Below are 1,153,433 nucleotides of genomic sequence, written 5' to 3'. Positions count from 1 at the left end.
TTTTTAACGCCGTCATCACTCAAGGGGTGGTTTCCCCGTCCATGGCGGAGGCGGTTATCACGGTCCTCCCAAAACCGGGGAAACGCAAGGATCAGTGTTCCTCTTATCGCCCAATCGCGTTGTTGAACCTGGACGCTAAATTGTACTCCTCTATCCTGGCCGCTAGGCTTAATCCTCTTATGGCAGCGCTGTTACATCCCGACCAATCGGGTTTTATTCCAGGGAGGCAAACGCATGACAACATGCGACGTATTGTACATCTCATAGAAAAAGCCTCTAGAAGACGTTTGCCGGCCCTCCTGGTTGGTCTTGATGCCGAAAAGGCGTTCGACCGGGTGGACTGGGGTTTCCTCTTCTCCACAATGCGACGGATGGGCTTTGCGGATGCCTTTATCGCAATGATTCAGGCCAACTATCGGATTCCCACGTCGCGTGTTCAAGTCAATGGGACCTGTTCGGCTCCGTTTACCCTTTCTAGGGGCACGAGACAGGGTTGCCCTTTATCCCCCCTATTATTTGCCCTGAGCATTGAGCCCCTGGCGATGGCCATTCGGCACAACCCACAGATAACGGGTATTCCATTTGCGGGAGAGGACCACAAGATCTTCCTGTTCGCTGATGACGTTCTCCTCTCCCTCACACACCCTTCCACGTCGCTCCCGACTCTCCATGCAGAGTTACGGCGCTTTGAACAGGTGGCGGGGTTCAAGATTAACCTGGACAAGTCGTACATCCTCAATCTTACGATACCGGGGGAGGAGCTCTCGTGCCTCCAACAGAGCACGACTTTCCGATGGGCGACCACATCGCTCCAATATCTGGGAGTTCAGCTTACTCCGTCCGTGGAAGATCTGTATAAGGCTAACTTTCCCCCCCCCCTTCTCGCGCAAATTAAGGCGGACTTAGCGCGCTGGAAGCCGTTGTTCATCTCCTGGCTGGGGCGTATTCATTCGCTTAAAATGACAATATTGCCGAAACTGCTCCACTTGTTTCAAGCCCTTCCCATTGACGTCCCCCTCTCCTTTTTCTCGACTATGCGCTCCCTCTGCTCCCGTTATATCTGGCAGGGGGGAAGAGCCCGCCTGTCGTATTCCATGTTGCGGAGGCCTCGCTCTGCGGGCGGGGCGGGCCTCCCCGACTTCCACCTCTACTATAAGGCGGCGCAACTGCGCGTGTTGATAGAATGGTCGAAAAGAGAGTCGGAAACAGATCGGTGGCAGGACGGACTATTTGGGATTTAGCGTGGCGCCCGAAACGAGATAGGCTGGATAACGCGTACATTAGCACGCCCACCAGAACAACGCTACGGGTCTGGGACTCCCTGTCTCCGGACGACCGGTGGACCACTTTCCCTTCCCCTCACACCCCCATTCATGGACAGGCGGTCTTTCCGCCAGCGTTCAATAGAGGGCCATTCGCAGCTTGGGAGGAGAGGAGCTGTTTAATGATTGGACATCTACTTAGAGGGTCTAGGTTGATGACTTTCTCCGAATGTAGGAATGACTTTAGCCTCCCGCAAACTGAACACTATAGATTTCTCCAGCTCCGGCACTGGCTTCAATCGCCGGAGATTCAGGCAGCGATCCACAGGCCCAGACCCCGTTTGAAAAATTCATTCGCACTACCACCACCATGAAGGGGGCAATTTCCTTTCTTTATGGCCACCTTCTGGCCACTGTGGTATCACCGTCCCCGCGATTTAAGGCTAAATGGGAAGAGGTGGTGCTTAGACCGATTGAGGAGCGGGAGTGGGAGGCCCTGTGGTCAGACATCTCCAAGCACAACCACTCGATAGAATTGCGAGAAGCTCACATGAAAGTAATGGTGGATTGGTACCTATACCCAGCTAAACTGCGGCGTATTTTCCCAGGCACCTCTGACCGCTGCTGGAGGGGCTGTGGGATGCTGGGGGACTTTCAGCACATCTGGTGAACTTGTCCTACGATCCGCCCCTTCTGGGAAGAGATCTTGGCGCAAATTAAATCTATGCTGGGCTATCCGATCCCTACCTCCATGGAAACAGCGCTGTTGGGCCTTCGAGATCCCTCCCTACGCTACCAAACCAGAGCGGACAAGGCCATAATGTGGCTGTGCTTGGGGGCGGCGAAGGTAGCTATCGCCGCTAATTGGAAGAAGCAGGCGGCACCTACGGCCTCGATGTGGCATGCCCGCCTTTGGAGACTCCTCAGTTTAGAAAGAATGGCGGACATCTTCAGGGAGGACTATGCCGCATTTGAGCTCAAGTGGGGTCCACTGGTGACTTTCCTCTCTAGAGGCTTGCCGGCGGCCGTTTGTCCGCCCCAGGTCAGGGGATTACGGCTGTTTCAACTGTAGTCGGCCGAGGCGGCTACAGGTGGCATCTCCTGATCATATATTTCGCAGTTGCAGGGTCACCTGGGTGAGACTCTGTCCTGTCTCCGCTTTGGATGGGCCTCTCTCTGGCCACGGGCCTCTGGGCTCCCTCCCTGAGTCCCTCCTCTGTCTCTCTCTCTCTTGCTTTTCCTTCTCTCTCCTTTTTCTCTTTTTCTCTCTTATGATTTATGGGGTGGGTGGGGTGGGGTGGGAGGGATTATGGGGAGTTGGGGGTGTTTATAAAACTGATTTGCAGTTTCATGGCACAGTGTCACCAGGATGTTTGGACTTCACCTTTTGAGTACCCGACCGGCACCGGACTGTTAGAGCCCGGTTGAAGCCCACTGGAGTTCTCCAGTGCGTAGTTTCGGGGCTTGCTTCCCCTCCCTTTTTCAGCTCTACTGTACCCCTCCATTAGCGTATGTTACTATTGGGGACGTTTGCCTCTTGTGTGTATTGTCTAGGGTCGGTACTCTCTTCTTTTCTACATCCTCGCTTGCTGGTCTACTCAGTTATAATCAAATGTCATGATATGTTCTGTTTGTCATTCTCTTTGATGCTAATAAAAAACAATTTTGACAAAAAAAAAGGGGAGCCTACACTGGCCTGGTGGAAGTTCATCCGTGGAGCAGACGTGTTGTCACGGAAAAGTGGTGTCACCTCTGAGCTTTCGCCCGGTTCAAGCAATGGGCTCCCCTTGAGCAAAGTGGGGTGAAATGATGGAGCATTAGGTGAGGTGTCTCTGCTACTAACTGTCTCTTGATTCTTTTCTGAATTCTTTCCTTTCCTTCTTATTTTCTGATTCTTATATCCATACATATATATATTTCTACATATATATTTCCCTTGATTGTATTTCAATCATACTATTGATATGTTAGAGTCTGCTATGATTGGTGCATTTGGCTTACTGTGTGGTGCTGTTTACTAATAAATACATCCCAGATATACCAATTCGTCTTTTCCTTGTAGCAGGAGGTGTGGACTCTTCTTGGCCAAGTATTCTGTTGTAGAAGGATGGGTGAATTCCCTTCTAGCAGGTAATTGTGTTATAGGAAGTTGTTCTATTCCTGGCAAGTGATGTACAAAGTAAATCTCGCTCTAGAGAAGTGTTGTGTGTGTTACCTTGGTCTAGAGGAGACTCATATGTTATATTGTTTTCTTGCCTTGCCTTTGGGGGAGTGTTGAAAGTTTGCCCACCTTAGGAAGTGCTGTGTATATGTTATATTCCATAAATTTGGAACTGATATTCTCTCCCTGGGAAAGTGACGGTACATTCCTTGGTCCAGGGGAGATCTAAAGTTTGTCATTACAGAACAGGTAAATAAACTCACTCTACAATTCAAAGGAAAATGTATACCCTGGTTCCTGAAATCTGGAAGTGTAGACAGCGCATTTGTTGTTTTTACTAGTGGCAAAAATTCCAGGGTTCGGGAAACCCAATGGTTGAATAGGTCACCGCTGCTTTATCCCATTCCCACACGTGACACAGTTCTGTACCAGCTGAAGTAGCAGCCTTTATTCACCCATGTTGTGTGTTAGGAACATGAGCAGTTTGGCAGTCTACATCCTAATTTCCTACGCTTCCCAGTTTTGGTTCAGTGATTGAATACAACCTTTCTTCATGATGTAGGACAATGGTTTGGTCATTCTCAGCACTGTTGTTTCTTCAAATGGATCCCTCTCATGGCATTAAATGATCACCTGCTGGTTCAGAACATTGATACCTAGAATATTTTCTGACTCGGCCCACAGTTCCAGGTCTGTGAGACCAGGTGGGGTTCCCACCATCCATGCATACATTTGTAATCACTGTGACTTTTGGTGTAGGAGAATGGAAAGGCATATGTGCCGTAAGATGCAAATGACAAATCCACATCCTGTAACTGCTTTCATTACTTGTTAACCTCATCCAGAGAATTCCCATCCAACTGTCTCCTTTGCCAATGAAGCACTTCCTACAGGGCTTGCATCTGAGCCTGCACAGTATTATCATGATGATGCAGGGCCAAGAATTGTCTGTCCTTCCAATAGGGCAACTTCTGCATTGCACCAAACTTTTCCAGCAAGGCCTCCAACATGTTCCTCGGTAGTATACTGCAGAACTGAACTCCAACCATGCACTAAGAAAAACAATGTTCGAAGCATGTGAGCTGTAGTTCACATGCTTTGCATACTCCTGCCATCTAGTGTTGGGCCCGAATGTTTGCAAGTTGTTTTTCTTCAATGAAGCCTTTCCAGTCACGACGTAAGGTGACTCCTCCTTTCGGTGATAGTGCGTATGGGCATCAACTCCATTGTTAGATTGTTTTTTTCCGCCATAGGGTACGGAAGTGTATTGCTGCGCTCCATTTCTGAATCGGTCCTCGGCTTCCCCTCGGTGCGCAATGCACTTTACCCTTGAGAGTATTGTTTCCGAACGCGTTCCCTTTTCTCCGTGGTTCGACTCAACATCAAGAGATCTCCAATTTCGATTCCAGTTTTCGCGGGCAGCCTTCCAGCCTAGCCGCGTCGGTCCAGCACCTGGTCGATGGAACGGACTCCATTCAAATCCTGCCCCCTGTGTCACGCGAAGTATCCGCGTACGGACCTACATCAGGTGTGTAACTTGTGCTTGTCCCTCGAGCACAAAGAACAAAACTACGACGCATGTCGATCCTTCAGAACGAAGAAAACTCTCCGTGATCGTCAGGCTCGATGTCGAGAGATGCAGCAGCAGCAGTTGGACGACACACTGGATTTCTTCGGCGAAGACTCCGAACAAGAGGAAGTCTCAGCGGCTGAAGAAGAACACACTTCAGCAGCATCAGACTCCAGGGCAGTGTTGCAGATTGTCCTCGAAGACGATGATGTGCCACAGGAACAAGGGGATGTGAGTACGGAAGATCCTTTCCCCCACCCTTCCACTGTCCCTAGAAAATCTAAAGCATCGGCACCACCTTTGCCTTCGGGCCAAGGTCGGCACCGACAAGAGGTTTCTAACGCTCCTCCTTCCGACTCGGCACCGAAATACTTTGACAAGCCTTCCGGCTTGTGACCGAGTCAGCCAAAACCCACTATCGAACCGAAACCTTCGGGCTCTAAACATAAAATGGGCACGGAGCCGAAACATACGACACCAAAAACAAGGAAGCAGTCTTTGTTATCGACAGGACATTCCAGCTCGAAAATTACACAGCTGCCAGTACCGCAATCGGATCCAAGCATGGACATTGTACCACCAAAATCGGATCCGAAACAGAAAAAACTCTATATTAATCCGGATACTGGACATAGTCAGGCTAAATCGCCATCCAAACACAAGCTTCCGGATGACGACAACTCTAAAATTCCATTGAAGAAGAAACATGTTGACACTAGCCTTTTCCACACACTACCATCTCCTCCATCCTCTCCGTCACAATTTGATCCCTTACACATTACACCTAGGCAGTCTCCTCTACTTCACCCTGATGTAGATGACACTGATTATGATGCCAGACACTCACCAATAGATCCTTGCACAGATTATACCGTTGATCCTCCACAGGATACAGACCCAGATCTTTACCCTGCCAGACTATCTCCACCGGATGACAATCTATCATATAAGGAGCTCATTGCTAGAGCTGCACACTACCATGGGGTAGAGCACCATAGAGAGTCCTCATAGGAGGATTTCCTCTTTGAAACTCTAGCAATACATAAATCCAGCCAGGCACTGCCTATGCCTGAAGGTATGTTGAGGCACACAGACAACATCTTTAAAGACCCTGTACGTGCTAGGATCCTTACTCCTAGAGTGGATAAAAAATACAAACCCTCCCCAACAGACCCTATTTTTATTGATGGGCAGTTGCCACTGGACTCTGTGGCAGTGGTGGCTCGCAGAGGGAGTGCTTCAGGGCGGTGGGGTGGGGCGGGGCAGGGGAGGGGCAGGGTGGGGGGGTAATGAACTCCGACATACGGCAGAACAGAGTAAACTAAATAAATAAATAAAACTATTTACCTTGCGTGTGCTGCAACGCAAGGTAAATTATTTAATTTATTTATTTACTTAGTTTACTCCGTTCCGCCATATGTCGGAGTTCACTACCCCCCCCCCCCACCCTGCCCATCCCCTCTCCCGCGCTGCCCACCACCCTGCTAAACTCCCTCTGCGAGCTGCCACTGCTCTGTGGTGGTATCCAATGCTCGAGAGCGAGCTAATTCTCAAGCATCTGGGGATGCTCCACCCCCAGATAAGGAGTTGAAACAAAATTGTTTGCTTCTGGCAAATGTGTTGCTGGGCACGCAGCTAATCATTGGCAAATTGCTAACACCCAAGGTCTCCTTGCAAGATATGATAGATCACACTGGGACGAAATTCTACAGTTTCTCCTAGATGAGCATAAGGCCAAAGCACAAGACTTACTTCAGGAAGGTAAACTTATTTCCAACACCTCCATTAGATGCACTCTAGATGCGGCCGATACTGCTGCTAGAGGGATAAATACCAGCATTGTACTCCGGAGACATGCCTGACTACATGTCTCAGGGTTTAAACCTTAAGTACAGCAATCTATTCTAAACATACCCTTCGACAAAAAACATATTTTTGGCCCCGAAGTTGATCAAGCGCTCAAATACATTAAAAAAAGATACAGATGTAGCAAAATCCATGGCAGCGCTTCATCCCCCTCTAACAGGGGTTCCTTTTGGCGCTCTTTTAACAGGGGAGGGTCCAAATCCACAGGGACAGACAAAACACTTCTTAATCATCCTTTACAAAAGGTTTTTTTCAGAGGAGGCTACAGGGGAATCAGTCCAAGGGGCAGTGGTAGAAACACCACACCACGCAATTCCCCTTCCCCAAATAAACAGTGACTTCCCCTCACTTCCCTCCGACTATTCCACACCTGTCCGAGGAAGACTTCAACACTTTCTCCCCATTTGGGAATCAATAACAACCGACAAATGGGGGATTGGAATTATCCAACATGGTTATTGCCTGGAGCTTACCAAGAACCCTCCAAACATTCCACCTCGATATCACAAATTGTCAGCAGACCACCATCACTTGCTTCAACAAGAAGTGCAATCTCTATTACTCAAAGGGGCTATAGAACCAGTGCCACTTCAGTATCAAGGGTCAGGGGTTTATTCCCTTTACTTTCTAATTCCCCAAAAGGACGGCTCATTAAGACCTATTCTAGATCTCAGAGAGTTAAACAAATACATACTGTCAGAGCACTTCCGCAGGGTGACTCTGAAACAGGTACTTCCTCTTTTACAGCAGGTGACTTTATGTCTACTTTGGATCTAAAAGACGCCTACTTTCACATTCCGATTCATCCAGCTCATCGTAAATTCCTTAGATTTGTGATAGCAGGCAAACATTACCAGTTCAAGGTACTTCCGTTTAGCGTCACCACAGCCCCCAGAGTGTTCACCAAATGTCTTGCAGTAGTAGCTTCTCATCTTAGAAGACAGTGTATCCATGTCTTTCCTTACCTAGATGACTGGCTTATCAAAGCGGGCACTTACCAGTACTGTATACTACAAACTCAGGCAACAGTACACCTACTTCATCAGTTAGGTTTCACAATCAATGCACAAACATCTCATCTGTGCCCTGTGCAACTGCAATCTTATCTAGGAGCTTCCCTCAACACTCTAAAAGCTCTAGCCTCTCCCAATTTAGCCAGTATTCACATTATTCAGGGCACAATACTACAATTTCAACCCAATCAAACATTACCAGCCAGAGTTTTTATGCAGCTGCTGGGAATTCAGCATTGCAATCGTACCTCACGCAAGGTCTTCATATGCGTCCTCTGCAGGAATGTCTAGCGCATCAGTAGAATTAGTCACAGGGTCAATTAACCAATCTAGTGTTGGTAGATGGCCGCACCCATCACTCTCTGCAGTGGTAGAACCCTCAAAACGTATCAAAAGGGTGGCCCTTCATAGACCTGATTCCACAGACTGTACTGACAGCAGACGTATTTTTTAACCAGTTGGGGTGCTCACCTCCAACATCACACAGTACAAGGGCTGTGGTCAGACAATCACAAACGTCTCCACATCAATTACCTGGAACTTCTAGCGGTCCACACTCACCTTCTACGAAAGACTGTCTTAGTTCGCTAAGACAACATGACAGCGATGTATTATCTGCAGAAACAGGGCGGGACACACTCTCTCCAGCTGTCCCGCTTGGCACAAAGCATTTGGAATTGGGTAACTCATCACAGAATTTATCTCCTAGCAGAACACCTTTCAGGGCTAGACAATCAAATTGCCGACCTGCTCAGCAGACACAGGCAGCAAGTTCACAAGTGGGAACTTCATCCCCAAGTTCTTCTTCCCTACTTTCAACAATGGGGATTTCCACAGATAGATCTGTTTGCCACAGCACACAACGCAAAATGCCCAAACTTCGCATCCAGATTCCCACATCATCTAACCAAAGGCATTGCCCTATGGATGAATAGGCCAGAGATATTTGCCTACGTTTTTCCGCCTCTTCTACTAATTCCATTACTGGTTCGAAAGCTCAGACAAACATCACTCACATTGATCTTAGTAGCCCCCACGTGGGCTCGTCAACCTTGGTACACCACCTCGTTACAACTGCCAGTGGTGCCACATCGAAAGCTACATGTCACACCCAGTCTCCTCACTCGGAGCCATGGAGAAATCAGACATCCAAATCCCAAAGAACTCAACCTAGTGATTTGGCTCCTGAAGTCATAGTTTGGTTATCTACAACTACCACCAGACAGTAAGAATATTCTCAAAGAGGCTAGAAAGCCTACATTTAGAGCATGTTATGCGCAAAATGGAAACGCTTTGTTATCTATTGTAACAACAACATCAATCCACTTGATGCTTCTGTACAAAACATAATTTGTTATCTGTTCCATTTACTGCAATCTGAATTAGCTTACACATCCATTCATTTACACCTAGCAGCAGTAGCCGCATACTTGCAAAATAGACAACACTTATCTCTATTCAGAGTACTAGTGATCAAAGCCTTCATGGAAGGATTAAAAAGGGTGATACCGGGGGCGTGGCTAAGAAGACGGCCGAGTGAGACGTGTTTCTCCGTCTCTTCGGCGCCGCCACCCATCGCCTTGCATATCTTGTCCCCTGATGCCCATCTGCTCCTGTTCTGTCGCCCGCAAGAGTGGCCCACTTACCTGCTGTTAGAGGTAGAGGTTCTTGCGTGGTTCTTTATTGGGGATCGACTGGCAAGTAAAGAATCGGTTGCTGGCCTTTTGCTGATACATAATTTTATGACGGTCCCTTGAGGAGGTGGAGTCTCGTTAGTTGCCTCCATATAAACCCGGATGTAACTCGAAGCCGGTGCTTGGCTTTCGGAGTTCCGACCCTAGTCCACGCCCCCTTTGATTCCTGAGAAGTTGTTGTTCCTGTTGGTTATAGTGCTGCCTTCGCCCTCGTTTGGTCCCGTGTATGATTGGGTGAGGCTTTCCCCTTCAGTGAGAATTTACGGCGGTGACTTTACGAACCGGGTTGCTTTGGAGATCCGCGTTTGTCTGCCGCCCCGCCTTCCTGGTGAGCCTTTGATCTCTCCCTCTGCCGTGCTTCGGCGTCTTCTCCCCGTTCTCTGTACAGACATAGGAGAGCGCAGTTTTGGCGTTCACTGTTCCTAAAATTGGCCTAAAATTAGCCGACTGTAATCTTACCCAGATTGTGGTCGCGTTTCTTTTGACCCTTGCCACTGAAATAGTACAGCGAGTGTTGTGCTTTCCAGATTTGCAGGAGTTTCCTGTGTATTTATGTTTCCCTCTTGTGTGTGAAATCAGCAGGGTCTATTTTCCCTTAGCCCTACTTGGATTCTATTGTTGTTAAACACTGTTGTGGCGCAGTACCCTCAGAGGCATCCAGTTATATTTTTAGTGGGGCAGTGTTGCCTTTTTTGTTTAAGCCCACGCTGGTTGTTCCTTGTGCACTCTGTTAGAGGCTTACCTTTTGATGCCTGTTTCAAGTCCACGCTGGTGGTTCCTTTGTGCACGCTGTTAGAAGTCTTACCTGCGGATGCCTGCTGTGTCCTCCAGATCACCCTATGCCTAAAGGAGATGTCAGTTGGTAAGGGACATTGTTTTTGTGTATCAGACATAACGCCAGCATTAAGTAATTAACCGAGGTGGGTGGGTCTCTAACGTAGGGAGGGACTGATATCTTTAACGTCTCTTCATTCTTTCCTCTGTAGGTTGTGCCATCCTGTTCCTTCAGACTACAACCAACTCGGGGTTCGGAAGTGTAGCTGCCTTCACATTTCCGCCCCACATCTCCGAGGGTTCTCCTGTGGGTGTGTTTTCTTTTGCCTAGGGCTCACCCAGGGAAGGGCTTTGGGAGTGTGGGGCATTCTCGTCGCTCCTGTGGATTGAGCGCAGTGGCCTTACAAGTGGTAACGGCAACACCTGCTGATCCCAGAGACCCCCATTTCGGAGAACGACGGCACTTCAAGGTGCAGCGCGGGCCTGCCCGGCCCCGGCCTCGCTGCGGCCCGGCGGCCCTCTGTGGCAGTGCGGTGACCAGGACGACTTGAATGGGGGATCGGATCCTCCGGGCCGCCTAGCGCTGTCTGGAAATTAGTGCCAGCACGCGTGTGACTCGTCTCTGGTGGAGACAGGTGTGCTGGTGAAGACCTGAGGAGCGTGGAGTCTGGGCTGCGTCGGCCGCCATCTGAGGCCTGGATGTGCTGATGCGGCGGATGCCGCTCTCGTGGGCCTGTGGCGGGCGGTGACATGGCTGGCGGACCCTGATGCCTTGAGGCCCTCCTTCTGAATTGGGACGTTGCTTGGTAGCTCCGGCAGGGCCTTCCGGTCCCGGCATAGCTGCGACCCGGCGGCCCAGCGGACACCAGCACTGGACCTGGGGACGCCGGCGGTGAGAGCTGGTGCAGGCCACCCCCCCGCGATGGCTGGAAGTGATGAGGGACACGGGCGGGCCTGCTGCCGAGTTGTGCGCGTCTCTACTGGAGGGCCCTCCTGCTGTTGGTTCTGGCTGAATTCTGCCTGGCGGGGCTTCGCGCCCTTTGTGAACATCGCTTCTCTTCGCCCCGGTGAGTGCTGGCTACTAGGGGGCGCTGGTCGGTCCGCATCTCGGCGGACGGTGGCCCAGGTGCTGCTGGGGTGCACGGGGGTCTGGCTGGGGCCCTGTGGCCAGCCCTTGGCAGCGGCGCTCCACATGGCCTGTGTGCGAAACAAAGTTGGCTGACGGAGTGAGGGAGCTGCTTGTGTGTTGCCTGCCCTACCTTGGAGACCTGTGACGTTGGCCAGGGACCTGAATTTCGGCCCGTGGTCTGGCGGGCGGTGCTCTTGGTCCAGTGTGCTTCAGTGAGGGGCCGGTGGTGTGGCCTGCTCGGTCTGCATTTTGGCGGACGGTGGGAGCGGAGGGACCGGGGCGTGCCGGGGTCCTGGCTGAGGCCCCTATGGTCAGCTGCTGAGGTCGTGCTCCATGTGGCCTCGGGGTTAGCGACGTCCTTGTGTGGTGGAGCACAGGGATCGCTTAAGGGTTCACGGGCCTCGTCTGAGTGTTGGAGGGACTGGCTGGGGGTTCGAGGGGCCAGTGACTCTGGCTCCTGTGCCCGCTTCTCGGCCCGCAGGTCGGCGGGCTGCGCTCAGTGGCCGGTACTCCTCAGTGGCAGCCGGTGGGAAGCCTGCTGGGCCCGGAGGGTGGAAGCTTACTGCTGCAGTTGCTGGTGTGCTGCGTGCTGCCCCACGATTTGGGGGCCTTAGCTGCTTGAGCAGGGTGGTACTCGGGCCGCGCGTCGGCGGAGGGGCTGTTGACCCGTCGGCGTTTTGAAGCCGGGCCAGGGTGGTGTTGGTGTGTGGCCTGCTCCTTCGATTCCGGGGGCTGGACTGCCTGCATTGGTTGGTGGAGAACCCGGGTAGCTGCCATGTCTTCCACTAAAGCTCGGCGAGATAAGACCCTGAAGGATGCTCTGCAGCGGTCCGGGGGGCAGACCTCCTCCCAGCTGGCTCCCCCTTCGCAAACATCTGAGGTCAACGACCAGCCAGCTACTAAGGCATTTATGCTCGACCTCTTTTCTGCCATCAAGGAGGACATCCTGGAGCTCCGCTCCCAGCTATCATCTGACCTTCGCGAGGTGCGGCGCGACGTGGATGCTCTCGGGGACCGCGTCACCACTGTGGAACAGCATGACCTAGGGCATGAGGACGATATGCCCCAGCTTCAGCAGGATGTCCTTCGTCTCAGGGAGCAAAAACTTGACTTGCAGGCCCACGTCGAGGACCTTGAAAACCGGTCCCGACGGAATAACATTAGAATCCGTGCAGTGCTGTGGAAGGGCGAGGGGGATGATCTCCAAGAATATGTGCTTCAGCTTTTCCATCAGATTCTCGGGGAGGAGACGGAGCGGACCATTCAGATGGATCGTGTGCACCGCGTTGGCTTGCCGAGGGGTCCGAGGGCCCCCCTCCGGACATCTTGGTGTGCGTGCACGGTTTTCAGCTTAAGGAGCAGATTCTACGCAAGGCCCGTGAGCATAACCCGATCCAATTCCGTGGTCACCAGCCAACACTCTTCCAGGACTTAGCTGCCTCCACCCTGGTGAAGCGTAGGGAGTTCAGGCCCATCACTACTCACCTGTGCGAGAATAACATTCCTTACTCGTGGGGCCATCCTTTCCGTCTTATTTTTAAACACCAAGGCAAACTCCATCAGCTATGCTCGTCGACTGCAGCTTATGAGGCCCTGGGGCTGGAGCGGCCCTCCTCACCGACTGGGGTAGCTGATGCACCTGACGGCGGTGTAGGCGCTCGGATGGCTGGCAGCGGGTGGGCCGCTCCCCACGACCCTCGGGGCCTGATGTGTCCACTAGTCTTCTGGAGCGGGAAGCGGTGGTCACTTCGGTGGCGCAAGTGACGGACAGCAACGGTGCTCCATGAACCTTCTAGAGCTAGCATCAGGTGTTTTTTCTCTTGCGCCGCCGGAGGGGGGAGGTCCTTGGCGGGGGGTGCTGGCCGTCAACTGCCCTGTGGGGTTGGATGGCTGGTGCCCTTTGTGCCGAGGTGTCGTCCCCCTAGATTCCACGTTCCCCACATTGTTTGTTCTATATGTCAGACTGTCGTCCCCTTTCGGGGCCTTTGGGATCTGTGTTTTGCAGTGACTTTTCTATGTTTGCTGTGTTTTTTGCTTTTGGGGTTGGGGTTGGGGGCGGGGGAGGGGGTGGGGGGTAAGGGGTGTTTTTGGGAATGTGTTGGGGCTCCACATCAGTCCTCTTAAGGGTGGGGGTTTGTTTGTCCCCGAATCCTTGTCGGTGAGTCTTCCTCCGGGCTCTGCGTTCTTGCGCTTGATCATTGGCTATCTCTCCCTTGTCTTCCATGAGTAGGGGTCTTAAAGTGGTGAGCTTGAATGTTCGGGGCTTAAATAACCCAGTTAAGCGCTCAGCTATTCTGTCCCTCCTGGAGGGTGCGGAGGGTGATGTGTGTTTGTTACGGAAGACTCATCTCTCTAAGGACGTTAAGCGGATGAGAGATCGGCGTTTTCCCCTGCAGGTGTGGTCTTCTGGGGGGCTAAGAAGCATGGGGTGGCAATTCTTTTTAGTGCGCGTGCTCATTGTAAGGTTCTCGCCCAGGTTGCTGACTTGAAGGGGAGGCTTTTGGCACTTCGTGTGCAGTGGGGGGAAATGTGCTTCACTGTAGGGTCCATCTACGCCCCGAATGAGCATCAAGAGTCTTTCCTAAAGAGGGCTTTTTCTGAGGTACTGGCCTCGCCTGATTCCCTGATACTGAGGGGGGGGGGGGGGCCTGAATGTGGTGATGAATGCGGGTCTCAACAGGTCAGGGCAGCGATCGCACAAGGCGGGCGCTCTCTCGCCGGGGGGCAGACAATGGTTGAGTGATGGCGGTCTGCATGACGTCTGGCACATACAGCACCCTACTGAGCGCGATTATACCTTCTACTCGGCAGCGCACAAAACTTATGCTCGCCTTGATAATTTCTTTGTCTCCACCTCCCTTTTGCCATCCCTCTCGCATTCGACCATCACTCCCCGCTCCCTGTCCGACCATGCCCTCATCTCTGTGCAGCTTAGTTCTCCGGTGACCCGTCCCTCTCCGTCTGGCTGGCGCCTGCGTGATTCTTTGCTCAGTTCCGACTCCACGGTTGCTCGGATTCGCGATGCGATCATTGCTTATTTGGCGGTTAACGATCAGGGCACTACGTTGGTGGCGGCGGTTTGGGAGGCCCTCAAGCTGGTGGTGCGCGGGGAGTTCATTGCGCTGGTGGCTACATGTGCGCGTCTTCATAGGGATAAGCGCGCGGAGTTGGAGCGTGAGGTGGGGGCCCTAGAGTCCATCCATAAGCGCACCGGAGCGCCTCGGGTGTGGAGAGAACTCGAAACGAAGCGGCGTATGCTGAAGCATCTGGATCTTGACAGGGCCCAATATGCGCTGTTGCGTCTGCGGCATACATTTTACCTTAGCGGGGATAAAGGAGGGCGATTATTGGCCCATAGGCTCCGAGCAAGCATGCAGCGCGCGGCGGTCCAGTCCATTCGGGACGCTCGGGCGGTGGAGCAGACTACTGACGCCCTTATTGTGGAGTTTTTCTGGCAGTTTTATCAGCGCTTGTACTCCAGGGAGGTGACCGATCCGGCGGGCCGAGAGGCCTACCTTGCCTCCTGCCGAGTCACGCCGCTGTCTGCGACCTCTGCTGATGCGTTGGAGTCTGCCATCCGTAGTGAGGAAGTCATATTGGCGATTGCTCGCCTTAAGGTCGCCAAATCGCCTGGCCCTGACGGTTTGTCCGCCCTGTTTTTTAAGACCTTTTGTGCTGAGCTGGCTCCACTTTTAACGCGTCTTTTTAATTCTTTTCTGGAGACGGGGGAGGTGACCCCCACTATGTCGGAAGCTGCGATTACGGTTATCCTTAAACCTGGGAAGGACGCGCGGGAATGCGGCTCGTATAGGCCAATCTCCCTCTTAAATATTGATGCCAAATTGTTCGCGGGCATCCTAGCGGCGTGTATCAGTCCACTGATGGATGGCGTTATAGACCCGGATCAGTCAGGGTTCATTCCTACGCGTCAGGGAGGGGACAACCCCAAGCGTCTTCTCCATCTTATTGACTTGGTCCACTGGTCTCGGACCCCGACTTGTCTCCTTTCTATTGACGCCGAGTAGGCCTTTGACCGGGTGGACTGGGACTACATGTTCACGGTCCTGCGTACTTTTGGCTTCAAGTAACATTTCCTTCGCTGGGTGCACTGTCTCTATGTCGCCCCTAGGGCGTCCGTGAGGGTGAATGGGTGTCGGTCTTCACCCTTTCCCATCACTAGAGGGATGAGGCAGGGGTGCCCCCTGTCTCCACTGTTATTCGCGCTCTATTTGGAGCCCTTTGCCCAGCACAAATACGGTCGAATCCGGATGTCGAGGGCCTTAAATTCGGCGCTGACATTCACAAAATCAGTCTTTACGCGGACGATGTTATTCTCTCTCTTACCCACCCACGCACCTCTTTGCGGTGCTTGATGCGAGAACTCCGCGACTTTGGATCGGTTGCAGGATTCAAAGTTAATTTTTCAAAGTCGATGGTGCTTAACCTTTCTATCCCTGAAGAGGAAGTCGATGATCTGCGGAGAGACTTTGCCTTCCAGTGGGTGCACTCTGATATCTCCTACCTGGGGATTCGCTTGGCCTCGTCAGTTGTCAAAAACGCTTACCTTAATTATAGATTATTGGTGGAACACACCACTAAAGCGCTCACTGACTGGTCTCGCCTTGGTCTGGCCTGGTATGGGCGACTCGCGGCGGTCAAGATGACGGTGTTGACAAGGGTCCTTTACTTGTTTCAGATACTTCCTGCACAGCCGCCTCCGGGTACCATCCACAAGCTGCAAGATCTGCTTAATAAGTTTTTGTGGCACAATAAGAGGCCAAGGTTCGCCTTATCGATCGCTACTGCGCCGAAGGCTGCCAGTGGGTTGGGTTTTCCGCTGTTGCGGGCGTATTACCAGGCCTCTTGCCTCCGATATATCACGGAGTGGAATCGGCCTTCATCTAGCAAGCATTGACTTTTTATGGATCAGACGGTTGCGGGCTGTAATATCTGGCGCAAGCTCTGGCTTCCGCGGAAGCACAGGGCCTGGGGTCTTTACTCCTCCCCGGTGACTTCTCCGACTCTTAAGGCGTGGGATCAACTATGACGCCTATTGTGGACAACCCCGATTTCCCGCCGGGTTGCGCGTCACCTGTTTTCCAGCGTTGGCGCGAGGAAGGCTGTAAGAGAGTGGGTTCCCTAGTGGAGCCAGATGGCGTGATCCCTTTCGCCCAATTGCGCGAAGACAATTTTGACCTACCGCCCACCGACGCCTATCACCACGCACAGCTTGCACATTGGGTGTCCCTTCCTCACAACTTCGCCTTGATGTCCCGTCCCTTGCCCGCTTTTGAGCGCTGGTTGATTTACAAGAAAGATGATCGGAAGCTCATCTCGGAACTCTATACCCTAATAATGGCTCGTCCTACGCAGCAGAGGTCGAAGGCGCAGGTTCGCTGGGAGACTGAGCTGGGGCGCTCCTTGACGAGCAAGGAGTGGGAGCAAGTTTTCTATCGTGTCCACCATACGGCGTCTGACACGGCGGGGGCTGAATCTGCTTATAAAGTGGCGTCATACTGGTACTATACTCCGGCGCGCATTCACTCTTGGGACCCTACTCAATCCGGTCTTTGCTGGCGGGGGTGTGGGCAATCTGGTACTCTGGTGCACTTGCTGTGGCGCTGCCCGAAATTGGTGCGGTACTGGGCGGCAATCTTGGATGACCTTGATGAGGCGTTTCAAATTAAACTGCTGCGGGAACCTGTGCACACGTTATTAGGTCTCCCGCATCCCAAGTGCTTCCCCCTGCGCTCGTTGCGGGGCAGACAGCTGGACCTGGCGCTGCTGGAGGCGCGGCACGTTCTGTTGGCGCAATGGGGCTCTCCGGCTGCGCCGGATCAGTGGGACTGGATTCGGAGGCTCTGGCATCTGCTGGCGATGGAGTGCCTATCGCTCAGAGTCGATGGGAAGGGATCGGATTATGTGAAGCTTTGGGCCCCCTTTAGGCGGCTTCTATCCAAGGAGGTGTGGGAAGTTACGTGCCCTAAATATTTGCAAATTCTTCAGCTTATCCCGCTAGAACCAGCAAGGGGCGCTGGGGAGGGTTAATTCCCCGTTGATTGAGACCGTCGGCTCGTTGGGTTTCGGGGTGGTGGGTAGAGGCTGATGCGGAGAGGGAGGGGAGGGAGAGGGAGGGGAGGGAGGTGGGGGTTTGTCTGTTTTGTTTTGTGTTGGACTCTTTCTTTAAAATATGTGATCTCCGAGTGCATGCCTGACAGACCTGTCCTGTGTTTCATCCCTGTTTGCGGGGTCGCCCTCTGGGCTGTAGACCTGGGTGCTGTGTATGGCATATATTGTGTCGCTCTGCCGGCCCACGGATGTAGGCAGTCGAGCTGTGTATTTGGCAGGTGTATCACTTAATAAAAAAGATTGATTCTAAAAAGGGTGATACCACCAAGAGTTCCCCCTGCACCAGAGTGGAATTTAAACATGGTCCTTATAAGGCTAATGGGTCCACCTTCTGAACCAATGTACAAATGTCCATTACAATTCCTCTCATGGAAGGTTGCTTTCCTCGTAGCAATAACCTCACAAAGGAGAGTTGGTGAACTTCCGACATTAACTATACAAGAGCCTTTCTTTCAACTTCACAAAGATAGGGTGGTTCTTCGAACCAATCCTAAATTTCTCCCTAAAGTAGTTTCAGCCTTTCATATACGTCAATCAGTTGAGTACCCTGTGTTCTTTCCTCAACCTGATTCTGTAGCAGAGCGAGCTCTACACACACTTTTTTCCCCCCGAGGTATCTCACCTCGTCGCCCACCCATCGCATCCCCACTGGTGGTAGCTCCTGCTCCCCTCTGCCAGAAAGAGCTCCCATTGGGAAGAGTTTAGATTTCCCTGGGTTGAGTCGCAGTCCCGATATCTCCCCAAACCTTGTAAACTCCCCAGTAAGCATCGGTACAGATTCTTCCGTACATAGACACCACATGGTTGGTGACACCCAGCTGAACACCCTACTGCCCCATTCGCAGCCTGAGAGCAATCGCTAAGGGCTCCATTGCAATAGCGAATAATAACGGAGACAAGGGGCACCCCTGCCGTGTACCTCTCTGCAGTGGCGGTTTCTGTACACGGGCGTCGGGACTCCGCCCCCCTTACATTCACAGAAAAATGAAGAAATCATAGAAATGGTTAAAATCAGCATTTTTTAATTAAAAACATAATTTTCCATGTAAGTTTGAGTTTCTAAAAAGAGGGCACTGTCTGCCCTACTCACGGACATCAGCGTTGTTGCTGTGCTCCACATCAATGCGGACACGTGACAGCGCTTTAACTACTTGCTTCCCTGGCCCTGGGCAGGCAGGTATTTGCCGGGCTGACAATCTCTCAGCCATGAGGCCTGTGAGGTCATCAGCTTGGTAAAGACCTAGCATTAAGGCCCAGTCTCCACCCCCTGATGATGTGGAGGTAAAGTTGGCCCCGGGCGGTTTAAAAACACGCCAGGTTTTGCCACGTTTCCGTGTCAATCAGGGAGTGGAGAGCATTGTCACCCCTCCCTCCCCTAACTCGTTACAGGGTGTGGGTGGGGCCACACCCTGTGACGGGTTGAAAAAGGTATGGCAGACAGGAAGACTAGAAATCGAGTCTGCACAGACACGACTGGTTGTGTGTCTGAGACTGCTCCCTGCACGAGAGTATTCATTTTGGAGTTGGATGCCATTGGAGGAGAATACAAGAGTGGGAATGCGCGGCAATTTACTAGTAGCTAGTCGCTTCTAATTATATTAGTCACTTTGCTCAAGACTGTGGGCCTTATCACTCACAAGTGCCCATTGCTCGTGCGTTCGCATAGACACAGCCCTCCCCCCCTTCCTGCCTATCACTTGCTCGCTCTAGCACTTTCATTTTAATGCGGCTGCCTCCTGTCTAAGATGGCGCCCCAGGACTGAGGTCACAGCAGCTACCATATGCTCTCCTTTCAGGGAGGGCTGCATTAAAACACCTCACCTCAGCATGAGTCATTAGTGCCCCCCTAGGAATTGCCTAAATGGGGCCTGGCATGTTTGATTAGGCAGAGGCGTGCAGCCCGTTCAAGGCTGCACAGAAGGACATAAGATGTATTCTTGCGTGCGCACATGGGCAGCCCAGTTCAGACCTGGCAGGGAAGCACCTGTGGGCCAAGGACAAGATGTCTCAGTAAAAATACAGTTATTATTTTCATAACACGCGGCACAAAACACCAGAGCAAAATGCGGGAGTCCAATCAGCGCTACAGTGCCACCCCGCTCCCGCCTCCCAGCTGCTCCGCCCTCCCACAACCCCTCATATGGAGGCCGCGCGGTGGTAGAGGGAGCGACCCTTGACCCTGTAACCAGGTAGGTCACGCCCCCAGCCGCCAGACGGTCCTCCTTGTGTCGCTACCCCCGCTCTTGCTGCCGCCTGCTCTGCCGCTGTCAGGTTGTGCTACCGCCTATTGCCTGCTTTTGTTGCCGTATTGTTTCTTTTGCACCCTTGTGAATACTTTCCATCCGCTTGTGGCCTGCATTTTGTCACTGTATTTATCTTTTCTTTTGTACCCGTGACTACTTTTGTACCCTTCTGTGCCTCTTTTTCCCCCGTATTACCATTGTGTCCTTTTTTCCCGCTCCCCTCTCTTCCCTTCTGTATCCCCTTGCGCCGCTGTGTCCCTGTGGCCCCGCCCCCCGCTGTTCCTATTCGCCACCCCGCTCCCGCCTCCCAGCTGCTCCGCCCTCCCACAACCCCTCATATGGAGGCCGCGCAGCGGGCGTGCCAAAGGCAAGCCCGTCTGCGCCCGTCCGCACCTGGACCGCGCCCGGCGCCAGAACCCCTGGCCCCCGCCGTAGCCAGGCCACCCGTCTGAAGTACGACTCCGCCGCCCTCAACGCACTCAACACCGGACGACCGCCCGCCTGCTACCGAGCCACCCCGAAGCGCAGCCACGGACCCTTCACCTGTCAAGCCTGCAAATTCACCTGCCTCCGAACCTGCCCCTCGCACGCCAAACCGAGCAACAACAACCACCTCAAGTGCATCCTCCTTAACACACGCTCCATCCACAAGCACGCCATCGAACTCTGGGACCTCCTCGACACAACAGCACCAGACGTCGCCTTCCTCACGGAAACCTGGATGAACGCTTCCTCGGCCCCCGACATCGCCATAGCCATCCCGGACGGCTACAAAATCACCCGGAAAGACCGCATCAACCAAACGGGAGGAGGAATCGCCATCATCTACAGGAACACCATCAACGTCACAACCAACACCGAAGACACACTCTCCGCTGCAGAACACCTACACTTCCAGATTCACACCGACCCCAAAACCACCCTTAGAGGAACACTCATCTACAGACCTCCGGGCCCGCGCACACAATTCAGCGAAACCATCGCCGACTTCATCAGCACGCACGCCCTAGCCTCACCAGAATACATCCTCCTGGGGGACCTGAACTTCCACCTGGAGAAAAACAACGACAACAACACCACCACCCTGCTCGACAACCTGGCCAACCTCGGACTCAAACAACTGGTGAACACCCCCACTCACCTCGCTGGACACACGCTCGACCCCATCTTCTCTGCCAGCAACCACGTCTCCTTCAGCCACTCCACCGAACTACACTGGACCGACCACAGATGCATCCACTTCACCTTCAAAAAAACTACTTCCCACCACCGAACGCAACAAATCCCCCGAAGATGCTGGAGCAAAATCGCCACAGACCAACTACTCTCATCCCTAAGCCAGTACCCGCCAACCGACACCGCTGACACCAACGACGCAGCCCACAACCTAGCACAGTGGATTACCACCTGCGCCGACGACCTCGCTCCACTGAAGAACCACCCAGGCAAGACCAGCAACCGGAAAACCCCGTGGTTCACAGACGCCCTCAAAAACTCAAAGAAAACCTGCCGAACACTCGAAAAAACCTGGCACCACGATCGAACTACAGAAAACATGACAGCCCTCAAGAACGCCACCCGCGAACACCACCAGCTGATCCGCACCACCAAAAGGACATCATTCAAAGAGCGACTAGACAACAACAGCAAGGAACTCTTCACCATCGTCAAAGAGCTCTCCAACCCCAGCACCAGCAACAACGACATCACACCATCACAAGAACTCTGCAACTCCCTCGCCACATTCTTCCACCTAAAGATCGCAGATATACACGACAGCTTCGGACCCCAGACTCCGCCTCCAGTCACCGAACCAGCGACCCCCACCACCACCCTCAGCGCCTGGACCCCCATCAGCACTGAAGACACCACCAACGTCATGAACTCCATCCACTCCGGCTCCCACATCATATCTTCAACAAAGCCGACACCATCATCGCACCCATCTCCGGAAAGTCATAAACATCTCGTTCGTGTCAGCCGCCTTCCCCGAGAGCTGGAAGCACGCAGAAATCAACGCCCTCCTGAAGAAACCCACAGCGGACCCCAAAGACATCAAGAACTTCCGCCCCATCTCTCTTCTTCCCTTCCCGGCCAAAGTCATAAAAAAAAACGTCAATAAACAGCTTACTGCTTTCCTCGAGGCAAACAACTCGCTTGGCCCATCCCAGTCCGGATTTCGAGCCAACCACAGCACCGAGACTGCCCTCATCACAGCCACCGACAACATCAGGACCCTGATGGACAACGGAGAAACAACCGCCCTCATCCTCCTGGACCTCTCAGCAGCCTTCGATACCGTATGCCATCGCACCCTAATAACCCGCCTCTTCAACACTGCGATCCAAGGAAAGGCCCTGGACTGAATCACCTCATTCCTCTCCGACAGAACCCAGAGAGTCCGCCTCCCTCCCTTTCGCTCAGAAGCCACTGAGATCATCTGCGACGTACCCCAAGGCTCCTTGCTCAGCCCAACCCTCTTCAATATCTACATGAGCCCCCTCGGCGCCATCGCACGCAAACACAACATCAACATCATCTCCTACGCCGACGACACCCAGCTGATACTCTCCCTCACCAAAGACCCAGCCACCGCCAAAACCAACCCAAAGGAAGGAATGAAAGACGTCGCAGAATGGATGAAGCTCAGCTGCCTGAAGCTGAACTCAGGCAAGACGGAGGTCCTCCACCCCCGACTATCCCCATCCGCCTGGGACGACTCCTGGTGGCCCTCAGCACTGGGCTCCGCACCAACACCCTCGGACCACGCATGCAACCTGGTATTCATCCTGAACTCCTCCCTCACGATGACCAAGCAAGTCAACGTCGTCTCGTCATCATGCTTCAACACCCTGCGCATGCTCCGAAAGATCTTCAGATAGATCCCCACCGAAACCAGAAAGACGGTCACCCAGGCCCTCGTCACCAGCCGACTGGACTACGGAAACGCCCTATACGCAGGAACCATCACCAAACTTCAGAAACGACTACAAGGCATACAGAACGCCTCCGAACGACTCATCCTCGACATACCTCGCCACAGCCACATACCTGCCCATCTGAGAAACCTGCACTGGCTCCCCGTCAACCAGAGGATCACATTCAGGCTCCTCACGCACGCACACAAAGCGCTCCACGACATGGGCCCCGAATACCTCAACAACCGCCTCTCGTTCTACACTCCCACCCGCCAGCTCCGCTCCGCCAGCCTCGCCCTCGCCACCGTCCCACGGATTCGCAGAACCACCGCCGAGGGAAGATCGTTCTCCTACCTGGCAGCCAAAACTTGGAACTCCCTCCCCGCACACTTACGAATGACCCAGGACCATCTCATTTTCAGGAAACACCTCAAGGCCTGGCTTTTCGAGCAGCAGCAGCAACCTCCCCCCCCCCCCCCCTTTCAGCGCCTTGAGACCCTCACGGGTGAGCAGCGCGCTCTATAAATGTTCTGATTGATTGATTGATTGAGTGCCAAGGAGAAAGCGAGCCATTCCTCTCTCCGGCCAGCATTTCAGACAGAAAACAACTGCTCTGTGCGTTTTGTTTGATTTGGCTTAGATTAGAATTCAGTCTGCATCTCATCAAGTCACTGCGCCTCGTACAGCTCTGCATCAGCCAGGCCTAGGAGGTCTTGGAGGACAGCAGAAAGAGATGACTTGTGTTTTTTTGTATATTTCGCTAGTGTTCACACAGTCGGACACACAAATGATTTACTGCATCGCAGGCATCTTGTGAGCAAGACCCCGTATGCGAAGGAGTCAGAAGGCAGTTTACAAGGTAAGGAACTGCATTTATGCAAGGGGGCAGAGTGGATGCTAAGGGGCAGATTTATATCGGACTTGCGCCACTTTTACGCCGCCGTTGCGTCACTTATGTGACGCAGCGGCGGCGTAAACCCTGCGCCATGTTGCGCCCCATTTACAACGTGACGCATCTAGGGAGATACGTTGTAAAGCTTGCGCCACATGCAGGGCTGTACTGCCTACCGGGCGTTTAGAATTCCGCCGAGCAGGGGGATGATTTCACTGCGGTGGGGGCTGATTTCGTTCATGGAGACCTGCGTGTACTTCGAAATAATTAAAGCAAAACGAATTTCGTTCAGTACACGCAAGTCCCCATCAACGAAATCAGCCCCCAGCTCAGCAGCATTCCAAAACGCCCGGTAGCCAGTCCGGCCCTGGCCACATGTGGGCGTACCTGCACAGGGGGGGGCGTTCCGGCACAGGAACGCCTCCGAAAAGTGGCTGAGTGAAATCTACAAGATTTCTCTCAGTCACTTTTCCGGCCATGCTGCGTCAAAACCCTGCGCCTGCTTGAAGCAGGCGTAAGGATTGACGCAGCATTGTAACAATAGGGCACCCCCGAGCCTTGCTGGAGCTGCGTCGCGCTTGCGACGCAACTCCAGCAATGCGCCAACCTTCCGCCATCAGATGCGTCACGCATCTATTTATCCTTGCGCCACGATGCGCTGCATTGTAAATGCGGCGCATCTATTGTGGCGCAAGGGTAAACTTTCGTGACGCATCTTTCCTGGCGTATCCCTGCTGATTTGCAGGGATGTGCCAGGAAACATAAATCTGCCCCTAAGTGCTTTGTGGAGCGCATGTGCGTCCAAGCTGCACGGGCTGATGGATTTGCTATGGACCCCGTCCTGTACCGCCGAACTCCAGGCTATCAATTACAGGCTCCGAGGCCCCGAATGCACTTTCTTGTAGTTTTGGGACCGGGCTCATCTCAAGCACCCTTCACCTCAGCAGGCACCGACACAGGTCCTGAACCGTTCTTGGCCTCCCCTTTGGGCCTAGGAGTCCGGTAGGCAGCAATCCTCAGCAGGCCGGACCATTTGCACCAGGGCCGACTGCCCTCCGTGTCCACTACTACAATGGATTCATTGGAGACAAGTACTCCCGTTATGAGTAACTTGGTAACTCCAACTCAGTTTCTGTTGGAGGTTTGGCTCCAAAGATAAATATTCTGTAGACTCATAGGAGTTTTGATTCATCAAACAAAGCTACCTTTATCTATTTTTATTAACCATTGCAGGACCTTACGACCTTCATTCAACCAGAGGCCATGTGTTTTATGTCTTTAAACTTTGTATACCTGTGTGCAACGGAGCCATGACCTTAGAGTCTCCATGTGTTCTGTCACACTGAGTAGAGGTGTTTGTATATTTTATTGCCTTTAGATTAGAATCATTATAGATTCTCTGGTCCAGAGCCCAAGATGACAGTATTATGTGGCTCTTCGTTCGCTTGGGGTTCCTCTTTAGTGCGTGTCAGTAAGCACTGAATGCATGCGATTCTTTGTGGCCCACATTTTATGTGAATTTAGTTCTATGAGTTCTCGATTACAGGGCCTTCACTGCGCCATAGGTGAGTGGTGTGATTTTGCATGTCATGCTTGTTCCCACCCTGCCATTTATGTAAACCATTACTGTGTGAGTTTGTATGATTTCCTTATGAAGAACATTGTTGTCATTTATGCTCTCACTCTCTCTCTTAGTTAAATATGCTGTATGTATAGAACTATTGCCATGGTCATTTACAAACAGTGCTGTAAGTGAAGCACAATTGCTTTGCATTTTCAGAGTGCCCCAAATGTAAAATACATAGTCTGGTCAATTACCTTATTTCCCTGTATGACTTGTGAACCAGGCATTATCATGGCTATTTCCAAATGTAATTGCTTGGTATGTAAGAGATTATTGCAGTGTTATATTGCTCCTCATCCAGGGTGCAGTACCCAATCACTCATGCGTGGCAGGAAAGGTTGACAATCTGATTTAGGACTCAAAGGGGTCACAGTGACTTGGCCACCTGGTTTAGGTGCGCAGATAAGAGAGCGAACAGGTGGACAGTGGCAGATTATGGCGACTAGCCTCCCGAAAAAAATGACGTAACACCCCTCCCTCCGCCCAGTCCCAGCCCTACCACTCACAGACATCACCAGCCGCCACTGCCTCTCTGTAGCCTGAAGCTATCTGATACCTGACCACGGAGGCATATCCTAGCGGTGGGTCCAGTGCACAGGAGTTTAACCCACGCAATGTAAGGATTGCCTAGTCCCATTCGTTGAAGCACCTCCCACATATAGCGCCACTCCATGGAATCGAATGCCTGCTGAATGTCCAGCAGGCACAATGCCCAGGATTCTACTTCCAGGTGTGGCGCATGCCAGCTATGTGTGAGCCGGCACAAGTTATGAGTGGTGTTCCGCCCTGGGATGAACCCGGCCTGGTCCGGGTGGATCAAACGTGACATATATGGTAGGAGACGAGCTGCCAGTATACCGCTTAAGATTTTTTCTTCAATATTCAAGAGAGAGATGGGCCTATACGTCCCCAGGGAGAGTGGGTCCCTATCCGGCTTGGGAACCATAGACACCGTTGCCTCCAACATAGTCTTGGGGAGCTCCGCGTGAACTAGGGCTTCATTATATACCTCAAAGAGGTGTGTAACCAGCTAAGGGGCAAATCGTTTATAAAACTTCGCCGGCAGGCCGTCACTCCCAGGGCATTTCTCAGACCTTAGCTTATTAATGGATATGAGCACCTCCTCCCTCAAGATCGGTGCTCCCAATGCCTCCGCATACTCATCCCCCAGAATGGGGAGCATCAAGCCCCCAAGTAACTCCCACAAAGAGCGCTCACTGACCTGGGAGTCGACAGCACACGTCCCAATTCCTTAAGTATGCACAATTTGCGACACGCATGGCTAACGGAGGGCCTGACTGGTGATGGTACACGAATGGAAGAGAGGAAGGAATGCGTTACTTACCTGTAACTGCGGTTATCCAGTATTGGTATCTTTCATAGATTCACATGCCTGAATCATTCCCCGTCGTCGGGATGGGAGTTCCCGGTACATAAATAAAGTAATGTCTCACTAGACATATAGAGTAATAGGCCAAGGGCCTCACCTTAGTAACATATCCACGTCCATTTGTAAAAAAGGACCAAACTTTGGAGAGGAGCCAATCAGCTATCACCAACCTCTAGAACCTTCCTGGAAGGAGCTCTAGTCCCTCAGATTTTTGTAAGCACAGTGCTAAGTAGTTGGATCACTGAGAGACCCAAGAGAGTCCTTCCAGGGGAGGTGGGTGGGTTGCATGTGAATCTATGAAAGATACCAATACTGGATAACCGCAGTTACAGGTAAGTAACACATTCCTTATCCAGAATTAGGGTATCTTTCATAGATTCACATTCCTGAATCAGAGTAGTAAGCAATGATAAGCACATTTCGAAAGGTACAGTATACATGAATTCACCAGATAACAACATATAAACGTGAAAATAGAAAGTACCAAAAAGCAATGAAATAGCATAGGAATAAAACACAATAGAGAAATGTGCGTATAGAAGAAAGGATGGTGGAATCAAAGGAAGGGCTCACCTCTAGTGAAATAGATGACGGAGTACCGCTTGACCCACTGCAGCGTCTTTCATGAGTTCCGTATCCAGGCAGTAATGCTTGGTAAATGTATGCGGCGTCTTCCATGTCGCCGTTTTGCAAATGTCCGCAATGGGCACACCTGCAAAAAGTGCCACTGAAGTAGAGTTTGCCCTTGTGGAATGGGCTAGAACTGTGAAGAGCAGGAGCTGCCCCGCTTGCTGGTGACAAAAAGTAATAGCTGCGGAGATCCAGCGAGAGATACTTTTTTAGTGTGTGGGAGACCTTTCCTAGGTTGACTGTAAGCCACAAAGAGTTGGTTGGATTTGCGGAATGTCTTTGTCTTGTCAATGTAGAATTTCAGGCAGCGTTTAAGATCCAAAGAATGCAGAGTCTTTTCTGCCACTGTTTGAGGATTTGGAAAGAAGGATCGCAACACAATAGGCTCATTGAGATGGAAGTTTGACGGAACCTTAGAGATAAACTTCAGATTTGTGTGTAGTATAACCCTATCGTGTTTGAATTGAAGGAAAGGCTCTTGAATTGAGAAAGCATGAAGTTCACTTACTCGCCTTGCCGAGGTAAGGGCTAAAAGAAGCGCTGTTTTCCAGGAGAGATACTTTAGATCAGCTCTGTGTATTGGCTCAAAAGGGTGTTTCATAAGCTGAGCCAGAACCGTGTTGAGTTGCCATGAAGGAGGTAAAGTCTTTACCGGAGGGAATGTTCTAAACAGGCCTTTAAGGAATTGTTTAATTAACCGATGAGACCACAGAGAAGGGCCTGCAAAGGATCTCCTGAAACGGGATATTGCTGCCAGATGGACTTTAATGGAGGCATAAGCGAGACCAGATTTCACCAGATGAAGAAGGTAAGGCAGTATTTGCTCTGGAGAGGATGAAAGAGGGTGTATTTTGTTTGACTTGCACCAGATACAGAACCTCTTCCATTTTAAGGTATATGTTTTGTTAGTACTATCTGCTCGAGCCCGAGCCAGAACTGCTCTACAGTCCGGAGGTATGTCTAGACCCTGGAACTCTCTGAACTCAGGAGCTAAGTTGATAATCTGAGAGATGCTGGATCCGGATGCTGGACTTGTTGGCTGTTCATAGTGAGAAGAGAGGGAAACTGTTTCAACCGGATCGGCGGTTCCCGGGAGAGAAGGTGAAGCTCCGTGAACCAGTGTTGGGGTGGCCAAGCTGGAGCTATCGGGATGAGCGTGCATGGTTCCGCTTTCAATTTCCTGAGAACCCTGGGAATCAGGGGAATTGGTGGGAAAGCGTATGCAAAGACGTTGCACCATGCGATCGAAAACACATTCCCTAGAGATCCCTTCTTGGGATGCCAGCTTGCAAAGTTTTGGCATTTGGCGTTCTGCTTGGTAGCGAAGAGGTCCAGAAGAGGGGTGCCCCATTGAGAAAATATGCGGTTGAGAGTCCGCTGATTCAACTCCCATTCTTGACATGCTGTCTGTTTTCTGCTCAAAGAGTCGGCCAGAACATTGTGTGTTCCTGGAACATACTCTGCTCGAAGAGAAATATTGTGAAGGAGCAACCAGTTCCAGATTTTTTGCGACTCGTGAGAGAGTGTTAGAGAACGAGTCCCTCCCTGCTTGTTTAAATAGTGCATTGTCGTGGTATTGTTGGTCTGTACAAGCACTAGAGAATTCCTGATTCGTGGTAGGAATGCCAGAAGAGCAAGATAAACCACTCGTAGCTCCAGGAGATTTATGTGGAGTTTCCTTTCGGAAAGGGACCATTTCCCGCTGATCTGGAGTTCTTGGAGGAAAGCTCCCTAACCTTCCAGGGACGCATCCGTTGTGATGGTATGTGGAGAAGCAGGAAGCAAGAAAGGCAAGCCTTGAGAAAGGTTCTGAGGGCAAATCCACCACCGTAGAGCCTTTATCATCTGAGGGGTCACCTGGATGACATTGTCGAATGACCCCGTACATTGGACCCATTGAGCTGAAAGCGCTTCTTGAAGAGGGTGCATGTGAAGGTGATAATGTGGAACTAGTAGAATGCAGGAAAACATCTTCCTGAGCAGGGATTTGAAAGGGCGCACAGTAAGAGACTTTTTGGATCGTATGCGAAGCGCCAAGGTAAGAAGCTTTTTCTTTTTGCTCTTGTGAGGGAAACGCTTTCTTCTGGAGCGTGTCGAGAGTAGCACCCAGGAAAGTTATACGCAGGGAAGGCTGAAGGACGGACTTGTCCTGATTGAGAGTAAGCCCCAAACAATCGAAAAGCCTTAGACAGGCGTCGGAAGACCTGGACGCACCTTCTAGAGAGGGTGCTTTGACGAGCCAGTCGTCCAGATATGGAAAGACCTGATGGTGTTGTTGTCAGAGATATGCGGCCACCGGAGAAAGGCATTTTGTAAAAATGTGTGGCGCCGATTTGAGTTCGAACGGCAGGACACGGAATTGGTGATGCCTGCTCGCTACTGCGAATCTCAGAAATTTTGGGTGGTTGCGGTGGATCGGGATGTGAAAATAGGCATCCTGAAGGTCTAAAGACACCATGTAGTCGTCCGCATTGAGGAGCTGTAGTACTTCCTGGATGGTAACCATACGAAACGACTGCTTTTTCAGGAATTTGTTGAGATTTCTCAAGTCTAATATCGGTCTCCATTTCTTCTCCTTTTTGCGTATTAGGAAAAAACGGGAGTAAAATCCCTTCCCCCTTTGACGTAGAGGAACTCTTTCTATAGCTCCCTTCTGGAGCATAAGTGAAAGTTCCAGGAGCAGAGCACATACATTTTTGTGAAGCATAGGTCGGGGAGGGGTTTGGGGAGGAATTTGAATGAATTCTAGTGAATGTCTGAATTGAACTAGTTGTGGTCCGTTGTTATTTGCTTCCAATTTTTTAGAAAGTGGGAAATTCTTCCTCCAACCGTGGAGGGCAGAGAGGAGTTGGAGACCGGCGGTAGTGGGAAGTCATTGCCACCGAGCAGCGTCTTTCTGTCAACCTCCTTTGCCACAAAAGGAAGACTTAGTGGAGGTGGATTGCTGTTGACGTTGCTGGTATTGTGGCCGATATTGCTGAGTGAAAGAAAAGGAAGATCGGTGTTGGTAATCACCTCTGGCAGATGTTTGACCTCTTCCCCTTGAGCCCCGAAAAGATGGGTTCTTGAATTGGAGGGTACCCAAAGCCCTAGCCGTGTCGGTATCCTTTTTTATACCCTGTAGAGCTTCATCGATGTGTGTGCCAAAAAGAAGCTGACCATCGTAGGGCATGCCCAAAACTTTTGTTTGTACCTCCGGTCGGAACGAAGTCGCCTTTAACCAACCCTGGCGCTGTAGTACAGCTGCGCCAGCCAGTTGGCGAAATCCAGTAGAGGCGATATCCATTGCACAGTCTATGATCCCTGATGCAGACCGTTCGCCCTCCAGCAAGATCTTTTTTGCTTCTTCCTTTGAGTCATCTGGCAAGGCCGCCAGATATGGAGCAATATCTGCCCACATCTGCCTGTTATAGCATCCTAACAGTGCCAAGGAATTGGATACACGCACTGTTAATGCAGACATGGACGAGAAACGCTTGCTGATATTATCAAGCTGTCTACCCTCTTTGTCCTGAGGAGCGATCAGCAGAGCGGAAGGATTTTTTGATTTCCGCTGAGCAGCTTGCGTGATTACTGAGTCTGGTTTAGGATGGCTGGATAGGCAAGCTGGAGCAGTATCTGCAGCCCTGTATTTTTTATCCAGACGAGGTAATACTGGAGGCACCGAGGAAGGGTTCTGCATTATCTTAACACCCTGATCCCATATCTAATCTATAATAGGGATAGATCTGACGGATTTTTTTAAAAGGCTCTTTAAAATCATAGAGGAAGCAATCCTGCTGGTGTGAAGGCATAGGTATTTGAAAACGCTGTGCTGCTCTTTCCACTATGTTGTGAAATCCCCCAATGTCCTCAGGAGGTGAGTCAGCTGGAGCGGGCACGGGGGAAGCTGGACAGGGGAGTACATAATCCTCCCACTCATCACAAGTAGATTGGGAATCTTGGAGTTCCCCTTCTTCATGTTGATCCTCCTCCTCATCGTCAGTAGAAAGCGGAGGTGGTGATGTGACAGACTCAGACTGCAAACTTAACGATGGAGGCCGCGGTCTTGGTGGTGGAGACACAACTGGATGCGGAGACGTTGCAGAAGTGGGAAATCTCTGCTTATAGTCCGAGATGTGGAATTGCAGATCAGAAACTAGAGAGGCAGGTAAACAAACCAAGGGAGGTGGAGGCGGATGGTATTCTTCAGGAGAAACTGCCTGATCTTCCTGCACTTGATCCTCATAGTCTGAACTGTCCTGGTACTTAACGTTAAGTTGAGATGGGCTTGTCGCCGTTCGAAACATGCTGCCATCATCAGAATCTTCTTCCTCCAACAGATGTGCAAGAGGCAAGAGCTGGACCCTACTAGGGGAAGTCAGGGCTGGCGTCAACGTACGTTTTGTGATTTTTAGATTACGTATGTACTTTTTATGTTGGAATCCGCTGTCGTCGACGGTCCCGTCAACGGTATAGCGGGCACCATGGTAGATTGAGGTCCCGTCGTCAGAGCCGTCGTCGACGGTGTCGTCGTCGTCGATGGAGTTTTCGTCGATGGAGTCTTCGTTGACGATGAAGTGAATGTCGACGGGACAGTCTTCGTTGACGGTGCCGTCATCGACACAGTCGTCGTCGATCGCAACGTCGACGGCAATTTGGACGTTGACGATGTCTTCTTTATCTTTAGCGTTGACGAGACAGACCTACCGGCTGTCGACGATCGAGTCGTCGTCGTCGACGTGGATAATGAATGAGACGCGTCAGAAGTTGAAACTGTCGTCGGCGACGAGGTCACACAATGCCGTAGATGGAGATTTCCTCGTCGTCGAAGCCACCGTCGACGAGACCGCCGTCGACAGGGTGGAAGAAGGCTTTTTGAAGGCGTGAATAACTTCCTGAGGAGAAACCTTCGCTGAAATGGCCTTAGGGGGGACCTCGGAAGACTTTTTATGCGCCTTATTTTGAGGTGGCTGCGACAAAGGGCCTGGAGAAGCCACGCTTGGTCTTTTCTGAGAGGACTGCGAAGATATTGAAGAGCCCTCACTTTCCTCAGAAGACAGTATTGGTTCTTTGTCTTTAAGCCTCTGCAGCCAAATTAAGAGGCGTCCCACACGTTCTTTGAGGGTCTTGGAGGAAAATGTACGACATACCTTACAGTCCTTTGAGGAGTGATTCGGATAAAGGCAGTAGAGACAGTCCTTGTGTTGATCGTCCACATGAAGTCTCTTTTTTCCACAGGAAGCACAAGACCTAAAAAGGCCTTTCTTTGGAGTATCTGCCATGAAGAACTGGAGAACTTCACCCCGAAGTTGGAATTTTGAAGTAAGAAGCACTGGAAATCCCAAAACAAGGAATGCTGAGCAGAGCTCAGAGGAGACTCCCTTAGCACAACGTGCGGTAGAAAATCTGAGGGACTAGAGCTCCTTCCAGGAAGGTTCTAGAGGGTGGTGATAGCTGATTGGCTCCTCTCCAAAGTTTGGTCCTTTTTTACAAAAGGATGTGGATATGTTACTAAGGTGAGGCCCTTGGCCTGTTACTCTATATGTCTAGTGAGACATTACTTTATTTATGTACCGGGGACTCCCATCCCGACGACGGGGAATGATTCAGGCATGTGAATCTATGAAAGATACCCTAATACTGGATAATGGATCAATATATGGCAGCAGAACAGGTCACTTATAAGAGTAGAGAGCGCCCCATAAGTTTTGCAGGGTGTGGGGCAGCTGGATGCGATACTATGGGTTGGATTCACTAGACTCGTACACACAGGTCAAAAATGGAGAAGAATAGCGAGATCTTTCCCTCCAATAGGGGTAGCAGATGTACTTTATGAATGAGAAGGGAATGGGGTTAATCAAAATCGGTGGTAGAAATGTAGGGATGTGCTCTAATGTGATAATTAAGATGCAAATGTGTACAACAATTGGACCAAGATATCTGTAATGTGACTGACTATCACAAGTGCGATGTTGGGTTTCAATGAAACCAAAAACAATAAAAATATTTTATATTAAAAAAAAAAAACAGTGACACCGAGACACTTGGAAAAAGAGGGAAATACATGATCCTGGCAGAGAGAAAGTATGCTGAGGGTGGAACTGGATGGATGTCGGATTGAACAACATACCCTTAAACTGTTGACCTGGAACGTCAACGGCCTAGGGAATAAAATCAAAAGAGGTCTGGTAGCCAAAGCCTTAACTAGATACATTGCAGACATTGTCTTCTTGCAAGCAACGCCTATGAAAGGAACCAATGGTGATGTTATGGGCAGGGCGGAAATATGCTGTGATAAGCCTTGTCAGTTACTCCTCAAGCTCCAGGGGAATAGCAACATTAATAGGAAAAAATGCTAGCTTTTCGCCTGAGTAGAATATGGGCAGACAAATTGAAGAGATGCACAGCAGTACTGGGAGATTAGGAAGTGGAGCCAATGGCCCTCTGTAATGCTTATATCCCATTGCTGCTTCAAACAGGTATGATACAATACCTGGGCCAAATACTTACTGATCTACCAAAGCCTACCACCACACTGGTGGATGATTTCAATATGGTACTGGATAAGTACTTGGACAGGGCCCAAGCCAGACAGGCGCACCACACCAGAGTGGAAAAACTAGATAAGTTCATTCAAGCCGTGGGTGTGGGAAGTATCTGGAGTACACTCTATGATACATGCAGAAGTTACTCCTGCTACTCAAGGGCATATGACACACATTCCCACATAGATCACTTCTTCACCCTGACCTCAACCCTTCATGGATTCCCGGAGGCAGACAATAAGACAAGAGGGATCTCTGTCCACCCACCACTCTGCATCACACTAGACTCACCAAACATCTGGGGAAGGACTGAGTGGAGAATGGTGGCATTGCGGCTAACAAAAAAGAAAGAGGTGGAATGCCTGCAAAAAGCCACAGAGCACTACTTCAAAGAAAACATAGATACCGTGAGGGAAGCGTCAACTTTATGGGAGGCGTATAAAGCCAGGATACTCGGGGGGATCATACCATGAGAAGTGGGAGATAAATGAGAGAGTGCGACAATGCGAAGACGCTGAAAGGGAACTGCTGAGCCTAGAAGAGGAATACTGTCAACAGCCTCTGGAGGCCATGAGGACACACATCTTACTTAAACGGAAGCATACTGTTCACTATGTTCACTAGTGTCAGATGCTGTCAAAATGGAATACATTGCAAAACAAAAGCGAAAATATGAAGTAGATGATAAGGAGGGATATTAGCTTGGCTCAGTAGCAGAGAGAAAAGCAGACAACACAATTGCCATCAGGGAAGACACCAGGATAGCTCTTTAAGCAGATGACGTCCTTCTCTACCTAGCAGAACCTGCATGCTCCCTGACACGAGTGGGCGAAATCTTTGCAATCTTTGGACGATACTCAGGAGTGGGTATCAATTTGGAGAAATCCCTCATATTTCCACTGGGGGTCTGGGAAATACATGGAACCTTCCCCATGCCACTGAAGGTAGTGACTCACCATTTCAAGGACCTAGGACTCTGGATATCGACAAATGAGCGAACGTAGTATGCAAAAAATCTAGTCCCACTCATTTTTTCTTTCTTTATTTGCATTTTTTGTTTAAACGTTACAGTTTTCACATGATATATAGTACAATATATATGATGGGATCCATCAGATGGAGTTGGCATATACATAGGTTGGTATCAAAACGTGACAGCTTGGGCACATTTGACTGGGTTGGGGAAGAGCCTCAATTCGCAATTAATGTACAATGGTTAAAGTATAATTTGTGTGTCCAACAGGAGTAAGTACAGATGTCTCCTGTGTCTGAACCTAGCACCACTCATACATAGATTAGAGGTGGATGTAAAACACTAATTGTCACTAATGCGTAGAGCAGCGCTCTTCAAAATGATCACACTTCCTAAACTCATATATATATTTCAGAATAGCCTTCATGCTATACCGGAAACATTCTTCTTCAAAATAAATAAGCTCATAAGATCCCTGATCTGGCTGAACGGTCCACCGTGCATAGCACTCCACACCCTCCAAAGACCCACATACAAAGGAGGAATAACACTACCGAATATTCACAAATACTATCAATGAATGAATTAATAACTTTATTGCGAGATTTCTCAAAATCATTACAATCTTCAAATCAATGAAATTATGATATAGCTTTTCACAAAGCAGCATACAACCATAGATCAGGGGGTTCCATACTTCATAAAACAAATGCAACTTATACAACAGGTGAAGTGCCGTGCTTACATTCAATTTGTTCATTAAAAATGTGCAAGTAAAAAAAAAAAATCTTTCATTTGGATTCAAATTACAACATGTTCTCCAATTTTAATTAAAAAACAAAGAGGATCGGCCAGCCCTTCTCACCATGCACAAGTATGAGGGACAAAGTGCACAATCTCCCAAAGAGCATAATAAGGACTCTCATGACAAATTCATGTATTAAGAGTGTGCAAGCAATAAAACAGTAGTAACCAGCTTGAAAATGAGCAAATGTGCAGAACAAAGCGCAAAGTCTGCCAGAATAAAGTGCAAAATCTGCCCCGTGTGCCAGAGCAAAGTGGGAGTTCATTGCCTTTTTTAGAATATTGCTGCGTGGCTTCTTTCAGACAAGATTTTACTGGTAGCATATATTTGCTGGATTTAGACAGGTCCGATGGGAGGTGCTAGGAAAGAGGGCTGCAACTACTTCTACACATGTCCGTGCCCCCTTAGACAGGAAAATTAGTTTTAGTAATTTCTGTCGTGGCTGTAGCAAGGTAGGACAACAGCATATGAGATGCAGCAAGGACTCTTTTCTATATTTGCAGAGCCTGCATCCTATGACGTGTGGTGGTGATTGCCAATTCAAAATTAGTTATTAGCACCAGCTCAGCCCACTGGATCTCTTCCAAGCATTTCTCTCCCAAGGCTTGGCTCGGATATAGCTGTATTTTGTGGGCCTCGTAAGATGCAATAAGGGCTATGTGCCATTGTTTTTCCTGGTGTCTGGTAATATCAGCTCCCTGTGACAATCTGCACTTTTTATGGCCGTGTGTAACTTATTCCTTCTGTTGTCCGGTTCTCAATGGCCATGTTTAAGGTCTCCACTCCTTTATTTAAGTAACTGCTCCAGGTATTATTCTTTGCTGCAAACATTGGCTTCAGCACCTCCTTCATGGAACCTGCTGAAGCGTTCAGGGCCCAGTAGTATACTACACATGTGTGCCCAAACACTCATATTTTTGCTGTGTGAGGGTAATTTTCAGTCATATCAGACTGTTATGTGTGTATCAGGGTATTTGGAAGATGTGCTTGCAGCTCTGACACTAGGTTTTCTCTAATAAAGACTCACAATGCCCTGGAAATGCTTGTTGCGCGTAGCCTACTGTGGACAATAGTTTTGCTTTGATGACCCTCCAACTGTTGTAGGACTATATAGCTTTCTATTGAGTTTACACACAGCATATTTGGTTGCCTGGGCTTTTGATTTCATCTTGCTCTGAAGGAGTAGCCCACTATCTTCCCTGCTATTTGGTCGCCACTCCCACCACCACTGCTGCAGCATAGATGACCCGCTCCCGGTCCTCCAGCTGCACAGCACGTGTGTTCGAGCCTTCTGGCTGGCCCTGCTGCCTGGATCGTGCTGACTTGGGAGATCTCTCTTGTGTTAGTTTCATATTAAGTTATTGTTTTTTTTGCTCTGGTAAATTATTTTTTTTCAGGTACAGTGGTTATTAGGTTTTGTTCGTCCTTCGTTTTCTTCCTGCTGCTGCTGGGCCGTCTGCCCTATTGTTCTTCCACCGCCCTCCTTCCTTGTCCAACCGGCCTTTTCCGGTTCCATGCTTCCCGCCCTACCCTCCCCCTGCCCGGACTAACCCACCCACCTACTAGGGCTTCCTCTCCCATGAGCACTGAATTTGCTCACCCACGGACTCTGGCTCCGGCCAAATCCACGAGTCTTCACCACTCTGCACCCAGTGCCCATGGCCCGAGTTCGAGTGGCCCAACACCTGACCTGCCTTGAATCTCCAATCGACGCCTGCAGCCTCTTTCTGGAGGATCCCCCCGACCGTGACCTGAGCTGGTAAGTAAAACCCGACGAAGGCCGGCTCTATCTTCAGAAGTACAGTTCTTCCATGGGGAGCGATTTTGCTCCCAACGTGGCCGGCCTTTATGTATACGACTTCGAGACCAAACACCTACTTGACAACAACCAGCCACGTTTTCCCCAAATCAGATTTTATAAGCGCTACATTGACGACATCTTACTGATTTGGGAAGGAACCAGCGAATCCCTTGTAGCATTCTGTGAATGGCTTAACTCGTGTGACCCAAATCTCTGCTTCACACACAGTTTCCACAGACACAAAACTAAATTTCTTGACCTGGACATTGAAGCCAAAACTCGTTTCAAACCCACCGCTCGGAATTCCCTACTCCATTTCACGAGCTTCCATCCAAGATCACTTCGGGAAAACCTCCCCTACGGCCAATATCTCCGGCTCCGCAGAAACTGCAGTGAAATAAGAGACTACAAATCTCAGGCTACAGATCTGAGTAACAAACTACATCAATGGGGCTACCCCAAGTGGATCACAAATAAAGCCAACAAGAGGGCCAGGAATCAGAACCGTGATGGACTAATTGAGACACAGGCGCGGGAACCAACCCCGCCGCCACTCACATGCGTGACCACATACAATGCCGTCTCTCACAAAGTCTCACAAATTATTCGGAAAAACTGGAAAATATTGAAGACAGGCAATCTCGGTTGAAAACTCCTCTCCTCTCCAACAAGAGAGCCAGATCCATAAAGGACATCAGAGTGTCCACATGACCCACACCACCACAGAGAGCAGTCAACACTGTCCTTAATGCCTGGGGGCTCCCAGGTGTAGTAGGCCACTTCCCCTGCGGCAATTGCAGTGTATGCCACATCACCGAGACCACTAAAAGCCTCAGTCTCGAACCAGGAAAGACTTGGGAATTGAGATAACATATGAACTGCAATACTGAACACGTCATCTACCGCATCATTTGCCCCTGCAACCTAACATATATTGGCATGACGAATCGCAAGATCAAAACAGGAACACCACAGTACAATACGGTGCAAGAAAAACACTACCCACATGACAAACCACTTCCTTGAGACAGTGCACACGACCAATGACATGCGAGGGGTCATCATAGAGGCATTAGACCCCAACTTACCAAACATTCAGAGCCGCCTCCTTGAGAAGGAGCAAAGATGGATATATCGCTTGTCCAGTCACAAAAAGCCTCAACGATAATATCCCTTGGAACAGCCTGTTGATCTTCTGCGCCCTTTCAAGTACACACCTCTACCTAACCTGTAGTTTCAGCGCACAACTCTACCTTATTTGAGTCCCAGCAGACATTATACTGCAGTCTGTACACCACCTTTGAGTCTCCTCCAACACACTCTCTGGCCACATGTGCCAATGGGCACAATCCACACACTTCTGTCTCAAGCCAGGCACCCCAACACCTATTTGGGGCCCTGGGCATAATACATACCCCCTGCCCCCAAGAAGCACCACAAAGCTAGCAAGCATGTTAGCAGAGACTATTTCACACTATGAAGTTAATATCAGAGGTCACTCGTGAGGCCTCCTAGGCAGGGATTGACACTGACATGGCTATGCCCCTGCTACCTTGCACTTATCTTAGTGCTTACTCCTTTTAGCGCTAGTGGCACATTCTAATATGGCCGATTAATTTCCACACTCTAGCCATAGCACTTTTGCACATTCGCACACACGTTCCACCCGGTCCTGTGCTCTGAGCTCAGACTCGACCACAAGCCTGCGTAGGCGAGCACAGCCCGCCCCGCCTCACCACAAGCATACTGACACGTATCCAGGCAGCCTCACCGGTACAAATACAATGTCTTCACCGCGCTCATTACCAGCCGGGATGACGGGAGACCACAATAGGTTTGCAGACAGGTTCCACTACGAGACCAAGTAAGGTTGCGCTGCTAATACCGATAACAGGAGCCCTCGAGCACACACAACCTCCGTGCTCACTATACCTTTAACTCCACTTTTCTCCAGATTCTGACATCGGAGTGAACCCCTCCCGAGCCCCGGTCAGCTGTCAAATTACAACCATAGTGTAATTATACTTTTCCACAACAGCGTTGCCAGTGGATTTCCATTCCACTTTTTAAAAATGTTTTTAATGTGCTTGCCTTGATATATCTTGCGCGCGCCACATAATCACTTGTGCCTATTGTCACATGTGCGCTCACTTTCTAATCGCCCACGCATGGCACAACTACCGCTGTGGATACTTTCCACAGAAGCGCGCCTCAGGACTACCGACCGCGGTGGTTACAGCTGGCTCATTATAGCTGACAGTGTGATGACCCCGCGACAAACCATGTTTGCTCATCACCTAGAGCCACCGATTCACTAGAATCTCACTAGAAGCTCCGCAGCTTCATAGCATCGATAAGACTGGGGCCATCAGCACAGGCTGCTAGACACTTTCGCATGCAGCATGCCCCACGTAGCCAAGGTATAGCGTACAATCACAAGGTTGGTCAACCTGTTTGACTATAGCACTTAAGATTGCATTTTTATGTTGCTTAACAGTAAGATGTATATATATGTTCTGTGTTGTTGTCTTTTCTTCTCCCACAGGTATTTTTGAAGTGTCCGTAAGTACGGAGACACTCAGTCCACACACCTTAGCGCGTGTGTAGGTACTCTTTCTTTTTTCACGAGGCACTTCAAGCTTTGCCACTCACCTTTCTCGCTACTCAGTCCTTAAGAAAGCCCCCTTTAACTACCCTCATGGGCTGAAACATGTAGACCATTCACATAGCCAACTAAGGATAATAACTCTCCATTTTAGTTGCACTACATCTTTTTTTAACCATATCCCGAGCCGCCACTAATAAAGTCTTCAGGCAAGGATTCTCAGAGGTATTTTTAACTTTAATCACGTCACATCACACGCTCGCACTACACCAGCTCCGCTGTAATCAGGTGTCGTAGCACAACCGGTGGGCATTCGGCCACCGGTTGGGACCCCAATGATGAAGCATGACACCAACTGGGTTGGTGTATGAGGGGTCTTTTAAACAAACCCAGCGGGTCCAAGTACTACCCAACTAGTGATTGTACCATATACACATAGTGGGTTCGTCCATCATTGTTCAGCTAAGTAAAAGCCGACACCTAAAGACACCCCTTCACCTGACGTCCCACGGGCTTGGGTGGCCCAACCGCTGGTGTCCCAGCATCCTCAGGCATCCCAACTTACCTCTCCAACCAGTGGTCGCCTCCAGAAGATCTTCGTCCCGAGCCTGAAGTTTGTTGCAACTGGAGAATCCCCATTGAAAACAACAGGGCACCCAGCGCTAAACCAGTACTCTGCACACGGCCGCCCCTGTGGGTGCACCTTGTGTGCTTAATCGGATCCCCTTTTGCCCTGAGTCTAACACCAGTTTTGCATGAGCAGCCACCAACCGGAAGCCCCCTATCCTCATTGGATAACATTGGGCCTCAGCACTTAGCATCGGGCCGCCCTAGTGCTGCGGAGGGTGCTTTGAGAGTGCATCCTTGACCCTGGGAGAACCCTGGTGCTAATCCCAGAATACCAACTCCCACAACAAAGTACTTATCTGTAAACCGCTAACTTCATTTCCTCCCAAAGGATTGAATTGACTGCCTTTCTTTGAAAAATCTTCTAAGTGTGGATTTGGTTTGTATGAAAACTTGAAAAACTGCAAATATACAAAAACTGAATTATTTACCGTTTGTATAGGAAATGTCCCAGTGTGATATTTAGGCATATCACACTGGTTAGCAAAGTAACTTAAAAAGTAATCCAAGAAGTAGTGTATCCAGTAATCTGTACAGTAACTGAAAAAGAAATTTCAAACTGTTGACTTACCTGTAAAACAACCAACTGCATTCAAACCTGCATTCAACTGTAATTCACTGCATAAAAACTTGCAAAGTTTTATTTCACTTACCTGCACCAGGCTTGGTTTGGTTCTAGAAATAAAATACCTAAATAAATGTTTTGACACAAACAAATTAGTCTGAGTTCAGTCTTTGAGTGTGTGACATCATTTCTTGCCTGTGTGTACAACAAATGCTCAACACTACCCTCTGATAAAGCCTTACTGCTCACCCACATTACCACAAATAGAGAGTAAGGGGATTTCTACCTTTACCTTTAGTATAGTATATACAGAGCTAGCTTCCTACAACCACACCCATCATGGAACACGTCAACTTCCAGATCAAACCTGACGCTAACACCACCATCAAAAGGACCCTCACTTACAGATCTCCTGGCTACCGCCCTAGCTTCTGCAGGTACACAAAAAGATAATCACAGTGGAAACATTTTTAAAGGGATAAGAAGCACACATATATTAGTGATTCGTACAAATTTTAGACAACACCTATTATATGCATGTATGACATTAATTTAATCAATTATGCAAAAATTCAGTCGAAGGGAAGATCAGTAATTCAAATAGGGCCAAATACATCACAATGTCAACATATTTAAATACATATCGGTGTAAGAAACGTGATAATTGCAAGATACTTGGGGTAAGTGCAGGACGTTGTGAGGGGGGAAGGTTGTGTAAAATAGAAACATCCACAGTTTGTTAACCCCTTGCATGCCCGCCCCTTTCCCCGCCCTGTGCCGCGCTTTGCATTAGTGGGTGGGGTTCATGACGAGCTGGACTCGTCATGGGCACAGCGCCATCGCAGCCCATGACGAGTCCAGCTCGTCATGGGCACTGAAGGGGTTAAAGAGCCTAACCTGCCACTTGAGTGGCAACAAACCATAAATATAACAACACAAAAATTAGAAAGCAGTTATACAATCACTGACAATCTCCTGTGTTGATCGAATACAGAAATAAGTCGACGTTTCGACCCCTATTAGAAACAGCAAATTAGTTCGCTTGAAGTCGGGGTCTTCATCAGGACCAAGGGAAAGGGCTTACACCTAAGGACGAGGATCAAAAATTATGGTATAGTAAGGTGTGTCTGAAATACACTCTCATTATGGAAACTACAATACTAAAATTACCAGCATCAGCAGGACAAATCAGGCTGGAAACTTAGAGGGAGGGCCAAGGAGTGCTCCTGGAGAAAAGAGAAGGGGAGACGAGGAGTACTACGGAAGTCGGAATTAAAAACACAGTGCGTAACCATGGAACCGAAGTGAAAAAATACTCACCAAAGGGTGTAGTATTCCGACACTCGGTAAGTGAATCTGAGGACAGCTGAATAAAACAGCATGAACAAAGGTCCATTAATGACCACCGCTGTAAAAGAAAGAACTTCGATCAGAATCTAAAACATGTCCAAAGGCGGCGCATGTTTACCTAAATAAGATTACGTTAATATGCGGGAAAGCAGGCAAATCTAATTGGAGATAATATTAAACAGTTAAAATCAAAAGGGGGAATACGAGCGAAACCCCGGGAGAACGATCTCCAAAGAGGGGGTTTCAAACAGCTGTAATGCTGTGACGGGAGAGAAGAAAAACGCTGACGGGAGAGAAGAAAAACGCTCACAGGCAACATGGTGTGACATACCTCGAGGGCCGCGTCGAACAATCTGACAGCTAACCCTGGGCTACGTCACATGACCACTTAAATACCAAACAGACGCGCGCATAACCGAAAGGATTGCGCCCTGATTGGTGGAGGCTCAGGGGTGTGTGTGGCCAAGGGCTCGAAGGGATTACTCCCTGATTGGTGGAAACTAGGGGGTGTGTGTGGCAAAGGCTCGAATTGAATGGAAGAAAATCCGAAGGAGGAACATTTTGCTGGTTCTAGGTACATAAACTCATTACAAGCGGTCATGTTTACACAGCATTGAATGATTCTACGACGGGAATACATGATGCAGATGAATAAGGGTGAAAATACCCGTAATTAATTTAGATGGTTACGGTCCGATGACGACCTCACTAATGAAACAAACATCCAATCGAGCATTATTTGGACAGCATACATAGATGTTGAGAAATGTATACTGTCGGTCAATCACCATACGGAGTATTACATGTAACAACGCTTAACATGACATCGATTGCAGTGTTCATTACAGTAAGTTCATAGTAGCCAATAGGGTTTAGCACAGGTACTTGTGATGAGAAAAAGACCGTGTGAGATGCACCATGGTACTTAGGTATTATTTAGTAAAGATAATTGGGTGTAGGTTGCATCAAGTTCATTAAGGCCACTTTGGACGGAGTCAAAACGATCCATCCACTTACATTCCCTAATGTTAAGGATTGAACCAAGGTCACCACCCCTAACGCCCAGTGTGATGGCTTCAATTACCAGCCATTTTATCGATTCAGGGGGATGGTTGAATGTTTTGAAGTGATCGACCATGGGTGCTCCAGAGGTGGTACATCTTATTCTGCTGCAGTGTTGGAGTATACGGCATTTCACTTTCTGAGTAGTCTGGCCTATATAGATCTTATTGCAGGGGCAGACTACTGCATAAATGACGTTCTTTGTGTTACAATTGGAGAGCGTTTTTAAATCCACCGTACAGTTGTTATGCTGGAACGTCTTTGTTTCAATTGTCAGATTGCAGGCTTTGCACTGTCCACATTTGACATGGCCCACAGGAGCGGGAAGGTGCCACAGCGAATCAATGGTCGGTCTAGTCGGTGTTTCCAAGAGGGACTTGACCACATGGTCACGTACATTTTTGCCCTTCTTGAAGGAATGCATTGGGGGTTCAGGAAGCTGTAATTCTGCTGACACCAAATGCCAATGTTTATTCACAATCTGCCGGATATCATTGCTCCTTGTGTTAAACGTAGTGACACATATCAGTCTCTTAGGGTCATCAGCCCGGACTTTAGGAGTAAGGAGAACGTCTCTGTGGTTGTACCAGGCTCTTTTACGGGCCCTCTTAACAAGCCTCCGAGGGTAGCCGCGTTCGATCAATCTACAGATGAGGTCATCTGATTCCGTGAAAAAATCCTCTTTCCGTGTACAGTTCCTCCTGATCCTGAGGAACTGGCCGAACGGGAGGTTATCGCGTAGTCCTCTAGGATGGTGACTTCCATATCTCAATAAGGTATTTCTCTCCGTAGTTTTACGGAACAGGGTTGTGTAAAGACACTCATCCATGGCCTTGATGGTAATATCAAGAAAGTCAATACTGGACTTATCCTTCGGCCAGTTCCTCAGGATCAGGAGGAACTGTACACGGAAAGAGGATTTTTTCACGGAATCAGATGACCTCATCTGTAGATTGATCGAACGCGGCTACCCTCGGAGGCTTGTTAAGAGGGCCCGTAAAAGAGCCTGGTACAACCACAGAGACGTTCTCCTTACTCCTAAAGTCCGGGCTGATGACCCTAAGAGACTGATATGTGTCACTACGTTTAACACAAGGAGCAATGATATCCGGCAGATTGTGAATAAACATTGGCATTTGGTGTCAGCAGAATTACAGCTTCCTGAACCCCCAATGCATTCCTTCAAGAAGGGCAAAAATGTACGTGACCATGTGGTCAAGTCCCTCTTGGAAACACCGACTAGACCGACCATTGATTCGCTGTGGCACCTTCCCGCTCCTGTGGGCCATGTCAAATGTGGACAGTGCAATGCCTGCAATCTGACAATTGAAACAAAGACGTTCCAGCATAACAACTGTACGGTGGATTTAAAAACGCTCTCCAATTGTAACACAAAGAACGTCATTTATGCAGTAGTCTGCCCCTGCAATAAGATCTATATAGGCCAGACTACTCAGAAAGTGAAATGCCGTATACTCCAACACTGCAGCAGAATAAGATGTACCACCTCTGGAGCACCCATGGTCGATCACTTCAAAACATTCAACCATCCCCCTGAATCGATAAAATGGCTGGTAATTGAAGCCATCACACTGGGCGTTAGGGGTGGTGACCTTGGTTCAATCCTTAACATTAGGGAATGTAAGTGGATGGATCGTTTTGACTCCGTCCAAAGTGGCCTTAATGAACTTGATGCAACCTACACCCAATTATCTTTACTAAATAATACCTAAGTACCATGGTGCATCTCACACGGTCTTTTTCTCATCACAAGTACATGTGCTAAACCCTATTGGCTACTATGAACTTACTGTAATGAACACTGCAATCGATGTCATGTTAAGCGTTGTTACATGTAATACTCCGTATGGTGATTGACCGACAGTATACATTTCTCAACATCTATGTATGCTGTCCAAATAATGCTCGATTGGATGTTTGTTACATTAGTGAGGTCGTCATCGGACCGTAACCATCTAAATTAATTACGGGTATTTTCACCCTTATTCATCGGCATCATGTATTCCCGTCGTAGAATCATTCAATGCTGTGTAAACATGACCGCTTGTAATGAGTTTATGTACCTAGAACCAGCAAAATGTTCCTCCTTCGGATTTTCTTCCATTCAATTCGAGCCTTTGCCACACACACCCCCTAGTTTCCACCAATCAGGGAGTAATCCCTTCGAGCCCTTGGCCACACACACCCCTGAGCCTCCACCAATCAGGGCGCAATCCTTTCGGTTATGCGCGCGTCTGTTTGGTATTTAAGTGGTCATGTGACGTAGCCCAGGGTTAGCTGTCAGATTGTTCGACGCGGCCCTCGAGGTATGTCACACCATGTTGCCTGTGAGCGTTTTTCTTCTCTCCCGTCAGCGTTTTTCTTCTCTCCCGTCACAGCATTACAGCTGTTTGAAACCCCCTCTTTGGAGATCGTTCTCCCGGGGTTTCGCTCGTATTCCCCCTTTTGATTTTAACTGTTTAATATTATCTCCAATTAGATTTGCCTGCTTTCCCGCATATTAACGTAATCTTATTTAGGTAAACATGCGCCGCCTTTGGACATGTTTTAGATTCTGATCGAAGTTCTTTCTTTTACAGCGGTGGTCATTAATGGACCTTTGTTCATGCTGTTTCATTCAGCTGTCCTCAGATTCACTTACCGAGTGTCGGAATACCACACCCTTTGGTGAGTATTTTTTCACTTCGGTTCCATGGTTACGCACTGTGTTTTTAATTCCGACTTCCGTAGTACTCCTCGTCTCCCCTTCTCTTTTCTCCAGGAGCACTCCTTGGCCCTCCCTCTAAGTTTCCAGCCTGATTTGTCCTGCTGATGCTGGTAATTTTAGTATTGTAGTTTCCATAATGAGAGTGTATTTCAGACACACCTTACTATACCATAATTTTTGATCCTCGTCCTTAGGTGTAAGCCCTTTCCCTTGGTCCTGATGAAGACCCCGACTTCAAGCGAACTAATTTGCTGGTTCTAATAGGGGTCGAAACGTCGACTTATTTCTGTATTCGATCAACACAGGAGATTGTCAGTGATTGTATAACTGCTTTCTAATTTTTGTGTTGTTATATTTATGGTTTGTTGCCACTCAAGTGGCAGGTTAGGCTCTTTAACAAACTGTGGATGTTTCTATTTTACACAACCTTCCCCCCTCACAACGTCCTGCACTTACCCCAAGTATCTTGCACTTATCACGTTTCTTACACCGATATGTATTTAAATATGTTGACATTGTGATGTATTTGGCCCTATTTGAATTACTGATCTTCCCTTCGACTGAATTTTTGCATAATTGATTAAATTAATGTCATACATGCATATAATAGGTGTTGTCTAAAATTTGTACGAATCACTAATATATGTGTGCTTCTTATCCCTTTAAAAATGTTTCTACTGTGATTATCTTTTTGTGTACCTACTTATACCCGAGTCCAGTGGCTTACCGGGTTACCCCATTAATACATAACGCCCTAGCTTCTGCAGCTCCGTCCCAGACTTCATAGCCCCTCTGACTATCATCTCTAACCACTGCATCATCCTGAGTGACGTGAATTTCCACCTAGAAGACCCCAATGACACCAACTCATCCACGCTTCTCGATAACATGAGCATCATTGGCCTCTCCCAATTGGTCACCACCCCAAGCACCGAGCTGGACACATCTTGGACCCTATCTTCTCCACCTCCGACAGAGCCAAAGTTTCCCACACCACCGAACTAACCTCAACAGGCCACAGCATGGTCCACTTCACCATCGAGGCCCGCGACGTGGCCCAACGAGATTCCCGAGCCTCCCTCACTGCAATTGGAGCAAGGCTACTGAGCCCTTCTGGACATCCACCCTAAAAGAAGTACAACACGCCCCCTCGAACTCCCTCGAACTCAATGTCCAGAATTTCTCCAAATGGATCCCCTCAGCAGCCGACACCATCGCCCCCCTGAAGGACTCCACCAACAGACCCGCCAAACAAGCCAGCTTGTTCACCCCTGAACTACGGACCCTCAATCCACACTGCATGAAACTAGAGAGACACTGACGATACAACAAGAGCCCCACCCACCTCGACGCATACAGATCGGCCCTCTAAAGCTACTACCAGTGTATAAGAGAAACCAAGAAAAAAGCCCTCAATACCCGCATAGAAGCAAGCGCCAACCGCACCAAAGAACTATTCAGCATTGTCAGAGAATTCTCCTGCCCCTTCGCCACTGAAAACCCGCCCGCCCCTCCCAAGCCCTCTGCGACAACCTAGCAAACTAGCCAGCATCTTCAGCAATTTTGACCTCCAACCCATCGACCTCAACCATCTCAACACCCCAGCCAGCACCCACCACCACCCTTGGACCTGCGTCTGAAAGCAGATCTCCACTGAAGACACCATCACTATCATGAACTCCATACACTCTAGATCCCACTCGGGCCCCAGGGCCTGCCTGCCCTCTTACTGAACTCCTCAAGACTTGCATCACAACAGCCACCGTAGCGACTCCTGGAAGCATGCTACGGTAAAACCCATCCTGAAAAAACCCTCAGCAAACCCCAACCCCAACGAACTCAAAAACTATCGCCCAATATCACTTCACCCCATCCCTGCTAAAGTCTTGGAGGAAGCCATCAACCCTCAGCTCACTGAATACCTTGAAATCAACATCCTACTTGACCCCTCCCAATCCGACTTCTGACCCAACCACAGCACAGAGACCACCTTGATTGCAGCAATTGATGACATCAGATGCCTCCTCAACCTAGGTGGAACAGCAGCCCTCATCCTCTATGACCTATCAGCAGCCTTTAATATCGTCTCCCACCACAGCCTGATTTCCAGACTACTCCACATCGGTATCCAAGGCAATGCGCTCAACTGCATCTCCTCCTGCCTCTCCGTCCGAACCCAGAGGATCCACCTATTACCCTTCTGCCCTACACCCAAAGACATCCTATGCGGCCTTCCCCAGGGACCTTCGCTCAGCCCCACTCTCTTCAACACCTACATGACAACTCTGGCAGACATCGTATGCACCCACGGACTCAACATCGTATTCTGCCCCAACGTCACCCAGCTCATCCTATCCCTCACCGAAGATAATGACATCACAAAAGCCAACTTCCAACACACCATGACTGACATTGCCACCTGGCTGAAGCCCAACTACCTCAAGCTCAACTTGGATAAGACTGAGGTCATCATCTACAGAATCAAACCCTCCCAGTGGGATGACACCTGGTGCCCCACTGCACTTGGCCCCTCACGCACCCCCTCCGGCCGCTCACGCAACCTCGGAATCGTCCTGGACACCCACCTGACCAAGAAACAACAGATCAATGCCGTCTCCTCTGCCTGCTTCCTCACCCTTCGCCGTCCCTGCAAGATCTTCCAATGGATCCCAATCTCATCCAGAAGACAGTCACCCAGACCCTGATCGCCAGCCGACTCGACTACGGCAACGCACTCTACGCCAGAACCACCAAACAACTCCTGGGCCGCCTCCAGACCATCCAGAACTCGGTGGCAAGACTCATCCTCGACCTCCCCAGAAGAACCAGCATCACCCTGCACCTCAGAGCTTTCCACTGGCTGCCTATTCAGGAAAGATGTCTCTTACAGCTCCTCACGCACACCCACAAAACCCTCCACAAGTCAGGACCCTCCTACCTCAACAACCACCTTACATTCCACCGACAGACTAGAAAACTCCGATCTTCCACCCTTGCCTTGGCCAACATCCGCCGCAGCTTCTGTGGAGGCCGCTCCTTCTCGTACCTTGCTGCCAGGTCTTGGAATGACCTATCCCTTCACCTGTGCACCTCACCATCTCTGAAGGACTTCAGAAGGCAGCTCAAGGCCTGGCTTTTCGACTGAGGCTTACACTGCCCACCAGTGCCTGGAGACCCCCTGTGGCGACAAGCCGCCCTCTACAAGACTCCTGAGTGATTGATGTGCAGTTACTTTCCCAGCACAAGGTAATTGTAGCTCCTTGCAGATGCTATGGTCTGGGCACCCAGTCTCCATCTGTGCGATGTCTTTTTAGCATATTTACCAAATATCACCACCTTGGTCTTACTTGGGTTATCAACCAGGTTGTTGCATTCATTGTAGGAGTGGAATACGTCTAGCCCTTCTGGAGATTTATTTTTGTGTGGTCAAACAGTAGCAAGTTGTCCGCATTCTGCATTAAATGCACCTTCTTCCAGCCATTCTTCAGGTTAGCTAGGTTGGGAGTTTGTAGCGCCTTACCCTGATCTGCTGTAGGAGAGTGGCATCGACTGCATAGTTGCCCCCAACTTTTTGCTGATGTTTTGACTGTTTTTTTACTCTAGCCAGGCTGTGTCCCTGCTATCCAGGACCCCAGCCTATCAGCTTCCTCTCTAAACTGATGTGAGTACTATAGGTACATACCAATTGGATACTGAGGACACCCTGTGAGCCCCTTGTAGATGGTACCCTAGGTACCCAGGGCATGGGTCCGTCAGAGGCCTACCAGGGGCTGCTGCACTTATTGTGCCACCCCTGGGACAGCCATACAAACTGACACCACCAGACCCCTACTGTAGTCTGGGTGAGGTGGTGCTTGCACCCCTTACAGGGATATAGGTATCCTGTATCCCACTTACATACAACACATATATTCTCGTAGGTCCCCCCTAAGGCAGGCCTTGCTAATCCTACAAGGCAGGGTGCTGAGATATGTGTGAGGGGGAACCCCTACCTGAGTAGGGCCCCTCTGCAACCTTCGTTAAAACTACTGCGAGGTTGTTTGTAGTGCAGCCATACCATATACTCTTAACCGCATTATAAGTAATCGCGATAGCGTGATGACTTGAGAGTGGCTGCACAGAACCATGTCATGTTTGGTGTCAAACATCGTGGAATCATACCCCCAATCCAGCCATGGGAGTGAGGGCATGATTCCCCCCTGCTAGAGGGGTGATATGGTAAAAGCAGCAGATTTTAGACACCAATTTAAAAGAGCACCAGTAGTACAAAATGGATGCTACCCGCCACCCACACGATTCTGGCTGCCTGTTGCTGGGCAGAACTCCAGCCACGGCAGCTGAACAATAGGGATCTTGTTGCAGAGAGGTGTCCCCACCTCCCCAGACAGACTATGTGGATTGGAACTGGGTGGGTGCACCTTAGGATGTCTTTCAAACTTGCAAGTAGGCTTCTCCAGTGCCTACTTCTGCATACACCGGCTCAGACCGGTTCAGGGGCATCCTGTCCCCTGCCCCGGCGGGAAACATACAAAGGGGAGAGGGTGTAGCCACCATTTCCCGCCTGAACTCCCATTGGTGGGCTCTGATTCAGACACTCCCCTAATCCCTGGATAAACGTGGGTGCAGGGTCCCCAGAGCCTCAGATTAATCTTGGACGAGAACTTTGCTTCATAGACTTGAAATTTCGACGAGCTGCCGCTCAGCTGAATGAAGAAATCTCCCTTGGGGTAAAGGAGTTACCCCCCTGCTTGGCAGGCACCTGAAACACTGCAAGTGACTCGGTTGGAACTCCGCTGCTCCTACGGACAACAAAGACTTCTGCCTACCTTGAGGTGGGTTCCCGAGCATCCCAGAGGCCAGTGAGTGTGCACAGCAAATCTGAGCACCGTGGACCCCGTGGGTGTCGAGATACCCAATACCCCAGGACACCGGCCACCTCTTGCACAGCACACGAGCCCAACAAGTGGGGAAGTTGTGCTTTGGCCCATCATTGAGCCAACCTTTCAGCATCACCTGTGCCAAAGGACGATGCTCCAGCCCGCTCCGGCGACCCGTGGGCACATCTTTACGCACTCCAAATTGCTGCCTCCCGCAGTTCCTTGTCTCTCGACTGGTGGGCCCTAGTGGAGGTCAATATTCACTTCCAAGAGCTCCCCTTGTTGCTCCAGGCCTTCTCTACAGTCTCCTCACTGGAGACCTCGCTCAGACCTCGTGGGTCTGCACCGTAGCTGTTTCTTGATCTTTGCGTGGGTTGTGGTTGCCAAGGTTTAGTGGATCCAATCCGGACACTAACACCGCAGCGGCCCTCATCCTTCGTTGGACAGTCGCCCTTCAGCAGTTGGCCTTCCTTGAAGCCTCCTGGACTCCGTGGCTGCTGATCCAAGCTACCCGTCTTCAACCTGAAAACACCCGACATTGAAGGGCTCTTTCTCCTAAGGCCCCTGGTCACTGGCTAGTGACCAAGACTCTGTCCCCTCTGCTTTCAGGTCCTTTCCTTCAAGACTTACATCTTCAATCTGCACGACATCGACGACGCCTCACGCCAGCAGCAGTTCTTCACGTTTTTCCATTGAAAACGAGACATCGACCCGACACCGAAAACGACCTATGCACCCGGCTTCCCTGGGGCAGGTAACAGTGGTACCTCGTTACTGTCGTGGGTGTGGGCCCTCCAAGAGCTTAACTCTAAACTCCTGAACTTGAACTCCTGCTAGAAGTGTCCAGATTCTTGCAATTTCCAACCGCGAAATTTCCCATAGGGTTTAATAGGGATCCCGACTGTAGTTTAAACACTGCACACGCTTCCCGTGGGTCCCCTTTCTCACTAGCTTGGGTGGTTTCGTAAGGGGCCAGCGATCCTAAATGCCCTAGGCACTGTCTTCAGAACTGTCGTGGTTCTTATACCACTTTTTTAATATATGGTTTGGTCCCCCCCTGGGTCCCTGTGATTCCAGTGCTATTTATTGTTGTTATAAATGCTTTATTGAATTGTATCTTTACCTCCAGCCTCACAAGAGACTAGTGGGATTTGTTCTCAGAATAAATACATACATTTTGAATATATACCTGTGTTAACTACTCTTTCATTTGGTCATTCAAGAGGTTATCCATGGTAAAACAATAAGCTTAACACTCCTTCACGACTTAGCCTGAAGGCTGCTCTCCACAGCTACCACTAGGATAGCTTTCTTTAAAGGTTGTCTTTTAACCTATCACCTTAAGAGTCGAATTGGACTGGTGCAAGGAGTCCCCTATAACTAGTGGACAGCATATGCCAGGCCAACTTCTCACATCCGCTATATATAAATTAAAGAGTGTTGGGGAGAGGACACTTCCTTGTTTTAATCCCAGATCTGTATAGAGTTTTGAAGAAACCAGGTCACCTGCAAGCTTTACCTGCACCCAGGTCCCACTGTAGAGGCTGTCTGGAATTTTCCAATGTTAAGCTTCTTCCTTAATAGATTGTTACACAATACCCCGTCAAATGTGGCAGAGTAGTCTATAAAGCAGGTGAACACCAGCATGCTGTTTTTAACGTTGGCTTGCTGTACAATGTAAGATAGAGAAACAACGTTGACAATGGTTGAGTCACCCTTACAAAAACCTGTTTGCTAGAAGGGGAGTATCTCTTCTTCTTCAATCCATCTCATTAGTTCAGTTAGTAGCGTGTTCAAGTATGTTTTCCCTTGATGTCTAGGAAGGCGATTAATCTATAATTCTTTGGATCAGCCTTATTGCATTCTTAAATATTGGATGGAGCAGCGACCCTCGCAATGATTCTGGATCATCTGCATGCAGGCTGCATGCTGTGAACAAAGGAAAGAGGACCCCAGAGCAGCACTCCGGATCCTCCATGAACATTCCTGCTGGAATCCATTGGAGCCCCTTCTTTTTCTATCTTTTTTAATACTGACTGCTTGTCCAGTAATGTGGTAGCCTTGTCTGTAGGTTGTGTACCATCATCACTGGCCCGTGCCAGGGTGGAACAGGCCTTGTTCCAGCTAGTAGCTGTCCTGATTTCTCAGTATATACCTGCTATACATGGGTTAGCCATGCTTCAGCTGCCACAGAATTACGTCTATCAGTTTTTTTCATTTTCCAGCTTGACCATTAAAGTCCCAGAATAGCTGCTGTTTGTTATTTTTTGTAAGCTTATACATTTTAATCCATTCTGTTTTATTGTGCTTCTGTTTTAGGTGCCAGATGAGGGTTTTGTGTTCATGATTTATCTCTTCAATGTCTCCTTGAGGCTGTGGTTCCTAATCTCTGATGGTCTTTTGTGGCCTGCCTTAACTTGCTGGTGCTGTGCCTTAATTTACCACTGTAACCCAACCTGTACTCTGTTTGACATGGTCTGTGTATTTTGTTCCTGTTGCCTTCCCTCAAAAGAGTGGATCGTAAGTTGATGATCCAGACCGCGCAGTTGTTGATAATGACTTTTGGGTTCATATCTGCCAATCTGCCTTCCCATCCGTTCTTCCAAATCCCTAATATGGCTGCATTGCAAGTGTTCCATTTAATCCTTCTCACCAATGTGTGATTTCCTACTCCTTTTGTGTGAGGATGGTCACTGTATGTTCTTGAGAACTTCCATGAAGGTTAAGGTCGACTCTGAGCATTGCGTGACCACTTACTTCATTCCGGAGCATCTTGAAACCAGACGGGACTGTTTTTAGGTTTTGGCTTAGGAAGATATAGTCTATGTTGTGCTGTTGTTAAAGGAGTGAATGCAAGGTGCGTTGTGCTGAACATTTTTTGCTACTGTCTCTACGGAGGCTAGGGTGTAAGTTTGTAGGAAGTTGTTAAACCTCCTTTTTGCTGGGGTAATCCTCCCTTTCTTTAAAATATCAACACCAAGATTATGTAAATTGAAGTCACCTGTTATTATGTCTAGAGTTGAAAAGTTGCACAGTAAATCTCCAGGAGGGTTATCACATTTCTTGTTGTTTACAGATTCTTCTGGACATGCACATTTATTAGCAAAAGTGCCACATTGCCTCCATCGCCTGAGTAGCCTGCAATGTGTCGGAGTCCACCTTGTTTTCTTTGATGGTTGGTTTTGTTAAGTAATTTATGTAAACTGATATTCCACCCGATGATCTTCCAAAAAAGTGTAGTTCATTGGCTGGTTTCCTTTATGCAATTCTAAAAATCCCTCCAGGTGAGTTGGAGTTACCGCCTGTTTCTTGGAGGCATACTATATCCGCTTCTTGCAGTTTTTTTTATTATTGCTTCACTATTGAAGATCCCTGCTAAACCAGCAAAGTTTCAGAATATAACTTTTATTGCAGTGTTTTTAGATGTTATGACTCTATTTTTAGAAGTTCAATGAGCGCAGTGGGGGGGGGGGGGATGTTAGAGAGGCCTGATGTGTGGCCCTTGATGGGTGGCTTTTCTGCTGGATATACCTGTTGGACTTGCCACCCAGATTGAACACTAGCCAGCCTCCCTCATGATCTTTAACCCTATCCACCAGTCAGACTATCCTTCTTCGAGATGGTCCCTTGTTCAGTCTATCGAAAAAGACTCTGAGGGCAGTGGTGGAGAAGAGGAGGTGGAAGCGGATAAACCACACCCTCGAGGAGCTGCAGGCCCTGCTGCTGGAGAACACTCATAACAACGTGAGGGAAGAGGCCCTTCTTTATCTCAGTCATAAGGTGGGGACTAAGGGACTCGAGGGGACGCGGGCCCTGCTACTAGAGAGGCCACAAAATGACGTGAGCTGAGGGCAGTCACCGCCAGCATGACTCGTGGGTGGGGGGAGGTGTTCGCGTGAGAGATGGGGGGTTTAATTACAAAACAAATGAAAACTTACCTTTGCCTACCCGGTCCGGAGTCGCGTCTCCTTCTCTCTCTGCTCCGAGTACCAGGAAGCAGGCAGCCTCCCTCCCCTCCCCTAAGCCAGTCACAACGCTGCAATGGCAACGCTGTGATTGGCTGTGACGCCGACCGCATAGGGGTCTATGGGGTGGCCATTTTCTCTATGTAGGTCATGCTGAGGGCTATGGTATGTATGGTGTCGATTTGAATCTCTAGTTTATGCAACTGCCATGTGTGTGTGTTTATCTCGGCCATCAGGGAGGAGTTTATGGATGTAGTTTGTCATTATTGGTTGTATAGTCTCAATTTAATCTGATAGTGCAGTCGTATGTGTTTTCTGTCCTCAGTAACTGTGGGATTCCCGGGGATCCTTCTTGCACACAGGCTTGCATAACTGCAGGTTCATTCTTTGTGGCTGTTTCTTCCATATGCTCTTTATGAACTTGCAACATTGTCATTCCTTCCTTGGTACGGGGGCCGGTTCTATATATGGGTACGACTGTGTCAGATCTTTCTTGGAGTTGTTTCTGGTGGTTTGTGCTGCCAGAGCAATCCAGAGAGGTGGAGGACAGCTCGATGATTGTGGATACTTCCACTAGTTTTGGACCCTTCAGGGGGCTGGCTCGGCAGTTGAAAGTATTGCAGGGATCAAATCCTACCACTAGCGGGTAAATGGGTGAACTCAGTGCATAATCTGTGCTGACCATGGAAAGGTTTCCCCTAGGTATTCTGGGGAAGTACTTTGTCATAATTTTACATTCTTATTTGTCCCCTTGCTTGTCCCGTTTTTAAGCTGCTGGCCATTGTTGCTTTCATTGGTCTTCTGTCTCCAGGAGTAAAGACAGCGCTCCTGGACTTTCATTGCCCCTGTCTGAGTGTCCATCTGGGCCCCACACTTGTGGGAACTGCAAGAGCTGGCTGCAGGAGGGCCGTTGCAGCTCCTGGGGCTGAAGGTCCCAAGATCAGGAGGGTGCTGTGGGGGCAGACAAAAGCATGAGACGGGATAGGCTTAGCAGGGCCAGGGAGAATGCCGTGGGGCCCCTAACAAGCCAACAAGCGGCAACTGCCAGTTCTCAGCCCTGCCTCCCCGCATCACCAGTCTGCCTAACTTGGCGGACTGGTCATTCCGTGGTACGTTGCCGACTGCTTAAACAGGGAAACTAACTCACAAACATTCGCAAATACTATAAAGCTGCCCAAGTCAGTATAGTAAATTAATGGGCTTAGGTACCAGTAGAGGACCCAGCATATTGACATGGCCGCGAAGCACTGAGTGATAAACGATATAGTCATGTACTATATGGTGGGAGGATGAGCCATGGTGCTCCTGCAGTGACACAACTGATGCTTTAAGCTTGGCAAAGACCTCAGAGGAAAATGGGGTGGGAAAAACGACTGACACCAAAACCCTCCCTATGACTGGGTATGAAACTGGGCACTGTGACAACCCTACAGGGTTTAGACAGTGGAACATTATTGGCTTCTCCACCCCGGAGGACGTATGGGATGCCAGTGGCATAGTCCTGTTTGAATACCTAAAGGATGAATATAAAATGGCACCCACACACATATTCAAATACCTAAAGTTATGCCATACACTGCAGACGAGGATCACTCCAGAGGAGGAAATCAAAGAAGACTCCCCCTAGCGAGATGGCTACTAGATGGCCATATGACAGCCAAGGCAATTTCCCTCACATACAGATCACTCATGAATAACACATGAGGAGAATTAACTTAATAAAATGGCAAGCTGATATAGGGGAACTAGATGACGACAACTGGCGGAAGGCACTGCAATTACCCAGGGAAGTAGCTATAAAGGCATGTTTTAGTCTGATCCAGCTTAAAGTATTACACAGAGCACACTACATCAGGGTACTTTTAAATAAAAAAGGCAAAACCGCAGACGATACCTGCCTGCGAGCTTGCGGACAGTAGGGCTCCTTCTTCCACACACTGTGGGATTGCCCCAAAGTACAACTATTCTGAATGAAGGTGAAAACCAGACTTGAAGGAGCTATAGGGTCACACAATCAAAGTCAAGCCCCGCTGATGCTATTGGGGATATGAGGGAACTCAGATATTACATCCTACAAGATAACCTTAGGTAACCTTGGACTCCTACTGGTGAAACGGGAAATTGCACAGAAATGGAGAAGAGCTATAGGCCCATGTGGTCACGTGGCAGGCCAACACACTTTCAATGTCCAGACTTAAGTGGGATTTACATATGTGGTTTATTTCACAAATTGTTATTCTGGGGGTTTTATCACAGTTCAGTCCAAAAGAAAAGTACAGGGTTTTCTTCCTCTTGTCACTCTGGGGCACGTTTCCATCTCCTTGGGTAAGTTATGGATGTCCTCCCTGTGGACTTTTCCCTCGGGTCCCGTGACAAGGAACAGGATAGCCCTCTCGGAAACAAACGATAGATGGGTTAGTACGATGGTCAAAACTATGGCTAATATACCAGATCACTGTGCTGTCACCACACCAGTGACTTTGTGCTCTGGTCAGTGTTCCCCTTTGCTTAAGTAAACAGGAGGGATTTATTTCCTCTCCTCGCACCACACCCCTTAGTGAGAAATGGTGAAACACGGGCACTTGCCTGAGGCCACAGCCCTCCTGGGTCATGGCAGGGGGTGTCACAGCTTCCTCTTCCTTGCTGGGACCGCTGGACCTGGGTGTTAATACTCGTGGGCTGGTCACTGGCAGGCTCCGAACTCCGAACTCCCTTGCTCTCGTTCTTTGCTTCATTGGGCTGTCCAGCAGGGTCCACTTCCACCTTCGCATTCTCTTCTGGAAAATTTCTCACCATTTTGGGGTCAGGCACTTCCACATCCTTGCCGCTCTCCTTGCTGTGGATGTCTCCGACGAACACAATACGAGCGTTGGGTCTTTTCAAAGGCCCGTTGGTCAATGTTGTCGTGATGTTTCCCTGAAACACTGGTGCATCGCTGTCCTCATTCTTAGGGCAAGTGGTGGCGGCCATCTTGGAAATCACGTTGACTAACAGTGCTGGATCACACGGCCTTTCCTCCAAGTATGGACGTTTGGGCCATACAGAAACTGGACAACGAGATAGGAAATCGACATTCCCCTGTAGTTTCCCCGGGACATGGAACACCTGAAAATAGAAAGGCTGCAAAGCTAAGAACCAGCGAACAATTTTGGGATTGGGGTCTTTGTGTGTAGCTAACCAGGTAAGAGGGGCATGGTCCGTCAGGAGAATAAAAGTGTGGCCTAACGTTACTAATATAATTTAATACTTGATAGCGAAACACTCTTTCACCTTCGTAGCATAATGTACTTCACATGGAAACAGTTTCCAAAAGAGAAATAAGATAGACCGTAAGTCACCTCGCTGGTCAGGCTGGGATAGAACAGCGCTCAGACCCTGGCCTGAAGCATCTGTATGCAGAAAGAATGGCTTTTTGAAGTCAGGGCACATGAGTACGGGCGTGTGGAACAGTAGGTGCTTTAACTGTTGAAAGTTGTTTCCTTGAGTCGAAGTCCATTTTATCTGGTTGCCTGAGGGTTTCTGAGTAAGTAGATCATTGAGAGGACTGGCAATCTCTGAGAATTGGCGAATGATGCTTCAATAGAGAATCCAAGAAATGTCCCAGAAATGATCGAATATCTTTTTGTTGTTGTGGGTTGTGGAATCCTTTGTATAGCTTATAGCTTATTGAGTTGGGTTGTATTACACCTGCATCTATGGTGTATCTCATATAATCTATATGGCCGGTGGCAAAAGTAGATTTTTTAGGGTTCAAAGTGAGGCCTGCTTGTTTCAAGGTACTGAGAACCTGCTCCAAGATTCATAAATGGGTCTTCTAATCAGGACTGTATACAGCAATGTCATCCAAATAAGCTACAGAATATTGATGATGTGCCCGTAACAGTATGTCCATGAACCTTTGAAAAGTGGCCGGAGCACCTTGAAAGCCAAAGGGCATGACTTTGAAATTATATAAGCCTGATGGAGTAGAAAAGGTGGTCTTCCCTCAGACAGCTTGGGTGAGGGGTATTTGCCAGTATCCTTTTGTTAGGTCTGTTGTTGACATGACTTTTGCTCCTCCCAATCAGCTTGTCTACGCATGGGATGGTGGAAATCGATGCAAAAACAAAGACTTCTATCCGGTTTTGGCACCAGCAATACAAGCGAGCACCAGGCACTCTGAGAAGGTTTGATTATTTCTGCCTTTAACAATCTCTCAATTTCCTGTTCTACGGCTTGGTGTCTGGCTGCCGGGATGCAATAAGGTTTTTAACTTGAAGAACTTTCCCCCTTCTGTGACAATATAATGGGTAACCAAAGATACAACAGTGGAGGGTTTCGTTAGGTTCGAGGAAGAATGGCGCTCAAGCGTGTGCGACGTGGGTCTCACTAACATTGAATAAGTACGGTGCTGACAGGTCAGGGGAAACAAACCCAAAGAACCCCTGCAACTGAATGGGTCAAGACCCACCCAAAATGACAGTATAGGAAGTCCTGTGCACACGTGTAGGATAATGCTCTTGGTGTGCCCGGTGAAGATAAACAGAAGTTAAATATTGCAAGTCTTTGAAATCATGAGGGTCGACATCAGTTGTATCATAAGTAAAATTTCTTTATGTATATAAATTCCGACCAATACAAAATGTAAACAAATCAGCCGACACGTGTTTCGTCACACCGTGTTAAGTTATGACTCTTCAGGGCTGGGAAGGACACAAAAACAAAGAAAATAAGTCAAATAAAAAGGTCCAAAAGTCCCAATCACGGGCTGAAATGGGCCACTATAAAACAGTAATATTGATAAGTAAGGAAAAGGAAAAAGCAGAAGAAACCTTTGGAAACCACTATGATACGAACAATAGAAGTGATTGGTGATTTGAAAGCAGAGACCCAAGGAGTGTTGAAGTCACTGTGAGGGAAGGGAAAATGCGAGCAAAACAAGCGAGCGTTTAAAAAGTAAAAGGAACAAAAACAGATATAAGAAAAAAACACATTAAACGACATTAACGGGGTCATCACAAGCATAGCGAAAAACAGTCACAATTCGCGGTAACAATCGAGAATGCAATAATGGTACGTAGTGCACATCCGATTGATTGAGAAATAATAGAAAATGGGAAACATCAAATTTATGGCGTAATCGTTGCAAAATATTAATGATGAGGAAAGTGTACAAAGAGAACAAGAATCAGGCATACTATAACCACAGTACACGATCTCAAAGTGCTTTAGTGTGTAGATAAACGTGTTTAGTCACATGCCAGCACGTCGGATAACACATGCATGGCAACAGAATGAGTAATGCAAGTCTAGATTCTAGTAACAGGGTCTCGAGAAACAGGCAGAACAGATAAGCAACCAATAATGGTGGGAGAGAACAAAACGAAAAGCAACGAAATTTGCACATTTAATCTGGAGTCAGGTCGGTGAACAAGGTGCTGATTATTATAACAAAGTCATGGTATAATTCCATATGCACAAAGAATCCACCTGTTAGCCGTATACAGAACCAAAATTGTGACAGCAGAGAAAACAAAAGTGAGGAGAAAGAGAAGAAAATTAGGTAAGGCACAATTATCTGGTTGTGACTGAATGCAAGAGAAACGGAGCCGGGTCGTGGCCCGAAGAGGCCAAAAACAAAGGCGGGAGGGAGGTGGGACCTCCCAGCATGGAGTGAAAGGGCGGTGAGCCCGAGCCAAAACGGGTATGTATGGCTTCAAAAAGGTCTGGAGGGGGAGAAAAAAGGGAAAAATGAAAGGCAATGGGGCTGGGTAAGGGATTGGCAAGGGTAAAAGCCGCCGGTCCAGTGGCGTGACTGCTTACCGGTTAAGGTAGGATCTCGGGTGCGGGATCAGCGTATTCTCCAGAGTAAGGGGAACGGCCTCTAATGAAAACCGGAAGTTAAATAAAGCAAGCGTGTGATTCGTGCAGACGACGAGCGAGTGGCGGTCGTTCAGTGCGGGAAACCGGAAGTGAGGATAAAACGTTCACATGGTATTGAAGTGAGCTGTGCTAAGGCATAGAAAGGAAAGAAACGTGAGTGATAAGAGAAAAATATATAAATATGAGAGAAAAATTATAAAATAAAAGTAGGAATGAGAATGGGTACGTGCGGAAGAATCCTGAATAGGGGCTGGATAAAACGGGTGTATAGAGAAAATGGTATAGAAATAGGAGTGAATAATGACAAAGTGAAACACAATGCAATGGTATGGTCCTGTATATCCAAAACAAAAGTTTAAAATTGACAGTTTTTATGATGAAACTTAGTACTGTATGAGAAAGAACATCGGCAAACACAAAACAAAGTCAGCATCTGGATGTAATCATGGGAACAGAAGTAGGACACAGAAATCAAAGCGATGAAATGTCTAAGGGGAACACAGCTAGGTTCCCAGAAAGTACTGTAGTTCATGGTCGATGTTAAGACCGTGTTTGACCGACTGTAGACGCATGATCCATGACACCTCTTGTCTTCTCAGTTTCAATTTGCGGTTACGGCCTCTGACATTACTTCTGGTGATGTCTATTCCAAAAAAAGAGAGGCTTTTGCGTGGTCCTTGTGTCTCGCATGTTGCTATGTGTGAGGCCATGGGATATTTTGCATCTTCATTATGCATGGCCCTGACGTGCTCACTGATGCGTTCTTTCAGAGATCTGATCGTGCTGCCCACGTATTGTTGTTTGCAAGTACATTGAAGGATGTATACAACGAAAGTGGAATTGCAGTTGATGTTGTAGGTGATATCATATTTTTTGCCATTCCAGCTACTGAATTCTTTAATGCCATTCATGGCCCATTTGCAGATTCCGCAGCATCCACATTTAAAAAAACCAACAGTGTGGGGCGTTAACCACGTCGAGGAGACCGATAAGGAGCGTGGTACTGTCGGACAGAGACTATTTCTTAGCGTTCTACCTTTCTTGAAGGTAATTTGAGGTTGAGCAGTTATGTTGTCTTTTAATGATTGGACAGCTAATAAAGTTCCCCAATGTTTGTTGAAACTCTTTTGCATGGTGGCACTGATGGCATTGTACTCCGTGATGAGTCTTACAGTTTGTTTGTCTGTTACTTTGTGGGTTTTGGGTTGCAGGGTCGTCTCTCTTTTGATACTGTTTATCCTGTTGGTAGCTTTCTTGATGATCTGTGGTTTATACCCATGTTGGACAAGTCTGTGTTTCATGTCATTCAAGCAGCTTTCATATTCCGTGTCCTCACTGCAGTTCCTCCTGGCCCTGGTAAATTCTCCAAAGGGAATAGTTTGTATTTGGTGCAGCGGATGTGCGCTGTCGGCGTGGAGAATCGCATTGCATGAGGTCTCCTTGCGGTATAATTTGCTGTGTAAGGAGTCGTCTTTGACATATAGTTCAATGTCAAGGAAGGAGACACAGGTCGTGCTGGATTCACATGTGAATTTCATATCCATATCGTTGGAGTTTAAGTATTCGCAGAAGGTGTCCAGATTTTCTTGCGAGCCTGACCAAAAAAGCAAACAGTCATCAATGTACCGTCCCCAGTAGACAATATGATCTGTCCATTGAGCTGCTTTCTTGCCCCATAGCCATTCTGTTTCCAGAGCACCCATGTACAGATTAGCAAAGGACGGTGAGAACTTTGAACCCATGGCCACTCCCTTAGTCTGTCTGTACCATTGGTGGTCATACAATAAATAGTTATTATTAAGTATGATCTCCATCATGCTGGTCACCATGTTGGTGTGTTCCCATAGTGTTGCTGATCTGTGATGAAGAGACTTAGATACAACTTCTAGTCCTAGGTCAGGTTTAATGGACGTGTAGAGAGAGACCACATCAAGGGTGGCCATGATCATGTTGGGCTGCCACTGTATGTCTGTGAGGATGCCCAGTATGTGTTTGGTGTCCTGTATGTAGGAAGGCAGATTCTTAACCATAGGGTTAAGGAATAGGTCAACATACTGAGCTAGTCTTTCGGTGGGCCCCCCTATACCCGAGATTATCGGGCGTCCAGGGGGGAAAGGGTGCTTGTTTGTGAACTTTGGGTAGAGTATACAAACAGGGATAGGTGGGTTTGGCTACTTTCATGTAACTGGCCTCATCTTCATCAATGAGACCTATAGACTGCCAGATCTGGAGTTTCTTGTTGATGAGACTCGTCAGGGAACCAATGGGGTTGTAACTGAGATGTTCATAGCAGGTCTTGTCTTGTAGTTAAATCATTATTTCGTTGTGGTAGTCCACACGGTTCATGACAATCACATTCCCACCTTTGTCAGCTTCTCTTATGATGATGTTTTGTTCGGCACTGAGCGTTTTGAGAGCCATTCTTTCACCTCTGGTTAGGTTATCCTTAGATCTGCGGGTTTTGGTCATGAACCTCCTTTCGTATTTGTCCAGATCTTACAGTACTAGGTTGTGAAACACATCAATGGCATTTCCACCAGGGAGGGTTGGTGTCCATTTGGATTTGTTCTTTAGGCCACTCGGGATGGTTCCATAGGGATCAATGTCTAAGTCTTGTAGCAGCAATTCTAGACTGTGAGGTGGATCATCAGTCTCGGTGATGGACAAAAGTAAGTGTGTGTCACTCACATCTTTGATGGTTTGGGTGTCCATACGGCTGGTATTGTAAGTTGGCCTGGCTCTGTTCAAGGGCGGAGGCATGATTTCAAAATATTTCTTAAGTTTCAAACCTCTGATGAATTTGAAGAGATCTATTTTAGATCTGCATAGGTCACCTGCTTCATGAGGATTGAAGCTTAGGCCTTTGTTGAGAAGAGAGATCATGTGGTCGTTGAGTGGCAGGGAGGAGAGATTGACTACTTGTATGTCTGTGTTGTTTATTGTTGTTTCTTTCCGTCCCCAGATCTCAGTTTCTTTTTGTACTGTTCGTTTTCCAGATCTTTTCCCTCTACGGGTTTTTTGTCTCCTGTGCCCTGTCTTTGCTGTGTTCTGGTCTCGCGTCGGATGGCCTGTACCTCGCGTAAAAAACTGGATGTTGTTGCTTTCGGATTGGACTCTCCCGGATTCTCTGATTCACTGTCACTTATGAGTTCTGTGTTGAGAGATGAGGTGCTTGAAGAGACAGGGGATCTAGAAATGTTGTCAGTTTTGGGGGAGTTGTGAACTAATCGGTCATATTTACGCGCAAAGGTGAACACTCGGCCCTCTTTATAATCCGCTTCGTCTCTTTTAAGCTGTCTGGTTTTTCTTTCTTTTATTTCATTCTGGTGTTTCGTCAAAATCTCGTTGAGGATTGCGTAATTTTTTTCGGTTGCGTCTTTCAGATTAAGCTCTTCTATCTCTTTTACTAAGTTGGTAATTTCTAGTTGTAATTTAGTTACTTTCCGTTCTGCATTTTCTATTAAGATGTGAATAAGTGTTTTTGAGTAATTGGTTAAGGTTTCTTCCCATTTGCCCAATAGATCGTCATCAAGGTCATCGAAGGTTGGGAATATCTGTGGTCGTAGTCCCCTGGGGACTCTATTAAGCCTTAAGTATTGCTTCAGAGTGGCGCTGTCCCACCACCTGGAGTTTTCTGTCTTTTTTAGTCTTTCCAATTTAATGAACTTTTCTTTGAGTCCTTCCTTGCGTTGAGTATTGCCGTTGGTGGTTGTACTGGTCAGTGGGATGCCTTTGGCTGAATTTTCGAAAAGATCTGATGCAACCTTGTCCCTATCCATACCAATGGGAGAGAACTAAGATTTTGGAAGTGAAAAGGTATAGTTACTGTGCAGTGCGGCTGCCCTTCCTACAGTATACAGAAGATACAACAGTGGAGGGTTTCATTAGGTTCGAGGAAGAATGGCGCTCAAGCGTGTGCGACGTGGGTCTCACTAACATAGAATAAGTACGGTGCTGACACGTCAGGGGAAACAAACCCAAAGAACCCCTGCAACTGAATGGGTCAAGATCCACCCAAAATGACAGTATAAGAAGTCCTGTGCACACGTGTAGGATAATGCTCTTGGTGTGCCCGGTGAAGATAAACAGAAGTTAAATATTGCAAGTCTTTGAAATCATGAGGGTCGACATCAGTTGTATCATAAGCAAAATTTCTTTATGTATATAAATTCCGACCAATACAAAATGTAAACAAATCAGCCGACACGTGTTTCGTCACACCGTGTTAAGTTATGACTCTTCAGGGCTGGGAAGGACACAAAAACAAAGAAAATAAGTCAAATAAAAAGGTCCGAAAGTCCCAATCACAGGCTGAAATAGGCCACTATAAAACAGTAATATTGATAAGTAAGGAAAAGTAAAAAGCAGGAGAAACCTTTAGAAACCACTAGGATACGAACAATAGAAGTGATTGGTGATTTGAAAGCAGAGACCCAAGGAGTGTTGAAGTCACTGCAAGGGAAGGGAAAATGCGAGCAAAACAAGCGAGCGTTTAAAAAGTAAAAGGAACAAAAACAGATGTAAGATGAAGGAAGAAAAAAACACATTAAACGACATTAACGGGGTCATCACAAGCAAAATGATTGTAGAAAGTACCATTATTGCATTCTCGATTGTTACCGCGAATTGTGACTGTTTTTCGCCATGTTTTTACTTGACTTCTACACCAATGCATGACGTAATCACTCGGTTGTTTTACTAGCACCTGAGTTTTTCACTTTATTCTTGACTGTTCTCATGTGATATACTGACCGTACCGTCGTTTTCTTGCAACGATTCTATCTCTGTGTATACTTTCTTCAATCATTTTGCTTGTGATGACCCCGTTAATGTCGTTTAATGTGTTTTTTTCTTCCTTCATCTTATATCTGTTTTTGTTCCTTTTACTTTTTAAACGCTCGCTTGTTTTGCTCGCATTTTCCCTTCCCTCACAGTGACTTCAACACTCCTTGGGTCTCTGCTTTCAAATCACCAATCACTTCTATTGTTCGTATCATAGTGGTTTGCAAAGGTTTCTTCTGCTTTTTCCTTTACCTTACTTATCAATATTACTGTTTTATAGTGGCCCATTTCAGCCCGTGATTGGGACTTTCGGACCTTTTTATTTGACTTATTTTCTTTGTTTTTGTGTCCTTCCCAGCCCTGAAGAGTCATAACTTAACACGGTGTGACGAAACACGTGTCGGCTGATTTGTTTACATTTTGTATTGGTCGGAATTTATATACATAAAGAAATTTTGCTTATGATACAACTGATGTCGACCCTCCTGATTTCAAAGACTTGCAATATTTAACTTCTGTTTATCTTCACCGGGCACACCAGGGTAACCAAAGATGTTCGCCCAGGGGTACTGGAGGCTAGTCCAGGGTACTGGTCTACTAGTGTGATTAGTTGTTGTTATTGGTCTTGAGCTTGTTTCCCAATTTCGGCATTTCTACAAATGTAAAAGAAAAAGGCTGTAGAGGGACTTCTAGAGGCTTTGTAAGGTTGAGCTGTCCTACTGAAACTATTGGGTCTCTGGACTGCTTAGGGGGCACCACCCATTTTTGTAACAGATTTATGTGTTAATTTGTCCAGTGTGCCCTGTTTGTGGGGCAGCTACCCTGTAAGTTACAGGTGTCACTTTTTCTGTGACTAGGTAAAGCACTTGTCACTTCGCAGGAACTTCCTCCCACAAAGTGCTCAGTGTTTATTTTAAGAAGGGCCTATACCCTAACAGAGGTATCCCCTCATCCTTTTCCTTGGTCTACCGTTCGGATGACATATCTAGCAGGGTGCAGGGTTTCCTCCCGAACAGTATGGGCTGAAGCCAGTAGACTCTGTTCATGGGATCAGATGGCGAACAGAGCAAGAGGTAATTTACAGTACCAATCCCTTGCTGTGTCATTATTAAGTTTCTGTAACATAGTTTTACTAGTCTTGTTATATCTCTCCACCAGTTTGTTGGTTTGAGGGTGATATAGCCATACGGATTTGGTGAACTCTAAGGAGTTTGCAAACTTCTTTCATTAAGCGGGACATAAAGGGGATTCTCTGGTCTGTTAGAATTTCATGGGGAAATCCTACCCGTGAAAAAAAGGAGATCATAGCTTGGGCAACTGAGAGTGTGGTCATACTCGTCAGGGGGGTGGCCCCTGGGTAATGTGTGGCATAGTCCACGAGTACTAGTATATATTGGTGTCCTTGGGCAGACAGTGTTAAAGGTCCCACTAAATCCATCCCCACCTATTGAAAGGGCACATCTATAAAGAGGAGTGGGTGTAGGGGGCCTTTCTTTAATCCTGGAGGACTTATCAGGTGACACCCAGGACAAGCCACGCAAAAATGAGCAACCTCTCTATAGATACCTGGTCAGTAAAATTGTTTCAATAAATACTTAAGGATGTGCTCCTGCCTGAAATGTCCACCCCCAGCTTGACTATGGGCAAGATGTAGGGCCTGCTCTCGGAAGGCTAGGGGTACTAGCAGTTGTTCTGTATAACGGGTTGGACCTCCATTGATTCTATTCAATAAATCATGCTTAAAACAAAAATAATGGCCTACCTTGTCCGGGTGTTCTTCCTGTACTTGCTCCCAGGCATGCATCAGGGTGTTGTCTTCTTTCTGAGCCGTCCGAAAACTCAGTGGAGTATGGACATCCTCTGGAGATGAAAGAAGACAAGTAGCAGACGATTGAGACAACTACCAATATCTCTCATGTTCACGTCTTTTCTCTGTATTTGTTTTCATTTCCCTCCCCCTGGGGCCCTTTATTTCCATTGTACAAAAGGGGGGCCTAGCTTAACCACCCAGTGACATTATTTTGGGTTCCTATCTCTACTAAGTAATCATCAAAATGAGATAGGTCCGCTCCTAAAATAACTTTTTCAGTCAGGTATGGTACGACACCCACCTTGTGCACCTGGGGATATCCATCAATCTCAATTAATACCTCTGCTAGAGGATATGGGCGTACATCCCCATTGTAGGAGGCTGGCTCTGTGTATACTATTCCAAAGTAAGGTATAATGTGCACAGAATCCAGTGGATCCCTAGAGTTATAGCAGAGGCTAAAGCAGATCCTACCTTCCTTTCTTTTGTGGTAGTGTGGTTGAGCAGTCAGGCTTGTCAGGAGGGCAGTGTTAAGCATTTGTTGTACACAATCAAGCAAGAAATGATGTCACACAGACGTATCAGTTTGTCCAATGCTTGCTATTTCCTTGTAACTTGCAGAGCCTGGCTCTATCTGCCATGTTCTTGTTTTAACCAATTGTTATTTTATTTGTGCCCTGGAGTGCTTTCCTTTATTCTTTTGTTTTAGCTTTTCCAGTACCCAAACTTAGTCTCAGAAGCTGAGCAGTAGAAGAGCTGTTAGTCTTTGTTGATCTACACCCTGGTCTGTTTTCAGGTCCAAGCCTGCTCTGTCTGGTTGAAAAGACAAATTGGGGACATGCTGAAAGATTCCCTTGGAATGCATTCCACCCATTGCTTACCAATGGCTTAGTGTTTTGTAACTTACATTTGCTTGATTTCTATGTGCTGGCTTTATTTGGTTTAAGCTATCTAGCATGTCTTTGTCCCTACTGTGGAGCATAGCCTGTTTACCACCTCTCTGACTGGCTCCTTGTATTCTTCCACAAGTGCTTGCAGTCTGGGGACTTTTTTTTTTATCATGCTGCAATCTAGGAGTAGATGTGTTTTTAGTTGTCACCTGTATGCTATCTAATAGCAGTAAATGTTCTGTATTTCTTTGAAAAGTTCTCCTATCTTTCAACTTTATTGATTCCACATATCAATGCCACTACTAATTCATCAAACTCGTATGCCTGTGAGGAACAATGTTCAGTCTAGGAGTTTGTTTATTTTGATCAGCGCTGTTTACTAATTGCATAACTTAAACAGTTATCGTCCTCAATTTCACGTGCATGCCATAGGGGCTGAGGTAGGGGAATGGGGGAGGGGGATGCTAAAGCACCACCTAAATAACCATGCTTGAGGTCAAAAGTGAATGAGCAATAAACAGACCTCTAAATTTTATTTTTATCTTGTCTCATTTGCTGTGCATTCAAAGACAGGGGTCAGATGTTAGGCTCTTTCTTATGAGGGAGCCTAGTGTTTACTTTTCTTTTCTTGAGTGCAAAGCAAGAGGATTTGACAATCATGTTGGGTATTGGGGGTGAAAGGAAAGGCTTTACTATGTTATTTTTTTATAGCACAAAATGTAAATGCCAGTAAATAAACGGTACAAATATTTCAGAATATATCCGAATAAGGGAAGCGTAAACAAAGCACAGTTCTGTAATTCTGAAATACGGTGGCAATAAATATTTTAATATGATTAAAGCATATCAATACAGTAGGCGATGTCGATTTTCACACAATATGGTTTGTGTGATGCACAGTTGTATCAGAGAAACAGTATGTCTGTGCAAATGTAATGGTCATTTAATTGACATGTTGCCTGTAAGGGCATTGCGCTACCACACCATGCATATTCCACTCTACACCACTCTACTCTACAACACTGTACTCCACTTTACAACACTCTACTCCACTCAATGCCACTCCACTTCCCTCCACTCTAAGTCACTCTACTCTATGACACTCTACGCAACTCCACTGTACTCCATTCTACACTACTCCACTCTAAGCCTCTCCACTCTACAACACTGCATTCTATCCTATTCCACTTTACTTCATTATACACCACTCCAATCTATGATACTCCACTCTATGACATCCTGTGCCACTTCACTCTACAACACTCTACTCCATTTCACTCTATGCCACTCCTCTCTATGCTATTCCACTCTATGCCACTCCACTCAACTTCACTCTACACCACTCCGCTCTAAGCCACTTCATGCCAATTCATAACACTCTACTCCATTCTACTCCACGCCAATCTATGACACTATAGGCCACTGTAGGCCACTCCGCTCACCTCTACAACATTCCCCTCAACTGCACTCTACGTCACTTCATTTTATGACACTCTACTCCACTCCACTTTATGCCATTCCACTCTAGATACTCTAAGTCACTCCACACTACTCCACTCTATGCCAATCTATGCCGCTCTTCTCTATGACATTACTCCAATGTACACCACTTCACTCTACACCACTCTACTCCAGTCTACACCACTCCACTCTATGACAGTCTACTCCACTCCAACCTACAACACTCTACTACACTCTATTTCACTCTACTTCACTCCATTTTATTCTACTCCACTCTAAATGTGCAGCTCTCGCAAATCTCATTATTCAACACCCAGTCCATAAGAATAGCAATTAGGGACATTTGGCCACAATAATTACTATTCCGTGAGAGGTATGTACAGGTGGCCATCCCAATTTCCTAACACATGATGCCCATGGCAAAGAGATTCAGTAGCCGGGAATTGCGTAGCTGCTCGTCTCTACAGGGTAGACAAAGACCGCTGCGGAAGGTCGTTGTCAGGTCTTATGACTTTGCCCAGGGATGGGGTTTATACCAGAGAACAGGAAGCAGCACTGATTAGTGGCAGCCCACCCCATTTCCCTGCAAGGCCTTTTCTTGCAGCAGGAAGAGGTTCCTAGTGCAGTAAAAGGTTGAAAAGCTGGCTCCTAGTTAAAAAAAAGCTTTGCACCTCAGAAGGCTTGCAAAGTTTTTAAATGCAAGCTTGTGAGTTCCCAGACCAATTTTAATACCTAGTTTTTAACTATGTAACTACGATCATTCCCAATATCACCTAGGCACTTTGTCAGAGGGTCAAATCAGAAAGATGGGCACAATGTCAGGGTTATTAGAGGGATGTGGTAATAAGCGGAGGGCTATATGTAACCAGTGCGCACATGATGGCCAATATTCCTAATGTTACTAACTACCAGTAGGATGTGAAAAGGGCGAGGGGACTTGTCTGTGTTTGAAACAAATAAAAACAAGATGGAAATAAACCATTTCCAGCCTAATTCAAAAAAGTTTAATTTGCACATCAGTAGTTCACAGTGCAACTTTATCCCTCTTTATTGACATACATGGAGCATGTACTTTAGATCATTGTATTTGCAACACGTCTGGATTGAAATTATTTTGCGCCTCAACTGGGGTCAAAGAAACTCCTAATAAATTAAGTTACACAATATAATGAAAGGCGATACATCCCCACCAGCCCTGGCACTAAAGACGCAGTATTTTAAATGAGGATATGTACCTGTGCAATAGCAACATACTGTCACTCAGGGTACGAGGAGCTAATGGCTGAACTAGGCTGATCCATTGCTCCATGCTGTATGCTGTGGGCGGAACCAAATTGGGAATGACAGTTAACAGACCAATCTACGGAGACAGCAGACCAAAGGCCCCTATATGTATGTATATCATATATATTTACATTTTAAAAACATTAGTCTGGCGAGACAGCTAAATCTGTCTCAAAGGCAAGAAATAAAAAGGTTCGACCACATATCCCCCAATTCTGAGAGGTTTCCTCTCAAAGCATGGATCTAATTCAAAATTGCATGTATCACCACCAAAGCCTTACACTACAGCAGTCCCTCTTATCTATCGCTGGAGGCGTAAGATTCTCAAGAAGCAAGGCCGCCTTGACATTAGAAACACCTAAATTCAAGTCCTCCTTGGCTCTGAAGCAATCCTCTGGACAGCACCCAGCCTCTGGAACTCCGTACCACTTGACCTAATACATAGCCATAACCTCCTGTCTTTCAGGAAAGGCCTAAAAACTTACCTCTTCAAATCTTACCTCTTTGGAGGGCAACAGCGATCTTCTGAGGCCCACACAGAACTGCTAACTTGAATGTCAGTACTGCATACATATTCAACCAAACTCATTGCATTCTCCTGTATTTATCGGCCTATTATTGTTGATGCTCCCCTGCCGCTGCACCTGCCCCCACCTTCTCCCCTTCCGTCTTGGTCTTCCCATTTCCTAGGTAAACAGTTTGGCATTCTGCAAAGCGGTTTAATACCTGGTACGAAGACAAGGTGCTATATATAAACTTCAAATAGATAAAAAGGGATCCTGCTTTGATACTGTAGGCTGTATTGGGGAAAGTGGAGGGTCTATGGTCATATGTTAATTCAAGGTCAAGGTGTTGCTACAAATAATAAAAAAACATTTTATTTGCAATAAGGAAACCTCCTTGCCCTCTGTATAGTGGGCCCGATATATTCTGGGGCAAATTATGTTTTTCTTTCACTCCTCTCCAAGCAGCCTCTTGCTGTTACGTTGGTCGAAGTCGCCCATATCTCTGTACCATAGCAAAGAACGCCTCACATTTATTTGTATCACTCTTATGAGGTTTCTTGGATCTGCATTGCTGTGCCATTTCTAATACTGTACGATCCACTTTGTGACACCCTGGTTATGTTGTCTTCGAGGTGATTGCTCAAGAACAAAGGAGTCAATGTTACGCCAAGACATTTGAAAGTGCTTGTTTTTATTATATCTTTTTACTCGTGTCAACAGGCTATGTAATGCCTTGTTTGTTCTGGGACCCCAGCTCATGACTTCTTATGTCACTAGATTGATCACAGTAAGTGGTTTTTAGCACAAGAGTCTTTGATTGCTTAAACAGTTATCGTCCTCAATTTCACGTGCATGCCATAGGGGCTGAGGTAGGGGAATGGGGGAGGGGGATGCTAAAGCACCACCTAAATAACCATGCTTGAGGTCAAAAGTGAATGAGCAATAAACAGACCTCTAAATTTTATTTTTATCTTGTCTCATTTGCTGTGCATTCAAAGACAGGGGTCAGATGTTAGGCTCTTTCTTATGAGGGAGCCTAGTGTTTACTTTTCTTTTCTTGAGTGCAAAGCAAGAGGATTTGACAATCATGTTGGGTATTGGGGGTGAAAGGAAAGGCTTTACTATGTTATGTTTTTATAGCACAAAATTTAAATGCCAGTAAATAAACGGTACAAATATTTCAGAATATATCCGAATAAGGGAAGCATAAACAAAGCACATTTCTGTAATTCTGAAATACGGTGGAAATAAATATTTTAATATGATTAAAGCATATCAATACAGTAGGTGATGTCGATTTTCACACAATATGGTTTGTGTGATGCACAGTTGTATCAGAGAAACAGTGCCCATACAGCACCGTCTTTTAACTCAACAACCCGGTCCTGAAGATGATCCTGAATCAGAGGATCGAAACGCCGGCGACCGTTCAGCGCAAATAATAGCGCATTTTCTCTTTTGTGGTTCTTCCTAAATGATTGTCTTTATTGTAAATACTTAATTCATACATAACTTGAACCACAATATACTCACTGTATATATTCTGTCACTAATGTCTTGTTGCGCCGTTTTCCGCTGATTCCACATTGTCACTTGCGTCGCCACTTTGTGTGTCACTTACACATTCAGCACCAAGTCCAATTCGGGTTGTGTTCACTTGCAATTGTTGCCTACAGTGCTGTTACAACTGCATTTTGTCTTAATTTATCCTTATGATTATAAACATTTGATACCTAGTGCATTTCTCAAAAAGATTTTTTTGCCTGAGTCTCCCTTTCTCCTCCCTGCTAATGTCATGTACATGCATTTATAATTGCCCTGTATAATCATACCAGTTGAGAACTGTTGTCCTTTATCTCTCATACCTACCCACATCTCAACGTGGTTTATCGCTTATACTCCTGTTGATATATATAAGATTGTGACAACCATAAGAAAGAAGCGGATGTAAACGATTGTAAAGACCAATAGAGTAGATAGATGGTAGAATTCTACCCTAGTGCTAAAATGATGGATATATACGAGTGTATAGATACATGACAATAGCAATGCGTACTCCTAATACGCTAACCCTATCTAGATGTACCTAAATGTACCTCGTATGTATGTAGATGCATAGCCAAGAATCCCCCTAGGATAAAGCCAACCCCATTACCTGGTGTGAGAGAATGAAGGACCCGTCTTGGTCTCAAGATGGACCACTGCGTGCTGGAGTGTCTGCATGCAGGAACCTCAGCGTCTCGGAACCAAGACTCGCTTAGCTCCCAAAGTCGAGGTGTGCCCAGATGGTGTACCATGTGGTCATGGATACTTCGCTCCAAGAGCGTTTTTTCCATCTCTTTGGTTATTGGGACGTCCATTGCATAGCAGAAAAATGTAAATCGGAATACCCAGTACCAGTAGCAGGATTAGCGGAAGCCCTCCAAAAACGCTTCCCACTATGGAGTGTATAAAGGCGGGAATTACTAAGAAGACTCTCTGAAAGGTGCTTAACAGTCCAGAAACTATGGTCTTAAATAGGTGTACTATACCCTTCATATCAGACATGTTAAAGATATGCTATACCATTTCTCCGAAATGGAAAGCGCGATTTATTCGCATTAGTGCCTGTATCTCAGCCGAGGACCTTGCAACCTGAAGAACAAAAGTTTCTCAGGCTGAGGTTAAGGCCACATCCTTCTGTTAGAGCATGACTTTCAGTCGGCTCAGAGAATCAAACTGTATGAAGGAAACCTTCAACAAAGACCATAACAGTGTCTCCCTGACAGTGTGGGTTGGTGGAAACAATACTTGCACACAAGTAACCCTGAAACTCACTGTGACTAGATTGCGATGATCTTGATCATTCAGCATTACGTAACTCCCATTCGAGAGCAGCCCAAATACTGGTTTAATCACAGCAACTGTGGACCTCTTTAAATGACAGGACAAGTTTGCAACTGACCCATTACAGGTCCCGTGAAGCATAACAGCCTGGCAAATTAGAGACCCACTTAATGAAGTCTCTCAGTCTATACCGCTGAGAAACACTTCAGTGTCCCCATTCCTGCATCTAAAGCTATACGGTAATTCCCAAGATTCATGGATAAAGTCCTTCCCCATTGCTTTATACCTGCCTACCTGGTGGTGTTCTAGGCCATTCTGAAATTGAAATGTTGTACTGGTAATGTTAAATGGCCGTGAATTAACCATTCTGTAGACGGTGACTCAGCCACTGTGAAAGGTAACTGGTCTAATTTTTCAATGTGCAGCATTGTATATTTTGCATCTCATTGTGCAATTTTCATCTGCCTTTCTGATAGATCATATGCAGAGAATAGAGATGTGCTGTTAATATATCGCCTGGGCACATAACCAGAGCGCAGTGATTGTAGCGTCCAGCTTAATAATAAAATGGATCGCAACTGTGATTGCCCATGTTGTAGGATGGACAGATCCTGTTCCATTATCTCTATAGCGTAAGACACAATGTTGCCCAGTGAATAAATCCTGGATGTTAGTGTGTTCATGCCATTGTCAACCACAGCCAAAGTCTTTTCTAACGTAACTCTCTCAATTTCATGCAATCTCTATTTCACGTAATCTGTCTGCAGCTTCCTGTTGACAGATTTTCCAAATTTCATTATAGATAGCATATAAGAAGCGTTTACAATGTGGTTTCCGGGGACCAAGCACAAAATCTCTTAAATCCATGTCATCTGAGAGTAAGAACAAGTGGTGTTTCACCTGGAACAGTGTTGAGGTTCTTAGCCAATCTAGGCATAACTTCCCAACACTGTAGGTTGTCACCACCCCCATATGTTTTCATTGTACATAGCGTTGGTCAAGCCTATGGATACTAAACCCTTCGGTGGTACCCTTAAATCCTGACTGACCCCTATTTGTGTCAATAGGCCAAACTAACCATTCCTTCCAATTGGGGTCTGGGGAATTGTATGAAGCGTCATGCTTGATGTCATCTAGCGTACCCTCACTGTGTTCTGTATAATTTTGCCATCCCTCAAAGTATGAAAGCTTGGGAATACGAGGTGTGTTCAAGTCCTTGAACTGGGCTAACCCAAGACAGGAAGTCTGTTGCACAGTGTCGTTCAGGAAAATAATGTGCTGTGATATGGGACATGCTCTAAATAACACCTCAGTTCCCTGAACCTGCCATTCCTTAGGCTCCCAGACTGATTTTAAATCTATAGTGTCTTTCCATAAGTCGAAACCCTGTTCAGACAGTTGGGAAATAAAGGAAGCAGAGTATATCTGTTTCGTGTTGGTGAGCATGTTTTTCTTTGCAGATGTTGGTGCGAGCATATAATAATATGAGTGTGGATCTGATGTATTAAACCCAGAAAAATAGGCAAACTTTTGTGCAAATGTTTGTGAACTACCTTTCGGTGGTGATGCCCGTACAGAACAGTGAGGAGATCTCCGTGATCTGCGCCCGCTCCGACCTGCGGATAGAAGGGCCCGTGCCTGGATGGAGCTCCCCCTCCCTTAATGATTGTGGGCCCGCGGCTCTGCCCGCCTGTGAAATGTCGCTGAAACTGGACTACGTCCTGCGAGTACTGGCTTAAGGCACGCCTGGCGGTCGGCTGGCGGTGGCGAGCAGGCGAAGGAGGCCTAGTGCTTGCTAGCTCAACCACTTCTGCATTGGGCCTCTAAAGCGGTGAAGCTGCGCCCTTTTCCCCCACGGGTGGGGCAATATCCACACTGTAGAACCTGCAACCAACCCTTTACCTTGAGGCTGCCAGCGCTGCTGGGACATCTATTAGATCTGCTTGCGTGTTACTGAGGGACGCTGCTGGAGGACCTGGGCCGGCGTTGCTTTCCTCTAGGGTGTGTGTGCCATTGCAGGGCGCAAAGCGGCTGTGGGCGATGCAGTAAGTTCGGGGTGTCTGCATCGAAGGATCCGTGGTGCATCGGGGTCTCTCCTTGCCAGACTCAGTGGAACTGATTTCCTTGTGGCCTGGGGCCCACTCCCAATCTTCACATATGACCGTTGTGAATGCCTATATGCTGTGTGGGGTGAGATCCCCTGCGGGCTGCTGACCGTCCCATGGCCCTTTACCTGCTTTCCCCCCTGAGCACCAATTGTGCACTGGCACTGCATTACTCGGCGTACCACGTACTGGAGTGAAGAGGCGATATTACATGAAACCCAATGCTACTGGAGCAGAAGGTTGCTTGAGTATCCATAGGGGTGTACCACGTGAGTAGGTCTGTGCTCTCTCTGTCAGGGGGTCCCTGTACTGTATTTTTGTCTTACCAGAGGCATGTATTACAGTAGTGCCTTGAGACTCTCCCATGGGCCTCTGATCCAGGTGGACGGATTCACTTCTCTTTATGATAAATAATCCCACACAGGCACAACGTACGCTCCAGTGCTAATAAACAAAATGGGAAGCCCCGCTCGGACAAGTCACAGTCCCAGCTGACGGATACAATAACTTCTGCTACCAGGGAAGCGATGCCCCACAACAGGTTGCCTCAAATATGAACGTCCCGGCAGACCACTCACATCGGTTTGAGGAACAGATGGCAGCAATACTGGGCATTTAAACTACTCTGGGCCCCAAAATTGACACATTATGTGCAGAAATGGGATTCTTAAGGGAGGATCATAAAAAACTTAAACCCAGTGTGGAGGAGTCAGAATCTGCATTAGCATTCTTACGATCTGTGTCCACGGCTACGGACCAGTTCAAATCTTTGCAGCAAGAGGTGGAATGCTTGACGAGCCGGGTGGAGGACCAGGAAGGTCGCTCCCACAGAAACAATATTCGTATTGTGGGATTGCCAGAATGGGTGTAGGGTCCCGGAATGGACTTGTACCTAGAATCCTGGATTTCCAAAGATATCCTACAGGGCAATGTCTCAAACTTTTTTAGATAGAAAGGGCACATAGGGTACTGCATATCCATCATAAAGATAGCAATATATACTGTTCTACCCCAGAAGAGGCCTGGTCATGGATCGATCAAAATGGATTTGCACATCCCTGCCTACTGCCTTGGCGGACTCACGTGCGACCTGGAGACTCGTGGGCACACGTAAGGGGCGCGGAAGAAACAGACTACAATGGCCTACCAAGAAGCAAGTGGCAGCGGAACGTGCACAGGAAATAGAGACGGCGGAACATCTACAACGCCCACCAAAACTGACTCAGACGCAGGGCAAGACCGATTTGTTATCCTAAACAGACTCACAACATGCTGAGTTGCGGGGAGGAAAGCCCAGAGATCACTTCGCAGACGGCAAATGAACTTGGGTGAGGACCCGGTTATATCCTTTTTTGTGTATTTGAAGACTGAGCATGGATAATCTATCTCTAATGAGGGGGTCGACTTAGTTACCTTTATCTCTACTTGTCTGAAAGCAGGGGGCTGTATTACAGGATATCCCAATGTTTCACACAGGGCAGCCAATTTTAGTTAGAACAGACTACAGTTACGCCCCCTAACAACGTTAAGTGGCTGTTATAGCATTCAAGTCAAAATAAGTTTGATAGCATTTCAGTGCGGATGGCCATTGCCCGTTGGCAAGCTGGCCTTGGGTGAGGAGTTGTGGGAATGTTTTTATTTTTATTGTTTAATGCGATCTCTAGTTCTTGTCGCTATATGTATGTAATACAGTACGAATGTTGTCATGTCCAACACAGTGATCATGGGGGGGAGCATTAGGGTGGACCTGGATATTGGGGCAGGGGAGCTGCGCACAGCAGGGTTCCTCTTCTCTCATTGGTGATTGAATGGCAAACAGTGATTATACTTTATTAACCTGGAATGTGCGGGGGCTGGCAGGGTGTGTTAAATGACATAAAGTCTATCAATACCTGCGCAGTCACAAGATTTCAATCGCATTAATACTGGAGAAGCATCTCACCACACAAACACTTGACTCGCTTCGCAAGTGGTGGAGGGGCACAGTTATAGGCACCACATATTCTGGGTATGCTAAAGGTACCCTTTTTTGGGTTGCAGTAGGCACACCTTTAAAAGTGTTACACACTCGGATCAATCCTCAAGGCCGATACATAGTGTTAGAGGGTCTCCTAGATGGTTCCCCATTAACGTTAATCTCCTTGTGCGCCCTGAACAAAGGGCAAGCTCAGTTTCTACAGACACTTACCCCGTCCCTGCTCTCTGACCGCACAGCACCAGAATTAAGGGGAGGGGATTACAACTGCACATATGATCTAGATCGGGATCGCATGCGTCCCCCGCTCTTGGGGGCACAATCCATTCAGCTATCACGACACATGAAAGACTGGTCAGACCATATGCAACTGCGTGACGCATGGCATAGTCAACACCTTGAAATGCACACATTTTCACATTACTCCACGCTACATGATCTCCACACGAGGATCGATGCACGTGCACTTTCTGATCATAACCCACTACAGTTGCACCTCTTGTGGGGCACACACAGGGCTAGAATTCCGAACTGGCGTCTCCGTCACAGCGCTCAGGGACTCAACATTTCACTCCTCTCTCTCACAATCGATCACTACATATTTCCAGAACAATGCAGGCACTGCCTCCGACAGAGTGGGATGCATTCAAGTCTGTCACTCGTGGACATGCCATCAAGACAATGTACGGTTCCCGCATGACACTTATGTCAGAACTAAATCATGAGTCGGAAATCCAAAGGTGTGAACGCTTGGCACCCACAGATCCCCAGATGGCTCCTCTGCTAGCCGAGGCGCGGCTGGCATACAAGGAGACCTTAGATAGTCTTTGTGCGCTGGACTACAAACAATATCAAGCTCACCAACACACAGAGGGAGACAAAGCAGGTAAAATGTTAGCCTAACTCTTGAAAACTTACGTTTTACAACCTCCCATTACGGCGTTATATGATAATGAGGGTGTGCTGGTGAATACACAAGTGGCAATTAATGACTCCTTTCATAAATATTATACTTCTTTGTACAGGGCGCCTATTAATGATAATCTCCCCCAGATTCAACGATTTTTGTTACAAATACAACTTCTGCAGGTCACACAATCTCAACATGACTTGCTTGAGGAACCCATAACAGCGGATGAAGTAGGCGACGCCATTAAGCAGCTAGCGGAGGGTAAGACTTTGGAAACTGATGGCTGGCCCTCAGAGTTTAACTCTACTTACTCAGAACAACTTATACCCCAGCTGGCCATTGTATACAAGGACGCATTTGAGAGGGGTGAGCTTCCATCAGCCTTGCGTGAAGCACTATTAGTGGTGCTACCTACACCGGGAAGGGATCTGCTGCAGATGACATCATATCAGCCTTTGTTTTTGTTTTTGTTTCTGCTTATAAAATGTTGGGGAAAATACTGGCCAACAGACTAATAGAAACGGCATCCCTTTTGATACATGAAGACCAGAATGGCTTCATTCCGGGGCGGAGTACTGGTTTGAATTTGCACCGGCTGTTTAAGCCACTGGACTGGGCCCGTTCGGAAGCTGACACCACCTGGTTAGCAGCCTTGATATCGAAAAGTCGTTTGGCACTTTGGGCTGCCAGTATTTGCTGGGTAAATTGGGCATTGGACGTAAAAACTTACGGTGAGTGCGCATATTATATACAAATCCGCAAGCAAGAGTAAAGACAGGCCGCGTCATCTCTCGACAGTTTGTAATAGAACCGGGTACCAGACAGGGTTGCCCCTATCACCCATCGTGTTTGCATCTGCTATGGAACCTTTGGCATGCAAACTACGTCAAGGGGTGTTGGACTAGAGTATTCACGCAGACAGGCAATGGCATATAATCTCGTTGTATGCAAATGATGTGCTAATCTACCTCCAGGGTGAAAGCACTGTACTGCAAGAATTGATGGAACTCTTAGATACCCATGCTTAGGCCTCGGGTCTTCGGGTTAACTGGTCTAAGTCGGTAGTGTTCTCCCTGAGAGCGCTTACACCAGATCACAGATGGGCTATACCTTGAACCCCATTGGAATGGGCATGTGACACTTTTAAGTATTTGGGCGTACAAATGTATCACTCCTGTTCAGATATTATAGATGGGAACCTGGGCAAGGCAGTGTCTAGAGCTTGTGCAGCCCTACAGTTTTTGGCTTTTTCTTTACCACCCTCCCTCCTAAGTTACCGCAGAATATCTTTAAAGACCTGGAATCATTACTTGTTGCACTGATATGGGGAGGCTCAAGATCCAGGGTGGCACTTCGTAAACTGTACCTACCGCTTACAGACGGAGGTTTGGGGGGGGCACCAAATTACGAATATTACTATGCTGGAGCAGAGCTCCAGTGGCCAATGAGATGGCTAGTGAGTGCCCATGTTGCCAAGATGTCTTGCTGGGCAATGTCATTAGGACGTCCGGCCATAATGGAATGGCTATCGGGCTTCACAGCTCTGCTTCAGAGGAAACAGGGTAACTTCCTAATGATGGCAGCTAGGCACAGCTGGTTTAGATATGTGATGCCTAATGGCCAACCTGCACCATACGCTCCCATGCTACCACTGGAGATTCTCCCGGGCTCATTCGCTTGCCACGGCCGTCCGGAGCTAGAGTCTTGTGCTGCGGTGGGATTGGATACCTGGGGCGACCTTTTCATATATTCACATTTGCAGAACCTTGAGGGTGTAACGGAAGAGTTTGGGATACCACAGGGAACTTTAATGCTTTATGCGTTACTAGCGCGGCAATTCCTCCAAACATGGGGCAATGTCGACACAGAACCTGTCACATCACATAAACTGCAAACTTTACTTACGCATGGAAAAGGCAGACATTCGGTGACAGCGATTTATAGTTCCCTTAGACCTGATTCTATTTCCTTACTAGCATCCCTCTGTGTGTATTGGGACTCCGAGTTGTCAATTACCATAAGTGATAAGCAATGGGCACAATGTATAGGGTATCCTAAAATTATATCAATGAACACTAGGTTGAAGTATACACAATTCAATTACTTACACCACACATATTTAACGCCACACAGACTAGCCCGTATGTACTCCACCTCCGTTGATGTCTGCCCTCGCTGCTCAGCAACAGACGCATATGGTCTGTACATGCCCTCGCCTTAGTATTTATTGGAATTAAATAGCCGCAACACTATCGGGAGCAACTGACACGACATTACCTGCTCAAGACCCTTTTTTTTTTAACTTGGTATTACGAAACGCACTACCACACGTAAAAATCTTAATACATTTCTGGACCTAGCCTTGGGATTAGCAAAGCGTAGAATAGCTATGTCATGGGAGTCGAGTACCGCTCCCAGCATACCCACTTGGCTCTTGAATCTCTGCAAGGCATTAATGGCGGTACATACAGCGCAAGCACTTAAGGCTACCCATGTCCTCCCACAGACTGATCCCATGCAATGGCAAGAGCACCTGTCGTTCATAGAAGACAGATTGAGTGCATCCAGCTCAACCCAGGTGTGAGACGGTTCCACGCTCTTTATACTTGATATAGCACGAGGCCGTATGAGTGCAAGCATGTTAGGCCCCTTCACAGGTATAGCTCAATTGGACATGAACTCAGGCTACCATGTGTTTTCGGTTGAGCCGCACATGCGGCAATGCCCCCTCCTCTCCTCGACGACATGAAACAATAACACACAGTCTTCCCTGCTCATATGAGGACTGTGTTGCAATGTACATGTAGGTTTGATGAGATCGTATCGTTCTATATAATTAGCAGCTTGATTGTTGGATAAAATACAGAGACAAGGAAATTCTATTGTTCTATTTGTTGGTTACAATGTTAACGCATAATGACATATACAAAATGTTGTTTGTGTTTCCTGACACCAGCATCCACTGCTGACTGGTACCCCACCTAGAGTCGAGTTAGCAGATGTCACTGTGATGTTTTGTATGATAAAGTTGGCAAAGTTTGTACTATGCATAACTTGTTGAAAACCAATAAAGATGATTTAAAAACACCAAAAACTACCTTTCGGTGGTGTAGGGCAATGTTCCCACTGGTGGTATCTAAAAACATTACGTGCAGCACTTGCTTTATGCAAAAAATGATGACCATAATGTTAGTAACAATATATGGTGTCAAAAATCAGACGTATCATCATACATTTCACTTGTCGAGAATGCAGCAGATTGTTCTAAATCAGACAGCATACTATTTACAGCTTCAAAATCCCAACCGTCAGAGAATGTACTGGAGACGATGATTTCATTCAAAGAAATTTTAAATACACGCGGTATTTCTAAGAGTTCAGTGGGACCAAATACATCATATGAAACCCTATCCCAAACTATTCCGTCAGGAACCGGAACTGCTGTAATGTTCACAAAGAACAGATCTCTCTGTTCACGTTGAGATGACGTATGTGGCTTTAGGAAACAAGTTCACATGTGATACTGCAGAGTGTTCTGGAAGATAATGTCCATTCACGAGCAAAAAAAAGACAGTTACTAAACCTATCCAGAGGACTAGGAACGGTAGACCAATTGATATCCAAAGCTGTAGCCAGTGTGAACCAAGGTAATTTTTTTTAGCCAAAGGTAGAAATCCAGAAGTTGTTTTTTTCTGGGAGACTGGTGCTGGCGGTGACTCAGGTTCACTTGGATCCAGAGAGAAGGTATCAAAATCGATGCAATAGCCAGATGCAGTTCGATCTAACTTTGGTAGCTCAGAAAGTTTTGTGAAACTGGCTGATGACTCGTTTGAGGCATATTCACATAGATGTCGGTATTAGGCCGAATTTAGATCTGTGTTTCAGTTCTGCTTTGTAGCTGTTCAAATTCAACAGGTACGAGTTCCATTTCATTGTTTGCAACTCCTTCACTTCTTGTAGTCGAATCTTCAAACGTTATTAGTCTTTCTGTCTGCACCTTCTGTGTGGTAGCGAGAGGAGATTGGTGGCTACCCAGGGGCCCACACAGCCTGCTATTCCGTATCGGCCACATAGTGTGGTTTGATCAGATCAATGGAGACAAACCTCTTTTTTTTTTTTACTGGCAAGAGGCGGAAGAAGTACTGTTCTTGTCCTTCAACAGCCAGGACCGGTACAAGTGTTCTGTAAGATGGCCCAACTCTTTCTTGTCCACAATCTTTTCTCTGACCAGATCCCCGACTTTTGGGACCCAGGCAGGTCTTGCCATTACTGATTTTACTTCCCCAGTGGTGGTGCATTTTACTTAGACATTACTTTGTAGTGCCCGGAATTCATTGAGTTTTTCATCTGCCACTGTGCTGCCACAATCGAGGTTGGGTACCCACATTCTTATCCCATCTAGGACCTCATATGGAGTACGGCCTCCTAGAGAGCTTCTTGGCATGTTATTAAGTGCCCTCTGGACTCCATATAGGTGATTGACCCAACTACCACCCAAGCCTAATACCCTTGCTGTTAAGGGTTGCTTTAAGTCCTGGTTTTTCCTCTCCACTATCACATTTCCCTCAGGATCATACGGAGATGAGTACCGCAATGCAACACCCAAACTTCCCATGTCTTCATTGTAAGCCCGAGAGCTAAATGCAGGGCTATGGTCAGAATGTAATGTGCCAACTGCGCATGTCCCTAGCAAATCCTTTATAACAGTTTGGTCGTCAGCCAAGCGCTGAGGCCAAACCCACAGGAATCTAGAGCATAAATCCACTGCCACCAAGATGTACTTGTAAGCCCCATCAGATTGTAACAGGCCGCAGTGGTCCATATAGACACAAGCGAGAGGTCTGTCTGATATCATTAGTGGTGTTTGTGGAGAAGTGTGGATCAATGGTTAGAGTGGCAGACCCTGATGCAGAGTTCTGGCCCGGGACCAGTGTTCAATCCCCCGCCTCGGCGGGTCTTGGATTCAATTTCCACGGACCTGATAATTCTCGCCTCGGTGCCTATTCTAATCATGGGTCCCACACTGCAACTCTGGGCAATAGCTTGCTTAATCTCCACAACGGCCCCAGCAGCGCTGGGATGCCTGGCTTCACCATGGGGGTGCCCAGGAGTAGACATTTCACAGGGAAAGGCCAGGAAGGGTTCCACAGCGGTATGAGTAAAAAGCGCCAGGATACCCCTGTTTGGGGTGGCAGTGCGCTATACAAGTACATACACATTTACGGTGGACGTGGAACCCCTCATCTGCTGACAGATGTCGCACTTAAGGTCAAATGCTTTTGTCAAACCTGGCCACCAATAGCGGTTTCAATAGTGAAACTGTCGCAGTAATCCCTGCGTGTGATGAACCCAGACCCTCGTTTTCAGCTAGAATTAAACCTAATCTGCAATCCATGTTTGGTATTACTATATCCCCCACTCCTGGAATTTGAGCATACGGAATATTTTGCGCATCTAACTTGTAGGAGTACTTGAGTGGAAAATCTTTTGGCAACGCTATGCTGTTTTTGCGCGAAGCGATAACAGCTACTATTATCTGTCAGTCTACTCTCGCGCGAGAACGAGTGATTGCAGCTACGACAGTATTTCGCACTGTAACCTTGGCTGCTTCATCAGCCAATGAATTCCCTTCAATGTGCACGCCAACCAGTTGATGACTCAGTGTACGGATCACGTGAGCCCGCGGCAAGCCTTTTTTCAGCAATGCCGCTTGTTCCTAAAGCAACTTGTGCTTTATTATACAACTTTCTGAACCTTTAAAACCATTTTTACCCCAGTAGTGAAGATATTAATTGTCTGACAAGACACAATAAAACAAATCGCACTCAGTAAGTGTGGGGAATTCTCAATCCGTATTTTTTAGTGCCAGTACTAGGGCTTTTAATTCTGCCAGCTGAGCTGTGCAATCTTCTAGACACTGCGTCTGCGTATTGCTAGGACGAGACTTGCCGTTCCGCATACAACCTTTTACAATCGCACATGCTGTGCTGTATTGCTGGTTAATACCTACGGCAGACTGAGCAGATCCATCAGTGTAAATAACGTATTCATAATGATCTGGAGGCATTATTTAATTCGGGACAGGATATTCTTGATTGTACTGCAGAAATTATTGTGTTTTTAATGTAGAATCAAATTTGTAGTCTATACATCTGTTTCAGTGAGAGAATTAGCCCATTGTATCCATCGTGGATGTAGTGCTTTTGCATTTGGAACACTAGCTTTTGTAACAGCCTCTAAGGCTGATACTGGAGTCGTGACAATTATTTGTTTCCCCTATGCCAGTGCTCTTTCTCCTACTACAGCAGTCTGCACTGCTGTTAGAATCTTTTCAGTGGATGCAAAGCGCATCTCAGCATTTGTGTACAGATGAGATTTGTATGCTATCGGTACAGTTTCGCCTTCATTGAAGGTAGGTAAGTGTACCCAGATTGACCTGCGACTACACGGATCACCAAATTTGTAGAATTTCTGTTTGTTCCTGTGTCCAATGGTAAACTGAGAAATCAGGTCTAATTAAGTCGTAGAATAGTTTTACCTTTTCTGCGTAATCTAAAATGTATGTTCTGCCAAAATTTAGGAATCCTAAAATGGATTGTAAGTTTTTCAGAGTCTTCGGAGGTTGGAGTAGTGCACACTTTTCTAAAAAGTTAGCTGCCAGACTTTTCCCTGCACTCAAGAGCTCAAACCCCCAAAATAGGACATTGAGGTGGGCAATTGCAGATTTTTTAAAGTTAAATTTGAAGCCCTCAGAGGCGAACCCCAAAATTATGTTGCTCACCCTGGTCAAGTGATCCAATAATTCATTATCCATCAGATAAATATCATCTACATAGGACAATGCATCTTCATCAAAAGTTTGAAGCAACTCTGTTACTCTTGCTGAGAACAACCCGGGGATAGTCTTAAACCCTTGGGGCAGTCTACAAATTTGACGTTGAGAGCCTAGGGCTGAGAATGATGTCAAATATCTGCTCTCAGGTGCTATATTTTGGCATAAGAATCTATTTGAGATATCTAGTGTTTTATATTTTTTCTGCACGGTTACTCATCAATGCAGCACTGTCTGCATTCTGTACGGCAAATATCTTTGTGCGTGTGTTCAAATGCCTGTAGTCTAAAATTAGCCAAAATTAATTATCGGGTTTCATTACGAGAAACAAAGGATTATTCATGGAAGAGGTGCAGTTCTCCATTACACCTTGGTATTCAAGTTGATCTAAGTTCTCCCTGACTTGTTTTTTTGCGTCCTGTATTATTGAGTACTGTTTCTGTGGAGTATTTTTTACTGGGATTTCATGGTGAGGTCACTCAGCATCCCACCTTACATGATTGTTGTATAATGCAGGAGCAAATGCTATCACCCACTCCTGCATGTATGAGTGTTTTAGTCATTTTGGAGCGAGGTCAGAGAAAACTGGTAAAATTACTGTTTCTCCTTTGGGCAATCCATAACGAACTCAAGTGGCCATTCTTTTTCAGCCAAAAGGATGTCATAACTAAAACTTAGATTCTCCCAGAAGAGACCTTCAACTCTCCTGGGTTTGTCCCCCTCCATTTGGAGTGTTATTGTGTATAACAGGTGTAGGAAACTTACCCTAGTATCAGGTGTCTCCACCATGATATGTTCATTCAACGTCGCTCCATCAGGTTCTGGCAAGCTATTGGCACTTACCCTAGTATGAGGTGTCTCCACCATGATATGTTCATTCAACGTCGCTCCATCAGGTTCTGGCAAGCTATTGGTAATTCTTCTGCGCTGTCTAGCATCGTCAGAGCCCATTCCCTGTTCAGTAGTTTGAGTCCTCAGTAGCCTGGGCATTTCTTACTTTAAGGCCAGCTACTTTCTTCTTTTTAAATTGAGGTTTAGATTTTGGTTTATCTTTTTTTTTTATATTATAGTCTGAAGTACGATGTGCATCTCTAGACTTTGTTTGTTCTTCTGATCTGTGTTCTGACCGTCCTTCCCTTTTGGAGTTTTTTGATGAACCCTGAAAGGAACAAGAGGAACGTGTATCAGTATACTGATACCTGTCAGATTTTAAATATTATCATGATTTCTAAGGTTGTATCTCTTTTTGGAGGGCTCCTGTTGAGGAGACCCACCCCTAGATTGTGATCTATTCTTTCTATTTTTCTTTTGTGCATTATCCCATTTCATTTTAGAAGAATCAGGTGCTTGCTTGGAGATGTCCCTTTCAGGACTACCCATAACTTGCGGTTTTGTAGCTTTAGCTTCCAAATTATATCTACCTAATTTGGAGTATGTATCTTCTATAATTTTAGGTAATTCTTGCTCCTGTTGTGAAGGAGCGCATTCCCTCAGGCGTTGGTGTATAGCCACCGCTGCCGCCTCCCCCTCGCTAACATAATTGTAGATACCTGGGAAAAATTGCTTAATAATTTCATTCCCAAGTTCAGAGAAGGTTCGGTTGCAGGGATTCTGCTCATGCACAGAACTATGCGCAGGAAACCAGGACCTCAGTGAATTGTGGTGTACCAAAAACTCACCTCAGAACCCAGAACACCTATCCGACCAGCATCAGTGTCCCATTTGTTATCCGTATTTATCTCGGAGGTCCCAATGTATAGATAACCCAGAACAAGCGACTTAGTGTATTCTCAGGAATGGTGGGAATTAGAAATACCTATTCATTATTATTCTCATATCAGTCCACAACAAGAGTAAACAGTGAAACGGTAAAGTTTAAAGAGTTTATTTTATAAACCTCGTGTCCTAAGATGCAGTACTTTGGCTAACATAAGCAGACAAATGATTCAAATCAAAACCATCAGCATTGTTACAATACCATAAAAAATTAAGAGATAATATTACAAATGACAGTGGAATACAGCCACCTTCCTTTCGCTAGTAAACTAGTATTATTATATTAATAAAAGGTCTCTAGGCTTGAATGGGGAACCCCATACCGTAAAGATCAGCTTAGTTGAATCACATCACAGGATCAGGTGTGTTCTGCTCCTGGGAAAGCTCTTCTTCAGAATGTGTGTGTTACGCATGGAGCCTGCAATACTAAAAGCGCTCGACTCTCAGGTATTTGCAGCTGTGTGCGTGTTATGGCTAAATAGTGGTACGATCAACCTGAACTCAAAAACATGCATTGTCTAGCGACCCAGACTGTTTCTTTACACAATGTTCAGACCAAGGTCGCAGCTCACGGCTAGGGATGTGAACAACAAACAGTTCTCATGTGAAGAAAAGGCGAAGCAAGCATTTTTCAAATAATAACATGTAACTGTAGTGTCGTGTGCAAAAGCAGCAAAAGTGGCAAGATGGCTTTCTAACATCTAACGCGGTTATGCTAACTTAGCAATGTATGTATATAAATTGCAGCCCTCACTACACCCCCCCTTGATCGGACCACTAACTAATAGGGGTACAATTAAGGAACGCAGAGTTGAAGTTCGATAGAACGGAACTAAGTGCACAAATTGGAAATCCATATAAAGGCAGTGAAGGTTCGAAGAGAAAGAAAACCATAAAAAGGGGAAAACAAATTTGGATGGAAAAATTAACGGCAATGCTCAGAGCGCAAATGTCGAATAAAAAATCAAAAAGTTTGCGCCACGGAATTTTGGACAGTGAGTAGCAACAGCTTCCAAGAGGAAATCATTGGAACGTCCTGCAAAATTGTCTGCCATCCAGTACTGTAAGGGGAATGAACACACATGTTCCTCGACAACTGGAGCCTCTAGTACCATCAGAGGACAACTGGCGTGTTCTTCAAGATAACTTCTTGCCAGGAAGTCATCTGCAGCCTTACCGATGTCCCAATTCCCTAGGACTCCATGTGCCTCTCCACAGGCCATAATCCAGACACCAGAACAGTCCAACTCATGAGCCACTAAGGGACTCATTAGTCGATCATAATCCGGGGCGGGAGACACCGAGTTTGACAAGCACAAATCCAGAGCCCATTGGAACGGACAGTCTAGGCAATGAAAGACAGGTTGTACGTATGTAAAGTAGGAAAACCGGAAGGACAATCCATAGGCTAAGCTTAAGGTTGCCAGTGGTAGTGTTCCATAGTATTCAAGCATCCGGTTACGAAGATGGACCAGCCGGGGCAGGCTCTCGTGTGACACAAACTGTGTAGCCATTGCGTAGTAAGCAGACCAACAACAGCACCCCAGCCAAGAGGGCGAGAATCAACGGGAGACCGCCGAAGACGCTGGAAAAAATAGAATGAAAAAATGCCGGTATCACACCAAAAATAGTTTGGAAAGAGGTCACGAGGCCGGAGCCCACAATTTTGAAAAAATGTGCCAGGCCACTTGTTGACGAGGCATTAAAGATAGTCTGAATCAGGGCACCAAAATGTAAATGTAAATGTGTGTGTAAATGTGTTTGTACTTGTATAGCGCACTGCCACCCCCAACGGGGGTATCCTGGCGCTTTTTTACTCATACCGCTGTGGAACCCTTCCTGGCTTTCCATGTGAGGTGTCCACTCCTGGGCACCCCCATGGTGAGGCCAGGCATCCCAGCGCTGTTGGGGCCGTTGTGGGGATTAAGCAAGCTATTGCCCAGAGTTGCAGCGTGGGACCCATGATTAGAATAGGCACTGAAGCGAGAATATCCGGTCCGCGGAATTTATAGCCCGAGACCCTGCCATGACGGGAATCGAACCCTGGTCCCGGACCAGTGCTCTGCATCGAGGTCTGCCACTCTAACCATTGAGCCACACTTCTCCACAAGTGAAGTGGGAGATCAGTATTCAAAAGCGCTTGCACCTCGGTGCGCGTATTTGCTACATGAAGGACAAATTTTTCCCGGGAAGAAGTCAGCGCGACTTCTTTTTGAGACGAAAGAGCGCTTATTCTGCTCATCTTGTTGAACTCTGCTTTCAAGGTTGGAATGGAAGGCCAGATGGATACATCCAGCCGCCCATGCGGGGGTGGGAAAATGACGTTGTTACAGCAGACTACCCTCTGTGATACAGTCACTATGTAGGGAATTCCCACTAACATCCCACAGCAAGCTTCATTATTTAAGAGCAAATAACTACCGTTAGCCAGAAGCGTGAATGATGGTGTAATAGCTGGCACTGGAATCCCCTTCAGGACGCAAGCTAAAGGAGCGTGCACATTGCAAGCGCCATGCAACAGAATGTGCCTACATACTACAGAGTGATCAGGAGTGGAAGTGCACTCTTCACCTTTTAAGTAGACCTCTTTACCGTCTCTCACGCACCAGTATGTAAAGGGGAGTGACCACACTTCATGCAGGAAGGCAGTACCTAGTTGTTCATATCTGCCTAGCGCATAATGTTTCATGCAAGAAATGAACTTAAACTGGGGAAACGGTAATATAATTAACCGGTGGATAAGCCACACAGCTGAGTTCAATTCGGCGACAGAGAAAGGCAAAGGTTCTAACTTTTCAATGTGCAGCAATGAGTATGTTGCATCTTTCATGGACATGAACTGTTGTTTTGCAGTTAAATTAAAAGGAAGGAACAAAGATGAAGTATTCATGTAGTCCCAAGGGACTTTCCCAGCCTTTAACGTTTGCAATGTCCATGCAAATTGCATTATAGAACGCAATTGATTTTGAGCATGATACAAAACAGACATATCATCCTGCACAATGTCAACAACAGATGAAACAATATTATCTAACGTGTAAATTCTGGAAGAAAGAGTGTTAATGTGATTATCTATAACAGCCAATACTTTTTCCATATTGGCTTGATCAATAGCCCGTAATCTGGAAGCAGCTTCAATTTGTGATAACTTCCAAACTTCGTTATAAACAGCATATATCCATCTTTTGGACCTGCCACCTGCAGGTCCCTTAACAAAATCATTCAAATCTATTTTGTCATGTAATTTGGATAAATGAAGTTTAACAGATGCCAAGGTGGAATGTTGCAGCCAAGATTGGCATAACTTCCCTACAGAGTAGGTAGTTACAGTATGAGATGATTCAAAACGGGGGTCCACACGAACCTGCGTATACCCCGGTTTTAAATCCAGAAAACGATGTTGACAGGCATCTGAGCTCGTTTGCCATATTAACCATCCTTCCGGATTTAATTTGGAAATATTGAAGGATGTGTTAGAAATGTACGACTGCAACGCATCAAGGGACAGATCTGTATGATTATCCCAATTAGGATAAGCACCCAGACCCGGAGCAGAGGGAGAATTAAATTTTTTAGAAGTAGCCAATCCAAAGCAGGTGGTCTGAAAAATTGTTGAATTCAAAAACAACATGTGGTTCGGGATGAGGCAGGCACGATGCAAAGCTTCTGTTTCTTTTACCTGCCACGGTTTAGAACCCCAAACCGATTTAAGATCAATAAAAGCTTTCCACAGATTATAACCTCTGATTGCCAAATCATCCATAAAGGATTTGGAATATAACAATTTCGTGTGTGTCAGCCTAACTTTCGAGGCGGACTCAGCTGCCACTTTAAAATAAAAGGAGGCAGGATTTGAAACACTGAAATCAGAAAAATATGTGAATTCGTTCACTAATGTGGTGGAGCTGCCTAGCATTGGCGCTGGACAATGTTCCCATTGTGTGTAATTTACAAAATTTCTAAACGTATTGGCTTTATGAAGGAAATGATTGCCATAATGTTGATAGCAAAACTGCTCATCATAATTAGCAGTATCTAAATATAAATCCTCAGCATCAAACGCAGCATAATATTTCAAATCAGAAAACAGTGCTTCTATGGCTTGAACATCCCAATCATCTGAGCGGATGCTTTGCCTAACTACATCACCCATAGAAACACGAAATACACTTGGTAAATTGATAACCTCAGTGGGACCATGAATTTGAAATTTAACAGCATCCCACGCAATCCCATCTAACACAGGCCAGGCAGTAATATTCACAAAAATCTGGTCCCTTTTCATGATGTGTGATGAGGAGTGGGGGGCCAAAGTTCCATCAATTAGTCTAATTGTAGATCTTTCTTTTAAGTAGTGTCCATTTACAAGACGAAAAAACACCACCACAAATCCAATGGACATGAACAAAAAAATACATACGAGCACCAGCCAAATGTAAGTCCAAGGGGGAATTAAAAAATGTCTTTTAAACCAGACAGCAAAATTAGAAACTTTTGATGGGGCATTGGAAGTCATTGAGTTAGTGTCAAAGGAGAAGCGTGACTGGTTAACTGCGGTGGATTGTAAAACAGGCAATGGTACATCTGCAGGATAAGCATACTCAGTATCTTCAGGTAGACCGCCAGACGGTGGTAGCAACAAAGGACCAGTAACTGTATGCATCTCAATGACAACATCAGACAAGGTGGTAGAAGCTGGAGCCAAAACAGAGTTTCTCAGCATCGCAGGGCAAGAAACCGCTGGAGTCATACTAAGAAGAATCGGCCACTCGCTGTAGCTTGACATTGTCAATAGAGATGTACCTGTTATCCTTGCGACCAGGAAGTGGAGGTAAAATTACTGTTCAGGTACCCTGCACGCCAAGCAATGGAACCGGTGCACGATAAGAGGGGCCGAACTCCTTCTTGTTCTCCACCTTCTCACGGACCAGATCACCAACTCGAGGTAGCCAGCCGACTACCGGAATCTGAAGTGCAGCATCGGATGTGGAGGGCAAGTGTTCCTTCGCGAGACTGTCTCTGGCTTCTTGTAGAGTCTGCAATACAGCACAGTGATCATCTACGTCAAAGGGTGCGGCTGACGCCGCCATGTCTAGACCATCAAGGTCCGGGACAAACATTTGTATGCCAAAGAGCATCATGTATGGGGTCCGCCCACCCAGAGCCCTTTTAGGGAGATTATTAAGTGCACGTTGGACGTTATACAGATGGGTTAGCCAGTTCCGGCCAGTGCCTAAAACCCTAGCTGTCAAAGATTGCTTTAAGTCACAGTTCATTCGCTCCACCACACTATTACCCTCAGGTCGGTAGGGAGACGAAAATTTTACTTGGACTCCTAAATTTCTCATGGCTTCTTTGTACGCCTTAGAGGCGAACACAGGGCCCTGATCAGAATGAAAGGTACCACACGCAAAACTTCCCACAAAGACACGCAAATCCCTGATGACAGTACGGGCATCATTACTCTTTTGTGGCCATACCCACAGAAAACGTGTGCACTAATCCACTGCAACCAAGATGTACTTGTACGCAGTATCAGAGGAGAAAGGACCGCAGTGATCTAGATAAACACACCCTAGTGGTTTATTAGATATGTACAACTGAGTTTGTGGTGGGCGCGCAGCAGTTGAAGGTTTAATCTGCTGGCAAATGTCACAATCAAGAACATAAGCGCGTGCTTGTTTATATAAACTGCACCACCAGTAACGTTGTTGTAACAGAGAAACAGTAGCTGCAACGCCGGCGTGGGCAGAGGCCAGACCCTCGTGAGCTGCTGTTATCAACGATGGTCTGCAGTCCCCGTTGGGAATCAATCTATCTCCAACGTTGTTAATTCTCACTAATGGGACGTTATCAGGACTTAAGTGATAATGGTAACGAGAAAGGAAACCTCTCGGGTAATTACTTCCCTTTTCTGTAGCAGCAATAGCCGCCAAGATGTCATCATCAATCTTACTTTTGGATCTTGTAACTGCTGCTACTAGATATGTTGCCACTGCTGTTTTTGCTGCCTCGTCAGCTAAGCCGTTGCCGACAGCGTGGACACCAACTCGTTGGTGACCGAGAGTGTGAATAACATTCACGAGAGGCAGATGTTCTTTAAGTTCTGCCACTCGAACCCAAAGCATTTTATGCTTAATTGTGCTACCTTTGGAATCACGATATTCATTTTGAGACCAAAAATGTAGATTGTCGTTGTAAGATTGAACACAATAAAACGAGTCACTTACTATAAGAGTAGTGACCCGAGGATCAGCAAACTCCAGTGCAAGCACCAGAGCACGAAGCTCCGCCAGTTGTGCGGTACAACCACCCAATGACTGCATATGCACGACATCAGATTGGAATTCACCATTTACGAAAGTACCCACCACAATTGCGCTGGCCGCTGAATAAGCATGCTTCGATCCAATCACCGGTTGCGCAGAACCGTCAGTGTAAATGACACAATGGTAATCTTCGAGCGGGCGTAAAGACAGAGGAGCAGGATGAACGAATTCATACTGTAAGTACTCCTGAGTCTGTAATGAGGAATCAAAGATATATGTTACATCGGGCGATGTCAAAGAAGTGGCCCATTGTATCCACCAGGATGCAAAGCTTTAGAATTTGGTACACTCGCTTTGGTCACTGCCTCAAGGGCAGGATATGGTGTGACAACCAACATGCGTTTTCCTTGCGACAGCGCTCGTTCTTTGAGATTCGCCATCTACACTGCCGTAAGAACTTTCTCGTCAGAGGAAAAGCGCAGTTCAGCCGAAGTGTACAGGTGTGATTTGTAGGCAATGGGGACGGTGTCGCCCTCATTGAACGTTAAGTATGTGAACCCCACTGCACCTGGTACAATTCTTATTACCAGGTTAGTGCGGTTATCACGTGTCAGTAAATATTTTGAAGCAAGAAGATCAGCTTGCAGTAATTGCAAAATAGCTGAATGCTCCGGCAGCCAGCTCGATTTGGAAAAAGTAGGTTGTACCAAGGCATAAAGCGGCTTGATACGCTGGGCATAATCAGGAATGTACGTACGACCGAAATTCAGAAAGCCCAGCAAAGACTGTAATTTCTTCAGTGTTGTAGGAGCACGCAGGCATGCGCACTTCTCCAGAAAGTGCGGAGCTAATCCTCGACCTTCATTGTTGAGCTCGTAGCCCAAGAACAACACTGTATACTCTGCAATGTGAGACTTCGCAAAATTGAATTTGTAACCGAAGTCTGCGAACATAACAATAATGCGATCAACGCGACACAGATGCGGCCACAACTCGTCGTCTGTGAGATAGATATCATCGACATACGAGTACGCATCTGGATCTATGCTCTCTAAAAGAGAGACTACACGTGCGGCAAAGACGCCAGGGCTGTTTTTATAGCCCATGGCTAGTCTTTTAAACTGTTTTTGTTTGCCGCCTGAAGTAAACGCTGTCCACTGACTGCTAATAGAGGACAGGTTATGGCTGTAAAAGCCATTGGAAATGTCATGTGTGGTTTTAAACCTTTTTAGCACGAGACTATCGACGAGAGCCGAACTGTGAGTATTTTGTACCGCGCATGTCCGGCAATGAGAGTTTAGATGCCGGTAATCCAAAACTAGGCGGTACGACACATCAGGCTTCGTCACAGTGAATAAAGGATTATTCATTGGTGACACGCATGTATCAATAACACCTTGATATTCCAATTGTTCAAGGATTGCCGCGACGTGCGGTCTGGCTTCGCGAATCATGGGATATTGGGGTTGTGGCTGTGGCATAGACCGCAATGGAATCTCATGGCTGGGGGACAATTTATCCCAGCCCACCTGAGTACGATACAAAGCTGGTGCTAGCTCCAGAGCCCACTCCTCAGCAAACCTTTTAGCGTGGTCCTTTGGCACTGTGTGGGCAAAGGACGGGAGGATTACCTCCTCCCCTCTAGGAGCATCTAAAATGAAAGCCGGGGGCCAGTCAGCCTCCGCTAGGAGAATGTCATAAGAAGAGGTCAGATTATCCCCAAAAATCCCTTGAATTGTACGTTGTATGTCACCTTCAATTAGGAGGACTATGTTATATAGTCTGTCAGGGGGAGCCTCTCTAGTGTCAGCAGTTTCTACAATAATGAACGTGTCAGTTGCTGTCGCCTATAGATATGGACGCAGTGCTTGCCGCACTACTGTAACCTCCGCTGCGCTGTCGAGCAGCGTTAGGGCCCATGTCAGGTTCCGAAGCTGCGTTCTCACTATCTGTGGCATACCTCGCTGTTAGTGCAGCAACTTTCTTCTTTTGAAACGGGGGACGTTGACGTGCAAACTCGTCTTGCTTGCCTTTACCGTCAGCCTGACGGGGTTGCTCACGACCTTGTTGTGCACCCCGACCTTTGCCACGGTCTCCGCCACCGGACTGTGAGGACGATGTTTCCTGTGAAGAACAAGGAGAGCGTTGTTCAGTAACCTGAAATCTATCAGGCGACTTAATTCTAGTACGATCACGCAGATCATAAGTGCGTTCGCTAGTCTGCTGTATGGGAGACGCAGGACGAGACCCCTGTTTCTGTTGCTGCTTTCACTGTTTCTTTGCTCTCCAATTCTGCTTTGGAAAAGCTGGACGATCGTCTTTACCAGACGAACTCACCTTAGTTTGTTGTATCAATTCAGGAATGAGCCATTTGCCACTTGGAACTGTACCGCATCTCCCTTGAGATTACCAAGGACGAGGGGGGTAACAACGTCGAATACTCCGACAAGCCTCATTCACAACTCTACAGCCGCCTCCGGTCCGTGCTGATCTTGAACACGTTTAATGACAGAGGGCAGCACGGCCATAGACGGAGTGCCGAAGCACTTCGAGTAGACTGTGGCAAAGATCTTTCCCCAGTTGTCACAATTGGACACATCAGGGATGATGTCTTTCGGCAAACTAATGGTGAGTATTCTGTGTTTCTCCACCTCTGTAGAGTGTGGAAACACTGCTTCCAGCTGGTCAAATTTCTCGGCAAGCTAATAAGGAAAATCATCCTTATTTTGGGGGCGCTTGCCCATTACCGAATTAACTATGACGGGGCTAATAACAACCGCTGGGTGACCAGCTGGTAGTCCCGCAACAGCAGAACCTACCTGCAGGTTGCGTGAAACATATTGCACCAAAGCCCTATAGACTGAAATAAGGATCGTATGGAGCGTACGCAGCTCATCCACCGCAATAGTCAAATAGCGGGGGTGAGGCGTAAATCCGGCTAGCACCGGCCATGTGGCCCCTGGAATTGACAAAGGGCCCAGTCTAGCCGGTGCAACCGCATGGGGAAGGGCGCCATTAAACCAAATGCTATGCTGCCAGGCTGAAAGGGGGATCTCTAGCGTCCGATATGGCGTATAATTGGCTGGGACCCGCGTGTGAGTATACGAGTGAAACGTTTTATCATACGCATTCACTGCTAGCAGTGTCACCCAAGAGTAGAACAACTCATAAGGATGGGTTCCATTTGCACTCACCACAAAAATAACGGCCATCCCATCATCCGGCACCCCATACATCGTCAAATGACGTCGCAGAGGGGTTCGGCTATGTGCAGCAATTTCGACCGCCATAAGGACACACAGAAGATCAACAACGAGTTTAATCAGTAGCACAAGGGTTCAGAAATTGATGAAACTTTTTTAATGATCAAGCTTGAAAGAACCTATCAGGTGAGTAATAGGTAGGTTAAAATCCGTCACTCCCGTTATCCGGAAACAAGAGTGAGGGAGTCGTGGACTAATATAAGCACTACTAAGGCGTTTCAAATCAATAGACCAAACGTTGGGCGCCATGTTGCTGGGATTCTGCTCATGCACAGAACTATGCGCAGGAAACCAGGACCTCAGTGAATTGTGGTGTACCAAAAACTCACCTCAGAACCCAGAACACCTATCCGACCAGCATCAGTGTCCCATTTGTTATCCGTATTTATCTCGGAGGTCCCAATGTATAGACAACCCAGAACAAACGACTTAGTGTATTCTCAGGAATGGTGGGAATTAGAAATCCATGTTCGTTATTATTCTCATATCAGTCCACAACAAGAGTAAACAGTGACACGTTAAAGTTTAAAGAGTTTATTTCATAAACCTCGTGTCCTAAGACGCAGTACTTTGGCTAACATAAGCAGACAAATGATTAAAATCAAAACCATCAGCATTGTTACAATACCATAAAAAATGATAGGAGAGATCATATTACAAATGACAGTGGAATACAGCCACCTTCCTTTCGCTAGTAAACTAATATTATTATATTAATAAAAGGTCTCTAGGCTTGAATGGGGAACCCCATACCGTAAAGATCAGCTTAGTTGAATCACATCATAGGATCAGGTGCGTTCTGCTCCTGGGAAAGCTCTTCTTCAGAATGTGTGTTACGCATGCAGCCTGCAATATTAAAAGCGCTCGACTCTCATGTATTTGCAGCTGTGTGCGTGTTATGGCTAAATAGTGGTACGATCAACCTGAACTCAAAAACATGCATTGTCTAGCGACCCAGACTGTTTCTTTACACAATGTTCAGACCAAGGTCGCAGCTCACGGCTAGTGATGTGAACAACAGACAGTTCTTATGTGAAGAAAAGGCGAGCAAGCATTTTTCAAATAATAACATGTAACTGTAGTGTCGTGTGCAAAAGCAGCAAAAGTGGCAAGATGGCTTTCTAACATCTAACGCGGTTATGCTAACTGAGCAATGTATGTATATAAATTGCAGCCCTCACTACAGTTCTGCTTCATACTCATTCTGTATTTGTCTTAATACTTCTGGAATCACAGCTATTGAGGGGATACCATGAGTTCTGGTGTAGATGGCAGCAAAAACTGTACCCCAAGAGGTACAATCCTCTTACGGAGGAGCTATCCCCATTGGCAAGCATATTGTCAGTATTCTATGTTTTTCTTGTAGGCCTGTGTGTGGAAACATTGCCTCGAACTGTGTAATTTTCTGTGCTATCCAGAATGGCATTTGCTCACGTTTAGTGGGCATTCTTCCCAGAGCATGACTTGGGACTGCAGGCATTCAGAAGTATACTTAACTCCTGCCCGGCTAGTCTCTGGGAACATACTGGCATGCTTCTGGGAATGACTAGACTGATTCTGGAAAATAATGTTTTCCTTTTTAAGAATGTATGGTACAGTCAAACCCGTGAAGCAGCCATGGGTTCTAAATTTTCCCCATTGTATGCTAATTTATTCATGGGATGGGCTGAGGAGGACTAGATGGGGGCACAAAAGGCAGTGAATGGAATGACTCTATCCTTTGCTGGGGCAGGTATATTGACGACTGCTCATGATCTGGACTGGTAGTACTGGTAGTACTGAAAAACTATCTGATTTTCTTACTCACCTGAACAGTAATGATGCCAATATTAGGTTCACTTGTCACCACATCAAACAGTCTGTAACCTTTCTAGACGTGGACCTTTTTGTCTCTGACAACAGAATTGAGAGCAGATTATCCAAGAAATCAATGGCCTGCAATAGTGTAATACATGCGGGAAGCACGCACCCAAGGCACCAGATCAATGCCATCCCCAACGGGGGATTTATACGCTGCAGGCGTAATTGTAGCCTAGACCATGGTTTTAATCTATGCCTAAGAGGCCTGGGAGACAGATTTAGATGCAGGGGCTACAGCCAGAGGACAGTACATAATGCCCTAAATCGGGTCTCCGAGGTTATCAGGCAACACACTCTGCAAGATAAGACTAAGAAAGAGGATCTAGGTACCATCCGGCTTGTGACAGATTACAGCACACTGAACATGACACTCACACTATGAGTATGAGAAGGCAGTGGCACTTACTTTGTGCTGACAAAACACTAGAACCCTTTATTTCCTCCAGACCGGAGGTGACATATTGAAAGGGAAAAAGCTTCAGGAACATGTTGAGTCCCAGCTACCCTAGGGCAGGCATATACGGGCATTGGCTTACGTCTCTTAGTCTGGGCTTCTTCAAATGTGGACAGTGTACCGCGTGCAGATGGGCCGCGGACAAGAAGAAGAGTTTTACTGGCCCTAATAGGCATGTATACTAAGATCGATATTAACATCAACTGTCATACCAAGTACGTGGTATATGCGATCGAATGTAAATGTCAATGCCAATACATTGGCAGTACCATTAGAGCCCTGAAGGATCACATAGAACACATGAGGGCAGTTGAGCTAGCTGATACCAGATATCCAATAGCCGTGCACATAGCAAAGTGTCCATCGCAAGACAGTGACAGAGCCTTCTCCTTTTACGGTTTTGACATTATACCCAGGGATGCGAGGGGTGGTAACAGGGAATTGACACTAAGAAAAAGGGAAGCAACCTGGATCATGCGGCTTAGGAGTGTGGAACTGGGTCTTAACACTGACCATGAGTTGCAGTATTTCCTTGGGGACTTACACTTTGCTCCCAGCTTGTGTCCGAGTGCCAACTGTTAACATACCTGACTCACCGTATATCTGTCTGTCTGAGTGCTCAACTGTAAATAAACCTGAATTTCAACTCATCAGGGTACCGACACTACAGATTATGCGCATATGCAGTCAATGTTCCGGTGCTTATAATCTTTTATTTTGTTATCATGTGGTATTTTACACTGAGGTGTTTACACTAGTCTGCTATGCTATGATGTGATACTACAAATTACTGCACATCTCTTTGCAAAATTTAGTTAGAACCGGACACCCGCACACAGGCGAAGGGATACACTCATTCCCAAATCACAACAACCTAATGACGGGACACATGATGCCTTGTTGACGCTATCTGTTCGTATGGGTACCACATTGACATCAGATACGCCACATGTGCTTTGCTGATTAAAACAATTTATTTAACTGTCTACACAATAAACAACAACAATTAAAGGAACCTATTTGAACCCTGAAGAAGTCCCAAGAAAGGGATGAAACGCGTTGGCGAGCAATTTTGTTGTGTCTGCTAAGAATAAAAAAAAATTGGAATAAAAGGACCGTGTTTTCTACAATCAAAATACCATCGTTTGCCCTTTTATTGGGAAGCTATCTGTTTTTATCCTGCTTTGTCTTTTGAAATATGATGCTACATTGTCGTTACATAATATATTATTTGTGTTTCTCGGGTGCTGGGTCAATTTTGTACATCTCTGAGACAGGACTGTGGTTTTTGATCCTTTTTTACACATTAGGACTAAGTATTAAGTATAACCACTTTACTCTTATGCTTCATGTGCATCTAGCTATCAAGTTGTTTTATTACTCTCTCTCATGCAATTTGCAATAACAGGAATGTGTCTGTAGGTCCTGTTTTGTTCTACAGGCCTGAACATAAGTGCACTATACTGTTCAGTAATATGCTTTTACCAGTTATAGATTTTCCGTATTCTTTCTCACACTTCCTGATATCTGTATTCTCTCCCACATTACCTGACTCTCCTTTAATGTTGCCGCAACCTATAAAATTGGGTCAGTACTTCATAAAGTCTAAGGGCATGTGACTGAAATTCCCAACACAAGCACTTTTTCAGTACTCAATGGATCCAAGCGGTATTGAACCTTTAGTTATTTAGACCATACTGCTACACCTGAATACACTCCAAGATGGCGGCCATCCGCTTTACTCTGAGATTCAAACAGCTCCGGCCACATAATGACGGTTGATGTCTCTCGTTTATTTTCACAATATACCTATGTTGCCTAAATTTGTCAAATTAATTTAGCACTTCACATAAATTCAGGGCTGGTGATCGGAATTTCCAACACAAGCCCCTTCACACTGACTCCTGCTTACTGGCTACAAGCGGAATTGAACTTATAGTTATTTAGACCACACTGATACGCTTGGACTACACTCCAAGATGGTGGCCATCCGTCTAACTCAGACAACTAGGTGGCTCAGGCTATGTAATGACGGACATTGTCCCTCGTTTGTTTTCACACTATACCTATTTAAATGAGGGATTCCCAGCGGGAGAGTGACTCCGTCCAGTGCATATAGTGCGATAGCAGAGTGGTTGCCGGTAAGCCCCTCTCCAGGAACCGATGTACCTATAGCTTCACTTTTAGACGTTCCTGCAGAGTAAGCTTGCCCTTTCGGGTGCGTCGCTGTAATACACACATTATATTAGATGTCTCCTCACGTATTCCTTTTCCCATTTCTTTTGGCCCTGACTTTGTTTAGGATCGGGCAACTGGCCGCAACAATTCAGTTGCTGATTTCTGGAGTTGTACGCAAAACAAGAAAGGAAATGTTTGATAAACGGGCTACTATAACTGTAACTTTTGATCACACCAGATGCCTATAATGAGGTCAGTGGGCTCATCAGTCCCCTACAAAAATGTAGGTTGAAATGTGTCTTTTGTGAAACATTTATAGGAAGGTGACGAGTAAATCTGTATACTACCTTTCTCTTACTTCCAGAACTATTACATGGCAGTGACTTAGGATTATTTCACACCTGGACAGGGACTACTGCTTACAAGGCGGTACAAACGATTAACTGACCTCTGTACTTAGAGACAGTAGTACTTTGATATTCTTCACGACGGAACTACAACCGAAGCAGAGGTTGGTTTTGTCAAATACATATTTTTGCACTCACTGAACTCCCCGCTGGACTACTATTCAGAGTAATAAAACCTCTGTTTCCTCTTGATTTTATTCTTTTTTTAGGACTCGATATACAGGAATTTAGGTACCCCCCTTTTTACGTCTCGCTAGAGCCAGCGCATGCGCTGATCTGGCGAGACATTTAGTAGCTGGCTTTTTGAAGTGCTACCAAAAGGCTTTCTCCGGCCACCAGCGAGCAGTTACGCGCGCTTACGAGCACAGGCGCCCACCCTTACAGCCGCGAATACTTTCACTTTCGCGGCGCCGCCATCTGCCTTTCCTCGCTCCGCTTCTCCCAGTTACTTTTATGGCCTCGCGGCCAATGCTTTGTGGAGAGCTTCCGGTTAAACAAACAGTGCTGCTTGGAGCAATTCCAAAGCATCGGATTCATCTGCCACACACAGCTGTTTGTTTTCCGTCTCCTCTCTCCCTTTTCCTGGCCCGTCCCCGTGTAGTATGTTCTTGTTGTTCTTCTTATTACTCCTGTCCCTTTAAATACATGCATTCCTCCTAAAGAATCTCCATTGCATTCCATACTCCTATGTGTTCTGTTCCCCCCACGACAGTTGCTGTTGGTGTCTCTCTCTGCTAGCACCACTGCCGTGGGCTCCCTTGCTTTGTGACTTGGGAATAAATCCTCTGCTGGAATATATCTACGAAGACTACAGTGTTTTCCTTCGTCACCCCACACTACAATTTGGTACCAGGAGTGGGGTATGCTTCTTCTACAATTATTTTTTAATTTTGTGGTTTTGCCCAAGACAAGGATTACTTTACTGTAGCCCACCGGCTGACGAATTTTCTTCAAAGGATTCTACAATTCATTCAGAAGGTGCACTTTAAAATTCTTCAATTATAAAGAATTAATTTCATCTTGCTTGGACTCACCGTTATCTGCTTCACGCGACCTCTTCAAACGTAAACATTCGTTTTGCTGTCATCGCACCATCTTGAGCTGCGAACACTCGTTCCAGTTTCCCTCTGTTCCATTTCAGAAGGAATAGACGAAGTCTGGCAGAGTACGTCGACGTCACGCACGCACGCACAGCGCAAAGTATTGTGGGAGCGCGCTGACGTCATACGTACAGCGGCCATTTTGGGTAAGTCGCGAAGGCATTTACTGAAAATCCGACTTTACCCCAACGTTCGCTCGTCATTTTAACACTTCTCCTCAACAGTTCTTTAGCTGTGCGACGCATCGGTGATTGGCACATCAACAGCAAACGGTTACTCGCACTTCAACAGCGCTCTGACCTTCATGTTCATGTGGCCACTTTCAGCTAAATCTGTGCTGTTTAAACGCTGCATTCCTTCTGCATCTTCCTCATTTGAAAACGAGTGAGTGACTTTATATTGCTTCAATACTAGTGACTCAACAACAACCCATGCGTATCTTGCTAAAACTGATCTTATCACTGTTAGAAGGTGGTTCTGACACTATGGGCCACCCGGATTTTTCGCTTTTTGAGCACCTAATTGTTGAGCTTTTACTGTGGGGGAGCCTCATAAGTTGGGACTCACCCACAGTGAACTCAGGATGTAAGAGACTGCATGGGTATTTTACTGGTGTTCCCATGGCCTGACCAGGCCACTGCGCAGCAGCTGGAGTAAGGGACACCGGGCTGGTTACATGCAGACACATGTGTACACGCGTGTGCACACGTGTACGGGCTGCGCAGGGGAGATTTCTAGCGTGCGCAGTCCAGGAGCAGCTACAAAGTGAATGGTGTGGCAGGACTTATGCAGTATTGGGTGGTGACATGGAATAGGCTGTATACACTGAAAAGAAACATGCCAGGGAAAGTCAGTGGGTTTTACTGTGTTTTCACTTCATTATTCCCCTATGGGGATGTGGGGCCCATGGCTAGATTAACTTCCGTTAGGCCTACAGATTCCAGACACGCACTTAAGTCCAATGTAGCGAATGTGAAATAAGTATTCTGCAGAGTCCAAAGTCATATTTGTGCTGCTTTTGGGTCATCCAGAACTGTCATATTTCTCTGAGCCAGCCATGACCAGACCCAGGCTGAGGGCTGACCTCAGCTGGATGGATTGATAACCTTTCTTCCACAAGCGAGGGCCTCCTCTCCACGAAGAGAAGATGGGTGGGGCTAGAGGCCAATCCATCAACCGCTGTCGCTGGGTGCCAGGCACCAGGCTGCACGAAGGAGGGATGGCAGCTTGGGGGGAAGGTGCTTCCGAGACATGTGGCAGAAACCCTGGACTACGCTATTTTGAACAAGCTCAGAGGCTGGACAAGAAGGAGGGAGCAGGGGCAGGGACGTGATGTGTCGCTGTTTGATAGGACTAACAGAGACTTCCTGCCAGCCCCCTACTCAACTTTTAAAAAGTGCTTGCACAGGAAGAGAAGGTCTCTCTGGGTTGTGGTCGGCTGAGGCTGAAGGTGCTGGAGCCTGGCGCAATGGGCAGTTGGAAGGAGAGACCCCCTGACTGCCCCCAGGACCCTATCAGCACCAAAAGAAGAGCCCAGGACTGGTGCACAGAAGCAGGGGCTTCTGCGCAGGGAGAAGAGAGACCCAGAAGGAGAGCCTGGCGAAAGGCTGGCGCAGGGAGCCAGTAAAGACAGCACCTTGCTGAATCAGACATCCTGAGGGCGGAGGAGAGTGTTCCCAGTGGCTGGGGCTGGTAAAGAGGAGCATGAAGCGCCTCATAATGCCTCGCCAGGCATTTGGAAATCTGCCGTTTTGGTGCTTTGTGGCCCCCAGAGGAGGGGGGTCACCCTCACTTGTGAAAAGGTGCTGGGGGAGCTGCTGGAGGAGCGCAGTCTTTCCCCCCCCCCCCCCACCCACCCCCAGCACGAAGAAATCTGTCATTTTGGTGCCTGGTGGCCCCCAGAGGAGAGGGTCACCCTCATGTGTGAAAAGGGGTGCAGGGGGGCTGCAGGAGCACCGCAGTCTCCCCCAACATAAAGAACAACAGTCCACCCCTAAGTTTCACGGGGCATCTGAAAGAATAACCCCTCAAGGGCTCAGCCAGCCTTTAACACCTTCTAGGCTGGAACTTATGTTCTACAGCTGAGGGTGTACTATGAAGTGCATCATGGAGTGAAGGGCTGAGTTGGGGATGTCTGGAGAAGGGCATCCCCTGGAGGTGAAGTGGTGTAATTGCACCGAAATGCATTTACTATTGGTTATTTCTTTTTAGATGGACTGAAAGTCACATGTGTAAAGTGAAGTACCTGTGTAAGGTGATGTTAAGCTAAATGGAGTTATGTTGCTGGACCTTCCTGCTAGGGGGTCTGGCTGTATTTACGTAATCCCATGCTTTCACCTGTGATTCCTTTTAAAGTGAAGAGGCGCACTGCAGGAGAAGTGTAGTTGCCAGGAGTACTTCTTTTGAAGGGACTGTAAGTCACATGTGTAAGGTGATGTTAAGCTAAATGGAGTTATGTTGCTGGACCTTCCTGCTAGGGGGTCTGGCTGTATTTACGTAATCCCATGCTTTTACCTGTGATTCCTTTTAAAGTGAAGAGGCGCACTGCAGGAGAAGTGAAGTTGCCAGGAGTACTTCTTGTAAAGGGACTGTAAGTCACATGTGTAAGGAGAGGTCATAAGCCAAGTGGGGCTATGTTGCCAGACAGTCCTGCTAGGGTGTCTGGCTGTATATGCGCAATCCTGTGATTTCATCTGTGATGCCCTTAGGGGCTGTAATTGCAATGCATTCAAATGATCAACCAAGGTGATGGGTACTGTCCTTCTAAAGTGTGCGTAAACATGGATTCTTGTTGCTGCGCTTAGGTGAAGACCCCAGACTGCTAGCCCTTAAGATATAGAGGTGCATACTTTATGGTCCGTAGTAGATGCTCAGCCAGGGTCATGTGTCACCAAGTGTAGGAGAGTAGGGTCTGCTTTCTATGTTCACCCCCACTTTTTGCTTTTGCTTTACTGGTTTTCGACTTAGATGTGGCTGTGGGCCTGCTAATCAGACCCACAGCCCTGCTGTTCTCTCTCTAAATTAATACTATGTACTTTAGGTGCATAACCCATTTGGATAGGATCACCTTATTGGCCCCTGTACAGTGTACCCTAGGTACCCAGGGCATAGGTGTACCCTAGGCCTACCAGGGGCTGCAGCATGTATTATGCCACCCCTGGCCTGGCCTTCCATTTTGACACAACTGGCTGATCACTCAGCTGGGGCAAGGTCGTGTAATCACCCCTTGCTTAGGTGTAGTATTCCTATACCTAACTTACATATAGACACATGTGTACCTATCAGTCACTCCTATGGCAGGCCTTGACAATCCTGGAGGCAGAGTGCTTGGTAACATGTGAGATGGTGCTCTAGCATGAGCTGAGCCTGTCTGCAGCTTTCGGAACCTTGTCCTTATAGCTGTTCTATGATATAGCCTACCATATACTCTTAAAGTGCCTTATAATCTTAGACGGTTATGGTAACTATGGTTTGGCTTTATCAAAACATGTCGTGTAAGGTGTCTAACACTAGGGAATAATACCCCCATGCCATTTCTGGACAGGAGAATATTATTCCCCCCTTCTGGAGGGAAAGACCTGTTAAAATCATACTTCAACTGTTAGCCTCTGACCAAAGCCTCAGCATCACAAAATGGATGCTGCTGCCACGACACAAGTCTGACCTCCTGCAGCTGGGAGTGATCTCAGCCAGGGAGGCCTGGACAATAGGTTTCCTGCTTGGGGAGGTGCTAGCACCTCCCCAGACAGCCTTTAGTGTATTGGGGCAGGGTGGGCTGAAAGGAATGAGACATGCCTGGGGCACACAAGGTGTTCCTTGCATAGTCCAGTTCAAACCGGCGCTGGGGCACTCCAGCCCCAGCTCTGGCGCGAAACTGGACAAAGGGAAGTGGGTGTAACCACCCCCTCCCAGGTCCCACCCATAAGGCGTGACCTAGCAGGTATCCCAGCCCCCCAGATTAGTATAAGAGTGGGAGTTGGGCCTCAAGACTTTAGATTATCCTGAACCTGCAAAACTGAACAGAAACTCTGGACCTTCGACATTCGACGAAAGAAGAAGACTGAAGAATCTCCCTTGTAGCCAAGGAGTGGCTACCCTGTGCAAACAGGCACCATCAAGAGACTACCCTTTGCTTTGCGACCGTTCTACGAGGAACCGACTGCAGAGCCCGACCAGAGCCTTGACTTCCAGACTTCTCCGACCCTCATCCACATCTGCAGCAGAGCTGAGATCCGTGGAGGCGACGAGCGACGTGGGACCGGCTACCTGGGAAAAGTGGCTAGTAACTTACAGCGCAGCTTCTGAGGTACCCTCGAAGTTGTGCACCGGGGATTGAGAAGCCCCAACCCCAAGCACCATCTGCACCGAAGACCAGCCCCCCACACTCCACGAGTCCTGCGTGGGGCCCTTCAGCATTTTCCTGCTTGCCGCGTCTGTCCGGTTGCTTGCCCGCTGGCTAGTGGCCTTTGTGACGACGCACCCTGAAATCTTCTGCGCTGGTTTGGCTCCTCCAGACTGGCTCCCGCTTCTCCGCAAAAAAGAAGCACCCCAGACCTTCCTGGTCTGCACCAGAAGCAAGTCCTTCGTTCTTCGTGGGTTCCGCTTGCCAAGGCTTGGTGAGTCCTAGTCCAACTTCGACGCCGCCGACAGCAAGAGCCTTCGTGGGACAGCTCGCCTCCTGGTCCTGGTCGTCCTCGACGCTTCCTGGTCCTCCTGGCTGCAGCGACAAGCTTCACCTTCACCTGCAAATCTTCACGACATCGCCTGGTTCCTTCCTGGTTCCACGTGGTCACTGGCTAGTGACCTTGACTCTGTCCCTTCTGCTTGCAGGTTTCCTTTCTTCTTGATCCCAGCCTTGGGATCCACCGGACACTCTTCACTGACTGCCTGTCAGCATCTTTCTTCAGGCATCCATAGGAGTCGACGACGAAAACGACGCATCTTCACCCCTATGCACCCGCAGCCTGTGGGCTAGGTAACTTGGGTACTCCGGTGCTCATCAGGATAGTGACTATCCTAGTGTCTAGTTTTCAAGTCTCAACTTCCTAGCTACTCCGGAAGTGTCCTAAATCTACCGTTTTCTAAACTGTACTATTGCTATTGACTTTTACGCATTACGCGTGAGTGTTTCCACTCTGCACACGAATCCCGTGGGCCTCCCACTTCCTAACTAACGCTAGTGTAGTGTAGCCCCAGCGATTCCCTAGGCCTAGGCCTATTCTATTTCCGTGACAGTGGTTCTTATATCACTTACTTAGTATATGGTTTGCGTGGCCCCTAGGGCCTAACTGTATTACTTACCTGTGTGACTTAATGTATACATAAATAAGACTGTGTTGTACTTACCTCTAATCTCATAAAGAGTGCTGAGGGTTTGCTTAGAATAAATACACTTTATTTTATATATATATCTGTTGTGGTGTCCTTTCATTTGGTATTCAAGGGATTATATATGGTATCACAGCTGGCTTCACATGCCATTCAGAGTTTAGCCTAAGACTGCTCTTGTCCATGCTACCACTAGGATAGCTGGTCTATAAGGTTGACTTTACAACCAATCACCATAAGGGTATTTGGACTGATATAAGGTGTACACTAGAACTAGTGACATCATACATCAGGCCAACTTCTCACATTGGTGAGCAGCGGTTGGGATCTGAGCTTGCTGTTGTAATACCATTGTAATCTTGAGATACTGAATTGAAAGATCACACAGATATTGTCTATGTACATATAACATAGATTATTATACTTAAGTCCTACTGGACTTTGTAGTTGTAGGTTGAAGGGAGTAACACACCCTGACTACAACTACTAGAGAGGTTTAGTAGATACAACTAGTGTAGGTAGGTGCACACACCACACCCTCACTAGATCATGTCTCTGAGAGGAGATCAAGTAGATGCTCTCTCAGGAGGATCAGGTCTGCAAAATATCCCCTCTAGATATGATACCTTAACATTCCAGGAGATGAGACACTTGTGTACCTCCAGAGGAATAAAACAGGGTGCAAACCCTACCCTCCTTCAGTTAAGACAACTCCTAGAGGAGTATGATGCTCATAGGGCATCTCAGGCAGGTGCCCTAGGCACAGAGGAGGGCCTACCCACCACAGAGGAGTCAGATGGGGCTTCAGATGGAGAGGTAGACAGCCAGGGCCAAGTAGGAAGACTTAGCCAGGCTAACCTAAGTTTACATGGGAGTTTGCATGGGGTCCCCCCATACAGACCCACAAGTAGGCTTACAGAGAGAAACAGGAGGGACAGATCCCCTTCAAGGGAATCCATCCACTCCCATGTCTCTAGCATCTCTAATGCTTCCTCTCACAGGGGAATGACTTCACCTGAGAGAAAGGAGCATGCAGCCAGAATGAGGGAGGCTAATCTGAGGATTCAGAGGGAAGAACTTGCCCTTGCCAAAGAGAAGCTTGCTCTGGCTAGAGAACAAAAGTTAAGTGGGTTAGAACCCACTGGTGGCAGCAACATTCCTAGAGATAGAGACAGGCACTATGACAATAGAAACCTGAGCAAGATTGTCCCTCCCTACAAGTGTGGGGATGACATCCACAAATGGAAAACTGCTTTGGAGAGAGCTTGCAAAGTACAGCAGGTACCCCAAAGTCGGTGGGCAGCTATCTTGTGGCTCTCCTTCTCTGAGAAAGGAAGAGACAAGCTCCTCACAGTTAGTGATGAGGATGCAGATAATTACACTGTCCTGAAGAGTGCTCTGATTGATGGGTTTGGCCTAACCACTGAACAATACAGGTTGTTGTTCAGGGATACCCAGAAGACACAGACTCAGGACTGGACTGACTTTGTAGATTGTGCCACTAAGGCTCTGGAAGGCTGGCTAATGGGAAGTAAGGTTAAGGACTATACAGGATTGTATAATTTGATCATGAGAGAGCAAATACTTAACAACTGTCAAAACCAGCTATTGCATCAACACCTGATTGATTCTGATCTGACTTCTCCCCAAGAATTGGGAAAGAAGGCAGATAGATGGGTCAGGACTAGAGTTAAGCAGAAAAACCAGAACCAGGGCGGTGATCAGAAAAAGGAAGACCAGAAGGGTAATGAGCAGAAACAAAAAGACCAGAAGTCTTCACCAGGCCCCCAAAAGGCTCAGGGGGAGGGTGGTTCCAAAAAGGATAAAAAGAAAGATGGCCAAAAGAAACCATGGTGCAACTATTGTAAGTCCAACTCACATTGGTTTAGTGAGTGCACCAAAAAGGATAAGCCCCCAGCCACCATTGCCCCTAAGGCAACTGTACCCCCTAGTTCAGCTGTAAGTGGTGGTTCCCAGCAAAAGGGTGTAATAGGGTTAACCCTGGGAACTGAGGAGGATTCTGGCCTAGTCAGAGTACCTACTCAGGCTGTTCTGATCTGTGATGGGGACTTAGCTTTGTCCTCTACTGTAGGCCCCAGTAACCTGGGCAAGTACAGACAGACACCTTTTATCAACCAAAGAATGGCTCAGGCCTACAGGGACACTGGAGCTAGTGTCACAATGGTGACACCTGCTTTTGTGGACCCTGGACAGATCATACTAGGTGAGAATTACCTAGTGACCAACGCTAGCAATGCCACTACCTCCCATAGTGTGGCTATTGTTAACTTCTCCTGGGGAGGGGTAACTGGCCTCAAGAAAGTTGTTGTTAGTTCAGACCTTCCTGTAGAGTGTTTACTGGGCAATGATCTTGAAACTTCAGTTTGGTCTGAAGTGGAGTATAGGACCCATGCAGAAATGCTGGGGATAGATGCACATGTCCTTGCTGTGACCAGGTCACAGGCCAAAAAGTGCAACACTGAACAAGTGCTGGATCCTGAAACTATGGACCAGTCACAACCCACGAGAAAGAGCAGTAGGGTTAAGGCTGTGCCTTCCCCCCTGCCTCAGGTGGTGGATCAGCCCTCACAGGAGGATGATTCTGAGAGCCCTGAAGGAACTGTCCTAGAAGAACTTGAACCTGATCAGGTTGAGTTTCTTGGGACAGGGGGACCTTCAAGGGCAGATCTGAGGCAGGCTCAATTAGACTGCCCCTCTCTTGAACCCCTCAGACAGCTGGCTGCTGCTGAGGCTGCAGGGAATGCTCGAGGTACCCATAGAGTGTATTGGGATGAAGGGCTACTGTATTCAGAGGCTAGAGACCCCAAGCCTGGTGCATCCAGGAGGTTGGTCATACCACTGAAGTTCAGAGGCTTCCTTCTAACCTTGGCCCATGATATTCCCCTTGCAGGACATTTAGGCCAGAACAAGACTTGGGACAGGCTTGTCCCTCACTTTCACTGGCCCCATATGTCAGAAGATACTAAGGAGTTTTGTCGCTCCTGTGTCACCTGCCAAGCCAGTGGCAAATCAGGTGGCACCACAAAGGCCCCCCTCATACCACTACCTGTGGTGGGGGTCCCCTTTGAAAGAGTGGGCATAGATATTGTAGGACCAATGGACCCACAAACAGCATCTGGGCACAGATTCATACTGGTGATAGTGGACCATGCCACCAGGTACCCAGAAGCAATTCCCCTGAGGACCACAACAGCTCCTGTTGTGGCAAGGGCCCTGCTTGGAGTATTCTCCAGAGTGGGCTTTCCAAAGGAGGTCATTTCTGACAGAGGTACCAACTTTATGTCAGGATACTTGACTGCAATGTGGAAGGAGTGTGGTGTTAACTATAAGTTCACCACACCCTATCACCCACAGTGCAATGGGCTTGTTGAGAGATTCAACAAGACCCTAAAGGGAATGATAAAAGGATTACCAGACAAGCTTAGGCGAAGATGGGACATCCTTTTACCCTGCCTTCTGTTTGCTTACAGAGAGGTCCCACAAAAGGGGGTTGGCTACAGCCCTTTTGAGCTTTTGTTTGGGCATCCTGTAAGAGGACCCCTGTGTTTGGTGAAGGAAGGATGGGAGAGACCTCTCAGACAACCCAAACTAGACATAGGGGATTATGTACTTGGTCTCCGCTCCAGGATGGCAGAGTATATGAAGAAGGCTTCTAAAAACCTTGAGGCAAGCCAAGAACTCCAAAAAGCTTGGCATGACCAAAAGGCTGTACTGACTGTTTACCAGCCAGGACAGAAAGTGTGGGTGTTGGAGCCAGTGGCCCCAGCAGCACTCCAAGACAAATGGTCTGGACCCCACACTATTGTTGAGAAAAAGGGAGAAGTCACCTACTTGGTGGACCTTGGGACTCCCAGAAGCCCCCACAGGGTGCTTCATGTCAACAGATTGAAGGCATATGTTGACAGGGCAGACATGGGGCTACTCATGGCTACAGATGAGGGGCAGGAGGAAGAGAGTGACCCTCTCCCAGACCTGTTGACTCAGAACCCTGATGATGGCTCAGTTGATGGTGTGGTCTTTTCTGACAGCCTCACTGTCCATCAGCAACAGGACTGCAGACAGGTTCTGCAATCCTACAGACAAATGTTCTCTCTGACCCCAAGTCAGACAAACTGGTGCACCCATGAGGTGGACACTGGTGACAGTCTGCCTGTGAAGAGTAAAATCTACAGGCAACCTGACCATGTCAGGGACTGCATAAAAGTTGAGGTACAAAAGATGTTGGAGCTGGGAGTCATTGAACCTTCAGAGAGCCCTTGGGCTAGTCCTGTAGTCCTTGTGCCAAAACCTCACACCCAAGATGGTAAGAGAGAGATGAGGTTTTGCGTGGATTACAGAGGTCTCAATGCTGTCACTAGGACAGATGCCCACCCAATACCTAGGGCAGATGAGCTCATTGACAGACTGGTAGCTGCTAAGTTTTTGAGCACATTTGACCTAACAGCAGGCTACTGGCAAATCAGACTAGCTGAGAGTGCAAAGGCCAAAACTGCTTTCTCGACCCCAGGAGGACATTATCAATTTGTGGTAATGCCCTTTGGTTTGAAGAATGCACCTGCCACTTTCCAAAGGCTGGTGAATCAAGTCCTTACTGGGTTGGATGATTATTGTGCAGCTTATCTTGATGATATTGCTGTCTTTAGCTCCACCTGGGAGGATCACCTGGTCCACCTGAGGAATGTTTTAGAGGCCCTGCAAAAGGCAGGCCTCACTATCAAGGCCACTAAGTGCCAGATAGGGCAGAGCAAGGTTGTATACCTGGGCCACCTAGTTGGTGGGGGTCAGGTTCAACCACTGGAGAGCAAGATCCAGACCATAAAGGACTGGGCTCCTCCAACTACCCAGACACAGGTCAGAGCTTTCTTGGGCCTGACTGGGTACTACAGAAAGTTTGTTAAGAACTATGGGTCCATAGTGACACCACTTAATGACTTGACCTCCAAGAAGATGCCAAAGAAAGTTCAGTGGACAGTAAGCTGTCAAAAAGCATTTGATGACCTGAAGCAGGCCATGTGCAGTGCACCTATTCTGAAAAGTCCAGACTACTCCAAAGAGTTCATTGTCCAGACAGATGCTTCTGAGTTAGGTGTGGGAGCTGTTCTTTCACAACTGAATGTAGATGGTCAAGACCAGCCCATTGCTTTTCTAAGTAGAAGGCTGACCCCTAGAGAGAAACGTTGGTCAGCTATTGAGAGGGAGGCCTTTGCTGTGGTTTGGGCCCTGAAGAAGCTGAGGCCATACTTGTTTGGCACTCACTTCAAGATTCAGACAGACCATAAGCCCCTCTTGTGGCTAAATCAGATGAAGGGTGAAAATCCCAAACTTCTTAGGTGGTCCATTTCCCTACAGGGGATGGACTTCACAGTGGAACATAGACCTGGGACTGACCATGCCAATGCAGATGGACTCTCCAGATATTTCCACTTAGAACATGAAGACTCAACTGGTCAAGGTTAGTTTAATGTCCCTAAGTTTGGGGGGGGTTGTGTAGGAGAGTAGGGTCTGCTTTCTATGTTCACCCCCACTTTTTGCTTTTGCTTTACTGGTTTTCGACTTAGATGTGGCTGTGGGCCTGCTAATCAGACCCACAGCCCTGCTGTTCTCTCTCTAAATTAATACTATGTACTTTAGGTGCATAACCCATTTGGATAGGATCACCTTATTGGCCCCTGTACAGTGTACCCAAGGTACCCAGGGCATAGGTGTACCCTAGGCCTACCAGGGGCTGCAGCATGTATTATGCCACCCCTGGCCTGGCCTTCCATTTTGACACAACTGGCTGATCACTCAGCTGGGGCAAGGTCGTGTAATCACCCCTTGCTTAGGTGTAGTATTCCTATACCTAACTTACATATAGACACATGTGTACCTATCAGTCACTCCTATGGCAGGCCTTGACAATCCTGGAGGCAGAGTGCTTGGTAACATGTGAGATGGTGCTCTAGCATGAGCTGAGCCTGTCTGCAGCTTTCGGAACCTTGTCCTTATAGCTGTTCTATGATATAGCCTACCATATACTCTTAAAGTGCCTTATAATCTTAGACGGTTATGGTAACTATGGTTTGGCTTTATCAAAACATGTCGTGTAAGGTGTCTAACACTAGGGAATAATACCCCCATGCCATTTCTGGACAGGAGAATATTATTCCCCCCTTCTGGAGGGAAAGACCTGTTAAAATCATACTTCAACTGTTAGCCTCTGACCAAAGCCTCAGCATCACAAAATGGATGCTGCTGCCACGACACAAGTCTGACCTCCTGCAGCTGGGAGTGATCCCAGCCAGGGAGGCCTGGACAATAGGTTTCCTGCTTGGGGAGGTGCTAGCACCTCCCCAGACAGCCTTTAGTGTATTGGGGCAGGGTGGGCTGAAAGGAATGAGACATGCCTGGGGCACACAAGGTGTTCCTTGCATAGTCCAGTTCAAACCGGCGCTGGGGCACTCCAGCCCCAGCTCTGGCGCGAAACTGGACAAAGGGAAGTGGGTGTAACCACCCCCTCCCAGGTCCCACCCATAAGGCGTGACCTAGCAGGTATCCCAGCCCCCCAGATTAGTATAAGAGTGGGAGTTGGGCCTCAAGACTTTAGATTATCCTGAACCTGCAAAACTGAACAGAAACTCTGGACCTTCGACATTCGACGAAAGAAGAAGACTGAAGAATCTCCCTTGTAGCCAAGGAGTGGCTACCCTGTGCAAACAGGCACCATCAAGAGACTACCCTTTGCTTTGCGACCGTTCTACGAGGAACCGACTGCAGAGCCCAACCAGAGCCTTGACTTCCAGACTTCTCCGACCCTCATCCACATCTGCAGCAGAGCTGAGATCCGTGGAGGCGACGAGCGACGTGGGACCGGCTACCTGGGAAAAGTGGCTAGTAACTTACAGCGCAGCTTCTGAGGTACCCTCGAAGTTGTGCACCGGGGATTGAGAAGCCCCAACCCCAACCACAACTGGCTGATCACTCAGCTGGGGCAAGGTCGTGTAATCACCCCTTGCTTAGGTGTAGTATTCCTATACCTAACTTACATATAGACACATGTGTACCTATCAGTCACTCCTATGGCAGGCCTTGACAATCCTGGAGGCAGAGTGCTTGGTAACATGTGAGATGGTGCTCTAGCATGAGCTGAGCCTGTCTGCAGCTTTCGGAACCTTGTCCTTATAGCTGTTCTATGATATAGCCTACCATATACTCTTAAAGTGCCTTATAATCTTAGACGGTTATGGTAACTATGGTTTGGCTTTATCAAAACATGTCGTGTAAGGTGTCTTAACACTAGGGAATAATACCCCCATGCCATTTCTGGACAGGAGAATATTATTCCCCCCTTCTGGAGGGAAAGACCTGTTAAAATCATACTTCAACTGTTAGCCTCTGACCAAAGCCTCAGCATCACAAAATGGATGCTGCTGCCACGACACAAGTCTGACCTCCTGCAGCTGGGAGTGATCTCAGCCAGGGAGGCCTGGACAATAGGTTTCCTGCTTGGGGAGGTGCTAGCACCTCCCCAGACAGCCTTTAGTGTATTGGGGCAGGGTGGGCTGAAAGGAATGAGACATGCCTGGGGCACACAAGGTGTTCCTTGCATAGTCCAGTTCAAACTGGCGCTGGGGCACTCCAGCCCCAGCTCTGGCGCGAAACTGGACAAAGGGAAGTGGGTGTAACCACCCCCTCCCAGGTCCCACCCATAAGGCGTGACCTAGCAGGTATCCCAGCCCCCCAGATTAGTATAAGAGTGGGAGTTGGGCCTCAAGACTTTAGATTATCCTGAACCTGCAAAACTGAACAGAAACTCTGGACCTTCGACATTCGACGAAAGAAGAAGACTGAAGAATCTCCCTTGTAGCCAAGGAGTGGCTACCCTGTGCAAACAGGCACCATCAAGAGACTACCCTTTGCTTTGCGACCGTTCTACGAGGAACCGACTGCAGAGCCCGACCAGAGCCTTGACTTCCAGACTTCTCCGACCCTCATCCACATCTGCAGCAGAGCTGAGATCCGTGGAGGCGACGAGCGACGTGGGACCGGCTACCTGGGAAAAGTGGCTAGTAACTTACAGCGCAGCTTCTGAGGTACCCTCGAAGTTGTGCACCGGGGATTGAGAAGCCCCAACCCCAAGCACCATCTGCACCGAAGACCAGCCCCCCACACTCCACGAGTCCTGCGTGGGGCCCTTCAGCATTTTCCTGCTTGCCGCGTCTGTCCGGTTGCTTGCCCGCTGGCTAGTGGCCTTTGTGACGACGCACCCTGAAATCTTCTGCGCTGGTTTGGCTCCTCCAGACTGGCTCCCGCTTCTCTGCAAAGAAGAAGCACCCCAGACCTTCCTGGTCTGCACCAGAAGCAAGTCCTTCGTTCTTCGTGGGTTCCGCTTGCCAAGGCTTGGTGAGTCCTAGTCCAACTTCGACGCCGCCGACAGCAAGAGCCTTCGTGGGACAGCTCGCCTCCTGGTCCTGGTCGTCCTCGACGCTTCCTGGTCCTCCTGGCTGCAGCGACAAGCTTCACCTTCACCTGCAAATCTTCACGACATCGCCTGGTTCCTTCCTGGTTCCACGTGGTCACTGGCTAGTGACCTTGACTCTGTCCCTTCTGCTTGCAGGTTTCCTTTCTTCTTGATCCCAGCCTTGGGATCCACCGGACACTCTTCACTGACTGCCTGTCAGCATCTTTCTTCAGGCATCCATAGGAGTCGACGACGAAAACGACGCATCTTCACCCCTATGCACCCTCAGCCTGTGGGCTAGGTAACTTGGGTACTCCGGTGCTCATCAGGATAGTGACTATCCTAGTGTCTAGTTTTCAAGTCTCAACTTCCTAGCTACTCCGGAAGTGTCCTAAATCTACCGTTTTCTAAACTGTACTATTGCTATTGACTTTTACGCATTACGCGTGAGTGTTTCCACTCTGCACACGAATCCCGTGGGCCTCCCACTTCCTAACTAACGCTAGTGTAGTGTAGCCCCAGCGATTCCCTAGGCCTAGGCCTATTCTATTTCCGTGACAGTGGTTCTTATACCACTTACTTAGTATATGGTTTGCGTGGCCCCTAGGGCCTAACTGTATTACTTACCTGTGTGACTTAATGTATACATAAATAAGACTGTGTTGTACTTACCTCTAATCTCATAAAGAGTGCTGAGGGTTTGCTTAGAATAAATACACTTTATTTTATATATATATCTGTTGTGGTGTCCTTTCATTTGGTATTCAAGGGATTATATATGGTATCACAGCTGGCTTCACATGCCATTCAGAGTTTAGCCTAAGACTGCTCTTGTCCATGCTACCACTAGGATAGCTGGTCTATAAGGTTGACTTTACAACCAATCACCATAAGGGTATTTGGACTGATATAAGGTGTACACTAGAACTAGTGACATCATACATCAGGCCAACTTCTCACACCAAGGCAGGTTTACCCCTTTTTAATCCTTGTTGAGGTAATGGGGTGGGTCGCCACTGGGATAGTGCCAGTGCGCAGGGCCCTCACTCCAGGTTATGTTCAACTAACTGCATTGGGGGCAAGTTGATGTGCATACATGGGAGTGGTGGTACTAGACGCCACCCCCCCCCCCCCCCCCCCCTGCGGGAGGGGTGGAGATGTTATGCAATGTTACAAAGTAATTCCAACAGCTTATGTATATTTGTAAATTGGTGTATAGTATTGAGTGGTGTGTGTGTTTAATAAATGTACTCTTACTTTTATAAAGCAAAGTACAGACCGGACAATCAATTATTGAGTGTTATTTTTGTGCACCTGCAAATGGCGATTACTAGCCCACACCACCTCCCTTGAGTAAGCCTCAGACTGCTCTGCAACGCTACCCTCAGAGTCAGGCGCTACAATTGGGTGTTTGGTTCCCAGTGAAGGACAAATGTAGTCATGTTATTTGTGCAGGCCTCACAGATGCTGCCTCGTTTTCCAACAATCACCTTTCATTTAATCCTCATTACTTGTTTTGATCATTACTATGGCTTCTGCCCAAGGTGTAATCCAGCCTGCCCCTTATCTACAAAAACCAGGTAAACCAGAACTAAAGTGGGCAGAATGGCTGAAAGACTTTGAGAATTACTTAACTGCCATTGATGCAGACGGCTATTCACCTACAAGGAAATTAGCCCTATTAATTAATCATTTAGGAGCTGCTGGTCGGAGGGTTTTTGACAATCTTCCGCACTTTCCTACACCAGTGTCCGAAGATGCTACATGGAACATTTTCACTGAAGCAAAGTTACGCATGAGGAAACGATACTCTGACTCAAGAAGTGTTGTCTTAGAGAGATTTAATTTTGCAATGTGCAAACAATCATCAGAGGAATCCGTAGAGGATTATATAGCAAGCTTAAGAGTTTTAGCAGAAAAATGTGATTTTGGTTCTAATGTTGACACTTATATAAGGGATGATATATAAAGTGGACAACCCAATGTACCCTTGAGGGCTTGGGCAAATAGTGTGAACTGGTAAAGTGTGCCTTCAAGGGATTTTTTTGAAACACTACGTTATATCATTTGACTATAGGATAAAAATATACCTATAGGTGAGGTTAATCTCAAAGTGCATATATCTTAAAGTTGTATTCTTTACATTGATCATATATATATACAAATCATTTCAACCAAATTAAAACAATTGAGTAATCAAAAAGGACAAAAGGTGTGTGAAAAAAGTTAATTTATATCAATAAATGGTAGTCAGGGTACTTAAAATTCAGACAATTATACAAAATTTGGAAGGAAATAATATATTCAATGATTCCTCCACTTAACAATAAATCAAACACTTTTTCTTAATGATGCTTAGAAGTTATATAGAAAACAGTGTGATAGTCGACGTTTCGGTCTTTACATCTCAGTTCTTAAGACCATCCTCAGGACTGATAATTTAAAAGTTGACCCCTGGAAGTTTAGTGGTTATCCAAGTTTTTCAAAATTTCTAATCTCCACGTTCAAAGACCAGTGCAGAATTGGCAGTCTTGATGCAGTAAATCTCGTTTTAATGGGTGAAAGAGACCCGTGTCATTTAGTTCGACTTCAACGAATCCTTTGTGATCCAATTCAACAAAGCAGCATATTAGCTCTTTCAAACTTCTTTAGAAAGAACATGTAACAAATGAATTGATGTCGTGACTCAAGTGCTCAAACGCGAACAAACCGGGGGGTAACCTCAAGGCGTGTGCGTATTCCCACAGAAAATTCTGGCAATAATTCGGCGGTCTCGTCTGCTGAGTGAAGTCGAAGAGCACTTCACTCAGCAGACGAGACCGCCGTCCTTTTTGATTACTCAATTGTTTTAATTTGGTTGAAATGATTTGTATATATATATGATCAATGTAAAGAATACAACTTTAAGATATATGCACTTTGAGATTAACCTCACCTATAGGTATATTTTTATCCTATAGTCAAATGATATAACGTAGTGTTTCAAAAAAATCCCTTGAAGGCACACTTTACCAGTTCACACTTATATAAGGGATCAGTTTGTGTTCTATTGTCACTCTAAAAAAATACAAGAACGTCTCCTTACCTCCTGCAACCCAACTTTGGCTGAAACAATCGATATCGCTAAAAGTATAGAGAGGTCGATTGTCACTTCCAAAGTCTTATCCAGTAATCAACCTCTTACTTTTTCCACTCAAAACAACACACCGACTGTTACCCCTGACATTCCTCAGACTATGAATTTTGTTTCTGAAGGAAATACTGTTTGCACTATTAATCCGAAACAAAATCCAGAGAGGAAATTCAACCCACAAGGACTCAATTAATTTGCTTCCGATGTGGTTCAAGAAACCATATAGGAAACAATCCTGCTTGTCCTGCATTAGGGAAAAAATGTTTTAGGTGTCAGAAATGTGGACATTTTCAAAGTGTATGCAACAAAAGAATGAACACTATGCCTATGCCCAACAGCAACTCTAGCAGAGTCAGAATTGCAAATATTTCTGTAGAGACACCTGAAGTTCAAGAGTGCGCTTCCCAATTTACTAACATTGTTGTTGCGATTGATGTCCCTGAGTGTTCTGACAAGCCTATCAAAGGGCCATTCATTAATATATCTATTGATAACAAGGTTATTCCTGCCATGGCAGATTCAGGTGCCCCAGTCACCATCCTGGCTGATACTACATTTTATGAGCTATGGCCCAACAGTGCACCATTAATTGCTCCCGACATTAATCCAAAAGCTTTTGGTGAGCAAGATATTGATTTGGTAGGATATTTTTGTGACATTCTTACATGCCTGGGCAGATCAAACAAAACAAAAATATATGTTGCAGTCAATGGAAGGAACATCGTAGGATGGAAGGATCTTGCCCTTTTAGGCATCATTTTGCGCCCTGGACAAGATCCTCCTATTATACTGGGTGAATTACCCTCCAGTATATTCGCTATTAGTAATCAAGATTCTGTTGTGGATAAATTTGCACTATCTTTTCCAGATGTGTTTAGAAATTCAGTTGGCACAGTCAAAGGTTTTGAACATACAATTATATTAAAGAAAAATGCTATTACCATAGTGCATAAAGTTAGGCCCATTCCCCTCAGTGTCAGAGATGATTTAAAAACTCTTTTAACCAACCTGCAATCTGAAGGTATCATTGCCCCTGTGGATGCCTCTGAATGGATTTCTCCGGTAGTTTTGCGGAAAAAAAAGACCGGCGATCTCAGGCTATGTGTTGATCTAAGATCCCTTAATCAAAACATCCTGGTTGATTGTCACCCCTTGCCTCATATACATGAAATGTTAGCCAATATTGGTAAATCAAAAATTTTCTCCACCATTGATTTACATTCAGCCTATCACCAGATCCAACTCTCACATAAATCACAACTTCTCACTGCTTTTGTGACGCCCTTTGGTGCCTTTAAATACTTGAGACTACCTTTTGGACTTGCATCAGCTGCGAGCGTTTTCCAAAAGCTCATGGACAATCTCTTCGGTGATTTGACTCAAGTACAGGCATTCCAAGATGACATTCTAATCCGAACAGAAACCGAAGAGGAGCACTTACTTATCCTCAACAAAGTATTCTCTACTTTAGAAAATAAGGGCATGACCATAAAAGCTAACAAATGCAAAATTACTTGTTCGTGAAGTTGAATATCTTGGACACCTAATATCCAGTGAAGGCATCAAACCCAAATTTTGCAACACCGAAGCTATACGCGATGCTCCCCCTCCGAATGACAAAGACGCTTTGCGTTCTTTTCTTGGCCTTTGTGAATACTACGCCAGGTTTGTTCCCGGATATGCCCAGTTAATACAACCATTAAGATGTCTACTTCAGAAAGGTTGCAAATTTGTTTGGTCTGACACACTTCAAGAGATTTTCGAGAAAGTGAAACTTCTAGTCATAAATGTGCCAGCATTACACCCTTTCGTTCCAAAAGCCAGTCCTTTCATGTCAGTGGATGCTAGCCAAAAAGGTCTGGGTGCAGTATTTGGTCAGTGGGTGGATGGCAAAGAAAGTACCATTGCCTTTGCTTCCCGTGCCTTAAAACCTACCAAATGCAATTATAGTACTATTGAACGTGAGGCTCTTGCCATTGTTTGGGCTGCTCAGAAGTTCAAAACTTATATTTGGGGAGTCCCCTGTGAAATTTTCACTGACCACAAACCACTAGTGTCTCTACTTTCAGGTAACGGGTTAGGCAAATCGTCTGCTAGACTAGTAAGATTACTCTCGAAACTACAAGAGTACAATCTTATGATTAAATACATTCAAGGAGGAAAAAACGTACGTGCAGACTGTCTTTCTCGCATTTCACTTCCGGATTGTAGTGAAGGCGAAGACAGTTTTCACAAGGACTGTGTTGTTGGTTTAATTGATGCTGTAGCTATGTGCTCTAACAACATCACTCAAGATGAATGGGCATCGGCTATGGCACTAGATGACACTCTTAAAAATGTAGAAATATACATCAAAACTAAATGGCCCAATACCAAAAGCCTTAGTAGTGAGTTAAAATCTTTTGCACAAATCAGCGAGGAACTGTCATTTGAAAATGGGGTTTGTGTTCCTCCAACTACGTTAAGAAATAAAATCATTTACATTGCTCACGAGGGCCACTTAGGAATTTCTGCAACTTGTAAGAAAATTAAAAGCATTTATTGGTGGCCAAGTTTAGACAAACAAGTTAGTCTTTTTATAGAGAATTGTCCCACCTGTGTTGTTTCTGATAAAACAAACAAAATACCCTTATTTCCTGTGCCATTTCCTGATCTCCCTTTGGATAAAATCGCTTTGGACTTTTCAGGTCCATTTATTTTACTACCAGCAGACAAAAGATATTGTATTGTTGCCATTGACTACCATTCTAAATGGATTTACTATTCCTTTGTACAAGCAGCAATTCTGCTACAGTCATATCTTTTCTACAAAATATTTTCAGAATTGAAGGTGCTCCAAATTGTGTTGTCACTGACAATGGCCAACCTTTTCTATCTAGTCAAGTTACAAATTTCTTACAAAGTTATGAAGTACAACACTACCAAGTTGCTTTGTACAGCCCTTCTTCAAATGGACTGGTTGAAAGAGCAAACCGGTTCATAAAAGAAGGTGTTCAAACTGCTCTCACATCTAATGTTGATGTAGCTGGGTTCTTACAAAGTAAAATTTGGGCATATCTCAATACACCCCATTCTATCACTAATGTTACACCGTTTAAGACCCTCAGAGGCAGAGTAGCTAAGTCTAAGCTCATGCCTAAATGGTTCAGCAATTTAGCTGCAGGGTCTGATTTGGAAAAGAAAAGAAATATGATAACAGACTTTCAAACCACCAAACATACTGTTAATAATAAACAGTTACTACAAAAGAAATTTTATGATGGGGGATCTAAATGTCACCATATTGATCTTAAAGTCAATGATTGGGTTCTCATCAAGAAACCTTATAAAGTGTGTAAAGGTCAATCAAGGTTTACGTTGCCTGTTCGTGTTATTAAAGTCACCAAACCATCTGTTCTTTTAGAAAACAGAGGGTGGTGGAGTAAGAATAATGTGGTCAAAGTTACCAAATCTCAAGTTCAAATTTTTAACAGACTATATGCCAACAGAGAAGATGGTAATGATTCTGATTTCACGTTTGGTCCTGGTTTTGATTTTGCAAATTTTGAATCTAACAATTTTGACACACCCATTCCTATTTCACCTCCATGTTCCCCAAGAGATGTTTTGCCTTCTCAGATTTCTTCTAATGAAGGAATTGCACGAACTCAACGTAATTGCAAATTACCTGTCAAATTTCAAGATTATGTGCTTTATTAAATTTGTATTGATGGGGGGGGGGGGGTATGTAGTATGTTCTTATTGTTGTTCTTCTTATTACTCCTGTCCCTTTAAATACATGCATTCCTCCTAAAGAATCTCCATTGCATTCCATACTCCTATGTGTTCTGTTCCCCCCACGACAGTTGCTGTTGGTGTCTCTCTCTGCTAGCACCTCTGCCGTGGGCTCCCTTGCTTTGTGATTTGGGAATAAATCCTCTACTGGAATATATCTACGAAGACTACAGTGTTTTCCTTCGTCACCCCACACTACACCCCAGGCGCGCAACACCCATTGGACTCACAGGGCTTCAGCCCCCCCCCCTTGTGTGTGGCAGCCCGGGATGAGACACCTTCCCGGGCAAAAAAGCAGCCGCGCCCGAGCACTTCACAGGTCTTTAAAAGACCATTTGCACGTTAATGAGGCCTCGCTGTTGTTTCACCCCTTCTAAGAGCCACTGCAGCTCCACTCTGCCTATTGCTTAAAGTTCAGCCCCCCCCCCCCGAAATTTTGGCTCAGCCCCCCCCCCCCCCCCCCCCCCCCGAAATTTGGCTCTAGTTGCGCCTCTGCTACACCCTGTTTGTGTTTTTTAAGCGGACCGCGGCACCGTGTGGAAGTCAGGCATATTTGAATGGATGGACGAAGGAGCACTGAAAACAATTTAGAGGAAGAAAAGTATATTTTAAAAGCATCAGCACTCAGAGGTCCAGCCCTTTGCTTTTAAAAAACAGAAGCAGAACCTGACGTTTTAGCCATGCTTCTCTCGCGAAATATGTGAAAGAAAATATTTTTAGGACGTCAGTGGGAGGTTTGTGGTATTTAATTCACAGCGCTTCATGTTGGCTTCCAAGCTCTCGACGGTGTTCAGATATCGTGAGTTTGGGAACAGCCTTCATTCCGATCGGACTACATCAACTTTATAACTCGACCATGACCTTCGACTTGTTTATCATCGGGCTATGTGCTCAGAAGTGGCAGATAACATAGTGCGCGCTCTACAAAGCACCCATAGTAAAGAGACATCAATATAAACTTGCCATTGGTTTATTACACCTCTTGCAGTTTTATCATGCTGATAGACGCTGGGAGCAAAACAGTTTTTAGTTTGATTGGATTGAAGCAGAGGAGAATGTGCTGCACACGTTGCGTCGTATCGACACCCACATCAATATTTGAATCAGCAGCTAGTCCTGAGAAGAATACGCAAGCACTCTTTTCTCGCATCCTACCGCAGTAATATTAATATATATCTTTGTAGGGACTGCCAGTTCTGGAGATTTTTTCCCACGTGAGAAGCAAGTTTCCTCATAGTCTCGTGCTGTTGCCGTTTTCCGCTACTCATCAGACGACTCGCAACGATCTACGTTTATTTTCTCCGGAAAGGTGCAGTCTCACGGTCACCAGAAGATGTCGCTGTGGTCACTGGCACGAAGGAGACGAGTGCAGGGAAATGAAACCCGCAAGATGTAAACCACCAGAGACCCTGTTGTTTGGGATGGTCACGAGCTGTGGTTGGAAATGAACATGCCGCAAGCAAGAGTATGTTAGAGAAGAGAACATACTGTTTATAATGCAAATACCGCTTTTAATAATGCAAACCGTTACTCGGTGAACCTCATGTAGGATTTCCTCCTTAGTACAAAATGTGTTTACCTTTTGATGTTAGGTAACACATAATAAGAACTGTTATGTGAAAAAAAATCGTGTAAAATTTTCAGAATTTTTATTCCTTAGTAATTAACCCTCTGTTTACCACTACAATCGTTCTGAAAAGATTTAGACAGCTCTCAAATACTTTTTTTACTGATTTTTCTGTATGTGTTTTCGGTTTCGTGTTATGTTTCAGAAGGGAAAACGCCGCATTTTTTCACTTGTTTCTCCCAACATTTTTACTGGAATAAAGGAAACAGGACAGGCCAGTACAAAGCAGGCTAGTAGGGAACACTGGACACAGGGCTTTAAGTGGGCCGGGTCTGTCCGGGTCTGAGCACCGGCAGTTTTTTTTTGGGGCCCTCGAAACGGGTCTCTATCGGGCTCTATTTTCGTGGCTACTAAAGGTAGTCCGTCCTTTTTTTTTTTTTTCGGACCCGTTTTGAGGGCCCAAAAAAAAACTGCCGGTGCTCAGACTCTGCCCACTGTTGCTGCACTCATGGGCGTAGGAAGTGTGGGGGACGCGGGGGATATATCCCCCCAGATTTTGGAGTGGGGGGGACACGGGGGACAAGGGTGGGGGGGACGAGGGGACAAAGGAATTTCCCCTCTCCCTTCTGTTATCGCAGGGCCATTAGCACGCGAAAGCGCTACCTAATGGCCCTGCACTTGACCTGCCTGGAGTCAGAGGCCACCCGCCCTCTGCCTTTTGTTCTGCTGCAGGAAGGCTCAGCCGTTCTGGGAAGGGCAGAGAACGGAGAAAAAATAAACGCTGTCTCTTTTCCTTCATGGCAAGGACCGTGTCCACTACTCCTGACCTGCCTCTTGCGGCTGCCCTCCTCTCTTTATTCCTCCATCTCTTTCTGTCTCTGTCTCGCTCCTGCTTACGTGCTGATTTCAAGAGGCAGCTCTTAAGGTACTCTCTCTTGCCTCTCCTTTTCTTTATTTGTTCCCCTGTGAAATTGATCCAAAAAAGGCTGAACACTTTGGCTGTAAATGTCCTCATTTTCTGACCGTTTTCGATTGAAAAAAAAAACCTCGGAATGGAGAGAAAAAATAGTTAAATACCTAAATAAAGCAATACAGAGTGGACAGCAGACAGGCCAGACTGTTATTTACACCCACACACATTAGCGCCACTTTACAGAGTTTGCCAGTTCTTTCTTTGAACAACATTGTTTTCCCAGGGTGGGTAAGTGCGCCATTCCTAAAGGGACTGCAATACCTGGTTGATGGGTAGAGTGGAAACGTTTAATATGATCGTTTCCAACTTTTTAATTATTTTAGCTTATAAAATGCGGTTCTGTGTTTGGAGATGTGGTCTTTTTTAAACCAAACTGCATACATTTTGAAAGGATATAAGCAATGGACATTGAAAGGGGTCCCTTCCTGGTCCAGTAGCCATGTCTTGAACTTTTCAGGCAAAATCACTTACTGATTTCTGAATAATGAGTTTAAAACCGAGTAAACCGGTCAAAGCTATGGGATCTGCTTCTTAAGTGTGGCATTGATGAAAACATTGTATTTTTCCTGGCTGATTTACATAGGGATCTCACCGCCACCGTTAGATATGACCGCCTGGGCAACTGTACTAGTAGGATTGGAATTTCGAATGGTGTTAGACAGGGCTGTATTTTAGCCCCCCTGCTTTTTACTTTATATATCAATGATCTAGGTGCTGTTTTGACCAAATCGTGCAAGGACATTCCTAGAGCTGGCAAATTTTCCATTCCGGCATTATTATATGCCGATGATGCCGCCTTGCTAGCACGTACTCCTGTGGGTCTGCAACGTTTGCTGGACTCATTTGCAAATTTTATGAAAGCACTTAATCTCAGCGTGAATTTTTCCAAATCTCATGTTATGATTATGAGGTGTAAAGTAAAAAAAGCTAAGAGCTTGTATTGCGAAGGGCATGTTTTATCCCGCGTTAGCAGATTTCCCTATTTGGGGGTTATCTTTGATGATAGTCTTAACTGGTCTCCGCAATTGGCGGCTAAGCGTAATATTTTTGTTAGGTCCACCTTAGCTGTATTGGACTTTGCCCGCAAATTGGGGGTGAAGCCCATGCAGGCCATTTTGAACATTTATGTTGCTAAATGTCTTTCTATAGCAACGTATGGGGCTGATCTATGGGGAATTAAAGATGTAAAAATTCTTCAAATAGTTGAGGACAAATTTTTAAAATCTATTTTATCTCTACCTCAGTCAACCCCTGCCTTTATTGTTCATCAGGAATGCGGGTTAGACCACCTCGTGGACCGTATTGCTCTAGCTCCCATGTTAAAATGGATTACAACCTGGCTAAACCCTGATTTGGAATTAAACCACGCGATTTTAAAGGATTGTTTATCTCTTGAGTATGGCACCTCCATCCCCTGGATAAACTATGTCAAGAATTTATCCAGAGAACTAGGTCGTCCAGATCTATTTGATGCACCTGGCAGTCTAACTAAGGGGGATTTAAAATGGGTGAAAGCTGAACATAAAAAACGGATAACTTTAGAAAGAGAAGATAAGGAGCTACTTAAACCTTCAGTCAGGGCTCATCAGTTATTAATCACCTCAAACAGTATTGAACCCTACCTGGTCATTGTTAACAACATGAATCATCGTTTTTTACTTACCAGGTTCAGACTGAACAAATTTCATCTTTTGCTCACCGATTCCCCAGGGTGGTCAAGGGAGAAGGACTTGGGAATCTGTTCTTGTGACGGTTTTTCCCTTAAAGATACAGTGCACTTTATCTTCTTTTGTAAACACTTGTCTCCCATTCGTAAAAAACATATTATCCCCCTTATTAAGGAGAAAGGTTTTAGGCAAGTTAAACCTGCCCTTTTATATTTACAATTGCTGGGATCAACGTGGGAGATCTTTAATATTGCCAAATTTTTAGCAATCTCAATGAGATTAAGGAAGAAAATTTCTTGGACATAATCATTATTTGGGTAATTCATGAATTGTAACCACTACCTTGTATGCCTTTTTAATTCATTTGTAGTGTTTAATGCTAAATGTTATTTATATTGTATATATTTATATGCTTTTATGGTTTTTGTTATGAAACCGAATAAAGTAATTTTGACTGACTGACTGAGTTTAAAACCGTTAATGTAACCATGTTTTTTTCTGATTACAGTTCGCATGCTTTGCTTATTCATGCATTCCCTATGAGTGTTTGCTTTTTCCAGGGTGTTATTCCTTTTTTTTCAGGCAGCATTTTACTGTTGCTTAGTGCATAATTTGAATTTAGTCGCAGCACAATTGAGTTGTGCTGAAGGCAGTGCGAGTTTCTCTCAGTGGGGCAGTATGGTGTTCAGTGTGGGAGAGAATGTGGCACTCTGGCCAGAGCTGCTGAATTTGGAACTGGAGAACCATGTTCAGACCTTCATGACCAGTTCACCATACCACACTCCTGACAGAGCTTATTCTGATGCTACACTTTAGAAGGCCCGATAGACCTTAGAAGCCCAGGTGTCTTAGCACCCGCAGGTGGACCTGTCCACCACAATCCATACTGCAGTTCAATTCCAGTCTTACGGGCAGGCATATGAAGAAGCACATCCTAGATCGACAGTGAATCTGTCACTGAGGTCACAAGACCCTTGAGGCCAGTCCACCTCACCCATTGGTACCTCCATTGGCCTTTTTCCAGCACTAGCAGTGCAACTTGCCAGGGGTTGGCAATGTAGGATTTGCATGCACACCAAACTTAGGGGGTGATTATAATGGCTGTGGGACCACCACGTCACCCCGTCGGTGGCGGTCCCACCGCCATTGGTGACTGCGTCACAGCCCGCCATATTACAATGGCGGGTGGTTACCTGGCGGTCGGACAGACCAACCACCACGCACCCGACGGGCTTCTTGAGCCCGCCGGTGTGGTGGAGGGGCTCGTGGTTCCTACAATGCTGGTGGTGCCTACCATGCACTGCAGCAGGGATTACGATGTCCCTTAGCCGCCAGCTTATCAATGGCGGTTCACCTGCCATGGAAATGCTGGCGAAAGGGACATTGGGGGCCCGTAGCAGGCCCCTTTACCCCTGGCCCTCAGACATGGGTCCTGGGGGGCATCTATGATGCCCCATAACATATCACTGAACCATGTGGCAGGCACCGATATATTTAACATGTTCCTTTTTTTTTTACTTTGCGGCGGATGATGCAGCCAGCAGCACCTGCTGCAATGTAAAAGATACTAAGCAATAACAATGTCCACAAGGAACTTATTTGAAACAGCGTATTTGCAATGAGGAGTACAAATTTTGTATACTCGTAACGAATTAATCAGAAAAAAGCACCATGATTTAACTCGAAATAGTAACCTGGACAGTAATTTACTTCAGCCGAAGTAAAATAAATTTATTTTACAATTCACAATTTATTTATAGAAAACAATTAAGGTCACAGATTTTTTCAAATACTAACAGCACATTTATAGAAGTGAAAGAGTGAACCCAGTGCAGTGAATATAGCCTTCAAAGTGAAAATTAAGTGAAAAGGAATTCAAGGAAGGTCTTAAAAACACTGAGAGGCATTCAACAATAGCATGAGTCTATCTTGCTCTCTCTTAGTTTGTGTCGACGGCGTTTCGACCCGCAATGTATAAGGGGTCTCTTCAGGACAGTATCTGGGGACTAGTGATAGTTTTCGATTTGTATGGTGTACCACTGGTTGAGGCAGGGTAGGAGGGGACTTGTATCAATTCAGTCCTGTATGTATAGGTATGCAGGTAATCTTCACTCGTCCTGAAATGTTGGCAGCAAGGGGAGTAGGTTAATATCCGATCCGTTACCGCGACGATTTAAGCGTCTCAATCCATCAGGGAGCTCCCTGATGGATTGAGACGCTTAAATCGTCGCGGTCGCGGTAACGGATCGGATATTAACCTTGCGGGTCGAAACGCCGTCGACACAAACTAAGAGAGAGCAAGATAGACTCATGCTATTGTTGAATGCCTCTCAGTGTTTTTAAGACCTTCCTTGAATTCCTTTTCACTTAATTTTCACTTTGAAGGCTATATTCACTGCACTGGGTTCACTCTTTCACTTCTATAAATGTGCTGTTAGTATTTGAAAAAATCTGTGACCTTAATTGTTTTCTATAAATAAATTGTGAATTGTAAAATAAATTTATTTTACTTCGGCTGAAGTAAATTACTGTCCAGGTTACTATTTCGAGTTAAATCATGGTGCTTTTTTCTGATTAATTCGTTACGAGTATACAAAATTTGTACTCCTCATTGCAAATACGCTGTTTCAAATAAGTTCCTTGTGGACATTGTTATTGCTTAGTGCAAAATACCCAGTTCACAGGGACATATGGGTTGCTCTTGTTTTTGGTCCTATTGCAATGTAAAAGATAGGCACTGCGAACACCGTAGTGGCAGTCGCATTGTAATGCCTATCGTGGGGCCTCCACCTTGAAGGCCAGCGGTCCCATTCCCCGATTCGATGGCGGTGGTACTGAAGTCCATTTGGACTGAGCTGAAAAAGGATAAGATTCATAAACTGTAATTTTACAAAAATTAATGTCACATCTAGCATGAATTGAATTTAACAAAAGAAAATTGTGTGTGTCCTCCTACTAAAATATTGACAGGAGTTAAAGTATATAATTATGGACTACAGCCATGTGACAGATAAAGGTCACAGTTAAGAAATCCTCAATTTATGTCATCTGGCCGTGTGTGAAAGAAAATGGAAAAATCTTCATGCCTATGGATAAAACTCAATGGTCCTCCATTTGAAACATTTGACCCAAAGCTGTATGTAAAGAGTTGGCTTGCAAAAGGTAGAAGGTCTGCTGAAGAAAATTGTTGTGAGAAATCCCAGCAAAACAAACACACTGAATATCTTCGAGGGTTTTGGGGAATCCTGCAATAGATTTCTAAGTAATATAAATATTCTTTACATGTTTTTTAAAGTGTTTGGTATTTTTATGGGTTATACTTAATAAATATACCTTTTTGCCTATTTTATTATCCTTTGCTGGATGCGACTTCATGATTTTCTTAAGCACACAGTGCTAGTTATTTTGATTTAGACCACGCCCCTACTCGGACAGGCCACGCCCCTTCAATACATTAACCACGCCCCTTTTAGAGCACCCCCAGTTTTTTTTCCCCACTTAAAGCACTGACTGGACACCTGCTCAAGCGGAGCAGTGTAAATCGTTCTCTGGCAATGTCAATAGAGACTTGTCCAGAAAATGAAACACTTAATAGAAAACGGACTGACTGGTGAAAATCAACCAATAGCAATTGCAGGGACAGATAGATGCAGTGCGCATGGATGCAGATTCACCAAGAACTGAAATGTTGCCGACAGTCATCACACACTCAGTGATCAACCAGTGACATCATATGGTTAACCCTTGACCCAGTCTTACCCTCACATCATCCATTTAGTTGCAGCATGCTGGAAGCTTAAGCTCCAGAACTTAAAAAAAACAGATAGCAAAATCAGCGTTGAGGTGTCATCTTGGAATCAACTGCGATCTTAATTCAATATTTTTTTTAATTGGCAATGGCCTCAATGGTCTAACAGCCCCCAGTGCTCCGGACCCTGAAGTAGCTCTCTCCCAGGCAGGCTTATGAGAATAAGTGTGAACAGTCTTTCCCATCAATTCAAATAAAACAAGCATTGGCATAGCCAATAGGTCTCGCTTTTGGGACCTTATAAGTATTTAGTTATGCAGCACAATATCCTAGGTGCAACAACATGGACTGTTGCATGGCTAAACACTTATAAGGTCCCAAAGGCAAAACCTATTGGCTATGTCAATGCTTGTTCTTAACTACTCACTAAATATGAGGCAACATTAAGGGGAGATCTTTTACCTGCTCCGGCTATAGTACTGTCATTGTTTAAAACCGAGGAAAGTCACTTAATTGGTTGCAGCACTGTTGTTTTTACCTTAAAGAAGTCATGCAATTGGCTCACTGCACAATCACCAATGTGTTTATCTATAGAATGACTCCAAGTATAAAATAAGATCACTATCCGGTCACCAAACCATGGACCTCCAAGCATGGGTTTCCACTGTTTCAACTAGGAAACATAAAGCGAGTTCTTTTTGATACCATGTCACAGTGGGAATTTGCAAATGACTGTACTTGCCTTACACCCAATGCAATCTAAGTGCATACTTGTATGTTACTTAGCCATGAAGAAGTCGCGGTTTACTGCAATGAGACACGACAAAACACGTGTTGGCTAAGGCTATGAAAAACCGTATACAAGAAGAAAATAAAACTGAAACATAAAACCAAGCAGTGGATTGTTGTCATCACTATACTGTCATCAATTTGTCTTTAAACTGCAGACGTGTGCAGGGGATTGTTGTGTTCTCTAACAAACAGCTGTGGGATAAAACCGAATTATCCCCTTTGAATGAAAAGAGGACCTTCATGCCGTTAACTCAGGAACTATACTAAGTTAGGCACATTAAAAACCTGACTTGGGGGCAGGAATGCAAAGCCCACGTTACATAGCTTCCCATATAACCAGTTCACCTACATCAATAGACAGCATTGTGCCCTAACAGGGAAAACAACTGCTTGCAAACAAGCCACATGTCAGAAACAATATAGCAGCAGAGAAAAAAATGCAGACTATCCAACATCCCTCCCATCACCTCCTACTCATTTCCTTCAACCTTACTTCTGTGCATCCTGTCACTATAACGGGAGACAGCCATGTCGAGCTCTACAGTGGAGTTTCAGGTGAACACCAGCCAGCTGCATGCAGACATAACTTGACATCTTGAACCCATCAAATTAGAAAGGGTTGTAAATGTGACTGGTAACATGATTCACAGCGATGCTTTGCTGCTTCTCAGTCGTCCTCCTAATAAGGCAGCAATAGTGAAGCTCGCTTTTTCTCCAGGACACCCAGGGAGCAGCACAAAGAGTATGGTCTGCAGAAGGGAGCTATAGATGAGACTTGAAAAGGAAAACTGGACTAGTTTACAAGTCCTACGCAGCTCAAGCAGGTTGCAATTGCAGATGTGTGTCTCAGTGTGTTGTGTAAGAGGTGGTCCCATGACAGTTGAAAGGTCACCTGAACATGTGCTGCTGCACCGCTGGCAGAGGCAGCATTCAAGAGAGTTACATTTTCCCAGAGACAGAGTACAGCACAGCAGAAACCCACCAATTTGGACACAAACTCCCATCTGCCTATCTACAACTGCACTCAGCACGTTGATGTTCTGAGAAGGGTTGCTGTCTAGTAAAGCTTCCTAAAAAAGCAACTTCTCTTCAGTTTCATCCATCCAGCCAGTCGATTCTCAAGTTAGCATAGATTGTCCGTGAGCTGCAGGTACACCAGTGAGATCAGGTCCATACACAATACCCCTAACTCCCCTATGGTCTGTCGAGTGAACCTACGCTCCAGTTCTTTTGAAGCGACATGAGCAGAATTGGCTTCATAAAAGCAAATCTGTGGCTGCAACGCACTAATTGCGAGGGTCCACTCCCAGAGGGCCATTGTAAAGGCAGCAGCAATCTTTGAGTGGATGGATGCTCGAAAGGCAAACATCAGAAATTGAGATGGAGTTAAAGAAAAAACTGTACGAAAAGCTCATAGTAAGCTCATCTTCCCAACATAACTATATTAGTTTGGCAAGATGAGGAGACAGTTTACTAAAGTGCAAAATCACCTTAGGGACTATTGGATAAACTAACGAAAAGCTCACATTTCACAGTAGTGAAAGTCCAAACCATTTCCCAGAAAATATTAAATGTAAAACAGGATTGTGCGAAAATACTCCTCATTTAATGTTAATCCTGAATTGTTTTAAACATTTTAAATAATGTATGTAACAAACTATTGTATTCAAGGTTTAAATTATAACATATGTAAAAAATAATGGTTACCCGGTAGATCGAGGGCATGCACTATGTGAATTGATTTGACTATTTCTTGTACGAGACGTGTATGTATTAAAAGAAAGGAAAACACTTACACGATATTCAAATAAGTTTGCCACGCATAAAAGGTGGATGCGAAGGATAAGAACCTTCAGCATGATGATCTAAAACGCAGAATAAATTGAAAGAAATTAATTGGCAAGCACACAGAGTTAAATCCTTTGTGGTTGGTTCCTAAAACAGTAGAAACAATGTATAGCTATTAAAGGGGGATTATTTCTATATTCATCATATAAACATCATAGAGTGACTGGTATCTATTGTCATGAGCACGCCATAAGGCCAGGTTTCTCGCCCCTATTTTTAATATGCAATTTTCCCCTTTATGTAGCAACGTGATTCTCACAGTAAAGTCTAATTTCTTTTCTTTTACAGCTCAACAATCCACTGTACAAAAGTGCCACCACCACAGTTGTGAACCCCAAATTTAGCATGGACTAAAGTCGCTGGACATAAAGCAAGACCAGGTTCTGAATTACTTGGTTAGGGCAAAGATCCGCAAGCCAAGAGATCCATTGATCAACTTTCAACATATACCAGTCGACGAGGACCTCCGAATTCATGCAGCTGTACTTATAGATTTCACACCAACGTAGAGCTTGGGTTTGAGGAAGAAAATCAAATCCCAACTTTTAATATCTATTTGGCCATCTAAGAACCTAGAGAAACGACATGTAAACGGATTCAATGTTGTCCAGGGGTCACACTAGCCAAGTAAATCAATCACTGGTGCAAGTTTACACATTTCAGGGAAAGGTTAATCACTCAAGCAACTACTGCATAATTTTTTAGAAATGGACTTTGAATTTTACAATAAACTTGAATATAACAACCTTTACATGCTCATCCTCAAAGTATGACATCAAACTTAAATTTTATTTAGCCCAATGCATGTTCTTCATTTAAAAGACGAGGTTAACTCGAAAACATACCTCTGATGATGAACACAAACTGATAATATATAGGGAGATTCTGCTTCTGATACTAAGGTGGCTTTAATGGTTTGGTAGTTTCCTGCTGAGGGGCGCTCTCCAACTCTAATACAGTTATATATTTTCTTGGTGAGTTGACGAAAACATGAGTCAGCATGTTCTTAAAGCATTATAGTACAACAGTCACCTCTGATTACATCTCCAGCTTCACTATTGCATTCAGCAACTGGATTCAGATACCTCAACTCAAGCTCACACAGTCAGGGCTCCCGACTTTCTTCATATACTGCACCCCTTAGAGGGATCCCAGGATGCTAAGGGGCAGATTTACAACAAAGTGACGCATCTGTAGAGATGCGTTACTTTCCCTGCGCCAACATGCCAAATCCTTGCGTCACCATGGATGCGCCGTATTTACAATACGGCGCACCATGGCGCAAGGATTGACAGATGCGTCAGAAATTCTGACGCATCTTTTGATGGAAAAGTCACGCATTGCTGGAGTCGTGTCGCAAGCACAACGCAACTCCAGCAATGCTCAGGGCCGCCCTATGCCTAACATGCTGCGTCAATTCTTACGCCTGCTTCAAGCAGGCACAGTGTTTTGACGCAGCATGGACGTAAAAGTGACTCCGTGAAATCTTGTAGATTTCACTGCGTCACTTTTACGGGGCTTCCTGCGACAGAACGCCCACCCTGCATACATTAAACCTGACGCAGGTTTAATGTGGCGCAGGGCTTCACAACGTGACGCATCTCCCTAGATGTGTCACGTTGTAAATGGGCCGCAACATTTACGCTGCCGCTGCGTCACAAAAGTGACGCAACGACGGTGCAAAAGTGACGCAAGGGGCTTGTAAATCTGCCCCTAAGTACTTTGGTCACTGCAACACCTCCACATTCACCATAGCAGTATGGTTCCTCATTAGGAAGGATTGACAGACGTTGTGTAACCACTAAATTCTCGCTTGTATTTGACAAAACTAATTCTTGATCGCATTCAAGAGTACATAGGCAAACGTTTTAATGTTCATCAATATTTTCAAGTGCAGCAGCAGTAGTTTGCTGATTAAGTAATGCTAGTACTTTCAGTGTTTGTGAAGGGAAGGATGTGCTTGAAGACATGACCAAAGCATTCATGGTTAAGGACTTTGAATCTACTGAAACAATAAGATTGTCAAGCGAGTTCTTTGTCACCTTGTCATCCACAATTACTGAAAATACTTTTTCCTGGGATTTAGGACTCAGGTTTAATATTAAGTTAGACAGTTCCTTGCATAACAATTAGTTTTTCGAAAGATAAAGATTTTGCTGTGAAGAAAAAAAAGAGTCATATCGTATTCAGTGAATAGCAACTTTTGTTCTTACAGCATCCCAATTGTTGATCCATTGTGAATCCTTCAGCATTTCCACAACCTCACCAGCTCTTTTCCAACCTACCTTCGAAGTGGTGATTTGCTCTCCTTTGGATTTTGTAATAGATTAATGAAGTAGACTGACCAGATTGTGAGGCCAAGCAAAGTGGTGCCAGCAGAGAATGCTTAACCTCAACATGACGATCATGACATTAGACCGCCAATGCTAGTTGTAGGCATTGTATGAACTGCAGCTGAGACAGAAAGAAGCACTCTTAAATGTCAGCAATAATATCTTGTCACATTCCCTAATCTAAGACAGTGACTAAGACATCTGAGGCAGGCACTATGTGTCTCCTGTTTATGAATATGGCTCTCTCCCAATGTTGGGTAAAAATGGGCTCATCCTCCATTCAACCTTGGGGGTTCTAGTCTCTCTCCAGAACAGGTTCTCCATCTGCTTACTGGGCTGGACTGCAAAAGGTTGTTACAGAATTAATGCTTTTCCCCAGAGGAGTCACAGTTGCAGCAGGGACATAGCTTTGGATGGTTGGGGTGGGACAACACACAATTATTTGGTAGCTGGGTCTGGGGCCCCGGAGTTGGGTCTGCTATGTCTGTGTCAGATTTTCTGCTATTAATAAAACACATTACAGTTATCGTTGAAGTTAAAAGGAGAGAGACACAGCTATACATTTGGTGGGTAAATTTCAAAATGTGAAACTGGATAACCTGGAATTAATACTCGCCTCCTTGCTTGTTCAAATAGTATGAACCTAGGCAAACATTTTATTTCACTGTCTTCTTTTTCTATATCATCACATATGATAACCCTTTTAAATACTTGAGATCATAATGTGTGATGTACAAGCAACCCTTATGTTTAAATTGATGGACTGTAATATTGCTTTAACTATAATAAGCATCTAGACCATGTTTAGGGCCTACATGATTACTGACTTACTTGACTGTTCACTAATGGTATTGTTTAGGGGGAGGGGTTTGAGCCGTTTATGCTTTTTAAGTTCATGTGTAAAACTATTACTATTAATCAACGTCTGCCTATGTAGTGATATAAACCACTGTACTTAAGTAAAACGCTTCAGCTTGTTAAAGAAATAAACTCTTTAAATTTTAAAGAGACTGATGGGTATTTTTTACACTATGTTTGTTGTACGATGGACAAGCCAAATGTTATTATTGCTTGTGTGGTGCATGGACTCTTATAGCCCAGCCAGACCACTGGTTCGGCTCTGGCTCGGCTCACCCAAATCAATTTGCAACTCAGGCTTACTACATGGGGTCGTCATTCACTTGATAAAATGACTTGTAAAAGGCGAGGATGACAACATTGACGCCTGCCTACATGCACCAATATGACATCCATCAAGGCTTCTCGTAGCAGAGATAAAGAAGAGTGTGTGCAATAAAAATACTGTTGAAAATGAGTGGTCCCAGGGCAGGGACTCCAGGCTGTTGTGTCGTACCGGTGGAACTACAGGCTTAGGTGGGGCAGTTAGGGGCAGAGCTTCAGGGGGCAGTGGTGTAACGAAAGCTGAGGGGCCCCCCCTGCACGGTTCACGGAGGGGCCCCCACTCTGTAATTATTCCGGAGTTTTAAGGCCTGAGTACTGGGCTGAGGGGGCCCCCCTGCATCTCGGGGGACCCCGGCATCGTGGGGGATGCAGGGGCCTGTGTTACGCCCCTGTCAGGGTGGTGTTTGGGGGCATTCTTGGCTTGGTAGTTGGGTCTGAAGGCCCTGATTTGGGTCTGCTATGTATCAGTCCATTTGTTTTTTGTCGTTCTCATTTCACTAAGAGCTTTTAAGTTGTATATGTTTTAGTAAATCTGCACCCACAGAAGTACTCCTTGAATGGGTGCAAATCTACTACTTTTTGAAAGTCCCAAACATTGGAAAGCTGCACCAGTCCCAGGTTTCTTGACATACTTCTGTCAATCAAACACCCAAAGGTGATTGGATGAATGCTTGTAAATAGCCTAACCAATGGCAATCGCTCGGGGTAGCATTCCAACCCATTGTTTTTCATCCAATGTGCCACTCTAGACAGAGGTCCACTTAATGCAATTCAGTACTGACCATGTTCCTCATGGACACAGCCCATCTTGAACCTTGGTCATCTCACCACTCCACCTACCAGTCCACAGTTTTTTTAGTTCATAAATTTTAAGTTCACACCCCTGAATCTCACTGACTAAGCTACGCTTCTGAGACGCAAGACCTCTGTTGGTGCTTAAGAGGGCATGAACTGGACTTCCTAAGTTTAGCCTGCTTCTCAACATATTAGCAGGTTTGATGTAGAGAAGGCATTATTAATCACTCAGTGGTTGCAGCTTGTTTTTGTACACAGTGTAATGAATGCTATTGGCTACAACAGGGAATGCACGCGCCCCTTTATGATCACTAGGTCGAGGCAGCCCTCAGGGGGTCAACACCGAACATCCCCGTTTTTGATAGCCGTAACATACCAATACTGGTATATGCGGATGATGCAGTTCTAATTGCCAGAACAGGGCTTCCATATCAGTATAAGGAAACTGGAGGTGATAGAATCTTTTCCGTATCTTGGGGCCATGTTTGACAAAATACAGTCATGTTCAAGCGTGATTGAAAACAGGGCCCTAGTGATGGAGAGGAGCCTGGGTGCAATCTTGGGCTTCGCTAGGAAGTTGGTATTAAAACCTCTCGAAACAATTAAAACTGTCTACCAAGCGAAGACAGTATCCACTGTCTCCTATGGGGCAGGTGTGTGGGGTATGGCGCCTGTAGATCAACTTCAGAAATTGGAAGACAGATTCTTTAAGGGAATAGTTTTGCTCCCCAGATCTTCCCCCAAATTGTACTTGTCACTTAGAGCTGGGTTTGCCCTATGTGACTGATTGTATTAAGCTAGCGCCCATCATGCTATGGCACTGTATATGGCGCAGGGACACGGTCAGCTTAACACAACCTATTATAAAAAAAATGTCTAAAGCTAGATAATTCTCATAAAATTGTCTGGCTTCAGTATGTAAAGACAATTTTGGCTGAAATTGGGCATAGGGAACTGTTTGATGACCCCAGTGCATGTCGGAAGATCTCAAAGCGTGAAATCAAGTTCTCCTATCTAAATAAGGCCTCCTTTGATCGACAGGAAGCAAACTGAACACAGAAACTAGTTATTCTGTATCAACAAACACCTCCAATCCCAGCAGGAGAGCACTCTTATTTAGGAATCACCAATATACTTCAGCACAGATATATCCTAATGAGATTCCGAATGAACTTAATCCCTCTGATGTTGGGTTTTCCCGCAAACAAGTATAACCACTCTGACTTCTCACCCTGCCCGTGTTATAGGTATCAAAGCAGTCTGTTCCCCACATAGTTTTATTTTGAGGTTTTTTATAAAGAAGAACTTGTAAGATTCATTTATTTTTCACTTTTTAAGAAGTTGTAATTTTAAGCAATGTCATGTAGTACTTTATTTTTTAAAGAGACTCCCTGATCCTTTTATAAGCTGTTCAATAGCTTCTTTTTTATGGGCCTGCATTAGAAGTAGGAAAACCTTGCATTTTAGCACTTTATAAAAAGGTATGATTAACACTAAGTAGAGTAATTCAATGACATGTAAATCGTGAACCCTATGGCTCGTATTATGTACAGAAGATTCTCTCCTTTTGCATTTTAGAACTCTGTATATATGCTTGACTGGATTTTCTATGAAATGAACACATTTTTAATAGGAGTAGATCCACAAAACTGAAACATAAGGAAATTGTGATTTCATTGTAGAGTGAATACTGTTGTCCTACTTCCTCCCTCACCTTCCGCTCCCCTAAACCGAAGCGTGAGCAGAAGCAGTTCCAGAAAGAGCACTGACACAGAAGCTGCTTTCTGAAGGAGATTAAGTGCGACTTTGAGATCACTAAAACAACATATAGTGGCACTAGAACATAGAAGGATGCTAAAAGTTCGGCCACCGATGAAGCCTAGCTTCCACTAGACACCGAAAATCAAGGACGAACACCGACTAGATGGAGAAAAGGGTGGAGATGGATTTGTAAATGGTCCCATGCTGGTTTTGACTTTGCCTTGCTCACAAACACCTACTCAGCATACATTGCCCATTCCATCATCAAGGACTATGAGGGCGTTCTAGAAGCCTGAAGGGCTCAGACTATTTAGTGTTCATCAACATAACGGAGAAATAGGTACACTTTGTGTAAGATAAGACATCTGATGCATTAAAGATGACGCTCATCGCTCTTGTGCCTGCCATGTCTGCTAGGATGTGGCACAAGAAAAGAAGGGGTAATGTTTAAAAATATCCATGCTCTGAATTTTTTGTTTTTGTGGCAGAAGTTGTTTGACGCTCTCATCAAGAAATCAGTTGAGGATGCCAAACTCATGTTGTATTTCTTCCCTAGTTCTCTTTTAAATAAGTGGTTATGGTATGCCGCTGGGTGTGTCCTCTCTGTTTCTATTCCTACAGGCCTCAGTCATAGGTCAGGTCGATTATACTGGACATAATAACACTGGGTAATCCAAAAGTTGTAGAGACCACTACCAGCCAACAAATGCTCATAAGTATTCTTTGCACACTCTCTATCATCGGTGGTGGGCTGTTGCTTAGTTGCAGCTCTTACAGCCTGGTAAAAAGAGTACGAGAATTTAGAATGTCCTTGACAAGAAAGTGGTTGCCTCGTCTCTATTGGGTCGTTGGGGGTCATGGGGACTGAAATCCACTCCAGGGTCAAGAAACCTACCGGAGATTTTACAACTAATAGACATCTCAGAAGGGTGGACTGGAATGTGAAATCCATCCCATTCCAGAGGGATACCATGCAACCCATGGTCTTAACAAATTTACTTTCAAGCATCAATTCATGGGATGTTTATTTCAAAGTGTTTGTTACACCTGCACATGATTTGCTTTCCCATTAGGCCATTTTCAATTCAGGGTCCTGCCCTTTTGATTAAAGTTGGCCTAAAGGTTTTTTTCCAAATCCCTAGCTCCACACTTGAGTACACTCCAATACAACAGCATCAAGATGCATCCCACACATCAACAACTGACTGGGACATGCCAGTTCCTTTGAGCAGGTCGAGGAAAAAATGAATGAAGGATATCATGTAAGAGATGCACCCTGCCCCGGAAGAGGTCTCTTGAGGGAGAGAGAGGGAGGCACCTTTATTGTCTGTAGGACACTTCAGCTCAGCACGTGGTTTCTTAACCTTCAGAAATCCTATTTTGCACTGAGTCCGTTGAGGGAGTCTGCAGGACCAAAGTTCAACAGAGTGTGTGGCATGCCAATACCTATTCTCCAGAGAGGAAATAAAGAGCCCTTCTGCCAAAGAATATAGCTCATGGCACAAAAGGATAAGTTACTTACCTGTAATCCTAGTTCTCTTCCAGGGGTATCCTCATCAAAGTCATAAGCACTGAATATTCCCGCCCATGTGCGGGGACCCCAGAAATAAAAATTATATATGAAAAACATATATATATATATACAGCTCTATATATATAAAAACATATATTATTTTTTCTCATATTCATGCAGCTTTCATATAGGAGGCTAAAACAATGCAATAAAAACACACATAAACTGCTTTTGCAAGTATACATAATATATGTATAAAAAACATATGAGGGCAAGATGCACTTGAACTCTGTTTTTAATGAGTAAAAACTCATGAGTAAACTGCAAAAGAAAAGCAGGCATTGTTAGCCTACAGGCTGCATTGTAAAACAACATAGAAAATTAAAGCAATCTTTCATAAAAACTGACACCGTGCCTTTAAGGCAGACATGACCCCTAGCTTCCCATCATGCCCCAGGGGTGACAGTTAAGTCAGTTGTTCTTTGCGCAACCCTAAAGATCAGGGCACCAATATAATATTTAACAGTCACATAATCTCATTTGCCTGGGGAGGCGGGTGGGTTGTTTATGACTTTGATGAGAATACCCCTGGAAGAGAACTAGGATTACAGGTAAGTAACTTATCCTTCTCTTCCACAGGATCCTCATCAATAGTCATAAGCACTGAATAGAATAGCAAGCCCCACAACCACCTGCAGGCAAATGAGAAAACAAAGTGATGCACTTAACAACAACCGGAAAAAAAATCAGCTGTTGAACAGCTTGGCCTACTTGAGTGTCTGCTCTAGTATCCGAGTCAAGACAGTAATGTCTTGTAAATGTATGCACTGATCTCCAAGTGGCTTCTTTGCAGATCTCAGATAGCGGAACATTATTGAGAAAAGCAGTCGTAGCCACTTTCCCTCTCGTGGAATGCGCTTTTGGAGCAGACAAAAGAGGCTTCTGTGCCAAGTGGTAAGCCAATTTTATGCATGAGACTATCCATCTGGCGATGGACCGTTTTGATGCTGGGAAACCTGTTCTGTCTGCACCATAATTAACAAATAGTCGATCAGACTTTCTCAATGGCTTCGACCTGTCAAGATAAAACTTCAACACCCTTTTAAGGTCTAACGAATGTGGAGCCCTCTCAGCTGGAGTGGAGGGATTGGGAAAAAAGGTCGGAAGAGAAATGGTCTGATTTATATGAAAATCGGACACCACCATCGGAAGAAAAGAAGAATGTGTTCTGAGGACTACCCTATTGAGATGGAAGACCAAATAGGGCTCTTTTGAACAGAGAGCCTGAATCTCGCTCACCCTACGAGCTGAGGTGATGGCTACCAGGAAAGCCACCTTCCACGTAAGGTGTTGTAAGGTTGCTTTGTGGATAGGCTCAAAGGGTGGACCAATCAATTTTGAGAGTACCAAATTCAGCTCCCAAGGAGGTGAAGGAGGCCGGACCGGAGGGTAGACCTTCTTAAGACCCTGCAGGAAATCCTTCACCACCTGTAGCTGAAAAAACAAGGGTTGAGAAGGAGAACGCCTGTACGCTGTAATGGCCGCCAGGTGTACCTTGATGGATGAAAATTTCAAACCTGCTCGGGCCAGGTGAAGCAAGTAGGGCAAAACTACCTCTTCCTGACCCTTGGTGGGACTACAATTATTTTGCACACACCAGATGTAAAACGCTTCCATTTGCAAGCATAAGAGTCTCTTGTAGATGGTCTCCTTGCCTCATTTAATATGAACATGCAGTCCTGTGGAAGGCCTAAATGCCCATACTGGAGGACCTCAGGAGCCATGCCACCAAGTTCAATGAGGGAAGGTTGAGGTGATGAATCCTCCCGTTCATCTTGGACAGCAGGTCCGGTCTACATGGCAGTCTCTTGTGTGGGCAGATTGACAGATGCAGAAGGTCCAGGTACCACCACTGCCTCGGCCTGTCTGGAGCAATCAGAATCATTGTGGTGTCCGAGTGTGATAGCTTGGTCACCACCTTCGGGATGGGAGGCAGGGGTGGAAAGGCGTACACAAATGCCCCTGACCAGTCGATCAAAAGGGCATTCCCCTTCTACCCTGGTCGGTAGTACCTTGAGGCAATTTGTGTTTTCGTCGTCTGCAAACAGATCTATGCTTGGACGGCACCAAGCCTGGAAGATACCTTCGACCACCTCGTTGTTGAGGACCCAGTCCTGCTGTTCCTCGAAATGGCAGCTGAGGGCATCCGCTTGATCATTCTGCTCTCCCGGCAGATGAACTGCTGTGATGGATAGATTCCTCGCCAGAAGCCAGTGTCAGAGGGTCTGCACCTCCAGAGACAGAGTCCTCAAGCGAGTTCCTCACTGCTTGTTCAGGTAGTACATGGTGGTGGTATTGTCTGTCTGTACTAGGATGGAACTCGTCTGAATCGAAGGGAGGAAAGCCTTGAGAGCCAGATGAACCGCTCTCAGCTCCAGCATGTTTATGTGGTACAACTGCTCTTTTGAGGACCATGAGCCTTGCGCCTGGAGAGACCCCATGTGAGCTCCCCATCCTCGCAGGGATGCATCTGTGATCAGAGTCTGAGAAGGAGGAGATTGATGAAACGGTATTCCTAATTTCAGGTTGCCCATTTTCATCCACCACGGAATAGAAGCTCTGGCTGCATGAGATAGACAGATCTTGTCTTCCCAGCGAGAAGACCGCTGATCCCATTTGTCTTCCAGATCCGCATTTTCAATTTGGCATTGGGCACCAGAAAAATGCAGGATGTCATCGACCCCAGCAGAGAGGCGATCTGACGCACCGACGACAGTTTGCTGCTGAAAATCTGTCTGCCTTTGTGAATGATGGACAATTGTCTCTCCTCCGAAGGAAACACTTTTCCTCTTTAGGAGTCTATCAGTGCCCCCAGGTAGTGGATCGTTTGAGTGGGCTGCTGCGTCGACTTCTCGAAGTTCACGTGAAGGCCCAGTTTCTGACAAAGAATTAAGCACTGCTAGAAATGGCTCATTACACTTTGGGGAGAAGGGCCTTTCAGCAACCAATCGTCCAGGTAGGGGTAGACGAAGATGCCTCTGCGTCACAGAGCAGCTGCCACTACTGCCATGCACTTTGTGAACACCCGAGGAGCCGACTTCAGCCCGAAGGGCAGAACTTTGAATTGATAACGGGACATTCCGACTATGAAGCGTAGGTATTCCCGGTGATGCTGGTTTATGGGCACATGAAAATAGGCATCTTGCAGATCCAGCGAACACATCCAATCCCCTTTGCGGAGGTGAGGATATATTTGGTGGAGAGCCAGCATGCGAAATGTTCTCGTTTGATGGACTTATTGAGTGCTCGCAGATCCAGAATGTGTCTGTATTCTGACTTTTGCCCTTTGTTCTTTACCAGGAAGTATCTGAAATAAACTCCTCGACCTCTTTGATATCGTGGGACCTTCTCTATGGCTGATTTTTGGAGAGGGATGCCCAATTCCCTCTGCAGCATGTTGATCTGGTAGCATGATGACGTCACCGGAGGGATCGAGGGAGGACGACGTCGGAAACGTAGAGAGTACCCATTCTGCAGCGTAGCCAACACCCATTGGCCTTTTGTGATGGCTCGCCACTCGCAGATGATTTTGAACACTTCCTCCTACTGGAGTGGTGAACGGTAAAGGAGGAAGCGGGCACTCATTGCTTGGCTGGAGCTTTTGTTGAGGTAGAGGACTGACGGTTCCCTCCTCTTCTCCTGTTGGATTGTCGGTTTTGATATTGCGATTTCTGCTGACCCTGTTGGTTTTGGTTCTCTTGCCAATGAGGGGTTTGAACCCTCTGTTGGAAGGAACGACAATCCGTATTGCGGTAACTGCGACAAAACTCTTTTTCTTTTCTAGCCACACTGTGTAGGAGAGTAGGGTCTGCTTTCTATGTTCACCCCAACTTTTTGCTTTTTCTCCACTGGTTTTCGACTTAGATGTGGCTGTGGGCCTGCTAATCAGACCCACAGCCCAGCTGTTCTCTCTCTAAACTAATGCTATGTACTTTAGGTGCATAACCCAATTGGATAGGATCACCTTATTGGCCCCTGTACAGTGTACCTTAGGTACCCAGGGCATAGGTGTACCCTAGGCCTACCAAGGGCTGCAGCATGTATTATGCCACCCCTGGCCTGGCCTTCCATTATGACACAACTGGCTGATCACTCAGCTGGGGCAAGGTCGTGTAATCACCCCTTGCTTAGGTGTAGTATTCCTATACCTACCTTATATATAGACACGTGTACCTATCAGCCACTCCTATGGCAGGCCTTAACAATCCTGGAGGCAGAGTGCTTGGTAACATGTGAGATGGTGCTCTAGCATGAGCTGAGCCTGTCTGCAGCTTTCGGAACCATGTCCTTATAGCTGTTCTATGATATAGCCTTCCATATACTCTTAAAGTGCCTTATAATCTTAAACGGTTATGGTAACTATGGTTTGGCTTTATCGAAACATGTCGTGTAAGGTGTCTAACACTTTGGAATAATACCCCCATACCATTTCTGGCAATGAGGATATTATTCCCCCCTTCTAGAGGGAGAATACATGTTGAAACCTACTTACCCGGTTAAAGTTAACCAGAGCCCCAGCATCACAAAATGGATGCTGCTGCCACAGACAAAAGTCTGACCTCCTGCTGCTGGGAGTCCTTCCAGCGAGAGAGGCTTGGACAATAGGTTTCCTGCCTCGGGAGGTGCGAGCACCACCCTAGACAGGATTTAGTGTATTGGGGCAGGGAGGGTTGAATGAAACGAGACACTGCCTGGGGCACACAAGGTGGCCCAGGGTTAGTCCAGTTCAAACCGGTGCTGGGGCACTCCAGCCCCAGCTCTGGCGCGAAACTGGACAAAGGAAAGGGGGGATAGCCACTCCCCTTCCTGGTCCCACCCATAGGAGGGACCTTGCAGGTAGCCCAGCCCACTAGCCCAGTATATTAGTAGCTAGTTGGGCCCTGCTAAATTAGATTAACCTGAATCTGCAACTTGAACAGAAACTCTGGACCTTCAACATTCGACCTCAGGAAGAAGACTGAAGAAATCTCCCTTGTGGCCAAGGAGTGACCACCCTGGGCAACCAGGCACCATCTAGCGACCGCTGCTTGATTTGCGACTGAATCCTACGAGGGACGACTGGAGAGACTGACCAGCGCCGAGACTTCCAGACACCTCTGAACCAGATCCACATCTCCTGCAAAGCTGAGACCCGTGGAGGCGACGAGGGACGTGGGACCGGCGACTTGGGAAAAGTGGCTAGTAACTGACTAGCGCGACTTCCGAGGCTCCCTTGAGGCTGTGCTTGGGGAATTGAGAAGCCCCACTCCCGAGCACCATCTGCAAAGAAGACCAGCTCCCCACACTTCACGTGTTCTGCGTGGGGCCCTTCTGCACCTGTGTTGCTCGACGTGTTGTCCGGTTGCTGGCCCGTTGGCTAGTAGCCTCTACGACGACGAACCTTTTGTTTCATCTTGCTGGTCCGGCTCCTCCAGACTGGCACCCACTCCTCTGTAAAAGAGAAGCACCCCAGACCTTCCTGGTCTGCACCAGAAGCAAGTCCTCCATCCTGCGTGGGTTCCGCTTGCCAAGGCTTGTTGGGTCCTGACTCGACATCGACGCCGCCGACAGCAAGAGCCTTCGTGGGACAGCTCACCTCCTGGTCCTGGTCGGCCTCGACGTCTCCTGGTACCCGTGGCTGCTGCGACAAGCTTCATCTCTTCACCTGCATCTTCACGACATCGCCTGGTTCCTTCCTGGTTCCTTCCCGGCTCCTGGCTGGTGACCTAGACTCTGTCCCTTCTGCTTGCAGGTTCCTTCCTTCTTGATCCCCACCTTGGGATCCACCGGACACTCTTTACTGACTGCCTGTCAGCAACTTTCCTTCAGGCATCCATAGAAGTCCACGACGAAACCAGATGCAAGTTCACACCTATGCACCCGCAGCCCGTGGGCTAGGTAACTTGAGTACTTTGGTGCTCACAAGGGTATTGACTATCCTAGGGTCTAGTTTCCGAGTCTCCACTTTCTAGCTATACCAGAAGTGTCCTAAAACTGTTAATTTCTAACTGCTAGTAATTCTATCGACTTTTACGCATTACGCGTGAGTGTTTCTACTCTGCACCTGAATCCCGTGGGCCTCCCACTTCCTAACTGTTGGTAGTATAGTGTAGCCCCAGCGATTCCCTAGGCCTAGGCCTGTCCTGTGTTCGTGACAGTGGTCCTTATACCATTTACTTAGTATATGGTTTGCGTGGCCCCTAGGGCCTAACTGTATTACTTACCTGTGTGACTAAATGTATGCTTAAATAAGACTGTGTTGTACTTACCTCGAATCTCATAAAGAGTGCTGAGGGTTTGCCTAGAATAAATACATTCTATTTTTATATATATCTGTTGTGGTGTCCTTTCATTTGGTATTCAAAGGATTACATATGGTATAACAGCTGGCTTCACATGCCATTCAGAGTTTAGCCTAAGACTGCTCTTGTCCATGCTACCACTAGGATAGCTGGTCTATAAGGTTGACTTTAGAACCAATCACCATAGGGTTGTTTGGACTGATACAAGGTGTACACTAGAATTAGTGACATCATATATCAGGCCAACTTCTCACACACTGCCTTGAGGGTATCTAGCTCAGTCTTCATCCATGCCATTTCTTCATCTCTGTGTGTGCCGAACAACGATGAACCGGAAAATGGCAGGTTGAAAATCCGGGACTGCGCCTCTGGCTTCAGCGCTGTAAGGCAAAGCCATGAAGATCTTCTGGCACATATTCCTTGTGCGTTGGAGTGTGCTGAAAGAGTAGCTCCGTCCGCCGCAGCACTAATTACTTGGTTCGCCACCAAGTTGCCCTCCTGTAAAACTTCCTCGAAGTCCTTACGGTCTTCCTTGGGCAGTTTCTCCGTAAACCTCCGCATAGAATCCTATAAAGCTCTATCGTATCGTCCCAAGAGAGCTGAAGCACTGGAGACTTTAATCATGGAAGCCGAAGTGCCTCATACTTTTCTCCCCCATGAGTCTTGTGTCTTGCTCTCCTGTCTGGTGATACTGTAGACGAGGAGGCTACTGAATGGGTTTTTCTGCCAGCAGCCACAATCACCGAGTCCGGTGGTGGGTCTGACTTTAAGAAAGAGGGATCCCCCTCTGGTGGAATATACTTTTTTAGAATTCTTGCCGGGGCAGTCTTGAGAGTGGCCAGCGTGAGGAAAATGTTCATAATAGGTTTAAGAAGACCCGGTACTAATGGAAGTAACGGGTGAGAAGATGTTCTCTGGTTCAAAGTCTCGAAAATAACTGAAGACGTACTCTGCTGAACCGCATATGAATGTTCAGTTTGGCCGTCCCTCTAGAAAGCACGTCCTCGAATGTGCTTACATCGTCCACAGGAGAGCTCCTCGATGGTGGACTGTCAGTAAGGGTGGGCGAGTAGTCTCTTTTATGAAGAATATGTAGAAGAGGAGGAAGGCGTTGGAGACCTGCGTCTTCTCCTACTGGTGCGTGATCTCGATCTCCTCCTGGAGGGTGGAGCAGGAGAGCGTGTACGAGCTCTTCCTCTTTGTGGAGAAAGATCTGCATCCTGAACTAGGCGAGCTAGAGGAGACTTGAGATCCGGACTCGGAGCTCGTCGAACACCAATCGCCTGTGTCTTGTCAGCCCAGACGTGTAATGGTTGCACCCATCTGGGAGAGAGATGAATGGAAGGAGACCTCTCCTCCCTAACCGGAGAACGACATGGGGATTTCCATCCTTCCCGATGAGTTTTTTCTACAGAATGTTGATGTCCAGAGGGAGAGTCCTGGTCACTTGCGGATGAGATAACCACCTCTGGAGAACCGGACCTGGCAATGGAACGGTGGGAGCCTGCTCTCGACGTCCATGAAGGAGATGGAGAGAGACTTACAGGGACTGACACGGACGGAGACCTCTGACTCGACGTGGTCCTTGACGGAGATCTTTGTCTCAACGTCGATCTTCTTGATCTCGGCGAAGGCATGCGCCTCGATGCCGACTGCCTCGATGGAGACCAACGTCTCGACGTCGACCTTCTTTTCTTTGACGGAGGACTCTGCCTCGACATCGACCTTCTTTTCGACGACGGAGACTTCTGCCTCGACGTCGACCTTCTTCACCTCAACGGAGACCTCTGCCTCAACATCGAATGCTTTCCCTGCGATGGAGGATCTTGTCTGGACGTCGGTTGTGACAACGACGGAGACGGCGGTCTCGACGTCGAGTGCCTGGTTGACGTCGATGGAAGCTTCTGCCTCGACGCCAACAAATGGATGTCCGTTGACGCTGATCTCTGCTGAGTCATCGACGGGGACTTCGGTCTCGACGTTGAAGATGTAGATTTACGTCTTGGCGTTGATGATCTGTGTCTTGACGTCGATCGTCGTCGAAGAGTCGACGGCGGAGGATCTTGTCTCGACGCCAGACGCATCTCTAATGCCGAAGGAGACTTGTCATTTGAAGGTGACGAACGGCGCTCCTGCGCCAAGGTCCTCAACGACGGCTCTGTCGCCGTAACCTTCGACGTCGAGCTCGACGACGAAGGGGAACGTATCAGGACCTTGCTCAACGTTGAACGCGTCCTCTTCTTAATTTTAACAGGAGACCTACCTCTTTCTGAGAGGCCACAGACAGACGTATTCTATCCCTTTCTTTTAAGGTTCTCTTGGATAACTTCCTGCAGTGTTGACATGAGGCAGGAGAGTGAGACTCAGGGAGGCAGAGAATGCACACCTCATGAGTGTCTGACTTGGCCTTCTTTTAGCCACAGGAAGGGCAAGGATCAAACAAAGAAGGCATATTTGACAGAAAAAAGTCCTTTCTGCCACAAAAAAATGGTTTAAACCTCACTCTAATAACAAAAGACGTCAAGTGAAGCCAAGAAAAACAACAGAAAAATAAGGTATTTTTGACAGAAAAGCCAAAAAAGTAGAGAGCAGTGAATCCAGGGTCCTGACAGAAGGACCTAACTGTCACCCCTGGGGCATGATGGGAAGCTAGGGGTCATGGCTGCCTTAAAGGCACGGTGTCAGTTTTTATGAAAGATTGCTTTCATTTTCTATGTTGTTTTACAATGCAGCCTGTAGGCTAACAATGCCTGCTTTTCTTTTGCAGTTTACTCATGAGTTTTTACTCATTAAAAACAGAGTTCAAGTACATCTTGCCCTCATGTGCTTTTTATACCTATATTATGTATACTTGCAAAAGCAGTTTATGTGTGTTTTTATTGCATTGTTATAGCTTCCTATATGAAAGCTGCATTGATATGAGAAAAATAATATATGTTTTTATATAGTGGGTCACCACCTCCTTCACGGAGTCGGTAAAATATGAATATTTTGCGACTGCATTCCGGTCGCAAAACATCCATACATGCCCCTGTGACTCGCTAATAGGAAGGAACGCCCTTGAAACGCCCATTCCTAGTACATGTTAAAAGGCTATTTAGCGGTCACAAACGGCCTGAATTTTCCTTTGCAACCGCTAAAAGCCATCGCACATCTGGCCCATGGATATGAAGGGTCATAAACAACCCTCATGCTTTTAATCTTGCTAAAGGGAGACACCAATAAAGAGAGAACTAGTCTACTTACAGCAGCTTTAACTTAGCAAAACAACTTTTCCTGTCTAAGGTACCTCTGAGACATCATGCTAAGAATCCTCGAAAAAAGGGAGTCCACCTTAGACACCATTCAGGTTTGGGTAAGAAGCGGCAAATAGATTTTGAAGCATGCCACAATAGTGTGTGAGGGGTTTGCATGCTTTTAGTAGAAATTTCAGAGCCAGTCAACCAAGCCACACGAGCCCTGGAACCTCTTCACACACTCACTAGATTCTGTCTCATAGGTTTGTTCAGCAACATATCCCTGGAACTCTTGGGTCTTATTGACCTGATATGGGAAGAGGGAAGGGGCTGGGGAGAGGTCAATTGTTACCCTCCCATGTCCTCAAAATGGAAGGCAGTATCAAGGCACGGAGGTAGCAAACTGGACTCCCTCTCAGTGAGTGTGAGTATGAGAGTCTACCACATCCTCCAAATGGAAGGAACTGGCTGCAGACCACCCGAGGGACCAAGCTGTTTCTTGCAAGAACTAACAACCATATAATCTCTTCCTGAGGTTTGTAATTTATCCCAGTTGGGCGCTTTCCTGACCAATCTTAATGTTTCCACTTGCCATATCACTCGATTTGTACAGGTCGGAGATTTCACTATCCACTTATGCGGGGATCCAAGAATGCGGGGTACAGGGGGCTTATCCTGTCCCCATTTCACAGGGATGCACCTAGCGCACAGTGGCCAGGCTCATAACCTAAATGCCATAATGAGCAAATTCGATCTTTTATGAGCAATGGGCAAATAGGATCCAGCCCAAACTGACATTACCCCCACCTTCAAAGGGAATGGGAGCAATACCTTTATTGATTTCATCTTTGTTTCCACCCCCCTCTTCTACCTAATATTGGATTTTTCTATCAAAGTGAGCATCCTTGGCGATCATGACTCCCTGTGTCTTAAAGCCAGCTGGCCCTTACTGTGTCTGAACAAGGGGTAAGTAAGGGGTGTTTATTGAAGTTACAGATGGGGGCAGAAGACTTAAATGGGCTCAGATTATTCCTGATTCTTTCCATGAGACCATTTCAGACAAATGTCAAAATAAGAGACAGATATGTTTCACCGCACAGTCAGAGCCAGACGAGATCACGGTCAATGCATTTGTAGGCATTCCTGCTCTATAGTTGACCTACTGAAGGCATCCGCCCAAAAAGGCATCTAGACAGGGCCCCAAGATGGTTTGATTCCATCTGTTCGCACGCAGCTAGGAAGCTCAAGGAAGCATTACGCACCACTCCAAGAGATAGCTTCCTAGTAAGAACCTGTAGAAAACAGTATAAAGATGCCCTTGTCAGGCATAAGGAGGCATTGAAGGAGGCGGCCTGGAGTAAGCTTATGGAAGCCAATACAAGCAAGAGTAGCACCATCTTTTGGAGCATGTTCAACAGTCTTTTCCTAGCAGTGGGTACAGCAAATACCCCTGACGTCCACATTACAGAGAATGAATGGGTTAGCTACTTTGAGGATATATTTCGGGGCCCTTTGGCTCAGAATTTTCCCTGTGGAGAGGGAACGGATAAAGCAGCCCTGACAGTCTCCGAGGGAGAAGTTAGGTTGGGTATAGTGGGGTTGACCTGTAACAATGCTCCAGGACCAGATGGAATCCCACCCGACCTTTACATCTCCAACCTGGAGTTTTGGGCCCAAGTTCTCCCTTTAGGTATCAATGTGGCCATTAGATCTGGTACCCCGGCCTCATGGGCCATTTCCATCATTGTCCCAGTTTTTAAAAAAGGGAACAGATAGCACGCATTGCTACAGGCCCATCTCCATGCTGGACTCTGTGGTGAAAGTCGTTGGACGCATTTTATTGGGCAGGCTATCTAATTGAGCCCATGAGAATAACATTATCTCAGAAGTCCAATATGGCTTCCGCCCCGGTCGTTCAACAGTAGATCAATGTCTGAATCTATTTATGATTCTGAACAAGTACACAGTTGCCCATCCCGGTACCATCTATCTGGCCTTTATAGACCTGTCCTCTGCGTTTGATCGTGTGAACAGATGCAAGCTGTGGCAGACCTTTCTATCTCTAGGGGTGAACAGGGACATACAGGCACATGCATCAAGCAAAATACCGGTCGCAAACGGGCAGATTCTCAGAAGCTTAGGGCATTGTCTTAATTGCTATGGTTTACTGAGGAATGTTTTATTTATGCTCAATGTATGCTTTTATAGTTTTATCATATGAAACCGAATAAAGAATATTTGATTGATTGATTGAACAACCATGTGGTTTGCGCCTATGACAATCTATGGAGGGGCCTTGTTATGGGGTATTGGATAGCAATGCATGTAAATTATGTTGGTGAGCGGAACTCTGTCGAGGATGACCACTAGGTTAATTCAATCTGATGGTGCTGAATACCACAGCAGACAAATTGATCAGTTTCCACCCTCAACTGGCTACATGTTTCTACTCAGCTACAGAATCTCAGGCTGCTGGGACTGGGGAACAGTTCTGTTGCCCAAAGCTTTGTTTTCCCTTCAGTGTAATTCTGGGGGTTTTAAACAAGATCAGGAGAGGTAGGTGGCAAGAATAATCCTGGCAGTCCCCTGAAGGCCAAATAGACTGTGCTTATCCCCTTATGAAGGTTGGCAACAGCTCAGGGATGTCTCTTTTACATTTGCCAATCCCCTCTTCCCAGGCTGGTTCTAGCCCTTCAGGAGCTACAGTGCTTTGGAATAAAGGACTAGTCATGGAGTTTATGTCAAATTTAAGTGTAGCTTGTGCGATACTGCAGTATGAATTAATGCAATTTTGTAGAACACGATGGTTACCCTAAAGGGTTTCCTGTTGCTGAGGACCAGACCAGCACTAATTAGTTGTGTTTTCAATGAGGATGCAAATATTAAGTTTTTCACATCTTGCAAAAGACCAGATGGTTTTCTTGAAAGAGAGAGTTTGCCAGCATTTTTAGCTTCACCTAGAAGGCTAGCAGATGAAATTAGAAGGGGAAACAGGAGTAGAAGCATGAAAATATTTTGTATAAAAGTGGCCCTCTTAATAGCAGGAAAGACAACACATAAAAAGTATTGGCAAAAACAATAGGTCCCGCCAATGGGAGAACTACTGGCTTTGTAAATTTCTTTAGCCATATTGGACAGCACCATAGCTGCTGAGCAGCCTGCCTGAAAGTTAGAAAAGGAAAAGCTCAAGGACGAGGCTAGTGCTACCCACGAGGGGTAGTGATCCTTTTTCTTTGAATGGGATTATTCTCTGCAGTCACAAAAAAAGTTTAACTATCTTACATCTAAGCTGAAGTTCACTGTGTTGGCCACGTATGAATGCGGCACCAAAAAGGCCATGCATAACAGAGATCACATCACAGTCTGCTTTTATTTTTGGCAAATGGGAAGGAACAAGTAAAAGAGGGAGGGGGTGGGAGGTGGGCAGGGCAAGAAACAATGGGGCGTAGGCGGGGGTGAGCCAGACAAGCAACAATGTGAGAGAGGGGAAGAAGGAAGGGAGTGCAAGTAAAAGAAAAAAGTACCCTTGAGAGTAGCAAGTAGTGGAAGAACATTGAGCAAAGGAAGCAGTACATGGGCCATGCTCCAGGTTATGGACAAACACACAAAAAGGAAGTGAAGCTGGCACTCGCTGACCAAAGAGAAGCAAGAAAATGAGTGTGACGATGTAGCCAACCAATGGAAAGTAATGGGTGGGCTCTAGGTCCCCTGTAGTAAACAAACATACAGAAGGGTATAAAACAAACGACAGTGGCCCAAAACATTTAGGGACACTAAGGTGAAGGCATGAGAGTGTTTAAGAAAGGGGCGGGATGTGTTCTGCCTAAGTGTTTGTTCCTTTACCACGCAATACTTTACCATGCAGATAAGTATGTTTTGTAAATAACATACTTTTATGTTATTCAAAAAACTGATTTGATAGTTTAGAGGCAAAGGGAGGGGAGGGTGACTTGAGGGTTTGGAAGTAGGTGGAAGAAAAAGAGAGGTGAGGGTGAATTGAGGGTTCAGGGGTGGGTATAAGTAAGGGGAGGTGAGGGTGACTTGAAGGCTCAGTGGTGGGTAGAGGTAAAGAAAGGGGAGGGTGATTTGAGGATTCAGGGGTGGGTAGAGGTAAAGGGAGGTGAGGGTGACTTGAGGGTTCAGGAGTGGGTAGAGGTAAAGGGAGGTGAGGGTGACTTGAGGGTTCAGGAGTGGGTATTGGTAAAGGGATGTGATTGTGAGTTGAGTCTTCATGGTCGGGTATAGGTAAAGGGAGTTGAGGGCGACTTGAGGGTTCAGGAGTGGGTAGAGGTAAAGGGATATGAGTGTGACTTGAGTGTTTAGGGGTGGGTAGAGTTAAAGGGAGGTGAGTGTGACTTGGGGGTTCAGCACTGGGTAGAGGTAAACGGAGGTGAGGGTGACTTGAGGCTTTGGGATGGGTAGAATTATAGGGAAGTTAGGGTGACATGACAGCTCAAAGGTGAGTAGAGGTAAAGGGAGCTGAAGGTGACTTGAGGGTTCGGGTTGGGCAGAAGTATATGGAGATAAGGGTGATTTTCAGGTTTGGTGGGTACAAGTAAAGGGAGGTAAGGGTGATTTTCAGATTAGGGGGTGGGTAGAGATAAAGGTAGGTAAGGTTGAATTTAGGGTTCGGGAATGGGTGGAGGTAAAGGAAGGTAAGGGTGATTTTAGGATTCATGGGTGGGTAGGGTCGAACACAGATGGCGGAGCTAGAGAGTGGTGGAAGAGGGACACTTTATTCAGCAGCTCAGGGGTGATTCTAGCAGATTTTACAGTAGCAATGACCAGACTTTGTGCATGAAGTTCTTTGGATTATTTCTACAGGATTCTGGAGCATCGTTTTTGGAAAGCTGTCTTTTGGTAGGGAGCAGCTCAAGCACTCCATTCGGCATCTGTTGATAAGACGCAGATCAGTACTGCATATGTCTGAAGAGCAACGAGAACTAATATTTTTTTCAAAGATAACATTTCCTACATCTAATACAGTGACAAAGATGCACTACTTAAATGAGTCTGCCAGATCTGCTATAGATTGAATTTCTCACAAAACTGAAACTTTAACCACACCCAACATGGCAGACCCCCTATCTCCCACCACAAGTCTGATATGCAAACCAGGGATGAGTAAATGAGTTACTTCCACACCACTGTCACATATGTGAGTATGTTCCAAGCCGTAACTGCTTAGAAAATTCTTTCACCTACCTCCTCTCCCTGCTGTTCTTCTTTGACATTGGCTGCATTTAGGAACTATGGCCCACATGCATCAAGTTAATTTGCGACCGGAAGATCTGCCAATCGGTAAAAAATGCTGTTTCCGATTGCAGAATAGCTAGTTCCGATGCATTTAAGCAAAATCGCACAAAATAGTACTTTTCGGAATGTTTGCGCTTCATAAAATACAGAATCGGTAATACCGATTCTGTATTTTAGGAAGCGCAATTAAGAAATCGCAAAATGGGATGTATCAAGTTCTCGCAAATACAGAACTAGCCAAAAATCGCTATTTGCATTCCTTAAACTAGAAGAAATCAAATCAGGTGGTAAAAATTACACATAAGCAAAAACAGGTGGAAATCATCAGTAAACAACTTAAACTGTCCCAGAATGTATCATAATGACCCACCATGGCAGCGCTCTACATCGTGGCGAGGAGGATGAGGCTGAGAGCAGCAGCACAGAGGAGAAGGAGGATCCAGGAGAGAATCTTTTGAGTGCGCATCACATTGCTAGGGCAGACGGAAGAGGAGATCTATGATAAATATAGGCTGAATGCTGCAGCTATCTTAGATCTAATTGCTGAGTTGGAACCTATACTGCAGCGGCAGACCCGCAGGACACATGCCATACCCACCCATGTGCAGGTCCTGTGTTCCCTGCATCTCCTAGCTTCAGGGACCTTCCAGGGAATAATTGCAGCAGCTGGAGGGGTCTCCCAAAGTCCCATTTCGCGCTTTTTTAACAGTTTCCTAAATGCCATGTTGCAGAGGATACACCACCACTAAAGGTTCCCCACGACACCACAGGATTTGATGCAAACAAAATTAGATTTTTATCAGGTCGCACAGTTCCCACATGTGATTGGTTGTATCGATGGGATGCATGTACCCATATGTCCCCCTGCAGTGAATGAGTATATCTACTGCAACCGGAAATCTTACCAGTCACTCAACATACAGGTAACATGCAACTCTAAAACACTAATCACTGACATAGTGGCAAGCTACCCTGGCAGTGCACATGATGCCTACATCTTCCGGCACAGTGGAATACACAGACGTCTAATTCCGGGGGATTTTGGAGAAGGATATCTTCTGGGTAAATCTATGTAATACTGTTTTTCAGAACTGTTCACCATGGTGACACATAGCAGTGACTAATGTATGTTGATCTCTCACATCCTGTAGGTGATAGGGCATACCCTGTAAGGTCTTACATACTCACCCCATACCTGAATCCTGCCACACAAAGGGAGTGACGTTACAATTGTGCGCACATTGCGACGTGCAATGTGATAGAAAGTTCATTTAGGGTACTAAAATCACGATTCCCCATCCTACACAAGATCGGTGGGGCATTACAGTATAGTCCTGAGAAATGCTGTAAGATTGTGGCAACGTGTGCTATGTTGCACAACATAGCCACTAATAGAGGCATACCCTTGGTGGACTCTGACAGCGAGCCGGAACAGGACATACAGCCGACACAACCACCCCATGCAGCAGGTGGACCAAATGCAGCAGAGGGCAGACAAAGATGAGCAGAAATCACGCAACATTACTTCTAAGGTGAGTAAGCACATGACAACACAGTAATTGCTTTAAAGGTTTAATGTGACAGTTGTGTGGTTGTGTTAATGCACACATACCATGTACAGACAATTACTTTCCATTGCCTTGGGACTGCAACTACAGTGTGAATAAGTAACGCATATCTGGTTACCTCACCAGATTGTTTGAATGTCCAAATGTCTAACACTTCCTGTGACACCCTCCTGTGGCCCTTGAAGTAGGCCCAGCTGCATCTGACATGGTGCCTTCTGTGCCTGCCTGACTCCTGCTACTGCGCCTCCTGCTATGTGCCACAGGCTCCAGTAGGCTGCTAAGGCTGGAGGCCTCCTCACTGTCCCCCCCTCCATGCATGAGGTTCCCACTGGCTGCTGCTGTCTGTAGCCCTTCCACAGAAGTGGTGACCTGGATTAGACCCCTGGCCACATCCCCACAGCAGTGGGTCATCTCAACCTGCATGGCCACTGCACGCCTGTATAGCTCAGCCTGTTGATGGCCCTGGCGTATCCCCGCATGAGCCCCATGGAATGTTGTTGCCTCCTGGCATTAGAGACATGCTCAGCCTGGATGACCCTACACATCTGTTCAATGGCTGTTGCTACACGGTCCAGTTTATCACCGTGTGCCCTGAGCCCCTCAACGACTGCAGTTGTCTGCTCCTTCATGCAGGCACGTATCCCACCCATGTGTGTGACCATTGTTCCCAGTTGCTCCTGAATTATACGCATGTTTTTTTGTTGCAGGCGCTGGACCCTCAGCATCTTGGATTCCAGCACACTGCAGTCAGCTTCACCATCGTCCCCAGCAGACCTCAGAAATGCACTTGGCCTTCGCCTGCGGAACGGACTGTGACGTTGCGGGATTGTTTCCTCTGGTGGTAGGGGTGGTGGTGTATGAGCAGTGCCCTGTGGGTTCGCTCCTGTTTGGGTGTCCTCCTCACTATCCAAATTGGGCAGTGGTAGGACTCTTCTTCTGCGATGAGTGGGAACAGGTAGGGGTGAGGATGCCAGCATCTCTTGTTCCTCATCTGGTTGTTCTGTATGTCCCTCAGGATTGTGGAAGTCTGCCACGTCACACTCCTGTGATGCATCTGTGCGGGAAACAGTGCAAGATCATTCTGTTAGTAAAATTAAATGTTTCTTTATTTGCACGTTTGTGACATTGCGCTTACAGAGGTATAAAAAATTGACTTCTGTGATGAAGGAAGTCTACTGTTGTTACGGCCTTGCTGTACTCTGATGCATTTGAGTTGTGCTACTCCCTCCATGCTTTGCCATTACATTTGTATGCATACAACTCCCACAATGCATTAGGGGGTTGCAAGTAAGAGGTGGACTGGACTCATGTCTGCTACACTACGCAGGCTATGCATTTGTGGCAGTTTGGGTTACAATTATATTGCAATATGTTTGGTTGTGCTCTTACCTTGGGAGGTCCCCGCATGTCCTGAGGTGTCAATCTGCGTGACCCCGACAACTGCCTCTGGCTGCAGAGTGGATTCCACCAAGTCGTCCAGTGGGGTGTTTGCAGGCTGAGTGGATGTTCCCCCTTCTGTTTTTCTTACAGAGGCCAGCCTTTGAGCCATTCTCTTTTGCCCAGCTGCGAAGGTCATACCATCTCTTCTGTAGATTGTTGATGTCACAGTGTGTGACCCCCAAAGAATTGACCCTGGCTTGTATCCCAAGCCAGATCTTCCTCTTCACTGACTCTGCAACACGCAGGGATTGTTTGCCAAACAGCTGGTCATGTTTTTGAACAACTTCCTCAATGAGTATTTGCAGTTCCCTCTCACTGAATTTCATCTTCCTCTTCCTGCCTTCTCCATTTTGCTGTTCTTTTCCTGTGTCCATGGTGTTTGTTTGTCTCAACTTCTGCAGGAAAAAGTGTTTCCCAGGCTGTGCACCAACTGTCTTCCTCATCCTAAGTCTCTCTCTCTGCACAGGTGTGTGGAATCTGAGAATCACTTCCTGCTGTGATGTCATCTCCATGAGACGATTGACGCTTTCGCAATTACCGAATTGGTAATTGCGAATTCGCAAATACAGATTCGGTAAATAAGTAATCGGTAAATGTTTTTGCGATTTTTAAGGAATCGCAAATATTTACCGATTTGTTTGGTGCATTCGGTTTAACCAATCTGTAATAGCGATTCCTTATTTCTTGCTATTTTAGAATCGCTAATTTTTTCATTGATGCATGTGGGCCTATACCCATTATTAACTGTGGTGCACATGCTCTCTAACACTTACCAGCAAATAATTTTGGAGCGCCTTCTCTATACCAATAAAGAAGAATTGAGGAGACAGTGGTCTACCTATCTGTTACCTCTTTGCTTACATTAGTTGGAATCAGTGAGCCCAATGCCTCCTTCATGACAGTCTTGTGACCTCCATTATAACTTCACTGTGACTCCTGTGAGGCATTACAACACTTCTTTTGTGTGTTAGGTGGCTAAGCTTGTTTCCAGTCCAAAGATCTGAACGATTCTCTAAATCGCCATTATTGCCAGTTCAACTTTACACAAAATAGGCGAAGAAAGAGCAAAAGTCAGTTCTTAAGCATACCAAGGCTGTACCACCCATTCCAGAATCACCCATTAAAAATAAAAACAGCACTATGATGGAAACGATCCTTAAGGGACTTGAAAATCAATTATATGAATATCAATACATATTATTCATGAATATCATTCATTTGTGACATTGAAACCCCTTGCACTGAACCTGCGGATATCTATAGCTGAAATCTGACAGAGCATCCAAACATTACTGGCAATGGGGTCACAGGGCTCAACATTATGAAGAGGAACACAAGTCTCATTTTAGGAAGCTGTTGACACTTCATCCCAGACCTAACAGCTTGCTATCCAATTACTGCCAAGGCAGAGAACAGAACTCAGAGTGCCTGCGAACACCAAACAAACTCAACAGCCTTAACTAATTCTGTTATTTTGAGCCAGCCTCTCTCCACTGTGCGCCCCCTCCCCCCACAGGTTATGCAGCAGCTATGTGAAAATAGACCCGGATGCTGGAACACGGTTCCTATTTAAACACAAGCTTTAAATAATGCAAAAAGAAAGGAGGTAATTTCAGACAAAAAATATTACTGTAATTATGATAATTACTCTGGCCATAATAACTTCTTGGTTTGCCCCACTATTTACTTACACAGAAGGTCGGGCCGGTGTGGAGATGTATTTGGAAGATCGTATAACAGATTCCATCTTTGACGTGCTTCTAAAGCTCTTGGCTTCTACCAACACCTAATTGAGAAATCCCTTGCAAGTTTTCACAATTTCTCAACCAGAACACCGACTAGCAAAATAAACACTGGAATTAATTCCAAGGCAGAAAGTGTACAATAAGTGTGGACCCTTTGTCACCATTCACATAGAAGCACAATCCTTAATGTCTGGAAAGTATTGCATCTCAGTGAAAAGTTTGAAGAAAACAAGCTGGAGCCTGGTGAGTGATTGCAAGGGAGGGGAAGGAGAACAGAAGCTGGGAAAAGACAATGAAAGCAAAACCAGCGTGGCGCTCGTGAAACAGGCGCCGCGCTCATAATGTATGTGCATAATTATTAAACAACCAGGGTGAGGGCGTGAGGGAAGTGCAAGGCGGTACTAAGGAGAGATTAACAAGCCTATTAACGAATTAGAAGACAGCATTTACGAAGGACAATGACACAAGCCAATAACAAATATGGGCGGAGAGTGGGCGTGGCTTCAAGTACATACTCCAATACAACATGGCTCACAGAGCAACGCATGCGCTGCCCAGGCTTGACCTAAAAAGTACCACAAACTGAGAAGAAGCAGCACAGAAGAACCCTAGTCAAGAAATCTATCAGTAACTGGGCCAAGCGCCAGGGGAAAAAACAAACACATGGAGACAAAGTGAAGCAGACAGTTGCTAAACAAGCTCTAACCAATGAAAAGGAGGGAAATAAGATTGACAATGAAGCCAACCACCGGTAGGTAAAAGGTTGGCTAAATCCCCTTTTCAGAGGTTTTATTTTTCTTTTAGAAAAAATAGATCGGTGCAAGACCTAAAAATTGTTGTACTGCCACAGTGTATATAATTACTTATTAATATTCCTATACCTCTCACAGAGTATCTTTTTGCTTCTCTCAGATCAAAGGAGATTCGGCTGGTATGGGATGTGAAAACAGCTGAGAACACAATGGTACATACTTACATTACCCTATCATAAGGGAGCATCTGCTGTGTTGAACTGAAAATGATATTTTTATGCAGTGCAAACCCACTTTATGGTCTTATGGCTATGCTCTAGCCCTAGTATACCACATGTGATGGCAGAACGGGATACCACAGATTGCGCAATACTACAGACAGCATTAGCAATCAAGACGCCTTTGAGGAGTGGATGTATAGACTCACTGGGAACCACTCACTGGGTGTGATATTAACTGATGCATCCCGAAGGTAAGAGTAGGCTCAACTCCTGCCACTCAATCTCCAGGCAAGAAGGCGCAGTGTTGACAGGTTCGGGTGGAGGTCCCTCCCCTGATGTTGCGACAGAAGATCCTCCCGAAGGGGCAGCCTGATCGGAGGATCGATGCTCAGTTGGAGAAGCTCGGGATAATAGACTCTCCATGCCCAGTCTGCAGCCAAAAGAATGTATTGGGATCAGTCACTCCTGATCTTCTTGAGCACTCTGGTCAGGAGTGGTATTGGCGGAAAGGGGTACAAGAAGCCTGAGCTCCACTTGAAACGAAAAGCGCTGCCAAGCGAGTTACGCCTTGGAAACTCCAGATCGCAAAACTGCTGACATTACACGTTCTCAGAGGAGGTGAGCAGATCTTACCAAGGCTCTTCCCACTGCTGAAAGAGACATTGCGCCACCTCCGGATGAAGATACCATTTGTGATCCGCTGGGCATCGAGGGCTGAGTTCGTCCACCCTGGCGTTCAGAGAACCTACCAGGTGTTGAACCACCAGGAAAAGGCAGTGCTGTTCCAACCACATCTAGAGACGCAGGGCCTCTTGACAAAGGGTCCATGACTCCACCCTGCTCCGTTAGTAGCAGTACCGCATGGCAGTGGTGTTGTCCGTGAACACTTGAACCAGCTTTCCCTTGAATGAGGGAAGAAAGGCTTTCAATGCCAAGCGAATAGCTCGGAGCTCCAGCAAGTTGATGTGGAGTCCGGATTCCGCCGGAGGCCAGAGTCCTTTGATCTCCACCTCTACCAGATGGCCGCCCAATCCCAGGAGTGACGCATCTGTCACTACTGTGTGGTCTGGTTGGGGAAGGGATAGGGGTGCCTTTGACCCAATCACGATCTGTTAGCCACCACTGCAGGTCCTGTGCAGTTCTCTACAAGATCTGACCCATGTCAAAAAGATTTCCCTGATGCTGAGCCCACTGGAACTGCAGTCCCACTGTTGAGCCCACATATGCCATCGGGAAGGTGTCACTAGCAGGGTGCAGGAGACCATGAGGCCCAGCAGCCTCAGAACCATTCTTACTGAAATCCAGGATAGAGGCTGAAACATCTGTATCATAGCCTGAATATCCTGGACTTGTCATTCAGGAGGATAGGCCCGAAACTGGACTGTGTCCAGAACAGCTCCGATAAAAAGGAGCATCTGCGAGGGAGTAAGGTGTGACTTTGGCTTGTTGATAGAGACCCCCAATGAATGCAGAAGGTTTGCCATAGTCTGGAGATGTGGCCAGACAGCCTACGGCGAACTCACCTTCAACAGCCAGTTGTCGAGCTAGGGAAAGACTGGCACCCCTTATCTACGCAGATGAGCTGTGACCACCACCATCCCCTTGGTGAACACTCGAGGAGCGCTGTTGAGGCCAAAGGGGAGCAAGGTGAACTGAAAGTGCTTGTGGCCTACTGTAAACTGCAGGTGAATGTGAAAATAGACATCCTGCAAATCCAGCACTACCATCAAGTCTCCCGGGTCTAGGGCAGATACGACTTGAGCTAGAGTGAGCATCTTAACCTTTTTCTTTTTGTGGAAGTAGTTGAGCGCATATCTAGAATAGAGTGCAGGTCCTTTTCTTTTTTAAGCACCAGAAAGTAGCTGTAATAGCAACTGCAGCCTACTTCTACCGCTGGAACCCTGTTTATGGCTCCCTTGGCTAAGAGAGTCATGACTTCCTTGAGAAGCAAAGTCAGGTGATCATTCATCAGCCAGTCATAATTTCGAGGCATGGAGCGAAGGGTAGTCTTGAAGGGAAGGGAGTAACCCCTTTGGACTATCTGAAGAACACACCTGTCTGAGGTGATGATGTGCCAATGGTGGAGGTGATGACTGATCCTGCCACCAACTGGCTGCCCATGATCTTGACGGGCCGGACTAGGAAGGTTTGGATGCTAAGGGTGCAGGGGGATGGTGAACTGACCCGACCTATGTCTGCCCGACCCAAGGGCCGGAACGAGCCGCGCCCACGGCTGTGCAGAGGTTGTTGGACTTGTGCGGTCTTGTTGCTGGGATATGGCTGACACGGCTAAAAGCCCCTTCCATGGCCACGATAGGCCCAAGGACTTGGCCGTAGCCCGGGCGTCCTTAAAGCACTCCAGCACCATGTCTGTCTTGTCTCCGAAGAGACAGGTGCCATCAACGAGCATGTCCATGAAAGAGGCCTGGACATCCACCAAAAAGCCAAAAGTGCTCAACCAGGCATGGTGTCTCACAGCCACTGTTGTTGAAATTGCTCTGTCCAGTGAGTTGGTCGTGTCGAGCCCACAACAGATGATGACGAACTTTGCTGCATCTCTACCATCTGACACTGCTTGGAAGAGGAGGGCTGGGCCTCCTCCAGAACCTGAGGCAGCACTAGTGCAACTGTTTCCCACATAGCGTAGGTCAAATGGCCCAATAGGCATGCAGTGCAAATGCTGGAGAAAGAAAACATTTTCTTACCCCAACTATCCAGCCTCTTGGATTCCCTATCTGGGGGAGCAGGATGGAACACCTCTGGGAGGGAGAGGCTTGGACCACCAATCTCTTGGGGGGAGGGTGGTTTGTGAGGAAAGATGGGTGACCCAGTGCAGGGCGATGGTGGTGGGCAATTGTTCTATTCACAGGAGCACCTGTGCTGGGTTTGGACCAGGTGCCCAGTAGGACATCAGTTAAGGCCTTGTTGAAAGGCAGAAAGGGTTCCAATGAAGAGACACCAGGCTGCAGGACCTCCATCAAGATGTTTGTCTTGACTGCCACAAAAGGGAGCTCAAGTCCCAGGACCTAAGCTCCCATTCGCATCACCATAGAGTAGGATGCTCCCTCTTCCGTAGCCATGGTAGGGGGAGAAAGCAGGCCAAAATCTGGAGATATCCAGCCTGCTGGTCTCACCCAGTTCCTCACACCAGTCCATGTCATGGTAAGGCTGATCACGTAAAGGGTCCAGCGACCCCTTCCAATCTTCCTCCATTCCTAGCCCTTCAGAAAAATGCTGGGGAAACAATCTAGAACCCAAGAGTTCTATCAGTGCCGGCAGTCACAGATCCAGCTCCACACTGTTGGGGATAGAATAGGAGCTTGTGCAGTGCTGGAAGTTTCGGTGTCAGGGCTGGCACCAGGGAAGGTCGCAAGGGTACGACTGACTTCAGTCCGGATCCATGAGAGGGCATCGGCACCAGAGCCGCCAGCGCAGAAACAGGTGGAGGCCCCTCTGAGCCCATGGGGCCTTGAAGGTGCGCCGGTAGGGTTAGGTCACCCAAATATGAGGCACCTGGAGTCATAAAACTCCTTGATCTAGGCGGGGGTCGCTCCGGCTCCCGGAAAAGCTGCGAAGCGTGGAGCCGACCCAGGCGCAGGTTCCGAGGAACGAGGCCTAGAACGCCAAGGCTCCTCTGTCGCGTCAACTTTTTTTAATGCTTTTTACCTGACCAACTTGAAGACTTCGAGTAGGAGGACAAAGACTTGGGGCTCCCAGAGCGGTGCCCAGACCTTCCTCTCAACTGGGACCTTGAACGAAACCTCCGGGGTAAACAATGCGGTGCTGAGAGCCGGGCCACAAGCAGCTTTATGGACTGGTTCCTCAAAGCTTTCAGAACCATGTCTCGGCAGTAGGAGCACGATTTTGAGTCGTGGTCGCGCTCCAGGCACCTAAGACACACCAAGTGTGTATCCGTCACTGACATGGCACGGTGGCAAGTGCCGCACAGCTTGAATCCAGAAGTCTTCTTGGTCTTGGTGAAAGAACCTACACATCATAAAACGTTCGACAAAATGTTGAAAAAACCCTGCCAAAAGTGACAGAGGGTAGCTCTCTTCACGGATCTCCGCTGGCTGGCGCAGAAAAAAAAATTGACATCAGCGCGCCAGGGTGGCACCTATGTAGGTGGTGTGGATGTCACAAGGGCAGAGACAACGCTGACGACGTCACACGGAGCCGACCAATGCCACCCAATGATATGCAAGGGTACTTAACGAAGAAAAATCTTCTCCTTCCATACTGACACCTGCAAAATTCAAAGGTAAGGAAACTGTGGCTAGATGTTATATCTAACTGAATATGCTTCACCTGTAGAACCAGACTAGAGTGAAGATTTTTAAATAAATGCTCCTGCGTGCTGTCAGGTGGCACCACATGACGCAATGGGGACCTTGCACCACCACTTCAGTAATGTAGTGGAGCAGCATGTAGGGGCCACCCTTCGTGCAGATGTTAGTTTATGCATTGCGCTTTTTCTGTGCCCTCAGACACGAATCAGCTTAGACAAACTGCAGGTGACTTTGCAAAATTTTAACTTTGGGCCTTTTTAAAATGTTCAGGTATCCACAGCAAGGTCAGAGAGTGCATGTTTTGCGTTAAAAAAAAGTATACACCAAGGAAAGTTTTACCAAAGGTAATTAACTTGTTCTTCTGATGGATACTTCCAACTGCAGATTTCTCTAGGATATATACCCAAGCAGTACCTCTCAAAAGTTGGCAGGTCTGAGGAGTGGATTACAACCAAAAAGTCCTACAAGACTGAGTGGGCAAAATGGCACTCTTGGCAGACCTGGCTGTCAATATGTTAGTGCCTGGTGAATGATTGCCCGGAAGCCCATTTTGCAGCCTGGCAGATGTTTAACACAGAACCACCCTCCATAATGCCTTTGGGTTGGCCTTTGTTCTGGTGGAGTAAGTCAGCTGGCCTTCAAGGGGTTCCTTCTTGGTCAGAGCATAACACATTTTTATACCCTGGCCAATCCATCTTGACAAACTCTTCTTCTGTAGTGCTTTTCCCTTTTTAGCACCAGCAAACTCCACAAAGAATTGATCATGCACACAATGCTCCCACTTACATTCAACATAAAAGCTTAAGGCTCTCTCTGGGTCAAGCCAATTAAGTATCTGTTCCTTTTTTCGAGGGATGAAATGGAGAGAAAAAACTGAGAGAAAAAGAGTGATTGATTATCCTTTGTAAAAGGGCAATACCACTTTAGATAAAAAGGTGTCCTAGGTCCTCTGCACAAATTTGTCTGGAAAGAATGTGGCGTAAGAAGGCTGAACTGACAGAGGCTGCAGCTCACTAATGTAACTCATAGAGATGACCATAATGAGGATCACCATCTTAACAGTGAAAAGCTGTAAGGAACAATTGTGCATAGGCTCAAATAGGGTGCAGGTGAGCAACATCTCAGCTAGCGCCAAGATGCTCCTTGGAGTGAACGTCGTGCTTTATAAATAAACTCATTCATTCATTCAACGTCAGAACTGAATTAAGGTCCCATTGGGGCATTATGAAAAGTGTCAGGATAAACGTGTTAAGCCACTACTTCCCAAACATTTTAGAACCACAACTCAATTTTTAGAAGAACACACTTTTGCGACTCACCTGGATTTAATGGATAAGAGGAGCGAGATTGTTTTAAAGTAACTAAAGAATTGTGTGGTAACACATTGCTATTCAAATACATCCACCCCTCCTTCACTAGTTTCTTGAGTCCTGATGAAGACCCCCCAATAAGGATGAAGCTACCTTTATGAATATAGGGGTCGAAACATTGACATATTGTAATTTATATCGAACATAGGTGACAGAGACTTGTTTATCTGTGCCTACAATGTTATGATTTTGTTCATATTCATTTGCCAAGTAAAAGGCTGGATTGGTTCTATAATGCTTGGATGTATTTGAACAACATTACCTTTCCGTTCCATTACACCATCACGCAACCTTCCCTGAGCACTCACCCCTTCCCTCTTTTCTGAGCACCAAAGTGTACCATTGTTGATTTATCTCATGTCCTTTTGTTTTGATGAATTCAACTCTCTGTGATGCAAATTAAATCACAAGAAATCATCCATTTTTTGCAGTGACGTTTGAATTATTTCATGTATTTGAATTTGGTTCCACATATGTGTTTTAGAAATCAACTTGCCACTGTGACCTTTCATATCGTACCATTGTTTACCCGGGTCCAGTGGTCTTACAGGTTACCCCATTTATAAAACTCTAAGGCTCATACGTAAGCCTTAGCAAGACACTGCAATGGGAACGCCACTGCAAGTTCCTGCAGGGCATGGACTGTTAAGTCCATGCCCTGCAGGAACTGTGGGTGCTTGCAGACAGGGGGGCACACCATGTGCCCCCCTGGATGCATCCTCTGGCACAGAGTCTCTAGCGGGTGATTTGTTTCCTCACCACCATGAAAACTGTGGTGGTGAGGAAACTCCTAATATGCTTGGCGGTGCCGCAGTGGCACCGCCAGCATATATGGGGCCTCAGATCACTGGAAGACTGCCAAGGATTGCAGATCCCTAGTGCCAGCAGCGGTCCCATGGCTGTCTGACCGCCAAACTTGTTATAGGGCGTTGGACTACCGGTGCAGCGGTAGCCGCACCATCACCATGGGTTTGGCGGCCCAGTGGACCGCCAAACTCAAAATTAGGCCCTTAATCTACTTATGCATAAGAACACAATTTTGACCTTTTGTAACCAGCGCTCATGTATAGCGCTCCAATACTAGTTTAGTTCACTCTACATAAAATTGCACCCCTCCCCCCAAAAAAAGAGCCAAGAGGTATGAGGGCAGAAAGAGAGTGCCATGAAACAAATGGTGAGACTGGTAGATAAGCAGAGAGTAGGAGAGGGCCCTATGCATTTTCAAGGGACTAGCAGGCAGGCGACAGAGAAAATTAACACCTCTGCCAGCAGGTAGCCTCTTGTTCATCTTCCTTTTATTGTGCAGCACTGAGCCAATAAAAGGAGGACCAACATACATTTTTTGAAATGGTAATTTTTGTGGGCAGTTTTGTAAAAATCGCGTCATTTTTACAAATGTGCATATTTTGCAATTTGTTTGCTAATCGCAAAAACCGTGATATCCCCGGGAGTCTGCTTAAAGCACTTTGGGAAAAGTTCAGTGTTCACTAGTCTTGGCACTGCATGTACTCAGTGGTGGCGAAAAATCCAGCCCCGGGAACATCACACTGGTTAAAGATGTTCTGAGCCACCTAGGGATGGAGGCAACATTCGAGGTCCACAAGCGGACATCTGCTCAAATGGCCTGCTCTGGCATTTAGAGACCCTGCCAGGTGATAGATCATTAGGAAGATTCCCTGCTGACTTAGCCACCTCCAAAGGCACAGAGCCTCTTGGGCAAGAAACCAAAACTCTGCCCTGCTTGTTGCAGTACCATATGGCGAGTGTGTTGTCTGTGAGAACCTGTACAGCTTCCCTTTGCTGGTTGGTAGAAATGCCTTTAAAGCGAGTGGGATGGCCCAAAGCTCCTACGGGTTGATGTAACGTTGGTGCTCAGCTGGAGATCACAGAACTCTGAATTTTACCTATCCCAGATGGCCTGATGATGAAAGCTCGTAATCATTTTTTAAATTTTTATCTGTTTATTGAGTTTCAACATATATAACACATAATACATCTGTATGGGAAATTTGCAATACCAATAAACATTTACAGAGATCATAATGTTTCAAGCAGTGTACCAAAATGCAAACAGTTGATGGCTGTTCTGTGTATATTCATGTAACATGGTGGCTTATGTCCAATACAGCAAAAATACATCACATCAAACAAGATATGCTGCCATTTCCATAAAGGGTCAAATTACCGGTGCCTTTGTCGCATACAAATTTGTTCCACATGCATCTTGCCCAATACCTCCTGTCAGCCCTGCCGTAACGTCAGGGTTGATGATCAAACTGCTTTAGATAGAACCATAGAACTTTTGTCAACAAATCAGAAGGAAAAGGATGGGAGATCAGGGGGCCCAAGATAAGGGGAGGCACGCCATGCCTGCCATAATAATGCCAGTTTGACAGTTAGTTATGTCCGTGTAAGTATCACACTGCTGCAGATAAAAGCTCATAATCATAACATGAATGTCCAAGACTAGATACAATGGTGGGAAGGACTTGAGAACCAGTGTTTCCAAGATGGTGGTACAAAGAGAACCCTATATGTGGGCATAAGGTGGGATTTCGGCTTGGAGATGGGAAAATGCAGAGATGTCAAGAAAGCAACCTTCAATCTGAGTCATCCTTGAATGAATGCAGCAAGAGACCATTTTTGGAACACCAGGGGAGTTGAGGTGAGGCTAAAAGGTAGAACAGTAAACTGAAGAGCTATGATCCCCTGTGAACTGTAGTTAGCATTTGTGGGATTTTAGGACAGTTATATTAAAATGCGTGTCCTGCAAGTCTAAGGGCACCATCTAACCTCCTGGGTCCATAGCTGAAAGACCTGAACCAGAGTGAGCATCTTGAATTTGTACTTTTGCAAGAAAGCTTATAGTGGTTGACATCTATAATTGGTGTGAGACCATAATTTTCCTTTGGTAACAGGAAGTAGTGAGAATGCCACCCCTCGCTTCCCTTTGCTTCTGACGACCTCCCAGTGGCACTCTTGGCCAAAAGACTGACCACCTGTATCAAAATTGTGGTATTGTATGATCAGACTTGATCTAGTGTATGGAGAATACGAGGGGGGATGAGAAGAACAACAGGGCGCTACCGCTCTAAATAATTTGCAACACGCACTGAGCCAATGTGACAGACTCCCGGCTGGGCAGGAACAATTGGATGATTCCTCCAACCAGCTGACTGTGGCTTTGGAAGGGCAAATCCGAACAGTTTGGCAGCTAGTAGGGAGGAGAAGAGAAAAGACTGCTGCTTCTGCCGATATGATCTGTTTTATCTGCAACCGCCTCCTATGGGCAAGAAGTCTAGGTGAGTTGCTGTAGTGGCTAGGAAGGTTGTTACTGCCTGTATGTCAGACCTCATGAGTAGCTCTACATTTTCTATACTGTTGGTGAAATTAATAGGCTGTCAAATCAACTGTGGGGAATGGACCATGTCATGGCTCTCCTTCAATCTCAGAGGCAGCATTCTTCCCAAAAAGTCTAGGCCCATCAAAGGGCATGCCCATCAAAGACACTGGATATGAGACCTGACCACTACACTGTTGTCCATGGGATGACCCACAGTCAGTGGTATAAACAAAAGCAAGCACCACATCTTTCTTCAGGTTCTGTCCATCTTGAATGTGTGGGCAAAGTTCACCTTGAGGTCCTCTGGGACGGCCATCAAGATTTTGCTTAGTATATCTCACAAAGCATAGGTGTTCCTGCACAGAAAGAAAACAAGTTACTTACCTGTAACTTTGGTTCTCCAGTATTGGACACTTTCATAGATTCCCATGCTTGTAACATTCCCCGTCGTCGGAATGGGAGTCCCCGGTATACATAAAATAGCAATAGAAACCATTACCAAAACAGAAACTAGGCCTAGGCCCATTCTAGTTTTGTAACATATCCACCTCTTTTTGTAAAAGAGACCAAATAAAGTAAACAACCAATCAGATCAGCCTCACCCCTTAGAACCCTCCTGAGAGAAGCTCAGAGCCTCAGAGTTTCGTAGCCGTTGTGTAACCATACTACTGAAGGTGCTAGAGGCTGAGCTTTCCCAGGGGAGGAGGGTGGGTCGCATGGGAATCTATGAAAGTTTCCAATACTGGAGAAGAACAAGTTACTTACCTTCGGTAACGATGTATCTGTAAGAAACATTAGTTAGTTAGATTCCTCACCTTAGAATATCCCCAGGCGTCAGACTGGATCCGGAAGATTTTTCGTCAGCAATACCCCTTGCGCGTCGCTAGGCGTCGTCTGCGGCTCCGCGTCCGTCGTCGGCGTCGTGCGCCGGGATGACGTCGTCGGAGTACTTAGACGCCGCCCTCGCGCGCTGACGTCAGTTCTTGTACATAGCCTTCCGCGCCAGGAACGCAGAGCCATGCAAAGACCGACACTGGTGCCAAAAATAAAATCTAGGGGCCTGAAAAGGATAACCTTAACCCTAGATGTCAGTTCGCAGAACGGGGAGGATGGGAGGGTCGGTGAGGAATCTAACTAACTAATGTTTCTTACAGATACATCGTTACCGAAGGTAAGTAACTTGTTCATCTGAAAGAAACACGTTAGTTAGATTCCTCACCTTAGAATAGATACCCAAGCAATACCATCCCCGGTGGTGGGTCTGCGAACCAAGATCACACCAGAAAGTCCTGGAGGACAGAACGGCCAAAGAAGCCATCCCTCCGGACTTGGCTGTCAAGGCAATAATGCCTGGCAAACGTGTGTAGCGAAGCCCACGTCGCCGCCTGACAGATGTCCTGCAAAGGGACTCCCCGTCCCAAGGCAGTAGTAGCCGCCGTGGCCCGAGTAGAATGGGCGCGCAGCCCAACAGGAGGGTCCTTTTTAGCCAAGGAATAGCAGATTTTGATACACAAAACGACCCACCGAGAGATGGTTCGTTTGTACACAGCTTTCCCCTTCTTAGCGCCCACGTACCCAACAAAAAGCTGGTCGTCCACCCGGAACTGTTTTGTGCGGTCCAGATAAAAGGAGAGCGCACGTTTTGGGTCCAGACGGTGGAGCCTCTCTTCCTCTTTAGAAGGATGCGGAGGCGGAAAGAAGGTGGGCAAGGTGACAGACTGCCCAAGGTGAAATGGAGTCACCACTTTAGGAAGAAAGGAGGGACGAGGCCGAAGGACAACCTTGTCCGGATGAACAGACAGAAAAGGAGGCTTTGAAGATAAAGCCTGGAGCTCACTCACCCGTCTAGCCGAGGTGATGGCCACCAGAAAAGCAGTCTTTAGAGTTAGAAGACGAAGAGGGCAATTGTGAAGAGGCTCGAAGGGAGCGCACATCAGGAATGTCAAAACCAGATTCAAGTCCCACTGAGGCATCACAAAAGGGACAGGAGGGAACGTGTGTGTAATGCCTTTGAGAAAGCGCGTAACCACAGGGGACTTGAAAAGAGAAGGCTGATCAGGAAGCCGCAAGAAGGCGGAGATGGCAGCAAGATAACCTTTCAGGGTGCCCAGGGCAGAGCCCTGCCGGGCCAGAGAAAGAAGGAAGAGGAGAACCTCAGAAAGAGGGGCGGAAAGGGGATCCACAGCCTTTGCTGTGCACCATGCCACAAATTTGTTCCACCGGCAGGCGTATACCGACTTTGTGGAGGGACGCCTGGCTGCCAGAATGATATCACAGACTTCAGGAGGCAAGTCAAATGGCATCAACTGCCGCCGCTCAATCTCCACGCATGGAGGTGGAGGCTGGACAGGTTCGGGTGGAGGACCGTCCCCTGCTGCTGCGACAGAAGATCCTCCCGAAGGGGCAGACGTATCGGGGGATCGGTCAACAGACTGAGTAGCTCGGGATACCAGTACCTTCGTGCCCAATCCGGAGCCACCAAGATGACTTGGTCCCGGTCGTGCCTGATCTTCTTCAGCACTCTGGGCAGAAGTGGTATAGGCGGAAAGGCGTACAACAGACCGCAACTCCACTCGTGACGAAAAGCGTCGCCGAGCGAGTGCCGCCTTGGAAATTCCAACGCGCAGAACTGCTGACATTGCGCGTTCTCTTCGGTGGCGAATAGATCTAACCAAGGCTCTCCCCACTGCTGAAAGAGGCCTTGCGCCACTTCGGAGTTCAGACGCCATTCGTGATCCATCATGCACCGGCGGCTGAGTTCGTCTGCTCTGGCGTTCAGAGAGCCCGCCAGATGTTGAACCACCAGGGTGACGCCCTGGTGTTCCAGCCATGTCCAGAGGCGCAGAGCCTCCTGACAAAGGGTCCACGACCCCACCCCGCCCTGTTTGTTGCAATACCACATGGCGGTGGTGTTGTCCGTGAACACCTGCACGACACTTCCCCTGACAGAGGGAAGGAAGGCTTTCAGTGCAAGCCGGATCGCTCTCAACTCCAACAGGTTGATGTGGAGACGAGACTCCGCCGGAGACCAGAGGCCTCTGATCTCCGCCTCTCCCATATGGCCACCCCATCCCAGGAGGGACGCATCCGTCACTACGACCATGCTCTGGTTGGGGAAGGGAGAGGCTCTTGCCCATGACCCACTCGCGGTCCGTGAGCCACCACTGCAACTGTTGTGCAGTGCCCTCCGAGATCAAGACATGGTCGGACAGGTTGCCGTGATGCTGGGCCCACTGAAACTTCAGGTCCCACTGCAGAGCCCGCATGCGCCGCCTGGCGTGATGCACTAGTAGGATGCAGGAAGTCATCAGCCCCAGAAGCCGCAACACTAGCCTGACCGAAACCCGGGATAGAGGCCGAAAGATGGGAATCAGGGCCCGTATATCCCGGACCCGCTGTTCCGGTGGATGGACCCGGAACCGCGCCGAATCGAGAACCGCTCCGATGAAGAGGAGCTTCTGAGAGGGACTCAGGTGTGACTTCGGCACGTTGATGGAAAACCCCAGCAAATGCAGGAGATCCGCCGTAGTCTGGAGGTGGGAGACGACTGCCTGGGGCGAGCCCGCCTTCAACAACCAGTCGTCGAGATAGGGGAAGACTGGAACCCCTGATCTGCGCAGATGAGCTGCGACCACCGCCATCACTTTCGTGAACACCCGAGGGGCACTGGTGAGGCCGAAGGGGAGCACGGTAAACTGAAAGTGCTCTTGGCCCACCGTGAACCGCAGGTAACGCCGGTGGGCCGGCAGGACGGGGATGTGGAAATAAGCGTCCTGCAAGTCCTACGCTACCATCCAGTCTCCAGGGTCTAGGGCAGCTAAAACCTGAGCCAACGTTAGCATCTTGAACCTTTCCTTGCGGAGGAAGGCATTGACGTTCCGGAGGTCCAAGATAGGGCGGAGGCCCCCCTTGCCTTTCTTGGGAACCAGAAAGTAGTGGGAATAACAACCACGACCTACTTCTGGACTCGGAACGCGCTCGACGGCCCCCTTGGCCAAGAGAGCCGAAACTTCCTCGCGGAGAAGATCCAAATGATCCCCCGAGATACGGTGGTGCTGCGGTGGCATGGCTGGAGGGGTCGTCTCGAAGGGGAGGGAGTAGCCCCTTCGGACGATTTGCAGCACCCACCTGTCCGATGTTATGGACCGCCAGTGGAGCAGGTGATGGCGAACTCTGCCGCCCACTGGCGTGGAATGGGCCTGAAAGCTCGGACTAGGAAGGCTTTGAGGCGGATGCTGCCGGGGTGGATGTGGGCTGACCACGTCGGCCTCCATTTCCGCCACGGCGGAAGCCACGTCCGCGACCGCGCGCAGGTTGGTTCTGCGGCTGGTGGCTTTGCGGACGTGAGGAGGCGCCCCTTCCTTGGCCACGAAAGGGGCGAAAAGCGGAGGTGTGCGCCCGCGGAGCCGCGAGGCCCAAGGACTTGGCCGTAGCCCGGGAGTCCTTAAAGCGGTTCAGCGCACTGTCCGCCTTCTCACCAAACAGGCGAGTGCCATCAAAGGGCATGTCCATGAGGGTTGTCTGGACATCCCCGGAAAATGACGTGGACCGCATCCAGGCGTGGCGGCGGAGCGCCACCGTGGTGGAAATCGCCCGACCCAGCGAGTCCGTGGTGTCAAGCCCACATCGTATGGCGTGCCGTGCTGCATCCCTCCCATCGGCCAAAGCCTGGGTAAGACGCGTCCGGACCTCCTCCGGACACAGGGGCAGCACGTCCTCCACCGTATCCCTCAGGGAATGGGAATAACGGTCCAAGAGACAGGCGGTATTTAAGGACCGCAGGCCCAAACTAAGGGACGAAAACAGTTTCTTGCCGAACTGCTCGAGTCTCTTGGAATCCCGATCCGGCGGAGCGGTCGGGAAGGAGGATTGGGAAGTAGAGGCCTGGATAACCAGACTCTCGGGGGTGGGATGTTGGGACAGGAAACTGGGGTCGCCCGGAGCAGGGCGGTGGCGCCTGGCAACGTTCCTATCCACAGGAGGAACTGTGGAGGGCTTGGACCAGGTGCCCTGCAGAACGTCAGTGAGGGCCTCGTTGAACGGCAGCAGAGGCTCAGTGGAGCTTGCTGAGGTTTGAAGCACCTCAGTGAGGATGTTAGTCCTCACAGCCACGGCAGGCAACTCGAGCCCAAGGGCCTCGGCCGCCTTGCGCAGCACCACAGAAAATGCTGCACCCTCCTCCGAAGCCACGGTCGGAGGAGAAGTGAATCCAGTGTCTGGCGAGGTGTCCAGCCCACTGGCCTCCCCCAGTTCATCTGCCCAGTCCTGAGAAAGCTGTGACTGAACAGCCAGAGGGTCCTCGAACCCCTCCCAGTCGCCCCCTTCTTCCGATTCCTGATAAACAGGAGGAATGATCGGAACCGGACTGTAGAGATGGTAGGACTCAAGCGGCGCCGGATGCGGCGTCGGCGGACGCCGTGCCGGCGTCGGGTCCGGATGAGGGCTAAACCGGGGTGTCGGCGTCACAGGCGTCGGCGGCGCCGGTGACGGCGTCGGTGGTTCAGGCGTCGGCGCCGGTGGAGGAGTGACTAGGTCAACCGGCGTCGACTGGGGCCCAGGCAAGGGCCCCGCGGGGACCTGCGGCGTCGAGACCGGAGTCGTCGACGGCGCCGGGGCCGGAGCCGCCGGCACGCGAGGTCGCCCAGTCGAGTCCGCGGGGCCCGAAGGCGCGCCAGCGGGCGTCGACGGCGGGGCCAGGCTCCTCATGGCCGAGAGGAAGGCACTGATCTCCGCCGGCGCCGCGTCAGCCCCAGGGACCGGAAGGTATGGGGGCGGACGCGGCACCTGCGGCTCCGCCGGAGCCGCGGGGGTGGAACCACCCTGACCCTCGGCCGAGTCGCGCGACCGGCGAGGGGAGTCCGAAGAGCGATGTCGCCTCTTGGACTTCTTTGAGCGTTTGGACTTACCCGACGACTTGGAGCCGGACGAGCGATGGCGTCGGCTAGGGCTCCGCGAGCGATCCTTGGACCTCCTCCTGGACCGGGATCGCGCACGACGCGGAGCCGAGTGGCGAAGCTCGAGAAGCTTGCGGGACCGCTCCCGCCTAGCCTTCGAAGTCAGGGCCTGACAGTCATTGCACGACTCCGCGTCGTGGTCGGGGCCTAAGCAGTAGAGGCACCGGCGGTGGTGATCGGTCACCGACATCAGACGATGACAATCCTCACAAGCCTTGAACCCAGGCATCCTACCGGCACCAGATGTCGACAGACAAGGATCAAAAATGATCAAAAAAGATTTAGTCAAAAAAGACTAAAAGGGGTAGCTCTCCCGGATCTGCGCTTACTGGCGCGGAAAAAAGAAGAACTGACGTCAGCGCGCGAGGGCGGCGTCTAAGTACTCCGACGACGTCATCCCGGCGCACGACGCCGACGACGGACGCGGAGCCGCAGACGACGCCTAGCGACGCGCAAGGGGTATTGCTGACGAAAAATCTTCCGGATCCAGTCTGACGCCTGGGGATATTCTAAGGTGAGGAATCTAACTAACGTGTTTCTTTCAGATCCAAAGTTACAGGTAAGTAACTTGTTTTCTTACTCCAGGATTGGAACTTTCATAGATTCCCATGCTTGTATCAGAGTAGCTAGCAGTTATAAGCATATTTTTAGAACCATGATAATTATAAAACCAAGAACAAAGCAATAGCCCATTCACCATAATGACAACTTCAATGGTCAATAAACATTCTTAGAAACATTAGAAATTATAAACACATGAGGTTCAAAAATGTGCAAGAGCTGAAAAACAGTAAATTGGAAGGAGGGATGAAAGGGAAAGCTCACCACTACTGAAAGAGGTTCCTAAGGACTGCCTGTCCCACTGCTGTGTCTGCGTTGAAGAATCCAGGCAGTAATGTCTTGTAAATGTATGAGTTCTGCTCCAGGTTGCTGCTCTGCAGATCTCCCGGATAGGAACTCCAACAAAGAGGGTTGTCGAAGAAGAAACTGCCCTCGTGGAGTGAGCACGGACCCGACCTTCCAGGGGCTTACCTGCTGCTCTGTGATAATACTGGATAGCGCTGGTAATTCAATAAGCAATCCCGTGCTTGGAAACTGTTTACGAGGGGTGCTAAACGATACCAACAGTTGAGGAGACTTCCTGAAATCTTTAGTACGTTGAAGATAGAATTTTAAGCACCTCTGAATGTCCAGTGAGTGGAGTGCCTTTTCTGACGGAGTAGTAGGTTGAGGGAAAAAAGGTTTTAAGTATGACCGGCTCATTCAAATGAAAGTCTTTAGGCACTTTTGGTATGAACTTTGGGTTAGTACGGAGTATCACTGTACCCTTTTTAAACTGGAGAAAAGGTTCCTGAATGGTGAGAGCCTGCAATTCACCCACTCTTCTAGCCGAAGTCAAGGCTAGCAGAAGAGCAGGAGAGGAATTTCAAATCCGCCCGGTGAATAGGTTTGAAGGGATGCTTCATGAGCTGGGTGAGAACCAAGTTAAGGTGCCAAAGAGGAGGTGGAGGCTTGACTGGAGGAAAGACTCTGAAAAGGCCCTTGAGAAACTGTTTAATTATCCTTGCCGACCACAGGGAAGGACCAGAAGACGTGCGTCTGAAGCGAGAGATGGCGGCAAGGGGAAACATCCTTTACCACGCAACCATTACAACGCGGTATGGTTACATCGTGGTTTTTACAACGAAAGTCGTTACACCGACTTGCACTGGAGGGCGCTCTAGACTAAGGAATAGTGTGAATTACTATTCCAACACCTTCCCTACTGTACGTAGACTGGAGTTGGAATAGTAATTCACACTATTCCTAAATCCAGCGCCCTCCAACGCAAGTCGATGTAACGACTTGCGTTGTCAAAACCGCGATGTAACATACCGCGTTGTGATGGTACGCGTTGTACCATCATACATCCGGCGGCAAGATGAACTTTGATGGATGAGTGAGCCAGCCCCGATTTTGCTAATGAAAGAATGTAAGGAAGAACTTCATGTGGTTCGGAAGAAAGAGGATGGATGCCCTCTCATTGGCACCAAATTCAGAAACGCTTCAACTTCAACTTGTATGTCTTGTTGGTACTTGGGGCACGTGCCTGAGAAAGTATATCTCTACATTCTGTTGACAGGGTCAAACCAAGAAATTCTCGGTGCTCAGGAGCCATGCCGACAAATGCAGGGATTGAGGATCCGGGTGCCAGACTTGGCCCTGGGACATCGTCAGCAGCGAAGAAATCGGCTGCAATGGAAGCGGAAGGTCCAGGGAGAGGAGATGCAGCTCTGTGAACCAAAACTGTCGGGACCACGCAGGAGCTATCAAAATCATCTTGCAAGTTTCTGCTTTGAGCTTCCTGAGAAGCCTGGGGATCAGAGGAATGGGGGGAAAAGCATAAACAAATGCGCCTGACCAGGCTATCGAAAGCACATTCCCCAATGATCCCGGATGGTGAAGCCTGCTTGCGTAAAATCAGCATTTCTTCTTCTCCGGTGTGGCAAAGAGGTCTATAGAAGGCCTGCCCCATAGGCGAAAAACCTTTTCCAGAGTGGACTGGTCAAGTTCCCATTCGTGGCTGACCAATTTCAGTCTGCTCAGGGTGTCCGCTGTCTTGTTGAGAACGCCTGGAAGGTGCTCCGTTTTCAGCGATATCCCCTGATGGATCGCCCATTCTGAAATTGTCTGGGCTTCTTGTGACAAAAGACGAGATCTGGTGCCGCCTCCCTTGTTTATATAATGCATGTCCATCGTATTGTCTGTACGTCAGTCAAATTCACTTTATTCGGTTAGTTAAAACCATAAAAGCATACTATAAATATACAATAAAATATCCAAGAAATATCATAAAATACAATCCAATTCATCAATATACACGTTAAAAGAAATCTCATCAAGTAACTATCAGTGTACACAAATTATGATCATACCCTACTTTCTTTATTCTGACTGCAGCAATTAAAAAGCTAGCAATACTAAAAATTTCCCACGCATTATTTAACATTTGGAGATAAATGAGGGCCGGTCTTGCCTGGATAAAACGCTTTACCTTTCAAAATCGGAATTATAAATCGTTTCCGAATATGTAAAAAGTGCTCACAAAATAGAACAAAGTGCATGGAGTCCTGAGTGGAAAAGTTGTCGCAAGTGCATACATTTAAATCCTCCAACTTTTTCCATCCCTTGGGTTCAGCAAAAAGCAGGTGCAATTGATTCAATCTGAATCGAATCAGGAGAAAACGATGCTGCTGATTTGACACTATAGTCAAATACGGCTCAATCGTTAATGTCGTGCATATCAACTGGTGTGCTCTCACAAGAGGCTTATTTAGTTCTTTTCGCTCTCGATCAGATTGGGATATTTGGGCATACATATTTTTAGCCCACAATATGTCTGCCTTAACCGTTTTTTCCGGAGAGCTAAATAATTCAGGTCTCCCTAAATATGTAGTAACACTTTTTACATAATTTAAGCATGTAATACGACCAACCAAATCGAGAGATAAACAATCACGAATAATATCACGATTCATCACGAGCTCAGGGTTAGTCCAAATACTGATCCATTTCAGCAGGGGAGCCACTTCTATAATATCTGAAATGAAACCAATGCCCAGCTCTTGATGAATGATATAAGTTGCAGTCGAGGATGGAACAGACAGCAAATTTCGTAAAAATTTGTATTCCACGATTTGGATAGCCTTGGTACTCCTATAACCCCAAAGGTCAGATCCATAACTCGCAATAGCAAGACATTTGGCCTTATAAATGCTTAACATAGCTTGGATGGGTCTAGAGCCCAATCTACGTCAAAATCTAAAACAGCAATAGATGATCTAGCCATAATGTTTCTTTTGGCCTGCATTTGTGGGATCCAAGACCCCCTTTTGTCAAATAGGACACCAAGATATGGGAATGACGTTACGCGAGTAAGTTCATTCCCCTCACAATAGTGAGTCTTATATTTCTTAGGCTTGGGTCCCATAATCATGATGTGGGATTTAAAAAAAATTACATTCAAATCCAGGGACTTCATGAAGGTAGCAAAAGTGGTCAAGAGATGCTGTAAACCATTTGCAGTTCTAGCTAAAAGGGCAGCATCATCTGCATGTAGGAGGGCTGGAATTAATTTCTGTCCTATACGAGGAATATCCATGCTAGCACCAGCTAAAATTCCATCAAGATTATTAATGTACAAGGTAAATAAAAGTGGAGGTAAAATGCAGCCCTGTCTCACACCTTTAATTATACGGATGTTGCGTGTTAAATCACCTTTTTGATTGAATCTTACTGTAGCTTCAAGATCTTGATGAAGATCCACTAAAAAATTTACAATGTTCTCATCTACTCCAAGCTTCAACAGTAAGTGCCATAGCTTAAATCTATTTACTCGGTCGAAGGCCGAGGAGAGGTCCATAAATGCTAGATGTAAAGTGCCCTTCTTTGCGAGGGTATATTTCGCAATCAACAGAAGCAAATTTAGCCATTGATCAGTGGTACCTCTCCCCTTCCTAAAACCATACTGCAGGTTGGAGAGAATATTAGCGTGATCCAGCCACTCCGTAAGCTTTGCCAGTACTGCTCTGCCTAAGACCTTTACAGCTGAATCAATCAAAGAAATAGACCGGTAACAGCGCGGATTGCTTCTTAGTCCCTTTTTAAAAACTGGTACTATTACTGATAACGACCAGGACTGTGGCAAACCCACTTTACAGGCACTGTTAAAAACATTAGCCAACAATTTAGACCATAGATATATTTGTTTTAAAAAGGTCAACTGGAACCCCATCTGGCCCCGGGGCTTTATTGTTAGACATTTGGTCTATGGCATTTGCTATTTCACTGTCTGTGAAAATAAGAGAATATTTTTTGCCCACATATATAGGATCCTTGGATTCAGTTTCTTCCTGGTACCCATATATAAATTTAAAATGGCTAACCCAATGCTTTTCACTTATATTACATTCCAATGTAGTTCCTTTATCCTCTGAGAAAAAAGGTCTGTTAACAGATGATTTCCCATGCTGGATCGCCCATTCCCAAATTGTCTGGGCTTCTTGTAACAAAAGACGAGATCTGGTGCCGCCTCCCTTGTTTATATAATGCATGGCCATCGTATTGTCTGTACGTATTAGAACTGCAGACTGCTGTATTGGTGGAAGAAAACCCTGCAATGCCAGGCGAAGTGCTCTGAGCTCCAGCAGATTGATAAGTAGAAGACGATGTTGGGGCAGCCAACGGCTGCTTACATGAAGGTCTTGCAAGACTGCTCCCCAGCCCTCCAGCGAGGCGTCTGTAGTTATTATCTGAGGAACAGGGGTGATCCAGAAGGCGAGACCTTGAGAAATGTTTTCCTCGTTCGTCCACCATGATGCGCCGTCCCTCATGGACACAGTAACGAAGATCTTGTCTTCGAAGGATCCGTCGACTTGGCACCACTGCAAGTCCAACTCCTCCTGGAGAGGACGCATCCGCAACCTGCAGTGAGGAATTAGAGGCATTCAGGAGGAAATTAACCCTAGGAGGGACTTGTAGAGGCGAACTGAAAGTGACTGTCTTTTTAACAGCAGACAGGCCATGGCCATCAGCTTTTCTTGCCTCTCCCAGGTGGGAAAAGCTTTGTTGATGGACGTGTCCAGAATGGCTCCCAGAAATCTGGCTGTTCTGGATGGACAGAGAGTCGACTTTTCTGTGTTGAGAGTCAGACTGAGATTGTAGAAAAGGCCTGTGTTGAGAGTCAGACTGAGATTGTAGAAAAGGCCTGTGTACGCTACAACTGATTCTTCTGCTGCATGCTTAGTAGAAGCCTTCAGCAACCAGTCGTCCAGGTAAGGGAAGACCTGATGCTGTTGTTTTCGTAGAAAAGCTGCCACCGGAGCTAATACCTTTGTAAAGATCCGCGAAGCAGATCGGAGTCCAAAAGGTAGGACCTTGAACTGAAAGTGGCTCTTGGCTACTGTGAAACGAAGGAACCTCCTGTGGGCTGGATGGATGGGTACGTGAAAGTAAGCGTCCTCTAGATCCAATGTGGCCATGTAGTCCCCTAAGTTGAGAAGACGAAGGTTGTCCTGCAGAGAAACCATTAGAAATGATTGTTTGATGAGATAGGTGTTGAGCTCCCTCAATCTAGAATAGGGCGCCACTTTTCTAAAGTCTTTCGGACCAGGAAGAACCGGAAGTAGAAACTCTCTCCCCGCTGAGAGAGAGGGACCTGTTCTATTGCTCTATTGAGGAACATTTGATGGACTTCCAACCGTAGAAGACGGAGATATTTTGACGCAGTGGCGCGAAGGGGCTTGGAAGGTGGTGCCTGGACAAATTCCAGAGTATGGCCACATTGAATGATCTTCAGCACCCAACGGTCCGATGTTATTTGCTGCCAGTCGGGAGGTAATTTGAAATTCTGCCTCCCACTGATGTTACAGGAGGAGAAGGGACAGTAGTAAGAGCCAGCAAGCCGCTATTGATGCTTAGAGGAGTCGCTCCCCTGGCGTCCTTGTCTTTCTCTGTTGTTCGATCCAGAGAAAGAGGAGGATTGATTTTGCCGCTGGTTATAATTCGGCCGGTAAGATTGCGAGTTTGATTCATATGACGAATACTGTTGTTGATGGTATCCTCCTCTGTACATGGCATTAACTCTACCTCTGGCTCCACAGAAGGGGACCTTGCAGTACTGCAGAGTCCCTAAGGATTTTGCGGTTTCCGTGTCTTTCTTAATGTCCTGGCGCGCATCATCAATATGTTTCCCAAAGAGCGCCTCTCCATCAAAGGGAAGATCCAAGATCTTGTTTTGGACCTCAGGACGAAACCATGTAGCCCGCAGCCAGCCTTGACGAGGAAGGACAGCAGCGCCTGCAGGGGAGTGGAACGCAGTTGTTGCAATGTCCATTGCACAGTCAATGACTTCAGCAGATGTTACCTCTCCCTGATGAAGAATCTTCTTCGCTTCTTTTTTGGCATCTTCCGGCAATTGGTCCAGACAGGGGGAAAGGTCGCACCACATCTGGCGATCGTAGCGACCAAGTATCGCTGGACATGGAGGAAAACCTCTTGCCCGCTTATTGAGGTGTCTGCCCTCTTTATCTGGAGGTGTTGTGAGGGGAGCAGAAGGATTCCTAGACTTTCTTTGGGCAGCCTGAGAGATGTCAGAGTCTGGTTTAGGCTGGCTGACCAAGCAGGCCGAGCTATCGTCCGGAGCCTTATATTTTTTCTCAAGGCGAGGCAGTACCAGAATTACCGTGGCTGGACTCCGCATCACTTTCAACCCCTCATCCCAGACGTGACCAACAATAGGAATGGACCAAACGGATTTCTTGTAAGGCTCCTTGAAGTCATAAAGGAAGCATTCAGTCTGCACCGTGGGCATGGGCAGTTCAAATCTCTTAGCAGCCCTTTCCATCAAATTATGGAAACCCCCTATGTTTGCAGGGGGGGAATCAACAGGTGCTGGTGAAGGAGAAGCTGGATCAGGAATGACATAGTCATCCCACTCTGTGATCTGGTATTGTGACGTTGCCCTGGTCCTCATCAGAGGTGTCATCCTGAACGAGAGGCACGATACGTGGTGCATCCTGGGCCACAGGTATTGGCTTAGGTGGTGGCAATTGAGGGGTAGCAGGCCGAGCAGGCGGAACAGCAGTAACTGGCACCACAACTGGAGCTGGAGGTTGTGTTGCGATTCTCCTCCTATAGTCCAAAAGAATATACTGTAAGTCCGCTAGTAGGGAGGAAGGCATAGAGACCATCTCCTGTTGGTAGTCGTCCTGATAATATGAGAAAGGATCATATTGCTGTTCCTCTACGTATTCCCCATCAGTCTGTATCCTGACACTTGATGTGTAATTGAGAAGGACTATCCGCATAGCCAAACGGTCCATCATCCTCTTCAGATCCCTCTTCTTCGAGGAGGAGTGCAGGAGGTAGAGGAGTCACCCTCCTGGGGGAAATCATCTCAGGTGTAATCTGGTGCTTTCTGACAGAAATAGTAATTTTTTACATCATCGACGAGGTCGTCGAAGGGACAGTCGATGACGAAGAGAGTCGTCGACGAAGAAATGAACGTCGTCGAATCAGCCGTCGTTGAGACCGTCGTCGTCATAGACGTAGTAGCCGTCGTCACCATCGTCGTCGACATCCTCGTCAACGTCAACGCCATCGACGACTACACAGCCACCACCGGCGCGGAACCCTGAAGCGTCAGCACCAGAGACGAGGAAATCACAGTCAACGAGCCCATCGACGGAGCCAGAGTTGAAGGAGAAGACTTAGACTGTACCTTTGATGATTTCGTCGACGGAGTCGTTGACAACGTCATTGACGAGTGAACTTTCTTCACAGATTTTACCTCAGAAGAGAGTGAGGAGGGCTTTTCGAAAGTCTTCCCTCTCCTTTACACCTCGGTGAGGAGATTCGCCAGGACTACGCCCTTCAGACCTATGAGAGGTCTTTTTTAAGGCCTTACCAGGACGTTCTTCAGAAGGCGAAGGAGAAGCTCTACCCCTTTTTACAGAACTTCTGGAAGATGTAGCAGAGGATGCCTCATCACTGTCACTAGAGACTGGTTGCTTCCTTGACTTGAGCTTCTGGAGCCAGGTCAAAAGACGACTCTCACGGTCTCGCAGAGTCTTCGTTGAAAAAGTGTGGCATATTTTACAGTCTGCTGCCTTATGGTCTGGGTACAGACAGTAAATGCAGTCCTTGTGCTTGTCCTCCACATATAACCTCTTTTTAGCACAAGTTGCACATGCTTTTAAGAGGGCTTTCTTCTCCTTAACAGACATCTTGACACGAAGTCCAAGCAGGCTTTGAAGAAAAAACAGGTGAAAAACTGTAGAAGTAAGATTAACAGGAAAAAACTGAGCAGAGCTTAGTAGAGACTCCCTTGCACAACATGCGGTAGAAAATCTGAGGCTCTGAGCTTCTCTCAGGAGGGTTCTAAGGGGTGAGGCTGATCTGATTGGTTGTTCACTTTATTTGGTCTCTTTTACAAAAAGAAGTGGATATGTTGCAAAACTAGAATTGGCCTAGGCCTAGTTTCTATTTTGTTAATGGTTTTTATTGCTATTTTATGTATACCGGGGACTCCCATTCCGACGACGGGGAATGATACAAGCATGGGAATCTATGAAAGTTTCCAATACTGGAGAACCAAAGTTACAGGTAAGTAACCTTTTTTCTTTCTGTGCAGGAACACCTATGCTTTGTGAGATATACTAAGCAAAATCTTGCTGGCCGTCCCAGAGGACCTCAAGGTGAACTTTGCCCACACATTCAAGATGGACAGAACCTGAAGAAAGATGTGGTGCTTGCTTTTGTTTATACCGCTGACTGTGGGTCATCCCATGGACAACAGCTTAGTGGTCAGGTCTCATATCCAGTGTCTTTGATGGGCATGCCCTTTGATGGGCCTAGACTTTTTGGGAAGAATGCTGCCTCTGAGATTGAAGGAGAGCCATGACATGGCCCATTCCCCACAGTTGATATGACAGCCTATCAATTTCACCAACAGTATAGAAAATGTAGAGCTACTCATGAGGTCTGACATACAGGCAGTAACAACCTTCCTAGCCACTACTGCAACTAACCAAGACTTCCTGCCCATAGGAGGCGGTTGCAGATAAAACAGATCATATCGGCAGAAGCAGCAGTCTTTTATCTTCTCCTCCCTACTAGCTGCAAAACTGTTCGGATTTGCCCTTCCAAAGCCACAGTCAGCTGGTTGGAGGAATCATCCAATTGTTCCTGCCCAGCCGGGAGTCTGTCACATTGGCTCAGTGCGTTTTGCAAATTATTTAGAGAGGTAGCGCCCTGTTGTTCTTCTCATCCCCCCTCGTATTCTCCATACACTAGATCAAGTCTGATCATACGATACCACAATTTTGATACAGGTGGTCAGTCTTTTGGCCAAGAGTGCCACTGGGAGGTCGTCAGAAGCAAAGGGAAGCGAGGGGTGGCATTCTCACTACTTCCTGTTACCAAAGAAAAATGATGGTCTCACACCAATTATAGATGTCAACCACTATAAGCTTTCTTGCAAAAGTACAAATTCAAGATGGGGGGCGTGGCCAGGCGCCGTGTGAAATGGCCGCCTGATCCCGGAGCTCCGCCGGGGCCGTTGGTGTCCCCTGTAAATCCGCCACATATCCGCGCTGGGAGATCGCCTGTGAGGTCCCCCCCAGCTCCCCCTGGCCCAGTGCCAAACTGGTGGCTCAGCTGACTCCTGCGGACGCCGCACGGCTCTGGGAAACGGCCGCGACGGGCGGCGGCAACCCGGCGCTTCTCCTCTGGAGCTCCGTTGACACTCCTGGCACCACCCGAGGCCCCGGCTTGGGCCTAGACAGCGACGCGCTCGGAGGGGCGCTGGCGAGGGGGGGAGTGGCGGACCGCTGCTGGACCCTGGCGCCCGTCTGCACTGGTGGCATGATTCCGACGCCCTGAGGGCGGGTGCGCTCTCGCAGCGGGGGCCGCAGCTGAAAAGGACGTCCATGGTCGGGAGAGAGGCGGCCGCATCGTGCCTGACCGCCGGCGGAACGAAGTGAGGGCCCCGGCTGGGGCCGCTGCTGTGAGGTGCCCTGCGCAGCTCGCCAGGTGAGGGCCCGCAATTGTGGCTGGGGACTAACTGGCCATTCGGTGTGTGACGGCGCGACTCGCGCCCGGCGACTGGGCTGCTCGGTTGCGGCGAGGGCCTCCTTCCCCGTGCTGGTCCCTGGAGGGGGCCTGGAAGCCACGGACACGCCGCACGAGCCGGGTTGGAGCTGGCGCGAACCAGACGGCGTTCAGGGGCTGCGGCAGGCGGGGGCACAGTCGGCCCACGAGATACCCGATACGCCATGCGGCCTAAAGGCGGCACCACGACCCAGACCAACAAGCTGGACCAGTACACCGTAGCCAAGGCGCCGCCGCAGCTGGAAGGGGCCGCAAAGGAGGCCGCAGGACCGGCAGAACCCTCCTTGACGTCCATTATTGCCGCAATCCAATCCCTGGGGACAAACTTGGAGACCAAAATGGACAAAATCACGATAGAGGTAAACCTGCTCCGAGCCGACCTGGGGAAAACCGCGGACCGGTCCAAGGCAAACGAGGTGGACATAAAGGCCCTGCAGGATTCGGAAAAGCGGCTCGAGGGCAGGGTGAATGACCTTGTGCATCAACACCGGCTGATGGCCCAGCGGCTCGACGACCAGGAAGGTAGGGCCCGGAGAAGCAACATCCGCGTCGTAGGTGTGGCGGAAGGCCTTGAAGGGGACTGCATGGAGCTCTTTCTAGAGGAACTGATCCTCGGGCACCTGAAACCCAAGCGCCTCTCGAAGCTCTTCACAATCGAGCGGGCGCACAGGGCCCCGATCCCGCGGCCCAGACCTGGGGCCCCAACACGGACGATTATAGCCAAAATACTGAATTACCGAGACCGGGATGCAATCCTCCAGGCGGCGAGACAGCACGGTGATCTACAGTATGAGGGTGCCACGGTCCGCTTCTTTCCTGATTTCACGCTACAGGTCCAGCGGGAAAGGCGTTCCTTTCAGGGGGTCAAGGCGGCGTTACGAGATCGTGGGATCCGGTACATGATGTTCTTTCCCGCCAAAGATTATGCCTGGTGGCAGATCCCTCTTCTTCACCTCGCCGGCTGCGGTGCAGGAGTGGCTGGATGCGGACGCGACGGCAGAGGCTTCCCGGCGGGACGACGATCGACGGCGGAGCACCGGGCACCCCTCCCCGGGGTCAGCTGCAGAACGTACGGAGGGTGGTGAGCTGAGTCAGCGGTCCTTGCGTTCCAGGTCGAACAGTCCCCGTTGGGACTCACCCAGGGACGGTGCAGGGAGATGAGACCACGAGAGCTGAGAGAAGACGCCGGACTGTAAAGTATACCATGGGGTTCCTTTGAAGGTGGTAGTTGCTGGGCCACGAGACATTATGCCTGCCTGCCCACTTTTCGGGGCTGGCTCCAGTTTAGGAGGGGCGCTGTGGCCTGAGGGGCGGCACAAACTGGGACACCACGGACAGGCGGCTAGGAGGGGGCTGGCCCACGAACTTCCCTAGTCGAGTTCCCCGGTGGTCCACCGGGGCAGGGTTGGGCGACAGGCGCTCTGCTAATTGGGGTGGTGGGTAGTTCAAAGCCCACGGAGCAGGGGGCAGGGAGGAGGGGTTTGTTTATGCAAGGGGGGGTAGGGATGTTGGGGTTGGATTCGAAGGGGAGGGAGTGGATTGCACTGTTCGCCAGGGCTGTTCTATTTGATATTCTGTGCAATTGTGGGGTGGGAACCAGGGAGGGGTGGGAGTTGGGGATCCTCTACGGTCACACAAACTATGTCAGCAAGTACGCAGCCGGGGTGGTGGGACGGAGCACCCTGATAAGGCACGGCTATGGCTAGGAGATGGGAAAAAAGTTTGAAGGTCCTTAGTTGGAACGTTAATGGTTTGGGGGACAGACTCAAACGCACTATAGTCCTGCAATTTCTCAAACGGCACCAACCGGATGTGGTGTTCATGCAAGAAACTCACTTGATGGGGAACGTCTGTCATGCCCTGAATAGATGTGGTTATATTCTAGCAGCACACTCAGGTTTCACCTCCGGATCGCGGGGGGTGGGGATACTACTGCGTCGCTCGTTGCCCCTCCACATAGATCTCACCAAGACTGACCCGCAGGGCCGCTTCACGGCTATATCTGGGCGGTGGGAAGGCCGTACGCTTAACCTACTCTCAGTATATGTCCAGCCAGGCCTCCAGGCCCGGGCCTTCGCAGTCCTGAGCACACTTCTCCTTTCACTTCCAGAGGGTCAGCTAGTACTGGGAGGGGACTTCAATGCAGTGGCATCAGGATCCCGAGATAGGCAGCCCCCCAGAGACCTGCCCCAGGGGCAAGGGTGGCTGGCGGACTTTCTTGAGGCCTTCGGGCTCACGGATGTCTGGCGCCTGCTCCATCCCACCGACAGCCAATTTACGTTTTTCTCAGGGGCGCATCACTCGTTCTCACGACTGGACTACATCCTCACCCTGCTGCAACAGGATATGGTGGTGCTGGAGGCAGAGCTCCTCCCAAGAGGCATTTCTGATCACTCACCGGTCCGTACACATATCACATTTGGGAGCGGTCGGGAGGGCTGCATAGCCCCAATAAACGCCTGGCATCTGAAACATGAGGTCACCAGGAAGCACATCTCCACCTCCATCTCACGCTACTTCGAGGAAAACGCTGGGTCGGTCGACTCCCCGGTCACCCTTTGGGAGGCATTTAAACCTGTGGTGAGGGGTGAGGCGCTCTAGGCCATAGCGGCCAGACGGCGGGAGCGGTGCCAGCAGGTCACGACACTGGAGGCAGATTTGGAGGTCCTGGAGAGGGAGGCGCCGGCAAGCGGCGACCGGGAGGTCAGACACACAATGCAATTAAAGGCGGCTGAATACAAAGCATTAGTGACCCAAGAAGCTCAGACTGTGACTAGGCACCGGCTGGGTAGAATATACGACCAGGGCGACAAAGCCGGGAAACTTATTGCCTGGCTCGAAAGGAAACAACGGGCCGGCAGGGTGGTGCCTGAGCTATGCACCGAGTCCGGGAGAGCGATTACAGAGCCCCGGGAAATAGTCAAACAGTTTGCCACTCATTACCAGCGGGTCTACCAGCGTGAGTCGGATCGGCCGGAGGAGGACTCCGTGGACCTCCTTACCGACATACTCATGCCCACCCTATCGGATGCAGACCGTGAGGCCCTGGATGGCCCGATCACCGAGACCGAGCTGCAGCGAGCGATAGGGGACCTCCGCCCGGGTAAGGCGCTCGGCCCCAATGGCATCCCAATAGAGATTTACAAGCTCCAGCCGGACGTCACTAGTAAGCACTTGAAACTCATGTTCGATCACAGCAGGGCAGTGGGAAAGCTGCCCCGGGATCAGCGTATAGCAACTATAGTGGCAATACCGAAAGAAGGTAAACCCAGAGACTCCTGTGCGTCCTACAGGCCGATTTCGCTTCTCAACGCGGAGCCCAAGATACTGGCGAAGACGCTGGCCAATAGGCTTAAGTCGGTGCTCCCTTCACTGGTCCATCCCGACCAATCGGGGTTCATGCCCCACCGCAACACGGCCCTCAATATCAGGCGACTGAATGGGGTATTGGGGCAGCGCCACAGACTGCAGGAGGACGCGGTGGTGGTCTCTTTGGACGCCACCATGGCATTCGACACCCTGGAGTGGCCGTATATGTTCGCAGTCCTGCGCAAACTAGGCTTTGGGCCTCAATTCATAGCGTGGGTGCGGCTACTATACACTGAACCCCTGGCGCAGGTGCTGGTGAACAACAAGCTGTCCGAAGTTTTCACGCTGGAACGGGGGACACGGCAGGGCTGTCCCCTCTCTCCTCTTCTTTTCGCCCTCTCCCTGGAACCACTCGCGGCCTGGATCAGGCAGGATGCCGCATTAAAGGGCATAGCATGGGCGGAGGGGTGGGAGGATAGAATATCCCTATACACTGATGACATACTCCTTTATCTCTCCAGGCTGCGAGGGTCGATAATAGTGGCACTTGACATACTGGCTAGTTTCGGTCGCAATTCTGGATTCCGGGTCAATTGGGCCAAATCACATCTATACGTCCTTCGTGGGAACCCTCCGAGGCTCCCGGACACTTGTCCTATTACGGTGGCAGAGGACGGGTTTAAGTACCTGGGTGTCTACATCACCGCTGATAAGGCCCAGCTATACGAGCACAATCTCAAGCCGCCACTGCAGCGGCTCCAAAGAGAGGCTAAATCCTTGCAGCACCTGCCACTGTCCTTGCTGGGCCGGGCAGCCCTGTTTAAGATGCTAGCGCTTCCTCGGTTCCTCTATGCGCTGCAAAACTACCCGGACCTGGTCCCGAACAGCTACTTCGCGGCCATCGAGGCCGCTCTCCGCGACCTCCTCTGGGCCGGGGCGCCCCGAATCTCGCTGGCTAAGCTCACCCTGGGGTGGTACGATGGCGGTATAGCCCTTCCCGACATCCGTAAATATTATTGGGCGGCCCATTTATCCGCAATAAACCAAGGGACGTATGGGGACGGGAACGATCTAGCCTACGGCATGGATAGATGGCTGCTTCCCGGGGGGAACTACGAAATAGCACTTTACTCGAGACGAGGTCTACGTAGACTCACCGGACCCACGCTCCATTCGGTACAGATTTGGCGCACCGCGCAGATGAAGCTCGGCTGGTCGGGAATCCTCACGATGGCCACACCACTTTGGGCCTCCAAAATATTGGGCAATCTGGGACGCACCAAGGGGTTCCGAAACTGGGACCTAATTGGCATCTCTCAAATTAAGGACATCTGGGGCCCTACAGGGATCCGCACGTTTGCGCAAATGCGAGAAACATATGAACTGGCGCAAACCGAATACTTTAGGTATTTGCAGGTGCGTCACTCCCTACAGTCGAACATCCCCCCTGAGACCAAACTGCCGCCAGCTTCCCCGCTTGAGGACAGGCTGCTAGACGGACACCTACCGGAACACGCCATATCCCTCACCTACAAAAAACTTATTAATAATCCCCCCGATATGCTTATCCCCCTCAGAGACAAATGGGTGGCCGAAGGACTAGAGATAGATGATGAGGAGTGGCTTTATGCCTTGGCCTCCCCGCGTGAGGTCGCGATATCATCCCGACTGCGGCTTATCCAATTGAAGATTTTACATAGAGTATACATCTCCTGCACGAGACTTCACGCGATGGGGAGGGCAGACACAGCGCTCTGTAGGAGGGGATGTGGTGGCACAGGTACCTTCTTTCATTTGTTGTGGGGCTGCCCGAAGGTTCAGAGGTACTGGCGAAGGGTGGTGCGGTGTATGGAGGAGGTGTGGGAGGTGGAAATTCACCTGGAGGCTAAGAGGTGCCTCCTCAATATATGGGAGCCAACGGACCTGCCACCAAAGGGGAGGCTCTGGGTGACGCTCGGGCAAATGGTGGCGAAGAGGAACATAGCTAGACTCTGGGGAAGTTCTATTCCGCCCAAATTGTCAGACTGGAACAGAGATATGGACTGGTGCATGCTGCAGGAAAAGACCGTCTATGTGGCGAGAGGGTGCCCCCGTAAGTGGGTCGAGGTGTGGTCCAAGTGGAATAATTTCAGGGGGGGCATTTGTGTGCCTCCATCAGTCGAGCAGGCAAACCCCGGGGATGTGTAATATACCACTGCTCTTGACGCTCCGAGGGCTAAGATAGTGATGCGTAGGTCGCACCACCGGGAAGTGAAAGGTATACGGTGCGTACAGTGTGGACCGTTAGTTAAAAGGGTGGGGGGGAGTTTTGACTGTTAGGTACATTTACGCCTGTTGGGGCACCTGCTTGTGTTGAAAAGTGGTTCTAAGAGAAACTAAGACCTATGTCCTTCTTCCCTACAATTTGATACACTTGTTTATTAACGCCACAGGGCTGTGTTATTTGGTTACACATACAAGATTACTTCCGCTGCCGGCCCATTGGGGTTGTAGGCTGTCAGCTGTGTACTGTGTATCTCTCAATAAAGGTCTTTATCAAAAAAAAAAAAGGTACAAATTCAAGATGCTCACTCTGGTTCAGGTCTTTCAGCTATGGACCCAGGAGGTTAGCGGGTGCCCTTAGACTTGCAGGACACGTATTTTAATTTAACTGTCCTAAAATCCCACAAATGCTAACTACAGTTCACAGGGGATCATAGCTCTTCAGTTTACTGTTCTACCTTTTAGCCTCACCTCAACTCCCCTGGTGTTCACAAATGGTCTCTTGCTGCATTCATTCAAGGATGACTCAGATTGAAGGTTGCTTTCTTGACATCTCTGCATTTTCCCATCTCCGAGCCGAAAACCCACCTTATGCCCACATATAGGGTTCTCTTTTTACCACCATCTTGGAAACACTGGTTCTCAAGTCCTTTCCACCATTGTATCTAGTCTTGGACATTCATGTTATGATTATGAGCTTTCATCTGCAGCAGTGTGATACTTACACGGACATAACTAACTGTCAAACTGGCATTATTATGGCAGGCACGGCTTGCCTCCCCTTATCTTGGGCCCCCTGATCTCCCATCCCATCCCAAAGTTCCAATACTGGAGTAAGCAGAGTTAATTTAGTGAGCATAAGGCTAAACTTGCTGAAGACATCTTTTTCTCGAAGGTGCTCAATGTCCTTAGATTCTCTGACACGAGGGTTGATAGGAAAGGCACTGGGGTTCATTTTTCTGGTCGATGCATATACCACTAGACATTTCAGCGTCGGGTGTTGCTTGAGGAATTTAGAGTCACTACCTGCCAGTCTGTGTCGTCTGGCGACAGGCCAACTGACTGGTGAGGCCAAGCATGGTTTTGTCTAAGTGGCCATAAGAATGTCTGTGAAAACCTAATTAAAGGACAATAGGGGATTTCCATCAGTAAGTTCAATTTAGTTTCAAGAGTAGGCAGCTCTAGGTTGAGGACTTCCACTGCTCTACGCACCACAACCAGGTGGTGAGACAAGCTTATAGTTCAACCCACTTCCATTCTGCAGGTCCAAATAAAGCTCATCAGTGTAGTGAAGGAGAGCGGTGTGTCCACCTCCTCATCATTGTCATCATTGTGAGTAAGACTTGGACTGCATCCGAATCAGAGACAATCAGGGCTTCCTGCTTCTGGTAATATTGGCGGCGTGTAAGAGGCTAGGAGTCATATTCAATCATGGTTGGCTGTGCCTTAGTGATTTTTAGAGCCACATAGGTTTGGCACAGGCCAATGTTGTTTTAAGGTCAGAGACTGGCACCATATCCAATATAGAAGGAATTGACCTGTACTCTGGGGGCAGCGTGGACACCAGAGTTTGTGGCAAGATTGGACCAGTGACGTGTTCCATAAGGATAGCAGCTGCCAGAGAAGGGCCCCCAGCAGAGGGGAAACTTGTGGCCCCTGCGGACCAACGAACTCCAAAGGGAACCAGAACCATCTTAAAAATCTGCAGCACAGCCCCCATGAAGGCTTCTATCTGCAGGGTTAATGACGGCCCAGTAAATTTGAGGCATGCCAGGACCAACGGCGGAACGGGCTCAGAGTTCGTAGACGCAGGAGATGAAAGGCCGTGTAGTGCTGGCTGCACGACCTCTTACCTGAATTTGAGTTGTGCGAAGGGGTTGAATCCTGTTTGGCCTTTTTGCGCTTCTAAGGTGCTTTGGATTTTGACTTACCTGAGGACATCAAGTGGGAAGGGCACAAAAAGGAAATTACATCAGCATGCAGAAGGTGGCACCTAGATGAGGCTCAACTGCGATGCTTCTAGGGTAGTATGAGGTAATCGCAGAGTTATATGGAATCCCTAGGCTGCGCATGGAAAATTTCCAAAGCCAATTTGGCGATTGGGAATATTTTAACGGTGAGGAATATACTTAAAAGTATCCATCTGAATATGTATTTTAGCTCTGGTGTATGATGCAAACAAGTAGATCTTATTACCCTGCAGAACCTCTTAAATGTGTACCCCCTCACCTAGATGATGAAGACCTTAATAAAGGTCACTAAGCGGACAAACTATAATAGGACATATAGCAATATGAGAGTAGATGAGGAATTGCATGCCAGAAGACAGTGGGAAAGGGAGAAGGGTGATTTCTGACTCATTCTAAGCTTTTGTTTGCTTTTCGCTGACAAAGCAGCTATCCCTTAACTACAAATTGGTAATCTTTAAGTTTCTTCATCGCATGTATCATATTCCGTTGTCCCTACAGCGCTTGAACCTCACACGATCCCCTGAATGACTTAGTGCAGGCCAATGTTTGCTGAAAATATCCACTTGGTATTAAACCACCGATACAGGTGAACTGGTAGGAGACACTAGCTGTAATTTCGAGAGATGAACCGAGTAAAAGATTCCAACATCACAGTTAACAGCATTGCTATATTATGTTAGTGACATTCAGGTAGTTATTAGATGGTGTGTTGCAATGATGCTGTTGCTGGAAAAATGCAGAGTAGTAGGGAAGAGTTTAGACTGAGTTATTAGCAACATCATAGTAGTACAACGAGGTTTGGATAAGTAAGATTAAAGGTAGAGGATATAATGCAAGAAGTATCTGATAAGAGAGTAGTGAATTGGAGAGGGTTGAAGGGTTTATTTTATTTATTTCATCGCTTTTCAGTTATTTATTTATTTTTAAAGCAGGAGTAGAGTAACAAATATATAGATCTGTAACTACATAGGAAGGTATACATGTATATAGAAAATAATAGAGATATATGAGATATAAAGTTGTATTATATAAAGTCCTATATGTACATACATGTATGGATAAATAGTCTGAAACTCCAACTTTCAAGTGTTGCTGCACATGAAGCTAATTTCTTATATATAACTGTTTTTGGGGGATTCTTTTTTTCTCAATTTTTTCATTTGTTTATGAATTTATATTTATGTATTTATTTTAATTTTATATTTTCTCAAAAATTCAATAGTGAAGCACTTACAAATGGTATGATCATATTTACACACCGTGATAGATAAAATAAAAGAGATCCATACCCATATAACCAAGTAACTTATATGTAAACTATGCAGTGACCTATATACATGTTAAGCATAAATAAACCATAAGTAGTATATATATATATTGTATACCATTATATATATATATATATATATATATATATATATATATATATATATATATATATATATATATATATATATATATATATATATATATATATATATATATATATATATATATATATATATATATATTATCTACTGGCGGTCGCCAGTAGATAGTTATAGTTAGGACCGTCTTTCCATAGGAAATCTGAAAATTCTATTTTGAATAACTTTGGCGCCGGTTGACGAATCCTCGCGAATTTGTCAAAATAGGTGGGGCGCTCCGCTCCGCTCCTACCCTGAAAGTCTCAGGGTGATTAGTCAAGCGGGGGCCGAGAAAAAAGGGGGTCCCAAAACGCGTTTTCCCCATGCATTTTTCCATATGGACCTTTAGTCCAAGGTACAGCCCGAACGGCTGAACAGAATTACTTGAAATTTGGCAGAGAGGTAGTCCTCAGGTCAGGGATGTGCCTTTTGAATATCTGGAGTCAATCTGTTCAGTAGTTCCTGAGAAAATTTCAGTTAAAAGTACATATATATCTATAAGCGCGCACCGTGCGCGCACGGTGACGTGCGCGAGCGCAATTCTGATTGGTTGTTAGATGTCAGTAAACATTCGAATCGGTCGAAATCAGGAAGTGTCGTCCGCCATTTTGTCTTTCGCAGTCTGAGGCTGTGAAAAACAAAGGGGGAGAACGTGAAAAGGGGGCAGGGTGGACAGTTCCTGACCCCCTAGCCTTTGTCAGGGGGTCATTGAAGGACCCCCAAGGGTGAAAAAAACATTTATTTTTTTTACGAAAAAGTGTGGGGTGCGATGCGCACCGAGTGCCCACAGCGCGCGCACGGTGCGCGCACGGTGCGCGCACGGTGAAACACCTGGAAAAAAAAAATATTAATAAATACATAACTTAGCATTTAAAAAACCGTACAAATTCACTTAAAAAACCATATGTTTCACACACGTTATAGTTAGGAATTAGCATTTAAAAAACGTTGCAAATTCACTTAAAAAACCATAGGTTTCACACATGTTATAGTTAGCTGGACATTTCCCTCGTAAAAAACCAATGAAATTCCCCCGTTATAGTTAGTGCAGGCAACTATAACTCACGCGACCGCAATCCTCTGCTGATGACGTCAGATATTACATCACTGTATTTAGACACGTATTTACCCATGTCTTCTTCCATTAATCTTTAGCTATACATATATTACAAATATTTATTTTTCAGAAAGACACATATGTAATCAGTGATGTAATATCTGACGTCATCAGCAGAGGATTGCGGTCGCGTGAGTTATAGTTGCCTGCACTAACTATAACGGGGGAATTTCATTGGTTTTTTACGAGGGAAATGTCCAGCTAACTATAACATGTGTGAAACCTATGGTTTTTAAAGTGAATATATATATATATAGATATGGATATAGATATATATATATATATATATATACATATATATATATATCAGGTCCAATGCTCTCTCCCAAATTGGAAGAAAGCGCGACACAGCTCTGGGGATAAAAATGGCTTTATTGCTCTCAATACGCAAGGAAAATGAAGTGTATGAAACGCTTAAGCAGATGGGTTTCAGCCTTCTAATTGGCTTCATCAGTGCCGGTTCCATGGGCTTCTAGTTCTTCCAGGGGGTTGAGCGGTGTAATGCTGGTAACGAGACCACTCCCAGTCAGGTGGTCTCTCGCTCCTCCTCCACTTAACGATGTGCAAATTGCCTTGCGCTCTCCCATCTGGCAGGTGCATGCTGGTATTGGAAGTCCGTTAAGCAGGCCTATTCAGTGATAGGCATTCCTGACACCATGTGATGCCCCAATATACATTGGCTACGGGTCCAAAAACAGCCACAGTTGCCTGGAAATATTCGGCCATTTCTTATATCCTCTTATCAGGCAATCAGTATTGCCTCCTCTCTCCCCATCAATCCGTAGTACATCAGAACGATGGGGGGCGACGCGTTAGCAGTTTCATGCACAGACTAAGTTTTTGCAGGTAAAACGCGTTGCTCCAGATCGAGAGGGCGCGTCGCTTGCCACGCCTGCTTGCTGGCTGCACATCAGGTCCAATGCTCTCTCCCAAATTGGAAGAAAGCGCGACACAGCTCCGGGGATACAAATGGCTTTATTGCTCTCAATGCGCAAGAAAAATGAAGTCTATGTAACGCTTGGGCAGACGCGTTTCAGCCTTCCAATTGGCTTAATCAGTGCCGGTTCCATGGGCTTCTAGTTCTTCCAGGGGGTCGAGCGGTGTAATGCTGGTAACGAGACCACTCCCAGTCAGGTGGTCTCTCGCTCCTCCTCCACTTAACAATGTGCAAATTGCCCTTGCGCTCTCACATCTGGCACGTGCATGCTGGTATTGGAAGTCCGTTAAGGAGGCATATTCAGTGATAGGCATTCCTGACACCATGTGATTCCCCAATATACATTGACTACAGGTCCCAAAACAGCCACAGTTGCCTGGAAATATGCGGCCATTTCTTATATCCCCTTATCAGGCAATCAGTATTGCCTCCTCTCTCCCTATCAATCCGTAGTACATCAGAACCGATGGGGGGGGGCAACGCGTTTGCAGTTTCATTCACAGACCAAGTTTTTGCAGGTAAAACGCGTTCTCCAGATCGAGAGGGCGCGTCGCTTGCCAGCGCCTGCTTGCAGGCTACACATCAGGTCCAATGCTCTCTCCCAAATTGGAAAAAAGCGCAACACAGCTCCGGGGATAAAAATGGCTTTATTGCTCTCAATGTGCAAGGAAAATGAAGTCTATATAACGCTTGGATTGACGCGTTTCAGCCTTCCAGTTGGCTTCATCAGTGCCGGTTCCATGGGCTTCTAGTTCTTCCAGGGGGTCGTACGGTGTAATGCTGGTGACGAGACCACTCCCAGTCACGTGGTCTCTCGCTCCTCCTCCACTTAACGATGTGCAAATTGCCTTGCGCTCTCCCATCTGGCAGGTGCATGCTGGTATTGGAAGTCCGTTAAGGAGGCCTATTCAGTGATAGGCATTCCTGACACCATGTGATGCCCCAATATACATTGGCTACAGGTCCCAAAACAGCCACAGTTGGCTGGAAATATTCGGCCATTTCTTATATCCCCTTATCAGGCAATCAGTATTGCCTCCTCTCTCCCCATCAATCCGTAGTACATCAGAACGATGGGGGGCGACGCGTCTGCAGTTTCATGCACAGACCAAGTTTTTGCAGGTAAAACGCGTTGCTCCAGATCGAGAGGGCGAGGGCGCGTCGCTTGCCAGCGCCTGCTTGCTGGCTACACATCAGGTCCAATGCTCTCTCCCAAATTGGAAAAAAGCGCGACACAGCTCCGGGGATAAAATATATCCAGCACACGCCAGCAAATTGGCTGCTTGCCGTCTTGCGATGTGGGTGCCAACGACGGCTTGCTGTCTACCTTAATATTCCATTCACCTTTACACCCACATAAAGAGAACTGCGTCACACAGTAGTCTTGATGTTCGGATTTTATTGTCAAGAACAATGCGTTGCAGCTAACTCTGAAAAAGGCTATTGAGGTAGCTGAAACGCATCGTTCTTGACAGGTGAACGGAATATATATATATATATTTGTACAAAGAAATGCACATATCAAAATACATACATATAATCAAATTATACATGTTTTCATACACAGGCATATGCTGTACATTTGTGTTTAGAGTATCATGATCGTATTGGGAAGTGCCAACTCTTGAGTAGTCTTTTGAAGATAAGATAGCTATCTGTGGATCTTATGTTTGAGGGTAGTGAATTCCATAGTTTGGCTGCTTGAACAGACAAAGATGTACCACCCATGTTTTATTTCTTCTATGCTAGGGTTTTGAGGCAAGGGGCTAATCTGGAGCAGAGGTGTCTTTGTTATATGTATTTGATGATAATTTTATTCCTGATGAAAAGTGGGCCTGTTCCATATTGTGCTTTGATAGTGATACAAAGCAGCTTGAAGGCGAACTTATAACAACTGGTAACCATTGTAGGCCCCTCAAGGCAGGGTAGATGTAGGTTTGCGGCTTTACACGTAAGAGTTGTGTGGGACCAAGCTCTGAGTCATTTATAGTCTTTTCATAGTTGATAAGGATGATCCTTGGTAGAAGCCATTGGTATAATCAAGTTTAGCCAGTAAAAGAGAGATAGTAGCTTGGACCTTGTGAGGCAATCCCATGCGTTTTTTTACTTCCTTGTATACTTTAGGAGGTGGTGCCAGTCGTAAGGCCAGGTGTCGAGTGGGCCATAATTTTTTCAATCATCACACGTGAGTATTTGACAGACCTATCTATCTTAACATTCTAAATTAGAATAAAAAGTTGAAAACACATGGAGACCTTACAGTTACCCTGTCATTCAGTGCTATTGCAATATATAGACGACCTATTGGCGGAGTTTATAATGAAAGAGAGTTGCAAACTAGACACAGTTGCCGGTTAAATCACCTAGCACAAAATGGGCACAAGGCATCTCCAAGTAAACTCCAGTACTGTCAGAAGAAGTCATATAGTCAGGACACCACATTGAAAAGGGAGTGACAAAGGTGTTGAAAGCATGCATCTTGGCGGTTCTGAGAATGGACCAACCCACTAAACAAACAAAAGTCAGAATGTTCTTGGGAACAGTTGGCTACTGTTGTCAATGGATTCCAAATTTTCCCTAGTGGCAAAGCCTCTACAGAGGCTTACTCACAATGATGTGAGTGATGTGGTACCCAGGAAAGAAGAATGTATGAGCGCTTTCCTAAAGCTCAGAAAATCTGCAACACACCAGCCCTAGGAATTCCTGACGATAACAAGGACTTCTTCCTCTTCTGTCACGAACGTGACGGGTGCACACTGTCTTTGTTGGCACAGAAAATGTAAAAGCTGAGATTTCTCTTGGAAAGTAACTCACAACAGTTCACACGTCTCTCCATTCAATCGTGTAGGGAAACATTCAAATATACTTAAACAATTATTAATTCGGAACCCATAAATCAATTATAAATTCAACAGAAAACTAAAGTAGATCTCATAAGCGTTCATTTATTAAAAACACCATTAAAATCAATAAAAAGAATTCAAGAAAATGTATATATGTGTATCAACAAATTCATACATATGATAAAAAAGAGAACATTCTTTCCATGTGTATGAGAGACAACAACAATTGAAAAAATAAAAATCATCATAGCTATGTTAATTCGATTGAATCAATTTTATGAGAGTCTATCCATCCTTGTATGATTAGGCTCGAATGTTCCTCGAATTTAACCGTGCAAAAAGTAGCGTTGATGCGTTTCGGTGGGCTAAAATAATATAAACCACCTTCTTCAGGACTTTTATTTCTAATGTCTCTCTTAAGGTAGGCACAATATCATAAATGCCTTTTGGTGCTACCTACCCTTTCATCAAGGTCGATACATTTTCTATATTTTTCCGTTATAAAAATGTATCTTCTATATTTTTCGAGATAGCGATTTCTCAAGCTTTGATGATTGGTATGTGGTCAATGACAGAAGTTCTAGACGATAACAGATTGTTTTCCATGGGCCATAACCACATGGGACATGGCAATCCTCCAAAAGTGGTAAACTTCACACAAGAGTTTAATCGATCCTCTGTTTTATTAAAATAGGACGATAGCTTCCTTAAAATGTAGATCGCAGACTTCCTCAGGTGTCAGGGTTATGTCCCACTGATGTTACACGTTTCTCTCAAAATTGAGTTTCTCCACGTAATCAGCCCTTCGGTTCCGCTCCGCAATAGGACAGACCCATGGAGAAGTGAAACTTTAATTTTCGACCACATTTGATCCTGTGGCCATAGCACTTTCCGGGTGTTAAAAATCTGTTGCTGCTGTTAAAGTGGAGTGAGGGGATTATAATGGGTTATACGCTTTTTATGCTGGTCCCTCACTCTGTTGAAATTTTGCTGACTCATATTCAGTACTTGACAAACAGCAAACTAACCGGATATGAGCAAATAATCCTAGTGGATGATAATATTAACATCCACAGGTGCAAAAGCCTGAAGCCTGTAATACTCAAGTGAATTTTGGATTTAGATTATGAGGATGCTTATTTAAATCATTACTTTGTAGACATCACAGAATTGTGTACCAAGACAAGACAAGCCATACTGGATGTGCCATTTGAGACAACTGAAAAGACTGTGTGTGGCTGGCTCTTGTCTGAGAGACCCTTATTGAACTTTGCGAGCATCCCATGCAACTGCACCATGTTTGGTATTGTGGAAGCATCCTATTTGAGCAAAGTAACCTTAGCACTAGTAGCTAAATTAATTGCGCTAACAAGAGCATGTGCTGTGGTCGATAAACTGAGTTTTAGCATTCACACTGGCAGCAAGTATGTGTTTGAAGTGATTTTGGACAGTTGTGGTCACAAAGTGGTTTTATAACATCCAATGGTTCTCCTGTGAAAAATGAAATTCACATTTTTAATCTCCATGAAGCACTGCAGTTACTTAAAGAAGTTGTTGTTATGAAATGTGCATTAATTACACAAAAATGGGGTGACCCTGTATCCCTCAGAACCTGGGCATAACGTAATATTCAAAAGTGGTTCTGTCGGGTTTCAAAATATTTCAAGTTGCGCATTAACATGTCACAAAAGTATCTCAGAATGCCTAGATAAAGATAATAACTTTTCAAACAATAAGGCACCAAACTCAAATTGCTGTATGATGTGTACGTTTATCCAAATATTAGCATTCACATTCTTTACACATACATTGAAGGCTGTCAATAAAATAAACAATTAAGAAATAGGTGGTAGTAGCATTAGTGCTCAGTGTACAGTGATGTGCAATATATACAGGGTGGTGAAAGTTTTTACATGTGGGTAATGGGCCGGATAATACAAGGGAAAAACATAAGGACTGTCGGATGATGATTCTTTCCTTGGACAGCGCCTTTGGATGATCCGGGACTAGTGTGCTTGTTGACGTTTCGACCCTGTTAAGCTCCCTTAGGTAGTCAAGAGCGGGTCTTCATCAGGACTGGAATGGGCGGGGGGGATTGAAGGACAGCCTAAAGTTAAGGAGGAGTTGGATATCATTTATCAGGCAGAGATACGAATGAGTCGCGACAATCGACTGATAACTGGCGGTAAAAACTCCCCGCAAAAGGACCAGGGTGAATCCTGGAGCGACAACTGGTGGCACGATAAGTGGAACCCCAGGTGGTGGTGATCTACAAAGTAGAAGATGTACCTGTCAATTTAAGTATAACATCTAAGTGAGCCCCCCTTAGACCGGGAGCACTGCGCTGCCTTGATTTGCATGCGAATAAAATAGGCTAAGATGCCTATGAGTAGCTGAGAGCTGCAGCTACAGGTCTAATTCGGGAAGAGTCCACTAAGGATAGGCGCAAGATGGGGGGTAGGGAAAAGGGGGGAGGGGGGAAAGGGGGGGTGTTTGGGGGTTGGAAAGGTGGCGCGCTTAATGCATGAATGCTCGTATGTGGGAGCGCACAGCTCAGGACAGTTGAGGTCTGGGCGTCCGTTCTGGGAAACTGGTAAACAGTATTAACACGGCTGCTTAACCAGAGAACCTCCAGTTGCTATGGAAATGTGACTCTTCAGGGGACTTCCGTAACGCATGAGGGGCCCGCCTGGAACGAGGTTAACACTCGCCACGGTGCTGTGTAGTTGGTGCTGCGTTAGTATAACAGCCGCGCATTAAGCACTTAGAAAACAAGAGGTCAGCTTGATGCGAGGATAAAAAACGCGCTAAGGAGCTGCGTTCAGGGATATGATACAATCACGTAACTACCGCTGACGGATTAAAAGAACTGCGGAAGTAACAGTGCGCCGCATTTCTTACCTTGAGAAGCGGCTTTTAGTTCTTAGGAAGCTCGACGGGTGAGTATAGGCATTAGTCCTCTCTCATCGCTGCGAAGTCAGGGAGTGACATCGCTCGCGGATCGTGTATATATGAGCTAAGCGGACGTCACAAGCATGCACCAATGCTCGCCTACGTGGTAGCAGTCTGCCTAATCAGTCTGCCTAATCGATAATACTAAGATGCATCGGAGATTCTGGAGTCATAGTGTTTGGTCTGGGTAGTAACATGTGTAGTGGTATGTCAACATATGAAAAACAATTGCTCGTGTCATATAATATACCTGATGCTACGAATTATTCAGTGTGATACATACATTTAACATAAATACATTCAAAAGGGCATGCTCGTGTATGAACAGTTAAGATAACATGTATGAGATTAAAGTGTAGATAACCTTTGAACACATTTCGATGACGCTTCAAGCACATATATTTACACACAGTATGGTTGGCCTGCTTGTGTATATTTGGTGAAATAAAATACAATAGAGCAAATTCACTACGTTGCAAACTCATGCGGGTCAGAGTTTTACAAAGAACACCGTCTCGCAGGTGCCAGCCTTTAAGTCAATAATGCAGTAATTAGCATATTGGGACACATAAAGTGTCAACTCCAAGTAAAGCATAGCATGCAGTGCATGGATTGTGAGGTGTCAGCTCTACGCAAAGCATAGCATGTAGTATATTGATTGTGAGGTGGCTATGTCAGAGGCACCTAACATAGGACATGCGGTATTTATAACAACGTCTGGGGATGTCAGAGTTGGCCCATCTGCTTTGCTGTCTCCTCATGTTCATTGAGGCCATTGGCTACTGAGTTGAGAGAATTAATCGACCTGCATTCCTTATAGTTCAGGGATTTGGTGACGGAACCACCCCTTGGGTGGGGGAAAACTTTTTCAACTACTCTCCATCTGATGCTTTCTGGGGAATGATTGTGGGTGGTGAAGTGTTCCACTAGCGGCGCTCCCTGAGTCTTACATCTAACTCTGCTCATATGTTAAAGGATCCTGACCTTCACCTTCTGTGTGGCCTGCCCTATATAAACAGAGTTACATGGGCAACAGATGATGTAGACCACATTCATACTATTGCAGTTGGAGAATGATTTGAGTTTGTGCGTCTGATTTCTGTGTGTGAAGCTAGCCCCTTCCATGGTCAGAGGGCACGCTTTGCACTGCCCACACTTGTAATGCCCAATTATGGGAGGGAGACCCAGTTGGCTTCTAAGATCCTGTTGTCTCGGTGGTTCCAGGTATGCTTTAACCACATTGTCCTTGATATTCCTTCCTCTCTTGAAGGCAAATAACGGACTTTCAGTGCTGTTTAGTTCGCTGGACACCAGTATCCAATACTTCTTGATGATTTTCTTTATACCATTGCTTTTTGAGTTGAATGTGGTTAGACACACAATATTCTCACTCTGGGTCTTATTTTCTTTGGTTTGTAGTAATAGATCCCGTGGACAATACCAAGCCCGCTTCCTGGCCCGTTTCTATAGTCCAATCGGATAGCCTCGTTCTCTTAAGCGTTTGGTTAAGATGTCACTTTCCTTGAAGAAATCCACTCTCCGTGTACAATTCCTTCTCAACCTGAGGTATTGTCCATATGGTAGGTTGTCCCTCAGGTTGCGCGGATGGTGTGAATCGTATTACAGAAGTGTGTTCCTTTCTGTTGGTTTTTGGTAAAGGTCGCAGTAAATAAGACCCTCATCAACTCTGAATGTGAGATCTAAGATGTCGATGGCTTCGTTGCTGTAGGACATCGTAAATTGGATGTCTTCCGATCTGTTATTGATCCAAGCTGCAAACTGGTTGAGTTCGTCTTCAGTGCCTGACCAAATCATGATGACATCGTCAATGTATCTTTTCCAAGCAGTAATGGACTCCATAAATGGATTGTCTATGCTGTACAGATGTTCCTCCTCATAGTTGTCCATGAAGATGTTCGCCAGGCTTGGAGCATAAGTAGCTCCCATCGTAGGTATCCAATGAGGTCTTGAGCATTTTTTAAGAGTACTTCTGACCACCTCCAAAGCCTTGGTCTGCGGTATTGATGTATAAAGGGACGAGACGTCAAGGGTCACAAGGAATTGTGACTGAGTGTTGAATGCCTGGCCCTCAAGAAGCTGGATGGCATGCATGGTGTCTCTCATGTATGACTTAGTCTCAAGTACCCAGGGTTGCAGAAAATGATCAATGAATTGGTTCAGAGGTTCAAGAATAGACCCACATCCCGAAACTATGGGTCTCCCTGGTGGCTTCTCCATGCGTTTGTGTACTTTAGGGAGGGTGTATGTAATTGGGATTTTATTCAGGAACTCCATCTCCAGTTGGCTTAGAAAGCCTTTCCTCAAGCCTTCCTCAGTGAGTTCTCTAATCAGGGACCTGATCTCTGCGGTGGGATCTTTGGGTGTAGGAAGATAGCTGTCTAATGCTCCCAGTTGATGTTCAATCTCTTCTATGTAGTCCGTGGTGTTTTGCACGACCACTGCTCCACCTTTGTCCGCCGCCTTGATAATGATAGTATCCTTTCCGCGTAGAGTAGTCAGTGCCAATTTTTCTTCTTTGCTGATGTTGTGGCTTATGTACTGTCTTCCTTCTAGGAGTTCCATAGTTTCCTGTAAGACGACCTGTTCAAAGGCCAATATTCTCTGGCTCAACATATACGCCCCAGGTGTGAAGGTTGACGGTGGTCTGAATGGGGTAGCAGCGGCTAATGGATTGTACACATTTCTGTTGAAGTAATATTTTAGTCTTATTTTTCTGAATAATTTTTGCATCTTGAGTTTGATGGTGAAGGCATCAGGCACAGTCGTCGGTACGAAGGACAGCCCTTTGCACAATACCCTCTTTTCAGCAGGTGACATGTTGTAGTTTGAGAGATTAATTATCGGGTCCATGTGTACAGTGGTATTAGCCACCGTGCGTGTCTCGCATTCAGTATTCACTACTGTTAGCTGCTCACATTCAGTATTCACCACTGTGAGCTCCTCAATTCTCTGGGCATTGTTGTTCATGGTTGTATTTTGGGCATTCGGGGGGCCCCCCCAATTGCTTGTATGTCGACAAGGTCACTTACGCCTGACTGGCTTATGTGACTCAAGCTAGTATCTGGGTCAAGTGTATGCACCGCAAGGGATGTCAAAGAGGGAAACCCCATTGGAACATCTATGTACAAGGGGTCAATTGAGGGGGGATTACATGGCACTACCATCTGTAAGTTTGCCTGCGTGTGGAGATCTCCCCATGGGTTTCTGAAGGAAAGAATCTCACCCTTGGATTGCCCCGCTGTGGGTTCCTGCCCTTGTTCCATTCCGTTGGGTTAGCCCCAGTTTTGTTCTGTCCCACCGCCCCCGTTGGACTGGTGGTAGCCTTCTCCTAAAAAATGCAGGCCCTGGTTTCCCTGACGGCTTGTGGATGGTCTATCTGTGTCTGAGTCAGAACCACTGCCGACGGAGGAGTCAGAGAAGGCATTGTGAGATACTCTTGTGACATGTTAATGCGCAACTTGTTATGAAATGTGCAGCACACAAGAGGAGTGATGATGGACAAGTTACCTTCGGTAATGGTCTTTCTGGTAGAGACTTTCAGACTGGATCGGAAAACATTTGACCTGTACCTCTGAACACCCGTTGTTGGCATTGCTATAGAAATGGCGTGCAAGACCTATTTAGAAACCACTCCCATGCACCAATGTCAGCTGCTTTTGAGGCTGTCCATGCCCCCAGATGCAGAGTCCCAGTAGCAAATTGGCTTTGACCAGTGTGTAGATCACTAGACTTGGGTTCTTAATAATTGATAGAGCCCAATTCACGGAACGGGGAATATGGAAGGTCGGTGAGGAATCTGCGGTTGGAGGCTCTATTAGAATGAGCATTACCAAAGGTAAATAGCTTGTTCTTCTGATAGAGATTTCTAACCGCAGATTCCTCACCTTTTGAATGGATACCAGAGGAGTACCTATAAGGAGGTGGATCTGTGAACTAGCCCTGTAGGGCCAAGCAGGCAAAATACCCTTCTAGGCAAACCTTGCTGACCAGCTAGTAGTGCAACACCCACATAGCAGCCTGGCAGATGTCCAAGACAGGGGCTCCACAAGCCAATGCTGTGGTAGCTGCTTAGGCCCCAGTAGAATGGGCTTGCTGACCTTCTGGAGACTGCTTTTTGACCAATGCATAGTAGATATTGATGCACAGTACGATCTAACAGGAGTTGGTCCTCCTCTGCATGTCCATGTTATTTTTCTCCTCAATGAACCCTACAAAGAGCTGATCGTCCAGCCGGTGTTCTTTGTTACAACCGATGTAAAAGCTCTGCACTCATTTGGGGTCCAAGCAATCTCCTTGAGTGCCGTGAGGCAGAGAATACAACATTGGCAGGGTGATGGTTGGACCGACGTGAAACAGCATCACAACGTTCAGTAAGAAAAAAACTGTTTTTCCGGGAAGGTGGTGTACGGCAGAGTAACACATAGGGCCTTGAGCTCGATCACTCACTGGGTTGAGGTGATGATGAGGAACATAGTTTTGAGAGTGAGGAGTCACAAGGACAGCTGTGTATCGGTTCAAAGGGAGTGTACATCAAATATTTGAGGAGTAAGTTGAGTGTGACGAAAAGAAAGGGAGGTAACCCCTTCGCTGCTAGGCCTTTTCCCCCCTGTGCTAAGCCTTTTTTTGGCTATTTGGGGTAGTTCGCGCTTATGCCCCTGTAACTTTCTGACCACATAAGGTATCCACACCAAATTTGCATCCTTTTTTTCCTAACATCATGGGGATTCTTAAGGTACCTAGGGTTTGTGGATTCCCCTGGAGGGGACCCAGAAATTAGCCAAAATACAGCTAAATTTTGTATTTTTTTTAAAAAATGGGAAAAAGGGCTTTAGATGAAAGCGTCTGTTTTTTCCCCTGCAAATGGTATCAAAAAAGGGGTTGTGGTGCTGAAATCACCATCTTCCCAGCTTTCAGGGACAAGCAGACTTTTGTCAGAAAACCAAGGGGCATATTATCAAGAAACGGCGTTAAAATTATCGCCGCTTTAGCAGCAGAAAACTGCCGATAAAGCGGCGATAATGGGCTTGATAATATGCCCTTGACAATTCCTATAGAAGACCATGTTCTGGTGTCAACATGGGCTTCTATTGGAATTCTCTGTGGCATATTATCAAGCCCATTATCGCCGCTTTAGCAGCAGTTGTCTGCCGCTAAAGCAGCGATAATTTAAACACCGTGCTTGATAATATGCCCCCAAATTTTTTACACAGTTTTTGCATTTTTCTGGGACATAGCTTATTTTTGCTATTTTTTGTGCTTTCAACCTCCTTCCAGTTAATGGTAGAAATGGGTATAAAAGCAATAATGTGTCCTGGAAAGCTATACATTTTAGAAAAGTAGACAAAATTCTAAATTCAGCAAGGGTCATAGGAAAAATTGAACATTAGTTGGAAAAAACTGCCATTTGTGCCAACGTTTTCACCTGTAACTTCTTCTAATTGTGACAGTCGTTTGAAAGCAATATACCGTTACATCCACTAGACCTTTCTGGTTGTGGGGATATATAGGACTTGTAGGTTCACCAAGAACCCGACGAACACAGAGCCAATAACTGAGCAGCGTCTTGCAATGTTTTTTCATTATGTTCCGGGTATTTAGCAATTAATTTGGGAAAATATATACATGGAAAAATCGGTATGAAAGACACCTATGTATTTCTGAAATTGGAACAAAATATAGAGTTTAGAAACAGTAGATATTTGCACATTTCCGAAATTACCCATACTAGCATGAGACTTATAGGGCTTTTTTCAAAATGACTTCTTTTTTATACATTGTCTTTCATTTGGAAGGCAGAAATGCATCGAAAGTCCATAGGTAATAACAGTTGCTCTACAATTCTTTGTTACCCTAAGTCTCCCGATAAAAATGGTACCTCACTTGTGTGGGTAGGCCTAGTGCCTGTGACAGGTAACGGTCCAAAACGAAACGTGGACACACTTTATTTTCACAGTGAAACCTGACCCTTTTTTTGCAACGTGCCTAGCTGTAGATTTTTAACCCTAGCTCTGCCGGCACCTAAGGAAACCTAGCAAACCTATACATTTTTTAAAACTAGACACCCAGGGGAATCCAGGATGGGGGGACTTGTGTGGCTCTCACCAGGTTCTGTTACCCAGAATCCCTGGCACACCTCAAAATTTGTAAAAAAAAAACACACTTTCCTCACATTTCTGTGGTGGAAAGTTCTGGAATCTGCACGGATCCACAAAATTCCACCCACCCCGCTTTCCCCAAAGTCTTCCAAGAAAAACTGTACCTCACTTGTGTGGGTATGCCTAGTGCCCGCGACAGGAAACGGCCCAAAACGCAACGTGGACACACCACATTTTCACAGTGAAAACTGACCCTTTTTTTGCTAAGTGCCTTGCTGTAGATTTTTAACCCTAGGTCTGCTGGCACCTAGGGAAACCTAGCAAACCTATACATTTTTGAAAATTAGACACCCAGGGAAATCCAGGATGAGGTGACTTACTGACTCTCCCCAGGTTCTGTTAACCAGAATCCCTTGCAAACCTCAAAATTTGTTAAAAAACAACCACATTTCTGTTGAGGAAAGTTCTGGAATCTGCGTGGATCCACAAAATTTCACTCACCCCGCATTCCCCAAAGTCTTCAGAGAAAAATGGTACCTCACTTGTGTGGGTAGGCCTAGTGCCCGCGAAGAGAAACGGCCCAAAACGCAACGTGGACACACCACATTTTCACAGTGAAAACTGACCCTTTTTTTGCAAAGTGCCTAGCTGTAGATTTTGAACCCTAGTTCTGTCGGCACCTAGGGAAACCTAGCAAACCTATACATTTTTTAAAGCTAGACACCTGGGGAATTCCAGGGAGGTATGGCTTGCATGGATCCCCCAACGTTTTCTTACCCAAAATCCCCTGCAAACCTCAAATGTAGCTGAAAAAAATCACTTTTCCCACACATTTTTGTTTGGAAAAGTTGTGGCATCACCGAGCTCACACAAATTTCCTACCACCTGGCATTCCCCCAGGTCTCCCGATAAAAATGGTTCCCTCACTCGTGTGGGAGGCCCAAGTACCCGCGACAGTCAAGGGCCCAAAACGTATTGAGGCGACATCAAAATTGCCTATCACAAAACGTCCTAGTTTTGCAAGGGGGGTTCACCTGGGTTTTTGGCCCCGTGCTCGGCAGCCAGCTAGGGAAACCTACCAAACCCACACATTTCTGAAAACTAGACACCCGGGGGATTATAGGGCGGTATGGCTTACGTGGATCCCCCAACTTTTTCTTACCCAGAATCCTCTGCAAACCTCAAATTTAGCTGAAAAAATCACTTTTTCCACACATTTTTGTGTGGGCAAGTTGTGGAAACACTTAGGTTGACACAAATGTCCTACCACACAGCGTTCCCCCAGGTCTCCCGATAAAAATGGTGCCTCACTCGTGTGGGAGGCCCAAGTACCCACGACAGGCAAGGGCCCAAAACATATTGAGGCAACATCAAAATTGCCTATCACAAAACGACCTGGTTTTGCAAGGGGGGTCACATGGGTTTTTGGCCCCGTGCTCGGCGGCCAGCTAGGGAAACCTACCAAAGCCACACATTTCTGAAAACTAGGCATCCTGGGGATTATAGGGAGGTATGGCTTGCGTGGAACCCCCAACTTTTACTTACCCAGAATCCCCTGCAAACCTCAAATTTAGCTGAAAAAAATCACTTTTTCCACACATTTTTGTGTGGGAAAGTTGTGGCATCACCGGGTTACACAAATTTCCTACCACCCAGCGTTTCCCCAGGTCTCCCAATAAAAATGGTGCCTCACTTGTGTGGGAGGCCCAAGTATCCATGACAGGCAAGGGCCCAAAACGTAATGAGGGGGGCAGAAAGGCTGTAATTGTGGCAGGGGGTGGGAGCATTGGCGTGCCCGTTTTGGGCAGCCCCCACCCTAATTACACATGCCAATAAAAAAAATCCTGGCGTCAAGTGGGCTTTCTGCCCCCACGGGGGCAGATTGGGGGCTACTGCCCCCATCTGCCCCCCAGGGCTGTAATGGGGGCTGGGGGGTGGGGGAATTGGCGTGCCCGTTTCGGGCAGCCTCCACCCTAAATACAAACGCACACAAAAAATCCCTGGCGTCAAGTGGGCTTTCTGCCCCCCGGGGGGGCAGATTGGGGGCTACTGCCACCATCTGCCCCCCAGGGGGGGCAGAAGGGCTGTAATGGTGGCGGGGGTGGGGGCATTGGCATGCCCATTTCAGGCAGCCTCCCCAACCGAGAAGGGATGTATCTGTCACTACTGACAACTCTGGATGGGATAGGGTTCTAGCACTGACCCAATAACTTCCAGTAATTACCACTGCAGATTTTTGGAGATCTGGGTGGGGAGAGGTTCCCTTGATGTTAGGCCCACTGAGACTTCAGATCTCACAACAGACCTTGCATATGCCACCTGGCATACTTGACCAGCAGGATGCAGCAGGCCATCAGTCCCACTAGCCTCAGAGTCCACCTCTTTGAAATCCAGGACAGAGGCTGAGAGATCGGGATCATAGCCTGGATGTCCTGGGCTCTCCTTTCCAGGGGATAGGCACAAAAATGTAGCTGAAGAATGTTTCCAATGAAGGGAGTGGAGTGTTCTGAAGTTGGTATTGTTAGATACCACTTTTATGCCTGGCATGATATTTTGGATGGGAATGATACCTGGGGCACCTAACTAATGGGGTAAAGGTTCCTGAGGCTAATTCTATCAATTTTCGGATTTTTAAGACTATGTTTAGTGAGCTGAAGACTTCTTCAGCTACACTAAACGTTGGCTCTGACGTCTGGTGTTTGTGTGCGTGTGGGGAGAGTAATATGGTAATTCTAAAGTCCACCCGCATCTAACACTGAATTCCATTTTTAGGCAGTCCCTGTATCTTAAAAAAAAAACCTCAGAGACAGAAGTCTGGAAAAACAAAGCTGAGCAATCAGCAACCCGTGAGTACGCACAAAAGGTTTTAGCATTCTGTTTCCTTCCTCTGAAGTACATCCCAAATGCTATATGTAAAGCCAGTAGACCTGTCAAAAGGGCTTTGACACTGTAATGTCAAAAGGGCTTTGACACTGTAATGTCAAACAGGCCCGCTTTGATTGGGCCTGTCTGACTGAGGGGACAAAAGAGGGGCCCTGCCCAAGTGTCAGCTAATATTTGCCTGTGACAGGGGAGGCCTCTTTGAAATGACCCCAAGTGTCATATGAAAAACCCCAGCAGACTTGTCACGCATGTCTTTACACTCCAGCAAGAGCTAACACTATGACAGGAACAAGAGGCCCACAGTGATGGAGGGCTGTCTAGCTGCATGGACAAAAGAAGGGTGCATGCCTGGAAGTTAGCTTTATCTACTTGTGACAGGTTGGGCCTCTGAAGTTAATAAAATCCTTGGGCACAGTGCACAGGCCATTCAGTCAAGTGCATAACAACACCTCCCCACACCCAAAGCCTTTTGTCCCTGTTTTCAGAACATGTTTACACCTCATGCATACCAACTAAAATTCTATGTCAGGACAGGAAGGGAGGATTATGCTGAACGCTCTTTGCTTTATTAATAAAGCAGCCTTTTTAAGACATCAGCTCTAAACCTTCTTTAGAAACGAAAGCCAAGAAACCTTTCTTTTTGAAAGAAGTACACACAAACGTAAAGTCCCAAGAGTCTCTGGGCATACACTACCACAATAACCAATCAGGATACAATGGAAGTCCACAGTGGTGGCCAATGCAGTTGCTCCATTGTCAGTAATAGTCCTTCCTCTCCTATGCTCCTCCATCTTATTTCACCGCTAGCAGCCTACAGTTAAGTAGCTTTTTTTCCTTGTGCCACTAATGTGAGGTTTACAGTTTGTATTGTTAGTGTTGATCGGGGCCACGGGAGAGCTCCCGCTCCATTGCGGCAGTCATTAAAGGTGCTATGCCGCTGTGCAGTCCTCCGGCGGCTGCCTCAGACGTGCAATTCCTGACAGTTACGACTCTGACAGGATCGTAGTCTCTTCGGGTACCCAGCCTGCCGGAGCCTTTGCCTTGAGAGAGACGCCCTACGTGTGGGGTCTGTATTGAATAAATTTGTGCTCTCGTTTAGAAGAGCTGACGCCCTGTATCCAAACAATACTAACAGGGTCGGCATCTTCACTTTGTGATGCCTGCTGGGGTTTGTCCTACGTAGGTGACCCCAGGTCAGTGTCAGGGAACACACTCCCAGGGCTTGGAACCACTATATGTAGATTTACTGGTACCAGGGAGATCCTAGCACCCGACGCCTTTGCGTCCTCTGCCATGTCCAGTTTTTAAACTTTAGATTTTCTGTGATTTTCAATAGTTTTAAAAAAAAATATTTCACTTAAAATTAAGGATTAACATGTGACAGGTTAGGCCTTTGAAGTTAATCAAATTCTTGGGCACAGCCCACAGGCCATTCAGTCAAGGGCACAACACCTGCCGAGACTCAAGTCCTTTTGTACCAGTCGCGGAGCAAGTTCTCACCTTATTCATGCCCATGGAGACCGAAATTGTAGAGGCATTGATATATAAACAGGCATTCAAGTATAAGTGAAGTATGGTGTGTGTGTGAGAGCAGGACAGTTTTTGCTATTTATTGTAATTGCACCTCAATGTGAGCTCTACTTTATATAAGCATTCCAAGTAGCCCAGAGTGGGGCTGACATGCGCATTATTGTTTACTTCATTTATATTTTATAGGCCGACTGGGGCAATAGCAGCAATTTGTGACATCTCTCACAGCATGTGCCATCAACACCTTTGTGTCTGCTTTGGAAGACTTTTCTCGCAGCTTGAACGTGTGTTAACTACACGCACCTTGTATTTGAGTATTTTTCAAATGTGCTGCCAATCATTGATTTGTTAGGAATTCATTAACATTCATGCGCTTAAAACACATTGTGATTTATGAAAGGACTAAAGGGTGTCCCAGTTTTTGAATTTCTTTTAATGCACTAACTCCAGAAGATGTCTGTCTTCTATGTTCATTATGGTGTCAATCACATGTGATTACTTAAAGTCTGCGCAAAATGGCGCTGAGTATGACCTCCCATATAACACCACTCATGACATGTTCAATGTCATCGTTTGATATCACAGATGGCATCTGAAATGACATCATTGATTCAAGTCTTTCTTTTACTACTTCAGGCCACATAATGCACTCATGATCAACCACTAGATTTCTCTGCACTTCTCAGCTTAACAGCACTAAGCCCCAACTCTGGGAATACTTAAAATAGGTTGAAAAGTCTTCCCAGTTCATGCATCCTAAGACCTGGGAGACACACAGTTAATAGTGTTTAAATGATCCTTGAAGGGGTTGCTTCACCTCCTGCAGCCCTCACAATACCTTGTAGAGATGTAGATGGTGCCCATGCCCCTCTTTGGGGCCCTCACAATGACAGAAACCTCTGAAAATAAGCCCTTGCAGGGCATTATTGGGTGCTCCCTTGACCAGGAGCAGTGAATATCTAAGCAGCGGACCTCTTGCTCCTTTGTTTTTTGTTGCGCAGCCTAGCACCACATGCTGTTCTACTTTTATATAAATAATGTTACTTACACTGTAGGCATCTGTTTGTCATGTGTAGTGCTGTAGATTCATATGCATAGGGTACTTCTGTAATCTAGTATTGGGCTCTGAAGTTTAAAAGTTGTTTTTCATCTAAGAAAGGTTTCGAGTCACAAAATGCAGTCTCAATGTACAATGCACATGAGCACCAACTCCATGTTAGATTGTTTTCTGCACAAGGGAAAAAGGCAATATGGTGTGTGAACTAAATATGGTACATTATTGCACTGTATAGTGTAAGAAATTGAATTTTAGAGTTCTGAATCATTGTACACATATTCAGGAGGAGGGAGGGTGCATGCGAATCTACGGTAGTCCAAGCTACGAACAAATGCCTACAGGGTAAGTAGCATTTTCTATCTATGTGGATCGACCACCACTGCGATTATTTCGCCTATATCACCCCCACCGTAACTGTAACAAGGCCACTGAAGAACATTTCACCGCCTCTCTCAGAACAACCACATCGGCGACATCCACAAATGCCAATACCTCTGCACGCAACCTTCACCGAGGGATCTCCAACTGTTCCGACACTCTGGCGTCCCTCAAAAAAGTAGCTGGCAAGCAACACTTCAAGAAAGCCAGTTGGTTCACTCCTGCCCTCCATGAGTCCAGACACACCTGTAGACGGCTCAAGAAGAAATGGAGGAACTACAAAACCCCAGAAGCCCACGCAGCCTTCAAAGCCGCCATCACCGCACACCACCTCCTCCTCAAAACTACAAAGAAAATGGCCCTCAAAGATAGAATCAATGCCAAGGCACACAAGAACTTTTTGCCATTGCCAAGGAATTCATTAAACCCAACAGCAAGTCCACAGAAGCCCCACCCTTCCAAGACCTCTGCAACAAACTCGGCACCTACTTCCACCACAAGATCAATCAGATCTGTGACAGCTTCGACACCCAAGACCCGCCTATCACTCCCCCACTATCACACGTGACAAACCCACGGAGATTGGCTGTGGAGTCACCCAGGGCACTTCCCTGAACCCCACCCTCTTCAAAGTCTACATGGCCCGCTCGCAAAGACAGGAACCATGGACTCATCGTCGTCTCCTAAGCCAAAGACCCCCAACTGATCCTCTCCCTCACCAACGAGCACACAATCGCCAGAAACAACTTCCACAACAGGATGAAGGCCATCACCACCAGGTTGAGAGACAGCTGCCTCAAGCTCAACCTTGCCAAGACCGAAGTCCTCATCCTGGGGTCCAACACCTCCGCTTGGGAAGACTCCTGGTCGACTGCCGTGCTAGGATCCCCCCCCACATCAAGGGACCATGCATGACTCCTCAGCATCATACTGGACTCCTTGCTCACTATGAACTGCCAGATCAACACAGTTTCCTCATCATGCTTCCACACTTCGCCTGCTTCGAAAGACCTTCAGATGGATCCCCACAAATGCCAGAAATAAGGTCGCCCATGCACTCACCAGCAGCAGACTCGACTACAGCAACACACTCTACGCAGGCATCACCCAGAAACCCCTCAGGAAACTACAGAACGTTCAACACGCTGCTGCCAGACTGGTCTTCAATCATTCCCCGCCGCTGCCACATCTTCGAACACTTGCGAGAACTCCAATGGCTCCCAGTCAACAAGAATCAACTTCAAGCTCCTCACACATATCTACAAAGCCTTCCACAATGCCGTACCAGCATAGCTGAACCACAACCTCTCATTCCAAGTACCCATCAGACACCTCGGCTCTGCCCAACAGGCCCTTGCCACCGTCCCTCGGATTCGCAAGACCAGGACCGGAGGAAGATCCTTTTCCTACCTTGCCACCAAAACCTGGACACAAACCAGGAAGGATCTAAAATACCTGGCTCTTCAACTGAACCTCAGCGCACAGCTGGATCTGTATCCCCCCCCACCCCCACCCCCCAGTTTTAAACCCTTACGGGTGAGTAGTAGCGTTTAACAAACACTGATTGATTGATGTGTGGCTGCAGACCCTTATGCTTAGCATAGACTTAATAGCAGTATTATCCCAGTTGTAGTGGCTATTGGGTAGATGATGAAGATGTATGAAATAATGTTCTTAAAAAAAGCAGAGTGTGCTCTAGGAGGAGCATGGAGTACTCGTTCAGTCTTTAGATAAATAGCCTATATACATTTGACAATCCATCTGCCAATTTCAGCTTTTGAGATGGCTTACCCTTTGTGAGGTTTAGTAAATTAAATGACTAGTTGGTCGGATCTGTAGAACGGTTTGGTCCTATCTATGTAATACATCAAGTACCTTTTCTAAAAGCATACAATACCTTTCAGCCACAGAGTCTGGCTATGGGAAAAAACTGGAGGCTTAATTGTTTGATTGTGATGGAAGGGTGAAACTACTTTAGACAGAAACCTAAGATTAGTATTGAAGACTACTCTATTTTTGTGGACCGTTATAAAGGGCTCTTGTACGGTAAAGACTTGCAGCTCACGAAGGCGCCTAAGGGAGGGAACGGTGTCCAAGAGTATGGAGATTCAAATGGTGGTCTTATAAGTCTAGTACATAATATATTGAGGCTACAGACTGTGGCTAGAGGGGCACATGGAGTATTACTCTTTTTAGTCTCTTCATGTATGCCTTAATGACTGGAATACTGAAGAGAGCCATAAGTAGCCTGTTCTGCATAAGCTGCGACTGTGGTGAAGGCGAATGGATATGTAAGCCAATCCTGCTTTCTGTAGACGGAGAAGGTAAGTTACACTCTGGCCGGGGAACATTCCGTATGATGTTTGTGAGCTACGATACTCACAGCACTGATGGTATCTCGATAAAGAATAGCAAGGATATGGGAATCACCAAATTTAATGGAACTCTTCCTGAGATTAATGATAAGAAAACTGATTTTGAGATTACCTTAAAAAACCAACGTGTTTCTGAAGAGACAGTCACAATAGAGGTTTGAAAGTGACCTCCAGTGTTCGAATAAAACCTAACAAACTAAAACATCAAATTAAACTTTTGGGATCAAAAGCACTTGTGTGTAAAGCTCTGAAGAAGTCTTTGTGATGAAACGCGTTGGCTACATTTACATTAAAGAAAAATCCTTTTTAAAGAAGATAGAAACAGATAAATAAAGAATGTTTTACGTAACCGACCCATGGAGTCTGCATTGTGTCTACTAATGAATTGAATTGTTTTGAACTGCCGAGTTTGTATTTTGAAATGTTGTGCAGGACCATAGTAAATGTATAATTTACCATTTCTTGTACCATAGGCTTTATGGAATCAGTTTTGTTAGCAATACAGTAGCATACAAACCTCTTCCATATTGCTGCATAGCAAGCTCTAGTGGTTAGGAGCCTAACTTGTTTCAGGATGAAGATGCATTCTTTTGGTAGGGTTAGGTACCCCAAATTTAGGGTCTGAGGTGCTAGATCGCAAAGTTGAGCTGTGCTAAGACAGCATACCTGATCTGTCTAAGTCTGTGTGAGCAGATCTGGTTTGAAAGGAAGCCTCTTGTGAGGGCTGATATAGAGTTCCAGCAGGTTGAGAACAGGGCTGCCTGGCCCATGTGGGAGCCAACAGAAAAAGAGTGAGAGATGTTTGTCTAACCTTCCTGGTGACAAACAGAAGCAGCAGAAGAGGTGAAAAAGCATAAGCAAATATCCCCAACCAGTTCATTCACTGTGCATTCCCCATGGACTATGGGTATGTGGTGGCAAAGTTTGGGTATTTTGAGTTTTGGGCTGTTGCAAATAGGCCAATTTGCGGAGTGCCCCTTCTTTGGAAGTATGTGTGAAGGACTTGGGGGTCGAGTTCCCACTTGTGGACATATTGGTGTGTCCTGCTGAGTAGGTCTTCAAAGTTGTTGACTACTCCAAGGAGATGTTCTACCTATGGGTGAACTTGGTGCAAAATGGCCCTGTGCCAACTGGTTAGTGCTAGGTGGAAGAGTTGTTAGGAATGGATGCCCCCTGTTTTGGTATGTAATACATGGCCGTCATGTTGTCTGTTTTGATCAGTACTGCTTTTGTCCCAAATAATTTAGAAAAGAGATTTGAGAGCAAGATGTATAGCCAGAAATTCTAGAAAATTGATGTGGCAACCCTGATATTGAGAGGAACACTTCCCCTGTATTGCATGGCGATCTAATGAGAAACCCACCCTACGAGTGAGGCATCTATGGCAAAGGTCAAATGTGGAACTAGGTCTACAAATGGCCTGCCTTTCACTACGCTGGTGGGTGTCCACCATTGCAGAGAGTGGTGGTGCGTTTTGTCTCCTGTATCAACACTAGATCTTCCCACTGACCCTGAGCTGGTGACCACTGAACTACCACGCTCTAGCAAAGGCCTATGTGCAACCTTGCACAAGTGACTATTGCTAAGCAGGATGCAACCATCCCTAGATGGCGCATAATCGTGCAGACTGGGATGTCACAGTTTGGTTGAAAAAAAGGCAGAATATGTTGTAGGTTTGCAATCCTTTGCTGTTTTGGGTATGCTTTGTGGTGAGGCTCTAGGAGTCTAGAGTATGGAACTTGGAAAAGACTGCAATTACAAAGGAAGGAGAAGGGACTTTATGATATCTATGGTAAGCCCCTGCTGGCACAGCAGAGACTTGCCTTGGTATGTGTGAGGCACAGAATTTTGCTGGTACTCTAGATTAACCAACTATCATGGCGTAGATGGTCTGGGACTACTGAAAGACATTTTGTAAGCACCCTTGGAGCGGCGGTGACCCCATCAGGAAATACTTTGAATTGGTAATAATGACTAGTTACCACAAAGCATGGGAACTTTCTGTGTGCAGGGTGGATTGAAATGTGGAAATAGAAGTGTTTGATATAGAGCACCGCCATGAAGTCGCCTTACTGGAGAAGAGGGATAACCTTTTGTAGTGTGGTCATTTTGAAATTTTCCGATATGATGCTTTGGTGAGGGGCCTACATTGAGATAGACCTGAGAGACCCGTTCACCTTGGGTATGAGGAAACAGAGTGAGTATAGCTCTGTACCTTTGTGGGTTGGGTGTAGGAACACTTTGGCCCCCTTTTGTAGAAGTACATTCTCCTCTTCTTGGAGTAGGTGTAGATGCAAAGGACAGAGTTTGTGAGTGCCGGGAAAGTTGGGAGGGGTGGCAAGCAATTCGAAGCAGCAGCTGTGACTCATAATTCGTAACACACATTTGTCTGATGTGATCCTTTGGCAATGATGGAAGCAATGGCTTTGTTTCCCCCAACAGGCGACGTGTAATGGGGGGATTTGTGAGCCGTCACTGCTTGGCAGGTGTAGGCCTAATGTCAGCAGCTCCACAAAACCTGCCTCTGTTGTTCCCTCTTGTAGTATTTGGGCTCTTGGTGAAGCAGTAATTACATGAGAGGGCTGTTCTTGTGGTTGATTGTTGGTTACTTAATTTAAATCGTTATTAACACAAACGTTTGCACAGTTCTGTTTTGTTTCTTCTATGTTGGTATACTCAAACCCAAATGTCTTAACTCGTGTCTTTTTTATTTCTTGCCAGGGCAAGATTTTTCCCACTGGAGGCAACCGGAAAAGAGAAGGGGTCAAAAGGTAAATATTGGTTTTGTCACCCTGTCGCAACTCTTCCTGTCTCCAACTATTCTCTTCCTTTATGTTTATTTGTTGTCTTTTCCCTCTAATCTTTGAAGTTACAGAAATGTCACACACAAAAATAGTCAAAATCAGCCTGTCTTCTTTTTTTCCTAGACTATTAGTCAATATTCCAAAACTAGAGTGCATGTTTGTTTCATTTAGTCTGGTTTTAATGAAACTGCTTTCCACTATCTAAACAGTATTGTTTACAACTTTTCAGCTATTGGTTGGGCCGCACGGCCACTCATGTATTCGATGATCCATTTGCATGATCCACGCCCCTTCTGGAGAGTGGCAGGAGAAGGGTGCCTCTCCAATCCTGTGTTGCTGGGAGGCGCTGTGGCTGTCGGCATAGCCTCCAGCTTGTCCCAGTCTCCTGGAGTTCAAGCTGCCTTGCTCTATTCATGTATCTGCTTTAGCATTGCTAGTGTTGCTCTCCCGTGTGCAGCTTGCATGGCATCCTCTCTGTCTACAAGGACCTCCTCTTCTGCCTTTTCTTTTTCCGGGGTCCAATCCTGGCGAAGAATAAAAATCTATTTTTTTTCCCTCTCTCTTTCTCTCTCACTTGTCCTTTGCTTTAAGCCTTTCCTTTTCTCTTTCAAGTCACATACAGAAGGACGTGGGAGACGGACTCAAGGGAGTAGCAGGTAAGTCTTCAGAGGAGTACTCTGTTTCCTCACACCCCTGTAACCCATCTGATGTAACCTCTACATTATTGATACGGGTGTTGTTGCATTTGGTAGGAGTGGCCTTGGTCTGAGGACATAGTGTCTCAACCAAAAAGTCATCCTCCTCTTGGACCACCTGCATGTCTACTTTATGTAAGTGGGTGCACACTGGATGACCTTGTGGAGGTGTCACCTGGAGTAGAGAGCCAGTCAGAGTACTGCACTAGATCAGTATCCCTTTCTGCATTGATATGATAGTCATCCCATCGGTCATCTGTTGATTGTTTATCTATGAGTTGACCGTACGGGTCAAAAGGCCTGTAGTGACCACTTTGGGGAGGTGTGGTTTGGTGACCCTGGGAGAGAATTTGACAAGGACACTGGTGTAAGGTAGATGGCAGGAGAGGTGTGAGGGGTGGTGGTGGTAGACTGTGTGTGGGAGAAGAATATGGCTAGTTGCACTGTCCCTATACTTTTTAGGTGGTGGCTCATGGGTAGAGGGCTTAGAAACTTTTTCTTCTTGGATGACAAGCTTAGTTTAACGGGTCTAGCGGTGGAGGGATCCTTGTAGTGGTTTTCCCCTTGAGCGGGTCAATAAACATGCACTATTGCAAGTCTCGAGTTCTTATTGATGCAGTTGATAGACTGCACCATTGGCTTCTTCTTCTGAGGGAGTCACTAGAGGTTTCTGTGTCTCAGTGTCCTTTTCCTCGTACCCTCAATGTGGTTAAGGTATCTCAGCTGAAACTAGCCTGGGTATAGACTGTGGTTCCGATGTTGAGGGAAGCTTAGGAGTCAACTGCTGTTTCGGGGCCTATGTGGCTTTCACAGCCTATGTGGCTGTTCATGAAGTCTTTGGAGCCGATGTGGCTTTCAATGACAAATGGGCAACTGGAACCCCGGATGATTTAGGTGCTGATGAAGGCATTGGTGTCGAAGCCTACGGCTGAGTGTGGCCAGCCTTAATGGGCGGATTGGCAACATCTGTTTGATTTGCTCAGTGCCCACCGGACCATCAGAGGCCCATGTCTAGCTTTGTCCTTGCCAATATGCTTAAGAGTAGAGGCCCTACTCCGAGAGTGATCCTCTCTCATCAAGGGAAGTGGGCTTATGCTTATCATAAGCTGTACTCACGGTTCTTGAAGTAGTCCTCATCCAGATCTTCTTTGGATCAAGTGGGTGGCAAAGTGGCTAGTCTCTGTCTAAAGTGGCACCCTGCTGGTCCAGACTCTACCTCTTCATGGGCACCAAAGGTAATGTCTTCCTCACCCCTGAAGATGTTCTTGACTGCATACCGCTGTTCCCTTCGGCATCAAAGAATTTTCTTCGACCTGTATGCTTGGCATCCTGGGCAGCTTGTGCTGTCACGGTTGGTCGACGGGCAGAGGTTGCAGACTTGGTGGTGATCAGTCCCACAGGTACTTAGCGTAGCACTAGGAGCAGTATTCAAACAGTGACCGTTTCATCACTCATGCTCAATGTTGGATGAGAAGCGACACAGAGAAATCCTTTAGGCCTCCAAAGGGGCTATGACTCAAACCCACCGAAGAGCGATTGTGAGTGAGTCACTGTAGACAAAGATGTAGAGCTGAAATAAAGACAAATGGACACCGAAGGATCCGACAAAACCGTGCGTACTAAACCGAAACTCAGAGACTACTCTGCACGCCTGAACCAGATGGTGGAAAAAACTATGAGTGAGTCAGAGCCCATGCATGATGTATGTTGACAAGAGGAGTCACAACGCATCTTGTGGTTCGAGAACTGTTTTTGAAAAAAAATCTTGTAAAAATCAAGCCGAACACTAGATGGCAGAAGAGAGTGACAGAGTGTGCGTGTACACACACACACACATTTATATATCTTCAATAAAAAAAACCTTAAGGTTAGTGATAAGTTATAGTTAGGAAACCTTTATTTATACTTTCTATACAAACCCAACTTAAACTAGACAAAAATTAGGCATTCTAAAGCTATAGTTATAACTCAAATATATAATTTACGCACTGCCTTTGAAATTACTATAGTTCACGCATCTCTGTATCTAGTGTTGTCACCTCACTACATTAACTATAAATCGGACCCTCTCCATGAGCTTCTTAAGGCCCCAGGGACCGCATCCCCCAGGACAGGCTAACAGACTGTGTTCCAGGCAGCTCACCCCGTGGACACATTAGTTTCCCTGCCCACATCAGCGCAGGCAGGTACACAGTTTTGCTTCAACCTGTTTGGAGCATTTTTAAATCTCCTGACGGGTGCAGGAGCGCAGGCAGGGAATGCATGTCTGCTCTCACTCAGCGAGAGATTTAAAAATGCTGCCGCCAGGTGGGAGCAGACTATTGTTTCCCTGCCCATGCTCTTGTGGGCATGGAAAGGCATATTGCTCCCGCAGTATGCGGGGACCATTGGGTTCCTCCCACAGCCCCAACCTTGCTGCTTGATAGATGCCCTGGTTGGGCGCTCACCTACAAATAAGTGTGGTCCCGGGGGATGGGGACTCCGAAAGCACAATATGCTTGGGGGTCCACCTTACCATTTATAATGGCAATCTTCCCTGGGGAATTGGGTACCAGGGGTCTGCAAGGTGTATTAAGGCTTTGAAGGAGGGGGGATATTGTGCACCTCCTCCCCTAAATCAAAGTAATGGCTCTGGGGATGGAGCACTATTGGCTTGGGGAGGGGACCTACCCCCCCTTTTTAAAGGCTCCAGTGGTTGGGGTTCCTGGGACCCCTTGCGATTTGGGAAGGGGAGTCATAAAATATATTTCAGTCCAGGAGGTGGGGACACTGGGGCCCGAAGCGGCTTCGTGCACACTCCCTTTAAAAAAAAAAAAAAAAAGGCCGTGTTGATGGGGTTCCCGGGGCCCGAAGTGGCTGTGCTAATGGGTTGGATGCAGGTCTGACCAAAGGCCAGGCCTTGCGGCCAACACTACGCTGCATGGGGTTGGCTGCCTGTGGGGTGTTGGTTACAGGGCTTGGCCACAGGCCAGGTCTTGCAGCCAACCCCCGCTGCACACAGCCAAAGCCGTGCGTGGTGGAGAATTGGCTTTACTTTTTGCAACAAAAAGTGACTTTACGTAAAAAATAAAAACTAGAAATTCACTGAAAAAAACAAAAGTTCAAGTAACGTTATAGTTAGGTGTGAATTTCAGTCACAGCGTTAACGTTTTAAATGGACAACACCACTGAAATTCACCATTTATTGCTATCTTAAGTAACTATAACTCGTGCTTCGCCCTGCACTGCTAATTACTCCACAAACTACATCACTCATGACATCTTCTATGACATCATTGATAACATCACTTCAACATTTGCAATGAAATTATTGATGAGAGAACTGCATGACGGGGGCGTGAGTTATAGTTAACGGAGTTCACAAGTTATAGCAGCTTGAGATAACTATAACTGGTGACTTTCAGTGATTTTGTAGTTTTGAAATGTTACGCTGCCACTGAAATTCTCACCTAAATGTAACATTTGTTTTTAAGTGATATACAGCACTTAAACCACAGTTAGGGGCTCATTACTATGGCGGAAAAATAGCCACCGTGAGCCGGCGTTGGCGATTGTTCCGCCATCATCATGAGATTTACCCCCGCCACATTATGATGGCAGTGGGTACCGCGGCGGAGGGAAAGTCCGGCCGCCGATAGCAATCGTCACAATTGCCGGGCAGAGCGGTCAGCATGCTCACAATGGCAGTGGAGCCTAGCAGGCTCTGCCGGCACAATTATGATGCCGGGAGAAGCCAGCCTTTCCATGGTGGTTGAACCGCCATTGAAAGGCTTTCGGAGAATGTCTACAGGGGCCCGTTGCGGGCCCCCCTTGTATTGGGGGGAGGTGTGGTTGCACTGGGCCCATACATTTCACTGCACAAAGTGGCAGATACAGTGTAGAGCCTCCCACGTAGTGCGGTGAAATGCACAACATGCTCCTTTCAGCATCGCGGCGGTGCTACTGTCAGCAGTCACCGCCGCAATGTTAAAGGTGTGAAATCCGCCAGCAGCGGTCCCATCATAATTGAATAGGTGGGACCGCCACACGCATGGCGGTCGGACCCAATCACCGCTACAGTGGCGGGCGGACCATATGCGCCCGCCACCGTAATTAGCCCCTTAATGTTAAGATCATAACTTAAACTGAAAAACAGCGGACATTTGTACTTCTGTTAAGTTTCGCATTTTGTTATTCACAAACACCCATGCAAACTGTAACTCACACACTAAATGCAATGCAAATGAGTTCACCCTTGTTGTGACAGGTGTAATTACAAACAATATAAACAATGTTACAGGAAATGTTACTTATCAAATTAGCATTGACTCTATCTCAGGGACAACAATGAATAACCTGTCAGCATGTGTTCATAGAGTGCAGTGCTAAAGATTCACATACTCTGAATTTTCCTGCCATCCAGTGTTGGGCTCCAACATTTCCAAGTTGTTTTTCTTCAAAGAACCGCTCGAGTCACAAGATCTGCTGTGACTCCTCCCTTGGTCCACAATGGGCAAGAGCATCGACTTCATGTTTGACTGTTTTTCGCACAGCAGGCTAGGGAGTGTATAAGGAGGGTCATGGTGTAACATGCGTATTGTGCAGTGTCTACAGAGTAATAAGAGGAGAGATCTGCAATCATCACAAGTTTCTGGACAGGACAGTGGGCACATGCCACTCTACAGAACTACACACTATGAACCGATGTCTACAGGGCAAGTAACATTTCACATTAGTAGCATGTGTGGCTGTAAAGCAATCCCCTACCTAAGCAGTGGCTAGTGAGTTTATGATGCAGATACCAAGATTCAAGTGCTTAACACTGTCTGGCCAACCATAGTGTGCAGGCAGACTAAAATGTCTACACCTTAAGGCTGGTCAAAGTGTGCGGTGGCGACTAGGTGGCCGTCTCCCTAAGAAAGCCATGTTTGGCCTTCTTATCTGGGTGGTGTGTGCCCTGGGGGGTACAGGTAAGATTCCCTTAGCTTAGTAGTAGCAATTTTGGGTGCACTCAACTATCCAGCTTGCTGCACCTGCCTTAGAATGGGAGGCTCTTTGTAGAGGTTAGTAAAGGCAACAAAAAACTGGTAATAGAGACAGAATATCGACGTCGAAATATCAAATTGCATGAAAATCGAGTCAAGAATATTGATGGGGAAAAATATTGAGGTAAGTTTTTTCGTTGTTTAAAATATCGATTTTTGTGTAATGTAGAAATAGCGAATTTGTAAATATCGATTGCAAATATATTGTTGTAAATAATATTGACTGTATTTTTTTGTTCAATGTTTGTTTTTTCAATAATTTGGTAGCAGTTATTTTATGTTTTTTAATTCTTTTTTGTGTGAAAAATGTTTGTTTCTTATTGTATTTTAATTTAGTTTTAGGAGTGGGATGTTGGGTTTATAAGGGATAATGGTGGGGAGTAATTTAAGAATGTTTGTTAAAAATAAATTTTAATAAAAAATTATTTAAATATATAAACAATGTAAGAAATATACATTTAATGTAAAATATTTTAAAATGTAGAATTTTTGGGAGGGATAAGATTTTGTTGTAAATTGTGTAAAATACTTTATAAATATTTTTTAAATAAAAAAAATTATTGTTTATTATTTTTATATTCTTTACATATTATTTTATTGTTTTTTAGTTTTAATACAATTTGTATTATTGTAAAATTTGAATTGCGATTTATAATTTAATATTTAATTTTGTGAGAAGGGGTGTTTCTATTTTTTATGATATTATATTCAATAACTGTATTGTTTATTAATTTTTAAAATACGTTACAAAAATTTAAACAAATGTAAGAAAAATGTGTTACATTTATATTAAAAAATATTTTTTTATAGTTTTCGAATATTTTATATTTTTACATAGTTGTCATTTTTACAATATGTAGTATTTTCTTTTACTTTTTTTGTTTTGGAGTTAGGAATAGTAATTTCTTTTGGTTTATTATCAAGCATTTTGTTTTTAGTTTAGTTTGTTTTGGAGTGGGAATAGTAATTTATTATGGTTTATTATCCAGCACTTTCTTTGAGTATAGTTTGTTTTGGATTTGGAATAGTAATTTATTATGTTTTATCATCCAGCACTTTCCCTGAGTTTAGTTAGTTTTGGAGTTGGAATAGTAATTTATTATGCCTTATTATTCAGCACTTTTCCTGAGTTTATTTTGTTTTGGAGTTGGATATAGTAATTTATTATGGTTTATTATCCAGCACTTTCCCTAAGTTTATTTTGTTTTGGAGTTGGTAATTTATTATGGTTTAGTGTTCAGCACGTTCCCTGAGTTTAGTTGGTTTGGGATTTGGAATAGTAAATTATTATGGTTTATTATCCAGCACTTTCCCCGAGTTTAGTTGGTTTTGGAGTTGGAATAGTAATTTATTATGGTTTATTAACCAGCACTTTCCCTGAGTTTATTTCGTTTTAGAGTTGAACTAGTAATTTATTATGGTTTATTATCCAGCACTTTCTTTGAGTTTAGTTTGTTTTGGAGTTGGAAAGGTAATTTATTATGATTTATTATCCAGCACTTTCCCTGAGTTTAGTTAGTTTTGGAGTTGGAATAGTAATTTATTATGGTTTATTATCCAGCACTTTCTTTGAGTTTAGTTTGTTTTAGAGTTCGAATAGTAATGTATTATGGTTTATTATCCAATACTTTTCCTGAGTTTAGTTGGTTTTGTAGTTGGAATAGTAATTTATATTCCAGCACTCTACCCAAGTTTATTTTGCTTTGCAGTTGGAATTGTTATTTATTACTGTTTATTATCCAGCGCTTTCCCTGAGTTTGGTTGGTTTTGGGGTTGGAATGGTAATTTATTATGGTTTATTATCCAGCATTTTCCTTGAGTTTAGTTGGTTTTGGAGTTGGAATAGTATTTTTTGGGGTTTAATATCCAGCACTTTCCCTGAGATTAGTTGGTTTTGGAGTTGGAATAGTACTTTTTTATGGATTATTATCCAGCTCTTTCCCCTAGTTTAGTTGGCTTTGAGGTTGGATTAGTAATTTATTATGTTTTATTATCCAGCATTTTCTCTGAGTTTAGTTGGTTTTGGAGTTAGGAATATTACTTTTGTTATTGTTTATTATGTAGTTTTTTTTAGAGAGTTTATATGTACATTCAAATAAAAAAGGAGATGCATGTTAGTTTTTATTTGCAAACGCACATGTTACTTACCTTCAGTAACGATATATCTGTAAAAAACATTAGTAGTGATAGATTCCTTACCTTAGAATTACCCCCAGGTGTCAGACTGGATCCGGAAAGTTTTCGTCAGAAGTAACCCTGCGCATTGGTAGGCGTCGTCGTGCAGCTCCGCGTGCGTCGTTGGCGCCGCAATGACGTCGCTGGAGCTACTTAGACGCGCCCACGCGTGCTGACCTCAGTTCTGTACACGACTTTCCGTGCCAGGAACGCAAAGCCATGCAAGAAACTGACCACTAATGCCATGAAACTAGGGCCCTGAAAGGGATGACCTTAACCCTAGAAATCAGTTCGCAGAACGGGGAGGATGGGTGGGGCGGTAAGGAATCTATCACTACTAATGTTTCTTACAGATATATCGTTACCGAAGGTAAGTAACTTGTGCATCTGAAAACACATAGTGATAGATTCCTTACCTTAGATGAGATACCCCATCAATACCAACCCCGGTGGTGTGTCTGCGAACCAAGATCACACCAGAAAGTCCTGGAGAACAGAACGGCCAAAGAAGCTGTCTCTCCGGACTTGGCCGTCCAGGCAGTAGTGCTTGGTAAACGTGTGCAGCGAGGCCCATGTAGCTGCCTGACAGATGTAATGCAAGGGAACTCCCCGTCCCAAAGCAGTAGTGGCTGCCGTCGCTCTGGTAGAATGGGCACGCAGCCCCACCGGAGGCTCTTTTTTAGCCAAAGAATAACAAGCCTTTATGCACAGAATGACCCACCGAGAGATGGTCCGCTTGTGCACGGCTCGACCGTTCTTGGGGCCCACGTAGCCAAAAAAAGAGCTGGTCATCCACTCGGAACTGTTTTGTGCGGGTTAGGTAGAATGAGAGCGCACGTTTTGGGTCCAGACGGTGGAGCCTCTCTTCCTCTTTCGAGGGATGTGGAGGCGGAAAGAAGGTGGGCAAAGTGATGGTCTGCCCGATGTGAAAGGCAGTGACAACCTTCGGCAGAAACGATGGATGAGTCCTTAGAACCACTTTGTCCGGATGGACAGAGAGAAAAGGATGTGTAAAACAAAGAGCCTGGAGCTCACTCACTCTTCTGGCAGAGGTGATGGCCACCAGCAAAGCTGTCTTTTAAGTGAGAAGACAAAGAGGACAGTTGTGAAGTGGCTCAAAGGGAGCACACATCAGATATGTCAGAACCGGGTTCAAGTCCCACTGAGGCATTATAAAAGGAACAGGAGGGAAAAGATGAGTAATTTCTTTTAAGAATCTATTTACAACAGGGGACTTGAAAAGGGAAGGCTTATCTGGAAGCCGTAAAAAGGCTGAAATGGCCGAGAGATAGCCCTTGATAGTGCCCAGAGCAGAGCCCTGCTGGGCCAAAGAAAGAAGGAATAGAAGGACCTCTGAAAGAGGGGCAGAAAGGGGATCCACAGCCTTTGCTGTGCACCATGCCACAAACTTATTTCACCTACAGGCGTATACCGTCTTAGTGGAGGGACGCCTGGCTGCCAAGATTACATCACAAACTTCGGGAGACAGGTCAAAAGAGGTCAACTGCCACCGCTCAATCTCCACGCAAGGAGGTGGAGGCTGGACAGGTTCGGGTGGAAGACCGTCCCCTGTTGCTGCGACAGAAGATCCTCCCAAAGAGGCAGTCGGATCGGGGGATTGATAGCCATGCTGAGTAGCTCAGGATACCATACTCTTCGAGCCCAGTCTGGAGCCACAAGAATGACTTGGGCTCGGTCGCGCTTGATCTTCTTCAGCACTCTGGGTAGAAGTGGTATAGGCGGAAAGGCGTATAGTAGACAGCAACTCCACTCGCGACGAAAAGCGTTGCCTAGCGAGTGCCGCCTTGGAAATTCCAACGCGCAGAACTGATGCGCGTTCTCTTCGGTGGCGAATAGATCTAACCAAGGCTCTCCCCACTGCTGGAAGAGACCTTGCGCCTCATCTGAGTGCAGACGCCATTCGTGATCCATCATGCACCGGCGGATGAGTTTGTCCGCCCTGGCGGTCAGAGAACCTGCCAGGTGTTGTACCACCAGGAAAATGCCCCGATGTTCCAGCCATGTCCAGAGACGCCTGACATAGGGTCCACGACCCCAACCCGCCCTGTTTGTCGCAGTACCACATGGCGGTGGTGTTGTCCATGAACACCTGCACTGCTCTCCCCTTGACAGAAGGAAGGAATGCTTTCAGTGCAAGTCGGATCAACCGAAGCTCCAGAAGGTTGATATGGAGCCGGGACTCTGCCGGAGACCAGAGTCCTCTGATCTCCGCCTCTCCCATGTGGCCGCCCCATCCCAGAAGGGACGCGTCCGTCACCACTGTGTGTTCCGGTTGGGGAAGGGAGAGGGAACTGCCATTGACCCAATCGCGATTTGTGAGCCACCACTGCACTTGTTGTGCAGTGCCCTCCGAGATCTGGACATGATCGGACAGGTTGCCCTGATGCTGTGCCCACTGGAACTTCAGGTCCCACTGCAGAGCCCGCATATGCCATCTGGCATGATCAACCAACAGGATGCAGGAGGCCATCAGGCCCAGTAGCCGAAGGGTCATCTTGAACGAAACCCGGGATAAAGGCTGAAAGATCGGAATCATAGCCTAAATATCCCGGACTCACCGCTCGGGAGGATAAACCCAAAACTGCACCGAATCCAGAACCGCTCCGATGAAGAGGAGCTTTTGAGAGGGAATCAGGTGTGACTTTGGCACGTTGATGGAGAACCCCAGCAAATGCAGGAGGTCGGCCATAGTCTGGAAGTGGGAGACGACTGCCTGGGGCGAGCCCGCCTTCAACAACCAGTCATCGAGATAGGGGAAGACTGGGACCCCTGATCTGCGCAGATGAGCTGCGATCACCGCCATCACTTTCATGAACACCCGAGGGGTGCTGGTAAGGCCAAAAGGGAGCACGGTGAACTGAAAGTGCTCGTGGCCTACCGTGAACCGCAGGTAACGCCGGTGGGCTGGCAGGATGGGAATATGAAAGTAAGCGTCCTGCAAGTCCAACGCTACCATCCATTGTTGCGGGTCTAGGGCAGACAAGACCTGAGCAAGTGTGAGTATCTTGAACTTCTACTTCCGGAGGAAGCGATTGACGTTCCGAAGGTCCAAGATAGGACGCAGACCCTTGTCCTTCTTGGGGACCCAAAAGTAGTGGGAATAACAACCACGACCTACTTCTGGTCCAGGAAGGCGCTCGATGGCCCGCTTGGTCCAGAGGGCCCTGTCTTCCTGCTGAAGAAGCGCAAGATGGTCCCCCGGCATGGGGTGGTATTGCGATGGCATGACTGGAGGGGAAGTCTCGAAGGGGAGGGAGTAGCCCCTTCTGACAATTTGCAGCACCCACTTGTCCGAAGTGATGTTGCGCCAGTGGGGGTGATGATGGCGAATTCTGCCGCCCACTGGCGTATGATGGGCCTGAAAGGTCGGACTAGGAAGGCTTCGCAGTGGATGTTGTGGGGGTGGAGGTGGACTGACCCGCCTCGACGGTTCCCACGTCTGCGCTGAGAATGTTACTGAGCAGGCCTGTGGCTCTGGAATGAACGTGTTGGGGCACCCCTTACGTGGCCACGAAAGGAGCGAAAACCGGAGGAGGGCGAGTGGCAGGGACTTGGCCGTAGCCCGTGAGTTCTTAAACCGCTCCAACGCACTATCCGCCTTATTGCCAAAAAGGTGAATGCCATCAAAGGGCATGTCCATCAAGGTGTTCTGGACATCCCCTGAGAAGCCAGCTGTTCTCAGCCAGGTGTGGCGCCGAAGCGCCACCGTCGTGGAACTCGCCCTGCCCAGCGAGTCGGCGGTATCATGCCCACAATGAATGGTGAACTTTGCTGCGTCTCTGCCAGCTGCTGAGAGAGTACTGTCCGTGCCTCCTCCGGACAGTTGGGCAGCACCTGCGCAACCGTATCCCACAGAGAGTGGGAATAACGGCCCAAGAGGCATGCGGTGTTCACCGACCGCAGCCCTAAGCTGGCAGATGAAAACAGCTTCTTGCCAAGCTGTTCCAGCTTCTTGGATTCCCTATCCGGAGGTGCGGACGGGAACCCACTCTAGGAAGCAGAGGCTTGGACAACCAAGCTCTCGGGAGTGGGGTGTTGGGAGAGAAAGAGGGGTCGCCCGGAGCCGGGCGATGGCTGCAGGCCACGTTCCTGTCCACAGGAGCCCCTGTATTGGGCCTGGACCAAGTGCCCAAAAGTGCATCATTAAAAGGCAGCAAGGGCTCCGAAGAGGTTGCCGCCGGCTGAAGCACTTATGTCAGGAGGCTAGTCCTGATGGCCACCTTAGGGAGTTCGAGGTGGAGGGCCTCGGCTGCCCTATGTACTACCACTGTGTAACTGGCTCCCTCCTCCGTAGCCACGGTAGGAGACAGCATGCCAAGGTCAGGTGAGGTGTCAAGACCACTGGACTCCCCCAAATCCTCTGCCCAGTCCGGATCATAATCACACATCCTCAGACCCCTCCCAGTCCTCCCCTTTCTCCGAAGTCTGTGAAACAGGCTGAAAATAAGGAGAACGGAAATAGGGGGAAAATGGCCCCATCGGTGTTGGAATCAGCGCCGCACGGCATAGATCGGCACCGTGTCCAGGTCAAGGCTGAAACTGGGGACGACTTTGTCCCGAGGAGCGGGTGACGTCGGAGGTGGTGCCAGTGGGGTCGACGGCGGTGGAGGTGTTACCAGGTCAACCGGCGTCGACCGGGGTCCGATCCCGGGAGGTCCTGCAGCAGCGGGGCCGGAGCCGCCAGCGAGGACAGGACCTCCAGTCAGGCCCGCGGGGCCTGTAGGCGCACCGGCGGGGCCAGATGGCCCAAAGAGTCGGGCCATGGCAGCAAGAAACTTTTGCACCTGAGCAGGAGTCGCTGACAGACCCGGAAAGGGTGGGTAGGCCGGCGTCGTCGTTGCAGGCTCTGCCGGAGCCGCAGGAGTGGCACCACCCGCACCCTCAGCCGCGTCGTGTGACGGGCGAGGGGAAGTCGAGGAGCGACGACGCTTCTTCGACTTCTTTTTGGAAAGCTTCGACTTACCTGACCCTGAGTGCAAAGACCTAGATCCAGAATAACGATGGCGACGGCTCCGTGACTGGTCCATCGACATCCCACGGGACTGGGACCTTGAGCGGCGCGGAGCCGACTGCTGGACTTCCAGCAGCTTTTGCGACCGCTCCCGCAAAGTTTTCAGCGCCAAGGCCCGGCAGTCGGGGCACGACTTGGAGTCGTGGTCGCGCCCCAGGAAGTAGAGACACACGCGGTGTGGATCCGTCACCGACATCATGTGGTGACAGTCCCCACAGTTCTTGAAGCCGGGCATCCCTACGACACCAGGAGTCGATCGACTCAAAGAAATTGAGACAAAAGGCCTCGAAAAAACTCAGTCAAAAAATTACTGGGGGTACTTGCTGTTCCCGGAGCTGCACTTGCTGGCGCAGAAAAAGAAAGAACTGACGTCAGCGCGCGTGGGCATGTCTAAGTAGCTCCAGCGACGTCATCCCAATACAATTTTTTTAACAAATGTATTTTTGTTTAAATCTCTTTTATTAAGTTTGTAGACAAAGAGAAAATATTAACAAACACCAGGCAATAGACAAAAGTGGTCAGGCAAGAATGCAGTGTATACATCGTACGTCCACTTCATTGGAGGTATAAAAGATACAGCACACCACTTAGCAATCAAATACGGAAACAACAGGAGAACTCGACATGGCTAAATAGATAGGAGAAGCCCCCTCCCGATTCAGAAATGCCAATACTAACCAAGCATAAGGGAGTCCCTCAATTGGTCGAGTCTAGTATACCTGAGAGATTGCAATCATGTCTGCTATAAACCCGTAGAGAGCGTGGTGCACTGATAGCGAAATCTGAAGAGACAGTAGTGTATCACCAAGCAATAAGTACAGCAAAGGGATAAGAACAGGGATAGCAATACCAATTATAACAAAAAAGGGTTAACCTGACTATGGATTACCACTGCAAGCCATAATGGTGGATAACATGTCATCAAAATCATCAGAGGCTTGACGTGTTCTGGTAGTAACCAGTTTACCAGGGACCAACAGCCGCTAGAGGCACAAAATGTGGCCTGCAACAAGGTATCGGAGGGAACCCCCATGTCTACTAGCCTGTGAAGAAAGAAAGGAACAAAAAAGGACCAAAGCAAGAAGCTAAAGAAGGAAAGAGAAGAGAAAAGAAGAAAGCAGAAGGGAGGACAGGGCGCAGCGTTCCAATGGCGAGGACGAGCTATAGTGGAGGAGGAGTAAGTCCCCAGATCAGAGCATCGAATCTAACCACCCCCTGGGAGGGTTGTCTAGCCCCACCCCACCCCGCCTACCCCAGCTCCTCTTCATAGCGTTCTCCCCTAGGGAACAAAGGGTTATCGAACAGTTGGAGGGCCCGTAAGCGGGGAGGGACATCAGGAGCATGTTCCAGTTTGGAGAGATGGGAAACTAGGGGTTGCAAAGTGCGCTTGAATTTAGCGTCAGTGTGGGCTAGACTATGGGAGAGGAGCTCCATCGCCATTACCTGCCATAGATGGGTGAGCCACGCCTAGGGGGAGGCCAAGGCCTTTTTCCAATAGAGCTCTATAACCTGCTTCGCCGCATTAAGCATGTGGAAAATCAAGCGCCATTTCGAGTGAGTCATTGGTTTAAGAGACCTCGGCCGGAGTCCTAGAACCACTACCCCTGGGGCACTCGGAATGGGAAAACCCACCACCTCCCTGATGTGGCTCAAGACCTCTTTCCAAAAAATCGTTATAAGCGGGCAAGACCACCATATGTGCATGAATGAACCCGGGGCGGTCAGGCAACGCCAGCAGGTAGGCGTGGAATTGGGGAACATCTTTTGTAATCTGAGGGGGTGTAATACCAACGGGTCATGATTTTCTAATCTGTTTCCTGTTGTGCAATGCTTTTAAAAGTGCCAGGAATGTCCCTCCACAATTGTTCCAAGCAGTCAGGGGGAATGTCTTCCTCAAGGTCCGTGTGCCAGCATTGTTGATAGGTATGAGATGGTAGTGCATGCAAGTGTTGAAGGACCTTGTAAGTCCTAGAGATCAGACCTCGGGAGCCATCAAAAGAGCGGATTAAGGATTCAAAGGGGATAAACTGGCGCGTGGTGCCCTCTGTGTATGAAGGAGTATATAGCCAATGGCGAATTTAAAGGTATTCCAAATGCGCTTTGTAGGGGAGGTGAAATTTCTGCCTGCATTGCTCAAAAGATTTTAAAATCCCCCCTTCGAATAGATGTGCGATTGTACGATATTCTCCAGATGCCCATGCAGGAAAGGAAGTGGGCTGGAGGGCTGGTGGAAACTTCGGGTAGCGCGCCAAGGGTGTGTGAGGTGAGGGAAAGGAGGTAAGTCCTCGGGCCACTACAATTCTGCCCCATATCTCCAAAATCGTTCGCATTGGGGTAGCAATATAGGCACTACGATGGCAAGCACTCCTTGGCAACCAAGCTAGAGCCCATAGCGGGCGGCAGGCCACACCTCTGTCCATGTGGAAACAATGTTTCTCGCTTTTGCAAGCCACCCACTCTGAGACATAGCGCAGATGCGACGCCCAATAATAAACAAGAAAATCTGGGCATGCCAGCCCTCCCCGGTCCCGCGGCAACGTTAATACTTGGGTAGAGAATCGTGGCCTCCCCTGCCCCAAATAAATGCATTAACCTCCCGTTGAAGGCTCAGAATGTCACTCTGGGGGATAGGGGTTGGAATTTCATGAGAAGATCCGGGCTGCAAGGTAGCTTCAGTTGTGGACCAGTCGATCCCAGTGGAAGTACCTTGAGGCGAATCCCGGGTATTTTTTTGTTTTCTGGGGTGGCAAATAAATTGATGTGCAGAGCGCACCACATTCTGAAAATGTTTTGCATGTCATCTGTGTGAAAGACCCATTCGTGGTTTTCCTAAAGGAATCTGCGTAAGGTGTCTGCATAAGCATTTTTAACACCTGGGAGATGAGTTTCAGTGATCCGCAGCTCTCTGGCTATCAGCAAATTTCAAATTGTCTGGGTTTGGTGAGACAAAGGCCTGGACCTCGATCCCCCCTGCTTGTTGAGGTAGTACATGGTTGTCATGTTGTCTAGATTGCGTCTTGAAGGACGGGAGAAAAACCTTCAATGCTAGTTGAACTGCTCGTAGTTCGAGTAGATTGATGTGATAAGTCATCTCTCTAGGAGACCATGTTCCCTAGATTTGAAGATGTCCATATGCGCTCCCCATCCTGACAGCGAGGCATCTTTCACTATTGTATGAGAAAGGACACTATGATTAAATGGCATTGCTCGGAGCAGATTTGTCAGAGAGCACCACCATCTCGAAGACTGCTTTGCACTGGGAGAGAGTGTAAACTTGTCATCCCAATTACCAGAAAATTGCTCCCATTTATTTTCGAGACATTCCTGTAGAGGTCGTTAGATTTGGGGGTCTCTAGTTGGCACCAGTATGCACTTGTGACAAATAGGGACCCTCGCCTCTAGTCAGGGTAAAGGGGTACACTCCCAAAAACAACCCCTGCTCATCCCCTTGGTAGCTTGGCACGAGCAGGCAGTGTGTAAAGCATTTGTGAACACATACAGTCATCAAGTGACAACACTACAGATGGACACCACACAAGTTTTATATAAAAAATAAGTATTCTTTATATACATTTACCACAAGACCATAAACGACAAAAATCCACAATACTGTTACTTTAAAATGGTAGAATTTAGCTTAGTTCTCTTTAGTTCTTAAAAGCGACACTTTTAGTGCAATGTACCTTTAGATGCGACATGCAGGGCAAAGGATGTGTTGCAACGATGGTGATGCGATGAATGTTTGGTGCAAAGAGATGAAAACGTGAAGATCTTCCTGATGCGGCACGCTTCTCCGATGTTGCGCGAGATCTCGGCTCGATGCGTCAGCTGCAGCGGCGACACCCTTGTCCAGTGATGCGACGACAGCGACTTTGGCGACGACACTTCTCCAGCGATGCAAGACGCTTCCGCTCGATGCGCTAACTGCAGCAGTTCCGACGGCGCCATGCTTCTCCATGGATGCCAGGTGCTTTTCTTGATGCGGTGCAATGCGACAGCTACAGAAGCGTCATTCAAGATGCGACGGCAGCGGCTGCGACACGCTTCTTCCTCAAGGCGAGAATCTTCTCTTGATGCGGTGCAATGCGTCAGCTACGAGGGTTGCAACGGCGACACCCTTCTACGGTGCTGCGGGGCGCTTCTCGTGATGCGGTGCAATGCGACAGCTACAGCGGCGACACCCTTGTTCAGTGATGCAACGGCAGCGGCTGTGACGGCGACACGCTTCTCCGTGAGTCGTGCTTCAAGCTCCTTGCGACACGCAGTCCCTCAGAAGGCCCAAAAGCCCTTGGAGATCCTTCATAAGTTGAGCAAAAGTACACACAAAGTTCCTTTCTCCTCTCTTTGGAAGTAGGCAACCCCTGCAGGCCAATCCCCCAGTTTCAGGGATAGTCCCTCCTCAGTTTCTTCTTGGTTCCTCTCCTCAGTAAAGGTTTCTTCTTGTTTCCCAAAGTGATCTAAAGTTCTGGGGTTGGGGTCCCAATATTTATACTAAGTTTTCCTTTGTTCTCTGAAGGCAGAGAGTCATTTGCCTAGTCCAAACCAGTTCTGGTCAGCCCTGGAGCACTTTGTTTACCTGACTCCTTCTTTCCTTTCAGAGTGCAAGGCAGAGATATCAGACGCAACACAGGAGGTGGAGCCAGCATTGTGGAGAGAAGGCACAGCCCTATTCAGGTCCCAGGTGCAACTCCTCCCTCCCTCCCATCTAGATGCAGATCTCTATATTCACCACTGGGCTGCCTCACCCTGTCTCCTGGAATTCCCCAGCCCTGTCACTCAAACTCCAGACAAGGAATACACAGCTTAGCAGAGGCAGGTTTGAATGGTTAGACAAGAAAATACCTACTTTCTAAAAGTGGTATTTTTAAACACAGAATGTTAAAACCAACTTCACTAGAAGAGGCATTTTATCATTCTGAGTTCAGGCATACTAAATACGAATTTCTACCATGTTCACTGAGTCAGTTAGGATTATAAGATGTAATAATCAAACTGCCCATTCTGGACTATGGAGATCAGGTAGCCTTGCAATAATGAAAAACGAAAATGGCTGTAATTCACTATTAGAACATGCCACACACACCAGGGCATGTTCTACCTTGTACTTACAATGCACCCAGCCCTTGGGCCTCCCATACGGGTGTCTGATATGAAGAAAAGGGAAGGTTTAGGGACTGGCAAGTGGGTGCACTAGCCCAGTCAGCATGGCAGTACCAGACTGCACACAGGCTCTGCAATGGCAGGCCTTAGACACATTTTTATAGGCTGCTTCTGGGGGTGGCACAACCAGTGCTGCAAGCCCACCATCAGCACTTGGATTTACAAGCCCTGGGCACTCCTGGTGCACTGTACTAGGGTCTGACAGGTAAATCAAACCAACCAATAATGGAATCACAAATTCATACATCAATTTACAATAGGGAGCACTTGCACTGTGGCACTGGACAGCAATGGCACAGTGCCCTGAGCATCTAACACCAGCAAAAAATACATGAGGCAACAGCAAAAAGTGGAAGGGTGACCCACGCCAAGGTGCCAGGTCTAACAGGTCCCATTTGGAGACGGGAGTTTGGAGACAGAAAAATAGACGAAGCCATTGAGCTGAGACGAGATTACACTGTTCTCACTGCGGGATGAAAGACTTTCAACAGAGACTGACACTTTAGATGGATTGATAACAGTGTCTCGGCCAAAGGATACACTCTTGTTTGGATGGTGTCGATGGTGGTCTCCAAGTAATGTATTGTTCATGACTGGGTAGAGGTTGAATTGCTGTGATAGATATGCAGCCCTAATCGGTGGAGAAGACTGCTTGTCAACTGGTAATGCAGTTGGGTGTCTAGATACGAGAAGACGAACATTCAGAGAATTCTGAGGCGTGCAGCTACTAGGCCTGGGCGGTAAATTCCGTTCCGCTCGTGGAATTTGAGTAATTTTCGTTCCGGGGAGAACGCGGAATTGCCCAAAATTCTGCGTTCCGTGGCTTCGTGGAATTTTTTGCTTGTTCGCGTTCTCAAAATGCGTGTTCGCAAGATATTCCCCCCAAGCACGCAAATAGCATTTGCGAACAGGAAAAAAGCATCGCGAATAAGCAATTCCGCGTGTTCGTGGAATTTCTGCGTGCTCGCGGAGATTTTTTACCATTTTGCGGAGCTTTGCATAGCGCGATTACGCAAATTCCGACCAACCCTAGCAGCTACCATTGCCATAGACTTTGAGCAAGTTCTGGGGGCTCGTTTGAGGCCAAACGAAAGCACTCTAAACTGGTAATGACTGTGCCCTATGACAAACCTCCAGAATTAGCAGTGTTTGTTGGCTATTAGTAAATAAAAGTAGGCATCTTGAGGGCCTAGCTAACAGAACCAGTCTCCCTGGTCTATCTGGGAATAGATCTGCTATATGTAAGCATTCAAAACATTTCTCTTCAAATCCATTTGTTGGCTAGTTTCAGATCCAGAATGGGTCTGAATTTGTTTCTGGGACCTTCCTTTTTACCAGAAAATAACGGGAATAAATCCCCTTGCCTCGTTGTTTGGGAGAAACGGTCTCCGCGACATGCTTCTGCAGAAAAATGTTTACTTCCGAGCGCATCAGCTGCAGATGTTGACTGGATGGTTTTAGTGGGACTTTTGGCAGAGAACTGGTAAACATGAGACAATATCCATTCTGTAGAATATTTAAAACTCAGGCGTCTTTTGTGATGTAGAGCCACTCTATCAGGAAATGAGAGAGAATTCCCCCCACCGGAGTGGGTAACAGAGGAAGGGGAAGCAGAGATTCATTGTTTAGAGCCTGCTGTAGGTCCCCCCCCTGCCAGAAGAGTTGGTTGGTTTTGTTGGTGACCTTGGTACCATTAAGGCGTTTGAACCCTCTGTGGGTAAAAACATAATTGGTAAGGCTTGTAGGTGTGTGTTCGCTGGTCTTTTTGCTTTTCCAGACCTACTGCCTTGGTCAGTTCGTCATCTGTATGGCTGCTAAATAAGGTGGATCCAGAGAATGGAAGATTAAGAGGTTGTTGTTGAGATTCTTGTTTATGGGCTGTAAGGTGAAGCTAAGAGTGCCTTCTCAAGGCCACGCCATGACAGTATTCGTGGGCTACTAATAAAGACGAATCAGCAGCAGCACTAATTATTTGGTTGGAGACCATCATGCCCTTGTTGAACACTTCGAGGAAGGTCCTCTTATTTATCTCTAGGGAGGTCTTGTGCAAATGTATGTAAAGACACCCACAAGGCTCTGTCATAATTGCCCAGGAGAGCCGATGATCTTGCAGCCTTCATGGTGTTGGCACATGTACCACAAACGTGTGCCCCACTTAGTCTAACTTTTTACTCTCCTTGTCTGGTGGTACTGTAGATAAAGGAGTGGTGGAATGTTGTTTCCTTGCTGCAACGATGACCACAAAATCAGGGGGAGGGTTTGAGCGGTGAAACAGTGGATCCTGTTCTGGAGGTCTATACTCCTTTTGTAGCCTTGAAGGAGCAGATATAGCTGAGGTTGGTGTGAGCAACAGTTTCATGGCTGGTTCTAATAGGCCAGGAACCAATGGCAGGAGAGGTCTGAACGCTGATTGGTGGTGAAGCGTCTCGAAAATTACAGATGTACATGGCGTGTAGGTTGGCATTTGGGATGTTCAATTTTGCTGAGCCTCTCACCAGGACCTCCTGAAAGGTGTTTATGAGTTCCACTGGAGAGACCCTTGGTTGGGGAGAATCAGACAGTGTTGGCGTATATTTGCCTGCGCTGGGAGAAGAAGTTGAAGAATAATAGGCCGAACAATGTCTTAACCATGTTCTTGACCTAGACCTGGACTCATGCCGGTGATGTGTGCGTCTGGAGGATGGTTGTGATTAAAATTGCTGAGGTCTGTGCCGAAGACTATAATGGTGCGAACGATAGTGAGATCTGGAACAAGATCTTCACAGAGAAGGTAGAGGCCTCGGTGGAGGGGTTTTGACAGCTTCTGGAAAAGGTGCTGGATTTGTAAGAGGCGGCGGAGACCGAGGAGAGTCTGGCAGCAATATAAAAGCCAAAGGAGAATATACTCTGGAGTGCTCAGAGTCCGGATATGATGGTAGATGTCTTGGCCTTGATTTTTTCACGTTTTACGCATGTCTGGATGGTTGGCACATCACCAGACTCCTCAACGTCTACTTTCTTCTATGTCTAGGTGGAAGAGACTTGTTAGAGGACTGACCCTCTCCTTGCTCTCTGGATGTCCCACCTTCTCATGGAGACCATCGACCCAGCCTGCTGCCTGCGTCGCTCCTCAATACCATGGAAGCGAATCTTCTCCGTTTCCCTCAGTGTGCGCCTAGAAAATTGTGGGATCCTGGTTGTCATAGCAATGTCTAGCTTATGTCATCTGGATTCTCTAGCTTGTCGTTATGATGTAGGGATGCTCAGACTGTTACCTTGGTTTTAGAATGTGTTGATTTAAAGGTGGGTTCTGGGACCAGGGACGGTTGGGAGAAAGCAACTGAATTGCTGTTGAGTTGGATGTGAGATTGGATGGGTCCTCTTACTTGGATTAAACCTGCAATTGTTTCATGGAACTTCTGTGTCTAAGCATCTTATTACGTCTAAGGGAGGTTCCTACATTGGCGTAGTCGGCAGCAGTACCAAGAAAGGACCCAACATCTGCAACGCTCTGCTTGTAATTTAAGTAAGGTCCTCTGTTCATTAATCATTGGGCTGGGAGCTGTCGCCGTGAAGGACTTACTTGTAGCTAATTAATCGTCACGGGCTCGCCCTTTGTTTTGCAAAATTCTGTTCATATGCTGTTTTTAAAAGGGTCCTCTGTTCATATATTGAGGGGCTGGGAGCTCTCGCCGTGAAGGTTTAATTTGGTGCCAATTACTCGTCACGGGCTCGCCCTTTTGATTTAAATTCCTTTGGTGTTTTGCTGACAAAGGAAGAGAAATAACAGGAAAAAAAGGTGTTGCGAGAGCCCTTACACTGTATTTCGCTGCGTGGCTTACCTCGTGTTTGCTGCGGTGCTTCGTGGTGTTTTGGGGGAGTTTTTGTCTTCTACTAGTCTCTGCGAGTGGAGTTGCGATCTAACGGCTTTTTCAGTATCTGCCTCCGGAGAAGCTCTTCACTCGGTGGCTGTCTCTTGCTTATGGTGACGTAATGGAATCCTGCAAGGGGATTCGGTGATTCATCAACGTCATCATTAGCTTCTCCTTCAGAACCTTCGCAACGGAATCTCAAGAAGTATCTGTGAGTTGCTAGAAGCAGTTTCGTCGCGCGTGTGAGCAAGCGAAGGCATGGACACGTTATCGACCCGGGGAAACATGGAAAGTAAGTGACTGGTGGTGATCGATTCAAGCAGCAAGTTTGTCACAGGAGCTCTGATTTAATTTTCCTTTACTGACGTGATGACTTTATGAGCTGAACATCGCTCCATTGTTTTTTATCGTTTGGGTCGGGGACCTTGGCACTGTCTGTCTACAGCAACGGAGAACAAAGCTTCTGTTTGGGAAAGCACAGAGGGTGGTTTTACTCTGTTCTTAATTTATTTCCATCGTTTTGAAGGACATTTCGAAATGCTTTTAGTTAGGCCTTGTTCATGAACAGTTTAGTATTTCTTTAGGTAATACTGCCATCTACTGTCCTTTTGCTGTATTGTTTTTTTCATATATTTTACACCTGATTATTGGCTTTGGATAGAAAAGAGTAATTTTTTTCAATAGAGTGGGTAGTACTGTTATTTAAGTGATTGGTGTTAAGTTTTGCTTGTGCTGTTTTTCTTTAGCAAGCTGAAAACATGCAGAATGTTACTGCTCCTCCCTTCTTTTTATCAGATCCTGGTGAACCTATGATCAGGTGGAAGAAGTGGAAGAAGGTATTCGAACGGTATGCCAAAGTCTGTGGTAATAACCTTGGTGCGGAGAGAAAAACTGCTCTTCTCTTACATTGTCTGGGTTCGGAGGGGCAAGATGTTTTTGATCATCTAGCCGAACTCTCGGCAGCTGAAAGCAGGGGGTTAAATGAATTTGAAGTATGTATTAAAAAATTAGATAATCATTACCTCCCTAAAGTCAGTACAATTTTAGAGCGTTTTCAGTTTACCAAGAGACTGCAAAATGAAGGGGAGTCTGTAGAGGTATATGTAACTCAATTAAGGAAGCTTGCTTCTTCCTGTAGGTTTGAACAGCTCTTGGAGGAAAGAATAAGGGATCAGTTTATGCTAGGGTGCAACCTAGAGAAGGTTCGTGACGAGCTATGGTTAAGAGATGAACCCTCTTTAGATGAGGTATTACAGGTTGCGAAAAGAATCGAACATTCTTTAAAGTGTGTAGACACCTTGAAGAATGATATGAAAGTCTCTGTTCAGGTTGTAAAAGAAGGCAATGGTACTAAGGACATTTCTAAAGATGCAGAAGCTGTTAAGAGTAAAACAAAACCTTTTGTCCCTAGATGTTTTAGATGTGATAAACTTGGTCATTTTGCAAATGATAAAAAATGTCCGGCATTGAAGGCAACTTGTTCGAAATGCAAGCGCAAGGGTCATCTTGCTGTTGTTTGCAAAACAAAGAGTCCTTCTAACAGTGTCAGAACTGTTGAGTCTGGATTACAGGAGGAAGACTTTGTGTGTGGTCAAATTGTAGTACAAGTTCAAGCTGATGTACAAGAAAATAACTCTGGAGCATGTAAATCTTCTCCTTTGGATATCATTCAGGTTGAGGGGGAGAAGACAAAAGTGTTGTTTGATTCTGGGGCGAAAATTACTATTGTCTCAAAAACATTTTATCAGGAGAAACTTGCTGGGAAGGTAAAGTTACTTAAACCAGATATACGTCCGTTAGCTTATGGAGGTGAACCAATACCACTTTGTGGGTATTTTGTTGGTTTGATTGAGTATGGTGGTAGATATCTGTCTGGGAAGGTGTATGTCTCCAAGAAGGGCGATAGCATTATCAGCTGGTTTCATCAGGCTGAATTAGGGGTTATGTTGGATCCAGGGAGCACGAATCCTATCATTCTTAAAAAGAACATCCAAAATGTTCATGTTGTTTCTGAAGGTGGTGTTCTCTGTGCCATTAAAAATAAATTTCCCAAGGTGTTTAGGGAAGAGTTGGGTTGTCTAAAAGACTTTAAATTGAATATACCTTTACGTCCTAACTCTCAACCTTCTACGTGTAAAGTTAGGAGTGTCCCTTTAGCGGTGAGAGATGAGATGAAGAAGGAGTTGGAAAAACTTAAAATTGGGGGTATAATTGAAGAAGTCTCTAGCACAGAGTGGCTTGCTCCGGTTGTCGCTGCTCGCAAGGCCAATGGGTCTCTTCGTTTATGTGTGGACTTGAGACAACTAAACAAATGTGTGGTTGTTGATAAATATCCACTACCTAATATCTCTGAGTTACTCATGTTGTTAGGGGGTGCTAAAGTTTTTAGCACCATTGACTTGGCATCGGCATATCATCAGATTGAGTTAGACAGGCCTTCCAGGGATCTGACTTCATTTGTCACACCTTTTGGCACGTTCAGATTTGTTAGGATGCCTTTTGGCTTAATATCGGCGGCATCTGTCTTTCAGCGCGCAATGGAAAAAGTACTTGAAGGTTGTGATGGTGTGTGTGTTTATCAGGATGACATTCTGGTGTTTGCGAAGGATCATAAGGAGCATAGGAAGGTGCTTTTTGATGTTTTGAGTAGACTGGAGGATGCAAATTTAACTATAAAGCTTGAGAAATGTCATTTTGAGACCTCATCCATTCATTATTTGGGGCACACGATTTCTGGTGCGGGTATCTCTCCGAAGCCTGATTTAGTTGATACGATTTCACGCATGCCGCCTCCCGCTTCAAGAGAAGAATTGTTGAAGTTTTTTGGGATGGCAGAGTACTATAACAAGTTTGTAGAGGGGTTTGCTGAACATTGCTCAAACATGAGAGCACTGTTGAAGAGAGGTGTAGAATTCAATTGGTCTCGGGAGTGTGATGAGGAATTTCTTGGGATAAAGGAAAAACTGAATAATGCGCCTAATCTTAAAGGGTTTTGTTCATCCAGAGCATCTGTGGTAACTACTGATGCTAGTGTAAAAGGGTTGGGTGCGGTGTTGCAGCAGGAGGGTGAGAATGGTTTGGAAACAGTGACTTTTATTTCGAGAGGCCTTAAGGATGCGGAATCACGTTATTCTGTTATTGAGCGTGAAGCGCTTGCGGTTTTTTTGGGCTATCAGGAAATTGAAGAAGTTTTTATGGGGAACCAAATTTATTGTTAAATCGGATCATAAGCCACTGTGTGAGATTTTTGATAAGAAGGGTATTGACCAAGTTTCTGGGAGAATCAGTAAGTGGGTCATAGCTCTTCAGGAGTATGACTTTCAGATTAGATACATTCCTGGTGTTGATAACACAGTGGCAGATGCTCTTTCTAGGCTGGTTGGTGGTTGTAGTGATGAGGAAGAAACTGATGATTGGGCTGAGGGAGATTCACATGTCTGTCTGGTCAATGATGGTATTATAGATGAAGCTCAATGGCGGGAGAGTTTAACTCGGGATCCTGTTCTAGCTGAAGTGATGGATTTGATTCAGAGAGGGTGGTGTAAAAAAAAAACTGGGTCAGTTGAAGCTTTGAAGTTTTGGGGTGTGAAGGATGAATTGAGTGTGACTAATGGTATTTTGCTACGTGGCACACGGTTAGTACCTCCTTTGGAATTAAGGAAAATGTTGGTTGATATGGCACATGAGTTGCATTCAGGCATGTCTAGGATCAAGGAGCGTCTTCGCTCTTCTTATTGGTGGCCCGGTATGGATTTGCTCATTGAGAGAGTTGTTAGAGATTGTTCGGTGTGTGCTGCGGGTGGAAAGTCAAAAGTTGTTAGAGTTCAGCCCATGGTTATAAGGGAGCTACCTAGTGGTCCGTGGAAGGAGGTGGCTCTGGATATTGTGGGTCCCATTCATTACAATGGTCAACAGAATTATATTTTTGTGTTATTGGACTTATTTTCAAGGTGGCCTGAAATACAGTTCACGTCAGGAATAGAGACTGTCCATGTGATTCGGTTTCTTGAAAATCTCATGGGTAGAGAGGGATTCCCTGAGTCAATTCTAACTGATAATGGGGTTCAACTGGTTTCTAGAGAAATGGAGAAGTTTCTTAAGGAAAGAGGCATTGCACACAAGAAATGTTCATTGTATCACCCGGAAACCAATGGGATGGTTGAGAGGTTTAATAGGGTGATTAAGGAGACGATCTCTTTAGCTAAAAGCTCTGGGAAAAACTGGAAGGAACAGGTTTTAAAGAAGATTGAGGAGTATAGAATGACCCCACACAGTTCAACGGGTCAGTCTCCTTTTGTTCTTTTTAAGGGAAGGGATCCTTGCACCCAGGTTGAACCTTCTTGGGTTCGACGGTTGGGAGTTTCGGGGTGTGGTTCTTCTGTTGTAAAGAACAAGGAAGAGTGGAGAGTAAGAGAGGAGAACAAGTGTCGTTACAGGAAGGAAAACTTTGATTTGAGAAAATCCACCAAGCATACGAAGGTTAAGGTTGGGGATGTTGTTGTTGTTAGGCTTCCAGGTTCTAAAGTAAGTTTCTCCAAACCTTTGCATGTTGTTAAGGTTTTCAATAATGCTGTTCGAACTAATGACCATAGGATTTGGAACTTGGGTAGAGTTTGTGTGTGCTCTGATTTGTATGTGAATTCAGAGAAAACTTTAAGAAAGGACATTGATTTCTCTGAGTCCTCACGCAGATCTTCTAGGGTTCTAAAAAAACCTGATTACTTAAAAGACTACGTTTCCTAAGGTGTTGGGTTTCTTGTTGGGAAATGTTTTGAAGCTCTTGTAAATTTATGTTTTCTTTTGTTTTTTTTTGTTTTGTTTTATCGGAGGGAGGTGTGTGGGATCCTGGTTGTCATAGCAATGTCTAGCTTATGTCATCTGGATTCTCTAGCTTGTCGTTATGATGTAGGGATGCTCAGACTGTTACCTTGGTTTTAGAATGTGTTGATTTAAAGGTGGGTTCTGGGACCAGGGACGGTTGGGAGAAAGCAACTGAATTGCTGTTGAGTTGGATGTGAGATTGGATGGGTCCTCTTACTTGGATTAAACCTGCAATTGTTTCATGGAACTTCTGTGTCTAAGCATCTTATTACGTCTAAGGGAGGTTCCTACAAAAATATCCTGCAGTGTGGACATATGTCAGGAACATGGCTCTCAGAAAGGAAGATGAAGCAGAGATCATGAGGGTCTGACTTGGCCTTCATTCTTCCACAGGCAGGACACTTGTCAAATAAAGATGGCACAATGGAAAAAAAATTACTGCCATAAAGACAGGAAAACACTGGGACAGATGTAATCTGTTGAGTGAAACAGTTGCAAAAAAAAAAAAAAAGAACGAGCTCTGCTCCAAGATCCTGTCAGCAGGAGACAGAAAGAAAGAACTGCAGCAACTGCCACCTGCTGGGCATGATGGGACACTGGTGGTCTCTGGGCCCTTAAAGGCACAGACTCCGTTTTCACATTTACATAATGGCAGCCTATAGGGCTACACTGATCTCTTTTCCTTCATGCTTCTCCTTTGTAAAAGGCTTTGTGAAAAAACTTAAGTAATCAAATACCTTTCTACCAATTATTTGGCATTACATTTATATATACCTATATATTCATTAACCTTTTTTAAATGCAACCTGAAGAAATTGGCCATTATAGCCTTTCCTAAAGGCGGCACAATATTGATGTATTAAGTGTTTCTAAAGGCCTTCCTGGAGAAAGTGGAACATCTACACTTAAGAAGAAATATTATGAACAGTGCTCTGGGATACCCGCAAATGGACAAGACTATTCAGTGCTCATGACCATCAATGGAAATCCACTGAGAGGGAACGTATATACACTTACCTTGAAAATAAAGTGGTAGTCGATATCCTATACTCTATGTTGCTACAGGTTAATATTTATAGTAGAAAATCCTCCAGTACAAAAAACCTTTTCCACCTCACTGTCTAGAGTGTAGGCCACACGAAAAGGTAGATGTTAGAAGTTGTGTTACTGGTTGACTGGGGTATTAGCCCTGGTCAAGCAACAACCACAATCCTAGTCAGGGTAAGGCACAAGCTAACCCCGAATTCACCTGTGCTCAACCACCTGGTAGCTTGGCACAGAGCAGTCAGGCTTAACTTACTGGCAATTTGTCAAGTATTTGTGCACCGACACCACACAAAAAGGATTCAACACCAGGTAAGAAAAACTGAACTTAATTTAAAAAACAAAAAACAAGCAAAAAAATGACAAAAATCTTATAAGTAGAACCATAGATATTGAATTTTAAAGTTTTTAGAGTAAATAGTGGCAAAAAGCGTACAGCGCCAACTATGGATATCTGGTTGTGCCAGACAGGGACTAAGTCACAAGTTTAGGCCGACCACAATGGCACGCTTGCCGGCTACATGGACCCAGTTAGGCCCGCTGAAAAGAGTATGTTAAATACTGGTTTGTGGACCGATGTGTAGATCCGCATCGAAGTTGTGTTGCGCAGACAAAGCAATGCGTTGGTTCCAAGATGTGGCAAGGCTGTGGTGCGAGGTCATGCGTCAGCGTTGAGGATCCCGTTGACGAGGACTTGCATTACGAAGTCTGGAGTCGTGGCAAAGTCTGGCATCGCGCTGCCGGGGTGATGCACTGGTTCTGAGGAGCTGCGAGGCTGTGCTGTGGAGTTTGGCGTCATTGTCGAGGCTACCTTTGGCAAGGTAGCGTTGCGCAGTCAGAGCGAGGCAGCGGTTCCAGAGGGCTGCGATGCGGGTCTTTGCTACAATCCATGCAGTAGCAGAGATGCGTCGGTTCTGCTCAGGGTTGTGCTGCGCAGCAGAAGGCATGTGTCAATCCGCTGGATTCACAGAGACTGGCAAAGCCCTTAGGCCCACTTCCAAGGGTCCAGGACTGGAGTGGCACCACTTGGCAGAGATGACTCACAGTTGGGCTGCTCAGGTGCAGATGCAAGTTGCTTGGATGCCCGTTATGTCCCTGAGGCATCAGATCAGGATGTCAGCCAACTAGCCCTTGCAGTCACTCTGGATTCAAGAAATGAAGATCCAGTCCTTTTTACCCAGGTAAGAGGGCAGCATGCAGCAGGTCAGCACAGCAGAGCAGCAGTTCCTTCAGAGCAGCAGGTTAGCAGAGTGGCAGTCGTTGTAGTAGAACAGCAGTCGTCCTCCATAGCTTCAGAAGTGTAATGAAGTGGTCTTGTCTGAGGTCCTTCTTTTATACACAGTTCTAGAGGCATGCCTCTGAAGTGCAAAGATTCCATGCCTTCCCTGCCCTGGCTTCAGACTAACTACAGGGGTTTTACAGTCCTTTGTATGGAGACAGGACACAGCCTATTCAGGTGTAAGTGAGGCTGGGCCCATCTCCTCCCCATATCCTGTCAGTGATGGTCCATCCAGTCACACCTAAGCTCCCATTGTGTATGGCTGTCTAGGAGGAATACACAAAGACATTCAGCCAACTACAACCAGTCATGTGACCAGAGACAGGCTGCAGGCTCAAATGGCTAAGGCAAGAAAATGCCAACTTACTAAAAGGAGCATTTTCAAAATTGCAATTTAAAATCGGACTTCACCGTAAGTTAGGATTTTAAATTAGGATTTCAGAGACACCAAACATAAACCAATTATCCCTTCCCATTTGGAAATTACACTTATAAAAATGTATAAGACAACTCTAATGTTATCTTTAATGAGAGATATAGATCTTGCAGGAGTGAAAAACTAATTTAAGAATTTCTCACTACCAGGACATGTAAAACCTAAAAGTGCATGTCCAACTTTTTAAATGCACTGCAGCCTGCCCATAGTGCTGTCTAGGGCCTACCTTAGGGCGACTTATATGTATTAAAAAGGAAGGTTTTGGCTTGCTTTATTTTGCCAGGTCTACATGGCAGGTTAGAACTGCACGCACAGGCTCTGCAATGGAAGGCCTGAGACATGTTTAAAGGGCTACATAAGTGGGTGGCACTATCAGTGCTGTAGGCTCACTATTAGCATTTAATTTACAGGTCCTGGGCACATGTACTGCACTTTACAAGGGACCTTTAAGTAACTTAAATATTGCAATTGGGTTTAGCCAGTATTACCATGTTTTAGGGAAGGAGCACAAGCACTGGCTAGCAGTGGTAAAGTGCTCACAGTCCTAAGACCAGCTAAAAAGAAGTCAGGAAAAACAAGAGGTCTGAATGCAAAAAGTTAGGGAGAAACCCCACCAAGGATGCCATGTCTAACAATAAATAAGCTGCACATAGCTGAATGTTAAATGAGTGGTTGTTTACAAGGTAGGTTTAATATTTATTACAGACGTTTGCTGCCTGACAACAGGAAATATTTTAAGAACATGAATATATGTCAGCCTTTTCACTCCCCCAATATGTTGAGCAATCATGACCTACGCAGATATAACTCTCACTATCCCAACAAAGTACGGACAATCAGCGAAAGCAGGTCAAGTCACTTTTCCAGTCTTTTGGAGTAGAAGTGGAATGGACTTAAAAGTATAGAGAAAGCCAGGAAGCAGAGTCAGAGTCTCTGACAAGCCTGGATATAGCACTTTACCAGAAACCACATTTCAGTGACTTCCGCAATGAGTTTATACATGAGAAAAAGTGAAACATTGGCGTAGACAAGCGAAGATGAAACAGACTGTGGAACAAAACTAAACAAATGAGCATACTCATTTATTGTTATGAATGAAACTAATCAACAGCTTTCAATTTTGCACAAAGTTCTCCATACTAGTTGGAAACTGGAAGTTCTGCGGAGAAAGGAGAACAGTTTTTCTCAGAGATAATTAATAACTTAGTGAGCTGCAAGCATAACAAATAAAATGTTAAACAGCAGTTTAGGAAAAGACAAGTTTATTTAAATATTCCAAATATTTCAGAAAAGAAAGCACACTTGCTACTGAAATGGTCAGTACAAAACATGTTTACAGGATCTTAAACATAAACAACTACGGTGATAGGGCTCAATGAGACTTACCCTAAACTACCTACTCCTACCAAAATAAGGACAAATGAGAAGCTATTAAAAAAAGAATTAATGAAAAAGTTACAATGTCACTATAATTCCATTAAAACACATTCCCAAGGGCTTTCTTAAGTAGGTGTGACTCAGGAGAGTGAATAAGGAACTGACCCTGGCCTGCTCCCTACCTTGGAGGTATGGGATAACTCCATGGCCTAATTTAGCAACAGACGTGTTGCAATAGTATGAACGGAGGACCACAGATTCAATATTCTCCACCAGTCAGGAAATGTAGCAGAATACTTTAGAAGATACTTTAGACAATGTGATTGTTACAAATATAATCCTGCAAAGAATTTGAAAGTTCATGATTTAACACATTTAAACAAGAGTTGAATTTCAAATTTAAAAGGATTAACCAGAAAACCTGCTTTGTCTACAAAAAATATATATATATTGTAACAATGTGATAGACTTCCAGGTACATGTCACTTGGAAAATATTCAAATCAAAAATAAACAACTGGCTTCAAGAAGGGAATTGTTTGAACCTTGAGAGCATGATAAGAACAAATTAGAATTTGAATGAATTGCTAAAAGGATAGGTTTTACTTTTTCATGTCAAATGTTTGAATAATACATCCATTATGACGCCATGAGAGGGCTGACTAAGGTCAAGTCCCTTTGTGTAACAGAAAGTTCAGACACTGTCCTAGAATGGTCTTCTTTCCATCGTCACTCGCTTGTCTTCCATGAGACTCCAAGGACATCAGTCACTTTTTGGGACTACTTTTCCTTATAATGTGATATGATTTTAATTTTAAATGTACACAGGTTGACTGCACATTTTATGTTGCTTTTTGTTAAAGGGCTTAGATATCACTACTGCAGTTTTTTTGTGTTCCAGGTACTGTAAGCATCTTTTTGCTGTGGTGTTACAAGAAGCTATTCTCCCCAGAGAGTGGTGGTTGAGCTGCCAGGTTCAGGGCTGCCTTGCATTCTCGGCAGTCCCTAATAGTGGGCCATACTATGACCCCTACTCTTGGAAAATTGGCATAACTGGCATGTTCAGCAACAATATTGTTAACTACACTCCGATTAAACATAATTTTTTCAGACTAAATCGATGAACTGGACCCTGGAACTAGGATATAAAGTCGAAACATTGCAAACACTATAGCAAACAGACTAGGACTTCTTTCATTTACTGAGAGACTAAGACACCTAAATCACAATTGTATACCCACCTGTTTACCTTGCCAAGTCGTACTCTTGTTTTCACCAGTCAGTGTTGTTTCTCATTGTGTGATCACTAAGGACACTGAACACTTGAGTACACTTGAGTACCCTTATTTGTCTTGTCGCTTATGTAATTTGTAAGTTAATTGCTGTTTGTAGGAAAGTCTTTAATCTCTATTATTGACAGTGAATGTATCCAACAACTGAATTCCTAAGTGATAAAATGAGTCCTCAAAAACCCCAGTTCTTTATAAATGTGCATACCCGAGTTCCTACTGGGCATACTGGGTCCTCTTTGTTCTCATTACTTATATTTAAAATACACCAGCAGGCAGGATTGTTCTTCTGTGTTCAGAGCTCCCTAATTTGAATTGATCTTTAGATTTGTTATTTAACCATTTCTCTATCCATCTTCAATACATATAGAGGGTCATTTATTCTAATTATTTATAGGGAGTTAAATGCCACTTCTGTTACTGTGCTATCTGTAAATCACGATTCCTCCCAATCACATGACTCACTACATTTCTTGAACGCCAGTACATGGCTATGTCATGACAAAGTAACCTTGGCTCTTCAACAAATCTGTCCTTTGTAAGATTTTAACTAGCCAATGGGGTGTTGTTCCTCCTTCCTCACTAAAAATAAATTGAGATCTCACGTCCTAACAGACATTATTCAATGGCAGTTCAAACTCCCCTTTAGTTCCTCTAATTCCTAGCAGCACAGAAAAGTACAGACATCTTCTAGTGCTTGTGTTTGTAAAGACACAATGTGTATAAAGAAACTCAACATGCCCAACAGCATCTCCTTTAAAACTACAAATAGAAAGTTGTAACCCTTGCCACATTGAATTTAATCAATCATTTGTTCTAGTTGTCATGATTGGTTGAAGATGTTTTCAGGCAAAGGCTTAGAAGGGAGATTGTCTCTAAACACAGGTTACAGGGGCGTGGCCAAGATGGCGGGGTAAATGGACGTGCGGCCTTGAAGCTCCCGCCGGCGGCCGTTTGAAGCACCGGCCCCCGGGCCGTATATGCGATAGCTGAGCTCGGCCGGGGAGCCACAGAGAGTCGGACGCGAGCAGGAGGCCGGCCAGATTGGCGGTGGGGGCCGGGTGGCCTCGCCGCCCGAGCTTTGCTGCGGAGCGGCGCTGACGTGCGGTGCCGGAGTGGAGGCCCGGCGAGGCCTCCTCCACCGGGGCCTAGAGTGATGGTGGCAGCTCCGCCTGCGGAGCAGTGACGGCGGCCGCGGATGGAGGTAGCGCTTCCCTAGCGCCCTGAGGCGATCATGACGATCCGGGGATCTGGAGCGGAGCCACCGAGCTGCCGTAAGCAGGAAGTGGCGGCAGCGAGCAGCGGACAGACGCCGCGCGGGCCTCGTGGCAGTCAGGGCGAGGCCTGCGGAGAGGTGGATGTCCCACGGCTGAGGGACACGGCGTCGTGGCGTGCCTGAGGGGGCCCAGCGGTGGAGACCGGTGGGACAGAGAGCCGAGTGGTGGCACGTTGTGGGACGACGTTGGAGCCCTGCGGGCGGAGATCGCGCCCCACGGCCGACGGGAAGGAGGCCGGGCGACACCAGTGGTGCTGGACAGACCGAGTGTGGCTGATGGCAGCAGACCCTAGAGTCCCTGCCCATTGCTGGTGAGAGCGGCACTGCCGGTGGGCCTGGAGGCCGGTTCAGCGCTGTTTCCAAGTGAGGAACGGAGCCAAAGAGAAAGGGGGGCCGCTGGGCACCCAAACTGGCGGTGATTGACCGGTGCTGGGCCGGAGGAGACCAGTGGATGCGGCCGACAGGTTAGTGGGGGCACCACTTGAGACTCCCTAGACGGCTGGGCTGACATCTGGGCCCCGGCAGAGAGGGGCGACAGCGGAGGCGGCTGGTCCTCAAACCTGCAGCGAAGAAGGTCGCTCGTTCAGAAGCTGGCAGGAACGTTGCTGCTTGCCGGAGACTGGGCCTCACCGACTACTGGATGGGCTGGGAGGCCAACGGGGGATCGGAGGAAGGCTGCTTGGCCTTGCCAGGTGGGGCTACCTGAGGAGCCTAGGGGCCTCGGGACTGTTTCTGAGCCCGGATCCTCGCACGCAGGGAGCGCCGCCAATCGGGCCATCGGGTTGGCTGGCGCGGGATGAGGCTGGACGACGTTCTGGAGTGACCTTGTTGCGAAACGCTCACACCACCCCGGAGGACGGTGGCCCGGCGGGGCTTTGGATTTGGGTGGCCAGGGCACTGAGGGGTGGCCGAAGCTTGGAGCAGAGCCGACGAGGAGAACGGAGGTGCGGGGGCCGCACCAGGGCCGCACTCCAGAGGTAGCCGTGACACCGGTTGCAGAGGAGGACGGCGAGCTGAGGGCCCAGGGGGCAAGCACACAGCCGGACATCGAGGCCCTGCCCAGGGGACCACCAAGCCTCACGGGGTAGAGGCGGAAGGCGCGCGGCGGCGCGGAGGGGAGCCCCCCCTACTTTGGACCCTGGTGACATTTGAGCTAATAACGAGTTAGGGATTCTGAGGAGCCGGGGCCCAGGGATGGTGGAGCTGGCAGTGATCGGTGGGACGTCGGAGCTGGACAGCGGCACGGGTGGAGTGCTGTTCCTCGTCTGTGGCGCCAGCAGCGCAGGGAGGAGCAGAGATCCAGAAGACGGCATTTGCTGGGGTTCATGTTAGCCTGGCCAGAGGCAAGTTATGGTTCCCCCTAAGGGTCGTAAAAACAAGACCTTGAAGGATTTGTTCGCAAAAGTACAGGTCAGCTCCCCGCCTGACGACATGGCGACAAGTGCGACCCGTCCTCTGCCCGCGCAGGCAGAGGGAGCTGAGCAAATCACAATGTCCTTCCTGGAATCCATGTTCGCGGCCCTGAGAGCGGACATTCAAAACCTACAGAAGGAGTTCACGACGGAGCTTAAAGAAGTTTGCAAAGATGTGGACAGTATCGGGGAGAGGGTTGCTGAGTTAGAAGGCAAAAGCGATGGGCGCGACATGGAACTGGCGGCGCTGCAACAGGAGATTATCCGGATCCATGATCAACAGGTCGACCTCCAGACCCATTTGGAAGACCTGGAAAATCGGTCCCGGTGCCACAACATACGAATAACGGGAGGGAAGATGACTGATGATTCGAAAGATCTGTTCAACTTTACGAAGGAACTCTTTAATCACATATTAGATAGACCACCGGGGACGGAACTACGTATCGATCGGGCGCATAGTGGGACCTCCGAGACCCCCGTCTGCCTCCCCGTCTGACATTTTGGTGTGCACCAAGGAGGACATATTGTGCAGGGCCCGTCAAAAACATCCAGTGGTGTTCCGCCACCATGCGCCAGTCCTTTATCAGGACCTCTCTGCACTCACGCTCCATAAACGTAGACTCTTCAAGCCTATCACGGCGCATCTTCAGCAGCGCAACATTTCGTACAGCTGGGGCCACCCCTTCCGCCTGGTGTTCCGCATCGATAGCACGCTATACCAGTTACGCTCTTTGTCAGAGGTGGCTCAATTGTTAGGGGTGGAGCTACCGACGGAGGGCACTGGACCTCTCCGCGGCATTCGACACTGTCTGCCACCACACCCTAGTGCAGCCCCTCAGCAACGTCGGAATCCAAGAGAAGGCACTAGAATGGATCATCTCCTTCCTCGCCGGAAGGACACAGAGAGTCCGCCTCCCCCCGTTCAGATCAGAAGCCACCGAAGTCATCTGCGTCGTTCCTCAAGGCTCCTCACTCAGCCCCACCCTCTTCAACGTCTACATGAGCCCCCTCGCGGCCATCGCACGCCAACACAACCTCAACATCATCTCCTACGCCGACGACACCCAGCTGATCTTCTCCCTCACCAACGACCCCGCCACCGCCAGAGCCAACCTACACGAAGGGATGACAGACGTAGCCGAGTGGATGATGAACAGCCGCCTGAAACTGAACTCAGACAAGATGGAAGTCCTCATCCTGGGCTCTTCACCCTCCGCCTGGGACGACTCCTGGTGGCCCACCGCCTTGGGCAGCGCACCCAAACCCACAGACCACGCACGCAACCTGGGCTTCATCCTGGACTCTTCCCTCTCCATGACCAGACAAGTCAACGCCGTCTCCTCGTCGTGCTTCAACATCCTGCGCATGCTACGTAAGATCTTCCGGTGGATCCCCACCGAGACCAGGAAGACGGTCACCCAGGCCCTCGTCACCAGCCGACTGGACTACGGCAACTCCCTCTACGCCGGAACCACCGCCAAACTCCAGAGGAGACTCCAGCGGATCCAGAACGCCTCAGCAAGACTCATCCTCGATATCACCCGACAGAGCCACATCTCCGGTCACCTGAGGGACCTGCACTGGCTCCCGGTCAACAAAAGAATCACCTTCCGTCTGCTCACCCACGCACACAAAGCTCTCCACAACCAAGGCCCAAGATACATCAACAGCCGCCTCAACTTCTACACTCCGACATGCCAGCTCCGATCGACCAACCACGCCCTCGCCGCCGTCCCCCGCATCCGAAGAGCCACTACAGGAGGAAGGTCCTTCTCCTACCTGCCGCCAAGACCTGGAACTCCCTCCCAACCCACCTCCGTCTGACCCAAGACCACCTCGCCTCCAGGAAGCAGCTCAAGACCTGGCTGTTCGAGCAGTAGTGGACCCCCCCTCCCCAAGAGCCTTGAGACCCTCCGGGTGAGTAGTGCGCTATACAAAATGCTTGATTGATTGATTGATTGAGATGATGGCTCCCTGGGGAGGCAAAGGACAATAGGCCCGGGTGGCGCCAGCAGGGACGTCGGCGACGCGCCAAGAAACCACCGGCGGCGGAGATTCTCAGGGACCAACAAGCAGCTCTGGAGACTGTCTCCGTGGGTTTGAACAAATCCCCATCCGGCTGATCTTGGCTGAGCTTCCAGACTGTTCGGTTCTCTGGTCCTGATGCCGGCTGTCGGTCGGGAGGGTGGCCTTCTTATTGTGGTACTCGACCTCACGTCACTGACTCACCATTCACCGGAAGGTGAAGGACACTTGTTTCTGATTTTTCTTGCTCAGATGTTGGGGTTGTTGGGTAGGGTGGGGGGGATTTGGTTGGGGGGGGGTATAGGGTTCCACGTCCATCGTCGTAAGGAGTTGACGCGGCCTCATTAGCGCTGGGAACTCACACCGTTCGCTCGGGGTTCGTTGCCCCCTCCAGTGATGGGTTGCCTGACTAGCAATCCCTGGGTTTTCTGGATAACGTGAATGCCGCCGCATACGCTTAAAGTACTAACTCTCAATGTTCGGGGTCTCAATAACCCAGTAAAACGCAGAGCTGTACTGTCGTGCTTAGAGAACTCGCAGGCTGACATCTGTCTCCTCCAGGAGACTCATCTCTTGGCTCAAGATTGTCACCGGCTCCGTTCTCGAAAGTTCCCGACACAGCTCTTCTCCTCTGGCCCCTCTAAGTCTGCGGGGGTGGCAATCCTAGTGGCACAGCGGTTCAGGGGGAAGTTCTGCAGAAGGAGGCGGAAATCAGAGGTCGGTTATTAGCCTATAGATTTGCGCTCGGTGCCTTGACCTTCACCATTGGCTCTATTTATGCCACTAACGAAGGTCAGGAGCGATTTTTGCAGTCTGCTCTCACGGAGGTTACAGCCACAAGGGATCGCAATATTCTCCTGGGTGGGGATCTGAATCTTGTGTTTGATAACGTACACAACAGATCTTGCCAACGCACAAACCAGACTGGCGTGCTTTCGGCGGCGGGACTTGCTCGTCTTCACGATTTGGGATTGTGTGATTTGTGGCGCAGCTTCCATCCGCATAGCCAGGAATTTTCTTATTATTCTCATGCGTACAAGACATATGCTCGGCTGGACTACCTCCTGGCCCTCCTCTTCGGTCAGGGCGATGGCCGCAGGGACTGAGATTGGGGTGGCTTCCCTGTCCGACCATGCGCCGGTGCTTACCACGTTGACCCTACCCCCAGTAGTGCGGCCTGACACGGTGTGGCGCCTCCGGGATGCTCTGCACCACCGGGACAATGTTGTAGCGCAGATACGACGGTCCATCATTGATTTTCTCTCACACAATGCCGCAGATACGACGGTCCATCATTGATTTTCTCTCACACAATGCCAACACTGACACAACATTAGCGACGCAATGGGCGGCGCTGAAGGCAGTCCTAAGGGGAGAGTTTATTGCTATCTCGGCTGCTGAAAACTTAGAACGTAAAAAGTAAGCGGGATGAACTCACCCAAAAAACTAGGGAACTAGAGCACATCCATCAGAGGACGGGAGCCGCCAGAGTGTGGCGCCAGCTCCGAGCAGTGCGGCAGCAACTAGCGGCTCTCGATCAAGACCGGTCGGAGTTTGCGGCCCTGCGATTGAGACATGCCTACTATACCGGGGGGGACAGGTGCGGGCGCCTTCTCGCTCATAAGTTGCGGGAGGCCCAAAAACGTCAGGGGATACGTGAGATTTGTAAAGAGGATGGCGAGCGGGTCACGGAGGACAGGGATATAGCTGAGGCATTCCGAGACTTTTATGCCAACCTGTACGCTGGCTCCCGGTTAACACCTGATAATGGAACCGCTTTTCTTGATTCGGCAATGCTCTCAACCTTGCCCAAGTCCAAGGCAGACCAGCTGGACCGCGTTATTCACCCGGAGGAGGTAGTTGCGGCCATCTCCCGGTTGAAACTGATGAAAGCCCCGGGGCCGGATGGTTTCACTGCTATTTTTTATAAGACGTTCTGCGGTTTGCTAGCACCCGTCCTCACCCAGCTCTTCAATTCCTTCTCGGCCGCGGGGGCGATTCCTTCGGACCTTTTGGGGGCTTTTGTAGCAGTTATCCCCAAGTCGGGGAAAGACCAGACCCGTTGTGGGGAGTACCGTCCCATCTCGCTGGTAAACATCGATCTTAAGCTGTATACGGGAATTCTGGCCAGTCGACTAGCACCCTGTATGCCTGGTCTTATTGAGCCGGACCAGGCGGGGTTTATCCCAGGGCGTCAAGCACCTGACAACACGAAACGAGTTCTACACCTGGCGGAAAAGGCATCACGCACGACGGGAGAATACTTGCTGCTCACGATCGACGCTGAAAAGGCGTTTGATCGCGTTCATTGGCCCTATCTGGAGCAGGTGTTGATACGGTTGGGATTGGGAGAGAAATTTCGCACTCATATCTTTAATTACTACAGGCTCCCGTCGGCTGCGGTTCGGGTGAACGGCCAACCGTCCTTCAGCTTTCCTATAGAGCGAGGCACGAGGCAGGGGTGTCCGCTATCGCCACTGCTTTTTGCCGCTTACATGGAACCCCTCGCCCAGAGGATCAGGCAAAATCCAGCGGTTTCTGGGATTAAGTTTGGGGGGTATGTGCACACCATCAGCCTATACGCGGATGATGTGTTGCTGTCCCTATCTAACCCGCGTGAGGCACTGCCGGCCTGCTTGGCGGACTTGGACACCTTCGCACAGGTCGCTGGGTTCAAGGTGAACGCGGAAAAGTCGTTAGCCCTTGATCTCTCCCTGTCATCACCCACTCGGGAGTACTTGCGGAGCTCGCTCCCCATTCAGTGGGCAGAGGAATCGGTTCCATACTTGGGGATTCAGTTGGCCTCTACGCTTCCAAGGGTGGTGGCTTTCAACTATGCGGCCTTGCGCCAGAAGAATCGTCGGGAACGTGGGCAGTGGAAGTATTACCCTCTCTCTTGGCTGGGCAAAATTACGGCGGTCAAGATGACCATACTGCCGCAGATCCTGTACCTCTTCCGCACCATTCCTCTGTACCCACCTACCGGATGGATACAGCAGACACAATCAGAGCTGGCCCAGTTTATTTGGAATGGGCGTAAGCCGCGCATGAAGCGGTTGTTGTCCTCTCTCCCACCTGACAGTGGCGGCCTCTGGATTCCTGACCTCCAGCTCTATTTCCGGGCCACCCAGTTACGTCACCTGGTGGAATGGAGCCGCTGGGAGTCAGAAAAGCACTGGCTGTTTCAGGACCAGGCGGTAGCAGCACGACCCCTGCAGGAAATTCCCTTTCTCCGCAAACAGCATAGACCTCCTAACCTCTACGCTTCCTACATCACCCGTGTAACTCTGGAGATATGGGACCGGGCTAACACACTCCACGAGCTCACTACCTTCCCTTCCCCGCTTACTCCCCTGTTCGATAATCCGGAGTTTGCCCCGGGGATGGATTCTGTAGCCTTCGGCAGATGGAAACCGGCCGGATGCCGTTTTCTATACCACATGTACGACGCAGACGGTGTACGCCCGTTTCAGCAATTTAAGCAGGAATATGGGCTACCTGAAGCGGAAGGGCTTCGCTACCTACAGGTCCGACACTGGGCGCTCGCCGAGCAGGTTCGCCCATCTGCAGACCGAAGGCTTTCCCGGTAAGAACGATGGCTTGTAAAGCGCACATCGGACAAACAGGGGCCATCTGAGACAAGGCGGCACTGGGACAGCTTCATACATAGTACATAAATATCACTCAAGGGCTGAGAAACTGACCTGCCTTGTTGCGACGAGGTGTGATATGCCTTGTAAGTTTGGGAAAGGGACATAAACATTTACTTTTTCTGAAACCCCGATCTAATCCTTCCCCGGCCTGGAAATGGATGTAAAGATACTCCAGTCAAGAGCTTCCCAGGATGGGAAGAGGAAAGGATCAAAGGGGCTCTAGTCTGCCCATGCATAATTGTACACTGTGTAGGATTCCGCACAGGTGGAAAAGGGTTTGCCAGTGAGATGTGGAGTGTAGTAGCAGAAGAAAGTTGTCTTTTTATTTATATTTAGTCACCAATTAGAAATATGCTGCAGGCAAGCTTATGTCACTTCAGCATGATGACATGATGGTAATACTGCTTCCTGTGAGCTACTAATGCAGCAGTTATATTTTAAAGGAATACCATCTCAAGAGGTTGTGTTAGCCTTCACCATGTTTTGCTAGTAGTGCCAGTAGCTGATGAAAGAATACCACTGTTGTGAAGGACGTTGGATTATAGCTTTAAACCTAACGCCTATTATCAACCCTGCTGACTTGGATAATCCAGAGGTCAATTTGCCTTTACGGTACCAAAAACAACAGCCGAACCTTAGTTCGAACTTGTGCAATGTTAAGAAAATAGCCAAGTATTTTCAAGGCAGGTAAAATTGCTGAAAAGCCAATATCTCCAAGTATAATGTTCCAGCATAGATTTTGGAATCCATTTGCCACTGCAAAAAGAAAACAACTGTTCCGATGAAAGACCACTTTTAAAGGTATGAACTTTGCATTCTGCCAAACTCCTCCATGTCTACATTATTGTACTAAACATCCCTCAATTCTCCCTGTGCATGAGAACTGTGTACACATCCACTGATTGCTATATCTAACCTTCGGAATACAAGTGTCGCTCCAAACTCAGTTCTTGGTTCAGGTCTAGTTTGAAAAGTATATGTGAGTAGTAGCACCATTTCTAGCAAGCAAATGACACACTCCATCTCCATACCTTTTCAATATTCCTATATCACTCTTTATCAGCCTAAAACTGGTTCTTTACCAGCAACAAGTGCCTGACCGCATTTCTTTTTATGCATTTTCTAAATACTTGAAGTGCAGCCTTAAGACATTTTGTTCACAGACAGTTGGGGTTTTAACACCAAACTATACTGTAAACAAAATGATGAAAAGCATTAAACCTTCAGACACTTCTCAGCCTAGATAGGCCCGTGTAAGACCGACCTTAGTCATTAAGCACCATTATATTTGAAGTACCTGACAGTAATATCCATTTTGCCTAAATATTACTTTCAATTAAATACAACCCACAGACAAAGTAAACCCAACAGACTCGGGTCATGTAATTCCAAACAGTGACCTGAAAGTTTTTGCATGAACATTTATGAAGCACCATTTTCTGGGGGGGATAGAAGCATGATGAAGACTTTTGCCATGCCACGTTATGTCAACACAACCAAGAATGTCAATAACGGGACAGGCTTCAGCACAAATCAGCAATAGGTCCAAGGCTGCATTAGGAGTAAAGCAGGGAACAGCCCTAACTACAATTGAGCATCAGGTACTGTGAGTGGTAATATGTACAGCACCCTCAGCAAAGCTAACCAAAGCACTGCTAGATGATAGCAATAAATCAGGTCAGCCAAACATCCACTATATTAGTCTGCAGTCAGGCATGGCTTCCACCACTGCCCCATCTAGCCTTGCTTTCACTCTGGAACACCCAATATTTTGACACACACTATGAAAATGTCAAGAACATTGATATGCAAAAGAAGTCTGCACTTGCTTATCTTCATTCTCAATTTAGAACAGTAATTGTCCATAGACTTACAAGAAACAAAAACGTTTCTGTAGCTTTGTTTTGTGGGTTTAAACAACTTTTAGAGTCAATATTTTGGAATGGGCTGGTTTTCAAGGCAACACTTTATGTAGGTGTATACAATAAAAGCCCCGGGTGGAGAGTGGAAAAATAATGAACAGGGTAAGTAACAATCTTTGCCTCTTGGATGCAGACAATATGTGAACAGTAAAAAAAGTTACATAAAAATATTACATTCAAGCAAAAGTAGGCCATGTTGAAGTTACTGAAAACTATAGCTCTGCATACTCCCTGAAATGTAATGAAAACAGGACATCAAAGAACTTAAGAAAAAAAGACTGCAATTTCATTGACTTAAAATGTCTTCAAAAACACCTTCCTTTGGCGAAAACTGCCCCAGTGTGTGCCTTCATGCATAGGTTTCAGTGGAATTATTACCAAGGTTAACTGAATGTTTACATGTTCCTGAATTTACCCAATTCACTTGCTACAATACATTAGTCTCCCTGGCTTTGCAGAAATACGTTGGAATGGAAAAATACTGTAGAATTATGCATTTACTATCCTGAAATTCTGTTTCCCTAGCAGTCGAGTACCCTAAAGAACTACAGCAAGAGCAGTTAGTGAGGTCAGAGTTCAGTCGATTAATCATTCGCAGCAAGTCTCTTGTGCCGGTGAAATCGATTTCATATCACCTTTCTCCACCGAATATCAAGGATATTTATTTGATCTTCTTGTTGCATGGAAATTCTTGTAGCCTTGTTCAACAAGGCTGTCTTTGAAAAACCTCAGGTTTCCCCAGCACACCAGAGGGGTTAGTAAGGAAGCAAGGGCGGACCTAGAGTTTTGGCCTAATATACCTGGTGCAGCTCCATCATAACAAAATGTTACTTGTTAACTGGTAAGTCCGCCTGCACCTTTGTTAGGCCAAAGGGCTGGCCCAACTGTCAGGGAAAAAAAGTCAATCTTGGAGTCGGTACCTCCCACAGGATGATTAGCACAAACTGATTGGGCACTGGGGAAGAGGTCCATTCCCTCAAATTCCAAGTCACAGTAAGTCCACAATGAAACCTAATATTGAAGGGAACAAAAGCGGACTGTCCTCTTGAACAGCTTTCAACGCCATGCCGTGCATCCAGGTCCAGAGTGTATTGAAGTGGGTGACGATACCCATTCCTTGGCAGCGTCTGCACGTTAAACCCCACTTATCTCTCTCCATCATATAATTTCACGAGAGGACATAAACGTAAACAAGAGAGTGAACAGGGTCCCCTGCAGCTCACTGCGTCATCAATGCCCATCTCTACAGCAGGAAAGGCCCGTCTGGGACCTTTGCTTGGCATCCTTGGCACATTCTTTTGTGTCTCAGCAACCTGTCCGTCCTGGAGAAAGACTGGAGATGCATGGAGAGAAAACAGAGAGTTGGGATGGACCATCAACAGAAAACAAAGGAAGAAAAAGAGACATAAAACAGAGCAAACCAAGAGGAAGACGGATGGGAAAACAAAAAGGGAAGAAAATAGAAGTGTAGTGTAGAGCAGGACAGAAACATTGAAATGAAGAAAGAATGTTTGATTGTAGACAAATGGGGACAGAAAACGAGCAGAAATATTTTTTTTTAAAAGAGGAATCGGTAAGATGAGGACAATAAATACAAGTGTAGGCAAGAAAACAACATGACGTGATGTGAGGTCAAAAAAAGCAAGAGGTGGTCAAGGGACAAAAAACAGGAATGGTTAATCAGTGATGGGAAAACAATGGTTGTTACAATTTAAAAGTTGGGGCAGAAATCAGGTTGATAAAGGGAAGGGAAACACAAGGGGGAAGGAAAACAGAAGTTAGAATGAATGAAAAACAGGACGGTTTGGTTGTACACGTGTGCAAAAAATTGATAAGAAGGGACAAGAAAATAAAGATGGGCAAGAAATCGAATAACAAAGATGTGAACGGTCAGGAATGTGAGATAAATCAAGGTAATATAGGAATTATTACAAATGGGGTGAGGAAAATAAGTCGGTGGGGTAGAGGAAAAGGAATAGAGAAGAAAAAATAAAAATAATTAATGAGAGTACAATAAATTGAAGGGAGACAAAGCATACTTTCCCATTAGCTCACACGGTGAAGAAATGATAATGAATATGCTACTTACCAGTATGCATCTGTTCTTGGCATGTAGGGCTGCTGACATTCATATCTGTGCATAGATCGCCGCCTAGTGTTGGGTCCGGATGTTTGCACGTTGTTGTCCTGGAAGAGTCTTCGAAGTATCCTTGGATAGGTGACTCCTCCCATGGACTACAGTGCGCATGGGCATCCTCTCCATCCTCAGATTGTTTTTCGCCATTGTGGCAGTGATGGAGTAGATACAGAAAGTGATGACCATGCTTGCAATAATTCTGAGAGCTGCAGCTGCGACAGGCGCCGGGGAGGAGGGAGGGCGATATGAATGTCAGCAGCCCTACATGCCAAGAACAGATGCATACTGGTAAGTAGCATATTCAGTTCGAGGCATGTGGGCTGCTGAATTCATATCTGTGCATAGAATACATAGCAGTGCCCTCTATTGGCGGCGGCTACCCGTGCCAGCTGCAGCGGTCTGAAAAAGTGTTTTGAGAACAGCCTGTCCTACAGCTGCCTGCTGTTTTGACTGCACATCTACGCAATAGTGTTTTGTAAATGTGTGTGTAGTGGACCATGTGGCTGCTCTGCATATATCATGCAGGGGAATATTTCCTAGGAAGGCCATGGAAGCCCCCAACTTGCGTGTTGAGTGGGCTCGTGGTGGAATAGTTAATGTGCGTTTTGCCTTTTGATAACAGATTTGAATACACTTAACTATCCATCTGGCTATCCCTGCTTTGGAGATGGCGTTACCTTTGTGGTGTGGGGCAAAGGCAACGAATAGTTGTTTTGTCTTCCTGAAGGGTTTAGTCCTGTCGATGTAGTACATGAGGGCCCTCCGTACATCTAGTGTATGTAATGCCCGCTCTGCAACAGTTTGTGGGTTTTGGAAGAAAACGGGCAGTTCAATAGTCTGGTTCATGTGGAACTGCGATATTACTTTGGGCATGAATTTGGGGTTGGTACGTAGTACGACCCTGTTGGCGTGAACCTGAATAAATGGCTCTTGAACGGTTAGTGCCTGGAGTTCACTAACTCTTCTTAGGGAAGTGATCGCTACCAGGAAGGCTACTTTCCAGGTAAGGAATTGAATCTCGCATGAGTGTAGAGGTTCAAAGGGTGGACCCATCAGGCGTGTGAGGACCAAGTTGAGGTTCCACATTGGAGCCGGTGGGTGACTAGGTGGAATGACTCGTTTGAGTCCTTCCAAGAATGCTTTGATGGCAGGCACTCTGAATAGAGAGAGGTGCTGCCTGGTTTGCAGATAGGCTGATATTGCGGTCAAATGGACACGTATAGAGGTGTACGCCAGATTGCATCGGTATAGGTGTAAGAGGTAACATATGATGTCGTGGATGGATGCGTCCAGCGGGTTAATGTCATTATTACCGCAATAAATGACGAACCTTTTCCATTTGGCTGCATAGCAAGCTCTTGTAGTGGGTCTCCTGGCCTCCTTGATGATGTCCATGCAGTCAGGTGGCAGATTGAGATAGCCAAACTCTAGGACTTCAGGAGCCAGATCGCCAGGTTCAGCTGTTGCGGATCTGGGTGCTGAACCTCTCCATGGTTCTGCGTCAAATGCGCGGGTTTGATCCGCAGCCTTTGATGCGGTACCACGGAAAGTTCGAGGAAGGTGGTGTACCACGGCTGGCGTGCCCACGTGGGAGCAACTAGGACGAGTGTCAGGGAGTGTTGTCGGAGTTTGCGAGCCACCAGCGGTATCAACGGTGCTGGGGGAAAAGCGTACGCAAATCTGCCGGACCAGTTCATCCATATCGCATTGCCCTGCGACTGCGGATGTGGGAATCTGGCGGCGAAGCTTTGGCATTTTGCGTTTTCGCTTGTCGCGAATAGGTCTATCTCTGGGTGACCCCACTGCTGGAAGTACGGTTGGAGTACTGATGGGTGTAACTCCCACTCGTGCATCTGGTGGCTGTGTCTGCTGAGCAGATCCGCCATCTGGTTGTCCTTGCCGGGGAGGTGTTCTGCCATGAGGAACATGTTCCTCTGAATGGCCCACTTCCACATGCTCTGAGCCAGATGAGACAACTGTGGAGAGTGTGTCCCTCCCTGTTTCTGTATGTAGTACATTGCGGTCATGTTGTCCGTCCGGATCAACACGACCTTGTTGCACAGATGTACTTTGAAAGCCTTCATGGCCAGGAAGATTGCCATCAGTTCCAGAAGGTTGATGTGCATCTTCTTCTGTTGTGTCGTCCATAGTCCCTGCACTGTGTAGTGTAGTACATGAGCTCCCCATCCCTGGAGAGACGCGTCCGCTGTCAGTACTATTTGTGGAACAGGCTCTTGGAACGGTCGCCCCTTGCAAAGGTTTTGTGGATTCCACCAATGCAGAGAGTTGTATGCCCGACCGCTCACCAACACTAGGTCTTTCAACTGTCCTTGAGCCTGATTCCACTGACGTGCTAGGCACTCCTGAAGTGGGCGCATATGTAATCTCGCGTGCGGGACTATGAAGATGCAGGAGGCCATCATGCCTATCAACTGCATAAACACTCGCGCTGGAAGCGAGTGATTGTGTTTGAACTTGGAGATCAGCAGTTGTATGCTGTTGATCCTCACTAAACTTGGCTGAGCTGAGGCCGCCAGAGTGTCTATAGTCGCGCCCAGGTACTGTTGTACGTGTGCGGGCTGGAGATGGGACTTTGGGTAATTTAGTGAGAATCCCAGACTGTGAAGAAGGTGAATGGTGCGGGACATATGGCTTGCACATTGCTGGGCCGACTTCGCTTGAACGAGCCAGTCGTCTAGGTAGGGGTAGACGTGTATATGCTGCCTCCGTAAGTGTGCTGCCACCGTAGCTAGGCACTTCGTGAAAACCCTGGGCGCTGTTGTCACGCCGAAGGGAAGGACTTTGAACTGATAGTGCTGCCCCTGAACAGTAAACCTGAGGTATTTTTTGTGTGAGGGGTGGATGGGTATGTGGAAGTACGCATCCTTGAGGTCCAGTGATGCTAGGAAGTCTCCCTGCTTGAGAAGCGGAAGGACTTGCTGTAGAGTGAGCATGTGAAAGTGCTCTGAAAGAATGTACTGGTTCAGGGGTCTCAGGTCTAATATAGGCCTGAGCGACCCGTCCTTTTTTGGAATTAAGAAGTAGAGGGAGTAAACCCCCGTGCCCTGCTCGTGGATGGGTACGAGCTCGATAGCGCCTTTTAGAAGCATACTTTCTACCTCTTGCTGTAAGAGCGTTAAGTGCTCTGAGGACATAGGACGGTTTCTTGGTGGTATTGTGAGTGGAGTGGAAGTTAACTCCAGACAGTAACCGTGTTTTATAATATCTTTGACCCACCTGTCCGTGGTGATGGAGTTCCACGTGGACAGGAACCGTTGTAGCCTTCCCCCGACAGGTGTTATGTGGTCGGGAGGAAGGGAGAGGGCGTCACTGCTTGTTCTTGGGGGAGGACCTGGTGTTGCCGTAGCCACGTCCTCTGCCCTTGGTACTGGAGCCACGATAGCCACCTCGGGTGTTCTTATCGTAGGTGGTCTGCGTATTACCCTTGTTATATGTTTGTTGTGACCCCTGTCCTCTACCTGCCCCCTTGTTTCCGGGGCGACGAAAGGAGCCGCTCCGAAAGGACTGAGTTTGTAGGGCGCCCATGGACTTTAGTGTCCGTGTCCTTTTTTATCTTCTCGAGGGTGGTGTCAACCTCAGGTCCGAACAAAAAGTCGGGGTTGACGGGCTGATTAAGTATATTGTTTTGTACCTCAGGCTTGAATCCTGAGATACGTAGCCAGGCGTGACGTCGTAGGATGACGCTAGTGTTGATGGCCCTGGCAGCCGTGTCTGCAGCGTCTAGTGCACATTTAATGGCAGCATTTGTGAGTAGCTGTCCCTCTCTGATAAGGATTTCTGCACCTTCTTTGTAGGGGTCAGGGAGGTGCTGAAGAAGTTGCTCCAGTGTGTCATAGTGCGCTCTATCGTAGCGAGCGAGGAGCGCTTGAGTGTTAGCTATGCGCCATATGTTTGCAGCTTGTGCGGCAACTCGCTTGCCGGAGGTCTCTAGCACCTTGGACTCTTTGTCCGGGGGAGGAGCGTCACCCGTTGTCTGCGAGTGTGCCCTCTTGCGGGCATTCGCCACAACGATGGAGTCGAGTGGTAATTGGCCTCTGATGTAAGTAGGATCCCCAGGTGCTGATCTGTATTTTTTATCGATCCTGGGGTTTATCACTCGTGCCCTGGTGGGTTCCTTGAAAATGTCAGTGGCTGGCTTGAGGACCCCCTTCAACATTGGCAGAGTCTTTACATGTCTTTCTGAGGATGCAAAGGTGTCCATTAGAAAGTCATCTTCGATGATATCAGAGTGAAGCTGTACATCATGGTTGTTTGCCGCACGTTCAATCAGAGCGTTGAACGCCGCAGTATCCTCTGTGGGTGATGTTTTTGGCCCATATAGTTGTGTGTCCTGTGCATCAAGAGGTGCACTGGGGTCTGCAGGGTCGCCCCAAGTTTGGTCAGGGTCCTGCTGGTCATCAGGGTCCGTGTCCACATGGTAGGGGACTTGTTCATCCAAGTAGTCCCCCAATGCATCCGTGTCGGAGCGTGTGGGGGAGGCCCGGTGTGGATCCTGGTAGGGTGAATAGAAGGGTTCATACAGGAGAGGTTCTGAGTCCACAGGCAGCTTCCTCTTTAGCGGGATCCTGAAAGGCTCCAATGGCGGTTCCGAAGTTATCCTTCGGCCGTGGAGAATCATCCTGCCAGTGTCGGCGTCGATGACGTGTGACGGAGACGGCTCGACAGGTGTAACCGCAGTTTTGGTGACCTGTGTCCTGAGTTGAAACGCCTTCGGGATTGTGGGTGGAGGCAAGCCGAAGGTAATGCTGGTCGGCACCGACGAAACCGCCGGAGCCGAACCGGAACCCGACGGGTCCTGGAGGGCGTCCTTGGATCTGCAGCCTGGCATCGCGCCAGGCCGTACTCGGGGCGCCTTAGAGGTCGTGGCCCCCGCCAGGGTCGTCGAGGCGGCTGCAGATATCTTCTGCGCCCGTGGCGCATCGAGTCGAGGTGCGGAGATCACCGTCGACGTCTTCGACACGTGAGGTTTTGGTGTCGTCGAGGGAGTGCTGCGAGGCGTAGCAGGCGGGACGGCCCTCGGTGTCGGTGGCGTCGACGCCGGTAACCGGGCAGGTTTGTCGGCGCCGATGACCTTCTTCCGTTTGTCGACTCCCATGTCGCCCGTCTCGAGTTCGGCACCGAAGTCTCTCTTGGTGCGGTCGGTGCCGACCCGGTGCGCTGGCGTCGAAGGTGTTGAAGGCCTCGATCCGACTAGCGCCACTTTCAGTTTCGGTTTCGTAGGAACCTGAGCAGCTTTCGGTTTCGGTTTCGTGGAAGGGAAACCAGCTGGCTTAAGCGGTAATGGCTGCCGCTGAACGTCCGAGGCCGGGCCCGAGGGCGGGGCCGAAGGACTGCGTGATAGGTCTCGGGTAAGGCCCGAAGGCGATCCCTCGACCGGAGCCATAGTCTGTGGCGCTGGTGAAATTTCGGTCTGAACAGGTAGGCCTTGTTCATCATCGGAGCTACTCTCTTCGGCTCCTAAGGCCTCCTCGTCGTCTCCTACCTCGGTGTCGTCTTCACCTCTGTGGAAGAGTGACTCGTCGGCCTCGTCCGATCCGGGTTCGTGTTCGTGTTCGGAAACGGGACTGGAGGGTAAGACTTCTACTTCTTCGACGTCGTCAGCCTCGTCGAAGATGTCAGCTGGGGCCGGTGCCGCGTGCTGCGCTTCGAGCCTCGCCGCTCGACGATTCCGCAGAGTCTTCTTTGAACGGAACCGGGCACAGGCCATACATGTCGATTCGTCGTGGTCCGGCGAAAGGCATTTGTTGCACACCGGATGGACGTCGATGTGTGGGTACTTCGCATTGCATACCGGACACCTTTTGAATGGCGTCCTGGATTCCATCGTCGAAGTAGAGTCGATGGACAGGCAAATGCGAACAAAGTCGGTGCTGAAAGTTAGTAAACTAACAAAAAGTATCGAAACCCGATCGATAAACAGTACCGACGCGAACTAAAGGCCTTGTGGCCTCGACAAAAGTTTTTCCTAACTTGAGCTAAGATAGCACATCCGAACCCAATGGCGGAAAAAAACAATCTGAGGATGGAGAGGATGCCCATGCGCACTGTAGTCCATGGGAGGAGTCACCTATCCAAGGATACTTCGAAGACTCTTCCAGGACAACAACGTGCAAACATCCGGACCCAACACTAGGCGGCGATCTATGCACAGATATGAATTCAGCAGCCCACATGCCTCGAACTTTCAGGATCAGCTTATACCATGGGCCATATTATGCCAGCGATTTGATTGTAGCAAAAGTCCAATTATGCCACCTTTCTGATTATACCAGACTGACTATGAACAGAATCTAGACAGGTCTTTTCTTTTGTTTGTGCTCTGTCTAGGCTACTACTTTGATGGTGGCTGTTGTCCAAAAATGCTAGCAATTTCATTAAACCAGCGTTCTACTTAAAGCAATTCTGAACATGCGAGGATACCAATTATCCCACAGATTTTATTCTTATCAATGTTTCAGAGATACAATCTTGTGAATTGCTCTGTCCAGGAGGGACCGATAATCAGCTGGTTTTTCATAATGTTTTAGTAAATTGTTCATATGTATCCTTCAGATTAAGGAGATTGATCACAGCCTCACATTTTCCATTACAACACACTGTGCAGTCTTGAGCAGACTCCTCTGGGTCCGTGACTCAGTTCCCTCGTTGCCAGAATTTTAAGTTTCAAACCGGAGCCACATTTGTAACCAACCATTTACATTTTACCTGTAAATGAACTCAGCAAGGTCTTCACTATATCATTTTTACAAGTAACCCATGATTTAAAGCTGAATCCCCAGTATGACAGCAAATACTGTCTTGCATCACATATATCTTGTTGATTGGTGCAACTTCAAATGCACAATGTGTTGGTAAAAAATGCCTGAAACTATGGACATTTTTTCAAGTTGCCAATATTTTTGGGATGCATTTCATTTTAAAGCAATCAGTGTTGATTTCCTTTGAGATACTCAAATGTGTAATCTCTATAAACTGACAGCAATACAAGCTTACTTTTACTGCATTCTTCGTCTGTAAAACAAAAACCTCTTATTATATAAAGCACTACTTGAAAGTACATGTATGAAAGCTACCTTAACTAAAAAGGTTCTTAAATGCTGTTTGGTCTACCACATTGCCAGCTATTGCATCGTCATCTAAGCAAAAGTGTGTATACACAATTTTCTGCATAAGGAACATTCCTTACCCGGGCTGCAGTAGGAATCTTGCTTCGTGTAGACTGAGCCCTAGGCTTACCAGGAAAGGGTTTGTTAGTTTAGCTACCTGATGACAACATGTAATGCATGTCATTATCCATTTAGCAATATACTGCTTGGATGAAGCCATCCTATTGCTCAGAGGGCGATAATTGACAAACAGCTGGTTTGTTTTGATAAATAAAATGTAAGGCTTTTTTTATGCCTAAGAATGAAGTGACATGTCAGCTGCGAAGAGGAATAACTGCAAAATACTGGAAATTATACTGTTTGGTTTACATGACAGTCTGGTACACTTTAGGTACAAAAGAGGGATGTATCCTCAAGGCTACCCTATTCTGGTGAAACACTATGTATGGTTCTACTGAAGATAGCGCCTGAAGTTCACTAGTAAGTAATCGCTACTTTAAATAAAAAGCTACCTTGAACGAAAGGTGCTGCTATGAGGCACCAATAATTTGGATAGAACCAAATTCAGCGTCCATGGAGGAGGTGGATGTCTAACCAGAAGTGTCTTTTAATTCTTCTAGAAAGTCTTAGCATAGGAACTATAATTTTTTTTTTTAAAGATCACTGGAATGCTCCTTTCCTGTACGGTGTAATGGCAGCAAGATGGGCTTTATTGGAAAACTATTGAAGTCTTGATTGAGTCAGGTAAATCATATAAGGAACAATTACATTTTCCTGATAGGAAACCAGATCATGGTGGTTATTTACTCACTGTAGTACTAGTCTCTTCCTTTGAGTGAATAATAACTGTCCTAGTAGAACGATGCTTACCCTCAGTAGGAAAGTAGCCCTTTTTGACATGGTCACCCCCACTTTTTGCCTGGTATTCAATATGATTTTGATTGGAAGTGCACAGGGTTCCTGCTAACCAGGTCCCCAGTGTTGGATCTCTTTCCCAAAACTGTGCAATTGTACCCCAATTGGCAATATCTTTAGCACTCTCTGTAAGTCCCTAGTAAATGGTACGCCTGGTACCTAGGGCAAGGAGGCCAGAGAGGCTCCTTAAGGCCTGCAGCACGAATTGTGCCACCCTAAATACCCCTCATCCAACACATACGGACGCACTGCAGGCTGCGTGTCTTGATGTAGACCAAAGTGAAAACACAACATGGCACACCTGTGTGCCATGCCCACAGACACTGCAGGGAGAGTAGGTAAGTCACCCCTACAGCAGGCCAAACAGCCTTAAGGTAGGGTTCACTATACTACCTGTGAGGGCAGATATGCCCCTGTGCTGGTCTGTCCCATTGCTGCCAGTACACGTGAACAGGGAAGCATTTTGAGTACATGTGCTGGACACTGGTGGAACGAGTTCCCCAGCTACATGATGGCTTCACTGAAAGTAGGGATGTTTGGTATCAAACATCTCATATTAATGAGCCAACAATGATGCAAGTGTCGGCTTTAATAATACAGGACACAAAGGGCGCCTTAGAGGTGACCCCTGAAAACCTTCCAGCCCCTGGTATGCTAACTGACTGGTTCATGCCAGCCTTCCAGACACGTTTCTGACTACAAGGGAGAGGGCCTCTGCTCACAGGAGGTCAGAAACAAAGCCTGCTCGGGTGGAGGGTGTTCACACCCTTTCTCACAGCATGACCTGCTGATTAGCACTCCAAAGCTGGAGAACTTCAAAGAAGCCACCACCCTTAATATGCGAGTCCAGCTTCCCTCACGGGAGAGGAAGCCAGCCCCCTTTGTCCAGAGTCCTTTGACACCTGGACAGGTGGATAAATTAGCTAGGCAGGGAGGCGTGCCCACCCCCAGGCTGGTCCCACCCCTAAGATCGGCTACCTGAACAGGACAGAGTTGGACATCTTGAAGATGGCAAACTTAGGAATTCTGGGACAGGGTTATGTCCACTTCTCCTAACACTTGTTTTTCCTCCCATAAGTTAACATTGCTGCTTCTTGAAAATACACTAAGTGTCGACTTTTTAAATGCAAAAGTATTTCTATTGAAAAACATACTTACCTGATTGTATTGATTCTGGTGCCTACACACACACACACACCCACACACACATATATATATATATATATATATATACATATACATATATATATATATTATCTACTGGCGGTCGCCAGTAGATAGTTATAGTTACAACCTAGTTTCCATAGGAAATCTCAAAATTCTATTTTGAATAACTTTGGTGCCGGTTAACGAATCCTCGCGATATTTTCAAAACTAATGGGGCGCTCCGCTCAGCTCCTACCCTGAAAGTCTCGGGGTGATTCGTCAAGCGAGGGCCGAGAAAAAGGGGGGGTCCCAAAACGCGTTTTCCCCATGCATTTTTCCATAGGACCTTTAGTCGCAGCTACAGCCCGAACGGCTGAACAGAATTACGTGAAATTTGGCAGGGAGGTAGCCATAAGGTCAAGGAAGTGCCTTTTGCAGGTCTGGTGTAAATCTGTTCAGTATTTCCTGAGAAAATAGCATTTAAAAGCATATCAATATCTATACGCGCGCACTGTGCGCGCACCCTGCCGTGCGCAAGCGCAATTCTGATTGGTTGTTAGATGTCGGTAAACATTCAAATCGGTCGAAACCAGGAAGTGTCGGCCGCCATTTTGTCTCTCGCAGTCTGAGGGGGTGAACAAAAAAGGTGGAGAACGTGAAAAGGGGGCAGAGTGGACAGTTCCTGACCCCCTAGCCTTGGTCAGGGGGTCACAGAAGGACCCCCAAGGGGGAAAAAACTATTTTTTTCTTTAAAAATCGCGAGGTGCGCGCACGGCACGCACTGCGAACCGTGGGTGCTGCACCGAGCGCGCGCGCGGTGCGCGCACCTCGCGATTTAGAAAAAATAATAATAATTCACGGTGCGCGCACGGTAAAAAACCTGAAAAAAAAACATTTATAAATACATAACTTAGTATTTAAAAAACCTTACAAATTCACTGAAAAAACCATAGGTTTCACACATGTTATAGTTAGCTGGACATTTCACTCGTAAAAAACCAATGAAATTCCCCCGTTATAGTTAGTGCAGGCAACTATAACTCATGCGACCGCAATCCTCTGCTGATGACGTTAGATATTACATCACTGATGACATATGTGTCTTTATAAAAAATAAATATTTGTAATATATGTATAGCTAAAGATTAATGGAATAAGACATGGGTAAATAAGTGTCTAAATACAGTGATGTAATATCTGACGTCATCAGCAGAGGATTGCGGTCGCGTGAGTTATAGTTGCCTGCACTAACTATAACGGGGGAATTTCATTGGTTTTTTACGAGTGAAATGTCCAGCTAACTATAACATGTGTGAAACCTATGGTTTTTGAAGTGAATATATATATATATAAAGAAACAGTTTATTTCTATAAATTGGTGTGGATCTCCTTATTGATATGTGTGCATCATTTACTGACTATTATGTGTATTTGCAGATGTCCAACACTACTCTCTGATAAGTACAAGGCTGCTCGACCACACTACGCCCTAGAAGAGCACCTTGGTATTGCTAGAACAAGCCCCTGTCCACTCATAAGGGAACCCCTGGAATTTTTACACGATGTATCTTATTTTGATAAAGCAAATAAGGAGCCAACTTTCTACAATAGTGTTAAGCATTTATTGCACACACACACAGTCAGTGAGACACACACTCAATAAAGAAATATGACACCAATTTTAAAAAATGCCATATTTTTTTATGAATTTGAACACCAAGATCATCATAATCAAGTAAGTAATTTTCGAGATAGTGTTTTTTCAAGAATTAGAAAATGCACTGTATTTGTAACTTTAAAGCAGTACTGTTATCCTATAGAGAAAAACAGAAACTGCATATGGTTATGTTATGTTAATAAATTTATTAGGCGCACAAATACCCAGAGGTGTCTTGGCGCTGGTGGTCTGGAGTAGGCAATCTCATGTAAGGCAAGGGTCTCTATCTGTTAAACAGCCAAGTTTTCAGGGCCTTCCTGAAAACAGACAAGGTCGGAAGTGTCCTAATGGAAAAGGGAAGATTATTCCAGAGTTTAGTCTCTGCCACCCTAAAGCTCCTGCCACCCCAGCTGGCTTTAACAAATCTTAGGGTTTCTATCAATTTAGCTCCATCTGAGCGAAGATGCCTTTTAGGGGCATACCAGTGTAGCAGGCATCTCAGGAATTGAGGGCCAATATCATGAGGTGCCCTATAGGTAATGCAAAGGACCTTAACCCCTTCGGTGCTCATGACGGAACGGTTCCGTCATGAGCCACGGTTGAGCTGTGCTCATGACGGAACCGTTCCGTCATGACCACGCCCGCGCAAGAAACCGTCAGCACAGCGGCGGAATTCGCGCAGCATGGAAGGGGTTAAAGATGATATAGCTCTTAACTGGGAGCCAATGCAGCTTTTGCAGGTGTTTTTTTCCGACTGAGTGAAACTAGGGGATTCCTAACAAGAGCCTAGAGGCCACATTCTGGTTCATTTGCTACTTATTAAGTTGCTTCTCAGGCATACCAAGATACAACCCATTGCAGTAGTCTAGTTTGGCAATAATCAGTGAAGAAATCACAATTTTCTTGCTGTCCGCAGGGATAAAAGGTAGTATTTTTTTTGATTACCTTGAGAAGAAAAAAGCTAGATGAGGAGATGGCGTTAACCTGTGCCTCAAAGTTCAATTTATTATCAATAATCACATCAAGGTTCTTTGCTTTGGCGACTGGAATGGGTGCTGTCCCTAGTTCATCTGGCCACCAACTCTGTGACCAGCCTAGCGAAAATCTGCCAAAAATGACTATTTCAGTTTTATCTGAATTCAATCTGAGACAATGAGAGCTCCTCCAGGAGCTAGCTGCCAGCATACAGTCCTTAAATGTTTGCATCGGTGGCAGAGTATTTTTAAAAACAGACAAAACAATTTGTGTATCGTCTACATATGATGTCAATGCCAATCCCAAAGATCTAATCAGTGTCACTAGTTCAGATACATAAATATTAAAAAGAGTGGATCTCAAGGACGAGCCCTGTGGGACCCCACAAGGAAGGACAAAGTAAGGAGAATCGTAGCTGCCCAAGGCTACTGATTGTATTCTTCTGGACAGAAACGAGGAAACCAGTGTGAGAGCTTTGTGGGAGATACCAATTCAGTCGCTTAAGCAGCAAATTGTGATTGACCGTGTCAAAGGTCACCGACAGGTTGAGCAAAATCAGAGCAGCAGCGCCAATTGCATCCAGAACTGCTCTGATTTTGTCTGTGGCTTTAATTAGGGCCGAATTCAGTAGTGTGTTTTGCCCTAAAACCAAACTGGGTTTCATCTAAACAGTTGTTGTTATGCAGATATTGAGTTAGCTGTTCATTCATACCTTTTTCCACCAGTTTGGTAAGAAGGGGAAGGCATGAGATAGGTCTGTAATTATTCGGTTCAGTGGGCTCGAGGTTAGATTTTTTCAGTAGTGGTAAAATAGATGCCCTTTTCCAAATTGAGGGAAACATACCCTGAACTAACATGGAATTAAAGATGGTGGTAAGACTGGGAGCCTAAGTCTCAGAGGCTTGTTGAACAAATTGGGGTGAAGGGGGTCGTGTGGAGAACCTGATTTGGCCTGCTGAATAAGAGTGGTAATCTTATTAGTAATTGGTTTACATTTAGAAAAAGTTGAAGTATTAGCAGAGCCAACATTGGCTAGGATGCATCCATCTAAGCGTGTCTTAGTGTCAAAAATAACATTTATTTGCTCCACTTTCTTCAAAAAGTATTGTGCTAAGGAGTTGCAAAAAATCTTGTGAATGCTCAGTTGTGTTTTTTTCTGGAGGTACAGACAGTTTGGAGACTACTTGAAAGAGTTCCCTGGTGGAGTTCTTTGCTTCCCCATTTGTTTAGCGAAATAAAAGCGCTTCAATGTCAATATCAGGTTTTTATATTCAGTAAGTAGGGATTTGTAGTTGGAGAGTTCGCTGGCATTATAGTTGCTTCCCCAGCGTCTCTCCTGTCGTCTACACTCTTGTTTCTTAGCTCCATGGGTTTCCGAAAACCATGGAGCAGTAGGTGATTTTCTCTTGTTTGAGCTTTTTTAGGTCTCGCGCCTACCGTTGCAGTGCGAGACATTTAGTAGGTGAAAAACAGGGTTTTGAAAGCTGACCACACACTCGTGCGTGTGATTTTGCTCTCGCTGGCTGCCATTGGGTTTCGCGTGTTGGGCAAAGGCGGGCGCATGTTCCGCCTTTGCTCCGCCCATTCCGACCGGTGTTTAGGACGCGCAGCAGCGCGCGTTCGCCTCGCTGCCGTGCTCCCTTGCCCCCACTCCTCTGTGGTGCGCGCGCGCACCACTGATTAGCCATGCAGCCGGCTTCTAAGAGTCCGTGCTGAAGAATGAATGCGCGCTGGTGATTTATGCTGGCGGTATGCAGTAGTGTCTGCACGCATTAGACAAGCATGACCCCTCGCGCTGAAAGGACGGTGCAGCTCGAGCTCCGGCCCGCCTCCCCACCACGCGCCCCTGCGTGCCTCCCCCCCTACATTCCCATCCAGCGAGTCCTCGGCAAACGTCAACTCTGACAGCATAGAGGACTGCCTGGCTACTCACTGACAGGAATGTCCCAATCCCCTATTACTTATCGGGCCGTCAAACGCAATGTCAGAATGCACGGCTTTCAGTCTCCCATAAATCGAGCGCCGGGCTGCGGTCTCCGATCCTCAGGTTTCCGGGCACAAGCAGCCTCGCAGCAAACACGATTTCCCATCAAGTCTCGCGAATGTAGGGCCGCGGCTATTTAACGCATCAACATTCATGAGTTGTGGTTTTAAGGAGCAGCGAATCCACTGTTTTTTTCCCTAAATTAAAAGGCATCACCCGCTGTTAGACTTCTTCAAACGTGCCCGTTTAGTAAATAATAATACACAGCAGAGCCGTGTGCCACGTTTTACAACAGCAGTAATGAAATTGTTGTCCTGAGCACAAAGATGAACTGTTATTGTGACAGTTATCATGCACTGTGAGCTAGTGTGCCAGTAATCGTGCCCCATCAGTTATTGTGCATGCCATCAGCTGCTTCAGAAAGTGTCTGTGGAGGAAATAATGCCCCATCATATGTTAACATGTCTGTAAACATGACACACCAATTATTGTGACAGTAATCCTACCCCATTAGTAATTTTACGTGAAACAATGTCACAACAGTAACAGTGCATGTTAAATAGTTACTTCTGATTCGTTAACAGGCTTGTTAGTCCCTCCTTAGCAACACTTTGTCTGCATTTGTAAGCTCCCATGTGATTCTTTCCGGGTTGATGTCGGCGAGTCACGAGTGCTCGTGATAGAGGCCTGTGTTACCGTGAAGAGTGTGTTTGTGTGGCTGGGCTTCAAGCAGGTGTGTGCCTTCTGTTCTGTGATAAATGAGAGGCGGGGCTTGAGGCACCAGGTGTCGTTTATCAACGTGACCTCTGTGAAGGTTGTTATGTTGACCCGTCTGTGCATTTCTTGGACATTGTGCGCCGGGCGAGGTGGTGTGAATGGAAGAAACACGTTGTTTGTGGAACAAAACTGTAAAATGAAGTTACTGTAATTGGAGTTCTTTACATAGTCCTAGAATTACGAACATTAGCCTGGGTTACGAACTCTTCCTCCACAAAATAGGCAATAATAAAAAACGCGTTCATAAAGTTACTCTGGCTTATTTCATTGGTCACAGACCAGATACATTTTGAGCTAGCCTAGAGGGATAAGACACCTGCCGCAGAGATCTATATGTTCACGCACTTATCACGGTATAATAACACCCGTAAATTAACACTTGTAGTAGAGTGATCTATGTGCATTCTCGGGTTCGAATCATCCTAGAATAGCTCAGAGGGTTAATTTACCTGCTGATTGTAGCATGTATGTGCAGGTCTGGACCTTATGTAGTATATCTCACTGGGTTAATACTTTTTTCAGAGCTTCATGTGCTGCTTGCAGATGGCAGGTTAAGATCCTGGTAAAAGCGCTCAGTTTGATATATGGCCACTTCAAAGAGCTCACAGTATCTATCGTTCAAGGCATAAGTGTCAATCCTTGCAGGGTTTAATCTGTCATTATTCTAAGGATGACATAATGGAGTTTGTTTGGTAGCAATGAACTCATAGTGCTATTAATTGTTTACAAATACGTTTACACAATGAACAAGCATTTGCTATGCAATAGGTCTCGCATTTGTAAAAGTTTGAGCTATTAGCGTTGCTGATAATGCAATGCCAATAACTGAAACATTTAGTAATGCAAGACCTATTGCATTGCAAATGCTTGTTTTAATGAGGAGCTACCTTGTCGGCAACGGATAAGGGCCAGTTATTGAATTGGAGTGAGGCTAATTGCACATCTTCTGGGAGTTTATTTTGGGTATTAGACAGTTGAGGACTCAAGCACATTGCCATCAACCTGGTTCCAATAACGATAGGTCCTAGTGAGTTGCTTTAGATTATTAACTTTGTCCATGGAAGGGTTGTTCAGCTCAAAGATGATTGCTGAGTGATCCGTCCAAGTTAGAGGTAAAATCTCATTGATCACAGTATGGTCGCTATTAGTGTGGGGCCTGTAACAATTTGATGTAGACCAGCCATAGTCATAAGATCGATTAGGGAAACAGTGTTTGAATCTGAACTGTCTTCGAGATGAAAATTAAAATCCCCCAAAAAATGGATTGAATTCTCAGTAGCACAGGTTTCAAGCAGCGTTTTAATGGAGTTAAGGAATCCAGTTTTCACCACTGGCGGGCGGTAGAGTAAGACCCCTTTAAATGCAAGATAGCACGGTCACTTGTCAACCCCTTATAGGACTGTTCTTCTAAACTTAAGGTAAGTATGGGGCAAGGTTCCAGGCAGCACCAACCGGTCACCTCGGTCTGCTTTGGGGCGTCTGGGTGCAGAGGTGTTTTTCAGCATCGGTTCCCCCGTTCAAGTCAATGGCAAACGGTCCTATTTAAAAGAAACTGCAAGCAGGGACTGGGGGGCAGTCCAGTTGAACCAACAGGGGGGCTCAGGTCTTGGGCCCAGAGGGACACAGTCGGTCCACTCGAACTCGAGCTGGAGGCGCTTGTGTGCGGTGGTGCTTTGTACGGCGGGGGTCACGCTGCTCGAGACTCATGCGGTTCTCGGTTCCTGCAAAAAGAGGCTGCAGGCGGCGATTCGGTGACCAGACTGGCCAATCCCATGGGCGGGTACAGCTCTTGAGGGTCTCAGGACCACTTTAGCACCGTCACTTGCCTCGTACTCGGGCTGTGGAGTGCTGGAGCAGGGGTGCTTTGAGGAGTTGAATCGCGGTTGGTCAGGGGCTCATTCTGTGTCTTGGTGACCTGGTGAAGAGGGGAAATAGGACAGCAGGGCCACATTTGCAGCTGGCCTGACGTCCCTCGACGGTAGGTCATGCGTTGTGCTGTTGGAGTCCAGACTGGACCATCAACAAGCCTTGGTTGCTGCAACTGCACCGGTACCCAGGTTATTGTTGCTGGGTGGTTCCTGGGGGTTCTGGCATCACCTCACTTGGCAAGGAGACAGATCTGACCTCCAGGAGCATGAAGACCTTTCTCCTGTCACACAGCTCCTGAGGCAGCTTTCTTTGTCCCACAGCAGGGGCATTTTACAGAAAGAGAGGGGGGGTTCAGAAACTCCTCTGTGGTCGCAGGCTGGTCAGGACCAGTCAGCCAGCACACCGCAGTAGTAGAGTTCAGGGGGTACCTCTAAGGTACCCTCTGGGTGCATGTATTAATAACTCCATCACTGGAATCAGTGTGGGTTTATTAATACGAGGTGTTTGATACCAAACACTATGTGTTTCAGTGAAGCCTTTATGTAGCAGGGGAACTCGCTTTGACCAGTGCCCAGTACATACCTTAAGATGGCCTCCCTGTTCACTTGTAATATCTAGTAATAGAATTAGACATCACAGGGGCATATCTGCTCGTGCAGATATGTCCTGACATAAAATATAATGCATCTTGCCTTAGGGCTCAAAGGCCTGCTGTAGGGGTGACTTATTTATATTAAATGCTGTGACTTTGGCAGGGCGCACAGGAGTCTGCCATGTCATGTTTTTACTCGTGGTTTGCACCATGTCACACAGTCTGGTCTGGAAGTCTGGGTGGAATTTGTGTGTGGGCTCCTTAAGGTGGTATAAGATATGAGGCAGCCCTTAGGGACCCTCTTTATTACCCATGCCCTGGTTACCAGGGGTACCATTTACTAGGGTCTTACAGGGGCGCTAAAGTCCTAGTCTAATTGCAAAAAATCAGATATACCTTGTTTTAAGGGAGGAGCACTGGCATTGAAGTCTGGTTAACAGGCCTCAGTGCACTGTCAGCATCTAGTAGCTAAAAGGGGGAGGGGCACAACTGCAACAAAACCTAGTTTACTACACAAGGTATAAGAATGTGAGGAGTGGTGTCTTGACGAAGTTGGTAAGAGTTTCCATCTTTTGCCCCACTGTGGAGTAACTTCTGCAGACTCCCCATCGGGAACTGGTGAACAAGGCTGTGGTGGTATTACTCTTCTGGGAGACACTGAATAGCTTGTTGGCACCATCAATGGACCTTATGGAAAACTGAACAAAGTGGAGCAGCTGGTCTTGATGATATGATTGGCCACGGTGGGAAGGCCAATGGTACAGAAAGTTGTTGAAGAGGGTGTTCTAGTGGTACTGGAAGAGGCAATATCATCAGCATTGAAGTTGATCTCGATGGTGGCGAATGGTGTCTTCTAAGTGTCGACAATTCTGCCACTGAGAGTCACAACGGAAAAGGTCAAGACATCAGTAAAGGCTTCTCTGTTGCAGGAGTTGACGTCCGTTGGTGTAGTGGGAAAGGTAAAGTGTTCGGTACCTATGGTCAGGTTGGTTCAGATCCCCATCTTGAATTGAACTGGTGCTCATGGGGGTAGCAGGAGTGCTTGGAATAATGCGGATGGTGTCTTCTGCGTTTTCTGTATCTAAATATTCATTGTTGGGGTCTTTTTCATGAAAGTGCACAGACTCAGTAAAGGGAGATCCCTTTCTGAAATGCTTTCCTCTGCTTTTTTCTTTCCCAATGGCCCAGACGGTCCTCTCGCTTCCCTTTGAGGCAAATACCCTTGCAGTCCTTCTGAACGGTCTTCATACTTTTTGACTGAATTTTCACGGTTTGGCAGTATGAATGAGAGGTAGACAGACCACGGATACTGAGTGAGGTCTGAGGCAGCTTTTTTCGTGACACAGGAGGGGCATTTTACAAAAAGAGAGGGCATTATGTGAGATGCACTTATTTCACAGATGAAAAAATGAGGAAGTGTTCCAAACGTTTAAAACATTTTTGAAACCCAAAGAGAAAGCTCCAGAAATAAATGGGTGAATAACTGTAGTAGGTGTTCTGAGATCCTCTTAGCAAGAACCAGAAAAAAGAAAGGCTGTGAGACAAACTACCAGAACAGTGCATGCTAGGAGATGGTAACTGATGACTTAATAAAGAACAGTGTTTGCTATTTGCAGCTTATGTACTTTTGACCTGACAGGCACCTTTTCCTTCATTTTTCTCTTTCACTGAATGAAGGTTAGAAGATATTTTGTATAATGTAGCACATTTCTTTCAGTAGGTGCTGCAATGTGTTTTTTTACTATTATAAAAGAGGAAGTTTCTTTACATATGAAAAATGCAGTAAAAGCTAGACTGTCTAATTATTCACTGAGGTATCACCACACTGTGGAGCATGAAGATGGCTATCTCCAACTACAGATTGACTGTTATATTCAGAAAAAAGTCCTGAGGTCCTTGCATGCAGTCAGGAATATTTTATGTTTAGGACTGTCGATGAGGATCCTACATTGCAGAACATGACCTCCTCTTGGCAACATCAAAACTATACATTTTTCACTAGACATTTATTTTTCTTTAACAGCAACAAGATAGTTCTGTAACATCTCGCTAATTTAACATGCAGTAAAAAGAAGGCCTCTGTTGTTATCTCTACCAAAGATGATACAAACAGCTCTGGAAGGCATGTTTTAATGTATTGACTGCCCTCATTTTCGGTTAGACAATGGACGACACAACTGGATTTTAAATCTGTGATTTGCGAGGCAGGAGCTCCTTGAAAGCCCTGCATGTATCTGAATATAATACTGGACCGATCTGGAAGCATTAGCAGTAGATTCAAATTGCTACATGTTGCAAACAGGTTTCACATTTTCACTTTGAATCACAGTTGAGATGGGGCTCCCTTTACTCTCCTACAACACTTGCCCCAATGTGGACATGTTTCCATTAATGAACCATTCATTATGTTTTGAGCAACTTGTAAAGTTGAATACTACTCCCTTACAATTCTTGCCGCAATGTGGATACTTTTCCATTAATGAACCATACATTAGGTTTTGAACAACTTGCAAAGTTGGATACTACGTGTCTTGCCTGTGTATCACAGGACTCCTCTTTGACTTCTCCACACAACTATATATACAGGGAATAAAACCGCCAAGGGGATTTGTCCTTTATCACAATGTATCTATAGAGCCGGGTGATAGAATTACCACTTCCAGGGTTGTTATCATACCTGATGGCAGCGCTCACACTCGTAGGGCTTCTCACCGCTGTGCACCCGCTTGTGCCTATCCAGGTGATACTTCTGAATAAAGCGCATGTTGCACACATCACACTCAAAAGGCTTTTCTCCTGTTGAGGTGCAGAAAAGCAAGTTTAGAGACTAAGCCTTAAACTCTTTTATACCCAGAAAACTAGTGTAACTGTTAAAGACAACCCCTATCAAAGCTGATGAGTCCTCTCATTTTAATTTCACAGACTAATACCAATATGCTGGAATACAATGATTTCACCATTTCAATCACTTAGTCATTCATACAACGACCAATAAGATGACCCAGACTAGATTACTTTATTACTTTCTTTGCCTTCAAGAACATATATCCTGTTTATATCACACTCTATTCATTCAAATGTTATACTCCATTTCATCCCAGAAATTAAAAATTATTTCATTAATTTCAGTTTCTCCGAGAGGACGCCTTGTACTACAGGTTTCTCTGAATTTACCAAAAAACATTCCAATTTAACTGTACCATGTCCACCTATCTCCATTTTTTATAATTCAGATCACTGTAAACATGAGCATTTAACTGTCATTTATACTTAGTTCTCCATATTAAAGATAATTTGGAGGTTTCACTTCAGAAACCATTACATTGTATTTACAGCACATCAGCAAAATGAATATGGCAAAAAAGGGTAGTTAGACCTTATACAGCTTGTAACGCCCCCCCACTCATTATGCCAGCTCAAATACAGACAGACAATTTTGGGGGGGAGGGGGAGGGGTGCGCGGAGGGGTGTTTGCTTTTTTAATTACTCCTATTAGAAGGTCACTCAATATACTCATAACACCTTTTTGCACTCAGGAACCTTCGGTCAGTCTTCGCCAACTAAAAAACCTATCCCCGTGACAGTTCTCATGATCCCTCATCATAGAACAAAACTAACATCCTGTCACCTGTATGCTTATTTATTTTTCACATTGCATAAAAATCCTTCGGCAGAACACTATATAATCAAATATATACATTTCAGCAAAACAGACATGAAATAATTTAATAAAACATCAAATAAAAAGTATAAAATAACCATTATTTTATCAATATTTACACATAAACTTTTCACTGCCAAAATTGTGGGGAGGGTTATTTTGGGGAAATTTGAGGAATAGGCTGGACATATGTCCTTTTTCACACCATTCCAATGCGGCTTAAGACCTAGTCTAGGAAAGATAGAACAGGCTTTTAATTTCCATCTTATCGGGGGCAGATATGTCAAGGCCAGGAGAGGTGCCTTTCATATGGCATTTATGGACCTCTCCTGTGCCTTTGACTTTGTTGACAGGAAGAAACTATGGGTTCTAATGCTTCAGGCAGGAGCTGAGCCAAGTTTGCTGGATTACATTGGGAAACAGCCCTTAAAGTGCATTATTCATACTCCGAGGATTGCACAAAACCTATTAAGGTGACCACAGGAGTGAGACAAGGCTGGATTTTGGCTCCATTTTTATTCTAATTTTACATTAATTCTTTCGCTAGATCTCTGGGGGCATGTACTAAAGATATTCCGCGAATCAGTTCTCGTGTAGTTCCGATTCTGTTATACACTGATGATGCTGTTCATCTAGGCTTAAAATCTAATGCCTCCCAAGTCTTTTAGACGTTTTAAATAATTTTATGAGTAGTCTTAGCCTTAAAGTAATTAATCAAAAATCATATAATATGACCTGCGGTCCTAAAAAAAAAAAAAATCTATTGATGGGATACCGTTTGCGAAGGTATCCTCCTTTAAGTATTTGGGCCTCTTAATCAGTGTGAATGGGTCGTGGGAGCGTTTAATCAACCAGAGAATACAAAAGATGGGGCTGAGGGGGAAATGATATTTCGATTTTCAAAGAAATTGGGCATAAACCATTTAAGGAAATGCTCCAGCTATATAAAAGTAAATGTTTATCCATGGGTGTTTATGGAGCAGTAGTATGGGGTTACATAACTTCTGGGAAATTGCAGACGATGGAAAACATGTTTTTAGCTAGACTTCTAGCTATACCAAAATCAACTTCAACTTTCATTACACATGCAGAGGGGGTGAGGGGGGTTGGTTTTGTGGTGGACTCAATCAATTTAGCTCCGCTGCTATTCTGGTTAAAACTCTGGAGTACCCCTAGGGCTGTTCTAGCAAGGGATGTTCTGATTGATTGCTTAAATCTCGATAATGTGAATGCTATCCCATGGCTGGCTTATGTAAAAAAAACTAAATAACTCTACACCTTGGGTCTGACTGATCGTTTTTATCTCCCTGAAAAAATAGCCCTGAAAAAAGGGAGTCCCTTACCCTAGAAATCAGTTCTCAGTACAGGGAGGATGGGTGGGGTGGTGAGGAATCCATAACTAACCTATGTCTCTTAAAGATATATCGTTACCGAAGGTAAGTAACTTGTTCATCTGAAAGAAACAGTTAGTTATGGATTCCTCACCTTGGAATAGATACACCAGCAATACCATACCAACCCAGTAGTGGGTCTGCGAACCAAGTTCCCACCAGAAAGTCCTGGAGAACTGAACAGCCCAAAAAGCCGCCCCTCCAGACTTGGCTGTCCTGGCAATAGTGTTGGGTAAACGTGAGCAGTGAAGCCTGGCAGATGTCAAGAAGGGGGACTCCACGTCCCAAAGCAGTAGTGGCTGCCATCGCCCTGGTGGAATGGGCACGCAACCCAACGGGAGTTTCTTTTTTCACTAAGGAATAGCAGATCTTGATGCAAAGAACGACCCATCGGGAGATTGTTCGTTTTTGCACAGCCCGACCTTTCTTGACACCCACATAACCAACAAAGAGTTGGTCATCCACCCGGAATTGTTATGTGCAATCCAGATATTACGAAAGCGCACGTTTTGGATCCAGGCGGTGGAGCCTCTCTTCCTCTTTAGAAGGATGCGGAAAGAAGGTGGGAAAAGTGATTGTCTGTCCTATATGGAAAGAGGTAACCACTTTGGGAAGGAAAGAAGGCCTAGTGAGGAGGACAACTTTGTCTGGATGAACAGCCAGGAAAGGAGGCTTAGAAGAAAGGGCTTGTAGCTCACTCACCCTTCGAGCAGAGGTGATGGCAACCAGAAAGGCAGTTTTAAGGGTGAAGACTCTGAGAGGACAGTTATGTAGCAGCTCGAAAGGAGCGCACATAAGGTAGGTCTGAACCAGGTTCAAGTCCCACTGGGGCATTACGAAAGGAATGGGAGGAAACAAGTCAGTAATACCCTTAAGGAAGCGATTTACAATAGGGGACTTGAAAAGAGAAGGCTGGTCAGGAAGCCGAAGAAAGGCCGAGATGGCCAAAAGATAGCCTATGAGAGTGCCCAGAGCAGAGCACTGCTGGGCCAAAGAAAGAATGAAGAAGAGAACCTCTGAAAGGGGTGCAGAAAGGGGATCCACAGCCTTTGCTGTGCACAATGCCACAAATTTGTTCCATCTACAGGCGTATACCGTTTTAGTGGAGGGACGTAGGGCTGCCAAGATAACATCACAGACTTCGGGAGGAAGGTCGAAATCTGTCAACTGTCGCTGCTCAATAGCCACGCAAGGAGGTGGAGGCTGGACAGGTTCGGGTGGGGGTCCATCCCCTGCTGCTGTAACAGAAGATTCTCCCGAAGAGGCAGTCTGATTGGAGGATCGATGGCCATGTGTAAAAGCTCGGGATAACAGACTCTTCTCGCCTAATCCGGGGCCACAAGAATGACTTGGGCCCAGTCGCGCTTGATCGTCTGCAGCACTGTGGGCAGAAGTGGTATAGGCGGAAAGGCGTATAGAAGACCGCAACTCCACTCGCGACAAAAAGCGTTGCCTGGCAAGTGCCGCCTTGGAAATTCAAACGCGCAGAGCTGCTGACATTGCACTTTCTCTTCGGTGGCGAATAGATCTAACCAAGGCCCTCCTCACTGCTGAAAGAGACCTTGCACCACCTCCGAGTGAAGACGTCATTCGTGAACCATCAAGCACCTGCAGCTGAGTTTGTCCGTCCTGGTGTTAAGAGAACCTACCAGGTGTTGAACCACCAGAGATATGCACTGATGTTCCAGCCATGTCAAAAGGCGGACAGCCTCTTGACATAGGGTCCACAACCCCACCCCACCCTGTTTGTTGCAGTACCACATGGCGGTGGTGTTGTCTGTGAACACCTGCACCACACTTCCCCGGAAAGAGGGAAGGAATGCTTTTAGTGCAAGAAGAATTGCCCGAAGCTCCAAAAGGTTGATATGGAGCACTGACTCCGCCGGAGACCAGAGGCCTCTGATCTCCGCCTCTCCCATGTGGCCGCCCCACCCCAGCAGTGATACATCTGTCACCACTGTGAACTCTGGTTGGGTAAAGGAGAGGGATCTGCCGTTGACCCAATCCTAGTTCGTTAGCCACCACTGCAACTGGTGTGCAGTGCCCTCCGAGATCTGGACGCAATCGGAAAGATTCCCCTGATGCTATGCCCACTGGAACTTCAGGTCCCACTGCAGAGCCCGCATATGCCAACTGGCATAGTCCACCAGCAGGATGCAGGAGGCCATGAGGCCCAGTTGCCTCAGGGTCATTCTGACCGAAACCCAGGATAGAGGTGGAAAGATCGGAATCATAGCCCGAATATCCCAGATTCGCTGCTCGGGAGGATAAGCCTGAAACTACGCTGTGTCCAGAGCCACTCCGTAGAAAAGGAGCTACTGAGAGGGGATCAGGTGTGACTTCCGCACATTGATGGTGAACCCAAGCGAATGCAGGTCGGCCATAGTCTGGAGGTGGGAGACGACAGTCTGGGGCAAACCCGCCTTCAACAGCCAGTCGTCGAGATAGGGGAAGACTGGAACCCATGATCTGCACAGATGAGCTGCGACCACCGCCATCACTTTCGTGAACACCCAAGGGGCGCTGTTAAGGCCAAAGGGGAGCATGGTAAACTGAAAGTGCTCGTGTCCTACCGTAAACCACAGGTAACGCCGACGGGCCAGCAGGACGGGGATGTGAAAATAAGCGTCCTGCAAGTCCAACGCTACCATCAAATCTCCAGGGTCGAGAGCAGACACGACCTGAGCCAGTGTCAACATCTTGAACTTCTCCTTCCAGAGGAAGCGGTTGAGGTTACCGAGATCCAAGATAGGACGCAGCCCCTTGTCCTTCTAGGGCACCAGAAAGTAGTGGGAATAATAACCACGAAAGACTTCCGGAGAAAGAACGCGCTTGATGGCTCCCTTGGCCAAGAGAGATGTAACTTCCTGTTGGAGAAGGGCCAGGTGATCCTCTGACATGAGATGGAATTGAGGTGGCATGGCTCTGGGCGGAATGTAGCGGGGCACCCCTTCCGTAGCCACCAAAGGGGCAAGAAGCAGACTGCGCTGGGCGGGAGGCCCAAGGATCTAGCCGTAGCCCTAGAGTCCTTAAAGCGCTTGAGCGCGTTGTCTGCCTTGTCGCCAAACAGGTGACGGCCATCAAAGGGCATGTTCAAAAGTGTTGCTTGGAAATCCCCCGAAAAGCCAGTGGACCTCAACCAGGCATAGCGTCGCAATGCTAATGACGTGGAAATCGTCCTGCCCAGTGAGTCGGCGGTGTCCGGCCCACACCGGATGGTGAACTTCACTGCGTCTCTCCCTTCGGGAACAGCACAGAAGAGCATGGCTCAGGCCTTCTCCGGGCACTGTGGCAGCACCTGCGCAACCGTGTCACACACCAAGTGGGAGTAACGGCACAATAGACATGCGGTGTTCACAGACTGCAGTCCCAAGCTGGAGGAAGAAAACATCTTCTTCCCAAGGTGGTCCAGCCTCTTGGCTTCCCTATCAGGTGGTGCGTTAGAGAATGCGCCCTTGGACGTTGAGGCTTGGACTACCAAGCTCTCAGGGGTAGGATGGGAAGAGGGTAAAAGGGGGTCGCCCGGGGCCAGGCAGTGGCGTCGGGCAATCATCCTGTCCACAGGAGCCGCTGTGTTGGGCTTGGATCAGGTGCCCGAAAGGATGTCTGTTAGGGCTTCATTGAACGGCAGCAAGGGCCCTGAGCAGGCTGCTGCCGGTTGAAGCACCTCTGTCAGGAGGTTATTCCTGACCACTACCGTAGGAAGCTCGAGGTTTAGGGCCTCGGCTGCCCTACGCAACATCACTGCGTAAGGTGCACCCTCCTCCGTAGCCATGGTAAGGGGCGATAGCATGCCAAGGTCTGGGGAGGTATCCAGACCACTGGACTCACCCAACTCCTCTCTCCAGTCCAGTTCCTCCAACTGGTCTGCAAGAGGATCCATAGACCCCTCCCAGTCCTCCTCACCCTCTCCTGTGAGCCGCTCAGGGTGGTAGGAAACATCAAGGGAGAACAGGGGTACAAAAGTACCGGTCGGCGCTGGTCCCGACATCGGACAAAGTCGGTCTGGCTCCGTGTCCTCATCGAGGGGGAGGCCGGGGTCGACGCTGGCTGGGGACACAACCGGCATTGGAGGCGGCGGGGGTGTCGTCACTGGATTCGGCGCCGGAGGTGTCACGAGGTCAACCAGCGCCGATCCGGATCCAGGCCTGGATCCTTGGGTGTCCTGCGGTGCCAGAGCCGAAGCTGCTGAAATCGAAGGCCTAGAGCCCCCAACCGAGTCCGTGGGGCCCGAGGGCGCTGCCCAAAGATGGAATGCAAGGCTTCATAAAAGCTTCGAAGCTGGGGAGGGGTCGCTCCAGCTACCGGAAAGGGAGGGTGGGCCGGAGTCGACCCAACAGTCGCATCGGCCAACAGACGGGGAGAACGCAAAGAGCGACAATGCTTCTTCGCCTTCTTCTTGTGCTTCAACTTACCCGAAGACGAAGACTTAGATGACGAGTGGTGGTGGTGGTGGCACCTCAACCGGTCCCGTGACCTCCCTCTAGACCCGGGCCTCAAACGGAGCGAAGCGGACTGCCAGGCCTTGAGAAGCTTTCGGGACCGCTCCCGCAAAGACTTCGGTTTCATGGCCCAGCACTCGGAGCACGACTTCGGGTCGTAGTCGCGCTCCAGGCACCAAAGGCACACGAGGTGCGGGTCCGTGACCAACATCAATTTGCGAAAGGGGTCGCAAACCTTGAAGCCAGTCCGACGTGACATCTCTCCATGCACTAGGAGTCGATCGACTCAAAAAAGTTGTCGCCAAAAGTCGGAAAAATGGGAGTTAAAAAGTGACTTGAGATACCGCTCTCTCCGGATGTACGCTGGCCGGCGCAGAAAAAGAAAGAAGTGACGTTAGCGCGTGATTTTCCGGATCCAGTCTGACGCCTGGAGGTATTTCTAAAGTGAGGAATCCATAACTAACTGTCTCTTTCAGATATGTACGTTATAATATGATTATGGTTTTTAATGTATGTGCTTTTATGACAATATTTGGACTTTTGATTGATTGATTGCAGGTGGTCCATCCTAAGAGCCTTGGCATGCCAAGCTGATTCTAAACATTTTGAAATAGTAAAACACAAATGTGGTCTGGTATCAAAGTTACAGATTTTCGGTGCTTCTGAAACACAACAGAATGGTGATACCCACCAAGCTCTGTGCCTTAAATAAGCTGGGTAGAAAAACATTAAGTGATCATCCCTTTCCTCAGTTAGTGGACATAGATGACACCACTCACTATCATGAGCTTGGGCCGACCATCTGCTAGTAAAAAAAGGCAACGGAACAGTTCTCCATTCCAGTTTTATATACAAATACCTCCTTGGTGGGAGGACTGATGTAATTTAGGAACTCTTCAAATCCAAGTTCACCTTTCAGTGCCAAAATGTGCTGGACCAACTATGCAAGGCTGGGGATGATTACAGATTCTCTCAATCATGCTATCAGAATCTTTCTTTCCCAATATTTTGGGTAATCTGGGAAACAGAACATGTGTTATACCATTGCTCATTCAAACCAAGAACCATCAAGGATGCCTTAATGTACCTCAGCCAAGGTTTTTTAAAGTACTTGTGGACCTTTAATTATATCAGCTAAGCCCATTCTATAAGGCTCCAGCTCATCAGCGGACCATATGCAAAACCAGAAAAGAATGGGCCATAATTTGACGTACCCAATAATCAATTTCAAAGATAGATCCAGTCTAAGTGGGAGTAACAGAGTGCTCATTGGGAGCATCAACAAAGATCTGTCCCAAGAGAATCTTTGTTAAAAATGTCTCCAAAGTTCTGAACAATACAAATCAGTGCTCAAAGCTTGCGATCTATAGATTTCATGGGCGGGGAAGACTGGATAGACTATTGTACACCTGGCAAACCTAAACACTGAATACGCCCTATGGTTCAGCAGAATAACGGTCTTCAAGATTTGCGGGGAGCATGAGAGTGAGTCCAATAACCCCTCTCTCAAAGACACGGCATTCTAACGATAATTTGCCCCTGAATTTCTTGTGAAGATTAATCGCCACAAATGTATTTTTAAAGTACTGATCTCTAGACCATGGGTGCTACAAAATAAGGAACATTTCTCTCCAAGAATATAAAGCCCTCTTTATGTTTTAGAAAAAAGTAGGGTATCATCCAGAAAAAGTAAAGCCGGTGTTGTCTAGCCAGACAAAATGGACAGTCATTGTCACAGTTAAGTAAGTAATAAACACATCCGTTTATAAAAAGGAGAAAGACAGCGAGCGCTAGTATGTAACCCTGGCACGCTCGTTTGCGAACTACAACTTTCTCACTAGATTCAGATTTCAGATCTAATAGTAAGGTGCATAGTTCAAATTAATCAACATAAACTTTATTCTGTTTTTGAGGTAAAAACCATAAACGCATAGCGAGCCGTAGCATTACACAGGGGCTAAAAACCATCCTCAAGATATACAGGTTAAAAATATAAAAAAAACTTACAATGTACAAAATACATTAAAAAGACCACAAATCATAAATAAATACACAATTAAAACATCCTATAAGAAAGGTGTCTTAAACAGGTAACAACCGTCCTCAAATAACAAAGGATTTTAATCACAACTTTTTCTCAACCTTACGGTGACTTTTAAGAAGCTCAGGACACTGAGAATGATGTCTCCTAAAAGCATCTGCAAATAAATAAGGGCAGTCGGACCTGGGTAAAGTTGGCTCTTTTCAATATAGGGATGATATATAGCTTCGTGTGCATGGTGTAAAAGCTGCAAAACATGGTAAAATGCAGCGTGTCCGTAGGATAACAAAAAAGGCAGTAGGTCCAACCGAAATCTAGTTAATAACAAACGGTCATACCTACTTTTGACACTCAGAAGGCTGGGCTCGTGGAAGGCACAGTTTTCAACATGACATAGCGACGAACGCTGGGTTTCAATAAGGCACCCTCTTCCCTGACCATCATCCTCTGTCTTAATAAAATAGTCTTTTAATCATTTGTAATCCTTCTTACAAACCCCATCTGGGTTGCTTACTAGGTCTCCTTTCCTAATCTCTAAAGTGAATCCCAGATGTATTTAAAACAAGGAATGTGATGGAAATAATCAAGAGATAAACAATCCTTTCTAATGTCCTTACTCAGTTGGATCCTAGGCCTAGACCAAATGTACACCCAGAGGGCGAGGGGGCGAAAGGCTGTGATGTTGGTTAAATAAGCCACCCAGGCCAGATGATTTGCCATCAGACAAATCTGATGGTCCTGAGCCCAGGACCAGAGACGCAGAGCCTCTCTGCAGAGGCAACGCGACCCCACTCCTCCCTGCTTGTTGACATACCACATCGCGGTAGTGTTGTCCGTCAGGACTTGAACCGACTGACCGCGAAGGGAAGGGAGGAAGGCCTTGAGCGCCAAACGAATCGCCCGCAATTCCAGAAGGTTGATGTGAAGCAACCTCTCCTCTGGAGACCAAAGACCCTTGATCTCCAGATCCCCCAGATGAGCACCCCACCCTAGGGTGGATGCATCCGTTATCACTGTGGCCACCGATGGAGGAAGATGGAAGGGCTTTCCTTGGGACAGATTGCCCTCCACGCTCCACCAAGATAGATCCGCTGCAGCTTTTCCGGAGATCCTGATCGACTCCCTGAGATCTCCATTGTGCTGATACCACTGCCTGCGGAGGCACCACTGGAGCGCCCTCATGTGCCAGCGTGCATGGTTGACCAACAGAATGCAGGAGGCGAACAGACCGAGCAGGCGAAGGACCTTCAGGACTGGAACAACCGCTCCATTGTGGAATAAAGGGACCATTTTCTGAATGTCGAGAATCCTTTGAGGAGGAGGGAATGCTCGACACACAGTAGTATCCAGTACCGCCCCTATGAACAGGCTGCGTTGAGAGGGCACCAGGTGAGATTTGGGCACATTGATTGAAAAACCCAAGTCGAATAACAGCCGAGATGTTACCTGCAGATGATGCTGCACCATCTCTGGGGACTCTGCCTTCAGAAGCCAGTCGTCCAGGTAAGGGAATACCGGAATCCCCGACCTCCTGAGATGAGCAGCCACCACTGCCATCACCTTTGTGAAGACTCGAGGTGCGGTAGTAAGACCAAACGGAAGGACCGCAAACTGGTAGTGTTGCGACCCAACCGTAATCCGGAGATACTTCCTGTGTGATTTCAGGATTGGGACATGAAAATATGCATCCTGTAAGTCGATCGACACCATCCAGTCTCCTTGCTGCAACGCCTGAAGAACCTGCGCAAGGGTCAGCATCTTGAATTTCTCCTGTCTCAGGTAGAAGTTCAAGACTCTGAGGTCCAGAATCGGACGCAATCTGCCATCCTTTTTCGGGATCAGAAAATACCGGGAGTAGCATCCCTGACCCCTTTCCTGCTCCGGAACCACCTCTATTGCACCCTTCTGAAGCAAGGCTAGAACCTCTTTCTGCAGGAGAAGCAGATGGTCTTCCGAGCAATAACCTTGGCAAGGAGGGTAAGGGGGAGGAAACTTCCGAAAGGGAAGGGCATACCCAGTCTCTATGAGGTTCAAAACCCAAAGGTCTGTTGTAACAGATTTCCAACCCCGTAGAAAGTAGGACACCCGACCCCCCACAGGACTTACATGATCCGGGATGGGGGATCTAGGGCTGCTTCCCTGAAGCCTCATTGGGAGCAGAGGAGGAGGACGAAGAAGAGGGGTTGCGTCCAGAACCTCTTCGATCCCTTTGCCTCCCTCTATAGGACCTATAGAGGGGATTCTGTTGTTGTTGCTGCTGCTGCTGCTGCTGCTGAGGCTCTCGGAAGGAGCGAAAGGATGATCTTCCGAAACCCCTAAACTTTCTAAAAGCTGAACCCCTAGTAGGTGCCTGCAGACCCAAGGACTTTGCCGTCAATCTGCTGTCCTTAAATCGTTGTAGGGCAGAGTCTGCCTTCTCCCCAAACAGTTTCTGTCCATCGAATGGCAGATCCACCAATGTGGCCTGAACATCCGCAGAGAATCCAGAGGAACGGAGCCACGCCTGTCTTCTCGCAGCTATAGATGAACCCATAATGTTTGCCACCGAATCCGCCTTATCCAGCCCTGACTGGATCACCTGTCTGGCAGCCGCCTGAGTGTCCGCAACCACCTCCAAGAAGGACGCCTTATCACCCTCAGGCAATTTAGGGGCCAAAGTCTTCATTGAGTCCATCAATGCATGAACATAACGTCCCAGCAGGCACGTGGCATTAGATGACTTCAGTGCCATACTTCCTGAAGAGAAAGACTTTTTAGCTGCCTGGTCGACTTTCTTGGACTCCCTATCTGCTGGAGACTGAGGGAAAGCACCCAAAGAATGTTTCGAACAAGAAGCCTGCACAACTAGGCTCTCCGGAGATGGATGCGTTGACAAAAAAATCAGGATCCCCAGGTGCCACCCTGTACCTTCTTGCCACCTGTCTGGAAACCGCCGGAGAAGAAAGAGGTTTCCTCCACACCTCCAAAACCGGCTCCAAGAAGGCCTCATTGAAAGGCAACAAAGGCTCCGAAGTTGATGTCGGAGAGTGCAACACCTCCGTAAGCAAGTTAGACTTGTACTCCACAGAGGGCAGCTGCAAATCTAACAGATCTGCGGCCTTCTTAATTACCACATGGTAGGGTGCCAATTCCTGTGGTGGAGAAGATCTTGCAGAAGTATGTTCCCACTCTGGGGTCGTATCCAAACCACTTGCTTCTTCTATTCCCTCAAATTCATCAGAAGAAGTGTCCACTTCACCTTACTCCACCTCTGCTCTATACCTTCCTTTTTCCAATACCCTTTGGGCCTCCCTTCTTGATCGAATCCGGGGAGCCGACGTCGTTCGCGGCGTCGGTGGAGCCAGAGGTACCGGAGTCGGCAGAGCCACAGAAGGAGTCAGCGGCGCCGGACGCGGCGCCGACGGCGTTGGCAACGGCGTCGAGGAAGGCTCCCAAACAGGATGATCCATCCGAAGCCTTGACGGATCCCCAGTCGGCGCCGGAAACTGCCACGAAGGCGCCATTGGCATAAAGGGCAGAAAGGGGGCCTGAGCATAATGCTGCTGCACCCCTAGCGTATACGCCATAGGACCCACGGGACCATATGGTGCTCCGGATGGGAAGGCCGCCCTATTAAATATACCATACATGGCATTTAGAAATTGCGTCGAATCGGTACCTGGAGCCGGGAATTGTGGATAAGGAACAGAACCTGTATCCCTTTGTGGAGTATCCGGCGTCGGCTCCGCAGTGTCTTCTACTGGAGCCGCAGATTCATCAGGCACCGGAGTAGGCTCTTCTTGTTCCTGCTCATCAATAGAAACCTCCGACTCCACTCGAACCGGAGACGATGCCTTTGACGGAGCCGGTGACTGCGCCGATGAACGCCCTGGAGCCCGCTTTGGTGAAGGAGATCCTCTCGGAGACTTCGAAGGAGAAGGAGAAGGTGACAAGTCCTTGCTTCGACGCCGACGGTGCGAAGTCGACCTCGATTTCCTGTTCTTCGAGGATCGACGTCGAGAAGAATGCTTTCTTTTTTTATGATGCTTCTTCGACTTCGACGACCTCGAAGTCGACGACTCCCGCCTCGACTTCTCCTTCTTCCTCCCTCTCTTCTCCTCACCGAGTTTAGTCTTCCTCTCCTTCAGTGCTTTAGGATTCATCCTCCTACAGCACGCACAATCTTCCACATCGTGGTCCGAAGAAAGGCACCACAAGCAGTCTTCATGTGGATCAGTCATGGACATTAGACCTCCACATTCCCTACAGGGCTTAAAGCCAGACTTCCTCGTCGAAGACATACCAGATTTTCAACAGTAACACAGCAACACTACAAAGTAGCTAGAGAGCACTGGAAAAAACCGTTGCGCGTCGACGGCACGGAAAAAAGGGAACTGACGTCATCACGCCGACGTGGGCTTCTTATGGCTCCGGTGACGTCGTACAGAGTCGCGAGCGGAGCCGATGCATTATGACGTCGCCCACTTCGACGTGGAGTGCTGGGAAAGAAAAGTTCAGTGGAATGCTGGCGCAGGGGATATTCACAAGGTGAGGAATCCACTGGCAGATGTATCCATCAGAATATATAAATTAAAATGAAAAGGGGCCAGGGATAGAGCCCTGCTGTACCTCTCTTTGAATTTGGAAGTTGCATGTAACCTTTAGGTCTTTAGAATACAGTACCTCAGCCATGGTGTCCTGAAGATCCCTCAGGAATAGGACGAAGTACCGGTCCACCCTCATGGGCAACATGATCTGTCAAAGTTTGGATCTGTTAACGAGGTCTAACGCAGAAGAGAAGTCCATAAATGTCATTGGATGGAACCAGGGTGTGCAACGTTGTATTTGCTAAGGACCAGATACAGATTCAGACACTGATTCACAGTTGACCTCCCAGGACGAAATTCGTATTGGACTTCGAATAAAACGTTGTTGAAATCAGCCCACTTAGAGACAGTCCTACTACCTTGACCACGGAGTTGAGCAATGAGAGATGGGCCTATTGCAATGGGTACTATCCCTATCTCCCTTCTTAAAAACAAGTACAATGATAGATGTTGCCCATGACAAGTGGGGGGAGGCCATCGCTGCTGCATTATAAAGGGTGGTCAGGACAGGTACTCAAACCTCCTCCCAAACCTCCTCATCTTGTACGTAGAAGTCAGGTGGTATCCCATTGGGGCCAGGGGCCTTGTTCTTAGATAGCCCCATGATACCTTTCTTGACCTCCTCGGTGGAAAATATTAAAACAGCCTTCCCTTCTACCACGCCCTTTCCCTCACAAGGTGAGGATGATGGGAAATTGCAATTTCCTCAAAATGGGTCACCCAACTATCATCAGGGATGTGAGCCGCCAAGGGAGCAGTTGTAGCAGCTGTATCTGCAGCAAAAAAAGGGCTGTTTATGATGCTCCAAAATTTAGAACTACACTTCAAAGGTGCTAGCCTCAATCAAATCTGACCAGGGTTTTTTCTTTAAGCTGTTGTTACATCTAATCAATGCTTGTTTGTACAAGCTACGGCTCTTCTTAACTAAGTAGGTATCCCTGGGTTTAGCACCCAATACTCTCATAAGATTTCTCAGTGCCAGGGAGCAGCCAGAATCAAACCCCCTCGGCAACGTACCATGTTGGCACTATACTTGTGCATATAATAGGGCTGCATTGGGGTTCAAAATCTCAGAAAAAGCCTCCAAGATGCTGGATGGGATGCTGAGTTGGGATGTACAAATTTCAAACTCCTTTTTAAGCATGGAGTTAAGAGAGTTATAAAAGAGGTCTGGAATTATCTGGGACCACTTAAGCCTCCTACCCCCGTCAGTGGCCTTAAAGGCCCCTCTTGCATCCGACCTAGGGTTTTGGGCCAACAAAGACCAACAACTTGCATTGTATTGTATTGTAATTGTATTAATATAGCGCATACTACCGCTGACGAGGTGTCAAAATGCTTTTTCGGCGAGTAGCACGTTACTCTGGAACCAATAAAGGATAAGTGGTGAATTAGTATAGTGAAAATATGAAAGCAATTTGAGTGGTGGATGTTAATCAGTTATTTGGATTGAGCAGGATAGTGGAGGGATAGAAGTGGGAAAAAGGTTTACATTTATATAGCGCTTGCTACCCTTGATAGGGTGTTGAAGCGCTTTTTCAGCGAGTAGCATGCTACATCGGAACCCAGAAAGGATTAGTGTTGAATTAGTATCGTGAAAGTATGAAAGTAATTTGAGTGGTGGGTAGGTTAGTCAGTTATTTGGATTGAGAAGGATAGTGGAGGAATAGAGAAGGGAAAAAGGTTTGCATTTATATAACGCTTGCTACCCTAGATGGGATGTTGTAGTGCTTTTTCGGTGTATAGAAAGCTAATTCAGAACCCATAAAGGATTAGTGGTGAATTAGTATAGTGTAATACAAAAGTATTTTGAGTGGTGGATATGTTAGTCAGTTATTTGGATTGAGAAGGATAGCAAAGGGGTAGAAGAGGTAAAAAGGTTTGCATTTAAAAGTGCTTTTTCAGCGAGTAGCACGCTACTCCAGAACCCATAAAGGATTAGTGGTGAATTAGTATAGTGAAATATGAAATTCATTTGAGTGGTGGACATGTTAACTGGTGTTTGGATTGAAAAGGATAGTGGAGGGATAGAAGGGAAGGATTTTGAATTTTGGTTGTTTAATTGTTTTGGAGCGGGATGAGTAAAAGGGAGGTGGAAGGGGAGGAGTCAGATCAAGGATTAAGAAAGGCTTGTTTTGGAGGATCGGAATAGTAAAAAGAGGTATGAGATGATGCATCGAGGGAATGAGTAGGGAAGAGTCTTGAAAGGATTATTTTGGGGATCATAGTAGTGCTATGGGGTTTGGGATCAATGAGAGAGTGGAGGTAGATGATATATTGATAGAGGTATAGGGTGAGAAATAGGTTAGTGCATTGGAAAGAGTAGTAGAAAGAGGTTTGAGATGAGTCAGAGAGTTGAGCTAGAGGATATATTGAGAGCGGTATAGGGTGAAAAAATAGGGTAGTGCATTGGATATGACCTTTGCTGTGATTAGTTGAACTTTGTTTTTGTAGTCCTTTCCCTGTGTTTGATGGGAAAGATAATTTGAAGTTGAGCACTGCTGGAATGAATAAAGGAAGAAAGTTGAGCATAATCCTTGCCTCTGTGTCCTTAATAGAACTTAAACTTTACGTACGATTGCTAGGAAATTATTCATTATCCCGACTTCAAGACCTACACCAATATCTATTTCTTCCAATAGACATGACACCCCCCATCAAACTGTCTTTGTTTATTTGTTGCCGTTTGTGTTTGTTGTCCCTAACCATTCAGAACACAGGAGGAAGTGCTCTTTTGTCACATGGAATGTGTTTGGCCTGCAAAGCAAGTTAAACTCCCCAGATTGGTGTATCCTTATTTCAGACTCCAACCTAATATGTATTCAGGAGATCTGGTGCCTATTTTTATTGAGGGGGTTACATTGTTCTTTTTGGATGCCACTCCATCTTCAGCGGGCGGGCCAAAGGGGGTTTACAGATGTTGGTATCCAATTTGTTATCTGCTACCACTAAAAGGATAATAATTGTTTCCACCCATGCCCAACTACTTTAGTTATCCCTGGGGGCGCTAGGTGGCGCACAGCGGAATGGCTGCCTGTGGGTGAAGCTCCCGCAGCCCAGCGACATAATCCTCCATTAATCCTTCCTGAGCGTCGCGATTTAGTGCAACAACGGATCCTGGTGATTCCCGTACACCGCTGCTGCTGCCCAGGCTCTGCATTGCCCAGGGGGACTCGGCGGGGCCGGACCGAGAGGCTGCTGCTGACCGCGCCGGCTGGCGTGAGAACTCGTCTGGAGCCGTGACCGGGGTGCTACCGCTACGCGAGAGTGGCGCTGCACACGTGGACGGAGGGCCTCGCCTCCGGCGCCGGAGCTGTGGGCGGCTGCCCTGCATTACAGCCGCAGTGGGCCTCGTGTGCCCCGACTGGTGCCCTCGCCCTGTGCTGACCATACTGCTACGGCGGCGGCTGCATCGAGAGCTTGCTGGGGGCACGCATATTGACGAGGTGAGCTGCCGGCGGCTGTGGCGACCGCGGCTGTCACCTCCCCGTCCTTCTCCCGGACACTACGGCGGCGCGACGCTGCCTCACCTGCCTCGCGCTGTGGGGACCCATCCACCCCCGCTGTGGCCTGTTTCCTTACCCGCTGAGTGTGGTGCGACGATCGGCGGATTCAGCAGGCTTCTGAGATCCGGGGGACTTGCTTGCTGGAGGCGGAGACCTATGGCCTGTCCTGCCTCGCTTTCTGCTTTGAGAGGCCTGCGCCTGGGATCGCGCTGAGACTGCGGCGGCGCTGCGGAGGTCGCTGTGGGCCTGGAGGCCGGGGCCTGCCTCTTTCCTCAGACTGTATCCTTGCTGGAAGGCTACAGCTGCTGTGAGTACTTGGGGGTCCCAGTTTTGGGCCCCTCTGCCCCCCCCCCCCCCCTGGCTGGTTCGTAGCGATTGGTGGCCCGGAGAGAGGGCGCTCCTGCTGCCCGGGTAGTGAGCGGCCTGTTGTGGAGGAGTGTGGCGGCCCCGGGTGATCGTGAGCGGCTCCTGGCGCTGGGACTTGTCCCTGGCGTGCTTATCCGCCGCTGGTGGAGGGGACTGACTGGCGCTCTCGTAGGGGTTGAGGTGTGCCTGCGCCCAGGTTGGTAGATCGCCTCTGCCCCTGCGGGGCTACGTTCCCCCTTGGTCCCTCTTACACCTCGTGGCCTACCTTACGATCCGGTCTTTCCGGCCATATCTTTGCTCATGCTGTGGTCTGCCTGACGGGGTCGTCATGGGGAAGCCGGACAGCCGTCAGCCTCGCCTCACCTTCGAGACGAAAAAGACCACCAGGTCCCAGCCGGAGGACGGTGCGGGGGGACCGGCACCGGTGGAGGCGGGCGATGACGTCAAATCCATACTGCTGGATATGCGGCAAAGTCTGGCGACCATAGTGGATAAAATGGACTCCATGCAGTCACGTATGGACTCGATTGTGCACAAGGTGGACAGTCATGGAGAACGCATCTCAGAGGCGGAGCGGCGTATCTCTGATTCCGAGGATCGCACATCACAATTGTCAGACACTGTGGCGCGCATGGACAAAGTCCTTCACGTGATAGCGGCCAAGAATGAGGAATTGGAGGCGCGTAGTAGGAGGAATAATGTTCGCCTACTTGGCATACCGGAGTCGACCCACGTAGGCAAGATGGAGGACTATGTAGAGGGCCTACTGCGCACAGTGGTGGGGGCTGACTCCCTCTCCCCGCAGTTCATCGTTGAGAGGGCACACAGATCACTGGCTCCGAGGCCGCCGCCGGGGGCCCCCCCCGCCCTATCATCGCCCTTTTGCTGAACTTCCGGGACCGGGATGCGGCACTTCGAGTGGCGAGGGAGAAGAAGACCCTCTCATACGACGGCATTGCATTTACCATATTTCCTGACTTCACTCCAGTGGTCCAGGAGGAGCGGAAGAAATTCGTACAGGTCAAACAAAAGTTGCGGGCTGCTCAAATTGACTATGCGCTACTCTACCCAGCTCGCTTACGCATCACACACCAGGGGAAACAAATCTTCTGCACTAAACCCCAACAAGCAGAGGAATTTCTGAATCGGGTCAAGAGGCGCGAACTGGACAACCCATCCTCGCCGGCCTCGGTATGACGGCGCTGGGTCGTAGACCTGGCGCTTCCAGGGCAGATGTTCGACAGTTGGTAGGCGGATGCAGATGTATACTGCCACGGACCATGTTATGGAGACTTGAAGGCCTGGCTGCACTGTGGGTGGGGGGATGTAACCGGAGTCCTACCTCCATTTAACGCGCACCTGACTCTCAGGACATCTCACTTCGCTGGGCGCTCTTTGTCCCTGGAAGGGGCTCGGTCCACGGCCGGGCGCACTCCCATGGGTCGAGGGGACACGGTGTCTCCACCTAGACTGACCTCCAAAGGGTATAACCCCATTGTCTTTCAGTTTAAATGTTAATCCCTTGTGGCGTTGGCTATAGAAGGGTTTGGTTCTGGGGTGGGGAGGAAGGGGACTATCCAGATGGCATGATTGGGATGCTGCTGTGGGTGGGGGGTCGGGGGGGGAGTGGGGAATTTTCTTTTTTGTCTGTTAGTGTTGATTGGTATGTTGTGGTGATTGCATCGTCTGTTTCGCATCATTTTAGTGGTGGCGGTGGCATTGCGTTGCTATATCTGAGAATTGTTGATCCCCATGGGTGATCCGCGGGCAAGCAGGGACTTTACTGGGCAGCTTAATTTCCTGACCTGGAATGTGAGGGGTTTGGGGGACCCTAGAAAGCGTAGACAGATCCTGGCGTATCTGGATAGACATCACATCAGCGTGGCTTTCCTTCAGGAGACGCACCTGGACCCGTCCAGGCCATCGCTGTTTGCATCCAGGTGGGCCATGCACCGTTCCTTTTTCCTCCTACTCCACTTACTCACGAGGAGTTGCAATCCTCATTAAGAAACACACCCCCTTTGTGCGCCTGGGTGAACGGACAGACAGGGAGGGCAGGTATTGTATTGTCTGGGGACGCATAGGTGCGGACACGCTCACTCTAGCGTGTTACTATGGCCCTAACTCTGATGATCCGAAATGCCTTCAGGCGCTCTGGGGGGAGATTTTGAACATAGGCTCCACTTACTTAGTGTGGGGAGGTGATTTAAATGTAGCTATTGATCCCACGAAAGATAGGGCAAATCCCGGCCCTCAACACTACTCTCGCTCGCAGGCATATGTTCGCGACCTTCTTACTGAGCGTCATCTGCTAGACGCATGGCGCTCTAGGCACCCGGCGACCTTGGAGGGCACACATTGGTCGGCTGCACACGCCACATGGGCCAGATTGGACTATTTCTTGGTCTCCCCGGGACTTGCTCCCACGATATGCTGGGTACAACACCTTGCGCGCACGTACTCCGATCATGCCCCGGTCCTGATGGGTGTGGAACTGGTTGACCTTGCTGGCTCTCCGATGTCCTGGAGATTGCAGCCTTCTGCCCTGTTGGATGAGGTCTTTCGGTCAGAAATTGCACAGGAGACCGAGGGCTTCTTTCAGCGGAACGGTGGAACGGTGGACAGTGTGGCTGTAGTCTGGGAGGCCTTTAAGGCTACCATCAGGGGGCTGTGCATTTCGAAAGGGGTGGGAGTCCTCCGGGACCTACGTAACAGCCTTAGTAAACTGGAGGCCGACCTTAAGGCCCTGGAGACCGCCCCCACGTTTTCCACGGATGCAGAGGCACAGGCCAGGTTCCGAGACCTATTGTCTGACTATAAAGCCACCGCGGATAGAGAGGTTCGGTTTAGGGGGAAACACTTCCAAGCTCGCAGGTACGGGGAGGGAGAACGGCCGGGTAAATTCCTGGCATGGGCAATACGTCCGCTCCGTTTCAGCAACCATGTCCTTGAGATCCAAGGATCTTCGGGGACACTCCACAGGGATACCCAGTCTATTATGCACACGTTTGTTGCCCACTACACTGAACTGTACTCCTCTACTCATGCACATGCGCCGGAACTGGACCGTTATTTGGGGGAAATTACATTGGGATGGCTTTCTGACAGACAGCGCCGGTTCTTAATGGCTCCTCTGGGGATTGATGAAATTCGGGAGGCCATAATGCAGATGGCCTCGGGGAAGGCCCCGGGCCTTGATGGTCTCCCGATAGAATTCTATAAATCCTACATAGATATCCTTGCCCCGATTTTAAAAGAGGTATTCGACGAGGCCCACACGCTGGGGAAGCTTCCCCCTTCCATGAGAGAGGCACTGATTACCTCCCTCTTGAAGCCAGGTAAACCGGCGACTTCCCCGGACTCATATCGGCCCTTGTCCCTCCTTAATTGTGATGCAAAGATCCTTGCTAAAACTCTGGCTAATCGTTTGACGCTCCTCATGGAGGGACTGGTACTCACGGATCAATCGGGTTTTATATCCGGAAGGGCGACGTCGCACAACTTGCGCACGCTATTTGCAATCTTGCAGAATGTGGATCCCAGCCTACAGATGGTGGCGGTTTTTTTGGATGCTACGAAAGCGTTCGACTCCTTGGAGTGGGATTATCTGGTGGCTGTGCTGACTCACATGGGTTTTCCTCTGGTGTTCCTGGGATGGATAGCTATTCTTTATTACAGCCCGTGTGCCAGGGTCTTAATCAATGGCAGGACGTCCGAACCCTTCGGAATTGCCCGAGGGACCAGGCAGGGGTGCCCACTTTCCCCACTCTTATTCGCACTGGCGCTTGAGCCTCTCGCCTCGCGGCTCCGACAACGCCACCAAAACCGAGCGCTGTTCTGTGAGCAGCGACAGATATTGCTGTCGCTGTATGCAGATGACATTACTCTGTATGTGCGGGACCCTCAAAATAACTTAAACCCACTCCTCCGGGAATTCTTGACATATGGGGAGATGTCGGGCGTACGAATCAACTGGTCAAAGTCCCAGATCTTCCATCTAACTGATGGCTCACAGACCTTTTCGCTCGACTATCCCATAGAATGGAGTGAGTCCGAAGTCAAGTACCTAGGCATTAAGATCTCTCGAGATAGGGAGGAGCTCATGCGGTTAAACTATGGCACGACGTTGCTGCACATCTCCTCTTGTGTCGACCGCTGGGTTGCGCTCCCTCTGTCGATGGCTGGCGCGCAGCCCTGATTAAGATGGTGGTGCTTCCCCGGCTTCTATACTTGTTTATGAACATTCCCTTCCCCCCGAGCAGGCACTTCTTCACTCGTTTGCGATCCGAATTGATACGGTTGGTGTGGGGGGGAAAGAGGCCTAGATTGAAGTGGGCTACGATGACCTCTCCATATTCGCGCGGAGGCTTCGATATACCGGATCTGGAACTGTACTATCATTGCGCCCAAGCGCACTATGCGTACTACTGGTTCCACCTGATCGCTTTTATGCCCCAGCTCGCTGCGGAGGGCTGGCTGGCGGCGCCCCTGCCCCTGCCTGGCCTACTGCATAGTGTGCTCCCATCTACCACTACCAGCTATAACGCTTTGCAGGGCACGGTGAGGGCCTGGCTGGAGCTGTCGAGGCGAGTGGGAAGTCCGTTCCTGTACTCCCCTCTTCTCCCAATTGTTTATCATCCGCAGCTTCCTCTTCTCCAAGAGAGACTGTTCCAAGATTTGATTCGCAAGCTGGGACTCCATAGATGGGGAGATCTGTTCTCCGGCGGGACCTTTCGCGACCGGGAACGCTTCTTTGAAGGGTACACGCCTACCCCCCTGGAGCTCTTTACTTACTTTAGACTGAGGCATGGCATGAAGGCCATATTGCCGACTTTCCCGACTGAGCCGGACACCATGGCTCCATTACATAGGATCCTCCAGGCCACCTCACCCTCACATTTGGTCTCGATACTGTATCATGCAGTCCGCTCTGCCGCTACACTCGACATTTCCCGAGCACGTGGGGAGTGGGAGCGGGAGTTGGGGCTGGAGCTAGGTGATGACAGGTGGACATACTGCTGTTTGCAGACGGAACAAATCTCAGCAAGTAGTAGACACCGTATCATACATTTTAAATTCTTGAACCGTCTCTACTGCACTCCGGTCACCAAGTACAGATTTCAGCTGCAGGACTCGGATAATTGCGAAAGATGCCATGCCCCCCAGGCGGACTTCTTGCATCTGTCCTGGACATGCCCCACTATCCAGAGCTATTGGACACATGTGTGTTCTGCCATTTCGCAAATGATAGAGCGGCCCTTCGCACCTGATCCCATACAGGCGTTACTGGGCTACACTAAACCTATTCCGCGTGCGAGTCGCAAATTTGTTACGACGGCGCTCCTATTGGCGAAACGGCGCATAGCTTGCCGGTGGGGACGGGGACGGGCTCCGAAATTTAAGGAGTGGCTCAAGGACCTGGTCTACTGCCAGGAGCAGGTACTGACATATTCCGAATTGCTCCCTGCCCAGTCCCGCCCTGCCCATATCTGGAGACCATTACAAAGTTACTTACTGCAGTATCCGGAGGCTCTGACAGCAGACGCCCCTCCCCTGACCGTTGCCGATCCAGATCCCGCCGTCCACGACGCACACCCTGCATAGGGGGGACGGTGAGCTGCTATGGATGTATGGGGGTGGATGCGGTGTTTTCTTTTCTTCTTCCTCCACCTTCCTTTCCGGGCAGCCCCTTAGGGTCTCTCCTCTACGATATTCCAGGGCGTGAGGATTGTTTGTATGTACTCGTTGTACGAGATTTTTGGGCTGAGACTGCGCTATGGGTGATGTGAAGTGCGTGGGTGAACTTTGTCTGAGGGGCCCCCACGCCTCTACCAGGTGATTATAATGTGTCTTGACCTTTTGCCCGATGTCCCTACACTGTATACAAGCGATCAACACTCATATTCTACTGTACGTGACTGTTTACTTGGCCCCTGCGATCGCACTGGATCGGATGCTAATGCGACTTGATTTCTGCACTGCCACTTGCCTCTGTTTATGGTTTTCTTTTTGCTTTTGTATGTATGTAATGACATGACGTAAAATTTCAATAAACAAAGTTTAAAAAAAAAAAAAAAAAAAAACTACTTTAGTTATCCCTGATAGATGGACCTGATTTAGTTGTGATCAATTTTTACTATAATGTTTTTGGTTCATCCCACAGTTCAGTAGTGCATGCACTAGATACGGGGTTGGAAAAGTTTCTATGGCCCATTCGCTCTACATTTATTACTCTCTGGTTAGGTGACGTTAATATTCGGAAATGTTCCCTCTCGGCGAAATGGGTCTGTGGGGTGACCAACGCTGTGGGGAACTGCATACTGCATTTTCACCATAGTGACTATGGTATAGCCTTGAATTCCCTTATTTTTAAGTATGATCTTTCACTTTTAGGATACTGCTGTGAGGATCATGATCATTTGATCCCATCTTTTATTGGCAGAGATGCCCATACATCTATCGACCATGTCCAGCTCACTGTTTCTGCAAGTAATCTGGTCTGTACTTTTAATGGTACGGTTAGTGACCACAACCTCATAGCTTTAATCTTAGCAAATTATGGCCCATAGCACCGAAAGTTGTGCTTCTGTTTCCAATATTACCCCTGTAAGGCCAAATGGTGTTAGAGTCAAATGGACGGGTGTGGATCCCAGTAGGGTATTGCGGGAGTTTTTCATTATGACTAAGGCTCACGGTTTTATGGAAATTATTTTTTTACATTTCCGTCTCTATTTATCCATATTTATTTTTGGGCCATTTTATCTGTATTTATCCATATTTATTTTGTGTTTTGCCTATAAAAGAAGTTGTCCAACTGTACATTTCCATATATATTTAACTGATAGACACACACATACTTTACTATCTGTCGTGTTTTAGCTATTTAAGCTGCCAAATATTACATAAGAATACATTCACTGGTAAATGCTAGTATTATACCACAAATGTATATTGACACATGCCGTTATTTAAAGAAATTTCATCCTGTTTTTTAATTTTCCATGCTGTCAATCTGCTCAGCTGTAGGGCTATAATTCATGAAAGACATATTGTTTTCTGTCCGTAAAAACTGAAAACAGGGAGCCTTAATTATGACCCCCGACAAATTTGGCTACTTTCCAAACAATAATGTAAATCATTAGGAGATCCTAGTTGACTATGAGAAAATTACTAGGCCTCTTAACTCACAATTATTAGGACCTAGAACTGGTAATACAGGAAAACGAGGATGATTTGACCACTATGGCACCCAAGCTTCTAAACTACTAAGGAGGCCCTTCACAAACGTCCCACGGACTGTGCAAATAATTTAAGAAATCCTGTAAGAACTAGGCGCGGGCACTTGGAGCTAGGAGAAAGGCATTACAAGAAGCAGCATACGCTAATTTAGCCAAGGCATCCCAGATTAAGGACTTTGTTCTCTTCTGGCATATTGTGAATCCCCCTATCTTAAAGGATGATGTTATGCCTGAACTTAATTATCTAGTTTCTTGTGAAGCATAGGTCACCCATTTTAGAGGCATTTTTAATTTGTCTATGGTTGCTATCCCATTAGATAGCAGCATGGGAGATATTAAACCTCAGCTCCCACTGTCTATCACATTGGAGGAGGTTCTCCTTGCTATTGATGAAAGTGTAAGTGGAAAAGCACTGGGCCCGTATGGAGTGCCAGTAGATGCATTCAAAGCCTTGAGGGAGTTATGGGGCCCCATGTTATTCAGGGTAAGAAACAATGTACTTACCTGTAACTATAGTTCTCCAGTATTGGAAGCTTTCATAGATTCACATGCTTGAATCATTCCCCGTCATCACGATGGGAGTCCCCGGTATTTAAAAATAGTAGTAATAGACTTAGTAGAAGCAATAGTACACTGATAGGTATAGACTAGAAAGGACTAGGCCTCTCAGTTTATTAACCTATCATGGTCTTTATTAAAAAAGAACCAAAGTTCTGCCTCAACCAATCAGCATCATGTCACCCTCTAGAACCCTCCAGAGAAAAGGTCAGCACGCCTCAGATTTTCGAGCACAAGTGCTAACCCAATTATGCCCACAAAACAAGGTATGACTCCCCTGGGGTGGAGGGTGGGCCGCATGTGAATCTATGAAAGCTTTCAATACCAGAGAACTATAGTTACAGGTAAGCAACTTGTTTCTTACCCCAGTATTGGAACTTTCTATAGATTCACATGCTTGAATCAGAATAGCAAGCAGTTGGTATCACATTTACCACAGACTATAGAGCATATCGAAACATATATATTAGTAAGACTTTTAAGCATTCATCAAGTAATATAAAAGATGATAATAATAGACATATTTATACAAAACTGCTGTAAACTGCAGCATGGTAAACAGTTAAACATGTGGAAATGTGATACAGAAGAAGAGGTAGGAGGGTAGACAGGGGTGGCTCACCTTAGTGGAACATATAACAAAGTCCTGCTTGACCCACTGCTGTGTCATTTAGTTTTGCTGAGTCCAGGCAGTAGTGTCACGTGAATATGTGTCTATTCTTCCACGCTGCAGCCCTGCAAATGTCTGGAAGCAATGCGCCAGCAAATAAAGCTGCAGACATCGATACCGCCCTCGTGGAATGAGCTTGCACTCTTGCGGATAGAGGTCTTCCTGCTTTGTGATAACAACATTTTATTCCACTTGCAATCCATCTAGATATACTCTGTTGGGAGAGCGGAAAACCATTCCTTGGAGCACTGCATGCAACAAACATTTGAGATGTCTTGCGGAAAGGTTGCGTGTTATGTAAATAAAATTTAAAGCAACGCCTGACATCCAGTGAATGCAAAGCCCTCTCTGCCGATGTTGGATTTGGGAAGAAAGATTTAAGTACCATCGGTTCGTTCAGGTGGAATTCAGTGGGGACCTTAGGAATGAACTTCGGATTTGTGCGTAGCAATACTCCATCTGTTTTAAATTGCAAAAAGGGTTCCTCTATTACAAAGGCCTGAATCTCACTGACCCTTCTAGCAGATGTTAAGGCAAGAAGCAGAGCCAATTTCCAAGACAGGAACTTTATATCTGCTGTGTGAATTGGTTTGAACAGGGGTTTCATTAACTGCGAGAGGACAGTGTTCAATTGCCATGTTGGAGGTGGAGGTCTTACCGGAGGAAACATTCGAAACAGTCCTTTGAGAAATTTTCTTCGACCTTTAGAGGACCACAGAGGTGGAGAAGAAGGTGATCTTCTATATCGGGAAATAGCCGCTAAAGGAACCTTTATCGAACTATGAGCCAAGCCCGATCTTGCTAGTTATAAGAGGTAAGGTAAGACTTGTTCCAGAGAAGAAGACAGTGGGTGTATGTTCTCTTGATGACACCAGATGCGGAAACGCTTCCATTTGAGGCAGTAAGTCTTGTTGGTACTTTCAGCCCACGCCCTGGCTAGTACATCTCTGCACTCACTAGAAATGTTCAGGTGTTGGAATTCATTGTATTCAGGAGCCATGCCGACAAATGCAAGCTCTTGAGATCCGGGTGAAGAATCTGGCCCTGGTTCATGGTCAAAAGATTAGGAAATACTGGTAGTCGACGGTGTGGGACCTGCGATAGAAGAAGCAGTTCTGTATACCAGTGCAGGTGCGGCAACGCCGGAGCGATGAGTATCAACTTGCATGGTTCGGTTCTTATTTTCCTCAGAACTCTTGGGAGAAGAGGAATGGGAGAAAAGGCAATGGCAAAGACGCCGGACCATGCAATTGAAAAGGCATTCCCCCATGACCCCTGTTGGGGATGCAAACTTGCATAGTACCAGCATTTCCGGTTCTGGTGAGTTGCAAACAGGTCCAATTTCGGCTTGCCCCAGATGCGAAATATGTCCTGTAGCATTTGGTAGTGAATCTCCCATTCGTGACACGATGTTGTCAACCTGCTTAGAGTGTCCGCATTGTGTTCTGACGTCCCGGAACAATCTCTGCCTGTAACCAGATTCCTTGAGCTATGGCCCATTCCCACAAGACCTGAGCCTCTCTGGAGAGACGGCGAGACTTCTTGCCGCCTTCCTTGTTGATGTAGTGCATTGTAGTGGTATTGTCCGTCCGGACTAACACAGATAAGTTGCAAATTCTGGGAAGAAATGCCTGTAAAGCTAGATGAACCGCTTTCAGTTCTAGCACGTTTATGTGGGATTGAGTGGGAGTTCGATTCCACTTGCTACTTACTTGGAGTTCCTGGAGGTAAGCTCCCAATCCCTCTAAGCACGCATCCATCGAAACCACTAGTGGAGCAGCTACTTGTTGCAAGAGAAACCCCACTGACAGATGGCTCTTGTCTATCCACACCCTAGGGCTTTCAGCAGGCGTGGAGTTACGCGGACGATGTCGTCTAAGGATCCTCTTGATTGGACCCACTGCTTGTCCAGCTCTTCTTGAATTGGGCGCATCTTGAGGTGGCAGAAAGGAACTGGTGGTATGCAAGACGACATCGTTCCCAGAAGGGATTCGTCTATTGGCTAGCCCCAGCAGTGGAAAGCGTTGCCTAGAATGTTGTAGCATGAACTGTAAATCAGATAACAATGCAGAGGGCATCGTAACCATTTCTTCATGAGACTGCTGGTGTCCTTGTGCAGGCTGTATAAAATAAGCTTGATCATAGTATTGTTGATCATCCTCCTCATCATCATATGGCTGACACTTAACATGTAACTCCGATTAACTATAAGTGTCCCCAAATAGACCACTATCTTGTTCGGCATCTTCATCATCCCCTTCCAGTAGATGAGTTAGTAATAAAGGCATAATTCTACTGGGCGAAGTGTGCTCTGGTGTAATTTCCACTTCCTGTGTCTTTTCCGGCAATTTTGTTTCTTCATAGACATAATTATCGTCCACGATCTTCAGTTCCAAAGATTTAGCCGCAGTTGTTGACGGTCGAGACTTCGACGACAGTTGCGGTTTCGTCGACGGTAGAAATCTCGTAGACGCCGGTGACTGTCCCTCCGTCGACGCTTTCTTCGACAATATTGTCGACGGTGGCATACTCAACGTCGATGGCTGCCTCGTCGACTGCTGTAGTTTCGTTGACATCTCCGTCGACAAGGACTACTTCGTCGGCGGTACTTTACTCGACGATGACGGTCCTAACATCGGTTTCGACGACGACGACAAATGCTTCGTAGACGATGCTTTATCCTTAGGTATCAGAGGAATGGTCGAAGAAATTAAACCCTGGGTCGACTATGGTAAGGATGTCGTCAACAATGAGAGATCCACAGAACAAATTGTTGACGTGCCTGTAGAGCAGCCTCTCGTCGACGAAATGGTTGAAACACCCTCCTTCACAAGAGAACTGACTAATGGCTTGTCAGAAGAGGGTTTTTTGAATGTCAATTTTAGTTGAGCTGGAGGTGTATCTGGCTCAGAAACAGTCTTAGGCAGTTGCTCTTTTTGTGAGAGCCCTTACTGCGCTCAGAGGAAGATTTGTGAGAGGACTTCTTGGCGCACTTTTTGACAGGTTCCTTATCTGACTGTGAAGAATCCCTGGCTCTCATTGAAGAGATTTTTGAAGTTTTAGAAGAGGTTGACTGCTCACTTTCTGAGTCTGATACAGGATCAGACTTAGTTTTAAATTTTTGAAGCCAAATTAAAAGACGTCCTTCTCGATCCCTCAGGGTTTTATTTGAGAATGTACGACAAATGTTGCAGTCTGTAGCCTTATGAGACGGATATAAACAATAAATGCAGTCTTTATGAGGTTCCTCTACATAAAGCCTCTTCTTCAAACAAGTGGCACATTTTCTAAAGAGAGCTTTCTTAGTCTTATCAGCCATAGTTCAGTCCCAACAAATAAGTAAATCCACTCTATTGATGTCAATATAATGAGGTTAAAGTACTTCCCTGACAGGAAATCCTGAAAATGTCCTTTAGAGGAGAAAACTGAGCAGCGCTCAGAGGAGACTCCCTTAGCACAACGTGCGGTAGAAAATCTGAGGTGCTGACCTTCTCTTTAGAGGGCGACTGGATGCTGATTGGTTGAGGCAGAACTTTGGTTCTTTTTTTGATAATGACCATGATAGGTTAATAAACTGAGAGGCCTAGGCCTTTCTAGTCTATACCTATCAGTGTACTATTACTTCTACTAAGTCTATTGCTACTATTTTTAAATACCAGGGACTCCCATCATGACGACGGGGAATGATTCAAGCATGTGAATGAATCTATGAAAGTTCCAATACTGGAGTAATGAATGCATTAGCGGACAGTACTCCCCCGTCTTAGGCGGTATCGATCATAGTCCCTATTTTTAAAAAGTTAAACAAATCTGACCCGAAGTGTTATCGTCCAATTTCCCATCTCGTTTCGTCAGCTAAATTGATGGGAAAGGTTCCTATGGAGAGATTAGAAGACTGGGCAGGGTAATTCACTTATTTCTGATGTGCAATTTGGGTTTAGGAGAGGCCGGGGGACAGTGGAACAATGTAAGAACCTAGAATGACTTATTGGGAAATATACCAAAGTTAAGTCAGGTTCCCTTTTTCTTTGTTTCGCTGATCTCTGTAATGCCTTTGATTTGATTGACCATACTCCACTCTGGACCACATTGATTGCCCAGGGTGCCCCTAGCAACATAATTAGCTTCTTAGCACATCTTTATGGAAATGCCTCTGGCACAGTGAGGAACGGCCTTAATGGGGAATGATTCCCCTGATACATCTAGGAATAACTCCTTACTATCAAGGACACCCATCGGCTTACATAAAATGGATGGAGACCTTTGGGCACTTCATGGATTCTAGGAAGGTGAAAAACAATAGGGCAAAGACCTTTACGATGATATGTGGGAAAGTGCAGAAACGTAAGACATTTTATATTGAGGGAGTCCCTACTGGTAATGTCAATTCCTTCTCCTAACTAGGGATTCCATTCGTGAGTAGTGGATACTGGGTTCAGCAAGTTTTAAGCATACAGATAAAATTGAGTAGAGTTTGTGAGGGAGTGCTCACATTTTCTTACAAGATTGGCAGTCACCCAATTAAGGCAATTATTGAAATCTAAAAGGTGAGCGGCATTTCAACCGCTAGCTATGGGGAGGCTTGTTGGGCTATGCTCCCAGTCAACTACTACAGGTGGAAGAGTCCTGTTTTCTTAAATATCTGCTGTGTGCACCCGATCTGTATCATCTTTTATAATACATAAAGAGGTTGGCATACACTTTTTAGAGGATACCCTAGCTCTAAAAATCCTTTTACTTTGGCACTCTATATGGTTGAAAACAGAAACAAATTTTACAAAGTCAATTATAACTGACTGTTTAGCCCACGGCCATGCGTTGTAAATATCCTGGTTGTCCTATATAAAAGGTTTTTATAAAATGTTGTTTGACCTATCTATTGTGACCAACCCTGCTAGTTGTTCCTCACTGGAAAAAGGCGTTATTAAGAGCACCTTTCTGAATTACAGAAAGGAGCACAGAATGCTTGAAGAATATAAGAAACATACAGTAGTCCTATATGTATCAAATAATTTATTGGAGGGATGGCAGCATTATTTGACCTCGGTGACTAACACCCAACATCGTTTCGTGTTAACCAGACTACGACTGGGTATTGTCCACCATTTGGCCGCCTTACCTCTAATGAAATAGCATTCATCAGCCGCTATACCCTGACCTTGCGATGGTGTCTCAGCACACAGCACTTTATGTAATTTTGTGGTTTTTACAAAGGGTTTAAGAAAATACTACTTAAAACCACTTTCTTTTTTTAGAATAACATTAGGGACTACAGAGTGGTTTTGAAATTTATATTTGCACTAATGAACCCTTTGGTCTGTCTTAGAATTGCGCTTTACATTTAGGCTACTATACATTACAGGAAAAGCATAGTCCTGTAATAAATTTTATGTGGATTTCAAGTTGCTTTTATACATTTATATATTTTAATAGTGTGGTGCACCTATATAATTTAATATTGTGGTGTATCTATGAATTATTATTTTTTAAAGCATTGTTTATTAGCATTTTGTATTAAACAGTATCACAAACAAAATTTTGACTCTGTTTCAATTACAGTTTATCATTTTACTGGGTTACGACAAATTATACTTCTTAGGGTTTCCAGGGTGTGTGTCTAACTCTTTGTTTATACATTCGTTTACACCATAGTGCTTCTTGGCCATATATCATGATCACAGGTAAATCATTATCTATTAGGCTATGTAATTCACCTTCTATTCAGCCACTGTTGGGTGAGCAACGGCCATCCCCTCTATGTCTGACATTATTTTTCATGCTTGCAAAAGAAAGAAACAAAAACTTCAATCTCTATCTAAAACTTGTGCAGAAGGGTGGAACGTGCATGTAAGTGCATGTGTCTTACTTGGGGTAATCAAATTGCAGTGCCTCAACGTGGCCATCTGAGTGGGTTGGGAAGGCTACTCGAGTTGTCCTAATGTCCTTCACAATTCGGCCTTCCTCTAATTAATTGAGAGTAGTCCTATAGTTCAATATCATATTCTAACCTACTATCTCATTCTTGGGACGTGAGTACTGTAACGCCATGCGTCCTATTATTCTTACTCACTTCCACTCCCCTCCCCCCCCCCCCACTTGTTTGTGCTGGTGTCTCCCACATCGCCAATGCTTCCTTCCATAGTTCTGCTATGCGGCGTTGCCGCACTCCCCTAGATTTGTCCCATTGTAGTGCTCTCCCTTCGGCTCCAGCCCAGCTAATCACGTCTTGGAGAGGCCGGGGGACAGTGGAACAATGTAAGAACCTAGAATGACTTGTTGGGAAATATACCAAAGTTAAGTCAGGTTCCCTTTTTCTTTGTTTCGCTGATCTCAGTAATGCCTTTGATTTGATTGACCATACTCCACTCTGGACCACATTGATTGCCCAGGTTGCCCCTAGCAACATAATTAGCTTCTTAGCACATCTTTATGGAAATGCCTCTGGCACAGTGAGGAACGGCCTTAATGGGGAATGATTCCCCTGATACATCTAGGAATAACTCCTTACTATCAAGGACACCCATCGGCTTACATAAAATGGATGGAGACCTTTGGGCACTTCATGGATTCTAGGAAGGTGAAAAACAATAGGGCAAAGACCTTTATGATGATATGAGGGAAAGTGCAGAAACGTAAGACATTTTATATTGAGGGAGTCCCTACTGGTAATGTCAATTCCTTCTCCTAACTAGGGATTCCATTCGTGAGTAGTGGATACTGGGTTCAGCAAGTTTTAAGCATACAGATAAAATTGAGTAGAGTTTGTGAGGGAGTGCTCACATTTTCTTACAAGATTGGCAGTCACCCAATTAAGGCAATTATTGAAATCTAAAAGGTGAGGGGCATTTCAACCGCTAGCTATGGGGGAGGCTTGTTGGGCTATGCTCCCAGTCAACTACTACAGGTGGAAGAGTCCCGTTTTCTTAAATATCTGCTGTGTGCACCCGATCTGTATCATCTTTTATAATACATAAAGAGGTTGGCATACACTTTTTAGAGGATACCCTAGCTCTAAAAATCCTTTTACTTTGGCACTCTATATGGTTGAAAACAGAAACAAATTTTACAAAGTCAATTATAACTGACTGTTTAGCCCATGGCCATGCGTTGTAAATATCCTGGTTGTCCTATATAAAAGGTTTTTATAAAATGTTGTTTGACCTATCTATTGTGACCAACCCTGCTAGTTGTTCCTCACTGGAAAAAGGCGTTATTAAGAGCACCTTTCTGAATTACAGAAAGGAGCACAGAATGCTTGAAGAATATAAGAAACATACAGTAGTCCTATATGTATCAAATAATTTGTTGGAGGGATGGCAGCATTATTTGACCTCGGTGACTAACACCCAACATCGTTTCGTGTTAACCAGACTACGACTGGGTATTGTCCACCATTTGGCCGCCTTACCTCTAATGAAATAGCATTCATCAGACGCTATACCCTGACCTTGCGATGGTGTCTCAGCACACAGCACTTTATGTAATTTTGTGGTTTTTACAAAGGGTTTAAGAAAATACTACTTAAAACCACTTTCTTTTTTTAGAATAACATTAGGGACTACAGAGTGGTTTTGAAATGTATATTTGCACTAATGAACCCTTTGGTCTGTCTTAGAATTGCGCTTTAAATTTAGGCTACTATACATTACAGGAAAAGCATAGTCCTGTAATAAATTTTATGTGGATTTCAAGTTGCTTTTATACATTTATATATTTTAATAGTGTGGTGCACCTATATAATTTAATATTGTGGTGTATCTATGAATTATTATTTTTTAAAGCATTGTTTATTAGCATTTTGTATTAAACAGTATCACAAACAAAATTTTGACTCTGTTTCAATTACAGTTTATCATTTTACTGGGTTACGACAAATTATACTTCTTAGGGTTTCCAGGGTGTGTGTCTAACTCTTTGTTTATACATTCGTTTACACCATAGTGCTTCTTGGCCATATATCATGATCACAGGTAAATCATTATCTATTAGGCTATGTAATTCACCTTCTATTCAGCCACTGTTGGGTGAGCAACGGCCATCCCCTCTATGTCTGACATTATTTTTCATGCTTGCAAAAGAAAGAAACAAAAACTTCAATCTCTATCTAAAACTTGTGCAGAAGGGTGGAACGTGCATGTAAGTGCATGTGTCTTACTTGGGGTAATCAAATTGCAGTGCCTCAACGTGGCCATCTGAGTGGGTTGGGAAGGCTACTCGAGTTGTCCTAATGTCCTTCACAATTCGGCCTTCCTCTAATTAATTGAGAGTAGTCCTATAGTTCAATATCATATTCTAACCTACTATCTCATTCTTGGGACGTGAGTACTGTAACGCCATGCGTCCTATTATTCTTACTCACTTCCACTCCCCTCCCCCCCCCCCCACTTGTTTGTGCTGGTGTCTCCCACATCGCCAATGCTTCCTTCCATAGTTCTGCTATGCGGCGTTGCCGCACTCCCCTAGATTTGTCCCATTGTAGTGCTCTCCCTTCGGCTCCAGCCCAGCTAATCACGTCTTGGTTCCAACTTGCTACCTGGGGTCCCATTGCAGACTTCCATTCTAGTGCAATTTCAATCCCATTGCCAAATCTATCAGTCTATTCCCGACCTTGCGCTTATGCAGTTGGGGGAAAAGTCCCAACAATACTCTTAGTCGTGTTCCTGCTTTTTCTTACTTGGGTGCTTATCTGATTCTTCTTTTTCTTGGTTTACTTTGATCTCTGCTAGAGGGCACGTGTTTACTAGAAGCATTGTTTCCATGTCCAACTTTGCCTCTACATTGGGCCGCAAGCATGTCAAATCCTTGTTTGACATTTATAAAGCAAAGTTTTTCCATAGCTGCTTATGATAGTGAGCTTTGGGGGTATACCAATGTGTCTTTCTTGCAAGTTCGTCAAAACAAGTTCTTAAGGAAGCTCCTCTCCCACAGAGTGCATCCTCTATTATTATTCATGAGGAATTGGGGATTGACTTTTAAGAAGACATGTTGATGTTGCAGACCTTACTCTTATGAGTCTTGGTGTGGGTTCGTCAAGCCAACTGCTAAATCGATCGTTGTTAAAAGACTGCTGGCAGCTTGACAAAGATAGGAGTATTCATTGGATCAGTTATGTAAAGGACTGTTTTATCAAGCTGAGTCGTCCTGAATTTTTTTTATCAACCAGAGTTTCTCATTAAGGAGAATTACTCTTGGACTAAAAAAGCTTTTACAACTTGGAGGGCTAGGGAGAGGATATCATTGGTCAAGGAAAAGTCGTCTTTTTTTACCACTACAGACCAGTCTTGTAATAGAACCATATTTTTTATTTAACCTGTCTGATCACCCTCGTTTTCTGCTCATTTCTTTTAGATTGAAACTAATACATCACTTATTGGCAGTTCTTCAGGAAAGCTCATATGGCACTACCTTTATCACCTGCAGCTGTGACAACCATTCGGTCCAGGACACTTTGCACTTAACTATGTTTTGCACTTTCTAGAAAAGACTAAGAAAGATTCTTACTGTCCCACTAAGAAAGCTTCTTACTGTTTACACAAGTTTGCCCTGTTCGGTTTTATCTAATGTTATTACCGGATGTACTAACTTGTTGTCTTAATTTAGCTCATTTTTAGGTCTCGCTGCCTTATCGAGACATACTGTATTCAGGATTTGGGCATTAAGCAACACCCATATTTCTAATTGGCTCCTTGTACTGTCTTTCGTAAATGGCTGCTTTTCAATTATGAATATGGTCACTAGTCCCTCCTATTAAGGTCCAGTCTAGGCAGCAAGCATGCACTCCCTGCAAGACCTGCTGTATTCCAAAAGGCCTTTGCTCCCGCCGGCTGCTTTCCCATTGTTTCAGTGCAGAGTTGTTCTTCTTTGCTGCTTCCTAAATGGTTCAAACAGCTAAATGTCTCTTCAGTCTTTTCCCGCAGGAGCACCGGCCAAATACAATCTTCTTCCGTTTCCATTGTTCAGGTGTTGTTTGGGTGAACTCTTTTTCGTGTTTCCAACGCGCCACAACTTTGGGTGCAGCCGCTTTGTTTTCCGCCTGTAGCTGCTTCAATGCATAGAGCCACCATCTCACAGTGTGAGGCTGCAGGATCCCTCTGCTCTCCCTGCTTAGGTCTTTGCTCACCGTCCCTTCCCCCTTCGATATTTTTAGGCCAAAGATGGCTCGGAATTTGTCAGCTCATGTTTCTATTGAAAGCACTCCTTAAAAGAATTCTTTGATTTCTGCAAGATCTTTGGATTGTCATTTGCCTTATTTTGCTGTAGAACGCGCTCATCTTTTAATATGTATTTCATGGAATAATGGGAGGCGATAGTTGGAGCTTAAGAATGTCTATCCATGACAATGGCTAGCATCCATTAGTATTTTGCTACTTTACTACTTTGAGGGTTTTGTGGCGCGTTATCCCATATTGAGTAGGTAGTGCAGAGGGTAGAGCTGCTGGCAGTTTTATTGTGGAGGGGGATAGTAACTGATTACTTGACTGAATTTAGTGAAACTGTTGCAGCTCTGTTTTTGAGCCTGAAGGCGTAAACAGGGTTGCAGCCCTATAGGATGGAAGTAATAACAAGTAAGCCTTTAGGTTTGTCGTCAAACTTCACTTAATACATTTTGTCATCTGCATAGCTGCCAAACAGCGTACTGACAGAAAATGGAGGAGTGTTTGCTGCATATCCGGCTTCAGCCCAAATAACTCAGAAGTACCAATTTACTATTTTTCCAACAGACCACATCAGTGAGTTTCCTGACCAGCTTAATGACAGTGTTCTTAAAGTGGTGCCCTTTGACATGGAGTGGCTAGACCTCATGAAGTTGGGAGGCTCATCTCTAGCTGACATGCCTCCAAACTTAAAATGTCTAAATGTCAAACATGACCGGCTTCACTACTTTGAAGCATTTGACGCTGAATTGATGGAAGGTTCCTGCACTGAAATAACAGGTACTCATATTTTCTTCTAGCATACCTCTTTGGGAGATTCCAATGCAGACAAAACTTTGTTTGGGATAGTTGTTCTCCTAAACATGTTCTTGACAGTGGTCTCTCCTGACCAGGCTATGGAACATTCTTTGTCTCAGATGAGAATTACCTGCTGATCCTTTATACCCTGGGAATTGCTCTGCAGTGAAGAAATTTGGTCAGGAGAGAAAGCATAGCCCCTACGGTACTTTTTCCAGATATGACAGCCATAAGAAGGGCATTTCACAAAAAACAGGTTGAAGGGGCAGAGGCAACATAGAAGACAAATAACACAAAACTGAGAAATATCTCAATATGAACAGTGAAGATTATGTATTTCAAACAACGGACAGTGCAGCGAAACAAAGTCGAATTATAACAGGAGAAAATTAATTTCAGTAGAAATGTGCAACCCCCAGCGTAAAGTGAACAGATCTCTGGACACCGAAACATACAGCTGCCTCCAAGCCGGGTCATCTACGAAAGAAGAATCAGCCTGGGGCATTAAAGGAACATTGGTTTTAAAATTATGCAAAGAGCCTCAAGCCTTTATGCCAATTATCTTTTCCATTTTTAGTTGTACATAAGATGCATAGTTAAACTTAATGTCATAAGCCTATGCTTTTGTTAAAGCCTTGCTATAATTTGTTTTTCTTAAAAAGGAGAAAACATTATCTTGTTGTTAAACATGGGCAAAGACATTCAGTGACAATAAAAATCAGTATAGGTCCCATGAACAAGGAGTCATGGTTTCCAAATGCTTGTCAGCAGTGCATGGTCAAATACAATCAAAAGATACAAGTCACAGCAACTAAGTTGTACAACCAATACCATTTTGCTACATCCAGTGCAGAACATTATCCCCAACTCCCAATGCATGAATAACAGTTGTTCTTTTTAATGTGGGTTACACAAGCATGTGGCAATATGAACATGCAGAAGATATAGGAACAATACTAGGTTGAGCAGTCGGGAGGACCTATGGATTAAGTGTGATGCTGGGGCCCTGCCCGTTTGTAACTTCCTAAGGGGCAAGAAAACCTCCTTTAAAACACCAGGATATTGCAACAAGCACCACCACTAACTGGAAGAAGTCTGGTGGGGTAATGTTAGACTGTTTGCATGGAATTAGAGCATGCCAACCCATATGAGTGTGGTGAAAAACACAAAATAAAATAGGGCCATACGAGAAGAGGCACTCATCTGGGATCTTGGCGGTTCCCACTAAAGTCAGGAGACCCACTGGGCAGTACAAAGCCGCCTGAAACATGTAGGTCTGAAGGATATAGAAGCACAAATACACTCCAATTACATCCCCTCCTGGTTTTAGGCTACCATGGGTGGCCTTAGAATAACATATAAAACAAGGGTTCACCTAAAGAAATTTGTAACCAATATAAGTATCCCACAAAAGCAAAATCAGAGTGCACCCTTCAAGAGTGAGGTCGAGCACACTCATTGGTACTAGACTAACTGGGTAAGGACTCAATGATGGAGCATGCCACACAAACTCGTGTGGGCGAGAGTTCCTTTTAAAAACGGATATTGTTTATTTTTCTGAGTTAGAAATTGGGATGAAAAGGTCCTGTTAGCACTGGTAGGCATCATCTTCATTGTATATAATAATCTGAAAAAAGTCTCATATTACTCTGCTCAATCACATAAAGATCCTTAAGGCATCACAGTACCTCGCACGAGATTAAAAACAAAATGCCATGGAGGCTATCCAATAAGGGGTTAACAATACAGCTGAAAAATATGGGACACCAGTAATCGTTCTTGTGTAAGAACCTCAACGTTTGTTGAATTTTTAGTTAGTTTAGTTAGTTGGCAAGGCGATTCTCAAATAGTGTTACATGTCCAGAACCAAGCAGCCCGGCTGGTGTACGGTCTTCCTCGGTATCACCACTCCACCCCTCTTCTTAGGGAGCTTCACTGGCTCCCTATAAAGGAACGGGCCCTATTTAAGATCGGCTGCATGGTCTTCCAGGCCCGCCAGGGCACTGCCCCCGCCTTCATCTCCTCACTAATCAAGTCTTATGTACCTTTAAGAGATCTCCGGTCTTCCTCCAAGTCCCTCCTTCAGATCCCTCGTTTCTCTCGCAAAAAGTGGGGCGGGGCCAATTTCTCCACCCTGGCCCCAACCTTTTGGAACTCGCTCCCTGATCACCTCCGCTCTGCCACTCAGTATCTCCCCTTTCGCAGAGATCTGAAAACGTTCCTCTTCAGTCAGGCTTTCCTCACTTAAACTCCCTCAAAATTCCCTTCACCTCTCCCTGGTCTTTCCCCCTCAGTTGCCTATCCCCCTAGCGCCAAGAAACCGCAAGGTGTACGCTGCGCTCTAGAAGTTTTTTAAATTAGAAATTAGAAATTAGTTGTTTTGAAAAATCACATTTTATCTGCACTTTCAGTTGTAGAGGGCAGCTCATAGCTATGTGGATTCAGCTTTGACAAATCTCTGGCAGTACCACTCAGTCTGGTTTCAAATCCAACCACGGAACAGAACCGGCTTTCATCGCTGCCACCTACAACATCCCCATGAACCTGGACAAAGGAGACACTACAGCCGACATCCTCCAGAACCTCTACGCAGGATTTGACAGTCTCCCAACCCATCCTCATCCAACACCTGCACGATATCAGAATCCAAAGACACACACTCCGATGGATCTGCTACTTCCTGATTGTAAGGACCCAGTCTGTCAACCTGTCACCGTACACCTCAGATGTCCGCGACTTCATCTGCGGAGGTCCACAAGGATCGTCTCTGACCCTCTTCAATGCATTTATGATCCCTCTAGCCAGCATCATCTGTTCACATAATATCAATGTCCGTTCCTACGGTGACAACACTTAACTCATTCTCTCTATTATGGACATGGCGCCCAGCAGCCGATCAAGTTCAATGGCTGCATGACTCAAATTGCACACAGGAGGAAGACCAACTGTTTAAAGCTGAACACTGACAAGACCAAAATCGTGATCTTCGGGAAGAGCACATCACTGTGGGACTCCACCTTGTAGCTAATAGAGCTAGGGCCGACACCCACCACGCACACCAAGAACCTTGGGATCATCATACAGCAACCTCAACATGACTATCCAAGTCAATGTCGCCACTGCTTCATGCTTCCATGCCCTGAAGATGCTGAGGAAGATTTTCAAATAGCTCCCAATCAGCACCTGGAAAAACCGCCCAGAAACCCTGGTCACAAGCAAGCTGGACTACGGGAACACCCTCTGTGCGGGGATCAAAAAATAAAACTCACCAGAAGGCTGCAGACCATTCAGAATTCAACAGCCAGAATCGGTCTCAACCTCCCACACCACACTCACTTCACACTATACATGAAGGAGCTCCACTGGCTCCCCATTCACAAACAAGCACAATCCAAACTCCTCACCTACACTTTCAAGGCACTACATAACACTGACTTAGCATACCTCAACAGTTATGCTGAGGGATTGTGTGCACCTCTGTGTACACTATACCTCAACAAGGTATAGTGTGCATAGAGTCCAGTGGACCCCCAAAGGCTTACAGAGGTTAAGGTAGATGATAACTTACTCTCTATTTGTGCTAGTGTGGGCGAGCAGTAAGGCTTTATCAGAGGGTTGTGTTAAGCATTTATTGAACACACTTAGGCAAGAATTGATTTCACACACTCAAATACTGAACTTTGACTAGAACCAAGCAAGGCCTGGCACAGGTAAGTGTAATAGTACTTTGCAAGAACAATGTAGATGAATGCAGGTGAATGCAATTGGTTTGGGTAGAGGTAAGTCAAGTGTTCAGAAACAGTTAAAATAACTTTTTTGTTACTTTGTGATTACTTTGTAAGTTACTTTTCAGAATAGTTTTTCTAATCAGTGTGATATGCCTAGATATCACAATGGGACATTTCCGGAATAAAAGGTGAGAAAAACAGTTTTTATCAAAACACAGTTTCTTAGGTTTCCATACAAAACACAGACGTTTTTCAGAGGAAAATAGTCAATGCAATCCTATTGAGAAAAATGTGGTTCTTTCGCAGGTAAGTAAACGGTCTTGAGAGCTGAGTTTCTGGGGTTAGAACAAGGGTTCCCCCAGGGTCAAGGATGCACTCACAAATCACCCTCAGCGGCCCTAGGGCGGTCGTATGTAGAGTGCTGAGGCCCAATGTTTTCCAATAGGGGATAGGGGGCCTCCGGGAGGTGGCTGCTCATGAGCAGGCCACAAGGTTGAGGGAGCAAAGCTCCTGGAATCAAGCTCAGGCAAAGGGGGGGGGGGGGGGTGTTAAAGATAGCACCCAAAGTGCACCCACAGAGTACAGCCGGTTGCAGGATGCTGTTTTGGCATCGGGTGCCCTTTTGTTTTCAATGGGGATTCTCCGGTTTCAGCTAACACTGCAGGCTGTGGGACGAAGATAGATCTTCTGGAGGTGACCACTGGTTGGAGAGGTAAGCTGGGATTTTGGGGGTTGCCTGGACACCGTCGGTTGGGCCACCCAAACCCGTCGGGTGTAGGGGTGTCCTTTGGCATCAGGTTTTCTTACCAGCTCCTGGTCAGGGGGACCCTCCAGATAGAGGCTGCAGGTGTCGGCTGGGAGCTTGAGGCAGGTCAGGGGTCACTGGATCTTGGGTCAGGATCGCATGGGAGACCTCTTGTTGGTGTTGGGCCACTCCAACTCAGGCCGTGGGTGTCAGGTGCAGAGTAGTGCAAACCTGCGGATTTGGCCAGTCTGTTGTTGAGCAAATCCGGTGCTCAAAGGAAGACAAAGTATTTTTAGTGAAGGCAGGGCAGGTTCTGGGGGGTTGCTGACTGCAGGACAAGCTGGGATTCCGTTGGAGCAGGCCGAGGTCGGGACAGACCGGTAGGGCTGGGGCCAAGTCAGTTGGTGTCCTCTTCTTCTTCAGCAGGGCTCTTCGGTCCTTCTTCTTCTTCCCTCTTCTTGTCTGAGGAGGCAGGTTTTGGGGTTGCCCCTAAATACTAGATTTAGGGGCCTTTCAGATAGGTACAGGTTGGGACCAATGTGTCAATCAACCAATCAGGGGTTTATATAGCGCGCTACTCACCCGTGAGGGTCTTAAGGCACTGGGGGGGTCTGGATCAGTCGAAGAGCCAGGTCTTGAGGTCCTTCCTGAACGCGTGCAGGGTCGGGGAGCATCTGATGTTCACAGGGAGCTCGTTCCAGGTCCTGGCTGCGATGTAGGAGAAAGCTCTCCCGCCGATTCTGTGGATGTGTGGATCTCTACCAGGGCGAGGTCGGCGGAGCGGAGGTTCCTCTTGGCTGCGTGGAAGGATACTCTCTCGTAGAGGTATTGGGTCCGATGTTGTTGAGGGATTTGTATGCGCGGGTGAGGAGTTTGAATGTGACCTGTGGCTGAGGAGTTCTGGATGGTTTGGAGTTTGTGTAGAAGAGGTCTGTTGATTCCGGCGTAGAGGGCGTTGCTGTAGTCCAGTCTGCTGGTTATGAGTGTGTGGGTGACGGTCCTTCTGCAGTCGGGGGAGATCCATTTGAAAGTCTTACAGAGGATGCGAAGGCAGTTGAAACTCGTGGAAGCGAAGGCGTTGATCTGGCGGTTCATGGAGAGGGAGGAGTCAAGGATGATGCTGAGGTTCCGGGCGTGGTCTGTAGGGGTGGGTGGGCTTCCGAGGATGGAGGGCCACCAGGTGTTGGCGCAGGTGGAGGTGCAGGATCCAAGGATGAGGACTTCGGTCTTGTCTGAGTTGAGCTTCAAACAGCTGTCTTCCATCCAGGCTGCCACGTTCTTCATTCCTTCCTTGAAGCAGAGTCTGGTATCTTCGGGATTCTTTGTGAGTGAGAGGATGAGCTGGGTGTTGTCGGCGTAGGAAACGATGCTGAGCCTATGCTGTCTGACGATGGTGGCGAGGGGGGCCATGTAGATGTTGAAGAGCGTGGGGCTGAGTGATGATCCCTGGGGTACTCCGCAGTTGATTTCCATGGGTTCAGAGATGAAGGGAGGGAGTCGAATCCTCTGGGTTCTGCCAGAGAGGAAGGATTGGATCCAGTCGAGCGCGTCTCCTTGTATCCCCGCGTCGTGAAGTCTGGCTGCGAGCGTGCAATGTGAAACGGTGTCGAAGGCTGCGGAGAGGTCTAGAAGGATGAGGGCCACAGTGTGTCCCTGATCTAGTAGTATGCGGATGTCGTCAGTGGCAGCGAGGAGGGCGGTCTCGGTGCTGTGGTTGCTGCGAAATCCAGACTGAGAGGCGTCTAGGATAGAGTTCTCTTCGATGAAGGTGGTCAGCTGGCCGTTAACGAGTCTCTCGGTGACTTTGGCCGCAAAGGGGAGGAGAAAGATGGGCCGGTAGTTTTTCAGGTGCGTTGGGTCGGCCGTTGGTTTCTTGAAGAGGGGTTTCACTTCCGCCCGTTTCCAGTCATCTGGGCAAATGCCGGATCTGAGGAAGGCGTTGATGGTACGTCCTAGTTTGGGTGTGATGACGGCGGCGGCTCTGTGGAATATGTGCAGTGCGCAGGGGTCCGTTGGGGCTCCTGAGTGTGTCTTCTTCATGGTCGCGGTATCCCAGGACGTGATGGTCGGCTTATCGTCGGGGGTGGGTAGGGGGGTGATGTCTGGCGCTGGTTCGCTGAAGTAGTCGTAGAGGCCCTTGATCTCCAGATAGAAGTAGGAGCTGAGCTTGTTGCAGAGTTCCTGGGAAGGTGTAACGTCCATGGCTTCGCAGGTGGGTTTTGCGAACTGCTGTATGACGCTAAACAGTTCCTTGGCATTGGTCGCGTTAGTCTGGACTTTGTCTCTTATGAAGGTCCATTTGGTGTATCTTATGCGCTGGTGGTATTCCTTCAGGGCGCTCTTGTGGTTGTTTCGTGCTCCCATGGTTTTCTGGTTTCGCCAGGTTTTCTCTAGGCGTCTGCAGGAACGTCTGGCTTCTTGAAGTTCTGTGGTGAACCAGGCGGCCTTCAGAGGGTGTTGTTTGGTGGTGTGGCGGAGGGGAGCGAGCTTGTCAGCGCAGCAGGAGACCCAGCGGTGAAATTCCCTGGCTGCGGAGTTGGTGTCGGTAGTGGCACTGGGGGGGATGGGGGGGGGGGGGTGGTGTTGAGGTGGTCCTCTGTGACCTTGCTCCAGTTCTGTCGTGGCGGGGCGGGCTTGGGTGTGGTGGTGGTGTTGAAGGTGAAGTTGAAGGTGAAGTGGACGCAGTTGTGGTCCGCCCAGAGGGGCTGGGTGGTGTGGCTGAAGCGGATGTTTGTTCCTCCCGCGAAGATGGGGTTGAGGGTGTGACCCGCTCTGTGGGTGGGCATGTTGACGAGCTGCTTCAGTCCTAGGTTGGCGAGTTTGTCGAGGAGAGTGGTGGAGTCGGGGTCGGTGCGGTTGTCGAGGTGAAAGTTGAGGTCCCCAAGTAGAATGTAGTCTGTGGAGGTGATCGGTCCCTTCCTTGTGGTGGGTACACCCCCTATTATGCGACCCTCCAGTGGAAGTGGGGCATAAGCCTCACTCTGGTTGGCTGGGTTCCCCCATCTTCAAGATGGCGGGGACTGAGAGTTGTGCCTCTCCTCACCTCTCCCACCTGTGGGGTGGAGATGGCAAGGTGGGCACACTTCTCCTCATGTCTTGGTTTTCCCACCGATTCTCCTGCCCAAAGTGGGGGTCAGAACCGGTGGGGACCAGTTGCTGGCAGCAGCAAATGGCTGGGATCAGCTCACAAAGGCGGCAAGCCTTTGGAGCTTCCCTTTCGTGGACCCTGCCCATCCTGGGGGAAGGAGACTTGCCACCTCCGCCCAGGATGTGCTTTGTTTCAGGACCCAGAGAGTGGTAGGCTCTCAACCCAGGGGTCCAGAAACATGTCTGGGGGTTGCAGCTGGTAAGCAGCCAGTCAGCCAGGACAGTCAAGTCGTTTTTTAGGGGGCATCTCTAAGATGCCCTCTGAGTCCATTTTTTATTAAATCTTTATGTGCTGATACCAAACTTCCCAGATTTCAGTTAAGCCATTATGGTGCTGTGGAGTTCGTAATGATAAACTCCCAGACCATATACTCTTTATATCTTTACAGCACTTACAATGTCAAAGAATAGACTTAGACACGTTAGGGGTACAGGGCTCATGCACCTGTACCCTCACCAGTGGCATAGTGCACCCAGCTAGAGGGGTGGCTGACCTATGCCATAGGCAGTGGGTTGTAGGCATGGCACACAGAGATGTGTGCCATGTCGACTCTTCACCAAAACACTCAGCCTGCAATGGCAGGGTGCGGATGTTAAAGTACAGAATCTCTAAGAGTGGCACAATAAGTGCTGCAGCCCTTAGAGGCCTTCTCTGGTCAAAGGGCCATTGGTACCGAAGGTGGGGGTACACAGTTCATTTAGGGAAAGAACATAGAACCTGTGTACCAGGTTAGCAGGAACCCAGGGCACACTCAGTCGAACAGCATCAACGTCAGGCAAAAAGTGTGGGGCAACTATGTAAAAAGGGGCACTTTTCTACATATCTGCTTTCACAAACCTTCCAAACACCTCCACTCGTCCAGACATCTACTTACACAAACCCCACACATGCAAAAAAACATATCCAGAGGTCAATCCTTCTCCTACATCGCTCCAAAAGCATGGGATGACCTGCAGCTGCACATATAAGCCTCCTCCTCTCTTTTTGAATTCCACAAGAAAGTGAAGACCTATCTTTTCAAGTAGTGTCACTATGCCCTAGGTGTGGAACAGACTCACACCGGTTCACAACCAGCATACCTCTAAGTTGATAGTGCGCATTACAAATCTGCATAACAATCAACTAGTCTTCAACCAGGGAGCATAATGGGGTTTGATAGTGGACATAGTATCTTTAGTTTAGAATGATTGCAACCACATCATCCAAGCCCTACCTGTGTGGATAAAGATGTGCCTCTTCAGATGGTAGCTACTCCGGAAGGCTCCGTAACAATGCTCGCAAATAAAATTCTTGGGTATGCTTAACTGAAAATTGCCATTTTCTTCAATCAACAGCACCTGCAACACATGACAAAAGTTAATCTATACGGACTTTGATTGATCCTACCAGGTCAAGGAAGACATGTCTGCAAGTGAATAGAAAAGGCACCAGTTAATAAACTAATGTTATTTTCTTTTACATCAATAATGCCAAGAACCTCCTCAAAGAATGCCCCAATGGCAAAGAACAGACCCCCTTTTTTTCATCCGAATTGTCACTTCCAGTGCCTCTTTGAAGAGGTTCCTCAATGTCTCCTACACTATTAAGTATATACACTGGCTGAACTATCATACCAGAATACAAGAATTGTGTGTCAGAAAGCTTTTACCTTGGGAGGACCCACCGCACACCCACTGCTGTTGCTCCCACCACAAACCCTAGATCATCCAACTAACCTAACCTCCTGTCTCTGTTATTGTTGAGAACGATGAACTGCCTATCCTTTACCGCTATACTACATACGTGCTTTCAAGTATTATACTTTATGCATCTATTGCTCCCACTGTAAAATATAATGCTATATAAAACACTACAGCCCACCAGGACGTATTCAAGTTATGTAAAAAACGCTTTAATTAAACAAAATGTTAGTTGTATATAAACATATACACAGTTTCTATTCAACAAAGTTTGTTGGTAAACAGGCAAAAGGTTTTAGGCTAAAACTAAATAAATTACATTAAAGCCAGTGTCTATGAAAGTGCTTCCGACAGGAAAAAACACACTTAAAACTTAAAAATCGAAAAATCAGGGAAAGGTGCTGCTTTTTTTATACTCCTGCGTGAGCTTGGACAATTCCACTAAAAGGGTTCTAGAAGCCACACTGAACTAGAAAGTAAAGCATGATAATTTAGACTGATCATTTTTGAATGTCAAGAACGAGAACATATCTAATGAGGCTAAAACTAAACTTTGATCCTGGTTTATATGGACATACAGAAAATGGATTAGAAAGTCTGTGCACTAAATTCAGGCAGGTAATCAAGAAGCACACAGGACATACTGAAAACGGCAGACCCAAAAAGTATAAGTCAAGTCTATTAGCATAGTTACTTATAAGTATCGCATTAAAAAACACCATAGAAATCTCATTAAAATGTTAAAATATTATATAAACAAACTGTAGACCATTATGAATTACGAGTAGAGCTCTTGGATGTGTCTCAATCTAAAGGAGACACAAAAAACAAGGTATTTGATCAATGCGCTCCTAAGCAGATTTCTCTGGGGGGAGGGGCGATTCGGGTAGCCCTGGCGACCTGTATCCAATCCACCTACTGTGGCGGTATTGCAGCAGCGGACGTGCGGGCGTATTATTGGGCGTCTCAGCTCCTAGTAATCAATGAATGGTGGTACAACCCTCAAGCCGATCCGGCCTATGCAGTAGAACGGCTCTTCCTGGCGGAATACCCATTACTTGGTCTCCTATACAGTAACTCGTCCTTGGAAGCTCTTCCCCCGGCCTGCCGTACAGTAATTCAGGTCTGGAGACGTGTGTCCCGGTCCATGGGCTAGTGGGGCATGCTGATAGGCACAACTCCCCTTTGGCGAGGCACGCACCTCCGGCCCGTCTCCACTCTAACCGGATTTCACAGATGGGATACTCTAGGAATATCTACACTAGATGTGATGCATGGGTCCACGCTTAAATCCTTTCAGAGGCTGCAGGAGGAGTTTGACCTACACAAGTCTCAGTTTCATAAGTATCTTCAGCTCCGCCACGCCCTGTCTCCCCTGATAAACCACCTCAAGTCCTTACCCGAATTCCACCCACTGGAGGGCAGACTGTTAATGGGGGATCTAGGAGGACACAAAATCCGCCAAATTTATCAAACTTTGACCACACACTCCAAGACGAACATACATAGGACTAGGGCGGCGTGGGAGGCGGATCTACCGGCCCTGACAGACGATGATTGGACTGAGGCCCTTGCCAGCCCCAGGTATGCTGCCGTCTCCTCTAGGTACAGGTGGATTCAGTTCACATACCTTCACAGAATATATTACACTCGCCTTCGCCTTTGAAAGATGGGGGCTATTCAGTCCCCTACATGCCTCCGCTGTAACTCTGATGATGGGTCATTCCTCCACACGGATTGGGGCTGCGGTGCATTACAACATTTTTGGTTGGGTGTGTTGTCCTATCTGAGGCATGCGTTGGGGTGGAACATTCCGGCAGATCCTCGACTGATACTTCTTCACAGCACGGAAGACATCGGAGGGAACAGATATAAAAGACACCTGTTCCTAGGCCTCACCTTAGCCAAGTGCGACATTGCGCAGCATTGGAAGTCTTCCTCTCCCAGCGTGGAAAACAGCCTTAGACAAATGTATGTCGGCTGAAGTGGCGGTATTTCAGGCACGGGGGTGCCCGCAGAAACATTGAAAAATCTGGACTAGGTGGGCTAAATACAGGGGTATCAACCTGTCCTTCCTTTTACAGCCAGCTAATCCAGACCCTATTGAGCGACTGGTTATCAATGACTCCCCAATCTAATGTGCTCATTGGTTGTAGCTGTGGACCTATTCTTGTGATCGTACATGTATTTATTGCTCCTCATGGGAAGTGTGGTGCAGGGTTTGGGGGAGGGGTGGGATGTTGGATCGAATGTTTCGCAGATCTTCTGGTGAGGCCCTCTTCAGTATCTCATGTTTTTGCATTTTGTCATTTGCCTATATGCTGCTTACTGGGGTTCGCCCACTGGCTGTTATAAACTCAATAAAATTTGTTGTTAAAAATAAAAAGGTATTTGCCTTCAATAACGTTCTTTCTGATTGATACAGGGGCTCCCGCAGATTGCTTGATTGAACCCCTTCCCAGGAGCTTAATTGAACCACGAAATTTTCCACTTCTACATGGGACACAGAGGCCGGGTTATATCCCATTATATCATACATATTGAGAAGGCAAGTAACTACTGGTGACCAAGTTCCATCACCACCATTTTTCCACGCCTCCATTAGAGAAAAGAACAAGACCAAAGACTGAAGCCAATAATAAATAATTAACAAGCATTTGCAATGCAAATTGGTCTCGCATTTATGAGTTAGAGGTATTTTTTTTTTTTTTTAATTTTATTTTAGGTATTGGCGTTGTAAATGACAATGTCTTTTGCCTACCAAATAAATGAAAGAGGAAAGAATATAGAAACAGAAAGGACGGTAGAGAAAGGAGGAAAATGAAACGGTGATGGAACGAGTGAAAATAAAATAAAGGTGAAAATGAAAATGGCACAATAAAGACAGAATGATGAAAAAGAGAGTTAAAGAAAGCAAAAATGCCCAAAGATTAACACGAAGCCAGAGCTCACTGTTTGTCTATTGTAAACAGATGTTAACAGACATGCCAGTCCTAAAAACAGCCTTCCGTGCCGGATGCAGCACGCTGTGCATAACAGACTTACTTCTCACATTATAATGGTCTCTCAAACCATCTAGGCACCTTTTAATTTCTCTAGGGACCTTTGTCTCACTAAAAAAGGTATAACTATCAATATGAGCTTGTAATTGTTATGTACAAACAAGACAAAAAGAATCCAAAAGTATATATTAATTTGTAATTAACCAAAGTATTACTGATGTTTATAACCTTAAACTAATAATATAATTTGTGTCCTACAAGTCGCATTATGATTTACATGTAAAACCCATCGTTATCTGTGAATGATTTTAAATCGGAAGTAAGGTTTCTTCTTAAAATATACTCTAAAACCCAGGACTGGGTGAACTTTGTTTAAGATATTTATATAATGGGTCACTCCCAGCTGAGAAGCTTTGAATGAGAAGGGCATCCCCTTATGATGGAAGGCCAAATTGTCATGGTTTAGTGGGATGAGCTCTAAAAAGAAAGGCTATTGTTTAGTGCTGGCTCTGAACGACATTGCATCTGTTACGAAAATGATTTGAAGTTATTGACGTCGATTCACCAAAATGCTTCAGATAGTGGAAAAGCCATCACATGTCCTTTGACCCTCCCCCAATGACATCGCAGGAAGTGACGTCCCATAACCTTTGACCTTAGAGACATCACAATAAGAGATGTCGTGATCTTTGAACCTGTTGGTGTTGCGGGAAAGTATATCACTAACGTTTAAACAAATGCACAATAACTGATAATCGAAATCAGAAAATTAGCTCAAACGCATTTTAGATATCATCCATATACAGACTGTCATGAAAGGCAAGTGGCGCAACCACAAAAACTGAGGAACACAGTCATCATGCGCCAGGGGAAAAGACATCACAGGTCAACTACAGTCATCATATTCCGAAACATAGCTTCAAAATCCTAAATACTGCCTCAAAATCAAAGACAGAATGCCCACATGCTAAGACAAATCTAAAATATGTCCAGGCATCCCCAGGCTAAATGATGACTCAGAACAGCCTTATCATTAAACAGAAGTTAGCCTTGGATAGAACACGATGAGGGTCACCTTATCACAGCCAGTCTGCTCCCAGGCTCCACACACCCAGTCCCAGGTTTAAATGGCCGAACAAAATATGCATATACTCATCTCGCACACAATTCTGAATTATTTCCCTTTCTCCTGTCATCGCTGCCTGTGTACACAGAAAACCTAAATGCCAATTCCGGGAGGAGAATATATAGTTTATTAATTGATTTGTGTGGTATATATTTAGCCTGTCAATGGTAATAATTCATACAGCTTTATTTTATATACATCAGGAATAGCCATCATAGCTCCATGAGGGCTTGATTTATGCCGGATCTTCAGATTAATCACTGACTGAGTAAATAAGTTGCCGTTAGGTTAATTTTAATTGAATGTGTTTTATTTGGCTACCATAAAAATCTACAGTATGGTTCCAGAGTTCCTGAACTTTTGTTGGACGCTGTACACTAATTATTTTAGTCATATACTTAACACGAGCCACAAACTGAATTGCCTAATGGTTCATTTTCAATTGGGGTGCACCTAGTCACATCTCGCTTGTGTAAACTATGTGCACACTGAACTTTCTCTCATGTGTGCACACGGACACCCCTCACTTATGAACACCTGGCCTGCTGGTACCTACGTTCACAAAGCAACTTTTTATGGCTGTACATTTACTGACCCCATTTTAACTGACCGGTTGTAGGTCATTCTCACCTTTGTGCTCCTAGACACATCTCATATTCTTGAAAGCAAGACCACAATTCTCTGTAACATGAGCGATGTAATTGAAATGCAGGTTGCTTGCCATCCTAAAGTCATGCCTGAGTTAAAGAAGAACAGTAGGATGATTGTGCAGATAAAAACCAGGAAAAAGCCAGGATATGCCAGATAAAAAGGGACATGTGGGTGTTTTCAGCAATACCAAATAGCAGGTCGTTATGAGACGAAATTGCCCCCCTTATCAACATGTTTATGCTTTCTTTGCCCTGTGAAACTAGCACAAGGAGAATAGCTGTCCTCGATCATAAGCTTGCGAATACACTCAAAGCCAGTTTAAAAGGTTTTTGTGAAGTGCATGTCGAGCCTCAGCGGCATCCTGTCACAGCATAAAATTACATGAACCATTTCATCAGGACTAAATGGTAGAGAACAAATGACCTTTGTGTTGCTTGCTGAAACAGGAAAGACTTCTAAACACAGGGTATTCCATGTTTTAAGAGACAGAAAGGGCCTATTCTATTGTGAGCTGCTTACAAAAATTAACAAGTTTATACTCCCTTGTGTAGATCAAGGAGGACAAGTTGTTAGATACATATGACATGTGTCCTTTTAAAAAAAAAATTGGACACGGTATAACTAGCTGCACAGAATACAGAGAGTAAGGGCAGAGATCACTCATTCGATGTAGGATAAAGATATGATGTCTAGGTGAAACTCCTGAACCCAGATAATTATCCAACCGTAGGTGAAATGTGTCCTTATTCCTCCCAAAAACCGGACTTGGTACAGACCCCTCAATAGACCACTACATGCCGAATATCCGTTTAGAGATGTGATCTGCAACACATTGATAAAACAGTAGCGTTACTATGTTTATAGGAATTAAATATCCTAATGGATTCCTTTGTCTCCGGGTACAACGTTGGCTGTGTCTGGTGGATTAATACGTTCACGGTAGTGGCTGGCCTGTGTTCAACCTTATGGTCACAGGTTCAAATCCCGGCGACTATATTAATCCTACCGAGGTCGATAAAATGAGTAACGTTGGGTAACAAACATCTGTTATTCAGCACTAAGGTTGGGTGAACATGTGCTTTACAAATACACATTATGCTATGCAACTTTAGTAGGCACCGTTTACAAAGCAGGTCTGGCTCCTTCTTCTGCTCCTCCAATACATTTCTGAACAAGTCTGAATTGTAAAACTTTTAATTATCAAACTGACAATAATATCTGACATAAAAGGAACTCTGACTCCCACACAAGCTGGTTTTTATGAACTCAAAGCATACAGTACAATAGCACCCTTATATTTCGTCTGGTATTGAAAACAATGGTATAACGAGGGTAACAGAAGTTGTGAAAGCAGTTCCCCGGGAACATAGAGTCGTGTAGGATAAGGCGTTACTTTTTAGGAAAGGCATCTTTTGGAGCAAAAGGTCAACCCGATACGCATTCATTGGTTAGATATACAATCTAAACGGTTATGTATATAAAACATTAAGGTAAGCTGTTTTACGTCGCACAGGTGGGTATGCACGGTTTATCTTTACTGCGCTAAGCTTTTTTAGGTCTCGCCTGAGACGGCGCTTTAGCGCTGCTCTGGCGAGACTTATAGTAAGCGACTTTTGGAAGTGAAAACGAGTGCATTTCAGGCCGCCAACTACAGTGCATGTGCTCCGGGCGCGCGCACCATTTGGCAGCCTGAAAGCATTCGTTTTCTTTCACTTTCATGGCCGCTTTGATGTTTGATCGCGATTGCGATCACTTTCACTTTCGCGTCCGCTTGTACTTCGTTTGTTACACGGTACGTCTTATTTAATTTGTAAGCACTAATTTCTTCAATGCGTTTCTCCTACTGCAGGCAAGGCATGCTTTCCTCCAACATTCAGCGCTTTACAGTCTGTCACGCGCATACGTTTTAAATACACGGACGCCGCTATGTGTTTCAGTATGGTGCCCGCTTTGATGTTTTTAAAACATTTAAATACTATGGCGCCCGCTTCACATACATCACGTAGTTACTTTTATTTTTAAAACATGTAGGGGGATGCTCAGAGCGCACGCTTTGCGGGATGTTATGTTTATTTAATTAAACTTTCAAGCGCTTCGTGCGATATTACTTGTATTTTTTTTTTAACATACTCAGCGCAGCGCTGGATTTATTTGACGTTCCAGGGCAGGTGCTTTGAACATTGCCGTCCGTGCAATAAAATAGTGTTTGGTTCACAAACATGACTTCAGCCACACAGACTGAACTGTAGCTTGTTTACTATATGTCGAGGAAACGTTTCATTATTTGACCCCTATTTGCATAGGAACAGTCATGGCTGCGTGCAGCTATGTTTTCATTTTGGTTATATATATGGCTGCGGTGAACGGCGTAGAAACATGCCAGTTTCGCGCAACAGTATGCTAACATCTACAAATTGCCTTAGTGATGTCAATCGGACTCTCCTTTTTCACCGTCATACGAGTGGAAGAAATATATGTTACCTTTGCAGCATTTCTGCCCTAAAGTATTGCACCGTTTTACCTAGCCACTAGTTACATTACACAAACAAAACGTTAGCGTTTTTTTTTTTAAAGACAGGCTATGACTCAAACCTGCTTCGGTGCACTAATCGGAATAGCAAAAATTTAGTTAGGCGGTATACTATGGTGAACATTGAATTTTAGCTTAAACGTTTTATTTATTATCGTTTATTTATTACATATGCCTCACACGTTTAAACCTTAGTGCTTTATTTAGGTGCACACAGGGGCTTCTGCTAGCAAGATATATATTTAACAGCCTACTACATCACAAGCTGGGGGCGTTGTGGATTTTAAGCATTGAATGATATTGTACTGCTTAATTTGTGCCGAAGAGATACTGGGTTTTTGAAAGTTCAAAGCTTTACCCGGTACATTTGTAGAAAATGTATAAACTAATTCTTGCTAAAGAGGTTTGGTTAACTTTTGCGAGATGTACATCAAATGCTTTTATTTTAGATAGTTGCCGGCCTGCCGATGGTGTGAACACAAATTTACCGTCCTGCTGTGCTGGTTCGACATCCCACAGATGCTGCCTACGAATAGATTGCGATCTGTCTCGCTCTGCTTCTTAGCGCTTCATTAGCCTGACATTGTTTCCTTTCTCAAGTGTAGATTTTCACTCTGAAAACATCACACTCTAGCAGACTTTCTGTCTGCTTTTAGCCCCCGAAAACCACGTCTTCAGACGGAACACTTTAGGCTTTAGCCTTTAGCGGGGGTTCGAATGATGTCTACAATTATAGCATGGTGAGGTACTGCTGTGACTTGAGCCTGCTCCCTTCCAAATTTAAAGTTGGCATCTTTGGTCTTATGATACAAATTTGACCCTAAGAACTCAAACATTTAAATTATTTTTACAACAAACGATTACTTTTTTTTAACGTATTTTTGTGCAGGCATTACATTTATTACGAAGCCAATACTCATGTGTTTTGGGGTAACTGAATCAAACTAATGTACGTCTTTTTAAAAGTGTAGTGCACTACAAGTTGGTTTTGGACGGGGAGGTGGTGTTTTTGAGCATGTAACACTATCTTACGGCTTTATTTTTAATCACAGGCAATTCATCTGGCTGTGAACAATGTGTCAATGAAACCTCCGAGTGGCAGTTTGCCTCTCTGCGGTTATTTTCTGCCGCTGTGCTGTTATCGGCTGTACCTCTATTCAGCGCCAAATGTTCTGTTCCAACAACTGGATACACTTAGCATGTACTGCACAGCCAACTTCTTCAAAGTGCAGCTCCCCACCAATAGCAGTGTTCTTAAACCGTAACGACGTATCAGTAAACAGTCACACCTTTCTGCCAGCTGATTACAATGTTTGCAAGTGTGATTATTCATTCTGTGCCATAGAATGTGATTCATTTCATTTTCGTTTGCTTCCCATGTAACAGTGTAAAGAACACTGCTTGTTAAACTTCGTACATCAACCTCGCACCAAACTCAATTATTTAAAAGCCTGATTGACATCGGAGTGTTTCCTTTGTCAGCAGCACAGCACACACTAAAAAACACTGCGTCTGAAAACATAAAGAGTGGGGCGTATTACAGTTTTGCGAAGAAACCCCGTGTGGTGTGATCAATAATGAATATGCTACTTACCAGTATGCATCTGTTTTTGGCATGTAGGGCTGCTGACATTCATATCTGTGCATAGATCGCCGCCTAGTGTTGGGTCCGGATGTTTGCACGTTGTTGTCCTGGAAGAGTCTTCGAAGTATCCTTGGATAGGTGACTCCTCCCCTGGACTACAGTGCGCATGGGCATCCTCTCCATCCTCAGATTGTTTTTCGCCATTGTGGCAGTGATGGAGTAGATACAGAAAGTGATGACCATGCTTGCAGTAATTCTGAGAGCTGCAGCTGCGACAGGCGCCGGGGAGGAGGGAGGGCGATATGAATGTCAGCAGCCCTACATGCCAAGAACAGATGCATACTGGTAAGTAGCATATTCAGTTCGAGGCATGTGGGCTGCTGAATTCATATCTGTGCATAGAATACATAGCAGTGCCCTCTATTAGCGGCGGCTACCCGTGCCAGCTGCAGCGGTCTGAAAAAGTGTCTTGAGAACAGCCTGTCCTACAGCTGCCTGCTGTTTTGACTGCACATCTACACAATAGTGTTTTGTAAATGTGTGTGTAGTGGACCATGTGGCTGCTCTGCATATATCATGCAGGGGAATATTTCCTAGGAAGGCCATGGAAGCCCCCAACTTACGTGTTGAGTGGGCTCGTGGTGGAATAGTTAATGTGCGTTTTGCCTTTTGATAACAGATTTGAATACACTTAACTATCCATCTGGCTATCCCTGCTTTGGAGATGGCGTTACCTTTGTGGTGTGGGGCAAAGGCAACGAACAGTTGTTTTGTCTTCCTGAATGGTTTAGTCCTGTCTATGTAGTACATGAGGGCCCTCCGTACATCTAGTGTATGTAGTGCCCTTTCTGCAACAGTTTGTGGGTTTTGGAAGAAAACGGGCAGTTCAATAGTCTGATTCATGTGGAACTGCGATATTACCTTGGGCATGAATTTGGGGTTGGTACGTAGTACGACCCTGTTGGCGTGAACCTGAATAAATGGCTCTTGAACGGTTAGTGCCTGGAGTTCACTAACTCTTCTGAGGGAAGTGATCGCTACTAGGAAGGCCACTTTCCAGGTAAGGAATTGAATCTCGCATGAGTGTAGAGGTTCAAAGGGTGGACCCATCAGGCGTGTGAGGACCAAGTTGAGGTTCCACATTGGGGCCGGTGGGTGACTAGGTGGAATGACTCGTTTGAGCCCTTCCAAGAATGCTTTGATGGCAGTCACTCTGAATAGAGAGAGGTGCTGCCTGGTTTGCAGATAGGCTGATATTGCGGTCAAATGGACACGTATAGAGGTGTACGCCAGATTGCATCGGTATAGGTGTAAGAGGTAACAGATGATGTTGTGGATGGATGCGTCCAGCGGGTTGATGTCATTATTACCGCAATAAATGACGAACCTTTTCCATTTGGCTGCATAGCAAGCCCTGGTAGTGGGTCTCCTGGCCTCCTTGATGATGTCCATACAGTCAGGTGGTAGGTTGAGATAGCCAAACTCTAGGACTTCAGGAGCCAGATCGCCAGGTTCAGCTGTTGCGGATCTGGGTGCTGAACCTCTCCATGGTTCTGCGTCAAATGCGCGGGTTTGATCCGCAGCCTTTGATGCGGCACCACGGAAAGTTCGAGGAAGGTGGTGTACCACGGCTGGCGTGCCCACGTGGGAGCAACTAGGACGAGTGTCAGGGAGTGTTGTCGTAGTTTGCGAGCTACCAGCGGTATCAACGGCGCTGGGGGAAAAGCGTACGCAAATCTGCCGGACCAGTTCATCCATATCGCATTGCCCTGCGACTGCGGATGTGGGAATCTGGCGGCGAAGCTTTGGCATTTTGCGTTTTCGCTTGTCGCGAATAGGTCTATCTCTGGATGACCCCACTGCTGGAAGTACGGTTGGAGTACTGATGGGTGTAACTCCCACTCGTGCATCTGGTGGCTGTGTCTGCTGAGCAGATCCGCCATCTGGTTGTCCTTGCCAGGGAGGTGTTCCGCCATGAGGAACATGTTCCTTTGAATGGCCCACTTCCACATGCTCTGAGCCAGATGAGACAACTGTGGAGAGTGTGTTCCTCCCTGCTTCTGTATGTAGTACATGGCAGTCATGTTGTCCGTCCGGATCAATACGACTTTGTTGCACAGATGTACTTTGAATGCCTTCATGGCCAGGAAGATTGCCATCAGTTCCAGAAGGTTGATGTGCATCTTCTTTTGTTGTGTAGTCCATAGTCCCTGCACTGTGTAGTGGAGTACATGAGCTCCCCATCCCTGGAGAGACGCGTCCGCTGTCAGTACTATTTGTGGAACAGGCTCTTGGAACGGTCGGCCCTTGCAAAGGTTTTGTGGATTCCACCAATGCAGAGAGTTGTATGCCCGACCGCTCACCAACACTAGGTCTTTCAAATGTCCTTGAGCCTGATTCCACTGACGTGCTAGGCACTCCTGAAGTGGGCGCATATGTAACCTCGCGTGCGGGACTATGAAGATGCAGGAGGCCATCATGCCTATCAACTGCATAAACACTCGCGCTGGAAGCGAGTGATTGGGTTTGAACTTGGAGATCAGCAGTTGTATGCTGTTGATCCTCACTAAATTTGGCTGAGCTGTGGCCGCCAGAGTGTCTATAGTCGCACCTAGGTACTGTTGTACGTGTGCGGGCTGGAGATGGGACTTTGGGTAATTTAGTGAGAATCCCAGACTGTGAAGAAGGTGAATGGTGCGGGACATGTGGCTTGCACATTGCTGGGCTGACTTCGCTTGAACGAGCCAGTCGTCTAGGTAGGGGTAGACGTGTATATGCTGCCTCCGTAAGTGTGCTGCCACCGTAGCTAGGCACTTCGTGAAAACCCTGGGCGCTGTTGTCACGCCGAAGGGAAGGACTTTGAACTGATAGTGCTGCCCCTGAACAGTGAACCTGAGGTATTTTTTGTGTGAGGGGTGGATGGGTATGTGAAAGTACGCATCCTTGAGGTCCAGTGAGGCTAGGAAGTCTCCCTGCTTGAGAAGCGGAAGGACTTGCTGTAGGGTGAGCATGTGAAAGTGCTCTGAAAGAATGTAATGGTTCAGGGGTCTCAGGTCTAATATAGGCCTGAGCGACCCGTCCTTCTTTGGAATTAAAAAGTAGAGGGAGTAAACCCCCGTACCCTGCTCGTGGATGGGTACGACCTCTATAGCGCCTTTTAGAAGCATACTTTGCACCTCTTGCTGTAAGAGCGTTAAGTGCTCTGAGGACATAGGACGGTTTCTTGGTGGTATTGTGGGCGGAGTGGAGGTTAACTCCAGACAGTAACCGTATTTTACAATATCTTTGACCCACCTGTCCGTGGTGATGGAGTTCCACGTGGGCAGGAACCTTTGTAGTCTTCCCCCGACAGGTGTTATGTGGTCGGGAGGAAGGGAGAGGGCGTCACTGCTTGTTCTTGGGGGAGGACCTGGTGTTGCCGTAGCCACGTCCTCTGCCCTTTGTACTGGAGCCACGATATCCACCTCGGGTGTTTTTATCGTAGGTGGTCTGTGTATTGCCTTTGTTATACGTTTGTTGTGACCCCTGTCCTCTACCTGCCCCCTTGTTTCCGGGGCGACGAAAGGAGCCGCTCCGAAAGGACTGAGTTTGGAGGGCGCCCATGGACTTTGCAGTGTCCGTGTCCTTTTTTATCTTTTCGAGGGTGGTGTCAACCTCTGGGCCGAATAAATAGTCGGGGTTGACGGGCTGGTTCAGTATGTTGTTTTGTACCTCAGGCTTGAATCCTGAGATTCGTAGCCAGGCATGTCGTCGCAGCATGACGCTTGTGTTTATGGCCCTGGCAGCTGTGTCTGCAGCATCTAGTGCACATTTGATGGAAGCATTTGTGAGTAGCTGTCCCTCTCTGATAAGGATTTCTGCACCTTCTTTGAACTGGTCAGGGAGATGTTGGAGTAGTTGCTCCAAGGTGTCATAGTGCGCTCTATCGTAGCGAGCGAGGAGCGCTTGAGTGTTGGCTATGCGCCATATGTTGGCAGCCTGGGCGGCAACCCGCTTGCCGGAGGTCTCTAGCACCTTGGACTCTTTGTCCGGGGGAGGAGCGTCACCTGTCGTTTGCGAGTGTGCCCTCTTGCGAGCATTCGCTACGACGATGGAGTCGAGTGGTAATTGTCCTTTGATGTAAGTAGGATCCCCAGGTGCTGATCTGTATTTTTTATCAATCCTGGGGTTTATCACTCGTGCCCTGGTGGGTTCCTTGAAAATGTCCTTAGCTGGTTTGAGGACCCCCTTCAGCATTGGCAGAGTTTTTACATGTCTTTCTGAGGATGCAAAAGTGTCCATTAGAAAGTCATCCTCGATGGTATCTGAGTGAAGCTGTACCCCATGGTTATTTGCAGCACGTTCAATAAGAGCGTTGAACGCCGCAGTATCCTCCGTGGGAGATGTTTTTGCCCCATAGAGTTGTGGGTCCTGTGTATCGAGAGGTGCACTGGGGTCTGCAGGGTCGCCCCAAGTTTGATCAGGGTCCTGCTGGTCATCAGGGTCTGTGTCTACATGGTAGGGTGCTTGGTCATCCATGTAGTCCTCCAATGCATCCGTGTCGGAGCGTGTGGGGGAGAACCGGTGTGGATCCTGGTAGGAGGAATGGAACGGTTCATAAAGGAGAGGTTCTGATTCCACAGGCAGCTTCCTTTTTAGTGGGATCCTGAAAGGGTCCAATGGCGGTTCCGAAGTTATTCTTCGGTCGTGGAGAATCATCCTGCCAGTGTCGGCGTCGATGACACGTGACGGAGACGTCTCGTCCGGTGGAACCGGAGTCTGGGTAACCCGTGTCCTGAGTTGGAACATCTTCGGGATTGTTGACGGAGGCAAGCCGAAGGTAATGTTGGCTGGCCCCGTAGAGGTTGCCGGAGCTCCGATCGGGTCTTTGAGGGCCGCCGTGGTTTTGTTGCTTTGCGTCGCAGCAGGCCGCACTTGGGGCGTCTTTGAGGCTTTGGGACCGGGCAGGTTCGTAGAGCCGGGCGTGGATTTTTTCGGTGCCGGCGGGTCCTCGAGTCGAGGTGTGGAGATCACCGTCGACGTCCTCGATACGTGAGGCTTCGGCGTCGTCGAGGGAGCGACGCGAGGCGAAGCAGGCGGTATTGCCCTCGGTGTAGCTGGCGTCGGTAGCCGAGTAGGTTTCTCGGTGCCGATGGCCTTTTTCCGTTTGTCGACTCCGATGTCGCCCGATTCCAGTTCGGCACCGAAGTCCCTCTTGGTGCGGTCGGTGCCGACGCGTTGCGCTGGCGTCGAAGGCGTGGAAGGCCTCGATCCGACCAGCGCCACTTTCAGTTTCGGTTTCGTATGAACCGGAGCAGCTTTCGGTTTCGGTTTCGTGGTAGGGAAACCAGCTGGCTTATGCAGCAATGGCTGCCGCTGAACGTCCGAGGCCGGGCCCGAGGGCGGGGCCGAAGAACTACGGGATGGGTCTCGGGTAAGGCCCGAAGGCGATCCCTCGACCGGAGCCAAAGGCTGTGGCGCTGGTGTTTCTTCGGTTTGAACAGGTAGGCCTTGTTCATCATTGGAGCTACTCTCTTCGGCCCCTAAGGCCTCCTTGTCGTCTCCTACCTCGGTGTCGTCTTCACCTCTGTGGAAGAGTGACTCGTCGCCCTCGTCCGATCCGGGGTCGTGTTCGGAAACGGGACTGGAGGGTATGACTTCTAATTCTTCGACGTCGGCCTCGTCGAAGATGTCCGTTGGGGCCGGTGCCGCGTGCCGCGCCTCGAGTCGCGCCGCTCTTCGGTTCCTTAGAGTCTTCTTTGAACGGAACCGGGCACAGGCCATGCATGTCGATTCGTCGTGGTCCGGCGAAAGGCATTTGTTGCACACCGGATGGACGTCGATGTGTGGGTACTTCGCATTGCATACCGGACACCTTTTGAATGGCGTCCTGGATTCCATCGTCGAAGTAGTCGATGGACAGGTAAATGCGAAAGAAGTCGGTGCTGAAAGTTAGTAAACTAACAAAATTCTATCGAAACCCGATCGATAAACAGTACCGACGCGAACTAAAGGCCTTTTGGCCTCGACCAAATATTTTCCTAACTTGAGCTAAGATAGCACATCCGAACCCAATGGCGGAAAAAAACAATCTGAGGATGGAGAGGATGCCCATGCGCACTGTAGTCCAGGGGAGGAGTCACCTATCCAAGGATACTTCGAAGACTCTTCCAGGACAACAACGTGCAAACATCCGGACCCAACACTAGGCGGCGATCTATGCACAGATATGAATTCAGCAGCCCACATGCCTCGAACATGTCGAAACCATAAAAGGCTCGATCATACATGTGCCATATCGACGACACTGTACCTACCACCGCGAGAGCGCCGTAAATTGCGCCCGTCAATCTCCCCCACCCCCTGCTCTCACTAAAACATTCAGCTCGTTTCGGACGGAAATATACCTGCCCCTAACCCACCACTGAATAGCGATGCAAAATATATATATCACTTTATATGCAAATAACGACAGGGAAGTGCCCTAGACTGTGCGAACTGGAGGTAGGAGACTCTGGATGGCCACAGACCCCCCCCTCGTCCAACCAACCCCACCACCGACACTTCAGCCTCCGGAGTTATGCCAAGCTCTCATTTTTTAAACTTCGTACATCACCCTCGCACTGAACTCATTATTTAAAAGCCTGATTGGCATCGAAGGGTTTCCTTTGTCAGCAGCACAGCACACACTAAAAAAAGAAGCATTTGCAATGCAATACGTCTCGCATTACTGAAAGTTTGAGCTATTGTTGTTGCATTATTATATGCAAAGCCAATAGCTCAAACATTCAGTAATGTGAGACCTATTGCATTGCAAATGATTGTTTTTGTTGGACTTGTATATAGCGTGAACTCGACCATAAAGTATCAGAGCGCTTTACATGAGCATAAGTTGCATTACGGATGGACACATTCATTTTGTTAGGTAAAGGGGATATTAAGTGATCTGCCCAGAATAACAGGGTGCTTGAGCTGACGCCGAGACTCGAACCTGGTTGGTTCTCCAACTTCAAACTCGGCCGCTCTAGCCACATCCTCTCCTTGACCTACAATGTAATTTTAACATTGCTAGCGACAATTATTAAGCTCGGAGCCTACAGGAGTCCTCTCTGTGCTACCCCCTAAGAAGGAAGCAGGGATGACACGGAAACAGAGAAGGAGAGACAGGGCAGCAGAGGAGAGACAGAGAAGCAGAGGCGAGACAGGGAAGCAGAGGAGACGGAGAGGCAGCGGACACAGAGAAACTGAGGAGGCAGGAAAGCAGAAGAGAGACAGGAAAGCAGAGGAGAAACATGGAAGCACACGAGAGACAGGGAAGCAGAGGAGACAGAAGCAGAGGAGAGACAAGGACGCAGAGGAAAGACAGGGAAGCAGAGGAGAGACAGGGAAGCAGAGGAGAGACAGGGAAGCAGAGGAGACACAGGGAAGCATGGCAGACAGAAGGCCTGGAACTGTGGCACACAGGCGGCAAGAAACTGGGCAAAATTAGGAAAGGAAAAGGGTAAGTGGAAGGCAGGGAAATTGGCAGTGAGTTGCAGCACAAGGGGCAACGGTGTTACGTCTTCCAGATTGTGAACCGAGACGTGAATTGGAGATAAAATTCCAGAATCCTTCAGGGGCCCGCGCTCTCCTTCGAGCCCCGAACAGAGCTAAATACTTTCCATACAAAGGGGAAACGGAAAGGAAGACACTCAGTGGGGCAGATGGCAAACATGCCAAGCAAACACCAGCATCTAACTGAGAGAGGAACATATCTAAACTGTACATTCCTGAAGGTCACTGCTTCCTTGCCCTTGATAACCACTGCAGGGTTCACGAACCTAAGGTGCATACACACACACTTCTGGACACAACTTAAATAAATATGCACAAACACATAGTAGAATTATCAAAGCGGCCAGAGATGCCTAGTATCCTCATAACGTACAGCAGCGCATCCATCGCAGGGACGAGCACAGACAGCAGCGAGCTCCACAGGAGCAAGGGGGGGGGACCAGTGAGTGAGACAGAAAGAGCCAGAGGGAAATAATGAGAAAAGTCGGGGGGTGGGGGGAGAGAGATGGGTGGATATTAAGAGAGCGCCGCTATACACAGATATACGGGGAAGGAAGGTGGAAGATGGTGAGGTCCAGGGAGAGGAAGAGAGAGGGTGAAAGATGACGCAGAAATAAAGGGAGAGAGGTTGAAGGGGGGGGGGGGGGGGAGGAGAACAAAAATTGGGTAATGCAAGAAATACGTATCGCAAATATATATTAATCACAATCAAAAAGGTTACGTGCGTGTGTTTTTTTTTTTTTTGTTTTTTTTTTAATTTATTAATGATCCGCTCACAGTGATGTACATTGCTTCATGCCTACAACCCTGAGGCCGGCTGAATAAACTTCGTGAGATATTTCGTGGCACCGCACATCCCAACCTCCCTCCACTCCTGTCAGCACAATCGTCGAATCAGTAATGCGTTAGGAGCGTCCGATAGTTCAGCATAGTACATCCTTGCCATAGTAGTGATCTTCACCAAAGTCCGCAGTTTTCTCAGTTAACATACCTTATACAAAACACCCAACTCCCACCCCACCCTCACCCGAGCCTGTAGCATCACATGGGCCGTAGCCCTCACATGTTGCCTACTCTCATACACCATCTAGAGCCGCGGCTCCCCACAGAGAGCCGCTCCCCCCGCTGCAGAACATCACACACCCGCCTGTATGTCACGAATGACCGTGATGAACTCTCAAGCCTTGACGCCCCCTCTGTACTGAGGACACAATCGCCTCCCAACGCCGATGCCGCCTCCTATGCCCGACATATATCGCAGCAACTAGTTAGACAATAGCTTCCCCTGCGCTCCCCTTGCTTTCCGCCCCCAGCTCTGCGTCCGTTTCCGTGCGGTCCCTCCCTAGGTATTCCGCGTATAGGCCCCAAAAATTTTTTGGCCTGCTTCTGGGCGAGAGTAGTTCGCTATAAGTATCTGATTGCGTGCAGCAGTATAGTATATCTTGCTCCCACTGCTTAACTGTTGGAAGGGGCCCCTTCATCCAACACATCGCCACCCTGCGCTTTGCTACTAGCAGTCCCAGATCTACAAGCCTCCGCACCGCCCTAGGCAGTCCCTTAGAATAGCCTAAAAGCGCAACAGCAGGGTCAGGGGCGAGCTCCAATGTGGCTATTTTACCTATCTCCTGAAAAATAGCTTCCCAGAATTTGTGGATGCCCGGGCAATCCCACGCTAAGTGGTAGAAGTCTGCTACCGGATGTCTACATCTGTCGCATGACGCCTCCTCTCTAAGGCCATACCTATGCATCCTCTCCGGTGTGTAATATGTTCTATTTATGTATTTGAAGTGTACCAATCTATGCTTGCCGTGTAGCGAGATCCTGCGAGTGCCTGCACAGCAGTACGACCACATGTCGTCATCTATGACAGTATCCAAGTCTCTTTGCCATGCCAATCTAGCCTTGGTGTATTGCCGGGACCTCTGCGACAGCGCAATGTTGTACAGATGCGATATCAGCTTGCGAGGACTTTTTTGCTTAATGAGGTAAGTTAACTCCGGGACCTCCGGGGGCTCCGCCATGTCATCTCCCAAGTGCCGTCTCAGTGCCCCCTCACTCTATGGAACTGGAAGCGTTGCAACTGGGTGGGGGCTTCAGCCTCCGCCGCCACATCGTCCCAAGTCTTAGCCCTGCCGTCCACAAACAACTCTCCCATCGTATTGACTCCAAGCTCATCAAGGGCTCGCGTCACTCCTGTGTCCTTGCAAGGAGGAAGCCACCCCACCCATTCCAGGGGCATTAATGGTGAATATAGTAACGCCCCTGCCGTTTGTTGTAGTATACAATGCCAAGCATGTCTAGTGGAGTTTAGCGAGTCCAGGAAGCCCACCCTACGATCCATCGGCTCACATATTATCGCTGGGAGGGTCAGCGGGTCAGCAAACAGTCTCTCCAGCTTTAGATATGGGATCGACTCCTCCCCGTGCATCCAGCTATGCGCCTGTGCACCCTGCGCCACCCTGTAGTACAGCTCAAGATCCGGCGCCCCTAGGCCACCCATACAATAAGGTAGTGTCAATACTCGCCAGCTAGCACGCGCCTGTTTGCCCGCCCACGCAAGTCGCAACAAGGACTTATTAAGTCTAGCGAAGAAGGAGCGCGGCAGCACAATAGGAATATTAGCAAACAGAAATAGGAATCGGGGCAGAATCACCATCTTCATGATTGATATCCTACCTAGCAGCGACAAGGGCAGCCCGATCCAATTCTCCACGTCATCCTCCAGCTTATCAATTGCCCTACCATAATTTTCCCGCAGTACTATTTCAGAGTCGACATGCAACTGTATACCCAGGTATCTGACTGGGTCGTCAGACCACTGAAGCGGATAGTCCATTTCAAAGATTGTAGTAGACGGAGTCAATGGGAACGCTATAGACTTGGACCAATTAACACATAAACCAGACAGCGCTCCGTAGTGCACCACCTCACGTAGCACCGGCGACAAATTATTCTCCGGATCTCTAACGTACAGCAGTGTATCATCTGCGTACGTCGAGACCACAATCTTATAGGTAGGGAAGCTCACCCCCCGCAGGGCGTGGTACTCCCGTAATGCGCATGCCAGGGGCTCCGCGACTATAGCGTATAAAATGGGTGACAATGGACACCCCTGTCGCGTCCCTCTAGTAATCGGGATCGGATCAGAGATCCTGTCACCAAGTCGTATTCTTGCAGTTGGACTCCTGTAGAGCGCCCCGATCATCTGCAAAAAAACCGGCCCCAGTCCCATTCTGGTCAATACCTGGCTCATGAAGGGCCACTCAACAGAGTCAAACGCCTTCTCCATGTCCAGGAAGACCGCGAGTGCTTTCGACTCCGGCCGAACATGTTGAATAGTGCCAAACACTGTGCGCAGATTGTAAGTAAGGTTCCTGCCCGGTACAAACCCCGCCTGCTCCGGGGCCACCAGCTCTGGGGTGAGCAGCGCCAGTCGCGTAGCCAATACCTTTGCAAACAGCTTGGCGTCTACATTGAGCAGGGAGAGCGGCCGATATGAGCTGCACTCCTCCGGGGGCTTCCCTGGTTTGGGGATAGCCACAAGGATAGCCTCACACATAGAGCGTGGCAGCTGGCCCTTGACACAGATGTCATCGAACAGAGTCGAAATATGCGGAAGCAGCAAGTCTATAAAAGTTTTATAGAACGTGACCGTGAGGCCATCCGCTCCCGGCGCTCCGTTCGCCTTCATTCCTGCTAGCGCCTCTAGTATTTCATCCTTCTCTATGGGGAGGGCTAAGTATTCCCTGTGCGAGTTGGACAGGAAGGGCAGTTTTATATGATCTAAGTAGTCCCGTATACTGTCGTCCATGTCCGTCTGTCTCGAGGCATAAAGCTTAGCGTAATACGACTTAAAGCGCTCAACTATTTCATCATCATCCGTTAGCAGTTCCCCTCCTTCCGATCTGATCTTGGTGACATTGGCCTTACTCCTACGAGTCTTCAGCATGTTAGCAAGAACAGAACTGGGTCTCTCCCCCTCCCCATATACCCTGGCAGTAGCATACTTCCCCAAATGTTTCACCTCCGCGTCTGCCGCCTCATGATAATCTGCCAGAGCTTTTTTTAACTCCTCTGTCACGTCGTCTCTCCCCTCTCTTTGCTGCCGAACCTCCAAGTCCCCCAGTCTACTCTCTAAGGTCCTCAACCGACGCCGGAGATCGCGGAGCACCCCAGAGTGCTTAGCCATGGCCACCCCTCTGATGCAAACCTTAAAGGCTTCCCAGACCGTTTGGAAACTATCCACTGTGCCAGTGTTGATGTCAAAATATTCTGTTATCGCTTCCGCTATTTCCTCCCTAAAGAGGGGGTCAAGTAGTGAGTACGGGGGAACCGCCACGCAAAGGGCGGAATAGTCTTTTTCGGTGTAGAGATGGTCAGCAGTATAGGGGAGTGATCGGAGAGAGTCCGCGGCAGTACCTGGCAGGCACGTATCTGCGGCAAAAGAGACACCGATACCAGCCAGTAGTCAATACGCGTATGTAGGTCATGATATGCCGAATAGTGTGTGTAGCCCCCCTCCGTCGGGTTGAGTGTTCTCCAGACATCCGCCAATGCCAAACTCATTAGAGCTCTATCGACTACCTTGACTGCAGCTGCCGGGGCTCTGTGCCGGCCCCCCGATCTATCCAGGTCCGGCTGCCGGACCATGTTAAAGTCTCCGCCCCACAGAATATTCGGTACTCCACAGCCCCTTATGGCGGTTACTAGGGATTCATAAAATTCCGGACAGTCATAGTTTGGTCCATAGACATTTACTAGCAGTAGATCGAGACCACTGCCCTGACAGCGCGCTATTACAAACCTGCCTCCCCCGTCCGCTGAGACCAACTGCAACTTATAAGTTGATTTAGTGTTTGTCCAGATCATCACACCCCTAGCATGTGTTGTGAAGCCAGCCCCCAACGCGTTCCCCAGTACCCCTTTCGCGCGCAGCATCTGACTCTGGTTAGGGAGGTGCGTCTCCTGCAGGAAGGCCACATCTATACTATGCCTGTTAAAATAGTGCAACACCCTGCGCAGCTTCCGGTGATCATTAAGGCCTCTGACATTCCATGTCACAACTCTCAATGAGCCCGACAGACCCCTACGCATGGCATCACTCGTCATTTTTCACCTGTCTGTGCATTGTACGTGCGTGTGTTTTTTCATGGCGCTGTCACTCCTTTGAAATATTTTTCACAATTAGCAGAAGTTCAACCAGTCCCATCAAATACTAATTTCATAAAAAAGGCTTTGAGTTACTACTTCTAATTATCTATATGATAATGTATACAAACATGTTGGTCAGCTTCGTTGCTGCCTTTCGTTTAACCAACATTCTCTCCAGGAAATGAGAGTGTCTGCTCAGTGCCCAATATATTACATAAGCCGTGCAGAAAGCAGGTGAAAACCACTTACGTAAACAAACAAATGTGCGTCTCAAATTAGCAGAACACAGCTTCACTGAAACCTGCCTTCTGAACAAGAAATGGAACACTTGAAAAGTCATTCCCAACAGCAGCTAAACAGCGGAGTCCATTATTTAATCTGCTCAGTTAAATGGATACTTTCTTGTTTTGAAACATCTATTTTCATGCTAAAGCACCAAAATAAGCATTTAATATGAAAGATGCAAAACGGAACACGTATCATGGTGTAACAAAGTCATTTTGGGGATCTGGTGGAATGGATGTGTACCGCGTACAGTGACGTAGTGCTAGTGACGGCCGTGAAAGTGAAAGTGATCGCGATCAAGCGCAGCGAGCGATGCGCTTAATGAGCATGACGAGGAAAGCAATATGGCGCCTCTGCTCGTAAGCACGCACCTGCGCACATGCACGCAAGCAGTAGGCCGGCCATGGTAGCATTTTTTGAAGCCCTTACTAAAAGTCTCGCCAGACCAGCGCATGCGCTGGGTCAGGCGAGACCTAAAAAGAAAGCAAATAAAATAACATCTCTTCATGACGGAAGGTGGATCATAAGGAATCTGATGGATCTCTAGCATTAAACAAAAAGAACATTACTCATGATAAACGATGGTAATGGTAAAATAACCTGTTATTCTAATCAATACTTGCTAGTGGAGCTTCATTGATGGAGCCATTTCGACAAGAACAAACAGGAGAGGGGCTGAGAAACAAGACTATATTAAAAGTTTATGACTGCAACACCACCCTATTGAACCAATAATTTTCTCTCCTTAGAAACAAGGCAACAATGACTATCAAAAAAGAATACATTAAAGCCCTGATAGCAGAGCTATCAATAGATGTAAGGGGAACACCTTGTAAGACTGCAGACTGTGAAGAGGTACCGCTAGTGGAATAAGCACAAAAAGCTTGAGAATGCAGCTTAAAAGGCAGTGAATAATGTCTAAAAGTCAATATAACCATCTTGAAATGGTTTGTTCCCAAAGCCATAAAAAGCTGGTGACCTTGATTCCCACTCAACAAATTATCATTGAATCCAAATAATTACATCCTATGTATATAATAAAGTAATGCCTTCTTACGGTCAACCTTTATAATCTCTCCTCCTTCTTTGAAGGATGGAAGGGTGAATTCGCTAGTGAATCCAGAAAATTCTCAAGCTTCAAAACTACATCAACAGGTAAGAAACTCTACGTTTAGCAGCGTGAATCTTTTCTGGATTCACATGCTGTGAATAGATTTTGTAACGGTTTGTTAGCACTGTGGTGGCTGGGTCAAAGATGAACTTTGATTTGTTTCGCTAGATAGGTTGTTGATAGGAGGAGGAGGGTACTCTAAGTCGCAGTGTGGATCCTGCAAGTTTAATTTAAATAGTTTATCCCGGACAGAATATAATGGCCATGACACTCATGAGGAACTGCCGCGTGTTGATTCCCCATGCAATGCTAACTGTGAAAAACAAATTAAGGCTGCTCTGATTAATTGCAGGTCTCTCCCTAAGCACGCCGCTGAAATCTGGCTGCTTCTAAAAACCTATGAGTGGGATTTACTGTTTGTGACAGAAACATGGTTGAGAGAAAGCTCAAACCCGGACATCTGTCTAGCCATTCCTATGGGTTACAGAATGGTTGCGGCTAACAGAGCAGATAATAGGCTTGGGGGAGGCCTTGCCGTAATTCTAAGGGAGGACTGGGAAATTTCCCATAAGAAAATTGAAGATCTGGGGCCTATAGAGGCCATGTCCTTCCATATTAAATTCTCTAAAAATCATTCGATGGCAGGGCTATTGATATACAGACCCCCAAACACTGCGGCCTCCTACTGGCCATTACTGTTTGACTGTATCGCTAACCTTTCTCTACGATACTCCAATCTCACCGTGCTAGGAGACTTCAATGTACATATGGACATGGCGAACTGTCCCCTAGCCACCCTATTAGGTGATGCTTTAAAAAGTTTAAACTTGGTGCAAAATGTACAATCCCCCACTCATGCTGCTGGCCATATTTTGAACCTTATCTTTACCAATAACATGGCCATCAAAGTGGAAGAGCCTATACCTTTAACCTGGTCGGACCACATGTTGGTCACTTTCATGATGGGACTGAAACGCTCTGTTAATCACAGTAGGCTCACTGTAGAAAACAGAAGAATCTGGAGGAAGGTTACTCTTGCTTCAATGAGTGATGAATTAGTTAATACTTCTCCGGCTCTCTCTGGGAATCCAACTCTTGATGCTTCCCATTTTAACTCATGGATGACTGCAGCCCTTGACAAGATAGCCCCGATTAGACCTTGTAAAGTACCTAGGAGTAGGCCTTCAGCACCTTGGTTTAACACTGAACTTCGGATGGTAAAAAATTCATTGTAAGAGATTGGAGCGAATCTGGAGAAAGGACTATGAAGCTTCAGCTAAAGAGATTTACAAGGCAGCGCTGAGAAAATGTCATACTTTGAAACGTAGAACCATGAGAGACTTTATGGCAAAACAAATTGTGGAGGCAGACAACTCTCCAAGGGAGATCTTTAGGATAGTGGAGACCTTCATGAAACCTCAGGCTCTAAAAAGTACGGTCCCTCCGTCTCTCACACTGTGTGAGGAACTGGCTTCGTTCTTCCACAATAAAATTATGACCATCTATTCAACTTTTCCTACTACGGATAAGCTGGACGTGGTGTTAGACGTCACTTCAGATAAATGGTCAGACTTTCGCCGGTTTGAGAAGGAAGCATCCTTGAAGGAATTAATGAAAGTCAAGTCCGGCTGCCCTTCTGACCCTTGCCCGGCCAGAGTTCTTAAACTTCTAGCCCCTATAGTAAGCAACACCTTAAATACTCTTTGGAACACCTCTCTGGAAACTGGAATTTTTCCAACTGACTGGAAAAAAGCCTTTGTTCGTCCTATCCTCAAAAAAGAGGATGCGGACCCGACAGAGTTGAAAAACTTCAGACCTATCTCTCTGCTACCGGCCCCAGCAAAGATTTTGGAAAAAGAGGTCCAGAGTCAGCTCTCGGACTTTCTTGAATCCAATAACCACCTTCATGACTCCCAGTCAGGCTTCAGGGCAGGGTATAGCACTGAGACGGCTCTTCTAGAGGTGGCAGAGTCAATTTGTGAAACAATGGATACGGGAAACTGCGCTATGCTCGTGCTGTTAGATCTGTCGGCGGCATTTGACATGGTCTCCCATAAGATCCTTCTGAACAGGCTTCACCTATTAGGAGTTACAGGGACCATGTTACGCTGGTTTCAGTCGTTTCTGGAAGACAGATCACAACAGGTCTTTCTACACCCCCACGTCCCCAGCTCCAGGGCAATGTTATAAGGGGTCCCACAGGGCTCGGCACTTAGCCCGTCACTTTTCAATGTGTATCTTGCCCCTCTAGCATCTATTGCGGAAAAATCGGGTGTCCGTCTCGTCTCATACACAGACGACACACAACTTATTTTTTCCTTCAAAGAACAAAGCAAGAATGCTTTCACGAATTTCAGGCAGTGTCTTCTGAATATTTCATCCTGGATGACAGATAACTGCCTGAAACTTAATACCGACAAGACTGAGATTTTATTCTTTAATCAGCCCCTCCCGCCTCAAACCGAGCTTTGGTGGCCAGTAGAACTAAATCCACCTCCAATTCCGGTCAACTCGGCTAGGAATTTGGGTTTTAGGTTTGACACCCAACTGTCAGGCAAGGCCCAAATATCGCACATCTCCTCTCAGTGCTTCTGGAAACTGAAGGCATTGCGTAGATGTCTTCACTTCCTTCCTATGAACTGTAGGAAGATGGTGGTCTATGCTCTCATCACCTCTCAGCTTGACTACGCCAACAGCCTCTTCATTGGTCTCCCTGACTATCTCATGAGGAGCAGCCAGGCTCATTAGAAATGTGCCCCTACGTTATCACATCACCCCCCATCTGCAAAGTCTACACTGGCTCCCTGTGAGGAAGAGAGTTATGTTCAAGGTTTTGGTTTTAGCTCACAAAGCTTTAAGAGGGGTGGGTCCTCTCTATTTGAAGCAAAGGCTTCAGAAATACCAGAACGCCAGAACACTCAGATCTAACAATCTTAACCTCCTGGTTACTCCTCGCTTCAAAAAAGCAAGGACGGGAGGGCGTGCTTTCTCCGTGAGAACTGCGACCTTGTGGAATACAATGCCCAATGACCTGCGGCAGATAGGGGCGGAACTGCCTTTTAGGAAGGCCCTTAAAACTTGGCTGTTTGGCCTTCCTTAGTGACAATTTCGCCCTTTAGTCTTTCTCTCTGACACCCCTCATTGGATGGATGCTAGCACCGGGACACCTCCGTTGGAGGTAGCTGTTGCGCTCTATAAATATTAATAATAATAATAATAATAAATAGATGTTGCAAGACCTTTTGTCCTACTTGTGCTTCCGTATTCATTTGGATGTCCACGCCGTAGTGCTTTGTGAAGGTGTGTACTGAAGACCATGTTGCTGCCATGCAAATGTCTTGAAGTGGGGTGTTGGCTAGAAAGGCAATAGTTGCTCCTTTCTTTCTTGCTGAGTGAGCCCGTGGTGCCTTGAGTAATATTTCTCCTGCTTGTTTGTGGCACAATTGTATGCGATTGTATTCTTAGTTACTGCTTTTCCAAGGTAACTGTTTGCAAACGATACAAAGAGTTGTTTAGTCTTTCTGTGTTCTTTTGTTTTTTCAATGTAATACATCACTGCTCTTCTAGCGTCTAGAGTATGCAATTCTCTTTCTGCCTGAGTCTTTGGATTTTGGAAGAAACTCAGTATCTGTATTGTTTCGTTTATGTAGAAGGGAGACCACCTTCAGCATGAAGTGTGGCTTCGTTCTCATTACGATCCTGTCATTATGTATTTGGAAGTAGGGTTTGTGTAACGTCAGTGCATGCAACTCACTTACTGTACGTAGTGATGTTATTGCCACTAAAAAGGCAGTCTTTAGAGTGAGTATTTGTGGCATGGCCCGGTGTAGCAGCTCAAAAGGCGCTTTTATTGGCTGAGCGAGCACCATATTTAGATTCCATGTGGGTGCCAGCACCCTCTGTGGGGGGTGATTCTTTTGGCTCCTTCTAGGAACCTTTTGATCACTTGTGAAGTGAAGAAGCTCTTTCCTAGGTGGCCTCTTGTATATGCTACAATTGCTGCTAGGGGAACCTTTAGTGACGGGTAGGTTAGCTTATTGTGCAGAAGATGTGTTAAGAATTTTGGCACTGTCTTTTCCTTTGTGTTCTTTTTGAGAAGTTCTTCTTTGAAGCACCATAGAGAGTATCTTTTCCATTTTGCCGTGTAACATTTCCTAGTGGTCGGCTTCCTTGCCTTCCTTAGGATTGCTATTGTGCTTTCTGGTAGCGTTAGGTGCTCAAATTTAAAGTCGTCAGGAGCCATGCTGCGTGGTTTAAGGTCTCCGGCTCTGGGTAGATCACCCTTCCCTTTTGAATTGTTAACAAGTCTTGTCTCCTCGGCAGTTTGTGAATTGATCCTTGATATATCTCCATTATTGCTGAGAACCAGGTCTGTCTCTCCCATTGTGGAACAATGAGAATCATCTTCATGTGGCTGATTTTGCACTTGTGGATCACCCAGTGCAGTAGTGGTATCGGGGGAAAAGTGTAAGCAAATATCCCTGACCAAACTATTTATAGCACATTCCCTAGGGGCTGTTGGCAAGGTTGCCTGGGTGCGAAGCATGGCATTTGGCATTGTGTGGCGTTGCAAAGAGGTCGACTTCTGGAGTTTCCCATTTGCAAAAGATGTTCTTGAGTTGTGTTTCATTCAGTTCCGATTTGCGGGAGCAAGAAGCCTGCCTGCTTAGTCTGTCTTCTTCTACATTGTCATTCCCTAGAAGGTGTATTGCTACTACGTTTATCTCCCGTGGGTTTGCCCATTTCCATAGTGGCTGTGCTATAGTTGAAAGTGCTACTGATTCTGTTCCTCCTTGTTTGTTTATGCAGGCTTCTTAAGGTTAGGAACACGGTTTTTAATTTGATGCTGATGTGCTGTATTGCATCCTGCTCTGTCCACACTCCCGTTACTTTGAGGTTGTTCATGTGTGCTCCCCATCCTATCTGGGAGGAATCTGTAGTTATGGTCACCGTTGGAGTTGGTTGTGTAAAAGGTCTCCCTTGTGAAATGTTCATTTTGTTCCACCATGCTACCTCTTTCAGTATCATTTGAGTGACACCCACTAGATCTTCCCAACTCCCTGTCGCTTGTTACCATTGTGCTTGAAGCCATCCCTGGAATGGTCTCATGTGTAGGCAAATGTTGGGGATTAAGTGAATACACAAGGCCATCATCCCAAGCAACTTCCCCACTGTCCTCACTGTCAGAGCTCGTCCCTTCCAGTATAGCTGTATTTCCTTCAGTAGGGCTGTTGTTCATTTCTCGCTTGGAAACACCTTCCCCAAGACTCTACTTGTTTTCGCTCCCAAGAACACCTTCTCCTGTTCTAGCTCTGGATAGGACTTCTCCCAGTATATGGAATAACTGAGCTGGTGTAGTGTCTCTATTACCTTATGTATATGTTGTTTGCAAACTTTGTATGAGTTTGCTCCTATTAACCAGTCGTCTAAGTATCGGTATACATGGCTTCCCTGCCTTCTTTAGTACGCAGCCACTGCTGCTAGGCCCTCTGTAAATACCCTTGATGCAGACTTTAACCCGAATGCTAGCACTTTCAATTGGTAGTGCGTGTTGTTGACCACAAATCTTAAGAGTTTTTGTGCTTGTTCATGTGGATGTGCAGATAGATGTCCGTTAAGTTTATTGTGGCCATGCAGTCCCCTATTTGTAGTTGTGGTACCACTTCCTGCAGGGCTATCATCTTGAACCTTTGGGTCCTTATGAATTTGTTGAGGAACCTTAGGTCTAAGATAGGACGCAGTGTCTCGTCTACCTTTGGAGTTAGGAAGAATGTGGAGTAATTTCCCCTGTTTATTTCCTTGTGTGGCACTAGCTCTATAGCTTCCTTCGCCAGAAGTTCTTGTACTTCTTGGAGTAGCTGAGTAGGTTTTTTGCCTTAAATGTAACTTCCTCCTTGGGCCTTTGTTTGGAGGTGGTTTGATTCATTCTATACAGTAACCGTACTGTATTATGTTCAAGATCCATTTGTCTGAAGTGATGTTTCTCCACTATGGAGGTAGCGTTTTAGCCTGCCTCCAACTGGTGTAGAATGATGGAGTAACTGGTTGTTTGTGTTTTCCTTTTGTTGTGTTGCTCCCCTTGTGGGCACACTCCCTGATGTTTCTGGGGTGCGTATTGTGTTTGGTGTGCAGTCATTTGGTTGTTGTGCCCCCCCCCCTTTGCAAAAGGCCTTCTCCACAGGGGTGTCCTCAAAAGGACTATCTTCCTTGCTGGTATTGCAAGCTCTGTTGCTGTCTCCGTTGTTGCGTTTAGATTCTCCCTTGGTAAGCATTTTGATATGTTTAATGCAAGGTTGTGGGGTGATGGTTCGCCCTGCCTGCTGGCCTGCTTGAGGGGGTGGTTCGTCTACGCATGCCACCTCTGAATTGTTGAGCCCCCATAGATCTTGCTGTCTCATTGTCCTTTTTTAGTTGCTTTAGCGTGTCGTCCACAACGCTTCCAAAGAGCTGTTCTCCATTTAATAGTGCATTTAGTTTGTTGTTCTGAACCTCTGGTTTGAACAAGATTCGTAGCCATGCATGCCTTTTTTGTGCGATACCAATCATCATCTGCCTGCTTGATGTTTCTGCTGCATCTAGGGATGATTTTAAGCAGGTATTTGCTATATTTTTGCCTTCCTCTACTAAGTGGCTTGCTCTATTTTGGTATTGTTCTGGTAGGTGCTTTAGTAGCTCCCCGACCTCCTGCCAGTGCTGGTATGCTTGACGGTTGAGTAACGTATTAGAATTGGTGATGCGCCATTGATTTGCCGCACTTCTTTCTACTTTTCTCCCCATAAGGTCCATTCTCTTGCTTTGTTTATCTGGTGGTGGTCCAGTAGTACTTGGTACATTAGCCGTATTCCTGGCGGTGGCTGTTATGATGGAGTCAGCAGTCGACCTCTTGGTGTGATTAGGATCTTTGGAGGAGTGTCTGTATTTTTTTTAACCTCTAGACGTGACTGCCTTACACGTGGCAGGCTCCTTAAATGCCTCCTTTCCCTGGTCTAGTACACTTGGCAGCATAGGAAGGAGTGGGTTCCTTAATTGTATAGGTATTAGTTTCCAGCAAAAAACATGGCTGCCTTTTTAGTGACTTGGTTGTACATACCAATATCATCTGGTGGTGAAGGTCTCGAAGGACAGGTGTCGACTGCCTCGCCTGGGGAATCTGTGTCGAGGTCTTGCCATTGTAGCTCTTGGACTTTGGAGGTTTCTGATTCTTTGTAAGTATGATCTTCTTCTTCGAAATAGAACTCCTCTTCTTGTTCCTCTAAAGGTTCGGGGATCAAGGGAGGCTCTAAATCCTCAACGCCTTTCACGATGTCCGTCGAGGTCTTCGGAGGTATCTTGAATTTTGTCAAGCTTTTATCAAAATCTTTCTTTCACTGTAGAATACTCGCCATTTTGACTTCGAGCTTCGTCCTCTTTTTCTCAATCTCTGACACATGTGCTTCGGCGTCGAGACTGTCTCTTGACATTTTGGATCTTTCGAGAGTCTTTGCCATTACGGAGTCCTTGTCTAAGGATCCTACGGTATGTTTTTCACAGGATGCAGCTGCGGACGTCGAGTGTTTTGACGCTGAAGCTCCCTTCATGGCCTTTGAGTCTGTTTTTCAAGACTCATCTATTTTCTTCGAGGACGATAGTTCTCTTACCTCTCTTGAAGTTTTCTTTTCAACCTCAACGACTTGGATGCCCATATCTGTGTCGCCCTCTAGCCCTTCTGCGACATTGTCCTCTTCCTCACTGGAGAGGCCCAGGTGCCGTAGCGATGGTGCAGTATCCAGTCCCTGTATGTTATAGTTGGCTCTCCTGTGTCTCTCCCTTAACCTCAGGATATTCGGGGTGAACGCTGAACAAGCGTTGCAATCGTCACTTCGGTGATCTACCAGTAAGCCGAGGTTGCAGACTGGATATTGGTCTTTCTGGGCAAACTTGTGATTGCAATTCGGGCAAAACTTGAGCAGTGTTTTGTCCATCACCACGCACAGGTAGCTCTCTATATGCACATTGTCTTCCAGTCATCGACGATGCTGTTCTTTCCCCTTTCTGGACCCTGCGGCACCCTGGTTCAAGGTCCGGTACCTTGAAACGCTGTACTATGGATTTTTTTGCGATTTTCATCGATTCTTCTCTCCAAAGTTTTAGAGCTTCTTCTGTATCAACCCCGGCCCAAAGGTAAAAAAAAAAAATTCTGAAAATGGCAACCAAAGGTGGGGTCTTCCGGAGGAAGCACAACGATGTCACAAGGGTCAGCAAATGATGAAACGTCGACGCCCACCAAAAACGGAAATACAACAATTCCGGACCCAATATCTTCAGGTCTAGTTCGCGCTATATAAAACTCTTAAAATAAATTAATAGATCATTCGATGGCGGAATAATGCACAGCATGTGAATCCAGAAAAGATTCACGCTGCAAAACGAAAAGTTTCTTACCTGTCGGTGTAGTTTTGCAGCTTGAAGATCTTTCTGGATTCACTATGCTGTGCATTATTCCGCGATCTTGTGGTTGGGTCCGGATTCGTAGTCTTTTCTTTGTTTTTTTTTTTTTTTTTGTAGCCCAGGTGGGCGTCGACGTCCACCATTTGGTGCACCTCCCGTGACGTCGTCGTGCTTCCTGCGGAAGTCCCACCTTTGGGGCGCCATCTTCGGGTTCTTTTTTCCCTTTTTTTTTTTTTTTTTTTTTTAACCCTAGGCGATTGATTAATCCTTTTGTCCATATTTCTGTACGTTTCCACTTCTTTGATCCTATCCATTTCACCCCCTCTTCCTCCAGCCTCATCTTCCTGGCGGAGGTGGGTGGGTTCGCTAGTGAATCCAGAAAGATCTTCAAGCTGCAAAACTACACCGACAGGTAAGAAACTTTTCGTTTTGCAGCGTGAATCTTTCTGGATTCACTATGCTGTGCATAGATTTTGTAGCGGTTTTCCTATTTTTGTGGTGGCTGGGTGGAAGATGATCGCTGGTCGTTGAAAATGTGTTGTAGCACCTTCTGTCCGACCTGTGCTTCCTTATTCATTTGAATGTCCACGCAGTAGTGCTTTGTGAACGTGTGCACAGATGCCCAAGTTGCTGCGAGACAAATGTCTTGGATGGGCGTGTTTGCCAGGAAGGCAACTGTGGCCCCCTTCTTCCTTGTGGAGTGAGCTTGGGGCCCCTCCGTTAGCTCCTGTCCAGCCTGTTTGTGACAGAATTGAATAGTGAGGGCAATCCACCTAGCGATGGTGCCCTTGGTGACTGGTCTACCCATGAAGCTAGTAGCAAAGGACACAAACAGCTGCTTCGACTTCCTGAGTTCCTTGGTTCTTTCAATGTAGTGCATCACCGCTCTCCTGGCATCGAGGGTGTGCAGGGCCTTTTCTGCGTTTGTAGTCGGGTTTTGGAAGAAACTCGGTATCTGGATACTCTGATTCATGTGGAACGCCGACACTACCTTGGGCATGAAGTGTGGGTCCGTCCTCAGGACTACCCTGTCTTTGTGAATTTGAATGTAGGGCTCCTGCAGCGTTAGTGCTTGAAGCTCGCTCACCCTGCGTAGTGAGGTTATGGCCACTAGAAAGGCAGTTTTCATCGTCAACATTTGTAGAGTGGCCTTGTGAATGGGTTCAAACGGCGCCCTCATGAGCTCCGTCAGAACCACGTTTAAATTCCATGCCGGCGGCGGCAACCTTTTCGGGGGTGCCATTCTTTTGGCTCCCTCCATGAATCTCTTCACCACCTGCGAGGTGAAGAAGCTTCCACCCTTCTCACCTCTGGTGTAGGCAACGATCGCTGCTAGGTGTACCCTTAGGGAGCTCGAGCAGAGGTTACTCTTTAGAAGGTGTGTGAGGTACCTAAGCACAGTTGAGTCTCTTGTCATTCTGTTTTGCAGGCCCTTTTTCCTGCACCACACCGTGAATCTCTTCCACTTTGCGCTGTAGCACTTTCTTGTAGTAGGTTTCCTTGCCTCCCGTAGCACTCGCATAGTGCTCTGAGGTAACCTTAGGTGTGCGAACTCTAGGTCTTCAGGAGCCATGCTGCTAGGTTGAGTGTCTCTGGCTCTGGGTGCAGGACCTCCCCGTTTTGCATTGAGAGCAGGTCTTTTCTCCTCTCGAACCTGTACGGTTTGCCTTGCGCCATTTCTTGAATCTGTGAGAACCATGTCTGCCTCGCCCACTGTGGAGCCACCAGGATCAGAGTCATGTTGCTGGTTCTGCACTTGTCGAGCACTCTGTGCAACAGGGGTATCGGTGGAAAGGCGTAGGCAAATGTCCTCCACCAGCTTATCCATAGGGCATTTCCCTTGGATTGCTGATCTGGTTGCCTGGACGCGAAGCTTCGGCATTTTGCATTGTGGCGTGTTGCAAATAGGTCTATTGTGGGAGTCCCCCATCTCTGGAAGATTTTCTCCGTTTCCTGGCCATTGAGCTCCCACTCGTGTGATGCTGAGGCCTGTCTGCTTAGCCAGTCTGCCTCCACATTGTCCTTCCCTGGTAGGTGAATTGCCAGTAGATCTATTTTGAGAGGTATGGCCCATCTCCAAATCTCCTGAGCTAGGGATGAGAGGGGAAACGACTGTGTCCCCCCTTGTTTGTTGATGTAGAACATCGCCGTGGTGTTGTCTGTCTGTACCAACACCCTCTGGCCGAACAGGTGCCTCTGGAATGCCTTCAGGGCTAACAGTATCGTTTTCAACTCGAGGTAGTTGATGTGGCGGACCGCGTCTGCTGGAGCCCATAGACCCCTCACTCTGAGGTTGTCCATGTGCGCTCCCCATCCCTTCTGCGATGCGTCCGTGGTAATGGTCATTGTTGGGCTTGGTGGTGTCAGGCTTCTCCCCGTTGTTATGTTGTCTCTGTTCCACCAAGTTATCTCCTCCTGCACTGCGTGCGTAACAACCACTAGATCCTCCCAACTTCCGTTTGCTTGTGACCATTGCTGTTGCAGCCATTCCTGGAATGGTCTCATGTGCAGGCGTACATTCGGCACCAGCTGGATACAGGACGCCATCATCCCCATCATCTTGCTCACCGACCTCACTGTCAGAGCTCGCCCCTTCTGGTAGAGCTGCGTCTCCTTCAGTAGAGCATCTGTCCTCCTGTCGCTGGGCACTACTGTACTGTTGAGGGAGTTGATCTTTGCCCCCAGGAAAATCTTTACCTGTTCCGGTTCCAGCGATGATTTTCCCCAGTGGATGGAAAATCCCAGATTTGTGAGGGTGTCTGTTACGCGTTTTGCGTGCCTCTCGCACTTCTCGCGTGAGTTTGCCTTGACCAGCCAGTCGTCCAAGTAGGGGTATACGTGTATTCCCTGCTTTCGTAGGTGTGCCGCTACCGCCGACAGGCATTTCGTAAAGACCCTTGGCGCAGATTTTAATCCGAAGGCCAGGGTTGTGAACTGGTAGTGTTCCTGTTCGATGTTGAATCTTAGAAGGCCCTTGTGCCTTCTGTTTATTGGGATGTGAAGGTAGGCATCCTTGAGGTCCACGGTGATCATGAAGTCCCCTTCTCTTATCTGTGGCAGTACCTCCTGCAGTGAAGTCATTTTGAACCTTTGCGTTCTGATGAACTTGTTTAGGTAACGGAGGTCCAGTATGGGTCTGAGGTCTCCGTCTACCTTCGGCACCACGAAGTAGTTTGAGTAGACCCCTTTGTTGCGTTCCCTGAACGGCACCGTCTCTATGGCTCCCTTTTGTAGGAGTTTCCGTGTTTCTTCTCTGAGTATTGCCAGTTCTTGGGCCGATCTCTGCCTTCCCCTCGGCTTCCTGTTTGGAGGTCTTTTCTCCAAGTCTACGCAGTATCCGTACTGCACGATGTTCCGTATCCACTTGTCTGTGGTTATACGCCGCCACTCCTGAAGGTAGAACCTCAGCCTTCCGCCTACTGGTGACGTATGCTCGTAGGCTCTTGAATCTTCTCTTCCCCCTGATGACACTTTTTTGCGCCTCACCCTTGGGGACCTTACGAGGGTAGGCGTCTTCTTGCGTGCTGAGTCACTTCGAGGAGGGCTGATCGCCCCCTCTCCTCCTTTGGCCACGTCCGTTCCCTCTCCCGCGAAAGGACTGGCCCCGAGGTTGATATTGCCAGTTTTGCTTCTGCTGACTTTGTCCGTGACCTTCGCCCTGCTGACCTTGCTGGAACGCCTGGTGCGACGTCCCCTGTTGGCTTCCACCCCTACCGTAGGGTCTCCTCGAGGGATTTCCTCGTCTCATTCCCCTCAGCTGTAGGGCCCCCATGGACCTCGCTGTCTCGTTTTCCTTCTTGAGCTGGGTGAGCTTTTCGTCCACCGTTGCTCCGAACAGTGTCTCTCCGTTGAAGGGGGTGCCAAGGATGTTGTTCTGCACTTCCGGTTTGAATCCCGAGATTCTTAGCCATGCATGCCTCCTCTCTGTGACCCCTATGGCCATGAGTCTTGCTGAAGTCTCTGCCCCATCCAACGCCGTCTTTATACAGGAGTTGGCGATGTTCTTGCCTTCATCCACCAGGTGAGAGGCTCTCTGGCGGTATTCTTCGGGGAGGTGCTTTACTAGCTCCCCCATCTCATCCCAGTGTTGGTATTGGTGTCTATTGAGGAGTGCATTCGAATTCGCCATGCGCCAGTGCATTGCGGCGTTCCTCTCGACCTTTCTGCCTGTGAGGTCGATCCTCCTGCTCTCCTTATCCGGAGGAGGGCCCGAAGTTGCTGGAACGTTGGCCCTTCTCCTGGCCGTGGAGGCTATGATGGAGTCTGCGGTGACGCTACCCTTGATGTAAGGTGGGTCCAGGGAGGAGTGCTTATATTTCTTCTCTGTCCTGGGCGTGATCGACCGGCAGGTGGCAGGCTCCTTGAAGGCTTCTCTCCCCTGGTTCATCACGCTTTGTAGCATGGGGAGGAACTGACTCCTAGTCTGGATGGGGAGCAGTGTTTCGACGAGAAAATCGGCTTTCGGCCTCTCCTCGTCGAGTTTGACGCCGAAGGCCATTGCTGCGCTCTTCACCACCATATTGTAGACCCCGATGTCGTCGGGTGGCGAAGGCCTCGAGGGGTACGTGTCCACGGCCTCCTCCGGGTTTTCGGTGTCGAGATCGTGCCATTCGACGTCGTTGCTGGTAGATGCCGCCGATTCGTAGAACGACTGTTGGTCTTCTTCCTCGGCTTCTTCCTCATAATAGGGCTCCTCTTCTTCCTCGAGATCCCTTGTCAGCCCTTCGGCGTCGAACTCGCCTTCGACCTCGACGACGTCCGCCGATGAAACCGTTGGAATCTTGAATTCCTTCATCCTGGCGTCGAACTCCTTCTTCCTTTGAAGGATGTTCTCCATTTCGGCCTCGAGCCGCCTCTTCTTTTTCTCCATTTCGGAGATGCTTTCGGCGTCGACCGCGGGTCTCTTCGATGAAACTTGCGTCGACGTCGAACGTTCTTTTTGCGTCGATCGGCCAGTTTCATGGGACGATTTCGACGACCCTTGCCTTTCGGCGTCTTTCTGCCCCAGGGAGTCCTTTTGTAAGGATCCGCTGGGCCTTTTGTCCGAAGTTCCCCCTTTGGACGTCGAAGTTTTCGGCGCCGGGGCTCCCTTCGTGGACCTTGACTCAGTTTTTCTCGAGTCACCCTCGTGTTTTCGAGGTGTCTTTTGATTTGCGCTCGACGATTCTCTTACCTCGTCTTCTTTTTTCTTGTCGGTCTCTACGACCGTGAAGTTTTCGGCTGTCTCGGCGACGTTGTCCTCGTCGTCCGTGTCGAGGCCCAGCTCGTAGAGTGTCGGGGGTTTCCCTTTGCCATCCATGTTGGCGTTGGCTCTTCTCTGCCTCTCTCTCACTCTGAGTGTCTTCGGCGCGAAGGCTGAGCAGGCGTTGCAGTCGATACTCCGGTGATCCACCGGTAGGCAGAGGTTGCAGACCGGATGCTGGTCTTTCTGCGCGAACTTGTGGTGGCAGTTTGGGCAGAACTTGAATGGCGTCTTGTCCATTTCGCTCAGGGTCTCTGAGCGTGCATTCTCCAAGGCTGTCGAAGAAAAAGGTTCGCTGGTCCTCTTTCTTCGCGCTCCTGATGAAATCTGTTCTATTCCTGATGTCTTCTCTTGATTCTATCGATGAAACTCGCTTTTCTTCCTTCTTCCTCCGAGTGAATTTCTGGAGCTTCCCGATGACGATCCAGACCCAACGGCGGAAAAAAGAATCTGAAGATGGCGCCCCAAAGGTGGGACTTCCGCAGGAAGCACGACGACGTCACGGGAGGTGCACCAAATGGTGGACGTCGACGCCCACCTGGGCTACAAAAAAAAAAAAAAAAACAAAGAAAAGACTACGAATCCGGACCCAACCACAAGATCGCGGAATAATGCACAGCATAGTGAATCCAGAAAGATTCACGCTGCAAAACTCTCAAAACTATCTTCTCCGTAAAGAAATTTGAAAAAGAAAATGAAGCAGTTCGCTAAGCCTCATAGCAAAAGTGACAGGAAGCAAGAAAGCAGTCTTCCAAGATAAATATCTGAGGGCAAGAATTCAGAGACTCAAAAAAGCTGTCTTATCAAAAAAGACAGAGACAAATTCAGATACCAAGTCAGAACAAAAGGAAAAGGATGATATTTATTCTACAGCAAGCAATTAGAGGGACACAAAGACCCCATATCAAGTAAGAACAGCCAGGCTGAAACAGTTGCTATGTACCCCTTACCAAGCTGGCATTCAGATCTTTTTCAGGCTAAGAAGTCAAATTAAGCAGAACATGTGGTAAATCCACCTTAAAAGGAACTACAGATCTCACTCTAAACCAAAAGGACAATACTGATTACCTACAAAAAGTTACCATCATAGTAGAAGGGCGTCAAGTGGAGGGAACTACTTAAGATCCTCCTTCAACAAATTATAAGAATGTAACATTTATATTAAGTTTTAATATCTCGTGATTGGGAGGAAGAACTCTTTCAAACTAAAGGTCTTCCCGAAGTGGGAACTGAATCAGAGTATAAGGCTGAGAATGATCAGGGTACCATGCTCTCCTGGTCTAATTGGGAGCCACCACAATTACCAATGTTCGACGGACTTTTTAGCAGAAGGGATACTGCAGGAAGACCATAATTTAGCAAGAAATCCCAGTCTACTGTCACAGCATCTCCAACAAAGCTTGTATAGGGAGCTGTCAAGTTAAAACAAGTTGTAAAAAGATCTATCACAGGGAAACCCTTGTTTTAAATCACCGTCGGAAAAATATCTAGATGAATCTCAAATTACTGATAATATCCTGGAGAAAAAAAAGTCTTTCACATTGTCCTGTCAGACACATTGCTTAGAGACAAAACGCTCCGCCAGTGTCCCAACACCTAATCTCAAATACATTTTGACAGAGGGTAACACCATACATCTAAATGCAGGTTCAGGTGATACATCTACATCGCCAGAATGGAAGGAAGGAATATTATGAGAAATCGTTTCGCAGGTCTGAATTCAAGAAGACTAAAATTTAACTTCCCCTCTTGCAGAGACCACCAAGCATTTAAAGACTTTCAACCCCAGTTGAACCTCCCCTACCCGAAAGGGACACATCTTTTACTAGTGCAATCTGAGGTCCAGACCTATAAAGTTCTCCCCCTTCTACAAATTCTTCAACTACATATACTGCTGAGGACATTCCAAAAGGTGTGGATCAAGGATAATCATGCTCTTCAACTGACCATAATAGTGATACCCCTGCAACCAAAGGCACCACTGCGGTGTCCTCATCCGAAGATGAACCGAGTGTATCAAAAGATGCAAGACGCCATTTCATCCAGCAACCTTAGCACTGACTCAGACTCACACATCCGGAGCTCAACTACCATCATCCAAGCAATGCTCCTGCAGAGGAAACACCCTTATGAGTGCAGTATCCAATATAGCTGCTATATACTGTTGAGAGATTTTGAAATGGAATGGAATGTCCTGCAAACTGTTTTTTCAAAAGCCAGTCAGTCAAATATAGATGATGAGGGGTGTCCTGTTGGTAGAGATAAACTACCAAGACAGCTAGAACCCCTTTTAAACATCAGAAGGGCCACACTCAACTTGAAGGGAAAGATACTGTAAACCTCAGAAAGTTAAAGTGCCTCTGAGAAACTGGAAGGATAAGTTACTTACCTGTAATCCTGGTTCTCTTCCAGGGGTATCCTCATCAAAGTCATAAGCATTAAATATTCCCGCCCATGTGCGGGACACCAGAAAACTATAAAAAAATATATATCAAAACATATATATATATATATATATATATATATATATATATATACAGCTCTATACATATATCATTTTTCCACACATCAATGCAGCCTCTAATAAGACAAAAATGCTAATCAGTGCACTGACAAAACTGTTTTGCAACCATATAATATAGAACATAGACAACAGGAGGAAAGGTATCACTTGAACAGTCTTTAATGAGTAGAATTTAAAAAACTCAATCTGCAAAACAGCAGTCTTTATTAGCCTATAGGCTGCATTGAACAATACTAGCATGGAAAATGAAAGCAATAGTAAACATAACTGGCACCTTGCCTTTAAGGCAACCATGACCCCTAGCTTCCCATCATGCCTCAGGGGTAACAGTTAGGTCAGTTGTTCTTTGCGGAGACCCAAGGTCAGGTCACAAAGATGCGGCTTAAAGAAAAAGATCTAATTTGCCTGGGGAGGTGGGTGGGTTGCTTATGACTTTGATGAGGATACCCCTGGAAGAGCAGCAGTATTACAGGTAAGTAACTTATCCTTCTCTTCCAGGGGATCCTCATCAATAGTCATAAGCACTGAATCGAGTAGCAAGCCCATCCTCCGCCTGCAGGCAAATGAGAAGTGAACCAAGCAAAACTATCATGGCCGATTCAGCATTGAAACAAATTTCTCAAGGAAGCTTGGCCTACTTGAGTGTCTGCTCTGGTATCCGAGTCGAGACAATAGTGCCTCGTAAATGTATCTATTGATTTCCAAGTGGCTGCTTTGCAGATCTCAGCAATTGGTACATTGTTCAGAAACGCTACTGTAGATGCCTTCCCTCTAGTGGAATGAGCCTTGGGAATAGAACTAAGTGGTTTCTGAGCCAACTGACAAGACAGCTTGATACATGACACTATCCATCTGGAGATGGAACGCTTAGAGGCTGGGAAACCTGTTCTGATGGAACCATCATTTACAAACAGTTGATCAGATTTCCTAATAGCTTTAGACTTGTCCAAGTAGAATTTCAAAACCCTTTTCAGGTCTAGAGAATGAAGCGACCTCTCAGCTGGTATAGAGGGATTAAGAATTAAGGTAGGCAGCGAGATGGATTCGTTAACGTGGAAGTCCAAAACCACCTTCGGAAGGAAGGAGGAGTGGGTCCTCAAAACTACTCTGTTGTGGTGGGAAAACATGTACGGTTCCTTAGAACAGAACGCTTGTATTTCGCTCACCCTTCGGGCAGAAGTGATTGCTACCAAAAAAAGGGTCCTTCCATGTAAGGTGTTGGAGGGAGGCTTTGTGAAATGGTACAAAAGAGGGAACCATGATTTTGAACAGAACGAGATTTAGCTCCCAGGGATGTAAAGGAGTTCGGATAGGAGGGTGAACCTTCTTTAACCCTTGCAAGAAATCCTTCACCCCTTGAAATTGAAAGAAAGAAGGTTGAGAGGGAGACCGCCTGTATGCCGTAATGGCTGCCAGGTATACCCTTATGGAAGAGAATTTTAGGCCTGATCTGCCTAAGTGGAGGAGATAGGACAAAATTACCTCCTCTTGCCCCTTGGTAGGCTGAAAACCATTCTGTACACACCACAAATAAAAATGTTTCCATTTAAATGCATAAGAAGGCCTTTTCGCTTCTTTCAAAATGCCCATGCGGTCCTGAGGAAGTCCTAAGTGTCCATACTGGAGGATCTCAGGAGCCATGCTGCCAAGTTCAGCGAGGGAAGGTTGGGGTGATGAATGCTCCCTTTCATCTTGGAAAGCAGGTCCGGTCTGCACGGCAGCCTCTTGTGTGGACATTCTGATAGGTGTAGGAGGTCCGGGTACCACCACTGTCGTGGCCAGTCTGGATGGAGCGATCAGAATCATTCTCGCCTTCGGGATACGAGGAAGGGGGGAAAAGCGTAAACAAAGCCTCCTGACCAGTTGATCAAAAGGGCATTCCCTCTCAACTGTGGTGGGTAGAACCTTAACGCGAAGTCGCAGCATTTTTTGTTTGTCTTGTCCGAGAACAGAACGATGCTTGGATGACCCCACTCTCGAAAAATGCCTTTGACCACTTCATCGTGTAGCACTCAGTCTAGTTGATCGTCGAAGTGACGACTGAGGAAATCTGCTTGAGAGTTTTTCTCTCCTGGTAGATGTATCACTGTGATCGACAGTTTCCTTGCTAGGAGCCAATGCCAGAGCCTTCAGGGACAGAGAACGTGATCGAGTCCCTCCCTGTTTGTTTTGATAGTACATGGTGGTCGTATTGTCCGTCTGGACTAGTATGGAGCTGGTCTGAATAGAGGGTAGAAAAGCCTTGAGGGCTAGGTGCACAGTCCTTAGCTCCAGCATACTGATATGGTACGACTGTTCTTTGGCCGACCACTGGCCTTGAGTCTGGAGGGACCTCATATGCGGTCCCCACCCCTAGAGGAAGGCATCTGTGATTAGCGATTGTGTTGGAGGAGGCTGATGGAAGGGAACTCCCACCTAGAGGTTCTCCCGTCAAATCCACCATGTAATGGATGATGTGGCTGCTCTCGACAGATGGATCTTGTCGTCCCATCGAGCAGTACGTTGATCCCATTTGTCTTCCAAATCCTGCTGTAAAGGACGCATCCTCAGTCTGGCGTTGGGGATGAGAAAGATGCAGGATGCCATCGACCCTAGGAGAGAGGCAACCTGTCGGACAGAAGGAAAGGTAGTGCAAAGGATCTGCTTACACTTCAGAGTGATAAATGATAGTCTCTCCTCCGAAGGAAACACTTTTCCTATTGCGGAGTCTATTGTTGCAACCAGATAGTGTATTATTTGAGGAGGATGTTGAACTGACTTCTTGAAATTGACATGAAGGCCTAACCGTTGGCAAAGGACTAGACATCGTTGGTAGTGGGCCCTCACACACTGGGGAGATGGGCCCTTCAGAAGCCAGTCGTCGAGGTAAGGGTAAACAAACATTCCCTTTCGCCTTAGAGCAGCTACTACTACTGCCATGCATTTGGTGAGCACTCGGAGAGCTGACTTCAACCCGAAGGGTAGAACTCTGAACTGATAGTGCTTGGCTCCCACCAGAAAGCGCAGGAACCTCCGGTGACGTTGGTTGACTGTGACGTGAAAATATGCCTCTTGCAGGTCTATCGAACACATCCAGTCCACTTGCTGGAGATGAGGATATATTTATTCTAGAGCCAACATGTGAAATTTTTCCTTGTTGATGGATTTGTTGAGAGAGTGCAAATCCAGTATAGGTCTGAATTCGTATTTTTGACCTTTCTTTCTCACTAGAAAATACCTTGAGTATACCCCTCAAACCCGTTGGGATATAGAAACTTCTTCGATAGCTGATTTCTGCAGGAGAGTGGATACTTCCTGCTGTAGTACCTGCAGTTGGTAGCACGCGGTCTTTACTGGAATGATCTCCGCAGGTTGATGACGGAAACATAGAAAATACTAATTCTGCAATGTACTTAATACCCATTGATCGTTTGTGTTGCTGCGCCACTTTTCCATGTGGTTGGCTATACTTCCCCCCACTGGAGTAGGAAACGGCGACGGGGGAAGAGATTGCTGAGGTAGCAGATTGACATGAAGCCCCTCTCCCTCTGGGGGTGCAACTTCCCTGATAGTGGGTTCTGGCTTGGTGCTGTTGCCTCTGTCACTGAGGGGTTTAAACACTCGGATGGAAAAGGCAGCGGTCGTATGGCCTGTATCTATACCTGAACTCCTTTTTCTTCTCAAGACCTACCGCTTTCAAGGTGTCTAGCTTCGATTTCATTCTTGACATTTCGTCATCTGTGAGACGAAAAAGGAAGACCCTGAGAAAGGGAGATTTAGGATCCGTTGTTGAGCCTCGGGCTTTAGTGCAGTAAGCCAAAGCCAGGATGAACATCTGGCACAGATCCCATGGGCATAGGAATGAGCAGATAGGGTTGCTCCATCAGCTGCAGCACTAATGATTTGATTAGCCACCAAACCTCCTTCTTGCAACACCTCCTCAAAATCTCTGCCATCCACCTTGGGCAGTTTGTCCTTAAATTTTCTAGAGTCCGACAAAGCCCTATCATAGCGCCCCAATAGAGCTGAGGCGCTGGAAACCTTCAGCATGAAGGCCGAAGTACCACTGACTTTTCTTCCCTAAGAGTCCTGTGCTCTGCTTTCCTTATCAGGAGGCACTGTTGAGGAGGACGCCACTGCGTGTGTCTTTTTAGCCACCGCGATGATCACAGAGTCTGGAGGTGGATCAGCTCGAATGAATAGCGGATCCTCTTCTGAGGGCCTGTATTTTTTCAAGATCCTTGCTGGTGCGGTCTTGATAGTTGCTGGTGTGAGGAAGACGTCCATAACAGGCTGCAGAAGACCCGGTACCAGAGGCAACAAAAGTCTGGCCGCTGATATGTGGTGTAATGTCTCAAAAATAACAGAGGATGAAGTTTGGGGGCTAGGCATATCAATGCTCGAATTTGTATCCCCCCTGGCCAGAACACCTTGGAAGGTATTGAATATGCTACTTACCAGTATGCATCTGTTCTTGGCATGTAGGGCTGCTGACATTCATATCTGTGCATAGATCGCCGCCTAGTGTTGGGTCCGGATGTTTGCACGTTGTTGTCCTGGAAGAGTCTTCGAAGTATCCTTGGATAGGTGACTCCTCCCCTGGACTACAGTGCGCATGGGCATCCTCTCCATCCTCAGATTGTTTTTCGCCATTGTGGCAGTGATGGAGTAGATACAGAAAGTGATGACCATGCTTGCAGTAATTCTGAGAGCTGCAGCTGCGACAGGCGCCGGGGAGGAGGGAGGGCGATATGAATGTCAGCAGCCCTACATGCCAAGAACAGATGCATACTGGTAAGTAGCATATTCAGTTCGAGGCATGTGGGCTGCTGAATTCATATCTGTGCATAGAATACATAGCAGTGCCCTCTATTAGCGGCGGCTACCCGTGCCAGCTGCAGCGGTCTGAAAAAGTGTCTTGAGAACAGCCTGTCCTACAGCTGCCTGCTGTTTTGACTGCACATCTACACAATAGTGTTTTGTAAATGTGTGTGTAGTGGACCATGTGGCTGCTCTGCATATATCATGCAGGGGAATATTTCCTAGGAAGGCCATGGAAGCCCCCAACTTACGTGTTGAGTGGGCTCGTGGTGGAATAGTTAATGTGCGTTTTGCCTTTTGATAACAGATTTGAATACACTTAACTATCCATCTGGCTATCCCTGCTTTGGAGATGGCGTTACCTTTGTGGTGTGGGGCAAAGGCAACGAACAGTTGTTTTGTCTTCCTGAATGGTTTAGTCCTGTCGATGTAGTACATGAGGGCCCTCCGTACATCTAGTGTATGTAGTGCCCTTTCTGCAACAGTTTGTGGGTTTTGGAAGAAAACGGGCAGTTCAATAGTCTGATTCATGTGGAACTGCGATATTACCTTGGGCATGAATTTGGGGTTGGTACGTAGTACGACCCTGTTGGCGTGAACCTGAATAAATGGCTCTTGAACGGTTAGTGCCTGGAGTTCACTAACTCTTCTGAGGGAAGTGATCGCTACTAGGAAGGCCACTTTCCAGGTAAGGAATTGAATCTCGCATGAGTGTAGAGGTTCAAAGGGTGGACCCATCAGGCGTGTGAGGACCAAGTTGAGGTTCCACATTGGAGCCGGTGGGTGACTAGGTGGAATGACTCGTTTGAGCCCTTCCAAGAATGCTTTGATGGCAGGCACTCTGAATAGAGAGAGGTGCTGCCTGGTTTGCAGATAGGCTGATATTGCGGTCAAATGGACACGTATAGAGGTGTACGCCAGATTGCATCGATATAGGTGTAAGAGATAACAGATGATGTTTTGGATGGATGCGTCCAGCGGGTTGATGTCATTATTACCGCAATAAATGACGAACCTTTTCCATTTGGCTGCATAGCAAGCTCTGGTAGTGGGTCTCCTGGCCTCCTTGATGATGTCCATACAGTCAGGTGGCAGGTTGAGATAGCCAAACTCTAGGACTTCAGGAGCCAGATCGCCAGATTCAGCTGTTGCGGATCTGGGTGCTGAACCTCTCCATGGTTCTGCGTCAAATGCGCGGGTTTGATCCGCAGCCTTTGATGCGGCACCACGGAAAGTTCGAGGAAGGTGGTGTACCACGGCTGGCGTGCCCACGTGGGAGCAACTAGGACGAGTGTCAGGGAGTGTTGTCGGAGTTTGCGGGCCACTAGCGGTATCAATGGCGCTGGGGGAAAAGCGTACGCAAATCTGCCGGACCAGTTCATCCATATCGCATTGCCCTGCGACTGCGGATGTGGGAATCTGGCGGCGAAGCTTTGGCATTTTGCGTTTTCGCTTGTCGCGAATAGGTCTATCTCCGGATGACCCCACTGCTGGAAGTACGGTTGGAGTACTGATGGGTGTAACTCCCACTCGTGCATCTGGTGGCTGTGTCTGCTGAGCAGATCCGCCATCTGGTTGTCCTTGCCAGGGAGGTGTTCCGCCATGAGGAACATGTTCCTTTGAATGGCCCACTTCCACATGCTCTGAGCCAGATGAGACAACTGTGGAGAGTGTGTGCCTCCCTGTTTCTGTATGTAGTACATTGCGGTCATGTTGTCCGTCCGGATCAACACGACCTTGTTGCATAGATGTACTTTGAATGCCTTCATGGCTAGGAAGATTGCCATCAATTCCAGAAGGTTGATGTGCAACTTCTTTTGTTGTGTTGTCCATAGTCCTTGCACTGTGTAGTGGAGTACATGAGCTCCCCATCCCTGGAGAGACGCGTCCGCTGTCAGTACTATCTGTGGGACAGGCTCTTGGAACGGTCGGCCCTTGCAAAGGTTTTGTGGATTCCACCAATGCAGAGAGTTGTATGCCCGACCGCTCACCAACACTAGGTCCTTTAACTGTCCTTGAGCCTGATTCCACTGACGTGCTAGGCACTCCTGAAGTGGGCGCATATGTAATCTCGCGTGCGGGACTATGAAGATGCAGGAGGCCATCATGCCTATCAACTGCATAAACACTCGCGCTGGAAGTGAGTGATTGGGTTTGAATTTGGAGATCAGCAGTTGTATGCTGTTGATCCTCACTAAATTTGGCTGAGCTGTGGCCGCCAGAGTGTCTATAGTCGCACCTAGGTACTGTTGTACGTGTGCGGGCTGGAGATGGGACTTTGGATAATTTAGTGAGAATCCCAGACTGTGAAGAAGGTGAATGGTGCGGGACATGTGGCTTGCACATTGCTGGGCTGACTTCGCTTGAACGAGCCAGTCGTCTAGGTAGGGGTAGACGTGTATATGCTGCCTCCGTAGATGTGCTGCCACCGTAGCTAGGCACTTCGTGAAAACCCTGGGCGCTGTTGTCACGCCGAAGGGAAGGACTTTGAACTGATAGTGCTGCCCCTGAACAGTGAACCTGAGGTATTTTTTGTGTGAGGGGTGGATGGGTATGTGAAAGTACGCATCCTTGAGGTCCTGTGTGGCTAGGAAGTCTCCCTGCTTGAGAAGCGGAAGGACTTGCTGTAGAGTGAGCATGTGAAAGTGCTCTGAAAGAATGTACTGGTTCAGGGGTCTCAGGTCTAATATAGGTCTGAGCGACCCGTCCTTTTTTGGAATTAAGAAGTAGAGGGAGTACACTCCCGCACCCTGCTCGTGGATGGGTACGACCTCTATAGCGCCTTTTAGAAGCATACTTTGCACTTCTTGCTGTAAGAGCGTTAAGTGCTCTGAGGACATAGGACGGCTTCTTGGTGGTATTGTGGGTGGAGTGGAGGTTAACTCCAGACAGTAACCGTATTTTACAATATCTTTGACCCACCTGTCCGTGGTGATGGAATTCCACGTGGACAGGAACCTTTGTAGCCTTCCCCCGACAGGTGTTATGTGGTCGGGAGGAAGGGAGAGGGCGTCACTGCTTGTTCTTGGGGGAGGACCTGGTGTTGCCGTAGCCGCGTCCTCTGCCCTTTGTGCTGGAGCCACGATATCCACCTCGGGTGTTTTTATCATAGGTGGTCTGTGTATTGCCTTTGTTATATGTTTGTTGTGACCCCTGTCCTCTACCTGCTCCCTTGTTTCCGGGGCGACGAAAGGAGCCGCTCCGAAAGGACTGAGTTTGTAGGGCGCCCATGGACTTTGCAGTGTCCGTATCCTTTTTTATCTTTTCGAGGGTGGTGTCAACCTCTGGCCCGAATAAATAGTCGGGGTTGACGGGCTGGTTCAGTATATTGTTTTGTACCTCAGGCTTGAATCCTGAGATCCGTAGCCAGGCATGTCGTCGCAACATGACGCTTGTGTTTATGGCTCTGGCAGCCGTGTCTGCAGCATCTAGTGCGCATTTGATGGATGCGTTCGTTAGTAGCTGTCCTTCTCTGATGAGCATTTCTGCGCCTTCCTTGAACTGGTCAGGGAGATGTTGGAATATTTGCTCCAGTGTGTCATAGTGCGCTCTATCATAGCGAGCAAGGAGCGCTTGAGTGTTGGCTATGCGCCATATGTTGGCAGCTTGGGCGGCAACTCGCTTGCCAGAGGTTTCTAACACCTTGGACTCTTTGTCCGGGGGAGGAGCGTCACCTGTTGTTTGCGAGTGTGCCCTCTTGCGTGCATTCGCTACGACGATGGAGTCGAGTGGTAATTGTCCTCTGATGTAAGTAGGATCCCCAGGTGCTGATCTGTATTTCTTATCAATCCTGGGGTTTATCACTCGTGCCCTGGTGGGTTCTTTGAAAATGTCCTTGGCTGGTTTGAGGACCCCCTTCAACATTGGCAGAGTCTTTACATGTCTTTCTGAGGATGCAAAGGTGTCCATTAGAAAGTCATCTTCGATGGTATCAGAGTGAAGCTGTACCCCATGGTTATTTGCAGCACGTTCGATAAGAGCGTTGAACGCCGCAGTATCCTCCGTAGGAGATGTCTTTGCCCCATAGAGTTGTTGATCCTGTGCATCGAGAGGTGCACTGGGGTCTGCAGGGTCGCCCCAAGTTTGATCAGGGTCCTGCTGGTCATCAGGGTCCGTGTCTACATGGTAGGGGACTTGGTCATCCATGTAGTCCTCCAATGCATCTGTATCGGAGCGTGTGGGGGAGAACCGGTGTGGATCCTGGTAGGATGAATGGAAGGGTTCATAAAGGAGAGGTTCCGATTCTGCAGGCAACTTCCTTTTTAGTGGGATCCTGAAAGGGTCCAATGGCGGCTCCGAAGTTATCCTTCGGTCGTGGAGAATCATCCTGCCAGTGTCGGCGTCGATGATACGTGCCGGAGACGTCTCAGCAGGTGTGACCGTAGGTTGGGTGACCCGTGTCCTGAGTTGGAACATTTTTGGGATTGTCGACGGAGGCAAGCCGAAGGTAATGTTGGTCGGCACCGAAGAGGCTGCTGGAGCTCCGATCGAACCGGAACCCGACGTGTCCTGGAGGACAGTTGTGGTTTTGCTGCCTTGCGTCGCACCAGGTCGTACTTGGGGCGCCTTCGAGGCTTTGGCACCGGCCAGGCTCGTAGAGGCGGCCGTAGATTTTTTCGGCGCCGGCGGTTCATCGAGTCGAGGTGCAGAGATCACCGTCGAAGTCTTCGATACCTGAGGCTTAGGTGTCGTCGAGGGAGCGATGCGAGACACAGCAGGCGGTACGGCCCTTGGTGTCGTTGGTGCCGGTAGCCGAGCAGGTTTGTCGGTGCCGATGGCTTTTTTCCGTTTGTCGACTCCAACGTCGCCCGCTTCAAGTTCGGCACCGAAGTCCCTCTTGGTGCGGTCGGTGCCGACGCGGTGCGCTGGCGTCGAAGGCCTCGATCCGACCAGCGCCACTTTCAGTTTCGGTTTCGGTGGAACCGGAGCAGCTTTCGGTTTCGGTTTTGTGGTAGGGAAACCAGCCTGTTTATGTAGTAATGGCTGCCGCTGAACGTCCGAGGCCGGGCCCGAGGGCGGGGACGAAGAACTGCGGGATGGGTCTCGGGTAATGCCCGAAGGCGATCCCTCGACCGGAGCCATAGGCTGTGGCACTGGTGTTTGAACGGTTTGAACAGGTAGGCCTTGTTCATCATTGGAGCTACTTTCTTCGGCCCCTAAGGCCTCCTCGTCGTCTCCTACCTCGGTGTCGTCTTCACCTCTGTGGAAGAGTGACTCGTCTACCTCGTCCGATCCGGGTTCGTGTTCGGAAACGGGACTGGAGGGCAAGACTTCCAATTCCTCGACGTCTTCGGCCTCGTCGAAGATGTCTGTTGGGGCCGGTGCCGCGTGCTGCGCCTCAAGTCTCGCCGCTCGTCGATTCCGCGGAACCGGGCACAGGCCATGCATGTCGATTCGTCGTGGTCCGGCGAAAGGCCTTTGTTGCACACCGGATGGACGTCGATGTGTGGGTACTTCGCATTGCATACCGGACACCTTTTGAATGGCGTCCTCGATTCCATCGTCGAAGTAGTCGATGGACAGGTAAATGCGAAAAAAGTCGGTGCTGAAAGTTAGTAAACGAACAGGATTGTATCGAAACCCGATCGATAAACAGTACCGACGCAAACTAAAGGCCTTTTGGCCTCGAAAAAATATTTTCCTAACTTGAGCTAAGATAGCACATCCGAACCCAATGGCGGAAAAAAACAATCTGAGGATGGAGAGGATGCCCATGCGCACTGTAGTCCAGGGGAGGAGTCACCTATCCAAGGATACTTCGAAGACTCTTCCAGGACAACAACGTGCAAACATCCGGACCCAACACTAGGCGGCGATCTATGCACAGATATGAATTCAGCAGCCCACATGCCTCGAACTGACATCATCCACTGGAGAGACCCTTGAAGGTGGACTATCTGTTAGGGTCGGAGAATAGTCTCTTTTCGAAGACTGAGTCGAAGAAGGCGAACGTGCCGATGATCTGCGTCTTCTCCGATGCCACCGAGATGTAGACCTCCTTTTTGAGGAAGTTGTCACTGTACGAGCCTGATCTCAACCCCTTGAGGGAGTGGTAGGCGGGAGATCTACTGCCTGAACCAGACGAGCCAGTGGTGACCTGTGCAGGGGACTGGAGTAGTCCTGTGGTTCCCGTACCTGCCCCGTTGTGGATTTCTGCCAGTGATGCAGTGGTAACATCCACCTAGGAGAGAGATGTACAGAGGGTGATTTTAGCCTCCTTGTCTCCTGTTGAGTAGGGGCCTCTGTCTCCTGTGGACAGGGACATTCAGGAGATGACGCTGAGCTGCTCGACGTCGACAGGATAATCTCAAGTGACCTCGAGGTTGATGACGCCGTGCGTCTTGACCTTGATCGGTCAGAATAATGTGTCGACTTCGACTGGAGCGAGTGTCTCTACGTCGAGCGTGGAGTCGGTGTCTCTTGGGTCACCAAAGGCGATTGAACTCTTGACGTCGGGAGAGAAGGAACTGACAGAGAGTGGTGCACCGGCTGTGTTATAGCCTTCGACGTCAATCTCAATGGCGTATGCCTGGTCGTCGATCGAACACATGCCGACGGAGACTGATGTCTTGACGTCAGGCGATGCGTTGCCGAAGGCGAACGTCTACTGGAAGTTGACCGACGTCGCCCGGCGTGTACATGGGCCTCGATGTCGATCGTTGCTTGGCTGATGTCAACGGAGGGGAGTGCCTCGACGTCTAGCGCCTATGTGAAGACACCGACGGAGTCCTGTGCTTCAACGTCGAGCGTCTATGTGAGGACGCCAACGGAGTCCTGTGCTTCGATATCGACCGTCTATGTGGAGACATCGATGTAGTCATGTGCCTCGATGTCGTAAGTCTCTGTGATGCCGCTGATGGAGTCCTGTGCTTTTACGTCAAACGTTGGGGCTACGCCGATGGAGACTGATTCCTCGACGTTGAACACCGCCGAGTTGACGTCAACAGAAATGGAGGTCTGTTCTTCGACGACATGAGGTGTATCGATACCGTCAACGGTGGCAGTCTCGACGGCAAAGGTCCTCGTTTCCTCGCCGCTGGATGTCTATTCGATGCCGATCCCGATGGGGAACAGATCGAGACCTTCTTAACCTCGATCTGGATCTCTTCTTCTTCTGCCTCACAGGAGATCTCCCTCTGGAAGTGGATTTCTGGTTCTCTGAGCGGCCATAGAGACAACTTTTCTCCCTCTCCTTAAGACTACGCCTAGACAGATTTTTGCAGTGTTGGCAAGCGTGAGAGGAGTGAGACCCAGGTAGGCAGAGTATACACACTAAGTGTATGTCAGTCTTGGCCTTCTTCTTGCCACAGGAGGGACAAGGGTCAAAAAGAGAAGGTATTTTGTGACAGAAAAAAACTAAGTTTCTGTCAGACAAGTTAGTACCTCACTCTACAAGGTAAAAAAATGTTGAGTGAAAGGTAAAAAATCACTAATAAAAGTGAAAATGATTGATAAAGTCAAAATTTGTCAGAACTGAAAACACCAGGGTCCTGACTGAAGGACCCGGAAAGAACAACTGACCTAACTGTCACCCCTGAGGCATGAAGGAAAGATGGGGGTCACGGCTGCCTTAAAGGTACGCTGACAGCTTGTATGTGTACTATTGCTTTCATTTTCTATGCTAGTGTTGTTCAATGCAGCCTACAGGCTAATAATGATTGCTGTTTGGCAGATGGGAGTTTTTTTTAAATTCTACTCATTAAAGAAAGTTCAAGTGATACTTTTCCTCCTGTTGCCTATGTTCTATATTATATGGTGGCAAGAACAGTTTTGTTAGTGCATTGATTAGCCTATTTGTCTTATTGGAGGCTGCATTGATGTGTGGAAAAATGATATATGTATATATATATATAGAGCTGTATATATATGTTTTCAAATATAATTTGTTATCGTTTTCCAGGGTACCTGCCCTTGGGCGGGAATATTCAGTGCTTATGACTATTGATGAGGATCCCCTGGAAGAGAATATGGAAGGCAAATGCTACTTACCAGTATGCATCTGTTCTTGGCATGTAGAGCTGCAGATCTACACACTGTGCATAGATCGCCATCTGGTGTTGGGCCCGGATGTTTGCAGTTGTTTTTCCTCTTGGAAAGTCTATGGAAGTCACGAGGTATGTGACTCCTCCTTTGGATCGTATTGCGCATGGGCTTCGGCTCCATCCTCAGATTGTTTTCCGCCAGCAGGGAAATGATGGAGCGTAGTAATAAGCAGTGAAGATGCTCATGTGTGTTGTATCTAAATAAAATAAACTGGAACAGATAAAGGTAGCCGGGGAGGCGGGTGGGCGTGTGTAGATCTGCAGCTTTACATGCCAGGAACAGATGCATACTGGTAAGTAGCATTTGCCGTTCGAGGCATATGAGCTGCAGATTACACACTGTGCATAGATTATATAGCAGTACTCGCTCCTAGCGACGACCACCAGTATCTGTTGCAGTGGTTTGAAACAATGTTTTGAGTACAGCCTGGCCCACACTAGCTTGTTGCTTAGTTTGCACATCTACACAATAGTGTTTAGTTAAAGTGTGCGGTGTAGACCATGTAGCTGCTTTGCAGATATCATCTAAGGGGATGTTCCCTAAAAATGCCATGGAAGCCCCTATCTTACGTGTAGAGTGGGCTTTAGGGGGAACAGATAGCGTTCATTTTGCTTTGTGGTAGCAAATCTGTATGCATTTAACAATCCACCTAGCTATTCCAGATTTAGAGATGGGGTTGCCTTTGTGTGGTGGTGAGAAAGACACAAACAGCTGTTTGGTCTTGCGAAGGGGTTGTGTTCTCTCGATGTAGTAGAGTAAGGCTCGTTTGACATCTAGTGTGTGGAGAGCTCTTTCTGCAATGGTCTGTGGCTGCAAAACGAATACGGGCAGTTCCACAGATTGGTTTAGGTGAAAGGGAGAAATGACTTTAGGGAGGAATTTTGGATTAGTGCGGAGAACAACCTTGTTATGGTGCATTTGCAGAAAGGGTTCGTGAATGGTGAGTGCTTGTATTTCACTGACCCTTCTGAGGGACGTAATGGCTACAAGAAAGGCAGTTTTCCATGTTAGGAATTGAAGTTCACATTTGTGTAGAGGTTCAAAGGGAGGCCCCATTAGTCTTGTGAGAACGATGTTTAGGTTCCACACAGGTGAGGGTGGCACTCTGGGGGGAATTATTCTTTTGAGGCCTTCCATGAAGGCTTTTATGGCAGGTACTCTAAAGAGTGATAGAGGTTGCCTGTTTTGTAGATAAGCTGCTATGGCCGCAAGGTGCAGTCTAATAGACGTGTAGGCTAGGTTGCAACTTTGTAGGTGTAGTAAATAGCCTATGATGTGTTGAATGGACACATCTAGGGGATTGAAGTTATTGTTGTGACAACAGATCACAAAACCTTTCCACTTGGCTGCGTAGCAAGCTCTAGTGGTAGGCCGTCTAGCTTCTCTAATGACGTTCATACAGTCAGGGGGAAGATTAAGATAACCGAATTCTAGGATTTCAGGAGCCAAATCGCAAGGTTGAGCTGAGCTGGGTCCGGGTGCCTGATCTCTCCATGGTTCTGGGTTAAGAGGCGTGGAGAGAGGTGTAACTTTTAATGCGGTACTACAGATAGTTCCAGCAGTGTGGTGTACCACGGTTGTCTGGCCCAAGTTGGAGCTACTAGGATGAGAGTGAGGGAGTGTTGCTGTAGTTTGCGCACCACTAGTGGAATGAGTGGGAGAGGCGGAAAGGCGTACGCAAATCTGCCTGACCAGTTCATCCATATCGCATTGCCTTTCGACAATGGGTGTGGATACCTGGCGGCGAAGTTTGGGCATTTAGCGTTTTCGTGGGTGGCGAAGAGGTCTATCTGTGGTTGCCCCCACATTTGAAAGTAGGGGTGAAGAACTTGTGGATGGAGTTCCCACTCGTGGATCTGTTGTGTTTGTCTGCTCAGCAGATCGGCCATAGTGTTTTGGACTCCTGGGACATGTTGGGCCAGGAGAAAGATGTTTTGGGGTATGGCCCATCTCCATATGCTCTGTGCTAGCTGAGAGAGCTGCAGAGAGTGCGTGCCGCCTTGTTTCTGAATATAGTACATGGCTGTCATGTTGTCCGTGCAGACTAGGACGGCCTTGCCTGAGACATGTGTTTGAAAAGCCTTTAGGGCTAAGAATACGGCTAGTAACTCCAGATGGTTGATGTAGAGTAACTTTTGTTGTGGTGTCCACCTGCCCTGCATGGTGTGATGTGGTAGGTGAGCTCCCCAGCCGGAGAGCGATGCGTCCGCTGTCAGTACTATCTGAGGAATCGGGTCCAGGAATGGTCGCCCTTAGGAAAGGTTTTTGGTGGTCCACCACTGCAGAGAGCGATGGGCACGACCATCTACCAACACCAGATCTGTCAATTGACCCTGGGCCTGGTTCCATTGGCGTGCTAAGCACTCGTGGAGAGGGTGCATCTGGAGTCTTGCGTGAGGTACTATGAGTATGCAAGAGGCCATCATTCCTATAAGTTGCATGAACACTCGAGCTGGAAGAGTGTGTTCCGGTTGAAATTTGGCGCGTAGAGCCTGAATGCTTGCTATCCTGGCAGGACTGGGATAGGCTAGCGCTTTTGAGGTGTCTATGGTGGCACTGAGGTATTGTTTTACGTGGGACGGTTGCAGATGGGACTTTGCATGGTTTACTGTGAAGCCCAGTTCGTGAATTAGTTGGATAGTGGCGTGAGTGGGTTGTATGAGCTGGCTTTTATGAGCCAGTCGTCTAGGTATGGGAAGACGTGGATGTGTTGTCTTCGCAGGTGTGCTGCCACTACCGCTAGGCACTTGGTAAACACCCGTGGTGCTGTGGTGACTCCGAATGGGAGCACTTTGAATTGATAGTGTTAACCGCCCACTACAAATCTGAGAAATTTCCTGTGAGCCTTGTGAACAGGAATATGGAAGTAGGCGTCCTTGAGGTCTAGGGTGGCAAGGAAGTCGTTTTGGGAGAGCAGGGGAAGTACCTGCTGGAGTGTGACTATGTGGAAATGGTCTGAGTGTATATAGTGATTTAGGGGTCTGAGGTCCAGGATGGGCTTTAGAGTGTCGTCCCTTTTTGGTATGAAAAAATATAGGGAGTAAACTCCCATATTTTGTTGGTGGGCAGGAAGGATTAGTTACTTACCTGTAATCCTAGTTCTCTTCCAGGGGTATCCTCATCAAAGTCATAAGCACTAGAATATTCCCGCCCATGCGCGGGACCCCGGAAACACAATCATATATGTGACAAACATATATGTATCTCCACATATATATATATATATATATATATATATACATATATATATATTCACTGAAAAAACCATAGGTTTCACACATGTTTTAGTTAGCAGGACATTTCACTCGTGAAAAACCAATGAAATTCCCCCGTTATAGTTAGTGCAGGCAACTATAACTCACGCGACCGCAATCCTCTGCTGATGACGTCAAATATTACATCACTGTATTTAGACACTTATTTACCCATGTGTTCTTCCATTAATTTTTAGCTATACATATATTACAAATATTTTTTTTTCAGAAAGACACATATGTCATCAGTGATGTAATATTTGACGTCATCAGCAGAGGATTGCGGTCACGTGAGTTATAGTTGCCTGCACTAACTATAACGGGGGAATTTCATTGGTTTTTCACGAGTGAAATGTCCTGCTAACTATAACATGTGTGAAACCTATGGTTTTTTCAGTGAATTTGCAAGGTTTTTTAAATGCTAATTCCTAACTATAACGTGTGTGAAACCTATGGTTTTTTCAGTGAATTTGTATGGTTTTTTAAATGCAAAATTTTTTTTGAGATTTTTGGTAAAAAATAATATCCAACCTATGTATAAAATAATATATGTACTATATCCTGCATTATGGAATGGTTAATTTTTAAAAAATGAATGTTTACATACAGTTGTACATCACAGTTATTATCTTCTACAACTCTTGAAACTTGTATTTTTTTTTTTATGCATTTTTTGCCGTGCGCGTACGGTAAGCTGATGCTACGCGCTCCGTACGTCATAAGTACGGTGCGCTTACGTGATACGATGCGCGTACGGTAAGCTGACGCTACGCGCTCCGTACGTCATAAGTACGGTGCGCTTACGTGATACGTACGTGACGTACGCGTACACGCATGCGCGTTGCGCGGAACCAACGTCGCGGGTGCGTGTAATGCGCATGCGCGAGTGCGTCCTACGTACGCGCTCCGTAAGCGCTCCGTAAGCGCATATTTACGTCACGTTTGCGCATGCGTACTTGTTTACGAGCGCGTACCGTAAGCTTACGGAGCGCGCACGGTAGGTCATGTGATCCACAAAGAACACTTTTCATTGGTTGAAACTACTTTCAGTTCCAGAAACTTCCCACACCACACCCATTCCCCTCATTACTGCTTGAGATCCCCTAGGAGAAGGAGCTGAATTGACATTGAGATACAATGGCAGAGCAGCAGTCCTCTTCTGAGAGTGAGCCTGGCAGCACCATCATCAGACAGAGAAGGAGGAAACAAAAGGATTCTTTTGTGTGGGAGTATTTTACTTTTCCAGAGGGGCAGAAAAAGGTCAATGCTCCATTGGTCACTTGCAGACTTTGTGACCGTGTTTTATCTAGAGGAGATCCAAGGAAGAAGTATTCCTTTGGAAATCACTCTATGATGAGACACCTTAGGGATAAACATCCCAGGACCTTTGCTCGACATACTGAAGAAAACTCTTCAGTAAGTCACCGGAGCCCAACCTCAGAAGCTCAGCCGAGTACATCATCGGCAGCTCAGCTGAGCCCTTCCTCTGAGGTGGGAGCATCACCTTCTTCAGCTCCTCTGGACATTAACCCTCGATTTCGGAGGGTTTCAATGAGGTGTACAACGTGTTGTGGTCTTATTGTTTTTGGGGAGACCAGTGTTTCCCTTATTAACAATAAGATAGACCAGCACGTTTGTAGACGTTTATAATATTCCCATTCTTTCTTTCCTCTATCCCTGTATTAACACAACGGCTCTTTTAAGAGCCAACCTTACCTCACAATTTTTTTTATATTTTTTTAAGCTTTCCTTTTTGAAAAAAAATTGTTGCCGTGCGCGTACGGTACGCGTAATCGCGGAATAGTTACGCGAAGTTCGCGGAAATTTTCTCACGGAATTTTTCCGTTTACGCCGTGCGCGTACGCTACGCACATTCCGCGATTTTTCAAAAAAAAATTAAAATTAATTTTTGCCCTTGGGGGTCCTTCTGGGACCCCCTGACAAAGGCTAGGGGGTCAGGAACTGTCCACCCTGCCCCCTTTTCACGTTCTCCACCTTTGTTTTTCACCCCCTCAGACAGCGAGAGACAAAATGGCGGCCGACACTTCCTGGTTTCGACCGATTCGAATGTTTACTAAGATCTAACAACCAATCAGAATCGCACTCGTGCACGGCGGCGTGCGCTTACGGTACGCGCTCGGAGCGCGCCTATAGATATATATATTGATTTAAATGCTATTTTCTCAGGAAATACTGAACAGATTTACACGAGACCTTCAAAAGGCACATCCCTGACCTGAGTAATTCTGTTCAGCCGTTCGGGCTGTAGCTCGGACTAAAGGTCCTATGGAAAAATGCATGGGGAAAACGCGTTTTGGGACCCCCCCTTTTTCTCAGCCCCCGCTTGACGAATCCCCCCGAGACTTTCAGGGAAGGAGCGGAGCGCCCCACCTATTTTGAGAATTTCGCGAGGATTCGTCAATCGGCGCCAAAGTTATTCCAAATAGAATGTTGCGGATTTCCTATGGAAACACGGTCCTAACTATAACTATCTACTGGCGACCGCCAGTAGATTATATATATATATATATATATATATATATATATATATATATATATATATATATATATATATATATATATATATATAAAATAAAAAAAGCAAATGCAGCCTTTCATAACCAGAGCTGATTGATGCTGTAAGGACTCCCCTGTATATTATAAACAATATAGTAAAAAACAGGGAAAAACAACAGCAAAGCATGTTTGAAAACTGTTTTAATGCTTAGCATTTAGCACAATCTCTCAGATAGGACTGAAAGCATTGACAGCTCACAGACTGCATTGCAGAAAAACTACAGCCTAGAAAGGCTGGAAAGCTAACTCATAGCAACATAGAAATAAACTGGCACGTGCCTTTAAGGCAGCCATGACCCCTAGTTTCCCATCATGCCTCAGGGGTGACAGTTAGGTCAGTTGTTCTTTGCGGTGACACCAAGCCATGACCCAAAGAGTTGGCAATTCCTTAAAAATAAGGTTCCTTTGCCCGGGGAGGCGGGAGGGTTGCTTATGACTTTGATGAGGATACCCCTGGAAGAGAACTAGGATTACAGGTAAGTAACTAATCCTTCTCTTCCAGGGGATCCTCATCAATAGTCATAAGCACTAGAATAGAATAGCGAGCCTCACCTCTTCCACTGCGGGCAAAGGAGAAAAACCAATTAACAATCAAGCGCAGATAATTAAACTTGAAAACCCAGATATTGTATTATCTGAACAGATTCCTCAAGGAGGGTTGGCCTACTTGAGCATCCACCCTGGAATCGGATTCAAGACAATAATGCCTTGTGAAAGTGTGTACCGATCTCCAGGTTCCTGCCTTGCAAATCTCTGCCACCGGAACGTCATGCTAGAAAGCTATTGTAGCTGCTTTCCCCCTAGTGGAGTGTGCTTTAGGTGACAACAATAGGGGTTTATTTGCCAGCTGGTGGGCCAATTTTATACAGGATACTATCCATCTCGAAATGGACCTTTTGGAAGCTGGGAAATCTGTCCTCATGGAACCATAATTTAAAAACAATTGCTCTGATTTTCTTATGCCCTTCGTTCCCTCCAAATAGAACTTGAGTACTCTCTTAAGGTCTAAGGAGTGGAGTGACCTCTCCGCAGGAGTAGCGGGATTGGGAAAATAGGACGGTAGTGAAATCGACTGATTAACATGAAAATCAGAGACAACCTTTGGCAAAAAAGCAGGGTGAGTTCTTAACACTACTCTTTTGTGGTGAAAGATAGTATATGGCTCTTTGGAAGAAAGCGCTTGGATTTCACTTACTCTGTGCGCTGATGTTATCGCGACTAAGAAAGCGGTCTTCCATGTCAAATGCTGCAACGTGGCTTTATGGCTGGGTTCAAAAGGAGGACCCATCAATCTAGAGAGGACTAGATTCAACTCCCAAGGAGGAGAAGGAGGCCGAACAGGGGGATACACTTTCTTCAACCCCTGTAGGAAATCCTTGACCACCCGTAGTTGAAAAAAGGAAGGCTGGTTCGGAGACCTTCTATAGGCCGTAATGGCCGCTAAGTGTACCCTGATCGAGGAATACTTTAAACCTGATTTGGCCAAGTACAGTAGGTAAGGAAGAATTACCTCCTCCTGCCCTGTGGTCGGATCAAAATGATTACGAGCACACCATAAGTAGAATCCTTTCCACTTAAAGGAGTATGACACCCTTGTGGAAGGTCTCTTTGCCTCCTTTAGTATATGCATACAGTCCTGCGGCAAATTTAAATGTCCATATTGCAGGACCTCAGGTGCCATGCTGCCAAGTTCAGTGAGGGAAGGTTGGGATGTAGAATCTTCCCGTCCATCTTGGTCAGTAGGTCCGATCTGTAAGGAAGCCTCCTGTGGGGGTATACTGACAGCTGTAAGAGATCCAGCTACCACCACTGAAGAGGCCAGTCTGGGGCTATCAGGATCATTGACATGTTGGATCGGATGAGCTTGGATACCACCTTCGGGATCAGAGACAGGGGAGGAAAGGCGTATGCAAATATTCCGGACCAATCCATTAAAAAAGCATTCCCCCTCGTCCCTGGACGGTGGAACCTGGATGCAAAGGCGTGGCATTTTTTGTTTTGATCGTCTGCAAACAAATATATGGAAGGTTGCCCCCACTGATGGAAAATTTCTGCCACTACCTCGTCGTTTAGCACCCAGTCTGGCTGATCTTCGAAGTGCCGACTGAGTGCGTCCAGTCGCACGTTTCGCTGTCCTGGAAGGTGCACCGCTGTGATGGAGAGGCCTCGGGCTAGAAACCAGTGCCATATCGTTTGAGCTTCCAGGGAGAGCGGGCGAGAGCGCGTACCACCCTATCGGTTGAGGTAATACATGGTGGTCGTGTTGTCTGTTTGGATCAGGATCGAGTTGGACGTGATCGAGGGCTGAAAAGCTTTCAGAGCTAGATGGACTGCTCGCAGCTCCAACATGTTTATGTGGTAGGATTGCTCCTTGATGGACCACCGTCCCTGCATCTGTAGGCAATCCATGTGCGCTCCCCACCCTTGTAGAGATGCATCCGTTACCAAGGACTGGATCGAAATAGCTTGATGGATGGGGACTCCCACTAAGAGGTTCTTTGGTTGAGTCCACCATAGAATGGACGACTTTGATGCTTGTGAAAGCACAATTCGGTCTTCCCAGTGACCCGATGCTTGGTCCCACTTGTCCTCTAGGTCCTGTTGCAAAGGTCTCAGTCTCAGCCTGGCGTTGGGAATGAGAAATATGCAAGAAGCCATCGATCCCAGCTGAGACGACACTTGCCGGACTGTTGGACGAGTTGTCTGGAGAAGAGTTTTGCACTTCTGTTGAATTGATGAAAGTCTCTGTTCCGAAGGAAACGCTCTTGCTAGGTTTGCATCTAGAGTGGAGCCCAGATAATGGATCACCTGAGTAGGCCGGTGAACCAATTTCTCCATATTCACGTGCAGACCTAGCCTGCGGAGTAGAGATAGACACACTTGGAAGTCGCTCTTTACTTGCTGAGGGGATGGCCCTTTCAGGAGCCAATCGTCCAAGTACGGCTATACGAACAGACCTCTTCTGTGTAGAGCCGCCGCTACCACCGCCATGCACTTGGTAAAGACTCGTGGGGCAGATTTTTGTCCGAAGGGCAACACCCTGAACTGGTAGTGATTGCTGCCAACCACGAATCGCAGATATTTGCGATGACGGGGAATTATAGGAATGTGGAAATATGTATCCTGGAGATCCACTGAACACATCCAATCTCCTGCTTGCAGATGTGGACATATCTGATGAAGCGCCAGCATGCGAAATTTCTCTTTCAAGATGACTTTGTTCAGCGATCGAAGGTCCAGGATAGGTCTGAATTTGTGCTCCTGATCTCTTTTTGGTACAAGAAAATACCTGGAGTACACTCCCTTTCCCCGCTGAGAGGGAGGAACCTTCTCTATGGCCTTTTTTTGCAGAAGGGTCACCACTTCTCGTCGTAGTAACTTTAGCTGGTAAGGACGAGATCTTTTTGGAGGGATGTCCTTTGGAGACACACGGAAACGTAGTGCGTATCCATTGCGCAGTATATTGAGCACCCAACGATCTTTTGTTATGTTGCACCACTCTTTCAGATGATGTGAAACACTTCCTTCCACTGGAGTGGGCAACGGCGCCAGAGGAAGCTCTTACTCATTGCTTCCCTGCTGATCTAGCTGTGGAAGAGGACTGCTGCTGATTACCTCCTCTACCTCTGTTTGACTTTCGGCTTTGGAACTGTGATCTTCCTCGATTTTTGTTTTGGGACCACTGAGGGGTTTGAACCCTCTGTTGGCAGCCCTTGCGCTGGTTAGGTTTGTATCTCCGCCTGAATTCTTTTTTCTTCTCTAATCCTACCGCCTTCAAAGTGTCTAATTCGGCTTTCATCCTAGCCATCTCCTCATCTGTATGGGTGCCAAACAATGAGGAGCCAGAAAAAGGCAGGTTAAGGATCCTCTGTTGAGCATCTGGTTTGAGAGCTGTAAGCCTTAACCAGGCAGACCTCCTGGCGCAAATGCCATGCGCATAAGAATGCGCCGATAGTGTAGCACCATCCGCTGCCGTGCTAATCCTTTGGTTAGCTACCAGGGATCCTTCTGTAATGACCTCCTCAAAGTCCTTTTGATCCTCCTTTGGTAGCTTCTCCTTGAAACGATCCAAGGAGTCCCATAAGGCCCTGTCGTAGCGTCCTAATAAGGCTGCTGCGCTGGAGACTTTTAGTGATGATGCTGCAGACCCACAAACCTTCCGTCCCCAAGAGTCCTGGGACTTACTCTCTTTGTCCGGGGAGACCAACTAATGTGTAGAGACTGCGTGCGTTTTTCGTGCCGCTGCTATGATAACTGAATCTGCAGGCGGATCTGTTTTAAAAAAAAAACGGGTCTGTATCAGCCAGCTTGTATTTTTTCTATATTCTGGCAGGCGCAGCCTTAATAGCAGAGGGGGTTAGGAAAATGTCCATCACTGGTTCCAGAAGCCCAGGAACAAGAGGCAGCAACGGACGAGATGCATATCTTTGGTGCAGCGTCTCAAAGATTACCGTTGTTGCGACCTGAGGAGTGGACATCTCAATGTTCAGTTTCTGAGCCCCTCTTTGTAGCACATCATGATACGTGTTAATATCATCTATCGGAGACACTCTCGACTGTGGGCTGTCCGATAGGGTAGGTGAATAGTCTCTTTTAGAGGAGCGGGTGGACGAAGATGACCAAGTAGGAGACCTCCTTCTTTGGTGATGGGAAGTAGAAGGCCTGCATTCTCGCGATCTTCCTGCACGGCGCTGATGTGCTGGTGAAGGCGATCTATCCACCTCTTGTACTAAACTTTGTTGAGGAAATCTGTGGATCTGGCTAGTATATACTTCCTCCCTTCTTGATGCTCCCACCGGATCCTTACTCCAGTGATGGATTGGTAAAAGCCATCTTGGAGATAGGTGAACAGAAGAGAAAGCCCTCCTGTGATGTGTCAGAGATCTTTGTCGTGACCTCCACGAATGACGCTCCGGGGACGCAGATGGTGAATGCGTTGAAGGACGTCTCGAGGAATGAGAGGATGAGTGCCGTGATGCTGACTCAGTCACCAAAACCACTGAACCCTCTCCAGATCTCACTGATGTGGGTCTCGACGTCGAGCGTATAACCTGCTCTGACGCAGCCCTTCTCGACGTCGATCTAGATCTTCTTCTAGCTGTCGAAATTCAACCAGGTGTTGGGATCGACGTCAACTCTGTGTGTTTCGTCAGCGAATGTCTCGACGTTGAATGTCTCGTCGACGACGCCAGGGTACTTCTGCGCCTCGACGTCGAGCGTCACTGGATCGCCGACGCCGAAGGACTTCTTCGCCTCGACGACGATCGTCGGTGGGATGGCGACGGCGGAGGGCTTCTGGTCCTCGACGCCGATCGTCGGATTGACGACGACGGAGGGTTGCCAGCTTTCGACGCTGAACGTCGAGACACCGCCGGCGGAGGGCTGCTGATCCTCAACGCCGATCGTTGCCTGGTTGACGATGGCGGAGGACTTCTGCTCTTCGACGCCGATCATCTCCGAGTTGACGTCGGCAGTGGACTTGAACTCCTCGACGCCAATCGCCGCCGGGTTGACGACGGCGGAGGCTCACGAGTCTTCGACGTCGACGTACCTGTATGGCTGCGTTCTGTCGACGGCGAGCCCACCGTCGAAGGTCTTTTCTTGGACATATGTCCCACCAGTGGTTGTTTTCTCAGCGCCGATCCCGACGCTGATGGATTCCTGCTTCTAGAAGAGGATCTGGGCCTCTTAGAGCCCTTTCTCACCGGAGAACTGCCTCTGGAAGCCTTTTCTGCCAGCCCATAAAGACGTATACGCTCCCTGTCTTTTAAAGTTGTTTTTGAGAGAGACTGGCAATGAGGACAAGTCTTGGGAACATGATCTTTAGGCAGACAGAGAATACAGACTGCATGAGAGTCTGACCTGGCCTTCTTTTTTCCACAAGAAGGGCAGGGTTCAAAAAGGGATGGCATTTTGAGTGGTAAAAAATGCCAAAATTAGTCAGAAAAAGTGAGCACCTTACTTGACTAGATATAAAACGTCGAAGTAAGATAAATCTTTCCTGCAAATTGAAGATTATTTCTGAGTAAAACCAGAAAAAAGTGGAGCTGTGTAACCAGGGTCCTGTCCGAAGGAGCCGGAAAGAACAACTGACCTAACTGTCACCCCTGAGGCACGATGGTAAACTAGGGGTCATGCTTGCCTTAAAGGCACGGTGCCAGTTTATTTCTATGTTGCTATGAGTTAGCTTTCCAGCCTTTCTAGGCTGTAGTTTTTCTGCAATGCCTGTGAGCTGTCAATGCTTTCAGTCCTATCTGAGAGATTGTGCTAAATGCTAAGCATTAAAACAGTTTTCAAACATGCTTTGCTGTTGTTTTTCCCTGGTTTTTACTATATTGTTTATAATATGCAGGGGAGTCCTTACAGCATTATTCAGCTCGTGGTTATGAAAGGCTGCATTTGTTTTTTTATTATATATATATATATATATATATATATATATATATATTACCTACTGGCGATAGCCAGTAGGTAGTTATAGTTAGGACCACGTTTCCATAGGAAAACCTCAACATTCTATTTTGAATAACTTTGGCGCCGGTCGACGAATCCTCGCGAATTTCTCAAAATAGGTGGGGCGCTACGCTCCGCTCCTACCCTGAAAGTCTCGGGGGGATTCGTCAAGTGGGGGCTGAGATAAAAGGGGGGTCCCAAAACGCGTTTTTCCCATGCATTTTTCCATAGGACCTTTAGAACGAGCTACAGCCCGAATGGCTGAACAGAATTACTCAAAATTTGGCAGAGAGGTAGTCCCTAGGTCAAGGAAGTGCCTTTTGTAGGTTTGGTGTAAATCTGTTCAGTAGATTCTGAGAAAATAGCCTTTAAATCAATATATATATCTGAGCCAGCTTACGGTACGCTTACCGTACGCTTACGGTAAGCGTACGGTGGCGTGCGCGAGCGCGATTCTGATTGGCTCTTAGATCTTAGTAAACATTCGAATCGGCCGAAACCAGGAAGCGGCGGCCGCCATTTTGTCTCTCGCACTGAGAGAGATTTTTAAAATCGGAAGCCCAAAAACATGTAAAGGGGCTGTTTTGACAACTCCCTCCCACATAGTCATGTTGAGGGAGTCCCCAAACATCCCCCAAGTGCAAAAACGGTTTTATTTTTTTTTCGGCAATTTCGCGGGGTACGCTTACCGTACGCTTACGGTAAGCGTACGGTAAAAAAATAAAAATAAAAAAAACACTATCCACACTTACCCCACCCCCTGTGCTTTTGGTGGCCGAAGGCCACCAAATGTGCTGGGCTTATTACAATGGAAAAAAACACTATCCACACTTACCCCACCCCCTGTGCTTTTGGTGGCCGTAGGCCACCAAATGTACAGGGCTTATTATAAGGGAAAAAAACTTAGCATTTAAAAAACCGTACTAATTCACTGAAAAAACCATAGGTTTCACACACGTTATAGTTAGGAATTAGCATTTAAAAAACCTTGCAAATTCACTGAAAAAACCATAGGTTTCACACATGTTATAGTTAGTGGAAATTTTACTGATAAAAAACCAATGAAATTGCCCCGTTATAGTTAGCGCAGGCAACTATAACTCACGCGACCGCAATCCTCTGCTGATGACATATGTGTCTTTATGAAAAAAAAATATTTGTAATATATGTATAGCTAAAAATGTATGGAAGAAGACATGGGCAAATAAGTGTCTAAATACAGTATTAGCATCAGCAGAGGATTGTGGTCGCGTGAGTTATAGTTGCCTGCGCTAACTATAACGGGGCAATTTCATTGGTTTTTTATCAGTAAAATTTCCACTAACTATAACATGTGTGAAACCTATGGTTTTTTCAGTGAATTTGCAAGGTTTTTTAAATGCTAATTCCTAACTATAACGTGTGTGAAACCTATGGTTTTTTCAGTGAATATATATATATATATATATATATATATATATATATATATATATATATATATATATATATATATATATATATATATATATATATATATTTTGCAAGAAGTTTGAGTCCACAGTTTGCTGTTTTTCGATCAAGGATTCGGCATTTGATTGATATATATATATGTATATATATGTGGAGATACATATATGTTTGTCACATATATGATTGTGTTTAAGGGGTCCCGCACATGAGCGGGAATATTCTAGTGCTTATGACTATTGATGAGGATCCCCTGGAAGAGAACTAGTTCTATCGCACTCTTTTGTAGGAGGGAGATTACCTCCTGTTTTAGAAGTGACAAATGTTCCTGTGACATTGGGCGTTGTTTGGGTGGAATGTTTGGGGGGTAGATGTTAGTTCGAGGCAGTAGCCTGACCGAATTATCTGTGTTACCCATTTGTCTGAAGTGATAGTAGTCCAGACAGGAAGGAAGTTGTGGAGTCTGCCCCCGACTGGAGTGGGATGGTCGGGGGGGAGTGGAGGGAAGTCATTGGGCAGGGGTGGAGGTAGAGTGGGAGGTGTTAGTTTTGCCTCTGCCTTTATTGTTGTTACCCCTGTAGCCGCCTCTCTCGTAACCCCTAGTGAAGGTGGATTGGGTAGGGGCTTTATAGGAAGTGGAGGCGCTGTCGGAGGAGTAGCCTCTGCAGGTGCTTCGAAAGGAAGAGCAGCGAAAGGAATGCCTGGGAGGGTGCGACTGTAGGGCTCCCATTTCCCTTTTTCATTTTTTCCAGGGCAACATCAACGTTTGGACCAAACAGATGTTCCTGGTCAAATGGGTGGTTGAGGATGGAAGCCTGCACCTCGGGTTTGAAACCTGAAATTCGTAGACAGGCATGCCTACAGAGGAGGACGTTGGTGTTAATTGCCCTAGAGGCGGTGTCAGCTACATCGAGGGCGCAGCGAATGGTGGTGTTGGTGATGGTTTTTCCCTCCTGGATCAGTTTGTTGGCTCTATTTTTGTATTTGTCAGGGAGGTGTTGCATTATGGCTTCTAGTTCGTCATAATGTGCCCTGTCATACCTCGCCAAAAGCGCTTGGGTGTTTCCAATGCGCCATATGTTGGCAGCCTGGGATGCAGTTCGCTTGCCAGAGGCATCTAGGAGTTTGGACTCCTTATCAGGTGGTGGTGCCTCGCCTGATGCCTGGGGGTTTGCACGCCTCCTTACAGTGGAGACTACTAGAGAGTATAGTGGTGCGGGCCCTCTGATGTAGGTGGGGTCTGTAGGGGCGGCCTTATACTTCTACTCGATGCCAGGGTTGATGACCCTGGCCTTGACCAGGTCTTTAAAGACCTCTGGCGCGTGCTTTATAACCCCTTTAAGCATGGGCAGAATGGAAGTGGCCCAGTGTGTAGTGTCAAAGGTATCTAGGAGGAAGTCCTCCTCCACGGGGTCTATATGGAGATCAACTCCGTAGTAGTGTGCAGCCCTATGGAGCAGTTGGTTAAACCCCATAGTGTCTTCGGGAGGGGGGGTCTTGAAGGGTAAAGGTTGTCCTGCGGAACGTTAGGGACGTCTGGGATGTTGTAGTCGTCTCATGGGTCTGGGGAGCCTGTAGGAGTGGGGTCCCCTGTGGGTTGGTCATGGGGTCCGTCCCCTGTGTCGTCATAGACATCGTCATCATCCTCATCCGGAGAGGGAGGAGGTGGAGGAGGAGGTGGAGGAGGGGGTGAAGGTAGTCTCAAAGGAGAGGTAGCAAAGTCTCTTCTCTTTGGAGGTGGAGCTGGGGCAGGCTTGTCCAGCGGTCTCTTTTTGATGCTGAGCATCAAATGTCCAGTTTTAGGGTCTTTGACAAGTGTTTTTTGTAGTGGATCGGGCCGAAATAGTTCCTCTGTGAGGGGGCGATCTGTCGGCGCCGAAGGTGTCGGAGCTGTAGATTTTTTTGTCTTGGAGTCGGCATCGGTTCGTTATTTTGAACTGTGTGGCTTAGAAATGTCCGGTTGTTTCCTCGGTTCCGAGATGACTTTTGGCTTCGATGTGTGGGTGTCGAGGGCTTTTGATTTTTTGCTGGGTTCCGAGGACGGTGTCAGTACCGAGGAGCTAGTGCTTGTCTTCGACGCCGAGTGCTTCGGTGTGGAGCGCGGCGTGGAGGAGGAGGAGGAGGCCATCTTCTTTTTCGGTGCCGGTGCGGAGGAGTGTTTCTCGGCACTGACGGCAGGCTGGCTCGAGCCCGAGCTGCCAGAAGGCTTGATGGGCTTCTTTACCGGGCCCGAAAGCGAGGTATGTGAGGCAGTGTCTTTGGTCGTGCCTAGGCCCGAGGGCGAAGGCGTGACCGAAGCCTTTTTCAATGCCGTCGAGGGTGGGGATCGATGTTAGTACTCACGCCCCTCTGTGCCGGAGTGATGACCTCGACATCTGAGTCGTCGGCTTCAGAAGCGCTGACAAGGCCTTCTTCGGTGTGCTGGTCTTCGGGAACATCGACGCCTTCTCCGAAGATGTCGTCGGGGATTGCAGTCGACGAGTGTGCCATGGATCTCCTCGCCCTTCGGTCACGAATGGTCTTTTTCGACCGCAAGGATTTGCAAGCCTGACAGTCTCGTGCCTCGTGTTCTTGGGAGAGGCAGAGGTTGCACACTTCATGGAGATCGGTGTGGGGAAACTTTGACCCACATCGAGGACACTTCTTAAATGGAGTCCTTTTCATCAGCCAGGACCGGAGCTCAGGTAGGCCCGAAGGCCTTCATCGACGACCGGAATCGAAGACTTCGAACTATGAGAGTTGCGTCGAGTGTGGGGATCGCGATCAAAACAATACCACGGAAAGGGAAGGATTGAGCGCCGATCAGAAGAACTGAAAACGGTTCGGAACCGGAGCGCGAAGATCACATCCGAGCCCGATGGCGGAAAAAAACAATCTGAGGATGGAGCCGAAGCCCATGCGCAATACGATCCAAAGGAGGAGTCACATACCTCGTGACTTCCAAAGACTTTCCAAGAGGAAAAACAACTGCAAACATCTGGGCCCAACACCAGATGGCGATCTATGCACAGTGTGTAATCTGCAGCTCATATGCCTCAAACATAAGCATTATGCAGATCCAACAAGCCGAACTAGTCTCGATTCTGCAGAGGTGAAAGGATGTGAAAATGAGTACCCACAAACATTTCCTCAGGGCCGAAATGCACAGTCTGGGGTATCACCGGGGGCCACACAGATGACCATTGAGCGTTTATGTGTGTGGGGGGGGGGGGTATTTGGGGGCGGGCTAAGACAGGCAAGACATTTAAATAAAAAGAAATTTAAAAAACGTAAAAAGATAGGCGGGACATGCCATGGTGGGGAGTTTGATGGGTAAATTCTACCAGGCCCCCCACCATTCCAGCCTCCCGGGGAAATGTATAACACCCAGTCCGACCAGTCTGCCCTTGTAAGTATGACATATGTCGCAACTCATCCCATACATGCAGGGGCACGTGACGAATTCCAATTTTTAGGATTGAGTGGAGTTTACATTGAGATGGTTGTAAATTGTCTACCCAAGATATCAGTAAATGGTCATGGTCCCTCACTGCAGTTGCATCAGTGTCCCTGTGGTAATAATGGGGCAGGATTCAGCTTTTGTATGGGTTCGGGGACAGGAGTCCGATGCTTGTACTCTGCTGGTGGAAAACATGCATCTCCCTCAGGGGACAATATGATTGTTAAATACACTGAGGGAAAATATTGGCCCGCAAAATGCATCATGTGAGATTTTAAGAAGACAAGAAAACAGCAGAACCATTTTCAGTGCCAGAATTGTGACAAAATGTTAGAAAGTCTGCATCACGGGGCAGATATAGGAAAAGCAGAAACTCTACAAATACGATAAGACCATGATGAACTACGTGCAACTTTGCTTATGCAATAACAACATTGCACATTTCTTAATTTGACACAAACACCTGGTGATTAGGAGCACGGCAATCAATACTGCAGCAGGTGCAGAGCCACCGAGCATGGGGCACTAAGTACCCACTTCAACCAAGTTAGGGCTTTATTGTACTTTCTAATCCATGAACAGGGGCTCATATTAATTGAATGCTGCAAGGCCAATATCCCCTTGCTACGCCACTACAGAGGGTGTGGGGAGATATGTTTCCCTCTCATCTTGTCCCAGTTGAGTCAGAGATAACGTTGATGCTTCTTGTGATGACCTCAGCTCATGTTTACTTTCGAATAAACCGTGTACAATCTCGCCAGAATCGTTTTTCAACCATTTCTAGGATTGTGACAAATGGTAGCATCATTTCTCATCAATGGAAACTCCTCTGTAATGTGCTGAAAATGCTTGACAGAAATATTTTGGGGAGAGTGGCAGATGGTGCCGTACAAGCCTGTCTAGCAACCAGAGATGGTTTATTCTCACTTTGAGAAGTAATTTTTATCTTTAACCAGGGGAACGGTGCAACAAGTGCACCTAGTTTCATGTGCGTAATTAATACAAAACAAGGTACCTGTACACTGTGGTTCTCCAGTATTGATATCTTTCATAGATTCACTTGCTTGAATCTTCCCCATTGTCATGGTGGGAGTCTCGCAGTAATTTAAAATACAGCAGTATTAGAAGAAAAATTACTGCAACCCCATGAAAATAGGACTCACCTTTGTTAACCTATCCTCCTCTTTATGAGGTCAAATTGTCAGCCAATGAGATGCCAGCCCTTGAGACCACAATCCCCTGCAGAGCCACCATACCTCAGATTTTTGAGCACAAGGGTATAGTAAGCTTCTCATATGAGGTTAGAGTGGTTTGCCTTAAAACTTAAAATGTGGTTGTCACACTACGGATCAACTTGTTAAAGAATGGTAGATCACAACAACTCATGACAAAAATGCTACTCGTCTGTCTTTATGCTCTGATGTTTACAGCATTCCAGTGCACCAGAATGCAGCTCTGCATCTGGAATATTCACTGTGGCTACCAGTCACAAAATGACACATTTTGTGACATTTTGACCATCAATTTTGTCTTTTGTTTGACCTGCAATCTCAAATTACGGATGCCCTAATGACACTGTCTTGTTTAGTCAGGATACAAAGAGAACCCTAAAGCTACTTCTACTCATATTTGTAAAAAAAATAATTTAAAAAAAGGGTTAACCAAGGGAGAGTGTATGTCATAGCCCCCCCTTTATTTGCTGCTTGCCATAGTCCAGGTACTGTAAAATGCAGGTCAAAGATCCAATTTACCTGGCTAATCTGTCTTAATTTTGAACAGGTCCACCAAGATAAACATCAGTGGCTTTAATAAGGTGAATAGGACAGAGACTAAGAATAGTATGACTACAGGCTCTATCACTCAAAAGGAAGACTCCTTGATGAGCCACTTTGTTTTTAAAGTTATTGAGGTTTGAAAAATAAGGCTAGCAAAATATCACTTTGATACAACGGTTATTGAACAACAAGATTGCAAGAAGTACAACGAAAAGTATTAACCGGGACCTTTCAGCTAGGAAGTGGAATGGGCAGGTGTGTCCAATTCCAGATTTTTTTGTTGTGTCAAGGTAGCATCTAGCTGGTTGAATAGGTCCTGAGCATCTAACTAATGGTTATGAATGAAACTAGGAATGGAAAATCAGACTGTTGCACTATGTAGGCAATATTCACATTATGTGGCAGACTCTTGGACACAATCTACGTACGTCTTTATGGAATTTGAAGGATCTCCAAATTACAGGCCAACTGGATGAAGTCAGTACTGCTCATGTTGCAGGAATAGACACTGGGGTCACATCCTACCTGCAACCTTTTAGGTTCTTAAAGGAGAATTCAAATATCTAGGCACTGTGACTAAAAAACACAAGGCTGGGCTAAAAGAAAGTATATAAGCGTGGTGGTTCAAAGAAAGTAAACAAGGGTGACCTCCAAGAAAGTAGTCTGGACAGATTACTGACATATTTTTAGTGAAGACACTCAACACTGGAACAAACTTCCTCTATCTCGTTGGGACAGGGAGATTCTGTTCAAGATGATGTTTTGATCTCTCTGCCAAGAGATCTCAATTGTGGGAACCAAATGTTTCCAAGGATAGACTCCGCGTCTGTCACACCGCAAGCATAAAGGGGTGAAGAGCAGATGTTTGCTTTCTAAATTCAATGTCAAACTTCTGAGATGGCTCTAGTGTGACAATCTCAGAGGTGCTAGACATCAATTACATTTCAGACAAAGACACCACCACTGGAAATTTGAGGGTAGTGGACCTGTGAGAGTGGAGAGGACTAGGTGCCTTCCAAGACATAGAATGACTCTTATCAAACTGAAATTTGTTTTTGCATGGTGTGATACTGAAAAGAGGTAAGGTTGATTTCATTCACAGATGAGAGCAGGTTGTGCTGATGGGGGGTGATGCTAATCAGCGCAAAGGGTGATCCACAAGAAAAAAGGGGAGCCTCTGAAATGGGAGAGAGGTGGAGGGAGCATGGAACCAAGATATTCACTTTAGACACTATTGAATGCAAATGTGGAGAGACTGCGAGAATGTACACATGAGGGAGGCATGGAGGATGCCAACAGTTTCTTAAAGTGACACTAGCAATATCCCTTTTCAGACCCCTAACAAAAGGGGTATCCGTCACACATATTAAAGCTCACTGTTTTCAGAAAGACATGGGCTGCAGGGCTAAGGTGTGAAATATGCTTTCGTGCATGCTAGAAAAATAAAACAAAGCGATAATTGAAAAGTGGTCTCAATATGATGTTACTAGCTTAGTCAGGAGCGTGGCTTATTTTAGCTAAAGTAGAACTCTGTAGCCTAATACTATGCAGTTGGAAGGACTACTTTAAATTCCATTATTTGGTGTCTTATAGTACGATTACCTGCCTTTTTATGACTCTTTTTTGGTGGTGAGATTGGAGATTTGGGTTCCTCTTTCAAATCAACAGCTTTCTCTTCTTCTTTTGGAAGTCTCTGAAGAACAGAAGAAAAATATTATTGTCTAATACCTTTATTTGCTTTGTAAAACCCCTACTAGGCAGTGTAACTGCCAATCCATAGCTGTTTAGTTAATTAAAGAGTAAAAAAACTATCATATTGTGTTCGGATAATACCGCAATGAATCAAATTCAGTCTTCAATATTTTATATTGGAGATTTTATCAGTATAATTCATCAAACACTCCTACTGCATTAAGAATAAGAAACAACTTCCCTTCATTCAAACGTGCCCTAATTCTACTCATTGCAGTGGAAAAGACATTCACATCCACCACACTACCTTTGCAGTGCATTGAGCTCTAATGTGTCATTCAAGGCACAGTGGGAGAAAATGCTACTGGGATAAGCACCAAAAGTATTTTCTGTTTAAAAAAGAAAGCCAAGGCGCGAAAAAAAATCTTCCCCAGCGTCCAGAGTTTTTTATTTTGCTTTTTTTAATACTCAAGTCAGGTCAAGTTTATTTGCAGTTACTTAAAAATATAAACTACAATTTCTAATCTACAGAATTACAGATGGATAAACAGTGAATTATAGCGATGTCACCGACGGGTTGTGAGTAACATCAAATAGACAACAAGCATGAAGAACAAGTTACTTACTTCCAGTAATGCCTTATCTGGTAGAGACTCTAACTAGCTGCAAATTCATTACCTTAGCATATTCCCCAGGCGTCAGACAGGATAAGGAAGTTCTTGAGCAGTACTTCTGGTGACGGTAGGTGGCATCGTTTGGCTCCCCATTGGAGTTAGATCCGAATGTCCACACAGTAGTGTTTAGTGAACGTGTGCAAAGACGCCAGTATCGCAGCCTGACAGATAGCCAGGTTGGGACCTCCGCGAGCTAACGCAGAGGCCGCAGCCTTGGCTTTGGTGGAATGAGGATGCAAGCCCTTGGGAGGTTGCTTCTAAATAGCAGATTTCAATGCAGAGTACAATCCATCTTGATATGCATGGTCCTTTTCTGCAAAGCCTTTCTTTGCTCTGGTGAACCCAGTGAAAAGTTGATCATCCACCCGGTGTTCTTTAGGAAGATCAATGTAGAACAATAACGCTCTTTTGGATCCAGTTGATGGAGTCTCCACTCCTCTTTGGAAGGAGCAAAGAACGTCAGCAGAGGGATGGCTGTCACCACTTTCAGTAGGAAAGAGGCATATGTTCTCAGAACCAGTTTGTCTGGAAACAATGTAGTGTAAGGAGGGTGCACGGATAGTGTCTGCAGTTCGCTAACCCTCTTGGCCGATGTAAGGGCCACTAGTAGAGCAGTTTTAAGGGTTAGAAGACGTAGACAAGAATTGTGCATAGGATTTAATGGCAAGCACATCAAGAATGTCAATACCAGGTTCAAGTCCCATTGGGGCATGATAAAGGGATTTGAAGGTAACTTGTGTTTGCAGTCCTTTTAGAAAACAAGTCACAACAGGCGATTTAATCGGGAGGGCTGGTCTGGCAACCGTAAGAACACCAATATGGCTTAAAGATACCCTGTAACTGTGGCCATAGCAAATTCTTACCAGGCTAACAAAAGAACAAATAATAACAGTTCTAATTAAGGTGCAGAAAGGGGATCAACATTTTTGGTAGTTCACCAGCCTCAACCTAGCCCCATCTGCAGGCGCATACGTGTCTCAATTGAGGGACACCTGGCTGCCAGACTGATATCAAAGACTTCCGCAGGGAGGTCAAAATCTATCAACTGCCACTGCTCAATCTACATGCATGAAGGTGGAGCATACGCAGGTTCAGGTGCAGGACCCTCCCTGTTGCTGTGATAGAAGATACTCCCGAAGGGCGACCCTGATCTGACGAATGAAGCTCACCGAAATCCAGGGTAGAGACTGAAACATCAGAATTATAGTCTGAATATACTGGACTCACCGCTCCAAAGGATAGGCCCAAAATTGCACTGTTTCTAGAATGGCTCAGATGAAAGGGGGCATCTGAGAGGGAGTCACATGTGACTTCAGCATGTTGATAGTGAACCCCAGCGAATGCAGGAAGTCTGCCGTAGTCTGGAGGTGAAAGACAACTGTTTGGGAAGAGTCCACCTTCAGCATCGAGTTGTAGAGGAAGGGGAGGACTGTAACCCCTGACCACGGCACAAGTGCTGCAACCACCAACATCTTGGTGAGCACCCAAGGGGAGCTGGTGGAGCCAAAAGGAAGCCCAGCAAACTGAAAATGCTCGTGGACCACTGTGAAATGCAAGTAACGCCTGTGGACAGGCATGACGGGTATATTAAAGCAGACATCATGTAAGTCCAGCACAACATCCAGTCTCCAGGGTCCAGGGCAGACAGAACCTGAACCAACGTGAGCATCTTGAATTTCCCCCTCTTCAGGAAGACGTTAAAGGTGCAGTTCTAAAATAGGGCAGAGGACTCCGTTCTTCTTCGGCACCAGAAGGTGAATAGCAACCACAATCTACTTCTGATGCTGGCACTTTTGGCCAAAAGACCCTGCGCTTCCTGACGGAGCAGAGAGAGGTGGTCCCCCATCAGCCGATTTTGGGATGTTGGCATGGACAGCGAGATTCTAAGAAGGGGATGGAGTAACCCACTGGCCAATTTTAAGTACCCACTTGTCTGATGTCATGGACTGCCATCAGGGCAGGTGATGTCAGATTCTGTGCCCGTGATGGTAAGGGGACAAATGAAAGCGGTTTTGAGGCTGTGGCTGCCAAGGGGTAGAGACTTTTGTCTGTGAGTCCCACAGGCTACATGGGAGCCAAGTTCACGGCTCTAAGAAGGGCTGGTGAGCCTGTGGCCTTGGTGGCTGAGCAGGAATGGATGCAGTTGGTAGCCCCAATGGCTCTGGCGTGTGGCTGTGGATAGCCCCAACAACCGGGCAGTGGGCCTGCTGTCCTATGCCTTGTCATCAAAGAGGCCAATGCCAGTGAAGGGCCTGTCCATAAGGGACGCCTTGATATCTGACGAAAAGCCAGTAGATCTCAGCCAGCCGTGGGGTCTAAGCCCCACTGATGACGAAATTGTATGCCCAACAAGTCGGTCATATCCAGTCCGTAACAAATTGAACATTGCTGTGTCTCTGACATCGGCAATAGCTTGGATCAGAATGTATCGGGCTTCCTCCGAGACAATAGGCAGCACTTGTACAACCAAATTCCAAACAGTGTGGGTATATTGGACCAGGAGGCACATGGCATTCACTGGCCGCCGTGCAAGACTGCTAGACGAGAACATCCTCTTGCCAAAGGTATCCAGCATCCTCGATTCCCTTTCCGGTGGTATGGAATGCGCCAGGGTTGACTTTGTGGCCTGGACAACCAGGCTCTCTGGGGTGGGGTGCAGGGTGAGGAAAGCTGGGTCTCCAGGAGCGGGATGATGGTGGTGGGCAATTGTCCTGTGCACAGGAGCCCCTGTTTAGGGCTTGGTCCATGCAGAAAGTCTATGAGGGCTGCATTAAAAGGGAGGAGATCTTTTGTGGAATCGACTCGCCTGAAGCACATCTGTTGTGACGTTCGTGTGGAATGCCATTGAGTGCAGTATAAGGTCCAGGACCTTAGCTGCCCTCCTCATTACCATGGCAAAAGAAGCCTCTTCTGCATAGTCACACATGGAGGAGAGACTAATCCAGTGTCTGGGGAGGTGTTCAGACCACTGGAATTCTGCCAGCTCCTCGTACCAGTTGTATTCAGGCTCATCCAGAGAGTTGTGGTCGCCATATGGATCCTCAGATTCTGCACAATCATACTCCTACCTGGACCTGTCAAAAAAGGCCAGCCCTAGCACAGACTCGTAAGGTCATGTTACGGCTGGTACTGGAGTTAATGTCAGGCGACGCCGGTCCGGCCCCATATCAGAATCGGGTATGATGATGGGGTTTGTGCACAGTCAGTGTAACGGTCTCTGGGGTAGGATGCGGTCTCAATCCCAGCCATTCCGGACCGATCACTGGATCCACCGGACCCGCTGCCGCTGAGGGCAGAACCGCCAGCGGACATCCAGTGAGGGCACCAGCCAAACCCATGGGCCCAAAGACGCTGCAGAGGGGTCGGTTTACGCAAAGGTGAGGTGCAAGGCTTCATAAAATTCTCGGAGTTCGGCGGGGGCCATTCTGGCTCCAGGAAACTCAGGAAGGCGCAGAGAGCACATGGGACAGGTTCCGTGTAGGCACCCGCCTTTGAGTGACATTGTTTCTGCGCTTTGTTCAGTGACTTGGGCCGGTGCAGCAAAGTCGAAGAGCATATCTACTTCTTGGACATCTACGATTTCTTGTGGGACTTACCGGATGACTTTGAGTGCAATGACAAGTGCTAGAAACTGCTCAGCCAACGGGCTTGGGACCTGGAACATCGTGGAGGTGACTGCCATCGGGTGACCAAAAGCTTCAGGAAACACTCCTGCAGCACCTTGGGGTTCATGGTGCGACTGTCCTTACAGGCCTTGGAGTCGTGGTCCATCTTCAGGCACCAGAGACAACTCAGATGAGGTGCTGTCACAGACATTAGTCTGTGACAGGAACCACAGGGTTTAAACCTGACCGGTTTTGGGGGGATCATCCCTAACATTTGCTTTTTGATTAAGACTAGCTAGAAAATTAAAAACTACTCTTTTATCGAGTCTTTTATCTGCTATCTTATTTGTTGTGGGGGATTCCACAAAAGACATCATTAGTATGTGCCCCTCACTGTGTTAAAGCTAAGATTGGAGTTGAAATGACCAGTGATTATCCAAGTCGTATCACTTTAGCTAAGTCACACATCCTTTAAAATAGGCATGATGTCTTTTATAATTTGTTTCTTACTATTGGAGGATAGGATGATATACATATTAATTAATAACAGAGTTCTGATTTGCATGCCGAAGCCCAATTTTCTATTAAAAACTCTAGCAGTGCAGGATTGTCGATATTGATTTCTTTTTCTGTGGGTCGGATAATATAAATAGCCTGGCTACCATTGCCGTGGTCCTTTTTCTCTATTTTCTGAACTGGGGTGTAATGATAGTATAGCTTTGAAGATTTAGTCTCCCGCCATGCTTCCTGCACACAGATAAAATCAAGAATGCATAAAACGAGCAACAAGTATTGGCAAAACAAACGAGTCTTGCCTAGAGGATATCTATTGGCTTTGTCAATTTTTTTCATAAGCCATGCTGTATAGCAGCGCGGCTGCTGTGCAACATGATTGAAAGGTTTTTTTTGTTGATGTGATATGATGCGGTCAAAGATGGCCCCTTCATAACACTTTCTTTTTTTTTTTACTTTGCTGCACAACAGCCACACTACTAAACAGCATGACTAAAACACATTGCTAAAGCCAAATAGCTCTTCTCACGTACGTGAAAGATTTTTGGCTTGGTCAATGTTTTTTTGTGTCAGTAGGGGACAGGGAGGTGAGAAGGGGGAAGCAACAACACGGTGGGGTACGGGTGGTTGAGCAAGCAACAAAACATGTCAAATGCTTTTAAAGCTGTTAGGCCACCTTAGAGCACTTGCAACTAAACCCTCAAGAGGAAAAAAAATAACTCAACCGTAAATCCTGTTGTCGGTCTGTCGGGGCAACTTTGCTGATTTATAGAGCCTACCCTATTGATCGCCCTGGGTAATGGTGATTAAAGGTTTGTTGCAATAGAGGATTGAGTCTGGGCCCAGGGATTGCTACGAGGGGAAGGCACCACTCAGACAGAAGAAGCTTTATGAGTGCCAGAAGGGCAGATGTAATTGTCTTCTAACAAAAATGATGGTTAACGCTCTGCTGTGGTTTGGGTTACAGTAATTTTCCATTTCTCAAAGATTTAGCACTATCCTAGGGTGTAACTGGTTATGTTAACAAAAGCCCTAGTACCAATAGTTTGGTGGATGTACGAAACTGAACTGATAAGTATGGTGTTTAAATACTCAGGAGCTACTGTCACTTGATGCAAACAAATGATTGATGGAATGCTGAATACATCATACATTCACCCCCAGTCTAGAGATCTGGGTTAAATTCATCGTTCTTTTGCTCACCATGCCAACCCAGTTTAGACCCAGCCATATGCAAATCAGTCTTGACCCTGTGCCTCATGGGAACAGTCCAGATTGAAATGCCATGCCAGGTCCTCCCTGGACCGGAAACAAGCATCCTGGGACCGGTTTCTGGGTATTATCCTTCATCATCAATAGATATCTCCCCAGGAGGAAGAAGGAGGGTCTAAGGGAACAGTCTACCGACCAAACTACAGTTCGAATCCCCAAAACAATTGAACAAAACTCACAAAAGAAATGGTGGTCAAGAATAAGACTTATGCGAAAAAACAAGAACCAGTGCCTCGCCACACAAAGAGCCTACTCTTTCTAAAACATAAACTCAAGTGTTGAGATGAAGACAAAAGGAAGAGAGTATGAGAGAAGATTGATAGGATTTCCATCAACTGCCAAGAGAGGCCAGTGTCATCACGTGGTCATCCTTAGGTCTTGCTACTAATCCTCTAAGCCTAGAGGCAAACTGGGTAGCAAAGATTACAACTGGACAGTAAAGATAGAGCCAGATAGAGAAATCGACCAAGGTGGTCCAATCATGTCTTGTGTGATGAAAATTATAACGCAGTGCAAATGTGTGAAGGTTAAAAAGGGAGTTGGGAGAGAGAAAAAAAGACTTTAATGCACATCTCTCCAGAGGTTTTAATAGCTACTGCAAAGTTGTGACAAGTAATGATTAATTCTTTTTAGGGCGGGGTCTCCTATACCTGAGTTGGTTACCGGGTGAGGTGAGGTCAGAATCTCACACAAGTCAGGTGAGTTTACTACCTTTCATGTCTGGGTTATGCAATGTGGTACTTCAACATTGACAATCAAAGACATTCAACTTATAAGGAAGACTTGAATTAATGCTTAGCCTACACACTAAGATTATATATGTTTGTATCTCTATTTTTTGACAGGAGTGAAGTGCACCCTGCTTGTCCAGAGATCTCATCATACCAGGTTGTACTGTCTGACAACTTGTTTTACAAGTTTTTCATTGTCTTACTTGTCACACATTTGCAGTAGCTATTAAAACCTCTGGTCCTGAAGAAAGCCGGGAATAAAATCCCTTCAGGCTGAAACTAGTCGACCAACTTGAGAGGCAACCTATTTGTTAAAAGTTGCTGTTACACGTTTTTAACTGGATTGGCAGAGAGATGTGCATTAAAGTCTTTTTTTCTCTCTCCCAACTCCCTTTTTAACCTTCACACATTTACACTGCGATATAATTTTCATCACACAAGACATGATTGGACCACCTTGGTCGATTTCTCTATCTGGCTCTATCTTTACTGTCCAGTTGTAATCTTTGCTACCCAGTTTGCCTCTAGGCTTAGAGGATTAGTAGCAAGACCTAAGGATGACCACGTGATGACACTGGCCTCTCTTGGCAGTTGATGGAAATCCTATCAATCTTCTCTCATACTCTTTTCCTTTTGTCTACATCTCAACACTTGAGTTTATATTTTAGAAAGAGTAGGCTCTTTGTGTGGCGAGGCACTGGTTCTTGTTTTTTCGCACAAGTCTTATTCTTGACCACCAGTTCTTTTGTGAGTTTTATTATCCTTCATCAGCCAGGCTAGCTTGATACCAGTGGCACAGTGAGCAAGGGACCTACGTCTGGGCATACCCATCCCACTTAGGGTGAAAAGTGCTACGCAAACAAATGATGGACGGAGTGCTGAATAAATCATACATTCACCCCCAGTCTAGAGATCTGGGTTAAATCCATTGTTCTTTTGCTCACCTGATGGTTCTTGGAAATTGCAGGTTGAATTTTGGTAGCGGAAACCAGTACTTGAGCTACATTATGAGAACTTTTATCTTAGTTTCAATAGGAGTTGATTTAGTGCTGAGAGTCAGATAGGTAGTTTGTTGAAGGCATTGTGTGGAATGGTTTTGGCTCAGCAATGGGGGGCCAATACAGCTTTTTGCAATAAATGATGAGGTCCTACTGTCATAAAAAACCAGAAGCGAGAGCAGTTTAAGTGAATTTTGGTTCCTCCTAAGTTAAGATCCACTTATGACTTGATTTAGTTTGCTCACTAGCAGTTGAGTTGATAAGGAATATTGGAAAATATTTTTTCCACAACCTTTTTTGCTTCCTTCTCCAATCTCTTAATTAAATATTTTAATGACTTCCTTTTTAATATAGCAGCAGGAACAGTAACATTTTCACAATCTCCTGTTTTATTTGAATCTGTGGAATTGATAATCAGACAAAGAAGGCAAAGGTAGCTCCTTAAGGAGTTTGGAATAGGGTGAATTTCAGCCACATGCTGGATTTGATTTTGTCACACGGATTTATTTTGTAAGGTGGGCCTTGAAATGGGCGTTTCCCCATCTGGATAGTCGTTTTGTCACCTAATATTATAACATAACGTGTATTTGTAAAGCGCATGTCCACCCAATGGTATCTTGGCGCTCAGTGACAGATGCTTATTGTTACCCAACTCAACATTATTCATTTTATCGACCTCAGAAGGATGAAAGGCTGAGTGCACCCGCCAGGATTTGAACCTGGAACAATGAGGTCGAACACAGGCCCCAACAGTGGACGCATTAGTCCACCAAGCTACCAGATCCTGCTTTATAATTCAATAGAGCACTAGAACCAAATTACATTTCTGACGTTTTCAGAGACTTTACCTCCTTTACTACTGAGGTCAAAACGGTCAACGAGAGGGATAAGCGATGGGCAAGCATCTGCATGCATGAATAGATGGGTTTGCTTCCTTGGCCAGATCTTCAGGTATTTTATCTATGTAGTTACTGAGGCGCTCCAATCTGGCGTCAAAACCCCACCATGTACTGTGCAAGAGACTCTAGATGGGTGATCTGTAAATTTAAGTTATTAGATTGAAAGTCTAATATCTAAAGTAAAGTACAGCTGTTTCCATGTTAAGACACTGTAACATGGCTGCAGCCCCAGATTAGGAAGAGTGGATGGACGAAATGGCCATGATGGCGGGCCATGAACAATTTACCTCCAGATTTCGTGATGAGGGAGCCATCTTTGATGGTATTTGGGGTGCATTTCTCCATTATGACTATGTCACCCACGATGTCCTTCCCCCCTGCAGGAGGCTGGGACCCAGTCTTACCTGAAGAGTGCTTGTAACGCCATTATTTAGTTGGATTTTCTTTGACAATGCTGTGCAACTTTTCTATGCAAAAATAATAGATGATGGATGGAATGCTGAACAAACCAAACATTCACCCCCAGTCACAGAACTGGGTTGAATCCATCGTTTTTTAGCACCCACGCCATTACAGTTTAGATCCAGCCATATACAAATCAGTCTTGACCCTACCTCCCATGGGAACAGTCCAGCCCGAACTGCCAGGACACGTTCTCCCCGGAACAGAAACAAGGATCCTGGGTCAGGTTTCGGGGTATAACCCCTCATCAGTCAGGCTAGCTTGAATCTGGTGGCGTAGCAAGCACGAGACCCATGTCTTGGTATACCCTTCTCACTTAGGGTCACAAATTCACAAAGAACAGATGATAGACAAAACAACCATTTCGTCCATCATTTGTGTGTCTTGTGCAACTTTTCTAGGCTGTCTGTCATGTATTAGGATAATGTACACTTTCACTATGTTTATGTTTAGATGGCTCACCCACACTTTTCATTACCAATGCTGTTCAGGGATTTTATGAACTGCAACTATATTTTTCTGCTCTCCCTTTCAGCACTTTATACATTTGGCGCAAGTAGTGACCCCTATCCCTTCGCTATCTAAGGGCCTGATTACGAGTTTGGCAGTCCTAGAGCAGGCCGTAACGCTAGTGCCCCGCTCCAGGACCGCCAAACTCGACTGCCGCCCACCCGCCAGATTACGAGTAAGCTTGTGGTCTCGTGGGGCGGTCCTCTGGCATTCCCATGGCGGTGCCTATTAAAAAGGCCCCGCAATGGGAATGCCAAAGACTGTTCCTGCATGGCATGGATGTAAAGTCCATGTAGTACAGGTAAGGAAGAGACTGCACACAGGGTGGCACAACATGTGCTCCCCTGCAGGAACCACTTGGCCTTGTAGTGCTGCTTTGTTTCCTCACCACAAAGGTTTTCATGGCGGCCTCACCGCCATGAAAACTGAGGCGGTGAGGAAACTCGTAATATGCTTGGCAATCCTGCAGCGGCACCACTAGACATATTGCGGCCTCAAGACTACCACGCCAGGGATCGTGGAGTCCGCATGGTTGCGGTGGTCCCAAAAGGTCCGACAGCCGTAGTCATAGCACGGCGGTCAGACCACTGATGCGGCGCTCCGACTAGCTACCGCACATCCACCAAGGGTTCCATGGTCAAACTTGCAATCAGGCCGCAAGGCTTTATGCTCGGACTGATATGTTCTTTTATGTATAACTCGATATAAATATTCAAATACAGATATATTTTTTTATATTTATTTTTTATTGGCATTTCGTAATACGAAACAAACATTACAACTAACAGCCAGACAGTTGCTTGAGTAATACAAAGTGAATAATCCAGACTACCATCATGTGATACACAATTATACACATATATATATATAGGTTCTCCTTTTTATAGACCTCATAGCAAGAACAAAAGAAGAATTCTTTCCATTATGAAGAATAAAATCTACAGTACGACACCATAACTCGCTGTTGGGCACAGTATAGCCATATTCAGAAATATAAAGAATAAGACAAGAGATCAACAAAAAAGAGAGACACAGGAAAGTCAAAGTAACAGTGTACAGCCACATGTGTACCTACCCCACAAAGAGATCCCCACGTCTCATCCCATATCCTTTCCAGGCAACTCCTGTGACTCTGCCTCTACAGTCGCCTCTTGATGTTCACGAGCCCACGTCACAAATGGTTCCCAAATATCCTTGGGCCTAGATGCGGAAGGCATCATCTCCCAGTAGGTGGTCAATTGCGTGTGGCCAAATGTTACATCTTTTAACCTATTAGCTTTAGTGGGAACCCTCCTGCTACCCCAATGAATGGCGACCCATCTTTTAGCAAAAAGGAGCAATAAGGCGTGCAGTTTTCTGAACTGAACAGGTGTGTCCTTAACATACCCCAGCAGTCCCTATAGGAGTAGGATCCCCGGTTAACCCAGATATTTGGTGTATTACATTAAAAACATCAAACCAGTATCTTTCCAATCTCAGGCAATCCCATGCAACGTGTAAGAAACCAGAAGAAGCAATACCACACCTGTAGCAGCTGTCGTCATCTCGGAGACCTATATGGTGTAGACTGGTAGGTGTCCTGTAAAATCTATGCAGGAATTTAAAATGGATTAAGCGGAGTTTGTAATTGGGGGAGAGTGCCGTAAGTTGGTTGCAGCAGTACAACCATTGGTCTTCCGTAAGCGGTGGTTGGAGATCCACATTTCATGCCGACAATGCTAGAGGTGTCATCAGTGGTGCTGATATCTGCATGTGATTATAGATCCTGGTGATGAGGCGGCAAGGGGAAGCTGATTTGAGCACGTTTTCTAGAGCGTTTAGAGTGGGCGGGGCGTCCGGGAATGTGTTATGTATAGACCTGCACACTGTCTTAAGTTTATGATAGGTAAACAATTCAGAAAATGACACCTGTCCATCCCCAGCAGCTGTTGGAGGGGATCGGAACGATCCCTCTGGGTAAAGGTCTGCAAAAGTGTGCAGTTTCATTTTGTGTGCCAATTCTTTTCCAATGTCGCCGCCCGCGGGGAACAGCATTGGATTGTTTGCCAGGGGCATAGCCGGGACATATAGAATGGGAGCGCCGGCTCTCCTCCGCAGCTCGTCCCAGGCCCAGCATAGGGTTTCTACGGTGTCAATATCGTCCCTTGGGCGTTTGTACATCTGAAACAGGGAGACCCGCAAGGGGAGGGGGGGCCGCAACAGCTTCCTCCACCGCCACATGGGGCTGAAAAGGAGTAGGATGCACCCAGTAGTATAAATACTGAGCTTGTGCACTCCATGCATACAATTGCATGTCTGGAGCTCCCAGTCCCTCCTAACTCAAAGGAAGTGTTAATAAATCCCATGAAATTCTCGCCTGTCCGCCCGCCCATACCAGGGAGATCAGCGGGGAGATCAGCAGGGACCGCAGGGTTTAAAAAACAGGCTTGTGTAAGGACCAAGGGGAGATTAACAAATAAATAAAGGAATTTGGGTAGCACCACCATTTTTACCAGTGCTATTCTCCCAGCCAGAGAAAGCGGGAGCCCAGCCCATGCAGTGATCTTGTCTTCTAGCCAGGTTATGGCACGGCCATAATTCATATTCCATAGGACCTGCATGTCCCTGCTAATCCAAATGTTGACCTAACGGCTAGGGCACTCGACCTCGGACTGGGGGAACTGGGTTCGAGTCTCGGTAATGACGCTGAACTTCCTGTGATTCTGGGCAAATCACTTAATCTCCCCGTGCCTAACAAAAAAAGAATGTGTGTCCACATGTAACGTAACTGGTGCTATGTAAAGCGCTCTGATACCTGATTGGATTCGGGTCAAGTTTGCGCTATATAAATCTCTGCAAAAAAAAAAAACTTCACAGGTTCTGCCGTCCAATTAAGAGGGAACTCAGAGGGGCCCTGGACAGTACCATCCGTAAGAGGGAAAATGACAGACTTAGCCCAATTGATTGAGATACCGGAGAGGCCACCAAATTTAACAAATTCTCTCAATAACGGATCCAGGTTTGATGACGGATCAGACACATATAAAGTAACGTCATCGGCATATAATGAAATTAAAAGACTACGGGCACTAAAGCCTATTCCTTTAGCGGTATGATGTTGCCGGATACGCGCTGCGAGTGGCTCCATCGCAATCACAAAGAGTAGAGGTGACAGCAGGCATCCCTGCCTTGTACTCGGTGATATGTTAAAAGGTTCCGAGAGGAGGCCATTCACCCTCACGCGCACAGCTGCATGTAGAAGAGGCGGATTAGGTTAATGAATAACGGACTGAAGCCCATGCGACCCAGAATTGCAAACAGGTATTGCCACTCCAAAGTATCAAATGCCTTTGTGGCATCTAAAAAAACAACTGCCGCTTGTACCTCGGGATGCAAATAATGTAACACTGAAAACAAAGTCCTGCGATTCTGGGATGTTGCTCTTCCAGGAATAAAGCCTGATTGGTCAGGATGAGCAACCAGGGGGAGCAGAGGTTGCAGCCTATTGGCAATCAGTTTTGCAAAGATGTTTGCGTCTACGTTGATTAAAGAGAGTGGCCTATAGGAGTCCAAAATAGGTCTGAGGGTAGCGCCGACAGGCAGATTAGGGCCTAGAGCACGATGCGCGCTCTCCACTGCGAAGACATGCAATAGGTCGGGGTTGAATAATGCATGGAGCATGTCCGCAACATAGGTCTCCATCTTTGCAATTGCTGTTGTCTCCGGTACCCCAGTGATACGGCATGTTACTTCGGCGGGACCGGGCCTCCAAATCCTTGTTTTTGACGCGGATTATGGCAAGCACTTTGTCCATCTGGAGGAGTTGTTCCTTTGTCTCCACCTGGAAGTCATGGAAATCAGAGACTCAGTTCTCCAGCACATCCAGTCTAGTCTCATGTGTTCCCAGTTGTGATTTGACGGCGTCCAATTGAGAGGTCAGCGCGTCCAGTTTGGTATCAATGTTCCGGAGACTGGACCGCATTTCCAGCATGAGGGTGCATAACTCTTCCCCTGGTCTTCCGTGTGTGGGTCTGGCGGGCGCTCCGCACCCAACTCCAAGTCTTGCTCAGTGAGACGCGTGGTGCGCCACTGGTCGAAGGTCAGTTTCGGCTGTTTTGCGTCTTGCTTGCCCATGGCTCGGGCCGTGATACACGTCAGTCAATCTCAAGGCAAGCGGATGATGACCAGTCCGGGTATACCTGCCCAGTATCCGTTCTCCGACTAAGGGTGTGATGTAGGGCTGGCACTCGAGTCGCGCAGTCAGTGAAGCGGGTTACCAGGCAAGCGACAGGCAAGTCCCCCCTCCCTTGAGAAGGATACCCTCTCAGGCTCCGCAGTGACAACACTTTGGCGTCTGAGGCGGCCACGTGGAATCCACCGGGAACGGATACCACCCAGCGATGAGTTGCAGCAATTACCCAGATGTGGGGGAGAGATATACACTTTATATGGAGATCATAGGGAAAGTGTTGGGGTTGTCATCCCAGGACGGTCCGCCCCACATTCACAGCCAAGGCGCCGCCAGTCCCAGCGTCCAGATCCACACGGACTGGCACCACGGGCCACAACCGACACACCAGAACCGCAGCTAGGTGAATCAGCAGGGGGTAGCTTAACATCCAACAATCATAACTCACCCCCCCTTGGTGTTTCGCCTCACCCGCTGCGTTTGTGGAGGCGCTGTATTTGCTGGGGTCGGTAGCGGCGAGGCCACGTAGCGCAAATAAGGCCTGAAGTCCAGTCTCAGCAACCACGTAAAGGGTGGTGAATGCAGGCCGTCATATGAAGCATGAACGTTTATGTCCACTCTCCAAGGGGTACCCCAGGTGGCAAGCAAAGTCAAAATGCCCACATCTGCACCCCTGTCGCGCTAGGTCTCACTGGTGCCGGCATAAGGTTTAAAAACAGTCACATTCCAGCTTTGCATACCACAGGCCAAGACCATCCCATTTCCTCCTATGCAGCAGCCGCCTCCTAGTAGTATTTCTTCGGAAGCCACACCGTCTTCCCGGGACGTTGGGCCCACGTGGAGTGTCCGCAAATCACCTCCCCGACCACAGGGTCCGCCTCCCCCTCGCCGGCTCATCACCATCTAGGCACTCGCCCAGGAAGGCGCCTCGGAGCAGTCGTCAACAGGAGCAGGGACCGCCAGCCTCCAGGCAGGCTCAGAAGACCAATCCGCCCTCCGGCGTAGCCGCAAAGAATCCGGCAGTTCTTCTAGAGATCGCGGCCCACTTTCCCGGTGGTGCCGCGGTCTCAATTTTCGCCGCAGCCGCACGCCCACTCGCTCCTCCGGCGATCAGCTCCTGGCAGTACCAGAACGGGGAACACACCTCCAACGCAAGAGCACACCCAGCGCCGGGAGTCGGCCCGTCAGATGTCGCACACCTTGGGCTGTGTTTGGAAGCGTTCCAACACAGTAAGTACTCGCCAGTTGTACGGATTATGCAAGGATGTTGTCTCGGCCGGCGGAGCTCGCCTAGCTAGCGGCCATTTCGCAGCTGAGCCGGCCATGCCCCCAGATATCTTGGCGTTTTTCATTCCAAAGGACCGGAGAGCTGTGTTCTCTATGTTTAAGCCAGCAATCTATTTCACAGTCATTGCTATTTGATAGTTAATTGTTGGTAAGAGACTGCAGAGTTCTCTTTAAAACAGATGAGCTCACCATAGGCAATGACTTATGCGTTGTTATGACATCAAGTTTTGAGTTCTGAGTGCACATTCTTATTGAGATAAGCATAGTTTTTCTCTCTGCGATACCTCTCTTGGGACCCCTGCTTTGTGAGCTCGCATTTTCGCATTTAGCAAAGTGATACAATGCAGCTTTGGGGGTGTGTGTGGGGAGAGAGAGAGAGAGAGAGAGAGAGAGAGAGAGAGAGAGAGAGAGAGAGAGAGAGAGAGAGAGAGAAAATTGACAGCAGCCCATTCTATAGGCGTGTCATCTGTGTTGGGGGCAAGAAGTCAACAGTTGAAAGCTGCATCATGGTGGGACAGGGACCTCGTTGCAGACTGCGCACCAGTGAAACCGAACAGCGCAAAGGAGCTTATACTGCCCCAGGTAGACAACAAACAACAAGGAAACAGGAGCCAGTAGACCCAGGGGAAGGGGCAAGGGGAGACCTGGAGCAAGTAAAAGGAGCAAAATTAGTCGACTAAGACTCCAAGTCACACTGGTGCAGCCTAATTCCATTTGATCCGGCGCTACAACCTGGCCGCCTCCCTTTCCCAAAAGCCCCCATTCTAAACCCTCATACCTCTTGACTCCTCTAGAAGCCAAAGGGATACACGGTGGAGGTACAGGGTTTGATGTGGTCGACTGGGCTGCTGCTTCTGCAGGCACAAGATCGAGTGTCTCCGAACACTGGTTCCTCCTCCTAGCGAACTAATCATTAATTTTTTTTTACTTTAAAACAAAGCACACACTGTGCAGCGATGTTACAGCAAACAAAGTGAAAGCTGATGGCGCCATTAGGCAATGTGAAAAAGGTACCACTGATTACTACCAGTTCCCCCCAAAGGTGCGGAAAGACCTCTAGACACCGGGAAAGTCATTTCTGTCCCATCCCCTTCCTCCCCAAAAACCACAATGGGGCAGAAAGCCCGCTCAATGCCATTGTGGGGGCAACTGTTCAAGGCACTGGGAGGGGGTTTCGTTTTTATTTTAACAATTAGTTTCTTTGGGAAAAAGGTGAGCAATCTACTAAAATGACTCATAGCTGAATTCTGAATTTTCTTCCAAACAGGCAACATTTTTAAATGGCTAATTAAACCACAATACAAATTAAACATGTTGGGGGCGGGGGGGGGGGTATGAGGAAGGTTTCCAAGATTAGTATTAATAAGATTCAATTATCCAGGAAGCCTGGACATAAAAACCTTCTTATCGAAGGTTTGATATGGAACAAGATGGCCACATCTTTAACAAGCTCCACGGCTACCCAGGACAACAACTGAAACAAAGAAATAAGTGAGAAGAAAGATAAAGAAGTTTTTTTGTAGCAGCTGTAAGGCTTTTGTCCCTTAAAGCTGTGGCCAAGGTCATAAACACTTCTTTGGCCACTGCATCCATCTTTTTGCTTTCTTTATCCACAGAAGCGAAAGACATGAAGCCAGGTGTGTTACAACGCTTCAAATCTAGAGACAATACGAGAATTAGGAGGAGTCACGCTTAAGGAAGGCAAGTTTAAATCAGGAGCCCTGTTCTGCTTCTTCTATCAATGGGTTTGATGGAGGCAGCAGTCAGGAAGATGTGCAATGTGAGATCCAAAAGATATGATACAAGGGATGTCATGAGTTTGGCCTGTGGTTTCAGAAGCAAAGTCTTGAAAATAGCAGGTTTCGTGGAATGGTGTAGTTGCTTCTATATTGAGCTTCCTCACAACTCTATTGGTCACCTTGTGGAAGACATCATCATTCACTGGCGAAGTTCAGTGGGGTGGTGATTAGAGATATGGCAGACAATGCCCTTGAGTGATGATAACAAACATCTTCTAGGAAGAGTATGAGACATTGATCTTTGCGAAGCTAAAGATTCCGTCTCTGTTGAAAAACGAGAATGGTGAAACTCTATCTTCTTATTCTTCCCCTGTTCATATCTACAAAACAACGATGCAAATAGATTTTTCCCATGGAGGGTCCTGGCCGGGCATCGCTGTGAAGAAGTGAGCAGAACTGGAGAAGCATGTGACACCACAGGAGCTGGAACCACAGCTGTTGAGAGTCATCCTCTGCCATTGGAATGGCTGGGAGCTCTTCAGTAGAGGGTTACAGCTTCAGGGAAGCTGAGACATGTAGGATAAATTTCCATTATTTTGCCTTCTTACTAGAAGTTGGCGCATGGACATTCAAGATCGCACGACTAGCAGGGAGACCACTTGTGTACTATGATGCCCTTGACATTGAGAGAGCCCTTGACGTAAAAATCACACTGGATACCAAAGGATACGTTTCCATCATCCTCAACAACTATTCCCTCACTGTAGAGTGTCTCAATGTCGAGGAAGCATGTCTCAATGTCAATCAGGAACTCAAACCCAGTGACTATGATCGCCTGAGAGCACTGAAGCCACTGCTTCAGGGCTCTCAGGCGATCATGGGCACACCAAGAGTAGAAGAAATGTTGATAGCTCTCTTACCCCCCTGGAGCTAGCCAGTGGACCACGAGCCTGACCACCCATATTCTCCTTGCTTCCCCTGTCCTTGAGGTACCTATGTGGCATCTCTAACCATACTTCACTTTTGTAATAGAGTGGGGATCCAGAAAACAGATTACACACACATCGTGTACATCCTTTCAGAATTTCGTCCCTCCACACAAAGAGCATTGGTCAAAGAAAGCCAAGATGATGGCTCCAGAAACAGAGGTGAGGAGAAATACTTAATGCGGGAGGAAAAAAAACAGGTAACACAGGCACTTATTTCAGGAAAAGACGATGGATGTGTAAAACAAATCATGCAAAGCAAAACAAAAATATTGGTTTTCAGTCAAAATATGCCTTAAAATACTGAAAAATTATCAGCCTCTCTGATTCCGCACTACATGATAGGAAGGCTGACATCCTAAGAATTCCTTAAAGGTCCAGTGTAAAATTGGCACTGAGTGGACAGCCTAATAACAGGATACATTTCTGCTTGACTTGGTGTTTTAAAGGGGCTAGTTTGGTGGTATTTTCACCCAAATACACTATGCTTTAAGCAAACATTATTGCCATTTTTTTTCTCGTACAAGCAAAAAGGAATATGCTACTTACCAGTATGCATCTGTTCTTGGCATGTAGAGCTGCAGAGCCACATACTTAGGATAGTAGATCGCCATCTGGTGTTGGGCTCGAATGCTTGCAGGTTGTTGTTGGCTTCGGAAGAAGTCTTTGGTCACGAGATAGGTGACTCCTCCCTTGGACTACAGTGCGCATGGGCATCCACTCCATCCTCAGATTGCTTTTCACCATGATGGGAAATGATGGAGTTTGTAAAAAGAGAGAGAGATGTCCATGTGTTATGTCTAAGTAAGACTATGCTGGAACAGATACAGGTCCCGGGGAGGTGGGTGGACGTGTGTGGCTCTGCAGCTCTACTTGCCAAGAACAGATGCATACTGGTAAGTAGCATATTCCGTTCGAGGCATATGAGCTGCAGATCACACACTTAGGATAGACTGTATAGCAGTGTCTCCCCTAGCGGTGGTCACCTGTATCAGTTGCAGCAGTTTGGAATAAAGTTTTAAGGACAGCCTGACCTACAGAAGCTTGTTGTTTTGCCTGCACGTCAACACAGTAATGTTTAGTGAAGGTGTGTGTTGTAGACCATGTGGCTGCCTTACAAATATCTTCTAAGGGAATGTTTCCTAAGAATGCCATGGAAGCCCCTATTTTGCGTGTGGAATGCGCTCTGGGGGAACTGTTATTGTGCGTTTAGCCTTGTGGTAGCATATTTGGATACATTTAACTATCCACCTGGCTATCCCGGATTTGGAAATGGGGTTGCCTTTATGTGGTGGAGAGAAAGCAACAAACAATTGTTTGGTTTTGCGGAATGCTTTGGTTCGTTAATGTAGTAAAGCAGGGCTCTTTTAACGTCTACGGTATGAAGAGCTCTTTCAGCTACCGAGTCCGGATTTGGGAAGAACACTGGTAGCTCTACTGATTGGTTAAGATGGAACGGAGATATGACTTTTGGCAGGAATTTCAGATTTGTTCTAAGAACCACTTTGTTGCGGTGTAATTGTAGGAATGGTTCTTGTATGGTTAAAGCCTGGATCTCACTTACCCGTCTAAGGGATGTGATAGCAATAAGAAAAGCCACTTTCCATGTGAGGAACTGTAGTTCGCATTTATGCAGAGGTTCAAATGGGGGTCCCATGAGCCTTGTAAGAACAATGTTTAGATTCCACACTGGAGAGGGTGGTAATCTGGGAGGAATAATCCTCTTAAGGCCTTCCATGAAGGCTTTGATCGCAGGTACTCTAAGTAGTGACAAGTGTTGACGATTTTGCAAGTAGGCTGCTAATGCTGCTAGGTGGAGACGTATGGATGAGTACGCTAAATTACATCTTTGCAAGTGTAATAAGTAGCAAATTATGTTCTGTATGGATGCATCCAGTGGGCGTATATCATTGTTATTGCAGTAATTGGCAAATCTTTTCCATTTTGCAGCGTAGCAGGCTCTAGTGGTAGGTCGTCTGGCCTCTTTTATAATATTCATACAGTCTGGTGGTAGGTTGAGGTAACCGAACTGTAGGACTTCAGGAGCCAGATCGCTAGGTTCAGTTGACCTGGATCTGGGTGTCTTATTTCTCCATGGTTCTGGGTTAGTAAGGACGGGGAGAGATGCAGTTTTTGGTGTGGAAGTAGGGAGAGTTCCAGCAGTGTTGTGAACCAGGGCTGGCGTGCCCATGTGGGGGCTACTAGGATCAGTTTGAGAGACTGTTGCCTGAGCTTGCGTACCACGAATGGAATGAGTGGGAGAGGCGGAAAAGCGTATGCAAATCTGCCTGACCAGTTCATCCATATCGCATTGCCCTTGGACTGTGGGTGGGGAAACCTGGCGGCGAAGGTTGGGCATATTGCGTTTTTGTGTGTGGCAAACAGATCTATGTCTGGTTGGCCCCATTTTTGAAAAAAGGGGAGTAGGACTTGTGGATGTAATTCCCATTCGTGGATCTGTTGAGTCTGTCGACTTAACAGGTCGGCAATCTGATTGTGAACCCCTGGAAGGTGTTCTGCAAGCAGGTATATGTTCTGGGGAATGGCCCATCTCCAGATGTTCTGTGCTAGCTGGGACAGCTGGAGAGAATGTGTGCCTCCTTGTTTTTGTATATAATATATGGCTGTTATGTTGTCCGTCCGGATGAGGACAGTTTTGTTTTGGAGATGTATTTGGAATGATTTCAGTGCTAGGAATACTGCCAGTAGCTCCAGGTAATTGATATGGAGCACTTTTTGGTGAGTGGTCCATTTGCCCTGAGTGGTGTGTCCTAGGAGATGGGCTCCCCACCCCGTGAGTGATGCGTCCGTTGTTAGCACTATTTGTGGAAGAGGCTCGAGGAATGGCCGCCCTTTGGACAGGTTTATTGTGTTCCACCATTTCAGAGAGCTATGTGAGCGGCTGTCCACCAACACCAGATCTGTTAGTTGTCCGTGAGCCTGATTCCACTGATGTGCTAGACACTCTTGCAAGGGACGCATTTGAAGTCTTGCATAAGGCACAATGAAGATGCATGACGCCATCATGCCTATCAGTTGCATGAACACTCTTGCTGGAAGAGAGTGATGGGTTTGAAATGTTACGATGAGAGCTTGTATATTGGCTATCCTGGCTGGGCTGGGATATGCTAGGGCTTTGGAGGTATTTATGGTGGCTCCCAGATATTGATGTATGTGGGAGGGTTGGAGATGAGATTTGGGGTAATTTATTGTGTACCCCAAGTTGTGTAAGATTTGAATAGTTCGGTGAGTGTGTAGAATGCATTTGTTGAATGAGTTGGCTGTTATTAGCCAGTCGTCTAGATACGGGAAGACATGAACTTGTTGTCTTCTGAGATGCGCTGCTACTACTGCTAGACATTTGGTGAATACTCTGGGCGCAGTTGTTACCCCGAACGGAAGGACTGTAAACTGATAGTGTTGTCCGTCCACCACAAACCTTTGGTACTTCCTGTGAGCAGGATGTATGGGAATGTGGAAATAAGCGTCCTTGAGATCTAGTGTTGTAAGGAAATCGCCTTGTTGTAGTAGTGGGAGCACTTGCTGAAGAGTGATCATATGGAAATGATCGGAGTTTATGTACAGATTTAGGAGTCTGAGGTCGAGTATTGGTCTTAGAGTCTTGTCCTTTTTGGGAATTAGGAAGTACAGTGAGTATACCCCTGTACCCTGCTGTTGTAAGGGAACTGGTTCTATTGCGTGTTTTTGAAGCAATGAGAGAACTTCTTGTTTGAGGAGCGTAAAATGGTCTGGTGACATGGAACGCTGCTTGGGTGGTATGTGTGGAGGGGTAGTGGTGAGTTCCAGGTAGTAACCATACTGGATAATTTGTCTTACCCACTTGTCTGTTGTGATGGAGTTCCAGACAGGTAGGAACTGTTTGAGTCTTCCCCCGACTGGAGTGGAATGGTCTGGGGGGAGTGGAGGAAAGTCACTGTTTTGTGGCGCGGGAGGTACGAGTGTTGGTATTGCCTCGACCTCGTTCCTTGCTGTTGTTTCCTCTATATCCTCCTCTAAAATATCCTCTACTAGGAGATGTTTGTGTAGAGGTTTTGAACGTAGAGGAGGTGTCTTCTCCGATATTCTAAGAGGCTCCTCTGTAGAAGGAGCGTCGAAAGGAGCCACGTGGTTGTGGAGACTGCAATGCTCCCATGGACTTAGCAGTCTTGGTGTCTTTTTTCATTTTTTCGAGTGCAGTGTCAACTGCTGGGCCAAACAGCTGTTCTTGGTTAAAAGGTTGGCTAAGTATGGTACTTTGTACTTCTGGCTTAAAGCCTGAAATTCGTAGCCAGGCATGGCGTCTAAGGACTTGTGTTTAGTGCTCGAGAGGCAGTGTCTGCGGCGTCAAGTGCACATTTAATTGAGGCATTTGAGATAAGTTTTCCCTCTTGTATAAGGTCATTTGCCTGGGTCTTGTATTGGTCTGGCAGGTGTTGTAGCAGATTCTACAACTGATCGTAGTGAGCCCTATCGTAGCGTGCTAATAGGGCTTGGGTGTTGGCAATACGCCAATGATTAGCAGCTTGTGCTGCTACCCGTTTGCCCGAGGCTTCTAATAGTTTGGATTATTTGTCCGGGGGTGGTGTATCTCCAGTGGTTTGGGAGTTGGCACGTTTCCTTGCGTTGGAAATGACCAAAGAATCCAGAGGGAGCTGCCCTTTGATGTAACAAGGATCTTCTGGGGCAGGTCTATATTTTTTCTCAATTCTTGAGTTAAGCACCCTGGCACGGACGGGGTCTTTAAATACTTCTGTGGCGTGTTTTATCACCCCTTTAAGCATAGGTAAAATTTGTACCGACTTCTGAGACTGTTCAAAAGTGTCTAAGAGGAAGTCTTCCTCAGGTGCATCAGAGTGCATGGTGACGCCATGGTAAAGTGCTGCTCTGTTTACTAGTTGTCCAAACCCCAGGTAGTCGTCTGGAAGTGATGGTTTGGAGGGATATGGTGTAGGGTCAGGTATATCTGGTAGAGGGTATGCCCAATCATCCAATGGTGCGGTATCTGGATCCGTGAACGGATCATTAGTATTATAAGGATCACCCCCTCCCCCTAGGTCATCATCATCATCCTGTGGAGGTGGTGTATGTGATGGAGATGGTAGAGGTAAAGGTGGTGTAGGCAGAGGGGGTGGGGTAGAAGGTCGTATGGGAGAGGAAGGAGGAATAGGTGATGTTGCCGAGTCCATATTTTTATAGGAACTGGGGCAGGTGTTGTGTCCAGTTTCCGTTTCTTACATGGCACTTCAGTGACATGTCCAGTCTTTGGATTAATATAGATCCTTTTTTGTGTTGGATCTGGATGGAAAAGTTCTTGTTCTTCAGGAACAGATTTTGGCGCCGATTTTTTCGGTTCCGATTGAGGTTTTGGTTGATCGGTAGAGTCTTTGGCTTTAGGAGGTGTATTATAGTCCTTAGCCGGTGGTTTCGGTGCCGATGAAGGTTTCGGTGCCGAAGTTGAGTCTTTCGGCTTGGGGACTTTCGGTGCCGGTTTATCTATGGGCCTCGATGTTTTCGGTGCCGAAGGTGTCGGATCCGATTTCGGTGCCGAGGGGTCTTTGTCTTCGGTGCGGAAGGTGCCGGGGGTACAATGACATGCGGCTTACTCGGGCCCGAGCCACCTGAAGGCTTATGTTTCTTCGGAGCCGAGCCCGGAGGCGGGGCTTCTGAAGGGTGTTTTCGGTCTCGACTGAGGCCAGCTGGCGAAGTCTTGACCAATGCCTTAGGTTTTGGAGGGGTTGGGGCAGGGGCAGTGGTACTCACGCGTTGCCCCGGAGTTATGGGGTCGTCTGAGTCGTCTGCTTCGGAGATGATTTGAAGTTCCTCGGAATCCTCTTCCGGGACATCGGGACCCTCGTCGAATATGTTTACTGGTTCCGGAGCTGGTCTTTGTGCCATGATATGGCGTCGAGCTCTTCAATCCCGAATGGTCTTTTTGGATCGAAATGCGGCGCAGGCTGGACAGTTGGCTTCGTCGTGTTCCGGTGATAGGCACAGGTTGCAGACTTTGTGATGGTCACTGTGTGGAAATTTTGCTCCACACTGGGGGCATTTTTTAAACGGCGTCCTTTCCATGAGCCGTAGTGTGGAAATATGGATTTTTCTGGTCAGTTATGTCCCCTATCTTGGACCCCAACGGTTCTATGTGCATGTTACAAGTACATGTATGTTCCCTCCAGTTCCAGTTATGAAGACGCAAATACATGTGCGTCCACCGTTAACATGTCCTCTGTCAGATCCGCCATGAATAGGCCGGATATTCCCTTCCTAAGTACGAAAGGCCACCGCCTTTATATGGTTCACTTATGCCATTTTACAGTCCAGGCAAGTAGGCCCTGATTCTGTCATCGAACTCTTCCTGCCTTTTGCCTCTGAAAACTCCAGTCTGAGCCTGCATCTGTGACCATGAACTTTGTCTCATTCTCTGCGCGGCTCACTAAGCCTGACATCAGCCTATTCTCTGCCAAGAACTGTATTTCACCTTCGAAATTATCTGCTCCGTTCCCTGCCCGATGCATTCCTGTCTAGTAGCTTAAGTAAACATTCTGCCAGCTACCGAGCAAAGGCCCGGCTTCTCTGTCTTTATGCAAGTAATTCATAGCCCTGTTACTATGGAAGATTCCGCCCTCGCATCTAGTGTAGACACTTAGACGCTTGTACACGCACTAACAGTCAGTATAGTCAGTATAGAATAGATTCTGTCCGAGAGTCCTTCTTTTGTGGATAACATAGTTCTTTAAACATAGGATGTTAGATATGATTTGGGATTAGGTTGACTTGACCCCCCAGACTTCTTGTCTCCACATGTAGAGCTAAATGTCAAGTCCCCCTCACCCCCTAGTTGCACATCAATCACACGTCATGCTGCTGCGCGCGCATCTATGCCAAGTATTATCTTATAGATCCACCTATATATGACATCATAACCAATTATGTTCCTTTTTTCTCCTTATTACACCCATTTTCGGTTACGTATATGAATCGTCATTTTCCTTATCAATTGTTACGCCTACTGCATTCGCTTCATTGTAATGTATGTACTATAAAAGTCATTTCTTGTCAATAAAGTATGTACTTCACTTCCTGAACCTCCGTGGTGATGGAACTTGGAGCAACAGATTATAATCGTTCATTGGAATAAAGCCCATTCCGAACATCTGATACCACGGATTCTGCCTCTCATTTTACTGAGCTGTTTTATTATGTTTCCGTATCAAATTAAGTCCAGGTAATGAAAATTATTTACCACATGAATGGCGCCCGAACAGGGACACTTTCTCATCTCACGCGCCGGCGGTGAGTTGCAGGCCCGGTCTCCTGCCACAGCTGGACGGACAACAACGCGTACCAGCAGGATTTCCTGTATCTCCCTCCGGTCAAGCGGAGGCGACTGAGGCTGCGATCAACACCCAGACGAGGCGGTGAGAAGTGCGAAGTATCCCGACCAGAGCCTAGCTGAGAGAACAAGATCCGAGGTATACAGAGGCCCACCAGTTTCCGAAGTCTCAAGTCGAGTCCAGTGTCCGAAGTGTTCGAGTCGAGTCCAGTCCGGTTCAAGTTCAGTCGAGTTTCCGAGGCCTTCCGTTTCCGAGCTACCCGGTGAGTACCATTACTGGGGAGGCTTTCTGACGTGCACATAGTTTGTGCCGGTCAAGACGGGTTTGGGTACACAAATCCGGTCTGCACTGTTTCAGCAGTGTATCTGTACTGTTTAGCAGTATATCAAGTATATAATTCAGTTAATGTCGAGTATTATGTTTAGTGATTTAAGTTCTCCTTAGATCGTCATCATTGTTCATTGTTCAGGTAAATGTTAAATGTTAAATGTTTTAAGTACGTTCTGCATATTGTGGTATGAATGACTGTTCATTATTGTGTTTATGGTATTAAGTTTGTTCAAAATCAAGTATCAGATCAGTTTTCAATATGCCACTCTTTTCGAAACTAAGACAGATCACAACTAGAAAAGGGGTACTCGAAGAAGCTGTTCCCATTCCTCCTAGGGACACTCCAGGGTACTTCATGTATCACAAACATGGCCTAGACGCCATATTATTTCTTGATCTATGGGTAGACTACACCAAGGAATTACCAGAAAGTCAGAGGTGGCCACCAGCGGGGACCTGGGATGCAGAGTGCATCGTGAAAGTAGAGGAAGAATTATGGAAAAAGAAAGCTAGACAATCATAGAAAGACGCCATTGAATTATGGCGTAAAGAATCACATAGACGAACAGAAAAAGCACGTAGACAGGAAGAGAAGAGTAAAGAAAAATCAAATGAAGTCCGAGAAAATCTATTAATCGAAGAAGGTGCACGAGTGAAATCAGAACAAGTAGACAGACAAAGAAATGCCCTTATGAATGGTATGTATCCCCTTCTGGCTGAAGGATTACCTAAGGCTACTCCAGAAATACCAAAAGACTTGCCAACCCCATTATTTCCAATAAAGGTACATCCTAAGGGGCATCCTAGAACCGCAGAAGATGTTTTTCTTTCCTCATATTTAGATGACGCAGCTCCCGAGTATGCTAATTCCGCCCCACATAGACCGCCTATCAGGGAGGTTCAACGCCAAGACCCAGTACCCGTATCCCTACAGCAACAGATCGTGTCACAAGTTCCGACAAGCACATCTGTTTCTACATCTGTTCCTACAGCTGCTTCTATAGCTGTGTCCACACCTATAGTTGCTGTGTCACGTTCAACGAATCCTTTCACACCCGACACCCCAGATGGGGCTACGGGAGGTGCTAGTAACATTTTCTCTACGCCACCCAGAATAAATAAACTTACCTTTCAAGAGTCAGCACACTCACGTACCCCCAAACTCATAAATGCCCGTACGCTTAAGGAACTCCTTATAGATTGTAGATATGACCCTGTGCCCGGCAAAGAGGACGAAATGACCCTAGCATCATTACGTATCAGACGAGCCGCAGTGTATTTAGGGAAATTACCAGGAATGACTGCACATCTAGATAATATATATCATTTTGTCCAAACCGGACGAGATTCTGAATGTATTAACAGAGCTATGGAATACCAGAAAGTGGAAATACAGGGGGAACTGTTACGTTTCCTCATAAATTGTGTGATCAGAAATCAAGACCGACCAGGGGTAGACCCGGAAGCAATGCAAATTCTTACCAGATGGAGTCAGAATATATCAGAAGGAAGACATGATAAGCAGAATTGTATAATAGCCATGTGCCGAAAGATCCGAAAAGAAATAGAACGCCTACACGAAGAAAGATTAGCGGTAGACCAGTTCGATCAAAGCGAGGAAGAAGGATCAGGACTGCCCACAGGACAGTCAGAAACTATAGCCTATGTAGGTAGAAGAAGATCTCGTAATAGTACTAGATGTCTTACTGATCCGATACGTCCGATGTGTCTAGAAAATAACAGAAAATTTCAAACACCCATAGTCCATATAAGGTCTAACGAGCATTCGTTCCAAACAGCTGACAAATTACTCCGAGAACGAAGGGGTTATCATTTCCTCGATTCTATGGATGAACAAGAATTAGCTAGGTCAGCTGTCCATTGGGTTGACAGTCCCGGAAAATACAGTGATGATACAGTAGCACGCACATTTTTGAATCTCACCCCAGATGAACAGCGGTTAGCTGGGATTTATATGATTCAACAACTCATTATACTATATCAGAGTCAGCATTCGGACCCTGGTCCCTTACCTGATATATTGACTGAATTACTCATGAATAGATGGAGAGGTTCAGGTACTAAATTAATTAAAGAAATTCTAGAATCAAGAAAGCAGTATATTCTTTTTGTATGTTCAGACCGTGTCTCATTGCCCATCAAGGAAAGAACCACGTATTACATGGATAGACAGAATCCCTTACGAGAAGTGCACCCAATAAAGGGCGAGGACAACGAGTTTAAGCGCGTATTTGTATATACGCCCATATCAAAAATAGAATTGTTAGAAATGAAGAAAGTGGTACCCAGTCATGACAAAGATCCAGCGGGTTTTCACCGAGAAATTAAAGACATGCTACTCATGGGAGAGTATACCTATCCCGACATTATGACAATATTAAAGGTATTGATGCCTGCTGGCATTTATGAGAAACTCAGGGAAAAAGAGTGGGAGGTAGGAGACCAAAAGATAGAATGGTCAGTATTAGAAGCAGAAGAAAAGGCCCGAACTGCAGGAGCAGGACTCGGGGATAAAACTAAAGCACTACCAGGTTTACTAGTACAGGTACTGCCACGTTTATTAACTACGAAAAAGGAAGATTGGGGTATAATTTCAGCCTGTAAACAGAAGCAAGATGAAGACACTAGTGATTACTATGCCCGATTCGAAAAATGTTTTGGTATAAATAGTGGCATAAAAGCAAGTAGCGAATCATACCCACATCTGTTTGTAACAAAATTAGTGGAGAATGCCCTGCCCCAAGTAAAGAATAGAGTATTAAAATTCGAGAGTACCTGGCAAGGTAACACTCCATCACAAATGTTACAAATGTTACAATACCATCACAATAGAATTAGAGAGGAACAAGAACATGAACACAGACGCATGAAAGACACAAAAATGAAAATGCTAGTTTCTCAGACAGTTCCAGCTGAAGGACATAAAAAGGGTATGACACATTCCGGTGATTCAGCAGGACCTGTAAAAGGGACATGCAATTATTGTAAAAAGCCAGGTCATTACGTACACGATTGTCCAGTTTTGAAACATAATATCGCCATAGGTAAAACACAAGAAAGACCACGACCACTTAGACAGGACCAGAATGAACAAGGAGCTCCGCAGCATGCACAGTCCATGCCAGCTCCACAACAGTCTATACAGTTTGTGCCAGCTGCACCAGCGCTGCCCGTTGCTGCCACACAAACCACGACACGACAACTGTACCAGACCGCACAGTACGACTATCCTGATTACCAACGATACGCATGAACCAGCCTAGAGAGGGAAGTTGACTTACCCCTTATCGAGATCCCTGTAGATCAAGAAGGACCTTATGTACATAGTGAATTGTTAGGCCAAGACAGAAAATTTTTACTCGATACAGGGGCAAGTCGAACGACCATAAAACGTAGTGAAGTTCCAGGGGCACCCCTCTCAGGCTCTCAGAATATTTCCCTTGGTTTTTCAGGAAAACCTATTGTTAATGAAGTGTCACAACCTCTTCCACTTACGATAGGACCTTTGACCCGAACTACAGATTTATTGCTTACTAAATCATGTCCAGAAAACCTGTTAGGAATAAAAACATTGAAAGCTCTAGGAGCTATAATATGTTGTTCTCCGGAAGGAGTAAGATTGTTTTTACGTGATTTTAAAGGTCACTATGTATCTAGAGACATGGATCCCCGACTGCAGACTTTACCTACACATCTATGGGCACAAGGCCCTACTGATGTTGGTTGCATGAATATTACACCATATCGAGTCACATTAAAGGCAGGAGTGGTACTACCACGAATGCGACAATACAAGTTACCACCAGATGCTGTAGTGGCTTTACTACAAATCATTGACGAGCTCATTGCCCAAGGAGTGGTTGTAGAAACGGACTCCAATGTATGTAATTCACCAATAATTCCGATTCTTAAACGAACAGATCCAAAGGCCCCGCCAGTATATCGATTGGTTATTGATCTGCGCGAATTAAACAAATGTATTGTGCCACAATTCCCTGTGGTCCCTGATATCTCGTCATTATTGACAGCCATTGATTCCGAAGCAACATTCTTTACTGTAATTGATCTTAAAAACGCCTTTTTCAGCGACCCAATAGATCCGGAAAGTCAATATTTGTTCGGATTTAGTTTAAATGGACGTAGCTTTAAATTCTCACGCGCACCTCAAGGATTTACAGAAAGCCCCAGCATCTATAGCCAAGCACTGAAACGAGAACTCGACAGTATCCACATGCCAGTTAACACTGCCTTGCTTCAATATGTCGATGATCTGCTGATCACCGCCCGAAGCGAACCCGAATGTGAAAAAGCATCACTGACAGTTTTACAATTTCTAGCAGAAAAGGGGCACAAGGTGTCCCCTTCTAAGCTGCAATTCTGTGTCCAGCGAGTTATTTATCTTGGACACTCGCTGTCCAAGGAGGGAAGGCAGCTTACACCAGACCGCATTCAGTTAATAGCTAACATGCCAATACCCAAGACACAAAAGGAGGTGCGGGCTTTCATAGGCCTCACTTCATATTGTAGACAGTGGATCCCTCAGTATGCATTTCTAGCAAAATCGCTCATTCAGTTGACAACACAGGAGGCAGCCACATCGACTGTTCTCCCTTGGACCCAGGAACATACACAAGCTTTTGAAAGCCTAAAGAAAGCTTTATGTCAAGCACCTGTTTTAGCAACGCCATGTTACAGAAAACATTTTACACTCTTTGTTACAGAACGCGAAGGTACTGCCCTGTCAGTACTCACACAGGAACAAGCAGGAGCACACAAACCATGTGCTTATTTTTCTAGTACATTAGATCCAGTAGCTCAGGCTCTGCCTGCGTGCCTGAAATCAGTGGCAGCGACAGCTTTAGCAATCAGACAAAGCGATGCCATAGTGTTAGGACATCCATTGACAGTACAAGTACCACACGCAGTAGAGGTTCTTGTGAACCGAACACAAACACAACACTTGACTATTGCGCGACTTACAGGGTACGAACTTACATTGTTCCAGCCACATATAGAAATCAGACGCTGTAACACATTGAATCCTGCCACACTTTTGCCAGTAATCGGAACAGACCCACTAGCCCACGACTGTATTGATGTTATTACTATCACGACGAAACCCAGACAAGACTTGACAGATGTTCCATTGTCAGATCCAGACCTGACGTTGTATGTAGATGGTTCATGTATGAGAACCAGTACAGGAGAGTTAGTGGCTGCTTACGCAGTCACAACAGATACTGAGGTCATTGAAACAAATCATATAAATACTTTGTCCGCTCAAGCAGCAGAGCTCGTCGCTCTGACACAAGCCTGTATTCAAGCTACAAATAAAAAAGTCAATATATACACTGATTCACGTTATGCATTCGGAGTTGTACATGACTTCGGCGTGCTGTGGCGAGAGAGAGGTTATTTAACTTCCCACGGTGCCCACATTCAGCACGGACCCCTCATTCATGCTTTATTAGATGCGATACATCTACCGATTGCAATATCGATTATGAAATGCAAAGCACATACGAAAGTTACTGATATCATTTCTCAAGGCAATGATTTAGCCGACAGAACAGCTAAACAGACTGCTCAAACACAAACATCCGACATGACAAAGACAATAGTCCCGACACATTGTATGACAGTTAAAGATCCTACCCTTGACGTAGTTGACATCCAGACACATGCTACACCAGATGAAATAAAGAAATGGACCGAATTAGGAGGGATCCAAACGGACCAAGGATGGATGATGAAGGAAAAATCTGTGTGGTTCCTTCCTGATTCAATGGTCCAAGTTATAATTAACACTATACATAGTCCAGCACATCTAGGAGAAAAAGCTATGCTAGACAGCATTCAACACATTTGGTTCAATAAACATTTACGAGCAGCAGCCAAACAAAAGGTCCGTACCTGTATGATCTGTTGCCAGTTCAACCCAGGAAAAAGTGTTCCCGTAGAACAAGGTGGATTTCATCCTCCTAATCACCCTTTTGAAGTCCTCCAGATGGATTATATCCAGATGGAACGATGTCGAGGATTCAAATATGTTCTCGTAGTTGTCTGCGCTCTGTCCCGCTGGACGGAGGCATACCCGGTTTCAGATTACACTGCCCCGACTACTGCCAAACAGCTAGTTCGAGAATTCTTCCCACGATACGGTTTACCACGTGTTGTTCACTCAGATAACGGCCAGCCGTTCTCATCCGAATTAATGAAACACGTTTCACTTTTGTTAGGTTATCAGTGGAAATTCCACTGTGTCCGACACCCCGAAGCAGCAGGTCTCGTAGAAAGACATAATCAGACTCTGAAAATTAGATTGTCCAAAATATGCAGAGAGAAAGGTGTCGACTGGGTAGTAGCATTACCAGTTGCACTCTTCTTCACAAGAATGGTAGCACACTCTCGAACAGGGCTATCCCCGTATGAGGTGATCTTCGGCAGACCACCAAATATGTGGGGGACGCCTATACCACGAAAAATAACTGATATTGACTGTAATATGCTGACAGATTACTTGGCTTCCTTGATGTCTGCACTACAATCTTGTCGTTCACAGGTAGCTGCAGCCTTTCCCGACAACACTGAGGTGAAACCCCATGACGTAATTCCGGGGGACTTCGTCCTTGTGAGGAATTTCGACCGAAAGACTCAGCTGGAGCCCAGGTGGAAGACACCCAAGTTGGTCTTGCTGACCACAAGGACAGCCGTGAAGATTGAAGGCAGGAAAGGATGGATTCATTCAAGTCATATCAAGAAATTTCATGGACTTCCTTCAGATGTAACCAGCCCACCTCGTGTGTCCTCACCAATTGACTCAAAACTACCTCTGGCTGAGGACAGTAAAGAACGCTATAATCTAAAATTAAGGCCTAGGCCGTCGGACGATTTGATTGTTTAAGTCCTCTCCTAGGTGAAGCGGTTGAATCTGTCTCCGACATGTATCGCCTAGACCTGAATCATGGACAGTCGCGAAAAATAATGAAACGACAGGCGTATTGTAAATCACTGCGTAGCCATTGCATAGTGACATTATTAATCTTGTTTTTCTTGAGTCTTTTAATAATTACTGCAAGTATATTGTTGCACATATATTACCCTATTGCCAGAAATGTTTACAATGTTACTGCTGAACATTCTTTTAGTGACTTACCCCCGCATGAATTGTCTTATAGACTTGCGCTGCGCAATAACACTTTCATTAGTATGTTACATCATTCCCACCAGACTAGTAATGCAACTAATTGTTGGGTGTGTGGCCGGCTCCCTCCCTATCAGAATTATGAAGGATTCCTGCCTTTCTTTCCACATCCGTTTTCACATAATGGCTCCTGTGGAGCATGGTTTAGTTTAATCAATTCCATAGACTCAGACACAGCAGTTTATCAAGACCATTGGGTATGGGGAAATCTGAACCTAGTTTTATTCAAAGTCTGTTACCCTGACAAGGAGGGTCGCCACAAAAGAACAGGAACTGATCTAGAAAATGAAGTATATGGATTAGGTAACTTTACTCCTAATCTCATGGTTCTAAATGTCGAATCCGAAGTTGAACTAGTTTTACCAACCATGTCAGTATTCCCAGCGAAAGGTGAATTGTGTGTGAGAAAAGTTGGTTCCATACATATGGGCCATAGTAAATGCACTACTACAGTAGAATTCAGTGATCAAGGTAAATCTTCATTTTGAGCTTATCGCCACTCCTACTTTATATGTGGTCAGACTGCATATATGCGTCTACCTCTAGATTGGGATGGTACCTGCTACATTGCATTCCTTTTGCCACCTGTTTTCCTAGCTCCTCCTGATTATTATAGAAATATTCATTTAGTACACAACAGAGAGCGGAGAGATCTCCCGATTGTCGATTACACTGAAACAGCATGGGAAAAATACACTGATTTCAATAAAGGCATCTTTCCCTATATAGGTACCGTTACTAATAGTAAGCTGATACGTAGATTAACTAGAACCCTTGAAGCAGTAGTGAACGAAACTATTTCCGCCTTAGGCAATTTAACAGAAGAGCAGTCTGCTATGCGGATTGTTGTGCTTCAAAATCGTCTTGTCCTTGACGTCATCCTGGCTGATAGGGGCGGAGCTTGTAGGGTCATCGGATCAAGCTGTTGCATATTCATACCAGAAAATTCGCCATCTGTATATAAAGCTATAACTCGCCTTCATAAGATTGTAAGCCAGATACACCAGAACCCAGGCACTTGGACTTGGTCCGGTTGGTTTTGGAGTGTGATATCAGCCTGGGGATGGAGAGTCCTATCCTTCCTAGGTATTGGCCTTCTCATATTATTCAGTTGCTGCTTATGCCTGCAATGTGGACCAGCGATTTGTGGTCTGTGTGCCACATCGTGCATTCCACATCAAGATTTTCATTCAAGATCCCGGAAGAAGAAAGAAGAACAAATGATGCTATATGAACAGATCAATGGATTAATGAAGATTGATATCTCTTAACGGGCAAGTAGGGGACAAGGAGGGAATGTGGAAATATGGATTTTTCTGGTCAGTTATGTCCCCTATCTTGGACCCCAACGGTTCTATGTGCATGTTACAAGTACATGTATGTTCCCTCCAGTTCCAGTTATGAAGACGCAAATACATGTGCGTCCACCGTTAACATGTCCTCTGTCAGATCCGCCATGAATAGGCCGGATATTCCCTTCCTAAGTACGAAAGGCCACCGCCTTTATATGGTTCACTTATGCCATTTTACAGTCCAGGCAAGTAGGCCCTGATTCTGTCATCGAACACTTCCTGCCTTTTGCCTCTGAAAACTCCAGTCTGAGCCTGCATCTGTGACCATGAACTTTGTCTCATTCTCTGCGCGGCTCACTAAGCCTGACATCAGCCTATTCTCTGCCAAGAACTGTATTTCACCTTCGAAATTATCTGCTCCGTTCCCTGCCCGATGCATTCCTGTCTAGTAGCTTAAGTAAACATTCTGCCAGCTACCGAGCAAAGGCCCGGCTTCTCTGTCTTTATGCAAGTAATTCATAGCCCTGTTACTATGGAAGATTCCGCCCTCGCATCTAGTGTAGACACTTAGACGCTTGTACACGCACTAACAGTCAGTATAGTCAGTATAGAATAGATTCTGTCCGAGAGTCCTTCTTTTGTGGATAACATAGTTCTTTAAACATAGGATGTTAGATATGATTTGGGATTAGGTTGACTTGACCCCCCAGACTTCTTGTCTCCACATGTAGAGCTAAATGTCAAGTCCCCCTCACCCCCTAGTTGCACATCAATCACACGTCATGCTGCTGCGCGCGCATCTATGCCAAGTATTATCTTATAGATCCACCTATATATGACATCATAACCAATTATGTTCCTTTTTTCTCCTTATTACACCCATTTTCGGTTACGTATATGAATCGTCATTTTCCTTATCAATTGTTACGCCTACTGCATTCGCTTCATTGTAATGTATGTACTATAAAAGTCATTTCTTGTCAATAAAGTATGTACTTCACTTCCTGAACCTCCGTGGTGATGGAACTTGGAGCAACCGATTATAATCGTTCATTGGAATAAAGCCCATTCCGAACCTCTGATACCACGGATTCTGCCTCTCATTTTACTGAGCTGTTTTATTATGTTTCCGTATCAAATTAAGTCCAGGTAATGAAAATTATTTACCACAGTAGGCCTCACGGCGTGGATAGGCCCAGCAGCCCGCGTCGACGTCCGGAATCGAGCCGATGAATTCGATGTCGAGTGAAGGTGCTTCGATGTAGTTTTAGAAGTTTTGTTCGCTTCGAAAAGCTTGTATTTGAGATTTTCAACCGGAGTTGGAAAAGTTATATCCGAACCCAATGGCGGAAAAAAACAATCGGAGGATGGAGTGGATGCCCATGCGCACTGTAGTCCAAAGGAGGAGTCACCTATCTTGTAACCAAAGACTTCTTCCGAAGACAACAACAACCTGCAATCATCCGAGCCCAACACCAGATGGCGATCTACTAACCTAAGTGTGTGATCTGCAGCTCATATGCCTCGAACATAAATCAACTGGGGATAATGCAGAATGCTTTTGAGTAGGTACGACCGAACATTTTATCACCAGAAACTATAACCAATATGTACGGAGATAAATAGTTCTATGAGGAATTCTATTCATGCGTTCTCTTCTTATATGTAAGGATATCATGGTATTACCAATTACAGTAATCATCCATCCAAATCTAATCACAGAGGTGCCTGCTGGTAACCAGGACCAAACCCAGATCAACAAATTGGGCAGAGATAGGGAATAAAGAAAAGTTAAAGGTACAGAGGGGACGTAGGTGAAGTTTAAGCCTGATGGGCTGGGGAAACAGTGATTGAACTAGCGAGCCAGATTTTGTAGGAATAATCGTAACAGATGAGCAATGACACATGTCGGGGGGATAACACTCAGACTGCTCATGTTCTAAGCAGCCACGGACTGCTGTAAGGATGTACTGTGAACGAAGAGGAGTTATGGAAGGGATTATCAGTTGCGAGGGGTGCTTTCAGATTCTCTAGAAGAGAATCCAAGACCCTGCTTTAGGGCATCTGTGTAGGTCTCTGCATTCCTCTCTGGGTACAGCTTTGCTTTCCGGATCTGCCCACTTTTTCACTAGAATGCGAAAGGAGGAGGAGCTTTGGCCTTTCAACTTGTGGGAGATAACCGTTTCGCTGTGAGGAGAGCAAGACTGTCAAAACGACATGCCACTTTACCATTTCTTGGATCGTTTGTATACACCAAGGGCACCGATACCCAATCCAGGGGGTTTTGCATTGCAGAAAGAGACCAACTGTAATACTCTGGCGCAATAGTTCCCCCAAAGAAGAACAAATCTATAGCATGTGGAACAAGCATTGGCATAGCCAATAGGTCTCGCCTTTGGGACCTTATAAGTATTTAGTTATACAGCATAATATAATTGGTACAACAGCATCCATTGTTGCATGGCTAAACACTTATAAGGTCCCAAAGGCGAGATCTATTGGCTATGCCAATGGTTGTTTTGTTATGGGGGGAAATAAATAACAGGAGGGTGAAGGTCAGTCAGTCAGTTAGTGAGAGTGAGTCAGTCAGTGAGAGTGAGTCAGTCAGTGAGAGAGTGAGTCCGTGAGAGTGAGTCAGTGAGAGAGTGAGTCAGTGAGAATCAGTGAGAGAGTGAGTCAGTGAGAGTGAGTCAGTCAGTGAGAGTGAGAGAGTCAGTCAGTGATAGTGAGAGTCAGTCAGTGAGAGTGAATGAGTGAGAGAGTGAGTCAGTCAGTGAGTGAAAGAGAGTGAGTCAGTGAGATAGTCAGTCAGTGACAGTGAGTCAGTCTTTCAGCGAGAGTCAGTCAGTCTTTAGCGAGAGTCAGTCAGTCAGTGAGAGACAGTCAGTGAGAGAGTCAGTCAGTAAGAGAGTCAGTCAGTGAGAGAGAGTCAATCAGTGAGAAAGAGTCAATCAGTCAGTGAGAGTGAGTCAGTCAGTGAGAGAGAGTGGGAGAGTCAGTCAGCGAGAGAGTGAGAGTCTGTCATTGAGAGTGAGTCAATCAGTCATTGAGAGCGAGTCAGTCAGTCAGTAAGAGAGAGTGGGTGAGTCAGTCAGTGAGAGTGAGTGAGTCAGTCAGTCAGTGAGAGAGAGTGGGAGAGTCAAGTCAGTGAGTGAGTGAGTCTGTCAGTGAGAGTGAGTCAGTGAGAGTGAGTCAGTGAGAGTGAGTCAGTGAGTCTGTCAGTGAGAGTGAGTCAGCCAGAGAGAGTAGGAGAGTCAGTCAGTAAGAGTCTGTCAATAAGAGTGAGTCAGTGAGAGTGAGTCAGTGAGTCTGTCAGTGAGAGTCTGTCAGTGAGAGAGAGTGAGAGAGTCAGTCAGTGAGAGAGAGTGAGAGAGTCTGTCAGTGAGAGTGAGTCAGTCAGTGAGAGTGAGTCAGTGAGTGAGAGAGTGGGAGAGTCTGTCAGTGAGAGTTTGTCAGTGAGTGAGAGAGAATAGGAGAGTGAGTCAGTGAGAGTGAGTCAGCCAGAGAGAGTAGGAGAGTCAGTCAGTAAGAGTCTGTCAATAAGAGTGAGTCAGTGAGAGTGAGTCAGTGAGTCTGTCAGTGAGAGTCTGTCAGTGAGAGTCTGTCTGTGAGAGTGAGTCAGAGAGAGCGAGTCAGAGAGAGTGAGTCAGTGAGAGTGAGTCAGTGAGTCTGTCAGTGAGAGTGAGTGAGTCAGTGAGAGAGAGTGAGAGAGTCAGTCAGTGAGAGAGAGTGAGAGAGTCTGTCAGTGAGAGTGAGTCAGTCAGTGAGAGTGAGTCAGTGAGTGAGAGAGTGGGAGAGTCTGTCAGTGAGAGTTTGTCAGTGAGTGAGAGAGAATAGGAGTGAGTCAGTGAGATTCTGTCAATAAGAGTGAGTCAGTGAGAGTGAGTCAGTGAGAGTCTGTCTGTGAGAGTGAGTCAGACAGAGTGAGTGAGTCAGTCAGTGAGAGAGTGGGAGAGTCAGTCAGTGAGAGAGTCTGTCAGTGAGAGTGAGTCAGTCAGTGAGAGTCTGTTAGTGAGAGAGAGTCTGTTAGTGAGAGTGGGTCAGTCAGTGAGAGAGAGTGAGAGTCGGTGAGTCAGTCAGTGGAAGTGAGTCAGTCAGTGAGAGTGTGTCAGTCAGTGAGAGTGAGTCTGTCAGTCAGTGAGAGTGTGTGAGTCAGTCAGTGAGAGAGTGGGAGAGTCTGTCAGTGAGAGTCTGTCAGTCAGTCAGTGAGTAGGTGAGAGTGAGTCAGTCAGTGAGAGTGAGTGAGTCAGTCAGTGAGAGAGAGTGGGTGAGTGTCAGTAAGAGTCTGTCAGTCAGTGAGAGTCTGTCAGTGAGAGTGAGTCAGTCAGTCAGTGAGAGAGTGGGAGAGTCAGTCAGTGAGAGAGTCTGTCAGTGAGAGTGAGTGTCAGTGAGTGAGTCAGTCAGTGAGAGTGAGTCTGTCAGTCTGAGAGTGAGTCAGTGAGTGAGAGAGAGTGGGAGAGTCTGTCAGTGAGAATTTGTCAGTGAGTCTGTCAGTGTGAGTGAGTCAGTCAGCGAGAGAGAATAGGAGAGTCAGTCAGTGAGAGGCTGTCAATAAGAGTGAGTCAGTGAGAGTGAGTCAGTGAGAGTCTGTCTGTGAGAGTGAGTCAGAGAGAGTGAGTCCGTAAGCGTCTGTCAGTGAGAGTAAGTCAGTCAGTAAATGAGAGAGTGGGAGTCAGTCAGTGAGAGAGTCTGTCAGTGAGAGTGAGTCAGTCAGTGAGAGTCTGTTAGTTAGAGAGAGTCTGTTAGTGAGAGTGAGTCAGTGAGAGAGAGTGAGTCATTGAGAGTGAGTCAGTCAGTGAGAGTGAGTCAGTCAGTGAGAGTGAGTCAGTCAGTGAGTGAGAGAGTGGGAGAGGCTGTTAGTGAGAGTGAGTCAGTCAGTGAGAGTCTGTCAGTCAGTGAGTGAGTCAGTCAGTGAGAGAGTGGGAGAGTCAGTCAGTGAGAGAGTCTGTCCGTGAGACAGAGTCAGTCAATGAGTCTGTCAGTGAGAGTGTGTCAGTCAGCCATTGAGAGAGTGGGAGAGTCAGTGAGAGAGTGAAAGTCAGTCAGTGAGAGTTTGTTAGTGAGAGTGAGTCAGTCAGTGAGAGAGAGGGAGAGTCAGTGAGTCAGTCAGTGGAAGTGAGTCAGTCAGTGAGAGTGTGTCAGTCAGTGAGAGTGAGTCTGTCAGTCAGTGAGAGTGTGTGAGTCAGTCAGTGAGAGAGTGGGAGAGTCTGTCAGTGAGAGTCTGTCAGTCAGTCAGTGAGAGTGAGTCAGTCAGTCAGTGAGAGAGAGTGGGTGAGTCTGTCAGTAAGAGTCTGTCAGTCAGTGAGTGTCAGTCAGTGAGAGTCAGCCAGTGAGAGTCAGTCAGTCAGTCAGTGAGAGAGTGGGAGAGTCAGTCAGTGAGAGAGTCTGTCAGTGAGAGTGAGTCTGTCAGTGAGTGAGTCAGTCAGTGAGAGTGAGTCTGTCAGTCTGTGAGAGTGAGTCAGTGAGTGAGAGAGAGTGGGAGAGTCTGTCAGTGAGAATTTGTCAGTGAGTCTGTCAGTGAGAGTGAGTCAGTCAGTGAGAGAGAGTAGGAGAGTCAGTCAGTGAGAGTCTGTCAATAAGAGTGAGTCAGTGAGAGTGAGTCAGTGAGAGTCTGTCTGTGAGAGTGAGTCAGAGAGAGTGAGTCCGTAAGCGTCTGTCAGTGAGAGTAAGTCAGTCAGTAAATGAGAGAGTGGGAGTCTGTCAGTGAGAGTGAGTCAGTCAGTGAGAGTCTGTTAGTGAGAGAGTCTGTTAGTGAGAGTGAGTCAGTGAGTCAGTCAGTGGAAATGAGTCAGTCAGTGAGAGTGTGTCAGTCAGTGAGAGTGAGTCTGTCAGTCAGTGAGAGTGTGTGAGTCAGTCAGTGAGGAGTGGGAGAGTCTGTCAGTGAGAGTCTGTCAGTCAGTGAGTGAGTAGGTGAGAGTGAGTGAGTCAGTCAGTGAGAGTGAGTCAGTCAGTAAATGAGAGAGTGGGAGTCTGTCAGTGAGAGTGAGTCAGTCAGTGAGAGTCTGTTAGTGAGAGAGTCTGTTAGTGAGAGTGAGTCAGTGAGTCAGTCAGTGGAAATGAGTCAGTCAGTGAGAGTGTGTCAGTCAGTGAGAGTGAGTCTGTCAGTCAGTGAGAGTGTGTGAGTCAGTCAGTGAGGAGTGGGAGAGTCTGTCAGTGAGAGTCTGTCAGTCAGTGAGTGAGTAGGTGAGAGTGAGTGAGTCAGTCAGTGAGAGTGAGTCAGTCAGTCAGTGAGAGAGAGTGGGTGAGTCTGTCAGTAAGAGTCTGTCAGTCAGTGAGTGTCAGTCAGTGAGAGTCTGTCAGTGAGAGTCAGTCAGTCAGTCAGTGAGAGAGTGGGAGAGTCAGTCAGTGAGAGAGTCTGTCAGTGAGAGTGAATCTGTCAGTGAGTCAGTCAGTCAGTGAGAGTGAGTCTGTCAGTCTGAGAGTGAGTCAATCAGTGAGAGAGAGTGGGAGAGTCTGTCAGTGAGAATTTGTCAGTGAGTCTGTCAGTGAGAGTGAGTCAGTCAGTGAGAGAGAGTAGGAGAGTCAGTCAGTGAGAGTCTGTCAATAAAAGTGAGTCAGTGAGAGTGAGTCAGTGAGAGTGAGTCAGAGAGAGTGAGTCTGTAAGCGTCTGTCAGTGAGAGTAAGTCAGTCAGTAAATGAGAGAGTGGGAGTCAGTCAGTGAGAGAGTCTGTCAGTGAGAGTGAGTCAGTCAGTGAGAGCCTGTTAGTGAGAGAGAGAGTCTGTTAGTGAGAGTGAGTCAGTCAGTCAGTGGAAGTGAGTCAGTCAGTGAGAGTGTGTCAGTCAGTGAGAGTGAGTCTGTCAGTCAGTGAGAGTGTGTGAGTCAGTCAGTGAGGAGTGGGAGAGTCTGTCAGTGAGAGTCAGTCAGTCAGTGAGTAGGTGAGAGTGAGTGAGTCAGTCAGTGAGAGTGAGTCAGTCAGTCAGTCAGTGAGAGAGAGTGGGTGAGTCTGTCAGTAAGAGTCTGTCAGTCAGTGAGAGTCTGTCAGTGAGAGTGAGTCAGTCAGTGAGAGTCTGTCAGTGTGAGTCAGTCAGTCTGTCAGTGTGAGTCAGTCAGTGAGAGAGAGGGAGAGTCAGTCAGTGAGAGAGTCTGTCAGTGAGAGTGAGTCAGTCAGTGAGAGTGAGTCTGTCAGTCAGTGAGAGTGAGTCAGTGAGTTAGAGAGAGTGGGAGAGTCTATCAGTGAGAGTGTGTCAGTCAGTGAGAGTCTGTCAGTGAGAGTGAGTAAGTCAGTCAGTCAGTGAGAGAGAGTGGAAGAGTCTGTCAGTGAGAGTTTGTCAGTTAGTGAGTTTTTCAGTGAGAGTGAGTGAGTCATTGAGAGTGAGTCAGTCAGTGAGAGTGAGTCAGTCAGTGAGAGTGAGTCAGTCAGTGAGAGTGAGTCAGTCAGTGAGAGTGAGTCAGTCAGTGAGTGAGAGAGTGGGAGAGTCTGTCAGTGAGAGTGAGTCAGTCAGTGAGAGTCTGTCAGTCAGTGAGTGAGTCAGTCAGTGAGAGAGTGGGAGAGTCAGTCAGTGAGAGAGTCTGTCCGTGAGACAGAGTCAGTCAGTGAGTCTGTCAGTGAGAGTGAGTCAGTCAGTCATTGCGAGAGTGGGAGAGTCAGTGAGAGAGTGAAAGTCTGTCAGTGAGAGTCAGTCAGTGAGAGTGAGTCAGTCAGTGATAGTCTGTCAGTGAGAGTCAGTCAGTGAGAGTGAGTCAGTCAGTGTGAGTGAGTGTGTCAGTCAGTGAGAGTCAGTCAGTGAGTAAGAGTGAGTGGGAGAGTCAGTCAGTGAGTGAGAGTGGGAGAGTCTGTCAGTGATAGTCTGTCAGTGAGGGTGAGTGGGTGAGTGAGTGACAGAGTGGGTAATTCAGTCAGTGAGAGAGTCAGTGAAAGTATGTCAGTGAGTGAGTCAGTCAGTGAATCAGTGAGAGTCAGTCAGTCAGTCAGTGAGTGAGAGTGAGTCTGTCAGTCACTGAGAGAGATTCTGTCAGTCACTGAGAGAGAGTCTGTCAGTCAGTGAGAGTTTGTCAGTGAGAGAGTCAGTTAGAGTGAGTGAGTCAGTCAGTGAGAGTCTGTCAGGGAGAGTGAGTGAGTCAGTCAGTGAGAGAGTGGGAGAGTCTGTCAGTGAGAGTCTGTCAGTCAGTGAGAGCCTGTCAGTGAGAGAGTCAGTCAGTGAGAGAGTCAGTCAGTGAGAGTGAGTCAGTCAGTCAGTTAGAGTCTGTCAGGGAGAGTCAGTCAGTGAGAGTCTGTTAGTGAGAGAGTCAGTCAGTGAGAGTGAGTCAGTCAGTGAGAGCGTGAGTGTCAGTGAGAGTGAGTCAGTGAGAGTGAGTCAGTGAGAGTGAGTCAGTGAGAGTGAATCAGTGAGAGTGAGTCAGTCAGTCAGTGAGAGTGAGTGATTCAGTCAGTGAGTGATAGTGAGTGGGAATCAGTGAGTGAGTGGGAGAGTCTGTCAGTGAGAGTGAGTCAGTCAGTGAGAGAGAGTACTGCGAGTCAGTTAGTGAGAGAGTGGGAGAGTCTGTCAGTGAGAGTGAGTCAGTGAGAGTCTGTCAGTGAGAGTGAGTGAGTCAGTCTGTCAGTGAGAGTCTGTCAGTGAGAGTCTGTCAGTGAGAGAGTCAGTCAGTGAGAGAGGTGGAGAGTCAGTGAGAGTATGTCAGTGAGAGTGAGTCAGTGAGAGTCAAGTCAGTCAGTGAGTGAGAGTGAGTCAGTCAGTCAGTCAGTGAGAGAGAGTGGGAGAGTCAGCGAGTGAGTGGGAGAGTCTATCAGTGAGAGTCTGTCAGTGAGAGTGAGTCAGTCAGTCAGTCAGTGAGTGAGAGAGTGGGAGAGTCAGTGAGAGTGGGAGAGTCAGTCAGTGAGAGTCTGTCAGTGAGAGTCTGTCAGTGAGAGTCTGTCAGTGAGAGTGAGTTAGTCAGTCTGTCAGTGAGACAGAGTGAGTGAGAGAGTCAGTGAGTCAGTGAGAGTGAGAGTCAGTGAGTGAGAGTCAGTGTGAGTGTCAGTGAGTGTGAGAGTAAGTCTGTGAGAGTGTCAGTGAGAGTGTGAGAGTGAGAGTCTGTGAGAGTGTTAGTGAGAGTGAGTCAGACACTAATACAAGGCATTTGCAGTTAGGGTGAGTACTCTAATGCTCAACTTTCATTGAGACAATGGTTCGAATATAAAACCCATACACGTTTGCAGAGTTTAACGATTTGTGGCTATTCCTAATGCTCTGAGGATACTACATTATTATATGCAAATAAATACATGCAGAACAAATAAAAGAAACAATTATAGTGAAGACTTGAATCCGCATGTTCTGAAAACCTGTAATTTCCCATCTTTCCAAAGAGCACAAGCAGCAGCCCGGGAGTGGTGCGTGCATGTGTGTGTGCGTGCGCAGTCTGCTCTTTTTCGAAGCACATACTCGTGCTTGTGGCGTGCCCCTGCGCGCTCCCGCAAGGGGTATGCCGCCACATGCTCGAGTATGTGCTTCGAAAAAGAGCTGAACGACGGCTAAGGGTCTCCTAGGCAGCGCATGCGTGCTGCGTAGGCGACCCCTAAAAAGTATGCCATGTCTGCAGAGCAGTGCAATTAGCAGGCATTTGTTTGAGGAAATTATTTGTTAATAGCAATAGGTGAAAGATGGGCTCTTTGCAAAAAATAGTATTAGATGAGTTTGATTTTGGCATAATAAGAAATCAAGTGTGGATAGGCCAAAGTGCCAAACCATTCCTTATCGTGAAAGTCTCTTCTTGACTCAGCTTCCCGTTAGTCATGTAGCGGTTAAAGTCAGATTCAAGTGTGTGATAGTGAGGCTTTTGGAAAACCAGAACACATGCCTGAGTCCCAAACTCAGTGCAAAGGGACTGTTTAAAGGTGTGTGTCTCCGGAATGGTGTCTTCCAAGGACAAGTAGTGATGGCGGGGATGTTGAACAGAACAGTGCATGAGGACCTGACACCCATGGAGTATGGACTGTTCCTGAAGAGCGGCAAATGATGCAAAAGTTTCAAATTGCCCTGAAGGAAGGGTGCCTCGGAGCCCAGGGAGGCCCAGGAGAGGGATAGTCAAGGCACAGATTGTTACCCATTTAGCCAGGTGTAAAGCTCGGAAGTAGCACCATAAGGCGACCCAAAGAGGTTGGGAGATGGCATCTAGCCAATGTATGCCAAGAACCAAAACACAGTTCAATTTATCTAGGTGGAGTGGACGCATTCCTGCTCATTTTTCTTTGAGGGACAAGCCTGCAAGCTATTTACTTGACCATTGAATTGAACATAGTCGGACCTTTAAGCCGTCTATGTCAATCAGGAAGCGAAGTTTGGTTAAGGCCATCTATGCCAGTCGGTGTGCCAAAATGAGCTTGCCTAAGATCTTGCCACGGGTAAGAAGGAACTTGCGAGATAAGGTGATGGGTAGATTAGCAGAGTGATATAAGAGTCGAGCTAAAATCAACATCTTGGAGAGGGCGATTTGACCCACAGGAGCGAGTGGGAACATCTTCAGATATGCCACCTGGAAGGACATATGTTGCAGTAAAGTAGGTATCAGTTGGTGTGAGAGACTATAACCCCCAGATAGTGAAAAGTACTTTCCTCCCAATAGAGGGTAACTCTACCATGGTCCATTATTCCCTTGGGGGTGTTTCGGACAAATGGGAAAATGCAAGATTTCAGCAAGTTTACCCAAAGGCAAAATCCTCAAAGGTCTGGGCAACACTGGAATTGTCTGCCTGAAAGTCCATGAAATAAATAAGGAGATAATCAGTGAAAAGGAAATGACATGCGGACTATCTACCAGCAGGATGCCCCACGCCGCACCATCAACCGCCCGAGAACGGTTCCATATCCAGGGAGAAGAGCAGTGGTGGCAGGAAGCAACCCCGTTGGATCGCCCTCCCAACTGCAAAGGAGAAAGAAATTAGCTTTCCCACATGTGCTGTAGTGAAAATGTTTAGTAGTGGTATGAGACAGATGGCATGGGATCCAAATCCAATACACCTTGGTACCTCGAAAAGGCAGCACTAACTAAGGGAGTCAAAGGCCTTGACATGGTCGAGGCTCAAAGAAGCAGGCCAGGGCCTAGGCCAGAGAGAAGGTATTAGACCTGTCAGCCTTAAGGTGGTTTCCTCCAAACATTTTGCCATACTCATTTATTTTTGCTGATCTCATTTTTGTTGGGCTTAGGACTCTATGCACGTTGATACTGCTAACCAGTGCTAAAGTGCATGTGATCACTCCCTAAAACATGGCAACATTCACTTACACCTAATTGGCACATTTAATTTCTTATGTGTCCTTAGTAAAGTGGTGCTACATGTACCCAGGTCCTGTAAATTGGGCCTACAGCACTTATTGTGCCACCCACTTAAGTAGCCTGTCAAATAGGTCTCTGGTCTGCCATTGTAGCCTGTGAGTGCAGCTTGAAACTGCCATTTCAACCTGACAAAATAAAAAATGTGCCGGATCTAAACCTTCCTTTTTAATACAAATAAGTCGCCCCTAGGGTAGGCTCTAAGCATCCATTTGGGCAGGTTGCAGTGCATATAAAAAGTTAGACATGTACTTTTAACTTTTACATGCTTTGGAAGCTAAAAACTCTCAAATTCGTTTTTCAAAACTTCAAGGCCATTCTTTCCTATAGGATAACATTGGTTTACCTTATTCATTTAGCAAGTGCTAACTTTCAATTGGGAGCAAGCAGGAATATCGAGTTTTGTGTCTAAAGAATTGTAATTTAAAACTTTCTTTAATGGAAAAGTTGGATTTCAAATCACATTTCTCAAAATGCAATTTTTAGAAAGTTGTCGTTTTCTTGTCCCTACCATTTGGTGCCTGCAGCCTGAATCCTAGATCCCATGACTCCCTGTAGCTGGCAGTTGGTCTTTGTGTACTGCTCCCAGAGTTAGACAAAAGAAAAGATAGGGGTTGGCAGGATGGGCCATCTCTATCTTTTTTTTTTTTTTAATACATTTTTTATTGAGCAGAGCATTCGGTTTTTACAATATATAGTATGTTTAGAATCATCATATAAAACCAGTTGATACCAAAACTCAAGAGACAGCCTCGCAATACACGATAATAAAGATCAGCTAATCATATACTCATTCACAAGGTAAAAATGTGCAATTTTATCTTAAAGAGCAGCAATATTGAAAAACCTTTCTCATCCTTCTAAAGTGCAATACCTATTAAAGTGCTAGTGTCTGCTTTTCGTCAAAAAAGCCATCATAACTACAACATATTAAAAAAAAAACTATGGCTATGACGACTGATAACATCGTTGACTAATAAAACAGACTGCATAATACGTCATTCTAGAAGATGCAACAAGTAACAAAGTATTAGTGCTTCTAAAGTGCCATAAAGAAAAATGCAAATTTTATCTTAAAAAACAATATTGAGAAAACGTTCTCGTCCTTCTAAAGTGCAATACCTATAAGGTGCTAGTGCCTGATTATTGTCAACAAAGCTGTCATAACTACATGTTATTAAAAAGAAGAGAGAAAAAAACACAAATGCTATGACAACTGATAACCTCGTTAGCTAATAAAACAGAATACAAAATACATCATTCTATAAAATGCAATAACTAACAAAGTATTAGTGCTTCTAAAGTGCGAATGCCTTATAGTAAAAGCTGCTACATCCATTTACCAACCGAGTGTTAAGATCCCTCTTTAAGCTTTTCTAATTTACTAAAAAACTTCCAATTTTTTTCAAATTTCCTAGTGGCCCCCACTCGTCTAGCGTAAGCTTCTTCAAATTTACGGGTTCTTTTCATTTTATTGAACCATTTCAAATGGGAGGGAGCTTCACTAGATTTCCAATTTTGCAGAATTAAGGAGCGAGCTACCATACAAGAAATAAATACAAAGGCTTTTTCGGCCTCGGATAGAATTGTATCTTCTCTGCAAAATCCAAACATGGCTGCCTCAGCCTCGAACAAAACATTCTTACGAATTGCTCGCCTAATATCAAGAAAATATATGGAGCCATCCACCTTCCCCATCTATCTGACAGCGAAAGCACTTGTTCTCTACTCCCGGGAATCTTTTTTTTAAAGCCGCCGGAGTTAGATAAGAGAGCCATCGCGATAGGAAGGCCATCCTTTTGAAATTTGCGGCACGTAATGATTTACTGCCTAGATAACAGATGACCTCCCACTCCTTTAAAGCCAGCCTGCATCCTGTCTCCCGGGTTATTTTATCCAAGTGGCTCTCTATCGTAGGAGCTTGACCCTGTTTATGTAACAGCCTATACCAGTTTCCCACCCCTTTAACATTGGCCCCATAAAGAGCTGTCACAAGTTGGTTAGGGGCATCCAATATACCACAGGTATTTTTTAGCAGATGAACAATGCGTAAATATTCAAAAAAGGCCGGTTTCTGTTGGCTCTCTGCCCTTGCCATTACTTCTAGCCAGGAGATCGGACTATTTTTAATTATAAAATGTCGTAGCTCCGATAATCCACAACCTTCCCAAAGGTTTATATGTCTTGATTGCAGCTGAAAACCGAGACTAGTACATTCGCTCAATTTTAGGTACTGAAGGTCCAAGGAGCCTGTCTTTTTAAAAAAGGACTGAAGTCTAAAAAATTTATCTTTTAGCGGCTTGTATCGTGTTTTTTTTTGGAAGTTTAGAAGTTTTTCAAAAACACTTGTGTGAGTGATCCAATTTCTTGTGTCATTATGTTTATAAAAAAGCGGTCACTGGTACATTTAGATCTCATCAAGCCAGACACCAAATCTAAAAAAGCGGCCTCATAATATGTTCTCAGGTGCGGCAACGCCAGACCCCCTTGTTGTATAGGCAGTTGCACCACAGATAATTTGACCCTAGGGGCTTTCTTATCCAAAATTAATACCCTAAGTAGGGTGTCAATTTCCCTAAAATAAGACTGATTTATCTTGATGGGGACATTAGTAAACAAAAAGATAAGCAAAGGTAATATGGACATTTTAATCAATGAAACTCTACCCACTATCGATAAGGGGAGTAATATCCATTGTTCCAAGAGCTTCTTAATCTTGTTCCTCATTCGTAAATAATTCAGTTCAAATAGCTGTTGGTACTGGTTGGATACAAACATCCCAAGATACCTTATGGGGTCAGACTTAGTCGCTTGTGTCTTCAAGCAAGATGGAAAAGAATTCAGATCTGCGTTAAGGGCCAGAACCTCAGTTTTACTGGTGTTTATTTTATACCCCCCTATTTGTTCGAATTTCGAGAATTCCCTCAAAACTGTTTCGAAATTCTCTTTATCAGGGGTCAGGTATAAAATAATGTCGTCAGCAAATAATTTAAGTTTAGCCATGCCAGGGATCGGTGATTGAATAGCGGCATTGTTTCGTATTTTAATTATCAGAGGTTCTACGAAAAAAGTAAAAAGCAATGGCGAAAGCGGACAGCCCTGTCTAGTTCCACGATTTATTTTTATGGTTCCTGCATGACTTGAGTTTATAACTACCAGGGCCGTGGCTCCCTGGTAGATATTACGTAGCATATTAACTACCTGGGCAGGAAGTCCAAACCGACCAAGGGTAAAAAACAGAGTTTTCCAATTCACAAGGTCGAAAGCTTTCTCTGCATCAACCATTGCGATACTTGCCGGAATTAAATTTGTGTTAAAATAATCCAGGGCATGTATTAAAAACTGAGTATTATCTGCCATAGATCTACCTGCTATAAAGCCGGTCTGATCTCTGTGAATTATCTTTTGAGCGGCAAATAGAAAACGCTCTTCCCATACTTTCATCAAAATTTTATAGTCTGAATTCAAAAGACTAATAGGTCTGTAAGAGTTTACATCTACCGGATTTTTATCTTTTTTAACAAAGGAGACAATTATTGCTTCTTTAAATTCAGCTGGGACAGCACCACCATTCTTAATAAAGTTGAATAAATTTTTAAGGGGGATAATTAATTCCTTTAAAAAAACTTTATAAAACTCGATAGGGAAGCTGTCCTGCCCACAAGCTTTTCCCCCAGCTGTTGTTTGGATGGCTGCCGAAATCTCGGCAGCTTCCATTTCCAAGGCCAGTTCACTGATCCGGTTATCTGACAATTTAGGGACATTCATATTAATTAAATACTCCTGAATCGTCTTCTCCTCCACTAAGTATTCAGTAGAGTAAAGCTGATTAAAATGTTCGACAAAAATCTGTGGGATATCACTGCCTTTAACCACTTCTTGACCAGTCCGAGGGTCTAAGACCGTGGATATTATTGCAGATTCTTGCTTTTTCCTCGTCGCGTTTGCTAAGAATTTGCCCATCAACTGGCTTTCTTCATAAACCCTTTGTTGAAGTATTTGTGAATTACAGACTTCTTCTAAAATAAAAAAAATCCCTCAGCTCTATTCTTGCCTGCTCATATTGATTTGGGAGAAGCGGAAGTTGGAGAGCATATTCCTGATCCACCGTGGCTTGCAATTTAGTAATCTTAGCCCTCCGGATGTTGGACTGGGCAGCCGTAAAGGCTATTATCTGGCCGCGGGCCGCCACCTTGAACACCCCCCCAAACTGAGAAGGGGGCTGCCGTATTCTCATTGATCTGGAACTATTCCAAAATCATTTCTCTAAACCTTTTCACCCAATCCTCGTTTTGGAGAAGGAGACGATCCAGCTGCCACCTGGGCCGTTCCCTTCTTCCTCCCCCAAACACCATTTCTACCCCAACATAAGCATGATCTGAGAAAGGGTTACAGCCTATACCAGCCTCTTGAATTTGAAGGGATCTGGAGGTAAGAAAAAAATCTATTCGAGACGCCGTTCGAAAACGGTGCGAATAGCAAGTATAAAACTCCTTATCTGGATTAATTTCCCGCCATGGATCTACCAATTGGTATTCATGTCTGATTATTCTCATTAATTTCTTTGTATTTGGTTTTAGTTGTTTTTTGTTCTTATTTGAGGTATCTTTCCTTATATCCTGTATAAAGTTAAAATCACCTCCAAAGATCACCTGCCCGGGAACTCCTATCAATAAATCATTGATTTGAGCCAGGGACACAACATCATCTGAGACAGGGCCATAATAATTTATAAAATTCTATATTTTCCCATATAGCCTAGTTGCCACCCAGATCCATCTCCCATGTGTATCTCTATGGGCCTGTAAAATTCCCAGGGAAGTTTGCTCGAGAAATAGATTGCTACCCCTCTCACCGCAAGCCCTGAAGAAGCAAAAACAACTTTTGAAAAAACCTTGGGTATAAATAGTTTGGGGGAGTGTGATTTCAAATGTGTCTCCTGAAAAAACAATACTTGGGGATTTAGAGATGTAAGCCATCTAATAAGAGCACCATACTTCTTTTTATTTAACATTGGCATTGACTGATAGGATCTTACATCTACTGGATTCTATAATTGACACTAACTTGTGTGGTTGCTATACCTTCTGCTCGTGCTCTTTCTTCTGCTATAAACCCTACCTCGAACCCTCCCTGCCCCCCCCCAAAAAAAAAAACACCCGCCTCTTGGAATGTGGGGAAAAAACCCTACTGGCCACGCTGCCCACATTTCGGCCCTCCCATCTAACCTCATGGGTGTCATGAGATTACACCCTAGGTGACCCCGCTGACCCCAAATCCCCCAGCAATACCTACAAATCAGTCAATGGACTGGCTAGCCCAACTTATATTTGAAGAGCCCCTCATGTTGCCATGTGGTAATTCTGATTCCAAATAAAAAATCTAATATATACCGATGTTCAACAGTGCCTTTGAAAACAATCGTACTTGGCTTGTAAATCAACGCGTCTTAACCAAAAAGAAAAAATAAATAGATAAATAAACAAATCATTTACCCCCCCATTACTGTATAATACTCTATTTATCCAAGTATCATTGCTTACGCACTGGATCCTGCCGAGATCTCCTTTAACAACACCTGGGCTTCATCTAAGTCGGAAAACATAAAAAAATTCCCCTTTACTAACACTCTCAATTTAGATTGTTGAGCAATCGAAGCTTGAGCCCCATGGGCTTTAAACAGATGGAGAATCTTAACAAATTATTTTCTCCTTCGAGCAGCAACGGCAGTCATATCTGAGAAAATGCGGCACTTAATAGTCTCATTTACTAAGAACTGTCTTTGCTGGATCGCTTTTGTCAAGATTCTTTCCTTGATACGAAAGTCTGCGAAATTCAATAAAATTGTTCTAGGTATTGTGGAATTGGGAAAAGGATGGGCTGGGACGCGGTGAGCTCTTGTAATCGTAAGATCGCCCTCAAACTCAGGAAGCACTTTCTGCTTTATGAATGAACTAACCCAGAGGAGGGTTTGGGAGCCTTCAATTCCCTCAGGAACCCCAACGATCCGAAGGTTGGATCTCCGAGAGTGATTTTCAAGCTCCTCTAGTTTATTTTCCAGATGCCTTTTACTTTTTGCTGCCTCCTTTACTTCTCCAATTACCAATGACATTTGGTCCTCCAACACTGAAATTCTAGCTTCCGCCTCCTGGAGTTTAATAGGGAAGCATGTCATCACTTCTTCAATTTTCCCCAGCCGTTGATGTAAATAGGCGATTTCTTGTTGTTGCGTTTTTTTCATTTCACGGATCTCCTCCAGTATTAAATTCAGCATATCTCTTACATCTAGCTGATAGGCACCCAAAGTCTCTATATTCTGGCTAGGGCTGCTTTGTAGATCCACATTACTAATATTCACACTTCCAACCTTAGGATCAACCCGGCCAGCTAGAGCTTCTGATGATGGTTCTGTCCCTTTGGATCTGAATTGAGATTGAACTTGGGGCTTCATTTGGGGGATTATCAACGAGGTATTGATCGCTGTGCTCCTTTCCTCACCGGCTGCTCCTTGTGGCTGGGCTGAATTTTGTATAGGTGTAGGTATAGGTATAGGTGTCTCCACAAGGCTCACGGTGGTTAGAGATGTTGGGGACACCACTAAGTCTTGAGCATGGCCTAGAGTTTGACCTTGATGTGTCATTAACCCTTCTGAATGCTCCAACTCAAGATTAGCTTGAGGTACTTCCGGCTCACTACTAACTGGATCTACGACCAGTCCTTCCCCCACTTTAAATAATGGACCCTTGAATGTCTTTAATACTGGGCTAGGGCTAGGGCCAGGACTTGAGGAAGGAGATTGAGAAGTGGCTTTCTTTTTTTTTTTTTTAAATAATGGAAATTCCTTCATCTCCTTTAATTTTTCCTTTGGGACACCAAATGTGAAGTTGTCTTGTGGAGACTGGGCAGAAACAACAGCCACACCCACCCACTGCGAAGTGGCGGCCCCTTGATTAGCAATAAGTCCATCATGTTGCGGAGAAGTGATGGGAAGCAGCTTGTCCTTCGAGCTTTCGGAAGTACTATCCAGCCCAGGGGAGTTGGAATTAGGATTAGAAGTTATTCCTTGTTTGGCCCTACTTGCAGCACCTTTTGCCATTGCTAGGCGTGTTTTTACCTTAACGTGGGCCGCAGAGTCTGGTTTGGTGGCTGCATTAACGTTTTTTTGCGGTTTTCCCATCCTGCCTCCAATTTACTTTCAATACAACAAAGTCTCTCCTTTATTTATTTATTTATTTTCCTGCACCCTGATTACCTCTCTTTCAGGGTATCCCCCAGTCCTCCATACATAATGTCCAGTAGTAGTCTCTAGAGCAGCAGCAGACCTTCCCGTACTCAAAAGTCTACAGAGGCTCAGAGAAAGTACAGAGGAGCCACCACTGCCGCCAATCAAAAACCACTCTAAAACCTCAGAGCCACCACATGTCTTACTTGCTGGTAAACCTTTTAAAAAGGAGGAAACTGAAACCCCAATAATACTCTCCAGGGGTGGAAAGATGGTCCTTGTAATTAACTGTTGGTTTTCTGGCTTTTCCGAGCGCAGATTACCGCCCCCTTATCACCTGGAGCCTCGTCTTTTTGCAAGTTTCCAGCCACGATTGTCCCCAGCACCACAAAAACGTGTATGAGGTTTTTCCCTTTTTTTTTTAAGCTTATTCAGGGGCCCAGAAGAGAAGAAGAAAAAATACTGATTAGGAGACGCTCGCTCTCCTTACAGCACCACCAGCGACCATCAGCCTCTAGGTGCTCTCATCAGCTTCCCCATGCAGCCTTCAGAGGAGGAGGCGGAATCTCGCCACGTCTTGCCGTCGCACCTCACAGCGCCCTTGACATACATCACTCGTACCAGCAGCATCGGGAATCACAGCACATCGCAGCGTCGTTGGCTTTCATCCGTACCGCCGAGTAACACTAAGTAACACCGAGCACCCGGAACACGCCAGTCATGTAAGAATCGCCATCGGGAATCGCTGGGGGGAGGAGCAGCGGGTCACCTGGGGCTAGGCGGAGGCGTGGATCTTCGTCATAGCCCTCCTTGCAGATCACCGGGGCCATCTCTATCTTGAGGAGGGGCTATCACCTACCACACTTGTACATCACAAAGGCTCAGCCCCAGAACACTCACAAAGGGTTTGACACCAGTTTTATTTGCCGCCAGACGGGCTGGGGCCAGGGCAGGGAGGCAGGAAATTCCAAACACCTCTGGGGATGGAAAACACCAGAACCATCTCCTACTTTAAAGCTGGCACAAGTATACATACTGGACCATTAGACCCAACTCTTCAGTTCACATCTGAACCTGTGTAAGATTCAGATGAAGGACTGGTGTGCTGCTCTGCTGTAAGATGAACTGCTACTCTGCTGCGTGAGAGAAAATGATAGGACCTGCATCTAGAACCCAGGACCACCTGAGTGACTCCAAGGCCTCCAAATCAGAGCCTCAGAAATGGAAAAGGCTCCAACCACCTTGAACCCAGCAACTGGATCCTGTATGTGTGTGCCCCCCCTTCCCCCAAAGTAGTGCCACCCCAGTTCTGGCCCCTTTGCCAGCCTGTGAGAAAGTGGCTCTGTATATACTGTTCCAAAATAGGTACAGGGTGTACAGAGTCCACAGAGGTTTGGCAGAGGCTAAAGTTAGATATAACATTACTCTCTAAAGTGGTAGCTTGATCGAGCAGTAAGGCAGTATCAGAGGACGGTGTGAAGCATTTTGTTGTACACACTCAGTCAGCAAATGGTTTCCCACACTCAATGACTGAACTCTAGGCCAATGGTTTACATATAAAAATATATGCTTGTTTTATTTTAGAACCAACAATAGGTATTAAAATATACTTTCTCAGAATGAGATGCTTTAGGTAAATACTTTTGCAATATGCAATTGTCTTTTGTAAATAATTACAAGTGGTTGCAATAGGCAACACAATTCTAAACACAATAATACATTGGGTTCCATGGAAGTTTCAAGTAATTTGCAATAGGTTACTTTTAGGATTACTTTTGTGATTCCAGGACTGGATCCTAGATTCAGTCCTGGGACAGTACTTAGAAACAAGTGATAAAAGTCGACTTAGTTACTGTTATGATATTTAGACAATATTTTGCTATTTTAAAAGTTGACACTTGGAAAATATTTCATAGAAAACAGTCAATAATTCCCTATGGAAGAAAATTCAAGTTGCGGGTATAGTATGTTCTCGTTACTTTTGTAATCCAGTACTGGGTGCCTAGACTCAGTACTGGGACCCTTATCCAAAACAGGTAAGTAATTACGTTTTCACAATCTATACGATTTTTAAAGAATATTTAAAGTTTGCAGAAATCGACACTTAGAAGAAATTTCACAGAAAAACAGTCAATGGTTTCCTATGGAAGAAAACTGGGTTACTGGTAAGTACGGTTGGGAATATTTTTCAGAGTCAGTGCTGGGTACCAAGGTCCAGCACTGGGAGCTCACCTAATAGCAGGTGAGTATTTTCATGTTCGTTACTCAGCTGATTTTCGGTGAATATTTTAAGTTTTGAAAAATCCACACTTCGAAGAAATTTCAGGAAAAACCAGTCAATGTTACCCTATGGAGAAAATTGAGTTATCAGCTTTAAGGTAAGTACTCGACTGGCAGAGTTAAGGTTCTGGGCATAGACTCAGGGGTCTCCCAGGGTCAGGTAGGTACAGTTGGTACACCCTCAGCGGCACAGGGGCAGCCGGGTGCAGAGAGAGTTAGGCCCAATGTTATCCTATGGGAGGCAGGGGGGCCTTGGTTGGTGGCTGCTGACTAGCAAGCCACGCGGCTGTGGGAGCTGGGCTCCTGGTCCCTTGCTCAGGGCAAATGGGGAAGTAGATAGGTGTAAAGGTTACACTGCCAGGGCCACTCGGGCGGCTGGGTGCAGGGTGCTTTTGAGCCTTCAGGCGCTCAATTGATTTCAATGGGAAAGCTCCGGTTTAGAAAAAGACTGCAAGCTCGGGACGAAGACGAAGATTCTTCAGGTGCCACACCACTTCGAAAGGTAAGTTGGGTAGTTGGAGGATAGGTAGGTACCCCGGAGTTGGGCACAGGGGGCCGCGGGACGCCGGGTGCAGGGGTGCCTTTTGGTGTTGGCAAATCTTACCCTCTGTTGATAGCGGTTGGGGGGGGCACCTGGTTCTGAGGCTGCAGGCGTCGTCAGGAGCGTCGAGATAAGTCCTTGGGTGCTGGACTCGGGGTCACAGTCACCGTGGGGTCGTCCTCGTGGTCTTTGTTCACTCCGGCACAGGCCAGGCTTGGCGGGTGCAGAGTGTGAAGGGTTCGCGGTTCCGAGCTGATGCCAGGGATTAGAAGCAGATTTTGAGTAGAGCCTCTACTCATGGGAGTCCCAGGGGCTTCGAGCCAAAAGGTAGCCAGGTCCTCTGGGGTTTGTGAGGTTGCTGGCCACAAGAAATGCCGGGTCGGAGCAGGTTTGAGGGTCGACAGGCCGGTAGGGCTCGGGCCAAAGCAGTTGGCATCTTCCTCTTCTTATCAGCTGCAGGGCAGGTCTTCTTTCTTCTTGCTCTTCTTTGTATTTCGGAATCTGGATTCTGGGGAAGGAAGGTTCAGGGTGCCCCTAAATACTAGATTTTGGGGCGTTATAGGTATGTAAAGGGCAGGGACCAATGGGTCCCTGTCCTGGGGTGGGTACACCCCCTATTCTGCCACTCTCCTGTGGGAGGGGGGAAGTAGCCTACTCCTGATTGGGCAGGGCCTCCCATCTTCAAGATGGCGAGCGCCCAGAGATGTGCTTCACCTCGCCTCCCCCACCTGAGGGGTGGGGTTGGCAGGCTGGCACATCCCGTCCTTATTTGGGATTTCCGGCCAAGCTTCCCGCCAGAGTGGGAGTTGCAAGTGGCCATGGAAAATTCACAGAGGCGGCATGCCTTTGAAGCTTCCCCCTGACCATCCTGGAGGAGATCTAGCACCTCGCCCAGGATATGCATTGTTGCAGGCCGAGGAGAGCAGGAGCTCTCCTACCCAGGGGTCCAGCAACATGTCTGCTGTGTGGCAGCCTAGGCAGCCTCTCAGACCAGACGTGGATTGTAGGTTAGGTTTCAGGGGGCATCTCTAAGATGCCCTCTGTGGTGCTTGGTACATTAAATCCCACACTGGCATCAGTGTGGGTTTAATGTGCTGAGCAGTTTGATACCAAACTTCTCAGTCTTTAGTGTTGCCATTATGGTGCTGTGGAGTTTGTGTTTGACAAGCTCCCAGCACCATGTACTCTTAAATAGCAGCACTGTACTTACAGGGCCCCGGAATGGACCTGGGTACTGTAGGGGCACAGGGCTCATGCTCCTGTGCCCACACCACTGGCATAGGGTACCCAGCTAGAGGGGTGGCTGATGTAGGCCAGGGCAGTGTAGGTGGTGGGCATGGCACACAGGGATGTGTGCCATGTCGACTCTCTGTTTTGTCCTGTATCCAGCCACTCAGCCTGCAAGGGCAGTGTGTTGGTGTTAGGGTACAGGGCCTCTAAGGGTGGCACAATGAGTGCTGCAGCCCTTAGAGGCCTTCCCTGGGCACAAGGCCCTGGGTACCTAGGGTACCATTTACAAGGGGCTGACATGTGGTCAGGGTTTGCCAATTTGGAGGTTTTGGTTTAGGGATGGAACATAGGCCCTGGGCACCTGATTGGCAGGAGCCCAAGTCACACTCAGTCAAAGTACATTCAGCAATTCAGCAAAAAGTGGGGGCATACCATGCAAGAAAGATGGCACTTTCTCACACAGCCCAGCGGTGGTCCAAGCAGAACCAGTGCACTACCTCACAGCCCTGCATCGGAACCGCTCCTGAGTGACGCATGCCAGGTGCAGGAGCCCGTAGTTCTTCAGAACCACTGCTGCGCAATGCCACCTCAACTCAGAACCTCACATGAAAGCCCCACAACTCCTCCCAACCACCATTGTGCAACATACCCTCAACGCAGGACCTCGCATCGCAGCCTATCGGAACAGCTGCAGCACAAGGTACCCTCTACACAGGATCTTGCGACGCTCCTCAACCAAGATTTAAGGTACTTTGTTCAGCGGGCCTAACCTGGTCCCTGTATCCGGCCTAGACCAAAATGGCACACGGGCACTACAGGGTTTCCAATCCACTTGAAAGGAGTCAGACGCGATTGGGAGGATGGAGGATCAACAGGTGTCGGCCAGGAGTTACACTTGTTAGCACTCACCATGTTGGCCAAGGCACCTCAGCTAATTAAACTATGCAGGCAATTAGGCTAACTGGATCTATAAAAAGTATAGAAAAGGCTGATTCTTATAGGTACATTTTTCCAAGTTAGAAATCATGGTGCTGCAGATATCAAACACATGCCCAGAGAAATTCTAATGATTATGAATATGAGAGAAAATCCCATGACAGAGAAGTAGGAATGACTAGGTGAAGGGATGGAGATGACAAACACCAATACACGTGTTAGAAGTCTAACACATATACGGGTTGTAAAGGGGGGTCCAGTAGCAGAAAGATATTCCATTCCCTAGTAGTGGATGGTCTCCCGAGCCTAGTGGGATAAAGAAATTTAAGGGTTCCAGGAAATTATTCACACTAGTAGCAAAAAAACGATTTCAGACAGTAATATGCAGAAACAGCAGCCAATTGTACTTGAATAAAATACAAGAACATAATTAGCTTAAGAGGGCAGGGCAGTAGGTACTGTCTATTCTGGTGTGTTTCACTCCATTCAAGATGATGTAGAAGGCTGGAGGATTCAAGTGACCTTACTGCGGGTACTCAAGAGGTAGCCGTTCAAGCTCAGAGATGGTTTACTGGAATGTAGGATCTTAAATAAAATCTTCAAGAGAAGGCTGCCTGAAATGCAGCATATGTGAGCTCAAATGTAAAGGTCAACGCTCCTGATGAGGTCAGTCCAAACCAATGATGATTATGATCACTGTTCAGAAGTTAACCATGCTGCGAAGATGTCATGCACCATAGTATTTTAGAACCCACTTGAGCTACTCTACCATGTGTCAGATGAGTACATCCACCTTGCAGTTCTGCAGATGTGGCCCATGAATTACAGCTGTGCATTTGGAGATGGCTAGAAGTGTAGATTTTAGGTGTGAGGTACAGGATTCTGCACTGATACTGCTGCTGGCAAATATGGAATCTTAAGAAAATGTGCGTCACACTTCAAAATGAACAATCAGAGTGTATGGGAATGTTGTATTTATTGAGGAAAGATTAGAGATTAAAGTACAACAGTGAAGTAACTCAAGGTTTAATTATCTGTAGCATCATATTTATAACATAATGTGTGTTTAGAGGGAAATTAAATATTCATTTTTCCTAGTAACCTGCCATAAAGGAACTCTATAGATCAGAGCAATTTAAAAGGTAGGGAACACACTGCCTCACTCACCTTGCAGAGCATTATGGGACAGTGCAGTTTCTAGAACCATTGAACTGGCAGTGCCTGTTTTATTACATGATAACAGTGAAGCTTTTAAGAACCGTTCCAGTCTTTGACTTTTAAAATTCCTTTTTAGAGCAACTTCATCCAAACATAATTGAATAGGACTAATTTATTGTAGAGGTCTATTAAAAAACATATGCCGCATATGTACATATTTTAATTACTAAATTATTTTCAAAAATGAAAACGTCAATATTTTAAGAACCCTTAAACTGTAAGATACCAAAAATGCCTAAAGATACTTTATTGTTAATGAATATTAACGAGAATCACACATTAAAGAAATAATGGCATCAGCGAAAAGCAGTCTGCATGTTCCCTTCATTTTTCAAACATAAAAAGAACATGATGCAAAAGACGTGACCGTGTTCCTAACATTAACACATTTTCCCTCACACTCGTTTTAAAGCACTGTGAACAAAACTAATTAGGTTTCCATCAAAATGATGAAAAGTAGAAATGACATCTTGTTTTAGGCCGAGTCGAGCCAGGGCTCATGTGCTACTCCGCGAGGCATGCTGTATTCAATCTGCGGAGTTTGGCCATGTCCACCGCCATTCATAGGTTGCTTCCTGTGCCTGTCGAGCGGTCTTTCTTTTGTGGGGTGCATTGGTGCCATTTGTTCCTCCTTTTGGTGTGCTTGAATGCCCATGGTGACTGGCCTTGTTACAAGGGTCATTTCGCTTCAGGCCATGTCTCTTACTTGCGGTGCACTTTCTTTTAACATTTGTTTTTGGCCACGAAGGAGAGTGCTCGTGTTTAAAATTCCTGTTGGTTTCTGAACATAACTTAATTTTTACATCTCCCGCAATGCATCCGCACAACGGGAGATGCTGAGCTCTCTTATCCGTGTTAACACATTTTTTATTTATTTGTTTTTGGGACATACATTTTTTACAAATTGCCCCCACAGTATCGGAGCTCACCAGTGAGGTCAAAAGTGTGTCATCTCAGGCCATGCTTGTTTGTGAATATTCCAGTATAACCAAGAGGGTACATCAGGATGGCGCTCCTGGGTGAGCTATTTTTGTGGCTCTGCTGCAGTCTCTCGTCACTCTCCAGTTTATGAAAGTAATGTGGGTGCGCGGCTGGTCGCCCCCTGCGCCAACCCTTGTCCCTATCCTCGGCAGCGTTTAGACCCTGGGTTTTAAGCTGCACCCCAAGACCCTCATGCAGGAACGGTACAGATTGCAGAGCCCTACTTGTGATCCTGAGCAGATTGCTGACCTAAGCAACAGTCACGCTTTTATTCCATATTCTTGTGTATTTCAGGGAAAGAACCCAAGCAAAAGTGACACCATCTTTTTTAATAGGTATTTAGGTTTTAAGATATTAAAGCAAATTCAATCAAAAAAACAGATAAAACAGCCTTGCAGATTAATGTATAGGTTATTTGGGTGTCCATGTAACCATTAGCTTGAGATGCCATTTGGATCAACCCCGCATTTCATCCTTCCAGTGTTGGAGGAAAACGGTATTTAACACCTTTCTTTACGGGGAGTTTAGCTCCGCAGGACTACGGAAGTGTGTGCTACATAAGAACCAGTAAGTGAACATACCCACCAGCAGTACGACCTAAGTGGGTAAATTACAAATGTTATCTTTAACAAAAATGTAAAAAAAAATCCCCTATTTCTAGTGTTATTTAGAAGGGAAATTAAAAATCCCGTTTTTTTTCTCAATCTCCTGGTTACCTATTCCCAAGTGTTACTATGTTTGTATTCAATTTAAATTGCTTTTAATAATCTTTTAACCACCATGGTGCTCACAGTGTAGCCCCTCTTGTCAGGTGGTCTTCTCTAACAACTAAAATACAAGATTTGTTATAACTAAGAAACAATTTCAATTTTTCTCCTAAAAATTTTTCTTGAAAAAGAAATTGTACAGTAGTGTTTTATCATTTTTTATAGGGGTGTCACAAAACGGTATTAATATATTTCAGCATTAGCTGTACTACAATAACTGTAAGAGGGCCAATGATAGTTAATAGTAGGCATGGCTCAAATTTTGTTTACGTGGATGTAATCTAGCATTATTTCTGTAATTTCTTGTTACGCTTCTTGAATGGAATTCCCAAGTTTGCGCCCAAGGTCGTACTGAGCATTGGGCATTTTTCCAGGAGGCAGTAAGGGTGGGGGCAAGGTGGTTTTGTTATTGGGGGCCAGTTTTGTTGGGGGATAACCTCTCTGTGTTTTGAAATACAGTATAATTTTAAAACCACCCGCTGCAGGGTTCCTTGTATACATACAGCAGTTGTCTGCGAAAATAAAATTGTCAAAATATATTTGGTGATTAATGTTCCTGCTGGAGTTTTGTCTAGTGGCAGTTTTGACTCAGCTAAGGTACTTGCAGAAGGGTTAATATGACTGCTCCAAAGAATGTGTACCACTCAAGTGTATTTCATAAGCATAGTTCTGTGGGTTACTGCTTTTGTTACAGTGAAGTTTATAATTTACAATAGTAATCTAGCATATTGAGCTAAGAACTGCCATCAAATAGCTGCATGTAAACTCACTCGTACATGCAGTCCTATATTCAAACACTAATGCATGATTACCAGATACCGCTGGGTCTTACTCTTATAGTATTACAGACTTGCTCACAATTTCAAGAGTAAGCCAGGACTTAGCACTGCATGGCTATACACTTAAAGGGCCACCAAAGGCGAGACCTAATGGCTATGCCAAAACGTGTTAATCTGTGGTACAGGTTTGTGTTGTTGGCATCTGACAAGCCTATTTATTTATTTATTTATTTATTTTAAATACCAGAATCAAATTCAAGCTCCCTATGGAGCTGTCAGCTTCTCATACTGCTCACTAGAAACAGCTACTTACACTGCCACCAGTGCAGTCTCCTCACACAGTCCAAGAGTGCGAGCTTCTTATCTATCTTACCACCAGTGCCAGCATCTCACACACAGGTCACCAGAATTATTTCCACCAAGAGCCAGCTTCTGCAAAACCCTCAGTAAAAGCTTCTCCTATTACTTGTTAAGTTAAATCTCATACTGTCCAATAATGCCTTTTTAGGTCTCGCCTTCGAGACATGGTGTGTCTAGATATGGGCTTGAAGCACCACCCATCTTTTTGTAACCTCCCATGAGGACTGCCCCCGTTACATGTATCATTTAACATGTACTATTATAGCAACTGCTCAAGGAACTTTTTTTTAAACGTGTCTAAGAGCAGTTCACACAAGGGAGCGCTCCGTATTTTCATTCCTCTTGCTTTTTTGTAAATAGTGCCGTCATTCTTATCTCGTGGCATTTGCTGTTCATGGGAAGATCAAATGTCAGACGTGTCCCCCAGTGCGGTTTTAACTACATCTGCCGGTCCTCTTCCTCCTGGTCAGGCACCCTAGGGATCTGCTGCCTGCTTGAGCGGACCTGTGCTTCATGGGTGGGGCACATGGGAGTCACATTGTTTCTGAAGCTGTTCAGGCTCAGCCATGCACTCTGCTTGTTAATGAACCAGCTCATTATTAGGGATCTTGTGGCAAAGAGCAACTTTCTAGGTCACGAACAAGGAAATCATTTTACGAAACACACAACCAAGAGCTTCTGAACGGAGGCACCACCTCTAGAAAACCGATGCAAAGCGTGAAGAGAAAAATGAAGTGAAAACATGCTGGGTGCAGTGGTTCTTATATGCCCGTTCATCCGATCACAGAGTACTATGATACCACGCTCCACAAAACATCCCTTCTTGAATGTTTTCATTTGCCTAGTTGCTTCTTGGCTCCGTGCAACGTCTTAAAAGTCTAGGGGGTTGGGGGGGGGGGGGGTCTGCCGCCTGTCCCTTGTGACATCTTTTAAATCTTTCTGGCCTTATTACTCGCCTGTGTTGTGCCATGAATACATGTAGCATTTATGGTGCAGGCTGTACACCTTTGTGGAGATTTGACTTTTCTTCTGGGTGACGCTTGTTATAAAGTCTTCGCAGGCCCACCCCCACATGCCCAGGGTGGAATCACTCACACCGTCCAGATTCCTGCCTTGAATTCCAGGATCCGTAGTTGATTTTATTGTAACAACACAAGACCCAGAGAACAGGTCATGAACACGATTTAAATGTTTTTGTTGAAGAAGAGATGCTGATGAGAATCACTTGTATGAAGCAGTTAGGTAGTGTGAGGAAGTAGGTTTATTTTAGCCTAGAGATGTGTATTGGTTCACGCAAAGAAAGATCAGGGCAGCAATTGAGCTCCATAAAAGCGAGTCTTGGTTAGAGGAGGATTAATGACCTTTTCGTTGACACCCAACTTCTGGTAGTCAGGTTACATAAATCATGGTTTATAGTTAGCTATGTCCCGGTCTTTGATATGGTGCATCCCCCCAGAATAACAAATGAGCAAGACTACCCCTTGTTCATGGCACAGAATGAACATGCTGAGTGCGTCCACAAAGACTGTACCTTCGAATGTGTGGCAGCCTGATGTAATACGAACCCAAACAGCTTTCTAGTCACTATGATGACAATATACCAAAAACCGGGATACACCACTCTTTCCAGAAGGATTACCTCCTGAAACTAGCAATACTCTTGTGGATACATTTTGCCTTCAATTCACATCTTCACCCAAGACAATTGACTGTATTGTCATCTATCAGCTGGAACATGGTGCTCTATACTGCCCCCTGTTGTTGGCTCTGTAAGGTAGCAGCCGCTTGTATGGTACATTGCAAGATAAATGGGAGGGTCTACCATGCTGAAAAATGCTTCATGAGACACATCAATGAACTCCAAATAAAACTAGAAATCTGCGTTACAAGAACCTATGAATCTCAAAGTATTGAGAAGTACCCCATGCACATCTCTGCAACATTCAAATGTTATCATTTCAATCAAAAATCTTAACAGTACATATCTGGTTTTCGCCACTTCTCTATCATTTCTGTACACGTCATTTACATCTCTTCTGGGAGACGCTTGTTATAAAGTCTTCACAGGCACCCACCCCGACAGACAAACCACTCATCCTGTCCAGATTCCTGGCTTGCATTCTGGAATCCGTAGAACTGATTTTATTAAAACAACACAAGACCTAGAAAGCAAATTAAAAAAAAACACATGCTGGATGAGACCCTCATGTGTGGACATGTGGAACTTGAGAGCAGGTGGTGCCTAACTTTTCAGTCTTCGATGGTAGGAAGAGTAGAAATGCATCTACATTTCAGCTACTTAGAGCAACACCATCCATCAGCTTCCACTACTCCTCCATTGACCACCGCGCCACTCCTTGCTTCTAAGCACTGGCAGCACCACATCTGTAGCATCTGTACAGATTCATAACGTAGATCTGCAGCAGTCCACGTCTCAAATTGTACCCTCAGGCGTCAGTAGCTCATTCCTAAAGCATTCTTTTTTTTGTGAATATTTTTATTTCGTTTTGCATAATAAAACAAAACATCAAACAAAGCATGAATACACAGTATAGGGCGTTCCATATTGGCAGTGTAGGGCAGTTATAAACACCAGCTGGCTATCTGGATGAGTCCATAAATGGGTTGCAGCATCCTGGGCGCAAAAGGAACCAAGATCACTTTTACATTTCTCATGATTGTAAACAATAGAAAACAAACAGTACATTGTTCAAGGCTCTGTCCCCGGTCTTCCGGACAGAGGACTTCTACCCTCTGTGACTCTCTCCACCTCCACACCATAGTATTTAATCCAGGGGGCCCATATTTTCCGGAACTTCCTGGGACAACCCCGGGCTTTATATGTCACGTGTTCCGCAATCATGTATAAGTCAAGACTAGTTCTCCATTCATTAAGGCTCCAATTCTATGTGGACCTCCAGGACACTATTAAGCTCCCTCACAATCTTTCCCCAATATATCTGTATCTCGTTGCACTCCCATAGGGTGTGTATAAACGTCCCATGTTCCGTGTGGCAGCGAAGGCTCTCAGCTCCCCTATTGTATGTAATTTGGCTCGATCAAAATAAGTGTGGTGTAATATTTCATATTGAAGGAGACGCAACCTCAATTTGATTGCCACTTCTCGGGGATGCATGAGGGCAGCCTCCCAATATATATCGTCCATCACCCCCGTGGTCCTTCCACATTTTGCTCGGAGTGGGTCTAATTTATCGGCCATATTATTAAGTAGTGTTCTGTAGGTAAACGAAATAGCCTTAGTCGGGATTTCCTCCTGAAGGAGGCAACCCTCCAGCGGGGCATATTCCGGTAGTGCCTGCCCATCAAGCTCCTCTGGACGCTACACATGTCTCAACCAGATGTATGCATATGTCGGAGTGTCTTGAAGTTGTCATCTGGCTTGGAGGGTACTGAAGGATGCCAACACACCATGATCCAGGACATCACCTATTTTAGAAATACCTATCAGATCCCAATGCCTTAAACCACATAGTTTCCTAATCTCTTTCAGCCTAGTCCCCCTCCCACAATGGGGTTTCTCTAGTACATTAGTGATCCCACTGCATTTGTCGCTCGCCCCTCTTCCATGCCTCCAGCATCCTTTGGGTCACTTGGAGCAATCCACTACACCCCTTACCGCCGTATATATAATGAAGATAAGTAAGGTCTCTAAACTGTTACCTTTCAGGCCGATCGGTCCGGTGGTCCCCTGGTGCGTGGATCCATTAGTTAATTGCAATAAGGTGTGCCGCTCTATAATGCAGTCTAATGTCTGGCAAAGCCAGACCCCCATTGTACGGATTCCTCTGCAATGTTGGGAGTGCGATGCGCGGATGAGCCCCATACCATAGGAGTAGACGCAAATCACTGTCGATATTGTTAAACATCGTGTCTGGAATCTTAACATAGGTGTTCTGTAATAGAGCAACTGCAGGAGCGTTACCATTTTATACATGACAGACCTTCCCATAATGGTCAAGGGAAGTCTCCTCCATCTCTTAACATCCTCTTGAAAATTTAGGAAGACCCGCTTAATGTTACGAACTAGGCTAGTAGTCACATCCGTAGTGATGTATAGACCATGATAAGTAAATCCCTCTGTTGACCAACGCAGGCAGCTAGGAATCCACTGCGGCACCCCCCCCCCCCCCCCCCCGGGCATAAGGTAGATTTAGTCCAGTTAATCCTATACCCCGCATGGCACCCATGGTCCTCAACGAGCCGTAGGATTAGAGGGAGTGTCACTGCCGGGTTTGTCACATATAATAAAAGGTCGTCCTCATATAAAGATATGCGTTCTTCATCTATTAAATCGGGACTTGTCTACAAAACCACCCAGCCCCGGGAAGGCCCTGATGACAACTGGGCAGGGGCTCCAAAAAAGAGGGAAAATTGGGAATCCCTGCCTAGTCCCCCACTGGACCGGCCAGGCCTCAGAAAGAATTCCACTGACGCGGACCCTGGCCGCCAGATCATTATAGAGAAGCACCACCCAATCCCAGGCCAAATCAAAATTTCTCTAGGGTGTGTCTCATAAAAGGCCAGTGGATGGTGTCAAACGCTAGGAGCCTCCTCCCGATCTCTAACCACATCCATCCAGTTGGCCACGCGCCGTAAATTATAACGTGTGGCCTTTTTCAGCATGAAGCCAGACTGATCTTCGTGTACCAGCAAGGTAATAACAGATAAAAGACATGTCGCCAGAATGGTGGCTAGGAGCTTGGTGTCTACATTTAGCATCCGGGGGTTTCCCCGCTTTATGAATCACCACCACTGTTGCTAGTCTGAGATCAGCCAGGAGTATCCGGTCCTCTTTGGAAATTTCTAAAGCTTTCTTGGCGCTCTGGTGCGTGTAGTCCTTTATTTGTTTCTGTACACTATCCTATTAGTGCTTAGACTACCCACATACAAACTTTTCGTGCAAATTGAGTAGACAATGTCTTCATTATTTAACCTTTAAGTTAATAGGATGTAATTTATTTCACACAGCTTGAAATTAAACAACTTTCTATCAAGCGTCACATTTATTAGAGGGGTCGCTCATACAATGTAGAAAACAAAATCAAACACAACCCACCACTAAAATGGAATTCCCATTAATGTACACATTTTCCAGTTACTTTCCTTTGTATAAAGCTTGAGAACTGGTTACTCTGTTTTTACTGCCCATTAGTTAAGTTTTTATGTGAGATGTAACGATAACTGGCAGCATCAATATTCCAATTTTCACATCCAAACATTGTGCAAGGTTCTGCCTCACGTTCCACAATGTATGGGTAAAATACTTCGCACAGGAAGGACCATAGCTCTACAACAAATATGCCAATTCAAAACCGCCAACCCACATTTGCTTTTCAGCAACTTTTTCACCGCTCTTAGTTTGGCTGCTGTCTCTAGACATAAGTTTATACGAGCATATTTATTCTCTGTGAAGCTGTAAAGCCATTCAACGCCTGGTCAGGGGTAGTAAAAAACGATATAAATCCAATTAAAATACAATGCAATGTAAATCGTGCAACACACATGATGTAGTCTCTTCAAAATTCAAAAAAGTATATTTTTTAATCTTTAAACACGCCAAAGCATTTTACGTTAGAAAATCCGATTATTTCGCTGTATTCAGTGGCTTTTATTAAAAATGCTAGTTTTTTAACATGCACTCTTTGGAAACATTCCGGTCCTCCCCCTTACAACAATCCCATTAGTGAACTAAGACCATCAACCTGATCTTTCCAGTGTATTGTTTCTCCAAACGTCAATAAAATGACTTATTCTTAAGATATTCTTCAATGGTGTACACTGAGATATCACGTCAAAAAGATTATTCCTAAATTTAAGAGAATTAACAAGGAGTCCTGTTCCTCAATTGGTTGCTTTCTTTAACACTTATAAACAAAATAGACATTAAACATATAACAATTTTCATACATTTCGAAAAGTATACATATGTGAGCACATTAATTAAGGACAAACCAAGAACAATGCATCACATTAGTCATTGGACATATAAAAAGAATTGATTGTTAAACATGTAAGAAGAAACATACAAAATGACAAATCTACCCTCTTGTGTGCAGTCCAACAGGTACTGCTTGGCCCTATTCTAATGGTGATCAGAGCACAGATCTATATACAGATGAGATCATAAATGTCATCACCGGTAATAAACAACTTAATGCACAGATTATACATTTAATGATAGCTCCTGGCCACGCTCATAAGTGCGCCCTTTATAGGTTCAATTACCTAATGTGGTGCATTGGTCTTGGTTTGTACATGTTTTGTCCTTAATGTGCTCACAAACGTATACTTTTCTAAATGTGTGAAAATTGTTACATGTACAATGTCTGTTTTGTGTACAAGTGTTAAAGAAAGCAACCAATTGATAAACAGGACTCCTTGTTTATTCCCTTAAAAATATGATTAGTCCTTTTGGCGTGATATAGCTTAGTGTACACCATTGAAGAATAAGTAAGAATAAGTCATTTTATTGCCGTTCGGAGAAACAATACACTGGTTTCTTCAACTAAGGAAAGATTAGATTGAAGGCCTTGGGGGTACTTTCTTATCACAAATAATGAACGGATCCCAGCTCCCAACGTCCTCAACTTGATCGCTCTCCTTTATGATACACATTAGTAAACTAACAGGCACATCAGTTGTCATGTAAGCCAAATGCCTGTCCTAAATTCCTATTATACATTGCGCATCATAGGCATACATAGAATACAATAGTTTTTGTGCAGCGCAATCACTAAAGTCACATATATGAAGTTGCTCTCATATGGGATGAAGTAAAAGGTGGCTCAGTGAAATAAAATATTTGCATAATATCACACAGTGTTGGTCGAGCAGGAAAGTGGAGATCACCCCAGGCTTTCTGGTTTCACTTCTGTTTCGGGAGTAAGCAGTTGCGATCGTTCACAGGTTGGGATTGAAATATGTAAACCACAGATTTTCTGCCTTTCTGGATTTTCCTACAGTCCTGTAAGCCAGCGTTTTAATGCATTTTCTGTAGAAATGTAGGTTTACTTAATTCACATTCTATTCCGATTGTATAAACTCAGCGGTTTGTCCTTCCCTGGTCGATCAACTGATTACTCTTCAGTTCTATGTTAACACTCACTGTTAAAACGGCAAAGGTACACCTCACAATGGGTAATGTACGCCAGAAACTGTCACCATTTGCAATGTTTATATTCTTGAGTATTGTGCAACTCTTTTTCTTGGTCATACGGCAATGTTGGGTGTGAGTAGTGCCATCTATCGTTGCTGTCGAAGGACAGCAGGTACTATTGAACGCAAATCCCAAAAACATATTACTCCCAAATTATAGAAGCAGCAGTAGTGGGTTTAGAAGTCGGATACATTATGAAAATAGAGTAATCATACACAATAAGGTCAGTACCCACTCACAGCTATTAGTTTGAGAGTGCTGGGAGTCTTTATTTCCATACATGAAAGGCAGAGCAGTTAATGTAAGAAAAACCAAGGACACATGTTCTAGCGCCTTCTACGTTAAGAGATGGAACCGCCACACAGTTTCATGTCATTAAGCCTTTGCCATTATGCACAATAGTCTATAAGTTAAGTACTTGCCACTGACGTGTTAATGAATGCACTTGTTATGTTTCTGTTGTCCCACCCTCCTGACTTTAGTTTCAGTTCTTGGGTGTGACGCACACTTTCTTCACCTTAACTCAATGATCAGGAATCCTGATAAGTACTCGTTTAATGATTGCAATATTGTCTACACATGCCTCTTCCCACTGTCCCCAATCGCCAGTTTGTTGCCACAGGACTAGTCCATTTAATGCACTGTTATTTTTCATCAGTGGTAGCAGAGGTTTATTGCTTCTAACCCTTTTGACACATGTACCACAGCCCCACGAGCCTTTAGTGTGTAACTTGGAATGCAGAGGGCTACCATGTAGATGCTATTTGATTTGCAAGCTATACCATTTTGCTGCAGGTTTTAATTCTGGCTTTTAATGATCCTGCTTGTGAATCTCCACAGGCACCAACCACCCTTTCTGTGGCAGCCTTCTTGCAATAGCTTCTTTTCTCTGGTAGGTGGATCCATCTTACTAGTTCTTTCTGTGGCAACTCTTGCAATACCTTCTCTACTCTGATAGGTGGCACCTTTTGCCTATGTCGCTACTCAAACCTGTAATTCAACGCAAAAGCACAATTACACAACACATCACATACACCCAATCCACACCACAGAACTTAACATTATGCCATAAAATTCAAGCACACCACAAACTTCACTACATACCACTCCACAATACAAAAAACCATTCCACATAATTACACTCCATATTACACAATTCAACTGCACATAATTCCAGTACACTCAATAACACATAATTACTATACACATATTTCCACTTCACACCATGCCACATAATTCCACTACACAAACCTACTCCACACCACACAATTCCACAACTAGCAATTCCAATCCAACCGACATAATTCCACTACACACAACATACAACATACACTCCAAAACGCATGGGTAAAATACATTGTCATTTACAACTCTAATAACATAAGCAAATGCAAATCCATTGCATTTCCAATGGTTGTTTTAATAATTAATGCGAGTGCCTGCCCCCAATACAACCCATGTATGCATCAAATCTGCTAAATGAAGACTGATGGGGGAATCATACGCTTAATAACCAATCGGTCCTTGGTATCTTTCCAGAGGTGGCGTCCAGTAAAATGACAGATTGTCTTTTGAAGCAGAATCACATCCATATTTATAGATGTGATTCTGCTTCAAAAGACAATCACTGTTTTACTTTCTATCTTTCTGAGTGGTGCTAGTTCCCCATAAGGAGATTCTGTTCTTTAAAATGCATTGGACTAGCTGGTTGTACATTTAGTTTGGTTATTGCTTTTTGACTCGTCTTTGATTCTACCCTCTTTCCTCTCACGCCATACTTCTCTTCCTCCCACTCACATCTTGTCCTCTTTCATCTCCTTCTCTTCTCTCTCAACACTGGTGCCCCAAGGAGACGCTTCTCGTTAAGTCTGTCTACACAAAGGATTACAAATTATTCCTTCATACAGTGTGAGGATGAGGTGAAAGGACAAGAGAGGGCATTAGCACAGTATTTTCTACCTCTACCTCATGATCGTGTGCAGGTGACACTTTTGTGAGAGGGATTAGACAGTACTGACATATTCATTTATAGATTAGACGCTCCTCGAGTTTAAGCAGAGGCTTCCAAACTAAATGTACAACCAGCCAGTACAATGCATTTTAAAGAACAGAATCTCCTTATGGGAGAAGTAGCACCACTCAGAAAGATAGAAAGCTAATGCCCCGATGATCCTAACACAACATGCAAAGTAGCTAAGCTGCACAACTAAACAACCCCACTGCAATGGCATACATTTTGCAATATACCAAAAACAATAAGGTATTTGCACTTTTTTAATGTTGATCTTAACAGGCAATATACAAAGCAATGGGGTAACCCAGTGTCGCTCAGAACCTGGGTACATATGATATCAGCAACAATCGGTTCTGTCGGGTCAGACAATTTCTTTGTGGTATTCAATGCTTAATAAACAAGAGTGATTAAATATGCATGAACAGCTTGAACACAAAGACAAATTTGTCTCATTCTTATAGAAAACAATATTTTACTTAATAGTTGCAAACTCATTGAGGTCAAGAATTACCACATTAGAGAAAAGAGGCTGTCCAATAATTCAATTTAAAAAAAACGGCGCATGTGGACGGGATTAAAGTGAAAGTGAGTGGTGACGTAGTGACAGAATATGTGTATTATACAACGAGGTGACAAAATACCATACATATATTTACACAGAGAAATATTAGAGACAAGGTTCTATAAGACATCAGATAGTGACAGTCACCCTGGCTTGGTAAATTAATTACATAAATTGGTATGCTAGGGGACCTGATGAATGGACAACAAGACCATCGACGTTTTGACCCTGACAACCAGCATAAATTAATGTAAATACGGGTCTTCTTCAGGACAAAGATATGAGGTGGACAGCCGATACTTCAAAATCTTTTAGGGCGCACGTAGAACTTTCCCCCAAGGCCTTGGGGCGAGTACACCTGGGGTTCAATCCAATGGTGGTTGGGCTGAATCAGTTGCCTGATGCTGAAGTTTAGGTTGTTCCTGGCGCACAGGGTCTCGGCCAGGTTGATTAATTTAGAGACAGGGGTGAGCATTCACCCAAATAATGCTCGTGAAACTGGACTTCTTTGTACTAAGAATAGCAGAGGCGATTGGACATATTAATCGGACCAAGCTCTGCTTCGATTTGAATCAAAGATTCATAAAGGCTTTGCAGTGCTGGCCGGATGGCAGATATTGCTTTGATTCAAATCGAATCAGCGCTTGGTCCGATTAATACGTCCAATCGCCTCTGCTATTCTTAGTACAAAGAAGTCAAGTTTCACGATCATTATTTGGTTGAATGCTCACCCATGTCTCTAAATTAATCAACCTGGCCGAGACCCCTGTGCGCCAGGAACAACCTAAACTTCAGCATCAGGCAAATGAGTCAGCCCAACCATCATTGGATTGAACACCAGGTGTACTCACCCCAAGGCCTTGAGGGAGAGTTCTACGTGCACCCTAAAAGATTTTGAAGTATCGGCTGTCCACCTCATATCTTTGTCCTGAAGAAGACTCGTATTGACATCGTTATTTTATGCTGGTTGTCAGGGTCGGAACGTCGACAGTCTTGTCCATTCATCAGGTCCCCTAGCATACCAATTTATGTAATTAATTTACCAAGCCAGGGTGACTGTCACTATCTGATGTCTTATTGGACCTTGTCTCCAATATTTCTCTGTGTAAATATATGTATGGTATTTTTTCAGCTCGTTTTAGAACACACATATTCTGTCACTACGTCACTTCACTCACTGTTTCACTATAATCACGTCCACATGCGCTGTTTTTAGGTCTCGCCTGACCTAGAGCTTGCGCTGGTCTGGCGAGACTTTAAGAAAGGGCTTCAAAAAATGCTACCGCCGGCTACAGCTTGCAGTGCATGTGCGCGCGCTTGAGCAGAGGCGCCATATGGCATTCCTCATGCTCATTAATCGCATCGCTCGCCGCGCGCTTGATCGCGATTACTTTCACATCACGTGACGGCCGCACGTGCATCACTCGAGAGACTACCACTGCCACCCCGTGGCCTTAAATAGCAACGGCATCTCCTGTATTTAAAGGCTTGCAGGTACCGGTTGTGTAATTCAGTGATATTATGCAATAATAAACATTGATATTATGCAATAATAAAGATTCTTCTCGGAAACCAATCCCTTTGTCAAGCCATGACAACCCCCAATGTGCTAAACAGTTTAATATTACTAAAATTAAGAATGTAATTAGTGTGCATATTTACATCCCGTAATTAAATCATGCGTAACAAATAAGCTTCATAAAAGTTCAATACATCAAGCCAGTACAGGAATCCAAGTCTAATAACCTATGATACAGAGCCACCCAATTCATCTAATCAAAACCAACGTAGTCCTTCATCCGATTCGAAACCTCCGTGCTTCAACGTGTGCATTGTATTAATTGTGTTTGTAATTAGCAGAGTTAACACCCAGTCTACTGTTCTGGGACGGCAGGGTGCCCTATACACGCCTACAAACCTAGAGTTGGAGTCATATTCAGGTTTTCCACAAAACACATGCCTACAGGGGTTCGAGGGTTGCTGTGGGATCCCCAACATGCGCTGCCATGCAGCATCAACTCTCTCTCTTTCACACACAAGCTCTCTCCCTCTCTCACACACACACACACACACACACGCTTTCTCTCTCTCTCTCCCCCCCTCTCTCTCACACAAGGCACGCACACATGCATGCTCTCTCTTTCTCACACACACACATGCACGCTCTCTCGCACTCACACACAAACACATGCACTCTCTCTCTCTCTCACACAACCCCCACGCATGGACACATGCGCACTCTCGCTCTCACACGCATGCACGCACACATGCACGCTCTCTCTCCCTCTCACACACACACCCACACTCTTTCTCTCTCGCGCACACTCACGCACACATGCATTCTCTCTCTTTCTTTGGTGTGTAGTGCCGAAGCACCATTGATTCCTGCTACGCACGGTAAGTTATTCATTGGTGCTTTTATTATGATACAAGGACCCCTTGCTCCCTGCCAGGCCTCCAGCACTGGTGGCGTGGTGGGAGTAGTTACAGTAAGACCTTCACTGGTGCTTTTAGCTTGACTGTGGTATGATACAAGGACCCCTTTGCTCCCTTTCAAGACTCCAGCACTGGTGGCGGCAGTGTGCAGTACCGAAGCACTTTTGACTTCTGCTATGCACGGTAAGGCATTCATTGGTGCTCACTGCTTTCAATATGGCCATGGCTTGACAGCAGGCAGGCCTCTGCTCCCTGTCAAGTCTCCAGCAGTGGTGGTGCATCATTCATTCCAGCTGCTCAGGGCTGGTGCCTGTTAATGATTCTCCTGCAGCTGCAGAGTCAGCAGTGGGTGCGGTTGTGAAAGGCTAGGGTGGTGGGTGTGCGTTCCCTCACACCTTTTCCTGCTCTACTCCACGCTCCCCGCTTGTCCCTCGTGTGTATATTACAGAGAACCGAAAACACAGCATTTGAAATACCTAAAAACACGAAAAGATTGCATGAGAACCAGTGCCGTGGGGCACCTTTCCTCTCATTGATTGGATATACCCGCTCTGCCTACAACTCTCTCTTTCACGCACACAAGCTCTCTCTCCCTCTCTCACACATGCATGCACTAACACATGCACGCTCTCTCTTTCTCATACACACACAGGCACACATGCACGCTCTCTCGCACACACATACTCCATCCTCTGTAATCTTTCTCGCACCAGTACTCTCCGTGTTGCTTCTGAGCCCTGCTTTCGTTACTTCCCTCCACCACCCTTAAAAAAAAAAAAGCGCTTTGGCACTGCTTTATTTACCAGTACAACTTGGATCAGTAAATAAAAAAAAAAAGAAAACTTCACATGCACGCTGTAGGTGCGTTCATGCTTTGTGCTTTTACCTACAAAATGACACAGCTGCTGTGACTGCATAATAGCATCTTTTTTTTTTAATGGGGTGTTCCTCTTTATCCATGGTGCACAACATCACTAAACAAGCATTGGCATAGCCAATAGGTCTCGCCTTTGGGACATTAAGTGTTTAGTTATCCAGCACAATATCCTTGGTGCAACAACATCAACTGTTGCATGGCTAAACACTTAAAAGGTACAAGGTTTAGCCATGCAACAGCTGATGTCGTTGCACCAAGGATATTGTGCTGCAAAACTAAATACTTATAAGGTCCCAAAGCGAGACCTATTGGCTATGCCAATACTTGTTTAATTGAATTATCGGACAGCCTCTCTTTTCTCTAATGTCGTGGTAATTCTTGACCTCAATGAGTTTTCAAATATGAAGTAAAATATTGGTTTCTCCAAAAATGACACAAATTTGTCTTTTTGTTTTTGTTCAAGCTGTAATTGCTCTTGTTTATTAGCATTGAATACCACAAAGAAATTGTTTGACCGGACAGAACCGATTGTTGCTTAGATCATAACAGGCAGTTAGCTCCTTAGCCATTAAAATGAAACGTTGCCCTGAAATGGGTTTGTTCTTCATTCCAAAGTATCTGACACTATGAGATTTCGATATCCTGGGAGCCACCAATGCCAACCAAAGCTCGCTAGTCATGTTTTTGTTAAAACAAATTTAAGCCACATCATTATTCATGCCTTGGCACTATGGTTTGACATCCATCCACAACTTTTTTTTTCACTGCCCTCACAGTTGGTTGCACTCAGTGCGATTATCACAGCACACTTGTCAATCCCTAATTACCTTTCTCTCCCTTAAAAAGAAACAATCATTTACTGTGACAGCACCTTTCAATTGTTCAGTTCAAAGCAGAAAACAAAGAATTAAGTAATTCAGCTAAAAGGACAATAAACGTGTTTGGTATGCTGTTACAAATTTCCATCAAAGTATTTCATCCCGTCAATCATCACTACTATAAACATACATTATAATTTTATGTTTTCAGAACCAAATGCAGTGAAGAGAGGTCATGGCCGTCTAAACTGAATAAAATAGACTACAGCTCTCTTGTTTACGTAGGCTATAAACATGATCCCTTCTTCCAAACTGGTGATTAGCTTGCGTTCTGTATTTAGAACTGATTAAATCTGTTGCACAAAGCATAACAACCTGATCAGTGAGATGAATATTTTCCATGGACAAAATAGGTACATGGAGATGTACCTTATGCCATAAAATCTTATATTTGTCCACCATAAAGTCCACGTGACTTTTAAAGCAGCAAAAAGTCAAGCATACATTTTTGAATTGTCATCTTGAGGAGTAGCTTAGTGCCTAACAATTACCTCAAAGTTCCATTAAGTTGAAGCCAGATGCCTTACAACTAGGCTCCAATGTCTTCTAGACATTTATCAGAGGAACAGATCTTTGGGCTCTAACGACTCCAGCTAACGGAGTATAACTTTTGCTTCAATCTGGCCGAAAAATGCATGACAGTCTGAGCGAGAGGAGTGTTGCTAATAGTTAAACATCACAAACTAAGAACGTTTTTTGTGGTATTCATCCTTTATTCTCGGTGACAGAAGTATAGTGGGGTCCCCGATGACTCTGGTGCAGTGGTCTTCAAGCGTTTTAATGCTGTTCACCCACCCAGCCCCACCCTCAAAATATTACACAATTATTCCAATAGACTGCCAATATTTAGCTATGTCTAGACTTATTTAAACACTGCAGTTCTGTTAACGTTTTAAAAATGCAATCAAATACATGATTGCCAAAAATACTACCTTTTGACACCTTCTCCAAGCCAGGATATAAATAACAAAAGATGTTAGTGATGGCTCATTACAGAGCAGATTAATTTTTTTCTGCTGAAAACAAAGACCGGAGACCCGCCCCCCCAAACTTCTCCCCCCCCCCACCCCGGGATCACTTGAGGCCTCCCTAGGGGGGACCCCATCCCCCAGTTTGAAGACCCTTGCACTGGTGGAACTGCTTATGAAAGAAGAGTACAAGTTCAGCTCTACACCATCCTACCATTCCCCAGATTGAATAAAGTCAACCAAGCAGACTCCGTGATCCTGCTTACTGGACATGGCAGAGAAGTCTGGCATGATTTATATGGGAAAACAAACTCTACTTATAGCCTTTAAATTGTCTGAAATATTTCTGGAGCGACCAGCAGTCAGATTAGCATGGATCTACGATCAAGCTCTTCTAGCAACTAAGAAAGCATTTCTTAGTTACGATGCAGCATCTGCTGGAGAATTAACATCCATATTCTGGAAGGGGACTCACTGGAGGATAGCATAATCACATACTTTGAAACAAAATAGCGTTCATCATTCACAGTATTGTTATGTTGTGGCACTGCCCTGATGTACAGGTGTATTGGGGCGATGTATTGACACTACTCGCGCGCGACACTGACGGGCAACTACCGCACACATGGGAAGCATGCATCTTAGGATTGTATAAGCGCACAAAAAACAACAAAGTGCAGGCACGCTTCTGGGACATGGGCCTTATAACGGCCAAGCGCTTGCTCACCAAACACTGGAAGGCCACGGCCCCCCCACACGTTAGACATTGGAAAGCCTCCTTCGTTAACTGGGCGCAAGCGGAGAGTGCGGTGCTCCTTCGCGAGGAAACCGCGGGGCTCCTGAAGTTCCCCATCGCCCAGCCTTGGGATAACCTCCTCAAAGCATTTCAGGAGGCCTGCCAGGATCGAGGGGTAACCTGAGTCTCTGGAGTCTGCCGATCTCTTGCTGATTGGCAGCGACAGCACTACAACTTCGACGGAGCTTGCTCCCGCCCCCCCCACCCCCGCTCGCCTCTGGTGGCCCCTACTCCCGCCCCAAATGGGCCAGCCGCCAGGGATCTATCACTGTACAGATATCGCGCGCACCCAGTGAACGCTGCTGCCAAGATCTGTAGCAATGCGCATAATGCCTGGCTGAGGACCCAGACGAGAAGACACGACCACTTCGCCCCACCCTGCCATTCCCTCTTCACCGCAGCGGAGCACCCTGCGCGCCAATAACATAAGTGTGGACGTTGACGCTTTGAGATCCCAATCTACCTGGGGGGCCCTTCCCCCCACCCCCGGCCGCTGCTTCCCACGTGCACCGCGCAGACCCGCTGTGCCCCGCCCGATAACTGCTGGCCCCCCCGCTCACACGCAGGATGATCTCCACTCCCCCCCCTCTCCCCCTTGATCCCACCTGACTTTATGACCCTAACCCCTACTCCCCCTACCGCCACATATGCGTAGGGAACAGTTTGTTTAATGGTCACGTTCCCTGACCGGATTTCTACCTAATCACAGATAGCAGACGATGGATGCGCCGTCCGGCACCCCCGAAGCGCTACCCTAATTAGCGTACCCTGTTCACTGGCAGCGGAGCAGCGATGACATGCGTACCCTACCAGGGACGGGTACGTCCAGAACGTGCAGAAAGGCCTTGCCAGGGGCACATTGCGTTGAATACTGGACGTGCCCCGACAAACAGCGGCTCTAAGGGCGTTGCGCGGGGGAGACGGATGCGCGCCGAGTAGCCCACACATGGACTCGAATTGCGAAGCTGCAGATTGGATCCACCGGACTTAAGCGTTAGCTTCTATGCCTCAGTGAGCTATACCGAAACACTGTTGTCGCGCTCCGGCCCGCATTGCGAGAATGACGCTAATGCTGAGCTGACCAGAGGCCCTTCCGCTTGAGGTTAACCGCGATGACCTGCACAACTCTAGATAGGGGCCTGGGTGGCGACCGCGGTGCGGGCTGGTATATAGCGCCATCTTTGTTGCTGACACTACGAATAAGGAACACCACAACAAAACACCAAAAAAACAACATAGACCTGCCGATTAATCAAAATACACACCTAATGACTGTAATAATGCAAACGTGTATAGCGCCGCCGGACCCCCGGGTTGCCGGCTGAATGGCTGTGTCATACTGTCTGGACGCATATACCTATTGTCTAATTGACTCGACACTTAGGATGGTGAATGTACGCTATAGGATGATGACACTGAACAATAAAGGTTTTTAAAAAAAAAAAAAAAATCATTCACAGTATTGTTTTTATTACACCCAGAAGTGATATTTATCTTTCTCACTTGTTCTATTAAGTATGTGAAGTACTGTAAAGTGACCCAATAGTCTCCAAAAATGCAATAAACAGATTTACAAAAAAAAAAAAAAAAAAGAGACCCCCCCCCATTCTCAAGAATGCGCATTTTGCATTAGAATAAATCCTGGTTAATAAAGGAACGCAAACATACAAAAACATAGCCTCTAGCTGGGGGCAAAATATAGCTTTGTACAGTCTGAGGTGTTTGCTTCGGCTGTGAATAGGGGCTATAAGCAGATTTAAGTGTTTTAATTCAAAAGCTTACTATGGACAGGGGTCACAAATGTTATTTACATTTTTTCAACAGGAGGACAGGAGACAAAAAGATAGAATGCATAATCTAAACCCTCTCCTACCCGTGGTGCATAACTCAGACTCAATGGGAAGTTGCTACCATCTCGCCTCCCAGAATGGTTGCTCAGCCGAGCGTTCAGCATGCTCATCTTCCTGCTTGCCGCAGAATGTATCATGCTCATACCAGGAAACATATCGCCACTCAGGAGACTGCTCTACAAAAAACAGCAAAGACATAAGAAAACACATAGAATAAATCGATTAGGCAGAGAATAATTTAGGGCAGGACCTGCATTTAAAATGAGATGAATGCAACTTTCTCCTCATAAAGAAAAGGATAATAAATACAAAAATGGTACTCTGTAATAAATGTGAAGAGGAGGCACTACCTTTCTTGGAAAATTATTTCAGATTTCTCATTTTCTAAATACAATGTTTAAGGACTTAAGAACTTTGCTTTAAAACATTAGGGAAATGTTATACGTGTGATCCTAGTTCTGCATTGTTGGTATTCTCACTGAAATTATGAATGCAGAATAGTCCAGTCTCATGCCGGAACCCCAGAACTAACTAACGATCTATCTATACACACACACACACACACACACACACACACACACACACCCCTCCCCTCCCCCCCCCCCCCCCCCCATGTGAGCTCGTCACCTCACAGGAGCCTTTTAAACGCAGGGGAGGAGGGAGAACACTGCATCAGTAGAGAGTAGATGTTAATGTGACCTGTGAAGACATGGGAAGCATTTCCAGCAAACCCGGAGGACTTTTCTTTACTCTCTACTACTTCTGCTCTCTACTGATGGAAGGCTAACCCCAGAAACACTGTCTCTAGAGATAGCACTATCTCCACCAACTTTAGTGAAAAACTACAGCAACTTTGAAGTAAGCGGACTGCATTTACCAGAATGCAATGGGGTGAACTGTGCTGGGATGAGAGGCAGTGTGCTCCCTCCCATTCTATTGGTCTGGTAAGTGTTAAGGTCATGGCTTGCTCAGCTGCCAGAGTTCATGTTGATGGCTGTGTTTTTGAAGTCAATGGAGTCTATGTTGTTGGCAATAGAACCAAGAGAGTTGAAGACAGTACCTTATGCAATGGAGTTGCCGTCGACTCTTTTGATGGTTAGCATGTCGGTGCCGAAGGTCTCAACGTCTACCTATTCTCTAGTGATTGACGGGATTATCTAGAATGATGACAATGACACCCTTAATGTCTCTTCCCCCTGTATCGCCATTAATGGGAGGATGCTGGAGCTGTAAAGGGAACCCCCTCTTTTTCAGTTTTTACACTCTTCTGCAGCTCTGAGCTCTTCCAGCTTCCATCTAAGGTGACTCTCTCTGTCCCTGAGGGTTTCTTTTTATCATTGAATAGTTAGACAGACCACACCTAGGCTATGTGTGGTCTTTCTACACATAGGCTATAGAGCTGTGGGGGAGGCCATGACTCCTATAGAGGACAGACTGACCCGAAAAATTGATCAGGCTTTGGCAGACTGACTACCCTTCCCACAGCGCCTGTCCCCCCAGTCTGGGACCCCAGAGATTTCTCCACCATCGGACCGTGCCCCTCCCTCGACCAAGCTCACCTGCAATATGGAAGTTGATCTGAACGCCTTTGACAGGCTCAAACTGGCCTTTCTAGCCACTAAACCAACCCTGCCACCTACAGGGGAGGTTTTCCCAGCCCCAGACAACGCTACCCCCTCCAACGACACAGGGGACGCGGACACAGCACCAGGCCCTTCCCGACCGTGGCTTCCCTCCGACATCCCACGATGTCTCTGACATGCTAGTTCCCGATGACATTATCCACCCTCGCTCCTCAGAATGGGCCCTGTCGTACGAAGTCGCCAATTAAGTGGCATTGCGTATTCGCAAGCCTTTGAAAAAAGAGCCCATAACTGCCTTAGAGCAGAGTCCCCGGCTGTCTCTGGAGGGTAAGGTGGCCCTCACACCCGAGATAGATACACGCAAGGCCACCTCTCTACAAAAGTTCATGAAGGACCCGAAGAAGGGAACTGCTAGGTCCTGGAGGGCATGCCAGGACAAATTTCTGGACATTTTGAGGCCCCTCACCAAAATTTTGGACATGGCAGAGGAAGCCAAACTAACAGGTTCCTTGATTTCCCCAGAGTCCCTTTCGGGGAGGGCACAAAGGACCATTGTATTCTTGGGCAACGCCAACTGTGCCGCTCCCGGAGCCTCGCCGCTCCCTTCTCATTAAGGTAAGACCCCAAGTTAGGGGATCTCGCTGATTCAGACGCAGGGGCTGTGGCACAAGGAGGGCTCTTTGGAGAGGCATTTGTCAAGGAGTTAGGTAAATTCGTAAATACCTTTACCTCCCTTGATAAAGCATAAAGCGCACTCACCTATTCAAAAGGTTTTTTCCCTGAGTTTTACGCGGGCCGGTCGAGGTCGGGCCCGCTCAACCGACCACCCTTCTAATCAACTCCCCAAAAGGGGACAGGGCTCCAGAAAGGGTCAATACCAGGACCAATCATGACTCAGGAATTTCTATCCCACAAGAGGCCGGTGTGGCAGAGGATATCATGGATCAGCATTCTCCTCGAGTCCCGGTCAGTGTTCTCCCATCTTTCTGCGTAAGGGGAGGCAGGGGAATTTTTCTCCAGGCCTGGACTTTCATCACAGGGGACTCATGGGTTCTTCAAACGGTTTGGAGGGTTCCACATTGGTAGACTTGGTGGTCTCTAGTTGGCACAGGTATGCACTTGTGATAAATAGGGACCCTCTCCTCTAGTCAGGGTAACGGGGTACACTCCTAAAATAACCCCTGCTCATCTCCTTGGTAGCTTGGCACGAGCAGACAGGCTTATCTCAGAGGCAGTGTGTAAAGCATTTGTGAACACATACAGTAACCAAGTGACAACACTACAAATGGACACCACACAGGTTTTATATAAAAAATAAGTATTCTTTATATAGATTTACCACAAGACCATTAAACGACAAAAACACACAATACTGTTACTTTAGATAGTAGAATTTTGCTTAGTTCTCATAAGTTCTTAAAATGCGACAATTTAAGTCAATGTACCTTTTAGATGCGACACGCAGGGCAACGAAAGTGTTGAAACGATGTTGATGCGATGAAGTTTTTGGAGCAAAGAAATAAAGACGTAAAGATCTTCCAGATGCGGTACGCTTCTCCGATGTTGCGAGAAGACTCGAGTCGATGCTTCAGCTGCAGTGGCGACACCCTTTACGTGATGCGACAGCGGCCTTGGCAGCGGCATGCTTCTCCGTGGATGCGAGGCACTTTTCTTGATGCGGTGCAATACGATGGCTGCGATGGCGACACGCTTCTTCCTCGATGCGAGACTCTTCTCTTGATGCGGTGCAATGCGTCAGCTCCGATGGCGACACGCTTCTTCGGCATTGGGAGACACTTCCTGGATGATGCGAGACGCTTCCGCTCGATGCGATGCTGTAGCGGCGACACACTTTACGAGATGTGACGACAACAGCTCCGACGGCGGCACGCTTCTTCTGGTGTCGCGCTTCCAGCTCCTTGCGACACGCAGTCCCTCAGAAGGCCCAACAACAGCAGCAGGCACTTCTAAAGAACTCTGGGGAGCTGGGGGGTGAAGTCTGTTGTTCCTGAAACTTCAGCAGGAGGCAAACTCTTTCCCAAGCCCTTGGAGATCCTTCACAAGTTGAGCAAAAGTACACACAAAGTTCCTTTCTCCTCTCTTTGGCAGTAAGGTGACCACTGCAGGCCAATCCCCCAGTTTCAGGGATAGTTTCCTCCTCAGCTTCTTCTGGTTCCTCAGCAGAGGTTCTTCTTGTTTTCCCAAAGTGATCTAAATTTTTGGGATCAGGGTCCCAATATTTATACCCAGAAATCCTTTGTCCTCTGAAGGCAGAGGGGCCTTTGCCCAGTCCAAACCAGTTCCTGAGCACTCTGTTTACCAGGCTTCTCCTTTCCTTTCACAGTGCAGGGCAGAAACATTAGACGCCCCACAGGAGGTGGAGCCAGCATTGTGGAAGGCAAGTACAGCCCTGGAGCACTTTGTTAACAGGATTCCTTCTCTTCATTCACTGTGCAGGGCAGAGACATCAGCTGCTCCCCAGGAGGTGGAGCCAGCATTGTGGAAGGCAGGCACAGCCCTATTCAGGTCACAGGTGCAACTCCTCCCACCCATATAGATACAGATCTCTCTATTCACCACTGGGGCACCTCACCCTGTCTCCTGGAATTCCCCAGCCCTTTCACTCAAACTCCAGACAAAGGAATACACACAGCCTAGCAGAGGCAGGTTTGAATGGTTAGACAAGAAAATGCCTACTTTCTAAAAGTGGCATTTTCAAACACAGAATGTTAAAACCAAGTTCACTAAAAGTTGTATTTTATCATCCTGAGTTGAGGCATACTAAATTCGAATTTCTGCCATGTTCTCTGAGTCAGTAAGGATTATGAGATGTAATAACCAAACTGCCCATTCTGGCCTATGGAGAACAGGTAGCCTTGCAATAGTGAAAAACGAAAATGGCTGTAATTCACTATTAGAACATGCCACACACACCAGGGCATGTCCTACCGTATCCTTACAATGCACCCTGCCCTTGGGCCTACCATAGGGGTGTCTGATATGAAGAAAGGGGAAGGTTTAGGGACTGGCAAGTGGGTGCACTTGCCCAGTCAGCATAACAGTACCAGACTGCATGCAGGCTCTGCAATGGCAGACCTTAAACACATGTTTACAGGCTGCTTCTGTGGGTGGCACAACCAGTGCTGCAAGCCCACCAGCAGTATTTGGATTACAAGCCCTGGGCACTCCTGGTGCACTGTACTAGGGTCTGACAGGTAACCCAAACCAACCAATCATTGAATCACAAATTATACATCAATTTACAATAGGGAGCACTTGGACTGGGGCACTGGACAGCAGTGGCACAGTGCCCTAAGCAACTAACACCAGCAAAAACGTATGAGGCAACAGCGAAAAATGGAAGGGAGACTCACGCCAATGTGCCAGGTCTAACACACACAGATTATGTCGGCGAACCCTTTCAAGACACAAACCCAGTCCTATCCAGTTCTCTCAACAAAAGGCCATCTTGGTGGACGCAGAAGTAACATCGCTTCTGGTCAAAGGTGCTATCGCCCCCTCAACCCCAGGAGTTCATCAGCAACGCCTTTTTAGTAGACAAACAACCTGTAATGAATCTCAGCATATTCAACAAGTGGCTGGTTTACCGCCACTTCATAACGGAAGGAATTGATCCCCTCAGGAATGTGCTGCGCCCTCTACACTGGATGGTACGGCTGGACTTAAAAGACGCCTACTTAGTTATTCCAGTCTTTACACCTCGCTGCCGCTTTCTCCAATTCATTTGGCAAAATCAGACGTACTAATTTACCGCCCTTCCCTTCGGCCTATCCTCAGCTCCTTGGTGCTTCACCACGGTCCTCAAGCCAGCGGTGGAGTTCGTGAGAGCTCGAGGTATACAAATGATTGTATACCTGGATGATATCCTCCTCATGGACACAGGGCCCCATCAACTTCTGTGCCACCTCCGGATGGCGGTGGACCTTCTCCAGGGCCTGCGGTTTGCGGTGAACGAGACAAAATCCATTCTTACGCCTTCCCAGGTACTTACATTTCTAAGCTTTGTGATAAGACTACTTCCTCCACTCAGTCTTCTGACCAGAAAGGTTTCAAAGATTCGACACAAATTCAGGCACTCTCTCGCCAAACCTCAGGTGTCACTCAGACAATTGGCCCAGATAGTGGGTCTCCTCTCCGCCTCCATGCAGGTCATCTTCCCAGGCCCTCTCCACTATTGAGCGCTTCAACGCCTCAAACCAACGTACTTAGGCAGGGGTCGTCTTTACTCCCACAAGGTGAATCTGTTCGAAGAGGCCCGGGAGGACATTGAGTGGTGGTTGGAGCACATGGTAATCTGGAACGGCCAAGCAATCTTCGGGTCCGCACCAGACCTGGTGATAGAATCCAACGCCAGCAGAGCAGGCTAGGGGGCCAGATGTGGCGAGTTTTCCACGGGGGGGTTGTGGTCTCTACAAGAACGAAGATTACATATCAACTGCTTAGAACTCCTGGCAGGTTCTTTCGCCGTCCGTTGTAGGACAAGAGACTCCATCCAGTCTTCTGTCCTCTTAAAGATGGACAACATCTCGGCAGTCCATTATATCAACCATCTGGGGGGCACGAGATCCAAAGCCCTCTTGGATTTGGCCACCAGCTTCTGGCAATACGGCCTGGACCACCAAGTGTAAGTCACAGCGGAGTGCCTACCCGGAAAAGAGAACCAAATAGTGGACTTCCAATCAAGCAGCTTCAGGGACTCCAGCCTCTGGAAGCTCGACCCAGAGGTCTTTGTGATGTTGAACGACCGTTGGGGTCCTTTTTCGATGGACCCTTTTGCCTTGAGACTGGACCGTCAACTTCAATGTTTTTTCAGCTGAAGACCGGACCCTTTGGCAGTAGCTACGGATACCTTCCTCCAGGACTGGAGTCGGGAGAAGGGGCACGTGTTTCCCCCTTTGAAATGATCACAAGGGCGACAGCTCAGATCAGGAGACAACGAGCATAAGTGGTAATGATCACACCCGCATTGGAGATACTGGAACTTTCCTGGGATTCTCCAATCCTACAACCCTGGTTTCCAACTCTCCTCCTGAGCCCCAATCGAGTTCCCCATCCTCTGATTCAGGGGAACTCACTGTGGCTCATGGCATGGCGGATTACAGGAGGCAATGGAAGATCCCAGGCCTTTCTGAGAAAGCTGAAGCGTCCATGTCCAAGGATTGGGCGGATAGCACAGTCAAACGATACAGGTCCGCATGGGGCAGATGGTCCCGTTGGTGTATGCGACGGAGTCTAATCCCCTGGACGCAGGTGTAGTCCACATTCTAAATTTCCTGGCTCATTTAGCCTCCGATGGTCTTGCCTACAGGTCAATAAATACCTTTCGGTCAGCCATCTCAGCTGGCCATGTGCCGCTTAACACGGCAGTTGGGGAACATCCACTTGTCTGCAGACATCTGCGGGGTATCAGACTGCCTCTGCCACCGGAACCCCGTTACTCAGCCCTTTGGGATGTGAATCAGGTTCTCAACCTGCTCCTTTCCTGGCAACCTAATTGTTTTCTTTCATGGAAGTAGCTGTCAGCTAAGCTGGCCATACTGCTCTGCCTCATTTCCTACTGTCGCTTCTCTGACGTGAGAGCTCCGGATATCACGGGCAGGATCTTTATCCCTAAAGGAGTAACATATACTCTCTACAGAAGGACGAAGTGTCACACGAGTAATCACCTACCCAGAATTTCTGAACTCCCCTAAGCTGTGTCTTGTCCGCTGCTTGAATGCATATAAGGAAATAACTGATGAATTCCTCCCCCCCCCCCGGGAGAGCAGCAACTCCTTATTGCGTTACGCAAGCCTTTTAATGTGGTTTCTTCCCCCACTATAGCCAGGTGGTTAGGTGGGTTATGCAAGAGGCGGGTATTCGCCTTAACGATTTTGGGGCCGACTCAACACGAGAGGCCATGGGCTCTAAAGCATTTGGCTTGGGTGGCCATTTGGAGGATATCCTCAACAAGGCAGACTGGTCCTCGGATTCCACTTTTAAAAGATTCTACTTCAAACCAGTACTGGATATGGCTCACCTCGTGGTGAGCAAGCTTTAAACTAGCATAATCCTCGCCTCGAGTCCTGACCCAGAATGAAAAATTTCCTAGCTAACGTAACGGAAAGTTTCAATTCTATTAAGGACTCAGAGGTAAGGATTATCCTGCCCTAGCTATTTCATATGAAGATTGCCCTCCCCGTATCAGAGTAATACAATTTTACCTCTGAATTGTTTTTTGGGCAGAGGTGCGGCGTGATTGCTTAATGTCTGCTCTCACTGATATTTGTCCACAGACTTTGACAAATTCTTGCCCGATACTTGACAATTTTTTTGTCCTTGTGGGATCTGATGCAAATAAACAAGACTCATAAAAGTGATCAAACGGCTGACTTCACGCTACGAAAGAGGATAAAGGGCCAGTGAGTAAATCTGTGAAGAAGGTCCCCCTTAAGGTAACTAAAGGTCCAAGAGGAGGGGAGAAAAAACAATAGAGCAATCAAAAAAACCTCTATCAGGACCTATATTGCTTTTAACAGAGACTTATACAAGTTCTCTCCTGCCAACCATAAAAGGATAATTAAGAGTACATACAATATAAAGTATTATTTAATAGCCATTTTTTATTTTTTCACTTTTTTCAATTTAATAAATTCTACTTAGGAAGTAGCATCCAGTATTTTATAAACAATACACATACATATTCATTGAACTATCTAAGAAACAGAAAAAGACCTATTTTTGAATGTAAATAACCCCGCCACTAATATAGCACAAAAAAATCTCTCATCATACTCTCAACCATACATCAGTCATACTCATACTGTTAAAATAACAAAAAACATTCAGAGGCTTAGCACGGTCCCACAAGATTGTGAAAGGAGAGAGACAGCAGCTAGAACAGTTGTTTTCTGATGGTGCTGGATCTCTTGGGACCTCTCCTCTAGATGGGTAGGATAGGCCTACGCGCGTTTCGGTGGAAAGCCACCTTCTTCAGGGCCACCAACAGGAGGGGCAAGAGCCCTAAAATAGGAGGGGGTTATCTGAAGTGCAAACAACACGCAGATGGACCAGTATAATTCACTACTCCCCTAAACACAATAGGGCGCAGATTGACCTTTGGTCGTCTAGACAGACAAAACTGCTCCTGAACATTACCAATGTGACTAGTTCTCTAGTTGTTCTACTCCGTTGTTTGCACTTCAGATAACCCCCTCCTATTTTAGGGCTCTTGCCCCTCCTGTTGGTGGCCCTGAAGAAGGTGGCTTTCCACCGAAACACGCGTAGGCCTAGCCTACCCATCTAGAGGAGAGGTCCCAAGAGATCCAGCACCATCAGAAAACAACTGTTCTAGCTGCTGTCTCTCTCCTTTCACAATCTTGTGGGACCGTGCTAAGCCTCTGAATGTTTTTTGTTATTTTAACAGTATGAGTATGACTGATGTATGTTTGAGAGTATGATGAGAGATTTTTTTGTGCTATATTAGTGGCGGGGTTATTTACATTCAAAAATAGGTCTTTTTCTGTTTCTTAGATAGTTCAATGAATATGTATGTGTATTGTTTATAAAATACTGGATGCTACTTCCTAAGTAGAATTTATTAAATTGAAAAAAGTGAAAAAATAAAAAATGGCTATTAAATAATACTTTATATTGTATGTACTCTTTATCATCCTTTTATGGTTGGCAGGAGAGAACTTGTATAAGTCTCTGTTAAAAGCAATATAGGTCCTGATAGAGTTTTTTTTGATTGCTCTAAAGGGCCAGTGAGGACAGACTATATTGGGCTGGAATGTCCCCGATTGGAGGCCACAGGACTGTTTACTGATTGGACATTTTCTTTTACTACTGTTTTTTCCAAGAGTTCATGGGAAACGTAGTTGTTCTTTGTTACTATTGGCTGCTGTTAAATAAAGTGAAGACAGAAGGCATAATCCTCGCCTCCGAGTCCTTAATAGAATAGAAACTTTCCGTTACGTTGGCTAGGAAATTTTTTATTAGTCTCATATTAAATTGATGTAGCTCTCTGGAGATAAAATGCAATTAACACTGTCCTGTTACAGACTTACGGAACTATCACCAGACTATTCATCACTGAGGTGGCTAACTCCAGAAGAATATAAAGGAGTTTGCCTGGGTCCCTGCACATAGGTGGGACTATTCCACATTCATGACTATCATTGAGAATCACACAATGCAGAACATCAAAATCAACAGCAAAACATAGTGGGACTTACTGTTTCACGGTGAGCATGTGACATTTTGCTCTACAGCTTCTCACAACCAGCAGCTTGGAGTGTCAGGGAGATACTCCGGATCCAATGACATATATGCCTAGGGAACAGAAGAGACCTAGTCAGGTATGCAGTTTAAGGACAATCTTGTGTTGACTATATTGGTAAATGAAAGTTATGTTGTAGGAATTATTGTTCAGGTGTTGGAAGAAAAGAACACATTGTTGTCCAAGAACACTCCGATGAAATCTACCAGCTTTTCTGTGTGCTCGAACGTGGTAGCATCCCGGGTGTCTACAAATTGTTGGACAGCAGAGTAGCCTTGTTCCCTGGGAATGCTCATGTATAGTGCGCACACATGTTTGTACATAATGGGGAGTGGTAATTGACAAATACAGGGTGCAGTAATGGGCGCCTAATTTTCCCCTCTGTGTGCAACTTGTACATGGGACAATTCGAGAAACTACATATCTGAACAGCATACCCCACTGTACTCATGGAACACATTATTTACTGGTGGAGGTACATAGGCGAGGTGCTTATGTTTAGGTCAGGTGATATAGATGCACTTGATCTTTCCTTTTAACACCTGAACAACAATACCTACAACATAACTTTCACTTACCAGTAAAGTACACACAAGATTGACTATATTGATGTCACTTTGTCTGTGGAAGGCTAACAAATAAGGATCTGAACTATTCAGAAAACCTACTGCATGCAATGCAGTGTTGCATGCAACAAGCAAACACCCACCTTCACAGATCAAAGCGATGTCATACAGGTAGATGATCAGGATAAGACACAATTGCAGCAATGACGCCCAGTTTCTACTACAACTTCAGACATTCAAGACCAGGTTTAAGACAAGGGGTTACCCGAATGAGGCTCTGAGGGCAGCCAGGAGCAAAATTATGAAAATCAAGCTAGAAGACTTGCTCACCAACTCTAAAGTCAGAAAGAACAAGAAATACAACAGGTTCCCATTCTTCACTCCATACAGTACACTGAGCAGAGAGGTATACAATCCTCAATAGACACTGGCCTTTATTGCTTATGGACAACACCCTTAGAGGAGTTCTCTCTTCAAAATCTGGTCTCATTCATGATAGAGGGAGGACCTGCCACCACCCAAACAGAGCACTTGGATTTCACCACCCCTTAAAGGTTTTCAGAAATGTGGGCTGTGCAATGTTTGTTGGTCACTTAAAGACAAGACTGGGACTTTTCAATATAACACCAACAGATGGCACAAAATCCCAAAATTCGTTAATTGCATTACTGAATTTGTTGTTTATTTCATTTTGTGCGAATGTGGTCTCATTTATTTTGGTAGTACCATTAGACCCCTGAACCAATGAATTCAGGAGCACCTCAGGGCAATCACGAATAACACCACAAGTTATCCACTTACAGTGCAATACAACACAGAGCACAAGCATAACAAAATGATTAACCACCAGGTTCTATGGATAGATACCACAAGTCTCATGCCCCAGGAAGAGGACAGAATGCTAGCTCTTAGACAGAGAGCAGAAGGATCATATAGCTCAGATCAGTAGACATTGGTCTGAATACAAAGAATCGCATGCGTTTCTGATGGATTGACTGCCCTAACAAATCTCTGCATCTACACATGACATGTTTGTATTTAAATACTCTGTATTCCAATGATTTAGATGCTGGTCTAAGGCCACTTCATAGTATTTGATTGAATAGAAATGTAAGTTTAGTACTTTTGCATACAATCACAACATTTAGATGGTATGATAGAAATTTGAAACACAAATGTTAAAGCATGGAAAATGGAACATGCAGCCATGCTGTTGTTTTTACCTCACCCTGTACAACTATGCTTTCTACCTCACTACTGTCTGTGGCGTGAGCACAGTGCCACACTATCCTTAATCACGACAGCGTGTGGCACTATCCGGTAACATTACTCTCTAAACCGCGGGGACATTGTCCGTAAAACAGCACCACATGTCATCTACGGGGATGACCTTTATAATCAGTGACTAAGTAAATATAAGTACAAACATGGGGTCAGGGATCAAGCTGACATGGACACAGCATCCCACGCACACAGGTAGCAGAGGGCAATTTAAAAGTCACTATCAGGCAGACCTGCCAAGTATTACGAGCTAGATTAACACATTTCATTAGTATTCCAGCACTGCAGCAAGGATCAGCAGTCACGCAATTACGATTCCCTATTTAGTCTCTTCGTGTGTGTTCCTGTTTTGTGCTTACGATACCAGCGAAGCAGGTACACACGGTCACTGACTGAAGCAGTACTGAGGCCTAAGAAATTAGTCATGCCAAATAGCTACTCAAGACAGTCTGACTACTGCTGTGTTTGTGTTGGGTAGGTCACGACTAACTCAACATCAGTCCCAGCCTAAAATCTCTCACCTGCACGTGGATAAGGGATACACAGTGGGAGCAACATTTAGGTTCCATAACTGTTAGGCCGGATGTGTTAAGTTAGTTAAGGGATAAATGGACCAGACCATTCCCCTGTGTTGCTGAAACTCTGCCCCCCCTGCGAATGAATCTCTGCATTGATCATGGAGGGTCCAACCCACCACGCTCCTAGATACTAACTTTCGCAAAAAGCTTAGCAAGAGGTCCTGGAGTTCTTTCCTCGAAACCCAGGCAGTGTCCAATCATTAACCTGCGTTTGGGAGAGTTTTAAAGTTACTATACGTAGGTTATGCATGACTAAAGGTGGGGGAATTCTACGGGACAATAGGGGAACCCTACAAAAACTGGAGCAAGTCATTAAGCCTGCAGAGGCCTCCATAGCAGAAGCTCCCATGCAGCAGCTGCGCGCAGTTTAAGGAATTATTAATGGACTACACAGACACTCCGGAGTGAGAGCCCCTATTTTGTTCGAAGTATCTTTGCGCCTGAACATATGGAGAGAGGGAGAAACCTGGTAAAGCACTAGCATAGGTTAATACGGGCCCCTCGGTTCAACAATATATTCCGTATAGAAGAGGGGACAGGATCGTTGCACACAGACCCCAAGGCAATACTCAACATTGTTGCTAATTATTACCTGCGCCTCTATAGCACGCATAGAACTGGTCAGATAGATGTGGCAGCATATTTTGAGGATACAGCCCTTGGCTGGATAAATGATTCTCGCAGAGAGTTTCTGGCTGTTGATATTGAAGAAGATAAGGTGCGAGCAGCCATAATGCAACTACGGTCTGATACGGCCCCTGGACCAGACGGCCTGCAGGCTGACTTCTATAAATGCTACATCGATTAACTAGTCCCCTTCTTAAGCAGATATACGGAAGAAGCTAAGGAAACTGGCACTCTTCCATCGTCCATGCGGCAGGCTCTGATTATGTCACTCCTTAAACCAGGCAAAGATGCTGATAAGTGTTACGCCTATAGGCCTCTATCTCTAATAAACTGCGACACCACGATTCTAGCTAAAGACCTAGCCAATAGACTGAGCTTGCTGATGGAGGGACTGGTGCTGCCCGATCAAGCATGGTTCATACCTGGGAGGTCAACCTCACACAATTTACGCACCATATTTGCTCTGCTGCAGGACATTGATCCTAAATCCACTGCAGCGGCTGTGTTTCTAGACGCTACAAAGGCCTTTGATTTGTTAGAATGGGACTACCGGTTTGCGATATTGGGCAGAATGGGCCTTCCGTCGACATTCCTTTCCTGGATTGCACTGCTATACTGCCAGTCTATGGCTGTAGCCCAAGTGAATGGCCTCTACTCGCCCCTTTCCCAGTCTCCATGGGTACACTGCAAGGCTGTCCCCTCTCGCCATTACTTATTGCACGTGCTGTCGAACCGCTGGCTGCTAAACTCTGGCAGCACCACAGAGAATACGCTATACCATACCCCTCGGTGGATATCTTAGTCTCACTCTATGCCGATGACATCACCCTTTACCTTCCCGAGCCGAGCATAAGTTTGAATCCCGTTGTCCGGGAGTTCATCCGCTTTGGCGACATAAACAAAATGACAACATTGGGATACACATAAACTGGAACAAATCCCAGATATTCCCTCTCACTCGCAACACTCCTGAATTGCCACTATTGTTGTGTACATCTGAAATAAAGTATCTGGGAGTGGTGATAGCTCGGGATAGAGAAAAAACACTGCATGGAAACTATGGAACCGCCCTAGACTCCGTCACAAATTCGATAGCCCGCTGGATCTCTCTGCCGCTGTCATTGGCAGGCCGGGTTTCATTGATGATAATGGTAATCCTACCAAAACTACTTTATTTATTCTTTAATATACCGTACCACCCTGATCGCCCTTTCTTTATCAAGCTTAAATCCCAGCTCATCAGGTTGGCATGGGGGGGAAGCAACCCTGAGTAAGCTGGCAGACCTTGACGCTTCCGTTTTCACAGGGCGGTTTTGAGGCATCAGATATGGAATTATACTTCCTGTGTGCCCAGGCCCACCACGCAATATACTGGATTCACCCGCCACCATTCATGCCACATTTAGCCACTGAAAAGGGTTACATGGCTCCCTTGCTCTCGACTGCTTTCCTGGGGCACAAGTTCCTGAGGGGGGGGGCGCCATCCATTCGACGGTAGCATGCACGAATCTGGCATGGAAACGGCTTGTTAAAAAGTGGACAAATCCTTACTATACTCACCGCTGATTCCCCTCCCATACCACCACCTGGCCCCGATACTCAGGAAGCTGCATGTAGAAATATGGTCCGCAGGCGAAACCTACACACTTGGGGAGATCTCTATCACTAAGGTATGTTTAAAGACAGGCAGACACTTTTGGGTGGGGAGGATACCACACCATTAGAAACCTTCCTGTACATTAGGGTCTGGTACAAGGTGAAGGCAAACACCCCCGCATTCCACCAAGAACCACCAACATGCGATACCCTGCATGCTCTCCTACAAATGACTAGGGCAGCACACGTGGTGTCCAGACTGTATCATGTCGCTTCACTAGAACACCCACACACACAACACAAAGCAAGGAAAGGTTGGGACCTTGAATTAGATGCCACACTTACTGATAAACAATGGGAATATTGCTGCACGCAAACGGGGGCCATAACAGCGAGTACCCGCTTGCAGATCATCCATTTTAAATTCATACACCGTGTTTATCACACACCTGCACAGATACAAACTGAGGGCAGAAGATCTATGTTATAGATGCAGGCGGGAGGGTGCAGGTTTTCTCAAGGCTTGGCAATGTGAGGGAGTGCAACAATATTGGATGGAGGTGATAGAGGTTGTGTCCATGATGACTGGGTCCCACATCCCCGCTTCGCCTGTTGTAGCCTTATGGGGATACACGGACGAGTTACCATCAACGCACAGGAAATTTACTGCTCTAAAGCTGTTACTAGCAAAAAGGCAAGTGGCATGCAGGTGTGGCAGGGGGCGCACCCACAAATTTAAGGACTGGCTTGCTGACTTTATATCCTGTATAGACCAGCTTACTACATATGCGGAGCTGTTGCCGTCATCATCGCGCCCAAGGGATATCTGGGATCCCCTGTTGGCCTACCTGCGCAACGACACAGATTGAGTCTTTACAGTTCCCACTCTAAATCCTCTGGTTTACTCAATATTGTAGAATACTTAGGATTTGAAGGCTGGCCCACAACAACTAAATATGGGTTAACTGCTAAAGGACCAAGAAGCGGATATCTCCACAAACTTGATATATGAGCCGGCCTGTAGAAAACACCATCCCAGCCACAGTCTATTGTAGAAGGCTTATATAGAGGAGATGCATGTATTGGTTCATATAGCTTATTGGAGGAGGACTTCTTGTATGTTTTAGACTAACTGTGTGATGACACACTGTATAAATATCAAACGATGTATGCCCATGAAATCACGAAATGTACTGCCGCGTTTGGTTCATAAAATAAAAAAATAAAAGATAAATAAAGTATAAATGGGCAACCTTGCATAAGCACTTCAGGAATGTAGCCGCTGCTTTAATGGCAATAACTATGCCACTACATTCAAGAAAAGTGATGATTTCTGATTCTCGAATGAACATAAATCATACCGGCTTTATTCTACTCGCTATAAAAGGTCACTCAAAGTGTCACACATTAGGCGTTGAAAAGTCATATAAGTGCCCTAAAATGCACGTAAGTAAATTTAGCTGACTCGGCGTGAGGTCAAACGAGAACTGAGTCGCTATATAGGGATCTCGAGTACTGACAGGTTTTTTAGGTCTCGCCTGACCCAGTGCTTGCGCTGGTCTGTCGAGACTTTAAGTAAGGGCTTCAAAAAATGCTACCGCCGGCCACAGCTTGCAGTGCATGTGCGCAGGCACGCGCTTGAGCAGAGGCGCCATATGGCATGATTACTGCTGCACGCGCACCACTCGCACACATGCACTGCAAGCTGTGGCCGGGGGCGGTAGCATTTTTCGCCCGCGATCACTTTCACTTTGGCCCCGCGGTTAACTTATTTATTTTTGGGACTTCTCTAACTTGAACAGTTGAACTGGAAAAGCTACAGTAATGTGCTGTCTATTTTTGATCTGAATATTTGGCTACCCCACCCCTCATTTTAAATTAAAAGCACACACCAGCTCCTGTGCCTTTCAAAAACGACCCATTTCCATCTGCTTCAAAATTAGTCACTGGATCCTGTGAGCTGCTTCCTGGCTGCTTCTTCTGTCACGGCTCTTGTTACTCAGAGGGCACGAGATGACGGATTCTCACAATGCAGCCATGGTTGGCAGAGGCAAAGCATCAGCTGTGATCTGCAATCAAATTAGCTCCTCATCCACCAAGGATGCAGCCAAGCCCCAGTGACTCATATATGTGCCAAAGCTGAAATGTACCAGCATTGAATCAAAATGAGTCAAGATACAGTATCGACGTACCGGAAAAGCCATGTTTGATATCAAATAGTTACTCGTCACATTCAGTGTGCATTTCATCTGTCTCCGTTTAATACCATGCATGCCTTGTCGCTAGCTTTTGCCATAAATGTGTTCCTATTTCTTCTCAAGGAAACAGAGTGTGCACTTTCTGCAAACGTCTTCAGTTTAGCCTTATTAACGTTTGCAACTTGAATACTACATAGACCTGTTGGAACACTTGCAAAGTAAGCAGCTGTAGCACCCAACATATGAATCTGTCAAAAACATATGGCATTTGCATAGGAGTGAGGAGAATTCAAAATAAACATTGACATAGCCAATAGGTCTCGCTTTGGGGACCTTATAAGTATTTAGTTATGCAGAACAATATCCTTGGTGCAACAACATCAACTGTTGCATGGCTAAACACTTATAAGGTCCCAAAGGCAAGACCTATTGGCTATGCCAATGCTTGTTTGATAAATTGTCGCGAGCAGAAATTATGAACTTAGTTTTCAGGGAAGCTTTCTCTTCCGATTGATTACTATGTGGAGGATACACATTTTTAGAGGCTAGCTGTTTTGAGGAGTATTGAGTCCTGATGTCGCCGTTTCTATTCAGACACATTGTTTCCTTCCCGCCGAGTCATTGTTTCCACTGGAAGCCCTCTCTCTCTTACGATGAACATTTGAGTCGCAGGATAAATGACATTTAACTGTTTTTACGCAGGGGTGCAATTTTGGGGGCAACGTTGTTCGTATAAAAATACTTCATCCAGGAGGAGGTTGGCCTCGCAACAAAAACAGCAGTTTACAAAGGTTTAGTTTTTGACGAGGGACGAGCTAATATTTACAACGCCTGCGCGCGCCACACACCTCTTTTCTTCGTACGGTTTTTTGCCCCACACTCCCGTTTCTGTACTGCGCTCCGCTTACAATTAGGAATTTACAAACAAGAAGCTCTAACCTGGACCACACCGGAAGCGCAATGCTACATAAACCGACCTTTTCCGGTGTCCCGGCTACTGCGCAGTTCATTATACTCGTTTCACGTCGCCCCTTGTTTTCGCGAAGCTTATCACTTCGCGCTTGCGCAGTTACAAAAGGAGAAATCTGAGCTTGTAAGAAGCTGGGAGCCATAGTGCACGCCGGGAAAAAGGATTAATGCTCCTGTGCGTTGCTCACTGTAACAGGTAATAATAAAAAAAAAAGGCGCGAAATCGAGAACTGTGGCGTGATTCGCTCAGCTTTCTGATGTTTCTTTCACACGTTCAGCGGGATTAAAAATACAGTTAGCAGTTACTGACAAAGTTTTAAGCTTTTTAAAATATTTTTATTTCTAAATATATAGTTGGTCTTTTACAGACATATAGAGTTCTCGAATTTTGAGACTTGTTAGACGTGAGAAGTAGAGCTGGACCAGCCAGCAAATTAACAGGAAGAGCTGCAAGAGCGTAGGTCTAAGAGCTGTGCAGGAACAGAGCCATGCACATTTCAGGCAAATAAATCCGTAAATCTTTTTTTTAATTTGTTTATTGAACAGCTTGTTAGAGCATCAAACAGACAATGGCCCACTCACAGGTAGGCTAAGTCATTTTCATCAGAATATCCATTACAAGCCAATTTTTAATACATATTGAATCAACCCCCCCCCCGAGAGAAATCAACCCCTTACCCCCCAACCTCCCCCGTACCCTGGCACTTGTTTATACAGTCAAAACTACTGGCAACAGTACATTACGGCACCATGGAGCTCCAAAGAGGGATCCCAGTCTTCCCAGCCCATAAGCAGTGCACACCTCAAGTGGGATTTATGTCAAGTCCGGATTTGTAAGGAGATACCCAGAGAGAAGAGCCCAAAGTCCTTAGTTCGAGATGCTTCGGGCAGCTCCTCCGCATATATTTCCAATTGGTCCCTGCAATATAGTAAGGCACGGATCCACCCCTTAACCGTGGGTACAGCCCTAGCACCCCAGCATTGTGCCACCGCTCTCTTAGCAAAGAGGGTAGATATGGCTACTAAGCGCCTATTGCAGGGTTTAAACTGCTGCACCCATTCCAGCAGACACACTTCAGGCAAACAACCAACAGGTTCCATAACAACTTCAGTCAACACCTGCGTGACCCGGACCCAGAATTTGGAGATGCCCGCACATGACCAAGCTAGGTGCATAAAATTTGCATCAGCCTGGCCACAACGCACACAACATGCGCTGTCATGCAAGCCAAACCTGTACAATTGCGTCGGAGTGTAGTAAAGCTGGTGTAAATACTTGAAGTGGATTATGAAGAGGTTGCAGTTTGCGGTCAGGCGCCCATTTAGGGCACAGCAGAACTTCGAGGCGTCCAATGTCAGCTCAATGGATAATAGACCATTCCATCTATTATACAAGGGAGATGCTGTTATTTCTTGTTCACGAAGAGATGCATTATACAACTTGGTAATTAAGCCACTGCAGTTTTCACCACCCAACACCGCCCGTAAGGCCTGTAATGTTCGCGGTCCATTAGGGAACCCGGGATATACATCCCGAATCGCCTGCCGCACACGCACATAAATAAACCCCAACATGAATCCGGTGTCATGACCCACCTGCAGGTCAGACAAAGTCCGTAATCGACCCAACTCGTATAAGTCGCCAAGTTGTGTAATCCACACCGCACTTAATACCTTCCAGGCTGCCGGTTCCCTAGCAGACGTGATATCAGGGTGGGCAGCAAGCGGTAATGTAGGGGCATACAAGTAGTCCTGCTGTACTCTATGCGCAAGAGCTTTCCAGGCCGTGCAGTGGACTGGGCTTATTTCAGTGCGCGGGTCTCCTCCCCCCCCATCATTGCAGCCGCCTGTAGGGGCATCGGAAGTACAGAGTCCGCCTCGATTGCAGTGTGCGGTTGAAACTTCTCTGGAAAGTACCAAAAGTGTGCAAACTGCGCTTGGGCGCATAGATAATATTGGCGCAGGTCCGGAGCTTCAAATTCGTCGCGGTCAAAGGGTAAGGTCAGTGCGGTCCAGCTACAACAGGGCTTTTTACCTCCCAGACAAATGTTAGAAGGGTCGACTGCAATACAGCGAACAGCGCTTTGTTCAGACGGATAGGGATATTAATAAATAAATAAAGGAGCGCTATGCGGTCCGCAAGTGAAAGGGGAAGACTAGCTCACTGCGCAGCCTGATCCGTAATCACATCCACTGCCCGGCCATAATTAGCAGTGATCACTACCTCCGGGTCCCTATGCAACCATATACCAAGATATTTCACTGGGTCAACCGACCATTTCAAGGGATAGTCTAGATCAATCTCTGTGGTCCCCGTAGTCAGCGGAAATACAGTGGATTTGGCCCAATTAATGCCCAATCCTGAGTATCGCTCAAATTTGACGTACTCACGTAGAAGTGCTGATAGATAGGTGACGGGTTCTCGAACGTAGAGTAACATGTCGTCCGTGTATAACAAGACCACCAATGGCCTCTTTCGGAACCTCAACGCAGCCCATGCATGCAGATGCAGTTGACGTAGCTTGCACGCCAGAGGCTCGAGCGCCAAAGCAAATAACATGGGCGACAGGGGACAACCCTGCCGCGTGCCCCGCTTAATAGAAAATGGAACGGAGATCCAGCCGTTCACCCGGATCTGTGCCACCGGTGCAGTATACAAAAGGTGTATCCATTTTAAAAAGAATGGCTGCATGCCCATACGCAATAGAACAGTAAACATGAACTCCCATTGTAAAGAATCGAAGGCCTTAGCCGCGTCCAGAAATACGGCTACCGCCTGAAAGTCCTGCTCAAAGTAATGAAGAGTGGAAAAAATTGTACGGAGGTTATGCATAGTGGATCTAGAGGGCACAAATCCAGACTGGTCTGGGAGGACCAATTTAGGAACTAGTGGCTGGAGCCGAGTCGCAATCATTTTAGCCAATATCTTGGCATCAATGTTGATAATAGAGAGGGGCCTATAAGAGTCGCAGGCATTCGCTGACTTATCCGGTTTCAGAAGCATAACTAGTAAAGCCTCCTTGAGGGAGGAGGGCAGGTCTCCCGAATCATACACCTCAGCAAATACCTCTAGCGAACACGGCGCAAGGGTATCCGCATACGCTTTATAAAATTCGCTTGGGAGCCCATCCAACCCCGCCGCCTTACAGGTTGGGAGAGACATGATGGCCAGCTTGACATCTTCCTCGTCAAAGGGTTGCGTGAGGTACTCACGGTAGTTTGGCGGCAACCAACCCAATGCAACATCATCCAAGTAAGCATGGATTTCCTCAGTTGCAGGAAGTTCCCGGTTCCCTTATAATTCCGAATAGTAGTCGAGCACCACTTTGCTAATCTCAACGGTGCCATAACGCGGTACTCCCTCCCCGTCCAGCAGTTACGTTATATAGGCCTGGCTATGCGGGGCAGTCATCTTCTGCACCCAAGAGCGGCCAGGGCACCCTCCTTCTCCATAATAATGGGCAGTGCAACGCCTAGATCTGTGCGCCATTTCCTGATCAACCATCTTTTTGTGCTCTTTCACCAGATCGCGGATTCTAGAAAGCGTCTCCGGGACCGGGTCGCTAGCATAGGCCCGTTCCAGTGCGGCTATTTCCCCAGCAAGCTTATGGATTCTATGACGCAAATCTTTTAGGACCCCTGCCTGCGCACTAATACATACCCTCCGAATTGTAACCTTAAAGGCTTCCCAAAGAACTCCCTGACTATCTACTGACCCTTCGTTTTCTCAGAATGTTTTTTGAAAGGCCTCACCCACTGTATGCTTGAAGACCTGATCAGTCAGGGAAGATGGTTGCAACCGCCACGAGAATGGAGGTCTTTCATAACCAGGGACCGCTAGCTCAAGAAGGACCGGGGAGTGGTCAGACAACATTTTTGCCAAGTGTTGTACATCTAGAACCCAGGTGCAAGTGGCCACCGACAGCAGCCAGTAGTCCAGCCGGGACCACGTGCCATGCACCGTGGAAATAAACGTGCCTTCTCTGGCCCCCGGGTGCCTCATACGCCACATATCGTGCAGATTCCCGGCCTCCAGTATACCCAGTAGTGCAGTGGTGGTTAATCTCTGCCGCCCTGTCCCCGCACCCATCCTGTCGGCGTTAACATCCAAACAAGTATTGAAATCCCCCCAGCCCCAGATAATTTCTGCAGTAGGAAAAACTGAGATACGACGCTACACATCCACAAAAAACGGGTGATCATCCACATTTGGACCTTAAATGTTCACCAGTAATACACTTGCACTCCCAAGCGTTCCATGCACAATGGCCAGCCGGCCCTGGTCTTCAGTCTCCGCACTATGAACCTGAAATGGGACCCCTTGTTTGATAAGAATCATCACCCCACGGGAATACGATGAATAGGATGACATAATCCGCACCCCCGCCCACCGGGCCCCCACCTTCCGTTCAGACAGTGCCGTAAAATGGGTCTCCTGCAACATCGCCACGTGGACATTGAGCCTATCCAAGGTCACCATCACGGTGCGTATTGTTTTAGGACTATTGAGGCCGCGTACATTCCACGTTAAAAATCGAAAGTTACCTCTCATTACATTCGTATTAACCATATGTACGTACATATACTAAACACAACATTAAGTACAGTAAGCCAGGAGTCCACTGAACGTTTCAGTGTGAGACTGCTGTGATCCCAGTTAGTCCACATTTGGTGTTTGAACCTACTACACTTGAGACGAAATGTCACCGAGATGTACAGAAGTTCAAGGGGCAGACCTGGCATCCCCGTGCCAGAGGCCAAATTGCAGCTATTCGAAAAGTGCCAATTACTACCCCCCACCCTTCCCACAAACCCCCCACCCACTTCGGCCTTCCCAACTTGCCAAAGCCATCCCATTGTCTGACCGATCCCTCCCGCCCAACAGAGAAATACAGCCAAGTATATTTGGGGCACTCCAATATGGGGGCGTCGGAGCGCTTCTGTCCTCCTAACTAGTAGGAGGTGGCTAAGCAGATATGGTAATTATACCTCCCAAACAATATCACAGTGTCAAACCCCAGTCAGAGCAGGCACATAATGGCATTTGGTAATTCCAATTATTACAACCTGAGGAGAAATTAAATAGGTTAAGACAGCAGTTGTACATTTTATGCAGACCATCAACAGAGTTTTGGCCCGCATGACTAGCCAATGAAGTCATATTGATCTTCAGTATCCGTGGGCACCCGCGACTCCCGCCTCGCCCGCTTCAAATGTTTGGCGTGTTCAAGGTCAGCCTTGGTGTTTGTGAAAATTTTGGAGTCTCCCTCAGGGTCAATACGCAAACGAGCTGGGTATAGCATGGCGTAAGAGACCCCTTCAGAGTGCAGAAACTTCTTAACAACTCCAAACTCCCTCCTTGAAGCCTGGACAGTTACTGTAAAATCGGGAAAAAATGAAAGAGTATTGCCCTGGTGCACAATGTTTCCCTTGTCATGGGCCATACGTAAAATCGCATCGCGGTCCCTATAATTTAGCAACCGCGCTATGATTGGGCGGGGTGGAGCGCCCGGGATAGGACCTGTCGCGAGGGATCTATGCGTCCGTTCAACCACAAACATGGGGGACAGCTGCTCGGCGCCAAAAATCTCTTTCACCAAAGTCTCAATAAACAGTTCCATCTTGCCTACATTTGTGGATTCTGGAAGGCCCGTTATGCGCATGTTGTTGCGTCGGGAACGGGCCTCCAAATCCTCGTTCTTGGCCTGTATGAGAGAGAGCACTTTCTCCATGTTCAATGCCTTCCCAGCAACCTCACTCAGCCCATCCTCCGTCGCCGATACACGCTGCTCAACTTCACCCATTCGAGCATTATGCTTTTCAAGTTGTGACGACATGTGGTCCAAGCGATGGTTCACCACGGCCATCGTTCCCTCAATGGCTTGTAGACTGCGCTGCATGGCCAGTAGTGTTGTCTCAAGGGCGGGGGGTCAGCAGCAGGGGCCTCCGCCTCCGAGTCCAAAGCCGCTCTCTGCAGAGTCTTGGAGGGTTTGCGTGCCTCAATGGTGAGGCGAGGTTGAGACTTATCTGTGTGCCCCATAGTGGACTGTAGTGTGGGCAGGCAGGCACTGAAAGCACTGCTATAATGTAGCCTATACAGTGGAGCAGTAAACCACGCCAGAAATAGCAGTGCCCATATAGATCTCCGCTGAAATAGTAGTCACGTCTTTGCAACGAGGAGCAGGGGGAGTGTATCCACACCTGTCAAGCACGATAAACTTGTATAACACCAACAGTCACACAGGTGTACCAGTGAATCCTCAGCACTGTCGCACCCCAGTTCACTGTAATTGATCTTGGCCATGGGCACTGGTCGTGATAACAAACAGTTCGCCTGCACCACAGTCATATAGGCGCCAGGCCCACGCCAGCACTCTCAGACACCCGGCCACAGCTCGCAGGGTGCAGCCCAGGCCCCCACCGGTGCCGCCTCCACAGTCCCCAGTGAAGAGTGCGCCGTCCCCCCACTCACCGCGACCGGCGCCGAGCCCACCAGGATCTGTAGCGTCGTTCCTCAGCTCCAGGCAGCGCTGGCGGGTGCCATGGGCCCCTAGTGTCTCAGGATCGTATCTCCGGATAGGTCTCCAGCATCTGATGGTTGTGCAGGTCTCCAGGCAGTGCAGAGTGCACGCAAATAGTAGGGCAGCTCCACTGGTCACTAGCGTGACCCCTCATAGGTGGATGGAGCCGCGGGGAGAATCTCGGTGCGCCGGCCTCAGGGCCGCGTGGGAGCCACCATTTCAGATTCCGGGCGCCAAAACCTTTTCCTCCTAACCGATGAGTGCAGGGGCCTTTTCGAACGGCGGCTGTCTGATGTGCAGGTCTCCAGGCAGCGTCGAGTGCGCACAGGCAGTAGGGCAGCCCCCAGGTCGCGAACTTGGCCCCTCGCGGGTGCATGGAGCCACAGGGAGAATCTCGGTGCGTCGGCCTCAGGGCCGCGCGGAAGCCGCCATTTCAGAGTCTGGGCGCCGAGATCCATTTCTCCTTGCTGATAAGTGCCGGGACCTTTTCCAACAGCGATATCGGCACCAAACCGGGCAGGACACTCCAGTGAGCAAAAGCGCTCATGGTTCAGCACAAGGATGCAGTATGGAAGGCGTATATTTGTCGGATGTATAATCAATCAATCAAAAATCTTTATTCGGATATTAAAAACATCCATAAAAGTACATGTACATCACAACAATTCATCCAAATGAAAACAATAAAACAATCAGTTTAAACATTTTTTAGAAAATATCACAGTTAATTTTATAAAGTAAACTTCCTGTGAAATACAGGTATCTTAACAATAACATTATTTTACAGTACTACGTGCATTATATTTGGCCTGGCATATGCTACAGTTGAGACAATACACAACTGATTAGCTATAACATGTGGAAAAGAGCTACCACTAATACAAATATACAATATGCAAACTGAGTAATCAGACCATGATCATTGATGCTTGAGAACGTATAGCAGATTGAAGTAAACAACTAACTCTGAAGATTACATCGTCAGAGCCTAGCATCAATAAATCTCTAAATGCCAGGTTGAAATCCATCAGTACATTCTCTCTGAAATACGGGATTAGGTAATGTTTAGTATATTTTACATAAAAACCACAGAAAAACATAAAATGTAAAAGGCTTTGTTTTCCACCTAAATTACAGGGACAGCTTAAATTTTCAAAATTTTTGTGGAAGCCTAATGGGAAGCAAAGTAGGTTTTTAATGCTCCCGTCCCTGAAACGAAACAGCAAACTCCTATTCCATCTGCCTAGTTTCTTTCACAAGTAACCCTGGGGCAAATTATTAAACCTGTCACTTGTTTCCAAAACGGGAATGTACCTTTTAATAGCATATTTTACAAGCTCGGTCCTTTCCCTCTCTTTTCGGTAAAGATCATACAAAGCCCTTTTTACTTGGTTCTTATGGGTGCAATCAATGGTTAGGGGTAATGAGAATAAATGCCCCTTCTCCACACTTACTAAGCTTTTTTCTACTTCCCTGAGCCAGGGTATGTAATTTGCCCGCTCGCATTTTAGACAGTCCATGATAATTTCGCGGGTCAAAGAGGCAGCAGAGTTCCGCCATATTTACAGCCAAAACAGGGCGGGCCTAGATCTTATGAAGTCCTCTGTGTATGGGAGATTCAGTTCCCTGTGGCAAACGTAAGTTGGAGCTGAGATGACCCCCCCCCAATACCTTCCAGCAAAGTCTATTCTCTTCGGTCTGTATGGTAGTACAATTCGAATATCCCCACACCTCTGCACCATATGTTCCTGTTGGTAAACATTGGGTTTTGTAGATTTGTAACAATGGTATTATTACCTCTGCGTGTTTGGGTTGGCGGAGGCTAGTTATGGAATTGATAGCTTTGCCCATTTTATTCCTCCCCCTGGCAACATGAGGCTGCCAAGATCCGGAATCGGAAAACAACAAGCCTAAGTAGGGGAAAGTACTAGTGCTTTTTAAAACATAATTCCCTGACATAATATGACAGATTTTATGCTTTTTAGGGCCACATGACATTATATAAGATTTATTAAAATTGGTACATAGTCCAAGATCAGCCATATATAAAACAAAACCTGTTATTAGAATGCGTAATGCATTGGGTGTGCGGCCCATAAGGACCGCATCATCCGCGTAAAGAAGTGCGGGAAGTAATTTTCCATTAATGTTCGGGACATCACTTGTCAATTTGCACAAAGAGTTATTTAATTCATTTATATACAAGATAAAAAGCAGGGGGGCCAAGACACAGCCTTGTCTGACCCCTCTGCCAATTATAATGTCCCCTGAGACTTCACCATCATTATTTATTCGAACACGGGCTTTCAAGTCACTATGTAGGTGGGCCAAAAAATAAACAAGTGACTCATCTAACTCATAATTTAACAAAACTGACCATAAGCGGGAGCGGTTAACAAAATCAAAAGCGGAACTTAAGTCCATAAACCCCAAATACAATGGGGATTTTTTGGCAATGGTGTATTTGGCCAATATTAAATTCAGGTTTAAACATTGCTCAATAGTCCCCACGTTGCTTCTAAAGCCTAGCTTGCACGGGTGTAAAATCACATTTTCCTCTGCCCAGGTCCTGATCTTATTGAAAATGACTTTTCCTAAGATCTTCAAGGTATTATCTATTAAAGATATGGGTCGATAACAGCCAGGATCTAGTCTGTCGCCTTTCTTAAAGATTGGCACGATAATGCTATTTGACCAGGTTGCTGGGGCTGGGTTGTTAGATAAGTTATTAAAAATATTGCACAATAAAGGTGACCAAAAGTCTGGTTCTGATTTAATTTGGTCGATGGATAATCCATCGGGACCAGGTGCTTTATTGCTCGCGCTTTGAGAAATAGCATCTTCCACCTCCGTTATTGAGATATTAAGGGCCATAGAGGGATAGGAGGTTTCCGTTAATAGGTGCGGTGCAGCATAAATGCTTGAAAAATGCTTCACCCACAAATCCCCTGATATATTGCAGTTTATGGGGGTAATGTTGGATCCAATTGATCTTAAATTCTTAACCTCGCCCCAGAAACCGGCAACATCTCTCAGTGCCGCCGTGCGTACAAGGCATTCCCAATGATCCTTTAATATCTCTTCTGTTCTTATTTTTACAGTGTGCTTATAGCTTGACCTCAGTCTCCTCACCAAGAACTGGTCCCGTGGTTCAGCTATAAGGGCCGCCCGTAATTCACGGTTTGCTTTAGAGCACGAAGTGTCGAACCACCTGGGGTTTTTATTATTATTATTGGCCGAGGGTTTGGAAATCTCCTTTTTGATGGCCATACACAACCCTGTAAAAGCCTCGATAATGTCATGTCCAGAATTATCACTAGATAAACAGACAGACACTAACGAAGGGTACATTTTAATTGTGCGGGCTAAGACCCCCTTGTTGTCTATCCCCTTCCAAACTACCCTAAGTTTGTCCGTTGACGCCACCAAGTTTTTTGCCCCAATTTCACTATGTTTCCCCGGTTTTTTGATGGATTTAAAACTGCACAGAATAGGGTTGTTGTCACTATATATAGTGCTAACTCCCTCAGCCTCTAATAGACAATCCCCAAGCAGGGAAGATATAAATACATAATCTAGTGGAGTTGAACTCCCATGCCCAACATAAGTGGCCACAGGTCCTTTATTTGCGGTAATATTTACCTTCTCCATGATATTAACTAAGTCTCGTGTGGCTAAATGATTAAGCAATTCTTCCCCTCTTTTACAGGGAGGGGTTCGGGGATAAATGTGTGCGTTAAAATCACCTCCTACACAGATGTCATCAAGTTTATCATGCTTTTGTCCATCGAAAATTCCATCAATAAAATCAAACAATCTTATAAAATTTGTGTTTGGGTGTGTTGTGAAGTCATTATTATAAAAATTAATTAAGCATAATTTAAACCCGTTAGTGTAAATTAAGGCCTGAAAATTCATATCATTGGTCTTCAAGGGTTCAATTTTAGCTCCTGCAGTAATCTTAACCCAGATAGATAAACCCCCACTAGGTCGTCCCATAGCCGGAACGGGTACAATTTGATTGTAACAGCTATACCCCTCATGAAGCAGAGAACTAGTACACCAAGTTTCTTGGAACATTAAAATATCAAAGTTAATAACCCAATCTATCCAGTCCCTAAATTTCATTTTCGCATTTAAACCGGCAATGTTCCAACTCAAAATTGTTAATTTTTCAGACGATATAGGGGTGACGGTGGCATGAGCAGTTATTTTAGGATCAAGAGACAGAATTACCTCAATTTCACCGTTAGACACCTCTATAGGGAGGCCAGTTATCAATTCTTCCACGGAGTCAGTTACATTCAAGTAATCACTGTCTGCTGTAGCTGGAGGGATAGCTGATGGTCAGTCCTGGGTCTCAAGCTCAGATAATACACTGTATCTATTATACAGTGGAAAAGATGGTAGAGCTGGGCTAAATAATCTCTGAGGGGGCCTATGGAAGTAACTCAACGGTAGTGGAGTTACAACAGTAGAGGGACTGGGATAGATATTATTGCTATTGAGTATAAAATTTACTGTTGAGGGGTGCCTGAAATTAATTACAATGCAGTCTCCATTAATGTTCTTAAATAAGGGACCAACCCAACTTACTCGACGGACTGACAGGATTTCCCTCGAAATATTTGTCCCAACCCCTTTATGTTTAGTCAACCATTCGATACACTTGTTGTTCAACTGGACCCAGGACTCACCTTGTCCCCCCTTAAGCAATGGTACACCGGCTAAGATCAAGACATAAGGGCAGGCATCAGGTGGCAAGTGAAGGGCTGGCCCTGGATGTTTTGTAGGCCTAGTATCAACGGATTTACCCTTGTCTGAACCCATATTAGTTTGTTTCCCCGACTTTATGGTGGCTGAACTAGGTCCGCCCTTTGATGTACCGGCAGCCGCACTAGCGGGGCACGGCGGTCCAGCTTCTACAGCTGGAGTATGCTGCGATGGTGTTGCAGATCGGCTTTTTCCTGCTAAGGCATCCCTAGGTGCAGTGTTATTTACCAGTGTACTACTGTTAATGCTTGGCCCGTCTCCCAAGATGACCTTACTAACGGCCTCCATATCTTTCAGTAGTCGTTCTCCCCTCAGCAGGTCTAGGCTAATCACCCCTTTCCTTTTTTACATCTTCCTTTTTTACCAGGTTTTCCAATCTATCAAGTCTTTTAAAAATTGTATTAAACTGTTTGATCATTTGACTTTCCATTTGTTTAAAAATTGTGTCGACTATAGTCTCAATAAAATTTCCGTTTAACTTTTTTTGAGTAACGCTTTCAATTATGGGCTCAGTCTGTGTACAGGCAGAGTTATGTCCTTCTTTATGGGGGATTATAACTGTATTCCCCTCAACCAGTTGCAAAGACTCATTGCTATCCATGCCATCCATGCCGCCCCCTGATAATTGTTTCCCTCTGGTCCACATACTCTGGGGTGTGGGTTGACTCTTGTTGCGTAGGGGTTGTTTCCTTTTATTTATTGTTTGTTTCGAGGGACCCCTTTTCCTCCTCTCTCCGACAGTCTTGTTACTCGAGGTCGGGGGAGGGTTAACGGTTAGAATGACAGGATCTTGTTGTGAGTCAATGATAATATTTGAACTGCTACCCCCAAATTGAGCTACCATGGGGTTGGCCGGTGGGTTAACCGACAAGGTAGATTTCGTGACTGTGACCGCAGGGGAAAGCGGCACAGCATTATTTGGGCAGTCTTGCTGGAGCTCTAAATGTGAAGTCATAAGACCCAACGACATCCTCCTCTCGGTATTGGCAATTTCAGTGCTAACCAAATTGAAGGCATTTTCCAGCATACTCTCAAAGGAGGGTGGGAGGACAGAAGGGCCCTCAGAGGCCTGTGTGATGGCACTGGTGTTTCGTTTCCCCATAATGCTCTTTTGGGCTCACCTTAACAACAGCTTAGAGAGGGGGTGGCCCGCCCTTTGCCCGAGCTTAGCCCGGCTGGTCCCGCACGCATCGCAGGAGAAACGCCGGTGCCTTTCTGCGCCTCCGGCGATGTCGACGGTGGGCGGGACCTGCGGGGGATTGTGGGGGCTGTAGTCCCCCCGCACCGCGGCTCGGAGCGCGGCAGCGGGAGGGACCTGGCAACCAAGCGACAGCACTCCCCAAAAGACTACCAGTAAGCTCCCGCCGGTCAATCCCCCAATGCGGCAAAGCAGAGCGAAGAGAGGCCTCTGACACAGGCCACAAAAGTAAGTAAATAAGTGGCAAAGTTCCCGCAGGGCAGACCTCTTTGTAGCAAGGAAAAGCTCCGTAGACCGCTCTGGGGTGCTCCGCTGGGTCAGGCGCCCCTCTCCTCCGGGCGCCCCTCTCCTCCGGACTCAGCTCATCTCTCCCAACGCCCCGCTCAACGCTCCGGTAGTGTCCACGGGAGCAGGCGCAGTGGAGACCAATCGCTGAGTGTGTGTGGGCTCTGATCAAAAGCCTTGTTCTGCCGAGGCCATGTGCTGTCGGATGTATAGCTCAGCCGGGCAGAGCCTCTCTAGTGAATGGCCATCTTGCCGCGCGCTCAAGCCACGCCCCATAAATCCGTAAATCTCATTGTCCATATTTGTAGATATTACATTTTAAAACTGCACAGTCCTGCCAAAAACCAGGCATTAGGGATTAGACTAACGCATTTTAGTGCAGGTGGGCGCATCAGAGCACTAAAATTAATTAGTCACGCTTAGTAAGAGCTTCTCAATCCAAACTGCAAGGATAAGGCGCTGTATTGAAGAGCCACCACGCATGGCTTATACTGCTGCTTCCTGCCTACCACATGCAATTTTATGCAACCTGCCGGACCTGGACTCTCTCACTGCTATAGTCGCAGTTAACTTTTAACAGAGAAGTGTTTTCTGTTTCAAGTGGCGCAGCCACCAGTGCGGATTTGTTCCTTTAAAAAAACACAATTGTGAGCCTTCCTGGGCCACTTGGATTCGGCAGCACCTTCTTTTGTTCTTCCAGACACGCACAACAGCTAATTTGTCACAACCAAGCAGTAGGCATAGCTTGCTGTTTTCCTTTGCACTGCAGGATGCTTTCCACTGGGGGGGAGGGCAATCTCTCGCTCCAGCGTTCCTTCCCCCTAACAATAGGACATCATTGATGGTCATCACGTCACACATCAATCTCGCAGTCAGCTGCGTTTATGTTCTGATATTGTTTTAGGGTTGGGGTCCTCCATAGCGGCCCTTCCTAAAATGATTTTGATTGGTATGTTGTGAGGTGTGGAATGTGGGGTTGTTAGGGTCTTGATATCCCCCAAGCTGTTGCTGGTAGTAACCCCTCTGAGGGCCTTGCTGGTAACCATGGCCGAACGGACGCCCTCAGAATCATCCGACCCTGCCAAAAACTGGCCTGAAGACCTTGAGAAGGGATCCCTGAGCTTTTTCCAGGTTGCTGAAGGTAGCTACGAACATAGCTCTTTTAATAACGGCTGGCCTAACAGCAACCCCTGCGCAATCGGGCCTGATGCCAGTTCGGTAAGTTTGAGGTCTAGCTTCAGGAGAATAGACGTCCGCCTCTCGCTGGACAGAGCAAAATTAAAATTGCCCAGTTGGCAGACAGCACTTTGTGCCCACCCTATCTGCTCATCAGGGTCAACGGCTGAGGGTCCTTAGCTCGGAACCTCAGCTCTAGTATTTTTGTCAGAGACCCAGACATATCCAATAATTTATCCTGGCAGGATTGCCAGGCCATGTCAATTCCCTTTTTGGGATCCTTCAAAAAGTTTTTAAGGTATGTGACAAGCGTAGGATCCACTTTGGGGATCTCTGAACTTTCCCTGGTAAATCAGGCCTGAGACATTCGGAGGGCAGTCTAGCACACACCTTTGTCGAAGGCCTGGCGTAAATGAAACTGCACGTAGTCCACCACTTCCTGAGGCGGGAGCCAGGCCGTGGACTCATGGTGGACAATGTCAGTGGGCTCAAACATGAGCAATTTTTGTTGATGGCGGGGATCGGCATGGCGTGCTTTGCGTCTTCGCTTGCTGGGTCCAGGTGTTGTAAATTGACTGCGATTGGATTAGCATTAGCGGAATCCATCTGGTATTTAGAGGCTATCTTGTCCATTTTCTGGAATCCATTTTGTATTTCTGGCAGCCATTTTGTTTGCCATGTGCTCACCATGTGCTTTGTCCTCCCTTAGTGTTAACTGCTCTTGTAATCTGCCTAGAAACAAACTATATTTAGTATCTTCTACCTTCGCACATGCCCAGTTGATTTTGCAGCTGTTAGTAGTATGTAACTGTCAGGATGTGTTTACTAGCATTGGCAAACTGTTAACTCCTCCTACTTGTCGACTGTGCAGTTTCTGTATGACCATCTATGTGCATAACTCTTCTCATGTGTACTTGTACCACCTTTTTTTTCAGCCCCTGTGTGGGTATAAAATGACCATGCTCTTTCTGTTCAGTGTGCTACTTCACTCAATACCGAAGGGTGCTGTGTGAATGTAGTTCCACCTCATGAGGTTTATTAAACTTTGTATTTTCTATTCCAGTTTCTGTGCCAACTTCTTCCTATTGGTCTGAGGACTCTGTGCAGAGAAGGGCGAACCCCTTGCACTGGTCGGCCTAGCTGAGGTCCACTTCTACAAATTGGCGCCCAACATAGGGCCATCGGCGACTCGGATGCCCAAAGGATTGGTCGCGACGAAGGATTGGAATCTCGCTCTGGACGCGATCGCTGCCCGATGAGACCCGAGTCTTGGCAACCACGGCGTTTTTCCTTTCTTTCTGATCTGGCCATCCAGGTGGTGCCGGTCCTCGACTGAGATCTCTTCTGTTGCTTCGCCGTGCAGTGACCATTTGGTCGATTTTAGAACTTGGCAGTTGGAACCTGGACACCAAGTGATTGGTAAGTGTCCTTCTGCGGCGCTTGCTGTTGGTTTTGATGCCTGGGATTGGTAAGGTAGTTTAGTAACACTTACTGTGGCTTTTGGATTTCGGAATTTGTGTTGGCCAACTTGGTTTGTTATGAGATTTATATATGGATTGCAATCTATATAGGCAGGTAATGAGGAGAATTTTCTCTATTTGAATTGATTTGAACGGCACATCGTACTAAAGGTACCTTAAGTGCTACTTTGATTATAATACTGCATATTCTGCACTATTTTGGGCATGCCTGTTTTTAGCACACTTCGTAGGATGTGTTGCTTTTGTAGTGGTACCAATTTGAGACTCGATGAAGCACAACCGGCCCCCCCGGAGGGGACGCCCAATAGGTATATGTATATTAAGCATGGTCTTTCTTCTATAATGAAATACACTCGTAAGGATCCTGAGTTGCGTTGGCCTATGTATGGGTCATTTTTAATTTACGAAAGATTGAGTATGTGGAACAATGTCTGTGTAAGCGAAAGACTAGGCAAGATATGTTTGATTGTGTACGAATGTGGGAGAAAGAAGTGCGTGAACCAATGAAGCGTGAGCAAGCCTTGATTGAAAAAGAACAGTGAAAGAACATTAATGTGAAAGCATTAGAGCTGAAGAACAAAGAAATAAAAGAGTTAAAAGAGAGAGAAGATAGGGAGCTCAATTTACAGGTAACTGGCCAATAGGCTGTTCGGCGGCCACTTTATCCTATACTTAATAAACCACAAGATGATTCCTTATAATTAGATCGTCCTCCACCTCCGTATACTGTTCCTTCTGCCCCTCATGAGTCAGATGAGGACTCTAGTTCAGAGGAACACAAGACACGAGAAACTCGCTCTATGTTGACAGCTGCGCGTTCGACCCAGCTTAGATCTGCTGCTCGTAAAGCAGTTCGTAGCATTGCCCCCGCCTCTGAACTTCTTGATAGTATGAAAGGGTGGCAGGAAAGGGAGCAGCTGTATTTTACTGAGGTGTTTGCCGCAGAGGTCCTTTAGCTGTTTAGGAAATATTCTGAGGAGTTAGAGCCCGACGATGTAGCAGTTAATTGTAAGCAAGTGCGTGATGGTCTTTTTGTTTTCCCCCAGGTGAATGATACAATCAGGCGTTTGGTTAAACTGCGTGTTGATGCAGTCCGTTTGCGAGAGGAGCAAAAGGCTGCAGACGTAGCTGCACAGACATCTCAGACCGGCATGGCACAAGCTTCTATCTCCAGAACAGATAAGACTATGATAGTTCATGCAAAACCTATGCGGGAGGCCGCGCCTTTGTATGTTCCTCCTAAAGGACAGGGTACAAGTGATGATAAGGCCTCTATCGATGCAAAGGGTTATTTTATTTATAATAGGGTTTACACTCCTTGGAATAGGACGGATGTCATGGCACTTAAAACTGCATTGCCTGATCCGCGGAAAAATCCAGCCGCTTTTTATGAGGAAGTTGAGGGTGCTATTAGCTCTTGTACTATGACTTTGCCTGATATTGATTTATTTTTCGGATTGATATTACCGCCTGATATGTGGAGAACTGTTCGTAAAATTGATGATCGTGCAGCTTTTGGGGCGTTATGGAAAGACTTAGAACAAATGGATGTAGAAAGGGAACCCGCACAGAAGCCATGTCAGTTAATTTTAGATCTTCCCGCAGCTATATTAGTTAAGTTAAAAACGATTATTCCCCCTAAAAAGATAGATTGTACTGTTTTAGCATATTGTAAGCAAAAGGCAGATGAATCGGTCTCTGAATCTTTACATGCTTTGAAGAAGCATTCCACGATTTTAGTGGTCAGTCATTGACAGATGACACAGGCAGACATTTGTTTGTCGATAAATATGTCGCAAACCTGTTGCCAGGAATAGCTAGTCGCCTAAAAGCCAGTGAGAGTTCATGGACTACCTCTTCCCCGGTTTCTCTCTTGACTATGGCTCAGTATTATGAACGCCAGGAATTAGAAGCAAAGGTCAATGAGGATAAGAAGACTAAAGAATTAAAAACTAAGGTTATGTTGGCTCAGGCTTATGGTCCGCCTTTTAGAGGTAGCGATAGAGGTGGACATGGATCTTATGGTTCGTCTTTCCCTTCTTATACTCGTTCGAATTTGTCTGCTGACCAGTGCGCGTACTGTAAGAAATTTGGGCATTGGGCTTCCGATTGTCCAGCACTGTGTGCTCAGCAATGTCCACGTGGTCGGGGACAAATGAGAAATCGTTCAGGATATTCAGGGCCTAGAGGAAGCACAGGTGATCGTGCTAGGTTTGATGCTAATATACGTGGGCAGAATGGGTTTAACACTTTTGATAGAAGGAACCAATATCAAATGTCCGACTATGTGCCGTCTGATTCTCAAGATTCTGCTTATGCATAGGATTGCCTAGGATGGGGTAAGGAATCAGTTGAAGTTCCAGTAGATCAGAGGGGTCCCTATGTTACAGCGAATGTTTTGGGTTCTACTGATCAGTTTCTGGTTGATACAGGAGCTACTCGTAGCGCCTTGTCTAAACAATTGGTTCCAAGGGCTCCCCTGTCTGGCTTAACCATTACATCGATAGGTTTCGATGGAACCCCTTCCCTTAGCCCATTGTCACAACCACTTGCATTCCATGTGGATAAATTTACTGCTCCGTGTCCATTTTTGCTTTCCCCAAATACACCAGACAATATTTTAGGTCTTGATATGCTCAAGTATTTCAGGGCTACGATACGATGTTCTCCAGAAGGTGTACGTGTTATCTTGAATGACAACCATCCTGTGATGGAGAGAGCTTGTCTTGTTAAAGAGGATATTGCATTAGCTTCACTCCCTAGTACTTTGTGGGCTACTTCAGACACCGATGTAGGGCAAATGGTTATTCCACCGGTACACATTAGTGTCAAGGAGGGCGCTGTGCTGCCACGTTTGCCTCAATACAAAATTTCACACGAAGGTGAAGAAGCACTCATACGTATTGTCCATGATCTTATTGAAGTGGGGGTTGTTGAGGAAGTTCCTTACAATGTTTGTAACAGTCCGATTCTTCCTATTCTGAAAAAGGATACTGACACGAGGATTTACCGATTCATTATTGATTTGCGAGAAGTTAATAAGATTGTAGTACCACAATACCCCGTGGTTTCTGATATAACGACACTTCTTACTTTGGTTCCTCCGACAGCAACTCCATTCTCTGTGATAGACTTGAAGAATGCTTTCTTTTCGATCCCTATTCATCCTGATAGCCGATATTTGTTCGGTTTCACTTTGAATAATCGATCGTATAGATTTTGTAGAGTTCCTCAAGGCTACACTGAGAGTCCTAGTATTTACAGTCAAGCATTAAAAAGACAACTTGATTCTTTTGTTTTGCCTGAAGGTGTGGCTCTCATACAATATGTCTATGACATCTTGTTGGCAGCCGATACCCCTGAACAGTGTGAAAAATGTACTTTGTCCTTGCTATCTTTTCTTGCTTCCCATCATCACAAAGTGTCACGAAAGAAATTGCAATATTGTAGACCGAAGGTAACCTACTTAGGTCACCTTCTGTCTAAGGAGGGCCGTGCACTCTCACCAGATCGCATTCAAGCTATTTTAGACACACCAGTGCCCCGTACTCAGAAAGATGTCAGTGCATTCATTGGTCTTACTTCTTTTTGTAGGCAATGGATATTAGGATTTTCGCATATTGTTAAACCCTTGCTAGTACTTTTGGCTAAAGATACTCCAATGCCCCTCCCATGGACAGATGAATGTGAGACTGCTTTCCGACAGTTACGACAAGCCCTTTGTTCAGCACCAGTGTTAGGTACTCCAGATTATACGAAGCCTTTTACACTATATGTACATGAGAAAGATGGATGCGCATTGTCAGTTTTAGTGCAGACACACGGTGACAAACAGCGTTCCTGTGCATATTTTTCAGCAGTACTTGATCCTGTTGCTCGTGCGTTACCTGGATGCTTCCGTTCAGTTGCGGCAACAGCTGTGTCAATACGTCAGAGTGAAGGGATAGTTTTGTCACATAAGCTGTTGGTGCTGGTACCCCATGCGGTTGATGCCCTTTTAAATCAGACGAAGACGCAGCATTTAACTAGTGCTCGTCTGACAGGATACGAATTGACATTGTTGGCCCCTCACATTACACTAAAGAGATGTGCGATACTAAACCCAGCCACTTTGTTGCCATACCCAGTGACTCAGTCTCAGTCACAGGAGTCTCATGATTGTATATTCCTTACTGAGGAACAGACAAAGGGTCGTGTCGATTTGCAAGACACGCCCCTTTCAAGTGTTGATGGGGAACTATGGGTTGGTGGGTCCTGTTTGAAGTTACCAGATGGTACAACGTCAGCTGCATATGCAATTACAACACTTCAGACGGTAGCGGATTTTGAAATCGGAAAACATGGCGGCCGCAGGTTAGGCGGTTCGCGCGTCAGCGGATTTGGACCTTCTGAGCCCCCGTCGAGCCGCGCAAAGCCACCGGAGCCATCTCTACGATGGAGGTCTTCGCGGACTCGCGTTGAGCTCCACCAAATTACCGTGTGCTTTCTCACCTCCGTGTTGCACAGTTTCTCCGGCGCTCTGCCTCGCATGGATCTGCCTTCGTGTTGGCGCAGGGTATAGCAACGACTGACTTCTGAGCGGCGCCGATGTGTGGGAGTCCCAGCCTAAAGCTCTCCGTTTCCTCTACCCTGCGCTGGAAGCAGGCAGCCGTGGAGCTCAGGCGCGGACGTAGGGCGGTGGCTCGCGGGCTCCTGAGGGGGGCTGCCGGATCCAGCAACGCGAAGAGCACCCCAGGGAGCCGGAGGAGGACACAGCGGGCACAGCAGCAGCAGCCAGAGAGCCGGTAGTCGTTATAGGTGCCCCAGGCGTCCCTCGCTCCTCCACGGACTACAAGGTGGTGAGTAGCAACGAGGGAGGACGGGGGGAGGGTGCGGTGGCGCCAGGGACCCACAAACCCACTCAGAAACCTACTGGCAGGATATCTCTAGAGAAAGAGGGCAAGACTAGAAGGAGGGGGAAAGGCCCCACGTCTATTGCCCCGGGGGATAAACAAGGCATCAGTCTTAAGGCCCCCCAACAATCTATGACTGTGAGCTCAAAGGTACTGGAGGCTCCAGTGGAAAAAAGAGGCAGCGCGGCTATACCGCCCAAACCAAGTGCCACTATCCATTTAGTTGAGAGGGAAGGTAAAAGAGATATACGTAGAAGCTCGATTCGTATAACCCCCTCACTGCTTTCATACTTCAGGGTGCGGCCCCAAATTCTGGACATTCAACTTGGATCAGAGGTTGTCAGCAATACTGCCGGAATTTCGGAGGGACCTATGAGCGATAAAAGCAAGGCCGATACCCCCCAAGGTGAGGATGCACTTGGGGTGGTTGAGTCGCCTGGGGTTAGACCCACAATGGTTGTTCCAGAGGAGGGTGCGACGTCCTTGCCGGGCCCCGGGGGGGCTGGACCACTCGCGGCCCACAATGGGGAAGTTGGAGGGTCCACTAACATAACTAACAGCGATCCCTCCGGAGAGGGGGGTGAGATCGGTGGTGCTTTGGAGACACTCCTGAATACCATGAGGGAGGAGATTAGGTGCGGTTTTACACAGTCCAAAAGCAACCAGAATGAGATCAGGGCGGTCTGTGAGGCTCTCGAAAAGAAGGTGGATGGTCTCTGTGAGAGAACAGACCATTTGGAAATCTCTGTAGGGCGCTTGGAATCAACTCTGGAGTCAGCAGAGACCAAGATCCAATCCTTGTTAAGGGAAGGTGACGTGATGAAGGAGAGAGTGGAATCTTTGGAAAACTACTCCAGAAGAAACAACTCCGCCTACTAAAAATACCAGAAGGAAAGGAGGGTAGTGATATCAAGGCATTTGTGGTGGCCCTATTAAAAAGCTCACTCAATCTTGAGGAATCGGCAGAAAGTCTCGATAGGGATATTCAGAGGATCCATAGAGACCCTTTCCGCTTTAACCCCGGGAGAGTAAAACCAAGAAAGATCCTGGTTAACTTTCTTACCTATTCCCTTAAGGAGAAAATCCTTAATCTAGCACTAAAAGCGAAGTCAGTGACGGCCACTGGCTTCTCTTTTGAGATCCGGTCAGACCTGTCTAAAACCACCTTAGATAGACAGTGGGAGCTAGGCCAAAAAATTGACAAGTTTAGAGCAGTAGGGGCAACCGTACAGATGAGATTTCCTGCTTTCCTGAGGGTGATGTACAACAATAAAATGCATAATATCCGATCCCCTCAGGAAGCAGATGATTTAATAGCTTCCATCAGTCCGCAGCACCCCTGATCTAGGGCTTTAGGCTTCAAACGTGGAGGAAGGCGAAGAGGCAGAGAATAAAGGGAAAATAAAAAATAAAAAAAAAAATAAGAAGAAGAATCTTAAAATTGCCCCAGTTTGATAGGGCCTTCATGTCTAGGGGGAAGTAAGATTAGATTAGATTAAATAAGGTGGGTAGGCGGGTAAGGGACACAGCACAGTTAGAAGGCGGGAGGAGGGGGATAAGAGATAAGGGAACACTCAATAAAAAAATAAAAAAATACAAGGGAGGGAAAAAAAATATATATATATTTTTATTTATTTCGCAAGGGGTGATAAGCACGTTAGTTAGTTAAGTTGGGTAGTAAGAGGTGAGGTCCCCTCTCTTTATGCATTGATTCCATCTCGTCATTATCGCATTATCGCATTTCCTACGTTCTTCTCACCATAGACCCTGAGGTGGAGGAACGCTGGTCCCTCATTCCAATTAGCTTTTCGGGGGCTTAGGAATGGTCTTTTTCTGACGCAAACTGGCAAAACACCACGCCAGTATCAATTAGGGAGGGTTTTCCAGGGGGTGGGGGGGGGGGAGAAATTTAAAAAGTCCTCATAAGTTTGTCTCAGCATCTTTTATAATATATAATTCAGCCTTTATAGGTTTTCAGGTTGGGAGATGTCGGGTGGACTGTTCTAGAGAGTCGGGTTTAAAAGGTGGAAGGATAGGATGGACAGGAAAGGCTAATCCACCATGATTGGACTGCAGTTTATATCCTGGAATGTCAACGGCTTGCGGGTGAGAGCTAGAAGACACAGGATCTTAAAATATTTAAAAGACTCTCCCGCGCAGATAATAGTCATCCAAGAGACCCACCTATTATAACATGAGGTTAAGGATATGCTGAAAAACTTGAAATGGGTGGATAAATTCATATGTACGGATCATAACGCCAATATACGAGGGATACTTATAATATTTAAAAAGCAGATTTGTGCCCAAATTATGGATCAGAAAGAAGATCTTAGTGGTAGATGGCTATTGGTAAAAGTGCAGCTGATAGGGCTAGTCTATACCCTAGTGGGGTATTACGGCCCGAACCATGATGACCCATCATTTCTGGATAAAATTCAGAATCACCTGATCTCATGCCAAGACCCCATTGTCTGGGTGGGAGATTTTAATATTGTCTTAAATCCCAAGCTGGACAAATCTGTTAACTCAGGAGCAATAACTCCCTCTAAATCCAGGCAAACTCTTACATCTATTTTGTCGAATCTGGGGTTGGTGGATGAATGGAGGCAGAGAGAGGGTAATACTCCAGGGGTCTCTTTTCATAACTACAAGTACAAACACAAGTCAAGAATTGATTACGCTTTCTTCAGTTATAAGCTGAAGGATGACTTGAAGGACATAACATACATTCCCTCTCACCTCTCTGACCATTCTGCCATTGTTTTCACCCTGTCACACCATCAGCAGAGTAGGCAAAACTCTTGGTCCTTTGATCGGACGATTCTGCTTGAAGAAGAGGAAATCTGCTTCCTTGTTGCTGAGGCATGCATGTTCTTGGACATCAATATAAACTCAGCTTCAATAGTCACTGTATGGGAAGCATTGAAAGCTTTCCTAAGAGGCTGCATAACAAACAGAGCTTCTTTTAGGTGTAAAGCTTATAGAACAGCAGTCACCAACATAGAGCAGGAACTCAGGCAGATAGAGTTGAAATTCGGGTCACTCTCGGTAGAGGAACAGGAAAAGCGGGCAGCGCTGAAGGTAAAGCTTGAAAACATACTTCAGGACAGGGTGGCCAAGAGATGGGAGGCATCTAAGCTTTCACATTTTGAATATGGAGAGGCGGCCGGGCAAATCTTGGCCTGGAAAATAAAAACTGACCAGGCCAAGAAATATATTAAGGAAATAAAAATGGTTGGGGAAGCCAGGGTCAGATCCACCACCACAGAAATAGGGATCGCCTTTCAGGAGTTCTTTCAAAACATCTACAAGGAGGATATTGTCAATGACCATTTGGCTAGGGAGGCCAGGGAGGTATGGTTATACCAGGCCCACCTCCCTACCTTTTCGTCAGTCCAGCGTGATCACTTGGAGACCAAAATAACCGAGGCCGAAGTTAGTAACACCATCAAACAACTGAAGCGAGCGAAAGCCGCAGGCACGGACGGCATTCCAGGGGAGGTGTATAGTGCCTTGGGTTCAGTTATAGTTCCATCTTTGACTGCCCTTTTTAACGCTATATTCTTAGATGGCATGGTCCCGCCAGAGTCATGGAATGAGGCCACGATCGTGCTGATCCCTAAACCTGGCATGGACCCGGCCGACTGCGGGTCCTACAGACCAATCTCACTCCTAAACAACGATTATAAGATCTTTGCGGCCATTCTAGTGGGAAGGTGGAGGAGTGAGATTGGTTCAATAATCCAGCAGGACCAGAAGGGATTTATAAGAGGGCGACAGCTAGCAGATCTTACCCACGACCTGGTCGGAGCAATAGATATTGCCACCTCATTCGGTCTCCCATTGGCCACCTTCACCCTGGACGCCACCAAAGCTTTTGATAGGGTCAATTGGCCCTACTTGGCCGCGGTGCTGAGAAGATTTAATTTAGGTGATAACTTCCGTCGTGCCATCTCGCTTCTTTACAACGACCCAAGGGCCAGACTTCTGGTCAATGGAGTTCATACTGAACAAATTAAAATTACGAGGGGTACCAGACAGGGTTGTCCGCTTTCCCCCCTCCTATTTAATATGTATATAGAACCTTTAGCTCAAATATTGAGAGATGATAACAACATTCCCTCTTTTGAGTTCGGAGGTTGGGCTAAGCGGATAGGACTCTATGCGGACGACATAATAGTCTATACATCGGACCCTGTGCAGGCTCTCCCCGTTATTATTAAGAGAGCTAAGGAATTCGGGCAGATTTCGGGATATGAAATCAACGAAGGAAAGACTGAGGTAATGACCTGGAACATCCAAAACTCAAACTTGGCCGTTACTCCATCTATGCGCTACCTGGGAATCAGGATCACCCAGGAGTTAGGTAAAATCGCTTACACCAATTTGGAACGGGTTTCACGAGAATGTCGGGCATTACTAAAAGCTTGGGCCTTTCTTCCATTGACATTTTTGGGGAGAGTCAGTCTAGTCAAAATGTCCATCCTTCCCAAGTACACGTTCATTTTTAATACCATCCCTCTAGCTTTTGATCAGAAACAAATTTATAAATGTCAACAAGACATAAACTCCTTCATTTGGAATTATAAAGCCACCAGACTAGCCTGGAAAAAACTGAGAAGGAGGAGGGAGAAGGGGGGGCTCACACTCCCAGACTTACAATACTATGCCTGGGCTTTTCAGTTATCGTACTCCAGGATGTTGTTGAAGGCTCCATCAAGTGCACCGATTGGTAAAATGTTTAAGGCCATGCTGAATGGGGCTGATTTGCCACCTGACGGTTTTCTTTTTAAATTTGGAGACCGGAAATTCTTCAAGAAGGTGAGGTTAAAGATCTTATTATCCTTGGCCAAGGTGTGGAAAGCGATCAGAGAAAGGGTGGGGTTGCCTTACTATTCTCGGTTTGCTCCAATCTGGGACTCGCTGGGGCTTCCTCTGTGTCTGAGGGATAGTCTTGCAACACCTATTAGAGAGGCAGGGATAGAAAGGTGGGGTCAGCTGTTGGTGGAGGGGGCATTGGTGGGTTGGGAGGAGCTATATGAGAAGGTTGGCCCAACACTTTCCAGATTTAAATACATCCAGTTAGCCAGCTGGTCCCGGGAACTGATTAGGAAAAAGACACACTTGGGGAGGAGTTGCCTCCTGGAAGAACAGTTGGTAGAGAGACAAGTGGGGGGGAAAGAGGTAGCCTTTTGGTACTGGGTCATCTTGGAGGAGGCGGATGGGGACTTCACTCTACCCGATGTACAGTGGGGAGGGCCCACGGGGATGCAGTGTGAGGACATATGGATAAGATCTTTCACTCTCCTGTATAAACTGGTTAAGCCGGCCTGGTTGAGGCGGAATCACCTGTTTACCCTCCATCGAGCTTACCTATCCCCTCAAAGGCTATCTAAATACCAGCCCGGAAAATCATGTAATAAGTGTAATCTTCCTGCAGCCTCCGATGTTCCCATGTTCATGGAATGTCCATTTATCAGCACCTTTTGGGAGGAAGTTAAGATCACTTTGGACTCTATCCTTAAGAAGAATACTCCTATTACTCTGCCGTTAATCATATTTGGGGTGGACGACAATACCACAGGCCAGGCAAAGAGCTTTCTGTTTTACACAATTCTGCTGGCTAGACGGCAGATTTGTAAATTCTGGGTAGACCAGAAGGCACCATCACACGCAGGTTGGCTAGAGTCTCTATATGACACATCAAAGGTGGATATGGCCAGAACATGTCAGCAACGCAACCTCTCCTTTTGGAACTTGTTGGTCCAGTGGAAATAATTGGCTCCGTTTAGCCTCCGGGTTTTTTTTTGTTTTTTTTTTTCCCGGGTCCGATGATTATGCCATCATACTCCAGGTGCCTTGGTGGTCTCTTTCGAAAGGCCTTCCAAGTTTAAGATGGAGTTCCGAGGGGCTGTGAGCCCTCGCATATTTTTCCCTTTCCTCCCACAACATCATCCTCGAGAACGTCTCTCGCCGGTCTATACTCGTTTGATGTCTGGGTTTGGGATGTAATAGTATCTAGTTCCAGACGACATCTAAGGGGAGTGGCGCTTCTCATGGAGATTGTGGGGCAGGCAAATGAGGACAAAAAAAAAACGAAAAAAAAAAAAACACTTCAGACGGTAGTTGAGACAGCTCGTATTCCACAGAAGTCAGCTCAAGCAGCTGAGCTAATAGCTTTGACACGAGCGTGGGAACTTAGTACTGACTTATCTGTGAACATTTATACAGATAGCCGCTATGCGTTCGGAGTGGCTCATGATTTTGGGCTACTCTGGAAGGAGAGGGCTTTCATACATCCCACGTGGTGCAAATAATGCATGGAGAATTAGTACATAATCTCTTGACTGCTTTAACATACCCGAAAAGAATAGCAATTGTTAAATGTAGCGCACATAAGAAAGTAATTGATAAGCTAGGACAAGGCAATGCTTTTGCAGACCAAACAGCCCATGACACTGCCATGCAGCGAAGCACCACGTCTATGTACGTAGTGAAGTCACAGGCTGAACATTGGCATGATACCAGACAGGAAGTGCTAGATATGCAGAGATCTGCTTCTGCAGTAGAAATTGAGCAATGGTCTGAGGACTAAACATTGGATGATGAGGGCAGTTGGAGGAATAAAGAGATGAGTAAGTGGAGATTGCCGATAGCGTATTTACAACCTATGATTCATATGGCACATGGGCCGGCACATGTTAGAGCCTCCTCGATAACGAAATTGCTCACGTAAGTTTGGGAGCATCCAGAAATTGCCGGCACAGCTAAAAAGATGGTGCAGTCTTGTCTGATTTGTCTTCAGCATAATCCTGGTAAAGGGACACAAACTCCTACAGGAGGGTTTGCTACGCCAACGGCACCTTTTGAAGTTTTGCAAATGGATTACATCCAGCTTGAGCGCTGTAATAACTTAAAGTATGTTTTGGTAGTGGTATGTGCCTTTAGTAAATGGATAGAGGCATACCCTACGAAGGACAATACAGCTCTCACTACAGCAAAGGTGCTTTTGAAGGAATTTTTCCCTAGATTTGGTGTTTGTAAACTTTTATGGAGTGATAACGGACCCCATTTTATTGGGCAAGTTGTTGAATATGTCCTGAAGGGGTTGGGGATAAAGCAGAAGTTCCACGCTGCTTTCCATCCACAATCAGCAGGGTTAGTGGAAAGGTATAACGCCACACTTAAATTAAAACTGGCGAAAATACTGGCATGGGGACCCTTAGGGGACTTCCCACTGGACTTGGCTCGCACCTGGGGGGGGGGCCGGCAACCAACCTTGTTGCTCTGCATAGCCAAAAAGTTGGCGTTTTAGAGACTCAGTGGCTCTGACAAGGGCCTTGTTAATCGAGTGTTGTACCCCCACAACCAGGTCTTGCTCCAGTGACCCAGCAGGGTTATCGTAGTAACATTCCTCCTGATAATATTCTGCCTTTGTGTTAGGTTCTGCATAGGAGAGAAACAGGGTCCCATGAGAAAGGGAGAACAGACTAATGTAATGTAAATTATTTTAATTTTTTTTTTTTTTTAATTTTGGGATTTGTATATACATTGACTTTTATGGTTTTCACACTGTAAAACCTAATAAAGTTTTATGAAATGAAATGAATTACTAATGTAATGTAAGGGGAATCAATCAAGCCCCACTTAAAAGCAATAATGTGGAGCAGAATCTACCCTAAGCAGGCAATATCATAAATCACTGTTAGAAGGTGGACTGAGTGTCTCCCTACACCGCTCTAGGCAAAGAGTCTGCACAATTTTCCAACCCTGAGCCAGATCCAGCCACAGGGAGTCATTAGGTAGCAACATGAGGAACCTGGAGAAACTTTTTACGTGTCTCTGTGCGTTCAGTTTGAACCTCCCAGTACCGGAGGCAGTCAAGATGGCCGCCACGTGTGGGTGGGGCTGCCCAGTGTGAGAAACAATGAAAGAGGACCGCGCGTCAGACAGACGTGCGGCCTCACTCGCAAAACTCCTGCTCCACAAGACAATTAGGCACCCTGCTGGGAGGATAAACACTCCCTCACCCAAAAACCCTATGACATGGTTGAGATGTTATATAGGGCTGTGGCTCTATGGTTGGTCACGTGATAATATAGTATCATGGGAAATGTAGTATTTTACAAAAGTTTATTGTGATTGGCCGCTGTTAAAAAGTACTAAAGAAAACAGAAGCATAATCGGAGCCTCCGGTCGTGACATAGAATTGCCCACAGAGAGCCAGTAATGACGCTTTCTGGACCCTGATGAGGCGATTTATTGCGAATGGGTTAAAAAAACATAGGGGAGTAAGGTTTACAATTTTAGTAAATATTAGTAAATGTACGGCATTGCGATTATAGTGAGAAATGTACAAAAACAATGAAATCTCTGGAAGGCCACTGTTACTTCCACAGGAGCCTTCTTCGCAGAAAGAGACTCCCTTTGTCCTCTTCACTACAGTCTCGTCTGCCACACTGGGAGTCATGGGGTATCTCCTGCACTGTAGCACTAGTTCAATTTTATTTCCTTTTTCAGTGGCAGGCAATAGATGTGGGGTTCAGATCCTAGACAGAGCCACTGTATTCTTTGGTATGATTTGCATCTCCATAAAGGGAATGGGGAACTCAAAACACTTCCAACTGTACCAGTTCATGCCATGTGGAGAGGAGGAATTGGGTAGAGAGAGGGGTGTGAAACGAGAGTGGCGTAAGAACAGAAAGAGAGCCAGAGAAGGTGAGGGGTCTCATAAAGGACAAGTGAAGGGGGCGAGTAGATAATGTCTGGATAGAAGGGGAATGTGAGAGCAGAGAGAGACTAATGTGAGGAAGAAAGAAAGGATGAGGAAATGTGGGACAAGCATGGGAAAGGAAAGTGGACCTATGTTGAGAGGGGAAGAGGATGTAAAAGGAAAGAGGAGATTAGGAAAGTAAGCAGCAACAGAATGGGGAGTGATAATGTAAATGAAATGCAGCATGGAAATGGTGGAAATAATGGGGATGGGTAAGAGACTGGGGGGCTAGGAAAGAAGAAATGATGGGGAAAATAGGAATCATATTGTGTTATTGACACCTCATTGAACTTTTGGTAGCCCGACACCTTAGGGCACGTGTATGGCTAGTGGGGTGCAGGGTAGTCCCTGTGTCTTGTCCGGCGGGGGCACACATACAAGTGGAAAGCTGCCCACACAACAGTCAGTCACAGAGCTCCTGGGTGTGGACCTGACCAAAGCCACAGCGGTGAGCCTGACCGATACAGACCAGAGAGCAGAATAGTGCATGGCAGTGCAGCAGCCAGGCAAGTCTCTCTCTGTAACACAGACAGCAGCCACCTCCAGCACGGTCTGCCACTCACTGAGTCCCCTGGCTGCCCAAAAACCTGACTAAAGAAATACTTTTACTCAGCCTGGCACTGCAGTGAAGACAACAGCTCATGGCACAGGAAAGAGTTCAGCAAAGCACCAAAAAAGGGCAATGTCTATCACAATGTGGGAGCGGGGTCAAAGACATTATATTGTAAACGACAAAATATTTAAACTGTTATGGTCTTTCATCTTCAAGTAACCTCATGTAAATAACCATACCCCTTAAATGACACCTAAATCATGCACATTAAAGAAAATGATGGGAAAATGCACTCTTTTTAGGTCGAGCTACAGCATGCATGCGCTGTCTGCAAGACCTGCGGTGATCAGTGTTTGGAATGTAATCCCGCCTGCTCTTTTTTAAGTGGGTCACACCTGCTGATGGTCCTGCTGTCGATCTTCTTTGGTGGCTCCTCATTGGCTGGTGCTCCCGATATATCACTTCCTTTTTTCAATCAGGAGCAATGGCCGAGTACATTTTCCTTACGCTGTACATGTTCTATTTGTTTATTTGGGGACTACTTCAACAAAACAAACGTGTTCATGTTGAACCTTGCAATTATAATGTGAGTTCACCCAACTTAACTTTTTAAACATTGGGGACTACTCCAACAAAACAAACGTGCTTCTGTTGAAGCTTGTAATTATAACGTGAGTTTGCCCAAAACAATCTGTTTTTTGGGTTTTTTTTGCAGCGCCTGCTTTAACAATGACAGCAGCTCCTTTTTCCCCAAGTGCTAGGAGTGTCAGGGACCAAGGAGCAAGGCACCAAGGCACCAAGGCAGCTGACAGCGGGTGGATTGTACAGCATCCACACTGACTTCAGCATCTGCAGTAACTGAGCCTTGCAGGGGGGCTTGCCGAAGGGGCTGCTACGGTTTCAGCCTCCGCAGTCCTCTCTCTTTCCTTGTCCTTCCTAGTGATAGCCAGCCTTTTATTTCACAGTCTTAATTTTTTATCGCTTTTCCATCATTAATTTTTCTGTTCCACAAACAAGAGAACTCCCCAGAAGCGTGTGTGCACTGCAGCTTTAACAGCGAGAGGAAGCGGTGGAGGCAGCTACGCAGAAATCATAATCGAACCTTCTCCCAGCAGCAAGCCTCAGGTAACCCTCTGTCTTCATGCAGCGGCCCAAGAAGTATTCGGGATTAAAGAGCATTAGGCATCCATTTAAGATTATACGTCGCAAAATTCATATCTTAGATCCATTAAATAGCAGCCAGAGCCCCAGCGGGATACGCTGCTGGCCTAGTTTCATCCTACCTCATTGTTTTCCCTGGGACTTCACAGCATGACTTTGGCCGTATAAGGGAGTAGGGAGATCGGTCTGAAATTCTTGAGGGCGGTGGGGTCCGCTGAAGGTTTTTTCAGGAGAGGGTTGACCTGGTTAACGCCAGAACTAATTAGATGCCCAGTTCTTAATGAAAGTCACAAAAGTGCACCCATGGTAGATGTCCTTACGTTAGTACAGATTTATGACTTTCATGGATTTACAAGAATTTACAGAAGTAAGCCTGGAAACTGTACCCTCGAAAATGTTTGTTAACTGCATTCTACCATGAGGAAATATGCAAGTGTATTTGCCCATGTGAAAATCTGCTGAACACTTGCAAATCCACTTTCCCTACAACCCTTTTTTCCCATCTTTCTGAAGTTTTACTTTTGCTCTTGCCAGGAGTAAATTTCCACCCTTTCTCAATGTGGGAAGAGATTAGAGAGGAGCTTGTGGAAACTCTTATACATTGAAGTTTCTAAGTTTGCACAGACTTAGAAGGGCGTTCTAACCCTCGAACTACTGCTTCCAGCTACATCTACCCCCAGGATGTAGATTTCTGAAAAGGTGACAAAATCAGAGAAGGTATGTATACCTTCTATGTGTGAGTAAGTATCTGTATTGTATATATTCTACCCCTGCTGCGGAGAAAAACACAAATAAAACCTAATCTCAGACTCACTCAAAACCTATTTCAGACTATCCCCTACCTCCACTCTCTGACGTATCCCAAACCTCTCATACTACTATGGACTCTCCAATAATCCTTACATTTTTTTTTACCTCTTTATCTCTCCTCTATCCTATTTCATCGAGCTAACAGGCACACCTGTCCACCTCACCCAATACCCAATTTATATTTTACCTAAACTAATTCACCCAAAACACATCTATCCCTTCAAAACTATATACTTAAGGCATGACACCTCAATGAACAATTACTTAACACAATTTCCACCACTAATCCGAAAGACAAATTAAAATTTGCTATTCTACTAACAACAAAAAACTCTAACCTTGGGTTCTGGAATAATGTGCTACTTACTGAGAAGCGCTTCAGTGCCTCGTCAGGGGTAGCAAGCATTATATAAACAAGTTTACTATGACAAAACCGTGCTATAACCTGAGCCCTGTCATAATGAGAGAGGCTATTGGCACACCTATCATATAATGAGAACGTTGCTATAATTTGTCACCTCCTTGCATGGTACCAAAGGGACATGTGAATTCTTTTACAGGACAGTTACATTTATGTTGATATATATTTGTCCTATAGGCAAGTAAATATTTTATGAAATCCCACACCCCTGTTGTTATTTTGTTAGTCTTAATATGTACTTTTGAAAATGTTGATATATGCAATTTAAAATGTTTTAAGTATATATGTTAATCACAAAATGTTTAATTTTTTATAAATTGGCATTTTTATAGTGAGATTATTTAATTATTTGTTAGTTTGTTTAAGGTATTTTTATTATTTTTATAATTTTGGAATGAATAATTTTCTTTTTTAAAAGGGAGAAAAGTTTATGGGGTGATTTTTTTAATTTAAAAAATATTTGAAATCTAATTATTTTAATGTTATACTTTTACATTTTGTTGGTAGTTTGTTTTTATTTTAGATTTGTCACATCACAATTTTAAAGGTAATTTGAAAGTTGTTTGTTAGAATGCATTTGTTTTTTCTGTGTAATGTGCTTGCTTAATATTAGTACAGCGGATGATAATAATTTTACAAACTTAACAAACTGTGTTACTTTATAGTGTAAACAGTAAATTTGAACTTTTCCCCTAATTCATGACTTGCGGTTGAAGTTTAACAGGGAATAATGTATTCAAATTCAAACACTTTCCCGAATGTGGTTAAGGTTGGAATGGGGATAGTAAATTTACCCTCCCCCCACCCCCAAAGGTTCAACACCTTCCCCAGTGTATTTTATTGTAATTGCATTCATATTGCTTACTACCCCATACGAGGTGTCAAAGTGCTTTTTCGGCGAGTAGCATGCTACTCCGGAACACATACAGGATTAGTGTTGAGTTAATACAGTGAAATATGAAAGTAATTTGAGTGGTGGCTATTAGTCAGTTATTTGGATTGAGAAGGATAGCAGAGGGATAGAAGAGAGAAAAAAGGTTAGCATTTATATAGCGCTTGTTACCCCTAATGGGGTGTTGAAGCACTTTTTTGGCGAGTAGAACGCTACTCCGGAACCCATAAGGATTAGAGGTGAATTAGTATAGTGAAATATGAAAGTAATTTGAGTGGTGGATATTAGTCAGTTATTTGGATTGAGAAGGATGCGGAGGGATAGAAGAGGGAAGAAAGGTTTGCATTTATATAGCGCTTGTTACCCCTAATGGGGTGTTGAAGCACTTTCTTGGCGAGTAGCACGCTACTCCGGAACGCATAAGGATTAGTAGTGAATTAGTATAGTGAAATATGAAAGTAATTTGAGTGGTGAATGCAGGGCTTTCTCAATACTTGTGCAAGGCAGTAAAGGTCGTGTGCAATGCTACACTCTGCAGTGCTTCACTATCTCCGTAGAAATTCCAGCCACTGTGCGGTCCTCGAGTCAATGTTCAATGCTGCAGTCAATGTGCACTGCTGCATGCACTCAATAGTCTAACAGCCATTTTGCAGTGTTCCAATGGTTCTGCTACTGCTAAAATCACAGTGCAATGCTAAAATCAGTGCACTCTGCTAAACTTCACACATTGGTGTACAAACAACGATGCACAGTGCTAACGTCACCGGGCATTGCTAATTGTAACAAGCAGTGTTACACTCTATGTGCAGTATTACAACAAGAGCCCAAGCTGTCCTTCAGAGTGTTCATGTCTCTGTGCACTATTACATACATCACGCAGTGTTATGGTTAGAAATGGAAATGAAGCGTTACACAAATCTCTGTAACATAACATGCATTTAGTGTGCAACGACACAGACAGTGTGAACTTGTAGCCAATGTGTTCTACAAAGAGCGCATTGCTGCTGGAAGTGTGCAGTGGTAATCAGTCTACACTCCTAGGCACAAGACTTCAGTCAATCTGCAATTCTATGGAATTGACACTAGCTACGTCAATGTGCAGTGGTCAGTACTACATTCAGTGAACAGTACCATAGGTACACCTGTGCAGCTGCTGTTCATCATAGTTAAAAGTTAGTGGCGTGGCGTGGAGTTGGGTGGGGTAGATTGAAGTCGGGTAGCCCAAGTAGAGTGGAATGGAATGGGGTAGCGTGGAATGGGGTAGATTGGAGTGGGCTGGATTGGGGTAGATTGAGTGGGGTAGTTTGAAGTGGGGAGTTGGTTAGATTTGCGTAGTAGATTGAAGTGGGGTAGATTGAATTGGGGGATCATTGGGGTGGAGTGGGGTAGATCTGAGGGGGGTAGATTGGGGTGGAGTGGGGTTGATTGAGATGGCGTGGGGTAGACGAGTGGGGTAGATTGGGTGGATTATATTGAGATGGAATGGAGTGGGAGAGACTGGGTACTTTGGAGTGGGGTAGACTGAGGTGGAATCGGGTAGATTGGGGTGCAGTAGATTGGAGTGAGTCGGGTAGATCGGAGTAAGGTGAAGTGGGATAAATTGGGGTAGAATTAAGTGGGGTAGATTAAGTGGATTATGGTAGGGTAGATTGGAGTGAAGTGGGCTAGATCTGAGTGTGGAAGATTAGAGTGAGATAGATGTAAGTGGAGTAGTTTGGTGTGGGGTAGATAGGAGTAGAGTTGGATAGAGTGGTGAGGGGTGGATTGGAGTGGGGTAGAGTGGAGTACGGCAGATTGGATGGGGTGGTTTGGACTAGGGTAGTTTGGGTTGGAGTGGGGTAGAGTAGGGTAGGGTAGATTGGAGTGGGATGGATTGAGGTGGAGTGGGTTATATTGGACTGGAGTGGGGTAGATTGGGTGGCATGTGGTATACTGGAGTGAAGTGGGATGAGGTACACTGGGTCGAGTAGAATGGTGTGGTGGAGTGGGGTAGAGTGGAGTAGACTGGAGTGGTATAGATTAGGTGGATTATGGTAGGGTAGACTATAGTGAAGTGGGTAGAATTGAGTAGATTAGATGGGGTAGATTCAAGTGAGGTAGAGAGGAGTGGGGTAGTTTGGCGTAGGATTGATAGGAGTAGAGTTGGATAGGGTGGTGTGGGGTAGATTGGGTTAGGGTGGGGAAGACTGGAGTGGGGCCAATTGGATGGGACAAAGTGGAGTAGGGTATTTTGGGGTGGGGTAGGGTAAGGTAGATTGGGATTGAGTTAGTTGGAGTGGGTTAGATTGGACTGGAGTGGGGTAGATTTGAGTGGCATGTGGTAGGTTGGAGTGACGTGGAGTGGGGTAGAATAGAGTGGGTTAGAATGGAGAAAGTAGATTGGATGGTTAAGTTTAGAATGGGAATGTGATTGGGGGGGTGTCAGGGTGGGTGGCAGGGCATCTGGGGGGTGACAGCCTTGGAGACAGCATTAGGCACCATTAGGCAGAAGCATGACAGCGAAGAGCCGAGCCTTGGTTAATACAAGACAAGGTGTATGTTCGATAGGCCGCATACACCTTGAATCAGGCGAATATAATTGTCATTCCAAAACCTGGGAAATCACCAAAATACATGGAGTCGTATAGGCCTATTTCACTTCTAAACAGTGATTATAAACTGTTTGCAAAGATTATGGCAGATAGGTTGGCTAAGGTGATCCCTGGTATTGTACACGAGGATCAAAAGGGGTTTATTAAGGGCAGGTATCTAAAGGAACTAACGTTTTCTTTGATAGCTAGCATTGATGTTGCTGTTGATCAGAAGCTTCCCCTGGCGGTTGTTGCTCTTGACGCCGCTAAGGCTTTTGACCGCGTAAATTGGGTTTTTCTGAAGGCTCTAGTAATGCACTTGCGATTGGGGAAAAAATGTGGTCAAGCTCTAATATGTCTCTATCAGTCCCCTACCTCTAGAGTATTAGTTAACGGAGTATTAACCAAGCCTATAAAGGTAATGAGGGGTACTAGGCAGGGATGTCCTTTATCCCCTCTTTTGTTTGATCTCTATATTGAACCGCTGGCTTGTAAGATTAGGGAGGCAGATAGTATCCCTCCTTTTAGATTTCAGGGCTGGACCAGAAAGATTGGCCTCTACGCGGATGATATAGTCATTTTAACATCTGACTTGAATCAAACACTGGCCACGATAGATATAATTACGAAGAACTTTGGCGAAGTTTCAGGGTATTGCTTGAATACGGATAAAACCGAAATTATGTCTTGGAACCTGGCAACGGAGGCTGCAATTCTTAAAAAACAGATCAGAAATTTGGGGGTCCAAATCACTCACGATATAAAGCAACTCGCCACAACTAACTTTGTTAAAACTAGGAAGGATATTTCCATGCTAATGAAGGGTTGAAGTCATCTTCCATTAACTATTTTCGGTCGTGTTAATTTGGTCAAGATGATGGTACTGCCGAACTTAACTTTTTTATTTGATTCTATTCCTCTTATGTTCGAGAAAGACGGGTTGGTAAAGTTGCAGAGGGAGATAGGGTCATTCATCTGGTCATCCAAGGGATCAAGACTATCTTGTAAAAAAATTAGGAGAAAGTATATTAAGGGAGGTCTGGCAGCTCCGGACTTTCAGATTTATTCCTGGGCTTTTTTGCTCAAAAACTGCAGAATGCTTTTGGGTACTCCAGGGAACTCGGTAATAGGGGAATTATTCTCTGCCTTGTTGAGAATTGAGAGGATCAAACAGGCTGGCTCTATGTATAAATTTTCGGACCCAAAATACTTCAAAAAAGTAAGACTGAAGGTCTTAAGAGATTTGGCTACGGTTTGGTATCGGGTCAGGAGGGCCACAAAAATTCCATATTTTAGTGCTGGAGCACCAATCTGGGAAACTCCGGGCGCCCCAAGTTGGACAGAAGATGCATTGGCAAAGGCATTAAAAACAGAAGGTCCCCAGAAATGGGGCGAACTATTTGTAGATGGAAGTTTATTGCCGTGGTCTGTTTGCGAGTCATACTGGGGTGCTAAGTTTTCTAAATTTAAATATGTTCAGATTCAAAGCTGGGTAGCCGGGAAAGAACATCTCATTGGGCGGCACAACGACTTTGAGGAAAAGTTGGCATCGGACGTTTGCATTAAAAAAGAGGAGGCGATGTGGTATTGGGCTATTGTTGAGTTGGAAGATTTTTTTTTGTCTACTGCCGGAGACCCTATGGGGAGAGTGCTTGCCGAGGATCGCGACAGAAGAACAATGGCAAGTAACTATGTTGATTCTATATAAGGTGGTAAAGCCTGCGAATTTAAGAAGGAATCATTTGTTCACTCTCCACAGGGCATATTGGACTCCAAAGAGGTTGGCCAAATTTAAAGACGGTGGTAATGTAAGATGCCCTAAATGTAATAGCCTAAACGAGGATGACATTCATATGTTTGTTACATGTCCGGCGATCAAGGTCTTCTGGGATGCTGTAAGTAATTGCTTATCAGTGATGCTAAAGCAAAGTATTAAGGTAAGCCCTGAAACGATTATTACAGGAAGACTGGACTTACAAGGTAAGGGCCTGGATGATAAAACGAAGTTGGTGTTCTATGCTATTTTGTTGGCCCGGAGGGAAATTTGTAGACTGTGGGTTTCTCCTGATCCTCCGACAGACTTGATCTGGGTTAGAGCTATGAGAGCTATAGGTAAACTGGACATGGCAGGTCACTATAAAAAGAAGCACAGATATTGGACTTTATTCTTGAAGCACTATGGGTGACGGGTAGGGATATAAGATGTTAAATTTTTGTTTAGTGTAAAGACGAAAAGAAATGGTCCTATGATTAAGTTGCTTCGAATCTCTTGGAGGAAACTTGCTTCGGAAGGTTCGGTCACGGCATGGCACCTCCCCTCCGCCTTCTAGCAAGCGAGAATCTTTCATATATGAGACGAATAACACCCCAGGGCGCTACAAAGAGAGAATGGGTGGGAAGTGGCATATGAGGACTAAAAAAAAAAAAAAAAAAAGACAAGGTGTATGTTACCCGGGAAGAAGCTGTTTATGTTGCTTATCGATATACATGCTGTAATTGAGTTCATGCAGTTATTCTGTTTTGGCTTTGATATGTTAAAGCTCTGGTAGCAGAGGGTGGAGGATTAAGGATTAAGGCAGCAATTGGTTGAACGGATGGTACATGGAATCGCTGTGCAAATATATGTAAAATGAAATTAAGAACTTTTTTTTTTTTTTAAAGTATTGAGTTGGAAGAGTAAATCTACCCCTGCCCCCAAAGCCTAGCCCTTTTACCTATGTGGACACAATTGGAGTAGTAATTTTAATCAGTTCAGAGTTCAACACTTTCCTGAATCTGGGTATATTTGGAGTGGGAATAGTAAACCTAACCCACCACCCCCTCCAATTTCCAATAGTTTCTCCAAATGGCTATATTTCGAGTGGGAATAGTAAATTCGACCCTCCAAGTCCAACACTTTCCCCAATGAGGTTACGTTTGTAGTGAGAATAGTAAATCCAACCGCCCAAAATCCAACCCTTTCCTCAATGTGGTTAAATTTGCAGTATGAATATTATGTTTAATCCCCCAAAAGTGTAACACTTTTCCCAATGTGCTAGTAGTGCTCCATTGTTTGCATACCGCGCTGGATTGAAGGAGGAGCCACGTCATTGCTGCCGCTGCTGCTCGCGGCTTGACTCGCGGCTTGGTTGCCGGCTCTGCAGCCTCTATCCCGCTACGATCTGACACGATCTGCGGTGATCCCCTGCGGTCGGTCCGCCTGCACCTCGAGAGCCTGAGATCTGAGACCAAGCCTGAGCCTGAGACCGAGTCCCGACCCGACCCGACCCGACCGCCCGACTGGGCTGAGACCCGCAGCTCCACGCCGTCACGCGGCCACCTGAAGCCGGTGTCCCTTCCCCCGCGGCAGGATCAGAGACTGTATGACTGGTGGCTGCGGAGGCTAAGCTGAGGAAACTGCAGAGGTGAGAGGTGGGGGGGGCTTGTGAGCAGTGGGGGTCACGGAGCGGCCGGGTACCTGGACCCCCGCAAAGCAAACGGCAGGATTTACCCCACATAACCTGGTCTGGAACTGTGGGCAAAACCGTTTTTTGTGAACTAAACTTCCAAGGAGGTGTTTCAGTTCTGTTTTTCAGTCTTACTGGTCCCGGCCGATTTCACCGTCCGATTTCCTGAAAAAGAATCAAGCACTTAACAATGAGCTGCTAGCTATCGGTAAAGTACTGCAAAAGAAAGAACTTAAGGCAGGAAACTGCGGCGGTGCACGTACAAAGTGGCATTGAATGTCAGAAGCTGCATGACTGCGCTGCCGCCAGTTGTTGCTTGTCTTGCCTGGCTCAAGAGACCTTGCTGCTGCGCTAGGAGGTAGGAGGCGACGCCAGTTTCCCACTCGCAAAGGCAAGATGAGAGAGCAGTAGCGAGGGGAAAGGGGAGTTAAAGGACTAGAGTGCTGCCACTGCGACAACCACATCCACATCACGGTCAGGGTGGTCTCTAACCCCTACCTTCCTCTGTTTGTCGGTCCATGCAACCCAGGCTCAACAATCTAACATGAGATCTGGTAAGATCCGAGGGAGTCAAACGCACAAAGGAGGTCCAAAAAAGCGGAAACAAAGGACTAAATCATCTAAGGGGGAGTCCGAGGCACAAACAGACGTGTCCAAACCTACAGTGGAGTCCCCCCCTCCAGAAATAATTGACCTAACAGCTTCAAGAAAATCAGTGGAGCTAGCTCAAGCCCATAGTGCTACAACTACACCCAAACAAATAAGAACTACGACAAGCAAAGAAGGGGGAAAAAAACGAACACAGCCTTGGTTCAGCCTAAAATCTATACAAAATTTAGCTTTTTAAAGAATCCAGGCGATATTATATTTTCTAAGATCAACAAAGTACCAGGCCTTCAATCACCTCTCGAACCGCTCCAACCAACTCTAAACCACCATCCCAGCGACAGTCAGGGCCGACTGGACGACAGCTACAGCAACATCATCGGCAACAGCAGAGAAGATAAAAGCACTACATCAGCAATAACACCCCAAAAAACTTCAACACCTCATCGCAATAATCTCAAAACGGGGTTAAAGCTCGTGATGGCAGACACCCCGGTAAGACGGGAAATGACCATAGATGCCAACTTAATACAAATACATCGGCCAAAGGAAGCCACGGATTTGCTACCATTAAAATGGGAGAAGAACATCGCTAACATTAACATTAGCACCGAAAAAGTCAGCATGAGCAATGAATTAGGCCAGGAGGGTCTCGAGGGCATAAGCAATAATGAGGAGGGCAGGAGGAAAGAGGAACCTGAAACCGCTCCAGCAAGGTCATCGGAGATGGAACCCTCATTAGTAGTCCTTGATATAAAAAACAACGTAGCAACACCAGTACCTAAGGCGTCAGAAGGGACGGGAAAAAAAGATGGAAGTCAAAAGATTTGCACTCCAGAAGTGATTGAAATCTCTTCTTATCTAAAGAAAGAGGAGTGGGAGGATCTCATGGCGGCATACCCCAACGACCTAAGCACAAGTAGGCTGACCAGTGAGATACCAAAATGTGGAATGGTCCTCCAGCAGACAAACACAGCAGGAACGGAGGGGCCAGAAACAGTGCAACTCTTCAAAGTGTCACCTGTGCTCCAAGAAGCAGGGCCCAAAGAGTGTGATGGGAACCAGGATGTATATTCAGCTCAGGCTAGACAAGAAAGCGCATGGCCCAGCCTCCTCAACACAGTACAACTCCTGGTGGACGCAGCTCAATATCAATCGGAGAAAATGGATGCCCAACTAACGCTGCTAGATACGTTGGCAGTATTCGTAGTTGCAATAGACGGGAAGCTGGGCTCATTAAACTCGCTTCTTCAGAGCAAATGGAACCAACATGTGGACACCAAAAGGAGAAACAACACGGACTGTGAATGTGGCCCAATCATTGACAAACTGGCCACTCTGCCAAGAGTAATGTCAGACTTATGCGGACATCTTAAATCTGCAGAACTTAGCCAGAAGATCAGCAGTGGTGCACCGGGCTGCCACAAACCAAATGGACCCGGCAAAGAGTCTACTACACGAATAGGGGTGGCTGAGGAAGACGCCACCCTCGGCAAAGATACCGCTGCCAAACGACGCGATGATACAACAATGACCGGTGGGCATTACCACCAAAAAACGGTAGCGAATATCCAGGACATAGGGGAAAATAGGACGGAGAATATAACACCTCTATCAGCAGGTGTCGAAGACGAGGTGGACATAAACCAGAAATCAAATGCCAAACAGAGGAGAACGAAAAAACGCAAAGGGAGGAAACAGAAGCTCTGCTCCAAACGTGAAGGCTTTAGGCAACTTTTCGGGCAAATTAAAACTGCAGAACAAAGCACGAGCAATCTGGTTGAAGCAATATCACCGAATCACGAAAACGAAGAAAGAGTCGGCATTATCGATGACATCGCCCAACCAGCAAATAAAATTTTAGTGAAAACAGCAGCTGATCCACAAAGCAATCAAGCAGTGGCGCCCCTACACTCTGGGTCCAACACCACATTGGTCGACCCCGGGTCTTGGAACCGTTTAATACCTAACATCTGGCCCTGCACAAAACCCATGGAAAGCCCAAAAGGCCCTATAAGTCCAATGGAAGATAAAACAGGAAGACAGGATCTAGGACTAACCGAAAATCAAATATCAGCCATTACCAAAGAAACGGTGTCAAAATATTTACAGGTGGATCAAACAATGTCAACAATTGCCCCTGTAATCCTGACTTTAAACAAACAGCTTCCATGTCGCGAAATCTCTGATCCGCCAATTGATGCAAGAGATCTAATTTCAGTATGGAAAAACAACCGAGAGGGCTATCGAGTTCCATCAAACACAGCTAGCAATACGAAGCAGACAGCAACACCAAACAAGGACAACGCAATTGGAGGTGCTATTGACCAAGGGGAAGCCTCGGATGCCATATGGTTTATCCCGGATTTTACCTCCAAAGGAAGCCACGACATCCTCAATAGAGGCAATATCTTGCGATTATTGGCCCATATTCCTCCATTGTCATCTGTGGTAAGCTCGGACCTGAAGTCTATCGAATTTATAGCTGTGGATGGTATAGGAAAAGAAGCAACGAAGGCGACCTGGGCCTCGGCAGACATGGCACGAAAGATCCTTTTGGAATCTGAAATCTTCAAAAACTGGGGCATTACGCTGAAGCCCTTCACAAAGCCACGATACCCGGATGTACTGTGCCCTGAGAGAAATCCGAATCCGAGGGAGCATACAGAAGGTAGCAAAATCTCGGTTCTCAGAAGTGCTGTCGGGCCAAGCCGTACTGGCAGCAACGGGTCGAGCGAACTCACTCTCGGAGTACGACAGGGAAGACAAGCCTCTAACGGGTGGCAGGAACAAAGACGGTTTGTGAGAACCATAACAAACAGCAATTGACAAGTGCAGTGGCCAATAACGGATAACTTGCAGGACCAATTGCGCTTATGTTCCTGGAACATAAATGGCCAAGCATCCAAAATGCTTGACCCAGACTTTATAGCTTACATTCGATCTTTTGATCTAATAGCGCTACAAGAAACCTGGCTTGCCGAGCCCCCTCACCTGCAAGGATATCTACGCTTCTTCTCCGGCGCAAAGAGCTCAGCTAAGTATGGTCATTTAAGAGGTGGTTTGGTAACATACGTAGCTACAACCAGCTTTGTGATGGCCAAAGAAATCGGGCACTCGGCGACAGCCGCACTCGCAGTTAACCTGACTTTGACAACAGGACTAGGCAAAACAATCAATAACTGCATCTTGGTTAATGCTTATATTCACCCCAAAGGAAAGAAAAAAGCAGTGGAGGAGTTATATGCATATATTGAAGAGTGTATTAGGGGGAAAAAACAGGGAACTTAGTACTCACTGGGGATTTCAACCTCAATCTTATGGGAACAACACAAGAGGAAGGTACCATGGCACAAAATACATTCTGGGCACTACCACAACAAAGCAAGCCACTAATAGCCATTCAATCAAAACTGGGAAAGAAGGTACTTGAGGCACTAGAAAACTTTAATTTAAGGGCATTAAATGGCAGGTTTGCAGGGGACAACCCGCCAGCTTCAACTTTCCACTCAAAAAAAGCGAACAGCACGCTAGATTATACCTTCATGTCACTTCCATTTTTCCAATTCGCAATATCCTATCAGATTGGGATCCAAACAGATAGCGATCACTGGCCTCAGGAAATTATTATGGACCTTGCTAAGCCAACTTACGAGCGTTCGACAGCCCCCAAAGAGTCCATTTATACCGAAAACTTTAAAAAGATCAAGTACTCGACCACAATGGCCGAACTTTTGACTGGACTGGCAAAACAACACTACATGGAGCGCATGGGCCCTAATGAAGTAGCGAAATGGGTGCAGTTCACTACCACCTTGGGGCAATACGCAACAAAACCTAAACTGCGCACAAGGACAAATAAGTCGGGCACCCTCCCTCAATCACACAGAGTGAAAATTAAAGAAATAAAATATTCAATCTCCAAGTTAAGGAGAATAGTACAGCAGGATCACAACAACAAAAGGATGCTGCATCAACTCTCTGAATTAAAAGCCTCATTAAAAAAACTCAAGTGGGAAGCTAACAGAACCTTAGAGGAACAACTCTGGGCTACCCTTCATGAGGACATAAAAAAGAATGATGGTGCAAGGTTTTGGAAAACAATAAATTCACTAACGCACCCTGCAAAAACGGAGATAACATCAAACATCACGGAGGCAATTTGGGCAGCATATCTCGAAAACCATTTTAACCGAGATCTGTTGGCCAATCAGAACATGAACAATCCTTTTCCTGTACGAGCCCAGGACGACGGCAATAGGCTACAATGGTGCCCAACTGACCAGGACACGGCGGGGGACGCAGATCATATTTCTTTGGTACCCACAATAAAGCGGCAAATAAAGAAAGGAAGAAGGGAAGGCGCGCCGGGTCCAAACGGGATCCCGCCCGTCCTATCCAAACAAGATATGGATTACTGGGCAGCGGCACTTGAACCTCTCTTCCGGGAGATCAGACACACAAATATTTTGCCAGATACCTGGAAGGGCTCTATTATTGCCCCTATACACAAAGCAGGGGATAGGGGCCTTCCTCAAAATTATCAGTTAGTTGCTCTAATCAATAACGATGCGAAGTATTTCGCAGGTCTAATTTTGGAAGAATTAAAAGAATGGGCTACGAGGGAATCTCTCATACCTGTCAATCAAACAGGCTTTGTTAAATCAGTGGGGACGACAACAAACATATTGACGATGGGCATGCTTATTGACAAGGCAGAGACAAAAAAATTGCCTCTACACCTCTGCTATATAGACTACAAAGCAGCATTCGATAACATTAACCGCAACCTACTATGGTCAAAACTCAATGATTGGGGTATTCCAAAAGGCTTGTTGGAGCTGTTAATTAACTTACATACAGACACTTGGATTCAAATCAAGGTGGGGGACGGCTCAATGTTGTCAAGGCGGATACAAACTAATAACGGCCTCAAGCAGGGCTGTGTGCTGGCCCCCACATTGTTCAACCTGTTCCTGGGGGACTTGGTACCCCTACTAAACAACTGCAATTCACACTCGCCAAAATTAGGAGGCCTTAATTTACCATGCCTCTTATATGCAGACGACCTGGTGTTAATAAGCCACACAAGAGTTGGGCTTCAAAATCTTCTGAACACGACCCAGAGATATTCTGAGTTAAATGATTTAACAGTGAACCTCGAGAAAACGCAAACGATGACAATCAGCAACAACAAAAAGAAGAAAGGTTTCTCGTGGTTCTGGAAAAACACCCGAATCAAAGACACCTCGTCGTATAAATATCTAGGCGTAAAGATTGACAGTGGTGGCCAATTTAGCGAACAAAGGGCCAGCATAAGAGGTAAAGGCACCGTTCTGGCAATTGCCTTAAAAACATTAAATAACAACCTCTCCGGCCCTTCTCTGTCCCCCTTACTACATGTTATACGTGCCAAACTGTTACCAACACTAACATATGGGAGTGAGGCCCATCGAGGCAGAGATGCCGTTATACTTGACAGCACAATCGTGTCGGCATACAGAATCATCTTCAGCCTCCCAAGGCGATCCTCCCCCGCACAGATCAGACTGGAGTTTGGTATTCGGTCACAGTTATTGGCACGTCAGGGGGCATACATCTGCTCCTGGGATAAAGTAAGAAAAACGACCGAAGGGACGCTGAACGAATATCTATGGAAAGAGCTAGAGCGACCCAAAACTCACCAGCTGCAAAATACCTGGAAAAAAGCATAAGGAACACCGGGCTGGCAGAGCTCTGGGCGTCCCCTGTAGATCATAAAATACTCAACAAATTGGTGAAAAAATCGATCAAGCTACAGTCATGGGTCCAGGATAAAGCCATCCTATCAAAAAGATCTCATGCTTGGATGGTATTAAATACATACCTGTCACAAGCCTCCCAGCCTTACCTTGCTCTAGGTTACACAAAAAAAATCAAACTGTGTTTTTCAAGATACAGATTGGGCTTGTTACCATGCATTCTACATCTTCCTCACTGGCTGAGATCGAAAGCAGGCACATTATGCAGGTTATGCGGCAAAGGGGCAGAAGATATGTTGCACCTGCTATGCTCGAAGCTTCTGCTGAAACGCCATTTCATTCTACAGGGGGTACGCACACGAAGGAATGCAGTGCTAACCTGCTTTTCAGCACAGGACCCTCAGCTGAGCTGTAGATTTGTGAAATTTTTGAAAGTAGTAGAAAAAAAACTACCAAAAATTGACCCATGATTAACTCAGCAAAACAGGACATTTGATTTAACTCACACAGGTGAATTATTTATGTTGCAGATTTTAACGAATTTTTATTATGTGTTATTGTATCGCATTGGTTTTAATTAACTGTGCAATAAATTATAAGCTAACCAATGTGTTTAAGTTTGAAGCGGAAATAGTAAATTTAATCACTTCAAATGTCAACACTTTATGCAATTTGACTACATCTGAATTGGGAATTGTAAGGGAACCTCAGTCATACGTTCAACATGTTCTTCTGTGGCTAAGGTTGCAGTGGGAAAAGAAAATGTAATTATTCCAAAGTTCAACACTTTCTCCAATATGGTTAAGTTTGGAGTGAGAATTGAAAATCTGACCTCCCAAAGTCTAACACTTTCCCCATTGTGGTTATGTTTCGATTTGGTATAGTGAATGTAACCACTCCAAAGTCCAACCCTTTCCTAGTGTGGTTACATTTGGAGTGGGAATAGTACATCTAAACCCCACAACCCTTCCCAAATGTCCAACGCTCTGTCCAATGTTGCTAAATATGGCCTAGGAATAATAAATTTAGCTGATCCAAAATCTAACACTTTGCCCAATATAGTTATGTTTGGAGTGGGAATACTTACTGGACTTACAACAATTGTTTTTTATTTGTTTAATCTGGTTAGTATGTAGTTAAACATATTTATATTTTATTAGGTACAAATACAACATTAATTTATAATTTTTAATATGTTTCAATTTGTAAATATGTTTTAATAAGAAAAATGCTCATTTTATATTAACTTTTTAATTGAAAATAATATCTTTTATTTTAGTTTGAAGTCATCAAAAATGTATATTTATTTGGATACACCCTTTTGTTGAGTTCTTCATACATGTTTATATGCATATTGTTGTTCACATTTTTAATACAAAGTTTTTATATTTTTAATCTCAATTTCTTTTTTTAATTTCCAGTGTATTAAGAACTACTTTAAATAATTTCTCATTTATTTGACACTACTTTTTGATATATATTTACTTACTGTATTTATTTGTAGACATTTGTTTAAACAGTTTTACACATTTTGTGCATTTAGAATTGATATTCATTATTTGGATGCATTTATTGCATTGCTTAGCATGGTAGAAAAATATGTTTTTCATTTCCAATGTTCCACCATTTCTTATTTAATGCTTGCTCTGTTTTGTCTGTTTTCATCATTTCTGGATGTCGGCAACTCTGCAAGTTAGGGATTCCTCCTTCCTGTTCTATGGCAAAGGTAAGTTTAATTTTGATCTATTTTCTATAATTATTAAGCCTCGGTGGAGGTAATAGATTGCTCGGCTAGTATTTGCATTTTAATGTTATTTTTAGTTTATAGTCTGGGGTTTTGTTGTAGTTGTTTGGGGTGTGTGCAATAGGCCTAATACTGTTCTATTGTGTATGTATTTGAATTGTAAGAAAATATGCAGGATTTTAAATAAGTTTTAGGTATTGTTGCATGTGTGTTAGTATTTACGTGGGGTATGATTGTGTGGGTGGGTTTTTCTGTGTTTTCTTTCACAGTTGTTTTTTTTACTGAGGACAAACTTCTATTTTTGGATCGTTGATGATTATAAGTTTTTAACCAAATACTTATTATATTTTTCCTTTTTTGTATTAATCCTGGAGCGTTTTTGTATTTTTAAAGTTTTTTAGGTTTTGGGTATTTTCACAGCACTTACCATGTATGTATTGGGTGGAGTGAGTTTTTTATTTGTATATTTTTAGCTATATTTTGTTAACATTTTTGATGGATTATGAGCTTTTTTGAATGTCATATTTTCTATAAAGGACTTCAGCTACAGAATCGTAATTATGTTACTCATTTTATTTATTTGTTGGGTGGGAATGTTTTATTGTATAATGTTTGTTGATATTTAGTTAGTTTGTAATTATGTGTCATTATATTATTGTATGTTAGTTGTATTACTTTGAGAAAGTTTTTTCTATATAAAAAATATTTTTTTATCATTTATAAATAATGTTTTCTTTCCTTTATGCTTTTATTCTGAGTGATAAAAATGATTTAATTTATTATTGATAACATTTTGTATGTTTTTATGGTTTGATTTCTTTAAGCCATGTTTTAGTTTGATTTAATTTAATTTTTGGTGATATTTATAGTAATGTTCTGGCTATTGTTTCAAGGTGAGGTGGTAGTTAGTAAAAAGTCACACATTGCTTGCTAGCATTTCATGCATTTGTTTAATTTGGATTTTTTTGCATCAGTTTTGTTAGGAATTGTTCTGATATTAGTTAATGGTAGATTTGTTCTTTTTTGAGTGTTCTAGGAATTGGTAGGGTGTAGGGTGGCTTCTTCCAATGGTTCCTTGGAAAGAGTAGTACAACCCTTCCACAGCATTGTTATTTTTTCCTTGTTAAGAGATGGTGTTATTGTTAACATTCCGCCATGTAATGTGAAATATGGGTTAGCGCCTGAGCCCTCATCGATGCAGGCAACCAACCAAACTATATTCAAAATAGCCCATTTATTGAGAGAGCTTGTGTTTGTGTTTTTTGGTAGCATGAGGATTCCATTAACATGTTGTAGTATTTGCTTAGATTTGTGACAGGGACATAGGCTAATGCTATGATTGTTTTTAACTTCATGTGAACATTTTGCATTTTTACTGTGTTCTAAGTATAGAGCTTTGTAGGTAATTCCATATATTTTCGTTGAAGTGGGAGTAGCACTCTTGAATTGCTATGAGTGGCAAGCTTTTAACATTGTGGAAATCATAGATTGTTCAAAATCAACAATGATTTTGTGGGGTTTGTAATTATTTGTATTTTTTATTAATGTTACAACTTTGAGGTTACACTTTGGTGGTTTGGCAGTAGTGTATACATTAAAGGGACATTGGTATTATGGTATTGACCATGTATAGTGCATATATTTGTGTATGGTTTTAATGTCCTGTCCATCATCTGTGTGTTGCATTGTGTTAGGTTTAGTAAATGGTAGTTAGTTATATAGACAATTATTAATTTGTTGTTATTTCCATTGTCATGCTGTACAAAATCTTGGTTATGTGTTATTTTTAAATGTTGCAGTATTTGTATTTCTTCATATTTTTGGGTGCTCTTGATGTTTCCCTAGTAATCCTCATTGTTCTACTTATTCGTATTTTTAGATTCTCAATTGGAGAGGGACTTGCCCAGATGCTTCTTAGGTAACTTGGGAAATTATATTTTTTAGTATAGTTCCTCTGGGCTCTTGTGAGCTTCTGCTCGCTTCTCTTAAATCCTGAAAGACATTCCTAACTTGAATTTCAGTGATGTATCCCCTTGCAATTTCAACAAATTTTTCTTTGATGGTGTAGCATTTATTGCATTTACATTCAGTGCCTTTCTAATGCATCCTTACACAATAAGTGTTTTCTTTGCTATAGGTTTATCCCCTATAACTTAATAGTCATTTCCTATATATATATCACACCATCGATGCTTAGTGAATCTTTAATTCCGAGGCAAATTGTATGATGCGTTTCAACTTATGCGAGTCTTTTCAAATGCAAATGTTTGCTAGGGCGGATTCGTTAGCTTTTAAAACAACGTGATATAAAACATTGAAGAAGGACCAGTTAGTCACATGGTAAATCTTAAAGAGGCAGTTAATTGCAGATATTCAAGTTCTCAGTGAAATTCATTTGCCAATGATGGTAAGATTTTCTCTCGAGTCTAATGCAGGTTAGTCCTTTGAAAATACCGTATTTTTATCATTTGCAATTCATTTACCATCATTGATTCGTTCAATTTATGTTTATTATAGGCAACCAGACCACAATATCCAGAATGCTTCATTACTGTCGTTTTATCATCACTTCCTCATTCAATGTTTCATGTGGTTAAAACTTCGCCTTAATTTCACTGTCTTCATTGTGCCTTTCATTTTTGCCTTTGAGAGGAAAGTTCCATATTATGGCTAAGACACAAACTTGCAGTGAATGTTAAGAGCAGTTCCACTCCAGCCCACGTTAGATTTTTTGTCTGCCTTCAAAACAGTTACCCAAATAAGCAAGAAGTGCATAGAAAATCCCTTGCAAACCCTGGGTGTTCCACAGTTCACTTTCAAAATAGAAGCAGGCCTCTCAAGCGTTGCCCTGCCATCAAAACCTTGTTAATGTCCAGTATAACAGCCGGCGGGCGCTCCTTTTCAAATGTACTCCAAAAGCCACCTGACGTGAGGAGCGCCTCAGCCTCTTGGGTCAGGGGATGCATCCGTCATCTAAAAATATTCCAAAGAGAAAACACATACTCATCAGTAACGATGCTTAGTGAATCTTTACGTGAGTACGTGTTTTCTCTTTGGAATATTTTAAGATGACTGACGCATGTAAATGGCCCCCGACCCGAGGGGCTGAGGCGCTCCTCACATTATAGTTAGGACCACGTTTCCATAGGAAAAGCATTTTTTCATGTGCTTATAACTTTGGCGTCGTTTGACGAATCTTTACGAAATTTTCCGAAAATGTTTCTCTTTTTTGATCAGCTCCTATCTTGGAAGTTTCGGGGTGATTGGTCAGGGGGGGCTGAGAAAAAATGGGGTCCCAAAACATGTTTTCTCAATGCATTTTCCATAGGAAACTAGACAAGGTTACAGGTCAAACTGCTGAACGGAATTACGCCAAATTTGGCAGGGAGAACGGTCTTGGTCCAGAAAGCACACTTTTGTTGAAATGGTGTAAATCCGTTCAGTAGTTTTTTAGATATTAAAGTAAAAAAAATATATATATCTGGGCTGAGCCCAACTCCCGAGCACGAGCTTGCCTCTGATTGGCTGCTAACTCTTCAAACCAGGAAGTTTCCTCTGATTGGCTGCTAACACTTCAAACCAGGAAGTGTTACAGCCATCTTGTGCCTCGCATCGAGCAAAAATATAAAACAAGGTGCCGGGGGCAATTTAATATACCGGAGCTCTGTCTGTGCGAGATACCCCTTTCAGGCTCCCTCTGCCCATATCACCAGCTCGCAGCTATGCCTTTAGAAGGCAGTCCGTCGGCTCGCAGCTCTCTACCTTTGCGAGCTAGTACGCTGCTGTGCCTCTTTGCGAGCGGACGTGCTACATTTGGCAGAGAGAAAGGTTGTGGTCCAGAAAGCACGCTTTTGTTTAAATGGGGTAAATCCGTTCAGTAGTTTTTGAGAAATATCATATTGTACAGATATCGATATTTGAGAATTCTCGACATCTGATTGGTTGAGGCGTTACGAGCACGAGCTTGCGGCTCATTGGCTGCATACTGTTGAGACTAGGAAGTGTTGGCAGTCATTTTGTGATTCAGTCCGTCAGCTCATATCTCTCCGTAGTTCTACCTCTGTGAGGCAATACTGAAAATATACCGGAGCTCTGTCTATGCGAGACTCCCGTTTCACGCTCCCTCTCCCCACATCACCACTTCGCAGCTTTGCCTTTAGAAGCCAGTCCGTCGACTCGCAGCTCTCTACCTTTGAGAGTTAGTACGCTGCTGTGCCTCTACCTCTGCAAGCTAGTACGCTGCTGTTCCTTTGGGAGCGGACGGCCCGCAGTTCTCCCTCTGCGAGTCGAGCCCACGAGCCGCAGCTGTCCCTCTGCGAACCTGGGTGCGAACTGTTGATCAGTCGCACTATATGAGCATTGAAAAGCCATTTTGTGATTCAGTCCGTCAGCTCGCATCTGTCCGAGGCAACTCTGAAAACATACCGGAGCTCTGTGTGCGAGATACCCCTTTCACGCTGCCTCTCCCCACATCAGCAGGTAACACACCCTCTTCCCACATCACCAGCATACCCCCAACAACCTTCTTGGGCCCGCAAGTCTCCCTCTGCGAACCACCTGTCGGCTCGCAGCAGCAGCTCCTTGTCCGCCATCCCCCCTCACCCCCACCACCCCACAAACAAATGTGACAGTCACTTTAGGGAATCTGGAACGTTGAAAAATTGGCTAATGTGGTACAATTATTAATAAGAAGATGCTTGTGAGGTTGGACAAATAAAAATCTTAGTCATGTATGGATTTACATACAAAACATTTTATTTTAAAAAAAGAACAAAATAAAAGTAGGTACAGGTATGGCGTGTCATCCCTCGACAATTTGTGAATCACAGCCTGCAAGACAAAAAGAAAGATAAGATGGTGCGTCATGCGTCCAGCAAAAGAGAGAGAGAGAAAGAGTGAGAGAGAGGAAGAGAGAGAGAAAGAAAGAAAGAGTGAGAGAGAAAGAGAGAAAGAGTGAGATTCAAGCAAGAGAGAAAGAGAGAAACAGTGTGAGAGAGAGGAAGAGAGAGAAAGAGTGAGAGAGAGGAAGAGAGAGAAAGAAAGAATGAGAGAGAGAGGAAGAGGCAGAGAAAGAGAGAAAGTGTGAGAGAGAAAGAGATAGAGAATAAGAGAGAGAAAGAGTGTGAGTGACAGAAAGGAAGAGATGGAGAGTGAGTGTTGACACTGTGGAGAAAATCTTCACAGCTCACCTTTCTGCCACCGGTGTGTCTCCAACCACGTGCCGGGATATAATGCAGCCCTCAAGTTTAGTAATCTGAAACATAGTATAGAAACAGTAATTGCAGAGTACATAGAACTACACACGCGTAATTCTCCGTTTCGCCCCTGCGCACTCAGGCTGCTGCACCCAATCGACTCCCGTTGCCCAGAGGTGTCTGTCCGGCCTGCGCACTCAGGCTGTTGCACACCTCTGACTCCCACCGCCCAGAGGTGACTGCCCGCTGCTGCAGAAACAAGCCTCTCTGCTCACCTTCTGCCACCGGCGTTTGTGTAAGAGGGTGCACCACGTGCTGAAGCAACCTTCTCAGGCATTGCGTACACGCGGTAAAGCAGAGCTCACAATTCAGACTGGGTGTTGATTGTCAGGATGGCCACGCATCATCGCAGGCTGCACACGCGTTCAGCTCTGGTGGCACTGAGGGCTGGGAGTTCTGTGTTGGGGGGGACGTCAATCTGTGAATCACAGCCTGTTAGACAAAAAGCAAGATAAGATTGTGCGGCATGGGTCCATCAAAGTCGAGAGAGAGACACACACAGAAAGAGTGTGAGAGAGGAAGAGAGAGAGAGTGAAAGAAAGAGTGAGAGAAAAGAGAGAGAAAAAGAAAGAAAGAGTGAGGAAGACAGAGAAAGAGATAAACAGTGAGAGTGAGAGGAAGAGAGAGAAAAAGAAAGAAAGAGTGAGAGAGAGAAAGAGAGAAAGAGTGAGAGAGACGAAGAGATAGAGAAACAGTGAGAGAGAGGAAGAGAGAGAGAAAGAGAGAAAGAGTGTGAGAAAGAGGAAGAGATTAACAGAAGAGAGAGAGAGAAAGAGAGAGAGAGAGAGAAAGAGTGAGAGAGAGAGGAAGAGGAAGAGGGAGAGAAAGAGTGTGAGGGAGAGAAAGGAAGAGATGAGGAGGGACAGCGAGTGCCCACACTGTGGACAAAACCCTCACAGCTCACCTTTACGCCACCGCTGTTGCTCCAACCACGTGCCGGGACCTAGTGGAGCCCTCAAGCTCCCACATCTGAAACATAGTACAGAATCAGGAATGTCAGAGTATACATGACTGCAGACGCCTAAATCGCTATCCCACCTTTGTGCATCCAGGCTGCTGCACATCATCCACTTCCACTGCCCAGAGGTGTCTACCCACCGCTGCGCACCCAGGCTGCTGCACCCCATCCACTCCCGCCACCCAGAGGTGTATGCCCACCCCTGCGCACCCAGGCCTCACTGCTAACTTTTTCAGGGCACCCTCCACATCATGCAGCCCCGCTCCGCAGGCCAACAGGTCTCACATTTGGTGCTGCGTCTTGATTTTGCCATGGCTTAGGACATACCAGTGCACCCATCATCATCACAGGTTGCACAGCCGCTCAGCCCTTGTGGTGCAACTAACTCAGTGACCAGTGAGGCCACGCACGTGGCGGTAGGCCCCCGCTGTTCGATGGCTCAGGCCCACACTGCGGTCCAGCAGGCCACACAAAACATGAGCTGTCCGGACCACTGGGACGGGGCATCATCGCAGGCTGCACACCCCCTCAGCACTTACAATGCCCCTACCTCAGTGGACCGAAATTCACCGTCCCGTGGCAGTGTGCCGGTGCACCAAGTCTGAAATGGAAATGGCGTGGAGCACGTGCGTCCGGTCGTTTTTATTGGCAGGGTCACGTGTCCTGTGACACCTGTGCTTGATGGGTGTGGTGTGGGTGTAAACCAGCCGTCAGGGAGTGGCTGTGGCGTACTGACAACTAGACCTGTGAGCAGCAGATCACTACAAGGAAAAGCTGGGCCATGTAGCGTTGTTGTCCCTCCCTGTATGTGTAAACGGATTGGGCTGGCCTGGCATATAGCAAAACACACAAAATGATGGACGGAATGTTGTACATTGGCAAAACATTCACCCCCAGTCACAGATCTGGGTTTAATCCATCGTTATTTTGCTCACCACACCACCCCAGTTCAGACATGGCCATATGCAAATCAGTCTTGACCCTGTGCCTCATGGGAACAGTCCAGCCCGAACTGCCAAGCCATGTCTTCCCTGGACAGGAATCAAGCATCCTAGGACCGGTTTCGGGGTTTCACCCCTCTTCAGCCAGGATAGCTTGACTCCAGTGGTGTAGTGAGCACGGGACCCACGTCTGGGCATACCTTTCCCACATAGGGCCATCAGCAAAACACACAAGATGATGGACGGAATGTTGCAAATTGGCAAAACATTCATCCCCAGTCACAGATCTGGGTTTAATCCATCGTTATTTTGCTCACCACACCACTCCGTTCAGACATGGACAAATGCAAATCAGTCTTGACCCCGTGCCTCATGGGAACAGTCCAGCCCGAACTGCCAAGCCATGTCTTCCCTGGACCAGAATCAAGCATCCTAGGACCGGTTTCGGGGTTTCACCCCTCTTCAGCCAGGATAGCTAGGTGTGTCAATAACTCTATGGATGAGTGACGGTGTATGAGTGTTTGTATAGGTGTATGAGTACATATAATAGTGCTGTATTGATGAGTGACTGCATGTATGAGTTACTGTATGGGTGAATTAATGAATGTGTGAGTATAACTAGGAAGTAGTCAGTGGGTATATAGTAACTGCTATTGATTTGTCTATGGTTTAGAAAATGGTAGTCAGTATTTAAGAGTGGGTGTATCAAAGGTTATATTAGGGTGTGAAGAGGTGCATCAGATTATCACGTGGATGATGTCATCAGTGATGTCATTTGACATGTTATCAGTGATGTCACTGACCATGTCATGAGTGATGTAATATGTGACGTCATCAGCAGTGCATTGCGGGGGCGCGAGTTATAATTAGCTCTACTAACTATAACGTTCAAATTTCTCTGTTTTTGTACGAGTGAAATGACCAACTAACTATAAAGTCCCTGAAACCTATGGTTTTTTCAGTGAATTTCAAAGATTTTTTAAATGCTAATTTCTAACTATAACGTCCCTGAAACCTGTGGGTTTTTTCAGTGAATTTCAAAGGTTTTGAAATGCTAATTAGATATATATATATATATATATATATATATATATATATTCACTGAAAAAAACATAGGTTTCAGGGGCGTTATAGTTAGGAATTGGCATTTAAAAAACCTTAGAAATATACTGAAAAAACCATAGGTTTCAGCGGCGTTATAGTTAGCTGGACATTTCCCTCGTAGAAAACCCTAGAAATTCCCCCGTTATAGTTAGGTCAGCTAACTATAACTCGCGCCCCCGCAATGCACTGCTGATGACGTCACATATTACATCACTCATGACATGGTCAGTGACATCACTGATGACATCACTGATGACGTCATCCATGTGATAAATTAGTGCATCTTCTCATACCCTAATATAACCTTTGAAACAGCGACTCAAAAATTTCAGACAGCCATTATGAAAACCATCGATACTCCAATACCAATAACTACATACCCACTCATTGACTCTTAGGTCTACATACACCTCCACTCACTCACCTGTACAGTCACTCATACTTACAGTCACTCCGTACAGGACTATCATATGCATTTATACACCTATATAGACACTCACACACAGCCAATCATCCATTGAGGTACTGACACACCTAGTCAGTCATGCAAATAATTAAACACAGTCCAATTTACTCACCTATACAGTTAAACACACTCCAGTTCACTTACTCATAAAAATACTAACAAATTCTGACGCTCTTATACAATTACTGATACAAGCACACACTCATCCATACAGCCACTCCCGCAATCACACACTCTCACATATTGATAGTTATATACTCTTACACACATATACACTGCGTTTCACATATGTAGTTACTGACACATGTACAACTGAGATATACATTCAATCACTAACACACCCATACATACACTCACCCAACCATACAGTCCATCACAGTTGCACTCTTAGAACCATGCACCCATAGAAACACCCACTCACACATCTATGCACAGAGTCACACACACCCTATCCACACAAACACTCAGGCACCCATACAGATACTCAGACAACCAATCAATAACCCATATAGACACTCATATAGCTATTCACAAAACCATGCAGCCACTTATACACCAACACACAGACACATACAGACATTCACACAGTTTAGTCATTAGTCTGCAGTAAGATACATTTAATGACTCACTTATAGAGTCAGTTACGCACCTAGAAAATCATCCATTCACACACTTGTACACCCACTCATTCTTCAACAGGCCTTTCCCTATATATATTAAACATATTAAAACTTTACAGAAACATAGACTCACTCAGTGATGTCATCAGTGATATCATTTGAGATGTCATCAGTGATGTCATCAGTGATGTTACTGACCATGTCATGAGTGATGTAATATGTGACGTCATCAGCAGTGCATTGCGGGGGCGCGAGTTATAGTTAGCTGAACTAACTATAACGGGGGAATTTCTAGGGTTTTGTACGAGGGAAATGTCCAGCTAACTATAACGCCGCTGAAACCTATGTTTTTTTCAGAGAATTTCTAAGGTTTTTTAAATGCCAATTCCTAACTATAACGCCCCTGAAACCTATGGTTTTTTCAGTGAATTTCAAAGGTTTTTTAAATGCTAATTCCTAACTATATCAGGCCTGAAACCTATGGTTTTTTCAGTGAATTTCAAAGGTTTTGTAAATGACACTTTTTAATGTATTAATTGTTATACTGATTTTTTTTATACTGATTTACTACATTTTTAAAACTATTTAATTTTAGATATATTTTTTTAATTACATTATAATTACATTATACATTACAATACAAAATATACTTTCTCAGAATGAATTACTTTAGTTTAAATACTTGGCAAATAGGCAACAGACAGTAGTTACAGTTGTTGCAATGGGCAACACAATTTCAAACACAAAGCAACATTGAACTCAATGTGAATTTCTAATGAAATGCAATTAGTTACTTTATGGATTACTTTTATAACCACAGGTCTGGATCCTAGATTCAGTCCTTGGACATCTCCTATAAACAGTTGAGTAAAAGCGCTTTGGTTACAGTAGTAATTTTTAAGGAATATTATTGTATTTTAAAAGTTGACACTTAGAACATTTTTCCCATAGAATCACCAATGTTATCCTATTGCAGAAAATTCACTTAGCAGGTAAGTAGTGTTATCGTTACTTTTTCTTACTCAGTGGTGGATCCTGGATCCAGCACTGGCCAACCTCCTGTAAACAGTTGAAAGAATGTGTTTAAGTCATTAAACACATCAAGTCAGACGATTTTTTAGGAATATTTTTAGTTTGTGAAAATAGACAGAAAATTTTCTGGTGAAAACCACACAATGGATTCCTACGGAAGGAAATACAAGTTACTGGTAAGTACGCTTAGAATTAATTTTCTGGGTCAGTACTGGACTAAAAGATGCAGCCCTGGGTTCTCTCCTGATAACAGGTGAGTAAATCGGAATTCGTAGTTCGGCTGATCTTAGAGGAATATTTGTACGTTTCAAAATTGGACACTTGGAAAATTTTCTGCTGAAAACCACACAATGGATTCCTGTGGAAGGAAATACAAGTTACTGATAAGTATGCTTAGAATTACTTTTCAGGGCAGGGTCAGTGCTGGGCTAAAAGATGCAGCACTGGGTTCTCTCCTGATTACAGGTGAGTAAATCGGAATTCATAATTCGGCTGATTTTACAGGAATATTTGTACAATGGTGAAGGAAGGGGGCGGGGCCTGAGGTGACGTGTGTAAACACGCCCTGTGGCGCGTTTTAAGTTGGGGAATTAATTCCTCTTCAATCCTGAGGTCCCCTGGGGGCCAACTAGCCCACCAGGTACCTCCAGTATGCGCCAGGGAGCTGCATTGCAGAGAGGTGTTCAGAGGCCACGCCCCTTTTTACAACACTCTGCAACACAGCTCCGTGGCGCTTACTGGAGGTACCTGGTAAGCTAGTTGGTCCCCAGGGACCCTCAGGATTGAAGAGGAATTAATTCCCCAACTTAAAACGTGCCACAGGGCGTGTTTACACACACATCACCTCAGGCCCCACCCCCTACCTTCACCACTGTGCAAACGCGCCCCGTGGGGTGTTTTAAGTTGGGGGATTAAGTCTCCTTGAATCCTGAGCTTCCCTGGCGGCCAACTAGCCCACCAGGTACCTCCAGTATGCACCAGGGAGCTGCGTTGCAGAGAGGTGTTAAGAGGCCACACCCCTTTTTACAACACTCTGCATCGCAGCGCCGTGGCGCTTAGTGGAGGTACCTGGTGGGCTAATTGTCCCCTAGGGGACCTCTGGATTGAAGAGGAATGAATTCCCCAACTAAAAACGTGCCACAGGGCGTGTGTGCACAGTATCACCTCAGGCCCCCCCCCCCTACCTTCACCACTGTGCAAACGCGCCCTGTGTCGCATTTTAAGTTGGGAGATTAACTCCCCTTGAATCCTGAGGTCCCCTGGGGTTCAACTAGCCCACCAGGTACCTTCATTAAGCGCCACAGAGCTGCGTTGCAGAGAGGTGTAAAAAGGGGCGTGGCCTCAGAACACCTCTCTGCAACAGCCCCCTGGTGCATACTGGAGGTTCCTGGTGGGCTAGTTGGCCCCCAGGGACCCCCAGTATTAAAGGGGAATTTGTTCCCCCTCTGCAAACGCGCCAGGTGGCGCGTTTGCAGAGTGATGAAAGGAGGGGGCGTGGCCTCCTCCCCATCCCCCGGGGCCTGGCCATCTTGTTGGGGACCGTGGGTGGGTCCCAATCCCCCCACGGTCCCAGCCAGCTCCCCGCTTCCTGCGGGAGCCAGCATTGCTTTTCCACATGGGGAGCAGCTGACATGCTGCTCCCCATGTGGAAAAGCAATCAGCTTTGCTATTTGGAAGAGAGAGCAGGTTTCCTGCTCTCTCTTCCAAATAGCAAAGCAGTTTGCAATGACAGGGTGGGAGCCCACATGACTGACACAGCAATCACACCGTCAGCTGGCGGTTGATGGAGTGTGTGAAGTGGCATTTGGCTAGCAGTATGTATAGTGACCAGCAGCAAGTCACTACTCACACACTGCCAGACAAACACCAGTCCATGCACATGGCCAGGCAAGCCCCAAGCCACGCACACCGCCAGCCAAGCACCAGTCCATGCACACCGCCAGCCAAATGCCACTCCATGAACAAGGCCAGCCATGCGCCTTTCCACACACACTGCTTGCCAAACGCCATTCCATGCACACTGCTTGCCAAACGTCAGTCCACGCACACCACCAGCCAAACGCCAGTCAACACACACTGTCAGCCTAACGTCAGTCCGCGCACACCGCCAGCCAAACGCCAGTCCACACACACCGCCGGCCAAGCACCAGTCCACACACACAGTCATCAAATTGTTTTATACACAAAAGAAAACACAAACCAATTGGAAGTAGATACAAAACTATAACTACAAACACAACAGCTCTAACTATATACATCATACTATTGCCAACAATGAAATCTGAACAAAAAATATAAAACGATACAGACTAGTCAGTTTACTCTTATGCTCACGGTTGCACCCAAAAACTCAGTTTCATGTGGTACAATTTAAAACATGCAGGAAAGTTATTTTTCACCACGGGAGTAATGTGAACAGGAAAGTGGCTATCTTTAGGCCTAACCACACCCTCCACCACTGCTTCTCTAGTGTTGTGTGTAGATTTAGATTCCGTATATAGGTTTCCCGATTTATGCCCTTATATAGGTACAATGCATATTGCCCTTATTTAGGCATAGAAAATCCAGCCCTTATTTAGGCATTGTCCATGCTAACCAAATACAGGCATGGTCTCCTACATCCGTTAATCCACGTCACAACGAGTTCTTGGAAAACCAGACTATTAAGCCTTAAGGAATTTCCCTAGCTTGGATATTGATTTCTCCAAGAACTCATTCAGTATGCATGAACATCTATTCCTTAGGGGTTCATTCATGACGTTCCGATGCCCGACTTTTACGTCAATACAGGCATTCCTAAACACCTTCAAGGTATAAATATACCTTCACTTACAATGGCAAACCACGGTTCCGGTACGGTCCAGCTCGACTGCCTACTTGCGGTTCGCCACGGCAAGTTTGGAAGGAGATCGAGTCCCAGCCTGACCAGACACTGTCATCCTCCTTGCAGAGAATCCAACTCCAGTGTTTCTGACTCCCCGTGCGTGATGTTAGATATCGAGTCCCGGTAAGAGATTCCAACCTCACACATTCTAAGGTATGGAGCAGACTAGAACTTAGAGAAACTTTTGGCAACTCTTGGCAAAACTATAGCTAGCTATACTTTAGAAAACAGCACCTACTTCTTATCTCGTACTACACTTAGGTTAGGTACACTGGGGTAGAACTATTTAGAAGCATCAGATGAGTATTACCATTTTAGCCTGTGTTATTTATGTATGTATGTTATAAATATATGTCATAGCTACAAACCATGCTATTTCAGTATTATTTAATCTTACTGCTAACTCTGTACATATTGTACTTCGCAGCCTGTCTTACGATTGTAGCAGTTCATATCTCTTGCATGAGAAATAAGACTGTTCAATAAACCCTTTTTATTGAAACGCCCGTCTTTCTATTTCTGTGCAACTCTGTAGAAACGAAGCATGCACGATTGACTGAGTGAAACTGTTATTTATTGTTTCCACGGTTCTGAGATTGTTCCGACTCAAAGGGAAACAAAGTTGTCATGTTTATGCGGTTGTCAGAAACGAATCCCTTCTTGTATATTCGAGAAGTTTCTAGTGACCTCTAAGTTAGCTGGCACACACAAGTAATTACGTTTAATGTACTCGATAGAGACATACTGACCTCAGTCCTATGTCAAATCTATAGTGTGTATTATTCCAATGCGCAGAGCCTATCAGGGATATAGGAACTACACTACATGGCGCCCAACGTTTGGTAGGGCACTATTTTAACACTAGGTACTGGAGTAACTCAGTTGTGCTTTTCTCAGAGAACCCTACTCATAATACTCCATAAGACGTCTGGAGTGGGTAGGGATAATATCCACCATAGCTGAGTAGGACAAAAATCCTATGTATTAGCTGTTTGGTTTGTTCAACTTTGAAGGATACAGTGTTCCAAAATATTGTGCACCTTTTCTTGGTTCCCTTGAAACTTGCTCTGAAACTTTCATTAAACAATGACCGAAAACAGCACAAACACCGATACTGGTGGAGCTGCGGCTGACCAAGTCACAGCAGCTTTTAATCATACAGGTTTTCAAGAAATCGACGAGGATGCTATAATCATCCATCCAAATTTAAGGAAAGCCATCACTCTAAAACTTATAAAACATGGCCTAACACCAAGAGGTGGTAGAGCAGTTTTTGTGATAGAGGCACATGAATCTCACCAGACAGAGGTATTCTATTCATGGATAGTGTTCCCAGAATCAAATCCAGTTTCACTTCTATAAAGAAGATGATCCAACTGAGGAATATATTCCTTTCGAGGATATTGAAATTCCACTCACATACTAGGAGCATGAGCTCTGGTTTAAAGGCAACATTACAATCACATTACCAAGCTCGGTCCATTAGGTGGACCAGGAGCAACATGGCCGATTTTAGCCGGCTACACACCTCATCCTGACATTGAAGAAATGACAGATGTAAAATTACTAGCTCAACTCAAGGAGCTAATTAAAATTAATAGAAAATTGGTTCAATATGTCATGCAGACTTTCACAGTCCAACCACCATTAACCATTCAAAATCCAGCCCGTCATCAGGGCAATACATTAAAAATCACGCCACAGACTTTACATGCAGTCATGGGTAAAATTCCATTCTGGATAGCTCAAAAAATTACTCAAATCGAAGCAGTATTTCCTAATACTAGCCCTTATGAGAAACATATAATTCTAACAATCTGTTTACCAATGGGGATCACACCACATCTGGAAGACTACACCACTTGGGGCAGAGTCTTTGCTGCAATCTACACAAAAACACATGGTGTTCCGTCTATGGCGGTAATACCTGATGTCCTGAAACAAATTCAAAACGAATACGGGGCAGAGCCTGCTCTGAATTTAGGTATGAAGTTTCGACCAGGTCTCAACAATAATTTTATCTAATATTAAAGGAGAAGCAGCATCAGTGGCAATCCGCCAGGAATTAAGGGAATTTGATGTAACAGAACAACCACAAGAACTAGCCAGAATAATTGAAAAATCCTATGAGGAATTAGGCAGAGACAGTTTGGGAGGGAAACCAGTTAAACCACAACTGTCTGAAAGTCCTGATAAGGTCTTTCCTAAAATCACTCCGACATCTTCTAAAAAGAAGTGGGAAAATAGCAAACAGCATTCTAAAGAGAAGCATTCTCAATCCTGAGGTAGGTCTCCTCAAAAGGAGCCCTCTGAAAGGAGGTACAACCTCAGGAATAGGGATAATTTGAAAAAAACCTGACAGATATCAAGATACTGATGCACGTTCCTCTCGTACCTTTCAGATATCATCACAGACATCCGAAAGAAGAGGACGGTCAGATCAACACGTTCAGAAAAGCAAACAAAAACCTCAATTCTCCAAGAAGAAGGTAGCAGGTCTGAAGATTAGACATGCAGAGGGTTCTGAGAATGCAACTCAGGAACGGAGAATGGGCTCAGACAATGTTGGACAGTGCAGCAGAATTTACAGTAGCTCACCAGAACCTGAAGGGGCTCCTGGAGACAGTGGACATGAATGAGGACATTCAAGTTGAAACTGCAGACACCAGGGTTAGTTCTCCGCATAGGTTATGTGAAATAACACTCCGGATGGAGGGAGACATACCAAGAAAAGTGAAAGCACTCTTTTGGGAGCATCTTTCAAGGGGTTATGATATACTTCTAGCAGAACGAGACTGGCCACCAGAATTTGTCAGGGAGTGCCCACATGGCGGAGACATCATTATGCCATCCTTCTCCAACAATGTTCCAATACATTTAAAATATACTTATGTCAGGAAATGGGCAGTGGCCCAAGCCCCAGCATTATATACGAATCATGTAGGATGGGATGAGGACTCACCTCACCACAAAATCCAGTTAAAAAATCAACCAACTGCACAAAGGCAGTACCCAGTTAAGCAAGAAGCCAAGAAACAAGTCAGGGAGATCTTAGATCACTAGAATACCAGGGGGTGATTGAAACATGCACCTCATCAATGAACAATCCTTTGTTTCCTGTTTCCAAACCAGACAATACATATCGTCTAGTTTTGGATTGCAGACACCTAAACTCTTGTTGTAAAACATTTGCAGTCCAAAATGCACACAGTACAGCATTAATGAATAACATTGTGCGTAAAAAGTACAAAACCACATCCGAGATGGATACAATGGGTTAATTCTCTTGCTGCAACTGATGTTGAATATGTTTTTGACCCTTATTTAAAAACACAAGCATTCCTGCAATACGAACACCAAAGTCCTCTGCCTACTGAAATTCTCCCTCTTGATCAGTACGAATTAATACTGACTGATCTGCACAACCTGCTATGGGGAGTAAGCAAGCTTACAGTGCAGCATGCGCAATCGTTAAAGGTCGAATGCGCGATGGCAAATTCAGACCAGTAGTCACAAAAACACAATCTCTAGGAGATTGTACAGCTCAGTGAGCTGAACTACAAGCATTCAAGATGGCACTTGAAAACACGGATTGCGAATTCCCCACACTCATAGTGTGCGATTCTTTTTACTGTGTTCAATCTTATAATGAATATTTACAGAATTGGCTTCAAAATTGTTTCAAGGATGCGGAAGGTGGCACAATCAAGCATAAAACGCTTTGGGAACAAGTAGTTCAGTTGCAAAACGGACTACAAAACACTCACGTGATACACACGTGGAGTCATCAACGTGATGGCATTCACGTTGAAGGGAATTCATTGGCTGATGAATCCGCCAAGGGGGCTGTGCAAACGGCTTCCATAGCTGCAATCACTTGTTCAAAAACGAAAATAGACAGTGAAATAATGCTGGCTGTCAATGCTTCAAGCAAAGGCAGCGGTGCAGCGTTACCTAAAATGTTTCCACTCAAATACTCATATATAATTGATGCAAACAATGTTCCGTTTGCTCGAATACCTGGAGTGGGGGATAGGGTAATACCAAACATGGAACGAAGAGCGGCTTTGATTTACGAAGCACATCTGGGAGAGGATCTGACACATCAGGGGATCACTAAAACAATTTTAGAACTAAAAGAGATGTACTGGTGGCCAGGAATGAATACACTGATTCATATCTTAATCAATAACTGCATAGACTGCACTAGAGATCGCAGTACAGAACGCCACCAGATACCTGACTACAACATAGCCAGCCAAGTTCAGACACCATTATTAGACAGCATTAGACTATCTACATGCAGGCGTCCTCTTGGACAAATGCAGTCCCACAAACACTAAATCAAGGTTCCTATGGATGTGGCCTCAGCTCTCAGCTGACGCTCGAACTGTTATCAAAGATTTGTGAGTCTTTATCGGCACATACACAATTGACACACTACATTCTGACCAGGATCCTGCATTTAGCTCTCAAGCTTACAAAGATGCCATGGCCAGTCTGGGCGTAGCATTGCGGTATTCTTTTCCATTCCATCCTGAGGGAAATTTTGTTGTGGAAAGAAAAAACCGGGACATAAAGCAGTCTATAACAGCTAGGTTATTAGGTTCGGGTAATGGGTGGGTCAAACATCTTTATGGGGTCCAGCGCGCACTTAATAACTTGTTAAGAAGTTCTCTAGGGGGTGTCACTCCATACGAAGTTCTATTTGGAACTAGAACGTTGGTACCGAACCTTGATATGCAAGGCACAGTGATGGAAAATAAGAAATTTGATATCAAAGATCGTTTGGCTGTTTTACATGACTTAAATGAACTAAGAACGAAACAAAGCAACGTGATCCTGAAGCCAACCATCACTGAGGAAAAACCGGCAGTCCCAGCAAGGCCTGTCTGGATCCCAAAGCTTGGTGATCTAGTCAGAGAAAAGATCGCGGACAAGAAGGAATTTGGGCCTTTTTACAGACATCCAGTACCTGTCCTAGCAATCCACGGATCAAGAACAGTACTTTTGCCGCCCCTTGCTGGTAAAAAGGAGAAAAGATTTGTGTCCATCGACCTGATCAAACCACACTATGTGGCCGATACGAAGTAGTAGGCCAAATGGACTCCGCCAATGTAGCAGACGCACTCCTCTAGCTACAATCCAAGAGGTTCAAACTGAGGGACTCATCACCTTTGAAGAATCTGCAGTAAGAAGTAAAGGACTAAGCAACAAAGCTATGGAACTTGTCCCTCTTGAAACCCAAATAACAGTTCGTCCTGATACACCTGTATACAGCGAAGTAACAAGTGATCAACTGGTTCCAGCGAACTCCACAAATCCTGATGCAATTCCAACCATTGACAGAACTGCCTCTGGCTATTTCATTAACTTTGATACGTTTTCTGAGGATCCCAGCGAACCTGAAACGACGCCAGCACAAAGAACTTTCAAAAAACAAGCAACAGATTTTTTTCATCTCCTGCAAAAGACTTAGATGGTTTCACCATGGATTGAACTATGGATTGTTTTGGGAATATTCTTCTTTCTACTTTGGTTAGCTCTGGTATTAACGCTGGGTATGCTGATAAATGGAAGATATATTCAAGTGTACACAGCAAGTAAAAGAGTGAACTTACTTCTCCAGCCACAAAAATCATCCCATCGTGAAGCAAGAGACTTGTCAGCAGTGAACATCACAGCCGTTCCTGTACATGATAGTATAGTTTGGGACCAAACCGAATATGAAATTTTTTGACCATCGGAGCTTTTGAAGATTCCACATTTACTTAAAATTTCATTAAGTGACTTTATTACCTCTAGTACCTTTTCTGATGATTGGGACTTCAAGACTGTTAATAACATGATGTCTGATCTAGAGATGTCTACTGTATTCACAAATCATGAATATTTAGAGGGTTCATCAGACTATGAGCAAATGTATTGTTATAACCACTATGGTCATCATTTCTTGCATAAATCTGCAACACCTAGAAATGTTTTTATGTATAACCAATGGGAACGTTGTCTTACACCTCCAAAGGGTAGTTCAAAAACTTTTGCAATGAAAGTTCCATATTTTTCAGGCTACAATTTGTCTAATCCGGAAACATTTTACTTTCAAAATGTGAACAAGACAGGAACGAAAAATATGTTAACAAATACGAAACAGATTTATTCTATGAGCCTGTATCATCCCTGAGCAAATTATGTTTTTGAGTGACACTGTCCAGCAAACGTCTTGCCTTAGATTAGCCTGGATCAAAGACATGAACACACCGACCATACCTATACCTGCAAGCAATAGCACTACACGGGGGTAGGTCGACATACATAATATTTTGCATCACAACAGATCAGATCCAGAATGGAATAAATTGTTGCTCTGGCCCACAGACACGAATAACTGTCAAGATCGATTCCTGAACAAAACACAGGGTTTCACTATCAATAGGCCAGACCCACGCTATGTTCAAAGACAGTATCCCGGGGTAGTAACAACATACAGTGTAGGGAAACTTTGCTTTGATTGGCTACAGAAAGCTACACTGAAGGATGTAAAACAACACTTAACTTTACTTCAGAAGGCGCAGACCTTAGGGAATTCTTGCTGGGACCAAGAAAACCACGTCAAAAACATTTCATATATGCCGGTATCTACGCTGCTTATAATGAAGCATGGAAGGTTACCCAAGCAGAGACTGCAGAACGAATACAAGAAATTGATTGTATTAATTTAGAGAAAACTCTCTCTGTAGTAGACAATCGGTTAACGACTCTGTCGTCCAGAATATATTCATTGGACAGCATTGTGTCTTCTGTCATAGACATAATGGAACACGACTTGGTCATGTTGCAACATGGTCAGTCTCAGCTACGTTCTATAATGCTATTGGGCTGGACACTACAAAACCTGTGTGCAGGCTATGTGCTTTGGCGTTTAATCAATACTACGTCACTGTTTTCAGAATTCAATCGCACTGATAAACAGATCAGACTGGCACAAAGGGGAGCAGACTACATGAAAAGAAGAGCCTTCCAAGGTTTCTTGTAATTAGAGTAGATTTATTCACAGTTCAGCATCCCAGCATACAACACCTTCATCATCTTAGTTCTTTCCTCCAGTCACTGGCTAACCTCGGAACCTCCATTCCTTTACATTCTTTTCGTAGCTAAGTAACCACCCCATGACATCAGCTCTAGATATCTTTACATATCTCCTTTTTTTACAACAAATAACAAAAACATAGATTGGTAAGATAAAACACAGCATAAGATAATACATTATAACTCTAATTTCATGACTGAAACTATTTAACTCCAAATTGTCATTGACATTGACGTTTCTATGGTTGGCGTACTTTACACACATTTCCCAAACTCCAAGTTGTGCCATCTTCCAAATCGACAACATTGGATCTCACACCTTTAACTTGAAAAGGCCCAAGGTACTTGCTTTCCCCTTTACGAATCCATTCGTTTCTCCGCACTACTACCCAATCACCTCTTTGAACACAAACTGTTTTTACACCTTTTCTGGAATCATATAACCCTTTCATTCTTTCTTGATTCCCTTGCACCTTTTTCAACATTTCCTCATGATCAACCCATATCTTTTCCTTCTTACACAGCCACACGGGACACTCTTTCTTCCCAGGCTCCCTTCCTTTAAGTGACACAAAAGGAGCTACTCCTGTACTAGAATGTGGAGTAATCCTGTGCATCCACATCATTGTTCTCAATTCTTCTCTCGACAATCCGTTAGCAAGTGATAATTGTATGTTTTCCATAACAATTCGATTAGTTCTTTCCACTAAACCATTTGCTTGAGGTCTGAAAAGAGCCACTCTCTCATGTACAATTCCCAACTTGTTCAAATAATCTACCATCTCTCTTGATACAAACTGCACCCCATTATCAGTCACGATACTACCTGGCAATCCTTCCTCCAGAAAAACCCTTTCAAGAAATGTTATGACATTACCTGTACTAATTTCACCCATGGTCTGTATTACAAACCATTTGGAATGATAATCAACTAGGACTAAGATAAATCTATCCCTCATTCCTAATTTATTAACCGGCCCAATAAAGTCCATGGCTAATTTTTCCCAAGGTTTTGACGGAAACTTAGTACACTCTAGAGGAGGTTGACGCACAATCTTTGATTTGTCACTATTCAAACAAAATTGACAATCTTTCACCAAAGCCTCCACTTCACTATCAATTCCCGGCCACCAGAATGACTCTCTAGACATCCCTTGACCTGGATGACCCTCATGAATTATTTCCAAAATCTGTTTCCTTACCTCCTTTGGAGGTATGATCTGCCACCTTCTCATAATATTGTCACCACAAAGACTTAATTCTTCTTTAATTTTAAAGAATTCTATCAAAATCAGAATCCTTGCAGTTATGCAAATTCCAGCCCTGAACAACTCTTAACTACACTTTTTCCAACACTGGATCATTCTTCATAGCTCTCTCCCAATCCTCAGACAACAAAGCACACACTCCTACATTACCACAGACATCACCACTTACATCACCACATACTTCATCAAAATCTTCCTCCAAAGGCATCCTCGATAAACAATCCGCAATTACATTCTTCTCTCCCTTAACATATTCCACCTCATAGTTAAACTCCATGACCGATAGTAACCATCTAGAGATCCTTGGTGTCACACTTCCTTCCAAACCTTTCCCTCCTTTAAAGATATATAGTAAGGGCTTGTGGTCAGTTCGCACTTTGAACGGGATACCCCATAAGTAAAATTTGAAATGACACATACCCCAGCAACACGCTAATGCTTCTCTCTCTATCACTGAATATGACCTCTCTGCACCTTGCAGCCTTCTACTTGCAAATCCAATAATTTTTTCTTCACCTTTAATTACTTGTGATAATACCGCCCCGATTCCAACACCGCTAGCATCTGTGGTTAGAAACGTTCTCCCACCAACTTCAAACCGTCCTAACGTGGGTGCTTCAGAAATTTTCTTTTTTACAAGTTCAAAACTTGTTTTGCATTTTTCTGACCATTCAAATGGGACACCTTTCTTCATAATTTCTCTTAAGGCCTCAACTTTTTCCGCAAAATTGTTTACATATTTTGAGCAATATTCTGCAAGACCTTGAAATGACCTTAATTCATCCTTATTCTTGGGTTCTGGTGCCAAAGTCACAGCCTTAACAATACTTTTTCTCGGTTTTATCCCTTCTGTACTTATTTCGTGCCCCAAATAATCAACTACACCCTTTCTCAGCTGACATTTTTCCCTTTTTATAATCAAATTGTGTTTTTCAAGTCTTCTCATTACCTCTTCAAATAATCTATCATGATCACAATGATCTCTTCCTGCAATCAAAATGTCATCTTGAAAGCACCATACGTTTTTCATGTCTCCAAAAATACTTTTCATCGCCCTCTGAAAGACAGCTGAAGCTGATGCTAGACCAAATGGCATCCTTTTGTACCTGAATGCACCTAAGGGCGTGGCAAAGGAAGTTAAGTGCCTGGATGCTTCATGCAAGTTAATTTGATGATATGCTGCTGACATATCTAAAACGCTAAAAACTTGTCCTTTTCCCATAGTTGATAGCATTTCAGATATGTTCGGTAGAGGCTCCCTATCTACCCAAATATTTTTGTTTAAATCGCGCAAGTCAATACATAAGCGAATTTTTTTCCCATCATTTGGCGCAATCACAATCGGAGCCAACCATTCAGAGGCTTCTATTGGCTCGATGATACCTTGATTTAATAAATTATCAATCTCTTGACGTAGAGGTTCTAACATCAAATTAGGTACATTTCTTACTTTGTGGACTACTGATTTCGCATTGTCCTTTAAAATAATCTGATGCGAAAATCCCTTTAACAATCCTAATCTAGAAGAAAACACATTGGGATATTTATCAAACAATTCCCCGTCCTCAGATATGTCTTGCACATTTGTTTTCTCTAAGACCATAACTGGTTCCTTGGCGTTTGGATCAATTATGATGTTTAAATCTTTTTGATGTCTCCATCCTAGGAGATCTGATCCAAAGTCCGTAATATAGACTCTTCCCCTCACCGCTTCATTTTTAAATCTTAAGGTCATCCAACACATTCCTAGAATTTCTATTCTTTTCCCAGCATAACCTACTGCACGGATGTCTGATTTGCATATAGACGAATTATGATCTTCAGACCAATTTTTTTCAAAGGAATTTTTTGACACAAGAGTGTATAAACTTCCTGAATCTTCTAATATTCTAATCTCCCTTCCATCAAGCGTAATATTACAGTGTGGTTTTTCTAATTTATCTGTACTTTCCATTTTCACATTAGTATTGGACAATTCCTTGATCTCATTTACCGGAGCTTCTTCTTGATCTACATTAACCATCAAAAAGATATCATCTACATATTCGCAGACATCCTCTACCTTTTGAATCTTATTTCTTCCAATTCCTTTTGTTCGACACATTTTAGAGAAATGTCCCCTCTTACCACAATTTCTACATAATGTCCCTCTTGCAGTACAATTAAGACTAGTAGCTATATGCCCAGGAGCACCACATCTGAAACATTTGATTTCTCTTGGTTGATAACTTGTTTTAAACGACTGGGGTGATACTCTCTTAATGTCAAGATTAATCTTTGCGTCACTTTTGCTGTCATTCTTTTTCTCGATAAGTTCCACTTTCTCTTGCTTGAAGCTAATAACAGGTTTATCCATTTCCTGTATCCATATATCTGTATGTTCCATTGCCTTTGCAATACCAATTGCCTCATCTAAGCTATACTCTTTTGTTAACAACTTTTCTCTTATTTCTTTATTATTTACACAACGCACCAACTGATCTCTAATTAAAGAGTCATTTAACTACTCAAACTTACATGACACTGCTAACCCTCTCAAGGTCGATATGTATGATTTTATATCTTCACCTTCTTTTTGGCTTCTGGAAAAAAAATTATGACGTTCAAGTACAACATTCGTTGTAGGTTTAAAGTGCAATTCTAGTATCTGCAAGGACATATCATATATGTTAGTAGTTTGACCATCTCCCATACCTAATGATATTTCAGGTATCTCTTCATAGATCCTTCTACCTTCTACTCCTAAATGGTGCAAAAGGATAGTTTGACGCCTAACAGGACCGTATTTGTCTCCCCCAATAGCTAAAAGGTAAGTTACAAACAATTTTTTCCACTGTAACCATGGTATTAATGGTTCTCCAGGAGACACCAAAAAGGGAGGTGGGGATGACATGGATTGGTCTGACATTATCACCTGCAAAAGAATAAAGTTAAATTTAAAATAAACATTTAAAACAATAAGTTAAAATAATAACTTGAATAATGGCCTATTAAGACTATTATCGTTATTTCCTTGAATGTTTCAGCTTCTGACTTCCTCTCAGTGGAGTAGTTCTTTATTTAATGTCTGATGCAAAGGTTTAGTCCTTTTTTAATGTTGTTGTAACTGATAGTCCTTCTTTCCCTTTTTGTTCCAGCTTTATTATTCCTTTCGTGAACACGGAGTGGAGAACAATGAAACGAGATCCAGATAAAACGTGAGTATATAATTTTGTTTTAAACTGTTTCTGCACCTATTTGCACCGATTTATTTCACCCTTTTACGTGTGATGTAACGTGGACTTACATTGTACGATTCGAGCGCGAGGGAAACGCGCGATGTTGAAATGATGAAGAGTTGCACGAGACACCCGGTGAGCGCGCTGCCAATTCAAAGATAAACAGTCAGCATGCATGCCTCATTCGTGCGCGAAGGAAACACGCGATGCGAATGTGGTTAGGCACGCGAGTACTGGTCTTTTTTTTTTTTTTTAAAACAAAATGCGCTAATTCTGTGAACGAGTGCATCGAGTGTTTATTTAGTAAAGAAATATTAAACTAGCGCACCCGAACACCGTGCTCCGTAATTGGAAACTACAAAAGTCCTAAGTAAGCTTAAAAGAACGAAACCAATCCAACCAATCTTCAAACGTTTCACTGTTTGTGGCAAAACGCTTAAAACGAAACTAATCCGACAAATCTTGAAGCGTTTCACTGTATGTGGCAAAATCCTTTGTACATTACAGCAGTATCTGGAACCACGCAACCAAAGGAGGTGAAATTTCAATCATTACGTGCAGGAACTGCTATCAATCTCATTAGGTGCAGCAGCTGTCAGCAATCCCAATCACTGTTGCTAGAGAATATTAGATAACACTCCTTTATAGTTTTTTTTAAATTGTAGAGTCTTTGAGTACGAAAAACTGAGTTTTTGATTAAGTACTCACAGAATTGAGAACTTTTGCCTTTATCGTGCCCTCATCTTCCTTTATCTTTTTTTTGATGGTCCAAGGATGGGATGCTGGTCTTTGCCTCCTTGCGCAGACCACTCGTCGCCATGAAAAGAAGAGCCTTCCAAGGTTTCTTGTAATTAGAGTAGATTTATTCACAGTTCAGCATCCCAGCATACAACATCTTCATCATCTTAGTTCTTTCCTCCAGTCACTGGCTAACCTCGGAACATCCATTCCTTTACATTCTTTTCGTAGCTAAGTAACCACCCCATGACATCAGCTCTAGATATCTTTACACTACGCTATGCTGAGCATTGAAAAACTGGAAAAATTACCATTCACGGTGGCAGAAAAACCAACCACTGAGTCGATCATACGTGGTAAAATTACTCTGCCTGTTACAACTTTCCATTTTCAATATTGCCTAAAACATATACCAGTTGGCAAATATGAAAGGTTGGGTAAAGGATACATCAAGACATCCTGGGATTTACCTTACACACATAGATGTTGGAGTGGGGAACATGAAGTGTTTCTTAGCGGTGAAAACTGTGAACACACACTAAGCTGTTCTCTCCTTTGTCTGGTATTAACTTACACGGGGCCTGTGATGGTTCCACTACAAACTTATCCTGTCACCTGCAAGGTTCACCGGCTGCAGTGATTAATCCAATTTTTGGCCAACTTTCTAATGGGAGTTACACTATGTTGAATGATCACAGCTGCTGTGGCATGTTGCCAGGTATTCCATATCTAGTTACGGTTACATCCAGGGTCACTTGCTGTATGCAAGTCTTGTTTCCACAAATAGACACAGTCAGGGAGTCGCCTTTGTGGCCTTCATCTCTTCTATACGAATTGATACTCTAAGCGGAATGAAAGTCATTCTTTTACAAAAAACAGTGCCACTGACCTCGGCCAAAGAAACCTATGATCTCCAAGTTGCAAGGACTTCTGCGGAGATACATTCCCTTTTGTATACAAACTGCCCTGAACATTTCTCAGAAATGTTAGGTCGTATCTTAAACATGTCTGATACGGGCGATATTATACATGTATTTAAGAACGTGTGTGCAGGACTGTTAGCACCTTTTCAAGCAGTCCTCAGCATAGTTCCAAACTTCATGCATTCTGTGTTTGGCGGACTGCCGCTCCTTTTAGCACTCGTTGCAGGGATCCTATTTTTGCTCGTACTGCTACGATATGGCAAGCCTCATCACCAGCGTCACTCCAGGCACCATAGAGAGAGCTCTATTGGAGATGAAGTGTCGTGAGCGCATCGTCAACATTTTGGGTTTACCTCGTCTACGAGAATTAAACACCACATGGTTTCTGTCATTCAGACCAATCTGGCAAGATTGCATCTCACCTGTTCTACGCTGCCTGCTCTGCGGTGAAGAATGCGTGCTAGACATCTGTCTAACACTCCTATCAGTCATGCCTACGGATATCGATACTCTGCTGTACCCGGTAACGGCCCATGCTCTGTGTTGTCCCCAGCGGCTACCAATCCTGATGACGGCATTCATTGAGATCTCACAGACGCAAATTGCTACTGCTGAGGTACGAGAGGAAACAACAGGCACGCAGGTAACATCCGATTCGAACATAGCTGATGCAACCAATGCTGAAGGCGATAGTTCACATCTATGTGCAGTTAATCTTCTAAACGAGGTATTCCAACTTTCACCTACAATGGTAGATGACTTTTTGTCTACAGGATTAGAAGATTTCATGTTTTCTCCAGACCCACACACTGACTTTTGATTCAGGCACACAGTGTTCCGCTGAGACTCTGAATTTGGCCTTAATTCTTTTCAGACAAGGGACTAACTTTGGAACTTCTTTCCTATGATAATTTTTTTTTTCCAAATTCGAATTTGTTTTCATTTTTTGGCACAAGTAATCTGCTTATAGTAGAACTATTCATAGAGAACAGAATTCTTTGAAAATCTTCCAGGGACATTATGACACCTTGTCACATCAGCAATTGATTTGTGTTAACCTAATATGAAATGGTTTCGGCCCTCTTTTTTTCTGTATTAACGAGCCATTTCATCATATGTATATATTTCTGGTTCATTCTTGTTGGCATTTTCAATGCACGCATATACTTAGAATGAAACATTGCTTTTAATATGTACAGCACCTTATGCATAGCAATGGTTTTTGTAATGCATTTTTAGAACATATGTTTTTAGATATGTTTTAGCATGTTTTAGATTATCATGCGACACTCTCTTTTAGACATGTTTAGTATGTTTAGGATTTAGTAATGTCGTTCATACGAAACTGGAGTGGGTGTTGTGTGTAGATTTAGATTCCGTATATAGGTTTCCCGATTTATGCCCTTATATAGGTACAATTCATATTGCCCTTATTTAGGCATAGAAAATCATCCAGCCCTTATTTAGGCATTGTCCATGCTAACCAAATACAGGCATGGTCACCTACATCCATTAATCCACATCACAACGAGTTCTTGGAAAACCAGACTCTTAAGCCTTTAGGAATTTCCCTTGCTTGGATATTGATTTCTCCAAGAACTAATTTAGTATGCATGAACATCTATTCCTTAGAGTTCATTCATGACGTTCTGATGCCCCACTTTTACATCAATACAGGCATTCCTAAATACCTTCAAGGTATAAATATACCTGCACTTGCCCTGGTAAACAACGGTTCCGGTACGGTCCAGCTCGACTGCCTACTTACGGTTCGCCACTGCAAGTTCGGTAGGAGATCGACTCCCAGCCTGATGCACTGACCAGACGCTGTCATCCTCCTCGCAGAGAATCCAGCTCCAGTGTTTCTGACTCCCCTTGTGGGGTGTTAGATATCGAGTCCTGGAAAGAGATTCCAACCTCACACATTCTAAGGTATGGAGCAGACTAGAACTTAGAGAAACTTTTGGCAACTCTTGGCAAAACTATAGCTATAGCTAGCTATACTTTGGAAAACAGCACCTACTTCTTACCTCGTACTACACTTAGGTTAGGTACACTGGGGTAGAACTATTTAGAAGCATCAGATGAGTATTCACATTTTAGCCTGTGTTATTTATGTATGTATTTTATAAATATATGTCATAGCTACAAACCATGCTATTGCAGTATTATTTTATCTTACTGCTAACTCTGTACATATTGTACTTCGCAGCTTGTCTTACGATTGTAGCAGTTCATATCTCTTGCATGAGAAATAAGACTGTTCAATAAACCCTTTTTATTGAAACGCCTGTCTCTCTATTTCTGTGCAACTCTGTAGAAACGAAGCATGCACGATTTACTGAGTGAAACTGTTATCTATTGTTTCCACGGTTCTGAGATTGTTCCGACTCAAAGGGAAACAAAGTTGTCATGTTTATGCGGTTGTCAGAAACTAATCCCTTCTTGTATATTCGAGAAGTTTCTAGGGACCTCTAAGTTAGCTGGCACACACAAGTAATTAAGTTTAATGTACTCGATAGAGACATACTGACCTCAGTCCTATGTCAAATCTATAGTGCATATTGTTCCAATGCGCAGAGCCTATCAGGGATATAGGAACTACACTAGAGTAGGAACTCTTGCCTGTTCCACTACAACAAGGCTGCCTATCAGAGACTGCTGAAACTAAACATATATCATCTTTGACTCTGGAGAACAATCCTCAAATACAACAAAAGCATTGAAGGTTGCTAAATAGGATAAATGGATAGCTAACTTCATATACCAAACGTACGCCTTACGAACAGCAGTGTAAGGTTCCAACCTCTGATCCACTCCATCTACACCACCCATGTGCTTATAATAGTCTAAAATGCAGACAGTTTGCGCACTTTAGCAACCTGACCCCAAACAGGCACAGGTGAAGAAGTACTTTCATCATGGATGGTAGTCAGCATGTAGACATCTCTCCTTTCAGAAAATTTCACAGCCAGAAGTTCAACGTTCGCAAGGCACTGCATTGTCCCTTCTCAAGTTTTTTACAAACAAGCTCTTTTGGGTAACCTTAATGGTTAGAGTTGATTGTGCCACAAGCAACAGTGTCCACTTTGAACAATTCCCTGAACAATTGCACACCACTATAAAAGTTATCTACGTATAAATGGTGACCTTTGTTAAAAAGTCCTCTACCAAGTTTCCACACAGTCTTCTCAGTAACTCCAAAAGTGGATGGCTAACCAGGGGGGGCAATACTGAAATGCTTACCGGTGTACACCCTGAAATTATAGACATAGCCAGTACTACTGTCAGACAGCACATACATCTTAATTCCATAATGTGTCCTCTTGCTAGGAATGTACTGCCTAAAAAAACAGCCCTTGAACAGAACCAAAGACTCATCCACAGCTATTTCGTACCCTGGAACATAGATCTCTGAAAATCGATCTACAAAGTGATCAAGGACAGACTGAACCTTAAAAAGATGGTTACAATCAGGGTGATCTTGTGGCAACGCTAAAGCATTATCAACAAAATTCAGCATCCGAAGAAGAAGCAAATACCGCTTATGACTCATGATTGCAGGAATTATAGCCGTTGCTATCAAGGGACTAGTAGACCAATATGAAGACACTATTGGCTTCCTTATCAGGACCATCAAAAAATTTAAACCCAAGAACTTCTTCAACTCATCCAGATTTGTGAGAGTCTACCGGGTAGCTCTAGAGTGGGGCTTAAGTCTGGCACTGTTGTCCCTCAAATACTGTACAGCACACAAATTATTCTGCTCAACAATCTCATCCAATAATACATCGTCCATAAACAACTGAAAAAAATATATAGGCAAAGGTTTTCAGTATTCACTCTACACCCTGCAACACCACTAAAGGCAGGCAACCTCGGTTGAAACATCTTGGGGCAACCCAGAGTTCAGCACTTCCAATGAGAAGCCTTTCAGCCCCAGGCTGCAATCCAGATGGCTTTTGCTGCCCTATATCAGATGCGGAGTCAGTCTCATAATCATGTTCAGAGTATGAAAAGCATACCAACAACCTACTGAGCAGTTAACCTGCAGCTAGCCATAATCCTTATAAAACAAGTAACTTGATAAACAAGTCAACAATATCCAAAACCGTTGAAAATAAGTAATAAACAAAGTGTGGCTTGATCAAACAAAAAGTTAAAACTACTACCATATAGCAACTGCAAGGTTAAGACAATCAAATCAAAGCACACAAAGACCTATACACTGTAAATACCACTCCCTTGCCAGAGACAGCTAGACTCACCAGCACCTACTCTGCAAAGACACAGCAAACACCAACGATATCCCACTAGAAAGGAATAACAAAACAAAATGAAATGCAAGACAAGACAATAAACATTGTGATTAAATACAAGGAGAATTTAACACACAATCAAACAGAAGCTATATATGCTGCTTTTATTACATTTCCAAAAACTCACATTCATGCAGATCTTTGTACTCATTTGGAGTGAACAGTACAAAAAACGTTTTCTTACCAAACACTTTCAACTACACAAACTGCAGATCTACCAGTGCCGAAACCGCAAGCACGAGTCACACCAAAGGAAAACAAAAGCTTTGCACTAGAATAAAAAGGAGAAATAAAACATTATGATCACAAATGATGACAAAAAATAAAACAGTTAACATTATAAAACACTATGAAGTCTGCCAGTCACCATTAAAATGAGAGCCACACACAGTCATCCAAATGCCAGTCCGCACACACCACCAGCCAAGCGCTGCATCACACACACCATCAACCAAGGGCCATTTCATGCACACCGCTATCCAAGCGCTAGCCCACACACACCAAGTACAAACAGGCCGTCAGCTGAACTCCAGTTCACACACACAGAAACCTTCCCTGGTGTCTAATGGTTTTCTGCCCTGCTGGGGCAGATGGGCCCAAATATATGTCTGATCTTCCCCCAAGCACGGCAGAAACAGACAAAAAATATAGCCCTTCATGGGAGTGACCCTTACCCAAGGGGCTGCTCCCCAAAACAACAATGTTCATGTGAGAAAAAAATCCCTAGTGGCTTCTGCCCCCATTGGAAGCAGATGGGCATAAAAATATACGGCTGATCTGCCCCAAGGGGGGCATAAGTGGCCACAATAAATGCCCCTCATAAAAGAGAATGACCCTTGTTAAAGGGGCCACTCCCCAACAGCGCCAAATCATTATTTCCCTGGTTCCTAAACCTAAAAATATGGCCGATCTGCCACCAAGGGAGGGGGGGGGGGGGCAGAAAAGACCAAAATATTTAGCCCCTCAAGGGGAGCGACCCTTGGGCAGTGGGCGACTCCCCAAAACATTATGCGCCATATATGATAAAATCCCTGGTGGTCTAGTGGCTTCTGTACCCCCTTGGGCCCGATGGACCTAAAGATACAAGGCTGATCTGCGCCGGGGGAGAAACGTCCAAAATATTCACTCCCAAAAGGGGAGCGACCCTTGCCCAAGGGGCCACTCCCCAAAACATTTTGCACCATATACAATAATATCCCCGGTTGTCTAGTGGCTTCTGACCCCTTGGGGTCAGATGTGCCTAAAACGAATCCCTGGTGGCCTAGGGGCTTCTACCGCCCCTTTGAAGCAGATGGGCCTGAAAATACAAGGCCAATCTGCTCCAAAGGGGGCAGAAACGTCCAAAATATTCACCCCTAAAAGGGGAGTGACCCTTGCCTAAGGGGTGGCTCCCCATAATCATTACATACACGTATATATAAAATCTGTGGCTTTTAGGGGGTTTTGTTCCCCCCACCCCCCCACCCTGGAGCTTGATCGGCCAATCTAACCAGAAGGGGGGGGGGGGCCTAAATACAAAAAAACATGTTGCCCAAGAAATTAAATCCCTGGAGCCTAGTGGGTTTCGAACCACCTGCGGGCAGATCAGCCAAAAAACTGGCAATATAGCCTTCGGGGGAAGGGGGGGGCGAAACATGCGTTAAAAATGTCTCCCAAGGAACGAGACCTGCCTAAGGAGTCGCTCCCCTACACACACAAAGAAAAATCCCTGGTGGATGGATTCTTGCTTCACGATCGCGGGCTGCAATCGCGATTGTGGAGCAGGAATCCATTCTCTCTTGGGACGCGCTGTAAGTCCACGGCAGCATATGATGGCGTCGGCACTCCTTGAGCTCGCCAATGACATTAGAAAGCAGAGGGGAGGGTTGGGGGTGACAGCGGAAGCCCTTCTGCTGCCATCCCAGGTAGTGGCCCCTTAGAAATTGTTTCTAATTGATTTTTTTATTACCTTTATTGGCATGTAGATATCACAGAGACAGCATTACAATCAAATGTTGAGATAACAACGTATTCCACCATTCCTCCTTATCAATCATAGCATATGCATCAATCATTATATCGCTCTCCTCATCACAATACACTATCTGTGCAAGTCAAAGAGACTGAATAAGGGAGAGTCCTTATTCCCACTTGCTTGAACCTACATTAGTGCCTTATGTGCCACATGTACGTTTTCAAAATCTCTACATAAATCATGCCAATCCTAACTTTGAATGTACCCCTCCTTCCCCTTCCCCCCTTCCCGTTCCAACTAGAGTCCCAGCTTCAGTTTGTGTCCATGCATGGTTGTTATAACTATTCCTTAGTGTTTGCCATGTGTCATGCCATTTCCCTGCCCTAAATTCCTCTTTCAATGTGACATCCATCTCTTGTGTAGACTCTTGGATTCCCGTATTCCGATCCCCCCTGAGATCCACTAACATTTGATACCACGCCCGGAGGTTTTCTTCTAGTTTTTCGTCTTTACAAACCTGTTTCATTCTCACCCTTTCCGCCGTTGCCCATTCACATATGTCTTTCAGCCACTCCCTAAACTGCGGAGGCCCAGGCTGGAGCCATGCTATTATAATTCGCCTTTTTGATAGCACCAACCCTAAAGAGAGAAAACGTCGATTTAATTTTTTGTTTTTATGGTTAGGTAATAGGCCTAACAGTACTTGTCAGATCTAGAGACTACCCATCCCATGGCTCTCTGAAGGTGTGTTATCACTGAGTCCCAGTAGGAACCGAGTGTGGGGCACATCCAGACAATATGGAGAAAATCCACTGCCTGAGATCTACATCTCGGACACTCATCACTTCGGGTTGGGAAGATCCTGTGCAATCTGCACAGGGTGAGATACTCTTGGTGGACTATATTGTATTGTGGAAGTTTGAATCGTGCATTGGAGCTAACTGCACGCACACCCTTGTGTACTCTCAGGTTCAGATAGCCTAAACTTAGTAATGTCCCTCCTAAAGAAAGCAACTTACCCCGTACAGTAAGGGCATTCCGTAAAATTACACCGTAATTATTAAGTAACAGGTTGGCTGTGACGAAGTCCACTCTCAATGGCGCGACAATCAAAGATGCAGATTTGATAGACAGCTGGATTGATTCTGCCTTCCAAACATTGGCACCGGAAAGTAGTATCAAACAACATCGCTCAAAAGTACCCAGTCCTTGGTTCACCCCTTCCCTTAAAAAACCAAAGTCCGCCTGCAAACAGAAAGAGAGGCGATGGAGGGTAAACTATTGTCCAGCAGCCAAGGCTGACTATAAAGCGGAATTAGGGAAGTACTATAAAGAAATTAAATTTCAAAAAAAGCCTTTTTTGAGGCTACAATTCTATTGGCAGGAAATCATTCCAAATAATTTTTTTAAATTGTTAAATGTTTTTCTGTGCCAGAAGTGTGCTCCAATGAGAAACCTCCTTCCGAGGAATGGTGCGAGTTGCTCGCTTCATTCTTTCAGGAAAAAATAGACACTATTCAGGCCAACCTCCCGTCCCGCATGATGGGAAACAACATATCAGAAGTCGTCTTAGGGGTGATAGAAAACCAGAAGGAGCCAGGTCATGACCCAACCTCTAATACGAACGTTTGCTCATTAAACTTTTTTTCTCCTATCTCCTTGAACGACTCTCTGCAGGCCTTAAAATGCCTCAAGTCAGGTTGCCCGCTGGACCCTGCCGCCTCCACTATCCTTGTCTTGGGGTCAGAGGCTATCAATCCACTCATGAACCAGCTACTGAATACTTCCTTCTCGTCAGCCACTGATCCTACTAAATGGAAAAAAGCTAAGGTCATGCCGTTGCTAAAAAAAAGCCAATTTAAAGAAATGGGGTGACCCTGTGTCCCTCAGAACCTGGGTATGTGTAATATATAAAGAAGTGGTTCTGTCGGGAAAGTGTCAATTGCTTTGTACTGGTGAAATCACTGTATTCACAACATTAGATTTTTCGTAAAGTAACTATAGTTTATATTGAAGGTTCAACGTCCCTGCTGGAGAACCAAAACTGTATTGTTTCAACACACCACAAAGACAGTTATATTTTAGTCCAAAAAATATTTTGTATTGTACATGAATTACTGAACAAGGCTGTCAATAAAACAATACAAAGTAGAACAATAAAGTGATTAAAGTGCAAGAAGTGACTTAGTGGTGATATGTGAAAATTGTGCTATACATATATTATACAAATAGGTAACATTTAGGAGCAACAATATTGATGTAATACTGTCCAATGTTCTTAATGCATGAATACACAGCCAAGGAATGACTTTGTGTTGGGGCCAGTACAAAGCAATTGACACTTTCCCGACAGAGCTAAAAAAGCCCAGGCAGACCCCTCTGACCCTTCCAACTGTATGTCTTATCTCCCTCCTTCCAGCCTTCTCAAAACTCCTAGAGAAGTATGTAAATCAGCAGTTATCATCCCACCTCGAAATGAACGGCTTACTTCACCCTAGCCAGACAGGCTTTCACCCAAAGCACAGTACGGAAACAGCTCTGTTGAAGGTAGTGGATTTCATCCGACTTGGTCTGGAAGTAGAGTAGAAGGCAATGCTGGTTCTGTTAGACCTATCGGCCGCTTTCGACACGGTCTCACAACCGTTTCTCTTGACACAACTCCACTTGATTGACATTGGGGGGCTGGCCTGGAAATGGCTAGCATCCTTGCTAGAGGGGAGGGGACAGGAAGTATGGTGCCACCCTTACTCGGCCGGGTCTCGCAGGCTGAATGTTGGTGTCCAGCAGGGCTCGGCCCTGAGCCCAACTTTGTTTAATGTCTACCTTGCACCTATGGCCTCAATGGTAGAATCCTTGGGTCAAAAATTGTGTCCTACATGCCCTATCCCCTAGTTTAGAGGGTCTGGAGTCGCTACCGGAATTCAGCCCGCTGGAGGTGAAGGTTTTCATGGCAGATCTAAATGACCGGAAAATTTCCCAGATTTATCAATCCCTGGTCACTCATTGCTCCCCTACACTTCAGAGGCTTCGGAGGGCCTGGGAGGAGGATGTGGGCGCGCTGGAGGAGGTGGACTGAACCGAGGCCTTAGCAGCCCCACGAGATGCTGCCATAGCGATGCGACTTCGCCTGGTTCAGTTCAAGTATTTACACAGGGTCTATTTTACCCGGGTGCGCTTGTGGAGGGCAGGGTTGATCGCCTCCCCTATGTGCCTTCACTGTTGCCGAGAGGAGGGTACATTCATTCACACAGTTTGGCGCTGTCCTTCTCTTGATCACTTTTGGAGAGGGGTATTTGCCTGCCTTTCGGAGGTTCTGGGGTGGGAGTTGCTGGCCTTACTTCATGTTATGGAGGGAATAGGAGGCAAAATGTATAAGCGACACCTTATGCAACTGGGCTTTACACTGACGAAAAGAGATATTGCTAAGGCGTGGAAGGCGCCAAGGGCCCCATCGGTGGCCGCATTGAAGAATGGGCTTGACTCCTGTATGGGGCTAGAACAACCTATTTTTGTTGCTAGGGGGTGCCCACGCAAACACTACATGATTTGGAAATGGTGAGCGGATTATCGGGGACTATTGTTTGACCCGCCACCAGTGACAGAGGTCCATCCGATGGGATAACTCATATACATATCTTCAGCCTGTGGGGGCGTAATGCAGGGGGTCCCAGAGGGGCTTACCCTTCCTGATATATTTCTATGTGGTGGACAGGACTATGCGGATCTTGTGCGATCAGGGGGTGGGAGGGAGTTGGGGTATTCCCCCTTTATTTCTTTTTTTTTTTTCCTTATTATTGTTGTTGGTATGTGTTTGGATCTTATGGGTAAAAGTCAAAGTCATCATAACTGTATAGTGGGATTGTGCAGTTGCCTCTGGAGTGAAGAGCCCTGCAATATATGTGCAACTTGACAAATAAAAATTTGTTTAAAAAAAAAAAATGGTGTCCTACGCTGATGACACCCAGCTGCTGTTCATGTGGAAGAACAACGAGCCCTGCCCTCGCAAGTTAATTAGTACCTGCCTTCCAGCTGTATTTTGGTGGCTGGCCGCAAACCAGCTGAAATGTAATACCGGAAAGAATGAGCTACTTTTCTTTGGTATAGATGCAGAAAATCCACTTCAGTCCTTCTGGCCACCAGATGCTCTCACCCGTTATAAAAAATGAGGTGGTGAAAAACTTGACAACCAATTGCTCTTCCATACCTAGGCACCTGTTTTGCCTTCCTGCGTCTCTTGAGGAAGTTTCTGTTCTTTTTGTCTCGGGCTGCCAGACAGCAGGTGGTCCATGCCCTGATCGTAGCTCGCCTTGATTACGGGAACGGCCTCAATTTGGGCATGCCCATGTATTTGTTGGACAGACTTCCGCTGGTTCAAAATGCAGCGGCCGACCTATCTTTGAGCTCCCCCATAAGGCTCATGTGTCTAACCTTCTGAGGAATCTTCATTGGCTTCCAGTAAGGAAAATAATCATATTTAAGACTCTACTTGTGACTCAGAAAGCCTTATACGGGATGGGCCCTGTCTATCTTAAACGTAGAATTCCGTTCTACGTCCCACCTATAAATCTTCGTTCTTCTAATCTCTTTCTGGCCAACACTCCTCGTATTAAAAAGGCCAGGTCAGGGGGCAGGCCCTTTCCTTCCTCAGCCCATTCCTCTGAACTAAACTGCCCCTGACCCTCAGAAGCATCAAGTCTATGCCCCTGTTCCAGAAAAAGTTATAAACATGGCTTTTTTCTAGCCCGTAATTCCCCTTTTCCTTCTGTCCCACTGTTACCTTTCGGCATCCAGCACCGCATTCTGGAGCTGGGAAGCCATATAATAAAGTTCCATGCATGGGACCACCATCCCGCCCCCCCCCCCCCCGCGGCCCCAAGTCCGCAGCAACGTTGTTAATCATTCCTATTTATGTTTAATGCCCCACAAGAGATCTGTTAGAAGTTGGTCTAGCGTTCGAAAGTAGCTCCTAGGAACACTATAAAGCTAATGTTGCAGTGTGTATAGACATCTTGGCAGAATGATCATTTTAATTATTGATATTCGACCCATGAGGGACAACGGCAAATCCTGCCAGAACCTTATGGAGCCTCGCAGCCCTTCTATCACTCTGCCTCATATATAAACTTTATTTCGGTCAAACTGACCATAACATACATACATTTTTATGAATCTCATTGTTACACAGGCACAATTTATATATAAAATACAATAAAAAGTAGAAAACTTTAGCCATTTAAAATCATCTAGTTAAAAAGAGAGCAAAAAATGCTTACACATCAGGCCTTCTAATGATATAAGTTAATACAATGTATACTAGGTACAATCCAGACTACAGTTGACTAGCCAGCGTTAAAAAGAGACATACTACGTACTCCCCCAGCAGTAGACCGAGATTTAGAAAAGGAGATATAACAATGTTATAACAAAATACAGCGGTAATATAATGCATATCTTGCTGACCAATTGTGAAAAATATGTTAGCTACTGTACTACTAATATGGACTGTAATGTAAATGATTTGTCAAATTTGCCGGATTCAAATGCAGATCTTTGTTTTTCAATAAAAATTGTTTTTTAAAAAAAGAGTGACACAATATAACCATTTATCAGAATAACTAATGCCATTCATAGCTTCCTTCGGTATCTTCCCATCACTCCTAGAAAGTGCCAACGCGCATAATCAAAAATTAATGCTAGTTGCATATAAAACAGAAGATTGTTGTGTCCCGCACCTTGACCTTTCATCTATTCGTGCCTTATATACTTTAAAACAATAAAAATTACCAGTCGCTGACCAAAGTTAGAGATTCGCATTGGGATAGATTATCGAAGTGGATGGTTTCAATCGTGCTTTCCTTCTGATTCCCCACATGTGGCTTAAGAACTTTGCGGTCGCACAGACAAACAAAGGTCTTGTCTCGGTTTTTAGGATACGAAGTTCCACACTATAATCTCTAGTACCCAAATTGAATATGGGAACGAGCCACCTGCTCCTAGGGACAATATATGCTGGGCAACCAAACAAGGCATGGCCTATAGTTTCTCTAGGGGAAGGACAGCACGGACCATCCTTACTAGCAGTGGCATTGCCTGACCAAGAACTTGTAAACGTATCCAGAGGAATTGTGCCATATCGAAATTGAATGTAGAGCTTTCTATCTGCCGGAACCTGTATCAAATCAAGGAAACTCTCCAGCGATCACTGTTGTTTAAAATCTAGAAATTCCCTTGATAGTCTTCCTAGATTACTTTCCTGATCTCATTTCCGAATACCTACTCCCAATACATGGATTTTAATTGTTTTTTTGTGGGGAGATCTTGAAGATGATTACAACCTCCTGTTATCCCAATGTTTTTTAGTACAATGTTTAAGTTCTTTATACAGCCTATCTTCTTTTGTGTATCTAGAGAGCTTACTTCTTCCCAAGCCAAAGCATATGGGCGCAGATCCGGGACTGAGAGAAATCTCAGTCAAAAAAAGAGAGGACGTAATTGGCCAGGTCCGTTATTGATCTAATGCCCATGTCTGATTTGAAGGGGAGTAGTGGTGTGCTTTGAGGGAGTGACACTAAATTCCTCAAGTACCGATTCTCAGCTGTGATGAGATCATCCATTTTATCAAACCCCCACAGCTCTGCACCATAGAGAGCGCTGCTTACCGCCTTAGTTTTACAAATATCAAGTGATGGAGCAACCGGTTTACTATAGGATCCTGAATGTTCCTTTTTCAAGGCTCCAACTATCTGTCTAAACTTTAAGTTGGTCATAGTCATGTGGGTCTTCTAGGACATTCCCTCAGCCAGCTTTACACCCAAATATTCGAAGCTACATACCCACTCCAATCTAGTGTTATTAAGAGTAAAGCAGCCTCTAAAAGATTTGTGAGGATTGAGCATCATCAGTTTGGTCTTTCTGGTATTTATTTCTAACCCCCTCTTGTTGCAGAACGCTTTAAAGTGATTAATAGCGTTTTTAGCCCACTAGGAGTTTTGGAGACAAGCAATGTATCATCCGCAAAGAGGAGTGTAGTTATCTTCATGTTCCCCAAAGAGGGAGCATCAGCTGGTGCTATGGCTACAAAGGCCACGACCTGATTGCTGTATAACGAAAAGAGTGGGAGCCAGTACACAGCCTTGACGGACCCCCCTATTTATGGTGATACAATCAGACACGTGGCCCTGTTTGCCCCATCGAACCCTGGCATAGTTGTCTTCATGAAGACGAACAATCAATGCCAGGATCTCCAGGGGCATCCCCATGTCTCTCAGCACCTCCCAGAGCTTTCCACGTGGCACTAAAACAAATGCTGACTTTAAATCTACGAAGGCAACATATAGGCTCGCTCTGCCTAAGACTACGACTTTCCAATAAATAAGAATGAATCGAAAAACCTGGTCAATTGTCCCGGTCCTTTGACGAAAGCCTGCCTGTAATGGTGTTAGTATATTCTCTTCAGTTATCCAATCCGGAATTCTAGCTAGGAGGGTGCGACTAAACACATTTTGAATGCAATCTATTAGGCTAATAGGCCTGTAATTAGCCAGATTGCCGCGATCCCCTTCCTTAAAAATTGGTATGACTTCAGCTCCCTTCCAAGAGTTGGGAATTCCTGCTCCCACTGCTATACTTTAAAAAGTGACAGCATATAGTTTGACCAGTTATCTTTGTCGTGTTTGAACAAGTCACCAGGTATTCTATTGGGTCCCGGGGCTTTTGCAACTGCAATAGATTCAATTGAAATTTCTTCCTTGGAAAAGTTAACCCTCGCTATGTTGGGTGGTAAATCTTGGAGGACTTTGTAATAGCAGAATAAAGTGCCCCATAATGCTCCTGCCAGTCCCCAGCTGTTATGTTATTAGCTAATGCAGGTTGACTTCCCAAGTCGCCCTTTCCCACCAGGATCCAAAACTTCCTGTAATCTTTCCTAGAACGTGTCTCCCCTATTTTTTTCCACTTATCCTCATCCCAATTCCGCATGGCCCAGTAAATCGCTATCTTGTAAGACCTCCGAAGTTCACATACTAGGGGTAGAATTTTATTTTTAATAGCTTTAACTGGTTGGTGTTTTAGAGATCTAAACTCACTTGAAAACCAAGAAGTTGTCCTGGTTGAGTCTCCAGCGCTATGATTGTCGGTGCGTTTGGAGTTAACTACAAAACATATAGTAAGCTGTTCGAAAATGTTGCATGCAGCCCTCTGACATCTTCCACTTCCTCTATGGCCACTACAGGGGATTTGATCTTCGACGACCAGATCAATAGGCCCCTCTTGATTTTACTGAGATTAACTTCATCCCCAAGGATCATAGGTCATTTGAGATGTGCTTATCGTTTGTGGCAAATACCTCCTTTGTGGTCAAAAAGCTCCTAGGAGTACTGTCTTTCCCCTTCCAAGGGGAGATTAGTTCAAGACTAACTGGGTTGTGTTCACTATCGCTATTCTTGATAACTGACATGTCAAGTAATATAGGCTACAGCTTTAGATCTACTACAATATAGTCTAGACAACTTGCTCCTATCGGACCAATGAAGGTCAATTCCTCATCTCTATCCAATGTAGTCTTGCCATTGGTGGCCTGTGTTCTATAGTCAATGCGTTTAACAGCAAGGCTGATTGGGACCATTTCTTGATTGGGGTAAACTTAGCCGAGGGAAGTTCCAGTGTTTATCCTCGACATTTACTTTGAGGATATCGTCATCGTCCAGTGGCTCAAATGTTACATTAAAGCCGCCCCCAATAATCAGGGGACGAGTAGACTGTCTATTGCCTAAGAGCTCGTCTATGGTCTGCAAAGTAGTGGATTTACCCCCCTATGGTGCTTCTGGCCTACACATTATAAATGTCTAAAATGTAGCCGGAATTGGCTTTTAACCTAACAGCTTGAATGTCAGGGGAATTAGTCTGTATCTCCTTAATGCTGCAATTCAGTGCAATACTAATCCATATTAGCATTCCACCTGCTGGACGACCTTTGTTGGATGCTAATGCAGGCTGATGGACCGACACATAGTCTTGCAAATATGTTGGGGATAAACTCCACGTCTCCTGCAGAATACATATGTCGTGAGGTTGTACTAGCTGTACCCAGTGAGGCAGAGTCAGTTTACTTTGAATTCTCGCCAAGCTCCAAGAAATTATTTTAAATGGGTTGGAGCTTATAGGTGTCTCAGTAGAGACGTGGGAAATAATCTCAGGACTTTTCTCTACATCATTGGATGAGGTCCTTACATCAAATATAGCAAAACCCTGGCTGTATAATCGGTTTTCCCCAACAACAGGCACTGCGGAATGTAGGCCCTCTTTGCAGACTAATGTTGATTCTAGGAGATTTGAATGCTAGTCAGTACAAGAGATAATAGTTTCTAAAACCGTGGGTATAATGCTGCGCTTTAGTCAGTCAATGTCTGCTAAAGGGGGTGAAGGAGTTGAGCTATTGATTTTCAAAATAGTGTTATAGAAGGGTGCAAAAGTTGCCAGTTGTCTCTTAAACTGGATGTTCGATGTAACTGGGGGAGAAGTTCTAACTTCCAGGGCAATAAGATCATGCACTAAGCTCTCATCAGTTAGAGTCAGGTATGTTATGTTATGTTAACTGTTATTTCTATAGCGTGTAATCACAAGCAGGTCTCTTAGCGCTTCGAGAGAGAGTGGCCGAAACCACATGCAGTTACCAATATCACGCATGGCAGAGGATTAAACTGTGGCCAAGGCCTCCCTGAACAGGAAAGTTTTGAGATGTTTCCTGAAAGGGAGGCATGCGGATTCCTTGCAAAGGTAATTAGGCAGTTGGTTCAAGAGCTGTGGGAGTAGGACAGAGAAGGCTCTGCCACCCTTGGATACTGCTTTGAACCGTGGGAAGGTCAAGAGGCAGGCCTCAGAAGAACGGAGTGTACTGTCAGGCACATAGTTCCTAAGGCGTTCCTTAATGTAGACTGGGGCCTGGCCGTAGATGGCTTTATGGGCAATGCAGAGGCCATTAAACTTTGCTCTCTGCTTAAAGGGGAGCCAGTGTAACCTGCACAGCAAAGGGGTGGCATGGGTCCTTCTGGGAAGCCTGAAGATCAGCCTAGCTGCATCATTCATAGTCACCTGTAGTTTGTTGACAAGCTTTTCAGGTAGGCCAATGTATAAGGCATTCCCATAGTCCAGTCTGGACACGATTGTGGCTGACACAATCATCTGAAGCGCTGCAGTTGAAAGAAGGGGGGCAGGTTTCCGCAGCTGTCTCAACAGGCCAGTGCAGGTTCCAACCACGGTAGCAACTTGATTAGCCATGGAAAGATCGGCATCAATTTTGATGCCCTGGCTTTTTACAACCGTTACTGGCATAGGGGTGCTGCCAAGCTCTTGGGACCAAAAAAGATCGCTCAGGGATTGATTTTCGAGGTAATGACAAGGACCTCAGTTTTGTCGGGGTTGACTTTTAATGAATTAACTGTCATCCAGTTCACCGTAAATCTGAGAATGTTTTGCACCTGTGAGTGGCCTGAGGAGTGTTGTCAATCTGGAGGATAAGCTGTGTATAATCCGCGTAGTTAAATACTTGGCAGTCCATGCCCGCTAGAGCAGCTATCAATGGCTGGAGATACATGTTAAGGAGGAGCGGGAACAGTGCTGAGCCCTGGAGGACGCCGCAAGTGAGGGTGCCTCTGTCCGACACCTGCTCGCCTGACTGGACCATCTGTGACCATCCTGACAGGAAGGACTCGAGCCACTGATGTGCCAACCCGCAGATGCCCAGGTCTGTGATACAGGCTAAGAGCTGGTTTGTTATGTTAAGAGGGATTTATAAAGCGCTCGGCTACTCAAAAAGAGTGTCCCGGCGCTAAACGTTCCCGCCCGACGACAGGGGCACACACACGACTTTCAGTCCTGTCGTAACGACGTAATGCAGTCTATAGGGGGAACAGCCAGGTCTTGAGATGCTGTCTAAAATTGAGGAGTTCAAAATTGCTTCTGAGGGCCAGAGGGAGGGTGTTCCATAATTTACTGACAATCACCTGGAAGGAGCGACCTCCCTTCCTGGTTAGAAAGAATTTTGGCACCTGAAGTAGATAGAGAGTAGAAGATCTTAGCGTCCTCACAGGGCAATAGGGAATGATTCTCTTTTTGAGATAGGAGGCCCCTATATCGTGAAGCGCTTTAAAAGCAAGGACCAGTGCCTTAAAATCAATTCTAGATTTTATTTTGAGCCAATGAAGTCTTTTGAAAAGGCTAGACAAATGGGTCCTAGGACCGACCCTCACAACAGCTCGAGCTGCAGCATTCTGGACCAATTGCAGCCTGTTCAACAGAAATTTCGGAATGCCCAGATAGAGAACATTTGCGTAATCTAATCTAGAGATGATAAGAGCCTGAACTACAGTCTGTCTATGAGACATAGACAGTAGGGAAAGAAAATTCCTCATCATTTTAAGAAGCCTGAAACCTGTGCCCGTCACAGATTTCACTTGCGATTTCATAGAAAGATCTGAGTCCAATAAGACTCCCAGATTTTTCACTGTAGTCACAGGGTTAGGTGGAGAAGGCTGGTCCTGTGGCCACCAATTTTTCCACTCGTCCCCAGGAGTGTGTCCAAAAAGATCATTTCAGTCTTCGCAGAATTGCAGGACAGCTGATTCAGATGAAACCATCCAAAAATATTGGACAGACATTCTCTGATTAAAGATTCATTAAGAGGTTCATTCTTCCCGTAAGTAAACAAAATTTGAGAGTCGTCAGCATATGTTATAATCTTGGCTCCAAATCCTTCAGCAAGAGAGGCCAATGGGGCCATATATATATTAAAAAGCGTCGGGCTCAGCACAGGCCCTGGGGTATTCCCACATTTAATTGGGGAATAACAGCAGAAAAAGGAGGAGACCAAACAGATTGTTGACGCTCATTGAGGAAAGAGGAGAACCAGTTGATAATCGTGCCCCGTAGGCCACATTCCCTCAATCTCTGAAGGAGGCGGTCGTGGGGCAAGGTATCGAAAGCGGCTGAAAGATCAAGCAGTATAAGAACTGCTTTGCCTCCTCTGTCGAGAGTGTTCTTAATGCATTCAAAGATTTCTAGCAGGGCTGTCTCAGTACTGTGATTTGCTCTGAAGCCAGATTGGCTCGCATGAAGAGCGTTAGTAATTTCTAGATGATTAGTAAGTACTGCATTCACATATTTCTCCAAGGTTTTAGCAAAAAAAGGAAGCAGTGTGATAGGCCTGTAGTTGTTAGTGACTGCTGGATCGGCCGTGGGCTTTTTTAAAAGAGGGAGTATCTTGCCCCATTTCCATCTCGCAGGTACAGTGCCGGTGCTCAAAGCCAAATTCAGCACGTGATTGGCAGCCGGGTTCACAACTTCTGCCATAGATGCTAATATTTTGGCAGGGCACGGGTCAGAAGGCGAGCCAGATTTTAATGCTCTCATAATGGTTAGGGAGGCATCCAGGGATATCGGCGGAAATTCTTCCAATATAACCGTCTGGGAGCCGCCAGAGAAGTCGGAGACACTCTCAGAATTAGACTGTGGGGGTGCAGCAAAGGAGTCCTGAATGGACTTAATCTTGTTGGAAAAGAATGAAGCAATATTTGCAGTCCATTCAGCAGTAGGAGTGAAGGGATTCTGGGTAACAATAGGGGCAACAAAATCCTTCACTACTTTAAACAGTGCCTTGCTGCAGTTGTTAGCGGACTCAATTTTATTTCCTAAGAACTTTTTCTTCTCATTACGAACCTTCAAGAAGTGGATTTTAAGAGCCTGTTTATAAATGAGCTTGCTCTGGGGGAGATAATTTTTCCTCCAAGCGCGCTCAAGGCATTTACAGGCTTTTTTACTCTGCCTCAGTTCCTCAGAGAACCAGGGGGCCGAGGGGCTATTCTGCGTGTCCCTGTGCACTTTGGGAGGAGCTAAATGGAGTGTCCATGTATAAAGCCAGTTATCAAGAGTAGATACTGCATCCTCAAGAAGGCTATCTGCCGTAATAGGGTGATGAGTTAAAATTTCCGCTAAGGTTTCGGGGGTAATATATTTAAAAGATCTAGTTTCCTTAGATTGAATGCTGGATAATGGCCAGGGCTTATGACGTTCTACAAGAATCCTTAAGGTAACAGAACACAAGATCCACACCAAAGGACGGGAAAACATGGCGGCTGCAGGCTAGCGCGGTACGCACATCTCTCCCGGAGCTCCTGCTCCTGCTCACAGTTTTTTGCATTCCGCGATTATGGTGAGCCTGGTGTGAGTAAGCCTTTCTCTCGGTCATGCTCTACACTTCAAACCCTGGATCTCCGGCCCCCAAATACCACGAAGACTTAAGAAACCCAAACAACGTGTTTTCGGCTTTTAGCGGCGGCGGCGGCGGCTGCGAAGTCCTCAGCGGCCTTGCCTTTCGCGCGTCTCTCACAAGCAGTGACGTGGCAAGGAAAAATAAAAAGTTACCTTCGAAGGGGACTTAGCATCCGGTGTTTGGCAGTTCGATACTGGCACCAGAGCTCAGACTTTGGTGGTTTTCGCCGAGCTCCGTGGAGCCTTCGTGGAGCCTTTTTCCCTGGTGGATTTTGAGGCAGGAGCCGATGTGCTTGGCTCCGGTGGAAAGCCTCCTCCCCCCGCCTGCCTTCCGAGGTGGAGACAAGCAGCCGTGGAGCTGAGGAGAGGTCGTAGGGCGGCGGCTCGTGGGCTCCTGCTGAGAGGTTTGGTGGGGGGTGCGGGAAGGGGGGAGTGATTGCCACGGTGGATGGCCAAGGATACGCAGGGGGCCCCATAGTCCCTGCTCAAGGGGTGTGTGATTTGGGAAAAGAGAGTGGGGGTGGGGGCGGGGGAGAGGCTGGGGAGGTGGGGGCAGGCACTTGGGATAAAAAACTACGGAAAACACTCGGGGATTCTCCAGTAAAAAGTAAGGGAAAAAGACAGGGGAGAGGGAAAAGCGCACGAAGTTTAAAATCAGGCATCAAAGAAGGCTTGAGAAATTTAGGGGTGGGGAGCCCCCCCAGAGTATCTGGCTCAGTGAAAGACCAAGTTGAAGAAGTTTGGAGCCCAGATTATTCCAGTGAGAAGGATAAGGGGGACTACCTTAGTAAGGAGCCTGGGAAAAGAAGAAAGGGCAAGGATAAGACTAGATTGAGTGGTGTAGTGCGGGTTACCCCCTCCCTTCGCTCCTTCTTCAAAGTATTCCCCCAGGTCCTAGCTATCAACCCCGAAGGAACCGGCAACCCAAGAAAAGGGGTAAATATGGTTGAAATTAATCTGCCTGAGCTATGTGGTGGCCCAAACAAGGGGGGACATATAGATCAGTCTCTCCCCCCCGTAACGCCCTCGCCTCTACAGGCTCTATAGGTGCCCATTTTAGGGAGCCTAGTCCCCCTCCCCCCGTCCTTTCCACCTCCATCCTTACCCCCAAGTCTACCTTTACCTCTACCTCTACCTCTACCTCTATTATTACTTTTACCGGTACTCCCACCGACAACATTGATATAAATCAAGTACATGTACAAGACAAAGTGCCTGAGGGAAGAGAGGAGGAGAATCTAAAAGCGTTTGTGGTGTCATTTTTGAGGGACTGACTTAAATTGGACGAAACAACAGAGGTACTAGATAGAGATATACAGCGGATCCATCGCGACCCTTTTCGCCTCAATCCTGGGAGAACCAAACCACGCAAGATCCTGGTAAACTTTCTAACATACTCTTTGAAAGAATTTTTTTTGAATCTTGCCTTAAAATCAAAGACAATCAAGGATCCCGACTTTCTGTGTGAAATTAGGTCAGATCTTTCTAAAGCGACATTAGATCGGCAATGGGAACTCGGCCAGAGGATGGATAAGCTCAGGGTCGTAGGGGCCGCAGTTCAGATACGCTTTCCCGCCTTTCTGCGGGTTATGTACAATAACAAGATGTACAACTTTCGATCCCCCATCGAAGTAGACGAATTTCTAGGAAAAATGGGAGAGAGCTCAAAAGGGGGGTCTTAAAAAGTCTGGGCCTACTGGATCTTTCTGCCTTTATGTTTTTGTTGTTTCCTTTTTCCCTGTTATAGTAACGGGGTAAAGCACCGGGTTGGATAAGGGGGTAAGAGTTTTAAGCATCACTCAAAAAGAGAAAAAAAAAAAACTTCTACTTAAGAGGGAGAAAGGGAAAGGTAAAGAAAAAAAAGAAGGAAGAGAAAAAAAAATAAAAAGGGAGAAAAGAGGAAGGGGAAATGGGAAAGGGAAAGAATAAAAAAAATAAAAAAAAGGGAAGAAAGAGAAGGGAAAAAAAAAACAAAAGAAATATATAATAATTCATTCAACTCATGTTTTCTATTTGGTGGGGGTATTTCGCTGTGGACTTCCCACTCTTTGTTTTTTGTTTTTTTTTCATCTCTGAAGTAAGAGGGGGATCCAAGAATGAAGAATCCGGACTTGCAAAAAATCATTCTTTATAAATCACCAGTAGTTTAATTAAAAGGAGTAGGAAGGGGGGGGGAGACGTAAACCTTGCCATACATCTGGCAAGAGTTAGGAAGGAAGGGTTTTCCAGGGGAGGGGGGAGGGTTGTAGGGGGAGCACAGGGGGAAGGGGGGAAAGGAATAAAATTCCTCAGGAGTCAGATCTCACAAAGGTTAGAAATTTAGTCTGTCTTATAATTTCTTTACTAGCAGAGAATAGGTTTACCCTAGCTAGTGGTAATACTGCCTTCACGGCAGTGGAAAATAATGTTGGGAGAGGGCTTAAAATAAGAAAGGAAGTAGAAAGAGAGGGAGAAAGAAAGAAAAGAAAAAAAACCTTATACAGGTGACCTAAGTTTTTATCCTGGAATGTCAATGGCCTGCGTGTAAAGAGTCGAAGATATAAAATTTTACAATATTTGAGAGATTCTCCTGCGCAGGCCATTGTCATCCAGGAGACCCATTTAATAAAGGCAGAGGTCTCTGAGATGTTAAGGAAACAAAGCTGGGTAGAGACGTTCCTATGTACGGATCAAACCGCTAACATAAGAGGGATACTAATAATTTTTAAAAAATCAGTTAAAGTTCAAATTTTGGATTGTAAGGAAGACTGTAGCGGGAGATGGTTAATTTCAAGAATTGTATTGGAGGGTACTCCGTTAATATTAGTAGGATACTACGGGCCGAACCAAGACGACCCTTCTCATTTGAAAGTAATTCAGAACCATCTCACACTTTCACAGGACCCAGTTATCTGGGTCGGCGACTTCAACATTGTCCTTAATCCTCTTTTAGACAAGTCTACCAAGTCAAGAGCACTTGTCCCATCTAAATCAAGGTTGGCTTTGTTGGACATAATGGAAAACCTCGGTTTAGCTGATGTATGGAGGGAAAGGTCAGGTAATAAGTTGGGGGTTTCTTTTCAAAACCTCAAATATAAACATAAATCAAGAATTGATTATGCCCTTTTTAGCTACACCCTAAAGATTCTCTAAAAGGGCTCACGTACCTTCCCTCACACATGTCAGATCATATGGCCATCATATTTGACCTCCAAGGGGCCACCCATAAGAAAGAATTCTCCTGGTCTTTCGACCGCACGATATTATTAGAAGAGGAGGAGATTAATTTTTTGTTATTAGAGGTAAAGTCTTTTTTAGACATAAATTTGAGTTCGGTAGACATTAATATAGTTTGGGATGCCTTAAAGGCTTATATAAGGGGCTGCATAACCAATAGAGCCACTTATGGAAGGAAAGCTTATCGGGAAAAAATAAAAAATATTGAGTTAGAATTGGCTAAACTATATCAGCAGCAGGGTTCCAACATGGCATCCTTGGGGGTGGCAGAAAAACAGGCTAACTTGAGACGTCAGCTTGAAATCATATTACAAGAAAGATTAACTAAAAGATGGGAGGCGAGCAAAACTTCCCATTTTGAATTTGGGGAAGCAGCAGGAAAAGTTCTGGCATGGAAAGTTAAAGCAGAACAGGCGAGAAAGTATATTAAAGAGATTAAACGAGAAGGAGAGACTACCATTAGGACTTCAGATCGAGAAATAGGGACTGCTTTTCAAGAATTTTTCCAGGAAATCTACAAGGAAGAGGTCAGGGATGACCCGGAAGCAAGGAAGAGGTGGTTAAATAATATTGCTTTACCATCTCTGCAAATATCACAAAGGGTTTATCTAGAGAGGGAGATTTCAGAGGAGGAGGTGGGAAAAGTGATAGGTCATCTGAAGAAGGGGAAAGCGGCGGGGTCCGGACGGACTACCCGGAGAATTATATCGAGAGATAAGCCCTGTCATTACTCCAACATTGACGAGCCTTTTTAATGGCATTCTTTTGAGAGGGGTGAATCCCCCAGATTCATGGAATGAAGCCATTATCGTCCTTATTCCAAAGCCAGGAAAAAACCTTTCGAAGTGTGGGTCTTACAGGCCGATTTCCCTTCTAAATGACTACAAAATTTTTACATCTATTTTGGCACTAAGATTAGGGAAGGTAATCGGATCGATAATTCACCAAGACCAAAGGGGCTTTATAAGGGGACGTCAGCTGGCCGACCACACTCGAGATCTGGTAGGGGCGATCGATATAGCAACAACATTTTCTCTTCCATTGGCTACCTTGACCTTAGATGCCTCAAAAGCATTCGATAAGGTCAATTGGCCATATTTGGTGGAGGTGATGAGAAGGTTCGGTTTGGGGGAGGTCTTTTGTCGGGTAATTGAGAAATTATACAGGGCCCCTACAGCCAGATTACTAGTCAATGGCATGTTGACAGACTCGATAAAAATTACCAGAGGTACTAGACAGGGCTGTCCGCTATCCCCGCTCTTATTTAATCTCTATATAGAGCCGTTTGCTCAAGTTCTAAGAGAGGAAGTGGATATTCCTCCCTTTGTATTCGGTGAATGGGAGAAGCGGACAGCGCTCTACGCGGACGATATCTTGGTTTATACGTCAGACCCGCAGAGAGCTTTTCCGATGGTAATTAAAAAGGCAGGAGAATTTGGGCAAATTTCTGGCTATGATATCAACGCCAGCAAAACAGAGATTATGTGTTGGAATGTCCCAAACGTACAGTTACAGTTGTAACATCCATGAGATACCTGGGAATACGCATTACTCAAGAAATAGGATGTTTGGCACAGACCAACTTAGACCGTGTTGCCACGGAATGTAGGAAACTCTTGAAATCTTGGTCGTTCCTGCCTCTCTCGATTTTGGGAGAACAAATTTTGTTAAAATGTCCATTCTTCCAAAGTTTACTTTTATTTTCAATTCTATTCCCTGGTCTTTTGAACGGAAAAAATTTGGAAAAAAGTCAGCGAGACATAAATTTGTTTATTTGGAACTTTAAAATAGCCAGGCTGACTTGGAAGAAGTTGAGAAGGAGGAGGGAAAAGGGAGGGCTGGCTCTCCCAGACCTGTTATATTATGCCTGGGCATTTCAGCTGACCTATTCCAGGATGCTTCTTAAAACTCCCACAATATCATCATTGGGGGTTATGTTTAGGGCTATGTTAGGGGGAGTAGATATCCCACCGGATGGATTTCTTTTCAAGTTTGGAGACATGAAATACTTCAAAAAAGTCAGATTAAAGACCTTGCAGTCAGCCATATTAAATTGGGTTCAGATAAAAAAAAAAGTTAGGTTACACTATTACTCCAACTTCGCCCCGGTCTGGGATTCCCCTGGGCTCCCACCTTGTATGCAAGACATCTTAGCAATCCCGTTAAAAGACGCTGGGATCCTAAGATGGGGAGAGTTATTGGTGGATGGAAGGGTACAAGATTGGGAGGTGCTGAGGGAAAAGGTGGGTAATGCCTTCTCCAGGTTTAAATACATACAGTTGGACACGAGTAGTAAATAGGAAAGGACTTCAATCAGGGAAACATAGCCAGTTCGAACAACAACTGGTAGAAAAGCAAGAAGGGGGTAAAGAAGTGGCAATCTGGCATTGGTGTATGGTGGAGGAGGCGGATGGGGATTTTGCCTTGCCAGATAAGTTATGGGGAAATGAGTTGGGCCTTCAGTGCGAGGACTTATGGATGAGATCTTGTTCTTTTCTTTATAAAACAGTTAAACCAGCTTGGTTAAGACGCAATCATTTGTTTACTTTGCATCGGGCCTACCTTTCACCCTTAAGGCTTTCCAAGTTTCTTTTAGGGAAGAAATGTAATAAGTGTAATCTGGTGGCAGCTACAGACACACACATGTTTATGGATTGTCCTGCCATTAGGCTGTTTTGGGAAGAAGTAAAGGTCACCTTGGATTCGATTTTAAGTATATCATTGAACATTACTCTTCCGCTAATAATTTTTGGATTGTAGGAAAACGTAAACAGACAGGCAAAGTCCCTTCTTTTCTACTCCATTATTTTGGCAAGACGACAAATATGTAAATTTTGGGTGGAAGCCAAAGCTCCATCACACGCAGCTTGGTTAACATCATTGTATGAAACCTCAAACACTGACTTGGCCAGATCGTGTTGTAAAAGAAATCTGTCCTTTTGGGATCTGTTAATAAACTGGAGATAGGACGACCGTTTATTTTTTGTGGTTTTTTTTCCCCCGGGTCCTATGATTATGCCAACTAGTCTCCAGAAGACCTTGGGAAGTGGTCTCTCCCGTACGTTTTTCCAGGTCTGTCAGGTTGAACACCATTGACTGGAGCTCCTTCGTTCTCTACTTAAGAGGTTAGTCTCCCGCCTATTAAATAAATTCTGCCCGGAATAGGCCATCAAGGAGGATAGTTCGCTAAAATGCCTTAAGGCAGACATGTTTTGTGGTTGGCGTCTCTTTTGTGGACGGAGGTAATGGCAAATGAGGACAAAAAAAAAATGTACAGATCCAGAAGGTAAGCAAGAAGTGGTCCGACCAAGTCAGAGCTAAAGGGTTATCTAGTTCAATGTTATGGGACGAAATGATCTGATCTAAAGTATGGCCTTTATCATGCGTTGGGGAGAAAACAAAAGGTGGCATACCAAAGATATTGAATGATTCACATAGCTTTTTAGCCTCCAGGTCGGTAATTTGATCAAAATGTAAATTAAAATCGCCAAGAACCATACAATGTTTATATCTAGCGGCAATAGGGGCCGTGGCCATGGTGATAGATTCTAAAAAGCAGCCCACCGGTCCCGGTGGTCTGTAAATAAGTATCCTTGCAATAGATTGGTGCGCAGAGATTGAAAGATAGAACCCTAAACCCTCAGCTCCTGCAAGGTCGTTTACTGGGATCATAGAACACCGGAGGGGACTTTTATAAATAATAGCTACCCCTCCTCCACGACTCCCAGTTCTATCCTTCCTAATGATTTTATAGTCAGAAGGTATGGCATTCGCTAGAGTGGGGTTGGAGCCTTCATGAAGCCAGGTTTCTGTAATAAAAATGAGATCGGGCTTGTCCTCCATTAGAAGGTCATGCAAGAGAAACTCATGCTTCTTCACCGAGCGCGCATTCATGAGGAAAACTTTGAGTTTACCCATCATCATATTATTTACTTGAGGGTAGATTTTACGAGTAGATTCAGTCGCATAATGGGCGCTGACAGGTGCAGCCACCCACTTGCAGACATTACAGACCGGGAAGTCCACGGTCATGGATAAATTAAAGGGAGTGCAGCCGCACACTGGCATTCTAAGTTTAGTTAGTAAGAGCTTACTGTATTTCCGCCTTATCGTATTCCCTTCCGTGCTATTTTTGGCGACAGATACAGCGGTCCATGCGCCATGCGCCGTCGAGGCGCGGACGGGCACAGACGGGCATGCCTTGTGCGTGCCTTCAGCGCGCCCGCTGCGCGCGTCCGCTGCGCGCAAGCGCAGCGTCCTCTTTTACCGCCTCCAGAGCGTCTAGAACGCTAACTGGAGGGAAGAATGGCGGCACTTCCTGTCAGGTCAGTGGATTTCCCCCAATTCGATTCCCCAGAAATTCGTAACACACAAAGCAGAATACAATGTACACAATGAAGATAATAATTAAAAAAAGCTGAGCAATAAAATAAAAGTATGTTATTTTAAAAGCAGACTGTGCAAAAGTGCAAATTCAAAAGATCGAGTGGAGAGAGAGCGTCGTGTGGCAGTCTCTCAGCAAGGAACGCGCGCGCTAGCGCAGCGTCCTCTTTTAACGCCTCCAGAGCGTCTAGAACGCTAACTGGAGGGAAAAATGGCGGCACTTCCTGTCAGGTCAGTGGATTTCCCCCGATTCGATTCCCCAGAAATGCGTAACACACAAAGCAGAATACAATGTACACAATGAAGATAATAATTTAAAAAAGCTGAGCAATAAAATAAAAGTATGTTATTTTAAAAGCAGACTGTGCAAAAGTGCAAATTCAAAAGATCGAGTGGAGAGAGAGCGTCGTGTGGCAGTCTCTCAGCAAGGAACGCGCGCGCTAGCGCAGTGTCCTCTTTTAACGCCTCCAGAGCGTCTAGAAGGCTAACTGGAGGGAAAAATGGTGGCACTTCCTGTCAGGTCAGTGGATTTCCCCCGATTCGATTCCCCAGAAATTCGTAACACACAAAGCAGAATACAATGTACACAATGAAGATAATAATTTAAAAAAGCTGAGCAATAAAATAAAAGTATGTTATTTTAAAAGCAGACTGTGCAAAAGTGCAAATTCAAAAGATCGAGTGGAGAGAGAGCGTCGTGTGGCAGTCTCTCAGCAAGGAACGCGCGCGCTAGCGCAACGTCCTCTTTTAACGCCTGTGCATGATTGACCGTATCGAACGTCGCTGATAGATCTAACAAAACCAGAGCGCTCGGTTTTTTATTGTCTGCCAGGACTCTGAGCTCGTTGAGTACAGACATCACCATCTCAGTGCTATGGTGAGCCTTGAAGCCAGCCTGCCGTACCTGGAGTAACTGTTGTTCCTCCAAGAAGGACAAGAGTGTTTTTAGGACATGTTGCTCCACCACTTTCGCCAGGAAGGGAAGCTGGGAGATTGGCCTATAGTTCTTGAGGATGGCGACATCTGCCCCAGGTTTCTTCAGCAGGGGGATAACCCTAGCTTCCTTTAGGCCGGGGGGGTATGTAACCTGTCTCCAGAGAGTGGTTTAGCAAGGCGAGGATCTGCCTTTCTATTCCGGGGAGGGCCATGCAAAAGACCCTTGGGGAGCAGGGGTCTGCCGGAGAGCCTGATTTAACCCGCCTCATCAGAAGTGACAAGGAGGCCAGGTCTAAGTTGAACAGCATCTGTTATTATGCAAAACACATCTCTTTGCACACAATATGTCCTCCTTAATCATAGATTTGAATACTCTAACGTGCCTGATCCAGTGAATAATTTTATTGATTAGGGATTCCTCAGTCTCATATCTTGTGTCGTGGATACGTTTAGGGACATTGGTCATAAAGATCTGTTTCCCACGAACAACAAAGGGTGTTACTGAGCCAACCCAATATTGCGGGCTGTTGCTCTGTGCTGTGCTACGTAATAGATGCAGGGAGTGTGAGTGTCTATGTGGTGCCTCTGGTATTGATTTGACTAGCTTATCCCGCGCTACATTTCCAGCCATATCCGCTCTGCAATTGCTCGAACCAGTGTTTAAAGTTGTTGTTAAGGAGGTGTTATGTGAGGGAGTATGAGATGGCAGATTTCTACTAGTTGACTCCCTCATACGCTCTAATCTTGCTAGCGTGCCCTGGTTATTGGAGTCTCCCAGCCTATTTATCAGCCTATTTATCAGCCGATGGATAAGCCCAGTTAGCGTCTCAATGGTGGTTTTCAATGCGTTGACCTACTTATATAGATCAGAAACTGAGAGGGCAACTTCTTGATTGGCCAAAGTGACAACTCCAGGTGAGGTGGTTACTTTCTTAGTTTCCCTTCTGCTATTTGTGTCCTCAGTCACAATTCTGGTTTCCAGGAGATCTTGTAGAGGTGAAAATCTGTTGCATGACAGCTCAATGGGGAAATCTGCTGAGTCAAGACCTCGTGAGTATCCATATGCGCCTCCAGGTGCCTAATGTGCGGTCCCGGAAAGCAGAGGAGCCTGGGGGATGTGGTTCCGTGCCCCAGCTCTCATTCACCAACTTGCGGCAGGATATGAGCGTGTTATGTGCAGCGGGACCTCGTGAGTATCCTTATACGCCTCTGGGCACCTGGTGTGCGGTCCAGGAAAGCAGAGGAGCCTGGGGGATGTTGTTCTGTGCCCTAGCTCGCATTCACAAACTGGTGGCAGGAAATGAGCCAATACTGAGGTCAAGGTATGCGGAAGGTGTATTTGCCAGCCGTACTCCGAAATATCTCACCCCCTCCCCGACCCACAGTATTTCTTCTCTAGTGTGCTCAGATTGCGGCACTCCTGCCAATCTCCTGATGGGGATGAGCTTGAACTTCCCTGGGTTTATCCAAAGTCCGAACACCTCCCCAAAGTTCCGCAACTCTGCCAGCAGCAGTGGTACCGAGTTTGTTGGTTGGTGTAGATAAACCAAGGTATCATAGGTGTATAAGAATACCACATGGTTGGTCTCTCCCAGTTCAATGGCAAAACGTGAAGAACTGCTGCTAGCAAGAAGCGTCGTCGTTGTCGTGAAGAATGAAAATGTAGATCTTGAAGAGAAGGACCTGAAAGCAGAGGGGACAGAGTCTGGGTCACGGCACAGTGACCAGGGGGCTCAAGAGAAGGAGCCCTTCAATGTCGGGTGCTTCCAGGTGGAAGAGGTGTAGCTTGGATCGTCAGCCACGGGGTCCAGGAGGGTCAAGTAAGGCCAGCTTCTGGAGGGCAACTGTCCCACAAAGGATGAGGGTCGCTGCCGTGTTAGTGTCCGGATTGGATCCACTAAGCCTTGGCAACCGCAACCCACGCAAGAAACACAAAACTGCTACTGGTGCAGAGACACGAGGTCTGAGTGAAGTCTCCAGCGAGGAGACTGAAGAGCAGGCCTGGAGCAACCAGGGGAACTCTTGGAATCGAAGATTGACCTCCGCTAGGGCCCACAAGTCGAGAGACAAGGGACCGCAGGAGGCAGCAATTTGGCGTGCGTAAAGATGCGCCCACGGGTCGCCGGAGTGGGCTAGGGCCTCGATCTTTGGCACAGATAATGCTGAGAGGTTGGCTCAATAATGGGCCAAAGCACAACTTCCCCACTTGTCGGGGTCGGGTGCTGTACAAGAGGTGGCCGGTGTCCTGGGGTATTGGGGATCTCGGCACCCACGGGGTCCACGGTGCTGAGCTTTGCTGTGCACACTCTCTGGCCTCTGGGAGGCTTGGAAACCCACCTCAAGGTTGGAAAGAGTCGTCGATGTCCGTAGGAGCAGCAAGGTTCTAACCGGGTCACTTGCAGTGTTTCAGGTGCCTGCCAAGCAGGGGGGTAACTCCTTTACTCCAAGGGAGATTTCTTCAGTCAGCTGGGCAGCAGCTCGTCGAAGGTCAAGTCTGTAAAGTCCAAGAATAATCTGAGGCTCTGGGGCCACGTTATTCACCTTTATCCCCAAGATTAGGGGAGTGTCCAGAGTAGTGTCCACCAATGAGTGGTGAGGCGGGAAAGGGTGGCTACACCCTCTCCCCTTTGTGTGTTTCCCGCCAGGGCAGGGGACAGGATGCCCCTGAACCGGTTCCAGGCAGTGTATGCAGAATGTAGGCACTGGAGAAGCCTACGTGCAAGTCTGAAAGACATCCTATGGTGCACCCACCCAGTTCCAATCCACATAGTCTGTCTGGGGAGGTGGGAGCACCTCCCTGCAACAAGATCCCTATTGTCCAGCTGCCGTGGCTGGAGTTCTGCCCAGCAACAGGCAGCCAGAGTCGTATGGGTGGCGGGTAGCATCCATTTTGTACTACGTGTGCAGTTTTAAATTGGTGTCTAAATTCTGCCGCTTTTCCCATATCGCCCCTCTAGCAGGGGGGAATCATGCCCTCAGTCCCATGGCTGGATTGGGGGTATGATTCCTACATGTTTGACACCAAACACGATATGGTTCTGTGTAGCCATTCTCAAGTTATCACGTTATCGCGATATACTTATAATGCGGTTAAGAGTATATGGTATGGCTACACTACAAACAACCCAGCAATGGTTTTACGAAGGTTGCAGAGGGGCCCTACTCAGGTAGGGGTCTCCCCTCACACATATCTCAGCACCCTGCCTTGTAGGATTAGCAAGGCCTGCTTTAGGGGTGACCTATGAGGATATATGTGTTGTATTAAGTGGGATACAGGATACCTATATCCCTGTAAGGAGTGCAAGCACCACCTTACCCAGACTACAGTAGTGGTCTGGTGGTGTCATTTGGTATGGCTGTCCCAGGGGTGGCACAATAAGTGCTGCAGCCCCTGGTAGGCCTCTGTGGGACCCATGCCCTGGGTACCTAGGGTACCCTCTACAAGGGGCTGATGGGGTGTCCTCAGTATCCCATTGGAAGGTACCTAGGGTACTCACATCAGTTTAGAGAACAAGCAGATAGGCTGAGGTCCTGCATAGCAGGGCCACAACCTGACTAGTGTCATAAAACAGTCAAAACATCATCAAAAAGTTGGGGGCAACTATGCAGTCGATGCCACTCTCCTACATCTAGGTAAATATGTTATTCCTCTCACTTCAGGTTCAAGGTCAATGGAAATGAAAGCAATAGTCTAACCGACTAAAAATACCGGACGCAGGGGAGTAGCAGGAAAACTGTCGAGCTGACTAATGTCGCCGGTGCCATACATCCATCAGATGTATACCATCCATAGTGTCCCGCAGTGCCTCCGTCATCCAGGGCTTAGTTCGGGGTCTTGGTGGCTCACAATCCATGGCACCGTCCAGGACCCAGTTAATGTCCCCCGCTAGCAGCACAGATGCTCCCAAATAGGAGGATGCCACCCTCATCAAGTCAGGAAAAAAAGTTGAAGAATCCTCATTGGGGGAGTACACATTGCTAATACACACTTCTTGCCATAGAGGATGACGTACCTCCCCTCCGGATCCCCCAAGTGGTGGTGATGTTGGATTGGATCCCCGGTGCTACCCCTATGAGGACCACCCTGGCAAACCCAGAATATGAGGTAGCATACAATTGCCCTCTCCATCGTTTCTTCAGGCTGGGTAGGGAGTCCCCCCAGACTTGCATTTCCTGCAAACATGCTATAGATACCTTATAGCGCCTCAAATATTCAAATACTCTTCAGCGCTTATCAAAGGCGGCTATTCCACGTACATTCCATGTGATCAGCTTTTTCATGGGACTGCCATGTCAGGTATGTTCCTATTCCACCCCTGTTTCGTTATCCATGTTTTGCTTGTTGAACGTCACACCTTGGTGTCATGCCATATACATTGACTCCATGAGAAGCCGGGAAAAGCAACCCCAACCAGACCCCAACCATAGTAAACACCACCCACCCCTTAGGCAGTCTTGCACCCCACCCCCAGTTGCAGAAGAGACAAGTTGAAGATGTGTTTTTGTCGTCCCATTCCCCCAACATAAAACAGAGATAAACACTGCAACTGTAGTATACCATTCTTAGCTTAACTATCCAAGTGTCTATACTCCTTGTATTAGGCAAGTAGAACATTCCAACATTCTTCTGCAATGCTAGTGTTAGACTCTCTAATGTGGTGCGAGGACACACCTCCAGCCCCCCACTAACTCGCCTACCTCTTGGGGGTTAGGCCTCCCGTCGGTCACCAGTATCCTAATTCAGGATTATTCACTCTCTGTATCAATGACAACATAGATACTATGACCCCTCCCTTTATGCTATAGAATAAAGTCTCATTTATTCTCTTCAATAAGCAACCATATACATATCTAGACCAATTATCTGTCCGGTGTCTTAGTTGTATGGGCGATACGTCCCCTCCTACTTGTCGTCTTCTTTGTGAAGATCAGTATTCAGCAGCTGTGCTTGGGGGGAGTCCCCTGAGTCAGAGATGGTGTCATATATCGGTAGTGTGCCATCCTATGCATTCGGTTGCCGGGTTGCCGTGTGTGTTGTGTTCATTTGTCCCTTGGTGGGCATCTTGAACTGCCAGCTCAGAGGAGTTCGTTGAGGTAATTGCATCCTTCCCCGGGTGTCCCTGGGAATCCAACCATTCACTGGCCTCCACTGCCGAAAAGTGAAACAGCGTTTTCCCGTTGCTCTCAAATCTAAGTTTAGCTGGAAAAAGGAGGCTGTATTTAAGATTTAATTCCTTGAGGCGTTGTTTTACCACCATGAAGGATTTCCTTTGATCCTGCACCCGTTGTGTGTAGTCTGGGTATATTGAAATTTGTGTCCCTCAAACATCTAGGGACTTTGAATACATGTAATTTGCAGGATGTCCTGCAATAATGGCTCTTGGTGGTGTGCCCGGCTTGGGCGGAGGCCCAAGTGCACTGTGTTCCCTCTCCACAGTGAAGAACTTAGACAACTTTTTGAAGCCACTGCAGCAGTAATCCATTCCTCCAAAAAGCGTTTGGCGGATAGTCCCTCCGCCTTTTCGGGAAATCCTATAAAACGTAAGGTATTCCGTCTTGACCTCCCTTCTGAGTCCTCTGTTCGCTCGTCCAGACGGACCCTTTTTTGTTTGAAGATCAATACTGTATCTCTCAAGCTGTGCACCTCCTTCTGCAGAGTTTGCACCGTATGTTTGTTAGAGGTAACTCTGTCTGGGATTTTGCAGAGATCACAGCGGAGCAGGTTGACCTTGATGGCAACGTCTATTTTATGTACCATTTCGTCGCGAGTTGTATGTATGGTCTCCAACACATCCGCTATAGAAGGGACCGAGTTATCTAAGCCCTGCAGGTTTTCTTGTTGTTCTGTTATAGTGGAACTTGACCTCCATAAGCCGATGGGAGAGGTTGGGCGTACTGAATTTTTTTTAGTTTGAGGCGCACGGGTCCCCTTGTCCTTGACCATGTCGTCGGAATTCACAAATCTTGGTGGTGTTGAGGGTGCGTGTGCCTGTGTTTACCTCCGTTAGCATTCACTGCTCCAAGGCAATCAAAAGAGCAAGCTGGGATGCCTGAGGCACCACACGCCGCTTTGGGGACCACTCCAGGGGTATCGTACCGTTCAGATTCCTCTCCCGCCAAGCATGTATCCCCCTTATTTCAGTGGGATCTGGATGGAGGTTTATTAATGCCAACACTTTTTGATGCCCACCTTACGAGCAGTGTTTCAGTCAGTTTCCTTTCGAGGCAGGTTTATGGTCCTCGATGTCAGTGGGGTCTGGGTAACAGTCTCGCCAATGCCAGCCACGGTCCTTGTCTTTCAATGCTAGTTGATTGAAGAGCCACGCGTGCCCCAATCTGTTTCAGTCCGCTCAGCAACCCGTGTTTACCTTTCTCCCCCCTGGGCTGCCCTGCGAGGGATCCCAGAGGCTGTGCGCCAGTCAAACCTGTCCTAGTTGGTAGTGCTCCCAGGATCCTTAGAGGGCTGCTCCTCCTCCCGGCACCTCGAGATCACTTTGGTGCTATGTGTAGTATGCTCCCCATGGGCTTCAGGAGGTTTATTCAAATCGCCAGGATCGGCGTGGACCGTCCGCTGCCCGCCTTGGTGCCACTCTCGTGCAGGTACGCAGCTGGAGCGGCCACCAGCGTCTCCCAGAGACTGACCACAGCTTCAGCCGGCATCCGTCACCTCTGGGATATACAGGGCCGCTTACTTGTCCCGGTTAGCTTCCCTGTCCGTAGAATCCAGCCGCCGGACCTCTGGGGCGCTCCACAGCCCTCCTCCGTGGCCCGTGGGTTTAGCCCCTCTGTCCCAGCCTGCAGCAACACCACATCATCTATCTCGCCCCCCCGGCCAATCTCCCGGGTCATCTTCACGTGCCTCTTACTTGCAGGGGTTGAGTGCTCTCCACCGGGAGATCCGCCATTACGCCATCTCCGTCAACTCTCCTGACTCGGGTTGTATCCCTCCTAGTGTCTCTCCATGGCCTTCATCCAGGGTCCAGCACACAAGATGGCAGCCTGCCCTGATCCGACTGTCCGTTGCCACCATACTCCGCACTCTTCGCTCGACGAGTCAGCAGGTGAGTGCTAGTATCAAGTCTCACCGTTTCGTACGGTCCAAAAGGGAAATGATCGTATGGGGTAACCAGGATTATGCTGGATTCTTTTTTGGCCGACGGAAGAGCAGAGATAAGCGTCTACTCGGCCATCTTGTTAGGCCACGCCCCCATTGTTTCTAATTGTTAACTGTTTTAAGTTTAATTTCATATGTTGCTGGCTTGGTTGTTTAATTTGCTTTTTTATTTTTTACCTAATATGCTAATTTTGTTTTTGTTTTTAGTATTCATGTATGTTTATTAGATATGTATAGTTATTTTGTTTCATAGAATTATATATAAGTATATACTTTTTTTGTTTATTTTTAGCGATGTGTTTCACAATGTTTTTGTGGTGTTCCTTTTGTTTTATTTTATAAAAGATATCTAGTATTTTTTTTTCGATATTTAGGTATTTTAGACATTTTTTATGGCTTTATTTTTGTAGTCAATATTTTATTTTTTTGTATTTTAGTGTAGGATGGCAATGTTTTTTAACGATATGTGTGTATGTCCATATTATTTCATGGAAGCAACTGAAAATTCGGACTAACAATGAGTCACTTGATAGTAAGTCACAGCTCTCAACATTTCACAGCAGCTTTGATTGAGGGTGACGGCACGGTTAATGTAAACTAAAAAGTAAACAGTACTGCTCAAGCGTTTCACAGCAGGTGTAAACTGAGTAAACACCTCCAAAAAAATTAAAGCTCTTTTCTACCTACATCTAAAGGCTGACCTCAAACCAGTCGAACTATCATCCTACAAAAATATTAGAGTACTTGTTTGCTTTTACAGTGGAATGATGAAAACAGACCTGGCAGAACTGAAACCAGCTCGTCAAAAAATGATAATGGCATTCTGTATTGAACCCATACTGCTATGCTAGTGTGCTATTACAGGACCGTGCAATACATCTCAGTGAGTTTAGCTGTTATTGTGTGCGACCTACTGGTTAGATTCACTCCTAGCAAGGCAGAGCCAGCTTTGCAGCCTGCTGAGATGAATACTCTGAGTACCACTGAAGATGGGTCATGTATTACCCATCAACTCACACTCTCTTTTCAACGATATTTACCTGCTAGAAAAGACACTAATCCAGGGCTAGAAAAATCCTCTCTTTCCGCGCATATACGAGCTGGATTTAATTAGGACGAGCTATTTTTAGGTCCTTCTCAGGCTTTCTGGTGAGTAGGAACACAAACGGACTTTTGACCGCTGCCTCTGAAAGCAGAGCAAATGTGACAAGATAGCAAGATTTAAAGGCATCTTTATTGCTCACAAAAGGAATGGGCAATAAAAATGCCTTTAAATCTTGTTAACTTGTCACAATTGCTCAGCTTTCAGAGACCGAGGTCAATTGCATTACAGTTAGGTCTGGTAGATGTTTCAAGTTACTAGACCTGCAGGTCCAGTGACAGGTTTATGATTTTTCGAGCCCTGCTACCTCCCTAGACCCTTTTACAAATCTGCATCGCCTTCCTACTAAGGATTAATGTGCATTCAGGTCAATAGGATCACCATCCTAAATGTGTGACTTCACCTTCATTTGAGTGATGACTGGCATTTCAAATGCTTGACAACAGGGACAGCTTTTGGCATGGGCAAGCTGGGCCCAGGCCCATGGCGCCAGTCTTCTGAAGTGTGCACAGAGCTGTGTCCATTGAGGTTATTTAAACAGCAGCACCCCTCTCATCTTGCTGTAGCATTGTCCGCGTCCCTGCGTTCTAGTTTCTGTCAGATTTGCCAGTCTAAAATGGTCCTTCATTATCATACCATACGCAACGTTTTTAACATCCCATTAGCCCCCTTTCTTGCCTTCCCTTCACTCTCTCACCCCTGCTGACACGCACCAACAACACCTTCTTCTGCATGAGGCAGTTAAGATAAACGTGACTTAGGTAAGCTGTTGGAGGTATGGATAGGTTTGTGTTTCAGGGGCCATAAACTGCTCAGCCAGGGACTGACCAGTGAACACAAATGGGCCCCCTGCTGCTTCATTATATTTACTAGAATCAGCAAGTCGCCACATACTACAAAGAATAATAAAAACACACAGATAAAAGACTACTCCTGCATTTAAAACCACAAGATTGCATCCAGCCCTACATGTCCTGCAGTGGCTACCAGCTGAAAAAAGCCTCCTTTAAGTCGATCTACGTCACCAATCATGTTTTACATGAAATACAACTATCCTTCCTAAGCTAAAAACTTCATACATATCGCACAACAAAAGGTTCCTCTTCAGAGACACACCTTTGAATTGAAATATCAACGTATAACTAACCGCAAGGTTGAGGGTCAATCATCTCTGACCAGACCGCAAAATGTTTCAGTTTGCTTTTTGCTTGTATAGCAGCTTTCATTATTTTTAACCTGACCTTCAACAAAGCATTGATGCCTGGGCCATTTTCATACATATGAACCAAGCAATAAGCCAGTGTTGCTGGCATGGCCATTGCTCTGTGGAGCTACTGGCGAAATTACACCTTATGTTAGGTAATCCCAGCACTGGTTGAAAATTATCAGACGAGCAACTATGGAGTAACATACTAGGGACTGCACTACATTGACACCTAGGTCCCATAGTAACTGACCCATTCTAGATAAATTGGAGGACATAATCCCACCATTCAAGCTCTTTCTACCACTCGTCCCATAATAATGGGAGTTAATCTCTCATTCTCACATGTCACATGTAGCCCGGCTCACAGGAATTACGCAATTCTGAGGCTGAAGGAGTTATCCTATAATTACTGATTCACCACGTAATACAGCATGTACTGCAAAATTTCTAGATTTTACCAGAAAAATGTTAATAGCTCAAAGGAATTACATGTTACTAAACAAAAAGTGCCACATGTGGTTCGTCGAAGTGGCAGAGACTTTGCAAGAGTTAGCTGGTCACTTTGCATTTGCCAACTTCCGTATTCAGATGTTAAACCAGTACTAATGAGATGCAATCTTACTGAGACAGTAGCAATAGGTGTTAAAATAACACTGCTACAGATTGTGCAGCACTAGTTTGCAAAATTTGCTTTTTCTTGACACATAATTTCATCGACCAATCTGCATGATTTTGCTTTTAAATGCCAAATAATTTCCGTGATCCTGCACACGCCTCCTCCCCATCAATCAAGCACATTTGCAACACCAACCTCTTCACCACTCCCCACACAGCCTCTACCACATGCAACTGTTAAATATGCTTTAACACTCCTTACTAATCAAAAGGAGCAAATCTACAGTATTCTCCTAACACGTCTTCTTACAGATAGTTTGAAACATCTAACATCTTTTTTTTATCCATGTCTGCATTAAGCGGAGGATAAAACAGCAAATCTATGAAGCCACATTATTGGCAGCAAAACACTTTAGAAATGCAATGACAATTTACCAGTTTAATGAAAAGCCTTTCCAATAAATTAAATAATCTTTGCTGAACTGTGAGCGCTTCAATTAGCTGAAGAGAACGTTATATTGTGATAGCATGAGGTCAGATGTGTACAGGAGAAGGAGAAAGTGATAGGAGAAGTTTTGACTCTGCTCCCTAAAGTCACCGTCAAAATGCAGAGTTTAAGACAATCTGAGAAAAAAGCGCTATAAAATGTTCTGCTGTAAAAAAAAAGTGTGGCAAACAACATCAGCTTGGTCTAATTTCAATCTAAACAAAGGTACATGAAGAAATAAGAATTGTACGTGAGCGTACGTTGAAAAGACTCTAGAGCAAAGACAGACAATGTCACTGTCCTCACCAGGCTCATCTGTATGGAAAACGATCTCTGCCACCATGCTCGACCTTTCGCACAACATTCTGGTTCCCGCAGAGAATAGCAACTAGAGATGCTTTCTCTGTAGGCGAGGGTACTACATAAATGCCCCAGTGCCTCTTGACGACAAGCATCAAACGTGCGAGGCGTACCAAGATTGTGCTTTATCACTGGTAAACATGGTAATCATTGCGCACGGGGACCGAAACATCGGTTTTAAGTATACACACTCAATCAGGTATAAGAAAACATATTCAATTTAAATAAGGCAGTACTGTGACAATCAGGGATTGGTTTTCTGAGCTTTTGCCATATGACTGGCTAGGAAGCTATTGTGTAACAAGTGGCCATTGTCAGAACAGGAGGCGGGGGGATTTAGCATTGCGGACTGGAGGTTGCATACGGCAGCGAGTGGCATGGCATCAGTAGCGCTTGTGAAAAGTGCTTCTAAAGAAATAGTGACAAATTAAAGAAGCAGCCCCCGGTGGAAAAGTGATGGGCAGAAAGCTACAATAAAAAAAATAGTTCTCAGAAAACAACATAAAAGCACTGCAAGTGGAACGACTCTGTACTTAGCCAGTGCTCCTGAAAAACCGAAGTGACGTATTGCTGCCTGTACTAGTTAGGAGGCAGCAAAGAAGAGTGGAACAGGAGTTGAACCAATGGTAAGTAGGAGCCGGGAATAGAGTTGTATTATTGATTACAGCAGGTCTTGCAGACAGCGTATGCGTGCTGGCTAGGCGTGACCTAAAAATGGACAAGGCTGGCTATATTAGGTACATTGAAAATGCGATGAATCAATTCGCCAAAATGTAATGGGAAGTTTGTGTTTAACAAGGACTGTATCTCACTGGATATCCTTGCAACTTGTAATTCAAAAGTTTCTCGAGCAGATGTTAGCGCTACTTCTTTTTGAAACAATAGTGCTTTGAGTCTGCTTAACTTGATGAAATCTGCTTTCAAAGTTGGAATGGAAGGCCACAACGAGTTATCAATACCTCCTTGCGTGGGAGGGAAAAGGATATTATTACTGCAGGTGACGATCTGGGAGACCGATAAAATGTATGGGATCCCAGCTCCCATTCTACAACAGTCTTGATCGATTAACATTAAATAACTTTTATGTGAGAGGACAGTATAATAAGTGGGAGTATTGTAGGGGCTGGTATTCCCTTTAAAAAACAAGCAAAACGTCAAAGTGCGTGCCCGCCGTCACAATGTCTGGACAGTCAAGGTCTGGAACCAACATTTTGATGCCAAAAAGGACTTTGGCTGGGGCTGGCCTCCCAGAGATCTCTTAGGCATGTTATTAAACGTTTGCTGAACTTCATATAGATGATGGATCCAACTACGCCCAGTACCTAATACTCTAGCTGTTAAGGACTATTTTAAGTCACGGTTCATCCTCTCCACATCAGAACTGCCCACAGGCCGGTATGGGGAAGAATAATGCACCTGTCCACCCAGGGATGTCATAGTACCCTGAAATGCTTTAGAAGCAAAGGCCGAGCCCTGGTCTAAGGGGAGTGTACTGCATGCATGTGTCCCAATAATGAATTGCATGTTTTTAATAACAATTAGATCGTGAGCCCAGCGCTGTGGCCAAACCCAGAGGAACCTGGAGCAAGAATCAACTGCAATCAAAATAAATGTATATGCAGACCGTAGTGGTCCAAATAAATGCAGCCAAAATGCTTGTTGCAATTGAGAGGTGTGTCTGCGGTGGGCATATCACGGTGGAAGATTGATTTTGTTGACAAATGTCACAACACAGGACATTTTTTGGCCTGTTGGTATATGCCATGCCACCAATAACATTGCTGTAGAAGCGAAATAGTGGCCACCACACCGGCATGTGCAGAAGCAACCCCCTCATGTGCAGCTATCAATAAAGCTAGTCTGCGGTTGTGGTTGGGAATCACACAATCATGAACTCCTGGAACAGTTACAAAAGGAATGTTTTGTTTCACTTAAGTGGTACGTATATTTAGATGGAAAGACTTGAGGTAAAGGGGTGCCATTTTTATTTGCATTAACGGCAGCCAAGATATTGCTATCTACTCTTGTTTTAGAATGAGTAATTGCAGCAACAGTAGCAGTAGTGACTGCAGATTTGGCCGCTTCATCAGCCAGAGAATTCCCCACATTATGTGCTCACACATGCTGATGACTCAAAGTATGTATAACATCAGCCCGTGGCAACCTGTCTATGAGGTCTGCCACTTTAACCCAAAGCATTTTATGCTTGATTGTGTTACCTTTAGAATCTTTGAATCCATTTTGCTGCCAATCTTGTTAATTATCATTAAAGGACTTTAAACAGTAATACGAACAACACAAAACAAGTGTGGGGAATTCAGGATCTTTATGTTCTATGTCAGAGGATCATGTTCGTTCTTTGGAACTTATGAACTGGGCTATGGACCAATCGTCTCCGGAGACGGAATCTGTTTTGGATTCACTAGCCTTTGAACTTGTGAGTGACATCATGGATACTTCCGATGCACCTTAATTTGGCTATCTTTTCAAAATTGAAATGTCATGTATTATTCTTCCATTTTTAATAATATGTGTATTAGAAATGCTTTGGATGTGCTTACTTTGTGCCTTAACCCTTTATCATTTACTTAGTCATTGCGTTACTATCCCGACCAAAGGGGGGTGTTGTGAGTTCTCTGTAGGGCCCACTGTTATTTTCGAAATAGGCTGTACATGTTTTGTTATTCAGCTCTTCTGCTAGGATTCAGTCTGAACATTTAAAACTGGGTCAAACACCACTGGGCTCTGGTTTTCTCTGCGGTCAGACACAAACACCTAGACATAATATAGAAATCAAGCTGCTGTTTTCAAACAAAGCAATTCTTATCATATAAGCCGAGACTTCTGAAAATAGGGAGGAGAGATGCTTGCAGAGAAAAGGGCCTGGGATGAGTGCGCTGCGCGTCTGAGATATAGACCATCTGATTAGGACCATCAGGCATAGGGTCTAGCACTAATCCCAGAGATTTCTAATGTATCACTGTGCTCACATAGTTATAGTATTGCATAGTAACAATGGAGTAACCCTGTGTCCCTCGGAACCTTGGTATCTATACAAAAAGCTACAAAGGCACATACCTCACAGTTGTCAAATATTCCTTGACCTGGACTATAGACTCAACCAAATACCTATGTATCCATTTACCCTTAGAAAAACAACAAAAATTACTACTTAATTACGGCCCAGCCGTTGATAGACTCACGTCCCAAGTGGAACGTTGGATAGTCCTCCCGCTTTTCACGGCCAGACTAGTGACAATAATCAGCTAAGTGATACTTCCCCATTTTTATACTTGTTTTTAAACATCTCAATCCACCTCACACAACACTTGTCTCCTGATACAGCTGGTCTGGGCCAGACACCGACCTCATGTCAAATGGGACACCCTGACCCTCCCTTACGAACATGGTGGACTTGGTGTTCCTGACTTCTGTTTTTCCTACCTGGCCGCACAGTGTCAGTACTCACACTTCTGGTACCATCCAGATACCTGCTTACCATATCTCAAACCCTTGCGAGATGAGGCATGGCAGCAGTCACTCTCCTCCCCATTACCAAAGGGTATTCCCATCAATCCAACTGATAGCCAAACCCTGTTTACCACCTGCTGGACCTGGTAATTTACTATTCCAACACCTTCCCTACTGTCACGCAGGCTGGAGTTGGAGTAAATTATACTATTCCTAAGTCCAGCGCGCCCCCTACAGCAAGTCGTAGAAATGACTTGCGATGTAATGGTATGTGTTGTAACAATGCGGTCGTTGTAACGACTGCGTTGTAATCGCATGCGTTATGTGGCATGCGATGTAACATCGCATATTCCTATCAAGCAACATACATTGACCATTTCATATTACGAAGACTACACAACATCCTGAGTTCTTGTATACCCTCATAACCCCTTGTTCTGGATGAGTTTCCACCCCTCACACTTATCATCTCGAACGATGACAGCAGCCACTTGACTTCCAGGTTATATCGCTCATGCTTGTCCCTGAAGCCTGACTCCACTAGACATGTAAGAGTCTTGGAGCACGGATCTTCAATAGCCTGTGCTTTTTGTTGCACCCAAACGAAATTGGTGTCTATTAATCCTAGACACAAACTTCTACATTTTAAGTTCTTACACAGAGCATACATCTGCCCCACAGATATTTCCAAATTCGACCCAGAGCACTTTTCCGTATCCTCAAATGCCAGACTCCTGATGCTGATTTTGCACACATCACCTGGTCGTGCCCAGTCATCAGCAACTATCAGATTACCATTTTCCCTTCTTACCACGATGAAGGACGTCACACTCCAGCCCGACCTTGCAATGGCACTGCTGGTGTACACTCACGATCTTCCTAAATCCATACGTAGATTCACTTCCATATCGCTATTACTCGCTAACCAAGAAATCCCCCTTCACTGGGCCAGCAGAGGCTCTCCCACAGACACGGCCTGGCTTAAATCCATGCCCTATTGTGACAAAATCAGCGACAACTACGCACAACTCCAATCCCCCACGTCTAGGCCTAGAGATATTTGGCAGCTCCTCTGCACTTACCTACTTTAATTAGAGTTTAACTATACGGATTAAGGCTCTCTTACTTACATGATGTACTCATTCACTGCATAGCAGCGCATATTCCTTGCATTCTTTTTTTTTTTAAAAACAATTTTTATTGAAACAACGAACAAAAGTACACCTTTCGTCATTACATGGTAGATCTGTGCGGTACAATGTGCTGTCATATCATCCAATTTCTGACATTGATTGCTATTGTCATACCGGTACATCCAAGCCCAGTTTTCCGCCACCCGCCACCTCCCTCCTCCTCCCCGACCCCCTCTCCGGTCAAGTCCCACTTGACAATACTGCCCTGAGTTTAGTCGCTTAGCTCGGACTCCGAGTTCGGTACAGGGGGTTCGCATAAGTTGCCTCTGTATGTGTTCCATTTTCCCCATATTCTCTGCCATCTACGGGGGCAACCTCTGTTGACACACACCACCCTCTCCGCCATCATGGCACCATCTAGGTCACGGCACCATCTCACATGGGAGGGGGCGGACTGCGCCCCCCAGTATTGCGCAAGTGTCCTCTTTGCTAACGCTAGTCCGAGAGCCACCCAGGTTTGGTCAGCTGTGTTTAGGTCAGTGTCGTCCCAGACATTCAGTAAACACATCCGGGGTTCCGGCGAGACATCTCGACCGGTAACCCGTGAGATCGTGGCCATGACCTCCCCCCAGTACAAGGTAATGTCAGGGCATTCCCATAACGTGTGGAAGAATGTGCCTAGTTGTCCACATCCCCGCAGACAGATCGGGGTAGGTGCCCTCCCCATTTTATGGAGCATGTCTCTTGTGTAGTATATCCGGTGCAGTATTTTAAGCTGCACCAGCTTTACTTTGGAGGGGATAGCCACCTCCCGGGGAGACGCCAGCGCTTCAAACCATTCGAGTTCGTCCATGGGCCCCACTGCCGCCTCCCATTTCTTTTTAAGGATCTCCGTGGGGTCTTTTTGATGATTCACTAGTTTACGGTAGGTCAGTGTAATGGCTTTCTTGGTGAGGTGGTCTGCGAGCAGCCTATCCTCTAGTGGGGAGGACTCGGGTAGGACAGTCCCCTTGGGTATAGCTAGCTGTAGGGCATGCCGTATTTGTAAAAATTTAAAGTGCTCAGTCTGGTTCAACTGATACTCCAATTGGAGCTTCGCAAACGGCACCACCCCCCCTTTTTTCCAGAGGTCACCAACCTTGGAGATGCCTATCAGGTCCCACCCCGCAAATTCTTTACGTAGGTGTCCCATACCTATCTTCGGGGAGAGCCAAAGCGGCGTCTGCTGCGTAATCACCCCTTCCCATCCCAACCTGCGCTGTGCTGTACGCCACACCTGTACCGTGTGCGCTGTGGGGCCTTGTAGCTTCTTCGCCCCTGAGGTGGCATATAAGGCGTGGAGTACTCCGTGTAGTCCCAACAGCGCCCTGTCCATGCGGAAAGCGGGTTCATCTTGCTCCGCGTGTAGCCATTGGTTGACTGTTATAAGTTGGGACGCCCAATAATAGAGACGTATGTTGGGCAACGCAATTCCCCCATCATACCAACTCCGCATAAGTTTGCAGAGAGCTATTCTATGCGGTTTACCCTCCCACAGCAGCGAGCCCACCTCTGCGTTGATCAATTTAAAATAAGAGTCCGGGACTGGGGCGGGCGCATTCTGTAGCGCATAAAGGAAACGAGGGAGGGCCATCATTTTGAATAGCGCCGCTCTCCCCAGCAGCGTCAGCGGCAGGGAGTGCCAATGTTTGACATCACTTTTTAGTCGTTTAAGGGGCGGCAGCAAATTGTGTTCTAGGAATAGTTCTGGATCTGGCGTGATGTATATACCCAGATATTTGAAACCATCCACCGCCATCGGGATTATCACTCCTTTGGGGAGTTGTGGCGGAGGTCCCTGAAGGACGTATAGCACAGACTTCGTCCAATTGATCGAATAGCCAGAGAATCTACCATATGAGTCACAGATATCCAGTAATGCCGCTATGGTATTCCTTGCATTCTTATTTTTTTTATTTTATATGTTTGCAGATTTATTAAGTGCGAACTCGACCCGATGGTATTTGAGCATTTTACATAAGCAGCAGTTATGTTACACAAGGACACATTAATTTCTTGGTAAGCACAGGGAGATTAAGGGCCAGATGTACAAGGGTTTTTTGCATGCGCAAATGGGTTTTTGACCCGTTTGCACCTGCAAAAAACCTGTGGCCCATGTACTAATCCTATTTTGCGAGTCGCAAATCAATTTGCGACTCACTAAATTGGATTAGCGACTCGCTATTAGGAAGCGGCGTTCCAAGGGTGTCCCTTCCTAATAGCGACTCCTTAAGCTATGTAAGAATGTTTTGCGACCACAATTGCGGTTGCAAAACACTCGCAGTTTACCTCCCTTCTAAGAAGGGTGGTATAGCACTCGCAAACGGGAAGGGGTCCCCAGGGGACACCCTTCCCATTTGTGAATGCATGCACAAATATTTTTTAAGGGCAGGCAGTGGTCCCAGGGACCACTGCCTGCCCTTAAAAAATGAAACTGAAAAGTTGAATTTTTATTTTTTAAATGCATCCTGTTTTCCTTTAAGGAAAACGGGCTGCATTTTTTAAAAAACTGCTTTATTTAAGAGCAGTCCCAGACATGGAGGTCTGCTGACCCCAGGAGGCCACCATCCCTGGGAGTGCCAGCCATTCCCAATGGGGTTGAAAATTGTGACAGCCTCATTAATATGCACGAGGCATACAATTTGCGTCCCCAATGGAAATTGCAAACAGTGTCTCAGACACTGTTGTGCATCCCAATTAGCGAGTCGCAAATGCGACACAATTTGTGACTCGCTAATTGGCAGGTCGTCCATCTGGCCCTAAATGATTTGCCCAGAATCACAGGATGTTGAGCCGAAGCCGAGGCTCGAACCTGGTTCCCCAGCTCCACTGTCAGCAGCTCTGGCCGAAAGGCCACAACATCTCTCCGAGTAAGGTTGAGCCACACCTAATGTGATATATTCCATTTATCAGTGCCGTTTCGGCCCTCTCAATCTCCCCCATCCTTATGGTCATGTCAGTATGTCATTGCCCATCTTTCCCTGCCACCTATGCATTTGTTGTGGTCTGTGTAATGCAAACATGCTAGAATGTTGAGGTCTCCTGCAATGTGTTTTGTTTTTTCTTCTGTATTTCTTGAAAAAACTTAATAAACAAACTTAAAAAAAATTGTCCTTTTCACAACGTAAGCATAGATGAGGCACTTTTAATTTGCAAAGAAATACAACCAGGACATCACTACTAATTAACAGACATTATAGAAGATGGCCAAACAGAAGGAGCCAGGAGTAGGGTAAAGGTCACAGTTTAAGAATTTCACCTCTTTGTTGTAATTACGTGACTGAAGAAATCAACAGTACTTGAACAATAATAAATACTTTAGAGCCGACCGTGGGCTGCTAGCTGGCTGTTAAAGTGCTGTTCGAATCCTACATCATAGTACGATTAACCATTTAGATCGGCTATAGGTGGAATGAATCAACATCTTCTATGGATGAAGACTCACAGGCAACCTCAGGAAAGAAATCCAGTATAGATCGTATTAAAAAAAAGGTGTAAGTCAAACCAAAACAACTCTGTTTTACGGGTGCCTAATTTAGAAGCAGAAAAGCTGGGTGGGTCCATGAGAGCATTTCAAGAAGTTCACAGAAAAAAAAAAAATCCTAAAACGATTCTAAATGGAAACCACTGACATAGAACCAGCACTCCTTGACCTAAGTGCTACAACATTTTTTTATTCAGTCTTATAAGAAAGAACATGCATGATCCTTCAGCGAGAGAACATTACTTCACTCATATGTTTGTTCTTTACATATTGTGATGAGGAAGCCAACCATGAGTTGCGGACTTCAATAAGGACGTTACAAAGTTTATGGGCATTTGTCTGTATCACACACAGGGATATACTTAACATGACAACCTGCATTCCCACAGACTCATATTTAATGTGGACCTTTAGGTCTTTTATGGAACAGCATTGAATTTTACTTAAAGCATATAAAGCACCGGCATGTGCCGATCATCAGGAGATGGATATAGAAGTAGAGTTGACCATGCGCTTCAAGGGATTAGCCCACAGCCCATCCCGTACTTGAGAAGGTGGTTTCAGTATTGAGGAGTTCTCTATTTGCAATGTCTTTGGACTATAATATGGCAAGGAATAGGCCTGCAGTGTATGTAGAAGACTTATATAGAAGGCCTGGTTAGTCAATGACAGCATTTAGGATTTTAATGTATAGCTCACTGGCAGACCGATCAAAGCCGTGGGGCTTGTTAAGATGTTTCCTGGGCTTCATGTGGAAAGTAAAAAATGCCTCTTTGCTTTGAAGGTATTGCAGCTTGTATGTTTGGCTGGAATGCCTAAACACTCCATGGCCACTTTAACTGAAGTTAACCTGTTTTATCGCATGGTTGATCATGATGAGAAGGTGCTTCGTTGACAATGATGACATTCTTTTAATTTATAAACCAAGGTGCAAGGCTCACCTTGGAGTTTCTTGGGGCTTGTTGCCAAAAATCACAACTTTCATACAGTTTAATTTAGGGATAATTACGTTCTACCCATCTGTGAACTTGACCAAGGCAAGTCTAAACGTTTTTCATGAGAAAGAAGAAATTTGTGAAGTGAGAATTACCTATGATTAATCTACCCAAAAGCACAGTCTTTGTAGCATCCACCTGAAATGTACTTTCTACCTACTTATAATTTCTATCACTGGGTTCATGTAGATGTTATATCAAAGAGGCTATTAAGGAGACTGATGTACTACAACTGAAATTTCGTTGGTAAATGAAGATACAGTGTTTCCCAGTTTCACGTGTTTTGTATGTTAGTAAAAACTGGTTTCAGCCAATCAAACATTGAAAAAGAAAGTTTTACAGACAGTTTCCAAAACAGGGTAAGGCTTTGGCAGATCCTTCTTCAAGTTTGCCAATTCACAAAGAATCTGACTAGACATGTTAATTGATGTGATGTGGAAGAATTCCGTTTCTGTTTAAAGCATAGTTACACGTGCCAATGAAGAAGGGAACCTTCACATAGCTCCATGTAGGAAATTACTTTTCTGACCTCACCTCTTGGCAAAGGCTGCTAACTGTTGAGGGTCACTTTGAGGTAGTTAGATTGTCTTTGGCGAGGCTGCCAGTGCCCCCCCCCCTCAAAAGTAAGGAGTGACAAAAGAATCACAGCAAAGAACTGATGAGACAGAAGCCGTTACAGGTCGACTCCCAGACGCTCAATCTCATCAAGGAAGAAGATCATATCATTCTCTGTCAGCTCCGGGTTAATCACAATCTGGCGGAAGAAATTGACTTTATCACCATTGGGCTGATAGCCCACCATCATGGACCCCTTTCTCACCATCCGCTCCTTGATAGTGGGAGCAACCTGGACAGGAGAAGAAAGAGATATTACTAACTGTCCTGTGGACTGTGTATATGCCAATTAGTTGCCAGCCAGAAGGCAAACATTCATATATCAAAACAGTCCATTTAAGTATCATCCAATCACTGAGCAAGTCAACTTATAACATATGTTAATGATTGCTGAACCAACAAGACAAGGGTGTAAACAACCATATAATTAATTATTCACACAGCAACGACTGATGCACAAATAATCTCTTTCAAAGGAAGTGATGTACGTAATGCTGCACTAACACTATCAGATGAAAACAAATTCATTCACAGTACTGTAACCACTCATAGTGATCTAATCAATTTTTTGCAGACGTTTTGGTGTATCATGCCATTCTGAAAAAACACTTGTGTGACTATCTGTGAATAATTTGTTACATAGCTTTCTTAATCTATGCTTATTTAAATTTCCAAGTAAAGTGTAATTGTACCACTCTCTTTAAATGATTAGTTTTATGTAACAGCTATTTTTCTAAAACATTAAGTAGATGATGTAGCGTCCCACCAGCCCCGGTACTTACCAATAATCAAGCCACACAGAGAGACTAGTTGGACACATCTTTATTCAGCTACGTGCAAGTCAGAACTCAAAATTCTAAGTTTGGCTTCAACTCATCCCTCCAACGCTTACGTCACAGGCCTACATAAGGGACTTCCTAGGACACTGGGCAGTTACCATGTGCCCGTTGGTATTAGTGAGTATAAATGGTTTAGCCTCAAAAGGAGCATCAGACTTTCTTTTGCTGTGTTGTTTGACAAGCACTCGATCTCCTGTTGTAAAGATGACGTCTTTTACATGCCGTCGTCTTGTCAGCATAAATGTTCATCTTCTGTTTGCGACCAAAGTCCATAGTATGAACGTCTCCCTCATCCTTGGTTCTGAGGTTGGTCCATTGGGGCAGCTTGTTCATCATGGCTCGTCCAAACATGAGCGTTGCAGGGCTTTTCCATGTCAATGAGTGAGGGGTCGAATGACAAGCTCGAAGAGTAGTGTTCCAAACATCTTTGAGGTCGAGCTTCTCCAATGCAGCACACTGACCAGCTTTCTTTAGAGTACTCATGAACAGTTCCACAAGATTATTGGCCTGGTGCCAAAGAGAAGAGCTTTTTTGATGCTTTATATTGGGGTGATTTAGAAAGTCTGAATTCCCGACTATTAAAAGGTTGGCCATTGTCAGACTTCAAGATCGCAAGTACAACCCATGTTGCAAAGATGCCATCTAACGTTTGAATACATTTTTCATAGGTAGTGGATGAAAGGTCTTCTACCAATGGCAAACAGGAGTATTCATCAACAATCACTAGAATATAATTGCATGTATGGCAAGTCTTGAACTCTTTTTCATTTTTTTCGTCGAGATATGGAAACTAAACTCAGTCACGGGTCGGAGAGCACCCTTGGTGGCAACTATTTCTCATTGTCCCTCGTGTGCGAAGTCAATCGTTTCTTATCGTAGACTCTTTGAAATCACAATTTGTGTCTTTTGCAGAATGAGGCCTTCTTGAGTCACTAAAAGTTCTTCTCCTACATTTTTGAACTTCAGATACTCACTGTCATTGGTGAGAGGTCTAGAGTGCTGCTCCCATGAGTGAGGAGCAATAATGTCTTAACTTTAACATGTCACCATCTTGGCTTTTGGCAATGACAATTTGTTCTAAAGTCATGGCATCTAGTGTGCTTGATTTCACAATAAAATTGATGTAAGCCTCGGTTGTCTTAGATGCGGTACCAGGACACTGCAATGACACTCTTGAAAAATAATTAGCAAGATTCTGATCTTTCCCTGGACTATAGAGAATTGTATAGTTATATTCTTGCAACCTCATCCCCAATGTTCAATTCGAGGAGACAGTTTGGCTTTGGGATTGCCAAATCTCATCAACAGTACCTGATGATCAGTCACTACTGTGAAAGTCTTTCTGTACAAGAACACATGGGAATAGTCACAATCCCAGACCACTGCCAAACTCTCTCAGGTTGCGGATAGGCATGTTCTATTTGTGACAGGCTTTTGCTGTCATATGCCACAATATGTCACAGCAAAAGGAACAAATGTAGGACAGAATGCTGAACAATGCAAACATTCACCCCCAGTCACAACAATCTGGGTTTAATCCATTGTTCTTTTGCTCACCACGCCACCCCAGTTTGGACCCAGCTATAGGAAAATCAGTTGGCCCTGCCCCTCATGGGAACAGTCCAGCCCGAACTGCCAAGCCAGGTCCTCCCTGGACCAGAAACAAGCATTCTGGGACATGTTTCGGAACAACACCCCTCATCAGCCAGGCTAGCTTGAATCCAGTAGCGCAGTGAGCACGGGACCCACATCTGGGCATACCCTTCCCACATAGGGCAACAGCATTCCATCTGTCATTTGTTTCTTTTGACAATATGTCTCGGAGCATTTGGCTGTCCATTGTGATGTGCCAGGATTACACCTAACTGGCAGGGATAGCATCAACTGCAACCTCTGTGTGAAGCTTTGAATCAAAGTAAGCTATATAAATGGCATTCTCAATAAACTTGTTTGATCTTTTGGTAACTCTCCTTACATTCATTTGTTCAATGAAAAGACACATTAACTGGCCGTTCCAAGAAATGATCATAACATAGAAATATCCTTTGGGGGACAGGCAGTAGACAACACTTGCACTTTAGCTGCATCAGGTTTCATATGCCCATCAGAAAATACATGACCAAAGAATTTCAAGCATTTCTTGTGGTATTGACATTTTTTAGCATTTAGAGTTAAACCTGCATCGTTCAGCAAACAACATACTTGTATAATAGCTTGTTATGCTCTTTCTGTGTGGTTCCAAAAACGAATACGTCATCACTATAGTTAAATGTATTTACTACAGGCTGTATGATACGTCGAATGACAATTTGGAAAAGTTCTGCAGAAGAGGATACACTAAAACTCAATTGCCTGTAGTGAAACAAATCAATATGCATAGAAAAGGTTGTAATGTACTTGGCTTTTTCTTCAAGCTCCAATTGGTGATATCCTTTATTTAAGTTGAGTTGAGAGAAGAACTTCGCACCATTAGGTTGAGTTATCATATCAGCAATGTGTGGGCCTTGATATCTTTCTTGCTCAGTCATGTTGATGGCCTGACGCGTGTCAATGTGTATGCGTTCAGCTCCATCACTGACTCTTTTAGGCACCACTACAATGGGAGAAACCCATGGTGTTGGACCAGTGAAGCGTTCAACGATGATATGTTTAAGCAATTAATTATGTTGCTTTTTAACAGCCAGTGAAATGCAATTCATCTGTGTCTTTGTGCAACAGGACAAACAACCTCATTTATATGTAACTTTACATTTTTATTGTTTTGAGTTTTCCTAACCTGTGAAATAATGAAGGTAGTTGACTTACAATTTCATGATGCGAGTTTTTATTATAGTTCACTGATATCAGTCTCATATCAGCAGCAGTGTTAAAACTCAGCAAACAGGCACTTGAGGCTGTTCCTTGAAGTATATTAATACTTGTATCAGAGTCTTCTTATGTTTCATCGTAGCTACAAACAAACCTTGACTCTTTAAGGGCATTGAGGGAGTCCAGGTGTGTACTTTAGTCTTGGGCTTCGTAATGTGAGATAAGGGAGATAACTCCTGATACTTCTCCTCAGGCATGATATTTATTGATGCAACACTGTTAGTTATGAATGTTATTGAACACCCATTTATCTTTAGTGTGATCTTCGGACAATGTTTGTGGTCCCTCTTCATGTAGATTTTTCTTCACTTTGAATTTTTCATTATATCCAACTAGTCCCACATAAGCATGCCTTTCAGAAGTAAACATTGACATTGCACAACTGATATTGTCACTTTCACTAGAAACTGATACTGAGGAATTCTTTGTCAATGATTTAGATGATGATCGGCTTCTTTTGGTGGCAAACTGCCTCAGTTGGTGTGAATGCTTGGCCTTGTGGGAGCGCCTGGAAAGTTGCCAAGGTAGCGTTCAGTCAGCTATTTTGTCTTCACGCTGTGACGCATTTACTTTTCTCTTCACCTTGCAAGTCGTCCCAAAATGGTTTGCTTTACCGCAGCCAATGCATATGTGTCTAATTGCAGGAAATCTGCCTTCATGTGGAAATGATAGTCCACATCTGTAACACGTTTTCTTCTTCTTTGAAGACATTACCTTGTGTCACTCATCCTTATCATTTGGCTTACTTTTCATGCTCATGACTGCAGAACTTTAGGAGCCTCTGGCCTCCATGTCTGTCGCTTGATGATCAGCACACTCTTAAGCGCGAGCAGCCTTGAGGACTTGTTCTAAGCTTAGAGTTTCCTCAAGCATTCGTCAACGTTAAACTCATTGAATCTGCAGGGCTTCACCAGAACATCCAGTCTCTGCACAAACTCACTGATGGTTTCACTTGGTCTCTGGTGTTCTTGTCTGAATATGTATCTTTCATAATCCATATTTGACACTAAATTAAATTTGACATTCAAGGCTGGTTTAATTTGATCATACGTCACTTCACATTCTTGTGGTATCTTTTTCATGGCTTCTTTCACTCCTTCACCAGCGATGTTCTTCAGATACTTTATGATATTCAAAAATCTCTATCCATGCAGTCTATCTATTGCCAATATTGTGTTTCTTGGCAGTATCAAATGCAGATGATGGTTTTAAGAATGCAGCAGCAATATATACATTGGTGGACAGTAGTTGTCTCTCAGGTGCTTCTTGTCGAAGCTTCTGTATCACCTTGTGATGTGCTAGCTTCGGGGATCAGCTTAAATAACTTTTGGAGCATGGGTTTTGCCATGGCTCTCCATCAGAGCTCTTTATCTTAGGACCATCTAAAGCGTTGTTCTGGGCGCCTGTATGGCAACCTTAGCGGTGGGCCGCTTAATCTGAGGACCACTACTCAGGCACAATCCCGGCCCTCTTTCTGGGGCCACTCCGCAGCACATCGATGCATGGTGAGTCGTTAGTGATTTTGGCAAGTAGATGAACCATATATACTACTAGTCCATTAAAGCAGACGACGTCATGATATTTTGTCAGCTTTGCGCTTAAATGTTTCTTCACAACCAACTGGTTAATCTCTGCTTGGTAGCACTTGCATTTCAGTTTAATCTGAACTAAACTATTGTGCGCTACTTTCATAACCTGGTTGCATCCGCCTTTATCGTATAGCATTATTTTTCTTAATGGCGCAGTACCTTTTATTTGCAGCCGTTTCATTCAGCTCCTGGCCACTGACATGTAGACTTTCAATGTTGCTTTCTTTATCTTCAAGTGTTTACAAAGGCTGGTGGTGCGCTGAAACTCCACCAATGCAAGCGTCAATTCTGCACTTTGAGTGCGACACATGTGGCATGTACGAGCAGTTTGCTGCACTACGGCAAACTCTCTGGAAGGGAGCTTTCAGTGTATGTGCTTCATATCACCTACTCATCGCCAGTTATAACACATTACCAGCCCCCATACACACCAATAGCCAAGCCACACACCGAGAGGAGTTGTATGTCTTTATTCGGCTGCTTACAAGTCAGAACTCACCATTCCAAGCCTATCTTCGTGCCATCCCTCAAATGCTTATGTCACAGGCCTATGGTGTACAGTGGGAACCAAAAGAGTTCCAGGGATCCTTTCTTTACAAGACACTACAGATTACATTTTCAGAGGACATCATTTTCCTGAAAACCCACTCTTCACGCCATGCAACTAAGATTCACTAACCAATTTAAGCATGACAAATGACACTCTTAAAACAATTTGAATATGAAATTAAGTAGAGAAACAATCAAGTGGTACCCAAAAGTACAAGAAGGCTAACAACAATGCTCACCATTGTAAATGCATTACTGACAAGGTTATAGTTAACCTTTCATCCAGAAGTCATACAAGTAATATATTATCCAGAAAGGTATGACATTGATTGTTCACAGTGAAACTGATGCAAGCAATCACTCAACCATGATGTCATATAGTTAATATAACATTGTAAAAAAGGTATGGCATGCAAGTCATTGATAAACTTTACCACTTAAATAACCAATAATCTCATTAACCATCCACATCACAGTCATTTCCTTTTTCATGATATAATGGCAGTCTTAGAAACAACGTCTTGCATTCGCAAAGGCAAGTGACCCTAGAAAATCATCAGCTGGCATTTGTGATCCTTCAAACAACGTCCTGTGGGATTCACAACTGCAGGAAAGTCAAATGACTTCTGCCCGCAAAGAGCCACAAAACAGGGGGGTTGTAATGTAACTACTCTCCACATTCCACCGTCCTACCTTCACTCATGAGGTTTAAGACTGGCTCAGAGTGCTAAACTTTACTCAGTAATAAGCAAAGGCTGCAGAACCTAAAAATCATCATTGGTGGATTCATTCTCAAGTCTTAGATCTGACCATATAAAAGAAATTATAGAATCTGAATTAAGGTTATTTGGCTTAATGTACAAATTGTAAAACAATAAAGATCACAAGTTGCCAATTTTTTTTAAAAAAGGGACTGGGTGAGATTTCCTGCGCGAGTTTAGCAGGTTATTGAATTGGCAGTTCACACATTAGTCTAAATGTGTGAAGAAGATGAGCAAGAAGATTTTTGTCTGGTGTGCAAACAAGCTTTCTTCAAACTGAAAGACTCCCTTACCATTGCATTGTTTCAAAAGGGACTCTTGCAACAACTACGTCCTTGAGGTTAGGTCTGACTGATACAGTAAGATTATGGGGGCATATTATCAAGCACGGCGTTAAAATTATTGCCGCTTTAGCGGCAGAAAACTGCCGCTAAAGCGGCGATAATGGGCTTGATAATATGCCCTTGAGAATTCCCATAGAAGCCCATGTTGACACCAGAACATGGGCTTCTATGGAATTCTCAAGGGCATATTGTCAAGTCCATTATCGCCGCTTTAGCGGCAGTTTTCTGCAGCTAAAGCAGCGATAATTTTAACGCAGTTTCTTGATAATATGCCCCACTGTCTACTGTTTTAGTTTATATCTAATGGATGATCAACAGGTAGAGGCAATGCATTTTTTACAGACGCATGAACAAATGCTACCACTTACTCACTGAGTGCAGCATATATAGAGTGGTTAAACACAACTAAAGCATAGTAATAAAAACATCAATTGGGGTGAAGGGATTACTACTAAGAACCTGGTTATACAGACAATAAACAGACTACCAGGAAAGGCGCTACCATAAACCTGTATTTTGACGTTGGAGAATGTATTTTGCTGAGCTTTGTACTTCACCTTTCAAAGTATGTCCACAGAGGGTTTCCTAGTATAGATAATATGTATACTAATCGGGAGAGTTCTTTACACTAACTTACATACCTCAACATTCACTGTGTGGGAGCACACAGGTGGTGAAAGTGGGGCTTGTCTCGAGTAATCAACCTCTAACAATGCCATAAGGTTTCCTGTCTGTCGTCTCCATTTTCCTCCTTGTCATATTTGGGTTAATGGAGTTCAGGCTGGGTATTAAGTCTGACCTCAGGTTTCTGTTTCATGAAATGGCACAGTTGCTGAAGCCCGGCTCCAACATTTTCAGTACATACATAACAACTTTCCCAATAAAGGTGGAGAAATCCCAGACTGATTAAAAAGTGATATCATTACACACAGAGAAGTGGAAATTGTAAGGGAAAAGATTACTTTGAAAGAGCGAAAATAAAAATAAAATTAAGGTGCAAAATCCCAAGCAGCTTCTTTAACCTGCCTCAAAAGCAATTAGCTGATATAATTCTGCTCAGTCAGGTACAAAATCCTACCCTAGCAATACAGCGGCTGTTTGGCAGCAACACAAAAACATTTCAAAATATAGCCTATCTATCCTGGAGCATAAAACATTGAAAAAATTCTAAAATCACTACAGAGTGCTAAATGGTCTGGGGGATAGCGCAGAGACGAAATCCAGACAGGACCCCAGACCCGCTCGTACCCTCATTGTTTGCGGGTGTTCCTCAGGAAGCGCAGACCAGCTAGGGATGACTCACGAGAATTCAAAGTGCAGGCTCAGTGCTGGCGTCAAGGTTTACAGAAAATGTGGGTTAAGACACCCTATTCCCCTGACTTGCCTTTAGAGATGCTGAGAACACTCCCGCATGGAGGTAACTGGCTGGAACTTGACCTTTGGATTGAGTCTGGGGCGACGAAGATGAGGGATCTTTAGAGGGATACTGAATAGCTTCCATTTGAGGAATTCCATGCAGAGTTCGATTTACCTTGTGAAATTTTTTTATGACAATAAGCACTCGCGACAGCACTATGCAAACAAGGGCGTGCAGGGACTACTGAACCCCCGTCGCAGCAGAGCTTCTGTTATATGGCTCTTTCTGCAGGCACCATAAAGGCAGTCTCTTGCCTGTACAGAGCACTGCGCACAGATCAACAACGTCCATTGGAAAAGTTACGCTATCATATAGCCAATGCAGCCAGTCCTAGGTGCGGGGAAGGGAGAACACACATACCTCAAATGTTTTAGGCATGCCCTGTGCTGCACGCATTCTGGGAAGGAGTCTTGCATGCGATCGAAGAGACTATTGAGAGGGAGGTCCCCCACACCGCAGGTCACTGTATATTAGAATGATTCCCCCACATGTCTAAGACTTAAGTCACACGCAAATTCCAAGACCTGCCGTTTATCCTCGCTAAACGCAAGATCAGAAGGAATTGGAAGGCACCGGGGGGTCCACGCCGACACATGTGGAGGAGGGAAATGATGATGTGGGCAGGGTGTTAGGGACAAATATTGCTGGGAGAAGCTAGAAGAGGGATAGGAAACATAGATGTGGCCCGGGCCTGAGGAGCTATGGTAGATAGTCTATCCAATCCCGAACCGGACACGCCAGCGAGGTTGCCCGCGGGGTCCCAATGGGAGTCCTCTGATAGATGAAATTCCCCAATCACTGGGTCTGACATGTGAACTTATAAATGAACACGGAGAAGATAGGTCTACATCTGACTACCTTCTTGTGCACAAGAATTATGCCTGGTCAAGCTCTGTAGTACTGACTCATGGGGAGGAGGTGGAGGGGACAGTGTCAGGTTAAGTGTTAAGATTGTGTCATTACCATGACTTGGTTTAATGCATGTGCAGTATAATAGCTCCTGGATCTGAAGTACCCAAGAACAAAGTAATATTTGTAATGCTGAACGCACAAAAAACAAAAAAAACTGTTTACAAAAAAAAAATCACATAAGAGTGCTGAATTTCAGGACAAATTATAAACAAATAGATTTGGAGCCAGAGTGTCGGTTATCGCAAATTGTGTGGCAATAAAGTGGCAAAGTATATTACCGTTTTTTTAAATTTCCATATGCATAATATCCCACAAGCCCACTTTATAGCATTCCTGTTACTACCTCCTAATAGGAAAGGTATAAGATTACTCACGAAACAAAGGTATAAGATTAATCATGAAACACACAAACGATGAAGGGAGGATGCTAGCAACAAGTCTAACCAAAGGAAATCGTTCAGGGTAGCATTCCAGCCCATCGTTCTTTTCTCCACTGTGCTACCCCAGTTTGGACCCGGCCATATGCAAATCAGTCTTGACCCTGTCCTGATAGAAACAGTCCAGCCCGAACAGCCAAGCCAGGTTCTCCCTGACCCGGAACACAAGTAATCCCAAGACTGGTTTCTCCTTGATTGGGGATCTTCATCTTCAAGGATGTAGCTTGACTCCAGTGGCACAGTAAGCATGGGACCCACGTCTGTGCATACCCATGGCCACTTAGAGAGTTACATGAAACACAAAAGGACTGTTCCTATTGGATCAAGTTCAAGACTTATTTGCATATGGCTGAGTACAAACCGTAGTGGCACGGTGGGAAAATGGTTGTAATGCTACGCCGAGTGATTGCCAGTGTTTAGACAAATTGCAAGCATTCCTTTCATCCCCTTTTGTGTGTTTGATACAGTTATTCATTCCAAGGATTATGGTTTATACCAGGGATTAAGGAATCTATGTATAAGGGATCTTACTTACTAAATGATAACATATACCCTTACATGACATATAGCAGGGATGCTCAGGTGTAATGTCTCCTTGTAATGGAATTCTTCTTAGAAGGATGCAACCTAAGTCTGCTTCCTTGTGGCTGGCCTCCATTCCTAAACCCAACTCTGCAACCTCTCGAAATAGCCACAACTTGAGTGCCATCCTTATTGACAATATGTCGATGGCTCCTCCAGTGAAATACATAACAAAACTGATTCCTCCATGTAGCCTTTCTTTGAGTAATCATGCCTCAATTGCTCCTGCCATGGCTCTGGTAATTGCTGTGGTAATCTCCAGGATTGAGTAAATGTAAAATGTAAATTGATACTTGTTAGACCTGTCAGCCCTTTGGTTGGTCCCTCCTCATCATTATTTATTTTGTCCCACTTTTGCCTCAAACCCTGTTTGAATTTTTCCTTTTTGGGAACCACCAGACTTTTTAGTGTTGCTGCAGATTCAGGGAGCCATTTTACCTACCCCTGAAACTTCTGTCTGAGGGCCTGAAGCACAAAATGGTGGCCACCTGTGACATCACCAGCATCCACTGGAACCTACCAGCACCTTCCAGAACATTCCAGAACCCTGTGACAGTTGGAGGCGGTTTGGAATGTTGGGATTTAAGACAGAGAGTTGGCAGTTGGAGCTGGCAGTTGGCACCTGACTGGTGAAGAGAGAGGAGCACAGAACTGAAGGAGGAAGGAGTGAAGCAGCAGGGGTGGAAACTTGTGCCTGGAGTGGGGTCCATAAACCCACCCTTGATACTAGTCCCTACTGACGGAGCCCAGCCTAGAGCCCTGTGTGGGAAGAAGTCAGAAAAACCATCCTAAGGACCTGGACAGCAGGAACAGGCCTTAGAAACAAGAGAACAGCAAGATCCTGACCTGGAAGCTGGTTTCCCTGAAGTCCGACGTCGAGTAGCCTAAGACCTGGAGCCCGAGGTGGAGAAGCGGCGCTGACTGGAAAAGCAGACGTCGTACCCGGAGCCGCCAGAGGTCGAGAGAGGGCGCCGTCATAGGTCGTGAGGAATACCAGAGGTCGAGGAGGAAGTCACCCGAGGTCGAGTGAGCGGCGTCATCGGAGGAGTGAAGTCCGCCCTCCGGAGTCGTCGGAGACCGAGGTGAAGGGTAACGGAGGTCGGGAGTGAGGATCGCACTCCGGAGTCGCCGGAACCTGTGAGAATCGTGCCGGAGGTCGGGAGTGGAGGTCGCACTCCGGAGTCGCCGGAAACCTGTGAGGAGCACCGGAGGTCGGGAGTGAGGATCGCACTTCAGAGCCGCCGGAAGTCGACATCGAGGCAAGGCCGGCCGACGTCATCGAATCCGAGGTCGCCATCGGACCGGAGCCGCCCGAAGTCGACATCGAGTAAAGCCTGCCCGACGCCATCGAATCGGAGGTCGAGATCGAACCGAGGCCGCCGACATCGAGACCGGAGCCGCCTGCCGGCGTCGTCAAAGAACTGACATTGTGCCGAGGCCGCCGACATCGAACCGGAACCGCCTCACGGCATCGACACGACTCCAGCGGCGTCGGAGCATCAGAAAAAGGGCAGTAAGTGGAGTAGAGGGCGCCTAAGGCCCTGTGGAGACCTGAGAGACTGCTGTAAGGGGCTAGGGAGGTGCTGGAACCAACCTGACTGTGCCAGGGGTGAACTGGGACTAATCTAGAGAGGTTGTGTGGAGAGAGAGAGCCAGGTCTCTGGTATTTTCCCCCTTTATCTACCTCAGTTTAGGCCTCAGCCTTGTCCAAGTCAGGGAGTAGACACCCTCCAGCCTTCCACATCCCCACAAGCTGTGCCTGGGCCAAATCAGCCCTTAGGAATTCGAATGTGATCTGATTCTAAAAGTGTCACTGTCAGCTTTTAAGTATTTATTAGGGGCACTGTATTTATTGTATTTAACCTATTTATTGTTCCACTGTATTTATTGGTCCACAGTATTTATTGATGCACAATATTTATTGGTTACAGTATTTATTGCCTCAGAATATTTAATTGCCTGTCTGTATTGCACTTGTATTTATGCCTTCTGTATTTATGATCACCCCTATTTATTGAATCATTAAGCCAGTATTTATTTGTCCTGCACTTTCTAAAAAGTTTGTATATTGTGATTGTTATTTATTTTATCCAATCAGCAACTAAGAGAAAAAGCAGATAAAGAAAGTTATTTTTATAATTTTTACGGTGTAGAGTCGTTTTTGGAACGGATGCACGCATGGTTATTGTTTGGGTATGTTGTATGCTTAGCACGGAGCCTGATACCTGACCACTCGAGCCAAGCTACCACAGTGTGTCCGGAAGACCACCACCACCCCTTCTAGTGTGGGAGTGGTTTTCCAACAATACTTGTATAGCGCACTACTCACCCGCAAGGGTCTCAAGGCGCTTGTACGAATACCGCTGTGGAACCCATGCTGGCTTTCCCTGTGAGGTGTCCACTCCTGGGCACCCCCAAGGTGGAGGCCAGGCATCCTTAGCGTTGTGGGGGCCGTTGTGGAGATTAAGCAAGCTATTGCCCAGAGTTGCAGAGTGGGACTCCATGATTGGAATAGGCACCGAGGCGAGAATTGTCAGGTCCGTGGAATTTTGAGTACGAGACCGTTCTTCTAAAATTACATCTATACTACAAATAATGCTAAACTATGCAACTCTCTTCACCTCTAGCATAGAGCACACTGATCACACCACTCCTGCATAACTGACTCATAATTGGCTACCAGTCAAACAAAGCGTGCTGTTCAGGACCGCATGCCTGGTGCACAAGGCCGTTCATGGTGAAGTACCTCCCTACCTTGCTAATTTGTGGTTGTCACTAGGGTCACAGGATGCAAATGATCAGCTGAACAAAACAAACTCTGTGTACATTCAGTGACATAAATTTGGTACATCATTATAATGTTCAAGGGTCTTCTAGAGCCTGCTTCCTTCATACATATGGCTCAACAATTGTTTGATAAAATTGAGTAAATCACTGGAGGCGTATCTGCTCTGAAAGGAATGCTTTTGCTCTGCACCCCAGCTGGCAAATCAATAAGACACAAAAGATAATTTGCTGTAGCCTTCTTAACTGTGCAATGTCCTGGAAATTAGGAATGTCGGATGAGAGGCATCAGGCTGTCAGTCTGTCTTTATTTTGACCCATCACCCAACTTTTTTGTCTGTTCCTTTATAATAAATAATTGTAATTTGTAGTTTTATATAGCGCAGTTTATCCCCCGTTAGGGTATCTAGGCACCATCCATGGGCACAGGGAGATTAAGTGATTTGCCCAGAATCACAGGATGTTGATCCCACTCCGAGACTCAAACCAGGATCCCCAACTCCCTAGTCGGAAGCCCTGGCCACTGTGGCACATCCTGTGTGTGTATTAAATTAAACTCTCATGGACATGAAATAAAGTGAATCCCAACCCCTTTCCTGCCATAACGCCTTCCCAGGCCTCTTCTTACAACAAGCACATACAATTCTGCAACCAAACAGTGCACAAGAAAGGAAGTGGAGAGTTTTGGAAGCATGGGGACGAGCATAGTTTGCAGCCAACTTTGATGGTAATCATGTCCTACAGGGGATATCCGTTCCCTTGTTTTTACAATGAAGATACCATCTACAATTAGCGGGAGGTTGGGAGGGACAGAAACAGGGAAGTTATAGGAAAGTGGATTTATTCTTTATTATTGGATCTCCCTTTCAAGTAGATATTGGTCTTACAAGCTTTTTAAATTTTTTTTGTCTTTTAAAATGTCTAATTACGCCCTTGGTACCCAATGAATGTCTGATGCCACCGTAAGCTACAGGAAAAAAAGCAGGACCTGCAGGAGGACCTAAGATAATCTTCAGCAGTTGTGCAAATAGAGGAGCTACTGGTAGCTCCAGTGGCTGACCACTGCAATAACAGGAGGGCCAAAGTGCTTCTCCAAGGAAAAACAAACAAGGCTCTCAAGTGCAGCCATAAGTACCCGAAGAGACATTCCAATTCGGCAAGAGTAGAAACTTTGATGCAGTGTTCAGCGTCTTTTTTATATTCAGGGGTTTTTCAACTCAAATGTGTGCTGGGCAGCCAGTTTCGTGACAATAAATGTTCAAGACTGCTTCTTCCCTTCTAAGTAGAAACTGGCCATAATCCCACCCAAACTTGATCCAAGCAGACTTTAAGGGCTACCATACTTTTCTATTTGCCACTGAAAGCACTTTGAAGCCAGCTGCCCTGATGCAGGTCATATGGCAAGATTGTGTTTCGAGTGAAGTGGAAAGATGTTATCCAATGGAGTGCTTTCTTGCTTTTACATCATGATAATCTGCTATCTTTGGGGCATTTACTACCATTTCCATCAATCCACCACTTCTCCAGCCCGCTTTCCACCGCTGAGGTTGGGATGAGTGTTCAGTATGTTCAGTAACTTCAACTTTTTATTTACTATTTTCACCAGCAATTATGGTAATTCTTACCTTCCCGAGCTTCTCCCAGTAATCTGCACACTCCGACATCCCTCGCAGGCTTGGCGGGATGAACCAGAAACACAGATTGATAAATTCAGGCTGCAAAATTGGAAGTCAGAAATGAGAAGTTGAGCAAAAATTAAGATTGCATGAGAGGTAGGGGAACAGGGCTAAGCCAAGAATATGCAAAAAGTAGAACAGTACTTTTTAACGAAACTCAGTCTCTTTACTCTTCTGAGAAGTGCTATAAAAATTATCATTTTAGCATTCAGTAGAACATTAACAGCTCCCCAGCAAAAAGGAAACAAATTCCTTGGAACTGGATCTTAGGTCCTATGAGAAAACACGCAAACAATGAAACTGACAGCTTGCAATCAAAGGGACTAGGATACAGCGAAACTAACTTAGGCCTTTGAAAAATATTTCCATCAAGCGAAAATGAGCCCTCCAAGAAACCCTTCATATTATGAGGCCATACCAATCGCAGAAGCGGGCTCTATAAACACAGTGTAAGAATTTGGGTTATTAGTTGAGGGGGTATGTACCAACCTCAAGTACTAGTCACGATCCTTGTCAGAGTGAACCACTTAAGTCACTAAATAAACATGAGCTCAACACCCTGGAAGCTACGGCACAGAGCAGACAGGCTTTATTTAGAGGCAATTTGTAAAGTATTTATGGAGTACTAAAACAGTTATAAAGTTGAAATGTAAAATAATAACTATCCCAAAATGAATTAGAAAAATAGAGTAAAATGTGATAACCAAAATGACAAAAATCCAATAAGGGGTACCGGAAATATGAATTTCTAAAGGTTCAACTAGAAATAGTGCTAAGAAACACAAAGTGCCTATGATAGCCAATGCAAACACAAGGAGATGATGGACGGAGTGCTGAAACTTTTCAGACACTCACCCCCAGTCACAGATCTGGGTTGAATCCGTCATCGTTCTTTAGCTCACTTCGCCACCCCAGTTCAGACCCAGCCTTATGCAAATCAGCCTTGACCCTGTGCCTCATGGGAACAGTCCAGACCAAACTGCCAAGCCAGGTCTTCCCTGGACCAGAAACAAGTATTCTGGGGCAGGTTTCAGGGTAACACCCCTCCTCAGCCAGGCTAGCTAGAATCGGGTAGCAAAGTGAACAAGGGACCCACGTCTAGGCATACCCTGCCAACTTAGTGTGAAGAAAGCAAACACAAGGAGATAATTTTAGGCAGTCCCTGTACACCCAACAAACTCAGACAGAAATCTTGTAGGACAAAGCAAAGCATTCAGTCAGACAGTGGATACAAGCAAATTGTTTTTGCTTTCTGTTTCCCTCCTTTGAAGTGCGACCCCCAATGTCAAATGAAGAACCTCAGCAGACCTATCAAGCAGGTCTTGATACTCCAACAGGATCTGACACTGTGATGTCAACAAAAGGTCCATTGTAATGGAGGCCGATCTGGCTGGAGAGACAAAATACAGGTGCATGCAAGGGTGTTAGCTACATGTCCCTGTGCCAGAGTAGGCCTCTTTGAAGTTAATCAAGTCCTTGGGTCCATCCAACAAACCATCCTGTCAAATGCACAACAACTTCACCCCACACCACAAGGCCTTTTGTCCCTGTCTTGAGAGCATGCTCATACCTCATTCACACCCATAGAAATGCTAATTGCTGACTGGCATAAGGGAGAGAGCAAAATGGAGATTCAGCTTCTAGGGAGCTCAAGCAGGGTAAATGTGACTTTTTAAAAGTCATCTTTCCACATTTTTGGGGGGAAAAGTCTGACTTAACAGTGAGTTGGGCTTGTAATAAATATTTGAAATAGTCCAAAATAAATAAATAAATTTATAGCGGTTTCCTAGACTGAGATAACATTTATTAAATCTAATAGTGTATCCTAATGATTTCCTATGGAACCGCCAACCTTGTTACAGTGAAAATAGCTCAGAGGTACAAGGCACTGTATTGGCATGCTTAACATTAAGCGCTACATGTCCTATTTTTAAATGCCATGACCTTTGCCTGAATGGGCAGTAAGGCTTAATTAGGGGTGACTTATAAACATTGAAAAGGAGGGTTTTAGTCCTGTGAAAAAGGGTTATTTTGATAGGTCAAATTTGCAGTTAAAACCTGTGCAGCGAGGCTATTGGTGGCAGGCCTACAGTCATGTTTACATGGGCACTGTAGTGGATGGTACAATGGGTGCTGCAGCCCACTTGTGACATTTAAATTACAAGCCCTGGATACACCTTTCACTACTGTTACTAGTACTGTTCCTACTGTGTGTGGTAATGTTGTTCTGCTGTTGCTTTCGATATTTAGTGCATTTGCGAATACTGCATTGCATGCTGGGATGAAAGTTGCTAACAAAGTGTTGGCTGTGAAAACCTGCCTGATTTTCATGCATTCAGGGCTAAGCTGTGTTTTTCTCTCCAGTAGTCTTTCATAATCTATCCTCCTAAATATGCTGTTCAAGTTTATGGTGTTACCCAAGAACCCCCTTTCCAGTCTGTTTGGAATCCAAGTTCACTTTTTCGTGGTGTATCACACTGTGTTTGACTGCAGCAGTATTGGGTCACGGCCACTGAGCTACTCTTCTTGAACCTGGGGAAACTACAACAAAGGGCCCGAGGATCACAGTCTTGAAACATGCTTTGTTATGTTGAGTCTCAAACCTTGCCCTGATTGACTTGAGATCATGAGAACCCAAGTATAGAAAATGTCACCCAAAGTGGAACTGAAGATAGTAGAGTATTTGCAGTCTCTATCCATTGACAAACATCTTGAAGCTCATTCCATGTGAAAGTAATTGTAGCACTAAGACTAACAGGGATCTATTCAGGTAAATTTACAAATGATTAAACTTACACATGTAAATTTACTCTTACACATTAGTAATTAAAACACATATTTTACCCATAGAACTAATACAATTAGGTGTTAAAGAACATTGCCTCTTCAAAATAGAGGTTTATTACATACTTAAATATATTTATGCCATAATTATACATTTTCACCCCAAATAAAATAAAATAAAATAAAATAAAAACTCCCTACATAGCAATTTTATTTTTATTAATATTTAGCAAATTGAAAAGTTGTGTTTAATGTTAATCAGATTTAAATTTATATTAAAACTATAACATATTTTTTATTATTATTAGTGTTGCATATATATATATATATATATATATATATATATATATATATATATATATATATATATATATATATATATATATATATATATATATATATATATATATATATATATGGGGTTCATTAAGTTCCTGCTTCCACTATTTACTCTATATTGTTATTATATTGTTGCTGCAGTACCCATGAGGCCCCTTCAGTGGTGCTGAACGTACTCCAATGTTGGGCTGGAGGGCATGTACTACTGTTTTGTCACCTTTATGGCAGTAGTAATTTTAGAATGTCGTTTGTGAATAGCAATGGTGTTACTCTTTTGTTGGTGGGTGTTTGTATTAGCATGCCCTTCCCTGAACTACTCCTTATCACTCCCTAAACCCTTCCTTATCCCTCCCTAAACCACTCTCATTTAGTAGAAGATATTCTCTACTTTCCGAACATTCCTCAGTGGCATTCGGCAGGGATCGGGGGGGGAATAGGGGAGAGAGGAGGTAAAAATATAAAATAAAAACTTACCTGATTACAGGGTCTCTCCTCTGCCATCCCTCTGTCGTCCCTCCAGCTGGAACAGGGAAGCAGGAAGCACCCGGCTCCCCTGAGCCAATCACAACTCTGCAATGCAGCGTTCCGATTGGTCTGAGCGCCGTGGATCGGTGCTCAGCTAGGGAATGGGGGCCTGGGCATGTTCTCAATGCGGGCTGTAATGCAGCCTGCATTGAGAACAGGGAAAGTGTGCATGAATGTTTGGCCGGCCCTCTCGGGCCAGCCAAACATTCATGCGCAGGTTGGGAGTCCAAACCACTCCTCCCCTCCCCTGCTCTGTAAGCAGAGCAGCCGCGCCCGCCCACAAAGCTGCCGCATCAGAGACACATTAAAGGATAATAACAACGAGTTATTATCATTTTATATTTTCTTTATTTCACTGCTGCAAGCGGTGAGGCAACGCTCCTCCGCCTTAGAGGAGGAGCCGCCACTGCCATACCTCCTAGTCACTCACTCATTTACTACTAAGTAAGTAGCGTGCAGGGTTCTCTCCATAGATCATATAAGGTTGTTGGAACTGGAGATTACCGCCCGTCAGTTTGTGAATTTAATTTTGTAGTAAGTAGTACGACTGTAGTACTGCTGAAAGTACTACAAAATGCAGTATGTGAATCGGGCCCATAATCACTAGAATAATATTTGAAATTTGCCCTTGAAGGTTTCGGGATTTTCATATTTTGAAAAAAAAGTGCTCTACATTTTTTGTTGAAATTAAAGTAGTAAGCACATTTTATGATGCATCTCTGACTAAATAATGATCTTCATTAGTGACTAGTAGTCCCGTGCCATTTCTGTTCTCTGCTCTGCTGGTGCCATATACCTTCTTTGTGTGTGAAAGAAGCTTGCATGACTGCGTCTCACAATATAAATACACGGTGTGTCTCAAATATCCGAGCTGCTGCTCAATGATCTGGGAAAATTTAGGACATGTATTCCCAACTCCCAAAGGCCTGAGACGTTCGGAGAAACTAGTATGAATCACAGAATTAAAAGTATGTAGAAAGCAAAAGGCAAGAAAAATTATGAATGAGTAAATGCACTTGGGTATTGTAGTTTGTAATGACCACTTTTCTAGAGCAGACAATGAAACAAAACATGGCTGGGCACTGCACAGAGACGTATCGTATGTCCGCTTACCTCCATCAACAGTCGGAACCCATCCCTTTTCTTCATCTCTTCCATCATGAATCTAGGAAATAAAAACACGTCAGTTCTCCAAATAACTTCAAAATGGTCTTTGCTGTATTCTTTCTAAACCAAGCACCAATACACGGCCAGTCACAAATGCATTGACCCAACAAAAGCTGGCAAAGACTAATTTTAGGCCTCTAATGTCCTATTCTGTTCTTAGATCTCCTTCACACATTAGTTGTCCCATTCTCACCAGTGTCCTCAATAAGTGTAACTGATTGCTCTTAACCTGTCAACACACGGCTAATTAATTTCACACTGTCTAAAATGGAGGACACAGACATCCTATATTGTGCCTTTCCTGAAATAGAACCAAACCCTAGCACTGCTCTATACAAAGCCTCCTTCGCTGCATCTGGAAGTGGTGAATGGCTGGAGTTGGAATACTAGAACCGACCCTGTAGCTTAGGTTGACCAGTCCTACAATGATTTCTATGTAATGATGGACAGAGAAAATGTAAGACCTGGAAACTTCCTTTCTCATATAGGTTAATGGTCATCAAGGTTGGTGGTGTTACTTTTATGTGACTGTACCGTGTCAAGGCCAAACTGAAGTCTCTTTGGAAGGTCTTTGTGGTTAGACTACTGTAGTGCCCACTTGTTGGGATACAGTGCACCAGTAGAATCCAAGTTTCCTATAGTACCACTGTTACTATCAGACATTGGCCATTTGGATTCCCCTTTTGCTGCTTTGGTGTCCTGTCCGTTGTACAGAATTTCCAGAATTCAGTCTGACGTTTGGATTGGTTAGTTCTTACTGGTTCTGCTTCCACTAGAGTGCTTGATTTCTCTAAATCAGTGCTTCTTAGCCTTTTGACTTTTGTGGCCCCTGACTCATTACCGGAAGCCGGGTACCCCCTCCTAAGCAATTTCTTTGATTTGAACCTCAAAACAATACATAATACCGAAACAAGTATACATCAAACAAATACACAAATTAAAAAATATTTTATTTCGTTCACAAACAAAATGAAATGCAAAAATCTAACTTTAGAATTTTAATTTGAAAGTTAGATCTTTTTAAAATGTTGCTTTATTTCTAAAAAATGAAGCAAAAAAATGCTAGATTCAAGTGCATCACTTTGTTTTCACTCTCAATGTATGCTTTCTTTTTTCCAGCACATATCAGTGCCTCAATAGAGGCCACCAATCATCCATTCTAGTTTCCATTTGCTCTACTTGTGCTACTCTTATCATCATAATATGAATACCAACTTAATGTTTAGCCTCCAATTTTGAATGTGTTAACATTTATAGAACATATTAAAATTATTATTTTTTTGTTTTGCTTATTTACATATATACTGTATTATTCTGCTAATATTTAATTTTCATAACAGTCACTGAGTGGGTGTCACAGACCCCAGTTAAGAATCCCTGCTCTAGATTTAGCATCTTTCTCAATGGATGGGTCCTTTTAGAACACTGCCTCCTCTCAGATACCAGGTGCTCAGGACCATTACTTTGCCTTTTAAGCAGAGGAGTGCATAGGGACACTCCTTTCCCTGATTTTTTGGTTTGTTTACACTTTACTCCCCTATATGTCTGGGAGAGCTTACAAATATCATATTTTCCATCCTGGATTCCATTGCACAATACCAGCCCTGACTTTCTCTGTATTCAGTTCAGCCCTCTACCCCTGGATTTTATGAACCGGCTTCTTGGTACAAATGATGCAGGTCCTTCAAGAGGATCCCAGCATATTGTTTGCCATCAAACAATTTGTGGCCCCCATTCATCTGTTCCGTCAGTGCTCCGTTGTATATCTCAAGTGCTGCTGCAACAATTCTAAAACATGGCTTTATTATCCCTTGTGTGTTCTTAAAAGCCTTGGAATACAAGCGTTGTGGGTTTCCTCTCCTATTAGCCCTTATCTTTAGGTTTTCTTTGAACTTTCCCAAGTCATCACTTCCAGCTTGGTGATTTGTAAATCTGTGTGATGAACTCAGCTTGCGGAGTTTTTCGCACTCTGCGTTGCGCAGAGCTTGCGGAGTTCCGTAAAACGGAGCAGTTTTTTTCCTCGCTCACGTTTGCCATTGTCAAGGAAAATCCACCTCCTGGCGAGATTGTTTCCTCGTTTGCGATCGTCAACATCAAGTTGGCGAATGTGGAAAATCAACCTCCAGGCGAGATTTCTCAACGCGGGCGGTAAGATTTATCATTGCGAGTGGTCGCGTATGCTCGCAACCACTTGCGTTGAGAAACTGTCCATTCGCGTTGAGAAAGCTGCAGCTCGAGTAAAAATCTACTCTAGTGGCAGAAAGGAAACAGCACTCACTTGCGCTGTGCATGCGAATGTTTGCGATGATTGCACAGTGCGGACAAGCACCTGGCACTGAAAATCATCGCGAACGGCATCACTTCACTGCTTGCGGAGCTCTGCAGGGTTTTTTTTGCACTTCGCGAAGTTCCACATAGTGGAACTCCACAAACTGATTGGGTAAGGCTACCCTTACACATGTCCGCAAACTGATTGGGTAAGGCTACCCTTACACGTGGAAGTTCCACCTCTTGGCTCAATATTCCACTTGTCACCATCAGAAAGAACTCTTCTGTATTCTATGTGCTCTGCTCCCATGGTTTTGTCGCACTCCTGACCTGTATGAGGTATGCCACTGCTTCCCTGCCTGTTGAAACTGGAAGGAAGGGTATTGGGGGACTACTAGGCTCAGAGTTCCTGGAATACAGAGATTGCTAAACCTTGCATTGGTTTTATGACAGCACTCAAAAAAATCTTGCTATTTCATGTTGTATATTGCAGTCCTAGTAAGTGTAGTCTCGTATTGAATTTGGCACAATGAAGCGAGGTTTGCAGAAATGAGAAAAGTCAGCCTTGTACTCAAGAAAATCTTCAATGGTTTTCCAAAGTCTTCTTGCATTCTACCCATAAAAAGAGCATGACACCTGCTCATTGTCACCCATTTGTAAGTTTCTATCTATCACATGTTCCTGCTTTCATTCACTTGCATTGAAAAAGCGCATAAATGTAGCACCAAAATATATGGATTTTAGCACTACATGCTCCAACTGGTCAGGGAACGGAAGTTCGGGTCTGTTGATTTGACGCTTTACCTTTGCTTGATTTGATATGTGCTGGCTATATGTGCATTAAATGCACTGATTGTATAGTTTCTTTTACACAGGGAACCATTTTTCGCCTTTTCAGACCAGCTTTTATTCATTGAACAATTTCAGTGTTTGGAGATTGGTAGATGTGAGAGAATTTGCTATGCTGTTTACCTGAATGGTAGGTCTAGCATGTCGTTAATGGGGTATATAAAGGTAACCTTAAGCTTCTCACTTCTCAACAAGAGTATTCAATAACATAGTTAGAAACAGACTTTAGGATTGTTCTGTGGGATCTAAGCCGTTGGAGTCAGGTGTTAGACTCCACAGACGACCAGAGTGTGTCCACATGGCTGTACTTCAAGACTTAAAAATGATCATAGAATGCAGTGATGTTTGTGCTGTGGTCTTGCTCAATCCACAGGCTACTGCATTTCACACCGTTGAGAAACTCCTCTTACTCAACCAACTTCAGGAGGGAAGGATTACAGCCATAGCCCGCCACTGGATTTGTTCCTGTGTTTCGGATCACCATTGGCTGAACAGTGTCCCTCAGTCTTCCTCTGATCCTATGTTTCTTTCCTTCGTGACACCACTAGACTCCTCATTATTGCTAATCAATTTCGGTATTTTGATACAGTAGTTATACTAGCAGCACACGTTAGGAAAATAATATCAAGTTCCAGAGAGTGTGCAAATAACCGATAATCCATACACTGTTGGTATGGTTAATGCTTTAAATTACAATCTTTTGTTATTAGGCAGTCAGTGCATCTGCGCCAGATGCTTAGAGACAGAAACTTTGCGGGGGAGTTTGAGAAATAATCGGACAGTTGCATTCTGAAGGCATTTGTAGGCTGTGAAATTGGTATTTAGGGAAACCAAGATACAGTGTGTTGTCATAATCAGTTCGAAAATGGACAACGGTTTGAATAGCCAGGAAGTCGAAGCTGGTTGGGATAGAGGGTAGAATTGTCTTTTAGCAATTTAAGAAGTTAAAAACTGGTACATGTACTTTGAAGATTACAGGTTACATATTTTGTATATATATTTGACATATTTTGGTTAGAGGTGGTGGACAATCACCTAAATTGGAGGGCCACCAAGCAGACTCGAGAGAAGTGTCCTTGCCTAAGATTACAACATTATTTTTATTATCTGAATTTAATTTCGCAAAGATTGTCTTCAACCATGAAAGTAGGTCAGAGAGGCATTCCTAATTTCCTTTTGAAGCCTCTTGGTATTCATCAACCTCTGACGATCAACTGAGCATCCACAGCATAGCACATGAAGGATATGCCTTGGTGTCTATAGAGCATGGCCCAAGGTATGACCTATAAGTTGAAAATGGTGGGAATAAGAGATGCTCCTCGGGGAAGCCCACAGGAGATGTCTTTAGGAATTGACTGCTAAGATCCTAAGCAAACTATTTGGGACCTTACTATAAAAAAGGAGACTATTCATCCCAAAGTCTTCCTTTCAAAACCGGCTTGTTGCAGCCTTGACATCAGGATGGCATTAGAAATGGTGATGAAGGCTGCAGAGATCTTCAACAGGATGAGAACTGCCAATCCTCCTTGTTCAATTTCTTTAATTTAGCATGGATCACTACTTCAGAGCCACGCAGAGGACAGAAGCAGGCTTGGGCTGCTTACAGGAAAGTGTTTCTCTGATGAAGTTAGACATTTGCCTGTTAATGTCTCTCCCAACTACCTTCGCAGCATATGTTAGCATGGACATGGGATGATTACTTAATGCCAACAGGTTGGGTGATTGTTTTTATGAAGTGGGATTACTCAAGTCTGTTCTCACGCATCTGGTACTTTAGTATCATTAAATGATAAGATAATCTCTCCACAAAGTTTAGTCAAAAAAAGGTCCCTAGTTAGATGAAAATATTTTGCCAGACAAGGATTTGGCAGAGAACTTGACTTTACATGTAATAATAAAATCATCTGTTGCTCTCTAGTTTACACAGTATAGTCAGTTAATGAGGCAGAATTGTAAGCAGTAGCCAAGTAAGAGATAGTTGAGCCTATAACTTGATTGCCTAGTTTAACCATTTCAGTAAAACTAGAGGAGTCACAGATTAGTTGAATTGCAGAGTGTAAGGAGGAGGTCAGAGATTTACAAAACTCTGGTGAAGGTGTGAGACTAGTTGTACAACAATTCACAATTTTGAAGACTTGTGTGCTGTGTTAGAGACCAAGAGGTCCAGAAATTTGTTTGTAAAATGTTCTCTTTTATATCTCTTCATTGCTAGGAGGTATCTTCCGAACGATAAGTCTTTGTAGACTATCACAGATCTAATGAGGTCATCTGAGTACCAAGGGATAGAAGGTTTAGCTTGATGTGTAAAAAAGAGATTTCTGTGATGGGCGATGGAATTAATGGCTGCCTTGATCTAATTATTGATAGTTTTTGTGTTGGATTCAAACTCTAACATAAATACACAGGGATGTTTGCCAAGGACCTAGGTGAGTGTAGGAAAGAAGAATTTGCTTCTATGGTTACCCACACTTTTTGCCTGGTGCTAAACTGTTTTGACTAGTCTGACTGGGATCCTGCATATCAAGACCCTAGTCTATCTGCTTTCTCCCTTAAATTGTTGTGTTCAGTACTTAGGTACATCCCAGATTGGATACAGGGGTACCCTTAGGAGTCCCTAGTATATGGTACTGAGTTACCCAGGGCATAGGTACCCTAAAGGTCTCCCATGGTCTGAAGCATGTATTATGCCACTTATGAGAGACCATTCAAAATGGAACTACAGGCCTGCCATTGCAGCCTGTGTATGCTGGTGCTAGCACTACTTACTAAAGATATAGGTTTCCTATATCTAGGGTCACTGCGCTTAGAACCAAGCACCCTGCCTTCAGGATTGCAAAGGCCTGCTATAGGTGTGACTTATAGGTTTTAAGTGAGAGGGTGCCCCTGCATGAGCCGGACACCCCTACAGCCTAGGAATTCCATTCTCTCGGGTTGTCAGTGAGGCAGCCATATACTATATAGAGGGGCACCGCGTAATTACGCGATGACAATCTCGAAAACGGCTGCAACTTATCCTATCATGTTTGGTATCAAACATGTTGGAATCATACCCCCACACCATAAACAGTGCGGGAGGTATGATTCCAAGCACTGGCAGAGCCCTCCGCTCTCAGTGTTCCAGGTGTCAACCTTCTAAATCCGAACAGCACAAAATAGTTGCTGCCGACCAGAGACACATTTATGCCCTCCTGCTGCTGATCCAAGCTTGAGCAGGGGAAGGCAGAACAACAGGCATCCTGTTACAGTGATGTGTGACCACCTCCCAGACAGGATTTAGTGTACAGGGACTGGGTGGGTGCGGTTGCCAGCGCCCCTAAGTCTACATGAGGGACACATTTGCCTAGTCCAGTTCAAACCAGTCCTGTGAGCTGTTGGCACCCGATCTGGCGTGAAACTGGACAAAGGACATGGGAGTAACCTCGCCCCAGTTCAGACCCTCTCCTGGGAGGGTCCACTGAATCGTCCCAACCCTTTACTAAGGGTACTTAAGGGCTTACCTGTGGGAGGGTCTCTAGATTCAGATCAGACATCACTTCTTCTACCATCTGGGCACTCTGTGCTTCGTTTGGGCTCGACTTAGTCACTCTTCCAGTCTGCTGCATCGTCTGTGCCTGTGCACCATACAGAAACCTTCCAAGGCCTGTGGGCATCAAAGACACCTGAAGGAATCTCCCTTGGAGTGAGGGAGTCACTCCCCTGCATTCGCAGGCACTGCAACTACGTCGACCGGTCAGCTGATCCTGGGCTCTTCCGGACTCCGTAAGGTTCTGCAACACAGGTGGTGGTTCTGCACAACTGCTGAGGCCTGTCCTGCCCTCTCACCAAGTTTGAGGCCAGTATCCCTTGTGGGGGTTGCAATAACCGACCCCCTGTGCACCACATCAACTTGCAGTTGCAAAGGCTTGTTGGCTTCCTTCCAAAAAGATCTTCGGGCTCCAAGTAGCCCCAACATCGAGCACTACCAGTGACCAGAATCTTCGGCCATACCACATCGTTGTGCATAGTGGCCTGCATCTTTTGGTGAGCTGATTAAGGTCCTCTTTCGACTCCAGTGCCTCCAGCCTGTGGGTCACCTTCGTTTCTTTGGGCTCCCCTGATTGCTTGGGGCCTGCCCTGACTTCCCTGCTCGTGGTGAGTCCCCTGGACCTTGCTGGTCCCGACATTGCTCCTTCTTCAGCTGCTGTGTTGGTTGCATTTGCCAAGGCTTGTTGGTGCTCCTGCCAGACATCGAACCCGCAGCACTCAAATTCTTCACAGGACAGCTCGTGCATGGCTCCTGGTCTTCCTCAGCATCACCTGGTCCTCACAACTGCAGAGTCAAGGTCGTCGTCATCTCGCCTGTAACACCCGACATCGGAGGGCATTCGTCTTCCAAGTCTCCTGGTCACTCCTGACTGACATAGACTCTGTCCACTCTGCTTGCAGTTACCTCTCATCTAGAATCCTCCTTTGGATTCAACCAGACACTTTCTCCTTCTTCAGCAGCGGCACTTTCCTGAAGTCCTCCATTGGGTTCACTGGCAGTTTCTGACACAATTTCACACCTATGCACCCGGCTTCCCTGGTGTAGGTAACATGGGTACTAGGGTATCCAGGGGTAGGGTAGCTCTCCAACCTTCTGTCTCCCATGAGGTTTCTTCGGGGTCCACTGGTAAGGGTCCTTAATCTTTAAAAATCCAACCGCGACTTTCACGTAGACTTGTACGGAGCAGGAGGTCGTGTTTCCACACTGCACACGCTCTCCGTGGGGTTTCTGGTCACTAGCCTTGGGTGGTTCCTCGGGTCCCCAGCACTTCTACATCCTCTTGACATTGTCTTGACCCGAGTTGTGGTTCTAATACCACTTTCTTAGTATATGGTTTGATCCCTTCTGGGGTCCACTGTGTATTCTGTGCTATTTAAGTATTTCTCTGCGAAAGTATTGTGTGCATTGTGTTTATCTCTGTGTAGGCGATACCTAAACGTATTAGAGAGTATTATATAATAAATACATATTTTTATAAATACCTTGTGTGGTTCTTTTTCACTTAATCTATACTAGAAGATTGTATTCTGGTAAAACAAGCTGCTTTATACTTCTTCTGGACTAAGACTGAAGGCTGCTCTCCACAGCTACCACTTCAAGAGCTTTCTAAGGTTGTCTAAGACCTCTTAAATCACCGTAAGGGTTTCTGGACTGGTGCAAGGTGCGCCCTTACATTAGTGAACATCACATACCAGGCCAGCTTCTCACAGTGAGTAATTTCCATTGATCTTGCTAAGTTTGCGTTTTGGACTAAGTGAGTGATATATCTCTCCTTTGTTAGATTTATGGTAAAGACAATGGCATAACGTTCAGAAAAGTGTACCACATCGTTCCTGAGATTAGAACTCAGACTTGGAGAGGAAAAATAAGATCAATTTTCTGCCCAACTGTATGTATAGATAAAGTAACCTCTCTGTGTGAGATCTAATGTAGTACACAAGTCTATGACATTTTTAGTAGCAACCATCGATGGCAAGTCTGCCCACATATTAAGATCTCCTAAACTATGGCCCTAGTAGCTTGAAGAATAACATTGGAAAGTTAATAAAATTAATTTAGTGGCAGGGCAAAGAGGGTGGTAAATAAAAACACAAGAGAAAGTAATCTTGGCATTTACAGAGATAATAAAAGCAAGAACCTATGCATTTATTGGTAACTAGTTTGGTAAAGATTAAAGGCTTTCTGTACATAAGAGATCTATCTCCAAATTGGCCATGGTGATCCACATGGCAGATTTTATGTGGGGTCTGCATGATTGTAGGTGCAGAGGTATCACTGATCCATGTTCTGTTAAAAACAACACATTGAAATAGTGTTTCATAATAACATCAGCAATGTCGAAACAGTGTGTGGGGTGTGAGTAGATATTAAGAATGGTTCAAATTAGTATATTATTAGCGCCTGGGTTATTGCTGGCACCTGTTTTAGAATGTTGTAAAAAGGCAGAGCTCTTAGTGAGCTCATAACTGATTAGAGGGGTATATGTAAATTGACCTCCATTTGTGGTACATGACTGCAATGGGTCACCTGTGGATATCATCCAGTCAGCAATACTAGAGTTAAGGGTGTGCCCACAACTGTCTTTGGTTCTTGGATGGATGGGCATAGAATGGCTTATCTTGGGTGCACCTTCAATGTTGCCATGCAATCGACCACTTAAAGTAGCTCTTCATCACCACCATCTATGGGCAGAATGTGCGTGAGCCATGAAGTTGCTTAGCAACTAAGCAGCAACAGAAAGAAAAACTATAACTTGTCGGGAAAGTAAAAACAATCAGAAACCCAGCCACTCCTGCCATGATAGAGAACTTCCACTCTGCGCACAACTACATGAGAAATAAAAATACTCTAACTAAAAATTGCGAAACACAACTGAACACTAATGAAAAAGGTTACATCTAACATTTAGATGTAATTGGAACTCTTTCCATTTACTTTTAGAACAGCATGCTGTGAGGTCACCCTTTAGCATAGAAACACTTGAGTTTAATTGAGCGATCTATAAAAAAAGTTATACAATATCATAAAATACCTCGTGAGTGCGAAGGCTCTATTCACTCGCTTCTCCAGCTCTTCTGTCCCATTTGCCTTCCACATCAACCAGAGCTTCAGGCAGTCCACCCTCCGTCCGCACTGGATGGACTTGTCACCAGTGTCATAGGAGAGGTCATAAAACTTGTCTGTCTGGAAAAGATAGGAAGCACTAGCACTATGACACTTCTTCATGAGACCCTGTAAGACACAAAATAGAAAGAGGCGTGTGACACACTGTATTATACGAAGGGTATTCACTGTATGCTTTAAACTGATCTCAGTTGTTGGTTTGGGTGCTGGTGGGTATCTCCCTCTGACCCTGGGGAGTTAATATGAACAAATATTGGTGGCGCTATTAAATTAATAACAGTGTCCCCAACTGGCACTCCTTTGGGACGATGTCCCCGAAATTCTTCCTTTTTTAAATGTAATAACTGTGTAGACTTCTCAATTCGAATGTCTCATGGTTTAATTCTTCAACATTGTTGCATCACAATGGTTCCATCAACATAGATTATATCAGTGTTCATCTTTCCAATTTCTTTATATCCGTGCACTGGTAAATGTAGAGTTCATATACATTTATGGGTTACAATTCACTATGCATTCCGGGACTATGCCCTTCATCAGGGGAAACCTTATGTCTGAAAAATGAGATACATGATATTGAAATCCAAGAGAGTCTTTGACTCCACGAGTTAACATAAATATTGCAAGCGAAAGTATGCTGTGCAACGTTTTTCAAAAATGTTTCAAGTGCAACGAGACCGTTTAGTGCGCGAACTCAAAAAGGTACAAACAGAGTCCGTGTAAAAAAAGAACGTGGTGACTACATGTAGGTTAACCGTGTTTGTGGCACTTATTAACACAGGCGAAAAAACATGCTCCCAGTGTTTAAACTATGTGAGTGAGCAACCCGATTCACCTGGGTGCGATAAACAAGATCTTAGGATATGATGAATAGTATTTGCCTGCTATGTGTAATAATCGGTGAAATCAGAAACAGTGTCTCGAAGTGCTGGAGTGAAACGGTATATAAACACGCACGACACGTGTTTGTGCTCTGTGCCCGTGTAAATCAAAGAGTAAACCCTGCGTGTTCTCAGTACTCCATTTCTTACCGTGTCTGAGCGGAAAAGTGGTCTTACGTCTTCGTGTCCCGTAAACAACTGTGAATGGTGTCAGTGCCCATGCCGGTTTAAAAAAGCGTGCAAATGAACAAGCGGAAATGTGAATCCCAACAAAAACTGAAAAGGGGTTGTGATGGAATAAGTGTTGATAGCGGCCATCTTGGAGTGGTGCAATCGGGTGAAACTGAATGTGAAATTTGGTGTAAACAGAAACATGGGGTAACTTGTATGTTATCAAACATGATGATTAAACATAAATATTCATTGGCATGTAATTACAAGAAACAACTAAATTCCAAGCGTTCATTAAGGCCCTTTGGATGGCAAGACTCCAGTTTCTTAATCCAAAACATTTCTCGTTGCAATAGTTTTTTCTTGTTGTCTACATCCTCATTTACTGGAACAATCTCCAAAACCCAAAATCTCAATTGGCTTACGTTGTGTTTATGGGTGGAAAAATGGGCTGCGACTGGAGCTTTCTCTACTGGATTTCTTATTGTGCTTTTATGCTCGGTTAATCGTGTTTTTATTTTTTGCTCGGTCTTTCCTACATAAAAAGCCCACAAGGACACTTTAGTAAGTAAATGAGATTTTTTGAATTGCAGGTGGCATTGGTAAACAGTTTGATGGAAGTGCCCTTGGTGGGATGACTTATGCTAGGGCCCCGGATGATTTTGTTGCAGTGACCACAGTTCAAGCGTGGTACAGTTCCTTTGTATGTGATTCCTTTTGGTTTAGGTGTATTCTCTAGTAGTTCTTTGAGCGTTTGATATGTTAATAATGGCGTGTAGCTGAAAATTCCTTTAAAGTCAGGTTCGTTTTTTATCATTGGCCAATTCTTGAGTATGATTTTTTTTATCTGGTAGCTTCTGGTGGAAAATTTAGTCACAAGAACTGGTCTGTTGCTGGTTGTTTCACTTTTGTGTGGGGTTAATAAATCCTTCCGATCATTAGTTTCTGCCCTTTCAGTTGCTGTTTTAAGAATTGAACTGGGGTATTTCCTCTCTTTGAATCTTGTGAGGATCTTGTTTTGGTTGGTAGTGTATGAGTTGGGTTGAGAAGAGATTCTTTTCATTCTTAACAACTGTGAGTATGGTAAATGTCTCTTTAAGGACATAGAGTGCCAGCTGTCGAAATGTAAAGTGTTATTTCTGTCTGTAATTTTTGTAAACACATCTGTCTCAATAATGTTGTCTTGACAGGTAACCAGGACATCAAGAAATGCGATACTTTCAGTGCTCACGGAATGGGTAAACTGTATGCGGTCATCGATACAGTTGATAAAATCAGTGAATTCTCTTATTTCATCAGGGGGACCCTTCCAGATGAGAAAAATGTAATCTATGTAACGGCAATATTTCAGCTACTTTCAATGGAATGACGAGTTTTTTCTGCAATTGGCTGGTACTTCTATGGTCAATTGCGCAGCCCCCAGCTACGCTAACCTGTTCATGTACCGCCTGGAACTAGATAACATTTTTACAAATCCTAGATGGCTTGATAAAATCCTGAAATATTGTCGAAGTATTATGGGGGGGGGGGGGGGGGGGTTAGGACCAACTAGGGGTCAAATGTAAATTGAGGGTGTCACCAGAGATAATTACATGTACATAATGTACATATTTCTATTTTAATGTATAGTATTTAGTAGAATGTGTGTGTGTGTAAAATACATTAATTTTACTTTTTGAAAGAAAAGGCACTGACTTGACAATAATTTATTGAGTGTCGGTGATGTGTGTCAATGAATAGAAATTACTTGTCCACATCACCTTCCTTCCCTCTTAGGTCTTGAACTGCGCTACTTCGCTACCCTGATAGAGTGAAGTAATACAATGGGGTACTTAGCTCTCAGTAAAGAAAGCAATATGGACGTATTACCAGTGGTGGCTCCTCCGCTAAGGCGGAGGAACGTCTCCCCACTGCCGAGAAAGGAAAAAGAAAATTATAAAAACGTATCGTAATTAGAATTTTTTCCCCCCTAATGCAGTCAGTGAAGCGGTGGGGCGGGTCTGGCCAGAGCATGGGGAAGAGTGCACTCCACAAGCGCGCATGAACTGTTTGGCCGGCCCTCTTGGGCCGACCAAACAGTTCATGCTCACTTTGCATGTTCCTACCAGGCTGCATTACACAGCCTGGTCAGGAACATGCACAGGCTCCCTGTTCCAGTCTGAGCACCGATCCACGGCGCTCAGACCAATCACAACGCTGCATTGCAGCCTGTGATTGGCTCCGAGGAGCCTGTCTGCCCGGGTGCTTCCTGCTGCCGGACAGGACAGGAAGAGGAGGAAAACGAGGACGGAGGAGAGGCAGCAGCCAGCCGTTAAAGGTAAGCCACTTTTTTAAATTTAATTACTCTCCCCTACCCCATCACCCCCGTCCGGTAGCAGCCGCTGCTGTTTATTACATGTAATAAGATCTTACATTACGTTTTTTTTTTTTTAAACGTTGACATTTTCGGGAAAAAAACAAAGGATATAGTGACGATATAGTTAGGTGAAAAAGTCAGTAAACAAATCCCACAAAAACATTGAACGTCACCAGTTATAGTTAACTGAGATCATTATAACTTGTCCTCTAGCCATGCACTGCTTGTAACCTCATATATTACATCACTCGTGACATGTTTAATGACATCTCAAATGACATTATTGATGACATTACTAATGACAACACTGATGACATCTTTCACATACTGATGCTCTGTTTGCTCTACAAACCAATACAACCTTTGAAATATGTATCACGTAGAGCATAAATTACATAAACATATGTGCTCATATAAAATAATTAGACTGTAGTCCACTCCCTCTAGACACACAAGCCCCATTCAGTGACAAAGCCCCTACCATGCACATCCTTCGCAATGTGCACACATTTTCACTGGGAGTCCACTACCTCCAGGCTCCCAAGCCCAATTATATGCTCAAACCCCTCCTACACCCAGCCTTTAGCCTGTGCACAAGTCTTCATGGAGAGTCCACTCTTTCCAAACACCCAAGCAACATAAGGTGGTCAAGCTTCTACTATGTACATCTTTCGCCCTGAGCAGAGTTCTTCATGGAGAGCCCACTCCCTCCAGGCACCCAAATACCATTATGTGGCCAAGCCCCTACTAGGCGTAGTCCTCACCCTGTACAAAGCTTGTCACAGAGAGATCACACCCTCCAGACAACCAAGCCCCTAGTATTTGTTTAGCCATCTTTATTAGCGTTTTTTGACTTCAGCAACATAGTCTGTAGGCCAGCACATGCTGCCCGAGTACACATATCAATGCAACATTAACATGTTTAGTGCCAGCTTGCGTGGAGGGTGTGGGCTCTCCTTGAAGAGGCACCACTGTGGAAAAATATATAACTCTATTTCATACAACTTATAACTTTAACATTATACTATTTACATATACTACAGTAAATGTACATTTACACATTAATAACGTATATTCCTACCACATAATAATTACATCCTTTCACACACTTTCACGTCTGCTTCAATTTAGATACTCCACTCTATGCCACTCCACTCCATCACACTTCCCTTTATGCTGCTCCACTCTACACTAGTCCACTGTGTGCCACTACACTTTTCATCACTCCAGTATACGCACTTACACTGTACGTCACTCCACTCTACACCACTCTACTCTTATACTGCGTCTTTCACCCCTTCCCCACCATGCCGGACCATCACTCCAATCTTGAGACAGGCCATCTGTTCCTTTCAGAAAAAAAACTCCCACATATTCTCTCCCTTTTTTCTACAAGAGTGCCCTCCGTCCTAATGCTAGAAAGGAAAAAAAGCTATTTCCCTTTTTTTAAAATGAGACAGTCATAATTGTAATGTAGTGGGCCCCTCCGATCCCTGGTCCCCAGTGCTGCTGCATGTGTTCACAGTGCTTTCTGCCACAGGCAGAGACCTCACTGCACTATAAACAGGGCTTCTGGAATTTTTCAGCAGAAGGATACATTATGCAACAGGGTTGACTAAATTATGCTGCAAGAAAAGGCTCATTATGTGGCATAATGCTGAACATTTAGTGATAGTATTACTGCAATATTTTGAATTTTTTACACTTGTTAACACTGTCCTGACATATATTGCCCCTCATAAGTACCAGTTTAACACCCACATAGAGTAATAAGCAACAGAAATATGACCAGTCAACCTTTGCAAAGGCCCTTCCACTGTGCAGCAACACGTGTTGCTGCATTTTTAGTAACGTTATGAATTGTTTGAGCTAGAAAAATCTGCAAATTATGCAGCACACTATGGATTATGTGTCAAATGCAGCAAATCCACGATTATTAGAAAAATGGCGCAACCGCACAATCGCATAATTCCAGTGGCCCGGACTATAATACTTTTTCCCAATGCACCAACTAGGGTTATGTGTTGAATAGCTGTAACACACACAGACATCTAAAGTGATGGAATTTGCTAACTGCGGTTGCATAACCTAAAAGAGTACATTTATCACTGCTTAGTTTAACCTGCATTCATTTTTCAATTAAAATGAAGCTTTTAGTGCATTATTTTATACTCAGTTACCTGACGGTGAAAAAACAAAACACTTAGACTATTTTGTTCTTTTATTTTTCTGAAAGCCACTTCTTTGACCCTCACCCCCCCCCCAGCACTATTATAACCGTTCGTATTCTTTTTAATTAACTTCAAGGGCTCTGAGTAAAGGAAGACAGCCTGGAAATGCGGCGAATAAACAAGGCCGCACTTCCAGGCCATCTTCATTTACATCTACTTTTTACGCCATCTGCGCCCCCCTGGGAACCCATCCATGGCCCTCCAGGGGGGCGCACCTCATAGTTTGAAGACCTCTGCTCTACACCACTCCAGTATACACTATTCCACTTTATGCCACTACACTCTACTACACTCCGCTGGACGCCAATTGACTCAACACTATTCCACTGTACATAACTCCACTGTGCCACACGCCATTGTATCCTATCCAACTGTAAACCACTCCACTCTATGCTACTCCACTGTACGGCACTCTACTATATGCTCTTCTTTTGTACGCCGCTTTATTGTGTGCCACTTCACTGTAAGCTGCTCTACTCTATCCGAATTCAGTCTACGCCACTCCACTGTATGCCACTCCACTCTATGCCACTCCAACGTATTCATCTCGGGTACTCCACTCCAGAGTACCTCATTCCACTCCACTCTACGACATAAAACTGTACCACAGCACACTTTATAACATTATTATCCACTCAATTGTACCACTCTACACTTAATGACACTCCACTGGACAACAGTAAACTATACGATTATAAAACAAAATTATTATAATTTTTAACACCATTGAAATTCCAAGAAAAAAACAAAGGTTAAAGATAAGTTATAGCTAGTAAAATTTTTGTTCAGTGGTTCTCAACCTTTTGACTTCTTGGGACCCTCATCTAATCATTACTGGAACACAGGGACCCCCACTGAATCATTATTGGAATCCGAGAACCCCCCCTCCCCCCCCCCCCCCCCCCCCCACTGAGTCATTACTGGAAGCCGGAGACCCTGCCAAAGCATTGTCAATGATTTGAACAGCACAACAATACACAAAAATGCAGAAAAAAAACCAAATACAGAAATGATGACACATTTTATTTGTTTCGCAAACACATATAAATAAATCAAAATTCTAATTTTAATAGAAAGGTTGGAGCTAAATTCAACTGAGGCTATTCATTGTCCATACTATAGTCTGTTTGATGCAGCTGCACTGCTCCCACGAATCAATCTGAGGATACCAACTTAATATTTAGCCTCCAATTTCATATTCCTTCACATTATAGTACGTTTAAAATTTTTCAACTGTACATGTAGCTTCTTTATTTATATACACTCGATTAATCTGTTAATACGAGTTTGTAGAGACAAAGGTAATCCAATAAGGAAACTGCCCCACATTCACCAGTACTAGTTATGCTCATAGGCAGATGCAGGAATCAGACCTTTTAAAAGCACTTTACCCAAACACGAAATTCTAGGGCCTACTGTAGTTGTATGCAATACCCCATTTTAACCAATCAAAGACATGTACAGATTAGTGCAAGATCTGCGAGCTCTTAATGATGAGGTGATAACCAGTTCTTCTGCCGTTTCTTACCCTGCAACTATACGGTCTTCTATTCTAGCAGCTGCCAAATGTTTTACTGTTGGTAGACCTTTGTTCAAACCTATTCATTATTCATATGCACCCTGGAAATCTGTACCTTTACGCTTTCTTGGGGATGGGGGCAGTGAACAGTGTTGACTCCCTCAAAGATTTACAGTCACCTTCTACATTTGTCAATCACTCAAGAAAGATCGGGAAACTCTTATTTTCTGAGAGGATCTGCTTTACTCAACATGTAAATGATTTGCTGGTTGCATCTGACACCTTGGACCAATGCAAGACTAGCTACCTGTATCTTTGAACTGAGTTGGCTAAGAAAAGGCACAGAGCTTCTCAATAAAAAAGAAACATTCTGCCTTCCTCATGTTCGCTGTCTAGGTCATGACATTCATCTGTATATGGCACTGTCTTTCAAATATACACATGGTTGGGAATGCTGTATTTTTTTTTTTTTTTACAGATAATGGACATTGGGATATGTGACTATTGTTAAGCCACCTCCCACCTACATACAGATACCCCAGAACCCTTGCATTGGGCCATGGAGAGAGGATGTGATCTGACGGCTAGACTGCCGACTTTGGAGCTTGGAAACGAAGGTTCGAGCTTCTGGGTCGACTCCACATCCTGTGATTCTGGGTAAATCACTTAATCTCCCCGTGCCTACCAAATAAATAAATGAATGTGTCCTTGTGTAACGTAGCCTGTGCTCATGTGAAGCGCTCCAATACTTTTGGGTCGTGTTCGCACTATATAAATCTGCCCCCCCAAAAAAAGGAGGATCACAGGCTTTTATGACTTTCAAACTAGAATTATCTCCTGCCCCTGCGCTACAGCCACCTGATTATAATATCCATTTTACTTCATATTGTCAAGAAAAAAATATATTTATGTCAGGGTTGTTGGTTCAAGATAAAGGAGATTGAAGAAACCGCCTGCATACTTCTACACCACCTTCAATGCGGTTGTGACAGGAATTGGGTCTTGTCCATGAGATCTGGCAGCTGCTGTTCATCTTGTAAAACCTTTTGCAAATATTGTCCTGGACTCCACCCTCAAAGTAGCTGTACCCTATGCCATAGTTACCCTTTTGCTTAACACTAAAACTCAGAATTTGCCTACAGCAAAATGATCACAGTATGAAATTCTTTTGTTGCTCCCCTGTCACATTATACTAGTTTGTTGTCACGTCCTAACCCCTCCTTCTTGCTGCCCAGTGCTCCAGATGGTGAGCTGCATAACAGTCACACTGTAACTGTCCATCTAACTAAGCCCCATATTGAACTCTCTGATGCACCAACACCAATTTGTGATCTTGTGTATCATGTTGATGGATCATGTCTCAGAAACAATTGTGGCCCATTAGTGGCCAGTCATCCATGTGTACACTGTAGGATGCTCTCACTACCTGATGTTTATCGCAATTGAACTCCTGTCAAAGTGGTAAATGAGCTGCTCTTACCTGTGTTTGTATTCTTGTTGCCTGAAAGAATGTGATTACAATGAATCAATTCAATTTATTGCATAATTAACAAAAATTATTACAATCCACATTTAGTATAAAAACAATTATAAAACTTGCGTACATAAATTATTTATTTCGTCTTGTCTTTGTTTTAATTTTAGTATATATATATGTATATATATATGTATTTTTTATTTTTTTCAAACCGTTTCACAAAGTCCCCGGAAGAATATACTTGTTGTTTTTGAGTTCTTGGTCTAACACGTTTTAAGATGTGATCACATTTACTAACTCAAAATATACCTTTGGAGTAGCACATGGTTTTGAGCTCCTCTGACTGCAGCAGGGTTTCCTCACTTTAGTTGGAACCCCATTTAAAAATGGGGCCCATGCTAAAGGATTACTTGATGCGCATATGTTACCATCTAAACTTGTGATTGTAAAGTGTGCTGCACATCAGTCCCCTCAAGATGAGGTGTCTGAGAGAAACAATTTTGCTGACCTATCTATCAAAAAGGCGGCATTGTCTCCAAGGTATGATAGTCACTCATTTGTCTCAGACTGTCAAACCTTTTATGCCAACTCTAAAAGATTTGTCTGAAATACAGCAATGTGCATCTGAGGAGGAAAAGCAGGATTGGATGCAACAGAACTGTAAAATGGATCCCAATAGAGTGTGGAGGGACACTGTGAATAGTATTTATTCATTGGTTTGTTCCATTTTCCCTTCTGTTGCCCAACAATATTGGCACTCATTGGCCACCTGTCAAGCCTACAATACTGGGAACTGAATCAAAACAACTGCTACAACCTACCCACATACCCATTCAGAAGGAATTTACACAAATGCCTTAATATTGCTCATGTATGTATGCCCTGGGTTTTAGTCTTTATGCTTTCCAGCTGGACTAAAGCTCATTTGTACTTGCACCCACGCTGACTCCATTACAGGTGGGATTCTATTCGTAGGCTTGGGTTCCCGTTCTGGTACAAAGAGTGAAGGGCACTCATTTTGTGTCTACTACAGTACAGTAGCTGTGCAGGACTTACGAATCAAATAACAAATTCACTGTGCTTACCATCCATAAGTCTTCTGGGAAAGTAGAGCATTTCAACTCCACTTGAAAAAACACTAGAGCTACGTTTTTTGATGAGATGGGATTCAAGTATCCTGGCGCTCTCCCCTACACGCTCTGGTCAATCAGAGCCACCCCTAGACAAAGGTCTATGCTAAATGCATATGAAATAATAATGGGTCAACCCAAGCTGCTTCCATCAAATTCCCCTGTGCCCCCAGCACTTGACCCTCCAGTACTGGAAACAACTTATTCACTTTTTCTAAAGCTTCTGTTCTCAGATCTGAGCTGCCTTACCGGTCTGTCCAGCTGAAGCGTGCAACAATCTGCAAGCAGGGGAATAGGTCCACGTGAGAATCCACCAGTAGAATTCCATCCTCCCACCCTGTAAGCATGGGCCATTCCAAGTCCTGCTCACCACTGACACTACTGTGAAGTGCAGTAGAACAACAACTTGTGTGCATGTCAGTTACTGCAAGAGAACCATTGAATACAAAGAGTTCAGCCCTGCAGTTGCCTCTGTGCCTATGAGAAAAGTCTCTCCTAGCGGCCCACCTCCTGCCGACAACTGTTTCTCACCGGCTCAAGAAGGAGCTTCTGCTGCCGACCTCCCTCCGCTCAGTCATTGCCAGAATGCAGCCCCTCCTCCTTCTCACTGATTCACTTACTGCCTTATGGATGGAAGACTCATAGCTACTTAATTATTTGATGGACCTGGCTGGCCGTCTTTGCTGTAAGCCTGGTTATTGCTCTCCCACTCTTTTACAATTTCTAGAGCAAAACTGACAGATCCTCAATTTTTCCTGTTGCTGAATTTGTACCCACTTGCCAACTGATGCTCGAAGGTGTGTGTCAATTGTCCCTGTTCCTTTTGATGAAGAAAACAGTGTATTGAATTATATCTTTGTGAACATTTCTCAGTGGAATATGAAAATGGTACTATTCCTACCTTTTAAAGGTCGATGACTGCAGTTTTCCTAACAAAGACATCATGCTCCCTGGTATTCACCTTTGTGGCACTGCCCAAGGAATGGCTTGTGAAAGGTTAAATAACAGCCTCTATGTGGGCCACAGTGTTAGTCATTTATTTCTAGCAGTCCTATCTGAATCCAAACATTATCATTATCATTTTGAACTTCCCTCAGAGGTCCTTTATTTCTGTACCTGCTCTCAAGAGCAACCAGGTACTTACTTTGTTTGTGGCAACCAAACCAATACATAGCTACCCAAAGGCTGAGCTGGATCCTGTTTTCCTGCTTAAATCATCTCACCATATAACATTCTCCTGCTGAATCCAAGTTCCAGAAAAGACTGCCTAGAGAAATATTCAAAGTTGTCAATTTCTTTGCTATCCTGTTCCCTACCTTTCGGATACACATGACAATCAATGACATTCAAACTGTGGCTAAGCCTTTAGAAGATGTTGGCAATTCCTCTGCCATAGCATTAGGATTAATCTGTAATCCATCAGAAGCCCTAACAAGAGTCCTTTTACAAAACAGAATGGCACTTGGTTTTGCCTAGACTGCAAAAGAGGAGCCTGTGAAACATTAGGTTCCAAAAGCTGCTCATACTTACCAAATATTTAAATGAGTATACATGACCAGATTGACCATTTCCTTATTATTGTCAAGGAGTTACACAAAATTAATGGTTTTAGTTGCAATTATTGAAGTATATGGTCTTTGTTAAAGGCCACATTTTGGGGAATGAAGATAATAGAGATAGGTTTGACTGTTTGTGGTTCTTATCCTACTCCATGTACGTATAAGAATTTGCAAATGCTCCATTAACCGATATACTAGATATTAAGAGTCCCCCTTCTTTTCCACTCATACTCGCAGAAATTGATGGTAACAGACAAAATAATCTGATAATGGCTAACCTGAATGTTTTATTGATGTTATGCCTCAATAAGTAAACAGACAATTTTCTTTGAAAGTTGCACAATAAAAGGTACACAAGGATGGGATTATTGAACTAGAAATATTGTCTTAATGTAACTGTAACAGTAACAGTCACTCTTTCACTTGGTGATAACCAATGCTCCCAAGTTGTGCTGACATGTAAAACCCCACGATCATGTCTGCCATCATAGGTTTTAAATTCTTGAATACCTTACTAAACTCTGAAAATTTAAATTTTTGTATAAGTTTGAAGGTTGTCTGTGAACTACACCACAATTTCAGTTTATGCACATACATGGGTCTTTTGTTTCAGTTTCGTCACACGATCCCCACTGGAAGTCCTGCGTATCAAAACATAAATATGTATTTGGTACTTGTGTGCTTTTATACTCATTAGTATTAAGGGATCCAACTGTCACCCAGCTCTGTAATTTGAAAATTACATTTCTTTATGCCATAATCGTTATTAGATATGAGCTCAAGCGTGAGCACATTTTTATCTCACACTAAGACCCCTAGAGCAGACCATCAGAGATGAATGCGTTAATGAATAAGGTGCACTACTCTAGCCACCCAGCGCCTCTGCTGCTGGTCCCAAAAGGCTGCAATTGGGAGTCTGAGTGCAAGGGGGTTAGTGTACGAGCATCAATGCACTTCCCTACCACCCTCCATGAGAACAGACAAGAAGCTGTTAGACCCACCTTTTCCCTTTTACCCTTCTACCCGACCCTCACCATGGGAAGAGCTGCAGCACAAGGCTGGCAGACACCTAAAAGTGTAGTTGGTTGTGAATAAGGGTGAAGTAAGAGTGAGGTAAGGATAATGGGAGGCAGATAAAACGCAACTTCAGAAACCTCAGCAAAAGGGACTCCACTTATGGTAAGAGCACATGCAGGTATAATGAAGATTGCGTTAAATGCACTAGCAGTGGGGGCGTAGCTAGGCGCGCGGCAAGATGGCTGCACTGTAGTGCTGCTCTGCCGGCCGCCTTCAATATCCTACATTATCCTGCTCTCCGGGTGCCCGTCACCGGGCGCTAGTATAAAAGACTGAAGCTCCTGGACGCGAGCTGGCAGAGGCTGGTGTCGGTGTGCGGCTTCGGGGTCCAGGAACGCGACCAGAGCACCGTGCCGGGAGCGTCCGCCATATTGGGAGTCGGCGGTGGAGAGCGGAGGGGAGCGGAACAGCGCAGGTTGGCATCACACTGGGGATTCCCGCGCTGCCTCTCTAGTGCTCGAGCCGGGCACACTGACGCTGACGGCGGACGGGAGCAGTGGCAGAAAACGTTGGCTCCGGGGCTCCCTTGGCGCCGCGCACAGCAGCTGAGGAAGCGAGAGGTGGTTCGGCGGGCGCGGGGAGCACGGAGGACGAGGTGCACGCGAGCTGCCGGCTTTGGACGGGTGAGTAGGCCCTGCGGCCGGCGGCGCGCTCCTCCCTCCATGTCCTGGGTGGACTGCCCGGAGTTGGTCTACACGCGCCTAGGTACCTACCCTGGCCACAGGATCCGAACGTTGTGAAACACAGACAAGGGGACACCCCTGACAGTACTCAATCGATGAGGCTGGTGAACTGCTGCTTGGGGTGCTGAGCTGGAAACTGAGTTGTGGACGCTGCAGGATATTCGAAGGTGCTCCGGGGGACCCCGGAGGTGAGCTGATTGCTGCTGGGACAGCGGTGAGGACGCTACCGTATTACAGTGAGGTGCAGGGGTGGAGCAGTGCTGATCAGGAGAGTTGGTGACACGCAGGTCTGCTGGCACTGTGTGGGGCGCACTAAATGGGCCTATCCCTGGGGCGGCCACAGTTCGGGGTGATTTGCAGCTGAGGCGCTGGGAATCAGTTTCCCCTGCGGGGTACTCCTTTCGTTTGGCGCTCTACTCCTTGCCGGACTGGGCGCACGCCTCCGGCCCCCGATTGCCCTCTTGCCCTCTCTTGTAAAGGCCGGTGGGGACTGAGACGAGGCCATGGGCATACCGGATAAAACCCAGCCGCGGCTAACGTTCGAGGCACGCAAAGGGGGTAAAACCTCACACACCGTGACATCGGACTCGGAGTTAGAGTCTACTGCGCCGGCCCCCACGGCCTTGGAGAAAACATTGTCGGCAATTCAAGCCAGCCTGCAATCTATTGATGGCAAGATAGAGGCCCTCAATGGCCGCATGGACTTCATTTCAGCAAAGCTGGACAAGCAGGGGGTGCGGTTGGGCGAGGCGGAGCAGCGTATATCGGATAACGAGGATGGTCTAAAACAGGTCTCCGCCAAGATCGCGGATATCGCACAGCTGCTAGCGGTGATACAGGCCAAAAACGAGGATATTGAAGCGCGCTCTAGGTGCAACAATTTACGGATTTTGGGCCTGCCGGAATCCACCAATGTGGGTAGACTTGAGGACTATGTCGAAACCATGATAAGGGACATACGTGAGCCTAAGAATCTATCAGCCATGTTTGCCATTGAGCGCGCTCATAGATCTTTGACTGCGCGCCCTCCGCCGCGTCCCATTATAGCTAGACTACTGAACTTCAGAGATAGGGACGCATTGCTTCGTATCACTCGACAGAAGGGCACTATAAACTATCAAGGCAATGTCCTCTCCTTCTTTCCCGACTTTACCGCCATGGTTCAAGCAGCACGCAAAGAATTTCTAGGTGTCAAAAAGCTCCTTATGAAAGAACGAATCCCCTATGCAATGTTATATCCGGCACGCCTCCGGATTGGCAATGTTGACAACGCTAAGATATTCACTAACCCGAAAACAGCCATGAACCACGCTAAGTCACTGAGGAGGAAGCAGCAGCCCTCCACTCCAACCTCCGAGGTTGATGACTGATTGCGGCTTTCTCTCTACAGCGGGATGTCGCTATGTCCAAGTTGAGGACTGATACACTGGAACAATGCGCAGTTGCAATGGGTAGTATTCTTGTTGGTTTACCCGCGCTAATCGCTGCGTTATTGTATTGCACACGCTCTGTCTCATATACAATCTAATGTAGGCTGCTTTGTGTATCGCATCGGAGACAAACGGCCACTACTGGTACAGGATCCTACTGGGTACCGAGTGCATGTTGTCTCTGCCACTTGACTACCATTGTGCGGGAAAGGTTGATGCGTCTCATTAGCTGACCTCCATATGGTGCCACTTTAATAATGAGATTGAAGTGTCCGAGCTGCACACTTGGTGACCGCAGGGCGTCTCACTTGATGGGCTAACCGTTGGGGGCGTTAGACACTGAATGGCGGCCCCCTCCCCAATAGACTTGGAGGTGGTTGTGGCCGCTAAGTTCCCCCATTGGGTGTTCCCCACCTCTATCTCTCATTGATGTATTGTGGGTCTGTTTTAGGTTATGTTTTTGTTTCGTTTCACATGTTATCGGGGTCTGTCTTTGGCAAAGTTGGGTTGCTAAAGTGGGTGGGGGGAGGGTGTTCAATACAGTTCCGGATGCCTATGGGGAAATTGATCAGAGAGCTCACCAAAGAAGTGACACGGGATGCACATTGTGATGAGGGGAGGAGGATGGCAGTCGGGTCTAAAGCAGTGCCCTCAAACACCGATAATGGGTGACGAATATAAATGCTTGACTTGGAATGTACGCGGGCTTAATACCCCAAAAAAGATACGGCACGTATTACACTACTTAGATAGGCATAATGTACAGATTGCATTGTTGCAGGAGACACATCTCACTAAACACACGGAAACTGCGATGGCTCACAGGTGGGCGGGTTTTCGGCTTGCATCTTCCTATTCCGCTTATGCGCGAGGTGTGATTACACTGATTAAAAGGGGTGTCCCATTCCTACTTACACGTACTTCCACTGATTCAGAAGGGCGCTGGGCTGTGGTACAGGGTAAGCTAGGCATGACTTATGTCACAATTATTAATATGTATGGTCCAGTAGTAGATGACCCATCACCTTTTATACAGATGCTTACTGAGGTACGCTCCTGGCCGGATGCTGCGGTGCTTTGGGGGGGGGGGGGGGTGACCTCAACATGCATCTCAACCCACAGGTGGACAAATCGAACCCAGCGAGCGCCCGTACGCTTAAGGTGGCTCAATGTGCCCGTGAGGCTATGGTGGAATTGGGACTGGTGGATGTTTGGAGATTGAGGAATGAACGGGCACATATGGGTACACATATCACACCTGCCCACAACAGCTGGTCCCGACTAGACTATTGGTTATTAAGTGAGGAGGCGAACAGGTGGGTGATCAATGTCAGCAATCTGCCCCGTACCCTGTCAGATCATAATCTACACTTGCAAATCCCTACTAACCCACATCGCCCTTTCACATGGCGCTTTCGAGCTGAGGCACTACGGGACCCTATTTACACAGACACCATTAGAAAGGCTATCGTGAACTACGTGAAACACAGGCTCTGGCGTCTTTATGGGAGGCGTTTAAGGTGACTATAAGGGGGGGTCTGCATTAGCACCACCGCAGGTCTTTTGAAAGATATTCGGAGGCAGCTTACTAAAACTGAGACTGCTCTTGGTAGGCTGGAGAGTGAATACTACGCGGCACCTTCTAATGCCACGCTCGCACACATACAAGAATTACTCACGGAATATGAAACACTGGCGGACACAGAAGTAAAATATAGGGGGAAAAGACATGTGGCTAGAGCATATGGTGAGGGGGGGCGGCCCGGCAGAAAACTAGCCGCTAAATTACAATTTCGAGCAAATCATCAGCAGATTGACAAGATTATGGATGGTGCTGGGACAGAACATTTCACGCCGCAGGCTATTGTGGGCCAATTTAAAGAATGGTATAAGACACTTTATACCACACAGGGCGGGGTTGATGGAATACTTATCGGATATAGCATGTGCGTGGCTCTCGGACTCCCACAGGGAATACTTATCCATGCCCATAGATGAGAGCGATGTCCGAGACGCTATTATCTCTCTTCCCAACAATAAGGCTCCCAGGCCTGACGGTCTATTGGCAGAATTCTATAAGGCTTACATGAACCTGCTTGTCCCACATTTATTAGAAATGTATGCTGAAGCACACAAGGTTGGCACCCTACCCCCGTCTTTGAGACAAGCCATGATCATAACCCTCCTCAAGAAGGACAAACCGCCCTCCAGTTGTGAGTCTTACCGTCCCCTCTCACTGATTAATCTAGACGCAAAAATATTGGCTAAGATACTAGCCACGAAGATGCAACCGCTGATGACCCGTCTGGTGCAGCCGATCAGTCCGGGTTTATACCGGAGAGATCCACCTCCCACAATTTGCGAACTATTTTCTCCATGTTCCACATTCTTAATCCTGAGTTGCCCACGGCCGCTGTCATGTCAATAGAATGGCACTATATGTTTCACATATTACGTAAAATGGGTTTCCCAGAGGTCATAATACAGTGGATCCGGATCTTATATACTGGCACATCGGCCGTAGTGTGCGTGGGTAATCATACATCTGAGCCATTTCGGATTGAACGTGGTACGAGGCAAGGGTGTCCGCTGTCCCCTCTTCTGTTCGCCCTTGTCCTTGAGCCACTGGCTTGCAAGATTCGACAATGTCATAGAGCATCAGCCCTCAATTTTAATCACCGGCCAGTCGGCATATCGATGTACGCTGACGACATGGTTTTGTTTATAAGAAATCCCCAGACACATCTATCCCCGGTCCTCCGGGAGTACATTAAATTTGGACTGTACTCCGGACTCGCGATCAATTGGGACAAGTCGGTTGTTATACCGCTAGCGAAGATAACGTCCCAGCCTCAACTGGAATACCCCTTATTATGGACGACAGAACCAGTTAAATATCTCGGAGTGTGGGCACACCGCGATCCCGAGGTGGTAATCAGGAAAAACTATGGTAGAGCTTACGACACACTGGTGCGTCAGGTGGATGGATGGTTGCGCCTCCCCTTGTCCCTAGCGGATCGCATCGCTGTGTTAAAAATGGTTGTCCTCCGCTTTCTATATCTATATTGCAATATACCGGTTAAATTGACTCAACAATTTTTTAAAACATTGCGTACCCAAATGCTGCGCTTAATATGAGCGGTGACGAAACCCTAGAATTAGCTAGAAAACACTAACCATGTCATATGACAAAGGGGGATTTGCAGCGCCAGACTTTTATGTGTACTATCTCTGCGCACAAGCGCAGTATGCGTACTTTTGGTACAGACCACATGACTTTGTTCCACATGTAGCGGTGGAGGATGGGGACGCCCATCCCACCCCACTTAGAGGAATACTTACGCATACTGTCCGGCACACGCCACGCACGTAAATTAACACACTGGACATGACTATTGACACCTGGCAGTCGATTGGACGTAATGCGCACAAACTGCCACAGTACGCACTGGCACTGCCACTGGCGCACCATGCTGCCCTGTCTGTTACACAGGAGGTGGGTCCTCTGAAATCACTAAAAGAAGCCGGTATAACTCACATGCAAGACTTGTATAAACAAGGACGCTATCTAGAACAGAGCGATTTGACATACATACAGAACCCCACACCTTTGTTTGTGTATACTTGCCACCGTCTAAAATGTGCCATGAGAGATCACTACCCATGTTTCCCTGCTGAACCCCCAACACTCAAGGCCCTACGGTTGATGCTGGTGACTCCATCTAGGAAAAAACTAATCACTAAATTATACAGGGCTGTGCAGGAGGAGACGGTTAGTGGCCACGATAAAAGTCTAGCAAGGTGGAATGATGTATTAGATCCCCAATCACGGGAGAGGAGTGGGAGCGGATGTGTCAATTGACGGGCCGCCTTACTCCTAATGGGAACCTGCGCATTATCCACTTCAAATTCTTACATCAAATATATTATACCCCATCCAAGCTACACAAAATGGGGTTGAGGGAGTCGGATCAGTGCAAACGGTGTGGAAAGGAGGGTGCGGATTTCCTGCACCTTGCCTGGAGCTGTGAACCAGTGTTTGGGTACTGGAGAGAGTGTCTGAATCATATTCACATAATGACGGGGGTCTTGCTTCCCTGTGTGCCTACGGTGTGTCTGCTGACTTATGTACCTCAAATGAAAGGCATTGCGGGCAGATTTGTGAGGTTGCTCTTCTGTTGGCCAAACGGCGCACTCTGTTTACGTGGAACAGTGCAGCTAAACCAAAATTAAGTGGGTGGATGTCGGATATGGTATATTGTAGGGAAAACTTAGAACTGTATGCAGAAGAGTTGCCTATCTCTTCCAAACCGAAGGATATCTGGGGGCCGTTCAAACGTTTTCTTGCTGAGGCAACACCGGCAGATGCTGATTGATTTTGTACACCATGTATATTAATACTGTTGTTGATACACAACTGTCATTGCTGCGGGACCACTGCAGAGCATTCACTGTGTTTATGATGTGCACTTTGTGATCCGTGAATCTATCTGGAACTGTAATGTTGTTGAAACGTTTTGTTCATTATGTTTACGCTGCTCACAGATGACAGCGAGCTGTATTGTATTTCAAATAATAAACAGATTTAAAAAAAAAAAATGCACTAGCGGTGAAGATAAAAAGTATTTTCTGGAAAACAACGTGGACATTGATTGTTTCAATAATTCAAAGAAACAATTGAAAGACCCCACATATAAATTTAGAATAATGGGCAGTCTTTCTAAACTGGTTTGTTGAAACCATGAAACAAAAACAAGACTCTGAGGTGTGACGATAAAATGAATTGAAATTAGGATTTCTAAAGCGCACAACTACCCGTAGGTGTCTAGGCGCTGACTTCCAGAGGGTGAACCAATGTAAGGAAAAACGTCAGACAACAGAGTGTGTGCCAAACGAAGTAGATGACAGTGCTGCGCTAGTTGTTAAACAGCCAGGTGTTAAGAGCCTTGCGAAAGGTAAACAGATTTTTTGTGGTTTTTAGTGTCACAGAGGTATCGAGTTCCAGAGCTTGGAAGTGGCCACTGCAAAGCTCTTGTTTTCCAAGTAGCTCTTTTGAATTGAGGTACAACCAAATTGGCCTGGGAGGAAGATTTTAAAGTCCAGGAAGGGATGTATTGTTGAAAGAGTTGTTTAATGGATTCTGGATCCACAAAATGAAGGGCCTTAAAGGCTATGCATAGAGATTTAAACATCACCCGCTTTCTAACCGGGATGCAATGAATTACGGGGAGAGACTTGGAGAACAATTGATGTTTTGGTATTCCCAGAAGCAATCTGGCAGCTGCATTTTAAGCCATTTGGAGCTTGTCCAGAGCTTTCTTATGGGCAGTCAAAAAAAGCCCATTGCAGTAGTCTATTTTAGAAAAGACCAGAGCAGTGCTCACTGCTTTACGTAGGTCCAGCGGGATAAAAGGAAAAACCTTCCTAAGTGATTTGAAAATAAAGAAACACGACAAAGTGATGGCATTGGCATGTCCAACAAAGGAAAGTTTCTCATTAAATTGGACTCCTAGATTTTTCACCTTAGGTACAGGAGTTGGGAGAGCACCCATTTCTTGAGGCCACCAGTTAGGGGACCAAAATGAAGGGTGATTGCCAAAAAGCAGCACCTCAGTTTTGTCTGAATTTAACTTCAGACAATTTTTGGACATTCAACTACCGATCTGTGACATGCAGTTGTATAAACGTTCTGCCGTGCTGTCAGGGTTTTCTGTGACTGACACTACGATTTGGGTGTCGCCAGCATTAGAGACAACTGAGAAGCCAAGTCCTTTTATCAGAAAATCCAAAGGGGTAACGTACAGATTGAAAAGAGTGGGACTCATAGCTGACCCTTGTGGTACCCAACAGGGAAGAGTAAAAGATGTAGATCTGTGACCGTTACATTCCCCAAACTGCGTTCTGTCAGTGAGAAAGGATCTGAGGAGCTTAAGAGCGGTACCTCTAACTCTGATCTCGAACAAATGATTGATAAGGAGATCATGGCTAACAGTATCGAATGCTGCCAAAAGATCTAACAAAATTAGGACAGCGTTCCCTCCTTTATCTAAAGTTGTTCTGACATATTCAGCAGCTGTAATCAAAGTTGCCTCAGTGTTGTGTTGGCCTTTGAAGCCAAACTAGGAGGAATCCAGTAGATTATGATCCTGGATGAATAGAGAAAGCTCTGTGTTTATGGCTTTCTCTATCAACTTGGCCGGAAAAGGAAGTCGAGAGATTGGTCTATAATTGTTGGGATTATCAGCATCCAGGAAGAATTTATGCTATTTTCCAACTTTTGGGGAAGTAGCTAAGGTGGAGCATTTGGTTATAAATCACTAAGTGGTGTCCAGGAACTATAGCAGAGGCTAGTTGTAAAACTCTAGGGGGGGGAAAGGGTCAAAAGGCGACCCTGATTTGATTCGATTAAACAAGTTGGTTACTTGACCAATTGTAAGGGGGGAGAACGCTGAAAGAGTGGTATTCCTAGATTGAGATGGTACTAAGGAGTCGGTTTTCAAAGAGTTGGCTTCACTGATAGCAATTCCTAATTTGGGCCCATTGGAAACTGCTGACTATGAGTTTACGTTCGAGCAAGTCCCTACCGGGTTAGGGCTAGAAGTTAAAGCGTTAAAGATAACCTCTACCTTGTCTTTAAAGAATGTAGCGAGTCTCTTACAGAAAGAGGCATCTGCATTAAGATTCCTGGCTGGTGAGGGATTGCTTAGCTTGAGCACTGTGAGGAATACTCTTTAGGAGAGTTTAATCCAGAGTTCATTTTATTAATAAAAATGTTGGATTTGGCTTGGTCAGAAGTTTTTTATACTGTAATAGTTCTGCCTTATAAGGATCCTTGTCCTCGGTACTATAATTCAGCCTCCACTTTCTCTCTAACCTTCTACATGATTGTTTGGCCAGTCTGAGCTCTTCATTGAACCAAGGTTCAGATGGTACAGTTTGGTTATTATTTCAGCGTTTGGTAGGAGCTCTGCTGTTAATGGAATCACTTATCCATTGATGATAATCCTCACTTGCTTGATCAAGATCAGGAGATACTGGTTTATTAGATTGAGTTAGTGTCCTCATGAGTTGGCCTTCCAAAATGAGGTGCCAAGGTCGATAGCTGGAAGTAGGTGAGATCATAGGCTCTTCCAGACTGTGACCCACTAAGTTCAGTTGGAACATTACTGCCTTATGGTCTGACCGTGTTAAGGGTAAAGAGGGCAAAACCTGAATTAAAAAATAATCAGAAAAAATGCCATTGAGGGTATGGCCACCAGAATGCGTGGGAACGCAAACTAATTGCGACAAACCTAAAAAAGATAGAGAGGCTATAAGATCCTGGGTATCTAGGCCCTCCTTATTCTCCAGATGGAAGTTAAAGTCACCAAGGATAGTAAAATCAGAGGAGTTGGCCTTAATTTCCATGGTGACTTATCCAAATCTAAAAAGAGGTTTCTAGGGCCGGGGGGGGCTGTAAATCAAGGCACTTTTAAAGGAATAATGATTTGAAAGACCAATTTTGAAAGCCAGGGCTTTAGAGACAATTGCTTGGCCACCGCCTCTGCTCCCAATGCGATCCAGCCTGATAAACGAGTTGTCAGGAGGGGTGGCAGAGGCCAAGTCTGGCCCTGAAGTGGCGTCTGCCCATGTCTCAGTTACAAAAGCGATGTCAATACTTGCACGGTCTAAAAAAATCAGCCATTTCAATTGCATGTTTTATGAGTGATTGAGCATTCAAGAAAGTGCATTTTATTGTTTCTGCCATGCATTTCCGAGTACCAGCCACAGAATGGGTAGGCGAGTGTATCTTAAAGCATTTAAGTCTGAGAGAGCAGACAGGGCAAGTTTGACATACCGGTGCATTTCCACGGGACAGCATGGGGCCTGTACAGAATTGGGCTTCAGATTTGAGAATAAGTAGTTCTTTCCTACAGTACCTCAGGCCATCGCGATGGTGAAGAGCGAAACCGGCAGGGGAGCTGGCGCTGGGTGGTACCGGAGCGCAGACAGGCACAGATGGGCTTGCCTTTGGAGTGCATTTGGCACACCTGTGGTGCGCCTGCTGAGCTCCCATTAAGTAGAGTGAAAAGGTGAGCCGATCTCAAGACTAGACCGCTGACCCTTCCAAAACGGCACCGGTGCGTGTGCAATAGAGAGAGAAGCACACCCAAGCACAACTAATGGCCGCAAGTCAGACCAGGAGACCTCAGAAGATCAGGTAAGGAGAGCGTTTTTAAACGAAGGCAAATTAGTTAAAAAAGTTAAAATATAGGACTCCTGCACCCTGCAACATGCAGCAGTGCAGGAGAACACAACACAAAATATGCAATAGGTGAAAGAGCCTTACGAGGCTAGCGTTACTCGTGGTATCCCCCCGGGAGTCTGTAGCGCGTCTGCTACAGACTCCCGGGCAGGCACCAATGATAAACAGATATACAAATTTCTCACTTGGGAGACACAGACAGGGCTTGTTTTCCGACAGTGTATATCCACCTTATATGTTTCCCATATTACTAGTGAGACCACAGGAACTCTAGAATAAAAGGAGGTGACATATTAGCCGTTCTAAGCTTCTCCATATCTACTTTAGATTCAAGGGGTGCATCATAAGGAACATCTGGGAATTGAAAGGCGCTGGTCAACGAAATGATGGCAAGGGGCACGCGAAAACCTGTGCATGCAAGAACAGTGAGCAGGCGCCTGTGTCAAGCGTGATCAATGCAAGAGCACAATGAGAGGCTGACACAGCAACGCTCCCCTTTCCACCCCCAAGTTGATCTCATTAATTACCCCACCGTTCTAAAGTAACGCAATGGAGTGGTTGTGCTTGTACTTCAACTATCATCCAGGATAGTCTAAAGATGACCGCAAGATTTTGAGCAATAGCAACTGAATGGACTTACTGACTAGAGCAACACACTCTTTCAGCTAGAGAAAAGACATTGGCAACCCCAACAATACTGACTGTGTGCAGCCAGAGGTCATTCTACCCCCATTGGAATGCCCATCCTTTGGCATAGAAGGCCAAGTCAAAGGTCATGTTTCTTGGTCCCCACCTAACCAAGAAAATATGAGGCAACAATTTCCCGGTATAAGTGGTAGCTCTCAGAAGTTCTGAAAAGAAATGCAAACTGTATTTGATTGATGCAAACCCAGCTGGGCTGATGACAATCAATTGTTACACATTATTATGCCAACTGAAGTGAAAAACTGATTATCAGACAAGGACAATTGGCTGAGACAAGCACCCATCAATGAAGCTGCTCTTATTGCTGTTAGAGAGACATTGTTGAACGCTGTAGTTGAAGCTTGACCTGTTAAAACTACACAAGCCAAGATTAATAATGCAAACAAAACAAAGACGAAGACCCTGTGGATTACCTTGATTGTTTCAAAGATGTGTTTGATTGTTATTCCGGTATTGTTAATGTTAAGGAATCCGCCCAAGAAGCTGTTGGAATAGCTTTTGTTCCAGTGTTATTGCCTAAGGTTCAGAAACAACTATTTGTGCTTGCATCGGATGGCAAACTAATGGTCCTTCCGGATCAGTTTTAGTTGCAAATCTTTGCGGTGCTGTTTAACAACCAAAGAACAGAATCCACGAATCCACTGAATGTAAACTAATGCCTTTATAAATACAATCTGTCTAACAAACGGTCAGAGACAGAGGGGCCAGGGAGAAATGAGATGGCAAAATGGTTGGGTGGGGGTGACAGGCAGGACAGGAATGTGGGAGGTCTGGGCCAAGCAAGGGGCGTGCCTGGTGGCTCCTCATGTTTCAATTGTGGTCAGTTAGGCCATTGGAAACTATTTTGTTTAAATGTGCCTCAGAATTCACATGATCAGTCTGAACAATATGAATTCACCTCTTTCCTGTTATAAGACCCCAAAGGGGGCCACCTGCTCTGCTGAATGCTTTAATCCCTGTAGATAAGAAGGGACTGTATATGACTGATGTGTAAAGAGAAACAAGGGCACCCAAGGGGATAGGTCAGGGACCTCGGGAACTAATATGCTACAGGAAACAGTGGTCCCTGAAATTAAACAGGTAAGTAATACAATAAATATAGCCTCAATCGGTTCTATATTGCAGCCAGTGTCCAGCCGGACAAAGGCACCTTTAATATACAGAGTTTAATGACAATAATCAAGGGAAGGTAAGTTAAATCTCAGTGGGATACAAGCCTGTATCCTACAACTTACATATCGTATTGAAAGCAAAGTGCGAAAAACTACTTAGGCAATTTACATGGGTGTTTCAATCAGTAAATACTTCAGGTAGTGAAACATCTGATACATACAAGGTCACCTTCACAATAATTTATATACAATAAACCGAGTGTGTAAGGTAGACAACTGTGTCGACGGCGTTTCGATCCTTATCAGGAGGATATCGGATCATCATCAGGACTAATTAAATAAAATTGCCCGTACATAAATGCCTGAATTACATATATGACAAAGAAACGACAATAGAAAAATTGGAAGGAAGAGGGAGACAAAAAATTACACAAATTAAATCAACAGTGAAGGAAATTATATTAAAGATATATGTCAGATGCGGATCTCTTATAAGACAAGAAGACTAAAAGGCTAGCAGTGTACGTCACACCGGAACGGGGTGAATGAAACAATGCATTCGTAAATAGCAATTACCAGCCACTGAACATGGTGGTAGGGGGTGCCGTTAGTTACATTTAAAAATATGCAGAAAGTGATGTGGTACGCCACGTATAATTCAGCAGAACGTTGTAAACGAAGACAAATTGTGAAACATATATCAGGTTATATCAATGACCTTTAATGAGTCAAGGACCAGCATAGCTGATTCGCGGTGGTGTGGAATACAATTAGAACTATGCATCAAATGACAATGAGCAATCAAAACTAACGTCAATATCATAACCCACGTTTGGAGAGACATAATACAGAAGGACAGTATGCATTACATATAGCTGGTGAGAACAATGTTGCTGAAAAGCTGCAGTGTTCTACATGCTCGTCGGCGAGTAACATGGCGAATGTTTAAAATAACGCAATGAACAGATAAAGTGGTACCGGACTAAGCATATTACGGCACACAAGCGGATGAGAAGCGCAACATCCCAGAAGTGTGGGAACAAAATGGTTACTTCGAGTGTTAAGGTGTATGAGTACACGGCGTAAAGGACAAGGAAAGATTTCCGGGCTAGTCTCAGGTGTCGTGTGTTGGGCTCGAGGGAAATTGATAGGCGGCCTGTGAAATATGAAACAACCCGTGAGGAGGGGGTGAAAGCGGGTGAGGAAATACTGGAGGTAGCTTACTTACGGGATTTGGTATCCGGGGTTGAACAAAGCCCACAGTCGGGAATCCATCTGAAAAGACAGGTGGCATTAGGGCTGCAGACCGCTAACAAGTTAAAGAGGCGATGGAAGAGGTAAATTGCATCGCGAGTGCTTACCTCGTGCATAAGAGAGGGTAATGTTCGGCGGCCGCATCCGATAACAAGGGTAGGAGGTGCTCGGGATGTGAAAATGTGAGCATATGACGTGGAAGGAAGGTCATGTGATACGCAGGAAGGGCGTGTAGCCAATAGGAGAAGGGAAAGGTGTGTGGCCAATGGGGGATGACAGCGTGATCGAATCAAAAGCTATGCGAGTGGGTTGTTCAATTAAGGCGCCATCTTAGAGTGGTAGGGTACACCGGAAAAACCATATAAGCAAAGAGAACAACATGCATTGAGTTTGTTAAGAAGATGCACAATTATCAAGTAACGTAACCTTAGTAATAATTAGGAAAAAGGTAACATATCCAATTACAGTCTGCAGGAATAGAAGACTTAAAGAAGAGTTAACCATAAAACAGCAGGAAATGAAAGGTTTAAATACTGCACGGCACTCAATACTCAAGAAGCGTGGCCTGAGTAGAAAATGGAGAATAAGTAAACAATCCAGTTAAGGTCTGCACAGATGGAGGATTAGAGAAGTTGGAGGCTCCAGGGAAGCCAAAGTCAAAGTTTTTGAAAATTATAGTAGTGCGGTCCAATCCTCAAGGCGGTTAAGCCCTGTGTGAATGCTGCCAGTCTTCCGGATCCATTTTAATTCCTCTTTATTTAGCAATTGGGAGAGGTCAGCTCCTCTAGGTGGCATTCTGACGACAGAAATCACTGTCCAGAGTATGTTATCTTCAGTATGGCCTAGAGCTTCAAAGTGTTCGACCAAAGGTGCGTTAGGGGTCTTGCATCTGAGTCTACTCCTGTGCTGGCAAATTCTGATTCTGATTTTTTGCGTAGTTTGACCAATGTAGATTTTATCACAGGGACAAAAAATAGCATAGATAACATTGCTTGTGTTACAGTTACTGAAGTCCTTACGTACAGGTCTAACAGTGCCAAATACAAATTCCTTACAATCTGAAGTGAATCTACATGCCGTACAATTTCCACACTTAGTGTGTCCTTTTAGGGGTGGGAGACCCCAATGAGCATGGAGAGTGCCAGAATTGGGCAGACTGGGAAGTGCAGCTCCTACTAGGTGATCCTTGATGTGCTTACTCTTTTTGAATGCAAAAAGGGGCCTATCGAGATTAAGCACACCAGCGTTTATCACATTCCAATGTTTGAGTACACTTTTACGTAATTTGTTCGAGGACAGAGAAAAAGTGGTGATGCATACAATGCGGTTTTGCGTTTCCTTAGGTTTGGGTATAAGAAGGCAGTCTCTGGGGCAGTACCATGCTCTCTTGAGAGCAGTACGCATCAGTCTTTTGGGGTATCCCCTGGTTGTCAATTTGTTGCTTAACGTTTTGGCTTCAGAAAAATAGTCTTCTTTGAGAGTGCAGTTACGTCGTATACGTAAAAATTGGGAATAGGGTAAAGAATCTCTCAATGCTCGAGGGTGATGGCTACTATACTTGAGCAAAGTATTACGCTCTGTGGGCTTCCTGAATAGACTAGTGATTAGATGACCTTCATTGTGTATTATATTCAGGTCTAAAAATGCAATAGATGTTTTGTTGTGTGAGAGCGTGAATTTGAGCCCACCGCAGTTGTTATTGAGCCAGTGTAAAAAATGTTCAAGCGTAGTTGGAGTGTCATGCCAAATCATAAAAATGTCGTCTATGTAGCGTTTCCATAGAGAAATTGCAGAGAAAAAAGGGTTCTGCTGTACCAGTATATGGTTAGTTTCAAGAGCGTTCATGTACAGAATGGCCAAATTTGGGGCAAAAACAGCTCCCATTGATGTACCTTTTGTTTGTTGGTAGAACTGGCCATCGAATAAGAAAAAGGTTTTTGTGAGACAAATCTCGAGTAGTTGTAAAATGAAAATGGTAGGGACTGCGTGTGGTCTAACGCGTGTGTCCAAGATACCCTCAATGACACGTAATGAGTCTATTTGGGGGATGTTTGTGTATAGTGATTCGACATCGAGAGTGCACAGAGTATCTGTGCAAGGGTCGTAGGTGTGGTTTTCAACTAACGTAATCATTTGCATGCTATCTCTCACATAGCAAGCGGTGGATGGCACAAAATCTTTTATAAAAAAGTCTACATAGAGCCCCAGGGCTCAAGAATAGAACCACATCCTGAGACGATAGGACGTCCGGGTGGATTCAGTTGATCCTTGTGAATCTTGGGGAGTGTGTAGATGACAGGCGTGCATGGTGCCTTGGAATTAAGGAACTGATATTCTAGTTTGGATAGAAAACCTTGGTCGAGACCGGATGTGGTCACTTGTCGGATGAGTTTCTGTAGTTCGGAAGTGGGGTTGGTGGGAAGTCTACAGTAGTGGTCTGTATTTTCAAGTTGTCTTAATATTTCATTCTTGTAGTTGGAGACTTCTTGTAAGACTATTCCACCCCCTTTGTCTGCAGGTTTGATGACAATGTCATTGTTAGTCTTAAGGGTTTCAAGTGCAGATTTTTCGGCCAATGAGATTTTATATGGAATAAAATGACGTTCCTTAGCCAATTGTGAAAGGTCATTTAGTACAAGTTTCTCAAATGTGGAAATTTCTGGTGGAACCATATTGGATGAAGGAGAGAATGTAGATGCGGGTCTCAGAGAGGTGTTACATGGTTTGGGAGGTAGGGGATTCAGTAAAAAATAGCTGTGCAGTCGTATTTTACGAAAAAATCTGAGTGCTTCAGTCTGGAGGTCAAGGAAGTTTGTGTGAGTGGTAGGTACAAATGAGAGACCTTTATTGAGTATGGATAGCTCTGAGTCATTGAGTTGGTGTTTAGTAAGATTAAAGATGGGGAGTAGCAGATTGGGTGGTGTCATGCTCAAGGATGGATTGAGGGTAAGACTAAGATTATTCATAGTCTGAGGATTATCTACCATCGGTAGTGATTTCGACGTGTTTGGCGCTCCCCTGGAGGATTTTGCCAGTGGGTGCGTTTCAAACCACCTCTTTTTTGTGGTTCTTGTTGGCCACGTCCAAAAAAAGAGGAAGAAGAAGGGTTGTTTGGTACTCTTCCGGGTGTGCTGGTCCCTTCACCAGGGTCTGAGTTATCAGATGAATCAGCCGAGGTGTCTGAGAAACCCACTAGATTGTTTCCTTTGTTAAATCTACGCCACGGACGAGTATTACGTGGGTTACTATATGCTCTATTGACATAAAAGTCTTTGGTCAAATACGGGTATGTTCTTTCAATAGAGTAGGATTTAATATCTTTCTTTACTTTATTGGATTTTTTGTTTTGTTCTATTCTGTACAATTCGTCAACAGTTTTTTGTACTTGATCCAACAGTTTCTTACTGTCAGCTAGCGGGCCACTGTCGTTAATTTGTTTTTCAATGTCAGTTATTTCATCCAATAGTTTTTTCAATTCTTCTGTTGCTATATCAATACCCAAAACCATCCAATGCCTAGAGCAAGTGGTACTAATGTAACTAAAGTTTGTGATATATTTGGGAATATCGGTGAAGATCCCAGGTATGTTCCTGACCTGAAGGCCTGTAGGGATAATATCTGCTTGGCCATTAAAACTTTGCACCTTTCCATGTCAAGGCTGTCACGATATGAAATATAGTTGCTATCTGCTTCTGAGTTAGCATTGGGATGAAGTTGTGTGTTTAACCATCGCCTTTCCCCACATCTCTCAATGGGGATCTATATGGTTGTGTTCTGTCAACTGCCCATTTGATGAAACTTCATACGAAACTCACTGATGCAACTTTGCCAGACTGCGATCTTGTTAATTATCCTGATTTGTCTCGTCTCCAAAATAATAAAGGAATCATTATGACTGGTTATGCCCTCTATAACTTAAACTAGGTTTTTGAGTCAATGCTGAATGTATATTCATCTTATGTTATGCCTATGTGTATAGTGGACTAATAACCCGTGAGGGTAACCAGGGGCTTTAGCGGGTGTGTAAGTGAACGTCCCCTCCGAGTTATTCAAAGAGCCAGGTCTTAAGCTTCTTGTGGAACTCAAGAAATGAAGAGGAGGGGGAGGAGCCTAGCGCTTGACCAAGATGGCCGCGTGAGCTTAGGGCTCCCGAGCGCCTCGCGCCCTCCGTCGACTATCCTGTCTCTAATCCTGTCTGCATGCATGGCATCGTGTAGATGATTGGTCAGGGAGCCGATTGATGCTACCCGCGGTCGGATCGTCCACCGGGAACCGGACTTAAACCTGGCGGAAGACTGCGGCCTATCTCCCGGGGAAGCCAGGGGCTAGAGTTGGCTGGATGCCCGACTCCTAGTTGAAAAACAACGGCCAGGCGAGGTGTGAACTGCCGGACGGAGGTCCCCGCACTTTCACTTTCGATTTCGCTCCCTTTGTCAGCCCTGCTACTGGAGAGCTCTGGATGGCTTTATTACCCCGGGGACGCTCTGTAGGCTACTCTGGCGGTCCACGGTAGAACTGATCACTCCTCATTCCTCTCCTTGAGAGGGACCCGTCTTAACTGAACCGACCTGCTTGGAGTCAACCATGTCGGGCAAAGCAGAAGGGGATCGGCAGAAGCCTAAGTCTACCAGGCGGGGAACCTACACCCAAGTCAACAGCATGGACCGATATGCTCTGCAAAAGGGATCACCGAGTGGATCGAGCCAGGTGCCGGATGCCCAGAAGGAGGACTCGCCTGTGGCCCCGGAGCTCTCCCTGCAGGATGTCATGGGCGCGCTCGAGGGGATGCAGACTTCGATTGGGAGGCAGTTTGAGGCCCTGGCGCATTAGGTGGATGCCATTTTGGTGGATGTCAACCTGATCCGTGCGGACTTGGGCAAAACGAATGAACGGGTTAAGAACTTGGACCTCAAGACCACGGGCCTCACTGATGATGTTACGGAACTGCAGGCCGAGGTTCGTAAGCTGAGGTCCGAGAGTGATCTCGTCGCCCGCCGGCTGGAGGACTTTGAGAGCCGGGCCAGGCGCAACAATGTGCGCGTTATCGGGGTCCCGGAGTCCTCGGATGAGGCTTCGGTTGACCTGCTTGTTGAAGACCTGGTCCTCAACCATCTGAAGCCCAAGGGCCTTGGGAAGTTCTTTGCGGTGGAAAGGGCCCATAGAGTGCCGGGCGGGAGGCCTAAGGCGGGTGCCCCGCCGAGGCCGATCGTGGCCCGGCTCTTTCACTTTCGAGATCGGGACGCTATTCTGCAAGCATCGAGGGTGACAGGCCCGGTCCCCTTCCAGAACGCGTCGGTGAATTTCTATCCGGACTTCACCCAGCAGGTGCAGAGGCAGAGACAGGGCTTTCTGGGGGTGAAGCGGCGGCTCCGGGAAAGAGACCTGAAGTATGCCATGCTCTTCCCTGCCAGACTGCGGGTGGTGCACGACGATCGGACATTCTTTTTTGACTCTCCTGTTATGGCCGACGAATGGCTGGACGCTTTGCCCCGGCGACGGACGGGGGACGACACAGCCGAGGATGGAGACAGTGGCCGGGATGGGCAGGGCTGACATCTCGGGGCCGGTCTGACTTGATTTGACTATACTTGAAGACTTGCATAGAGTGCAGTAACTGTGGAGGGTTGCGGGAGGACGAGGGTTGCTCTTTTCCTCCCTTAGGGTACTTTTTGTAGACTTTTTGTTTTTGTAGGGCGACAGGCACACTGCAAGTTGGGGGGGCTTTGTAAGCTGCAGCAGGGGTGCAGGGTGGGGGGAGTTTTAGGGATTTTGGGGTTGTTGTTGGGGGGTTTATTTCTGCAAGGCATGATGCTTATATCCAGGGCTGTTCCATGGTGGCTCCTCGGGTGTGGGGTGGGCCTCTTTTCGTTTGAGGATGGGGGGTAGGGGCTTAAGTGTTATAAGCTGGAATGTTAATGGGTTGGGGGATCGCATTAAGCGGGGGATTGTTTTGCAATTTTTGAAACAATCAATGCCGGATGTTGCCCTGCTGCAGGAGACGCATCTTATAGGAAATACGTGCTATGCCCTGAATAGGAAGGGGTATAAATTCATTGCACATTCAGGATTCTCATCTGGGTCCAGGGGTGTGGGCATCCTAGTTAGAGCTTCGTTGCCATTTGAGGTGGACTCCACCATTGTTGATGATAGGGGGAGGTTTTGCAGATCTGGGTAGGGCCCTGCTGGATCTCCCGGGGGGAATGCTTGTGGTGGGAGGGGATTTCAACGCTGTTTGCTCCGGCCTGCTGGATAGACACCCGCCCAGAGACACAGGGGGGGCTCAGAAATGGCTTCCAGACTTCCTAGACACGCTTGGTCTGATAGACTGCTGGCGGCTCCGGCACCCCACACAGAGCCAGTACACGTTCCACTCCGGGGCACATGGTAGCCTCTCCAGGATTGATTACTTGCTCACTCTGGCCGCGCATGCCTCGTTGGTATCCGAGGCGAGGCACATGGCGCGCGGTATATCTGACCACTCGCCAGTGTGGATCCGGCTGGATCTAGGTCGGGAGGGAGGAGGAAGGGTGGCCCCGATCAACCCTTGGTATTTCCGAGACCCCAAGATGCGCAGCGCCCTGGTAAAGAAGGTAGAAAAATTTTTCAAGGACAATCAGGGAACCGTTGACTCGGCAGTGTCGCTGTGGGAAGCTTTTAAGACCATGCTTCGGGGGGAGGCCCTCTCCCTAGTAGTGGCTGCAAAGAGGCGTAGAGATGGTGAGATTCTGCAGGTGGAGGAGGAGATCGCGGCTCTGGAGGGAGCGATGGAGGAGGAGGTTACAGAGTCCTCACTGCATGAGCTTTGTTTGAAGCAAACAGAGTATAAAGACCTGGTGACGAACGCCGCTAAGACCCTCAGTAGGGAACAGCAGGGCCGACTGTATGATGTTGGTGATAAGGCAGGGAAACTCCTGGCGTGGCTGGACAAAAAAGAACGGGTCAATAGAGTGGTGCCAGAGTTGACGGGAGAGAGGGGAGAGGCGATTGTGGAACCTGAGGGGATTGTAAAGAGCTTCTCGGACTATTTCTGTAAGGTTTATGCTTCTGCGTCGGATAGGCCAACCGAGGACTCGTGTGACCTCCTCCGTGATATCGAGTTGCCCTGCCTCTCTGCTATAGATAGGGACGATCTGGATGGTGACATAACGGTCGACGAGGTGGCGGGGGCTATCCGCGCGTTAAACTCGGGTAAGGCCTCGGGACCGAACGGCTTGCCGATCGACCTGTACAAGCTGTTCCCGGATAGGGTCGCCCCTCACCTGCGCGCCATGTTTTTGGAGGCGCGGGGGGGTGGGGCCCTCCCGTTGGATCAGCGACTGGCGTCGATTGTGGTCATACACAAAGAGGGTAAACCCCGCGATAAGTGCGCCTCATATCGGCCTATTTCACTTCTTAACGCGGAGCCGAAAATTCTGGCTAAACTCCTGGCGACCCGTTTGATTAGGGTACTTGGCGACTTAGTCCACCCGGATCAATCCGGCTTCATCCCGCACCGAAACACAGCGCTGAATCTTAGGCGTCTTCATGGCGTAATCGCCAGGGCGGGCACGTTGCGTGAACCGGCTATTGTGGCGTCTCTTGATGCCACGATGGCCTTTGATACGGTGGAGTGGGCATACTTGTGGGCCGTGCTGGCCAAGTTCGGTTTTGGCAGCGGTTTTGTGAGCTGGGTGAGGTTGCTGTACGAGGGGCCGCTAGCTAGTGTTGTGGTGAATGGTCGGGCGTCGACTCCGTTTCAGCTTGGAAGGGGTACTCGGCAGGGTTGCCCCCTGTCGCCTCGGTTGTTCGCCCTCGCCCTTGAGCCGCTGGCTGCGTGGATACGTTGGCACCCGGATATACGGGGCCTTCGGTGGTCGCCTGAACACGAGGACCGTATTTCGCTCTATGCCGATGATATCCTGTTGTATCTTGCCTCACCCAAGAAGTCACTTATAGTGGTCTGTGACGTACTCACATCTTTTGGTAGGAACTCGGGTCTCGTCATCAATTGGAGCAAATCGTACTTGTATGTTCTTAGTGGCGAGGTTCCACCGATCCCTAGAACATGTTCGATACAGATCGCCCAGCAGGGTTTCGTGTACTTGGGGATCTTTATCTCCATGGACTCGGCTGTGCGCTATGAGAAGAATCTGCTCCCCCCCCTGGCACGCCTGAGGCGCGATGTTGAAGGTTGGCGGAGGCTGCCGCTCTCCCTCGTTGGGCGTGCGGCCCTGTTCAAAATGATGTCTCTCCCCCGCTTTCTCTACGCCTTACAGAATACCTTGGATTGGGTGCCGGCCAAATACTTTCGGGAGGTCGAAGGCCTCCAACGGACGTTGCTGTGGGATGGGCGGCCGCGAATTGCTATTGCAAAGCTGACGCTTCCATGGTACGACGGGGGCATTGCGCTCCCAGATATCCGTCGGTACTATTGGGCCACACAGCTGAGCGCGATCAATCATGGGCTTTATGGCCCTGCTCTCAGCCCTGGGTATGCCATGGACAGGTGGTTGCTGCGTGGTGGTAACTATTACAGGGCGTTGTACTCGCAATCCCTAGACTCGTCCCTCACGGGGCCCACCGCTGTGGCAGTGCGGGTGTGGAAGATGGCAACTGACTCGCTGGGCTGGAAGGATAAGCTCACCCTCGCTACCCCGTTGTTTGAATCGGAGAGATTGGGAAGGCTTTGGCATTCAAAAGGTTTTGATAAGTGGGACCTGATTGGCATCTCCAGGGTGGGTGATGTGCTGCATAAGGGGAGGGTGAAGTCCTTTGAGGAGTTGCAGACTGAGTATGAGCTGGGGCCCTCCGAGTATTTCAGATACATTCAGATGCGCCACGCCCTCCGATCAGTCCTCGTGGAGGGTGAGAAGGTGCCTGAGTCCTCTCCCTTGGAGGACCGGGTCCTTGATGGCCACATGCCCGAAAGCACGATCTCGCTCATATATAAGAAACTTATAAACGTCCGGGCGGACATGCTTCTGGGGCTGAGGGACCAGTGGACTAGTGATGGCCTCGAGTTAGATGATGAGGATTGGCAGTCAGCTGTTTCTTCCCCTAAGGAGGTCGCGATCCCGTCGCGCCTGAGGCTGGTGCAGCTTAAAATACTGCACCGAGTGTATGTGACGGGGCCAAGGCTGGTCCACATGGGGTTCTCGGAGGACGGCCTGTGCAGGAGGGGGTGTGGTATGGTGGGTACTTTCCTGCACATCATTTGGGAGTGCGGTGTCATTGTGGAATTCTGGAGGGGAGTCCATGCAGTAATGGGGGAGGTGACAGGCATTGCTCTGCAACCGGAGGCGCGGTGCTGTCTCCTGAATATCTGGGGGCCCACTGACCTCGATGAAGCGCGGACCCAATGGGTGACACTGGGTAACATGGTCGCTAAGAGGGATATCGCGCGATTGTGGGGCTCCTCGGGGCCCCCCACACTGACTGCGTGGAAAGAGAACATGGACTGGAGCATGTTTAGGGAGAAAACAGTCTACTGCTCTAGAGGCCGCCCCCGGAAGTGGCACGCCATCTGGGGGCGGTGGAATCAATACAGGGGGGGAATATGTCTTGCCCCTGATCTCGAACCGCCCGAGGAACAGCTTTCCCCCTGACCTTCTTTCCAGCACAGACTGATTTGTGAATTATTTGGGCCTCTGCTGTCCCCCCTCTTCCTCCTTACACTATCTTGTAACTGGTAGATGAGTGGGGTCTGGCCTCCCCTCGGGGCTCTCACCATGGGATTTTTTTAGTGTTCTTGCCTTGCTGGGGTTTGCTGTGCTTTTTATGTTTGTTTAAAATTGAACCTTTGCACTTCTCTTTGTACTTTACTGGGGACGCATCACTGTTTCTAATCATCGATGCTGCCGAACCTCCTGGCTGTCGGCTGAATAGCTGTGTCCTGATTTTTAAATAAAGGTTTTCCAAAAAAAAAAAAAAAAAAAAAAAAGAAATGAAGAGGAGGTTCGGATGTGTTGTGGGAGGCCGTTCCATGTTTTTGGTGCAATGTATGAGAATGAAGCATAGGTCACTCATGCTATCATTTTAGCTGCAGGGAAGATTCTAAACATTTTCACTGATCCTAAGTGCACTTTGTAGGTGTCCCACGATTTCATACTCCACTGGAGACAGCAAGGGTTCCTGACCTCTGCGGAACTTCTTAATGCTCTTCCGTTGCTTCACAAAATTGCTATTGTCAAATGTGCTGCACATCAATCCACACAGGATGAAATATCTAAAAGTCATACTCTTGTTGATCAAGCTGCAAGAAAGGCTATTGTGCCTATTACGTCCGACATCACTCTCTACCTATGTAAGGTTGCAGAACTCCTATTGCCCACCATGCACGATCCTGCTGAGTTAGACAATTATGCTCTGAATGTTATAACTGAAATATAAGTGCAAAAGAGACCTCGATGAAGTGTAGCGCAACACATACAAGACAAACAAGGGAGCATGGTTATTCGTAGAGTAATGCTCACAAATTTAGCCCGATTAAACCTCGATGTTACAGATGTCAGTCAAAGTGGCATAATTCGTGCTTCAGGTACTCAGTGGTTTGTTCCCTGTTTCCCTTTAATTTCCCAATGTACTGACATACATGTGCTACTTACTTACCCACCTTCATAAGGTTCCTTTGACCTTTTGTAGATACATTTCATTCAGATGCATCAATGTTGTACTTATGTTTATGTTTTAGTTCTAGTATGCATGTTCTTTGGATGGACTGAGGCATACCCATGTGCCCGAGCTGACGCTATCACTGTTGCTAAAACTCTCCTGAGTCTTCATCTTAAGGTTCGGAATCCCTCTCTGGATCAGAAGTGGCATGGAAACTACCTTTGTGTCCTATGTAGTAAAGGAGCTGTGTCAAGCTTTAACAAATTAACTGCACTTTCACTGTGCTTACGACCAAGACCTCCTGTCCACTGGGACATCGAAAGCAAACTATCTAACATGTGTGCATTAACTGTGCGTAAGTAACACCTAGACAAAAAAATAAGATTTGTTCTTAAGAGAGTGTCCTAGTTCATCCCATGCTACTTCCTGCTAAGCCTTCAGAGTCACCAGCTTTGCCTGAGTTGCACTTGAAAGATGCTGTGACTACAGAGTACTACAGACAACTAATTTGTGACCTCAATGGCTTCTTTTTCCAGGTCAAAGCTGCCTTACTCACCAACTCAACAGAAGCCTGATACAGTACATAACTTGAAGACTGGGTCCAGGTAAAGATCCACAAATGAAAATCTGCACTCCAAAACCGGTGGAGAGGCCCATACCAGATCCTGTACCATGAACAATGTTGTGAAGTGTAATGGACTTCCTGCTTGGATACACACACCTCCTTGCAACTGGTCTACTGATCCGACACACACAAGGAACCTGATGGGCTCCCAAAAATGCAACCCAAAAACCTCCTGCACCTGCTATCCAAAGGAACACAGCTCTTGGAATCTTTAGTCTTCTGAACCATGCTTCTGTACCTATGAACCAAGTTTTTCCCACATCTGCAACACACAGTGCTGCAGCACCTGCCACTGCGCTGTCATCAGAATTCAGCTCCTACTTCTGCCCACAACTATAGCCTGCAACTCTAGTTGTGAGAAACCTCACAGCTACCTCATCTATTGGTGGTTCTGGCGACCTTCTTCACTGCATGTATCAGTTTAGATGTGATATTCATATTTTAATACTCATCCCGAGGGATATATTACCGGTGGCTCCAATGAACGTACCTTTCTTAAATAACCATTAATAATAAGTCTCTTTTATCAATTAACACAGAACGGAGGTCTATTCCCTCATTCGTTCTCATTTGCAACATTATTGCTTTAGAAAACTTTTGTCCTGAAGAAGGTGAAGGAGATACATCTCACTGAAACGCTGCGGCGACCTTTTTAGTTTTCTTGTGATAATCATAAACAATGCATTAGTATCATGAAATGTTTTTAACTCATAAATGATCATATTGTTTTTATTATAATAAAAAATGTTTTATATTGTCAATTTTATTGAGTTTATTTAATCTCAGTTTTACTATTTTAAGTATTTGGTTTTATTTCTGTGTACTGTTTAACCGCGATTACCATATCAAATTACAGTTTCAACACATGATCCATAGGTTTATATTAGCTGACTAGGGACTTACTTTGTTTCTTCAGCCTGTTCGGTTGGGTTATTTTGTGGCTGTCTCTGGCAGACATGAAACTATCATGCACATGGAAACTGATGCCCACTTTTGGGACAAACACTGCACGTACACCAATATGTTTCTATAGTTTTTGGAGAACTACAAGCAGAACATAAACATTTTCTCATGCTGGATATGTTCCATTTTTTTCACTGACTCTAATGGAAGGGTGCCCATGGTTCTGATCCCCTCAAGGAAGAAGAAGAATGCCATGAACTACATGCTGCATGTCATTTTATTCCTGAATGTGACAACGCCACTACTTTTTCTTCTGCTCACAAACAAGCATCTGCAACTACTTGATCAACGATTTTGCCCCTTATCTAATACTGCTTTTTGACTAGCTTTAATGATTGGTAATGGCAGCATCATCATAGCCACATTCTGTGTTACACACCCCTTCTTGTAATTAATGAATCGTTTTTATCCAACTCTTATATTGACCTTCCCTCTGGAGCCCATTAACTCGGGGTGGCGCACCTGATCAGCCGGGAACTAGGTTTCACTCCCAATGGACTGGTACGAATCCAGCTACTCTGCTTACGTGGTACAACGATTAGACACTCCAAGCCACTTCCTCCTCCTTTGCACACAATATTACTCAGTGACACCTCTGAAACTGTCTGATTATTTGGTATTCTGTTCCCAAGTTACAAAGCAGGACTGTATCTGCGAAATACAAGTAGCTCAAGTGGTAAAGGAGATAGCAAACCGTGACTGACCTTGGTTTGATCTCTGATCCACTGGAAGCCTACTGAACTGCGATTGTTTAAAACGGAATGGGTCTTGATTTTGTCCTGGCTGACAAAGGTGGAGTTAGTGCCATCATAGCTACTGCATGTTGTACATTTATTTCAAACCCTTCTCTAGGCATCATATTAGTGAAAGTGTTAAAGGATTACATACTCTTGGTTACTGATTTGCATTTGATGATGTTTGGATGATGCTTAGAATGCTTTTTTAGAGCTGAGAATAAGTTATTGAATATATGTTCAGCATTGTCCTTGTGTATTTGCAGAGTTACCTTCTTGTCCACTTCTAAATTGCCCTCATCTCAAGTCTGACAAGACACAAGGGTATGTCCCCGGCTTATCCATTGAGACTGGTCAATGATAAAGATGGTTATGCTAGCTCTGAGCCCAGTTATAGGTCTTTGGAATGTTTTGAAACAAAAATGGACCGGGAAGTGAATTGTTTAATATGCAACGAGATGTCTTAGGAATGTGCAATAATTAGCACAAGAGAAATGGATTCTGAAATAATAATTTTCATTGGCATAACAGTAATTTGCCATATTTTCTATTCCTGCTTCCAAATGCCTCCGGAAGTGCCCCTCTCTGATATTTTGAGCCTCTCATTCGTGTTTTAGCTCCTAAGAAGAAAAAGTGTTGATTAACTAATTCAGACAAAACTTTTACAGTGTTGTTATAAACAGGTCGCCTTCTTCATTTCTCATGATCGCAGTCCTCGAAGATCTGTATGCTCCCTTTTTTACTTTTACTAAATGTCGCATTTGCAGAACCACAGAAGACATTATATAAATGTGTTTCTTGCCTTTATACAATCAGTGTGCTCCATTCCAGCTTTCTAGGGAAACCACTTTCTATGGTAACCACTGACTGACTGAACTTGTGATTCGCAGACTATATTTGCTAATAAACTCTTTCAGACTACATATTAGCATGTGACCAGATTTCTTTGAGAGCCCCTTTGTTAAATAATTTACATATTAAACATTAAAAAAGGAATTATACTAATGATTTTCTTTGTGGGGTAGATGCGCCCAACTTAGGTCCAGAAAGGTGAGAACCATACCAGATTTTGAACAGAACTACAGACGATGTAAATTAGTTCTACTTAGAATTGCTTTTTGTAAAGTTATTTTATATAGGTATGAAGACATCTATCATGGATTCGACCCAAGTGGACCTACATTTGAAACTCTGATTTAGAGTATACATGTTGTGTACAAATTTTAAAGTTCAGGCATTGTTGAGTATTAATTTTGTCTTCTTCTGTCATTTCATGTTTTTGCGACCACAGCGCGGCGGGTAGACTCACCAGAACTAGTTACTTTGTGACTCCTTTATTGGTGGCAGAATAAAAATGGATACCTGGATACATATTAGGTACTCTGAACATCGTATAGGAAAACATGTGACAAGACCTGTACCATAAAGTAAAGGACATATAGGCATATATAAGATATGAGAGCAACTAGGGACACCGACTGAAGATGTATGCAATGTGGAATGAATCTTGTAAAGTTTGGCCCCTACTAAATGTGCCATAAACTCCAAGAGACCTCTTAAAGTTATTAAACAGCCAATCTTAAGGATGAAGAATTTAATTGTAACTTAGCCCCACAGCAAAGCTATGACTACATTTAAATTCTGCGACTGCAGAATCAGAAAGTGGAACTTTGCTGAGAAGCGGAGAGAATCCAAGTGCATATTCTACAGTAGGACCAGTGGGCAAAGAAAGCGGCACCACAAACTGAAGAAAACCCCGACAAATTTTGCTCTTCAGTTATCCCACTGGATTTACTTTTCTTTCCAAAGCAAGTTACTGGTCTTAGTCAGATATCCAGAAAGGACAGTCAAAACTTTGGTAACTGGCAGTGTAAAAAAGGCATTCCTTGCACGATTCCACAAGCATTTTTGGGCTGTTGTTAGTGTTGAGTTATGGCATAAGACCGTTAGAAGTGGACAGTGCATTAAAACCGCTAACTTTGCGTAGTATCTGCGACAGTTTACTGTGCTAAGTGACATTACAGCAGGGTGACCTTCATCTTATCATTAGCTTGTAGAAAAGTTCATGACTTTAGTAAGAAGGCAAAAAAGTTTAAGTAAATATATGTTGCATGGCGCTCACAGTAGATTCACAAGTATTTGGATCCTATTTAGATGTTCCCCCCTCACTAGGACCCTTACCGTGGTGTCCTTCAGCAGGAGGGCGGAGCACTGTAGGCCGGCCATCAACATCTTGTGTGGATTCCAGGCCACCGAGTCTGCCCTGCAGAGAGCAAGCAAGAGTGTGAAGATGGCTTTCAGCACGGATGGCACCCTAACCCAACTTCTTCGTGAAGTAGCACCCACCTCTCAATGCCATTCAAGAGATGTCTGTGATGTCGCGAGAGTAGAGCACTCCCACCCCAAGCTGCCTATTGAGAGAGAGAGGAAGGGTGAAAGTGAGATAGAGAAAGAAGGAGGGTCTTTACATCCTATTCATTTGACATTTTGGAAATTCCACGTTATATCCAGGTTACGTGCATAGGGTTAGCATTCAGCACATATGTTCTAGAAGGCAATGAGAACTGGAGCTTTTCACTTATAGGTTGCAAGTACAAGACCAGCTCATATTGGCATTCATCCAAAGCCAACAACTTCTGGGAGGTGATTGGTGGACTGCTTGATACAAGCCTGGTAGCCCACCAACACTCTCAATGCTTATGTGCCCAACTCACTCATTATCTCAGAAGATCACTGGTACGTTCAACGTGCAGTTTCTTTAGTGGCAAAACCTCAGGCACCAAGCCAGTCCAGGGAATGCATTAATGCTGTGCCCACTACGTATCTGGCAGCAGCACCTCGTGTTTTTTCTCATTCTTCACCGGAAAGTTATGGCGCCCATGCCTAGAAACGATGAAAAATTGCGTGGTGCGCGTATCATGAGCTTATTGTATATCATTTTATGAGGCTGAGTCTAAGTGGCGCTTAGTGCTACACCCATTTGAGATACCTTAACTCATGCTGTGCTTATGCTCATCTTCTTGAGACCTTAGCTCCCTTCCAAACTTAGATTCACTGTTACTCGTGACATTTCGGCATTATATCACTTTCCTACTTTTGGATGGCCTTCTCTATAAATGCCATTCCTTGTATTTTTCATTTACAAATTATATGTAAGTAATTACATCTGTATTCGGCACTTCGATAGGACCATCCGTGGCTATTTTTCTTTTATAGGAATTCAAGTTTTACGATGAACGGTGAAAATAATTGCCTAAAGTTGATAAGTGTGTATAGTGAAGTACTTCCCAGGGGAAGAACATTTGGGACTAAAATATGTATTTGGCTTGCATACAAATAGTAATGTGGTATGACTAGCACAAAGGACAGCTGAGAGGAACCGTTTTTTTCCTTGCTACAATATGACATCAATGGTATATTCAAAACAAGGTGAAATCAGCATGATAAAGCAAGACACCAAGGTCCATCAATTACTAATGTGTACTCAAAGTTGGGCAGCCAACACAAGCAAGCTGTTGGAGTGTCTGCAGTGCATCCTAGCACCTTCATGATTGTACCTTTCCAGTCTCCCCATGGCCCAAACCCTACTTACGTCAACGTGGAGCCAGATCCCATGCTTCTCGCACACTTCTGCAATCTCACCGATAGGGTCAAAGGAACCGAGTACAGTGGTACCACATGTGGCACTCACCAGAAATGGAACAGCACCCTGAAAGAGAGAGAACAGATCTCAGGTCTGCTAGTACGGGTGAGGAAAGACCAGTTTTAACTCATATGCACAACTGAGCCAGGGAGGTGACATCAGTTCTTCCAATTCCAATAGTATGTACAGAGGGGAAAGCGGTGTTAGCCTCACTGGGTGTGATTCACTCAATATGGTGGTCAAACATTTGAAGAATCATACAATCTCATAGCTCTCACATGACCATATTTCTGTTTGCCCCTCCGAAAATCTTCATCCACCCCAATGCATTTCAATTGAAACGGCAAGGTGGTCCCTTTTTATAATCTGGATACACTGAGTGCACACTCGCCTGTAATTCAAGTGGGTACAAACCAAGTAATCTCACTGGTTACCTGGGATTTTGCTTCCTGTATCTGTTTCTCCAGTTCAGCAGGAATCATTTTTCCCCTGTAATGAAAATAAAGAAAAGACACTGAGAAAACGTCTCTAGTGGTTTTTAGAAAAGTACACAGTAACAACACTAAAATAGGAAGAACTTCTGCTGCCATTTAAAGTGCAGATAAGGCAGCATATCGTACCTCCTACAGTGCCAAGTTATCTTAGCAGATGAAACTACAGAGGTTGCTGTAGGAGAGGAGGATTGCACTAGTCATGAAGTCCCAGCCTGTTGCATCAGCCAATGCTGCATGGATTGCATCACATGCACCAGTTTAATTGGAACTCAAGTATTGCTTCTCCTGACTCTCCAAGTAAGCGATACGCCAGGGAATTTAACATAAGCACTGGTTGTAAGGAACTCGTAAGTCCTGCTGTTCCTGTCTCTGGGCAGGCGATACACTACATTTAGTAGGACCTGCCTGCCCTAGAATTGAAGACAGTGTAGTATGATCACTTGTTTTGGAGACTTTTACGGATCTTACAATGATGCAATTCCCTGTTGGAACCATATGCATCTGCAAGACACTAAGGGCCCCCGCTGCAAGGGCACAGGAATATCGATTCAGAACTCCTGCATCAGAAGTATCGATATGGAGGCTATCAACACTTTCGAAGTTCAGGAATACTGGGCCATTCCAAGATTGACCCTGAGATTATGGAATGGAATGGGCGACCTGGTGCTTCCGCACGCATTCACAAATGTTATTCATCAATAGCGAGCCGTTTTTCACCCTGACATTTTGCATGATTGGACATATAAGTGAAGGGGGGGGGGGGAGTCAATATAACCCTCTAGAGCCTGGGCTGCACCCACAGAAAAGTAAACTAAAAGATGAGCTCTAGCAGGATAGGCAGGATAGATTGAAAAAAGTCAGATCAGGAGAAACGTGTTATTTGTTACCTCAGTGTTGACTAGATCAACCGTTGAGATTAAATCATGAATTGTTTAAATAATCTATAGTCGGTTTCTATCTGATGTATTGCTATCATGCAGTCAAGAAGGCAACTAGCTACCAAAATAGTTCACGAAATAGGTTTACTTATTCAAGTTTTCACCCAAACTTTGAAACAGAAAACAGAATACTATACAACCAAATCGTGTCAGATGATCTTTGAACTCTTGCAGGCACTGTAAATCAATACAAGTTCAGAGGATTTTTATTTGTAACAAGGTGAACAATATAACCCCAATGATGGGCAGTAACCAATTATTAGACGGGCAAAGTGTTCCGTCACCAGGTAAGGGCTCCTAAATACAATAGAACTGCTTGTCTGATATACAAATAGATTGCACTAAAACAACTTTAGTAGTAGTCTATAACACCATTTGTCTTTTCATATGTATATTTTTCTTGTATGGTGTAAATCCTGGACAGTGTGGATCGACGCGTTTCGGCCTTATATTATCAGGCCTCTTCAGGAAACTGTGGAAAAAATTATCACTGAAGTAAAACATATTTATCAGTGGTCTTGTATCATTTTGATTTGACAAATTAAACTAAAAAGAGTGTGGTGTGTGCTCCTTGCACATTACCCTTGTGTCTCAGCTGCATGCTGGCAAAAAGTAGCTTGACTTGGTATTACACATTGTGATCTTTTTGCGGGGTATTTTCAAATGAAAAAAAAACAGAGCGAAACACATGAACAACGGAAACAACGTGGCCAGCACAACCCCATGTTTTTGTTTGCAAAGCTATAACGAGCAGCATAGCAGAGTATAAGGACCCGAGGCTTTGGGCGAATAATCACATGCATAGAGGCTCCCGGTTCAAGTTAAATCTGTCAAGAGACAGTAAAATGGTGCAACTGGAGCAAGAGAGGTTTAGACACGAGACCCTGCTTACCATCTCTCTGGTCGCGAATGTCTAAAATGGGTCTTGGTCATAGCTAATGGTGGTCGGAGGTGCCCCTCTACACAGTATGTAAAATGATGGCATAAGTCACTAATATAAATGCCCATATCTTGAAGAGCTATATCAGATGCTGAAAGCAACTTACGCAGGGTAGTCGCTGTAAAGAGTACCTGGTGCTAGCATTCGGGAGGGTGTGACCTCTTGACAGCTCAGGGTGGGAACACCATTGATTATGATCGAGAATGTAGACGTCTTTTGGATAATCCCAAAAATTACCAGGTGTTATCCAGTGACCCCTCTCCACATCTAAAAGCTGTAATCCACAACCTTGTTGAACATGCAGAGTCCAGTGGGTTTATCACCAAACAAGAGGCGGATTTTCTTACGAAAGGGACAGAGAAAATTCCCTACCTCTATACTCTGCCAAAAACACATAAAAATCAGTCACATCCGCCAGGTCGACCGATAGTTTCGGGTATAGGGTCCTTGCTAGAACCCCTCTCGATCTATTGTGATTTCTTTTTGAAACCCATCATTCAGAATACTTCAACTTATTTAAAAGACACAAAAAGTTTCCTGGCATCTTTACAAGATCTCAGGGTCAATGAGGACACCACTATCCTCGTATCATTGGACATTGAGAGTCTTTATACGAACATTCCCCAGGACGACACCATCAAGGTCATTGGGGAAGCTTTGGACTCTGTCCCTTGGTCTTTTCAAACACCTAGACAATTTATTGTTGACTGTGCCACTTTGGCACTTAAGAAAAACTTTTTTGAATATCAGGGGACCTTATATCTCCAGTCCACCGGCACTTCGATGGGCAGCACATTTGCGCCCAGTGTGGCTGGGATGTATGTCTATGATTTCGAATGTAAACACATTCTGAGTGCGTCTAATCCCTTTTCCACTTATCTTTCTTTTTGGAAGAGGTATATAGAGAATGTTTTCATTATTTGGCAAGGCACTGAAGATATCCTATTTGAATTTTTTCTTTGGATCAATACTTGTGACCCAAATTTGCTCTTTACTCATTCTCACAGTAAGGACGAGATGGTTTTTCTGAATGTGGTAGTCACTCTGACAGAAGGGGGTTTACTGACCAGAACTCACTATAAACCCACTACAAAAAACAACCTTCTGACTTTTTCTAGCTTTCACCCGCGACCTCTTAGAGAGAACTTGCCCTATGGGCAATTTTTACGAATCTGTCGTAATTGTAGTGTGGTGGAGGACTATCGAGCTCAATCAAAAGAGTTGACCTTGAAGCTACGTGAGAGGGGTTATCCTGACCGGATCCTCTCCAATAGTTACAAGAGGGCCAGGAATCAACCTCGAGATATTCTTCTCCAAGACTCTCCGAAACAGCCAACTAGTATCCCACTAACTTGTGTAACTACCTTTAATGTTGCATCTAATGCAATTTCAAAGTCCATCAAAAAACACTGGCGGATACTAGAGAGCAATAACATCCGATGGGAGAGACCTCTTTTTTCGTATAAAAAGGCCAGAAGCTTGAAAGATTCCTTGGTCCATACCAGACCTAGAAATCCGAAGAATGCCGCTGCATCTTCAGTTTTAAGTTTATGGGGTTTACCACCAGTCTCGGGGCATTTCCCCTGCGGTTCATGTAGTGTCTGTTATTTGACCTCAGCCACGAAGACACTGAGCTTGGAAACTGGGAAGGTATGGACACAACGTGACCATACCAATTGTAATACCACTGATGTGGTTTATTTAATCACCTGCCCCTGTAAACTTAACTATGTGGGGATGACCACCAGGAAGGTCAAACAGCGGATCGGGGAACATCGCAGTAATATCCGCTGTAGGAAAAACACCACTAAACTAACTGAGCATTTTGGACGCTTCAACCATACTGTGGATGATCTGCACTGGACCATAATAGAACAAGTTAAAACAGGGTCCAATTCATCGAAGTTGCTGTTCGAAAAGGAACAGCGTTGGATCTATCGTATGTCCACACATGTTGTTGGATTAAACGACAATATCCCTTGGGGTTCGGTCATGAGACGTAATTATTGAATGTCCATGTTCCTCTAACTGAATAATGAGTTTTGCCTTTTTCCTTAATCGTTTTTGTTCTTTACCATCCGCAGCTATGTGCATAAAATCATCTTCATGACATATGGCTGTTATGCGACCCACTCGTAATGAATCTGTTCAGTTTGCATTACATTAATGGTTCAGAAATTAACTGTGGTATTTTTTCTGAATTGGGTTGAGATAACATTTTCACTGGTTCTGTTGGCTCCCTAACTGTCTGCGCTATGGTCGTCCTTTACTACATAAACTCGGATGTTTCTTTGTCCGGTGTCTCCGGGCTCGGTGGTACCATTTAGGTTGACTTGCCTGGCTGAGGACTTGGATGAAGTGAGTACACGATTTCACTCGTCATGCAGTGATTTTTTGCCGGGTATTGAAGTTACGGGGAAAGTAATATTATGTGGTTTCCCTGTCTCTCCTCTTTCCCCGACTCTAGCTGTTCTGTAGTCCCGCCACCCACCTTCTTGCCTAAGGAGCGCATTATCTCTGTTTTAAACGTAAGCCCTGCATTTTCTTCATTTTATTTTATTTTATGTGCCACAGTCTAGGTGTCTATTAAGCATAACTGAGAGAAATTACTCGCTCTATGCAGAAATGGATCGAAATGTCTTCTCTTAAATAAGATTTGGAGCATTTTTACGATCCTATTTAAACTGACTAAAGAGAGATACTGACATTGTACAAACAGTGATTCCCCAATGTTAGCACACTATGTATCTTTGTGCTGTTGTCTTTTTCCATTAGCACTGTACTACAGCGTTTAGAAGATGTTGCGCTTAACTAGTACACATATTAAGAAGTATTCCAGTTTGTACTCTGTTTTCTTCCAGATATCCTGAGGCCCTCGTGGATTTTTCGAGGCCATTTACAAAACCGTGAGTGTATCCGGTCCTTTTGAACCTTAGGTCAGGGTAAGCCTTAGAGAGCTTATACCGCCAAGGTATCTTTTTGGTATTATCTACTAGGTCCTGAAGAAAGCTTTGTGACTGACAATAACAAGCTGAAACATGTCGACCAGTTGTTTAGATAACCTATTAGGATGTATGTGATCAATAATTATCAGTACCAGTCATCCTACATTTGTTTTTAAACTTAGTGCCTGGTTCGTCATTATTAAAATTTTTAGGGCGAATTCTTTGGGCATTTTTAACCTCACTTTTTCTGTTACACTCGAGTATTCCGATTGTCTGATATTTGAGCTCCGCTATAACCCAAGCGTTGAAGCACACTAGAGGTGCAGTAGGCACCCCTGGTGGAACCCTATGATGAAGCATGTCACCGACTAGGTCGGTGAGTGAGGGTTCTATACAAATATCTGATTGATTCTTTCAGCAGCATTTTTTCATTTTACATATGCATATACTTCTGTGTATATCATTGTAAGCTTACCCGTACAGACATATTTAGTTCTATCACTGGTATTTATGCACACTCTTTTGTTGTTTAATGTTCTAGCTCAGGGGGTATAAGAGTGTGACTTAACCCTCCCTCTCTTGTTGTTTTCTTTTATGGGAAGTTTATCGCCCACGTTGAAGTGGACAGGTCCAGGGGAGTCCCTTCAGGTGAGGGGCTTCAGAGGGACGTGAAGGCAATTTATTACAGTTCAGAATCAGTAGCCCCTGGATAAAAGGAACCAAAAATTGGTCAAGGCGTTAACTAAAGGAAGAAGTGCAGCATGTTGGTTATAAACCAGCAGGTACTTCCGTTTGTTAAGTTGTAAAGCAGCTGCTTGAGAAGTGAAGCCATAGGTAGGTAGGTTTGAGTCGCGAATGCAATCTTCGAGCCGGCGTGTTGTAGTGAATAACTACGCTGGACCTGGTGCCAGGTGAGGAAAACCCCGAAAAGGGCCCGATTCCAATGTCGTTCCGAAGGTCTCAAAATCAGATTTGGCTTTCCCAAGTCCGATTCGTAGCCCCTGTTTCCGACCGAATCGTACCCAGGTCCGAACGTCCAAGTGCAATGCGAAGATCGCACACACGCCGACCGAAGTGTTTCCGGGACCCGAACCTGTCCGTACGCATCGTTCGGAGCCGAATCATGCCGCGCAATGGAGCCGAATTCCGACCGAGCGAGTACGATGCACGATTCGGACAGCCGCTTCACCAAGGTCTCAGCGAGACGAAATGGCTGTCGGAAGTTACTTAGGGGGCTTTACAAGGGCCCCCTTCACCCGGGGCACTCCGAATATGTCACAGAGGTGTGTCCATGGGTCCCCCTGATCCAGGCATGCACCGTGTGGCGGGCACCATGGAGTGCCGGCCACAGGGTGTATGCTTTTTCCCACCTACCCCTTTTTGCTATGGGAGCCTGTGTACGCATCTGTACACAGGCTCCCATAGAGTTCAATGGGAGTCCGAGCGAACTGAGTCCGTAAGCATATGGCTGCATCGTACTCGCTCGTTCGGACCCCCGGAGCATGTTTTGCTCAGAAAGCCCTCTGGATCCGAGTCGTACGGAGGGCTTTCCTAGCGAGATCGGAATCGGGCCCTAAATGCTGAAGTGCGGACATCTGTGGTCAGGTGTCAGTGGTGTTACATTAGTCCCCCCCCCACATCCCTAGCTGTGCGGGGTCCGAGCTCTACGGGCCCACCTCCGGCACAGTGGAGGGGGGTTGGGCCCCTGCCCTGAGAGCACTTGACTATGTCCGGAGAATGGAGGCCCCCAATGCAGTTCGCAGGGGGGACCCCATCAAGTTTCTTTACGACACTGTCAGGTGTATAGGTCTCACGTCTTGCGGTGCTGCAGGCCGCGGAACTGGAGCGAGACCTGAAGACCTGTAATAACAAGGCCGCCTAAATCCAGGCACCATATTACAGAGGGGATAGTTGCTCCGATGTAGCATCCCTGTGTATGGACGGGGTCAGTGGGAATGTATATAGCATCCATTGTGCTGCTTACTGCTGAGGTCAAAAAGTCTCGACAGAAGCCTGCATGTCGAGTATATATATAGCAATGTCAAAATAAATTTGTTTGGGGACTCCGGTGTGGTAAAATGGAGCACGAACATGAACAGCATCGCCAACTGGAGGGTAAAAATTAGGAGGTTTACAGCGCACTACATGGTCCAGCATGCCAAAAATTAGCCTAATGAGGCGCCCACCAGGGGGCAAACATTGTACTTTTAAATGGCAATTGTCGTGTTTGGTGTGCTGCTTTTACCTCGAGTTGCTGTGGCTCCCCTCTGACGAAGGTCAAGATGTGACCGAAATGCATTAGGAAATGCCACTTTGGAAATAAATTCTTTCAATTACCGGAAGGAGTGCGGCTAATTCCTTTCTCAGGCAGAGAGGTTTGGTAGATGTTTAAGTGGCTTGGTCCAGCCCTGAGCTATGCACCACCTGTCAAGAGCGCCAGAAATCACCCGAAAACGGACCATTCTTGTGGAAGTGGAAACACGTAGGGTGTTTGGTGCCGCCAAGGAATGGACTTTGGTTTGGGGCCCCAGCAATGTCCAAATTAATTTGTCTGGGGACTCCGGTGCGGTAAAATGGAGCACGAACATTAACAGCAGTGCCCACTGGAGGGTAAAAATTAGGAGGTTTACAGCGCACTACATGGTCCAGCATGCCAAAAATTAGCCTAACGAGGCGCCCACCAGGGGGCAAACATTGTACTTTTAAATGGCAATTGTCGTGTTTGGTGTGCTGCTTTTACCTCGAGTTGCTGTGGCTCCCCTCTGACGAAGGTCAAGATGTGACCGAAATGCATTAGGAAATGCCACTTTGGAACTAAATTCTTTCAATTACCGGAAGGAGTGCGGCTCATTCCTTTCTTGGTAGATATATATATATATATATATATATTGCGCCGGCTACAAATAGTTTGTCAAACTAATCACAACTCCCGTGAAGGAAAAAAACTTCCCTATGTTTAAAATGTGCAGGGGTATATTAAAAATGTGGAGCATCTAGAAGTACAGGTCGAAGTGCATATTATACATTAAGACCGTGTTTGTGTATAAAGGAAAAGATTTTTCAAAAAAAGGAGATTATTGGAATCAGAGTAGCCAAATTAAAAAACCTGTCTGGACAATATAATATAGACATATGTAAAAAGATTTATATCTGTTATTTAACAAATGTGCAATGCCCATGGATGATAACATATCATATATAAGTTGTAATTATGTAATTATATATATGGTCAAGAGAGACAAAGAAAAGGCAGGTCACGTACACTGTGTACGGGCAAGCTGCTGGGTCCATCTATGTTTTTAAAAGTGCTCATAATTCGCCCTTATTCGTTAAGGTCTTATTCATAAATGTGGTATTTTGCAACCTATTTGGCCTTGGTTTGGAGAAGTAAGGGTTCTATTGCTCTGCCACGTTTATCCTAGATTGCTACAAAAGGCACCGACCATTTAATGTAATTTTCAGAGTGTTGCTGCACTGAAATGTGGTCGACTGGAGGGACAACTACTGTTTTACACCGAATCCTGGATATATGTTGCAGGATACGGTTCTTGATTGGCTGAGTGATTTTCCCAATGTAGCATTTATTGCAGGGAGACCATATGCAATACACAATAAGTTTAGTGTTGCAGTTTGAACATTTTTGTTGTTTACGTGTGGATCCGTGCACAGTGACCTCTTTAGAGTTCGAGGAGAAGTTGCATGCCAAACATTGGCCGCATTTATGATGTCCAATCAACTGAGGGAATTTAAAAAAAGAATCCAATTAGGTCTTTGGACTCCGGTTTCCGGGCTGCCCTTACCAGGTATTGCTGCAAATTCTTTACCCGTATGAAAGAAAATAATTGTTTTGGGATCTGAAGAGTAATTAGAATTTTCAGATTATTGCAAATGATATTTTAAATCTTGTTGGTGAGGTCTAAAAAGGTCAGGGCACATGTCAGTGGAATACTGGTATCTTTGGTTTTTGGAGGTTTTCCCTTGGTGTGAACCATGCCCTTTTAAGGAGTTTTTTGCACATTTCCTGGGGTAACCACACTCAATCGGTTTGTTGCAGAGGATAACACTATTGTAGAGATAGTCTTCTTTACGGCTACAATTTCTGCAAATCCGCAGGAATGGTCCATATGATAAATTATCTTTTAAAGACTTAGGAAGGCTTTAATAAACAGTTGGCTTGGTATATAGATTGGTGTAGATTCTCCCTTCGTCTGTGGAGACCCATAGATCTAGGAAATTGAGTCTTTCAGTACTATGTGACACTGTGAAATGCAGATTGGGGACCTGTTATTAAGCCACTCATGGAATTCTGTCAGGCGTGTTGTTGCTTCTCGAGAAATAAGGAAGATGTCATCGATATACCTGTGGAACCACACTAACTCCAGAGGAATCCTGGGGGATGGAACCAGAGGTGCGGGGCACTAGGCGCAGGCCAGCTTCCAACACAAAATGTTCAACACAAATGGGGCCGCTCCCAGTAAAGTGACTGAAGGTACTCTAAGACTGAATTGTGAATGTGGACATCTCACAAAAAGTGAAGGACTGGCCTCACACACAACCAGGTGTCATGCTTCATCATCGGCAGTCCTTGCCCTCTAGAAACTCGTTTGGTAATGGGCGGGCCTTCACCTGACGACAGGGAGGCACTTCTAAACTAAGTGGGGGCCCGTGAAAAGTGAGTGGAGTTTAAAAACCATTATAGTTACCAAATTACATTTTTAATAGGACAGGTAGCTATATGGTATTAAATGAGGTGGCCGGTGAGGTGGGGGAATTCATTGTCCCCTCACCATGGTGGATGTGGTCAACATGTTTCTGCCGTTTGGCCCAGATGGGTCTGTGGCATTCATCAGGACCAATAAAAAAGGGGGGCTCCGTTCTTACCAACTTCGTGGTGAGAAGGTACCACTTGGTGGGATGACCTATGTTACACTCCACCGGAGAGAAGAGCTCTTAGTAAGCCTGTAAAACATAAATAAATGCACACAAGAGTACCTTCAGAAGAATGCTCGGTCACTTAATAGAATCATTCAGAACCACATGCACATATAGTTATCACGTGAGTGGCTATATGTGTGTAACACTTGTCACTAATCTGTGCACACACTAGAATATATGAAGAGTATGTGTGATAAAGTTTCTAAGTTTCTAACATTTCTTACCCAAGGAACATACCCTACATGCCCCATGGGAGGAGAATGGAGGGGAGACCCCTGTAGTCAAACTCTGGAAGGAAAAAACAATAATGGCAAATCGAAAACAATGTCTTAGAGCATGGAGCGGTGCTCTTTTTCAGACTAGCACGCAATCGTTCATTCACGCATGCATGCATTCCCTTACTGCCTCAAGGTGCGTCTCCCGTGATTGCACCTAGTTGCGTCCTTCTGTCCTCCCCGATGGTGACTGAGCGAGGGGGGAGCCTGGTTTAAATAGTGCTTTTAACTGGGCAGGGGAAGATAAATTGCACCGTGATTTGTGAGAGTGCCTACAAGAATGTGGGATCCTGTGTCCCAAAATGCGCTGAAGGAAGTATGCAGACAATCTGCCTCACCTGCTCGTAGCATTGTTGAGAGTGTCGTATGACCGGAGTTTAAGATCCGGTGTCCGTGCGGTCAGCGTAGTCAAGGACAGGCTGGAGCCTGGCCGTGGGTGTAGCTTCCTTGATGTCCAATCAGGAGGCGACTTGCGGCGTGGCGTGGCGTGGCTGGGACCTTGTGTGTACCCGCCGCGCGGGTCAGGCACGGCCTGGTCCCAGCGTAAGTGGAGAGCGTAACCACTGGCATTTGTGGTAACTCCGTCACGTGGTCAGGATTGCTCGTCAAAAGGCAATCTACGTACGGCGTATTGTCAAAGGCATCAGAGGCGTTGCAACTACCTTTTTAGTGCACATAGAGTGATGCTAGTAGAAAACGCCCGAGTTAAACCATAAATGCAAGGATGTTATGCATAAATGGATATATATTTTGGAAGAAGACAGTATTCATTGAATTCTAGAATGAATTCGTAAAGATTATGCATACATGTGTATTGGCAGTGAAACAGTATGTATGGAAAAAAAGGATAAAAACATGAAGGTATGCGTGCATGTATAAAGGATGTATACAAACACGAAGACATCCGCAGTGAATTATGTACACCTACAGAAATGTTGATGGTATTTACAAAAATAGAAACACATAAATATTGCGTGTTATGGTAAAGTGTGTCTATGTGTGTTTTTTTTTAATAAACGGTCTCACAAGGCAGTGGTGCCTAAAATGTATAATCTTTTAAAACGTAGGCTCATCTAACCTAGTGGGGGTGATACCAGTGCGGGCACTTATATACCTGGTGGTACCGTGTGATATATGCGCAGCTTTTAGGTTTATGGGTCTTGGATTCCTGTGCTGCGTCTTTACGGGCTCGGTATGTCGGGAGACAGGTAGTATGGTGTAGACAGACTATGATTGGACATCAACGAAGCTACACCTATGGCCAGGCTCCAGCCTGTCCGCTGGACAACGCTGACCGCACGGACACTGGATCTTAAACGCCGATCTTGTGACACTCTCAACAACGCTACGAGCAGGTCAGGCAGATTGTCTGCATACTTCCTTCGGTGCATTTTGGGACACAGGATCCCACATCCTTGTAGGCACTCTGACTAATCGCGGTGCAAGTTACCTTCCCCTGCCCAGTTTAGAGCACTATTTAAACCACCTACCCCTCGCTCAGTTACCATCAGAGAGGACAGAAGGACACAACTAGGTGCAATCACGGGAGACGCATCTTGAGGAAGTAAGGGAATGCATGCATGCGTGAGTGAATGATTGTGTGCTAGTTTGAAAAGGAGCACTGCTCCATGCTCTAAGACATTCTTTTTATTTTGCCATTATTGTTTTTTCCTCCCAGAGTTTGACTACAGGGGTCTCTCCTCCATTCTCCTCCCATGGGGCATTTAGGGTATGTTCCTATGGTAGGACAGGTGAGAAACTCTGACACATACTCTTCATATATTCTAGTGTGTGCACAGATGAGTGACACGTGTTACACACACATATAGCCACTCACGTAATAACTATTTGTGCATGTGGTTCTGATTAATTCTATTAAGTAACCAAGCATTCTTCTGATGGTACTCTTGTGTGTATTTTTTTATATTGTACAGGCTTACTAAGAGCTCTTCTCTCTGGTGCAGTGTGACATAGGTCATCCCACCAAGTGGTACCTTCTCACCACGAAGTTGGTAAGAACGGAGCCCCCCTTTTTTATTGGTCCTGATGAATGCCACGGACCCATCTGGGCCAAAAGGCAGAAACATGTTGACCACATCCACCACAGTGAGGGGACAATAAATTCCCCCATCTCACCGTCCACCTCTTTTAATAGCATATAGCTACCTGTCCTATTAAAAATTTAATTTGGTAACTATAATGGTTTTTAAACTCCACTCACTTTTCACGGGGCCCCACTTAGTTTAGAAGTGCCTCCCTGTCGTCAGGTGAGGCCCGCCCTGTACCAAACCGAGTTTCTAGAGGGCGAGGACTGCCAATGACGAAGCATGACACCTGGTGGTGTGTGAGGCCAGTCCTTCACATTTTGTGAGATGTCCACACTCACAATTTAGTCTTAGGGTACCTTTGGTCACTTTACTGGGAGCGGCCCCATTTGTGTTGAACATAGATATACCTGTGCCAGGATTTAATATTGGTTTTCTATATGTTACTGGCACGGTATACTTATTTTTCCTCAAAATAAGCCATGAAGATATTAGCTATTTCAGGCGCACAGACGCAGCCCATCGCCACTCCTTTTACTTGAAGGTATAGCTAGTTTTTAAATGCAAAACAAATATTTTTCAAGCAGAGGGTGGCTAGATTGACTAAGAAGTTTGTGCCTGATTGGAGCAGGTGGAATGTCCAGGTAAAAAACCCGGGAACAGGAGTATTCCACTTAAAATGCCTTATGTGGCCGGTAACTACTGTTACGGGAGTTTTGTCATCAGAGTAAAGAGATTTCAGCTTTGCAATTTAAGAAACTGTTGATGAACTGGTCCGGCTGGTCCAGCTGAGTCCAGCTCGAGTTTCATTCAGCCATTTTCAGAAAGGAGAGATGCCTGTAGTACCCAAGGGCTCTTAGCTGGAGGATTTTGAGTACCTTAATTTAGAGAGCGGCCGCTTATCGCTTTACTGTAATTGACGGGCGACTGCCAGTCAAGTGCATCCTGCACTTGCAAATCATTTCGAGTCAAGACATGACCATAAACACAAAAGATCATTCCTGTTCTTGGTCAAAGTGCATGAACTGTGTACTAAGTTGGTATGAGGAGCCAAGTTGATATTTTATCTTGCCTCTAGCAGCAGCAGATGAGGGAGGGAAGGTTATAGGAGAATGTCATGTGGAATGCTCAAAGCCTGGGCCTTGCTTGTTCTAGCTAGCGATGGGTTGGGGAATACAGAAGAAGCACTGGTTTTGGGTTGGTTTTAGGCGCGTTGGCTCAGAGTGTTACATCAGGAGATACAGTCTTGGATGCTGATTGCAAACTGTTAGAGAGATCACGAGACTTGCTTGAACCAGTCTTTCTCAGGACTCACGGCTGGTGAAGCTCAGACCTCTTCACTTCCAACCTCTAACAACAGAGTGAGCTTTAGGTAATAGGGTTGAAGGGCTGGGTCTGAGCAGTTGGGAGGAAGAAAATAAAGAAGACAGGCAATTAAACCACTGAAGTTACCTGTCATCGGCCTGGACCACAAAGACGCCATCCGTCCCTATGCCAAGGAAAGCCGCTCCCTTCATGACGGAGTAGTGACACTGCGGACAAAGGACAGCAGCAACATCAATAAGGACAAGGGAAGTCTAACCGCCAATCACTGGACTTATAACTCATGCGTAAGGAGGAATCCACCTTCCACTTTTACAGTTAGAGCTATGAGATACTGCATGTTTATACCCACCTCGCTGGAAGTAAACACCGCAAGCCTGGGCAGCTCCTTTATACCCTTCTGCTTGCTCTCTGGGAAGTGGTGGTACCGGGCCAGGTTCATGGCGTACATGTTGGAGATCGAACCTCCTGCAGGGTGACAAGGCTGAAGTTGTAGTATCGCTGCTGGCGCGTCAAAAGTCCAGCGATTAGTGTGTGCTTTGGTTGCACTTCATGTGATGGGCAGAAGCACTTGTGTTTGGGGATGTAGGCTTCTTTCTTATCATCAGACTTTGACAAAGAGCAAGCAATAGAAAATCAGAAAAGGAATAAGAAGGGGAGAAACCTAGGTAAATCATGACAAAAGGAGACAGCAGGGATGCAAAGAGCCTGCAAAAGTGAAAGAAAGCGATAGAAAGTGTAGGCTTGTGAAAGAAAGCATCATGAGGAGAAATCAAGAAATGCAGCCTTCGCATTTGACAACCCAGACAATTGGCTACACTGTAGCGGCTGCTTGAAAACAAAATTGGGGCCCCTGCACTTATTAGTAATATTTATTTTACAAATAATGCCCTGTAATTTACAGATGTACACAACGGTGGGCCAATCGCGCAGGAGAAAGCCAGGTACCTTAACTAGAAGAAAAATCACACTGCAGGAACCCCAGTACCAGAAGGTGCACTCTCTACTGGAGTCCCATAGCTCCAGCAATGAGTCTTTAAGCAAGCTATACCTGGACAGAATATACCATCCCCAGTCTGCCAACCGACCAGCTGCCTCAGCTTCTTCAGCACGACCTCCTCCATCAGCACAAACACCGGTGCAGTCTCATAGGTGGCTCTGGAAGACAGGAAAGGCCAATGCCACAGGGGTAAGACCCGGCTAGTGATGGGGCTTTGGCACATCACCACTTAAAATGACTTTCATATTTCACTATACTAATTCAACACTAATCGTCAGTGGGTCCCAGAGTAGCGTGCTACTCGCTGAAAAAGCGCTTTGACGCCCCGTCAGGGGTAGTAAGCGCTATATAAATGCAATTACAATACAATACAATACAATACATGTATGGTAAAGATGCAATGGCACTGAATGGGCTGGCTGCATTTATTCTCCAAAACGTCGGGCTTACTTTTCAACACATGAGAGGCCCGGTCTGGGAGATGAACTAGATGAATTATCTTACACCGACTGCAATCTAACAAGCATTGGTAAAGTCATCAGGTCCGGATTTATTGTGCTAAAGGAGACAGCGTTCGCACACTAGAGAAACACACTGGAGGGAGCCAAAGTGGCCGACGGAGAGGTCTATCGTAGTAAAGTAGTCCCTCACTTACGTCAAAGTCTCAACCAATAGCTATAAGCAAATGGTCAAAGGGACCTAATGTTTGAAAGCTGCAGGCCGACATCTCACTCTTTGCATATATTGCAAGGAAGGAATCTATGTACAGTACCAAACCAGGCAGATAAACCCACAAACATGGAGAGCTGTCACATAGAAGCACTAATTGTGTGGTTCCCCATTCTGGCCTGGCTGGAGGATGCTGTCTCAAAGGGAGCATCAGTGCTTCAACAGTATCACGTGGTATATGTATTGGGGAATGCTGCAGATAGCAATAGCCACAGATACAATGGCGGCCTGTGTACTGCTCGATTTTTCCGGTCCTATTGTGTTGAAGGGTGATTTAGGTGACTTCAGTCTCTTTCCATTCAAGTCTAAGGGTTAGAGTAGTGTATAGAGCCTATTTATTAGGCACTTCGACATGATTCTGTGTTCTTCCCCATAGATCAGGGTTTGCATACATATCCTAGGGGATAGATTCGTTAGCATTAGGGGTAATCTGTTCTGTAGTGAGGGTATTTCATGGAGCCGTGCTGAATTCAGGCCTGGTAGGCCTTAAACGGGAGAGACTCCATCTTTCCTCCTGCTCTGGCAGCTTGGGATGTTTCTAGGTCATAGGCAGTGTTTTAGTTAGGAGGTGTTATTCGCTTGGAGAGAACCGGTTCAGGCCGGCCCTTATCGAAGGATTGTATTTTTCTTCATGCCGAAGACACTACATCAGGCCGGCCGGCTGGGAACGTGTCCTTGGCACGGGGAGGTACAAGAATTTGGTGGGCGGCAGGTTACGGGCTGGAATTTTCCATGAGGAAATGCACATCTATATTAGTAAAAGTTTGAGGCAGATACTGGCACTTGCTTCTAGTCCATAGGCGGCACCTGGCCGTTAGTAGTAAAGCTGCTACTTATTCCAGGGAAGACAGATGACAAACTTGGAGGTGGAGAAAAACCGAGAGATAGATATTCCAAAGAGAAGAGAGTAGCCGATGAGGAAGAGGTCCCAGTGACTCGGAGAGGGAGACGGGAGTAAACCCGTGATTGCGGAGGTGTGACTTCCAGGCGAAGCCGAGGCGCAGACGAGAAGGGAACCTAGATGACCATTGAGTGCAGGCTACATACGACCAAGGTGATGTCAACCCCTTACTATTAGAGTGTACAACTTAATCTTTCACTTTTCTTTGCAGGTTATGTGATATGTATTATGTTCCGTGAGTGTGCATGTAATAACTAAATAAAGTATTCAGTTTGTAGTAAAGCAATATGTGCTACGTGTTCTTGTGTAAGAGGGTAACCTATTCTTCTAGTCAGCTGTGACTTGACATGAACAGATGTTAATCCTGATCAGGTAGGTGGTAACTGAATAAGGGAGAAAGGAGCCCTTCGAACTGGGGAACAAGTTGTGCTCAACTAGCTGTCTTTGTGTGATCTGATATATAGTAACACTGATTCCCTTGTTGTATGTCGTGGTAATTATAGGATGAACTCGTGCTAAGGCTGCCGTCTGGGCAGGAAGTCCTGGGTCCGTTTGGGACCGCGAGGCTGTGGCTGCCGTCTGGGCAGGAAGTCCTGGGTCCGTTTGGGACCGCGAGGCTGTGGCTGCCGTCTGGGCAGGAAGTCCTGGGTCCGTTTGGGACCGCGAGGCTGTGGCTGCCGTCTGGGCAGGAAGTCCTGGGTCCGTTTGGGACCGCGAGGCTGTGGCTGCCGTCTGGGCAGGAAGTCCTGGGTCCGTTTGGGACCGCGAGGCTGTGGCTGCCGTCTGGGCAGGAAGTCCTGGGTCCGTTTGGGACCGCGAGGCTGTGACTGCCGTCTGGGCAGGAAGTCTGTGGCTGCCGTCTGGGCAGGAAGTCCTGGGTCCGTTTGGGACCGCGAGGCTGTGACTTGTAGGTCTTGGTATATATAGTAGGAATTCCCTGTCCTTAGGTGGTACATATATGTGGTTATTTAGGTGTAAATAGGCCCTAGGGAGGGGGAAACGTTCTGGTTTGGGTTAGAGAGGCTCTGCTGAGCGGGTTCTATCTGATCCGAAAACCCAAGCAGAACATTTGGCGTCACGAACCGTTTACGAAACCTGTGTGCGTTGTGGTTGTCTTGTGTTTGCTTTCGGCGCGTGCGTGGTTTTGTTTGCATTTTATTTTTGTATATTTCTGTGTATAGTTTTTATTTTTCTTCCTTCTTTTCTTTTTCTTCTTTTCTTCTTTTTCCTTTTTCACGATGTTTTCTAGAAGGTCTAAATCTACTTTTAAGTTGCCCGTTGATATTCCCGGATGGGATTCAACGCCTTATGAAGCCTTGGCCCGTGAGTGGGCTGATTCTACTGGTTTGAGTGAGAATTGGAATTCTTCTTTGGAGCTGGCAGAGCCGGCTAATGTGATTGCTTGTTTGCAGAAGGCACCCGTATCGAAGGGTGAGGAGATTCCCATTTTGGGGCGCAGAGGTTGGATTCTTTTGTCTGCATACAGGATTCTGCATGAGAGATTGTTGAAGTTACAGATATCTCTTAAAGATGTGGAAGCGCACTTTGTTGAGATTCAGAATTCTCATACTTTGTTGCGGTGTCAAAATAAGTTGCTTGCTGATAAACTTGAGACTTACCAAACTATTGCCGAACGGGCGGCTGTGCGAATTGCTCGTTATAAATACAAGAACAGGCGCGGTCGGGTTTCGACGCGAAAGGTGCGTCTGGTCGTGGCGACAGCCGGGCTGGATTGGAATCCTGATGAATGGGATGGTAATATCTGGAACTCGACTGATTCTTGTTCCTCGGGTGAGGAGTCTGCCAAGCGCGAGTCTTCTCGCTCCCGCCATGATTGTAAGTCTGCTTCTCGCACCTTTGATGGTGCACCCCGTGATTACGCTCGTTCTTCGAGTGGGATCAATGCTTCTTACACTGATTGTCCCTCTACGAGTACTGATCGGGCTCCTTGTGATGCTCGTCCCGCGGTTTCTGCGCATCCAGTTTTCCGTCGGAAGTTGCAGCAGTCTCCCAATGCTCCGCAGGGTATTTCTTTGGACTGTTTAGAAGACTTTACTCAGCAGGAAATTAGTGATATTTTGCAGCGATTTCGGCAGCGAGCTGGTGAGTCCTTGCTCACATGGATGGTGCGCCTTTATGAACTGGGCGCTGCTGGTATTATGTTGGATACTGGCGATTGTTTAAAGTTCTGTTCCTTGAGTTTGGATTCTACTGTGCAGGATCATTTTCGTAACTATAATGGTGTTGGTCAGATTTCTTTACTCCAATTGGCGACTGAGGGTTGTAATCTAAAATATCCTACTGAATCTGACTGGCCTGTGAATGACAAGCCGTGGTATACTTTGCGTGATGCTGCTCAACGTCTCAAAGAGGAGGTGATGAAAACGGCAATTTTTCTGGGTACTGCTGACAGGTTGCTTGATGGTTCGTTGACATCTTCTGTGCGGAACCGTATCATTCGATCTTCCCCTGTTGCCTATAAGCAGGTCATGATGACTTTATTGATTAATCAGACTGGTAACGTGTTATCTACGGTTTTGGAATCGGTGCGCCAACTCGGTGAGTTGGGTGAGTGGTTTAAACCTGAACGTCAGTCCCGGCCTGACACTCGTACTCCTGGTGAAAATAAACTTACTAGACGTGATATTTTTTCTGGTCTTCTGGCTGATGGTGTGCGGAGGGAGGACATTGATGGTGAGACTACCGCTCGTTTGTGGGAGTTGTTTCGCAAACGTGGCTTGGATCGAAAGGAGGGTGCCCGGCGTGTTCGGACCACTGAGTGTGATCGTGGTGGTTCTGACGGTAGCGGTGATGACGACCGCCGTGGGCGCTCTGTTCGTCGTGATGATCGACGTTCTGCACGTGATGTGTCCCCCCGTCGAGAGAGAGACGGGGAGAGAGAGGGGGAAAGAGAAAGGGGGAGAACTGACTATGTTTACAGCAGACGTAGAGATGATAGGGATCAATCCCCTGAGTTGAGGAGGAGAGAGGATCGTCACAGTTTGGTCGATCGTAACCCGCAGTACAATGCAGAAGATACGAATCCGTTCCGTACTGGGAATGGATATGAACAGGAGGTACCGATACCTAAGAAGCGTGAGAGTCTTTATCCTGATTTATCCTGGTATACAGAATGCAGTAAGAATGATTAGGAAAGAGGTCAAGCTCCGGTACACAGATGGGCTCACAGAGATAATAGACCCTATGTAGATATTGACATTTATTGGAGACATCGTAATATCCAAAGGGCCCGAGCATTGGTAGATACAGGAGCGGAGGCCACTCTTATTCATGGAAAATCGAAGAAGTTTACAGGTCAGCCTTTTACTATTACCGGATTAGGTGGAAAAGAAACCCCTGCAGTTCAAACTTTGCTTGAAATGAGAATAGGTAGAATTCCTAGAAAAGAGTATTCTGTACTAGTAGTGCCACTTCTAGAATTCATAATTGGGATTGATATTTTGAGAGGAATGACTTTGCATCTAGATGACGGATGTTACCAATTTGGAACAACGCATTATATATCGTCCAGACCTATACGGGTTGGTCGTTTAAGAATGCCCCCCATACAAGTTCCCCATGCGACAAAAGTGGTTTGTCAGAAGCAGTATCGTATTCCAGGTGGTCATGAGGAGATTAGTACCACTATTCAGGAGTTAGTGGATGCAGGAGTCATAACCCCAGTTACTTCTGCTTGGAATAATCCTGTTTGGCCGGTGGTAAGAGTGATAACTCTTGGCGCATGACCGTTGATTATCGAGAATTGAACAAGCACACACCCTCTTTGACTGTTGCAGTACCGGATGTTATTACACTAATTGAGAGAATCCAAAAGCATCCAGGTACATGGTACGCGTCCATTGATATTGCTAATGCTTTCTTTTCAATTCCGATTGCCCCAGAGTGTCAGGAACAATTCAGTTTTACGTGGAACGGGCGTCAGATGACGTTTAGAAGTCTTCCCCAGGGCTATGTGCATAGTCCTACGATATGTCACCGGCTGGTGGCAGAGCATCTGGCTGAGGTACCGGTTCATCCCCAAATTCAGATATGTCATTATATTGATGATGTTTTGATCCAAGGCGAAACACAAGAGGAAGTTCAGACCCAATTAGACAGAGTCATTGAGTGCCTGCGTGAGAAAGGTTGGGAAATCAACCCAGATAAATTGCAAGGTCCGTCCCAGGCTGTAAAATTTTTGGGTATTAATTGGCATGAAGGGCACCGTGAAGTGATCCCTCAGGTTAAACAGAAGATTCTTGATTTTGCAGTTCCTAGAAATAGGAAAGAAGCCCAGAGCTTCATTGGTCTGTTTGGCTTTTGGCGCCAGCATATTCCTCATTTGAGTCAAATATTGGCCCCCTTGTACCGGGTCACGCGTAAAAAGAATGCATTTGAATGGGATAAACCACAGCAAGATGCGTTTAGTCTGGCAAAAGAGGCAATTCAACATGCTCTGGATTTATGGCCTGTACGTGATGGTGACGTGGATTTGAATGTGTCTGTACAGGGCCTTTATGCAAATTGGAGTTTGTGGCAGAAACAAGGCAGGAGTAAAGTACCGTTAGGTTTTTGGACCAAAAAGTTACCTGATGCTGGTGAGCGTTACACACCCTTTGAGAAACAGTTACTTGCTTGTTATTGGGCTCTGGTGGATACCGAGCAATTGACTTTGGAACATGATATGGTTCTGCGTCCGGAAATTCCTATCATGCATTGGGTTCTGAGTTCGCCGAAAACTCACCGAATTGGACACGCTCAAGAGGCGAGTGTGATTAAATGGAAATGGTACATACAAGACAGGGCACGTGTGGGCCCGAAAGGAGTTGCTTCTTTACATGAGCAGGTGGCGCGAGCGCCATCGACTGAGACTGAGAGTGAATGTTCCGTACCTTTAGCACAGGAGTCTCCTGTCAAGTGGGGTAAGCCTTTTGATGATTTGTCCGCAGCGGAAAGAAACCATGTTTGGTTCACTGATGGTTCAGCGAGGTTTATAGGGATGACACGGCACTGGAAGGCGGTGTCCTATAATCCGGTCACACAGAAATTGTTGAGCACAACTGGTGAAGGTAAAAGCAGCCAATTTGCCGAGCTTTACGCTGTTTACCAAGTTTTGAAACAAGAGTTACCTGGTACATGTCATATTTTCACTGATTCTTGGTCTACTGCCAATGGACTGGCTGTTTGGTTGCCAACTTGGCATTCCCATAATTGGAAGTTACATTCCAAAGAATTATGGGGAAAAGAGTTATGGCAAGAAATTTGGGAGATGCTCCCACAGAGTACTGTTACAATCTTCCATGTGGACGCTCACACCCCGAGAGATTCTCTTGACAAATTTTTTCATAACATTGCAGATGAGAAGTCTAAAATTGCTGAGGCAGTGGTGGACAGGCAAGATTCTGATATTGTGGGATTGGCGAAATGGGCACACCAGAAGGCAGGACATTTTGGAGAGAAGGCCACTAGCAGGTGGGCTGCTGATCGAGGAATTTATATTCCCTTAGATTTAATCAAAAATGTTATTTTACACTGCCCCGTTTGTCAGCATATCAGACGGCGTAAGGTGCCCCAAATTGTTAAAGGTCATTTACATCGCGGCAAACTGCCCGCTCAAATTTGGCAGATCGATTACATTGGTCCACTTCCCATGAGTAGGAATTGTCAATATGTTTGCACTATTGTTGATACATACAGTGGCCTGCTGGTAGCCCTTCCCTGTAAGCAAGCTACCCAATTGAATACCATTAAAACATTAGAATTAATTATGATGTACTATGGTGTGCCATTCCAAATTCAATCTGATAATGCATCCCATTTTCGTGGAAGATTGGTACAGGAATTCTGTGCGGAAAACAATATTGAATGGATATTCCATATTCCCTACTACCCACAGGCCTCGGGCCTGGTGGAGAGATTGAATGGCCTGCTAAAGGACCAGCTGCGTAAGTTAACGGATGACAAGTATAAAAATTGGCGAGACTTTTTGCCCCAAGCACTATTGATTTTGAATAATCGTCCTTTTTTAAATGCTGAATCTCCACTTATGCGTTTGTTTCCCCGAATGTTGAGGCTATGCCTAATGAAATCAGAGAAACTGTGATGTATTGGGAAATTACTCCCGGAGCTTTGGCTCCATGTAGAGCGACCCCAGGGTCGGCAGGTTTAGACTTGCATGCTATGGATGACATTGTTATAAAAAGTAGAGATCGAGTCATCATAAAGACAGGTGTTGGTGTTCAGATACCACCTGGAAATTTCGGATTGATCGCCCCTAGATCGGGGCTGGCTGTAAAAGGCATTCAGGTGCTTGGAGGAATTATCGACAGTGATTATCAGGGAGAGATTAAGGTGCTCCTGCTGAATAGCAGTGAGGTTGACTTACTGATACATCGCACTGACCGAGTGGCTCAATTACTCATAATGCCTGTTTTCAGTGGTGTATTAATGAAAGGCACTGCTCCAACGTTGCTAACTGTACGTGGCCAGAAAGGTTTTGGCTCCACGGATAATCCTGGGGCCAGAGTTTGGGTGCAGTCGCCTAAGAATCCCCCTGAACAAGCAGAGGTCATTGCCACCGGTCAGGATAATACCATTTTGGTTATGAGACCAGGGAAAGATAGCTGGGAAGCGGTCCCGGCTGATAAATGTTATTTACGAGAATGATTAATGCCTGTATTTGGTTCTCTTTCAGATCATTCTTTGGATTGTTGCTGCAGGATGTGTCGGAGCCGGACTGTTTTCGGACTGGTACGACGAGAAAGGAGGGATCCTATCAACCCGGGATGAACTGGGAACCCGAGTGTTGCGTTCCTTCGCTGCATGGGATTCATCATCGAACTTTTGGACCGCATTAGCTAAGAGGGTGACTGACGCCCCTCACTTCTGTTTGACACCGATGAGATCTGTACATGACATTCTGGCGACCTGTCTGGTTGCTGTCCCCGCCTCATTGGAAACTTTAACTCATATTTTTAATGTCTTTAAGGCCCGTCCCAATATTCTCCTGGGTGATTTTGCTACCCATGTATATTGCCCCCTATGTATTGAATTGCCGAACGAGCAAACCCCCATCCAGTCCCAAATACTTACTTATAATATCACACAAGGTGATTTGTGCTTCTTTCTTACGTGTAATCCTAGTGCGATCTCTGAATGTCTACGCCTCAAACTAAAAGGCGCCACTTCATTAACCGCTCACGAACGGACTTTGTGCTTTCAAAGGACACCGACCACATGTGTTTCAGTTCAGAACAATATGACTTGTAATAGTTTGGTAGTTACCCCCAGTCACTATCGCACGATGTTACTACCTGCCGGATGGCTTTTCTCATGTGGTAATACTTCCTGGCCATTTGTCCCTGCAAACATTTCCGGAGGCCCTTGTGCCATTACGAGACTCAGTTTGTTGATGTTCGCATCGCATCCGAATGCCAACTCTCGTGTGCTTCGAGATACTGTAATGTTACAGGAGGATTGTGACCCATCTTTGCATTTATATTCCAAGTCTGAATACCTTAGCTTAGCTGTTTCAATTATTGGTGTTCCTGCTTTGGCGGTTTATAATGCCAAATCTATTGGGAAAATGGCCTGCTGGATGGTGAAATCTATTAATCATACTTCTACAATTTTGTCTGACATGCTATTAGACGCCCAGGGTGAACGTAGGGCCATTTTGCAAAATAGAGCAGCCATTGATTATCTTTTGCTTAAACATGGACATGATTGCTCGGACTTCGAAGGTCTCTGTTGTTTTAACTTGTCTGACCATACACAATCCATTCGTGCTCACATCGACAAGTTGCGTGACTTAACAGAAGAAGTTAGAAAACACATTGATCAGGGCTGGTTTGACTGGCTCTTTAATTGGTTACCTGATATACACATGCTACGCCAAATATTAGGTGGTATTTTGATTGCTGTTGCTGTTTTGATTTCTATCTGTTGCTTTATTCAGTGTATTCCTTCATTACTTCAATTCTGCACACTTGGTACTAGACATAGATCAGTTAGCTTTGTTTCATATTATTCTTCCACAGATGTTAGCTCCATTTAATGAATGTATAATAGACTGAAGTCAAGGGTGAAATGTACTGCTCAATTTTTCCGGTCTTATTGTGTTGAAGGGTGATTTAGGTGACTTCAGTCTCTTTCCATTCAAGTCTAAGGGTTAGAGTAGTGTATAGAGCCTATTTATTAGGCACTTCGACATGATTCTGTGTTCTTCCCCATAGATCAGGGTTTGCATACATATCCTAGGGGATAGATTTGTTAGCATTAGGGGTAATCTGTTCTGTAGTGAGGGTATTTCATGGAGCCGTGCTGAATTCAGGCCTGGTAGGCCTTAAACGGGAGAGACTCCATCTTTCCTCCTGCTCTGGCAGCTTGGGATGTTTCTAGGTCATAGGCAGTGTTTTAGTTAGGAGGTGTTATTCGCTTGGAGAGAACCGGTTCAGGCCGGCCCTTATCGAAGGATTGTATTTTTCTTCATGCCGAAGACACTACATCAGGCCGGCCGGCTGGGAACGTGTCCTTGGCACGGGGAGGTACAAGAATTTGGTGGGCGGCAGGTTACGGGCTGGAATTTTCCATGAGGAAATGCACATCTATATTAGTAAAAGTTTGAGGCAGATACTGGCACTTGCTTCTAGTCCATAGGCGGCACCTGGCCGTTAGTAGTAAAGCTGCTACTTATTCCAGGGAAGACAGATGACAAACTTGGAGGTGGAGAAAAACCGAGAGATAGATATTCCAAAGAGAAGAGAGTAGCCGATGAGGAAGAGGTCCCAGTGACTCGGAGAGGGAGACGGGAGTAAACCCGTGATTGCGGAGGTGTGACTTCCAGGCGAAGCCGAGGCGCAGACGAGAAGGGAACCTAGATGACCATTGAGTGCAGGCTACATACGACCAAGGTGATGTCAACCCCTTACTATTAGAGTGTACAACTTAATCTTTCACTTTTCTTTGCAGGTTATGTGATATGTATTATGTTCCGTGAGTGTGCATGTAATAACTAAATAAAGTATTCAGTTTGTAGTAAAGCAATATGTGCTACGTGTTCTTGTGTAAGAGGGTAACCTATTCTTCTAGTCAGCTGTGACTTGACATGAACAGATGTTAATCCTGATCAGGTAGGTGGTAACTGAATAAGGGAGAAAGGAGCCCTTCGAACTGGGGAACAAGTTGTGCTCAACTAGCTGTCTTTGTGTGATCTGATATATAGTAACACTGATTCCCTTGTTGTATGTCGTGGTAATTATAGGATGGACTCGTGCTAAGGCTGCCGTCTGGGCAGGAAGTCCTGGGTCCGTTTGGGACCGCGAGGCTGTGGCAGCCGTCTGGGCAGGAAGTCCTGGGTCCGTTTGGGACCGCGAGGCTGTGGCTGCCGTCTGGGCAGGAAGTCCTGGGTCCGTTTGGGACCGCGAGGCTGTGGCTGCCGTCTGGGCAGGAAGTCCTGGGTCCGTTTGGGACCGCGAGGCTGTGGCTGCCGTCTGGGCAGGAAGTCCTGGGTCCGTTTGGGACCGCGAGGCTGTGGCTGCCGTCTGGGCAGGAAGTCCTGGGTCCGTTTGGGACCGCGAGGCTGTGACTGCCGTCTGGGCAGGAAGTCTGTGGCTGCCGTCTGGGCAGGAAGTCCTGGGGCCGTTTGGGACCGCGAGGCTGTGACTTGTAGGTCTTGGTATATATAGTAGGAATTCCCTGTCCTTAGGTGGTACATATATGTGGTTATTTAGGTGTAAATAGGCCCTAGGGAGGGGGAAACGTTCTGGTTTGGGTTAGAGAGGCTCTGCTGAGCGGGTTCTATCTGATCCGAAAACCCAAGCAGAACAGCCTGTTAGCTGGGGCAGGAGATGCTGCTCCAACAGGGTAATGTTATAGGGATCTAGGAGAGCTCAGGGCTGATCCTATAGTACCAGGATGAGAATGAACTCACTGGATAAAGCACACTGCATCCTGAGATGGGTCTCTCGAAAAACTGTTGACTTTAGAATCTGGGTTTCCTGGGTCCAGCACCTGACAGAAAAGCATGCGACTTTGGGCTAATCTCTGTACCTCACAGTCTCTAACATTATAAAGTCGTGAAAATCTTTTGCAGTTGTTAATGTATTAAATCTAATGGCACAGTGTAATTTTAAAGAGTGCAAATCCTATTGATGTACACAATGGTTTCGCAACACCCCCTATCCAATGATATGGTGCACCCCGTTGCGTCTTACCAAGGTACGTCGTATATAATTATACATACACGCACTCCTCATGCAGTTTCGACAGCTCAACAGAGTGAAGATGATGGAGAGACTTACTGACTGGTGTTGAGCGCCTCTGTGATCATCCGTCCGGCCAATGCATGGCAGTCCAACCCAGCGAATAACTGGTTAAAGAAGCGCGGGTGTCCTACAAAAAGAAATTGGCAGAAGATTCTCATCAGCTCCTTGGCATTTCTCGAATCCACCCCGCATCAAAACTTTGCAAATCCAGACTGTCTCCCTCATTCCTCTCCTGTGTACCTCTCGCCCCTCAGCTACTAGGCATTGCTCCTCCTATTCCAAACTCCCTGCGCTTCTTCTCCTTTCCACTAGTTTAACATCCTCCTCACCAATAGCAGCTGTCATTCTGCTCTTCTGCCAAACTTCTACCCCTCTGCCATTAGCTGCAGGACTCCAATGGATGTTGTGTGCACAACCATCTGCTTCCATCGAAACCACCAGCTTTGTGACCAATTGTACACTGTCCAAATCCCCTAGAGAGATGTTTATATGATGAAATCATCTCTAAATACTACACAGCGCCAGTCTCCAAGAAAAGGAGTAAACAAAGCTACTGATAAGCAGAAACAGCCGCTACGATGAAAATGCTCCTAGCTGTTCAAAAAAATCACCACCGTAAAGTTAGGCACTTACATGTTTGACTATGACAATGAAATCAGGTTCATAATCGGGGTAAGATTCTGCTTGCGAGGGCTCCAACATGTTAACATGGCTGTCAAAACAATTGCAGTTGTTTTATCATAGACTTCCACATTTTAAAAATAAAATGGCTACTTGTCAACTGAGTGAAAGTTATATGGCAAATCATGAACTAGACCTGAACCCCGGACGCCCCTAGACAGCTTTGTCTCCTCCTCCCCACGATACACCAAAGGACCCTTCACCTGCCTACACTGCCTCTTCTCCTACGACACAGCCTACGATAGATCCTGCACCACTCCTGCCCACAAGACCAAGAACACCCCGCAACGGCTCCATTGTATCCATCTGAACGCCCGCTCACTCTGTGACACAATCACCACTCTCTCCATGGACGTTGCCTTCATCACCGAAATGTGGCTCAACCCCTCCTGGGACACTGACATCACCACCGCCACTCCCAAAGCCTACAAGATGATAAACCGTTACAGCCCCAACATACAAGGCAGAGGCATCGCCGTCATCTTCAAGGAAACCATCAGATGCACCATCACCAACGACAACCCCACACCTCTCATGGAACATCTCAACTCCTTACTACAAACAGATGCAAAGACCACAATAAGAGGCAACCTCGCCTACAGAACCATGGAACACCAAGCAACATTCTGCGACACTGTCCCCGACCTCATTGCCCCCCTAGAAATGGACTCTCACCACTATGTCCTACTTGGCGATCTCAACTTTCACTTCGATGACCCCAATGACGTCAACTCCATCGCCCTCCTTGATAACCTCAACAACATCAGCCTCACCCAACTGGTCACCAAACCCACGCACAAAGCCAGACACATACGCAACCCCATTTTCACCTCAAGCAACATAATAAAATTCAGCCACACCACAGAACTCAGCTGGACAGACCACACCATTGTACACTTCATCATCACCGACTCCCAGCACATCATCACCAGGTGTCAGATCTCCTCCCATCGCAATTGGAGCCAGGTCACCGAAACTCAGTAGTCACAGCCCCTCACCACCTCCCAACCCAAGACCTCAACAGACCTCAACCAGGCTGTCCATAACTTTGCCACCTGGATCACCGACAGCGCCAACAGAATCATCCCACTTGAAAACTACAAAATCCCACAAGATCCACAAACATGCCAGCTGGTACACCCCAGAACTCAGGACGACCAAGCGCAATTGCCATTAACTGGAGAAACAATGGCGTGCTACCAAGAGCCCTTTCGAAAGAGCAGCTCACAAAACAGTCCTCAGCGACTATCATCAGCACATCAAAGAAGCCAAGTAAGTAGCCAGCACCACCCGCATTGACTTTGCAGCCAACCACACAAAGAAACTCTTCAAAATAGTCAAAGAATTATCCAACCCGACAGCCATGGAGAAAACCATCCACCCCTCCCAAGAACTCTGCAAAACCCTCTCAGACTAATTCCACAGCAAGATCACCAACATCTACATCAATTTCAACATCCAACCAACCACCCTCAACCCCGACAAACTTAACCAACCAGCAAACAATAGCCAAACCATCACCACCTGGTCACCGCTCACCACCCTGACTACCTCAGCCATCATCTCTTCCATTCAATCTGGGGCACCCACTGACCCCTGTCCCCATCACCTCTACAACTTCGCAACAAACCCAATTAGCACCCAGCCTCCGTTTCCACAGCAACCTTCACGGACAGTTGAAAACACGCAGATGTCAAACCCTTCCTAAAGAAAGCCTCAGCTGAACCTAATGAACCGAAAAAATATCGGCCGATCTCCCTGCTCCCCTACCCGGCCAAAGTTATCAACAAAGCCATCAACCAGCAGCTCACCAGATTCCTGGAACAAAACCACCTACTGTACAACTCTCAATCAGGATTCCATGCCAACCAAGGCCCTGAGACTGCACTGATTGCTGCCACAGACATCAGAGCACTCTTCGACCGTGGAGACACCTTGGCCCTGATCCTCCTCAACCTCTTCATAGCATTCAACACAGTCTCACAACAGCCTCATCAACAGACTCCACAAATTAGGCATACAGCAAGATGTCCCCAAGTAGATCGCCTCCTTCCTTACAGGATGCACACAGAGCATCCGAATGCCTCCCTTCACCTTCGCACCTAAAGACGTCATATGCGGCGTATCAGAAGGATCATCCCTCAGCCCCACCATGTTCAACATCTACATGACCCCCCCTCACAGACGTCGTCAGATCCAGCAGACTCAACACAGTCCTGCCAAGTACCAGGACGTTAGACTAACGCATTTCAGTGTGGTGGTCCACATCCACGCACTGAAATGCGAAGTCACGCATTATAGGGATAGCGACTGGCCTTTCTTTTAAACGCAGGACTGCTATGAATTTCAAATTCCTACTGAAACAGTTGCAAAGCTGGTGGAGTGGCAGTGTGCCATAGCGTGTGCCCGGCACCCAGCAGACGGCTTATGGGGGCTGACCGAGCAGCAGCTAGTTACATTGTAACAATTCCCGACACCGGCAGCGCAAAGACTAATAGGTGGGCTCGGGTGTTCTGCTGCCTCCGCGGTTCTATTAGAGGCAGGGCTAGGCACGTGGTAATACTTTTAAAATTAATATGAAGCCCTGCAACGCAACTGACGGACCCGGACTGTCCCAACCTTCCACATGGACGGAGGCCAGCTGCCACTGTGAAGACCAGCACACCACTGTGCTCCAGCTGCCGCTGTGAGAGGTCACAGTGTCTGAGAAGACTGCGCAGGCCGGTGCGGGATGGAAGGCTGCAGCGCGCTTGCAGGAGGAGTTGTTGTTTCAACCACAAAGCGGCCTGTAACCGAATTGCTGCAATGAGCCTCGCAAAGTAAGTGTTCCCTGAAGTGTGTATAATTTCTCTGCTATTTGGTTGGCAATGGTATTGGTTTTTATTAGCAGTTGTAGCGCGGCCATGATCACCTGCCTGCCAGTGCCCTGTAGCAGAAGTTCACACAGAGTACTTGACAGGAGCCTGCTCTCTGCTGTGGTGTGATCTGTGCCTCCGATGTAAGAGGGAGGCAGCGAACCGGGGTATAAATATTTTTGGGTGTCGGTGAGTCGAGGAGTAATGTTGAATTAATGCTGCTTGCTGTGAGTGACCTGTGTGCCTCAGCTGCCTAGTGTCCAGCTACTTGTCCACGAGTCAGCTGTGTTGACTCTCTTAATTTTATATTTAGGCATCTTATCTGTGCTGCTGGCTGCAGGGCTGGGCAGGTAGTGCGGACCGCTTTCGGGGTAATCATGATTTTTATTACGGTTGATGAGACTTGTTTTAATAGACTACAGTGCCATGGCTGCCGGCTCACATTGACTGCCTGTGAGGCTGAGGCTTGCCTAGTGTCTGTCTGTCTGTGGTGGTGTCTACGAGCCAGCTGACTGTGTCACTTAATTTCTGGGGCATTGTTTTGTTGAGGAGCGTCAGCTATGGCTACAGCTGAAGGTAGTAGAGAAAAGTGAGCATAGAATTGTGCCTGTTACAGATTTAAAGCTGGAGTTAATTGCCATGTTTTAGGTTGTTTATATGCAATACTCCTTGTATAATAAAGCAGTTATGTACATGCAACGTATTTTAAGTAATGATTCACCTATATGCAATTTCATGCTCTTGAATGGATGTTGAAACACCTGTGGTGTTTATGCAAGATTTACAATGAATAATGCATACGAACAGTGTCATGCCATCCTCACAATCACTCAGTAAAGCCTGTGTCTGCCTTGTTTAACCTGCTTGATACATACATAAGTGAGTTTAGATTTAAAAGTTTTGGCAATCTAACACCGCCGGGCCAGAGACCAGAAAAGATTCTATTAGGTGACATAGGCTGCCTGTCATCAGTTCTGTGCATGCCTCTGTGCCCATCTCTGCTACCCCTGACTGGCTGCGAGGTAAATAATACAATTGGAGCACAGGGAGATGGGGCTTGACAGTCTGACTTCTGGTACCATGGTCGAACAGAGCATAACCTGATGCTTAGAGTCTGTCATCATGTTTGATTTTGCTTGCGAGAAAGTCACTCATAGTCGTTGAATGTCACTCATAATTACACTGAAATTATGAAAATGTCACACATTAGCAATCTGAAACCTTGGTAGCTATGAACACAATCTCTTAAGCAGATGATACTCAACTGATCCTCTCGCTCACCGAGGACCCCTCCAACGCCAAAACAAACTTCTGCAACGCCGTGACCAAAGTAGCCAAACGGATGAGAGACAACTGCCTCTAACTCAACTCCAACAAAACTGAAGTACTGCATTTCAGGAAGATCTCCTCCACAGGAGACCACAACTGGCGGCCTGCAGAACTCAAACCCAAACCACACCAACCGTCCATACATGCAACCTCGCATTATCCTCGACAGCCAACTGACCATGACACAACAAGTTAATGCAGTCACCTCCTCTTGCTTCTACACACTTTGCATGCTCCGCAGAATCTTCAAATGGATCCCAATCAACCACAGAAAGACCGTCACTCAGGTCCACTTCCCCAGCCGCCTCAACTACAGCAACGCCCTCTATGACGGCATCTCCACCCAGCTCCTCAGAGGACTTCAGGCAATATAGAACGCTGCAGCCAGACTCATCCTGGACCTCCCCCAAATGAACCCACATCACCCACCACCTGAGAGACCTCCATTGGCTCCCCATCCAGGAAAGATGCCACTTCAAGATCCTCATGCATACCTACAAAGCCCTCCACGATCTAGGACCTGCCTACCTCAACCACCGACTGAACTTCCACTAACCCGCTAGACACCTGCGTTCCTCTTCACACGCCCTCGCACACACCCAGCTGCATCCGTTGCAGCCGCAGCAGTGGCCTCTCCCTTCCCCTACATCTCAGCCAAGACCTGGAATGATCTTCCCCTCCAGCCCTGTACAGACCCCTCGCTGGCAGACTTCAGAAAGAGACCTCAAGACCTGGCTCTTCGACAGAGACACAGCGCCCACATACCCATTGGAGTGACAGTGCTGTGCTTTACAAATGTTTGATTGATTGATTGATGATCCAATAAGAACCTCTCTATAGTCAAGCAGGCACCTTTGACATCCAATTCTCTTCTTTATGCCTCCACGGTGCAAGAAGTGTTGCTACTGTGTTTACTGGGGAACCACTGAAAGAGTCCTTTGAAGCACAGCTGGTTGGCATGGGGACTTCCAGGAATGGACCACAAAAGGATGAAAATATGAGTGAAGGTAGGATCTGCACTCGCTCGGAATGTTCGTGGAGTAAAGGAGAAGGGTATCTCATAACCATGATATGGTGGGGTTGTTCCATAGTATACAGACGTAATGAGATGGTCTGGTTACTCTAAGAGAACTACCAGCCAGCATTTGGATATTTGAGGGGCCATACAGCCACACAGTTGGCTGTGTTTATCTCCGAGGTATCAGATTACTCTGGAGAAAGAGGATTGGTCTTGATTTTCAGGATAAGGTAACTATTACTCCTTGCCTGTGGATCACTATGTTTCCAGCCCTGGGATCTCCTTTTGACAATTAATGTATTTTATAAATTGATGTCAGCATCTTCGTACCTGCTACTCCCCTCTGAGCCCCCCTTGTTTGTTCTCAGTACCTGTTTTCACACTGTACCGGATGATGTCTCTGCAGTGATCCAGGAGGGCCCTGGATGGCTCTCCATTGCTCTTGAGTTCTAGATCCAGGGTGTTCTTCAGCTCCTCTGGGTCTAGCCATTCACAAACCTGCCAAGATGAAAAGGCAGATCTCCTTAGACCAAAGAATGTTTCAAGCTGCCTGATCTAGCAAGGGGGTTGGCAGATCCACAAGGCCCTAAGAGGGGTTACTTTACTAAGACCATGGGGCAATAAGACATTCCACTTCCAAAACCTCCCACCTACTCACAAGCGTGTTGTATCATCTTTTCTGAATTGTCTACCTGAGGATCAAGAATCTGTCACACGATGATCTCATATAACTATTCATTGAGACCAGCTTAGAACTGTAAATCCTTTTTTGGGCCCCTACTGCTCTCCAATGCACGAGTAAACACTAATGTGGCTTTGTGTGTCTGCCAGACAGATTGCACCTACCCAATGGGACATCAGCGAGTGCACTACTAATTTATCAGAGATTACAAAGGATGTTGTACTCCTCGTGCAGACAGTCAGCATATTGTTGAACGCTGCACTCAACATGTGGTTAAGTATCCTGGCCACTTAGACTGCATTGGCATTCGACAATCACAGTCACCTGGAGGTAACTCAAGAGCTCTGCAAAGCATCGGCGAAAAGGACTGCAGTGGGAAGTGGACTTCACCAATGGGCAAAGGATGTCAGAGTTTGATTTTTCATGTGCCTAAGTTGCCATCAGTTTCAGGAAGGGTGTGTGGGCAAGCCTTATAAACTGTCAATTCCAAGATGGTGGTCTGTCCAAAGAATTCTATCTGAGGTTCCTAACCCAAGATGAAGTAGAGTGTTTCCATGTGATGTCAATTTCTGTTGGAATCACTTTTAAGGGGGCATTCACAAGTGAAATATATTTCACAACATTTTCAATACCTTATTTTTATCACATTCTTTGCCCACTTGATATTATATATGTCTCAAACTTTTTCTTCTTCCTGTTAGAATTTCTACCAAAACTACTTTCAGATATACCTGCTTGGCCCCTTCCTCTTCCCTGATGTCAAATTGAGTTTGGCTCCTTCTTATTGACTTCTTTATCAATATTCCTCTTAAATCAAGAGTTACATAATTGGTCAGAAGGTATTTTACCCTTTCAGTTTTTTCCTCCTAACTGGGCCCCACTTAAGGAGATACTTTACACAATGCTTCTGGGAGGAGTCACAATTTTCTGAGGCAATCAAGAAGGAGACTCAACAGACCTTCTTAGCATTCAGTCCTTCTTACAGATCCTGAAATGATCCGATTAGTTGTGTGTAAAACGAGTACAGGTACTTACTGTAGGCACACCTCCTGGCATCTGTTTGACAGGCTTTGCATAGTCAAGTGAAGTTAGTTTGGACACACATTTTATAAAGCTCTGCTGGACCTCACAGGAACCATTCTCAAAAACATTTGTGCGGTGAATAAAGCTACCTACTTATACCACTCTACCATGAGAATCCAGTTAATTACTTTGTATCTGTTCATGGTTATCCTCGACACCATGCTTCGCATGGGCTCACTTTACTTTGTTTCATCTTTGTGTCAGCCTTTCTGCACATGAGTGTGATTTAGAATATCCCTCAATTTGTATATTTCCCTAGTCTTTGTGCTGCAAGACACTGCCCTTCCCTTGGAACCTCAAAAAATGTCATTCGGTATTAAGCACAAAGCACAGTGCTGGTGAAGAAAAATTGGCGATTGTCATCTGGATGCAGAGAAACCCAAAGTATTGTGTTAGTTCATCCTTGGAATGAAGTTGAATCCATCTAGCGCCCACGGTCCATTGGACAGTCCAGGATCCTTCTGTTCTGCTGTGGGCCACACTCACTTGCAGCCCTAAAGCAACAATAAGTCATAAATAAATTATCCCTATTTGTGCACTTCAGGTCCTCCTGCACCTACCTTTCCAGAGGCCTCTGTTCCTTTCTGAACAACCTCCTCCATGATCATACGAAACACGTCCTCTAAGAATTGGTCCCGATCACCTTTCCTCTGGGAGGGCGCAGTAATGGCATCTTCTAGTTCTGTACTGCTGTTCTGCACACCAGAGCCAAGCCTTGTGTGGGTATCCATACCAGTGCTGGCTTCAAACACTGTTGCCTGCAGTCCTAAAAAATAAAAAAGCACAAAGAGCACATAGTTAGCTCCTCGTTTATGCAGGACAGACAACTGGCTTATGTGCTAAATGCTGCATCTATTATGCACATACATCATTCAGATGCTAGGTACAGCATTACAACATGGGAGCACGCATCATTCAGACAGCACAAACAACATGAACGCAAGTATCCCTCAGATACATAAACTAAACAGCACAGTGAGCAGGATGTCATCTTCTACATGTATATTTCTACACAAGGACTGTAAAAAACGCACAAGACCCCAGTGATGTCAAAAATGGACCACTGCAACATGGCGTACTATAGCCTGATCAAGAAGAGCTTACTAAATTGCAGAGGATTCAGAACCAAGTGAACAAATTCTGTATAGGCCTAAAGAAATTCATACATACTATACCAGCAGTGAATCCCTACAGCGGCTCACAGAGGAGCTGAGGTAGGTATGAAACTTCTGTGCACAAAGTTAACTGGGGCAAAGGAAAAGGTCAACTCCAGGTCCCAGCACCATGTTTCACCCAATTCAAAAATGTATGATTCAGCCACTACTGGACCATTGTGTAGCCTAAATTCAGCAATGGATGAAATGTGACTGAAAATACACCATTGTAGGATACCTCTTCAGCACTGACATGCTAACGTCTCCTCTTATATCCAAACTCAACATCCTTGCCTTCAAGCAGGGTATGAAGACCACAATATTCGGGCGAGCCTTTGGGTCCTAGGCCACTGTTTCCAATAGGACTACCCCACCCAGAAGGAATGGCCCCCTCCTTGATAAAACACAACAGCCACAGGGCTAATCATTGGCTCAGAGTCCCTTATGATCAGTTGAGTTACTTCTTCTAATGTTCAAGGGACCACCTATAGGAACACATGACTATTTAGTCAATGCCAAGCAAGTTTATGTGAAGTAATACACCCTGCAACTGCTGGAGCAGAGTTTTCATTTAGAAAATTCAGGGGTTTTTGAAGCTCTGGTATGTCTATGCGTTTTATTAAATATTAATAAATAACAAATTAATTATTTGTCTTGTGCAAGTGTGTATTTATTAATCAATTCGTTTGTCTTAACATAAGAGAAAGTTACACAAGGGTTAGCATGTGTGTGCTGTTTTTGTTTTCTAAAAAAATAACGTGCAAGTTTTCATGTTTAAACGTTGCTGTGTGCTATTTATTTTGAGCACAAAACGCTGTCTGAATTAATGCTTTTTATGTCGCAAAGCTAGATAAATGCATACACATAAGGGTATTAGTGGGGTTTACACTGTTTAATCATTATGCTGTAGTAACGTTGTTTTTATTTCTTTTAATTGAGATGGTCTATTGTGGCCTATGGAGGCCTAATTCATGATGGCTAATTTTGAGAGCCTGGCCTCGAGTGAATATGTGAAAGACGTGACGAGGGAGACCCCTGCTGGAAATGGTCTTGAGGGTGACTGACCATGGTCCTTCTATGAAACTTTCCATGAGGACAGCAGCAGTTTTGGGTGTTCTCCAAGAAAAGTGAAAGTGTCCTTGGCAATCTCGAAAGACAAAGGAGCCGTAGAGGAAAACTCTGAACTGTGGCTCGATGGCCGAGGAGAAACCGGATTAAATGTGATACATGTTTTATTTTCTTGGTTCCTGTTCCGTAGTCTTCGCTATGTGTATTTTTCCTGAGCGGAGGTTCACAAATGTTGCAATGTTGCATCCTTTCCTTCTCGCTCTGCTCAGTGATTCAGCGTATTCTTGCAAACTTGATGAGTCTTTCCATTGTAATTTTCATTATAAAAACTGTTAGCTTAGGGAGGGATCTTGCCACCCTTTTGCCACTTGCCATTTTACCTTTGCCGCGTGAGGTTGCGTTGCTGAGGATCGTGCTGAGGACTTCGTCTTGAGAGACTTTACCGAGAGACTTGTCCTGACCCGTTCTGACACTTAGTTAGAATAGGTAACTATGAGAAAAAGTGAAAGTGTCCTTGGCAATCTCGAAAGACAAAGGAGCCGTAGAGGAAAACTCTGAACTGTGGCTCGATGGCCGAGGAGAAACCGGATTAAATGTGATACATGTTTTATTTTCTTGGTTCCTGTTCCGTAGTCTTCGCTATGTGTATTTTTCCTGAGCGGAGGTTCACAAATGTTGCAATGTTGCATCCTTTCCTTCTCGCTCTGCTCAGTGATTCAGCGTATTCTTGCAAACTTGATGAGTCTTTCCATTGTAATTTTCATTATAAAAACTGTTAGCTTAGGGAGGGATCTTGCCACCCTTTTGCCACTTGCCATTTTACCTTTGCCGCGTGAGGTTGCGTTGCTGAGGATCGTGCTGAGGACTTCGTCTTGAGAGACTTTACCGAGAGACTTGTCCTGACCCGTTCTGACACTTAGTTAGAATAGGTAACTATGAGAAATGATTTATTCTGATTGATTTTAACTTTGACTAATTTTAGATAAAGCAATATAATTTTAAAACATGGTGTTGAATTTTCTTTCTTGTCAATTATTGGGTTTATATTTTTGATCATTATTGTATATGTTGTGTAGATTATGTTATTGATTAGGACAGTCACTAAACCAGATCCGATCGACCTGATATTGATGCAGGGTGTTTAGGTGTTTTCTTTCCACAGGTTTATTGCTGGTAGAGTATTTGAGCGTATGTTAGTGAAATGGGCCCTAGCGTATGATGAATGTATGTGCGTGTAACTGTGTGATTACTCTATCCGTGGTAGTGGGCATATTTTAGATACCCTGATCTCTATCACAACCATGAATAGGGAGTAGCTCCATGGAACTCTCAGGATAAAAGGTCACTTGCTGGTGCTCTACAGAATATATAGATGCATAGAGTGAGTATATAAGTGAAGGCAATGCAAGATTCGACCAGGCAGAGAACAGGGACGCACCAGGCAGCAGCAGGTAAAGCTTGAAGCTTCACTCACACACTAAAGAAGTAAAGTACGGTGCTCATACGCACCGAAGTAGGTTCAGCACAGGCAACAGCATCACTGCAAGATTCTGTCACACCAGAAAAAGTTCCATCCAAGTACCACCGAGGCAAGCTTATCTGCACGCATAACATCTTTTGCACCAGCAGTATGATTGCACGCTTCCTTCACATACACAGAAATCGGGACTACATATGCAATAGCAGCACATGCTTTCCTCATACACAAAGTGGGAGAGCACTGCGACTAGAGTAATGGACCATATTTCCCACACCTGGGCACCAGGTGCACCATGAGCAACACGGATACTGGTTTCCTTTCTACATAGCACTTCTCTTCCTTCAAGACAACACCATAAATGCCTACACTGTCCTGGCTGAACATCTATCATATGAGAGATATGCTGGAGCCAACCCATTCCATCTTACAACCATCCCAGCCTTCTGCCTCAGTCTTTTTAAAACAAATTCTTTTTATTGAATTAACAGTCATGCAAATCATCGTTTCATAAGCATCATACAGAATAATACACATTTTTCCATCTTTTAGGCCTGATTCACAGGTTGGTCATCCTCCCCCATCCCCACTTTAAATGTTGCACATCATGGGGTTGTATACATTTTTAACATCATTCTGCGTGGTCAATTCCTATTCAGTACCCCTATACTCCCGTCACGGTTCCCAAATCTTGTCCCATTTCTTAGGGCATCCTCTGGCTTTATATATTACTTTCTCGGCACTAGAGAACCAATCAAGATCCCCTTACCATTCCCCCAGGCATGTCTGGAGATGTTTGCACCTCATTTTTTGCTATTTTTCCTTTCGCTACCATTGTAGCTATTCCAAGCCAAATACTCGAGTACTCAGGCCATTTTACTTCTCCCGTCACACATAAGAAGCGCCATCGTGGTTCCACTGGAATCTCTGAGTCAATGACATTACCTCTTTCTGCCTCTGTCTTGACTGAATCTCTAGACCATCTGACTGATACGCCCAGTATGCCAACTACAAAGGCTCACTAATAATCAGTCAATCAAATGACACTGGATAAAGTGCACAGCTGCTTAACACAAGCAACCCAGCGCTCTAGCAGAGAGCATAAGAGGATCCAGCACAGAGGGGACTAATAGCCAGGGTTTGAGTTGTCTTCTAAAGGCTGATAGAGACTCAACCTGCCATAGATCAAAAGGAAGACTACTGCACCCCGTGAAGGAACTGCTGTCCCCACGAGACTTCAAGAATTTAGAGATCCGCAGGAGGCGACTACTGTTGGATCCAAGTACCCTCTTTTGAGTGTATAGAGACAGTCTAGTCAACAAATAGTGTGTGGCCACACTATGAAAAGCTCTGAAAAGCCAACATTAGCGCTTTAAAATGAATACGCTGTTCCACCAAGAGCCAATGCATGTGACTCAGAAGTGGAGGGCCACGATGGCGCCTCAGGACTCTCCCGATTACTCTTACTGCTGCATTCTGAATTAACTGAAGTCTGCATATCAAATACGCAGGAAGACCAAAATAGAGACTGTTTGAGTAGTCCAGGCGGGACGGAACCAAAAAAATGAACTACTGTTTTCCATGTCTCTTCAGGGACCAAATCAAGAAACTTCTTTATTGTTTTCATGTTCAGAAAACAGACAGACGAAATGTGTTTAATTTGTGCCACAAAGGGTATAGTGGAATTAAAGATAATGCCCATGATTCTAGTCGATGGGGTAGGTTTAGGGAGAGTGTTAAATTCAGCAGGCCACAAGAGAGAGGGCAGTGGGGCCATTTTGGTTCAAAACCAACTTCTGTTTTGTCAGAATGTAGTTTTAAACAATTTGAATCTATCCACGTTGCGACCCTTCTAAGACATTCTTTAAAATTGTGAATGTTGCCTCCGTATTCTCTTGAAAAGAGAAAATCATTTGGGTGTAGGTAGTGTAAGACACCACCTTGACACCACAAGTTTCTACGAGCTTCGCCAAGGGGAAGCACAGATGAACAAAAGCGGGCTCAGAGCAGAACCCTGTGGAACACCACATACCAAAGGTTTAGGAGATGAAAAATGCGAGTGTAAATACACCCGTTGGGAGCTGCCCTCCGGGAAAGATTTGACCCATAAAAGAGCCTTGCCTGAAGGCCAAGATTGCCAATTCTGTTCAACAAAATAGCATGAGAAACAGTGTTGAATTCTGCCGGCAAATCAAGGAGCAACACCATAACAGGTGAGCTCTTGTCCAAATTCTCCTCGATGATGGAGCCCTGACGTGCACAATAATATATTATCAATCGTCCCAGGATGTGCATTGTTTCAGGCCCCCGAGAGCAGCAGGCTCTTGACCCAGGGGTCCAGAAACATGTCTGGTGGTGGCAACTGAAAGCAGCCACTCAGCCTGGACACTAGTGGTAGGTCGTTTTTCAGGGGGCATCTCTAAGATGCCCTCTGTGTGCATTTTTCATTAAAATCCACACTGACATCAGTTCAGGTTCAATGCTGAGAAGTTTGATACCAAACTTCTCAGTTTTTAGTGTAGCCATTAGGGTGCTGTGGAGTTCGTAATGACAAACTCCCAGCACCATATACTCTTAATGGCAGCACTGCACTTACAATGTCTAAGAATGGACTTAGACACTGTAGGGGTACAGGGCTCATTCCCCTGTACACTCATCACTGGTATAGAGCACCCAGCTAGAGGGGTGACTGATTTATGCCAGGGCAGTGGGTTGTAGGCATGGCACACCAGGGGCTGGCCTATGGCCAGAGATGCCAATTGGGTTTTGTTGTCAATTCAATTTTAGGGAAAGAACATAGGCCCTGGGTACCTGATTGGCAGGAGCCCAGGGCACACTCAGTCAAAGCACATCAGTAGTTCAGCAAAATGTGGGGGCAACCATGCAGAAAGAAGGCATTTTCTCACAGTCCATATAGCGCTCTTTCAGTAGGCACATATGACCTAGGCGGGAGACTCCAAAAGCACTGGAGAGTTTGCATATTTACCACCGACTACTCCGCATATGCCAGGGGCGGCCTCATCTGGGTGAATACCGGAAATCCCTCCGACATTCTATCCACTGATGTAGATGCTGACAACAGATTTTCCCTATCATATGCCAATCTAAATGGCGACCCTATGATCATCAGCAGTGTTTATGCTCCCAACAAAGAGCAACCCACCCTTCTTACGCAGCTTTTTACCAGACTGGCCAAATGGACACACATCCCATGGTTAATGGGGGGCAAGGTTAACAGTGTTCTAGATACAATACTAGATAGCTCCCCCCCCCACTCCTAGGCATTCCCATAGTTCATAATGCATGGGCACTGGTCTCAAGGGTTCAGCAATTGTCCCTGTGAGAAGTTGGCCCGGCATATGCTGGTCCCTAGTTATAGTGGCGACCTTGCACCAGTCCAATTCGACTCTTATGGTAGATAGGTTTAATACAACCTTTTAAAGAAAGCTATCCTAGTGGTAGCTGTGGAGAGCAGCCTTCAGGCTAAGTCTCTGAGGAATGTAAAGCAGCTTGTTTTACCTTATAATCTCTTGAATTACCAAATGAAAAGGACACCACACAGGTATATATATCAAATATATATGTATTTATTTTTAGATACACTCTACTAATCTCTTCATGAGATTAGAACCCAGATACAAATTCAAATTTCAACAGTTCTCAATAAATTAAGCACAAATATGGCTGGAGCCCTAGGGGCGTACCAGACCATATACTAAAAAAATGGTTTAACAAAGTCGACTTGCAAAATGACAAAGCCTAGGGCCTTGGGAATCACTGGGGCTTCACTACTGCAGTGTTAGCAGGTAAGTAACAAGCCCACGGGAGACGCGTGCAGTGTCTAAACACAGCCGCGGGTTTCCTATAGGTTACAATGGAGCAAGTCGCGGTTTGTATTTTAAAGTTTTAGGGCACTTCGAAGAAGTCAACAAGCAAGCCACTTACAGGGTAAGTATTTCGAGGGCCAACACACACTTGGGCACCGGAGTGCCCGAGTTACCTCACCCAGGGAAGCCGGGTGCATAGGTGTCTTTTGGTGTCGGGTCGCGATGCTGTTTTCAATGGAGATCAATGAAGACTTGCTGCTTGAGAAGACTGAAGAGGTGTCCGCTGGATTCCGAAGGTGGATTGAAGATGAAGAGGACCTGAAAATTGAGGGGACAATTGCCAGTTCAAAGTCACTTGCCAGTGACCGGTGGCCAGCAAGATGGATGACCACAGATGTCGCGAAGCTTCACGTCGTCAATGGTGTTTTGTCTCTTCGCTCACGAGGTCCAGGAGGGTTCGACGATGACCAGCAGCTGGATTCGGAGTGTCCCACAACGTCTGCAGTTGATGACGGTGTCGGCAACCAGATTGAAGCCAACAAGCCTTGACAACTGCAAGTCTCATGTGAACTGAAGATAGTTGGTGATGCAGACCAGCAAGGTCTGATGGACTTACCCAGCAAAGGTAAGTGAGGGCAGGCCCGAAGCAGCCAGGGGAGCCCTTGAAGTTGGTTAAAAAGTCTTCGGAGTGGTCACTAGCCAACGGGCAAGTAACCGCGAAGACGCCTTCACAGGAAAAGTTTCACAGGAGCCCACGGTCACTCGGGACGGGGTAGGCTGCTGATTTTTGAAACAAGACCTGCTAGGGACTTGGGCCACAAATGGTCCAAAGCACAAGTTCGTAGAACGTTGTTTAGGGTTTGCACTCGAGATCAGTGCACGGTTCCTAGGTATTGCCGTTCCTCGTCACTCGTGGGGTCCAGATGCCACAGCTTCGCTGGGGACTCAAAATTGCCGTCGAGAGGTCAGGAAATCTGCTTCTGGGGCTGCAGGGACATCGGACTCCGGCGGGAGCGGTGAAGTTTGCAACCGTTGATTGAAGTTATTGGTGCCTGCCAAGCAGGGGAGTCACTCCTTGACTCCAAGGGAGATTCTTCAGTCTTCCAGAGATAGTGGAAAGTCGAAGGGCCAGGATTCTTCTTTGTAGAGCGTCGTCCAGGATAATCTGAATTGCATTGGCAATGCTTGCTATCTTATAGTGAAGATAGGGGAGGGACTAGCTCTATGACTACTCCTCTAGGAGGGTCAGGGTAGTGGATGGTTACACCTACTTCCCTTTGTCCAGTTCCGCGCCAGAGCAGGGGCAAGTAGCCCCTGAACCGGTTTGAGCTGGCATATGCACAGAGGAGACTACTTCTCCCCCAGTGCAGGACTTCAAAGCACTCTAAGAGTGCACCCACCCAGCTCCAATACACTAAATCCTGTCTGGGAGGTGGTGACACCTCCCTGTGACAGGATACCTTTTGTTGGGCTTCCTCCACTGCGAGTTTCGGTCAGCAGCAGGAGGGCAGCCCAGTGTCTGTGCTGGTGGCATCCATTTTGTGATGCCAGGGCTCTAGGAGATTTCTACCGTTTAGTACAGTGGGTACATGTCATCCCCTCTAGAAAGGTGGGATCATACTCCCACACCAGTTACTGGTGTGGGGGTATGATTCCAAGTTGTTTGACACTAAACACGACATGTTTTGATGCAGTCATTCCAAAGTTAGCATTTACCGCGAGGTTATAATGCACTTAAGAGTATATGGTTTAACCGCATCCACAAACAGTAGCAGAGAATAGACTCTGCCGGCTGCAGAGGGGTCCTGCTCATGCAGAAGCACCTCCTCACATAGTAAACCAAGCACCCTGCCCTCAGGATTGTTAGGGCCTGCAAGAGGGGTGGCTGATAGGTTTATATGTGTGTGTATGGTGAGATATAGGAACCTATACCTCAGTGAGGAGTGCTAACACTACCTCACACAGGCTGCAGTAGCAGGCCTGTGGTGTCAGATTCAGAATGCTTCCCAGGGGTGGCACAATACATGCTGCAGCCCCTGGTAGGCCTGTGAAGTACCAATGCCCTAGGTACCTAAGGTACCATATACTAGGGGCTCATAAGGTACCACAGTATCCAATCACTAGTGCATCTAATATGCACCCCAAGTTGTTTAGAGAGATCAGTGAGACTGGGGCCCTGATTAGCAGGGACCCAGCTAGACTATAGCCAGAAACCAGTGTATACATCAGGAAAAAAGTGGGGGCTACATAAGTGCAGATCCTACTCTCCTACAGTCCCTTCAAGATGATTGGTGCCAATATAATCCAGAAATAAAACCTTATTTGTTTTACTCACTAGTTCACGACATATACAGGCGACTGGATAGAATAATTTGTTTGTCTACACTCAGTCTGATAATCTTCTCCTCGGATTACCTGAGCATGGCGCTTTCAAATAACAACCCGCTGCTGATTCACCTTGCCTTGGGTACACTCCTCTCCCCTATCCCCACAACTGATGACCTTGGAACAGTCTGACTCGAGGCTTTCTAGAAGAGAATATACTGGGGTACTTTGAGGAAAATAGTGGTAGGGCATCATCCCCGATAGTAGAAGGGGAGGCATTTAAGGTCATAGTCCATGGGCTGTACATCCGGGCAGTGGGGGCAGGCTGTAAGACATTGGAATGGGATCTGGCCAGGGTAGAGAAAGCATATATTATTACCAAAAGACAATGAGTGGATGACCTGCCTCTGAAAGACACCCTAAGCATTGCTGCATGAAGAAGAGGTAGCTCTGGTGGAGCACCTATGCTGTTTACATTATTCTGCTGTTATGACCAAGACGCATTATGAGGGAGAAAAGTCTGGCTGCCTTTTTGCGTGGATAGTAAACGCAGGCTTTGATCACAGCCTTGTGGGACATCGACGGGGAGCTGTATTACTCGCAGCTGAAAATCCATGAATTATTTGCTAACTTTGATCAATACCTGTATGGACAGCCACCACAAGTCGGCTCTGATGATGACCAATGCTTCCTAGGTGACTTTCCATCTCCTAGAATACCCCCAGACTTACTAGAGGGATAGAGGTTCCTATAATGGCCTAGGATATTAAGGGAGCCATTGCTATGTTGACCCTAGGAAAACTCCAGGAACAGACAGCCTCCCCATTGAATTTTACAATTTGTACAATCCTCTTTGATACCCAAGTTGGCTGACATGTATCAGGCAGCTCTAGCTGATGGGTGGCTCCTCTCATCCCTCCAGCGAAGCCCGTCCAGAGCGGGACTCCAAGCAGCCCGCCTCTTATCAGCCCACGGACATTTTGAACACCGATTATAAAATGCTTAGTAAAATCCTGACAGACTTCAAACAGCGAGCACTCCTGGAGCTAATCCATGTGGACCAGATGGCTTTGGTCCCAGAAGGAATACCCCCTTATTATTAGACAACTGCATAGAGTTATGGAGACAGCCTGACTGGTTGGCCACAGGATGCTTCCCTGGTTCTAGACCTGGAGGAAGCACCCGAACCCTGCAAAGGCATTACTTATTGCAGGGTCTGACTAAATTCAGCCTACAGCCCAGTTTGCTCCAGCTTTTTCCCTTACCCTACATGGACTCATCAGTCCGACTCCGAATAAAGTGGTTGACATCAGATCCCATCACGATATACAGGGGTACTAGGCAGGGGTGCCCCCTCTGCCACCCCTCCTTTTTGTTTTGCCATGGAGCCCCTTACAAATTGGCACAGGCACCGTAGAGATTGTGGGATTTCCCACTTCCCAATCCTACCCACACAATCTCACCTTCTGCCAATGATGTACTCCTTTACTTGAAGGTCTTGTCAGGAAACGACTCCATGGAGGCTGAGTTACTTGTGGAGTTCGAGCTTACTCTGGCCTCAAAGTTAACTGGCTAAATCCTTCCAGTTTCCTCTATGCCCTACTTGATGCCAGTGCAGATGAACTTGGGAGTGGGTCTTATCCAGTGGAGGGTGCCTCATTTCATTATTTAGCCATTCTGAACAAGACCTCTCAGAAGGTAACATTAGGAAGGCAGACACCGCCCATAGAGCTCAAGTGGCCTTCTACCGAACCCTCCCTTTATCGTCATGGGTCTCATAGCAGTCTCAAAAAGGTTGATGCTGCCCGACTTCTTGAACACTTTGCTAACCTCCGGGAGTTCCTTCCCCATAATTTATTTCCTCTTGCAAAAAGAGCCATCACATTTAGATGGGAAAGTACGCACCCTCCCCCTAATCTGTTGTGGCACCGAACACGGTGACTTGGGCGAAGGCTGAAAGCACCACCTTTCACAGGAAGAGGCCAGGGATTTGCGCAGGGGACTAATGGCTGGGGTTTGGGACACGCTCCTTTCTGGCCTTCTTGAAGCACCCAGTGATGTCGACTCATCAACCTGGTCCCCCTCAGATGCTTATTCTTAGTAGGACACTTCCTATGAGATGTAGAGACTCATTGAGTCCTCTTCGAACCTCGCCTAGGCCCACCCAGATAATCAGCTACATCCTAGCTTATCTGGTTCTACTTCACCTGAGTTCCTGGCCTCTCGACGTTCTTTCCTTGCCCCTCACGTTCTTCACCCACAGCCTTTGTGACTACTTTGATTTTACTCTAGGTCTTCTTTGCAAGCTCTACATTTTGATTTTATTCTAAAGAGTTTATTATTTCTCCTTGGTCTTTAGGCATTTGCATGTGCCCTATTCGATCCAGGCTGGAGTTGACCAATTGCTCTCCTGGCCTAATGTAGGCCCCTAACTTTCTAGTGGCACAACCAGGTGCTAACTGCAGTTTTCTGTATGTTGATTCTGCAGTGTATAAGATGTTTGTCTGCTGAGCACCTTATACAGACTTAATTGTACCTTTTTAGAAGAATGTACTGTCATTTACCATGAAAATGCCAATAAAAACGATTTTTAAGGAATATACCACAAATCTTAAACCAACTAGGTCTACCCATACACATAACTCGTATCAGCATTTTGCCAAGCCCTCATCTGAAGGTCTTTGTGTCAACATCGCTCGCATCCATCCTTGAGCAGATGGGGGCTCTTTTTCTTTGCTGGCAGCTAAGAACTGGAATAAGCTCCCTTTCTCATGTTCACTAGATAGCCAATTGTTGCACCTTTAAAAAACACAACTCAAAACCTGGCCCTTCCAGCATCCCCTCTAGAAGGCTTCTGAATCAGGCACCTCGCATACCACAGCGCCTGGATGCCCCTTGTGGGTACAAACTGAAAGAACATAGCATTCCAAATGGTTTCATGTATGACACAATCATGGTTCAAGCAAGATCCAGCTCCTGCTCCCTATTACCCTCCAGATGGTCCTACAAACAAATCCCTATTGTTTCCAGCAGGATAAGGCGGATAGTGAGTAAATGAACACATTGAGCTACCCTCAATTTTTTTCAGACGAGGTTCCTCAGTGTCTCCTTGCAGGAAATCAGTCAGCCACCCAACATTCACAGTGGCTGCCTGCCAGGATTGCAGAGGAAATTCTGCTGGTCCACAGAAACAGCGGCATTACATCAGAAAAGCAAGCGCAGCACCAGAAGGGGGGCCAGGAGCATGTTGGACGGACGGCATCTCATTATAGCAGTATTCTAATTCCCACTGGGGTTCTAGTTCCATTCCTTGCACTAGGGCCCATGGCCCCCAAACTATGCCACTGGGAATAACACAAGTTTGATCGCAGAGTCAGGCTGAATGGCAATCAGCCATGGACTGGTGAGCTAGGCATGAGCAACCCATAGATGTGGTGCGGGGCTGCTCTGGGAAGCATAGAAAGTATGGGAGGAACGGTGGGATCACCATGGCCTGTCATAATGTAGATTAGGGACCAATATGAGCATTGTTGATAGGAAACCACACCCTGTGGTGGCATTGTATGTTTTGTCGTGTTTCTTTAAAAAAATTAAAAATAACATTTTGGTTATCAATTAAAAAAAGAACACAAGTTTGTTGTGCGAGATATCATGGAAACCTGTTTCTAAAAAAAAAAAAAACTTTTCTATCCTCAGTCTTTGTAATTCCTCTTTAGCAGATCTCCACTTTCCCGGAAGCCTAAAAAAGCACCATGGTTTTACGTCTCCTAAATTAAGCCAGTGCCGATCCCAACTCCTGTGGTACTCTAGCACCCTTTTCTCCTCTGTTTCTGGCTTTCAAGAACAAAAATTCATAAATTCCGAGCTCTCTATATTCTTGGAATCCAATGCACTACATGATCCTCCTTAGGCCAGTTTCTGCCTGGGCCACAGCATGAAGTCAGTCCTCATTTCCATCCTGAGGACATATATGACTCTATGATCTCTCCCATATCGTGGTGCAAGGAGCTGCTGAGGGCCAGTGCTTTCTCCTGGATGGTCTCTTTTGCTTCAGACCGCCTGCAAGCGGTCTTCGACTTTCCGATCACTGGTGTATTTGGTTACCCTGTGATTCCCCCTAAGCACCACTTTCCTTAACGTTTCATCTTATATTTGGCCGAGGTAATGAGTATGTACTGACCTGTAATGTATATGTATATTTAATGCCTTCGGTGATGTCCACTTTGCTGCCCTAGTCCTCCTAGATGTATCTGCCAACTGAGACTTGGTGTATCGCCAGATTCTATGTCAGGACTGGAGGATTTGGATTATGCATTCTCGTCTGGCGCCTCGGTGTCCTTAACAGAATTGAAAATTCTTGTTCACTCATTTTAATGACATCTTCGATTATTTATGTTGGGGTGACTGGGACCACTCTGGATTGGATCAATATCTGTCCTCTCAGACCACAGAGTCCAAATCAAAACAGGTTCAGCACTTGGCAGACCTGGCCACCCAGCAGGTTTTAACAGACTTTGTCATTGTCGAGCAATACTACCTGCATTTCCAGAACTATGCTAAAGACACACAGATTTATCTTCACACGAGGAACCGATCAAGTAACATATTCCATACCCGGAGCACCTCCATTATTACGTAGATACTTTCTTTGGGGAAAAAAGTATTCTAAAAAACAAATGAAATCAAAACTTTCTCCTTCTGAGGTAGACTGTCTCAGTTACCTATTAATATTCTCCAGATCCGAACATATATATCGGACATATATTGAAAAAGCAGGCACGGCTCATCCGTGATAGCGGAAGAGCGACGCCCCACTGCCAGCAGATGAAAAATAAAATGACATTAAAACAATTTTAGTATCACTTTATTTATCACTGCCTAAGCAGCCTGACTGAGCCATTGAGTTTTGGTGGGGCTGGGCCATGGCAAGGAAGAGAAGGGGTGGGAACATATAAATGCGCATGTCAGTTTGGCCGGCTGTCTTAGGCTGGCCAAACCGACATGTGCACTTATATTTCTCCAACCCAGCTGTGTTGCACAGCTGGATTGGAGAAAAGCCACGGGCTCCCTGAGCCTCAGCGAGCGTCAGACCAGCCTGCTCAGGCCAATCCAGGCGCTTTTCTCATGCTAGGTGTAGCATGAGAGCAGCATCTGGATTGGGTGGGGAGCCTGTGCTGTGGCCCATGGACTGCAGAGAGGAGAGCTGGAGAGGAGCAATGAGGTGGCCAGCAGTGGCAGGTAAGTCTTTAAAACATTTTTTATTATTATTCCCCTAACCCCCCCCCCACTTCGTGCTGCCCTTCCACTTTAGAAAAGCGTCCGCCGCAACTGAGAAAAAGGTATACATGTTGATGCACAGAGTAAATTTCTCTACATTGTTTGCCTAAAGTACAGCATCAAAAGATTTTGGCTTTGCTTTTTAGGTCGAACCTAAGCAGTGTGCATGCGCTGTCCTTGGAGACGTGCTGTAATTACTGTATGGGCTTTTTATTTGTAACTTGGACTGTCTTTCAAAAAGGCTTCCTTGCCAGAGGTTGAGCCTTCTTCTTTCTCCTGCCTTGTTGTCATTTGTAAACTCCCACGGAGCAGCGCCTAACTTCCCATATATTTACACTTTTGTCAAATTCAAAATTCAAATTCAAATTTAGCTTTATTCGATTTTAGTCATCTAAAATCACAAAACCATACATTTCCATAAAAACAAGATAAGTAAAAAACATTTAATAAAATACATTAAAATACAAATATCTGTCATAAAGTGCAAAAAGTGCTTTCAAGTAAAATGTATTAGCCTATAGAGCACTACATTCCTAATGTTAAGCATTTTATACTTTTTCTAGCTCTCAGTGCATTTTTAAAAAAACCGGTCATGACACAAACAGATAATGCACTATCTAAAAATTGTAAATATAAAAATGCTGGTTTACATGGTCGCCAACCTGCCTGTTTTAATAAGGGGAGAATCCATCTTTTTCTTTCAAGTGCATAAAATTTACAGAACAGGGTCACGTGGATTGTAGATTGTGGTGACACGTTATCACAGGGACAGGGAAAGAGCACTCTAGTCCAATCGTTTATTCCTGGGTAACTAACCAGACGATGAAAAGTGTTGAACCTGAAGCGAGTTAAAAGATATCTTTCGTAACCCTCGGTACAACATATGAGATACGGTTGAATATCATACAAGTCAAGGTCAAATGGTGTTGTACTACAGACTTCTTATTCATCTTCTGGGTGACTCTAAGTGTCTCTAAATGGGACAAACAGGTTAATTTGAGTTCCTTCCGCGTGATAGAACACATTTTCTCTGGGGTAAAGTAGAACTCTAGATGCCCTATGTCACTGAGGAATTTTTTGACATATTTCAGCCATACAACCTTATTAACATGGTCCAGATTCATTGTATCCCTTTTTATCTGTCTATTTAGGCCTGTGCTGCTGGTAGTCCATATGCGATGCCGCAACAGGACAGGTTGCATTTTTATAATATCCGTAACATAAGGGATACCCAGCTCGCTGTGGCAGTTAAAAACCGAGAAACTTGCAGGCACAGCTAAAATGAACCGTATAAAGGCATATTCTACACGTTGGATCATAGAGACATCATAAAAGCCCCAAACTCCCACCCCATAGATCGCAATGCTTATGCATTTGGCTTGAAAAATTTTAATGAGAATTCCAGGGGGCCTTTTTCCCATTTTCTTAGTAAAGTTAACAAGAGCAGCGGTTGACTTCATAAACAGTAGACTCCTAATTTTCACCGCTGGGCCCCAAGAGCCTGTGTTTGCGAATAAAACACCCAAATAGGAAAAAAGTATTGGTAGAGACTACCCTTTTATCCCCCAATTGGAGGCTATTACATTTGCTTCTCCCTCTCCCACAAGTCATTATAAAAGATTTTTTCACGTTTAATTTCAGTCCTAACCTGTCCATAAAACATGTATACAAAATAAGTGCTTTCCGCAGACCTAATTGAGTGCGGGCCATAAGTACCGCATCATCCGCATAGAGGACGGAAACTATCGGCCTTTTGTTGACATACGGGGGGTCCTGCGCCGCACCTTCAAGCTCCTGCTCCAAAGCATTAGTATATAGAGTAAAAAGGAACGGCTCAAGCACGCAGCCTTGTCGCACTCCCCTATCCACGGTGAATGGTGCGGTACATTCTCCATTAGAGCCGTAGCGCACCTTAGCGGTAGCCCCAGAATATAATTCTTTTAAAAACTGTATCAAAACCGGATCAACCTTAAGATTAGATAAAATACTCCACAGTTTATTATGTTCCACACAATCGAATGCGGCAGTTAAGTCTACAAACGCCACGTAAAGTTTTCCGCCCTTTGCCTGTGTGTACTTCCCAATTAAAATGTTCAAATTCAAAGCTTGCTCAATTGCCCCCAGCCCTTGTCTAAAGCCATATTGCACATCACTAATTATGTTGTTTTCATCAGCCCAAGATTATAATTTATTCAACACAACTCTTCCCATAACCTTCAATAAAGAATTTTTACGGTCTCCTTTTTTGAAGATCGGAACAATTACTGACTCTGACCATGTTTTCAAAAAACCCCTTGCACAACTGGCTTGTAAAATCCTAGTTATCAGGGGTGTCCAGAGTTATGGGGTGGACTTGAATAGGTCGATGGGAAGCCCATCAGGTCCGGGGGCCTTGCCACCTCTACTTGCATTTAGTGCCTCGGTCACTTCGTCAAGGGAGATTTGTAATTCAATGGGTATAAAAGTATTCACATTTTCTAACAGGGGAGCTGTTGAGTCAAGATTGAACTCCTCCTGTCCCGCGATGCTATAAACCTTTGAGAAAAAAATCTATCCTTGTCTTTTCATCTATTGCGACCGCTATTGTCGCAACATCCTTAGTTTTAAAAAATGGCGCATTTACTGCCCGCCAAAACAGGGAACAGTCTATACTCAATGAAGCGTCATGAAGTGCCACCCAAGCTAGATTTTTTAACTCCTTCTTGCGGGTTTTGCGTGCTTCATTGTACAGCTTTCTACACTCCCTAATCTCATCTAGGTCTCTCTCAATCCTGTGTAGAGCCTCTTTTGTCTTTATGGGTTCTTTTCAGACAATCCGCTTTGAGCTCTGTTGCGTGCAGTATATTGTTCCTGCCCCAGCACGGAACCTTCCCCTGTCTCGGCAAACCCCCTCCCACAACACCGATTGGCCGCCTGCACCACTTCTCCCAGGTCGCCGCTTGCCCATCGCAAATAACCCCGTCATAGTTTATTTGAAAGCACTTCGCCTGCCATCTCAGGTTCTTAATGGCAAGAGAAAGCGAAATTAAGTGGCGTCTGGCTCAAAGGCATCTTGCCGAAGGATTAGCAACCCTTGCTGGATTTGAAGGCTTAAACATCCCATCTGGCAAACTGCCGCTAAAGCGGTGATAATGGGCTTGATAATATGCCCTGGAGAATTCCAATAGAAGCCCAGGATCACACCAGAACATGGACTTCTATTGGAATTCTCAAGGGCATATTATCAAGCACATTATCGCCGCTTTAGCGGCAGTTTTCTGCCGCTAAACCGGCGATAGTTTTTAACGCCGTCCTTGATAATATGCCCCCAAGTCTATCTTACCCGCCACATGCCTCAACCATTCAATTCATCACACCCCAGAGAGAGCAGCGTTTTGTTTGTCTTTATTTTACGAAAAAGGTGAGTTCGGTCCCTGCGCAGCAGGTGGGACGAGGCTCAGGGCAACGGTCAGCTGTTTTCGGGCCGGTGCCTTTTCCCCCTAGGAATCTACTGCGGCGCTCACAGCTGAACGGCAATAAACACGGCACATTCTCAGTGTGGCATCGGCTTTCTTCACCTCCTCCCACACCATTGTCCCCTGCCTCTCCCCCACCTTGTTCTATTTTACTTTTGTTTCCATTATTAGGGGCCTTGCTGGTGCAATTTGCTGCCAGGCCGCTCATTTCTTAGAGAAACCCATTGACGTCGGAATAATATACACAGAATGACAGTAAACTATTCTCCGTGTTGCAGATCTCCTGAGTGCTTAATTTGAGTCGGTGCTTTCCGGTGCTCAGCACCGGCACCTAATTGCCAACACTATACTTAGAACAGTCCACCACATGGTAGCGCTGCTCATCTAATTTAGAGACGAGCAGAACAACGGTTGTTTAGGAATACAATATACATTAAAATTGCAAATACCTGCCCCCAGCCATTTCTTTAGCTTTGGGGACCTGGAATAATCCGAACTGCAGCATTTACACGCGAGAGAGATGGTTAGTAGTTGTTTTGGCAGCGATGACAAGGGCGATGGGTGGTGCAAGCTGCAATGGGCTACTGGTCAGGGCCCTGGTACTTATTATTTTACAAATCAAGCACTGCTCCTGAGTGACTCGCTATGCGGTATTTCACTTTAGCTCTGCTCCTTGTTCACACTTCAAGACTCACCACACTCTCTGGAGCCAGGGCTTTTGTTTTTCCTTTTGCTGACAAACTGTAGGTTGTCTTTCTTGTTTCAAACCACCATGCATAACCCCTGACCCTTCAAAATCAGCCGTCCTACGTTACTCATTGCACCCCCACGTGGTCATGAATATTTTCACACAAAGCACTGCTTTCTAGTGGCAAACAGTACTTAAGCACCAAAACTGTAGGTCAAGCAGCACTGAGCTTTTTGTGGCAGACTGTTCTGCAGCGCTGAACTTCACTTGATAATGTAAGTAAAAAACAAAATAATACAGTGTCAAGCTCGGTGGAGAGAAACAGATCAACAGCACAAAATGAACACAATCACAAAAATTTAAGCGTTCTTGTAACAAAGTGCTACGCGTCCCTTGCTTTTCTGATCACAAACATCCCTGCAACAGTGGAGTTTCTGGTGACAAACACATACACCCCAGAACTAAGAGCTCTCAGGCTTCCCAGACCACAGAAGTTGATCTGTTCTGCGTTTTTGATTTGTTTCCTGGGACTTGAAGGCCTGTTTATACCATTTTAAAATCAGGACTACACATCCCACAATACTGAGATAGAACCAGGACTGGATGAACTACTTAAGCATAGAGTTGGGAAACTTTAGAGCTCCGCGAACTGTCTCATGACTTACCTTAACTACATAGTAATGGTCAATTCCTTTAGAAATGTCACAGCAGTAAAGGTTCCCGGGACCATATATAAATATCTTATCCAGTTTTCTTTTTTAACTTTGCAATCTGGAACCTGTAGTCCTGTTTATCCCATTATAAAATCAGGACTACAAGTGTGAGAAGACTAAGCAAAATCTTGGAATGGATGACCTACTCACATGAACCTGGGGAACTTAAAAGCTCTGTAAATGCAGCCTTTAGGCATATCACTACCCCAATCCATTGCAGACATCACAGCAAACAAGTGATCTATCCTTTAATGAAAACCACAGCATACATTGTCTATTTTTAAAGAGAAGTGAGGAACCAGAACCATTTATGAGTATCTCATCCAGTCCACTCTGTTGCTTTGCTTTTTGGGGCTGGTAGTCCTATTACAATCTCAAGACTTCAAGTCTCAGAATACTTATCAAAAACCTGGACCGGATGAGTTACTCACACATGAACTTGGGGAACTTGAGAGATCTGGCACAGCATTTTTTTTCATTAAAACTTTATTCAATTTGAGGATGGAAAAGTCTCAATGCAGTTTCTTTCTAGTTTGCATACTCATGCCTAGCCTCCAAGTGGTTCTAGGTCATTTGTGATGCTTTCAGCCAGTCCTGGCCTTTTCACAACAGCACTTGGCATGATTGGATATTTTAGCCAATGTTTACAATTTCAAAAGTTAAACTGTAAATCCCAGAATGCAAAATACGGATACATTTAAAAGTCAGAACTGTTTAAAGGTGACACCTAGGATGAGTGTCAGTTAGCAGTTGTGGGCTATTTCGACTTCTGACATTAGTTGACTATAATGTTGCAGCTCGCAATTCACTGACCTAGGGTAATTTAACCATTGCCTTGAGTGGTTCTTTATAAACCCACATTTATGACCAATTTAATGACAAACATCTCTGATATATTGTACTTTATTTATGATAGTCCAGCGGGTCACCTTTTTAGGTCTCGCCTACATGTAGTTTAGCTGTCTGTTATCGAAGACCTGCTGTCGACAATATACATAATTCCACTACACAAATCCACTCCACACCACGCAATCCTACCACACTAAATTCCACATATAACAATTCTAATCCAACCCACATAATTCCGCTCCACACCACATACAACTACTCCACTCCAAACCGAAACACATGGGTAAAAGACATTGGGGCACATGCATCAATCCCGCATTTTGTGATTTCTAAATAGCAAATTTTACTGATTCGCTATCTAGAAATCGCAAAATGCAATGCATGTAGGAATCGCAAAAAAAAGTGATTCCTTAAAATTCCTTAATTGCGACTTGCAAATTGCGAGTCGCAATTAAGGAATTGATTCCCATTTATTCCTATGGGCCTAGAGGCCCATAAGAATCAATGGGAATTGCATGCGCAATTTGCGAGTACTCCATAGGTGCTCGCAAATTGCGCATGCAATTTCAAAGGTGCAAGGGTTCCAAAAGGATACCCTGTTGCACCCCTGAAATTCCATTTTGTACACGTTGCGCACACACATGCCCCAAGGGCATGTGTGTGTGTAAAATGTAATTTTGAAAAATGCACTTTAGTGCATTTTTCAAAGAAATTGCAAATTACCATGAACTTTAGTTTGATGGTAATTTGGGATTCCTAATAGCGAAATCGCAATAATTTTTTATTTAATGCATTGCATTTAAGGAATCGCTATTTGCGATTCCTTAAAAGTTATCGCAATTTTAGCGATTCCTTATGGTGCGATTTTTACATTCGGGATGATGCATCCCAAATGCAAAAATTGCAGTCGCAAAGGGGCAAATTCTGCAAATCTGCCCCTTTTGGACCGCGAAAAGCAATGATGCATGTGCCCCATTGTCATTTACAGCGTCAATAGCTCTTTCACAAATGCAGGATCTATTGGCATCTCCAGTGCTTGTTTCTTTTGTTCTCTTTTCATTCCTCTTCAAACCGACCTCTTTTGTCTGGTAGTTCAGCTAGCCAACAAGAGCTTTCATTTTTATAACAAGTTTGGGATGTGTTTTTAGGTCTCGCCTAGGCAGCACGCATGCGCTGCCCTAGGAGAGGGCCTTTAGCCATCGGTCTTCACTTTTCAAGCACCGCACTTGTGCTTGTGGCAGCATTCACCTTGCGGAAGCGAGCAGCGGCGCGGCCGCGTTAATTACAAACATATGGCCGATGCTTGCTCCTGCAAGGTGGATGCCACCACAAGCACGAGTGTAGTGCTTGAAAAGTGAAGACCGATTGTCTTTGCAATCCTAAGAGCAAGGACTTAGAAGTAATTTCCTTGATTTATTGTAAGCACACACTGCATGCAAATGATTTATTTCAGTAAGGCATCGGTTCGGACTTTGCCAGGTTAAAATATGTGGAAATGAAACCCTTTTCCAAACTGACCTGTTAACTGCTGCAGTGGACTCTGCGGCTAGACATCTCAAATATGTTTTTTACGAGTAGAGACCGTCGGGCATCTATCCAGGAGACGATAGTGTTTTCTTTTCTCATGGTTGCAATTTATTCTTCTTGACAGTAGAAGCGAACAATCCTTTTGATCAAATTAAAGCTTTTCCAAGCTAAGTGTTTTCTTCACTTCGAAAGCTGGTTACCTCAAATCCCACCGCCCCTGGCGAGGTGAAGGGCAAACTCTGAACTCTTTGTAACACAAACACCCCCATGTCACTGCGCCTAAGGTTTCAATGACTTGGCAGTAAAGATGCCTTGACAAAATCATTATGGCATGCCACTTAACGAGGAGCATACTGTACAAGCCACTCTCTGGATATGTCTTGGCATAGACTGTGCGCACTGTACACAATGTGCTGTACATTACATTTAAAGCCTAATCTGGCAACAGATGAAGCACGTATTGCAGCTGTGTCAGCTTTATCCGCCGGCCTCTCTACTACCTGCTTCTCAGTTGTATACTCTCGCTTAGTGCCCTCTTCGTCTCCCCGTAACTCTCTCTTTTGATGGACACTAACCACGCTTTCTGCTGCTACACATCTATATGTGAGGAGTTAGGGGAATGAATTAAAACTTGCTCAATTTATTTCTTTGAAATTTCATGAAATTGTGTGGAATTGCCCTTTTGTTGAGAAATGTGGTTTTCGGTCATTTGCACAACTTTTCCACACAAGGGCGGTCTTCACATGACAAAGTCACACTAAATCTTGCCAGCAAACTGTTTCGGATACAAAATATCTCTCGGTGGCACATTTTCTGTGCAAACTAGTCTCTTGCGGGTGAAAATTGCGAACATTTGTGTAATGCAAAATTGTGCAATGCAAAATATGATTACATTTTGTGAATTTCAGGGAATACAAACATTTGGGAATTTTGTGAATGCAATCAGCAAAGTTTGAATTTTGCCCGTGCCTGTTAGATGTATGGCAATATACTTCCCTGCCTATATGTCTGTCCAAGTATCTATATATACATATTTATCTGTAGGCACAAGTCCCTCTAACATCTCCCTCTTATACCAAATTACATTGTATTTCATCTCCCTGTTCACTTTTGTAACCCCCCACTTCATTAGCTGCCTTCTTATCTTGTAAATTCAGAGTTTTAGCTAAAAGATAGCTACAGCTTTGAGATTTTTCATCCCTTCCTGACAGATATCTCGCACTGCTACACCTCTGCTCGCCCTTCCACTATCATCCTTTAAGTTCGCTTTCATCATCACATCCTATTTTTTTCAATGTCACCCTTGATTTCTCACATCCTATTTTTTTCAATGTCACCCTTGATTTCTCACATCCTATTTTTTTCAATGTCACCCTTGATTTCTCTTTCAATGTCACTCATAACTTCTCCGTCATTGTAACCCGGATTTCTCTTCGGTCTCCCAGATTGCTTTTTGTTCTTCCTTTATTTCTCTTCTATTGTTTGTCCTGGATTCATGTCTTTGCACTTTCTGATTTCTTTTCCATCATTTTTTTTCTCTTTCCTTATCATCTCTCTGGAATTTTCCACAAACCTCTGAATTGTATTTCATTGTAATTATTTTACTTTTATTAAAAACCACACTTGTTTTTATTTCCCTGACACCCCTGATTTATTTTAGCCCCCATTCTCGGATTTTTCTTTCATACTTAACCCTGTTCTCCAGTGACGGTTCTAGACATGGACATAGAAATGTTAACATTATCAGAAAATTAAATATTTTTGTTGCATCACATTTCCCTTTCCTCCTGCTCTCTTGGTCACTTTCATTTTTTAAGGTCTGGCAAGTGACAGCTTTAACTGTTCATAGCCGCATGTAATAATTAACAAGCATTGGCATAGCCAATAGGTCTCGCCTTTGGGACCTGCTGCATAACTAAATACTTATAAGGTCCCAAAGGCGAGACCTATTGGCTATGCCAATGCTTGTTTCACTCTTGTATTGAGTTAAAGTTGTCTTCGTGTACACGGTGTAGATGATTTGTGCCCTCTTTTTGATGGGTAAAATGTTTATACAGAAAAATAAAGAGAAATATCATTAATAAAGATAGACTTTTCATATTGAAAAAACGTCAAACTAAGCCGCCAAACTAAACAGGGTCATTTTGAGCCAATGCCAGAGAAATTTCTTAATTTCCGTGAGCATGCACTGGAGCAATAATGTTTTTCATGAAAAAAGGTGGACAAAACATAAAATTATCAAAGAAATACAGAAGAAATTGGGTTGTTCCCTGTCTGTCTTCGAGTCATGCAAAGGACTTTCAGCTGACAAATGTTCTCGTTTCATAGATGATGACAAAGGCCAATTCAGTTTTTAACCAATACATTATAACATTAGGAAGGCATAGCAGAAAGACCACAAATCCCAGAATGCAAAATCTTGGCAAGTCGCTTGCTTTTACCTGGCGCATCCTCAGTTTTGGAAGAGATTTCGTGGACTGCGGACCCCTCCATACTTCTCTTTGCAGAGTTACCGGGCAGCACAAACCTCCGGTATGAACGAGAGCGGCTTCCGCACAGCCGCACGAGACATGTGATCTCAGACAGGACCAAGCTCGGGGCAAAGTGCATCCAGGGATGCATCTCACAAAACAAGCGATCCCCAGGTGTGTGTGTGTTAAAGGCACAGGCACCTCGGAATGACCCAGCTGCGTGCCAGATACTTACTGGCCGTCGGAGCCCGCCTACCGGGCCTCGTTTATGAGCAGACGCACCTTTGCATACCGCAGACTTCTGTTTCGTCAATGTGGGGCTGGACGCAGGTGGTATGCAGGCTTCTCGAGGAGACTTCGCTCTGGGTGACCAGCTGTCCGTAAAACACACTAACTGTCTGTGATTTCAGCCTGATGTCCGTTATTGGTCTGATAACAGACAGGTTTTGCCCGTAATTTCGACTCGGTTACTTTTTACAGCTGTCCGGTTCATTCTGCAGCTGAGAGCTACGTGCTGCTGGTGTCAGAACTGGCTTTCAGTGCGGCGTCAAAGGTTACTACGCACTAAATGCAACAGAGAGATCTTTTTTAACAGAACACAACATTGTAAGGCATTTGGAAAGCTCTAGCTTGGTGCTTGTGCTCCTTTTTTCTGGCTTTTATTATGGTTTTGCATTTTTTTAAAACTATTTTCCTGTCATTATGGCACTCCGAGTTGTACTTAAATGGGTTTTCATTTAAATTGAGCACCTTGATGTTTCAATTATTATTGTTTGAGGCGGATAGATGTTGGATTGATGGATGGATGAACAGATAGATGAGTGGATGGATGAACTGATGAATGGATGGGGAGTTTGAGCATGGATGGAGAATGTGTAAATGGGTGAATGGCCGAACAGAAGGTTGTATTGGTCCGGGGGAGTGGCTTTATCAATGGATGGATCTTGAATGGATGAATAGATAGATAAATGGATGGACATGGATACTTGGACGGATGGATAGTTCATCTTGCGGTTTTAGTCTGATTAATAAAAATCATTGCAACAAAATTAATCAAATCAGCATTTAAGCTACTGTACATATTTTACAAAATAATCTCATACCACTCATATTCAAAAATCTGTGCACGGTAATACTAAAGTGCACAACTTTTAACCAGCTCGTTTATCGCAATGCTAAAAAATCTTTTCTGGTCATTGCAATCATTAGAATTGAGACAAGTAGATAAAATAGTTGTTCAAGCCACTATACTTATACGGTACTAAACGATTAATCATATACATAGTGATGCTTATGTGCTTAACTTTTAATCAATTCATTTAGCATAATGCTAAAAATCTTGGTTGAGCATTACAATCACTGCAATTGCAATAACCAGATAAAATGATCATTGAAACCACTAGTTCAAAGACTTTATTGGGTAGTTAATCAAAACCATAACAATATAAAATATTTTAAGAGACATTGCGTTGCCGTCAAGCGCGACCAACATATAATATTACAATTGAATATCATTAAAACCACTGTACATATGTGGTAGTGCAAGATTAATCGTGTGCAAGATAGTGCTAACGTGATTACCCTCTAACCAATACATGCAGAACAAGGCCAAAAAACATAACAATTGATACCTCTCGGTTAGGCATGTGCAAAGCACTCTCAGCTATACATGCAAGAAGCCTTGTTGAGTGTTTAACATGAAATTGTCATCTTTTAGCTTCATTAACGGTCACTATTTATCCATAGGCCACAGTTACATGTGTGCATAAAAGCAAGTACTAGGAAACCACATAAAAATACTAGAGATTTAAAATAAAGATATTAACAATCTTTCCGCCTCGGTCAGAAATGTAACAAACCAGCCAATGAAGGGGATTGACGTGCCCGATAAACATAGTAAGTATTCTTTAATGTTTGATTATTAAAAAACGTTGCAATACACTACACAATACATGTTTTAAAAACATATATTCAAAGAATTACATTTAAAAGAATTTAATAAAACAGACACTTGGACCTGTTGTCCTTTAAAAGACAGAACCCGGTCCTGCTCACTGGGGAGGGTGGGAGGGGTGTTGATGGGGTTTTCTTGCCTTATGTGAAAAGCGGCACCACCATGAAGCAACGACCTACCACAGGCCGCCAGCTACCACTGCTCGCACGCCTGGCAGTACACTGGAAATGGATACCCTTATGCTGGGGTTGCGGTTGTTACCTCTCTTCTCTCTTTTTACCACGCGGCTGGCCCTTTTTGGGTTGTATGCGACATGCTGTGTTAACTACCAGACGGTGTATTCTCATTCATTATCTTGTTGTCAGGATTTGATCAGCTTTAAGCCGGCACGCTGGGCTGTAGGCGCTGGTGTCCTGGTTTACCTTGATTTGTGCTCTGCCAATAAAAATTGAATTAATACTAAAAGACAGTACCCCGGAAAAAGACTCACTTCCTCTCTTCTGGATTAAGGTGAAACTAAGGTGAACCTGAATACAAGCAATCTACCGGGTTATTAATAATGCGGTATGCAATGGCGCCTCCCAAACTCACGCAAAGTTTACAAATTCCAAAATCAATGTGGTGCTAAAGGCACAGGGAAAACCCTTAACCCTTCACAAGGGGCAAAAATGCCCCACAATTTATACTCAATGGGCCTGTGCACACACGTACTTGAATATAGACAAATAGTACTGTCAAATTCTCTATCCACGTATAACTATTATAATGCACATACAGTTCGTTTCAACACAATAATGAACGTAGAACACTCCCGATGATTTGTGTTCATATGTTTATTGTAGGCCACTATGCCCAGCCGACACGTGTTTCGTCAGGGTCAACACCCAAGACTTCTTCAGGGCTGGAAGAATATACAATGATAGGTTTCAACATCAGACAGAATATCTGTGTGAAAGAGTTAGTGATGACTTAACATAAAAAAGTGCATCACCCTTAGTGACAGCCCAAAAATACAAAAAGATTTTGTACTAGCAAACGGAATCCTAACACAGAAAGTCCCAGTGCTATTAAAATATCAGCGTGAAAACTCGGTTAGAATTTAAAAACAAATGCAACTTCCAGAACCAACATATTTCAGATTCACTTCATTAAACATATTCTAAATACATATTCAATCATGTTTGTACAATCAGCGTTTAGTGAATATCTATCGTTAGAAATATCACAACACATACCTATTCTTATCATAATTGGAATTAGGTAACCAATGTACACATAAAGGTTCATTAAAAACATCATACCAAATTCAAAGGATGGGAGGGAGAAGGAGAAGTAAAGGAAAGAAGAAATTATAAGGCAACAAAACAACGGAAAATGGTGTGAAGCATTAAACATTAACGGAAAAAGGTCAAAAATATAGACCCTACCTGCACGGCGTAAAAAACTATACTTCATTGAGTCTGTAAAAGATGCAATTCAGGGTGGTGAATTACTATACATGTCATCTTATTGATTCAATTACTAAACCTGCAAGCACGCCCTGGCAGGACTTACCATGAATAACGGTAATCCATCCATCCCGGATTCACGAGTAAAAAAGTAAGTAAACAACGTAAGGCAAGGAAATTAAAGAGAGATGAAATAGATTATAGAGAAGGAAGAGTATTTACATTTGCCAAAAAATACGATCAGGTTATAACTAATGACCAGGATAATAAAAGCACTGGCAGACGCCAAAATATCTCCATCTCTTCTATTTCAACCTCCATCAGTGCTCCCTCATCCAGTGACAGTGACTTAGATAGTGTACCAGGCACTTCCTACTTAGTAAGATCAGAGAATTCTTTTTTAATGGAAGTGCAACGCATCAAGAGAGGCAACAGGATACAGACCACACAAGGTGGGCCACCAAGAAAACCCGTAGGGGGAAGAGAGCAGGGCATTATCGAGACAAAGATGAATTAAAAGCGACCGTGGGGGAGGGGGTGGACATTATTAACCTCTCGTCCCTAACACTAACACATGACATGACTACAGTTCTCAAGAAAGGGTTAGGCTTCTGCCCTACTGAAAGAGGTGGCACTTGTAAGGCGAAGATAGATTTGTTCAAATTCATTAGAAATTTGAAATTGAAAAAAATGTTTATTAACAGCCCATTGCCAAATAAAGACATTAAAAACATCCCGACGTGTGGTGTCTCAGATGTACTCAGTATACAGGATGTATATGACACTCAGTTCTTACTCTCCATCACTGACCAGGATGATTCTCCTGATAACATAATCCATCTTCTCAGTGAACTTAATGTTGAAGCGGATCTCTCTTTATCAAGTGGAATCAAATCCAAGTCTAGATGGACTACTGTAATGCCAGGGGGAAATACCATTGATATTTTTATAGCCTGGTCTTGAAAGACATTGACAGATATGAGTCGAATAGGAAAGCACAAAGGGACATCCATCTTGTTAATTTATTCCACAATGAACGACTAGCCCTGAACATTTTATCCACAGACAATTTCATCATTATTAGGGAAGCGGATAAGGGGGGAAATATTGTGGTAATGGATAAAAGGGACTATGATCGTGAAGTCCTTAACCAACTTGGAGACACAGCATGCTATCAGGCGTTGAGCTCCAATCCCACTGGACCCCTGACCATCCTAATAAATAACCGTTTAAAACAGTAGCATTCAGAGGGTTTACTGAGTGAGGATGAATATATGTACCTGAGAGTACAGAGACCAAGATTTCCTGTACTATATACACTGCCCAAGGTGCATAAAAAACTTCAGTTTCCACCTGGAAGACCAATTGTCTCCAGTATTGGGGGGCCCACTGAGAGATTGGCGGAATATGTGGAACGATAGTACAGAATCTGCCTGCTTACATCAGAGACACAAAACACATTCTCAGTCTATTAAATGACCTCACCTGGCAAGATGATTTTATTTTGGCCACCTTAGACGTGGTTTCACTCTATACAAACATTGATCCACCTAGGGGCCTTCAGGAAATGCAATGGTATCTGGGGAAACAACCAGCAACTCTATTCCATCACTCTAATATGCTTCTACAGAGCGCAGAACTAATTCTGAACAACAATTGTTTTTTATTTGAGGGCCAACGGTACAAGCAAACTTGCAGGGTAGCCATGGGCTCCAAATTTTCGCCCTCGTTTGCGAATATTTTCATGGGGTATTTTGAAGCCAAATGGATCTGGAGTGATAAGGGCAGTGAATTTAATCAGTATATTGTCTATTGGGGCCGATACATAGATGATTGTCTTCTATTGTGGTCTGGTACAGAAGAGGATTTACAGAAATTCTATCTTTATTTGGATGTCAATACCTTAGGTGTAAGATTTACCCACCATCACAGTCGAACAAACATTGTATTCTTAGACACTGAATTTTATGTCCAGAATGGTACTTTGAATAGCAAACTTTATCGTAAACCTACGGCATGTAACGCTTTGTTACACGCCTCGAGTGCTCACCCGCGACATCAGATTGAGGCCATCCCCTATGGGGAGTTTACAAGCGCTAGGAGGAATTGTAGTCAAGATGATGAGTTTTCTCTATGTCTGAATGCCATGAAATCTAGGTTCAAGGAGAGAGGCTATCAGGATAGATGCCTCATTAATGCTGAAAAACGAATTATGAAAATTGAACGTACTAAAAACTCTTAAAGGGAGAGAAAGTAAGAAACATATAAAACAATCGGTGAGATTTGTGACCGATTATACCAAATTCTCCCCAGTACTTCAGAGGAGCATGCACAAACACTGGAAAATTCTAAGGGCAGACAAGACATTGGACACTTTCACCACTTCAAGACCTCTTACAACCTATAGGAGGGGTAGAACATTGAAATCGATTCTGAGCCCAACGGTACCAAATGCCACAGTAGGCCATAATTGGCTTACACAGAAGTCACTGGGTTTTTACAAATGTGGTAGTTGTGAGGTGTGCAGATGGGCCATGCACAATGTTTCATCTTTCTATGGTCCGGATGGACGACAGTTCAAGATCAAACAGAATATTAACTGTCTGACACGATATTTAGTTTACATAATTGTGTGCAAGTGTAAAAAACAGTATGTAGGTAGCACCATACGTATGCTTAAAGAACGTATTAGTGAGCATACACGTGCCCTTAAACAAGAGGATGCTAGGTACCCGATGGCCATTCATGCTTTCCTGTGTCCAGCGCAGCGTACCTATAAACAATTTGGCTTTTATGGCATCGAACATGTCCCACCAAGCATACGAGTTGGGGACAGAGAACTCATGCTACGCAGGACCGAAGCCACTTGGATCATGAAATTGAAATCAGTTGAGCTCGGGCTCAACACGGATCATGAATTACAATTCTTTTTGGGGAGTTGAATTGGGCATGTAAGATATATTTAAATGTATGTGGCAGGAGACGCTGACCGACAAATGTCTCAGTTAGAATTTTTCCTGTCTAAAGATGAGTGTGTGAAGCATCTGGGGGGAATCCAACTAAATATGCATTCTCAGTACATATTAAATACAGCATCTATGATTGAAGCATGTGCACGGAGTTTGTTGTGATACTTGCCATGATATGTTAATGATCACTGGTTATTGTTATGTTGGACTTCCTATATCTTACTTTCCTACTTTGTCTCTGCAGACCTGTCTCTCTTCTTTCTTACAACAGGTTGTGACTTTATTAGAATTGTGATGCACATCATCACCGCATTGTTCTTGACCCTCTCCACCTTTTCTTGTTTGAATCACCATAATGGAACGATTGATTTATATCATCAATCATTTTGGTTGGTTAATATATTTTTCAAACCTCACTGACCATGTCACTCAGGCATCCTAATAATAACAATGGTGCCTTCGTTTTGCTTTGGGAGCATTCTAAGTGACATGGTAAACTCACTGTGGTAGATCTATCATTAACCCATACACGTTGGAGCATATGAGCATGCCGATGTTTGTAAATTTTGTATCTGGTTTCTGATGATCATGAATGTTACTTAACTAGCTGTGTAGGGTGATCTTATTGAACAAGCGTCTTATTCTTTGCTACTGTTTACGTATCGCTCCTTTGTGGGATCCATGATTAATTGTTTGACTGGTTAGTAGTTTACCTTTTGATTTTGATTTTTTTTGTTTTTTTGTTGTTGGCGAATCTGGCAAGGATACGGGATGTGCTAGTTTTTCCATTCACCTGCAACGCACTTGATCACGTCATTTTTGATAGCGTAACGTAATGGCGGCACACATTAGATAATGCCGAGTTGGGAAGACATCTTTACTTCCGGTTTATTGACCGCGAGTCGCGGATTCTATGTGCACACGGGATTGCCATGATATTTTCTCCGCCTGAGGTGAGTTTCTACCTTAGCGGGATGGACTGCTGGCGTTGCTGAACATTACCTAGTACTAATCTTATTGCGGTCATGTTTGTTTGCTTTTTAGTACGATTTTGGAGCCACACTCGGCTGATTGGTCCCGTGGTGTGCAACTTGATTGAAGCTTTGTCTCACTTTGAGGTAAATTTTGCCGTTTGGTATTTTGTTGTTACTTTTTGCGGTTAGTCCACACTTTGCCATCATTATTGTTTTTCCTTACTCGGGGTCTTTTGGAATTTTAGCCCCGGCCGGATCCTGGATATACATGTAATTTGGGAGATTAATGTGTTCACGTATTTAACTTCGAGAGTATTCCTTTTCAATACAAAAATGCATTAGGCTAGACCAACGTTTACACAGCAGTAGGACCCATGTTGTTTAATGTGTGCAGTTCAATCTGTATGCTTTAATCTCGATTGGTGTTAGTCATGACTTTTCTGCTGACACTGAACTTGACCCTTGCCCTCGTTTCACGTATTTTCAGCATACTGGACTTGACGACATACGTTTATGTTGGAACTGACTTTTTTACTCGTGAATCCGGGATGGATGGATTACCGTTATTTATGGTAAGTCCTGCCAGGGCGTGCTTGCAGGTTTAGTAATTGAATCAATAAGATGACATGTATAGTAATTCACCACCCTGAATTGCATCTTTTACAGACTCAATGAAGTATAGTTTTTTACGCCGTGCAGGTAGGGTCTATATTTTTGACCTTTTTCCATTAATGATTAATGCTTCACAAAATTTTCCGTTGTTTTGTTGCCTTATAATTTCTTCTTTCCTTTACTTCTTCTCCCTCCCATCCTTTGAATTTGGTATGATGTTTTTAATGAACCTTTATGAGTACATTGGTTACCTAATTCCAATTATGATAAGAATAGGTATGTGTTGTGATATTTCTAACAATAGATATTCAATAAACGCTGATTGTACAAACATGATTGAATATGTATTTAGAATATGTTTAATTAAGTGAATCTGAAATATGTTGGTTCTGGAAGTTGCATTTGTTTTTAAATTCTTTTTTGATTTCAAATATTTTTTATTGAAGAAACAAGAAACAAGAAACAATACAATAACTCTTCCGTGCACCAAAATCAGTACAATCATGTCATATGTACAAATACAAAAAATACAAATGAATGACAAAACAAGAAATGAAGAAGAAAACCCCAGTCCAGCTCGCATCATCAATTACCAATACAATCTAGTACATTGCCTCCTGCGTGGCGCGCAGCGCCCCGGGACACGTTGGATCAAACACGCTGCACCCAATCACAACCCCACTCAGAGGGAACAAGCAAAGTATCCCCTCAGGGTGGGTCATAATGAAAGGAGGATGCATCCAATGACCTCCAGAGCTTTTTGTTTGTGGGGCTCCAGGTAGAAGCCTGGAGCGCCGGATTACTTGACCCCCTCAGGAAAGACAACCACTCCTGCCAGATTTTAAAGCTCACCTCAGACGCATTTTTCCATTTGCAAAGAATCACTTTACATGCCATTGTTAACATTAAGTCCATCAATTGGCGATCTTGGTCAGATGTTATTTGTGGGTCCAGTGCCCCCAGAATAATGTACACAAATTCCTGTACAGGTTTTATCTTAAAGACATGGGAAATGCAATCAAATACTCTCGCCCAATAATCCTTTAATGAAGAACAGGAGAAAAGCATATGCGCAAGATCCCCGGTGCCTAGCTGACAGTTCCAGCACACAGGCGAATCTCTTAATTTACATTTGAATAACCTGTCGGGAGTCCAATATGCCCTGTTGAGAAGCATATACTTCGTCTGAAATAGAATGGGTGAGACTTTGTGTGTAAGGGCTAACCTATGAATCGCCTCCCAGTCAAAGGATATGCCTGATAGATTTGGCTCCGCTTCCCAAACGCTTTCCACTCTTTTATGTTTTTTCATGGGTAGGGGCAACAACAATTTATATACTTTCGACACAAAGTGACCATCGTGTATTAGTCGAGGGATCTGCTGTATAAGCCAAGGGACATATGGAGAGAAGCTGTTTGCTGTCAGAACCGATTTAAGTTTAAGAAAGTCATAAAAATCCATCGGACTAAGATCATGCCTGCTCTGTAGGGTCGAGAATGGCAGAGGATCCCCATCCTCATACAAGTCCTTCACCAAGTTAATGCCCTTTTTGGACCATGACTCCCAAAATATAGTACTACCCTTAATCTTAATACGTGCATTCCTCCACAGGGACATATACGAGGACCTTGCGACTGTCAGGTTTGTTTTATGTGCTTGATCGAGTCTAAGTAAGGCCCTTCTAGTATTAAGCATGATGTACTTAGAGTGAGGAAGGTGTGACAGGTTCATCGTAAGGAGGGCCTCCAAAGGCACGTGATCTACCAAAGACTCCTCTATATTTATCCATAATGGTGTGTAAGTAGGGGATTTCAACAGCCATTGCGCGCCCTGTTTGCACAGAAACGCCGTCTGATAGCTCCTGAAGGAGGGGAGACCGAGTCCACCTTTATCCTTTGCTAATTGTAACTTCTTCAGAGAGACTCTGGCCTTCTTACCCTGCCACAGAAAGTTCCCAAACACCTGATCCACTTTAGTAAGAAAAGCATTAGAGAACGTCATAGGGAGCATGCTTGCCAAATAATTTACCAACGGAGTCGACATCATTTTAAGCGTCTCTGCTCTACCCCACCAAGAGAGAAACTTTGGAGACCAACCATCAAGCAGTGTAGAAATCTTTTTCAAGGTCAAATCTTCATTTACTTTCAGCGTGGAAATCAGATCTTTGTCAAAATCCAGCCCAAGATACTTAAAGCACCGAGGTTGCCACGTAAGCCCGGAATCTCCAATAATCCCCTTATCCCCCACACTGTTCAAAAGTTTGACCTCCGTTTTATCTTTGTTAAGTTTGTAACCAGATACTCTGGAGAAATCTTCAATGTCAGCCATGAGAGCCGGAATTGCTTCGTCCGCTCTTTCCGACATTATCAGGACATCATCCGCGTAGGCCGTTAGTTTTATGGTGCAATCACCAAATGGTATACCGGCTATATGCGGATCATGCCGTATATGGTATAAGAACGGCTCAATCGCCAGCAGAAAGAGTGAAGGAGACAGGGGGCAACCCTGCCTCGTACCTTGTTTTAAGTGGAAGGGAGAGGAAAAGGATCCACCAGCTCTAACACGTGCAGACGGGCAACAGTAGAGGGACATTACCAGTTTAGTGAATGACTCTCCTAGATTGAACTTACAGAGAACAGCTCGCAGAAAGGACCAATCCACCTTATCGAATGCTTTTTCCGCATCCAGTGTTATCGCTGCAGTCGGCGTATCTAAGAGTTTCGCCTTTTCCAATACATGCGCCAGAATTCTTGTGTTGTCACTGGACAAACGGTTCTTAAGGAATCCGGCTTGAGATGGGTGAATCAGCTTCGGGAGAACCCCCTGCAGGCGAGCAGAGAGTATCATGGCCAGGAGCTTGCAGTCAATATTAATCAATGAGATCGGTCTATAATTTTTCGGTAGCGAGGGGTCTTTCCCATCTTTAGGAAGTACCGCAATTATGGCCTCAGCCAAAGTACCTCTCACTTCCCCAGAATCATTAATACCTTTGAATAGTTGGAGGAGGGGGTCAACCAAAAGGGAGGGGAAAGTTTTATAAAATTTTGCCGTAAATCCGTCAGGGCCAGGGGCTTTCCCAACCTTTAAACGTTTAATCGCAGCCTCTATTTCTACAGAGCTAATTGGCCCATTCAGATTGATCCGATCCTCCTCCGAAAGCTGTGGGAGATCACACGCATCTAAGTATTCCTTAATTTTAGGTTCCTCTACCGCCTCATTCTTGGCGTAGAGGTCCTCATAGAAAACTCTAAACACCTCCGTTATTTTGTCAGGGTCCGAGTACGAGTTCCCAGAAGCATCCTTAATGACACTAATCGAGTTCTTCTGGACCTTGAACTTCAAATATGAGGCGAGGGACTTCCCTGCCTTATTAGATTCACAAAGCTTAAATCTCCTGCCCTTGTCTAGCCAGACTCCCGCCCTCTCACTAACTATTTTATTATACTCATATTTTTTATTCGCCAATGCAGCAAGAGACATCTGATCCCTATCTTTTAGATGTTTGATCTCTAAGTTCCCAATGTCCGACTCCAAAGTCTCCAACTTCTCATTGTAAGATTTATTCATTTCTGACCTAAGTTTGATACACACACCCCTGATAGTACTTTTCAGAGCCTCCCACCTAATGAGATCGGACGTGTCCCCTTGTTTGTTAATCTGAAGATATGATGTTATAGCCTCCTGTACTGTGGCCCGGTGGTTGTCACTAGCTAGTATTTCATCATTCAGCCTCCAAGCTGTCTGACGCGAGGATGGTTTAACATTAGTGAGTGTTAAGGAAATGCATGAATGATCCGATAATACCCTGGGTTCAATGGTTGTAGAATCCAATCTAGAGACGCCATTTTGTGTGATAAAGAGGAAGTCAATCCGTGAGTATGAGTCATGTGGTGGAGAATAGAAAGTATAATCTCTCTCCGTGGGGTTCTGGAGTCTCCATGTGTCTAACAAGTGGAAACGCTTACACATACCAAGAAAAGCTTTATGGGCTTTCGTAGATTTATAGACACAGCGTGAATCCCTATCCAGAATTGCATCTATAGGGAGATTGAAATCCCCAGCTACTATGTGCAACGCATTATCCGGAATAGTTTCAAGGTGTTTATTTAGTTTGTCCCAAAAGACCAGATCGCTAGTGTTGGGTGCGTACACGCTGGTGACATAGAACTCCGTATTATCCTTACTCATCCTGGCCGTGACCCATCTACCATCTGCACTAACTTCAGACGACAAGACCTCCACCTTCGATTTCTTTGCCACAAGTATCAGGACACCATTCTTTTTATTTACAGCCTCTGCACCCACCACCTCATTATAGAATTTATTTCTCATGTGGTAAAACTGCTTTGCCTCAAGCTTCGTCTCCTGGAGCAAGACGATATCACCCTTCAATCTTTTAACATAATCTAATATCTTCTGTCTCTTCACAGGCTGGTTCAGGCCCTTAACGTTAAACGACAGCACCTTTAGTCTATCTAAATTACATGCACCCACCGGCGAGCCAAATGAGCTATTTATCATCAGGAGGTTGCAGCAACATCACCACAAACACATATTTCACGGCGTGATCGTAACCACAGCAAATCCCAGTACCCCCCACACCCACAAGAAGCAAAAAGACGAGTACCATGCAAGCCGGAGTAAACAACAATAAAAATAAGAGACAAAAAACACATACCCCTACCCAACAAGCCCCCTGCCCCCCACCCTCCCCTCCCCAACTGAACGAGATAGACATGGTGACTGGAAGGAGAATGCATCGGAACTCCCCCGTGCAACATTTAGACTGAAAGAAAGCACCATGGACCTGAGGAACTAACCCCCTTATATTAAGGCCTGATAAAACCCATTAGGCAGCAACACCCCCCCACCAGCATAACCCACCTGTACCTCATCAATCCATCCGGACCAGTAGTTTAAAGCCCCCGACAAACCCTACCAACCCCCGTAATAGACCTGTAAAACATTATGCATGACCATTAACTATGTTGGCCCAGTAAACTGAAGCTCCTCTATACAGAAAGCTATAATTCTAAAACATCACACATGGTTAAATATCCTGCACATCATCCACTGCGTACTACCAAAAACACTGTTTTGGAGAAATCCCGGAGACAGGAAGTATGCCTTTGGCAGCCTGCTCCCCAGTCAGCATTAGAACGTACAAAGCTATGTTCATCCATAACCTGAGGTTGAGGCAAGTGCCGCCGTTCCCACCGAGGCGCTCGTATCCATGTCCTGATCGTTCGGGCCCTCCAGCATGCGTTTCAGTTTCAACGGATCAGAGAAGAAATGAGCGGACCCTTGGATCAAAACACGGTACTTTGCAGGACCAGCAAACCCATATTGAAAGCCCCTTTTCTTTAGCATTGGTCGCAGCGCCAAGAACGCTTTCCTAAGTTCCACCGTCTCTTTACTGTAGTCCTGCGAAATGTACACCTTGGCTGATTTCCATAAAATGTGATTGCTTTTCCTCATGAAACCAAGAATCTGTTCCACGTGTTGATAACGTAATGGCTTGCACACAATTGCTCTGGGCCCTTTCTGGTTTTTATTTATCTGGCCTGGTACTCTATGGGCCCTATCGAACTCCAGTGGATGGTGGAAGGACAGATTAGTAGCCTGGGAGAACCAAGACTCCAGGAAAGCCCCGCAACTAGCATGCTGATCCTCCGACCCCTCCGGAAGGCCAAAAATGCGTAGGTTCCCCCGCCTGTTCCTGTCCTCCAACTCCGCCAGTTTCCGCATAGTGTGCTCCGATGAAATGCATAAGCGGGTGATGGTTGCACACGACTTCGCCTCAAGATCTTCAAGCCTGCTGATCCTCGACTCTGCCTCCACCAATTTTGCATTGGTTTCACGGTTATCCTGCCTGATAGCCGCCACCTCATCTTTAGTAGCCTTAGCCAGTTCCCTAACTTCCTCCAGCTTATTGAGGATCAGCTCCGTCGAATCGGGATTACCTTTCGCCCCTTTGCTGGGTGAACTAGGATTTGATTGGTCAGATTTGAGCCTCTTCGTGCTCTTCATCGATTCTTTGCCATCCGCCATGGTAGACCGTCGGGAAGACACCTCTGCCAGATAAAAATTATCAAATTACATCAACCTGCTCCAGTGGAGTGACTTTTGATCGTCGTTCACTCTGCCGTCTAAAATGGCGTCTTCCCGTCTTCAAGCAATGTGAGGAACTCAGAACATGGCGCTGATCACGACATAGAGACCAATGTAGATGGACAGGAAATGGCCGCACCACACGTATCAAGACCCTGGTGCCAGGCCATAGATCGCAGGCGAGATCACCAGTGGCCAGGAAGTCATGCAGGCTCAGAGCAACCCAGTCGCGGACAAGAAGTAGAGCTCCGGATTCACCCAGTAGGCCGAGTTCACCCTGGATGGAGCCGTATATTCCATGCGCTCCGCCACCATGACAAACACGCCCTAATCATTTGTACACAGGCCGTAATTAAGGTAGAAGAGTCGGTCTCACAGCTCCACAGCCCACATCATCAGGGTAGGCACACATCCCTCGCGGAACGCACATAGCTCGAGATACTCCAGCGGCCCATAGACTCCACATCAGAAGCACGAGGGCTCTCCTTCATGTCGCGGCATCCGCCATTTTGTCAATGCGACATACCTCAACGACCGTTCATCGCGCTTCGCAGCTCCTCCATATCACCATAAGTGCGCTCCAGCACCTACAACGGCTGAGATCCGTTAGTCCTCACACCTGACCTCGCTCCACATCGACGACCGCCCAGCCGCCGACACCTCTCCCATCACGCGGTTCCGTAGTCTGCCGAAGTCCACACAGGCATCGGTCGGATCGCTTAAGGCCGTGGCCGGGCCGCTTCCCGGCAGCAAAACGCCTCCAAATTTCTCCTCTCAGGCCTCCTCACCTTCCGCTCACATCTTCCGCCCTCCGTTGCTGTTGAGGAGCGGTGAGGCCCGTTCCTCTGCCCTCATTTGTGTGTCGCACGGGCAGAGAGAATCACCGAGCCGCCATCTCCTTCGGCGTCCAAACCACGCCCCCCTTGTTTTTAAATTCTAACCGAGTTTTCACGCTGATATTTTATTAGCACTGGGACTTTCTGTGTTCTGTGTTAGGATTCCGTTTGCTAGTACAAAATCTTTTTGTATTTTTGGGCTGTCACTAAAGGTGATGCACTTTTTTAGGTCTCGCTAGCGTTGCAGCGCGAAAGCGCTGCCCTTGCTTTGCGAGGCATGCAGTATACACTATAGTGTGGAAGCTTCGTGGAAGCTCACCAGTCCATCTCCTTCATTGGCTTAGGTTATAAATGCTGCCTTTTGATTGGTTTTTAGCTTGTTAGTCCCTCCCCATGACAGCCATGTCAGTCATTTGTGTCCTTCCACGGCTATTGGCCCCTTTACTGCACAGACTACTTTCTTTTCATGCCCACATATCCTACTGAAATCCAACCCCTGACCTGGCTTATGTACATTGAATTGCTCTGTGCATTTATTTCCCTCTCTGTTTGTTGTGGTTATTTTATTTGTCACTCGCCACCCCCCCTCCGACATATCTGTTTATTTATTTATCATTAAGTGATACAGCCCATGCAGAGGTTCGAACCCTGCTCTCCAGCTCCAAAGTCAGTAGCGTTATATGCTGAGCCATCTCCTTGCTGAAAGACAAGCCCCTGAAAGGGCTTTATTGCTGTTTCCCTCACCGGGTAACCTACCACCATGCACCCACCCTTAACCCCTCCCTCTCGCTTTCCCTGAGCTCCCCCTTAAGCGCATGGGAAGTGTGTTCCCTTCATAACACAGAAGTGTAGAAGCACTTTCACTTTCAATGTAAACAGCCTCTGAGCTTGACTCTCTTCCAGAGCCGCTCCGTGCCAGCCCTCACAACATCCACGCACAGTGCTGTGCATTAGAAGAGGTAATGGTTCTAGTGTCCCAGAGTGTTCGGTTCATCCATCGCAGTGTCTTGTCCGTGGACTATCTCATGCTGTGGTGAGTATCAGCATCTCACAGAAGCAAACAGCTGCTCGTGTGACCCGCATAAAGCCTCGCGCCCAGAGCACCAGGAGCCACGGGCCTCCCGCGAGGATGTGCGCAAGCCGCTGTCCTCAGGGTACCCTTGCAGCATGCACTGCCCTCCCCCGCTGCAGTTCCTGAAATGCTGCAATTAGGGCCGATTCTGCAACACCAGGGTAATTCTAGACCCAAGAAACGGTCGGCATTACAGAGAGAACAAGCATTTGCAATGCAATAGGTCTCGCATTTACGGGAGTTTAAGCTATTAGCATTGTAAATGACAATGTGTTTCATTTATGTTTCAAAAACCAAAACATAAATAAAAGGCATTGTCATTTACAATGCCAATAGCTCAAACTCGCGTAAATGAGAGACCTATTGCATTGCAGATGCTTGTTTTTGTCTGTGTACATCAAGGTGACACTGGATTCTTGGCTGCTGCTGATTCATTATGACATTCAACATTCTCTACAAAATCTTCTTTACAAAATGGCAACGGATTGTCTACGAACTGCTGAAGAAACAACATACATTTACCTGCCATCATCAAGATAACTCCAAAGACTAAAATTGAGAGCATACTGAAATATCGTGAGTTTGCATTTTCTATAAATCGGATTGTATCTTTTTAAACGCATCCTTTGCGTGGATAGTCCTGAGCTCTGCAAAACAGGCTTCAACATCTAGGAACATTAGTAACAAAGCCACTGCTGTTGCTGCTTTTGGGGAACAATCTTTCAGTCCTGGGGCAGGATTAAACAAGGACAACACTGGATGTTACTTAAATAGTAAAGGGGTATTGCACATTGAGCATGCAATTTCTCAGCAGAGCACAAGCCAGCCATTTCTGTAGGTATTGTAATCCCACTTCCCACCTGCAATATTAGATCCAATCACAGCATAATCCACAGAAGCCGATTGAAGACTAAAACAGACATCAACAGCACCATCACAGTGAGTCTCAAAATAAATTTGAAAGTGAATGATCTCGCACACAACACCAAGGCAAACTCGGAAATAATGCAGTCTGACATAACAGGGATCCACCAGGAAGGATCTCAGAAGCTGACATCAGAATATACAATGTTGGATACTCTGAAGCAAAAATAAGAAAAGAGTAATTGCTTTGTCTAAATCCTTATGTTAATCTCGTCAAAGAGATTTAGATGAGTTGGAAGTTCCAAGCTGCTTGTGGTGTTTAAAGAGGACCCTAAATCAAACGTGGAATTTCTCGAAATGTGGTTCCCGAAGGCACTAATAATCAACGTAAAAAACTTACTTTGAACGTGAAGTAGCCCACACAGTGCCAACTCATAAGTCTCAAAATAGCAAAATTCCAAGGACCATTGTATACAAAGTCCTCCGATACCAACAGGTAGAAACTTTTTGGACTATTCGTGATATAACAAACAGATCCTGTGGGAAGGAGTGAAGGTCAACATTTTCCAGGAATACTCCAAAGACACTGCCCTCCTTCGGAAAGGCTTGTGCGCTCACCCCGAGGCTGAAAAGTATAAATTTGCCATTTTGCATTTATCAGCCAAAATGTGTGTCTTTCTAGGAAAATCTCGGTATCGGAACTGGACATGAAAGCACAGAATGCAAAAGTACTTTTTCATAAAATCTGTTTTTTGTCTCCAATAGTTTCGTTAAAATTACTTCTACCAAAATGCTGTGAAGTCCCAAAGCTATCTGATGATGGTTTCTCTCAGCTACGCCATTTCTCTTATTGTTGCCTTCTTGAAATGCTCCTTTTGTCCTATGAATGATTTTCCAATAGTTTTGGCATTATGCTGAAAGAAATGTTAGTGTAGGTAGGTTAAGTAGTGTGACACCTAGAATTATTTCAATAAGTTAAACAGCAGCAAGTAACTTTATTTCGGTTCGTTGAACCATAAAAGTGCAGAATACAAGTATTAAAAGGTTCTCTTGCTCCACGTTTTATCCTCATCTACTGATTTCATTTCTGACTTTGGTTTGTGAGTCATAACCCGAGACGATAATTGATAAAGCAATGTATTTAAACATTTGAATTGCTTCACAAAAATATAAACAAAGTAAACAACATTTTAATGCATCACTTCTGAAGCACAGGTTAATGCCACATATTTATTTTTTCATTATATTGCTTTTATCAAACAATCTGCTTATACATGCACAATTACTGAAAAACGTAGTAGTGGACAACAGCGCTGGCTTAATCTTTATGACACGCTAACAAAAGATGTGCCTCCAACAAATTCTTAACTATCATTAAGGAATAAGCTGATCTCAGAGGGTTACAGAGGCCGCAACATCACTATATAAACACAGTTAAAGTGTGGATCGCAATAACGAAGAGGGTCGTCCCTGTTCAGATATGATTCATCAGTATTACAAAAAAGACATATAAAAAATGTAAACATGTGGGAATTATGAAGCTTTTTCTTTTAAATGAACAAATTTGATGAGGTATTGTAAGTTTAACAACTCGTATTAGTTGGAAGGAGGCAGAAAAAGGGTAACTATCCAAAGCAGGAGACGCAAGCAAGGAGGGACAGGGTAAGGCACCAGCAAAAAAACAAAAAAAAACGAGCACCTTATTCTGGTGCCATGCGTTTTTTTCAGCTGTGCTCCCCTGCTACTGCTCAAGCAGAACCCGTCTAAACTTACTTTTGGTCGCAGAGGTCAGGTTCTACTTGTCCTCTTTCAGCAGCTCTTTAATAAACTTGTTGGTTTTTTCCAACTCCACCTCGTGAGCTCGTATCGTTTCCAGCAACCACGTACTGTCCAGGTAGCAGTCGCTGAACTCCCGTGGCTGCAATCCCATGATTAAAAAGAGTTTGATATCTCCGATTGACTCTGCCGAGCGAGATGCCGGCCCTGCTCCCGAAGTATGCTCAGCAGCAGCACCCTCTATAAGGGGGTGTGGAGGACAGATGAAAGCTCTGTTGGTGAAGGGACAAGGGAGAGATAGCAGCACTGCCTTAGAATTGGGATAGCAGCAGCGATGGCATCGGAGCAGGCCCAGCACCCGGCCTCCACCACATCCCCAAAACAGTAAAGTAACCTCGGCCATGCAGAACCCCAGGTGTCCCGCAAGTGGTGTGCGGAGCTAAAAATAATTTTTTTAAAGCAGGCATCTCGGAACGGTGGTGGTGGTGGGGGCGGGCAAACACGGCACAGGAAGACGTAATATAAATGAAACAACAGCGTCAGTGGTGTGTGTGTGTACTTGCGCACTGAAAATAAAAACAAGCATTGGCCAGAATTGGGATAGCAGCAGCGATGGCATCGGAGCAGGCCCAGCACCCGGCCTCCACCACATCCCCAAAACAGTAAAGTAACCTCGGCCATGCAGAACCCCAGGTGTCCCGCAAGTGGTGTGCGGAGCTAAAAATAATTTTTTTAAAGCAGGCATCTCGGAACGGTGGTGGTGGTGGGGGCGGGCAAACACGGCACAGGAAGACGTAATATAAATGAAACAACAGCGTCAGTGGTGTGTGTGTGTACTTGCGCACTGAAAATAAAAACAAGCATTGGCCAGAATTGGGATAGCACCAGCGATAGCATCGGAGCAGGCCCAGCACCCGGCCTCCACCACATCCCCAAAACAGTAAAGTAACCTCGGCCATGCAGATCCCCAGGTGTCCCGCAAGTGGTGTGCGGAGCTAAAAATGATTTTTTTAAAGCAGGCATCTCGGAACCAGGGGAGGCTGGTGCATAGGGGCGAGATGGGCATCGCCCTCCCACCCTGGGGACCAAAAAAATGCCTGATGAAAAACACTGAGCAGCTAGGAATAAATTGTGCTGGCTGCTAGTGGTCAGTGAACAAACATGTACAAAATTGGGGTTTTCTTTAGGGGGGTGTGGGGGTATGACCTCCCTTTGCTCTGCTCTGCAGTGTCTCTGCACATGCTTTTGGCTGGGCGAAGATTTCTTTGACCTAGAGCCAGAAAGCAGGGCAGTGATGACACACTGGTGGGTGCAGCCTATTGCTAACTAGCAGAATAGCATGTCGATTTTGGGCGTTATTCCCTTGGCCCAGGGCGGAGCTGGAGGCCCTCCATTAATTCCAATGGCCGAGGGTGGAGCATTCCGGCAGGTTTAGAGTTTGTGGGGGTGTGGCAGTGGCCTTTGTCTCCTCCACCAGACCCAGCAACAGTTGTTGTTGTTAAAGTGATTGGTTTGCTGGGGTCTGGGGGAGGAGTCGATTCGAAATCGAAAGACACAATTCCAGATTTTTCCAGTTTGGGCTTCTGCTTGCATGCTCTCACATTGCCACGCTCTGCACTGCTGCAGTCCACGAGGAGCTCCGAGCCTGATTGACTCGAGAACAAGAACATCCAGCATCGATCGAGGCAGCCTGTAATTTGATTTTATTCATTGTCATCATCCACGTTAAACACAGCCCGGGTAAGTGAAGTCGACTCGACTTTAAATAAAGTTAAAGTCTGTCTCAGTCTCAGAGTGAAAGTGAAAGTGACTGAGTGAGAACAGAAGAGAAGCGAAGGGCTGGGTATCTGATCTTAGGCTCTAATTTACTTATCTATTTGGAGGTTTTGCAAAGCCTGCATCTTGACTTTCCGGAATTTCGGAGCGCTAAAATTAAGATTGGGACATGGAATACATATTTAAAACATGCGCAGGGCATAGCCTTATTACCCAAGAGCAGCACGGTTAGGAGTACAAGGCTGGCTCCCCCTTAATAAATGCGCCCTAATAATGCTCCGGACCGTCATTGAATTCGGCCTCAGTCCCCTGTCCTGAGATGGAGGCTCGCAGGCTGCCCAACGGTTACGTAGGCCGTGTCCGGCGTTGTGACACTGCTCCTGAACATTTACTCAAGGCCCCTACAAACACTGCAGGGAAAGGAAACTTGTCGAAAAAGACTGGATGAGCGGGATTTTTTTGCGTGTGTGTGTGCAGTTTTATATAGCGCGAAGTCGACCCGAAGGTATTGGAGCGCTTTACATGATGAGCACCAGTTAAGTTACACAAGGACACATGACACATCATTGTTTTGATAGGGGCATGGAGATTAAGTGATTTGCCCAGAATCACAGGATGTTGATCCGAAGCCGAGACTCGAACCTGGTTCCCCAGCGCCAGAGCCAGCTCTGGCCTTTAGGTGTTTTCTGTCCTCAGACCTCTCGTATATTCTTGTACTTCTTCCCACTACTCTTATTGGCCTAGTTCTTTTTCGTTTATTATTTATTTGCAGTATTTTTTTCAGCGTGTACTCAGCCCAAGGGCACTGGAGGGTCCTTTTCACCAGCACCAATTGCATTACACAAAGTCTGACTCTTTTTTGGAGAGTTTAAATGGTTTGCCCAGGATCACAATATGTTAAACCGACGCCGGGACTGGAGCGTGTCTGGTTCCTTCCTGTTCCAAAGTCGGTACCTTTAGCGGCAACACCACATCCTCTGTGTGGGCGAGCCAACAAATGACCAGGGGTGGCGACTGGCGAGACAGGGGTCTGGTTTGGCTTTAAGACGTTGTGCACAAGCAGAGCCCTGAAAGTGAATCTTTCGATGTTAAAAGATTGTCTCTGGGTTTTACGAACGTTACGTTAACTTTGCCACTTGTCAAGATAAGAGCCAGGTTTATGCTGTAACCCTCTCCTCAGTCTGCCCGGATAATTGTCGGGTAAGCAGGTACTAGGATTTATAACTTATTTTGCAGTTTTATTTAGTGAGAACCTGGTGCTTAACAGAGAACAGAGTTCTAGGCATGAAGAGGTTAAGAGATGCGCCCAGATATTCAGCAGAGGTCGGAATTGCAATCTCGTTTCTCCATACGAAAGTCGGCAGCTCTAAGCCATTAGACCATCTCTGCAATGTATTATCTATTAAAGTCTTCTTTGGTGTTCTCCATTACTCTTTATTTGTTCAGTGCGTAGTTAAAATGTTTGTAGCATTGCCTTTATGTATGTAAAGTACTTTGGAGCTATAAATCTAATTCATATCCCTGGGGAGAGGATGTGGAGTAATGACCAGAGCTGCCGACTTCGGAGCTGGGCAACCAGGTCGAGCCTCTGTGTCGGCTTAGCATCCTGTGATTCTGGGCAAATCACTTAATCTCCCCGTGCCTACCAAAAACAAGCGTTTGCAATGGAGTAGGTCTCGCAATTGCAAAATTTAGACCTATATTTTTGTGTTTAAAAAAAACTGCAATAATAAAAGGCATTGTCACTTACAATACCAATAGGTGAAAAAAAAATAATGTGAAACATATTGCATTGCAAATGCTTGTATTTTCTTGCATTCCTCTTTCCTCGGCCTGCCATCCACTTGCACGCTCCCTGCACAACACTCCCTCTGCTGCTGTTAGTCTTCCCTCCATCCTGCTTTCATTCTCTCTTGTGACACTCAGCTCACTGATTTATTTCTCCTCCCTGTCACGAGCCTGGCACAAGTACTCTGGATCGAGGAGGTCACGAGGAACCATTGGTGGCGATAAATATTCGAGTCAGAGCAAGACAAAATAAACAAATGCCTTGAGACAATCTGTTGTGTTACATAGGTGTCCAATTTTGACATTTCTTTGATGTAAAAGGTACATACCTTTAGTAAAGTTCCTTTTACCGGGTGGTGCCATTAGCCATTCATTTTGCCCATTGTAAAATGGGTGCTGTGGGCAGGGCTTTAGAGCAAACCTTGTCCAACATGCTGAAACTGTATGATAGTCTGAAAATTGGGGGCAGCCTACCTTTATGCAAAGGTAGGTTGCATAGCTCGACCTCTCCCCACACCCATCAGTTGGTTCACCTCTTCTATTGTAAATCACGTCAGCTCATCTTTTCTGGGATGCTGTTTAGGACATCTGCCAATGTGCCCACTAATCACGAGATATTGAGTAGGTGAAAGTGACCCGGGTTAACTAGTCTTTAGTTTGAAGCAATCTACCGTGAAAACGAGATTAGGGCGTGCCCATTGGTGAATAGCTTTATCTATGACCATTTGCTGTCAAACTACAATGAATATATTACCGTGCAGACCTTGCAAAACCAGAAGTAAGAAATGATGCAGTGATTTTTACATCAGCGTTGTCCATTTCACTTCCAATTCTATTCAATATGTTTGGCCTCTCCAAAACGGCGCCAGGGATTCTGATGCTGGAATGTGATCTGTGTTGTAGAAACATTGCCAGGCAACAGATGCAACGACTTGCCCATCTTAAGGTGATTTTCAAAGACAGGATCTTGAAAAACCGGTCCCAGGATGCTTGTTTCCGGTTCAAGGAAGACACTGCTTGGCAGCTCAGGCTGGACTGGTCCCATGAGGCACAGGGTCAAGACTGATTTGATATAGCTGAGTGTGAACTGGGGTGGCGAAGTGAGCTAAAGAATGATGATGGATTCCACCCAGATCTGTGACTGGGAGTGAGTCTCTGAAAAGTTTCAGCGCTCCGTCCATCATCTCCTTGTGTTTGCTTTGTTCGCCATAAATTGGCAGGGTATGCTCAGAGCCAGGTGTGCTCGGAATAGAAACACCTGCCCACAATTCACCCATGCGCGTGCACAAGTGCACACAGTCGCGCCAGTGCCCACCTGGCACACACAATTTCAATTGCTCAATGCCCACATCCCAAGGGGTGTTTTCCCGCAGCTCACCGTCACACTGCTTACTCGGCCTTTTAAACATGAGCGTAAAGATGGGTGAGGCCAGGGTGCTCGAATCCGCTCACCCCCCAACTGAAACTTTCTCGGCTGGCTCAGCTTTTCTCTGAAGGCCTCTCTACTACTGGGTTTTCAACAATGTCTTTCCACATTTTTTTATAGCCACTGCTGACTTGGCGCTTTGCGCAATGCCATATTCAAAGATGGGAAACATAAACATATCTCTCGTGGCTTCCAAAACTTCATCTTAGTTATTGTGAAAAATCGGTGCCTTGGGTGTTGGGGGGGGGGGAGTTCAATATCTCTGTGTTTTGTGCTCTGAGCCAGCAATAAATGCTCTACGTTTTGCCAAAGTTGATTTGTAGCTCACTCATCTGCCAGGGGGCTTCTTGGCGCTGAAATCTGTCAGTGAAAGTGAAAGTGACTGGGAACAGAAGCGAAGCGAGTATGGCCATACAATGATGAACGAACGAACCCAAACAACGGAGGGCATCTGGTGTGTGCACTGTGGCATACATGCCAACATTTCCGAAGAGCAATGGCTTGATTCCTTTTTTTAGTTGCAAGGAAATGTGACTAATGTCCTAAAAGGCTTTAATTGCCACTTGCCACTTAAAGTGTTGAACCACTGAAGTTGAGTGATTTCAAATTATAGCATGGAAGGAGGTAGTGTATAATTTAGACCCCTGTCCTGGAGGTCTTTTCCATTGACTTAACTTTTTGGGACTCATTTTTTTGAGGATTTTTTCCAGTGATTTGAATTCTTAGTCTTCCCCAGCACTTTATGGGACACTTTACTGATTTTATACCTGACACCTGCAGCCAAATAAATCACTGTTAACAGTTAGAGGATTGGGCGCATTTTTTATATGTTTGTAATGTTTTCTTCACACTTGTGCTCTAAAATGCTATATTTGGATCCCGTTTTTGCAAAAATTTACAGTAAATATGTGGTGTAAAACCCACCATTTGAATACATTTTTTGCAAAATTTTCTTGCGGGGGGAAACCCCCCCGCACCCTCCTTTCCCAGTTCGGGCTCGCTCGCTTCGCTCGCGCGTTGGACAAGGGTACACATTTTTCGCCCCACCAGTTTCAAAATCCACCAGCCGCCCCTGCTCGGAACGGTGGTGGGGGCGGGAAAACACGTCACAGGAAGACGTAATATAAATGAAACAACAGCGTCAGTGGTGTGTGTGTGTACTTGAGCACTGAAAATAAAAACAAGCATTGGCCAGAATTGGGATAGCAGCAGCGATGGCATCGGAGCAGGCCCAGCACCCGGCCTCCACCACATCCCCAAAACAGTAAAGTAACCTCAGCCATGCAGATCCCCAGGTGTCCCGCAAGTGGTGTGCGGAGCTAAAAAAATTTTTTTTTAAAGCAGGCATCTCGGAACGGTGGTGGGGGCGGGCAAACACGGCACAGGAAGACGTAATATAAATGAAACAACAGCGTCAGTGTTGTGTGTGTGTACTTGCGCACTGAAAATAAAAACAATCTTTGGCCACGCGGCCGCGAAAGTGAAGCAGACGCGGCCGCGAAATTGAGGCAGACGCGGCCGCGATTCACAAAAGCTTTGAAATAACAAAAGCATTAACATACACAAGCTTTGGCAACGCGACCGCGAAAGTGAAAGTGATCGCGATTACGATCGCGTGCTACGGAGGAAAGACACATGGCGCTGCGCGCGTGCACGTTCACGTGCACTGCAGCTTTAGGCCACGGCAGCACTTTGAAAAGCCTGTATACAAAATGTCTCGGCCAGATCAGCGCAAGCGCTGGATCAGGCGAGACCTCAAAAAAGGGCTGCTATGCAGAGAAGAGTCCTAAAAGCAGATATTGAAGTTTCACAACCGAGGGATCGAGTGACCCGTGGACGGCAGGTTTGTACTCAAGTCAGTGCGCATGCGCACGCCGGTTGTATTTCAGCACACAATAAGTGTTCTTCAGTTCTCTCCAGACATTTGGGAAAAGCCCCGAGGGCCGGGCACGAGAATCAGAAGAGCTCATCTGTGAGGCGGCCAGCAGAGGCGTCCCCCTGGCTACCAGCCCAAGGAAGGCGGCACCTGCATGGCACGTTCCAATGTGCCTGAAAGACCACATGCATGTGTGCGCTCTGTGCTATAATTGTTATATAAACACACGCAAGTATTTATTAAAAAAAAATAATAGTCAATAACAATTCTGGATTCGATGGCAAAGCTGTTTCGATTTATGGTGCATTTGCTCCGAGCTTTTATACACAAAAAGCTACAGATAATCCAAAACCCTATGAAGCATTGCAGACGAGTTTATGACGTTATCAAGGGTTCATATTTCAGATACAGTTTTTGAATGTGTTTTCAAAGGCCACAATACAGTTTAATTCGTATTAACCGGCGACGTTTTCTGATCGCTTGTGACAGAACGGAAAGAAGGGAAAAAAATCAATTCACAGCTTTTTAGCTCAGAAAGGGGAGGACACATCACCAGCCTCCTATTCTGTGGGGGGGAGGGGGGGGGGGGAGACAGGCAGGAACACGAGATAAATTACTTGTAACTGAATGACCTGGCTTCTGATGGATTACTCCGATAACAAGCCCCGGAATAATAGAGCGCTTCAAAAGCAACGGAGCTACGGATACCAGAGACCACACACCATTTTTAATAAACTGATTCTTTACAAACATGCAAAGCTCTCTTTCCCCTACACCCAGGGGGGTCGTAAGATTTAAAAGGTAACCAGCCACGTCATTTCTCCAACACGCAACCCAAGGATCTTTACATATTACTTTTAAGTAAACCAGCATTTCTGTGCGGGGTGGAATTCTACATGACAACTTGATAAAGTTTCCCAAAACTCGGTTGTAACAAATAAAACCTACACAGACAATACAAAATCGAATTGGCTAACCTAAGTAGGGTAGAAAGGACGCCATGGGCCCTGAGGCAAGCAGGGAAAATGGCCCCTTTGACTGTTAGTGGGGTAGTAAACAACAGCAATTATCGCGGTTCAAGGGACCCTCAGCAGAGGGTCCTGGCATCACTGCACCTCAAAATAACTGTTCAGCTGGGAATTGTTAGAAATACAACCTTAAAATAGGATCCCAGACATCTTTCGTAAAAGTCATTTTTATTTTTGCAGATTTATATAGTGCGAACTCGACCCATAGGTATTGTTCCAGTCGCCCTCAAAATATGCTAATCAGCTGGGATTTGTTAGAAATGTAACCTTAAAATACCATCACAGACATTTTTCGTTACGTCAATTTTTTCAGTTTTATATTGCAGGAACTCGACACATATAGGTTGGAGCGCTTTACACGAGCACAAGTTACGTAACATAAAGACACACAATAATGTTTGGTAGGCACGGGAAGATTAAGGGGTTTGCCCAGAATCACAGGATGTTCAGCGTCATTGCCGAGACTCGAACCCAGTTCCCCATCTTCTAAGTCAACAGCTCTGGCCGCATGGCCACAAACTATCGTTGTTAGTGCTTACTGCACTTTTGATGTTGATCTATAAAATGGAGCTAACGAAAGACCAACATTTTAAACCTCCCATAAGATTGTTTATACTTGTGAAATACGTGTTTATTATAGGCTTGTGAAGTATGTTTAAGAAATATTAGCATTTAGTACAATAAAGACGCTGATATCCCAAATATGGAACATATGCATTAAAGCGCGTTATAATAGAACCAAACGCTACCCATCAGGCACAATGATATTGAGTGATTTGCCCAGAATCACAGGATGCGGAGTCGATCCCGGGATGCAAACCTGTTCCTAGTTTCAAAGTCTCAAAATGTGGCCGCCCCTAGACCACAGAGGCCCTTGAAACACAGCAACCACACCGTCCATCTTTACTGGTAGCAAGTGTATTTAGCATTTAGATTTCAATTAGAAATGCATATAACTGGTTCTCCCTGCATCATTGCAAAGAATCCCAATTTAAAGAAACCCCTAACTTTTCTTAAGTATAGATTTTTTTGCAGATTCATATAGCGCGAACTCTCCCCTAAGGTATTGGAGCACTTTAGCTGAGCACAAATACATTACATTACATTGCACAAGGGCACATTCATTCTTGGTAGGCACGGGGAGATTAAGCAATTTACCCAGAATACAGGATGCTGAGCCGACTTCGAGACTTGAGCCTGATTCCCCACTTCCAAAGTCCGCAGCTTTGGTCTGCCGATCTGACAATATTTAAATAGCTATTACCTCAATAGACATTTCACTAAAAACGCGGCTACATGTGAGCATACAGCCAGCGTCTCATTGAGTGATTGTGCGAGATACACTCACCATGGGTGGTCAGTGACTCTTGAGGGCTGACAGCAGCCTCATTAATCACCTCCACTTCCGCCTCTGCACAGGGAGGGCACTGTGATGTCCGGTGTCTGTATCCTTCATCCTCTCTTCCTTCACAAGGCACCACATCCCACCAGTGGGAAAACCAGCATTCAGAAAAGAAATGATGGCTTGGCACTCAGAGAAGGTGGGTAGCGACGCTGCGTGCCTTGCAATTTTGCCAAATGGCCCCTCCTAGCCAGCCCTGTGTTTCCGGCCACCATGAGTTTTGTTTCTCGGTGTTGTAGATCGTGTTTCCGTGCTAGAAGTTTGGGTTTCCGTGCTAGAAGTTTGGGTTTAGAAGTGTGTGCAAAATCAGGTTGGTAAACAATTCCTCCATAGCAGTTGGTGTATTAGATTTAACTGCCCATATGTGAGATAGGAATACATGCATTAATGTTGCTCCTATAGTCTATTACTATATACAGTGGATAATGGTTCTGCAATAGTGACCTGTCTGGGACCATCTCCAGAGCTCCCAAGTGGCTCCTTTTCGTCTGGTATTTTCAGCCAGTGGTGACAATTTATCCAACATCATTAGACATGCTGGGTTCTCGAGGCCATGTTTACAGTGTCACAGGTTCCACAATGCACCATATTTTGGAAAAAAGCTAGGCCTAAATGAAGAAGCCACGCATATGTGGCCACTGGACACCTTGTCTTTGGCAAAGGTCATATTCCTGCAGGCCCAGCTCAGCCATGTATCATTCTAAGGTTGTAAATTAACTAGCGTTAGGTCCAGTGCTTGTCCTATGATGGATACAGGACCAACAAGATTTTGAGTCTTCCCTGTGATATGTCACATTATGTGAGAAGATGTAACCCATGCCATACATTATAAAGATTTTGCAAGTCTTCAAAGAATTGTTTCCTTCCTTAGGGCATAGAACTCCAAGGCAACTTGTAATACTTTTCAACTTGAGGTGGCAGTATTTTATTCACTATACCACTGAATCACACCTTTCACCAAGTCCCTGTCCCCTGTGAGATCCTTGGTCACTTTAACTTTTCTTGTCAAGAGCTGCGCTTGTTGCAGGTAACCTGTAATGCATGTTAGATGTGCCATAAATATAAGCACGCCAACGAGTAACTTGTTATTTACTGCAAACACTTGTAAGCTGTTCAGTTCACTCAGTCAAATGTTCTACTGGTGGGGAGCACTTTCCTCCCTGTCTGCTGGCTCTGTGTATATGGGATTTGTAAAGCGCCAACCTAGACAGAAAGCACAGGAGCGCGGGACAGGGGCAAAGGCAGAGATGGTGTCGGTAAGTGAATGGAAGGGTACCTGAGTTCAGACGGTGGAAGTGACTACTACATCCTGATAAAGTGTCCTTTAAAGAAGTGCATCACCATGCAGTTCCTAAAATGTTGTAGCATGGCTGGGATGGGTCTCTAAATCCATAGGGTGGATTATGTTATTTCTTCTGGTTTGTATTACATTACTTATGCTTCTTTGTGCTCGTAGTATTGCCGTTGCTGCACTGTTCTGCACACGGGTACAGGTAACACTGCTATCACAGCAGTGCTCTGCATGCTAGATACGGTTAATACTGGCACTGTCACACTGTTGCTGCAGGTAACACTGCACATTTAACCAATTTTTCTGTGTCTAATGCTGGTAGTTATGTTCATGTCGCTTTATTTCTGTGCAAAGTACTCTGGCCGTACTTCTGTTGTCACACTGTTCTCGGCTGGTATGAATATACTGCTTGTGTTTTGTTGTTTGCATTCGCCTGGTGCAACACTACAGTGGTGTAACATTTGTACATTATAAAATAATATGATGTGCAATAAATGCAACGTGATAGCTATTTGAACTTTAGAATCTGAGGGCTAAACCTCTGTTCAGCTATATCTCTGTTTTTCAAGAAACAGAGGCGCCAGCAAAAATACACACAAATCCTACACCTTTCCTTTTTTTAAATTTATTATAAAACCCTTACTCTTACATAGCTAAATGAAGCTGTCCTTCATTTTTCTAAAACACCTCAATTAAACTTTCACTGCAGTGCTTCAGGTGAGTACCATGGATTGCCGACCAGCTCTCATTCCTGATAGAGATCTGGCAGGTTTTCAGCTAGTTGAACGGTCAACTGCAAGCCGCCATTGTGATTTGTTTGTGCGATGCACTGAACAGGACTGACAACACTAAAACACAGTGCAACCCTTTGCTGTGTTTCTCAAATACAAGTAGAGTGCATCTCCCGGCGAAGAGCCCATGTGTTTCTGAACACGACCACATCTGACATGCAGTTGGGGTCCTGCCTGCCATCCTCTATTGTTGTCCTCACACTCCTCCCATGTTATGTTGCTTTCCCCGTTCCCACCACTTTACTGCACTGTATGCCAGGTCATGATCTCCTTGTTTTCTATTGCAGTGTTTCAGAGCAGCCTCTGCACAGCACTAGCAGTATCCTCATTCCTCAAGCAATGCTGAGCTGTCTGCTAAGGCACAGCACCATACTTGCTGCCTTTTTCGGGTGACCCTATACAGCGCTTGCGCTGTTAGTCTAGCTGTTGTCTGTACTTTGTGGGGTCTGACTCCTCCCACACCTTGGATTGGCTTTTGTGTGCATCTTTAAAAATTGTAGCCTGCAAATAGCTAACGGTAGGTGCATGTTCCACCTTTCCTGAGAAGTTCACTTCCATTGAGTATTGCCGTGGGTACGAGCAGGGACGCGCACGCAGTCCCTGCGTGCAGTCTGGTGTATTATTACTGCTGCGGTTCCGATCGTTATCAGGAAGCAGTGCTGAAGCTGTTTAACCCCTCCCATCCCAGCCCATACGACAGCTTCTTCCCTCTCTGCCTACAGCTTTTATTTCCTTCACAAATGTGAACTTTATCAATTGACAGCTAAATAAAACAAGAACAAAAATCACAGAACACCCTGCCAAGCGAATGAAGCGTTCAAATCCCATGAATTAGTTAAACTGGTTAGTTCGTTACTTTCATTGCCGCACTACGCCGATGGCATTATTTTCTCTGAAACACACACGGCATTCATGTTTTTTTCCCCATATACAGGCAAGTGTCAAACCCCGCCCAAGCTCCGTTATCACTGTCCAATCAGAGCAGCCTTTGGTTTAGGGAGCAAGCTTTGTTATTTAATAACAAGTGTATGACTTAATCTGGTTATATTTATATAACGTTTTTGACTCCGCTTCCGTGTGCGGTTTTCCTTAATAGCGAAAACAAGCTTATGAAAAGGCATTTTTATTAGTGCACATCTGCTAAGCTCCAAAATTCACCCCACTTAACTTCCACTCTTTCATAACTACCATCTTTCTTCTCTAGTATTTCAGATTTCTATTTCTGACATTACCTACACTTTTAGTTCTCAAACATTCTCTTTATTTTATTTTGAAACAATACGTTCGCAATTTGTTTCACAACAACTTTTCACATTCTACCCTCCACTACTTTCCTTTTCTCCCAACCTTTCATATAATTTCCTACAATTCACAATATCCATAATATTCATTTCTGTCCCTTTCGCACTTCCTCTATCACCCTTTCTCTTCCTCCACTTTCTCTCCTCTGTCTCTTTCCAAAAATCCTCTCGCCATGCTTTTACGGTATACTACTCTTTTTCCTCCCAGTTTCTACTCTTCTACCTTCTCTCTTTCTGTATCTCACATTTACCAACACTTGTCCTCTATTTCAATTCATATCCTCTACATATATTCTCAATATAACACACACTATTTATTCCCTCCTTCATTTTTACTAATTCTTGCTGTTGCTTACTTCAGTGACGTCAACTTCCATCTTGCTATCAACACACACACACACACACACACACACCTCTTTACTCTTTCTCTCTCATTTCAAAACAGGCTGACATAGTTGCCAGCAGCCACACTGCTCTACAACATAGCTGAAACACGTTGGCTAAGTCAAGAACTCTAGCTAAACACTTATAAGGACCCAAAGGCAAAACCTATTGGCTATGCCAATGCTTGTATATGTTACACACACTTTACTATGGAGTGTTCACACCTCATGATACATAATAGAAGGGAGCTACACAATGGAGTCATCAACAAAAAGAGGGGGGGACCGGGAGCGTAATTAGAAAAGAGGTCCAGTACCCATGCTCCCTCAAAATCACGTATTTAATTTGAGAGGGTAGCTGTTCCTAAAAAAAAGGGTAGAGAGAGCTGCTATGTGTGCTTAAAGCTTGGTTGGGCCGGAATGAGTGTGGGGAATTTCTCCTTTGAAATTTAGTGCCCTCACACACCCTTTCAGGTGTCCTGCTTCATCATAGGGCGTTGCTCCTCGTGGGGGTGGCGCTGCAGTCCCCCACGGGCCCCGCAAGAGGGCTCTTTGTCGGAGTTCTTTTTAGGAGACGCCGCAGTTGTGCATGTGGGTGTGTGGGTATGTCTATAAGGGATGTGAGTGGTGCGTTAAAACAGCTAGGTAGGAACCAAGACCTTTATTCGCGGCTCTATCCAGCATAGATTAAAAATGATCCTGGAGGTCCTCAAGAGCAAAATATAATGAGGGCAGATATAAAATTTACTGCGACTCTCAGGATAGGTGAGTGAATGGGGAGTGTAAGTACTAGAAAAATAGGGTCAACATGTTTCGCGCTTCAGAGTAGGTCCTTAAGGGATCCGATTGCGCTTCGTCAGGACCAAATGAGACAAGTGAATCTAAAAAGTATATGAAAAAGAAAAGGTTCTAGTGAGAGTGAGGTACTGTGAACCAATTATACCTTTATAGTAAGGGGAATTGCGTCGTTGCGCTGGTAGGTGCTCCTTCTTATTGGAAAACCTACACCCAACCTGTAAAAATAAAGACAAGGACAAACACACACATAAACAGAAAAGGAAAATACAACATCTGTCATATTAAAGTGCCAAGGGATGTCGTGAGTTCATTGTCCAGTGGCACGATAGGTGTACACAATCCACATGCTTCTAATGTACACATGCAGATTTTAGTGAAAAATGTTCACCGAAACACAATTCTATAAGTTTAAGTGAATCCAGCCGCTACCTGCAGTGCACATGTGAATTTGTTATACTAATCAAATGTGGCCATGTGCTATGAAAAAACCAGAATGAAGGTCTCTCCTCAAGCGGCTTTCAGATTAAAAGCAAACACCCGGTGTGCGTTCGGGTGTTGTTTGTATGTTTAAAAATAACTAAGGACAAATCAGGCCTACCCTACGAGATGAAAGGGAAGGGCTCCGTCAGCGGTTCGGGTGAGGCGAGCAATGAAACTGAGGGAAATCAATGAAAGTATTAGTCTACCTCGTTTCAGTCGTTCCATCGCCGATCGCGTTCCCATGGTGGGGGAATACTCACAAGTGTTCAGTCGCCTGTAGGGTGGAAACCTACCCCTCCTCCGTAACGCGCCGGAATGGTAGACCGGTGTTGGGTGGGGAGGGCTTATATGTATTCCATACAGACGCTGAAAATACGCGCGGTCAAGTGACGTCAGAAAGTGACGTAATGACGTTGAGTTAAGGAGATCACCAGTCGCTTCACGAAGCTAAGAGGTGACGTAGTGACGCTCTCTGTGGGGTTGCCATGACAATTCGGTCCATTGCGGAAGCGTCAGGCTGCGCTGGGGTTGGTTGACAAGGTTGGTTAGGGCGTTGTCATGACGATCACGTTGATTGTGGGAGCGTCAGAGATAGGGGCTGGTTTTCCGGAAGGTTATACTATGTGAAACCAGGTTGCCTTAGCGAGGGGTTAATCAGAGAAAACAAAACTCAATGTGTAAATATTGTGCGTACATTCACTATGTAAATAGTGATCGGGAGAAGGGACAAGGTGCATCGGCCATTAGTAGGCAGCAATAGACCAGCTTACAAGTGGTGACAACTAGTAAACAAAAACCCAACTGCTGCATGTTTGAAGTTAAATTTGCATAGCAGATGTTACATGGGGTATTTACATAAACAATGTTATGGTGTGGTAGCGAGTCAGGATAGATCTCGTTACTCGGTGTTAGTCTCAGATTTTAGGTGTGTATTGCAAAAGACCATGCTCCCGGATAGTGTAACTTAATCCTAATTCTGAGGGATTCTGATCTGATGCAAAGATTATCAAACCGAAATCGGTTATTTCACCTAAAAATTCAGTGGGAGTTTCTTTAGGAATCACGTTAACTCGGACCACGGGATTTCATCATTTAAACCCGTGGAGTCACATCTCAGTTTATGGACCCATCGTTGTTCTTGTATAAACAAAGTACGTTTGTTCCAATAAGGATTGGAAACTATGATGGTCCATCGCAGACTTTCTGCTGGATGTCCTAGTTCAGAAAAGTGTGTTAGTAATTTGGTATTGGTCTTCTTGCGTCTTATGGTGCTTTTATGCTCCCCTATACGTATCTTGACTGCTCGTGTGGTCATCCCCACATACCTCTTGTTACATGGGCAAACTATAGTGTAGACACAATTAGTTGTGTTGCAATTCGTGTGTCTAGTTTGGCGCCAAGGTGTCATTAGACCCAGGTCGATTTCTTTTGAGATCGCAGTTTCTGCACATGTAGAGCATGAGCCACAAGGATAATGTCCCACTACTGGTGGCAATGACCATAATGTAGATTGGTGAGTGGGTTGTGGTTTCGGTCTCGTATGTACCAGGTGGTCTTTTAAGTTCTGCGTACGTTTGAATGCAAACAACGGTGGGGGACCAGGTTCGAAAGCTCCTGAGTTCAATATTGTCCAGTGTTTTTTGATTGCCTTCTGTACATTGTTAGAGCCGGGAGTGAACGTGGTGACACAAGTGATCGTCTCCAAATCAGGTTTTTCTTTTATTTCCAAAAGCGCTGCTCTGGGGCTGTTTTTTGCTCTTTTGTGAGCTTGACGGATAATGTTCTTGGGGTAGTGTCGTACCTCCAAATTGTGCTCAAGTAGAGCTGATTGTATCTCAAACTCCTTGGTAGTATCACAATTCCTTCGTAGACGCAAGAACTGGCCAACCGGGAGGTTGTTCCTCAGCGCACGGGGATGGTGGCTATCATAGATCAGAAGATTGTTCCTGTCTGTTGGTTTTTTGTAGTTCGTAGTGTGCAGACAGCCGTTCTCCAGTGAAATGAGAAGGTCCAAAAAGGGGATACTGTGTTGAGATCTTGTACTCGTGAATTTCAAATATGGGTTTAGAGTGTTAACCCAATTACAGAATGAGATACATTGTTCTTCATTTCCTTGCCAAAACAGAACCACATCGTCAATGTAGCGACGCCAAAGGAGAATGTGTTTGATGTAGGGGTTGGTGGCTCCTAGGATGTGCCTATCTTCGAAATGTGCCATGTAAAGGCATGCCAGGCTCGGCGCGAATGTGCTTCCCATGCTCGTGCCTTGTATTTGGTGGAACAGCTGTGATTTGAATGCAAAGAAATTTTCTTTAAGAGCAAGGGAAGCACAGTCGCAAATGAATGTAATCGGTGTTTCGAAGGGCCATGGTTCAATGTTCCGGAGCGTATTCTCCAACACTTCTAAAGTGGCGTCCTGTGGTATGTTCGTGTAAAGGGCTTCCACGTCCATGGTCACCAGGAAATCTATCTTGTCCGCATCCGGGAAGAGTTCTATCAGATTCAGGACTTCGGTAGTGTCCCTCAGGTAGGTCGGAGTTTTGCTGACCAAAGGACGTAGATAGAAGTCGCAGAACTTACTCAGAGGTTCTAGTACAGAGTTAATTCCGGAGACGATCGGACGGCCTGGTGGGGGGGTAAGCCCCTTGTGGATTTTCGGTAGCGTGTAGAAGTATGGAGTGCGGGGTTCTTCTGTCGTAAGGAAATTTCCTTCCTGTGGTGAAATCCAGCCTTCCGTTATTGCTTCGTTGGTCATGCTCTTGATCTGAGTCTGAAGGCGTTTCGTTGGGTCCACCGTGATCAATTCATAATACCTGGTGTTCGCCAATTGTCGGTCACATTCTCTATCATATGCATCTTGGTCCTGGATGACAATGGCCCCGCCCTTGTCAGCTGGCTTGATTATTATATTGCGATCTTCTGTCATAGTACGAAGAACAGATCTCTCTTCTTTTGATAGGTTGTCGTAGGGCCGTTTCTGGTTCAGAGCTCCTACATCTTTTAGGACAGCTTGCTCAAACGTCAGGATCTCATGTGGAGTCATTGCTGCTGTTGGAGTAAATTTTGAAGGTTTTTTCAAACCTGTCTCAGTAGGGGGGTTGTCAGGTTTTCCTTGAAAGAAGGCCTTCAGTCTGATTTTTCTGAAGAACTGTTGAAGTTCCTGGTGTAACCGAAAGGGATCTTCTTTTGGTGTAGGGACAAATCCCCAGCCTTTTTCCAGGAGTGTGGTTTCTTTTTCTGTCAGTTGTCTAGATGACAGATTTACCACTAGGGTCTCTGTCCTCTTGCCTGGCTCCGTAGTGTCATTGGTTCCTGATCTTGCCACTGTACCTTCTTGAAGCCTCCTCTTCTTCTGCCTCTTCCTTTGCCCCTTCCTCTGTTCTGAAAAGGGGGGTTCGGGTATTGTTGGAAGTGAGGCGGTTGGAGATGATGTGTTGGAGGTACATGCCACATCGGAGGTGGTCCCATCCATTGGCCTGGGTAGGCTGGTGGTTGGAAGGATGGGTGTGAGAATGGAGGTGGGGGATTGTGGAATAACGGAGGGCGTATCGGTTGTTGTATTCCTCTAGCATATGGTGAGTACTGTTGCCCTTCATAACTTGAATCACTCCCCACAGATCCTGTCCTACTAGATCTGTTGCTACTCCCTTCATCGGAAGTTGTTTCGTAATTTGGGAATACGTAGTCTTCTTTTGTGTAGGGATACACCTTCTCCTTATTGAATCTTTTCAGGTCTTTCTGTAACTTTGTGATCTTTTGTTTTGTCAGAAAGTCTTTATGTTCACTCATTTCTTCATTAATTTCAGCTAGTCTGGACTTAACCCCTTCCATGCTGCGCAGATTCCGCCGCTGTGCTGACGGAATCTTGCGCGGGCGTGGTCATGACGGAACGGTTCCGTCATGAGCACAGCTCAACCGTGGCTCATGACGGAACCGTTCCGTCATGAGCACCGAAGGGGTTAAATGAGGTAATGGAGATCCCTGTTTTTAAACCGTTTTCAGCCATGGTAATCTGAATGAGGAGTTCGTCCGAGAGGCGCTTAGCTGTATTAATTATTAAAACGAGCCAGTCTCGTGTGCACTTCCATGCAATTTGTGACCATTCTGTGCGAAATGTCAAGTCTTCTAAGAAGATCCTTGGAGGTATGGTGACCAGGAGACCGTTGGGTGCGACATTGGCTCTCAGGTATTCGGTCATCATCAACCCGTGGAGAGCCGTCTTAATCTGTAGTTTCCTTAGTGATAGTAGGGACTTCCAATCGTCTGCTTTGCTGCCTGTTGCTGCACTACCATCTTCTCCTAAGAGTGACGGTGCCCGAAGGATCTCTGCTATAGTTTCGTCATCGAAACTCAGACCTGCGTTGTCCATAGTAGGTGTACGTTTGTATTGAGAGAGTACTCTCAAAAATTCAGAAAAAATAGAGGAATAGAGAGATAGGGGGGTCCCACGGCTAACTGCCGTACATTAAGTCATCAAAAAAAAGAGGGGGGGACCGGGAGCGTAATTAGAAAAGAGGTCCAGTACCCATGCTCCCTCAAAATCACATATTTAATTTGAGAGGGTAGCTGTTCCTAAAAAAAAGGGTAGAGAGAGCTGCTATGTGTGCTTAAAGCTTGGTTGGGCCGGAATGAGTGTGGGGAATTTCTCCTTTGAAATTTAGTGCCCTCACACACCCTTTCAGGTGTCCTGCTTCATCATAGGGCGTTGCTCCTCGTGGGGGTGGCGCTGCAGTCCCCCACGGGCCCCGCAAGAGGGCTCTTTGTCGGAGTTCTTTTTAGGAGACGCCGCAGTTGTGCATGTGGGTGTGTGGGTATGTCTATAAGGGATGTGAGTGGTGCGTTAAAACAGCTAGGTAGGAACCAAGACCTTTATTCGCGGCTCTATCCAGCATAGATTAAAAATGATCCTGGAGGTCCTCAAGAGCAAAATATAATGAGGGCAGATATAAAATTTACTGCAACTCTCAGGATAGGTGAGTGAATGGGGAGTGTAAGTACTAGAAAAATAGGGTCAACATGTTTCGCGCTTCAGAGTAGGTCCTTAAGGGATCCGATTGCGCTTCGTCAGGACCAAATGAGACAAGTGAATCTAAAAAGTATATGAAAAAGAAAAGGTTCCAGTGAGAGTGAGGTACTGTGAACCAATTATACCTTTATAGTAAGGGGAATTGCGTCGTTGCGCTGGTAGGTGCTCCTTCTTATTGGAAAACCTACACCCAACCTGTAAAAATAAAGACAAGGACAAACACACACATAAACAGAAAAGAAAAATACAACATCTGTCATATTAAAGTGCCAAGGGATGTCGTGAGTTCATTGTCCAGTGGCACGATAGGTGTACACAATCCACATGCTTCTAATGTACACATGCAGATTTTAGTGAAAAATGTTCACCGAAACACAATTCTATAAGTTTAAGTGAATCCAGCCGCTACCTGCAGTGCACATGTGAATTTGTTATACTAATCAAATGTGGCCATGTGCTATGAAAAAACCAGAATGAAGGTCTCTCCTCAAGCGGCTTTCAGATTAAAAGCAAACACCCGGTGTGCGTTCGGGTGTTGTTTGTATGTTTAAAAATAACTAAGGACAAATCAGGCCTACCCTACGAGATGAAAGGGAAGGGCTCCGTCAGCGGTTCGGGTGAGGCGAGCAATGAAACTGAGGGAAATCAATGAAAGTATTAGTCTACCTCGTTTCAGTCGTTCCATCGCCGATCGCGTTCCCATGGTGGGGGAATACTCACAAGTGTTCAGTCGCCTGTAGGGTGGAAACCTACCCCTCCTCCGTAACGCGCCGGAATGGTAGACCGGTGTTGGGTGGGGAGGGCTTATATGTATTCCATACAGACGCTGAAAATACGCGCGGTCAAGTGACGTCAGAAAGTGACGTAATGACGTTGAGTTAAGGAGATCACCAGTCGCTTCACGAAGCTAAGAGGTGACGTAGTGACGCTCTCTGTGGGGTTGCCATGACAATTCGGTCCATTGCGGAAGCGTCAGGCTGCGCTGGGGTTGGTTGACAAGGTTGGTTAGGGCGTTGTCATGACGATCACGTTGATTGTGGGAGCGTCAGAGATAGGGGCTGGTTTTCCGGAAGGTTATACTATGTGAAACCAGGTTGCCTTAGCGAGGGGTTAATCAGAGAAAACAAAACTCAATGTGTAAATATTGTGCGTACATTCACTATGTAAATAGTGTCCTAAAAGATGTAGGAGCTCTGAACCAGAAACGGCCCTACGACAACCTATCAAAAGAAGAGAGATCTGTTCTTCGTACTATGACAGAAGATCGCAATATAATAATCAAGCCAGCTGACAAGGGCGGGGCCATTGTCATCCAGGACCAAGATGCATATGATAGAGAATGTGACCGACAATTGGCGAACACCAGGTATTATGAATTGATCACGGTGGACCCAACGAAACGCCTTCAGACTCAGATCAAGAGCATGACCAACGAAGCAATAACGGAAGGCTGGATTTCACCACAGGAAGGAAATTTCCTTACGACAGAAGAACCCCGCACTCCATACTTCTACACGCTACCGAAAATCCACAAGGGGCTTACCCCCCCACCAGGCGGTCCGATCGTCTCCGGAATTAACTCTGTACTAGAACCTCTGAGTAAGTTCTGCGACTTCTATCTACGTCCTTTGGTCAGCAAAACTCCGACTTACCTGAGGGACACTACCGAAGTCCTGAATCTGATAGAACTCTTCCCGGATGCGGACAAGATAGATTTCCTGGTGACCATGGACGTGGAAGCCCTTTACACGAACATACCACAGGACGCCACTTTAGAAGTGTTGGAGAATACGCTCCGGAACATTGAACCATGGCCCTTCGAAACACCGATTACATTCATTTGCGACTGTGCTTCCCTTGCTCTTAAAGAAAATTTCTTTGCATTCAAATCACAGCTGTTCCACCAAATACAAGGCACGAGCATGGGAAGCACATTCGCGCCGAGCCTGGCATGCCTTTACATGGCACATTTCGAAGATAGGCACATCCTAGGAGCCACCAACCCCTACATCAAACACATTCTCCTTTGGCGTCGCTACATTGACGATGTGGTTCTGTTTTGGCAAGGAAATGAAGAACAATGTATCTCATTCTGTAATTGGGTTAACACTCTAAACCCATATTTGAAATTCACGAGTACAAGATCTCAACACAGTATCCCCTTTTTGGACCTTCTCATTTCACTGGAGAACGGCTGTCTGCACACTACGAACTACAAAAAACCAACAGACAGGAACAATCTTCTGATCTATGATAGCCACCATCCCCGTGCGCTGAGGAACAACCTCCCGGTTGGCCAGTTCTTGCGTCTACGAAGGAATTGTGATACTACCAAGGAGTTTGAGATACAATCAGCTCTACTTGAGCACAATTTGGAGGTACGACACTACCCCAAGAACATTATCCGTCAAGCTCACAAAAGAGCAAAAAACAGCCCCAGAGCAGCGCTTTTGGAAATAAAAGAAAAACCTGATTTGGAGACGATCACTTGTGTCACCACGTTCACTCCCGGCTCTAACAATGTACAGAAGGCAATCAAAAAACACTGGACAATATTGAACTCAGGAGCTTTCGAACCTGGTCCCCCACCGTTGTTTGCATTCAAACGTACGCAGAACTTAAAAGACCACCTGGTACATACGAGACCGAAACCACAACCCACTCACCAATCTACATTATGGTCATTGCCACCAGTAGTGGGACATTATCCTTGTGGCTCATGCTCTACATGTGCAGAAACTGCGATCTCAAAAGAAATCGACCTGGGTCTAATGACACCTTGGCGCCAAACTAGACACACGAATTGCAACACAACTAATTGTGTCTACACTATAGTTTGCCCATGTAACAAGAGGTATGTGGGGATGACCACACGAGCAGTCAAGATACGTATAGGGGAGCATAAAAGCACCATAAGACGCAAGAAGACCAATACCAAATTACTAACACACTTTTCTGAACTAGGACATCCAGCAGAAAGTCTGCGATGGACCATCATAGTTTCCAATCCTTATTGGAACAAACGTACTTTGTTTATACAAGAACAACGATGGGTCCATAAACTGAGATGTGACTCCACGGGTTTAAATGATGAAATCCCGTGGTCCGAGTTAACGTGATTCCTAAAGAAACTCCCACTGAATTTTTAGGTGAAATAACCGATTTCGGTTTGATAATCTTTGCATCAGATCAGAATCCCTCAGAATTAGGATTAAGTTACACTATCCGGGAGCATGGTCTTTTGCAATACACACCTAAAATCTGAGACTAACACCGAGTAACGAGATCTATCCTGACTCGCTACCACACCATAACATTGTTTATGTAAATACCCCATGTAACATCTGCTATGCAAATTTAACTTCAAACATGCAGCAGTTGGGTTTTTGTTTACTAGTTGTCACCACTTGTAAGCTGGTCTATTGCTGCCTACTAATGGCCGATGCACCTTGTCCCTTCTCCCGATCACTATTTACATAGTGAATGTACGCACAATATTTACACATTGAGTTTTGTTTTCTCTGATTAACCCCTCGCTAAGGCAACCTGGTTTCACATAGTATAACCTTCCGGAAAACCAGCCCCTATCTCTGACGCTCCCACAATCAACGTGATCGTCATGACAACGCCCTAACCAACCTTGTCAACCAACCCCAGCGCAGCCTGACGCTTCCGCAATGGACCGAATTGTCATGGCAACCCCACAGAGAGCGTCACTACGTCACCTCTTAGCTTCGTGAAGCGACTGGTGATCTCCTTAACTCAACGTCATTACGTCACTTTCTGACGTCACTTGACCGCGCGTATTTTCAGCGTCTGTATGGAATACATATAAGCCCTCCCCACCCAACACCGGTCTACCATTCCGGCGCGTTACGGAGGAGGGGTAGGTTTCCACCCTACAGGCGACTGAACACTTGTGAGTATTCCCCCACCATGGGAACGCGATCGGCGATGGAACGACTGAAACGAGGTAGACTAATACTTTCATTGATTTCCCTCAGTTTCATTGCTCGCCTCACCCGAACCGCTGACGGAGCCCTTCCCTTTCATCTCGTAGGGTAGGCCTGATTTGTCCTTAGTTATTTTTAAACATACAAACAACACCCGAACGCACACCGGGTGTTTGCTTTTAATCTGAAAGCCGCTTGAGGAGAGACCTTCATTCTGGTTTTTTCATAGCACATGGCCACATTTGATTAGTATAACAAATTCACATGTGCACTGCAGGTAGCGGCTGGATTCACTTAAACTTATAGAATTGTGTTTCGGTGAACATTTTTCACTAAAATCTGCATGTGTACATTAGAAGCATGTGGATTGTGTACACCTATCGTGCCACTGGACAATGAACTCACGACATCCCTTGGCACTTTAATATGACAGATGTTGTATTTTCCTTTTCTGTTTATGTGTGTGTTTGTCCTTGTCTTTATTTTTACAGGTTGGGTGTAGGTTTTCCAATAAGAAGGAGCACCTACCAGCGCAACGACGCAATTCCCCTTACTATAAAGGTATAATTGGTTCACAGTACCTCACTCTCACTGGAACCTTTTCTTTTTCATATACTTTTTAGATTCACTTGTCTCATTTGGTCCTGACGAAGCGCAATCGGATCCCTTAAGGACCTACTCTGAAGCGCGAAACATGTTGACCCTATTTTTCTAGTACTTACACTCCCCATTCACTCACCTATCCTGAGAGTTGCAGTAAATTTTATATCTGCCCTCATTATATTTTGCTCTTGAGGACCTCCAGGATAATTTTTAATCTATGCTGGATAGAGCCGCGAATAAAGGTCTTGGTTCCTACCTAGCTGTTTTAACGCACCACTCACATCCCTTATAGACATACCCACACACCCACATGCACAACTGCGGCGTCTCCTAAAAAGAACTCCGACAAAGAGCCCTCTTGCGGGGCCCGTGGGGGACTGCAGCGCCACCCCCACGAGGAGCAACGCCCTATGATGAAGCAGGACACCTGAAAGGGTGTGTGAGGGCACTAAATTTCAAAGGAGAAATTCCCCACACTCATTCCGGCCCAACCAAGCTTTAAGCACACATAGCAGCTCTCTCTACCCTTTTTTTTAGGAACAGCTACCCTCTCAAATTAAGCTACACAATGGAGACAGACCTGCTGGGACAAGAGGCAGTATTCAAATAGTGTGTCTGGTTACCAGCTTGCTTTGTTATATAAAGCAGTAATTTAAATTTTATCAAGCTGGGCGCACATTGGACTGCTTTTGTTTCTTATAATTAAACTGGACCTGCAAGCATCCTCCCATAGCCCAACCTTTCTCCCCTCATCCTCCCCTCAAACACCCACAAGGTGAGTATCCTTAGCAGTCCAGAATTAATCGCCAGGGTGACCACTCCCTACCTAGGGGACATATTTGAGGCTTTAAACTCCACATGTACTACTGTACCGCAAGCTTTCTCACATATCCCCAAAGTACCACAAAATAAGCGACCTTAGCAGTCCAGAGCTCTTCTGTCAGGTGACCTCTCCCCAGCACACATTACATGACTTGGTTTCTCTAGCTTTTTCTCTGTCTCCCTATCTCTCTCTTTATCTAAACATTATTTCTCTTTCTTCACTCTTTCTCTCACTAATCTCCACCTCTCTCTACCTTTCCCTATACACCATCTCCTTCTTCAAAACGTGCAGCACAGCTTTATTTGCAGCTTGCGTTTTTAACACAACTATAAAACAATAAAAAACTTCCACATAAGTACATTAACACATGTACCCTGATGCCACACATAAAAACTGCATTAAAAAAACCTTCAGTTTCTGTGATAGTTTACACTATAATCACATTTATGCTGCTGTGGCATTGGCGTTTTAAATTGGTTTAAAAAAAAATAAACAATCTCCTTTATTTGGTCACAGTTAATTAGCAAATCTTGTTTTTTAAGACGATGTGTTTTGTTGATTTACAATTTGAAAAAGCATCTGTCCTATCTTATTTTTTCATTATAATGTGACCTTAGCAGTCCAGAGCTCTACTGCAGAGAGACCTCGCCCCAACCCTGTTCGCATATTTCAGGCCTGCACCTGCAAACATACTACCATAGCACAAGCTTCTTCCCCTTATCCTCTCCCACACATCGCCATCGCCCACAAGGTGTGCATCCTAAGCAGTCCAAATCTCTTAAAAAGCCCCCTCATCCTTCCCCTCAGCTTTCAAACCACACTCAAGTTAAGCGTCCTTAGAAGTCAAACGTTCTTTTCCAGGATCACCACTCCCCACCCTGCGGACATGTTTCAGGCCTCAACCTCTACCCATCTTACCAGAAACTTCCTTCCTTCATCCTTTCCCACATATCCTTAGAATACCACAAAATAAGCATCCTTAGCAGTCCGGTGCTTTTCTCCAAGGTGACCTCTTCCCAGGCCACCTTGCATGTCTTTCTCTCTCTTGTTCTCTAACTTTCTCTTTTTCTCTATCTATACCTTATTTCTCTCTCTTCACTCTCTCTCTCACTTTATTACTAATTCATATTTGTACAAAAATAAATTGCTTATGGTTAACATGGCTTTCGCACTTTATCTTCCATGCGCATATTCGTCTGAGTCTGTGTGCTACAATTAAACTTTGTGTGCTCTGGGACTTCTCTGGTTGATGTGTTTTTGGATAGCTTGTAGTCAAATATTAAATATATTAGCATTTCTGCTTTTCTGGACAACGTGTTTTTGGTTCCACAACTAGTCGGCATGATCTTTTTATATTTCAATATTATACACAACTAGTAATTTTTAGGTCGACCATTCGAGACCTCTTGTATATACTTTAGTATATACTTATATATTAGTATATACATATACGTGTATGTACTTTGTGGGCTCTGGAGATCAGCCCTGCTTCCGCTTAAGGACTTTTTTTCTGTTCAACTGCCTCTATTTAAATGTCTTAATAAAAAAGGACCAGTAGAGGTCAATAAAATACCAGAATTGCTTTCTGCTGAGGGACTTTCTGTTTTTTAATATTTCTGGCACCTGCCTCTATTTAACTTAATTGAAAGAAAACGACCAGCAGAGGTCAGTAAAATACTAGAATCACTTTAGCATACTCTAGATTCCAGTCCATAGAAAGTTTCTTCCATGGGCACCCGTAGACAATATTTTTTTCAAATCTTGTATTTTCAGTGATATGACCACAGAAGGCCCTGATTTTATATTAAAAACAGAGCTTTGGACTATACCATTTCCAGCTGAAAGGCAATATTTCTCTCCATGTGTTCCCATACCCGGCGTGTCACGCAGTTTGGTGCTTACTTTCCACCATGTTAAAGAACGATAGATGGTTCAGCATCCAGGCTAATGTGCTGCATAGCTAAATACATATGTGGTCCCAAAGGCGAGACCGATTGCATTGCAAATGCTTGTTATGTTAAGTCGTCACTAACTCTTTCACACAGATATTCTGTCTGATGTTGAAACCTATCATTGTATATTCTTCCAGCCCTGAAGAAGTCTTGGGTGTTGACCCTGACGAAACACGTGTCGGCTGGGCATAGTGACCTACAATAAACATATGAACACGAATCATCGGGAGTGTTCTACGTTCATTATTGTGTTGAAACGAACTGTATGTACATTTTAATAGTTATACGTGGATAGAGAATTTGACAGTACTATTTGTCTACATTCAATTACGTGTGTGCACAGGCCCATTGAGTATAAGGTGAACCTGCCCCAAGTCTGGTAACACCATTAGTCTCAACCTCACATTCATAAAAAATCAGGAGTGGGGGTTTGGGCTGAAACCAGAACTGTTAGTTGTCTAATCGCACTCCTTCCCTTCAGCTGCTGGAGCCATGGTCTGCAACTTTTTTAAGAAACGAAAAAATTTCACCAGTGCCAGTTTAGTCTAGTGTCCGATGGTTCAAAGTAGACCAATACTGCCTCCCTGCAGGACCTTATACCCTGAACGTTCCCAACGTCTTCGCAGCAGCTCTCTCTGGTCATCCATAAGGGTGGGGTACAAGTACAGTATATGAATAATATCTTCCTGACGCTGGTTGTGTAGCCAACAATTCACCTGTTCTCACATCTTTTCCATGCAACAGGGTAATAATGTGATCTGAAGTATTCCCATCCTGAGATTCATGAACTCTGCCTTTGTCCTATCATTATAAAGTCCGCTTAGATAACGCTGCGGTTTCAGACACATGTAAAGATAAACATAGCATAGGAGCTTGGTGACATGTTCTCACTCCTACTTTAAAAAATAATAGTTTTAAAAGAATTCAGCGCACATGTAGCAGGTTGGAGCAGACACAACCTATATGCAATAGTTTCTTGTGTATACCCAGAGTCTGCAACTGCTAGTTGCCCACTGTTGCAGCCTTTTTGGAGTGCCATCCTTGGTTGGGTACCTGTCAAATCTTAACTCAAGAAATGCATCCCTCATACGTGACAGAAAGGGGGTAGGCATATTAGGCTGAATTTCCAATTTCTCGTAGGAGTTTATGACTGTCCAAGCATGCTTCTTGGCTGCTAATGCATCCTTATCAACATTAAACGAAAGTTGGTTTGTTGCTCGATTCAAAAAGTACTTAAAGCAGTTTCTTGAGGCCCACATATCTGTAAATCATAAGTAGGATATTACACTGATAAGTAGGCTCTCCATGCACCAGCACGCACAGAGTTGTGATTTCTTGCCAGCACATATTTGCTAAGGAACCACGCTCCGATAAATACAAGGAGTGTAGACATTTTAAGAAGGCAGCCTGTTGCACTGGGGCTTGGCAGCCTCGGCTCCTCCGTAATAGCGGAGGAGTGTTGCTCCACCGCCCGCAGATGAAAAATAACATAATACATTTTAAAAATATTTTATTTATCACTGCCAGAGCCATGGAGTCTTAGGTGGGGCTAGCCGGGCCATGGCAGGGAGGAGTGGTGGGGACTTTTAAGTGTGCATGTCAGTTTGTACAGCTGTCTTAGGCCGGCCAATTATACATGTGCACTTATATTTCTCCAACCAAGCTGTGCTGCAGAAAAGCCACAGGCTCCATGTGCCTGAGGGAGCATCAGACCAGCCCACTCAGGCAATTCAGGGGCTTCTCACATGCTATGTATAGCATGAAAACAGCATCTGAATTGGGTGCAGAACCTGTGCTCTAGCCCCTGGACTGCCGGGTGGAGAGCTGGAAAGGAGCACCAAGGCGGCCTGTAGCATCAGGGGTAGGTAGGTTTAAAAAATATATATTATTATTCCCCTAACCACCCAACTTCCCTCCTGACTCTTCACTCTAGATTGGCGATGGCCGCCACTAGAGCTTGGCCTTGGAGACCAAACCCTAAACAAATTTCTGCATGACTGATGTTCTTTGGAATCATAAAAAATGATTTAAAAGCCTTGATTTGCAATAGTTCCAGTAATCTGGCCTGCGTCCCTTGGAAAAGGACTAAACCATATGCTAGTGTTGGCATCAATTTAGCGGCCATGATTTTCATCAAATGTTCATACGTGGGGAACCTTTATTTTGTAGTGATTTAAAAATGTGAAAGTGAAAATGGAGGCAAAAGGTTTATCTCTTAATAGATTAAAATGACCTTTAAACGAAATTTTATTATCAAATCTGGGGCAAGATGTACAACCCTTCCAATTTGTGAGTTGCAAATTGTGTCATTTTGCAACTTGCGACTTGCAAAATGGAATTTACAACAGTGTCTCAGACAATCTTCCCTCTAACATTTTTTTTTGCTGTGCGGCAAGGCAGTGTCTGCGTGCACACTTCTCTGTGCTGTGTGCTCAACTGAGGCATTACAGGATTATAAGCGTAGCGTGCTACCTCTAAAAAGGGTGAAGGCAACACCTCTCTCATTTTCGGACAAAATGGGAGGAAGGGTGCACGGCGGAACGTTTTTTTGACGCATCCAGCGTTGAGAACATCGTATCTCTTTTATATTTGTTGTGGCAGGTAGAGAGGGCAACATGGACAACGAGATGAGAGAGGGAGCAAGCAAGAACACAGACAGCAGTTGGGGGGCAAACAAGAACACGGACAGTAGCTGGGGGCAAGCAACATGAGCAGCAGGAGTAGCAAGCTACAGTATGGACTGTGGGTGGGGGCAAGCTACAACACAGACATCTAGAAGAGGATAGGAGGGGGCAAGTAACAGCACAGAGAGTGGGAGAGAGCCGGCAATAACACCGACATTGAGAGGATGGTGGGAGAGGGCAAGCTACAGCACGGACAATGGGCAGGAGGGTGAAAGCAACAACACAGACAGCAGGAGGGGTAAGAAGTACATGAGGGAGCCAGATGGAAATGACACTCACTGGTAGAGTGCTTAAACCTAAAGAAAAATGTAGCCCCATATAAAATCAGCAGTGGTAGGACAAAAGTAATGCATCAGTACTCCAAGGGATGGACAAACACATGAAGAGGAAGGAAACCTACTGCAGCTGACCAATAAGATGCAAGCAAATGAGAGTGGCAATGAAGCCACCCAATGGTAAGCCCACTGCATATGAAAAAAGATTTTGCATTCGCTGTCTTAGGGAAAACCTAAAAAAGGGTAACATTTTCTGGTGCTCATATAAAGTGTGCCAAGGACCTTGGACCTGGTTTGCGCTATATAAAATTGCTGAAAAGAAATTGTTTCTTGTTGGGCTAGCTCAAATGGATCAATCAATCAATGTAAACCGAGACTACAACTCCTGGACTGCACAGGGCTGTTAAATGAAAATCCATCTTTCAGCATATTAATGGGATCTACAGTAATTGAAAACGATGGTCATGGAAGCCACAAAGGGCTATCAAGAACAAGGGCAAGATATGCAAAGGAATTTTGTGTTCACAAAAGGTCTGATTTCCAATATCAGGCTGTTTGCACCCTTAAATAATGCTGTTTAGTATACAACAAACCCACATTGTAATACAGTAACACGTTACAAAAAATACAAAATGAGCAGTGAACCCACTATATGTATTTTTCTACAGTAACACGTTACTGAATCGCAATTTGTGTTTGCCACTAAATTCTGAATCGGTATTGTAAGTGGTGTGTTTAGGACTTCCCTTCCAAAAACTAATTTGAAAAGGGATGCAATAATGTTTTGCATCTGAAAATAGGTTGCAAAACAATGATATTTTACCGACTACACAAGTGTCACTGTAATCCTACTCCCTTTGTAACTGTTGACAAAAACCTTTTTTTAGAGTACGCAGCGGTCCTATCCCTACTCTTTAAAAAATCTGTCTTAAACTCTTCTTTTTATTAAACATATCCCTTTTTCCTTTAATGAAATGGGCTGTATTTTAAAAAAAAATGATTGCTTTATTTAAACGCAATTATAGATAAGGTGATCTGCTGACCCCAGCAGGCCACTATCGCTGTGATTTAGTTATTTTTTGGGGAGTTTTATATAGCACAAACTTGACACAAAGATATCTGAGCGCTTTACATTAGCACCAGTTGCTTACACAAGGACACATTCATTATTTTTAGGCACAGGGAGATTAAGTGATCTGCCCCGAATCACAGGATGTTGAGGGTCATTGCCGAGACTCAAACCCCATTCCCCAGGTTTGAGATTGATTGTCCTAGCCGCAAGGCTACATATTCTCTCCATGGAGAATGGCTAAGAATCGTAGTGGACAACATTTTGTGAGTTACCTTATTAGTATTGTTGAGGTAGGTCGAATTGTGACCCACTACGACTTGGTATTTTGCAAACTGACCTATTAGTACATAGGTCGGTTTGCAAAATACCACACTGGTTGCAAAAATATTGGTCACAAAGTGCAACCAGTATTTTGCGACCAGAGCTTCATACATCTGGACCAAGATATTTAGTAAAAGTACTTTTTTGGTGTAGTTCAACTGCCATCACTTGTGCCTAGTGCAGTGCTTCCCAAATGTTTTAGAACCACAATCACTTTTTAGTAGGGCTAAATTGTTGCGCCCCACCTAGCTTTAATGAACACGATGGCGTGCAATTTGTTTTTATGGAACTAATGCACAGAGAGCCCATTTCCATTGAATTCGTCACTAAATTTACAGACATACAATTTTAAATGTTATTGCACACAAATAATAGTGTCTGGAAATCAGGTTTCAGTCAATATTTATTACTTGTGCAACGCAGAGTAAAGGGTCTTGATTTGTTCTGAACCTATTAAAATCTTTGTTTCAGTCACACTTCAGAATTATACAGAAAATTGCTTTATTTTCGCTTTTCTAACTGCAGAATATATACCGTTTATTTACAGGTATTTACATCTTGTTGTGTGCTATGAAGAATTGACATTCTACAGCCTTTCCTTTATTCACACTTCATGTACCCCAGCAGGATTGGCCCATAATTACCTTTACTTTTCTTTCTCCAACTGCAAACTGAGAAGAGTTTATAAACACCAGTTGTGTTAAAAAAAAACCCACATAAACAGCAGAAGACATAGCCTGACTTTTGACATGTGTGTTTGAAGTGCAACAAACTGACAAGAAAAATACAGAAATTAAAGGAATTTTTAGTTAGACCTTGGACATACCACCATAAATCAAAGGTTTAGGCAACATTGGTCAAAAGCTAAAATAAAATGAATGTCTAGAAAATGTACAAAGGTAGAAACAAATTATAGTCTATGCTGAAAAGATTCTTTTTTCGCTCTTTGTATTGCGTGTATACTTTAAATTTACAGTGCTCTGCTTTTTCGATTCCATAACGTAACTAATGGCAGGACAGTCGCAGCCCACAATAAATACGATCAATTCTGCTGTGCTTTAACTCAAGAGATGCAGATACCCCTGGCCTGTGGCACCCGTGTCTTTTTTGATTTTCAGATGTGCAAAGAGCTATCCTGCTGATAAGCAAAAAGACCCTTTGTAATGCGCGCTCTAGAGGGCTCCCTGCACGGCGATAAATGATAAAGTGCGCTGCCGCCCAGGCGCGCACTCTAGAGGGAACAGTGGTCTCAGACATTGTAATGCGCGCTCTAGAGGGCTCCCTGCACGGCGATAAATGACAAAGTGCGCTGCTGCCCAGGCGCGCACTCTAGAGGGAACAGTGGTCTCAGACATTGTTTGCGATTCCTAATGGGGTCGCAAATTGCCTGCCTCATTAATATTCATGAGGCAGGTGCAATTTGTGACCCCATTGGGAATGGCTAGCGCTCCCAGGGATGGTGGCCTGCTTGGGTCAGAAGACCACCATGTCTGTGACTGCTTTTTAATGCATCCAGTTTTCCTTAAAGGAAAACGGGATGTATTTGAAAAATAAAAATTAAACGTTACTGTTTCATTTTTTAAGAGTAGGCAGTGGTCCGTGGGACCACTGCCCGCTCTTAAAATTATTAATGCTAGTCACAAAGGGGAAGGAGTCCCCCTTCCCGTTTGCGAAAGGCTTACCACCCATTTGAAATGGGTGGTAAACTGTGAGTGCTTTGCCGCCGCAAAACAATCTTACATTGAAGTGCGAGTCGCTATTAGGAAGGGACGCCCTTTCCTAATTGCGAGTCACAAACCCTATTTTGCGAGTCAGTAATAGGTTACCAACTTGCAAAATAGGGTTTATAAATAGGGCAGACCTATTTTACGGTCGATTTCCCGTTTCCGACCGCAAAAAATGGTCATACATCTGGCCCTAAATGCCTAGGTATTTGTAGCTCCTAACCGATTTTCCCCTTACATGCCAGGATCGAGATCTTGCTATAGACAGCCCCTACTGATATCATTTTGGTTTTCTTGGTATTCAATTCAAGATGATTACTTGAAATGTATTCATCAAAAGACTTGATTAGTCGCTGTAAGCCTGTGGGGGTCTGGCTGAGTAATATAGTTTCATCGGCATATTGTAGATATTATAAATGACAGTTTGCAAATTTAGAAGAGGGTGCATTAATATTTTCTAAATGCTGGTGCATATCTGCCATGAAGAGATTGAATAAACAGACTGCCTTGAGGGAGTAAAACGCATTGTGCCATTTAGCTGTGCATTTGTGTTGAAGATCAGATTGGTCTTAATGTCTCCTTTTGAGAGGCAAAAATAAGAGTCCGATATGAGTTTCTGGGTTGCTCCTTAGGATATGGTGTTTTAATTTTTTTCCATTCTTGGATAAGCCAGGTGGGTAGTTGATTCTGAGTGAGTTAAGTCCTGAAGGGATAAGGTGGTAGTGTTTGCATTATTGTGGCTAGCCATTCTTCTTTAATCTCTGATTAAGATATAGGACCACTGTCTCTAGAGTCTCCCTACTCTCAGAAGTTATTTATTTATTTTTTAAGGGACAAATACTCTTTTAACAAATTATTCATTACATTGATTTGTTTATGAATTGCATACACACTTTCTTTTTGAGTCTAGAGATACATTTTTTGAAGTACCAGTTTTGATTACTGCTTGCGTTGTCTGAAGATGGTGGCAAGGATGTTGGGGTTTCTAGCAATGGGATGCAGTTAGCCCGTTGAACAATATTTAGTGCCCACCCATTGACTTGGACCCTCACAGTCAAGGCTTGCTTTAACATAGATACCTCTCTCTACAACAAACACACAAAAGGTGATGGGAGGAATGCTTGAAATTTGTCTAACCACTGGCCTTTATTCAGGGTGGCGTTCCTACCCTTAATTCTTTTGCCACCATGCCACCTCAGTGTGGACCCATCCAAATGTGTACCAGTCCAACACAAACTGCTAGGCCCTCCTTGAACTGGAACACATGCAACCCACGATCACTTTCACCATGGCTGGTGTCCTTCAGTGGGATGTAACATGGTTCCAGTGGCACAGTGAGCACGGGACCAACATCTGGGCATAACCAGACCACTTAATGTGGTACATCGAATGCACAAAAGGTGATCTGAAGAATACTTACAGTTTGCTTAACCACTGGCAATTACTCAGTGTAGCATTCCAATGTTCATTTGCCCACCATGCCACCTCTGAACAATCCAATCCAAACTGCCAGAAGTGGTCTGTCCTGAACCGTAACACAAGCAACCAAACATCAATTTCTCCCTGATTGAGGATCTTCAGTTGGGTGAAGGCTGGTTCCAGTGGCACATTGAGCACGGGGCCCATTTCTTAGCATACCAGTGCTTATTTTGTGACGGTGCTTTCCGGCGCTCAGCACCGGCACTTATTTTTCCGGGCCAGGTCTCCTCCGGCAAATTGATGGCCCTGTAATTATTAAAATAATTTCCTGCGCTGCTCTCCTTCTGCGGCTGCTGCCTGGTATGTCTCATAGGAAGTCCCACCCTTGTCCTGGCATACTTAAAGAGCGTCATCACGTTAGTGATGTCATGTCGTGAGCAGATCGCGCCTGCCTTTCACCGAATATTGTTTTATTTGCGTTGAAGAATGGCTGAGCTGGGACACGTCAGGCTGGAAGTGTGCAGGACTGCCAAAGTGCCAATAAACGTTTTAAAATATACAACGTCCTGTCCAGCGTGAGTGAAATACTGAATATATATGAGCGCTGGCGCCCGCAATCAATACAGGTATCATTTTTGTATATTAAATATACTTGCTTCATAAAAGCAACAAGAGCTGCACTCACCAAAAATATATATCTTTCCGGCATTTAGGCATGTTCTTTTAATCTCCTGTCTCCTGTGCGGTGTGCCCGGCCTGCGCTTCAGATTTATTGCGTTGTAAAATTGGACGATGGTTGCCAGAGGGCAGGCTGCGCTTTAGTCTCAAAGTTTCAGTTGATAGCAGGATGCTATGAAAATGAAGCAGTGGAAGTATGTTTTTGCCCTGCCTTTCTGAAATTAAAAGAATGGGATGCATGCATTTTTATCAGCACTGACCTGGAGCTGTCTGTAATTCTGCATTCGAAGTGCTCATGGCCCACCACTACCTACGGTGTGGTGTGCACGTGCTGCTCTGCACTCAGTCTAGGTCAGTTTTTGTTTTAGTGAAGTAACAAGTTAAAGCAGATTGCATTCTGCTCGCACTAAGCCTTCCAAAATTTTTGTCAACACGAAATGATAATTCTGTCTGGCATGGTTTTGTAATAGTGTAGTGACAAACTGAAGAGTTCGGAGGAGGTAGTAATTTTTTTTAAGGGGTAAAAAACTAGAATTCTCACGTAAATACTCTGCAGGATTTCCCATTTGCTTTTTTTAACTTTAGCATCTTTGCAAATTTCCGGCTCTGCTTGCGTAGGTAGAGTGTGCAGGTTATTGCTTGACTTGTTCGGAATAAATTATATGACCCTTGGAATTTAAAAGACATCATAAGTAGATAATAATCTTAAATTTGAGATAAGGGGGAAACATCAATGCAAAACCTGCAGAGAAACAACCTGATTAGGAAAGATCACAAACATTAAATTACTATCAAGAACCTGGTAAGAGACATAGCGGAACTCTAACAAAGGGATTTTTCTATTTAAAGTTTTTATAAAAGTCACTCGTACTGACAGCATACTTATCACTCCTGGAATATTGTACCAAGCACTGTTCCTGGTCAGAGACTGATGCTGGATTCAGCCCAGTCACTTGGGTACTAAATGCCCCTAAAAATTGAGGCTGCAAAACGTTGGATTACAGAATCATTTTTCAACATCCTTATTTACAGAAGCTGAATTTTAGGATGTTTCACACCCTAATCCTACGAATGACCTGGATGGGTGGATTTTCCTCTGTTGCTTTGCATTGGAGTGTTTTCTCAATAAGGCAACTGGACTGTCCTTTTGGAATGGAGTAAATAACGGCAAAGCCAAAATGTTTTCCATTATCTGCGATCATCTCAAATTTATGTATTTACAGATATAAAAAGAATACGGACATTGTTTTCAAATTGGGTTTGTGAAAGAATCAATCCCCTTCCTATTTTTAGAATGTATAGAAGAAGCCTTTAATCTACATGGGAGATTATTTTGCATAAGAAGAAAAAGCAGAAACAAGTGAATTTTGCAAAAGATGCAGACTTCTGCCAGACTTTCGCTTGTAATTGCCTTACGGTTACTCTTGTTATGCATGAGTAAAATTGACAGAAAGGTTTATCTATAATTTTATAACTCCAAAAATATGGAATTGTAGGCAAATCGTATGTGCAAAGCTAGAATTCATACATTTCTGCATTTTTGTGAATCTAGTGGCAGGGGAAACAGTGGTTTGTATAGACAGATAGGCCTGTGGATATTCTGCAAATGCAATGTATTAGTAAAAATGTGCACTACTCCATACATTTATGTAGATCTTCCCTCCATATTTTTTCCTTTCATAGGAAACAGCACTTTTGTTGCTCATAGTAATGATGAATGGGGTTTCAGCTGGATACCATTGGTATCAGTATTTCCTGGATGCAGGAATATCACAATGTCCCGCACTGGGATCCCGACAGTGCCCTTAGAAATTGAGGGACTTACTGCAGGAATCAGTAACCACAACCAATTGCCAGGCTAATTCCTTATTTTTCAGCTGCTTCCCAATTGAACATTTCACCAGATTTAAACCGGTGAGATACCAGAGTGGAAGACATTGGGAATTCAGTACTTACTGCATTACTTGTCATTCCCTATTCTACTGCGATATTTGTTACCAGCAGAAATGGGTATCAACTAGCCCCCAGAACAAGGGCCTTTTGAGTTTTGACATTTTTAAAAGAGCAATTTGGCAGGTATTAAAGAGATGTAGTGAATTAGTGAGGCCATATACAAACATGAATATGGTTCTTTATCACTATATATTCTGAGAACAAAATGGTAACCATCCTTCAGTGTGTACCAGAAGTCCAGATCTCACACCAAAAGGATCAATGGATAACTGTGCCAATGATTCACCCATGCTTGCAGGCCATAAAGTTCTGGATCTTTTCTCTGCTTATGATACATTTTTGCTAGCTAAAATCAGGGCTGGTTTACAAACACTTGTTGACAGATTTGAATGCTTTGTACGTTATATGGTCTTAAAATTAATGCATCCAAAAACAAGCATATAACTTATTTCAGGGGGTCGAGGGGTACCCTAAGCTTGGTAAGGGATGTTTTGGAAACGGTCAAGAAGTTGACTATTTTTAGGGATTCATCTGCCCGATTACGGATCATGGGCCTCGGGATTTCTGAAAGCTCACTTTTGTTAACCCATAGAGCTGGGGCAATTTTTAGATCTGCTAAACAGGCACCCTGGTATTGGATTCTTTCAGCAGTGGAGATAGAGAAATCCCAACCAAAGGGTGCTGTATTATATGGCACAGAATTATGGGCCCACTGCCACGCAGGTCAACTGGAAACTAGTGAGAACAACTTAAAAAGAGCTCTAACAGTAATGGAGAGAGGCACCCCCTTAGTTCCCTCTACAGTGGACCTTGAACTTAAGCCTATATCTGTGTTTGCCACCCTTACGCCAGTACTTTATTGGGTTCGCTTATGGGCCATTAAGGAATTGCGACCCTTTAGAGAGGGCTTGGTTGATATTCTCAGTATAAACAGCTCCAAGAAGATCAAGTGGTTGGTCTATGTCAAAAAAGAATTGTATGACATGGGCCTAGGTTATTTTTGGAAAGAGCCCTCCTCTGTCACGCCTACTGTGGTTACTGTTGTCAAATCAAAATACTGGTAGAGAGTTGCTGTTCAGAATAAATTGCCTAGTTCCATCAGCAGCTGCACAAGGCTTTTTACTGCATAAGACTGTGCCTAAGGCAGAGAAATTCCTAAATTCTATCCGACTGGTGTGTACACACTCACATGTTTTGCAGTTTAGGTACAGGACTTTGCCGATTGTTGTGTTTACATCAACATGGGATCCTGCACAGTCAGGGTCTTCCTTGTGTCTGTCATGCTTGTTTTTTCTATAAGACCGAGGAACAGTTGCCATAAATATTTTAGAGCTAGGTGGATTGTGCCCTTGTGTCACCTTCTGGGAATGACAAATCACACAAATGCTTTCAGAATTTGTAAAAGTGATTCTACAAGTGTGAAAGTGCCTCCCCATATGTTACATTATGTTATGATAAATTGATTTATGTACCACACTAGTCACTCAAGAGGGTATCCAGGCACTTGGGCAGCTGTGTAGGAGTGAGGTCCCGGAGATGCTTATGTGAAGAGCCAGGTCTTCAGCTTCTTGCGGAACTCAAGATGTGAGGAGGTGGCTATGATGTATTGAGGCTTGTGGATGTGGGTGGGACCAATAAAGGAAGTGGGTGGAGCCTCTGGAGGAAGTGGGCTGAGCCGGGAAAGTGGGTGGGGCCCCCTAAAAAAAATTGAGCACCTGCACCTAATATTTTACAAATTAAGCAATGCATCAGCATACCCTAGCCACTTAGCGCAGTATATCAAACACAGAAAAGGTGATGGAAGGAATGCTTACTATTTGTTTAAACATTTTCATTCGCTCAAGGTAGCTTTCCAACCCATCGTTCTTTTGCCCACCATGCCACCTCAGTTTGTAGCAAGCATATGCAAATCTATACTTCTAACTCCGTTCCTTCGGATTCTCATGCCACAGTTTACAAAGGCTCAATTTGAGTACTTAGGATTATCGTTAATTTTTGTATCTGTTAAGAGTTTAACAAAACTCAATGGGAGTAAGGATGCCTATCCTTCCTCTAAGGAGTATCACTGAATACCTTTGGACATCTATGGATAATAGTATGCATTGACTACTTTAGGATCTATGGTACGCCATAATTTGAACCCATGTCAGATATACCTTATCTGCAGGAATTATCTGTACTTGTGCAGACCCTAAACCTGACCCCCGTAAGTAGTAGACACACCCAGCAACTGGTGTTTACAATGATTATTTATTACATACAGTCAGCACCCAAACCTTGTGTATAATATTGATTACAACTATTATGAATATTTCAGAAGCCATCAAAAAGAACAAAATGAATGTGAGAAAAACCCATAGAATTTTATATCACACTTTCCTACTGTCTATAGTAACTAGTCTGAACCCTACCCAATCTTTATACCTGCATACCTCTGAGAAGCTTAGAAGTCCGATATCAACTCTCTGGCATTCTAGCCAAGCAAACAATTGTCACCTCGGTCTCCTTCTCCCTAATTCTTAGGTTTCTTCATACCTTCTTCCTCAAGGACTCTGTAGGGAGAGAGGAGGGGGAGTTGTGTGTGCAGCTTCTTGCTTCCGTATTGCTGCTTGAACAATGCCTTTGTTAAAAACATATTCGAAAAGCAGGAAATAATATCAAGAAACGATTCCTTCTGCTTTACCTCTGTGCTCAGCTGGAAAACCTTGTAATGTTGCTTAGTGCAGTTTCTTTTGGTGGGGAGAGCCCCCCTGGCAAAGGGCTAGTGCTTCCCCCAGCCACAAGTCTTTATCTTCCCCAGGGGCAGATAGTGGGTAGTTACCTCCAAGCTGCCCTGAGGTGGGGGTCATGGGGGGGGGGGCAGAATGCCCACCAGACACCGGGGAGTACTTTTTCTATAAAGAAAGGGTGGGGTGGCCCACTCAGGCATTGGGCCAGACCCACACCCCAACTAATATGCCAATGGTCGTTCTGGGAGATTGTTTTTTTAATGCAAAGTGGTGGGGGTGGCCCACCCAAGCATCGGTCCAAACCCACAAACAGACAAATAGGACAACATTCTCTCTACCCCTCCTGGGGGCACACAGAAAGCGATTACCTTGAATCTGCCCCTGAGGGGGGCAGAAAGTCCACTAGACACCAGGGAGTGTTTTTGGAGGCGGATGTTCCAAAGGTATTTCTGCCCCAGAGGTCCTTACCTTCCATTTGTCTCACCCCTGGGGACAGGAAGCCCACTAGATACCAGGGAGAGTTGTCTATCGCTGTCAGGAGTGGGGCAGCCTTTCCAAAAGTCAGGGTGAGCCCCCCAGTCCCTAAAATGACCCTTACAGTCTTTCTGTCCCCCCAAGGGCCTGATAATCTGCCCTACTGGGGGGGAGGGCAAAAAGCCCACTAGACACCAGGGATTATTTTTATAATGAAAAGTAGAGGGCCAAATCCCTACCTCAAAAAATATGCCAATGGTCTTTCGGCCTCACCCCCATCCTGGGGGCAGAGAGGAGGTCCTTGCCTACAGTCTGCAGCACCATCAGGTCATCAGGCTGAGTACCCACCCCAAAATGCCCCCGTCTTTCTGCCCCAAAAGGCAGATAGGAGGTCTTTACCTTTGATCTGCCCTGCAGAGAGCAGTAAGCCTACTAGACAGGAGGGTTTTTCTTATGAGTAAAAGGGGGGGGGGGTCGCCAAGACATTATGCAAGGTCCCACCCCTGAAATAGCTCCAACAGTCTTTCAAGCCCCACTGGGTGGCAAATAGGTCTTTACTGCCATATGGCCCCTGGGTGGGGGAGTGAAAGTCTCACCAGGGAGTATTTCTGTGCCTTATAAAAAGGGGTTGGAGGGTGCTTAATCAAAATCTGCCCAAAGGGTCAGACTAGGGGCTAAGGAGTGATGTGTGGACGAGTCACCACCACTCCCTATTTTATTTTTGGGTGATCTTCCCCTGGTATCTAGTGCCCTTTCTGTCCCCTGGGGGCATATTTTGGGTAAATCGCCTCAATCTACCCCCAGGGTAACAAAAAGCCTGATGCACCTATTCTGGGATGGGAGCAGGGTGTGCTGTCTGGAAGAGCTGCCACCCCCACCCCTTTTTATTTTTGGGCCTATTTTTCCCTGGTATCCAATGGCCTTTCTGTTCCCCAGGGGCATATTTTTGGTAAACACCCGCAATGCTAGGGACACTGAAAGACTGAAGCACCTATACTGAGACAGGAGCACAGTGTGATGCCTGGGTGAGCCGCAACCACACCTTTTTTGGCCCAAGAAGAAAAGGGTACGGGGGGCTCACCCAGGCATCATGACGTGCTCCCACCCCAAAATAAGTGCACAAGTCTTTATGCTCCCACAGGTTGGTGGATTGAGGTTGTTTATCTAAAATTTCCCGGGGGGACAGAAGTGCCACTAGACACAGGGAAAAATAGGCCTAAAAATGTGGGTGGCTGGCTCACCTAGGCATCGTACCATGCTCCCACCCCAGAACAGGTGCACCAGTCTTTCTAGCACCTGGGGGTGGATTTAGGATGTTTACCCAAAAATTGCCAATGGGTGACAGAAAGACCACTTCACACCAGGGATTTCAACATGCCACCAAAACAAACAAAAGGCTTGGGTGACATACTCTAGAACTGAGCCAAAAAGCCTACCCCATTATGTGCAATAGTCTTTCTGACCCTATGAGGACTGCAGTATCACCACCCCTGTGGCAAGAGGAGAAATTTTAATTCTTTTAGATTTTTTTTTTACATATGGCTGGCAGAGTAGGGCTAGTTCCCGATATTGTCCTACTTCTATGATGAAAAGCTGCATCTTTCAGGCTCGGGTCAGCTGCCAACTGGGGAAACATACAAATCCAGGCATTTCTGCAAACTAGACACCTGGGCCAGTCCACGATTGTGTGCCTCCAGTGGATCCTATTACATTTTCTTACCCTCAATGCCGAGCAATTCTCAATGATGACTAAAACCACACATTTCCCTTGCAATTCTGTGCGGTAAACTTCTGGAAACCACAGGGATCTGCAAAATTCCTACCACCCAGCATTCCCCCACATGTCCCAATAAAAATGCTACCTCACTTGTGTGGCAGGGTCTAGCGCCTGTGATACAGAAGGCCCTAAACCGCAATGTGGAGAAATCAGCAATAGGGGTAGCCTTGGTGTTTGGGCTCAAAATACCTACCAAAGCCAGACATTTCTGAAAACTTGACAACCTGAAAAATCCAGGAGGGTGTGCCTCACGTGGATCCCACAATATGTTATCACCCACAATGATGTGCACATCTCAAACTTTCTGTAACATCACACATTTCCCTTGCATTTCTGTGACTTAAATTTCCAGAAACCACAGAGATCTAGAAAATTCCTACCACTCAACGTCCACTACTTGTCCTGATAAAAATGTTACCCCAGTTGGTGAGCCCCGCTGGACTCCCATTGAGCTTGGTTTGATACGTGACCGTCGCAGTCACAAGGCCCAGCCATACAAGTGAGGAATATTTTTTACTGGAACAAGTGGGGGAACTTGGGGTGGTAAGAATTGTGTGGATTCCTAGTGATTCCTAAAGTTTATATTACAGAAATGCAAGGACAATGCACAATTTCAGGGAAAGTTTGAGGTTTGCAAGGTACTGTGGGTGAGAAAACTTTGTGGGATCCATGCGAGGCACACCACCCTGGACTCCCCTGGTTGTCTAGTTTTCAGAAATGTCTGGCTTTGGTAGATTTTTCAGGGTGGCCGCTGGGCCCTGATCCATTTTTATTGGGAGACTTGGGGGAAAGTAGAATAGTAGAAAAATTGCTATTACCAATTGTATTTCTCTGCATTTCTGCCATCCAAATATAAGACAGTGTTTGAGAAAGAAGACATTTGAACAAATTCCCTGTGAATCACATGGTAGAATGGGTACTCCCAAATTTAGAGATGTACAAATAACCACTGCTCCTAAACTCCTTATCTGATGTCCATTTCAGTAAGACATAGGTTTGCTTGGTACTCATATTTCATTCTTTATATTTTACCATCTGAATTGTCCTATACCTGGTACACAATGAAAAACCATTCTAAGGTGCAGCTCAGTTGCTGGCTCTTGGGGGATCTACACAAATGACTCCTTGCTGCATTCAGAATATTGCCAACTTTTCGGAAATCTATAGCTTTCTGGGATCACTCATGGGTTTCACAGCAGTTTCTACCACAAGTTGAAAGTAGGTTGAAAGTACAAAAATTAGGAAAAATAAGCTACCTCTTTAAAAAATGCCACAGTTGTGCTAAAAATATAGTATGTTCCTGGAAGCTGGGAAGATGGTGACTTTAGCACAGCAAACTTTTAAATAATGCCATTGTTACTTTTTGCGGAACACTTTTTGTTCCTATTTTTCCCCAACCCCCCAAAATGTAATCAGGTTTTGCCTATTTTAATAATCCTCTCCATGGGCATTCACAAACCCCGGGTTCCTTTAGAATCCCCAGGCTGTTGGAAAAAAAGAACGCAAATTTGGCGTGGATGCCTTATGTGGAAAAAGGTTATGGAGGCCTAAGAGCGAACTGCCCCATATAGCCAAACCAGGGCTTCTCATTCTTAATGGAAAAGGCCCAGCTACGAAATGGTTGAAGTAGGTGGCCTGGCAGATGATATGCAGCCTCTGCCGTAACATATTTGACACCTGGGCTGCTTAGGTCTAAATGATGCACAGCGAGTTTGGAAAAAGTACATAGGAATCTTCTTAAAAAATATATATGGAGAAGATACAAAAGAGACAAGAAAAGCCCTTATTTAAGTGCTCTTTTAGCCAATTTAGCTTCTTGTCGATCAAAGAAAGTTGCAGCTCCATCTACCTCTGCCGTTTGTGTATATTAAACTAACCAAAGGGTGTAAATTCACGCATGTCTTTTCTGGCCTGTTCCATGGACACACAATTTTGAGCTACTGAAAAAGTATTGGGAGTTGTCTGAAAGACAGGAGCATGCAGAATTTACATAATCTAGGGTAAAATAAACAATGGTTTAAGCTTTGTGTTTTATATCCCAGAAATAGTGATATATTTTGTTAGATGGGCCAAGCAGTGGTACTCTTGAGATCTCACCAAGGATACATCATTATGTTTAAAGTTAAGGATTTCTTTTCAGATTTTTGCTCACACTTAACGCTGTTTGCACGGGGTTCCAGTTTTTATAAATGAAATCACTTTAATCTAATCCCTCTGGTTGAAACCTTTTCCCAGTGGGCATCATCTTCATCATTTTTAGGTTGAGCCTGGGCAGCGCATGCGCTTCTCTGTGACGCATGCAGTATTGAGGAATGGAATAAATGCTCCCCCCATTTCCCGCCCATCTTTTCAATTGGCGTCTTTTACAGTCCTTTCAAAATCGTTGCTTTTCATTCGTGAATAGGCTTACTAGTCCCTCCTTGGTACCACCTTGTCTGCATTTGCAGCATCCCATAATGACTGCACTTTTTACTTGTGGTCTTACACGGTCTGCTTAATCTAGTCGGTGAGCACTATTTTCTTTAATGGTCTTCCCCTATTCCACCCACGATGTCGCCGCCCGCTTTTACATTGTTGTTATTAATGTATTTATTTTTTGATTTGCAGCACGGTTCCCTTTTACTTTAGAAGCCGCGCTTCTTTTTTTAAAAATTTTAATTTACAGCGCGGTCCGCTTTCACTTTATTGGCCGAACTTCTTTATTTATTTAACTTAAACCACAATCCGCTTTCACTTTAGCGGCCGTGCTTCCCTTCTTAATTAATTTGCAGTGCGTTCCGCTTTCACTTTAGCGGCCGCGCTCCTCTATTTAATTAATTTGCAGCGCGGTCCACTTTCACTTTAGCGTCTGTGCTACAGAAACGTTCTTTCTTTCGTTTTTTTAAGTGAAGCGCTCCATACTGCACTTTCACTTTAATGCTGGCTGCGCCGCTTTCTTTAGCCGCTGCTCACTGTAACCTGAATACAGTGAGCAGCATCAAAAGAAAGGAGCGCTGCCACTATGAAAGTGGTCTCACATTTGCGCGAGTTTGAGCTATCGGCATTAGAAATGACAATGACTTTTATATATGTGTTGCTTTTGAAAACACATGAATAAAGGCATTGTTATTTACAATGCCAATAGCTTAAACTCACACAAATGTGAGACCTATTACATTGAAAATGCTTGTTTAATGCCTCAATATTACGATAAAAGTTTTAGACCGGAATTGTAAGGTATGACAGGAGTCTGCTATATATAAACCAAGAGGGCCAATATATTTGGAGTGATTTATCATCCTAATGTTGTGTTTGTTTAGGGTTGTAATTGGATGCATACTTGTTTTAGCTATGCCCATAGTTGGAATAACCCTGTAAAGTTAACATAGCTAGGGGATATCAAGTGCTGGGTACAAAAGGGGCAAAGAGCAGCAGTTGTCCATGGAAGACAAGAAGCTTCTTCCTTTTGCATACTCATAGTCATCCTGCCAAGTCATCTAGGAAATCATAGGCATCTGGATCGAGTGGCACCCCTTCACCGGACAGGAGCTGGTGGAGATGATCTGGTGTTGCTTTCTTTTTTTCCTTGTTTTTCCATGCCTTGAGCATTGAGAAACTCTTCATCACAAGATTGTTTTGATTGTCTTCCTCAATCTGTTCCAGCTTGTTGTTTTCAATCCCCAGGACTTCAATGCCGATCTGTTTCCAACTCTTCCCCAAACGCCTGGCTAGGCACATCAGCTGCTGGTCAGTGACGAGTTTGTCACACCCTGGAGAAAGAAAAGTGTGAGAGATATGTGATTAGATGGGAATCAAAACTGTTGCCTTCTATTCTTACTTATTCAGTTTGATGCAACTTCATGTCACTTGCTACTCAACCTTGTTTATTTTGAGTTACACTGCAGTTAGTATCTGTTCCATGTGCAGTGGTAGCTCATCCTCCATAGGGAACGCTGGGGCACCGAACATCTAAAATAGCCTGCCAAACTGTGCAATTAAGTGCTTGACGTATTATAGACCTTCCATGAACACAAACAATCTAATGAACTAATTTTTTACAAGTAAAGCTGCAATAACACGTTGACAGAGCAAGAGGGCTCCACTGTTTGTATTGTGCATGTGTCAGGCGGTGGTTGTACCACAGGACTCTCACTTTCACAAATCAGTGACATGCTGCACTAGCCTCCACACTGCAGCAAGTCAGCTTATGTCAGTCAGGTTGAGCTTGTCCGTCATACACCTTTAAGCCCAATAAGAAGCAAGGATAAAGTAAAAGGCACAGCCTTGAGTTCTTTCCTTGTTTCTGATAAGGAGAAAGCTCGTGGACCTGGCTCTTTTGCAGTTTGTTGGAGCTGAAAGTTGGGAAATGTGGGTATTTGAGTTGCAGAGCAAAGTGTATGTTTTTGAACTATCCCAGGTGGGGTTTGTTTGCAGCAGCTTCGGCCTCCTGTGTACATGAGTGCATACCGTGTGTGTGTGCCTGCATGGGTGCACCATTGTGCGTAAGCCTATGTGAATGAGTGTGTTTGTATGCACGAGGACACTAGCCCCTGCAGTTATTATTTATTTACCTACTTTTACCAATTAAGCAGTGGCTGGCAGGACATGCAGAAAGGAAGCTTCTATATCAATGCACAGAATTAAACATGTCAAACATAATAAAAATACCTCCGTGAGGCTGCCATGAGCTGATTTGGACAGATGTAGCAGAATGACTTAGAAACACTCAGATTATGAGAAGTGCCAGTGTTATATCCTGATAATGTTAATACAATGCCATTCTACCACAAGTGGAATGTTAAGGTGATGATGCTGTCAGAATGTTGGGGATCTGTCAGAGAAGTCACAGTTGGCTGAGCTGCCTGCTGGCTGCTCCTGGTGGGGTCTTACTCTGGTCTTGTACTGGTCTCCCTCTGGACCTGTACTGATCCTCATCTGGTCCTGTTCTTATCTACCTGTGATCTTGTACCATCTACTAATAAACCTCCTTAAATCATCACAACAGAGTGGACTTGATTACTACAGCCAGCTGATAGAGTTTCAAAGCTGTACATTATTTCCAGCAGAGCAGCTGAACAGTGCGTCCCCACAGCCTCATTTCAGACTCAAATCTTATTTAAAATATACAAACAAACTTACAATAAAGAACTTAACAAGCAGATACAGGCCTGGGTACAAATTTGTGAAAGAAAGCACTTAGAATTCCTTCGACTTACTCAAAATGATATTTCGGAACCAGGGACAAATCTGTAATGCATCAACAACAATATCTTGTTTTATGTCTCATCCGCTAGTGTGTTTTTTTATGTTTCTTAGCACCCAAATTAACCGTCTTGCCAAAGTCTGCTCTTCAAACTGACACCAGAACCAATTTTAAACTCAACAAGCCATATAACTGGTTTTACCCATGTCATTGGTTCACAGTTCTTACAGTATTATTGCTAACGTATACCTTGTATTTAATGTAGAAGAAAAACACTGCATTTTTGTGGGGTAAGATAGCTTAGTGAGTTAAGCACATGCTGCTCAGATGTGGATGTTACCCTCATTTCAAAGTTGATTCAATATGAACCAGAGTCAAGTAATATTAAAATCTAACTTACTCATGAGAAAAAAAGGATTATGTTACTTACCCTGTAAGCATCTGTTCTTGGCATGTAGAGCTGTAGATTCACATGCTTTGCACACTCCAGCCATCTAGTGCTGGGTCCTGATGTTTGTAAGTTGTTTTTCTTCGAAGAAGTCTTTTCCAGTCACGAGGTAAGGTGACTCCTTCTTTCGGTGATAGTGCGCATGGACATCGACTCCATTGTTTGATTGTTTTCCAGCAAGAGGGTGAGAATGGAGTAAATAAGTGTAGTATGGTGATGTCCATGCGTGTACAATGTGAATATTAACTGCAACAACCATAGGTGTCTGGGGAGGAGGGAGGGCGCATGTGAATCTACAGCTCTACATAACAAGAACAGATGCTTACCGGGTAAGTAACATCACCCGTTCAAGGCATGTATGCTGTAGATACACATGCTTTGCATAGACTATATAGCAGTACTCTCCCAAAGCTGTGGCTAACCAGTGGGTGTTGCAGTTGTTTGAAAAAGTTTTCTTAAGACTGCCTGTCCTACATTAGCTTGTTGACATGCTAATACATCCACAATATAGGGTTTAGTAAATGTGTGTGGTGTAGCCCATGTAGCTGCTTTACAAATGTCAGCTACAGGAATGTTACCTAAAAAAAGCCATAGATTTTTTTTTTTTTTACAGAGTTTTATATAGCGCGAACTTGACCCGGTTTCGGGTATCAGAGGGCTTTACATAGCACCAGTTGTGTTACATGAAGACACTTTCATTTTTTTTGTTAGGCACAGGGAGATTACGTGATTTATCCAGAATCACAGGATGTTCAGCGTCATTGCTGAGACTCGAACCCAGTTCCTCAGATTTGAGGTCGACTGCCCTAGCCGTTAGGCCAACTTAGAATGTGCTCTAGGAGGTATAGACAGCGTTCTTTTGGCTTTCATATAGCATGTTTGAATACATGTGACAATCCATCTAGAAATACCAGATTTAGAGATAGGTTTTCCTTTATGAGGGGGACCAAAGGCAACAAAAAGTTGTTTTGCAAAAATGTTTTCTTCTATCAACATAATACAATGATGCTCTTTTGGCATCTATTGTATGTAGAGCTCTTTCTGATACAGAATCAGGTTTAGGGAAGAAAACAGGTAACTCAACCAAATGGGTAATCTGAAAGACAGAGACTACTTTTGGAAGGAAATTTGGGTTACTGCGAAGAACCACTCTCTCTCTATGGAGTTGGAAGAATGGTTCTTCCAAGGTTAGTTGCTGAAGCTCACTGACACGTCTTAGTGAAGTGACGGCAATCAAGAAAGCAACCTTCCAAGAATGGAATTGCAGTGGGCAATTGTGCAATGGTTCAAAAGGTGGACCCATAAGTCTTGGTAGAGCAATATTAAGGTTCCATGCAGGTGCAGGTGGAACTTTTTGTGGTCTCTCTCTTTTAAGGCCTTCCATAAAGGCTTTAATTACTGGTACTCCGAATAGAGATAAGTGTTGGCTGTTTTGAAGATATACAGCCACTGCTGCAAGGTGTAAGCAATAGATAACAAATGATTTGTTGTATAGAAGCATCTAGTGGTTCAATTGTTTGGATTATCACAATATATACCAAACCTTTTCCACTTCGCTCAATAGCATGCTCTAGTGGTAGGTTTTCTTGCTTCTGTAAGAATTGTCATGCAATCTGATGGTAGATTTAGGTATCCAAACTCTATGACTTCAGTAGCCAAATCGTTAGGTTGAGCTCCTTGGGGTTAGGATGTCTGATTTCTCCATGGTTCTGAGTGAGAAGGTTTGAGGTCAGGTGAAGCTTCTGGTGTGGAGCAACTGAAAGTTCGAGTAGTGTGATTGACCCATGGTTGACGAGCCTACATGGAAGCTACTAAAATAAGGGTGAAAGATGTTTGCCTGAGCTTCCGATCCAGAAATGGAAGAAGAGGGTGAGGCGGAAGAGCATAAGCAACTATCCCTGACCAGTTCATCCATAAGGCATTGCCTTTGGACAGAGGGTGTGGGAACCTGGAGGCAACGTTTGGGCATTTTGAGTTCTGTGCTGTTGCAAAGAAATCTATTTGTGGAAACCCCCATTTGTGGAATTATGGGAGGAGGACTTGGGGGTGGAGTTCCCACTCGTGAACTTGTTACCGCATCCTGCTGAGGAGGTTGGTTAATTTTTTTGTCCGTCCCTGGAAAGTGTTCTGCTAGCAGTTGGAGTTTGTGATGTATTGCCCAACGCCAAATTGTCTGAGAGAGGCATGATAACTGTAGAGAGTGTCCCCCCCTGTTTTTGTACATAGTACATAGCTGTCATATTGTCCGTCTGGACTAGAACAACTTACCCTATCAAATGAGGTAGAAATGCTTTTAGCACTAGGTGAACCACTAAGCTCCAGGTAGTTGATGTGGAGATTTTGGCTTTTGGTATCCCAGAGACCCAGAACTGTTAGATGTTGTAGATGGGCACCCAACCCTGTGAGGGATACGTCCGCTGTGAGCACGATCTGTGGAACAAGGTCGATAAAGGTCAGCCCTTTTGATAAGTTTTGTGTGTTCCACCACTGCAGAGAGCGATGAGTGCATCGGTCTACCAACACTAGATCTTTTAGTTGACCCTGTGATTTATTCCATTGACGTGCCAAGCTTTCCTGTAGTGGAAGCATGTTTAATCTTGCATGAGGCACTATGGCAATGCATGATGCCATCATCCCTAGGAGTTGCATGAAAGTTCTCAATGTTAGATACTGGTTGCTTTGGAATTGTAGTGCCAGAGCTTGAAAATTGCAAATCCTAGCTGCATTAGGATAGGCTAAACCTGTTTATTGAGTGTTTAGCATAGCTCCTAGATAGGGTTGCAGCTGTGATGGTTGAAGATGGGATTTTTGTGCATTGACTGTGAATCCCAACTGCTGAAGATTTCAGATCATTAGAGTGTGTTGTAATCACTTGTGATGTGTGTTGGCTTTGATGAACCAATCGTCTCGATATGGAAAGACATGAATTTTTTGTCTTCTTAGATGAGATGCTACTACTGCTAGACTTTTGGTGAATACTCTGGGTGCAGTAGTGACTCCAAATGTGAGTAACTTGAATTGATAGTGTTTTCCTGCTACAACAAACCTGAGATATTTGCGATGTATTGGGTAAATAGCAATGTGAAAGTATGTGTCTTTTAAGTCAAGTGTTGACATAAAGTCGCCTTGCTGTACGAAAGGAAGCATCTGTTCAAGTGTGACCATATGGAAGTGTTCTGACAGTATGTACAGGTTTAGAGGCCTGAGATCTCATATTGGTCGTAGAGGACCATCTTTTTGGAGGATTAGGAAAATAAGTGAGTAAATCCCTGGCCCTTGGTGTTGTATTGGAACTGGTTCTATAGCTCATTTTCTTAGAAGAGCTTGTACTTCTTGTTTGAGCAGTTATTGGTGCTCTAGAGAGCTTTTGTGAATGCGAGGTGGAATATTGGGAGGACTGCGGGTGAGCTCCGGACAATAACCATGGTGGATAATAACAACCATTTTGTGATGTTATTGATTGTCAAATGGCAAGAACCTGGTGCAGTCTTCCCCCGATAGGTGTATGATGGTCCGGGGAATTGTTATCAAGTCACCGCTTGTTGGGAGATGGAGAGGTACGTGTTGGCTACCTCTACCTTTAAAATTGTTTCCTTTGTAACCACCTTGGTAAAATCCTCTGGAGGGGGTGGGGGGATTGATTTTGAGGTTTGTATGAAGATGTGTGGCATCTGTGGAGGTAATTTTTGAGCCTTCCCTACAAAATGAGTGACGAAAGGAGCCTTTTGTAGAGGGTGACTGTAGTGCTCCCATGGATTTTGCCACTTCAGTGCTTCATCCACTTGAGGGCCATAAAGATGTTCCTTGTCAAAGGGAGCATTAAGTATTGTCTTTTGTACCTCTGGTTTAAACCAAGAGATTCACAGCCATGCGTGTCTTCTGAGGAGAATACTGGTGTTAACTCCTCTGGTTGCAGTATCAGCAGCGTCTAACGCACACCTGATAGAGGAGTTGGAAATTAGTTTTCCCTCCAGCACTAATTCCTGCCCTTTTTCCTATGCTCCTCTGGGAGATATTAGAGTTATTCCTCCATTTGTCCCAGAGGGCCCTATCCTACCAAGCTAAAATACCTTGTGTATTGGCTATGCGCCAATGATTGGCTGACTATGCAGCCACACTTTTGCCTGAGGCATTTATTAATTTGGACTCTTTGTCTGGAGGTGGTGCATCACCTGATGTTTGTGAATTTGCTCTTTAACAAGCATTGCATATTTTTTTGTCAACCCCGAGTATTATAATACGTGCACTTACCGGGTCTTAAAAAATGTCTTCCGCATGCCTCATCATACTCTTCAACATAGGTAACAACCGTGCTGTTTTATGTGTGGTCCCCCATGTTTCAAATTTAAAATCTTCTCCTAAAGATTCTTTATGTAAATGACTCCATGGTATGTGGCTGCCCTGGCAATTAGATCCTGATATGAAGTCTTGTCATCAGGATGGGAAGGTTTTGCAGGCTATAGAGCTGGATCTGTGTCTGTAGGAGGATGTATATCATAATCTTCCCATGGGTCTGGTGGTGGTTTGCCACAAGTGTCATCCCCAGCCCCTGCATCAGGATCTGTATAAGGAGAGCCCTGTGTTGTAATGTCTAGAGTATGAAGTTGGTATCAAAGCTACTGGTGAAGATGGTGGAGGGGTATAAGGAATGGGGTGATGAGGGCTCGTAGCCATGTCCTTTATCTTTTTCAGAGAGATTTTATATCCTGTGAACTTGGAATTTTCCTGTTGGAGGATGGTATCACTGGTTATGTTGTAATATGTCCAGTGCATGGTTTAATATAAACATTTTTTTTTGGGGATCCAGCTTTTCTTGCATTGTTTCCAGAATTGGCTTCTGAGAAGCATCTTTCTGTTTCAATGCCGAAATTTTTGGTGCTGAGCCGGATTTGTCCTTTTTGTCATTTGGAACCGATGTTTTAGGTGCTGAAGGTGTCGTATTTCGACTCGAGCCCGAGCCAGAAGGCTTGACCTGTGCTTTTGGTGCCAAGCCGGAGGGTGGAGCTTTTTGCAGCAGAGTCTAGGTGCCTGCCATGGCTGGATGGCAGTGGTGGCCCGGAAGACTTATATTTAGTGGAAGAGGGTTTTGTGGGCAAATGGGTTTTGGTACACACAGCACATGACTGGCTGGGACATTGTGGGACTCCAGTTCTATCTCCAGTTCAGAATCAGAGTCCTGGAAGGAGAAGGCCTCTTCTTCTGCTGCAGACGCTTCCATCTCTTCCTGTTCGATATCTTCTCTGAAGATATCAGGGTGTTTTTGATACTTTGCCACTACATTTCTCATCGTCGAGCAAGATGGTCCTGGAGGTTCTTTTTGAGCGAAATGAGCAGCAGGCATCACAGTCTTCTTCATTGTGCTCCGGAGACAGGCACAGGTTACAGACCTTGTGATGGTTGGTGTGCGGATAGTTTGAGTGGCACCAAGGGCAGAATTGTAACGGAGTCCCTTCCATTGGCAGGTTACTCGATGATGTTTGGTTGAGAGGAAGTCAAATGAAACGGGCTAGGCCCGAAAGCCGTCACTGGAGTTTTCTCGATCCAACTAGGAATGTTTCCCGATTTTCGACATGCAGAGGATGGGAAAACGCGTTCAAAACAATACAGACACGAGTACAGTGGATTGTGCCCCGAAGGGATCTCGACGAAGGGTCTCGAACCAGAGCCCAGCAAACCACGTCCAAACCCGATGGGGGAAAAAAAACAATCTAACAATGGAGTCGATGCCCATGCGCACTATCACCGAAAGGAGGAGTCACCTTACCTCGTGACTGGAAAAGACTCCTTCAAAGAAAAACAACTTGCAAACATTTGGACCAAACACTAGATGGCAGGAGTACACAAAGCATGTTTATCTACAACACACATGCCTCGAACATACACTTTTGATAACTGAACCATGTAGATTTCCCTTTAGCTGAACACTGCAATGACTTTGAGGCTGCTGTGGATGAACATCGTATACTGATAAAACACATCAGGTCAGTCTCCTTTGCTTCCAACTTTCTCTTTGCTATTCTAGTCGATTGCTCTGAAGCATCCCATTAGCTACACAAGGCACTTTACTAAAGAAAATCAATAAATGGTCAATATTGACACTTGCTTAAAGACCCTGCTATACTCTAGGTCTGGCTAAAGCTAATAAGATTAATATCTGCAACCACTGTTGTGTGGGCTAACACAGAAGCAAATGGCCGCACCTTATGCGAGCTTTAATTTGATGACCCTTAATCCACGTTCATGCTGGCATTTGAGGGAGCCAGAATGGCTGACTGCTGACCCCCTTAAAGCAAAAAATACGATGGCTGCAGGCGAGACCGCTGTGGTTAAGTGGAGACAGTTGGAATAGGGCCCCGGGATGGCCTCCAGAAAGGAGTCCACCCCAGCGGTTTTCGGGCGATTGGAGCAGTCCAGGTTTAGGTGTTATGGGATAGGCTACTTTACAGGCAGGGGCAGGGATCTGGCGACAAGTGGTTGTCATGAGTTCAGGGACAGTCCTTGGTGCGCTCTGGTCAGCTTAGGGTAGGTGTTTCTTGTTCATTTTCATGAAGAAAAATTGTGGGTTATAAGGCTGTACATAAAGCCTTATATATGTTACCTGGGCTGATGGCAGAAGAGAGAGATGCATTCAGGTAGACGCTCAGGAAGCTATGCACAGCGGGGGGACAATCTAATAAGGCCTGGGGTTTTGAGTCATGCGTGGATTGGCCTTCATAGGCAAAGGCACGAGGCAACAGGTGGGGTGGCAGCCACAGTTTTGGCTTTCTCACGTCCACCCAGTAAAAAGAAAGTTGGGAAGATACAAAGTATTCCAGCAGCAATTAGGCCCCAAGAAACAATGCAGGCATTGACTGGTGTGGCTGTGGACTCACCGGTTGGCAAGGAGAATGACGCGCTGTCGCTGGTGTTGGCGTGTGATAAATCTCAGCTGCAGGCATTGTGAGGGAGGAGGGCAGCAAGCTCAGCAGGCACAGTCGGGGGTGGGAGCTCCAAGACGACACAGGTGAAGGCTGAGTCAGCCCCTCTGTGTGTAGGTACAAGGCCTTGCGCCCAACAGGTGGCGCCTGATACAGAAAAAGGAGTCTGTAAAAAAAACTTCATAAAATGTCAAGAGCCATGGGGCATGGATAATGGATCAGAGAGCTTAGCTGGTCAAGTGGCTGAGTGCATGTGGGAGACTAAGACAATTACTGCATAAAGAGGTTTGTCATTTGGGGTACTGCAGGGGAAAAAAAGAAGAATGTTCCTTAGGTTCAGAAAAAGTATATTTCATTTGAAATTGTAAAGAAGGGCAGGCAGATGGAAATGGCTGCAAATGAAACACGTTTGACAGAAGCTTCTAGGTTATCAGAAAGGAAGGTGGATTTATCATTTTCCAATACTGAGGCATATCAAGTTTCCAGTCGTTCAGACGGGGAGGAGGGTAATGGTTGTGGATTCCAGATAGAGGGCCAGATAATCACACAGGCAATGAAACAATAGAAATAGGGAGCAGGACCACAGCTCCCTCCGGTTGTGGTATCCGAGGGACAACGTTGGGAGAACTCTGGTAAGCAAGGCCAGGCAAAGTGAGCATTAACCAGCCAGGTTGGTAGCAAACTGTAGGTGCTGGTCCGAAGGGAAGGAAGAGTTCAATATATCCTTCCTGAAGGCACAAGAGCAAGAAGAAGAGACATTACAGGACTTTGAGACATCTACAGAATGGAGAACCTTTGATGGTAGTGTTTGGGATGGTGAATGTCTGGGGGTCAGTGGCAGAATGGGTGTATGGGATACTGATGTGAACTAGATTATAATGCTGAGGATGAAGAACTGGCGGAAGGGGGGATTCCTGCATGGCAAGAGAACTTCAAACCCAGATGACTGAGAGAGATAAGACAGGCACATCTTGAAAAAGGAGCACAGGGTGGGAGGCACCTGGAGTGACAACAGTTACAAACAGGTGAGCAGAGATGGTGGCAATGTTGGGGTAGTAGGCTTAAGACATCACAGACACAAATGGTGGAAAAGAAGTTGGCTCTATGTCTATAAACAAAGGCATTGGTACCGGGGACGAGTTGGAAGGAAAGGTAAGTAAGAGAGGGTCTAAGAAACCTGGTGAAGGCAGAAAGAAGTGTGCTAACAAGGACATGCTAGACAAAGAGCAGGTCAGGGATGGCAGTGAAGGCCAAAAGAAATAAGAGAATAGCCATAAATCTTAAAAATACATGGGGGTATCCATGCCTCAGGGGGCACATTCAGCCACAAAGACAAAAGAAAGGATATGGAAAGAGGAATTTGTTGATGTTTACAAGCTCCTACACAGGGAAGTGCAATTGAAAGAGGACTCTAAAGAGGAAGCGTAGGAACTGGCACGGTACCGAAGGTTGCTTACTAACATTTACACTTGAACATCAGCTTTTCTCGTTTATGCCGGTGTATACTGCAAAAGGTTTCCTGAACGATCTGTGTCCATTTTTAAACATATGGATACCATTTAAAAACCGGCCCAAATGGATTTTGGGGGTATGGCCTGGTTTCATTATGATGAGGAATTTAGAGCAAGGTTGGGGCTTAAGCCAGACAAACCTTGGGGAGAAGCGGATAACAAATTACGGTTATAATGGATGTATTCTACAAGATTACCACCAGCGCTACCACACAGCCAGTAGTCTGACAGTTCAATTTCAACCCTTTCAGGGACAGCCCACCTTTAGAGGGGTGGGAATTTGGGGAAGAGGACAAGGGTTTTATTTAGGAGGCTGTTGGGGTTTCAACAGAGGTTTCTGTGCACAAAACCCATGCAAATATAAGCACAAATGTGGCAAGTGTGGAGGGAGACATGTAGTTCTGGAATGTTTTGGGGGAACAGACAGCAACAACATACAGGGAACGAGGGAGGGGAAAGGCGGGACAGTATCAACCTGGTAACGAGAGCTTTTACACCAATTAAGGTGGAGACGCTAGTGTGGTGGCTGGCTTTTTACCCTGACAGGGACAGTGGGTGTTTGCTGGAATGGGTTTTTTCTGGAAGGTTTCAGACCAGGATACTAGGGGCCAAGACAAAGAAGATTTGCAGATAACCCAAGGTCTGCTAGAGACATGTCACAAGTAGTGAGAACTAAATAGCACAAAGAGATAGTCAAAGGTAGAATGGCAGGCCCCTTTGATCATTGGCCATTGCATTATCTAATGATATCCACTTTGGGGTTGGTACCTAAAAAGAGAATCGGCAGGTGAGTTCAGAATGATCCATCACCTCTCATGGCCTGAAGGTGCATCAGTGAATGCTTTCACTGCTAGAGAAGACAGTCGTGCAATTTGCTTCAGTTGATGTGGCAATAAAGTTGATCAAAAAATGTGACGTGGGCATAGAGATTGCAAAATGTGATATAAATCAGTCTTTCGTCAGTACACCTTAGGGACTTTTACTTACTGGGCATTCAGTTTGATTAACTCTTTTACGTGGACAAGGTTCTACAGATGGGTTGTGCAAAATCTGGCATATCATTTGAGGCTTATGGCACATTAGGGTAATTTGTAGGGTAGCATTGCAGCAATTTCAGGCAATGGCAGATGTTTTGGAGGTTCCTTTAGCCCCAGAAAAAACAGACAGTCCTAGTACATCCTTGGTATTCCTAGGTATTGAGCTGGATACAGTTGCTATGGAGCCCAGGTTACCACAGACTAAGATGCAAGAAATCATTCAGTTGCTAGAAGAAGCAATACCTGCACCCAAGTTGACTTTGGGACAAGTTTAACATTTGCTAGGTCATTTGAACTTTGCATGTACAGTTGTAAGAGCAGGCAGAGCCTTTTCACGGAGATTGGATTTAATGACAGCAGGATTTACACAACCCCATCACAGAGTAAGGATTTCTGCGGCAGTGAGGACAGATGTTGAAGTTTGGCTGTTCTTTTTGCAGAATTTCAATGGTGTGACAATGTGGTATTTAGCTTTCATTTGGCTGGTGCAAATGTTTTCAGTCACAGCAGGCTCAGATGGTCTTTTGTTTTTGACAACAAATTTTATTGAGTTTATAACACCCGGTGGGCGTTAAACGGTATACAGACACATGACATAGTGTAGATACAACAGATACCGAAGAGGACCACACCTGAGAATCTGTAAAACATTTGAGCTAACATGTCACCCCGCCCGCCTCCCCCCAACCCTGCACCACACTTCCCACATGGAGCAATAAATACACACACGAACATAGAGCCGCCATAGCCAATAAGCATATTAGATTGGGGAGTCATTAATGATTAGTCTCTCAATAGGGTCTGGATTCGCGGACTGTGAAAGGATGGACAGGTCAATACCCCGGTACGTAGCCCACTTGGCCCAGATCTTCCCATGCTTCTGCCGGCAAACCTGTGCCTGAAACACCGCCACTTCAGCCGACATACATTTATCTAGGGCCGATTTCCAAGCCGCCACCCCGGGGGGAGCGGAAGACTTCCAATGCTGTGCAATGTCACGCTTGGCCAATGTGAGACCCAGGAATAAAAGGTGCCTCTTATATCTGTTTCCCCCAATGTCTTCCGTGCCATGAAGTAGGATTAGTCGAGGATCCGCCGGGAGGTCCCAGCACAACACCCGCCCCAGACAAGACAATACCCCGACCAAAAGTGTTGTAGTGCAGTCCAGCCCCAGACCGTGTGGAGAAAGGAACAATCACCACAGTAGGTGGATTGGATACAGGTCCCTAGAGCCACCTGGACTGCCCCTCCCCCCCCAGAGGAATCTATTTAGGAGCGCATTGATTTGAAGAAACCACGACGGGGGATAGGATACGGGAAATTTTGCAATTTGTACAGCAAGCGCGGCAGTGACACCATTTTGAATATAGCGGAGCGGCCGTATAGGGACAAGTGAAGGTGGGACCATACCATCGTCTCCTCATGTACTGCCAGGAGCAAGGCGGCTATGTTGCGCGACCACGCCACGGTGGGGCATCTAGTGATATGGACCCCGAGGTACTTAAACCCCTCGTCTGCAATGACCAGCTGCGAGGCCCAGGTTTGACTCCCTTGTCCGCCACAAATGGGGAAAAGGATCGATTTGGACGGGTTGGTATGTAATCCTGTCGTTTCACCGAATACCCGCAAGATCTGCAGCACCCTCGGTCCAGTGACCCAAGGGTCGGAAAAGAAGAATATCGCATCGTCAGCATAGAGTGCTATCCTATCCGAGCACTCAGACGACCAGACCAGTCCCCGATAAACCGCATCCAAGCGCACCCACGCAGCCAATGGCTCTATTGCTAAAGCGAAAAGAAGCGGGGAGAGGGGGCAACCCTGCCTGGTCCCCCTGCGGCTGGGGAAGGAGGTAGAGCGGTAACCGGCCACACGGATCGAGGCTGTAAGATCTGTGTACAGCAATTTAACATATGCGCGAAATCGGGGCCCCAGATTAACAGCCTCGAAAAGTTTAAAAAGATAGGTCCAACTCAAAGAGTCGAACGCCTTATCAAGGTCAGCTAACAGGACCGCCGCAGGGCGTCCCAACCGGTGGGCCTCGGCAACAGCATTGTGCGCGTGCCTTATGTTATGCCTGGTGGAGCGTTGCGGCATAAAGCCAGACTGGTCTGGGTGAACAAGGTTGAGAATGCAGGTGCGGAGGCGATCAGCCAACACCTTCCCCAGTAGTTTTGGCTCAAAGTTTAATAGGGATATGGGGCGGTATGAGCCCGGGGCCTCCGGAGGCCAACCCGGCTTGAGAATAACAACAATTTCGGCATGGCGCCAGTCCGGGGGCAAGATCTCCTGCTCCAGCACCTGATGCAACGCGCCAAGAAAGTGGGGACCGATGGTCCCCATATGGGGGCGCAAAAAATAGCAGGGAAACCCATTGGGGCCCGGTGCACGGCCCGGATGAGTGTTGAGGAGGGCCGCCTGCAGCTCCTCCAAAGAGATGGGCTTGTCGAGACCATCTCCCTGCTCATCAGAGAGGCGCTTCGGAGGGATATCTACTAGAAAAGCGTCTATAAGCGATTCAGTGAGATCACTGTATAGGGCGGCATAGAAATCGGCAAAGACCTGCACCACTGCCTTGGGGGAGGCGCACATGTCACCAGCAGGGGACCTCAATAACGGAACTTGTGTCGGAGAAGCCCTTGCTTGACATAGTCTGTGGAGCATCTGACTGGATTTATCGCCCCACTGAGTTGCCAGCCAGGCTTCCTTGGCATTGTCCGTGAGCAACTGATGCAGCTGTTGTTGGACATGGAGCAGGTGGCGGCGGCATCGGAGCCCTCCACCAACGAGGCCTGGAGAGCAAGCTGTCTATCTTCTAGGTCTTAAATCTGTGCCAAGCGGCGCCTCTTCTCCCCCGTACGATAGCTAATATCAGCCCCACGTATCAAAGGCTTCCCACAATATTATCCGGGATTGAGTGGACCCGGTGTTAAAAGCAAAGTAATCTGCCGTGGCTCGATGGAGCATCTCCTGATACCCGGAATCTCTAAGCAACCAAGGAGACATGCGCTAGCGATATGAGGGACGACTGGTCTGCAGGCGGAGTTTGAGCTGAACAGGTGAGTGATCAGACAAGCCACGTGGAACAATAGAGGTGTATGACACCCGATGTAGGTAACTGCATGGGAGAAACATGTAATCTAAGCATGAGAGGGTGGGGTGTACGGATGATACGTATGTAAATCAAGCCTTAGAGGGATGAAAGGCCCGCAAGGAGGCCGCCCAACCCAAAGTATGTGCCAAGATGTTAAGTTTAGACCTAGGGGAAGGGATGGTCGGAGGTCGTGCCCGCCACCTGTCCGGGGGAGCCATGATGTCATTCCAGTCCCCACCGAGGATAGTCAAGCCGTCGGGGAATTTCCCTCAGAGTTGCGTCAGTCTGTCGACAAACGTCTGACCGAGAGGAGGTGGGGCATATATGCTCCCAATTGTTATCTGTTCCCCAGCCAAAGTGCCAGAAACTGCCGTAAAACGGCCACCCGGGTCAGACCAGTGCTGAGTGGCTTGAAATGGGACTCTGCGGTGAATAAGTATGGCTGTACAGCGTGCCCCCCTGGAGAAGCCGGAGTGGTATACCGTGGCATAGCCATAGCGGGAAAGACACAGGCCTTGTTGCCTAGCATATGGGTTTCTTGCAGTAGCAAGACATCCGCTGAGTAACGCTTTGCTAAGTGCAGCACATCCCCTCGTTTAATCTTATTCAACAAGCCCCGTACATTACAGGACACTATATTGAGGTCTCCCAGGGGAGTGCCATTAGCTGTGTGTCATGAGCCATAGGTGGGGTATAGCGCGGGGGACAATGTGGACATGTGGGACTTCGTGGTGCATGCAACATAAAGAACAACAGTAAAACAAACATCAAATTCCCCCCCAAGCCCCTCCCTCCTCCCCCCAAACCCCTAAACATCCTGAAACACGGAGTACCTGTCGCAGTGGAATCTCGTCCTGGCCCCCAAACGTGAAGACTCTGGTGGACCCTCCAATGGACCCCCCCACCAACATTACTCATGAAAACTCAAAACAAGTAAGGCGCGTTAGGTCCACTCCCTCCAGGAAAAGAGCAGAGGTCCCTTATTTGTGGTGGCAGGATATCCCAGCATATAGCCGCAGCCAACGGGCTACTCAGTCAGTTGACATAGGAAGGAGTCCATACACCGAAGTATGTCCCAGCCTCGGCCTGCCTCAGTCTGCAGTGTCTTTCGTATTCTGAGAGCGCCAGTTGGAACGGGATTGATGTCGACGATGAGTAGCATCTCCACCCTGCCGACCATTTCGATGCGAGCCTTGAGAAGAGTCAGAGTCTAAAGGGGGCGGTGAATGTGGCTTAAGGTGGCGTCGCCCATCTGTCCACGCGAAGACCTCCTCCGGAGTGTCAAAGAAGTACGTTTTGGAATTGTAGATGACCTTCAGGCGGGCCGGAAACATGAGTGCATAGGAGAGGTTCAGATCACGCAATTGTCATGACTGCCCGAAATACTGGGGGCCCCGGGGGCTCTTGGAGGTGATACTTGTCTGCGGCACCTGGGATTGGGTGCCCGGTCTCCGGACACGGTCGGGGTGCTCCGTCCCGCCTCGCGTGGGAGTTGTGCCCCACCGCTCCCACCATTTATTTCGCCACTTGGCCGCAACAAAGGCCTGACGCTGCTGCTGGACAATCCGGGTATAGTCCGGGAAGGCCATGATGGGATGGGACTCAAAGACCATTTTTTCCTTGTGTGTCCTGGCAAAGCGAAGAATGGCATCGCGGTCCGCGTAATTAAGGAGGCGAGCAATAACTGGTCGTGGGTGCTCCACCGGCGGCGGCTTCTTGGTCAGAGCACGATGGGCTCTCTCATCATGAAGCAGGAAGAGATGTCGTCTGCGGGTAGCAGCGCCTTGAGCCAGCCAGAGAGGAAGCCACCCATTGAGGATCCCTCGCAACCCTCCGGAAAGCCCACCAGGCGGATGTTGTTGCGGCGGGCCCGTCCTTCCGCATCTTCGGCCCTAGCCGCCAGTTCTTTCGATACCATGGCCAACTTGTCGACTTTCTTCTGGAGGGCGGAAACAGTATCCTCCACCGCGGTGATTTGATCGACTGCCTTACGGAGGTCCTGGCGGAGAAACGACACCTCGGACCCCACCGCACTGATCTGGGCCTCAAGGGCGGTTCGTGACTGAGTGATGGCCTCCAGGAGTGTCTTTCCCGCCGGGGAGCCGAGGTGAATTGGTCGATGGTGGGCTGTTTGGCCGCGGCCGCGCCGGGTTTACCTTTGCCCATGATGGTGTGTGGGGTCTGCTCCAAATCAGCCCGTGCCGCAGCCAGATGTGGAAATAAATGGTGGGAGCGGTGGGGCACAACTCCCACGCGAGGCGGGACGGAGCACCCCGACCATGTCCGGAGACCGGGCACCCAATCCCAGGCGCCGCAGACAAGTATCACCTCCAAGAGCCCCCGGGGCCCCCAGTATTTCGGGCAGTCATGAAAATCGATGCGGCCGCCCCTGGCATCCGCCAGTCCAGGGGGAGGAAGCCAGCTGGTGCGAGCCAACCCCTGGCCCAAACCCGCCCCCGACACACTCCATCCTCCTCAGGGGGTCAGGCGCACGGGGCATCAGTAGAAGGGTGCAATGGGCGCCAGAGTCAAGCCCGATAGATCCCTGCCCCGCTCACCGCAATGTAGTAGAGCACCAGATCCTGCTGGTAGAGCGGCAATCCAACGGAAAACAGGAGGCCCACAGGACCACTCCAGCAGAATCTAGGCCCATGGTAGCCCTCACCAGGCCCGAAGCCTCTCCAGCAGGGGACCACAAGCACACACAGCCGGGGAGGGGCGCCGCAATGGTAGTGCGCTCCTCGCCGTCTCCCAGGACCGGGCCTTGGTCAGCAGCAGCGAGGGGGGGCCGCAAGGCCTAGGGTAGGCCGCACCAGGCCCGATGCCCCTCCAGCAGGGGACCAAGTGCTGGCACAGCCGGGGGAGGGGCACCGCGATGGTAGTGCGCTCCTCGCCGTCCCCCAGGACCGGGCCTCGATCAGCAGCAACAAGGGGGCCGCCGGGCAGGAAGGCGTCAGCCCCAGCCGCACCGCTAGTGAAACGCGGCCGCCGCAGATCGGCTGCCGCAGCCCGCTGAGAGGTGTGTGGTCTCCGCCGGTCCGGTGATTCACGGGCGCGGCAGCCGAATCGGGCCCCCAGCCGCCTCTAGGGCATCTCAGCACGATCGTCGCATGTCTGCATACAGGCCGCTCGCCCAAGACGAGAGTTTGGGACCAGGATTATTGCGGATGATGTCTCTGTAGGGAGCGAACAGCGGAGCTCTATAGAGACGCGTCCGCCATGTTCGTCTCCCAGGCCACGCCCAGGCTCAGATGGTTTTGGCCTTTTCTGGAAAGGGGGTTGGTGCTCTGAGAGGTGGTCCAAGACCTGGATGAAAGGAGTCAAAGCATTGCGTTCCTAATTTTTTTTCCCCTTTTGGTGGCCCTTGCTCAGAGGGGCAAAGAATTGGCAAACAAAACAGTGACGTTTAATGTCACTGTTGAAACAGGTGCAGCATTGATGAATGGCCATAGGGTGAAAGACAAAAGACTCCTAAAGCTTTTGCAGCATTTTATAATAGGTTGACTCATGTACAACGTTGTGTTCGGAGCTAAACATGTGTCTGGTGTGAATTATAACATAGCCGACGCATTGTATCGTTCACAGTGGCAGAGATTCCGTGGTTTGTTGCCTGGAGCGGATGACCAAGGTACCAGCGACGTGTGGGAATTCGGAGGCTTAGGATTCTAGGTCTGGTAGGAAATAACTGGCATATAATACCAGGTCAGCTTATAAAAAACCTTGGGAGGATTTTCTCCTCGGTGGCGCAATAGTTAGAGGTGTTGCTATCAGGAGCTTTGTAAAAAGAAGAGAGGGTGTTATACTTTTAATTATCTCGAACATTGAGAAATGGAGGTCAGCAGCTACCTTAACGGGAAAATTGTCAGGTATTTCCTTTTATGGCAAATTTATTTTGGTCTATGAACTCAGTGCAGGAGAGATGGTTGGGAGGATTTTAAAAGGCTGGGCTTAAGAGCAGATGAAAAAGAGCAGACAAGGGGAAATGTTATGTCACCAAGCTCACCCGTGACTGCCCATTGCACCTGAATAAAGAGAAGACTATTCCTGATCGTTGTACCTCTTTTTTACTTTGGCACACAACAGGAACCCATTACTATATCCCTGTTATTAATGTTAGTTGGCGGTCTCAAAGCAGTATGCGTTAGTGAGTTTAAGGTTTTTTGTTCAAACTGCACATGTTATGGTTGTTCTTTGGAGCTTTTAGAATTTCCTAACTTTTAGGAATAGGCAGGGAAGCATGGATGGACATGTGGGATGTGGAGAGGCAAGGAGGTGCGTTAAATTTGACTTTGCACAAATCTAAAACTGATCAGAGAAGAAAGGGCGAACAGATAGTATATGCAGACTATAGGGAGTGAGTTATGCCCAGTGGGATCCTGGGGAGTTTCAGATTAGCAGGTCGGGCAGCAGGAGGCAGAAAAGTTTGTCATTTGGATGGTACACCGTTGGAGGCTTTACAGGTTTTGGGCAAAATTAGGACAATTTTGGCAAAACAGGTGAAATGGCAGAAAATTTCGGCACACGCTCTTAAAATAGGGGCTGAGTCAGAAGCTAACAGATTGGGTTTCTCTCTGAAACAGATTATGCATTTGCAAAAATGGTCTTCAGACTGCTGTTTGCGATGTATTAGACTCAAAAGAGAGCATGCAGTACTTCATTATTTTACATGTATTACTGTTCTTGTTACAGGCTGTGTTGCCTGACCACATATTGCATTCCTCTCCATATTGATGGAGGGTCATTCATTTGTGAAATGGGCAGTGAAACAGGCGAAGAGTTGTCCTTGTGGAAAGAATATCGTTTTTTGTTCAACCAATTTCAAAATTGAATGGTGCGGTAAAGGGGGTATGAAGTGGGGCCAGCTGCTTCTGTGGTTATCTGAGTTGGTGAGAGTGAGACCTTGCCCTGATGTGTTAATAATTCACCTCTGCAAGAATGATTTGGTACAGCTTTCAGGTTTAGGGCTTATCAAGTTGTTGAAATCTGATTTGGAGGTGATAAGATGGTCTTGGTCCCGTACTTTTGTGTTTTGGACAGCTTTTTTTGGCAAGAACAGTGTGGCGCAAGATGATAAAAATATAATGCAGTGTAAGAAAACCAGGCTTAAGGCTAATTAGGACAGGTGCCGTTTTTGACAGAACAGAGGTATAGGTGTAATGGACATGGAGATATCACAAAGGAGGTTTCGCTTTGTTCCGGCAAGATAGGGTTCATCTATCCTTTTTAGGAAACACATTTTATTTGCTTGAATTACGCAACCAATTGGCAAAAAAAACTGGCAGTTAAACGATGGTGGTAAGCGATCGCTGGCTGCTCAACGACAGCCACACAGATGCAAATGTCGGGCTGTTGGGCGACAGCCCAACAAATACGTCTTATTTGGAGAATGGATAGCAACAGCTGTTTGAGGGACAACCTATACCATAAGAAATAAGGATGTGAAGGGGGGCAGGAAATAACACCAATGCAGGGTTTTGGGCTCACACACTCGGCCGGAACGGTTGGGACCTTGATAGGGGGTCTTTCTCAGAAGGAGGCCAGGAGAGTGGCGCAGAGAACAGGTGTGAAAGGACAGTGACTGGGATGAAAGGGGGAGCGTGGTAAATGCTGGCAACCCTCACAGGATTTGGTACACGTTGGGGGAGATTTAAGGGTGGCAGTGGTTAGGTTGACTAATTGTATTAGCAAGTTGGGTTTGTTGATGTTACAATATTGTGAATAAAATTCACAAATAAAGCAGCCTTTTGCTCTCAAACCTGGCCTGGTTATTCTGCTCCATTTCACCTGATGGGGCCCCAGGGGTGGCTCCCAGAAAGGAGTCAACCCTCAGCAGTTTTCGGGCAGGTTGAGTAGTCCAGGTTTAGGTGTTAGGGAATAGACTACCTTGCAGGCAGAAGTAGGGTTTTGGCGACAGTTAGGTCATCGTCAGAAGTTTAGGGACAGTCCTAGGTTTGCTGTGGTCCTGTAGCCAGCCTAGGGTAGGTGTTTCTTGTCCCCCACTTTAGTTTTTAGATAGTTTATCATCTCGTTCTTTAGAAGAGAGGTGCTGAGGTCAGGTGTGAAAGGGCGGTGAATGGAATGAAAGAGGGAACAGGGTGAATGCCAGGATCCTGCATGGGATTTGGTACCTGTTGAGGGGGAATATGACACTTTACTCTGCACGCCTTTACAACACATGCCATTACCCTGCATATTTACTCCTCAAAATCTTTTACACTGCAGGGCTTTACAACGCAATCCATTACAACAAAATTTACTATTCTAACTCCACCGGGGCGTTGTAATGGGGAATGATTTGTAATGGTTTGTGGTGTAAAGCCCTGCGTTGTAAAAGATTTTGCGGAGTAAAAAATGTAGGTTATGGACTGTGTTGTAACGCAGTCATTGTAAAGAATGTTTAATGTTGGGGGGTTTAAGGGTGGGAGGGGTTAGGTTGACTCATTGTATTAGTGAGGTGGGTTTGTTGATGTTACAATATTGTGTATAAAGTTCAGCTGCAACTTGTCCTATTAAAGCCACCTTTTAGCTTGGTTATTCTGCTCCATCTCGCCCAAAAAGCTGAGAGAGATCGGCTGAGAGTGAGGTCAAGAGGAGCCAAATTGGCAGGCAGTGGTATTGTGGCACAGGACAGTGACAAAGTGATGATTTGGTGCAGGGTTTCATGAGAAGTACTGGAGGCGTGGTGCTGCCTGAGCTCCTGAGCAGGGACATTGAAACCGGTGGAGGAAGAATCGCTATACGAGCAGGCAGGTGAGTACAAGGACGTCCTCAGTTGGGGAGCTGGACTGAGCCCGGCAGCAGGAGGAGGGCCATCAGTGAGAAGAAGACACAGACACAATGGTGCCTCACTAATGTGCTGAGGAAAGGTTGCCAGAACAGTGAAGACAGTGGCTGGTGAGCTAATGGCGATGAAAAAAGAAGCCCACTCTCCCCAAGTATCGCCCTAGTGCCTGCCATAGAGGAGGTTGGTGTGGGAGAAAGAGGCAAGGTCCTCAGGTTGAAAGGAGCAAGCACTGATGAGCAGGGCTGCTGTGCTGCTGAGCTTTGGACATGACAGTCAGTGATTGAAATACAACTCAAACTGCATAGCTTATAAGGGAAGAGGCCTAACACGTACGTTGCCGGACAACTTGTGGACAGAGAGACAGGAGTGTGCACTTGCAAGGGCAGCATTGAGAGATCTCCGCTGGGCTGCAAAGATGTGGAGGAGGGGGGACAAAGCAGTACTCCATCCTAAAACATACTGCTGAAATGAACAAAAGGGTGATGAGAACAGCTCTTGGTGGAGATCAGGACGCTTCACAGGGGCGATCCCATCCTTTACTGCACTGTAGTGTAAGCAAGCTGCAGAATAAAGTGAGTGGGATGGAGAGTGGACAGTGGAGTGATATTCAAAACGTGGTGTACAGACAGACCACAGCTGCTATACAAATTGAGACATGCAGAAAGCGGAGTAGCATCAAAACACAGGCTGGATTGCTATGGAAAAATTGGTGCATATTTAATATGGGCTGCACCAGAGCATACATTGAAACAGTAGGAGGGGGAGGTAGGATCCAGACAGTACACAGCCTCACATGGAGGACTCTTCCATGCTAACTGCCTCAGTGGTCTTGCAGTTACGGAACGACAACTCCCCAGTCACGCTGGATCAAATGCTGGAGGCGGTCAATAGGTCCAAAGAAGTCCTTGAAAGTACAACAGACAAAGTAACCCTTGATTTAAGCATTGTGCAGGATGATCCCCGCAAACGTGCAGCTAAAGTCAAAACTAACAGGGCTAGCAGCCGACGAGCATGGCCGCTAGCTAAGAGAGCTCCCACATCCCCGCCGAATATCCTGAATCATCCTGGTCGTAGGGAGCTGCAAATTTGCTCCGAGAGTGCGGCACAGCTTGTGAGACCAGATGTGGGCGAAGCGACGGTGAAGAGAGCCCTACCCGAACGGACGAGGACGGAGGCTCCAACATGGCGCCACCCGGGCAGGCAAAGGTGCGCAGTGATTCCAGTAGCGCCTGCAAGCTGAAGCCTCATCGAGACAAGCTGAGGACCGGGGTGGGGGTTGGAGAAGGCGGCTGGCCCGGAGGAAGCGGCGTGTGGGTCCACAGTACGGAAGCAGCGGACTGAAGGTAATGGGGCGGTTGTCCCGGGGCAGAGGCCATAAATTGTGGCCCCGGCTTTGAGGTTCTGCTGGGCCCCGACCAGGCCTGGCCGGAAAGGGACTCTCAGCGGAGCGGGGGAGAGGCGGAGTGTCCCGGGGGAGAAGCAACAATATCCAACAGCAGTGCCTCCCCCCCCCCCCCCCCCCCGCCTCCTCGAACAGACTGGAACGTAGGCCTGGCCCCAGCACCACAGGAGGCGCGCACTCGCTGATCTAGCTGAGGCCGTGAGCCACAAGCGGCCTGGTCGCCTTCAACCCCCCTCTCATGTGAACTCAGTGATTTACCGCAAATTCAGAGATAGAGGCAGTGAGTCCTGGTGGGACCTGGGCTGCATAAATACACCACCAGCGGAGACACTGAGGATTGGGTAGCAGCTGCTGGCGTGATCCATGAAACCGGGGGTGTTCCAGAGGTTGCCTGAATAGCCTGCACTGAGGATTGGGTAGCAGCTGCTGGCGTGATCCATGAAACCGGGGGTGTCCCAGAGGTTGCCTGAATAGCCTGGGAGGATATAGGACACGAATGGGATTAAGGGTGCACACGACCACTACCACCTGAAGAGGCAAGTGCATTGATCAGAGGGAGGAGATATCCCCCCCCCCCCCCCCATTTTAGTCAGAGGTGCCAAGAACCTCCAAAAAGACAGAGCCGACCACCAAGAAATAGCTCTGGTCCATGTGCAGCTGCAGTGACAGTAGGGATAGACAACGTTACCACCCAGCCTAACCGCAGATATCGGGGAAGAGTAGGCGATTGGGCACAGCTTGTTGAGGTCCCATCGTCGTGGAATACCCACACACAGCGAGCGCCCTCGGACAGAGGGGAGACCTAAACACTAGGAGCCGGAGCGGAGGGACCTTAGGGAAACCCGACAGGCCGACGGCGAGATTGCTTGACTCACTGGGTAGGGTGCGGGAACTACCAAGGCAGTCCCTGATTTTACTATTTGCTTCCAAGACTCCAAGATGCACACATGGCAACAGGCAGAGGTCCAAAGGTCAACGCGCAAAACAAGCTTGCCAAATTCGCCTGGAATAAAAGAGGGGACGACCGAGAAGCGCACCAAATGGACAAAACAAAAACGCAAAAGGCCACCAATCCGGGGTTGGAACCAACGCTCCACGACGGCCATAAATTGGAGTGCGTACCTCTCTAGACTCAGTTAACGTAGAGGTATCTCTTATCAGTGCAGATTTTCGAAATATGGACGAAAGGGTGAAGGACCTCAAAATTGTTCCGACAACGTTGTAGACTGACACATACCAGCTCCAAACGCAGGTGACTGAATTACAGCATAGACAGGAGCGAATGGTCGCAGCAACAACATACGTCTACTAGGTGTTCCGGAGCCTCCCCGAGACCCCTCATCGCCTGTGTCTTCAATAATCGGGACAGAGGTATCATACTGCAGACGGCAAGAGCCAGCCCGCCTCTAAGGATTGATACGGATTTCACAGCTAAAGTACAATCCCAGCGACGCAGCTTTCAGGCAGTGAAAAAAGAGCTCCAGGAAGTGAAATACGCCATGCTGTTTACGGCGAAGCTCAGGGTGGAATTTGACAGCAGGACATGGTTCTTCACTTCGCCGGAGGAAGCGTGGGACTGGTTGGAGGGGTGGCGCAGGGTGGGGGGCCAAAGAAGGGATAGCAATGGAGGACCCAGGCCAAAGAGGGGAAACTTGGAGAACCCATCTCTAGGTGACTCAGCTGCCATGAACGCGAAGGAGACGGAGCCCGCATAGATCTGGGAAATGAGGGATGACCACCGGTAGTCCCACGAAAGTGCAAGTATCGCAGAAGTGGTGAGACTGTTCTTAAGATTTACGTACAAATGTGGTTGTTTGGGGATTAAACTGTTGCATGACTTGTATTAATCGCACCCCACTGAGGGAGAGACTCCCAAGACATTTTACAATAACTGACAATGGATAGACTGCCACAGACAAGATGTAATGTGCAACTAGCAGGGATGGGGGCTGGCTAAGCCCGGGTTTTCAGTATTTCCGGGGGGGGGGGGGGGGGGAGGGGAGGCACTCTGCCTAGTTGGGATGTGGTTAGTTCTAAATCCATGGGCAGGGGGGCAGGGAGGGGGGTGGGGAAGGGATGAGGGAGGGATGTTCATTTTCTCAACGTTCGTTAGACTTGCAACGTGATAATTGTATATTGCAATGTACCGATGTTCTAGCCGGTTTCAGCAGCGTCGGAAATATGCAGAGGAAAGTTACTCGGGTCCAGCTAGTATTGAATGCAGCTTATTCATTTTCATTGATTTACTGTATTGTGATTTTCACTGTGATACGAGATGGGGGATGAAAGAGATTGGTCCTTCTCTGTTCTAACCTGGAACGTGAACGGGATGGGAGACAAAATCAAAAGGGTAATTGTTCAACAGTATTTGAAGAGACAATCTCCGGACCTTGTACTACTGCAAGAGAAGCACTTGGTCGGGCATAAAAGCAAAGCCCTTACTAGGTGGGGGTACAAACTCCTAGTACATGCAGGCTATACCACAGGCTCCAGGGGAACAGGTATCCTGGTTAAGAGAAGTAAACCTCTTATTGTGCACCGTACGTGGGCAGACCCTGGGGGACAATTTGCAGTCTTGGAGGCCCAGTGGGAGGGGAGACCGCTTAACATGATTTCACTGTATCTGCTGCCAGCATTGGGTAAGGAAGCCCTGGTAGACCTTGGTAGGATACTGACCGATCTTCCCGTGGGCACCTTAATCCTGGAAGGTGACTATAATATGACGATGGAGGACACAGTTGACAGGCACCCACAGCGACCAGGAGCGAGATGGAAAGGGTTCATGGCGGAATTTACAACAGCGATGGGGCTGACTGATGTTGGGCGACCGCTGCAACCGACTGACACACAATACACATATTTTTCCAACGCACACAGAAGTTGATCTCGTATCGATTATTTCTTAACACATACAACCTCATTGGGCAATTTTAGACACCCCCTAGTCCTGTCGAGAGGAATTTCAGATTCTTCCCCGGTCAGGATCAAATTCACACACTGGGACCGACAGCCACCCACCACGATTGTCCTAAATCCATGGCTGCTGAAATTCCTGACATAAAAGAGGAATTATGTTTACAAACGGGCAACTATTTCAAAGCAACTTTGGGCTCAGTTGATTCGGCGCAAACTATATGGGAGGCATATAAAGTGGCCTTGAAAGGGCAAGCCTTGTCCTTAAAAACTGGGTATATTCAAGAGAAGCATCGATTATTAGTTCAGGTTGAAGGAGAACTCCAACAAATGGAGTCTGACCATGCGAATAGCCCATTGGAAGACACTCACCATCGCTTGGCACTTAAACAAGAAGAATACAGGATTAAAACTAGAGAATACCACGGTATTCAACACAGACTGTACGAATTGGGTGACAGGGCCGGCAAAACCCTAGCATGGTTGGAGAAGCGAGAACAGGGAACACAATGGGTACCTAGGTTAACACTGCCAAGTGGCGCGACTCTTACTCACCCTAGGGACATAGCGGAGGCATTCGCCGATCACTTAGAGAAGATATACTCCCCCTCTACCGAATACACAGCAGAAGACTCACGTCAACTCCTCTCGGACAGCGACTTGCCAACACTCTCGGAATCAGATAGGGATACCCTTGATGATGACCTAATGGATGACGAGATTCAACGGGCCATTGGTCGAATCAACTCGGGAAAAGCAATGGGACCGAATGGCACTCATGTCGAGTTTCTAAAAGTAACAGCCTCTCAAGTAGCCCCACACCTACGAGCTATGTACAACGAAAGCTACGAGAAAGGACAGCTGCCTAAAGACCAGCGTCTGGCTACCATAGTAGTAGTTCGCAAGCCAGGGAAGCCTGGGGACAGGCTTTGCTCGTATAGGCCCATCTCGCTGATACACGTAGAGGCTAAAATCCTAGCGAAAGTCCTGGCCATGCGACTAGTTGCAGTTATCTCCTCCCTAGTCCACCCTGATCAATCTGGCTTCATGCCAGGGAGAAACACAGCACTCAATATCCGTCATCTCCACAACGTGATGGCGCGCAGAGAATTCCTGGCAGAAGATGCAGTGGTGCTGTCGTTGGATACCTCCATGGCATTCGATTCTATAGAATGGCCATACTTATTTGAGGTTTTAAGCAGGATGGGATTTGGCCCCAAGTTTCTGGGTTTGGTTAAACTGCTCTATACCAATATACAGGGGCAAGAGAGAGTCAAAAACCACACGTCCTGCGCGTTCACGCTTCGGAGACGTACACGACAGGGATGTCTTTTGTCTCCACTGATATTTTCCCTTATTCTGGAACCCCTTGCCGCGTTGATACGTCGTGACGCAATGGTAAGGGGGCTGAAATGGGCAGAGGATCAGGAAGACCGAATATCCTTGTATGCCGACGACATACTATTATACCTTGCCTCCCCCTATAAATCCATACACGCTGTTTTAAATATATTTACAAACTTCGGAAAATATTCTGGATATGCAATTAATTGGAGCAAGTCGGTATTATTCGTGCTTAGTGGGCAGATCCCTCGTCTTCCAGTGAACTGTACGATAGAAGTGGCTAGAGAGGGGTTCCGATATTTGGGTATATTTGTAACGTCAGATCCGGCTCTTTTTCACAACCATACCCTAGCGTCCCCACTAGCTAGGCTACGAACTGATGGAAAGCACTGGCGGTCCCTGCCCCTGTCCCTAGTGGGCCGCGCTGCCCTCTTCAAGATGCTGGCCCTTCCGCACTTTCTATACGTTCTTTAGAACTGCCCAAACCGTGTCCAGGATGCATATTTCACAGCAGTGGAAAGTGAGGTGCGCACGCTGCTGTGGGATGGTAAGGCCCCTAGAGTGGCGATGAAAAAGCCTAACAAAAAGTTGGTATGACAGGGGCATAGCACTACCACACCTTAAGCTTTACTATTGGGCCCCACAACCATTAGCGGTAAATCATTGGATGTATCACCTCCCTAACAATCCAGCCTACGCCCTGGACAGATACCAAACAGACCACTCAGGGTATCTAGGGGCCCTATATTCAAAAACCAGGAAAGGTAGATATTTTAAAACCACCTCACACACACTAGGGATTTGGCACCAAGTGAACTCTCGACTGGGCTGGGCTACCACCCTCACCAAAGCAACGCCATTGTGGAGGTTAGGCATGCTGTGTCACCAACCAGGGTTCGACAAATGGGACACGATAGGAATTTCAGTGGTGGGCGATTTGGTTAAAAAGGGTTCTATCCTAAGTTTTGAGGATCTCCGAGGACATTACCAGATGGCCCAAGGGGAATTATTCAGGTACCTGCAAATACGACACGCCTTACAGACAGATTTTCCAAATCTTAAAGACATACCAGACTCATCTTCATTAGAGGACCGATTGCTAGATGGGCCACTAAACTCGAAAGCCATATCTTTAACATATAAAAAACTATGTAACAACCTGCCCAACACCTTTAGTAAACTTAGAGAGCAGTGGCAGAAGGACTTGGGACCCACTGATGATGAGGATTGGCAGTCGGCCCTAATGTCCCCCAGGGAAGCCGCCATCACACTTTGCTTTCGACTAATACAGCTTAGGATTTTACATTGGTCCTATATGACAGGGACCACCTTGGCTAAAATAGGCGCAAGACCTGACGACCTCTTTCTGAAGGGCTGCCAACAACCAGCCACCTTCTATCACACTATCTGGGGTTGCCCTGCCATCCAACATATATGGGAGGAGGCCACAAATTACATTCAGACTGCACTGGGAAAAGAGGTGGCTCTTACACCACAGCTGGGACTGGTAAATATCTGGGTGGTGACTGATCTTTCTGAAATTGAACAACAGCTGGTGATGCTAGGGTACACACTAGTCAAGCGGGAACTGGCGAGGGGGTGGGGGGGGCAGCTCCGCCTTCCACTCTGGTGTGGGCGAAAGAATTAGACAAGTGCATGATGGCGGAGAAGGAAGTATTTATAACCCGGGGTTGCCCCAAAAAATGGGACAGGAAATGGTCCAAATGGAATATATATCGTAGAGACATATGTATATCCCCAACGATGGAGTTGGAAAGGCGTAGAAGTGAGAACAGTGATGTATTCGATTAATGTATATGCTTTGCTGACCCCTGCATAATATACAAATGTATGAGTAACTGTACTATCTACTAATCGGTGTTGCATGTATGATTACTATTGAACTCAATTAAAAAGATTACAAAAAAAAACTAACGAAGACATCATAGGTGACCTACGCCCATTGGTAGAGTAGGCAACTAAGGGAGCTCACTAGAAAGGTGGAATTGTTGGATAGGAGAACATACCGGGATGGCTGAGACTACGAAATTACTGTGAGAACACTAAATTACAGTGACTACTTAAACTTTACCCATGTGGAGGGAGACAGGTCAGGTAGACTGTTGGCCTGGCTAATAAGAGAGGAAGGGGGAGCCCCCGCAATCACGTGGATCAAGAATGATATGGAGGGCACAGAATACACGCAACATGAAATCATGAAATATCGATACAATTCTACAGAGAACTTATGGGGGGCAAATTGCTGTCTCAAAAGAGGTCATAGAACAGTTACTGAACAGAGTACAGTGGGTTTGGGTGACGAGGGAAGAAAGTGAGAATATGCGGGGACCAATTACTGAACCGGAAATTAAGGAAGCTACTAATGGTGAATGGCAAAACACTGTGGACTGGTAGCCTCCTACTAATGTTTTATAGCACATATATGGCCAATTGGTCCCTGGACTGCCTCAAATATACGCAGCTGCAAAAGAGTGCAGACATATGCCCACCACGACTAGAGAGGACTAATTGTCTCCATACCTAAGCCCCAGCGGGAGGGACATTTTAAAGGTGGCATCATACAGGCCAATGTCAATGATAAATCTTGACAACAAGATTTTTGGAGGGTTGGCCAATCGCTTAAAACCGCATCTCTGAAAAATGGCTCATGGTGACCTAAATGGGTTTATACCCTAAAACAACAAGTCCTTGAAATTTCAGGTGACTATATTGGATGATGACTGAGATTTTGATGTAAAGCCACCTAAAGTTACTGTGGTTTCTATCGATATTCGTAAAGTATTTGACACATTGAGATGGAGATACCTGAAAGTAGTGATGAGGCGCATGAAAATGGGCAGAAGATGGGATAACTGGGTGGTGTGAGTCTGGATACACTGATTCAGACCATGCAGTGGAGAGACACATTTAAGTACTTAGTGTTGGGCTGGACCCTAACCCAGGACCCGAAATTTGCACTCCTCCATATCAAGGATGAGTACTGATAGATATAGGGCCGCGTTGTTTCGGCTGGAATGGTGGTGGTAAAAAGAGACATTGCTGAAGTTTGGAAGAGCATGGAACCCCTGGAGAAATAGTAGTCTGTACTAGATAGGTGCATATCACTGGAAATCCTGATTTACCTGCAAAAACACTACAAAATATGGACAGCGTGGTGTCAATAAAAGGGGTATCACCCTTCAAATACATGAAGGCCCACTTCGATTCCTGAACAAAGAACTCTGGATGTACGCCACTGACCTATGAACTGGAGGTCAGAGGAGGGAGGTTGAAACTAAGGATCAGCATGGTTGTTTTGTTAAGTGCTGAATGGCGCTGTGGGAGACTCTTTTGGTAATGGCTAACTGTACTCAATTCCTCAAGCTACTTCTGTTGCTGGCTGCTTATTCAATGCACCATTAATTCAACAATTCAGGTCTGCATCAGTATTTTAATGTGTAATGTATCATCTCCTTAAAGACAGAGAATCCAGTGTGCGTTGTTTCCAAGAAGACGTATTAGTCTTTTCCAAGAAAGCAGGATAACATTTGTCCATATAAGAAGTATGCAAAAGACTAAGTGAAGGGAGTTTGGTATTAAGTCTAGATAAATGCAAACTCTTCAAGTCACAAATTATTTACCTGGATCACACCCTGTCAGGTAAAGCCCAAAGAGTCTTTAGTGGATGCTATAATCAAAACTCCTGTGCCTGATGAAAAAGAAAAGCTAGTTTATCTTATGAATGTTATGCAAAGTTTGTGAAACACTTTGCTACATTGATGGAACAGTAACACAAACTCTTACGTAAAGATGTTGGTTTTGTCTGGGAAGAGGAACAAGTTGCTTTTAATCTCAATAAAAGAGAAATAGTTAATGCTGCCATCTTGCAACCTTTCGTCAGTGACAAACATTGCATCATTACTGTTAATGTCAGCGCATATGGTTTGGGGATATTTTCATCTCACGAGTCTGGGAAAAATCAATGGATAGTTGGCTATGTGTCTAGAACTTTAAACGAGACTGAAAGACGGCATTCTATCATTGAAAGAGAATTGGTTGCTCGTGTTTGGGCTGTCGAACATTTTAGACATTTAATCTGGGGATACACATTTTGAGGCACATGCATTAAGGTATGATTTTGAGAGTCCTTAGTTGCGATTATTAAGGAATCGCAATTAAGGACTCGCTAAAGCCTATGCATGTAGGAATCGCTATAAAAATAGGGATTCCTAAACATTCCTGAATTGCAATTAAGGAATGGCTTCCCATTAATTTCTATGGGCCTACAGGCACATAGGAATCAATGGGAAATTGCATGCGCAATTTGCGAGTACCAATAGGTACTTGAAAATTGCGCATGCAATTTCAAGGGTGCAAGGGTGTCAAAAGGACACCCTGTTGCACTCCTGGAATTTTGATGTGCAAGACATGTGTGTGTGCAACATGAAACTTTGAAAAATGCACTTTAGTGCGCTTTCTTAAATTGCGAATGCCTTACAGTTTGATGCATTGCAAAAGCTCTTTTTGCAGGCGCAAACGGCCGATTTTTGCGAATCGCACCGTTTGCGCTTGCAAAAAAGGTTGATGCATGTGCCAGTTAGTGTGTACACTGACCACAAACCAAGAATTTCCAGACTAAGTTTCAAGTTGCAGGATTGCAGCTTTGACATTGCTCATGTTCCTGGTCTCACAAACCTGCCTGCAGACTGTTTGTCTAGGCTTCCTAGTAATAATTTGGATTCTGCAATGCAGGAAGATGATGAATTTGATATAGTTACCTTCATTTCAGATGTATGTGCCATTGGTGGTTAGAGAGTTTGTTAAGAAAGTTTGTTTTTTAAGAATGGAATAGATGGTGTATTAACAATGGTAAAGAAATATATTTGTAAAGTATGGCCTAATGCTAAGAGCCTAAAAGGTTTCCTCCACTCATTTTGCATTTATAAATGTATTGCACCTCAAGGTAGGAGAGTGTATAATTGATATACACCATCAAGGGCATATGGCTATATCATATCTTAGGAATCAACTGAGGATTTAATTTTGGTGGCCTGGCATAGACACCGAAGCTGAACGATGAATCAGGCAATGCAAAGCTTTTCAGCTCCTGACTAAATGTGCAAATCTCAGATGTCTTCCATGCATTGTGTTTCCTGGCCTTCTTGTCTTTGCCATAAACTGGGTCTTGATATAGTAGGCCCATTTAAGAACCTTCCTCATGATATGTAATATGCCATCGTTCCTATAGGTTATCACTTGAAGTGGCCAGAAGTAATGTTATTTGATTACGTCACCACAAATGTTGTTCTACATTATCTTATTGATATTTTTATTTGAGAGGAATTTCATTAATAGTTTACGTGTTGTGCAGAGGTATTTGTAATAGAGAATAGGCGCTTGTGGTGAGTGCACCCGGTATCTGTGGAGTTCCAAATCGGTAACGGTGCTAAAGGGTAGGGGAGAACCACCAGCCTCCCCAAACAGTTGTGGTGAAAACAACACAAAAACAAGAATAGAGGGTACCCAAGCACACGCAGATATATAGTCGCCAAAATTTAAATATGTAAAGAAGCATGTAAAACAAGTAAATCTTTGTCTCTGTCTTGTGAGTTTCTTCAATTTTAATATTCTTTTTTTAGAGATGGTTTCACAATCTTCACAGTGGTTCCCAAGCCAACACGTGTTTCGTCGCCTCTAGTAGTATTGTACATGCGACTTGTTCACGGTTAAAGTATGATGATAATTCCAGGTCATACATTCAAGCGACGGGGGGGGGGGTCGGGGGGGCAAGTCTGAGTGAAGTAAAGCTCTTGAGTATCAGCTGTGTTCCGTATTTGTGCATCCCGTCTCCGGGTAGAAACGGCAGTGGCCGCGATGTGCAGCTGCCCCCAAAACCGCGTCTGGTTCTAAATTCGAGTTGAGCTTTACTTAACTCAGACTTGCCCCCCCCGTCGCTTGAATGTATGACCTGGAATTATCATCATACTTTAACCGTGAACAAGTCGAATTTCATTAATACCTCATAATAATGCTGTACAATTTGTGTCCACATAAATGACTGATTATCTTGCCATTTTTGATATTAAACACATTCGGACAGCATTATACAATCCACAAAAGAATGGTCAACTAAAACATTTCAACCATTATCTGAAAGACAGTGTACATCTAGTCCATGTTGGAACGATTCCTTTCATTGTTGCCATTAAGAAAAGGCTGTGGGCGTGCAAATCCGCTTTTTCTATCTTACTAAAGGGAGGTAACCAACTTCTTCCATTTGTCAATGGTGGCTCAGAGCTAATTTTCCCACCTACAAAAACTGATAAATCTAGGTCTTCCATGTTGCACGACAGAGTACGTCTCAATCAAAACTTAGTTAAGATGAATATTCAAGTGGATTTGGTTAGAATTAGAAAACCAGGCCATGTTGAAAGGGAAAGAGCAAGTTTTACAGACCGATTAAAGTTGTGAATGTATATGAAGTAGTATAATCACACAAGGCGGCAAATGATGGAGTTTGAAACACGTTTCTAAAAGTATTGATAATCTCTTCTCACAACCCTCTGACATCCAGAGTGATAATGATTAGGAAGCTGCCCAAGAAGATTTGTTCCACGATATGTTTTCTAATACTTCTGATTTGAATAGACCAGTTGCTCGCCATGCAGATTCCTTGCTTGGTTCTACATCTTTCAAATCTACTAAATCTGCTGATACTGTTGGCTATCCAGGAGATTTTGACCCCGTTGATGCTGGTATCAGCCACTTCCAAGGATAACATCTTGGAAAGTCCTTGTTTTTTTTTTTTGTTTAAACATTTTTTATTGTTTTCTTACCAACAGCCCAATACAATTCCCACAAGAGCACCAGCAGCTAACCGATGAGTAAAACATACGACATTTCAGCCAGTTATGCAGTGGAAAAGTTACGCTTCCCATTTGGGCTCCCCCCTCCCACTCCCTCCCGCCACCCATGTCAGTGTGCCCCCGTCTTCCTGTCCTCCCCCCTGATGTGACCCCCCCCCCATTACCATGACGCATGTAGGGGTATTCAAACCTATCTCTGTCTGCTCGGGCGCTCCCCCAGGTTCAACCGCGTTAAATGTGTCCACCCACCATCGTGACCCCCCTCCTACTCCCCGCTTATCGCTGTCTCCTGTCGGTCGGGTATGCTCTCCTCAACTATGTTTTCTGACATCAGCCCCTGAAGTTCAACCACCAGTGACTCCCATGCACGGGCCGTCGCTAACGCCTTTTCGTCGTTCCTCCTATGCGCTAATTGCAAGCGAAGTGTGCCCTCCGCGCCTGCCCATTTCGCGAACGCTGTCCTCCACCTCAGAAAGCTAGGCCCCGCCCTTGACTTCCAGCGCATAGTTAGCTCCCTCTTGGCCATAATCAACCCTAAGTCACAGAACTTACTAGTAACCTTCGTGCAGCGGGTGTGGGGGAAACCAAAGCAACAGGCAGGCCCCCATCTCAAATTCGATGTTGCGATCTGTCACTTGGTTCAAGCATTCCGTGACGTCTTCCCAGTAACTACCCAGTGCCGCGCAAGACCAAAACATATGGCGAAAATCAGCCCCATCTCCCCCACACCACGGACATTGAGAGTGTGTGCCCCCAAAATATTGCAATATCTTAACTGGCGTCAGGTATGCTCTGTGCAGTGTAAAAAACTGTACTAGCTGAAACCGGGCATTACGCGTACCCTTCCAGGCCCGCCGCACCAACGCTGGCCATGTCGTCTCGGGGATGGGCTTCCCGAGGTCTGCTTCCCATTTATCTTTCAACGTGACTAGGGGCAGCAAGCGCTCCGTCCAAGGCAGGTAATAGCCTTGGACTTGCCGGCGGCCATAACCACATATTGGCAGCCCGCGGCGACTGCCGGTTCCGAGAGCCCCGCCTTCCAGTGCTTCTGGAGGCCCGCTACGAGGGCAGTGTGAAGTAAATAATCTCCCCGTGGGAGCCCATTAGAGTCCTGCAGGTCCTGGAAGGGTAGGAGCACCCCCTCCCTGTATAAGTCGCCTACCACTTGTATGCCAAGATCCTCCCACGCGGCCAGTCCCGACCAATCACCCCCATGTGGGAGCGCCGTGCACATTCCAAGGGGGATCTCCGGGGCATAAGGGTGGACAATGGCGGCCCTCCTCTGACACCGGTTCCAGCACAACCTGAGGGTGCGTTCCTCAAGAGTGAGCTGGGCTAGGTCCATCCGCTGTTGGAGGACTATAAAAGCAAGCACATGGCTAGGAATTAGCCTGCCCTGCGGGCCCTCCGGGCCTCTATACTCCCTTGCCACCGCCTGTGTGAGCCATTGCAGTTGTGCTGCCAAGTAATACCACTCGAAGTCCGGGACCGCCAGGCCCCCCTCCGCTCTTGGCCGCCGTAGTGTGGACAAAGCTACCCGCTGCCTACCCGAGCCCCAGATAAAGCCCGCAGACAGTGCTCGAAGCCGCTCAAAAAACGATGCCGGTATCCATATGGGCAATGTACGAAAAAAATACAGTAGGCGCGGCAGCGCCACCATCTTCAGCAGCGCTACTCGCCCAGCACTCGATAATGGGAGCGTGCTCCAGACACCTATGCTGCCGCTCAAGCCCCGGATTGCTCTACCCACGTTCCCTTCCAGCAAATCCAGCTGGGTATGATAGATATTGACTCCCAGATAACGCAGACAGCGGTCCTCCCATCGTATCAGTCCCAGCGACTGGGGGGTCTGTCCATTAGGCGACAACGGGAACAAGCATGTCTTGCCCCAGTTGACCTTGAGCCCCGACAGGCGACCAAAGACATCCAACAAGGCGGTCGCTCCGTGCAGTGCGCCCCCTGCGTCTGCCAAAAACATCAGCAGATCATCCGCATAAAGGGATATATAATGGGCCTCCCCCCTAAGCCATAATCCAGCATATGAGCGCCACAGTCGGGCGTGAGCCGCCAGTGGCTCAATGGCCAAGGCGAACAACAATGGGGACAGCAAACAGCCCTGTCTCGTCCCCCGTCGCACCCGGTAGGGAGCGGAGATGGTAGTTCCTGTCTTCACGCGGGCTGTGGAGTCAGTATATAGCAAGGTGGTCCAGCGCACAAAGCCATCCCCTAGGCCAAATTCCTGTAACACTTTAAAGAGGTATGGCCATTCTACGCTATCAAAGGCCTTTTCTATGTCGACAGAAAGCGTCAGGGCCTCTGGGTATTCCTCTCGATCCACCCCCATTACCCGCAACAGGCGTCGAACAGAAGTTGCCGTGCTACGTCGAGGAATAAAGCCCGCTTGATCCGGGTGTATCAAGGCGGTCATGTGGGTCAACAAGCGTGTTGCTAACATTTTACTCAGAATTTTGTAATCCACCGTTAGCATGGAAAGCGGGCGATATGCTGCCCGAACACTAGGATCCCATCCGGCTTTCAGCAGGGGCACTACCATCGCCTCTCGTGCGGAGATGGGCAGGCGCCCAACTCTCCAGGCTTCACTATAAAGGGCTTGCAGCTGCGGGGCCAGCAGCTCCACATATGCCGCGTAAAACTCGACGGGCAGCCCGTCCGTACCTGGGGTCTTCCTGCGAGCCATATGTTTAATCGCGGCGCGGATCTCGCATAATGATATGGCGTCCCCTAAATCTTTCCCCAGCTCCGGGTCCAAGCGGGGCAGCCGAGCCGCCTGCAAAAACTCATCCAACTCTCCAGGCGCATCCTGCTATCATACAACCCCTCATAATAACTGAGGAACTGCCTATTAATCTCTGTCTGGGAGTAGACCGGAGTCCCCCCCGCCACGGCCAAGGAAAGTATTGGGGTACCTCGGGCTGTTGGGGTCGCCAACCAGGCCAGGAGGGATCCCACTTTATCTCTCTCCGCATGCGCCCGGGTAAGGTATTCCTTATGATCAAAGCAACAAAGCCTCTCCACTCGCTCGGCTACTCCCTCACGCGCCGTAACAACCGCACCTAACGTTCCTTCCCCTGCCTGATTCGCGCGTTCGGCCGTACGCAGTTTGGCCTCCGCTCTCTCTATGTCCCTTAGCAACGTCTTCCGAACCCCAGTTGTGGATGATATGCATACCCCCCTAACGACCGCCTTAAACGCGTCCCATTCCAATGCCCTACTGGACGCTGTTCTGTGTTAGCCGCAAAATACTGTTCTATGCAACCGCTGACCTCGGTACGAAACACCTGATCCTCCAGTAGCATGGGGTTTAGACGCCAAGTAGGGATCGCCTGCCGCTGCCTGGTCCATTGTAGCGTCACCAGGCAAGGGTTATGGTCTGAAATAGTTTTCGCCAGATACTCACTATGTCGCATCAATGCCTGAGCATCCGGAGAACACAATATACCATCCAACCGTACATGTAACTCATGCAGGGCGGAGTAGAAAGAATAATCCCTATCTGTTGGATGGTGGGTCCGCCAAGTGTCCACCAACCCCCACGTGTCCTGCCAGGCCCGTCTACTGTTAGCCACCCTACGGACAACTGACTGAGCAAGGGGCGGGTGAGACCTATCCAAACCGACGTCAGTTACCGAATTGAAGTCACCACCCAAAACAACCGTACCCGTCAAATACGATGCTAGCTTCCCCGACAGTCGTGAAAAGAAGGCGGCCTGTTCTATGTTAGGTGCATAGACACTGCATAAAGCCACGTCCCTCCCGTCCAGTCGCCCTTGCACCGCTACGAACCTCCCCTCCGGGTCCACCAGCGATATCAATGGTTGGAAAGGGACCCCCGCCCTCACCCAAATCAGGGCCCCTCGTGTAAACTTCGAAAAGGTAGTGTAAAACAATTGGCCCCTCCAGCGCCGATGCAATGCCCGCCCTTCCGCCTGATCTAAGTGGGTTTCTTGTAAGAAGGCCACCTGTATCCCCCTCCGCACCAGATATGCATGAACTTTATATCTCTTCGCCATAGAGGTGAGCCCCCTCACATTTCAAGTTAGAAATCTCAATTCAGGTGGGGTCCCCATCGCGCAGTCTGACACAAATCCGCCATTTCCTGGCCCTCCTAGGCACACTGACAGTACCCGCAAACCTTATAATTACCCAACTCCCCGTACTCCCACCCTCCCCCAGAACAGATGCTAAACCGCAGTTACCCATCCAAATACCACCCAATTAACCAAACACTCTGGTAGCCACCAGAGTCTCACAGCGACCGTGAGGGTGAGGTGGCGGCTCTGTGTCCGACGGGCTTGTCGACAGTACCCTTTATGCATCCATGCCCAGTCTCCGTGAAACGGCCCCCGGCGTCCCGTGCCCCTCAGGCCGTCCGCCCCAGCATCCAGACCCCCTCAACAAACTACACCCGCATTCTGCCGCTATCTGCTTACAGCGCCCCGCTTAGCACAGGGTGAAACCCCCCCTCTCCAGCTGCCTCCCGCCCTGTCCTTGCCCTCCTTACGGTACACAGGCGGAGCCCGGAAGAGTCAAGTGTCCAACATTTCATCCGCCGTCCCTGGAGTAACATCAGGCAACAACTCCGCGTCCTTCTCAGGTCCATCAGAAAGAGAGGTCTCAGACCCCTCCTGGGACCCCGACCCCTCGCCAGGCTCGGAGGCTACAGCACCAGAAATGATAGATACCGCCCGTAACACTGCCTGTCGCTCCAGCGCCGTCTGGGATGACACCGGGGATCTGATCCCCGCAGTCCGTTTCCTGGTACGCCGGCTGTGGTGGGGCCTCGCCGGGGTCCCTGACGATTCCCCTTTATCCGTGTGGGTCGCAGCTCCAGTGCGGAATGTGTCCAGCCAACTCCAGGCCGCCTCGGGATCATTGAAAAAGGATGTTTTGCCGTCCCGCACGACTCGAAGATGGGCCGGGAACAGCAACGAGTACTGCAGGCCCTCTTCACGTAACGTTTTCTTCACCGCCTGAAATGTGGAGCGCCGGCGCTGGACTTCAAAGGAGTAGTCAGGGTAGATGGAGACCGAGATATTCTCAACTTGGTATGGACCCATTGTTCTAGCCTTCTGGAGGATAATGTCCCGGTCTTTATAATTTAGAAGGCGTGCCACCACTGGTCGGGGGGGCCGCCCCGGATCCGGAGGGCGAGCCGGGACCCTATGCGCTCGCTCAAGGGTGTAAAACTGCGTGAGCCCCTCCGGCGCCACCACCTCTCGCAGCCAGGTTTCCAGATAGGCAAGCATGTCCCCCCCTTCAACCTTCTCGGGCAGACCCACCACTCAGATGTTGTTGCGGCGGTTACGCCCTTCTGCGTCTTCAGCCCTCTTTTCCAGGAGCTGTACTCTCCGCAATAGATCCGCTGTCATGGCCTCCGACGATTTCTGTGCCGGAATCACCCGTTCCAGAGTGTCCTCCGCCTGCTTAACCCTATCTGTCAAATTCCGATGGTCCGCCCGGAGCAATCCCAAATCTGTGGACACCCGCGCAATATCGGTCTGCAATGCAGCTCTCGTGTCCGAAATGGCCTGCAGGATTTGATCTAGCTGGCGCTGTTGGAGGCCAGCTGCAGGTTCACTGCGTGACCCCCCCTCCTGGCCGCCAGCAGGGTCCCCCACGGGGTCCGTCGGGTTCGCCCCCAGCTTAGGTCGTGCTTTGCCCATGACTCCGGGCGAAGATACGCACAAGGGGGTCACAATTCGGCTGTCCCCCAGGGCAACCCCTCGTGGTATCCGCCGCTGTGGGGCACCGAGGCCCGCCTCACTGCCAGCAGGGCCCGACACGTCCCCCGCCGCCGTTCTAGGATGGCGCCGGCGCTCCGTGGCTTCCTCACTCCCCGGGGCCTCCAGTCAGCGAAGACCCACTCCTCCCGGCGATGGCAATCCACAAGGCCGAAGTGGTGCGGGGGCAAGCAGCCCCACCTCGGATCGCTGCTCCCCCTCCGACTCCGCGCCACCTGCGCAGTCACCGCCTTCCAGACGTCCGCGGTGAGCCACTGATCCCCGCCGAGTGATCCGCCCCAGAGAACCAAGGAGGTGTAGGCCAGCGGGCCGGGTCCCGGCAGAGCCTCCGTCCCCCGCGGCTCAGAAAGCGCGGTTCGTCCTCCCGCCGGCCACAGTCCAGTGATCTGGGGGTCACAGCTTGTTCCACACCCTCGGGACCTCCGCCCGCAATACCGCTGATCACACTCCTCCGCCGGGCCAGCAACGCCGTAGAACCTCACTCCACACCTCCGGGTGCACAGCGGTGAGATCCCCCTATGGCCGGCAGTCCGTGGGGGTCACTGTGGTACGGGTCCGTTGCGATCCCGTATGGGTCCGCGATGTTCCGGCTCCACTCCCGGGGGGCCGGCACTTCCGGTTGCCCCCGCCGGACGGGTCCCGCTTCCTGGCGGCTGCCGAGTCACCGCAGGCCGCGGTTGCGCTGATTCGTGGAGGCCGCGCAAGATGGCCGGCGCCGGCTCGAGCCTTCCCCAGCCCTCGGCCTCGGTACGGGCCTCCGCTGCTCCACGTCGCTCAGCCGCGCCTACTCTGGGAGCCTTGCTGGGCAAGGATGCCCTCCGTGGCACCCCGAGACACCGGGGCCTCGTGCAATCAGGATTTCAGCTGGGCTAGATGCGGAGCTCGTCGCTCACGCGTCCATGCCCGTCGGCTTCCAAGCCACGCCCCCTTGGAAAGTCCTTGTTGATAGTTAAACTTTGTTTTCCCATATTGAAGTAGATATATCATATATAATGCTGTGTTTCTTTATTTATTATAACTGCATCTTCATTGTTCCTTTTTTCCCTCTAACTTTCCTTTGTTCCCTATTCTCTTTGAACTGTTCCGCTCCTAACCCCTGTGGTTCTAGATTAGTTAACCTGATTAAATGTTGAGAGAACCTGTGTGTTCTCTCTGCCTTTAACGGGCAGTTGTTGGGATACTGATCCGATGAACGGTTGATGACAATAAACCTGCCTCTTCACTTACCTCTTGGGAAATGTTCTTCATTATTTCAAGCCTGCATTCCATCTGGAGTAAGTGTTCTGTCTCTACCTGTTTTCCTTCTTCATGGAGGAGTGCAAGTCTTTGACCTTTTCTCCATTGTCTCCTCATAGGAGGTATGCAGTCCTGTCATACCTTTTCCTAACTGAAACTGTCTTCCTTTGTGGCAGGCCAAGCACTGTTTCCAGTTAAACATACATTTTTCTTCTCATTCATTGCTCTGTGTATAATGTGTATCAAGAAAAGCTGTAGCCATCATACAAATGTAGTTCTATATATTACTTTCCTGACGGTTCTATTCACACAGGTGAATTCCGACTTTACTAGTATTTCTTAGGCATATTTCACCTTCTAATTCCTTCTTTGCAATGTACATGGAAAGGACCTAGCACAGTGTTACTGAACACATTGCATTATAGTTTGCCATGTAATAACCCCCGCACTGCGCCCAACCGGTGGAACTTATTATTTAGCCTCCGCCCCACTGTCGTCCCAAGAAACTTAGCCAACAAGGATTGTAATTGTTGTGGTCGTTGTTGGCCGCAGATTTTATTAGGGTTACACACATACCGGTTATCTGGTCATCCTTTAGCATGACCCCTGATCACATTGGGTTATTTGCGAACTGCCATATCTTTGGTCACAAATCCCTGCCCGCATCACATTAGCAGATCCTGTTGTGGTACCTCCAGTTCGTAAATGACCCCCCAAACCAGTTCTCTTGTTAGTCCTTGGTAGTCCTCTTTTGTCCTGTTACCACTGGGACCACCATTTGGTTGGTCACCCACGCCCTCTGCGTGTAGGGAGGGGTAGCTTCTCCCCGGAGTTAGGCCCCCAACTCGCTACCTTTTGTGCCCTGCCGACAGGCCGAGTCTGGGCCGCAAGCGCCGTCTCCGTTTGCTACCCCCCTCCTTGGCCCGGCCACCTCACCCTGCCGTGCGGCATCCCAAGGTGAGAGGCCCTCCTCCTACACACCGCCCTGTCGGTGTGTCTCCTTAGCCAACCATTGTACAGTTTTTCGCCAACGCTCGTGTTGCTGTCCAGCACTACGACACTGCTGATTCGTAGGTGTGGGTGGGTGGGTTCCGAAAAATTCTCACCGGTGCGCCGCTCTCCCCGCTCCAAGAAGAAAACAAGTTACTTACCTGTAACTTTGGTTCCCCAGTATTGGTAACTTTCATAGATTCTCATGCTTTGTATCATTCCCCGTCGTCGGAATAGGAGCCTCGGTAAATAAAAAATATATCATAACCATAGAAACAAAAGAGAAAATAGGCTTAGGCCTCATCTCATTTTGTAGTATATCACCCTCTTTGTGTAAAAGAGCCCAAACTTTTGCCAGGACCAATCAGCACAGCCTCACCCTTTGGAACCTTCCTGAGAGTGCTCAGAGCCTCAGATGTTTGTAGCCGTTGTGCAAACAGCCACTACGTCAGTAAACCGGCAGAGCTTTCCCAGGGGAGGTGGGTGGGCGCATGAGAATCTATGAAAGTTACCAATACTGGGGAACCAAAGTTACAGGTACGTAACTTGTTTTCTTACCCCAGTATTGGAACTTTCATAGATTCTCATGCTTTGTATCAGAATAGTTAGCAGTAAATCACAAAAGCACATTTTGGTAGACACTTGGCCTTACATAACCATCTCAGTTTACAGAAAAAAACTAGTACATGGTAATCAAGAAAAAACAATCATTACTGAACCAAATGTGCTTACCAGGATGGAGGGATTGTAGGGAAAGCTCACCTCTCAATGAAAAAGATTCCTGAGGACTGCTTGACCAACAGCAGCGTCATCTCGTCCCACCGACTCCAGGCAGTAGTGTTTCGTGAAGGTGTGTACACTGCTCCACGTTGCTGCCCTGCAAATGTCTTTGATAGCAACTCCAGCAAAAACAGCCACTGAAGACGCCATCGCTCTTGTAGAATGAGCACGGGCCCTTCTGTCCAAAGGTTTGCCCGCAGCCTGATGACAGAATTGAATTGCACTGGAGATCCAGCGGGAAATGCCACTCTTAGCGAGAGGCAATCCCTTCCGTGGTGCACTGTAGGAAATAAATAACTGTGTAGACTTCCTGAAAGATTGTGTATGCTCGAGATAGAATTTCAGACATCTCTGGACATCCAAAGAATGCAATGTTCGTTCCGCCTGGGTAGAAGGACGTGGAAAAAAGGAATTCAAATTCAAGGGTTCATTCAGATGAAAATCCGAAGGCACCTTCGGGATGAATTTTGGGTTGGTTCTCAATATTAGCACATCCTTTTTGAACTGCAGAAATGGCTCCACTATGGACAGAGCCTGGAGTTCACTAACCCTTCTAGCCGATGTCAACGCTAAGAGGAGGGCTAGCTTCCAAGAGAGGAACTTCAAGTCCGCCCTGTGAATCGGCTCAAAGGGAGCTTTCATGAGCTGAGCCAGTACTAGGTTGAGCTGCCAGATCGGTGGAGGTGCTCGGACCGGAGGATACATCCGAAACAACCCTTTAAGGAACTGTTTTACAATCCTCGCGGACCATAGAGATGGCCCCGATGTCTTTCGTTGAAAACGGGATATGGCAGCCAGATGTACCTTGACAGAAGAGTGCGCCAGACCTGATTTAGCCAGCGACAGGATGTAAGGTAAAACCTGATGTGGCAGGGATTTATAAGGATGGAGTTTATTCCTCTGGCACCACAGACAAAACCTCTTCCATTTTGCCCTGTATGTCTTATTAGTGCTTGGCGCCCGCGCCTGAGACAAAACATCCCTGCACTCCCTGGAGAGATTCAGATGATGGAATTCTCTGTATTCAGGAGCCACGCTGTCAAGTGTAGTGACTTCGGATCCGGATGGAGCACCTGTCCCTGATCCCGCGACAACAGAGATGGAATCAGCGGCAAGCGAATTGGGCGATCCTGGGAGAGAAGCAGGAGTTCTGTGAACCAGAACTGCCGGGCCCACGCTGGAGCAATGAGAATCATCTTGCACGGTTCCGCCTTGACCTTCCTGAGAACTCGAGAAATGAGGGGAATGGGAGGAAAAGCGTAGCAAAATGCGCCGAACCAAGCAATCGAAAGGGCATTCACCAGAGATCCTCGATGGGGAACCTTGCTTGCGTAAAACCGACATTTGGCGTTCTCCGGGGACGCAAAGAGGTCTATGGTCGGAGTACCCCATATCTCGAACACTCCCTCCAGCGTGGCTTGGTCTAATTCCCACCCTCAGAGCATCCGCCGTGATGTTGAGGCATCCTGCTAGGTGCTCGGCATGTAGGTTGATCTTGTGAGAAATCGCAAAATACCAGATCGTCTGAGCTTCCTTGGACAGAGTTCGCGATCTTGTTCCCCCTTGCTTGTTGATGTAGTGCATGGCCGTCGTATTGTCCGTCCGGACCAGCACTGCACGATTCTGAATTCTGGGAAGGAACGCCAGCAAGGCTAAGCGAATGGCCATCAGCTCCAAGAGGTTGATGTGGTTTAGGCTCTGTGCTGGACTCCAGTGACCTCTGATTTGAAGCTCCTGGAGTACCGCTCCCCAGCCTTCTAAGGAGGCATCTGTGGTCACCACCATAGGAGACGGTGGAGTCCGGAATGTTAATCCTACTGCGATGTTCTCCTTTACCAGCCACCACTCGCAGGCCTTGCGCATACCTGGTGTTACCCACACCTTGTCGTTGAATGACCCTTCTGCCTGGCGCCATTGTTTGTCTAACTCCTCCTGCAGAGGACGCATATGAAGCCTGCAATGCGGTATTAATGGTATGCAGGATGATATCGATCCGAGTAAGGACTTGTACAGGCGAACCGACAAATATTTCCTCTGCAGCACTTGACGAGCGGAGGCGATCAGCTTGCGTTGACGCTCCTCCGGCGGACGAGCGGTGCATAGTGTCGTGTCCAGAATAGCTCCCAGGAACCTTTGCGACCTGGAGGGTATCAGCACCGACTTGGACCTGTTGAGCTGAAGACCCAAGTGGGCGAACAATTGAATGCAAGTTGAAACGGCTTGAGAAGTCGCCTTGAGCGATGGAGCCTTGACGAGCCAGTCGTCCAAGTATGGGAACACTTCTAGCGATTGCTTTCTGAGAAAAGCAGCGACTGGTGCCAGCATCTTCGTGAATATCCGAGGTGCAGACCGAAGGCCAAACGGAAGCACTTTGAACTGGAAATGGCTCTTGCCTACTGTGAAGCGTAGATATTGCCTGTGAGCTGGGTGGATTGGAACGTGGAAGTACGCATCCTCTAAATCCAGGGACGCCAAAAAATCGCCCGGATTCAGTAGACGGAGAATATCCTGGAGAGTGACCATCCTGAAGGAGAGCTTGAAGAGATAGGTGTTGAGCTCCCTTAGGTCTAGTATAGGACGCCACGTATCTTCCGTCTTCCGAACCAGGAAGAACCTGGAATAGAAACCCTTGCCTCTCTGTGAAAGAGGTACCGGTTCTATCGCCCCCTTGATGAATAGTTGGTGGGCTTCGAGATGTAACAGTCGGAGATGTTTTGAGGGATGGGCGTCCGGAGCTCTCGTTGGAGGAAGATCTTGGAATTCCAACGTATGGCCACTCTGAACAATATTCCAAACCCACCGGTCCGATGTTATAAGGACCCAGCTGTCTTGACAATAGGAGATCCTGCCCCCAACCGGTGTCCTTGGTAGGGGAGGAACAGTAGTCAGAGCCAGGAGGCCGCTATTGCCTCTTGGCATTGTCTCGTCCCTGACGATTCTGACGTCCTCTCTGGGACTGACGAGAGAAAGACGCCGATTGACCCTGGCGTTGGTTCGAGTACTGAGCCTTGTATGATTGTCCTGACTGCGTTGAATACTGACGCTGGTTGCCTCTGTAAGAGGTGAACCCTCGTCCACGAGCTCCTCTGAATGGAACCCTCCGATAATTTAAGGATCCTAAGGACTTTGCTGTGTCCGTGTCCTTCTTGATGCTTTGCAGGGCCTCATCGACATGCTTGCCAAAAAGCATTTCCCCGTCAAATGGAAGGTCCAGGATCTTATTTTGGACCTCCTGACGGAACCAGGTTGCTCTTAACCAGCCTTGACGGCGCAAGACCGCTGACCCTGCTAAAGCCCTGAAAGCGGTAGAGGCTATGTCCATAGCACAGTCAATGACCTCAGAGGAACATTTCTCTCCTTCCATGAGGACTTGCTTGGCCTCCTCCTGACTAGAGTCTGGTAGTAGATCCATAAACGGCTCCATGTCGCACCACATTTGGCGGTCGTACCTGCCTAGAATGGCTAATGAATTTGCTGCCCGAACCAACAAACTGGCCATGGTGGAAAATCTCTTCCCTACATTGTCCAGCCGCCTGCCATCCTTATCCGGAGGCGTAGTCAAAGGTGTTGAAGGATTCTTGGACTTGCTCTGTGCGGCCTGAGATATCACAGAGTCAGGCTTTGGTTGTCCAAGAAGACATGCTGGACTGCCCTCAGGGGCCTTGTATTTCTTCTCCAGCCGGGGAAGAACCGGGATGACAGTAGCCGGATTCTGTATAATCTTGATTCCCTCATCCCACACATGCTCAATGATGGGAATTGACCTGACAGACTTTTTGTATTGTGCCTTAAAGTCATATAGAAAACAGTCCGACTGTTCCACTGTGAGAGGCAGACCAAATCTTTTGGATGCACGCTCCATAAGATTATGGAACCCCCCAATATCTGCCGGAGGCGACACGCTCGTGTCCCGCCCTGCAGCATCCGGATCTTGCATTCCAGTGTTATCAGGATCCACATCCGGATCCCCTGGATCAGTTAGTGGGACCACGTGCACCTCATCCTCTTCATCCGTATTAACATCCTGTGTATCTTCATTGGTAGGTTCGGGATACGAAGTCTGAGGAACCACTACTGGTACCACCACTGGTGAGGTACGCGGTATGTCTTTAGGGAGAGGTGGCAAGTCCACTGACGGCCCTCGCGGAACCACTGATGTAGATGGATGCACTGGTGGAACGTCAGGGTGTGATGGAAATCGAGCTCTGTAGTCCTGCAACATCATCTGCAAGTCCGTAACCAGAGCAACTGGTAAAGCTATCATGTCCTGTCTCAAAGTGCGAGGACGTACGTCCTGCTGAACATATTGTTGTTCCTCCTGCTCATCTTGTCCATAATACTCCTCAGAATCAGTCTCTTGCTGCTTTACATGCAGATCTGAGGGACTGTAGGCATCCCCATACTGCTCAACCTCATCCTCCTCCTCCGACTCATCTAGTAGCATTGATGGTGGTAAAGGCGTAACCCGCCTAGGTGATGTCATGTCCGGTGTAATTTTCAACCTCTGTATTGAAAATCCAGAAATTAGACCCATCGACGGTCCCGTCGACGGAGTCGTCGTCGAAGGAATCCCAAGCGTCGACGAAATCGACGATGAAATCGTCGACGGCACGGTAGTCTTCGTCGACGGAGTGTGAATCGTCGTCGACAATGAGGTCGTCGACGATGCTTGAATCGTCGTCGACGGTAGGATCGTCGACGGAGCCTTTTTCTTCGTTGACGGCAAGCTCGTCGACGGAGCTTTCTTCATCGTCGACGGGACAACCGTCGATGGTCTCGTCGACGAACTCGTCGTCATCAGCATCGACGACGACGTCGCCGGCGTTGTCATCGTCGTCGTGGTCTTCATCGTCGAAACTGCCGTCGACAGAAGCTTCATGGAAACCGTCGTCGACGACGAGAATGAAGCTATCGTAGACGATGAAACAGGAGCAGACATCGTCGACGGTCCCGGCGACGAAACCAAGGAAACTGTTTTTACCGTGGAAATCGTCGTCGACGTACCTGCTTTAATCACCGTCGACGGACGCTGTTTCTTCACCGGAGCCATCTGTGGAGTTCCTGCAGAGTGTTTCTTAGCAGGCTTTTCCTTTTGGGACGGAGGAGAAGATATAGAAACCTCCTTTTTGTCCCTAGAGGCTGTGTCCACACCAGCAGACTGTCCCTGCCTCTCCTTTTCACTTCCGTGAGGAGATTTCATGGGACCAGCCTCCTCAGACCTTTCAGAGATCCCGTGTGGGGCTTTGACAGGGGGTTCCGCAGAGATGGAGGGAGATGACCTACCCCTCTTCTTTGATCTCCTGGAGGAGGTGCCAGAAATCGAATCCTCCTCATCTGAAGAGAGAACCTCCTTCCTGGTCTTCAGCTTTTGCAGCCATGTCAGCAATCGACCCTCTCTGTCCCGCAAAGTCTTAGTAGATAAGGTCCGACAAATCTTGCAGTCTGTGGCCTTGTGTTCAGGGTATAAGCAGTAAATACAACTCTCATGCTTATCCTCAATGAAAAGTCTCTTCTTTCCACAAGAAGCACAGGGCCTGAATAAGGCTTTCTTTTCCTTTTCTGACATAATGTCACTATAGATGTTAAAATGTAGATTTCTGAAAGAAAAAATTGAGAAAACTGAGCAGAGCTCAGTGGAGACTCCCTAGCACAACGTGCGGTAGAAAAATCTGAGGCTCTGAGCTCTCTCAGGAAGGTTCCACAGGGTGAGGCTGTGCTGATTGGTCCTGGCAAAAGTTTGGGCTCTTTTACACAAAGAGGGTGATATACTACAAAATGAGATGAGGCCTAAGCCTATTTTCTCTTTTGTTTCTATGGTTATGATATATTTTTTATTTACCGAGGCTCCCATTCCGACGACGGGGAATGATACAAAGCATGAGAATCTATGAAAGTTCCAATACTGGGGTAAGTAAGGAGCTACCTGGGAGAGCGGCTGCTTATATCCCCCTCACATTTCCCGCCACCTCTGTAACGCGCCCTCATTGGGGGGTTCGTAACTCGCCTAGCCCCCCCCATTGGACGGGGGGGGGGGGAGTTTGTCGCTATCATGATGACCCGTGTGGGGGGGGGGGGGCTCCCACTTGCCGCAAAGCGCCCAGAACTGGTTTTCCACCTTTGGCGCGGCGCGGGTAATGGCACCGGCCCCTGAGCCTCCCTCCCCCTTCGGGGAAGAGCGGCGGCCTCTGCGATTGCAGCTGTTCGTACATTAAATAACAAGCTGTGAAACACTCTCATATATCTACCAATATTGGTATGTCACTGTCAGGAATAGTGCAACTATCTATACTCATTCTCTTCATGCTGCTTATAAAGGCTCGGTGTAGATTGCTTTAGCAGTGTATTTTATCTGGATTTAGTCACATCATTCAACTTTTTAACATTACTTTTGTTGAATAGTTTGCAAACCGTTCTTAAAACCAGTATGTCAAATACATTCTTAACCCAATATGCCAAAACCATCCTTAAACCAACAGAAGAGAGGGAAATAAGAAATACCCTGTGGTACTACCATTTATGGGGCTACATTGGGAATAAGATGCTAATAGAGTACAGGAAACAATTTTTCTTCTATATTTCAGATCTGAGATGCAAGAAGTATTACGGAAATTACTAGGAGTATGGAAAATAGACTGGAATGGCTTTGAGGAAGTTAAAACTGGACTTGAAAGATCTGAGGAAGGTTATCAATTATTTCAGATCCCAACTTAAAGTAATCAGCATAGACAAAACTGCTGAACAATCAGTCTGTGGGTGAAGATGGGGAGAAAGGATGGGTAACATGCTAAAACATCTGGTGAAACAGGTAGTGAGTGTGGATGGGAAACTAGTAGCTAAGAAGGAAATAAAAGACGACCAAAAATATACCATGCATCAGGTGGCTTCTGAATCTGTGGGTGAAGAGAACATTTTGCCAAGGCTTAAAGAGAGGGAAAGAAAAATTCTAAGACAAGCAGGGTTGCACAAATTGGTGACTGTTCACCCAACACAGTAAATGAGAAAATGAGCCTTGTTGTAATGTTAAAAATATGTCTTGTTACTGGAATGTTAACAGTGTGAAAAAGATCCTGTAACTATGATCTGTCACATTTAAGTTTTAGATTCCAAATGAAGGGTCAGGTCTATGAAAACGTTTTGTGATCGCAAAAGGTCAGATTCGCATAATTGGGCCATTTGTGACCACAAAAAGGGCTTTTGATATGTAAGAAACCGAAATTGGGATTCAGTAACATATTACTGCAGCACAATTTGGGTTTGCGACTTCATACCTCAATGCCGCCAAGCTGTGGAGCTCCCTCCCCTTCCACCTAAGATCTAACCCCAACTTACCATCCTTCCGCAAAGAGCTGAAAACATTCCTTTTCAGCAATTAATCATCCTCTAAGTGGCCCTCCCTCAAGGCACTATCCTCCCTATCAGCGCTTGGACGCCCAAGGGCAGCAGCCGCGCTTTACAAAACCCCATTTCATACCAACTTAAAAGGGGCGTAGTTAAGGCATCTGTTCCACATATTGATTCACTGTGGAATGTATTAATGTTTTGCAACCAAAATGCAATTGCAAAACATTAATATTTTACCAGCACCTCATAGGAGGAAGGGAATCCCCAGGCTACCCCTCTTTGTGAATGGTACAAAAAAAATATTACGAGTAGCCAGTGGTCCTTGGGACCACTGCTTATTCTCAAAAAATAGTTTTGCTAACTTTTCTTTTTTTTTTTGCAAACTCATAAGTTTTATTCTTTATGTAAAAACAGGTTGCATTTTCAAAAATGCTTTCATTGGAATCAATCCCAGACGTGGTGGTCTGCTGACCTCAGCAGGTCACCATCCCTGTGATTATCAAGATTCATAGTGGGTCGCAATTTGCAACCTACCTCATTAACATTCACGAGGTAGGTCAAATTGCGACCCCCTACAAACTGAGTTTTTGTGAACCAAACTATTAGTACATAGGTCAGTTTGCAAAAAAACTGAATGGATTCAGTAAATGTCGGTGTACAATTTGCAACTTATTTTACAGACTCCATTTTTAGTACAACTGGTCCTAATTGTCATTGTGGAGTTAGGGTTGTCTTAAACCGTTTTTACTGAAACATTTTGGACTGTGTTCTCAGGACACAAGATATATATTATAAGGCTACTTTGCTACAAATGTTTTACTGAAACAAAAATCCTCTGCATGGATTAATGAACATGCAGCGTGCAAATGTGTATGCATTGTAGGCTGGAAATATCAGAAACTTCTTATGATTATTTTGAATTTATGTACCACAGAACAAGTGTCAGCGATTAGTGAACAAGACAATGGTACCAAGATTGTGAAATTGTTCCCAGAAGTGTGAAGTCATTTTACAAGGTTATGAACTGTTTTAAATGTGATACTAATCCGGGAAGCTTTGGCAGAGCTTTGACAAACTTGGTGGAGAATGCAGGCAGGACCAGAGAACATTGAACACAGGCAGTTGTAGTTACCTTCGCATTCAGGGAAGAAACGACTGATCCTTCAGACACAGAAGGCGCCACAAGAAGGTATCTCGTTTTTCCATACCTGCCTATGTGGGTCAAACCCTTGCCCCCTCACAAGAGGGTGTCTAGCAACGTTTGATCCTGTTTTGCTTCTGCACTTCAAAAGGTTGCTGCTGAATCTCCCAACACGAAGAAGGCGATTTCGATGGATTGCCAAGGAAGGACTGGATCAGCAGGGTTTATGTCTCTGGAACCAAAGCAGTTTTTATAGAATTAGGGATTTTGTTTGACCATTTAGCCGAGGACTTCATGGACTTCACATACCAGAAGTCCAGGGCCCCAGGAGGAAGTCTCTGCAGCAGAGCACATCTGTTCTCAAACTTCGCACTACTAAATGTGCACAATACTCCGGCGGCGCGGGACCCGCCCCGGCCAAGGGCGGGCCCATCCTGCGCCCGTCGGCGACAGGAAGAGGCAGGCAGGGCTACCCCCCTTGGCTCGCCGTGTAGGGTCTCTAGAACACTCAATTTGTGCACCTGCAATCCGTCTCTTAGGTCTGTGTACTTGTTCTATTTCTTTTATATCGAACTGGCTACAGCAATTGATTGACTGTTATAGTTTACACCATCAGGCAACATTGACTCTCGGAACTTTCACCGGCGGCTTGGTGTTATTTGCTACTTGACCTTCACTCTGACTCCTTGTCTAATTGATTGTGCAAGGGTCATGTTTATGTGAGGTCTGACTACTGAAGCTCTTGACTATGGTAAAAAGTTAACACCCAGGTGGGACGGCAGCGAAATCACCCCCCCCCCCCCCCCCCAATCTAATTCTAATTAAGAAGCGCACCAAAGCACTGGTTAATCACCTATTCACATCACCAGAGGACCATTCTCCTCTGGCAGCTTCAGTAAGGCTCTCACGGACATGGTTAGGCTTTCATTTAGTGCTCTTACTGAGGGACTAAAAGCCAACGAAAGCTGTGGCCTTGCCAGTCAGGACCTGCTAGGGAAGGGTCATGTGCCATCTGATCATCAACCCCCCAGTAAGGGATAACATAATACCTCGACAGTTCCCACCAGGGCCTAACGATCCATGTCCAGCCCAATGTGAACCACCTCCAGTTTTAGCCGGCACTCTCACTGCACTTCTATCTAGCATTACCCCGACTGGCTGTGGTCCTAATCCTACTCCCTTGCCCCAACAGGCCTGTCCCAACCCCAGTAACCATCTTTTTACGACACAAGACACTCTTTCCAACCCACCTTCGGTTACCGACCTACCACACTCTTTTCCGCTCTCTAAATTTGAGCGCCGGCAGCCACACCAAATGTGGTCATTTTAGCTAATGTCGGTTCACAAATCCTGGCTTTCTCTCAGAAATAAATCCCTAAACTGGCTAAAAGCAATGGTAGGGCTGGGCGGAGTACTTTTTGCATCTCTTAAGATGATTAGGAGAATCAAATGGGTTGGCCCGGGAGTAACTTTTTTGAGGGAGATTGCGTGGTGCTCCCATTCACATCTCCCAACCTAGTCGAAACCATATTAGAGAGAGCCAGTTCCCTATCCTTTACCGCAAAACAAATTGCTGTTTTACCCCTTGGCTTCTTTATCAGCCTCCCAACCCTTATCAAACTTTCCATCAGCCAGTCCATCTCTACCAGGTGCAGCCTACAATTCCCTTACCTCCTATTTTAACTCATAGCAGGTTTGATTGCCTGTCTACTCTTAATGGTGTGGATTGACTGACGGTCCCAACCAATCAAAATGAGGGTATACGGTGCGGAATCTCTACTCCATCCGCACTCAATTCTGATGCCCGCCTAGACACAGTGGCTGAATGTGACTCCCCCCCATTCCCAGCCCTACTACGATAAGGATCTCATAGCCACGCAGCAGTCACGAGCCCAGGCCCCCCTCTCTGTTTTAGCCAACATTGTCTTATTTTGGAATGTCGCTGGTTTGCATCATAAATGCACTACGACTGAGTGGCTTGATTTTGCGTCTAAGTTCCATATACTTTGTTTACAAGAACCATGGTCTGTGGACCCAATACATCTTAATGGCTTCTAAACATACCACTCCCCAGCAATTCCCTCAACCTGTAGGAGACCCAAAGTGGGTTCATGCATTTACGTGTCTAATAACATGCCCCTCTGAATACTCTAGTGATTGCGACTTAAGTTTACAACCATATCATCTCACTTCAGATCACACTGCACACCACTCTGGCCGTAATACATTTCTATAATAACGACTGCAAACAGGATATTATTACAGCTCTCCATCAATTAGATGCTGACTTTGAGTCAGCTTTTCCCACTGGATCATTCTATGGGGGGCAACTTTAACATACGTTTATGTCTGCAGCCATCCAATAAGGTCTCTGGGCTGGCTGCCCCCGACAACAGTGATATCACTCACTTCCTACATACAGAGTACGGGGATTTGTTAAATGATCTACTTTTTAAATATTAACTTGTGTTTCTGCAATGAATTAACTATAACTCCAGTTGTAGTTAAGAGCACTTTTAATGGCAGAGGAGAGAACAGCGTCATAGATTTCTCGCTGTTTCCCCTGCGTTATTCAGAGTTGGTCTTATACTTTGTTATACATGACATTGCAATTAGTGATCACTTTCCTAAAAGTGTAGTTTTGAATATTAACCTTCTCTCACAACAGGGGGATATACAAAGTGTAACAACTGTGGAGAACATTGATATCTCCTGCCGCAATGGGTATGCTTTGAGGTGGTCTTTGGTTAATCCAACCATTCTTCTAGAAAAAAATTCCAAACAGAGGGCAGCTTTTGACATATGTCTAGATGAATCTACAGAGGCGCGCAAAATTGTCATGGCCTTTGAGCACATAAAAATAGGTAATAGAGAAGGGCTTACCGTCAACCAGAAGAAAGCCTGATCAGGGTATTGCGGCTGGTTTGAACCAGCCTGCACTAAGCCCTAAGAAGTTTAAAGTTAGCTCTTGGTAAACAACCCAGGTGTACCCAGGAAGTTCAGGAGTGCAGACAAGCGTATAAGCTTGTCATTAAACACTGGAAAAGAAGTCTGAAGGAGGAATCCTGGAATCAATTATTTGAGGCTAGTCTGATGAAGGATGACATGACTTTCTTGCGCATTATAAACTCTCCTTTTTTTAATACAGCCCTCGTATTGAGATCACAATCACAGAGGCTGGATGGCTGACTTTTCTTTAGACGAGGTAGTCCTGGCTTTGCAGACAACGAAGGTGGTAAAGCGCCGGGCCCTGACAGGATTCACATTGATTTGTTTAAATCTAATATTGACCCTTGGGGCCCTTTTCTAACTCTGCTTTTCTTGAATTGTGAACTTTATTAGAGATATGTACACATCAGGACGGGGCAGAGTACGATAAGGCCAAAATGGTGAATGCACCCAGTCATTCAACATAGAAAGAGGAGTTTGCCAAGTTCTTGTTTAACTTCTACCTTATTAGCTTAGGCAGTACCCTTGCGAGTAAGTGCACAGATTTACCCCATTTGCACCATCCGATTGCGACACTTTTTAATGCGGATGACGCTGTAATAATGGCTCGTACTCCTCTTGGCCTACAGCGTTCAGTTGATGAATTTGCCCAGTTTATGCAGAATCATGGTTTTAAATAAACATCAGTAAAACCTTTGTAATGAAACTTGGGAATAGAGCCATAAACTACCAAGACATTTTTATCGAGGGTACTAAGATTTCGTTTACACCTACATTTTCATACCTAGGCATTTTATTTAACAAAGATGGGAACTGGCCTAGTGCGATTATTTCAAGGAGGCTCCAATTTGTAAAAAGCATCACGGCCCTGCTGAACTTCGCTAGGAAGCTGAGCATCAAACATCCGAGAAAAATGATGACTATATATAAGGCCAAATGTAGACCAACTGCCACGTATGGGTCGGAGCTTTGGGGATACGTGAGTGCTGACTTACTTCAGCTAGCAGAAAATGTATTCTTTAGGAACCTCCTTCTTCTCCCAAAAAGTTGTTCAACCTTTGGCTGCCACTCTGAATTGGGAGTTCCTTATTTAGCAGACGTGATCAAGATCTAGCTAGTCTTGCTCTGGCATAATATCTGGTCCTCCGAATACACAGCGTTCAACCGTTCCATCGTAGAGGACTGTCTTAGAGCCTCTTCTGCATTTGAAATCCTCTGGCTCAGATTCATCCGTGACTTTCTGGCCGACATTGGCCACCTCAAGTTTTTTGACCACTCCGAGCTATTGATTAGTATCCAAAGGAAAGCTCTTAAATTGAAATACGTATCAACACTTGAGGAATTGAGGCTATCCACAGAGATAATGAAACCTTCTCTTCTGAAGAAACAGTTGATCTTGACTAGTTATGATATGCAATTCTATCTAGCTAATGTGTACAATCCACACCACATGATTTGTGCTGACCCGATTCTGGATGGATAGTTTCCATCAGTTAACCAGCTTCCCCACCATTAACAACTGGTTGCACAAGCCTGTGAAATACTCATGTGACAATGATTCCACGCAGAATACCATTCACATTCTCTTTTTCTGTAAATTTTATTCAGACCTGAGAAAATGCTTTATTAAGCCTCTGTTAAAACAACTGAGTTTTGTGCAATGTCGACCAGCTTTTATTTATCTACAATCGCTTCCAAGTTTGTATATATGCGCGGTGTTGTGACGGTTTTTATTGGCTGTTATACGATATAGGAAGCAGATTTAGAAATTTCATTGACTAGCAGGCGAGGTTTCTGTCTGGTTTTATCCATGTGTTTTAACTATCTTTTAATTGATTTTAAACTAGATATTGTTATATTTTTGTAGCTTGTATGACTCACTATGTGATTTCGAATAAAGTTTATTTGATTGATTCATACTAAACCAATAACCCAAAAAATGAGAGGAGTTCCAATTAATGAATGATTGGAGTTACAATGCATGCTGGAGGTTTTGGTGGAAATGGAAGAAACTGAATCTTCATAAGTTGTTTCTGCTATTGTTTTAGTCACCAAGGGAGATGGTAAGCTATGCTTGTGCATAGATTTAAAAGCACTCAACAACTCCAATTAGTAACCATCTTCTTCCGAAAACTAATCAAATGCTTTCTATGCTATTCTATGTCTATTTTCTTGATCCTTGACCTATGTTCAGCCTACCATCAAATTAAATTAATGCTTGCGACAAAGTCATTAACCTGATTCAATACCCCATTTGGGTTGTTTTATTAAACAAGAATGCATCTTACATTTTAGATTTGTCTCTACGGCTTCAGTTTTAAAAAGGAGCATGTGTCAAATTTTAAAATCTATGGATAGTTGTGTTGAGATTTTATTTCCAAGATAAAATACTGATGTGCAAACCTCTGAATACATGAATGAAGTTCATTCCAGGTTATCATAAAAAGATCTTGTACTCAGTGCAGAAAACTTTGCATTACATCAGCTTCAAGACGATTACTTTGCCTATTTCAGTCCAGAAAAAGGAACTGTTCCAAAAGAAGCAGCAAAGTTGTCAAAAAAGCACCGGCTCCCAAATCTAAATACAAGCCTTTATCTTGTATAGGCCTGCGCACACATAAAAATAAAATGCAGAACTAGTACTGCCCAACTAAGCATCACAACACATCCAATGCAGTGCTAATAACAGTGAATCAACAAGTGAAATGATCGCAGAACACTCTGGGTAAGGAATATGCTACTTACCAGTATGCATCTGTTCTTGTCATGTAGATCTGCAGATCTATACACTGTGCATAGATCGCCATCTGGTGTTGGGCCCGGATGTTTGCAGTTTGTTTTTCCTCTTGGAAATTCTTTGGAAGTCACGAGGTCGGTGACTCCTCCTTTGGTTCGTATTGCGCATGGGCTTCGGCTCCATCCTCGGATTGTTTTTCGCCAGCAGGGAAAGATGGAGCGTAGTAGTAACAGTAAAGAAACCCATGTGTGTTGTATCCAAATAAGATAGACTGGAACGGATACAGGTAGCCGGAGAGGCGGGTGGGCGTGTATAGATCTGCAGCTCTACATGCCAAGAACAGATGCATACTTGTAAGTAGCATATTCCGTTCGAGGCATATGAGCTGCAGATTATACACTGTGCATAGACTGTATAGCAGTACCCAACCCTAGCGGCGACCACCGGCATCCGTTGCAGTTGTTTGGAACAGTGTTTTTAGTACAGCCTGGCCCACACTAGCTTGTTGCTTGGTTTGCACATCTACACAGGAATGTTTCGTGAAAGTGTGCGGTGTTGACCATGTGGCTGCTTTGCAGATGTCATCTAATGGTATGTTGCCTAAAAAAGCCATAGAAGCCCCTATCTTCCTTGTAGAGTGGGCTTTGGGGGGAACAGATAGTGTTCGCTTTGCTTTGTGGTAGCAAATCTGTATGCATTTTACAATCCACCTAGCTATCCCTGATTTAGAAATAGGGTTGCCTTTATGTGGTGGAGAGAAGGAGACAAATAGTTGTTTGGTTTTTCTGAAAGGTTGTGTTCTTTGGATGTAGTAAAGCAAGACCCTTTTAACATCCAGTGTGTGTAAAGCCCTTTCCGCAACAGTTTGAGGTTGTGAGAAAAAGACTGGTAATTCTACCGACTGGTTTAGATGGAAGGGAGAAATGACTTTAGGTAGAAATTTTGGATTGGTGCGGAGTACAACCTTGTTCTGATGCATTTGAAGAAAAGGTTCCTGTATCGTGAGTGCTTGTATTGCACTAACCCTTCTAAGGGAAGTGATAGCCACTAGAAAAGCTGTTTTCCATGTGAGAAACTGCAGCTCACATTTAAGTAATGGTTCGAAAGGAGGTCCCATTAGCCTTGTGAGAACTATATTTAAGTTCCAGACAGGTGAGGGTGGTACCCTGGGTGGAATTACTCTTTTGAGGCCTTCCATAAATGCTTTGATGGCAGGCACCCTGAAGACCTGAAGAATGATAAGTGCTGCCTGTTTTGTAAGTAAGCAGCAATTGCTGCGAGGTGTAACCGGATGGATGTATATGCTAGGTTACACCTTTGTAGATGGAGCAAGTAACATATGATGTGCTGTATGGACGCATTTAAAGGATTGATTGTGTTGTTGTGGTAGTAAACAACAAATCTTTTCCACTTTGCAGCATAGCATGCCCTAGTAGTAGGGCGTCTAGCTTCCCTGATAATATTTATGCAATCAGGGGGAAGGTTAAGGTATCCGAATTCTAGGACCTCAGGAGCCAGATCGCAAGGTTGAGCTGAGCTGGGTCTGGGTGCCTGATCGCTCCATGGTTCTGGGTTAGGAGGCATGGTGAGAGGTGCAGCTTTTGGTGTGGTACTACCGAGAGTTCCAGCAGTGTGGTGTACCACGGTTGTCTGGCCCATGTTGGAGCTACTAGGATTAGTGTGAGGGAATGCTGTTGTAGCTTTCGCACCACTAATGGAATTAGTGGGAGAGGTGGAAAAGTGTATGCAAATTTGTTTGACCAGTTCATGCATATCGCATTGCCTTTGGACAATGGGAGTGGATATCTGGCGGCGAAGCTTGGGCATTTTTTGTTTTCGTGGGTGGCGAATAGGTCTATTTGTGGATGCCCCCACTTCTGAAAGAACGGTTGAAGAACCTGTGGGTGAAGTTCCCACTCGTGGATCTGCTGCGTCTGTCTGCTGAGTAGATCTGCGACAGTGTTTTGGACTCCTGGGACGTGTTGGGCCAGGAGAAAGATTTTCTGCGGAATTGCCCATCTCCATATGCTCTGTGCTAATTGAGAGAGCTGTGGAGAGTGTGTGCCCCCCTGTTTTTGAATATAGTACATGGCAGTCATGTTGTCTGTGCGAATGAGGACTGCCTTGCCTGAAATCTGCGTCTGGAAGGATTTTAGGGCTAGGAAGATTGCCAGTAACTCCAAATGGTTGATGTGGAGTAACTTTTGTTGCGGCGTCTATGTGCCCTGAACTGTGAGATGTAAGGATTATTTGTGGGACCGGGTCCAGGAACGGTCGACCTTTGGAAAGGTTTGTGGTGTTTCACCACTGCAGAGAGCGATGGGTACGATCGTCTACCAACACCAGATCTGTCAGTTGCCCCTGGGCCTGGCTCCACTGGCGCGCTAAACACTCTTGGAGTGGACGCATCTGGAGTCTTGCGTGAGTCACTATGAAAATGCAAGAGGCCATCCTCCCTATCAGTTGCATAAACACTCTTGCTGGGAGAGAGTGTTGAAGTATGAATTTTTGACGCAGAGCCTGTATGTTTGCAATCCTGGCAGGATTGGGATAGGCTATGGCTTTTGAGGTGTCTATGGTGGCACCGAGGTATTGTTTTGTGTGTGATGGTACCAGGTGAGACTTTTGGGGGTTCACCGTGAAACCTAGCTGGTGAAGTAGTTGGATTGTAGCGGCGGTATGGCGCACACATTGGTCGTAGGACGTGGCTTTTATTAGCCAGTCGTCCAGTCGTCCAAATATGGGAAGACGTGAATGTGCTGTCTTCTGAGGTGTGCCGCCACTACTGCTAGGCACTTGGTGAATACCCTTGGTGCTGTTGTGACCCCGAACGGGAGCACCTTGAACTGGTAGTGTTGCCCGTCCATTACAAATCTGAGGTACTTTCTGTGAGCATGGTGTACTGGGATGTGAAAGTATGCGTCTTTCAAGTCCAGTGTGGTGAGAAAGTCGTTCTGGGAGAGGAGTGGGAGAACCTGTTGAAGGGTCACCATGTGAAAATGGTCTGAATGTATATAAGTGTTTAGAGGCCTGAGATCTAGAATAGGTCGTAGAGTCTCATCTCGTTTTGGAATCAGAAAGTACAGGGAGTAGACCCCTAAATTTTGTTGATTGATGGGGACTTGCTCTATGGCTTGTTTTTGCAGGAGGGAGATTACCTCCTGTTTTAGTAACGTGGCATGTTCTTGAGACATTGGGCGTTGCCTGGGTGGAATGTTTGGTGGGGTAGATGTTAATTCTAGGCAGTACCCTGAATTAATAATTTGGGTCACCCATCTGTCTGAGGTGATTGTCTCCCAGACGTGAAGGAAAGCTTGTATTCTGCCCTCGACCGGAGTGGAATGGTCTGGAGGGAGCGGAGAAAAGTCATTGGGTAGGTGGTGTGGCAGAGCGGGCGGTGTTGGTCTTGCCACTGCATTTATTATTATTGCCTCTGTAGCCACCTCTTTGATAACCCTTTGTGAAGGTAGACTGAGGAGGGGATTTATATGACGTGGATGCGCCATCTGAGGAGTAGCCTCTACCAGTGCCCCGAAAGGAGGAGCGGCGAAAGGAGCGCCTAGGAGTGTGTGTCTGTAGGGCTCCCATGGATTTCGCCGTATCAGTATCTTTTTCATCTTTTTGAGGGCTTCATCAACTTTTGGACCAAATAAATGTTGTTGATCGAATGGGTGGTTTAATATGGAGGCTTGCACCTCAGGTTTAAAACCTGAAACTCTTAGCCAGGCGTGGCGACGAAGGAGGACACTGGTGTTTATGGCCCTGGAGACTGTATCTGCTGCATCTAGGGCCCAGCGTATAGAGATATTAGTTATAGTTTTTCCCTCTTGGATCAATTCATTAGCCCTATTCTTATATTTTTCAGGGAGATGGTGCATGATGGCCTCTAACTCATCATAATGCGCTCTGTCGTATCTGGCCAATAGCGCTTGAGTGTTGGCGATACGCCATATATTGGCGGCTTGTGACGCAGTGCGCTTCCCTGACGCGTCTAGAAGCTTGGACTCTTTGTCAGGTGGTGGTGCTTCGCCTGACGCCTGAGAATTTGAACGCTTCCTAGCTGTAGATACCACTAAGGAATCCAGTGGTGCAGGGCCTTTAATGTATGAAGGATCTGTGGGGGCGGCTTTATATTTTTTCTCTATTCTAGGGTTTAGGACCCTAGCCCTGACTGGGTCTTTAAAAACCTCCGGTGCATGTTTGATTACTCCTTTTAGCATAGGTAGTATTGCAGTGGACCTATGTGCAGAATCGAAGGTGTCTAGGAGAAAATCTTCCTCCACTGGGTCAGTATGTAGCTCTACCCCGTGATAATGTGCTGCCCTCTGTAGTAGGTGGTGAAAACCTAACGAGTCTTCTGGTGGGGATGGCCTAGATGGATAAAGGTCATCCTGTGGGACATCTGGGATGTCCGGATTGTTATAGTCATTCCATGGGTCTGGGGATCCAGTAGGGGTGGGGTCTTGTGGCACATCTGCTGGATAATAGTAAGGGCCCCCTTGATCATCATGGTCTGGAGACAGGGTCGGAGAGCGATGAGGCAGGGGTGGAGATGGTGGAGGTGGGGAGGGTGGGGAGGGTGGAGGAGGTGGGGAAGGCACTCTGAAAGGGGAGGTAGCAGTGTCCTTCCTCTTTGGAGGTGGAGGTGGAGCTGGTTTGTCCAAATGTCTCTTTTTTGAAGACAGTGTCAAATGTCCAGTTTTTGGATCCTTGGTAAGTGTCTTTTGTAGAGGATCCGGTGTAAAACGTTCTTGCGACACTGGTTGTTCGGTCGGCGCCGAGGTTTTCGGGGCGACGGCTTTTTCGGCTTGTCTGTGCCATGCTTTTTCGGGACCTCCGATTTTTTGTTCGGTGCCGAGGGCCTTATGATGTTTGGTCGGCACCGAGAGGGCGGGTTTCGACACCGAGGGCTTTGCTGGGCTCGGTGTGGAGGTGGAGGCCGATTTTTTCTTCGGTGCCGAAGGGTGTTTTTCGGCACCGCTGGCAGGCTGGCTCGAGCCCGAGCCGCCGGAAGGCTTATTTGGCTTCTTCACCGGGCCCGAAGGTGGGGTGTTAGAAGCAGTGTCCTTGGTCTTGCCTTGGCGCGAAGGCGTGACCGAAGCCTTCATTGGGTATCGGCGTGGGTGTGGGAGGGGGTATAGTACTCACGACCCTCTGCGCCGGGGTGATGTCCTCCACATCTGATTTGTCAGCCTCGGAAGCACTGACGAGATCGTCGTCATCTTCTTCGATGTTCTGCTGTTCCGGAGCTTCGACGTCGTCCCCGAAGATGTCGACTGGAGCGGAGGTCGAGGAGTGCGCCATGTTGCGTCGGGCCCTTCGATCTCGAATAGTCTTTTTCGATCTAAAAGACTAGCAGGCGGGACAGTCTCGAGCCTCGTGTTCAGGGGAGAGGCAGAGGTTGCACACCTCATGAAGATCGGTGTGGGGGAATTTGGACCCACATCGAGGGCACTTCTTGAAGGGAGTTCTTTCCATCAGCCGAGACCGGAGCCGGGATAGGCCCGAAGGCCGCCGTCGACGACCGGAATCGAAGAAGTGCCGAAGGGAAGGTGATTAAGATGATTTATTTATCTGAAGAATCTCGATGAGCGAGGATTTTGCGTCGATCGTTGAACTGGAAAAGTTCGGAACCGGAGCGCAAAGTATTACATCCAAGCCTGATGGCGGAAAAAAACAATCCGAGGATGGAGCCGAAGCCCATGCGCAATACGAACCAAAGGAGGAGTCACCGACCTCGTGACTTCCAAAGACTTTCCAAGAGGAAAAACAAACTGCAAACATCCGGGCCCAACACCAGATGGCGATCTATGCACAGTGTATAATCTGCAGCTCATATGCCTCGAACCTACTGTTCTTGTGTTTATTGAAGATCAATATGCCCAGCCAACACGTGTTTCGTCAGGGTCAAAACCCAAGACTTCTTCAGGGCTCTATGGCGTGAAACTCGCAAAGAATCGATCACTCCGCCGGTTGTACTTCCGTCGCGGCTGGTATGGAATGAATTAAAATCTCAAGGTGAAATCAGTACATGAGGACTTATAAAATTCAAAAGGTCCAAGGTGCTCAAAAGAGTTTGATGAGTGGTTGCAGCGCACACAGGGTTAAAGAACCGAGTTTGGCTCGAACCAGGGTCAATTAATCTCCTGGGAATCCGTAGTATGGCAATCCAGTGCGCTGCTCAGTCCCACGACTCGTAGTAAGTGAACCGGAAGCTTTTATCTGTTGTTGCATCCGCGGTTTTATGTGAGCAGGAGCGGAACGTACATTTTGAAACAGAGGGCAATGAAAGGGATGGAAAGAAGATATGCAGAACATACTTTCAACTGGCATCTGGGCTGTAAATTATTTCATACATTATTTACGGGGAAACAAATTCATGCTTGGAACAAACCACGATGTCTTGCTAAGTATTTTGTCTCCACTTTGTAACTCCCTCGCCTTGTTTAAAGTTGAGGGGGGAGAATGTGCCATATTTCCTGCCTTAACTAGCCCAAAGGTACAGGGGTGTTAGCCAATGGATAAAAGTGGCGAATGCTACCTTAGCTCCCACTCCTGCCTCCTGTTCACAGCTAAGAGAAGGACTCTGGATTAGGTGTGAGGAGATACATAAATACTGAATGCCATAGAGGCGCTGGCTACCTATGACCCAGAGCCAGATGAAACACTGTGGAGGCCCCTAGGCAGTCGAAATGTCAGCCCCCCCCCCCTTGCAAATTGTCTCCTAATACGTCTTTAATTTTACAAACCAATATTTTTAATAAACCAATTTTCTTACATAAAACTAAACATTAACAATTTTTGAGGTTATTAAACAAAAAGATTATTTTAAAATTGTAATAAACCAACAAATCTTTAAATATTCACTTTTTTTGATTTGTTTGTGGTGAAATCTTTCAGGATATCTTGGAAGTCTACCTTTCGCAAGACGTCGTATTTAGTGGCCATAACGGCAAGCAAGTTCAGTCGTCCTTGTGTCACTGAAGATCAATTTCAAGATAAATAAATATTTTTTTGATCCATTGTCGCGGGGTCCCTAAAATCAGTGGGGCTCATAGGCCTGAGCCTACTTTGCCTTAATGGTAATCCGGAACTGCTGTGACCAACCGTGCCCTCTTCACGCTGGTCTCTCAGGAGCGGTACATCTGACCCACTCATCATAACCTGGAGTTGTGTGTCCTTACTCTGCCTCATTCCTGTTTGCATGATACATTACCAAAGTTATTGCTCAATTGGACTCACCTTTCTTGTGGGCTTGAGGTAATACTCGTGAAGAGCTGACAATGTCTCCTTGTTCCTGCCTCTGCACAACATCTGCAAAGATACATTTATGATTTAGGTGAGTGCAGAAAAATAATGGACTGCATGCCACCACAATTCATCTGAGGGCTAGGCTCCTCCACACCTTTATGTAGTTTTCTGAAAGAAAATGCTACTTACCCAGTATGCATCTGTTCTTGGCATGTAGAGCTGTAGATTCACATGCTTCGCATAGACTGCCATCTAGTGTTGGTTCTGGATGTTTGCAGTTTGTTTTTGCTCGAAGAAGTCTTTTCCAGTCACGAGGTAGGTGACTCCTCCTTTCAGTGATAGCGCGCATGGGCATCGACACCATTGTTAGACTGTTTGCCGCAGAGGGTGATAATGGAGTTAGTAAGAGTAGTAAAAAAGGAAAATGCTACTTACCCAGTATGCATCTGTTCTTGGCATATGGAGCTGTAGAGTCATATGCTTTAGTATAGATCGCCATCTGGTGTTAGGTCCGGATGTTTGCACTTTGTTTTTGTTCGAAGAAGTCTTGTAGTCACAAGATATGTGACTCCTCCTTTCGGTGATAGTGCGCATGGGCATCAACTCCAACCTCAAATAGTTTTTTTCCGCCATCAGGTTCAGATGTGTATTACTGTGCTCTGGTTTGCTACTGTTTTCGGACCCCTTTTACGCGCAATCCACTATCCTCGATGGCATTGTAATCGATCGCGATCCCTCATTCGACGCACATCGTCTGACTAGGGAAAATTTCCCCTGGAATCCTCAAGGCAGGCCGTTTGGCCTACCTGTACTGACCACGTTAGCTGCTTGGCTCACACTACCTTGCTAACTTGCTACCCATCAACAAAATAGTGTTTTGTGAATGTGTGAGGTGTAGAACATATTGCAGCTTTGCAGATGTCATCTAGAGGTATATTTCCTAAGAATGCCATAGAAGCCCCTAGTTTGCGTGTGGAGTATGTTTTAGGGGGAATTGTCAATGTTCGTTTTGCTTTTGCATAGCATGTGTGAATGCATTTGACTGTCCACTTTGCAATACCTGATTTTGATATAGGATTGCATTTATGTGGTGGAGCAAAAGCCACAAATAGTTGTTTTGTCTTACGGAAAGGTGTTGTCCTTTCTATATCGTAAAGTAGTGCTCTCTTCAGATCTAAGGTGTGTAAAGCACGTTCTGCCACAGAATCCGGTTGAGGGAAGAACACAGGAAACTCAACAGATTGGTTGATATGAAAGGCAGAAATGACCTTAGGTAGGAATTTAGGTTTGGTCCGAAGAATTACTTTGTTTTGGTGTATTTGTAAAAATGGTTCTTCTATGGTTAGTGCCTGAATCTCACCTACTCTCCTCAGTGATGTGATAGCTATGAGGAAAGCTACCTTCCATGTGAGAAATTGTAGTTCACATCCATGCAATGGCTCAAAAGGTGGACCCAATAGTCTGGTGAGAACAATGTTGAGATTCCCCACTGGAGCAGGTGGAAGACTTGGGGGAATGCTTCTTTTAAGTCCCTCCATAAATGCTTTAATGACAGGCACTCTGAAGAGAGACAGAGGTTGTCTGTTCTGTAGGTATGCAGCTATTGCAGCATGATGTAAGCGTATGGATGTGTACGCTAAATTGGAATGGTGCAGATATAATAGATAGCAAATAATGTATTGAACTGAAGTATCAAGCGGGTTGATTTGATTATTATTACAGTATATCACAGACCGCTTCCACTTTGCTGCATAGCATGCTCTTGTGGTAGGACTTCTAGCCTCTTTGCTAATGTTCATGCAGTCTGGCAGAAGATTAAGGTAGACAAACTCTAAGATTTCAGGTTCCAGATTGCAAGGCTGAGAGGATTGGGATCTGGATGTCTTATCTCTTCATGGCTCTGAGTGAGGAGATTGGGAGTGAGATGTATTTTTTGGTGAGGAACTACTGAGAGCTCCAATAGGGTTGTGAACCATGGTTGACGGCCCATGTGGGAGCCATTAGGATTAGTGTCTGGGACGACTGTCTGAGCTTTCAAACCACTAATGGAATGAGTGGGAGAGGGGGGGAAAGCGTAGGCAAATATCCCTGACCAATTCATCCATAGTGCATTGCCTTTGGACAATGGGTGTGGATACCTGGATGCGAAGCTTGGGCATTTTGCGTTTAGGTATGTGGCGAGCAGATCTATGTCTGGAAAGCCCCACATTTGAAAGAATGGGAGGAGAACATGAGGGTGAAGTTCCCATTCGTGGATCTGTTGTCTTTGACGACTGAGCAGATCTGCAATCTGATTGTTTACTCCTGGAAGGTGTTGTGCAAGGAGATACATTTTGTGATGTACAGCCCATCTCCAGATGATCTGTGCTAGTTGTGACAGCTGGAGAGAGTGTCCCCCCCCCGTTTTTGTATGTAGTACATTGCTATCATGTTGTCTGTACAAATCAGGACAGTTTTGCCTACTAGATGAACTTAAAAAGCTTTGAGCACTAGAAAAATTGTTAGCAGCTCTAGATTATGTATGTGAAGCTGCTTTTGCTGCAGCTTCCACATGCCCTGAATTGTATGCGTCTGGAGAAGAGCTCCCCAACCAGTGAGCGATGCGTCTGCTGTTAGCACTATCTGTGGGACCAGGTCGATGAAAGGCTGCTCTTTTGAAAGGTTTTGTGTATTCCACCACCGCAGAGAGCGATGGGTGCGGCCGTCTACCAACACTAGATCTGATAACAGACCCTGAACCTGGTTCCACTGACGTGCAAAGCACTCCTGGAGAGGACGCATTTGGAGTCTTGCGTAAGGGACTATTAGGATGCAAGATGCCATCATCCCTAGCAACAGCATGAACACTCGAGCTGGCAATGAGTGTTGAGTCTGAAACTGACAGAGAAGAGTCTGGCCAGATTGGGGTAGGCTCCCAGATACACCTGTGTTGGAAGGTTGGAGATGGGACTTGTGGAGCAACTGCACTGTTTTGTGAGTGTGATGTAGACAGCTTTGTTGCAAGCTGGTTTTTATGAACCAGTCGTCTAAGTATGGGAAGACGTGAATGTGTTGTCTTCGTAGATGAGCTGCGACTACTGCGAGGCATTTGGTGAAAACCCTGGGTGCAGTAGTTACTACGAATGGGAGGACCTTGAACTGATATTGGTGGCCTGCTCCTACGAACCTGAGGTATTTGCGGTGAGCAGGGTGTATTGGGATATGGAAATAGTTGTTCTTTAAGTCCAGAGTGGACAGAAAGTCGTCTTGTTGGAGTGTCACCATTTGCAATAGGTCCAACTGAATGTATAGATTTAGTTCTCTGAGGTCTAGTAAAGGTCTGAGAGAGCTATCCTTTTTGGAGATTAAGAAGTACAGGGAGTATACCCTGGCCCCTTGATATTGTAATGGGTCTGGTTCTATAGCTCCTTTTTCTAACAGAGAGAGAACTTCTTGTTTGAGAAGGGTGAGATGTTTTTGGGAGAATGTTTGGGGGAGTGTCTGTAAGTTCCAGGCAGTAATCATTTGGATAATTTGTAGAACCCATTTGTCTAAGGTTATTGTGTTCCAGACAGGGATAATTTGGGAAAGGTGTCCCCCGACAGGAGTGGAATGATGAGGAGGTTGCGGAATGAAGTCACTGCTTCTTATTTGCAGGGGAAGTGCGTGTGGAGTTGCCTCTGCCTCTTCCCTTACCGTTGTTTCCTCTAAAACCTCCTCTAAAATAGCCTCTTGATGAGGGCGATTGGTTGTTGCCCTTGTAAGAGTTGGAGGGATTCTCTGTGGATATATTCTTAGAGCCACACCCTGTAAAAGAAGCGACGAAAGGAACAACAATTTAAAGGTAACTGCAAAGCCCACATGGACTTTGCAACCTCAGTGTCTTTTTTCATTTTTTCCTGCAAGGTGTCAACTGCTGGGCCAAAGAGGTGTTCTTTGTCAAATGGTTGGTTGAGAATAGAGGCTTGCACCTCAGATTTGAATCCTGAGATTCTCAACCAAGCATGCCTACGTAGCAGTACGCTGGTGTTTACTGCATGGGCTGCTGTGTCTGCTGCGTCCAGGGCGCACCTGATGAAGGTATTGGTGATTAGTTTGCCCTCCTGGCTAAGATCATTAACTTTAGATTTATGCTCATCAGGTAAAAATTGCATGAACTTTTCTAACTCGTCATAATGAGCCCTATCAAACCGAGCTAACAAAGCTTGAGCATTAGAAATGCGTCAATGATTGGCCGCTTGTGACGCAACTCTTTTGCCGGAGGCATCAATTTACTAGGACTCCTTATCAAGAGGAGGGGCCTCACCTATGGTCTGTGAGTTAGCGCTCTTGCGAGCGTTGGAAACCACAAGAGAGTCTAAAGGTAGCTGTCCCTTGATGTAGGTGGGGTCAGTAGGTACAGGTTTATATTTTTTCTCCACCGAGGTGTGATGATTCTTGCCTTCACAGGATCTTTAAAGACCTAATCTGCGTGCTTCAACATCCCTTTAAGCACTGGCAGTGTATGAGTAGCCCTTTGAAAGGAACTTAGGGTCTCGAGTTGGAAATCCTCTTCTAAAGCCTCCTTATGCAGCTCTACCCCATGATACTGAGCAGCCCTGTTAAGTAACTCAAAGTATACTATATTGTCGTCGGGTGGTGAGGGTCTGGACGGATATAAATCAGGGTAATTATCCGTGTTAGGGTCAGTGTCATAGTATCGTGTGGCCTATAGTCATCCCCATCCCCTTCATCCTGAGTGTAAGGGGATAGTGATGGTGGTGAATTTATGGTTGTGATGAGTAAGTTGGGATCAGTGGGCGAAGGAGGTTGAACGTAAGGTGGTGAAGGGTTAGTACCCACATATTTTCTCTTCAGAGGAATGTGGTAATCCTCCTGTAGGCCCATTTTCCTTTTTTTCAGGCAATTTGGCATGGATATGTCCAGTGTCAAGGTGTATAACAAGCTCTTTTTGTTTTGGATCCGAAGGTGGAACGTCGGATCGAGGCTCTTTTGGTGGAGTCTTTTTGTCTTTGGTCGCTGTTTTCGGCATCGAAGTTTCGGCTCCAAACCCTTCGGCTCCGAAGATTTGCTCGTCGATAACGGTGGAATAGTGACCACGACATGCTTCGGTTTCGACGCCGAAGATTTCAGCTCGGCACCGCCATGGGGCCGTCTCAAGCACGAGTCGGAAGGCTTTTCTTTATGTTTTGGCGCCAGGCCCGAGAGCGGGGCACCCAAAACCTTTTCTCGGTACTGACCTTGGCCCGTAGGCACAGAAGGGACCAGAGCCTTTTTGGTCTTGTGTTGTTGGGGCAAGGGGGCTTCTGTACTCACGGTACGCTGACCTGTTATAACTTGCTCCTCTTTTTCCATGTCGGAGTCGGCTTCTGACACGGAGATGTGTTGTGCTTCCTCGGCTCCCTGAGTGTGTAGTTCTTCTTTATCGAAATCTTCGCTGAAGATGTCCGGTACGGAGCTGCCCTGATGTTGCATCTCGTGACGTCGAGCCGGATGGTCACGAGGCGTCTTCTTCGATCGAAACGATCGGCACGCGTCGCAGTCTTTCTCGTCGTGTTCCGGGGATAAACAGAGCTTGCACACTTCGTGCAAGTCGGTGCGCGGAAACTTGGCACGACACCCTGGACAGAGCTTGAACAGAGTCCGTTTCATCGACTGCTAGCGAGCCCGGCACGGGTAGGCCCAACAGCCCTCCATGAATTTTCCGATTGAAGGTCTTTGAGTTGGGACAATGCGGGGAGAATGGGAAACGCGATCGGGAGACAATACCATCAAGGGTAGTGGATTGCGCATTGAAGGGAACCCGAGAAACGGTGCCGAACCAGAGTGCAGCAATTCACATCCAAACCTGATGGCAGAAAAAATCAATCTAACAATGGAGTCGATGCCCATGCGCACTATCACCGAAAGGAGGAGTCACCTACCTTGTGACTGGAAAAGACTTCTTCGAACAAAAACAAAGTGAAAACATCGGTTCCCAACAGTAGATGGCAGGCTATGCACAGCATGCGATCTACAGATCACATGCCTCGAATATTAATTTTCAGGCTTAACAGTCATTTTCTTTGATGGTTATAAAGATAAGAAGCTTTGAGTGAAAGGCTGAGACAGAAATTGTGCGTCACTGGCCTAAAGGTGTCAAAATGACGTGGACATTGATTGATTATGTTTAATTACAATTTTTTGAAAGTACAAATTACATCTTAAAGTGCCATCTTGGACCTGGTCCTGAGACGATTATCCCTATTAAAGGATCATAATTTTCAATGTACCTGGATTACCTAACAGGTTTTCAGTGACGGCAAAGAGGCAGGAGGCCTTCTGAGGGTCTAACATAAAACAGGAGCCTGCGTTCCATCTGGCGTAAGTGGTCTATCTCTACCTGTTTTCCTTCTTCATGGAGGAGTGCAAGTCTTTGACGTTATCTCCACTGTCTCATCACAGGAGGTATGCCGTCCTGTCTCATCTTTTCCTAACTGAAACCTTCCTATAGGGCAGGCCAAGCACTGTTTCCAGTGAAACATACAAGTGTTTTTTCTCATTCATTGCTCTGTGTGTAATGTGGGTCAAGAAAAGCTGCAGCCATCATAAAAACGGAGTCCTATACAATATATTCCTCACCGTTCTATTCACACAAGTGAATACCGCCCTTACTAGGATTTCTTGGGCATTTTTCACCTTCTTATACCTTCTTTCCAATGCACATGAAAAGAACCTAGCACTGTGTTACTGAACACATTGCATTATAGTTTATAATGTAATGCAGCTGTTCATACATTATGTAAAGTGATGTTTTTCATTCTTTCTGTGATATGCATGCATATTCACTAGCATGTGGCAGCTTTGAACTGTTTTACGAAGATTACCGATTTCCCTAACAAGCTGTGAAACATTCTCACATATCTGCAAATATTGGTATATCACTGTCAGGAATAGTGCAACTATCTATACTCATTCTCTTCTTGCTGCTTCTAAAGGCTCTGTGGAGATTGCTTTTGCAGGGTATTTTACAAGCATTTAGTTACTTCATTCTACTTTTTAACATTACTTTTGTTGAACCGTTTAAATTCAATGTTTAACCATTCTTAAACCAGTATGTCCAAACATTCTTAACCCAATATGCCATTCTAAACCAATAGAATAGCGGGAAATAAGAAATGCCCTACTGTATTGCCATTTATGGGGATAATTGGGAATAAGATACTAATAGAGTACAGGAAACAATTTTTCTTCTATTATTTCAGATCCGAGTCGCAAGAAGTATTATAGAAATTCCTACGAGTGTGGAAAGTTGACTGGAATGACTTTGAGGAAGTTAAAACTGGACTTGAAAGATATGAGGAAGGTTATCAATTAATGGTGATCCCAACTTAAAGTTATCAGCATAGACAAAACTGCTGAACAATCAGTCTGTGGGTGAAGATGGTGAGAAAGGAAAACATGATCAAACATCTGGTGAAACAGGTAGTGAGTGCGAATGGGGAACTAATTATTAAGCAGGAAAGAAAAGACTTCCAGAAATATAACATGCAACAGGTGGCTTCTGAATCTGTGGGTGAAGAGAGCATTTTGCCATGCCTTAAAGAGATGGAAAGAAAAACTCCAAGACAAGCAGGGTTGCACAATTTGTTGACAGTTCACCCAACACAGTAAATCAGAAAATGAACATTGTTGTATTGTTAAAAATGCCTTGTTACTGGAGTGTTAACAGCGTGAAAAAGATCCTGTAAATTTGATCTGTCGCACTTAAGTGTTAGATTACAAACGAAGGGTCAGGTGTCCAAAAGCTCTATCTAATCAAAAAGGTCCGATTCACATAATTCGACCATTTGTGACCACAAAAGGGCCTTTTGGTATGTATGAAACTCAAACTGGGATTCGGTAACATGTTACTGCACCACAATTTGGATTTGCGACTTCATTACAAATCTATACTTAAAAGGGGCATGGTTAAGGCATCCCTTCCAAATACTAATTCACTGTGAAATGACTTAATGGTTTGCAACCAAAATGCAGTTGTAAAACATTAATATTTTACCAACACCTCAAGGGAGGAAGGGAATTCCCAGGTGACCTCTTTTTGTGAATGGTACAAAAATTATATTACGAGTAGCCAGTGGTCCCTGGGACCACTGCTCAATCTAAAAAATAATTGTTTTGCTAACAGGTTGCATTTTAAAACATGCTTTAATTAAGATTTATCACAGACATGGTGATCTGCTGACCTCTGTGGGAGTGGAAAATGCTAGACAGAGTCATCATCTAAGTGTTGAAGAAGGTAGGACTGAGTGATGTCCTGGCAGTACTCCACAGATGAGGTTGTGGGCATCCGAAGGGTATGGGGCTAGGCTGACTGCTTGGGTCCTGCTAGTCAGGAATGAGCAAATCCGGCAGAGAGTGGGTCCTTAGATTCCAAACTTGTGAAGACTTTGGAGAGGTCCTCCTCATCCATGGATAAGAGGGGGACTGTTGCTATGCTGTGGCTGAGTCTAAAGCCAGACTGTATGACTTTGAGGAGCTGGTGGTCACTGAAATGGCTGGAGAGGTATCTGTTGATGACTCTATGGCTTTGGCCGGGTACGGTAACAAATGGATGGGTTAGTAGTTGGCAAGTGTTGAACGGTTCACCAAGGGTTTCTTTAGAGGTGGGAGGACCGTGGCGTATTTCCATGTGTCTGAGAAGATAGCGATGAGATGGAGGCGTTAAGGATAGGTGTGAGTGCTTCGCTGATGGGTTGAAGTCCTCTGGTAAAGGCATGGCGGAGGCAGGAGTCAGAAAGGACACCAGAGTTGATGGACTTCATGGTGGTAGCATTCTCATCCAGGTTGAAGGTGGACCATGTGTTCAAGGGTAATTCCCTGGTCGACAGGGGGAGTCGTGTTGAGAGGTCTGCGGGTTCTAGCTGAGGGTCAAAGGTGTGGTATATGAAGGCTATCTTGCTGCAGAAGAATTCAGAGAACTTGTTTCAGACGTCCTGTGATATGGTTGCACTGTTGGGGGAGCTTCAACTCATAGATTCCATAAGCTTCACTCTGAGAAACCAAGACCAAGGAATACCCATAAAGACGGGGTACTGACATGATCTTTGACAAGTTCAATGAGGAAGACAGAGATGGGCTCACAAGCTGTAAAAGCATTAAATGAAAGCATACTGTGATACTCCTTTACACACTTTTAATGCAGGATTAAGTTTCCAGTGATGCCTCCTTCAAGATGGGAGTTCGCTGGGGCAAGGACGCCACAAGGCAAAGTGACAGTGAAACAAAATATTGCAAGACTTGGAAATCTTATCTCGCCAGATTTCATAATGGTGCCAATCATGAATCTTCAGTATAAAAGGAAAAACCAAACAGAATGCAAATAGTTTCCCAAATGTACTGCCGGAGTATTGGAATCCTTGGAGAATATGGAGCCAAGCTTTTTTTTTCCAGTTGCCTTGGATGCCTGTTTCCCATGTCACTACTAGTGTTAATCTTGGAAGTCTGGTAGGAGGATGGATATTAACCCATGACTGTTTTCTGGACTTTAATGAGATTCTGCAAAGATTTGCTCGTGGACTCGTATTTACCCTACTGATTGAATATTGCTGAACTGGGATTCATTTTAAGTGTCAAGCTTATCAAAGATTGAACTTTTTTGTACATTTTGTGAACTTTACTAGGTAGTGAGTGCTGTAACTCCTATGATTCATTTGTTGTTCTAGAGCTGGGGTCTTCAAACTTAGGGGGGGGGCTCCCCTAGGGGGCCTTCAGTGATCCCATGGGGGTGCCAGGCTCTGACCAAAAGAAGCATTATGCTGATAGCAGTGCTTTGTTTTCATGTTAAAAAATGAGCAGGACTAAGGTGCTTTGTAATGGGCCATCACTAACATCTTTTGTCATGTATATAATAGCTGAGAGTACGTGTCAAAAGGGAAGGGATTCCAAATATTATTCAAAACCTCCACCCCCATTTTTAATAATCACACTGTGGATATTTTACCACGTTGGTAAGGCCTGCCTGACCAGAACAGTATGTTTGGCAATCATGTATTTGATTATATTTTAAAAAGGGACCTATCTGCGATGCTTAAATAAGTTTAGACAATTTAAACATTGCCACTTTAATAAAATAATTATGAAAAATTCTGAGGGCGTCTCCGACGATTTTTATTTTTCCACAGGGGAGTGGCATTAAAAAGTTGGAAGGCCACTACTCTAGAAAAACCTGGTTTTGTACTATTCATTGTTTCCCAACATTTGCATCTGCATTAATCCATATTTATTTAGTAATATTTTATTGTGGCCATCTTGTTGGTATTTATTCATATTTCTTTAGTGGGTTGTGAGTGATGGTCAAAACTCGTATATTTCCACAGTTATTTAGCCAATACATGTGCACTCATACTATGATGTTTGTTGGGTTTTAGCACATTGAACAGCCAGATTTAACAAAACAGTTAATCTAAATGACAATATCAGCATTCAAGCACAAGCATTTGTTGAGATATGCAGATAATTAAGCAACTCTCATCCTGTTTTTAACTCCTAATGCTGACAATATGCATTCATGAATGTCAGCATGTACAGTCACTTAAAGGAAGCCCGTTTGTCAGTTTTTTTCTGCTTTTAGAAATAAATACAGTCAGAAATCACATATTAGTAAAACCAGAAAACTGCGAGCAATAAGCATGAGTAATCACTGTAATTTTTTGTTTAGAAATTCTCCTGTTATAAGAAATTTAGAGAGAGTAGCTGAGAAAGAGGTTTTGGTAAACTCTCTGCTTTGCACAAAGTGACTAAGCTTATTGTAGTCTGCAAAAAATAGGAAAGTTGCATTTTTTTATAGACCAAAACATGATGGAAGTTGTGTTTACCAAAAACTGTCTAATGTGAAAAAATCCTCGGGTCTGTTATTTCTTCTCTCTTGTCCCATTCCCCTTGGGCACACGCGGTTCACATTAATATCATAGAGAGTCTGGATTGCTTTTTCAGAGTGGGAGCAAACCACGGTGTACTCATGGTGCTCCCACAGAACAAAGACGTCTGGTAAGCTCCTTGAGTTTTATGACAGTGATACCCACACTGTAGACCAACACATCAATAAAGGTTCCTTTCAGCATCATCCAATTGGCCGGGTCTCTAAGGACTACAACATACCCAGAACAACCCTTTTCACAACATTCTGTGCCACAAGTCCTTCTGAAAAGCATGCAGTGAAAGAGCATTTTGTTTCAAGTATATCTTACCAGTGAGTTCAGTGCTGCTGTCACCGAGTTTATCACTTAGTTTCTCGAACAAGTCCATCCTACGAATTAACCTCATAATGTCTGCTATTGTTCTGATGGCTTCATCTGTGTAAGTTTCCACCAGTGTTTGCACCAATGCTGTTGGAGATATGTCATCTGTTTGCAACCTGGACAAATGGGGTTTACGGTCTGGATCTGTGAGGTGGAAGAGCAAGCTGTGGTACTGGTCTTTGGAAAGTTCATTTAAAACACTAAGCAGAAGTTTGCGGTCTTCCATTGTTCCTCCTTATTTCAAATTGTGCTACAGGTTCTTCTTCTACCAATTTCAATTTCTGAAGCTCTCTGGAAATAAAACAAACAATAAAAAGCTAGCATCATCCCATGTTCGAAAAGTCGCAGTGGAACCATAAACTAAGCCCTGAATAACCAGTCAAGCTGTGGGTATGGTTCACATCTTTTATCAATTATGACAATTATCTCCTCGTTATAAGCCCACATAGAGGTGATAACAATATTTTACAATACCCCAAAAAATACAGGTACAAAAAAAAGTATACAAATATAAGAAAACTAATACCCCGTTGTAACCTATAAAAACAAGTCATCTTTATTAAATGAACATTCTTTAATGAATCAATTTCAGACTAGATTTACACAAGTGACATTTAAGCAGATTAATACCACCACGTGTATGTTCAAATTCACACGTGTGATTTAAAAACGTGAATTTGCACTTGTTAATGTGTTTAAGCACACTTACAATTCTGGCAATATGACAAAATTTTCTGCCACAGGAAACCTGATCAAAGGTGGCGTACTAAACAAAGTCTAAAGTGAGAACATGTGTAAAAGCAGATGAAGATTTGGATGGCCAATTTCCACCAGGATTAGAGAGATTTACTCGGATGGATGGCTTGGCAGAAGTAATTTTGAAGGGGAGAAATTTAGGCCAACATCCTCAAAACACATCAAGATACTGGGATAGAGGTGTCAGCAAGTAGTAAATGCTATCTATGGTGAAACACACACAGACCCACACATTTAGTGAACAATTTTTGTTCAGTGAACACAAGTCCATAAAAAACATGAAATTTGCAACTTAACTTTTTTTCCCCTGCATGCATCTTCATGAAAATTAGCATGCTGCAGCTTAGCTTACTAAACTAGCTGACTGTTAATTTTTCATGCAAATCTATCAACATAATCAAAACATAAAAGCAAATCAAAAACACAAATATTTTAGACAGTCGAAGTTGTCACAATGTAGTTATGGTTCAGCCACACTTTGCATTGAAAAGTCATTTTTGATTTCCCTCTAACTTTGGTTTGTTGCTGATCCATACCTAACCATCAACTGTTTTTCATTGATTGTCTAATGTTTTTGATGCAATGCATTAAAGTCTCCTGAAATTCACTGCAGAAAATAAAGTTAAAAGGTATGGCTCATATGATGCATGCAGTTTTCCCTTTACCTGGAAACAAAACCTAGACACCATTAATTAAGTTGATACTGTACACCAAGCACAAACCAATACAGCACACCAGTCATCATACTACACACTGATCATCATACAGGAGAACACAACCATAAATATATGGCGCACACACCTGCCAACATATTCAACCATATGAGTTACAGCATACACCCATTTACCCACCATACGAAAACAACACCCACCATTAGATGGCCACAGAGCCATCATCACACATCCACTATCATATACCACACTCATTCAACCACACAACATCAGTCGTCCAGGCACAGAAGATCGTATGGCCAGAGCACTGCCATCTGATGAAGAAATTGTCCTATGACTTCGCAGTCTTTTTGGGGAAATCTGTGCCACAACGGCTGACAATTAAAGTCCAAATTTGCTAGACATTACAGTTCAACAAGCAGAAATGTGGAGTAAGGACATTTCTAATTCCCTAAATGTTCATTCATGTTGTATACTCATCAGAATCTTTGACTGTTACAGGTTCCCAAGATGGGCTCCTACATTTCTTCAATAATTTTATGTAACCTGGAAGTTTATGGACATTATAATCAGAAGACAAAAGGCACAACCTTCCAACCCTTCAGCTCAGATTTTTGTGAATCTGGCCATATATGGTTTACTCCATAACCGAAAACATGATGATACACTTCAGAAAGCCCCAGAGCAACCTTGTACTAAGAACCCAGACCTGTACCCGCATGTCTTCCTAGATTATTCTCAAGCAATATATTTGCATGTAGGTATTAATATGGGAACCACCCAAACAATTTAATTTATTGTAAAGGTAATTATTAAAATGTTCCAAAGTCCAAGTAAATTTCAATGTAGATTTATTGTCAGCACAGCAATGTAGGTCCATCAATGTTCAGCTCCAGATGCAACTGGGCAACAGTAAAGAATCTAAACCAAGCAGAACTATACAGAATGTGGAATGCAGATAGAAAATAAACATAGCGCATGCCAAGGTTGGCAAGCAAGGGATGATGCAATAAAGATGGAGGAAAGAAAGCAGACAAAGATAGGAAATGATAGAGGAGAATGTAACAGTAATGTGCACATTTCAATGAAACGTATAACAAACATATACCCACGATTGCAAAATGAGCACATTAATGTGGGAATTAGATTGTTGCTTTATATTCATCTATTGTACAACTCAATATCAGAAATGTCCTAAAAGTAAACAACCTCAAATAGTATTTCCCAAGGTCAAGGTAATGTAGATAAATGAATGAAAAGCACATGTTCCCTTCAATTACATTTTGACTGAATTATTGCTTTGTATGTTGGTCACAGGAGACTTCAGGAACAAGGATCTGTATAGATCTCTATTTTAAGTAAGATATTCTTATTTTAGGGTCAAGTCATTTAAGGAATTACCTAAATGCATGTGGAAGATGTAAACTTTGCTTCAGCCACATTTTTTGCTCATGTTAACATTGCCAACAGCAAGTGACTGTCCTACGCTTTCCCAAGCTGTTCCCAGCCAGCTTCAGAGCCGAGAAAACGAGGACCAGTTTGCTCAGCCAAAATGTTTGTAAATTAGCTATTTGAAAGTTGTTATGCTTATTTTAAAGAGCTCAGACTGGAAATCTGCTTGCATTTTTAACCTTTTAACTGCTAACCCCTCTCACCACCCACCCCTCCCAGTGCGGAGAACTTTTTTGGCTTTTTGGAGTAGTTGGTGCATAGGCCTGCGTAACCTTTTTCCACGCCAAATTTGTGTCTCTTTTTTACTAACATCCTTGGGGTTTCTAAAGGTACCCAGTTTGTCGAGTTCCCTGTAGGGGACTGAGAAAATATAGCTACCTTTTGAGTTGTGGGGAAAAATTGCAAAAAAGTGTTCTGGCATCAACAAAAGGTTTGCTGTGTTGAAGTTTCCATCTTCCCAGCTTTTGGGAACATGCAGAGCTGTTTTTTTTTTTTTTTTTTTACTTTTTTATCACAGTTTTGGCCTTTTTCAAAGAGGTACACCAATTTTCCTATTTGTTATGCTTTCAAACTACTTCCATTTTGCAGTAGAAACCATCATGGAACCTATGTGTTATCCAGGAAAGATATGGATTTCTGAAAAGTAGGCAAAATTCTGCTTTTAGCAAGGAGTCATATGTGTAAATCCCTCAAGGTTACCCCAAGGAACTAACTGTTGAAATAAAGAAATATTGAAAAATCGTAGGAAAAAACAGCCTTTTGTGACATTTTCATCTGTAACTTTTTGTCACAACGGCTGATTCACAAAAGCAATATACCATTACGCCCGCTAAACCTTTCTGGTTACGGGGATATATAGGGTTTGTAGGTTGTCAAAGAACCTGAAGTATCCGGAGCCAAAAACTGAGCTGCACCTGACAAAGTTTTTCATTCATTGAGTACAGAGTATAGACCAATACATAGGGTGAAATAGGTAGAGTGAAAAATGGATATCAACGAAGCCAATGTATTTCTGGAATGGGCACCAGAGATGGAATTTAGGAGCTTTGGGTATTTGTACATTTCTTAATTTGTGGGTACCCATACAAGCAGGTGATTCAGAGGGCATTTTTCAAACAGTCTCCTTTCTTGCACACTGGCTTACATTTGGACAGCACAACTGCAGAGAAATCCAATTGGTAATAACACATGTTCCAGTATTTTATGTTCCCACATATCTCCAGATAAAAAAGGCACCTCATTTGTGTGAGTAAGCCAGTTGCCCAAGACAGGAAACGGCCAAAAACTCATCATGGATGCATAACATTTTTCAAATGAAAACAAACTTTTTTTGCAGTGTCGCTAGCTGTGGATTTAGGGTTCTAGTTCAGCTGGCATCTAGGAAAACCTGTCAAACTGGTACATTTTGAAACCTAGACACCTAGGGGTATTCAGGGTGGAGGGTCTTGTGTGGCTCTCAGCAGCTTTTCTTATAGAGAAGCCCTTTCAAACCCTCAAACTTTATTAAAAACACACACACACATTTCCTCACATTTGTGGGACAGAAAGTTCTGGAATCTGCCTGGAGCAACAAACTTTCTACGACCTGACATTCCCCTAAATCTCCTGATAAAAATTGTATCTCACTTGTGTGGGTAGGCCTACTGCCTGAGACGGGAAATGGTCCAAAATGCAACATGGTCACATCACCTTTTTCCACTGAAAACTGGGCCGTTTTGCAATGTCAGTAGCTGTGGATTTGGGCCCTAGCTCAGCCGGCACCTAGGCAAACCTGTAAATGTTTTTAAATAGCACCTGAAAGAATCTTGGGTGGGGTGACTTGCGTATCTCTCAACAGGTTTTCTTCCGCAGAAGCCCTTGCAAACCAAAAACTTTGGCTAAAAGCACACATTCTACTCACCTATCTGTGCAGGAACGGTCCAGAATCTGTGGGAATCCACAAATTTCATACCATCCAGAGTTCCCACGTGTCTCCTGATAATCATGGTACCCTACTTATGTGGGTGGGCCAAGAGACCGCCACACAAATTCCCTAAAGCCCTACATGGAGAGATCAGATATAGGGGTAGCTGCAGTATATGGAGCAGAACTGGGCCGCCGCCCATGGAAACCTACCAACCACACAAATGCATGAACACTAGACACACAGAGGTTTCCACGATGGTGTACCTTGCATAAATCCCCAAAACGTTTCTAATCCACAATACCCTGCAAACCTCAAACTTTGGCTAAAATCACACATTTTCCTTATTCCTGTGATGGAAACGTCCATAATCAAAAGGAATCCACAAAATTCCTACCACCCAGTGTTACCCCACTTGTTTTTATACCAAAATTAGAGAGGCAATAGAAATAGTTGTAAAAGATCCACATTTAACATAAACAGATGCTCGTGGGTCTCGATTATTGATGTATTATTTTACTTTATTCTGTACATCCAAAACAACGCAGCCAAAAAAGTTTCACATCTCAAAAGGCTTCATCAGGGGCACAAATCTAAACCACTGGGATTGTAATGTTCTTGTTATGTAAAAGAGGGGATATCAAGGTCTAGAAACACTTGTGGTCCAATATTAAGTCCTGATGACAATTTAGATCATTCAGGAGCCACTGTGTATAGCTTCCAATTAAATCCTGAGCGGCGTGATTCCAAGTTGATAAATCATGCCACACTCCCTTGGTTTACAATCACAAATCTCTTCTAAAGGATAGTGTCCAATGAATATTCCTCTAGAGCCAGCACTCGCACGAGTAAACGTTTCAGGCGTGTTTAATATATGGTCAATGTGCAGCGGACCATTGAGGTGGGCAACGGGTTTTTTGTGCTTGTTCTCTGAAACTGTGGTGACTACTTCAGGCAGAGCGGCACTGAATCCCCTGGCTGCATTCCCCCACTTGTCTCGTTGTAGGGCTAGGTCTAGGGCCAGCGCCAGGAATGGTTCAAACCAAGGTCGATGAGAGTTCCTTTGTGGGGATCCCAGTGACCCTGGTTTGATTTGTTCCTATAGCGGTCAAAGGGCCAGTCACCCAAGTGGTGTAACGTTTTTATAGTTACAAGTGGGGGGGGGGGACACATTCTGGGTCCCTCTGGGTCCTAGGAGATTACAGCACAGAAATGCAAGGAAAATTGGGGATTTTAGGCAAGGTTTGCTGTTTGAGGGGCATTGTGGGTATGAAAACATCATGGGATCCACACAAGGCACACTACCTTAAACTCTCTGGGTGTTCTAGTTTTCTGAAATTTGCGGGTTTGGAAGGTTTCCCTAGGTCGCTTCCGAGTACAGGCCCAGTTAACGCAGCTACACCCATTGAAAATGAATACAGAACTCACAATAACTAAGAAGAATGAAAGAATGCAAATGGACTGTGAGACCCAGGAGAATAAGTCCTAGGACGTAAAGAGACAAGCTTTTAAATGTTGAAAAAAATCGAAAGACGCAATCTCAGCAATGTAACCTGGCAGGGTATTCCGTTACTAGGTAGCTGCCACAGAAAAGGAGCGTGCGCCCCATTTAGCCTTTCGAGATTTTGGAACTATAACTTTCTTTCTGGAGACTTATCTTAAGTGCCTGGTGGACCTATACAAATGAAAGGCAGACCTGATGGCCAATGATCCTTTGCCATGAAGAGCTAGGTATACTATACTAAGCCCCTTAAAAATCACACACTTCCTAAGGCAGCCAGTGCAAGCTTCAAAGACATTTTTTCAATGAAAGACATCTCCTGATGTTAAGAATAAGACACACAGTTGCATTTTGCACCATCTGGAGCTTGTTCAGAGAGTTACTTTTGATATTAAGGTACATAGCATTCCAGTAATCTAACCACGAGGTTACCAATGCGATTACCACTGACTTAGGAAGTTCCTCAGGAATAAATGGGAAAACCTTGAGGCCGCGGATGATGAAAAAGCAACTGTTTGTGGTGCGATTTAATCGTAGATTGGAATTGAGCGGTGTCCATTAGTACTCCAAGATTCTTAACTGATTCCACAGGGGTAGGGAGGGGCCCATATGACTACGACCACCATAGATCTGACCAGACTGCTCAGCTCCAAAGGTCATAACTTCGGTCCGGTCAGCATTTAACTTAAGGAAATTATTCTTTATCCAGTGGCTCATGTCACACATGCAGAGTTTAAATTTCCCTGCTGTTTCAGAGCGAGTTTCAGTGAAATACACAATGATGTGGGTGTTGTTGTAATATGACAATACGTGGAAACCAAAAGATCTCACCAAGGTCGCCAAGGGTTAAATGTACAGATTAAAAAGGGTGGAACCCTGTGGCACTCCACATGAGAGACTAAAAGCCTTGGCCCTGAACTGACTGCAGCTTACATTCTGATGTCTCGCAACCAGAAAGGAATGAAACACTTCCAGCGCCTTGGCATCCACCCCTACTTGGTGAAGCTGTTTAACCATGTGTGAGGGAGAGACATTATCAAATGCTGCTGATAAGACCAATAGTACAAGGACGGCAGTCCCAGCCTGGTCCACCTTGTTATCATCGTGTCAGTAGCAGTGATGAGCACTGACTCCATACTGTGACCACTTCTGAAACCATTTTGACAAGAGTCCAGAAGATATTGTTCAGTAATGAACTTAACTAAGTCTTTGTTCAGATGTTTCAGAAGTATTTTCGCAGGTATGGGAAGAATGGAGATTGGCCAGTAATTTGTCAACTTATCTGGACCTATATTCGGCTTTTTAGGAAGTGGGATGATAATAGCTTCCTTCCAGCATCCGGGAAACACACCAGATCTCAGGATGTAGTTGAAAATTTTTCCAAGAACTCAGCCATTACATTGCCAAATCAGGATAATATTTTTGACAGGAAATTTGAATGTCTCCACAGTAAGTTTTGGTGCTTTTCCTCGCACATACAAGAATGGTAGTGTTTTTATCGGAGCAGGTGTTGGAATGCAGGGAGTAGGAATGTTGTGGGTTCCTGTGTATGCAGGCATACCACCAGGACTTCCATCAAAGTCTACTTTTCAGAAATTTCTGGGTGTGGTGGTTTTACCGAGGTGGGACTACTCATGCCGAAAAAGTGCAGCCATTCACAACTGCAAGGAGGACAATATTGGGATTTAGCCCCACTCTACTGGCCCATATTTAAAAACAACACCCAAAAAAATCAAATGTCCTCTCTCTTGCCATTTGGATGGGATGTTTTAGTCCGCAGGGGAGCAGAAAAACTGCTGGAGCTTTAAGGTTGAGTGTGAGGCCTGATGTTAGGATGGGCCAGACCCTTCCCATTATTTCATAAAAAAATAGTCCTGCCATCCAGTAAGATTTCTGCCTTCCGGGGGGGCACATTGGAGGCAAAGTCACTCTCTGCCCTCCGGCAAGGCTGAAATAGTGGTTTGACCCTTTTGGGGTAGGAGTATGGCCTAATGTCAGAGTGTGATGACTACGTTCCTTTCTTTTGCCCTAAATGCAATATCCCTGGTAGCTGGTGGCTTTTTTACCCCAATTTGGGGTCATCTCTCCAATTGGGGCAAACTTACTATCTGCTCCTAGAGGGCAGAAAGACACTATTGCTGCATCTGGGGTGGGGGTTAGGCTCGATGCCAGGGTAGGCCGCCCCTCCTTTTGAAGCCATTTTGAATTCTCTGGTGGCTAGTGGACTTAGTGCCCCTACAGGGGCAAATTGGAGTCAAATCCCCGGCAGAATGTGGCCAATGCCAGAGTATAATGCCTGCACCCCCTTTAGTTTACCCCAAATGCAAAATCCCTGGTGTCTAGTGGGCTTTCTACTTCCCCGGGGGCAGATTTGGGGCAACCTCCCCAATTGGGACAAACGTCCTATCTGCCCTGAGGAGGGGCAGAAAGACATGACCGCCTCTTTTGGGGCGGGATAGATAGATTCTTCATTGAGCGATTAGTTTAAATCATTACAATAATGTAGTGGATTCTTCAGAGAAAAATATATAAATGTATATGTTAATCAAGCCATTAAAATAGTTAAATTAAACTATTTAAAAGCAAAGAATAATTGAGAAAAAAATAAGTGGTGTCAGGGTAGGGGTTCGGACCCTACTTCATCTGACCTGTTTGAGGTGATGTTTCTGCATGATGGGGCTTCTTTGGATTTGAAGGTTGCCACCCTTAAGCTTCAAAGGACTGCTATTAAAGCTTTTAGTTCTTGGAACAATCTGTCTGATTGAGATAGGTTGGTAGGGCGTCTATTAAAAGGCATGAAGAATGTTTTTCCTTCTCCTAGAAAGCACTTCCCTTCCTGGGATCTCTTTGGTTTTGGAGGCATTGATGGCTTCTCCGTTTGAGCCCCTGGACTCCGTGGATATCAGATTGTTGTCCCTTAAGGTATTCTTTTTGTGGGCTATTTCTTCCGCTAGGCGTTTGAGTGATCTGGGCGCTTTGCCTTTGAAGCATCCTTTTTGTAGGACTTTTGATTACAAGTTTATTTTTAGGCTTCTCCTTTCCTTTCGTCCTAAGGTTGATTCCCCGTTCTATAGGGACCAGGAGTTGATTTTGCCCTCCTTTTTGGAGTCTCTTTCTTCTGAAAATGAAATGCGGTTGCATTTTGTTTGGATGTTAGGAGGGCTCTTCTGATTTATTGGGATAGGATTTCCAATTCCCTGTTTGTGAATTTTGTCTCTGTGAATAAGGAGTTGAGGCCTTTTACTTCATCACTGAGTCGGTGGGTTCGGACTTTGATTTCACTAGTCTAAAAGGCTTCAGGTCAGATTTCTCCTTTAGGGGTTCAAGTTAGATCTATGAGGTCTAGGTCTACCTGCTGAGCTGAGATACAGGGGGCTTCTATTATTGCTGAGATCTGCAGGACAGCCACCTAAGCATCCCTGTAGACTTTTGCCTCTCATTATCGGATTGTTCAGGAGGTTGACCAGTCTGAGGTAATTGGGTCTACAGTGTTGTCCACTATAGTGTCTGAATAGTGGTTCATTACTTTTTTCTTTATTTTTTAATAAACCTGATTTGTGCATTACCTTTTTGGTTGCCCTGTTTGGCTTTGTACATCTCAATGTTGTAACGAAGGGAAGCGAGGGAGGGGACGATAAGGTAATGCTTCAATTACTTATCAGTGATTTCATTACTAAGAGTCCTCTTCCTTTGCTTTTGTTTACATCCCTCCCTCCCATGTAGTCCAGACCAAGAACTCACTGCTGTTGGGTCAAGTTATGTGGTATTTACAGGAGGAAGGAGGGTAGTTTTTATTTGTGATTAACCCCTTCCATGCTGCGCGAATTCCGCCGCTGTGCTGACGGTTTCTTGCGCGGGCGTGGTCATGACGGAACGGTTCCGTCATGAGCACAGCTCAACCGACGCTCATGACGGAACCGTTCCGTCATGAGCACCGAAGGGGTTAAATCACGTGGTATGGGTGTCTGATGAAGCAGGGATGCCTCAATGTTGTAATGAATAGAAGCGAGGGAAGAGGACTCAGAGTAATGTAATTACCAGTAAGTAACTGACGTATTTGCCATGCAGTGGGCATTCCAGCACTGATGTGTGCTATTTTCGATTTGATCACTTAACATCCTCAAAAATGCTGTGAATTATTATGTATTGCAATTTCTTGCAACTTCTCTCAAAGCCTTTTATATGGACAGATAATTTTACTTTATATTGAGTATTCATTGATCATATCAGAAAGGGGGTAGGGGTACACAGGTCAAGTAAAGTAAACAGTCATCATGCAAAAATGAACAAAGGACCCGAAACATCCGGTTTTCTGCATTAGATGCATGCCTTGCACCTAGCTTGGGTTACCTCCTGGCTGGTATTGAACCTATTTTTATGACAAAGGCAGTAACAAATGTTGAAAGTCTGTGCAAGCAGGTTTTTCCACCCTTTGAAACAGAAACTTAAAAAAGCAACCACATTTAAAACGTCACCCAAAATCTATTTGCGAGGTCTAAATTATCGCTAAACGGTTATTAAAAATTTAAGAAGGGAATAACTGTTGTGTTAAAAAAGATTTTACACAAATGTGTATTTGCCTTTCAGCGCTTGCAAATGGGATTTTTTTGCCCTGAGAAAAGCTGCAAAACTACGCCAAGCACAAGGGATCCTTTGTGCCGGACTTCGTGTCCGTCAATAAACACCAAAACAAGGACAGTAATAAAGACATATCTCAAAATGTCCATGCCATTGACACACCGCCCTTACTTTTTCGGGGGAGGAAGATAAATGCAGAAAAGCCTGTTATGCAACAAAAGTGAAGCACCTGCCAGGGCACAGGGTGCGCAGACCTAATATGGACGAAGAAAGGAGTGCGTGGAGAAGAGCGCGTGCGTCCTTTGTTCATACGTTTGAGGCTCTCGTACGCACGGCGCCACGCCCACTACCTACAAGCCTCACCAAAACCAGATCGAACCTCAGGAACTGGCGGGAAGCGGATGATTTGTGACTGGTGAGAAGGGAAAGGGTGGTGGTGAGAGGTCAAACGTGTTCTTTAAAACGAAGAAAAATGGGCTTCTTTGGTGAGAAAAAAAACACAACAGGTGGCCGTCCCTAAGTGGCCCAAATAGGGTGTGTTTGTTACACAAGTCGATAGTCATGGAGTATTTTTGTAATTTTTGTTATTAGGTTGGATATTGGGAAGCGACTGCTTAACTCAGCATATTCAATAGTTAAGTGCGCCCTTTTCATCGTCTTTAACGTACAAGTACTCTGCCCTGTTTTGGAGGGAGACGCCCAATTTATGTTTAGCGCAAAGGGTAAAAAAAAAAAGTATGTGATTTATGCAAGCCAGCCCTGCCAAGTACCACGTATCAGGTGTTAGACTAACGCATTTTAATGTGATTATCTGCATCACCACATTAAAATGCATTTTTAGCGCCTTGACCACCTGTGCACTGTGAGGGGTGAAGCAAGGTGGCAGCGACTGTCAGAGCTGCATTTAATTTTAACAGCGAGGGATGAGACAGAAGTATTTTGAGGCCTGGAGTCGGCCCCGAGGCCGACCTACTCTGATTCACGACGGTCTCCGCGGAGGGGCGCTTCTAGCCATAACCCAGTATCGTGATTTTAGAGATTATAATAAAGAGGCGCTGAGGGGGCCAGGTGACCTGATCTCTCATGATTGCATGCACCCACAAAACAGTGGACTTCCGAAGAAGGCCCGCTTAAGCAGCCTGCCACTCCGTCTCGCCCGCAGCTGTGTGTGTCTGTCTCACTACCGAGATGGTGCTCCAAGGTAAGTACTGATCACAAATCAGGTCTGTACTCAATGTTTTTAATCAATAAACTACGTACGAAGGTGCAGTGTTGCATTCAAGGAGGAAGCGTACACTGTCAGTAGCGATGAGCTGTCTCTGAGGCGAGCCTACTCTACTGTTTCAAGAGTTATTTATTATCTAGCGCTAGCTTAACACTCAAGGCGCCGCATAAGCCTTTAAGTGTCTCAACACATTATGTGACAGGTCAGGGTGATATCAGAGTTAAACACACTGCATTGTTTGATTGGTTTATTGGCAGCCTCAATCAGTCCCTGAGGCGGTTGGCAGCAGCTTTATTTATCTGTGCAGCGACGGCACAGCCAGAGCAGACATGAGGCACCAACCTCGTCCATGCCCGACCCCACAGTGCTTTAAGACAGAAGCAGATGCGTAACACTGGCTATCCAGTCGCCTGCATAATGCGGGGATCCCACAGTCCTATGTGGCCGAGCACACAATTAAAAGCAGCACCGCCAGGCAGTCTGCATTTAATGATCTGCCACTGCTAGACTCCCCCCAACCCAGGGCACTGGGGCTGGGGCGCAGTCACAGACAATTTTGTCTTGTGAATTCTGAGATAGCCCAATAATGCATCATTCTCACAGATGGTGGTAGAGCAGACGGCAGCTGAGGGGATAGCCGGCCTAAATAGCGTAACTACCAACAAGAAATTCCATGTTTCCAGCTTCACACCCAATACCAACCCCTGCTTTATTTAACATGCAGTTGACACTATTCTTAGGTGTGGAGTCTTTTTCTGGTTACAATCTTAAAGCCAGTAGAGCGAGACATAGAAATGTGTGGGGCTGACTGGTCATTTAACCATATTTCACTTAAAAGGAACATATCAGATTTGTGTGCTTTCCTATTTATAGGTCGGTAGAGAACTCGTATTCAGTAGTGACTGACTCCCGGGGGCACATTGTTTTAAGCATTCAGCAGCCCTGCCCAGCGCCAATAACTACAGAGGCAAGCTCGCAGCAGGCTTTCAGTGGATAGCAGTGTGGCAGTTTTGCAGATGCAAGAGCAGTCCTGCGGCCTGGCGCCTGGGCCTCCAATCAGCCTGGCACACAATCTGCAGCCTGGTAGCCCCCAGAATAGCCCCACTGTAAAGGCACTCTGTGCTGGCTCAGCCTGGCAGTCACTTCTTTAAACAGGGGAGTCCAGTAGTGTACTGGCACCTTAGTATAGTGAAGCCAATATTACAGTGTGGGGGTAGGGCAAAGCAATGTCTGAAAATTTGGTCGTTCACCTTCAGCTAACTGCATGTAAAATAACGCCGTCGGCATAGTATGATGAAAGATAAATCAAGTAATCAATGGGAAATGCACTCAATATGAAGCCTCATAGGTTAATGCTATCACTACGGATGTCCGAGTGTGTGTCACCAAAGAGAAACAGAACTGAATCATGGTTATGTGGGGTAATACCGTCTTGTGTATGCATTGCCATCAAAGACGTATTATTTAATATCATGGGGCCACATTTGTTTTACAGTATGATCATCCTTGAAAGAGGCAGTACATTCGTGTCTTTACATTTCAGGGTTTTTGCAGCAGTTTCAAAATGTTTTTAAACCTTCTCATTGCTCGAAGGGGTGCCATTTATAATATTTATCCATTTCCATGAACTTCATTGCTTCGGTTTACATGAGGGAAAGTGTCACTTTAAGTGTCACACATTTGGTTGTTGAATGTCACTCATAAGTACATTCAAACCGTGAAAATGTCACACATATGCAATCTGAAAACATTTCTACTATGAGTCCGTAGACAAATACAATTCGCATTTCTGTCACACAGGCGTCAGCCTCCCTCTTAGGAGTTTCCAAATGCCTGCTTTTATGCTTTAAATCGATTACAACACGGTAAGTATACAGACAAAACAAGCATTTACAATGCAATGGTCTCGGCATTGGTAAAGTTAGAGCTATTGGCATTGCTCATGACATTATTTTTGTTTATGTTTTTGTTTTTAACCTCTTCAGTGCCCATGACGAGATAGTCTCGTCATGGAGCACGGTTGCGCTGTGCCCATGACGAGACTATCTCGTCATGAACCCCACCCACTAGTGCAACGCCCGGCACAGGAGGGGGAAAGGGCGTGGCACTGAAGGGGTTAAAACATGTAGAGAAACGGCATTGTTATTTACAATGTCAATATCTTAATCACTCTCAAATGCGAGACCTATTGCATTTGCACCCACACACAGAGCCACCTACACACACACTGATTAAGCTATTGACATTGTAAATAACAATGCCGTTTCTCTACATGTTTTAAAAACAAAAACATAAACAAAAATAATGTCATGAGCAATGCCAATAGCTCTAACTTTAACAATGCCGAGACCGTTGCATTGTAAATGGGTTTTTTTCTTCTCTGGGTAAGAAGGAAAAGACAGAGTCCTGTTACTTCTCTGCCGCCCGTCCTCGAACGCCAGGAACGCCGAGCTTTATTTATAGGCGATGGTAATTTCTTGCGTCCCGGGACGCATTTTCAAAATAAAAAAGTAGGGGAACGGAATCCCTGGAATTGAAGAAGTAGGGGTACGCCGAGAGAAATGCGTTTGTTTTTCAACACGATGCAGAAGTTCCTTTTATTAGAAAGGACAGTGGATCATAGAGTTTATTTGCAATAATATAAGGGAGTTGCTGCTATTTACAATATTGAAAACACACATACCTGTCCCTGAATATTAGATGGAAACACATTTAGAATTTGGACCAGTCTGCACGTGCAGTGTCATGGCCTCAGGAGGGCACGAAAAAGCTGAAACTGGATCATAAATTCTTCACGTTGAGGGCCCCAAAAATATGTTTGTCCCAAAGCCCCCAAAATCCTTACTCGGAACACTCGGAAACACCTACTGCAGTCTGCCTCATCAACAATCACCTGCTTTACACCTGAAGCAGATAACAGTGCTATACAACTTTTGAATGAGCGTTGGCTGAAAGAAGCCGCCACAGTATGGATTTAACAGTGCTGTGTGCTCAAGAAGACCCATGTATAGCACACAAGTGAGCTAGGCTAAATTGCAAACTGTAGGCATGTTTGTGAAAATCTGCTTAACTAGCTTCTTGTGTTCCCCGACGGAATTCAACCATTCGACCTTTATCTCATTCAATATACTTTGTGGGGTATATGTAATGCTAGAATTAGAAGATGGTATTTATTACAAGCAAAAATACAAATCTCAAAATATTTTTATTTTAAAAAGCATCTTTCGTTCAAATAACAATGCATTAAAGCAGCAAGTCACGATAGAGTTCCGATAAAAAAAAGTTCACACAAGGTTGCCTTTCATTTATTCCAGGACAGTGAAAGGTTTTAACGCAGCCATGTGTTGGCCTGAGGTACTACTAATTCTATAGAGATCGGATACTTCCATTGGACCATCAGAAATCACATTCGATCAATTTCACGTCCAATTGTAGAATTATTGCAAAGGCACCTTGCACTGAATAAACAGATACTGTCAACACTAACGGCATAAAGAACGATCAACAATGCGGCTGTTAGATTGGCTGTTAAAATTGTCAATGTAGCGTAAAAAAAATACATTTTGTGATTTAAAATCGGGTATACTTTATACCATCAACTAATGCAATGTAAGTGTTCTAAAAACCCAGACTGAACGCCACCTTTGTGTACTACCTACCACTTAAAATCTAAGTTATTACAATGCAAGTCAGTGACCATATACAACCCCAGCTGTCACAAAATATTGGAATGCATGTTTTAAACCTCGAGTACTGAGAGGCAATTGTTGGCACGTGCGAGTTTAAACAAATGGCCAACTCCCTGCACGGAATAACAGGACATTTAAAGAAGTACCGCTGTTTTTTATATGCTTACTAATGAAGTCCCACTGGTTTACTCTCCCCCTTGCCTGGCAACAAGGCATGCAAAAACACATCCGAGGCGCACACCCAGCAGTGACCGGCACTCCGTTGTGCCCTCCCACACGACCCTGCAGGAGCACTATTGCGGGCTGAGGTGTGGGTGTCAGAGGGGATTCTCAGCACTGGCTGCGGGAAAGTCCGTGGCCTGTCCCGGCTCAGCTCAGAGCCCTCTCCCCGCTGCACCACAGAGACACTGCCCACCCCAGCAGCCCATGCCATGCTGCACTCTGCTTCTGCTTACCTCTCCAAACCTGAGCGAGGCAGGCGAGACCCAGGAGCAAGGGCGCGGACGAGGCCATGGTGACCCACGGTAGATGGGAGGCGGCTCCCGGCCAGAGGTTCTGGGGACGGTGGAGTCAAGATTGAGCCGGAGGCACCAGGGTTACACTTAGGGGCAAGCTATGAGGAATGGCGACACTGACACTGCACTGGGTGACCATCGGGAGGGAGGGGCCGTGGAGGGGAGAGTGAGGAGGGGCCCTTGCCCACCAGCCTCCAGGCAGCAGCTGGATAGAAAGAGACGGAAGGGGAAGAGGCTGCGAAAGACGGAGGAAAGTGATCTGATGAGGAGACAGCCAGCGGGTGGAGGGAATGATGGGAAGAGGGAGGGAGCCAGCGTGGAGCCTGTGTACAATATGTGGAGGGAGGGGCGGATGCTACAACGAGGTGAGGCACAACAATGAGACGAGTGGCACCAGACAAGCCGCTTTGACTCCTACTCCAAGACTCTCTGGTACAACATGGTGCCTGCCATGCTGCTGCCGTCCGCCTCCGATTGCCAACCACCTAAAGAAATCAGTCCCAGCGCCACCGCCTTTCTCCGAGGCGAAGCAGAAATGCCTCGGAGAAAGGCAGCGGCGTTTCCGGATTCGGGGGCGTGTTTTGCTTTTCTCTCCTCTTGCCATTGGCTGGAGGAGATAATTAGAAAAGTTGAAAAAAACACGCCCCCGAATCCGAAAAGGACAGGGCCTGTTCGGAGTGACGGACCTCTTCTCCAATGGCTGGCCAGCATTCAAGAGGCCAGCCAATGGAGAAGAGGGGAGAAGAGGGGCGGGTTCAAGCCCCTCTTCTCCAAGTCATTACGTCTCGCGAGCGAGACTGCGCAAGCGCAGCCTTCGCTAGCCGAGACCTAAAAAGGAAAGTTTTAGGGTTTATTATTGTTAGTGTAAGAAGGATAAGGCTGGCTTTGGAGCTGTGTACTACTACACAGATTCTTAGGTTTTCAACAGCAGAGGTGGTAGTTCTCTTAAAGGTACCACCAGGAACAATGAAACAAAAAGTGATGGGTGTAATGTTTGAATTATTCTCTGCCATTGATAATTTACTCAGCCAGAATTCCAGTTGATCGTTTTTTTGCCCACTATGGAACTCTAGGATGAGATCAACTATTAGTAAATTAGGGTTGACCCTACTCCTGTAGGTACAATCAAGCCCTAACTGCCAAGCTAGGTGCTCTACTGATGGAAACACAAGCAACCTCATCTTGGGTTGGACTATTCCTACGGTGAAGAACCTAGCCTGACTGGCATCAGGATGGTGTTTCTTAGAACTGCACAGTGGGCAAAACAGATGGACAGAATGTGCAACGGAGTAATTACTAGTGATTGAGATTATTTCAAGCATCCCTCCTGTCACCTTTCTGTCCCTACTCACTACTGGGTACCACAGGAGTAGACGCTCACTCTCTGTATCTCCACTGTGCCGCCTGGGGCCTGCCATAGGCCCCCTGGCTTTGAGGGCCTTTCTTCCCTTTGGATAGGGCTTAGAACAGGGCTTGTGCCCTACTGGGATCCGAAGACTGGAGCTTCAGTCTACCCCTCCCGCAATGGAACTAAGTACCACTGGTACCTTCTAGAACTGCAAGTCGATATTAGGGGGAGGCAACCTATAAACTGTTGTGGCCATGGAAATTCCACCGTTCCTGTGCTCTGTGGGGGCATTGTTGGCAAAGCCGTGCTCCTCCCAGCAGCGAATCCACGCTCTCGGAGTGGTCATCTTGAGTTGCAGTAGGACCCCACAGTGGGACCCCAATGACTTTTCATGAACCCATGACCTTTAATCAACATGCCTGGGACCAATTCTGCTTAGTCAGCCTTTACTCCCCACCCACCACAGCGGAAGTACTTCTCACTCCCAATGCCTGATGGAGTGGCTCAACGCTGGCAGCTTCCTGTGGAGGCAGACTGTGCTGCAATCCCAGGCCCTGAGGGCTCTGTGGACTTTGCAAACGGGTCCATATCGTGACCATGGCCCCAGCCACTTTCAATAACTCGACTCATCAAACGGACACCTTTAACGTTGCTTTGGAGGAAACACTGAGAACCTCTGCTAACTTTGGACGTCAGTGAGGGGCCAGTCCCTTACTTCCTATGCAGTCTGACCTGAGAACGTGGTCCTTACCCAGAGCACACGACTCTCACCAGCACTGCTCTACTGGCCTGACTTAAGCCATGGGCAGGTTATAGTTCGTCTGTAAGAGGCTTCCTTAAGCGAGAAATCCTGGCAATCCACTGAAGCATAGTATGACTGGCTTATAGGGCAAACCGGCGGTACCCAAAGAGCTAGCCTGCTATGTGTGGGGGGGCTATTTTTTGGCCTTTTTGTGGACTTGTTTTATGATCTGCGGGTATGGGTTTTACTCATTATTTCCCTGATTTAAAAAAAAACATTGCCTGGAGCAAGCTCAATCCATACACTCTCTCGTACCCTGCAAAAACGTATTTGGTGTGTCTTTTTACAAGTTAAAAACTGCCCAATTAGCAAACATGGGCCACTTTTTAAACTATGTGATTCACTAATGGGGGCCACTTTTATTTTGGTGCCTGGGTCTATTTTCTTTCCCAGTCTGATTCTGCACTGATGCTACATTATCCTCCAAGGTGTCTGATAAGTTTAAAGCTATACTAGAAGCCATCAATGCCTCAAAGTTGGCATTGGAAGCCAAAGTGGGTGCAATAGCTATTGATGTCGGTCTCCTGTGGAAGGATCAGAGGATATTAGCAGAGTGCATTTCCCAAACCGAGAAAGATATCCAAGACTTGGCCCAAACCTCTCAATATCACCAAAATCAACTACTTCTGTACTACTACTACTGTCGACTTCACTGACTGGATGGAGCTGTTCAAGAGCCTGGCAGAGGTTGCCAAGGGCTATTTCAGGAGGAACAGATTAAGGGTGGTTGGCCTGCCAGAGGCGGCGATAGGGAAAAATCCCAGAGTTCCTGGAAAAATTGCAAAGAACATTCACCCCAGCCCAAGACCTGTCCCCTTTCGTCTTAGTGGAGCACCCTCCACCAGAGAAACCCCATGCCCATTTATTGCCCGGCTGCTCCACTGCAGGGATGCAGCTCTTCATGCCACACAACAAGCAGTGTTGATAGAATTTGAAAACCGCGAAGTGCTTCTTTTCCCTCACTATATACCATGGCTCTTCAGCACCAATGTGCTTCCTTTCTGGATGCGAAAAGAAAGCTTAGAGACTAAAACATCAAACACTCACTTTTATTTTCAGCAAAACCTAAGACCACGGTGGCCCAGAAAACTTTCAGTTTCTTAGAGTCTGAGACTGCTTGGGACTGGATTGAGGGCTGTGGTGCTTCTCCCTAAATGAGCAGATCCCACCTAAAGCCGGGCAGGAGTTCTACATGCTGACAAGGCCACAAAACACAAGGCTGGACGGGAGTCACTCACTCTTCCATCTACATCCTTGCTAGAGCAAGCCTGGGCCGGTTGACAATTTGCCCTAACCCTGGCTGATAGATTTGGTGACCCTACTGCAGCTTATCTCTGCATCAACCTCCTCAGATGACGATGATGCCTCTTCCCCCCTTTTTCCTCCCTGCAGCCAGGGCCTCCCTGATAGTGACCCTTCACACTGCAGATAACTTATTGGTGCTTCTTCAGTACGAAGACAGTAATTGTCTCCTCTATCATCCAAGTGCTTGCCCCTGCGACCGCCTGGACCCTCCTTTGTGTGCGCCGGGCAGCCTTGTGAGGGTTTGGGTGAGTGTGCTTCATGTCTGAAACACAGTGGGAGTACAGGCTTTGTTCTCCACACTCATTGCCTGCTTGAAGTTGACCTCCTCACTCCCTTCTGCTTTGTTCTGTTGTCTTTCGGGCCACAGCACAACAGCCCTCCTGTACTGTCTGGGTGGGCCTTGCAAACTCTCCTGTACTGACAGAGTGGATCCTGCAAACTGCCCTGTTGTACACAGGTCAAGCACTCCACCACCTTTGGAAAGATTAACACAGTTTATATACAAGTTTGGATCATCAGCCAATTGCTTGCTGTCCAGTTCTGGTTGTCTTACGCTACAGTTTCTCCCCCTTGGTCTAAAGGGTCTCACATACCATCAACATCCCCTCTTCAACATCCCCTGTAGGCAATGGTTGGCTGTAACTCAAACTACTACTCATTCCATACGACGAAGTTGGTTAGATGTCCAAAGATACCTGTACTTTTCCAAGAGCATTGCAAATACCTAAACCACCCACCTATACCTTAATGTCCTGGAGTATCTTAGGTATGCACACAGTGAGCAGACATAACAATATACATTCTTTCTTCCGGCAAAGAGGGACACAAATAGCCTTTCTGCAAGAGACTCATATATCACAATTCGAAGGTCCTCACCTTTAAAAACAGTGGAGGGGACAAACTTTTTCCATTAATTATCTTGCCTCTGCCGGGGGCGCCATGATTTGGATTCCGTCGGGGGTCCTGTTATTTATGACTTCTAAGGTCGTAAACCCAGAGGGAAGATTTGTACTATTTGAGGACATGTTGGTTGGCCTCCTGCTGATGCTATGCAGTATTTACATCCTGTACAAAGGCCTCCCTGTTTTGCTTTCAGGCTTCCCTGCAGTGTAGGATTACCTCCCCTGGGTAATGGGGAGAAATTTAGATGATATATTAGATACTATACTAGCGAGGTCACACCCATCCATCTGCAAGCGCCCGCCATTAGCAATGCAAAATAACTCAAGATCTGACTTAGCCACTGACACAGAGCTCCGCCTGTACTCCATGTTCCCCTCACATGACTTCCATGTGTTCCTTGACCAGCCCAGCTTTGCTCAAAATTAATTTCCTCTAACTATCTGGGACATTTTAACTGATCATAGCATAGATTAGCCAGATCTACAACAGCTTTGACACCCAAGAGCCGGCCACTCCGCCCACCACTACTACCGCATGCAAACCACGCCTCACCCCAACAGATCGTGCTCAACAGGACTCCACTCACGACAGACAACACACTCAAGACCATGATGTCTATCCACTCAGGACGTGTATACACAAGAGGCTTCTTGAAAACCGTTTTTCAATTTGCCAAAAGGGGTGGAGAGGGTTCTAGGTCAGAGTAATACCTCCCTATATAATAAGTCTCACTATAAATTTACTCCAACTGACCAATAACTGGTCAACATCAACACGCGTGGATGGAATATTATGATGAAGCTACTGTGGGAAAATATTAACTTCACCGATAGGTGAGCAAGGAAGCAATTCCTTTTGATTTAAGTACCCTCACACACCCTAGTGGTGTCATGCTTCATCATCGGGTCACCCCGACGCCTAAAAGTCGGGGTGGGCTCAACCACAATGTTGGGAGCTCTTTGAAGATGTTACAGACCAGGTGGGCTAGAAATTTTAAAAAACCTCAGACAGATCCCCAGTATCCATTTATTTGCGGGTCTGTCTGGGATACTAAAATACTTCAAACAGGGAAGACCCTGTTTGAAGTATTTTAGTATCCCAGACAGACCCGCAAATAAAGGGATACTGGGGATCTGTCTGAGGTTTTTTAAAATTTCTAGCCCACCTGGTCTGTAACATCTTCAAAGAGCTCCCAACATTGTGGTTGAGCCCACCCCGACTTTTAGGCGTCGGGGTGACCCGATGATGAAGCATGACACCACTAGGGTGTGTGAGGGTACCTAAATCAAAAGGAATTGCTTCCTTGCTCACCTATCGGTGAAGTTAATATTTTCCCACAGTAGCTTTATCATAATATTCCATCCACGCGTGTTGATGTTGACCAGTTATTGGTCAGTTGGAGTAAATTTATAGTGAGACCTATCCACTCAGGACCCCATCGGATCCTTGCCCGTACCACAACCTCCATAGAGCAGTCACCTCCATCGCCGCTCCGGATCAGTCAAAAAGCCAGGTATTGAAGTCCTTCCTGAACGTGTGCAGGGTTGGGGAGTGTTTGATGTTCACAGGGAGCTCGTTCCAGGTTTAGGCTGCGATGTAGGAGAAAGCTCTCCTGTCGGTTCTGTTTCTACAGATGTGGGGGACCTCTGCCAGGGCGAGGTCGGCGGAGAGGAGGTTCCTCTTGGGTACGTGGAAGGAAACTCTCTTGTTGAGGTATTTGGGTCCAATGTTGTTGAGGGATATGTAGGCATGGGTGAGGAGTTTGAAAGTGACCCTCTTCTCGAAGGGGAGCCAGTGGAGGACTTGTAGGTGTTGGGTCATGTGCTCGTGACGCGGTGTCCCGAGGACGAGTCTGGCTGCGGCGTTCTGGATGGTTTGGAGTTTGTGTAGAAGAGTTTTGTTGATTCCAGCATAGAGGGCGTTGCCGCAGTCCAGTCAGCTGGGTATGAGTGTGTGGGTGACGGTCCTTCTGCAGTCTGGGGGGATCCATTTGAAGGTCTTATGGAGGATGTGAAGGCAGTTGAAACTAGTGGAGGTGACGGCGTTGATCTGGCAGTTCATGTTAAGGGAGGAGTCAAGGGTGATGCCGAGGTTCCGAGCGTGGTCTGGGGGCGGCTCCCGAGGGCAGAGGGCCACCAGGTGTTGTCCCAGGCGGAGGTGCAGGGTCCGAGGATGAGGACCTCGGTCTTCTCTGAGTTTAGCTTCAGGCAGCTGTCTTTCATCCACGCTGCCATTTCTTCATTCCTTCCTGGAAGCAGAGTCTGGTGTCTTTGGGGTTCTTCGTGAGTGAGAGGATGAGCTGGGCGTAGTTGGCATAGGATACGATGGTGAGCCCATGCTGTCTGACGATGGCGGCGAAAGGGGCCATGTAGATGTTGAAGAGCGTGGGGCTGAGTGATGATCCCTGGGGTACTCCGCAGTTGATTTCCGTGGGTTTGGAGAGGAAGGGAGGGAGTTGAATCCTCTGGGTTCTGCCGGAGAGGAAGGATTAGATCCAGTCAAGGGCAGCTCCTTCTATTCCCGCGTCGTGAAGTCTGGCTGCGAGCGTGCAATGTGAAACGGTGTTGAAGGCTGCGGAGAGGTCTAGAAGGATGAGGTCCGCAGTGTGTCCCTGATCCAGTAGCATGCGGATGTCGTCAGTGGCGGTGAGGAGGGCGGTCTCGGTACTGTGGTTGCTGCGGAAAAAAGACTGGGAGGCATCCAGGATGGAGTTCTCTTCAATTAAGGCAGTCAGCTGGGAATTTACGAGTCTCTCAGTGACTTTGGCCGCAAAGGGGAAGAGAGAGATGGGCCGGTAGTTTTTCAGGTCCGTTGGGTCGGCCGTAGGTTTCTTGAGGAGGAGTTTTACCTCCGCCCGTTTCTAGTTGTCTGGGCAGATGCCTGATCTGAGGGAGGCGTTGATGGTGCGTCCAAGTTCGGGTGCGATGACGGTGGCAGCCCTGTGGAATATGTGCGGTGGGCAGGGGTCCGTTGGGGCTCTTGAGGGAGTTTTCTTCATGGTCCCGGTGATGAGTTTGACGGTAGCGGGATCCCAGGACGTGATGGTCTGCTCATCGGCGGCGGTGGGTAGGGGGGGTGGTGTTCGTCGTTGGTTCGCTGAAGTTGTCGTAGAGGGTATTGATCTTCAGATGGCAGGAGGAGCTGAGCTTGTCGCAGAGTTCCTGGGAAGGGGTGACGTCCGTGGCTTCGCAGGTGGGTTTTGCGAACTGCTGTATGACATTGAACAGTTCCTTGGCGTTGGTCACGTTGGTCTGGACTTTATCTCTTATGAAGGTCTGTTTGGTGTCTCTTATGCGCTGGTGGTATTCCTTTAGGGCGTTCTTGTGGTTGTTCCGTGCTTCCGTGGTTTTCAGGTTTCGCCAGGTTTTCTCTAGGCGTCTGGCTTCTTGAAGTTCTGTGGTGAACCAGGTGGCCTTCAGAGGGCATTGTTTGGCAGGGGGTGAAGGGGTGCGAGCTTGTCGGCGCAGCAGGAGACCCAGCGGTGAAATTCCCTGGCTGCGGAGTTGGTGTTGGTCGTGGCGATGGGGGGGTTTTGACGGAGGGTGGTATTGAGGTGCTCCTCTGTGACCTTGCTCCAGTTCCGTCGTGGCGGGCGCACTGCGGGTTTGGGTGCGGTGGTGGTGTTGAAGGTGAAGTGGACGCAGTGGTGGTCAGTCCAGAGGGGCTGGGTGGTGTGGCTGAATCGGATGTTTGTTCCTCCTGCGAAGATGGGGTCGAGGGTGTGACCCGCTCTGTGGGTGGGCGTGTTGACGAGCTGCTTCAGTCCTAGGTTGTCGAGGAGAGTGGTGGAGTCGGGGTCGTTGCCGTTGTGGAAGTTCAGGTCCCTGAGTTGAATGTAGTCCGTGGAGGCGATTGCGTGGGGTGCGGCGAGCTCGGCAATGGTAGTTGCAGGGTGAGTGCAAGGTCCTGGTGGTCTGTAGATGAGAGTGCCGCGTAGCGTGGTCCTGGGGCTTGACTGGATCTGGAAATAGAGGTGTTCTGTGTTGGAGTGGGGGTCACTCCTGCTGGATGTGGAGAGTCGGAGGGGGGTCTTGTGTGCGATGGCGAGTCCTCCTCCTGGGCGGTGCGGACGGTCCGTTCTCTGGATCTTGTAGCCATCGGGGCTGGCAGTGGCGATGCATGGGCCGGAGGTGGCGTTGGTCCAGGTTTCCGTGAAGAAGGTGACGTTGGGCGAGAGGGTGTCGATCAGGTCCCAGATCTCTACGGTGTGTCGGTGTAGGGAGCGCACGCTGAGAAGGATGCAAGTCAGGGTTTCCGTGGTGCGTGCGTTAGGCGTGCCTTCGGTGGTCGTGGGAGCTTTGTCGATGGTGAAGGATCTGCGGCAGGGTCTGCACAAGAACTGCCAGTGTGTGGTGTTCCGTGAGGATCTTGCGCAGTCAGCATGTCTTCCGGGGTTGAGTGTGTGGATGGTGGTTGAGTCGAAGCGGTGGGGTCGGGGAGAACCATGGGTCCTGGCACTGGTCGCGGTCGGGTATGGGCGCAGACGGGCTTGCCTTAGGCACGGTCGCCATAATGTAGGGGAGGGACGAGCAGCTGGGAGGTAGGAGCAGGGCGGTAGGGGGAGGGGTCAGTAGTCAGCAGCGGCGGGAAACGGAGGGGAAACGAAGGGGAACAACAGCACACAGCAATGGGCAATAAGGGAAAAATGAAACAAAATAAAACAGCAGCAGGCACAATTGTACCAAATTAAGTCACAGCGCGCAAAAAGGAAAGACCGGAATCAGGGTAGTCTCGAACCCTGCAACGGAGGGGCTAGCATCCAGAGGTGAAGCAGAGCACAGCAGAGCTGCAGGGGAGAGTGTGATCCTAGGACCGAGGTCTCAGGACTCACACGTGCACCCCCGCAGCGGTCGCCATAATGTAGGGGAGGGACGTGCAGCCGGGAGGCGGGAGCGGGGCAGTAGGGGGAGGGGTCAGTGGTCAGCAGTGGCGGGAAACGAAGGGGAACAACAGCACACAGCAATGGGCAATAAGGGAAAACAAAATGAAACAAAATAAAACAGCAGCAGGCACAATTATAACAAATTATGTCACAGCGCGCAAGAAGGAAAGACCGGAATCAGGGTTTGGGCTGGATACCCTCCTTCCTGACCTTCTGAACACAGCGAGCAAGACTACCCCTGTTCCTCTCAGAACCTACAGTGATCAGCTCCCCCCTGTGCCCCACTCTCTTCAACATGGCTCGCCTCACAGCCATCATCCGAGGCCACAGACTCAACATCTTCTCCTATGCCAACAACACCCAGCTGATCATCTCCTTCACAAATGAACCCACAGCCGCCAGAATCAAATTTCACAACTGAATGAAGGCAGTTGCTACCTGGATGTAAGACAGCTGCCTCAAGCTCAACTCGGACAAGACTGAAGTACTCATCCTGGGACCCACCCCCTCAGCCTGGGAGGACTTCTGGTGGCCTGCTGTACTAGGAACCCCTCCCACCCCTACAGACCATGAACGCAACCTCTGCATCATACTGGACTTATCGCTCTCAATAAACCGCCAAATCAACGAAGTATCCTCATCCTGTTTCCACACGCTCCTCCTTTGTGCGACATTCAGATGGCTCCCCACAGAATCCAGAAAGACTGTCACCCACACACTCCTCACCAGTTGACTTGACTACGGCAACGCACACTATGCCGGCGTCACCCAGAAACGGCTCTGGAAACTACAGAACGTCCAGAACGCCACAGCCAGACTGGTCCTTTACATCCCCCACTGCAGCTACATGACACAACACCTCCGACAACTCCACTGGCTATCTATCAAAAGAGAATCACCTTAAAGCTCCTCACACATGTCTACAAGGCCTCTGCGACGCAGGACCAGAATATCTGAACCACTGCCTCATTTTCCACCCACCCACCAGACAACTCCACTCCACCCAACTCGCCCTGGCCTCTGTCCCACAGATCCAAAAGACCACAACCGGAGGAAGATCCTTTGCCTACGTCACTGCCAAGACCTGGGACACCCTAACCCTCCACCTGTTGTTGACGCAGTGCAGGAAGGACCTCAAGACCTGGCTTTTCGACTGAACCTCCGCACCGAACCTCCGCACCCAGGCGGATCAGCAGACCCCCCCAGCACCTTGAGCCCCTCACGGGTGAGTAGCCACACTTTACAAACCCCTGATTGATTGATAGCCCACTAATAAATACCCTCTGCTTGGGCAAAGCCCTCCCACCCAACCCTATATGGTGTGTTCAGTGTATAGCCCTTGATGACCCCCACCCCCTTCTGAGATTCCCTATTGACTTGCATTCACAATTACTTTGAAAACACTGAGGGCACTACTTTCTCCCGTTCCAATGACTGGGATGCTCTTAAGGTGATGGTTCGGGGTCTCAGTATCCAGAAGGCCTCCCTTGTTTGGCAAACGGTTGAGAAAGACTTGACCACAGCCCAAGAAGCAACTGTTCAGGCAGAACAACAGATAGGAGATGCCCCTACTTCTCAAACAGAATTATCTACATCTTGAGCTCATGAAGTTTCCCAGCTGGACAAGCTGAGGTGCCTGGACTTCAGACAATATATATCCCGTAGGCAAACTGAGGAAGACAAGGCTGGAAGCTTGCTGGCCTGGCTAACTACCCGCAATACCTCCCCAGTCCCCATAACCGCACTGAAGGCTCACCACAATATTGTATTATACACACCAAGGATGTAGCCTTACAGCTAGAGCGGTCAACCCTGAAGTTGGGGAACTGGGTTCAAGTCTCGGCAACGACGCCAAAACATCCTGTGATTCTGGGCAAATCACTTAATCTCCCCGTGCCTAACAAAAATGAATGTGTTCTTCTGTAACGAAACTGGTGCTCATGTAAAGCACTCTGATACCTGATTTCTCAGTTCTAGTTTGCACTATATAAAACTCTAAAAAAATAAATAAAAAGAAACATCCTATTAGGCTTCAGTGATGTTTTTACAGGTCTCTTTATGCAGAGCAATCTGAGATTGCACTGCCTCGACCTGAGGATTTCCTTTGTGGCATGCCTCTATACTGAGTTTTGCCACATGATGGGAAGGAGATAGGAGGCCCATTTACTCCACAAGTAGTTAAGTTGGCCATTTGTGGCCTCGCGATTGCTAAAATTCCTGTAACTAATAGCCCTTTGCTACACTTTTACCATGCATTCCATATCATCCTAGCCTAAAACCGGACAACACTATGAGAGGGCACTGGCAGAGGGGTGACTTTCAAAACCACTAAGAAGCCATCCTGATTTCCGTCCTAAAAGTGGGGCATCCCCTTGACATCCACTCTTCCTACAGGCCCATTGCAATATTAAATTCAGACTATGAGATCCTGGGGAAGATTTTGGCGTCTTGCATTTTGCCAATCCTCCCCCAGTTAATCCACAGATATCAGAAAAGGTTAATTCTGCGCAGGAGCACCTGCCTTAACCTCTGTCGTTTCTACAGGCTGGACCGCAACCTTAAGCCTGGACCTTGAGAAGGCATTCAACACTGTACAGTGTGACTAATTCATTGAAGTGTTGAGGTGTTTCGAATTAAGGCTGCAAACCATTCATCTCATCCTTATCCGATATCCATGCCTGACAACAAGTGTCATATTTAGCAAACGTATTTCTCCTCCCTTCGAGCTCGCTGGGGCTGTCCACTGTCCCCACTTCTCTTCACCCTTGCTAGGAAACCTTTAGCAGTACGGATAAGGGTGCGTCCTAGGGTATCCCTCTCCCTGACGGGGTGCACTCAGTGTCCCTCCATACTGACAACATTCTCGGCGACTACAAAAAGACCCCGCTTCCAGCCGGTAGCCATGACAACCACATCACCGGAAGTCAGGCGATGAAACTGTTCCAAGTAAGACATCTGAGATGTCTGAACGTGGCGCGATGTAAAGAACGAGAAAGCAGCTTCAGCAAAAATATAATTGGCCCCAAACCAACACGTGACTTACACGGAAGCCGTACACTGAAAATAGAATGACGGAGAGCTGAACAAGAAAAACCGGGACGAAGGTATCGGAGTGCCAGCGTTGGAATGTGTAGACCGACCTGAAGCGCCATATGAAGGTAAAGAAACCTACCTCCCCCTAATTGTAAATACGAGGGCTTGCATGACCGCTTTACATGAAAAAAGAACAATCACGTTCATCCCACGAAGAAGCATGTTTTAAAGAGCACCAACGTATAACACACACGGAGGGTTAACTCAATGGCTCCCAACAGCACTGTTGCAATAACTATGGCCAAATTTAACAGATTAATCGCCATGTTAACATTTTATAAACTAAACACGGCAAATATAGTCATAATACGACGTAATAAAAGACTCTAAGGCGCTTCGGAGTAATGGCGTGCAAACTGATAGTGCCTCATCCTCGATATTCATGGCAGCACTTTGGCTCAAACTGCACTCTAACAAATACTGTAAAACGTACGGTTGAAGGTACACCAAGTACACTATTAGCCCACAGTAACGGGTTCAGGACAGACAAGTGATTGTATCCCTTCTCTATGCCCACAGAAAGCACTTAAAGCACCAACACCTGCAAATGACAGAGATACACCGGCAACCGACTGAGATACACTCCAGAGCTCAACAGACAAATAGGTTTGAGACGATAGCAGGTACGAGTTAACCATATGGCTGTTGTAAAAATAGTGTCACTTTTTATTATCTAAATCATAACACAAGTCTAATTGTCCTTTTATAATATTTTATTCATAGTGTCCTACAAAAAGAAATAAAACCTAGCCCTGAGGAAGACCTTCCTTGAATTTTCCAGGTCCCCATATGAAGGTCGAAACGCGTCGGCACACCCTCTACTAACTCCCTCACATCACAAGGCCAAGAGTATCGCGATATGCCAAATTGAAAAGAAATTATGAACTCATTAGTTTAGCCAACAAACAGTGGTGAAAACTATGATAAGATACACAAAGGCGTTCTCTGACCTTTACCCTTTTCTGGACCATCTATTGATTTAGTAACGAGGATAAGTATATAATACCCCGTTACACCAATAAAATGTAGTAGGACCCGTCGATTCTAATACACTGTTTATGTATAAATAACTTGATTTATGCACTATTCCCTGCACTTTCTATGTATGAATTTGTACAGTTATAAATGTTTGTATTTCAATTGAGATAGATTTGAAAAAACAAAAAAGAAAGAAAAATGAAAAAATTGTGAAGTAAAACTATATATTGCAATGAAATGTTTGAATTGAACATAGTCTGTTTTTCAAATTGAATATGTTTTGATTTGCTTGTTGACCCACAAAACAGAGTGATAATGAGAAATTCAGTTCATTAAGTTGAACAGCAAAGTAGGTAAGAGACCCTTCCTACTTTTGATAGAAACGGATTTGAATTTATGGTCATAGAGGCATTCTTTCTAAACCTAACTTTTTTCCAGGCAGCATATTATTCTTGTCTAGTAAATAATTTCCATTGAGTCGCGTCCAGGTGTGTATAGCGGAGCACAATTGGGCTGTAGTGGAAGGCAGTGCGAGTTTCTCCCAGTGGGGCAGTATGGTGTTCAGTGGGGGAGAGGATGCCAGAGCTACCGAATTTGGAACTGGGGAACCAAGTTCAGCCTTCATGATCAGTCCACCAGACCACTCTCCAGAGGGAGCACATTTCCATGCTAGACCTTAAAAGGCCGCGCTAGACCTTAGAAGCCCTGGTGTCTTAGCACCAGCAGGTTGGTGCTAGTAGTGGCAAGTGTGAGTTAAACTTGGAGGCCTGTCAACTACAATCCATACTTAAGTTCACTTCCTGTCTTGCGGGCTGGCCTACGAAACAGCACACCCTAGAGCAACAGCAACTGTCATTGAGGTCTCAGGACCCTTGAGGCCAGTATGTCTCACCTATTGGTACCTCCATTCGCCTTGTTTCAGCAGCAGTAGTGCAACTCACCAGGGATCGGCAATGCAGAATTTGCATGCACACCAAACTAAGTTTGCAAACATTACGGTCTCTTTGCTTCAGGCACAAGCACTTTTAACATGTGCTGCCTGCCCGCTTTGGGAGCACCAGTGCTTAATTTGTAAAATATTAAGTCCAGGTGCTCAAATTTTTGTAGGAGGCCACACCCACTTACCCCGGCCCCACCTACTTCTTCGACTGGCTCCACCTCCTTACTTTATTGGCTCCATCCACATCCTCAACTGGCATAGAAAAGAGTTTGAGGGACCCACCAATCCTGAAAGATACTTTCAGAAGCAATAGTACAATGGAATAATGTATAATAATATAGTACCACTTTTAAATCCTCTTTGTCTACCCCTCACAATGTTGCCCAGCAGCCCACTGCAGAAATGTGCCTCTTCTGAATCTGTCCTCTTCTGCACAAAGATTTAATTGTGCATGGCGGCACATAACAGTGCACCGTATCCTTTTTTTAAATTTTTTTTTATTGATTTCAAAAGAATTTTATTATTTTAAAGGAGTAAATAAGGACATGAGATACAAGCAAAAGTGATACAATTGATAGCAGACAAGTATAAACAATATAATAGAATGAAATTAAATAAAAAGAGATACACCATTAGCAAACATTATTCCACAGATATCATATAAATAAAATAATTAAGGAAGAAAACATTGATAACCTGCAGAAGTAGGAAAGAGATGAAGAAAGAGAAAGAAAGACAGGGAGGAGTGAAAGAAGAGGAGAGGATTTCCCAAGAATTCATCCAACACACAAGACAACAGCAAACAGATAACATTAACCAGACAAATCAAAAGGATATTGATCCACCAACCCCTCCGAGGCCAAGTCCATATACGTATCTAAGGCTATCCAAACACCAGCAGATATAGAAGGGGAGAGATGAGCATGATCAACTGACGTATGAGCACTTCGTAAGAAGGAAACCCAAGCCCACCAAGTATGGTAGGAGACAGAAGAGAAGGATTTCCACTCCATGAGAATAACTTTGACTGCAACAGTCAATAACAGATCCAACAATTGTAATTCCATGGAGTCTAAAGGCAAAGGGACCTGGGCCGCCAGCGGACCTAATATAATTAATGGAAAAGAGAGTTGAAACTCAATGTTAAAGATAATCCTGAGGTGTTTGTGTATTAAATTCCAAAAGGGTTGGAGAAGGGAACAATCAAAGAACATATGCTGAAAATCACCAGGTAAAAGCCTACAACTCCAACATAGATTATCCTCTTTGAGCTTCAACGAATACAAGCGAATGGGAGTCCAATGAAGAAGATTAATAGAGAAAAACTTAGACTGCATTAATGAGGGAGCAATTTTGTTATGAAGAGAAAGTTTACCAATGTCTTGCCATGTTTCTGAAGAAATATGATCGGTAACACTATGATCAAAATGATGTAGCCATTTTTGCTGTGCGACCGTATGGGAAAGAAGTGTAGAGGACGATAAAAATTTATAAATCCTAGACGCCACATGACCAGTCCTGATCCATAATTGAAAAAGGGTAATCGTAGGAGACGAGGGGTGAAGGTGCATTTTAGCAAGTGCTACCTTAATCTTAAGAAAGGTATAAAAGTCTAAGTTAGATAAAGCAAATTGTTGAGCTAAGGAAGAGAAAGGGAAAGGATCATTATTGGAATCATAGAGATGTTTAACAAGTGAGATACCTTTCCCAGCCCAATAAGACATCAACTCTGGCTCAATATTAATTTTGATTCTAGGATTACGCCATATAGACGACCATCTAGTTTTATGCAGTGGAGTTACCACTTTCTTATCAACCTTGCGAACCGCAGCAATAGTGTCTAAGATAATAGATCGAGAGAATGAAATAGAAAGGGTATTCGTGGTTAAAAAAGAAGCCGTCGGCAGAGGGGAGGCCAATTCTTGTTCTATTAGCAACCAAGATGGAACATGAGTAGAGGGAGAAGAAAACCAAAGAGCACCCTGAGACGCCAGGAAAGCAGTTTGATATTTCCCCCAATCAGGAAGATTGCAACCTCCCATATCAAAAGATTTCCGTAAGAATTTATAAGCAATTCTAGCTCTTTTATCATTCCATAAAAATTTGGAAGTAAGTATGTCAAGCTCGTGAAAAAAGGAATCAGAAAGCTTTAACGGAAGCATAGAGGAAACAAAATTAATAATAGGGGTTATCATCATTTTAAGAGTCTGCAGTCGACCCCACCATGAAATATGTTTCGGAGACCAAGTTTCTAAAAGACGTCGCACCGTAAGAATAGTTTGAGATTCATTATAAGTAGCCGTAGCATAAAGGGTGGAACAAAAATAAATACCCAGATATTTTAATTGCTTAGATTGCCACTTAAAACCCGCCGAACCCATATGAGAAGAGAAACAATAAGCATCTAAGGGGAACATCTCTGTCTTATCTTTGTTCAGGGTATATCCTGAAACCTTCGAGAAAAGAGAGATCGTATCAGAGATAGCAGGGATGGCCAGTGCAATATCATCAGAGAAAATAAGAACATCATCCGCATACGCAGCTGTTTTTATCTGATGAGACCCAAAAGAGAACCCCTTAATGTCTGGATGTAACTCAATCATTCTGAGAAGAGGATCAATGGATAACAAAAATAAAAGAGGAGGCAAGGGGCATCCTTGCCTAGTACCCTGGCGAAGATTAAAAAAGGACGACGTAGCTCCATTTACTCTTATGTTAGCTCTAGGACGGGAATAAAGAGACATCACCATACGAATAAAGGAATCACCGAGATTGTGTGCACATAAAACCGCTCGTAAAAAAGGCCACGAGACCTTATCAAAGGCCTTTTCAGCATCAAGGGCCAAGGCCGCCGCCGAGTGCACCGTATCCTTAATGCAAACCCTGGACTGCATAATCTGCATGGAGGAGGGCATCCCTTTTACTCTACATGGACACATCCTTAACCCAATCATTTCTCCCCATGGGAAAATTCAGTGATGTAGAGGAAAAAAAGAACAGAAGCCCATGAACAGCCCTATCCCACCACCTTCCTTGTCATATTGAGAATAACTAAATCACTGCCCCAGGGCATGGGTACAGTTATTAAGGTATCATTGCACAAAATCCCAATTAAAGATATCAAATCCCTGTCAATCCCCAACTTTTCCATATTTTGACAACAGTTGTTCTGAGTCAAAGAATCAAAAGCCTGGCAAGCTCAAGCAATGCTACATAAAGATGCAAATGTTGCTGCTCTCGTATGTTAGACTGTTAGAACGCACGCTGAGCTGAAGCAGGGACGTCACCGTCACGTCACCTCACTAATAGTTTCTGGCGGTCCATGTGTGGGGAGGTGACCGCTATCTCACACTACAAAGCATACATCATTATTGCATTCACTGTACTCTCATAGCTGCCAAGGTTTCAGATTGCTATGTGTGACATTTTCATAATGCCAGTGTAATTATGTGTGACGTTTCAATGATTGTGAGTGACACTTTCTCACGAGCAAAATCAAGAAATGAAGATGAGGGAAACGGATAAATATCAGAAATTACACCCATTTGAGCAACAAGAAACTCTAAGAAGATCTTAAAACTGCAGCAAATCGCCAGAAATGGAAGGAAGGGCACTAACCAGAGACAGACTGTGTGACTGAATTCTCAGTGACAGAGACATTCCCCCCCCCCCCCCCCGAAATAAAACCTAGCACTTAAGTCCATGGAAAAAGCTAAATATCAGAAATGATGCCCTTTAAAACAAAACTAAGCCTTGGAAAGAATTTCAAGCGCTCCAAAACAAACTGAATTGCAAAGTTACTAAGCTACTTGCCCTTTCTAAGATTGGACCATTTCTGCCTTTTCCGTTTTCATATTGCTTTTCAAAAAATGTTTTTGGCTTTTATAAAAACAGAAGCGTTCAGGTCTTACAAACAATATGTTGCTTAGGCCGCTTGTGGAGAGCAGGACACCACGTGCGGATGACAACACTCTGAAAGATGAAAATTGACTCCAGAACTCCCAGCGCTTTTAGGTGACTTCTAGACGCCATAATGCACTGCAGAAAACAGCCTGTTGAAAATAAAATATAAATGTTTATACAAAAACGCCGTCATGGAGATCAGATGCAGTCAGAGCAAGTGCATAATGCGAGGGGTTTGAATCAATTTAAATGTGCTAGTGTCACTGCTAAACAATTTCAAAGCAGGCCGCCCTCTGCAACACGTCTAACTTGCATTAAAGTAATGAAATGTGAATGCAGAGCCCGCACACTGCCCAGATGAACAGAGGGGCTTCTTCACATATTTGTTTTCAGTTATGGGCTATCACAGGGCAACTATACCGACACACACTGGCAGGGCAGGCACTGACCATGTGATGTAATAGGAGCGGCAGCACTGTTGGTGCGCCAGCGCTAATAAAATGTAAAGTACACTGAAAAGAGAGATACCTCGCTGAGGTACAACTTACTTTAAATTTGAGTAACGTCAATTGTGCAAGCCGCACCTCGCTGCAACGACTCCCATTGCAGCAAGCACTGGCCCGGGCATGATTAAATTGTGTAGCTCAGCAGCAACTGCACAGGGGGGGCTGGTGTACTGCTGGGGAACAACTCCAGAGGCTGCTGTTGTGGGGCCACCTGCGCTTAAGGAAACCCTCGCTTCATGCCCCGGCGCCGCAGTAAAGGACACCACACTCCGTGTAACGGTCTCGGCGCGTAACTGCCTCGGCAGGCCGCGCCCCTTTATTTTTATATGCAGGCGTACGCCACGCTCGTGGCGTACGTATTGCGTAGTGACATTATGCGCTCTAGCGTCTAACGCTAGAGCGCTAACTGTAACATCCCTCTCCAACTTGGACAAAAAAATAAACCAAAGTCCATAACAGCCACTCACTTGCGTGGCAGGCAAAGTCTTTAAGGCGGCTGCTGGGCGTGGGGTTCGCTCTCAGACCATACCTGGCCGTGGCACGAGTGCCGGAGCTGGGTGGGAAGTTATTCGGGGCTTCACCTTCCGGGGGGGCGTGATGGCTCTGCTCTGGAGCGCCGCAGGCTCCACTGGATGTTAGTTCTGGTCCCAACTCTGGGGTTGAGATCTCTTCCGCCACTCCGCCCGGTCCCCGTTGGTCGCAGTCGGTGGCCTCCGGAATGCGTTTGAACCACGAGATGTTCCTGGTGGTCGACTCCACCCCTCTTTCTGCTGTGACCATTGTCCCCCGCCTCTGTGCCACGGTCCAGCTGCCTTGTTCATACCGGGGTCTGAACTTTCCTCCTGGTCTTCTGTCTTTCACGAGGACGCTGTCCCCTGGTCTGATGTCGCGGTCTCGACTGCCTCTGGCCCGGCTGACTTGTCGGTTGCGGTGCGCTCGCCTTTGAAAAGCCTCCTCCGCTTCGAACGGTGGGGGTACCCACCCAGGGACTGCGGGTAGCCCATCGCGGCGAGGCCCGTTGAGCATGAGGGACCACGGGGCTTGTTTTGTGGAGCAGTGGGGCGTGCTCCGATACTCTCCCAGGAATCGCTGGATTTCCCTCTCGGGGTCTAGTTGCTCCACTCCGGCTATTCGAATTACTTTATTCAGGGTCCTCATGAATCGCTCTACTTCTCCGTTGGCCTGCGGCCACTGAGGAGTGATTCGCCGATGTTGTATTCCCTGATGCTGAAGGAACTCCCGGAACTCATGACCGTGGAAGGGTGGCCCGTTGTCACTCTTCACCTCTGAGGGGCGCCCAAACATGGCAAACATTTTCTCCAGCGCTGGTCCCACGAACGTGAAGGCTGTAGATGGTAAAACTTCCACAATGGGATACTTCGAGAAATTGTCCATGACTACCAGCGACACTTTTCCGTTTGGGAGGCTCCCAAAGTCTATACTAATCTTGTCCCACGGGTATCTTCCTGGTTCTTCTGTTACGATGGGGGCCGGAGGCTCCGGGCCGCTCGTCACCTGGCACGCGGCGCAGCCTCTTACCACCTCGTCCACCATGCCGTCTAGGCCTGGGAACCATATCTTCGCCCTCATCCTGGTCTTCATCTTCTCCGTCCCTTGATGGCCTTCGTGGGCGATGGCTGTGGCTTGACGGCGTAGTGCGGCGGGCATGACGATTCTAGACCCTCGCAGGATGACCCCATCGCGGGTCATACTTAGTTCATTCCGCACTCGCCACATCTGCTGCAAGTCCTTCTTGTCCTCGTCCGCCCACGAGTTGGCGGTGTGCAGGAAATCAGCCCAGGACCCCTTCTGAAGAGCCCCCCGTGTCCTTGCCAGCACGGCGTCGTGCTCCCCGGCACGTATGATCTCTTGGATTGTTAGGATCCGAGGGCAAGTTAGAGCAGCTAAGAGGTCGATGTGCGCTTCAGTTTCCTCTTCCTCTTCTCTCCCGACCGGGGACGTCACCCCGTTTTCCGGGTGTCGTGACAGAAAGTCTGCCGGGTTCTTCGCACCTGGCCGGTATGTCACCTCCATCTGATATTGCTGTAGACCGATGGCCCACCTCTCGATCCTCGGGGGGGGGGGGGGGGTGCTGTCCCCTTGAACAGGGGCACCAACGGTTGGTGGTCTGTCACCACAGTGAACGGATGCCCGCAGACATACAGGTGGAAATGCCGGCAACCCCAGCGGATGGCGAGCGCTTCACGTTCAATCTGAGAATACCTCTGTTCAGTTGGGGTGAGCGCCTTGCTTGCGTACGCCAGGGTGGCCCATGTGCCTGGTTCTTGCTCTTGCGTGAGGACTGCGCCCAGTCCTACCGGGCTGGCGTCGACAAGCAGCTCTGTCTTCCTGGTCGGATCAAAGTAGACCAGAGTGGCCTGGTCCAGCAGCGTGGTTTTGATCGCACGGAATGCATCTTCTTCCTCTTGCCCCCAGCGCCACAGGGTGTCTGTCTTCGTGAGGCGTCGGAGGGGTTCCGCCGTGGTGGCTAGGTTGGGGATGAACCGCCCACAGTACGTGGCCATCCCAAGAAAACTGCGGACCTCTGACGCAGATGTCGGTGCTGGGGCGTTCTTGATGGCCTGGGATTTTCTTGGATCCACTTGAATGCCCTGGTTGGTGAACGTGTATCCGAAGAATTCGATGCTTTGTTGAAAGAACTGGCACTTCTCCTTGTGCAACGTGACCCCAAACTCTCTCAGCCTCATCAGTGTGGATCGGACTCGTCGGTAGTGTTCATCCACTGTTGTGGCGTGTATCAATATGTCATCACTGACATTCAGTACTCCTGGTAGCCCCTGCAAGATGTCTCTGATAGTGTTTAAGGCGTCGGTACCTGCGTAGCCCCAGGTGCGTGCTGAAGGTAGTGATGTACCTGCTCTCTTCGGCTAGCGTTAGCTGGTGGTACCCCGCGTTGAGGTCCAGTTTGGAGAACCACCGTGCTCCGTTAAGGTCTGCGATTATATCATCCATCGTGGGTGTGATGTGCCTCTCCCTTTTGATGGCCTTGTTGGGCAGCCTCATGTCGATGCATACTCGAATCTTGCCAGGTTGCCGGGGTTTTTCCGCTATTACCATAGGTGACACCCAGGGGGTGGGTCCAGTTACTGTCTCTATGACACCTTGCTCTTCCAACCTCCTCAGCTCCTCTTCTACCAGCGGGCGTAGGTGGAAAGGAATCCTCCTGTGCTTTAGCGCTGTGGGTGTGACTGAACGGTCAATGTGGAGCTTGACTGGTGGTCGTCGGATGTTCCCCAGACCGGTGAACAGCTCCGGAAACTGGTCCAGCAGAGTAGTCGTCTGGGATTCTTGCACCTTCCGGAGGAACGCGATCAACCCTAGGTCTTCGGCCGCGTGCCCGCTGAGGAGGGTGTCTGCCTCTTGATTGATCACATGTATGTCAATGGTGATCTCTGCGTCATCTGACTTCACTGGTACCGTCATCTTTCCTGCCAACGGCAGTGGCGTGTCACTTCCATGGGCATAAATCTGGGCTTTCGACCGTCGGAGTTCAGGCCTGGGTCGGAGGCGGTTGTATTGTTGCACTCCCATCACTGTGACTGACGCCCCTGTGTCGATCACTGCGTTGATCCTGGACCCAGCGACTAGGATGTCGCACCTCGGTTGCGGCCTTCTCGAGCTCTTGAGGGCTCTGGTGAATGAGATCAGGTACGTCTCCCCTTCGTCATCATCGGACTCCATCGCATCTTCCTGCAGGGCCTGCGCTTGCTTTCGCCCTGTGGACAACGACAGCTGGGATAGTTGTCTCACCATGGCTTTCTCCGGCCTCTTTCCTCTCCGATTCCGTTGTGAGGCCCGTTTGCAACAAACAGACGCAAAGTGGTTCATTACGCCGCAGTTGTCACACGCCTTCCCTTTCGCAGGGCATGTTCTGCCTTCGTGTTCATCATACCCGCAGTACCCACACGGGGCTGCAGGCTTCTTTGCCGCCGGCCGGCGGGAGGCTTCGCGCGTCTGGAGTGCGTCGGCCCGCTCTGTTTTGACCGTTACTCCTGATCCGGCGCCTCGCGTAAGCGCCACCTCAATCTCCTCCGCGCGGGCATCGGATAGATCATGGGACCGTGCCAGCACTAAAATGTCCGCCATCGGGATGTTCGGTTGGCGGAGGATGAGTGTCCGCAGCTTCTTGCTGCGTATGCCGCATATTATCTGGGCTCTGATCTCTTCTTTGGCTCTGTCACCCACGAGGTGCGTGTCAGCCAGCACCCTCAGTCGAGCGTGGAATGCATCCACCGACTCCCCTTCTTTTTGCCTCGCTTGGCGCAGTTTGAAATGTTCAAAGTCCGGGTTCAATTGGGGGTCGAAGTGCGCATTGAGGGCTCTCACGGCCGCGTCATAGTCATCCGCGTTCCCTGTGTTGGGGAGGTGCTTAAATAAGAGATAGACCTCTTCTCCTGCATAGTGGAGTAGTAGGGACCTTTTCACGGTGCCATCCGTCTCCCTGGTGCCCGCAAAATAGTTGTCTAGTCGGCCGATCCATGTCTGCCAGCGTGGGGCGGCAGTGGCGGGGTCAGCCGCTTCACTGAACGGCGGCAGGACGCCGGAAGCGGGGTGCAGAGGCATTGCCTGGGCGGGGCGCTCATCATCCCCCATGGCTCCCTGGGGCACAGCACAGCAGGAGGGAGGGCAGCGGGCGGAAGAGGCCGCAGAGATAGGAGATACTCACACTTGGTGCTGCAGGAGGACGTCAGGGCGCAGCTGGGGCACAGCAGGCAGACTGGGGCAGAGGGCTTCAGCACCCAGCCAGGGCACAGCAGGGGCACAGAGCTTGACAGTCCAGAGGCAAATTCGACAGCGCAGAGGCAGGGATGTTCATCTGCCAAGACAGGCTGTGTTTGGTGCACACGTGCACTCACCGTAGGGCAGAGGGGCCTGGCTGCACTGCTCGCGTGAGGCTGATCACATTCCAGCCGGCTCGACAGGAACACGTGCGTGCGCGCGGGACTGCCGCGGAGCGCGTCTTTCAGCTGGGGCACACGTGGTTGCTCTTCGCCTTCGTCGCCAGTGTTGTGGGGCCACCTGCGCTTAAGGAAACCCTCGCTGCATGCCCCGGCGCCGCAGTAAAGGACACCACACTCCGTGTAACGGTCTCGGCGCGTAACTGCCTCGGCAGGCCGCGCCCCTTTATTTTTATATGCAGGCGTACGCCACGCTCGTGGCGTACGTATTGCGTAGTGACATTATGCGCTCTAGCGTCTAACGCTAGAGCGCTAACTGTAACAGCTGCCACAGCCCGTGCGGAGTTCAGCTGATCCGCCGGTCGGGACCCACGGGTGTTTGACTGAAATAACAACTTGGACGGTCATGGTGTCAGTAGCGCACCGCTGCCATTGCCACTCCTAAGCCACTAGTTTATTTAAACTGCAGCCGCCGCTCCCCACTTGCGCCGTAGCGTACTTGAGGCGAGTGGGTCGACAATTCTTGTTCCGTTCAGTTGCACCCACCGATCTCATGCATTCTCAGCTACCATGAAATTACGGGAATTACACCTGTGAGTTTTTATCCATCGTTAAGTATTCGCCGGCAGTCATAATACTCTGCCCCACAGCGCAGGCGGCCCGGCCGTGCTGCATCGGGTGCGATCAGCCTTGCTGGGCAGCTGAGCCCCATGATTCTGGCGCCACCCGCTAACCGTTGAGTAGATGGCCTCCGACACCTCCAATAATTTCATTCCAAAATGTAACTCGGCGCGCACCCTGTCTGCAGGACGTGATGTTGCATCCCCACATGGCGCCACAACCAAGTTGCCATACATAAATTAACTGCGGGCAGCCATGCGGCGGGCAGGCCCCGCCCGGATCCCCAGGCAGCAGGGCAGATCAAAAGTAATATTGTAGCACTGAGAGCAGTGCACGTCAGCTCTTTAACTGTTAAATACTGAGCCTGCTGCCAAGTGAAGTCTGCTGCGGCCCGGGCTGGGCGCAGGGCACACAAGTGTCAGAGGCGCCGGCGCCTGATGCGTGATACTTGGCAGGACTGTACTCTGTAGACCCGGCCCTAAGAAATTAGTGCCGGTGCTAAGCACCGGCCCAAATTAAGCACTGGGGGGGGGGGGCACTGGAATTATGCAGCAATGGAGGACAAAATCATGTTGCAGTGTTGACTAAACTATACAGCAAAAAAAGACTGCAGCGTAAAGCTGTACATTTTCTGATACTTTATTATTATTACACATACTAACAGACTCTGCAAAGATATTGCCTCAGTACCAGTGTAACATACAAATGCAGCAGTGAGAAAGGTGACTAGTCAACCTTTTGCAAAGCAACACGTCACATGTTTTAGTAACTTTTGATCTGTTTGAGCTACAAACACATTTTTTGTTAAAATCGTCAGATTATGCAGCAGATAACGTATTATGTGGTCATAATTATATGGCAAACATTTGCAAATTAGGATGTTTCGCCATTCATGTTTGAACTGCTGGTGGTGAAAACAGAAACTGCATGGCTCGGGAGACTAATGGCTGTGATTCCACTTTTAAGCGTATTTGGGACATTCTGTGATTGGAAACGTATCCCACTTTGTGAATGTATTTTAATGTGAGTAAATGTAAATGTGTATGTGCTTATATAGCGCCGAATCACCCCTAGGGGTATCTCAGCGCTGTACTCATACCGCTGAAGGAACCCTTCCTGGCTTTCCGTGTGAAGTGTCCACTCCTGGGCACCCCCATGGTGAAGCCAGGCATCCCAGCGCTGTTGGGGCCGTTGTGGAGATTAAGCAAGCTATTGCCCAGAGTTGCAGCGTGGGACCCATGATTAGAATAGGCACTGAGGTGAAAATATACGGTCCAAGGAATTTATAGCCCGAGACCCTGCCGCGGCGGGAATCGAACCCTGGTCCCGGACCAGTGCTCTGCATCGAGATCTGCCGCTCCAACAATTGAGCCACACTTCTCCACAACTAACTCTTATTAAAGCTTAAACATGTGTATCCATTGGTTGAATTAAATAAAGGTAACTGTTATGTTATTGTATTGTGCACAGGAGCGTGGCATGGAATGCATGTTGTATTCTATGACGAGTTCCAGTCCAGGGCATCAGTTACTACGGATTTCTTGGAGTGGAAGCCGTGTTTCCTGGATCTTGCCTGTTACATATCGACCAGCTAATAAAGTTACATGTGGATACATTCTTGGCGAGCATTCATTCTTAAAAGTAACAAACTGTGACCGGTCAGTGAAATGCCAAACAAATACTAAGAATTGGGATGTTTTGCTCTTTCTGGCCACGCCTCTGACTCCGTCCACTGGTCCAATCCTCGGGTTATTCCCGCCGTCTGATTCTCCTCCCACAGTTCCCCTCTTTTTTTCCCCCACTTCGACCACTGGATACAACTGTTACATTTCATAAATGATACCCTCGACACTATTGTTCGACCAGCAACCCTTACCAGTTTATATTAAAAATCGGGCAATGTGACCCCGACCTGAAAAATACATTTAAATATGAACTAAGCAGTGGTCGAAGTGGGCGGGAACGGAGGGGCACGGCGTGCCCCTACTTATTTAATTTAACAAAGTTCATTCCCCTACTTCTTCATTTAAAAAAAGGGTCCCAGGATGACAGGAATGCTCTGAGTTAAAAAAATAAAACTACAGGATCATCCAGGCCGGTGTGCTGCATAGCGAGGAAGGCCTCTGCAGTTGCCAGGACCCCCTCCCCCTTCCCCACTGTATCTGTGGGCAGGGACCTGCCCAGAAACACTGTAGGAGCCGTGGGGCACTGGAGGAGCAATCAATCGGCACAAAAACCTGGCTACCTCTGATGGGCCCCGGCTGTGCAGTGATTTACACCTCATTTAGTGAGGAGGCCACCCACCTGCCCCCACTGTGACCAATACAATGGACACATTAGGAGCATTGGCGGCCCCGCCCTTAACCTCATCTGCCCTTTATTTTCCAGCTCACCCAGACTGACGATGCCACACGGAAAGGAAGAGGACTTCATGTGGAATTTGTGGCAGACTGTGCTCAAACCTTGGCGCTTTTTTAAAATAAATGTGGAAAATGTTTAATGTCTTATCTGCTGTTTTCCGTATTATATTTTATAAAATGTGTACTGCTTCTCTGTATATGTTCAGGGATGTGGTCTTTTTGAAAATACTGTTTACCCTTTTCTAAGGATATAACATAAAAGCAGCCGGAGGTGTCCATTTCTGTGACACCCGAGCACCAGAGCCCCTTGTGAACCCCATCAAGGGTCTAACTGTGAAAACAAATAAGCCCTGGCTCCAAGGCCGGGCTGGTGTACTGGGCATCTAGTTTTATTACTGGAGGCTGCAAAATAGACCCCCAGTAACAAAACCCGCAGGGCTGTCCAGCACAATGACTCACTTCTCACTCTCAAAAACGCAAATATCACTGCAGGATTCCTTGTAAGCCCAGCAGATTTCAGGCAACAATAAAAGAGTAAAGATTTATATCTCTGGTGGTTGATCTTCCTGTTGGAGAGAGATTGGAGTATTGTCTATTGCCAGTTTTGACCCATCCATTGTAGCGCAGAGGGTTAAAATGCCTGCTGCAAAGAACCTGTACCATACAAATCACAGAACTGTATTTAATGGGCAAAGCTCAGTGGGTTACTGCTTTTGTCATAGAGAGCTGCATGCAAACTGCATGGTGAGGGTTTGGAAGTTATGTTTTTTCCCCAGTCATTCATTATACTAATACTGCTAAAATTGGTTTGTTTGGGAAGAAATACATTCTTATTAGAAAATCCAACTACTGTGTTACATTTTGAACCCTCGGGTTGTGTTCCAGATCTTAAAAAAATGCCAACCAGAATTGATGGCATGTGAATCCTAACACCTTGTAGCCCTTTTTGTGTTGTAAGCATTTTCTAAACATTGATTTACACACGTATGATTAATTGTCTCTGTATGTGTGCATGATGTAAAGTGCTCCAAGTCCCTCACTGGTATGAGAGGCACTATAAAACAATTTAAATACATGTGAGAGAGGGGCAGTGGAGAGATGAGGGATGCTGTTGGAGGGTGATAGTAAGGGAATCCTTGAAGGGCTCCAACAAGATTGTCTTATCCTGGTGCACCGTAAGGTCATCATTTACTGTTCTCTAAAAGCTAATACAATGGAATACATAATACAATGTGTTGTAGAATGCACCATTTATGTAATTGTTTCCATTTTCTAGGGGAGAGAACACCCTCTCCCCGTGTCTCTTTTGCAGTCATCAGGCTTGCTTGCTGCATTCGCATGCATCACACTGTGCAGGGGATGGACACAAATTTGCCAGGGCTGCTTTGGGTTCCCAGTTTGGCCCTGTCTGACACCAAATTAAAAGTGCCCCATTTAGCAAATGAGATATCTAAACAAGCATTGGCAAAGCCAATAGGTCTTGCCTTTGGGACCTCTTAGGTTTGTGATTTTGTTTTAGCAATGCATTACAGCCTAACTAATGTACGATTTTGTCACCACAAAAAATAAAGTTGGATGTATCCTTCACTTCCAGAATGAAAATATAATTTTGCCTTTTACCCTCAAGAGCTCTTTCAAGTTTTTTGTGGGTAGGAGAGTTAGCAAGCCAGACAGTTCAAAAGGTATAGTTAGCAGGACACTTGAATACATAATGTCGATGTTTGAGCAGCTTGCTGGCTGACATGAATGTGGAGGAGCCCTGTGGGTTTCTGTGAGTCAGATCAGATTTTCCTCAAGAATCCCTTAATCTTCTGAGCCCTGCTTATGCCCTTCCTTGCTGTCCACGAGTACACCAAAGGCACACCTGTGTACACTAAGAGCACAGTTTTCATGTCCTCAACGTTTGAGGCAAAAAACACTCATTGATTTCTAAACAAGGAGTGTAAAAACTAAAGTAGCCATGTCGTTCCTGCTTATTTCGCACGCTTTACATAATCTTCCTGTGCCTATGAGTGTTTGCTTTTTCCAGGATGTTGTTATTTTTTCCAGGCAGTGAGTAACTTGAATTGAGTCACAGCCAGGTGTTTATAATGGGGCAGAATTGGGTTGTAGCTGAAGGCAGTGCAAGTGTCTCTCAGTGGGATAGAAGGGTGCTCAGGGAGGATAGGATGTGGCACTATGGCCAGAGCTACCAAATCTGGAACTGGGGAATCGGGCTTCATGACCAGTCCACCAGACCACTCTCCTGAGGGAGCATATTCCCCTACTAGACCTTAGAAGGCCATACTAGACCATAGAAGCCCTGGTCTCTAAGCACCAGCAAGTGGACCCTACCGGTGGCCAGTGTGGGTTAACCTTGAAGGCCTGTCCATCACAATCCATACTGAACTTCACCTACAGTCTTGCGGGTAGGCCTACGAAGCAGCACACCCTAGAACAGCAGTGACTTTGTCACTGAGGTCACAGGACCCTTGAGGCCAGTCCGCCTCACACATTGCTGCCTCCATTGGCCTTGTTCCAGCAGTATTAATGCAACTCACCAGCGATTGGCAATGCAGGATTTGCATGCACACCAGACTAAGGGGCATGTTTACAAGGGCCTTGCGTCATGCTTGCACCGCGGAACGTGGTAAATGCACATCACAAATCTGCAAGTCATATTTATGAAGCCACGCAAAGTCACTTTGCATGGCTTTGAATGGTTTCATAAATATGGAGTAATGCAACACAGCGCAAATTGCTGCTTTGACTTACTCTGCACAAGGGAGGCGTTGCAGTGGGTGTTCCCACTCAACTCTCACGTTTTTTATGCATTATGCATTCCCAGATTTACAAGGACTTGTAAACCTGGGACTGATTCAAAATCTTACGCCTCCCCAAGGGAGGCACAACAAGGAGAAAAATCTTTATTTCTCCCTGTTTTCCTCTTTCTATATGTGCAGCACTCATACAAAGAAGAAAAAGCCTCTCAGGTTTGCTTTTGTGCACAAAAACAATGCTGCATGCAACGGAGGTACCCTTGCACCATGGTGCAAGGGTGCCTGCGTTGGCGCTAGGCTGACGAAACGGCACCAGCACACTTGGAAAGGGCAGGAATGCACCGTTTTGGATAAAGACGGTGCATTTCTGCCCTTTCCCTGTAACGCAGGGCAGCACAGCAAAGTAACTTGATGCGTTGCACCACCATTCCCGTAAATATGTCCCTAAATTCTCAAACTTCACGGTGTCTCTTTGCTTTAAGCAGCAAGCACTTTTAACATGTGCTGCCTGCTTTTAGGCCGCTGCAATTACGCAGTAATGGAGGGCAAAATTATGTTGCAGTGTTGACTAAATTATGCAGCAATGAAAGACTGCAGCTTAATGTGGTACATTTTCTGATACTTTGTTATTTTGAAATTTGTACACATACTAACAGTGTCTGCAAAGCTTTCGCCTCATTAATAGCAGCCCTGAGAACGTGACCAGTCAACCTTTGTAAAGGGCCCTCCACTTCACAGCAACACAAGTCACGTTGTTTTGATCCATTTGAGATACAAACACATTTTTAGGTAAAACCATCAGCTTATGAAGCAGATGGTGCTTTATGTGGCAAACACGGCAGAGTTATAATTATGTGGAAAACATTTGCAAACTAGGATATTTTGCCATTCATGTTTGAACTTTTCTCATGCAGTCTCTGGTGGGTGGTATTCCTAGACACCTACAGTGCTCATGGAGAGACAAAGGAGGAAGGTGCCTAATAGTGATTGCAGAGGATAGTAGCCTGTAGGGGAGAAAATAACTGATTGAAATAATCTGAGGACCACTACCTATTTTTGACTCTACCAATGTTTGAGTCTCATAATTTCAGAATTGATGCATTTGCAATTCTGATTGCTATCTAACTTGAGTGGTAATTACACAAGCTACTCATAAAATAGTTGTATCTCATTCATCTGATACTGCTAAAAGCATCTGCAAAACCAACAGGTCTGGGTTGTTTTAGAGTGCTAGGTCTAGATACAATAACAGGAAACTAAGAGGCATCTAATTCTGGCTTCATGACATGTTGCGTGAAGCATGTAAAAACACATGAATACAATTTTGCATTGACCGTGGGGCACAGAATGATGTCATCAACAGTGCTCCCCAACACGTGTGGCTTCCTGTCATCGAATCTAAAGCCAAATGTTATGTTCAGAAATGGTTAGAAAAAGGAAGGAGAAGTGCTAATGAAAGAAACTGCATGGCTCGGACACAAATGGCTTATGATTCCACCTATATGCGTATTTGGGACATTCTGTGATTGAATACGTATCCCACATTGTAAATGTATTTTAATGTCAATAACTCATATATTAAACCTCAAATAAACGTGTATCTATTGGTTGCATTAAATAACATTATTAACCCCTTCCATGCTGGACGGATTCCCCTGCTGTGCTGATCTTTTCCTGCGCGGGCGTGGTCATGACGGAACGGTTCCGTCATGAGCACAGCTCAACCGTGGCTCATGACGGAACCGTTCCGTCATGAGCACCGAAGGGGTTAAGCTGTAACTCGTCAGTGAAATGCCAAACATACTAAAAATTGGGATGTTTTGCTCTTTCTAGCCACACCTCTGACTCCGCCTACTGACCCAATCCTTGGAATATTCCCGCCCCCTGATGCTCCGCCCACAGTTCCCCTACTGTTTTTTTCCAGCAATAACTTCTGGCCCTTACACGGTCTGTGCCCACGGCACCGAAAACAGAAACGAGAAATATATGCGACCACGTGTGCAGAAGGGCGTGGCACCGCAGGTGCTACAAGGGAGGACTGAAAATGAGCTCCTCCTCCACTGCCCACGTCCCGCCCCCCTCCAGGAAACACGTCGAGGCGATCTGGACAGAGTGCAGGGACGTTTAAAACAATATGCTGTAGTTACTGTTGCCGCATGTATTTTGAGAATCCCTTAAACACACCTCGTCACCCGCACGCGCCTCACTTCCTTAAATTGTAAAGCACCTGTAAATTAAACGGACCCCTGCATTGTCCGACAAGCACGACCCCCCCCCCCCCCCTGCATTGTCCGCCAGGCACGACCCCCCCCCCCCCCCCCCCCGTCGTACCTTTCTCCTCACCTTCACTGTCGATCCTCCTTCTTTAGGGTGAACAGCGGCTGAAATGTTTGTGCCAGGTCGTTCCTCGGAACGTTTTTGAGAATGGAAATAGTTTTGGCGCCACAATTTTCTCCAAGACTTTCTGCCAACAGGTTTGCGAGCTTCTCTCTCGTGTCGGCTTCGTCCAGTAGTCCCTGAGGGATGTGCGATTGGGCGTAAAACTTGAAAATGCTAAGCTGCGTTTTAGTGAGCTCCTGAAGGATTTTAAGCAGTACCCGCCTGTTCTCCATACTCCTTCTTCAGCCACATCCGATCTTCCGGTGTGTCTAAACTGGCAGACAAAGGCTTCGCGCTGAACTTGTTGTGGGTAATTTCATTTTCACTTTCGATCTCTCGTCATGGCTTCTCCGCCCTCAAGTACAAGGGCGTGGTAGATTGCCTTTCAGCAGGGTGGCGGGCAGCATACTGACAGTACCAGGCCGAGGTGTAACGAAATAGCGAGGCTGTGCTTTTGGACGCCTAATGGGTGTATGTATACATTCTTGTGACTTCAGTGTAGGTATGTTTAAAAAATGTTTTTCGAGCATACATTCAAACTTTTGGAAGTGGAAAAGACGAAGATTTTGAAAAACAAACGGTGTAGTTTACTTTACCAATTGACTTGCTTTGAAGTGGAGGACGTTTTAGACACCAACTTTAGCTTTAAAATCGGGAGTCTCCTGCATGAATATAGTGTATTCAAACTTAACAATAAAACCTTAGCCCCACCCCCAAGGAGCTGATGACATGCAGTACTTGTCCCTCACCTATCCCCCTCACAAGGATTCTGCACTACCTAGCGACTTGCAGCAGAGCTATTCCCAGATTAAACAAATCTTAAAGCTCTGGGTTCAGACTAATGTGTAGAGGTGGGCGAACCAACAAATGAACAAGGAGAGCAGAGACAAGGGTCTTAGAGCCCGTGTACAAGCCGTGCCAGGGATGCAACTAGGCCTGAACTTCGGGGTGCTAACACTTCAGACCAGGGCTGGCGCTTGCACTGGTCGCACACGGTGCAATATTTTTTTGGTGCGCCCCATTTCCTCCTTTTCCATTAATTCCCTCCGTACCACTATGCAACAATGCACCTCATCTCTCTATAGCACCTTTCTGACAAGCATTTCGTTTTTTTATAGCGCTACTCCTAGTACACCCACACTCATTTCTGTGATCTGTGTGGTACACGTTCTTTGTAGCAGCCACATTAATCCTCTGCACTGTGTGGGTGGCAGGAGTGCCCATGTGAGTGCACGGTAAGCGATGCAACAGTTTGAGAGTAGGGTAAGAGGAGTGACTGCATGGTGAGTGAGGTGACCATATGGTGCGGATGTGAGTGGGATGAATGAATGCATGGTGAGTGATGGGCTTGTTTGAGTGAGATTGAGCAATGAGGGTGACTGGTGGGTGAAGTGTAACATGAGTGCAGGTGAGTAGTGGGTTTGTGTGACTACAGGGTGGGGTACAGGGTGAACAGCGCAAGTGCATTGTGAGTGCAGAGTGATCGCTGTGAGTGCAGGGTGAGCGGGTGAATGGTGTGAGTGCATTGTGATCACTGTGAGTGCAGGGTGAGCATGAACTGAAGGGCGAGAATACCGGGCACACGCCAAGGGTTTAGTCACCCTAAGGTCAGTACCCTATTGGCTACTGACTTCAAGATCACTAACAAGCCCCCTAAATTCAGTATTTAGGGGGCAGCCCTGAACCAAGAAGACAGATTCCCACACCCTAAGAAGAAGAAGGACGAAAGAAGATGCCCAGCTGAGAAGACTGCAGAGAAGAACTGACTTGGCCCCAGCCCTACGGGCCCGTCTGCAGTTTCCTGAGATCCTGCGCCAAGTCACATTGTCCTGCAGCCAGTGTCCTCCAGAACCCTTGGGAGGACTGACTGTCTTAAACAAAGACCTGATCGCCTGTGAACAGCAGCTCTGTTAAAAAGAAACTCCCAAGACAGACTCTGAGCCTGCTGAGGACAAAGAAACCAGACGCCTGGAACCACCACTCACCCGACACCTACGGCCCAAGTCTGGGTGGTCCACCGGTCCCAGCAAAGTCACCTACGGCCCAAATCTGGGTGGCCCACCGGTCCCAGTGAGGTCCCCTAGCGCTCCAGAGTCCAAGTCCACTGCGGGATGACCCCTTCGGGACTCCTCAATGTTGCCTGCAACCTTTGCACGGAGACCACCCCAACCGCGAGTGGCCCGGTATGGCGAAATCCGACCTCGAAAGAGACACGTGCATCCAGCCGCCCTGCGCCCTGGAGAAGAGAACCTACCTGAGGTGCTCCTACGTCCCAGAGCCCTCCAACTTACCTGCCCAGCTGTTGGTTCCTCCCGGAAGTCTTCTTGGACCAAACCTGCAGCTAAAAAACAAAACGGGCAATCCCCATTGAGAACAAAAGGGCACCAAACGCCAAAACAGCACCCTGCACTTGGCCGCCCCTGTGGGTGCACCAACTTGTGTGCTAACTCAGACCCCCCTTTGCCCTGAGCCTAACACCAGGAGCTTTGCTCCCACAACCTTGTGGCCTGCTTGTGAGCAGCCACCAACCGGAGGCCCACTATCCCTCATTGGATAACATTGGGCCTCAGCATTCTACACCCGGCCACCCTAGTGCCACTGAGGGTGTTCTGAGAGTGCATCCTTGAACCCCAGGATACAAATTCCCACAAACCAGTACTTACCTGCAAACCGATAACTTCATTTCCTCCCATGGTATTGCATTGGATGCTTTTCCTTGAAAAAGCCTGTAAGAGTGGAGTTGGTTTGTATGAAACATTGAAAAACTGCATATGTGTAAAAACTGAATTGCTTACCTTTTGTCTAGGAAATGTCTCAGTGTGATATCTAGACATATCACACTGATTAGCAAAAGTAACTTAAAAAGTAATCTAAAAAGTAACGTGCACAGTAATCTGTAAAGTAACTGAAAAGTAATTTCGAACTGTTGACTTACCTGTAAATCAACCAATTGCATTTGAACCTGCATTCAACTGTAAATCACTACATAAGATTTTGCAAAATATTATTTCACTTACCTGCACCAAGCCTGGCTTGGCTTTAGAAAATAAAATAACTAAATAATATTTTTATACAAATAAATTGGTCTGAGTTTAGTCTTTGAGTGTGTGACGATATCTTGCCTGAGTGTGTACAAGAAATTCTTATTCAATTATCAAGGAGAGAGAGAGAGAGAGAGGACTGGGTAGCCAGTCCGTATCCCCAGGTTTAGTATGTGAAATCAAGAGAGGACTAGCCTATTTGGTGAGTGATACAGGACTGAGGACTGTATGGGAAGGGAAAACTGTTTAGTTTCCTTATGAAGCCCTCACCCACCAACCTAGTTGGTGGCATGCTTCAACATCGGGCCCACCCAGTGCTAGCGAATGTGTCCCGCGTGTGCTTCAATGCCTGTATTACAGCGGAGCTGGTATTTTACGGAGTGTGCAGTGTGGGTGATGTGAAAGTTTAAAAGCTATACAGTGCTCCCAGTGACCCAGGGGGGTAATCTTTAATGTCTGGGCCTCTGGTAGCGTTAAAAAACAAGGCAATGAATGTAGGTGGAGTTAAAGAAATTCTTAACACTACCCTCTGATAAAGCCTTACTGCTTGCCCACACTACCACAAATAGAGTAAGGTGCTATCTACTTTTACCTCTGCCTACCTTTGGGGATCCACTGGATTCTGTGCACACTGTACGTCATTCATGTAGAATGGCAGATAGAAAGTGGCAGAAGTGAGAATTTGATGAAGTCAAAGATTTTTGCAGGAAGCAACTGCAGCTCCATAAGAAACTGGAAAAGGTAAAAAGATGCATTAAATTAATAAAATAATGGAAGCCGTCACATCCAGCTCCTAGGGAGTTCAGCTGGCTTACTTATCCATCGGTCATCTTTCTGATGGTATTGCCGTCTCAATACTTGGTGGACAACTGGGACTATTGCCTTTGAACACAAATTCATTTTAATCCAGCCAAAAAAATGATTAGTCTCTAGTCAAGAGGTCTCACCTTTTCTCCCCATCTCTGTGTGTGAGCCACTTCCCAGCAGTATATTGTGGTATCTGCCCCTCGTTGTGGCAAGAGGATGGCAGTTGAAAACAGCTGTTGTGACTGTACCTTAAAAAAGAGTGTCTTCCAATGGGTGACTCAAGTAAGTTTAGAGCAAATTCCTATTTTCCAGTATTGACCAATGTTAGAGGGAGTGGTACATGAAATGATACAGCAGCATGTTGGTAAGTTTCACTTATACGCGGTAAATGTAAATCAGGGTTTAGCTGGGGTATGGCACAGAGGCAGTCTTTTGTTGGACCCGTCAGTGGCCTATTATACAATAGACTGCTCAGTTCTTCTGGAAAGGGTGAATCAGCCGTTGTCTCCCAGGGGCCTACTGTACGCACCCAGATAAGCACATGGGAAATGGAGGAGAGAATTGAATGCTGTCTTCTTCCCAGGGAAGATTAGACGGACTGCACATGGACAGGGGAGCAGTTTCTTGGTCTCGCACATGCGTACTAGTCACGGAGAGGGCAAAGCATGAAGCATGTGTTTTTCAGAAGACACTGATCACTTGGTGTGCAGCAACTATTAATCTTACTCTGATGACATCCTGCTAACAATGAAAAACCCAGATGTTCACCTCCAATCAATAATATTGGGTGTGGGGTGGCGTAGCCTGGCGCCGACCAAGATGGATGCAGAGAAAAGGAGCTCCGATGAGCCCTTCTGCCCGAGACCCACCATCTGTAACGAATCCGTCACCTCACCGACCGCAGCTCCCAAGCAGAACGTGGAACGCAGTGCGACCCAGAACAGGCTGAACCTGCGCCTCTTAGCCGGAACAACAACCTCCAACGAGAGCGAAAGAGCGAGTGCGGGCCTATCAGCAGGACGTGGCCTGACTCTGTGCACTGCACATGCTGCTGGCGGCACCCAAGAGCCTGCAGGTAGGGGCTAGGGTGGAAGCTCAAACCCCCGGGAAGACACTTGCAACTTTTCTGGTGAGACCTGGGAGCACCCTAAGGCGGAGGCCCCTGGCCCCCAGCAAGAGAGGCACTGCAAGGTGAGGAGCTGGGAGTTGAAGAGAAGTGCCTCCCCCTGGCCGTAAGAGGGCACCCATTTAGGAGAACAGCGCAGAGGGCTGAAAGGGCCAAAATCGGATTGCAGAGGGTGGAGATTCATTTCAGCCCCCTGTACAGAGAAGGAGGAGTGGCAGGGCCTAATCAGCGAGGCCGCCGGGACATCTAACCCACGTGGGGTGTCCCAGTCAAGGCCCTACACAGGGAGGCCACGCCGGTGGATCCAAGCGGACAGGACTGCGGGAGGAAGGGGCCCAAACAGGTACGCATGGCACGAGGGCAGTGGAAGGTGTGGCCCGACTCAGCATACCACGCATGCCACTGGCAGCACCCAAGAGCCTGCAGCTAGAAGCCAGTGGGAGGCAGAAGCCTGAACATCCAAGGAGGCGGCAGCCCGGTCCGGGAGCCGCGTTGAGTTCCCCTGTAAGATCCGGAAACACCCTGAGGCGGAGACCCTTGGCCCGCAGCGAGAGAGACACGGTTAGGTGGGGAGCCAGAAGCCGAAAAGGTGTGCCACCTCCTGACTGCAGGAGGGCACGCAGCCGGAAGGGAACAGTGTAGAGGGTGAGCAGGGCCAAATCTGGACTGCGAGAATAACAGCAGAGGCCAAATGGGCCGAACGTGGAGACACACTCTGGCCTTTCTGCGCAGTGAAAGAGGATCAGCCCGGCCTGACCAGGGATACCACCCGATATCCTGACCCACGCGAGGGGCCCTAGTCAAAGCCCACACAGCGAGGCTGCACCAGGGGGATCCAAGCGGACAGGACTACGCAAGAGCCAGCAAGGAAGTGCTCAAAAGCTGGTACGTGAGGCGACATGAGGGTAATGAGGGCCCTGAGAGCGTTGTCCTGGCCAACGGGTGTTGGGAGCTGAACCCCGAGAGAGGCCTTTTCAGGCTGCAGGAGATCAGCACGAGGATGCCACTGAAAAACTAGCAGGCCAGAGATGCCGGGAATGACAGAGCAAGCTAATTGGGGACTACTCTGCACGGGTGGGGCCCTAAATGGGAGCACAGCTGCAGAAGCTCCCAAGATCCTTGGAGACATGAGCAAGAGGGGAATCCTTCCTGGACACCCCTGGTTGCCTTGTTATGGGCCAGGAATTCAAGGGAGGAGACAGGAGAAGTTATAGCGAGACTATTAGCAAGCGCCCAGTCCCTAACAAGATGGTAAAACCCATGGGGCAGGGACCTCATCAAACGAACAAAATGGATAAATATGCAGTCCCCAGGCAACACCTGAAGGAAGTGGGTCAACTCGCGGACACAGTGAACCCTCGGGAGCTTTCCCTCTGGGCAGGCATGGCAACTATACAAGGCCTCCCTGGAACCCAAAATAGACGCAGTCGCAATAGATATGGCGCAGTTACAGACAGACTTTCAGAAGATGTCAGACATGGTCAGAATGGCAGAGACCCACATCCAAGAACTCCAAACCACCTCCAAGTCCCTGGAAGAACAGCTATGCAAACTGTTTAAGTAGCAAGACCTATTAGAAGCGCGAGTAGAAGACTAGGAAGGGAGGTCGAGACACAACAATATACAGATTGTGGGAGTGCCAGAGGAGGCGGAGGCCCAGAGCATAGACCTATTCGTGGAAGACCTGATAACTACACACCCCCGACCCAAACACCTATCAAAATTTTTCTCAGTAGAGAGAACTCACAGAACTCCGATCCAGCGGCCAGGCACTGGGGCCCAACCACGCACCATAATAGCCAGGATCTTTAATAATAGAGACGGCTACGCGATTCTACAGGTAGTTCGAGCACAGGGAGATCTAAAGTACAAAAACACGACGGTCCGTTTCTTCCCAGATTTCACCGTACATGTCCAGAAGCAGAGGAACAGCTTTGAAGAGGTCAAGAGAGCGCTTAGAGAAAAGGCCTTGAAATACACAATGCTATTCCCAGCCAAACTGCGAGTCCTGGCAGATGGAAAGTCCTGGTACTTCCATTCACCAGCGGAGGTCTGGAACTGGTTGGACAGGTGGCGCACACAGGGACGCAGAAGTCAAAAGGGACTAAACAGAGTGCACCCCGCAACGATTGCGTTGGAGACTCCCGAGTGGCGACGATGCTTCAAGAAACGACGACCTCCGCCCATTCATAAACACTGAGAGACTGGGCCCACGGCTCTGGATTTGTTACTGGGGAGGGGAGGCGGAAAGCAACTGAGATCAAAAGACATTAAAGGGCTGGAATTGTTCCTACTGCACTGGCCTAGCTCTCGGGGCAGAACAAACAGAGAAAGGAGGCAGGACATCGGGGGTCAAGAGTAGAGGGGACCGAGAATCACCCGATCACTTGAGGGTCAAAAGGTGACCGGGGTCATGGGAAACGCAAGACGGGTCGGCCAACCTCCCCTAACATGGTTATGTTTCAGTTGAGGGCGACAGGTGCTCTGCATGTTGGGTGGCGGGCAGTTCTAGTCTCACGGGGCAGGGTAGAAGGGAAGGGGGAGTTGAAGGGAAAGTTCAATTTTATATAGTATAGTAGTAGACATAGGGAACACAGAGAGTCCGGAGCAAACATGTGCCACGGGCAAGGGACACGAGTCTATATCCATCAGTGAGACCGAGACCCTCCCAAGAACAAGGTTTTAACCATCCCAAGATGGGGTCACTCAACCAGTCTACACTAAAGTTTATGTCCTGGAAGGTTAATGGACTGGGATCCAGGATCAAGTACACACTGGTACTGCAATACATAAAAAGGCAAAAGCCTGACCTAGTCTTCCTTCAAGAAACCCACCTGAAAGGACAATCCTGTAAAGCTCTAGATAGGTGGGGATATACTCTAGTGGCACACAAGGGTTACTCTTCAGGATCGCGAGGCCTAGGTAACCTCTCTAGGTCAACAACAGCATACATCCTTGGCAAGACCTGGAGAGACCCGCTGGGAAGATTTGTGCTCAACACTGATAAATGGGAGGGACAGACTTTGAACTTGAGCTCAGGGTCACAGGGAGACACCCTCTCCTCCCTGGGAGCGGCACTCCTTGAATTACCCATAGGCTTCTTGATACTGGGTGGGGACACGAACGACGTGAAGTCCGCAGGAACAGACAGATGGCCAGAAAAAAGAGACAGTAGAAAAGAAGCCCCCCCTTAAGTCCTTCATAGAAGCAGTGGGTTGGGCAGACCTATGGAGGTCTCATAACACAACACAACGTCAATACACACACTTATCGGCGCGCCATGGTAGCCTCTTGAGACTAGATATGTGCTTACCCTCAGGGACGGAACAGGGCATTTTTGTGACACAACATCTGGCACGGGGCATTACTTATCACTCCCCAATGGTCACCGAATTCCTGAGTCAGGTGGTAGACAATGTCCTACTGTCTCGACTGGCATCCTGGCACCTGAGAGACAGGAAGCTGAAGGATCAGCTGATGGAGGGCACACAACGAGGGGTCTGTGACATCAAGCTGTACCCTCTGGTAGGCATATAAAGTTTTTGATACGGGGAGAACTCCAGGTTCTAATCGGGGTGAAGACAAAAGAAAACAGGCTACGTTACCAAACACCAGAGGGGGACATTAAAGACCAAAAGACAAAAATACTAGGGGAGGAGACCAGGTAAGAGACTTAACACACAGAACTGCGCCTTCGACAGCAAGAGCTGCGAGACATAGCAGAAAATGCAGCTAGAGCTCACACCCTGGCGATCCTAAGAATGCTGTACAAGGTGGGAGACAAAGCCACCAAGCTAATTGCCTGGAAAGACAATATAGAGAGAGGCAGAAGCTGGGTATCGGAAATTCACAATGCGTAAGGGAGAGTGCACACGGTAAGTAGGGCTATAGCAGAGATATTTGCAATTCACTATGAACATACATACGCACCTAAATCCAACAGGTCCAGGGCGGACTGCACTAAACCCCTAGAAACAAGGACACTAAGTGTCCTGTCAAAGGAGGACAGGGAGACCCTGGACGGAGACTAGAGGGAGCACTCCAAGCTCTGCAGTCGTGGAAAGCCCTGGGGCCAAACAGCCTTCCACTCAAGTTATTCAAAAATGTTGCCCATAAGATAGCTCCCCCACCTCCTTAACATGTTCCTAGCAGCCAGAGAGGCAGGAGCCCTCTCAGAAGACCAGAGAACAGCCACAATAGTGGTGATCCTGAACAAAGGCACGCCGACGACAAACTATAACTCGTATAGCCCCATTTCACTGCTCAACATGAAACCTAAAGTACCGGCAAAGGTCCTGGCGAGCCGACTGTCGGGAGCCATATCGTCAGTGATCCACCCCGATCAATCAGTCTTCATGCCGAGGCGGAGCACCCTGTCCCAGGCCTCAACGTATCTTCAGGATCGAATTGATGCTCTAGTGGTCCACCTCTCAACAGCCCCAAGTCTGGATAGTAATAATACACAGACTAAAAGGTGGTTAAGCGGGGGAAGGGAAGGATGGGGACAGCAGGGAGGGAGACCTGTAGTAAGACATAAAGAAGAACAAGAATTACTAAGGGAACCTTTTCACCTCTTCTCTCTCTTTCTTATAGTCCCTTGGTACCCATACTTCCCCTAATCTGTAAAGAAAAATAACGATGACCAGCTAACAGGGGTGCTGAGCTTGTAACCTCTACGCATTCAATACGCTGAAAAAACACAATGGTACATTTGAACAAATCTATCCTTCTATATGACATATAGATATATCTATCTCATGCACATGGTTAATACCTGAGAATGCGAGGGAAACACCTCAGCTCAATATGACCCAATGTCAATGACAGCCCTGTGGAGAACGAAAGAAAATAGCAAGCAACATGTGTAAGTAGCTGTAATTGTCACTGTGAGGCCAATAGTACAGTGATGCAATCCAGTAGAATCAGGTACAAAACTTTGAAGAGTTACGTCACTCATACAAGCTGCAGTACCTCATGAGATAGCTAGTGTTTAGGGCAACCCCTAATTCGTAATGGATTTGGTAGTATTTCCCTTGCATGAACTCTGAAATAAGATTCAGGGAAGAGTTCGCCAACGCAGGGAAAGATACACCAAATGCCCTCAAGTAATCCTTCACAAGTTAAACAGAACACTCTGTGAACAAGTACGGAAATCCTTAAAGTAAATTAGGACCAAAAGGTGAACCAATATCCCTTATCCTTCGTAAGAGCTTCTGGCAAGGTATGAAATGAGCTCTTATAACGAAGGAAATAAAGGAAACCACAGCGCACTCTCTTCTTATTGAAATCCAAAGTGGAAGAGAAAGGCTGCAAATAAACTATCAGGACTCCAGCAAAGAAATGAGTGGAACAAGCAGTGCCGCGGGCACCCTTACCCGACCAAAGGAACAAGGAAACGGCCAGAAAAGATCCAGAATCCAGCAGAATAATCAGCAGCGTTTCTCCCCACTGCCTTGCCATTTCAATGCTTCCGCATCACGTGGGACGCGGTGATTGACGCAGCGTCCAACGTCAGGCGGCATGCAGAGGTTGCTGGGAAATGTAGTCTTTCCCATCCTCAGCGCCTGCCTGTGCGAACGGAGCTACCATGACCCCTGACAGTACATCCCCCTCCTGGAGAGCACAGGCAGGCGTACTGCTTTTTGGGGTGCCGACCATAAAAAGCAGCAACCAGTCTAGGAGCATGCACTGACGATTCAGGCTCCCAAGAGTTCTCATCAACGCCATACCCCTTCCATTATACTCCTCATCCTGATCTATCCAAACTGGCGCTGGTCGAGCACGCGCCGGACCGTAAGCAGGCTTCAACAAAGAGACGTGGAACACAGGGTGAATTCTCATATGAGAGAGCAGAGCTATCTTCACAGCCACTGGGTTAATAAGTCTCACTACTCTGTAGGGGCCTATATACCTGGGATTGAACACACTATATCTCTTGAATCCAATATTGCGTGTCGATAGCCACACTAAATCCTCCTTCTTGTAAGTGGGCCCTGGTCTGCGATGTTTGTAAGCCAGTCTCTTATACAGCACCTTAGCCTGAATCAAATGTTTCCTCGTGTGTTGCAAGATTCTTTGTATCTGCACTATTCTTTCCTGTACTTCTGGAATACGTTCACACCTGCCAGGCGCACTGGATGGTATAAAACGAGGGTGAAAACCATATGTGCTATAGAAAGGAGTATGTTTAGTGGAACTGTGTTGGGCATTGTTATATGTGATTTCTGCTAACCATAGCCACTCCACCCAGGTGTCAGTATTATAGTCAACATAACTTCTTAAATACTGTTTCAATGTACGATTTAGTCTTTCCGTCTGCCCATCTGTCTGAGGGCGAAAGCTAGTTGACAAGTCCGACGAGATATGTAATGATGAACACCACACCTTCCAGAATTTGGCTGTAAACTGGGTTCCACGGTCTGACACAATTACTCTAGGCAAGCCATGCAATCTCACTACATGCTCCATCAAAAGTTTGGCCAGATGTCCTGCTCTGGGAACAGTTTTGCAGGCTACAAAATGCCCCATCTTTGTTAAAAAGTCAATGATGACCAGAATCACGGTATGACCTTTGTCAGATGGAAGCTCCACTATGAAATCCAATGAAAATCTATCCCATGGAACTTCTGGAGTAGGTAGGGGTTGCAATAGCCCTTGTGGTTTTCCCGGTATGGTCTTGGTTTGAGCGCACACCATACAAGCCTTTATCCATTCAGGAATGTCTTTTCTAAGAGAAGGCCACCAGAACTGACGCAGAATCTTTTCACAAGTTGTTTCCTTGCCATGATGACCCGCACTAGGATCTGTGTGGCACCATTGGAAGACTGTTTGTCTTAATTTAATAGTGGGTATAAGAACCTGAGTCCCTTTCTCAACAACTCCTTGTTTCTTTATCCATTCCGGATGGTGTTTCAACCAATCTCTCCACTGAAAGGTCTGAAGTCCTCTCCCGACTTCTTGTAGGAACTGATCAATATGCACAACCCCGATAACCTTTTGCGGGTCAAGGATAGTTCTTTCTGGATGGGTCCAGGGTACTACTGTGGATTCCTGTCTGGACAAAGCATCAGCTTTTTTTGTTCAGGCTTCCAGGGCGGAATGTCACTATGAAGTCGTATTCTTCAAAAAACGTCATCCATCTGAGTAATCTAGGGGTAAGTTGGCGAGTGGTCTTTAAAAATTGGAGATTACGGTGATCCGTGTATACTGTGACTGTATGTTGTGCTCCTAACAGCCAATGCCTCCATTCTCCAAATGCTTCTTTGATTGCAAGCAATTCTTTTTCTGTGATGGTGTAATTTTGTTCTGCTCTGTTCAATTTCTTGGACATAAAGGCAACCGGATGCATTGGTCCTGTGGTGGTATCTCGCTGGGAAAGCACTGCTCCAATCGCCACATAAGAGGCATCCTCTTCTAGAATACAAGGTAAGATGGGATTGGCATGCACTAAAATGGGAGCAGTTATGAACGCTTCCTTTAGTACATCAAAGGCTTTCTGTGCTTCCTGTGTCCATTGAAACTGTTCATCCTTCTTAGTTAGGCGACTAAGTGGTGCTGCTTTGTTGGAAAATTGGGATACAAAAACGCCCATAAAAATTTGCAAATCCCATGAAACACTGGATATCTTTGACATTCTTTGGACAAGGCCATTCAGTGATAGCTCTCACCTTGCGCTCCGCCATTTCCTGACCTGAAGGAGTGAGCATTACACCCAAAAACTCAACTGTGGAGACATGGAACTCGCATTTGCTTATCTTGCAGAAAAGATGGTTTTCTCGCAAAGCCTATAGGATCAAACTCACATGTCTCACGTGTTCTTCTTCTTGCGTAGAGTAAATCAAGATGTCGTCGATGTATACTACGACTATCCGGTCTAGGTATTCCCTTAATACGTCGTTCAGGAAGAACTGGAATGCCGCAGACGCATTGCATAGGCCGAAAGGCATAACTAGGTACTCGTATAGCCCATACCGCGTCTTGAATGCAGTCTTCCATTCGTCTCCCTGACGCATCCTTACCAGATGGGAGGCCCCACGAAGATCCAGTTGAGTGAAAATCACTGCTCCCTTTACCTGCTCGAATAATACCGAAATCAGTGGGAGTGGATACTGATTACGTATAGTGATGGTATTTAATGCACGAAAGTCAGTGCATGTTCTTAACTCTCCATTTGCTTTGGGTATGAAAAATAGAGGGGAAGCCGCAGGAGAACAGGATGGACGGATAAACCCCAAAGCCAAGTACATATCCAAATACTGGCGCAGATGTTTGTTTTCAGGCTCTGTTAAAGCATAAACCCTGCCACATGGTACCACTGAACCTGGCATCAAATCGATCCTACAATCATAGGGCCTGTGGGGAGGCAGTATGGCAGAATTGGGGATCTCTGGTTGGCACAGGTAGGTACTTGTGACAAGCAGGGGCCCTCTCTTCTAGTCAGGGTAAGGGGTTACACTCCTAAAATAACCCCTGCTCACCCTCTAGGTAGCTTGGCGCGAGCAGACAAGGCTTATCTCAGAGCGTTATAGGTTAAGCATTTGTGACCACATACAGTAACCCAGTGACAACACCACAAATGAACACCACACTAGATTGATATAAAAAATAGTGATCTTTTATATAAAGGCTTAGCACAAGACCAAATAACGACAAAAATGACATACACAGTTCAAGAATATGCTTTTAGAAAGAGTTCTTAGGTTAGCGACAAAATCATTCACCTTAGCGTCCGTTTTAACCCACAGTACCTTATGATGCGATAAAAAGTTCCTAGCGGCACTTCAGCGTTGAAAATCAAGGTGTAGCTTATCCGGTAGAAATTTACTCGCTAAGGCACAATGCGACAAAATTCGGCCTGCTAACGAACGGGGCGACAATTTGACCAGTGGTTATCTTTGGTTGAGTCTGCGATGATTTTCGCAGCGATAAAATTACTCACGCTAACGAGCGGTGCGATGATCTTGGCTTGTTCTGCGACGATTTCACACAGCAGCGGCGGGCTCTGCGACGAAGTTCGCAGCGATAGAATTCTTCCCGCTAACAGGCGGAGCGTGGATCTTGGGCTGGTAGCGATCAAATTCGGTCCGCTAACGAGCGGTGCGATGATTTTCCCAGCGCTGATCGGGCTCAGCGGCAGCAGGCTCTGCGACGATGTTCGCAGCCATAGAATTCTTCACGCTAACAGGCGGAGCGTGGATCTTGGGCTGGTAGCGATCAAATTCGGTCCGCTACCGAGCGGTGCGATGATTTTCCCAGCGCTGATCGGATTTAGCGGCAGCAGGCTCTGTGACGATGTCCTCAGCGATAAAATTTTGCACGCTAACGAGCGGTGCGACGGAAATTTTCTCGCTAAGCCGGCTGTGCGTGAAAAAGTGGAGATCTTTGATTTCTTTCTTCTTGGCCAGCTTTCCCCAACAGCAGGCACAGCTCCCAGAGGCCCCAAAACTGGTTCCAGCACTCTAGGAGGGGCAGAACTCACACAGCATAGTTCAGGGGGAAGCTGGGGGTGAAGTCCTTTTGTTCCTGGGACTTCTTAACAGGAGACCAGCTCTACTCAGGCCCTTGGAGATCTTTTTAAGCACAAGTTGAAATAAAGTCTTTTGTAGTATTTCTCCTCTCCTTCAGCAGCAAGGTAACCACTGCAGGCCAATCCCCCAGGTCAGGGACAGTACTCCTCCTTACAGCTTTCCCAGTTCCTTCTCCTCAGGCAGAGGTTCTTCTTGTCAAGCAGGATCTAATTTCTTGGGAGCAGGGTCCCAATACTTATACCCTTAATTCCTTTGTTCCTCTGGGGTAGAGGGGCCTTTGCCCAGTCCAAACCAGTTCCTGAGCACTTTGTTGACATGACTCTGACTTTCTATTCAGGGTGCAAGGCAGGGACATCAGCCGCTCCACAGGTGGTGGAGCCAGCATTGTGGAGGCAGAGCACAGCCCTATTCAGAGTCCAGGTGTACTCCTCCCACCCATCTGGATGTAAATCTCTCTATTCACCACCGGGCTGCCTAGCCCTGCCCCTCTGGAATTCCCCAGCCCTGTCACTCACAGAAACCAGACAGGCAGATACACATCATAGCAGAGCGGGCTGAAATGGTTAGGCAAGCAAATACCAACTTTCTAAAAGTGGGATTTGCAAACACAGAATATTAAAATAAACTTTACTAAAAGATGTATTTTATTATTCTGAGTTCAGGCATACTAAACTCGAATTTCTACCATGTTCACTGGGTCTGTTAGGATCATAGAATGTAACAATTCTAACAGCCCATTCTGGCCTATAGAGAACAGGTAGCCTTACAATAGTGAAAAACGAAAATAGCTGTAATTCACTATTAGGACATGCCACACACATCAGGGCTTGTCCTACCTTATGCTTACAATGCACCCTGCCCTTGGGCCTACCATAGGGGTGACTAATATGACGTTAAGGGAAGGTTTAGGGACTGACGAGGGTGCACTTGCCCAGTAAGCATGACAGTACCAGACTGCATGCAGGTTCTGCAGTGGCAGACCTTAGACACATTTTACTAGGCCGCTTCTGTGGGTGGCACAACCAGTGCTGCAAGCCCACCAGCAGCATTTGTATTTACAAGCCCTGGGCACTCCTGGTGCACTTTACTGGGGTCTGTCAGTAAACCAAATAAGCCAATCATGGAATCCAACCAACATATATATTTTACAATAGGGAGAGCATATGCACTTTAGCACTGATCAGCAGTGGTAAAGTGCCCAGAGTCATAAACCAGCCAACAGGTCCGAAAAATATAGGTGGAAGGCAAACAAAAAAAGTTCAGGGATGACCCTGCAGGAAGGGCCAAGTCCAACACAGTACTTCCGCCTCCTGGTCATCAAATACATCTTCAAACTGGTGATAGCATGAAGGCAGTTCAATCTCCTTTTCTGCAGCGGTGGTAATATGAAGATGAGTTTCTGCGATGGGAGTACGTGATTTCCAGCAATGTTCCTTACAATATTCAGAATTCAAGTTCAAAGTTTTCTGATTGCAATCAATTTCAGGGTTGTGAGTGGAGAGCCAAGGCAATCCCAATATTACTCCATATAATGGTGCTTGAATGATGTTAAAAGATAAGAGTTCTTGATGTCCTTGTAAGCATTCTACAATGTAGGGTTCAGTGGCTTGGCATATGGGACCAGATTCCAGTTGCTTGCCATCTACTGCAAATACCACCTCCGGTATAGATTTGGAGACCAGTTGGATCCCTAATCTGTGGGCTTCTGTAGTATCCATAAAACACCCTGTGGCTCCAGAATCCACCATGGCTTGTGTGGTACAGGGTTCTTGGTTGATATGTGTGAGAAGTTGGCCTGATATGTAGTGCTCACTATTCTAGTGATCACTGTGTATCATTCCAAACGACCCTTATTGATGATTGGTTGTAAGTCAACCTGTTAGACCAGCTATCCTAGTAGCGTGGATACGAGCAGTCTTTAGGCTAAACTCTAGAGGGCGTGTTAAGCCAGCTGTTTACCATCACATATACCCCTTGAACGTCAAGTGAAAGGACACCACACAAGTTGTTATGAAAATAAAGGATATTTATTTATAACAAGACTACCCTGGCTCTTTATGAGTCAGGGAGCTAAGCACACTACAAAACTCTTAGAAAATACTTCAGTTGCACAATTTACACAAATGCCCGAAGGGCACGAGAAACCATCTACGCTAACAGTGAAATGCGAGTGGTTAGAGTCTGGAGTTACTGATTCCGGAGTGATCCGATCAGTGGGACTAAACGAAAAAGGAACTGGACACTTGTAGAGCGAACCTGCGATGGAGCACCGGAATGCTCGAGTTACCTAGCCCAGAGGCTGCGGCTGCGTGAGGTTCGGCAAGATGTCGGGAGTCCTCGTTGTAGTCTCAGGAGCCTGAAAGAAGAAGTTGCTGGCAGGCGACCAGTGTCGATGTTTCAGCGAGATCCAAGCCTGGATCGGTGTTGAAGGAAGCCTGAAAGCAGAGGGGACTCAGTTCTCAACCGCTAGCCAGCGATCGTGGGGGTACCAGGAAGGTACCGGCTGAAGTCACCTCGACCAGGTGAGTGGATGACGTCGGACTCGGCTGTTCCTCGGACCAGGAGGCGCGGCAGCGACCAGGATGGAGGGCGAGCTGTCCCACGAAGGTGTCTGCTGTCGATGATGCTGGGCCCAGGAGTGGGGCAGCAGGTCTTGGCAGTGGCAAACCCACGCGGGGGAGTCAAGATGGCGTCTGGAGTGGACCAGGAGGGTCCGAGGTACTCCTCTGTTGCAGGGGAGCAAGGGCCAGTCTGGAGCAACCAGACCAGTGATGAAAAACAAACTATCGTGGTGCGTCGTGAAGAGGGCCACAAGCCGGTCGGCGAGTGGTCGGACAACGCGGTGAACAGCAAGGAGCAGAAGGGCCCCCACGCAGATCTCGTGGATGCTGGGGAGGCGGACTTCGGTGCTGGAGCCGCTCAGGGTTAGGGCTTCTCAAACCCTAGGTACACTCACTCGAGGGTCCCTCGGTGGGCGTGTTAGATAAGCGTCGTGCAGGTTCTGAAGATGGCCGGTCCCGCAGGTCTCGTCACACCTACGGATCTCAGCTGGGCTGACGATGTAGGTAGAGGTCAGAGATGGCAGGGAACCCGGGTCTCGTCGAGCTGGGCAGTCTTGATCCGTGGGAGAGACGTACAGCAAACCGCAAGCGCTTAGTTGGTGCCTGCTGGTGCAGGGTGGCTACTCCTTAGCCACAAGGGAGAGTCTTCAGAAAAGTCAAGAGTTCCTTTCGTGGAAAGTAGTTCAAGGTTCAGAATTATCCAATTTGGGAAGGGGATCCGCTCCCACCTTTATTCTAGGAAAAAGGGGCTGGCCTGTGACTAGGTCCTACCTATGGGTGGGACCAGGAGGGGGGTGGTTACACCCCTATCCTTTGTCCGGCTTCGCCCCAGCTCAGGGGCTGGTGTGCCCCCGAAACTGGTTTGAGCCGGGCTATGCACAGTGAGCACCGGGGTGCCACTTGCAATCACCTTCCTTTCAGCCCTGCCTACCTGGGATACACAAACCCTGTCTGGGATGGTGCTAACACCGCCCTCGACAGGAAACCCTTTGTCCAAGCCCCCTTCGCTGGAAGGTCTCCCAGCAGCAGGAGGCCAGACTTGTGTCTGGTGGCAGCATCCATTTTGTGATGCTGAGGCTTGAGTCAACTTTTAACCGGGGTTCAAGGTTACTTCCATGTCGTGCCCCTCTAAAAGGGGGGAATGCTAACCCCGTCGCCAGAATTGGCGAGGGGTTCGTATTCCAATTCGTATGACACCTTACTCGACATGTGTAGGTGATGCGATGCCAAAGTTAGCAAATAACCGCAAGGATTATAATGCATTTTAAGGTAGTTGGCCCGCGTCACCATGGAACGGTTATTTAGGACTTGGTTCCGCAAGCCGTCGACGGGCTCAGCTCGCGCCAGAGCACCGTCCCACATGATCCCCAGCACTCTGCCTTCAGGATTGATAAGGCCTGCCATAGGAGTGACTGATAGGAATTCATGTGTCCATTCTAGGGTTAGGTATAGGAATACTACACCTACAGCAACGGGTGATTACACCACCTTGCCCCAGCTGTCGTGCAGCCAGTTGTGTCAAATTTGGGCGGCCATCCAGGGGTGGCATAATACATGCTGCAGCCCCTGGTAGGCCCTGGGTACACCGATGCCCTGGATACCTGTGGTATGCTGAGACAGGGACTGACAAGGCGGCCCAGTTCCAATTAGTGGATGCACCTAATGTACATGTGTGTTAATTTCGAGAGAGAACAGCTAGGCTGTGGGTCTGATTGGCAGGCCCACAGCCAGGGAAAGTCGTAAACCAATGAAGCAAAAGCAAAAAATCTGGGTGATCATAGGATTGCAGACCCTACTCTCCTACAATATGCATTATTATAGATATGAAGAAATGTTCCTTAATAACACCAGGTTCTTTCTTGAGGGAAGGGATACACAATACACTCGAAGACTCCCCTTCTATAAGTCTTCAGTTTTCCGTCAATGACTTTGGAGTGTTCACCATAGATGCTCCCAGGCGTGTACAACTGAACTTGGGTTTTATCAGACACTCCCTCAGATAATGGAGCTTCTTCCCACAGTATAAGCACAATCCGTTTTTTCTCCTATGATCTCTTTCGTCCACCGTCAATGAGGCTCGCATCGTTCCGAATTCCATGGGTTCCGGGGAAGACACTCCAGGTTCTAGGGATTTTGTTCTTTCAAAACGAGCAGGGTATCTCTCTTTTTTCTTGCCTTCCCCTCTGCGTTCCCTCAATCTGTGATCCAATCGCATGGCCAATTCAATCAATGCAGAACATGACTGAGGTTGGGGATCCACTTGTGGGATCACATCTTTTAATTCCTCTCTAAGGCCTTGATAGAAGATAGCTGACTGTTTGCTTTCAGGCAACTGAGTTTATGCTACCAATCTTCGGATGGTGTTTAGGTAACCTAATAGGTCTTTGTTCCCTTGCTTCAGCTCCAATAATTCCCTATCAGCTGAAAAGGTGTCTGCTCTGCGGTCAAAAGTCTTTTCGAACTCCTCCTTAAAAGCGTCTCAATCATGTAACATCGAATCATCACGTCTGACCAAAGGGACTGCCCATTGAGCTGCATCTCCAACTAGGTATGAAATCAGAAAAGACACTCTGGCTGATTGGTTGAAAACAACTTAGGCTTGCAATTAAAGTGTAATAGAATCTAAGTTAAAAACACTTGGACCTTATGGATGTCCCCTGTGAATTTTTCTGGTGGGGCAAGAGGTATAAGGGTTGGAATTTCCACTACCATAGAACTAGTTGTGGGTTGTGTAGGATTGCCAAAGTCAAACGGATTGCGCTGCATTCTATCTACCCTTGCTTGTAAAGCTGCGGTTTCATTACGTGTAGCCGTAAGTTCTACCTGTACTGATGCAAGGGCCGCCATGATGTCATCTAACGTGGCCATCTTAGAATCAACTCGACCAGGATTATTCTGTCCCAGGCCTGAACGTATCCTCAGGATCGAATTGATGCTCTAGTGGTCCACCTCTCAACAGCCCCAAGTCTGGATAATAATAATACACAGACCAAAGGGTGGTTAAGCGGGGGAAGGGAAGGATGGGGACAGCAGGCAGGGAGACGTGTAGTAAGACATAAAGAAGAACAAGAATTACTAAGGGAACCTTTTCACCTCTTCTCTCTCTTTCTTATAGTCCCTTGGTACCCATACTTCCACTAACTAGTAAAAAAAAATACCGATGACCAGCTAACAGGGTTGCTGAGCTTGTAACCTCTACGCATTCAATAAGCTGAAAAAACACAATGGTACATTTGAACAAATCTATCCTTCTATATGACATATAGATATATCTATCTCATGCACATGGTCTATACCTGAGAATGCGAGGGAAACACCTCAGCTCAATATGACCCAATGTCAATGACACCCCTGTGGAGAACGAAAGAAAATAGCAAGCAACATGTGTGAGTAGCTGTAATAGTCACTATGAGGCCAATAGTACAGCAATGCAATCCAGTAGAATCAGGTACAAAACTTTGAAGAGTTACGTCACTCATACAAGCTGCAGTACCTCATGAGATAGCTGGTGTTTAGGGCAACCCCTAATTCGTAATGGATTTGGTAGTATTTCCCTCGCATGAACTCTGAAAAAAGATTCAGGGAAGAGTTCGCCAATGCAGGGAAAGATACACCAAATGCCCTCAAGTAATCCTTCACAAGTTAAACAGAACACTCTGTGAACAAGTACGGAAATCCTTAAAGTAAATTAGGACCAAAAGGTGAGCCAATATCCCTTATCCTTCGTAAGAGCTTCTGGCAAGGTAAGAAATGAGCTCTTATAACAAAGGAAATAAAGGAAACCACAGCGCACTCTCTTCTTAATGAAATCCAAAGCGGAAGAGAAAGGCTGCAAAGACACTATCAGGACTCCAGCAAAGAAATGAGTGGAACAAGCAGTGCCGCGGGCACCCTTACCCGACCAATGGAACAAGAAAACGGCCAGCAAAGATCTAGAATCCGGCAGAATAATCAGCAGCGTTTCTCCCCACTGCCTCGCCATTTCAATGCTTCCGCATCACATGGGACGTGGTGATTGACGCGGCGTCCGTCAGGCGGCGTGCAGAGGCTGTTGGGAAATGTAGTATTTCCCATTCTCAGCACCTGCCTGTGCGAACGGAGCTGCCATGACCCCTGACACACCCGCTTGAACTTGCGTGCCCATATGGGGTCTTGTACCTCGCAGTGCAGCAGGGCACAGAGTAGGCATCTGTCCTTTCTCTAGATGCAAAAATTGCATTCAACAGTGTTGAATGGAACTATATATTTGCGGTCTTACCCCTACTGGGTTTTGGTCCCAACTTTTGCTCCTGGGTCCGCCTGCTGTACAGCGAACCATTAGCCAGAGTACGAGTAGATGGTTCCACCTCCTGAGCTTTTATTGTGGGCAGGGGGAGAGAATGTGGCCTAACGGCTAACGCGGTTGACCTCGGAGCTGGGGAACCAGGTTCGAGTCTCGGCAGGGACGCTCAACATTCTGTGATTCTTGGCAAATCACTTAATCTACCCGTGCCTAACAAAAATGAATGTGCCCGTCTGTAACGTAACCTGTGCTCATGTAAAGCACTCTGATACCTCCGGGTCTAGTTCACGCTATATAAAACTCCACCAAAAACAAAAAGACAAAGGTGCCCTCTATCCCCTATGGTTTTTGGTCTAGCACTGGAACCCCTGGCGGCCTGGGTCCGCAGAGACCCCTTAATTCGCAAAATTAGGGTAGGGGAGGAGTGGGAAGAAAAAATATTACACGCCGATGACATCCTGCTCTATGCAACAAAGCCACGCTTCTCGATACCAAGAATCCTCCATATCTTCGACCTCTTCGGGAGCTACGCGGGATATCAAATTCACTGGGAAAAGTCCCTGATTTTCCCGCTCTCGAAGGGGGAGCGGTCCCTGCCTCACAGTTGCCCAGCCCAGGTAGAGAGGGAGGGATTTAAATACCTAGGGGTGCAAGTATCAAGAAGTTAGAGACTTTTTGGAGTACAATTTGCTCACCCAAATAGACCGCTTCCAAGCAGACGTTGCCCACTGGCGCACACTACCCCTATCGCTAATGGGATGGGCCACGCTCTTCAAAATTATTACCCCCCATGCATGCTCTTCTACATACTCCAAAATGCCCCGTACAAAGTTCCTGACATTTACTTTTGTAAAATTAACAGCACACTGAGGTCACTTTTATGGGACGGAGGTGCAGCACGAATCTCCCAAGTGGAACTGCAGCGTAGGGTCTTTGATGGAGGCATAAGGATCCTGGACCTAAGAGCTTACTTTTGGGCTTCACAGTTGGTTGTAGTGAACGACTGAGTGCTTGGGGGGAGAGACGACCCAGCGTACCGAGTCAATCATCAGGCCTTTGTTGAAGGGGGCTATCTGGCACTTCTCTACGGCACGGCAAAGAAAGGAACGCTCCATACCAGTAGTACAAGCCTGGGAGGCGACTAACTGATACTTGGAGTGGAAAGACAAACTAAGGGTGGAAACCCCATTGTGGGACTGTGACAGTCTGGGGGAAGTTAAGAAACTGCGTAACCACACAAGATGGCGCACAATAGGAATAGACAAGTTAGGGGATGTCTGGAGAGGGGGTGCATTGCTGTCGTTCAGTCTGAGTATGGCTTGGGCCAGGGGAGGCCTTTCGCTACATGCAATTGCTGCACACGCTAAAATATCCACATGCCAGAGGGGGAACAACTTCTGGACTACTCCCCTATGGAGGACAACTACTTTTAGATTCTATGCCCACCAAGGCGGTTTCGTTAATTTATGGAAAGATTATGAACAATTACCCAGATGTCCTTACCCAGTTGAGAGAGACCTGGACCCCCTAGAGGACGATAAATGGGCCGAGGCTCTCAATGCCCTAGAGAGATCGCTATACGTGCGCAATTTCGCCTGATACAACTCCGTGTGTTGCACAGGTCCTACCTCTCCAGGTTCAGGTTACATAAAATGGGACGCAGCGAGTCTGCTGAGTGTACTTGGGGTTGCGGCAGCGTTGGCACCTTTTACCACACACTATGCGTCTGTCAAGTAATTCAGGGCTTCTGGAACGGAGCGATAGAGGCGATGAAGCAAGTCACAGGACTGACAACCTCACTAGAGGCCAAGTGGCTGTTGTTGGGCATAGCTGAGGAGGAAAAATGGACCAAAGGTATGCACATCTGGCTTAACACAGCAGTGAGGGTGGCAATGCGCAACATGGCAAGACTTTGGGGAGCGGGCATACCTCCTGCAGTGAGTGACTGGGAAGAAGATTTAGATTGGTCTCAGCTAGCAGAGCTCGAAACCTACCAGGCCCGGGGTTGTCCCTGTAAGTTTCAAAAGATTTGGGGACCCTGGATGTAGTACAGGGGAGTCAGTGTAGAAGGCCGAGAGGGGGGACGGGGTATCGGTCGCGCTTCTGAGATATGTAACAGAACCACCGACAAGTTGCTATGCAATCCAGTCAGTAGGGCTCAGCGGCTCTGGACTTCTTAACTCAATGATACCTAGTGATGTATAGGCCTCCTGCGTGTGGCCTATAATGTTTTCTTTGTTGAATGCTTACTACTTTCTACTGTTCTCAAATAACTGCTAATTAAAAAGAATTTGAAAAAATAATACTAATATTGGGTGTAAAAAGTTCAGGGAATGGTCTGGATTGACCATTAACTGTTCGCAATCGATTATGACAACTCTCACAAGTGCACCATGTAGCCACGGCTGGCGTACCCTCAGCAATGGCAGGAGACACCAGTGAGGTACCTGGGAGCGTAGAATCACTGATAGATTTCATTGATAGTTAGCGATAACTCTGGTAGAACAGTAGACAGAATAACCTCAAATACTGAACAATGGATAAAACTGCTGCTTACAATGGCTGGCAGAATTGTTCTCATGAAAATGTTGATACTGCTCCCGCTGCTATACCTGCCCCAGAATATACCTATCCCCCTCACCAGTGTATTTTTCAACACTGCAATCGTTAATGATATGACTCACCTGGACTGGCAAACAGCCATGGCTTAGATGGGCAAATCCTCATCATCCTTACAAATATGACGGCTTTGCAGGGCCAATCTTTGAAGCGTCCTATGTTGCGGTGCAGGCGCAATTCGCCTCACACTGGTTCCACAACACCATAACATGTATTTGTAAAGCACAAGTTCACCCAGAAGGGTATCTTGTCGCTGAGTAACAGATGTTTATTGTTACCCAACTCAATCATACTCCTTTCATCGACCTCAGAAGGATGAAGGGTTGAGTGGACCCCCGAGATTTGAGCCTATGACCATGAGGTGAAACACAGGCCCCTACAGGGAACACAGTCCACTAAGCCACCTGGCCTGACCCAGGCAGGCACCACATAGGTGGCTGGAGTAGGACCTCTATAGCCCAACTGAGCTCAACACTGATACTACCAGTCCCGACCAGGCCCAGAGACAAAATCCACACAGTCAATTGCACAGTATGGGCGTGGCATAGACTAGCAAAGTTAAGTGCAATAGAAACAATATATTCCCTGCACAAAACACTGTGTAAAAATCCAAAGGTTGAACTCACTTTTAAACCACTAGCAGTTAAACAACGCAAAGACAAAGGATTTATTTTACTAAAAGATCTGTACATAGACACCAAGTGTATCCCCCTGGTGGAAAATGCAGAACGGTGTGGAGTGTCACAAGTGGACACATTTTCCAAATATCACCATTTCAGTGGGGGAAGTCGAGATTTAACCCGGGTTTCTGAATTCACTTTGTACAAATCAGTCACCAAATAGGCAGTGCTCAATGTGAGCTAGTTAATTGGTATCTATTTGTCTTTCCTTATGTTAAGGTTTTTTTTAATACCTCTCAGTGCATTTGTAAAAGCATACTGCAAACTTGACCCCAAGGATGAGTGCTTTACATGAGCACCAGTTTCATTACATAAGGTCACATGCATTGTTTATAGGCACAGGGAATCTTAAGTGATTTTCCCAGTATCACAGGGTGTCGAGCTGGTGACAGGACTCAAACCTGGTTCCCCAGTTCCACAGTCAGCAGCTCCGACTGTAATGCCACATGCTGGGAAGAAGGAGTCAGGCAAAAGCCACATCAAAGTTCAGTTCGAGGTTCCGCCAGCCCCTCGAGCTGAGCCATAGCCAGGCTTCAGAACACCAGTACTACCTGTACTACCAGTTACGTGAGACAGTGAAGCATGGATTTCTCTCTATTCCTAGGGAACCAAAGAATTGTGAATTTGCTGTCACTGGTAGCGTTGAGCCCTGCACCCAGGATGCTCATTACACTGATGACGGTACACCAAGTCACACCCCTCACCCTGAACAATGTAAGCTTCTCACTAACCCACCTGTGTGTGGGTAGGGATATGCATGTACCTGTATTGATGAAAAACTGTGTGAATTATGTGTTTCTTGATGTATAATCATCTCACACACTGTTCTGGTAATTGCTAATATGCTGGCTAATTGATAAAGTTAAAACAAAAACAAGAAATCACTGATCACTTGAACATGTTCAAGTATCAGCACACTTAAAAAGGGGCTAAGCTCCATCTATTAGTGCTCCACAACTTTTTACTGTAGTACGACGGTCTCCAGCTCATCTATGCTTCGATTTTCCTCTTGCCCACCACTGCTTCACACTCTTTTCCTTGCCTACCCCTCAGTGTGTACTGTCTTATTCTTCTAGTTTTCCTATAGTTTTTTCAGTTTCAAATCGTCCTTTCTTACTTCCTACTCCGGTTCTGTGACTCTTTGTGTTTTTTAGTGCTGCATTGGTCGTTTTTCGCGCACCTAGTCTAATTAGCTCTGGTCATATGGACACTTTTATTCCCAGGCACTTTCAGATCAGAATTTCAACTAGCAATACATCACTCCAAGATTCTCATTTCTTTGTCAGTTCCACCAATTCTACGGCTGGGCAACTCTACTGCTGCTTACCATTTCCCTCCACAAGCACACAAGCATCTGTAGTGGCAAGTCCAAAGTAGCAATATCGAAAGCTGGAAATTAGACAGCCATCATCCTGAAGGGTTGGTGCTTCCTCTTCCTGTAAATCAGGAGGCATTAACCATCTTAATATGAGGGTTGTTGTCTACTACCCTCTCCTGTCTGCGAGTCGAGAGGGAAAAGAACAGCAACATGTGTAGATGAGAGTAAGTAAACCAACTCTCAGTGGCAGGAAAAATGAAATATCACAAACTGAATTAGCTATTCCACCTTCATCTTTGTTTTTCTGGCTAGAGTTCTTTACGGCAGCATCAGGAACTGGCTCTACCATTAGGAACCTGAGGGGCTTTATTGGCAATCAACTCTCTTTAGTTCTCCAATTTAGGACAAACGTGAACGTTTCAGGCCAGACCGGTCAGAAATAGCGTTAAATTCTTAACTCAACAAAAAAATCGCATTTCTGAGGGTTATCATTTTATTTTGTATGAATGTTCTTCATACAAAGGCCGTGGGCGGACAGATTTACATGTTCCATATGCTTCAAGACACAGCTGTGTGATTGGTTTACAGAGTGAAGAAACCACATTATGTTGTGCTCCTTGGAATTAAAGCCGCTATGCCTGGCCTATAGAGCAGTTTATTTCAAAGGCTATTTGTCCCTAAAAAAGTCTTTAGAAGTTACTGTACTGGAAGACATTTGAGAACTTCAGCCCCAATGAAACTTATCTCTTGGGGTTAGTGCAAAGGGCATTCTAGTGGAGCCTTTTTGGCCAACTATGTGGTTTCCCTATGGTACATATTGCCATCAGCTATCAAGGCATCTGGAAAGTTGTTAAAGAGCTGGCCTTTCAAGAAAACGTCTAGCTAAGGATAATATCACTGCTCTAACTGGTGATGCTGTGAACCCCCTAACTGCATAAGTAGATACACACATGCTCCATAAAATAACATCAGAATGTTAATGTACATTTGTAGGAGAACATGCTTACTTTTCTCATTTCTGTTGCACTCTACTGCCTTTTTCCTCTACCTGTATCTATTCTTCACACACATCACTTCCAATATTCTGTCCTATGTGGCTCTCCGCTTTCGCTCTGTCCTTCACATCTTTTCTGTCTGATGGTTCTCCTCTCCATTTCTTTATTTCTTGTCTCACCCCTCTGCTCTGCCAACTCTTCCTTTGCCCTGCACTTTTTTCCTGAGCTCTCCTCCATCGGGTTGTCTGTCTTTTCTCACCTTCCATATTACTTATCTCTATGCCATCTGGTTTCCTCTCTCTTTCTAATCTGTCTCTTCATCATCCCCTCTCTCTTTCTCTTCCAGTTGTTTCTTTATTACGTACCTGTCTCTTTATTACCTCTTTCACACTTTTCCCAATCTTGCTCAACTATCTCTCTCACCCGATTGTTTCTTAATTTCCTTTTTCATTCCGTCCCCTACCTGTCTCTTTATTGCATGTCTGTCTATTTACCAACTTACTATCTCTTCCTACACCCTCTACTCTCTATAACCTCTCTGTATTACCTCTTTTAGCCTGTCCCTTTCGCACTTCTCTAACCCGTTTGTCTTTCTCATCCCTCTCTTTTGTGTCTATACTCTCATAGCTATTGCTTTATCAGCTGTCTATTTATCACCTCTCTCATCTCACGCCCTTTTTCTCTCTGGGTTGTCTTTCACCTCTCTTCATCTCTTGTAAACACCTGTCTCCTCCTTGAGTGCTTTTTACACTTTTCTCTCTTCATCACACACTCTATTTCGCTCTGCTGTCTTTCCTTCTCAGCCATTTCCCTCTCCTATGTCCCCCTTTGTGTCTTTCTTTTAGATTTCTTTTTACCACAAGCCTCTACGTCTGTATCAAGTCTCTCTCAGCTGTGTTTAAATGATCCCTCTCCCACACAACTGTCTCTCTCTTTCTCAGTTGTCTCTTTCTTACTGTTCTGACAACCTAGCACTTCCCTCCCCTTTCATCATTCTCTGCTGTCTCTCACCTGTCTGCCTATCTCTCTGAAACCTGTCTCCTCCGCACTATCACCTACAGTTGTCCTTTTTAACATGGCTGTCTCTTTACCAACCCCCATCTCACTCGCTCCAACTCTGCCTCTCTTACGTAATCCCACCGCTGTATTTCTCTCTCTCAGCTATTACTTTTTCTCCCCTTGGTTTGTTTAACACCTTTTCATTTGTTTCTTTCTATCTCTCTCAGCAATCTTTCACTTGTCTATTGCTCTCACACACCAACGTGTCTTTTCCCAGCCTCTCTACACTATTCTTTACTTCTAAGCCTGCTTCTTTATCACCTCCCTACTCAGTCTCTGGCAACTGTTTTGCCTGTGTCTGAGTCATCTTGCTGTTCATAGCGTCCAGGTTATTTAGCCATTCTTGGGGCTGGGGTAATTGGCCGTGGTTGGACAAAAGAAGAATTTCCGTTTTTTCTTGGTTGAGTTTGAGATGGTTGTGCAATAGCTAGTTCTGAACATTTATGAGCATGGCATTAAGTCGGCACATATCGTTCAAAGAGCATATTTCCAGATAAAGCTGGGTGTCATCCGCATAAAGGTGATATGCAATGTGTGCATGTCTGAGGATTGTGGTGAGGGGCTCCTTGTAGATGTGGAAGAGTGTCGGAGAGAGGACTGAGCCTTCGGAGACACCTCGAGTGATGGTTAAAATATCAGAATTTGAAATGTTTACTTTTATTAGTTGGGAGCGGTTGTGAAGAAATTAGGTAAACCTCTGCATAACTGTGCAGTCTACTCTGATTGATTGTTAGGGTCCAAAAGTAGCTGATAATAACTGTGTTGAATGCTGCATATAGGTCTAGGAGGATGAGCATGCAGTATCTGTTTGTGTCTAGAGATTTGTGTAAGTCATCTGTTCTATTCATTATTGCCCTTTCCATAATGCATCCCTTCCGGAACCACGACTGTTGTGAATCAAGTAGGTTATTGGTGTCAATGTGTTGGTTGAGTTGGGAGAGAATACATTTCTTGAGGATTTTAGCCAGGAATGGAAGGTAGGAGACAGGCCTGAAATTGATGAGGTTCTCCGGGTTAGCGTCTGTTTTTTTAAATCAGAGATGTGATTTGGCCCTATTTGAGGAACTCAGGCATAGTCCCGTTGCTCAGGAAGCTGTTTATTATCTTGGTCCATAAAAGTGTTAAAGCGAGTTTGAGGCATTTCGCCAGGGAGGATGGGAGTGGGTATGTGTAGTGTGAGGAGGACTCCTTCGTGAGTGGGTTGAACGTCTTTCAACTCTTTGATGCTGTGCAGGGTCTTGGGCACTGGTTGAGTCCGGAAGTCCCCGAGAAGTGGGCTGAAGTTGTGTTATCCTCTGTTGTGGGGTAAGAGTTGCTAGTGTAAGTCCATGTGTGGTGGTCCAGGGAGTGTTCGATCTTCGTGATTTTATCATTAAAGAATTTGCCAAAGTTGTTGCAGCGTTCCTTTGAGATGGGGGAGCATCTTTGTTTGGGTTGGTGTTTTGTTGTTTGGTGATGTTAAAAAGCTCTTTTAGGCAGTTTTTTGTTTTGTCTAGCTCATGGGTCCTCACAAAAATGTTCCTAACGGCCACAAAGTTTGGTCGGTGGGTTGACTGAGGGCCGCATTTATACCAGCAGGGTGGCGGCGAGGGAGGAGGGGCAGACTGTGATGGTGTTGGGCACTGTAAGGTGGGTGTAGGGGAAGTGAAGCATGCCCATCTAGTGACTGAATTGCATAATGTGAAACCAGAAAACCTGGGATCAATCCCGGCTTCCTCACTTTGTGTGATTGTAGGCAATTGTTTAATTTCACTTTACTCCTTTTTCTTCATTATCACATATAAGAGGACCTTGAAATACAGGACTTTGTGACTTTTGGATGTGTTCTGTACAAAACCTTCTCCTGTGTATGATTTAATCAACTATAATGTTGTCCGTGTATGATAGCCCAGGCCACCCAAAGAGTGCCCATAACAAGTAACTTGCTTCTTAGTTCACTATTGCAATTTTGTCAGTTTGGGAGGAAGGAAGCATGAATGTTTCTTAAATTCATGTTTGAAAAATCTCTTTAAAAAACACTACTCAGTGCACTGATATAATATGGTGCAAGAAGGTGAGCTGCATTTTAATGAAATACACTTTTGTAATTTTGAAGCTTTATCATATTTTCATATGTTTGTTGCAAGATGTCTTTAAGTTAATTGTTGCAGGAAACCTTAGTTCTTCCTATAAATGCAACTAACGTGAAAACAAATGCTTCCCCCTTTATTTAACATTTTTCTTAAATCTTAGGGCTGATTCGAGTAAACAGCCGCCCAGTACTGCTGCTGATCAGGGGGCCGCATCTAAATGTCAGGAGGGCCGCATGCGGTTCTCGGGCCGTACTTAGAGTATCACTGGTCTAGCGCATTGTGGAAGAAGATGGCTTTTTCTTTTAGGATGGGATTTTTGTATTTCCTGCATTTTTTGAGTTGATGGATTAGCTTTCTAGAGTCTTTCCGCAGCTCTAACTTGTCTTCTTTATAAGTTGAGATCTTTGTTGAACCATGATCTTGGGGGAGTGGCTCTGACACTTTTCAATTTCAGGGAGGGTATCTGGTCCAGGGCGGTTTTCATTGTAAGGGGTAATGATTTGTAAGCTCAGCTGTTGTGAGGTTGAATGAGGGGGAGGGCGGGTAGCAAAGACATTTTATATTCCAGGTCAGCTATGGGGGTCTAATTGAGGTTACTAGACCATTGGAGAGTTTTTCAAGATTGGTTAGGAGGTGATACCGCTTGGTTGATGTGGAACAGAATGATGTGGTGGTCTGATCAGTCGACTGGAAGTATGTTGTCAATGCTAATCACTCGCTTTTGGGCTATAATGGTATCTAGGGTTGATTCTCTGCTGTGGGTTCGAACCTTGCAATGTTGGATGAGATCTTTGCTGAGTCGGAGTTCATTTAGGGATTGGATTAGTGTGTTTTTCTCATTATTCCACTGGAGGTTGAAGTCACTAAAGGATTATGTTGTTGACGTGAGAAAGTGAGCAATGCGTTATCAGATCTGTGAGGTATTCACGAAGGCGAGTGTGCTTTCTGGTGGGTGGTAGAGATGGTGGTATTTCATCATTTTATTGTCTATTAGCTTTATGGTGGTGCTGAGATATTCAAATGTGGGATAGGAGAGGGAGTTTGTTTCTGTAATAGTGATGCTGCCCTTTGTGAATGATGGATATGCCACCTCCATGGCGGTCTTCTCTGTCCTTCCTAATGATGGAGAAGCCGTTGGGGACTAGACAGTTAGGGATCGGATAGGAAGGATTAGTTACTTACCTGTAATCCTAGTTCTCATCCAGGGGTATACTCATCAAAGTCATAATCTATGAATAATCCCCGCCCATGTGCGGGATCCCGGAGCATATAGAAAATACATATATATACATATATATATACATATGTGAAAACATATAAATGCAGCCTAATAATGTTCAAAACATGGCAATGCTGTAAATTACATATTTTTGCATAGTAGTGCCCCCGTAACCCGTAAGGAAAAAAGGAAGCATCAGGCAAATTATAACACAGCACTGCTTTATTGCCATAATGCAACATGTAATTGTAGGCATTCGCCAGTAGGCTGCAGTAGAGTATCAAGAAACCAAGAAAACTGACACCTTGCCTTTAAGGCATTAGAGCAGGGGGACCGTGCCTTTAAGGCCTGCCTGTGACCCCCTGCTCCCATGATGCACTACAGGTGGCAGTTGGGCCAGTTCTTTTTGGCGGTGCCTCCGCACCTGAGTAGATCTGCCTTCCATACATCACTTATTTAAAGAGAAAACATTGCTCGTCCGGGGAGGTGGGTGGGTCGCTTATGACTTTGATGAGTATACCCCTGGATGAGAACTAGGATTACAGGTAAGTAACTAATCCTTCTCATCCAGGGGATACTCATCAATAGTCATAATCTATGAATAGAGTAGCAAGCCCATACCCAAAGTCTCGCGGACGAGCAACAAAGCAGTTAAAACATACATTAAAAGACACATCTTGCATTACAGTTATGCAAATAGGTTCCTCAAAGAGGCCTGCCCCACCTGGGCGTCGGCTTGCGCGTCTGAATCTAGGCAATAATGGCGCGTGAAAGTATGGACTGAGCGCCATGTAGCCGCTTTACAGATCTCAGACATGGGAACGTTGCGAAGGAGTGCTACCGTAGAAGCCTTCCCTCGAGTAGAGTGTGCTCTAGGTTTACCCTGCAGAACTTTGTGGGACAGTTGGTAAGCCAAAGCTATACAAGAGACAATCCATCTAGAGATAGACCTCTTGGCCGCAGCCAGCCCTGTATTAGTGGGCCCATAGTTAACAAAGAGCCTGTCTGACTTTCTAAGAGTAAGGGTCTTAGCTAGATAGAATTTCAAAACCCTCCGGAGGTCAAGAGAGTGTAGAGCTCTCTCCGGGGGTGTGGTCGGCTGAGGAAAGAAGGTGGGCAACGTGATCACCTGATTAATATGGAAGTCCGAAACCACCTTGGGCAGGAAGCTCGGATGAGTACGGAGCACCACCCTATTAGCATGAAACACAGTGTAAGGTTCCTTGCAGCAGAGGGCCTGAATTTCACTAACCCTACGGGCCGAAGTGATGGCTACTAAGAAGGCAGCCTTCCAGGTCAGATGTTGCAAGGAGGCCTTATGAATTGGCTCAAAAGGAGCTCCCATCAGCTTAGAGAGAACGATGTTCAGTTCCCAGGAAGGGGAAGGAGACCTCACCGGTGGGTAAACTTTCGTAAGCCCTTCTAAGAAATCCTTTACCACTGGCATCTGAAAGAACGAGGTCTGGGTAGGAGACTTCCTATAGGCTGTAATAGCAGCTAAGTGTACTCTGATGGAAGAGTACTTTAACCCAGACTTCGCCAAGTACAGTAAGTAGGGGAGAATAACCTGTTCTTGACCCCGGATCGGATCAAGGGTGTTATCTCTACACCAGAAGCAGAATCTTTTCCATTTAAAGCCATACGACTTCCTCGTGGAGGGCCTCTTTGCCTCCCGAAGAATGCCCATACAGTCCGGTGGAAGATCTAGATGTCCGTAATGGATGAATTCAGGAGCCATGCCGTCAAGCGGAGGGAGGGGAGATTGGGGTGGAACACTCTCCCCTTGTCCTTGGTCAGCAAGTTCGGCAGGCATGGCAACCTCCTCTGTGATACCTCCGACAGCTGGAGTAGATCTGGGTACCACCACTGCCGGGGCCACTCCGGTGCTATTAGGATCATCCGAGTTCTGGCCCTGTAGAACTTCTGAATCACAGCCGGGATGAGAGGGAGAGGAGGAAAAGCGTAAAGCAATGTCCTCGACCAGCTGATCAAAAGCGCGTTCCCCTGCGACCCCCGTTGAGGGAACCTGGAGGCGAAGACGGGGCATTTTTTTTTGTCCGCGTCTGCGAACAGATCGATGCCCGGTATGCCCCACAAGCGGAAGATGTCTTGAGCGACGTCTTCGTTGAGCACCCAGTCGTGCGCTTCGACGAAGTCTCTGCTGAGGCCGTCCGCCTGCACGTTCAGGGTCCCTGGCAGGTGAACAGCGACGATCGTCAGGTTTCTCGCCAGAAGCCATTTCCAGATTGACTGGGCCTCCAGAGACAGGACCCGTGATCTGGTCCCTCCTTGCTTGTTCAGATAGAACATAGTTGTGGTGTTGTCCGTCTGAACCTGAACATAGTCGGTCTGCAGGGATGGGTACAGGGACTTGAGAGCGAGATGGACTGCTCGTAGCTCCAAGAAGTTGATGTGATAGCTCTGTTCGGTAGCGGACCAGAGACCTTGTACTTGAAGCCGGCCCATATGAGCCCCCCAGCCCTGCATGGAGGCGTCTGTGACCACCGTCTGTGTCGGAGGCGCCTGATGGAAAGGGACGCCGTGAAGCAGATGGGAGCGCTTCATCCACCACCGGATGGAATCTTTGGCGGCTTGATGAAGGGTAATGTGATCTTCCCAGCGGCCGGACCTCTGCGACCACTGATCCTCTAGGTCTTGTTGCAGAGGACGCATGTGCAGACGTGCGTTGGGCACGATGTAGATGCACGAGGCCATGGATCCCAGGAGAGATGACACTTGTCTGGCTGTGGGATATTCCGTGCTGAGAAGCGTGCGGATTTTTTGCAGCATGGAGGATAACCTCTCCTCCGAAGGACACACGCTTGCGCTTGAGGAGTCTAGAGAGGCGCCCAGGTAGTGGATCCGCTGAGTTGGATTGAGGATCGACTTCCTGTAGTTGACCTGAAGGCCCAACGAGTGTAGAAGGTTTAGGCAGAACGAGAGATGACTCTGGAGTCGAGCCGGAGTGGAACTTTTTAAGAGCCAGTCGTCTAGATAGGGGTAGACGAATATCTTCCGTTTGCGGAGAAATACAGCCACCACCGCCATGCACTTTGAGAATGTTCGTGGCGCGGACTTGAGGCCGAATGGCAGGACCTTGTATTGATAATGTTGGCGAAAGATGTGAAATCTGAGAAACTTCCGATGTTTCGCTGAGACAGGAATGTGGAAGTATGCATCCTGTAAGTCGATGGCACACATCCAGTCCCCTTGGTGTAGATGTGGGAAGATCTGGTGCAGTGCTAGCATCCTGAATTTTTCTCTTCTGAGAAATCTGTTGAGTAGGCGGAGATCGAGGATGGGTCTGTAGTCTCCGATCGTTCCTCTTTTCTGAACAAGAAAGTACCGGGAATACACTCCCTGATTTCTCTGCCTGTTTGGAACTTCCTCTATGGCGTTTTTGGAGAGGAGAGTGGCAACTTCGTCCTTCAAAAGCTTGTTTTGGCTGGGAGGGAGTGGCTGTTTCCGTGGGGGTACCTGCGGAGGGGGAGATTTGAACCTCAGCAAGTAGCCACGCTCTACAATACTCAGCACCCATCTGTCGTTTGTAATTGCATTCCACTCTGCCAGGTGAACGGTGATACTTCCTCCTACCGGAGTGGCGAACGAGCGCGGAGGAAGTAAGTTTTCACTGTTTGGGAGGTTGCTTGTTAGAGGACTGCTGCTGTTTAGCATTTCCTTTTCCTCTGCCCCGGCCCCTTTGTTGAAACTGGGACCTCTGTTGGTTTTGAGAGGACCATTGGGGCGTTTGAACGCGCTGGTGAAAGGCACGTTTGTCGCCCTGGTGAAAGCGCTTGCGGAACTCCTTGCGCTTTTCCAGTCCCACAGCCTTTACGGTGTCCAATTCCGTTTTCATCTTGCTCATTTGGTCGTCCGCATGAGCTCCAAATAGCGATGATCCATTAAACGGCAGGTTAAGAATTCTTTTCTGCGCATCTGGTTTGAGGCCCGTTAATCTGAGCCAGGCCGAACGGCGGGAGCAGATGCCATGGGAGTAGCCATGCGCGGCTAGGTCTGATGCATCTGCCGCTGCGCTTATTACTTGGTTGGCCGCCAGTTCGCCTTCTTGGAGGATCTCCGTGAAGTCCTGCCTGTCCTCCCTAGGCAATTTCTTCACGAATCTGGCCAGGGAATCCCATAGGGAGCGATCATACCTCCCCAGCAGGGCTGAAGCGCTAGCGACCTTCATGTGCGAGGCAGAGGTGTTGCACATTCTCCTGCCGTAGGAGTCCATCAGCTTGCTGTCCTTCTCAGGGGGGACAGAAGCAGATACTGAGACTTCATGGCCGCCGCCACGATCACCGAATCCGCTGGCGGGTCCACCCTCAAGAATAAAGGGTCCTCGGTCGGAGCCTTGTACTTCTTTGCTATTCTCGAGGTAACCGAGCCCGCTGTAGCCGGTGTAAGGAACGTGGCCATCGCTGGTTCTAACAATCCTGGCACCAACGGGAGCAGAGGTCTGGGAGCTGACCGATGGTGCAAAGTGTCAAAGATCACAGAAGTGGGTGCCTGAGGGACGTGCAGTACGATGTTCAAATTCTGCACCCCTCTACCCAGGACGTCCGAGAAAGTTACAATGTCATCCACCAGGGACACTCGCGATGGAGGCGTGGATGAAAAAGTAGGAGAGTAGTCCCGGACTGAGGATCTTGTGGATGAGGTCCCAGTGGACGACCTGGTGCGTCGCCTCTTGTGGGAGCGTTCGCTATGGTGAGCCCTTGATCCTGATCTGCGCTTGGACGGAGATCTTGGACGTTTTGGCGCGGTGCGACGTGGTGAAATTGGCCTTGGATCCCTCGGAGGTGATTTACTCCTGCGCGGTGGGGAATACCTGCGGGAGTAGTCCGATCCCGGACTCCGACATGTGCCTGTGCCCACATCTTGTAACCAGCGCGGTGACAGTCCGAACCGCTCTGGAGCCTCGGGTGATCCTTCCGGAGATATTTGCACGATGTGCAGTCCCGGAGATGATGACTGTTCTCCTGGGGACCTCTCCGCGGGCGCTCCAGTTTTCGCCCTCGACGTCGAATCCCTTAACGTCGACGACGTCTGCGTCACCATCGGCAAGTGTGAGGTATGCCGTTCTGGTCTCGACGGCGGTCTCGACGCCGATCGCGGAGACCTCGACGTCGATCTCCTCTTCTCTGGCACCTGACGTCGGCTAGATGACCTCGACGTCGGCCGTGTCTTCAACGTCGACCTCTCTCGACGTCGACTGGGCGACTTTGACGTCGACCTCTCCTGCCGTCGACCGAGCGACTTCGACGTCGACCTCTCTCGACGTCGACTGGGCGACTTCGACCTCTCTCGACGTCGACGTCGACTGGGCAACTTCGCCGTCGACCTCTCTCGACGTCGACTGGGCGACTTCGCCGTCGACCTCTCTCGACGTCGACGTGGCGATCTTGACGTCGATCTTCCTCTCGACGTCGACCTTCTATGTCGCCGAGTGGGGGTAACCATCGACGGCGACCGGCCCACTCGCGGCGGAATGTACGTCGCCGCATCTCTCGACGTCGACCCCCTCGAGGGTGGCGGAGAGTGTCTCGACGTCGACGGAAGCCTCGACGTCGACGGAGACAGTCCAGATGTCACCGGACTAGCAGCCTTCGAGCCCGAAGGGCCGCCTCTCGACGCCGACTTACTTTTGCGCGGCGGAGACTCTTGATGGTGGGATGAATCCCTCGACGCCGAAGGTCTCTGCCTTTTCGCCGGCATCCTCGACGTCGACGGCGAACCTCTTGGACTCCTGGTCTTTTTGGAGCCCGGGGAGCTGGTATGTCGCCGTTTCTGTACTTGCGTAGCTGAAGAAGGTGGTCTTGATGAGGAATGCTCGCCTTCACGACGGCTTCGTTCCTTCTCCAGTCTTGCATGCAGTTTAATGCGCTCTCTGTCCCTCAGAGTGCGCTTTGAGAACTTCTGGCAGTGGGGACACTGGTCAGGATCGTGTTTTGATGGTAAACACACAATACACACCGAGTGTGGATCCACCAGTGCCATTTTATTACCACAAGAAGGGCATTTCCTAAATAAAGGAGACATTCTGACTGGAAAAAATTGAAAAATTCACTGGAAACCAGCAGAATTAGCCCTTAAAAGCCAGAAAACGTCGAAAAAAGCTTGAAAAAGCTGTAATTCAAAATTTCAGTCAAAAAACTGAAGAGCTCAAGCTTCAGGATCCTCACAGAAGGAGCCGGAAAAAAGAACTGGCCCAACTGCCACCTGTAGTGCATCATGGGAGCAGGGGGTCACAGGCAGGCCTTAAAGGCACGGTCCCCCTGCTCTAATGCCTTAAAGGCAAGGTGTCAGTTTTCTTGGTTTCTTGATACTCTACTGCAGCCTACTGGCGAATGCCTACAATTACATGTTGCTTTATGGCAATAAAGCAGTGCTGTGTTATAATTTGCCTGATGCTTCCTTTTTTCCTTACGGGTTACGGGGGCACTACTATGCAAAAATATGTAATTTACAGCATTGCCATGTTTTGAACATTATTAGGCTGCATTTATATGTTTTCACATATGTATATATATATGTATATATATGTATTTTCTATATGCTCCGGGATCCCGCACATGGGCGGGGATTATTCATAGATTATGACTTTGATGAGTATACCCCTGGATGAGAACTAGGATTACAGGTAAGTAACTAATCCTTCCTATCCGATCCCTAACTGTCTAGTCCCCAACGGCTTCTCCATCATTAGGAAGGACAGAGAAGACCGCCATGGAGGTGGCATATCCATCATTCACAAAGGGCAGCATCACTATTACAGAAACAAACTCCCTCTCCTATCCCACATTTGAATATCTCAGCACCACCATAAAGCTAATAGACAATAAAATGATGAAATACCACCATCTCTACCACCCACCAGAAAGCACACTCGCCTTCGTGAATACCTCACAGATCTGATAACGCATTGCTCACTTTCTCACGTCAACAACATAATCCTTTAGTGACTTCAACCTCCAGTGGAATAATGAGAAAAACACACTAATCCAATCCCTAAATGAACTCCGACTCAGCAAAGATCTCATCCAACATTGCAAGGTTCGAACCCACAGCAGAGAATCAACCCTAGATACCATTATAGCCCAAAAGCGAGTGATTAGCATTGACAACATACTTCCAGTCGACTGATCAGACCACCACATCATTCTGTTCCACATCAACCAAGCGGTATCACCTCCTAACCAATCTTGAAAAACTCTCCAATGGTCTAGTAACCTCAATTAGACCCCCATAGCTGACCTGGAATATAAAATGTCTTTGCTACCCGCCCTCCCCCTCATTCAACCTCACAACAGCTGAGCTTACAAATCATTACCCCTTACAATGAAAACCGCCCTGGACCAGATACCCTCCCTGTCTGATTTTGGAGAAGGTCGGATTTGGTGTCGATATATGTATATATATGTATTTTCTATATGCTCCGGGATCCCGCACATGGGCGGGGATTATTCATAGATTATGACTTTGATGAGTATCCCCTGGATGAGAATATATATTTAGCCTAGTGTCTGTGATGAGCGCAATGTAATGGTGCAAGATGGCTTCAGCCAGATCTGATGCATGTTTGGTTGCTGACCTACAGTTTATGAGCATGAATTTCGTCTTGCTGATGTTAGTGTGCTTCGGAGGTGGGGGGGTAGGTAATAAGATCAGCTGTAATGGTGGTCTGGTTGCCCTGGGAGGGCTAATTCCTCTGCCAAGTTATGTGATTATATGGATTTTGGAGATGGGAGGGTTTGGGGTTGTCATAGGGTCGTATGTTTTAACGAGCTCTGTCGCCTTGCTTTGGGACATCTCAGGCTCATTCTTTTTGGCTTGTGGGATTGGCTGTAGAGGGGGGCTCTGTTCCAGATGTTTGGATGTTTTTTGGATAAGTGCATGGGTTGTCTGATGACGTTGAAGGAGAGGTGGTGTGAGCGTTGAGCATATTCTGAATAAGTTTTAAGGCTCATAAGGTTGTTGTTGATGCTCTGCATTATGTTGAGTTGCCTTTCTGGGTGAGTCAGAAGTTCAGCTACGCCATTCATGAGTTAAAGGTTAAATGGAGAGAGTGACTCAAGTTGTCTTTCCATTTGAATTAGACGTTCAGTTAAGTCGATCGTGGACATGGGGTTCGATGGAGAGAGTGAGGAAGTGTGATGGAGCGAGTTTGCATGAGCGTGTGGTTCAGGACATGGGTATTGTAGGTCACTTGGGGTGTTAGTTGCATTGCCACATGTTTTTCCCCGGTGTGGATGAGTAAAGGATGTGAGTTTAGAGTGTATCCTTGTGCTTCTCAGGGCTCTTTACGTTCACCAGAGGCACCAGACAGGGAGGCCTCCTGTTGCCGCCCCTGTTTACTCTCTTTATAAAACCCCTGGCATGATGGATTCAACAGTCAGAGGCAGTGAAGAGGATTACGTTTAGCTCTAGAGAATTTAAAATCTCACGCTATGCCGACAATGTTTTACTGACCTTGAGAGTCCTGGACACCTCGATTCCAGTGGAATTTCATCTCTGGTCAATATCCTGATCTTGGCAGGTATTAACATAACTAATAGAGTTAATGTGTGCATTAGCAACATACTGGTCATGCAACAGATCTCCTGGTACCAGATGACAGAATAAGACATGGGGAGGAGGCGTTTCTGGGGAGAACAAGAAAACCCTCTCTACAAGGCCAAGAGTGAAGACGCTTCCTCCCCAGCCCACGAAATAGCTTCACCTTTGGGGAGTAACCCTTGAGCAAATGGTAAATCAGGAAATTAAGTCCATCATAGTGTAAGCCAGCCTGTAGTTGAACCACTGTCTTGTGTAACTTTCACTTCATATCACAAATTTACATCACTTGGCCTTCCTCACACAAAACACTTCTATCACAGAGATAAAAACACTCATTTCACAGAGACATACTATATACACAAGGCAAGGTCATGGGTGACTGACCCGACATTTACAGTGAGAGACCAGCACACAACGGTCCTACCAGGGTTCAGGTAATAAGGCCTGTGCCCCTAAACTATTATCTGCAGCACCATTGCCAGTCACCCCATAGTCTGGTATGAGACGGCAATAGACACCGTCACTTCTGTGAACTTGCAACGATTTTAATTAGTTGAACAATAAAATGTATTTACTTACCATCTCTTTGGTCAGAGCTATACTTTGGGAGCACCACCTTTCAGCTGGGGCATCTTCAATAGGCTTGCATTTTGTAGAGTTTACTGCCCACTCCCACCCAGACAAAATATCTCTAGTGATGAACCCGCAGACAAGGAAAACACAACAATAAATATTGAATAGCAAAAGACTAGTCATTTTCTTTTCATATACATTCTTGAAGTAACTGAAGGAAGAGTTCCCCCACAATACCAAATGCATCCTATACAGGACAACCTCCAGGCAACCATGCTTCCTTTGCAAAAGAACTCTGTTAGTTCCACCCATGAGAATAAAACTAAGTTAATGAACAGATAGGTCTCTACTGCTATCACGGAAACGGATGTAGTGGCCTCCTATCGGACCGACGAGTTCGCAGAACCGGATCGCGGAGTTGAGCTGCGCATGAGAAGCGATAATTCTAACCCCCTGACCTACACGAGTAGTTGGTTGTCGTAGTGTGGGGATCCGTCAATAATCATTAAAGTGTCCTGCCATCAAACAACACACCTGCTCGTGTGATTGAAGCACGTGTTTGAATCCTTGTGACTCCTCACACATTTTCAATATCATTGAAGACACGAGACGCTTTTAGGATAAGCTGAGGAGCTTGTTTAAATGACCATCGGATGTAGGATACGTCGTTACCCTAAGAACGCTAGATACACTGGTGCATTTTTGCCAGCTCGTTCTACCAAATAAGTGACGGAGCACGCCTCGCGCTTTTCTACACAGTCCTTGATTGCCGGCACCAGATCCATTGCCAATAGGAACCTAAGAAGCATGGCTGCCTGAGGAAGGCTGAACGCCGAAACGCGCGTAGATCTAAATTGAGCCATGTTTTAACAAAACTCCTTTTTGTTGATATTTGGAATATAATTGATCAATCAAATTGAATAGAGCCAAGCTAAATGAATATTTATGGCTGAAACTAAACGGAATGTTATTGATTAATTTGTATATACAATGATTTAGTATTCATAATAGGAACAATTTGTATATAAAAAAACAATGAAAAAGATTTATATTTATGTACTGTACCAAATTATATTGATAAACAAGAAAATAAAAATAGACAAATAACTGAGTTGTTCTCAGGGTCATATTTGGTCATTACAACAGCACAGTGCACAGTTACATATATGTGTCGACAACTGTGTTTAAACTACTTTATTTTGTTGGAATAAGTTTCCTATATATATATTTGCAAACAGATAGGTAACATATCCATCATGTCTCCCAAATCTGAGGTCAGTGAGGGAACGAGGATTGGACTGTTGCCATTGTTCACCATTACTGGATAGAAGAACGGTTCATACAAATCATTGAAGGCATTCTCTTTCTGGAACATAGATTGTGTGGTAAATACTCATACAACAATCCGGTATGGGTAAGGAAAGAGGGAAGATGCTTACTGGTCCCACTTTAAATGCTAAGGGTGAGCTTTATACCCAGACTTTTACCAAGTGCATCCTCCCTCCCTCCTCTACTACTTTGAATAAGCAGCTACTCCCTGCTGGGCGCATTTAGGTCTCTAAAGGCTGACTCAGTTAATTCTTGACAATCTTAAGAATAAAAAAGTAAGTTGTTGGCCTGCACCATTCAAATATGAAACATCTTCGAAGCATGCAAAGGATAGTCCATTAAAGAAATCTCGTAGACATCTTGATTTACTGATTCAGTTAATCAGATCTTTATTATCATTCACATTTTTCCAGCCAAGGGATTTCTTTCCTCATCAATAGGAACTTCTTCAGGGCTGTGAACAAAATATAATATACAAAAACAGTAATTAAAACCATAATTTCAAAAATCTAATGTATTCATTAAAAATTGCATTATATTGCAATGAACTTCAAACAACAAAGGCAGACTGAGACCATTAGTTTAGTTAGAAGTGGTGCATGTCACTTTGAACTGTAGAGCATGTAACTGTCATTTTTAGATCAAATTATTAATTTACCAATTCTGATATTATCCAATATCAAGGGCAAAAACCAAATATATATATCTATACACATTGCACAAATATACTCATTGGACCACATAGGTTGCTAGTGGCATGATTTGTAAAAATATCATTCTCCTGATCTGATAGAGGAACAATTGATTTGCATTCATTGGCTCAACTAAATAATTAGTCCAATAATGTAAACCTCGTTAAGACCTAAGATAATTGTGCATGTTCCATTTTATTGACATTTCCGTAGTCTAAAGATAAGAAAGGATATCCAAAAAGGAAAATTGGCAAATAAACTTTTTGTATATACTGTCCTTTTGTTTGTTACACTAGTGATAAAATAATAAAATCAATGAATACTGGCCCCTGCAGTGCCGTATGTGATTCCTGTAACGTTGAAATGTTTAAGAAGAAGAATAATGGGGTCGTAAAAACAAACATATATAGACATATACACACACGCTATCATTCATGTGTTTATATACATTCAATTACCGGATTGAATTTATAAAGATAGATGAGATGGTTGTTTTTCAAATTATGGTACTTACAGTGTCTTAATACATTCAGTGTCATATCTAAACAAAACGCAAACAGACAAAAATAAACCAATTATTATATGACACACACTTTTGTTTCATACATTTATCGATGAGTCTTTCTTCTTTTTATATCCAGTAGCATAACTCTTTGATATGCCTTTCTGGGGTGCCTTCCATATGTGCACCATTATCTAAGATCACTGCTAGTACATATGCACTAACATTGGTCCACATATAATGCAAAATGTCTTATGTTTGTTATGTAAAAATAACTAAGCTGCATATATCTGACTAATGATAAGTGAATATATTGCATCAAATGCTATAGTTAAAGCCTGTCAAATTGTGCACATTTATCCTTACCTGTGGGGGGGTTGGCGGGGGGGCAGGGGCAAAATGCTTGCTTATCAAACTTTGTACACCAGAGCGTTATCTATTCACACTTGCACAATCTACTTTTGTTCCAGTCTTTCCTGCTCTGAATATGCCACCTACTCTCTACTGTGTTTCATTAGGTGTTCCAGGCCTTAACTAGATGAAATTCACCTTATCTCTGCCAAGATGGATACAGGCAATTTCTGCCGGAAAGGAAACGTGCCAACTGACACGAAAAGAAATCTGTCTTGACTGCTCTGGTTCCATGGTTATTGACAGTCAAGACAAATATTCCAGTCGCAGACAAGATGAAGACTTCAGCGATTAAAAGGGTACCAACAATAACTCAGAGGATATCTCTTTGCTAAACATCCAGCCAGTGACATCTTGCTGTTGCCATAATCGTATCCCAGGGGACTGGTCTCCAACTGTAGACAAGGTTACTCCAACACAGCCTTTTGTTGATGTGGGATTCCCCATCTTCCCAAATTCAAGAGGAACTGTACTGAGTATTCATTAGGATGGTATTATGCAGTTTGCTAACCAACCCTGGACAGGATAAACTGCACAGGAATGCAGGGTGAGCCGTGAATCCTCCAGACCCCAACAGATGTTAAAATTGGATACAGTTCAGCAATACATAGAAGTAAGGAGGATTGTCCTATCATTTTTAGGTCTTGCCTAGGCAGCGCTTGCGTTGTCTCTTTGAGACATGCTGTTTTCAGGTATGGACTCTAAGCTCTGCCCATTTGCCCGCCAATCTTTTCAATTGGCTCCTGTTACTGTCTTTTGTAAATGGTGGCTTGTGATTTGTGAATAGGCTTAGTAGTCCCTCCTTAGTACCTCCTTTTCTCATGTTGTAACCTCCCATGAGGACTGGCCCTCATACATGTGTTGTTACTCGTTATGTTTTATTTACAGTTTGTGAGAACTATTTTCTTACATGACTTTCTCCTACTTGCTGTTGCAGGCACGACACGCTCTCTTGCAACTTAATGATTTTGTTTTGCAGCATAGCACGCCATGCTTGAACTTTGAACAGTGGTGGGCGTCTGGCTTCTGTTTTGTTTTGCGCAGCTCGCCCAACTCTATTTTCACAACATTGTAGGTTTTTTTCCCCAGCGCTTCATTTTTATTAGCAATGGCAGCCACGCGTGATATTTTCAAAATGCGCGGCTCGTCTGACTTGTTTTTATTAGCAATGGCGGCGGCGTGTGATATTTTAAAAATGCTCCTTTTGATTTATAAAACATGGGGTGTTTTTTGCAGCGCAGCACGCTTTGACAATAGTGGCTGCGCACCTTAATTTTCTTCGCAGTAAGCAGTGGGTGGGAACAGTCCATCGCCTCCCCTTAAGGAGAGTCCCTGAAACACACCCAAAGACGCCACTCCCCGCTATCCTCCAGGGCAGCCGACGCTGCCTCTGAGCACCACCAGCCCCGCAGCTGCTCTGCATGACAATATTGAATTATGTAAGGGTTCTTTAAATATAATGGGCCAGCAACGAGAGAGCTTCCTTCCTGATGTCGCTATTACCTATCCTGAAAGGATAAACATTGGTTTCCTTAGTGACTATGAGAGATGACCCTAGCATGGAAAACAACAACAAAAGCGCCACTTTGTCTTGCGCACATTGTTGCCTAGACTGCCTTTCAGCTTTTGATAGTTAATGCCGAGTTTCTGACAGCAGAACCGCTTAATTATTACTCTCCGGTTCCTGGTTGACATTGTACAAAGTTTAAATATGTATTCATTTTCTTTCTTACTCAAAACCATGGGTATTGTATTTTTGCTTCAAACAGTGAAACTATCGATTTTAAAACAGAATCTTTTTTCCTCTTCGTTCTGTGTTTGTGTTCATACATCCACTCCAAACCAAAACACATAGATAAAAGACATTATCAGTTACAATGTCAATAGCTTACTCTGACAAATGTGAGACCTATTGCAATGCAAATGCTTGTTTTAAATGTGTTATTACATCCATTAGACATGCCTGCTTACAACCAATGTAAAGTGTGCCTGTAAGTAATGTGCCTATCCGTAAATGACACTATAACAAATAGATATCTATCCTCTATAACATTCTAACAAAGCTTCATCCTTGTAATAAAGTATTCACTCAAAAAGTAACAATATAATCAATCACTGAGGGGTGGATTGCTGCTGCTAGACTGAATATTGTCCTGTCATTTGTCTACGATAAGTGGTGCAGTACTAAAACATGTGGTTAGTTTGGGAGAGGTGTCAAGTGTACCTGTCAGTGCATTAAATATTAACAATGGGGCTTATCAGCTTGTGATCCAAATATTAATGGATTCAATCAGCATTTTCCACTGTATAAATGGGGCATCGAATGATAGACACCACATCCTCTTCATTCATTTGGAGAAAACCTCTACAAGTGAAAATATCCACATGTGCATCCAGGGCTGAGCACCTTCCATCTACACATGAGAGCTGAACATCTTTTCACCTAGACATTTAGAGCTGAACACAATGCCACATACACATTCAGGGCAGAACATCTTTCTATAGGGCACTGAAGCTGATGCAGTTCATACACACCACTGTGATTGTTTGGACCCAGACCTACTGCAGGTCGCTCCTCAGAGAAAGTGAAGAGTAATGGGAGTTTATGGGCCGTGTGGTTGATTCAAGCAAGACATCTCCATCATGGACAGCAGGCAATAATTAAAGCCTGTGTTTATAGCCTGAAGAGAGCCCTTGTAGAGAGCAGATACTTTTTTATCACCTATGGGTGTGATTTTCAGCAACACCAGTGGAAACCACAGATGGAAAAGAAGTGTGAGTGAAATAGAAATGTTGGTGGTTCTTACTTTACAGCAGCCTTCTGAAACTTTTTAATATGAAAATTGATTTCATACAAACAGGAGATTATTTCAAGGATTGAAATAGCTAGAGTACTCTGATTGTTGTTGAACTTGGAGAGTAAACATCTTTTATAACATTTTATTTGTAGAGTGTTAAAGAAAATGAAGAAAAATGTCTAAAACATTGTCAGCATCCTTTAGAAAGAGTGTCTTAGAGTCTTGAAGGGCTGCCTGTGGCAGTCTTAACACAAGCTCAAATTTCATCCATTCTCACCAAGGTGAGTGTGTGATGAACATTGTCAGGAATCTGCCATGGAAAAGCCATTTGTCTCTCCCCTCAAGCTTCACAAGTATTGTTAGTGGCAGGGTTGTGGCCAAGACAGCGTAGGACTCAAGCTTTGAAGCTCCATCTGCCGACATCCGGCGGTAATGTTGAACCGAAGCAGCACCCCCGCATGTCCTCCAGGTATGCTACCAACTGAGGGCTTGTGGCATTGCGGAGAAAAGTCAGGAGTGGCCCTGACCATTCCAAACAACATGTGACTTGTCGGCCCGAGATGACTGACGGGGGACAAGATTGCTGCAGGCTGATATGAATGTTGTAGAAAGCCCTGCTGAGTAATCACAGTTGTGTGAAGCAATGGCGAGAGGAAGGACTCCGGGGACTTACCCTTCCATCTCCTATCCTGACTGGAGCCTCCCCTGCTGCCGTGGACTGGAGAGACTGGAGGCACTGTTGAAGTGCACCGTAAAGCCTGATCCAACCAACTAGGGTGCCTGGTGGGGGCAATAGTGCCCTGGGAGCATGCCAGCCCAGCCGAAAGTAAAGCACCCCTGGAGGATGTCTCTACTGTTGGCAATACAAGGGAGGGAACATCGGACTCTACCTATCAAGCCAAAGAGGCTCGACGGCCCACTCTTCTATCTCATATTCAGCGGCAGCCCAAAGGCCCAGGGGACTTTAAGGCTCGAATAACAGGTATAAAGCCAGGAGCGTATAACTGGAGTGAGAAGTAGCACAAATGAGCAAGAATGCCCTGTAATAGGCAGGGGCTGCGCATGGAATGCTGGTGGAGTCCTCTCCCGCTGCAGGCAACACCCTAAAAATGCAGGACCTGGGCACCCTCTGTTTCACAACAGTATCGATTGGATTGGCCAGGGACACCTTAGGAGGACAGACCCCAATGAACATCCAATGGATGTAAATAGCATAAGCCCGACCTGGTGCAGTAAAGTGCATCTAAACAGTGGGAGGACGCCTCTGGGGAATCTCCGCCTGCATACTGTTGACTGGGACCTGAGCGACTCCCATGAGCCCCACATCTCCTTGCAGTGAGGGGACAGCTGGGGAACAGCACAAACCACCACTGAGGTCGTGAACAGTTGGCACTGTTCGAAATCAGGACTCCCATTGACGCTGGAAGTCCAGTGTAACCCTGTATGCCGTACCAAAAAGGGCAAACCATCATTATGGTAAACCCCAAGATGGACAGGACCACGGCCACAAAGCGGCCACACCTATCTCCACCAAGATCCCCCGCCCTGGATGTGCCCTTGCTAAAGGAGCTGGAGGCTGAACTGGAGGCACAATCTGAACAGCTCGGAAAGTTCCTAGGAGCTATTTAAGAAATGAAAAGAGCACTTGAGGCCAACATTAATGGAGTTGCAATAGATGAAAGACTCCTCAGAGTGGATCACAGAAAACTGGCTTCCGAAGTCACGGGCTAACAATGAGAAAAGTTAAACCTGAGATGGGAGCTCTGAGGACACAAATCAACAACCTGGCAGCAACAGTGACCCTCTCCGTGAGCGAGCAGAAGCTACAGAAGGCTGTTTATGCCATAAAAGTATTCGAATAACAATGCTCCTGGAGAAAACTTAAGGACAATATGCAAAACCTTTCCAGAAATTCAAATTCATCATGAACATCTTTGATAGAACTCCCTCAAATATTTTTTGTCAAACTTGTTTTTATTGGTTTCCATAAGTATATTGTCACAGTTTAAACATATATTGCCCTCATCAGATAGTACACATAGCTATTTCCAGATACATTTTCTACAAATTTCGGTGGGCATTCCAATATTTCACCACATGGTAAATGTGGTCAATACATCTATGTACCTTCTACTTTCCCCACCACCTCCATCCCCAAAAAAAGGGGAAAAAAGAGGATGGAAAAAGAAGTCAGACATAATCCTAACCAGTTGGTGCGCGGGGTGATCCAGCTATATAGATCAAATTAGTGTGGAGCGATATGGGAGCCTTGGCCAGGCGAGGACGTGTGGTGGGAAAACTATCAACTTCACGAAGTCTAGGGTGGTTCAATGAGGAGGCTCTCAGTATTGGAAGTGATGAAGTGCTCTTGTGTGATTGGAGCATGCCGTGAGAGGCAGTCCCTCAACCATTGTTTACTGTGGGCCCACCAAGTGCCGTGGCGTCCACCAGCCCCGCCACCACCCGTAAGCTGATGGTGGCTAGACTCTTGATCTTTAGTGTTCGAGACCGGATCCTTGAGGTAACGATGGCTCTTCCTGATTTCACAGTGCTAGTCCAAAAGCATAGGAACCCCTTTGGTAATGTGAAAGCGAAGCTGAGGCTGATGGGCATATAATATGCTGTCCTCTTCCAGGCAAAATTACTGATGTTCAAAGACAAGATCTCACAGTTTTTGGCAACACCACAGATCATCTGGCAATGGCTTGAGCACAGTGGCATGTCAGAAGCAGAAAATTACAGTTGGGCAACTACCGAGACAAAGTCACGAAATTAGCAGCGAGCAGAAGAGCCAAATTTGTAGGATGACCCTCGAGAGCACAAGCAGAATCATAGAGATCCAAGGTGGTAGCAGAAATAGAAAACTTCTGACATTCCCATGGGGCAAATCAGAGTAGTGCAGGGGTCTCTCAAGGCAATCCTGAATCGAAAGATGATCCCATGACGGCCCTTCTCCGGTGGGGCCCTGAAGTAACCCCTCTATGATGGCTGAAAGCATTATATGAACAACATCGGGAAAAAGCTACCCTTCACTGAACCCATAAAATGAGACTGATTCTGCCACTCTGACATTGGCCTAGTAGAGGTTGTGCAGGGATACACATTGGATTCGCTGATACACTGATGTAAGCCAAGGTAGGAGGAAGAGTAGCGTCTGATCCGATCGTAAGTATGAGGTGACCTCATCCCCAATCCCTCATTGCCAGGGGAATGTGCTTTGGGGAATTGATTTAAATAGATAATAGTTGAGATGTAGTTTGTATCTTTTTATTGGTTACGCGAATGGAGAGCAGGCAACAGACCTTTCTCCAGCTGGATTATAAGCAATTATAAGGCTTATGAAATGGAAAAGTGGGGTGAGAGTAGGGGTGGGTGGAGGTGCTCAAACGTTGGGAGGGTTGCAAGCAGAAGCGCACACTGGATGGCTGGTACACAAAATGCTACGGTATTCCTAAAGAGATTTGTGGGAAAGCACTGTCATGGGGAGGATCCATTTGCATGGCTATGGTTGACAATATGAATGGCAACCTCAAAATCCCTACTTGGAATGTGGACGGCCTAGGGAATACAATTAAATGGGGGTGATAGCGCAGTACATTCAACAGACCGCTCCGGACACTGTTTTACTCCAAGAGACACATCTGATAGGGACAGAATGCAGATTCCTAGGTAGTGGCAATATATGTCCCTTGGACAAGCTGGCTTCTCACGAGGATCCAGAGGGGTGGAGATACTGGCAAAAAAGAATCCTTATTTCTTAGTCAATAAGAAATGGGCCGATTGGAGAGGCACCATTATCGGTGTACCAGTGACCCTGGGCTACACTATTAATTTCTATGCACACCCTCGTTTGCAGGAGGATACATTGAGAAAATAGGCCCTCTATTACTAGAAGCTGATGATACGCTACCAATAGTTTGTGGTGACTTTAATGATGTTATGGCACCATACCTGGACAAGATGAGGCCCATGGCAGGCAGAGACCCACGCTGCACACTGCTAACACAGTTCACCAGAATTCTGGTACTGATAGACCTGTAGAGATTGCAACACCCAACAGATAAAAAGTACTCATATTTCTCTGGAGCAAACAGAACGTTCTTCAGAGTGGATTACATATTTGCACTCACTGGTGAAAGCCCTACTCGTATAGAAGCAGAATACCTAGCACTAGGTACATCTGATCACTCACTGCTGATGCTTTAACAAGTATGAAAAGTGGGAAGACAACTGGGCCCAATAGGTTCACAGTGGAATTATACAAGTGACTTGCATCTATGGTGGACCCACATCTGGTGCAGATGTTTGAGGAAGCACAGAGCCGGCGATTGCTACCACTACTGCCCAATTTTGATACTAAACATAAAAGCTAAACTGTTGGCCACTACACTGGCCCGTAGGTTCAAAAAGCAATAACTTCACAATCCACAGCGACCAGGCGGGATTTATGCCTTATAGATCTATCCAGCAAAGTCTCAAGCATCTTAGTAATTGGCTGGACAAGGCGAAGAACTTCAGAGCCCCCCGAACATCTTGTCTATCGCTACTGAAAAAGCATTCAACTCCATACATCGGCCTTACTACTTCCTGGTGTTGAGGGAATTTGGCTGTGGGTCATGCTTCTGTAGCTGGGTAGCCCTCAGACAGGATTTGACAGCTGCCGTATGGGTCAATGGGACGACATCCACAGCATTCCCACTGTAGAGCCGGACCATGCATGGGTGTCAACTTTCCCTTTTCGCCGTGTACATAGAACCCCTGGCATGTTGGGTTAGAAAAATGAGAGGCTCACTTTTGTATAATGAAAGTAACCTCTCTAACCCCTGTCTTACCAGGATAGATAACGTGACTACACAGACAATTAAAAAAGTTTATTTTATGATGTGGTACAACTAATGGATTCACTACCCACATTGTTATATGTATAAGGAGAATCATGGGAACGCTTTAGTGACACAAAAGCAAGCCCAGATCCCCTGTCCTATCAGGAAAAATAATGAAGTTGCATAGGCAGGCGGAATTTGAGCTTGGAAACACCCTCATGGGTCGTTCTGAATGTCTTCTTACCTAGAGTACTAATATCGCAAAATATGACACTTCTCCTCATCTAGATGAGTCCGTGGTTAAGACCATCCCGATCCAACCTAGGTAACACCACACCGGGGGAGCTTTTCCACCCAATTAGCATAGCAGGGGTATTGGTCATTTGAAATAACTACTTGGAGTTTACCTTTAGGAGAAACTACACATGACCCTTCTCCGATACACATTTTAACCTTATACTTCTCCCTTACTTCTAAAATTTAAAGATGACGCGTCCAAAAAACTATGACGTTCAGTGACCCAGAACCTCACACGTCAACGTGAGGTTGCCCGGAATCATGGAAGTTCTCATGCGTGTAGGAAGATTGCCTCCCGGCCGCAACCTCTATAAAGAGAATAACCACCCACAACTCGGCTGCCCTTGCCGATTGATGACATTTGTTCAGATGACCGTCACAAGTACGTTTGCCGAAAACCGCCTTAGGCACCAATTTGGTCTCATGCGCATGGGATTTCTTGCCCCAACTGCAGACCAGATCTTTTCCCCCACCTTCATATTTATTTATATTTTTATTTTCCTTTGATACTGCTTTCATCCACAATATGCTAGCTCCCAATATGCTTATCGCACAACTGCTTTTTCTTCCCCAGATTAAATCCATCCAGCAAAATTATCTTTGGAAGCTCTTTTTACGAACCCAGTGCTTAATTTGTGCCGGTGCTTGCCGGTGCTGAGCACCGGCACTTATTTCACAGGGCCGGGTCTAGACCTGGTGGCAATGTATGTTATCGACTGCAGAGCACAACTTGCGTCAAAATACATTCTGTCTCCACTCTCCCCGATGAAAAGTGCTTCAGCGCTTAGCCGATAATAATTCCAAGCCTGCCCTTCAGTCAGTAGTGCCGGTGGGTAAGACACGGATTGGGCTGGATTTGCTTCTGAATGTGGGTCTGCGCTGCGGCAGCCGAGGCAGCATGTGTAACCTTTTTTAAATTCCACGGCCCAGCCGGCCAGCCCGCCTTTTCGTCATTCATGAGGGCGAAGCACACATGCACGAGTCACGACGCTCGCACCTGCAGTTGAACATGACGGCACTACTATGTGAAACAGTGTTTTGTACAGTGTGCAGCAGGCCTCTAAAGGCATTCACCATAACTGTAACGAAGTAAGTAATCAACAAATGCTACTTTTTCACCGTGGTGGTTGCAGTGTAAACTTGGAATGAATGAGCAAGCCATGATGAACGTTACATAATTCCTCAGAGTCTGACTCCGAGCAATCATGCCGCTTTCGCTTGGCACTGTGTGCAATCCTGTAAAACACAAAGGTTAGAAAATGCAATAAAAATACTTTTCATGCAGTTAATTATAAGATTCAAGTCCATATATTGTCCCAGTACTCTAACGTTCTTTCTAGAAGGTCACAGACGGTCCCCTTCTAAGCACTCCAAAAACTCAATCAACAATTTAAACTGAGACAACCCACGGGGAAAGGGGACTGGGTGGGCTCTACAATTAGAGTCAAATCAATTTTTTGATAATTTCAGTGCTGCGTCTCCCGAGTCGATCCCCTCAAATTCTCAATGCCAAGCATCAAGCACCTGAGGGGCACCATATTCATACTTTGACTCCTGATCGCGTGAGAGACGGATGTCTTGTGAAAGTTCGAGTTTTGAAAGTACAGGTAAGAAAGTATATGAAGTCCAGGCTCCACAGTGCCACCGCCAGCAGGCCTGTTAATAAAGGAAGTAACCGTAACTGCATTAACATTATGTAACCCAGTAAGTAATCAGCGCTGCTTTTTCTTGAGGATAGTCACTGACCTAAATTGTTGTAAATAAACTTTTTGGGTGACATGATTATTGTAAATACAGTCCTAAATATTGGGGTACGATGTGTTCCACTTCCACACATATCAGGATGGGTTGTCTGCTTATTTTTTAATTATTCAATTTTGTATGAGCTGTTGGATGCAGTTAATATGTTCCCGTTTTTCGCAATGAGATGTGGTTAGATTTTGGTGTCCTGAGATCGGGAAAACAGTTGTGAAAATCTTTGCAGGTTTTGTAAGCTGTCTTGCTAATGGTCTTACTTTATAGGGGTCTAGACCGTGTATGAACATTACAATTTGGATGCATATTGTCATTTTTGTGGAAACCTAAGATCAGCTGGGCTACATGCTTTTCTGCGTATTGTTGGTTTGTTGTGACTGTTTAGTTGAACATTGTCTTTGTCATACATCAATGCATTAAACCCCCTACTACTATGTGGTGATTGCTTGATTTCAGAATGTATTATGATTTTACTTTTCACCGGAGATAGAGCTGGAATTGGCTGGAGTTAGCTGCACTTAAGGTTTAATGTAAAGTGTGATAGAAGACATTAGCCTTTTATATCAACAAAGCCACTGTTAGCATTTTAGAGGCTCAGTGGGCAGGACTGAAGCTATATTTTCCTAGGCTAGCAGATTGATTTCTCTCTACTCTGCCATCAACTGACACCTATGTAATGGGCAGTGAAAAGCGTCACCATATTAGTAGGAAGAAGAAATTCTGTATTTTTAGATTCATTTACAGAGTGGCTTTCATTTATCCATATATAAAATAGGCTCTATTTGAGGTTTATGATGTTATCTACTAATAAAATTTAGCAGCACCTGGGTACCCTCAGCACATTAGTGTGTATGAATGTGCAGAAACCAGGAGACCCAGTGGTTGGTGTACAAAGAAAAGGCCATTGATGATACTCAACATACAATTAACAACTGCAGCTTTCTACATGGCATAAAGAGGAACATGAGCAGGATAACAGTCTGCACTGCTGTCTATGTAAGAGGTGCTGGGGTGGACTGGCCTACAGCAAAATCTGGCAGTGCCTGAAGGGCTGGTCTCACTGATCTTTGAATGGGCTGTTTTTGTATCGGTGTATGGTCCAGTTTTATGGTTTGGTGGGCAGTTTTTACACAAACACTGCTTGCAGCAAGCACAAATGGATGCATGCTTGCATACCTTGCAAAACACTTATATGGCATGTCTGTACACATTCCTAACTGCCCTAATGTGCTAATGTGGGTCATTTTTAATTTGGTGCCTACCAGGGCCTATTTTATATTCCATCCCAGCTCTGAGGAGGTGGCAGTGGAGCAGCAGGAGTTAAGAGAGCTAGCAATAGATTCAACCACCAAAATATATTCAGGTACAATTGCATTCTGGGGTAGAACTTGAAGGACTTTTCAATAGCCCTCAGAAGCTAATGAATAGTGAAGCGTATTTGAGAGTATTTATTGCACTAATTCTCTTTCTCGTCTGGCACTTGACCAAAAATTACCTTATATGGAAATCGCAACATCTCCTGAGAGGTCAGTACTCTTGAGAGGTGACAATGCAGTAGATGCGACAGGCTCATGAACATGTCAAGCTGAGCCTGACTTTGTGGGCCTCTTTTCTGTGCTGCGGTATGTACCTTTTTAAGGCATAATTCTGTCAGGTAACTTCCTGATTTTCTTGACGGCTAGTCAATTTCCCCATGTCTGTAAGTGAACAATCATTTTAAGGTAAACCATTCCGAGTTGAGATATTTTTCCTTGCCTGCTTCCACCGAAACACACACACCTTCACCCTTTGGGAGGTCCAGGCACAAATCTCCTCTTTTGACAAACTAGACTTTTTATAGGATTTTTGGCCTGGCTTGACAGTGCTGCTATTTGCAAAAATATTCTTCTAGTTCTTTAAAATATGCATTCAATGGGGTTTTGTTACGCCCAGATGAGAATTTCTCTCATACCTCTTTCATTTGCCTGCTTGGCGTATGATTCCACTTCCTATAGAGTGCTTGGATTGCCAAGCGTGAGGGATTATTTTTCATCTGAAAATACACTAAGTCATCACCCACTCAGTTATTTAGCTCACACATGCAGTCTATAGAAAAAGGGATTATTTTCAGTATTTCTTTTATTGTAATAGGCTTTTTAAGTAAGCCAGTCACTACCACCATCGCCATTATCACCATGCCTCCTCCATTACCACCATCACACCAACCTCCATACCACCCTTACCACTACTATTACTATTGTCATCATTACCACCACTAGCATTTGGACATACCTGTGTTCGCTCTACTCTATGAAAGCCAGATTATTGGCTTTGACTTTATTTGTTTTAAGAAGAGCCAAAAGCACAATGTCAAGCTCTGTGATGCCAATTGTTTCTTGAAATATTTTGCACCCTCATGCCAAAGCCACCCATCATTGCCGGTCTACTAATAAATGTTCCTGGGTTCAAGAAAAGCCTAACTGTTGGACCCGGCCTCGCAGAACGGCCCTCCGTGCACCCGCACCACCGAAACCTGGTACCTGCAGCCCCAACCACCCGGCCCAGCCGGTCCCTCCTACCAGAACACCCGCACCCGGCCCGGACATCCTCGTCCATGGCCCCTCTCCTTTCGGCCACCCCGGGCCCGCATGCCACTTCATGCGTCAAGATGGCCGCCCAGCCCCAGCGCGACCCTGGCCTAGAGGCGCCACTCCGGCTGGAGGACATCACACTTCCAGGGGATGAGAGAGGGAGGAGCAGTTCTATCGCACCTCTGGACTCCCCTGGGACGATGGGTTTCGATCGGCCCTCCGGCCTCCCTGAGAGCTGGCTCCACGCCTGCTGGGTGTCTGGGACTCCTCCCGCCCCGGCCCTGAACGAGATCAAAAGACAATAGCAGGAAACCCCGACAAGCGACCCCCAGGTGACAAGACCCCTGCCTCCACCGACCCCGGACATCAAAGAGGGGTCGACCTATAACAAGGGGTGCTCTGGGTCGGTCCGGCAGATTCGACGCTGGAACAACCTAAGCCTGCTGAGTGACTCGCGGCTCCTGGAAGATCGTAACACCTCTGAACTTGTGCCTAAGCCTGCTGAGTGACTCGCGGCTCCTGGAAGATCGTAACACCTCTGAACTTGTGCCTAAGCCTGCTGAGTGACTCGCGGCTCCTGGAAGATCGTAACCCCTCTGAACTTGTGCCTAAGCCTGCTGAGTGACTCGCGGCTCCTGGAAGATCGTAACATCTCCGAACTTGCGCCTAAGCCTGCTGAGAGACTCGCGGCTCCTTGAAGATCGTGCACCTCGGAACCTGTACCTGAGCCCGCTGAGTGACTCGCGGCTCCCCCAGACTCCCACGGTCCCGCCGGACCCCGACTACGACCCCGTATCCCCCGGCTCGAGGATTGTGAGCTGTGCGCCGGATACGTCCCTGCTTGAACTTTTGCCAAAGACTGTCCCGCTACCCCCCTACCTTTCCGAGACTCTTGAGCCCGTGCACACCTTGTACATATTTGCCGTGATAACCTACTTGATAAAGATTGTTTCTGAGAATAACCGGTGTGGTTACTCTGTGTCGTGTGGTGCCAGAAGTACGATCCTAGCTGCGAGATTCCTCCCCCTGGGGAGTCTCCCGCCAGTGCCCGGCTACGATACTTCGAGGGTGGGTCTCAGGGTAGTCAGGACCCCCTTCCGGGCTCCTCTGAGGTCGCCGTCTAACATTGGTGGCAAGCGACGGGATTCGGGCCCATCACCTAGAGATCGTACCGTGAACAACGGACGCACTACCGACAAGGATGGCAGAAGGAAGCGCCATGAGCCCCGCAGAAACCAACGCCAACAGGGTGTTCCAGGTGGAGCATCTAGAAGAATATACACACAAGGAGCTGAAGCAATTTTGCAAAGAACTTAAAATCGCTACCACTGGTCTCAACACGAAGGAAGATTTGCAGAAAGCACTGAAAACTTGGGTGGAGACCGGGGCCTCCCGCCCGGAAGGCACGGGGGAGCGCCCCGACGAAACCGAACCTCCCCAAAGTGAAAGCGGCAGCAATCAGGTGCGAGGAGGCATACCAGACGGGGGCTTCTCCCCAGAAGAACTCGCGGACAGAGAGAGAAGCCGCAATCATGAACTAGAGCTGGCCAAACTCAAAATTGAGGGCGAACTGAAGTTAGCGGAAAAAAAGCTAGCGGTAGAACAAATGCGTGTACAAGGCGAACTAGAGGAGAAAAAGCTCCAACGGGAGCACGAAGGAAGGAAGCTCCAGCTGGAGCACGAACGCAGCTTAAAGGAACTCGAGCTCAAGGCCCGAAACGAGGAAGGGAGGCCCCCAAGTAACCGAGAGACGGCCTCCCCAGCGGAACAGAAGGTCCACATCCCGAAGGATGTGGTCAAGGAATATTATAAAAACGATGACATTCAGCAATGGTTTCGGGCCTACGAGGTCGCCATGGCCTCCCATCGGATCCCGCAGAAGGACTGGGGGGCGGGGTTGTGGGGGCGGTTTCTGAGCAAAGGAAGGGACACCCTGCTCGACCTACCCCTCTCCCTGCAGACCTCCTACAGCCACATGAAAGAGGCTCTACTCACAAGATACGGCCTCACCCCAGAAATGTACCGTCAACGGTTCCGGGACTGCAGGAAGATCCCGGGCACCACCTGGGTGGAATACGTAAACTTTTTCAGTCGGGCCTTCGATGGGTGGATCAAGGGCAGCAAGGTCACCACCCTGGCCGAACTCACTGATCTCATGTTGTGGGAACATCTAGCTGCGAACTGCTTCGTAGAACTACGTCAGCATCTGCTGGACAGTAAGCTCACAGATCCCCGGAAGCTGGCTGTGGAGGCCGACCGCTGGACCAACACCCGGGTCTCCCGGGGCATGGTAGGAGAGTACCCCCGAACCAGTCAGGGACCACCCCGCCAGAGAGGGGGAGGGAACCAGGGAGGGCCGAGAGAGTCCCAGCCTAGCCCCCCGAAGACACCACCTCCACCTTTCCCGGCGCCCCCTCCACCAGTGACCGGGCCCCCTGGGAAACGGGGACACCGGGTGACCGTCACATGTTTTCGCTGCCAGAAACCCGGGCACTACGCCAATGACCCAGAGTGCCCCATGGCCACCCAAGTCCCCCCGACGAGACAGATAGCCAACGTAGCCCTGGGGGAGGGGGTGGAGGAAGCCGAAGAGTGGGAACCCGCAGCAATGGCCCTAGTATCCCTGGGAGATAGGGATATGATCCCTGGTAGCCTCCTCCCCTCCAACACCCAGAAGTATGGGCAGCTTGTCAAAATCAATGGCCACCAGGTAGAGGCCCTGCGAGACACCGGGGCCAGTATCACCGGTGTCCTCAGGCACCTAGTCCCCGAAGAGCAGATCCTCCCCAACGTCTTTTGCCCTGTAATATCCGCAGACAATAGAGAGAGCATGTGCCAGGTAGCCCTGGTGCCATTTGAGTGGGGAGGGGTGATAGGCAAACTCAAGGTGGCCGTAAGAACCTCCCAGCCGGTCGACTGCCTTTTAGGGAACGACCTAGAGAGTTCCCCATGGAAGCACGTAGAGCGTAAGGCCCACCTGGGAATGATGGGACTCCCCGAGTGGGTGTGCGCCACCACCCGATCTATGTCCGCCCGACTCACTCCCCAGAGGGAAGTCCAGAGCACCCCGATCGAAGAGATCAGAACAGTCCCCGCCGAGGGTCCTTCCGTCCCCCCATCAGAAGGGTCCGTCGCTAGCGATGAACCCACACCATCCGACCCTGACCCGGTCCCTGAGTTAGGCGATCTACCCGAGTTGGCCCAATGGCGCCACGAGGGCGGACCCACCCGGGAGGAATTTTGCAGGGAGCAAGCCACTTGCCCTTCCCTGGTCGGGCTGCGGCGCCAAGCCGAGGGCCAAGCCGCAGGTGACCAGACCGGGACGCACCGAATCTATTGGGAGAATAGCATCCTGTACAGTGAGCAGAAGTCGGTGGAGCTGGGATCTGGACGGGTACTGGTGGTACCCCTCCGCTTCCGAGATTTCCTCCTGGGTTTAGCCCACGACGTCCCCCTCGCCGGTCACCTGGGACAGGACAAGACTTACAACCGTCTTGTGACCCATTTTTACTGGCCTAAGATGAGAGCAGCGGTAGAGGCCCATTGCAAGTCCTGCCCCACGTGCCAGGCTAGTGGAAAGAGTGGAGGGAAACTCAAGGCTCCCCTCCAACCCTTCCCGGTCGTCAGTACCCCCTTCGAACGAGTCGGGATCGACATCGTGGGACCACTGGACCCCCCCACCTCCCAAGGCCACCGGTTTATCTTGGTCCTAGTGGACCACGCCACCCGCTATCCGGAGGCTATCCCCCTGCGCACCATTACGGCCCCTGTGGTGGGCCGGGCCCTGATGGGGATCTTTTCCAGGGTGGGGTTTCCCCGCGAGGTCGTGAGCGATCGCGGCACTAATTTTATCTCAAGGTATATGACGTCCCTGTGGCAACAATGTGGGGTGTCCTATAAGTTCACCACCCCGTACCATCCCCAAGGAAACGGCCTAGTAGAAAGGTTTAATAGGACTTTGAAAGGGATGATCGCTGGCCTAGAAGAACCCCTCCGGCGTAAGTGGGACGTCCTGCTCCCTTGCCTATTGTTCGCGTATAGAGAGGTCCCCCAGAAGTCCCTAGGATTCAGCCCGTTTGAGTTACTCTATGGGCACCCCGTCCGAGGTCCCCTCAGTTTGGTTAAGGAAGAGTGGGAGGCGGCACCCCAGACCCCCCCCCCGAGATGTGTTCCAATACGTCCTGGCCCTCCGGAACCAGACCAGGAAGTTCCGAGAACTGGCCGAGGCCAACCTGGAGGCGAGTCAAGAAGAGATGAAACGCTGGTACGACCAGAATGCCACTCTGGTTGAGTTCCAGCCGGGCCAGCAGGTGTGGGTCATGGCCCCCGGGGAGCCTGGCGCCCTCCAGGACCGATGGACTGGGCCTTACAAGGTGGTTGAGCGAAAGAGTCCAGTTACGTACTTGGTGGACGTCCAGTCGCCCCGGGACCCCCTCCGGGTCCTGCATGTGAACCGACTCAAGCCTCACTTCGTGCGGACAGAACTGAGCCTCCTGCTGGCCACCGATGACGGGGCCGAAGATGAGTCGGATCCCCTCCCGGACCTCCTGTGTGTCAAGGAGCAGGATGGCTCCGTGGAGGGAGTGAACCTTTCCCCAGCCCTCACTGCCCAGCAACAAGCGGACTGCCGCCAGCTCCTAAGACAATTTGCCGACCTCTTCTCTCTGACCCCCCGGGTCACCAACTGGTGTGTTCATGACGTGGACACCGGGGATAGCCCGCCGGTGAGACACCGAGCCTACCGGGTTCCTGACCGGGTCCGGTCCTGCATTCAAGATGAAGTCTCGAAGATGCTGACCCTGGGGGTGATTGAGCCCTCTGACAGTCCCTGGGCCAGCCCCGTGGTCCTGGTCCCGAAGGCAGCGGCCCCCGGTGTCGCCCCCGAGCTCCGATTCTGCGTGGATTACCGGGGGCTCAATGACGTTACCCGAGCCGATGCCCACCCCATTCCACGAGCCGACGAACTCATTGACCGACTAGGGGCAGCCCGGTTCCTCAGCACATTCGACCTCACCTGCGGATACTGGCAGATTGCGCTCACCGAAGGGGCCAAGGAGCGGTCCGCTTTCTCCACCCCCGACGGGCACTACCGCTTCCGCGTGATGCCCTTCGGGATGAAAAATGCCCCGGCCACTTTCCAGCGACTGGTGAATAGGGTCCTGGCCGGGTTGGAACAGTTCAGCGCGGCATATCTAGACGATATCGCCGTCTTCAGTTCAGAGTGGAGTGAGCACCTCCAGCACCTCCGGAGGGTGCTAGCCGCCCTGCGCCAGGCCGGCCTCACAGTGAAAGCCAGCAAGTGCCAGATCGGGCAAGGCTCCGTAGTCTACCTGGGGCACCGGGTCGGGAGCGGCCAGGTAGCCCCTCTACAGCCAGAGATCGACGCCATCCTGGCCTGGGAACCACCCATCACCCAGACGGAGGTCCGAGCCTTCCTGGGACTCACAGGCTACTACCGACGCTTCATTCGGGGATATGGCAGCCTGGTCGGCCCTCTCACCGAACTCACATCTAAAAAACAGCCAAAGAAGGTGCAGTGGACGGCTGCCTGCCAGGAGGCTTTCGATGCTCTAAAAAAGGCCATGTGCACTGCTCCCGTCCTCCAGGCTCCCGACTATGCCAAGGAGTTCCTAGTCCAGACCGATGCCTCCGAACATGGCATTGGGGCCGTCCTGTCCCAAGTGAATGACCAAGGCCTAGACCAGCCCGTCGCCTTCCTCAGTCGGCGGCTGCTGCCCCGAGAGCAGAGGTGGAGCACCATAGAGCGCGAAGCCTTTGCCGTGGTCTGGGCACTCAAAAAGCTACGACCCTACCTGTTCGGCACGCATTTCAGAGTCCAAACTGACCATCGGCCCTTGCGGTGGCTCATGCAGATGCGAGGGGAAAACCCCAAGCTACTGCGGTGGTCAATCTCCCTCCAGGGGATGGATTTCACCGTAGAACACCGCCCTGGTACGGACCACGCCAACGCTGACGGCCTCTCCCGGTTCTTCCGCCTCAGCGAAGAGAACCCCCCAAGATGATGGGCAGTTCTCTCCGGCTTTCAGCTGGGGGGGACGCGTGTTGGACCCGGCCTCGCAGAACGGCCCTCCGTGCACCCGCACCACCGAAACCTGGTACCTGCAGCCCCAACCACCCGGCCCAGCCGGTCCCTCCTACCAGAACACCCGCACCCGGCCCGGACATCCTCGTCCATGGCCCCTCTCCTTTCGGCCACCCCGGGCCCGCATGCCACTTCATGCGTCAAGATGGCCGCCCGGCCCCAGCGCGACCCTGGCCTAGAGGCGCCACTCCGGCTGGAGGACATCACACTTCCAGGGGATGAGAGAGGGAGGAGCAGTTCTATCGCACCTCTGGACTCCCCTGGGACGATGGGTTTCGATCGGCCCTCCGGCCTCCCTGAGAGCTGGCTCCACGCCTGCTGGGTGTCTGGGACTCCTCCCGCCCCGGCCCTGAACGAGATCAAAAGACAATAGCAGGAAACCCCGACAAGCGACCCCCAGGTGACAAGACCCCTGCCTCCACCGACCCCGGACATCAAAGAGGGGTCGACCTATAACAAGGGGTGCTCTGGGTCGGTCCGGCAGATTCGACGCTGGAACAACCTAAGCCTGCTGAGTGACTCGCGGCTCCTGGAAGATCGTAACACCTCTGAACTTGTGCCTAAGCCTGCTGAGTGACTCGCGGCTCCTGGAAGATCGTAACACCTCTGAACTTGTGCCTAAGCCTGCTGAGTGACTCGCGGCTCCTGGAAGATCGTAACCCCTCTGAACTTGTGCCTAAGCCTGCTGAGTGACTCGCGGCTCCTGGAAGATCGTAACATCTCCGAACTTGCGCCTAAGCCTGCTGAGAGACTCGCGGCTCCTTGAAGATCGTGCACCTCGGAACCTGTACCTGAGCCCGCTGAGTGACTCGCGGCTCCCCCAGACTCCCACGGTCCCGCCGGACCCCGACTACGACCCCGTATCCCCCGGCTCGAGGATTGTGAGCTGTGCGCCGGATACGTCCCTGCTTGAACTTTTGCCAAAGACTGTCCCGCTACCCCCCTACCTTTCCGAGACTCTTGAGCCCGTGCACACCTTGTACATATTTGCCGTGATAACCTACTTGATAAAGATTGTTTCTGAGAATAACCGGTGTGGTTACTCTGTGTCGTGTGGTGCCAGAAGTACGATCCTAGCTGCGAGATTCTTCCCCCTGGGGAGTCTCCCGCCAGTGCCCGGCTACGATACTTCGAGGGTGGGTCTCAGGGTAGTCAGGACCCCCTTCCGGGCTCCTCTGAGGTCGCCGTCTAACACTAACAAATAAATCAGACAACAATTTGGCAATTGGGATCTTCCTTCCTTTGATGATTTGCAGAGGACTCAATCTTGTGGCCAATATTGCATGTGTCAGTCTGAATTGGCATGTGGCATGTAGAAAGTTGGACTTGTTTTTTTTGTTTGTTTTTCTTGTCAGCAGGGAGGTGAGATCCATGCAGTACCAGGTGTATCCAGTTTAATGTTGTTAACACACTTATTTCTTGTTGTGATATCTGTACAATGACATTCTGTGGATGCCTCTGTTTGTGCTTCCATAATCTTTGCCAGACGTGGTTGACAGACTCCAACCCCTTGATTGCAGTACACTCTAGAGGCACAGACCAGTTTGACTATATTGAATGGCCATTATGTGTTATTGTTGCACTCACTTCTGTTTGTTCCCTGGCAACAGAGACTACCTGAATAACCAGTCATCTTTAACAGATTCTTACATATGCACAATGATCTTAAAGAATTTCAGATATTGCTCAGATATTTCATAGTCCCAGTTTTGGGGCTAGAACCTCATTACCTTGAACACGTTATTTCTGTACCACTGATCTAATAGCAGAAATACCTTGAGTTGCAAGGGCATGATGCTTGGGTAGGTCTGGCAGTCTGGTTCTTGTGCAAACTCACAGATGGTGAACATGTGCTGTGTAGAATTGACTGAGTGGCCAGCATTTGTTTTTAGGGAACACTAGGAGTCATGATGGGTAAAGCTTTCACCCTGATCTGTGACATTGGATGGATTCAGGCACTGGTGTGGAATTTTCCAGTTGAGTCTAGCAAAGGTAGTGACGAATGGAATTCCATGTAACTTGATAATAGCTGCAGATGTTCAGGTATTGTAGGATATCGATGATTGGGTCTGGTGTGGGGATGGTGTGTTTAACATCACAGGGTACAATATGAGTGGGGGATGAAAGCCACTTGTTACAGCGGAACAATTTCCTACTGCAGCATAGTGCTTCTGAATATTCCTTTCTGACATATTAGCAAGCATGTAAAAGTTGTATCTTTAAGCTCATGACACACAATTAGAATCTGCTAAAAATGACAAAACAAAGCACTTTTGCACATACCCCAGTATTATCCGTTCCCTAAATCGGCACAGAGCACTGGAATATTTCACGTGTCTCTTTTCAATACGTTAGTCATTTTAGCCAATTCATTCTAAAATTGTGATTTATATGCACTTTTGATTTCATCTTTTTCAAAATGTTTGCAGTGCACGGGAACCTCCTATCAAAACCTTATTTGAGGAAGGCTCCCTTGCTGAAATTCAGAACGTATATTACATCTGGCTTTCAGCCTGCCAGTTGAGGATGTGGATGGAGCCAATACAGGACGTGGGTGGAGCCAGTGGAGAAAGTGGGTGGAGCCAGGGAAAGTGGGTGTGGCCTTCGACAAATGTTTGAGCACCTGGACTTCATATTTTACAAATTAAGCACTGTACGAACCCCAATACCTCCATATTTATAAAAACAGCAGCCCAGATAAAGGTCCTAAATATTAACTAAAACAAAAAAATAAAAAACGTAAAATAAAATAGCTAACTGTGCACGTAATAATAATAACTTTTGCTTTAACATCACCATACAGTATCTAGTGGTTTTCCATATACCTTTCATGAGCACCTATCTTCCACATACTTGAAATGCAACAATTTGTAAACTGCGATATATGCTAATGTTGTGGCACCTTTGTATGTCTTTTTGTACCTACCTATGGGCCAATGTCTACCTCTCTGGATAACAACGCGATACAACTTTATGGACATGTTTTGCTTATCTAAATATTTTCTGTGTATGACTCACCTCGGTTTCATTATGATGCCTTTAATGATTCCCTACACTTTTGGATTTCCTTCCCTTTATCATATTTAATTTAATATCATGTATTAATCTAACCTTGACGGCGAAAACCTGTCACCATAATGAAAAACAATCCTTTTCTGTGTGTGTGTGTTTATGTATATATCTAATTACTGCTTTTGCCACTGATATGTAACATAATTATGCCCTATTGGTACATGCTTACAATGTTTACTCTATTTGGCAGCCCTGAGGAAGCCCCAGGCTAATAGTCCATTGTCAAGGGGCGAAACACGTGTTGGCTGCAACATTAACCTTGCTTTTTTGATTTTTGAATTTTCCTTACCCTGAAAGACTCTGAAGTTCTAAAAAAAGAGCAATAGTGATACATAAAAGATACAGGAAACAATAAATGGAATTATTTCCACACAGACTATGACTTTTTCTTTACCTGCCCTGGCACATCTCTAAGACATAGAACCCCTGGCATGTTGGGTTAGACAAACAAGAGGCTCAGTGGCTTCAGTGACCACACAGACCAGCAGAAGGAGAAGATCTCCCTACATGTGGAGGATGTCCTATTCTATACAACTAGCCCCAGGAAGTAACTGAGGCCTGTCCTAGCATTGTTCGAGGACTTTGGAGAGTACTCTGAATAAAGGATGAATTGGGGGCCAGCTGGTGCTTCTCAAAATTGGTTATTGGGCTTCTTGGGGTGAATTACCCGCTCCCCTTAGAGTGGTGACTGAAAGTTACGAATACCTCAAACTAAAGTTTACCAAATTTGATAAATGGCGTGCTTTGATTAATCTCAGCCACTGGTAATTACTCCATCCCAATCCATCGTTATTTTGCACACCATATCATCTCAGTTTGGACCAGCCATACGCAAATCAGTCTTGATGCTGCTGCACAGTCTAGCCCGAACTGCCAGTCCAGGTCCTCCTAGAAACGGAACACCAGCAACCCAGTACCACTTCACCCTAGTTTGGCATTCAGCAGCTGTGGGAGACAGAGATGTGGGAACACTGGAGGACATGGATTGGGAGGACGCCCTGATGCATGCCCGGGAAGTGGCCATCAGGGCTAGGTCACTTTAAGGTACTGCACAGAATCTGTATGGACAGGCCAGGCTACGCATAACGAGGAAAACCCCTGACTGCTTGAGATGCCATACTGCCAACGGTTCTTTTCCAATTCGTCCATTCCCGGTGATCCAGAGCTATTGGCAGATGATCCTGAAGGAGCTGAGGGGTGTATTAGAAGATGCAATTCCACAGAATCCCAAATATTTGCTGCTTGGCGTCCCTGGAGATTTAGATCTCCTGAGGAAAAATATACTCTTCTGTTCATTGGTATTGTTCAAAAGGGATATCACACAATTGTGGTGGTCATCAATTAATTGATCAAAGATAAATGGCATGCTGAGTGGATTTGTGTATGGGAGCTGAAAAAGTGGGATATATATCTAGAGGCTGTCCTAAAAAGTTTAAGAATGTTTGGGGTAGATGGTGTGAATTGTATGGCCTGGCATTCAAGTAAACAATCACTTACGCATGTCAGGAATCCCATAATGAATAGTTAAGCGCGGGGTCAAGCTATAAACTGTGTCCCGGAGTGTCAGACAGGATGGACATATGCTGATGGTATGATGCAGACAAAAGCTGGGAACAGAACAAACCTGATGGGCGCATCCTAAGGAATGTCCACCCTACAATATTAAATGATGTACTCCATGTTGTATGTGTTGATATGTCATGCATGACTCTGGAATGCATCTTTTAACATGCTCATTGTGTGCATTCCTGCAAAATTCAAATAAAAACAGTTCGCAAAAAATATCGAATAATTAGTGAGCATCTTTGTGGCAGTGTGTATTTCCTGGGGCAACACTCATGGCTGTGCAGAAAAGTGTATTTGTTGTAAGAAAGAATCCTTTGAAGCGCATGCTCTATGCATCACTAAGGCAACTTTTAGTGAGTGTGAGCAAAGTATCAACAGACATCTTGTTTGGAAAAGGCTAAATACGGGCGGCGGCCCAATCACTCCACTTATTATCCAAGCCGTTTCAGTAAACTACGCAGCAAAGTGGCTGCTGGAAGGTGGAGATGACCTCACATCCATTCTGCTGAACATGGTATCTGTTCTCTGGGGGTGCTTTTCAGGTAGACCACTGGGCAGTACCTTCTGAACCAGGTACTGAATAAATCACAAACATGGAATGAATCTACTAATGATTTCTGCAATGTGTTTATCTATTGCCTTGTTATATTTTTAAGTTGATGGGTGTTTGCATAACATACGTTTCATATTATATGCTTAGACTCTTAGTTTATGTATGTATAGTGCAGTTGATTTTCATAAACCGTAATGATTCTTTACAGTACTAAATATACTGCTGTAGTAGGTATGTAAAAGAGGTCTCTCTGGAATGTGCTTATTTGTCACACTGCTTTGACACTAAACGGGTCTCAACAAACAATAGACTTCTTTTTACTATTGGAAGTATGTGTGTCAGCTCTTTCAGTGCCTCTAGAAAGATTCTGTATGCTACATTTCTTAGGAGCAAAATCTAAAAGAGTTCCAAAAGGTTTATATTCACCTGCTTTATTCTTTAATGTTCTGCATGAAAAATTGACATTCTATCAAACTTTCAATTACTTCCATCCTCTATTTTTCATGGGTTTAGAACAGAAGGCGGCACAGTACAGTAAATAATCTGCAGTAAATACGTCACACAAATGACCAGAGTAACAGAACAAACAATTGGGTACACAAGCCAATAGCGACCGCCATCATAAGAGCCAGAAAAAAAAGTAAAATATTGACAACCACAAAGCATCCACATTGAGCACGAGTATTAAGAATAGACAGAGCACGAAAAAAGAACAATCATTCACCACCCTCTCCTCCTCAACCCAACCGCCTCATGCATTAACTACCACCAGGGAGCAGTAAAGGATGACTCATGTGGCAGGGAATTTCACTCAACAAGATCTTGGCTTCTAATGGACTTAACTCTGGAATGTCAATTAAATGGGCAATATAGGGGGAGAGTGCTTGTTGAAGTTGCAGGTAACTGTATAAAATTGGGACCAATGCATCAGGAACTCCTCCTGAAGGGAGGCAAAGGATCGGAGCAAGTTCCCATCAAGGATGTCCCCCTACTTGGAGATACATATTAGGTCCCAACGAGAGAACCCCTGCAGCCCGGCCACCTGGCATAAAACCATGCCTTTCCACAAGGGGCTCTCCCTAGTGAGTCACCCCTTGGACCTACCTGCAGCCCCATGTTTGAAGCACTACCTGAGTCGCTGGGGGGAGATTGCGAGAGATCACCCCCATACAACAGATGTAGGTAGGTGTACTTGTAAAGCGCACTGCGACTCCATGGAGTATCCTGGCGCTGAAGACCGCTGGGGAACCCGTCCTGGTTTACCCTGTGAGATGGTCCCTTTCTGGGTATCTCCAAGGTGAAACCAGGCATCCCCGGCGTCTGTGGGGGGCCGTTGTAGAGATGAGGCAAGCTTAATGCCCAGCGTTGCCGAGTGTGATGTAACAGTAACAGTCCCCAAACCACAAGTCACAGCAAACTGTGCAGCCCTGTATTACGACCATACATCAGGAGTGGCAATGCCCCTGTCATATGTGGATTTATAGCACCTAGAGAGGGCGATACGGTATGAATCAGAATCCTACAGGAAGTCACGCAACAGGGAATCAATCCGGGAAAAGGGACACCGGAATGAGAAATGAGAAGTTCTGGAATTGATACAAGAGCCACCATCTCAAAGATGGCCGATCGACCGAGAAGGGAATGGGGTGGCGTCACCTAATGGACCAGGATGCCCATAAGCCTATTCATCTGCGGTTGTATGTTCAGGACCCGTGCCCGGGCCTCATCAGCAGTGACATAGACCCCAAGATAGCGGAACCCCTATGGAAGGATCTGAAGCCCGATGGCCAGGACAGCCCCTCCCTGCCCCCACTCAGCAGGTAAACCGAAGACTTACCAGGGTGAACCCGAAATCCTGAAAAACACCCAAATATTTCCAGAATCTGGAGCGCCCGTGGCCCTGAGGTGCAGAGATCGGTGAGGAAGATGAGCACATCATCAGCGTATAATGTAACCCTCTCCTCCAATCTCGGTCTCCACTCAAACCCCCGCAGCTGTACATTGACACAAACTCAACTCGCTAGAAGCTCTATAGACAAAGCAAAAAGGAGCGGCGAGAGGGGGCACCCTTGTTGTGTACGTATACCCACTAGGACCTGAGCAAAGAGCCCCATATATAGAAGCCGCACATAGCTGATGAACCGGAAACCAAAGTTCACCCCAGACAGAAGGGGAAAAAAGAAATGGCCAAGCGACCGAGTCAAAGGCTTCACAAACCTGCAAAAGTGCACTTTCGGTATGGTGGCGCTGGGAGAGAGCAATAGCTGGATGTTGTGCCTCATGGCACGGCCCAGCATAAAACCCGACTGGTCCAGTGAACCAGAGTAGGTATGACCTTAATCAACTGTTTCGCCAGAGCTATGGCCCACACCTTGACCTCAATATTAAACAGAGAAATTGGGCGATATGAACCACAGCAGTCTGGAGGCTGTTGTGGTATAAGAATCACTACGAGATCCACCTTCCGGAAAGGCAGTGGCAGCAAGTTCCCCTTCAATGTCTCCCCGAAAACACCTAACAGGTAAGAGCCCATAAGCGTGGCCCTATAAAATTCAGCTGGGAGGCCATCCTTGCCCGGCGACCTACCCGCGCGCAACTTCATCAAGGCTTCCACAAGATCTTCAGCCATAACCTCCAACTCCAGTGCTGCCCTATCTTGCAATGAGAGGGACTGAACGGGGAGGTCCCAGACAGATGACACCTACGAGGGACTCTCAGAAGCCTGGCGAGCATACAACGTGCCATAATAATCAGCAAACATTTAAGCAATCGGCCAATCACTGGACACCCTCTCACCCTGGGCGTTAAATACACAGGAGATTGGGTAACTCGGGAGCATAGCCATGCAAAGCCAATGATGGGCTTTACTGGATTTATCCCCCCCATTGGTAGATGCACCTTTGAGTCTCCGACCAAACCGAGTGTGCCTCCGCCATCAAAGTCTGAAAGTGCACCACCGTTTCTCTTCGTTCCTTCTGCCTCTTCTGTATACAAGTTACTCTAAATCTCATGCCTATGCCTTCTAAGCTCTTTTTGGAACCCATAAGTATCTTATTAGCAATTGCTTCTCATATAGCCCCTCTAATGATCACATTTGTGTGTCACTAATGTACCACAAACTGGTGTGAATGCTTGGAATGAGAATGCAAAACTAACCCCAGTAACGAATGGACTGACCACTAACTTTGGGCTCCTGGATAGCGTGCTACTCGCCGTAAAGCGCTTTAACGCCTCGTCAGAGGTAGTAAGTGCTATAGAAATGCAGTTTAAACAATCTCATTTAATCAATGTAAATGGTTTATTGTCCAGCTCTTGTATGTTCCTAAGACCGTTCCCAAAAGCAAAAGGACACATTCAGCTATTAGAATATAGCAGGGAACAGCCAGCTTCTTCAAGTATGGTAAGGCATACCGAGCCTCATTTACTGAGATCAGAATTTCTTCAACTATAGTTTTGCGGACCCTCGTTCTATTGCCTTTAGTAACATTTTGGTTCTAGAAGGATTCTTTTTTGAAAGCTAAAAGCTGCTTAGGCATTGTGACGAATTAAACTACCCCTTAATATTACTATTGTTGATATTAAGGTTACACAACTATGAAAGTTTAGACACAAAAGAGGTAATGAGAGAATTTTTAGAGAGCCTCACTCAGTTCCACCTCCCTAATTAAATGCATGAACACAACAAAGACCGGTAATGTCTGTAAGAAAGTGGGTTTCTGTTGCAGTAACCACCCACTTTTTTGCATGATAACTGATGCACGTTTCCTTGTTGTGCCCTGGGCTCCTGCCACTCAGGTGCCCAGGGCCTGTGTTCCTTCCCTAAAAACTGCCTAACAGCCAAAACCCAATTGGCATCTCTGATCACCTGTCAGCCCCTGGTAAATGGTACCCTAGGTGCCCAGGGCCTTGTGACCAGAGAAGGCCCCTAAGGGCAGCAGCACTTATTGTGCCACCCTTAGAGGCCCTGTACCCTGACACACACACACTGCCTTTGCAGGCTGAGTGTCTGGGTGCAGAAGCAAACAAAGAGTCGACATGGCACACATCCCTGTGTGCCATGCCCACAACACACTGCCCTGGCATACCTCAGTCACCCCTCTTGCTGGGTGCCCTATGCCAGAGGTGTGGGCACAGGTGCATGAGCCCTGTGCCCCTACAGTACCCTGGTCCATTCCTGGGAACCGTAAGTGCAGTGCTGCCATTTAGAGTATATGGTGCTGGGAGGTCGTCAACACGAACTCCACAGCACCATGATGGTTACACTGAAGACTGGGAAGTTTGGTATCAAACTTTTCAGCACAGTAAACCCACACTGATGCCAGTGTGGGATTTACTGTAAGATGCACGACAGAGGGCATCTTAGAGATGCCCCCTGAACCTAACGTACAATCCACGTCTTGTCTGAGGGGCTGCCTAGGCTGCCACACAGCAGACAGGTTGCTGGACCCCTGGGTAGACAGCCATCTTCTCTCCTGGGCCTGCAACAATGCACATCCTGGGTGAGGTGCGAAGTCTCCTCCCACAGGATGGGCAGGGGAAGCTTCAAAGGCATTCTGCCTTTGTGAGCTTCTCCAGGCCACTTGCTGTACCCAGCAACTGGCCCCTACCGGTTCTCAACCCCCCTCTCTGGCGGGAAGACTGGCCGGACACCCCAAGGAAGTACAGGGGGTGTGCCAGCCTCTGCCAACCCCACCCCTCAGTTGGGGGAGGCGAGGTGAAACACATCCCCGGGCTCTCGCCATCTTGAAGATGGGGAGCCCTGCCCAATCAGGACTAGGCCACTTCCCCCCTCCCACAGGAGAGTGGCAGGCTAGGCGGTGTACCCACCCCAGGACAGGGACCCAGTGGTCCCTGCCCTTTACCTACCTGTAACGCCCCTAAATTTAGTATTTAGGGGCACCCTGAACCTTCCTTCCTCAGATTGCGAAATACAAAGAAGAGCAAGAAGAAAGAAGACCTGCCCTGCAGCTGCTAAGAAGAGGAAGACACCAACTGCTTTGGCCCCAGCCCTACCGGCCTGTCGACCCTCGAACCTGCTCCTGCTACAACCCGGCACCTCTTGTGGCCAGCAACCTCACAAACCCCGGAGGACCTGGCTGCCTTCTGGCTCTAAGCACCTGGGACTCCCATGAGTAGAGGCTCTACTCAAAAATAACTTCTAATCCCTTTCATCAGCCCGGAACCGCGAACCCTGCACACTCTGCACCCGCCAAGCCTGGCCTGTGCCGGAGTGAACAAAGACCATGAGGACGACCCCCCGGTGACTGTGACCCCGAGTCCGGCATCCAAGGACTTCCCTCGATGCTCCTGATGACGCCTGCAGCCTCAGAACCAGGTACCCCCCCCCCCCAACACTCACCTGCTCTTAGGTGAGCTCCCAGTGCTGGATCTTGGTGCCCAGCACTGACTCTGAAAAATACTTACAACTGTACTTACCCTTAACCCATTTTTCTTCCATAGGAAACCATTGACTGTTTTTCTGTGAAATTTCTTTTAAGTGTCGATTTCTGCAATCTTTAAATATTCTTTAAAAATCGTATATGTGAAAACGTAATTACTTACCTGTTTTGGATAACGGTCCCAGTACTGAGTCTAGGCACCCAGTACTGGATTACAAAAGTAACGAGAACATACTATACCTGCAACTTGAATTTTCTTCCATAGGGAATCATTGACTGTTTTCTATGAAATTTCTTCTGTCAACTATTAAAATAGCTAAATATTTCCTAAAAATCACAACAGTAACTAAGTCGACTTTTATCACTTGTTTCTAAGAACTGTCCCAGTACTGAATCTAGGATCCAGTACTAGAGTTACAAAAGTAATCCTGAATGTAATCTATTGTAAATAACTTAAAATTCCCATTGAGCTCAATGCATTATTGTGTTTGATATTGTGTTGCCTATTGCAACAACCTGTAACCAGTATTTACAAAAGTCAATTGCATATTGCAAAAGTATTTACCTAAAGCATTTCATTCTGAGAAAGTATATTTTAATACCTATTGTTGGTTCTAAAATAAAACAAGCATATATTTTTTTTATATACACCATTGGCCTAGGGTTCAGTTATTGAGTGTGAGAAACCATTTGCTGACTGAGTGTGTACAACAAAATGCTTTACACTGTCCTCTAATATTGCTTTACTGATCGACCAAGCTACCACTTTAGAGAGTAAGGTTATATCTAACTTTAGCCTCTGCCAAACCTCTGGGGACTGGGGACTCTGTACACACTGTACCTATTTGGGAACAGTATATACAGAGCCACTTTCTCACAATGTCTATATCTTTAAAGGAGCCAAGAATGCTGCTCCAAAAACAATGTTACTATGATTGTTTCAATTAAAAGGACACATTGATCGGTGATCTTTGCGATGATAGATGTAATTGGATACAGCTTGCCTGATTTACTTTCTTCAACCTTCCACCGTCCTTCATATTAATAAGCCTCCGGACACTAAACAAGTGTCTATGCAGGATAACTTCTCAAACTAACAGTATGAACAATTAAAATATAAAGGATAGTTTTGTTATGTGAGAACTCCCCAAAGTCGCCCGAGCAAGTATTCCCATCCAGTCAATACATGCTACACATTCTAAATAGCTCACCTGCCTTACCATCCTGTCTCCTCCCACTCAGGCAAATTAACTCCCCTAAAAAGCTTGAGGACCCTTAAAATACACACAGATTGGCAAAAGAAAGTCATAAATCCTTTAAAATGTTGCATAAGGAAATTTCCAAACAACCCATTCATAGCCAATACAAAAAGGGAAACTATACAGGGCACTCTAGAGGCAATCCATGCTACTGTTACTGTAATGCTCTGGTGTACGCCACACATCATACACAATCAAGGCACAGATGTAGGAAGCTGGCTCTGTATATACTATACCAAAGTGAATATAGTGTGCACAGAGTCCAGTGAAACCACAAAGGTAGGAAGAGGTAATGTTAGATAGCACCTCACTCTGTATTTGTGGTAGTGTGGTCGAGCAGTAAAGCAGTATCAGAGGACAGTGTTAAGCATTTGTTGTACACACCCAGTCAGCAAATGAATTCACACACTCAAAGACTGAACTTCAGACCAATTGTGTTTGTATGAAAATATTCTTTTAGAAATTTTATTTTCTAGAACCAAGCAAACCTGGCAAAGGTAAGCAATAACTACTTTACAGTAGTAATGCAGGTTTTAAACAGTTTGAATTGAAATTGTATATGCACTTTGTTTTGACTTACAGTGTGGTTTCAGAGAATGCAATACTTTGTAAATACAGTACATAGACTTGAATGGGCTTTTCAGTAAAATTACAGGTAAGTTACTTTTGAGATTACTTTTCTTACTCAGAGTAGCATACCTAGACACTACTCTGGAACATTTCCCGCAAACAGGTAAGTAAAATCGTTTCTGTTAGTCCGTGCAATTTTAAAGAATTTCTTAAGATTTTCAAACTCAACACTTAGAAACTTTTCCAAGAAAAACAGTGATTTTTATCCTATGGAGGAAAATAGTGTTATCGGTTTTGAGGTAAGTATTTGGTAGTGGGAGTTGAGGTTCTAGGGGTACATTCATGGGTCCCCCAGGGTCAAGGATGCACTCTTATTACACCCTCAGCGGCACTAGGGCGGCCGGGTGCAGAGTGCTGAGGCCCAATGTTATCCGATGGGGGATAGTGGGCCTCCGGATGGTGGCTGCTGGCAAGCAGGCCACTTGGTTGTGGGAGCAAAGCTCCTGGACTTTAGCTCAGGGCAAATGGGGAAACAAAGTAGTGTTTTGACGTCTGGCACCCAGTTGTTTTCAATGGGGAACCTCCGGTTTGCAAAGGCACTGCAGGCTTGGGGACAAAGGTCTTCTGGGTGCGACCACCACTTCGAGAGGTAAGTTGGGAAGTTAGGGGTTGCTTAGGCACAGTTGGTTTGGGCACCCAAGGCCGTAGGCCGTTGGGTGCAGGTGTGCCTTTTGGGGTTGGATCTTCTTACCAGCTCCTGGTTGCTGTTGGGGGGACCTTCCGGATTTAGGCTGCAGGTGTCGGCTGGAGGCTTGAGACAGGGGTCGCCGGATCTCAGGTCAGGATCGCCGGGGTGACCTCCTCGTGGTGTTTGCCCACTCGAGCTCGGGCCGTGGACGGCGGGTGCAGAGTGGGGCGGATTTGCGGTGTCCGGCCGGAGCCAGAAGTTGCAGATGAACAAATCCGGTGTTCACAGGAGACAAAGTCTTTGGGGTTGAAGCAGGCAGGTCCTCTGGATTTTTCGAGGTTGCTGGCTGCAGGACACACCGGGATTTCGCAGGAGCAGGTTTGAGGTGGTGACAGGCCAGTAGGGCTGGGGCCAAGTCAGTGGGCGTCTTCCTCTTGTTAGTTTCGGCACGGCTGTTCGGTCCTTCTTCTTTTTTTCTTGTTGCAGGTTCTTGTCTAAGGAAGCAAGGTTCAGGGGTGCCCCTAAATATTACATTTAGGGGCGTTACAGGTAGGTAAAAGGCAGGGACAATTGGGTCCCTTCCCTGGGGTGGGTACACCCCTCTTATTCCACCCTCCAGTGGGAGGGGGGCATGAGCCTGTCCCTGGTTGGCTGAGTCCCTCCATCTGCAACATGGCGGGGACTGAGAGTTGTGCTTCCCCTGGCCTATCCCACCTGAGGGGTGGAGTTGGCAGAGGGGGGCACTACTTACTTGGTTTTCCCACCGGTTCTCCCGCCCAAAGTGGGGGTCAGAACCAGTGTGGACCAGTTGCTGAGAACAGCAACAGGCCTGGGGAAGCTCACAAAGGCGGCAAGCCTTTGAAGCTTCCCCTTCGGGAACCCTGCCCATCCTGGGGGAGGAGGCTTGGTACCTTGTCCCGGGATGTGCATTGTTTCAGGCCCCAGAGAGCTGCAGGCTCTCGACCCAGGGGTCCAGAAACATGTCTGGTGGTGGCAGCTGAAAGCAGCCACTCAGCCTGGACACTAGTGGAAGGTTAGTTTTCAGGGGGCATCTCTAAGATGCCCTCTGTGTGCATTTTTCATTAAATCCCACACTGGCATCAGTGTGGGTTTAATGTGCTGAGAAGTTTGATACCAAACTTCTCAGTTTTCATTGTAGCCATCATGGTGCTGTGGAGTTCGTAATGACATACTCCCAGCAACATATACTCTTAATGGCAGCACTGCCCTTACAATGTCTAAGAATGGCCGTAGACATTGTAGGGGTACAGGGCGCATGAACCTGTACCCTCACCACTGGTATAGTGCACCCAGCTAGAGGGATGATGGATCTATGCCAGGGCAGTGGGTTGTAGGTATGGCACACGGAGGTGTGTGCCATGTCGACTCTTCACTTTGTTCTGTACCAAAACACGCAGCCTGCAAAGGCAGTGTGTGAGTGTAAGGGTACAGGACCTCTAAGGGTGGCACAATAAGTGCTGCAGCCCTTAGAGGCCTTCTCTGGTCACGGTACCCTGGGTACCTGTGGTACCATTTACCAGGGGCTGACCTGTGGCCAGAGATGCCAGTTGGGTTTAGGTGTCAATGCAGTTTTAGGGAAAGAACATAGGCCCTGGGTACCTGATTAGCAGGAGCCCAGGGCACACTCAGTCAAAGTACATCAGCAATTCAGCAAAAAAGTGGGGGCAACCATGCAGAAAGAGGGCACTTTCTCACAACAGACAGCTGACATCCATAATATCTCCCAAATTTGCGGTGAGATAAGGGTCAAAGGACGGCTATTCCCACAGCTCAGAAAATAATGTTTCAAACTTCCACTACAGCAATTCTACATGGACCATAGGTTCCAGGGTGATAACTTATTTAATTAATAGGTGCGGAAGGTGAAGGAGAGAGGACGGAAACCAAAACCTCACTTGTTATACTTTGCACCAAAAAGGTGTGTTCTCTGTCAACACTTCCACCACCTATAGCCCTCTCAGTCTTCCCCACTCTCAGTACTCATCTACTCCCCGTTGAGTGCCCATAGGTGTTCAAGGACTGATTCAGCAGATCCTTAACTAGCTGTGATTCTCTCCACTAAGGTGGACCAAGGCGATTCCGGACATACCCTCACTTCTACTCATTGCTCTGATTCCAGGGGTCCGATTCAAGACTTCATGAAGTAACAACAGTTTGCTATTGTGGTAATTGAAAAAAACGTATATTGCAGGTGACCTGTGTAGGTGAATGCCATTAGTTATATTGTTTTACCAGCCGAAATTCAAACAAAATATGTTTTGGAACACAAATCTTTTTTTTTTAAAGATGTGCATAATTAGATTTCTATGTAAGGATCGAGGTATCTGTTCTCCACTGGGCTCAAAGCAACGAATTTTGTTTTTGAACTGCATTTTGTTGCAGTATTCATGGTATATAGAGTGAACATTTGCAAAACATATAATCGAATATACCAGACAAATGCAATTGTTTTTGACTTTTATGATGTGATATGAGCAGAATTTATAAAGCGCAGCAAATGCCCATAGTCGTCAAGGTGCTGTCATCTCAGCGAGCTGCTGGGGAAAGAAACAGGATTGACAGGAATGCAGACGAACTGACTGTGAAGAGACAGTTTTTTTAAGGCTTTCCTAAAGGGAGAGTGCATTTTAATGCAAGTCAGATGATGAGGGGGCGAGTTCCAGGGCCTAGCAGCCGCAACCGAGAAAGCTCTGCCTCCCCATCTTTTCTTCCGAACTCTGGGCACAGTTACCAAGTTGTAATGAGCTGAAAGAAGATTTCTCCCTGGCATATACCGCTGAAGCACAGCCTTAATTCCCTACCAACTAACATGATAGAGGGCCTTATGCACAATGTAGAGTGCCTTGAACATTATGCTCTTTTTAATTGGGAGACAGTGCAGATCATGTAGGCCTTTGGACACCGCTTGCCATTTAGGATTACCCAGGGTGAGCCTTGCCAGTGAATTCTGCACTAGTTGCAGTTTGGCTTGAGTGTTACTGTTGGTCTCTAGGTACAGCGCATTACAGTAGTCAATCCTAGAAGAGACCAACGCTGTTCCACGCCGGAAGTGGATGAATGGGAAGATTATCTCCAACATTCTGATGATCCAGAAACAGGTTGTCGTAGTATGATTAACCTGGAGGTCCATGGAAAGCTCACTGTCCAGAATCATTCATAAATTATTGGCCATGTCTGTAGAAGCTGGTAAGATACCCAGCATGTCAGGCCACCAATTATTGTTCCAAGAAAGCTTGTGTTTCAAAGAACATCACCTCTGTCTTCTCACCATTAAGCTTCCGATAATTTCTTTTCATCCACCCATCTATTGCTGTCATACAACTATTAAAGTAAGCTACAGTAGCATACGTATTTAGAAATCAAAATGATTATTTGGGTGTTGGCATACGACATGCAGCTTTTAAAGTTAGTATTCTTTTAATTGTTGATTCATTTAAATCTATAGGTTTGGTAGGAGGATCGAGTGAGAACATTCCTAGTCTCTGTTAACATTGCTTACCCTGCTTAGCATATCGAGACCATTGACAGGAGCCCCAGACTTGAGACATGCCACCTGGCTTCAGCCTGGTATGCCATTTGCTTTTTTTCAGCCTACATCAACGGATGCAAGGTTGTTTCTATGCATAGCAGGCGTAGCCTGAGACATGGGTTTCGGGGGCATGCCCCGGATGAAAAAAAGAAGTAAACAAAAGGTTCATAGGTGGCGTCATGGCATGGATCTTCTGCTTTCAGAAATATTTCTGAAAAATGCTGAAGTGCGCTAAGATTTTCATGCGCGCTCAGTGCATTTTCTATTGTATCGAGTATTAGGAGACTGACTGGAAAAATGTACAGAGTTTTAACACACGTGGTCAAGAATTAATGTAATTTAATTTTAAGCCAAAGATTTGAATTTGAATTTGAATTTGAAGGGATTTGTATAGCGCTCGTACACCTGGCGGTTTCTTGGCGCTCACTGACAATTGCTACTTGGTAGGTCGGAGAGAGGGTAAGGTGAGCGTTTAAGATGGGAAGGCTTGGGTGAAGAGGAAGGTCTTCAAGTCTCTACGGAAGAGGGGGTACTGGGTGCAGGTTCTGAGGTGCAATGGAAGAGAGTTCCAGAAGACTGGACCCGTGGTAGAAAATTTAGAGCCACCCCACTTCTTCCGTTTAAAACGGGGAACCAGGAGAAGGTGGTGAGAGGCGGATCGAAGGTCTCGTGAAGGCGTGTAGGATTGAATGGTTGAGTTGATGAAGGAGGGGGCAGATCCTGTCCGGGCTTTAAAGATGGTGCAACCAAGCTTGAATAAAATTCGTTGTCGGACAGGGAGCCAGTGCAGGGTAGAGAGGAGAGGGGTTACATGATGTGACTTAGAGAGGTTAAAGACCAGCCGAGCAGCCTGGTTTTGGACAAGCTGAAGGCGTCTCAAGAGGTAGTTGGGCATGCCATGGTAAAGGATATTACCATAATCTAGGCGAGATGTTACCATGGCTAACATAATTAGTTTGAGCGCTTCTGGGGCGAAAAATCGAGAGACTCTGCGGATGGTCCTAAGTGAAAGGAAGGCTGAGGAAACCACAGCAGACACTTGAGAGTGTAAGGAGAGTTGATTATTAATTTTAAATCCAAGGGTTTTGACAGAGGGTACAGGGGTGGGAGGGGGGCCAAGTGAAGGGGGCCAAAAAGAAGATGTCCAGGGACTGGAGCAACCACCCGTTAGCACCAACTCCGTTTTATCGGGGTTGAGCTTCAAGTGGTTGAAGTTCATCCAGTCCTGAATAAAGGTCATAATGGACTGGACATTGGACATAGACTCAGGGGTGGAGGAAAGGGAAAAAATGAGCTGGAGGTCGTCTGCGTAATTGTACACAGAGACCTCCAGACGCTGTAAAGCAAAAATGAGGGGGGCAATGTAGAGGTTAAACAAGAGAGGGGACAGAGAGGAGCCCTGGGGAACACCACACTGAATTGGTTGAAAATCTGCAGAGAACTCTCCCAGGCGAACCGCTTGAGTACGACCGTTCAGAAAGGAGGATAACCATAGTAGCGCTGTTCCTCTGATTCCCGCCGCTTCGACACGGGAAAGTAAGATGGTGTGGTCCACCGTGTCGAATGCGGCGGAGAGATCTAAGAGGATCAGGGCCTGATGTTGGTTGGTATCCATTCCTTGTCGGAGATTGTCCAGAACCGATGTTATAACGGACTCAGTTGAGTGGGCTGGGCGGAAGCCGGCCTGTCTAGGGGCTAACACGCCGTGACTTTCCACGAACTCGCTCAAGGTTTTAACCACATGCTGTTCCAATACCTTCGCCAGGTAAGGCAAGAGGGAAATTGGACGGAAGTTAACTGGATCGGAGGGGTCCACACCATGTTTCTTCAGGATCGGGACAATCACAGCCGATTTGAGTGCAGGAGTAACAATGCCCTTAGCCAGCGAGCTGTTTAAGAGCACTAAGGGTGGTGAGGGACAGTGAGTGTAAATCTGCTTTAATATATAAGCGGGGCAGGGGTCCAGCGGGGAGCCGGACTTGACCAACGGGAGAATAGAGAGAAATGAGTCGGTCGAAAGAGGAGGAATTGAGTCCAAATATGCGGTGGCTGGGGGGCAGCGGGGGTCAGTGAAGGTCTGGGATGGGGAGGGAATTTTGCTTTTGATTTTGTTAATTTTGTCCAAGAAAAAGAAATTGAGCGAGTCACATAATGTTTGAGAGGGTAGTGGTTTGAGCGATGTTCTGTCGGAAAAGGCAAAATCCTGGATGATAGAAAAGATTTCTCTAGGCCGATTTTCCGCAAGCTGGATTTTAGAGGAGAAATAATTTTTCTTCGTGTCAAGTATAGCTGTCTTGTACTGGGTAAGAAGTTCTGTATAACGATTTTTGGCAGTTGGGCAGTAATTCCGTCTCCATTTTCGTTCGGCTTGGCGGAGAGTGAGTTTTTTGTTTTTTAAATCCTCTGAAAACCAGCGATTAGCGTCTTTGGGGCGTTTGGTTGCGATGCGTTTAAGCGGGGCGATGGCATCGCACCCGGCCCGCAGCCAGTTAGTAATTGCTTCTGCCTGGCCAGAGGAAGGCAGTGCAGTCAGTTCAGGGCTGGAGGAAGAAAGGAGAGACGATAGGGCTACGATGTCAACTCGGTTCCATGAGCGCACCCAGACATTTTTCACAGCGGTAGGTTTGGGTGGTGGAATAGGGGATAGGGAAAAGGTGATTAGTGAATGATCTGACCATGAACATGGGGAAATTGAGAGGGAGTTGACCGGGCAATCACGTTGCCAAATTTGGTCCAGGATGTGCCCCAACCTGTGTGTGGGAGCATTAACAACTGATGAGAAGTTGAGCGACCCAAGAGAGTCTGAGAACTCCTTGGACGTGGCGCATTCCGCAGGGTCGGAAGGCCAGAAGTTGAAATCTCCTAAGACTAAGATGGAGGCGTGGTTAACCACCAGGGTTGCCATTAAGTCTTGAAAACAGGGGAGGAAAGTTTGAGGGGAGGACGGGGGTCTGTACACCAGGACACAAGTTAACGGAGGGGTGAAGGAAAGGGAGCGAACCACTAGGCAGTCTGAGATTCCCATGGAGGGGGAGACCAGAGGCTGGAAAGTGAGTTCTTTGCGGGCAATCAAAGCGACCCCTCCGCCGGGCCTGCCAGAGGAGCGATCAGCTCGAATGGCATAGTAGGCCGGGGGGAGTATCGCTAGCAGGGAGGGAAGGGAACTGTCCGAGAACCAAGTCTCGGTAAGGAACAGTAAGTCAGGTTTATGAACATCGAAAAGAGTGAAAAGATCGAGCTGATGTTTTACTGCCGATCTTGTGTTTAAGTATATAGCAGATATTGCTGTGGGGGGAAGGGCATCTGGGTGCCGAATAGGGGGACTGGTGTTCAGAGACGTAGGCGAGGTGTTAATATGGACGGTGTTCTGTGGGGTTAATAGCCCTAGGTTGGAGATGCGAGCTAAGGTAGCAGCCGGTGGGGTCCACTTGCCCTGGAGGCTGGTGAGTTGCGAGCGGGAATATTGAGTGCAAGAGGCAGGGTGTATGGCCTCTGGTCTCGGTCGGTCGCGGACGGGCGCAGACGGGCTTTCCTTAGGCGTGCCTTCGGCGCGCCATCGTCGCGCCCGCTGCGCTCGTCCGCTGCGCTTCCTGGGGAGGCACATACTTATGGGTTAGTGGGACAATGGGCGGTGGGCGTGGCCTCTGATGGGGGCGTGGCCTGTCGATCGGCCGAGGCGCTGTCAAGCGTTTTACACGCCGGTTTCTGGGCAGCGGAGGGGCCGCTTGAGTTGAGAGAGGCTTGGGTGAGCGAATAATTCAGTTAAAAGCACAAAAATTCACAAAGAAACAATTTTAAAAGAACGGTGCGCTCTCCCGGCTTTCCGCCTCAGGAGCAGCGTTTGTCAGGTGGAGAGGCTGGTGAGCAGCGTCTCTTTTAAGCTGTGGGCGGTGGGCGTGGCCTCTGATGGGGGCGTGGCCTGTCGATCGGCCGAGGCGCTGTCAAGCGTTTTACACGCCGGTTTCTGGGCAGCGGAGGGGCCGCTTGAGTTGAGAGAGGCTTGGGTGAGCGAATAATTCAGTTAAAAGCACAAAAATTCACAAAGAAACAATTTTAAAAGAACGGTGCGCTCTCCCGGCTTTCCGCCTCAGGAGCAGCGTTTGTCAGGTGGAGAGGCTGGTGAGCAGCGTCTCTTTTAAGCTGTGGGCGGTGGGCGTGGCCTCTGATGGGGGCGTGGCCTGTCGATCGGCCGAGGCGCTGTCAAGCGTTTTACACGCCGGTTTCTGGGCAGCGGAGGGGCCGCTTGAGTTGAGAGAGGCTTGGGTGAGCGAATAATTCAGTTAAAAGCACAAAAATTCACAAAGAAACAATTTTAAAAGAACGGTGCGCTCTCCCGGCTTTCCGCCTCAGGAGCAGCTTGGTTTTGGGTGGTTTCTTAATTTGGCGTTGATCAAACTTTGCTTGATTCTATGGTAATCACTATATCCTCCTGTGAGATAAACTGTAAATATATGACAATGGGTAATATAAAATGTGAAAACAAGAACTGCACATGGCATTGTCCATATTAAAATGTCCCGCCTTGTCTCTTTCTCCACATTACAAAATCTTAGCTTCTTTACTCTCGTCCTGTAGTGATACGAAACACAGAACAATTTTATCTACAGCCTCTTATTTTTGAGCAGTCCTGCAAACGAAATAATTTACTCTGCAAAGCCTTCTTCATGGAACTGCATCTGTGCTTTATGAAATACCCAAAATGAATATTAACTTTTACTGTCTTCTTAAATGATCCCTCACCTCAATGTAGACAGTCGACAAAAACAGTTCTCCAATTTTCTCACTTAAGTGGCCAGCCATCCCATTCCAAGTGCTTTGCCTTGCATGAGGTTATGTTATGTTAAAAATACTTCTAAAGCGCACGTACACCAAACGGTTTCATGGTGCTGAAGGCGTAGATGAGGGCAACAGAAAACTAGATCAGGTCACCATACGCTTGAGTAAACAGCCGAGTCTTAAGCAATTTTCTAAACTGTGTATAGGAGGTCACTGACCTCATCTCCATGGAGAGGTAGTTCCAAAATTGTGGAGCCAAGACGGCAAATCTTGAGCCTCCATGCTTCTTGCGTTTTAAGGAAGGAGTCACTAACAGGTTCAAATGGGAAGACCTCAGGTCTTGAGCGGGGATATAGCGTTGGATGCTAAAAGAAATGAAGGTTGGGCTATTGCCATGAAGGGCTTTGAAAATAATGCATCCCAACTTAAAAGCACACCTTTTGGCCACCGGTAGCCAATGTAGATTTTTCAGGATAGTTCTAACGTGCTGCCTCTTAGGTAAATGGAAGATAAGTCTGGCGGCTTGATTTTGACACAACTGGCGATGTCTCAGTTGATAGGCTGGGATGCCAACATACAATGAATTGGCATAGTCCATTCGGGAGATAAACAGGGCTAAAATAACCAGGGTCAGAGCTTCCCTGGACAAGAATCTGCTGATCTTTCTTATTCTCCGCAGTTGAAAAAAACAGGTGAAGTCGTTGGCGATCTCTATGCCCAAGCTTTTGGCAGAACTGACTTGCACCGGGGACTTACCCAAAGAGAAAGGCCAAAAGTTGGAGTGCCACGGGTTTGCAGAGCCACCCGTAAGAATCAGCTCAGTTTTATCAGGATTCAACTTAAGTTGGTTGTTATTCATCCAATCGCTTATAAAGATCATGGTGGCTTGAAAGATGAATGCTGAGGATGTTGAAGAATTGATGTCGAACACCAATTGAAGATCATCAGCATAGATGAACGTTCTTATCTTTCTTTCTCTCAGAGAACAAATTAGGGGGAGAAGGTACAAATTAAAAAGGAGCGGCGAAAGAGAAGAGCCCTGGGGAACCCCACAAGTTAATTCCCTTTAGTCAGAGGAAAAGTTGGCAAGCCGCACCGCTTGCTGCCGGTTACTAAGAAAAGAAGAGAGCCACTTCAGCGCCAGACCCTGGTTTCCTGCGTTACGGACACGGTCGATCAAAATATCATGATCGACCGTGTCAAATGCAGCTGACAGGTCCAGAAGGACCAGAGCCTGAGAAGCACCATTGTTGGCTCCCTCTCTAAGTTCATCCAAGACAGTCAAAATGACAGATTCCGTAGAATGAGCGGGTCTAAACCCTGCCTGATGGGAATCTAAGACTTGGGAATGTTCAACAAATGAACTAAGACAGTTTGCCACATGAGCCTCGAGACCTTTACCCAGATAGGGCAGCAGGGAGATGGGGCGATAGTTACTAAGAACCGACGGATCCGCACCTGGTTTCTTCAGGATAGGTAGGATTTCCACACTCTTAAATATATCAGGAACAATGCCAAGGTTAAGCGAATTGGTAAGGAAAGAAAGGGGGGGATCAGGACAGATGGTGAAAGCTTCTCGAAGTACGTAAGGAGGACAGCAGTCAGTAGGAGAACCAGAACCAACCTTTTTCAGTAGATCAAGGAAGGTCTCCTTTTAAATTGGGGGGATTAAATCCATCCGGGCTAAATTCTGACAAGTATTTGAGTTGGGTGAGGGAAGGGTAGAGGAGGGGATACTGGCTTTGATGGCGGCGATTTTCTCGGTGAAATATGAGTTAAGAGAGTCACATAAGGACTGTGAGGGGGCTGGCTTCAGCATGACCCTATCAGGTTTGGAGAGCTCATTTACTATAGAGATCTCTCTGGATTTATTGGTGGAGTTAAGAATTTTATTAGAGAAATATTCTTCCTTAGTATGAAGGATCTCTTTTTTATAATCTTTCAAGAGGGTTAAGTATGTGGCCTTCTTGTCGGTAAGATAGTGACGTCTCCAGCTGCGTTCTGTCTGTCTGAGGTAACAGCTTTGCTATCACTTGATAAGTTCTCAGGCGTATTTCTATCAATTTCGAAAATCTGTAAAGGCTTCAGAGTCACATGTATATATATAAACAAACACAAGAGCAACCCATATGTCCCTGTGAACTGGGTATTTTGCACTAAGCAATAACAATGTCCACAAGGAACTTATTTGAAATAACGTATTTGCAATAAGGAGTACAAAACTATATACTCATAACTGAATCAATCAGGAGAAAACACATAGAATTAATGATTTAAATTCAATTTGAAACAATAACCTGGACAGTAATTTACTTCAGCCGAAGTAAAAATTGGTTTATTTTACAATTAACAATTTATTAACAAAAACAGTTAAGGTCACAGATTTTTTCTGATACTATAGGCACATTTATAGAAAGTGAGAAAGTGAACCCAGTGCAGTGATCATAGCCTTCAAGGTGAAACTTAAGTGAATAGAAATCAAGGGAAGGTCTTAAAAACAATGAGAGGCATTCAACAATAGCATGAATCTATCTTGCTCTCTCTTAGTTTGTGTCGACGGCGTTTCAACCCGCAACGAATAAGGGGTCTCTTCAGGACAGTTATCTGGGGACTGAAATTAAAACGGTGTAAGTGCCTGTAGTATATTAAAGCCATCCGTACAAAATATTACACGAATGCAGGTTACCATTTCACTCACCTAATGGTAGTTTCGTATTCCCACAATGTTGTATGGTGTACCACTGATTGAAGCAGGGTTTTGAGGGGACTTTTATCAGTTCAGTCCTGCCTGATCAAAATATTGGTAACATTAATTCTAATCTCGAACTATAATTTATTCAACATCACGAGACAATATAGTTTTTATCAACAGACAATTCAATTTATTCAAGACCTCTCTCAGTAAGGTCTTATTTCATAAATATATGGTCTATCCCGTTTTAGATATTGTTTAGTACAGTGCATTCTCAGGGCCATGGTGCCATTTACGATAGTCATGAGGACAGTAAGGCAACACTCACATGTATAATTGTAAAAGTGATCTTCACTCGTCCTGGATGTGTTAGCAGCAGAAGGATTTGGGCTGAAAGAACACCAGGATTATTATCAAAACACTGTTGCATAGCAGTGAGGGTCGACTAGTTAGGGACTTAGAACTAGTATTAACTTACTTAATATCCGATCATTAACCGCGACGATTTAAGCGTCTCCATTCAACAGGCTGCAGTGCCGAATGCACCGTAGAGCTGATAGAAATAGACGAGGACCGATTCCGGGTGCATGCGCCCTTCTCATGAACTGATGGTTCTCTGCAGCCATCTTGGAGGTCCTAGAGCCTTATTAATTTTCAATAAAAACAGGCGCGTAACCATATTGCATTAGAATTTCAGACTGGACAAGGAGGCGCATTCACCCTAAAGAAGGTGACACTCAACCAGTCTCAAAAGCCATAGTGCACGATGGAATTTCCACATGTGTGCCTACAGTTAAGAACCAGACATAGACTCGAAAGATAGTTGGCGGCCTTCTTAGAGTGTCCTGTACTTAATCACTGGTATTTATGGGACAATCAACCAGATGAGCAATATTTAATCATTATTACGGATCCTCTTTGATTAGTGACAACACATACTGGATGTGTGTTTAGAGATATAGGACCAACCACATAATAAAGAACCAATTAGTAGGGGGAAAATCAAGCTAATTCGAGCATACTAAAGAAAAACTAATGTCCACACAAAATAGGAGGATAAGCAAGTCCATTCATGCATTAGTATTACTAAGTGTGCGGTAGAACCTAATATCCACACATACTCAGAAGAGAACTAATCTCTCACATTAAAAATAGTTAAAGAATATAATATTCAGTTTTTAAATATTTATACAATTTAATTCATCATTTGTGACATTCAAAACAAACATTAACATAAGAAATTTTTTCTTTTTTTCTTCCAAATCTGACCAATTGACAGATATGTACACTCATAGATTACAGTATAGGTGGTATAACAAGGAATTCATTACTAATCACAGTATCTGCCAATTAGGGAAACATATTGGACGGAGCAGACCCATACTCAGAAGTTATACGTATAGGCTCTTTCAGTGGAGGCTAATGAATCTTCGCCATTCTTCTAAACTATTCAAACCTCTAATCGTCGATTGACATTTGTCAATCCATTTACACTCTAGGGTTTGTAGTAGTAAAGAAATATCACCTCCTCTGGTAGGTAACTTAGCTTTTTCAATCACCTGCCACCTGATATCATCTGATGAATGAGCTTTTTCCTTGTAATGTTCCACCAGAGGGGCATTGTCTGTCAGGCAGCGTATCCTACTGCGATGTTGGCAGATTCGGACTTTAACTGGCTGGGTAGTTTGCCCAATGTAGATCAAGCCACATGGACACCAGATACAGTATATCACATTAGATGTTGAACAGTTGGAGAAATCCTGTAGAGTATGAGTGGTATTTTCATGGGAGAAGAGTTTTGTTTCAGTCGTGAATTTACATGCAACACAGCTGCCACATTTAAAATGACCAATAACTGGTGGTAAGGACCAAAGGTCATTAATAATGGTTTTGGTTTTAATAATGCTTGTGTCAGAGTGAACCAAGTGATCTCTTATATTCTTACCTTTCCTAAAGGAGAACATAGGTGGTTCTTGACACACTTCCAGAGTGTTTAAGGTAAGCCAATGTCTTTTAATGGTTTTTTTGAATTTGTGTACTAAGACGACAAAAGGTGGTAACACATACCATCTGCATGGTTGGTTTTTTGATCGTTTTCTCCAGAAGTATTTCACGGGGACTATACCATGCTCGTTTCATCGCTGTTTTAAACAGTTTCTTAGGGTATCCCCGCTCCCTCAATTTAGTACTCAATATATTGGCCTCTTTGAAGAAATCTTCCTTCTCTGTGCAATTTCTTCTTACTCTTAAGAATTGGCCATATGGTAGCCCATCTTTTAAGGCCCTCGGGTGAAAGCTATTATATTGAAGGAGGGTATTCCTATCTGTTGGCTTGCGATAGAGGGTAACATTCAGGTGGTTGTTGCTATGCCTAATCTTGAGGTCCAAAAAAGGAATCGTCTCCTTATCACAGTTGTATGTGAATTTCAAAGCAGACTGACACTCGTGAAGATATTTAATAAACAAATCCAAATTAGAGTCATCACCTTTCCAAATAAAAAAGATGTCATCAATATAACGCCTCCAACATCTTATGTTGTTAAAGAATGGATTGGAGGCGTTATTGATGTGTCTTTCTTCCAGGGCGCCAACATACAAATTGGCTAGATTGGGCGCAAAAATTGCGCCCATAGATGTACCTGAGCATTGCTGGTAGTATGTGGAATTGAATCTAAAATAGTTCATCGAAAGTGCTATTTCAAGGAGGTCAACTACAAATTCAGTGGGGACCACCACAGGTCTTGGGCGGGTGTTTAAAATATCCCTAATTACTTCCATACTTTCTGATTGAGGTATATTCGTGTATAACGACTCTATGTCCATAGTGACCAGCCTCTCATCCATAGGGTTATACTCCATCCCTTCTATCAGATTAACCATATATGTGCTGTCTCTAACATATGCCGGTAGACTAGGTACATAGTCCCTGATAAAAGTATTGATGTAATTCCCTAATGGCTCCAAAGCTGATCCACAACCAGAAAGGATAGGCCTGCCAGGGGGATTGGTGGAATCTTTATGAATTTTTGGTAAACTATACAGAACTGGTGTCCTAGGAAATTTCTTATTCAGATAATCGAATTCTAATTTACTTAAGAATCCTTCATCTACTCCCTTCTCTGTTACAGAAAGTATTCGCCCCTGAATTTGAGTAATTGGGTCTCGTGGTAGTTTTTTATAGTGATTGGTGTTATTTAGCTGTCTGACTATTTCTGCTTTATAGTCCGTTCTTTCCTGGATAACGATACCACCTCCCTTATCCGCAGGTTTTAGGATAATCGACTCATCCTTTTTCAATTTGATAAGGGCCTCTCGTTCAGGTTTTGTGATGTTAAATGGTGTGTATGTTTTATTATTCTTCAACTTCAAGATATCTGCGAGGACCCCTTTCTCAAATGCCAAGATTTCTGGAGGCATCATGTTATTTGAAGGAAAGAATACCGATTTAGGTCTCAGATTTGATCTCATTGAATCAGGGGCAAGGGTTTCTCTATTACTAAAGAATATCCTAAGTCTTAATGTCCTGAAGAATTTGTGTAGTTCAGTCTGTAGTTTAAAGAAATCAGTGGATTCTGTCAGAACGTAGGATAGACCCTTATTCAGCAGTGATAATTCATTGATATTCAGTTGATGAGCAGATAAATAAAAAATAGGAATCATATTATCTGTATTCTCTGTATTCTGATTCCTAGAAATAATCAACTGGTCACATATAGAATCTTGAATATGTGTTGCTCTTTGTTCCTTTCTTGGTATACTTCCTACTGACCCTGGGGCCCCCATGTGTAATATTGGCGCCGCGTTTGCCTTTCTCCTGCAAACTGGTGCCAATTCCGTCTTTGGTTCCGATTGTTGCCTCTGCCCCTCGGTCCCTGACCTAAAAAAGGTTGTTGTTGAAGGGAGGGTTGTGGTTGATTTCTTTGGATACCACTGGGGCCCTCACCGCCGTCGTCTGAGGATATTGATCCAGCAGAGGAATCTGAAAAGCCAATAAGATTGTTGTTCTTATATCTGCCCCATGTCACACTTTTCTTATATTGTTGGGGTTGTGTATAATATTCGTCTTGTAAATAAGGAAAAGCTTTTTCCTTACTATAAGCAGTGATGTCCCTTTGTACTTTATCTGCCTTCTTTTTCAATTCAAAACAATTAAACTCATAGATGGTTTTATTCAACTTATCAAGTGCCAATTTAGATTCTTCTAGGTTGTCACAACCAATTAATTCTTTTTCCAATTTCTCAATCTCAAGTAATTCCTGTTTACTATGCTCCAGAGCTGTTTCTATCCCTAATACCATCCAATGTCTGGAGCATGTCACTGAGATGTTGGAAAAGCCTCCCTTGAATTTATTGTCGTCTCTAAATATCCCAGGAACATGAACACAGAATGCAGGAGAGCCTCAAATATATGCACAATATGCATAGACCAGATGTGTGCAAGTATGTATACCCTCTAGAATAAATACAGTATACAGGCCTCTATTAAATACAGAGTGTATTAAGCAGGTCTCTGATATATGCAAAGTTTGCCTAGCCTCTGGCTTATACACATTATGCAGGCCTCATATATATTGTATTGTATTGTAATTACATATATATAGTGCTTACTATCCCTGACGAGGCATAGTTTCCATAGGAAAAGCGTTTTTTGATTTGCTACTTTTTTTTTTTTTTTTTAAATCTTTATTTCGATTCAAAGAATCATAAAAGAAAACATACAAATGCATTTGAATAACACAAATTATCTTAAAAAGTGGAATCTTACAATAATAATATAATACAACTCTAAACTAGGGTGAATACAATTGCAAATATAGGAAAATTGCAGCATAATCCTAGCCACAGATAAGCAATTTTTCATTTTATTTCGGCAGGTAAATTCTTCTGATATACCATGCTGCTGCTCGATACTTGCTAATAGCAAAAACAGTAGAAGAAGATAAATCACTTTTCAGCAGCCTATAGGCATCTAAATGTCGTCTAATGCCCCAATTCCTACAAATAGGAGCAATCCACTTCTTCCTAGATTTAGTGTACATAGGACAAAAAAACATTAAATGAATATCGTCCTCCAGCTCACTAGAGCATACAGGGCAATTTTTTAAGGTAGGAGGGTGCCATTTACTGGTGAGTGCTCTAAGTGGGAGTGCGTTATATCGCCATTGTAGAAATAGTTTTCTCAAGACGACGGGATTTATATCGTTCAGGACGGTTTCCAATCTATAGTGATCCTTAATGGTTACAAAAGTAGTGGTCATTGATCCCAAATTCTCACTTGCAAGAGATGCCGAGAGATTAGAATTATGGTATAGTGCAACAAGTTCTTTACGAGATATAGTCGCACAGGCCTCTAGGGGTTTTGTCCAGTGGGTCCGTAGGCCCAGCCTAATACATTCATTTTTAACATAGTTGAGCCGTGGGATTTTGCCCAGAGCTGGATGAAAGTAGAGTTCTATAAGTTCAGAGCGATAGCTCAAAAGTTCAGGGGTTGTACAGAGACGCCTCCAAAAAGTTAAAGGCTTCACACCAAGTTCTTCCCTTAACGGTCTCAGTCCCATATCGAGCCTCAAGGGAAGTAACGGCGTGCTAGGTGGAAGGGCAGACAAGTTCCGTAAGAACTTGTTTTCCGTAGCGGCAATCTCAGGGGCACAGTCAATGCCCCAGAGTTCGCCGCCATAAATTAAAGCCCCACGAGCCTGCATTTTGTAAATTTACAAAGGAGGACCAATCGGGTGAGTCATGGATTGGTTCCATAATTTCAGGATTCCCCCTTCCCTTTGAGTTAACTTTAATTTTGATTTCGTCTGGTGATGGGACCAGGTCATTTTCTCATTCAGAGTTAGACCCAAATACTCGAAAGTGTGGACTCTTTCTAGGCTGGTTCCATTTATGGTGGGATTAGGGCGAAGAGACCTAGGGGGGTTGAAGATCATAAATTTGGTCTTAGCCGTGTTGATCTCCAACCCCCGGTCAATACAGAAGGATACAAAGCCATCCAAGACACGTTGTAACCCCATAGGGGTCTTAGCTAAAAGCAGCGTGTCATCGGCGAACATAATGGCAGAAATGCCAATACCCGCAAGCCGTGGAGCATCTCTATTGGGTACATCATTTAAATGAGAAATGAGACCATTTACATAAAGGCAGAACAACGTGGGCGCCAGAACACAACCCTGTCTTACCCCTCTTTCGACAGGGAAACTAGGTGAGAGGCTACCATCTCTACCACATCTTACCCTCGCATAGTTGTTAGTATGGAGGCGCACCAGTATGTGCAAGAGAGGCCCTGTAAGGCCTAAATCTTGTAACACGGTCCATAATTTTGTGCGGGGAACTAAGTCGAAAGCCGCACGGAGATCGACAAAGACTGTGTAGAGGGAGCCCCCCTCTATCTTTACTGTTTTCCAGAAGAGCATACACAACCTGAAAATCTGATCAATTGTGGAAACGCTCTTTCGGAAGCCAGCTTGATAGTTGCTCAGAATCTCAGAGGCCTCGACCCATTCCATAATACGATCCAGGATCAGCCTCGAGAAAAGTTTCTGTGCAACATCTATCAGGCTAATGGGCCTATAATTCCCTGGCAACAAGGGGGACCCTTTTTTGAAAATAGGCACAACTTCGGCGCCTAGCCATGTAGAGGGAACAGGCAAACCATCAAGAATAGCATTGAATAATAATGTAAGATATGGTGCCCACACTCTAGGTTCATGTTTGTACAAATCACCTGGTACCCCATCCAAACCTGGTGCTTTCCCAGCAGGAAGTTGGGAAATTGCAAGCTGGATTTCAGTTAGCGTAAAATATACCTGGTCCTGACTTGGTACTGCATATGATGAGCTCGCTAGGGCAGATGTCGGGCCACTATAAAGAGTGCTAAAGTGGGTTTCCCAGGCTTCTGGGGCAATGTTATTAATTACAATTGCAGGAGGTTCGGTTGTGCCAGTAGATACAATCAACCAAAATCTCCGTGAATCTCTAGATTTTAGGGCAGATGTTAAATTCTCCCAGTTTTCAGAAGCCCATTCCAATTTAGCAAAGTGTATCAGGGATCTATAAGTCTGTCTCTTGTGTTGAATGTCAGACCTAGAGGCTTTCTTCTTTATAGCATCAAGCAGGTCGCTCTTGGCCCATCTACAGGTCTTGTTATACCAGTTGGGCTGGTTTACAAATCTCTTTTTACAAGGGACGGTTGGGTTAAATAAGCCAGACAACGTATAAAACAATTCCTGATGGACAGTAGCCAATTTCTCATAATAGTTTGGAGGGGAATACTGCTCTAAAATCTCCACTATGTTGTTTAAAACCGAGGCAGCTACAGCATAAACTTGGTATAATTCTTTGTGATTACGAACCAATTTGGTCCATTTAATTCTCCGCTTATTATTTGAGAGAGTGGCTGAGGCTGATGGCTCCATGTTGGGTGGTGACGCTAAATCTAGAGGGCACAGACCAGATAGGGAGACATCCAATATAAGAGGATTATGGTCGCTCTCCCCCCTTGGAATGACTTGGAAATCAAGGACTCTATTCCATTCCTTGGCTTGGACAAAAATATAATCAAGTCTAGCCTCTCTGCCTGGCTTATTAAATGTGGGCTTAGGGGGATTGTCTAAAGTCGTTCGTCCATTACAAGCCCTAATAGAGTGGACCATTGTCAGGGAAGTAATCTGGATAGCCAGGGGTGTCCAGGCCCTCGCCATTGGGCCTGAGACCTGGGGAATATTCCAGATTTCGTCCTCTTCTTGGTTTATTTGGTCCACCAGGCCCTCAAGTGGTTAAAATCACCAGCTATAAGCATTATATGGTCGGGTATTCCAGTTAAGACATTAGAAAGGGCCTCAATCACCCGGGATTCCGCACAAAAATTCACGGGTCTGGCGTATACATTAATCACCGCCAGTTTATTATCTAAGCCCCAATCTAGTATCAGACATAGAATATCATCAGACCCAGTTTCAAAATTAGTAACAGTACATCCCAAGTGAGTAGCAACCCAAATAATCAAACCACCAGAAGGGCGGCCACGGCCACCTCACACCGCCGGAATTGAATAAGTAACATAACCCAATCAATGGTAATCTTGTCTTGCCCAAGTTTCTTGGAAACAACATATTTGGTGAAGATCTATGAAGGATCCCCAAATTGGGCAATCAAGTTTGCTGGGTAAACCGGCTATGTTCCATGAGAGCACTTTGTGTTTTGTTATACAGCTGGAAGGAGCTACGGAAGTTTTTGCTAATAACTTTGGTGTCGTTTGACGAATCTTCGCGAAATTCTCCAAAAAAAAGTCTATCCAGGTCAGCTCCTATCCTTAAAGTTTGGGGGTGATTGGTCAAGTGGGGGCTGAAAAAAAAGGGGGGTCCCAAAACGCGGTATCCCCATGTTAATTTCCATTGGAAATTTTGAGACAGGCTACAGCCCGAACTGCTGAACTGAATTACCCCATATTTGGAAAAAAGGTAGTGCTAGGTTCAGAAAGCGACCTTTTTTTTAAATGGTGTAAATCCGTTCAGTAGTTGCTGAGAAAGTAAAAAAATAAAAGTTTCGATATCTATGGCCGCGGTGGATTCGCGAACCCTCCGGACCACGAGCTTTATCCCCTTCGCTGCTAGGCCTTCCCCCCCCCTGTGCTAAGCCTTTTTTGGGCTATTTGGGGTAGTGTGCGCTTAGGCCCCTGTAACTTTTTTACCACATAAGGTATCCATGCCAAATTTGCTTCCTTTTCTTTCAACTAGCAAAACACGCTTGGGTTTTGACTCGATGGCAGCAAGGCCAAGTCGTATAAACTGGAAAGAACAAAAGGAGTGCCAATGCTGCATTGAAACTACAAGAACTACTTTAAACAAGAACTGAATTAAACACGTCCATTGCTCCCATTGATTAGGTTGATTTTAATCAAAAATATATTTTTTGCAAATTTTCTTATTATTTTGCACGGTAAAGTAAAGAAGTGATTAAAGCGATTCGATAATCAAAAATTCAAAAAACCACAGATTTTTACAAATATATACATTACATTACATTAACACATATAAATGACGTCACCTCTAGCGTACCACAATCACTCGACGAACAACACCACTCACAACACCACAGATATGTACAGAAAAGTATTCAATAAACATTATAAAGCTCACAATATACAGTTGTATGTACAAAATGTATAAGGCCATCAACGACTAACATTTACAGTATTTCTAAACATATATTTTTAATTGTTCAGACAGATGATTGGCCAAGGGCGAAGACAAGTCAAGAAAGAGGGGTCTACGCGTTTCGAATCCCTTCACCGGGGACTCTCTTCAGGACCAATATTTTCTAGGAACAAAAAGGAACACAACACTTTGTTAGACCAGTGTTCCCTTATTTCTCAAAACAATTATTAGCCAAACACAAGTAGCCAATAGACTTATCTAAAGCTTCAAAGTGTGTTACTCAGGATATAGAAATGAAACGACATAACAGTCCGACATCCACAATCTGTGGATAGTAGGGTAAAGTTTATCAAAAGATAATCAAGGACAAGAGCAGAGGAGGTCTTTAGGCGTAGGAGCGGGCAACTAGTGGCCCCAAAATTGTCAAGGTATGAATGAAGAATCTTACTTGTTCAGGTGAATGGTAACTCATAGGCGTGATTCTATTATCGTGCATAAAGGCGTGTTGGAAATTGAATCACCAGCTGAGGCCTGGAGGTAAGTAATGAAACAAGTTTAAAGAGTGCTGGTCGGTAACCAGTATCATCAACATCACGTTTTTAAGGGAGCGAATGGTGAAGAAAGTAAAGAATACTGGTCGATAAGCGGTTTTTTTAAGAAAACCACGTTGTGGTTATTTAACCGGTCTTCATATTCTGTTTACATTTTTTCAATCCCATCCTGGTCGATCATCATTTATAACCATATCACGTTTTTAGTATTCTGATTACCTTTATTCCGTTAGTCAAAAGCCGCCATTGCGCGCCGTGCTCGCCGCACCGGAGACTAAGTCTGAATGGGAGCGATGGCTGTTAAGTGGATGTTTGTCCGCTATCAGTTGAAAGATTTTTTGTCACCAGCTAGGGTCTAGGGGTAAAAAGCGAGGCAGGATTTTCAGGCCACAGGTCTTTTAAATAATTTCACATCGTAGCGTTTAAAAGTGAAGTTCCTGATTACCTATTATCCAGTAATTTCAAGAGCTGCTGTCACCATCGCGCTGTGCTCACCAAACGGACGATTGATTCTGCAGGAAGTAGGTGGATAATTGTTAAGTACGTATCGGCTTGCCTGCGTGGGGCGGTGCTTCTCAGGCATTCTGGGAGATGTAGTTAAAATCCGATTTTTCGATGTTTTGAAGAGAAAAGTCGTAGCTCCACAGCCAGCTGTGCAAGATATTTGGTGCGTGAGGGTTCTTCTGGCTCAATCGTATTTAAAACAAAGCCGGATTCATGTGGAATTGAGCTAAGATTATTTTTGTTATTGACAGAAAAAACTTTATTGAACAGTGTGTGTGTGAAGACACCTATAATGTGTTCTCACTGGAGACACAATGTAACTGGGCGTCATTCATGATGGTGAATGCCTTTTTGTCGTCTCCTATGTGCCAGCAGGGTTGCGTATCGACAAGTTGTCTGGACCAATGGATATTATAGAGTTAGAATGGGGTAGTCAATGTAGGTCATCTAAGTTTCCATGCCAAATTTGCTTCCTTTTCTTTCAACATCATGGGGATTCTAAAGGTACCCATGGTTTGTGGATTCCCCTGGAGGGGTCCCAGAAATTAGCCAAAATACAGCAAAAATGTTTTTTTGGGGAAAAAATGGGAAAAACGGGCTGCAAATGAAAGCGTCTGGGTTTTTCTCTGCAAATGGTATCAAAAAAGGGTTTGTGGGGCTGAAATCACCATTTTCACAGCTTTTAGGGAATGACAGACTTTTGTCAGAAAACCAACATTTTTTACACAGTTTTGGCATTTTTCTGGGACATAGCCTATTTTTGCAATTTTTTGTGCTTTCAACCTCCTTCCAGTTAATGGTAGAAATGGGTGTGAAAGCAATAATGGATCCTGGAAAGCTATACATTTTAGAAAAGTAGACAAAATTCTGAATTCAGCAAGGGGTCATTTGTGTAGATCCATCAAGGTTTCTTTATAGAAACTAACAGTTAAATACAGGCAAAAATGAAAATTAGTTGAAAAAAACAGCCTTTTGTGTCAACGTTTTTACCTGTAACTTCTTCTAATTATGACAGCTCTTTGAAAGCAATATACCGTTACATCCGCTGGACCTTCCTGGTTGTGGGGATATATAGGACTTGTAGGTTCACCAAGAACCCGACGAACCCAGAGTCAAAAACTGAGCAGCAATTTGCAATGGTTTTTTATCATGTATATAGCAATTATTGTGGGAAAATGTATACATGGAAAAATCGGTATGAAAGACACCTATGTATTTCTGAAATGGGAACAAATTATAGAGTTTAGAAACAGTACATATTTGCACATTTTCAAAATTGGGAATACTCATACTAGCATGAGAATTATCGGTCATTTTTCAAAATGAGTTCTTTTTTACACAAAGGCAGAAATGCATCAAAAATCAATAGGTAATAACAGTTGCTTTACAAATCTGAATTACCCCAAGTCTCCCAAAAAAAATGGTACCTCACTTGTGTGGGTAGGCATAGTGCCCACGACAGGAAATGGCTCAAAACCCAACGTGAACACACCACATTTTCACAATGAAAATTCACCCTTTTTTTTTGCAAAGTGTCTAGCTGTAGTTTTTGAACACTAGCTCTGCCGGCCCCTAGGGAAATGTAGCAAACCTATACATTTCTTTAAACTAGACACCCAGGGGAATACAGGAAGGGGACACTTGACTGCCTCCCACCAGGTTCTGTTACCCAGAATCCCTTGCAAACCTAAAAAATTGTACCTCACTTGTGCGGGTCGGCCTAGTGCCCGCGACAGGAAACAGCGCAAAACGCAACGTGGTCACACCTCAATTTTGCAGTGAAAAATAACCCTTTTTTGGCAAAATGCCTAGCTCTCGTTTTTGAACACTAGCTCTGCTGGCAACTAGGGAAATGTAGCAAACCTATACATTTTTTTAAACTAGACACCCAGGGGGAATCCAGGATGGGGAGACTTGACTGCCTCCCACCAGGTTGTGTTACCCAGAATCCCTTGCAAACCTTAAAAATTGTCCAAAAAAACACATTTTCCCCACATTTCTGTGGTGGAAAGTTCTGGAATCTGCGTGGATCCATAAATTTACACCTACCCCGCGTTCCCCAAAGTCTTACAAAAAAAATAGTACCTCACTTGTGCGGGTCGGCCTAGTGCCCGCGACAGGAAACGGCGCAAAACGCAACGTGGTCACACCTCAATTTCACAGTGAAAAATGACCCTTTTTTGGCAAAGTGCCTAGCTCTCGTTTTTGAACCATAGGTCTGCCTGCCCCTAGGGAAACCTAGCAAATCTATACATTTTTGAAAACTAGACACCCAGGGGAATCCAGGATGGGGTGACTTGACTGCCTCCCACCAGGGTCTGTTACCCAGAATCCCTTGCAAAACTAAACAATTGTCAAAAAAACACATTTTCCCCACATTTATGTGGTGGAAAGTTCCGGAATCTGCGTGGATCCACAAATTTCCATCCACCCCGCGTTCCCAGTACCTCACTTGTGCAGGTCGGCCTAGTGCCCATGACAGGAAACGGCGCAAAACGCAACGTGGTCACACCTCAACTTGACAGTGAAAAATTACCCTTTTTTGGCAAAGTGCCTGGCTGTAGTTTTTGAACCCTAGCTCTGCGGGCACCTTGGGAAACCTAGCAAACCTATACATTTTTGAAGACACCCAGGGAAATCCAGGATGGGGTGACTTGACTGCCTCCCACCTGGGTCTGTTACCCATAATCCCTTGAAAAACCTAAAGAATTGTCCAAAAAAACACCTATTCCCCACATTTCTGTGGTGGAAAGTTCCAGAATCTGCGTGGATCCACAAATTTTCACCCACCCCGCGTTCCCCAACGTCTTACGAGAAAAATGGTACCTCACTTGTGCGGGTCGGCCTAGTGCCCGCAACAGGAAACGGCGCAAAACGCATCGTGGTCACACCTCAATTTCGCAGTGAAAAATGACCCTTTGTTGGCACAGTGCCTAGCAGTAGTTTTTGAGCCCTAGTTCTGCGGGCACCTTGGGAAATCTAGCAAACCTATACATTTTTGAAAACTAGACACCCAGGGGAATCCAGGATGGGGTGACATGACTGCCTCCCTCCAGGGTCTGTTACCCAGAATCCTCTGCAAACCTCAAACATTGTCCAAAAAAAACACATTTTTCCCGCATTTCTGTGGTGGAAAGTTACGGAATCTGCGTGGATCCACAAATTACCGCCCACCCCGCATTCCCGAAAGTCTCACGAGAAAAACTAGTATCTCACTTGTGTGGGTCGGCCTAGTGCCCGCGACAGGAAACGGCGCAAAACGCAACGTGGTCACACCTCAATTTCACAGTGAAAAATGACCCCTTTTTGGCAAAGTGCCTAGCTGTAGTTTTTTAACCCTAGCTCTGCGGGCAGCTGGGGAAACCTAGCAAACGTATACATTTTTGAAAGCTAGACACCCAGGGGAATCCAGGATGGGGTGACTTGACTGATTCCCACCAGGGTCTGTTAACCAGAATCCCTTGCAAACCTAAAAAATTGTCAAAAAAACCACATATTCCCCACATTTCTGTGGTGGAAAGTTCAGGAATCTGCGTGGATCCACAAATTTCCATCCACCCCGCGTTCCCAGTACCTCACTTGTGCGGGTCGGCCTAGTGCCCGTGACAGGAAACGGCGCAAAACGCAACGTGGTCACACCTCAATTTCGCAGTGAAAAATTACCCTTTTTTGGCAGTGTCTAGCTGTAGTTTTTGAACACTAGCTCTGCCGGTACCTAGGGAAATGTAGCAAACCTATACATTTCTTTAAACTAGACACCCAGGGGATTCCAGGATGGGGTGACTTGACTGCCTCCCACCAGGTTCTGTTACCCAGAATCCCTTGCAAACCTAAAACATTGTCCAAAAAAACACATTTTCCCCACATTTCTGTGGTGGAAAGTTCTGGAATCTGCGTGGATCCCCAAATTTACACCCACCCCGCGTTCCCCAAAGTCTTACGATAAAAAGGGCACCTCACTTGTGTGGGTCGGCCTAGTGCCCGCGACAGGAAACGGCGCAAAACGCAACATGGTCACACCTCAATTTCGCAGAGAAAATTGACCCTTTTTTGGCAAAGTGCCTAGCTCTCGTTTTTGAACACTAGCTCTGCCGGCACCTAGGGAAATGTAGCAAACCTATACATTTTTTTTAACTAGACACCCAGGGGAATCCAGGATGGGGAGACTTGACTACCTCCCACCAGATTTTGTTACCCAGAATCCCTTGCAAACCTTAAAAATTGCCCAAAAAACACTTTTTCCCCACATTTCTGTGGTGGAAAGTTCTGGAATCTACGTGGATCCACAAATTTACACTTACCCCGCGTTCCCCAAAGTCTTACGAAAAAAATAGTACCTCACTTGTGCGGGTCGGCATAGTGCCCTCGACAGGAAACGGCGCAAAACGCAACGTGGTCACACCTCAATTTCACAGTGAAAAATGACCCTTTGTTGGCACAGTGCCTAGCAGTAGATTTTGAGCCCTAGTTCTGCGGGCACCTTGGGAAATGTAGTAAACCTATACATTTCTTTAAACTAGACACCCAGGGGATTCCAGGATGGGGTGACTTGACTGCCTCCCACCAGGTTCTGTTACCCAGAATCCCTTGCAAACCTAAAACATTGTCCAAAAAAACACATTTTCCCCACATTTCTGTGGTGGAAAGTTCTGGAATCTGCGTGGATCCCCAAATTTCCACCCACCCCGCGTTCCCCAAAGTCTTACGATAAAAAGGGCACCTCACTTGGGTGGGTCGGCCTAGTGCCCGCGACAGGAAACGGCGCAAAACGCAACGTGGTCACACCTCAATTTCGCAGAGAAAAATGACCCTTTTTTGGCAAAGTGCCTAGCTCTCGTTTTTGAACACTAGCTCTGCCGGCACCTAGGGAAATGTAGTAAACCTATACATTTTTTTTAACTAGACACCCAGGGGAATCCAGGATGGGGAGACTTGACTGCCTCCCACCAGGTTTTGTTACCCAGAATCCCTTGCAAACCTTAAAAATTGCCCAAAAAACACTTTTTCCCCACATTTCTGTGGTGGAAAGTTCTGGAATCTACGTGGATCCACAAATTTACACCTACCCCGCGTTCCCCAAAGTCTTACGAAAAAAATAGTACCTCACTTGTGCGGGTCGGCATAGTGCCCGCGACAGGAAACGGCGCAAAACGCAACGTGGTCACACCTCCATTTCACAGTGAAAAATGACCCTTTGTTGGCACAGTGCCTAGCAGTAGTTTTTGAGCCCTAGTTCTGCGGGCACCTTGGGAAATCTAGCAAACCTATACATTTTTGAAAACTAGACACCCAGGGGAATCCAGGATGGGGTGACATGACTGTCTCCCACCAGGGTCTGTTACCCAGAATCCCTTGCAAACCTCAAAAATTGTCCAAAAAAAACACATTTTCCCCACATTTCTGTGGTGGAAAGTTACGGAATCTGCGTGGATCCACAAATTACCACCCACCCCGCATTCCCGAAAGTCTTACGAGAAAAATAGTATCTCACTTGTGCGCGTCGGCCTAGTGCCCGCGACAGGAAACGGCGCAAAACGCAACGTGGTCACACCTCAATTTCACAGTGAAAAATGACCCCTTTTTGGCAAAGTGCCTAGCTGTAGTTTTTGAACCCTAGCTCTGCGGGCAGCTGGGGAAATCTAGCAAACGTATACATTTTTGAAAGCTAGACACCCAGGGGAATCCAGGATGGGGTGACTTGACTGATTCCCACCAGGGTCTGTTAACCAGAATCCCTTGCAAACCTAAAAAACTGTCAAAAAAACCACATATTCCCCACATTTCTGTGGTGGAAAGTTCAGGAATCTACGTGGATCCACAAATTTACACCTACCCCACGTTCCCCAAAGTCTTACGAAAAAAATAGTACCTCACTTGTGCGGGTCGGCATAGTGCCCGCGACAGGAAACGGCGCAAAACGCAACGTGGTCACACCTCAATTTCGCAGTGAAAAATAACCCTTTGTTGGCACAGTGCCTAGCAGTAGTTTTTGAGCCCTAGTTCTGCGGGCACCTTGGGAAATCTAGCAAACCTATACATTTTTGAAAACTAGACACCCAGGGGAATCCAGGATGGGGTGACATGACTGCCTCCCACCAGGGTCTGTTAACCAGAATCCCTTGCAAACCTAAAAAACTGTCAAAAAAACCACATATTCCCCACATTTCTGTGGTGCAAAGTTCAGGAATCTGCGTGGATCCACAAATTTCCACCCACCCCGCGTTTCCCAAAGTTTTTCGACAAAAATGGTACCTCACTTGTGCGGGTCGGCCTAGTGCCCGTGACAGGAAACGGCGCAAAACGCAACGTGGTCACACCTCAATTTCGCAGTGAAAAATGACCCTTTTTTGGCAAAGTATCTAGCTGTAGTTTTTGAACACTAGCTCTGCCGGCACCTAGGGAAATGTAGAAAACCTATACATTTCTTTAAACTAGACACCCAGGGGATTCCAGGATGGGGTGACTTGACTGCCTCCCACCAGGTTCTGTTACCCAGAATCCCTTGCAAACCTAAAACATTGTCCAAAAAAACACATTTTCCCCACATTTCTGTGGTGGAAAGTTCTGGAATCTGCGTGGATCCCCAAATTTCCACCCTCCCCGCGTTCCCCAAAGTCTTACGATAAAAAGGGCACCTCACTTGTGTGGGTCGGCCTAGTGCCCGCGACAGGAAACGGCGCAAAACGCAACGTGGTCACACCTCAATTTCGCAGTGAAAAATGACCCTTTTTTGGCAAAGTGGCTAGCTCTCGTTTTTGAACACTAGCTCTGCCGGCACCTAGGGAAATGTAGCAAACCTTTACATTTTTTTAAACTAGACACCCAGGGGAATCCAGGATGGGGAGACTTGTCTGCCTCCCACCAAGTTTTGTTACCCAGAATCCCTTGCAAACCTTAAAAATTGCCCAAAAAACACTTTTTCCCCACATTTCTGTGGTGGAAAGTTCTGGAATCTACGTGGATCCACAAATTTACACCTACCCCGCATTCCCCAAAGTCTTACGAAAACAATAGTACCTCACTTGTGCGGGTCGGCCTAGTGCCCGTGACAGGAAACGGCTCAAAACGCAACGTGGTCACACCTCAATTTCACAGTGAAAAATGACCCCTTTTTGGCAAAGTGCCTAGCTGTAGTTTTTGAACCCTAGCTCTGCGGGCAGCTGGGGAAACCTGGCAAACGTATACATTTTTGAAAGCTAGACACCCAGGGGAAACCAGGATGGGGTGACTTGACTGATTCCCACCAGGGTTTGTTAACCAGAATCCCTTGCAAACCTAAAAAACTGTCAAAAAAACCACATATTCCCCACATTTCTGTGGTGGAAAGTTCAGGAATCTGCGTGGATCCACAAATTTCCACCCACCCCGCATTTCCCAAAGTTTTTCGAGAAAAATGGTACCTCACTTGTGCGGGTCGGCCTAGTGCCCGTGACAGGAAACGGCGCAAAACGCAACGTGGTCACACCTCAATTTCGCAGTGAAAAATGACCCTTTTTTGGCAAAGTGTCTAGCTGTAGTTTTTGAACACTAGCTCTGCCGGCACCTAGGGAAATGTAGCAAACCTATACATTTCTTTAAACTAGACACCCAGGGGATTCCAGGATAGGGTGATGTAGGAAGGTGGATATCTGACTATGGTTTCCCCCAATTTTTTGCCTAGTGTCTAGCTGGTTTTTCGACTTAGTTGGCCTGAGATCCTGCCATTCAGGATCTCAGCCCATCTGCTCTCTCTTTAAAATGGACTCCATGTACCCTAGGTGCATAACCCATTGGAACTAGATCACCCTGTGAGCCCCTGTACCGGTGTACACTAGGTACCCAGGGCATTGGTGTATCTAAGGCCACCAGGGGCTGAAGCATGTATTGTGCCACCCCTGGCCTGGCCTAACAAATTTGACACAACTGGCTGATCACTCAGCTGGGGTAAGTTGGTGTAACCACCTCTTACTTAGGTGTAGTATACCTATACCTAACCTTAAATGGGACACATGTTAACCTATAAGTCACTCCTATGGCAGGCCTTGACAATCCTGAAGGCAGAGTGCTTGGTTCCATGTGAGATGGTGCTCTGGCATGGGCTGAGCCTGTCTGCAGTGGTCGGAACAACTTCCTTCTACCGTTTCCAGATATCGTCATACCATATACTCTTAAGTGCATTATGAACCTCGCGGTTAAATGCTATCTTTGGTTTGGCTTTATCAAAACATGTCGAGTAAGGTGTCATACGAATTGGAATACTAACCCCTCGCCAATTCTGGCGACGGGGTTAGCATTCCACCCTTCTAGAGGGACACAACATGTACAGTACCTGAAACCCGGGTAAAATCAGACATAGCCTCAGCTCCACAAAATGGATGCTGCCACCACAGACACAAGTCTGCCCTCCTGCTGCTGGGAGTCCTTCCAGCTTGGGAGACGTGGACAAAGGGTTTCCTGCCAGGGGAGGTGCGAGCACCACCCCAGACAGGATTTTGTGTATTGGTCAGGTAGGGCTTGAATGGAATGAGACATGCCTGAGGCTCACAAGGAGCCTCGGTGCATATGCCAGTTCAAACCGGTCCTGGGGCACACCAGCCCCGGACCTGGGGCGAGCTGGACAAAGGATTGGGGGTGTAACCACCCCCCTTCCTGGTCCCACCCTTAGGGAGGGACCTAGCAGGTAGTCCGGCCCCTAGAATCCGCTTAAAGGTAGGAGCTGTGTCCTAAGACTTCAGACATCCTGGAATCAACTTAACCACAAGAAGAAGACGGGAAATTCGATGCTCTGCTGCACAGAGGACTGAAGGAAATCTCCCCTATGGTCAGGGAGTGACCATCTTGCTAACGCAAGCACCAACCAGCTATTGAACGTCTGCTTTGCCGCCGCCTCCTGCCGGAGCCCGAGCCCAGAGCCCGACAAGACCTGGACCTCCAGACCTCTCACCGCCCGATCCACAGTCCCTGCAAAGAAGGAACCCGTGGAGGCACCGAGACACGTGGAGCCAGCCATCTTGGAAGACCGACGACAAGCTGCAAGCGCAACAACAGAGGCTCCCTCCAAGTTGTGCTTTGGGTCCTGAGAAGCCCAACCACCGAGCAGCATCTGCACCAAAGGTGAGCCCTCCAGCATCTCCACGATCTGCGTGGGGCCCCTCTGCACTTTGCATCTCGACACGCCTGCCCGGTCCCTGGCCCGTTGGCTAGTGGCCATTTTGGCGACGAACTTTGAAAACCACGACGCTGGTCTGGTTGCTCCAGACTGGCCCTAGCTGCTCTCCAAAAGAGCAGCCCCTCTGACCTTGCTGGTCAGAACAATCAGCTTTCATCTCTTTCCACGACTCCTGCCTTTGCCAAGGCTTGTTTGCTTCTTTTGAGTCGCCGACACCGCCGACAGCGAGAGCCTGCGTGGGACAGCTCGTGAACTGACTCCTGGACGTCGTCGACCTTCAGGGACCACGTGGCTGCGGAGACAAGCTACCCTTCACCACCTGTTTGCACCCGACATCGCCTGGTACCTACCTGGTGCCACGCCGGTCACTGGCTAGTGACTGTGAACACTGTCCCCTCTGCTTTCAGGTCTTCTACAACTCCGATCCACCCTTGGATCCAACGCAGCTCTTCTGGACCGACCGCCTGCAGCATCTTTGTCATCAGGCTCCATTGAATCGATAGAAGAAACCCGACGCACTTCGAGACCTATGCACCCGCTTCCTGTGGGTGAGGTAAAGCTGGCACTCCGGTGCCCAAGTGTAGAGAATCATCTCTAGTGTCTGTGTTTCGAATCTTGAGATCGTAGTCCACCCAGAAGACCCTTTCTGCAGTAACTTTTTAACTTTTACGCACCCATTGAAAACCTATGGGAGCACGCGTGTGACTTTCCTCACTGCACACGCAACCCGTGGACCTCCTGGTCACTAACTGAAGTTAGCTCCTTGTAGGCCCAGCGATTCTAGAGGCCCTAGGCCTTTTCCCTTTCCTGTTCGTGGTACTTATACCACTATTTTAGTATATGGTTTGAGTGGCCACCAGGGCCCATCCATATAAAGTGCAACTTCTGTGTATTATAACGTTGTCTTGTTTAACGATTTGTGCTCCTGTGCTCATAAAGAGTCTAGGGGATACTTTGAGAAATAAATACATATATATTTTGAATATATATCTGTGTGGTGTCCTTTCATTGGTATAGAGGGGGGTTACATTTGGTAAAACAGCCTGCTTAACACGCTTTAACAAGTTTAGCCTCAAAGACTGCTTAGCCTACGCTACCACTAGGGCAGCTAGTCCGAAAAGTTTGACTTACAACCACACCATAAGGGTTGCTTGGCATGGTACAAGGTGGTCACTTTAACTAGTGAACATCATATACCAGGCCAACTTCTCACAGGTGACTTGACTGCCTCCCACCAGGAACAAATTCGAACAACAAGAGAGAGAGGGTTAAGCCACACTCTTAGTCCCCCTATAATAGTCAGAAGAAACAACAGAAGAGTGTGAAGATAATATATACAGGACTAGTGATTCCTAAAACAAAACTATTGTGACACTGCGAATAAATCTGAAGTTCCTCGTGAACCCTCACTCACCAACATAGTTGGTGACATGCTTCATCATGGGGTTCTCCTGGGGGTACCTTGTGTACCTCCAGTGTCCTTCGACGCTATGAGCAACAAGATCAGACTAAAAAGATAGTGATTATCAGTGAAAAAAAAGGGGAAAATTTCAAAATGTCAAGATTCATCCACCAATATATTTAATTAAGATGAAGCTTGGACGTTAAAAACAGTGAAGGATGTATAATCCTGACTATTAGTGGGTCAGATACATCCAATGGCGGTCATATTGGTCGACATGTTTCAGCTTCTTATGTGTGATTTACAAAGCTTTCTTCAGGACCTAACCAGAACAAAACAATAAATCCACCAGGGCGGTATAAGCTTACTAAAGCCTATCCTGACCTAATGTGTAAGGAACCGATACACTCACGGTTTTCGTTATGTGCCTTCCGCAATTCCGAAAGGATACATGTGTAAAAAAGGTGCTGTGCTCCTTAGGCAAAAGGTGGATGGCGGGACTACAGGACAAGTCTTCCAAGTCCACTGCCTGGCTCGTAAACCTACACGAAACCACCGAGCCTGGAGTCCAGGAGAACCCCATGATGAAGCATGTCACCAACTATGTTGGTGAGTGAGGGTTCACGAGGAACTTCAGATTGATTCGCAGTGTCACAATAGTTTTGTTTTAGGAATCACTAGTCCTGTATATATTATCTTCACACTCTTCTGTTGTTTCTTCTGCCTCCCACCAGGTTCTGTTACCCAGAATCCCTTGCAAACCTAAAACATTGTCCAAAAAAACACCTTTTCCCCACATTTCTGTGGCGGAAAGTTCTGGAATCTGCGTGGATCCCCAAATTTCCACCCACCCCGCGTTCCCCAAAGTCTTACGATAAAAAGGGCACCTCACTTGTGTGGGTCGGCCTAGTGCCCGCGACAGGAAACGGCGCAAAACGCAACGTGGTCACACCTCAATTTCGCAGTGAAAAATGACCTTTTTTGGCAAAGTGCCTAGCTCTCGTTTTTGAACCATAGGTCTGCCTGCACCTAGGGAAACCTAGCAAACCTATACATTTTTGAAAACTAGACACCCAGCGGAATCCAGGATGGGGTGACTTGACTGCCTCCCACCAGCGTCTGTTACCCAGAATCCCTTGCCGGCACCTAGGGAAATGTAGCAAACCTATAAATTTTTTTAAACTAGACACCCAGGGGAATCCAGGATGGGGAGACTTGACTGCCTCCCACCAGGTTTTGTTACCCAGAATCCCTTGCAAACCTTGAAAAATTGCCCAAAAAACACTTTTTCCCCACATTTCTGTCGTGGAAAGTTCTGGAATCTACGTGGATCCACAAATTTACACCTACCCCGCGTTCCCCAAAGTCTTACGAAAAAAATAGTACCTCACTTGTGCGGGTCGGCATAGTGCCTGCGACAGGAAACGGCGCAAAACGCAACGTGGTCACACCTCAATTTCACAGTGAAAAATGAACCTTTTTTGGGAAAGTGCCTAGCTCTCGTTTTTGAACCATAGGTCTGCCTGCACCTAGGGAAACCTAGCAAACCTATACATTTTTGAAAACTAGACACCCAGCGGAATCCAGGATGGGGTGACTTGACTGCCTCCCACCAGCGTCTGTTACCCAGAATCCCTTGCAAAACTAAAAAATTGTCAAAAAAACACATTTCTCCACATTTCTGTGGTGGAAAGTTCCGGAATCTGCGTGGATCCACACATTTCCACCCACCCCGCGTTACCAGTACCTCACTTGTGCGGGTCGGCCTAGTGCCCATGACAGGAAACGGCGCAAAACGCAACGTGGTCACACCTCAATTTGACAGTGAAAAATGACCCTTTTTTGGCAAAGTGCCTAGCTGTAGTTTTTTTAACCCTAGCTCTGCGGGCACCTTGGGAAACCTAGCAAACCTATACATTTTTGAAAACTAGAAACCTAGGGGAATCCAGGATGGGGTGACTTGACTGCCTCCCACCTGGGTCTGTTACCCATAATCCCTTGCAAACCTAAAAAATTGTCCCAAAAAACACATATTCCCCACATTTCTGTGGTGGAAAGTTCCGGAATCTGCGTGGATCCACAAATTTCCACCCACCCTGCGTTCCCCAACGTCCTACGAGAAAAATGGTACCTCACTTGTGCGGGTCGGCCTAGTGCCCGTGACAGGAAACGGCACAAAACGCAACGTGGTCACACCTCAATTTCACAGTGAAAAATGACCCTTTGTTGGCAAAGTGCCTAGCTGTAGTTTTTGAACCCTAGCTCTGCGAGCACCTTGGGAAACCTAGCAAACCTATACATTTTTTAAAACTAGACACCCCGGGAATCCAGGATGGGGTGACTTGACCGCCTCCCACCAGGGTCTGTTATCCAGAATCCCTTGCAAACCTAAAAAAGTGTAAAAAAACCCACATATTCCCCACATTTCTGTGGTGGAAAGTTCCGGAATCTGCGTGGATCCACAAATTTCCACCCACCCCGCGTTCCCCAAAGTTTTTCGAGAAAAATGGTACCTCACTTGTGCGGGTCGGCCTAGTGCCCGCGACAGGAAACGGCGCAAAACGCAACGTGGTCACACCTCAATTTCGCAGTGAAAAATGACCCTTTGTTGGCAAAGTGCCTAGCTCTAGTTTTTGAACCCTAGCTCTGCGGGCACCTTGGGAAACCTAGCAAACCTATACATTTTGGAAAACTAGACACCCAGTGAAACCCAGGATGGGGTGACTTGACTGCCTCCCACCAGGGTCTGTTACCCATAATCCTTTGCAAACTTAAAAAATTGTCAAAAAAAGCACATTTCCCCACATTTCTGTGGTGGAAAGTTCCGGAATCTGCGTGGATCCACAAATTGCCACCCACCCCGCGTTCCCCAAAGTCTTACGAGAAAAATGGTACCTCACTTGTGCGGGTCGGCCTAGGAAACGGTGCAAAACGCAACGTGGTCACACCTCAATTTCGCAATGAAAAATTACCCTTTTTTGGCAAAGTGCCTAGCTGTAGTTTGTGAACCCTAGCTCTGCCGGCACCTAGGGAAACCTTCCAAACTCATACATTTCTGAAAACTAGACACTAGCAAGGGCCAAAATCATTTTTTGATAGGCAATGATGATGTCGCCTCACTACGTTTTGGGCCCTTGCCTGTCGCGGGTACTTTGGCCTCCCACACAAGTGAGGCACCATTTTTACCGGGAGACCTGGGGGAACGCTGGGTGGTGGGAAATTTGTGTGAGCCCAAGGATGCCACAACTTTCCCACACAAAAATGTGAGAAAAATTTGATTTTTTTCAGCTAAAATTGAGGTTTGCAGGGGATTCTGGGTAAGAAAACGTTGGGGGATCCACACAAAGCCATATCTCCCTGGAAGCCCCTGGGTGTCTAGTTTTCAGAAATGTGTGGGTTTGGTAGGTTTCCCTATATGGCCGCCGAGCACGGCGCCAAAAACCCAGGTGACCCCCCTTGCAAAACTAGGTGGTTTTGAGATAGGCAATTTTGATGTCGCATCACTACATTTTGGGCCCTTGCCTGTTGCGGGTACTTGGGCCTCCCACACAAGTGAGGCACCATTTTTACCGGGAGACCCGGGGGAACGCTGGGTGGTAGAAAATTTGAGTGAGCCCGGTGATGCCACAACTTTCCCACACAAAAATGTGTGAAAAAAGTGATTTTTTCAGCTAAAATTGAGGTTTGCAGGGGATTCTGGGTAAGAAAACTTTGGGGGATCCACGCAAGCCATGCCTCCCTGGAAGCCCCCAGGTGTCTACTTTTAAAAAATGTGTGGGTTTGGTAGGTTTCCCTAGATGGGCGCCAAACACGGGGCCAAAACAAAAACACAGTTGACCCCCCTTGCAAAACCAGATCGTTTTGACATAATTAGTTGTTTGTTTCTACAGCGTGAGAATTTCGGCACAATATTGCAAGGAAAATGTGACAGACATTTTGAGGTTTGCAGGACATTATGCATAAAATAACGTTTTGGCATTCACAAGAGACATCATCATGAACTCCCATGGGTTTACGACTATATCTACAGTTGGTGGGTTATTCTTACATGGAACGTACACCTTGGCAGTGAAACTAAAGACAAAAATTCCTGCACAGCCATCTATTCCTCAAACACACACACATACTGGTTGGATTTGGCATGAGGGCGAGTGATGGTTCAGTATATTAAATTTTATTAACAAGAGATTTCACAAAAATGAAATGCACTGTCAATAATTAAATGGACAAAAAACGGAACCAATGACTCGCAGCTCATGAGCTGTAAAGCCACGGCAGGGCACCAACCGCTTTACAGGCCATTCACACACCTTTCATACGTGTGACACATACAAAACCATTCACTCCGCCAGCCGCAGGACCATCACAATACAACACTCACACCAGCAGACAGCGTCATTCAAGGGTCCATCACTTTCACACGCCCACATTCCTGACACAGCAACCGCACAAGCTGATGGATTGCGTGGAGTGGCACTCAGCTAGTAGTGTGTGTAGTGACCAGCAGCAAGTCACTACTCACACACCGCCAGCCGAGCGCCAGTCCACGCACACCGCTAGCCGAGCGCCAGTCCACACACACCGCTAGCCAAACACCAGTCATGCACACCGCCAGCCAATTGCCAATCCATGCACACCGCCAGCGAATCGCCAATCCACGCACACCGCCAGCCAATCGCCAATCCACGCACACCGCCAGCCAAGCGCCAGTCCACGCACACCACCAGCCAAGCGCCAGTCCACACACACCACCAGTCAAGTGCCAGTCCAGGCACACCACCAGCCAAGCACCAGTCCAGGCACACCACCAGCCAAGCACCAGTCCACGCACACCGCCAGCCAAGCACCAGTCCACACACACCGCCAGCCAAGTGCCAGTCCACGCACACCGCCAGCCAAGCGCCAGTCCACGCACACCACCAGTCAAGCGCAAGCCTACACACACCACCATCACATTTAGGATTTTTTTTAGACAAAAATAAAAACACAAACAAATTGCAAATAGATACAAATCTACTAACACAACATCTGAAATTAAATACATTGCACTAATGCCAACCTTGAAACAGAATCAAATTTTTGAAAGAATACAGACCAGGCAGTTCACTTTACCACTCATGGATGCTCCCAAAAATTATTTTGCGTGTGGTACGCTCTAAAACAAGCAGGGACACACAGCCCAGGGTTAGAAGGACACTCAGGACAGTACATACGAGTCTCCTTCCGCGTACCTCTTCGCCAACAGACTCTACATCTCCTAGTGGGAAAGTCTTTTGTGGGAGGAATGAAATCAGGAAAGTGGCGATCTTTCAATCGAGCCACATCCTCCACCGCTCCAACTCTAGGAACACTTGCCTGTTCCACAACAACAAGGCTGCCTATCACAGATTGCTGAAACTGAACAAAAGTCAACTTTGATGCAGGAGAACACTCCCTGAACACAACAAAAGCATTGAAAGTTGCTAAATTAAAAAGATGGGTGGCCAACTTCTTATACCAAACGTAAGCCTTACGAATAGCAGTGTAAGGTTCCAACCTCTGATCTACTCTATCAACACCACCCATGCACACAGGTTTGCGCACTTCAGAAATCTGACCCCAAACAGCTACAGGTGAAGTACTCTCATCATGGATGGTAGTCAGCATGTACACATCCCTCCTGTCCACAAATTTCACAGCTAGTAGTTCATCACTACGCAAGGAACTTGTTGGAAACCAGGCAACCGGGTTAGCAGTCACCAGGTTCCCAGCACAGTGGTAGCTTGGCTCGAGCGGTTGGGGTCAGGCACCGTGTTAAGCGTACGTCACACCCTCACAATAACCATGCGTTCATCCGTTCCAAAAACGACACTACACCGTAAAAATTATGGAAGTCAAGATGAAAATATATAAGTCTTTATCTTATTTTCTCTTAGTTGCAGGCTTCACATCATAAATACAATACAATAGGATTTTCCTTTAAAAGAGCAGGTCAAATAAACAATGCTACTCTGGAATTTCAACAAATAGGTTCAGGTCATCATTAAGCAAAGAATAAATAGATGTGCAATAAATACAGACGGCAAATAAATACAGTCAGACAATAAATACAGTGCAAGAATAAATTAGTGGAAGTCAATAAATAAAGCACCTTCAATAAATAAGGTAAAACAATCAATGACAATTACAGATCAGATCATTTTCATGAGGTCACTTGGTCTTACCTTGCCCATACACAGCTTATGGTCATTTGGATGGCATGGGGGTGTCCCACCTAGATTGGTCAAGGCTGGGGCCTAAGCTGAGGCAGAACAAGGGTAACCTAAAGATCTGGCCCTCCAAACTACACAGCCCTTTATGGAGGTCACTGTACCAGTCTCAGTTCACCCCTGGCACTCCCAGGCTGGTCCTAACACCCCTTTTAACCCCTAGGGTGGTCTTTTAGGGCTCCACGGGGCCTCAGACGCCCCCTCTACCACTTACTGTCCTTTTCACGATGATCGGGTCCGCTCGGCGCCGTGTCGACGCCGTGAGGCGGCTCCGGATCGATGTCGTTGGGCGGCCTCGACTCGGTGTCGCTGGGCCGTCTCGACTCGATGTCGCTGGGCGGTCACGACTCGATGTCGCTGGGCGGTCTCGACTCGTTGTCGCTGGGTGGTCTTGGCTCGATGTCGCTGGGCGGCCTCGACTCGATGTCGCTGGGCGGTCTCGACTCGATGTCGCTGGGCGGTCTCGACTCGATGTCGCCTTCCGGCGTCGCAGGGACACGGTCTCCCCGCTTCCGGGTGTCTCCGGAGTGCGATCTCCACTCCCGACCTCCGGCGCGCTTCACCTCCGTTTCCGGCGACTCCGGTGGGCGGACTTCACTCCCCCGTCGACGCCTCACCTCGACCTCGGGTGACTCTCTACTCGACCTCCGGTGCCTCTCCACGACCTCCGTCGGCGCCCTCACTCGACCTCTGGCGGCTCCGGGTACGACGTCTGCTTTCCGTCAGCGCCGCTTCTCTACCTCAGGCCCCAGGTCTCCAGGCTTCTCGACGTCGGGACTTCAGGAGGACACCGCTGAACAGGTCAGGAGCTTGCTGTTCTTCCTCTTTAAGGCCTGTTCCAAATGTTCAGTTCCTTAAGATGGTTCTTCTGGTCTTGGTCCCACACAGGGCTTTAGGCTGGGCTTGGTCAGTAGGGACTAGCATCAAGGGTGGGTTTCTGGACCCCACTCCAAGCACTGGTTTCCACCTCTGCTGCCTTACTCCGACCTCCTTCTATCTCTGTCCTCTCTCTTCTCCAGTCAGTTGCCAACTGCCCACCTGAGATGGCCTCCCAACATTCTAAACTGCCTCCCACTATCACAGGATTCTAGAATGTTCCAGAAGGTTCTAGTTATGTCACAGGTGACAATGGGTGGCCACCATTTTGTGTCTCAGGCCCTCAGACAGAAGTTCCAGGGGTAGGGAAAATGGCTCCCTGACCCTGCATCAACACTAAAAAGTCTGGTGGTTCCCAAAAAGGAAAAATTATAACAGGGTTTGAGGCAAAAGTGGGACAAAATAAATAATGATGGGGAGGGACCACCCAAAGGGCTGGCAGGTCTAACAGGCGTCCCCCCCAGCTGAAAGTGGGGAGAGCTACCCAACCCCTTGGGAGTTCTCATCACTAAGGCGGAAATACCTTGAGAGACCGTCTGCATTGGCGTGGTCCACTCCAGGCCGATGTTCCACCTGAAAGTCCATTCCCTGTAGGGAGATAGACCACCTTAGCAACTTGGGATTCTCCCCCTTCATCTGCATCAGCCACCGAAGGGGTCTGTGGTCGGTCTGAACTAGGAAGTGCGAGCCAAACAGGTATGGCCTCAACTTCTTCAGAGCCCATACCACTGCAAAGGCTTCACGCTCTATTGCACTCCACTTCTGTTCCCCGGGAAGTAGTCTCCGGGATAGGAAGACCACGGGTTGATCCAGACCCTCTTCATTGAGTTGCGATAACACTGCCCCAATGCCATGTTCCGATGCATCCGTCTGGACAATGAACTCCTTGGAAAAGTCTGGGGCCCTCAAGACCGGGGCCTCGCACATGGCTTGCATCAGTTTCACGAAGGCCTGCTGACAAGCCTCCGTCCAGACTACCCGTCGAGGTTGCTTCTTGGACGTAAGCTCTGTGAGGGGGGCCACAATGGTACCGTACCCCTTCACGAAGCGGCGGTAATATCCGGTGAGGCCCAGAAAAGCTCAGACCTCAGTCTGAGTCTTGGGGGGTTCCCAGGCCATGATGGCCTCGATATTCGCCTAGAGGGGTTGCACCGCTCCCCTACCCACCAAGTGTCCAAGGTACACTACCGACCCCTGCCCGATCTGGCATTTACTGGCCTTGATCGTTAAACCAGCGTGCTTCAGGGCCTGGAGAACAGCTTGCAGGTGACGCAAGTGATCCTCCCAGCTGTTACTGAAGACGGCAATGTCGTCCAGATAAGCAGCAGAGAAACTCTCCATTCCAGTGAGGATCTGGTTCACCAGACGCTGAAACGTGGCAGGTGCGTTCTTGAGCCCAAAGGGCATCACGCAGAACTGGTAGTGGCCCTTGGGCGTGGAGAAGGCTGACCTTTCCTTAGCTCCATCAGTCAGAGAGATCTGCCAGTACCCGGAAGTAAGGTCAAAAGTACTCAGATATTGGGCAGCTCCCAGCCGGTCAATCAGTTCATCCGCCCTCGGGATCGGATGAGCATCAGTCTTGGTTACTGAGTTCAGTCCCCGGTAGTCCACACAGAACCTCAGTTCCAGTTGGGCACCCGGTGGTACAGCTTTTGGTACTAATACCACCGGACTGGACCAGGGGCTGCTGGAAGGTTCAATCACTCCTAGCTCCAGCATCTTAGTGACTTCACTGTGAATGCTGGCCTTCACCTTGTCTGTCATCCGGTAGATCTTTGACTTCACAGGTGGGCTGTCTCCTGTGTCCACATCATGGACGCACAGGTGAGTCCTACCCGGAACAATGGAGAACAACGAAGAGTACTGCCCCAGGACCTGGCGGCAGTCCTCCTGCTGTTCAGGAGTTAGGGACGGGGAGAGAATCACTCCCTCCACCAACCCATCCTTCTCTTGAGACGCAAATAAGTCGGGGAGAGGCTCGCTTTCCACGTCCTCTGCTCCGTCAGTCACCATCAGCAATATGACTTCGGGCCTCTCATGGTGGGGTTTGAGGCGGTTGGCATGCAGCACCCGTAGGGGCTGGCGAGGGGTCTTCAGATCCACCAAGTAGGTAGCCTTACCCTTCTTCTCCAACACCTCAAAGGGTCCTGACCAGCGATCCTGGAGGGCGCTAAGCTCTCCTGGTTCGATCACCCACACCTTCTGGCCAGGCTCCAATTCCACCGGATGAGCATTGTGGTCATACCACGCCTTCATCACTGCTTGGCTGGCTTCCAAGTTGTCAGAAGCTTGCTTCCACAACTTAGCCATTTGGCTCCGGAAGGCCAGCATGTAGCTCACCACGTCCTGGGGAAGCTTTCTGGGAGTTCTCTCCCATCCGTCTCTCACCAGGCCGAGAGGTCCACGCACAGGGTCCCATACAAAAGCTCGAAGGGGCTGAAGCCCACTCCCTTCTGTGGCACTTCCCTGTAAGAAAACAATAGACAGGGTAGGAGGACGTCCCATTTCCTCCGCAGGCTTTCAGGCAGACTTCTGATCATGCCTTTCAAGGTTTTATTGAACCTCTCCACCAGACCATTGGTCTGGGGGTGGTAAGGAGTGGTGAACCGGTAGGTCACTCCACACTCCTTCCACATGGCCCGCATGTATGCTGACATGAAGTTGGTCCCCCTGTCAGACACACCTTCCTTGGGAAAACCCACTCGGGTAAAGATTCCCATCAGGGCCCTAGCCACTTCAGGTGCAGTAATGGTCCTCAGAGGTATAGCCTCTGGGTACCGTGTGGCATGATCCACCAGAACCAGGATAAACCTGTGACCAGCTGTAGTAGGCGGATCTAACGGACCCACAATGTCGATGCCCACCCTTTCAAAGGGGGTGCTAACGACAGGAAGTGGTTCCAGGGGAGCTTTCAGCTTCACCCCTGTTTTCTCACTGGCTTGACAAGACACGCACGTCCGGCAGTAGGTGTCGGACGACACTTTCATTTGAGGCCAATAAAAGTGTGGGACAAGCCGGGCAAAGGTCTTGTCTTGCCCCAGGTGTCCTGCCAAGGGGATCTCATGAGCCAATTCCAGGAGAAAGGCTCGATAACGTTGAGGGACAACCAAGGCCCGTGACGATCCGTGCATGGGTGCCTTGGGTTCACTGTAGAGGAGGCCATCCTCCCAGTAAATGTTGTAGTTCCCCTCAACGTTCCCTGCTGCCTGGGCTTCGGCCTGTCGCCTCAGTCCCTCAAGGGTAGGACACTCCCTCTGGCCCTTGCAGAATTCCTCCCTGGTCGGCCCTCCCTCCACGTGCCACTCGGCCGGGATGGGTAGGTTCTCCAATTCGGTAACATCCCCCTCCGCGGACTCCTGGTCCACCACCTCCGGTGGCCTATCCGTCACACGGGGCGCGGATGCCGAGGCAGGCTCCTCCTGCCCTCGGTTCTTCCCTTGGTCGGCAGCCGGCTGTGCCTTTGTTCCAGGCTCCCGCCTAAACGAACTCCCCCTCCGGGTAGTCGCAGACCCTGTGCTGACACATGCCCAGTCAGGTGTACCCAGCATCTCAGCATGAGTCCGGTATTCCACCTCCTTCCAAGCATTATGCTCCATGTCATTCCCCAGCAGACAATCGACTGGCACGGCAGGGCTTACGGCAACTCGAAGCAACCCTGCAACCCCTTCCCATTCAAATGGAACCTCGGCCACCGGATAGAGGCCCATTCTGCCGTCAGCCATCGCGGCAGGGTGGAGTACTTTGGGAATCACCTGCTCTGGAGACACCAGTTGGCTACGTACCATAGTCATACTGGCTCCTGTGTCTCTCAGAGCCTCCCCTCTTTGGCCGTTGATGGTGACCCACTGCCCATACTTTGTGGTATTTGCGGGCACCTGGATCTTAGGAACCATCTCCCGTTCTCCCAGGGACACTAAAGTGACACCCGCCCACTCCCTTCCCTTATCTAAAGGCATCTCCTCCCCGAGCACTACACTAGCTACTCCGGGGGCCTTTCCTCCGATGGGAGGGGGTGGTCTTTTCGGGCACTTCACATCTCCCTTATAGTGTCCGACACCACCGCACTCGAAGCAATGGACAACCCTTGGCTGCTGACTCTGGCCAGGATTAGGGTTTCTGGGTGGGTTAGCCCTAGGGGTGAATCCCGTTCCCTTCCCTTGGAAACTATTTTGGGGGCCTTTAGAGAACTCCGTTTTCTTTTCCCCTCCCTCTTTCTTCTGGGGGGCGCCCTGTCCGGTCTTTTGAGAGTCCCCTCCAGTCCCCCTTGTGGACACCCGGGTACTAGCCCAAATGTCCGCCTCCTCAGCAAGCTTCCGGGGATTGGTCAGCTTGCTATCCAACAGGTGTTGACGCAGTTCAGGGAAACATTTTTCGAGCAGGTGTTCCTTCAACATCAAATCAAACAACCCCTCGTAGTCCCTCACCTCGCTGCCCTGTATCCAACCCTCTAATGCCTTCTTTGCATAGTCCAGGAAATCCACCCAATTCTGTGTGCCCAGTTTGTGGATACCCCGGAACTTCTGTCTGTACTTCTCGGGTGTTAGTCCAAACTTCCTCACAAGCGCCAATTTCATGGTGGGGTAGTGGGTCTGCTCATCCTGCTCCAGGGCCAATAATGTATCCCTACCAGCTGGAGGCATGTATTTATACAATCCCCCTCCCCAATATTTCTCTGGAACCCCATGGGCTCTTAAAGAGACCTCCTAGGCCGCTAGCCACTTGGCGATATCATCTCCCGCACTATAGCTAGCTACTATGTCTTTTGGCAAATAGGGTTTGGGTTCCCTGGTGATTTCTCTGCCTTCGCTGCCACCATTAGGAACAGTGTGTGCCCCGACCCGTAGGATCTGGAGATCTATCTCCCTGAGCCTCAACTCGTGAGCCATCCTCCGTTCCTCCTTTTCTTTCTCCAGCTTCGCCAACTCCCATGTGAGCTGTCTTTTCTCCCTCCGGTCAGTTAATTCGGCTTCTAATAAGCCGTTGCTAGAGACACTGTTGCCCTTCCTTGAAAGTGTTCTGGGCCCTGCTAATAGGTTCCCCACCTCAGATTGGTACAAACCAGCCCCCTCGCTGTCAGGCTCTCCATCCCTGTCCTCCTTCTCAACCTTACTTTCTCGCCGTGCCTCCCCCCAAGCCCTCAAGCTGGTCTGGAGCTCACCCTTCTTTGCACCTTGGGGACAAAACACCCCCTCTCGCTGACAAAACTCTCTGAGTTGGGCCACAGTGTAAGTTTCCACATCCTCCAACGCAAACTCCATTTTGCCCACTCAGGATAGAAGACAGTTGCTTACAGAAGCTATGCAGGGGGGTACCTTTTGTAATACCTCCTCCCACCACCAGAAGTAAATTTGGAAAAAACAAAACTCAAAATCAGGAAGTCCGCTTGGAGAAAACTCCCGGTGTAGGCCTATGGACTACCCAAAGTTATTGTCGAGTAGACGCAAGCACAGCTCTATCCCACCACTGAACACCAATTTTATGTTGGAAACCGGGCAACCGGGTTAGCAGTCACCAGGTTCCCAGCACAGTGGTAGCTTGGCTCGAGCGGTTGGGGTCAGGCACCGTGTTAAGCGTACGTCACACCCTCACAATAACCATGCGTTCATCCGTTCCAAAAACGACACTACACCGTAAAAATTATGGAAGTCAAGATGAAAATATATAAGTCTTTATCTTATTTTCTCTTAGTTGCAGGCTTCACATCATAAATACAATACAATAGGATTTTCCTTTAAAAGAGCAGGTCAAATAAACAATGCTACTCTGGAATTTCAACAAATAGGTTCAGGTCATCATTAAGCAAAGAATAAATAGATGTGCAATAAATACAGACGGCAAATAAATACAGTCAGACAATAAATACAGTGCAAGAATAAATTAGTGGAAGTCAATAAATAAAGCACCTTCAATAAATAAGGTAAAACAATCAATGACAATTACAGATCAGATCATTTTCATGAGGTCACTTGGTCTTACCTTGCCCATACACAGCTTATGGTCATTTGGATGGCATGGGGGTGTCCCACCTAGATTGGTCAAGGCTGGGGCCTAAGCTGAGGCAGAAAAAGGGTAACCTAAAGATCTTGCCCTCCAAACTACACAGCCCTTTATGGAGGTCACTGTACCAGTCTCAGTTCACCCCTGGCACTCCCAGGCTGGTCCTAACACCCCTTTTAACCCCTAGGATGGTCTTTTAGGGCTCCACGGGGCCTCAGACGCCCCCTCTACCACTTACTGTCCTTTTCACGATGATCGGCTCCGCTCGGCGCCGTGTCGACGCCGTGAGGCGGCTCCGGATCGATGTCGTTGGGCGGCCTCGACTCGGTGTCGCTGGGCGGTCTCGACTCGATGTCGCTGGGCGGTCTCGACTCGATGTCGCTGGGCGGTCTCGACTCGTTGTCGATGGGCGGTCTTGGCTCGATGTCGCTGGGCGGCCTCGACTCGATGTCGCTGGGCAGTCTCGACTCGATGTCGCTGGGCGGTCTCGACTCGATGTCACCTTCCGGCGTCGCAGGGACACGGTCTCCCCGCTTCCGGGTGTCTCCGGAGTGCGATCTCCACTCCCGACCTCCGGCGCGCTTCACCTCCGTTTCCGGCGACTCCGGTGGGCAGACTTCACTCCCCCGTCGACGCCTCACCTCGACCTCGGGTGACTCTCTACTCGACCTCCGGCGCCTCTCCACGACCTCCGTTGGCGCCCTCGCTCGACCTCTGGTGACTCCCTACTCGACCTCCGGTGCCTCTCCACGACCTCCGTCGGCGCCCTCACTCGACCTCTGGCGGCTCCGGGTACGTCGTCTGCTTTCCGTCAGCGCCGCTTCTCTACCTCAGGCCCCAGGTCTCCAGGCTTCTCGACGTCGGGACTTCAGGAGGACACCGCTGAACAGGTCAGGAGCTTGCTGTTCTTCCTCTTTAAGGCCTGTTCCAAATGTTCAGTTCCTTAAGATGGTTCTTCTGGTCTTGGTCCCACACAGCGCTTTAGGCTGGGCTTGGTCAGTAGGGACTGGCATCAAGGGTGGGTTTCTGGCCCCAACTCCAAGCACTGGTTTCCACCTCTGCTGCCTTACTCCGACCTCCTTCTATCTCTGTCCTCTCTCTTCTCCAGTCAGTTGCCAACTGCCCACCTGAGATGGCCTCCCAACATTCTAAACTGCCTCCCACTATCACAGGATTCTAGAATGTTCCAGAAGGTTCTAGTTATGTCACAGGTGACAATGGGTGGCCACCATTTTGTGTCTCAGGCCCTCAGACAGAAGTTCCAGGGGTAGGGAAAATGGCTCCCTGACCCTGCATCAACACTAAAAAGTCTGGTGGTTCCCAAAAAGGAAAAATTATAACAGGGTTTGAGGCAAAAGTGGGACAAAATAAATAATGATGAGGAGGGACCACCCAAAGGGCTGACAGGTCTAACAGAACTGCACTGTCCCCTCTGAAGTTTTCTGCAAACAAGCTCTTTTGGATAACCTTTACGGTTAGAGCGGATTGTGCCACAAGCAAAAGTGTCAACTTTGAACAATTCCTTAAACAATTGCACAGGAGTGTAGAAGTTATCAAGGTACAACTGGTGGCCTCTGTTAAACAGTCCTCTAGCAAGATCCCACACAATTTTCTCAGAAACTCCAAAAGTGGACGGACAACCAGGGGGGTCAATAGTGGAATCTCTACCAGTGTACACGCGGAAATTAAAAACATATCCTGTCCTACTCTCAGACAACATATACAGCTTAATTCCATAGTGTGCCCTCTTGCTAGGGATGTACTGCCTAAAAACCAAACGGCCCTTGAACAAGACCAAAGACTCATCAATAGATATTTCTTTCCCTGGAGTAAAGATCTCTGAAAATCGATCTACAAAGTGATCAAGAACAGGCCGAATCTTAAAAAGACGGTCACAGTCAGGGTGATCTCATGGCAACGCCAAAGAATCATCAACAAAATGCAGCATCCGTAGCAAAAGCACATACCGATCACGAGTCATAACTGCAGGAAATATGGCCGTTGCCATCAAGGGACTGGTAGACCAATATGAAGCCATGGACGGCTTCCTTATCAAACCCACCAATAAAGTCAAACCCAAAAACTTCTTCATCTCTTCCAAATTTGTGGGAGTCCACCGGGTAGCTCTAGAGTGGAGACTAAGTTTGTCATTGTTGTCCCTCAAAAACTGTTCAGCATACAAATTAGTCTGCTCAACAATCTCACCCCAAAATACATCATCCATAAACAACTGAAAAAACCTGTATAGGCAAAAGATTTTCACAATCCACTCTACAACCTGCATCACCACTAAAGGCAGGCAACACTGGCTGCACCATGTTTGGATCAACTCAGAGTCCAGCACTCCCAGTAGGAAGCCTAGCAGCCTCAGGCTGCAATCCAGATGCCTCTTGCACCATCGGCACAGCAGTATCCTCCTCTAAAACAGGCACTTCATCCGCACTGAGAGTAGCTTTATCTGCACTGAGAGTACCTTCATCATCCGATGATTCCATGTGGAGAGAAAACTCACTGCCTGAATCTTCCCCTCCCTCCTCTCCCTCAGACGCACTGTCAGTCTCATAATCCTGCCCTGAGGAAGATTCAAGAAGCATACCAACCACCTGCTGAGCAGTCATTCTACGGCTAGCCATACTGCTTACTAATAAAAGTAACTAATCAAACAAGTCAACAACAAACACTTTGTAAAATAAGTAATAAACAAAATGCACCTTTATCAGAAATACCTATATACTCCAAAACGATACCACTCACTTGCCAGAAGCAGATAAATTCACCACCACCTACTCTGCACAGACACAGTATGGATCAACAATATCCCACTAAAAAAGAATGAGAAAGAAAATTACACATAAGACAATACAAAACACATCGCAAAGAATTCCATGCACAAAACACTAACTAAATAAGCTGCCATTATGACACCACTTACAAAAAAAAATTCATTCATACATGACAAAAATACTAATTTGGAGTACATACAACAAAAATGTTTTTCTTACCAAAAAAATGCAACTACGCAAAACTGCAGAACACCATTGTCGAAATCGCGAACAGGAATCAAAAGCTTTACACTAGAATAAAAAGGAGAAAAAAAACATTACAATCATATATGCAAATAATGCACCAGTCCACACACAATCCACCAGCCAAGCTAAGGGGTAGGTGGGCCTAAGAGTATAAATAAAATATTCACCCCCGTGAAAGGGGAGCAACACTTGCCCTTGAGGCCACTCCCAAACACAAAAATTAAATTAAAAAAAACAGGTGGCTAGTGGCTTCTGCCCCCCTTGAGGGCAGATGGGCCTAAAAACATACTGCTATTCTGCCACCCAAAGAGGGCAGAAATGACCACAATTATCCTCCCATAAAAGGGAGCGACCCTTGTCCAAGGGGCCGCTCAACAACAAAAGAATCCCTGATGGTCTAGTGGGCCCAATTAAAAAAAAACATGGCCATCTGGCCCCCGGGGCAGACACAGCCACAAAGATTGATCCCAAAGGAGAGTGACCCTTGCCCAAGGGGTCACTCTCCACAAATAACTCCCTGGTGGCCTAGTGGGCCCTATATTAAACAAGCATTTGCAATGCAATCGGTCTCGCCTTTGGGACCTTATATGTACTTAGCTATGCAGCACATTAGCCTGCGCCCTGAAACATTTGCTGTTCTTTCAGCGGGAAATGGTATAGTCCAATGCTCTATGCTCTGTTTTTAATAGAAAATGTTGGCCTTCGGTGGTCATATCACTGACAATACAAGATTTAAAAAAAATATTATTGTCTATGGGTGCTCGTGGAAGACAATTTCATTGGACTGAAAACTAGAGAATGCTGAAGTGATTCTGGTATTTTACTGACCTCTGCTGGTTGTTTTCTATCAAAAAGTTAAATAGAGTCAGTTAATCAGAATGAAAAATCCGTAAGCGGAAGCAGACAAGTCCTAGGGCTGATCTCCAAAGCACACAAACCATAAAAACATATAAGTAAATACTAAAGAATATACAAGAGGTCTGAAATGCTCAACCTAAAAATGGCGAAATCTGCCCCCCCCCCCCCCCCCCCATGGGGGCAGACAGCCAAAATCATAAGCCCCCAAAGGGGAGTGACCCTTGCCCAAGGGGCCACTCCACACTAAACAATCCCTGGTGGTTCAGTGGGCCTTTTTTTTTTTATAAAGAAAATCTGTCCCCCCAGGGGGGCAGACAAAGCCTTAAACATAGCCCCCATGAGGGGAGCGACACCAAACAAAACATCAAACCCAACAAAACCTAACATCATAGGCATACCAAAATGGCCCCCAAAGGGGAGTGACAAGGGGCCGCTCCCCAGTACATTTATTACATTGGCCCAGTGGGCCGATTTTTTTAAATAAAATTAAAACTGCCCCCCCCTTCCCAGGGGGCAGTCAGAGCCAAAATGTATGTCCCAAAAAGGGGAGTGACCCTTGCCCAAGGGGCCACTCCCCAGCACATTGGCAAAGTGGGCCGATTTTGCGGCCAAAATTTAAATTCTGCCCCCCCAGGGGGGCAAACAAAGCCAATACATATGCCCCCAACAGGGGGAGCGACCCTTGCCCAAGGGGCCGCTCCCCTAACCAACGCACTGCCCAAATAAAAAAAATAAAAAAATCCTGGTGCTAGTGAGCATTCCTGCTGCACGATCGCACGATCGTGCAGCAGGAATGCACAAAAGAGGCATCGAGGGAAAGGAAAACCCTTTCCTTTCCCTCTATGTCTCTTTTGTTTAAATCCCCCCCTCCCCAGCCCCAAAACTACCCTCTTAGATCACCGACACGCAGGAAGCAAGTGGCTTCCTGCGCGTCGGTGATCCAAGGGAACCCTCAATGACGTCAGCGCGCCTCGTGTGATGTCGTCATTGATGACGCGAGGGGGGTGGGGGGGAGGCAGGGGAAGGTCTCCCCCTGCCTTCCCCAGGAAAAAAAAACAGATCGGCCGCCCACGGGGGGAGCGCCAGCGCTTCCCCCGTGGGTGGGTGTCATGACATACGGCGACTGTGTGCCATGCTCGTCATGAGCACCGAAGGGGTTATTCTAATTGGCTGTCAACACTCCAAACCAGGAAGTATTGGCAGCCATCTTGTGACTCGGTAGAACCGAGTCACAAGAAAACAGTGAAAAAAATGTTTAAAGACAATAAAAGGGGGCAGGATAGAAACACCCTGACCCCCTAGGCCTGCTCAGGGGGTCCCACAAGGACCCCCAGTGCCAAAAAAAGCATTTTTTTTTTTATTTCGGCGAAATTCGCGCTGGGGTCGTGAATTCCGCCGAAATTGTTTTTAAAAATGCGCTTCATTTAATGGAGGCCCCCGGGTGGGCCAGGTCCCGGGGGCATTGCCAAGAAATATATGCGGGGGCCCCCGCAGCCCTGGGGACCGCCACCCCCCAGGGCTTCCTTTTTAATGTGTTGGGGGGCCTCCAAGGCCCCCTCAAGCCCCGGGGACCGCCACCCACGGGACTTTTATTAATTATTTGCGGGGGGCACACAGCCATTCCGCTGCCCCGGGGACCACCACCTCCCCGGGGGTATGCACTAGGTGAGAGGGGGCCGCACGGCCACCCTCCTGGAGCCCTCCATGGCCCTGGGGACCGCCACCCCCCCAAACACTGGTTTGGATTTTGTAAGCAAGAGCAGGTTTCCTGCTCTCGCTTACAAAATCCAAACCAGATTGCTTTTCCACAAGGGGAGCTGCATGTTAGCAGCTCCCCTTGTGATAAAGCAATGCCGGCTCCCACCGGAGGTGGGGAACCGGTGGGACCGTGGGGGAATTGGGGTCCCCCCACGGTCCCCAACAGATAGGGCCGGCCCCGAGGGATGGGGTCCCCAGGGCCAGAAGTGGTCCGGGAAGGGGGGCCACGCAGGCCCCCTCCCCTTAAAAAAAAAAAAGAAAGGCAGTGATCTCATCAGTGATGTTACTGACCATGTCATGAATGTGTAATATGTGACGTCATCCGCAGTGCATTGCGGGGGCGCGAGTTATAGTTAGCTGAACTAACTATAACGGTGGAATTTCTATGGTTTTGTAACAGTGAAATGTCCAGCTAACTATAAAGTCCCTGAAACCTATGGTTTTTTCAGTGAATACATATTCACTGAAAAAACCTGATGTTTATAATATATATATATATATATATATATATATATATATATATATATATATATTATCTACAGGCGGTCGCCAGTAGATAGTTATAGTTAGGACCGAGTTCCCATAGGAAATCTGAAAATTCTATTTTGAATAACTTTGGCGCCGGTTGACTTATCTTCGTGAAATTTTCAAAACTAATGGGGCGCTCCGCTCAGCTCCTACCCTGAAAGTCTCGGGGTGATTCGTAAAGCGGGGGCTGAGAAAAAAGGGGGGTCCCAAAACGCGTTTTCCCCATGCATTTTCCCATAGGACCTTTAGTCGAAGGTACAGCCCGAACGGCTGAACAGAATTACTTGAAATTTGGCAAAGAGGTAGTCCTCAGGTCAGGCATGTGCCTTTTGCATATATGGTGTCAATCTGTTCAGTAGTTCCTGAGAAAATTGCAGTTAAAAGTACATAAATATCTATATGCGCGCACGGTGTTTGCACGGGGCGTGCACCAAATGTCCGCGAGCGTAATTCTGATTGGTGGTTAGATGTCAGTCAATATTCGAATCGGTCGAAATCAGGAAGTGTCGGACGCCATTTTGTGTGTGACAGTGAAAAAGAAAGGTGGAGAACGTGAAAAGGGGGCAGGGTAGAGAGTTCCTGACCCCCTAGCCTTTGTCAGGGGGTCCCTGAAGGACCCCGAAGGGTGAAAAAAATCACGGGGTGCGCGCACTAATTGCTACACATGTTCTGGATGGAACATGTTGCTTTTATAACATCTTGTACAAGCAGGAGATCGGTATATATGCTTGTACGAGATGTTATAAAAGCAACATGGGCCCCATATTTACATGCGCTTAGAACTATTTCTAATTTTCAACAGCAGGGCCACTGTTAATGCACCACTATGCTTTGGAAATTCTATATAATTTTGCTCATATTCAAAAAGCGGAATGTGTTTTTTGTTATACATCAGTATTTCGGGTGAAATTGATGTTCCATCCAGAACATGTGTAGCAATTAGTGCTACTCATGAGAAAATACCTATAATAGAAAAGGATGTTATAATATAAGGATTGAATCGTTCATTCTTTGTCAATATTCATGAATATACATGAAATATGGTATCATAATAAACTTCTAAATATCAATCAATATTATTGGCTATTGTTCTGAAGTGAAACTTATGAACACATATTCATTGGTAGACTGCAAAATACTTTATATCAATCCGTAGGGGGTTTCTCTAGTTACTGCTCCCTCCTCTATAGATTATCCAAATGTTTCACTGAAAGAAACATAATGTGAAAGTTAATTTGAATTCTCCTCTTTGTATGATAATTGGAATGTGACAATCCACAGATAATAGATAAGTTACGGGTTATGAGGTTGTCTATGAATATACATGTCCAACTGAATATATTACTATTATATGTGTGCATGTAAGTCCATTGGACAGAAGTAGGCATGGTTTCACAGCCAATACATTTATGATTCTAGATAATGTCTACCATATAAAGGTTTATGGAAACTTGGATTCTGTGACACATGGTTGAAATCGACAGCGTCTTTTGTGAATACACTGTGAATACACTCTTTTGACACTTTATGAAGGTATGAAGGTATGATATTAACCATTATCAATATTCAATGCACATTACTGTGTTTAAGTCTAATTTGTGTGTTTTTTAAATTGTAATGGAAGCTAAATCATGTTAATACACTATACAATTGTCCCCGTCGTGAATTACTGTAAATAGGCCTATCTACAGTGTTAAGTGACATTCTATTCATATTTTCTATCACTATAAGGATGATATTTGTTATCAATTAATGTGTATATATATATATATATATGTGTTTTCTTTTAAATGTAGTGAGTGTGTTTTAGTTTATATATGAAAACACTTTCTAAAATTGTATTTGTATGTTTTTTTGATAGCCCTGAAGAAGTCTCTTCGTGAGACGAAACGCATCGGCTATGGTCTTCTGTTCTTATGAAAAAACACAATAAAGAGAAATCCATTAACCTCTTCTGTGCCCATGGCGAGATAGTCTCGTCATGGAGCACAGTCGCGCTGTGCCCATGACGAGACTATCTCGTCATGAAACCCACCCGCTAAGGAAGCGCCAGGCACAGGAGGGGGAAAAGGCCTGGCACCCAAGGGGTTAAGAAATCCACATCAGGGATTTGGACATTTTATTGTGTGCCCATTGTCTTTTGAATTCTGCTATTGACTGTTACAACCTGCTGAATAGTGCTGAACCTCTTTGTGTTTAATGTTGCCATAGGATTTGTTTCCTAGTTAAGGAGCATAGAGGGGAGTGCTCCTTGGTTCTTTGCACTATATGTTATATTAAGACACTTTTCATTGTCAGGTGCGGCATTTTATAGCCTCTACCCTCAATTCTATTGCATTCAGCTTATGTCTTCTTATGCACTTATTGGTGAATGACGTTATGAGAGAGCTAATGAACCTAGCTCCATTTTCTACTCTGCCCTTCACAGATCTCTTGTGCGTATCAACATGTTTTAAGCAACTATCCTCCGAGTTCGCTGTTAAAGATATAGGTTAATCCGAGAATTATATTCAATCATAATTCCTTATCTCTGCTCATACAATTGACAGGGCTTCTTCGGGCTCCGGGGCTGCAAGGGTGGACATTTGAGCCTAGACTGCTTTTGAAGATGACTATACTTGCTCTGTAAATATGCTCCTGAGGGAGCATTTGCAGTTTAAAGTCTGATCGGCAGCTATCACTGTCGTCTGAGACAGGCTTAAGGCCTTCCGCCGGGGGGGGACACTAGGGTTTGCTGTTTATCCCCAGAGCTTAGCTACTATGGAGGAGACTCAAATTCACTCAACTTTTAGCTCTGTAGAAGCCAGCTTGGGGTATAGTATAATCACCAAGGAAGTGCAGACAACAGAATTTCTCTCCGTGCAGCTAGCTGTTCTGCAGGCGGCTCTCAGGAAGAGTATTTGGGATAGGGCAATTAAAAGTGGCGTATCAGGCAGCTGACAAGTCTTAAACATGAGAGATGAGCCGACTACTCGCCTTTAGAGTCAAATATAGCACTAGTATTAATGCTAGTCTGCATATTAGGAATGAAAAGGGAGTGTTTGTGGTAGATTTATGCGGGCATCAGGGAGATCTTGTCGTTATTGAACCAGCAACTCTATCGGGAGGACTGCTCTGCCTCCACTAAGGCCCTGAATCAATTTATATGGGGGCATTCTCCTGGCAGGCTTAACAAGGCTCAGCAGGCTAGATTAGAAGAGCCTATAACATTGTCTGAGGTAGTAACAGCTATCAGCTGTTTAGCTAAGGGAAAGGCCTCTGGTCCAGATCAGATACCTCTAGAATTCTATGCGTCCTTTTCACATACTCTAGGCATGGTCCTTCGGGATCTTTTTAATTCTTTCAATACGCTAGGTAAGGTCCCAGGGTCTTGGGTATAGACCATTATTGTAATTTTTCTAAAAAAACAGAAGGCTCCTACCCTCTGTGGCTCATATCCTCCAATCTCTTTAATTAATGACTGTTCTAACATCAACACTGAATAATAGGCTAGCCATAGGGATCTCAGGGCTGGTAGATCCAAACCAGCATGGATTAATTCCTGGAACTGATAAAACTTCACATGTTAATATGTCTGTTATAGCTCTCAAAACTGCCTCTACAGATGAGGGCACTGTTGGGATGATTATGCTAGATGCGAAGAAGGCCTTCGACCACCGCCTTGGACGGTCATGGAATCTATGGTATTTGGCCCTTGTTTTATATCTACAATTCGGCAGCTCTGTGTTGGCCTGAAAGCTAAGATACACTCTTTAGGATCTCTCTCTGACCCTATTAACATCTTGCGAGGCACCGGGCAGTGCTCTCCCTTATCTCCTCCACAGTTTGCATTACATATCGAACCATATATCCAAGCTCTTAAAATGCCTGAGGATATCCAACCGCTGTGTATTCATCGATTTGAAGGAAAAGTTTTAGCCTATGTCTGTGATATGAGATGGGTACATTCAGCTACCCATCTGGGAGTAAAACGGAGTCTATGAATGGAGGACATCATTGAATACAAGTAAGGGAAACTTTATCAACAGCCAGTTGCTTGTTTCAACAAGTGGAATCGCCTACATCTTAGCCTGATTGGTAGATGGAACCTTATTAAAATAATCATCTTTCCCAGGTATTTGTATCTTTTTCGATGTATTCCTCTCTTTCTCTCTGTGACTTTCTTCAGTAAGATTGAGGCATGCTGGCAGACGTTCATCTGGAGTTATAAGAAACCTCGCTGTAATATACAACTCCTGCAGCTGCTAAGGGAAAGAGGTGGGGTCTCCCTTCCGGCTTTTATTATCTCGATAAATTTTTGTCTCCACTTCGCTTGGTCATGGGTAGGGGATTATGGATACAGGGTCATACGTTTGTGAATTATCTACCCTTGGGAGACTCGAGTGCCCCTTGTATTTGCATGATCCGTATGGTCTCCCTTAAAAGGACATGGTTTAAGACTTTTAAGGTGTTTCATCCAATCTGGAGTCCTCTCAAAAAAGTTCTCTGATACCACTCTTTTCATTTGAAATACGTATTTAGGATTAAAGCCTAACTTACCTCTTTGCATTCATCAAAGCTTTTGGGAGAGCTGGGAGGCGGCTAAACTTTTCACTCCAGTGCAAATGTTTGAGGGGAATGTATTTCGAGACTATGCAGCAGTAGTTTTCTCTTCCCCGTATTGTTTTTTTTTTTAGGTATCTGCAAATTCAACATTTCATAACTGGCATTAGCAGAGATGAGATTGACTGCTCTCAAAACATTGTTTTGGATTTCCTAATGAAAGCACTGAAAAAGGGAACATCTGTCAGTCCTTTAAGCTATTTTTTTCGGCTGAATTGGACCAACGGGCTGATCTCTTTCAGCTAAGGGCAGATAAATGGAGTAGGCACCTGGGTTCAGTTGTAACGGATGATGATATGAGGCTCAGTAATTGTTTTGCACAGAGTGTCCTTAACGTGTTACCAATTAAGTCCACTACATCAAATGCATTAATGATTTTTGTTATACTCCTCACTGTCTATGGTTAATGAAGTTTAGAGGGGATGATCATTATTTCCAATGTGGGGCAGAGGGAGCCAAGACAGTTAATTTATTTACAACCTGTTTAGCCCTACGCAGCTACTGGGCCTTTCTTTCCTAAAAAATTAATAGTATTTCACATTTGGCTATTATGTGTGATTCAAAATTAATTATGCTGGGCTTTTCATCTGCTATTCCTCAAAATGTTGTGGGCTGTATTTTTTCTCAATCTCTCAGGCTAGATTTGTTCTGGCACCCTTCTGGTTTGCCAGTACGGCCCCAAGCCCACGCGTGTGGTGCTGTGGCATGCATTTTCTTTTTTTTTAATAAATGTTTTATTAAACATTTTGCAAAGTGCGACATCAGTATTTCTTTCACATGACATGCGGACACAATTATTTCGGTATCTACAGAATCAGGCATGCATTTTTTAATATACGTTTCTTGGAAATGTCTTTGTTAGATCATGATGTTTGCAGAAGGAGGTTGAGAAGGATTTGGAATGCAGTCAAACTCTGGATGGGTGAGACATTGGCTGACCAAGACGATGGGTATTTTCCTTGACGTTTTCTCCCACGACGCTTCCTTTAATGGTTTTATTAGGATTGTTTTTGCTATATCATCATCTATATACCCTTATTCTTTGTTGATTGGTTGTATTCTGATGTTATTTTGTTCTCTTGCATGGATTATTTTCTCCAATGAAATAATGTCATTCTTTTTGTTTTTAAGTTGGTTTCACACTTGGAAGAGGAACTACATTTGCTATGATCTCCACCTGAGATGTCCTGAAGACTACAGGAGACAGCAATGATGTTGGCACAATACAACTTCACGGACTGTCAGCTTCCTTTAATACAATCTATTATACATTATCTGATCCTACTATTGAGGCTAGAAGATGTTGCATTCCATGAACCATTTCAGATTGGATCATAAGCAAAATGTGTAGGACCGCTACGGACCAATACCCCGCACTACCAGTAAGTTCCCTTCCTATTTGTAACAAATCATCACCCACCTCCCTGGGATAGCTGCCCAACATCCCAATTGTTAGAATTATACAACAAAATAGGCAACGTTTTTTCAATCAGTTACAAAGAGATTTGTTTAGAGTCCGAGCATTAAGGCTCCAGATATTTCTAGCTGGTGTTGCTAAAAGAATTAATCATCTCTTAACTTTCTTGGACACTAAGCATCATAGATCTCCCACTATACTCTTCAACTCCTTTCCATACTGACATCCCGTATTGTACCATCGTCTTTCTGATCTTCGTAAATGCTTCTTCACCTCACCAAGTACTTCAGTACAACCTGTTACAACTATGCAAGTGACAGCAAAATCACCCTCAAGCCTGAAAACGTAACACAACTACACTCCTCTAGCCTAGACCATTGCCTCTGACCCATTCAGCAACTGATATTGATCAACTGACAAACTCAACTTTAAAAAACCCAACTTCTCACTTGTGGAAATTGGAAGAATTGCCTAATTATGACCATCTTTCCCTTCTAAGTTTTCCTTAGAAAGTTTATGCCACCATGCACTTATATTGCTGTGCCTCATACTTTAGCTTGGAGCCACAGCCTACTTAAGAAAACTGCTGAGAATTCAGAACATAGAAACCAGACTACTACACCTATCCCTATGCAACCACTTTATTCCAGCTATGAAAGCCCTTCACTGATTACCAATAGCTTGTTAAGTCACTCGGCTTAGCCCACAGGGCCAGTCACAGCACTTGTATCTTTTATACAATTGTGGTGATACACAACATTTAGAAGCTTCTGTTCAACATTAGCACCATCACTGTCTGGCTCCATCCTTCAAGAAAAAGCGCATTTGCAGTACACCCCTGTCTGTTCAGACTGCCAAACTCTACAAATAGCTACTGCCAAAGATAGGAAACATCCAAGAACACATTTAATTCACAAACGTGGAAAAACCTGGCTGTTCCCAAACAGATGACCCTCTCACCGTAATCAGCCAAATTATTGCCTGGCCCTGACTACTTCCATAAATCAAAAATCAGCAATAATTCACACAGGTATGGTTGATATCAGACATGTGACAATCTCTTGCCCTCTGTTTCACTCCATACGCAAGCACAGCAAGTTCTTCACAACATGATAGTGGTACTTGTACTTATCAGTAACATCAAAGCTCTAACCTCGAGCCTACAATCTACTAACCAAACACAACAAAAGGATTAGCTGTCAGAAGTTCATATCTTAGTAAGTCTTCAAGCCTACTAAAGTCAGTAAATGGAGTATCATTGTTTGGATAATAGTTACACGTGTTATTGACAGACCTTCAACAACAAGAGTGTGACATGATCCTTTAAATAAAAAACAAGTTACAATTATTTATTTTTCAGAGGTAGTGTCTGTCTGGCAGAAGTAAAAAAAAAAAAGAGATAGACGTTACTCATTGTTAGAACTAGGGGTCTCTAGTTGGCAGAGGTAGGTACCTTTGACCAAATAGGGACCCTTGCTTCTAGTCAGGGAAAGGGGGTACACTCCAAAAATAACCCCTGCTCACCCTCTTGGTAGCTTGGCACGAGCAGACAGGCTTATCTCAGAGGCAGTGTGTAAAGCATTTGTGAACACATACAGTAATACAGTGAAAACACTACTTATGGACACCACACCAGTTCAGAAAAATAAGTAATCTTTGCTAGACTTAACACAAGACCAAACGGCAAAAATCCACAATACAGTAATCAAAAATAGTCTCTAAAATGGAAGAAAATAGCTTAGTTCAATGTAGATGGTAAATGCGACACTTTACTCTCAAATTACCTTGGATGCGTCACGCAATACAAATTTGGTGGCGACACGCTTCTCCAGTGATGTGACGCATTTCTTCGATGAAGCAACGGAGAATAGCTGCAGCGGCGGCACGCTTCTTCGGCGATGCGACGGCAACTGCTGCGGCAGCGACACGCTTCTCCTCGTTGCGTCGCGCTTCCAGCTCCCAGCGATTCGCAGTCTTCTCAGAGGGCCCAAACAACAGTAGGCACCTCTCTGCAGGCAGAATTCCACCGCAAGGGAATTCAGGGGAGCTGGTGGTGAAGTCTTGTATCCCTGAGACTTCAGGCAGGAGGCAAGCTCAGTTCAAGCCCTTGGAGATTCTTCTTCAAGATTGCAACAGTACACACAAAGTTCCTTTTCTCATTTCCTTGGCAATAAAGTAACCAATGCAGGCCAACAGCACAGCACAGGGGCAGTCTCCTCCTTCAGTTTCCTTGGTTCTTCTCCTTGGCAAAGGGTTGTCTTGATTCCCAGAAGTGATCTAAAGTTCTGGGGTCTGGGTCCCCCCTTTTATACACCAAAATCCTTTGTCTCTGAAGGCAGAGTGTGTCTGTACCTAGTCCAAACCAGTTATGTGCAGTCCTGGAGCACTTTGTTTACAGGACTCCATCTTTCCTTTGACAGTGTGGGCCAGGGTCATCAGACGCATCACAGGAGGTGGAGCCAGCATTGTGGAAGGCAGGCACAGCCCTATTCAGGTCCAGGTGCTACTACTCCCACCACTCCTTATGCAGATAGGTCTATTCAGCCTTGTGCTGACTTACCCTGTCTCCTGGAGCCACCCCAGTCCCTGTCACTCACAAACCAGACATGGAATACACAACCTAGCAGAGGCAGGCTTGGATGGTTAGGCAAGAAAATACCTACTTTCTAAAAGTGGTATTCACAAACACAGAATGTTAAACCAACTTCACTAAAAGATGTATTTTATCATTCTGAGTTCGGGCATAATAAACTTGAATTTCTACCTCGTTCCCTTAGTCAGTTAGGATTATAAGATGTTATAATCAAACTGCCCATTCTGGTCTATGGGAACAGGTATCCTTGCAATAGTGCAAAACGAAATTGGCTGTAATTCACTATCAGGACATGTCACACACATCAGGGCATGTCCTACCTTTTACATACAATGCACCCTGCCCTTGGGCCTACCTTAGGGGTGACTAATATGTAGAAAAGGGAAAGTTTAGGGACTGGCAAGTGGGTGCACTTGCCAAGTCGACATGGCAGTCACAGACTGCACACAGGCTCTGCAATGGCAGGCCTGAGACACACTTTACAAGCTGCTTCTGTGGGTGGCACAACCAGTACTGCAATCCCACCAGCAGCATTGGATGTACATGCCCTGGACACACATGGTGCACTGTACTAGGGTCTGACAAGTAAATCAAATAAACCAATCAAGGAGTCACTAATCCAATACAACATTTTACAATAGGGAGCACTTGCACGGTGTCACTGAATAGCAGTGTCGCAGTGCCCAAAGCATCTAGACCAGCAAAACATATAGCAACAACACAGGAGGCAAAAGCAAACAAATGGAAGGGAGACTCACGCCAATGGTGCCAGGTCTAACACTTGTCCCCTCCAGCTGAAATGTGAGGAGAGCTTCCCACCCCCTGGGAGTTCTCTTCACTAAAGCGGAAAAATCTGGACAGACCATCAGCATTGGCATGTTCTGTACCAGGGCGGTGTTCCACCGTGAAGTCCATCCCCTGTAGGGAAATGGACCATCTCAACAGCTTTAGATTCTCACCTCTCATCTGCATCAACCATCTGAGGAGCCTGTGGTCTGTTTGAACCCGGAAGTGAGTCCCACACAAGTATGGCCTCAACTTCTTCAGTGCCCAGACCACAGCAAATGCCTCACGCTCAATTGCACTCCACCTCTGTTCCAGTGGAAGTAACCTTCTACTAATAAAGGCTACAGGTTGGTCTAGGCCCTCCTCATTCATCTGTGAAAGAACAGCCCCCACACCATGCTCTGAAGCGTCTGTCTGTACAATGAACTCTTTAGAGAAGTTGGGCGCCAAAAGCAAGGGTGCCGTGAACATGGCAGTCTTCAGGGCATCAAAAGCTTTCTGATAGGTGTCAGTCCAGTTCACTTTCTTGTGTTGCTTCCTGGAAGTCAGCTCTGTCAAGGGTGCGACAATACTGCCATTCCCCTTGACAAACCTCCTGTAAATACCCAGTGAGTCCTAAAAAGGCTCTCACCTCTGTCTGGGTTTTGAGGCGGTTCCCAAGCCAGGATGGTCTCAATCTTGGGCTGTAAGGTGTGGTAAATAAAATATTACGCTCTCAGAATTTTTCAGAATATCAATAGGATCATGCATAAAGCAAGAGGCTGAGTCTGTGGTATCAGGTTCATAAAGGGCTTTATTCCAATAACTCGAGTCAAAGGGAGAATATTTCCATCACCAAAATTGGATCTGGAAAGGGGCTCAAAAGTATTCTCAATATTCTCAAAACATTATTCACAGAGTACAGTATATATACATTTCTCAATTGTACGTAAGCAAAAGAGCAAGAGAGAATGAGATAAGAGCATGTGGGCGTGTAAGTAGGCGTGAAGGTGGGCGTCCATGTGGGCGTCCACTTGATGATAATGGGTAATTTGTCATGTGTGGGTGGATACCTGGAGGGGGTTGCGTGATCTGCTGGAATTGTACTGGAACTTTGCCTTACTTGTGCTCAACTCGAGCATGACGTGTAACTGACGTGGGGCTAGAGGGAGAAAGGGACTTGACATTTAGCTCTACATGTGGAGACAAAAGTCTGGGGTTATGTCAACCTAATCCCAAATCATATCTAACATCCTATGTTTAAAGAACTATGTTATCCAAAAAGAAAGGTCTCTCGGAGTAGAACCTTATTCTATACTGACTATATTGACTGTGAGTGCGTGTACAAGCGTCTAAGTGTCTACACAATATGCGGGGGCAGAAATCGTCCATAGTAACAGGGCTATGAATTACTTGCATAAAGACAGAGAAGCCGGGCCTTTGCTCGGTAGCTGGCAGGATGTTTACTTAAACTACTAGACAGGAATGCATTGGGCAGGGAGCGGAGCAGATAATTTCGAAGGTGAAATACAGTTTTTGGCAGGCAACAAGCTGATGTCAGGCACCGTTAGCTGCGCAGAGAATGAGGACAAAGTTCATGGATACAGATGCAGGCTCAGACTGGAGCTCTCAGAGGCAGAAGGCAGGAAAAGCTTGATGGCAGAATCAGGGCCTACTCGCCTGGACTGAAAAATAGCATAAGTGAACCATATAAAGCCGGTGGCCTTTCATACTTAGAAATAGAATATCCGGCCCATTCATGGCGGATCTGAAAGAGGACATGTTAACGGTGGACGCACATGTATTTGCGTCTTCATAACTGGAACTGGAGGGAACATACATGTACTTGTGATTTATACATGAAACCGTTGGGGTCCAAGATAGGGGACATAACTGATCATAAAAATCCATATTTCCACATTCCCTCCTTGTCCCCTACTTGCCCGTCAAGAGATATCAATCTTCATCAATCCATTGATCTGTTCATATAGCATCATTTGTTCTTCTTTTTTCTTCTGGGACGAACGAAATCTTGGTGGTGGAATACACGATGTGGCACACAGACCACAAATCGCTGGTCCACATTGTAGGCATAAGCAGCAACTGAATAGTATGAGAAAGCCAATACCTAGGAAGGATAGGACCCTCCATCCAAAGGTAGATAATACACTCCAAAACCAACCGGACCAAGTCCAGGTGCCTGGATTCTGGTGTATCTGGCTTACAATCTTATGAAGGCGAGTTATGGCTTTATATACAGATGGCGAATTTTCTGGTATGAAAAATGCAACAGCTTGATTTGATGACCCTACAAGCTCCGCCCCTATCGGCCAGGATAACGTCAAGGACAAGACGATTTTGAAGCACAACAATCCGCATAGCAGACTGCTCTTCTGTTAAATTGCCTAAGGCGGAAATAGTTTCGTTCACTACTGCTTCAAGGGTTCTGGTTAATCTACGTATCAGCTTACTATTGGTAACTGTACCTATATAGGGAAAGAAACCTTTATTGAAATCTGTGTATTTTTCCCATGCTGTTTCAGTGTAATCGACAATTGGGAGATCTCTCTGCTGTCTATTGTGTACTAAATGAGTATTTCTATGATAATCAGGAGGAGCTAGGAAAACAGGTGGTAGGAGGAATGCTATGTAACAGGTACCATCCCAATCTAGAGGTAGGCGTATATATGCGGTCTGGCCACATATAAAGTAGGAATGACGAGAAGCTCTAAATGTAGACTTGCCTTGATCACTGAATTTTATTACAGTGGTGCATTTACTATGGCCCATGTGTATGGAGCCATTCTTTCTTATACATAATTCCCCTTTTACTGGGAATACGGACATGGCGGGCAAGATTGGTGTAGCTTCAGATTCAACGTTCAGGATCATGAGGTTAAGTGTAAAATTACCTAATCCATATACTTCATGTTCTAGATCAGTTCCTGTTCTTTTGGGAAGTCCCTCCTTGTTAGGGTAGCAGACTTTAAGCAAAACTAAGTTCAGGTTTCCCCATACCCAGTTGTCTTGATAAACTGCGGAATTCGAATCTAGGGAATTAATCAAACTAAACCATGCTCCACAGGAGCCATTGTGTGTGAACGGATAGAGAAAGAGGGGCAAAACTCCCTTATAGTTCTGATAGGGGGGGAGTCGGCCACAGACCCAGCAGTCTGTAGCATTGCTAGTCTGATGTGAATGGTGCAGCATCTGAATAAAGGTATTGTTGCGTAAGGCAAGTCGATATGATAGCTCATAGGATGGCAGATCACTAAATGTGTGCTTTATGGTATCATTAGTGGAGGAGTATAAGAGTGAGGCAATAGGAGGAAAAATAGCATGTAGTATTAAGCTGATACATATTATCGTGATGCACATCTTGCTCTTTTTTTTTTTTATCATAGTCCAAGATCTTATGCAAGCCAGAATACATGTTCAACCGCTTCACCACCTAGTGGACTTAATTGATCAAACGGGTTCTGACTTTTTAGATCTAAGTTTAGCTTTGTGGAAACTGCTGGGGAGTCTCCTCTAGAAAATGGTGTTCAAAATCCAAAATCCAAGTTCAAAGTCTTTTTCCTTTGTAAAAGAGTGGGGAAGGTGCACTTTGACTTTAACGGCCGCCCCCGTGGTCCAGAGCACTGACTTTGGCGCCTTCCATCCAGGAGCGATGGAGTATTCTTTGACCTGGGTGTTGTCAGGGAAGGCGGCAGCAACCTGCGAACAACAAGAGAGTAGTGCAGACATCAAGGAAGCCAGGTAATCTGTCAGCATCAGTAATCTTTTAGGCATTGGAGTGCCCCACATATTTGGTGGTCTACCAAAGACCACTTCATAGGGAGATAAGCCTGTTCTAGAATGAGCTACCATTCGCATGTAAAAGAGGGCAACCGGCAGGGCTACCATCCAATCTACACCTTTGTCTGCGCAAATTTTAATATCCGATTATGTCTTTCTACAAGGCCTGCTGCTTCAGGATGTCGCACACAATGGAATTTCCAGGTATACCCTAACAGAAGGGACACCTGCTTCATTAGTACCAGGACATATTTGTAACCTCTACATCTGTTCATTTGGATATAATCCATTTGGAGCACTTCAAAAGGGTGGTCAGGTGGATGGAATCCACCTTGTTCCATCGGAATGCCTTTACCTGCATTGAATTGGCAACAGATCATACATGTTCTGACCTTTTGTTTCGCTGCTGCACGCAGGTGCTTGTTGAATCATATATTCTGTAAGCTATCTATCATTGCTTTCTCTCCTAAGTGTGCAGGACTATGTGCGGTATTTATAATCACTTGTACCATCGAATCAGGAAGAAGCCATGTGGATTTGCCCTTGTCATCCAACCCTGATCAGTCAGTACCCCTCCTTGTTCCGACCATTTCTTTAATTCGTCCATCGTAGCATGTGTCTGTATGTCTTGTACATCCTTGGAAGGATCCCTAACTGTCATGGCTTTGGACACTTATTGAACCTGTAACTTTGTCATGTCTAGTGGGGTCTGAGCTGTCTGTTTAGCAGTTCGGTCTGCCAGATCATTGCCTTGGGAAATGGTATCTGTGGCTCTAGTATGTGCTTTACATTTTAGGATAGCTATGGCTGTTGGTAAATGTATTGCTTCCAGTAGGGCTTGAATATGGGGGCCATGCTGTATCTTGGCCCCATGAGAGGTCAAGAAACCTCTTTCTCGCCAGAGAATCGGTGTAAATGTTTACTCTCAGGTGCTTAGCTCTTATGCACGCTTGTGTCAGGGCGATGAGCTCTGCTGCTTGTGCTGACAATATGTCTATTCTTTTAGTCTCTATTATTACAGTATCAGTAGTCACTGCATATGCTGCCACTAATTCTCCCGCCCCTGTCCTCATGCATGAGCCGTCAACATATAGTGTTAGGTCGGGGTCTGGGAGTGCAACGTCTGTCAAGTCTTGTCTTGGTTTAGTCACGGTATGTATTACTTCAACACAGTCGTGTGGTGAAACGCTTTCTGTACTGGAGGGCAAAAGGGTAGCAGGATTCAGTATGTTGCATCGTCTGATCTCTATGTGTGGTTGAAATAACGTTGGCTCATAGCCTGTCAGTCTAGCTACAGTCAGGTGTTGTGTTTGTGTCCGGTTCAAGAGAACCTCTACTGCGTGTGGTACTTGTACTGTCAGAGGGTGGCCCAGCACTATCGAGTCACTTTGTCTTATGGCTAAGGCCGTTGCTGCAACTGATTTTAGGCACGCAGGCAAAGCCTGTGCTACTGGGTCTAATGTACTAGAAAAATAAGCACAGGGCTCGTGTTTTCCTGCATGATCTTGTGTTAGGACAGATAGTGCTGTTCCATCCCGCTCTGTCACAAAAAACATAAACGATTTGTTGTAATCAGGGTTTGCTAAAACTGGTGCTTGACATAAAGCTCTCTTTAATTCTTCAAATGCCACAGTGTGTTCTTGTGTCCAAGGGAGGACTTTAGTAGAAGCTGTATTAGGGGCTTGGACTAATTCCCCTGAAAGATCACAATAAAACATGAGAAAAAGGGGAAAGCACCATACCTATTTCCTCGACTTAATTTCAAAGGGGGCTTATTTCTAAGGGGCTTAATTTCTTAAGGGGCTAGCGGGAAGCAAACCTCCTCAGGGGCCAGCAGAAAGCCAATATTCTCCTCCTTCCCCCCCTTTTTGACAGGAGGAAATCTGAAACAGATTTCACTGCTGTCAAACACTATCAAACCCTGTGTCTTGTCAACACTATTAATCCCTGTGTGTAGCTACTGGGCGTAAGCAAAATTATAGGAGATACACAGCGTATTTGAAACGGCGAGAAATCCTTCAAATTAATGTACAAACCTCATTGTGTTAGCTCATAAGCTGGCCAAATGACATCTCATATGCAAATGTCCCTATTACATGAACCTACACCAACCTGAAGTCAATATTAATGCTAGTAGGCCCTAATAGGAATGCTAAATTACCTAAATATTCGGAAAACCAAGTTTAAGAACAGTTGTTAATGTTGATAATTAATAATTTATCTGCTAAAGAAATCAGTCATTTTGCAATAATTTCCACCTATACAATAAACAGCCTAATTTAAAAACAAGTCAACTTTTGGGGCCACCACTTACAAGAATGAGCTTACTAAAGCAAACTTTAAAAAGGAAATCCTGTCAGATATTTTCTCATTACCCTAAATACCGAGCCTCATTTGTCACTCTGTGGTGGCAGTCCTTATTTAAAACAGGCCTTTCAAGAGGTAAGATGCGAGTGCACAGATCATAATTGTTCCTTAATGTCCAATCTGGAAACATATGACCGAGGCTGCCTGTCTATAAGAGAAAGGCAGTTATGTGAAAAATATTTTAGTCTTGCATAGCCTTTTTCTTTTGTTTCATTCATCTCCAACACCAATTAGACATACACTGATAATGTGTTGTCTGCTATTTTGACAGCATGATAATGGTAATATCATGTCTGTGAATTTTAGTAATTGTGAACAAGTTCCAGCCAAGCGCTGTGCAAAGATCGCCGTCGTCACGACTATCTCTGTACTTGCACAGGAGAACTTGGTATTAAACGCTAAACAGACTGGTCAATACAACACAAAAACAAAACATATATAAAATACATATGCCAAGCCATCAGTATACCAAGCACAGAAAGCATAGACAATTGCACTAACATATATAAATGAGCAGCGATGCACAATTACAGTACCTACAGCTCAGAGGCGAACATTCTGGCCTGCTTAATTTGTCAGGCTTATAATCAATAATTCATTTACCTGCCCTATACACCCCCATTTAAAACCACCGTGTCAAGTCTGACACACAGAATCAGCAATAATAATCAAAAACGAAGAACACACGAACCTGTTTGTTTTCTTTTATAAAAACAGAATCAGCAATAATAATCAAAAACGAAGAACACACGAACCTGTCTGTTTTCTTTTATAAAAATGAGCTATGCATCTTCGTCAACACAATGTACCCTAATGTCCCAGACGAAGACGCACCTCTCATCTCTCCTCACAGACTTTTAACCACTGGATCATTTATCCAATGCAACTGGTGGCAGCTTGTGGCCACCATTCAAAAATGTCTGAATTTGAAAATCGTTTTTATATAGGCACATAGCCCTTAAAATTCCAAGCAAGAGCAACATTTTACTTTCTGGCCAGAAGCAATATAGCATTTGCTAAAAAATAAAACAAATCTTCTCCATAGACATTTCCTCGGGGCACTCGTTTTGCACAGAATAGAACAAGGGAATCTTTCTCGACTTACATTTCTCAGCTGCCCTGTCTTATCAGAGAAGTTAAAAATAGCCCCTCAGCGCGGCCTGAGCCTGGGCTGCCAGCCAACTTTTTTCGTTGTTCCGGCTGCAGGCATTACACAGATGCGATGTCAGAGAAGCTTTCTAAGCAGTGCCTCTGTTCTGCTCCTCTCACCGGCCCCCACCTACGCTGGCTACAAGGTCAGAATCTGTCTCCGATTTCTGTATCACATACTGCTCTACACAGCCCCCACCTTCTCCTCACTCTGAAGCTGTCAAAGACAAAAAGACTACTCAATTCCATAAAAACTGCAATAATTCGCTCAATTGAAAAATTATTTTTACATACAATTTGCACTCAGGGGGTCATAATCTTACCGACTTGACCCAGCACATTGGCTCACTGGACCACCAAGAACACAAACCTGGATTCTGGAACAATTTTGTAAATTCGAAATACCCACAATTTTTCTCAAGCTAAACTTTTCACTAATTATTTTTCATTAACACTTTGTACATTAGGGGTGTCATCAAATCACAGGTGTTGCTCCTTCTCTAGCTACACCCCTCTCAATTTCCTATTGACAACGTAGTCAAATGTTGGACCATGTAAACACCAGCTATGCGCTGTTCATTTGGTGGGTGGCTCAAGAACCTTTGGGCTACTATATCATTATTATATGTATCGTGGTACTTGCGGTGGCACTCTAACTGGTCTTTCTACTGGGGCCACTCTTGCTAGGTCCTCTGAAAGGACGAGATAAATACCAGCAACGTCAGTATTTCTTTCTCTGTCAGCCTGCGCTCATTTTACCTACTCCAATTACTCCTGTAACATCTGTTCCTTGGCTTTTCCAGACTCCAGTCTACTTCTCTCTGCTTCGTGAAACACTTACTCTGACCTCCTATGTGACTCCTTGCGCCAAAACTCAATGGCATCCTTCCAAGCTGGTCTACATTTTCTCTTTCATAAGAGTGTTTCGTTGTCCATCTACTTGTTCTGCTTTTACTCGTATACCTTCCTCAACTAACACGTTTTCTCGGGCTTTGTCTGAATCCTCCCTACTTTTCTCTTCTTTTCTGAGCGCTTACTCTGTGCGTCTATGCTATTCTTTACGCCATAATTCAATGGCATCTTTCTGTTACTGTCTGGCTATCTTTTTCCATAATTCTTCTTCTACTCTCATGATGCAATCTGCATCCCATGTCCCAACTGCGGGCCACCTCTGACTTTCTGGTAAATCCTTGGTGTAGTCCACCCATAAATCAAGAAATAATACGGCATCTAGGCCATGCTTATGATACATAAAGTACCCTGGAGTGTCCCTAGGTGGAATGGGAACAGCTTCTTCGAGTACCCCTTTTCTAGTTTTGATCTGTCTTAATTTTGAAAAGAGCGGCATTTTTAGACCTTATTACTTGAACACACTTAATACAATAAACACAAGAATGAACAGTCATTCACACCACAATATGTAGAACGTATTTAAAACATTTAACATTTAACATTTAACGAACAACAATGATCATTTGGGAACTAATCACTTAGCATAATACTCGACACTAACTAGATTATTCTGAATTATATACTAGACATACTAGATATACTGCTAAACAGTACAGATACACTGCTGAAACAGTGCAGACCGGATTTGTGTACCCAAACCCGTCTTGACCGGCACAACCTATGTGCACGTCAGAACGCCTCCCCGGTAATGGTACTCACCGGGTAGCTCGGAACGGAAGGCCTCGGAACTGAACTGGACTGGACTGGACCGGACTGGACTGGACTGGACTCGACTCGTGACCTGGATACTTCGGAACTTCGGAATCTGGTGGGCCTCTGTATACCTCGGACACAGCTCTCTCGCAGGTGGGCTCTGGGTAGGACAATCTGCGTTCCTCACCGCCTCGTATGGATGCCTGGTCGCAGTCTGTCCCCTTCGTTGGCCTGAGGGAGTTGGCGGGAAGACCCGCGACGTGCGCGCTTGAAGTCCATCACGGCTGTGGAAGGGGGCAAAACTGGACCTTCATCTCCGGCGTGTGGGGAAAGAGATTAAACTGTTCGGGCGCCATTATGTGGTAAATAAAATATTACGCTCTCAGAATTTTTCAGAATATCAATAGGATCATGCATAAAGCAAGAGGCTGAGTCTGTGGTATCAGGTTCATAAAGGGCTTTATTCCAATAACTCGAGTCAAAGGGAGAATATTTCCATCACCAAAATTGGATCTGGAAAGGGGCTCAAAAGTATTCTCAATATTCTCAAAACATTATTCACAGAGTACAGTATATATACATTTCTCAATTGTACGTAAGCAAAAGAGCAAGAGAGAATGAGATAAGAGCATGTGGGCGTGTAAGTAGGCGTGAAGGTGGGCGTCCATGTGGGCGTCCACTTGATGATAATGGGTAATTTGTCATGTGTGGGTGGATACCTGGAGGGGGTTGCGTGATCTGCTGGAATTGTACTGGAACTTTGCCTTACTTGTGCTCAACTCGAGCATGACGTGTAACTGACGTGGGGCTAGAGGGAGAAAGGGACTTGACATTTAGCTCTACATGTGGAGACAAAAGTCTGGGGTTATGTCAACCTAATCCCAAATCATATCTAACATCCTATGTTTAAAGAACTATGTTATCCAAAAAGAAAGGTCTCTCGGAGTAGAACCTTATTCTATACTGACTATATTGACTGTGAGTGCGTGTACAAGCGTCTAAGTGTCTACACAATATGCGGGGGCAGAAATCGTCCATAGTAACAGGGCTATGAATTACTTGCATAAAGACAGAGAAGCCGGGCCTTTGCTCGGTAGCTGGCAGGATGTTTACTTAAACTACTAGACAGGAATGCATTGGGCAGGGAGCGGAGCAGATAATTTCGAAGGTGAAATACAGTTTTTGGCAGGCAACAAGCTGATGTCAGGCACCGTTAGCTGCGCAGAGAATGAGGACAAAGTTCATGGATACAGATGCAGGCTCAGACTGGAGCTCTCAGAGGCAGAAGGCAGGAAAAGCTTGATGGCAGAATCAGGGCCTACTCGCCTGGACTGAAAAATAGCATAAGTGAACCATATAAAGCCGGTGGCCTTTCATACTTAGAAATAGAATATCCGGCCCATTCATGGCGGATCTGAAAGAGGACATGTTAACGGTGGACGCACATGTATTTGCGTCTTCATAACTGGAACTGGAGGGAACATACATGTACTTGTGATTTATACATGAAACCGTTGGGGTCCAAGATGGGGGACATAACTGATCATAAAAATCCATATTTCCACAAAGGGCGCCACCTGGCCGCTCCCAACCTGGTGTCCCAAGTACACCACAGGACCCTGCCCGATCTGGCACTTACTCGCCTTGATTGTGAGGCCTGCTTTCCGCAGTGCCATCAACACTTCCCAGAGATGGTGCAGATGTTCTTCCCAACTGGCGCTGAACACTGCAATGTCATCCAGGTAGGCGGCACTGAACTCTTCCAGTCCAGCCAACACCTGGTTGACCAACCTCTGAAAGGTGGCAGGGGCATTCTTCATCCCAAAGGGCATATCCCAGAAATGGTAGTGCCCATCTGGTGTGGAGAATGCTGACCTCTCTCTTGCCCCATCAGTCAAGGCAAACTGCAAGTACCCAGCCGTTAGATCAAACGTGCTGAGGTACCGGCCAGCCCCTAACCGATCAATGAACTCATCAGCTCTGGGGATGGAGTGTGCATCAGCCCTGGTGACTGAATTGAGCCCTCGGTAGAATCGGAGTTCTGGTGTGGCACCCGGTGCGGCAGCCTTTGGGGCCAAGACCACTGGGCTGGCCCAAGGACTGTTAGAGGACTCAATCACCCCCAATGCAAGCATCTTGGAGACCTCCTCCTTGATGCAAGCTCTCACCCTGTCAGTCACTCTAAGTTTTGTGCTTAACAGGAGGACTGTCTCCAGTGTCTACATCATGGACACACCAATCAGTGACACTGGGAATCAGGGAGAACAAATCAGAAAACTGTCCCAACAACTGGCGGCAGTCATTCTGCTGCTCAGGGGTCAGGGTGGAAGAGAGATTAACACCATCCACTGACCCATCTTGCTCTGTTGCAGACAGGAGGTCAGGAAGAGGCTCAGACTCCTCCTCCATTCTGGCATCTGTCGCTAGGAGCATGCCCACTTCGGACTTTTCTAAGTGGGGCCTCAGGGGGTTGACATGCAGGACCCGCAAAGGGTTCCTTGGAGACCGCAAGTCCACCAAGTAGGTGACATCTCTCTTGTGCTCCACCCCCTCAAATGGTCCGATCCACTTATCCTGGAGCGCACAGGGCTCCACTGGGGCCATGACCCAAACTTTCTGACCAGGCTGAAGCTAATTCAGAGTGGCATTCTGATCGGACCACCGTTTCATCTCTTCCTGGCTGGCTTCCAGATGCACCTGGGCGAGTTGCCTGAAACGCCGGGTTTGGTTTCTGAAGGCCAGCATGTAACTATATACTTACTGGGAGCTTTCTCCCAGCCTTCCTTTACCCAACTCAGAGGTCCTCTTACAGGTGACCATAGAGCAGTTCAAAGGGGTTGAACCCTAAGGACTTCTGTGGCACCTTTCTGTAAGCAAAGTAAAGGCATGGCAACACGACGTCCCACTTACACCTCATGGGTTCCTCAAGACCCAGAATCATGCCTTTGAGGGTCCAGTTGAATCTCTCAACCAGCCCATTACCTTGGGGGGTGGTAAGGAGTGGTGAACTTGTATTTAACACCACACTCCTCCCACAGGGACTTCATATAACTGGATATGAAGTTGGTACCACGGTCTGACACCACCTCTCTGGGGAACCCCATACTGGAGAAAATCCCCATCAGTGCCTATCCCACCACGAGGGCCATCAGTGTCCAGAGAGGGATGGCTTCCGGGTACCAGGTGGCATGGTCCACCAAGACCAGGATGAACCTGTTGCCCATGGCTGTCTTGGGATCCAGAGGCCCCACAATGTCAATGCCCACCCTTTCAAAGATGGTGCTGACCACAGGGAATGGCTGGAGAGAAGTCTTTTGCTTCCTCCCACTCTTTCCACTTGCCTGGCAAGTCTGAAAGGTCCTGCAATGAGTATCTGAACTCTTGCGCATTTGGGGCCAATACAAGTGGGTGTCAAGCCTTTCAAAGGTCTTGTCCTGCCCCAAATGTCCTGCTAAAGGCACATCATGAGCCAGCCCCAGTAGGAAGGCTCTGAAGCACTGGGGTACCAGCAGCACACGGGCGGACCCAGGCTCAGCAACCTTAGGCTCACTATACAGGAGACCATTCTCCCAGTAGATCCAATGTGATCCAGACTGATCACCTGCTGCCAGGTTTGTAGCCTGCCGCCGCGAACCCACAAGAGAAGGGCTCTTCTTCTGCTCCTTGCAGAACTCCTCCCTGGAGGGTCCTCCTTCCTACTGCCAATGGGTCAGCTCAGGCAGGTCCACCAGTTCAGCTTCCTGCTCCCCTCTAGGTTCCAGGGCATCCCCCTCAAGGTCTGCCTCCTCCTGGACCATGGGAACTGTGGGGGCGGGTTTCCCGCGCCCCCGGCCTCTTCTCTTTAAGGCAGGCACGTGCGCCACTCTTTCAGGCTCCAGATCCTCTTGAACACCCTTACTGGCTGCCATGGACCGGGTGGTCACACACGCCCACTCAGGCAGACCCAGCATCTCCAAATGAGCACTTCGCTCCACCTTAGCCCAAGGATAGCTCTCCAAATTGTTACCTAACAGACAGTCAACAGGCATGGCTGGCCTCACAGCTATGTGAAGAGTACCAGAGACCCCCCCACTCAAAGGGAACCTGAGCCACCTTGCAGTGTCTCTCTGTGTTGTCAGCGGCAACAACTGGGTAAACTGCAATGGAGACCACCTGCTTTTCAGACACCAGGTGACACCTGACAGCTGTCACACTGGCTCCAGTGTCTCTTAGAGCCTCCACTCTATGGCCATTGATGGTCACCCACTGCCTGTACTTCTTAGTGTTATCAGGCAGCTGGGCAACTGCTGCGACGGCTAGCGCTTCTCCTAGTTGCGTCGCGCTTCCAGCTCCCAGCGACTAGCAGTCTTCTCAGAGGGCCCAAACAACAGTAGGCACCTCTCTGCAGGCAGAATTCCACAGCAAGGGAATCAGGGGAGCTGGTGTTGTAGTCGTGTATCCCTGAGACTTCAGGCAGGAGGCAAGCTTAGTTCAAGCCCTTGGAGATTCTTCTTCAAGATTGCAAAAGTACACACAAAGTTCCTTTTCTCATTTCCTTGGCAATAAAGTAACCACTGCAGGCCAACCCCAACAGCACAGCACAGGGGCAGTCTCCTCCTTCAGTTTCCTTGATTCCTCTCCTTGGCAAAGGGTTGTCTTGATTCACAGAAGTCATCTAAAGTTCTGGGGCCTGGGTCCCCCCTTTTATACACCAAAATCATTTGTCTCTGAAGGCAGAGAGTGTCTGTACCTAGTCCAAACCTGCTATGTGCAGTTCTGGAGCACTTTGTTTACAGGACTCTTTCTTTCCTTTGACAGTGTGGGCCAGGGTCATCAGACGCACCACAAGAGGTGGAGCCAGCATTGTGGAAGGCAGGCACAGCCCTATTCAGGCCCAGGTGCTACTCCTCCCCCCACTCCTCATGCTGATAAACTTGAATTTCCAGTCAGTTAGGATTATAAGATGTTATAATCAAACTGCCCATTCTGGCCTATGGGAACAGGTAGCCTTGCAATTGTGAAAAACGAAATTGGCTGTAATTCACTATCAGGACATGTCACACACATCAGGGCCTGTCCTTCCTTTTACATACAATGTACCCTGCCCTTGGACCTACCTTAGGGGTGACTAATATGCAGAAAAGGGAAGGTTTAGGGACTGGCAAGTGGGTGCACTTGCCAAGTCGACATGGTAGTCACAGACTGCACACAGGCTCTGCAATGGCAGGCCTGAGACACACTTTACAAGCTGCTTCTGTGGGTGGCAAAACCAGTGCTGCAATCCCACCAGCAGCATTTGATGTACATGCCCTGGGCACACATGGTGCACTGTACTAGGGTCTGACAAGTAAATCAAATAAACCAATCATGGAATCACTAATCCAATACAACACTTTATAATAGGGAGCACTTGTACGGTGGCACTGAATAGCAGTGTCACAGTGCCCAAAGCATCTAGGCCAGCAAAACATATAGCAAAAACACAGGAGGCAACAGCACATAAATGGAAGGGAGACCCACACCAATGGTGCCAGGTCTAACACTCATGATTTGAAGAAGGCCAGCGTATTTCAGCTCTGTGTAACAGTCGTTTCAATCTGACGTCTCTATTAGGACTTTGTACCCTCTCTGTATTCATAGGTGTGGGAGTATTCTGCTGCCAAAGGTGTAGTTATTGTTTATCCCGCGGAAGGTGTCTCAGAACTGTTCAGTACACTAATCACAACACTCAAAGGCTTTATACAAAGGGCCTTTTTATGAGTTTCGGCGGTTTTGGAGCGTGCAGCATGCCACTGCTCTGCTCCATGACCATGAAACTCGCCGTGCGGGCGGCGTGGCGGTCCCATGGTGGTGCTGTTTAAAGGCTCATTGTGAGCCTTAAACAGCACCGCCGCGGGACCGCCAGTGCACATTCCTGCACGGGAAGGAGTGCACAATGACGTGTACTCCTTCCCGTGCATAAACTGGGGGTGCATCACTATAGGGGGGCACAACAGGTGTCCCTCTGCATTCATCCCTGTGCACAGAGGCACAAGGGTACCCTGTAGGGCCCCCTATGTTGCCTCACCGACACCCTTTTCATGGTGGTGCGACCGCCATGAGAAGGGTGGGGGTGAGGCAACACAAAATATGCTCAGCGATGACGGTACCACCAGTATATTTTGGCCTCAAACCGCTGCAGGATCCTTGATCCGCGGTGATAGCAGCACTTCAGTGCCAGTCCAACTGCTACCCTCATAATACTGCGGACAGTCCAGCAGTGTGGCAGTGGTCGGACCACCACCACCAATACGCGCTGTCCCACGGACCGCCGTCGTCGTAATAAGGCCCATTGTTGCTGTATAATGTGTAATGCAGAGGAGGCAACAAAATACTGGTGTGGAATGCAGGTGGTCACCCTGCGAAATGATGAATCAGCACAACTTGGCAACACAGCATGTGTGACACCTTAAGACAGGTCTTGCCTTTCATCTGCCAGCACTTTCCATTCTGGGGCTTAAAAGGAGTTTAGACTGCGTATAATTAAGCTCAATCTCCCAGAAAACAAGGCTTTAAAGCTAAGAGCCTGGACTGGCTGAAGATGTCACACAACATGGGGCTTCTTCTCAATGAACAAATTTAACTGATGTGGATACAAGAGCCTAGTGACTTCGGCAGCAGCCCTGTTGACTAGGGAACATCATGGCACTAACACTCTACTCCGTAGCAAACGTACTTAATTTAAATACTACTGGTGAACCAGCCAATTCCAAAATAGCGGTGCACACCCAGACCAAGCAAAGCGAAAGAGACATTATCTATACTCCAATGACACAGCCAGAATCGATTGTTAGGTCTGCACCTCAACACGAATAGCCCTTTGTCATCGCTTTCATGTCTCACACTGCATTGTGGGGATTGCAGATATAAATTCAACCTTCACTTCAACACAATATACATGCACAATTATAAATGTACTTTTGAAGTGTGCGCTTTTGAAACTGAAAGTAGAGAGATTCATATAAGGAGCTTTTGAAGAACCAAAAGGAAACCTAATAGCCTTGTTCACACACCACAGTGTAAAGGGTTGGGGCCTTAGGCTCCCATACAGTAGTAAGGAACACCCAGACGCAGTGTTAGGGTAGCTGGAACTGGCCCAGAGTACGTGTGCACAGGCCATTTTATTAGCAGGGTCACATGTCCTGTGACATCTGTGATAGATGGGTGTGGGGTGGTAATGTAAGCCATCCCTCGGGGAGTGGCTGATACAAGCAACACTAGAACAGTGACCAGCCAGTCACTACATCCTTCCCAATCTGTGGTAGAGAACAAAACAGCAACAGAAAACTCAACAAAGTCTATTCGGCTGCTTTTCGGACAGGATGAGTGTACAATTGTAGCTGCGATCACAGTTCTATTTGGCACAGCTCAGCAGTGCACTGTGGATCCTGTACTACCTGGACTCAATGCGTGGAAGTCTATAACCAATGTCTCTATACACGTTTTACTGTGACGTGCATGTGGAGCGATAATGAAGTCTGTGGATGTTACGTTTTCAAAAGACATCCTGACTCCATGAACATCAAGCCTCCTACAACGAATGACATCCAGGTTATTGTTGCCCAGTCTTCCTCAGATCCAGCAGGGATTCCAGCTGCAGAAGGGTGGAGTAAACTCTGGTTTCCTTCTCTCACCAGGATCCCCTCTCTTACCAGGATTCCCCTCTCACGGAAGTCCCCTGAGGTCCTCTTCACCAGGCTTCCACGGAACTGTATAGACTTCGACATGGCGCTCCAACGCTGTACTATAGGCTCATGGAGGAAACACTGTGAGTCCCACCTTCAAGTCACTCACTCAGCCTAGAGGGTAGTTGTTTCCAGGTCGGATTCCTCCAGCCCTCCTGACTTTGGTGCACCAGCATTGACAGGACTGTCTTTGGGGTAACCAGCTTCCGACAAGAGATCTTCGTACTTCCTGGGACCTGCAGGGAAGATGCTGCAGACTCATCTATCGTGTCGGGATTCCGCGCTCACGGGTGATCACCGTGGCCCTTGCCCATGGATCGCCATGGTCTGATGTGGATTGGTCAGATCCTCTTCTAGACCCCACGGCCGAGATCACTCAGGACGTCTGAGCAGGACGACAATCCTGTCTCACGTGCGACCCCAAAGGTGGATGATACAAATGGTCCAGCATGCTCTCTTCTGCAGGCATCAGGTTTGTTTGGGATAACCGAAGATTTCTTGACAGCCAGCCTTTTATGGTGCCACAGATTCTTCGCTGACCTCTTGGTGTTACATAGGTACAGTGCTTCACTCAAGATGTCCAAAACTCCTGTGATGTTCTTGCACTCACAGTCCTGTTCTGTACTTTGTGGTGTGCCGCATGTTTATTACACACCCTTCTCTTCTTCGGATTTAAACTTGTGGCCTTGTTCCACTTCTACACTTTCATCTTCTTCCTCTTGATTTACTACTTGCACCTCAAGGCTTCACCGATGTGGCACTCTATTCAGCCTCCACTCAGGCAGGCTCTCACGCTCGGACTCCAGCCAGTACTGTCAGCTTCTCTGACGTGGTCTTCGGTGCACTTCGGATTTAGTGCCCTCCGTCCTTCGCTTGAGGGTGCTCCTTCTGGCGCCTTGCACACCCTGTTCCTCCTCATGCTGTGGCGCCCTTTTGCCACTGGAGAAGTGCCTGCAGCACGCACTCTTCTGTTCCTCAGGATGTGCTGCCTTCTGGCTTTGCTGATTGGCTGTTTCTGGCATCAGTGGATTTCTTGGCAGCTCGTTGTGTGGCAGCCTTAAGCTTCCTGGGGTTCCCTGCATTGGGAACTATAGCCTCTCTCCCTTCTAATAACAGCCAGCCCTGTGGTGTCATGTGGTGCACTTTTAGCACTCTCCTGCTCAGCATGTTACCCCCACATGCTTTCTCACACCTATGCTGGTGTCCCACTTTAAACAATTTTTCTGCCTCTGTAGGCTAAGACGCAGTTCCCTTCGAAATTAGCAGGTGGCGCCGGCTGCTTCAGGTACCGGCAACAGTAGCTTTGCGACGCTGAAGTGTCGTGCTAATCCTCCCAGGGCGCTATAGTCTTTTATTGGCATCCTCGCTTTAGCACTGAGGAGTCAGTTTCATTGCACACCTCTTCCGTGTGGGGGCTTAACTTGGAAGCGGGAAGAATGCTGTGATTGCGGCACTCTTTCACTTTACCTCTCGACCAAGCAGCCTTCCTGCTGGCCGTCTCTCTGTGCACTGCTCATGAGTGCGGTGACTCCACTTGGCCACTAGATGGCAGTGCAGCAATGGTTCCTATGCCCCAGCAGCTTCCCTGACCCTGCTGGCCTCTTTTCTCTCTCACTCATGCTTTGTCCGGGTCTTCCCCCACCACCACAGGAGTCCAGGCCAGCTGCGGCTCAGACATCGCCGCATGGGGACACCTAGGCCTGCCCTTCGCTGGCCAGGAAAACGTCTCTGTCCATTCCATGCAGGAATCTCCACACCGGCAGAGTGCCGGATTCATCCGTGGCAGCCTCCTTGACCCTGCTGGCTGTAATCAGTGCAGCGCTGGTACTGTGCTTGTGACCCCCACCTTCATCTGGGCTACCGCACACTGTTTTCCAAGTGCAGAGGGGGTGGTACTGTCGGTGGGCGCGCTTCACGCGCACTGCGGCAACGGGCCTTGCGGTTAATGCTTGCAGCCCGTCTGACTGACGACACAGGTCCCTGTTATTCCCCAAGGCTGCGTGGGGATTGGGGCTGCGCACAGATGCTTGCCGCTGTGGGCGCTGCATGGCGGCAGGCCTTGTCACTGCTTCTAGCCCAGGTCGGGGCGTCACGCTCATAGACTTCCTATGGTGGTGCGGCGACCCTCCACATGTTCTACGGCCAACCCTCATACTCTGCTGCCCATACCTATGTACATACCCGCCCATCACTATTCAGTACAACTCCGCTGGCTCTTTGACACCCAGGCGGGAATCTCCACTGTCTGACGCCTCACACCACTCCTCTTCACTTGCGGGCAATTCTCCTTCTTCTCCGCCGCAGCTTGCACTTTGGATGCGAAGTGTACACCCCGGTCAGCTCTTTCACTCAAGGCCCTCGCACAATGTTATGACAGGAGTCACGAGGTGGAAAAAATATGTTTATTTTCAAGTAACATCAAGGCCCACACACAACGATGGATGCAGGACGCTCAGTAGCAAGGACGAAGAGGATAAGCATTAATGACTTTAACATTCCAACACATCATATAAATACGAGACCAACATTCCAAATAATACATCACAATGTGGGGTACAACCAATGAAGGTAGGAATATGTAAAACAGAAAATATACGATGTGAAACTATAAACAAGCATAGAAAATGCAATATAATACCTGTACAACATCTCCCTCATTTGCAAACCAGAAACAAGATTAAAACATTATAAAGTCTTTAAAACGTTTTGGCATTCCTGCATTTCTACGAGAAGCTCTAGAAACTTCCGAATGTACCACAAGTCTCTGATTGTTTATCATTATTAAACATAAACAATTCTTCTTCATCAGATAAATGATTAGGATTGGTAAACTCAGTATTTTGTTCAGTTAAATTTGTATAATCTTCCTCATTCTCATGTAGGTTAGTATCATTTATATCTCCAACACACTTCTCTCCAAATAGTTCTCCAACATATTGACCATCATATTCAGAAACATGTTTCTTATTTGACAAGATAATGTCTTCTTGGCCTCGTTTAAGTTTGATCACGTCACTTTTACTCCACCAACCCTTCCTTCCTAAGAAAACAGAACTTTTAGATGAGTTCAAGACTTTGTATGGTTTTGTATATTTGAATTCAACTTTGAGCACTTGGGTAGGTATTTTATCAATAATCCAATTATCCTTTTCAATTTCTTTGACAGTAGACTTATTGTTTACATCACAGCATTTTTTAGTCATCTGTTGTTGCATAATTATTTTTTCTTTCACATGTACCTGCTTATCATCAATTATATTACACTTTGTGCATTCCTTGTACAAATAATCAAATTTAGGGGTAAGTATGATATTGCACTCTCTTCCACGCATTAGAAAAAATGGACTTTATTTGGTAATCTCATTTACAGTTCTGTTATAGCTTTTAACTTTCTCTCGTAGATATTCTCTAACAGATAAATGAGATGCTACAGCTAATTGCACACCTTCTTTCAAAAACCTGTTAGTACGCTCAACCTGTTTATTTGACGAAGGACTATATAAAGGAGTCTAAACTTGTTTTATGCCTAAACTTTTTTAAAATCTTGTCATTTTTTCAGATACAAGTTGTGTCCCGTTATCAGATACAATAACTTTAGGTTGTCCTTTAAATGAAAATATTTTCTTGAGAAATTTGATTATAACATCAGTAGTAATGTTAGGTAAGAAAGCATAATGTACCCATTTTGAATAATAATCTGTCAACACAACCAAAATTCTACAATTAGCGTCAAGAATAGAAAAAGGGCCTGAAAAATCAATTGCTACCTTTACCCATGGTCCATCAAGTATTTCTACAAAATGCATTTCATTTTTCCTGGATTTCCAATGTTTGTCTGCACATGAACATTCCTTGGAAACGTCAACATGCATATTTACTTCAGCATTCATTCCAGGCCACCCATGATACTGTTTCAAAAGTTTCTTAGTAGCACTCGAATCAGGATGTCCCTTATGCGCTAAAGTTATACATTTTCTTCTTAAACTAAATGGTGAAATAAATAAGTCATGCTTTATTAACAAATCCTTTTCAACGGTTAGCTCATCAGCAACCTGAAGATAACATTTTAGCTCCTGTACGAGATTTCTTTGTGGTGGCCATTTACCTGTTACGTACTCTTTTACTTTAAGTAAGATCGGATCTTTACTAAAACAATATCTCCATTCAGAATCTGTTATAGCACCCTCACACATCTCAATGGCATCAATATGAGCCACCACACACTCAGTATCCTCCATACATTCATCTTCATCCTCTGCATTAGGTTGTCTAGACAAAAAGTCTGCTCTGCTGTTTAATCCTTCTGGTAAGTGTCTGATACTGAAATTAAATTCTTGTAATTTTGCTAGGAGTCTGAGCAATCTAGATGAAGCCTTACCATTTCCTCTTCCAAATCCATTTATCAGGTATATTAAAGGTTCGTGATCAGTTACTATCTCAAAATCCTTTCCCCATAAATACATTTTCAGCTTTTCAACGGTGCAGACACATGCCAAGGTTTCACGTTCAATAGTGCTATAAAATGTTTCTACACTCTATAATCTCCTCGAAATGTATGCAACACTGAATTCATCTCCTTTTTTTTACTGAAACTGCCCCGATTCCTAAGCCATTAGCATCAACAGCTACAATATTCCGTCCTGTAGCATCATATGGTTGTAATGCAGGTGCCTCTACTATAGCTTTATTTACATCCTCAAACGCAATATCCTGTTCCTTTGTCCATTAGTATTTTACTGCCTTTCTTAAAAGTTTGCGTAAAGATTCCACTTTGTTGGCATAACCAGAAATACATTTGTAGTAGTACTCACTGAGACCCATGAATGCCTTAAGTGTTTCTTTATCGAATGGTCGGATTGCATCTCTTATGGCTTTCACCAAGTCACTCTTAGGTTTGATTCCTTTCTTAGTAAGTAGATGTCCTAAATATTCTATACTTGTCTGTAAGAATTTAAACTTATCCTTAGATACTGTCATACCTGACCTTTTTAATATTGACAGTACAGTATTAAGTTTCTCATTATGTTATTTTTCATTCTTAGCATGTATTAAAATGTCATCCTGAAATTTCTCAACTCCATCCATATCCTTAAATAGAATATCCATCATCTTTTGAAATACGCTAACTGAAGAGGCTATGCCAAAGGGTAATCTCACGTATCTGTATGCGCCATAGGGTGTTATAAAGGTAGTAAGATCTTTAGATTCCTCACTTAACTTTATCTGGTGGTATGTTGACTTGAGATCAATCAATGAAAAATATTTAGATCCAGAAGTGGATGCTAAAATTTCCTGTATTTTAGGTAAAGGATGGCAATCCACCACAATGTTCCTATTAACAGATCTCAAGTTAGCATAGAGTCTGATCTTGCCATTTTTTTTTTAGCGACAACGATAGCCGAAACCCATTCAGAGGAATCTGTAGGTTCTATGACATTATCTTCACAGAGTTTACTTAATAAATCTTTCAACTCACTTCTCACTGAGAGTGCCACTCAGTTTGCTTACACATTGCAAACGTGTGCCTGCCAACCATAATATTAGGCTCCTCAGAAAATTGTCTCCGCATACATTTGACTGCTTCTTGATACTCATCTAGTGGTATGAACTGGCCTGGTTCATTCTCGTACTCTGATAGACTGAAAACAAATCCTGACCTACAAAACAAATCCTGATTTTTTTCCTTTCAGCATCATATGCCTTTCCATCTATAGAAACCAAATAGTCTTCAAAGGCTCTAAGCCAATTCTTCCAACGCATAGATGGCTTATCAGGTCGCTTAAAAAAAATTGCTGGAACACATATATTATTGCTCTGTGCCATTTCCTTTTTAACTACTCTTGCTTTATCCTCCTCCTCGACTTTAAACATTCAAAACGTTCCTTCAAAACAAGTTGTATAAAGCTAGGTTCAATACACTGTAGAGTACTTGTAAAATCGTAAGCGTTTTCTTCAAGTAAAAGTTTCCTTACCGGCACATTTGTCCTGATGAAGACTAGAAAAAGAAAGGAACGCTTATAACAAATTATCAGCGATGCGAAATAATAATTCGTTTCACAGCATGAAACTGTGAACTGACGATGTTAACGATGCACACATTTAAAACAGCTGCCTCAGTTTTAATATTGAAACATAAAGATCGCGCATGTTGTGACGTAGTGTGCGTGCAATGTTCCTACCGTCTCCTCAGAGGAACAATAATTGAGTGCTCTCATGCGCGCGGAACGCATACGTCACACGGCAACTGCCAGGAGCAACGACCTCAGAGCAACGGCCTTCGCGTGATAGCAACAGTCAAATTCAAAAAGGTAACCGCAAAAGTTATTTAAGAAGCTCCTGTTTCCGCAATAAATTAGCAAGAGGACAGTACTTTTTTTCAAGTAGGATTCTCATAAAAAGCAGGTTACCAGCATTCCGTAAAGATTTCTGTATATCGAAGACATAGCATAAACAGTTCCATTTGATGGACTGGGGAAGGATATTTGCCTGCAGCCTTATGTGCTATTATAAAAGAGTGGTTCAAACTATTCATTCTTTAACATTTATTTTTATTTCATTTTGTAGTTTAAATTCATGTCTGCATCTCAGGGTACTCAGATTGTATAAGAATCACAAAAGTGTAGGATCTCTTTTTTAGGTTCCATGTCTTAAACCCTAAAGCACCACCTAGTGAGACAGGTACGTAATAAATATGAAACACACTATACTGTTATGCACAGCTTTGTTTGTTTGTTGGTAATAAGTCTCACATAATTCGTCTATTCTTGCTGCAAAATACAGTAATTAATGCCACATAATATGGTCCACCACTGCCCATAGTTCCAGTGGCCTTAATTGTAAGTGTAAGTGAGGAGCTCATTGCTTTAAACGTAGTCCTCCAACACTTTGTCTATGTGGCCAGTGCTTAATTTGTAAAACAATAAGTATTTGCTAGAGACTTCTAATCGCAGAATCCTGACCTTAGAATTATACCCAGGCGTCGGACTGGATCCGGAAATGTTTTCGTGAGCAGTAGGTGGCACTTTTCAGTTCTGCGTGTCGTCATCTGTGCCGTAAGTGACGTAAGCGTGTAAGTGTAAGTGAGGAGCTCATTGCTTTAAACGTAGTCCTCCAACACTTTGTCTATGTGGCCAGTGCTTAATTTGTAAAACAATAAGTATTTGCTAGAGACTTCTAATCGCAGAATCCTGACCTTAGAATTATACCCAGGCGTCGGACTGGATCCGGAAAATGTTTTCGTGAGCAGTAGGTGGCACTTTTCAGTTCTGCGTGTCGTCATCTGTGCCGTAAGTGACGTAAGCGGTGCCTTTATAGGAACCACCCCAGCACGCTGATGTCAGTTCTTTCCTTTCTGTGACAGTCAGTGCAAATCCGGAGAAGAGCTACTCCCAGTCACTTTTTGACTGAATTTTTAAAAACTTTTTGTCGAGGATTTATTTGAGACATTGTCTTCTGGTGTGACAAAGATATTTATTTATTTATTTTATAGTTGTATAGAGCGCGAACCAGAACCGTGAGGGTATCAGAGCGTTTTACAGGATTTAGGGGGAGGAATACAAAACATAAGGATGGGAGGGATCAGATTGGGAGAGATAAGGATATATTATACGGGAGGAGCACGCAGTCTAAAGTCCAAGCTACATGTGGGAGAAAATTAAAGCAGGTAGATAAAAAATAAAAGAATGTTACCTTATACAGGAGGTACACGCCGTCTAAGGTCCAAGCTACATGTGGAATACAAATTAAAGCAGGTAGTAATAATATAGAAGAAGGCATGCAGTCTCAGCTCTTGGGGGATGCCCAGGAGTGCAGAAAAATTTATCATCCGTGGAGGCCGTGGATAATGCCGAGGTGGAGGGTGGAACAAGTCTATGAGGTGATTGTAAATTATTCATTAGGGGCCTCATGTAGGTAAATAAATTTTACCGGTTCTTAAATACCGAGCCGTACCGAATCGGTAAATTAGAATCGGTAAGTTATATGTAGGTAAAAATTCGGTAACAGTTACCGATTCGGTAACATTCGGTAAATACGAATCGGAATTCACCGATTCGGTAAATACCGAGGTGATAATTACCGATTCGGAAAATACCGAGGTGGTATCTACCGAATCGGAAAATACCGAGGTGGTATCTACCGAATCGGAAAATACCGAATCGGTACGTACGGATTCGGTAAATAACATCACATGACTTGACGAAACAGCTAATCCTGTGCAATGACAGCCCACCCAACCAGGAACTGCCCACACCCAGGCAGGTGTACACAATTAGCCGAAGTGGCCACACCCAGGCAGGTGTACATAATTAGCCGACCCTGGAGAGGCTTGGAGTGCAGAGGAGAGGCAGGGAGCAGTTGCATGTGCGAGCGGGAAACGAACAGCATGTCCAGCCAGAGAACACAGAAAGACGGAGGGGAAAGGAGGAGGAAGCTCAAATTCAGCCCCAAGGAACTCCAGGTGCTGGTGGAGGAGGTGGTGAAGCAGCACCAGAAGCTGTTTGGGAGGCAATCCCTGCAAGTGCCTGAGGCCGAAAAGCGCAACATATGGCTGGCCATCCAGGCGCAGGTCAATGCTGTGGGAGTGACCCACAGGGACATTGAGGTCCTCAAAAAGCGCTGGTATGACCTGAGGATTGTGACCAAGAGGAAGATGGGCGACATCCAGAAGGAGGCCAGCCAGACCGGAGGTGGAACCAACAGGGCACCTGCCCTCACCGAACTGGAGGAGCTGGTGGCGGCCACACTCGAGCAAGAGAGCGTCGTGGGTCTTGGGGACGCCGACAGCTCTGCCAGAGCCGCAACACACCAAGGTAAGACGAAAGCACAGCAATGTAGCCTCCCCTACCCCTATCCCACATCCCCCATTGTGAAACGAGAATCACACTGCAGTCCACACGTGTCAGTGCAGACAGGCAATGCATTCCGGGAGATGTAGTCAGGGCAACACTAACCATGACGTAAATGTTACAGGGCAACAAGGCATGTCACGCACTCGAGGCACAAGGAGACAGAGGACAGATTGGAATGTGAAATGATTTATTGTGACGCTTGCAATGCAGCCCTTCGGGGACACTGAGCCAATGTTGTTTTTCTGTCCACAGATGTGACATCATGCAGTACAGGGCATGCTGCAGGGGAGACGGCACACCGGCCACAAAAATCACCTCTAGCCAGCACGAGTTCAGACCAGGGAGCAGGCCCACTTGCAGCCGCACCACCTACGCAGCCAGCCTCGCCGCACACAGAGCCAGCATCACCTCACCGAGAGCCAGCATCACCACCACCAGAGCCAGCATCGCCACTCATGTTCGATTCACCGGCCACATCTCCGCTTGCAGGTGTGAGAATGAGGAGGCGTCCAGCAGCCAGGCTACGAGCCTTAGACACCTCGTCAGACGACAGCATGGGCCCAGAAGACCGCACCGGGCCCCAGGAAGGGAGCCATCCCACTGTGCCCCACACCTCACAGGCAGCACAGACGGGAGCAAGAGGGCGCCGCAGGTCGCGTGTCCAGAGTCCACCAGCACCCACTGACGGCCATGGTGTCTTCTTGGGGCTCGAGGGCCAAATGTTGAAGCAACAGCGCCTGCAATCAAAGGCAGTTATGTCAGTCCAGAGGCACATGCGGGTGATGAAGACAAGCTTAGTCAACATGGACACAAACATTGGCGGCATGGCTGCGGGCATTCGGGACATGTCCCAGTCAATCCAGCAGTTGTGCAGCAAATTAGATGCTGACATCGAAGCACGGCGCCGGGAACGCCAGAGAAGGGACACTACCAGCAGGGCACTCAACCGTCTGGCAACTGCGACTTCCCTACTTTGCCGGCGCTCTGTGACGATGCAGGAGGGCCTAACACAGTGCTGCAGCGACCTGTCTCGGGGGATGGTGCAGGTGACAAGTGCACTAGGGGTGCTATTGACTAGTCAGGCGTCGACAACTGCTGCAGGGGATGCTGCGGAGAGCATCGACACCAGCAGCAGCATCACACCCCCCGTCCCCGAAGCACGCAGGAGCAGCAGGCGGCTTGGGGTTGGCTCTAGTGAGGATGCACAGGCCGTGCAATCCACCACTGCAGCGCGTATGCGCAAACATTGATGTGGCCCTGCTTATCCACTTGCCATTGGGTGACGTAACCCTGGACATACTCATTGTATAGATGGCATATTGCCAGATTGGCCTGTTCATGTGTTCATGGCGTGGTGCCACATTAAACTACGTCATGACTTCTCACAACTCGCTGTGTCCCCTCACTTACTCAGAAATAGTTGCATGTGATCTCTGCCCGTCTCTCTCTCCCATCGATTGCAGTTGGCACTCTAGCTGCGCTGCCCTCTGGCTGGCCTGACTCATCCTCGTTGTCCTCAAAATATGTTAGTTCCACATCTGTACCTTTTTTCGTGGCAAGGTTGTGCAGCATTGCACAAGTGGCAATTATCTTGCAGCAGGTGATGGGTTTGTACTGGCGTGCGCCTCCGCTCTTGTGGAGGCAGCGGAACCTGCTCTTCAGTAGTCCAAACGTGCGCTCCACCACATTGCGTGTAGATTTGTGTGCCACGTTGTATCGTCTCTCACTCTGGGTTGCTGGGTGTAGGTAGGGAGTGAGGATGAATGAACGGCATGCATATGCACTGTCGCCTGGATGAGTAAAAGGGAACCAGCAGTTACATGCCTCTATACACTCTGATTTGCAGGTTTCAAGGGGCGTCACTGTTACTTACCCAGCAGGTATCCCTCTCCGAATTCGCCGGCACTCAGTCGTGTGTAGATCCCACTATTCTGGAAGATGTAAGAGTCGTGGGTGCTCCCAGGAAACTTTGCAACAATATCTGTGATGATGTTCCCTGCATCACAGATCACCTGCACATTGATGGAGTGGGTGGACTTCCTGTTCCTGTAGATGTGCTCTGTATCAGCTGGTGGACAGATTGGGATGTGTGTACCATCAATACAGCCGATGACATGGGGGAACTGTGCCATGTGATAAAAGTCTGTTTTTGTTTTCTGCAGTGCAGCCTGTGTGTTTGGGAAGCTTATGTAGTGGTGCATTCTCTGCATCATGGCATCCAGGAACTTCCTGAAGAAACGGGACAGGCAACTCTGGGATACACCACCCACCGCAGCTGTCACCACCTGATAACTGCCGGATGCCAGTAGATGTAGGCTGCAGAGCACCTGCACATGTGGTGGTATGGCGTGCGCCCTTCTTGTTGGCTGGTCCAGGAGTGGGTGCAGGTCCCTTATCAGGTCCATGATGGTTTCGGGGTGTAGCCTGTACCTCTCATGTATCTCTGCATCAGTCAGCTGTAATAGTGTGATGCGCTGTCTGTAGATTTGTTCCTCCCGTCGCCACACCCTCAGTCCTGCTGCCTGTAGACGTAGGCGCCTTGCAATGACGTACATGGCGGCCATGTTGTCCACGCTGTTGCATTTTGGGATTGCTTATGTGCATTGTTGATGGTTACCACCTGCTTTCCATCCGTGTTAATTACCGACTCTTATTTACCGATTTTCCTGGATTTCTTAATTACCGACTGCTCCTACATGTCATTTTAAATTTTTACCACTTCATATTTACCACTTCATATTTACCGATTCGTTAATTATGTATTCGGTAAATATGAATCGGTATTTTAGAATTCGGTAACTATGAATCGGTATTTACCGCCTCATATTTACCGAAAAGTGGTTTTTGGACTCCTACATCTCACTTGTCTGAATACCGGTCGGTAACGGCATATTTACCGAAAATCGGCCGTTACCGACCGGTATTTCGCTACCTACATGAGGCCCTAGATGAGGTATTTTCCCATTAAGTAAGTTTTGGTCTCCTTCTTGAAGTGTGCCAAGGACGGAAGTCATCTGATGGAGGGTGGGATAGAGTTCCAGATTCTTGGAGCGGCCCCAGAGAAGGCTCGATTTTAGTTTTTTTTCTTCCAGAAGCATGCTGGCTGCAGCAGCAGGTTTTTGGCAGATCGGGAGTTTCTGGCACGTCCGGATATCACAAGTTTTTGTGCGAGAAATGTAGGTGAATTTGAGTACAGAGCTTTGTGAGTAATGCAGGCCAGTTTAAATTGTATTCTGGCCTCCAGGGGAAGCCAGTTCAGAGCTTTGAGGTGGGGAGAGATGTGGTCAAATTATTTTGAACCCATTATGTGTCTGGCGGCTGTGTTGAGGCAGGCTTTCAATGGGGCCAGAGAGTTCTTGGGCAGCCCTGCTAGAGTAGAGAATCCATAATCAAGTCTGGAAATGACTAGGGCCTGGGTTGCCGTTTTAAGGTCGGAGACATCGAGGAAGAGTTTTAGGTTTCTTAGGTAGCTCAGGTGGAATCTAGCCGTTTTGGCCATCGAGTTTATATGGCCATGCATATTCAGGCTGCCATCAAGGGTTATTCCCAGGGATTTCGCCGAGTCCACAATGGTAGGAGGGCAGTTTAGTGCAATGATGGTCTTGATTTATTCCTGGATGTCTGGATTGGGTTTGGGTGGGGAGATCAGAAGGAATTCCGTTTTGTTTGCGTTGAGTTTAAGCTGGTTGGCGGTGAGCCAATGGACTGTCAGCTTCAGGGCCTCATTTAGGGAGAAGATGTCCTCAGGGGAATAGATTTTTATGTAGACCTGTGTATCTTTGGCGTACATAAGGTAGGAGATGTTGGTGGCACGAAGCACCTCGGTGAGCGGTTCAAGGTAAAGGTTGAAGAGGGTAGGGGAGAGGGTTGATCCTTGGACTACTGCAACGGTCTTCTGGCTGGCGCCAAGAAAGCTACACTTAAAAAACTTCAAAGTGTACTTCACTCTGCAGCCAGATTAGTCCTGAAGTTACCCAGAAAATCTTCACTATCCGCTGCTTTAAAATCTTTACATTGGCTCCCACTGCACAAAATAATATTTTTCAAGATTCTTATTGTAGCATTTCGGGCATTTAATCACTCCGGCCCAAAATATCTTATCAAGCGTTTCCCTCACTACAACCCTAGCAGATCCCTGCGTTCCTCTAAGGACAAGCTAATCCTTCCTACTAGGTTCTCTTTGAAAACCAAAGGTGGCAAAACCTTAAATCATCTTGCCACTAAAGCTTGGAACAGCATGCCCAAATTCCTGAGGTCCTTAACCCAAGAAAAACACTTCAGGAAAGCACTAAAAACTTGGATTTTTAATCTTCCCGACGACTACACCATGGCAGCCATCGAACTTTTCTACCTTTAGGAAGTTACTTGATCTTCTACCTGGAAATCAGCGCCAAGATACTCCTTCCGGAGCGACCTTTGCGCTCTACAAATACCCCCACAAATTACAAATTACAAATTGATCCTTGGGGGACTCCAACAGAAACCGGAGAGGGGGCGGATAAAACACCATTGATAAGGACACTCTGTGAGCGGTTTTGGGGGAAGGATCTAAACCATTCAAAGACGGTGCCATTCAAACCCATCCTGAGTTTGAGGCGTTCTAGGAGAATTTCGTGGTTAACTGTATCAAAGGTGGAGGAAAGGTATAGAAGGATTAGGAGACAGGTTTTGCCAAGGTCTAGGGCTTGGAGGGTGTCATTTACAATGTGGAGGAGGGTGGTTTCTGTGCTGTGTCCAGGTCTGAACCTTGATTGTAAGTCATCTAGCAGGTGAAAGTTGTTGATGTGTAGGCTTAGCTGCTGTTGCACACATTTTTCCAGAACTTTGGCAAGGAGTGGGATGTTGGATATGGGTCTATAGTTCTCAGCGGAAGCAGGGTCCAGCGTGTTTTTTTTTAGGATGGGGACAACTTGGCCAGCCTTGAGCAAATCAGGAATTGAGCCCTGTAGCAGGGAGGCGTTGATTATTGAGGTCCAGGAAGGGATGATAGCCCTGGAGGCAGCAGCTAGGCAGTTAGAGGGGAGAGGATCATTAAAGCGATTGTTCGGTTTTAAGGAGACAAGAATTCTCCGGATAGAGTGATCATCATAGCTTTTAAATTTGGACCAGTGCGCTAGGTTTTTGGGTGAGGTTTGGGAGGACAACGCGGAGAGAAGAGGTGGAGCTGGCTGATTTTGATTTTGGTGGTGGGTTGCGGATTTAAGTTCCTTTCCTAGGGCAGAGATTTTGTCACAGAAGAAGGAAGAGAATTCCTCGATTGATATTAAGGGTTTAGGTGTTTCTTTGGCAGTTACCGCTAGTTTGTTGGATTGGTGTTTGACCAAGTCGAACAGCTTGTGAGGTTGATTTTTGGCGTTCTCCAGTTCAGTTCTGAAGAATTCTTTTTTAGTGTTGAGGATTTTCTTATTGTAGGCATTTCTGGCCTGTCGAAGGAGTTTTAGATGTGCTGCAGATGGGTGTTGTTTCCAGATTCGTTCAGACTGTCGAAGGGATCACCTCTCCTTGATGAGGGCTACGCTGAACCAGGGATTTCTGTCTTTGATCTGGGTTCTTTTCAGTTTTAGCGGTGCCAGGTCATCAGGAATGTCGGATATGGTGGAGGAGTAATGGTCTGCTAGGTTGGTGACCGATGTGCACTGTGGGGGGGAGGTCAGACTCACAACGCCCTGCTAGTTTCTCATGGTCAAGGTTCTTGGTGTCCCTAACCCATCATCGTTTACCTGCCACGAAGGCTGGTTTTGAGCATTGTGGCGTCTGTCAGCAGCAAATTTCAGTAACGGACTCAGACCTCTTTAGTTCTGGTACCTCGAGTGTGACTGCGATGCCAAGACCTGCATCGTTTTTTGCGACATGCACTCCTAGGCCTTGAGACGGTGCAACGTCTTGATCCCGGTGAGGAGGAAGGTCGCGGGATTGGTCGCAGAGCCACTTGTCATCGCATTCAAAGTCGTCTGGACATTTAGGTAAGCCACACAAACAGAACAAGAGCAAGAAGTCGAAGAGGTCTTTGACTTAGCCCCATCAGTCGAAGTTATCCTAAGAGATGACAGCGTGTTGGCATTCAAGATCTGGTTCCGTGGTTGAGCCTGCACCCAGGCCGTCTCTGAGCCTCCCTGAGTTTCCTGGAGCCAGGGCTACCTCCGCCCAACGTCGTCCGATGCCGTCTCCGCACCGACTGGAGCCATTCGGTTTAGGCCAGAGCCTTTGCCCTATTCCTATGGGTTAGGACTTGGGGATGAATGGGAGGGGCCAGTGGACCCTGAAGAATACCAGCCCCTGGATCTCACTGAGGACACCTGGTGTAAGGATTTGGCACATGCCATTGGACTGGACAGCTCCCCAGGTACCGGCTGAGTCTCTTCTCCTTCCATGGCTGCCTCATTTGCTATGGTGGTGAGGAGAGCGGCCGAGATCCTGGACCTTCAGCTGCCCTCCGTGACTGTCAAGACAAACGTCTTGATGGAGTTGCTTCATCAGGGGGTCACCCCATCAGAACGGCTTCTTCCATTTAATGAAACCCTCACAGATGTCCTACTTGAGGTCTGGTCCAAGCCCTGCACAGGGGCTCCTGTGAATAGGAAAACTACCTGCCACCATTGCCCGCCCCAGGGAACCTCAACTTCCTCACTCAACGTCCCAAGCCCCCACTTTCAGAGTAACTACTGGCGTATTCTCTACCACTTACACCGGACAAGGAATCCAAAAGGCTGGATACTTTGGGAAAGAAAGTGTCGTCTTCCGCCAGCCAGACACTGCGGTCAGTGAACACCGCTTGTCTTGTGGACTGATACTATGGAACTCGGTTTCACAAGTCCTGCATATGGTCGCGGAGGAGGAATCTTGATGTGTGGGAGGTTTTATATGATCTATTGCTGCTCCCGACATGGTTCTGGCCTGTGGGTAGCAGTTTATTAAAACTGTGCCTTTCTTGGTATATGACTGATCATATACCATTTTGCCCTTTAGCTATTTTGATTTCTTACCTTCACATAACATGCTGCCCACTGGGTTTGTGGCCTGGTGTTTTGATGACGCACAACGTAGCGTTATGTTGGAACCTGTTTCTTCTGGATCGCAGAGCCGACGCGGGTGTGTGGCTGTCTTCGCGGTCTGCCGGCACCGAAGGTAAGGCTTGTTGGGGTGTATGTAATGGACTGTATTTGGAATGCATGTCTACCCACGCACGGGGCTCTGGATGGATTTCCTTATATGTAGGGTGGCATTATTAAGAACTGGATGGCTGCTACTACCCCTATTGGATACATGTCTTTTCTTGCATTACAGAAGCTGAGAACCTAGAATGATACTGATAGACAGCCTGCTGCATGTTTGTTTTACTTTTATGTTTTACATTTATCAATGTATTTTATCTGTAGGAGATCTATTGCTCTGGTCCTAGAAGCTTCTCCTTTGGCCCACTGGTAGGCATTTACCTGGTTGGCATATGGTAAATACATGCCATTATGAATAGAGGGGGATTTTGGTGTTAATGAGTACACCATGGCTATGTTATAGTGTGTGTTTACCCACTACATCTTGTCTGTTCACTTCTTTTTTAGGTACGGGGCACAGTAGGGTGTCATTTTGGTCCTCATGCCCTGATGAGTTTGCCTGTAAGTTTTGTTTAGCAATTAAACATGTCGGCAGTTCGCAACAAATTGGTTTAAACGTATTATAATGGTTTTAATCATGAGCCTGGGCATATAGTAAATTATATTTAACGTGCCTTTTTTGGACTCACTTTTAATGTTTATTATGAGAGGAAGCTACTATCTCTTCCCTTTTTGAGGACCTGCAGGAGGGTGATGTACCCTTGAGATGCTGAGTATTAGTTATACACACTGAGCATCAATAGTGACATTCATTGTGCTTCTTCCTCCTGCCACTATAGGAAAGTGCTGATGATGATACAAACAGCTTCTTTGGTGAGTTTCAGCCTACAGGCTCCTGGTGATCGTGTTCGTGAGGAGATTCTTATAATTACACTTTTTAAAAAACATATAGGGACCATAGGCAGCATAATCTGTTATTCAAAAATCACACCGTGACACATGGTCTGCCTCAGAGTTGTACCGAAGCAATACTGAGCCCTAAGTATGACATATGTTATAGGGCATGTATTTTGAGTGCTCTTCTATAAGAAGTACCGGTGTGAATGGCATTAGGGGCTTTTTTCCTGTTGTGATTGATTTTTGAGTGGAGAGCGCCCATTTTCTTTTCTTATCCTTCTTCAGCTCCTGTTTTTTATGAGTAAATATTGGATTCTCAGGCCAACTCTGTAGCACACTGCTCCTGGGCCTGTGGATATTACAGAAGAAAGACTGCCCTGCTCACAGAGGACTGCTCTGCTGCCTGAGGCCTGCTCTGCTGTCGAAAAGGATGGCTGGCTGTGCTCCCTTTCATCCCAGGCTAAATTAAGTGACACCAAGGGTCAGCTGACTGACCTCCTTTATAGAACTACAGGGACATAACAAACTCCAGAGACCTCCCTTCAAATGCCCAGATGACCTGCTGCAACTGGACCCACCTGCTTCTGCAACTGAACCTGTCTGAGCCCTGCTGGCCACTGCAAGAGTGAGACCCTGATCCCCAAGAAGCACCTTCCCAGGTCCTGGGCTCTTGGCTGACATCAGAGTGCACTAGTATGAAGAAGGAGGAGAAATCCTGATGATTTGGCTCTTCGTTACAGTGAACAGGCCCATTTGCGCCGAGATCTTGCTGCCCGTGATGACCGGCAATGCAAAACTATGGTGGACTCAACTATTCGTCTACAGCGACTGCCAGAAATGACCGGCGATGCAAGATTTCTACTTTGCTCTACAGAATTGAAAGCTCTGAAAGCTCTGGGTTACTGCCAACACGAAGCTCCAGCAAGGACCGTCCCCAACAGGATTTTTGTGTTACAGGAAAGGCTGACTGCAACGCATGGTCTGCTGTCGTGCAACAGCAATGGCCATCCATGATGCTCTCCCTGCTCCTCGTGGCCTTCTTCTCCACCGCGAACAAGACTCTTTGCGCCAGACTTTGAGAAGGTGACTTTTTTTGGCAGGACTAACCTGGTCCCTGTATCCGGCCTTCGCTCTATTGCAGTCAGCCTGCTCTTGTGAATTCCCTAGGTCTAACATGACCAGATAACTTCGAGTGGTGCTTTTAGGAGCTATACCTACCATAAATCTTTTAAATTGCATATCTCTATTTCTACTGATTGGATTTTTGTTGTTTTTGTGTCAAATCATTTATGACATTTTACTCTCTTTTTCTAAATTTTGGATTTTTCTTGTGTTGTCTGTACCTACTGGCTTTCAGTTAAGTCTGACTGCTTGTGCCTAGATACCAGAGGGTCAAGCACAAATGGAAAGCTGACTCTGTATATACTATACTCAACGTGAGGTATAGTGTGCATAGAGTCCAGGGACTCTCCAGCGATAAAGGAGAGGCTAAATTAGGTAAGTACTAACAGCTCTCTTTGTGATAGTGTGGGCGAGCAGTTAGGCTTATCCAGAGGGTGTGTTAAGCATTTATTGTATTCACTCAATCAAGACTGATGGCACACACTCATAGACTAAATCCAGACCAATTAAGCAAGTATAAAAAAGATATACTTATGTTTTATTTTTAGAACCAAGCAGGACTTGGCACAGGTGTGTAAAATATACTCTCAAATGCAAGACTTCACAAGGTAATGCAGTCGTGGTTGAATTTGCAAACGTTAAAGGTTGGTATTGGTTCAAAAAGCAGTTTACATTACACAATATTTACTTTCAGAATATTTTTAGATTACTTTGACTACTGGGGGTAGTATGCCTAGATACCACACCAAGGGATCTCACAATATAAGGCAAGTAAGATTTTTCTTGGTTTAAGTTATAATACATTTTTTCTCCATACAAAACAACAGTTAAACACTTAGAACATTTTAGGCCCAAAACTCATAACATGGGTTCCTATGGGAACAAAATGGTTATCGGTTTCACAGGTAAGTAAATGTTCACTAGTGGGAGATTTGGGGGTTGGGACCAAGGTTCCCCAAGGTCTAGGTAGGCACTCAAGTTGTACCACCAGCGGCACTGGGGTGGCCGGGTTCAGAGTGCAGGGGCCCAATGTTATCCAATGGGGCTAGGGGGGCCATCGGTTAGGGGCTGCTTATGAGCAGGTCACTCGGGTGTGGGAGCAATTCTCCTGGGGTTGAGGTCAGCACTACAGGGGCCATAAATCAGCACAGGAGCTGCACCACCAGTGGCACTAGAGTGGACGTCGGGGACACTATGTTTCTCACTGGAGACCTTCGGTTTGGCAAAGTTGCTGCAGCCTCAGGCAGGGAGACTTCCTGAAGGCGACCACCAGCTGGAGAGGTAAGTTAGGTTCTTGGGGAATGCCTAGACACCATCGGTTGGGTCACCCAAGGCTGTGGGGTGTCAGATGCAGGGGTGTCTTTTGGCGCTGAGTTTCTTTACCAGCTCTGGTCGGGGGGGGTGGGGGGGGGGGGCTTCCAGGTTGAGGCTGCAGGTGTCGTCTTGAGGCTTGAGGGAGGTCGGAGATCACCAGGTCCCAGGTCAGGATCGCTGGGGAGACCACTCAGTGGTGTTGGGCCACTCGAACTCGCCCCGTGGGCGATGGGTGCAGAGTGGTGCAGAATCGCAGAGTTGCCGGAATCCGGATTCTGTGGGTGAGTCTTTGCTTGAGCAAATCTAATGCTCACGGGAGACAGTCGGTTAGTTGAGTGCAGGCAGGTCCTCCAGGCTCTCAGGGTTGCTGGCTACTGGCCTCGCCGGGATTCTTTCTGTAGGCAGGTCGTAGACGGGATAGGCCAGTAGGGCTGGGGCCAAAGCAGTTGGTGTCCTCTTCTTTCTGGGTCAGGATGGCTCTTCGATCCTTCTTTCTCCCTCAAATCTCAGGAGACAAGGTTCAGGGCTGCCACTAAATACTGCATTTAGAGGTGTTTAAAGGGGTGTGCAGTCCGGGACCAATTGGTCCCTTCCTTGGGGTGGCTACACCCCCTATGATGCCACTCTCCAGTGGGAGGGGTATGAGCCTCTCCCTAATTGGCTGAGTCCCCTCATCTTCAAGATGGAGGGGACTGAGATGTGTGCTTCACCTTGCCTCCTCCACCTGAGGGGTGGGGTTGACAAAGGTGGGCATACCTCTCTTCCTAGCTTAGTGTTCCCACCCAAAGTGGGGGGCAGACCTGGTGAGAGTCAGTTGCTGGGGGCACCAAAAGGCAGGGGCAGCTTCCAAAGGCAGCAGGCCGTTGATGCTTCCTCTTCATGGAACCAGCTCATCCTGGGGGAGGAGACATGACACCTCAGCCCAGGATGGGCTTTGTTTCTGGACCCAGAGAGCGGAGGCTCTCTACCCAGGGATCCAGAAACCTGTCTTGTGGTGGCAAATGGCAGGCAGCCATTCAGCAACCACACCAGGACTGGTCATTTTTCAGGGAGCATCGCTAAGATGCCCTCTGAGTGCATTTTACATTGAATCCCACACTGGCATCAAGTGTGGGTTTACTGTGCCGAGAAGTTTGATACCAAACTTCCCAGTTTAAAAAAAAGCCATTATAGTGCTGTGGAGTTCGTAATACCCAACTCCCTTATGTCTTTACTACAATTACAATGTAAAAAAATGGACTTAGACACTGTAGGGGTACATGGCTCATGACACTGTACCCTCACCTAAGGGATAGTGCACCCTGCTAGAGACTTACCTAGGCCTCAGGCAGTAGGTTGCAGGCATGGCACTAAGGGATGTGTGCCATGTCGACTCTTCACTTTTCTCTGCACCAAATCACGCAGCATGCAATGGCAGTGTGTGGGTGTTAAGGTACAGGGCCTCTAAGGGTAGCAAAATAGTGCTGCAGCCCTTAGAGAGCTTCCCTGGTCACAGAGACCTTAGTACCCATGGTACCTTTTACAAGGTGCTACCTTGTGACCAGACAGGTGTGCCAATTGTGGGTACAAAGGTATAGTCATGGGCAAGAAAACAGACCCTGGGAGCCTGATTGGCAGGGACCCAGGGCACATCAAGTCAGGTTGCATCAGACGTCAGTCAAAAAGTGGGGGGTAACCATGCAAAAAGGGGCACTTTCCTACAAGCACAGGTTAATTTTGTGACTTTTGTGGTTCACCCAATAAGGATTGTGGCTGGTGCTTGAGAAGGGCTCATGCCCCCTCAACCAAGAACCCGATTTCTCACACTAACCATAACACTGACTCTAACATTAACCAAAGCCATGTAGTATTTTAATGGGATCACTACTGTCTGAAGATTTGCAATATAATTGTTGTAGATGTTATGAGGCGACACTCAGTACACATTTCAGGGTCCTCATACGCAAGGAGATGCTAAGGTCCCCCATGGCCTGCAACATGTATTATGCCACCCATGCGAGACAACTCAAATTGTGACTACAGGCCCGCCATTGCAGCCTGTGTGCACTGGTGCTAGCAACACTTACGACAGATATAAGTTTCCTTATATCTGAGGTCACTACACTTAAAATCGAAGTCACCTCTAAGGCAGGCCTTTCAATCCTGAGGGCAGGGTGCTCGGTTAAAAGTGTGAGGGTGCCCCTGCATGAGCAGGACACCCTTACAATCCACAGAGTCCATCCTCCGGGTTGTTAGTGCATCAGCCATTACGATATAAAGAGTGGCCATGCTTCATTACGAGATGGCTATCTCTAAACAGGCTAACGAACCCTGTCGTGTTTGGTATCAAACATGTTGGAATCATACCCCAACTCTGCAAATAGGGGAGCCCACTCTGCCAGTCCCTGACAGCGGCCAGCAAGGGGAGCCCACTCTACAAGTCCCTGACAGCGGCCAGCACCGAGGGACCACAGCCCCCAAGAGACCTTGCGCCAGGAAGGCGCCAATGCATATGGCAGCGCCCGGAGCCCACTCTGCAAGTCCCTGACAGAGGCCAGCACTGGGGGACCACAGCCTCCAAGAGACCTTGCGCCAGGAAGGTGCCGCTGCATTTGGCAGCACCCGGAGGCGCGTAAAATCACAGCGGGCCCCTGCAGCGCAGGGCGCGCCCGGACAAAGCCTGGGCCGAGGGCGGGCACACCTGCGCCCGTCAGCGGCCGCAGGAGGCTGGGCTGGGGCAGGTCCCTTGATTTTCAATTTGGAATTTGCTGGTTCCAGAGGCTACCAGGATGTGGTTCTAGCGTCATCAATAAGGTACTTTGTATATTACATCCTGAAGCGCTATTTTTGTAATGACTCGCATTGACGTTTGGCATTCCCTTCCATCAAGTCCTTCCAGGAGATCTTTATTAAGGAGAGCGTTACCATTTCCCCCGGTTCTCAAGCGGTTTATTCTATGTTACACATAAGCCAGGTGAATTCGGCTCACATAGCTATGGGCAAAAGGAAAGTGACTGTTGGCCATGAGGGGCCCCCAGGAAGCAACACGGTAGCGACCATAGATTCATTTCTAACTAGGGCGGTGTGGTATCTTCTGCCATAGGGGGAACCCTGGCCTTGCCACTCACCCCCTCCTCTGTGTTTGTAGTGGTTCACGCCACTGTGACCTGCTGTTAGAATGTTACAGTTGCAAAAGTTCTGAGGCGAGCTCCCAGTGAGACAGAGTGAAGGTTCTGAGAAGAACAGCTGTGGCTGAGGTCCTTACGCTGTACTAAAAGAAATAAAGACCATCTTTTGTACGCCTACGTCTCCTGTGCTTTTATCCAGTTATGTAAATCCACACGGCCGACAGAGGATGGGATTCAGGAGAAGAGGAGCACAAGAAGAAGTGACCCTAACACGCTATGAGACTCTGTTAGAGAACGAAAACGGTACCGTGAGTACAACGAGAAGAGTTTCCTGTTGTCTTTTAAGAAACGCATGCTACTAGCGTGGAGTGCACCTTCCAGGAGTGAGCAGAAGAATAAGTACAGTTGAAATGAGGAATTTTCCTTTCCTTACATTCTGCCAGGGATTTATTTAATTTCACCTCATGGAGTACCGGCTACGCACCGCACTTATTTCAGACTGTTAAGCTTTGGAATGCTGTGCCTCGGCGAGCGGTGCTCTGATTCTGAGGAAAAGGTCAGCGGTTGTGTGCCCAAGGCATCGGTGTGCGCAATTCACTTGTGGCAGTGGGCAGAGGAATAGGTATGCCAGACCAGCCACTCTGTTCTCAGCGCTACAATCCCCTGCCGGTCGCGCTGACTGGCACAGCTCCACTAGGGAATTCTACCAGGGAACTTAGGGGCATATCAACAAGGGCTTTATCTCTGCTTTTTTGGCTTTAAAAGCCAAAAAAGCAGAGATAAAACTAGCACCCTATCAACAACAGGGTGCTAACACGCAAATTTGCATGTTAGCACCCTTTTACTCTACGCTTCCCCTTGCATCTCTAATGAGATGCAAAGGGGGCGTTCCAGAGTAAAATAATAGGAGAAATGTCGCTAAGCGACATTTCTCCTATTATCAAGAATGTCGCTAACCCTGTTAGAGACAAAAAAAGCCGCGCTAACCGCGGTTAACGCTGCTTTTTTACGTCTGCTAATTTTCAGACTTAGCCATGATATCCTATGGAAGGAGGATATCATGGCTAAGTTTGCCTGTCCCTATCAACAAGGTAACGTGTGATTATCGCTGGGTTTCCCACGTTAGCCTGTTAGCGTGTAGATTTTTATCGCTATTGAGATAAGCGTTGCTAATAGCACGCTATCTCAGCGATAAAAATTAACGCTAGCCGGCGATAATTATCTTCACGCTAAGAGCGCTGAGCGATAATTATCGCCGGTTGTTGTTGATATGCCCCTAGTGCCTGGGGGCTGACAAGTGTAGAGAGCCACCCGGACTCTCTAAAACGATGTTGCGCTACAGCACACATCCATACACCCCTCGGGGCGGGCTTGTCCCGAGGGGATAAATAAACGTGGGCGGGACCGCACGGGGTCTTCCAGCCCAGAGCGCACAACCGTAGTGTATGTGTCCTTTAATTGGTATCCCGCCTATTAACTGCGACCTAGGCCCCACCGCGCTACAACAAGGAGAATGTGATCAGCTGCCGGTCGCGCTGACTGGCACAGCCTTCCTCTCACCCTCGCTCTCTTGATAGTTACATCGCACACATTTTCAACACCTCAGAAAGATATTAGCATTTGCCCGTAGCTCCTCTGTATACCGGTGTTTTGATCAGACTTCAGGGAGAGCTATACCGCTACCTAGGTGGGCGGTCACAAGGGAGACTTGTCTGAGATTTTCCTTAATTGATTGTTGTGGAGGAAGAAACTGTCAAATTTGACGTGCAGAGTATGAGAGGAGCTCTGACACTTGCAGGGACAGATTAGTTGGTGAACAGCGCCACCTAGTGGACTTCCACAATTAATTTTTTTTGCTGTTATAAGGGAAAGCCCAGTCTTGCGATGTTAATTACCACTTGCTGGCCAGCCCATTGAATGCTTACAGGAACAGTTTTACATAGTACTTTCCACCTGTTTCCTCATTAGGGTGCTGAATGTTATTTAAATGTCTTCTAAGCTGCTGGAATTGTTTTCATTCACTTCACAATAATATTGTTGTACTCTGCATACCTTTGGTCAGGTTAGAGCATTGCGCAAGTTCTGTAGAGTAAAGTACTTTGCGTGTTTTACTGATTGCCTGGGGAAATACTGTACGGCACCCTTCTCCTTGTCATTTATTACTGCACCACTTTAGTCATCATGCAGAATGTCATACCTCCGCCATTCTTCCTGTCTACTCCAGGGGAGCCAGCTCTCAAGTGGAATAAGTAGAAAAAGGTTTTCCAGAATTACGCAGTAGTGTGTGGACCAAATTTGGGGCTCGAAAGGAAAGTGGCTTTGCTGATGCATTATCTAGGGGCTGAAGGGCAAGAGATATTAGAACATCTTCCTGATCTGAATGCAAATGACGCGAGAGGGTTGAATGAATATGAAATAAGTCTGAAGAAATTAGGCATCCATTTCTTGCCAATGATAAGCACCATTATGGAATGGTACCACTTCAGAAGGAGGGAGAAACGGTAGAGGAGTTTGTCTCTGAGCTGCGTAAGTTGGCGGCTAGATGCAAGTTTGGGGGAGCCTGTGAGGAGTGGGTACGTGATCAATTTCTCTTAACTTGTAAGACTGAGCGTGTACGTGAGGAAATATGGCTAAAAGATGACCCGCCCCTCGGGGAGGTGCTCATTGTGGCCAAACAAGTAGAGCACATGATGCAATGCATGAGTGAAATAAAGCAGGATAGCGAGGGAAAAGCCAAAGTGAGTGAAGTCAAGGTGGAGAGTGAAAATGTACTCACAGTCAAAGGGCTAGTAAAGGAACAGAAAGAGAGAAATGGGAGTTGGAGTTTCAAAGGAAACTGTTACAGGTGTGGCAGACCAGGTCACTTGGCGATTGACAGGGAGTGCCCAGCCCTAAAAACAACATGCAACAAGTGTGGAAGTAGGGGACACTTCAGACAATGCTGCAGAAGCAATACTAATTACAGGAAACAGAACAGGGATGGCACTACCCGTGTCTGTGATGAGATAGTGTTGCAGGTTCAGGGTGAGACAGTGAACAATCCTAAAGATTTTTTAGCAGTGGAAGAGACAAAAATTGAAGCAATGTTTGACTCATGTTCCAAACTGACAATTATATCCGCAGAAGATTTTGAGAAAGTATCAAAAGGTAAATTAACGCTGCAGAGAATGGATGTAAGACCGGGAGGGTATGGAGGGCAGCCTATACAAATGAAAGGTTACTTATGGGGCACGGTAGGCTACAAGGACAGGTTGGCTGTTGCAAAGACTTAGGTGTCTGTAGGAAGGTGGATATCTGACTATGGTTACCCCCAACTTTTTACCTAGTGTCTAGCTGGTTTTTCGACTTAGTTGGCCTGAGATCCTGCCATTCAGGGTCTCAGGCTGTCTGCTCTCTCTGTAAAATGGACTCCATGTACCCTAGGTACATACACAATTGGTAAGGATCACCTTATTGGACCCTGTACAGTGTACCCTAGGTACCCAGGGCATAGGTGTACCCTAGGCCTCCCAGGGGCTGCAGCATGTATTATGCCACCCCTGGTCTGGCCTTCCAATCAGACACAACTGGCTGATCACTCAGCTGGGGCAAGGTCGTGTAATCACCCCTTGCTTAGATATAGTATGCCTATATCTGCCCTTATATATAGACACATGTGTACCTATCAGTCACTCCTATGGCAGGCCTTAACAATCCTGGAGGCAGAGTGCTTGGTAACATGTGAGATGGTGCTCTAGCATGAGCTGAGCCTGTCTGCAGCTTTCGGAACCATGTCCTTATAGCTGTTCTATGATATAGCCTACCATATACTCTTAAAGTGCCTTATAATCTTAAACGGTTATGGTAACTATGGTTTGGCTTTATCAAAACATGTCGTGTAAGGTGTCTAACACTTTGGAATAATACCCCCATACCATTTCTGGTGATGAGGATATTATTCCTCCCTTCTAGAGGGAGAGACATGTTAAAATCCTACTTTGCTGTTTAACTCTAACCAAAGCCTCAGCATCACAAAATGGATGCTGCTGCCACGACACAAGTCTGACCTCCTGCAGCTGGGAGTGATCCCAGCCAGGGAGGCCTGGACAATAGGTTTCCTGCTTGGGGAGGTGCTAGCACCTCCCCAGACAGCCTTTAGTGTATTGGGGCAGGGTGGGCTGAAAGGAATGAGACATGCCTGGGGCACACAAGGTGTTCCTTGCATAGTCCAGTTCAAACCGGCGCTGGGGCACTCCAGCCCCAGCTCTGGCGCGAAACTGGACAAAGGGAAGTGGGTGTAACCACCCCCTCCCAGGTCCCACCCATAAGGCGTGACCTAGCAGGTATCCCAGCCCCCCAGATTAGTATAAGAATGGGAGTTGGGCCTCAAGACTTTAGATTATCCTGAACCTGCAAAACTGAACAGAAACTCTGGACCTTCGACATTCGACGAAAGAAGAAGACTGAAGAATCTCCCTTGTAGCCAAGGAGTGGCTACCCTGTGCAAATAGGCACCATCAAGAGACTACCCTTTGCTTTGCCCACGTTCTACGAGGAACCGACTGCAGAGCCTGACCAGAGCCTTGACTTCCAGACTTCTCCGACCCTGATCCACATCTACAGCAGAGCTGAGATCCGTGGAGGCGACGAGCGACGTGGGACCGGCTACCTGGAAAAAGTGGCTAGTAACTTAAAGCGCAGCTTCTGAGGTACCCTCGAAGTTGTGCACCGGGGATTGAGAAGCCCCAACCCCAAGCACCCTCTGCACCGAAGATCAGCCCCCCACACTCCACGAGTCCTGCGTGGGGCCCTTCAGCATTTTCCTGCTTGCCGCGTCTGTCCGGTTGCTTGCCCGCTGGCTAGTGGCCTTTGTGACGACGCACCCTGAAATCTTCTGCGCTGGTTTGGCTCCTCCAGACTGGCTCCCGCTTCTCTGCAAAGAAGAAGCACCCCAGACCTTCCTGGTCTGCACCAGAAGCAAGTCCTTCGTTCTTCGTGGGTTCCGCTTGCCAAGGCTTGGTGAGTCCTAGTCCAACTTCGACGCCGCCGACAGCAAGAGCCTTCGTGGGACAGCTCGCCTCCTGGTCCTGGTCGTCCTCGACGCTTCCTGGTCCTCCTGGCTGCAGCGACAAGCTTCACCTTCACCTGCAATCTTCACGACATCGCCTGGTTCCTTCCTGGTTCCACGTGGTCACTGGCTAGTGACCTTGACTCTGTCCCTTCTGCTTGCAGGTTTCTTCTCTTCTTGATCCCAGCCTTGGGATCCACCGGACACTCTTCACTGACTGCCTGTCAGCATCTTTCTTCAGGCATCCATAGGAGTCGACGACGAAAACGACGCATCTTCACCCCTATGCACCCGCAGCCTGTGGGCTAGGTAACTTGGGTACTCCGGTGCTCATCAGGATAGTGACTATCCTAGTGTCTAGTTTTCAAGTCTCAACTTCCTAGCTACTCCGGAAGTGTCCTAAATGTACCGTTTTCTAAACTGTACTATTGCTATTGACTTTTACGCATTACGCGTGAGTGTTTCCACTCTGCACACGAATCCCGTGGGCCTCCCACTTCCTAACTAACGCTAGTGTAGTGTAGCCCCAGTGATTCCCTAGGCCTAGGCCTATTCTATTTCCGTGACAGTGGTTCTTATACCACTTACTTAGTATATGGTTTGCGTGGCCCCTAGGGCCTAACTGTATTACTTACCTGTGTGACTTAATGTATGCTTAAATAAGACTGTGTTGTACTTACCTCTAATCTCATAAAGAGTGCTGAGGGTTGCTTAGAATAAATACACTTTATTTTATATATATATCTGTTGTGGTGTCCTTTCATTTGGTATTCAAGGGATTATATATGGTATCACAGCTGGCTTCACATGCCATTCAGAGTTTAGCCTAAGACTGCTCTTGTCCATGCTACCACTAGGATAGCTGGTCTATAAGGTTGACTTTACAACCAATCACCATAAGGGTATTTGGACTGATATAAGGTGTACACTATAACTAGTGACATCATACATCAGGCCAACTTCTCACATTGGTGAGCAGCGGTTGGGATCTGAGCTTGCTGTTGTAATACCATTGTAATCTTGAGATACTAAATTGAAAGATCACATAGATATTGTCTAGGTACATATAACATAGATTATAATACTTAAGTCCTACTGGACTTTGTAGTTGTAGGTTGAAGGGAGTAACACACCCTGACTACAACTACTAGAGAGGTTTAGTAGATACAACTAGTGTAGGTAGGTGCACACACCACACCCTCACTAGATCATGCCTCTGGGAGGAGATCAAGTAGATGCTCTCTCAGGAGGGGCAGGTCTGCAGAAGACCCCCTCTAGGTATGATACCTTAACATTCCAGGAGATGAGACATTTGTGTACCTCCAGAGGAATAAAACAGGGTTCCAACCCTACCCTTAGACAGCTAGTGGAGCTTCTGGAGGCCTATGATGCTGAAAGAGCTGCCAGGGATGGTGCCATAGCTGTAGATAAGGGTCTACCCACCACAGATGAGTCAGATGGGACTTCAGAGGAAGAGGTAGACAGCCAGGGCCAAGTAGGAAGACTTAGCCAGGCTAACCTAAGCCTACATGGGAGTGTGCATGGGGTCCCCCCATACAGACCCACAAGTAGGCTTTCACAGAGAAGCAGGAGGGACAGATCCCCTTCAAGGGAATCCATCCACTCCCATGTCTCTAGCATCTCTAATGCTTCCTCTCACAGGGGAATGACTTCACCTGAGAGAAAGGAGCATGAAGCCAGAATGAGGGAAGCTAATCTGAGGATTCAGAGGGAAGAACTTGCCCTTGCCAAGGAGAAGCTTGCTCTGGCTAGAGAGCAAAAATTGTGTGGGTCAGAACCCACTGGTGGCAGCAACATTCCTAGAGATAGGGATAGGTCTTATGACCATAGAAACCTAAGCAAGATAGTCCCCCCATATCAGAATGGGGATGACATCCACAAATGGATGACTGCTTTGGAGAGGGCCTGCAAAGTACAGCAGGTACCCCCAAGTCAGTGGGCAGCTATCTTGTGGCTCTCCTTTTCTGACAAAGGCAGAGACAAGCTCCTCACAGTCAGTGATGAGGATGCAAACAATTACAAAGTCCTGAAGAGTGCTCTGATAGATGGGTTTGGCTTAACCACTGAGCAATATAGGTTGTTGTTCAGAGACACCCAGAAGACACAGACACAGGACTGGTCTGATTTTGTGGATTGTGCCACTAAGGCTTTGGAAGGTTGGTTAAATGGCAGCAAGGTGCAGGACTATACAGGATTGTACAACTTGATTATGAGGGAGCAGATCCTTAGTAATTGTCAGAACCAGCTTCTCCATCAACACCTGGTAGACTCAGATTTGACCTCTCCCCAAGAATTGGGAAAGAGGGCAGATAAATGGGTCAGGACCAGGATTAGGCCTAAAAATCAGGGTGGTGACCAAAAGAAAGATACCACCAAGCCTCAAGAGAAGGGTGGGGATAAAGCAAAAGAGAAATCTTCCTCAGGGCCCCAAAACTCCCCACAGGATGGTGGGTCCCAAGCTCCCTCCTCTACCACAGTTAAAAAGCCTTACTGCCATGTGTGTAAAACTCCTGGGCATTGGAAAACTGACAGCAGTTGTCCACAGGCTAAAAACAAAACTGTTCCTCCAACTACTCCTGTCACACCACCTATTACTGTCAGCAGTAATCCCCCAGGTGGTGGGAGTGCCCCCAAAAGTTTGGTTGGGTTTTCTTGGGGAACACAGGGGGATCCTGGCTTAGCCAATTCCCCTACAGCAGCTACTCTTGTCTGTGATGGTGGCATGGGGTTTGCCAACTTCACTGCCTGTCCCAACACTTTGGGTAGGTACAGACAGGAACCCTACATCAATGGTAGAAAAGATGAGGCCTACAGAGACACTGGAGCTAGCATCACTATGGTGGCCCATAGGCTAGTTCCCTCTGAGCAGCTTTTGCCTGGTTTCTCATACCAGGTGACTAACATTGATGGCAAACAGAACAGTCATCCCATGGCAGAGGTATGTCTCAGCTGGGGAGGTGTCACTGGCCCTAAAAGGGTGGCAGTGTCTCCAACCTTGCCTGTGGACTGTTTACTGGGGAATGACTTAGAACTCTCAGCTTGGGCTGGAGTTGAACAAGACACCCATTCCAAAATGGTAGGCCTTTCCCAAAAGGGTAGTGGGGTTGTGCCAGTCACAACCCCTGTCCAAGCAGATTTCCTCCCTGAAAAGGTTGGAAGGGCAGTGGTAGCCACAGCCCAGGCACAGACAGACTTCCCTGTAGAAATTGGCAGAGCTGTGACAGTCACAGCTCAAACACAAACTGAGTGCCTTCCTGAAAAGGTTGGCAAGGCTGTAATGGTCTCAGCCCATACTCAGACTGACTTAGGTGTAGTGAAGCCTGAAACTATGGATCACTCCACACAAACAGAGAGTAGTGGGGAGGAAGAAAAGTCTCCCTCTCCCCAGACATTAGGAAAAGGTCAGCCTCCTCAGGGATCTGACCTCACCCCTTGTGAAGGAACTGCCCCAGAGGTAGCCAGGCCTGGCCTGGCAGAGCCTCTGATGTCAGTGGCCCCTTCCAAGGTGGGACCCAGTCTGGTGCGGGTAGCCTGCCTCTCTCTACCCTGCCTCAGTCAGCCCAGGGCTGCAGAGGTCAGGGAGGCCAGTGGACCCCAAGAGGGCCCCTGTCCACAAGAACCCCCCCATCAAAAGAATGAGGATTGCCTGGCTAGTAGCCCTAGCCAGGTGATGGGTAAAAACATTCCTGAGGGATCCCCTTCACAGGTAGTTAGGGACCTCCCCCAGAGGGATTCTGTTGGGCACAGGCAACCATGGGACCTTAGGGCCCCAAACCTGACCTGTCCCTCCAGTAAGCCCACAAAAGGGACCCAGCCTCCAGCTTTAAGTAGCCAGAGGCTGACCCTGAGAGCACAGTGCAACTCAGTTAGAGAAAGAAAGGCATCCATGGTGGAGGATGATTGGAGGAAGCTGAGGCCTCACTTTGAGGACACTCACTTCAGTACTCGATCTCAACACCAGCCTTTTACTTTGCAAAGACACACCAAAGGTAGAGATTCCCTATGGTGGAGACCCTATGATATCTTTAGGATGAGGGATTGCTTAGTGGACCATGAGACAGGGGGTAACCATGCCAGTGCTGGTTCTTCCTTATATGGCCACTCAGGCAATAGAGGCTTACCTTGTCAAGGCCAGCCTTATCTCCTTTCGTTTGGGGGGGGGGGGTTGTGTAGGAAGGAGGATATCTGACTATGGTTACCCCCAACTTTTTGCCTAGTGTCTAGCTGGTTTTTCGACTTAGTTGGCCTGAGATCCTGCCATTCAGGGTCTCAGGCTGTCTGCTCTCTCTGTAAAATGGACTCCATGTACCCTAGGTACATACACAATTGGTAAGGATCACCTCATTGGACCCTGTACAGTGTACCCTAGGTACCCAGGGCATAGGTGTACCCTAGGCCTCCCAGGGGCTGCAGCATGTATTATGCCACCCCTGGTCTGGCCTTCCAATCAGACACAACTGGCTGATCACTCAGCTGGGGCAAGGTCGTGTAATCACCCCTTGCTTAGAAATAGTATGCCTATATCTGCCCTTATATATAGACACATGTGTACCTATCAGTCACTCCTATGGCAGGCCTTAACAATCCTGGAGACAGAGTGCTTGGTAACATGTGAGATGGTGCTCTAGCATGAGCTGAGCCTGTCTGCAGCTTTCGGAACCATGTCCTTATAGCTGTTCTATGATATAGCCTACCATATACTCTTAAAGTGCCTTATAATCTTAAACGGTTATGGTAACTATGGTTTGGCTTTATCAAAACATGTCGTGTAAGGTGTCTAACACTTTGGAATAATACCCCCATACCATTTCTGGTGATGAGGATATTATTCCTCCCTTCTAGAGGGAGAGACATGTTAAAATCCTACTTTGCTGTTTAACTCTAACCAAAGCCTCAGCATCACAAAATGGATGCTGCTGCCACGACACAAGTCTGACCTCCTGCAGCTGGGAGTGATCCCAGCCAGGGAGGCCTGGACAATAGGTTTCCTGCTTGGGGAGGTGCTAGCACCTCCCCAGACAGCCTTTAGTGTATTGGGGCAGGGTGGGCTGAAAGGAATGAGACATGCCTGGGGCACACAAGGTGTTCCTTGCATAGTCCAGTTCAAACCGGCGCTGGGGCACTCCAGCCCCAGCTCTGGCGCGAAACTGGACAAAGGGAAGTGGGTGTAACCACCCCCTCCCAGGTCCCACCCATAAGGCGTGACCTAGCAGGTATCCCAGCCCCCCAGATTAGTATAAGAATGGGAGTTGGGCCTCAAGACTTTAGATTATCCTGAACCTGCAAAACTGAACAGAAACTCTGGACCTTCGACATTCGACGAAAGACGAAGAAGACTGAAGAATCTCCCTTGTAGCCAAGGAGTGGCTACCCTGTGCAAACAGACACCATCAAGAGACTACCCTTTGCTTTGCCCACGTTCTACGAGGAACCGACTGCAGAGCCTGACCAGAGCCTTGACTTCCAGACTTCTCCGACCCTGATCCACATCTACAGCAGAGCTGAGATCCGTGGAGGCGACGAGCGACGTGGGACCGGCTACCTGGAAAAAGTGGCTAGTAACTTAAAGCGCAGCTTCTGAGGTACCCTCGAAGTTGTGCACCGGGGATTGAGAAGCCCCAACCCCAAGCACCCTCTGCACCGAAGATCAGCCCCCCCACACTCCACGAGTCCTGCGTGGGGCCCTTCAGCATTTTCCTGCTTGCCGCGTCTGTCCGGTTGCTTGCCCGCTGGCTAGTGGCCTTTGTGACGACGCACCCTGAAATCTTCTGCGCTGGTTTGGCTCCTCCAGACTGGCTCCCGCTTCTCTGCAAAGAAGAAGCACCCCAGACCTTCCTGGTCTGCACCAGAAGCAAGTCCTTCGTTCTTCGTGGGTTCCGCTTGCCAAGGCTTGGTGAGTCCTAGTCCAACTTCGACGCCGCCGACAGCAAGAGCCTTCGTGGGACAGCTCGCCTCCTGGTCCTGGTCGTCCTCGACGCTTCCTGGTCCTCCTGGCTGCAGCGACAAGCTCCCCCTTCACCTGCAATCTTCACGACATCGCCTGGTTCCTTCCTGGTTCCACGTGGTCACTGGCTAGTGACCTTGACTCTGTCCCTTCTGCTTGCAGGTTTCTTCTCTTCTTGATCCCAGCCTTGGGATCCACCGGACACTCTTCACTGACTGCCTGTCAGCATCTTTCTTCAGGCATCCATAGGAGTCGACGACGAAAACGACGCATCTTCACCCCTATGCACCCGCAGCCTGTGGGCTAGGTAACTTGGGTACTCCGGTGCTCATCAGGATAGTGACTATCCTAGTGTCTAGTTTTCAAGTCTCAACTTCCTAGCTACTCCGGAAGTGTCCTAAATCTACCGTTTTCTAAACTGTACTATTGCTATTGACTTTTACGCATTACGTGTGAGTGTTTCCACTCTGCACACGAATCCCGTGGGCCTCCCACTTCCTAACTAACGCTAGTGTAGTGTAGCCCCAGCGATTCCCTAGGCCTAGGCCTATTCTATTTCCGTGACAGTGGTTCTTATACCACTTACTTAGTATATGGTTTGCGTGGCCCCTAGGGCCTAACTGTATTACTTACCTGTGTGACTTAATGTATGCTTAAATAAGACTGTGTTGTACTTACCTCTAATCTCATAAAGAGTGCTGAGGGTTGCTTAGAATAAATACACTTTATTTTATATATATATCTGTTGTGGTGTCCTTTCATTTGGTATTCAAGGGATTATATATGGTATCACAGCTGGCTTCACATGCCATTCAGAGTTTAGCCTAAGACTGCTCTTGTCCATGCTACCACTAGGATAGCTGGTCTATAAGGTTGACTTTACAACCAATCACCATAAGGGTATTTGGACTGATATAAGGTGTACACTATAACTGGTGACATCATACATCAGGCCAACTTCTCACAGTGTCAAAGAAGGGCGACAACATCCTGGGGTGGCAGGCCCAAAAAGACGTAGGCATCTACCTCAATCCCAACAAGAATCCCCAGATTTTGGTACAGGAGGTGAGGAAAACCCTAGATGGGATAGAGGATGAGTTTAAGGAGGTCTTCACAGAGAAATTAGGATGCCTCAAAAACTATGCCCACAGAATAAAACTCAAAGAAAATTCTAAGCCCGTCTCAGCCAAGGTTAGGAATCTGCCCATTTCAATACAGGAAGCCGTGAGGGAGGGGGAACAACCTTTACAACGCAACTTTTACACCGCACTACCATTACAACGAAACTTTTACAACGCATGCGATGTTACAACACATGCTTTTACAACGCAAGTCTTTACATCGACTTGCACTAGATGGCGTGCTAACATTAGAAATAGTGTAGTTTACTATCCAAACACCTTCCCTACTGCAACGTGGACTGGAGTTAGAATAGTAAATTACACATTTCTAATGTCAGCACGCCATCTAGTGTATGTCGATGTAAAGACTTGCGTTGTAAAAGCATGCGTTGTAACATCGCATGCGTTGTAAAACTTTCGTTGTAACAGCATGCGTTGTAAAAGCATGCGTTGTAACGTCATACATCCTGAGGGAGGAGTTGGAGAAGTTGTGCAGGTTGGGGGTGATCGAACCAGTGGAGGCCACTGAGTGGCTGGCACCCATTGTCGCAGCTAGGAAGGGGGATGGGGCAGTGCGCTTATGCATTGACCTTAGAGCGTTAAACAAGGAAGTCATAGTTGATAAGTACCCCTCCTGAACATTTCACAGATGATGAGCATGTTAGCGGGGGCAAAGGTGTTCACGACGCTGGATCTGACCTCAGCCTACTACCAAGTCAGGCTCCACCCTGACTCACAAGAACTCACAGCATTCATCACGCCTATGGGGGCATACAAATTCAAGCGGATGCCGTTCGGACTAGTGTTTGCCGCGGCAGTCTTCCAAAGGATAATGAGCAACCTCCTTAAAGGCATCCCTGGAGTCATGTGCTACCAGGATGACGTGCTGATATTCGGTGAGGATGGCATGCAACACGAGCGCAGGCTGAGACAGGTCCTGGAAAGGTTCAAAGAACAAGGACTCACGGTGAAGAAAAGTGCAACACTGGCTGTGCTGAAATAGAGTTTCTGGGCCACAAGGTGACAACCGAAAGCATTCGCCCAAAAGCAGATCTTCAAAACACCATTATCAACCTCACAGCACCCAAAAGCAAAGATGAAATAAAATCCTTCATGGAGATGGTGGAATTTTACAGCAAATTTGTGCAGAACTTCGCCCGATGAACATATGCCATACGTAACCTACTCAGGAAAGGGGTGACATTCGACTGGAGCGTGGCGTGCCAGAAGGAGTTTGATGATACAAAAGAAGCGTTATCTGAAGCCCCGAACCTCAAATCTTTTATACCTGGCAGGAAGACTGTGCTGACCACCGATGCCAGTTCGAAAGGACTGGGAGCAGTCCTGTTGCAGGTTGGAGAAAGAGGGGAAGAAACTATAGCGTTTGCATCACGCTCGCTACGTAAGACTGAGTTCAATTACTCAGTAATCGAGAAAGAAGAGCTAGCGGCACAGTGGGCCATAAAAAAATTCCGAGACTTTGTGTGGGGAGTGAAGTTTAACCTGAGGATCGATCATAAACCCTTGGTCGAAGTATTCAGCAAGAAAGGGCTAGACTTCATATCGAGCAGAATCAGGCGATGTGTCGTGAGCCTCTGTTTGAGGTGGAATATGTACCTGGAGTGAGGAATCTTTCAGCTGACTGTCTTTCTCGCCTGGTGAGTGAAGATAGTGATGAAGCAGTCGATGTGGAGAAAGATAATGAGGCAGGTAAAGAGATGCAGGTGGAGAACGTGTGCGTCATCACTCAAGGAGCCATTGAAGAAGAACGCTGGAAGGAAGCGCTCAAAGCTGACGTGCTTCTACAGAAAGTTTGTGAGAAGATAAAGGGTGGTTGGATGGACCGAGACAAGCGGGAAGAGTCCCTTAGACCATGCTGGATGGTCAGAAACGAACTATCCTTCACAGAAGATTATCCTTTCAGGGGCACAAGGTTGGTCCCTCCCGAGACCTTGAGAGAGACTTTAGTCAACCTAGCCCACGAGGGGCACTTGGGAATTACCAAAACCAAACAAAGATTGCGACTAGACTACTGGTGGCCCAGCATGGATCTCGAAATCGAGAGGAAGATAAGAGACTGTTTGCAATGCTCCGGCAGTGACAAGGTTCTAAAACACACACCTTCTATGCAGTGTAGGCCTCTCCCACACACACCTTCCATGCAGTGTAGGCCTCTCCCTGTGGGTCCATAGGTGGATGTGGCTTTAGACATTGTGGGTCACTTGACCGGGGAACATCGTACACCCTACATTTTGGTACTCATAGATCTCTACTCCAGGTAGCCAGAAGTGAAATTTGTGTCAGAGATCACCACGAGGGCTGTCATAGACTTTCTACTAGAAGTATTCATCGTGGAAGGTTTGCTTAGTAGCCTATTGATGGACAATGGGGTGCAACTCTGCTCTAGAGAAATGAGAGAATTCTTAGAGTGTAATGGGATAGAACACAAGCAGTGTGCACTCTATCAACCAGAGACGAATGGGATGGTAGAAAGATTCAACAAGACCATCAAGGAGGGTATCCAACTAGCGAGGGCTAGTGGGTTGTGTTGGAGGGATGAGGTCGTGATACACCTGGAAGCCTACAGGCTAACCCCTCATCAAACCACTGGCGTGACACCCTTCGAATTACTTAAAGCTAGGAAACTCAAAACAAGGTTAGTACCTGGGTGGATGAAGTGGTACAAAGGTTGGACAGGCCACTCTAAAGAGTCACAGTGGCAAGACAGAGAACGTAAAGCCATGAATGATAGGAAGACCAGGTTCGACAGACTATATACTGCCAAAGACGTGAGATTCCAGGTGGGAGATTTGGTCAAAATAAAGGCACCCACTGGCAGAGCAAATTGGTCAGAGTTCACTGAGCCTACCAAGATTGTAAAGTTATTCAAGAATGCTGTCAAGACACAAGAAGGGAAGATTTGGAACTTGGGGAGGGTGGTAAGGTACACTGCTCCAACGGCGGGCACCGACAACAAGCTAGGGGCTGGGAGCGGAACCCAGAGAAGGGGTGATATACCTGAGCCCGGTTGTTCAGGATAGGCCAACTCCTTTTCCAGGACAAGTCACAGGAAGGTTTGCCGCCTGAGGTATTTGGAACACTACGTTGATAAATAAGCTTTCTCATGCAATCGCTTCCCTTATGTTCTATATGTTCTTTGTTGTGTAAAGGAGGGGGATGTGTGGTATCCTCTGCCATAGGGGGAACCCTGGCCTTGCCACTCACCCCCTCCCCTGTGTTTGTAGTGGTTCACGCCACTGTGACCTGCTGTTAGAATGTCACAGTGGCGAACGTTCTGAGGTGAGCTCCTAGTGAGACAGAGTGAAGGTTCTGAGAAGAACAGCTGTGGCTGGGGTCCTTGCGTTGTACTTGAAGAAAAAAAGACCATCTTTTGTACGCCTACGTCTCCTGTGCTTCTATCAAGTTATTTAATTCCACAGGCGGCATGTGTGATAGCGCAGGAGATAGCTCTGACTGAGAAAAGGCTCTCGTTAGAGAAAGAGAAGCTTGCCCATGGTCCTGCTATGGCCTTGAATGGTGAGGCGCAGGAGTCGACAGGGGGCATTGTGGGGGCCGCAGCGGGGATTTCAGTGGGGACTACAAGCCCTCCCATATCTGTGTCTGCATCCTTGGCGGCCCCTCCTGGTGAGCTGGCAATGTCCCAAAGCCTCACGACAGTCAAACCGCCAGCGGGTGATGATTTTCTTTTGTACTCATCTTTGTATCCTATTTATCTTATGTTTGCCTATGATTCACCCCTGGTGCTGTGGCTTCCTACCTGGTCACATAGAATTTGCAGTACTGACCTCGTCTCCGACTGGTGCTGCCTTCTTGTCGTGAAGACCCTCACCAGTGACCAGAGCACGACCTTTAGCAGGGGTCCTCCTACTTGGACGTATCTTGTTGATCTATTTTTGTATTTATCTGTGTCTCCTATTTTCTTATGTTTTGCCTGTGATTCAATGTCAGGACTGGAGGCGAGGATTATGCCTTCTATCTCCACTTTATTCTCACGGCAGCGTAGAACAAACAAAACTACATTTCCCAAGGAACACAGGGAAAAGGTAGAAGAGAAACATCTTGGCAACAACCAATCCAGAAGGAGCACCAATGTCCAATCAGGGGCCAGCGAGCGCAACATAGTCCTCTGTCAATGTCCCATCTTCCTCTTTCTTCCCTGCTCCGCAGCTAGAGATAAGTGCTCCTCAGTTATTCTGTGAAGTACTGTGTGATTGTTATGGTTTATGGTGTATTTGCTGTTTTATAATATATTTGCCACTGTGTATTACTCTGCTAGTGGTGAGTGATGTTCTGGCGCTGTTTGGCGCTCTAGACCGGGCTCTGCCCGTGGTGTGTGCGTTTACACTGTTGGCGTGTGTTTGTTCTCGTCCCCGCGTTTGCGGTGCATCTTTCATTGTTTGAGCGTTAAGCGCTCTTCTTTGGTGGCACCGCGGGTACTGGGGGTTTTCCCCGTACCTATGCGGCGCCCGCTGGCTCGCATTGTGGTCCTCCCGCCGGCAGGTGGCGTGGGGCAGCCTTCAGCGCAGTGCAGCGTTTGTTGTGAGGAATTCAAACGACGCACGTGCGAAGCGTCATTCCGGAGCTCTGGCCCGAGGCGAACGCCCTGTGGGGGTCTGTACGCGGCGGCGGATTTTTCATTACCGCTAACGCCGCTTTATTATTGTTGCGCACTCCGCTTCCCGGACGGTTGCCTTGTGGGTTGTGGAGTCAGTACCATTGGTTAACTTGCGCCTCTTTCGAGGTCCTGTATTAGCCGGTGACGGCATTCTGAGAGGACGCTGCCCGGACCAGTCTTTGCCCTTGAGGGTTTTGTTGTTTGTTTAATTTGTGTTTTTCCAGCGCTGTCCCCGGGGCTAGAACCACATTTAGTTGCGGATTTCTGCCGCCCAAAGTGTAAGCTGACACCCAGCCCTAACATTTAAATTGTACCCTTGTAGGACCTATCTGTCCACCTCCCATTCCGGTACTATGGAGTACTATGATGAATTCCCTGAGGAGGAGGACCCTCTTGCGGAAATGCCGTGGGGAGATGCCTTTTATGAGGCTGTGGACTTGTCTATCTATCAGGCGGTGAATCCAGCAATCACCCCGTTGGAGGACAGGCTTTCTCGCCAAATCACTCAGGCGTTTTCTCGCCTAGAGTAGCGGATTGCTGCTGGTCCTTCCACCTCCGGGCCTTAGCGCCACTAGCCCCCCTCCAGCCAAACGTCCCCGAGAACCCGGGGTAGATGCGGACGCTTTTTAAGCGTCTCCGTCAGGCGTACATTAATAGCCAGAACTTTACTCCTGCTGGGAACCCTCCCCCTCCCAGTTCCCCAGTCTACTGACACGGGTGCTGCTGGTGATCCCGATTCCCCCGACCCTCCATGGCCTTGGCTGCCCTCTCGTCCATCAGTTCCCCGCCTTTTACTGCTGATATGTTGGATCCCAATGAGATCAACCACCCCCGCTCCTCGGAGTGGGTAGCCGCGTATGTGGCAGTGCATATTCGCCGCCCTTTGGAAAAAGAGGCCCGCAGCTGCCTACGGGCGGAGTGTCCTCGTCCGTCTTTAGAGGGGAAGGTAGACCTGACCCCAGAGATTGATCCCCGTATGTCCACATTCCTCCAAATGTTCATTCGTGGCCCCCAAAAAGGGATTGATAGATCCTGGCGAGCTTGCCAGGACTTGCTCCTGGATGCCCTTGGCCCCGTTACAAAAATTCTAGATATGGCCGAGGAGGCCAAGTTGTCTGGCTCCATTATTTCTCCGGAGGCCCTCTCCAGCTGGGCGCAGAGGGTTGTTGTCTTTTTGGGCAACGCAAATTGTGCTCTCTCCACCGAGCGTCACCGGTCCCTCCTCATCAAGATTGACCCGAAGTCCTGCACCGCACATACTATACTAGACAGCGGCTGTGGCGGGCGGGTTTGATCGCCTCCCCAGATTGTCTTCGATGTGGATCGGAAGTGGGGACACTTATACACACGGTGTGGAGCTGTGGGTCCTTATCTCACTTCTGGAAGGGGGTGTGGGATAGCCTGTCGGAAGTCCTGAGGTGGGAGCTCCCTCACACGCCGAGGTTGGGACTCCTGCACGTCATGGAGGGAATTGGGGGTAATGTCTATAAGCGACATTTGATGCTACTGGGTCTTACCCTGGCCAAGAGGGACATTGCTCAGGCCTGGAAGGACCCGCGGCCCCCTTCGGTGCTAGCCTGGAAAAGGGGACTTGATTTTTGCATGGGCATGGAGCAACCGATCTTCGTGGCTCGGGGATGCCCGCGTAAACATTTTAAAATCTGGAAGCGGTGGGCAGACTTCAGAGGCATTTGGTTGGAGCCGCCAGTGGACCAGGACCCAGTGCTGGAATTATGAGGAGACAGGGCAGGCCAGGAACACACCACGTTACGGATGGGGGCCGAGCGATAGGAAGGGGGACCGAAACAGTGACCATGCGATGGGGGGGCGGGAACCGGGAGGAGGGGGCAGGGGGTTAGGAGGGGGAGAGGAGGGTGGGGGGATAGTATAGGTTTGAAAGTAGGAGTAGCATGTTCTTAGTTTAACAGTAAAACAAAACGGATTGTGATGTTGTTATTGTGATACACCCGCCTGGCTGACGTACCTGGAGGTCAGGGCTCAGCAACTATAATGCAATCGCTTAATAAAATCTGTTCTTAAAAAAAAAAAAAAAGATTGACCCGAAGTTAGGGGACCTGGCGGACTCAGAGGCTGGAGCTGTGGCGCAAGGTGGCTTGTATGGCGAGCCTTTTGTGAAAGAGCTCAGTAAATTTGTGAACACTTTCACATCTCTGGACAGAGCTCAGTCTACCATAAAAAAGGTTTTTCCCCGCGTTTTTCGTGGGGCCGGCCGAGGAAGGGGCTGCTCGGCCAGTCGTCAACGGTCTCAGGGCAACCAGCGAGGACCAGGACCAGTCCTGTTTCGGGACCTTTTACCCCACATGAGGACGTCGTGGGAAAGGAAAAGGCTTCCGTGGAGGATCCTCCACCTCTAACTCTGGTGAGTGTTCTCCCTTCTTCCCTGTTAGACATAGGGGGGAGGTTGGCAAATTGTTACCACAACTGGTTGTCTCTGACACACGATGCGTGGGTTCTCCAGACAGTACAGGGGTTGCACATAGAGTTCTTGGGACATCCAGTTTTCCGCACAAGATGCGGCCTTGGTGGACGAGGAGTTGGCTTCCCTCCTTTGCAAAGGCGCTATTTCCCTTACTTCTCTGCACCCCAGAGGTTTTTTAAGCAATCTTTTCTTAGTAGACAAGCCGGACGGAGGCAAACGTCCGGTAATAAACTAGAGCGACTTCAACCAATAGCTAGTTTATCGCCATTTCAAAATGGAGGGGATTCACCTCCTTCGGGACATTCTTCGTCCCCTGGATTGGTTAGTCCGTTTGGACCTCAAGGACGCCTATTTGGTGATTCCCATTTTTCCTCCCCACAGGCGGTTCCTTCAGTTCGCTTGGCGACACCTCATCTACGAGTTCATGGCTCTTCCGTTCGGTCTCTCTTCGGCCCCTTGGTGCTTCACCAAAGTCCTCCGGCCAGCGGTGGAGTTTTTGAGAGCCCGAGGGGTCAGAATGATAGTCTATCTCGACGACCTGCTTTTGATGGCTTCTTGCCCTCGGCTGCTGATGTCGCAGCTTCAGATGACTGTCTCCCTCCTTCAGGACCTGGGCTTCGTGATCAATGAGAGCAAATCTCTTCTTCAGCCTGCCCAGTCTCTTACCTTCTTGGGGTTCGTCATAGACTCCTCGACCCCTACTCTCAGTCTTCCTTCCAGGAAAATAGCCAAAATTCAACACGAGTTGCGACGCGTCCTGACCACTTCCCACGTTTCCCTTCGCCAGCTGGCCCGGGTTGTGGGGCTCTTGTCGGCTTCCATTCAAGCATCTTTCCGGGCCCGCTTCACTACAGGGCTCTTCAACGCCTAAAAGCGTTTTTCCTCCGGAAAGGGTTTCCATACTCTCACAAAGTCCGGTTGACAGCGGAAGCGACAGCCGTGATCCAATGGTGGCTTTACCACATGGAGGCCTGGAATGGCCGCGCGATCTTCAGTTCAGTCCCCGATCTGGTGATCAAGTCCGACGCCAGCAGGCAGGGCTGGGGCGCCCAGTGCGGCGATTTGTCTACAGGCGGCTTGTGGTCATCCGAAGAACGGAAGTTGCGTATCAACTGTCTGGAGCTTCTAGTGGGCTCCTTTGCGGTTCGCTGTTACTCGGTGAAGTCCTGCGTCCTTCTGAAAATGGACAACGTCTCCGCGGTGCTTTATGTCAATCACCTGGGAGGTACCAGGCCGAACGCTCTCTCAGACCTGGCGGCTAGTTTTTGGCAGTATTGCCTGGACATTCACATCTCCATCACAGCGGAGTACCTGCCGGGCCGCGACAACATGGAAGCAGACTTCCAGCCTCGCCATTTCCGGGACTCCAGCCTTTGGAAGCTGGATCCGACAGTTTTTGCGCAGTTGAACGACCTTTAGGGTCGTTTTTCAGTGGACCTGTTTGCGTCGAGGCTGGATCACCAACTTCCACGGTTCTTCAGTTGGAGGCCGGATCCGTGTGCGGCAGCCATGAATGCCTTCCTCTGGGACTGGAGTCTTAAACGGGGTTACGCGTTTCCTCCGTACGACCATAATCACGCGGGCTTCGGCCCAAGTCCGCAGGCAATCGGCGGATCTGGTACTGATTACCCCTCTCTGGAGGTCTCAAGTCTGGTTTCCGGTTCTTCTGGAACTTTCTTGGGATTTTCCAATCCTACTCCCCCCGCGCCACATCTTCTCAGGAGTCCGGACGGGATTCCCCATCCTCTGGTGGTGCAGGGATCGCTATTGCTCATAGCGTGGCGGATTTCAGGGGCAGATGGGAGGCCCCAGGATTTTCGCGAGAGGCTGATAGTCTCATCTCCAAGGCTTGGGCTGACAGTACAGTCAAGAGATACAAGTCCGCATGGAGCAAATGGTCCCGTTGGTGCTTGCGACGGGGTTTTAATCCCTTGGTCGTCAACATTGTTTACGTTGTGAACTTCTTGGCTCAGTTCGCTTCGGACGGTCTGGCGTTCCGCTCCATTAACACGTTTCGGTCGGCCATCTTCTCTGGCCACTTGCCTATCCAGGGAACTCCTGTTGGTGAACATCCCTTGGTCTGTAGGCTTCTACGTGGGATTTGTCTTTCGTTGCCACCGGAGCCGCGCTACTCTGCTCTGTGGGACGTTAATCCGGTTCTTAACCTGTTTCTTTCCTGGCAGCCTAACAGGTTTCTTTCCAGAAAAGAGCTTTCAGCTGAACTGGCCATGCTTCTCTGCCTTGTGTCTTGCAGGCGGGTTTCGGATGTCTAGGCTCTCGAAATTTCCAGGAGGATGTTTATCCCTGAGGGGGTGACTTTCACGTTGCTTCGTCGTACCAAATGCCATTCCAGGGTTATCTCCTATCCAGAGTTCCCAGACTCGCCGAAACTATGTGTTGTGCAATGCCTCAAAGCCTATGAGGAGATTACGGAAGAGTTCCGGCCTCCAGGGGAGCGTCAGCTCCTCATTGCGCTCCGGAAGCCTTTTAAGGCGGTTTCCTCCCCCACCATCGGTAGATGGGTTCGTTGGGTGATGCAGGAGGCTGGCATTAGTCTTCGCCTCTTTGGAGTGCATTCAGCACGGGGAGCTATGGCCTCTAAAGCCTTTGGCCTGGGTGCCTGGTTGGAAGATATCCTCAATGCGGCTGATTCGTCCAGGGGTTCTACCTTTAAGAGGATTTATTTTAAACCTGTGCTGAATATGGCTCAATTGGTTGTGGGCAAGCTTTGAACAAGCATAATCCTCGCCCCCAGTCCTGACATAGAATGAAAAATGTCCTAGCTATCGTAACGGAAAGTTTCAGTTCTATTAGGGACTCGAAGGCGAGGATTATCCCACCCTACGCTCCTGGAGGAGACCCCTCCCCGTATTCCAGTAAGTACTTGTTTTAGTTGGTTTTTTGACTATGCTGTGTTACTTGCTGTTTCAATGACTGCTACTTGTTTCCTGGCAGGTTTTCAGTAGTGGTTCCTCTGGGTAATGTGCTCGCTGTTGTTTTAGGTTCAGAGTCCCAGAAGCAAGATGCCTGATGTGCCTAGGGTACCTGTCGTCGCGCTCAGAAAGAGGAAGATGGGACACTGACAGAGGATTATATTGAGATCGCTAGCCCCTGATTGGACATTGGTGCTCCTTTTGGATTGGTTGTTGCCAAGTTGTTTCTCTTCTACCTTTTCCCTGTGTTCCTTGGGAAATTTAGTTTTGTTTGTTCTACACTGCTGTGAGAATAAAGTGGAGAAAGAAGGCATAATCCTCGCCTCTGAGTCATTAATAGAATTGAAACTTTCCATTACGATAGCTAGGAAATTTTTCATTCACCTTGCTTACTTATTTATTCCTGAATAATGTTTCATCTCCTCCTTCGGCTTCTACTTCGCTTTCACTTCATCCATAGCATTCTCTTATTCCCCTTCCCTGCTAAATCCATCCTCCACTTGCTTCTTATATGGGGCTAAAAGAAATGATCACATCACACCCATACTGTTATCTCTTCGCTGACTTCCTATCGAAGCAAGGTCAAATTACAAGACTGCCGTTCTCACACACAAAGCCTTGCACACCTCCACCCCACGCTATCTGGCTAATAAACTCCAAACCTCAGGAGGCTCTAGACCTTCACGCAATGCGGAAAACTTACTGCTCGAACCTCCTACCTTCAAAAGGGAAAGATTGATGGCTCTATCCTACTCTGGTGATGCGACCAGAATCTGGAACTTACTTCCTCCATCCCTCCGAACCCCCACCTCTTTCCAGACCTTCAAAATAGATCTTAAAACTCTCCTCCTCTAAAGACACTTCCTGGAATAACTCAACCCATCTCTTGACCATTACGACCATCTAGCACTCACATGAGGTCAACTTTATAAATATGTATTTTACTCCTGTTCAAACTAATGCTGACACCTTTTATATTTTTACAATATAAATATACAACTTGTTAGGGTTGTAACTGCATATATGTAAATTTTTAGCATGATCAGCCTATCTTCTGTTCCTGTAACTGTATATATGTAACTTGTTAGCGTGTTTAGTCTATCTTGTGTACCTATTGTAACTTACCTGGTTCTTTTGGAAAGCGCTCTGACACCTTTGGGTAAAGTTTGTGCTATATAAAACTGCATTAAATTTATTTTTAAATTTAAAAAACCATCATTGCGCGGAAACGTTGCCCACCCCAAATGCTTTATTTATGGATTGGTATGGTCGGTTTAGGTAGATACCCAATGCCCAAACTGCTTGTGGTAGCAGTGTCGTACCTTTATAATATGCATTCAGGGCCAACCTTTGGTGTAGGCCAGCTGGTCACATGCCCAGGGTGCCAACCTTCAGATGAGCACGCACATGAAGCTCTCTATATTAAGGTGATGCAAATAGAAGCAACCCCTGACTTGCTTTCAGCGATTACATTTCAGTTGCTTTTAATAATTTTTGTACCTGTCAGAGGCGCGATTTTTAACATCCCATTACCCCCCTTCTTTCCCCTCACAGGGAAGGCGACAAATGTCTTCCCACCCAGGGCACTTCGAGAGCATAGGCCATCCCTGCATAGAAAACTATTGTCTACGCTTCTGCTAACAATTCTTCTTATGAATGCTCATAACCCCCACCTAACAGCTGTTTCTGTGGAATATGGAAAGATTTTTTGATAACCAATCGTAAGGTTTTAAGAAGTACACTCTTTGGATCCTCTGTGTTGAAAATGTTTGGAGGAGATCACTTCTGTTTTCCAGTCCTGATCAAGAGCACGTGCAGCAGCACATAATGAATTACACCGGGAGACATGAGCAGGGTCAGATTGGAATTACAATTATTCCTTGACACTCCTAAAAAAAGTGTCCCACATTCCTAGATCGACCCTTCCATGGATTACCATTTGGTTAGTCTCATTTGAGTCATTTTTTGAGAAATGTTGGGTAAAATAAATATTAGAAAGCTTATAGAGCTGGTAACATTGGTATAACCAGAAGCACTGCACTTTGGCAAGGAGAAATAAAATGGCTCATGGGCCACAACACCTGCTTTGGCTAAGATTGCCACCTGGATTGTTTTTTACTGGCATACCCTTTATTTTAATAACTGGGACGATATGAAAATGAAGAAAATCACCCAAGCCAGTATGTTTTTTTCTCTAACCCGCATGCACTGTAAACCGTAAACGTAAGGCAGAAGGACTTTTAAAATGTTTTCTAAAGCTTCCTTAATGATTTGTGACTTATTGGTAAACTACACAAGGCAAAAAAGCCATGTTAAAAAGGAAAATTGTGTGTAGGGTTCCGTGGGTGGGAAAGTCTCAGAAAACTCTTAGGGGGGATTGCGTGGTTTTGAGCTTTAGGTCACCCAGCATGATTCAGTATATTCTGTCAAGGGCACGGACCCGAGACGCAAGGGACAATATTCCTGTATTACCCTTGGGCTTCTTTTATCGCCTTAAAATTGACCTTAGTGGCTCCAACCTGAGAGTGTCTTTTCATTCATCGGGGATTTTCGCTCACTCTGTCCCCATAAGTAATCGATTTGATGCCCTGTCCACATTAGAAAGTAATGACTGACTCAGTTGTGGTGGTGTGCCTGAAACATCCATAACCAGTCCAATCAAGGAGTACGGGGGATTAGATCAAGGCTCCTCTATCAATGAACCAGTCGATGGGCCTACACATAGGAATTCACCAAAAGCGGGGGCTGCTAGTATTACAGTGGGCTCCTGGAACATTGCAGGACTTTTATCTAAAACTGAATCCAGTGACTGGTCCACCTTCATGGAACAGCACGACATCTGGGTATTTCAGGAGACTTGGTCTATGGATCAAGTCCATCACCCCGGGTTTCTTAATTTTTCTAAGCCAGCACAAGGGGGACGTAAGGGTAGACCATCGGGTGGGCTAACATACTGGGTGAGACAGCAATCAAGCTATACTGTTAAGGAAGTTTTGATTGATATCATGGCTCTTTGTCTACGTATGGGCCAAGATCGGGATATCCTGCTAATTAACATCTATGCAAGAGGCCAGCAGAGTGGGAGGCGCTCCGAGACTGTTGCCATCCTTGATAGTTTTTTGGATAGTTGGAGAGAAGGGTTTAACCTGATTATAGCGGGGGATTTCAACTGCTCTTTTGAACCCCTTGGCTATGAGGATGGTAAATTAACCGCCGAAGAGGACTCTCAATGGAACATCCCCTTCCCTAGACCTTAGTCCAATTAAAAAATGGATGTTTAAGGGGCTGTGTCTGGAGAAGGGTGTAAGGGCAGGTAATGGGAGGTCACAGTCGGATCGGAAGGGTGTACATACCTTCAACAATGGTCTAAGATCAAGTCAGATAGATTATATCTTTCTTAATGTGGAATTCTGGGCTCACTTATATATGTCGGTTGTTGAGCGGACCGAAAGTGATTATGATCCCCTGGTATTATCACTCAAGGCACTGAGTACATTAGTCAATGCCAATAAGGAGGAAGTACACCCCTTAGTGGAAGCAGCTGTCTCGAATGATGATAGAAGAGTTAGATGGGTTAGGCTGGTTGAAAGAGAGGGGGATCTGGAGCAGATGAAGTCTATGGTCGCCCATTCGGTTGCCATTCTTAATAATTGTCACTCACAGGAAGATATTAATCGTATTGTTTTAAGTGTTCATAGTAAGTTATTTTCTAGTTTAAAATCTTTTTTTATTAAGCGTCACTCTAAGAAGAAAACTTCAGGTGCTAAAATGGCTTCCTGGTATAATAAGTTATGTAGAGAGGCATATCGGGAACTTACAAAAGCCATTAAATCCAAAAATATGGGCGCGGTCAAACAGGCTAGGTCTAGGTACAAAGCAGTTCAAAAATTAGCTAAGAAAGACTGGGATGATAAACGTTGGCTCGACCTACTTGAAACTAGTAACTAGAGAGATATGATCAAATTTTGGCAGATAGGATAGTTAAGTGGGGTAGTAATGGTACACCACACATACCGGCTAACCATGTAGCGCCAGATTCGTGGGTCGCGTATTTTGAAGCTCAATTCTCAATCTCAAACAACATTGTCTCCCACCCCCTACCTGGTTTTACGTCCACTATCTTATCGTCCGACAGCTCAGAGGTCGAGATGGTCCTCTAATTGATGCTGAAAGGGAGGGCCCCTGGTCCGGACTGCATACCTGCTGACCTGTATCAGTATGATAAAGAGAACTGGGTCAAATACATTACTCTTATAGCCAACGCCATAGCTAGCGGTGCACCTATCCCGGATACATGGTCTGAAGCTATCATACTTCCAGTATACAAAAAGGGCGATCGCTCTTCACCTGGCAACTACAATCCGATTAGCCTCATTGATTCAATGCAGAAAATAATTGCCAGATTGGTCCTCAGTAGAATCCAATTGTGGATTGAGGAGAATGAGATTTTGTCACCCCTGCAGGCTGGTGTTGGAGGGAGGACCACCGGGGAGTCGGGGAGACTATTCCGGGGCACCTTCCTACCGCAAGGTTATAGCCGAGCGCTGCTGAGAAGCCCCCTCGGGGAGGTCTTTCTCCTATGATCGTACTAGGCCCAGTAATACCACCACACAGGACTCAATATCAGTTGCTTGACTTGGTTCTTTATCAGCAGTAGTACGTTCAATATTTACAGTGGGATCGAGGGATCCAGTAAGAGTCTCAATGTCTTTTAGAGGGGTAGGGTAGCGGGACAGTCTTAGTACCAACCAGGTACGGGAGGGCTCTGCGCCAGACCTTGAGTGCTGGTCTCAGAGCGGCTCGGACGTGGGGAGCCGCGACGGCGTCTGCAGGGCTCGGGTGGTAGTTCCGCTTGGGTCGAGCCGCGACACAGTCAGCAGGGCTCCGGTGGTAGGTCCGCTTCGGTCGAGCCGCGACGAGGTCAGCCGGGCTCTGATGGTAAGGTTCAACAAGGTCGGGCCGCGACAGCGTCAGCAGGGCCCCAAAGGTTCGTGAAGGTCTTTAAGCACGGTGGAGCCGCGACGTCGTCAGCAGGGCTCAGAGTGTGGGTTCAGGATGAGTCTTCTTCCGTAGGGTCAGCCGCGATCCAATCAGCTGGGCTCTTGACTCCAGGATACAACTCCTGTCCTGTTGTCGGGTCGCCCCAGATATAGGACTGGAGCACTTTGATGTCCGGACCCTTGCGCCCAGAGGGGGCGGAGAGGCCGAGTAGGGAGCGGCCAGACGCCCAGCAGGAGAGGCGCCAGGCCCCAGAGAGCTGTGGGGCGATCGCACCTAGGTGTGGAAGGATGGTTGGGGGTCCCATCGATACTGCCCTCCGCCGGGAGTGGGAAGGGTTCACGTGGTATCCCCCGGGCCAGGGGTTGGCGCCTCGATGTCGGGCCTCGCTGGGACAGAGGCCGGGTGGAGCGGGGTCACGTAGGTGGTCACGTGGAGTGACGTATAATCCAAAATGGAGGAGCCCCGAGGTGCATGGGACCTCGTGCGGTTTAGCGAGGGGGAACAGGACCACGCCACGAGGCCGGCTCCAACACGCGTCCCCCCAGCTGAAGGCAGGGAGAGTCACCCATCTCCTTGGGGGTTCTCCTCGCCGAGGCGGAAGAATCTGGACAGGCCGTCAGCATTGGCGTGGTCGTTGCCGGGCCGGTGTTCCACGGTGAAGTCCATCCCTTGCAGCGAGATGGACCATCGCAACAACTTGGGGTTCTCGCCCCGCATTTGCATGAGCCACCGCAAGGGCCGGTGGTCAGTTTGGACCCTGAAGTGGGTGCCGAAAAGGTAGGGCCGGAGCTTCTTGAGAGCCCATACCACGGCGAAGGCCTCCCGCTCGATGGTGCTCCACCTCTGTTCTCGTGGCAGCAGTCGGCGGCTGATAAAGGCCACAGGTCGGTCGAGGCCCTCGGCGTCCATCTGGGAGAGGACCGGCCCGACCCCGTACTCCGAGGCATCGGTCTGGACTACAAATTCCTTGCTGTAGTCAGGGGCCTGTAGCACAGGGGCAACGCCCATGGCCGCCTTGAGGGCCTCAAAAGCGGTCTGACAGCGGGGCGTCCAGTGCACCGCCTTGGGCTGTTTCTTGGAAGTGAGCTCCGTAAGGGGGCCCACAATGCTGCCATAATCCTTAATGAATCGTCGATAGTAGCCTGTGAGGCCTAAGAAGGCCTGGACAGCGGTTTGGGTTGCGGGGGGCTCCCACGCCTGGATGGCGTCGACCTTTAACTGGAGGGGCGCCACCTGGCCACTCCCCACCTGGTGGCCCAGATAGGTCACAGATCCTTGACCGATCTGGCATTTACTGGCCTTAATTGTGAGCCCGGCTCTTTGGAGAGCGGCAGGACTTCCCCGAGGTGTCCTAGGTGCGCGGCCCAGTGGTCGCTGAAGACTGCAATGTCGTCGAGGTAGGCCGCGCTGAAGGCTTCTAGTCCGGCCAGGACCTTGTTCACTAGCCGCTGAAAGGTCGCCGGGGCGTTCTTCATACCGAAGGGCATTACCCGAAAGTGGTAGTGCCCATCGGGGGTGGAAAAGGCGGATCGTTCCTGGGCGCCGGGAGTGAGCTTGATCTGCCAGTACCCAGCGGTGAGATCAAAGGTGCTTAGGTAGCGGGCGGCCCCTAAGCGATCGATCAGCTCGTCTGCTCGTGGCAAGGGGTGGGCATCGGTCTTGGTGACTGCGTTCAGGCCCCGGTAGTCGACACAAAATCTGAGTTCCGGGGCAGTGCCGGGGGCGGCGGCCTTCGGCACCAAGACTACCGGGCTGGCCCACGGGCTGTCTGATGGCTCGATGACTCCGAGGGCGAGCATCTTGGAGACCTCGGTCTGTATGCAGGCTCGGACTCGGTCAGGTACTCTGTAAGCGCGGTGTCGCACAGGGGGGCTGTCCCCAGTATCCACGTCGTGGACGCACCAGGGGGTCACCCCGGGCGTGAGAGAGAAGAGGGCAGCGAAGGGGTGCAGCAGCTTCTGGCAGTCATGGCGCTGTTCTGGTGTCAGGGTGGCGGAGAGGCGGACGCCCTCCAAGGAGCCGTCTTGGCCCGAGGACCCCAGGAGGTCTGGTAGGGGCTCGGAGTCACTTTCGCCCCCATCGTCGGTAGCCAGCAGCAGGCTTAGTTCAGTTCGGGCAAAGTGGGGCTTGAGCCGGTTGGCGTGCAGGACCCGGAGGGGGTTCCTCGGGGACTCCATGTCGACCAGGTACGTGACGGGGCTCTTCCTCTCAACTACCTTGAAGGGCCCGGTCCACTTGTCCTGCAGGGCGCAGGGGTCCACGGGTGACATGACCCAGACTTGCTGGCCCGGCTCGAACTCGATGGTTGAGGCATTTTCGTCATACCAGCGTTTCATGTCTTCTTGGCTGGCTTCGAGGTTGGCTTCTGCCAGGGCCCGGAACTTCCGAGTCTGGTTCCGCAGGGTCAGGAGGTACCGGTAGACGTCGGGAGGGGCATCTTGGACTTGCGCCTCCCAGCCCTCCTTGACCAGGCTGAGGGGCCCTCGGACGGGGTGCCCATACAATAGTTCGAAGGGGCTGAAGCCCAGGGATTTCTGTGGTACCTCCCGATAGGCGAACAGGAGGCAGGGCAGCAGGACATCCCATCTCCTCCTCAGGGGCTCTTCCAGGCCCTTGATCATCCCCTTCAGGGTTCTGTTGAACCGCTCGACCAGTCCGTTCCCCTGGGGGTGGTAAGGGGTGGTGAATTTATAGGTGACCCCACATTGTTGCCAGAGGGATCTCATGTACTTTGAAATAAAGTTCGTACCCCTGTCGCTCACCACTTCTCGGGGGAACCCCACCCTGGAGAAGATGCCCATCAGGGCCCGGCCCACCACTGGAGCTGTCACGGTGCGGAGTGGGATGGCCTCGGGGTATCGGGTGGCGTGGTCGACCAGTACCAGGATGAAGCGGTGTCCCAGGGCGGTTCGGGGGTCGAGGGGCCCCACGATGTCGATCCCCACTCGTTCGAACGGGGTGTGGACGGCTGGAAATGGTTGTAGGGGGGCTTTCACTCAACCCCCAGTCTTCCCGCTAGCCTGGCAGGTCGGGCAGGACCGGCAGTGATGGTCCACGTCTCTTCTCATTCGGGGCCAATAGAAATGGGTCACTAGGCGGCTGTAAGTTTTGTCCCGCCCGAGGTGTCCGGCGAGGGGCACGTCATGCGCCAGGTTCAGGAAGAAACTGTCGAAATCGGAGGGGGACCACCAACACCCGGCCGGCCCCTAGTTCGGCGGCTTTCTGCTCGCTATACAATAAGTCATTGTCCCAATAGACCCAGTGGGTTCCCGTGGGGTCCCCCGCGGCCTGGGCGGCCGCTTGCTGTCGGGTCCCCTCGAGGGACGGGCAGGCCTTCTGCTCTTGCTGGAATTGTTCGCGGGTGGGGCCCCCGTCGTGGCGCCACTGGCCCAGCTCGGGGATCTCGCTGAGGGAGGCGGCCTCGTCGGGAGAAAGTTCGGATGGCCCGGCCTCCTCGTCAGGTTCCTCCGTGCCGGAGGAGGGTGGTAGTTCGGGGCCCGTCGGCTTGTCGGGGGCCGTGGCAGCGGCTGGTTGGGCGGTCATGGACCGGGTGGTGGCGCAGGCCCACTCGGGCAGTCCTAGCATCCCCAGATGCTCTCGGCGTTCCACCTGGGCCCAGGGGGAGCTCTCTAGGTCATTCCCCAGGAGGCAGTCCACTGGGGCGTCGTCGCGGACAGTTAGTTTTAGGGTGCCGGACACTCCTCCCCACTCGAAGGGGATCCTGGCCATCCGGCACATGCTCTCGGTGTTGTCCGCGGTCCGGACAGGGCATAGGACATGTGGCAGGATTTGTTCGGGGGTCACCAGGTGGCAGCGGACAGCGGTCACACTGGCCCCAGTGTCCCGGAGGGCTTCGGCCCGTCGTCCATTGATGGTGACCCACTGCTGGTACTTCTGGGTGTTGCTCGGGATGGCAGCTCGGGGCACCATTTCTCGGGAGCCCAGGCATACAAGCGACATGGCAGCTGGTTCCCACTCGGGGGACCCGCCGTCGTGGTTTTCCTCCTCGTCTTCTCCCTCCCCCAGGGCTGCGGCGGCTATTTGCCGGGGAGGGGGCCCAGCGGTCCCGTTCCGTCGGTTCACGGGGCAGGCCGGGTCGCTCGCATAGTGGCCGGTCTGCTGGCAGCCGAAGCAGGTCACTGTCGGTCGTGGTCCAGGCCGTGCGATAGGGGTCCCCCTTCGGCCCAGGGTCGGGGACGTGTGGTTGGTGGCTTGGCCTCGTGGCGGGCTTCTGGGCGGCCCGGCCGGGAATTCTCGACTGCGGTGGGACCCCCCTCCTCCGCCTCGCTGGCGGGGAGGTCCCGTGGTACTCCGTTGGTAGTCCCCCAGGGGATTCCGGGGGACCCGGGTGTTGACCCATCGGTCTGCTTCGGCGGCGAGCTTCCGGGGCTCGGTCAGTTTACTGTCCAGGAGGTGTTGCCTTAGTTCAACAAAGCAGTTGTTGGCGAGGTGCTCCCAGACAATGAGGTCGAACAGTTCATTGTATGAGGTGACCTTGCTCCCTTTTATCCATCCTTCAAAGGCTCGGCTGAAGAAGTCCACGTATTCGACCCACGTGGTACCGGGGAGCTTCTTGCAGTCCCGGAAGCGCTGCCGATACATCTCGGCTGATAGTCCATAGCGTGTGAGTAGGGCTTCTTTCATGTGGTCGTATGATGTCATCACCGCGTTGGGGAGTTGCAGCAGGGTATCCCGGCCCTCGCTGAGGAACCTCCCCCAATCCTTCCGGGGTACCCGATGGGAGGTCATGGCTACTTCGTATGCTCGGAACCATTGCTGGATGTCGTCATTTTTATAGTACTCCTTGACGACATCCTTGGGGATATAAACCTTTGGCTCGGTCAGTGGCAGAGCGTCCCGGGCTCTGGGGGTGCTGGTCTCCCCCGTTTTAGATTTTAGTTCAAGTTCCTTGAGGCTCCTCTCGTGCTCGAGGGTTAGCCGTCTCTCCTCTAGTTCCCGATGCCGTTTCTTTTCCTCGATTTCCTCTTGCAGCCGTAGTTGCTCCAAGGCTATTTTCTTCTCCGCCAGTTGGAGCTCACCATCCAGCCGGAGTCGGGCGAGGTCCATTTCGTGTGTCCGGACCCTCTCCCGTTTCTTCGTGGGAAAGGCTGGTTTCTGGGACGTTTCGCCCCCCCTCTGTCGGGGTTGGGGTCGGCAGGTTTCGGTCCCGGGCCGAGGTCCCTTCGGCTCAGGGTGGAGTGGTCTTGGGTTCTGCCCAGGCTTTCAGGGCTTTCTGCATTTCTTCCTTGGTGCCCAATCCTGTGGTTGGGATCCCTTTGTCCTTGCAGAATTGTTTCAGTTCTTTGTGGGTGTATTCTTCCAACCTTTCCGGCTGGAAGGCTGCGGCCACGGTTGCCTCTTGTGTGAGAAGTTGGCCTGATGTATGATGTCACTAGTTATAGTGTACACCTTATATCAGTCCAAATACCCTTATGGTGATTGGTTGTAAAGTCAACCTTATAGACCAGCTATCCTAGTGGTAGCATGGACAAGAGCAGTCTTAGGCTAAACTCTGAATGGCATGTGAAGCCAGCTGTGATACCATATATAATCCCTTGAATACCAAATGAAAGGACACCACAACAGATATATATATAAAATAAAGTGTATTTATTCTAAGCAAACCCTCAGCACTCTTTATGAGATTAGAGGTAAGTACAACACAGTCTTATTAATGCATACAGTAAGTCACACAGGTAAGTAATACAGTTAGGCCCTAGGGGCCACGCAAACCATATACTAAGTAAGTGGTATAAGAACCACTGTCACGGAAATAGAATAGGCCTAGGCCTAGGGAATCGCTGGGGCTACACTACACTAGCGTTAGTTAGGAAGTGGGAGGCCCACGGGATTCGTGTGCAGAGTGGAAACACTCACGCGTAATGCGTAAAAGTCAATAGCAATGTTACAGTTTAGAAATAGATAGATTTAGGACACTTCCGGAGTAGCTAGGAAGTTGAGACTTGAAAACTAGACACTAGGATAGTCACTATCCTGATGAGCACCGGAGTACCCAAGTTACCTAGCCCACAGGCTGCGGGTGCATAGGGGTGAAGATGCGTCGTTTTCGTCGTCGACTCCTATGGATGCCTGAAGAAAGATGCTGACAGGCAGTCAGTGAAGAGTGTCCGGTGGATCCCAAGGCTGGGATCAAGAAGAGAAGAAACCTGCAAGCAGAAGGGACAGAGTCAAGGTCACTAGCCAGTGACCACGTGGAACCAGGAAGGAACCAGGCGATGTCGTGAAGAGTTGCAGGTGAAGGTGAAGCTTGTCGCTGCAGCCAGGAGGACCAGGAAGCGTCGAGGACGACCAGGACCAGGAGGCGAGCTGTCCCACGAAGGCTCTTGCTGTCGGCGGCGTCGAAGTTGGACTAGGACTCACCAAGCCTTGGCAAGCGGAACCCACGAAGAACAAAGGACTTGCTTCTGGTGCAGACCAGGAAGGTCTGGGGGGCTTCTTCTTTGCAGAGAAGCGGGAGCCAGTCTGGAGGAGCCAAACCAGCGCAGAAGATTTCAGGGAGCGTCGTCACCGAGGCCACTAGCCAGCGGGCAAGCAACCGGACAGACGCGGCAAGCAGGAAAATGCTGAAGGGCCCCACGCAGGACTCGTGGAGTGTGGGGGGCTGATCTTCGGTGCAGTTGGTGCTTGGGGTTGGGGCTTCTCAATCCCCGGTGCACAACTTCGAGGGTACCTCAGAAGCTGCGCTGTAAGTTACTAGCCACTTTTCCCAGGTAGCCGGTCCCACGTCGCTCGTCGCCTCCACGGATCTCAGCTCTGCTGCAGATGTGGATGAGGGTCGGAGAAGTCTGGAAGTCAAGGCTCTGGTCGGGCTCTGCAGTCGGTTCCTCGTAGAACGGTCGCAAAGCAAAGGGTAGTCTCTTGATGGTGCCTGTTTGCACAGGGTAGCCACTCCTTGGCTACAAGGGAGATTCTTCAGTCTTCTTCTTTCGTCGAATGTCGAAGGTCCAGAGTTTCTGTTCAAGTTTGCAGGTTCAGGATAATCTAAAGTCTTGAGGCCCAACTCCCACTCTTATACTAATCTGGGGGGCTGGGATACCTGCTAGGTCACGCCTTATGGGTGGGACCTGGGAGGGGGTGGTTACACCCACTTCCCTTTGTCCAGTTTCGCGCCAGAGCTGGGGCTGGAGTGCCCCAACGCCGGTTTGAACTGGACTATGCAAGGAACACCTTGTGTGCCCCAGGCATGTCTCATTCCTTTCAGCCCACCCTGCCCCAATACACTAAAGGCTGTCTGGGGAGGTGCTAGCACCTCTCCAAGCAGGAAACCTATTGTCCAGGCCTCCCTGGCTGGGATCACTCCCAGCAGCAGGAGGTCAGACTTGTGTCGTGGCAGCAGCATCCATTTTGTGATGCTGAGGCTTTGGTCAGAGGCTAACAGTTGAAGTATGATTTTAACATGTCTTTCCCTCTAGAAGGGGGGAATAATATTCTCATGTCCAGAAATGGCATGGGGGTATTATTCCCGAGTGTTAGACACCTTACACGACATGTTTTGATAAAGCCAAACCATAGTTACCATAACCGTCTAAGATTATAAGGCACTTTAAGAGTATATGGTAGGCTATATCATAGAACAGCTATAAGGACAAGGTTCCGAAAGCTGCAGACAGGCTCAGCTCATGCTAGAGCACCATCTCACATGTTACCAAGCACTCTGCCTCCAGGATTGTCAAGGCCTGCCATAGGAGTGACTGATAGGTACACATGTGTCTATATGTAAGTTAGGTATAGGAATACTACACCTAAGCAAGGGGTGATTACACGACCTTGCCCCAGCTGAGTGATCAGCCAGTTGTGTCAAAATGGAAGGCCAGGCCAGGGGTGGCATAATACATGCTGCAGCCCCTGGTAGGCCTAGGGTACACCTATGCCCTGGGTACCTAGGGTACACTGTACAGGAGGTGATCCTATCCAAATGGGTTATGCACCTAAAGTACATAGTATTAATTTAGAGCGAGAACAGCAGGGCTGTGGGTCTGATTAGCAGGCCCACAGCCACATCTAAGTCGAAAACCAGTAAAGCAAAAGCAAAAAGTGGGGGTGAACATAGAAAGCAGACCCTACTCTCCTACATCTTGGCCGTCCATGGTTCCCTTTTCTTTTTCCGTCTGGTTAGGTAGTGGGTGCATTACTTGCCTGTACGATTGCGTCTGGCTCGGATCCCGTCGCTGGCCACCAAATGTTGGAGGGAGGACCACCGGGGAGTCGGGGAGACTATTCCAGGGCACCTTCCTACCGCAAGGTTATAGCCGTGCGCCGCTGAGAAGCCCCCTCGGGGAGGTCTTTCTCCTATGATCGTACTAGGCCCAGTAATACCACCACACAGGACTCAATATCAGTTGCTTGACTTGGTTCTTTATCAGCAGTAGTACGTTCAATATTTACAGTGGGATCGAGGGATCCAGTAAGAGTCTCAATGTCTTTTAGAGGGGTAGGGTAGCGGGACAGTCTTAGTACCAACCAGGTACGGGAGGGCTCTGCGCCAGACCTTGAGTGCTGGTCTCAGAACGGCTCGGACGTGGGGAGCCGCGACGGCGTCTGCAGGGCTCGGGTGGTAGTTCCGCTTGGGTCGAGCCGCGACACAGTCAGCAGGGCTCCGGTGGTAGGTCCGCTTCGGTCGAGCCGCGACGAGGTCAGCTGGGCTCTGATGGTAAGGTTCAACAAGGTCGGGCCGCGACAGCGTCAGCAGGGCCCCAAAGGTTCGTGAAGGTCTTTAAGCACGGTGGAGCCGCGACGTCGTCAGCAGGGCTCAGAGTGTGGGTTCAGGATGAGTCTTCTTCCGTAGGGTCAGCCGCGATCCAATCAGCTGGGCTCTTGACTCCAGGATACAACTCCTGTCCTGTTGTCGG

General features: G+C 46.3%; 4 protein-coding genes and 1 long non-coding RNA gene across 13 annotated transcripts in view; 2 read left to right on the top strand and 3 right to left on the bottom strand.

Annotated features, from left to right (window-relative positions):
• ITGB7 (integrin subunit beta 7) overlaps positions 1-138,360 on the top strand; it is a 1,338,809-nt gene extending 1,200,449 nt beyond the window's left edge. For all 3 annotated transcript variants that reach the window (XM_085654657.1, XM_085654656.1, XM_085654658.1), the window contains one exon: positions 135,266-138,360. The gene's annotated coding sequence lies outside the window, so the exon portion shown is untranslated. The remainder of the gene's footprint in view (positions 1-135,265) is intronic.
• Positions 138,361-262,157: 123,797 nt separating this feature from the next.
• ZNF740 (zinc finger protein 740) lies at positions 262,158-502,654 on the bottom strand. 5 transcript variants are annotated; one of them, XM_085654652.1, is made up of 7 exons: positions 502,554-502,654; positions 494,687-494,783; positions 484,890-485,042; positions 405,633-405,719; positions 332,607-332,730; positions 287,039-287,157; positions 262,158-266,515 (listed from the first exon to the last, which is right to left on the bottom strand). In XM_085654652.1, exons 2-7 carry the CDS (start codon positions 494,708-494,710, stop codon positions 266,426-266,428), a joined length of 597 nt encoding a protein of 198 aa, XP_085510778.1. In that variant the 5' UTR covers positions 494,711-494,783; positions 502,554-502,654; the 3' UTR covers positions 262,158-266,425. The 5 variants fall into 5 exon arrangements, with proteins under 5 accessions (XP_085510778.1, XP_085510777.1, XP_085510781.1 ...); XM_085654651.1 differs by lacking the exon at positions 502,554-502,654 and adding an exon at positions 502,425-502,543 and having other exon boundaries at positions 265,256-266,515; XM_085654655.1 differs by having other exon boundaries at positions 265,450-266,515; positions 484,890-485,037.
• On the top strand, positions 502,644-662,888 carry LOC146856491 (uncharacterized). 2 transcript variants are annotated; one of them, XR_014981500.1, is made up of 4 exons: positions 502,644-502,741; positions 517,562-517,917; positions 574,346-574,405; positions 661,756-662,888. It is a non-coding gene; the product is annotated as an uncharacterized LOC146856491 (long non-coding RNA). The 2 variants fall into 2 exon arrangements; XR_014981501.1 differs by lacking the exon at positions 661,756-662,888 and adding an exon at positions 577,765-578,019.
• CSAD (cysteine sulfinic acid decarboxylase) lies at positions 622,816-756,100 on the bottom strand. 2 transcript variants are annotated; one of them, XM_085654650.1, is made up of 16 exons: positions 755,744-756,100; positions 731,503-731,708; positions 729,549-729,675; positions 723,331-723,421; positions 711,451-711,557; positions 710,752-710,867; positions 710,529-710,608; positions 696,939-696,993; positions 696,454-696,570; positions 695,208-695,272; positions 695,043-695,124; positions 662,758-662,778; positions 654,028-654,227; positions 644,300-644,351; positions 639,488-639,577; positions 622,816-625,012 (listed from the first exon to the last, which is right to left on the bottom strand). In XM_085654650.1, the coding sequence occupies exons 1-16, from the start codon at positions 755,922-755,924 to the stop codon at positions 624,839-624,841; spliced, it is 1,764 nt and encodes a 587-aa protein (XP_085510776.1). In that variant the 5' UTR covers positions 755,925-756,100; the 3' UTR covers positions 622,816-624,838. The 2 variants fall into 2 exon arrangements, with proteins under 2 accessions (XP_085510776.1, XP_085510775.1); XM_085654649.1 differs by lacking the exon at positions 662,758-662,778 and having other exon boundaries at positions 755,744-755,982.
• Positions 756,101-817,187: 61,087 nt separating this feature from the next.
• Positions 817,188-943,458, bottom strand: LOC146856489 (uncharacterized). Its single transcript, XM_085654648.1, has 4 exons — positions 943,085-943,458; positions 895,082-895,423; positions 883,866-883,937; positions 817,188-819,941 (listed from the first exon to the last, which is right to left on the bottom strand). Exons 2-4 carry the CDS (start codon positions 895,356-895,358, stop codon positions 819,652-819,654), a joined length of 639 nt encoding a protein of 212 aa, XP_085510774.1. The 5' UTR covers positions 895,359-895,423; positions 943,085-943,458; the 3' UTR covers positions 817,188-819,651.
• Positions 943,459-1,153,433: the final 209,975 nt, after the last annotated feature.

Source organism: Triturus cristatus, chromosome 4_1, assembly GCF_964204655.1.
Source record: "Triturus cristatus chromosome 4_1, aTriCri1.1, whole genome shotgun sequence".
Classification (NCBI taxonomy): domain Eukaryota; kingdom Metazoa; phylum Chordata; class Amphibia; order Caudata; family Salamandridae; genus Triturus; species Triturus cristatus.
Note: the sequence above shows the minus strand (reverse complement) of the source record. Positions and strands in the feature narration are given on the sequence as shown.

What these genes read in the sequence shown, in the direction of transcription:
- CSAD (XM_085654650.1), bottom strand. Translation starts at nt 755,924, where the DNA reads ATGCATCCCTGGATGCACTTTGCCCCGAGCTTGGTCCTGTCTGAGATC. An exon ending in GGATCTGGCTCCACGTTGAC is followed by an intron (nt 695,273 to 696,453) that starts GTAAGTAGGGTT and finishes CTCTCTCAATAG; the next exon opens with GCAGCTTGGGGTGGGAGTGC. An exon ending in CAACAAGAATACAAACACAG is followed by an intron (nt 654,228 to 662,757) that starts GTAAGAGCAGCT and finishes TGTGTCTTACAG; the next exon opens with GGTCTCATGAAGAAGTGTCA.
- ZNF740 (XM_085654652.1), bottom strand. Translation starts at nt 494,710, where the DNA reads ATGTCACATGCTCACCGTGAAACA. An exon ending in GCACATCTTTATCCACACAG is followed by an intron (nt 287,158 to 332,606) that starts GTAGGGCTTGGA and finishes GCACCTCAACAG; the next exon opens with GAGAAAAGCCTTTTGAGTGT. An exon ending in AGTGTGAGCGCTGCCATCAG is followed by an intron (nt 266,516 to 287,038) that starts GTATGATAACAA and finishes ATGCATCTCCAG; the next exon opens with TCTTTCTCCAGGACGGACAG.
- LOC146856489 (XM_085654648.1), bottom strand. Translation starts at nt 895,358, where the DNA reads ATGGAAGACCGCAAACTTCTGCTTAGTGTTTTAAATGAACTTTCCAAA. An exon ending in CAGCAGCACTGAACTCACTG is followed by an intron (nt 883,938 to 895,081) that starts GTAAGATATACT and finishes GTATCTTTGCAG; the next exon opens with ATGTTGTGCAGAGGCAGGAA. An exon ending in ACCTCAAGCCCACAAGAAAG is followed by an intron (nt 819,942 to 883,865) that starts GTGAGTCCAATT and finishes TTCTTTCTCCAG; the next exon opens with GGTGTGACAAACTCGTCACT.